This window comes from Chelonia mydas, chromosome 7 (genome assembly GCF_015237465.2).
Source record: "Chelonia mydas isolate rCheMyd1 chromosome 7, rCheMyd1.pri.v2, whole genome shotgun sequence".
Classification (NCBI taxonomy): domain Eukaryota; kingdom Metazoa; phylum Chordata; order Testudines; family Cheloniidae; genus Chelonia; species Chelonia mydas.
Genome location: NC_057853.1, coordinates 86,160,444 through 87,313,876, shown reverse-complemented (window position 1 = coordinate 87,313,876; position 1,153,433 = coordinate 86,160,444). Strand labels below are relative to the sequence as shown.

General features: G+C 40.1%; 1 protein-coding gene and 2 long non-coding RNA genes across 3 annotated transcripts; all 3 read right to left on the bottom strand.

The window, feature by feature from the left end:
- Nucleotides 1–3,036: 3,036 nt before the first annotated feature.
- On the bottom strand, nucleotides 3,037–82,365 carry LOC122466745. Its single transcript, XR_006292506.1, has 3 exons — nucleotides 82,113–82,365; nucleotides 11,165–11,293; nucleotides 3,037–3,274 (listed from the first exon to the last, which is right to left on the bottom strand). It is a non-coding gene; the product is annotated as an uncharacterized LOC122466745 (long non-coding RNA).
- A 109,828-nt stretch (nucleotides 82,366–192,193) lies between these two features.
- Nucleotides 192,194–857,441, bottom strand: PCDH15 (protocadherin related 15). The gene is made up of 38 exons (XM_043551059.1): nucleotides 857,404–857,441; nucleotides 851,864–851,983; nucleotides 758,098–758,163; nucleotides 665,789–665,949; nucleotides 659,346–659,501; nucleotides 635,865–635,984; nucleotides 601,781–601,891; nucleotides 591,709–591,879; nucleotides 535,290–535,398; nucleotides 527,464–527,576; nucleotides 509,117–509,323; nucleotides 495,484–495,618; nucleotides 492,621–492,770; nucleotides 477,103–477,296; nucleotides 464,159–464,291; nucleotides 458,369–458,448; nucleotides 444,438–444,531; nucleotides 427,894–428,022; nucleotides 392,956–393,261; nucleotides 392,038–392,262; nucleotides 368,702–368,818; nucleotides 342,861–343,001; nucleotides 339,945–340,057; nucleotides 309,501–309,610; nucleotides 306,879–307,019; nucleotides 287,740–287,867; nucleotides 253,487–253,702; nucleotides 249,327–249,415; nucleotides 236,688–236,864; nucleotides 224,677–224,895; nucleotides 221,229–221,237; nucleotides 217,903–218,013; nucleotides 205,567–205,588; nucleotides 203,867–203,905; nucleotides 202,078–202,151; nucleotides 200,998–201,133; nucleotides 198,513–200,121; nucleotides 192,194–193,133 (listed from the first exon to the last, which is right to left on the bottom strand). Exons 2-38 carry the CDS (start codon nucleotides 851,952–851,954, stop codon nucleotides 192,580–192,582), a joined length of 6,756 nt encoding a protein of 2,251 aa, XP_043406994.1. The 5' UTR covers nucleotides 851,955–851,983; nucleotides 857,404–857,441; the 3' UTR covers nucleotides 192,194–192,579.
- A 201,828-nt stretch (nucleotides 857,442–1,059,269) lies between these two features.
- Nucleotides 1,059,270–1,063,157, bottom strand: LOC122466548. The gene is made up of 4 exons (XR_006292160.1): nucleotides 1,061,956–1,063,157; nucleotides 1,061,575–1,061,609; nucleotides 1,060,084–1,060,163; nucleotides 1,059,270–1,059,569 (listed from the first exon to the last, which is right to left on the bottom strand). It is a non-coding gene; the product is annotated as an uncharacterized LOC122466548 (long non-coding RNA).
- Between the last annotated feature and the right edge of the window lie 90,276 nt (nucleotides 1,063,158–1,153,433).

Below are 1,153,433 nucleotides of genomic sequence, written 5' to 3'. Positions count from 1 at the left end.
TTGAAGTTAGGTAGAAGGAGGATCACCTATCACCTATCCTCAGTTCAAATTTTCACAGCTACCAATTTGGGAATGTTCCACCCAGCCTTAATGAAAGTGGACCTATGCATTACTTCTCATGGAGGAATAATGTAGAAAACAAGTATTAAGAATTTACACTAAGCCACTTTAAGGTGTGGGGGGGCGGAGGGGGGAGTTTACACCAAAAACATGTTTTGAAAAAGTTAAAAGTAACAAATGCCCATGACTCAGTTACGCTCATGGTTCTCCCCCCAGATATTTCTTCTGGTCTAAAAGTCAGCATGACAAGCTCTTTCAAGTTAGAAACACAGAGCTAACTACATCTACAACAGCACTCACATCTAATTAGAACCATCAAGCATGAGAAATTTCATGCTGAGGGATTCAACGACTTCTGCCCCAAAAGTTAGCTGTGGGATTTGGGAGGCATCAGAACTGGACTTATATTCAAAGTTGTCCACTGTCATAATTATGGAGACATAGCAAATTGACAGCATAGACCTCAGTGGTTCAGGAGCCAAATTAGTGATCGACATTACCCCAAAGAGGCACAGTAGTGTGAATTCATTGTTTCATTTAATATAGTGCTATATAGCCATATTTAAACTGTATGGCAGTGGAAATATTTAGTTTTATATATATTTATTCTCACAGTAAAATGACTGACCAAATATCATCATCTTATCCACTACAATTGGTTAATAACATAGTAAAAACATCCTGACTGATTCATAATTAAATCACAGTATTTTAATATCATGTGCTGCAAAGAGCCGCAGGAGACACACTAAAGAGCCACTTGCAGCTCACGAGCCTCAGTCCGAGTATCATCGGCCTAAAGCAAAATCCAACTTTCTGCAGAAATACACAGACATACCAAATATGTTAAAAATCTATGACATTATTTCTACATTTAGCTTCACATATAGTGGGACTAATCCATATTTATACCAATATGACACTGGACTAATTTCTTATTGTGATTTTATACTTATACATAACACAAAATTCTAAGTGTAATATTCCTGGTATCAGAATATTTAGACATCATGTTTGCAAATTCACAAGATAAAGAGAATAAGATATAAAAGCCAATGGTCTTGTCACAGGACAGGGCTTCTCTTCCAAACACTCACTGTCCCACCCACTCACCTTTAAGTGGGCTTATTTTACAAACATAGGTGAATAAAAACAAAGACACGGTTCTTTAGCTCACCTTTAGTTCTAGGGTTTCACAGCCTCCCTTCCCAGGGGTCTCTGGTGATCCTGCTTCTTGCAGCTTCCCAGTTCCAGCCAGCTCTGTTCCCTTCCTGGAACACTAGCCCCAGGTCTACCTTCCTGGGCACCTTGCCTCTTGCTCCAGGGCCCAACCACAGGAGTTAGCCATGGCTCCACTCCCCAGGAACAACCTGTCATAACAGCTCTTCCCCTTCCTTCCCTCTGACATGTCTTTGTAGTCCCAGGTGTAGCCCTGCCCCCTTTAATTAGCTCAGTTGGGCCCACCTGCTCTGATACCAGTGCATTGGGCTTGGTCTGTTTCTAGGAACCAGCTACTGACAGTCCTTTTTTAAGAAGCAATTTCTATATCCTAGTTTATAGTGACCATTCTTTTATTATGATAAATGTACTAGCATAGCACATTTGCATTTATATCTTGTGATAGCTCTAGAATTAGCCAGGAAATGGAATTTCTGTCCCATGAACAATAAGATTTTGAAACAAACACTGACCTGAATCTGGACAAAAAGGAAAAAACTGGGATTTTTTTGCAAGACTGAAAATTGTCATATTTTCTTTCAGAAATACCAAAATGAAATATTCTTCCAGCTTCACAGACTCCCCGTGCTGCCCAGTAAGTTGGCAGTGGAACTGGACCGCCTGAGGAGCCAACTAACCAGCCTGGCAGCCCACCAGGCAGGCTGCAAGAAAACAGGGTATGGGGGGAGCCTGGAAGGCTTGCAGGAAACCTTCCAGTTGGACTTTGAAAGTTTTGACAGAATCAATGCATTCTTGCAGAATGTTTAGATTCTGTCAAATCAGCATTTTCAGATGGAAAAAACTATTCCATCAGAAAATTTTCCAACAAGCTCTAGTTTGCTCTTATGTCCATGAGACATTTATGAATCTCAAGGTTTTATTTGAGTGGATTTAGTTTTTACATATAGTTTTATCATGTTTTGGTAATAGGTGGGACTGTGAAAGCTGGGGAAGCCTTCCCCCTTTCTTTTTCAAGTTACTAAAACTATTCTTCACGTTGTACATCCCAAACATTGTCTAGTGAACCGACTATTGACACTAGAAATGATTCTGTTGATGGAGGCAGAAACTAATTCAGCCAAATATCAGAGCATTAACTTAGTTTTCGTCTTCTAACCAATTTGTCTTTCTGAACTGACGTGGCTACATCATCTGCTGCGATCGCAGTGCTGATACAAGCTCAAGTTGCTTGTGGAAACCTGTGCCCTTTCTTCAAAAGATAATAAGTAACAGACCTCTAAGTGTTTGTTGAAAAGAAGAGAAAAAACTGCTGTCTGCTTCCCCATTCCCTAGGGTGCTTCTGCTATTGTTGGGAAGCAGACAGACCATATGCAGCAGTTGAGACTTATAATGGCACATGCTAGTGACAAGAGACATAACATCATAGCAATGGCTCCTGTATGGCTGAAACTATTCATACAAGTTGTGTAGACTAGTAGTTATTGCTACTTCAATTGAGGCTGCATTCTGGATAGTAATAAGTACCATATAAATGTTTCAAATATGCCTTCCTAAACCTAATTAAAACGAAATTCAAAGACTATTAAATACTAGATACTGAAGACAAGCATTGAAATTTTATATTGAAACTTAAGTGTCTATGGAATATTTTATTTTCTACTTTATTCCTTAGACATGTCAACTTATTACAATTTAAACAAGCAAATCCCTTTCCTACAACACATTTACTGACACCGTAGATTATTAAACAATGAAAGTATTCATATATTCATTTTAATTTTCACGCTTTATTCTGCTCATTTTGGGCCTGATCTGCACCACTGCAGTCAACAGGATCATGCTATATGGCCCCAGGTCTGTACTGGGATGTGCTAGCACAATCCTCTGCATTAGTGATCTCAGTAGGGTCCTCACTAGCAGATTCCATGAAGATCAGGGCCTTACTGGGTGTATTTCTCTCACCATGGACAATGAAAATCGATGCAGTCAGTTTCACTTTTAAGCATTCAGCTGACTGATGTTTTGGCTGCAGACACTACAAAGGCATGAGATTTTGTGGTACCATGTTTAACTGAAGCGTCAGGGATTTAAGCAGACATACGATGATGTAATTATTTGAGAAAGAATATGGACAGGACCCTCTACACTTATGAAAGACCTGATGGTACTTTTTATGAGAACAAGTGTTCAAGTCTCTGGTTTAATGTCTCATCCAAAAGATGTCACCTCCAGCACACACACACACACACACACACACTCTATACCATGCGGCAGAACAGTAGAGAAGGAAAAAGGGATTGCATGCCTCAGAAAAAGTAACAATATAGGAGGGAAAAGTTGAACTATTTTTAGGCAACAGCAAGAAATGGAGCTGTGACATAACCCCTACTCCTGGTTCTGCCCAATTCAAGCACTACTGGAATATTGGTTGAATACTGACTCAAAGAGCAAAGTACCACCTACTAAGCCACCAACTTCACTTCCAGGAACAGCTAGATTTCTTGAGGTCTCAAGACTAGTAGGACCCCACTTACCTTATGGACTCTGACAGGATCACAGCACAGGCAAGAATAGTTGCATGTGAGCTAACATACCATTGCTTCTCTGCACAGAAAGCAAATAGCTAACTGCTAGCTGAAAAACTGGGCTATTCTGGCAGTAAACTACAGGTAATTTTTCCTGCTGAAAATGAATTTGGCTTATTATATTTTTGACGAGCAGCTCCCACTGCATTATTGAGAATGCTCTATAATTATGTAAACAATAACTGCTTGCCAGCATTTGCATTTCCAGCCACTTATGGCCTGATTTTGAGAGTGCTGAGAACTTGCAGCTCTCATTGAATTCAATAGGAGCAGCAGGTACTCTGCAATTCTGACAAAGCTCTAAGGACCAACTAGAGGAGTTCAGTCAGTCAGGTATAAGTGAACTCAACTTTGCCATTCAATGTGCAGACTGTTTACAGATGTGTAGGTACTGCAAATGTTATTAGCTAGTTCAATATTGTCACAGCTATGTGATGGTAACACAGCTTTTGATATTATGGTTCTGACTGTGTCACAGCTGTGTGCCAGCGCTCTGCAATGCGCAACTGGGACCTCATAACTGAACCACACAAACACTTCCCTATTCCCGGTTTGTTAGGCTGGGGCAGGGGGAACTGAGAGAGGCACACAAAGAAATGAAAATATACATGGAATATAAAATGGGCATGAAGCAGTGAATGTAACTGTTTCAAAACTACCTCCTCTGATCTAGTGGGACTGGCACTGCCAAGGAATGAAGCAGTGCTGCTGGGGTTCAAAGCTGAAGGCACCAGATCCACCAGGTTTGAGGCTGAGCCCCAGGCCTTTACCACAGAAGCCAAATACTCCTTAAACTCACGGAGAGTTCCATATTAAAAAGGTCCCTCTTGCAGCTTTTCATGCAGGCAGGGATGATTTGGCCGTTATCATTTGTTATTTTTAAGTGGTTAAAAGTGTCAAGGTGTTTTATAGATATAAATATGGAAGTGGTCCCTTAGCAGAAGAGATTACCATCTAGGCACAAGGGCCTGCCCTCTTGGAGCTCACTGCAGGGCGAGGGCTTAAATTCAGAGATGAGGGTAATAAATTAACAAAACAAGGGTAAAAAGAAAAAACAGTGCAGGAGAGAGATAAAACAAGGGTCATAAAACAATAAAAATTACAAAATTGCAAGGGATCATATGTGAATTTGGCTAAACTGACTAAATTCTCGCTGAAATTTGGCAATTAAAGAATGAGCATGTGCACACCATATGTTCACTAGGAAAAGTAATTTACATATTTCCATTTTCAAACTGAAATGATGTGGAAGCATTTCACTTTCTTCTTGTCTGAGCTACAAGATCTATTTTCTCATCTATGTCACAGGGCAAAATGGCTCAAGACAGCTGGAGTGGACGTCACTGCTACTCTGCGTAGGAACAGAATGTCACCTCTTTCTTTTAACACTTGCTGCAAACTGCAACATACAAGAGGGCTAGGGCTGGGTTATTGGAACCGTAGCCAGTAACTGACCCTTCCCTAGTGCTCCTGAGTATTAGTTTTGGAATTCTGCCTGCTGCTCAAAGAAGATGCTACTGGCACCCTCTTCTCTCTTTCTTGTATTCCTGCAGCAGCGACAAGCATTTTGCCTTAAGTGGATAATGCCTTTTGTAACCTAGAATCCAACTCTCCTGTTACTCTTATGTCAATTGTGTCTCTGTAGTTCTTCCACCTCCCTAGTACATATATAACTATGAAAATGTTTAATAATTATCCCCACAGAAATATTTTACAGAACTAAATACTTTTTAGGTTTTAGGTAAGACTAAATATTTTAGGTTTACCACAAAAGACACACTTTCAGGATGATTTTTTTTTAAGCCACATTGTCTTTTCATTGGAAATTTTATTGTTTTACAATATTGCTGTGTAGACTTCCAAATAGAAGGAGGTGAAAAGTTTAGTAAGACTTTCCCATGCAATCAGGTATCTAAAGGTGAATATTTTTGGCAGTTTTCCATTTCCTTGTTGACTTTGTTCACCAGTGCCTTACTAGTCACCAGAGTCTCATAAGGGTACATAGACTTTCATCATCTTCACAAGAAGATACAACTATGAAAATCGAGCCCCACTGGCAATCTGGTACTACATCTTTGGAACAATAGTGTTAAGATAATGTGCTATACTAATGTACTATTAGTGTATTATTGATACTCTACTCATACTATTAGTCTTATATATGTCAAGACTGTGCCCTGATCTGATGCAGCTCTGAAAGGGAGTAAGATCTACTTCAACTGAAGGCAAAGGTAAAGCTCCCGTTAACTTCAACGGAAAAACCATCAGGCAATGTCTTTCCTTTTTCAGTATAATTTTAAGTCAGACTTTTAAACCAATGTTCTTTCCTCTACTAGTTGTAATTATTTGAGCCTAAGTTCATCAATACTTCTGCTTGATACATGATGCAAGTAACATAATTACATCTCAAGACCTAGTCTCATATCATTAGCCAGAGGTTTTGCATCTGATGCCCACAATACTTCAAGTGAAGAATTGCTTTCCAATAGCTGTCATAAATAAGACTCATTATACACGAAATCCCCATTCTTCATTTATATATTCTGTTTGCTCACTCTGGCAGACCTTGGGCTCTTAATACCAATAGATTCTGTGTGCCCTAATATAGTATTTAAAAATCTTTTCTGAAAAGACTTCTACTGTTCATGTTTTCTCTAGGCTTGGATTATTAATTACTATGGCTGTGATGTGCTTTGATTTATTTAAATCAAAGCATGCCTTTCTGGCTTCAGTTGATCTCAGTTTAACTTTAAATAGACATTGCTACAAGCCTTACTGATACAAAGAACATCTGTTTTTGATACATGACATCCAGAGATGCATGGCACTAGTGAACACAGAAACTCAAATAACATCCACAAGCTACCGTGCATCATTATACCTGTACACATTTTGTTTAGTGGTTAAGTAACTGTGAAATTAGACTCTTCTGTAGTATTTTATGAGAGCTATGTGTGCCTCAGTTTCCCCTATATGTTACACTGCTACCCAGTGTGGGGAGAAGATTAACTTTGCTCTCAGGAAAGACTAAGACACATGGGTGAGCAGGTCACCTATCCTTACTGAGTGGAATAAAAAGTCCATAAGGAAGTAGTTGAAACCATCCCAGCCCAACAAGGGGGCCAGAGAGACAATGTAAGCTCCAATGACTCATGGATGTCCCTGCCTCTCAGCAAGGAAGCTGAGCAGAGACCCCAGCTTGAGAATAGTTAAGAGGTGTGAGGTGGGGGAATAAATGGTTGGCTTTTGGAAGGAGTCTAGGATTTCATCTGGGAACTGACTAAGGAAGGAAGTGAGAGAGCGCCTGAAATGGAGTTCACTACAGATTGCTCTGGTGGATTGCTCTGGAATGATCAGAATGGACTGTGCTTTAACTTGTGGTTCACTACGCTACCCTAAGGACTGCCGATGCTATGTTCCGGTTGACGAGTAAATGCCAGCGTAGAAGTCTCTACCAGAAGTCTCTTTCAACTTGATTCACTGAACAGAGATCACAGTGTGAAGCAGCGGGGCTGAACCCAGAGTGCCGTCACAGGAGGCGGCGTGGCCACGTGCCTTCCCTGAAGGAAGAGTGACACAACTTAGGGGTCTGGCACATTGGAAGTCTCTTGCAGGCACCATTCAACGTTGGGGGCATAGCACTGATCTTGTGGATATGTGACAATAACTAAACAAAAGACTAAGAAAATATGGTCTCCTTTCCTGACACATCTCTTTGACGACCTGGGCATCTTGAAAAAGGAAAGAACCCCAATACAATAGCTGCTTAGATAAAGACTAAGGCCCTGGTTCTCATTTACACAAGGGCTTATCTACAAACTAGTGGCATACTCTAATGTGTTCTGCTCTGCCTGTCCCACATTGGCATGAACTAAAAGATACCTAGTGTGTACTGTGTGCACTAGAGACTTTTTGGTTCACACCAGCAGGGGGTGCACAGCTCAGTTACAGTGCAACATGTTAGAGCACTCTACAATTCACACGCCTCTCGTGCACGCTGCAGCTCTGTGTAGAGGGTTTATCTACCCTGGGAGGCATGATGCCCAGTGTGGATAGTCTCAGCAGCAGCATGGACCTTGTGGTACATGTGGTGGCTTGGGCTAGTCAAGCAAGTTCCAACCCAGCGGGGTGGGGGTGGGGGACATGCCACAATGTCCACACTGCTATTTTTAGCAGGCTAGCTTAAGAGAGTGAGCTAGCAAGTGTCTATTTACCTGTGCTGGGAATCACACCTCCCAGCTGCAATGTACACAACCCCTAAAACTCCTTTATACCTCTCTCATAAAGGGACCTTAAAATGGGTGTAAATTGCAGTTATATATAAAGTGACAAATCTGGCATACAGCCATATTCGCCCCTTATGTAACCATCACCAAGTGCAGCACATCCTGAGCCCAGGTCTGTGGCCACAGTCTTTGAAAATTACTTTTATTAAGAAGCAAATACTTTTCCTTACTGAGTTTACACTAGGTAGTTAAAACACGGTGGAATTATAGAGTCAGGATAAGTTCCCCATTATGTCTTCAACCAGCAGCAAGCTGGACTCCTCCCAGCAAGACAGAGTACATATCTTTCATTTTCTACATTTCAGTGAATGACACTCCTATTCATTAAACGTAATAGAGACTTAGGGGATCAGGGTTAAGGGGAAATAGGACATGGCCAGGTCTCTCTTCCACCACAGCAATCACTGGCTGCTATAATGGCCCCTTAGGCTACTGTAGCCCTTTCAGGAGTCTGATTTGTCTTGCATACCCCCAAGTTTCACCTCACTTAAAAACTACTTGCTTACAAAATCAGACATGAAAATACAAGAGTGTCACAGCACACTACTACTGAAAAATTGGTTACTTTCTCGTTTTTACCATATAATTTTGAAATAGATCAAAAGGTGATTCAAAGCGCTTTCTGTGGACTGCTCAGCCACAGCCAAGGATCAAAGCCTTTCAACTGAAGTTGATAGTAATAAGATGAGTCTAGAGTACACAATTTGGATCCAAGTCCAAAATTTCCCTAGTATGACAGGGATTTGTTCTAGCCCACACACATTATAACATGTTTTCCTGTCCAAAAGAGATGGGAAGGGAATTTGATACTCCATGGCACCTGGAGACTAATATAGGGGAAAAAAGACAATGAATGTGACAGACTTGAATTTAAAATGATATCACGACTGTTTGATCTTATTTCTGGTTCAACTTTTAATAGTATTTTTATATCTTCACATGTAGTAAGGTGTGCTACACAGATTCATGCAAAACTTTATTAATGTAATAGAGCTTAAAATCTATTGTTAATATATTTATTTATGATCTCTCCATTGTCTAAATATTAAATCAGTTCTCCCCTTTTATTAACTGAAGCAACTGGTCCAAAAAAAATTCTGGTCATCAAAAAAAGAAAAAGACTAACTTTTAATAGCAGTTTTAGGACAACGAATTAGCTTATTAAAGGCTACCCTGGTGGAGATCTATAATCCATAACATTATTTCCTGGTTCCAAGTACTTATCTGTGGATAAGATATTCACCGTGGGTGCAACTCAAATAACCTACGCCTGCCAAAGTCAGAGGAGAGATGCAGAAAATGGGACAATCTGCAGAAGTGATTCCATATGGAACTGGGCAAGAATGCATTCTTCTGCTTAGTAGAAACTCCTTTAATCTAGGGGACACAATCAATAAATGATAAGTATTCTAGCAGCAAGACAAGTAAGTTCCTCAAGATAACTCTGAAAGTTCATAAAGGCAAAGGCCACAAAATAGAATTAAAACATTCTGCAGGGTTCACCACTAATCACCTCATCCTCTTTTAAGTTGTGGAGTCTCAGTGTAATCAGTTGCTCAGATCATTTCCTGGAAGGCAATTCTCATTTTTGACAAAGCATTGGTTTCTTTGCAACCTAAACTAATTATAGCACAGTATAAACATGTTAATACCCTAGGCATGAGGAGCTAAATTCAGAGATGGATCAAATGGGGACAATTCTGTTGAAATCATTGGAGATATACCAGTTTTATTCAGATCTAAATGTGTGATGTGTTATATGACCTGCAAATAATTTAAGTCCCGACTGTGGCATTTGTAAGTTTTGGGGTACACAGGAAAAGGAGAAGCAGGGGAATTCACTCAGGTAAGGGTGATATTTCTATGGCTGGCTATGCTGCTTTGTACCAGAGGAGAACACAATGGGGCCCTAATACAGGAGAGAACCAGAGCCATCATCATCTTCTAACATGCAATATTTGGCATTCATTTAATTAACACACACACACTCCTTAAATAACAATTATAAGAAAGATTTTGGCTAGGGCTCTCCTCCCTAACTTTACACTATATGCCAAATTCTGTTCTCCAGTGTAAATCTGGAGTGACTCTACTGACTCCAACAAAATGACTTCAGAAATACAACTGTGTTCCTGAATGAAGAATTTGGACCATATTTTTAATTATATCATCAGTGAACTGAGATGCCAATAGTTTTCCATTCATTATTTTAATAACACTAATTGTATATCCAATACTAAAAACTGTAAAGAATATTTTCATGCCTATCGATGCCCAAAGTGTTCAATGTCAGTTGAAAAAAATACTACTTTGCTTATTGGTAAAATACCTTGAGAAACACTGTTCTTCTAATATGTTATTATAGACACATTGCTTTCTAGCTTAGCTCTCACATTGAATATTTTCCACCTGTGGCTATCATATAATTTTGAAAAAGAGAAAGTCACCAGGTTCAAGGGGTTTAGTTCAAAACCTGTGGATTGATCTTTGCACTAAGCTGCTGTTAAGATATATGGGAAACAAATTGCAATGCTTTAATCAAAGACACACTGGAATTGTTGCTAACTTGAGATGAATATCCTTAGGGAATACTAAGTGGAGATCGTTGGGGTTTTGGGCTTTGTTTTGGTCTTATGACAGTAACACAACTGTGTTGAAAAGTGACTTTTGGGGGACATGGCCTCTGAGTTCCTCTGAGATCACCAAGAATGACTTAGAGGGGAAGATGGACTGGTCTTTTAAAAATATTTAGAAAATAACATAGAATACATATGCAGTTCAGCAAAAAATTTGAGTGATCCATGCTAATTGAAGTATGGATGGTATTGCTGCCAACATGAAGTACACGACAGCTCCTAAAACCCTCCTTACATTATCAGGAGAGCAAGAGGTGGATGAACATTTATCCTCTTGGGGGAATAGGTGGTGTTTCATTTTTTTTTAAGTGATCACCTGCTTGTTGCCATGTTCTTTGCAATCCATGACAGCCATGTGCCCTTATTTTGTTCCTCTAAAGAACATATATAAAACCACAAAGAGAAAAAGAAAACTTACCTGTCAACCTCACCATTGTTTTGTCTTTATGGATTGTTGGAGATATTTAAAGTTTTCCTTTATTTATGCTGATGACATTCTTTTCCCCAAAAAAACAGGTTTCTTGAATTCCTGTTAGGAAGCCCAAACCTGAATACAAGCGCAGTATGCAAATGTCAAGTCCAGAAATTGCCATTATTGTATTGGTAATAGAGCTAGGTGACATTTTTTGGCCAAAACTTATTTATGGCAAAAGTATGAAGATTTGCTACAACTGAAGCATTTCACAAATTCATGTCAGTTTTGCCAAACTAATCATATTTTTTTAAAAAGCAATTTTTTTTTGAAAAAGGTCAAAATGGTTTGTTTTCACATTTTTAATTTCAATTCAAAATGACTTTGTACAAAATTTCCTTCATTTCTTTAAATTAAATGTTAAAAAATGCTTAAAATCAAAACAAAGCAGTATGTGTCAATTTTTCTTCAACTTTTCAATTCACCAAAAAAAAATCATTAAATTTAGATTTGCGAGTCATCCTGAAACATTTTTGTAAATGTTGCCAGTGAACTAAAAAATCAGATATTCACATAGCTCTAATTGGTAGTTAATATGTACACATTTTAACTTGCCGCTTGCAAGTCCTGTGATCCCAAAGAATCAAAACAGTCTATTCTGAAAAAACAAGCTTCCTTGTTCACACACATTATGGGGAAAGGTGCTTTATTAGGTGCTTTTGCTCTTACAGACTGGGTCACAGACCCAGACCCAAGGTTTAGAAAAAAATTCTAGTGAAAATGGCAGAGATAGCATACATCCTGCAAACCTTGACTTATGTGAGCCCTTCCATTAATACTGGACTACTTGGGTAAGTAAGGACTGCTCATGTGACTAAGGGTCTGCTTGTTGAGCTGCTAGTTTCAGGAAAGGATGCGAGATATTGGTTATTTCTTACATAAAAAAGAAAAAAATGCTTTTGTGATTTACAGATTGCCCTGGCAATAGTCATTTGAACAAACAGAACCCTGAATACCCCTAATGATTACCTCACCTCGGTAGTACAATGATACTTTCAGTCATGACTGAAGCCTGCTAATCTTACATGTTTGCCTTTCATAGGGAATTATGTAATCTTAAGGGATAATCTTGTTTTGCTTTCTGGACCACACCATCTGAGGAGCAATTGACAACATAGGCTGCTTCTATGCTACCTTGTTCAGTTTCTCATATTTCCTTTGAAGAATCCAGGAAGAATGAATTTTATGCCATTTTAAACTAGTATGTAGTATGCATGCCAAGTTCTTTCATAAAGATAAAAAAGTAACAGGTAACATAAATGTAATATGGCATAAGTAAGTATTGATGAACTTATGATGCTATCAGATAAAAATCCAAAGGTTTACATATCCCTTAACCACTAAAACTACAAAATGCCTAGCATTCCAAACTGAGACATCACTTCTTACAAATAAATATGGGGGACTTGGAATAAAACTTCACAACCAGACATATACTGGTAGTTACAGTACATATTGGATGTTCCTTTCTTAATCAGTACTTTTTCCAATAGCCACTTTCTCCAAATCTCATATGAACATCCCCTTATCATGGGGAGAGATCTTGAAGGGGAATGGGGGAGGAAATCTTTTGTGAAAGGTATGCTTAATTCAAACTGCAGAGAAGACTAACAGCCAGTAGAAAAGAAGGATTTTCAAGGGCAGGAGATGCTGAGGTGATACGCTAGGATAGCGTTCATTTGATCTTATTCTTGATTTTTTTACATATTTAAAAAGATACGAGTGAATTCTGTGCTTCTGAAATTTAGACCTCATGTTAATAGTTCTAACCACATGTAGCGCAAGCAGGTGCTGTGAAAGTTAAGGCAGAGCTGAATGTGAACACACTTCAGTCCTGGCATGAAGCACTTCTGTTTCAGCTCTCTCTTAGTAGAAGAAGTTGCTAATTGTAATGCATTCAGTGCAACTGCAAATCAAATGTTAAATGTGGAGCAGATAAAAAAGTTAAAAAACAATGTGTATTGTTTACATTTTATATGCATTTAAAGATTTACAGATGACACCCATAATCTCAGGAACTGGGAATGTTACAATGATTAAATCAAACACAACATTTACAAAAACTAATAACATCTTCCTTGCCCTCTGCAGTCGCGGTCTCACCAGCTAAGTAAAGATCTAGTGAAACAGATGAATCTTACTCTGCTTGGGAAGCACAACACATCTGGACAGCCAGCCAGAGAGAATATGCTCTAAGCAAATACCCTGGAGCTGATTCTGGAATATTCCATCCCAGGAACTGACAGGAAGAAGAATGATCTAGCGAACCCTAACCTAATGTGAGAGAGAGAACCTTCCGATAGCTGGATCACATACCACTTAGGACTTTATAGGTTGTAGCCAGCACCTTGAACTGCATTTGTAAACAGACAGGTAGCTAGTGTAGAAAACAGGAGCTCACTACATGCATCCGACGAAGTGGGTATTCACCCACAAAAGCTTATGCTCCAATACGTCTGTTAGTCTATAAGGTGCCACAGGACTTTTTGCCGTTCATTCATGTGGTGACCCATTACTTTCTGTATTAGCTGAAGCTTCTAGGTGCTTTTCAAAGCTAGCCCCAAGCAGAGCACATGGCAGTAACATAGCCTTTAGATTACAAAACAGAGATTGTGTCAAGATCTGCATTAGAGGGGAAAGATGAAAAGAGAGTACTAGGTGCCAGCTTTGCCACCCGGAAATACAGCAGCAGCACTGCATCGAATAAGAGCCTAAGACCACAAATTAGACTTGCAAGGTTTGGACAAACACCTCTAAGAGAAAAGGAGTAGTTATGGCACCTTAGAGACTAACCAATTTATTCTTTTTGCGAATACAGACTAACACGGCTGCTACTCTGAAACCTCCAAGAGAAGGTGTGTCATGGTGATAACGAAAATATCCAGAGGAATTTCTGTCTTTCAGTGTCACTTCCATTGAACCTAAGCCAGTTCACATTCTTATATTGGTCAGACACTGTGAAACACAGATAAAGAAGAGATCGCTAGCACATGAACTGATAGCTTATCAATGTCTTTGGTTGTAAAATTTATGAATTACAGAGACAGGATTTTAAAGGTTCCTTTTTTGCTCATTCAAAATATATACATGCATTTAACATACTAGCTTCATAATATGACATGTAATTTTGACATTAAGTACTATTTATGTATCCCTTATCAGACACATGCTTATGTTAAAGCAACTTAATGGCAGCTATAATACCTGTAATTGCTGTAACTACCATAGAATTATTTACTGAACTATAATTATCAATTCTCTGGAGGAGACAGCCTTGAGGAAAAAGGAAGTGAAGTGTGCAGGATATAAAATAATTAAACACATGCCCGGACAGCTCCCTGCAGATGTCATGAAATCTATGCATTTCTTTAATTTAATTTGCATATTACAAACAAAATTTTAACACTCATTTATATTACAGAGGCATGTGTTTAATTTGAAGTGTTCACCATGCTTCATAATTAAAATGCAACAAGCCAGATTCTGATCTCAGTTTCCTATAAATCTGGCATAACTTCAGTATAACCAATGGAGTCATTAAGGGCTAGATTTACAAAGGGACTTCAGTGACTTTCCGCCACTTAGGTGCCTAAATCCCAGAATCAGGAATCACTAGTATTCACAACTCCCATCCCCTCAGCTGCTGCCTAATTCTGTAGGCATCTAAATTCACACGGCACCTAAGCTTTCGCAGTAAAGTTCCTTAGGCACCTATGTTTCTGCCTCTAGGCATCCAGATGCCTAAGCCCCAGTGCAGTTCACAAGCCAGAGAAAGATAAGCATTCTTCTACCTAACTGGCCTGCCAGGCCCAATCCACTAAGCGGGCTCTGAGGAGTAGATGGGATTTGAACAGGGCTCTACCATCTCTCAGGAAAGTACCCTAACCACTGGGGTGTGCAATATTCCCAGTTGGGTCTCCCTCAATCCTCTTTTATTGAAGCTGTTTCACTTATGATAAGTTATAAGTCAAAGAGAGAACGCATGCATGAGAATGACTCTAGCCCAGTGGTTAACACACCAACCCAGGATGTGGAGGTCCAGTATTCTGCTCTAATGATGTGTTAGTTATTTATCCAAAGGGGAACAGCTTCAACAAGAGTGATCAAAGGATCCCCACATCAGACTAGCCCATATCCCAATGGTTAGGGCACTTACCTGACATGTGACAGACCTCTATTCAAATCTCTTCTCCTTATTAAGCAGAGGGGGCATTTGAACTGGGGGTTTCCCACATCCCAGGAGAGTGGCCTACCCACTGGGCTAAAACTTTTGAGGGAGGGCCTCCTCCTTCCCCCTCAGTGTCTTGCAAGGAGCGCCTTAGAAGCCTGACTCTAAGAGAGGGTTCAGAGCTCAGAATCCCATGCAGGATTATAGGCACCAAACTTCATGAATGGGGTGGGCTTTAGGACCCACCCCTCTCCTGGGCATCTCCCACTAGCTAGCTTAGGTGGCTGCCCACTCACATGGCTGGCTTTTGTGAATCCCATTCTTAGGCATCTATCTCTCACCATTCATTGTATAGGTTTCAGAGTAGCAGCCGTGTTAGTCTGTATTCCCAAAAAGAAAAAGAGTACCTGTGGCACCTTAGAGACTAACAAATTTATTTGAGCATAAGCTTTTGTGAGCTACAGCTCACTTCATCGGATGCATTCAGTGAAGTGAGCTGTAGCTCACGAAAGCTCATGCTCAAATAAATTCGTTAGTCTCTAAAGTGCCACAAGCATTCATTGTATAGGGAGCCTGATCACCTAGCCCCAGACGTTGTGAATTCCAGTGATTTTCCAAATGCCTAAAAGTTAGCACTGGTGCCTCTTGGCATTGCAATGCCTAAATGCCTTTGTTAATTTAGCCCTAAGAATATACCTCAGTGTAACGGACCTCACAATATGGCTTCATATGTGCAATCTGAATTTCTGGAATCACTCTTGTATTTCACTTTAAAACAGAAACACATGTATAATTACTGTTCTTAGAACCAGTAACTTAACTTTTAGCATTTCAAAATAATTCTCCCTGTTTAGCACATTTCTATGTATGTATTTTTAGATTTGTTGGCCACAATACCTGGCTATGGCCAAGGACAACAGAGTGCATCATAGGACATGGGGATACAAATATGGTTTGAATCCTTCTGTGCATTAGGTCAGTTCCCTGGTGTAAGTAACAGTAGCCTGAAGCTCTAATTTAGACCAGTTGCCTATGGCCCTATGGTCCCATTATGGCAGGCAGGGATCCATGGGGTAGGGAGCCCAAGCCACACCCTTCCCCCACCAACTACACCCTCTATGCTGGTCACAGGTGGGCATATGAACTGCTATATTGACAGTATGCTGCCACAGGATCCCCTTAGATTAGGGTGACCCTCCCGTGGCTCTGCAGCCTTACAGCTGGCCATATTGAACCATCCTCCTTCCCTCTACTTTGGAGCTGAGTGCCATATAAGGCTTCTGGTGTTAAAGCAGTTATACACTCAGTCTGTAGAATGTGGAGTTCAAGGGACATGTATATGCCCCTCAGTGATATCTGTTGCTCAAAAAGGTTCTGTGATTACATACATAGGCTTGCAGCTCCTACAGTCTGACGCTGTGAAGACAGTATATTCAGGGTCTGAACTTCAGCTGCTCCCACCGAAGTTCATAAAACTGACTTCTGTGAGAGCTAGTTGGCACTGAACTCTACTGTATACCACCAAGATGACTTATGGAACTATATAAATAATATAATAATTTATAAACCTAAAAAAATATACTGAATCTAAGGTACGGTACATTTTTATCCTTAACTTGTTTTTGGCTTAAGTAGTTATAGTAATAATTAACTATATATATATATATATTTTAAAACCCTCTTTATAAAGAATAGAGCAGAAAGAACAAGAAGGGGAGGCCATGTCTGACAAGTAAAATTGAAGGTACAATATAAAAAGAAGCTTAATAAAAGTTTCCAATTAAAATAATTATATTACTTGGTGCTTTCAGCAATACCAATTTTATACTTTTGTAATCAGCTTCAGAATTTAAATATATGAAAAGAGAATACATATTATATTTGGAATTTACAAATCTGTAGCATAAAATATTGGCAAGGATGGATTCCTGGGCAAAATTATCCTTTAGCTTTCACTATACCCAAAAAGAAAAGGAGTACTTGTGGCACCTTAGAGACTAACAAATTTATTTGAGCATAAGCTTTCATGAGCTACAGCTCACTTCATCGGATGCATCTGTAGCTCACGAAAGCTTATGCTCAAATAAATTTGTTAGTCTCTAAGGTGCCACAAGTACTCCTTTTTTTTTTTGCGAATACAGACTAACACAGCTGTTACTCTGAAACCGTCATATTTCACTAGTGTCATTCAGTGCTACTTTGAAAATTGTATCCAAACTCTGTGTAAAAGGACAAAATTATATAAAATGGCAATATGAAAGTCACTTTGCACATAACTCTTGAAATATTCAGAATACAACTTGCTGTCTGGGGATGTGAATGCATTTCAACTTGCAAAGAACAAAGGGGGAAATAATACATAAAACCTGCTGATGATGTCATGATCCGGAAATGATCATGCAATATTATAAATATTAACAAATGTGCCAGTCACTCACTTGCAATGTAAAGGTTCTTGAATTTTATGGCTGCAGATTCTTTTTTTTTTAAACATACAAATACTAACTTGACAATAAAAGACTGTGCACAATAAAAAGCCGTGCTTTTATCTGTCATGTGATGGGTTCAATTAGCATTATATTAAACATGTGTAGTATATCCTAGGAGAGCCACTGATACACTATGCAAAAAGTAACTGGCACATTAAATAAAACTAAGGGCTCAATCCTGCTTTTGTTGAAGTCAATAGTAAAATTCCTGCCAAATTCAAGAGAAGCATTCTCTGGCCCCGAGTCTTTTTAAATGCAATGTGTTCAACATATGAGTAAGTGTTCTGGTGTGCCCTGTAGCATTTCGAGCCTTTCTGTTGCGGATTGACAGATCACCATTGGAATCAGTTTTACAGTGGCCCTTTAGCTGTTCTTTCCATTTAAGACAAAATGGCAGACAAGAGGTACAACAGAAGCACCTGAGAATGATGGTGAGGATGAAAAATGTTTCTCTTCTGGACCACCTTGAAAGAACAAAGTAGAGCATATACTCTACAGATTTCCTGCTAATAAGCAAGCAAATCAGTAGAGGGTCATGCTGGTAAGATTGTGCTTTACATGTAACCTTTGGGTGGGCTAGAGTTCACTTCATTGCCCTTCTCCAGTGCCTTAAAAAAAACCCAACTCCCATAGAAAGACCCAGAGTTGATTTTCGGCAAGGATTGCACAGGGTCAACCTTCCCACATTCAAGTCCCAAAAGGAACTAAAGAAATGAATTTAATTAAATAACTTTATAAAATCTGAACTGTTCAGTCCCCACAGAAACAGCTCCCAAAAGCTTAGGTTTTGTTCACCTAAGTCTCAGTTACAGTCTTTGGTCACCAAATCTAGACAGTCTGCTGAGTCTAAAACAACGTCTTCCCTCCACTTGCTTGTAGGAATCTGCAGTTGGAATCCAGGCAGACTCTTCCTCTGCTGACATCACTGCTAGCCAGTCAGCTAACTGATTAACCAATCACTCAGTTAAGCATATAGATTTAAAGAAAACCCTGCTGCAAAATGCTTCAGAGTTAAGGACAACAGCTGGCTTTCTGCTCCTGGGCTCTGCTTCTCCCAACTCACACAGGGCACATGGCCCTTTGTAAAGCAGCTACCCTTATGGAGTCTGACCCCAGCAACAGGGAACCTATTGAAACATATCCAAAACTACCACACCCAATTTCAGAAGCTTCTGGAGGTGTAGCGCTTAATCAGCCTAGCAACAATGAACCAGACACAACTCACTCCTACCTCCCGCCAGTGGGTCTCTCTTAAAGAGATATTAGGCACATGAGTTACAAATATATAGGCTTCAGAGTAGCAGCAGTGTCTGTATTTACAAAAAGAAAAGGAGGACTTGTGGCACCTTATAGACTAACCAGTTTATTTGAGCATAAGCTTTCGTGAGCTACAGCTCACTTCATCGGATGCATATATAGGCTGTTTATGTTTCCCCATGCTGTCTCACCAATAGTTTGTACTATTATCTTATGGTATACACCAGTGGCTCTCAACCTTTCCAAACTATGGTACCCCTTTTCAGGAGTCTGATTTGTCTTGCGTACCCCCAAGTTACACCTCACTTAAAAACTACTTACTTACAAAATCAGACATAAAAAACAAAAAAGTGTCAGAGCACACTATTACTAAAAAATTGCTTATATGGTAAAAATGAGAAAGTAATTGTAAAATAAATCAATTGGAATATAAATATTGTACTTTCAGTGTATAGCAGTGGTTCTCAAACTGTCGTGCTGGTGACCCCTTTCACATAGCAAGCCTCTGTGTGTGTGTGACCCCCCCTCCCCTTTTAAATATGTAAAGAAGCGTTTTTAATTTAACACCATTATAAATGCTGGAGGCAAAATGCGGTTTGGGGTGGAGGCTGACAGCTCACAACCCCCAATGTAATAACCTCGTGACCCCCCTGAGGGGTCCCGACACCCAGTTTGAGAACCCCTGGTGTATAGTATATAGAGCAGTATAAACAAGTTGTTGTCTGTATGAAAATTTAGTTTGTACTGAATTCACTAGTGCTTTTTATGTATCCTGTTGTAAAACTAGGCAAATATCTAGATGAGTTGATGTACTCCCGGAAGACTTGTGTACCCCAAGAGGTATGTGTACCCCTGGTTGAGAACAACTGATACACACTATCCCCTCTAGCAATGAAGACAGATACAGTTCCCATGCTCACAAACTTCAAAGTGTAGCAGCAACCCTTTGTTTTGCAATCAGTGTGAATAAAACTCATTTCCTAGTTGGATTAATGAAGCATAGTTGTGCTATGAGAGTGTTCATTCTCTTAAGGCTGGACAATGCTAGCCCATTACTTTCTTTGCCTTCTATCCACCAATTTACAACTCAGAAGCAGCAAACAAACAATCTGAAAGATCAAGTGGCAGACTGACAAATGCAAGGAGTAAGAAAAGGAAAACAAACAATCTCTATGCTAATTCATTTGTGGGCTTTTCTTGATCAAAGAGTTAAAAGCTTAGCACTCAAAAGACACTGGATGACTCTTCCCCCATGGTATATTGTAAATCACTTGTGTTAGACACAGCCTGTGCTCAGCATTGCAACACCTAACTGATTTAGGAACATCAAACTCATTTTCAAAAGGGATATAGGCATTTAGGAGCTAAAATCCCAAAGGATTTTGGCTCCAAAGTGCCTTAATTTGAAAATGAGATATATTCTCCTAAATCAGTTAGGCATTGCAATGCTGATCAAGCAAAGCCTAAATATTTTTAAATATCTGGGCCATAGAGTGGTGCATAGATAGTATGTATATATTGAAGTAAACATATTCCAAGATTACCAAGCCATGACAAAAAATCCTGGGTGGAAGTCTCCCTTGAATTACTGAGGGACAATAGGAAAAGAAAGAAAAAATAAATATACAGAAGATGTAGCATGAGTAACTGTCGAAGTAGCATTGCACAAAAAAGTTTGCAAACTCATATTTAATGGTTTTGATAAAGAACCATTATTTCTGATTATGGGTCTGTCCCTGGCATGATGGAACACACGGTTGTCATTCTCTTTTGTTGCTGTAAGAGGCTCAGTGTAAAGTTTTTAAGAGTTGCACAGGCTACTAAGCACCCACGTGACATAAAAAGTCTCTGAGACTTAAGCTCCTACATGACTTTTAAGATTCTTATTCCCATCTTCAATCACTTTAGATATTTATGAAAATTGTACCCAGTTGCAAATGAAACATTCACACACAGTTTCTAGCCAGCAGATATATACCCAGGAAATAAACAATATATTTAGTGTACATTAGAATTTGACTAATGAAGAGACCACACGCTTGAGGAAAACGATACATCTTTCATATTGAAAAAAAATAATCTCCCTTAAAAAAAAAAGTCTAAAGTCCTGATCCTGTATCATCATCCTGGACAGATTTCAATGAAATTGTGCACAGATACAGCAATATGCTTGCTTGGAGGACAATGAAGGATTGAGGCCCAAATCCTTAAAATTGATTTATTGTTGAAAGTGAACCATTCTCCTCAGATGCAACAGTGAAGTAAGCAAATCTAAAGAGAATCTGTTTGAGATCCACTTGCTTAATACTCATCCTACTCTCTCACTTTTTTGATAGAATATTATGAGAAAAGTACTTCTCATGGCATTTCCCACTACAACCACATGGTTTGAATCTGCGAAGTAAACCACAAGAAGAAAACCACATGTTTACAGCTTGGGAACACCAAGAGGGGAAACCATTCTTACGGCATTTTGAACTAGAAGAGATACATTATAAGGTTTCTTGATCGTCTTGCATCATTGACAGATCAGTTTTAATATTAACTTGATCACACAGCTTAGTCAGGTTAACATAAAAGCAATACATGACAGGCAAATTGGAGAAAGGAGTGAAACTGAACAAATTTGTCTGAGAGAAGTGAGTAAGATTTTAAATTTAATTTGCATAAATAGATAGTATTTGAATTTGTGAGAGTCGTATTTAAAAGATATAGCAGGTTGAAATGCCAGTCACACACAGGTGTCCCCAAAATCCCACTGAATAAACATCTGAGCAACTAGATGTATACTGTATGTAAAAATGTTGCTAAATAGTTTGAGTATCCAAACAAATTACCTGATCAGACTGCAAGTTAAACTAAAAACATAGCCATTCCCCTTGATGCTGTAACATTTATTCATGCAAGAAGTTCCATTGACATCAATGGAATCATTCACGTGAGTAATGCACTACCTGCATGAGTAATGTGTGTAAAACTGGACCCTAACATAGGTGAGCCATTGCCCAAAGGGGAGGCAATAGCACTCACTATCTGCAGCTAGGGGAGGCCAGGGTGAACCCAATCAAAAATTGAAGATCAAAAAACCCCATTTAAAATAAAAAAGTCAAGATACTATCAAATTATACTCTGATACTCATTTATAGATTCATAGATACTAAGATCAGAAGGGACCATTATGACCATCTATTCTGACCTCCTGCACAACGCAGGCCACAGAATCTCACCCACCCACTCCTGCGAAAAACCTCTCACCTATGTCTGAGCTATTGAAGTCCTCAAATTGTGATTTAAAGACTTCAAGGAGCAGAGAATCCTCCAGCAAGTGACCCGTGCCCCATGCTACAGAGGAAGGCAAAAAACCTCCAGGGCCTCTTCCAATCTGCCCTGGAGGTAAATTCCTTCCCGACCCCAAATATGGCGATCAGCTAAACCCTGAGCATATGGGTAAGATTCACCAGCCAGATACTACAGAAAATTCTTTCCTGGGTAACTCAGATCCCACCCCATCTAACATCCCATCACAGGCCGTTAGGCCTATTTATCATGAATATTTAAAGATCAGTTGATTACCAAAATCATGTTATCCCATCATACCATCTCCTCCATAAATTTCTGGATTATCATCCTGTCAGGACAAAAATCACTTCCTTGTATTCATCCAAAAAGTAAGGACATTTCCTGTATTCATAATGAACTAAGAACCATCAAATTATGCAATTTGAAAAAAGATCCACAATAATTCTCTCTTTATGACTGAAGTCAGTGAGTTCAGAAAGTAGTTTAGCCACTAGCTACACGAAATAAAAGTAACTTGATTTCACCTTAAAGTGCATGCTTATATCTATTTAAGGCAATGGAAGTGCTCACAGGCTTAAAGTTATCCATCGGATGAATTGTTGTTGGGAATGGGGCTGGACTTAAGCATTTACTTAAGTGCTTTCCTGAACAGGGGATTTATTTCCTTGGCAGGCAGCCGTGCAAATAGAGAAAGGAGTAAAAAAGCCACACAGACACAAAATGCAAAAAGAGTATTTCTTTCTATATCTGCCTGCTGTGCTTAGTGGGCTTCCTTAACTACATCTTGAGCTAAATGTTATTGAAAAGCACGGTACTGTAGTTATTTCAAGACACAGTCTGCATTTGCTCTATGACTGGGTGGGCACACATTATATAAATCACTTTCAGCTAGACTGTAGGCTATAAAAAGGGAATTTTTTTCCTTAGTGATTTTAGTTTTGAAAGTTCTGAAGTGTCTAGATATTGGGCAAAGTCCAAAATGTTCATTTTATTGCACTCATCTCTCTCTCTCTCTCTCTCAGCAACTCCTTTCCTAGAGAGTTGGATGCATACACTTCAACGTTTATGTAGGCCAAGCTGTATACCCAGTGAGAGAACAGCATGTTAAGCTGTTGCCTCTGATGTGTATGCAGCATCAGGGGATGCAAGAGATGCCTCTGCCTGCAGTCCCAAATGGCCACTCTGTGGGTCTTATTAGGGGAAATCAGGCTTTCCTGGTTTTCCAATTTCCACCAAAATTAACAGGGTTCTGTCTACTGATACCTAGAACATTCCCTGACATTTTGGAGTGGATTGGATGTGGTGTTCAAAAGCTGACACATTACAAATGGACAGACAGATAAATCACATTGAGTTGACTGCAGGGCTTCAAATTTGCTCAGCCAGTAAAAGTCACCGAACACTTCCCTTTATAGCCCCTTGTTTATAATTACTTATGAAACTTTGCCAATCTTTATGGTTCTGACTGAAATTTTCCTTACCTGGTCTTCGCTTCAGGCAGCTATACCCTTTTTTTCCCTTTTGAAAAATATGTTAGCAAAACCAATGAAGCCATTTCCAAGAATGATGTTTGAAGAAGCAAGTAATTTTGTCCATGTTAGCCAATTTTTCTGATCCCCCCCCCCCACGATTATTAATAACTCTACACAGAACCTAGGGATTTTGGCTCAGAAACATGCCTTAGTGCTTTGGGGGAATTAGCAGCAGATAGTTGAGGCCTTGTGTTAAAGATGGGAGGATGTATCATTACACTGAAATGGGTTTTCTTTCATGCTGCAGAACAGACTGATAAATATATCCCTTTTATCAACATTAAAATGGATATCACACTTGCTTACCCTCCAGAACCACCTAGAGCCATTAATTCGGAAGTAATTTCAAATACTGAATACCTAGTTATCACTTTTTGGGTAAGATATACAGTATCTGTCCACATTTGTTTAAAGAACGGCAACTAAAAGCCAGATTCAGCGGCTCCATCAAAACTTCCTTGCTAGATTATCTCTAAGATTGGAAGCAGTTTACAATGAGACATTAGTCCAAATTAGGTCCACAACCCTCCACCCCCATTTCTAAAAAAAAAAAAGGGGGGGCAAGTTTTCAACTTGCCTTAAATCACAACAATACACATTTTTAAGGGCAATATTTGAGGAAGTTTTTATGCCTGTAAAAGGATGGGCAAATTGGTATTTGCATATGTCATTTCTGTAGACAAAAATCAGAGTCTACAGAGAGAAAAAAAAAAGACAATTTTATGCCAAATTCTGCTCTGTTACTCATAGTAACTCTGCTGATATTAGTGACGTTGCACTGATCTGCAAAATGACTTAGTGGATTTAGACCAGCATAGCTAACAGCAGAAATAGGTTCTTGAAGTCTAAATTAGTTTCCCACATTTGGGATGAAAGTGTATCACTAGAAGAAGAAGAATACACACCATTATCAAAAACTCTGAAGCTAGTGCTTCCTTCTCATTAGGGCTAACAAACACCACAGATTTTAATTTTGCTCAGTTCACATTACCGGTCCCTGACCTGAGCCAGTATTTTAGTGGTTCTCACTGTGGTTGAAATTTCACGTCACTGTATTAATTGGTATTGCTTTAGAAGGGAACATCAAATGCTGTGAAGGCTCCTTTTATATTCAAACCAAATCTTTTAATTTTCCATGGTAATTGTTAAGATGAATCATTAAACTAAGGCTGCCAGCTGTGTTCCGTTAAAATGCAACCAGCCTCCCGTGCTCAACATTCTCTAGCTGGTTTTAGTGCAGTACATTTGTGATTGGAGTTTCTTGATTTCATTGGGTGATGAAGTTTGCTTTTAGGCCTCCTGCAACCATGCAAACCACACAATAAGGTTAACCATTGTAATTTGATTTAAGGGGAAAAACAAAATGAGTTATGTGGAAACTAGTTTTATTGGTGATATACTGGATAAATTCAGTGTGGCTGTTTGTGTGTTGCTTTGATCAGAAATAAAATCTTTGAAAAGTGAAGCCACAAGAAAACTAGCCCCAAACCAAGACTATGAAATGCAAAACTATTGATTCAAGCTGAGAGTTAAACAGCAGAAATTGCCTATTTTCCACAATGGTGTAAACAGTTAGTTCAAGAGTGCTGTTGCATATGTAAAGAGAAAACAAGTCTGCTATAGATCACATTTCAAAAGGGAAGAGTTCTAAACCTCAGATGATAATATTTCAGTTCTTAAAGTGGCTGGACATAGCTCCCAAACCCCAAAGAAACCACAAATAGATTATATTGTGTAATAAGTGTAGGGTACATTCAGATTTTCATGCGCTGGGTGTTAGAGCACAACTCTCACTTAAGTCATTGTTTTATAGGGTCTGATCCACATTTTAAAAAGGATTTCAGCCTCACTTCTGAGTTATGCATGCAATTTGGATTCAGCAATTTGATGTAGGTGCAAAATTATAGGCTGGGGGAGGAATGTTGATTTCTGTACGTTTGTAAAGTGCCATGGACATTTGTGGCACCAAGCCTTCATATACCAAGATATGAACATACCACTTAGTGTATTCTTTTTTATCCCAAGTAGGCCATAAACTTTATGTTAAAACCAGAACTATGTGAAAAATGGGTCATATATATTTAGAAACACACACATTCTACCCATTAACTGTAGCGGGAATTGCACGCATTCATCCAAAGAACAGAATTTATGAAACCAGTGAAAGTTGCCTGTTGGGACAGTTTCACAAGGCATGTAGAGTTACTTGCAGCTTAGTTGTAATTTCTTGAAGTTTCTGTAGTTGGGCAGCAGTTTTTGCTGGCAAAATGACTTGTACCTAGAAACAGAAATGGGCATAGCAAAGCCAACATTGAGAAGAAAATAGGGCAACTTATTTCCATGTAAATCTCATTCAAACCCTAATTCAACAGCAGCAATAGCTCCTGTGATACATTTTGTATTAAAGATGCCACATACATAAAAAGATTGCCAGAGGTTCCATATCCAGTTACATTGTTTCAGCCCATCACACAGAAGAGCTAGCAGTGAGAAACGTATCATACTTGGAGCAATCCAGTGTTGCTTTGCAGTTTACCCAGCACTTCAACACTGAACCTAAATTCTTCTTCTCAGTGGAGACAAGAGAACTACCTGGATTGGAAGTAGATGTACTTCAACAGCATGAACTGGGAATAGTGTACAAAATATGGAGGCTGCTATGAGAAATCAGCTTGTTCTTAACACTGAAAAGTGTGGCTCAGTCAAGTGCCATGCAGAAACTGATTGGATTCCTAGTTCTCACTATGGGCTTCTTTTTCCTTGCTCGAGGGAAGGGGTAGTAAATTGCTACCAGACTTTATTAGTAGCAAATTATCACTTCCCTGTATGGATTCAGCTGTGCTGGCTGGTGCATTGGAAGGTAGAGGGCATGGAGCCAAGGTCCCACCTACTCTATACCTGCTTGCTCTGGGATACGGGAGTTGTTGGTATGCATGCTCACACCCAAGGTCCAGGTAGCCCATGAGGAAACATAGCTGAAATTACACTAGACTTGTTTAAGCCAGAAGAAACTGGAATAATGTTATGAAATCAATTTGGGGGAAGTGCCTGATATTGCTCAAAAGCAACCCCTCCACACAATTAAGAAATGTTGTTATTAGCCTGTACATTGAGTTCCAGACTGATTTAGCTGGAAGGATGGAGGTCATTATACAGCATGTGAACTGAATTGCGAGAACAGCTTTTTAAAAATTATGTACAGTGTTAGATGTAGACAAAAGATTAGGGTTGCCAGGCATCCAGTTTTCAACTGGAACGCCAGGTCAAAAAGGGACTCTGGCGGCTCAGGTTGGCACTGCTGACCGGGCCATTAAAGTCCAGTTAGTGGTGCGGGGGTGGGGGGTGGGCTTGTGGGGGGAGAAGAATGGGGAGCAGGGGCTAAGGCAGGCTTCCTGCCTGTCCTGGCTCTGCGAGGCTCCTGGAAGCGGCCACCAGGTCCCTGCAGCCCCTAGGCACATGGGTGGCCAGGGAGGCTCCACACACTGTCCCTGCCCCTAATGATGGCTCCGCAGCTCGCATTGGCCAGGAACCATGACCAATGGCAGCTTGTGGTGCAGCACCTGTGGGTGCAGGGGCAGTGCGCTGAGCCTCCCTGGACACCCATGTGCCTTGGGGCTGCTGCGGCCTACTAGTTGCAGCATTACTAACAGGGATAGATTGGGTAAAATCACAGCTTCATTGGAATAGAAAGGAATATGGACAAGCTAAACTTAAGTTTCTGCAATTTTCTTACTGGTTGACTGTGTGAATTTTTGTTAAAAGTTCCTTTTGTTGATATGTAGAAATAAGATTTTTCTGTTGCTAGAGAAATTGTTTTAGCCTATTTGGGGGGTTATGAGTGATTAGATTTATTGTATAGTCATGCTTTAAGTAAAATAATTGATTAAGGTATAGATAAGGACTCTCATTTTAACTATATAACGAGGGTCAAAAAAAGAGAGGCCTGTTGGAACCTAACTCTGGAACACAGCTCAAGACCAAAGCTGCCAGAACTCTTATACCCAGCACAACCATACCAGGCAGCAGCCGGAGCCCCAGACAAAATCCAATCCTGACTGGCTGTCGGAAGATTTCAGTCTGCTTTATTGGGAGTGGTGAGCATTAGGCGTTTGGTGTGTATATTCTGTTAATTGCTAATAAACATACATTAAGGATATTCACTGTGTAAAGGTCCCGTTAACCTATAGAGGTAATTGCCCCAGAGGGGGGAAGAGAGAGCTTTAAATTTATGGGGGTAACATAAGTAATGGAAAAGACATATCAGATCATTAAATGCAAGATTTGTCTGTATAGTTTAAATTTCTAGTGCTTTGCCTAGTTAGAAGTCACTTTAGTAGGGTTCCGAGCATTTCCTTTTTGAGACTTATTCCACACTCCAATCTCTCATGCTCAGGAAGTGTTTCCTGATACTTGACCTACATTTTCCTTTTTTAAATTGTACTTCAGGATATACAAGAGTCCATGTAACACAGCAAATAACTTCTCTCTCATTGGAGTTAATGTTCTTCAGATATATGTAGACTCTCATGTCCTCTCAACATGTTACATAATTCAGGTTTTACACAAACCTACCCATACAACATGGACATACAACTTACATACCAAACAGAGAGCAAGTCTCAGTAAACTTTAGAAATTAACAGTAGGATTTCAAAGCCATATAAGGGGATGCGGTTGCCCAATTCCCATTAAATTCTAATTGGGCATCCAAATCCTTTACACAGCTTTGAAAACCTCAACCTACATATTTATGAATTTGAAATAGAAATACCATCAAAGATAAGCCCAGTTATGTACTCCCACTAAATGGAAAGATTAAAAGAGATATTTAATTTGTATGACATGAGCTACTTGATATAAATTCATATAGTTTGTTGTTGCATTGTTTCTATGCTGCTCTAGACATTTGCCTTTCTTTTCTTATTAATTTATCATTGTTGTATTGTTATGAATTACTTACTACTAGATGATCACGAGATAGCAAATTACATATTTTAAATACTTCAGTAAGGTGTGATAATTAACTATCTTCTATATTTCCTGCCTATAAACAGAGCTGTTTTGAAAAGGATTACAATGACTTTAGTTGCCAATACCCTTCATTTCTGTTGGTTCTACTCTGGGCTGCAACAGGATATGAGAGAAGAGAAATAGAGAACTGGAAAAAACAAAGAAAAAAGGGCAAGGAGGTAAAAGATAGTTGAGGTCAGGCAGTACTTTCTGTGAACTATTTTCTCTCTGTATTCCTGGAAGGCATAATCAGTCATCTGCTGCTAGTTTTTATTTCCATTGCTACCCCCAAGAATATCCTCCTCTTTTAACTTGTTTGGTGGTGGCACTGTGTGTTTATATAAAGGGTTTAGGGGACTGAAGTTGTGCTACCAACGAGCAATTTGGGTGTGTGGGTTAAAATTAACTTATAGTTGGTTATTTTATAGGCCCAAAATATGGTGGTTAAAACCCCAACATTCACCATATGAGTTCTCTCGATCCATACCACAAAATGTCTGATACATACACTGGATCCAGACCTACCTCCTGCCATGAAATAGTCCTCCAATAATGTTCACTTCAGTCAGTCTTCTAAACTTAGAAATCTCTTATTTTCCCCAGACATTACATTGCCCGTCTTTGGTTAGCTGTGTGCTATGGTTATAAAGTTTATAAAATTTTAAAGTTCACCTGAAAAAGGGCTACTTTCTTACAAGTATTTAAAAGTTATGAACAAAGTAAGCCTTCAATGGTAACATAGTAGGGTATGAACATATTTTGTGACACGCCTTACTGCTTTTTAATATGATTCAATTCCCTGCCAAATATTTTCTCAGGCAGTTACTATAATTCCTCTGCATTCCCTTAGGTTTCCATACCTGGCCATTTTCAGAATGGTAACTTAAAATAGACACATTTAGCTTTTAGGAGACTGAAGCTTGGTAATAGGGCCAAAGGGTATGCTTCCTCCTATCTGTAAGAACACAGCATGTAGACTTCCATCATAATTATTGCAGAAACAAATATCTTTAAGAATACTTCTGAGGAAATTTATACTTTTTTTTAAACCATAAAGCTTGGAGAACTCTCAGAACTGTTTATATTTTAAAAGAAACCAAGCAACAAACAATTACACAAAAAACTTAACATTTGATTTTTTTTATAGATGGGGACAATTACATTCCAAATGTAAAAAAGTGTTCTAAAGTAAGATACAATCGTCTATTATTTAGAACTGAGAATATATGCAATATCTAAGGATCAGCTCTAGAGTTTTATATTAAATCTGACTCCTAAAAAACCCTAACCCTAACAATGATTGTCTAAATTTCAAAATTAAAGAAGCCATCTGTGTAGAATCTGTGATAAGCTGAATACTTCTAAACACATAGATTTGAGTAGATACAGATGTAGAATTGATGCTGGAGTGCTTACACCCAGCTATACTAACTATTTTTCCAACTACTAGAGCTGTGCATTTAAATCAATATTTTGTGGACAAAGATTCTGCTTTTTCATCAAATATATGTAACAAGGCAAGCATTCACTTTTGTCTTGGTGTAATTTTTCTAATTTTCAACATTAGCAATAGATTTGGGTTTTTTTAAATATAGATTTCATATGTAGGAACAACTGAAGTCATGCATAGTAATACTCAGCACTTAATGAAAAGGAGTACTTGTGGCACCTTAGAGACTAACGAAGGCTTATGCTCAAATAAATGTTAGTCTCGAAGGTGTCACAAGTATTCCTTTTCTTTTTGCGAATACAGACTAACACGGATGCTACTCTGAAACCTGTCAGTACTTAATGTAACACTGCACTGTCAAGTTTCATACTTATTAATCCTGCCGGTACCCATGTGAAGAAAGCAAGCGTGTGTCATTCCTATTTCTACAGATGGGTACGTAATACCTTTCAGGAGCATCCCTGATCCCCAGGAGTGGTAGATTCCACTTATTCTACCCTTCTCAGACCAATGGGCCCTGAGTTTTTTGCTTCTTCTGTTACAGAGCACTGCAGGGGGAGTTGCATCTGCTCCTGAAGCTGGAAACCAATCACCTGTAGCTAAGTCCCTTCCTCTGAACAATCAGACTTTCCAAACTCCATATACATATCTTGACAGTCCCAGCTACATGCAGGCATGCTAGAAATTGGTTACCCTGATGTGTCAGGCTCCAACACCAGTAACTCCTCCTCCTCTTTGGCCTGGTTATCACAGCCTCCAGGCAGGGCTGGTGCAAGGATATTTTGCATCCTAGGCAAAACTTCCACCTTGCGCCCCCCCCTCCACCACCTCTCCCCCCGGAGCATCGCTTATTATAAACTTTCAAAAATGAATACTGCATAATGTGGCATTATTCATTAGAATTAATACACCTTTGGCTTGAAAATTTATTAAGTTCATTATTTAGTCTACATATTTAATGAAAATAAATGAATAACCTGACAGTGTTGACATTGTTATTGTTTTCACTTTGCACAACATAGCATGGATCTTAAAATAAATCACATACATAACATTGTCACAGAGTACCACATTATAATTTAGAATTTATTTTTCCGCGCTTTCAGTTTAGCAAATTTAGAAACAAGTTCCTCCAAGTCAATGCTGCGAGCAATGTCATGTTCTATTGACAAGGTAGATAGCCCAACAAATCTTTGTTGCAACATAGATGAAATTTTATTCCTATCAGTTTTTTTTTCCTTGTTCACTATTAAAAGTAAAGGATAGAGAATGTATGTCACTTACTAACTATGAGTCACTATTTGAATTTCATCAACCGTTTGATGTAAACATTGATTAAGAGATCAAGATGACTTTTCCTTAAAATTAAGCAATGTTGATTGTAATCGGAATACACCCTTTTTAGTCATATATACTTCCTTCTTTCATATCAAAATCTACTACATTTTATTCTACCTTTAGAATATCCAATTATTGTTATTAATATTTATAAAATTAGAATGGCGGATTCTCTAACAACAACTGACAATATCAATATGACAAATTTGAACAACCTACGAACGCATATTTGCACATGATAAACATATACACTCAAATACTTAACATACACACACAATTGACACAAAGTATTAGCGAAATGATGCAGCGGCAATTGCCAGAGTCTTAGATCTGAAACAACTCAACAAAAATAGTTAGCCTCGGTCGACAACCTCCGAAAACTAGTAAACTTAGCATGATAAACAGCCTGTCAGAATGGGTAACAGCTGCTCGCGACGAGAAAAATGACGTCATTGCCACTTTGTACCGTAGTGAAGCAGTACGCTTGTGCCCGCACCGCAGAGCTGGAGTAGGCTATAGCTGTAATGTACGAGAGAACAAGTTAAAATGCAAGTTCAAGGACGTTTCTCTTTTCTTTATTCATTCGTTTTCCAGCAATAGTGTAAAAAAAAAAAAATTGGGGCACCGCTTTTTGGCGTCCCCACATCTTGGTGCCCTAGGCGGCCGCCTAGTTGTTACACTGGCCCTGCCTCCAGGTATGGAAGACCTTTGTGGTCCTTATCAGTTCCCAGCTCAGTATTGCAGGCAAACATGTTACTCTGCCATTTTTCTTCACTTCTGTTTCTGGATTGGTGCTTGTGGGAGCTGCTTAAAGTAGCAGGAGGTGGTACAGGTACATTACAGTAGAATCCATTCATTTGCTGTTTGAGCCAACTTGTGAGGAGGGCAATGCCTCACATCACTCGGAACAGTTGGGAATCTGCATTGATTGACTTGATGCAGGAATATACCCCTGAGAACTATGGAGACTAAAAAAGGTAAGCAGTTTGCATCTCTACAATCCTGGGGGGTGGTTTAGCCCCTGCCCTGCATAGATCAACCCTCTAAGCTGCCCTAAATTGCACTCTAGCAGCAACTTCCCCCTATGTCTCTAAGAGTGGGCCAGCACCCTTGGTAAAAGGCTGCTTTATTTCATTTATTTATTTTCATTTCCTTGTTAGCCTTCTGGCATTCCATAGCATTAAGAAATAATTTGATTATAGAATGATTCATAAGCATATTTAAATTACATCTCTGCAATTCATCAGAGTAATTTCATATTATTTTCTTCAGTTTTCAATTCCAGCAGCACCACCTATTGTTGAATTCCCAACAACATTCTTCAATAGAATTTGAACGTGCCAGTTTTCATATTAAAAACAGAACAGATTTTAATACTCTTCCATCTCCTTCAGCAGTGACATAGTGTCCTGTGGTGAGGCTTTGGAATGCTATGCCATTTTACAGGATATGCAACACCTAGATCTTGACCCATGGGATTCAAAATATATCCTAAGAAATTTTTTTGACAACAAAGTAAATCTATGCACAAAGCATAAGTATTCTACTTCTAGCAAATTAACATTTTGATGCATCAATACAGGAGTCTTTAAGCTTCAATATCATCCTGCTTTATCTTAAGTGGGTTATAGATGCATAGGTTGTGTGTGTTTTTCTGTTGGGATAGAGGTAAGAGTCACCATTATTGAGGGAAGGATGAAAGTTGAATCTGATAGTAGCAATGAGTTCCACAGATGGGTACCCTACCTCCATGTGTCTCTGTCACCAGCTCTGATTACATTTGTTCTCAGCCTCTCTCATCATAATAGTCTCTGGATGGTCCAGAAGGAGAAATGGTCCTCCATATATTTAGGCTCTTGCCTATCATGAGCTTTGAAGATCTGAATTTGAATGGGGAACAAATGCAGTTAGCAGAGTACCAATATGATGTGATGTACCACACACTACAGTGAAATACAATAAAACTGAGTTATGCCAATCATGTTAACATCTGAAAGAAAAATACACAATTCTTAATCCTTGTTTTTAATAAAACTGTATTTTGAGTTGAACTGGCTATTCAAATGACTTCTTTCCCTGTTGTGTGGAAATGTGATTGTGTCTATTTCATCTACACAAAGTTAAGTAAAATGTGATCCTAGTTAAGATATTCGGTTCTGTTATTCATACTGAATTTGTCTTTGTGAAATATTTTAACTGTAATGCGTCACAACAAAGTAACTTAATTTAGTTTGATTGCATTTTTAATTTGGTCACTCCATCTACTGGTTGCTTTGTATCACAAATAGGGTATCATTTAACCAAAACACTTAAACCAGAAGACAGTCACTCCTTGAGGACACAAATACAGCACTTTTTATGTTCAGTGTTAAGGTTTTAGAAATGTACGTTCCAACACAATCTGCTTGGGTACTTGCAGAGGTTGCAGTGCTATGCCAATTAATCTCTTCCCAACCACAAGAATACGATCACCATGTAGGCTGTCACTGCATCATCTTAATATATAGGCATACAAGTAGGCAGCTTCTGTGCTCCAAATACGTTTGATGGGGCAAGTTTTCCAAACACAGCAACATGTAAAACAGCATCTTATTTTCACTTTTACTCTCCACCTATAGGTCACAGAATGCCATTATGCTAATCCAATTTCAGAATGGGATTAATTTAAAAAAAAAAAGCAGCTTTTGGGGCTGTGTAATTGCTGTTTTATATGAATCTGAAACTGGAGCAGAGGGTACATTCCAGTAGATTCTGCCCAATTTCAGTTGAAGGGGTGGAGGTCAAAATCAGTTTCTGTAACCTATTTGATTTTCACTTGAATAAATCCACCTGATACAGAATCCTGTTTTGTAAGCTTTAAACCTACCCCTACTCAGCACATCTGAGAGTGAGTCTGAGGAGTAATACACTACCATGGTGCATCCTAAAATGGAGACGAGATTTCATTCTCGATCAGCAGAAACAAGGGAGAGCACCACTTCTTCAGCCCCAAACCCCATGGTGGAAGTATTTAGGCCCATTGCTGGCACACCCGTGCTGCCAATGACACCACCCTGCGATGACATCTTGGACAGTGGAGACCTACAGGTGGAAGGGGTCCTGGATGCCTTGGACCTTCCACTATTAGCATCGGAGATGCAGGGGCCTATGCCCATAGCCGACGGATCCTCAAAGGAACCCTCACTATCACTTGCCCAAGAAGCTGTCCCCCCCTGCCCCTGCATCACCCCCTCTCAATAGGGACAGGGTTATAAGGTCAGTAAGCTGGTTAACTTATGATACACCTGGAGTGGCAAGTGAAGAACCAATACACTTAGTTCATAGACTTGCGGAAGCCACAGTTGGTTTCCTGAGGTCCTTTGGGGGGAACTAATGAATTTGGTATAATATGGAGTGTGATTTGTCGGGATGACAAATTCTCAGCTTCCGGGAGGATGTAAGTAGAGTCTGAATGAGCTCTCTGACATCTAGTGGAGAGCTGTGGATAAGGACTTCAGGAGCTGATCTCGTTTTCATGAGCACACCCACCCTGCCTAGGTGCTCAGCATGATGGGATTGCTTGCCCCAATGATCACTTGTGACTGCTGCTGGATCCCCAGTCTCCTTGTTATTGGGGCAGGAGAATAAAGGGCTGTTATCCTTGTTGTGTGAACAGAGGGCAGCAGAACTGTACCTGGCATACCCTGATGGAGGGACTCTGAACTGAATGGCACTTGCTAGGCAGGGGACATTGGTTCCAAAGCCCAATGAGTTGAGAGAGGGTGGGAATGGTTCTTGGTGGTGTGGGCCCTGTTTAAGGGTCCTAGACGCCCCATCTTACCTTTCCTCTCTCCACAGTATAATAAAAGAGCTCATTTAGACTCAATTCAAAGTCTTCTTACATGCTGCAGAACTGAAATCACTGATACCTAGGTCTAAGTATTAGACCTATTTTGGGACAGTGTCTCTATTGCAAGAGACTGCCCACTGTGCACCAACAGTGAGGCTCCCCCACTAAGAGCTGAAATCACTGAGAGCGGTGTCAAGTGGTGGGCCCTGAAGACATCTTGGTGAGCGGCCAGCCGTGTGGCTGGTGGAAAGGGCCAGAGCAGAGCCCTGCAGAGAGGCGTGGCAAGTGGCTGGCTAACGAGTACCCAAGCAGGGGAGCATGTAAAGGTGCCTCCGTACCCCTCCTTCCACCCAGGGTGGGAAGTGAACTCTGTGGATGAGCCTCTGAAGTTTGGGGCTGCCCTGGCAAAGGATAGCAACTGTGAGTGGGGTGCAGAGAAGGGATGGTTACCTTAAAGGGACTTAAAAACTTGAGGGGAAAGGACACTGCCCAACTTACTTTGGGGTGGGTCTTTTGCTCATGGTTTAGGTTTATGAACCTTAGTTGTGGTATTTTCCCAAATTAATGTGGAGTTACTTCCCGCCTTTTATTAAAAATTTTGCTACACTAAGACTCTGTGCTTGTGAGAGGGGAAGTATTGCCCCTTAGAGGCACCCAGGGTGAGGTGTGTAATTGTTCCAGGTCACTCAAGCTGGTTTTGTGTTTAGGGGTTCCTTTTTCACCAATACATTACTGAACCTGGCCCTTGTTGCTGCTGGCTCCACCTGGCAGAAGGGTTACATTAGGATTGAAGAGTGCTCCATGTAATAAAGTAATAGTAAAAAATCTAGACAAAGAATAAGTAAATTTAATCATGGTACATATTGCTGAGGATTAACAAAGATAGCATATATCTCAAAAACCACCAAAGAAAACCTCCTGAAAATGCTTTTGTGACAATAAGTATACAGAACTATTTAGTGAAGGTAAAAATTAATCTAGCTAGTGATGCCAGACTAAGGAGTCTTATATCAACCTGCTACTATATGGGAAGGAATTATTAGTCTGTTTAAATATCCCTGACAAATTTTATTTCTGTAAATGTAAGCTTTATTCAGTATCTTCAAAAACTGAATCAGTAGCATTAGTTATCACTATTATTTTAATGGATTGATTGAATTGTTTTCTTTCTGGTGCCCAATAAAACATTAACAAGACACAAAACCTTCACATATCAGAGACCTCAAGTTCTTCCAAGAGCAGTGAGTGAAGACCCTGTTCTTCAGAAAGTTTCCTAAGATTGCTCATTTTAAGCCACAGGCCAAGCCTTATTTATGGAGTGTTCAGGCAGACAACATATAGCATTCCCAGACTCTGCATCTCTTGAGAGTTTCTCTTGAAACTGTCAACTTAACAAATGTTAGGTCTTAAAAATGAGCTTACTGTTGGAAGCTCCCATCTAGGCTATTTTAGGTTTTTCTAAGGTGCCTGTCACTATAGTATCACGGTCAAACAATAATTAAGGTAACACTGAATGTGTCCTAAATGACACTAGTCAAATATGACAGGTTTCAGAGTGACAGCCGTGTTAGTCTGTATTCGCAAAAAGAAAAGGAGTACTTGTGGCACCTTAGAGACTAACCAATTTATTTGAGCATAAGCTTTTGTGAGCTACAGCTCACTTCATCGGATGCATACTGTGGAAAGTGTAGAAGATCTTTTTATACACACAAAGCATGAAAAAAATACCTCCCCCCACCCCACTCTCCTGCTGGTAATAGCTTATCTAAAGTGATCACTCTCCTTACAATGTGTATGATAATCAAGGTGGGCCATTTCCAGCACAAATCCAGGGTTTAAACAAGAACGTCTGAGGAAGGGGGGGGTAGGAAAAAACAAGGGGAAATAGGTTACCTTGCATAATGACTTAGCCACTCTCAGTCTCTATTCAAGCCTAAGTTAATTGTATCCAATTTGCAAATGAATTCCAATTCAGCAGTCTCTTGCTGGAGTCTGGATTTGAAATTTTTTTTTCATAGATTCATAGATATTTAGGTCAGAAGGGACCATTATGATCATCTAGTCTGACCTCCTGCACAACGCAGGCCACAGAATTTCACCCACCACTCCCACAAAAAAACCTCACACCTATATCTGTGCTATTGAAGTCCTCAAATTGTAGTTTAAAGACCTCAAGGAGCAGAGAATCCTCCAGCAAGTGATCCGTGCCCCATGCTACAGAGGAAGGCGAAAAACCTCCAGGGCCTTCCAATCTGCCCAGGAGGAAAATTCCTTCCCGACCCCAAATATGGCGATCAGCTAAACCCTGAGCATATGGGCAAGATTCATCAGCCAGATACTACAGAAAATTCTTTCCCGGGTAACTTGGATCTTACCCCATCTAAAACCCATCACAGGCCATTGGGCCTATTTACCATGAATATTTAATTACCAAAGCCATGTTATCCCATCATACCATCTCCTCCATAAACTTATCGAGTTTAATCTTAAAGCAAGATAGATCTTTTGCCCCCACTACTTCCCTCGGAAGGCTATTCCAAAACTTCACTCCTCTGATGGTTAGAAACCTTCGTCTAATTTCTAATCTAAATTTCCTAGTGGCCAGTTTATATCCATTTGTTCTTGTGTCCACATTGGTACTGAGTTTAAATAATTCCTCTCCCTCTCTGGTATTTATCCCTCTGATATATTTATAGAGAGCAATCATATCTCCCCTCAACCTTCTTTTAGTTAGGCTAAACAAGCCAAGCTCCCTGAGTCTCCTTTCATAAGACAAGTTTTCCATTCCTCGGATCATCCTAGTAGCCCTTCTCTGTACCTGTTCCAGTTTGAATTCATCCTTCTTAAACATGGGAGACCAGAACTGCACACAGTACTCCAGGTGAGGTCTCACCAGTGCCTTATATAACGGTACTAAGACCTCCTTATCCCTACTGGAAATACCTCTCCTGATGCATCCCAAGACGACATTAGCTTTTTTCACAGCCATATCACATTGGCAGCTCATAGTCATCCTATGATCAACCAATACTCCAAGGTCCTTTTCCTCCTCCGTTACTTCTAGTTGATGCGTCCCTAGCTTATAACTAAAATTCTTGTTATTAATCCCTAAATGCATGACCTTACACTTCTCACTATTAAATTTCATCCTATTCCTATTACTCCAGTTTACAAGGTCATCCAGATCCTCCTGTATGGTATCCCTATCCTTCTCTAAATTAGCAATACCTCCCAGCTTTGTATCATCTGCAAACTTTATTAGCACACTCCCACTTTTTGTGCCCAGGTCAGTAATAAAAAGATTAAATAAGATTGGTCCCAAAACCGATCCCTGAGGAACTCCACTGGTAACCTCCCTCCAACTTGACAGTTCACCTTTCAGTAGGACCCGTTGTAGTCTCCCCTTTAACCAATTCCCTATCCACCTTTCAATTTTCCTATTGATGCCCATCTTATCCAATTTAACTAATAATTCCCCATGTGGCACCGTATCAAACGCCTTACTAAAATCTAAGTAAATTAGATCCACTGCGTTTCCTTTATCTAAAAAATCTGTTACTTTCTCAAAGAAGGAGATCAGGTTGGTTTGGCACGATCTACCTTTTGTAAAACCATGTTGTATTTTGTCCCATTTACCATTGACTTCAATGTCCTTAACTACCTTCTCCTTCAAAATTTTTTCCAAGACCTTGCATACTACAGATGTCAAACTAACAGGCCTATAATTACTTGGATCACTTTTTTTCCCTTTCTTAAAAATAGGAACTATGTTAGCAATTCTCCAATCATACGGTACAACCCCTGAGTTTACAGATTCATTAAAAATTCTTGCTAATGGGCTTGCAATTTCTTGTGCCAATTCCTTTAATATTCTTGGATGAAGATTATCTGGGCCCCCCGATTTAGTCCCATTAAGCTGTTTGAGTTTCGCTTCTACCTCAGATATGGTGATGTCTACCTCCATATCCTCATTCCCATTTATCATGCTACCATTATCCCTAAGATCCTCTTTAGTCTTATTAAAGACTGAGGCAAAGTATTTGTTTAGATATTGGGCCATGCCTAGATTATCCTTGACCTCCACTCCATCCTCAGTTTTTAGCGGTCCCACTTCCTCTTTCTTTGTTTTCTTCCTATTTATATGACTATAGAACCTTTTACTATTGGTTTTAATTCCCTTTGCAAGGTCCAACTCTACTTGACTTTTAGCCTGTCTCACTTTATCCCTACATATTCTGACCTCAATAAGGTAGCTTGCCTTACTGATCCCTCCCTTCTTCCACTCCCTATATGCTTTCTGCTTTTTCTTAATTACCTCTCTAAGATGCTTGCTCATCCAGCTTGGTCTACAACTCCTGCCTATGAATTTTTTCCCCTTTCTTGGGATGCAGGCTTCCGATAGCTTCTGCAGCTTTAATTTAAAATAATCCCAGGCCTGCTCTACCTTTAAACCCATAAATTCTTCAGTCCAATCCACTTCCCTAACTAATTTCCTTAATTTTTGAAAGTCAGCCCTTTTGAAATCAAAAACCCTAGTCGCAGATTTATTTTTGTTAATCCTTCCATTCAGTTTGAACTGAATTAGCTCATGATCACTTGAGCCAAGATTATCCCCTACAACCATTTCCTCTATGAGGTCCTCATTACTCACCAAGACCAAATCTAAAATGGCATCCCCTCTAGTCGGTTCAGCAACTACTTGCTGAAGGAATCCATCAGCTATCGCATCTAGGAAAATCTGAGCCCTATTATTATTACTAGCACTCGTCCTCCAGTCTATATCTGGGAAGTTAAAGTCTCCCATGATCACACAGTTTCCATTAGTATTTACTTTATTAAAAACATTAAAAAGGGCTCTATCCATATCCAAATTAGATCCCGGCGGTCTATAGCACACCCCAAGCACTATCCCAGGGGAGGCTCTAATAGTTTTCTTCCCCAATTTAATTTTTGCCCAGACAGACTCAGTCATACCCATTCCATCGCTTCTTATTTCTTTACATTCTATCTTATCATTGATATACAGTGCTACTCCACCACCTTTACCTTTATTTCGGTCTTTCCTAAACAGCACATACCCTTCAATACCTGTAGCCCAGTCATGACTACTATTCCACCAGGTCTCTGTTATACCTATGATATCTGGTTTCACTTCCTGCACCAGTAACTCTAGTTCCTCCATTTTGTTACCTAGGCTCCTTGCATTAGTGTACAAACATCTTAATTTTTGCTGTTTAGCCTCACTCACATTCTGTACCCTATTAGGCACGGTTATTTTACTACCAGTATAACCTATTAGACTTGTATCTGCACTGCCCTTCCTCCTACCTACAGCTGTATCCACTCTTACTTCATTTTCTTTCCACTCTACGCTGAATTCTGGCGTGGAGATTACCTGGACATCTCCCGACCATCTCCCCCAAATTCCTAGTTTAAAGCTCTCTTAATCAGTTGTGCCAGCCTCCATCCTAGAAGTCTATTTCCTTCCCTACTCAGATGAAGTCCATCCCGAGAGAACTGTCCTCTATCCATGAATGCCTCCCAATGGCCATACATCCCAAAGCCCTCCTTATAGCACCACTGCCTAAGCCATCTATTGATAGTCATAATCTTGTCACACCTTTGTTGCCCTTCTCTAGGAACAGGCAGAATCCCACTAAAGATCACCTGAGCCTCAATTTCCTTAAGCGTCCTCCCCAGCCTAGCATAGTCTCCCTTAATACTTTCCAGCGAGAATCTAGCCGTATCATTTGTTCCCACATGAAGGATAATTAGGGGATTCTTTCCCGCTCCCTTTAGAATCCTTTTCAACCTCAGGTCTACATCCCGTATCTTAGCACCCGGAAGACAGCACACCCTCCTATTTTCTGGATCAGCTCTGGTTACAGGCCTATCTATTCTTCTCAGTAAAGAGTCCCCAATCACATAGACCTGCCTTTTCCTAGTGACAGTGCTATTCTCCAGTCTATCCCCTGTTCCCTCTGGCTGCAAGTTCTTTCCATTCCCATTCTCCCTTGTAATCCTTTTTAACCCATCCTGTATCCTATTGGGGCTCATATTTGGTGTAATCTCCATTAACTCTTCCCCTTTTCCTATAGGACTAACCTCTCTTCTCTTCTTCCTTGCCCTGTCACCCTCAGTGACTACCTGCTGAGCCCCTTCATTTTCCAACTCTGCAAACCTATTCTTAAGCTCTATTTCTCCTTCACTAGCCCGCCTTTTCCTCTGCCTAGTTCTTTTAGTCACATGCTTCCACTGACCACTTTCCTCACCCAGTCTCCCCTCAGAATTCCCTAGTCCTGCTTCCATCTGCAAGTCTGAGCTTTTCCCTTCAGATACCTCATGTCTTTGCTCCATAATCTGCTCAAACCCCTTCCTAAACTCTACCAGACTTTCCACCTGCATCTCCAAACCTCGGATCTTTTCCTCCATCAGCTCTATCAGACGGCACTTCATGCAGACAAAACTCTTACCAGGTGCCCCCTCCAGGATCATGTACATACCACAGCTTCCACATCCAGTCATCTTCATTGTGTCATCTGCTACATGGGTCACTCCCACTGCCACCTCTGTATCTGTCATATCCTTTCCACCTAAATCCTGTTAATCTGGGAAACACAAACCACACCAAAACACCACCACCCACAGCAAAACCAAACCCCACACGAGCACCACAAGACAAACTCCCCTTTCAAACTCCCACTCAAACTCCCCTGTTTACAGCTCTGTTTGCTAGCTCCTGTGCCGCTGCAGCTGTCTGTGCCGCTGCCTGACTGGCTGCTACCTTAACTAGGACCCCTAGTCAGTGAAGCCCCGCCCCCTAATCAGGGCTCAGCTTCTCTCCCAGCACAAAGCCCCTACAAGCCTCTACACATACAAATACTACCAATACAAAACCAAGCACACACAAATACCTTCTCCTCCAACAGAACTCCCACTCAAACTCCCCTGTTTACAGCTCTGTTTGCTAGCTCCTGTGCCGCTGCAGCTGTCTGTGCCGCTGCCTGACTGGCTGCTACCTTAACTAGGACCCCTAGTCAGTGAAGCCCCGCCCCCTAATCAGGGCTCAGCTTCTCTCCCAGCACAAAGCCCCTACAAGCCTCTACACATACAAATACTACCAATACAAAACCAAGCACACACAAATACCTTCTCCTCCAACAGAACTCCCACTCAAACTCCCCTGTTTACAGCTCTGTTTGCTAGCTCCTGTGCCGCTGCAGCTGTCTGTGCCGCTGCCTGACTGGCTGCTACCTTAACTAGGACCCCTAGTCAGTGAAGCCCCGCCCCCTAATCAGGGCTCAGCTTCTCTCCCAGCACAAAGCCCCTACAAGCCTCTACACATACAAATACTACCAATACAAAACCAAGCACACACAAATACCTTCTCCTCCAACAGAACTCCCACTCAAACTCCCCTGTTTACAGCTCTGTTTGCTAGCTCCTGTGCCGCTGCAGCTGTCTGTGCCGCTGCCTGACTGGCTGCTACCTTAACTAGGACCCCTAGTCAGTGAAGCCCCGCCCCCTAATCAGGGCTCAGCTTCTCTCCCAGCACAAAGCCCCTACAAGCCTCTACACATACAAATACTACCAATACAAAACCAAGCACACACAAATACCTTCTCCTCCAACAGAACTCCCACTCAAACTCCCCTGTTTACAGCTCTGTTTGCTAGCTCCTGTGCCGCTGCAGCTGTCTGTGCCGCTGCCTGACTGGCTGCTACCTTAACTAGGACCCCTAGTCAGTGAAGCCCCGCCCCCTAATCAGGGCTCAGCTTCTCTCCCAGCACAAAGCCCCTACAAGCCTCTACACATACAAATACTACCAATACAAAACCAAGCACACACAAATACCTTCTCCTCCAACAGAACTCCCACTCAAACTCCCCTGTTTACAGCTCTGTTTGCTAGCTCCTGTGCCGCTGCAGCTGTCTGTGCCGCTGCCTGACTGGCTGCTACCTTAACTAGGACCCCTAGTCAGTGAAGCCCCGCCCCCTAATCAGGGCTCAGCTTCTCTCCCAGCACAAAGCCCCTACAAGCCTCTACACATACAAATACTACCAATACAAAACCAAGCACACACAAATACCTTCTCCTCCAACAGAACTCCCACTCAAACTCCCCTGTTTACAGCTCTGTTTGCTAGCTCCTGTGCCGCTGCAGCTGTCTGTGCCGCTGCCTGACTGGCTGCTACCTTAACTAGGACCCCTAGTCAGTGAAGCCCCGCCCCCTAATCAGGGCTCAGCTTCTCTCCCAGCACAAAGCCCCTACAAGCCTCTACACATACAAATACTACCAATACAAAACCAAGCACACACAAATACCTTCTCCTCCAACAGAACTCCCACTCAAACTCCCCTGTTTACAGCTCTGTTTGCTAGCTCCTGTGCCGCTGCAGCTGTCTGTGCCGCTGCCTGACTGGCTGCTACCTTAACTAGGACCCCTAGTCAGTGAAGCCCCGCCCCCTAATCAGGGCTCAGCTTCTCTCCCAGCACAAAGCCCCTACAAGCCTCTACACATACAAATACTACCAATACAAAACCAAGCACACACAAATACCTTCTCCTCCAACAGAACTCCCACTCAAACTCCCCTGTTTACAGCTCTGTTTGCTAGCTCCTGTGCCGCTGCAGCTGTCTGTGCCGCTGCCTGACTGGCTGCTACCTTAACTAGGACCCCTAGTCAGTGAAGCCCCGCCCCCTAATCAGGGCTCAGCTTCTCTCCCAGCACAAAGCCCCTACAAGCCTCTACACATACAAATACTACCAATACAAAACCAAGCACACACAAATACCTTCTCCTCCAACAGAACTCCCACTCAAACTCCCCTGTTTACAGCTCTGTTTGCTAGCTCCTGTGCCGCTGCAGCTGTCTGTGCCGCTGCCTGACTGGCTGCTACCTTAACTAGGACCCCTAGTCAGTGAAGCCCCGCCCCCTAATCAGGGCTCAGCTTCTCTCCCAGCACAAAGCCCCTACAAGCCTCTACACATACAAATACTACCAATACAAAACCAAGCACACACAAATACCTTCTCCTCCAACAGAACTCCCACTCAAACTCCCCTGTTTACAGCTCTGTTTGCTAGCTCCTGTGCCGCTGCAGCTGTCTGTGCCGCTGCCTGACTGGCTGCTACCTTAACTAGGACCCCTAGTCAGTGAAGCCCCGCCCCCTAATCAGGGCTCAGCTTCTCTCCCAGCACAAAGCCCCTACAAGCCTCTACACATACAAATACTACCAATACAAAACCAAGCACACACAAATACCTTCTCCTCCAACAGAACTCCCACTCAAACTCCCCTGTTTACAGCTCTGTTTGCTAGCTCCTGTGCCGCTGCAGCTGTCTGTGCCGCTGCCTGACTGGCTGCTACCTTAACTAGGACCCCTAGTCAGTGAAGCCCCGCCCCCTAATCAGGGCTCAGCTTCTCTCCCAGCACAAAGCCCCTACAAGCCTCTACACATACAAATACTACCAATACAAAACCAAGCACACACAAATACCTTCTCCTCCAACAGAACTCCCACTCAAACTCCCCTGTTTACAGCTCTGTTTGCTAGCTCCTGTGCCGCTGCAGCTGTCTGTGCCGCTGCCTGACTGGCTGCTACCTTAACTAGGACCCCTAGTCAGTGAAGCCCCGCCCCCTAATCAGGGCTCAGCTTCTCTCCCAGCACAAAGCCCCTACAAGCCTCTACACATACAAATACTACCAATACAAAACCAAGCACACACAAATACCTTCTCCTCCAACAGAACTCCCACTCAAACTCCCCTGTTTACAGCTCTGTTTGCTAGCTCCTGTGCCGCTGCAGCTGTCTGTGCCGCTGCCTGACTGGCTGCTACCTTAACTAGGACCCCTAGTCAGTGAAGCCCCGCCCCCTAATCAGGGCTCAGCTTCTCTCCCAGCACAAAGCCCCTACAAGCCTCTACACATACAAATACTACCAATACAAAACCAAGCACACACAAATACCTTCTCCTCCAACAGAACTCCCACTCAAACTCCCCTGTTTACAGCTCTGTTTGCTAGCTCCTGTGCCGCTGCAGCTGTCTGTGCCGCTGCCTGACTGGCTGCTACCTTAACTAGGACCCCTAGTCAGTGAAGCCCCGCCCCCTAATCAGGGCTCAGCTTCTCTCCCAGCACAAAGCCCCTACAAGCCTCTACACATACAAATACTACCAATACAAAACCAAGCACACACAAATACCTTCTCCTCCAACAGAACTCCCACTCAAACTCCCCTGTTTACAGCTCTGTTTGCTAGCTCCTGTGCCGCTGCAGCTGTCTGTGCCGCTGCCTGACTGGCTGCTACCTTAACTAGGACCCCTAGTCAGTGAAGCCCCGCCCCCTAATCAGGGCTCAGCTTCTCTCCCAGCACAAAGCCCCTACAAGCCTCTACACATACAAATACTACCAATACAAAACCAAGCACACACAAATACCTTCTCCTCCAACAGAACTCCCACTCAAACTCCCCTGTTTACAGCTCTGTTTGCTAGCTCCTGTGCCGCTGCAGCTGTCTGTGCCGCTGCCTGACTGGCTGCTACCTTAACTAGGACCCCTAGTCAGTGAAGCCCCGCCCCCTAATCAGGGCTCAGCTTCTCTCCCAGCACAAAGCCCCTACAAGCCTCTACACATACAAATACTACCAATACAAAACCAAGCACACACAAATACCTTCTCCTCCAACAGAACTCCCACTCAAACTCCCCTGTTTACAGCTCTGTTTGCTAGCTCCTGTGCCGCTGCAGCTGTCTGTGCCGCTGCCTGACTGGCTGCTACCTTAACTAGGACCCCTAGTCAGTGAAGCCCCGCCCCCTAATCAGGGCTCAGCTTCTCTCCCAGCACAAAGCCCCTACAAGCCTCTACACATACAAATACTACCAATACAAAACCAAGCACACACAAATACCTTCTCCTCCAACAGAACTCCCACTCAAACTCCCCTGTTTACAGCTCTGTTTGCTAGCTCCTGTGCCGCTGCAGCTGTCTGTGCCGCTGCCTGACTGGCTGCTACCTTAACTAGGACCCCTAGTCAGTGAAGCCCCGCCCCCTAATCAGGGCTCAGCTTCTCTCCCAGCACAAAGCCCCTACAAGCCTCTACACATACAAATACTACCAATACAAAACCAAGCACACACAAATACCTTCTCCTCCAACAGAACTCCCACTCAAACTCCCCTGTTTACAGCTCTGTTTGCTAGCTCCTGTGCCGCTGCAGCTGTCTGTGCCGCTGCCTGACTGGCTGCTACCTTAACTAGGACCCCTAGTCAGTGAAGCCCCGCCCCCTAATCAGGGCTCAGCTTCTCTCCCAGCACAAAGCCCCTACAAGCCTCTACACATACAAATACTACCAATACAAAACCAAGCACACACAAATACCTTCTCCTCCAACAGAACTCCCACTCAAACTCCCCTGTTTACAGCTCTGTTTGCTAGCTCCTGTGCCGCTGCAGCTGTCTGTGCCGCTGCCTGACTGGCTGCTACCTTAACTAGGACCCCTAGTCAGTGAAGCCCCGCCCCCTAATCAGGGCTCAGCTTCTCTCCCAGCACAAAGCCCCTACAAGCCTCTACACATACAAATACTACCAATACAAAACCAAGCACACACAAATACCTTCTCCTCCAACAGAACTCCCACTCAAACTCCCCTGTTTACAGCTCTGTTTGCTAGCTCCTGTGCCGCTGTAGCTGTCTGTGCCGCTGCCTGACTGGCTGCTACCTTAACTAGGACCCCTAGTCAGTGAAGCCCCGCCCCCTAATCAGGGCTCAGCTTCTCTCCCAGCACAAAGCCCCTACAAGCCTCTACACATACAAATACTACCAATACAAAACCAAGCACACACAAATACCTTCTCCTCCAACAGAACTCCCACTCAAACTCCCCTGTTTACAGCTCTGTTTGCTAGCTCCTGTGCCGCTGCAGCTGTCTGTGCCGCTGCCTGACTGGCTGCTACCTTAACTAGGACCCCTAGTCAGTGAAGCCCCGCCCCCTAATCAGGGCTCAGCTTCTCTCCCAGCACAAAGCCCCTACAAGCCTCTACACATACAAATACTACCAATACAAAACCAAGCACACACAAATACCTTCTCCTCCAACAGAACTCCCACTCAAACTCCCCTGTTTACAGCTCTGTTTGCTAGCTCCTGTGCCGCTGCAGCTGTCTGTGCCGCTGCCTGACTGGCTGCTACCTTAACTAGGACCCCTAGTCAGTGAAGCCCCGCCCCCTAATCAGGGCTCAGCTTCTCTCCCAGCACAAAGCCCCTACAAGCCTCTACACATACAAATACTACCAATACAAAACCAAGCACACACAAATACCTTCTCCTCCAACAGAACTCCCACTCAAACTCCCCTGTTTACAGCTCTGTTTGCTAGCTCCTGTGCCGCTGCAGCTGTCTGTGCCGCTGCCTGACTGGCTGCTACCTTAACTAGGACCCCTAGTCAGTGAAGCCCCGCCCCCTAATCAGGGCTCAGCTTCTCTCCCAGCACAAAGCCCCTACAAGCCTCTACACATACAAATACTACCAATACAAAACCAAGCACACACAAATACCTTCTCCTCCAACAGAACTCCCACTCAAACTCCCCTGTTTACAGCTCTGTTTGCTAGCTCCTGTGCCGCTGCAGCTGTCTGTGCCGCTGCCTGACTGGCTGCTACCTTAACTAGGACCCCTAGTCAGTGAAGCCCCGCCCCCTAATCAGGGCTCAGCTTCTCTCCCAGCACAAAGCCCCTACAAGCCTCTACACATACAAATACTACCAATACAAAACCAAGCACACACAAATACCTTCTCCTCCAACAGAACTCCCACTCAAACTCCCCTGTTTACAGCTCTGTTTGCTAGCTCCTGTGCCGCTGCAGCTGTCTGTGCCGCTGCCTGACTGGCTGCTACCTTAACTAGGACCCCTAGTCAGTGAAGCCCCGCCCCCTAATCAGGGCTCAGCTTCTCTCCCAGCACAAAGCCCCTACAAGCCTCTACACATACAAATACTACCAATACAAAACCAAGCACACACAAATACCTTCTCCTCCAACAGAACTCCCACTCAAACTCCCCTGTTTACAGCTCTGTTTGCTAGCTCCTGTGCCGCTGCAGCTGTCTGTGCCGCTGCCTGACTGGCTGCTACCTTAACTAGGACCCCTAGTCAGTGAAGCCCCGCCCCCTAATCAGGGCTCAGCTTCTCTCCCAGCACAAAGCCCCTACAAGCCTCTACACATACAAATACTACCAATACAAAACCAAGCACACACAAATACCTTCTCCTCCAACAGAACTCCCACTCAAACTCCCCTGTTTACAGCTCTGTTTGCTAGCTCCTGTGCCGCTGCAGCTGTCTGTGCCGCTGCCTGACTGGCTGCTACCTTAACTAGGACCCCTAGTCAGTGAAGCCCCGCCCCCTAATCAGGGCTCAGCTTCTCTCCCAGCACAAAGCCCCTACAAGCCTCTACACATACAAATACTACCAATACAAAACCAAGCACACACAAATACCTTCTCCTCCAACAGAACTCCCACTCAAACTCCCCTGTTTACAGCTCTGTTTGCTAGCTCCTGTGCCGCTGCAGCTGTCTGTGCCGCTGCCTGACTGGCTGCTACCTTAACTAGGACCCCTAGTCAGTGAAGCCCCGCCCCCTAATCAGGGCTCAGCTTCTCTCCCAGCACAAAGCCCCTACAAGCCTCTACACATACAAATACTACCAATACAAAACCAAGCACACACAAATACCTTCTCCTCCAACAGAACTCCCACTCAAACTCCCCTGTTTACAGCTCTGTTTGCTAGCTCCTGTGCCGCTGCAGCTGTCTGTGCCGCTGCCTGACTGGCTGCTACCTTAACTAGGACCCCTAGTCAGTGAAGCCCCGCCCCCTAATCAGGGCTCAGCTTCTCTCCCAGCACAAAGCCCCTACAAGCCTCTACACATACAAATACTACCAATACAAAACCAAGCACACACAAATACCTTCTCCTCCAACAGAACTCCCACTCAAACTCCCCTGTTTACAGCTCTGTTTGCTAGCTCCTGTGCCGCTGCAGCTGTCTGTGCCGCTGCCTGACTGGCTGCTACCTTAACTAGGACCCCTAGTCAGTGAAGCCCCGCCCCCTAATCAGGGCTCAGCTTCTCTCCCAGCACAAAGCCCCTACAAGCCTCTACACATACAAATACTACCAATACAAAACCAAGCACACACAAATACCTTCTCCTCCAACAGAACTCCCACTCAAACTCCCCTGTTTACAGCTCTGTTTGCTAGCTCCTGTGCCGCTGCAGCTGTCTGTGCCGCTGCCTGACTGGCTGCTACCTTAACTAGGACCCCTAGTCAGTGAAGCCCCGCCCCCTAATCAGGGCTCAGCTTCTCTCCCAGCACAAAGCCCCTACAAGCCTCTACACATACAAATACTACCAATACAAAACCAAGCACACACAAATACCTTCTCCTCCAACAGAACTCCCACTCAAACTCCCCTGTTTACAGCTCTGTTTGCTAGCTCCTGTGCCGCTGCAGCTGTCTGTGCCGCTGCCTGACTGGCTGCTACCTTAACTAGGACCCCTAGTCAGTGAAGCCCCGCCCCCTAATCAGGGCTCAGCTTCTCTCCCAGCACAAAGCCCCTACAAGCCTCTACACATACAAATACTACCAATACAAAACCAAGCACACACAAATACCTTCTCCTCCAACAGAACTCCCACTCAAACTCCCCTGTTTACAGCTCTGTTTGCTAGCTCCTGTGCCGTTGTAATATCGCAACTTTCATGTCTGTAATCGCGTGACCAGAGAGATTGAAGTGTTCTCCGACTGGTTTATGACTGTTATAATTCTTGACATCTGATTTGTGTCCATTTATTCTTTTACGTAGAGACTGTCCAGTTTGACCAATGTACATGGCAGAGGGGCATTGCTGGCCCATGATGGCATATATCACATTGGTGGATGTGCAGGTGAACGAGCCTCTGATAGTGTGGCTGATGTTATTAGGCCCTGTGATGGTGTCACCTGAATAGATATGTGGGCACAGTTGGCAACGGGCTTTGTTGCAAGGATAGGTTCCTGGGTTAGTGGTTCTGTTGTGTGGTATGTGGTTGTTGGTGAGTATTTGCTTCAGGTTGGGGGGCTGTCTGTAGACAAGGACTGGCCTGTCTTCCAAGATTTGTGAGAGTGTTGGGTCATCCTTCAGGATAGGTTGTAGATCCTTAATAATGCGTTGGAGGGGTTTTAGTTGGGGGCTGAAGGTGACGGCTAGTGGCGTTCTGTTATTTTCTTTGTTAGGCCTGTCCTGTAGTAGGTGACTTCTGGGAACTCTTCTGGCTCTATCAATCTGTTTCTTCACTTCCGCAGGTGGGTATTGTAGTTGTAAGAATGCTTGATAGAGATCTTGTAGGTGTTTGTCTCTGTCTGAGGGGTTGGAGCAAATGCAGTTGTATCGCAGAGCTTGGCTATAGACGATGGATCATGTGGTGTGGTCAGGGTGAAAGCTGGAGGCATGTAGGTAGGAATAGCGGTCAGTAGGTTTCCGGTATAGGGTGGTGTTTATGTGACCATCATTTATTAGCACTGTAGTGTCCAGGAAGTGGATCTCTTGTGTGGACTGGACCAGGCTGAGGTTGATGGTGGGATGGAAATTGTTGAAATCATGGTGGAATTCCTCAAGGGCTTCTTTTCCTTGGGTCCAGATGAAGATGTCATCAGTATAGCGCAAGTAGAGTAGGGGCGTTAGGGGATGAGAGCTGAGGAAGCATTGTTCTAAGTCAGCCATAAAAAATGTTGGCATACTGTGGGGCCAGGCAGGTACCCATAGCAGTGCCGCTGATTTGAAGGTATACATTGTCCCCAAATGTAAAATAGTTATGGGTAAGGACAAAGTCACAAAGTTCAGCCACCAGGTTAGCCGTGACATTATCGGGGATACTGTTCTTGACGGCTTGTAGTCCATCTTTGTGTGAAATGTTGGTGTAGAGGGCTTCTACATCCATAGTGGCCAGGATGGTGTTATCAGGAAGATCACCGATGGATTGTTGTTTCCTCAGGAAGTCAGTGGTGTCTCGAAGGTAGCTGGGAGTGCTGGTAGCGTAGGGCCTGAGGAGGGAATCTACATAGCCAGACAATCCTGCTGTCAGGGTGCCAATGCCTGAGATGATGGTGCGCCCAGGATTTCCAGGTTTATGGATCTTGGGTAGTAGATAGAATATCCCAGGTCGGGGTTCCAGGGGTGTGTCTGTGCAGATTTGATCTTGTGCTTTTTCAGGGAGTTTCTTGAGCAAATGCTGTAGTTTCTTTTGGTAACTCTCAGTGGGATCAGAGGGTAATGGCTTGTAGAAAGTGGTGTTGGAGAGCTGCCGAGCAGCCTCTTGTTCATATTCCAACCTCAGCTCTCGTCCCCTAATGCCCCTACTCTATTTGCGCTATATTGATGACATCTTCCATCCCACCATCAACCTCAGCCTGGTCCAGTCCACACCAGACATGGAGAACACTTCAATCTCTCTGGTCATGCGATTACAGACATGAAAGTTGCGATATTACAACAAAAAAACTTCAAATCCAGACTCCAGCGAGAGACTGCTGAATTGGAATTCATTTGCAAATTGGATACAATTAACTTAGGCTTGAATAGAGACTGGGAGTGGCTAAGTCATTATGCAAGGTAACCTATTTCCCCTTGTTTTTTCCTACCCGCCCCCCCCTTTCCTCAGACGTTCTTGTTTAAACCCTGGATTTGTGCTGGAAATGGCCCACCTTGATTATCATACACATTGTAAGGAGAGTGATCACTTTAGATAAGCTATTACCAGCAGGAGAGTGGGGTGGGGGGAGGTATTTTTTTCATGCTTTGTGTGTATAAAAAGATCTTCTACACTTTCCACAGTATGCATCCGATGAAGTGAGCTGTAGCTCATGAAAGCTTATGCTCAAATAAATTGGTTAGTCCCTAAGGTGCCACAAGTACTCCTTTTCTTTTTACTAGTCAAATAGCCTTCCTATTCCTAATGTAAATGTTTTTTTCTTCCCTTCCTTCCCTCCATTTCTTCTTCCTGTCTTCTGTCCTTATATTTCTTCTCACACTGTGGGTTGGTCTGAAGATGTCATTGCCAAAGAATGGCTTTATCAAAGAGGTGGATTGTGCATTTAGACCATTATGTAAGCGGGGGAATAGTCCCGCTATTGTGGGGAACTTTCCTGGCTTCTGCACTACCCCAGTGAAGTGGGCTAGCAAAAGGATCTGAGTCCTTATTCCCACTTCCTGTACCCAGTGGCCTCCCTGCCCTTAAGGACTCCCCTTCCACTCTCCTGTCTGGCAGAGTCCTTGTAACCCCAACAAGGCTGGGCCCAGGATTCCTGGGAGGCTTGACCCCCAACCCTGCTGCAGTCACCTAGGACAGGGGCTAGGGTGTCCCCACTCCGGGGTACTCTCTCTGCACCGGGCACTTCTCTGACCCATTGATTATTACATACAATTTGAAGCAAATGCAAGTTATTTAGTCAATTAATTTTAAAAAGAATAAGGGGAAATGGGAAAGGTTAAAGGAAACACACCAACCTACTCTGTGGCAGGGAACATCACAAACAGTGTCTCTGGAATGTCAGGGCAGTTCACAGTCTGTTCCTTGTAAGTCCCAGGCCTTCTTCTCAGGCCCTGGCTGTGCTGCAGGGATGCTGTGGGTTGGACACTCGCTCTGGTGGTGGCCACAGCACTGACCTGCTTCATAAAGGCTGCTTTTCTGGCCCCTCTGGATCTGGTTGCTGGAGGATGGTGTGGATCGCACCCTCAGCAAGTTTGCAGATGACACTAAACTGGGAGGAGAGGTAGATATGCTGGAAGGTAGGGATAGGATACAGAGGGCCCTAGACAAATTAGAGGATTGGGCCAAAAGAAATCTAATGAGGTTCAAAAAGGACAAGTGCAGAGTCCTGAATGCACCCCAAGAATCCCATGCACCACTACAGACTAGGGACCAAATGGCTCAACAGCAGTTCTGCAGAAAAGGACCTAGGGGTTACAGTGGACGAGAAGCTGGATATGAGTCAGTGTGCCCTTGTTGCCAATAAGGCAAATGGCATTTTGGGCTGTATATGTAGGGGCATTGCCAGCAGATCGAGGGATGTGATCGTTCTCCTCTATTCGACAATGGTGAGGCCTCATCTGGAGTACTGTGTCCAGTTTTGGGCCCCACACTACAAGAAGGATGTGGAAAAAGTCCAGCAGAGGGCAACAAAAATGATTAGGGGACTGGAACACATGACTTATGAGGAGAGGCTAAGGGAACTGGGATTGTTTAGTCTGCGGAAGAGAAGAATGAGGGGGGATTTGATAGCTGCTTTCGACTACCTGAAAGGGGGTTCCAAAGAGGATGGATTTAGACTGTTCAATGGTGGCTGATGACAGAACAAGGAGTAATGGTCTCAAGTTGCAGTGGGGGAGGTTACCTAGGGAGGTGGTGGAATCTCCTTCCTTAGGAATTTTTAAGGTCAGGCTTGACAAAGCCCTGGCTGGGATGATTTAGTTGGGGATTGGTCCTGCTTTGAGCAGGGGGTTGAACTAGATGACCTCCTGAGGTCCCTTCCAACCCTGATATTCTATGATTCCTCCCAGGGCAAGTCTGCTCTCTCTGGGCCTCTGGATTTGGGGCTGCAACTCTGCTCCCAGGACAGGGTCTGCTCTCTCTGGATCTGGCACAGCTCTGCTCCCCAGCTCAGCTTGGGACCCTGCTTTCTCCTTAACTCAGCCCCACTCTGTCTGACCCAGGCAATTCCAGCTCACACGGATGGGACCTCCCTGGTCTCCTGACTCCCTGCCTGGCCTGTCATGCAGGCTGACCTGGAGCATTGGCCTCTCCCCATCGTTCCTGGGGTCTGTCAGTCTCAGGGTCCTGATTCCCCATCGACCCTTCCCCTTTGAGTACTGGGAGCTAGCAGCTAAAACACCCCCACTGAATGTTAGTAAGGGGGCAACAGTCCCTTTACATTAACATGCTCAGGTTCAGTTTAATGTTGTCTGGAAGTTAGTTCCACATTTGGGGTCCTCCACCAAAAATAATTTGCCTCTAGCACATATGCTTAATTTAGGCCAGGCTTGTTTGCAGCATGGCTGTGGAGTACAGCCATCTTGGAGGGTCATGACTCATGAATGGACAGGCCATCTCAGGTAGCTTTACCCCAAGCCCATTAAGTGTCTTGTACATCAGGATAGGGATATTAAATTCAATCCAGAAAGTGACAGTTTGAAAGTTAAAACATTTGGAAAGTTTTAAATTGATGAGTGTAAATTTAAGTACAAGAGCTAGGCTGTTCAATAACCATCAGAAAAACCCCAAACAGCCATGGCCAATTGTAAATCTTCATTCTCTTCTTTGGTTATACCTCAATGCGAGGAGGATGTCTGCCAAAGGGGTTCATTGGTGGGTTTTTAAAGGGCTGAGGAGCCCAATTCGTGCCCTGCAGATTTTGCCACAGAAATGACAGGTGTAATCTTGGAGGAGATAGTTGTTGGCTGGACTGTTGTCTTTTCCCCACTTTGTCACTTCTCTGTCATGAGCATGTCTATTTTCCTCTAAGTGAGCTGTGGCTTGGCGTATGGTGTGGTGCCACTGTAAAAATACTGTCCATATCCTTGTGCCACTGGGTGGTGGGAGAGTGTGATAGACTAGACTTTCCTGTAGGAATGGAGAGCTCACGTGCTCTAGGGTTTCACTATACATGGTGTACCTTGCGATTCATTTTAATATTGAAAACTAAGACATCAATAGCAACTAGTGAACAGGTTACTGGGATCCTTTTGTGCCTGACTGCTTAATCAACCTCTGAAACTAAGAGTCAAGTCTAAGGCCGGACTGGATCTTTTTTTTGTCCCCTGAAGACTATTCATTGTTCCCCACAGGAAACTTCCCACTGAAGGTAAGTGTTAAGAAATATTTTATTAACTTTTTAAAAAGCCAATCCATTTTGGGTTTGTTTTGAAGGATGCCTCAGAATTCTAAGTGGTAATTGCATACAAAATCATTTGCCAATCCCACACAGGACACACTTAACCCATCAATCTTTACTTTCTCCTTACCTTTCCAGGGCACAGCAAGCTTCTGCTGCACTTTTAAAATAAGAATCCAGACCTCTAAGCTATGTCACCAGTAGATTGCAATCACTCTCATTCATGACACAAAAAAGCTGCATTATGGGACTGATCCTGCTCTCATTGACTTCAGTGGTGGAAGAGGATTCTCTCCTTTAACAGGATTCAGTCTTTTGCCATTGTCAGGTGCACTGTCACATGCTATGTCTGATCTTTGAAACATCTTTTCATAACAGGTGCAACATCATAAGTAAAATTGTGGGGTGGGGGGCAGAATGACAATGAAGTTAATATGCATGAGTCCTGCTACTAAATTGTATGGTACATGTATAACAGAGCAAAAAACTGAGGGAGACATGTCCCTCCATCTTCCTCCTCCCTCTCCTTCAAGTGGCTCCAGCTAAGTGAAATGGACAGTCAGATTCTGGAGGTCTGTACAGCCTACTATGAGTGATAATTCAAGCAGTCAGAGTTTTGCTTGTGGGAAGAGCCCCCTGAACTGGACATGAAGACCATAAATAGAGGCAGAGAAAGGAAAGGTATAGGATCTTAAGAAGCCATGGACTAAGCTGTGAAGGACCCACAACAACATTACTGATGCATTAAGTTCCAATGAGAAGGGCTGACTTAAAAGGTAACTGAACTCATTTTTACCCATAATATCAAAAAACCTCCAAAGTTCTGCAAGTTTCAGATGAAAAAAAAATCAGAATCTATTTGGGTTCTCTTGCCTGCTTTAGAAGCTTTTGCCCCCGCTACTAGGTCCTTTGCAATATTTGCATCTAAATAAGTGGAAGCTGGAGTTTAAGGCTAATTGAATAAAAACAAACTTATTTTCCAGATATATCATGACTTTAGTAACACTTCTACCTTCTGATTAGCCACTATCAAAATTTACAATTCAGACGTGGTATAACAGGTGCATCTTCATTAACTACTCACATCAAGTCTGAATTTGGCCCACTGTGTTTCATGGTTCTCAATATTTCTCATCTCTTGCAAATAGCTGACTGTTCTGTTTTGTTGCACATTTAGTTTTAAAAGAACATAGAAATGGGACTTTCATTTTATGCCATTTGCAAAATACACCTGTCCTATTTTATTTCTCAAGTGTATTCTGAGCACCGTAGGTTTAAACATGCTACAGAAATACCATGTAAAGAACAGACAAAAACCTTAAGAGCCTCACTCAAGAAAACAATATGTTATAAAAAGCTTAAGACTCAAGAAAACAGCACACTGCCATCATACAGGTTCCATGAGCTGTGAAAATGTAGTTTGATAAATTGTGATGACTGGCTATCCATATTGTCTTTATTCAAAGAAGCACTTGTAAAGAACACCTAAATATGAGACTGATTGACAAGTAGCATTAGAAATCTTGAAGCAAGTTAGCAATTATATCTAAAAAGACTATAAAAGGGAAGAATCACAGAATATTAGACCTCAGGAGGTCATCTTGTTCAATCCCCTGTTCAAAGCAGGACCAACTAAATCATCCCAGCCAAGGCTTTGTCAAGCTGGGCCTTAAAAACCTCTAAGGATAGAGATTCCATCACCTCCCTAGGTAACCCATTCCAGTGCTTCACCACCCTCCTAGTGAAATAGTGTTTCCTAATATCCAACCTAGACCTCTCCCACTGCAACTTGAGACCATTGCTCCTTGTTCTGTCATCTGCCACCACTGAGAACAGCTGAGCTCCTCCTCTTTGGAATCCCCTTCAGGTAGTTGAAGGCTGCTATTAAATCCCCCCTCACTCTTTTCTGCAGACTAAATAACCCCAGTTCCCTCAGCCTCTCCTTGTAAATCATGTGCCCCAGCCCCCTTATCATTTTCATTGCCCTCTGCTGGACTCTCCAATTTGTCCACATCCCTTCTGTAGTGGGGGGGGGGAAGACACCAAAACTGGATGCAATACTCCAGGTGTGGCCTCATCAGTGCCGAATGGAGGGGAATCACTTCCCTCGATCTGCTGGCAATGCTCCTACTAATACAGCCCAATATGCCGTTGGCCTTATTGGCAACGAGGGCACACTGCTGACTCATACCCAGCTTCTTGTCCACTGTAATCCCCAGGTCCTTTTCTGCAGAACTGCTGCTTAGCTAGTTGGTCCCCAGCCTGCAGTGGTGCATGGAATTCTTCCTTCCTAAATGTAGGACTCTGCAGTTGTCCTTGTTGAATCTCAGATTTATTTTGGCCCAATCCTCCAATTTGTCTAAGTCATTCTGGACCCTAACCCTACCCTCCAGCGTATCTACCTCTCCCCCCAGCTTAGTGTCATCTGCACATGTACAGTTTTTACAACTCTTGTTGTAAAAGAGCATACGGCATTACTTGACAGCTCTGATGAAGTGGAGAAGAGCAGCCTAGGGGCTCAAGCACCATGAGTTGTCTTGCCAACAGAGGTTCTGACTGGTGAAGCCTACTGAATTCCATGACTGACCCAAGCATGGTATTTAAAGCCTAGGGAAAACATCTAGAGGCTGTCTGTGCAACAGGGTGGGTCCCTGGCTTTCTCCTACAAACTGACCCTGATGCACACCCTGAGCTCCAAGAGTTTAAATATGCTACAGAAATCCCATGATAACTTACTCCTGATATCTAGCCTCTCTTGGTTCCTGGTCCTCTACTCCCAACTTCTCACCCTGCCTCAGTTCCTGGTCCCCTGCTCCACTCTTGACTCCTGGCCCTGCTTCTGTCCCACAAACCTTAGTTTCACTGATACACTTGGCTCTGCCCTGGTGGGGCTCATTGACCTCAACTTCTACCTAATCCTACAGCAGGAAAGTAGACAGACTGCTACTCCTGACTTTGACCCTCTCAACTTGGATCAAGTCCTCTCCAATGAGGGCCCTGGCCTTGACCTGCACCCTGTAAAAGTCAGGGTCCTGAATATACCAACATTCCTGTATCACCTGGAGGTTTTGCATTGTTCTGAACAAAGGAATTCAGAAATCTTGAACCTCATTTTCAGAGGTGCTGAGAATCCATAACTCAGTGGAAATAAATAAAAGCTGTGAAAAGTCAGGCTGAAATCACCTCTAACACCATCCTTGATAAAGTAAAAATAAATTATATAGTTCATTTTTTTCCCAGAGAAAGGAATTGTCCAATCTTGCTAAGAATTGTCAGATGGGCTTCCAAAGTTGTAAGAAATTTTAGGCTCTTCCTCCTCTACTCCCAACTGCATCCTGAAATTTTCAGTTCTGGCTGCTGATGCTCTAAATCTGGTCAGCATAACAATTTATACACACTTATCAGTGACTCATCCACATACTTAAAGATCTCAAGAATGAATCATGTCTGTGTGAATTATTATAGTCTATAAAAGCCAGCTCACATCGATGTACTATAGAAGACAGTGAGCAAATAAGGGAGACTGATGCTGAAGAATTGCCTTGTTCCCTGAGCTTTTTGTAGAGGATTTAATTTATAAGTAAAATCTTTGTTTTCAGTATCACATCTCCCCATTTTAGAAAGCGCTTCAGTTTTACAGAGTTAATAAAAAGGATGATAAAATAAAATAGTACATTAATAGTGTACTGTTTAGAATATATTGTTATAGCTGTTATGATAGCTTGTCAAACCTACTTGGAGGAAGAAATATCACTGAGCACAAGGCTGTTGCCTGCAGCCTATATGTATAAATTGACCTAAATCTAGTCTTTCAATGTTAGATGACAAATTCAAAATGAGAGTGGGCTGGCAGCATAAATATAAGCTATACATAAAAAGATTTAGCATGGAAACTCTGCCTTCTAAAGTCAGACTTCCAAACACAGAAACCACACAAAACTAATGATAATTGATATCACATGTTCTTTATCAAAGCTTCCTCAAGAAAAGCAGCTTAAGGGAAAATCCATAAATGTGTCTTGACCACAGTCTACCAATCTTCTTCCACATTGGAGCCTTTAGCTAATTTGTTGGTTTAATTATCATAGGCACAGGAAAGTTTGCAAAAGTGATAATCTTGCATTCTTTGATTGCTGATTATATAAAGTGGTCTTTATGAAGTAAACATAAACCTTGACCCTTAAGTATAAATATCTGAACTCTAAAAATTAGTTTCTCTAAATCTGGAAGCATAGTCTACTACTACTATTGTCTGAACTAAAAGGAGAAAAAACAACAAACACTGAAGTTCTGAAATCAATGATAGACAAGTTTAGCTGCTATCTTATGGAAATTTGGGATTTAAGATGGGCCAAACTGGATAAATGGGGTTTTGGCCTCAGTCTTCTCAGGGAATATAGACGGTTGTTAGGTAATTGCTTCTACTGTGCCATTTACATATCTTTAATTGGCTAAGAAGTATGGACTACTGCAATATTCTGAAGGAATTAGCAGAAGGTCAAATGGAAAAGTTGTAGAGGGAGAAGGAAGAAGTATTTGAAGAGACAGAGGAGGATTATGAAAGTCTTTAAGGAGTCTACATCTGGCAAGACATAAAATAGGTCAAGAAGCAAAAGAATGGGAGGTCAGCTACTTTTACTAGAATACCCACCCCCAAACATTCCCACGTATATACAAAACCCCCAGAAAAATATTATCAGTAACTGTCCCAAGCCAGCTATTGATATTACCAAGCATGGTAATGGTTTGGAATTTTATGCTAGAAATAAATACTAATTATTTATGCTGCACAACAACAATTAACCAAGGAAGATGAAGTGTATATTGAAGGCACCATTGCTGAAATGCTCTTGAGGAAAGCAATATTGGCTAGAATGAGAAAATTACATGAAAACTGATAATCTATGGTCAAATTGTTCTGAAATGAGCCATGATGGATATCAAACTTTCTGGTCTATCACCTCTAATACCTCCAACTCTTCCAACTCCTCCAAACCAAATGGTCATCAGGAAATAGATCTTTGCTGCAAAATTATTCCTTAGAAAAGATCATACCATGTGCTGTTAGGAGCTCAATAAAAAAATAGGCCAGATCTTCAGCTAGCATAAATCTGTAGTTTCATTGAAGTTGGTGGATAATTGAATGAAACAGAGAGGCAGCTTGGCAACCATTTTTGGGGAAGATGTTCTGAACATATGGGTCAGTAAATACATACATGCCAGTGGGAGAAGCAGATGAAAGGCAAAGTAAGAAGCTCAAAGCAAGTGAGGATGGAACAACTGAAGTGATGGATAAGAATGAGGATTTTGGAAACAGCACTTTGGATGGACTGAAGCCTTGAGGAAAGAGGGTGACAAGACTGGTATAAAAAAAATCTAAGAAAAAAAGACCTATAATACTACAGGATTAGTATATAGACAATCAAACTGTAAGCAGCCAGGAACGGGGAACTGCAGCCAATGGGAGCTGTGGGGGCAGTGCCTGCGCAGAGGGGCAGCACATGGAGCCACATGCCCCCCTCCTAGGGGCTGCAGGGATGTGCTGGCTGCTTCCAGGAGCGGCGCAGGTCTGGGGCAAGCAGGGATCCTGCCTTAGCCCCATTGCACTGCCACTCAAGGTAAGCACTGCCAGGTGGGAGCCCACACCCCTAACCCCCTGCCCCAGCCCTGAGCCCCCTCCTGGAGCCAGCACCCTGTACTTCCTCCTGCACCCCAACACTCTGCCCCAGCCTGGAGCCCCTGCCGGCACCCAAACTCCCTCCCAGAGCTTGCACCACTCACCCACTCCACCCCAACCTGCTGCTCCAGGCTCAGCCTGGAGCCCCCTCCCACTCTGAAACCCTTGGCCCCAGCCCAGAGCCCACACCCCCTCCCCCAATCCAGCCCGGTGAGAATGAGTGAAGGTAGGGGAGAGTGAGTGAGGGTGGGAGGGGGGATAGAGTGAGCAGGACGGTGCTGATCCTGGGTTGCACTCAAAAAGTGATCTTGTACGTAAAAAGGTGGGAGACCACTGATGTACAGTGAATCAGATTAAGGAAAATGACATTGCTATTACAAAATCTGATAAATTTATATGGATTACAAAAACAAAACATGTCCCTTATCTTAACCTTTCCAGAAACACTCTGGCACTTTTTTCACAAATTAACACTGAAAAGGTATTTTAAAAGGTGATGTCTTCTTTGCTTTTCCCATGACCATTACGTGAAATCACACTCTTGATTAGTATCTTGCCATGTTTATGTAGGGGCAGAAACTGCATAAATCCTTAACTATATCAATAGCTCCTTCCTGAATATTTTGGAATTAAAATCACAATATCCAAACTACTCAGGGTACTATTTTGTAATAGGTACCCTAAACAAACTAGAAATGGTAAATTTTGCTGAAGAGACGTTAATGATAAAAACACCGAATATATAGATATTGAAATACCTAGTATTTGACTCAGGAAACTAGTATCTAATAACAGCCACCGTCCCTGACACACAATAAAATGTGAAATCTTGAAGTATGCCCTTTTCCCACTGTTTGGCATCTTTTCATGCTGCTTCTCCAATTACCCATACAAAAATCTCCAAGGTACTCCATAGATAATTTAATTTGACCTAATATTTTCAGCAATGAACTGCGGCTACTGGGAGCTGCGGGGGGCTATGCCTGCAGATGGTCAACATCAGCAAAATGTTGTGGCCTGCAATCAGATTACCCTGATGGGCTGCATGCGACCTGTGGGCCACAGGTTGCCCACCATTGTTCTATGCCAACGGGAGAGTGCTCTCCAGTCGGCATAATTACTCCACCTCCGAGAGATGCAGAAGCTATGACATAGCACCAGTATGGACAAGCTTAGGTCGCTGTAACTTGCTTCGCTCAGGGGGGTATCACACTCCTGAGTGACACAAGTTAGATCAACTTAAGTGGTAGTATAGACATACCCTCAAGCTCAGAGTTTTAAGCTGGTTCCAGCTAAGTGTCACTGTTAATGGGGCCAAATTGTATTTAAACCAAATTTGAAAATTGTTTTCTAGCCTAGTTTTATATGGAAATTTGCCCAATCTATCAAATTCTTGTACGTTTGAAAAGATAGCCTGGAACGACTTAAAAATAGGTTTTAAACTGGTTCAGTAAAAGTGGTTGCTATCAGAGTACTGAAGATGTTTCTGAGGTAGCCTCATTAGGACCAAGAAGCAACATAACTGTGTGTTAGGAGCAGGGCATCTCTTCAGGGCAGAGATAACCACAGGTATGTCAAGAAATCAAGAGGTGGAAGCAAAGAATGACTCAGGAAAAAAAAGTTAGGAGGCTGGTGGCACAGGCCACTTAAGATCCATTTGAAGCAGGCACATGCACTGCTTCGAAGTATAACAACATGGCAACGAAGCATTGCTAGCACACCATTAGTGCTTGGGGGGGACTGTACCAGGCCTTTTAAGACCACGAGAACTGGTGGTGACTGGAGCATGAGAATAAGATAAGTTAAAGACACTATTTATTTGGGGAGTGTTAGGAAATTTTAATTAATGAAGATATCCAGAATTTCACTGTAAATGAAGCCACTGAAGTTGCTTCTTTTGTACAGCTCCTGGACTGATGTGTCAACCTGGGCCACAGTAAAGTACATGCAATTGTTCATTTAGCATTTTAATTTTTAAAAATATTGGTATAACATTTTCTATTTGTTCCTCTGACGTTATCGGATTAAAATATGACCGTATAGATCATTGTTCCAACCACTGATCTATTTGCAACAAATCTTGTACAAAAACGTGACACGTAAGAGGTCTATGAAAAGGTTAGGTTATGCTATTTGTATGCATGTATCATTTTTGTATTTGAAGTTATGATTATTGGCGCTATACCTGTATTTCAAGTGTTTGTTCCTGGGGTAACGCCCACAAGGTAGTTAGCCAGAACATCTTGGCGGGACTATTCAAATTGAGTGGCCCATCAAAGGGATACTTAACTCACAATGGAACATGGGAGACACCCATCTAAACTGAATGGACTTTCCTTTGGACGTTCCACCTGAAGTATAGGTAATAGTTTCCTGCAATGACTAGGTGAAATGGGGCATGGACATGTGACTTGCCCATGAGACTCTAAACTCCCATCTTTTACCTGTAATTTTCCACTAGCTGTGCTGAGGACTGTTGGAAACAATGGGTTTCCCTCCACATGGCAGAAGCTATAAAAGGCCCTGGAAACACCTCCATTTTGTCTCTTTCCTGCTCAGACCTCTGGACTATGGACTTACGCTAATGGGAGCATTCTAACCAAGGGACTGAGGTCCTTCCAATGATTTGGAAGCAGCCAGAGACTTGACTGAAGCCAGCAGTTTATTCCATCACTGCTACAAGCCTGAACCAAGAACTTTGCATTTATTGTATGTATTTAATTCCTTTAACCAATTTTAACTCACCTTTCTTTTTATAAACAAACATTCAGATTTTAGATACTAAAGGATTGGCATCAGTGAGACTTCTGGGTAAGATCTGAGTTATAAATTGATCTGGGGGTGTGATTGGTTCTTTTGGATCAGAAGAACCTTTTATTTTATGAGACTGGTTGCAAAGAACCACTCATCTTTAAATCTAGTGTTTTTGGGGTAATACAAGGACTGGAATACCTAAGGAAACTGTTTTTATGACTTCTTGTTAGCCCATGTGGTGAAACAGAAGTTTACTTTTGTTGCAGGTTTGGTATATCTCATGGGAGAATACACCCCAAAACTGGAGGTTATCTGCCCTACTTCTCAGCAGATCATGAATTTGGTATATTCAGTTGTGACGCACAAAGGCACGGTTACAGTTCCTTTTACAGAAATAGAAGAAAACTGGCCCATAATTAGTACCAATTCAAATAAAACTGTAGAGTCTAATTTTATTTATAGTATATTATGTTCAGCTTATTCTTAAAGGGTGTTTCTCTGGCAGAATAGACACCACCTAGGCACTGATTAGGCTGCTCTGAAGCCTAACAGAATGAAGAGTTGGGAGTGTAATAGAACAGAGAGCACCCAAGCATGGTCTTGACTACTCTCAGGTCTACTGCTAGTCCTGTGTGTGGGAGAGGGCAACGATCACATTACACCATCTCTCCAGTCCCTTTCGATCTTGTGGGGAGCCAGAGGATGTTCAGCACATGAAGCATTTTACAGCAGCTTCCAGGCTGCTCTAACTTATCAAGATTTGTCGTGGTTCTGTATTCTGTCCTGCTCTCGAGTATGGCCCCTGTGCAGAGAAGAAGGGGCTAGTAGGAGGTGGTGTAGAGCTAGCTCTACTCCTCAGGAGCTCCTTTAGGGAAGCTTTAAATCCACCTTGACTACCAGAGTAGTGCAAAAAGGCAATATCTGATCTGTAGTGTTTTCTAGATATCTAAATGTGTGTTAGCAAGACCTCTTTACTTTAGAACAAACGGACCTCTACTTATGTGTATAACATCTGGTATCAGGATGCAAAAAGCATCAGATTCAGGACAGCTTTAGAAACAGTTTGCCTTTATAAGTAATGTTATCACAGTCTTACCAAAACTTTCCTTAATTTAAGGAATATTGAAAAACGTTTAGTCACCTCAGTCAATGTAAAAAATTTTACGGGGAGCACTGTGTAGCACTAAGTTAGAAAGTTACAATTAATTGCTCCTATTCAATTACATGGGGACTGATCTGGGTTATTTCTTGATGGGAAGAAAATTAGTGAGATTCATAAGTCTAAAACCAAGCAAAGTCTGATAGGACTGGATATACTTTGCCACTACAAGAAGGTAAAAGGGCCTTGAAGTAGGTGTAAATGTAATTTAAATAAAAGAACATTTAGGTAATATTATGGTAATGTTACCTACTTACAAAGGCAACACTGGAATGCTTTTAATGCAGAAATTTATATTCACTTTATAGACCCTTTACACTCCCAGTGTAGAACAGGGCCATAAGGGTAAATGAGGCTCAAGCCCTAGAAAGGGATTTTCTCTCTCATACATATAGATTTAGAGTGACTTATTGTGACAGACTGCTACTGCAAGCTTTCCAGACACATTAATTATTTTCTGAGAGCTACATATGCTTTATGCATATAAGCATTATAAATATTATGGGCTGGACTCTGCAAGTAAGGTTAGCCGGATAAGAGGATTTGTCCAATTTGCACTTGGATCTCCAAAGGTGTTTATATGCAAATATGTATGGTGAAAACTTCAATGTGAAATCAAATTTAAAACCAGTGTAAAAAGTTGTTCATAAAACAAAAGAAAGGCCACTGAGGGTGTGCATGTTTGATTTCTTTGTTACTATCCTTCGCTAATGCATGAAGCTGTAAAAAACAAAAATCTAGGGCAATTTTTGTCTCAAACATTTTATAATGAACCGAATGAGAGAACCTTCTGCCTCCAGTTTATACCTGTAAGTAGTTATCATTCCTCGGAAACAGTCTCATTTGTCCTTTAATTTGTATTTTTGTGATGTTCTTCCAAACACTGCCCAAGTTATCTGTACACAGAAGGTTAGTTTTTATTTTTTGGGGGGGGTGCGTGGTCTTTAAACCTGAATGCAATTTGAGAGAGAGACTGAGACTTAAGATCTCACATTAGCTTTAACTGCTTCCATTGTAGACCTGCTGGCACCATTAAAACAAAAGGGGAAGGTTCTGACACTGCATGAAGATGTTCTTGTTTCACTGGCCAACAAAGAGCCAAAGGCAAGCCCTGTTATTAGTGCTAGTGAGACCAGATTTACCATATGATTAATCACTGAAGTCTGAGTCAAAATTCAGACTGGCCCGCACCTACTTTGTGGGTCAGAGTTTTTCCAGAGCTCATTAAGCACTTTGGGCTTGTAATTTAGTCTTTCCACAATAAACTTTTCCTGATTTGCACTAAAAATAAAATGCGGGTGATGTTTTCTATTTGGTATTGTTGTGGCCAGTATCTCAGGGTATGGCAGAGGTATTTTGTTTTAATGTTCAGTGACAGTCATTCTTCAAATCCTTCAAGAGAGAATGAGCGGAAACAATGTTTTTGATCTTTGTCATAATATTGTGAAGTAAAGGAACACTGATGCAAAGTTGGTGTGCCATGGAAAGGTCACTCAAATAAATTATACCCTTTCCTCAAGTCTTAAAACTCTAGAGTTCACTCTATGGCTAATTAGAGTATATTCAGAATTCAGGCTATTTTTAGGAATAGGATTGGGTCAGTATACATCCAGCCTATTTAAAGAAAGAGAGCCCTACTGAGAGTTTCGTCCGTAGAGCAGCTAACAAACAGGTAGCAGAATGACATCTCTGTACTTTTGACTTAGATGCTGTGGCAGGGAGGGACAGCAGGAACGTCTCCTCTCTGGCGTCAAACAGTCCCCCTGCAGCATGCATTCAATTTATTACAAGGCAATGTTACAAGTATGAACCTTGGCACAAAATAAAGTAATTATATTTAATTAGGCAGCCAGAAAAAGTGATGGCCCGAGACTTGCTGCCTTAGATGTAGCCTTTTGTTGACTTAACACAGGACAGGTAATGAATGAAACTTCAAAGTGTAAGTAACTTAAATTGCTCCTTAATTAGTGGAGACCAAGTCAAAAAATGCAGCAAAACAAAAACCCTCAATTTTCTTTTGTTGAAGGAATTCAGATAAAGATTCCATGTTTCACAGAAGACCTGAAATTAGGATTGTTCCTCTTTTAATCAAGAGCTTTATTATGTACTCGTGTTCAAAATAGAATATTTTTGTTTTTGTTAACATGGTGTTCACAAGAAAGGTGTTAGATTGGCAGCCCTTGAACCTAACATTTACTAAAGGAGATTTTTAATACAAACAAGAAGTCTGATTTTAAATCTTACCTGCCGGTTATATTTGAAGTACAGCTATTTAACCCATTGAGTGCCCTAGATCTATTGTGTATGTGGTACTAAAGAAACTGGCCACAGAGGGACAGATTGTCAGAGGCTAGTGCACACCCACAGTGTTTGCATGCACATCTGGCCAGCTTGCAATGCAATGTAATCACAAGCAGCAGATACAAAAAGGACAACAAATTATGTTCAGCTAAGCAAAGTGTGTGCCATGTGGAGAGCACAAAGTGAACTCATTTTGAAATGCACTGTTATATTATTCCCAGCATCCTATACCAATCTGCTGTATTACCTTGTGTTTCATGTTTATTAAACTGATTCACCACAGAGGTCAGGTATTTTCAGAACAATAAGTGGCCATAAGATTTGAAAATCATGGAGGTTCACAAATCAGTCATTGACAGATGTCCAATGAAAGGTAGATCTGTTAGGGAGTTCTGGGATGGATGGAGGTCAACATAGATGACCTGAAGTGCCTGTTGCTTTGTTTTATCAATTTTCTGTATTAATTTGTAACAGAGTTTGCTAATATTTGATTTTCAAAAAAAGAACCCAAAAAACAAAGATGTGACAGTAATCACTGGAAACAGCAAATACAGACCTCTGGCATGAGAGAGGGGTATAAACTTTTTGTAATCCTGACTTAAATCAGATGACTGAGCAAGAAAATAAAGATAAGTGTGCTACACCTTTCCTTCAAGGAACGACTGACCAAGGCTAGGTCTATGCTACCACTTATGTTGGTATAATTTTGTGTTGCTCAGGGGTGTGAATAAGCCACCCCCTGAACATCATAAGTTACAAAGACCTAAGCACCAGTGTGGACACCATGATGGTGGTGGTAGAGTGTCTCCCACCAACATAGCTGCCACCACTCATTGGAAGTGCATTAAATAAATCGACAGGAGAGCTCTCTCCCGTTGGCTTAGAGCAGATAAGGTGTGCCGCTGTAAGCTCTTTAGTGTAACCATAGGCCAAGTGTACAAATACACATGGTCATTTTGCACCCAGAATCATGTATTTACAGATACCCATCTTTGGAAATATATCATCACACAATTAAAATAAAAAGATGAGGTTTCTGAAGTGGTGCAATTGGTCAGTGACCTAGTTTCATCTCTGGACCCAACTTCTAATTCTAACTTGAATCAGAGGAGAAAATCTATGTAGAGTTCTCATCCCAGCCTTCATTTGCTCACATTACACAATTTCAAATGAGGCTGGAAGTCTCTGCTCATTAGATGTTCCTGCTAATCCCTCTAGGAACATAACATGTCTGGACTGAGAATCCATAGCAAAGTTGGAGTACGAATCTTGTGCATCTGCCTGCATTGGCCCAAAGGTTGATAAATATTTTATTACCACCTCACCCTCCTTTTATCTAATATCCTGGGACCAACATGGCTATAACAGTGCTCGCATTTATTTTACAAACTGTTAGTTTTCTTTCACTAAGAACAGTTTTACTCATCTCTCTCCTCAAAGTTTTCCCTATCCTGCCTCCTCTCTACCGAATACTCCCTCAACCCCATTAATTTTGCCTACTTAGGTCATTCATTCGCTCCTTTTCTATACTTTGTTCTCGTTTTCTTCCTCTTCTCCCTCCCCCACCACCAGTTTCTCACTTATTTTCTTGACCCCTCACACCTTACTCACTTATTTTCCTGATCCCTCATATTAGACTCATTCACTTCAAGGCCAGAAGGGACTGTTGTGATCATTTAGTGTGACTTCCTGAACATTGCAGGCCACAAACCTTCCCATCCTACTGAAGTCATTTATTCCCCCTATTTACACTCCATGGCAGACTGCAGAGCTGAGATAGAGAGAGCACAGCTCAGCTTGCAAGGATACTTTTCTGAAAGGTGGTTCAGGAAAGAAATGTAGCACCCCAGCCCCTATAATCATGTTAAAAGAAAAAGGAGTACTTCTGGCACCTTAGAGACTAACATTTATTAATTATAAATTTATTATTAGTCTCTAAGGTGCCACAAGTACTCCTTTTCTTTTTGTGGATACAGACTAACATGGCTGCTACTCTGAAACATCATCATGTTACATACCAAAAAAAATCCCCATACTTAAAAAAATGTTATTTGGGTTGTGTAGTCCAGGCTTTAAGTCCACTTTTGTACTCCTGATTCTCAGGATTGCCCTAGCAGCTGCTTACTTGCAATGGTCCCCAAGGGTGCATTTTATAATCAAGGGATTGCGAACCACAGCATTCTCCTGTCATGCTATGTATTGTACAGAGCTGACGACACTTACCATACGAAACAAATACATTAATAATTGGGATATTTCAGTTCAGCTCTATTCATTTCACTGCAATCCAGCAAGTGTGTATTGCATATACAGATGAGATACATGAACACTAGCTGTCACCTTCAGCCCCAAACCAAAACCTCTCCAGCGCATCATCAGGGATCTACAACCTATCCCGAAGGACGATCCCTCACTCACAGATCTTGGGAGATGGTCAGTCCTTGCTTATAGATAGCCCCGCAACCTGAAGCAAATACTCACCAGCAACCACAGACCACCACTAACCCAGGAACCTATCCTTGCAACAAAGCCCATTGCCAACTCTGTCCACATAACTATTCAAGGGTCACCATCACAGGACCTAATCACATCAGCCACACCATCAGGGGCTCATTCACCTGCACATCTACCAATGTGATATATGCCATCATGTGCCAACAATGCCCCTCTGCCATGTACATTGGCCAAACCAGACAGTCTCTATGCAAAAGAATAAATGGACACAAGTCAGACGTCAAGAATTATAACATTCAAAAACCAGTCAAAGAACACTTCAACCTCCCTCGACACTCAACTACAGACCTAAAAGTCACAATTCTTCAACAAAAAAAACTTTGAAAACAGACTCTAATGAGAAACTGCAGAACTGGAGTTAACTTGCAAACTGGACACCATTAAATTAGGCTTGAATAAAAACTGGGAGTGGATGAGTCATTACACAAACTAAAAACTATTTCCCCATGCTAATTTTTCCCTTACTGTTACTCAAACCTTCTTGTCAACTGGTTCAAATGGGCCATCCTGATTATTACTACAAACGTTTTTTTTCTCCTGCTGATAACAGCCCACCTTAATTGATTAGTCTTATTAGAGTTGCTATGGCAATCCCCATTTTTTCCATCTTCTCTGTATGTGTGTATGTATCTTCCTGCTGCATGCAGTGGAAAATACATCTGATGAAGTGGGTTTTAGCCCATGAAAGCTTATGCCCAAATAAATGTGTTAGTCTCTAAGGTGCCACAAGTACTCCTCGTGCTATAGACAACCCTGGCACTTACATTTTTCTTACTTATAATGCATGTCTAGCACTTGCTATTTCAGACAGCTTCATGCTGAATATACTTAGCTTAAACAATGGTGAAAGAGAAACATCACAAGATCCCCTCAGTGAATCAAATTGCATTGTTTACTGATGCTTGAACATTCAGTCATTTTGTATGCACCTCCCATTCATGTTAAGAGTCTTTATAATCATCAGCTCATTCACAAAATGAGAGTTTTTGTTGTTGTATTTGTTTGGCTTAAAACAAGAAGATAACCAAAGTGATTTGTTCAAATCACCCTATATTCTTTATAAAATTTCTGTTTAAACTGCAATAGAACTAGTGTTCTAGATATGTTTCAACCTAGCAGGATAGGACCACTCTAAATGGGGAATGTATTTAAACAACAAAAAAGATGGCTCATAATTATTTAACTGCTTAGTGGTTTGGGGTAAAAATATCTGAAAATTTTCAGAGACTCAGGGTAGGTCTACATTACAAAATTAGCTTGGCTTAACTAAATTGCTCATGGCTATGAAAAATGTCATGCCCTGTGGGACGTAATTAAGCGGACCTAAGCCCTAGCCCTAGCCACGGTGAGGTCCACAGAATAATTCTTCCGTTAACCTAGCTACTGCTTCTCAGAGATGGACTTATTACAGTGACAGAAGAACCCTTTCCATTGCTGTAGTGTATATACTGCAGTGCTGCAACTGTGCCATTGTATCATTTCTAGTAGACATACCCTCAGGCTATGTCTACACAAGGAGTGCTTTACTTGTATAGCAATACTGATACACTATCCCAGCAAAGCATTCCTACTGTGGACCCAGCTATACCAGCAAAGCTATGCTTTGTATTAGCATAATAAGACCACACCCCTGTCCAAACACAGAACAAGCTATGCTAGTGAAAGTGCAAATTCTTCCACTGACTGAGGTAATCCACCTCCCCAAGAGACAGTAGCTATCTAGATGGGAAAACCCATCCTGTTGGCATAGGTAGTGTCTACACTGTAGCATTTTAGGTGTAGATATACCCTACATTTCAAATGAAAGTCAATGAAAATTCTAACTTTTGTCTATTTTTTTAGCTTCATCACATACTGTATATTTTCTTTGATCACAAAGACTTGTTAATATGAAGATGCCCTTTGCTAGATTAAAACATAATTATTTGAAAAGTTAGAACTTTATCATGCCCTGTACAAACTAGTTTTACAAATTTGGGAACCAACCCCACAAACTTACATAAGCAACCTTTACTTAGTCATTAGTCCCAGTGAAGACAAGGCGACTGAAGGAATCCAGGATCAGACTCTTACATAGCACTAGTAGAATACAGTATTTCTTGTATTAAATTATCTTTGTTCCCTGTATTTTAATAAAAAATGTTTTTAAAAAAATGCAGACTGCAAAGTAGGAAAGGATACTTTCCACTAGTCTCTTCATTGCACAACTATTCACTGAATTATTTACATGAGCAGATGTGACAATTCCTGAGCTGATAAATTGTTTAGTTATTTAACCACATTGAAATTGTCTTACAGCATGTCCCTCCCTAGTGCAAAATACATCCAACCCATTGTGCTCTGAGCTTCCTGTATGTGTACTGCCAGGCAGCATGCTGCTCTGTCCTGCTCCAGGCAATTTATTTATACTAATACCCATGGAGACAACAACATGCTTACACCACAAAACACATCTGTCACTACATGATTTGTGTTTCTACTCTGGTTAATAATATCTGAAGGAGGCACCAGGTCTCTTCTCCGCTCCGCCCTCCCCAGCAAGGAGTCTGGATGCCAGTTTATGAAGAGCCGCTTTGAAGATTAAAAACATGCCTCTGACAGTGATGTGTGGTTGTGTGGAGCAAGAGCATAAGACTTGACACTGTCACAAGGATAGAAAGTGAATATCCATGACACGCACAGTAGCATGTTTAACTGATTTATTCTGCTGTCACCAAGCACAGGATGTCAGCTTTTCAAAGCTGTCTGGTTGACAGTTACAGCTTTAGCTATTCGTATATCCTCTTTGCTTATAACTCTACCAACCCTAGTCACAGCAAGCAGTATTTAACTCAATATTCTCAATAAAATCAATAGGGCAACTTTTTAGTAAAGTGCTGTTCAAAAGAAGTTTAAAAAAAGTGACAGAACTGGGCCCAGAATTTTAGAAAAGTCGGTTCCCCAGTTAATCTGAGTTGTGGATTGGTTGAGATAAAAAGGGGGGACTAAAGTAAAATAGGTATAGTCAAGCAAGAGCTGAATTACATTAGATCTCACACTTCCCTACAACCTTCACCAATATTTAGACAAGCCAAATTTTTTCAAAGTTCCAAATTCATTATATCCTTTTATTTTAACTTCTGCTTTTCAGATTGGGCTGGAACTGGAAAAGGTTGAAATAGTTAAGGATTCTCTCATGTTATATACACTTTGACTGTCAGAGGCCAGAAGAAAAGTTCCCATTTTCCTTTACCTCCTTATCTCAGCAGTGGTTGAATTCCAAAGTGATTATTAAGGTGTGAAGGAACTTATAGTATAATGTAGTATAACTTGCTATAAAAAAAGTTGGGTACCAATTCTAATATGTGCACTTGGGAAGCAAAGACATTGCTATGACTGGTTAACATTTAGGAATATTTTTACCTAATAGTCCTTAGATAAATATTACTACTGGTTCCCTTTGCTTCCTCTTTAGCATTAATACAATGTAACATCATAGAATAAACCTATATGAATTCAATATTGTGAACGTGTGACACACATTGCTGTCTTTTCCAGGATATAAAGCATTATTTCCAATTGTACATTATTCTGCATGCAGCTATAAGTACTTCCATACACCACCAACTCACTCACAGCTGCACTGCCAACTTAGTAGGTACACAGTGCCCAATTCATCTGCTTTATAATATTTTAGGCAAACTACTGCATACCTTGCACTGTATTAAGGTTAATGACTAAAGTATTCAGTAAAACAAAATATTCAAACATTAGATTAGAAATCTCCTCACAAATCTAAACTTTTAAAAAAGTTAAAATTAAAGTGTGTAACATGCCCAAGCCAGCTCTATAACTTGTTAGTGATTCTGTCATTACTCTGCGTGAGAAACTTTAAGTGACTTAAATAAAAATTCCATCCTCAAAGCATTTACAGTATTGGACAATGAAAACGGCAAGTGAATAATTACATAAAAAAATTAAATGGGTACCCCTAATTCATTTGTCTGCAAAATTCTGAGTTCGGGGTCCTGCAGTAATAGATAAATACTTCACCAAGAACCAGGGGGGAGGGGAAGGGCACGGACCAGAAGAGTGAAAAGAAATGTCAGCTGAGAGGAAATTACTTTTCATCTTATTTCTCTGGAATGCAGAAAAAGAGAAAATAATTTTCCTTTTAGCAACAGATACTACAGTTGCTTATGATACAAAGGTAGACTTTAAACTGGGATTTAATATCATTAGCAATACTATGTGTTCATACAATACATTGGGTCTCTAGGCACAGCTTTGAATATTAGCATAGGGAGGTATATTGAGGCACACTGTTTTAGAAGGGATTATGGGAGGCATTTGTGATGCTGGCAGACCAGGTCCCATCTCATGCCAATGCCTGTAGGCCTCACTGAACACTGACAAATGCATAACTAGAAACCAGTCTGACTCACCTGTAGGTTAGCATCATGAAAATAGATGTTAAGTTTGTAAGAATGTGTTCAGTGTTTGGACTTTATGACAAGCTTGTGAGTTGCTGTGTGCATTAATCTTACTCGAAAGATCTTTCCCATGTTATAAAGGTAATATTTATGTGTTTGCTTTTGTAACTACAAAAGCATTTGCTATGAAACTGGAAACAGCCAGTCAGGAGAGAAATATTACCAAGTGTGAAATATTAGTTTATCACAAGAAGGGTCATCTCCTGCCCAACAAAAGCAGGCCTACAGAACCAGATGAAGTGTTGTGGAACATCAGTGGACAAAAGACTGTTGATTGCTCTCCGCCATGCCCATGAAGAGGGGACATGCACAAATCCTCATGCCCTCACAGTTTGAACTCTGGGGGAAGGGAATAAAACTCCCTAACCAGAAGGAACTGTATCACTATGCTGCTTGGAATTTGGAGAGGGTGCTATTTCTAAGCTTAACCAAGGGAACCCCAAGCTGCTTAGCTTGGGCTAGCCCTAAAGGACAGAGAGCTTGTATATTACAGCAGCTTCTATTACCGTTTGAAACCTAAGACCAACTCATTTGCAGATGTACATTTACCTGCTTTAACCTTGAAAACATTTCTTTTTCCTAGTTAATAAACCTTTAGATAGTTTACTTCTGGATTGGCTACATGTGTTGACTTTGGTGAGCGATCTAAGGTAAAAATGGTGTGGGGGGTCAATGATTGGTCCTTTGAGAGTAACCTAAATATTGTGATTTTTGGCATAAGGGACCACCTATCGCAAAGGCAGGCTTGCCTGGGTGGCAAAATAGACAGGGGTGACTCACTCTATGTCAAGGCTGTTCTAGTGCTTGAGGAGTTCACACTTGATACTCAGTTGGTGAAATCTAATTACAGAACACACAACCAATTTGAGGTTTGTGCTCTGGTTTGTAGTAGTCTACCCTGAGGTTGACGCTCATTGTTGTGAGCCACTCCAGACAGACTGCCAATATGGAAAAACCCCTTCCTTCAGCCTAGGCTGAATCTATACTAGATTACGGAGTTATGCTGGCACAGCTATGCCAATGTAGCTAAGGTAGTGTAGTCTCTGTAGTACAGACATCTCTCTGAGGCATAATTCATAATTTCTCCCAGGACTTCCCCCTTAAACAGGTGTCTGCTACACCCTGGTAAGTGGTAGAATGTACATCCCCACATTAATGTATATGTTAGGATTCAATGGCTCTGCCCCTTCTCCACCTACTCAGCCCCTTTGCTCCTGGTATAGGGGGGAGCATCTCATAGGCAATCCTCAAAGAACTGGGACCACAACAAGATAGCCTTCTCGATCTTAGTAACAGAGTAGACACACAAGGAATCCCTGCCCTTTTTTCTCCTTTAACCAGAGTCTCATGCCTCCTCAGCCTGAAGGCTGCTAGACTACGCACAGTTAAGTATTAGTGTATGTCGCATCGTGCATCTGTAACTCTATTTTCATTCCACAGAAAAACAAAAACTTTGTATGTCTCTCAAGAATCAATTTCCCTGTAAGCATCCTTACTATAATTCTCATCCAGTTCAAATCCGATATTCCTTAACTGAACAAAAAAGTCTCATTTACTTCATTGACAGTTCTACTGGATTAATGACTGCTAAATATATAGCTCTCTCAGAGATTTTGGTTGCTGTCTGCTGAATCACACAGTTAAAGCCACATGCACTGCTCTGAAAGCATGAGAGGTGTGTGTGGTGGGGGGAGGTGGGATTTCTCAAGGGGTAAATTAGGCTGAAGAACTTTTCTATCTCCCAATAAGAATCAGTGGACAATCTGTGCCTGTTTGTCCTCCACCTCCTTTTGACTTTAAACTCTTAGTGTTATCTAAGCAAGGCCTCATTTATGTTACATTTTTAAACCTGTTGCTGTCTTCATAACACAAAACGTTTGGCTCAAAAGAAATGACAAGACTGTTTATCAGCAAATATTCCAACATGACTTAAGCCATGATTATTGACATCAATCCAAAACAATTATGCCCACAATTGAAATGAATTATTCTTATGTGAAGCCATCAATCCCATGCATGACTCCATCAATGCCATACAGGTAGGGTCTTTTGCTGAAAAATTATATAGAATTAAAAGGTATATTGCTGCAAAAGTGTAGTTGAGGCTTCTAGAACACTACATGAGTATGCATACTTCTAACAATCAGAGGAAAAAAGTTCTCATGTTACTGTTATCAAATATGAAACAAATGGCAAAACTGAGATTTTATGATTTAGCAGAACATAAAACAAAGTAATATTCCTACTGGTTACAAAGGCACATAAAAACCATGGTTTATTAGCTCTTAGCTATTTTATAGAAAACTAGATGAGGAATAAGTTAGCAGTAGGCTTTAATTGCTATTGTTGTAAATGGGGCCTATAGATATAATGCTTTATATAATCACACATTCTGTGATTAGACAGAAAAGCTATTTTTTTCAAAAGTGTTTATTGAAAGGCAGCCTGGAGAAATTGAGATATCTATAGGTTTCCTATTGTAGGTGTGTGGGGACTTGAATTGAGTGCGTCAGCAATGACTGGTTTCTAGATACTATGTAATTGTTTCAATTTAATGTAAAAAGAAATTAGGCCTTTGGTAGTTGACAGCATCCCTTTTACAGTTGAGCTTTATTGGCAAAGTTTAAGTGAGAGCTTTCTGTATCACATATGTGACAAAAGCACTCTTTAACTTGGGTTATTTTAACTAAAGCTTTCAAACATCCTACTGAAATGATTAGCTAGGATCGAATGATAAACTGATTGCTAACCCAGAAAATTGAAAAACAAACAGGTAAAACGTATTTTCTAGATACGCATGTACATGCACACACACAGAACATGGCTCCCTACCATAAACTTTTATAAGATTTGCAACATTAAAATATACTAAATGGTCCTAGTATAGTAGAATGAGATAATGCATTAGAGTCTCTCAGCTACTTTTTGGAGTTGAAGTAAAAATCTCCTATCTATTAACAAAGAAATAAGGTTAAATTGCTCCATTTGGGGATAAAAAAGTCTGAGATAGAAGCATTTTAACAGCCTTGGATTATATAACTTTGGAAACTATTGGAAAGTCATGGACAACTGTTCAGACCAAAGCTCCTAGTAGCTTTAGTGTATCCTTCAGCACAGTAACCTCTTCCTTAAAACATACCTCAGCAAACCCTAGCTTTCCTCTTGAGGAAGTGTAAGTAAAAAGATAAGTCATTTTTCAACCTACTATCAAAAGAGGCACATGCTCAACACGATCACCGTTTTCCTTCCTCCCCATCCAATCTGCCATCCATATGTGGTAATATGTTGCTGCCCTATAGAAGGCAAGCTACTCTATGAAGCTAGGCCTAACCTACAACATGGTCTTACGCTATAAGAGTGGATGTGCTCAGATACCATAGTAATGGGCACAATATCAGAGCCTAAACAAACAGATTGGGAGTGGAATCAGAGGAATTAGAGTGCTGGGGCAGAGACAGCATTTCCCTTCTTTATGCCAACTAACTTTTTGTGGATTTTCTTGGATCTTAGGGCTAAAAAGTGCAACAAGTGAGAGCAAAATTGGCCCCACAATCATTAGCCCTCTTCATATGTCTGGACAGTTGTACATTATACCAAACTGTGATTTTATGCAGAAGTTATTTCATGAACAATAGCAGTGATGTTAGGGGAGAGGAGGAGTTGTTTTACTGATATCTTTCATCACAACTCCCCCCCCCCCCCCCCCGCTTCCTATCCTAAATAATTTCACAGCAGGAAGGTGACAGAAAAGGTTTGAAGTAACTGCTGGTACCCAGTCACCACTTATTACTCAAGGCTTACTACTTGTGTCTAACTCACCAGGAAATACTACCAGGACAATACAAACCTTGGTTTCCCCCTCTCATGTGGGGAAATGCTTGAAAACATGAACCTTAAAGCCTCAAAAACTAAAAGGCAAATTTTGTTTTTACAAATTTAAAATCTTATAATTTGTAAGTCAATCTCATGATGTTGGCAGGTTTAAATCAGGATTTTGAAAACTTGGTCTCAATACTGTAACTGAGAAAGCATGACTTTATTGAAACCTGTCACAGGGGTCATACTGATGAAAACATGGGGTCAATATATATAGTTTGGCTTAAAAACTTACTGAGGCACTTATTCTACTCAAGATCCATCTATTTATTGTATCCTTCCTCTATGGAAAGTAGCTCCTTGGAAAAGTATATTATAAAACATAGCAGGTGGGAGAGGGGAATTACAAAACCCTTTTTCCTTCAGTTTCAGATTAAAAAAAGAATAAATGTAAGTCTCCCTTTAGATTCAGGCCCCCTAAATCTCTCTTCTGTCCCCAGTGCCCCCAAAGGCATCTCAGTAGTAGCTGTTCATGTTCAAACACACATCTTTAATTCCCTTTGCATTGCAAACATTCAGTTGGCATATTTCACAATGTATGCCCCCATCTGCTTTGCACATCCACACAGGAGTCAATGGACTGACCTGGTGGAACAATTCACAAGACAGACCTATTAAGTACAACAGAAAGTGAGTTTAAATTGGCTGGAGCTCCCAAAACTGCCACAACTTGCATTTTGGGAGTGGGGATTACAAGGCCCTGGAAACTCACTTTTTTGCTCCAACCCTAATCTCTTGTCATTTGTTTTGAAAGTATGAGATAAAATGGAAAAAGTGGGAGAGAAAAAAAATCAAATCCCTTTCACCAAACAACACCATTCATTTAACACAACAGAAGTCGGAATTGGTTTTTCCAGTGATAAACCCAAGTGTGCCAACTGGAGCCGGTAAATGCAAGTGATGTCTTCACAAAGGCACTGCTAGCCAATCAGAATGTCACTTTCGACAATCAGTGTCCACAGCCACATTGTAAGGGTGATTAAAGCTTGTTTCCCCATTTACATTTGGCTTTGATTTTAACCTCAGGATATTTAGGTGAAGTCTAGGAGATCCCTCTCTTAGATTACAAACAAGAAAACTGAACAATAAATGGAAGCTGTCATAAGGTATATAATGGCAATCACATGCCACTCCAGAGATGCATACATTTTAGTGGTTTCATGCTGGTTTATTTGTACAATGTTTTTAAAGCAATTTAAAACCTTGATTTGAAAAGAGCTATACAAATACAACAGCAATAATTAGAATGATGTTAGATTCAGAGCTAGAATTGAAGGGAGCCTTCAACTTTTCCCCCCTGAAACTGAATTAACCATAGAATTGTGTGTGGAATGTTCAAGCAGACAGGGGCATAAATTAGGAGCAGGCCTTCACTTTTAGCAGTTTGTTTACACCCACGCATAACTCCCAGACCAAGTCAATGTTTCTACAAATATACTATAGTATATATTATTTTCTTGGTGTGATACAAATGGACTCAACATTTTAAGGAAGGCATCATTACATTAGTAGGGTGACCAGACAGCAAATGTGAAAAATCGGGACAGGGAGTGGGGGGGGGTAATAGGAGCCTATATAAGAAAGACTCAAAAATCGGGACTGTCCCTATTAAATCGGGACATCTGGTCACCCTGTACATTAGTGATTGGCCAACTGTACCTTTTCCAATAAGGTGTGAGTGGGGGAGGAGAGAAGGAATAGGTCTGCAGGTAGGCTAGCTGTTGAGGTGGACACAGAGGCAAAAGAAGGAAAGACATGCATGGAATTAAATGGCAGGCTGCAACTTTTTAAAAACTTTAACACGGGGGAGGGGCACTACCTACCCATCACCCCTACCCCTATATACACACCAAGTATTTACGCAGTTCCAGTGCAGGGATTACAGGGCTCCTTACCTTATAACCCATAAAATGGGATAAGCACTCCTCAACCTAGCCTCCAGGACTCAGCTCTCTCTGAAGCCTAGCACACTCTCCCACACCCCCAATCCTCGCAGGGGGGGCAGAAGGTGCAGCAGCATGAGGACCTCAGCCCACGAGGGCTACAAGGTCTGACCTCAGCCTGCAAAGGCTACAAGGTCTGATCCTATCACATGAGCCTAAGCCCCATAACTCAAATCCCAGGTCTTACCTCTGGGAACCATTCTTTTTACTCTATTAATGGCACTGTAATTAATGGCACTGGCTACAAGTTGCAACAAACACCCCCGACCCCCCCCAGTTTGGTACTAAGCACGTTCCTACTTAACCCACTGCGGCTTGAAAGCATGCAAGGAAGTAAAAAAACAAAAAACCAAAACCTCCCTGGTCCAATTGGCCCATGAGAGAAAAAAATCCTTCCTAACTCCCTAAACAGGTGACCAGCTAGACCTGCAGCATCTGTCAGATTGGGTTTCCATTCCAAGTTCAGGTGAACTGCTGAAACAAAGCCAAAAGAAACTCCTCTGGACCCGTGTGGCGGGCTAAATACTGAGAGCTGGGGAATGCTGGCCAATCAGCATCCCTCTCCCCCGCTGGCCAATGGGTGCCAGAGATTCCCAGGAGAAGGAGCTACTTATTGTCCCTTGGCAAATGTCTCTCCCTTTTGCTATTGGGACTGTCCCCCTTTCACCACTGGCCCCATCAGGTTCCCCCACCCAATGCAGGTGAATGGTATTTCTGATAAACCTGAGCTTTTCAGACAGCTGTGTTTCTGATGATAATTTCTGCTTCTGCTGCATGCTGCCACCTCATAAGTGCTATTGGAGGGAGAAGCTGTGAAAATTTCCTAAAATACAACCCTTTCAGGGAGTACTTCCAGAAGTGAGAGTAACCCCACATTGCTCAGGATCAATTCTAGCCATTCTCGGTCACTCATACTATTCTTGCCATAAATAATGTGGTTATGTTGTTCAATGTAATACAATCACACAAGTGATTGTAAAAATCTGTTTTAAAATATCTTTATTGTTGTGTATCCTGTATTTAGCACAAGATTAATACTAAATAGTACATTTATTCCTTGATCCTAGATGCCATATTTCAACATCGAGTATTCACCCTCTTCCCCAGTCCATCCTAATCTGAATGTCTAAATATTCTGGACACGTTGCAAGAGGCAGATATGTGGGAGATGATGGAATAAGGGAGAGGTGGGAGCAGAGGTTGCTCAAGGGTCAGTCCTATGGCAGGTGGAACACTCCATCCTTAATCTTGCAAAGCACTTAAGCATTTGCTTAACTTTGAGAATAGTGCAATGAAGTAACAGTGTGCAGCATATTGCACAGTTGAGCCCTAGCTGTGGTATGATAGGATTATATGATGTACATATGGGTGGTCAGTAACAGTTCCAGTATAACTATTGTGCAGTTTTAAATATTGGAAGGGATACTAAGAGGGTATGTGAAGAACACTCCTGGTATGCATGTGATGGGAGGCACTCATCTCAAGTGCCTCCTAGCAGTTGGGTGTGGTACTGCAATCTTTTTCCCCCACTCCTGGCTGTATGTTGCTGTCCTTGCTAGGCAGGCCCTTAGTGGCGCCGCTCTCCTCCAGAGTCACAGTAAAAAATGGACCCCTTCCAGGGTAACAAAGTTCAGCAAACTGTCTGCCCTCACCAGCGCCTTCAGCCCTGTCTCAGCACCCTTTAGAAGCCAAAGCAAAGGGTTGCATTTGAAAAGCCTTGTCCCCTTCTCAGGACTTAGGCCACTTTCCCAGTGGCTGGTGGGGGAACCCAGCCCACCCACTACTCCAGGTTCCACTCCAGGGCCATTATAAAACAGCAGCCACATAACTGCTTCCTTTAAGTTGTCGCTACTGCATTCCCTGGGCCTCTTCCTACCTGGTCCCTTTACCTTTGACCATTACCTTAGGGTGAAAGTTTTCAGTTATTCTCTCTCCCACATCCAGTAAATCCCGCCAGTCAAGCACCTTTGGTCAGACAGAAGCACCCTTCCTCACCCCCCTCTGATTCCAACTAAGAACTACCCTGATAAGCCCTTGCAGCTTCTTTTATCTGAGTCTGCTGGGCTCGGATTGGCTGCTTCCATGAGGCCTTTCTAGGCAGGCCTGGAGGGCTCACCTCCACTGCTCCTTCCTGGGGCACCATGTAGTAGGACTACAGGGCGTCCAGTAGGGGGCCATGAAGGACCAGGTACATCACATCACAGTATTTTTTAAAAAATGAAAATTAAGATAAAAATAATAATAATTCACTTTCAAAGCTGCCATATTCCATGAAAAGTACCCAAAAAGTTGATCACTCCAATCACAAGAATATTTCTCTCTACCCCAGAGTTTATTGTAGAAACTATTGCTCTGGACTGCAGACAATTTCATTTGACTTTAATTAATCTTATTTTAACATTTTACAACCATGTTCTCTAGAATGAATTTATGCCTCCTCCTAAATTTATATGAATCATTTCAGCTCCTTGCTAAGAGAAAAATAAAATCAGGGTACTATTAATTCCTTTACTGATACTTTATGAAACGAGTGCTGACTCTGTCTCTTCCTTTACTACAGTCTGGAAGGCCTTAAAAATGTAATTTAAGAGGTGATCTTATAATCACTTCCTCATTCAGGAAAAAGCAAGAGGAAGAAAACAAGTCTCAGGAAATATAAAACGTATAGAAGATGATTATTTTGTAACTATAGTGAGGGGAAGCAGTCTGAGTTGTGCCCTTTTAAAGTAGATTATGACACTAATTAAGCAACAAGTCAGAATTCTACTTTACAAGGTTAAATTATGCATAACGTACAATTAAAAGAAGTCTCAAAAGGCACAAGTCTAAACCTTGCACTTAACAACAAACCAGGCAACACTGAACTAATTATTTTATATGGTCGACAGGATACAATGCTTACTTACATGTAATCCATCATAAGAAACACACAGGGAAAAAGATTTGTGAAATTGCCAAACCTGAAATAACTCCCAGTTCTCTCAAAATATGGAGATGAGCATCATGAAACTTCATAAAGAAATTTGATGCAATGAGCTTGTTAGTTGCAATTCAAGGCAATGATTTTGCTTAGTTTTTAATGTAATCTGTATTTTCTTTGTTGAATATCAAATATTTCTTCAGATAATGTAATTTTAAATGGATCAATTCCTAAGAAATATATTTTTTTAATCCAAAGAAGAGTTTTTTGTTGGATTTTACAATTTTCCATTGAAGTGTTGGCAGTTCGAACACTGTAATAATGTGCTAGGGTATGAAATGAGAAAGGAAAAATGGCTTGAAACCCTGATTCATCAGTTGAAATGCAAAACCGGTAATAATGATGAAAAGTTAATAGGATTTTTACTTTTTTCATTTTTAATAACAAGGTGTTAAGAGAGGGAAGGGCATTTATTCTTTGAAAAATGTACGATTTTGCAACCTATAATCAGAAAGATTACTAGGTGTGCTATAATAGTACTGAAAACCCAGATGATGCTTATGGTATAACAAAAAAAGGACAAAACCTGTGACCTACGCTTAACGATATGTACCAGAATTAACCAATGAAAGAAGTGTTCACTGAGATAAGGTTTTTAAGCTTCCACATTACCAAAGATCTTTCAAGGTGATCAATCAAAATATTGTGATCAATAGATCCAACAGCGAGTGTTGGCATTAACAGAACAAACAGTCACACCCTACTCTTATCTAAACTGGTCAAAAGCTCATTATATTCTGTAAGAAGGTTTTTAAGGCATGCAACAGCCTAGAACCCTAGCTGAAACCCAGGTTGAAATTTTGCTTAGGTCGAAACCTAAGCCTCATGTTGCACATCTGAAATGGTTGAAGGTACTTTATTTATTTATTTAAGTGACAACACTGAATATACAAAACATCTATTAATTCTAAGACTTCTATAACCAGCTCCTCTTTATACAGACTCCATGCTGGTCTGTTAGACTCTGTAGGAATCCTGTTGTAGCTGAGTCTTCTGAGGGAACAAGAAGATTTAAACAGAAATGGGGTGAAATATTTTACCCACAAACACTCAGTCTTTACACTCTCTATGGAGCAACCTAGCTGAGACCCCCATAATTTCACCATCACTTCCTATCGGACCTCAGGGCGTAGAGTCCTATAGCTTGTGTTGAGGATAGAATGCCCCCACACTCTCTGTGTGCAGGTGTGGGGCTTTCACAAGGGGAGTTGCATCATGGCTTTGAGTGGAGCAGCAGCAGAGCTAGATTCAACCTTTGTGACCCTAGCTCTTGGGAAGCTGGATAGGAGAGTCTGAAACAGCGGGGAAAGAGACAGACAGACAGACAGACACTCTTTTCACTGTAAAGGGAACCAGGTTTCAGTGGGAATGTTTCAGTTGCCTTCGATGGGCTGGGATGTTAATACTTTCTTCACCACAGAATCCAGGTTTGCAGGGATGTTTGTACAAGTGGAGGAGTGACCGGATTTTTCACTATATAGCTATACAGCATCTATTATATGCAGAGAAGAATTCAGCAACTACAGGAGGCTACAGAAGCCCTGATGTAGTGGGTGCTCCATAGTCAATAGACAGGAGACTGTGTGCTCCCAGACAAGATTTGAGAGAGCTGCTCTGGTACTGTTGGATTAGTGTTTTATAATTATTAATAATTTGTACAGCAGTAGAATCTAAGAGGCCCAGTCATGGACCAGGACACTATTGTGTTAGGCACTAACCAAAACCAGAACCAAACAACAGTCTCCTCCCCTCCAAAGAGTTTACGGTCTGGATAAGACACGAGAAAACAAGTCAATATAGACAGTCATCAGGGACCACAAGGAATCAATGAGACTACACTGGTCAGCATGTTAGGGAATGGTCATATCATAACAGCTGCTAACCATTGTGAAGTGTTGTTAACCATTGTTTTGCAGTTTACCTCAACTCCCTGTAAACTACTAGTAGTTGCACTCACATAGCACTTTTATCAACATGCTTACAACAGACAAGTGTTAATCCCATTCTCTCTCTCTCCCCCTTTGTCAAAATCATCTGGGCACTTGCTTTGCCAGAAACCGAAGTACCTAGAATAAGCAATACATTATTTCATTCATATATAGAATTAGAAATCATAGAAATAAGAAGCTAAAGTCTAAATGAATTGTACATCAAGGGAAAAAGACTGTAAGCAGCTATTATATGCACAAAGGACCTTGTATAAACCTGGCTAAAGTAGCTGGGTTAGGGTTGAAGATAATGAAGATAATGAGCTGATGGTGTTTATACCAGCTCTGAAATTTGCTTAGACAATAGCTCCAAGTCACTTGCTTTTTCAAGGCATCAATATATCCAGACTTTACTGCCAGGAATCTTCAGGAAGGTATCATCATTTGAAACTGTTGGCCACAAAGGGCTTCAGCGGATCTGCCTTGAAACTGGACCTATCTAGCATTTCAAATTTGCCCCAAGTGTCAGGAATAGAAAATCAATCTTATGCTCAATGGTAATCAGTCACATTTTTTAAAATGGTTAGAAAGCCAAATCAGTCAATGAACTGTTTATGTGCACACCCCTACAAACACTCTCTTATGCGGTCAATAGACATTAGGAGCTAAATTCAGAGCTGGTAGTGCATGGAACGTCATCATCTGTACCTGTGACAGGAACTGAAAAAAGTAACTAAGCAGCTGGAGAGGTGTGTAACACAGAAGGAGTGAGTGTAAAAGGATTTACATCAGAGTCAGTGTAAGGGACTGGTAGAAAGACTGAGAAAGGTGTGATTTCTAAAAAAAATAGGGGTATAGTTTGAACATGTCCAGCTGCGAAAATCTGCTATAACGTACATGTAAGTTAAAATTGGATCTGTCTACTTTAAGGGTGCCTAAAGGTACAATAAAGCACTCAATCAGAGCAGCAAGCATATCTGTCAAGGTTCAATCATGGCATCAGAACAAGCCAGTCTTTAATTTTGGCATATCATATAGAAAAGATGTTATTCCCTTAAAATGGAGCACCAACACTTATTTTGTTTTAGGAATTTGGCACCCTGGAGGTGACAAACACTCCACATACATACTCAGACCATAGGGTTTCAGGTACATGCCCAAAATGTACAATTAAAGCCATTAGCAAGAATCAAAAAGGGGGCAAATGGATTCCTGATTGTGACTATGGGCCCCATGGTATGGGCCCCATGGTGCCAATTGTCATAGGGCACGGCCCTGTATAGGGCTTTACAGTGATACCCTGGGTCAGATATATGCATAATAGTTCACTGAAGGGATGCAAGGTCTCTGCCAAGAGCTGACTGCAAAATGTATGTACAGACAATATTTAAGGAATTATGTATCCATACTAAAAATTATGTTCTTAAGGTACTGAAGTTAAGGCAGGTCACCAGAAGGTGACATACCTCAGCAATGTTCCTCTGAGGGAGGAAGTAACCTATTTCTCTGTCTAGTCGTTCGGATATTGTGTATAGTATGCCTCACACTGTATACCTTTTTGCATATGAAACCAGTAGTGAATGAAAGACTGTGAAACCTTCAAGATTAAACAAATAGCAGTGGGTAGCCCGTTTATGAAAAAAGACAAAGGATGTGACTGGTATATGTTGGAGTGAAAAAAAATACGAAATCCTTGACCTAGGAGTCAAGCTGATGACATGTCTGTCATATGAAAGGAGAAACACGGCCGAACCTTGCTGTAAAGTGCTGCAAGTGTAACACCGACAGATCCCAGTCGTCGGCGGGCAGGCTCAAACCTGGGAACCTCTGGAGTTTATGCATGAGCCTCTACTGCCTAAGCTAGGGGCGCGCAATAGCTTTTAGCTAAGGCTGTAGCAGACTCATTAATCTCTAAATCGTCTCAGTGCCGCTAGGGGAGACAGAATACCACACCCAGGAGGTTTGTGGGTTACATAAGGATTTCAGCCAAGCTATGCAAGACAAGAGAATATCAGTTAATTAAATCTAGGTTCTAGAAGCATGTTATGATTTTATTTCATGTGTAATCCTTTGTTTCCAGTACTTCTTCTTGCTATCACTGTAATCTCTATTCTTTGTTAAATAAATGTATGCTATTCACTATAAACATAATTAAATGCAGTGTCTTAAGTGGACAGGTAATCTGAGGTGTACTATTTCTTTGGAAGCAGAAAATCTGTAAATATTGTGTGTCCAGTGGAGCAGGGGCTGGACACTCCAGGGAGATGCTTGGAGGGTTGCAGTATGCCTCTCGCTAAACTGTAGATTAACCTCAGGCTCTGTGAGGCCCAAAGGGGAGAGCATGTTTTGCGCCTGCGGAGTTGGGGAACTGACCCCTGGCAGGCACAGACCAGGTTTCCTCACGATAAGGACAGGTAGTAGCAAGGTGCCTCACAACCCTGGTCAGCCCCCCAGGAAGTGTCACACTAACGGTAATCATCTAGAGTGAATGTCTTAGCACACTTCACAACATAAAGCCAATTGACCTAGCAAGAAAATCAACTGGCCAGTTGTATGAGTGTATGTGTGTTTCACTTCCTCTAGCCAATGTGTGTCTGGCTCGGTCCTCCTTTCTCTATTGAAAATGGTAACACCAGCATGTGTATGTGTCGGGGGGACTTCTTCTGATGCCTTGGGTCAACCACAGATTATTTATTTGGCTGATCTGGCTGCTCTTTTCTTCACTACATTGTTTTGTATACAGTGATGTACAGCATGAAAGAAAAGCACCAGAATGCGGAGATGAGAGGTAGCGTAGCAAGAAAAAGTAGTTGGCCACTGCATCGGAGCATCTTCCAGGGCTTGTTACTCTACTGACTCAATTTTGTCCCTGGGACAAAAACTGGCAATATACCATCCCACTACAGAAAAAAAATAAATAGAATGTCTTCTATTCAAACTTCATTCTATTCTTCATCAGGGCCTCCTGAAGAATTGTCCAGGCATAAATTCGATCTGGGAGAATATGACAGGATGTGTAGCTGCCACAAGGTAACTAAACTCCCTGGGTGCATAGTGACTAACCGCAGGACAAGTGCCTCCAGTGACAGACATGTAGCTCTCTCAAACATAATGCTGTGTGGAGTAACTACACTTAGAAAAGTAAAATAGACTTTTTTAATGAAGCAAGTATAAGAAGATCTGAGTAGTGTGGTTGTTTTCCTATTGTTACACGGCTTGAGATCTCTCAGTCCTGTCTGTTTTCTAAGATGATTTATTCAGTCCTTAGAGTTGTCATTATAATGTTTGAGGAGATAGTCTCCCACATTCATATGCATTCAGACATAGAAGTGGAGTTTCCACTGCCAACCTACTGTATCTAGGTCAGTGTTTTCCAAACTTTTGAAAGCTGTGCCTCACTTCAGGCAAATGATATCTTCATGCTCACACCTGCAACCCCACCATGTTTTATGAAAGGTTTATGCATCTTAATTTATACATCTTCCATGCCACACAAAGCTCGATCTCTTACCCCCTTCACTCTGAGAAGCGCTAATGTAGATCTTCATACTCTGACACTTCCTCTGCTTTCTTACATTCTTTCAGGAGCTGTGAAGTAGTTCACAATGTTGCCCTTTACAAGGACCAGTTCTCACCTCAGATCTATTGTTTCAGGCTTTCTACAAACTCAGATCTCTCTGCATCAGTTATATTAGCCACATTTTCAAGGTTCTTAGCAACCATAAGAACTTGAAATTCTCTCTTTTTTATTTTTTAAGAAAAAGAAAGCTGACACCTTGGAGAACAAATGAGAAATCTGTTCTCACCCCTCTTCCAGCAAGGCATGCCCCACATTTTGGGAAACACTGTCTGAGGTAATGTTCATGAAATCACAGCCATGGTGTAATTAAGGTAATAGAATTAAACCTGAAAGAGTAATACAAAGGCCAGATCCTGCCTTCATCCTGCATGAGGAATTTCCATGCAAGTCAGTGAGATTTGCCTGTACAGCAATGGCAGGACCATGATTCTTAGTTTTCAATTTAAAGGTAGAATTGTGCTGCTTCTTTTCCAGTAAGTCCTCACAAAACATTATCTATATATGGTTTTACAAATCATCACAGGTCTTTCTGTCACTTCCAAAAAAATTTCACTCAACCATTAACAGTATCTATGAACAAGACAATTGTAGAATCAATCATCTTATTTTTAAATGTTTCTCCAAAATTAACAGCTTTCTTGTTGTTGCTATGCTAGTCAATAAACTTATCATTGGCATCCTGGTCTGACATGTCAACATTTTCATTCTGGCATGACTGCAAACACTAGATCAGATAACTTACTAATACTGCCGCCTGGAAGAGACTAGTTACTGGAAATACCATTCTCGTGATTAAGAAACATGAGGTCATATAGTTGTACTAACCACATCCTGCTATTACAGTTGGGGACCAATGGAAGAAAATAAGTTCCTGCTTGAAGCAAGAGCAAATAAACTAAAAGATCTTTAAGATGTCCATGGCAGCCTTATATTTACATTAAAAAAATATGCCATATTGTTCCTCCTTCCTCTTAGGTATAGTTATTAGAAGCTACAGTGGTAATAGTCTTTTGTGGTTTGTATTGAATGTTAAATTACTAATACTGCACTAAACTGAGGATATATTTTTAACCAATGGTTATCCAAACCTTTTTTAAAAAAAGGAATAGAGCGCTAATTACTGGTTCTATTACAGTATAACTGCTTCTGTTTGGGGATACTGTAACATTTCCATTTTTACTAGCAAATTAAATTCAATTGGTGTTTATCGCTGACTTCAGCAGTAGTAGCCCTAAGTAGTGGCTATTTTAACTACACATTATATTATACTTTATTAATCCCACATATCCTATCTATAAAGGCTCTAATAATCTTCTTTGAATGGCAGCCAATGTATTTTCTGTAATATCACATCAAACTACCTATTGCAGGACTAGAAGACAAGGTGGGCCAAATTAATCACCAATGTAAGTAATGCCTTTTAATTCAACAATTTACAGCCAATTTACAACAGTTATGGATCTAGCCCTTTGTGAGTTGGTAGGGTTTTTGGGGGGATGGTGTGGGGGAGGGGAAGAATATGTTTTTTGATCTGGCGGTGGTGTTTTTCTGTGCACTTAAATACTACAGTTTTGACCTTAGAAAATGCAGCATTCACATTTTGAAACACTGAATACACAGATGACTTTTTAAATGTTTCCTGCAAACAATTTGCAAGCAACACAAGTATTAAAGTATAAAGTACCAAAAATGATGCACCTTTTACAATTATGGACCACAATTTAATACTTCACTGATTGACAAACCATATATTAATTATGTTTCAGAATAAGCTCTACCAATCATTTCTCTACCCTGCCCTGGTATGTGAAGAACAAGGAAACTGGCAAATTTTGAAAGCCTCACAAAGTGACTATGTTACTAAAATGCTAAAAAAAAATGGCAAGTGTGAGCTTGCTAAATGTGCAGATGGTAAACAAGTTCGTGTTTAGCTAACTTTATTATTAAAAAACTGTGTGCAGTTCTGATCACCTCATCTCAAAAAAGGTATATTAGAAATGGAAAAGGTACAGAGAAGGGCAACAAAAATTAAGCGTATGGAACAGCTTCCATATGAGGAGAGATTAAAGAGGCCTGGACTGTTCAGCTTGGAAAAGAGACTGTTAAGGGGGAATATGATAGAGGTCTATAAAATCATTAATGGCATGGAGAAAAAGTGTTATTTACCTTTTCACATAACACAATAATCAGGTGTCACCTAATGAAATTAATAGGTAGCAAGTTTAACACAAGCAGAAGGAAGTACTTCACACAATGCACAGTCAACCTGTGGAACTCGCTGCCAGGGGATATTGTGAAGGCCAAAAGTATAACTGAGTTCCAAAAAGAATTAGGTAAGTTCATGGTGGATAGGTCCATCGATGGCTATTTGCCAAGATGGTCAGGTATTCAACCCCATGCTCTGGGTGTCCCTAAGCCTCTGAGTGCCAGACGCTGGGACTGGACAACAGGGAATGGATCACCTGATTGCCCTATTCATTCCCTTTGAAGCATCTGTCACTGGCCACTGTCAGAAGACAGGATACAAGGCTAGATGGAGGATTGGTTTGACCCAGTATAGCCATTCTTATGTTCTTAAGAAGTGAATAAGAAAAATTTTGCCTAAAATATCCTGTCTCAACAAATATGTAAACATATCTGTAGTGCAACTGTCAACTAGGAAAAAAAGTGAAAAAACAAATATTGTAAAAGGTATAAGTTGCCTATACCAACAATTAAGTGGCACCTGAAAGTAGCTTAACAGTAGGTTCTACTTCAGGTCACTGTCTGGAGCACTGAATCATGGGAGCTAATTTGGCAGCAATCTTATAAGCAGACTACTATTATGAGTGTATCTGAAATAAATCAAAATTCTTTATCTATTGAAAATATGCATTTATGAAGAGCTAATATTAGTGATGGACAAACCTCAAACTAGTTTGTAGATTTGTGAGATTTTAAAGCACAAATTACTAATGTTTAAACTTTTAAGCAGACATAAGAAAGAACAACTGACACAGAGGCTCTTAAGTGGGGTAAACTGTCATGCGGTAACAGGGAAGATCCTCTTATGGATTGATAATTGGCTAAAAGATAGGAAACAAAAGGGTAGGAATAAACAGTCAGCTTTCAGAATGGAGATGTAAATAGTGGTATTCCCCAGGGGTCTGTACTGGGCCCAGTCCAATTTAACATTTATAAATGAACTGGAAAAAGGGGTAAACAGTGAGGTGGCAAAATTTGCAGATGATACAAAACTACTCAAGATCGTTAAGTCCCAGGCAGACTGTGAAGAGCTACAAAAGGATCTCTCAAAACTGGGTGACTGGACAACAAAATGGCAGATGAAATTCAATATTGATAAATGCAAAGTAATGCACATTGCAAAACATAATCCCAACTATACATATTCAATGATGGAGTCTAAATTAGCTGTTACCACTCAAGAAAGATCTTGGAGTCATTGTGGATAGTTTTCTGAAAACATCCACCCAAAGTGCAGCAGCAGTCAAAAAAGCAAGCAGATTGTTGGGCATCATTAAGAAAGAGATAGATAATGAGACAGAAAATATTGTATTGCCCGTATATTAATCCATGGTACACCCACATCTTGAATACTGCGTGCAGATGTGGTCACCCCATCTCAAAAAAGATATATTGGAAAAGGTTCAGAAAAAGGCAACAAAAATGATTAGGGATATGGAACATCTGCCATATGAGGAGAGATAATTAAGACTGGAACTTTTTAGCATGGAAAAAAGAGTCGACTAAGGGGGGATATAATAGAGGTCTATAAAATCATGACTGGTTTGGAGAAAGTAAATAAGGAAGTGTTATTTACTCCTTCTCATAATAGAAGAACAAATGAAATTAATAGACAGCAGATTTAAAACAAACAAAAGGAAGTATTTTTTCACACAATGCACAGTCAACCTGTGGAACTCCTTGACAGAGGATGTTGTGAAGGCCAAGACTATAACAGGGTTCAAAAAAGAACTAGATAAATTCATGGAAGATAGCCAGTGATGGACCTATCATTGCAAAATTAAGAATCATTGCATCTAGGAAAGTGACAAACTTCTCTATTAAGTACAATTCATATAATTCAGTACAAACTGTATTGTCTTATTTTTAGGGTTAAATTTTCAAAGCATTGCATGGGGTGTTAAGCTACATGGTTATCATTTACATTCAGGGGAGAGGCATAGGCAAATCCCCATGCATTGCTTTGATAATTTACCGTTTAGATGCTAGTATTGTCAAGTAAGACGACCTATTTAAAATTTCTCATAGCTTTACATATGGTATAACTTGCTTGCAATTCTTAGTAAACTTGAGGTGCTAATTCTGCCACTAATTATGTCAAAAGATATAGCCACATTCAGTAGCAGGAAGTTTTGGATCTCTCTATTAGGCAAATAAAGATGAGGAAAGCAAATGTTTCAAACAGGGACTAGAAAAAGAATAATATTATACTCCATCATAATAAATATTTTCTCCACTTTGCAGCATAAACAATGTTGTAGATAAAAGTGGCAATAAATAAGAAAATATTTAATTCATATAAAATTCCTATGTCCAAACAGCTTGCAGGAGAAATACACAAAATAGTCTGAGCCAAACTCAGATCAGGTGCTTTCATGGAGTTAATGAATGTGTCCTGCTATAGTTTGCTGAATCAGAGTTCTAGTCTTGTGGAAATATTGAGTTCAAATTCCATTATATGAATCAACATGCAGTGGAATTTGAACTCATTTCCACAAAAGGCATATTTTCTATTAAAAATGCTACAGATTCAACAAATAACTCTTATAAACAGTCACCAACCTGCTCTCTTTCATTCTTAACATCTTTTCTGGATAACTTTAAATATAAGGTGTTGCTGAACTCTGACAAATATCAGCATACATTTTTATACACACCCACACACCTATAATAATTGTTTGAACTTAATCTTAATTATTTAAATTGAAGTTGCTTGTATAAAGTTCAGCAACAAAACCTTGCAGATGATTAGGACTTCCTCCCTCATCCTGCACTTACAGGGCAAAGCCAGCTGCGGGCTACATTTTAGAACCAGAGGATGTTGGGAAGGACAAGACTATAACAGGGTTCAAAAAAGAACTAGATAAATTATGGAGGATAGGTCCACCAATGGCTATTAGCCAGGATGGGCAGGGTTGGTGTCCCTAGCCTCTGTTTGCCAGAAGCTGGGAATGAGTGACTGGGAATCATAGAATATAAGGGTTGGGAGGGACTTCAGGAGATCATCTAGTCCAACCTCCTGCTCAAAGCAGGACCAGTCCCCAACTAAATTATCCCAGCCAGGGCTTTGTCCAGCCTGACCTTAAAAACCTCAAAGGAAGGAGATTCCACCACCTCCCTAGGTCAGTGGTCTCCAAAGTGGGGTGCGCAAGACGATCCATTGGGGGGCGCGGTAGGAGGAGTGCTGCCGGAGCAAAAGGGTGGCATGGCAGGAGGAGCGATGGCGGAGGGGGGGAAAAAAAAGAAAAAAGGGGCAGTGTGGCAGGAGGAGCGCTGCTGGAAGGGGAAGGGGAAAAAGGGGGGGGGGGGAGGAGCGCCGCCCTAAGATTGGCCAGAACACCGCCCCTTACAGTGTGCCGCCCCAGGCACATGCTTCCTATGCTGGTGCCTGGAGCCGGCCCTGAGAGGTATCCTGAGGGAAGAGTGAGAGTTCCACAACGTGGAGGGGTTGACAGTGGAGCCCTCACTCGTTCGTTCACTTTCAGCGTATTGCGACGTATTGCAGTTTACACGTGCCCGGTTAAGTGGATTTACGGATTATATTAACTAGTTTTAACTAAACTAACCCTCAGAAAATGGATAAGTGGCTTAAAAAGATTCCTGAGAAGAAACCGTGGATTGAAGATAATACTAATAAAGCGAGCACAAGCGAACAACAAGAAAATGGCAGAGCTGACAGTTCTCCTACTCCTAGTATGAGCTCTTCGACAGCCACATTACGAGGTAAAAACAATGACGATCTAATCAGATCGGACAAGAAGTTGGCCAAAAAGAGTAGAAATTATCAAGAAGACTATCTGAAATATGGATTTACATCCACTATCATTAACGATGAACCTCGCCCTAAGTGTATATTGTGCCTTGAGATATTACCTAATGATAGTATGAAGCCATCACGATTAGCAAGACATTTAAAAACTAAGCATTTAGAACATGAAGACAAACCTCTACAATTTTTTCAGCAATGTTTAAAGTCATGAGATACTCAATCCAGTACTTTACAAAATTTCACTAAACTTAATGATAAATGTTTAGAAGCCTCCTTTGAGGTTTCTTACTTAATAGTGAAAGACAAAAAGCCACGTACCATTGGGGAAACACTTGTTCTTCCTGCCACGGTAAAAATGGATGAAATAATACATGGAAAACAATATGGTGACAAACTAAAATGCATTCCTTTGTCAGCAAATACTGTCGGAAGATGCATAGAAAACATTGCTGAAGATTTGAAGAAACAAGTATTAGAACAAATTACGCAGTGTGGGAGATTTGCTATACAGTTGGATAAAAGTATAGATGTTTCTAACATGGCTCAGCTTATGGTATTTGCTAGATTCTGTTTCAATAATGAAATACATGAAGAACTACTTTTTTGTGAGCCACTAAAGGAAATATGTACCGGAGAAGAGATATTCTCAACAGTAAATGACTTTCTTAATAAAAACAATGTTTTATGGAAAAACTGTGTAAGTGTAACCACTGATGGAGCGGCTGCTTTGACTGGAATAAAGAAAGGATTCCGGGGTAAGGTTACAGAGATAGCACCACACGTGAAATTCATTCACTGCATCATTCATAGGCAAGCTATTGCAGCAAAGAAGCTGGAGCCAGAAGTGCACAAAGTGCTACAGGATGTCATCTATGTGGTTAATTTTATAAAAACAAGACCTTTAAATAATAGAATCTTTACAATACTTTGTAATGAGATGGGGAGTGACCATGAAAATCTTTTGTACCACACAAAGGTTAGCTGGTTATCTCGTGGCGAAGTGCTTAAAAGAGTTGTCGAACTTAAAGATGAGTTACACATTTTTCTTTTACAAAAAGACAGGTGTTCCAAATTTGCTGACCTTTTCTGTGATGACAAGTGGCTGTCAGTAGTATGCTACCTAGCAGACATTTTCGAAAAAATAAACACACTTAATCTGTCCCTTCAAGGTAAAGGTGACATTTTAACAATGAGTGAGAAAGTAACTGCTTTTCAAAAGAAACTCGTGCTATGGAGAGAGCATTTTGGAAATGGATGTTTGGAAACGTTTCCATCGTCATGTGATTTTGTTGCCGAAAACAGTGTAAGTGTGTCACCTATAAAAACTCGGAAACAGAATTTTCTAACCTGTTTAAAAATCTTCCAAATGAAGAGGTTCAGTGGGTTTTGAACCTATTTGTTAAAAATATAAAAATGCAACACCTTCCGATTAGTTTGCAAGAACAACTGAGTGACATCAGGGAAGATGGAAATTTACTAGCCGAATTTCAACAAAAACCTTTGCATAATTGGTGGATGGGATTGAAAAATGAGTATCATGATTTAGTAAGCGCAGCCAATGATGCACTTCTTCCCTTTGGATCTACGTATCTTTGTGAGGCATCTTTTTCAGCTATGACAGCCATTAAAACCAAGGTGTGAAATAAACTGAACTTAGAACCAGACCTTCGAATCGATGTATCACAAAGTGTTAAACCAAAATTTTCAAAAATAACGAAGCATATTCAATCATATTGCTCTCACTAAAAATTATTAATAATTTTGTTTAGTGAGAGCAAAAAGGTTTTTTGTACCGTTAAATAAAAAAGTCTTAAAAATATTGTTTATTTCATCTTTATCTCATCCTTTTTAATTTCTATTTTTTGTGTATGTTGTATAATGTACATAATATATTAGTACAGTAGTACATGTACATAATTTATACATAAATAAATATACATATATTGGGGGGGCGTGCTCAAAAATTTTTTACTGATAGGGGTGCACGATCAAAAACGTTTGGAGACCACTGCCCTAGGTAATGCATTCCAGTGCTTCACCACCCTCCTAGTGAAAAAGTTTTTCCTAATATCCAACCTAAACCGACCCCACTGCAACTTGAGACCATTACTCCTCGTTCTGTCATCTGCTACCACTGAGAACAGTCTAGATCCATCCTCTTTGGAACCCCCTTTCAGGTAGTTGAAAGCAGCTATCAAATCCCCCCTCATTCTTCTCTTCTGCAGACTAAACAATCCCAGTTCCCTCAGCCTCTTCTCATAAGTCATGTGTTTCAGTCCCCTAATAATTTTTGTTGCTCTCTGCTGGATGCTCTCCAATTTTTCCACATCCTTCTTGTAGTGTGGGGCCCAAAACTGGACACTGTACTCTAGATGAGGCCTCACCAATGTCGAATAGAGGGGAATGGATCACTTGATTACCACCTGTTCTGTTCATTCCCTCTGGGGCATCTGGCATTGGCCAGTGTCGGAAGACAGGATACTGGGCTAGATGGACCTTTGGTCTGACCCAGTATAGCCGTTCTTATCTGGCGTTTGGGCTGCTCTTTGGACACTTCTGTTGTGCTCATAGAATCTACTCTCCACTTGATGTGGAAGTAATTTCTATTAATGTTAACAGGAAGTCAGCATGACCACCTGGGCACAACAGAATTTCAGGTAACACATATTGCCTCAAAAAGACAGCTGTGTTGGAATGCAAATGCAGAAGTCTGGATGTAGAACAGAACATTAAAATATTAATACATCATTTACATGATGAAGTGCATATCTTGATTCCTCATAGAATGTTTTAATAATTCTAGATGCTTCATAATTAACAATACAAGAATGTCCTTGTGTCACCTTAGGAAAGGAATGACTCAAACACATGTTGATATGGAAATTAGGTTTTGCATTGTTTACACAGGGGAAATAGATGCTAAGGACTAAGTTTAAAATCATATGGCTGTATATAAGTAACTGAGGATTGGAGGGGGAAGTTTGAGACAATTTACACAAACTCCTAAAGATAACAGGAAAAGTGGGAATTTGGCAAAAGATTTACCCAACTTTATCATCATTATTGATTCACTTGTACAATTCCCAGTACCTCAAATTGAAGAACTGACCTCAAAGGACTGCAGTACTCACTTGTTCCTAGTGGTTCATATGAAAGATATTATAAGCACATAAATCAAACGTAGTAGTGATATTCATGAACTAAATTTCATTTATCAGGCTACTGATTACCCCAGTCTGCGTTCTGCCCATAAACCCATCTCCACTAATCATTTCCAGCATTCCAACCCCCTGAGCATGATTATGTAACTGTTGGTTTGGGGCATGACTGGCCTTAGGGACAGAAGATCAGGATGGTTGTTTTGGGCACTAATTTTGGGGGGCAGGAGGGACACCACATGACTCTGCTGGTCTGCTTTTTTTTTTTTTTTAAATAAAGACATCGAAGATAGATCTTTCCTTTTTATCCCAAATACTCTGTTCCGAGGTTCAGTGTGGACACTATTCAGCCCCACACAAGTGATATTTAAAGTCTGTTAGCTCGAGACCCAAAGCATTAGTTTTTTCACCACTGAAAGGGGAGATACCCAGCATGTGTTCCTACCCCTAATAGACTCTAAAATATCAGGCCCTAAAAGTATCTCTTTATTTTGTATAGAAAACCTATTTTTGTTAGAATTTTCCTCTCCCTCAGACGCCTAGATATCTGGATTTATGATAAATAAGGCAGCCTGCCTTTGGAGGCAGAGACATGAAAAACAGCAGCAATAACTATTTTAAAAATCTCCATAAAATATTTCAGAGTATTCAGCTTGTCTGACTCAGAATACTTATGGCAAAAGGAAGCAGAGATCTCATCCAATCAGCTCTGTAGCTCCCCATTATAGAGCTTCAGTTTTTTCATGTCCTTGGCAGACAGACCTTTTCCCTGGATGTAAGTCAGCTTGTCCTTGAGTCAGCATCTTTGGCTTTGAGTAGCTTGGAAGGCTGTGGCTAATTTGTGTGGGATCTGGCCCTCATGTACATCGTATACAACCAAGATACTCTAAGTTAAACAGTCTTCCATGAAGAGAGTTAGTTTTACTCTAAATTTCTCAAGACCATGAGGGTGGAAATAAATGCTGGCCTATAAAACACACTACATTGTAGCAGGCAGTGAAAGAATTTAACTATTTTGTTCCAGGTTTCATAAGTGAGCGTTTATTGTTTCCTTGACGTTTATACAGTTGGATTTTACATTCTATTTACGCAAACAGAAAATTAAGTCTCATGTACTTTCACTTTTACCATATTCTTTGTGTAAGTTAGAGAGTTTTGAACTCCTTCATCAATGCTATTAATTTTATTAAATGTAAAATTATAGATTTGTGCCTGTGTCAAATGTGCTATGCTAGGATATCCACCCCAAACACATTGCCAAACTCATTCATTTTATCCTTACCTACAATAACTTCACATTTAACAAACAAACACTTTGTCCAAACCATGGGAACAGCCAGTGTTACTAGGATGGTTCCCCAATATGCCAACCTCTTCATGGGCCACCTCAAAGAAGAATTTCTGGCAAAATGAAACACAACACAATATACCTGAGATAGACTGAGGACATTTTCATACTCTGGAGACATATCCTAAACTCCCTCAGATTTCTACCACAACACTATGTATCCATCCGAATTCTCTCTAGAATACTCCCACATCAACATCTGGAACACCACAATCAGCTTGAACAATGGAATCCTAAAAACAAGTAGATACAAGAAACTCACAGATCACCACACCTCCCCCAGATCCAGCAACAACTCAAGATATGCCAAGAAATCAGTTATCTACAGTCAGGCACTCAGATACCACAGAATACGCTCTAAAGAGAAAGTCTGGGATGCACACTCAAACAAAATTAAAGCCACCTTCACTAAACAAGGCCACCCAAATACCATGGACCAGGTGTGCATAACTGGGAACCTGCCATGGGTCTATGGAAAAAATATCACTGATATCAACTCATCTAGATATTTGCCTAGTTTTACAACAGGCTACATAAAAAGCACTAGTAAAGTCAGTACAAACTAAAATTTCATGATTTTATGCTGCTCTAGATACTGTACAATGAAATGTAAGTACACTTCTTATATTCCAGTTCATTTATTTTATAGTACGGTAAAAATGAGAAAGTAAGCATTAACACATTAATAGTGTGCTATGCCAACTCTGTATTTTGATGCCTGATTTTGTAAGTTTTTAAGAGAATTGACACTTGGGGGTATAGTAGTCTGGAAAGGTCGAGAGCCACTGACCTATCCCTGGATCTGCAGGTGCTGAAGGCTCTAAGCATAGCAGAATTCTATTGCACAGAATGGGCAGATTAGGGAGTGACCATACAGGAGGATTTGCCACTTTCTCTGTACTACACAGTAATGGCCTTCCACAGAAGTATGAAGGAAAGATGGTAGGCTCAAAGGAGTAAAGTTCCTCTTGTACCCTAGTCTCTAATATCCACAGGCTGTACACGGACAAATGAGACACTAAACCAGATTATGTTGTGTAAATTAAGTTTTTTCATGCGTGATTAAGAGCTACTGCTGATACAGGCTCTCTCTTTGGGATGCTGAAATTCTTCAGTGGACCTAATTTCAAAGTACTAAAAGTGTACACTATAGCTTAATTGTCATTTGCTTAAACTGACCTCAGCAGCATAACTATTTTAATACAAAACAGATGCATTATCTTGCATTGAAGTATTACACACAGTTAATTGAACAGACTACTGATAGCAGAAGTTTTTTGAAGTCTCAGCAATACTGTAACTAAAAAGCTGCTACAAGTGGTTTTTTGGGGGGATTGCACTAGGTCTACCCTTTTCTCTTAACCAGCTAGCTCAGGTTCTTAGAATTTGTATTTGAAGTACCCCTCATACATTTAAACCCCCTTGAAAGTATGCTGTATGAAGCAGGATAATGTATTTAAAAACATATGATAATGTATTCAGATTCTATTTCTTAAACTAGTGACACTTGTTAAAGGTTAAGGGCACTAAAAAAATATTACAAAAAACAGGATCATCCATAATATCCATCCAGAAAGTTTACCAAAGAGAAGCATCTATGACACCACCAACACCACCTTTTTTCAGTAGCATTCATTTGACCTAAACATAGAGGGATAAAAGACCTTTCCATCATCCAGTGGGTGAGTTTTTTTCCAGGATAAAGGCCTGTACTCTACTGTACATTATTCATGCTACAGTAATGTCCTACAAAACCTCACCTCAAATTTCAACACAAACTAAATTCTCAATACTTGGCTATTCATGTTTAGGGGTTTAAGCCAATCTCTAGCTATCAGGGATGGATGAGAATGTGGAGGGGCAGAGTATCCCTCATCTGCCTGGTTGTTACACACTCCTCTGTAGGGTCTGCCACTGGCAGAAATAGGATATCGGACGAGATGGATTGGTGCCTGGTCCAGTATGGCAGTGCCTACATTCTCTTCATGGGACAATGTACTAAAAGGATAGCCAAGAGGGTCAAATAGGCTTGTGGTACCTTTGGGGTCTGGTGATCCAGAAGAAAAAAAAAGTGTTTGGGGCAGGATTCCCTGGTCTACCAAGTCATTGGTATGACAGGAACAAGGAGACAAAGTAAGCAGAGATCAGCTTCCAGGAAAATATCATGTGGTATATTTACTGGCTGTCTCAGACACCTTACTTGATACCTCCCTTTCAAAGACCATGGAACCAGGAACCAGCAACCTGGCCCTCAGTATCATCCAGATCAGTCCAACACCAGTTCCCAACAAAATTAACATCTTTCACAATAATCTCATAAAAGGCATTCAACCTGGTCTGCATAACTGAGACCAAGTTGCATAACTCAGCCAGCCTAATGTTAGCTCCGCTCATTCCAATAGGCCTCTCAGTGCAGCACAAGCCCAGAAAGGGTAAAAGAGGTATAATGGTCACATAACCAGCCTTGCTGAGTAATGATGTCACTGGGGGTAGGGGATGTAGTGGGTGACTTGGAGGGAGGCCTGGTGTGTGTCACTTAGTGAATATGATTTGGAGTGAGTTGCGGGGGATGACTGAGGGAGACGAGGTTAGTGGGGGATGGCTGTGATGGGGTGAGGGAGAAGATGAGTAAAAGGAGGACTAGATTATGAGAGGACAGTGTGTGAAAGGTGCTGTGTATCATTTTTCTTTACCAGCATATGCAATAGACACGGCTGCTCTTCCTGCCTCAGTTGCCGGATGCCATGCTTGCAGTGCAATCTTTATCCCAATCAACTCATCTGGCAAGTTAAAAAAAAAAGAAGAATATATGCTGTAATTAAAAAGGAATTATTTTGCAGAAGTTCTATGGCTTCCATTACACAGGAGGTCAGATTAGCTTACAACAGTCCCTTCTGGCCTTGGAATCTATGACTAGGAATACAAATCAAGAACCAGAAATGCACACTTGTTACAGAACTATTGGGAATTTGTAAAAAAAACAAAAAAACAACACACCAAAGTGGAAACCCCATGATTAAACAAGTTGGTAGCAAAGTTGGGAAGAACAGACAGAGGGGAAACAGCAAAAGGAGAAGCTCAGCTAAAAACCAAAAGTGGGTGGTGGCACTTCTACATTTTGTCCCAGGCTATTTAAATCCTGACACACAGAGTGAGGAACGTTTGCAGGATTGGGCCCATGCACGCACACATGTGCATTCTCTCTCTCAACTATAAAAAGCTTTTTTCATTACCAGGTTAAGCTTTTCGTCAAAAGTTTTGGAAATTGCTCTTTAGTTTTACAGCAGTCTCTGAACATTCTACAGAATTAAATTCCTTTATCCCTAAAAAGATATTGTTTCACAGATTAACTATCCTGAATGGCCAACTGTCTATTCACTAGCTCCCTGAGCAAAATAGGTCATTGTGAACCAGGTAAATTTAACAGACTGCTTATGGTTTTTATGTATTTTTACATTATTTGGGAAACTTTATGCTTGTTTGCTAGCAGTATATACACAGGGAAAGCAGTGTTTTAGAGAGAGAAAAAGAGACTTGATAGAAACTAGTTGGGAATTTTATGACAAAACGAAAAAGTGTTCATTAATCAAACCTAAAATGTTTTGGAGAAATGTATCAGGTTTGATGAATCTCTTGCATGGTCTCCTGCCAGCCAGCAAGCCCGGGCTTCCTGGGTAGCATTGCCATGCTATTCAGTGGTGGGCAGCAGTGAAACCAATAGGAACCATGCCAATTTCAGTCAGCTGCTGCTGGGACTCTGGTGAGAATATTGTGTTTCAGAAACACCAGGTATGGGTGATTCTAAAACAAAATTTTACAGAAATTCTGTTTCATGGGAAATTTTAGGAAGAGATATGTTTGGGTTTGAACTGGAATGAAACCAACACTGCAAAAGGTTGAAATTTCCTTCCAAATAGAGATTCCACGTTAGGTCCTGCTCCACTGCTGAGGCTACAAGTCTTTGAAAGGCCATTACAAAAAGTTCTCTTACTATTACATTTAGCAGATATTTATGTACAAAACAAAGTATGATGGAGTCTATTCTGAGTAGGTTCTCTCTCAATATTCTGGGGTATATTTTCACACTTGCACATGTTGTGGTTATAGAACGAGGTGAAAGCCTGTACAAGTTCAATTACCTGAAAAAATGCAATAAAGCTCTAGGAAAGCATTGGTTATTTTGTCATTGCTTTTCTGAAATGGAAATCTGGAAATAATAAAGCATACAGGTCTTAGTCACGGTTCTGCAAAGGGGTATTGACTCAAGTTCTATATGACACCATTGACAACCAATCAGAAAGATTCTTCCTGTTAAGCATTCTTAAGTCATTTCATAATTTGGTGAACTGAATGGGGGGAAAAAATCTTGATGGAAGCTTGTATTTAAAAATATTTGTTCAACTTTCCAGTCAGTTTTTTAATAGTACAATGAAAGCATTAAGGAAACATGTAAAGACATATTAATATTGGTGTAATTACTTGTGTGCTATTGTTTACAATATCTTTCTGTTTCAAAAGTATTCGTTCTGAATAAGATGATAATCCTGTAATAGATCGTATCCACAGTACACTGGAATCTGACAGACTGTTTATTGAAATAATGCAATTTGTAACCTTTATGAATTTACCCCAGTGGTATTTCAAATATAGAATAAGAAAGTAGTAAAATGTAGTCAGACTAAGTAGTACTTAAAATTATTTTCTTTGGTTTCATACTGCAGGTTTAGGTTCTAATGTGTACATGAACAGAATTGCAGTCCCTTTATCATAATCATCTCACCATTTTTGTTGTTAAGATTATTTTATTGTGGCATTAAATTCAGAGGATTGCAGAAGGAAATATTCTCAACACACAATCATCATTTTAAAACAGGATTTTTTCCCCCTAACAGAAAAAGCTATTAAAAAAAAAGACAAAAAACAGTTCTTTGCTCCATCACGCTATTCACTGGTAATTACATTATCTTATTGACATAGCCTTTGTTATTTTATCTCGCCTTCCCCCACTGTCCTTGCTACTGTTTTGTTACTTGTGTCATGTCAAAAATTCATTTGTAATCTCCACAAAGCAGATATATTGTTTCATCTGTTTTAGGAGTTGCTTTCACAGTTTTGGGTGATGTCAAAAGGAAATTTCTATGAAGAAAATAAAATATAAAAAAACCTCTTAATGTCTTTAAAAATCACTTCCATCTAATCTGGGACCAGAAGCACTAAAATTCATTAATCACCTCATGGTTTTTGTACGGCATAATGACAGTGCACAGTTGAAGTTGTTTGGGTGCCTTACCTGTACATTTACATATCATGACAGGTTTGGAATTTTCTCAAGTTTAACCTGAGGTCTGAATTTCTACTGCTTGTTTGGAGGATAATTACAACATCTCTGTAATATTAGTAATTTAAAAATGATAAACATGTACGCTCACCTTTCGCTTCATTTTAGCATAGTTTTTTGCCTAGGAATGAATCTAGTAAATCAGTATTGGGATGTACAGTATAACAACACAAATTGATAAACTCCATTCTCCTAGAATGTTACATAGTAGCATTTTTGAACAGATACCAGAATTGTCTTTGGAAGAAAAAACCCACATGGTTATTATCTATTATAGAAATATTACATTTGCTTGCAGTCTGTCGTCTCCCAAAAACATCACTTTGGCTACATGTAAGATAGTAGGAGAAATTGGCTGGCTGAGAGTTGTTAGCTAACTATTTCTAAAGGATTTCTAGGTAGTGGAAAACGATAGCTTGAAGGGGGCATGGAGGGAGAAAGCTGGTCACAGCAATGTCACACCTCTTTCAGCAGGAATATATTTTAAACATATACTAATACAGTAAATAAAATAAATTTCTATCTTGGTACCACCAATTGGTAGTCCAGTGCTATTAATTTGTTCTAGCCCCTGTCATTTTCATGTAGAGGAATAATTTATCCAATTTCTTTTTATAACATTTGAATCAAATTTGCTAGTTCTGTGGGCTAGGGAACCTTCTGATAAGGTTCTGAGGCAGGTGTGGCCAAACTATGGCTCGCAAGCCACATGCGGCTCTTTTACCATTAAAGTGCAGTTCTCAACGCCCTCTGCTCCCCATTTACCAGACTGGGTGGGGAGAGGAGAGCTCAGGATCTCTGCCTTGCAGCAGGATGGTTCGATAGCGGGGAGGATGGTCTCGGTGCTTCAGGCCTGCGGGGCACATCTGCCAGGGTTCCAGCAAGAGTGGGGCTGACGCCTCGAGCCCTGACTCCTGGCAGGTGTGCTCCGGTTCTTGAGCTTCTGAAGATTGTCATATGTGGCTCAGAGGGCCAGTAACTTTGGCCACCACTGTTCTGAGGTCCTATGTGTAGTCTTTGTTCATTCACCATTAGAGAATTGTCAGAAAGAAGAACCCTCATTGACCAGATAAATAGAAGTAGATTAATTAATAGGTGTGAATTGTTTAGAAGCAGTATTGAGGTAGTGCTGTATAAAGGTCTTATATCCCACGAACTTCTGCTATGGCTAACCCTTGTATTAAGTTCAAAGGAAGTCAATTTACTAAGGCCCCAATTCAGCAAAGCACTTAGGCATGTGCATATCTTTAAGCATGTAAGTAGTTTCTTTTGTGAAATTAGTGGGATTATTTTCTGGATCAGGTCTGAGCTTGCATCTTAAGGTATATTGTTATGCTTCTAATAAAAGCAGCAGGATGTGTCAGGGAGAGAAAAAAATAAACAAAAGAATGTTTAAAATTATCTCCTCTCCTCCCCCACCAAAAAAAATCCTAACCCCCCCCCCCCCCAAAGATCTCACTTATTTGAACAGAAACACTAACAGAACTCAGAGAAACTTCATGAGCACCCTCTACTGCCTACTTTTAGAAATGCCACTGTAGGTGAGGGAAATATAAGTAGTCCTAATAACTGAACTGCCATTCATATTTTTCCTACTCTGAACAAGTAAGGAGCCTTTTACAATTTTTTCCGTTTCTCTATCTGGGGGAAATCTACTGGAAATTTTGGAGAAAGTTTTATTTACCTGGATCATATGAAAATCTTAATTTGATCCTGACAAAACTAAGGGCTCTTATCATGCAAAGACTTACATATTTGCTTAACTTTATTCTTTGTGAGTAGTCCCATGAGCTTCAGGTGTGTAAATATTTTAAGGTAGTGAAAAAGCCACTTCAAGATCAAAAACATTTACCAAGTCATGATGAATGGTAAATCTGTCAAAATACACACCTTGCTGGTTTAGACAAAGGAGCTTTGGCTAGACCAGTTGAGGAAAGAGGGCTATGGGCCCTTTAAGGAGTTCCCCTTCCTCATAGGAGTTCAGCTTTCTCTTGGGCTGCAGAGGGTGGGGAGGAGGCATCTTCTGGTCAGAGAGGCGCAGTGGAACTCCATTGTCTCCCAACCACCTGAGTACATATAAACCATTAAGAAAAGGAGTACTTGTGGCACCTTAGAGACTAACCAATTTATTTGAGCATAAGCTTTCGTGAGCTACAGCTCACTTCATCGGATGCATACTGTGGAAAGTGTAGAAGATCTTTTTATACACACAAAGCATGAAAAAATACCTCCCCCCACCCCACTCTCCTGCTGGTAATAGCTTATCTAAAGTGATCACTCTCCTTACAGTGTGTATGATAATCAAGGTGGGCCATTTCCAGCACAAATCCAGGGTTTAACAAGAACGTCTGGGGGGGGGGAGGTAGGAAAAAACAAGGGGAAATAGGGTTACCTTGCATAAAGACTTAGCCACTCCCAGTCTCTATTCAAGCCTAAGTTAATTGTATCCAATTTGCAAATGAATTCCAATTCAACAGTCTCTCGCTGGAGTCTGGTTTTGAAGTTTTTTTGTTGTAATATCGCAACTTTCATGTCTGTAATCGCGTGACCAGTCTCTACGTAAAAGAATAAATGGACACAAATCAGATGTCAAGAATTATAACATTCATAAACCAGTCAGAGAACACTTCAATCTCTCTGGTCACGTGATCCCCCCTTCCCTTTCTTCAGAGGTATCTCAAAGGTGCAATTTAAATGGAAGAATAATCTCTATATAGACGTTCAAATATATAGTATGCTCTAGATAGAACCACACCCATAGTAGATAGTGTGTCCCACACTGAAAAAATCTTTTTCTTTTGCATCTGGTATTTGCTTTTCTTTGGCTTCATTAATTTTGGTCCCAAATCTATAAGGTGATATGCTGGAATGCACCTGTGCACAGTTCCACTGAAATGGCTGGAAGTTGAAGCCAGACAAATTCACACTGGAAATAGGACAAATTTTTAATGGTGTGAGAAATTAACCATTGGAACAAGGATCGTGATGGATTCTCCATCACTGACAATTTTTAAGTCAAAATTGGATGTTTTTCTAAAAGATGCACTAGGAATTATTTTAGGGAAGTTGTATGGCTTGTGCTCTGAGATCAGACTGGATCACAGTGGTTCCTTCTGGCCTTAGAATCTGTTAAATCAACTTTGCATTAGCACAGAAAGATGTGCGCTAGCAGGTTGTATTACAGGAATGACAACTAAAATAGAACATTTTGGCAAAGCAAAAAAGAGAATCAGAACTAGGTCTAGAGGTTAAATTTCCTTACTCTTCCATCTTCAGAATAGGAATATGAGAATATCATGCAGACTGTGCAAGGAACCGTGGCTCCAAGAGCACAAGTTTTGCATGAAAGGTTATTCCATCTGTTCAAATCATGTTGAAGTGTTTCATTTTTCTTTAAGTTATTATGGACTTTAGGCATTCCTGTCTACAGTGTTCAGGTCTAATAAACTGCACATAACTGCAAAGATAAAATATTCTTTCACCTCACAAAGGCTCATAGAATCCAAGATTTAGTCTACAATTGCAGACAGAGTGGAGAAGGCATTAGTTGCAATAATTCTTGTTTTACCATGGGTTAATTGAAATTTACCAAGACCTCTCGTCAGGGTGTCCTGCCTTTTTTGACCTTGCTAATGCCAGCTCAGATTCTTTGGATCCACTACTGAACTCAGATGAGTACCAGACTGTTAACTCTTGACCCTACCCTTCATGTTATTTCAAACTTTTCCAAAGATTCTCTTCTAGGGTTTGTATTCATTTAGCAAAGCCAAAATTGTTACCGTACCACTTCGTTTACACAATGGGAAAATGACTTAATAGCCACAGACATTTGGCATCTAATAAAGCAGTTTTACAAAGCCCATAAAAGGGCTAGAAGTAGGAGTTTCCAAGACATTTAAGTAAGATCTTTAGTATGTGTCAGTGAAGCAGACCATTTGAACTATATCAAAGTTGTCATGTATAGACATATAAATGTTTCCTTGTATTATTGCATAACAGGGTTAATTAAATTTGCATGAAGTAGATGTTGGTTCTAGTTAGTATTGTTTGAGTCTATTAAATAAATTTATGAAGCTAAAAATAATTGAGGAGTATTCTTTTTCCACACATCTCAAATTATGCAAGAAAGGGTGATCTTTGAAAATGCTTCTTAATATGGAAATTGCAAGAGTTCCAGTATTGTTTTACAGATAATTTTAGGAGATTCTGTATGGTGCTAAACAAAATCAAATGTTCCTCTACAGCCAAAGGTAGTCTTCATGGATTTATGAGATTAAAACAGTGTTTCAGTTCCTCAGAAAATGTCACAATGCAAAGGTGTAATGCACATCCTTTTAGACCTACTAGTTTATAAATTCCAGTTTGTGGTTGGAATTATTAACTTTTCCACCCCTAATTTCAAGCACTAGGCCAAAGCTTGTTCTCAGTTACACCAATGCAGAGCAACATGGGGCCCCTGTATATGGCAACTATTTCAGCGAATAGTACCGGTATACTAGAGACAGCAATTTTGTCCCTAACAGAGATACAGTGTCCTAAAATTTATTTTTAAATATTTTTTGTATAATAAGCAGGCACAAACTGCCCTAAAGGGCTCAGATTCCATTCCACCTTGGGGTATTTAGCTGCAGGGCAGAGAGTTTATTTTCTTGAGACATGAGAATTGCCCAAATTGCAACGTTTCACATATGTTCTCTAAATATTGTGGACCCCATCTTGTGTGAAAATTCACACTGACCTCAGTGGGGCTCAGCCTTGGCGCAGGGATCCACCCACGCAGATCCAATTGCAGGATCAGGTCAATACCGTGGACATCTTTGCCTTCTCCAGCACCATATTCAAACTATGCATTCTGGGTATAGTTACTAGTAGCTAATCTTTGTTTTTAAATTTATGAATATTTTATTATGTTTAGTAGTAGCAGTGTACAGAATTTCAAGCATTAGATCAACAGTTAGATGTATACAGTAGATAAAAATGCCTATTTCAAGTGTAAATGCTTTTAACAAACTTCAACAAACCCATAAAACCAAGTAACAATTAACTCCAGCTACTAATCCACACATACATAAATACACAAACCTAAACAAAAAACCCATTAAAATATATCATAAAGTATCCTGCATTCCAGTAACACCAACTTTTATGCATCTCTCCCCCCACAAACACTGAGATGGAATTTGCACAAATTCAAGATATTTTGGGTAGAGAACACACAATCAGCAGTCCTCTTTCTTTTAGGTTTAGGAAGTACCAGCCTGAACTTCTCTGTTCAGATCAAGTGCAGTATTATATGAGCAAAATGATGGTCTTTCCAGCAAGAAGATCACCATCCTTTTAAAGTCAATACAAATACCTCAATCATAAATCAACTGCCCTCCCTACCAACAAGGCGACAGATCCCTAACATTATGAACTAGTGTCTGCAGTAAACAAAATTTTTAATGTTAGTTTAATTTTGATATTCCAAACAACAGTTCTCAAGGACTCACCACAGGGACAGCCAGTTTCACTAGAACCATTAAGGCTTAGATTTACTCCCCCACCCACATCAAGTAGGATCATTTCTTTATTTGAACATTTCAAATTTATGTCTATTGAGAGTTCAGCCCAAGACAAGCATTTCAAGTTCACGGCTTTTGGAGGAATCAAAAACTGAGCTTTACAGAAATAGGACAAGTAACAAGGAGAAAGCACCAAGATCTATAGCCAATGGTTAACTCTTCTGCCTAGTAAGGGATTTGAAAATGGTGGGAAAAAAATTCATATACCATTGGCTGATATCTGGGATCAGAAGTCAAATTAATGGGTTAAAAACTATATAAAAAAATATAATACTTCGTTTAGAGCCTCCTGAGACCCTGTGATGAGGGGATGTAAATGGAGATTTACTTGGCCCCAAATAGAGCTCTCAAGAAAGTCTGTTTCAAGAGAAGCCTATATTCCTCTCCAAGTAATTATATAGCTCCCACATCACCATACAATCCGAGTGCTTCACAAACATTAATGAATTTATCCTCACAACACCTCTATTTATCGTTGACTAGCATTTCTAGCAACAGACCAAATTTATTAGCCTTTTTAATTAATATCACCATTCTCAAGTTCAACTTTTTGCAGTTTTAACATGGTTCATTTTCTCAGAGCTAAAACAATCTTTTCAAATGCAAAATTTATAAATTAACTCATCCTATAATGTCTAGAACAAACTGCTAGTCAACTAGTTAAATGGGATTGTTGGTCATTCAGTTGACTCCAGTCTGGCCTGACTTAAGCTTTAAGACTATAATGCTGATTATTATTCCAACAATTTACTGTTTTAACCAGGCAGACTGGCACTCCGAAGCAACAAAAGGGTCATACTAACGAACAAAACCTCCTTTAATAAATGATGGGAAGGAATTTATCTTCTCATCTAGACATGACTGCCTCTTTGAAGCGATGTTATGAGCATGGATGATGATATGATGCATAATAGTTAAAGCACATCACACTTCATCTCAAAAAACTACTGAAATCTTCCTAAACTCTGGCCAGATGGGCTGTGAGCAACTGGGAACTTGCCCGGTGGGGTGCATGCTTCCTTAGGCTGTAGCTCTGGTACGTATGAGTTTTAACTGAATTACTCAACACTAGTTTCTTCATACTTATGGCTGCCATTATCTTTTGTAAGCCCAGTTGTCACCCATTTCTAACTTCCCCCATACTAAAATATTCCTACTGGAATTTCAGATGCTAAATCTCATTTCAGGGTAGAATTTTTCTGGGAAGTTTGGAAATTAACCACATATTAGATTTAAAATATGGGGCCAGATCCTAATTGGTATAAGCCAGTATAGTCCTGGTGAAGTTAATGGAGCTACGCCAATCTACACTAGCTGAGGATCCTGCTCATGGTGTTTTTTCAAAACTGTCTTATCTTATGGTTTTGACAAATTTCCTAATATTTCTGGTACCTTTATATTTCCCAAATGGCTTGACCTAAAAACTCTTTTCTTGACCTTGCTGAGAAGAGATGCCTTTTATTTATATTTATTTATTTGGAGAGGAAAAGGGAGTAGTAGCATTGTGGGAGTATTAGTCTCCCCAAAAAAACAAAAACAAAAAGAACTGTTATATTTTAGGTTAAGTGCCATTCAAAACAAGACATAGTTTAAAAAAAAATCACTAACAAATTCCATATATTAAAAACTCAGAAAAATCATAAGCTAAATTTACATAAACTAGTCTGAGGATTTTAACATCTAATTCTCATAACAGAGAATTTGGCATTTTGTACTGTTCAGAATTTGATTTTCCTCCAACCTTTTTATTCTCTGCACCACTTTGTAATCAATTTGCTTGCCAATCACCTCCACTTACCCCCGTGCCCCCAATTTCCACTGCTTGATTCTCAAAGTAATTTATTCTATAGACCATTGGTGATCCAGTCAAATTTGAGAACTTGAGTCTTGAAAAGCAAAAAATATAAGGAAATAAAGAAAGTGGCTAAAAAGCCTCCTACTCATAATAATCTTTTCTGCGCTAAAAACTTACTCTGGGATTTTATATTTAAAGAAATGAAAAAATACGATGACAGAACGACCACCAATAAAAACAGCACAGTTGGCTGATATATATACACACACATTTCATGCTGATCTGCTGCCTTAAAGAAGAATCAGCTAGATCCCCTTTTCACGGTTCTCAATCATCCACAAGGCACTCTGAAGTAGGCTTTCACCAGAGGCTTCATTTATGATACCTAGAATTCTGTGCTGAGCGTGTCGTTAAAAATGTGTTCACTGATTACCATTACCATAGCTTAACCCCTTCACTGCTGAAGTCTTAAATGCAATCTTCCTTTCTAAACAAGAAATGCTAACATTGTCAGACAAGACGTAGCAAACTGCAGTAACTTACTATGGAAGAAAATTTGGCATTCTTCTTCAAGGGTTCTGTATATTCCCACTTTCCAGATATGGAAACTAGCCATCAAATTGTGGAACTGCCTTGCAAAGCAGTGTTCTCTGGGAGATGCACGATAGTTCTCTCATGAGGGTGATGTCATATATAGGGAAGTGTACCCCTGAGCTGCTTCAGTTCCCTCTCCACAATCACAGAAAGGGAACAGAACTCTCCTCCATGTCCTCAGCACTAGACTTTCCCATAAGCCTAGTTGTAGACTTTGCGGTATATAGCGATCTTATACCAGACAGTTTAGTGTAAATAGCCCTCACCAAGCAGGAAACTCTTGGCTTTTACTGGGACTATGTCAGGCCTTGAGAGCCCATAAGGGCTCAGGAAGTGCATCTATTGCCTAGTGATTATCACTATTGCCTGGAGATCATCATCCATGTCTAGTGCCTGCAATATCATGGAGTAACACATGCTGTAACCCAGTGTGCAGTTTGCCATGTCTTCACTCCACACATCAGAAGGGACATACACTTGTGGCTCCAGGTTTGTCTGGCTTCCCAAAGCCCACAGCCTCATACTTCAGTGGGCCCATTGGTGTCTCTAAGACCAGTCTCTAGGCCAAAGTCTTCTTACATAGACCCAATATGTACTTTATTCCTCCAGCACCGCCTTCTATCACAGGCTCAAGACCAGAGTCTTTCTGGTCCTATACTAGAAAAGAATCCTTCACCAGCACCATGTGGTTGAATCTAAAGCATCACCAAAAGCCAAACTGGCATGGTCCATTAAGTCTCAATAGGCCCATTGTTGATGCAGGAAGTAATCACCTCACTGCCTACTCCTCTCTGACACCATTGCCCTCCGCACCAATTTGAGACTTGTCCTCTGGCAACAAGACCTCTATCACTGCACCTCATGAGCAGTCAGATGCTCAATTGGATAAAAAGTATGGAAAAGAGGAAACGTTTCCCCTTAGAAGTGATGTGAACAGCAGAAAAAGCATCATTTTTTCCCTCCTCACTCACATGTGCTTTGAAGATTTTCAGATAGCACCGTCGCCTCCTCTCTGCACGTCTCCAGAGCCAGAAATTTCAGCATTGACTAATTCAGACTCCCTACCACTTCAGATTCCAATAATACTGTTGAACTCTCCATGTCTGAGTGGGGGTTTCCCACTGAGGTTACTAGCCACTCCTAAACATGCATTTCTGCTACCTGACTCTGCACTGGTACCTACTCTTCCAGTAGCAATTCACAGCTACTTCAGAGTACCTTTGACTCCTTCACAGAAAAATCTGCAGAATCCCTCAACTGAACCCTAGGACACCAAACCTCCCCCCTTGCCTCAAATCCAGACATTGTGGAAGGATATCATGCAGAACACCCATAAATTGCTCACGTGGCCCTTCATACAGGATACCATGAAGGCCTTTTTGGAATCTGCAAGACAAGATCTGCCACCCACCTTGGCACCAGCATTAATACCCCTTCTATCACCATACCCTCCCTGGCATTGATGCTTTCACCAGTGCCTAGTCCTCACCAGGTGCCAATGCAACCTTCCTTTCCAGCACTGATACCAGCAACAGATCCCAGAGATTTGCAGGAGTATCTGGATATCCGAGGAATGGGGAGACTCCTTGAGAGGAACCATATGAGCATTCTAAGGAAGACCATAGACATGCCCAAAGATCAAATTGATGTTTCATCTGTTTCCCTTCCTGATCAACAGAGAGAATTTTGAGAGCCACTGCGAAGAATGGCAAATACTCTCCAGCTGCAAACAAAGGTGATGACAATGTGGACATCCAATCCCCTGTATGACATATTAGAGATGCTCTGCATCTTACCTCAGGCCTTCTTAACCTGGTCAAGCATATCTGGCTGTCTCCCTTTTCAACCTCACTTGTGTTCAAAGGAGCAATCTGTCTGTATCCTGTGTCAGCTAAAGGACACCAATTCCTACTGCAACATCCTCTAGACAACTCCAAAATGGTGTCTGCAGCACAGGAGAAAGTCAGGGACAATGTGTCTTACTTCATGCCTCTTCTGAGAAAGAGATACTAAGCTGATGAGAGCTCCTTATGAGCCTCTTGCTCAAGCCTCTCTCTCTTTCTCTCTCTCTCTCAACATTTATCAATAAAAATGGCCTTCCTTAAAGTGATTATGTCTGCCAAGAGGGAAAGTGAATTCAGAGCTTCGATGACCACTCCATTTTAGAGTGTAGTCCACAAGGGCAAAGTCACCAGAACCTTCCAACTTCAAGTCTAAGTGGTATCTTAGTGGAACTTTTTCTATGCATTTTCCTCCTTGTGTTCTTCCAGAGACCTCACTCTCACCCAGGGAAATCTCATCTAAACACCTTGCTCTAATGCCCAGTTTGGGAAAGTGGTGCTATAGTCCACATTTAACCAAGAACTACTCAATCACCTTCCACCTGGTGGAGCACTGCTTGCTAATCTCCCACAAGTGAGAATGCACAGAGGCCCTCAAAGAAGGAATAGTTGACAGTCTCCTCTGCGTATTCATATTACCTGCTCACTGTCCCCGCCACCTCAGAGTTCCATATAACATTAGGGCACTCTGGTTTGGGAGAAGAAACTGAGATGATTGGAGGGATACACTCTCTTATATAGAGTACTTTGATGACATCACCCTTGCAGAAGAACTTGCACACACCCCACAACACATATGACTTTCAATGCAGTTCCACAGCTTGTCACCACGGGTGCCATGTGACAGATTGACAATATTTTGTTGTATCCTGAACAAAGTTTATGGAATTAAGATAAACTTTACTGAATTGTGCTAAACCTTATTGAATTAGGGTTAATATTTTTCAGGTGCATTGAAAATGCAATTGTGTATGTGTTTGAAGTGATCCCCCCCACCTTGAGAGATAAGCACATACTAATTCAAACTGGATTATCCAGAGGTCAGACAACAAAAAGATTTTGGGATAAATCATCTGGGTTCACAGCCTTCTTCCTGATCCAGCAAATGGACAGGATCTGTTGTAATAACTTAATCTACAAATTTACCCTAACTGAAAGCTCAATTGTAAAAAGTATGTGAAAGTTCATGTCACAGTAACCTATAACAAATGTTGGTGGAAAGAAGGTCAAATTGTTTTCAATAATGAATGTTATAAACAGATGCAAATGAAGCAGACAGAAACTAAATTAGACTAAACAAAAAAAGGCCACATTGATACAATTCAAGGACTATGTTGAAATCATGCTTGGTAAAAACAGAAGATGTGGAACCAGAAATTAATGAATCAAAATTGTGTCAGATATTAGGCCTAACTGGTAGACTGCGGGGGGGAATAAAAAAATAGCAAACAGAAGAACAGATGGAGCTAAAGGAATGAGCTTCACCATCATGGCTGCCACCCCTGGGCCTCATCATCCTGATCCTAAGAGATATCCTGACCAGGCTGGTCCACAGAGAGGGATCCAGAGGACAGTCACTACCCTTACCAGCTCTAGCTGAATCCCCAACATTACCTGAGATAAAGTGATATTGAACTTGAACAATAGCAGCAGCAACAGCAGTTCCAGCCCATCTCAACTAACTACTTCCCTTTTACCCAAAAGGGCAGTTATTACCAAACTTGAGATCATCTAAGAGGCTGTCAAACAAGGTTCCCTCCTCCCTCTTTCTAAAACTCTTTAACTAAAGGGAAAGAGAACAAGGGATGTTGTTAAAATGAAATTCTTATTTAATACTTTACATTTCAAATGCTTTAACTGTTTTTACTTGTTTTTTATATCTTTAATAAAAGGTTGAAAGGATTTCAGTGGTGTACTTGCCATGGTATTAAGCAAGCCAATGTCTCAAAACCAAACACTAAACCTTGTTGAACACCTTTGGCCCATATATTCCAGCTATATTCATACAACAGACTCCTGATCCTTAGGACTGGAAGGAATGGGCCTTCCAGCATCCATATTAGGATGAACTCTGGTAAGCTTATTAGCATGTATTAGCATTAGGTTCTTTTATTAATTTTAATGTTTTCTCTAGAATGTTTCTTTTACCTTAAGAATAAAATAGGTTTGATGAGAGAGAACTGTGTGGTCACTTATATATGTGGCAATCTCTCTTTTATCAGTCTCTGAAGAGAAAACAAGCAGGTCTGTTTAGGCTGACGATCTTTGCTGGGAGGCAGGGAACCGTGCAGCTAGGACATATGCTAGACAAAATGGAGAGAGGAAGGTCTCTGTTCAAGAGAGCTGTGAAGCTGGAAGCCTGAGAGTGGGTGTCCTTCCAGGACCATTGAGGGGAAATACAGCTGCAGTTGCCCTTAACTGGTATGGTATATAGGTACCATATCCCAGAAGCATGAATGCAAACAGTTATTGATGTAAGAAAGAGGGTTTATTTATTAGCTTTTATTATCATTAAGGACCTAAGTGACAATGCTATGCAAATTGTTAACGGATTTGATTTTTATTTTGTTAATTAAGATATTTTGGGGAAAAGCACTTATTCTACTTCCCACATTTGAAATCAGAGATAGGCCAAACCTGGAGCCAGTTATCACTTGAACTTTTTGGGGATTCAAATTCAATAGGACCCTGATTTGAGCCATTCTTGCAGAGGAATTTTTGCAAAATATAAATCAGTCCTGGATTTGTCCATCTCTAATTGAAATACAAAATGTTCTGCCAGAATAAAATTACTCTAAATACTTCTGAAAACTATGTAGTTCTTGATAAGCATTTTTTCTGCCAATCACTGTAATATTTATAAATTATAGATCAAATTATGTCAAAAGGGTGCAAAATTTATCCCATTTCCTCATGTTAGGTCACTTTCCAAGTTACATCAGCCATAGTGACTGTCTTCCAGGAAGGATAAGCAACTGTGGCTTGGTTACATCTGTTCCTTCCAAATGTATTTTAATTGGCAATTAATCTATTTGCTTTATAATAATTATGCATGTTATTCTTATTTGTTTCTTGATGCTGGGACTGAGTTTTATCTTGTGGTGTAAACTATGACAGAAATCTTCAATTATTTATCAGAGTAGCTGCTAATCTAAGGTTGCTGCCATGGCGTGCTCCACTCACTGCTTGTCTGGTGCCTCCTCCTGGTCACTCTGGGGATTAGCTCTTGCGGCTTTCTCATGCTCCCACGCCATCACACTCTCTCTCTCGGGTCTGTAGCTCCTCTCTCATCCCAGGAACCACAGCGTCCTCTTCATGATTCAGCCCTCCGGCTAGGTCACTCAGTGTTCCCCCCTTTCCTGGTTATATCCTTCAGCAATCCCAGGCAGTCTTCCCATTCACTGCTCAGGTGCCACTCCTTCCCTGGCTGGCAGGGGAACCTGCACTCACCCTCTACTCCAGGTTCCAAGCCAGGGACTCTCAACACAGCAGTTGTGGGCTTTACTCTCCCAGCCCTCACTGCTCCTTTCCTGGACTCAGGGCCGGCTCTACCTTTTTTGCGGCCCCAAGCAGCGAAGCAAAAAAACACAAAAAACAAAAACGCCCACCGAAGAAGAAAAAATAAAAAAGCTGCCGCCAAAGTGCCACCAAGGAAGGGGGTGGGGGGGGGGGGCAAAAATGCCAGAGTGCTGCCCCAAGAACGGCCAAAGTGCCTCCCCTTCTGATTTGCCACCCCAGGCACCAGCTTCCTTAGCTGGTGCCTAGAGCAGGCCCTGCCTGGACTGCTTCCTACCTCTCCTGGTTCTTCCCGCTTTCTCTGGGAGTACCAGCACTAAACCCTCCTCTCTCTTCCCAGAGAGTGACTACTGCCTCAGCCTGTGGCCAGCTTCCTGGTTTTATAGGCTCCGCCTATTCCTGCACAGCTGAACCAGCTTGCAATCAATTCCCTGCTCCCTGGCTCTTCCTCCAGGAGCATCCTGTAGAGTTAATGGGCCTACCGGGCTATCCCCTTCCAGTCCCCTCTGGGGCGGACATCCCATCACAGTTGCCCCAGCTACAGATTGTACAAATTGACAGCAAGACAACAGTGAGAATTACTGTATTGCTAATTATTGTACTGTGCAGCTCAGTGGAGGTCCTAAGAGAGTATCAACTATGAAATAAACCTAGAACAGTTGATCCTCTGATGATTCCCTATAAATCATTATATTCTACTTCACAAGTCTCTTACACAGCATGATGTTATGATGCTAGTCTCATCAAATTATCATTAATCATACACTTACAATAATAACCCGGATTAAGATGATGCAGAACACACAGACAGCATTTTTTTTTATCATATGCTCCAGTACACAGCTATCACAGTAGGAACCGCAATTTAATGTTACAACTGAGCCCCAAGTTTCTAGAGTGGACAGATAACATTCAGCTCTAACAATTATATTTTTCCTATTACTGAAAATCTAGGTTGATTTTCCAGTTAAATTAATGCTGTCTGCAGTGTGGCAGTTAATCAGCTAAATTATCTTGCAGTTAACATCCCCCGCACCCCAAATGCTTTTTTTTATACTATTAGGGCCAACAACACTTGCAAACACGCATATTATGAGGTTACACTGTTGCTAGCTAAGTAGGACGGATAGGTGCTTTCTCAGAGCCCTGGGGACTAACTCACATGCTGCAATTTGTGACCTTAATTATAGTTGTAGTGTTGTGAGCATGTAGGGTGACCAGACAGCAAGTGTGAAAAATCAGGACAGGGGGTGGGGGTGGGGGGTAATAGGAGCCTATATAAGAAAAAGACCCCAAAATCGGGACTGTCCCTATAAAATCGGGATATCTGGTCACCCTATGAGCATACCTCAGTGGGAACATACGACATAATGAATTTCAGCTGAATAGGAAAGGGTGCTCATATGAGAAGGCCAAACCATTATGCTTATTCAAGGGAATGAGCATCTTGTAGAGCTGTGATAAATCTGATTTGCAGCAACATCTAGTAAAGCGCAATAATTACTACATTTTGCTCAAGGTTAAAACTTGCTCCCCATTGTGTGAAACAATACCCCTCTACAACTTAATAGGGGCACGCTTGTACTTCCCCAGGAACAAACTGTACACATACTGAAATGAATTCAATTCCAGCACACACAAGCAGTGTTGCTTTGTTAGTAGATATTATCGGTGTATCTGCTGAATTTACAACAATCCAGAGGAAAATATTTTGAAGAGCTTGCAATCACTGTTGCTGTCTCCGTTGGTTGAAGAGACACACTCACAATCACTTCTTGGCTAGATTACAGCAATGCACTATACCTGGGTATGAAGCCTTCAGCAGAAACTCCAACTAATTCAGAACACTGCAGTGCATGTCCTCAGCCACACAGGCTACCACAAACATATCAAACCTGTCCTCGATTCTCTACGATAGCTTCCCACAGTATTTGGACTCAAGTTCAATGTCTCACTCCTTATTTTCAAAGTGCTCCCTGGCCAGGGCCTAGAGTATCTAAAAGACCGCCTATAGCTCTGGGATGAAGATGGTGGTTGACAACTTTGGTCCTCTAGCACAATGAAATTCTCAGCAACAGGACTAGAGTTTATCTATATGGGAGACAGATCTTTCTATGGGGGTGGTCCAAGACTGTGGAATGAAATCACCCAAGAACTAAGGATCATCATAAAACCTCACAATTTTCTGCTCCAAATGCACATTTCTTTGACCTTGCATTCTCTAACAATCACATAGCAACAGGTATATTTACATTTAAACAAAACAAGATACTCCTCTCTCAAAAAACAAAAACAAAATAAGATATTCCACTGCACACACTTCTCCACCTGGGTAGAAGATGAGAAAACAAACAGATGTGTAGTCACATTGCATAGTGCACTTCAGGAAGGCGTTTAGATACCATGGTGATAGGTGCAATAGAAAACCCTGAATAGAATAGAATGGAATAGAATTAGGAGAGCCTGGTTCCACAGCTCCTGAGTACCCTCAGTTTCCCATGATACTAATTCTCCTGGGTACACTGTCTCTTATAAGCCCCCAGTCATAATTCAGCATTTGCATTGTAGAAGAGAACCAGGCAGCTGCAGTTTGAACTAGGAGTTAGAATGATTGAGATTGGAACGCTCTCCTCCCCCAGAATGGAATTACTGAGGGACAGGGACAGAGGATCCCCCTTCTCCTCTCCTCTCCCACTGCGAAGCTCCAGAGTTGCAGTGGGAGAGGCTCCCTCCTCTCTTTACTTCTAGGGGAGAGAGTTCCTTTTTCACTTCCTTGCCTTTATCGCTCTGAAGTTACACTGACATAGCACTCGACTAATACAGGAGTGAATCAGGCCTTAAGTGTTTATAATGTATACATTTTTATTATGAATGTATATATTGAGGTAAAATGGCACTGCATTAGCCACATGGAGCTCTTTGTACACTTGAAAACAGCTGTTTCTATTAATCTGTGTTGCCAACTCTCATGATTTTTTCTTCAGTCTTTTGATCCTTGGGGTTTTTCTTCAAACGCCAGCTGCTGGAGTGTTACCATTTTGTGAGAATTTCATATTTAATTAAAACAAAAAGTAAGTTTCTAGCCCTTATGGCTGTGGAGAAAAACTTGAAAATATGAACGCTAAAGGTTCAAAAACCAGAAGGCAAATACTAAGTACTCAACATTTGTTATTTTTAAAACTCGCACATTGTTTGGAACTTGACTCATGATTTCTGAATACGCAGGGATGGCAACACTGCTACATTTCTATTTCCCAGCTAACACTCTGAAATAAAAACCAAACCAAACAGCTCCTGGATGCTGCTCTCCAGCAAGAGTCACAAATTTTACGGGCAGAAGAGACCACTGCGATTATCTAGTCTGACATCCCACATAATATAGGCCATAGGACTTCACTCAGTAATTTCTGCATCAATGCTAGCTCCTATCTGAGGTTTTGCATAGCTTTTAGAAAGACACCAATTCTTGGCTGAAAGACCTTAAGTGAGGGAGAGTCCACCACATCCTGAATTAAGTTATTCTAATGGTTAATTACACTCACTGTTAAAAACGTGCACCTTATTTCTAGTCTGAATTTGTCTAGCTTCAGCTTCCAACTGTTAAATTTTGTTATGCCTTCTGCTGATTAAAGTGTCATCTACTATGATTCCCCATTTATAATTACTTTTTGAGATCTATCCATTTTAATCCATTTAATATGGGCTAAGTTGATTTTAGATCATGATTATTTATTACCATCTCATGTGGGACTAAGACAAATGCCTTACAGAAGTCTAGGTGTACTATGTCAAAAGTCAGTTTTTATGAACCAGACTTGTTGATTTGACAAGACCTGTTTTTCACTTTTCCAAAAATATCTTGATAGATAGGAACTATGCTACAATTCTTTAATTTTTTACTGATTGCATCATATGTCAATCTTTCCATGATTTATCTCTGGATCAGTATTTGTCTCACTGGTTTCTATTTACTCTGATAAATATTTTTTAAATATTAGCTTTTTGACAGTTCTCTGGAACTTCTCTAGTGTTCTAAGATTTGTTAAACATCAACATTAATGGTTCAGACTGTTCCTCAACCAATTTTAATACTCTTGGGTATAAAATAAAACATAGTTGGAGACTAGAGTTTTACAGATTGCAAACTTATTTTTGAACTCTTATGTAAAAGATTGTTCTCCAATTTGTACCAAAGTTTCCAAAAAGTGCTATAAAAAGTGGATACGACATGCTGTGTCAAATTTTGATTGGATCAGTTTAAAATTAGTGAACATGGGAAAGTAAAAATCTACTTCAGACGAACAGTAGCAGAAGCAAAGCCTGGAGCCAAACACAGGTCAGATTATATTATAAACATTTTTAATATAAATATATTTCTGATTGTAAAACTAATAGCTCTATGCATCTTTTTAATTCCCACACTAAGCCAAATGTAAAATAAAATTTAAAAAAGCCACCTCTCCTCAAGGAAGACAACAAAGCAGAATAAATCTGTAGTTTGTAGATAATCAAATAAAAAAATTTGGGTCAGAATCAAAAGTTCATCTGAAATTAATATAAAGACTCCCACTGACTTCATTAGGCTTAAAAAAGTTAGCAGGATATTGGAAACTGAAAGCTTTGAGTCCCCATGTCTTCAAAATGCTTGTCCAATTTCAACCAAAACTTTAAAAACAAATGAACAAATCTAACATTGATAGACATGCCATGTACAATTTAAAATGGCTTGCTTTAAAGAGTGGTGAAGTTAGAGGAGGGACCAAAAATCTGAAGTATAACAGGAAATTCACTTCAACCTTATCTAAGGGGAAACAACTAGTCTCTTCGCACACACACACACACACGTAAGGATCTCATTTCAAGAAAATTTTATTTCCAAACAAATAAACAGTGAGAACATTCCTCACATATGTAAACCTATCTTTGGAAAACACGGTTCAGATTAGCAACCACAGTCCCAACGTAGGCTGATCCTCCCAGACTCACAGAAATCACAAGAGCCAGCAGTGGAGCCAGACTAGCAAACACCCAATTGCTACTAGTGAGAAAATGAATTCCCAGGCTTGGCATCTGGGTCGTATAACTGCCAAGCTTGTCTCATGAAAGGTCATGACTAGGTTACTCAAGTGCTGTAAAACAAACTACATGGCATTCAACAGATTATGCAATAATGTGCTATATGTGTCAGTATCTTTGGGAATTCCTTCAGTGTACATACAGTATCTGGAATTATTAATTGTTAAGAGAGAAGACTCTTTCTGTAGTTTATATGCACTATACACCAACTGTAATTATATCGAGATTATGAAGGATCGCTCTTACTAACAAACTAATGTGTATCTGTATAGCCCACCAGAAGAAAGAACCACAAACTACTAAGTAGAAGCATGCACCCAGAAAGCATTCACCACTTCTATAAACATGCCTCCAACTTTGCAAAGTCTTATCCCAAAGGCAGAAAATGATGGTTTACAAAGGAGGATTATGTGTTGGAAGGGCTAATTACATCAGTGGCAGAAACATTTCAGATAAAATAAGAACAGTCCTGAATCTTCATTCATCTGAACCCCCAATTCCTCTCACTTACTGACCATACCCACTACTGCAGTACATTTGCCTTGATCTTTGCGGGGTAGCATGGAAGCTCATTTCCCGCCCTCACCACAGGAGGTCATGGAAGGGAAGACTTCCTCTATCCCCCTTTAATGGCATTAGTCATGCAGTATGATCCAGTTTTCTTAACACCAGCTCCTGCTGCTATATTCCTGTATGAGCAGCAATAAGGGGATTTCCCAGTAAGCACATCCTAGAGTACCCAAGCTCATCTAAAATCGTATGGGCACTGAAGATGACATTCTGTCAGGGAAAGTAGGCCATTAGTATTGAGAAACTACATCAAGAGAGAGAAAATCCAGATGGTCACAGGAAGGTTGTGCTCAAAGTTTTCAGGCCTTGGATAAATCCTGGAGGAGCATTGAACTTTTTGTATACTGTCCCAAAAGGAAAACCTACAAACATATTAAGTTTCAGAGTAGCAGCCATATTAGTCTGCATTTGCAAAAAGAAAAGGAGTACTTGTGGCACCTTAGAGACTAACCCATTTATTTGAGCATAAGCTTCCGTGAGCTAAAGCTCACTTCATCGGATGCATAAAGTGGAAAGTACAGTGAGCAGATTTTATATATACACACAGACCATGAAAAAATATACATTGTAAGGAGAGTGATCACTTAAGATGAGCTATTACCAGCAGGAGAGTGGGGTGGGGGGAGAGAAAACCTTTTGAAGTGATAATCAAGGTGGGCCATTTCCAGCACAGCTCTCCAACACCACCTTCTACAAGCCATTACCCTCTGATCCCACTGAGGGTTACCAAAAGAAACTACAGCATTTGCTCAAGAAACTCCCTGAAAAAGCACAAGAACAAATCTGCACAGACACACCCCTGGAACCCCAACCTGGGGTATTCTATCTGCTACCCAAGATCCATAAACCTGGAAATCCTGGGCGCCCCATCATCTCAGGCATTGGCACCCTGACAGCAGGATTGTCTGGCTATGTAGACTCCCTCCTCAGGCCCTACGCTACCAGCACTCCCAGCTGTCTTTGAGACACCACTGACTTCCTGAGGAAACTACAATCCATCGGTGATCTTCCTAAAAACACCATCCTGGCCACTATGGATGTAGAAGTCCTCTACACCAACATTCCACACAAAGATGGACTACAAGCCATCAGGAACACTATCCGCGATAATGTCACAGCTAACTTGGTGGCTGAACTTTGTGACTTTGTCCTCACCCATAACTATTTCACATTTGGGGACAATGTATACCTTCAAATCAGCGGCACTGCTATTGGTACCCGCATGGCCCCACAGTATGCCAACATTTTTATGGCTGACTTAGAAGAACGCTTCCTCAGCTTTCGTCCCCTAATGCCCCTACTCTACTTGCGCTATATTGATGACATCTTCATCATCTGGACCCATGGAAAAGAAACCCTTGAGGAATTCCACCATGATTTCAACAATTTCCATCCCATCAAATTCAGCCTGGACCAGTCCACACAAGAGATCCACTTCCTGGACACTACAGTGCTAATAAGCGATGGTCACATAAACACCACCCTATACTGGAAATCTACTAACCGCTATTCCTACCTACATGCCTCCAGCTTTCACCCAGACCACACCACAGGATCCATCGTCTACAGCCAAGCTCTATGATACAACCGCATTTGCTCCAACCCCTCAGACAGAGACAAACACCTACAAGATCTCTATCAAGCATTCTTACAACTACAACTACAATACCCACCTGCGGAAGTGAAGAAACAGATTGACAGAGCCAGAAGAGTTCCCAGAAGTCACCTACTACAGGACAGGCCTAACAAAGAAAATAACAGAACGCCACTAGCCGTCACTTTCAGCCCCCAACTAAAACCCCTCCAACGCATTATTAAGGATCTACAACCTATCCTGAAGGATGACCCAACACTCTCACAAATCTTGGAAGGCAGGCCAGTCGTTGCCTACAGACAGCCCCCCAACCTGAAGCAAATACTCACCAGCAACCACACACCATACAACAGAACCACTAACCCAGGAACCTATCCTTGCAAAGCCTGTTGCCAACTATGTCCACATATCTATTCAGGGGACACCATCATAGGACCTAATCACATCAGCCACACTATCAGAGGCTCGTTCACCTGCACATCTACCAATGTGATATATGCCATCATGTGCGAGCAATGCCCCTCTGCCATGTACATTGGGCAAACTGGACAGTCTCTACGTAAAAGAATAAATGGACACAAATCAGATGTCAAGAATTATAACATTCATAAAACAGTTGGAGAACACTTCAATCTCTCTGGTCACTTGATTTGACCTCAAAGTGACTATCCTTCAACAAAAAAACTTCAAAAACAGACTCCAACAAGAGACTGCTGAATTGGAATTAATTTGCAAATTGGATACAATTAACTTAGGCTTGAATAGAGACTGGGAGTGGTTGAGTCATTATACTAAGTGAAACTATTTCCCCTTGACAGGTTTCAGAGTAACAGCCGTGTTATTCCTCCCCCCGCCCCCCCACACTGTTCCTCAGACGTTCTTGTTAACTCCTGGAAATGTGCTGGAAATGGCCCACCTTGATTATCACTTCAAAAGGTTTTCTCTCCCCCCACCCCACTCTCCTGCTGGTAATAGCTCATCTTAAGTGATCACTCTCCTTACAATGTGTATTTTTTCATGGTCTGTGTGTATATATAAAATCTGCTCACTGTACTTTCCACTTTATGCATCCGATGAAGTGAGCTGTAGCTCACGAAAGCTTATGCTCAAATAAATGGGTTAAACATATTAAGATTTACCAGCCACTATTCATACCTCAGATTAAAATGAAGAGAATATTTAGAAAGAGAGATTAAGGGCCTCATGCTTTTCACATTGAAGTCAATAAGCATTTTGCCACTGAGCTCAAAAGCAGACTCTGTGCCAGATTCTGATCTTCGTTACCCTAGTGCAAAATCAGAGTTCAGAATCTGGCTGTTTGTGTCTCTTTGGAATAATGTCTACATTATAATGTGGTAAGTATTCCTTTGATAGAAGGATTGTGATTTGTTCTACATGCATTTGTATAATTTAAGAATATGCAAAACAATCAAGATACTTAAATATACCATAAGATTTTTTTTGTTTTATTTTTAAATTAAACCCTTTAAGACTTCAATGTATTTGTGAAGATTGTAGGTAAGTCTTTCCCCTAACACACTAGCCCCCAGGACTATGGAAAAGGCTAGTTAAATTATAAATTTGCACAAATAAGCCAAAAGGAAAGGTAGGTGTTCAGCAAATTGATCACAGAACTACATATTAGGAATTATAGGAGAACGAAAAGTTTTTCAAAATTATATTAACATTTTCCAGTGTAACGTACAGTCTCTTTAGCAAACATCAAACAAGCTGAAAAAGTCTTATATCTCAGTTCTTTTTACTTTCTTAAATCCAAATTCCCTTCCCACAGATGTCTGAACAGATCTCAAGCTAAATATTTCAGTAGCTTAAAATCATTTAATTTAGGACAGCATAACCCCCTTGTTATGTATGCAACTCCCACTGATATATAAGAAAATTTTACCCTGGATGGAGAGCAGCGTATATGGTCTTTAAATTATAATTTGATGGTATTCTGCTATCAGAAAAAGATATAGTTCTGCTTTGTTTAGCTATATAGAATGTCCTGGACTCATGACCTATGGCAGCGATTTTCAAATCGGGCTCTGTGTGATGAGTGTTCTGAGCTTGATGAGTCATCCCTGAATCTGAAGGTTCTGAGCCTAATCACCCTGATCCTGATTAGGCTCAGAACCCTCAGACTCAGGGATAACTCATCACACTCCATGACCTTTGCCCCACAGAACACTTGCCTTGCCAGCTTTCCCTGGAGAGATGACCAGACACACGATCACCTCTCTGTTTCCAGCTGCTGAATTTCACTAACAGACAGCTAAAATTATATTCAGTTATTACTTTTCACTGTAAACAATTGCTAGAGTTGCCACAATAATGTTATGCAATTGTGAAGGGAACGTGCTCTAGGAAAATCTCTCCATTAAAAAAATTGAGACCTTCAATCTATGGAATGGTGCCACAGTATGTGGTGTGTTTACTATAGTAAAAATTACATTACTGGCCTATGATTTATTTTCCAAAATATAGTAAGTGTATTTATGTAAAGGGAAATAAACAATAAGCCATTTCTTGGAGCAGAAGAATCCTGGATGCAAAACAAAGGAAAAAAAATTGATAAATGTCAAGTGAAATGGTACTTGCTGTCTGCAAGCCTGATATATAGGCAGCAATATATACCTGCTCTCTGTGAGGGACGAAATGCATCTAACTGGCAGTATATGCACACACTGCAGGTTAAACATTTTAAAACTTTCAAGAAAGCCTTTAATTGAATGGCAGCAATATCATGAAGGGCTGACATAAACAAAGGGAATGTAGATACAGGGCCAGATTCACGAAGAGACTTAGGCACCTAGAAAAATCACCGGGATTCACAAAGCCTGAGTTCAGGCTTTTTACACAAGAATGGAGTGTGATAGCCATCTAGGACTGGGATTCACAAAAGCCAGCACAGTAGGTGGCTCCCTGCCTAAACTAGATAACTGGAGATGCCAAGAGGAGGGATGGGTCCTAGGTGCGGCCCCTCTCAGGCAGTTCAGCACCTAACTCTGGGCTGGAGAGAGGGGCGCATCTCTCTGTGTGGGATTCTGAGCTGTGAACTCTCTCTAGATGCCTAAAGTGTTTCTTGCAAGAAGCTGGGGAAGGGGGTAGTGTGTGGGATGACCATCTTCCTCATAACTTTTAGCCCAACAGTTTAGGGTACTCACCTGTGATGTGGGAAAGTCCCAGTTTAAGTCCCTGCCTTCTACCTGAGGAGGAGAGGGGCTTTAAACAGGGATCTGCTACCTCTCAGGTTAGTGCTCTATCCACTGGGTTATGGAATATTCTGATGTGGGGGTCCCTCAATCTCTCCTGTTGAAGCAGTTCCACTTTGGAGAAATAACTACAGCATCACTGGACCAGAGGAACTGCATCCTGGATCTCCACATTTTGGGTGAGTACTCTAATCACCAGGCTTGCAGTCTGAAACAGTGAGGTGAAATTGAAAGGTCACTTCCTTTATCCCACTGCTTTTTATAATCCTAATACAGTCCTTTGAATTCTGCCTTAAATACATATTATCTGTCTTGGTATTACACTGTATACATTCCCTGAAGTACATTTTAATTATTCCTCAGTTGCTCCAAGAAATATGGACATTGATCACAGGTCCAAATGATTAATTATTAATTTTTGTCAAAAGATTCAGAGTATGCTTTGTTCCTAACCAAAGACAAATGCTATTGGGGCAGGAGGTCAACATGGTCATGGAGGTTGTGGTTTAACTGCCATTTTTCCAAAAGTCCACATGAGTCTTCTTCAGTGAGAGTTATAATGTGTGCTTTAAGCTAAGGTACTGATATGACTCAAGCATTCATGCATCATTGTTTACCCTTGAGGGTTATAGATTTTGCTATCCAACTGAATGCTGTAGATTTCAATCTGGATATATAGGAATGGGTACTTTGGAGGGGAGAGAGGGAGGAAGAGAGAGAAAAGTCTTCATGTTCCGTGGACTAGACTCACAAAGGGACTCTGACTTTGGCACCTAGAAAAATCATTGGGGTGAAGACAGCCTGAATGTTTAAGGATTTTTTATCTGCCAACATAATTTGGTGAAACCAATATGAATTTAAAAACATTTCAGTTTTGCCAAATCTGCATTTTTCACTGAAAAATTTCATCCAGTTCTACTGCTAAGAGAGTAAGAAAGAGGAAAATGAGTTTTTCAAAAAATAATATGTGATCAGGTAGTTTAAGACTTTATCATAATAGATATGAACAGGGGGACTGAACTCAGGTTTTATTTTTGTTTTACTTATTTCCATCAGGCTTTTGCAGAAGGGTAATATCTTAGGAGAGGAAGATGGAGTTAATTTCAGTTCTTACTAGAAAGGGGCACAAATTCAAGCTTTACTCTAGAATCCCTAAAGCTGTCTGGGATCCTTATCTACATACTGTTGTCTGATCCCACTGCTAGTTCTTACCTGGTTAGGTGTTCAGCTGATTTTATTTAGGTTTCCTCCTTCCCTGCTTGTGTTTTCTTCTTGTCTTTTAATTACATTTCAGTCTAAGCCAGTTAATAATATACTGTTATCTTTGTAGGTCACTTTGTTTTTGTTTTGTCTTTCGATTTGTGTGTCTTCATTGGTATTTGGCGTATTCCCCTGTCCTCTTTCCAATTACTGCCATGTTTGTTTCCACTTCTTGCTGTTTCCCTTGCCCACACTTCAGCTGCCACAGTTGCTTGTCACCTTCCATTTGGCTCTGTGTCTGCTGTTTCCTGTGTCACTGGTTCTGTGGCTGCTGCTGAGTGAGAGAGGAGATAGAAAAGGAGCTGTCTCTGAGCTCAGGATGGGGGTTTCACATAAAGCAGAACAAATTAAAAAGAGAATCTTATTTCTGTTGTTTCCTGACTTTTGAGCAGTTGACTTTGCTATCTTAACATTCTTGTAACAATTTCTGGTTTGTTTTCCTGTCAGACAGAGTAGTGACTCCACAGTTAGGGTTGTGCTTAAAGTGGGGGCCTAAAATTCCTGTTTTTTGCTAAAAGTGTGAAATTTTACATAATGATAGTCGTCATGCCTGTTAATTTTTTATGTATTTTTTGTTTTTACTTAGTACATTTTTAATAGGAAGTCTTTGAATTTAGACTCTTGCTGAATTTTTTCCTTGACAGTCCTATTTAATTGTTTACTGATATTTCTTAAAAACATTCCCCATTTATAAAAAATTGGCACAAAGGTTCATCCATCTGGGTCAAACTTTTTTAATATTGAGGTTAGGGTCATTGTTAGTTGTTCTTCACATTATAACTGGAAGTATATGAGCTTTCACACAAACCTGAAACCAGGCACATGCAGGTCAGATGGATGTAAGTCAGGTACCCATAAAACCTTCTCCATCAGGAGCTATGCTTTTCTGGCAGATTTTATCCTACAACAAAAAAGGATACCTAGAGGTTCATTTGCAGCTGCTGGAACATAGTAGTTCATGCACAGCTGCTAATGAATAAAACATTCTCTGTCAGCAGCTGCACTTAAGCCTTCTCATAGGTTCTCTCCTCCTTGCCAACGCAGAATCTTCAACCTCCCATTAAGCACTAAAAAAAACCCATTAGCAAACCATGTCCCGGACAGTATTTGTGTGTAATATGTTTTAGGGCTCCTACACACTCTACATACCTGACACAAATACACCAAGGCAATTAAAAGTTCAGGCACCAAACATTACATACCCTCTTTTCTTCCACCCACAGACACACACTTGACCCTTACAAGAACCATAAATCACAGCCCACACACCACAACCTCTACTCTATCACACTTTCACTTTTTCCATATGCCCTTTTAACAGGTCCATCCTCTGCACTGAATGAAGCAGGGGTCTTGTGGAAAAAAATAGGATATGACCATGTAATTAAAGATTGTAGCATAATGCTTAAGGCACAAGGGGCAGCACTAAGGTTGCATGGGAAACATAGGTTCGGGCATTTCCTAACTTTCAAGTTCTTGACTTTGCAATCTGAATAACATTCTTTTAACTTAGTTTTGTAATGCAATTTATTAGGCTTTGTTAGAAGGAAAAGGATATAAAGAAATCTTATGATGTGCAACTGAACAATCCCTCCAGAATGCAAAATTGGAAGGGTGTGAACGCTAAATCTTCTGCACAACATGAGCTACTGGAAGATATACCTTAAGCTAGTGACATGATATGGCTATTATCCAGGTCAGTGGGAGGAGGGAAAAGAGAATAGGCTACTGAGGTGCCTTGCTAGTTCTGGTGGGGTAAATGGAGAGTCCAGCCCAGCTTGCTCTCTCTCTTGCTCTTCCCCCACCCCCAATCCAAAGAAGAGTGGTGGAGCTACTTCCCCATGTGGTATTCTCCACATGAGAGGACAGCCACTGGGGCAGCATACTGAGTCCAGAGTGGAGCTATTGGGGCAGCCTGGCCAACTTCTGTTTCTAGTCTCCTGGAGAGGCTGCCTGCTCTCAGAGTTCCTAGTGTAGTTGCTTTGGAGGTGGCATGAGCATTCTTAATTAATAAATGCATATTCAGTTATTTTGGCATGGTCTCAAAACTTAGCTGACAATGCAAGTGACAGAATGGAAAGTTATTTTCAAGGTTTATATCTCAGCTAAACCTAGAACACAATTCCATGGAATAAAGAAAAAGAACTTCCTGCCCCTAGGGCTTCCTCCCAGATTTCAAATCTGTTGTAAATAATGGTGATGTTGAAGCCTCTCCAAAATATATATATATATAGAGAGAGAGAGAGCGCGAGCGCACTTTTTATGATGGAAAGTGTCAGATGACCAAAAAATCAGATCCCCCTCAACAGAGTGAGAGAAGTCATTTAATAATTGTCCTCTCACCTAGCCTATGTGAAATTGGAACCTGAAGGACAATGTGATGCATGCAGGTTTTGTAACTGTCAGAGAAAGTCATTTCTGAGCAGTCTTACAGAGACTATTGCCCATTGGGGGTATGTTTACCCTAAATAACATGATAAAAGGGAATACATGGAACTGAGGACATGTCACAATGCATTCAGGGAAAGGAGGTGACCCAAGGAAATGGGATGGGGAAAACTGGCAGCAGCTGGGAATTGAGAGAGTCCAACTCAGACAGTATGCACAACACACATTGTTCTACTGACCATCTGGAAGGTAGGGGAAGAAGGGGGACAAAGTTCTGATGGATCTGGGCCCAGAAACATCTTACTCTACCCCTGAAGGTGCCTCTTCTACCCTAGCTATAATATTACTGTAATGATTTTAGTATAAGTTTTTATATCATATAATTAACATATATTATATTTATTGCCGTAGCACACAGGAGCCCCAGGCATGGACAAGGATCCCATTGTGTTAGGCACTGGACAAAAACATAAAAAGAAAGGGAAATAGGATGCTTATACATTACACATTTTTTCTAAGGTACTTAGTTCTACAAAATCTGTGAATGTTTATAACTACAGTTGAGATTTCATCCTCAAGTGTTTGGGTTGAGAGCTGTAACGTGTTATAAAATATTGAGGATATGGGGAGTGTGCATACAAAAAGGGTGGCCAATAGCTAGTATAAACTACAAACTAGATAAAGAGCAATTACTACAAACCTTTGGCCTAGAATAGGTGTTAGGGTCTGAGGTCACTACTTATTGAGAGGGTACTCAAAAGGTGAGTACATATACTTGAAATTCATCTGCATGCACAGCTGAAGATCTTGATTAACTTTACTTGGATACTCCATTTATTCCCAAATTGAGTGCTTTAGCAGTCATGGATTAGGTTATCTGTATCATTTTTAGATGCTGATTTTGCAGAATAAAAACCATTAAAACTAGTTTATTTATCTGTGTAACACTTATGTAAATAAGTGCCTGACCTTTTACCTTCGAATCAGAATGAAGTATTGGTTACGCTTGGACAGAGGAAGGACCAGGGAACATACAAATGGAAATGCCAAAAAAAATGATACTGTTTTTATAAAGTCTACTCAATTGACCAGCTGACCAGTCCTTTTGTGGATAAAAATCACGCTTTTCCCAGGACTGAACAAAAACAAACAAACATTCTTCAGGTTTTGTTTAATAAGTCGGTTGTAAAAATCTATTCCAGAAGTCAATTCATTACTGAAAAACAATCCCAGACAGCAAACATTGCAACTGGTTCTGTGTTCTCTTGGTTTTTGTCTCACCATAAATACAACAGTTTTAATGTTAGTCTAATAACTGAAAACTTGAGTTTCTAAATATAAAACCAAGAATAGCAACAGAGGTTGTTTATGGTTATTCTATGCACGTGGTCACATTACATTTATTTTTAAAGTATTTACATAGCCTTTAGTAGATAAAATGTTTTTTGTTGTCCTGTGGTGACACCTTCTGGGAGCAACTGGGACTGCAAACTCTATGTTTTGTGGTACTCATAGAGGTTATTTCCATAGGAGTTCTGCAGAAACCCCAAATTTTGTTTTTTAAGTGAGCCCACTTACACAAACATTCCCCTGGTGTTAGTTTTTTTGTGCAGGGAACTGCCTATTTGGCCAAAATAATGCAAGTCTCAGCATCCAAGAACTCAAATATTCAAACACAACCAGGGCTAGAACTTTGGCTATAGCAAAAGGTGCACACAGCACACTTTGGCAATGGGGTGTTTGTAAAGGTGGCCTATGCCACCTTTTTACTCCTCAATCTTGTGGACGAGGCTGGTCTCTCAACATAAGTTACAACAGTCTAATTTACAATTACAATTACAGCATCCCCAAGTGGCCATTACAAGCAGCTAGCGTGTACTATGGCACAAGGCAGTTCTAGCTATGTTCCCTATCTCTGGCCAGTGGTGTTGGTGTTCCTTTCGTGGAGGGGCAGAAAGGAAAACTGAGGCTAGGTGTACTAGTTATGCTCTGGCCTGCCATGGGTGGGTGTGTGAGGAGGGGCTGCCTTTTTACACCAGGATTATGCAAATTTCTACTCTGACTGCTATAAATCCCTCCATTCTGATTGGCTCCTGCCCTCAGAACTCCCCCTAGACATGCCCACAACAAACATGGCTACCTTTACTTCAGTCATCCCACCAACCCTAGCTATTCAACAGCATTTATTTAAAAGTTATTCTTAGTCAGGTTGTGGTGAACATGTAGAAGGCAAATACTCCTTTAGGAGCAAAAAGAAGAGACTGGAGATACTGAAAAAAGAAGGGAGATTCTGAAAAAGCTGGACTTAATTGAAGGTCATAAATTGAGGCAGCCATGTTACGTGCGCACATATGGGTGGGGAGCTGTGAGGACTAGAGTAGCCAAAGGAGCACATTGGGGTGAGAGGAGAGAGAGAGAGAGAGAGAGCGCGAGCAGACATTTCAGCACAGTAATAAAGTTAGAGTAACCCGATTAACTCAAAGTTAACTGTATCCTGGGCTAATAAGCCTCAGAGTTTATTTCCCTGTGACCATTCAGGCTTTCAGCCTAATTTTTCAGCCCAAATTATGGTTATTCGTTCATGAGTAGGGAATATTCAAGCAATATTGACTGGAACTTGACAAAACAGAAGCAAAAATGAAGATGAAGAAAATTTGTAAGTCCATACATGCCTCTCATGGGGTGACTGGCCCCTTTCAGGGGAGTCTGGGCCCAGTCTGCCTGTGAAGCACCTGGACAAAATAAAAAGGTTATTCAAGCTAAGTTAGGGTTGATACTCCTAGGGAGAAGGTGCTTCTAGAAAGAATGGGCTTATGGGGAGAAAGCAGTCCCGGAGAGAAGGTGCTCCCGGGGAAGAGTGCAAGAGCAGCTCAGCAGAAGGAATTGGGTAAGGGATCTCCCAGATAGCTACTAAGGCCTTACCCATCAAAGAGGGACATGCTTGCCACTCTTCGGCCGACAGCATCAGAATGCTCTTTGCCTGACTCCAGACAAAGAATTCAGTGTAAGAGTGCTCCATGGCTAAAGGGCCAAGATGTCAGGCTTACTAACTCAGAGATGTGGTTTTCCCATAGAATGACTGTGTGAAGGCCTCACTTCTACTTTGTGTTGTTTTTTGTCATTAGTAAATAAGATCCACCAAAGGGAGTGTTCTTTCATAACTGAAGGCTGGCTTGGACTTGTTTATACCCTGGGTGAGAGGAAATTAAGGCAGGAATCATATGAGGCACCACGCCGGACTACAAGGGGGCATGCAGGGATGGCTGGTACCATGACAATGCCGAAATGAATTCTGCCCAAAAGCTTTGGGCTGTCTCCATCGTATAAAATTGCTACAGCCACTCAGGATAGAGAGAGAGAACAACACACCGGGTCTGGTCACAACTGCTTCTTTATTAACTTACAAAATGGCCCCCAGGTATGAGGCAAAATCCATACCCCAGAATACGTTTTAGGATTATCCTAAAATAACTATCCTGAACAACCAGGAAACAACAAAAATAACCAAAGGATACAACATCCCTCCCTGTCAAAGTCCAACAAAGGTTCTTGGATAGGAAAATCAAGCTTAGTGTAGTAACTGGAACTAGAGGTACAGGGTAGACCTTATGTGTTAAAAAAAGAGGATTATTCTGCCCCAAGTCAGTCCCACGCACTATCTCTGGATTCAAGTGGACAGGGAGTTTATGATGTCTTGTGGAGCAGTGACAGACCAGAGTAGATTTCCCTGACATAGCCAGAAGAGGCAGAAATCCCCCAGGCAAGTTCCTTGAGAGGTCTACTGGAGTACCAGCAGGAGAAGACTCTGCTTCTCTTGACTGACTCTGAACTTGGGTGAATCAGAGGAAGAGTAGCATCTGCTGATCCACCATCACCAGTCAAAGATGAGTACTTTGGATCTGACTCAGGTTCCTCACCTCTTCCTTGGGCAAGAAGATGATCTACATGCTGTCTCATGAGGGAATCTACTACAGCAATGTGATAAGAAAATGGTCCTGTAGCTTTTACAATCTTGCCAGGCAGCCAAAAAGTGAGTGTCCTGTTGATGGTCATGATTGTTTTCCATATTTTCTTGATGTTGACACACTTGTTTCTTCAGACAATGTTTCAAGAAACACAAATGGGTATTGTGGCAGAGCTCCGACCTTGTCCCCTTGAGTCCCATGCTTCCAGGTGGTTTATGCTAGCCTCAGAGGCTCACTGCGACCCTCCATGTAGCCCTTCTCTCTCTAGGGCCAGGATTACAGTCTACTGAGCCTTTTTCATCAGGTTGGTGAGAGAACTCCCACAGTGTCTGTTGTCCCTACGGGCTTGTTCCAGAACAGTTTAGCCTCCTGTCCTGAGAGGGGCCTGACTTCCCCTCTCAGGAGGTGTTTCTGTAGTAGTGGGTTGCGGGGGGGAACCCGGGCCCGCCCTCTATTCCGGGTTCCAGCCCAGGGACCCTAATGGCAGCAGCTGTTGGCAGCCAACCTTTCACTGCCAGAGTTGCTACATTTCCCTGGGCCACTTCCCCACAGCTCTCCCACTTCTCTCTCTTAACACCTTCTTCACCCTTACCTTCGGGCTCCCTTTCCAGTAGCTTGAGGGTGTCTTCACTAGCCAGCCCTTCCGCTGCGCTTCCCTCCTCTGGCTCCCTGGCTCTCCTCAGCCTGACTGGAGTCAGCCTTTTTATAGTATCAGAGGGGCCTTAATTAGAGTCAGGTGTTCACATTAGCTTAACAGCCTCACCTGACTCTTTGCAGGTTAATTGGAGTCAGGTGCTCTCATTTGCCTAACAGCTTCAACTGACTCTTTGCAGACTAATTGGAGTCATGTGTCCACTCTAGCCTGGAGCAGCCCCTGCTCTGGTCAGTCAGGGAACAGAAAACTGCTTATCCAGTGGCCAGTATTTCTGCCTTCTACTACTCTGCTGTAGCTGGCCTTCTATGCAGGCCTTTTTTCCCCGGATCCGACCGATCCTAACGCTTGCAGAGTGCTCTGGGACGAACTCCCGACAGTCAGCGCGGGCGACCGAGACCGGCTAGAGCTGCCTCTCACTCTGGCCGAGTTCTCGGAAGCCCTCCGCCGCATGCCCACCAATAAATCTCCGGGCATGGACGGGCTGACCGTGGAGTTCTACCGCGCGTTCTGGGACGTCCTCGGCCCAGACTTAGTTACCGTCTGGGCCAAGTCTTTGCAGAGCGGGGTCCTCCCTCTTTCGTGCAGGCGAGCCGTGCTCGCCTTATTGCCAAAGAAGGGGGACCTCCGCGATTTACGAAATTGGCGTCCCGTCTCGCTCCTCAGCACGGACTATAAGGTCGTAGCGAAAGCCATCTCGCTGCGGCTGGGGTCCATGCTGGCGGACGTGATCCACCCAGACCAGACCTACCCCGTCCCGGGCCGCACCATCTTCGACAACCTATATCTGGTCCGGGACCTTTTGGAACTCGGGTGTAGGGACGGTCTGTCGTTCGCCCTCCTGTCCCTGGATCAGGAGAAGGCGTTCGACAGGGTGGATCACGGGTATCTTCTGGGCACTCTGCGAGCGTTTGGCTTGGGTCCCCAGTTTGTGGGTTTTCTCCAGGTGCTGTACGCCTCCGCAGAGTGTCTGGTCAGGCTCAACTGGACCCTGACCGAACCGGTCAGCTTCGGGCGAGGAGCACGGCAGGGGTGCCCCCTCTCGGGCCAGCTGTACGCTCTGGCGATCGAGCCCTTCCTCTGTCTCCTCCGCAGGAGGTTGACGGGGTTGGCGCTACAGGAGCCAGAGCTGCGGCTGGTCCTGTAGGCATACGCCGACGATGTACTCCTCGTGGTCCAGGACCCGGGCGACTTGGCGCGGGTGGAGGCTTGCCAGGCTGTGTACTCGGCAGCCTCCTCCGCCCGGGTCAACTGGGTCAAGAGCTCTGACTTGGTGGTAGGGGACTGGCGGCAGGCGAGCTCCCTCCCAACCGCGCTTCAAGACATCCGCTGGGGTGCGGGTCCGCTGCTCTATCTCGGCGTTTACCTTTCCGCCACGCATCCGTCTCCGCCGGAGAACTGGCAAGGTTTAGAGGGCAGGGTGGTAGAGCGGCTCCGGAGGTGGACGGGACTGCTCCGGTGTCTGTCCTTTCGAGGGCGGGCACTGGTGCTCAACCAACTAGTCCTGTCCATGCTCTGGTACCGGCTCAACACCCTGGTCCCGGCCCCGGACTTCCTGGCCAACCTCCGGAAATTGATTCTGGAGTTTTTCTGGTCAGGACTGCACTGGGTCTCTGCAGGGGTTCTCCATCTGCCCCTGGAGGAGGGAGGACAGGGCCTGAAGTGTCTCCGCACTCAGGTCCATGTCTTCCGCCTCCAGGCCCTGCAGAGGCTCCTTTATGGTGCAGGTAGTCCGGCATGGAGCATATTGGCGCACGCCTTCCTGCGCCGCCTCCGAGGGCTCCGATATGACCGGCAGCTCCTTTATCTCCACCCGAGTGGTCTTCCGCGAGACCTCTCCGGGCTGCCGGTCTTCTACCAGGACCTCCTCCGGAAACCTGGAAACTGTTTGCAGCGACCAGGTCCGTGGCGGCCTCCGTGGGGGAAGATCTCCTCGCGGAGCCCCTGCTACACAACCCCTACCTCCGTGTGCAGGCGGCGGAGTCCCCCTCGGTGTGCCAGAGGTTGGTCCTGGCAGAAGTCACCAAAGTCGGAGACCTCCTGGACTACGACCGGGGAGACTGGCTGGATCCCCTGACCCTCGCTCAGCGCATGGGGCTCTCCAGACCTCGTACCGCCCTGCGCGTACTTCAGGAGGTGAGGGCCGCTTTGCCGCCCACTGCTCGGGTTTACCTCGACCGGGTCCTGCGAGAGGGCGCGCCCCGCCCACCCTCCACCCCAGGCCCTCCGGACCTTTTCATTGGGCCCCTGCCCCGTGGACCCGACCGACCCCCCGCCCCTTCACCGTGAGCCGGCTGCACGAGCTGCAGCCGGTCTGGTTCCAGACCGCGCCAAAACAACATCTCTACACGCTCGTGCTCCACACCCTTCATGTCCTCACCCTCGCGTCCCGCCCTGACACAAAGTGGCGGGACCTCCTGCCACCTCTAGAGGGTGAGGAGCCCCGGTGGGCCAGCCTCTATTCCACCTTAGTCCCGAGGCCCGCCGGGGATAGCAGTTGGCGGCTCCTCCACGGGGCCGTGAGCACGGGCGTGTACTTGGCGCGGTTTACCCCAATCCCGGACACCTGCCCCTTTTGCGGCGTGAGGGAAACCCTGGCGCACGTCTATCTGGAGTGCGCCAGGTTGCAGCCCCTATTCCGGCTCCTCACCTATATTTTATTAAAGTTTTGGTTGCACTTTTCTCCTCACCTTCTTATCTACGCACTCCCTGTCCGTGGCCCCACTAAGTCGCGGGACCTCCTGGTCAACCTCCTTCTGGCCCTGGCTAAAGTGGCCATCTATAAAACCAGGGTGAGGAGGTTGGCCGATGGAGTCTCCTGCGACTGCGGGGCCTATTTCCGATCCTCCGTCCATTCACGCCTCCGGGCAGAGTTCCTCTGGGCGGCGTCCACCGACTCCCTTGACGCCTTTGAGGAGCGGTGGGCACTGTCTGGGGTTCTCTGCTCAGTGTCCCCGTCCGGTTCCCTTCTTTTGACCCTTTGACCGCACTCCCGTCCCTGTTTTTCATTAGTTGTCCCCCGTAATTTTTTGGCCTCCAGGTCCTGTGGATCTCCCCCTTAGGCTGGGGGGGGATCCTTTAGCGGTGGGCGAGCTTTGCCCGCCCACTTCCTGGATCCCAATAGGACTACTCTGCTGTAGCCAACCGGGCTGGGTCTATCACAGTTTGCGGCTTCATCAGTAGTTCCGCAGGTGATACCCCTGTTGTGGCATGAGGAGTTGTTCTTTAATTACACAAGAACGGAGACAGCCTCATCTGCAGCAATCCCTCAGTATCCTTCTTGGGTCCCTTCTTAAAGGATTGAACAGCCCTCTCTACTAGCCTTTTCATGGATCGGTGGTAGGGAGCAGATGTTATATGTTTCAGCCCACTAGCTCTCAAGAGGGCCTGGAATTTCTCACCGGTAAAGACACAAGGATTGTCAGAGACAACAATCTCAGACAGTCCATGTGTGCTGAACAAGAAACTATGCTCCTCAGTAATTATAGATGAGCTAACTACTTTGGCAGGAATGACTTTCATACACTTAGAATGTGCATCCATATAGGGAACATTGACTAAAGGAAGGGACCAGCATTATTGATGTGCAGTCTGATCCAAGACTTTCCTGACAATTTGCATGGCGATAAGTCCAATACTGGAGACAAACTTTCTTAGCTGTTGGCATGTGGCAACCTGACGTAACTTCAGGCCAGAGTTTTCATTTTGGTGACCCAGGATTTGTTCTGTTCAGTTCCTCCAATGTTAAGTATCATGACCTACGTTCCCTCTAAGCTGCGTGGCCATGCAGCAGCCTATTAAGTGCTGCGCAGGTGCTCATGGCTGTGGTGGGGAGAGATGCCTCTCCCGCAGCCCCGGACCTGCTGCAGCTGCATGGGAGAGGTGCCTCTCCCCGCCAGCCCCAACCCAGCCCTGGCCCGGACCCGCCGCAGCCGGGGGAGAGGTGCCTATCCTGTGGCCCCAGCCCAGGTGCTGCTGCAGTGAGGAGAGGCGCCTCTGCCCCACAGCCCAGGTGCTGCTGAGGCGAGAGAGGGCTGGGGGGAGTCCTCTCTCCCAGCCTGCACCCCAAACCCCTCAGCCCTAGCCCACCCCAGAGCCCACACCCCCAACCAAAGCCGTCACCCCCCACAGCCCAACTCTCTGCCCCAGTTCTGAGCCCCCACACACTCTGAACCCCTCAGACCCACCCCCACCACATGGATTTTGTTATGTGCACCGATATGAAGGTGATGTGTCACACATAACAAAATTAATTCCGCACATGCGTGGGAAAAATTAGAGGGAACGCTGATTATGAGTCATGGTCCTCAGTGCAGAACTCCACTTCACAGATTTAGTTCCAAAAGACCTGTGAAATTAAGGACATATGTCCGAAGATACTGTCAACAGGGGCCATCCAGGCTTGGAGACACCTGGGACAGAACAAGATTTCTGTTAGTCCACTGAATGATCAGCTTAGTTGTTAGTGGAGTGTCGTCTATTCAGGCTACAGCTAGGACCATTTCTTGAGGTACAGGAGTGACTTCTGGTGTTTTACCCACTGGCAGCTGACTGAGTCCATCCGTGTTAGCAATAATTGGTCCAGGCTTATAGATCAGGTGATATTAGTAGGCTGGCTGTTAGCAATAATGCCCAACGTTGCCAGCATGCAGAAGCCAAAGAGGGATTACCTTTGGTCTACCCCGAGAGTCCTAAAAGTAACTAATAGTCAGTTGTTATAATGAATTGTAACCCATGAAGATATTGATGACAGCATCAATTTCCTGACAGCAAAGACAATAGCCAAGCTTTCCTCATCTAACTGGGAATACTGCTGGTCTGCCGATAACAAGCATGAGGCATAGCAAACTGGCATGTCAGTCCTACCTTCCATTCTATGCAAAAGTACAGTGACACTTCACTGTATAGTGTGGGAACAAGTAAGCAACAGGGCACAGTTGGGGTTAAAATGCACCAGGTGTTTGGTTGATTTCAGAAGCTCTTTGGTTTCTTTGAAAGCAATCTCCTGATCCTTCCCCCGTACCACTTTGCTCCTTTTGTGAAGATTGCATGAAGGAGGAGGGGAAGTCACCTTGACAGATTTGCTAGGAATAGTCCATAATATTTTAAGAGGCCAAGGTATGCCTTTTCACAACTGGAGCTTCTTTGATGGCCTTAACCTTCTCTAGTGGTTACAGTTCTTTTCCCGAAACACGAGGTTCTAAAAATCTCTTTGGCCATGAAAACACACTTTGAGCTCTTGACCTTTGTAGGACTTTATCTAGTCACCATTTCAGGACTTCTTGGCTCCAGGAGATCATGAATCAGTCCATACGTCTCATAACCCACAACATCAAGGATGATAAGCTTTTGTTTTGTCTCCTTCATTACATCATTAACCAATAGGTAACAGCAGACGTGTTCTCTATAGCATGTCCATGTTTCCTTTTGAGGCTCAAGTTGATCCATCCTGCCATTGTGTGCCATTTCCTTGAGTGGCTGAAGAACTCAGAGTCTGCACCTCCATGCCTTCCTGGGTATTCAGTCAGGCTTTTCAGGGTGACTAAGTCCCTACTCCGCACTCCAAAAGACAGCCACGCCCAACAAACAGCTCCTCAGGAGCACCTCAGCCTCTGAGAGCACTGCAGCCACATACAGTGCTTTGCATGGATGAGTTGGTGTATTTCATCACCAATATGTTGCCGCCGCCCAGCATATGCAGGGAGCGCAACACACTAGGTCTGGTTTCAACAACTGCTTCTTTATTAACTTACAAAATGACCCTCAGGAGCAGACAAAACTCCCCACCCTGGAATATATGTTTAGGGACTATCCTAAAATAACTCTCCTGAACCCCCAGGATAACAAAAATAACCCAAAATTACCTTATAGCGCTGTAAAAAAGCAGTGCTTCCAAAACCTGTCAGAAATAAAGTATGAAGTTGTAATAATCTTTGGGAGAAAGCTTATGTCTATGTGCTAGCAGATTCCTTAGCTGTAAATAAAAAAAAATGTGTTTTGATCTGTGGCAATATCCTTACAAGAAGATATGAAAGGTATTAGCATTTGATTTTAATCATCCTTGTCAATAAACAAAATTCAATTGCATATTCCTTTTACAAACCCATATGATTCTTATATTCTCTAGAATATATTAATTTCCAAGTACACTAAAATTTATTTCTTTTCACACAACTTCTTGCTATTTCTTTCAATACAGTTTTGCTATTACTTTCTCCATTGTGTCATTCTTTTAGCTGAATCCCATTTGTGCATGAATATTTTTCTCTCACCTGGTATCTAGCATCAAACACACACAGATTTACAATAGGAGACCCACACACTGACAAATGCCATTAATTTGCATGTTCTTAGGGAGTTAGAATTTTGAAATTCGATACTTTCACTTATGGTGTGCTGCTGAATATAGAAAAATATCAAATGTGAAATCCGACCTTTCCATCAGAGGTCACAACAAGTTCAATAGTTGCTTTGAATGAGATTTCGACCAGTCTAAATGTCTCTAAAAATCACATTAGGGATAACTATACAGCTTAAATTAATTTCTTCCATGAATCAGCTACACTGGGCATGAGGCCTTCCAGGTAGAGAAACAGGAAGGTCATCTGAGGACATTGGTTCTATTTATTTGATTTTAAGTAAAGATAATGCTTATCAAACTGGTGCTTAAAACTTACACTGCTCAGTGCTGCATGATGCCATCTAAGAGGCAATGTTGCAGTCGTAAATGTGGTCACAGGCAGTTATTAGAATACCAGTGGGAATAAAAAACGGACATAAGAAAATTGATCTTATGCCATAGTGCCAATCCAGTACAATTTTTATTATAACCTGTCTACCAGTGTTTTAAGGGTTAATTACTTCTTCCCCCCTGCACCCATATATTTAAAAATAATGTTGTTAGGAGGCTAATTGCATATTTATGGACAAAAAATGATGTATTGATCACAAGTCACTCCTCAGTTAAAATACATCCAAATAATGTTACAACATTAAAAGCCACAGCCCTCCAAAAGGTAACTATCAACTAATAAAGTAGATTGACAGACTGAGCAGAGGTTAATTGCACCTCTCTTTCGCAGCTGCAGAATTCCTAAGGTCTACAGGTCCTATGGCAAGGACTCATGACAATCTTAGCAAGGAAACAGAGACTGAAGCAAGATACCCTGCAGCTTTACAAACAACCTTTACACACATTTACAGCATCTGCATGAGCCCTCTTCTCCATCCAGATCATTCTAGTAATTTGAAGCAATTTAGGTGAATAATCAGTGTACTGAGATGCTAAGTGGCTGATTCAACTTCCCTTGACTTTAATGTCAGGTAGATCAGACCCTAAGATAGGCACTTAGTAAATAAACTTACTTTAAAAACAAACAAAGAAACAAACCAAACAACTTTCTCTCAATATATGATTTTCTAAAAAACTCTGATAACTTAGTCAAATCAAAACCAATTTCCTCCAGCCCAAACACTGTTATTCTCCTCCATGAAGGGGGTTATTCCAAGCTTAAAAGTAGGGAACTAGGAATGTTTTTGTAATGAAAAAAGTGTAATTTTTCAGTCTTCCCTTATTCAAAAACAATAGTCATTTATGCTTCAACTTTAAGCAGAAATCAAACCTAGAAAATTTCAGAAAAAAATAAAAGTAACAGAAAGCTATGAATAACTGCAAATGGAATTAGAATCACTGGATTTCTTTCCTTATATCATAAACACTATTGAGCCTCAATTAAAACAATTCTCTTGCTCTATATTTTGACAGGTTTCAGAGTGGTAGCCGTGTTAGTCTGTATCAGCAAACACATTGCCACTTTTAAGTCAGTTATTGAGTGACCAGGGAGGTTGAAGTGTTCTCCTACTGGTTTTTGAATGTTATCATTCCTGATGTCATATACATATGTGATATATGCCATGATGTGCTAGCAATGCCCCTCTGCCATTTACATTGGCCAAACTAGACAGTCTCTATGCAAAAGAATAAATGGACACAAATCTGACATTAGGAACTGTAACATTCAAAAACCAGTAGGAGAACATTTCAATCTCCCTGATCACTCAACAACAGACTTAAAAGTGGCAATTCTTCAACAAAAAAAACCGTCAAAAACAGACTCCAACATGAAACTGCTGAACTGGAATTAATTTGCAAACTGGACACCATCAAATTAGGCCTGAATAAAGACTGTGATTGGATGGGTCATTACAAAAACTGATTTTAACCATACTAATTTCCCCCTACTGTTACTCATACCTTCTTGTCAACTGTTTGAAATGGGCCACCCTCATTACCACTACAAAAGTGATTTTTCCTCCCTTGGTATTCTACTGTTAATTGAATTGTCTCGTTAGACTGACCCCCTCCCCCCACTTGGTAAGACAACTCCCATCTTTTCATGTACTATGTATATATATACCTGCTACTGTATTTTCCACTCCATGCATCTGATGACATGGGCTCTAGCCCACAAAAGCTTATGCCCAAATAAATTTGTTATTTTTTAACGTGCCACAAGGACTCCTTGTTGTTTTTTCTATATTTTGAGTTTTAACGAGTTAGGGACTCACCAGTTCTATGCATTTGATCTTTCAAAAAGTATTCAGATATTTCTCTCAGAGATCAATGAGCAGGATTGTCCCCTTTCCCTTAACCAGTTTAATTTCAACATTCAGTTATCAATCATATCTATTACTAAAGGTCATCTGCAAGTTTGGAATGAGGCCAATGTAATGAAATATGAGTGTACTCTACAGCACATAGATATAAATTCACAGAATAAATTGCTAAAAAGGAGTTTGAATTAAAAATTGTATTTAATATATTTCTCACCACAGAGGATAAAGATGTTCCACTCAGTTCAGTGAAAAAGTTCAACTGTATGATGAAATTTGAAACCTATCCATATTAGAAATAATACTATCACATACTAATTCTGGCCTTTTATGTATTCATGCCCAGGTGCTCTGGAAAGCAACAGCTGAGACTATACTGTGGAACACAAATATTTTCAAATAAAGTAATGCTTGTGGTCCTTCTCCAGATCCCATTGAATTAAATGAGAGTCTTTGGGTTAGGACCTTCTCTACAGAAGAGCAGGGCAAATACCTCTAAAATATTCAGTGAATATTCACTTAAGAAAACCCTGAATTTGCTTCACTTGTGGTCAGAAGCCTTTTGTGTACACACTTATTTCTGAATGAATTCATTGTTGAGAACAAACAGATATAAACTGGCCATGAATAAAATAAGGCTGGAAATCAGAACACGGTTTCTAACCATCAGAGGAGTGAGGTTCTGGAACAGCTTATCAATAGGAGGAAAGGGGTCAAACAACCTAACTAGTTTTAAGACCTTGATAAACAGGATTATATGACAGTGTTCCCCGCGATAGCAGGAGCCTGGACTCATTGACCAGGAGGTCCCTTCCAGTCCTACATTCCGCTATGTGTGGTTTCAGAAACTGCAAATTTAGGTAACTATTACAGAACATTTGTGGAAAGCTAATTTTGAACTCAAATATAAACCTGTATTTAGGAATTACACTCATTTATTCAGAAAATAAAATGTGATCTGTATCCAAACAAAACTAACTAACAGAGCACAACATTTGGATATGCAATACTCAATGTGTCATTCAATCTTCAGACAAACGGTTCAAAAACTATTTGGTGAATAATTTTGAACGAAGTTGAGAAAATTCAGAAACTGCTTATGGACAATTTGTGAACAGGAAGAGAGGCACACACACACACACAAATCAGTCAGATTCTGGCCCATACTATGGGTATGTCTACACTATGAAATTAGGTCGAATTTATAGATGTCGGTTTTTTAGAAATCGTTTTTATATAGTCCCCACACAAAATGCTCTAAGTGCATTAACTCGGCGGAGTGCTTCCACAGTACCGAGGATAGCGTTGACTTCCGGAGTGTTGCACTGTGGGTAGCTATCCCACAGTTCCCACAGTCTCCGCTGCCCATTGGAATTCTGGGTTGAGATCCCAATACCTGATGGGGCAAAAAACATTGTTGGGGTGGTTCTGGGTACATGTCGTCAGGCCCCCATTCCCTCCCTCCCTCTGTGACAGCAATGGCAGACAATTGTTTTGCGCCTTTTTTCCTGAGTTACCTGTGCAAATGCCATACCACGGCAAGCATGGAGCCCACTCAGCTCACTGTCACCGTATGTCTCCTGGGTGCTGGCAGACGCGGTACTGCATTGCTATACAGCAGCAGCAACCCATTGCCTTGTGGCAGCAGACAGTGCAATAGGCCTGAAAACCATCCTCATCGTGTCTGAGGCGCTCCTCGCCGCCTCGGTAAGGTCGGTCAGGAGCGCCTGGGCAGACATGAGTGCAGGGACTAAAATAGGAGTGACTCGACCAGGTCATTCTCTTTAGTCATGCAGGCAGTCCTATTGCACCATCTTCTGCCAAGCAGCCAGGAGATGTGGATGGCTTGCAGTCCTACTGCATCGTCTGCTGCCAGCCAAAGATGTAAAAGATAGATGGAGTGGATCAAAACAAGAAATAGACCAGATTTGTTTTGTATTCATTTGCTCCTCCCTCCGTGAAACTGGCCTGCTAAACCCAGGGTTTTCAGTTCAATCCTTGAGGGGGCCATTCTGTGTGACAGTTGTTTTTGTTTCTCCTTGATGGAAAGCCACCCCCTTTGTTGATTTTAATTCCCTGTAAGCCATGTCATCAGTCTCCCCTCCCTCCGTCAGAGCAATGGCAGACAATCGTTCCACGCCTTTTTTCTGTGCAGATGCCATACCACAGCAAGCATGGAGTCCGCTCAGATCACTTTGGCAATTAGGAGCACATTAAATACCACACACATTATCCAGCAGTATATGCAGCACCAGAACCTGGCAAAGCAAAAGCGGGCGAGTAGGCGACGTCAGCGCGGTGACGAAAGTGATGAGGACTTCTCTCACACAGACTTCTCTCAAAGCATGGGCCCTGGCAATGCGGGCATCATGGTGCTAATGGGGCAGGTTCATGCGGTGGAACGCCGATTCTGGGCCTGGGAAACAAGCACAGACTGGTGGGACCGCATAATGTTGCAGGTCTGGGATGTTTCCCAGTGGCTGCGAAACTTTCGCATGCGTAAGGGCACTTTCATGGAACTTTGTGACTTGCTTTCCCCTGCCCTGAAAGGCATGAATACCAAGATGAGAGCAGCCATCACAGTTGAGAAGCAAGTGGCAATAGCCCTGTGTAAGCTTGCAATGCCAGATAGCTACCCGTCAGTCGGGAATCAATTTGGAGTGGGCATATCTACTGTGGGGGGATGCAAGTAGCCCACGCAATCAAAGATCTGCTGATATCAAGGGTAGTGACCCTAGGAAATGTGCAGGTCATAGTGGATGGCTTTGCTGCAATGGGATTCCCTAACTGTGGTGCGGCCATAGACGGAACCCATATCCCTATCTTGGCACCGGAGCACCAAGCCGGCGAGTACATAAACCGCAAGGGGTACTTTTCAATAGTGCTGCAAACACTGGTGGATCACAAGGGACATTTCACCAACATCAGTGTGGGATGGCCGGGAAAGGTACACGATGTTCGCAACTTCAGGAACTCTGGTCTGTTTCAAAAGCTGCAGGAAGGGACTTTATTCTTAGACCAGAAAATAATCGTTGGGGATGTTGAAATGCCTATAGTTATCCTTGGGGACCCAGCCTACCCCTTAATGCCATGGCTCATGAAGCCGTACACAGGCAGCCTGGACAGTAGTGAGGCGCTGTTCAGCTACAGGCTGAGCAAGTGCAGAATAGTGGTAGAATGTGCATTTGGATGCTTAAAGGCGCACTGGCACAGTTTACTGACTCGGTTAGACCTCAGCGAAACCAATATTCCCACTGTTATTACTGCTTGCTGTGCACTCCACAATATCTGTGAGAGTAAGGGGGAGAGATTTATGGCAGGGTGGGAGGTTGAGGCAAATCGCCTGGCCGCTGGTTACACGCAGCCAGACACCAGGGCGGTTAGAAGAGCACAGGAGGGCGCGGTGTGCATCAGAGAAGCTTTGAAAACCAGTTTCATGACTGGCCAGGCTACGGTGTGAAAGTTCTGTTTGTTTCTCCTTGATGAAACCCCCAGCCCCTTGGTTCACTCTACTTCCTTGTAAGCTAACCACCCTCCTCTCCTCCCTTCGATCACCGCTTGCAGAGGCAATAAAGTCATTGTTGCTTCACATTCATGCATTCTTTATTAATTCATCACAGAAATAGGGGGATAACTGCCAAGGTAGCCCGGGAGGGGTGGTGGAGGAGAGAAGCACTGGGAGGGGTGGTAGAGGAGGGAAGGACAAGGCCACAAAGCAATTTAAAAGTTTAAAACTTTAAAACGTATTGAATGCCAGCCTTCTGTTGCTTGGGCAATCCTCTGGGGTGGAGTGGCTGGAGGCCCCCCCACTGCGTTCTTGGGCGTCTGGGTGAGGAGGCTATGGAACTTGGGGAGGAGGGCAGTTGGTTACATAGGGACTGTAGCGGCGGTCTGTGCTCCAGCTGCCTTTCCTGCATCTCAACCATATGCCGGAGCATATTAGTTTGATCCTCCAGCAGCCTCAGCATTGAATCCTGCCTCCTCTCATCATGCTGCCACCACCTTTCAGCTTCAGCCCTCTCTTCAGCCCACCACTTACTCTCCTCAGCCCGCCACCTCTCCTCCCGGTCATTTTGTGCTTTCCTGCACTCTGACATTGTCTGCCTCCACACATTTGTCTGTGCTCTGTCAGTGTGGGAGGACAGCATGAGCTCAGAGAACATTTCATCGCAAGTGCGTTTTTTTTGCCTTCTAATCTTCGCTAGCCTCTGGGAAGGAGAAGATCCTGTGATCCTTGAAACACATGCAGCTGGTGGAGGAAAAAAAAGGGACAGTGGTATTTAAAAAGACACATTTTATAGAATAATGGGTACACTCTTTTACGGTAAACCTTGCTGTTAACATTACTTATGTAGCACATGTGCTTTCGTTCCAAGGTCGCATTTTGCCTCCCCGCAGCGTGTGGCTAGCCCCTTCCCCCTCCCTGTCGCTAACAGTGGGGAACATTTCTGTTCAGCCATAGGCAAACAGCCCAGCAGGAACAGGCACCTCTGAATGTCCCCTTAAGAAAAGCACCCTATTTCAACCAGGTGACCATGAATGATATCACTCTCCTGAGGATAACACAGAGAGATAAAGAACTAATGTTGTTTGAAAGCCAGCAAACATACACTGCAATGCTTTGTTCTACAATGCCTTGGGTGGGCTCGGGGGGGTACTGGCTCCAGGTCCAGGGTGAGAAACAGTTCCTAGCTGTCAGGAAAACTGGTTTCTCTGCTTGCTTGCTGTGAGCTATCTACAACTTCATCATCATCATCTTCCTCGTCCCCAAAACCTGCTTCCGTGTTGCCTCCATCTCCATTGAAGGAGTCAAATAACACAGGTGGGGTAGTGGTGGCTGAACCCCCTAAAATGGCATGCAGCTCATCATAGAAGCAGCATGTTTGGGGCTCTGACCCGGAGCGGCCGTTTGTCTCTCTGGTAGGCTTGCCTCAGCTCCTTAAGTTTCACGCGGCACTGCTTCGGGTCCCTGTTATGGCCTCTGTCCTTCATGCCCTGGGAGATTTTGACAAATGTTTTGGCATTTTGAAAACTGTAACGGAGTTCTGATAGCACAGATTCCTCTCCCCACACAGCGATCAGATCCCATACCTCCCATTCATTCCATGCTGGAGCTCTTTTGCGATCCTGGGACTCCATCATGGTCACCTCTGCTGATGAACTCTGCATGGTCACCTCTGCTGATGAGCTGTGCATTCACCTGCAGCTTGCCACGCTGGCCAAACAGGAAATTGAAATTTGAAAGTTCGTGGGCCTTTTCCTGTCTACCTGGCCAGTGCATCTGAGTTGAGAGTGCTGTCCAGAGCGGTCACAATGGAGCACTCTGGGATAGCTCCCAGAGGCCAATACCGTCTAATTGCGTCCACAGTACCCCAGATTCGACCCGGCAAGGCCGATTTCAGAGCTAATCCCCTTGTCGGGGGTGGAGTAAGGAAATCGATTTTAAGAGCCCTTTAAGTTGAAAAAAAGGGCTTTGTCGTGTGGAGGGGTGCAGGGTTAAATCGATTTAACGCTGCTAAATTCGACCTCAACTCATAGTGTAGACCAGGGCTTTGTACTTGTCTCTCAGCTCCCTAAGTGGGTGTCTTGAGAATTCTAACATGAGTAGCTGATGCAGCTGAGAATTTAGCCTTTGCTACTAATTATGCTCAGCTCTAGTCTATCGCAGCAATATGGATGATGCACTGCAACAATACAAACACTGAGGTGAAGTGTGCATTGGGCTTAACAAGCAAACGCACAATACTTTCAGCACTTTTTTCAGTCAATTAAATAAACCTATATACTCTCTGGGAAATAGACTTGATGGTACATAAGAAAGTCAATGATAATTTTCAAAGTGGCATTAAGTACTGCAGTGTACATACAAATTCCTTTATAGATCTCATTATTTTTAGGTAACCTTGTGCACTGCTAAACTGCTTGAATAGTGGAATGCAGGTCTAAACTTGTTTCACAAAAACTTTAAAACTCTATTTGTCAGAAAAAAACTTTTCAAACATTTCAACAGAGATTTATGAAATTAAATAAAAAGACTTGGATTTCAAGGTGGGCATTGTTTGAGTAATGTGCACTGGCCTTGAAAAGGACCTATGGGCCCAAACCACCTCAGTCCACACCTACAGCAAAATGCTTGTGTCCAGGTTCAGGTGGCTAGCCCAAGATGACATCAGTACTACACCATCCACATTGCTATTTTCAGCATACTAGGTTGAGCAGAGTTAGGATGAATCTATCCAACCTGGGACTCACACCTCCCAGCTGCAGATATACCCTGAATGACTTGCCCAAGGTCACATAGAATCTAGCTAGTCTCTCACACCTCTCGCCGAACTGTGAAATGGGGATAATACTTCCCTACCTCAAGAGGGTATTGTCCAGATAAGATCTGTTATTCTTTGTGAGGTGGTGAGATATTACCACACAGAGGGCAAATAAGAATCTAAATAGAAAGATTGGGCCATTCCTTCCCAACACAATGAAATCCATCCACGCCCACATAACTGATAAGATATAACTGGTCTCTCAATTGAAAATTAAATTCTTTGATTGCAAGCACACAGAAACATGGACGGCCCAGGTATAATATGTCTCCCCAAGAAAGTCTACTGTGCGGAGGTCGCATGGAACCTGTCAATTTTCTAAAAGCAGAGGAAGGAGATATTGAATTCTTTCATCACTGTCTAGAGATGAGAAATGGACACTATGGGAAGTAGCAAAGGAAACAGGGGAGGGCAAACAGAAAAGAAAGGCGAGTGCTCTTTTACTGCAAGCGTGGTAGCAAAATTAAAAAATGAATTGCTGACACTCTCACACACATTTAAAAAAATAAACTTACTTTGGCTTCCCTTCTTTTACATTAACCTAACAACAGTGGAAGTGACTCAGATGTGTTGTGTGATAAATCATCACTCAGTTGAAGTACTTGGGAAGGGCGACTATGAATCCTAGAGGGCACAACCTCCTTAAAAAGGAGCCAAGAATATCTCATTAGCACAACAGTTGTAATAAGTCCCCCATCGTTACTGGAGAAAGATTTTTGTTAACACAGCTACAACATAGCTCTTTAATGAGAAGAGAAAAGCAATACAGCAGACATGACATTTCAATATGAACATCATTCATAAATAACTAAATTTTAGAAGCCAACATCCAAGACGCTTGGAAGGGTTTACACTTTAATAAATACATGAGAATACATTAAAAAGAATTATAAAAACATCCTCTTAAACCTCTGAAAAGACAGAAGCAAACATTTTTAGACAAGAATAGACATTAGTCTCAGAGCTTGGCAAATATACACACACACCACAAACTAGAGCCAAATTTTGGGGTTTAGGATCCTAGGCAGAGATTAATGACAGTCTTATTGAATCATTTGTAAATCTTTAGCAAATAAAGTCAAATAACCCTCTCAAGCTGTAACAGCCTTTCTCCACAGGGACTATTTCCTCTTTCACATTGTTCAGCCAACAGGGATTGTTGTGTTCTCTGTAAAGAGATGGGGGACTGATGTATATTTTTAATCTTTTACCTGTCTCAGAATAGTATATTTGGCGTAAAGTTCAGGCCAGTGAAATACAAGAGAAAACTGTAGACCTCCCAAGTTACAAGGAGAGTGGTAATCTTTCCCATACTCAGAGATCTGAAGCTTAGCCACCTGGCCTCTTAAAGATCCTCCAGGATATGCAGTGTTTTAGTGGATGAGAATGGTGTGGGAGGGAGAGTGTTAGAGGCAAATCCAAGAGAACATGCATCATCTCCCACAAAACCCTGCAAGAAAAATCAGGACAACCACCACCACTACCAAAAAAGCCTGAGGCAGTATTAAGTTTTCTATGGCCCCCTCCAGGCCTGAGAACTCTCCTAAAGAAGCAGTTCTGTGGTCATTGCTGTTTGTGGAAGTCCCTGACATGCAGTTTCATTGGAGCTGTACTACCAGACAGATAGGAAGACTGGGGGCCTAAGACTCACTGTAAATGGCTCTGACACCTTGTGGATCTTCAGAACTGCTGGACTTTCTGTGGACAAGCAAACCCCACTGCCCTTTTCTCCTCCCTCATTTCCAAAGGAATGACTTGAGGAAAACTCTGCTAGCCAATCCTCACATAGTTTTCCTCCTCCCAGAAATATCTCCAACAGGAAGGTATGATCAAGGTTTTAATTCACTAACATCTAATAACTGTTATACGCATAGGGAAATTAGACTGAATATTTGTACTTATTAGGTGTACATTGAAGTAAAAAGGGGGCACACTGATATGCTAATGATACTGAGCCCACAGAACAATACATACATAACAATGCATAGTCTGAAATAACACCAGGTAGGACTATATACGATGTTGTTTATATGGCATAAGGCCACAAGGGGGACTCTTCTACCATTGTTCAGGTGAAGATATTTTCAAGGAGAAAAAGAGTGCAATGAAACCAGTCTTCCAGCTGAATATACAGAATTCAGTATAAGGTTTTAATGTATACACTTTAAGGTTCTTTGGACTAGGCGAGCTGTTAATCTGCAAGAACTAATCAAAGTTTATGTCCCAGTTTGCGGATTATGTTCAGCCACTGACTTGTCTCTATGCAGCCCCTGGTTGTCTACTGCAAATTCTTTGCTATTTTTCCTGACTTATGTGGATTTGAGGTACTTTGGGGTCTTGCTGAATCATTAGGACTGAAACACAGCTCTGCTTTTAACCAAAACTATTAATTCTTAACTTACCTTGTTTTTGTGATAATAGTACTTTGCATTTATATAGGGGCTTTTTATGCTCAAAGGACTACAGAGCCTTTACAAGCAAACTGTGATTTCTCCTATCTCAGATGCTGCTAAACAGTGTGTTATCACTATGCAAGAGGAACAGGATTTGAGTGCGTATCTCCAGCAATGCAGAACCCAACTAGTCTAGGACTCCTGCAGCACCAGCATGCAAGGACGTTTTGAGGCAGGTTAGAAAGACCTAGGGGGAGGGACAAATACCACAAGTGGTGTGATCAGTCCAGCCTCCAAGACCCATTCATGCCCGATTGGAGAAAGCAGTTTTATATGTGCTTTATCATTCCATAGCCATTCCATAGCTTGATAATTTCCCCTTGATAGCAGGTATAAGTGCAAACCTTGTCAGTGGCAGTGATTCTCCATTTGTCTGCTTCTTGGAAAACACCCATCAACATAGCTTCTGCAAATGTCAGTCTTCAAATGATAATCTTGGCATATGAACATCTGCTTTGCATTTATTACCTCATCAGTGACTATCACATGCATTCTGAACACCTTCCGAGTGAGGAGAGTGTCTGAGGCTGAATCAAATGCCTTCAAGTCAAATAATTTGTTTTTTTCCAGTAGTGCCAGTAGTGTCACCTCCTGAAAGGGCAAGGAAACCTGACAGTGCAGTGACTTTTAATTGTCCCAGTGATAGGAACCCCATCTCTGAGGGATATACAAGTGATTCTGTTCCCCAGCAGCAGGCACAAAAACAGAACTTTGCACAACTCTTGGGTAACGTTACAGAGAGCACTAGAACAGTTGTGTCTTATTTAGTAGCGCCTCTCTGTGGCATGCAAGATAATTTTAGTGTCTGCCTCCTCATGAGAGCTACAAAGAAACTCCACTGAACAGTGTGAAGCATCAGCTTCATTATGCCATGTCTCACTCTTGGGATACCCTTGGGCTTACCTCAGAAGAAGCAAGTGTTCTTCTCAAAACACATGCCATGGGACCTAGTATAACATGCTTCTCACCCACAGCTAGCACTTATACCAGCATGTTCAATTTTTTTTCTGATGCTTGATGCACTCTCTCTCCAACCTTGCCAAATCCAGTGTATGGTGCATGTAAAGTGCCACTGAGCATTGTGTTTAACCAGGTCCAAAGATTCAGCTACTAGTCGGTACCTTTCAGCTCCCCATTGATGCCTAAAAATGATCAAGACCAAAATGAAAACAAGGATTTTGTAATACATTACTTTGGGATTGTAATGAATTATGTTATAACACAGATGTTATGTAACTATGTGCATACCATTTGCAGATTTCTGGTGGGAAGCAAACATCTTAACCAGTGCCACATTACACTCTTTTGGCATAATAAACAAAGCTGATAATCAATACTACTGAATCACTTCTTTTCTTTTTCTTTCGGGCCAACGATGGCAAGTCAACTTGAAGCTTTCTTTCCCTTTGTAATAATCTGTAACATTAAAAATGAATCAGGTATGTTCTGAGCATTAGCTCAGTCAAGGACCACAATTTGACTTTGTGAGGACTGCATGTTTGACAAAGATATTGTTCAAATCTGTATATAATGCAGCCATTTGGAGAAAAGCCAAAAATCCTGAAAGTAGAACTAGTAAGAATGACCTGTATAAGATACCATATAACCTTAAATAGTATACATCACATCACTTTTATACACTTGAGCAAGTTTATGAACAGAAAGCTGATGTATAATGCAGCACTGAAAAGGAAATGCCATATAGCCCCGATTTCCTGTGGTAGAAACTTTTTGCAGCTCTAGTATATCCAGGGCTGGTGATTCAGGAAGTTAATACAGATAATGCTACTAAAAACCAAATGTCTTAACATTTTATGAGGAGAATATAAGAAGTGGTTTTGGTGCCAAAGACTACACAACAGCAGCGATCCTGAAACAAGAGATTTCTCAAGCTTTCATTGCAATTCAAGTTGAGTGGAATAGGTCACTGTTAGAGGTACTTTTTTGTTTTCCCCACAAATTTATTTGATCAATATTTCATGAAAAGAAGTAACACTATCTTTGGATTCATATAAAAAGAGTTTGGAAATATTCTGTTAAACAAGACTCTGCAAAGCATAGCAGCCTTCTCTACTCCTTTCTTCTCAGATGTTTTTAAAAAAGTAAATCAAGTCTATAACACTCGCAGTATTGAGAATGAAATGGGAGGAATCAGTCCCCAGTCAAACCAATAAAACGAAAATCTAAACCCAGGGATTTTATCCCTGTGATCTTTACAAAAGCAGAACCATCAGAGTACACAGATGGGCTAAAGTTTCAGTCAATAATCCATAATAGGACACGGACACACACACACACACACTAACTATTAACTCTTGAGCTGGAAAAAGCAACATTTTAATGATTGCACATTTGTACGTTTTAGGGACTATCCATTATTTTGCTGTGAGAAGAGAACCTACGTGTAGCTAATCCTAATGGAAGAAAATGGAAATCTTTTGCACCCTTTTCAGTGTCTCTTTCTCAAATGTCAATACTTTTTGGTTTCTCACAGGTTATTACCAGACCTTCACATTCAGCCAGCCATTCCATCCCCAGTATCTTACTATTTGTACGCTATCCTTTGCAGGCCTCTCCAGATGGGGGAATCAAAAGGAAAGTCAAATGCCCTAATCTCTCAAAGCAGTGGGGGGAAGGAAGTACACAGTGCTGCCAACAATACAGCTTCTACATAGTAGGCTTTGAGAAATCTTTCTGGCTGGGCTCCTGAGTCAGGCTTAGTTTGTTCAGCTTACCCTGAGAATTTGCTGCACTCTCCGTAGGGTCAGGATGAAGATATCCTTCTTGGAAGTCCCTCCAACAATCTCCCACTTACAGCTATATTGCTCTTCCCCCACAGCTGACTGAAGTTTCCTCTGCTTAGAAGGCCACCTCCCTACCATACATGATTGACAGGTCCGGAGGATGGAGCTAGCTCCGCCCCCAGGTCCTCTCTGGCAACTTCCTTGTCAGTGTGGGGTCTACATACCCTGTCACAAAACCCTTCTTTATGAAAATAACCCCAGATTAAAAAAATAGCAAGCCCCTAATATAAAAAATAAATTTGTTAGTCTCTAAGGTGCCACAAGTACTCCTTTTCTTAATATAAAGCCTTGACTAATATGGACCATCTGTCATTAAAGAAGTCTTTTGGTACCCTATCAGCCATGCACAGGTGCAATAGATAAAAGTATAACTTCACTTTTCCTGGTAGCAATATATCTGATCAAAGAATGCTATTCAACCCACAAGGGAAGCCTGAAATGGTTTGAATTGTGCCTGAATCAGGAGTGCAAGACTAAGCATCACATTGAGGCTGAGATTCAGGAAATCAGCCCTATTCAGGACAATACTTAACTCATGTTTATGTCTATCCCTATTCAAGACACTATGTATGCACGCGCCATACTGTAAACATGCGTTTAAGTGCTTTGCTGAAGACTTATACTTCAAATTTTTAACTAATATTTCATGGGAGGAAGAAGAGCGAAGTGAAAGTAAAGAAATCAGTTAACAGTACCAGCTCAGTGAAATCTCACTTGTCACAGTACTCTGCACGTTCAGAAAGGCTGGGACTATGACACTCATAAGTTATATGACATTGGGAGACATAGTACTGTGCATCTATTTCCAGTGTTTAGTGCTACCTAGCATTGAGCCTAACCTATACAGTAGCAAAGAGAAGCAATAAAGACACTACTATTTATTTTAGTTGAGTTTAATCTGCTTTCTCTTCTGTGACCTTATTTTTGAATTAGTGGAATCAGCCACTGATTTTTCTTTTGGTACTTCAATATATTATGTGGGATCCAAGATACCTCACTCATGGATTCTAGTAATACAATAACATTATAACTTTCCAACAGCTATGCTGTACAATTGCCTGGCAATGGTGAGCTTCTCATGGGCCAGTAATTTTATGCACTAATTGGGTAGGTCTGGGTCTTAAACTGTAATACTATGGTTTAAATGACATCTTTCCTCCACCCACCTCCCCAACATTATTTTAAATTGTCTTCCTCCAGGATTAAAGTAAGAGGGAGTACAGAAAGTGCAGCTCCTAGAAGCAGAGGGAAAGCAGACCTTCTCCTCTCCCTGGCTTGGGGGAAGGTTATTCACCCCTACTCCTTGTCTGCTATGGTGAGGACTCACCAGGTAGGGAAACCTCAAGAAGCAGAAGAAGGTACCTGGTAGAGGAGTTACAGTTTCTCCCAGCCTTTCCACCATAAAGTGCAGCTCCTCTTGTGGGGAGATGATGTGTCCCACCTCTGTTTTCTAAAGGAAGACAACTGGCTTCCTCTCACCATCAGCGCCTTCGCTGTTCTGGGGGAACGGCGTCAAGGACAGATAACTGAAGTATAGTTTGTGTGTTAAATCTTCTAAAACACAAGGGCATCTTGGAGAGGAAAGCCTCCTGGATCCTTCTTTTTTATTTATTTATTCTATTGATTCAGATTCTCTCCTAGTCAAGTCTAAATGACAGCATATATAGGAATTGGGATGCATCACATATGCGCCGATCATTATTGTGCTATGTAGTTATTGTTGTTTGTGGCTATGCAATATTTGTTTAGAATTCAGGACTGACAGGTGAAAATAATGATTACTTTAAACTCCATTTTCTTCCCAAGTGCCAGGCTGCAGTGGTCCTTTCAGCCATATTTAACTCATTTTCTCGTGTGAAAGCTGTACTGGGAGCTGTTCAATAGTTCACATTTAATTTCCATAACAGAAAAAAGTTAAAATTGGCTACAGGGTGCCAAATTGCTGTTGAAATGGCAGCTGGGATTCTCGCCATGTCAAGGAATGTTTAAAAATATAAAGCTGAAGGGAGAAAGGAAATAAATTGGGGGAGTTGAAAATAAACAAATATATTAAAATTAGTAGATTAGCAACACCTTCTCTCTTTCTCCTTTTGTATTTTCTCCTCATTTAATGTGGGGGAAGATGGTTCAGGTATGGTATGGGTGGGGGGAGAAACTGTGGGAACACTGCCTCAGGGGGACGATGGGGAGGGTCCTGGGGCTGGGGCATGCAGGTAGACCAGTGACTTTGCGGGAGAAGCAAGTAAGGAGGCACATGTTGGGGGAGCCATGGGGAGTAGGAGGGGGATGTTTGGGAAAAGGGAACTGGTGGGTGAGAAGGAGGAAATTTGGAGGAAGTGAGGATGGGAAAGGGAGGTGTTTAACGCTGTACATTGGTGGGGTGAAGGAAGAAGTTTATTGAGGTGGGCAAGTCAGGGGGTGAGAGGAGCTTGCAGCATTAATGTCTGTCCTCTTTCCCCCAACCTGACCTCCATCTTTTCTGGCAAAGTTATTCCACTGGAACTTTCTTGTCATAGTGGAAGAAGGTGTAGCATAAACATTCATGCAAAGGCAATTTAAAAGTGTCCAAGTCACTTTTGAAAATGGGTCTTGGGCTCCTAAGTCAATCAGATGTTGCAGCACTAAGCAGAGCTTAAATAACTTTAAAAATCTAGGCTGAGGTTCTGAAGTTTTTAAAGTCCTTTTGAAAATTTTACCCGTGAACTATTTGCTGCTTCTCACCACCAATTTCTTCTTTTCTTCGCTTCCTAATTTCCTTCTACTTTTCTTCCCCCCCCCTCACATATTTCAATGTCAAGGAAACCCTTTGATCACTCTATTTACAGCTTTATAAAGCTCCTTATACACCTCTGTGTGTGTGTGTGTGTGTGTACATATAAGAAAATGAAAAAAATGTTATTGTTTGAAAATTAGGGATAATTTGGAGTCTCAGGGTTCATCAGCTTGCTAGAGATCTGAATTGGGGAGAGGTTGACCATGCTAACACTAATGTTGTCTTATTTACTTGATCATTGAAGATCTAATGTTGTTCCCATTTAAGTGAATGAGAGTTTTCCCCTTGAATTAAGGGAGCAGGAGCAGATTCTTTTCCAACATGGTGGCTGTTAACAATACTAGGTGGGTGAAATTCCAGCTCCACTGAAGTCAATGGCAAAACTCCCCTTGCCTGTAATGAAATAGATTTCACTCCTTGTATCTTTATATAGTTGAACTGTTCTTTTTCTAACTTGACTTTTGTTTAATGAGAAATATCAGGTTACAAGAAGAACACATTTTTCAAAAAGTGGAACAATTTAGAATTGAATGAAAAAAAATCATAATTCTTAAGCTAAGGATTTTTTTATTGTTGCCAAAACTGCAGATTTGTAAGTGAACAAATGGCAAAGCCTGCATCCTCCACCTATTGGAGAAAAGAACAGAACCTCTCTTGTGGTAAACTCCACATTATATAGCTTCAGTGAAGGACGTTCAAGTAAGGCCATTTGTTCATATGAAATTATCATTTCAGATATTATTACCAATATCTATTTTACAGGCTTTAATAATAAATGAAGAGGGTTATGGTTATAGGAAAGTGTCATTTTATGTATTGAGTCTTTTCATTGTCTCTTTTATTCAAGTAGAAAAGTGCTACACAAAATTACAGAGGACAGAATAGCTTTGCCAATATAGTATATAGAGATATAAATAGGTTACTTCAAGGATCACTATTCTATATATGTTCTTATACTGCCATCATCAATGTAGTATCTTAGAGCCCTTTTCAACTGTACTTCATTATATGTCTAGCTAGAGCCAGATTTTTGATTTAGTAGCCTAAGTGTATGTCTGCATTCTATACTGGGGTGTAATTCCCAGCTCAAGAAGAAATACCTGTGCTAGATCTGATGGAGCTAACTCTAAAATAGAGTGTAGCTGTGTCAGTGGGAGGGGCAAGCCATCCCAGTACATACCCGTCAGCGACACCAGGGGCATACTAGCGGGAGCTAGTCCTTCCTCCTGCTTGTGTTGCTGCAGCTACACTGCATTTTCAGTGCACTAGCTCAATGAGTGCTAGTGTCTCCTTGAGCACCCTCAGCTTGAAGTGTACACATGCCCTAAATCTCATTGAAAGTCCCACTGAAATCACTTGGACTTTGGTGTCTAAACTGGTTAGGCACTTTTGAAAATCCTGCATTTTTATGTGCCTAAATACCTTTGAAAATCTGGCTGTCTGTGTCTGCCACTTTTGAAAATGGGATTTAGGCTACATCTGTCATTCTGTACAAGTGTTGAAATATAGGAAATGGGTGCCGATAAGGTGTTTTTCTAATTTGGCTGTTTTATTTGTTTGCTAATAAAAAATTAGTCCACAATTTTAAATTTAGTAGAAATGTTAATATAAGTAGAATCTGAGTATGCTCTAGCTCCCTATGGTCCAGTCCTGCCAACCTTTATGCACAGGAATAACTTTACATACTTGAGTAGTTCCATTGAGTTCATTGGGACTACTCATACATGTCAATTTAGTCCTGTGCATAAATGTTTGCAAGATCAAGGCCTATATTGGGACAACACTATTTGCTCCTAGTTCAAATACTGTAGAAGGAACAGATTATGATGGGCATTTTATAAATAGGTGTAATAATAATAATACCGTTGAAGAGTGAAGCAGGCACATCATCCATTATTGTACACATTTTATAAGAAAGAATTCAGAACTTTTAAATGGATTTAACAAGAATAATAGTCACAGGAATGATAATCAGATATGCAAATGGATAAACATAGGATCTGAATAGTGCATACAGTACAGGATAGGGAAAAAAACAATTGAGTAGCTCTTCAACTATGTCATAAATTTTGCTAATTAAACAGCCCTCTGATCAGGGTATGGTATGGTAGAGATCTCACTGTGGTGTGTTTAATTAACAAGCAAGTTTTTGCTAATAGTGTACTTTGGTAAATACTGTAATTTAAATACACAGTATAGATTAATAAATTCCAATTAATTTCAAATTAATTATAGGTCTGTTGCTGTTTTTTTAATTAATTTTTTGCTCAGAAGGCTAAAAAAAGCATAATTATGAAAGCATATCTGACTTTATTATTCTATAGTACCAGAAGCATGTGGTGCATTACAGATATAAAAAGGCAGATCCTTTCTCAAAGGAGTTTACAGTTTAAATTGGACCTAACACAATAGGGAGATGACAAGACAGGTATTTCATGGATATTAGCAGGATAAGGGCTGTTAGAAAGGAGACAGCTCAATAGGTACATCCATATCTTATTTCTTCTGTTAAATTGGTTTTTAGACAAAGTACTTTTTCATTTGTTCAGTTAATATATTCTAGTTAATTTGAGGAAGCAAAGACTGTCTAGAGTGGAAACCAATGCCAGAAGGTTAACTTAAACTCAGCTCCTGTGCCAGTGAAGTCAATGGACTTTTGTTATCGACCTCAGTGGACTAGTATCAAATATAAAAATATTTAACTCACAAGGAGGGACTTTTAAAGGGACAAATTGTTTGAGAAAAGGTTCAGTGTTGCTCAGGGATTTGATATGACATGCTGAGTTAGCAGAGCATGAGTGAGATGGCAGAGTAGTAGAACTTTTACACCTCAAGTGTCCTTTTTTTTATTAAAATATAGGGGGAATCTAGGAAAGTGAAATATGTAAAAGAAGTTTCAACTATTATAATCTGTCTCTTAATACTGTGGTATATACTGTAAAATAATCCAATAGGCTGAAAGTAATATTCTGTGTTGTTTACTTGCACAAAAATCCCATTGACATCACTGGAAATTTTGTTCTGTGATAGGAGTGCCAGAGACAGGAGCCCAAACAAATCAGTGTCTTGAGGCACAAAGTTAAAAAGTAATGATGATGGGATGGCTACATGGATGTTAGAGCAAATAGAGGTTTTATAGTTTCATAGAGTTTAAGGACTCAAGGGAACATTAGATCATCTAGTCTGACCTATGCTGCCTCAGAGACCATTAAATTCCACTCAGTCACCACCATATTGAGTCCAACCATGTGTGTTAGACTAATGCATTTCAGTCCTCAGGAGATGGAGCTGTTGTATACCACAGGCAAAGAAGAGGAGAGACAGAATTGCCACCAATTCCTGAGACCCCTGAAACAGCACGGAATTGATTGGGTGAGATATGCCCTGATGATTTTAGCAGGTGATCCATGCTTCGTTTGGCAGACGAAAGCAAAAAATTCCCAAGGTCAGTGCCAAGCTGACCTGAAAAAAGAAAAATTTCTGACCGCAAATTAGGTGATTAGCTTGCCCCAAGCATCTGAGCAAGACAGTGTCCAAGCAGATTCTCTCTACCACCTAAAAGCATTGGTCCACCCAGTCTGGCATCCTGTCTGCAGCTGTTGCCATTACTGATGTTTAAGAGGAAGGTGACAAAAAAAGCCAATACAGAATAGAATCATAGAATCATAGAATATCAGGGTTGGAAGGGACCCCAGAAGGTCATCTAGTCCAACCCCCTGCTCGAAGCAGGACCAATTCCCAGTTAAATCATCCCAGCCAGGGCTTTGTAAAGCCTGACCTTAAAAACCTCTAAGGAAGGAGATTCTACCACCTCCCTAGGTAACGCATTCCAGTGTTTCACCACCCTCTTAGTGAAAAAGTTTTTCCTAATATCCAATCTAAACCTCCCCCATTGCAACTTGAGACCATTACTCCTCGTTCTGTCATCTGCTACCATTGAGAACAGTCTAGAGCCATCCTCTTTGGAACCCCCTTTCAGGTAGTTGAAAGCAGCTATCAAATCCCCCCTCATTCTTCTCTTCTGCAGACTAAACAATCCCAGCTCCCTCAGCCTCTCCTCATAAGTCATGTGCTCTAGACCCCTAATCATTTTTGTTGCCCTTCGCTGGACTCTCTCCAATTTATCCACATCCTTCTTGTAGTGTGGGGCCCAAAACTGGACACAGTACTCCAGATGAGGCCTCACCAGTGTCGAATAGAGGGGAACGATCACGTCCCTCGATCTGCTCGCTATGCCCCTACTTATACATCCCAAAATGCCATTGGCCTTCTTGGCAACAAGGGCACACTGCTGACTCATATCCAGCTTCTCGTCCACTGTCACCCCTAGGTCCTTTTCCGCAGAACTGCTGCCTAGCCATTCGGTCCCTAGTCTGTAGCGGTGCATTGGATTCTTCCATCCTAAGTGCAGGACCCTGCACTTATCCTTATTGAACCTCATCAGATTTCTTTTGGCCCAATCCTCCAATTTGTCTAGGTCCTTCTGTATCCTATCCCTCCCCTCCAGCGTATCTACCACTCCTCCCAGTTTAGTATCATCCGCAAATTTGCTGAGAGTGCAATCCACACCATCCTCCAGATCATTTATGAAGATATTGAACAAAACCGGCCCCAGGACCGACCCCTGGGGCACTCCACTTGACACCGGCTGCCAACTAGACATGGAGCCATTGATCACTACCCATTGAGCCCGACAATCTAGCCAGCTTTCTACCCACCTTATAGTGCATTCATCCAGCCCATACTTCCTTAACTTGCTGACAAGAATACTGTGGGAGACCGTGTCAAAAGCTTTGCTAAAGTCAAGAAACAATACATCCACTGCTTTCCCTTCATCCACAAAACCAGTAATCTCATCATAAAAGGCGATTAGATTAGTCAGGCATGACCTTCCCTTGGTGAATCCATGCTGACTGTTCCTGATCACTTTCCTCTCATGTAAGTGCTTCAGGATTGATTCTTTGAGGACCTGCTCCATGATTTTTCCAGGGACTGAGGTGAGGCTGACTGGCCTGTAGTTCCCAGGATCCTCCTTCTTCCCTTTTTTAAAGATTGGCACTACATTAGCCTTTTTCCACGGACTTCCCCCGTTCGCCACGAGTTTTCAAGGATAATGGCCAAGGGCTCTGCAATCACAGCCGCCAATTCCTTCAGCACTCTCGGATGCATATACATCTGGCCAATTGTGTATCAGGGGAAAAAAGATCCTTCCAGAACCCTGTTGGTGACCAGTGGAAACCCTGCAGCATTAGATTTGATTAAAGTCTTTTTCTTAATGCTGAGCTGTGTTATGAGCACACTGTGGGCAATGCACAGTTTTCTGTTCTATGCATGGCCCAGGAAGGAAGAGAATGAATAGGGGGATTTGTAGAGTTACAGATGCACAGACTGCACAGTTGGAAGGGACCACCCTGACCAACCACTCCGACTCCCTGCGCACATAGACCATAGAATTTCTCCCAGAAGCTCGATTAAAGCATATCTTGCAGAAAGATATCTAATCTCGCCTTTAAGGCTTCAATTGATGGTGAGTCCATCACCTCCCCCAAAAAACTGTTCGAATGTTTAATTACCCTCACTGCTAGAAAACTGGATCTTATTTCAAATTCCAGCCATTGGATCTTCCTATGCCTTTGTGAGCAAGACTGAAAAATTGCCCATTATCAGACTTCTTTTCCATGCGTAAGCACCTAGGAACAGTAATCAAGTCACCGCTCAGCCTTCTCTAAGATGAATAGGTTTAGCTCCTTAAATTTGATGTCATAAGCTTATTTCCCAGCCTCTGATCTATTTTTATGGCCCTTATTCGAACTCTCTCCATATCCTTCCTGCCATGTGAACACCAGAACTGGACACAGTACTCTAATAGTGATCTTACCAATGCTATGTACAGAGGCAAAAATCACCTTCCTACTTCGACTTGACATTCCCCTTTTTATATATCCAAGGATCTCATTAACCCTTTTTAGCTCATCACTGCACTGAGAGCTCTTGTTGAAGCTGTTATCTCTGATGACCCCAAAGTCCTTCTCTGAGTCACTGCTTTCCAAGCCAGAGTCTCTCATCCTGTAGGTATAGCCTGCATTCTTGGTTCCCAAGGCTATTACCTTGTATTTGACTGTGTTAAAATACATGTTGTTGGATTGCGACTGTTTAACCAGGTAATTCAGATCACTCTAACAGTAACCTGTTTTCCTCATTATATACCACCCCACCAATCTCTGTGTCAGCACAGATTTTATATCATCATCTAGGTTGTTGATAAAAATATTGAATACCATTGTACTAAGAACTGATCCTTAGGGGACCCAGCTAGAAATAGCCACACTCACTGATGTCTCCCCATTAACAAATACATTATCTGTCAGTGAGCAAGTGTTTAATCCATCTAATGAGTGGTCCATTACTTTCATGTAATGCAAGTTTTTTTAATCAAAATAGAATAGGGTATTAAGCTAAATATCTTGGAAAAATTCAAATATATTATATCAACACAGTTGTATTTATCAGCCAAACCAGCAATTAGCGATGTGCAGATAATGGATTATTTTATTTGATGAGATAAAACAAAATATAAATTTTGTTTTGGGTCAAACCAAAACCAAGTTGTTTTTTTTTAAAATGTTGAACTGAAAAGTAAAAAAAAAATTAATTAATTTTGGGTCAAAAGCAATGTTCTGTTTAACCCAGAAATAAATTTTTCATTTTATATGAGATTTTTTTTACTTTACTTTTAAAAATGAAATTGAAGTATTGTGAAATAAATGTGTTTTAAATAAAAAAAATCAAAACCTTGCATTTTAAAATATTAAAACAAAATGTTTGATTTTTTTTCCCAATTTTTTTTTAAGTCAAAACAATTGAGTGAATTCAAAACTTTGTGAAATATGTCAATCAACCTGTGTTTGCATTTTTTGGTGGAAAAGGGTTTTTGCCCAGCTACACGCATAATCTTGGCAAAAAAAAAAAAGACAATATATTTGTTTGACAAGACTACCTTCCATGAAACCATGCTGACAGGCATTAATTATATTTTTAGCATGTGATTCTATGTTGATAAAATCATGAATTAGCTGTTCCATTATTTTGCCTTTAATTAACATCAGGCTAATCAGTCTATAGATTCCTGGATCATCCCTTTTAAACTTTTTAAATATTAGCACTATACTGGCAATCCTCCAATCCAGTTTTCCTATGTGCTAACAATTAACATTAGTGGCTCAGCTAGTTTCTTTAAAACACTTGGATGCAAATTATCTGAGCCTGTTTATTTGAAAAAAAAAAAACATTTAATTTGAGCAGCTCTTGCCTTATATCCTTTATTGCAGATGGTGAACTTTCTTTTAATGGGATAGATCCTCCTTCTTTGTTCCAAAAAATAGAACAGAAATATCTATTGAACATTTATAAATTTTCTGCATTGTTTACACTATTTAAAACCATCTGCACCTAGCAATGGACCTATATCTGGCGTAGGTTTTTTTGTTTGTCCCTAATATGTTTAAAAATGCCTTTTAAACCCTATTGGCCTATTGCATTCATTCCTTTAGCTTCCCTCATCAGTTGCCTAAATTTTTAACTTATATTCATTGTCATTTACTTCCCCTTTTCCAGCATTCTTTATAAATGATTTTTGTTTGTTTAATTGTGTCTTCCACATCTCTTTTCAACCAGTGTAACTTTAATGTGTGTATTTTTGGAATTGTGGCTTTTGGGGCATCCAGTAGGATATCCTTGATCAATTTCCAGTTTTTTTGTTAACACTTCCCACTTAAAATTTACGTTCCCAGTCAGTAATGTCAACAGCTGCTTTAAGATTTTGGAAAATTGGCCCTTTTATGAGAAAGTTTCTTTCCCTAATGGATGACTATGCAGTGTCACTGCCATCTCAGAGGACAATCTCCCTGCAGAGTACAGTGAACACATTTAAAAATCTATTTCCATTTGTTCACCTGTTATCAACAATTCATATAGTACAACTACTTTTTAACTGATGAGTAGATGGTAATTGGGATTCAATAAGAAAATCCCATGGAGCTCAAACTACTGTTCATTAAGGTTTTGGTTTTTTAAATAATTTTCCCTAGGGTTTTTTGCTCCTTTTTTTGAACCAACGGTGGTTGGGATCAGAAAAACTGCTGCCCATGAGGCGTCATATGTCCATAATAAGGCAGGCATGGCTCAGACTTCTGGAGGGATGTACCTCCGCTGTCACAATGTGTGGAGTAGCATGACAAAGATAACCTAATAGCCATTTGGCTTCTACCAGCAAGGCTGGGGAAAACTCTAGAAAGTTGAACTGCCGATACAGGAACTATAGCTCTAGAAAATGCTGAGAGTTCAGGAGGAGAGAATGCCAATAAACTGAAACAAAGCCACATCAACACCCAGGCAATAATCAGCCACAACAGGCTCCCAAAGCCCCACAATTAAAAAAAAAAAGGCAAAATATGAATACAGGACAGAAAGTACAAAGTAAGGCACGAATGAATAAGTTCAAGTGCCTTGTATGTAGGACTCCAGAGGGGCATGTCCAGCTAATAGTGTTAAATAGAATATGCATGAATTGGCAATAATGCTGCATCCTAGTGTGCACAGTTGGAATAGCAGGGAATAACAGAGAGTGTCTTTTACTACATTTGATATGGTCAGAAATAGTAGGAGTTGGAAGAACCCAGAGGACAATGGCTCTGCATTGCAAAATGTCATTTAAAAGTAACTAGTTTATTTTGAATTATTTGAGACTTTATTATCTGCTTTTTTAAAAAAAAATCTATAAAACTTGTGTCTAATGAAATAGGTAGTGTTAGTATGTTGGTCAGGACAGTAAGAGTTTATTTTAATCTTAAAACTAAGATAATGGTATTTGGTATTTTTTAAAAAAGGATAGAACAGCATCTGTGTACTAGGCTTTTGGGTTAATATCTATTCAAATGTGTCGAAGCAGATTTCTTGTAGTGGCTCAATTAACTTTGAATAGTTGGAAAGTTTTATTTAGTTGCACCTTATGCTACTTTGTATTCCTAGAACAGCAGAGGCCAAGCATAATGTAAACATGATAAACTTGATCTCTGGGATTATGATGTTCGCCATATTTCTTCTAAGGCTGTCGTGCAAGGTGCTGATCTGGCCCTAATGCAGTAAATCACTTAAACACAGATTTAACTTTAAGCATGTAAGCAGGTCCATTGACTTTAAAGAAGAAATTTTTTTAAAAAATCCCACCTGGCAGGTCCTAGAGCCCAGGCTCTAGCCCAAGCCAGAACATCTACACTGCAATTAAACAGCCCTTTAGCCTGAGCACTACGAGCCCAAGTCAGCTGGCACGGACCTGCCGTGGGTTTTTAATTGCAGTGTAGACATACCCTTAAATACTTCAGGCCCCTTTTTCCATTAACTTATACGCTATGCAGCATCACTGAATGCATGGTCACATATTTTGGATTTTTCTTGGGGTGGGTAATGCAACTACTCTACAAAGGAAGGAAGTGTGCTTGTCAGTAAAATGAAACAAACACGGCAGAGACATAGATATTTAGTACCTGCAGTTAGCTTGAAGATAATAAATTTTGTGGTTTAATGCATTCTTATTGCGGAATGCTTATGATTTAAAAACAAATCTGAACCGCAGAGATTAATCAAATTATGGTATTATCCAACACTTTATTAACCTTCTCCGTGGCAATAGCATACTGTGTTTCTGATGTCCTATCATATTGAATCAGTAGAAGGAACACCAGAGAGTTTAATATTTAATCATTTAAAAAAATGTACAGTACTTTCTAATTACAAAAGCCCCTTAGTTTATCAGGACTTGTTAAATAAAAAGTTGGAATTAAACAACAGTTCTTGCATGGCTACAGCGGCTTTGAGAGAGAGATTGTCTAGGTCTAATTTCTCAAATGTAATATATAAAAAATATTATTCTTACCTGTGAAAAACTAATCCGATTAAATAATGAATTTAATAAAATTGCCCTGGGTGGCTTTTATCACCTAGTATAGTAGATTTTCAATTAGATATTAAAAATAATCTTGCAAAAGTCTAATTTCTCTGAACTTTCCTGTTGCCTTTCAGCACAGAGATTAAGTAAAATCCAAAACATTAATTTAATACGTATTGGATAAAGTGAGATTAGCCATGAAAGAGCTAAAAACATAGGGACTGATTCTGCCACCCTTATTCACCAGGAAAAGTACCTTACTACACAAGTCAACACACTGAAGTCAACAGAGCTGCTCATATGGGGTTTGATTACATTAGTCACACTTTGCGTAATGACAGGTTTCAGAGTAGCAGCTGTGTTAGTCTGTATTTGCAAAAAGAAAAGGAGTACTTGTGGCACCTTAGAGACTAACAAATTTATGTGAGCATAAGCTTTCGTGAGCTATAGCTCACTTCATCAGATGCATCCGATGAAGTGAGCTGTAGCTCACGAAAGCTTATGCTCAAATAAATTTATTAGTCTCTAAGGTGCCACAAGTACTCCTTTTTTTATTAGTCACACTGAGCAGTGTGTTACTTTCCTGAGTAGTTAGATAGGTTTCAATGGGAGTGCATGTGTAGTAGGGTACTGCTTAATGTGACTCATTAAGTGTATCACAATCTGCCCTTTGCTAAAGTACTACTTAGTGTGTTAGAATGGTAGAATCAGGGCCCTAGTTATTAGAGAAGCAAAATACAGGTGAAGGGATAGATCCTGACCTTGGATGCACAAAGCTCCCAATAACATTATATATTGAGAACATATTTTCACTCAGTAGCTAACAAGCATTTCCCCAGGCCTATCAATGCTTCGTGCATGCCTCTGAGGGGAGCCATTATCTCTTCAATGGTAAATTTAGAATATTTTTTCAAGTATAATTTGTGTTTGTTTTGTTTTTTAATGATCCTCAGTTAACGATTTTATGTCTTGTGCTTATATTTGTCTTAGTATTAAGTGCCCCAGCTACAATATCTAAGTAATTTATCACAACTAATGTTAATGAAGGAATAAGAAATAGCAAGTTGAAACTACACACAAAAACACACCTCTAGTCTAATAGATCAAGGTGAGCAAAGCTAGGGTTCACTGATGTGATATTAAAAAGTAGTACATACTTCATACTATACATAATGAGTGTATGCTATTATTATAAAATATGATTACTTTCCTTTTGTTCTATTTATTTACTTACACACAGGCGCGCACACACACACACATATATATAAAGATTTCTCAATACATGCAAAACCGCAGTCCCAGTAGATATCTCTTTGGTATTGTGCAAACCCTTTAACAACAGCCATTAACAAGGGACATAAAGTTCTGTTCTGTACAGGGGCTTGGGCTGCAAATTAATAGCTGCAAGTTTCCCTTTGCATGTAGAATTCTAGCCTCTTTCTCCAGTGCTTGAAAAATCCTTTGTAAACCTCTCACTGGACCCCTCTAATAACTGAACTGACAGTTGATTCTTATGAATGCTGAAATAATCTGGAACAGGCACTTACCAGGTTTCTGATTACCGTTACAAACAGAGACAACTCCTCAGCTTGTTTTTTTTCATGTGCCCTGATAATCTTGATTAAATATATGGCAAACCTATGTTCTCTGCTGGTGGAGAGAGCAAGCCTTAGCTTGGTTGCGCTGCACAAGGCTAAGTGTGCTCTGCTTGCTTTTGCCATATTAGACGATAATGTTATTTTTTGTTCCTTAAGCAATTCAGTAGACTCTTGGAGCATGGAGAAGCAATTTGACTTGGCAGAATGGAAGCTTGTCCTTTCTCTTTAAGAAAGTTGATTGCCATTTTGACTTTTGCAAGTGAAACACACACTTTCAAATGCACTTCAAAACTTGCTACAGTTAGTAACAGATCAAAGGAGTCCACACTGGCAGCCACTCCTGCTCGGGGGTCCCTCCACCTTAAAATAATTTAAACAGACAAATACTGGTAAAAATTCATGACTGTACAGCTGGTGCTCGCTAGGCGCCTGGTTTTTCCCTCCCAACAGGCAGCACAAGGTAGGAGAAACAAGTAGCCTGCTCCAGGCACTGCCTCCATTTCTCAGATGCAATGCTACCCTAGCTGTGAGGGTTATTGCCCGTGCGCTTGTAAGAATATATATTTTAATATTAAAATGGCTCTCCTGAATTGAACCTATTTTAGCCCTGGATTAGCTGGGTGACCCTCCATGGGCTTTTCCTTTTTGTAGTAGCCTCTGAAGATTACTTTTATGCCTTGCTCCTCTTGGGGCTAGAGACTTGCCTGGCATGAATCTTCCTCAGTGCCCCATCCTGCTTCCACTGAAGTCAACAGTAAAACTACCATTGACTAGTGTAACAAGATTAGGCATGACTGAGGAGCTTTCCTGTTGGTTTCTGCAAAATAAGCTGTGACACATCCCTTGAGTGGCAATTATAGTGTTGTGCTCTGTCTCCTTATTTTGTTTCAGGGAATGGCTGCAGTTTGTATATAATTTGGCTGCTGAAATGACTCTTAGGGGATGCACCAAGATACCTGTGCATAAGCTAGAGCAAACCTTCAGCTGCTACAGTTTAAGCTGCGAGCCAAACTGGCATTGTGAGACAATGGCTATCCATTTGCATAGCCTGTAAATGTCCCAAAAGGCATATGCTACTCATTTCTGGGGTCAGAAAAATAAACATTATAATTATTTGTAGCTTATGTTAGAAAAGTACAATAATTAATCAGTGTCAGAAAAAATGCATTGTGTTACAGTTGTCAGAATCTGAGCAATCAAGGAAGTTTTGCTCGTCACTATAGAAATGAATTGCCTAATTCTAGTCCTAAGGCAGTTAGACATATTGATCAATGCTTATTTATTATTTAATGAACTGCATCACCACTACAAGTTCAGAGGGTTAAACCACTGAAACTATCTATCTTATAATAATAAAGGAAAATGTATTTTTAATTCATCAACTTTTTAATAAATAGACAGTATCACAATCCATTTGTTAAATTGCATCAGTTTCCAGTTAGTAAAAAAAAAAAAAAAAAGCATTTATCAATATTTTCTAAATAACGCAGGTCCTATTCACCTTCAGGAAAAAATGAGAAATTCAGGCCATATACCTAAATTAGTTTCTAAGTGTTCCTTTGGTTATAAAAAACTGGCCCCTTGAATGGTGAATGTAGATAGATCTTTGAGGAGGTAGTGAGCATTCTCTTTCTCTCAGGTGCTTGGCTGACTGGTTCTTGCTCCCATGATCAAGGTCTAACTGATTGCCATATGTGGGGTCAGTAAGGAAATTTCTCACAGGTCTGATTGGCAGTGACCCGGGAGTTTTCTTGCCTTCCTCTATTGCCTTTGGGTATGTGCCACTTGTTGGGATTATGTGAGTATATTTCACAGGGGGCAAGGCTCACTGAGGGAATATAGGGGTTTAAAAAGCCAATGCCTGCGCAACCAGATGAGCTAGCAAATAGCAGAGTTTTGTGAGGGAGTATGAGAGGCACATACACCTAACAACCAATGCTTCTAAACTTAGGCCAATAACCATCATCCCCTGAAAAAGGAAAAGAAAGAAATAAAGAATAAAAATAATGAAGGCAGAGGTCTAGCAGCAGAGTGGGGGCTATCCAGTTTATTGCACTGACTGCAGTATGTACAATTACCTGCCTTGTGGGCTGGTGATGTATGTGCGCATGCCATGACAGTAGGCAGCTCATAGCCCTCACAGACACAATGTGGGCTCTTGAGACCAGAGTGGCTTAACTGAAAGAGCTAAGAGAGACAGAAAGTTACATAGAAGTGACTTTCAGGGACAAAATAGAACGATCCCATCCCTGAGCCTGACCACATCTGTGCTGTTAAGGAGGATGAAAGTCTCAGGGAAGAAGAACATGAAGGTGGAGAGGAGGGAAAAAAACCCAATAGTTGGGATCCTCCTTCCAGATATCATGTTATCCTCTTACACTAAGAATACCCCTTCTGGGGAGGGAACACCAGTTACTAAGAACCCAGATAATAGTGAGGGTGGATATGATTATTAGAAATATTGATAGTTGATCTGCCGGGTGCAAAGGTTGTGGATCATAGGGTAATCATGGAATATCAGGGTTGGAAGGGACCTCAGGAGGTCATCTAGTCCAACCCCCTGCTCAAAGCAGGACTAATCCCCAATTTTTGCCCCAGATCCCTAAATGGCCTCCTGAAGGATTGAACTCACAACGCTGGGTTTAGCAGGCCAATGCTCAAACACTGAGCTATCCCTCCCCCAATCTCACAAGACATCTGGATAGATTTATGTGGAGTACTGGGGAAGAGCCAGTGGTTGTGGCACACCTAGGCACTAATGAAAAGTAAGAGGGAAGTCCAAATTTAGGCTGCTAGGTGAGAGATCAAAGTCCAGGAGATCCATGGTAGCATTGTCTGAAATACTTCCATTTCTACGTGCAGGGACAGTTAGACAGCTAGAACTGCAGGGTCTCAATGCATGGATGAGACAATGGTGTAGGGATAAGCATTTTAAGTTTATTAGGAATTGTGAAATCTTTTGGGAAAGAAGGAGCCTATACAGGAAGGATGGGTTCCACATAATTCAAAACTGAAGCAGACTTCTGGCATGTAAACTTAAAAAGATTGTAGAGGATTTTTTAAATGAAGGGCTGGAGCGGGAGGGAAAGGGGTGGGAAGCTAACAGGTATGGAGGAGCACGTGGTTCAGGAGGAGACATCCTTTAGGGATGAATTTATTAAAGAGAGAACTGTAATATCCTAGTATAGATGATAGGAAAACAGTTGGTATAGTACACGTAGAAGCTAGTGAGGAACAGTTAAACATAAGAGTCCCATTTAAACATAACACGTGAAGGGAAGCAACTGAATATTGACAAAATATACAAGTGCTGAGATGTAAATGCTAGAAGTGTAAATACTAAGATGGGTGAACTAAAATGCCTGGCATTAAATGAGGATATTGACTGTCATAAATATAAAGGGAAGGGTAAACCCCTTTAAAATCCCTCCTGACCAGAGGAAAAATCCTCTCACCTGTAAAGAGTTAAGAAGCTAAAGGTAACCTTGCTGGCACCTGACCAAAATGACCAATGAGGAGACAAGATACTTTCAAAAGCTGGGAGGAGGGAGAGAAACAAAGGGTCTGTGTCTGTCTGTATGCTGCTTTTGCCGGGGATAGAACAGGAACGGAGTCTTAGAACTTTAGTAAGTAATCTAGCTAGGTATGTGTTAGATTATGATTTCTTTAAATGGCTGAGAAAAGAACTGTGCTGAATAGAATCACTATTCCTGTCTGTGTGTCTTTTTTGTAACTTAAGCTTTTGCCTAGAGGGATTCTCTGTGTTTTGAATCTAATTACCCTGTAAGGTATCTACCATCCTGATTTTACAGAGGGGATTTCTTTACTTCTATTAAAAGTCTTCTTGTAAGAAAACGGAATGCTTTTTCATTGTTCTCAGGTCCAAGGGTTTGGGTCTGTGGTCACCTATGCAAATTGGTGAGGATTTTTACCAAACCTTCCCCAGGGTTGGGAGGATTTTGGGGGGAAAGATGTGTCCAAACTACATTTCCCAGTAAACCCAGTTAGAGTTTGGTGGTGGCAGTGGAGATCCAGAGACAAAGGATAAAATTAATTTGTACCTTGGGGAAGTTTTAACCTAAGCTGGTGAAAGTAAGCTTAGGAGGTTTTCATGCAGATCCCCACATCTGTACCCTAGAGTTCAGAGTGGGGGAGGAACCTTTACATTGACATAATAGGCATCACAGAAACTTGGTGGAATAAGGATAATAAATGGAACATGGCAATACCAGGGTACAAAATATATAAGAATGACAAAGTAGGTCTCACTGGTAGGTGAATGACACTCTATGTGAAAGACAGCATAGAGTCAAACAAAGTAAACTTCTTAAATGAATCAGATTGTACCACAGAATCTCTGTGGATAGAAATTCCATGCTTGAACCATGAGAGTACAGCCTTAGGAAATTACTACTGACCAGGGTGGTGAAAGTGATTTTGAAATCCACAGGAGGCTAAAGAGGCTACAAAGGCAGAAAACACAATAATAATGGGGGATTTCAACTATCCTCAATATTGACTGGGTAAATGTCACCTCAGGACATGATGCAGAGATACAAATTCTAGACACAATAAATGACTGCTTTTTGGAGCAGCTAGTCCTGGAACTCACAAGAGGAGATGCCATTCTTGATTTAGGCCTAAGTGGAACACAGGAACTGGTCCAAGAGGTAACTATAGTTGAACTGCTACCACAATGTAATTAAATTTAACATCCTTTTAGGGGGAGGGGAGGAATGCCAAAGAAACTCACCACAGTAGCATTTGACTTCAAAACTGAGGAAGCTAGCTAAATGGAAATTAAAAGGAACAATCACAAGCGTGAAATGCCTGCAAAGTACATGGAGACTATTTAAAAACACTATAGTAGAAGCTCAAACTAAATGTATATCCCAAATAATTAAAAAAAAAAAAAACAGCAAGAGGACCAAAAAAGGTATAATTTTTTTTTTTTAAAGCCACCATGCTAGAGTAAAAGAGGCAGCTAGAGGTAAAAAGGCATCCTTTAAAAAATTTAAGTCAAATCCTACTGAGGAAAATAGAAAGAAGCATAAACTTTGGCAAGTCAAGTGAAAGAACTATAATAAAGCAGGCCAAAAAATAATTTGAAGAGCAACAAGCAAAAAATACAAAAACTCTGTGTCAGAAAACTGGAGGATAACTAATGTAACACTATTTTTGAAAAAAGGCTCCAGAGCTGATCCTGGCAGTTAGCAAGCCTAACTTCAGCACAAGGCAAGCTAGTTGAAATGTAAAGAACAAAATTATCAGGCGCTTAGATAAACACAATAGGTTGGGGAAGAATGAACAAAGCTTTTGTAAAGGGAAATCTGGCCTCATCAATCTATTAGAATTTTGAGCATGTGAGCAAGAATGATCCAATTGCTCTAGTGTTCTCGGATTTTCAGAAAGCCTTTGACAAGGGCCCACAGCAAAGGCTCTTAAGCAAAGTAAGCAGTCATGGGATAAGTAGGAAGGTCCTCTCATGGATCAGTAATGAAGGGAAGAAATAATTTGTTACCTTTCACAATGGAACATGTAAAATAGCAGGGTGTCCCAAAGAGCTGTGTAAATATTTGTGTAAATGATCTGGAAAGGGGGGGGGGGCAACAGTAAGGTGGCAGTTTGCAGACAATACTAAATTACTCAAGAGCATGAAGTCCTGAAGGGCTCATGTTTAGTCCATCCACCTGGAAACAGTCAGGGCACACCCTGACCGTTGTGTAGGAGCAACACATTGCTCCGTCCAAGGACGAGGACCAGATATGAACCCTGGGAAGTTAATTAAAGGACAGTAATCGTGGGAAGCTTCCTTGGCCTGGCCTCAAGGCCTGAGAATTAGGATTGTAGTAGATAGAGGCTGAAAAATAAGAATATTAATCAAAGTCATGCATTCCTTTGTTGTGTCTCTTTGCGGTGGAAGTAGGTAATGCGCAGGGGGGAGAAATATAATAAAAGGGAAGGTGGAAAGCTGACAGGCAGCAGCCCATTTCAGCTGACCAGCTTGCTTGCTTGAATAAATCTGTGTTCTGTCTCATCATTGAACCGCCACAACTGGCACCCAAACGTGGGGCCCTCAGCACTCACCTCGCCCGGCAAGAGTTTCAGACGCGTCACTCATCCGCTTCGTGGATCCCGGTGAGTATTTTTCATTGTGGTAAGTATGGGAAGCTCCCTCTCTGCTTTGCAAGTGCAACATCGCAATGAGCTACAGTATTTGCTGCGTAAGGCTCAGCATGACTGCCCCGCTCGAGAACTCACTCTCCTGTTACAGGAGGTGAGTGCCCAGTGCCCGTGGTACCCTGAAGCCGGAACCCTTAAGCTAGCGGACTGGGAGCGGTTGGGCCAGACATTGCATGAAGAGCCTCGGGCGCCCGTGCAGGCTTTACATGCCTGGCACCTCTGCCGCGATGCGATACAGCGTGTCGCCTCGGACAGGCCCTCCCTCGCGAGGCTGGTGATCTTGCCACGCCCGTCGGCTCCTGCAGCCACCCCCCCTCCTACCGATGCAACACAGTGTGTCGCCTCGGAAGAACCTTCTCCCGCGCCAATAGAGGGGCTGCCAATTCCGCCACCGCCGTCGGCTCCTGCAGCCATCCCTCTCCCTGCTTCGCCCCCAGTGCCTTTATTACCACCGCCTCCCTTACCTTCCCCGCCGGAGCCGGTGTGTGATTACCATCCCCCCCTAGGACCCCATGCTTCGGGGCCCCCCAGGGGGTCGTCTGCATCTGCTCAGAGGCTTTCGCTGGTGCAACAAATGGTTCACGCAGCGAAGACTCGCTCAGATCTTACAGCAGAGGAGCTGGCTGAGCTGGTCTCAGTTTGTCCGGTGACCTGGCAGAATGACGACCAGGGCAACCCGGTTGGAACCTGGGTTACTTTGCCTTACTCGGTGATTAGAGAGGTAAAGAAAGCGATTCGCGAGTTCGGTCTGACTAGCACGTTTGTGCGTGGTCTCATTGAAGGGCTAGGTAGTGGGTACTCCTTGATCCCTGAAGATTGGAAGGCGCTGTTGCGCATGATGCTGTCACCCAGTCAGTATGTTATTTGGCTTAGTGAGTATCGGCAGGAGGCGGAACGCCAGGCCCAGATTCATAGAGCAGAAGGTGTTATTTATGAGCACTTGGCAGGGGAGGGACAGTTTGTTACCGTTGAGATGCAGACTCAACTCCCTCAGGCCCTCTTCCCCCTCATTTCCACCTGCGCCCAGCATGCTTTCCGGAAGGTCCCGGATTCAGGCAAGCCTACAAAAAGCTTTGTCAGTATCCGTCAGGGTGCATCAGAGTCCTTTCTGGATTTTACCAACAGATTGCAGGAGGCTATCCTCCGACAGGTGGATAACGCTGCGGCAGCTCAGGAGATCCTGTTAAAAATGGCGGTTGAGAATGCGAACGAGGATTGCCGCCGTGCTCTCCAGACGGCGCAAGCCTCTGGCATTTTAGAGCTCTCAGACATGCTACGGGCGTGCCAGAACATCGGCACACAAGCCCATAAGGCTGGAGTTCTGGCTGCCGCCCTGAGAAAAACCGGGAGGGAGGGGAAGCGTTGTTACCGCTGTGGTAAGGAGGGTCACTTTCAGCGGGAGTGCCGCTCATCAAAGGCACCCGCTCGACCCTCAAAGAAGTGCCCCAAGTGTCAGAAGGGCTATCACTGGGCTAATCAGTGTCGTAGCGGGTCGGGAAACCGCGCGACGGGTTCCCCCCGAACCCAGGGCCAAACGGGGGTGTTTCCCACTCAGACAACCGTTCCTCTGCCTTAAAATCCATAGACTCTATGAGGGCGGCGACTGCTGGAAGTGCAGGGCTTGATTTGATCATGCAGGAGGACACTGATTTTCGGCTGCCAGGGGAGGTCTGCGCCATACCTACCCAGGTGACGGGACCTCTCCCTGCCGGCTTCGTGGGTCTCGTTCTCCCTCGCTCTCATGCTGGGACACAGGGCTTTTTTGTCATCCCCGGGGTCATTGATGCCGACTACACCGGCATTATTAAGGTTCAGGTGTGGACTCATCTTCCACAGTCGCTCCCGTGTGGACGATCAATTGCACAATTGATTTTAGTCCCCTATCAGGTGCCAGCTGCCGAGGATCGAACTCGGGGCGGAGGCGGCTTTGGATCAACGTTGTCTCACTCGCCGTCTCACAGCACGTCCTCTCCACTTGTTGCTCTGACAATGTCAGTCCGCCCCTCGAAACCTCAGTTAACACTTCTCTTAAATGATGTTCCTTTCACAGGGCTGGTGGACACTGGAGCTGACGTTACGGTGATTCGTGATCCGGAGTGGCCGGTTAGTTGGCCTACGGTTCCTTCTAAAGAGTTGTGGGGGATCGGGGGTAGTAAACCCGGGCGACAGAGTTTGTCTTAGGTCACAGTCTCTAAACCGGGAGGCCGTACCCTTGCTACTATCCGCCCTTTTGTGCTCCCTGTCCACCTCAATATTTGGGGCCGTGATTTACTTACAAAGCTGGACACCACCCTCGATATTAATATCTGATGGCTCAAAACCCTCCCTCACCCACATTGCCCTCCGCATTACCCTTGGTATGGCAATCCTTAGAGCCCGTCTGGATTGACCAGTGGCCCCTCCCTCTAGAAAAGCTGAAAGCGCTTCATTCCCTTGTGCAGCAGCATTTGCAGGCACAGCGCTTGGAGAGCTCTACTAGTCCCTGGAACACCCCGGTGTTCGTTATTAAGAAAAAATCTGGTGCTTGGCGGCTGTTACATGATTTAAGGGAAATAAATAAACGCATCCAACCTATGGGCCCCTTGCAGTTTGGCTTACCAAATCCAAATTTAATTCCTCAAACCGATCAGCTCTGTGTGTTAGATTTAAAAGATTGTTTTTTCACCATCCCCCTTTGCCCACAAGATTGCGAAAAATTCGCGTTTACGGTGCCACAATATAATAATCAGCAACCCTCTCAAAGGTATCAGTGGAAGGTCTTACCCCAGGGAATGCAAAATAGTCCAACCTTGTGTCAGCTTTTTGTGGATCGGGCCCTCACCCCTTTTCGTGCCCGGTACCCTACGCTAAAGGTCTACCATTATATGGATGACATTTTGCTTAGTGGTCCCCAGGTCACGGAACAACAGATTGAATCTTTGTCTCAAATTCTTGGCCAAAATGGCCTGTTGGTGGCACCAGAAAAAATCCAACGCTCTTATCCCTACCACTACCTCGGCCATAAGGTTTTACAAACCTATGCTGCTCCGGTTCGTCCGGCACTAACTCTACCTCAACCCCTAACCCTTGTTAAATTACAACAGATTTTGGGTCATTTAAATTGGATTCGGCCCTATTTTCGTCTCCCCACCTCAATGCTGCAGCCGTTGTTCGAGCTCCTACGTGGAGCCCGAGCATCGGGTGCAGTTATTGCCATCACTGAAGAGCACATTGCCTGCATTCGACAAATTAATGCAGCATTGAGTCAGCAGTTTGTGGACAGACCCCCTGAGGTCCGTCCCCTACGGTTGATTCTTCTTGCCACCCCTCATACACCCACTGCGGCTCTGTTTGTACCCCGTACGAATACAGCCGTCTCTATCATAGAGTGGCTGTACCTCTCCTCCACTCCTCCTCGGAATATTTACCCATATTTAGATGCCCTGTCTGATCTTGTTCGTAAAGCCCGCCACCGTGCAGTGCAACTCACTGGCACTGATTTAGTTGATATTGTGTTCCCCTTGTCCCGTAGTGAATTTGATTCCTTGTGCCACACCTCTTTGGCTTGGCAGGTTGCTCTTTGTGATTATGTGGGAGAAATTTCTTATAATCCCCCAAAAGATCCTCGGTTGGTAATTACCCAAAAGGTGCCTCTAATTGTTCATCGTCTTAGCCACTCTCAACCCATTGTTTCTGCTGTTACTCTTTTTACTGATGGCTCTCCACATCGAGGTGTAGTCACCTATCAATCCGGTGACCCCCCTCGCTGGCATTCTCGTTTTACACTGCCTCAGCGTTCCGCGCAGCGCTCAGAACTGGCTGCTGTTATTTTGGCCTTTCAACTTTTTGCTGATTGTCCCTTTAATTTAATTGTGGACACCCATTATGTTTATCAAGTGATTGATCATTTACCCCTTGCCCTCATTACCCCTCAGGTCGATGCGGACCTCCTTCGCCTATTTTTGTCTTTGCAATATCTTATCTCCACTCGTAATTTTCCTTATTTTGTTGCTCACATTCGCAGTCACACCCCTTTGCCTGGGTCACTCACTGAGGGCAATGCGCGCGCCGATCGCGCGCTACGTGGTCAGGTAAATTCCCTTTTTTCTGACCCCATTGAAAGCCATGCCTTTTTTCATCAGTCTGCCTCTGTTTTGGCCCGGCAGTTTCACATTCCTACTGATCATGCATGTTCCATTGTTCGTTCCTGCCCCCACTGTGCCGCTGCTGCTCCTACTTTCTCTTATGCCGTTAACCCCAGAGGTACCGCAGCGAATCAGCTGTGGCAAATGGATGTCACTCACGTGCCACAATTCCGCCCCTATTCCTTTTTACATGTTTCTGTTGATACTTATTCGGGATTTCTCTGGGCAACCCCACAGCGTGGGGAAGCCACTGCCAAAGTGATTCACCATTTGCCAGCCTGTTTTTCTGTTATGGGTCGCCCAAGCCAGATTAAAACGGATAACGCCCCAGCCTACTGCTCCACAGCCCTCTCCACCTTTTGTGCCCGATGGGACGTCCGTCTTAAACACGGGATCCCTTATAATTCCACGGGCCAAGCCATTGTTGAACGTGCCAATCGCACGCTCAAAACCTTGCTTGATAAACAATTAAAACAAGGGGAGCTGCGTCTCCGAACCTTAGGAGACATTCAACAACAAATGCATATCCTTTTGTTTACTTTAAATAATTTAACGCTGAACGCAGATCAGCAGACCCCCGCGGATCGGCATTTTCACAAATCTGAGGTACTGGAAAGACCGCGTGTCTTTTACCGTCAGCTGCCTGATCCGCAATGGCTGGGCCCAGTACCTCTAATCACTTGGGGTCGGGGATATGCTGCGGTGTCTCTCCCTGCAGGACCGTTGTGGGTTCCAGCCCGGTGTGTGCGACCGGCACTGAAACAGCATGGCATGGCGCCAGGGGCTGCCGAACCCCATACCGGAGTTTCAGCTGACCTTGGAGGAGAACGCGGTGCCTCCCGGGTCGACAACGGCGGGACGGAAACGGAAGAGGCGTAGCGTCCCAAGCCAGCCCGTGACATGGGGAGCAGTAAAAGCATTGGTCGCCGCGGCTCAACGAAGACTGGCAGCAAACCAACAGCCAGAGACTCCTGAGACTTTGTTTGTGGCGATTCTCGCCCAAATCACTGCTAACTCTGTACTGATTGTATGTCTTTTGTGCCTGCTATTTCCTGTAGGGGTTGGCTCGGAAGCGCTTCCCCCGTTACGGGCCCGAATGACATATAACATATGGGAAAGATTGGCTTCAATAGCAAATGTTACCCACTTTTGTTTGTCTGATTCTGTAGCAGCCGGAGAATTGTTAGGTACATGCCTTATTCCAGTATGTCATCACCCTGAGGAGATAGGGAATGAGACGATGCTCGCTGCTTACGCGAATCTCTCTTCCCAGTACTCTGTCATGGCTAATTGGGGCCCGGCCAACTATACCTTGCCTCACACGGCTATATCCCTCCACACACCGTACCCGGCCGGGGCCAACGATGTCACCTGTGCGCGTGTGGTTAACTGCACTAGTACAAAGCTGCCCTTGGGCTGTCGGCAAATTCCTCAACCCTTTTTAAATTGTTTCCACGCTGTAAATGTTTCATACAATTATGGCCATATCATCCTACCATCAGGGTGGTTTTTTACCTGTGGCTCGCGCACCTTTAGTTATATTCCTGCAAATTTAAGTGATGGCACCCTTTGCTGTCTTAGTAGAAGGGCTTATTTTTTGCTGCTGCTGTGTACAATGTATTCCCTCTTTGCTAAGGCTTTGTAGAGATTCGCCCTGGCAAGCTCCCCGAGTTATGTCCTTGTCTGTTTGGGAGTTAAATTGCTTGCAAAAGCAAATTGACGGCTACCATGAGATGGCCGAGTATAATTAAACAAAGAACGGGGAGATGAAGGGCTCATGTTTAGTCCATCCACCTGGAAACAGTCAGGGCACACCCTGACCGTTGTGTAGGAGCAACACATTGCTCCGTCCAAGGACGAGGACCAGATATGAACCCTGGGAAGTTAATTAAAGGACAGTAATCGTGGGAAGCTTCCTTGGCCTGGCCTCAAGGCCTGAGAATTAGGATTGTAGTAGATAGAGGCTGAAAAATAAGAATATTAATCAAAGTCATGCATTCCTTTGTTGTGTCTCTTTGCGGTGGAAGTAGGTAATGCGCAGGGGGGAGAAATATAATAAAAGGGAAGGTGGAAAGCTGACAGGCAGCAGCCCATTTCAGCTGACCAGCTTGCTTGCTTGAATAAATCTGTGTTCTGTCTCATCATTGAACCGCCACAAAGTCCAAAATTGGCTACAAAGAGATATCACAAAATTGGATTACTGGGCAACAAAATGGCAGATGAAATGCATTGTTGATAAGTGCAAAGTAATGCATATGGGAAACAAATAATCCCAAATATGTAGACAAATTGACAGACTCTCAATTAGTTGTTCCCACTCAAGACAGAGATCTTGGACTAATCACATGTAGTTTTCTGGAAACATCTGCTCAGTGTGCAGCAGCAGACAACAAAGCTAACTGACTTTTAGGACTCATTAGGAAAGAGCTAGCTAATACAACAGAAACCATGATAATGCCACTATGTAAATCCATGGTACACTCAGACCCGCAGGCCGCCCCCCATCACAAAAAAGGTATATTAGAGTTAGAAAAGGAGCATAGAAGGGAAACAAAAATGATTAGGGATATTGAACAGCTTACATATGAGGAGAGATTAACAAGGCCGGGACTGTTCATCTTTGAAATGAAATGACTAAGGGGGCATATGACAGAGGTCTATAAAATCTTGAGTGATGAAGAGAAAATGTTATTTACCCCTTCACATAACACAAGAATTTCTCTGGATGAAATTAATAGGCTGGAGATTTAAAACAAACATAGGTAAGAACTTCACATAACACACAGTCAACCAGTGGAACTCATTGCCATGGGATGGTGTGAAGGCCAACATTATAACTGGCTTAAAATAGAATTAGATAATTTTATGGAGGATAGGTCCCACTAGATAGATGGTCAGGGATGGAACCCCATGCTCTGGGTGTCCCTAAACCTCCAAGTGCCAGAAACTGGGGATAGATCACTCAAAATACCCTCTTCTGTTCTCTCTGATGCATCTGGCACTGGCCCCGTCAGAGACAGGATGCAGGGCTAGATGGCCCATTGGTCTGACCCAGTATGGCTCTTCTTATGTTCTCATTAATTCCCCCACCAGTGGGGGGACTGCAAACATTGTACCACCTTGTCCCCTCCTATTTTCTGCCTGTGGCTACAATAGTCTAGTCTCCTGTGGGCTATAATTCTTTAGTTTAATTTCAGCAGTTGGGTTGGGTGATGTTGGTTGCCTGTGATATGCAGGAGGTTGGAATAGATGATGTGGTGGTCCCTTCTGGCTTTAAATTCTGTGACTCTAGCATGCACCAATTACTAAATCCTGCATGCACGGGCAAATATCTGTGCAACATTTACAGTGGCAGTAAACTGGCAGCATGCTGAGCTCAAGCGATATCCTGGCATTTTAGGTCTAGCTGGCTATCTGTGTACATCCAGGGATTAGTGCTTGAAACCCATACATGAAGTTTTGTGAACTCTCTTTTTTGAAAATTTGGTCTTAAAAGTTTCCAAGATAAGCAGAATTTGTCACAATCTGCCAACTACAAAATGTATTTATTTTGAAAGTTTTGAATTTCCATTCATATTTCTAAGTTATTGGGCAAGACGAAAGACATAAAGGGAAGAAGCAACCTTCACAACTGCTCAGGTCACTTTATAAAGGAAGCCCATGGAGAGTCATCTTTATAATCTAGAACCATAAAAAGATCCATTCAGGAGAAATATTTTCAATATTAAAAATATATTCTCTCACAAGTGCATGGCTTTACTGATAGGATGCCCATGGTGGCAAGATAAAGAGCCCCGTTGCGCCCGTGAGGGCCGGGGAGGGGGGGAGAAGATACCAGCAAAAGGAGGACACTCAGGCCTAAGAATAGTAAACTACGCTTTATTGAAGGAAGGAAGGAAGGAAGGAAGAACTTATGCTCCAATCTGCGCGGGGAGCCCCTAGGACGTGCGGAGGGGCTGCAGGGGACTCTGGCCATTCGAGACAGCTGACCAGGCAGGACTCCGCTGGGGGGAGTCCTCTGCGGCGCTATATTCTCCGCGCTTATCTCGGGGTTACGTGGGGTCAACAGCTGGTTACATTCTTATATGTATGATTTATGCTTATTACATAAACTAACTTGTTTACAGGCAAAAATATACTGAGCTATACTACAATATGTTTGGCAGGGTCTTTCGGACAAAGTTCATTGAAACTGCCTGAATCCTCCGCTTACATCCAGTCACGTACTCAGTCCACCACTTAGCTCCTCGCAACCTTGCCCCTACACCCATTTAAGCAAATTTCCCCTTGTAACTAAGACCAGTTTTGTCCTTTGCAGCTAGCTGCTGTGCAGTGCAGTACTTACCTGTCACGCCTACAGAAGGCTTGCGGAGGGGTGGGGGTCTACCCCATCCATAAAGCATCCAACTAGTCATGGATAATCGTACTTAGCTATTATATAGTGGTTTCAATGTGCAGGTCACAAAGTATTGTATAAAGGAGGGCAAGAATCAGTATCCTAATTTTACAGCTGCAGAAGTGAAGACACAGAGAAGCAAAGGATCTTGCCTAAAATCACACAGCAGGTCAGTGGCAGAGCTGGGAATCCAAGTGGTCTGATTGCTGGTACAGTTTGAGTTAACAGGACACTTTTGTGTTGCAGGGCAGGAGGGTGCTGGTGGAAAGAAACGTTGCTTGTGCATCTGGCTGTATTGGTAAGAGGAAACTCAGTGGGAAATTGGCTAATCCTAGAATATGACAAGGTAGAGATTGGCAGTGCAAGATTAAGGGTGTGTAGAAAAGAGAGACAGACTGTGGTGCAGAAAACTGGATCAGGGAAGAGAGAGACATAATTAGATGGGGAACAGATGCAGGGGAGGGGAGAAAGAAAAAAAATGGAGTCAAACAATTACAAATATACAGAACGAAAAAGACAAAGGAAAAATGGAATGACTATGTGGATGTGAGTTGGAAGGAGTAAAAGCAAAAGCATAAATAAAAAGGGAATGAAAGAAGAAATAAAAAGCCTGGCGAGAAAAAGAAATGCAAGAACACACACACCTTTGATGTTAGCATTTTGTTTAATTTCCTTTTTGTTTACAATCCATGTTACTGTATTTCCCTTTTTCAGGCTAATCTTGGCTTGTAGAAAAGAGGGGAAGGAAAGGAGTAGGAAGCCCAATATAAACCAACTTTGGCAAGTGGGTGGAGGAATATTGAAGTAGCTTAGAGTCACAGGCTGGGGAAAAGTTTTTCAAGCATGAGGGGCATTGCAGCACTTTCCCTCTAGTCCAAGCACTGATTTAATATTGATTTAACTCTCAGAAGCAAGAAATTACAAGACACCAGATCTGGCAGAGTTTTGTTAGAATCGCAGGTAGTTGGAAAACCAAGTTAGCACAATACTGAAGCAGCCAAATCTCATTGTGTTATGATACCATCTATTATATACTTTAGCTAGTTGAATGAAAAACTATTATTGAATTGTAAAAGATATTGCATATTGTTAAGAAAGTAAATTATGATTTAAACCCCTTTTGCCTCGTAGTGATCACAAAAGCTATCTAGCTGTACATATTTAGCTTTTATGGGACTTGATTCCATGATTAAAATCAATGATGGTGGAGCATGCTCAGTACCCTGTATGCCATAATAACACCAACAAGCCTTGTGTGGTCCTTTTCCAGGCTAATCTTCCATTGATTCAAAGGACTGCAGGATTATGATCTTAATCCGTTTTAAAATGTCCTGCCAGGTCCCTAGTTATTTTTTGTTGCTCTTCTCTGAAATTACACCATTTGTCAATATCTTTCTAGTAGTAAAGTGCCTATAAATAACTACTACATGGGCTCACCAGGATCAGATAGAAAAGGGCAATTATCTTCATTTTCCTATGATGCTTCTCTGTATGCATGTCAAATCACATTGGCCTTTTTTTCCCCTGATATTGCTTTCTCATTTGTCAGTTTTTTTGTTCACCATCATCATCGTTATTTTTTGAGTATTGTGATTGGTGCCTTACAAAAGCACTAGAGATGCAGCTCCTGCCTCAAAGAGCGTACATGCTAAATTAATCATGATTTGACAAATGAGGGTCATAGAGAAGAAGGAAGGAAAGTGAGGGTGAAAATAATAGTATAATGTGTTTACTGACAAAGGCAGATGCACATCTTTGGCGATTCACTTACTTTTTCATGATTATTTCCTTCCTGCCAGGTCTTCTGGACAAGATGTTATAAGAAGAATTTTGAAAGCGGTGAGCAATGTGGATTGGGAAACTTTTTTGGGGCAGCTGTTCTAAGAGTCAAAGTAGTATGGAAGAATAGCTGTTTACCAATCATACAGCTGATCTCTTTGGCACTATTGTTTTTCAGGTTATTTCCTTCTACTGAATATCTGTATTTTGGATTATTTTCCCCCAGATCTACTGGAAAATATAATTGCATTTCTTGTTCACATTTCTAATTTTTTCTAGGTATTTTCGCAATGGGGGCTGCTCTAAAACCCACTGAAGTCAAGAGAGAGTCTTTACATTGATTTCATTGGACTTTGGTTCAGGCCCAATATGTCCCTGTCCTCACATGTATTTGTAATTCTTCCTAGTTTGGGAGTGGCCATCAATTTAATTACCACATTGCTTACAGCATCCTCTGTGTCATTGATATTATTAAATAAGACCAAACCCTCTCAAAGGTTCACCTTTGATACTCCACTAACCAAATACGTTGCTGGATTATTACCCTTGTTAGCCATCCCTCACTCAGTTCACAGTCTACTTGACAGTGCTCATACCAAACTCATTTTTAATGAATTTTGTAAGTGGCATTGGTTAAACACTATTAAATGATTTACTAAAATCCAGATATTTTATATCTTTTCCATTTCCTACATCCTCTAGGGCCACATTCAGAAGAACTCCTCCTCACAGGATAGGGATCAAATATGGGAATTCTATTAAAAAAAGTAAAACACTGAGGTTTTTTTGCTGTGATTTGTTCATTTATAAACCTGTACCACTTATTGCTAGTGGATCTGATATCCTCTATATGTTTACATTTTTATTTCATAATAAGATTTGCTACTTCCAAAGAGAGCAAACAACTGGAAAATATTCAGTTTTCAAAAGCCCTCTCAAACTCCAAACCAAACTTTGAACCAACAGTCATTTTTAATATCATTAAAAATTTTGCCCAAGGCAAGTAGGTTTTATATTAATGCTGCCCATTGATAAACAATTGAACTATATACCGAATGCATTGTTAATGATCTCATTGTGCTGAGCTGAGAAGCAGGTATTGGCAGGCTTCTACTTTAGGAAGCATGCAATAGCATTGCTGCCTTTAGGGCCTGACCTTGCCCCTTGCAGAGTTAGGCCGTTAGGTGACATAGTAGTAGGTCTGGGCTAAACTTCTAGCTGTGTGACGTACTAGTGCCTGAGGTGATGGAGAGAAGGGAACCAGAACATACATGGGGAGACACAGCAGAGAGAGTCAGTATGAAGTGAACTGTTGGACAGGCTTCACAAGCAAAATGGTGTAATGAAATAATATTTTGCACAGGATTAAAACATAATTTTTTACTAGTTGTTTCAAAGAATAAATCCTTTTCTTCCATGAGTCTTGCCTGTAGGCATTAGGCTATAGCTAAACTGCAAAAATTATGTTCAATTAGCTGCTAAGTGCATACCTGCTAAAATGAAAAGGCTAAGAAAAAAAAAATCCACTGCATCTATTTTTTTCTGTTTGACAGTTTATGCTGCATTTTACATTTCCAAGGACAACGTTTGTCTTTCAGAATATTTTGTCTTAAATCGGGACATCTGAAATCTCAGGTTGAAAATGATGCCATCTTTCTCAAGTACAACAGAAGTTGCAGAACATATAGACTTTCCTTACATGCTAAGAGTTTGTAAAGGCATGCGGTAAGAGAAACCTCCTGGAAAATAATGTGCATCTGTGAGGGGGGGAACACAAAACAGCAGCAGCTCTGCATTTACTAGCACAGCTAAAGTATGAGCTGATAAATATACACAACTTTGTAATGAATCTTTACGCCATCAATATGGAATCACATTTTGTGCTACTGCATTTTATCTCACAGCATGGCATGTTTTAGCATGGAAGCAGATGTTGATTCAGCATACTGTTCAATAGTTTCCATATTACTCTCTTAACTATATGCAACTTGATCCTATTCCCTAAAAAAATAAATGTGTGGCATGACAAGACATGGGTCGTAGTGAACATTTTTTCTGTTTCTAATATAACATTGGGAAAAAAAATTTTCTTCATAGTGATAAAGGCCCCCCTTCCAAGCATTAGTTCATGAATACAGAGGGTGACACCTTCCTGCTGCATGTTTTAAGTTGTACAGATATTGCAATAAAATGATAGAGTACTTTTGAATTATGAAGAAAAAAGTGGGTGCCAATATTTCATATAATAGATTTTAGAAGCAATAAATTTACTATAACTTTTGACCCAATACAAATTTCCTGTGTTCCCAAACCCTTTGCCCTTGACAGATTCTTTCATGCACATTAGGTTCAAAAAGATTCACTATTCATTTGCTTCAGTATGATTCATTTGTCTTTACCACAGCTTTATGTTCTGTAGTGAGGTGGGGAATCCTTACTGTATTATTTAACCCAATGGCAAACTCTAGTTGAATCTCCATCCCTACTTAATTACCTTGTATGCCTATTTCTCTCATTCAGGCTTCTGGGTCATCCCTATTTTAATTTAGGTGAATATAGCCCTAGGATAACAATTATTGATGTAGCATAAAAACTGAAGATAAACTGTATCAAGTAGAAAACAAATTTAACAAGAAAAGATGAAAGAATGACTAGAGAAGATTGAAATGAACTAAGTTATAAAAGAAAATGAATGAACTAAGGGCAGGTAAATTGAAACAAGAGCATCCCTCCTCTGCAATTTTTATTATATTTAATCTTCTATTCCACTCTTCTAATATACCTACACTTCTGTAAGGCATTTGACTTATCACACAACATTTTGATTAAAAAACTAGAACAAGATAAAATTAACATGGCACACATTAAATGGATTAAAAACAGACTGATAGGTCTCAATGTAATTGTAAACGAACAAGCATAATTGAGCGGGTATGTTTCCAGTGAGGTCTCACAGGGATTGGTTCCTGGCCCTACACTATTTAACATTTTTATCAATGATATGGGAAAAAAAGAGAATCCTCATTGATTACATCTGCAGATTACACAAAAATTGAGGGAGTGGAAAAGAATGAAGAGCTATTCAGAGAAATTTGGATTGCTTGATAAACTTGGTGCATGCAAACAATTTTCATTTTAATATAGCTAAATGTAAATGAATATATCTAAGAACAAAGAACATAGGCCACACTTACAGGATGGGGGACTCTATCCTGGGAAACAGTGACTCTGAAAATAGTTTGGGGGTCATGGTCGATAATTAGCAGAACATGAACTCCTAGTGTGACACTGTGGCCAAAAGAGCTAATGCTGACATACGAATGTAATAATGGCCATACTGGGTCAGACCAATGGACCAGCTAGTCCAGTATCCTGTCTTCCAATAGTTGCCAATGCTAGATGCGTCAGAAGGAGTGAACAAAACAGGGCAATTTCTGAGTGATCCATCCCCTGTTGTGCAGTCCCAGCATCTGGCAGTCAGAGGCTTAGGGACACCAGAGCATGAGATTGCATCCCTGACCATCTTGGCTAATAGCCATTGTATGGACCTATCCTCCATACACCAATCTAATTCTTTTTTTTAAACCCAGTTATGGTTTTGGCCTTCACAACATCCCCTGGCAATGAGTTCCACACGTTGACTATATGTTGTATGAAGTACTTCCTTCTGTTTGTTATAAACCTGATGCCTATTAATTTAATTGGGAGACCCCTGTTTCTTGTGAAATGTGAAGGAGTAAATAATATTTCCTTATCACTTTCTCCACACCATTCTGAGATGCATAAATAGGGAAATCTCAAGTAGGAGGAGAGAGGTTATTTCACCTCCATATTTGGCATAGGTGCAACTGCTGCTGGCATACTATGTCCCGTTCTGGTGTTTACAATTCAAGCAGGATGTTTATAAAGGAGAGGGTTCAGAGAAGAGCCATGAGAAAGATTAAAGGCTTAGAAAACATGCCTTATAGCGATAGATGCAAAAATCTCAATCTATTTAATTTAACAAAGAGAAGTTAAAGGGTAACTTGATTATAGTCTGTATATATCTACATGGGAAATAAATATTTTATAGTGGGTTCTTCAACCTAATAGAGACATATATAACAATCCAATGCTTGGAAGCTGAAGCTAGACAAATTCAGACTGGAAATAAGGCATAAATTAGTAACAGTCAGAGTAAATCACAACTGGAACAATTTACCAAGGGTCATGCTGGATTCTCTATCACTGACAATTTTAAAATCAAGATTGGATGTTTTTTCTAAAAGATATTCTCTAGGAATTATTTTGGGAATGTTCTAGGCCTGTGTTATACAGGAGGACAGACCAAATGATCACATGTCCCTTCTGGCACTGGAATCTATTAACCTTCCATATAATAATGTTGATCTGTTATATAACCAATATATTTAGAGATACAGTAGACCTGATTTTAGTCTCACATCTGCTTTATGGCTTCATAATTCTATTGGGCTAGATCCTTAAGTAGCGTAACTTGGCAGAGCTCCATGGACTTCAATATTGCTGTGGCAATGTACATCAAGTGAGGATCTGGTCCACTGACTTCAATGGTTTTATTCCTGATTTTTTATAGTGTGAGATGCGGATCAAACCCTCAATAATAAAAATGCAATTTTCAAATCTAAACAGTCTAACCACACATACTATACAGTGAAATAAGCTAGGCAAGTATAGAACCTTTTGAAAAGTCGACAAAATTTTCTGTGCATTTAGTAATTCACTGTTTATTAAACAATAAATCAAGATCCAACAAAAAAAGATAATTTTTAACTGAGTATTGTTTAGTGAACTGAGAGCCTGTCAAAAGTGTTGCTGGATAACAATTAATTGATACAAATGTGAGTGCAAAGTCTCTCTTAACTTTAAAGCATGTCAATTCAAAGTATACAATTTATGTGCATGATACAAATTCCATACATTTTCCTCAGTGACATTAAAAAGCGTAGTTTATTATAAACTGAAGTAAAAATTAAAATTAAAAAAGTCACAGTTTTGTCATTGGTATGTGAAGGTTATTCCAAGGGCCCATCCAGAGCTCCTCTTCATCTGAGTGTGTGTGATCGCTGTGTGATTCCAAGGGCTCTCTGACATCCTCATTATCAACAACAGACTCTTGCTCTTCTGTGCTTTTCATTTTGTTGCCCCCAGACTTTGTTGCTATGTTGTCAGCCCCTCTAGCAGTGGAGGCAAATGAGACACTAGATGGTTTTGTGTTCAGTTTGTCACTAGAAGATGCCCCTTTTGACAATGTGTTCAATGGGACATTCTCCTCATGTGTCACTGCTAGCTTGTCCAATTTCTTGAAGTGTTTCCCCAATCTAACAGGGGATGTGACTTTTAAATTATTGGAGAGACAAATGCGACGGGTTCTCACAACTGACCCATTATGCGCAATATAGATGTTGCCATTTACATTGTTTTGAATATTGGGGTTGTTAAGACGATTCCTCTGGCATTCTGGAGCACTGTCTTCTCCAGTTGAGCTGGTCTCATATTCTGGATCAACTACTAACTTGATCCTTTTCTTTCTGGCCCACTGTTTGACAACAAAAAAGAGTTTATTAAATCTCAGCATAATTTATTACATTTTTTTCAGGTTTTATATTCTAGCTAGTGTTTCAGACAAATACCTAACATATTTTATTAAGTTATTTTATAACTTTTAATTTTAATTTGTACATTGATCATTTCCATTTAACTGTGCCTATTATTGCCAAATGCTGCAACATTAAACAATTTCCCCTATTCAATAGATGTAAAAGTACTGAGAAATCTGCATACCTGCTGTTCAACAAAATTTCAGCTAGATACCACGTAAAGGTAGAAAAGTCTGACATATTTCTGAAGAGTTTTCCAGAATTAGAAAACCATTATGATGTTTTTGATAAATTCACATCCAGCTGTCATCAGACAGTCTGTGTGCCCATGAAAATCAAGTGATTCTTTGGAGACTTCGTGGCTTGACTGCACCGCACCTTAAGCAGGAGGGGTGTGTGTGTGTGGGGCGGGGCAGTGAAAGGGGGAAGGTGTTATCTGGCTTGCTAGGAAAAGGCGTATACCTCTTTAAGAGGTAGAGAACCATGGTGGGTCAGTCTGGGGACACAGATTCATCCCTCAAGGTGACCTGACTGGAAGGGAGGAGAGAGTATATAGGGATAAGCTGGGCAGGAAAAGCCCAGACTAAGCGAGCAGCACCCCACCCTTGGAATTGGCAAAATACCAGGTTTGGTCAGGATCCACTGTGGGCAGTGTGCTAGCTGCTCCTTTCTCCGGAGGGCTGGGAAGGAATTATTCCCTCACTGCCAGATTGGCCAAGGCAGAGTGGATTTTTTTTTAACCATTCTCACAATGGGTTTGGGGGCATATAGTTGGGGTGAGCATGAAACTGAAGGTAGGCTATGATGTTGCAACTTATTATGTAAGTGTGGGGTGGATACCCTTTAGGAAAGGGATAAAAGGGATACGGTAGTCAGATAAATGGATTGGTAAAGGATTTAAAGGAAGTGTTTGTTAAACGAATGGAAATGAGGACGGATTCAGGGTGCCCATGACTGGCACAGCAGAGAGCCCCCTTTATAGCCCACCTTAATCGTCATTCAAGGGGCGGGGTAGATATTGAGGTCCCAGCTGCGGGTTGGCTGGGGACCAGAATGGAAAAAGTGGGAGGGTTGACGGAAGCCCCTCCAGATAAATATTGCAATGATCATGGATTTACCTGCATTGTACACTTTTGTCTGCCGGGTACTCTCAGACAGTTAATAATAAAGTTGCGGCCTAATTAAACCACATCCAGTGTCTCCTGTCCTTCTTCTGATATGGCTGGACAATGGAGAGTTTCCCTTCCAGAAACATGCTTGACAAATGTGTTATGTAAATCATGTTATAGGTAAGCCAAAATCATATTTCCACAAAGTAACAATACATAGGAATATAAACCACAATATGATCACTACCACTTGATAATAGAAATTGGAATTTATTCATGTAAAACTCTGCAGAAATGGTTGTTCTTGGTAACTGCTAGTGCTAAGTGGTAAATACTCTGAAAATCACTGGAAGTTTTCTTCGAGCATGTAAATATACTGAATACTACACTGTAATGTCAGCTCAGAGATAGCGTTTGTCATTTCTATTTTACAATAAAGTAACAATGACAGTGGCATTTCAGGAACAAAATTGTCTTAATTTCTCAGGCAAAGGTAAAGTGTTGATCATACTGATTAGAAAAGAATGCCACCTTATTCCTTTATATAGGACCTGATGGACCAGTCCATTACACTGGTACAAAACTGGAGTAACTCCACTAAGATCAACAGAATTACATTGCTGTAAAAATGAAGGACACAGTGGTGCATCCGCCCTGCAGATTTTACACTACATGCAATATTTTCCATAGTGATCACACAAGCTGAATTTCAGAGTTGTAATTTTGTTTTGATTGTGGTTTACATACAACCTGCTCACATTATTTTAATTTATACCATGAATCTCCTTAGAAAGCTGCTTCCTTAATATAAAATAAACCCAGCTATTATCGCTCTTGACCAAATAGTGAAAGCTCCATGTTTATTCACAGAGTTCTAGTGTTCGGATACAGTATACTTGGGGCTGACTTCTACAACATACACACACACACACACTCCAGAGGAAAGGAGATTTTTAAAAAACAGCAAATCATGCAGTGTACAAATAGATGGTAGTTAACATGCTTTTGAAAAACTAAACTTTGCACAAATTACTTACAGGGTTCCTTACGTATACGTATCTTTTTTTTTCATACTGGTATGTATCTTTTGGTCAATGGAAAAATTGACTAGTTTCAGGAAAAGATCTACAATATATCTGCAGCTACAACTTGGGGACCAAGAACAGAGTAAGAGGAAAGGGATAACTGATTCTATATGCATTGCAGATTACAAATATAGGGACACAAGCTTCCTCCTTTTACAGTCAATGGCAACAGTGTCAGTTTTAATGGTAACTGTGCAGCTTACACAGTAGTGAACAACAGAGATACAGCTTCTATTGGAACATAGTGTGCGGCAATTTGTTTCATAGATATGAGATAATTGTCATAGCACAGTCCACTTATGCTCTGGGGCATATTTTGTTGACTACAAGGATACTAGTCTCCATACCTTTTGCTACTGGTTCCACAGTGCCATGGCACACTTGAGTGATGGTACAAAGAAAACATTTTCAAATTCATCTTCACAAAAAAAAATTGCAAAAAAGGACATATGTAAAGACAATGAGCTTGCAACAACTGCAGGGGAGTCATTAAGACTTGAGTCAATGGTTTGTGGGAGTCACATATTCTTAAGGAGATGTTTAATAATGCAGATCCTAGTTTTCCTCACATTTTTTCACCACTCACAGAGGCCTGCACATGTCGGACATGGGATGTCACAGAAGAATGGAAAAAATAGGGGTACAATACTGATTCCATTGAAATCAAGGATAAATTCCCATTGACTTCAGTGGAATCAGGATTTCACCCTATAAATAAAAAAATGTTGCAGAACAGTAGCTCTTTAGCACAAGCATGCCCAGATATATCCTCTATCTGAAGGAATGGGCCGTTGCCCGCTCAAAATTCTGTCAATGGCAATCTCCATATTGCCAAATATAACAGCTACAGGCAAGAAATATGTTTGTCTCACACAGCTAGTAAACACAAGTCTGACTTAATTTCCCATTCATGTGAATGAAGTATCCATTACCACAGATGCCAAGAAAAAGTTTGACAAAAGAAAATTGTTTAACTTAATAGAAAGTTTAAGCATACTAGAGAATTAAACCTTTTCCTCTTTCAACTATGGCATGGATTTTCTGAGCCCCCCACCCCCCAACATGCTATAAAAACTCCATGGCCCACTTGTGCCACAACAACTGTTTTTCTACATATAAAAGCCAGGGCACACTTTAGTGGGTAGACCACAGGGACCCACAAAGCTAAGTTGTTTAGGCTTTGGCTTCAGCCCTTGATGGCTGGGGCTCAGGGCCCCGGGGCTTCAGCCTCATGCGATGGGGCTTCGGCTTTTTGCCCTGGGCCCCAGCAAGTCTAATGCTGGCCCTGGTTGGTGGCCTCCTGAAACCTGCTCATGGCCCCTGGACCCCTGGTTGAGATCCACTGTACTCTAGTAACAGAATTGTAGCCTTTGTGAGACTTCCAGCTGCTGTTAGATTTGTCAGCCTACTAGCTTTGTAGCTAACAATCCAGATACTGGATCAAGAGAGGTGATTCATATTTGGTTCTATAAACTAACATTAATTTAGGTGGGAACTGATTGTGAGCTTTTTTATAATGAAATTAACCTCCTACATAATCCACTGTTTGAGAAAGAGCTGTGCAGCCTTTAGTACAATAAAATCAAAGAACGGGCCTACAGATTGGTTGTGTATACACATTTTTAACATTCAGCGTGTTGGCTGCATGAATTGAGCTCTGTGGGGCACAGCATCATGCAGCAGTAATTTCGTGTATGAAAACAAATGCAACTTGAGCTTTTAAACTAGAGTCCTTTCTTCACAATCATGCCAAATCTGAATGGAACTGAAATTGTAAAGCTCTAAAACTATAATTTCTCTTCTGAACAGCATCAGATACTCCAGGTCATTGAATTTTAGAGAGCAAGTCAAAAAGTACAGACACGAGGTAAACTGGACTTTTCTTGCACTACCTGCAATACAAAAATGTCGACGCTGACAAAATACAGCCATTAGCCAAAAATAAAAAAAAAAAGTTGGTCTCTGTAGAAATTGTTCAAGTAGTATTTCACATCACCCATATTGTTACAACGATTAAAGATGCAGTTAGTACTACAATGCAGTTAGTAACTGAAACCTGTGAGTGCAACTGTCATATATGTGCACATTAAAAATGTCCATTTTATAGGTGACTTTTGGGGAAAATAATACAACTTTTTTTGTGAATTTCTACATCTTGTTTATCTGATTCCATTTTCAAATGTGCTGCCTGAATTATTTGATACCCTCTAAACCCCAAAGTTTTGCCATGTTGAGACACAGGATGATCTAGGATCTACAGGAATGAGCACAGAGGTTAGGAATTCTAGTCCTGACTCTGCCACTGATGCCCAAGACTGCAGAGAGTAAGCCTCTTTTCCTCTGACTCAGTTTCCCCATCTGTAAAATAGAGATGATAATATCTACATTCAAGGGATTATTATGAAGATTAGTAAACGTTTGTACAGAATGAACATGTAGTGAAGTGCTATATGAGTGCTAAATGTTGATTATCACTATGATAATTCCTATTCCTCATTGTGGCAGCTGCCTGAATGCCATAAATAAAATATAAATTATATTACAATATGAATTGCCTACTATATGCAGAAGTTTGTGACAAGATAGCCATTCCTGCAAATGTAATATGCAATAATATTTTGCATCATGACTTGCACAGTGCAAAAAGGGTAAATTAAAGGACTACTAATAAAATTCCTTTTTATTATAGGGTTAAAATTTACACAGGGGGAAAAAGTGCATCCCTTCCTGTTAGTACTTTTTGGATTAAAATTCTATCAATATATACACACTTAGAATTACATCTGAGTATTTTCACTTGAGAAATGATATCTGCATACTTTCTGTATTACTAAGCTTAACAAGATGGACATCAGTGTAATTGAAGTATGTAGAGAGGATGATATTTTGTCATTTTGTTTCTAATGTTTTAATCAGATCGGTAGTGTTCATGAAAGACCATGCAGAGGGCACAGCAAACAAGACCATTCCTTACTGAAAAATGTACACCTACTGTTCTCTCTTTTTAAAAGGATGTGGAGTCAGCAGCAGTCTCTGACTCTGATGCAGCAGTATCAGGAGTCTCATCTGACTGAAGTTCGCTGTGTTTTGAGGAAATCTTTTTTCTTAGATTCTGTCTTTTCATATTGGAATCAGAACTTTGAAAATCTGATTCTTGGGAAGCATCCGTTTTACTAGAAAAAGTGGCACTCACTGAGCTCTTTCTCCCTCTGCTGCCTTTGGAAGTAACACTATTTTCACTTTCAAGGCTTTTTGATTCACACCTACTGATAGTTTCTTCCATATCCTTAGCATCTGTATCAATCTCTTCTGTGCTTTCAGCCATGCTACCTCCAGCACTAATATCTGATTTTCTTATTTTGCTCTGTTTACTGGAAGTAGTTTTTTGACTGATGGAAGACGTTTCAGACATAGTCCTATCACTTATATTGTCACCTGCCTCATCAGGGCTTGTATCATCTTGCTCCAAATCTGATTTTTCATCTTCCTCTGATATCTCCTCTATTGTGTCTTCTATTTCACTGCCAACTGTGGACATTTTGTTCTTGTAGCTGGATCCAGAACTCTTTCCAGAACTTTTGTTTCTTTCACTGACTGATCCCTTAGAGCTAACTTCACTGTCAGAATTCATCACTTCTGACCTGTGACTGGAATCCCTCGTTCCTCCTCTAGATTTACTTCCCTTACTTGACATACTAGTTCTTTCACTAACTCTTCTGCTATTGGAATCACTATACTCAGATCTGCTACCGGAACTCTGATTTGGGGATACCTTTGACTGGAAGTCATCTTCATCACTGTCAGAGAGTTTATTCTGAGAACAAGAGACTTGAGAAAGGACACTTTTTGACTCTTCCTCATCTTCTTCCTCTTCAGAGTGCTCAGATATGTCATCTTCTGATTCATCCTGTTCATTATCTGATTTGGATACAGAATGATCATCTTCTGACTCCTGTAAACCTTCCTCCTTCTCTTCATCAGAGTCCACAGTACTTTCATTGGTTTCATCTTGGTCCAGTGTCACTTTCAAATAGTCTTTATCATCTGCCTGAGAGGCAGAGATACTACTCCTTGCTGATGATTCATCATCATCTGAAGCAGCAGATTCTCTTTTTTTCTTCTTATCATAGTCATCAGAAACATTACTATCCTCTGGCTCACTTTCTGCTGTGATATTAATTGAAATTCCTGATTTTGTTTCATCTCTTTCAGATTCACTCACCCTCTGACTTTCAGCGTCTTCCCCTCCTTTTTCACTTGCAGATACTGAACTTTTGCTAACAGAGCTCTGAGATTTGCTATGCTTTTGAAATTTTTTGGAAACACTAATGTGTTTTAGCACATGACTTAGTTTTCTGGTTGTTGAAGGTCTGTCACCTGCTGATTTCTGGAAATAACTTCCTTTGATAATCATGCTGTCTTCACTGTCCACTGGACGAGCTGACATCAGCTTGGCATAATTGGAATCTTTGCTACTGCCTTTTACTTTCTGCAGAACCATTGGAAATATCTTTGCTTTCTTCCATGGAGAATGAGCAGACTCAGTTGTTCCTTCTCGTTTGTGGGCTTTTACGGCTATTCGACTCAACTGCATCACTGCTTTTAGTTTCCTTTTCCCCTGGCTGGTCCTATGTTCTCTTCCAGAACCATCTCTTAGATCCATCCCACCACCTAAAGCTCTACCTTCTATTTGATGCCCTGCTCTCTGGCTTAGACCTTTGCCTCGACTCATCCCCTGCAATTATGAAAACGGAACTTAATTACAATTTGAAAGAAAACTTGCTATCCAAAAATAGTTCAGCGGGAAGAGAATGAAGAGTTAATATTACCATGCAACATTTTTCCTGGAATCAAAACCAGCTTACCTGTTATCATATAGGTTTTTTTGCCAAAGTTTCTGGGACTGAAAGAAAAAGTTCAACTTCTAGAATGGGCAATTAGTTCACAGTGATTTTACTCAGTTGTGGTACAAAAGACTGACTCAAACATTACAGCTTCTTTTCTATCTATGGCCTGCTATTTCTGAACATTAAATTTAAATATATAACTTCATATGAATTTTTTTCTAGCATTCACTGGGCATTTTCATTTATTTTCCTTACACCTCATTGCCAAGCATTATGATAAATTATTGTAGTAACTGTCGTGTTCATCTGCAGATAATCAGTTATAGACCGTTATATTCAGTATAACTAGTGCAGATATAAGTAATATAATAAACCATTGTTTAGGAATATAATCATATATGAGGTTACATATTTTTCTTACTGTACAAGAAATCCATGATTTAATGGAAAATAGCTCTATTTAGATTAGAAGCAGCTTTGTCATTCTTAAAAAAGGAAAGGAGACGATGACATGAAAACCATGATTTTAAAACCTTCTTTCTGTTTGGAAAAGCAACTTTCTTCTTGATATATCACCAATCACCACAATTGAAAATCTCAACCAGGTTTTATTGGATCCCTAATGCAATGACTGAAGAGCCCAAAGTTGCTTAGCTAGTGTGTGCACAAAATAATGCACTAATTAATTATACAAAGAAAACCTGGAAAGATTAAAAGACACTCCCTTATTACAAAATGAAACCAACTGAGTATATTACACTTACTTCTCCTTCAGTTGTTGATCCATGTGGACTGTAATAATAGCTGCCATCATTTTCCACAACCACTTCACCATACTCATCATACATTCCAGTTGGAGATAACAATCGGCGTCGACTCCCATATTGAGGCAATTCATACCTGGAAAAGAGACCTTTGACTTCAGATATTCTGTGTGTTTATGTATGTGTGTGTCTATGTTTATCTGTATTCTCTCTCTCTCTCTCACACACACACACACACACACACACACTCACCCTAAAGTGAAAGAGTTTCCCTGTTCTCTTGATTTTTCTACATATGAGAAATTGTTGATATTAAGACTATAATTTAAAACCCACTGAAATCAACAGAAAGACTCTCATAGATTTCAAAAGATTTTGGATCAGGCCAAAGCTATTAGGTATCCTGGATTAATCAGAAGGTTCCCAGATTTGGGTACCTCCTTCCAGGTACCCACTTCTGTTTCCTGTTTTTATTGGGAGAGTGACCGCACCGCACCTGAAGCAGGGGGGATGGGGCGGGGGGAAAGGGACGTTGTCCAAGCTTGCTGGAGGAAGGAACTAGTGCTTTATGGTGGGGGGCAGGGTAGAAGGAGGTCGCAAACTGCTGCAAAAAAGGTGGGTGATGGTCAGCTTTGCAGTGCTGACTCACCCCCTGGGAATGTGAGGGCGAAAGGTTCTGGAAGCTCTTTCTCCATGCAGTAGCACCCAACCTCCCTCCACTCGAGGTGCTACTATCCGGTTGGGTTAGGACCTGCAGGGGGCATTGTGCTAGTCACTCCTTTTTAGTGGGCCTGGGAAGGAATTTTTCCTTCACCACCAGATTGGCCTAGGTAGCATGGGTTTTTTTTCAACCTTCCCAATGGTGGGTTCAGGGAGGACCTATTATAGGGAGCAGAAAAGTGGTTAGGCTATATGTCTCAATGGTGTGCAAATTCTTGCAGGTAGAGGATAAATGTAATCCTCAGTTTTTTCTAGAATCCTGAAGAAAATGAAATTTTCCAAACTGAATGCTGAAATAATAAAAATGCTAAGCCTGAAAAGCTGTATTTGCAAAGTTACATAGGAAAACTGAAAACATACCCATGTTCATAACTGTAGTAATCTTGCCCATAGTATTCTTGGCCTGGATCAATTCCGGATTCCACAGACAACTCCTGTAAACGAAAAGAGAAAACTGATTGAATGGAAATACTTAAACACATAGTGAAGGTGATAAGGAATGCAGAAAAGAGTATTACAAATTGTGTACAAGCAAGAAAAAAAAAGACAAGAACTACAGTGAGTGCCTTTTATCACTACCACTTGTCATTTCAATAATACATTCTCAGGTGGCCATGTTATTTTTTTCTCATGCCCGAGCTGGGATGATGGTGAAATCATAATGCAAAAGGCTTCTGTGGTGATGAGAAAAACTGTCAGAAACTACAGTCGGCACCTCAGTAATCTGAGGCCAACAAGTGCAATAAATGCTTTATTTTAATGATACATCCTTAGAATATTCACAGTTAGCAAAGGCTCTAGTGTGTAAAAGTTGCACATCCTTCTGCAGCGGAAAACATCTTTTTCAGTTATACTTTACAATAGCTTTATTCAGCATAACTCACTCATCAAAAATATACTGCCACTTTTCTCAAGAATTTTCATTTCTTGCCTTCCTGCCCCATATCTTTCCATATAGGACTCTTAAAGAAGCACTCCTAGCCTAAGATGAAGACTATTTTATCTACAGAATTTGTCAGGCTCTACTTCAGAACACGTCTCCTGTTGATACAGTCTGCATGATTTGCTAACAATTATTATTGGCAGTACTGGATCAGAAGGAATGATTTTGTTTAGATCATACAAAAATACCATTGAACCTTTTAAAAATCTTCACAGTCCTTGGGATGCTACTGAGAAGATTATTGTCTTGCAAGGAAGACAAGAGAATCTTTCTGAAAACAAAGGCATCAGAACTTGGACTGGAATGAGGAGGGGGAAGGTGGCTGTCTGCTACCTTTGTACTCCCCTGATCACCAGGGATCCTGGGGGCAAGTCCAGCCCCACGTAAAGTCCAGGCCCCTCAGAGCTGTTCTTGATTCCTTTTTCCTTTTTAGTGGCTCCTGGGAGTTGCTATAATTGCCAGGGATTGTTGGAATTCCATGGCATGCCATCCCCGCTCCTTCCCCAAGCACCTAGCACCTATGTCAACTATATTAGCTTTACTCCACCAGTGGTTCCCATATGCCAGAGGAATCTTGAGCTGGCCATACTGGCCGGCTTTAAGGCAGCTTTACTTTACTAGTACTGTGCAAAGCACATTTATCAGGATCAAGGATCTAACCCAAAGGACCTGCTCCTGCTCCTACTGAAGTTAATGGGAGTTGTTCTGCTGATTACACTGGAAGCAATATCATGTCTACGTGATTTCAATTTAAAGCATCAAGGATATAATCCAGATCCTTCACTACACTCTTATTATTTTTGGGAAGGCATTATTTTTGCTCACCTCATCTGTAGGAGTAATAATGACCAACTGACTGGCACCAGAGAAACTAGATAAAAATGTGATAGCAATGACATTATTCTGTTTATTAATGTGAAAAGAAAGCTAGTAAACTTTGCAGTTGGTGTTGCTGAAGTAAATAGTAATGACTGAAAGAAGTGGGAGGATAGCTCCAAGGGAAAATGTGCTGAGGCAGAAAATCTTATTTTTAATCAAACTAAATAAATGGGTTAAAAAAATTCAGGGTTTTTTTCCTTCTACAAAATAAACATGTTTTCTTCAATGGTGAAGAAAAATTTACCTGGAAGATAGAAATTTAGATCAGAAAATACTGTAAAGGCAGCTTTGAAAGTTACAGAATAGTAAGACGGGGAAAAACAGTACCTCTGGTCTGAGAAGAGAGGGTCTCAGCAATTGCTGTTGCTGACAAAGATAATTAGAAATAGAAAGATTAATCAGACAGTGCAAGTTAGTAGAGAAGTAATTTATGTTGAAACTGAAAGGTTTGAAGGAGAGTCTCCGAACATCGTTCTATCTGTATTTTCAATTTCAGAATGGCCAAAATACGTCAATACTCATTGAATACTTTTTTAGTTACATTGTATATAGAGCACCATGTAAGTACATATTGCAGTAAAATCAATTTACAGTCTGTTATTTCTTTTGTCTAATGTACAATCTAATTCCCAGTCATGTGATAATTATTTTCTGAATTATTTGCGAATCTTAAACATATTTCCAAAGGCCAGATAATTCACTGTGCAAGTTAAAAAACTTCAGAGTAGATGGAAGGCAAATCTGTGGGCATCTTGAGATTCCTGCAGTGGCCTCTGGCCTTTGTACAGGGGTTTATACATTACTACTCGGTACTCCTCTCCCAACATGGCTTCCACAGGCTCTCTCATGGTTACATAGGAAGTCTATGATAGAACTAATAAGAAAGCTCAGGTATCTTGATTTCCAGTCCTGTGTTTTAATCACAAGATCATCACTTCCTCTTTATTTTCCTCTGTGGTTGCTGTCTTCTTATCAGTATTTACTGATATTCCCCCCCCCCCCCCCAAAAAAAAAATTTTTTTGCTGGATTTTTGAAAACACCAGTATTCAGGTTTTGCTGATTTTCATGTTTTTGGGATCCAGGAATTTTTTTCAGAGGAAGCAGATGGGGCCACACACAAGGGCCAGGGTCAGAAGTGCGGCATGCCTGGGGCGGGGGTAGTACTCACAGATTGTAGCCTTCCACTTTCCTCCTGACTCCAGCGCTTCAGCGTGTCCCCGTTTATCTCATCAGAGCAATGTGGGAGCAAGACCACAGAGAGCTGGGTCCTGGCAGCTGAGATCCTCTTTACTGCTGCAGAAAGCTGCCCCAGCTACTGTGAGTACTGAGCACCCCTCCTCCCCGCCCATTGCCCTTTATTTTCAGTTATTACTGATTTTTCCCTTTTCATTTTTTTTTAAATAAATCCCAGGAAATAAATGAAACAAATAACTGAAAATGACAGGCCTTATTTATAACTTACTTTGAGTGTTGTAATTTACAAGGCACGTCACATATTGCATTGTAATTTAGGGGCAGATACTACTCTTCTTGAGGAAGGATGGTAGCATCTTACTTGGCAAGTAGTCCCACTGAATTCAGTGGGATTATTTGTATAGTAAGGTGCTACTCATGAGTTTATTTGGCAAAATAAAGCCTTTATTGAAAAAACAAAGTCCTACTACTTGCTATATTCACCCCATCAGAGGAGACACATGAATGCAGCCCTGCAGAAGGAGCAAATCATAGCAAGGTAGCAATTTTGCAGATGCCAAAGGGGGTACAAAGCATAGGGAGCTGGATACACTGCTGTTGCAGGCCCTGACATTAATGGGTTTGACCCAGCTTTCCCCATCAATCTTCAGCCTTTTAAGAAAATTAATTTATATTAATGCAAATTTTCAATGTATTGTTAAGATTTCAATCAAACAAACATATTTGAAAAGAAAATTCTCTGCGTTTTAAACAGCTGAAGAAAAAGTGCTGTAAATAGGAATTTATACATATATCACGCTGTTTTAATAATATAGTTGGGGAGTAGCCTTACCTCTTGCTGTGCATATCCTCGCCTACATTCAGAAAAAGAAAAACATATCATTAGTACACATCTCTAAGAGTATGTAAAGATGTAGTTCATATTCACTATGTTCATGGAAGTGAGGTGGAAAAAGAATGTCCTTGGAAATGTTACTAACATGGTAAGAAATATTTATCTAAGAATACAAAATAAGTGTGCCTTTAGAGACAAAATAAATGCCTGGACTTACACAACTATATCTGAGGAAGAGTATCTGTTTGTTGTTTAGAGCTGCATACAGAGTCCCAGTAAGTCAGACAGTCAGTGCACTGGTAGAATAGGATATGGATGGGGAGAGGAAGCACACACTGAGCGTCGTGCCTCTGGCCATATCCCTTGCCCACCCATTTCCTTTCTTTCCACCATGAGGGTGGAGTCCTGCCATAGAGATCTTTCTTGTGGCACAGAGCAGGTGCAGAATTCCTGGTTTTGCTCTCTCTTGCAGCTGATAGACACTAAGCTTTTATCTTTGGGGCTTTCTGAACCCATGCAGGGCTTGCTAGATTGTGACCATGAGCTTCTATTGTTAATTTCCACTAATAACATTATTATTAAAATTATACCTATCCTAACGTTTCCTCAATGTGTTTACATGGGCATTACATTCTTTCAGCTATCTATGGTTATTTTTTCACAGGCTCAAAACTGTGTTGAGCTTAAGCTAGTACATAGCAGCCTAGGAAAATCATTTAATTACAGATGAGAGAAAACTAAAGAACAGAATGAACTCTCAATTTTTAACAACACTATCTGTAAAGCTTTTCTATTAAAATTCAGCACATGTTATTGATTATCAGGGTAAATTATTGCAGTCGTCCCTATGACAAGAAAGTAATGAAATGAAGATTTATCACCAAAATATGATCTTTAACTTTCCAACACCTATTTGAGCAACACTATATTTGATTTTCTTGTAGCCTACAACAATCTCTAGAAATTGAAGGTCTTGAGTTGCAAGAAGGATAAGCAAGCCTATTAAACTTAATTGCTCTTGCATGGTCAACACACTGCAGATTAAAAGGGCAAGTAATGAAAGTAAGTTAATACTTATTTACTTTTTAAATCCCGTTTGCTGAGAATGCACCCACATTGCATAATCAAGCTCTTTGAGAAGTGCTCATACTGTTTCTCTACTATTAATGCTTTGACACTTTCAAAAAAGAGGCAAAGCTTTCTAATAGCTTTCATTTCTCTTGGTATTTCACACTACACCATAAGCTGCCATTATAAAAGGAAAGTCCAAGGTGAAACTACACATTTCATTCCCATTAAATAATTTTAAAAATCTCCCCCGAAGGATCTGTAATAATGTCTGGATAAAAAGTACCATCTGTTTTCCATGGCTTTCAATCTGACAGATGCCCTCAATTTAGTAAAAAAAAGAAAAACAAGGGAAACAGTATGAATAATGATGTATGCTAATGCCAAAACATACACAACACTTATTTTATATAACTAGTGCTTATAGTTAAGGATTACTATGAAAATGAAGTTATTTGCACAAATGGCACACCTTCCACTGCTCTATATTGCTAATGTAATTTGAAGGATTTTTGAATTGTCTTTCCCAGCAGTTATCTATCCACTTTAATCCTTCTGAATGTTTTACTTTAAGATATTTTATATTTATTCTTGTATTAAAAGCAAAAGAAAGATCAACAGCAAAACATTGTAAATACAAATTAGAATGGTTTTATCTACTTTTTGTCTTTTGAGATAAAAAGTTTCACTCAGTTCAAAGCTAGCAAGAGAGAATTTTTCTAAACATATAATAAATAGCCACTTTTTTCTCCAAATGGCCAGTGGCAAGACAGTCGGTATCGTCTACCAATTGCATACTGTTGATTATTATTTAATTACCTTAAAACCTGAAAATTAAAAAAAACCAACAACTCTGATTGTGTTTTAAGATTTTGTTTTAAGTACGAAAAAATGAAATTTAGAATGGTGAGAGTTAAGGGAATGATGAAGCCAGAAACCAGCTTTGAGTATTGGATGAACTGTGGACCCTCTTTTATCTGGTGGTGAAGGAAGTGCTAGTCACTTATATAATCAAGTCACTTGTTCAATTGATCCTAAAGACAGTCAAGCTGGTCCAAAAAATACCAAATACAGGCCACATGTCCAGTCTACAGTCGATTCTAAAGAACCAATTCAGGGAGCATGACAATTAAGTTAATGGGACTAACAATAACAACCTTGATTTTCAAGGTCTTTGAAATTTGTTTTGGATACTTTTCAGTAATTTATTACTATGTATATTACAGTAGCATACAGAGGCCTCAACTCAGACAGGGCCTCCCTTGTACTAAGTGCTATAAAAACACACTGTAAGATATAGTCCCTGCCCCCAAAGACTTTATAATCTAATAAGAAAACACAGGCAAAAGGAAGGGAGGGGACAGAGAGGAACTTGTACTTCCTGCTGCTCCAGATTGCCACTTTATCATTGCACAGTTTTGGAACTGTAACAAAGTCACTGGAGTATATTGCCAGCTAGTACCAAAAACCTTGGCTGGCCAACCAAGGCTGCCCATGGATATTAACTCTAATGAAAATGAAAACAAATTAAAAAAACGCCAAACATTAAAACTTTTATTAGTATTAAGGATTAGTTCTCCATAATGACGAAGGAAGTGCAACGTGTGGGTGAAGCACTAGTTAATGTGGTATCATTTTCCCTACAGATTCTTTTGAGCCTGACCTGATTGAACTAAAAGAAGGAGGCTACGGTGTGTTAGGGGACCGTTCAGATTAAGGAAGGTCACACAACGTTATAGTTGAATAAACTTTGAAGAAATTCACTATTAGCCAGACTTTTAAAAATGCTGAGCAGCTGTAGCTTCCATTGACTTCTGTGGGATGTATGGGTGACTTCTGCAAATCAGGCCATATCTAGCTATACAATCTACGTCACAGAAGTGAATTATAGCCCTGATCCTGCCAAGACTCACATGTGGGCTTAACCTTGTGCACTGCGACTGGTTCCATTGACTTGACTTGTACTGTTCAGTGTATAAAGTTAAGCACTTGAATAAGTCTTTGCTAAATCAGGGCTTATAAAATCTACTCGGTACACTACTGCAGTACGGCGTACACATCTGACCAAATGCAAAGCATTGTAATGTTGTACAGGCAGGCCACTAATCCAGTTTCAAGCTGGACAGTCCTGCTTTTCTTTGGTTTGTCCTGTCCGGTCCTGATGGAAAGCCAGATGTGGTTTCATCCAGGATCATGCACAGTAGATACAATTCAGAAGAGTACACCGCTCCACCTTGCTGGTGTGACCTTGCACACACTGTCAGGGCAGGGCCACACAGGTAGGGGTGTTCCCCTGCCATTCCTAGTAGGACTGGAATGTCTGCTATGCTGGAGATATGGCAGTGGCCACCCTAGCGTTGTGGATTATTCCGGCGACATATCCTGAATTACTGGTATACGTCTAGTTTAGATTTAAGCCTTACAGACTTATTGTCTGATTTCCTGTGAGTGGAAACTTGCTGCTGGTGCTGCAGTTGTACTACTCACTGAGAATTTAGCACCATATGCAATTATTAAAAACGCTTGACTCCTATAAAATATTAAACTCATGTTACAGCAAAAAATTGATCGATTATCATGTTCCCTACATATTTGGCTATTATTGCTATTCATTACATGCATTGGAGCTAAAATCTCACCCACTATGCAAGGAGACTATATTAGGCATAGAGTATTTAGAATATATCAGCTGAATTTATGTGATGAGGTTCACAGAGTTTGGCTCTGGGACAAAGAAGAGAAACTATCTTCAGCAATTTCTGATTGAAACATCCATACTTGTCCCATCTGTAGTGAAAAGAAAAGAAAACCACATACCGTGGAAAAGCTGGCTATTTCAAGGCAGTTAGATAAGTACCCTTATAATTACCTTTCTGCTTAGAACAGATAACATTTTCTCATGGACAGGTTTTAAGTTTTTATTGCAGCTTCCTTTACGTACCAGCTCCTCACCCTACTGCATTTAATTCTATTAAAAGTGTCAGTTTTAACATGATTATCTAGGATTTTGGCAAAAGAGGAAATATAAAACTGAGCACCGAGCTAAACTTACATTCATTTTTTTATGCCAAGCCTCCTTTTACTTACTATTTGTTTCAAAGGACAAGCTAATTTAATATAACCGAAATATTTAAGTGTGGGTTTAATTTAAATTAATGCTACCCATACTATATACATCTTTTACAGACACTTATAAAACCTTTTCTTTATGACACTGATCAGAATGATTATTACATTCAAAGCTTCGCAAAAATGTTATTGGTGGAAATAACTACCAATATTTAGCAAGTTAGCACAAAATATGATTAAAGAGATACCTAATTAATATGAACAAGCAAAATTCACAAGCACTTTTTACATTAAATGGTTTATAAAAGTGAAGACCCACAATATGAAGTTTCAGAATAAAGGAAGCAATGGGAGGCATAATGTAGATAACAAAAAGGAGGACAATAAGGTTGACTGACAAATAAACAGAAAACCCATGATCAAACCTACAAGGACAACAGTGAGATGAAAGCATGTCACCAGAGCAGAATGCTATACAATCTCTTATAGAATGACATGATACATTGTTGTAACAACTTTGTCTTGTTATTGCGGAGTTTGTTTTCTAGCATCATTTGCATTTCTGTGACATCCAACATTTTCCAGTAAAAGTAAGAATTCTCCCATGATGTACACTTTATGGGTAAAGCAAGAGATGCCTTCAGTATTTCAGCATAATTGCCTTGCTTATTGACATAACCTACAACATTAGAGTACCCTTGTGACAAAACAATGTAGAGTGTTTAGAATAAAGGAGTGTCAACATATATCTGCTACATATAGTTCATTGGTTTTAAAGAGACACTTTTCCTCATGAATCTTTTGCAAGCATACAAAGAAAATAAATCAGCATAATAAAACAGTAAAATGCAGAGTGGACAGAACTACCTTTAAAAATATTATACATTACAAAGTTAGGAGTGATCAGGCAAAGAAAATGGACTGGAGGTTTAGCATCAGGAACAAACAAATAGCAATATACAGCAAAGAGGAAAAAAGTCTGAATTCTTTCATCAGTGTTGAAGTACTTTAGCTATGGAACATATGAGGCAGGTAACATGTACTATGATAGCCATGTCATGCAAAATATACACCAGAAAAAATTCAACTGTAATTTATAATGCAGTGGACTGGGATGGGAACCGCTTTTCAAGTTCCTCAACTATACAGCTCAAGTTGCCATTCTGCTGGCTGTGCTCAGCAACAGTTTCTGTAGTTGGCAGTTCGGATGCTGCAATTGGTTTAAGCTTGGATATGTGCTTGGGTAGAATGTGGTTTTTGTCTATTTGACTGTACATGTTAGCCACAGATTTTTCAATATCTGCTAAGTTGTGAATATTTTTGAGAATCCCTTTCAACTCCCTGTGAGGTGGTGGCTCAGGTGCTGTGGCCTGTGATGACACTGGTAGCTGTTTGGCAGGGGACTTAGTATGCTTTACAGGGGAAGGGTGCTGGGTACTTAGACTAGATGAGGAAGAGAGGGCTAGAGAAATGGTAGGAAGAGATGGAGGTTGTGGTGGCAATGGAGGAGGAGTTGGAGGAGGAGGTGGCAGCAGGGGTGGTGGAGGAGGGGGAGTTTTGGGTGGATCTGGAATGCTTTCTGTTACTTCCACTTTGGTTTGAGCAGCCAGAAAACTCTGGTGAACTGGGCTCTTTATCCTAAAAGAAGGAGTTGGTGGTTTGTGAGTTGGTGGAGGAGAAAGTTCTTCAGGACAGTCATGATGAGTGATGATTACTGAAGGAACTGCAAGTGATTGAAATTCAACTACTTCAGTAGAAGGTGTCAAAGAGGAGAAAGGAGGAGAGCGATGGCATGGAGAAGCAAGCAGACATTCAGGAGACAACTCTAGAGTATTTTCTCCTTCTTCGTAGCAGTTGCTGTGTGTTGGTGAATGTGAACATTTCATATCATAGGATTTCACTTGTTTCATTTCCTGCAAAGCCTGTTGCTCAAACTGTCTTGCCTTCTCTTTTACAGTTAACTTAGTGCCAATAATTTTTTTAAATATTGGACTGCTAATATCAACCCTGCTGTGCTGATTGTCAGTTCTTTCCTTCTCTGCTTTGAGTCTTTCCTGTTGCCACTGAACTGGATCCATGATAATTGGCCTACTTAGAGCATCAGACACATGTTTCCTAGTAATACGAATTGGTAATGTCCATGCACGGTGAATGCCTCCCAAAGGGCACCCCAAAAGAGCATCTTTCAAGGCTAATCTTCTAGGTGAAAGACTGTCTAAAACATCTTTCCTCTTCCGTAGCAATGAAGAGCTGGGTGAACCTTGAACAACACCTTCTATATACAAAGGGTTCTGAGTTGTTAGTGGGTTCTCATCAGATAAAAATGTAATGTTACTTGCAGATTTGGGGAGATTATTGTTCAACGATCCATTGATATTAGACTGCTTGTGAGCCTCAATAGCACGTGAAGCAAAGCTGCTTATTACTCTTTGACGGTCTCCTTCTTCTAAGACTGACTTTTTTCCCCTGCTTTGTTGGAAATGGTAGAGAAGAAAAAGACTTGAAAGAAAAGAAGATAATCACATGTAAGGAAACATGCATGTACATTTTCATGAGAAAAAAATGAATTTATGATGTAAATGAATGCCATAGCATTACTTCTAACATATTGTTATTCAAAATAAATATTTACAAAAGTCTACTGAGGCAAGACATTTACTTTTACATCTTCTCCAGAGGAAAAGGATATGAAGAAAAGAGAAAGAAAACAAGCTTTGACCTACATAAATGAGTTCTAACCTTAACCACATCGCCTTTCTATCCTTGGAAACAATGACACTTTCCTTTTCAATTATTATTTCCCCTGATACAGTGATCTAAACAAACACTTGACACATTTTTCCACATAGTTTGTTAGTAACAGTTATACTACACATTTATTCAACCTAACATGGGAAAATATAATGTCGCTTGGACTACTTCTAATATTCCAAACTCTTAAAAAAAATTGTCAAACTGTTTCAAGCATCCTTCACCTGGCCTCTTCCAAATTACAGCTGCCTGAGGCCTGGAACTTACAAAAATTTTCCTGGGCTAGTGACAAGTTTCTGTCAACTTTGGATTTGGTTAGAAATGGAGCTTAATCCCTGTAAAGGGATGATTCCCCATTTTCCACCAATAAGACCCAGCACTGTCTTTTAGACCTGGAAATTATGACATATTGAATTTTACAATTGTAACTTTAGTAGAGCTTTTATGTTTCCCTGTATGTCTCGTATAAATGAACCAATTGAAACTAATGGATGTACCTTTACAGGTGAAGTCATACAAAAATAGTCCTAATTAAAAAAAATATGTTTCTAAAATAGTTTTTCTAGAACACAAATGACATGTTCAGAATACGCATGTGTAATGGGATATGATAGCTAAATGATTCTAAATCTACCACTTTATAGTTCTATATGTATATCAATTACAGCTATAGTACAGCTAGAGTAGTAATGACAACTACATGATAAACTAAAGTTGCCTATGAGTTCCTTTCTATTCTCCGTTTTCAGTAACTCATAAATGTCTAATATTTTCAGCTTTCCAGTTGAAATTTTCCAGGCTTGGTCGCTCCCAAAGTTGATTTTTTTTTTAAACTTTAAGAAAAACTGGGTCAGGTGTTTTTAATCAAAAAGAATAGTTTAAAAAAAAACAACCCAACCTTCTAGCATGTGATTGTAGAGTCTGCACAGAAAATTAGTGCACAACTTGCCAGTGTGCTGTAGCTTCAAACCCCAGCTCGAAGCACACTAAGTATTTGTCTAGACAAGCCCCAGTGTTGTACAATGTTTAGTGCAAATGGCAGGACACGGTTCTAAGAGTGCTTAGTTAAATAGTTCTATATTCTGGAATGTCTTTCTCCCCCTGCTCCCGCCCCCCAAACTCAAGAAATTTCATGAAAATTAGGCTAAGGGAAATTTACTGTGGCATGGTTAAACATTCCAAGGTGAGAAATCACTCAAGAACAGAGGAAAAGACATTTAAACAGTACTGAATGAGAGTAAAATAAGAAGCCACACAAATAAAGAAGACCTTTAAATTTATGGGCATAAAAGCTCAAAATATATATACATTTAGGAAATAAGGGAAGGTTATAACAGAATTACTTTGTTTCTTGATTTGTCTGGCAGCTGATATACACGGAAAATCTATACTCTCTAAATCTATCTGTATACATGCAGGAATGGCAGATAGGAATAATTTCATGGGGTATAAGGACTATTCCCATCACGCACACTGGGGAGCACACTTTTCCAAAAGGACCTGGGGCATTAAATGGGGCTGACAAACAGTGGGGAGTATGTGGCACCCTTAAAAAGGGCTACAGCAGAGAGGATACTCTCCCCAGTGCACGGAAGAACACTGGTAAACATCTCAGAAACTACCGCTTAGACAGAGTAAGTCTACATTCCCAATAGTGTCAGTACTTAATGATACGATTCAGAGTAGCAGCCGTGTTAGTCTGTATTCACAAAAAGAAAAGGAGTACTTGTGGCACCTTAGAGACTAACAAATTTATTTGAGCATAAGCTTTCGTGAACTACAGCATCTGATGAAGTGAGCTGTAGCTCACGAAAGCTTATGCTCAAATAAATTTGTTAGTCTCTAAGGTGCCACAAGTACTCCTTTTCTTTTTGCGAGTACTTAATGAGTATTTGATCATGGGAATTTGATATGTTATTTTACATCATTAACTTATTTTTAAACAATATGCCTTGACACATATTGGACAAGCTTCCTCAGCCACCTTAGTGATCACATGGATTTTCAAATGTAGAGACTGGAAAAATCAATGATTCCTGAAGTTAAATGAAGATCCACTTTGCTTCCAAATACAAAGTACATACAAACTGATATACTCTTGATATGCATGAGAATGGATTATTTGAAAAGCTGCTTGATTGCTAGACTATTTTATATGAAAACACTAAAGAGTGATTTTATGATGAAACCTTAATATTTGTAGAACATTCTTTTGTCTCTTTGTTCCAACAAGGAACTGCATCAGATTGGTTTGAAGTCATATTTCTGCAAACTAGAGCAGTGATGGCTGCCTAAAAAGAAATTATAGGTAAAGGATGAAAAGGTTCTGACTGAATGCAAGCTTGAGAAACCTGCTTACCTATCAATCTGTTTTAGGTATCTGGAGAGCACCAATCACCAAAGAGAGTAGGTGCTGAGACTAGAGGTCCTTAGAAATAATACTATTCAAGTTCAGCAATTAAAGTTCTGTATTTAATCGCTACTTGGTACAAAAGGGTTAAGGAAAATGAAAGGAGATACACAAATCTTTCCACTTAAAAGTAAATGTCTTCCATGTAGTACACCATTGTAAAATAAAGGCTGATACTCAATGGCAATTAATTACAGTTTTAACATAAACTAACCATAGAAGAATCAACTACTGTTTCTATTGGCTACAAACATTATGCATGGTGAAGTAAGTTTACTTACTGATGCCTATGTATCCAAAGATGGAGAAAGAATGGAAGTCATGAGACATAAGATGGATTTAAAACAAAAAAAAGTTTTTAGTTCCACTTAACTTTCCAAAAAAACCCCAAAACAAATTAAGAAAATAAGACGTAAGGCAGCACTACAGAAAGAAAATGTTTGACAAAGGACAATTATGGAAAGGCATGAAAAATAAAGACAAGTAAGTTTTTCAATTTTCTTAAATTTCCATTATTTGGTATTTAAGAAAATTGTTGGAGATTCGAGAAATAGTTGATAAGAAAAAATAAAGTTATGCATGAGATTATAATATACTATAGCAATTTAAATGTAGTATTCAGAGTAGCAGCCGTGTTAGTCTGTATTCGCAAAAAGAAAAGGAGTACTTGTGGCACCTTAGAGACTAACCAATTTATTTGAGCATAAGCTTTCTAGAGCTCAGCTACAGCTACAGCTACAGCTACAGCTCACTTCATCGAATGGCATTTTCCACTTTTATGCATCCGATGAAGTGAGCTGTTACTCACAAAAGCTTATGCTCAAATAAATCGGTTAGTCTCTAAGGTTCCACAAGTACTCCTTTTCTTTTTGCAAATATAGTATTGCAATTCACCTGCAAGTTGAAAATGAGTTTACAATATTCTACTATAATTTTTTTTCCCTGAAGATTGATTTTCTGAGGTAGATTGTTGCCTTTGGACCAAATATTGGATTCAGTTAAACTTCACAGATTTTTGATAAACTTTTATTTAAATGTTATTGAAAAACATTCTCTCTTTAAAATTATTAAGTGCATTGATTTACATTATTTTTCCATATCTCTATCTTCTGCTAGAGATTCCTTGATCAATATCTCAATTTTGTGGAAATATTTACTTGTCATTTTTACAATGGGTTATTTATATATAGTCCATAGATGGTGTCCCTTTTACAGGGAAAAATCTGTATTTGCTAAATTTATACTTTTAGTTGAAGTATTGTGACAAATCTGAGTAAGTGTGTCTCTAAATCAGAGATGCAAGTATTCAGATTTGCATCTGCAACTCATTTTACCTATGCAAAACTTTGCACGTGCAAATTTTGTCCACAAACACAAAGCTTGGTCATAGCCTGGCTGAAAGCACATCAATTAGATTGGAGAATTCAGACTCATAAAGCTTCCAATGCCCATTTGTAACCAGTCCAATCCAACTTCTAGTAAAGTGAATTGCAGTCATCCTTTTACTTTCACAGGAATTGGGTTAGACTTTAAGGAACCAGGGTCTTGATCCAGCAAAGTACGTCAGCATGGGTGTAATTATAAAGATGTAAGTAGTCCCACCTAGATCAAGACCTAGAATTCACATACAATAACCTTTTAAATTCTATGTGTGTTGTATTTCTGTGGAACATACTTCTTTCTTCCAGCTACCCAAACAGTAACAATTCACAGGCATAAAATGCCAAGAGGGAAAAAACTCAGTGGTTAATTTTGGAAGAGAAGCTATTCCTGCTTCAATGAGTAATGTAAAGGTTCTCTATTCATAAAGAGAAATTCAACCCAAAACACTTGGAAATCAGACACTGTCTTTAAATAATCAAAATTTAAAACATACTAAAGCAATGATACTCTTCACCCTGCTATAGTAATATTTTTATAAACTCAAATATATATTATGAACTCTCTGATCAAGGGGGAAAAAGTGACTTCAAAATAGAACAAAAATCAGCCAACATTAGATAGCGCCAGCACCCCCGCTCCCAAATACTTTATGAAGTCTATTCTTTTTAGTGTTGTCATCTTAACGTTATTCTTTTAAAATAATACAAAAGTAATAAATATTTTCTGACATTAGCGTATAAGTAAAAATATTGTATGTGTAAATATTTCCCTGTGCTATTATGATCTGTTTCATACTGTGTTGATTTCTGCTTGGAGTCCCTTGACTACAATTAAGTTACATCAGTGCATGAGTACAGTTCACCCTTTCTTAGTAATTTATTGTCTTAATAGAACAATGACTTTGGTCATATCATCCTGTTAGAAAAGAAGACCCAAGACACATTCCAGCTACAAATATGTTACCAACATATAATGGCAAAAAGATGCTTTCCTTTAACTACTATTTTTTACAATCTATTTTATTGCCCCATTGTGTTTAATTTCAACATTTAAATTACTTCAGATTTACAAAGAAAAAACTTTAGCCAATGGAATATTTCATACTGAGAAGTCTGTCAAATGGGTTTTCTGATTGAGTTTTAAAAGTATATTCAGCAGGCAGCTTGGAAGAAATAACATTTTGGGCCAAGTTCTCAGGTGTGCCAGAGCTGCATTCAGTACCTCTGAGAAGTAAAGGCTTTCTGCCACCTTTCAAGCCCCTTAACCTTGATGCAAATTAGAGCAGCCTCAGGACTATTTTAACTTGCTATAGCAACTATGGGTTGTTGTGCTGGCCCAAAAACACTGAAGTGCAGCATGCTCTAGCAATGCCTAATGAGCAGCTTTACACTTTATACTACTTCCCCTGGAGATTCCCCGTACAAGGAGAGATCCCAGCTGACTACTCTGTCCCTTTTGTGCCACTGCAGCACAGCTGAGTCTCCAGCCCTCTTATTTATTTTCTTGATTTTTAAGAAGCTCAAGTCATTTGTGGAACATACCCTCATCAAGAAAAATCTATTCAATTATGTTGTAATAAAAGACATTTCAGAAACGTGACCTATGCCTTGGTTCACTAACAATATTAGTGATGAATCACAATGAATACTTACATGGTGCTGTCACCGAGTTCTTCATAGAGATTATTGGCAGTGCTACTGGATGGTTTGCCAGCTGGTAAGGCCATCTGGATTCTTGCTGTCTTTGCACATTCAGCTTGCCGCCTTTGGTAAGTTGTGCAGGGAGGGAAAAAAATGTGTGTTAGAAATATTCTATAGTTTACATGGGCTGACATGTAGTCAGATGGTAGTTCCTCAAACATTACTTGTTTTGTATTCAAAGAAAGGTAATCATGTGAGCAATTTGTTTCAGCTTTGTATCACTCTATCGCTTGCTCTTTCATTATGGATTTCCAGAGCTCCAAAATGTATCTAAGTACAACCATCCACTTTTATATAATTGCCAAACCACCTGATCATCATGAAATAATAAGACATTCATTAGCAATTACATTTAATTGAGTAAGAGGACAATTAAGCTTTAACAATACTGGTTTTCATCAGGTGGTATGTGGTGAACTGGCTGCTTTGGCAAAGTCCTTCATTTATTGACATTTATTAATGTCACATTTAAATTTAAACATTTGTAAAGTCTTCCTCAAAGTTTAATTTTTATGACTTGTAACACCTTTATCAGCATAAGAGCTGGTCCACGATTTCCCATTTGAATGATTTTTCCAAATGCCCTTTTTGTAAAATCAAAATTTTCTGCATGAAAATTTCAGTTTTGTTCAAAAATTTTGATTGTCTATCAGGAAAATTGAAATGATGGCCACCTGGAACCTGCTCTGCAGGCAGAAAGTAAAAGTAACAAGAGACTGAGAACCCTGGCTCTGGGTTGGAGGTGAGGCAAGGAGGCTGAGCTCCAGGGAGGCAGAGAACCAAGGCAGAAAATTAAATTGACAGGAGTCTTTTAGGTCGGCAGCTGACAAGCCTGAAAATTCCATTTTGGATGTCCTGAAACCAAATGTTTCAGGAAATCTCTTTCTGCAAAAATATTTGCATTTTTTAGGAAAAAAAACCATGAAATTTTTCACAGGAAGGGACTTCCTTTTTTTGGCCAGCTCTAGTCAACATGTAGACCATAAATTCAAGCCCTCTAGTTCATTGGTAAGAGTCAGAAAGAACAAATAATTACCATGTAACTGGTAACAGGATTGAGAGAAATTTAATTCAGAATAGAGTACAACAGACTCTACCTTGATTTTCAAAAGAAATCATGATTAATATTCTTCACATTTAGATTATGGTAGTGCCTGGAGCTAAGATGTCATTTACTGGAGTTCTAAAATAATTTAAAAATAGGGAAGTAAAACTGGTTCATTAGAAAATTTTATTGTTTCATATCTATCTATATATCTGTATTCAGCATTGTTACATTTAAAAAAATCCTTTCATATTTGGCTGAAAAGATTTGGATGGTAACTAGAGTTACCAAGCTCTTACCCCCCAAATTAACAATACTGAAGTCTGAAATTCTCAGACCCTGAACTGCTCTGGCAGTATCCAATAATTATTTCTTCTGAACAGCTACCTTCATTTTTCCTTTAGAATGCTAGTTTAAAATAATGATATTCATAAACAGATAATTCTGGGATATCCACTATTCATAGTATAAAACCATTACTGATATTGGGCTAAATTAGCCCAGATGTAATTGTATTTAATTGAATTGAGTTACTCCAGGGATGAATTTGGCCTACTGACTTCATGTTTCAACGAACATTTATCTCCTGGGTCAATAAATCATGATGCTCACTTCAACAGAAGTCAATATCTGCTAATGACATCTCATAAACATTAAAAGGCCACACACAGCCACGGAACCCATGGATTCTGTACTATAATCCTATTTTAAGGCTATAGCACTTCAAAATCTTGGTAAAGAACAATCACCCAATGATTACAAAATTACACAACGAGACAGAAATGTAAACAGCACAAAGGACAGGATCCTCCTGCTCTATACTGTGCTCTATATAAGTGTACCACCGACAGACCCCAGTTGTTGGTGCGCAGAATTGAACCTGGGAGCTCTGGAGCTAAATGCATGAGCCTTTACTGCTTGAACTAAAAGCCATATGGCCCTTAGCCAAGGCTCTAGAGCAGACTCATTAATCTCTCTCTGAGTGGTCTCAATGCCACTAGATGGGATAGAATACCACACCCAGGAAGCGTGTGGGTTACATAAGCAAAGCCTTCACATTTTATAGTGTTTTCTTCAGCATATCTGTCCACATTTCTAAATTCAAATTAAGGTAATAAAATAAATGATGTAAAAAGTAAGTGGTTCAATTAACATAGAAAAAAAATCAAGCTTATTGGAGTATACACATATATAGACAGATATGTGGGGGTGTTTTCAGTTTAATATAAACTATATTTAATATCAAGCTATTATTTATTTAGTATGTATGGGTCATATACAAGGTATTTTAGCGCTTAACCCTATTACTTGGATTCCCTAGCTTGGCAGAGCCTGTGAAAAAGTTAAGAGAACATTTAATTCTAAGTTTTTTGAAGCATCCCATCAAGGGGGAGGGATGGCAGCCTGTGAGCTGGCAAGAGTAAGTCCCTCTGGTATCATAATTTTCAGGATCAAAAGGAAAAGGACCCCTTATATGAACAGAGGCAGGCACCATCTTACTGGCTTCCCCTTCCTGGCAATTTGGCTCCTGGAGTAGAAGGGACAGCTGGCATAAACATACTGTGACTTCTTAGGAGCACTCATGGAATTGATTCTCACCAGAATTAATCTTCACTAGAGTCATGACTTAAATAGGGGATGTTGTCATGCCTCCATGTCCCACACAGCCCCAACAGAAAATTCTTCACAGAGAAAAAGAGAGATTGTTGTTGTGGAAGCATTATTTCACCTTCAGCATAGGCCTCAGACCCCCTCCATGTGCTTTAGTGAAGCAGACACTCAGAGCATATCACTGATTTACCAAACCTGCTATCTTGTCTATGACACTGGCGAACACCTGATCTTTTATAAGATGGCATTCTATCTTTAAACCTATGCATAAAATGTACCTAGTTAATTATATAATGCTGTACAATGGGGAAAAAATCCTTTCTTCTCTCTGCAGGCAAACAGCATGAAATGTGATTGCCTTCTCTTAGCACATAACCGAATGTTTTATTAAGTGGTCATAAAATTGACAAGTTTCTTTTTAAATCCAGCCACAAAAAGATCTCAGGTAGCAATGCATTCTACAGTTTGACTATATGAAGCATTTCCTTTCACTGGCAATACATTTACTTCTCTTAAATTTCAAATGGCCTTTGTTCTTGTACGATGATAAAAAGCAGATATTGATCAGCAATCATTATTCTTAAACAAGGTGTAAGAAGCAAATCTAAAAGTAAATACTTACTCTTTAAATCTGTTGTCATGCAAGAGAGAGAGAGAGAGAGAGAGGGGGAATAAAGGTATGTTAGAAGTGTTCCATTTACAACAACAATTATCTGAAACAGTGAACCTTATATTAATAATAAACTAAGAGTGACAATAATTTTACATATTAAATTGCAAAATTAATGACATATTTAAGAACCATTATGTTTAAGTAACTGAAAATCATTTAGTTCCTTTTGTGATTGTGAGACGGTTATAAAACTATCATCCATAAACATGAATTACTGGGGTACAAATCAGTTATGGGTTACACAGAATCTGAAAAAACATTGATTAAAGATGTGCATATCGAAGTATGAATTAGGATTTTTAAAAGTGGAATATTAAAAATGATGTAAGTTTTATGATTGCCTCCTCATTTTAACATGGCAAATATTAAAGAAACAGTCCTTCATAGTAAAGCACAATTACATTTTGGCTTCTATGTGGAATATGCCACCCTTGCTGTGATTAATTCATACTATAGTTTTCATAATTGGCTTTTTGGTTTGTCCTAGACAGTGAATTTCAAAGCATCACTTAAAAGAAAATAATAATGATAATGTATTACATTATTTATAAGCAATACATGCAGTCAGTGAGCTGTGCTTTAACAGTGATAATTTCACATTAAAAGTAAGCAATGTAAAACTCATTTAAGTTTAACCTTTATTTTTTAAAAGATGTAATAAGTAAAATTAATTCTTTGGATGTTAGCTGATCATTGAGCTGGAAAGTATTGAAAAGCTACCTACTACACACAAAAGAGTTCTAATATCAAGCAAGTCTTAATGTTTCCATTATATGTGCACTGACTGTGACAGTTACATTTATTCATCTATAATCTTTGCACTAAATGGCAAAATTGAGCAGCTTGTTTGCCAGAATTGTTGATTGGGAGATTATGTTAAAGCAGCTTTGGAAAAGGGGAGCTAAGGAGTAAGACAACAATAAACTTGTTTTCTAAACAATTCAATAGAGTATAAGGTTTATATTAAGATGGAAATCATTTATATTGTCTTCAGTCTAAATGAATTTTATTGATTTATTTTTCATAATGCTAATAATTTATTTGTGGTGGTTTGATATAAAGTCCAACTGTACATGATACCTGTAGACAACAAAATTGTGATTTTAGATAGACGGCAGCTAAATAGATTACTTAAAACAGCCTGATGTATTTGGGACCTGATTCTGTTCCTATAGATGTCAAGGGGAATTTTGCATTTTGCTTTTCCTTCCTGGATAGAAATCACATAAAAACCACATTGCAAACTAATGAGAGTTTGAATCTTTGTTCAATAAAAATTTACTGCATGAAAATTTTAAACACAGTATGACTCAAGAAACATGATCCAACACAGGGATATATTTTCTGGAAGCATATTCTGAGGTGCAGGGCTCTCAATGGTATATTTTGCCTGGAAAGGGAATGGTTTAACACTGCTTGGGGAGAGGAGTGTGGATAGGAAACCTGGAAGATGTGTTTATTCAGCACATACTCCCCATTCAGTCCTGAAAGAAGGGCTCCAGTCTGGATTGCCTGAGGTATTTTAGGGTTATCCTCCCCAGGTAGAGCCCCTGGCTAGTGCAGGAGCTGATTAAACCGATGGTCTTTCAGACTCCTTTTGGAGGATTTATTCTCTAAAAAAACCTGATAACATTCAGATATAAAAGTTATGCAAACAAATATCAGCCATTTAAAAACAGCTATAAAACGCAGTTACTCTTCTTATGTGACTATTAAGCATGCCTTCAGGCATACTACTGTTCTTTCATGCAGTGATGTCTCCTTAAAAGATTAAGTAAATTTGATTTACAACACAAACCACCAGAATGTTGATCAATCCTATCTCTAGGAAATATTCTAACTCAGCTATTAAAAATGCCAAATTTAAAGGACTACAAGTTTAAAGAGAATTGTTACTCAGCTTACACTTGTAAAACATAAGATTGCCGTTGATTTTATCATCTGCAGCCCAAAGTGGTATCCACATACAATATATAATGGATACAGACAAAGATACAGCCAAATTTAGCCCGATCATAAGTACAACTCAATGTATGTCACTGTCGTTGCAGTTGCTTATGACAGGGCATTGACAAACAGTACTGTGTTCTATTCCAGTTACCATGTAGGAAGGAACAGCACAACTGGTAAGCCTAAAATCTCACCTGGTAAATTACACCATATTGTAGACCTGCAATAATATTCATATTCCAGTGATCTATTATAATACACGTGCATTGGTTTCTGTATATTCTTTCACCCAGTGATACACTGCCTCAAGTTGCAGTCTGCAAAGGCACTGGTACTTAATCGCCCCAATATAACAGACAGAGATCTGATAGCGGGGCATCCTCTGTAAGAACTTCAGAGCTCTGGAAAGCCCTCCCACACTTGGTTCTAAGTAGCTGAGATTTGCTGCGTAATAGGGCATGCTGCAGGGCCCATTTGCTTTACCTGGCCTTTGAAGAGAGCGAGAGGGATTGAGGTATAGGTTGATGTATGGGGGTGTTAGTATTTGATTATCAACTACTGTCTGGTGGAAGGTGTGAGCTGACTGACTTGCACTTTGTTTTTGTAATTTTAAATAATTGGAAGGATGCTCAGAGATTGTATATGGACACTTTTAATTTTTTTTATTGAAAGGAAAAAGGAAATGTTATATCTGGTCTCAATTTCCAACTGAGTAGATGTATTAATGAGAGAACCTCAAACTGTTGGGTCAGATGAAGCCCCAGAAGTTGAGATGTTTATCCATTTGTTAGCCAAACTGTTTAAAATTCTTGCAACTATTAAATGTAACAAGAAATCTAAAGCAAATAGGTTCTCATGAGATTTCTGCCTATTCAAAAAGAGCTAGAATACAACAAGAGCAACCTTTCTACAGTATGTTTTGATGCTTGAACTTCAGTTCCAGCTGGAACCAAGTAGTTCACAGGTCTGAAAAAATCAAAAATAATAATTGCCTCATATTTTAGAGCCACAATAAAATTTTGGGTCATCTAATTTTCCCTGCAATATAAAAGTTGAATCTCGATTCATATACTGAGCTACCAACAGTTTGTGCATATACGGACCCAGAGTTCTGGCTGAAGCATGATAAAGAGAAATCTAGATATGAAATTCAGACTGCAATCCGTGTTCACATGTTAGATATTTGGATTCGGGATTTTGGTTTCACTTCATCTATAATCTGAAATAATTACTCCATCATTTATATATAATAAATAAAAAAAATACATATATAAATAAAGACATGAGGAGGAGGAGGACATTAAAAATAACCAGACTGTAGATTGGATATGTGGGACAGCTTTCAAAGCAGAGCAGTGTTCAGGGCTACCAACTGTAGTTCCCTTTGTAGTAAGTGTAAAGAATATAAGAAAGAATTTTCAATTACAAAGAAATTTGGAGTACTTACTGTCTGTAGCTGACCATAACTATTAAAATAGCAGGCATGCAGCAAAGGATGATTATGACAGCCAAAGCAAGCAATGCCCCTTCTGTGTAGCCTACAGCTTGTGCCTGCTTCTTAACATTGGCCACCACATCTGGAGTGCGGATTTCCAGAATACGTCCTCCTTGCCCAAGGTATGGCTGAAATTCTTTATTGATATCCAGCAGTTTTCCATCCAAGAACCTTCAATATTACAAAACAAAACTATTACAGCAGCCCTAGTTAATTCTGTTCCGACTACTAGTCCACTGAGTTAATAACTATATGTTCTATATATACTGCTATAGTATATACCTCATCTTTATGTACTTATGAATCTTACAATTCTTTCAGAATCCCTTTTTCAGTATTATCATTGATGTATTTAATATTAATCTCCCCTAGAGACTGATACCTTGATGTGTTGGGGGTCACCTGTATGTCTCCATGACCCCAAGAGCTACTTCAATGGGCGTTAGGGTTAAACAAACATGACAGATTGAAGGGCAGAGACCAGGCCAAAAAAAAAAAAATAGAATCAGTCTTCTGGTTCTCCTGGTTGGGCATGAAGTTGACTTAATCCCATACAATACTTTTGTTATGGAAACAGTAGAACAAATAAAATGCCAAATACAGATCCTTGGATCAGTAAACAGCCCTCAAATAGACAGCATGATGGATATCAGCGAAAAACAGCTATGAAAGGACACTATTGCCCTGAAGAACTGACTGTTCCAGGCTCGTTCCAAACTTTGGGTGGGCTTTTGGAATGTGAGGACTATGTTACCATCAGAAAGTCAGCCCAAATCATCAAAGAAATGGAAAATTATAACACAGACATTCTTCATATTAATGAACGCAGGTGGCCAGAAGCAGATATAATCAAAATGACTGCCTAGGAAGGAGTACTGCTGAAAGGGATCTGGGGGTCATAGTGGATCACAAGCTAAATATGCGTTAACGGTGTAATGCTGTTGCAAAAAAAGCAAACATCATTCTGGGATGTATTAGCAGGAGTATTGTAAGCAAGACACAGGAGGTAATTCTTCTGCTCTACTCCACGCTGATTAGACCTCAACTGGAGTATTATGTCCAGTTCTGGGCACCACATTTCGGGAAAGATGTGGACAAATTGGAGAAAGTCCAAAGAAGAGCAACAAAAATGATTAAAGGTCTAGAAAACATGACCTATGAGGGAAGATTGAAAAAATTGGGTTTGTTTAGTCTGGAGGAGAGAAGACTAAGAAGGGGACATGATAACAGTTTTCAAGTACATAAAAGGTTTTTACAAGGAGCAGGGAGAAAAATTGTTCTTCTTAACCTCTGAGGATAGGACAAGAAGCAATGGGCTTAAATTGCAGCAAGGGAGGTTTAGGTTGGACATTAGGAAAAAAGTCCTAACTGTCAGAGTGGTTAAGCACTGGAATAAATTTAGGGAGGTGGTGGAATCTCCATCATTGGGATTTTTAAGAGCAGATTGGACAAACACCTGTCAGGGATGGTCTAGATAATACTTAGTCCTGCCTTGAGTGCAGGGGACTGGACTAGATGACCTCTCAAGGTCCCTTCCAGTTCTATGATTCTATGAAAATGAAAAACAACAATTAAAACTGATTTTACCCATGAAATCCAGATGGAGGAAGAGAAGGGGTTGCATTGATCTTGAATGTTGATTCACAAAGAGCAATTTTAGACTGGTAATCGAGTAAATGGCAAAATTATACAGGCAAGATTTCAGACATTGTCATTCAATGTTATCCTCTAATGAATGAATACGACAAGGATGATCAGGCTACTTGTTATAATATTCTGCAGGACTTCATCAGCAAAGTCCCATAACATGATATTCTCATTGTTTTTGGCAATATGAATGCTACGGTGGGGACAGACAACCATGGCATAATGGCACACATGGAACTGGCTTCCATCAAAATGGTGGCAAGTGTGTTCTTGAATTATGTCAGTTGAATTGCTTTATTATTAGAGGTTTCAGAGTAGCAGCCGTGTTAGTCTGTGTCCGCAAAAAGAAAAGGAGGTGCCACAAGTCCTCCTTTTCTTTTTATTATTAGAGGGACACGCTTTCCTCATAAAGAGAACCAGAAAACAACATGGACCTCACCTGACAGCATTACTAAAAATAAAATAGATCATTTTTGTACATACAACATTCTAATCATCACTTCAACATGTCTGCATATTCAACAGGGCATATGTAGGCAGTAATCATCAACCATGGATTGCCACCATGAAAATGAAATTGAGTAAACTACGAGTAAAGAAAATTGCAAGAAAGATTAACATAATTAAGCTTGGGGATGAACAAATAAGGAAAGTTTCTGAATTACAGCGTTCAAACAAAGTTTTCAAATATGGCAGAAACAGTATTTAAAATGTTAAAGAAATGTCATGGGAAGCCATTAGCATTAGCAGAGACCATCTTGAATCTAGCAAAGGTAGGAAGGAAGAGTGGACCATTAAGGCCATGTGGGATGTTACTGCATAAAGAAAACAAGCTAAGTTAAATCTACTCAATGCCTTAAAGTAAGGTAAACAATTAAAAGAGGAATATAGAGATAAAGAAGTAAAAAAAAAAGATCAGCCAGAAAAAGCATATATCAATAGATAGGCACTGGAAACAGAAATGGCAGCAATGAAGGAGCACATGAGAACACTTTATCAAACCACTATATGACTTGCTGGAGACTTTAGCCACAGCGGGGAAGGTCCAATGAAAGATCAACAAGGGAAAACCTTAGACCAGCAAATGAAAAGATGGACAGAACACTTCCCATGACATCCTTAACAGACTCTCACCAGAAATAACGTTTAACTTTGATAACCATAGAATCATAAGGCTAGAAGGGACAGCAAGGGTCATCTAGTTTAACCCCCTGCGAAGATACAGGATTTGTTGTGTCTAAACCACACAAGAGAGATGACCATCCAGCCTGCTTTTGAAAACCTCCAGCAAAGGAACTTCCACAACCTCCCTAGGCAACCTGTATCATTGTCCTACTGTTCTTACAGTTAGGAATTCTGCCCCCCCAGCCCCCTGCCATCGTTTGCAGGGAAGATGGCAGAACTTGATGTTTGCTGTGAGGATATTACTCTGGATGAACTTAAAATAGCCATAGAAAGCTTAAAGAACAACAAACCACCAGGTGAATATCAAATCACAGCAGAAGTCCACCCCACACTCTAGGCTTCAGGGCCCAAGCTCCACCCCGAGCCGCAACTTCAAAGTGCTATACAGCTATTTTTACAGCACAAGCCCACTAGCTTGCATCTTTTGACCTGGGCTAGGAGGCTCACTCCGAAATGTTTAAACATATCCCGACTGACCTCACTTCCCTCATATTAAAAGGAATGGGATTCCATGGCGAATATGCCACTAAATTGCCTTTCAATAAGTTTTGATCTCATTCTTATATCTGCTCTGCATAAGAAGGTTGATCATTTAGCCTCTAAGTATTTGGTATTTATCCAACAAAGCATAGCATGTACTGGGCCAGATTCTTTCCTGTGCCAAGATCTGTTTGGTGCTGCGGGGAAATCGGCAAGCCACAATTATCAAACCACACCTGCTCCAGTGACTGTGTAACTTAGAGAAAACTAGGGAAACGCCCTATATGCTCAGGTGGGGGATGGCTGATGCAGGAACCTGTTCAAGCTAGTTGATAGTACCTGCTCTGTCAAGGGAATTCTTAGCTGAGCAGTTGTGTCCAGATTCCTGAGTGCCTTGCAAAGGGGCTGGAATGGGGGGGAAAATAAATTCCCACAATCTTTAAAATACTTTAACTATATTAAGTAGAGCACTATCATACATTTTTAAAGTTAGTTTGGGACTCATGAAAGTTGCCAGTCTGACATCAGTGTAAACTGAGTGCTCTATTTATTCAGAGAATGTACAGTACAAAAATCAGTGTAAAATGGACATCATGCCACAACATATTTTCAGCCCTCTTCTGGAAGAAGTACAACTACTGCAGTATAATGCATGCAATGTAGTCGTAGCCATGTTGGTCCCACCCAGCATGTTAGAGAGATAACATGGATGAGCCAATATCTTTTACTAGATGAAGTTCTGTTGGTGAGAGAGACAAGCTTTCAAAGAAGAGTTCTGTGTGGCTCAAAAGCCTGTCTCTTTCTGCTGAGATTTTCACCAAGAAAGCAATTGAGATAACCTTGTCCACTACACACTGGCTACATCTTATTAGCTCATTTTACATATGTCATCAAGACAGCCATCAGATGACAGTACAATTTGATCACAACCAACATTGACTGACATTATAAATTCTGGACTATTGGCTTCTGACTATTAGTAGAAAACTATAATAACACAGGTACAAAAATAGACAAAGGCGTTTGCCAGGATAAGTTTAGACATTACTGGAAATTAGAGTTAATTATCAGGGACTACATTCTACTATCATTACTCGAAATGTACAGTAACTACAGATGTATAATAGGGTAAAAGTATAATTTTGGACCAAAGTTAACAAACTGATGTATTTTGATACACTGAAAAAAGCAAAATAAATGTTGCTGAAACAAGAAATGGCACTGTTTAGTTTAGGGGCCAGGTGGTAGTTTTGTAAGCTGATCTGAGTAAGGGGCAGCATATGGCTATGCTATTCAAGGAGCGCACCAGGGAATTGTGAAAGTCACAATTAATTCTCCACTTACTGTACAGGAATAGGGCTGTTCAAAAATTTTCCATGTTAATTGTTTTTCAATGAAAAATTGTGATTTTGATTAAACTACAAATTAAAATGGTCATAAAGAATATCTGCTTTTCACAGAAAAAAATAATTTTTAAATCAAAATGTTTTGGCCTAAAACTCAAATGGCCATCTAATCGTGGTCAGGTTCTGATCAAACTCCCATTGACAACAATGGGCGTTGGCAGCCATTTTGATAGAGAACAGTTGCACATGGTCTTCAGTGTAATAGAAAATTATTCCTCAGGGGTCCTGCTGAAGTTATGAACAGTAATGCAAAGTAGTACCATTAATCAAAAATACCTTCATATGCAATCTATGCATATGAATCCCATTTAGTTTAAACTCTAAAGAAAGTTTGAAGTGTCTGTGTTATTACATTATTAAGATCATTTGAGATACAGAAACAACCTGCTACTGAGCACTAAATTTCTTAAAGGACCAATTTTTAAAATTAATTTTAACTGAAACTAGTTAACTTTTACTTGCAGAATCTCAGAATATTCATTCTAAAAAAATCAAAAAGTGCTATAATTTTTGGGAGGATATGCTGTTTTCTTCATATACAACAAAGTGGTTGAATCCTTGCTTATGTACAATGTTCAGCTAAACATGAACTATGGAAACATGAGCAGTGCTTCCATACCACTACCTTGGTAATGGAATAATGATTAATCATTCATTGATCCATTAACTCCTTCTAAAGTTCCACCAGAGGTCTTTAGAATAACATTTTCTTTAAGAAAGAATACTTTGTCCTTTTTTATTACTATACTTTACTAAAATTCATAACAAAGCCTTTGGCCCATTTTCAGATAATGTGTTTGTTTTTAGTAATTTAGCAAAAATAATTTACCCTTACCTAAACAGAATCTACAATATAAATGTTGAAAATGCAAGCATATTGGAGACCAGAGCTCTAATTCTTCATTTGCACACTAGATGTCACTGGTGTATGGTAGATGTCCTCTGTGTTGATGAAGAATATGCAAGTATTCAGCTTTGCCAGTGGGAAACCTTTAACACTGTCTCAGTTAAGATTCTGTTAACATTTTCTTTATAAACCCTTATTTTAAGGGGTTCATAACTCAACCAGACACATTGACTACATGGCATACTGCACAAGGGCTCAGATGGGTGGATTTTTTAAATGCAAGATATTTGTAAGGTGAATAGATATGTGACAGGATTGGGCCAGATGGCTACAGGAGAGTGATTTTTTCCCCCACAGTTTTAGATTTTATTTTTTATGTACAGAAATATGTAAGTCCAGTACATGATAAAAGGCAGATATATTAGCCCCAGGTTAAGTAGGTCCCTGTTCCCTGGGCAAGGTAACAGGGAAGGTTCCAGAACAATCAGGAACTTTCTGGAAACAATTAAGGCAGACAGGCTGATTAGAACACCTGCAGCCAATCAAGAAGCTGCTAGAATCAATTAAGGCAGGCTAATCAGGGCACCTGGCTTTAAAAAGGAGCTCACTTCAGTTTGTGGTGCGCGTGCGAGGAGCTGGGAGCAGGAGGCGCAAGAAGCTGAGAGTGAGAAGGCGTACTACTAGAAGACTGAGAAGTACAAGTATTATCAGACACCAGGAGGAAGGTCCTGGAGTGAGAATGAAGAAGGTGTTGGGAGGAGGCCATGGGGAAGTAGCCCAGGGAGTTGTAGCTGTCACGCAGCTGTTCCAGGAGGCACTCTAGACAGACAGACAATCCACAGGGCCCTGGGCTGGAACCCAGAGTAGAGGGCAGGCCCGAGTTTCCCCCTATCCCTCCATCCCCCCAACTCACTACTTGATACCAGAAGAGTTGAATTGGACTGTGGGTTCCACCAGAGGGGAAGGTGTTTGGCCTGTTCCCCGTTCCACTAGGTGGATCAACAGAGACTGCAGGGATTGTTCTTCTTCCTTTCCCCATGCTGGCCAGCGAACAGCAGATTTGAGCCACAGAAGTAGCCAAACTGAGGGCTGCCGTGAACCTCTGAGGTGAGAAAATCCACCAATAAGCGCAGGACCCACCAAGGCAGAGGAGGAACTTTGTCACAGATATAAGAGAATTTTCGATAGATTACAATGCTTTTAGTGCACTAATAAATCTAAAAAACCTGTAATTAAAATATGCTGGTATTTTCAGTCCGAATAGTTTAAATGGTTTCATTGTTTTTTAGTCATTTGTGGAGGAAATAATTTGATTCAGTTGCTGCTATACTTTAGAATAACCTCAAACAGATTTTTTATACTTACTGTGCATTCCCAAGACAGCACATAGGCCAAGACTGATCATATATTTAACCCTTATTGATCACAAGAGTTCTGAAGAAGATTGTGCAGTCCTCATTATGCATAAGTATTACAATGATTAGCATATGTAAAAATCACCCATTGGTCTGAGAAATTCTTACTGTGCCCAACTGGCAATAAGCAGCATAGGTTAAAGTTTAAATTTTTCACAAATTTCAGATTTTACTGGCTTTTGTTTCTGCAAGTCTGATCTTATATGTTATTTGAACAGAATTATTTGAGTGTGAATGATTAAATGCAACCTGAAAAATTACTACGGTGATACCACATCTGCTCTAGCCAATGCCTGAGATGCTGAACTGCATTCAAGCTGTGCTTGGTGCAGTTCAGGAGGTGAGTACAATAGTGGCTTTAGGTACCTTTAGGTATTTGTCCCCCCAATCTAACTTTGAGACTAGCTGGAGACTGGAGCAGTAGCGTTGATGCTGCCCTAACTTGTGTCTAGCTCCCAATAGTCCTTAGATCCATTTTGGCAGCAAGAGATGACAGGATACCTCAGCCACTTCCCTCTTGTACAAGCCATGCTCCTTGTGGCAGGGGGATAAGTATAGGAATTTCTATTGTGGCTCTAAGTCACCTGAAAATTCATCACATATGGGGAATCTTTAGGGTACCAGATCTGCTGACACAAAGGCCAGGGTCATATCCCAATATTCATTAATAGACCCAATTAAAGATTCTTTTCTGAAATTGACAGGTAAAGGCAGGAGCCTTCTATTAAAGCTCAAAATGTAGATTAAAGCCAGTGATCCAATTATAGAACATATACAGAATTACACTATATGTATTGTAAGTTAATGTTTAGTAAAGGATCACTGAAGGACATATGAAAGCATTTTCCCATACTCAAATAATAATTTTGTATGAATGCTAATACTACCTATGGGCAAACTCATGGGCTAAATAGGAACTGTTCTGAATGTTCTCCCTGCCTCCTATATTAAAATATGAACCTCTTCCAAGATTTGGGAAATACTGGGTTAGGCAGACCCATCCCCAGTACCATCCCATAACTCCTACCATTGGCCACCTCCATCTCTGCATTTAAATAGTGACTTGACGTGTTTCTCTATTTCTGAGTATTATCCCCTGGCATCTGCTATTTATTACACAGGGTTCCCTGCCACCATGAATCCTTCTTCTGGTAGGATCCTGAACTCCCTGTGAAGATCATTCTTAGTTGGAGGGCATGGGGTGGTTATAAAACCTGGCAATCTCTTTCCAGTGGGAGAAGGACCACTAATATTGCCTCTGAAGACATCCCACTGCATGGTGGGGAAGAATCACTGAACCCCCTGTTAAAAGCCCAACTACAGGTAGGAAGGCTGCGGTATTAGGGAGGGAGTTTCTCTTTAGATTTGAATAAGCATCTGAGCTTATCTGAACCAAACCTGTTGAGATTAACCTATCACTAATTAAAACATGGTAATGCTTCAGATTTCAAGTAATGAAACTCTCACTTCATTCCTCTCCTTTACTTTACTAAGATGGTGCTCATTCACCTCTACCCCAAGGGCAGGAAAGCATTCTCCAGGATTTTGCTGATTTACATTTTTTAAAGCTTTAAAAGAAAAAAAAATACACTGACTATGGAGGCACATGAAGCATTTTAACTAGGTTCCTTCCACAGCTAGTATTATCCTGTCGCAGTACAAACTGGGAACGCTAATGCTTTTTATACGCTTGAAAATTTGCATTTTAACCTCTTGGATATACAGTATTGTATATCCAAGTCTGGACTACAAAATACATTTCTGTACTTTCAATGGACCCTGACATAAATATGGCCAGATTTTCTGCCCACACAAGGGCACTGTGTCAGCAAAAATCCACACGGTGTGCACAAAACTGGTAATTGCCCACGTGCACGTGCATTGGCTCACTTTGTATGTAGGAAGATTAAGGCAGGATCTTGCACTACCACATTTGGAATCCAAGTCTGAATTGGGAACACTGGGCTGCAAGGATCTACAAAGGCTGTCACAATCATCATGATAGCTGGAGCACACACTAACTACAGGAAGTATGTTCAGACTGGTTTGCATGTGGCAGAGCCATTCTCTAACTTCCCAAGACTCCCAACAACTTCACCGTCAAATGTAGTCCTCTGGGATGAAAGAGTCAAGGGACAGTGGCAATAAAGAGTTGGGGAGGGGGGGGTAAACTGTGGGCCCCATTTAATTTGAATGAATCCCATATGCAGATACCTCTCTATCCATAACGAAGGGGCCAGATTATCCCACCAGTTGTGAACACAACTCCCATTGGCTTTGCTGAGAGTTGAGTGCAATTGATGAGGTAATTGGGCCCTGGGTTCTTCTCGGGGGATTTGACAAGCACTCATTTTATGGGTACAGCAACAGATCACTTCTGTACTTCCTCAGTGGACCTGTAACAAGCACCCAATGATGATCAAGGGGGTCAGTCTAATTCAGGTACTGTATCTAATCCCTGTATCTATCCATCATGCAACTATTTGCTTCACCCTGTCTGTTCTATCATCCATTTGCCTCTATGGCACACATTAAATGGATTTAAAACTGGTTGATAGGTCTCCCAAATGTAATTGTAAATGGGAAATCATCATTGTTGTGGCTCTTGTAGGGTCCTGGGGGGATTGATTCTTGGCTTTGTGTTATTTAACACTTTTATCAATGATATGGAACAAAACATAAAATCATCACTGATACAGTTTGCAGATGACAAAAAAATTGGGGGAATGTAAAAGAAAGAAGAGGACAGGTCACAAATACAGAACAAATCTGGATTGCTTGCTTAACTGGGTGCAAGGAAACAATACGAGTTTCAGTCTGACTAAACGTAAACTCATAAATCTAGGAAGAAAGAAAGCAGGTTATAGTTTGATGATGGGAGGCTCAATCTTGGGAAGCAGACTCTGAAAGAGATTTTGGAGTTGTGGTGAAAGATCAGCTGACTATGAGCTCCCAGTATGATGCTAAAAGGGCTAACAAGATATTTGGATGCTTAAACAAGGGAATATCAAGTAGGAGTGTAGAGATTATGTTACTTCTGGCGTTGGTATTGTTACAACTACTATCAGAATATTGTGCCCTGTTCTGGTGTCTGACGTTTAAAAACTGGAGAGGGTTCAGAGAAGAATGATTAAAGGCCTGGGAAACATGCCTTACAGTTAAAGTCCCAAGGAAATTATCAAAGAGAAGATGAAGGGGTGATTTGATCACCTCTATATTTACACTGGGAACAGAAATTAGATAAAAGAGTTCTTCAGTCTAGCAAAATCCAATGGCTGGAAGCTGAAGCTTGACAAATTATACTAGAAATAAGAGACATCATTTTAACAGTCAGGGTAAATAACCATTGGAACAATTTACCAAGGGGCATGAGGATTCTGTACTGGAAATTTTAAAATCAAGATTAGATGTTTTTCTAAAAGACACACTCTAGTTCAAACAAGAATTAATTTTGGAAAGTGCTCTAGCCTCTGCTATACAGAAGATCAGACTAGATGATCACACTGGTGTCTTTTGGCCTTATAATTTTTGCCTGTATGGAGCTAGGTACCTCACACTGTAATTAATCTGTACTAAGTTTAGAACACCGGAGAACAAGTCCCTTTTCAATCATGATCCAGAAGATAGATTACGGCCATTTGCTTTTTAGACCTGTGACGGACACAGACTGCCTTATGCCAACTCTGAATGCTCTGGTCTAACTCTCACTGGGGGAGAAGCAAACACTCAGACAAAACGTATGAAGAAGCAGCAGACAACAGTTGATCTGGAAAGACTAGGTAAGCCTTTTCCTTGCTTCCATACAAATACTGGGCTCATGGAAATACGTTTGGAAACTAAGATAAAAGTAATAGGTCTAAGAGGGTGATTTCTGCAGGTGGCAGAGAAGGAATTTATTTATTCATATATACATTTTGATTGAACACAGTGCTTACAAAAAATGACAGACTGATATCTCTGTAGACTATCTACAGACACACTATCTACAGGAAGTATGTTCAGACTGGTTTGCACGTGGCAGAGCCATTCTCTAACTTCCCAAGACTCCCAACAACTTCACCGTCAAATGTGGTCCTCTGAGCTGAAAGAGTCAAGGGACAGCAGCAATAAAGAGTTTGGGGGGGGCCTAAACTGTGGGCCCCATTTAATTCATTTCGTCCCATAAACTACCCTCAGCCATTACCTAGAGATACCATATCTAGAAGTGAGAAGCTAATTTAGTTTCCATGCTATTCGGTCCTTGGCTTCTGAGACTACCAAAGATAAACCAATAGTTGTGGTGGGTTTTGTGGTGGTTTTGCAAATGTTCACTCACTTAGAAATGAATTAAGAATGTGAAGGACTTGCCATAGTGGATTAGACTAGTAGATTTACTGCCATATTTTGTCTACAACAGCAGCCAGTACCACCTTTAAAGGAAGGTGCATCAACCCTGTAGTGAGCAATGGCACAAACTACCCAGAGGGGAAGTTCTTTCCTAACCCCATTAGTTAGCGGTTGGCTTCAGCTCTGAAGCACGAAGGTTTATAACCCCTATAATTTTTTTAATTCTATGTAGATCCTATCCTAGACTGTGCATATTCTCACTACACATATAAATGTCTTGCCACTTAATATGTGGCAACGAACAACTGTTATATGGTAATGACTTTCAGCCACTATTAATCCCGTCTTGGATCACCCCCTCCCACATAAAGGTGACCACTGGTTTCACTAGAGTAGAAAAGCTCCATGAGAATCCACTCCATAATAAGCTCGTCCATCAATCCATTGAAGGTGCAGGGTTTGTCTTTGTGGAATGAGCAGCAGTAGGCACCCACGAACACCACATTTTTCCAGAGATCTGTAAGACTCTTGGGAAGAATGGAATTGAAGGTTATGAATCAGCAGAAGTCCAAGGCACGGAAGGAAAATAACGCTAGTGGGCTGCAAAACAGGCATCAAGAGTACGGACATCAGTGACAAATGATTTTAGATACTTACTTAAAAAGTTCATTCCTCATTATAGCTCGGTTTGTTTGAGGGTCAATTGCATAGACCATCAAGTCAGATTTGGAGTAATCCTCTTCTGAAAAGCCATCTCCAAATCTCCGGGCCCCAATGGACTCTACCACAACCTTTGCACCAGGAATCTGATCTTGAATATAGCGTTCCAAAATCCTGAAAATGAAATAGAGTCAGAAAGTTACAGTGATTTATTCATTCTAACAAAGACTAACAAAAACCTGAACTGTAATCTAAGAGACCAAAACATTGGCTTGTAAGCTGCTAACCTTATGAACCCTTTTCATAAAATCCCCATTCCAACATAACCTCTTAAATACTCAGCTCCTAGGAAAAACTTAGCAATGTTAGAGGAGGTCATTGCACACTGTTTCCTTAAGTCTAGCACTTTGTATTTATGATATAGTTTGAGTTTTAAATGACTCATGGGAAATTGCAACTGTATTTTACAAATAAAACTGTCAAGCTTTTGTGGAATTATATGGTTTCAGAACTCTTTAGTTTCACCTTTACACTTGAGGGGTAGTAAATTCTCTCACACACAAAAATAATATCCTCAACCATTTTCAGTGGGGTATATTATCTGGACATACAGCATGACATAACATATCAGGTACCAGTATACCTGCAACTCCTAAAGGCGTAAATAAGCTTTACAGCCATGGGAGAGGTTGGAGAATTGGTCTGACAGGTTTACGACCAGAAAATAAAAATGATCTGTAAACAAATTGCAAAAGTAATACAGAAAATGACAAAGGATGACAGATAGCTGTCTCTAAATCACTTAACCTAAGTTCAAGATCTCAGGGGCATAATAACAATAAACTGCAACAGATCTACTTTATTTTACTTCCAGAAAAGAAGCAATCAATGCAAACTGCTGTATATAGTATATGGTAGTACACTCAATGAAATATCAGCTTCAATATCAATGTGTCAATAGGCAAGAAAAATAAGATTCCTAAGAAATGCACTTGACTACAGAAGATAACATTTACTGATTCTTGATGGTGACTCTTTCACTAATTTTAATACTTAATACATTTCGTTTTTTGAGTGTTATTGAATGTTGGTCTTGGTAAGTTGCAAATCAGTTTTTGCAGAATTTCTCACACAGAATAATACTTACTTATGCAAGGAATCCCATTGGCAGTATCAATAACTGACTTCAGTGGGACTACTTGAATCAGTAAGGATTACTGGATGTGAGCAAGCGTTTTAGAATCATGTACTGAGAAAACAAACAACTTTATTTTGTCATATTTTTCTGAAGTTTTCTACATAAAATTATCTATTTATGGGAAAGACCTCGAAATATTTGTTGTTACTCCTAAGTACTCATGAAAAACATATTTAGAAGGTTTGTAGAGTTTCCCCTGAAACAAGAAAGAAGCAGAGCTCATACCTACCCTGAGCAGAAATACCTAAGGCATTGCTGTAGGACACAGTAAAAGGAGGAGGAAGAGAATAACCTCTCCAAGGAATTAAAATAAAATAAAATAAAACGAATGTAAAAATAACAAATACACATGATGTTGACATAATGAGTATCATGGCTTAGGAATTTATATGGATTTATCCTATCCCTACAAGAAGCATAGAACAAGCCTTAGAAAGGATAAGATCAGTATACAAGTGAAAGTATTGTGCTCCAACTTAGCCTGTATATGGTATGTACCTTTCCCGGTGCCCAGTAAAGTTGCTGACCTGTTAGAGGAATCGACAAGCAAAAAATATTAATTTTTCGTATCAGTTTAGGTAGTCAAAACTGCATCTCTCCAGATGTGTGTTGTACTGTGCAGCTGATAAAAATGGTATTTAGAGTAGTTACAGCAAATAATGTATATGTAGTGAACAGATATTCTGGTCAAGAATCCAGGTAGAGTACTAAACATAATGGCAAGGTATAAGAATTCTTCTTCAATTCATGGTGTTGGCAAGGGAAGAATGAAAACATCCACAAATTCCAAGAACAGGAACAACCCTCTCAATCTTATCTGAATAAGTAAAAAGAAAAGGAGTACTTGTGGCACCTTAAATTGGTTAGTCTCTAAGGTGCCGCAAGTACTCCTTTTCTTTTTGCGAATACAGACTAACATGGCTGTTACTCTGAAATCTGAATAAGTGATATTATAATATTATTCTATTTGATCGTGTAACTCAAGTCTATAACACAATTGCAGTCTTAACTTTGCATTCCCTTATGTTTATATGCTTAGCTGCATAACCGAGATATTTGCATTAACACTGACTTTTGAATGGAAATACTACATATAAAAATGTTAATTTCATGTAGCTAGTGCATTATACTTTATTTAAAGAATCATTTTAATGGGAATGAAGTATAATGAAGCAATATATGGGCTTGTAAAATTGCCCAAATGAGCAAAGCTGAGGCACAATATAGCTACAAAAGCCATACAAGTGAAGTATACTCTAAGGCCAATTCTTCCAAGGAATGCAAGAGTGAACCATAATGTGTACATGGAGTCAGACTGAAGGGTCTTCACATAGGAGTTAGGGAATGATGCTTATATTCCCATGCAAACAATACGAATCTTAATATATGCATTAAGAAAAAATATTGTTTTCTTCCTTTGTACAGTTGCACGTGGTGCCCTGGCTCTCTTTAAGCCTTCCTGGTGATACCATATGAGAAGTGTTCTCAGGTGAATTTTGGAGCAGGTCTACAAAGTGAACAGGCCCCAACAACTTTAAGGGATTCATATACATTCATCAGAGAAAAATAAAAATGTGGACTATGAGTGACTGAAATCCTTCACTTTAAAAACACATTCAGGACAATATGTGGCATTGTGCAATAGATGGCCTGGAAATACAAAAATGGAAAAGTTTCACCAAACAAAATAGCTAATATAGTACTAGAACTTGTCTAGGGCACTTAGGACTGATAAAACCTGTGTCATGATAAACACTTTCATTGGTTTAAATAACTGGAAACCTTCTGCTCCTGTTTTTCCCTGATAAATCATTACCATGTGTATTCAGCAAAGAAAAATAATGCTGAAAGAGCAATACTGCTAAATCACAATTTTAAGAAAGATTATTGACTTCCGTTAATTTCTAAGACTCCTCTACCCTTCTCTTTGTGAAAATGCCCCTGAGCTATAGTGTTGTTGTAAGTTTCTGAAAAGCAAAGCCCTGCAAGATATAGTTTCTAATCGAGCAGCATGGGTATGCTCTGAGCTGCCAAATCTGGCCAGACACAATGCAGAGTCCAAAATCAACCAAAAAAATAGCAGGTATGGATTGGAAGCTCCCGCCTGTTAAGTACACTGGCAACTGATTGGCTTCAAATAAACAAGCACTCATTGACTGTGAGTATTAAATCTGCTTTGTTCCTACCTATGACACACTACTTGGCAGCTGGAGCTGCAACCCTGCCACACACAGCTAATTAATGCTCCTTTAGGGCAATTTTGGTCAGTAAAGATTGTGACAGTGAAAGACTAAAACCCACAGGTAACTATAAAAACATCCAAAATATCACATGACTACAAGTGACTAAAAGAAACCCCAATTTTCTTTAAAATATTGCCCCAAGGTTTTCTTTCTTGCATGGACCAATGATTTTACTACCCAGCTCAAAAAGATCTAGAAATGTTCATACATATTTTCCTTATGGATCTCATGAATCCTGATCTCATCAGTGCTAAAAATCAAACTAGTTTCTCATAGGCAGTTACATTTACCAGCACTTAATTTTCCTAGCCAAGATAGGAAGACAGAGGATTGAATAAAACCATGGATTATGTTTTTGACATCCCTGTGAAGGTAGCAATGGTTAGTATTACCAGAACTTGATAATACTATACATTATTCTCAAGTATTCATGGCAGCTGTTCAAAGTTACCCAGATTCTCAATCCGATTACAGAGTAGCTGTTTAAAACATTATTTGAATTGAAGAATAAACAACATAATAGTGTTTGACTATGACAAATACTTACACTACCTACAACTGACTTTGATTGATGTTGCAAGAAACACAGTACATGTGAATTACAATAATAATTATACTTTTAGGATAAAGGCAATTTATTATATATACAAAATGGAACATTATGATGATTCAATGAAAAACAAAAAAACACATTAAAGATTGCAAAGTAGCATTTAAAGAAAATACTACTAAAAGGTGTGCAAATCTCTGGAGAGTAACTTCAAAAGCAATTCAAGTTTACATTTGGTACGAAAACACTGCAGTAAACTACCACTTGGCAGCTTATTTTCAGCACAAAGGATCCTCTTCTTTCACAGTATTTTAGAAACAAATACTAAAAGGCACATTTAGCAAACAATAAAAGAGTTTGTAATTAGAGGTAATTTATTAGTCAACATTAATTTAAAGTGAAGTTCTAATTTGATAATTGACTATGCAGCATTAGCACCTTCTTCTCAACAGATCTGCCCCCTGCATGTGTTTAGATTCATATCTACAGATTAAGTGAAAAAAATAGTTTTTACTACCTTAACTCTTACAGCTCTGCACAGTCAACAGAGAACAGTGAGCTGGATTCTCTTCCTTCTTGTGCATCTTCATCAGAATTGTTTAACAAATTCCAATCAATTATACTTGTGAAAATGCAATGAAAACCAGAGATTTGTACCTGTGCCATTGAGGGCAAAATTTGGCCTGAAAAATATTATTATAGGTATGCAGAAAGGGAAGATCCCTCCTTAAATCTCACAAACCAGAGTAAGTTTTCAGGGCTGACAATTAGGGGAAAAATTCATTTTGACTCAGACACTGAGCATATTTGACATAAAAATAACTAACACACAATGAATAATAGAACCCTGTGATGCCATTCTTACATTGTTACTTATCAGAGAATAACTTCACTTTACGGGGATACTGTCAACTTGAAAGCTTGCCAATTTAAAAAGAAAAAATGAAATGAATTAAAATTAACATCAGATAGTATAAATATCACTGAGTCTTCTTGACAATTTTGTGGTTTTACAATCACAATCTCTTATTTTCTAAAATGTATTTCTTTTCCCTGTTGCTGTGTAAAAGACCTGTACAAACAATAGGTGATAAAGAAAAAAAATGTAAACACAGTTCAATCTAGAGAACATTCTGGTTTTGACCAGTACCTATACCTAAACACTTCAAAACTTTCAAAATGAAAAAGTCCTAAGGGAAAAGGGTTTTTTTCTTTCTCTAATGTTTTTATAGCTTACTATGTGGAATCACTGGAGCACACAGAAAGTGATTTATGAAATGCCATCTATTTCACAGCACTCTGAAATAACTACATTACTATATAATGTGAGCTGCAGGAGCTGAGTACCTCTGAAAACCAGGGCATTTATGTAGATGCATAACTTTAGGTGCCCAATTTTGACTCTTGATTTTAAAAAATTGCGGATGAATTTAGTGATTATTCAAATTAGCAAACTGCAGTACTGACACTTCCAAACATCATATAAGATTTTCCAAGCAGCTCTGTGAATAGAGATCTCAATACTGATTTTAAAGTTCCCTGCTTTTCCAATCAATCATTCCTGAGTATACCTTCCCAACTGTGGTTAAGCAGGCAAACTCCAGCTGTTTTGTGATGTTGCTAAATGTCCATTAAACCAGGAGACAGATCCTCAGCTATGGCAGCAAAGATCGCTGTACATTCTGATTCTAGGCTGAGTGTATCTTAAAGTAGCCTCAGAGCTGTTCTAAAAAAGTTTAATTGACTAGTTACAGCCCTGACACGTAGTTATACCAGTTGTTTCTGCACTCTGACTACATACTCCCACACCATGCCCCTTATAACAGGATCAGGGTGTTTGAGTGACACAGAGTTGGTTATGTTGGCTCTTTGCTACCTGGAGATTTTCCAAAATGGTACAGAGCTGTTTTTGTTGGTCCTACAATGCCAGGGAAATCCTTCACCAGCCAGTGAAGTCAGCTTTCTGCCTGCTTTGGGGAGCCTACACATAGCAAAGAAGGCAGACTTGGGGCTATGTTCTATTCTTAGGATATAATGCATATTTTTTGTAATCTGATTTTCAAGGGAAGCTGTCTGATAAAGGAAAGTAAGACAGTATAAACTGGCTAAATTAATTACTTATATCAAATGTCAATAATGTACGATCTTGCTTTGCTTATCCAAGGGAGGTATTCCCCCTCTCAAAATAATTGTTCTGTACAAAAAGATTATTGTTATATCACATACAATAATGTATCTATGCAAAAAAGTTGCATTGAATCAATTTACTATGCATATTTATAAATACTTTATAGAGATTTTGTTAAAGACCAACTGGTAGAATATAATACTTTATATAGGAGAATGCCAATCATTCGGAGACGGTTTATGTAAAATTAAGTAAATTAGCCTTCCTTGTATTTGACTGAAGTTTCTTTTCTTCTCTTTGTGCTCCTGCTTCCTAAGAGGTGCACGATCATGCTGTCTTTGCTACCTTTTTTATTGTAATAAGTTATTTCTGAAGCCAAGGAAGAAGCATTATGTTGCATTTACCCAAAGAGCAATACACATACATCTCTACTTCAGCCAAACAGGCCTATCCTAGATCTCAGCAGGAAAGTCTTCTTTTACTGCTGTTGTAAGCAGTTTAAAAATGTAGCTCAAGCAGTTTATAGCTCTATCTGAAAAGGCACAACAGGACTACATTGTATAACGCTATTTTTTCCCCAAGGAGCTGAGGGGAAAACATATTCACATAATGACTCCCTCTATTATTTTTAGATCTAGGAGCCACTAGTGGAGGACAAAACGTAGGTAGACCATTACTATCCAGGTAGGAGTTGCTTATGAAAGCGAAGGAAGAAAAAGGCAGCCCGGAAAGTAGGATGTAAGGACAACATAAAATACTGCTTAAAATGGATAGAAGGAAGGAATAAGAGTACAGCAAATTAAGATTTTCTTTTTCCTTTCTCTTCATATAACTGCTGAGGGTGTGCAGAGATTAAAGGAATATGGTAATTAGTGAGCTCAGCTGATAGATAGCTTATTCAACTATAGAGGATATGCCATACTGTTTGTATAACATATTACTTGAAAGACTATTCAGTAAGTAGATGATAAGTTTGATGAATGAAGGCTTATTTGAGGTAGGACACAGAACCTGAGAAAAGGTGGGAGACTGAAGAATTCATGTTTATTACCTGGTAGAGAAAAAATAACTGGAGAGGTAGAGGTAGCTAACCATTTGATTGTTCCACTGAGACACCTGGTGATCTGGAGCGCTGGTAAAGAAGTCAAGTTGAGTAGTTGTTAATGCTGTGCTAACTGATAATAGTGGTTAATGGTGGGCTCGGGAAGAATAATTTCTGCAGATAGTCCAGTGGATCATAGTCCTAATTTAGTAATAATGGAAAATGATCATCTATCCTATCAAGAACTAGGACGGCAGAGTATCCCTGTTAAGAAACTGATGAGTTTAAATGATGTTAGAGAGCTGTACAAAAAGCAGCTGCACAACAAATGAAACCAATACAAAAAAAACAGTCCACTTTCCACAGATTCATGAAAAGAAAAAAAAAGCCTTGCAGAGGAGGGCTAAAAGGTGTTCTTGGTAATGAGAATTGGTATTTCTTGATAAGTTTCTTTAAGCAAGCTCAGTGAAATAATGTATGTCAGAATTTGCTGTAAGATTTTCAGCAAGACACTAAGGATTTTGGAACCCCCATGGTAGCTAATGTATGTGTGTCATTTTGATAAAGGGGTAGGATTTCAAAGATATTAACTCTTTTTTCCAATTAAAAATAGAAGAACATTATAAGAAAGAATTGTTATGCACAGGGACACAGATAAAATAAAAGTCACAAGCATTGTTACAGTTTTGTTTGTCATGCATTCCTGTCAGTTGTCCCTTTTACATGACACCTGGTGACCTCCACAATAAGGTTACCTTATCTTTACCAGCAATAAATATCAAAAGGAAAAACATTTAATTTCTGAAACATTTCAGTGATATAGCTCCAGTGTTTTATAGCTCAGGTATCATTCAGGAGGAAGTTGCAGTTGTTTACAAAAGTATGAAAAGGGAAAAGATTTGACCTATATTTTCAATATCCATGGTGTGCTGTAGGATACTGAGAAGGAAAGGTGTCACCGAGAATGTGACATTTCTTATATGGGGATCAGATTTTCTGTGCAACAAAGCGGGACAGACAGTCCTATGAGAAAAGGTGGGAGTCAGCTTTAAATGTCATGCTGACTACCATGGTTAAAATACTGAAGTTCTGTATTCCTAAATGCAGGCTCAATATATTTTGGAGAACCAGATGCATATTTTTACACATGGAGTTTATAATAAAAAATGCTTGTTCACTTTTATATTCCATTAGAAGTTTAAGTATGACATTTTTTAATCCCTGAATTGCTCTGGCCACTTCCGAGCACATGACAGACATAATCTTACATGCTCTAATCCTGTAATAGCTTATAACACCTAATTCCCACTTGTTGATTTTAGTACTGAGATCCTTTAGTACAGAAAACAGAATTAGCACTTAAAAGCCTCTTTTCATTTGTGTTTGCGCCGTTGTTGAAGCCCTGTTGGTCCCAAGATAGGAGAAATACAAGGTGGGCGAGTTATAAACTGCAGCTCTCAGCCTCTCCCAGCCTGCATTCCAGCCAGCAGCCACCCCAAGCCACCAGCTCAGCGAGCCAGCCTCCTCTTGCTCTCAACGTCTTGACTTTATACAAGCCCAGCCTACTCCTGCCGAGCTGGGCTTCATCTGCAGTTGGGCTTTATCCACCTCTGGCTCTCCTCCAGGTGCAGCCTAGAAGGTTAACAGGCCCTCTTTAACCTGCTCAAGCCTTGTGTGGGGTGGACACCCCATCACAGGAAACTAGAATAAATATTATATAATGAGTTGCACTTAACAAACTCAGATTGCTATTCAAATGTGTATGATAAAAATGTAACTCAAAACATAACATAATTCTAAAAAAGTTGAAATACTGCTCCAATTTTGCAAACGTTTGATGAGTTCAAAGCAGGCACTTTTTGGCAAATAGAAATAATTACTAATATTTCAAGAAGTTTTAATTTTTAGCCACTCCACACATTATTTTGTTTTGGGTAACATGACTTAGGGATTGTAAAATTGGGGTGCAAGTCTCATGAGAATTTGCTTTCACATGACATTTCTGGTACATCCTAGCTGCAAGTAGCACAAGATCAGCCTCCCTCAAGTGTTTTTAGCTAAAACCGGGAAGTGCAGAGCCACATGAGTCTCACATTCCTTTATAGATTGTACCCTATTCATAAAGACACATACTGCATATTTGAAATAAATATGAAAACAGTTCCTAATTCTGCTCCCTGCCTCCAAAAAGAGATTTATTCTGAAGAAGGGAGCACACATCAATTTCTCCAATCAGGCAAAACCCATTTTTTAATCTGTCAGCACTACTGCAGCTGTAGCAGACTTAGCTGGACCTACCCCAAACAGACTTAATTGAAGTGGGTGAATGAAGTGGGGAGTTTGACATTGATGTGTAGAGTAGGGGACATTGACAGCTGGTTGATGAAATTGAAGTAGTCAGGGGAAGTCTGTAGTGTTTACTGAATAACTTTACAGGATCATGGCACTATCTGAAATGTCAGCGAGAGGTACTTTGCTTAACTCCTTCTAATAAGCCAATATTTTAAAGCAAAATGAACATAGAACAGAAATTTTAATTCTTTCTATGTATAGAATATTCTTTTATTCCAGCCACTGACCATCTCTATAAGGTACATCTGAGGTTTGGCTGAGTTAGCTGTTCTCATTTGAAAGAACAACAACATATATTCCTTAATAGGTTGTAGCCACTTTAAATATTACTTTACTGTGACAATCTCTACCATTGTCAAAGTTACTAAATATCCAACTTTCCCAATCACTAAATAGTTACAGTTGTCATCAGAGGTTAGATTTTTGGATCTTTCAGTTTTAACATTTTTATTTAACGTAACTTTAGTGCAAACAAGAGCTGGGCAAATCCTCTATAGAACATAATTTATTTGATTAACGTACCGGTAGCTCTTTTTTATGTTCATGAATTATATGTCAATGCTCTATTTTTATGAATTTGTTCATTATTGAAATTGTTCAGAAAACACTTCATGCAAAAATATTTCAACTTATGGGTGGTTCACAAACTATTTGCATTCACTATTCTTTGATTATTCATTATTTGTTGTGTGTGGCATTTGATGGGTCATATAAATCACATTTAGCTTTTACACCCTGATTGAATGATTAAAGCTTTTATAAACAGCAGGAGGAAAATCAAAGGAATTTCAAGAAGACCATGCAAATATATTTCCAGCTGAAACTTTCAGACCAATATATATTTGTATGAGTAATCTTGAGACTTCAAGTTTCTGCAAATATTTTTCCTAACTAAAACAGTCAAATCTAGAGACATATTTAGAACATGGACAGAAAGAGTTTACTTGTGAATGCTGCTGAAACAAATTAACAGTTTTATTTGAACAAGTTGTCCATATCATCTTTTTCCAGAATTCATGCAATTCTAATATAAACGGACAATGTGTCTTAATGAAGGCAGTTTATAAGGTTTATCATTAAGGGCAGGACTGTTACATTTGCAGTATACTCATTTTCTGGCAGATGTTATTACTGAAGGTAAAAGTTCATCTGAGTTCATTTTAAGAATTCAGAACCTGGCTCCATATTTTATCATTACATATATTCAAAAAAGACTCAATCACAGTACAATCTGGACTCTTTGGGTAAGAGTCACACATATGCTCCAAACCCTTTATGCCACATAAAAGGAGTGGAACAACAAAGAAGCTATGAATATCCCAGATCAGGCTGGGGAAGAATCACCTCAGCCATGGAACTGATGAAGATGGCCAAAACAGTCTTCCAATGACCTTCTCACAAGTCTTGCCCCTGGGATTCGGAGGAGAATGTTTGGGGTGAGGCTGCAGCACGTAGCATTGTTGAGGTTTTAAGCATTGCTGCCACCCATAGACAGCTGTGGGAAAGTTCCTATAACTTAGGCAGCCACCCAGAGCTGTGTAAATTATACTGACAACTGCCATGATGTCTGGAACAGTCCAGATTTGGCACGGCTCAAAGATGGCTTAAAGCCAGTTTGGCCTGACCCATTCCCTTGGGCTGTAAATTCTTAGAGACACAGCACAAAATCTCACGCTTCATCCTCAAAATCTTCATCATCCCCTCTGAGTCAAGCTGGAGCCCAGGGAGTCTATACATTATTAATCTTGTAAAAAGAAGATATTACTGCATGGCACACCCTGATAAAGTCAACTTGAAACCTTAGCAAAGGAGAGACAAATATTACCCATACCTATAACTGAAGGGTAATTGAATGATAGGCTCTTTATCTTTGTGGACAATGCCAAAAACTACCACTTTTTTTGAAGAAAAGTTCCTACTGTTAGGCAAGCAGATGTCTATTTCTTTTATTCATAGGTCTAGGAGATAGAGTCACTGTGAGTATAGATCATTGCCTAGATAACTTAAGTAGTGTTTTTGGCATCAGAATCTAGCAGCTGAACTATACCTGGTTCAAAATAGAATGGGGAAAGGGGAAAAACCCCACATCCTCATGAGTAATCCCTTTTTTTTCCAGGACAGAGGAGACAAGAGGTATTATGGGGATGATGCACTTCCTTTTCAGTGGATAAGCACATCATTACTCCCAATGCATCTCATTCTTCAAGGGGAGTAAGATTACAATGACAGCCAAGATAGAATGGAACTTCTGCAATCTGCTGAATATCCTGCCTCACTGCCTTAAAGAACTGATAGAAGAGCAAAAGCTAAAAAAGTGAATATCTCCTTTAGCAATTTCTGTTATAAATAAGCCAAACAAATTTCTTCCCTGATCTCATGAGAGAAATGAAACTGGAAGTTCAAATATTTTCTCTCCTATTTAGATTAATTTATGATTGCATTGCTGAAGAGACAGAGTGAAGCAATTTCTTCTCGACTTAAAAGAGAAACTAACCATGAAATCCTGACACTTCTGGGAATTATTGTATGTTTGGAATATGAAGTATATTAACATATATCTTACAAAAATGATTTTGGACAGTTTCCAATATAGCAAAAATCTTCAATTTTGTCACAAAGCATTAAGAGTTTCAATTATTATTATCTTTTTCTCCACTATATATAGCTAATGTCTTTTCATGATACCTTGTAAATAAAATAAAAAATCACTTACCATTAACAATGTATTTATCATTGTATGAAAATTTTAATAATAATGCGAGTCGAATATTGACCACATGACAAAAAATTGTGGGCCAAAATTCTACCCTGAGTTGCACCCATGCAACCCAACTGAAGTCAGTTTTGATGTCAATGGGGTTGCTCAGATATAAATGAGAGGAAAATGTTATAAGATACAGTTCTTTCTTTTTAAGCCTCTGCTTTTTGGAATTACATAGATGTGCCTTCAAATATTCAGTGTTAGATCTTTCGTACTACTCTCTTTCCAAATACTTCTTTCCTTACTCTCATTCAATAAAACCTTTGTGCAACTTCAGTGTATAGTGACTAGCACTTGCTGAACCTGAAAACAAAAACAGTGAACTGCACATATGGTATTTATATAATAAATAAATTCATTACCCTATAAGTTGATCTTTGTTTTGTTCCACAAGAGTGGGAGGAACATTAGAAACGATGACTTGCATATCCAACTGATTGACCACAGAGACCTGAAAACACAGGAATGAAATATAGTTGGTCTTTTCATGAATAACATTCTCCCAATACAAAAACAACAGGATAATTGTTTTCCTGTCTTCAAAGCCATGCCCTGTTGTAATGATTTCACATTTCAATTCAAGAATAAGTGAATTGGGAAGCCTTGCTTTGCTTAGTAGGCAAAACAGTAGGGCAAGGATTTAACTACAAGTGAAATGTAGCACTGTATGAGAATTGTTGATTTTGAGGGGATTTTAAGCTGGTTTTATTTCCAGTTTAATGCATTATGGGTACCTCAACTGCCATATTGTTTAAATTTCTTTAATAGCAATGCAGATTTTAGATTAATTCAAATAAATTAACCATACTTTGTTACTAAACTATAACAGTTTGTCACAATTCTGATTGCATCATTGTAGATAAAGTTGCCAGTAAAAGTTTTTATTTTCAAGTTTAGTTCTATTTTGTTAGTTTCTTCCAAAGGGGTCTGAAAATATAAGTACCACACAGCTTAAATTCCCTTATCTTGCGTATCTGACCTCCTCTCTCTTAATACACAGGTCAGAAAATAATGTGTACTGTCAACCTTTTAAAAAAAATCTTTATAACAAATTAGTAAATGTGGGTGAAATCCTGGCCCCGTATTGATGCCAATGGCAAAACTCTCATTGACTTGAATGGGGCCAGGATTCCATTTCCAAACTACTTATCCTGCAGAATGAATTTCCCTGGATAGCACGGAAATCCAGTAAAAAAAAAAAAACATACATCCCTCCTGTACGCAGGTGCCATTTTAAAGAGCCATCAGGTACACAGCACCACCTATGTGCACCAAGTGAGCACACTAAAAAGGCTAACTTTTTTTGCATCCATTCCGATCCAGTTTCCTCAAGTTTTTTTCAGACTGATATTGAGGAAAAGACTATTACATCTCTTCCTACTTGAAATTTCTTGAAGCATGATTTCATGCTCTCTTCTCTCTTTTGCATTCTATCTGCATTGGCTCTATCCTTTTCATTTCAAGAACAGCCAGTCTCTTCATAACTAAGAAGGAAGAATGAAATCTATAAGGGTAAATTGAGATTGGGAAATCAGCTTTCTTCTCCTAAACAGAGTTTTAACCAAACCAGAAGCACCAGGACTGAAAGTTCTCTGGAGCTCCCAGAATAATACAGGTTTCAGAGTAGCAGCCGTGTTAGTCTGTATCCGCAAAAAGAAAAGGAGGACTTGTGGCACCTTAGAGTCTAACAAATCATTAAGCCACTGAGCTGGCAAACAAGAAGTTTGAATCTTAAGGACATTTGAAAAACATACTATTCTCTTTGATTATAAAAAGAGCAGTTGCTCCCAGTCTTTACAGAGAAAGTAAAATCTGAAATCTTTATTAAAAGTTGGAGAATGTCCATAAGGAGATTACAGCAACTACTGTGCCCTCCATCACCTCTCCATGAAGGATTCTGTAGCCAGCCAAGATTTGAAAAGTAAGACAACAGTAAGCATAAGGAATTTAAAAATAAGACTTAGCCAATTTTGTTCTCAAAGAATAAAGAGACACCTTGATTTTCACAAATGAAGTTTGAGCCATGTAAGCACTTTGGCAGACATGCTTGAATATCATTTCACATCAAATATGGTCTGCCAGCTTTGAAGTTTAATTCAAATTAAAATATTTAAATGTTCTTGAAATGTCATCAGGTGCACTGATCTACATATGCAAACTCCTGTATAAGAAAAAAATTAATTTAAAGAACTCACCATAAATTTCAGGATCAATTCAGTAAATGGAACTCTAAAGCAATGAACAGCTTAATAGAATTAATTGCCTTAGTCAGTTAAAGCAGTTACTCCCGAAATATTTAATGAGTACTGCATAAATATAGTTCTTAAAAAAGAAGCAACACTTTACCATAAGTTCTCTATGGGTCATAAGTTATTATTATTGTATTTATATATGAATGATACAAAAGATATTCAGGCCATAGTACTGTAACAAATGTAAATATCCAAAGCCAGATCAGGGGACCAAAAAGTTAAGATTCCCACAGTAACATTAGCATGCCCCCCATGCATATCAAGATTTCCATCACTAAATTATTAAATGTAGGCCTAAATATGGGCAGGAGGTACATATGGGTAAATGCTCACCTACTGCTATTGGGACAAATCATTGCCTCCACTTCCACCAGAAGAGAGAGGAAAAACTTGCAGGGGACCAGGGTATGCATGCATGGAAAATGAGCGGGCCACACTAGTCCTTTTTCACCCAAAGCGGAGGAGACTTTCCTAGGCAGTGTCCCAAGGGACCAAGCTCCATCAGTGGGGACTGAAGCACCATTTTCCTTCCCTCTCAACCAACCCTGAAGGGACTTCTTGATTAAATTCAATCTGAAATTTATTCAGATGTCCTATCTGCAGTGTGAACCTTCTGAAAAGGGAGTGGAGAGTGTGGAAATCACTGAAGAAGCCACCAAATAATTAGATCATGTAAACAAACATTTTTACTTTAGTAAAATCATCAGTGTGCACACACCATAACTGAACAACAATGTGATCTCATCATTGTAACCTTTGTGCTTCCTCATCCTCCTCTACCCTGTGGTTACATATTTTCACTTGTTGTGACATGTTTAGACGATAAGATCATTGGGGACAGGAAGCCTGTCTTTCTATGTTTCCCATACAGTACCTAGAACACTTATGGGCACTTTATTAACAATTCCATTGTTTTTTTTAAAGTATGTTAAAAGAACATTGAGATGGAAAAGTCAAGCACTCGAAGACTAGGAAATGCCAGGAGTAAAGCTGTCTGTGGAAACTTAATTCAACCCCCATGTGCCTCTTCGTTATAATACAGTTTTTTAATTACACACAATCAAATACTATTTTTTCTACCATATCCCTGCCTTATTCAGTGCACAGAATGGATAATACTTACTGAATAGCCTGCTCCATGAAGTACACTAAAGTCCTTGTGAGTGCCAGTCTACATGGAAGGTTCTCTGATACAATAATGATGGGCAGTAGTACAAAATCCTAAACCACAAGATAGCTATTCATTTTTATCTTCATCATTCAGTGTGTGTTCTCATGTCTTATTTACTGCATACCATTTACATTCCACAGTTAGTGGTTCACAAACAATGAATTATCTTCACAATAACCCTGCAAGGTAGGGAAATATCCCCATTTTACAGATGGGGATCTGAGACACCAAGTGATTAAAGCCAAAACACTCAATTATCCACTAATTTTGAGCGTCCAACTCGATTAATAGATTCCAATGTCAGAAGGGACCATTGTGATCATCTAGTTTGACTTTCTGTACACCATCATCCATGGAAATTCCCCAAAATAGTTCTTAGAGAATATCTTTTGAAAAACATTCAATCTTGATTTTAAAATAGCCAGTGAAGGAGAAACTACCACACCCTTCGATAAATTGTTTCAATGGATTATTACCCTTACTGTTTAAAATTTGCATCTTATTTCCTGTTTGAATTTGTCTAGCTTCAACTTCCAGCCTTTGGATAAGCTTATACCTTTCTTGACTAGATGGAAAAGTCCTTTATCAAATATTTGTTCCCCATGTTGGTACTTATAGACTGTAATCAAATCTCCCCTTAACCTTTGAGCATAAGCTTCTGTGAGCTCCAGCATCTGATGAAGTGAGCTCACGAAAGCTTATGCTCGAATAAATTTGTTAGTCTCTAAGGTGCCACAAGTACTCCTTTTCTTTTTGTGGATACAGACTAACACAGCTGCTACTCTGAAACCTGTAATTCAAATCCTGGTAGATATTGAGTATGATAGGATATATTCTGTGGATGTCTAGCATGCTGTATTATCTTTGAGTAAATAGGACATATAGACATATTGCTATAGTACATATGTATGTCTTTTCAGGGATTCAGAAAGCTTTTGTTTTGGGGAAAAATAACTTCAGTGTCTTGAAAAGATCATACTCACAAAGTTCATGCCCATCCCTTCTATCTCTTTGGAACTGAAACTTTATCTAGGGTTAAAATGTCCTCTAGCGTATCAGGAATCATTTCAAGAAGATATTGACAGGTTCATATACTTACAAGTACTTCTGATTTGCTGCTCAGTCCTTTCCCATAATTGTCAGTTGCAATGACCTGAAACTTGAAATAGGACCTTCTCATATTTTTGAACAGCATGGCAGTTTTTATAAGCCCTTCATAGGCTTCAATCACAAAACCTTCTTTGCCATCCTTGATTGGGGGTATGATGAGTCTGTACTGCATGGCACTGTAATTTCCAGTGTCTTTATCATCAGCCTAGTAGGAAAAATCAAATAAGCAGAAATGAATTAGGTAAAATATGTGCGCAAAGAGTCATTAGCATTGTCCTTTAAATATAGCTGGAAACTGGTCTAGTGGACCTTTACCACTCGTGAATGTATGATGTAAGTCCGATAGTGGATATCGTTACTAAATGGTCCATTTAACTCTGCTGAAAACAGTCTTTGATTTTCCGGCAAGTTCCTTCTCCTTTGTTGGCAAACTGCTCCAAAAGAAATGAAAGCTACAAATGTACTTTTCAGATTTAAAAGTATATATTGGACAGGTAAGGGCATTTTAATTATGACATCAAGAATGTGGCAGAGCTAATTTTTCCAACTATTAATGTAAAAGGGAGCAGCAGGAAAACCATATGAACCTAGCATCTTCCCCTAACAACCATGTATCCACCTAAGGATTTCTTCTGTCTCCTTACAGGCATTCTGCTACCTTCCTGATTTAACAAGTTTATTTTCAGATTAATAATAATATGAAAATAAATCTTCAGTGAAATTCTGCTGCACAGATCTCACAGCCCAAGTGGGGGAAGGGGATACAAAGGTGGCTTTAAGGCAGCTTTGTACCTCCTAATCATGAGCAGCTCTGCGGTGAGGCTCTTGGCATAATTTAGACCGCTCTGGGGGCCTAAATGAAGGCAGCTTCTTGGCACTGCAGTGGTGCCTGGAATGCGCAGCACTGGTGAACCAGTGGTCAAAGAGAAAGGGGTTGCTTTCACGGAACATGAACAGTTCACTTATTTTTTTTCTTCTCAGTAACTAAGCAGAGAATGCCTTATCTAGTTGAGCTGTGAGAAGTGTAAATTTAGATATGTTAAGCAGACTATTTCTTATGTATAATTCCATTTTCTATCTATTTTTAATGTTTTTTTATTAAGATTATTGCTGCATGGGCAATTTCACACTGATTTCCTTTAAGAAAGGTGGTGAAGGGTAAAGAGTTCTGGAACCTACATCTCCTTCTCAGTCTCCACCTGGGGTAAAGACAATGGTGTTCTCTCCCAGTGCAATGTGTCCACCACAGCCTGTTGGATAAACACATGACAAAAGACTGAGGAGGAGAGGACAGATGGTAGTGGTATTGGTCACAATCACACAGTAGAGCATTGCTTGCATTTTGGATCAGTACATTGCTGCAGGAACAATTAATTGTGAGTGCATTTCTTAAAATTCAGACATCTACCTTTCTGACTGTCTACAAGTCAGGTAGATGTTTAAATCCAATAAAATCATCATCATCATGTTCCCATTATTCTTCTGGTGTTTAGGGCAGCGACAAAGCTCCTCCACTCCTGTCTGTTTCTGGCAAATTTTTAAATGGTTTCCCAGCTGTGCCCCTGTAAAAAGGTCCCAGTTATTTGTGGGGCTAAAATATGAGCCCAACACTGAGTTCAAGTGAGCCCCTTTTGAAAATCAATGCATAAATGTCTAACTCACAAAAACAGCTCAGATTTGTCCTTAGGGTAACCCTACTGATTTCAGTGACCTTTCATAAGGATCCCACTTCAAACCATAATTTATTCTTTTATATTTTGAGCTTAATTTATTATGTTAAACATTCTACTCCATGTACTGTGAGCTAAATTGAGTACAAAGTGCAAACCAAAAATTACAAGTATGAGATTTAACATATTTTCTAGTGTGAATAAATTGAACTGTCTTGTCAAGCTTGAACAAAACAGAAGTGTTGCAACTGTTAGGCCTCAAACGTCCGTATACTTCAAAATGTAAGCCTTGCAAAAACAAAGCTTAAGCTTGTGGCCAGGATGCGCTCCAACCAGATAACAATTTATGCTGACTCCTATGTACTTATCAACCCCAAATTACCCACATTCAAGATCTAATTGGCTACAGAAAATAAATAGGCCTAAATTATACGAACAACTAACAATTGGACATAAAAATTAAATATGCATCAATTATACAACTATACAACCACATAAACAATGTGGCCCACCCTGATTGGTTGGTCTGTTCTAAATCATGGCCGTCAAATCAGATAAAAAGAACGAAGGCACGGGACTATGTGTGTGTGTTTTCGGTTCCCACACCCTCTGAACCGAAGGGACGTGCAGTTCTCGACTGCCTGTACCTGGCCAATGCAGAAAGCGGCTGACTGAAGAGTAATGTATTTTTGGACGAATGCAGGGTAAGTCTACAGAGTAAAAGAAGTTTGGTAGCTCGAGCTGAATTGATCACAGTTGTATCTATACTGTAGCATAAAATCAATAGTAGGTGGCTGATGCATAATAGCTATGCATGTATTTGTGCTTGTCTTTTAAGTAGTCCAAGAGGATGCATGTAGTGCTGTCGTTCATCAGCTTTATGTTGCCTTTGAAATAGTTTGTCACCAGGAATATAGAGCCGGTGAATAATAGCTTTAATTATGCTTGTCTTCGGGGCTTTTATTATGACCTGCCAGGACCAGCATATGTATAGTCACTGTTCAGAAACTCGCAAATGGTCCACAATATTACATGTACTTGTGCTTGTCTTCAATATAATCTGCCTTTTGTATTAATTCTTGTTCAGTGCTGGTCTTTGGTTTTCCATTTCTTGTTTTGTCTATGCTGTTATTATAGTCAAAAATAATTAAAAGGCTTTCTTGAGAAATAATTAGTAGTTCTTACTTATTTTATGCAGACACCACTTAACCTCATTACATCTGTGTTGGGTGGTGGGAAGTAGCGAACACCCTGGGGTGAAATAGGGCCCCAAGGCATGCCTCCTTCTTCCTTTATCTCATCTAGTATTAATTATACTTGTTTAAAAATTGAATGATAGTTGATAACACACAGAAATAAAACCTCAATGACAACATATAATCTGTGGATTGTGGACAGATTAGAAAGGCTCCTTTCAGTTCTATTAAGATCCATCTTCTCTGTGTGTTCTCAGGGAGCTTTAAATCCTCCACTTATTCACCAATGAGATTAGAAAGCCTCCATCCAGAGTAACAATGGAAGCCTCTATATTTAAAAGTAACACTCTGTAAAGTCCACACAGAAGACTACATATTTACTGTACAATAAATAGGAATGAAATAGTTTATGGAAAAAATCATGTTCATTCACAGTAACTACTTTTTAAACCTTAATATCTGAGCTATTTTTTAACAAATAAAGTAGCTCTGTGCCCTTGTCAACATCCTGGCCATTGTCATGTATCAGACCTCAGTTTTAAACTTGTGAGGATGTAGACAAACACCAATAAGGCATTTAAAACCACAAATTTGTTTGCACTTTCTGAAGCCCAAAAATAATCCCAAGCAAAATTTCATTTAAATTACAGACAGTACAATCCAGACATCCTGTAGTCTCTATACTGAAAACATATAGATTCAATTTATTTTATATAGCAAGAGTTTGTTGTCAAACTATTTACACAAGATGGCTTGATCAAGCCACACTCTTTGTTTATTTGTTCCTTGTTAGCTTTTATATAAATTCTGACTGCCCCTGTTCTCTAGAAAAGGAAGGGCATTAAACCTCTTCCACCAAGAATGCATACGAGGAAGGCATCTAGAATTTGGCAATGGAGCTGTGGAGCACAAAGAGGGTACTGGTCATCATTCTTTGTATTTCCCATGGCTCCAGAAAATTTTGTCTAGAAAAATGGGAGGTAAGGCCATGGCTCTGCCACCTCTGCACACCAGCAAGAGAGGTCTGGCTAGACATTTTTGGTACGCCAAGTATGACTTCTCAGAATGATTCCTTTAGAACCCAGAAGAAATGATGTCGTACAACGACATAATGCCTTCTGACAATGGAAACAAGCAAGCAACTTCATGCTTTCTCCTATGCTGCCCTTCATGCTTAGGAGGAGCTCTTCATAAACATCTGCAAAACTAGCTCATTATCCTTTATATAACTGTCCTCACAACTCTCCTTTCCTGCAATGCCTACAAAACACTTGACAATGATTAAGCTGGTGATGTGCTAAGACTACTGCCTACCATGCTGAAAAATACAGCCTCATCATTTCCTTGACCTCCCTGTCTTTCTCTCTGTATCCAGCTGTTGTCTCTTGTATTATACTTTGTAAGCTTTCTGGGGCAGAGACCATCTTTTTGTCCTGGGTTTGTATAGCATCTGGCACAGTGGGGTTTTGTTCCATAACTAGGGCTCCTAGGTGCTATAATAAAATAATACATATATAATAATAATAAATAATAATAATGGCCTTATGCTGATGGCCTTTTCTCCCCTCCCCAGTATGGATTTGCCTTATAAGGGACATAATTTAACCCTTCCAATAAACAGCAAATATTATTATTAAAGCTGATTCAATAGACTGGCTTACTCAAATGTTCCATGGTATCTGGAGCTCTGTGTATAGGTTTTAGGTGTGATAGGGCTATAACCTATCATTTTTTCATATATGTAACTTCCACTGAAGTAGATCAGAATTTTATGTAAAATTCAATAGAAGGAGATAGCCTTAAAATAACTTTTGAAGCCAAACACAAACCACATTTCCTCTCTGTGTTTTACGGACAAACTACAAATTCTGATCCAAACCATGTGTGTTAAGGGAAAATGAGAATTCTTCACAAAAACTGTTTCACTTGTAAAGAAGGGTATGGCTGAAAAATTGCATGACATCCAGGCTACAGATACTGAACAAGCAAATAAAATAGTTTTAATAATTTTATGATAAATTCCAAGGCACTTATTTAAAACCTCTAAAATTAATAGTTCAATTGATTAGGAATGTGGTAGATGTTGAACCTGGATTTAATGGCCAAAACTGTGTCAAGACAAATAATTCCAGATCTTAGGTGCACATCCTCTAAAGAATTATGATCCAGAGTTCTTACACTGATAAATACATCACCAGACCAAATGGCCTGGACCAGAGGTCTTGACACAGTAAGTGAAATGCAAACTGATGGTTAAAACAAGGAACAGAAGAATTGTTATGTGCATCATACTTTAAAACATTGGCCCTAATCGTCAGATGTGCCAAACTCAAGCCCCAGCACTAAGCCACCTTTCCTTCCAAAAATAATGTATGCATTTGAAATTTTGTCCTTTGTCTCTATGGGTGAAATGCTGTCCTTGATATCAATGAGAATTTTGCCATTGAGAACAGTGGGGCCAGGATTTCACCCCATGTACCTTGGTTTACCCACCTGTATAATGGGGATAATAATACTTTACCAACAGGGGGGTTGTGAAACTTATGACCACAATGGGTGCCTAAATTTAAGCTTCTAAATCCATACATAGCCCATGAAATAAAAGTGGATTCATTTTCAGATACGCCAAGAACCCAGAATCCCAGGGATATAGAGCACATGGAACTCTTTGGATGAAAGTTGCCAAGTGCAAATCATTCCAAGTAAGCCAGCAGATTCTTTATAGCCTGATTTCAATTGTCCTTAATTTCCAATTTTCCTTTGCAGCTTTAATTATACTTTGCTAAAACATAATGAAACTTAGTGTCATGTTCAACTTTACCGAATCACCAGAGAGAGCCTGTGAGCTGTCATTCATGTAACATGCTAAAGTCTTTTTAACACAAGGTAGGTATGTTTGCTATTCCTATAATTTGTCATGAAGGTAAATATTTTTGTCACTTCATTGGGAGAGATATATGATGTCTCAAGGGTTGTGATATGACTGTCAAAGAAGAGAAAGAGCTCAAGTTAATCTTAATATTATGGCAATATATTTTTCTTTTGCTTATCTGGCAGAAATAAATATGCTGATGTCTCCTGAATTCTGTTACAAATGATTACTGATAAATATTTATGTCCTTAGAATTATTGGGCTAAATTTAATCATGATGTAACTGGGCATTACTCCATCTGTGTGAATGGTTAGCTTGAGCCATGTTTTTTCTTTTTATAAACTAGTCACATTTTTATGATGGTCAAACATTGTTATGTACTTTAGGCCTCGATATTAAGAGTATTTAGAACTTTGTCATTAATGTTACATTTCATAACTTCTTTGGTAGTTTTCTCTTGAAACAACAAATAAGAATTGGGAATGATAATAAATAAATATTGCTAGTTCAAACATACAGCAAATCACTAGCAAAATTAAAATACCTGACATTTCATTGGCTGCTAGAAATGAAAACAGAACCAACATTGGGTTCCCAAAAGGTTACTTTATCTTCCGAGAGGGAATGGTAAGCTGCAGTTTTGCCTGTTCCTACATTCAAAATCCCACACCCTACTCTAAAGCCCAGTATGGCAAACTCAGCAGGATACAAAGTATAACTATACGGCTGTTGACATAACACAAATCAGGTCCTGACATTTTTCTTTAAAACACAGAAACAAAATAGCACTTTCTGAATTTTTTGATTATAAATTGTTATAATAGTGATAGAATTTCTAGGAGAACTGATGGGGAGGACAGATGTAAAATAAGGAGTACTTGTGGCATCTTAGAGACTAACCAATTTATTTGGTTAGTCTCTAAGGTGCCACAAGTACTCCTTTTCTTTTTGCGAATACAGACTTAACACGGCTGCTACTCTGAAAGATGTAAGATAAAGTCTGGAAATGCCCGGGACTCACTGTTGATCAATAGCAGAGTCAAGATGGGATTTGGAGGACAGGAGATGAAACAGGAGTTCAGAGTAGGAGAGAAGATGCACAAGGATGCATGAGGAGAGAAGTATATGGTATTGGACTAATTAACATAGATCCTTCTGGTGGTGTTTCTATAGATATAGCAAATACAATATGTTTTTGCACATTTTTCTTTCTGGCTCTGTGTGTGAACCTTACACTGTAGCTGCTCCCAAAGCAAGCCCAAGAATCCACAGAAGATTGGAGATGTATGGATAGAATGCTGCATATGGAGATCGGTATAGTAGGAGGCAGTCAGAGAATTCTGAGACTCTAGGGTAAAAAAGCAGTCCATTGGAAAAGTAACACTATTCCAGGGACAAAGAGAAAAGACCAAAAAACCGGACAAAATACAGAATAAACCAATGGTTAGAACAAACTGACTGCAATGAAAAACTGTAAAAAACAAAGCATAAAATCTGGTGCTTCAAAAGCAGTGGACTAGCAGATGTGGGCTAGCTTTTAGAATTGCAAATACTCACTAAGCTGAATATTCCTGCAGGCACAAATGATATTGCACGCAAAAATGATATTTTATGTGCCAGCAACATTTGAATATGCCATCTGCTTAGTGCCACTAAACAAGAAAAGAAAAGAAAAGGAGTTCATTCATTTTATGAGCCCCTTTAGCATATTCTGACTCATGATTAAGGGTAACCTTGCTAGGGAATCTGGAATGCACATGGGACTGATGATGGATTTTCAACTCTAGGTTGCTAGTTTGAATCTAGCTCACATTGGCAGTGACAAAAGTTGTTATCGTCTGATGGCTGGTTTAGTAACTTATAAATTAATGGTTTCAGTGGAGTCTCTAGTGACCATCATAAAGAAGGCACCAACACAACTGTCATCCCCACTGGTAGTTTCAGGAAAAAGGTCACAGATTTTGTCGTAGATTGAGCTCTGTATCACTCTCCTCCAGGTCAGGTTAGAAGTACTTTAACAGAATGGTGTGGGGAAGCCTGCAGTGCTGATACTGCCCGAGCTGTGGCTGTTCTCTATAGAGGCATTCAAGCTTTAGAGATGTCAAAACAGCACCTTTCATGAAGGCCACATTAATCTGGCTTTGTTTGTTACATTGTTCTTACAAATGTTCTGTATTAAAAGAAAATGATCGAAATCTAGTAGAAATATTGCAGATCTGTATCTTTGCAAATCTATCTGAGCTTCCACTGAAGTCAATGAAAAATACAGGTGGTCAGCATCTTTCAAATCAGGCCTGAACTTCAGTTCCGGTGTCTAAATACTGGTTTAGAAATCTTACTTTAGATACCCAGGTTTGAAAATGTTAACATAAATTATTATTATACTCTACACACCAAAATTTTAAATAAAATATAATTAATGAACAAAGAACTACACAAAAGAAAAACAAAATTATGTTCTTTAGTTAAAGTTTTAGAGCACTGACATATTATCTAGAGATATGTTCCTAGAAAGAAATTATCTTTGAGTTTGAAGTTACCAAACTCTTATTCTTAGGACATCAAGCAGCTTCCTGTCAGAGACCAAATGTCAGAGCAGATGTGCGTGTGCACTGCTGTCATGGCTAATACTTTTCAAAGTGGATTTTCACACTACCTTTGCTTAACATGTTCTTTTCTTCCTAGAGATTATTTTGCCACTTTTAAATGGCATTTTAACTAATAAAAGACTGTGACGGGCAAAGTGCTGTCACGGTGTGTCCTCTTCTATATACAAAAGTATAAATGGAAAAGATAAAACTAAATTTCTAAAGGAAAACATTTTTCAAAGCATCTGTGATGCAGGCTCAATGACACTCTTCCATCAATATCATGGTGAGGTCATCATTTTCAGTTGTAGGAAAGAGAAACCATACAAAAGGGGTTAAAACAATTAGAAATACGGACAGAAAATAACAAAATGAGATTTAATTTGGAGAAAAATAAAAAAGAGTCCAGTTTTCTATATGCATGCACTACTCTTACTGCACTCTTACGCACAGGGCTTTATACATTAATTTACTGATGGATTTAGATGGCTACATTATGTGATAGTTAACATCAATCTAATCTTTGCAAGGAATGTAAGAAAAAAAAATAATCCCCAACCCCCTGCACTTCATCACACAAAAAGCTATATCATAAAACAATTTCTTTTCTATAAGAATATAAATTTGATTAATTGGTAGGGAAATACCTGAACTGTGACTAAAATTATGATGATATTGTAAAAGGACATGATTTTATTGGAATTAATGTATGATGCTTTACTTCATCATGCCTTACTCAAAAATAATCACATAACAGTAATAAAGGAATGTTAGGTTAGATAACATTACTAAGCACGCACACACAAAATAGAAATGGTCTGAAATGAAAATTCTGTCAGCCACAATGTAACAATAAGGTTAACTAGAGGAGATACAAATGCATTACAGACTTCATTAGGTCTATCATCATCAAACTGTTCTGTTGGTTTCGTGATAGAGTCATTAATAACAAATGTAGATCAGCCACTTCCGGAGATTTTAATTCACTGATAATTAGTCTGGCAAACTACCTTTTCTGGAAACATGTTTTCACCTTTATGGCCCAAACTTCTAAATTCTTACCCAGACAAATAGACCTTACAAATTCTGGTGAATTCAGCACAAAACCTGTCCGTATAATTAGCTGGGATTTTATTTGCTTATTTGAATGCACTTGGGCAAGCAAAGTGTTAGACACATGAGTAGCAGAAATCAAAACACTTGCATAAACCAGCACAAATGTATTTGGGAGACAATTGACACTGGAAGAGTTTTCACCGCCATTTTGGAAAGCTCTATTATTTATAGAATGGATTTGTCAAACAAGAATGTTTGTTTATAATCAGCCTACATAAAACAACCCTCATAAAGTTCATAAAGGTTAAGTGGTCAAATCAAGGAACAGAAACAATATGAATGTGACTTCAGTGACCAACACACAGCACAAGTAGTGAATAACAAACACTGACCAGTTCATAACCAAACTATAGGGTACAATTATTTGCACAAACTATTTGCTGAACAATTTTGAATAACAAACAAATGAATAAAAATTGTGATTTGTTTGCACAAAGTTCATTAAAAAAAAAGAAAAAGGGCAAAGTTCAAAATGGTCACAATGAATAATTTGAAGTTGATTCCTTAATTTGTAGATTATAAAGCCAAAAGGGAATATTGTGATCATCTAGTCTGATTCACATGGTAATCCTGGTATTCCCAATGTAATCAATAAGACTGCTCATGAAAACAAGCATACTTATATGAGTATGGATTAGTGGCATCAGGCCTCAAACTGTATCCAATTAAATCCTCTGGAAAGGAAAAGAAAACTTTTACAAGCATCTTAAAAGCGCAAAAGCCAGAATCAATGACTGTGGCCTTTTGTGTTACACCATATGGTGGATGTAATCAATTCTTTAAAAACTGGAGGTTTAGATTTAGGGGAATATTTATCAATGTATCAGTTTTTCTATTTTAAAAATACTTCTTAGGAATAGAGAGTTTGGGGAAAAGTATTAAGATAAAAGTGAACTATTAAATAATTGGGTCTAGAAAATAGGTGAATAATCTAAATTTATTAATTTTTTAACAGCTGGATTATTTTCTCTTCTTTCTTTCTTTTCTTTTTTGTCACTTGCTGCCTAAATCAGTCAAATGGATGGAGAAAAGAGAATAACTGGAATAATTTTAGTCATATTTTTATCACAGTCCACTAAAGTTATTTAACAGTTCTTAAGTTAACCTTACACTTTTAGCCTTCTCAGATAATGATTAATGAACAAAGGCTTTAAGAAATGTTCACCTGACTGTTCTATTCAGGTTCTTATACTATGCCCATCATTGTGGTATCTTACCACCTACTAGGACATTGCTGTAGTGACATGAAAAAGAACAATTTGAAGTACATATTTAAACTTTTCATTTACCCATCACTTCAGACATTAAATTATCAAAGTAAAGAAAATACTGAGGAAAAATAAGTCATATTTTAAAATCAGAGAGATTAAAATTGGGAATGCAAAATGTTTGAGAAAATGTGCCAATAAGACACCATTACGGTGAAAAGTCAATTTCCTCTGTTAATCCCCCAAAGGTAATGTGTGCCACTTATTCTTTGTAAAATAGGTTGAGTGTATTGTGTAGAAGGAAGTCAGGTTCTTATAATGAGGTGAAAAGTAAAAGGTGTATGAAAAACCCAATTGATATGCAAAATAACTTACAATAATCTACAATGAAATGAAAAACAAATCTCAGAATGCAAAATGCACAGATTAATAGCTATGATTAGTACATGTTTATTTTTAATTCACACAGTCATAACATTTGACCATGGGAATGACAGCAGAGAATGAACAGCTATGACTGTTAGAATTCCTGAAGACACAGAATTGCATAGAAGGGACACAATGAAAGAAGGGGTTGTGAAGGGGTTTCTATAATTCCAAGCAGCAACCTGTTCTGGTTTAGCCCTTAAAATTTTGTTCTAGGTACAAACGTAACAAAAACAATTAGAACAGTAATAAAAGCAATTGTCCAGACTGCTGTTCCAGCTGTCTTACCACTGCAGTCCCAGGTGCAATGTTTCCAGGACGAAAGGGAAGCCCAAACTGCTAGGGTTTCCTCCTAATAGTAACCAACAGCCACTCCAGTTGTTTCACCACCATGACTCCCCAATTGACATAATTTCTGGAGGGGACAATTTAATAGATTGCATTTATTTTTTGAGGAAGTGGTTTAATTTTATTTGTTATTGTGATTCCAAAATGAAGAGACATCAGCATCTAGTAGAAGTTCTCTCCTAGAAAATGCAAAGCCTCCCCTACAGCAGACCAGATCCTTAACCCTTGCTCCAGCCCCTTTGTGCTACTCAGGTGGCACAAATGTGATGGAAAACTGCCCTGAGAAGGTAGGTGGGGATTATTTTTCACCAAGGAATCCACAAGTGGCCTAGCCAGCCTTATGTGACCTCCTTCAATACTTTTCCAAATCACTGGGAACACGTGGAGTTTGTGGTCAATACCGCATTTGTTCTAACAATCTTGGACTGATGGCACTGGGCCATTAACAGGGGGATAGCAGTGCCCATATAAATTAAAGCAGCCGTCAAACTGCTCTAACTTTTGGTAAGGGTCAAATTAGCTTCCAGCTACTCCAAGGTTCTGAGGAGTGCAAAGATGGCTTAAAGCCATCTTTGTCCAACCCCTCTGGCACTGCACCAATGCATATGGGTAACCTTAAGGATCTGGGCCATCACATGGTATTATCTTTGGAGAATTCTTTTGTGATTTAGTGCTGATTGAAAGATTTCTTTAAAGCCTTTTCTAATGGATAATAGAGTATTAATGCACTTTGGGAAACATTTTGGAAAAAGGAGGAAATGATTTTGTGAAGGCTGATTTATCAAAAATGTGTGTCTGTGGGAAGCTGTTTGCAGATTTGGAAAATTAGAAGTAGCCTTGGCCATATGAGGGGGTGAAATTGAATTTATCACACAGTTCTGCAATTCCTCACTTGGTATCATCAACAGATACACGAACTTTAAAATGTAGGGACTAAAGTTTAGGGTACATCTACACTATAGCTGGGAACTGTGCCTCCCAGCCCAGGCAGCCAAATACACACTAGCTCTGCTCGAGCTAGCACACTAAAAATATTTTTACAGTGTTGCCAGTAGGTAGGATAGGCAGTGGCTTAGGCTACCCACCCAAGTAAGTATCATGGAGTATGGGTGGTTTTGACTCCTGGTTACATTGATATTTTTAGTGTGCCAGTTGGAGCAGAGCTAGCATGTCTTTCTAGCTGGGAAGCATGCTCCTAGCTGCAATGTACACATACCCCATGTTACACAAAGTGTCCCTATAGATCTTTCCCTGTCTATAAACATGCCTCCTTGTTGAATCTGATACTATATAGATTTAAAAGGAACCAAAGGTTGATGATAAGAGTAGTAAAATCAACATTTTATTTTAGCCACTTTTCTTCACATGTTGTGATCTCAGTTTATAAAAGAGCCAATTTTGATATTAATGCTACTTGTTAATTAGTATATGGGAGAAAAATCTCAGTTAAGATATTTTAAATAGAGGCAACAAGTTACAGAACCATTTGAAACCTGCTTTTTGGACCTTTTGTCTCTCCTTTCATGGGGTACTGACCTTATACCAACCATATACATGTTGAATAATTGGTATGGCTGTAGCAAAGGTCTCCATGTTTTATATCAGCTGATCACTGGACTAGTAATTAAAATTAACTGTCTTAACAATGGCTTTTAATATGCTAACATATATTTAAGATCCTCTTTCTGTTTCCATTTCCTGAGAAAAGGTGGAAGAATTTTAAAGAGTGGTCTTTTATTGGCTTTTCATCTACTAATAACCATCTTCCTAAAAAATCTGCAATAGCATATGCTTTATCTGCTGTAAATGGGCTTCTATTGAATGGAACATTTTCCACTACCAATCAGTTTTATTGTCCTTCTCTCCCATTTAAATGTGGATCCACTGCTAATTTATTCTCAAGTCTAGATTTTTCTCCCTCTCCCCACACCTTTTTAATGTGTCTGTATGACAGCTTTTATTTTATTTTTTATTCCAAAAAACTTCATTACATTTAACAACAGATGAATTTAAGAATAATATACAGAAGGCATCAGCTGATCACTGGACTAGTAATTAAAATTAACTGTCTTAACAATGGGTACCTTCAGTGGGTACCATCTGTCTTTCTAGCAAGTTTGGCTCCATAACTCATAATTATTAGCAAGACATGAGTGAGTACTCAAGCAAAGGACATGAATTGTGCTTTCATAAGAAGCACTAGAATTTTTATTCAAGCCATAGAATAAGAAGTTTTTTTTTCTCTTGAACTTGTAACAGACAATGGTATTTATGACCAGAGCAGCTGGAGTTCAAGTCATAAACATTTAGGAGTGGCGTATTTGTTATAAATTTCCCTAAATGCGATATGCATAAAACTTGGACTGAAAATTAATGTAAGTACAATAACAAAATTGTTCAGTACTGTTAAAGTGACACTAATTGTACTGAAAATTGTACTTACTAACTTGACTGGTGTATCTTGTGCAAGGGCTAAAAAAGCTTGTCTGCCTGGTTTTAAATAAATGGCATACGTCAGCACATGCAATGCACTCAGCACAAATAAGTCCAAGATACCTTTTTTACATTTTGATAGTATTGAATAATGACAGATATGTAACTGTGATATACAATTCAGTGAAAGAGACCCAGCAAACAACTTCTTAGAAGTCGAGGCTAGAGGGGAATACTAGTCAAGGGCAGGCTGGGATCTAAGAGGAGCCGGAGTGACTGTAGGACCACTGCATAACATTTCACACCTCCACCTAAACATTAACTCTACCCTCTGATTTAAATCGCCCTTCGTAATTAAAGCTAATGTTATTCTGACATACTATGAATGTATTTTCTTTTTAAAAAGTTGGAAATACTTAAATAGACACTGATTTTTAACATTTCAGAAATATTATTGCTCCCTTGCTTGCTAAGGCTTGATGTAATTCACAAAGCTAAAACAAAGACATTTTATCTCTATCAGGATCGTAAAAAAAATACTGAAAATCTATTTTAGAACCCAAAAGTTAGCTCAGTAGAAGCCATTTAAAAATCAACATTTCCCAGCTAATATTTGCCATTTTATGACAAATATCTTCTAATGTATGCATGTAGCTAATTTAGGTACAATATTAAAAACAAACAAATACCAATATGTAATACATAAAAGATTGTCTGCAGGACTGTACATGCCAAAAGATTTAATCAGAAAATAGTATTTGTCAGCAGGAACCAATTACAATATAAAAAGCATCATCATTTCTAGATGATTCCAACCAATTTGTGAATATTTTCTTTCCCCCACATCTGTCCTCACTAGCAGACCACTGAAAATCTCCTGGTTAAGCCAGGGTGGTCTCTTGCCATACTTCCTACAAGACAGTTCTTTATTTTTTCCAAGGCAGTTCACCTATCCCTAATTGAGATATGGATAAATGATAATGGAAAGAGACCACACGTTCAATTTCCACTTGTATCTTAGGTCTAAATCAGAGCAGTAAATCACTGTGACACCACACCCAAAATTCATAATATACTTAATAACAGTTTGTTAAATCAATAATATTTCTTTCTTTCAGGATAACTAAGCTAGCAAAGACCAGCTCCCTACAATGAAACTATCCTTTAACCTCAAGTTAGTTGAATTATAGCATGACATAAAATACTGTCGATTCCTACTCATCAGCTATGACCTGTTATGTTATAGTCAATCACAATTGTCAAAATTAAGGATGAATAATAATAAAAAAAAAATTGAAGGGCACTCAAAGCCTAGGTGTGGATGCTTATAGTTTATACAGATTTATGTGGGTCTTCATTAATAATTGCTGTCATTAAATGGTGTACAGTTCTCCAAGTTGACACACTTTCATATTTTTCTGATACATGCAGAATTCAGCTTTGCTGCAACTGCACTGAAGTCAATGGAATTACAACTACTTACTCCAAGGCTGAATATGGCTCTGGGTTTTATACTCAGTTACCATTAGTTTAAGTCACATATCATAGATTATAACACTGATTTTATCCTCAGCATAGGTAGCATTCTCATGTAAGTGGGAGAATAATAATAATGATAAAAAGGAGGCTCAAGGCCTGACAACATTTCTATATTATAGGTTCATAGAAGTCAGAGATGGTTGTTCATTCAGTCTATATTTTCTCTTTCTTAATTTCAACCCATTACTCTTACACAGGTATTGAAAATTTACCGAGCACCTTCTACCTCTAGAAGGAAGCCTACTTGCCAAGTTATGCTCTGAGCCATGCCCTCTCTCAAGCTATATCCAGTCTCTTAGGCCCACAGACCTCTGTCCACCACTGGCTGAACTCAGACCTTTCAATTAATGCCACCCCTGATCTTCTCCTCTGCCCCCTCACCCCCTTAAAAATAAAACAACTTGTGCCTGTTCTCTTCTCCCATTCCCAATGAATTAATGCTGGACAGATGCTCTTAAGCCCTTCAAATAAATCAATTGATGCTGGCCTCTCATCATATACTCTCTGCTGGAGTGGCTACAGGACTGCCCACCAAAAAAATCCTCTGGAGTTGCAGAAGGGTTGAGGTACCCTCTCTTCTTGGGCTGTATACCAAACCATGGAACAAGGGACTGCAGGAGGAGACCCCAGCTAATGTGAAAGCCACCAGCGGTAGGACCTCTCTCTGCAACCCTAATTTAGGGCTCTTTACGGAGGGTGTGGTGGTGGGGGGGTGGGGAGGGGGCTGCTGACATCATCCCACCAAGCATAGGGTTGTGGAAGATGGTGGATTCTACAATACCTGGGGGCACTTGCAAAGCAATCATTAGAGATCTCTGATTGGGTGGAATGGTGGTGGCAGTAGTGGGGCCTCCACATAAAGAATCTTATGCTGGGGTTGTAGAAGCCCTCTTCTCCATCCACTTTGCTATGTTGGTGGGGTAGTATATTGTCTATATTTGAGTCACTGCTCATTTCATTTCTGTGTCTTCATTAATTAATGACTACTTTTTCTTTATTACTTTTTTTCTCCTGATACACTTGTAAAAGCGTTTTGTATTCGCTTTACATTTTTGGCTAGCATGATCTCACTTTGCTTTTTTGCTGCCCTTAATTTTTTTCTGAGTCCTTAAAGTACAATTCTACTTGAAAACTGAAAGTAAAAATGGCACTTTCTTACTCAGCATATCTGCTCTCTGTATATTCATTGTTTCCTGCTACAGTGTGCTTACTCCAAGCATAAAAATAATTTTACTAGATATTTTATTTTATTAGTCTTGTAAGACCTGGATAGCTACACTTATGAGATGACACTTTTTGTCTACTCATCATCTATAGAAAGCTTATTTGGGCCACTGAATATGCAGAATGTATTACCCTCTCAATTACTGTTTTATGTACCATGTGCTGGGTAATAACATGAGAGAACTCCCTAAACTCTCTCTCTCTTTAAAAAAAACAATTACTTACAGAGATGCTGCAACTGCAGTTTGCAATCAAACCATGAGCAGACAGACTGGCTTCCTAGTGCCTTCTCCTAACACTTCTCTCTTGCAACACATGCTACTTCCTCCAAGTTCCATGAAGCCAGCTACAGTTACAATTGTACAATCCTACAGAAGACAACTACATCTGCAACCTTTCTGAATGCTAAGTGAGTAGAAAGAAAGATCTTGGAGTCACTGTGGATAGTGCTCTGAAAACTTCAGCTCAATGTGCAGCAGGGTTACAAAAGGCTAACTGAATGTTAGGAAATATTAGGAAAGGGATAGATAAGACAGAACATATCGTATCATCACTATATATATCCATAGTACACTCACACCTTGAATACTGTGTCCAGCTCTGGTCACCCAATCTCAAAAAGGATACAGTGGAACTGGAAGAGTTTCAGAGAAGGGCAACAAAGACTATGAAGGGAATGGAAAGGCTTCTGTATGGGTATGTCTACACAGCAAAGAAGAAACCACAGCTGGCCCATGCCAGCCAACTCAGGCTCGCGGAGCTTGGGCTGCTGGGCTGTTTCATTGTTGTGTAGACTTCCAGGCTTGGGCTGGAGCCTAGACTCTAGTACTCTGTGGAATTCAGAGAGCAGGAACATTACCCTGCAAGGGAACTGAGAAAACTCTCCTGCAGCAGAAACAGTGGGGTGACAGAAAGTGCTAAGAAGCTCTTCAGTGAGCCAGGGGAAGAAGCTTGGATGGAGAGGAGCTGATATACCCGGAGCCCAGGAAGAGGCTGAGGCCAGGGCCCAAGACAAGGTAAGGTAGGAAGTGGACCAGGGAGATAACAAATGGTGTGCATAGTCAGGCCTTGACTGCCTATACAAGCTTCCCTGGATGGGAACCCAGTGGAAAGGGAGGGCCTGGATTCCTCTACCGGCCAACCAAGGAACGTGGAGTGGAATCTGCCCCTATCCCGCCCCCACCAAGGACTAGGACTACTGAAATGCTCTGATACCAGGGGTAATGACTAGTGAGTCCAGACTCAGACAAGGAGTCCAACCTGAAGTTGAAGGACTAGTACTTGTTGGATGACTGGTTTACCCCAGTAATAGGACTTTATGTGACTTGTCCAGAGGGCTGAGTCACAAGAAGCAGACCAGCACAGAGTCTGAAATGGCTGTCAGCAGCGGACACACCTGAGACAAAGCATAATAGAGTCTGCCTGGTAACTAGCACCATGTGGGCAAAGGCTTCCACTGAGTATTTTTCTGACCAGGTAGGTGTTTGTGTCTCTGTGTGAAAAAGACAAGCTAGGGTGCAGACACAGAAACAGAGAGCCAGAGGCAAAGCAGGAAATCCAAGCAGCAGTCTATGCGCAGTGTATGATCCTGGGGGGGAAAAAAAAGAAAAAAAAAAGCTAGAAAGAGCACTTTTTGGTCTGGTGTTGGCTAAAGAAGTTGGGGCTGTTAGGTAAGTTTATTTTGTTTCTGGTTTCTCCTGCATTTGCAACAGCAGGATCTTGTCCATTCCTTGTAAATGAGATTGCATCAAAGAAAAGAACAGATTTCAGTTTTTTCTCCCAACTGGAAAAGGATGCCTAACTTTGACTAGTTTCAGAGTAGCAGCCATGTTAGTCTGTATTCGCAAAAAGAAAAGGAGGACTTGCGGCACCTTAGAGACTAACAAATTTATTTGAGCATAAGCTTTTGTGAGCTACAGCTCACTTCATCGGATGCATTCAGTGGAAAATACAGTGGGGAGATTTATATATAGAGAGAACATGAAACAATGGGGGTTACCATACACATTGTAACCAGAGTAATCACTTAAGGTGAGCTATTACCAGCAGGAGAGCCGGGGGGGGGGGGGCGGGGAGGGAAGGGGGAGAACCTTTTGTAGTGATAATCAAGGTGGGCCATTTCCAGCAGTTGACAAGAACGTCTGAGGAACAGTGGGGGGTGGGGGGGGATAAACATGGGGAAAAAGTTTTACTTTGTGTAATAACCCATCCACTCCCAGTCTCTATTCAAGCCTAAGTTAATTGTATCCAGTTTGCAAATTAAATTCCAATTCAGCAGTCTCTCGTTGGAGTCTGTTTTTGAAGTTTTTTTGTTGAAGTATTGCCACTTTTAGGTCTATAATTGAGTGACCAGAGAGATTGAAGTGTTCTCCAACTGGTTTTTGAATGTTATAATTCTTGACATCTGATTTGTGTCCATTGATTCTTTTACGTAGAGACTGTCCAGTTTGACCAATGTACATGGCAGAGGGGCATTGCTGGCACACGACGGCATATATCACATTGTTAGATGTGCAGGTGAACGAGTCTCTGATAGCGTGGCTGATGTGATTAGGCCCTATGATGGTGTCCCCTGAATAGATATGTGGACACAGTTGGCAACGGGCTTTGCTGCAAGGATAGGTTCCTGGGTTAGTGGTTCTGTTGTGTGGTGTGTGGTTGCTGGTGAGTGTTTGCTTCAGGTTGGGGGGCTGCCTGTAAGCAAGGACTGGCCTGTCTCGCAAGATCTGTGAGTGATGGGTCGTCCTTCAGGATAGGTTGTAGATCCTTGATGATGCGCTGGAGAGGTTTTAGTTGGGGGCTAAAGGTGATGGCTAGTAGCTTTCTGTTATTTTCTTTGTTGGGCCTGTCCTGTAGTAGGTGACTTCTGGGTACTCTTCTGGCTCTATCAATCTGTTTCTTCACTTCAGCAGGTGGGTACTGTAGTTGTAAGAATGCTTGATAGAGATCTTGTAGGTGTTTGTCTCTGTCTGAGGGGTTGGAGCAAATGCGGTTGTATCGTAGAGCTTGGCTGTAGACAATTGATCGTGTGGTGTGGTCCGGATGAAAGCTGGAGGCATGTAGGTAGGAATAGCGGTCAGTAGGTTTCTGGTATAGGGTGGTGTTTATGTGACCATCTCTTATTAGCACCATAGTGTCCAGGAAGTGGATCTCTTGTGTGGACTGGTCCAGGCTGAGGTTGATGGTGGGATGGAAATTGTTGAAATCATGGTGGAATTCCTCAAGGGCTTCTTTTCCATGGGTCCAGATGATGAAGATGTCATCAATATAGCGCAAGTAGAGTAGGGGCATTAGGGGACGAAAGCTGAGGAAGCGTTGTTCTAAGTCACCCATAAAAATGTTGGCATACCGTGGGGCCATGTGTTGGATCATATTAAAGAAGTTCTGTATTAAAATCACAAATGAGTTTGATTCCCCATAGTTTAAATTCCAGGGTATTACTAATTAAGAGGTCTCTTGGTTTTTGGTACTGTTTCTCTCCCTCTATGTATGAAACTTGCAAGCTGCTAATTGTGTTAGTACATTCTGAGACAGAGATTGTTCTCAAAGCAATTCTTTTTAACAACAACTACTCACTCAGAGAGAGACTCAAAGCAATACTCTGTAACAACAGAAACAGCACCCAGAGACTCCCCGCCCTTTTGTTGTATTCATCTCGCTTTGTTAACAATTGTGATTAAAATAGAGATAGAGGATGCATGTGGATGGATGCTTGGTGTGGATAATAACTGAATGATCAGGGATGTGCCAGCCTAAGAATCCAGTGTCCATCAGCTGAAGAATGTGTCAAGTGGAAATAACCAGAGGACCCCCAGAGGGCAGACTGGAATCCACCCAACAGTCTCAGGAATGGGAGAACCAAAGAACAAGATAACACCAGGTTTTGCCATGACATTATCAGGAATACTGTTCCTGACGGCTTGTAGTCCATCTTTGTGTGGAATATTAGTGTAGAGGGCTTCTACTTCCATAGTGGCCAGGATGGTGTTTTCAGGAAGATCACCGATGTATTGTAGTTTCCTCAGGAAGTCAGTGGTGTCTCGAAGATAGCTGGGAGTGCTGGTAGCGTAGAGCCTGAGGAGGGAGTCTACATAGCCAGACAATCCTGCTGTCAGTGCCAATGCCTGAGATGATGGGGCATCCAGGATTTCCAGGTTTATGGATCTTGGGTAGCAGATAGAATACCCCAGGTTGGGGTTCCAGGGGTGTGTCTGTGCGGATTTGTTCTTGTGCTTTTTCAGGGAGTTTCTTGAGCAAATGCTGTAGTTTCTTTTGGTAACCCTCAGTGGGATCAGAGGGTAATGGCTTGTAGAAAGTGGTGTTGAAGAGCTGCCTAGCAGCCTCTTGTTCATATTCCGACCTATTCATGATGATGACAGCACCTCCTTTGTCAGCCTTTTTGATTATGATGTCAGAGTTGTTTCTGAGGCTGTGGATGGCATTGTATTCTGCATGGCTGAGGTTATGGGGCAAGTGATGCTGCTTTACCGCAATTTCAGCCCGTGCATGTCGGCGGAAGCACTCTATGTAGAAGTCCAGTCTGTTGTTTCGACCTTCAGGAGCAGTCCACCCAGAATCCTTCTTTTTGTAGTCTTGGTAGGAAACTCTCTGTGGGTTAGTATGTTGTTCAGAGGTGTGTTGGAAATATTCCTTGAGTCGGAGACGTCGAAAATAGGATTCTAAGTCACCACAGAACTGTATCATATTCATGGGGGTGGAGGGACAGAAGGAGAGGCCCTGAGATAGGACAGATTCTTCTGCTGGGCTAAGTGTATAGTTGGATAGATTAACAATATTGTTGGGTGGGTTAAGGGGACCACTGTTGTGGCCCCTTGTGGCATGTAGTAGTTTAGATAGTTTAGTGTCCTTTTTCTTTTGTAGAGAAGCAAAGTGTGTGTTGTAACTGGCTTGTCTAGTTTTTGTAAAGTCCAGCCACGAGGAAGTTTGTGTGGAAGGTTGTTTTTTAATGAGAATATCCAGTTTTGAGAGCTCATTCTTAATCTTTCCCTGTTTGCTGTAGAGGACGTTGATCAGGTGGTTCTGCAGTTTCTTTCAGAGCATGTGGCACAAGCTGTCAGCATAGTCTGTGTGGTATGTAGATTGTAATGGATTTTTTACCTTTTGGTACGATGTCCATCTGTTTGCATTTGGAAAGGGAGATGTTGTCTGTCTGTATCTGTATGAGTTTTTTCATGAAGTTGATAGATTTTCACTCCATATGGCTAAATTCAGTGCCTGGCATAATGACAGGTTTCAGAGTAGCAGCCGTGTTAGTCTGTATTCTCAAAAAGAAAAGGAGTACTTGCGGCACCTTAGAGACTAACAAATTTATTTGAGCATAAGCTTTTGTGAGCTACAGCTCACTTCATCGGATGCATTCAGTGGAAAATACAGCGGGGAGATTTATATACATAGAGAACATGAAACAATGGTTGTTACCATACACACTGTAACCAGAGTGATCACTTAAGGTGAGCTATTACCAGCAGGAGAGCGGGGGGCGGGGGAGCTTTCTGTAGTGATAATCAAGGTGGGCCATTTCCAGCAGTTGACAAGAAGTCTGAGGAACAGTGGGGGGTAGGGGGGGATAAACATGGGGAAATAGTTTTACTTTGTGTAATGACCCATCCACTCTCAGTCTCTATTCAAGCCTAAGTTAATTGTATCCAGTTTGCAAATTAATTCCAATTCAGCAGTCTCTCGTTGGAGTCTGTTTCTGAAGTTTTTTTGTTGAAGTATTGCCACTTTTAGGTCTGTAATCAAGTGACCAGAGAGATTGAAGTGTTCTCCAACTGGTTTTTGAATGTTTGAATGTTTTGAACGTCTGATTTAGGTCCATTTATTCTTTTACGTAGAGACTGTCCAGTTTGACCAATGTACATGGCAGAGGGGCATTGCTGGCACATGATGGCATATATCACATTGGTAGATGTGCAGGGGAACGAGCCCCTGATATTGTGGCTGATGTGATTAGGCCCTATGATGGTGTCCCCTGAATAGATATGTGGACACAGTTGGCAACGGGCTTTGTGGCCACTTGGGTCAATAAGGGGCAACAAGATGTTTAAGAATATGTGCTGAACTTGCAACTTTCTGCAGGCTGGGAAAGCTGCTTTCTTTTATGAAAGACAATTCATATTTTTACATGTTATTAACATAGCACAGATTTTTAGACTGACACTGAAACAAAATTGTAATTTTCCTCGAGTTTGGAGAATAGCTTACCTAGTTCAGCAGCAGCCATTTCAAAGTAAATGGATAGTATCATTGCTCTTGACTAAAATATGTTTCCATGAAGCATCCAGGCTACCATTTCTGTAGAGGTATTTTTGTAAATATGCTCAATGGGTGGTCTTCAATTAATTAAAAATAAAACTTCTACACCTTCCATTTCTCATAGTAAAAACTGCAGTGTCAAAATGTTTTTAATACAACCTGTTTTTTAATTGGTTGTTCTCAGATTTTATTCAGTATTTATCACTGTCAATAACCTGCTGTTTTACTGCCAGGAAACTTATGGGAATAATGTTAAGAAGGAATATCTATACTTCAGCAATGATTCAGAATCTCTCTCAGCAAACAAAAGTATCTTGAATAAAAGTCAAGTAACTCCTCTCTTTACTTCTCTTTAAAGTGTTAGTATTTCCCCCGCTACAATAAAATGACAAGTGTTTTTTATATCTTTCAAACTTGCTACGATTGTGCTCTAAAATGAACTCTTTTTCTGCTGCCAGTAATGCTAACATTAGTGATGTACACCTCAGGGATACACCTAGAATATATCTGAAACCTTACTTTTATACTTAATCATGTCTTTGTCTAACAAGTATAAAATTATACAAAATGTGAAATTTAGAAGCCTTAATTACAATCTGTACATCTGAACTTTAAAACACTTTTTCAACTCTATATGACTATTTGTGATATTAAAGACTATGCCACTTCTCAAACTGTCTATTTAAACTATATATTTTATCCACATAAAAGCTTGCAGCATATTTTAGCTGTAATTAGTGTTTTTCTGGTACTATTTCCCAAATGTAAACATTTAATGTTATCCTGTAGCACAGAAGGAATAAATTGGCCTGGTTTCAAATTGATGCAGCAGATTGCTATGTTTTGAATGGCTTTATTTAATCTGTAGTTTTCACTTTTAAATGTTCTGTTCTTTCTTTTCTCCAATTTAAGGAGTCTGTCAGGGCACACACATAACTCCCATTAACATTAATAGGAATGTTACTGCACATTGACTAATAAATAAATGCCTACCTGATACATTTATTAAAAATATATATTCATGTAGTTCTCAGCACTACCTCTCAACAAAACGTCTCTGTGTGTGTGTGAATGAATTCCATCTAGCGGTCTTGACACAAATATTCTACATTAGCTACATAATAAGTATTGGGATATATAACTTCATAACCCAGAATGAAGCAGTTCAGGTTAAAATGGTACTCAGAAGTTGGGGGGAAGTACAACTTAACCAATTTTCCACTATACGTCTTCTATTATTGATATTGGTTTTGCTGTGAAAATTTGAGGTTTTGAGACAAAAGAAAGGTTTGTTACTATCAAAATTACCCACATACTTTGTATCCTGTGTTATGTGGAGCTTTATAGAATGCTACACTTTAATGAGTACTTTCAGGAGAAAGTTTTTTGTAGATAATTTTTTTCCTACTGAAGTTTTGAAATCTTGGACTCAAACAATGCCCACTCCTTCAATCCTTACACAGTCTAGTTCAAGATGAACTGGTATGAATAGTTTTATTTTAAGAATGTGTTTCAGCTACAGATTCAACACTCATACCACGTAATAGAATATATTTTCCCACTATTTTTGAGCATATATCACTAAAGAAATTACAAGATCATACAGAAGGATAGTGAACATTTAAAGCCCCTTCTTCTTCTAGTTATGCGACCCCCGAGCGATTTAGTTGGGATTGGTCCTGCTCTGGGCAGGGGGTTGGACTAGATGGCCTCCAGAGGTCCCTTCCAACTCTGTTATTCTATGATTCTATGATTCTTCTCATGAATTATATATACAATTCAGTAAATGCATTTGTGATAGAATATTTCAATTTCAACAAGAGCTGAAGTAATTGCTACTTGTTTTGTGAAAATGTAATGCATAGGCATGGTCTTGTAATAAATTGTAAATCTTCCTTCTGCCATGTTTATGAAGTACAACTGAATTATACATACTTTTTTTAAAAAAACAATCACCCCGCATATTCTGCTTCTGTATTTGCTGAAAAATTTCCCCACTGCAACATGGGAGAGAAATCTATGTAACCTGGTAAACTTTAGTCAAACTTAATTCGTATGTGAACATACATCAGTTTTCTTCATCAGTTCTGTGTAAAGTGAAACTGGCAAATGTTAGCTTATTATTGGTTCTATATATCAGAGCAATGGTACAATTCTTTTCATTATGCTGTTGGAAAAAGCACTCTTTTCCTGAAACTTAGCAGGGGGAGAACTCACCCCTTTCATTGCTTTCAATACAAATTTCATTTTCTGCCTTTATTTTCTCTCTCCTTTATAGAACTTCTGCTTCCCCAAAATTCCTATGCCTTTTACAGCAACCAAAATCATTGTCAATTGACTTTACAGTGGCAGTATAATAAAGTACAATAAATGTCATAGTAATCAATGGTATGACTTCATTTAGAAAACTATGCTCAGTTTTGATCTCCCCATCTTAAGAACACAGCAGAAATAGAGATTGATCACAATCATTGGGACATGGAAAAACACTCATATGAAGTGCTACTGGAAAAAAAAATAAGGGCAGTATACCTCAGAAAGGAGACGAACAAAAGATGTCATGATAAAAATATACAAAACAACAAATGGTATACAACACAATTAAACTGTGGAACTCATTGCCACAAGGTATCATAGTGGCCAATAACTTGCCATGATTTTTAAAAGAATCAGACAGGTATATAAATAACAAGACAGCCCGAAATTATAATAAATATATTAAAAACAAAAACAATCACCACACACACCTTCAAAGTCAGGGCATAAGCCAACTTCTAACTATTGGGGATAGGAAGAAATTTCTTCATGGTATAATCTGTCTCCAAACTACCTGCTATAAGGCTTCTTCCTCTGAAGCAATTGCTAGAAGTCACTCTTGGAAGCAAGATACTGGACTAGATAGACTGCTGGTCTGATCTAGTCTGGCATTTCCTGTGTTTCCTAAAGCTAATGATCAGGACACACAGAAAAATGAGACACAGACACAGGGATGCATTTTAAAGTGGAAGGCTGCATCTTTATGAATTTTTTTTTTTTAGGGGTAGGAGTGCTATGTCCTTCCCCACCTCCCAGCCCCAGAAAGTAACAGTCATTTATTTGGGTCCAGTGCTGTGGTAAGGGATCTTCATGCTAGAGCTGGTTGGGAACTTTCTGTTTTGTTTTGTTTTTGGTCAGAAAATGCAGATTTGTCAAAACCAAAAAGAACTGTATTGGTTTTCATTAAATTTCTCAGTGAGGAGGAGGAAGGGATCACCCCAGAATAGCCGACAGCCCAGTGGCTATGGCACTCACCTCTGATGTGGGAGATGTAGGTTCAAGTCCCTAGTCAATTCAGATTACAGTCTTGAACCTGGGCTCTTCCACATGCTAGGCTATGGGCCCTAAGCACTGGCCTATCAAGTAATTCTGTGGTGGGTCTCTTTGGTTTTGAGCAGCAATTCCTGTCTGGACTTGAGAAATCTTCTCAAGGAAGGGATATTCTGCCTGATTGGAGCAGGAGCTTGAGCCTGGGTTTTCCACATCCCATGTGAGTACTCTGACCACCAGGCTAGGTCAGTCTCTCTCTCTCTCAATGAATATTTAACTATTTATTCAACGTGGAACAGTTGTAACTGAAGGGACTGAGAGAGAGAGAGACAGAGCTGGTTAGGGCATTCCGAATCAGGCAGAATAGGGTCTAGAATTTGGGTCTCCCACATCCTAGGTGAGTTCACTAACCACTCAGCTATTGGGTATTTCTGGGGTAGTCTGACTCTCTCATTGTTTGGTGGAAAAGGTCTTGGGTTTGTTCTGTATGAGAATGGGATCAAATGTTGAAATCTCAATTTTTCCCCAAAATGAAACTCTTGTTTTCCAGTCATCCTTTCTTCAGGCCAACTAACCAATATTCAGGACTGACCCTCTTCAGTCAACCCCCTACAATTCAGGCCGCCTCTGAATCCTCTTACCCTCCTCCCATGAGGGGGAAATGAGGATGCACATGATAGGTACCTCAGCATGAGAAGAATTCAGTCTCTCCCTCCTTACTCCAAGCTAATAGGGTCTACCAGTTCTCTCTCTGGTCTCATATTTACCTCTGGGAGCTGGTCTCTTTGAGGCTCTCACCTGCACTGGATGCCAGCAACAAATTGCAGCTAAATTACAAACTCACTTACAACTTTTAAATGGCACTTATGCTTTATTTACTTAAAACTATCATCCGGCATGCTGCAAGTAAGGTGCAAAAACGCACCAGATCCCTTTGTGAATCCTGCTCTGAAGGAAAAAATCCTTCCAGACTCCAAAATCTGACAATCATCAGGCCTACAGCATCTTGGAAATGCAATTGAAACTATAACTCCATTATAAGGCAGGGCCACAACTGCATCAAGATGGTTTTACATACAGGAAGGGCAATGCACATACACAGCCTACCCAGTGACAGTAGAGAGGGGTAGTGAATTCTCTGCTCCTCTTCTGCCTCCCTTCTCCTTCCTCCCCCCATCCTCCAGTGCATTCTGGAGAAGGGCTGGGGGAGAAGTTCCCTGAGCAGCTAAGCCACCTCCATCTTCCCGTCCTCCTCTCAGAATCCAGGGGTTGCTTTACCCCGGCCAGTCAGATCAAACATTTGCTTCTCCACTCCTACCCCATTTAGACTTCACTACAGACTTTTAATGAACATCTGAAATGTCTCCCTCTATCAAGGGAGTGTAAACACGATATAAATCTTTTTTAAAAGAAGTCTGACCAAGTGTATAGACATTGATGACACAATTGTATATACAGATTCTAAATTCCACTAAATCCTTGATGGAATTTGCATTTTCTAGCAGGACTGGATGAAGATTTTAGAGGTGCAAAATCTGCAATGAGAGTTCTGGAAGATCACCAAAGGATTGTAGTTTCCTCAGGAAGTCAGTGGTGTCTCGAAGATAACTGGGAGGGCTGGTAGCTTAGGGCCAGAGGAGAGAGTCCACATAGCCAGACAATCCTGCTGTCAGGGTGCCAATGCCTGAGATGATGGGGTGTCCAGGATTCCCAGGTTTATGGATTTTGGGTAGCAGATAGAATACCCCCGGTCGGGGCTCTAGGGGTGTGTCAGTGTAGATTTGTTCCAGTGCTTCTTTAAGGAGTTTCTTGAGCAGATGGTGTATTTTCTTTTGGTAATCCTCAGTGGGGTCATAGGGTAATGGCCTGTAGAATGTCGTGCCAGAGAGTTGTCTAGCAGACTCTCATTCATATTACTACCTATTCATGATGACTATTGCACCTCCTTTGTCAGCCTGAGGAAACTACAATCCTTTGGTGATCTTCCAGAAAACACCATCCTAGCCACTATGGATGTAGAAAGAAAAGGAGTACTTGTGGCACCTTAGAGACTAACAAATTTATCTGAGCATAAGCTTTCGTGAGCTACAGCTCACTTCATCGGAGCTGTAGCTCATGAAAGCTTATGCTCAAATAAATTTGTTAGTCTCTAAGGTGCCACAAGTACTCCTTTTCTTTTTGTGGATACAGACTAACATGGCTGCTACTCTGAAACCTATAGATGTAGAAGCTCTCTACACGAACATTCCACACAAAGATGGACTACAAGCCATCAGAAATAGCATCCCCGATACTATCACGGCAAACCTGATGGCTGAACTTTGTGACTTTGTCCTCACCCACAACTATTTCAGATTTGGGAACAATTTATAACTTCAAGTCAGTGGGACTGCTATGGGTACCCGCATGGCCCCATAGTATGCCAACATTTTTATGGCTGACTTAGAACAACGCTTCCTCAGCTCTCCTTAACACCCCTACTCTACTTGCGCTACATTGATGACATTTTCATCTGAACCCATGGGAAGGAGGCCTTGAGGAATTCCACCAGGATTTCAACAATTTCCACCCCACCATCAACCTCAGCCTGGACCAGTCCACCCAAGAGGTCCACTTCCTCGACACTACAGTTCTAATAAGCGATGGTCACATAAACACCGCCCTATACCGGAAACCTACTGACTGCTATACTTACCTACCTGCCTCCATCTTTCATGCAGACCACATCACATGATCCATTGTCTACAGCCAAGCTCTAAGATACAACCGCATTTGCGCCGATCCCTCAGACAGAGAGAAACACCTACAGGATCTCTATTAAGTGTTCTTAAAACTACAATACCCATCTGCTGAAGTGAACAAACAGATTGACAGAGCCAGAAGGGTACCCAGAAGTCACCTACTAAGGGGAAGTCATAGGCCCAACAAAGAAAGTAACACTATGCCACTAGCCGTCACCTACTAAAACCTCTCCATCAAGGATCTACAACCTATCCTGAAGGACAATCCCTCACTCTCAGAGACTTTGGGAGATAGGCCAGTCCTCGCTTACAGACAACCCCCAACCTAAAGCAAATACTCAGAAGCAACTACACACCACACAACAAAAACACCAACCCAGGAACCAAACCCTGCTACAAACCCCGGTGACAACTCTGTCCACATATCTATTCAAGGGACACCATCATAGGACCTAACCACATCAGCCACACCATCAGAGGCTCATTCACCTGCACATCTACCAATGTGATATATGCCATCATGTGCCAGCAATGCCCCTCTGCCATATACACTGGTCAAACCGGGCAGTCTCTATGCAAAAGAATAAATGGACACAAATCTGACATCAGGAATTATAACATTCAAAAACCAGACAGAGAACACTTCAATCTCCCTGGTCACTCAATAACAGACCTAAAAGTGGCAATTCTTCAACAAAAAAACTTCAAAAACAGACTCCAGTGAGAAACTGCAGAACTGGAATTAATTTGCAAACTGGACACCATCACATTAGACCTGAATAAAGACTGGGAGTGGTTGGGTCATTACAAAACCTAAACCTAATTTCCCCCATACTAATTTCCCCCTAGTGTTACTCACACCTTCTTGTCAACTGTTTGAAATGGGCCACTCTCATTACCACTACAAAAGTTATTTTTCCTCCCTTGGTATCCTACTGTTAATTGAATTGTCTCATTAGACTGACCTCACACTTGGTAAGGCAACTCCCATCTTTTCATGTATTTATACTGCTCCTGTATTTTCCACTCCATGCATTTGATGAAGTGGTTTCTAGCCCATGAAAGCTTATGCTGGATAGATTGGTCTTCCAGGTCCACGTCTCTGGAGGAGCCCCACCTTACATACTATTCTAGGGCTGGGGACCCAGAGGGTTCCAGGCTCTGGCCAGCCCCACCATGCCAAGATTGCCAGAGTTTCCAGGTTCCATGCAATAATCCAGGAGCCTGTTAGTCCAGAAAGTCCTGAGATACGTGGTTTTAAATAGGGTTTTCAGGTTCTGTGCTGCTGGGTCCTCACAAAGGAGTCTGGAAATCCTGAGAACCTTGATTCAAGTGAGGGCGGGGCTCTCAGGATTTCCAGTCTCCCTGCCATGGACCTGTGAGCCTGGAAACCCTGGGGGCTCCCAGGGCTAGGCTGCTCCAGAGTTGCAGATCCTCAGAGAGCGAGCAGCAGCTGAGTAAAATTGACATTCTTGTCAGTTTTACCACTACTGGTTACAAGAATGTCAATTTTAGTCAGCTGCTGCTGGTCCTGGGGAATATGTAACATTTTTGAAACACCATGTGTCAGTGAAATGAAAAGTGTCTTGAATTTCTGGTTCATAAGAAATTACAAAATATTTGGTTTCATTCCATTTCAAAATGAAACCAAATATCAAAATACTGAAATTTCTCAAGAACCAGAAATCTCGAGTTCTGGGCCATCTCTACCATTGCTATCTTATACTCTAAGGTGGTGGGATGGAGTGGAACGGTGAGGACAACAGTGGCAATAGTGAATCTCGCTATGTGTGTAGCTGCTGTAAATACTGATTTGTAATGGCAACCCCTGAACTGGAATGACAGATAAGATTATTCTCATTTCAGAATTAGGCACTCTTGGGCTGTGGGCTGTTGTGCTCTGTAACTTTCATTTCAGAACTGAAGATCTTTATATCTTATTTATAAAAATTTCTCTGATATACAAAAAACATATTTTAAGATCCCTAAAAGCTGTTAGCAGCAGGGGAAAGAATGGGAATATTTTGAGAAAAAGCATACTTTAATATTTATCAATTTCTTTTCACAGGCATGCAAATTTAAGAAATTTCACGATAATTAATAAACTAATAATGCAAGAAAATGTGTTAAAAATCTTAAAATAGTTTCTCGGTGGAACTGAAATTTAAATAATCTCTACAACACAAGCTATATGGGTACTTTTCTAAGGTTCTTAAAAATTGAAATTGGAAGAAATATTCATTAAATTCTACTCACAATGATTCTTCATGTAATACCTACTGAGATTAGACTTGACATTATCTAATTCATTTAATTAGTACTTAGTAATGCCTTATTTTTGTATTGTATTTAACAAAAAAAAAAAAGGATTCCTTTTTGTCTAAATAGATACAAGTGAAGACACAGTGAAATGAGTTAATTAGTAGTGGTTTTCAGAAAGTTGGCACTTAGGGTTAGGTTAAATCCAACAATAAGTCACACTGATCCAATTCGTGGGTTTGCTTTACTACACCAAACATGCATGTTTATTTTTCTGTTTCATTTTAAATAAAGAAACCTTAATGTAATGGGTTGTATTTTTTTATTTTCAACTAACAACTTTCAGTCTCTTATACCTTGTAAAGTAGTGTTGAGTTTCCATTTCACTACGGGCCTGCTCTTATTGAAGTCAAAAGGAGCTCTGCCACTGACTTTGATGGGAGAAGGATACAGTCATTAAAGTGTACACATTTCTTGCTTTGCTTGGATATCCACTACTTTCCTTCAGATAATATCAACTGATTGCCATGGGTGAAGTGTTGTTGTAACCTTTCTGGTCCCAGAATATTACACAGACAAGGTGGTTGAGATAATAGTTTTTTATGGGACCAACTTCTGCTGGTGAAAGAGACAAGCTTTTGAGCTACACAGAACTAAGGTAGCTCGAAAGCTTCCCTGTTTCACCAACAGAAGTTGGTCCCATAAAAAATATTATCTCATGTACCTTGCCATGGGTGAAGGCAAATACCTCAACTCAACCCTCCCTTGGAAGTTTGTCCCTATTTCACATATTTCTGACCCACCTCATTGAGGATTGTTGGTGTTTGTGCCTGGAATTCAATGATAGAAAACCAGGAGCCTCTTTGAAGAGACAGGAGAACGACTCCACTGTGCAGAAAATTTTGACTGACCTAATTCATAATACAAGTTTATAGTAATTCCTTAAGTTTCATATGCTTCCACTCACAAATACTCTTAAATCTTTATGGCTTTGATAGCTCAGACTGCTTTATCTCCTCAAATAACTTACTCATCTCTTGTGCAGAATGGTATCATAAGCTTTTCTAAAGTTCAAGTATTTAACACAATTTTCCATGTCTACATTTTTGAGTATGCCAAACCTTTAATTTATAAGTCCAAAGTGAACTTATCAGATGAATCAGATATACAGGCATCCAATTATATCTAACTATATATTTTGCACATGCAAGCACTGATTTAATAGCAATCACTGTCATGCTCCTGTACCAGATATGGGCAGGCTACAGGGCTTCCTTCTGAGCAAGAGACACACCAGATGTGTTCAGTATAAAACCCTTTAATGTTCTCCCCGCCTGGCTGAGGCTAGCTTAAATAAGAAATGTTACATACTTCACCAACTAATGGCTGAATAGTATACTGTAGTTTATCATTCCATTACAATCACTGTATCTGATCCTATTCTTAGACATTTCCCACATGTTCTAAACCAGTCTCTGTACCACCAAACATTTTAAAATGCCTAATTATCTGCATCCTCAGCTGTGCCAGAACATCACATCTGGGGGTGGGGAAGGTGGGGGAGGACAAAAGTGGCTAGAAGTCATTTTTGTGCTACCTCAGTTTTGGGGACAACCAGGTGCAAGTTTGTTCTCAGGGCTAACTTATTGCAGCCTGCAATGGCCTCCTAAAAGCTGTTATAGTAACTGGATATCACTGGAGGGAAGCACAATTTGGCCACACCCACTATGGCCCACAGCACATCCCCTATGATGGAGGGAAGGTAGGAAAGAGTGGCATGGAGCAGGTTATAGCAGCTTGATGCACTGAAGGGAGTGCCCTACACCACTTAGGAAAACTCCCAGCTATGCTCTTAGAACAGATTTAAGGTTGCTGTGTGCCACTGAAACAGCCTCCTGGGGGATGACGATCTGAATGAAATCAAAAGGGAAAAAATAAATAAAACAAGCAATAATATTATGCACCAATAGGCAAGGAAGGCAGATCTGAAGACCAAGAGATCCTTCCTAATATTCAGTTCTTACCTGCCTTCCAGTATTTTTTTTAATATCTCTGAGCTAACTTGATGAAGGACTACCCTGAGGTAAATAACGGACAGCTTTAATAAGCTTCTGTCATTCTCTATTAGATTTCTGGTGTTCCAAACAAATCACTAGGTTAAGATAAGGGAAAATTCCTGGCAGGCCAACCTTCTGTGACCTTTTGTGAATAAACTAGAATCAGCAACTTTCAGGCTTTTCCACAACAGTTTAAAGTGATACAAAATGCAGAAGGAAAAGAGGGGGAGAAAAGCTAACTTCAACAGGCCTGGGTAAACAGAGTCTTGTAGAACACTAAAGATTATGGCCATACAGTATTTTATAGGAACTAGACACTTCCAGTTTTAACATTCTTTGTTTAAAGCTAATTTATTAAGTAAATGTTATTTTTCTCCTAAATAGAATGTATTAAAAAAATTATTTACCCTATACAATTTGTTTTAACCACAGCCAAATGTATGACATACAGCAAACAGATGTGAAATTGCTTTCCTGAACTGAAACAGAGGCTGACTTATTTCATTACCAAAGCATTAACATGTGCTGCAAGAAGAACTACTTCAGAAGACTTTGAGGCAGAAACTGCTATGAAGGCATGTTGGAAATGGCCATATATTGACATATTCAAAAAAATAATGGCTACAAATCTTTACATAAAAATATCCAAAGCTAAACAAAGAAACTAATTCTGTATCCTTACTTAGGCAAAACACTATTGACCTCAAAAGGAGTTTTGCTTCAGGAAATATTGGATCATTGGGCCAATATACTTGCAAAACTCCAAATTTCTATGCATGAACAGGGTTTTAGACAGATAATCAGCCAATCTGCATCTACTTTACTTGTTTATGTGCACAAGTCAAGTGTGAATTTTTGTTAATGTAGCAGGAGCTCAAATAGTTTGCAGATGCATCTACTGTAACCTCCTGTGGAAATTCAATCCAGTGAGTATATACTTTTCCTTAGCCTGTGAACTGTACTTAAATAGCTTGACTCCCACCTTAACTTTCAGCACAGAAGAAAACATTTTAGCATCTTCAGACACTCCTCCAATGTAGAGTTTTTTGGTAAAAACAGGAGCATGGTCATTTTCATCCTGCACTTCAATAAACACCTTGGCTGTGTTACCTTTTTAAAAAAAAGAAGAAGAAATACATGTGGGTCTTTTGAGAATAAATGTTGAATGGCTCATGCTCTACCATTAAAGAATAGATCAACCAAAACAAATACACTGATAAAATTGTAAAAAAACAAACCAACCCCTCTAGGTAAGATAATTGCACAGTTAGGTTTTTTATGTTATTCTTGCATGTTAAAAGATAAATTTTTAATGGCCAGATCCTCCTCTTACTCCAACTAAATTAACACTGAAAGTAGGGAGTAAGAGAAGCACAATTTGGACATAAATCAGGGCCATTACATACATTTAAAAAAGATACAGTTATGGTATTTTACATTATTTTAAACATCAGTATTTTATCACTACTTATGATATACTCTTGGAAGCTTGGAGCTGAAATTTGCTCCCTTATCAATATTCACATTTTCCCTTTAACAGTGATAAAATATACATTACACAGTAGTTGTATGTTAAAGGAATAATAAACACATTTGTTGAGGTTTAGCAAAAATATATTATGTACACTAGTAGTCAAGCCTTGATTATAAATATCAACTGTTTTTCTAATTTGCACACAACTTTCTTTTAAAATTTTAATTATTAGTAAATAATTAAACACTTATTACTGAATTCTGATGTCGGACCAGCAAACCAGCACAAGGAGTATGTGCAACAGTGCTGGCAGGAGCATTTTCTATATAAGGAATTCTGCCAGCTCATAGCAGCATTCTACATTGCAGGCCAATGCAATATACTGTGGGGTGCTCTTTATACATCCTCTGATACACCTGCTTGCTGACATACAGAATATACAACTGATGGACTTGCTCCTGCAAGTTGCTAAGAATTCTCAATGCCTATTTCATTTATTGTGTTAGGTGAGTGAGTGCACAAGTGCATACTTGTGTATCAAGGATGTAGTCCACCTGGCTGCTTACATGGTGAACAGGGTCCCTATGCTCCCTTCTGGCACATCTGAGGGCAAGATTAACCCTTAAATTATGTTTTTTCAAACTAATCTCAGTTACCTCAATGAACAATAATGACTACAAATAATCTCCTTTCTTCACAAGAAAAACAAAAATCTTCTGGCAAAATGTACCATCCCATCTGGAGCAAAGATTAACTTGTACAGTGATCTACACAAACGTAATTTTGTCTCTTTCCATACTCCAGAAAGGAATCACTGTTGCAAATGCTGATAACCAGTTTGTTGAGAAAGACTGCATTTTCCATTGACAAATCACTTCATTTCAAGTTGGTTCTCCTACTTGGTAGTAATCAGTGGTTATTCTGAGTGTTGTGCAACATGCTTACTTCGTAGCCGTTGCCATTGTGTTTAAACCAGATTGACAAGGCATATTGAAAAGAGTGCAGTAGTGTGTCTTTAATAGATAATAGACCACTTCCTGCTTTGGCAAAGACACCGAAGATATGTTTAACTGAAGGCCTAGACATTAGAAAACATGACGACTTCATAAAAACAACTGAAGTCAAAGAAAAATGTTCAAAGTACAGCAGATTTAAAATGTATGAGGAAATGGCATTCCAGCAACAGAATAATCAGTTATTCCCTTTCCACATTGATCTGTACAGGTAAAAATGAACAAGCTGTAGGTGCTGTCATTCCATGGGAAAATTGTTTCATAACAAGCTATCACCCTTCAATGTATAAAAAAAGGAGCTATACTTTGACAGGTAACTTTGTTATATGTAGGAACAGTGTCTAAACAGAGAAGGTGGGTGAGGTAATATATTTTACCTGGCCAACTTCTGTTGGTGAGAGAGACAATAAAAGACATCCGATGTAGTGAGCTGTAGCTCATGAAAGCTTATGCTCAAATAAATTTGTTAGTCTCTAAGGTGCCACAAGTACTCCTTTTCTTTCTGTGAATACAGACTAACACGGCTGCTACTCTGAAACCTGTCAATAAAAGACATTACGTCACCCACCGTGTCTCTCTAATATCCTGGGACTAACATGGCTACCACAGCACTGCATACAACAATGGACGGTATCTGATCCAAATCTACATTTTATTAGACTGTTTCCTGTTTTGACTATTGCATTATTTATTACATCAAATTACAAATGAAGGGCCAGTATCAGCCTTCTATAAAGGATAAAAATATACCTCGTTACACTGACAGCATACTTGGTTTTTAGTATTACCCACTGTAGTTTACTCAGAAACTGCAGCCCTGTCAAGAATAATGAGATTCTCAGGCAGTGTCTTCATTGCAGTTCCCCCTCAGGGAAGAAAGATTTAAGCAAGATTACAGTTAATGTGTGTAAGGGACCTTGACCTACTGAGTATAAACAGTTAAATCATTGGCTGGCATTGGTAGACTACTGCTGTAGGGAAAACTCTAATTGTGTCAAGCTCATTGCTAGTAATACTGCAGCACTGTAACCTATATGAGTTATTTGTAATGCAAATGAACAATCTTTTCCCTAATGCTTGCCATTGACAGACATATAAACCAAACCATGATTTGGAAAAGTTTGGTGTGTATTTTGCTAGAAAACTCTTTTTTTTTTTAGTTCTCTGCACAGCATGAATGTTGATGTATTTAACATCAGTAAAGTGCTCTGAAAACTTCATATAAAGGCCACTATATAAAAGCAAACGGCTATTATTAGTGTGTCTACCAATTCCAGCTATTTAGAACCCTAACGTTCTTCAGTAATTAAATATTATTTACATATATACTGTTGCTGCAGCTTTACGCTTCACTCACGTTTAATTTCACTAACACCTTCATTTCAGCTCATTGCCTCATTTTTATGCACAGCTTATATTTCATTGGCTCTGACAGACTTAGGAAAACACAGCATCTGTGAATTGCTTATTATTTAACTCTTCCTTTTTATCAGCTTTCAATCTGCAGCTGAGTGCAACAAAAGGACTACCAACCAAACTACACACATTCCTTTGTCCTAAAATAGAGACAGCCTAAAGCAGCACACATTAAAATTCTTCATCAGTAGTATTCACTGCACACAGATCTATACTGTGGCTGTTCAGCAATAGCCTGCACTGGAGGTGAGAATTCATAGACTCTTATTATTAGAATGCATGGTGTGCATTTTCCTCCTGCAGAACCTCAGCTGTGTGTGTGTGTGTGTGTGCGTGGAGGGTGCGGGGGAGGAGGGGCTGGTGTAAAGGGAGGTGTGGCCATGGCCCCACCATAGCCCTTCTCTCTATGGTTAGTCTAATTACAGCATCAGATACTTCCTGTCCTCAGAAAGCACAAAGAATGGGATTGTGTCTGATGTTTGCATAGGTACATAAGGCAGGGGGAAGGCACTTTGTTGCTTCTCTGCTCTTGCATACCAGTGAAGAATCAAGTACTGTCTGGTCCATAGTATAATATGTACTAGAATATAATACACAAACTAGAATATACTCTTGCAGTTATAACGCTTATAAAGGTACAATATTTACTGCCCTCTTTTGAAAGCAAATGTTTCATGCTCCACTAGGTGTAATGCCTCAGTAATAACTTTATTCTTAATGATTCTAGGTTTGGAATCCACTTTTCCATATAATTAAAACTGAAGTGCTTACTCTGAATGAGATAACACGTGAATAGAGTCTAACTACTTATTTATTTCATAGGAAGGGGAAATTGAGACAGAAGGTTTTAAAGGGAGACCTGGATAAACTGTGTCAGTTAGACAAAAGGATCTGTGGAGGGCTATACTTGAGTACAGTTAAGTAGCAGTGAGGAATCTGAAGGATAGCTATTAATCACTGCTAAAGGGCCATTTTCTCCTCAGTGAACCTGTACGAGCAAGATTTTATAATTGTACTATGAGAATTAATGTATGATTTGATTTCATCCTGCCAGCCACCCTTTTTGAATAGCAGAAAAGAATGACCCTCTGGGACTATGGGATTCTGTTTCCCATATGTATTACAAATTGGGCCCTTTTAGTTCTTTGTTTTAAGGTTTAGTTAGTAAGAGACAGGATCCTGTATTGTGTCTATGTTAATTAGATTAGAGGAATGCTGAAGGCCCAAGCCACAGTGTGAAATGTTCTGATTATAAGATTTAGCAAGGCTTCATTTACAATGTCTTTTGCTCAATATAAAACACTGCTGTCTGTATACTTTTGAAGGTCTCTGTAAAAGACTGTTTGTGTGAATGAGCAGTGCATGCATCAGGAAAAGAAAAGTTGTGAAGGCCATTGTCGGAGCCAGATGGTCAAGGGAGCAGGAGTGAAGAAATGAATAAAAATTTAACAGACTTATCAATGCCAGAGAACCATCAATGCGCATCCAAGACTGAGGGAAGGCAGATTGACGACCCTGAGGTGGAGGCTGGCACCCCTAAAGAGAAGACAATTGATGAAATCAAAAGGACAGGATGGCCCTCTCAGAGGTGCTTTGGAATGTTAACATCAGAAGATAACACCAATTAAGGGGTAACCAGTCACAGACTGACACAGCAAAATCCATAGACTTCAATGGAGAAAAAAGACTATAAGAACAGGGTTGCTTTGCCATGGGACTTTGGGTTCGTCTTGCCACTACTCCAGGAGCATCGGATCGTGACCGACAGAGCCTGGCTCCCCTCTGCCACCAATCTGGCTGGCCACTAGATTGATCCAGATTCTGGACTGGTAACTATAAACATCGACTGGCGGGACTGTGTGCATGGTGTGTGTGTGTGTGACTGAAAAGCATATGCTAACTGCTGTATTCTCAATAAATCCGGCGTTTTGCCTTCTCCCCTATAAAAGATCTTGTGTGCTTCCCAGCCCGAGTTCTGTGTTTACCTTCAGAGAACTGTTTTGGAAAATGGAGGGATACTGCCCTGGATCAAAGGACTTAATAAGCATGTCAGTTAAGGGAGGGAAACATTGGTCTCTGGACAAAACAGCATGAAGTTGCCACACTGATCAAGGGAAAATCAGAGAAGGAAATTGTTTTCAACTGATAGTTTCCTGTCTTCAAGGCAAGTTAAGAGGAACCTACCTATCTGGGCTTTGGCTAAGTATTCAGAGGAGATATGTTATCCAACCAGTTTCTTTTAATCTGAGTTTCTCTTTATTTTTAATAATCTCATTTTAAAGAAAAATAGTGGATTGTTGGGTTTTCACACAGATTGTCTCAAAAGACATCAAGGTCCTTCAGCCTCTCTGATGACAATGGGAGCTTTGGAACCTAACCCCACACTCAGTCTTAAATATAGGAACAAAGATGTCCTCTCTCAGTGAGGTGTACTGCAAAGAGCTGTTGCACAAAATGGGAGGAGACAAAGGACTGAGAAAGAGATAATTTTCTGGGAGGGCAAACAACATATAACTGTGACTGTTCATGCAACATGAGAGCAGTGGCTCATAATTCATTTTTAATTCAAAAGTGCCATATATAAGACACAATTCATATAGCTTTGGCTCAGAAAAAGCAATCTCAGTATCAAGCTTCTGGGCCAGATCTTCAGCCCCATTCCATTCCTTGGAGTTGCTCGAAAAGGATCTAGAAAGCTGTTCTAAGAGACAACTGGAAATTCCCTCGATGTAGGTGAATCACTGGATGGCATAAATTTGGCATAACCAGTTCTAATTAAGAAGTTTCCTCCTCCCCCCCAATGTGTGTAGTAGAATAGCCAGACAGAGCATGCTAAAGTGTAGTGATTCTTCCTGGGAGGCAAGTAAAAGATTGATGGAGGCTGGTTCAGCCTCCAAACAGCTCAAAGAGGATGATTTGGAGTCATACTTACCTCCCTCCTCCCTCACCTGCACGGATTTCTAAATTCTCAATTATCCTGGAGCAGTCTTAGGTACCTGTGTACTGTCACTTTATTGTTTGAAAAAGCAAGTACTTCTTTTCAATATAGAAAGTCCTTTGATTATAGTCTCTCCAAAACAAGGAAAAGGTAAACTCTGCTAGAGTACATTTATTTATAATATGTGTTTTGTCAAAAACCCCATCAAACTGGAAATATATAATGCAAGAGAAAAGAATTACAGTTGTGCACACTTCTCCTTTTCCACTGCGAAATGTGACAGTTTAGAAGGGCATGATTAATGCTTCTAGTTTATGGAATAAAGAAGCTCTGCAGAAAGACATGTAGATGTTGGCAAAATGTATGGTAAAAGGCAGTTGTCATTAGGACACAACGATGCACACCTAAAAGTGAGAGATCATGATATGTCAGATACATATTTTTTCCCTTTAAATACATTACAATGGAATGGAGTGATTAAACAGAATTTTTAAAACATGTTTAAAAGTCTGAATGGCTATCTTTGCATAATAGTCTCTCAGAATACCCCAAAAGGCCCATATGAAAAGATTATACTAACTCCATAAAATTTCCCTGACTTTTGATGGGAATATCCACCCATTTGCGCTCTCTTTTTGAGCCTGTTTTCTGACATTTTCATGATCTCTTTGGCCCCCTAGTGACCAACATGCTTCCAGTAAACTCCGATTTACCCTGCTGATCCATATTAAAATGCTTATCTAAATGTTGTAAATTTGTTTGGTCGATACTAACACTGCCGCATCTTGATTGATAAGGAAAATGAATTTGAACTAAAGTGATGTTGAAGTGTTTACCTAGCATTATGGTATTAGGAGGATATTATTAAGTTATGACTTGTGCATTACAAGATCCTTTTTACATCATGCTTTTACTAGTAATTATATTATGTTTGTCTTTTACAATACACTATGTCCCTCACACAACAGTAATTCCAACACTGGAAGTCTAGAATTTGGTTAAGAATGTGTGTTCATTTCTGAAGCGAATAACAGCAGGCTCTTCTTTTTAATCAAACGGAATGAGAATTATAATTGGACAGGCATCAATAATAGTTTGCTTTACTATGATTTTAATAATCTTCTAAAAAACTTTGTGCTTTGGCAAGTTAAATAAATATCTACAACTGAGCTCAATCTTTGTATTAACGGATTTGGCAACCCCAAATAAAAATCAACAGAGCATATTCCAAGGGCATTTTGAGGCAAACTGCTATGGGCTAGAATCACATACCTAGGACTCGGGTACCTAACTGCCTCTTTAGGCACCTGTCACTGACCTAGTTGAGGTCCCCCTGTTGATCACCTACCACACTGCTGGGAGGGACCCAGCTTCTGAATTACACATGCACTTAACTTGCTGGAGGTGGGCACAGTTTAGGCACGGTTCCTGGCTTTGGGCCTTGAGGCACATGCTCAGATGCAGACTCATATTTGACACTCCCTTGGCAATGGAGACCCTCAATCCAATTGCATAGGCCTTGTAACTAGTGCCATCTTCCCCATTCCTTCCCAGCAGCTCTTGTACATTCCCAAGAATCCCAAAAGAAGCGTGAGCCTTCTGGCTTACAGGGGCATGTGATAGTGAAAGCCAACTTTGCACAGAATTCTAAAACTCTTTATTCTTTACTTAATAGCATGAGAAACACAGAGTCTATACAAAATAAAGGCACCTATATGCACTTCATGGCCTCAGGCTCCTCACCAATCTAGAGCATTTTTTGGGCTTGGGCAAAAATTGCTGAATACCTTAGAGATCTTTCCCCTGCAGCTCATGACTTCTCTTTCAAAACATGGAGCCTTTCCAGCTCAGCTAGTTTTCTCTGACCTCGGCTGGTCCACAGTTAAGCAGGAGTCCCCGCCTAAGAAAGTATGCCTGTCTCTTCCCCTCTCCCACCCAAACCTTTCTTGTTCTTGTTTCAGTGAGTCTCTCAAGTTTAGCTGTCCCCCTACCAACACCAACTGCTGGTGTTTTTTCACTCTCCACTTTTACTTGTTTCAGAGTAGCAGCCATGTTAGTCTGTATTCGCAAAAAGAAAAGGAGTACTTGTGGCACCGATGAAGTGAGCTGTAGCTCACGAAAGCTTATGCTCAAATAAATTGGTTAGTCTCTAAGGTGCCACAAGTACTCCTTTTCTTTTCACTTTTACTTGAATAGTCATTGGGCTAGAAAAAGTGAGACTCACTTGATAGCCTGGTGGTTAGGGCATTCACCTGTGCTGGGAAGTGGAAGCAATGTTCTGAGAGAGAGAGAGAAGACCAGGAAAAACTGAAGCCTATTATTAACGTGAAAACACTGGTTAGCATACTATTAATCTGGTTTCTGCATAATACTCATCATTTTAGTAGCTGAGGACATTGGCATAGTATTGCTTTTTGAAGTGATAAGAACTTCTAAAATATGTTAGACTACATTCTGTATAAGACCAACCTACAGCTAAAAATAACTTAGGTAGTTGTCAACAGCTGACAAAACAGGAGCAATGAGACATATCACACATAACGTTTAACGAGGATGAAACTTCCACTAGACATTGTCTGCCAACTGTAACACCTTTGTCCACGAAGGTTTTATTTTTAAACCATCTGTTTGCATCCATGACCATTTTAAGATAGACACCAGAACAGCCTTAAGGCTACTTCCGCTGAATCAGCCACAGAGGACTGTGGGCACCACATGTACAGTAGTGATAGCTCAAGATAAGATAAAGAATGACAACTATTGTCAGGAGCTGTACAGTAAGCAGATCTTCAGCATGACTCGAGGGGTCATGTGAACTGAGTTGGAAAAAAAAAACAATCCTAATGTCAAATGCTAGAAACTGTGAATACTGGAAGAAATTAGACTAATCCCTCAGTCTACCTTTGTACTCTATGGAATTCATAATGTCCTTGTAATCCATAGCATTAAATGCTATCATAAGGTGAAGCCATAAGTTCTGGCTCTGTTGTTAGCCTCTCCTTAGCAAAGTGACATACCAGTGTTTCCTCAGTAGAGGATCGATTAACCACATATTGGGGAAGAGACAGACATACAAATACTTTGATTTTTAAAACTGGGACAGTTTAATTTGGAGATATATCACCCCTCTCTCCTTCATCTCCTTAATTCTCTCAATTTTTCTTTGGTCTTCCATCCTTACACAGCAATCTCTCTTTTTTATTCCCCTCTCTAGTTTTCCGTACATGCCTCTTCTTTCTGTATCTCATCATCATCTTTTTCTGTCATTGTCTAACAATAAGGGAGAATTCACAGGACTCCATAAGGAAGCTAATAATTGTCCTTATTTATTTGTACTGCAGTGGCCCGAGTCATGAATCAGGGTTCCACTATGCTAAACATTGTACAAACACATAATAAAAAGACCCTGCCCCAAAGAGATTACAATCTAAGTAAATAAAACTTCAAATCATCGATGATTCAACATCTCAATCTGCTGACTCCTCAGCCTCGCATCTCTAAGCTTTCAAATTCACTATCATCTGACACTATAATGACTTCTAATTTGAAATGTGCAGTATCATGTCATTGGACTCTTATAGTTATAGGAGTTACTGCAATTGAACTGAACCCAAGAGAAGAATTTTACATTAATTAACGTAATATTTTTACAATAACTCATTTTAACTCACTGTTTATAATGTTATCTTACTCCAAAGCAATATATCATTTTCTTTCCTCATTAGTTTATTGCTGGTTTTTGTTTGTTTGAAGATTATTAGGCCATCAATTTGTGCCACTCACTCTATGGGCAAATTTTAGTAATGTTTACATGTTTAGTTATGTTTACATTTTAATTTTTGTCTAATGATATGATGTAAATTCACACTCTTGTTGTGTCTAGTTCAATCAACAACTAGATTACCACAGCTGAGAACTCAGTATTTGACTTCTGAATTTTTCAAAATCCAGTATCATTTAATGGCAGAACAGTTCATCAATTTAGTGTTATCTAATTCCAGGATGGTTCATTCTTCCTGTGCCATTCTGGCTTCAGAGTGGCTCATCAATTCACTGTCACCAAACTCCAAAATGGTTCATCAATTTCGTGGTATCTAACAAGGGAACTTACATCAATTCAGCATCATCTAAAATCTGAATGGTACATTAATTCCATGTCACAGAATGGTTCATTCAAAGTCACCTATCTCCACAGTGGTTCATCATTTCAGTGTCATCTAGTTCCACAGTGGTTCATCAATTCAATGCCCTGGAACTCTAGAGTAGCATATAATCTAATTAAAACTCATCAAGAAAGAACACGATGACCAGAAAATAGAAAGATATACAACAGGTAAGTATAGAAATCAAATTTAGACGTCAAGGACTCTCCATTACAGGGAAGTATGTAACTTATTGGTGCATGATTACCTTGATATTTTTAGCATGTACTGAAAGTATCTATCCACTACATTATTTATCTATCCAGCACTTTCCACTACGGGTTACCTATCCGTCAAGAATGGAATGCAACAACTATATCATATGGTATGTATTATAAATTTTTTACACACATTTTCTTTCTCTCTCTCTCTCTCTCTCTAACTTGTGTACGCACACGTACATACTTGTAGTGGTCTTTATTTTAAAAAGAACCTATTGTCCCACACATTTATTATCTGTGACCTTTCTACAAAGGATTTTGGGTGGTGGCGTCCCTACCTTCTTCTTTATTTGTTTTTATGGCTAGGCTGTTCAAAATATTGGAAAATATACCACAGAGAACAATATTGCATTTGTCAGAGGATGGACTACATAATCTAATTGGCATTTTCATTTACCATTTCTAAAATTCTGTGACATTATACAATGCTTTCTCTATAGAATACCATGGTAAATAGTGCACAAGAGGGTCAGTTACTGAATTTTTACTGTGTATGCTACATGAGGGTGCATATTATACCTAATTAAATGACATGTTGCCTATATGTTACCTTTGCAAAAAAGGACAGACTCTCGTGAAAAATAACTATGCAAGTGAAGATTTCTCTACCAAAAATGAGGACTGATACTTAAACTGGAGCAGATGTCGAAGTAAATATAACATAGGTAGAAGAGCTAGTGCTCCAGGGACACACAGCGTCCCCTGGGGAAAAACTCACCTGTAAATTACAAAGGAAACAGAAGAAAGGAAGATAATGATCATAAAAATCCTTCAGCAAATGACAACATGGACTTAGGTATGTGTACATTACAGATCATTCTTAATGGAACCAAGGGGACCTCAAGTGTAGAGACTGGTAAAGTTGAGAATGGTTCTGAGTCAGTGTGATAGGGTTTTGGGACGTTGCAAAAAGTAAAACCACAGCTAGAGTAACATTACTGCTGCATCATTTGCTAGCTGCAGAGATGGACTGTGAGAAACTATATAAAGATCTCTGTTAATATGACTTCATGCAATCCAACCTCATGATATCACTTGTACAGAATGGAGTTTGGGGAAAAACACAAATGCAATACGTAGATGTGCAGGAACAATGTGAGCTCAGTAAGTTAGTTAACCCACAAATTAGCCAATATTTTAAACAAAGATTACAAAGAAACTATGGCCTAAAGAATATACTGCAATTGTTATCCTGTGAGTACTACAAGGGAAATGGGTGAGCAGCGACATAGGAATTCCGGAAAAGAAAACAAACATGAGAGGTGAAAATCCTGGCTCCAGTTAAGTCAGTGCGAGTTTCCAAAAGCCAGAATTGTAACCCAAGAAGGAATGTGTTCCTAGAGTGGTGAAAAATAATTACTGCTTGAAATTCAGCCGTGTATATTTTAGCTAAGATGAAGGGGGAAAATACTCTTGAAAAAATGTTGCGTATTGTTTAGATATACCAATACAATTTGGAACATATGTCAAACATGGTGACAATGGATTAGATACTGGGGTTTGATCTTTTCCAATCGATCAGTGGTGCAGATACAAACATAACTTTAAGACCCAGGAAGAAAGGTAGTTTTGGGCATTAACTCAGTATTTTTGTATAATGTGTTGAGTGCACAAGGTAGGGACTCTGCCCATTCATAATCACCTCTGGGGGAAGCTTCTTATTCCTTCTACCTACTTTTATGGCCCTGATCATTGTAGTATCTGAGCACTTTACAATCATTAGTGGATTTTCTCCTCCCAACACCCTGTAAGTTAGGGAAGTATTATCCTCATTTTATAGATGGGGACCTGAGGCACAAGATTAAGTAATTTAAGTGACATTAGACAATCCTTTCTATATAAGATTGTTACAAGATTTTTAAAAATATGTATTTATTTTGCTTAGTTGTAATGGAATTACTTTCTATTAGATTTATTACTTGTGCCCTAAGTTAATGTATCATTGCATGGCCATGCTAATATTCAAAGCTAATGGCACCTAAAATTTCCCATATATATCTCAGGTTTAACAGTTTAAATAGACTGTGTGATACTTTCACTGTTGCGTAATATTTTATTGAGATTCAGTACAATATTATATGATGAAATGATTCATCACAGATTGATTAAGCACAATGGATTCAATTTGCTTCAATATTTCTCCCTTCTGGGGTTTCTTTTTTTCAATAATCAGAAGTAGAAAAAAAATCATGCCCTATTCTAGCTGTGTTAATCATTTCCCAGATGGATGGACACTTTAGTGTTTAATTACTTTTCAGTGTATGCCAGCCCTGTTTTGTCTGCATGACCCTTTGGAAATGCCATGCTACAAACTGAAGCTTAGTTCAGCAGCCTTAAAAAAGTTATTACCCTATTTAGTACACTTCTGCAAACTTCACTTTGAGTTTAACTTTCACTCTGTTTTTTTGATAAGAGGCTGTGATATCTGCACTGCCCTACTACGTCTTGAAGAACAGAGCTTTTTTAGGTCAGAACCAAAGATCATGGAAGTGCAGACCAGTTCACCAAGAGGGTTAGTTAAACTCACATTTTGAATTTGCATACTATTCTCCTATATTATCCACAGCCAAAGAACAATCATGTTAGCAGGAGAAACAACATTATTAAATACATTAAACTATAAAGGCTTGGAAAAAATCACACAGTTCCTTAATATAATGGGGGAGGGGTCAGGGAAGAGAAAATTCAAGTTACTTTAAGGAACTCAGAGCTTTTCAGGCTCATTTTAAAATTTTACAATTCCCAGGAAAAGTCACCAGTACAATGTTGATTGAGTCTGAAAGACTTTGGGTTTAGAAAACTTATTGCAATGCAGAAACTATTTGGTGGCAAAAATATTCCTGGGTTTTCCTGTTGAGTCTGAGATAAGTTTGATAAGGGGAGCTCCTTCAATATAAACAGAAATTGTTACACGTAATTATCAAATTGTCTCTGTATTTCTTTTGGAAATCTACAGCAGTGTTTCTGAATATTTGGTAGAACAATTTAAAGCAGAGGTGCAACAAGGAGGGAGAACCCAATCCCCCATAGCCAGAGAGAGCAGAGGCTGAAGCAGTAGCTAGAAGCCCAGCAGTGTGCTGGGGACAGGCATGGCCCAGTCCCTGAGGTCCTGAGTCTGGCTGCAGCTGCTGAGGGGCCCACCAGTCCCCACACATCCAAGCAACCAAGGCCTGAGATGTTCAGCACCAGGAATCATGGCCCTGGGGCTTCCCTTCCCCAGTGGCATAGGGAGCCAACCTTGCCCCCAACTCAGCCTCCCCCAAGGGAAAGGAAGCCCCATTGGAGTTGGGTGGCTCAGGTCCTGGTAGCCACCTGCCTCCTTCTTTAGCTCCACCAGGCAAGAGCCAATCACTTGGGCTCATTACCACTCCCAATGGCATGTATTTTCTTCTACTGTCAATATAATTTGATATTATTTAAAATGTATATACGAAATTGTTAACAAATCTGTACTTATAGGATGATTATTTAAGGAAGACGAGGCTTCCATGATAATCAATATGTGCTTCACTTTCAAATTCTTCCCCTCAGGCTTTCCTAGTGGCTATACACTGGAATCTCTTGATATGAAAATGACTTGAAATACACAAACTTTGGAATGGGGGAAAAGATCTATTTCATAGGCTTCAAATAAATCTTCTATTCTTGTTTCTCCCTCAGAAAGGCTCCTCACTGCAACAATCCTACATTCAGGGACTGACCAGGCTTCTTCCAGAATCAGTCACTACTGCTCGCAGCATAAGCCAGAGAGGGTGCTGGAGATTGATGCAACATGTATTAGTGCTCAGAAGTGAAGGACTGAGCCTGGGTGACCACTATTTACTAAAAAAAAAGGAGTACTTGCGGCATTTTAGAGACTAACAAATTTATTTGAGCATAAGTTTTCGTGAGCTACAGCAACAAGTACTCCTTTTCTTTTTGCGGATACAGACTAACACGGCTGCTACTCTGAAACACTATTTACTAGTTATTTTTGTTGAATTCTTTGTATCTTCCGTTTTAGTATCCATAAAGCTAATCTTCTGGTACACACTGTATCAATTAATATTTGTAAAGGCTTTCCTAGTAGCTATACACTGTAATTTTCATACGTTATATGACACTGCTAAATGTAGAATCATTCATTTCTGTAGATCTAACTAGCAACAGCCCTAGCATAGAATGCATTTTGATTCAAACGTGTATTACATAAATTCCAAGTTGATCTGAGTGCAATAAAATCAGGTTAAAGGTGTTTTACACAGTAGGGATTTCTTATGCTAAATTATTACATACACGTTGGAATACAACTCAGTTTAAATATAAAACAGTTTTACCTCTTTTTATAGGGTTCCTTGAACTCTATACTGAACCTATGCCCTTTTCCACCCATTTCCATGTTTTGGTGGGTTTTTTTTTGTCGGGTGGGGGGCGGAAATAATCAAGCATTTTTAAAAAAAAACAACAGAATTATAACCTGCGGTGAGTGGTACCAAAAGCCTCAGACCCGAGTGTCATAAGTTACTTACTGATTGTTTTCGGAGTGGCAGCCGTGTTAGTCTGTATCAGCAAAAAGAACTAGGAGTACTTGTGGCACCTTAGAGAGTAACAAATTTATTTGGGCATCAACTTTCATGGGCTAAAACCCACTTCATCAGATGCATGGAGTGGAAAATACAGTAGGAAGGTTGCCAACTCTGTCTACATATCTATTCAGGGACACCAGCATAGGACCTAATCACATCAGCCACACCATCAGGGGCTCGTTCACTTGCACATCTACCAATGTGATATATGCCATCATGTGCCAGCAATGCCCCTCTGCCATGTACATTAGACAAACTGGACAGTCTCTATGCAAAAGAATAAATGGACACAAATCAGATGTTAAGAATTATAACATTCAAAACCCAGACGGAGAACACTTCAACCTCCCTGGACACTCAACTACAGACCTAAAAGTGGCAATTCTTCAACAAAAAGAATTCAAAAACAGACTCCAATGGGAAACTGCAGAGCTGGAATTAATTTGCAAACTGGACACCATCAAATTAGGCCTGAATAAAGACCGGGAGTAGATGGGTCATTACACAAACTAAAAACTGTTTCCCCATGCTAATTTTTTCCCCCTACTGTTACTCACACCTTCTTGTCAACTGTTTGAAATGGGACATCCTGATTACCACTATAAAAGTGATTTTTCCTCTGGTGATAATAGCCCACTGTAATCGATTTGTCTCATTAGAGTTGCTAAGGCAACCCCCATCTTTTCATGTTCTCTGAATATATGTATTCAGAGAGCATGAAAAGATGGGGGTTGCCTTATATAGTATATAGATATATATGCTATATCTATCTTCCTACTGTATTTTCCACTCCATGAATCTGATGAAGTGGGTTTTAGCCCACAAAAGCTTATGCCCAAATAAATTTGTTAGTCTCTAAGGTGCCACAAGTACTTCTTGTTCTTTTTACTGATTGTGGTATTTTAGGGGCCCTCATGCAACATCACAGCAACTTTCTTGCATAAGATACGGGTAACTATACATGAGTGTTATTTGCAACAATGTTAACTGTAAATAGAAACATGCTTGGTCTGATTAACCTTGGGCACAGTTTCTGGCAGAAGAGCTGTAATATCTTTTATTGGACCATCTTCTGTTGGTGGGAGGTAGAAGCTTTCAAGCTTGCACAGAGCTCTTTTCCAAGTCTGGGAAACTAGCTCAAAGTGTCACTGCGAAACACAAGATTTGAACAGATTGTTTAGCTTAAGTTGCTAACACCTATTTCAATGGACCATTCAAGGTCAAGTGACCCATTGACACCCTTCCAGTCACAGGGAGAAAAGAAAGGACAACAGGGAAGCATCTTGGGAGGGGGTTGTTAGTGGATTACAGATTGTTTTAACAAGCCATAAAACCAGTGTCTCTATTCAATCCATGATTTTTAGTGTCTAGCAAAGTTATGAATTTAATCTCCCAGGCTCATCTTTTGAAGATGTTGTGCTGGTTTCCTTTGAGGATGAAGACTGATTGGTCAGACATAGAGTAATTGCTTTGTGAAAAGTGTTCACCCACAGATGATGTCGTGTTTTTATCTTTTATTAGAGTGTAGTGATTATCTGGTTTCACCCACATAGTTGCTAGTGGGGCATTTAGTACACTGGATGAGGTACACCACATGTTGTGATAGGCATGTGTAGGCCCATGGATCTTGAAAGGTGTATTGTGGGGGGTGGTGATCACTGTAGCAGAGGAGACATGTCTGCTGGTTTTGCATCTGTTGTTCTGGCAGGGTCTGGTGCTGCTTTGAGTTGGTGTGTCGTGATCTGTGGAGAGCTTGCTTCTGATGATGAGCTTTGAGTTAGTTTCCCAGAACTGAAGATGAGCTCTGTATAAGCTCGAAAGCTTGTCTCTCTCACCAACAGAAATCGGTCCAATAAAAGATATTACCTCACCCACCTTGTCTCATCAATTTATTCTTATTTACAAGGTTATTACCCAATGGTATATCCTTTGTTATTTTCACAAGGCCTTTTAAAATGGTGATCCCTTACCGTCTGGCCCATGATTACAGCACTTTAGATAGGCAAAGATTTATATATTCTTCTACATTGAAATGTGTTTGATGTGTAATTTCAATTTTATAATATGAATACAAAGTTGAACAAATTAACATGTGTTTACTTAAAACACAAAACAATGTACAATCATTTCAGTAAGTTTGATCACATCTTGAGGATAACCTATAACACTTGCCAACTTTTTTTTTTTTTTTTTTAAGGCCAGCACTTTTGTGTAGAAAATACTACCTGTCATGATTTTTCAGATCAAGTGTCAATTTTGATCCTAAAAAGATGGAAAGCTAGATTTCCCCTCTGCATTATGGCTAGTGTGAACTGAATCACTGGCTTACCTAGCTATAGGAAGATCTTCCTAGTGTAGAAGCATGATAGTGCTTCCTATGTCACCATCCTTCCTGTGGTTTGGGCAGGGGGCATGGCTGGGGAAAAGGAAGTTGCCCCATACCTCAGTGATTCCCACCTACCATAACAGACCTTGGTGTTCTAAACTGTGCTAAGGGCTAGCCAGGTGCAGAGCAGTCACAGGATCAAGGGATCACAATGGATTTTTAAGGCCAGCTCTAAGCCAAGAGGAAAGTCCAGAAATAAAAATCACAGAATAACTGTTATATTGGTATAACATAACCACATCCACAGCGGACCATGCCCTGGAGCCAAGTTTCACTTCAGACATGACAGCAGAACATATTACACAGTGAAACTTGCCTATTATGAGTAACTAGGGAACTGAAATAAATCAGTTCCTTCCGGTAAGTAGTCTTCTAACAAAGCAGTAGCAGGACTGCTCTCAGTGAGCTGATTCCCTGTAGCCCCGTGCCTTGCATAGCTATTTACTTCAGCGCAAAATGGATGTAAACTGCTTTCATTTTGATTTAGTAGCATTGTACCTCAACTTTGCATTCACTTTGTGTCAATTTAAATGACTATGCAAGGTGTCAGGCAATGGAGAATCAGGCCCAATATCTTTGAGGACACTTCAAATATACTTTGGATTATCTCTTAAAACAGGAAGCTGTCTAGTACTGGCATAGTTTGCACATTTTTCATTGTACATATGAATGTGTGTGTGTGCAAGGGCATAAATATCTGTGCCACATTAAACTACAAGTATTACTTGGTATGTTTGCCCCTTTAAATCATCACTTTGACATGTTCAGAAAGTAGCATGAAAAGAAAAGAGAACATCCCAAATATTTGCAAAGGTTTTTCTCAGCCATAAAGAAAAACAGAGCCTGTACATAGCACACATTCCCTGCCTTCTCATAATAGTGGAAAGTCCAGCAAACTATTCTATTGTTTTTGCCCATTAAGTTTAGTTAATTGTGGTGAAATAAGAAGAATGTGACAAGTTAAACTATCATAAGCTTTAATCATTTAAATTTACCAGTTAACACAACTTCTCTTATGCAATGTTATTATTATGAGCATTTAGAAGTTCCTACCAAAGTTCTTATTTTTCAGAACTATATTTCTTAAAACCCTACCAAAATAAAGAGCATACTGTAAAGGTGTTCTCAATCAGTGTACAGAATAGGTGCTATTAAAAAAAAAAAAAAAGGGACCATGAAATTTGCTAACTGATTATTGGATGTTGCTTACCAGTTATATTTAGCATTTCCAGTAGGAGACATGTCGTTTTGGATAGATTATGATTCATATTTTTGGAGTAAAAATAATATTATTGGTGTTAATTTTTTTTACCTGATTGATATTAAAAAATTGGCTCCACTTTGAAGTTTCACCTAGAGATAAGTTTACAAGTTGCATCAGAGAACTTTAGAACCCATCAATCTCCTCTGCAAACAAGTATCAGCCCTGCAGAAATGGTGAGTTGTGTGTATTTGGGTTGTATATTTTATCTGAAAAAAATATTCTTAAACTTTGCTTCAGAGAGGTTTTGATGGGTTTTATGTTTCAATTAAAAGGAGAAACTGAATTAATATTCAGGATAATTACAACTCTCGGAGGCCTGTTTTCCTGTGGATAATGAAAGTTACAAATGTATACCATGGATATAATTAGTAATTAGGCATTATTATCTCTTCCATGGATCCCATTCCTAGGAAAAGACACTACTAGGGAGGCTTTAATACATATTTTATGATTTACTTGGTATCACTATCTACATACATCGTGAAAATAAAGCAACACAAAATTATTATATAACTGGTTAGAGTGAATGGTTATCAATACCCTGCAAGATGAAGTTACACAGTAACATTATTTATTCTCAAAACGTAGTTTTATTAAATTAAATATGTTTATATTTTTGAAAATACATGAAATACAACTTACTTTTGGAAGGGACACGTAGATTGGATCGAACCACTTGTAGTGAGTCTGCTTGTACCCGAACTTCATAGCTTTTCACACTTTCATAGTCAAGAGGCTTTTTAATGAAGATAACACCCGTTCTGTTATTAATGTCAAACACATCTGGAATCCAGCAAAAAACAAACAAACAAGTAACTTTCTAAAACCTGTAGATACTAATAGGATGTTTCCTCAAAATCTTTAAGATTACGTATTTCCATTCTTGTAAAGACATTATTCATTCCTGTTTCCTACGACATGGGGTTGAGGGATCGAAGCCTTCACCACCCTAAGGCCTCCATAGTCCATCTCCCCAGCTGAATTTGTTATTGTTCTCATGAAAAGGGCAAACTGCTGATGTGGGTACTGGAATCTGGTTCTGGAACAACAAACTTCAGGGCAAGCTGAAAAAACTATCTGGATATATTAACTATTCCCACAGCTGGGAGAAGGTTAACGCCAGTCTACAGTATATTAAAACAAATAAGACTTCTCTGTAAGTAGCTCAGTATCGGTACCACCAATTCAACCTACAGCTCTGTTGATAGCCATGACTTGCAGACTTGACATTCATAGTTGTCACTCTAGAAGGCCCAGGGCACAGAATGGAAATAGAAAAGGTCTTAACATGTGCATTTAAGTCGGCGTGTAATTTTTGTTTGTAGATCATTGGCAAGTCAGAAGAAGAGAAGTGGATTCAGCTATGGCAAGGGAATAGTCCACAAGTGACAGATGAGCTGCTGAGCCAGCGGGGCCCGTCCCCAGGGGCCATGGCCAACTGGGGGGCCTCGGAAAAATGGGTGCCCGTGCAGCACTCCTGCTGAGGAGCAGGGTCAGGTCACGGGGGCTTGCTGCACTCCGCCTGCCTGGAGCTCCTGCTGGGGAGTGGGCAAAGCCCCCATGAGCTGACCCTGCTTCCTGGCAGGAGTGCCAGGCGAGGTGAGCCGGGGGGGAGGAATGCAAGCTTCCACGCCCCAATTCCATTTCCTCGGCAGGAGCGCGGGGAGAGGGAGTGCAGGCAGAAGTGGTGGGGAGGGACCCTCACTTGCTCTGGCCCAGGGCCGACAAACCCCAAATCCGCCTTTGTCCACAACAAGAAGTGAAACAGTCATCTGGCTAATCTGAAAGAAACTGGAACTGACTCAAGTTATGGCAAATCTTTTTGCAAGCTTCTCTACTGCAACCAAGTAACACAAGTCTAATATTTCATTACATGAAAATATATCCTAGTTGAGTTGATCAAGTGTGTTCCTTTTTCAGCAGTGGGGTGCTGGGTGATATGGAATGCTGGGTGATAAGGCAGGGATATGTTATCCCTGACAGAGAGGTTTTATCAGTGTGCAAGAAGAGGGCTGAACTTCCCCAGGGGCATATAAATCTCCCATCATCACTTCCATTCCAACCATGATCATGACATGACTACAATACTACACTATATATACACTTTCATCCCAGCCATGAGATAGGTCAGAAGCAATTCTATTTGAACGCTGTGCAGTTGGGGTTCTGCACCATTTTATTGGCAGAGCTGGCCAGAAGATAGTTCTGAGGATCAGCTGCTCTATGTGGCAGACCTCAAGATTACCTGTCAGAAAATCCACAATATGTGAATACTTGAGGGTCACTAACATTAAATCCCATTCAATGTCTTACATCTGCTCCCAGGAGAGGAAGCACAGTATGAAGCCATAGCCAGGTCACCTGTGGCAGAATGACCAACAGTGAGACATACTGGCAGGATGAATAGGGGTGCCAGAGAGCAGTTTAGAGAGACAAGGTAATATAAAAATATTACCCCACCCATCTTGTCCCTCTAATATCCAGTGATGGCCACAGCTACACTGCATACAGCAGGAACCAGTTTGGTAGACTAGCCGTTTTCATGGACAACCAAAAGACAGTAGTATTGCAACTGGATTTTGTTGTGAATTTAGGATCATCAATGAACTTACACTATTCCTTCCTGTACCTTCTGTTCAGCCACAAGCCCATTCACCTAGGGGGATGATGCCTTGAAAATACTGCACGGAGATTTTTCAAGTGAGATTTCTTCATGAAAGGGATTATTATGTGGCTCTATGATATTTTTCAAGTGTTCATGATACAATATATGATAATCAATACAAATCACATTGCAGGGGTAGTGAGCATCCCAATTATACAAAGGATAGATTTAGGCTGATTCCATTTAAAGCATACTCAAAAGCACATTATATATATTTTTATGACACAACTGAAGAATCTAATATCAATTGACATGTATATAACACAATGGAGAACCAAAGAAACAACTTCCGACATTTTAGCTAGAGTACTTACTGAGCTATAGAAAAATCTCTCTTACATTTTAAGGAGCAAACTCTGCTTCCTTTTCCTCAGCCCTAAAGGGCATCAAATTCAGTTCTGCTGCATAGGCAGGGTGCAGCAGGTTTATGAAAGCAAGGTAATGGCAGCAGGAGCTGCTACTTGGGCTTGGCTTGGGTGAGGCAGGATTTAGCACTGGCTGTTTTATTTATATATACACACCACTTCCTGAAATTGTTTACATTTAATGAATGTACCACACAGCATAATCTGCAACTTTATTGAGATACTCTTACTTACCATCTTCATTTCCTGAAACAATTGAATATACAATAGTCTGATTCAAGGCAGCAGCAGTTACGACAGCAATCAGAGTTCCTTTGGGTGCACCTTCACTCACTGGCGGGGGTCTGCAGAATCGGATTGACACATTTATTCTCTATATTAGCATTTCTCCCCAACTATTAGGTTGCCACAGCAGGATGACAATTGAGGACCTGATTAACATGGCAGAGTGTAATCCTTGCAGCAGTATTGACTGTCTACTGGAAATTAAGATAGCTAACATGAAATATGACAATGTGAGGATATAACACATCCTCAAGGTATAAGAAAGAGAAAAATAGTGGATAAAGATAGCAGGAGCTAAGAATACTCACCACCTGGAAGAAATCAACCAATAGTTATCACCAAAAAAGGCACTTTATAGAGAGATGCTCTGCTAAATGAAAATGACACCTGCTAGAAATGCATGTGGGGAAAGGTTCCTACATTAGTAATTTTATAAAAAACAAGATGCTTTTCAGGAAATCCACTGCTTCCTGCATTTAGACCTCAATTCAGCAAAGCATTTAAGCATGCACATAAGCTCATGAGTAATCCTAGTGAAGTCAGTGGAAAAGGTCACACAATTAAAGTTATACATGTGAAAACTATCTCCTCTTCCACATCCACAAATTCATAGATTCCAAGGCAAGAAAGGACCATTGTGATCACATAATCTGACCTCCTATATAACACAGGCCATAGAACGTCCTCAAAATAATTACTAGAGCAATTCTTTTAGAAAAATATCCTATCTTGATTTAAAAATTGTCAATGATGGAGAGACCACAACATCCCTTAGTAAGTTATCCCAATGGTTAATTACCCTCACAGTTAAAATTTTAGACTTTATTTCCAGTCTGAATTTGTCTAGTTTCAACTTCCAGACATTGGATTGTGTTATACCTTTCTCTGCTAGATAGAAGAGCTCATAACTGCATATATGTTCCTCACATAGATACTTATATAGTATGATCAAGTAATCACTTAACCTTCTCTTTGTTAGATTAAATGAGATAAATCTATTTAGTTTATCACTATAAGGCATGATGTCTAATCCTTTAATCTTTCTTGTGGCTCTTCTCTGAACCCTCTCCAATTTATCAACATCCTTCTTGAACCGAGGGCACCAGATCTGGACATAGTATTCCATAGCAGTCAGACCACTGGCAAATACAGAGCTAAAATAACCTCTCTACTCCTACTCAAGATTCCCATGTTTACGCATTCCAGTATCAAATTACCTCTTTTGACCACAACGTCACATTTGAGCCTATATTTAGCTGACTATTCACCTCTGCCCCCCAAAATCTTTCTCAGAGTCTCTGCTTCCCAGGATAGAGTCCACCATCCTATAAATATGCCCTACATTTATTGTTCATAGGCATATACATTTATATTTAGCCATATTAAAACACATATTGTTTGCTTACACCCAGTTTACTAGGTGATCTTGATCACTCTGAATAAATGATCTGTGCTCTTCATTATCTATTACACCCCTAATTTGTTTGTCATGTGCAAACTTTATTGTTGATCATTTTATGTTTTCTTTCCAGTCACTGACAAAAATGTTAAATAGCATAGGGGAAGAATCGATCCCTGTGGGAACCCATTGGAAATACCCCCAATTCATGATGATTCCCTGTTTACGGTTACATTTTGAGACCTATCAGTTAGCCGGCTGAGAATAAAGGAGAAGCTTACACTTTGAACATCTCTCTGGGCATTCATCTGTATGTAAGTTTAATTATTCTTTTGTTTTGTAAATGATATTCCACCAACAGGCACCTGTCCTTGTTTTTGTAGCCTTGAAACACTTAGTATCTTATATCTAGACAGCTCATTTTACTATATGTAATTATATCTCATATCTAAACTGCTCATTTTACTATATGTAATTAACTAGCTGCCTCCTGATACACAGTAAATAAACTTCCACGCTCAGACACCTCCCTGTCCAAATTTTAGGACATTTAGTACATTATCTCTATAAAAAGAGTGTCATGAGTGACACTTTTACGAAAAACAACATGACTATATAATCTACAGCAGAACCCTCCTCACCCAATCACAAGAATTACAGGAACATTTTGAGAACAACTGATAAGTGCCACAGAGCTTCCTTCCCCAGTAAAAGTAAAGGAGGAAGTAGTGCGGAGCTATCCTTCACTTTTAACTACGGAATCAGTGCTAACGTAATTTAAACAGCTTCCTTTCAATAAATTTAGAGAGATATTGGAAGTAAACTCAACAGCAACGTTCAGCAAAAGACGAGGTAATATTCACTCTGAATATGAGCAAATAAAGTGTCAGTGTCACAAGCCCAGGTCTCGGGACATGTGCCTCAGTTTCCCCTTTTGGCTATATAAATTAGTCCTGGGTCAGACTTTACCTTCCATAACTCCTTTTTCATTATTTTTTTGTTACCAACAGACTTTATTCATTAATAACCAATATAGATATAGTCCCAGGCTTCAGCTTCCTCCTCACCAGAGCTGTATTCTTCTTCTAGTGTCCTCTCATCAGTAAATCACCAGCAGCCCCTCCTGCCTCACAGATTTAGCTGCTCCACCCCATCCACACTAGGGTTCACTCTTCTGTTCTGCTACCAGGGGTTCTCAAACTGGGGGCTATAGGGTGGTTACATGGGGCTTGCAAGCTGTCAGCTCTGTGGAGCTGAGAGCCCCGAGCCCCCACTAAATTAAATTAAATTAACACTCTTCATCTTCCTACTCCCTTTCTAGGCCTACGGCTTCAGCCTGGCTCCTATCTAGTCAAGAAGAAGACACTAGCTCTTTTCCTGTACCTTACTGACAGGAGCTCCCCACTGTTTCCCTTCTGCAGGGACCCTGACAGTTCTTTTGGAGTTTTTACTGTCAATTTCAAGCCCTCACTCAAGGCTTATTCCACATCCTGTAGTTTCCTCCAACTACCACAAGGCTTCTCTAGAGACTCCTTCCTTCCTCCCCACCCTCTGGCAACTTCTTTTTTATACTGTTCTAGCTGTTTTTTTTTCAACTCAGCTGCTCCATTTCTAATTAGCTAGAGCATGCAACCTGGAGCACCTGATTGCCCCCAGGTATTCCCCACAGGGTCATCATGGGTCATTTGGGCCCTGATCTTTCCTTAAGGGCCACTGGCCACAGGACAGGCAGCAGCAGATTTTTGCATTCATCCACAAGTTTTGATATTTGGATCTTTAATAAAAATATTTTCCTTTCTAGTCTCACACTTTTTATTCTACTCGTGATATAGACAAATAAAATTTGAACTTGGCTATTTAAAGTTAGGCACATAAATAAAAGTGGACGTTCAGCGACATTTCACTGGGATCTGTAGATGCTCAGCACCTCTGAAAATTAGGACGCCTTTATTTAGAAGCCTAACTTTAGGGACCCAGGTTTGAAAATTCTGGCTGTGGTCTACAATTACTGCAACACTAATTTCAGATGATATTTTTTCAAAAATTCTCCTGTTTTCAGAATCATCTTAGAAGTTTTAGCCCACACCATGTTTTCTATTCAAAGCTATAGAAGGATTGAAAATTGCATTCTTTAATTGCACCCCTGTTTGCAACCTTAACTACTGAAACCTGACCATCACTTAACAATTATATACTGGGATGCCAACAATTTAACCTGGGCTTCTGACTTACGGTATGCATTTTTCATATAAGATGGGATGTTTGCCAGAATTACAAAGACACATACACACAGAACATGGTTCCAGTCTTTCTACAGGAAGTGTGCTATCCACTATAGAAATTAAAGTCATTATAACTATCTGTTTTACTAAACCACTAAAGCTAGATCTGCATAATTATTATGAATGTACATTTTTAGATTGGTCTTAGTGACACGGAAAAAGACAATCAAACCAATTTTCATGCAGTTTAAAATTCAGTTTATTTATTGTGTTCATCAATGTAGGATAGTGATGAAATTAAAATCTATTTTATGTTACATTAGACTCCTTGGCAACCCTCTTTCTTCAAAATGCACACAATTGAAATCTGTGAAAAATACAAGATTTCTTATCTAAAAAACCTACATTTGGTCCCAACTCGGTTTTAGTACTTTAACCACCACCCCGGCCCCTCCTCCCAAGAAACAACAACAGAGACACAATCTCGTAACTTCCATTCTGACATTGCTGAATTCAATGGTTTGACAAATCAATACCAATTAGGAAGCTGCTTTTGTTTTCAATATGAGAGAATTTGAAGGAAGTGGAGATAGAACCACGGGAATTCACGTTCTTTGTAACCTTCCAGTAATTGCACCTCATTGATTTCATTTCCCTGATTTAACTAAGGTGATCAGGTGCAAAGAGCAATACATCAGTTCAATTAGAACATACAGTGGGTCTCTTAAGAACCTTTTGCTGAACTACGGATAAGTGAATTGGTAAAGGACAGAAGAACTCAGATGATAAAATACTGTTCTTTGCCCTGTACTTCAGCTATAATACCCCGTCTTTAGAGATAAATACATTATTTTCCATTTTTAAGACTAAAATGTACAGTAGAAGCATTGTTTTCACTTGGGAAATAAATTCAGTGTGAAATTAATTTGGCAGTAGGGAGAGGCATCTTTATTCACTAGTTTAAAATTATTTAGAGAAAAAGGGACAATTATGTATTTGCAAGTTAAGACACAACAGTAGTTATGTTTCATGATCCTGTCTAACCCACCTGGTCTGCAATTTACAATACAAATACAATACTAGAAGGGGAAGAACAGTCATGTGGCTAAAGCACATGACTAAGATTCAGATTAAATGGCTTTGAGGATATGGGCCTTCATGTCTCTGTGCCTCAGGTTTTCCATCTGCAAATGAAAACCTTACCTACCTACCTAACAACAATGTTGTTTGTCTTCATCCATCACATTAATATTTGTAAAGTGCTTTGAGATACTTGGTGGGAATGGTCTACATAAGTGCAAAGGGCTGTATGAATATAAAGTAACAAACTCAGGGGTTTTTCCCCCCTAAATTTGAATTGAGTAGTCAAAAATTATTCTAAATTAAGAAAATTAAGTTCTTTGTTCATCTACACAACACGTATGGCATTGCCAACAACAACAAGAGAATTCTAAAGCACCTGTCTCTCAAACCTGTCCCTCAGAAATGACATCTACTGGTATATACTATATATCTATATATCCTTTTCCTAAATACATTATTTGAAATATTCCACTGTCTCCTAGTGTTACGTACCCATATATCCAGATACACACAAAGAACGACACATGTAATGGTTATAGTCATAAACATAAGTCATAAACTTAGTGATAAACTCCTTATATACCATAAGAGTTTTAGTATAACTGCATTTATCACATACGTCAGCCACTTTACCTGCAATCTAATCTTTCTAAGTGCCACCAATACTTCTTTCTGGGATTTATTCTGACAATATAAAACACTCAGACTGCTTTGAACAACTGCCATTTAAATAAGGCAAAACAAAAATCTGCTTCATTCACAGTAAACAGAATTTTTCCTGAAAATTACCCTCTTCTGAGGTGCAAGCTGGGTAATATAGTATTAGTTATAATGCTTCTCTACCTCCAAAGTCTGTGTAGCTGTATTCATGAAGCTAGATCTTTTACACAGTTAAAATGTTTTGAGCCACTGTGACTGGGTCACTTCTGGGCTCAGGACAACTCTCTACCAGGTCCTCACTCAGGTGTAAAGAAACAAAAGGTCTATTACTAAGCTGCCATCCCCTTAGGCTGGATAACACCTGCAGCAGAGTTACTCAGCACCAGCAGATAAGGCGGGGGGCAGAGGGATAGCTCAGTGGTTTGAGCATTGGCCTGCTAAACCCAGGGTTGTGAGTTCAGTCCTAGAGGGGGCCATTTATGGATCTGGGGCAAAAATTGGGGATTGGTCCTGCTTTAAGCAGGGGGTTGGACTGAAGTCCCTTCCAACCCTGCTATTCTATGAAGTTACTAATGACAAATTACACAATAGTCCCACATCAGGCCTACCTTCCTTTAGGGAAGCTCTGGCAGGGAGCTGGATCTCAAGCCATTCCTTTCTCTCTCAGCCAGAGAGATGAAGACCTGATCTCCTTCCTGGTCAACCCAAATGAGCTGTGCTCACCCCTTTTTAACACCTCCCTCCAAGTCTGGCACCTGTTGTGAGTTTAGCAGAGCGAAGCTGGTAGAGCCCACAGTAGCTCACTAACCCTTCCTGGCCAGTGTGGGTTACTATACCCCTTCATAGCCACTCTATATCACAAAGCAACCTTAAAAGCCAGTTCAATTGGCAAGTACAGATTTCTACTTGGGAAATCCTTCCCTTGCCAGGGAAGTGGAGGAATTCCACTGATAGTGTATGGTCAATGATATAGTTTGTGATGGTGCCAGACCAGGTGCCAGTTTATGGCAAGGCCCCTAATCCTCAATGAACACCAACAACCAGGCAATTTGGTTTACCCATGTGTTAGCGTTGCTAAAGTAGATGGTAAGTTGGTAGAAATATCTTTAGTATTTAGACCTGATGAAATGCTTGTATGATGCTGCATGCAATGATCTCACCTATAACTTTACATCAGGGCTACATATGTTATATTAAGTAAAAAGAAAATGAGTACTTGTGGCACCTTAGAGACTAACAAATTTATTTGAGCATAAGCTTTCGTGAGCTACAGCTCACTTCATCGGATGCAATAGCTCATGAAAGCTTATGCTCAAATAAATTTGTTAATCTCTAAGGTGCCACAAGTACTCCTGTTCTTTTTTCTTTTTGCGAATACAGACTAACACGGTTGCTACTCTGAAACCTGTTATATTAAGTGTTTACATTGTAAACCTCTGCAACTGTAGAACTTATCAAACAGGAGAAAAGCCTTCTCTAATGCAAATGCTGGCTACCTACAGACGATGTTAGGTCTTGCCAAAGGAGAAGGCCTTTGAGACCAAATGAATCATTGTGAGACATCAAAGAACAGAAACTTTGTTGATTGCATGGGTGGCCTGTGAATTGCCAGCTGGAGGAGGCTAGCCCCCAGACCCGCCCCTGCCCCTGCCCTTCTGCCCCCCCAGCCCTGCAGTGTGGGAAGGTGGGCGGTGCATGGCCCCAGCCTCCCCAGCTACAGAGCATGGGAGGCCGCAGCCCGCCCAGCCCCGGAGCACAGGAGGATGGGCGGTCACAGCCTCCCCAGCTCTGGAGTGCTGGGAAGGTGGGTGGCGCATGGCCCCAGCTTCCGCAGGCCCAACCAGAGAGCTGGAGGACTGGCCTCAGAGCTGCACGCAGAGAGCAGTGCTAAGCAGGAGGTGGGGCTATGGCTGGCTGTTTGGGGAGGCACAGCCACCCCCACCCTATGCAACCCACCTCCCATGGTTAATTGCATTCCTCACTGCCTCCAGGAAGAGGAGACCTGTGCCTGAACTCATTCCATAAGCTTGGACTCTGGGAAAAAGGGCATAAAAATCCCTGACGAGGAGAAACTAGGGTATTTCCCCTGCTTGGACTCTAAAGCAACAAGAATCACTAAGCATAAGCAAAAGACCCCCAGCTGTTTTGTCTGGGTTATCCCTAACAGACATATAAAGCTTGCACATTATAGCAGTACTATCATCTTTTGGAACCTAAGACGATCTCATTTGTGTGTGTATGTTTACCTGCTTTAGCCTTGTAAACAACTCCAATTTATTTTTCCTAGTTAATAAATCTTTAGATAATTTGTTATAGATTGACTACAAGTGTTGTCTTTGGTTTGAGTTCTGCAATACAATTGACATGGGGTAAGTCACCGGCCCTTTGGGACTAAGAATAACCTGAATATTGCTGTGATTTTTGGTGTAAGGGACAATCTATCACAAAGAGAAGCTTGCCTGGTTGGCAAAGATAGTCTCCCAGGGCAGTGGTTCTCAAAGCCGGTCCACCGCTTGTTCAGGGAAAGCCCCCGGCACACTGGACCGGTTTGTTTACCTGCCGCGTCTGCAGGTTCGGCCGATCGCGGCTCCCACTGGCGGTGGTTCGCCTCTCCACGCCAATGGGGACTGCAGGAAGCGGTGCGGGCCAAGCAACGTGCTGGCCGCCCTTCCCGCAGCCCCCATTTTCCTCAATCCCGTATTTTGCCTTCTTTCTCTTTCTGTGGTAGATTGTCTAGGAGGACACTAAGCCTGTTTTTCAATTTGTCTGCCACCTAATGCACTGCGAATTTACCATGAAATTCTTCTATCCAGAAGAGCATGGGCATAAGATTTGATCAAGGATTAAGCTGAAGAGCAGCAGAACCAAAAATAAATTGAAAATTAGGCGTAACGCTAAAGTGCAATAAAGCTGTGTGCATATTTTGTATTGTACAAATGGATTTTTAGCCTTCTGTACTTTGTTGTTTTGTGTTGGTTTAAAAATGTCTAATTATCTATCTCAGAAATAAACATTTAAATTTACAGAGTTTTTTAAATCACTCCTACATAATGAAGGGAACATCTTTAGCCTGACCAGTTTAAAATGTCTTTAACAGAAAGTTAACCTGTCCCATTCCTATCACTCTCAGATGGATCCTACATTCTCTTCCATTGCTACTTTTAACTGTCAGCTATATTTTAGTTTATATTACTCCCTCTTTATATGCAATATGCGCTTCATGCTTTCATGTATTGTGCCCATCTCTACAAAACATCTTGTCTATTCTGCTTTCACAGAAAAATGTTTTATAATGCTTTCATGGAAGAGATTATTTAAAACATAAACTGTCTTGCATTAATGTAGTCTTCTGTTGGAAGATCCATTCTGTACAAACCATCACAGTGCCTCAACTAAGATAAGCCAACCCACAACGTATCATCTTAAGCAAAATATATATATTTTTTAATTGTCAGCTGGAAAAAAGGTTTCCAAACACAAACAGTGAACTTCTTGACTGTGCATTTGGATTTTTAAAATCTGCAAAAGCTGCAGAAGGTTTTATATATTCTGACTGCAGTAGTAAAAGAGAAATAAATAAAAGTCAGGCAGTAAAAGTAGTAATTGTTGCTGTTTAGCTTCCTTCCATCTACATTTAGATTAAATTGAGTTCCTGCTCACTCAGTTCTGCAGACATAACTTTGTTAATTGAAAAAAAGAAGAAGAAGAAAAAAAAGAAGGGGATTATAATTAAATTTTAGAGAAAAATTATATCAAGTATTTAAGCTTTCACCTTCCAGCACATGCAACTCAGAGTTTAAGGCCAGAAGTGACCAACAGATCATATAATATGACCTCCCATATATCACAGGCCACCACCACCACCACCCAGCAACTACACACGAATTCCCACTACTGAAATTAGACCAAAGTATTACAACTCTCAGGAGCCTAAAATCAGTGTTTCCCAACCAGCGTGCCATCAGGCATGAATCGGTGTGCCATTAGGAATTTTGAAAAAATCACTCGTGAGGAAAAAAAAGCAGCTCATTTATTTTAATTAGTGTCAGAACCAAATTCCATTTTTTGCTGTGGCTCATCATGTGTACATGCATGAGATCACAAGATGTAATTCTGGTGTCCAGAGGTGAGGGTGCACCACACAAATCTTTTATTGGAGTGTGCCTTAGACTGCAAAAAGGTTGAGAAGCACCAGCCTAAACTATTATGTGCCACAGGCAAAGAACAGGAGGGACCAAGATGCACTAATGCCTGAGGCCCCTGCAATGGCAGGAAACTGATTAAGTGAGATATACCAGAATAATCCGGGGGAACTGACCGGGACGCTATACTGGAGAGGAAGGCAAACCTCCACAAAGGTCAGTGCCAATCTGCTTTTTGGGAAAATTCCTTCCTGACCCCACATTTGGGGTCAGTTAAACCCTGAGCATGTGAGCAATAACCATCCAGGTAGGCATGTGAGAGAAAGAATGCTTGGTGCCACCTCAGAGCACTGGCCAAACCTGTCCAGTGTCCCATCTCCAGCCATGGCCATCTCTGATGCTTCAGAGGAAGTAGACCAAAACCACCCTTGAGCCAGAATATATTGGAAGACCTCACATACACACTTCCTGACCTCTGCAGTCACCGACTGAAATCTCATGCTTCAGGGCTTCAGCAACATAAGAAAAACTTATGGAGACTCTCACAGTTTCTGAAACCTGCCCCATATCATCACAAGCAACCCTGTCATATAATCCCACTCCACTTCTCTCTTAAAACCAATTAAATTGTTTGTCCCACAACTCCTATTGGGAGGCTGTTCCAGAACCTCACTCCTCTGATGGTTAGCAACATTCTTCTAATTTCCATCCTGAATTTGTTCATGGCAAATTTATATAATTTGTTCTTGTGCCAACATTGACCTTTAGATTAAATAACACTTCACCTTCCCTGGTGTTTACCTCCCTTATGTATTTATAGAAAGCAATCATCCCTTCTCAGCCTTCTTTTTGATAAGCTAAATAAGCCAAGCTGATCACATAAGAAAGGCTCTTCATTCCTCAGTCATAGTAGCTCTGTTCTGTACCTGTTCCAGTTTGAATTTAACTTTCTTGAACATGAATGACCAGTATTGTTTACAATTCTTACCAATGCCTCGTGCAATGACATTAATTGTCAGCCTGTGATCAACCAAAACTCCCAAATATCTCTTCTCTAACACTTCCAGTTGATGAGCTCCCAGCTTGTAGCAGAAATTCTCATCATTAGACCCTACGTGCATGATCTCCCAATTTGTACTACTGAATTTCATCCTATTTCTGTTATTCAAGTCTTCAACATTATCCTGATCTTCCTGTGCAATATGCCAATCCTCTTCTGTATTGATGATGGCTCCCAACTTTGTATGATCAGCAAATTTCATTTCACACTCTACTTTTTATGCCATGATTATTAATAAAAATAATGAATGATTGGTCCCAAGACCGATCCTTGAGGAACTCCCCTAGTAACCACCCTTCACTCTTAGAGTTCACCTTTCAGCACAACCTTCCTTATTCTCTTTTTATTTATATTACTAAAAAAATTCTGGTTATTTTAATTTTTTTGCTAAGAGTTAATCCAGCTTGATTTTTGGCAATCCTCACTTTATTCCTGTATTTTGTAACCTACAATATTCAGCTTTCCTGCTGATGAATCCCTTTTCCCATCCCTACAGGCTCTCTGCTTACTCTTAATAATCATTTATTCATCCAGTTGCGTTCGGAACCATCCCCTACACATTGTTTCCCCTTGCTTGGAATACAGAAAACAAATAGATTTTTGTATAGTTGATTTAAGAAATTTCAAGGTTCCCCACATTTAAGTCTAAACTCTTCAGTTCAGTTGACTTCTTTAATTAATTCCCTTAACTTCCCAAAATCTGATCTTTTGAAATGATAATAATAAACATAGCTGACAAATTGGTTTGGATTATCCTTCCATTTAATTTAAACTGAAACAATTACAGATTGCTTAATCCAGGGCTATCTCCTATGACCATGGTGTCCTCACTATTTACCAAAACTAAGTCTAAAATTGTAAAAAGAACAGGAGTAATTGTGGCACTTTAGAGACTAACAAATTTATTTGAGCATAAGCTTTTATGGGCTACAGCCCACTTCATCGGATGCATGCAGTGGAAAATACAGTAGGACAATTTTATATACACAGAGAACATGAAATAATGGGTGTTACAATGCACACTATAACAAGAGCGATCAGTTAAGATGAGCTATTACCAGCAGGAGAAAAAAAAAACCTTCTGTAGTGAACATCAAGATGGGCCATTTCCAGCAGTTGACAAGAACGTGTGGGGAACAGTAGGGGGGAAAGTAAACCTGGGGAAATAGTTTTACTTTGTGTAATGACACATCCACTCCCAGTCTTTATTCAAGCCTAAGTTAATTGTATCCAGTTTGCAAATTAATTCCAATTCAGCAGTCTCTTGTTGGAGTCTGTTTTTGAAGTTTTTTTGTTGTAATATTGTGACTTTTAGGTCTGTAATCGAGTGACCAGAGAGATTGAAGTGTTCTCCGACTGCTTTTTGAATGTTGCAGACAGCCCCCCAACCTGAAGCAAATACTCACCAGCAACCACACAACAAAAACACTAACCCAGGAACCTATCCTTGCAACAAAGCCCGTTGCCAACTGTGTCCACATATCTATTCAGGGGACACCATCATAGGGTGTAATCAAATCAGCCATGCTATCAGAGGCTCATTCATCTGCACATCTACCAATGTGATATATGCCATCATGTGCCAGCAATGCCCCTCTGCCATGTACATTGGCCATACTGGACAGTCTCTACGTAAAAGAATCAATGGACACAAATCAGACGTCAAGAATTATAATATTCAAAAACCAGTTGGAGAACACTTCAATCTCTCTGGTCACTTGATTACACACTTAAAAGTCACAATATTACAACTGAAAAACTTCAGAAACAGACTCCAACGAGAGACTGCTGAATTGGAATTAATTTGCAAACTGGATACCATTAAATTAGGCTTGAATAAAGACTGGGAGTGGATGTGTCATTACACAAAGTAAAACTATTTCTCCATGTTTATTTTTCCCCCCTACTGTTTCTCACACGTTCTTGTCAACTGCTGGAAATGGCCCATCTTGATTATCATTACAAAACGTTTTATTTTTTCTGTCCTGCTCATAATAGCTCACCTTAACTGATCACTCTCGTTATAGTGTGTACGATTACACCCATTGTTTCATGTTCTCTGTGTATATAAATTTGTCCTACTGTATTTTCCACTGCATTCATCCGATGAAGTGGGCTGTAGCCCACGAAAGCTTATGCTCAAATAAATTTGTTAGTCTCTAAGGTGCTACAAGTACTCCTGTTCTTTTTGCGGATACAGACTAAAAAGGCTGCTGCTCTGAAACCTATCAAAATTGTATCGTCTCTTTGTTGGTTCAGTGATGATCTGGTGAATAAAACTGTAGTCTATCTCATCCAGGAAGAACCGGGTCCTAACAATATTAGTAGCATTTATTCTCCAATCTATAGATGGGAAGTTATGGTCTCACATTATGGCACAATATTACTAATAATATTTAAAAATATCTTTATCTATCTAAGTTCTACTCTGAGAGTCTACAGCAGACCCCTAACTCTATCCCAGTAGAACCTATTTTATAATGCTTCCCCAGAGTGATTTAGAACCAGATAGATTTTGTTTTGTCCATACCATCAGTTCTTATTACTTTACAATTTATTGCATCACTGAAGAACAATGCTACCCAGCCACCTTACTTTCTTATTCTGTCTCTCCTAAACACTGCATACCCTTTAATACCTGTATACCAATCATGACTGCTCTTCCACCATGATCCTGTAATCCCTACAATGTCCAGTTTGCTCTCCTTCACCAATAGTTCCAGTTTCCCCCTTTTATTTCCCAGACTCCTTGCATTCATATACAAGCATCACAATTATTTCCTTCAGACTTCATCCAGTTTTCTATGAAGCCAGATTAGATATAGCTCTTGGACCAACTGTAAAATCTTCCTGACTACTACTTCAGTCAATATTTTTACTTTCTATCTTGTTGCCATCCATACTTTCACCTTCTGGTGTTCCATTATCCTGTACTATATCTTCATTTAACTGTTTTTCCTCCTTCTTCGTATTGAAGCAGAATGTGGCGATTATCTGAGTCTCTGTCACTGTTCTCCCCCCATTTCCTGGTTTAAAGCCCTTTTTTATCTATCATGCCAGTCTTGATCTTAGAAGGATAATATGCAAATAGAGTCCATCTGTTGAGAAGGGTCTTCTTTCTGAGAATGCCTCCCAATAGTCTTCAGAGTAGCAGCCGTGTTAGTCTGTATCCGCAAAAAGAAAAGGAGTACGTGTGGCACCTTACAGACTAACCAATTTATTTGAGCATAAGCTTTTGTGAGCTACAGCTCACTTCATGCATCCGATGAAGTGAGCTGTAGCTCATGAAAGCTTATGCTCAAATAAATTGGTTAGTCTGTAAGGTGCCACAAATACTCCTTTTCTTTTTCCCCAATAGTCTGTTATTCCAAAACCTTCCTTATAGCACCAGTCCTTGAGCCATCTGTTGATCTTCATTATATTGTCATGCTTTGGCCCCTCCTTCTTCAGGGACCAGAAATGTTCCTTCCTCTTCTTTAAGTAACTTACCAGTCTCACAAAATTATCCTTGATCCATTCCAGTGCGAATCTAGCAGTATCATTAATCCCAACATGCAACACAGTTGGTGGATTTTTCCCCAACCCTATCAGGATCCTTTTCAACCTCACGTCCACATCTCATATCCTTCCTCTTGGCAGACAGCATACTCTTCTGTTCTCTGGATCTGGTCTGGTGCCAGACCTGTTGACTCTTCTTAGTATGAATTTCCCAGTCACATAGACTTGCCTCTTCTGGGTGTCAATATGAATCTGTCTTATGCTCTCTCTGTCTTCCAGTACATCACTGTCATTCTTCTTTGGGTTCTAGTACCTGGCTATTATCATCATCTTTTCCTCTCTTCTTCAGGGGCTGGTTTCCATTATTTTCTTCCTTGCCACCACATCTTTTGTTTGTTTCTTCTCCTTATTCCCCAGTACAGCAAACTTGTTACTCAACTCAATTTCATCACCAGTAGCTGGTCTTACTCTCTTGTTCCTGTGGTCATGTTCTTCCATGCATCACCCTCCTCTTACAGCACTCTTCTCCTCAGAGCCTTTTGTTTGGCAGGTAGCTTCAAATATTGAGTTGTCTGTACCACCCCCTCCTCCTCTTCTCCTGCATTATACCGTCAAATCCCCATCTGAATTCCATCACCGTCTCCAGCTGCATCTCTAATCCTTGGATCTTCTCTGCCATGAGTTCTATGAGGTGACATTTCATGCATAAGTAGCTTCCATCAGATATCCACTCAAGGATAATGCACATCCTGCAGCTTCTGCATCCAACCATCTTCTTTGTCTCCTCTCCTTCTCGGTTCACTTCTAGTGTTGCCTTAGTAGCCATAATTATCTTGTCTTCTGAGTCCCTACTCCTAGAGAAAAAGAAAGGACATAAATCCCCACAAACTCCCAACTACAAACTCCCACAGAAATTCTGTTGTTAGCTGCTAAGTGTTCACTGCTCCAACATTCACTACTGACTGGCTTTTAAACCTAGCCAAGTGAAATCAGCACTATTCTCTCACTAAGGGATATCAGCAAGCACCAGATCAAGCTGCACACCTGGAACAAATCCCTGGAAAACCAAGATTTGCACCTCTAGAACACAAAACCACCACTCTCCTTTCAGGCCAAACTCCCACAAATGCTGCTGTTTGCTGTTAGCTCAACGGTGAGAGTTTGAAATGACACCACTTGCCAAAAAGCCACAGGGTTTTTCCATTTCTCCTCAATTAAAACGGTCTCTTTTCCATGCAATATTATATTCAAAGTCTGTTCAGTAAGTGTTCTCTGCTATAAATATCCATTCACTCTGCCTTGGTTCTCAGATCAGTTCAGAATGTTTTGACCTTTTTCATGGTATTTATCTCTAAACCAGATGACAAGGGAGTTTAGGCATTGTTACAGTGAACCACCTCCTTGGCCCATTATCTTCTAAGATAAATGTCAAACTTCATTCTGATGAACTCTGTGTCATCAGGCACAATGAGTTTGTGTAATTCCAGCAACATTTCTAAATCAAAGCTAAGCGCTGACATTATTACTTAGGACTTTGATCTTTTTGTCAGGAATACCACCAAAGAAAAGAAGGGGAAAATACATTTTCCTAAGTAACTTCTGAAAGGTTAGCTATTATAACATTGTTGGATTTTCTCATGTATTATAATTCCTCAGATCTTCTGTGCAGACTGAATCCTGCCATCATTTCTTCTTGTGAAATCAAGGATAATGGAGTGATTTTGCTCCCTTATAGTAGGTCACTGAAAGCTGACAGAATCTGACACTGCAGTGGCACAACGTGCTCTACTATAAACCTTGTGTGTGTGTTACTATTACACATCCATATTTTCCAAGTTTAAACTTAGCTGTAAAATTCCATCATGGACTATAAAACTATGTTAAAACCCCCTAAGGTCTACCTATCAAATGTAAGTGGCAATTCAACTATGATCTCCAGCCTACCCTTCTGCCAAAGACAGTAACGTATGTCCCCAGGGTCAGACTGGAGTCAGAATCACTTATGATTTAGCTGATACAAAACATAGGTAAATCGTTTCACCATAGTATTTCATGGGAAAACATTTTAATTAGCAAAGAAAACAAAACAGAAACGTCTGAAATGGTTAAACAAACAAAACAAAGACATAGCATTATTAAACAAGTGAGAAGTGAGCGAACAAACACACTTCAACTATTACGCTGCTCTTCTCTTCTAGCCCAGTTAACTGTCTAATTATCCACTACCAACATCAGAGCTTCATACTTGCTGCAACAGCTCTATTTCTAGTACACATTAAAATCTACAATGTGGTATTTATCATTGGCTGGTAACACACTGCATTTTCGTTTGATATATTGATATATTTGATATATTTATTGGAAATAAAAATAAAATAAACACATTCTCATTTTCCAGTAACTAAACAATAGCCAACAGTTCAAAGTGTTAATGGTTCTAACTGCAAGGGCCTGATCTGCATGCCTTCCTCTAGCCAAACTCCCACTGAAGTCAATGTTGGTTCAATCTGCGTAAGAAATGTAGGGTTGCCCCTATAAATGGGAAAAATAATGGGATTTGTTTTTTCTGGCAGGGAGAGGCTGTCCTGCCTTCGAAAAATGTGGTAAAATGGCACTTAACTAGCCAGCTTCGATGCTCTGCAGGAAGTTAATTACAGTTCATGAATCTCATTTATATTTTGTGATATTTTCTCTGTGATTAAGATTCAGGCACTCAAGAAAATGACTGAAGGAATGAAGTGTTCCACAGCTGCTAAGCTTTTGTTTAATACTCTTCCGGTACAAATGTGTGTGATATTAATAGCTGCTGCAGCAACTGTGCACTTTCTTCACTATCTGTAAAATGGGTTTCTATAAAAGTAGCTTCATTAGTCCATACTAATAGATCCTCCTTTGTCCATAGGTGGTGACAGTCCAACAGGTAGAAGAAGAACCTTTTGTCTCAAAGGAGGTCACTGCTACTAGTGCACACAGGATTAACACTAATAGACCTTGTTAATATCAAATATCAGTAACACAGAACAAGACTAACTGGGTGGATGTATGGATAACTGGAGCTACTCTCTCATTTTACAAGCAGGAGAAAATGACTCTCTGGTGTAGCAGTAATACAGTCTAAATAGCAGTACCAGTGAATAAAATTAGAGAGGTGAAAAACATACCCTTGACTTTACAAAAAAATTGGTTTACTGAATTACAGCCCATAGGCAATATCTGCCAAAAGCTGCACCCCTTGAGGCGGTAGTGTTTAACTTTTAATGTAGAACAGTGAATGGACTTTTGAGTGGCCACTTTGACATTATTTTCTGTTCAGGAATCATCCCCTATATCATGGGCTTCTACTGCAAGGGATCAGGAACCACTTCTCGAAGGTATGTTTCAAAGATAGCAGAGCAAATCAAGTCAGAGATGGATGCTTTGGAAGCCTTCTTCTGTTGCTCCAAAACAAATGAGGAAATGGCCAGTGGGATTTTTTTTTCTTTTCAGATAAAAATTGAAGACTCACAGCAATTAAATGAGTGCAAGATACTATCCTTGTCCCATTTTTGGTTGGGACAGAAGGCAAGAAAGATACCTCTTGATTAGAAAAAGGTAGAAATGTATTATGAATGAATCTGTTCACAATTGTCAGAACCAATTTGCCAGGCTGAAAGATCTAGCAAAGTCTGTGATTTCTCCTCTCCTTCTGGCGGAGGTAACCACAAAGTACCAAGCTGCACATGAGAAAAGCTAGAGGAATAGTAGCTATGGGTTCAAAAGAAGGCAGGCACATTCTTTAGAATACCATAATGAGCTTCTGTGATGAAACAGAATTAATGAAAATTGGCCTTTATTAGCTTGACAGCTTTCAGAAACTGCATCACTGAAGGAAGAGATTCTAAATACAGTTGCCTCACCCTTGAATATACTAAAAGACAAAATTTACTTTATGATGCACTGGATATATTTAAGAAAAGTAGAATTTGGGACAAAAATTAGACACCATCAAAGTGTTCCACAGCTGCTAAGCTTTTGTTTAATACTCTTCCAGCAGGTTATCAAAACTATTTAGTGACTTGTTTTCATGACTTGAAAACAGTGGTGATGACTGAGTCAAGTAGCTTTTGGCCCCCCAGGCCAAACAGGAGCAATAGGAGGCAGGGACAGGTTGCTGAGATGGTCATGGTGACTTGATTTCTGAAATAATAGGATGTCTGTGCAAGGAAGGGGCCAGGGCTCAGTTACAGTCAAAGTCCACAAAACAATTCCTCTGCAATCAAGGTGAAGCTATAGAAAAATCAGTTTAATCTTGTATCTTCATTTTCTGGGGAATAAGGAGGACAAGATGGAGTTTTTCAAAAGATTGTGATTTCAAAGAATAGAGAATGTATCTGTCCCTCTATTTGCTGCACAAATGAGGTACTTTGAAGTTGTGGATTGGGAGTTGGGGAGGGAGTCTACTTTTGAACATTCTGCAAATCTGAATAAATACTTGTACGCTGAACATTTATTTTGATGATATATGGTGGAACAGTTGAGCTGATCTGCTGTCATCATGAATTCCCTGGTTATGCTGATTTGCTTTAAGGGTTTAAGGTTAATTTTAGGATAGTTACCGTTCACTGGACACTTGTCTCCCACTGAATGTTGAGGTAAATCACTTTTGTGGAACGGCTGAATGGACTAGAATGGGATTTGGCAAAATACAAGGTTTGAATGGTAGAAATCTAGGTGAACAGTTTAGATTTCCAGTCCATTTTACTATGAAGGTGATTCTTTCTGTAGAACCACTTATCCTGCGCAGACATCTAGGTCACATCGCTTCCACATCTGAAGAGTCTGGTTTCCGTCACTGTAATAGTCTAATCAGGATCTGATAGTATAATTCACCTAAGGAGGGAAATGGATTGAGTACATAAGACCAGGCATTTCCTCAGATTTTATTTAGAAAGTGAAGCTTTCTGTCCCATTGCATAAATAGAGAGGAGAGGTGTTGTATCTGTTGTACAGCAAACTCTAGGCACTATATTGAAGAAAGTTATTAACCCAAAGAGCAAAAAGGGACGTACATGGCAGATAGACTAGGCTGAGAGCTGGTTGTTAGAGAGTATTTTCTGAAGCCTTTCTTAAAGCAAATGCATGCAGTCCTCCTGAGTTATGAAGTGAGCTCTCAGAGCCTAACAGTGTTCCAGCGCACACTGGAGAATTTGATAGGCCTTCTGAAGAGATTCAGCTTTCACTAGCCAGTCATCTAAATAAGTCAGAATAGTAACCTCTTCTTAGTGATGGGCAATCAAAGAGACTCGTAATCCTTAAAATATCCATAAGCCTGAAAAAGAGGGCTGTATTTTGTAAGGTTGGCTGTTGGTCTTGAAACTTAGGTATTTCTGAAGAGAACTCCAATAGGTATATGGTGAAACGCATCTTGTAGATACATGGAAGCTAAATATTCTTCCTGCTGTACAGCCGATATTACAGAGAGAACAGATTACATTTTTAACTTCTTGTACTCTAGAAAGAAGTTTAGTCATTTGTGATCTAAGAATGAAGACTCCTGATTACTTCAGCTCTAGAAACAAACAACAGAGAAAAACCCTTTGTCTGGCCAATTTGTAGGGACAGGAAGGGTAGCACAAATATACAAGGGTGTTGGATACAGTTGTTTACAACATTTTTATTTAGAGAGCCAAGAAAAAAGGCGAAAACATTTTTGAGTTTGAGGGAAATGAAGCAAATTCTAACCACCATTTGAACCTATAGACAGACTCAATTTGTCTGATATTATGTTTTCTCATTCTGATAAAATGGTTAATTCTCTTCCTCCCTCAAAAGAATGAATTGGAGGGGCAAGCGAAAGAAGTCAGAATTTGATTTATTGGGGTGGAGACATCCTGAATGTCATCTCTGCCTTCGTGACATTGATTACAGCATCCTGGGCCAGGAAAATTGAGCTGAATGGGATGGAGTTTGGGAATGTATCTATACTAGGGGGTAAAATATACACTTCAGGAAGAAAAATCTATTGCTTTATCACCTGTCTCCCAGAATGATGAGGAGAGAAGCCTTGTTTTCTGAACATTAGTGGCACACAGACAATAGCAATAGACAGTGTTTTGTGTGCCACCACTTGACTGCTCGTTTTTATGTATAGACAAATCTTGAAAATGCCCAAAGTAGAATTGGCTAGAATGTCACAATCCAGTTTCTCTTGAATCTGTTCTGAAATTATCTTATGTGAAGAGAAGCCTTCTCAACTAAATAATAAATATGCTGATGAAAAAAAATATATGTAAAGATGCTGCCACCCCCTGGCCTCTCTATCAAACATCATCTTTAAGACTGTTTCCATTTTCTTGGTTTAATAATAAAAACCCACACCTTTTGAGGAAATTAAGTTTATTAGTGTATTCTGCAATAATGGAATGGATAAGAATAAGGATCCCAGATATTCTTTTTCTTTTTAAGGAATTTATATATTGTATTAAGTACAAATGAAGAAATATTTACTATCAGGTCTTCTCCTAAATATTCTTTCTTTAAAACTGGAAACACCTGGACATTTTTTTTATTTTTTCTGAGAGTCAGAAAAAAACCAACCCCTCTTTTTATGATAGTTGGAAATAGAGAATTCTCAGAGAAAGTTAAGATCATGAGCACTGCTATGATTAAATGCCCTGTGTCCTCTGTGCTAAACTCCCTCAGGCTGGTGTCCTCGGGTTCAGTAATTGACTTTGAAAAAGACAGATGATGCCTACTCGAGTTACAAAACCTTAGAGAGAATATGCTTCAATTTCCTTTTCACCTTTCAGGGCATGTCAGAAGAGAAAGGCCTGCCAGGTTTCTTAGCACAAGAGAAGGGCACTTCCTTGATGGGCAGAAATGGCTCTTGCTCATATGTTTAACAGGAGATTGACCTCTGTAGAAGAGGGTTCACACAGTGGCTGCAAAGACTGGCTTCTCTGAAATCCTTGTTGAGGTCTGGATCCCAAAAACAGAATTAAAGCAGGGATGTCTAAGGTCACTTAGGACTCCCATCATGGTGGCAATGGAGCTGGAAAAAGTCAACATGTAAAATTTTACTTTTGCTGACTCTGGAGAAGTTTATGGAGAGCCTGCACATTTGTAAGAAGTGGAAGGATACATGCATCACAGGATTTTGCAGCTGCCTGGGTCTTGCTGAACCCATATATCACAAGAACACAGAATCTTCTCTGTCTGGCTACTGTGACAGAGCAATTGGTAACAATCCTGTTATATTTTTCTGTTTTTCCCCATTGTCAGTCATGTTTTGAAAAAAAAATACTCCCCTGAGGAGAGCTGCACATCAGCTCCTCACTGAGACAAAGTAAAAACTCAGTCACATGTGCATTAGCAGCAGTGAACTCCTGTGTTTTGAAAAATGCTACAACAGTACTTTCACGTGACTTTTTGATATATTTCCATAATTTTGTTTTGTGTCTGCATATTCAGTGAAATCTTAGAGTACACAGCAGTTTGGTCAGATTAGATCTGCCTATGGTGTTGACATATCGAGCCAAATGGAAAACATTATACCTGTTAATGGCAAAGAAAAGAAGAAAGAAAATCCTGCCTGTCATGAAATATCATTTTTATACAGTAGAAATTTTCACACTGAACAGTATTATTACTAGTCCAGGGAAAACATGCCATGCTACATCTATATACTTTCAACAGCCTGAAATTCTGATCTTCATATATCTTGTCAGAAAAAAAAAATCCGTGATAAACTGGAACCAAACTTCACATTTCTCACAAGTGGACCCATATTTAAAAATGAGATATTCTATGACTCTAAAGCAGACCAAACGATTCTAGTATTTTCCTTTTTTTTAAGCTATGAAAAGTCTGAACAACCTGTTTAATGTGACCAAAGGCAATAACTGGGAGCCAAACACTGCTGCTTTCAGTTAGCATTTTATTTTCTGCTATAGCAGCACATCACTATTAGCTATGATATTCTAGTTGTGAGGAGGACCTGGTATTTATTAATTAACAAATAATCCAAAATACTTTGAAGTTTCATCTTCTAAAAAATATAAGTAATCACAGAAGATAAGGTTGCTAAAAATACCAAACTAATTTAACTATCTCTGTCTGAGGCTCATTTCACATCTGGACTTCACAATTTTGTGATGCTAACTGTGATCCATTAATTAAGACAATATAGATTTTCTATTCCTTGTTTTAGGGGGATTGAAAGTTTATGTTGCTTTCAAAGTTCAGTGAGATATATATGCAGTTCTATATAGTTAGAGGAGTCTTTCAGAATATATCAGAATCAAAGAAATTCATATACTTGTTATAAACTGGGAAATATCTATTTTTAGAGAGTATGGTGCATGCCTCTGTGTGTGTGTTCTTATGATCGGTTACTTCTATGGAGGTAGACCATAACAGATTGTTTGAGGAACTAAGCACAGAAAGGTAAAACAATGGCCTAGGTATTGTGTCAATATTTTAAAAGGGTAAACAGAATGGTCTGGGTAATTATAGGCCTTACAGTATGACACTGATCTCAGGCAAGATGGAACTGCTGATACATGATTTCACTCATGAAGAATTAAAGGAGGGTAATATAATTAATGCCAATCAACATGACTTTATGAAAAATAGATCCTGTCAAACTAACTTGATCTCTCTTTTGGATGAGAGTACAAGTTTGATAAAGGTAATTGTGTTGATGTAATATACTTAGACTTCTGTAACGCATTTGATTTGGAACCATACATTTTGATTAAAAAACTAGAACCTCATAATACTAACATGATACACATTAAATGGATTAATAGCTGGCTAACTGAGAGGCCTCAAAATGGAAATGGAAACTCATCATTGAGCAGATGTGTTTCTACTGGGGTCCCACAGGGTCGGTTCTTGTCCCAACACTATTTAATATTTTTATAAATGACCTTGAAAAAAACATAAAATCATCACTGATAAAGTTTGCAGATGAAACAAAAATTAGGGGAACAGTAAATAATGAAGAGGACAGGTCACTGAGAGAGAACAATCTGAATTGGTTGATAAATTGGGTGCAGTCAAACAATATCCATTTTAATATAGCTAAATGTAAATGTATACATCTAGGAACAAAGAATGTAGGTCATACTTACAGGATGGGGGGGACTCTATCCTAGGAAGCAGTGACTCTGAAAAAGATTTAATGTGGGGGGTGGATACTCAGCTGAACATGGGCTCTTAGTGTGATACTGTGACCAAAAGGGCTAATGTGATCTTTGGATGCATAAACCAAGGAATCTTGAGTATGGAGTAGAGAGGTTATGTGACCTCTGTATTTGGCACTGGTGCAACTATTGCTGAAATACTGTGTCCAGTTATGGTGCCTGTAGTTCAAAAAGGATATTGATAAATAGGAGAGGGTTCAGAGAAGTGCCATGAGAATGATGAAAGGATTAGAAAACATGCCTTATAGTGATAGGAGCTCGATTTATTTAATTTAACTAGAGAAGGTTAAGGGTGACTTGATTAAAGCCTTTAAGTACCCTACAGGGGGAACAAATATTTAATAATGGGCTCTTCTCTGTAGCAGAGAAAGGTATAACATGATCCAATGGATGGAAATTGAAGTTAGACAAATTCGGATTCGAAATAAGGTGTACATTTTTAACAGTGAAGGTAATTAACCATTTACCAAGAGTTGTGATGGATTCTCCATCACTGGCAATTTTTAAAACAAGATTGGATGTTTTTCTAAGAGAGATGGTGTAGAAATTATTTTGGGGAAATTCTATATCCTATATTATATATAGGATGTCAGGTCAGGTGATCACAATAGTCCCTTCTGGTCTTGGAATCTATGAATCTATTAACACTGAGGGTATGTCTACACTGCAGAAAACCCCTTGTGGCAGCGAATCTCAGAGCCCAGGTCAACTCACTTTGACTCACGTGGTTTGTGCTAACAGGGCTAAAAATAGCAGCGTAGATGTTCCCACTTGGGCTGGATCCCGAGCTCTGAGATCCTTTTCCCTTGCTGGGTCTCAGAGCCCAGGCTCCAATCTGAGTGGGAGTGTCTACACTGCTATTTTTAGCTCCGTAGCGCAAGCTCAAGTCAGTTGACCGAGGCTCTGAAACTCACTGCTGCGGTGTTTTTGTTTTGTAGATGTACCCAATAATACTAGAGGACTTTGTGGCCTAGAAAGGATGAGGGTTAAGCCAGGGGCCAGAGACTGCCTGGGGTGTCAACGAAAAGCTGACAAGCTGGAAAACACACAGAGAGGGAGAAACTACAGCAGGGATGGTCTGTTTCTTCCTGACAGAGACTGATAATACTCATGTGTGAAGGCTTTTTATTGTTTTTCCTCTTTGCTCTATGCATTTTGTACTTTAGGAGTGAATAAATAATGCTTTGTTTTGAAGACAGTGTTTCTGTGTCACTGAAAATGTATGGTGTCCATAGGGCAAGTCTTACAGGTGCCAACACAGAGTTGGACCTGTGTTAACATGGTTCGGAAGCCTGGGGCTGCAGCCCAGAGATCCAGTCTAAACAGGGCCGGCTCTAGGTTTTTTGCAGCCCCAAGCATAAAAAAAAAAACACCTCCGAGAGCACAACTACAAAAGCAAAAAACAAAAAACTCAAACACCCAGAATGCCTCCCCTGGAATTGCACCGCCCCAAGCACATGCTTGGTTTGCTGGTGCCTAGAGCCAATCGTGAGTCTAAGAGTTGGTGGACACCTGTTTCCACCCAGAGCGAGGTGCAGGAAACCAAACCTGTCACCTGAGGGGTGCACATGAGGTAGACTAAAAGGGGTATAAGATAACAGTTTACCTTGTAGCCATGACAATGGTGGCAGTTGTGGTGGGATTCAAACTGTGACAGTGGTAATTTGCAGCAAGTGACAAACAGCAGTAAAAACAAACATTTGCAAAGGTAAAGCAAAAGGGAAAGTGGTTTGTCATTTTTGGGAAGAGACAAGGAAAGAAAAGTTAGAGAAAATGAGTTTGCTCAGCTCCCTAAAAAGCAGTCATGGAGATATGCAGAGGCAAGGGAACAGACCCCCAAAGCTAAGCAATTCACAGTTAGTTCAAGTGCTACACTCCAATAATTGGCACAGATGCAGCAACCAGAGCAATGGCCTTGTCCAGCCTCAGTTCCCTAGGACAGCAAAGCCTGGAGTGGCAGATTTAAAGGGAAAAGCTGCAACATGGGGGAAAAAAGTTGGAGCTGGAGGAAAAGAAGCATGCAGGTCAGGAGAAACAACATTGGAATCAGGGGCGGCTCTACAGATTTTGCCGACACAAGCAGTTGCCGCCGAATTGCCGCCTCCGAAACAGCGGCGGAGCTGCCGCTGAAAGCCGCCGCGGGACACGGACTGACGCCCCATTCTAAATGCTGCCCCAAGCACCTGCTTGGAGAGCTGGTGCCTGGAGCTGGCCCTGATTGGAACGAGAAAAGAATATGCACGCAGCAAACCCATTTGGAAAGTGGGGACAGACACCATACCTAGCTCCTCAAGCAGCCTAGATTCTAAAGGCACATCTACACTGAACGCTCTTTATGGTAAAAAGAAAAGGAGTACTTGTGGCACCTTAGAGACTAACCAATTTATTGAGCATAAGCTTTCGTGAGCTACCGCTCAAGTGAGCTGTAGCTCACGAAAGCTTATGCTCAAATAAATTGGTTAGTCTCTAAGGTGCCACAAGTACTCCATTTCTTTTTGCGAATACAGACTAACATGACTGCTACTCTGAAACCACTCGTTATGGTGGCATGTAGAAGAGATAACCTGCATGCATCCCTAGCCAGGGTATAAATAGCAGGGTAGATGGTGAGGCACTGCTTAGTGAGTGAAGACACACCTGAACCCTTAAGGCATATACCCTACACCAGTGGTTCTCAACCCCTTGAGGGTCCGTGAGCAGGTTTCAGAGGGTCTGCCAAGCAGGACCAGTGTTAGACTTGCTGGGGCCCAGGGCAGAAAGCCAAAGCCCCACCACATGGGAATGAAGCCCAGGGGAGACCCTGAGCCCCACCACCCAGGACTGAAGCAGCAGCCTGAGCAACTTAGCTTCACAGTGCCCCCTGTGGTGTGGGGCCCCTGCCAATTGTCCTGCTTGCTACCCCCTAATGCCACCCCTGGCTTTTATATGCAGAAAAGCCGTTGTAGTGGCACAGGTGGGCCATGGAGTTTTTATGGCATATCAGGGGGGCCTCAGAAAGAAAAAGGTTGAGAACCCCTGCCCTACACAGCCCTCTACATGCCAAGCAGTGGTTCTCCCATCTACACTGCTCTTTTACCAGCATAGTGTCCACTGCCTCGCTGCTCCTGGAGCCTTTACCCTCTGCCTTGCCATTTCTGGATCCTTTTGCTGCTTTCTGTAGCTACACACCACAGGGTGGATGCAGCCTGCTTTTCACTCAGGAGTACACATACTCTACACACCACCACCAGAGGTGTGCAGTGTAGATGTACCTTAAATTATTACCTAAAACAACTGGTGGGGGTGACATGTATTTTCAGTGCTTTTGAGATGAGTTGGTTTTATTGAATTGGGTGGTTGCTGGGGACATGGAATGGTATCTATCTCCCTTACTGATGGACAAGGTCCTGGATGCTTTCCCCTGTATGGTCAGGAAGGACTGACACCTAAAGAATACAGGGGGAAATGTCAGTGGGGAGCAGCAGCCCCAAATCAACTTGGTTTTCAGACAAAGGAAAATCTCAGGCTAGCCTCCTAAGAATTCTAGTTTCATTTTTATATTGAATTATTCTGTTTTGGGTTTCAGTGGCAAAGGTTTGCATAGCTCTCCTAAAATGTAAATTTATAAACAAAACAGCACGCTGAATTAATCAAGGACTGGAGAAAGGTGATGGGAAACTAACCGAGGTCTGCCCACAATCCCATAATCGTTCCATAATCATTGAATGTTCATATTAAAATGATAATCTGTGAAACAGTTAACAATGCTCACAATATAATTATCATTAAGCTTCAGAGCCAGTGAGCATTGATGAGACACTTGCTTTTACATACCCTTCTTAGGTTCTACGACAGCACTTCATCAGAAGATTTTCTCCATAACCTATCCTTTACATCATAAAGGTAAGTAATAAAATATGCTTACCCCTACTGTAGAGGTTTTTTAGATTCAGCACAAATATCCATCCATTTGAAAGTAACATGAAAGAATTAAAATAGTACCAATTTTACACAAAGATCTAGCTTCTGTTACAGTTTATATTCCATCTGACTACACTTTGTAAATTTAGTGAGATGTTTCCTTAAATGAAAAAATACCAAAGACAGCAGAAATAAGATCTCCAAAATGAAAACTCTCTTCTTAAACCACCAATTTGAAATTTCATACTATTCCTTTGAATTTCATATTGCTGTTTTAAAATATAAATCCTCATAATGTAAGGCTTCTGTCAGATTTTTGCAAATTTATTTTGTAGCTTATTACTTTGCTTCAAGAAAGCTATTGGTTTCAGAAATATTGATTCAATTTTTAGCTCTGGTAATAAAATGCTCATTATTGTTATTTGCCTAACCTATTTACAATTTCTAAGCTAGTGTACTTCAGTATAGCTGAACTGAAGTTAATACTACTACACTGATTTAAACCACCTTGTAACCTGGATCATTTCTATGTTTTGGGCATTACCATAATACAAACAAACAACAATAATAGTAGTAATAATCTAAAGGCTCACAGACTAGCATACTTCATTATATACTCTAACAACTTAATAAAAACTGAAATTAGTAAACAAAACATACCAATGACCTCAGACTGAATAGTTCGCTACATTTCATTTTGGAGCAAATATTTACAGCTAGGTTATAAATTTCTAGAAATATAGGGCTCATAATGCAGTTTTCTGTAAACATGAATCCCTCATTTTCAAGGAGGTATAAACCAGCTGTAAATATTTGTTCCATATTCAAATGTTGCAAATTAAGCAGTCCGAAGTCACAAGTATTGTTGTTTACTAATTTTCAAGAAAATTGGTTTGATCTTTATCAAATTGTTAGAGTGTAAAATAAAGTTTGCTTACCTGTCACCCTTTTGACGATTATTATTTGTATTATGGAAACACTCAAAAGGCCTCAGTCGGGATTGGGACTCAATAGTGCAATGTGAATGGTGTACATCGGCTGGATGAAAATTATCCAGATTAGAGTACAGCTAAGGTTTGTACACATGGAGACTTCGATTATACCTACAACATCAACATTTTCAAAAAGGGGTTAAGACTAAGCTTTACACAAACTATCCTTCACTCTAGGCAAATCATGGGAACTGTGCTCTTAATGGGAACGAAACTTCCAAATAATCACTGTTTTAACTGTGCCATTTTCAAACCATGAACTTTTCCAGTGGATAATGCCTGCTAATACCCAGAAGCTGTGGAGAGGTTTTATAAGTCAAAATGGAGGCTGGGACAAGATTGTGCTGACCAATAATAGCTTGGTTAATTTAGAGAAGTGGCTTGCAGAATGTTTTGCTATCCTGTCTAGATCAGACTGGAAAAAGATAAACATTTGCATATTATTTGTTGATGTGGCAGTTGGCTGGTCCCTCCATCGGTCAATATGAATTTTTGGTGCCTGAAACACAGTTAGATTTATCACCAAATATCATCGCCTCTTTGTTTGTTTGTTTTTGCTCCAATTCTTGTTTCTATGTTTTATTTTAAACTTTTCATAGTTTGGGGCTAAATCATCCCTGCCTGGGTTAAAAGTTGTGGGGAAGTTAGTTTGTTTTTAAATCTTCACAAGGATTCCCCCTTGTAATTCCACAGTGACTGTGGTTCAGTGAATCTTTCCCCTCACCATGGATCCCTCACAGTGTGACTCTATTGGAGCCATGTTGAGGCATAATTCTCACGTCTGTAGTGGCCCTGGCTGGAGCAATACAGGGAAGGTAGTAAGGCACAGGTATGGGTATGGAACAGAAGAGGGAGACTTACATCCCTCCCAGGCAAGTCAACTCTTCACTGTGGCCTTCCCAGTTCCCATAACCTCCCTCAGCACTGACTACAGACCTTGGGCCTCTGTGCTACAGTAGCAGCTGAGTCCCACATCAATGCAGAAGATGGGATCTCTGTGTTTAGAGGTATGCACCACATATGGAACTAATAAGAGTATGATGCAACCAATTTTTAGTAAGAGAGTTCCATTTTGTGGTTGCTATGGCCATGGGAATAGATATGAGCAGGACTGCTTCTCCTACCTCAACAACCAGGATAGCAGAGTGAAACAAGACAGCATCCTGTTCTCCAAACTGATCACCTCAAGGTAAAATACAGGGTTGAGCAATGGAATAACAGAACTATGCTTCTCCAGTCAGACACCTTTTATTCTTTGCACATCTGCTCTAATGAGCTAGACAATGGAATTTGGAAATTCTATGCTAAATTACACCCTCCTGCAGATTTATACAGGAGAGAGGATTAAAGGGAGCCAGGGAACTCTGAGAAGTTCACCTCAAGAAAATTCCTTCAAACTGTTCCTCCCAGTGGGAAGGATTTGGAGGTCTGTGAAGAAGGCATGCCGCACAGCCTCCTAAACTTATGTATCCCCAGGATCTACAGATAAAGAGATCCATATCCAGAACTTATGTATGGTGATGTCAGTGCAGCTCCTGGAGCCTACTTCCCTCCCAGTCCTCCCACACTTGTATATGTGCACACATACCTCTCCACCCTCTATCCCCTTTCCCGAGGAGTTGCAGGTTAACAATGCCACAGTTAATGATGCTTCTACTAGCACTACTTAGGCACAGACTTCCACTGTGACATTTCCCCCCATCTTCTTGGCCATGCATTCATGGAGAGGGGGATATGTTCAGGCAGAGGTGGTATTCTCCCCTTTGTGTAACTCCAGCCAAATTAGTTTCTTCTCCTCATAGTCGTCAACACTTTCTGAAAATCAGTGCCCTTTAATGTGTCTCATCTTGTGCACACAAAAATTGAGGAGCAACAAATAATTAGTCACTTTTAAAAAAACTGGTCTGAACTGCTACACTGATGTTATAAAAGCTTTCAGTACACCAGCATAATCAGTAAATATGGTCAGTCTTTCTATGCCTGGGTCCAAACAATTGTCAAGAGGCATAACATTCAATAACATGAGACTGAAAATGAAATGAGTACATTGTTAGCCTCTTGTATCATTACAAATTAGTACATTTTTGTGATAATTTACAGTGATAATAAATTTAAGACTGTGCAGGAAGCATCACAGAGTGGCATTAGCAGCACACTGTAATAATCACCAGCATACATAAGATAGGAGTTCAAAGAGCAGCTGTTTTAAATGTATCAAAAGAAGTACTAGTGATGGAAACAAAACACTATACCTGTATTCATCCTGGGTAAATCGTGGAATTACTGAGGGTTGCAATACAGCAATTTCTACAGTGGTGGTATTGAACTTCACAGGATCACCATCATCGTATGCAATGACCACTAGCTATAAACAAAACAAAAGTCACTCATTTAACATGGATAGAAATATTTTATGTCGATTTCTATCCAGGGTACCCTTACATTTTCAGGAGCTCACAAACCGGATATCATTTTTTAAAAATGCAAAACAGATGCTATCATAAAATAACATAGGGACATAATATACAAGCAAAAAAGGCAACGATAACCAGCTATAGGCTTAACTGATCATGCAAAGTTCAGGAAATCTTTAAACACACGTATGCTGCAAACTTCAATTCAAGTCTCCATTCTCTTATACAAAATACCAGCTCCAAAATACAGTGACAGCCCAAAGTACATTCTTTAAACTATCTAGTGGATTTCCTTAATATAGTGTTTGATCAAACCAAAGATAGGGTTGAAACCATTTCAGCTCTTCTACCATAACAGGTAAATCCCACTTTTACAAATCCTTATTTTGGAGATTCTGCATCCCTGTGGCTGATAATAGGCTATCACATGTTGTCCCTTTTTACAGCTCCCCAACTTATGGACGTTATCCCCCAAGAGCAAGGCTGTCTCATGATTCAAAACGGCACATTAAATATTGGCATGCCAGCATGACTTTGGGAACCTATATACATTTTAATGCTATTTTGTAATAAGGATTTTCTGTTTTCTCTGATTATAGATTGCCATCTACCTGCAATCTGAACATGATGACTTCACCTGCTGTACCATAGTGTTTTTTAACATTAAATAATTCCCTCAAAAAAGCTTTTCAGATTGAGAAAGATCAGATTTCCAAATTTTCAACAAAACTGTGAATTCAGTGCAGTTGAAAGGAGACAGAATTCAAAACTGAAGTCCTATACCCAAAGAACAAGTAATGCACTACAGACAGACCACTACTGTGCTAGAATAATAAATTAGAAAGATCTTCTTAGATAGTAAGGGTACTTCTCTTATTCTTGTTTCTGTTCACGTTTATTGCTTATTTGGTGTCCATGCCTAAATCCTAGATCCCTCAGCTGAGACAAACCAGGTTCCTTGTAAATAAGATCATTTATTCTCACTCTAAGCTGAGAGGTTTGAAGCACAGCTGTCAACTAGTAAGAGGAGAACAACCAGGCTACTGAGACGGAAAATGATAGGACAGCCTCCACCCCAATACCTCTGCCCCTAAGGTCAGTTTTATCTCAAGAATTCACCACTCTTGAGTTACTCTGCACCTCACTCCAGCACAGCCCTTCTATCCCCCTTCCGCATGACGCCCATCTCTTCACAGAATCAGTAGGGTCAGTGCAGAGATAACATATGTAGGAATGTAGCTGCCATGTCTCCCATAGCTGTGTAACTGGGCTTCAGAATTTGACCGCTTAATGGAGAATTCATGGGAAGCATACAGGGGTGATAGAAAGCCTGTATCATATTAATACTAATGTGAGCACAAAATAATTCCCCCTCTGGAAAATTTTATCCATGTATTGACTCAAAAGCAAATCAGAAACTTTTCATGTTGTCAGATTAATCCACAGAATGCAACATTATTCATGCAGAAATGTGAAACAGTGACTGGACAGGTTTATTTCATTACATTTAAAAATAAACAAACATCTCTTCTATCCTCGTTTCAAAAATATATAAACAAAAGGAAGGGGAAAAAACATGACTTAAGGATATTTTGACAGATGGTATTTTCCACATCAGGAAATTAGACATTAAAAAACCCCAATCATTACAAGATACATTTATACTTTTTTCTCCCATTGACATTTTGTCATTTTCAACTCGGAAAAAATGTGATTAAGAAAGAGCTATTATAACCCAACAAATCAAATGAAAAACACTAATTGTTCTACATTTGAGCCTCCGTCTTCAGGTACAATGAAAACAATACCACAAAAAAATTTAATTCTTAGTCAAATTATTCTTTGCCATCAATTTATTTTTTTAGAGGATGGCTTTAATAAACTGAAAATCCCATCAAAGTTTCATCAAAACTTTATGCTGAATTTCTTACCACCATCAGACAATTAATAGAAACAGCATTTTCATTCTAATTATGCTTTTTGATAGGCTTTATACAAGACAAATACGTAGACAGATACCCAGTACTACCTCTTATATAACTTTCAGAGAGACGGCTTCTCTTCCCCACCCTGCTCTTTTAAGAGAATCTTAGACATATCTGGAATCAAACTTTGCCCTGACTTGCACTCTGTATGACTCTTCTGAAGTCAATGGGTTTGGATAGAGTGTATGGTAGGGGAGAATTTAGGTGGTTCTCATTTGCCTTGAAGATTCATTCTTCCATCCGTTCAAAACTACCATGTCACAACCACTATCATAGTGCCTAACTGGAGGAGGCTTTTCCTGTCTGTCTGCATCTAGCTACTGCATAGCAACACTGCTCATTAACAGACCTGAGAGAGATCATTCTTAATTTTTTCCTCCAGAAACTGCACAGATTATTTCACAGCTCTCATAGCTTTTGCTAATCTGAAAGTAAACAATGAGGGCTTGGAGTCTGTCTCTCCTATATAACAGGAAAATATACTGCTAGTAGGCCACTTGTGGCCCTGAGGATAAATTTTGTACTAATTATGGATATAGTTTGATTTAAAGAAACAAAACCAAAAATAATATCTCCAGAACAGTAAGTCCGAAAATTTAGAAAAGAGGAAACAAGGTTTTAATTCAAACTACATTTTCTTCAATCACAAATGAAAACTGGTTAAATTTGAAATAATACATAATATAAAACCAAAGGTATAAATGAAATAACATTTGTCATATTTCATATTTTTATTCATGTATATGCATATGCCTGCTGATATTCATACCTTAAATATTGTACTGGGCTCTTCATTAAGATTTACTCGAGTTACTACACGTCCTGAATTTTCCTCTACATCAAAAATGCTGGCACTGTAAGGGAACTGGATGACATCTACTTTGTACCTTACACGACTTGCTGGTGTACCCTGTAAAGCAAATGCATATTTACAATTGGAAGAATTCAACACAAATATTGAAATACTTTCTTAGTTTTGCACAAAATAAGGAGATGTATAAAGAATGGGATAGAAAACAACACTGGAAAATATTATAACATAGACTGATGGCCTATCCCCATTGGGAAAACTATGTTCATTTCTAAGGGATTCTCCCAAAAAAGATACAGCTGCCCTTGAAGAGGTCCAGAGATGAGTGATGAAAATTATTAGAGGTTTGGAAAGATTTCCTTATGAAGAAAGATTGAAAAGACGGGACTGTTTAGTTTAAAGAGGATATAAATAAGGGGTGAAGATATAAACAAGGGGGGAGGGTTTACAAAATCATTAATAGAACAGAAAAGGTAAATCTCATAATACAAGAACAAGGGGACATTCACCGAAACTGAAAAACAACAAACTGATAAAACGGATAAAAGGAAAGAGTTTTACACAACCTTAGGACACTTGCCTCCTTCCTCAGACATCACTGAAAAAGGCATAGCACTGCCTATGAGCTTTTCTAAACTACATCCATTTGCACAGAGAATAAATAACATTAGCAGACTGTTAAGAGACTGCATTACAAAATTGTGTGCGTATGCAAATATAGTTTTAAACCACTGTTATAGCTTTGACATACTCAACCAATTTTCACCAGACCACTAAGAGACACCTTTGTGGCATGGGGACGCTCCATCAAATTTCAAGTTACAAGTTGAAGCTGTTCCCCTTTGTATAAATAATTGAAAGATCATTGGAGCAGGAACTTGAAGTTGGATCCACCACATCCCAGGTGAATGTCCTAACAATTGGACATTGGACATAAGGCTGTCATTGAGAGCAGCATCACAGTCTCCTTCTTGTCCTCTGGGAATGGTGCCTAAGTCCCCTTATGAATTTAGCTCACAGCGATTTTTTTCGTCCAAACGATGTGGTGAATTTGTGCCAAACACATTAATAATTTGGGTCAACCAAACCTGTATTTTTCAGGGAATAACTCATTGGTTACAGCATTTTGCCCAGCTCTAGTCCTGACCAGCTCCAGAGCCTGAAAATTACTTCTTAGAATAGGAATGTTTGTGCAACCTTAACTATGTGTGTTTTTACACCAATAAGAAGATCAACAGTTACTTTAGCTAAGACAAACACTAGAATGCATATATACAAATGTGAAACACAAAAAAACATGAAAAACAATGAAAATGAAATAAAAAAAAATACTCACTCCCACAGTGGTGGCTCCTGTGGTTCCTGTCCTGTCCTATAAGACTGGGACCAGTTTCCCGTTCCCAGAGTTGTGACCTGGCACATGAGATGGCAGCACCTTTCAGGCCAAATTGGAGTGAGTGGCATTGTGACCCAGTGTGCCAGGTCGCAATACACTGAGTGGGAAGCCAGGCTCAGCTCAATGGGACAGGAGCCACCTCTGCAAAGTGAGTGTGGGATGTGCTCATTCTGTGCTACCCAACCAGGGCCTCCCACCTCCCGGGGGCAGGAGCCAACCCCCTGGGTTGCGGGGAGGGGAACGGATAAATAAATTAACAAGATATACCCCAAAATAGAACAAAAACTATTATTAAAATAAAAAGAATTTCATGGGTTTTTTAGATATAAGCCCTCATGCATCAGGGAACAAACCAAAAACTGATTGATGAGGTTTAGAAAAAAACTATGTCTATGGGCAAGTTACTCCATAAGTGTCCATTTTGGACTTTCTTGTAGCCTACGAAGAAGTATCTGGTATTGGCCACTGTCAGTGACAAGACACTGGACCAGACAGACCACTGGTCAAATTTCTAACTGAATGTCCACCAATTTCTAATGGCATTGTTACTTTAATAATTATATGCTTTGAGCCAAATGCTGCTGTTACTCCTCTGATTCCATTCAATTTGATGGAGTTTCATAGTTGTAACTGAGAGCATTATTGGGATCTATGATTTTTGAGATTTTTAGCTGGCAGAGTAAGGAACAGAGGCATTGCTTAAGGTTGTCCACCCTCTAATGTAGCTTTCAGCAACATTTTAATTAGAGTATAATTTCCAAAACACCATATAGACATACATTTTGTTTTTCAGTTTCTCAAGCATATCCACCTCTGTATGTAATTAAATAATTAGGATCAGTTAGTCCACAGGTGTGCAACAGGAGCTGAGAAGGGCATATGCACCCCCGGGTGCCTGTGCACACCAGTGGAGTAGCAGTCCTACTGCTCCTCAAGCACTTTACTGGTTGATCCAGGTATTCTGGAGGCATAAGTCACCCCAAGAGGAACAAGATGGGGGATGCCATGTGCAGGTGCTCAAGTAAGTGTATGCTGCACTCCTGTAGAGATGCACCTGCTGCCCTCCCCTTGCCTGGCAGGGAATTCAATGTGCAGCTGTGCTTTAAAAGCACTGCTGAACTGTTAGATATTGGATTTTGTTTTACATACAGAATCAGAAAACAAAAAGAAGGATGTACTCTTCATCAGCTGTCAAGGCTTGCTTACCAGTGCTGATAGAAAACACAATGTATCCATTTGATTTTAAGTAGCTACTGTAATTAACAATTATATACTGAGCCCCCATCCAAGGAAAGGGATTTATTACAGAAAGTCTACGTCTATCTGTGCATGTCTCACACAGATCGCAGACACATTCACTACCAGAAAAACAAATTAAAAGGGGAAGCAGAGGAAAGGCAAAGGAAAGTAAGAATCAATACTGGGCGGTTATAACAAATTAATTTTTCAGCTACTGTAACCTGACATGATGACATATTAATATTAACAAACTAAATAAACAGCATTTTCTAATAGAGGTTCATTTAACTGATTTCATCTCTATTAATACTAATATCTTAAATAAAAACATTTCCTTTAAAAGGATGCAATTAACTAATGCAGGGGGTCGCAAACTGTGAGCTACAATTCAGTCCTGGTTGGTCTGCCAGCACAACTGCATTCTCCAGTCCAGCAAATCTTTAACTCCATGTGACTCATGTAATGTAAATAAAAGCTGCATATTTTGGACAGAGTATTGAAAAAACTTTATTTTTTTAAAAATCAATCTGCACAATGTCAAGTTTAATTCTCGCTAGGGCTGTCAATTAATCACAGTTAACTCACGCGAGTAACTCAAAAAAATTAATTGCGATTAATCGCAGTTTTAATCACACTGTTAAACAATAGAATACAAAGAGAAATTTATTAAATATTTTGGATGTTTTTCTACATTTTCATATATATTGTTTTCTGTGTTGTAATTGAAATCAAAGTGTATATTATTTTTATTACAAATATTTGCACTATAAAAAGGTAAACAAAATAAACAGTATTTTTCAATTCACTTTGTACAAGTACTGTAGTACAATCTCTTTCTCGTGAAAGTGCAATTTACAACTGTAGATTTTTTTTTTTTTGGTTATATAACTGCACTCAAAAACAAAGCAATGTAAAACTTCAGAGCCAACATGTCCACTCCGTCCTACTTCTTGTTCAGCCAGTTGCTAAGACAAATGCATTTGTTTACATTTATGGGAGATAATGCTGTTTTCATCTTATTTACAATGTCACCAGAAAGTGAGGACAGGCATTTGCATGGCACTTTTGTAGCCGGCACTGCAAGGTATTTACATGCCAGATATGCTAAACATTCGTATGCCCTTTCATGCTTCGGCCACCATTCCAGAGGACATGCTTTCATGCTGATAATGCTCGTTATAAAACTAATGCGTTAATTAAATTTGTGACTGAACTCCTTGGGGAAGAATTGTATGTCCCCTGCTCTGTTTTACCCGCATTCTGTCATATATTTCATGTTATAGCAGTCTCAGTTGATGACCCAGCACATGTTGTTCATTTTAAGAACATTTTCACTGCAGATTTGACAAAACTCAAAGAAGGTACCAATGTCAGATTTCTAAAGATAGCTACAGCACTCGACCCAAGATTTAAGAATCTGAAGTGCCTTCCAAAATCTGAGAGGGACGAGGTGTGGAGCATGCTTTCAGAAGTCTTAAAAGAGCAACACTCCGATGTGGAATCTACAGAACCTGAACCACCAAAAAAGAAAATCAACCTTCTGCGGGTGGCATCTGACTCAGATAATGAAAATGAACATGCGTCAGTCCATAGTGCTTTAGACTGTTATTGAGCAGAACCCATCATCAGCATGTACCCTGGAATGGTGGTTGAAGCACAAGGGAAAAAATGAATCTTTAGTGCATCTGGCACATAAAGATATTGTGACGCCGTCTACAACAGTGCCATGAGAATGCCTGTTCTCCCTTTCAGGTGATACTGTAAACAAGAAGCAGGAAGCATTTTCTCCTGCAAATGTAAACAAACTTGTTTGTCTGAGCAATTGGCTGAACAAGAAGTAGGACTGAGTGGACTTGCAAGCTCTAAAATTTTACATTTTTTATTTTTGAATGCCTTTTTTGGCACATAATTCTACATTTGTAAGTTCAGCTTTCATGATAGAGATTGCACTACACTAGTTGTATTAAGTGAATTGAAAAATAATATTTTTTTGTTTACAGTGCAAATACTTGTAATAAAAATAAATATAAAGTGAGCACTGTACACTTTGTATTCTGTGCTGTAATTGAAATCAATATATTTGAAAATGTAGAAAACATACAAAAACATTTAAGTAAATTATATTCTATTATTGTTTAACAGTGCAATTAATCGCGTGATTAATCATGATTAATTTTTTAATCACGTGATTAATCATGATTAATTTTTGTAATTGTTTGACAGCCCTAATTCTCAAAAGTACAATGGTGCATTTCACTGCAAGGTAACCTAGTTATGTACATGGAGTCCGCCATTTACAACTATAGAAAATGCCAAGCAGTATTTCAATCTGACATGGATCGATTTATTTTTCAAAAATGAGAAGGGTGCACTGGTGGTGAAGATAATGAAAGTCCCAGACCATCTACGGCTACACAAAATGAGTCAGCCAAAAATATAAAGGAAATGGGAAGAAAATATGATACATACTTGAAGACTGAATTCTTCTTTACTGGATCGGATGAGTACCTGTTGCCTCAGTGTGTTATAATATAATTATTTTATATTTTTATTTATAATATTTTATTCTTTTCTAATTAGTAGAGAGTAGGGCTGGGTCTTTTCCTTACACAGCATAGAAATTCAGATTTTAACATTAAACAAATAAAAAACCACAATATAGTCTTCAAAGCTGGACAACTATTGTTTTAAAATCAACAAATAACCCAATATGTTCTTTTAACAATTTTGTTAACATTTTTGTGTTGCTTATTGTTCAGTTTTATACATTGTACTTTTATACATTGTGTTTTCCCTGTTTGAACACCACATTTTGCTCTCAACATTTTTTAAAGTGTAGTGTACTAAAACTGTTCTTGAAGCATTTCTTCGAGTGCACATTGCTAGGAATTTCTATTATTACAATTGTTTACATTAAAATGAAAAGGAAACATGTACATTGTTTATTTACGGTGTTATCATTTACATGTATGTAATAATTAAAATAAATAATTTCCCTCAAGAAGTGTTAATAGTGGGCTGCAGTACCAATTGCAGCTGCACAGGTGGGCCTCAGGGAAAAATGTTTGTGAATTCCTGAACTAATGTATCCATTACCTTCTGATTATCATTCCATTAATCTCCCTCTAGGAACCTCTAAGGAACAACCTTTAAGTACCAAGACCAAGTCCTTAGGCACTGTTTAAACAATTGCTGGTCCCAAATTAAATGAATGGATGGGTCCTTTGCAGCAGTGATTCTCAACCACGGGTCTGGGCCCGCCCTAGGGGGCCGCGAGCAGGTTTCAGGGGGCCACCAAGCAGCGCCGACATTAGACTTGCTGGGGCCCAGGGCAGAAAGCCGAAGCCCCACCACATGGGGCTGAAGCCCAGGGCCCTGAGCCCCGCCACTTGGGGCTGAAGCTGAAGCCTGAACAACTTAGCTTCGCGGGGGCCCCTGAGGCATGGGACCCCAGGCAACTGCATTGTTTGCTACTCCCTAATGGTGGCCCTGGCTTTTATATGCAGAAAAACAGTTGTGGTGGCACAGGTGGGCTTTGGAGGTTTTTATAGCATGTTGCAGGGGCCTCAGAAAGAAAAAGATTGAGAACCCCTGCTTTACAGTTTGTGTCGATCCTTATGATCTATCAAGTGGTATGTTAAACAAAGTACAGAAGTATATATCCCTGGGATGCTTAGAAAGTTACAGCTGTTAGCCAGCTGGGCGAAATGCTGATGTTGATAGCAAAAAAACTGAGGCTGTATGATGAAAGGGCAGCTGCTGTAGAGCTCTTCAAGGCTTTGCAGAGTCTGGAGTCTCCTTGGAGCTTAATTAGTCTATATAAAACTTATACTTTTATTTTAAATAAAGTATTTCCTATTAATCAGGGCCATCTCTGAATTTAAGAAAGGTATTTTTATTTGTTTTTCCAAACTGAGATTTTTGCTTGCTTATATTGGTTAATATAAAATCATTTATTATTCTTGTTATTATCAGTCTACCCAATCATTATCCTCGTTACTTTTCTTCTTTGTCACTAGGAACCAGCTGTGCTCTCTTTCCAATCAGAGACAAGATTCCTCTTAGACAACTGGCAATTCCTTTTCAGACTGCTTTCCCATCTGTAAAATCTGTAAACTTATTTTCTTTCCCTCACTCTTTGCCTACCTTGTGTACTGATATAGTAAGGTCTTTGAGACAGGAGCTCCTACTCTTGTTCAATACCTAGCACAATGAGGCACCAATCTTGTTTGGGGCCTCCAGGCACTGTAACTACTATTGCAACAACAATTGTACAATCAACACAAGATGCAAACTTCCAAAACATATACTTTCCCCCAGCCTATATTACAGGATGAGCTGGCTCAGGGCTTCAGAGAGGAGCTTAGTGCATCAGGGAGGTGAATACCAAATGTACTTTCAGCAATATATCATGAAACATGTTCACAACTAAGCAAACCAATTTATTCTGTGGAGGGGCACAAAATTGAACAGAAACACTAGCAGTTGAAATGATGGTTTCCCATCATGACAAATGTTCTGTATGAAATCAACTGCCAACCAAACAACCATCATGAGATCCCCTTCAGACCTGTTAAAGCAGCATTGCCTCAAGTGAGTTGAGTTAGTGGGACACTGCACTATAGCATTTATCAACTTTGTTCTGTTTAATTATTAAAACTGAACATGTTTCATCTTTTATACCAGTATCTGACAAAGAAAATTTCAGAAAGTTCACCTCCTTTGAATTTCTAGTTGGAGTGTTGGATTAGACATTCAGTGACTGCACCTTCCTCTATCAGAGCCATGCAGCTACTGTATGAAATGATGTACAGTTACATCATTTCATACAGGAAAACAGTTCAATCTCTGTGAATATAAATTACATGTTGAGGGGCTCTATGAGGAAAAACAACCAACAGCAGGGTGCAAAAAAGATATCAGAAAAAAATAGGAATAAAGCTTATATTGCCCTGAAATTTTCAGGTATTTTTGGATGAATCAGACTCTGCATGACCCAGTTTCACATTCAGAAACCAGAAATGTTGACTGATTTTCTAAATACAGGCAGATAGCATTTGAATACCTGCATTGTACTTAATCAGACCAATTATCAAAAGCCAATTTTCTCTGAAAGTTTAATGAAATATGATTGGTAACTTTCAATTGCATTTACTAATATGATACAAAATAGCTTTGCTGTTATTGATCATGCATTCTACGCCGCATGTCATCAAATTATCAGTAAGTACAACAGTGAACTTGCAGCGCAAACTGCATCAAAACCAGGTGGAGAAGAAAATATAGTTTTACTAAAAGAAAGAACTTTTTCATCCTACTCAAATATATTCTGTTGATGATAAACAAGAGGCACTGAGAACACAAATTTATTTCTATTGAAACTATGTAAGATAGCTCCACTGATACTATGGTAATGAACACTGCAGAACATAGCTGCCAGATTTTACTCATGGTGAATAGTATATCTGAAATCGATAGGACTCATCGAGGAGTAAGGAACTACTCAATGTGGGTAATGTAGCAGAATTTGGCTCTATTTATTTGGACTAAAATAACATATTGCACGTAAACATTTAATTCCAGTTGCAAACTGGTGGTCCCAGTTTTACATATGATTAAAAAAAGCTTATCTGTCACCACAGTACAAGAAGTTTAGAGCTTAATCCTTCCTGATTCTTACCAGGGTGCACAGTGGGGCTAGGGCAGAAGGACCTTTATCCATCTGTTGTGCAATCTGTAGACAAGCCAGTCTGCTCAGTTGTCCCTAGTCCCCGGGTGGTACATGGCACCCTGACGTGGGTGAAGAGAAAGTAGGGTGATGGACTTAATCCCCACTTTGTAGTTGCCTGAAGAACAGGACTGGCGTATAAGGGAAAGCATACACAATAAAAGAGCTTCATAGTGGGGACACTCCTCCTGCACACTGTGGAGTTGAGACAGTGAAGAACTGCACATCTAACTCAAGGGGGCTATGTCTACTGGGCCCTTAATGGTGTATTTTAAGAAAGAACATGCTTAATTATTAAAGTATTTAATTGGATATAATTTTAAAGATGTTCAGATCCTTGCAAACATGAAGAATTTCAAAGAGATCATAGTGTACCAAGGTGATTATACATTCAATGTCAGGAGGAAACCCAATTTAGTAATTTTTCTTCAAGATATGATTAGCAAGACATTACTTACTCAAATCCACATGATTTTGTTCAGAATGACAATCACCTTATGTCTGGAAGACCAAACCCTATTATTATCATTAATGATCCACACACTAGGTAATTAAATACAGAAAGCTGGCATGTGACTACAGATTCTGATGCAGCTACCAACTTTGTTTTTATGTCATAATTTCTGAAAGCAACAAAATCAGGATGATGATATATAGATACAGAGATAGGCCACAATGTAATTGACAAAATCACCAAAGGATGATTTGGCTAGAATTGCATAAAGTTTTTTAACTGCAACTTTTTTTGGCAAACAATGCAGATTTGACAACATGGAAACATTTCACAAATCTGTACTGGTTTCACCGATTTCAGTCAAGAAAAAAAATCAAAAACATTCTGAAAAAAGATAAATGTTTCATTTCAACATTTTTGAAACTAAAAGTTTTGATTTTTCAATTCAAAATAACTTTTTGCTTTGAAATGGCCCTTAATAATTCAAAAAAGGCTAAAACCGGCTTGGAATAGAAACAAAACATGTTCTTTTAGGTTGAACCAAATGATTCATTTATCCTGAAACATTTTTTTATTATTGTTTTTCAATTGGCTGAAAATTTTGGGAAAAAAATGTTTTTTGTTTTGATCTGAAACCTTTTATTATTGGAGTTGCCAGGGAACTGAAAAATGCATTATTCATTAAGCTCTAGATATAACACTGGGGGTTATTTATGCTAGTTTTATTATTCTTTAACAGTTAATCTTTTGCCTGTATTTTAAATAATTTTGGATGCAAGCCTATATTATAATGGGACTCAAAGAATATGTCTACACTGTAATTAAACATCCATGGCTTGCTATGAAGCCTCCATGAGTCCCAGAGCTCAGGCTCCAGCCCAAGCCCAAGCCCAAGCCCAAACATCTACAATTTCAATTTTACAGCCTGCAGCCCAAGCCCTGCAAAGCCAAGTCAGCCGACACAGGACAGCCACAAGCGTTTAACAGCAGTGTAGACATACCCCAACACCTGCTAGGTAAAACTGTTCATTAAGCCACTGAGTAAGCAATATGCATGGCAAGAGCAACACAAAACACCATTTTTCAGTTTTCCTCTCACTGCAACTGCGTTAGGTACCACATTAAAAGTAAGCACTTACGAGCATTTGGGCCATCTATAGCATGCACCATTTCTAAAAGATGGCATAACCCAGTTTTGGGAGGGGGGGGCGGGGGGGTTGTCTTTTTTTACACAGCCAAAACTCCTACTGCCCTCAGTAAGAACATTGTTTGAGAAAGGCATGCAGGACTGAGCTGGTTGTACCAAATTCCACACCACTTAAACCATGCAAGGAGGCTGCGGAGGGAGGCCAGGGGCAGAGTGGCCTATGTACCTCTCCAATGGCCATGGGATGTTGATGATGGCAATAAAATAACATTAATCTCTTAGATAATGTTTTTCATATATATACAGTAGAACCCCATTTATCCAAGTCTCCATTTTCTGGTTCTCCATATTAATCTAACAACCAGCCACCTGGAGCTAACAGCGGTGGGGCTCAGGCTGTCAGCCCTGCGCATGGTGGGGCTCCTACTGTCAGCTCCTGGGAGGGCTGACATCCCAAGCCTCGCCATGCACAGTGTTGACAGCTCAAGCCCCGTGCCCATTCTCCAGTTTACTCAGAGTTTTGGATATTTGATCTGGACCGAGTACTTTACAAAGGAAGGAAAATATCATTACCCTCATTTTACAGATGAGAAACTGAGACATAGAAAGCTGGAGTGACTTGTCCAGGTCACGCAGGAGGTCACTGGGTTTCATCTTTCAAGCTCCACTATAGTTCACCCATAAAGAACTGGAAAACCCCAGGTCTATAGGGATGGAATGGATTTTATTCCTGGGAAATAACATGGATAGTGGCACAGGGAATGAATTGACTTGCTAACAGAATCCTGTTTTACTAAGTTATATTTTCAGACCAGAATTCACATGTGAAGTACTGTGCACGTTTATGACACTATATGCAAAATGAGAAATAAACAACAACAATAGTAGCTTAATGAATTATCTGCATCTATAGATGCTGGGCCAAAATCTGCCATGAATTACATCCTGTGAAGCATCACAGAATTTGAAATTTTATGGAGTTTCACCTACTTTCATTCAAAAGTCCTATTTTGGAGGGGGGGGATGGTAATCAAATTTAAAAAATCTGAAAATGAATTTCTGCACTGGAACATGAAAAACCGCAAAATTTCATGTTTTGAAATAAAATTCAACTTGACAAAGTTTTTGATAGGAAAATGGCCCAGAATTAAGTAGCGAACATTTTAGTGAAATTTTGCAAAACTAATATTCTCTATTTAAAATGAGAAAGAATATGTTCATTAGTCATTCAGTGACCGGATGTGTGCATACACATCGACTCCATGGGTGCTCTGGGGTAGCTTTGCAGATCAACTCTTCCCCCTCTCCCCATCCAGCCCTACCGCCTGCCGGTGGGCCCTGCTGATCATCTCCTGCTCCTCCCGCCCACCGTGATCATCTGTTCAGTGGCGGACAGGAGGCACTGGAGGAGAGGGGGAGAAATGGGGGAGGGAAGGGACGGGGGTGGGAAGAGACAGGGAGGGAGTTGGGGAACGGGGTGAAGTGCGGGTGGGGCCTGGGACAGAGTAGGGGTCAAGCGCCCCCTGGAAACTCAGAGCCTCTGAATGTGTGTATTAAATCGGTAAAATGGGCAAAAGAAAGGACAAACTGCAGACAGGAGTCAGCCAGAGATGCAGCCAGTAGGAACAGAACCAGCCAAAACAAGGACTGATGCACTAGGAGAGAGGAGTAAAATGGGGCCCAGGCAGGGCCACCCCTTCCACCAGCATCCTCCTGGACCCAGAATTCTGCAGGGGAGAACTCCTTCCTGGGATCACTAGGATCCAGGTGGTGCCTCCTTTCTCCCACTCCATGCGGAGCTTCACTCCACACCTGTCTGTTTAGATTGCAACACTTCCTCTTCAGGGTAGGAACCTTCTACTACTGTGTCCACACACTGCCTAGCACAATTGGGCCCCAATTCTTGGTTGGCCCTTAGGCACAACTGTAATAAACATGAACGATAATATAGACGCTGGCCTGGACAAGAGATAGTGCAGAGCCACATGATTTTGTGACAGTTTTTTGGGGTGTCCAGGACTGTGGGTCACTGCTATTCTCCAGCCTCCAGTGAGAAGGAGTCTCTCATGTGGTAGCTGGATGTCAGCTCCCTGACACTGCCAGCTCTTCAGCCACTCAAGCACTCTTCTCTGGGCTCTGCCAGTCCCCAATTTGCTTTACAAATTAACACTTGGTGTACCCCAGTCCCTGAACACCTCAGAAGCATCCTCCTGTGGGGTCCAGCCCCTTCACTGAACACTCACAGTAATTACAAGTTTTGCTACTTGCCAGGGAAGAGCATACACACATCAGCTTGTTTGATTGAATTGAGTACCAACTCTAATAATAGCAACCTAACACAGTAATCTATTTATAGTGAAAACTAGTATAAGTTTATTAAAAAGAATGTGAGAAATGATAATAACAAGTTACAAATAAAATAAAGTATAAAATGCTTCTCCTAAACCAAGACTTAACTATAACAAGCTAATTGTGTCTAAAGCAATTTCTTACTTATGACCTTTCTTGCAACATTTCAACTGAGGGTGGTTGAGATCCTGTTTTCTCATGGGCATAACCACATTGCCCGGTTACCCCCTCAAGTGGTGGATAAAAGTGGTGTCCTGTTGCCTTCCTCTTATCCCTAAACTCTCTTGTTTTGGTCTCCACATCAGAATGACTCCCTGTGGTGTCCTTTCGAGAGTGCTAGCTCTAAAGTGTCTCCCATATTCCTGTTTGTTTCCCTGCCCCCCAAATTGTTTTTCCTGTTGACTTTCACATGTAAATAGGGATGTCTTTGTGTTAGCTTTACAATGCTGAGTTTACACATGAACTGAGGCAGGTGATTCCACATCCCTTTGTCTGGCAAAAACACCTTGCCAATCCTGCCTACATACATACAGCTTCTAAAATATCACCCATACATGTATCATGCAATAATTAAGAGGATCAGTATGACATAAGCTTCCATTAGACATCTTACATGATCGTTTATGGGTAAATACGGTGAAAGTAGTGTATTATGTGTCATGAGTTTGTCAGACTTGATAGGAGTGGCTGTTCCAGAACAGGGAACCCTTTGCCAGTTGGCATTTAGGAGTTCTTAGGGTCACAGACTCTACTGGAGGACTTGGGAAGGCACAATTTCTGCAGGAGAACTGTGCAGACTGCACCATCCTTTAGAATGGTCCAGTCTACTCCTCTCTTTGTGGCTGGTTAACTCTGCAGAAGAGTGCAGAGGAAGGTGGGGTCATGCCCCCACCTCTTAATCTTATGCTGCCCCTTTGGAGTATTGGATGTCTCCACTGCCACACCAAGGGAGCCGTGTGGGCACTCAGCTGCAGCTGTGACAAGTCCTATGTAGATAACCTTCAATGGTGGGGAAGGAGGCTTCTTGTGTGCTCTCTTCCTCTCCAGGAGTCACATAAAGACATGTCACGATTTCGCCCTTTACTGCAAGGCATTTTTCAGATCTATCACTTGAGCTATTTTACTTATGAGCATACAGTTCAGCAGCATAGAGTCTGATCCTGAAAACTTTGGTTCACATGATAAAGTTTTCAGGATTGCTCCCATAATTATTCTAACTGTGCAATTTAAAGAATTAAAATTATACAAACTCGTAAATCCATGAGATAAAATTACTTAAGGAGGTACTTACGTATATAGTATATTTCCTTCAAACAAACTTTCCACTTACACTATCAAATCTAATAGCAATCCAATGTGTTTTCAAAGATCAATAACTGACTGTTTCATAGGTTTTCACCCCATTAAATATTCATAAACATCTTAATTTCCACTGGGTTGTCAAGAACTGTAAGAATGATCACTGATGATTTCATTAAGAGCTTTATCTGAGGAAAAAGTTCTCAATGTACTGCTTCACCAGATAAATCCATAAATGATTTCATACCCAAGATAAGGAAGCAATCTGATCTTTAAAATTAGTGTTCAATCTCCCTTTCCAGTAATGCACCACATCAATACAGTATAACAAAAAAAAAAAGAGAGAGGATAACGGGAGAGTGTAGAAATGGATCATTACAGCTACTGCAGTGATAACCTGTATAGAACAGGCATGCTTATCAAAGGGGAAAACAGCACCCCATAATATGTCAGCCTCATGAATATTTACTTATAAATAAAGCAAGCAAATTATGTTTGAGATTTATCAAAATTCTAATGGTTCAATTACACCCCCTGCTAATAAATTGTTACTGAATCACTATTTGGAGGCTTACGCATTTTGAGAAGATGGCCATAATTATCTGGCATCCTTGAGTGGCATTATGCCACTTAAATAAAACATGAGTTATCGGCATTAAATAAGAAAGAAATAAGCCTTTTTTCCCACTCCAGAGAGGAACAAAGGTGTCCTTGAATAATTAAGATGTGTGTAAAGCCATCTGGGCAGACATACTAAACATTTTCACTTTGTCAATCACAAAATACTAAGAAAACTCTTAGCAACCTCTGTTCACACCCCACCACACTCTCAATTAACTCTTGTAAAATACATGATTTGGCAAACATTTGTGAACCGCATTAAAGAGATCAGATTCAATGCTAGTCCTGATGAGCAGAATCTCCCCTCTCCTAAGAGTCAGCAAAAGCACCTAAGTGAGTTTTGACCACTGCAATTTTTGAGGCTGTGGGGCTCTCTGTTTGAGGTACTAGAACTGTCTGTTCCATGGACCTGTCACATTCCATCCCTCTACTCCCCCAATATCTTTTGAGTAGAGACCCCTTTATCTTACTAGTGGAGACAGGAAAGAAGGGGTTGCTATGCCTACTTTCTTGGCCATGCAGTGGGTTTTTCTCATTTAGTATATGGTTTGGCCATAAGAATGGCCATACTGGGTCTTCCGACAATGGCCAATGCCAGGTGCCCCAGAGAGAATGAACAGAACAGATAATCATCAAGTGATCCATCTCCTGTTGCCCATTCCCAGCTTCTGGCAAACAGAGGCTAGGGACACCATCCCTGCCCATCTTGGCTAATAGCCATTGATGTACTGATCTAACATGAATTTATCTAGTTCTTTTTGGAACCCTGTTATAGACTTGGCCTTCACAACATCCTCTGGCAAGGAATTCCACAGGTTAACTATGCGTTGTGTGAAAAAATACTTCCTTTTGTTTGTTTTAAGCCTGCTGCCTGTTAATTTCATTTGGTGACCCCTAGTTCTTGTGTTATAAGAAGGAGTAAATAACTTCCTTATTTACTTTCTTCACACCAGTCATGATTTTATAGGCCTCTATCATATCCACCACTTAGTCATCTCTTTTCCAAGCTGAAAAGTCCCAGTCACTTTTATCTCTCCCATACAGAAGCCGTTCCATACCCCTAATCATTTTTGTTGCCCTTTTCTGAACCTTTTCCAAGTCCAAAATATCTTTCTTGAGATGGGGAGGCCACATCTGTATGCTGTATTCAAGATGTGGGCTTACCATGGATTTATATAGAGGCAATATGAAATTTTCTGTCTTGTTATCTATCCTTTTCTTAATGATGCCCAACATTCTGTTTGTTTTTTTGACTGCTGCTGCTGCGCTGCACATTGAGTGGATGTTTTCAAAGAACTATCCACAGTGATGCCAAGATCTCTTTCTTGAGTTGTAACAGCTAATTTTTTGGCCTTCCTAGTTACATTTTTACACTTTGTTTGCCAGAGTTTATGCTCCTTTCTATTTTCCTCATTAGGATTTAACTTCCACTTTTTGAAGGATGACTTTTTGTATCTCACTGCTTCTTTTACTTTCTTGTTTAGGCATGGTGGCAGTTTTTTGGTTCTCTTACTATGTTTTTTAATTTGAGGAATACATTTAAGTTGAGCCTCTATTATGGTGTCTTTAAAAAGTTTCCATGCAGCTTGCAGGGATTTCACTTTTGGCGCGGTACCTTTTAATTTCTGGTTAACTAACCTCCTCATTTTTGTGTAGACCCCTTTCTGAAATTAAATGCTACAGTGTTGGGCTGCTGTGGTGTTTTTCCCACCACAAGGATGTTAAATTTAATTATATTATGGTCACTATTACTAAGCGGGTCCAGCGATATTCACCTCTTGGATCATATCTTGTGCTACACTTAGGACTAAATCAAGAATTGCCTCTCCTCTTGTGGGTTCCAGGACTATTTACTCCAAGAAGCAGTCATTTAAGGTGTCAAGAAACTTTATCTCTGCATCCCATCCTGAGGTGACATGTACCCAGTCAATATGGGGATAGATGAAATCCCCCTTTATTACTGAGTTTTCTATTTTTATAGCCTTTCTAATCTCCCTGAGCATTTCACAGTCACTATCACCATCCTGGTCAGGTGGTCAGTAATATATCCCTACTGCTATATTCTTTTTATTAGGCAATGGGATTACAATCATTAGAGATTCTCTGGTATAGTTCATTTAAGATTTTTACTTCATTTGATTCTATGCTTTCTTTCACATAGAGTGCACCCACCAGCACCACTTGTTTTGTCCTTCTGATATATATTGTATCCTGGTATTACTGTGTCCCATTGATTATGCTCATTCCACCAAGTTTCTATGATTCACATTATATCAATATCCTCATTTAATACAAGGCACACTAGTTCACCCATTTTATTACTGAGACTTCTAGCATTTGTATATAAGCACTTTAAAAACTTGTTACTTTTTAGCTGTCTGCCATTACATGATGTAATTGAATGGGACTCTTTTTCATTTGATTGTTTCTCATCAGATCCTACCTGTATTTTATCATTTTCCATCCTTTCCTTCTTACTAGGACACAGAGAATCTCCATTAATAAATCCTCCCCTAAGGAGGCTGTAGTAAAGAATAAATAAAAACATCAGGATTGGGTCTAATATGATTTACAAATCGTGACTGTGGATGACATTATGTAGTCTCTTACTTCTGCAATACATGCACACAGAACTTTATGCATCTGCTCATGGGGATTGCTTGCAAAACATTTCTCTCTCTTTCACACTTCTTGGCCAGGATCAATACTCCATTCTACTATTGTTTGACTATTGTCTTGCAGTGTTGGATGCTTCTGGTCCCAATCTTGCCTCTGAAGTTATTTTTTTTTCATTGTCCCTCTCCCTCTTCTGGTAAGGGTCCCAGAGGCCTTTTATCCTTGCCCTCCTCCTCTTTTCCTTTTACATCATATATCATCCACTCACATGGCTTCACCTATCATCTTACACTGAGTCACAAATCTTCTGCTCTGTTTCCCACAACCAATTCCACATTTCAGCATGTTTCTGAAATTTCCACCTGGATGGGTTGCCAATAGTTTAAACTTAACACGGCTTACACTGAACTCCTTATTTTTCCTCCGAAAATTTCTTCCCTTTCCCCTTTATCTGTCTCTGTTGACAACGCTACAATGCTTTGTCACTTTGGCCTATACCCTGAGGGATCATTTTTGACACTTCCATGTCCTTCATCCAGATTGTGAGCAAAACCTGAGGCTTTTCTTGCTTGACATTTATGAGATCTGACCTTTTCTTTCTGTCCAAAAGGTAAACACTTTCATGCAGGATATTATCACATTCCACCTTAACTACTGCAACTACTGCCTTTCCAGCCTCCTGGATGTCCACATTGCCCCCACACCAATCCACTCGAAACACAACTAAACAAAACATGCCAATCTGACAGTATTCCTTTCCATTTCTCAATTGGGCCCTGATTCTCCACTGTATTACTCCAGTTTTACACCATTATACCCCCAACGGAGCTATGCTGATATAAAACTGGTGTAACATAGTGGAAAATCAGGTTCCTTGTCTTCACTTTCCAGATCCTAGCAGACACTCCTTCCTACTTAACCACCCTTGTCTCTTACTACATTGCCTTCTGCCTGTTTTGCTCAGCCTATGATGCCAGCCTTGATGCCTCACATTTTACTGCTTTTCCAGCGCATGGAATACCATTCCTGAGTTGGTCTACCAGGCCATTGTCCTCTCCTCATTCAGGGCTTGATCCAACAAAAAATATATGAACTTCCTCCTTCAATGTATCTATACATCTGCTTAAATTTAAGCATGGGCATAATTGCTTTCCTGGATTGGAGTCTCAAATACCTACCTAAGACTCAGGTCTATTACAATTCCTTCAAAAAAAAAAGAATTAAAGACTTTTGTATTTAGTTAAATTTATTTACTTGTATTAAAAATTAGAAATAATGGATGCTGCACATAAGTCTTTGGTGAGTAACCACAAAATCTTATTGCCATCATTCTTGTTGTCTGTCCTTCGCCTATTTAGCTCTTCCTACTCTTCTGATATCCCTTTTGTTGCATTATTTATGAAATTAGATTGTAAGCTTTTCAGGCAAGGGCCAAGTTTTATTAGTACAGTGAGATGCCAAGCATACTTTTGGCCTTATAAAATAATAAATAATAATTCCAAAACCAGGTACTGTAATAGTTCAAAGATCAGATGTGCCAGTTATTTTCCAAACCATACTTGAAATAAAGTCTCTTTCCTTGGGCTCAGAAGGTTGCACAACCCTTCTCCCTGGGGCCAGTGATTCTGATTCGTAATCAAATTCGTAATCTCTCTAGCATGTAATATCTCTCATTGGCTCACAGATTGCACAGCCCTCCTTCTTGGAGATAGTAGTCTCTGTGGAGCTCCCCTCCCACAAAAGAGCTTCTCTCTTTCTGAGCACCTCCTGGCAACTGAGCAGAGATGGCTTTTTATCAGATGGCTCAGGTGCTCATTATTCAATTAACTGTCTAGTTCACCTTAAATTAGCTTGTCACGTGTAAACTTGAGCTTGGACTCCCCTTAAAGGGGCCAGTAACCCTGTGAATAACTTTATTATATCACCCTCATCACTATAGTACCTGAATGCAATGAGGAGAGCTCATGAATATAATGCGGAGTAACTAAGGACCTGATTTGATCTGCAAAACTTTTATTATGAGTGATATGTAAGGAGGAAAAAAATCCAGCTTGATTTTCACCCCAGGCTGACAGTTAGGAAATACTTCTTTCTTTCTTTCTTAACTTGTAAAATAGCAATATTTTAAAGCTTGGATACCTTAAATTAGATATGTCCTATATCCAAATTTTTTTCCTGCTATTCAAATATATTAATTATCTGCAATTCACACAGAATCACATTTAATATGGAATTGGTTACGATACAAACATGGAATCCCACCCTGGCAGTTTAGAGTCACTTTTCACAGTAAAACTGCAGCTTAAGTGTTTTTTCCTGAAGTGATAAAACAGACTGATTTGTATTGCCCAATTAAGATCCAATTAGATGAAAAAAGTACCAAAAAATTGATGAAGGTCACAGTGAAATCTTTATCACCCTAAGACAAGTTTAAAGAAAGATTCTTTGTAATAGCAGAGAAAAGGTTATTTGTTGTATTTTTTCTATGGTAGTCATTCATTCATTACCCATCTGTCTTGTGACATCTCTTAATGTCAAAGCAGGCCCCAAAATACTAATGTGGAGGATAAAACAGCTAAGCAACTTTAATTCAATAGAAAAAATAAAAGCCAATTTGTTCTTTTCAATTTTCTCTGATTTTCTAAGTCAGGAAGTGGCTTAGTATTGTTAGTCATTAGTTGGAAATAAAATATCAACTATTCAAAAATGTATTAAATTGTTTTATGTTTAATAAGTAAGGAGAAAGAATTCCTATTTAGACTTTAGCAAACCTTTATGGACTTTTTCTTTTCTTTTTTTTCTGAGCATTAAGTTTAATTTTCAACTTTTTTATAAAACAACAGTAAATTGCAAAATCCATTAATGGTAACTTTATTTTCTGTTCTAGTCTCTTTTTTTATGTTCTAGATTAATTAAAATAATTGTGCATAGAATTCTATTTATTTCCATAACAACCTATATGCATGCACTCAGAGAGAGAGAGAGAGGTTGTAATAGAAATATACATATATGTATACACATCATATATACACACATCTAAATAACGTGTATGTATTACTGTATATATATTGGTAACACATTAACTTTTAAAAATGCTATTAAATTACTTTCCCTTAATAAGTAAACAGAAAAAAATTGGTCTTCAGATTTTGGCTAAATTTTTTGATTCATTTTCGCCCTTTCGAAGCTTAGTTTAAATTTCCACATATTTATATATATGCATACATACAGGGTCCAGCTATATATGGAATGGAATCCATATATATGGATTTAAGTTGAATCTTATGTGATTCTACCCAGTGATTTTGCTCTCTCTCTCTCTCACACACACACACACACACACACACTTTGGAATTTAGTGGGCAACTCCCCACCCCCAGAGCAGAGAGGACATTTAAATAAATATTAGAGAAAGCATTGTAAGGAAGGCATACGGGGGAAAATTTTTGTTGGAGGTTTTATATTATATTATCACAGACCTTTTTAGAGGTCACAGTCAAGATCTGGACTCCGTTGTGCTAAATGTCATATAAACTCACATGATGTATGAAGTGTAGTTGTAGCTGTGTTGGCCACAGGATATTAGAGAGACAAGGTGGGTGAGGTAATATCTTTTATTGGACTATGTAATGGTGGTTGGGTGTGTCTGCTGTCTTTAAACAGTTCTGGCCCTGGTATTGGGCAGTACCCCAGGTATTCTTCCCAGGAGGCAGTGCCCTCTCGATCTGTTCTATCCCCAGATCTCTTGCTGGGCCTCTGAACAGCTCAGATCCCTTTCTCAGGGCTATCGCTGTCCAGCTGTAGGACATTTCCCTAGTGGCATATGGGGGGACCAAGCCTGGCCACTACTCCAGGTCCCAGCCCAGGGACTCTAAGAATAGCAGCCATGTGCCACCGTGTTACTTTAATGAAACTGCTTTCAGTTCCCTAGGCCACTTCCCTGAGGCCCCAGCCTTCACTGATGCTTCACCCTTACGTCAGGGCTCTCCTATATTTAAGGCCCAGCAGCCAGCAAGGAGCTCTTTGTAACTTCTCTGGTCCCTGCCAGCACTGAGCTGTCCATGGTACTGCAGTTCCCTTTGGACAGCCAGGAACACCACCTGCACTCCTCTGGTGCGAGCAAGGAACTGTCTCTGGTTCTGCATCTCCTTTTTATATGGCCCTCTTGGGCACTGATTGGCTGCTCCTTGCAGCCTCTCTGATTAGCTAGCCCTTTGTAGCCTCTCTTGGCTGCTCAGAGGACTTAGCTCCACTGCTCCTTTCCTGGGATGAATGTGGCAGGACCCTGAGGCTTCCAGCAGGGGACCTCCTGACCACCTCATCACAGACCAACTTCTGTGAGAGAGACAGAGCTATTCAGAATATTTGGAGTCGTATGTAGTGGTCAGAGGGTTATAGATGGTGAAACTGGTGAGGATAATATTTCATTTCTTTTCTGCTTCCTGAGCAAATGCAAGAAACAAAACATTATCCCCAAAGGTCTCACCATCTATTACCTTCATTGACAACGGTAGCTGTTGGAATTGGTTTCAGGACCTTCTGAGGGAGTGAACTATCTTGCCAAATCACCACTTTATCTATGGTCTGGTGATATATTATAGAATTCTTTTGTACATGTCTATTCATTAGAGCTGGTCAAAAATTTTCTATGGACAGACTACGTTTCCATAGGAAAAGCAGATTTGCAAAAATCAAAACCTTTTTCTGGAATGTACCAATTTCATCTAAATTTTCATGGGAAATTATCAAAACTTCTCATTATGATAATGACAGTTAAATATTTATATTATTCTATTCTATGCTATTATAACAGTCAAAATGATAAAGTTGAAACAAAATGATTCAATAAGATCAAAATGAAATATTTTGGAATATTCCTTTTTGTGAAAAAACTCAGAGATATATTGACTTTTCATCAAAATTTGGGACAAAGTCAAATTTTGAAGTATCAGAATTTACCATAGGACAGAAAATCCATTTTTCATCCAGGTCTACCATTGATACAGTGGCTCCCAAATAGCGTCTCTCCTGGCCTTGTCCACATAGTTCACTGGATTTACAGATAACTTGAAATGAATAAAACAAGAAGGGAATATGGCTAACATACTGGTGGAGGAGTCCTGATCCAGGGCACATGGACTGTGACCTAAGGAATTGATCAAGATTTGAGCTATGGCTGTGCAGGAGGCAAAGAAAATAATTGTAACATCCCTCATAGATAAAGCTAAGATTTTGTCATGGTTGTCTTTCGTAAAAATCACAGACAGGTCACAGGGAATAAACAAAAAATCATGGAAGCCCATGACTCCTCCATGGGTCCAGCACCCGCTCCTGCTGGGACTCCGGCATCCCCCGCACCATCCACAGTGGTTGAGAGAGCTCTGCCCTCCCCCCACCATGCACGGCGGCTCAAAGGGATTGCGGCTGGGAGCTGCGGGGTCCACCCTGATGCCCCTGTTGGCTGGGAGCTTCAGGTACCCTGGCAGCAGCTGGGAGTTGCAGAACCCCCTGCAGTAACTGGGAGTTGCTGGGGCCCTGCCAGCTGACAGCTCCAGCCCTGCCGCCCCAGGGTTGAAGCAGAAATGTCACAGAGGTCTCTGGAAGTCATGGATTCTGTGATATTCATGACCTTCATGATATAATATTAGCCTTACTGTCACGTTATTGACTTGAACTGGGACCACATAGAACATGGTTGCAACCAAGGTCCTGTAGAGGCACCAAATCTTGTATAAAGGGGATCAAATAAGACAGGATATGGTTTGCTGGTTATGGTTATGTGTGCTATCATTTTTGTAGTTAAAGTTATGAATATTGGCTCTATACTGTCTGTATTTCAAATTTACGCTATACTACTGGGTGACACCCCAGACAAGCTGGTGTCCGCCTAGCCTGCTTGATGGCCCATTAAGGACCATCAGCTATACAACTGACCCACTGAGAGAAGGCAGACACGCCTTGTGATTCAGCAAGGTATGCAGGGACACGCCTATGGACAGAACTCTGAGGTTTTTCCAGGCCATGTGATGGACAGCTTGTCTTTGGGACAAAGAAAGAAAGACCACTTGGCAAGAGAATATAAAAAGCTGCTGCAGCTCCTCCATCTTGTCTTCAATCCTGCTTCATATCTCTGGAGGAACTTTGCTAAACTGAAGCTTTGAACCAAGGACTGAAAGACCCATCCCAGCTGTGGATGTTCTTCAGAGACTTGATTTGAACTTGCAGTTTATTCTATCACTGCTGCAAGCCTGAACCAAGAACTTTGCCATTACTGTATGGAATTGATTCCATTGGCTGGTTTGGTTTGTCTTGGTGTGCATAGAAACCCCAGCCTTGGGCTGTAACTGTCCTGCTTTAAGCAATTTGTCCTGAATTGGCACTCTCTGTTGGGTCCCACCAGAACCAGCATTGTTACACCTTCATGACATAATCTTAGCCTTACTCATAGCATATACAAGTCATACACAGTGGAACTGCTCCCAGTGATGGATAATTTGGTTAATGTGAGATGACTAATTGTAAATCGAGTAGAAATTTTACATGTGAGGAATTTGCAGGTTACTTTGAGGATACCGTCTCTTGAATTGAGACAATTTGCTGAGTCCCTTAAGTGACAGGGAATTCCTGAGGGGACAAAATGGAGCCATCGCTGTTCAAGTTTCACCAAGCGTTGCTCACTGAGCTCCTTGAAATACTGTGTGTGCTTCATTGTATCCATATTCCTCCTAACCTTCTGATGAAACTGCCAAACTTTGCAAGTTACAATAACATCCTTTGAAATGTGAACACCTGAACCACACACCTCACTAATGTCCTTAATACCAAATACACAGAATACCAAAGAGATACCTGATGACAACAAAGCTTCAAGCAATATCGACCTCAGCTGGAAATCTTAGAACACTAAAATAATTAAAGTTTCAGAATACCATCTTAGTAGAATTTTCAAAATGACTTGAAAACAAATGATGGGGGTGTGAGCAATCAGGATTAATTCCTCCTCAAATCACTGGATGTCTGATTACGGCTAGAATGTGCATAGTCTTACTCCTCCAGGGCAGAGAACAGACACTGACCAGCCATTGTGTTCCCAGGCACACAAACTGGAGAAATCCATCATGGACAGCAGTATTAGTCTCCACCTGTCCTGAGTGTGCTCCTTCAGTTGAGCACGAGGACTAGCCAGCCCGTCCTCCAGACAGATTAATGAGCTAAACTGTGTTACGTTAGGACCACCCAATTGGCTGGCCAGCCTGATTGTCTGAAGAAGCCAGCAGGACTGTTTTTAAGCTCAGCAGCAGCTGCAATTACTCATACCCCTGCCTTGTTTCCAGCCTTGCCATCCAGCTTGTCCTGTTCCAGTCCACTCCAGCCTTGCTTCCTCCTGCCTCTGACTCCAACCCTGGGCTCAACACCTGGGTCCTGACTCCAACTCTGATCCTTGACTCCAGTCCCTGGCTCCCGACTCCTGCTCCAACCACTAGCCTCATTTGGGACACCACCAAAGAAAGCTATAGGGGAAATAAGAGGGTGGGGCTATTGCCCTAATCCCCATCCACAATGGCTACCAGAGTTAGGCTGGGAAAGGGAAATGCACACTGACCTCTGTGAAAGGGCATAGCAAAAGCTGCTAAGATCTATGCTCCCCTATGTTAGTGGAGGCATTGCACCTGGCTAAGGCACAATGGGTCGAGAATGGCTGCCAGTATTTAGCAGCTCTTCAGCCTTTCCATGCAACCTCAAATCTTTCCCTGATGTTGTAAGATCCTTAGGAGAGAGACTGTGTCTTTCTCTGTGTTCTGTATAGAGTTCAACACAGAAATGACATTAATGAAATAATACATAGTAATAATAAATAAATATTGATACTATTAACCTGAATTTTTATAGTACTCTCTTTACAGATCTTAAACATTCAATGGGCCAGATCCTCAGCTGGTATAAATTATCCCAACTCAATTAACTTCAAAGGAGCTAGACTGATTAACATCAATTTTCCATTTTGTGTCTGGATTTTTTGCAAAGGGATAACACAGTCAGTACATATTAAATATGACTTATATAAGTATAGCCTTAGTATTTCAGCGCTTCTCAGTGTTAAAAAAACTATGTACTGTATTTAACTATAACTGATTTATGTGGAACTCTGTCAAAATATTAGCATTAGCTTTTAATGTGCATTGCAAACACTCTCTCAGAACACCACTCCTTGAGCATTTGGAGTGTTTCTTCTTCTCCTTAATATTCTAAACATTAACAATCAAAATTAAACCCTTCTGACAGAATATCTTTGGCTTTTGTTGTCCTCAGTGTATCATTTGGTCACCAGTGTTCATGAACCTCCTTGATTACACAAATAGATATTACCCATCAGAAAAGATAACAAGTCAAAAACGTGCACAGTTCTGTCAATCAAGAGCTTCACCAGGGAACAGTGATAAGAAACCAGTGGGAGAAATAAACTTTATCCCCAGATCAACCAAGCTCAGTTCAAATACTACATTTCCAAAAAGGGCTATTGATGAACTGTGCTGTTTTGTTGAACACTAGTATGTCACACAGATTGGAAACTCACAATGACTGCAAATCAAGGAAACGACAAGCTTGCAAAGTTGTGTTTTGTTTTCTTTTTAAGCCACAGAGCTGTTCCAAATGCAGGCAGTCATGGGTTTGCTTCCTGCCTATTCTTTTTATCATCTGTGCCATGAAGCCGGATAACTTCCCATCAAAAAGAAGCTGTATCGTTGATTTGTCAGCCCTGGGAAAAATCATTTGAAATGCAGCCTATGTCCATGATGACAAAGGACAGGCTGGGATAAAAAATTTATGCAAGCTACTGCTGTGCGAGACTCATAATAATCTCCTTTGTTGCTCAGAGGTTTAGGTCACATATGAGGGTTAAAGATTTTTCCCTCTTGGGTGAAGTGTATTAACAAAATCATTTGCTTACCGGAGGATCCTGATCTTCAGCTGAAACTGTAGCAATAACAGTGCCCTTGATTGCATCGGGAGCAACCAGTCCCCTGTAGAGAACTTTGCTAAATACTGGGGAGTAATCATTCATATCCTGCAAAATATAATTAAGAGTTTAGTTCTCAAGTTGAAACTAGACTATGGACCTATCCACAATTGTTTTTTCAAACTATACCCATTCACTCCCTTCCCATTAGAGAACCCATTTGCCACTGTCAGCCTTTCCATACTCTCAATTCTATTACTATCACACAAGCCTGGCACCCAAGAGGAAGATGCCAAATTTTCAATATAATATTATTGTGTGAGGGATCAACATAAAGTAATTCTACTTCAGAAAACAGTCTGTCACCCAAGTAAATAAAGCTTCCAGGGACTGCAGAGATTCTTATGACATTTCAAGCAATGTCCCACAATGTGTCTTTGTTAATTTTCTAAACTGGATGAGCTTGCTCTTTCTGAAAGTGCTTTTTACACTATATGTGACAGAATGACAAGAAAATACAGGACCAGCTTACTATAAATACTTTATGAGAGCCTAAATTACGATTTTCATAGTGACCTATGTATCGTGAAGGAAAAATTTATGTTAGACTCTTTGAGGTTTTTGTTTTTTTTTTGAAGCAAAGGTACATTATATTGAGGAAGGCAGTGAAAAGAAAATAAAAATATAAAACAAAGTTTAACCATGCTCAGCTGAAGGACCATTAATAACTGCCCTATCAGGAGCCAAATACATTTCAAAGCTTCTCTCCAGCAATTCTGTAATTTGTTAATAGGAACAATCATTTACCTTGATTGTGTGATTTATCCTGAAATATGTACTACATAAACAACACAATCAGGATCAAGGCCCACTAAATTTAATTAAAAAAAAATTAAATAAAGCTAAACAAGTGCAACTTTAAACCACCGTTTTTATTTTTCATTTAACTTCTGTTTTCTGCTTTAAATCTATTTTCATAATTTGAATGTATTAGTAACAGCTTTATGCATTTTTACACTTGCAGAGAAAACAGATGAGTTAAACTCATTAAAAAAATACATGTGCAACTTTTTAAATGACCAAAATCAAAGAGGGAGAGCATGGAGATGAGCACATTGTCCCAAATGCATAAGAAAAATGCCAACGTGTGAAGGACATGCTTTTAATTAGTCTGCAACTTTATTAACTCGTTTCGGAATTAATGGCAATAACTTGTACAGTGCAGCTCATCATTCCCTCCTCACTCATTTCCAGCTACTTGTGGAAGGTGGCCATCAGTCCCCGCACAAATCCACTACCCTCCCCTCACATAAGGGCTCAGGGGCTGAAAAAAGGGGATTGTTAGGAGCTTTGGTCCTATTCCCCAGCTGCTTTAGGGGATGCCTTCCCCCAGAGTGCACTTCCAGTTCCAGTTTTTCAGGGAGCCAGACCCCTATAGAAAAAATACCTGCACTGGACACCTGTCACTAGTTTGGCTGCCACTCCCCACTGCCCACCAGGTTCCCAAATACTTAATAATTCCCTCCCAAACCAAAAATATATCTGCTCCTTGATCGGGGAGCTGTACTCCATCATCCCTGAATAACTTAGGCACCAATTTATGAAAATTTTGGTGTGCAATTATCAACTTCCCTCTCCTAATGATAAATTCAGCTTTGTAAACCTACAGAGGCCTGATGGAATCCCACCACACTGTCCACTGTAGTATTTCAAACCAGTTTACAGTCTGCCCAAGGAAAAGGTCCCGGATCTGCCCTAAATCTCTCTGTGCCTTGATGATTAAGTCCTTCTGCCCGTTTCAAAATTCCAAATAATTTTCACCATGGTGTACAGTAATCATTTCAGCTGGCCATTTCTTGGATGCTCCTCTTACCAAGACAACTCAGGTGTGCCTCAGCACCAAAGGCCCAGCTGCAAACCTCTAGGGGAACTGGCTGCCCACCTATGGGCCCGTAGCTCCAAACATTGACTCTTCCCTTGCTCCTCATATAACACCCCATCATCCATATCAACTCAGAGTAGCCTCAATGATGAGGCCCAGCTGTGAACTTCCAGGGGGAACTGGCCACCTGCCTGTGGGCCAAATGCGAAATAGATCTCTATTGGCAGGTCAGGGCATAAATAGATATATAAAGTCTCCCTGCTGGTCCACATGGCTTTCAAGAGCCTGTCGAGCCAGTCCCCAGATCAGGGTGATGCCTAACTCCTTTTTTTCCCCCCCTTGCCACCAAAAGGAGGGGAAACCATTAAAAGAGCCACACCCTCTTTCTTGCTGCTTGACCAGACAAACCCCACCTCACCTTGAGGCTGTGGGGGTTGAATTTTGCAAATTAAAACAGATCAGAATTCTTTACATTGGATTATGGAGATAGAAATGGGTGCCTTCAAATTTGCTGACCTTTTGCAGCTGGGCATTTTACTTCATCTGACAAAGTAAAATGGAGGACTAATTTACACAAACAAATCACATTTTTCTAAATACTTCAAAGTGATGCCAAGTTTGCCAAAAATTAAGGCTCTGCTCTACCTTGCCCCAAAAGACTCATGGTTGAATCTTTGTATTGTTGTGTGTGCGTGTGCACACATGTGCATGTATATACAGAAAGAGTTTTGAAGCACCACACAGCAATCTCAGATTCTAGGAGTCCATCCACACTCCGTTTTCGATTATTACTATTTATTACTTGTAGAACCATAATGGGATGGGATGTTAGATGGGGTGGGATCTGAGTTACTACAGAGAATTCTCTCCTGAGCATCTGGCTGGTGAATCTTGCCCATATGCTCAGGGTTCAGCTGATCAACATTTTTGGGGTCGGGAAGGAATTTTCCTCCAGGGCAGATTGGAAGAGGCCCTGGAGGTTTTTCGCCTTCCTCTGTAGCATGGGGCACGGGTCACTTGCTGGAGGATTCTCTGCTCCTTGAAGTCTTTAAATCATGATTTGAGGACTTCAATAGCTCAGACATAGGTCGGAGGTTTTTCGCAGGAGTGGGTGGGTGAGATTCTGTGGCCTGCGTTGTGCAGAAGGTCAGACTAGATGATCATAATGGTCCCTTCTGACCTTAATATCTATGAAAAAAACCCGTTAAGATCTAGAACAGAATAAAAAGATGGTTCCTGCCCCAAACATGGGGAAAAGATGCTGGATTCAGCTAGAGAAGTGATCTGATCGCATATACAGGTGGAGGCACCAAAACAGTCAGAGAGTCTAAATTAAAACTAACCCAAGCACAGATTTAGGTACCAGCTATTATGTGCTCCATAGAAATTTTATAGTTCAGGTTTAAGACTGTCTATACCAGTGGGGCTCAACTTCCATAGTAGGATTCCTGCTGGAACAACCCTCCTATTTAGCAATAAGGGAAGGGCAGGTCATGACCTTGTGACCATCTGCCTCCCACCCAGGATGAGGACTCCCAGTATCAATCATGCTGGAGAAAAATCCAAGTAACAATGGAGATCATATGCATGTCCTGGGGATATACCCATGTTGCAAAAGTCCAGGAAAATAATGGCTAAACAAATCTTAAATACAGCTCTTCTAATTTTATCTAAATTTTGCCTCCTATTGTTAGGAAAAGGGCATGAGGGGTGGGTATAGTAGGTCAGGGAAGGCTCTGCCTTCCCTGGCTGCAGCGGTTGCAGCCACACTGGGCTGGTGATGCTGTGGCCCCGGGCCTGCCGGCACGACTGGGGCTGCTCTGGCCGGGGCTTGGATCAGTCGGGTGGCTGGAGCTACTCCGGACAGGACTTGGGTCGGTCGGCTGGCTGGGGTCAGCCTGGGGCTCCTCTGGCGGTGACGGAGGGGGGAGGGGGCAGAAGAGTGGCTTGGGGTTCCAGCCAGCCAGGGGCTTCTCTGGCCACAGGAGGGCGGGGGGCTGGGAGCTCCATCTGCGGTGGGCAGGGCCTCGTGTGGAAGGGGTGGGGCTGTGGCGCTAGCCTCCCCAAAGGCAGGGGTGGTGGGGTCTACCCGTCACACATGGAACAGGGAACTGACATTTTCAAAATGTAAAAAAAAAAAACAAAAAAAACCCCACCCACATACCACCCAACATCAACAACACTGCACTGATTTATCAATAAGTTTAAATATCCAAACACAGAAAAGTCTATTAATCCATTAGATGCATAAGTATTAGCTATTAGACGTGTAAGTAAATATAGCATTTGCACTGTGGAAATGTTAATGATACTATGAAAATCTTGGTCAAAGTTTTCAAAAAATAGGATCCTCCAGTTAAGCTCCTTAACCTCTACATTCTTAATGACTTCAGTGGGAGCCGCTGGGTGTTCAGCAGTTTTGAAAACCAGCCTACTTATTTGAGAGGCTAGATCAGGATGTAAAAACCTAGTTTGAGGTCCTGTTTTTGAAAGACTTCATCTTTTAATTTTCATATTTGACATCATTAGATTTAAACTTGCAACCTTAACATAATAGTAACGTAGGTTTGGGTAGGGTTTTTTATTAATAATTATTATTATCTATTTATAATTATATGGCTTTAACTTTGCCTCAAATTATTTAAGTTAAGGACAAACTGTAGTTTTAAAAGTTAATGCTTCTGTACTGTCATTGGCTTGGGAGAGGTATGATGCCATGTTTGGGAGAGAGACATATACACACACAGAAAGCAAAACAAAGAGGAACTACTTTCTATGGATTTGGAGTCAAGGCTCTTGGACATTTACACAGACCTGCAAATCACCTCCCTAAGGGCAGGATTTATCTGAAACTGCACATATTTTCCTTTGTGCTCGCAGGGTAGTTCTGATGCCAATAATACATTTTCTTTTAAGTGGAAAAATGTCAGAAGGGACAGATTTTTCATGCCAAAACAGTTCTGGATTTGTACTTCACTTTGGTGATTTTTAAAAATCATCTCCTGAAGGGTTCTAACTGCAATAATTATTAAATAATACAATACAGCAAAAAGTCATTTGCAATTTTTCCTTTCCTGGTTTTATTTGTTACTCCTTTTCTTTCACTGTCTTTAACCTACACAGTTTACTTAATGTTCTCAGTGTTTGCTGGCAAACAATCACATTCATGGACATCACAAACCGAAGAAGCATGAATTAAGTGAATGTAAACTCCTACTTCACAAAGAGATTAAGACAGTCATCCACTGCATGCAAACAAAGCTGACTTCTGCATTCATTGTGTATTTGACTCTTGATTAGTGAATATGAATAAGACTACACATGCCAATGGGGATGAGAAGGTCTAAACTACATGTAAAGTATCTCTTTAAAGAAAGAAAAGTACAACTTTTTCAATACTTTGACAGGAACCTTCATCATGAGCTCTCCAATGAAATTAGAATCTACTACTTGCATTTATAAAGGTTTAAGGACAGGATGGCCAAATGGGCCTCTCACACATAGTTAAATAACTTTTTCTCATATTGGGACTGCAATTCAAATCCCCCTCTATCTGATTAGATAGATCAGTGGTTAAATATTTTTTTTAAAAAACTCAGATCAATCTGATGGCATTTTCATTAGTAGTGATGCTACTTGAATAGATCTTGTGATTTTTCCAAAATCTGCTCATATTTGTTACATGGTGGTCTCTCAGCTGCAACCCTGGAATCTCACAATACCACTGTACTGGAAATCTGAGGAAAAAGTTGTTTTAATTCCAGTGAGCATCCAAGCTTTTCTGTGCTTATCTGAACCTACTGAGGTTCTTTTGTTGCTATTTGGAGTCATGTCCCAATTATTCAAGTCTGAGCAATGTTATTTATGGATCTGGTTATGGATTACAGTAACCATTTCCTGTCCAGATTCCTTTAATTGTTGTGGTGAATATATTAAACCTTATCCTCTGTTACCCTATTCCTGTGCTTCGTGTAGGAACTGTAGAAGGGAGCTTTAGACCACCTTTGCAATATCCTTAATCCTGGTCTGGACTTTGGTGCAAGTTAGAGTAACTCCATGGCAGCACCTCTGTGGGTATATTGTCCAGCAGCCATTTCTACTTCTTTAATGACCCCTTTACACTGAATTGCAACAAAGGGGCCACAGAGCAGAAGAAAACTGGATCCATTGTATTTTTGAAAGACTATATTTGACATGTTTCAGAGTAGCAGCCGTGTTAGTCTGTATTCGCAAGAAGAAAAAGGAGTACTTGTGGCACCTTAGAGACTAACAAATTTATTTGAGCAGAAGCTTTCATGAGCTACAGCTCACTTCATCGGATGCATTCAGTGGAAAATACAGCGGGGAGATTTATATACATAGAGAACATGAAACAATGGGTGTTACCATACACACTGTAACCAGAGTGATCACTTAAGGTGAGCTATTACCAGCAGTAGAGCGGGGGGGGGGGAGGGAGCGGGGCGGGAGGAGAACCTTTTGTAGTGATAATCAAGGTGGGCCATTTCCAGCGGTTGACAAGAAAGTCTGAGGAACAGTGGGGGGTGGTGGGGGGAATAACATGGGGAAATAGTTTTACTTTGAGTAATGACCCGTCCACTCCCAGTCTTTATTCAAGCCTAAGTTAATTGTATCCAGTTTGCAAATTAATTCCAATTCAGCAGTCTCTCGTTGGAGTCTGTTCTTGAAGTTTTTTTGTTGAAGTATTGTCACTTTTAGGTCTGTAATCGAGTGACCAGAGAGACTGAAGTGTTCTCCGACTGGTTTTTGAATGTTATAATTCTTGACATCTGATTTGTGTCCATTTATTCTTTTACATAGAGACTGTCCAGTTTGGCCAATGTACTTGGCAGAGGGGCATTGCTGGCACATGATGGCATATATCACATTGGTAGATGTGCAGGTGAACGACCTCTGATAGTTTGGCTGATGTGATTAGGCCCTATGATGGTGTCCCCTGAATAGATATGTGGACGCAGCTGGCAACGGGCTTTGTTGCAAGGATAGGTTCTTGGGTTAGTGGTTCTGTTGTGTGGTTGCTGGTGAGTATTTGCTTCAGGTTGGGGGGCTGTCTGTAAGCAAGGACTGGCCTGTCTCCCAAGATCTGTGAGAGTGACATAGAGGCATAGACATTTCGGTGTCCCCCACTCCTGCTTCCTCTTTGAAACTTACCAGAGACATAGACGAGAGACAAGTAAATCATTTCCCATAAAATAAAACCAAACCCAAACCATCTCCAAAACCAAACCCAGCCCGATTATTTTTTTAATTCAGCAGGTGAAAGTTCAGCTTTCAACCTTATTTTACGTTTTCACATGCATCTGCATGTTCACATTTCACCAATACCAGAAGCAGGCGTGCCAAAGTGTCAATAAAACTGCTTTCCCAGTGTATCTGGCTCTAGACGCCCGCAGGACTGCAAACCTCATTAGTTTAGAAAGTGCATCCTTGCAAAATTCACAGCCTTAATTAGTTTGAATAAGAACTTGGCACATCTGCCTCCACAGTAAATCTCTTATATTTTGGAGGACCACCTGCTACGAATTTGGATTATATCTGGATTGCATTGTAGTTGACGAAATCCAGAACAGAATTCCACAGTGGTCATTGTTCAGAAGTTCTTGTCTTTGAAAATACCAGTAAAATAATTTATAGTCTTGTTTCTTTCAAAGACCATCAGCAGATGAGTCAGAGCAGACCCTGAAACAAAGTGCGTCCAGACTCTTGACTGAATAAACTTATTCCTTCAGTAGATATTTTACAATACACTGCCATATATAGCTGTTACTGACTCCTGTAGGTGCATTCCTCATGCTACAAAATTCTGAGATTTTGCCCAACCCTTTAAGTAGTACAGATTTTAACCATTCTTTTTGGTGACCCTATGTGATTGTTATATTTAGTCCCTCAGAGAGCAAAGGTTAATCCCCAGACTTCTCATAAAACTTGCCTATGTGACATATTTGATTGTTAGTTGAATATATATCACTTTTTTTTTTGTGGTTAACAGAGATTCTGGACGAGGGAGGATGAGCAGGAGGTCAGCAGCTTAACTGAACAGCACTAGCCCATGCACCAGCTCAGGTGAGTCATCCCCTTCTCTCAGGTCCAGAGAGATGGGGTACTCTTAAAAGAGCCAATACTCTAGTCCAGAAAAACACCCCCTTCCTCCTACCTTTGAGATTGCGGGCAGTGCGGAATGCTGCGAACAAGTATATCTGAATGTAAAATGTTAAGGGTTAAAAGAGAACTAGCAGCATAGGCCCTGAGTAATACATATCCAGCTGGCTTCTAAAACATGGCATGCTGGCTGGCATGGTAGCTCATCCTATTTACCTAGTGCTCTGTGGAGCGGTAGGCATAGATTTTACCCTGCTGTTTGTGTCGGTTAGAGAGTAGGGAGGAAAAGATACTCCCTATACTGTGTTCTGCTCCACACAAACACATCAACGGCTCCTTTGCAGCACAGGGAAGGATTCTACCCTTTCACTGGAAGACGGGCTTTGTTTCAGAGGCCTAATAATCTTTTGGGTATATTTATGGAATATTTAAGGTAAGCTACACACGTAAGAGAAGCCTTTTTTTTAGTTTGGAAAATCATATCTGGATCTGTCAACCATAATAACAATGTTGCTTTAAAACATTTCTATTGTTTTCAGATAATACATGACAAGTTCAGCATTCTCTGAAAGTTTTTGTCATCTTCTGTATGTTCTTATGTGTCCTTAGTGACTGAAAATCAGAGACTTAAAATAGAAATGTCAGAAAGAGAAATCCTGTTTAAGGATGATACAGAACAACCACTGCTATGGGAAATGATAAGGAAACCATATTTATATATTTATTTTTCTAAGGTATTTGAATCAGTATCAAACAAATATGCATATAAAGTCAATAGTAAGGCAGAGGGACTTTGTCCTAAAACTGCCTTTCCACTAAGACAAACTTTACACAAGAACTTTTCCTAGTAAATCTCACATGTTTGTGCTGAATAAAATGTCCTCTCCCACTTGGCATCAAGATATTTTGGTGATTTATGGACAGATAAGAAAAAGGGTTATCCCTCTCCCCCACACTTTTCAACAGCCAAATCTGCCTGCTCATTTTACATTTTACCTTGGACACCAGGCTTCCAGTTTGGGGTTTAGGTTAAAATAAAAAATAACTGATAGCCACATAAAAATCACTATAGTGTTTCTTATCATTCAGCATAATTGACAGTGTGTACTCAAGAAAGGTCCAGAAGTGGAACAATGGGTGTGAGAGTATGTGTACTTTTCTTTAAATTTGTGGCACAAATCAAGGCAGTAAGTAGTTGGCAGAAGTTCTAGGCAGAAACTCTTCATGTGAAGGAGAGAGAGAGAAGCAGCTTTAGTGATAATACTGTTTTTCTTATTCTAATAAGGTTCCTTTTCAGAAGAAACTGACTCTTTACAGCAATTTATTATTTTCACAGTTTCTTTGTCTGTATTGACAGTGATGTATCGTAAAACTTCAGTCTCTCCCTACATTATAACTTGGTATAGTTAATACTATTTGTCCTTTGCATTTATAAACACTAAAAAGCATCAATGATGTTGTAAAAGAAAAAGCATTGGTTTTTTTATTATTATTATTATTATTTCTGGTGAAAAATGTCAATATGTTTAATGCAGTCTGCCTCTGATTTTTGTTTAAACATGGGAGTTGAGCATAGTCTTCATTTCTAACACTGCAAATCTGGGCCAAAGACTAGGTGCTTAACTTACACTCTTGACTCCAGATTTAGGCACATAAATGAAGTGGCCTGATTTTCAAAAGGGCTGAGCATGCAGAAGCTCTCAAGGAATCATGGCTTCAAGGGACCATGAGCCAGGTAGGGATAGCTGGAATGAACCATACTCCAGACACACTCCACAACTGCCCCAGCATGCCCCTTCACCAGGGGCCGTGGTGAAGGAGGTGAAAGAGCTGTTTATGAAATTACTTACCTTAAAATAATGGTGGTTCTTCAAGATGTGTTATCCAGATGTATTCCACTTGTGGTGTGCATGCACCCAAGATCAGAATCTTTTGGCCAGCTGTGCATGCACTCTGAATGTCCTTTTGTCCCTACCGGTGAGACTTGTTGGTGGATACACCAATTCCTAAACCAAATATCCTGCTAGTACAGGAGGTATGAACAAACTCTTACTCATTTGTTTATATAAAACATAGCTGTCATGTTGTCTGTCATAATTTGAATTGCAAGTCCTTGAATCATTGGGAGGAAGATGGTTCAGGCTCAATGAACTGCCCTGAGTTCTAGTAGGCTTATGTGCAACCTCTTTTCCTTGTGGGTCCATCAGCACTGAACTTGATGGCAGTTTAGATAAGCTCCCCAATCATATGAGGGATGCATCAATCACAAGGAGTTTGGTGGGAAGAACAAACCAACCTTGCACACATGACTGGAATCGTTCCACCAATTTACGAAGGGAAGGACGTTGAGGAGAACAAGCACTGACTTGATATGGTGTCCATTTGGTACACACACCAACTTCAGACAGACTTGCATATAACATAAGTGAAGTTTAGCATGCTGCATAACAAATCTACATGAGGCCATGTGCCTGGGGAGAGTCACTGAGGTATGTGACTGATTCTGTAGCTTGTTAATGAGGCTTGTCATAGATTTGAGGAAGGTAAACTTGAGGCAGTTAAGCTCTGGCTGTGGGGGAGTGTATCACCAGAAAAACTCCTAAGGTGCATAATCCTTCTACAAAGGTTTTCATATTGACCCATTTAATGGCTATGTGTGAATAAGGTGGGCAAAGCAAGTTATAGGATTCTTCACAAATATTGCACAACAGAAGTAAAATCAAAGCATAATAAAGAAACAAGGTTTTCTCCTTATCATAGCTCCATTTTATGTTTGGTTTCTTGTTTTGTTTCACATTGCTTGCATTCGGCAGAATATGAAAGGAGCAGGAAAGAACATGTATTTCCCATAGTTTCCCTGGGCAAAGGGTAAAAAATTATGCTCAGAGTGCAGTACAGGAGAAAGTTCATATACTCTTATTTAGCACAATTTATAGTAGCTACCCTTGGAACTATTCCATATAACAAAAATGAGGACTGATCCACGGATTTCTTGAAGCCATCTCAATTGCTAACCCAGCTGTCATCTCAGCTCTAGCATGATCTGTTAGCCCTCCCCGCAAATCAATCCCTTAAAGCCATAAAGTCATGTTTACAAGGATTAAAAGAGTCTTTTCTATAAACCACTCTCTAAAAACTAATATTGACATTGCTGGAAAGAAAAGAGAAAATGCTAAACACAATGGTAAGTAAACCAGGACAATCATCTTGGAGTGGGGATGAGGAGAACGGAAGCACTGGAGAGAAAGAGCACTAAAACTGAAAATCAGTTTAAAAAAAAAGATGGAAAAAGGTAAGTAAAATACACTAATGGTCAATAAGGTACTCATAGACAGCTGGTGGTCAATTGAGGGGAAGAAAAGGACTAGTGCAGGATAGAAATATTTGAGTTAGGGGATACCAGAAGAAAATGAGTCTGAAAACTTAACTGTATTTCCAGAGATATTAATGAATATTTTAACAAGGGTGACGCCAAGACACCCTTTATGTCTGCCTCCAACATAACTTCAGCAATATAAATGGATAATATTTAGATAGGTAGAATAACCTCCTCTTTCCCCTCCCTCAAACTGGGGGAAGTAAATAATTAGAATTCAAAGTATTAGATCTCCATCCTGGGCTGCATCTAAATTGTCCTCAGCACAACTGAGTGAGGTGCGGGTTAAAGATAGTTATAAGGCCAGCCATCTTTGCAGCTCCTGGATCCTGTAGCAACTGGGGATTGGATTAGTCCCTGTCATAAATTAGAGCAGCCCCAGAGTTTTCCCAATTTATTCCTGGCATCCTAAGGGGCTGTTTCAATAACTAGAGATCCAAGGCTTAAGGTAGCACAAAAAGCCATCTCTCTCTTCCCTCTTATAGCTATACCCCCTGTGCTCGTGATTGGGAGGGAGGATGCCAGCCCCATGGCATTTTGGGAGAGGTAAGGGATGATAAAGGGGGTGTCCTTGGTCTTCTAGTTAAGCCAGCATTACAGCTGCTTTCCATTACTAGATGGATGCAAAGCAGTCATAGTGGGGAATGGAGTCTGGCCATAGATATATATTCCCTTTTTCCTCCCTACCCCAGCAAACCAGTGATATAGTTCATGACTGTAAACATGTTTTTTCTTTACTGCTAAGATGTAAAATACCCTGAACTCTTTTGTGTTCTAACTGTTGCTAACCAAAGAGAATTTGATCTAGCATGTTTTGCTACAACATTTATTAATTTTTAAGGATTTAATACAAACAACAGTGACTCAAGATGACACTTCAGTAATAACATAAAGCTCCTTTGTAAAAGTGCTATTTTAACCAACAAGTACAACTATGCTATTCGACTTGCACACACCAAAACCATTTGGCATTTGGCCATCAATCCAGAAGATACTCCTGTGAAGTCAGATTAAAGGTGCTGTGTGATAAAAATCAGTATTAGCCTTCCCTCCCCAACACTACACAAAAGCAAACACCATTTCCAGTAATCACAATGTTTTAGCTTATTGAAACATGATTACCCATTATTTTAAAAGAAAGTTTATAAATCTTAATTTTTATACCATGACTGTCACCACAGTATTTCAGTTTCAGGCTTTGTATTATCTGACTTATTACCAAAAAGCACTGATTATTTTTGAAAGTAGCTGCAATAAAAGGCAGTAAAATCTGGTGTCAATAAATCTAATAAATAATTCAAAAGGGAGGAATTCCTGTAAATAAAATACAACAATCATTAAGGGTTCTATTGATTTAGCTAGACTGTTAAATGAATTGCGCTGTTGAGAAGTCTTTTGCTATGGTTGACATTTTCAGAGCTGTCTACCTGGGAAGTCTATATCAAATGCGGTTCTGCAAGGATCTCCTTTTTATTGCAAAGAAAAAGTACTTGTCCCAATGTAATTAAAAGGCTACGAAGCTGTGCTTTACTCTTCTGGGTCTGATCTGCTGGCAATATTGTTTGTTAAGCTAAGTAGGAATGGCTTTGGAAATATTATACACTCATGGTTTTTAAAGGATGAAATCAAAATTTTAAAAAAGAGCTTGTAAACATATTTCTAGAGTTTTTCCCTACCACTTTAGGACAGTGTACTAGGAGATTATCTGTTGATATGAAAGTTTCCAGTCAACTATATCAAATGGGAAATCATTGGGGCCTCACTATAAAACAACAAGACTGAACAACAACTGAGCTAGTAAATGTGCATTAGGGACTGTCATAAAACTAAAGGGAAGGGTAACCACCCTTCTGTATACAGTGCTATAAAATCCCTACTGGCCAGAGGCAAAACCCTTTCACCTGTAAAGAGTTAAGAAGCTAAGATAACCTCACTGGCACCTGACCCAAAATGGCCAATGAGGGGACAAGATACTTTCAAAGCTGGAGGGGAGTGGGACAAAGGCTTTGTCTGTCTGTGTGATGCTTTTGCTGGGAACAGATCAGGAATGCAGATTTACAATACCTGTTAAGTTAGTAAGTAATCTAGCTAGAAATGTATTAGATTTCCTTTTGTTTAATGGCTGGTAAAATAAGCTGTGCTGGATGGAATGTAGATTCCTGGTTTTGTATCTTTTTGTAACTTAAGGTTTTGCCTAGAGGGATTCTCTATGTTTTGAATCTGATTACCCTGTAAAGTATTTACCATCCTGATTTTACAGAGGTGATTCTTTTACCTTTTCTTTAATTAAAATTCTTCTTTTAAGAACCTGATTGCTTTTTCATTGTTCTTAAGATCCAAGGGTTTGGCTCTGTGTTCACCTGTACAAATTGGTGAGGATTCTTATCAAGCCATCCCCAGGAAAGGGGGTGTAGGGCTTGGGGGGATATTTTGGGGGAAGACATCTCCAAGTAGGCTCTTTCCCTGTTCTTTGTTTAAAACGCTTGGTGGTGGCAGCATACTGTTCAAGGACAAGGAAAAGTTTGTACCTTGGGGAAGTTTTTAACCTAAGCTGGTAAGAATAAGCTTAGGGGGTCTTTCATGCAGGTCCCCACATCTGTACCCTAGAGTTCAGAGTGGGGAAGGAACCTTGATAGGGATTTACAACTTCTTTCGCAACTTGCTATCTTTTTATCATGCATGAAATAAACAGGAAAATGTGTATTCAAATGCTAATGAACTCCTTCCACTAACCCCAAAATATATAGAATGCCACAAAAGGTGGGCAGAAGAAAAAGTTGCTTTCACCAAAAAGTCATTTATGTGCCAAATTCTCAAGTCTAAAAAACACTTTTAATTAAAAAAAACCCTGCATGCATTTAATTTCCTGCAATGATTTTGTTTTATACATCTTTCAGTTCAGGGTATTTGCACATCAACAGAGCTGGTGGCTTGCCATCTCTGTCGCATGCAATTGTCTGATAACCCACTACTGTTCAGGTCTATCCTAACTTCCAAATGCCAGTTTGACACATCTCCAGTAATGCTCCTCAGGAACCTCTATAGAAAGAGGGCTTTGTTTTTTTATTATGCTTTTGAGATTTTGTAAAATTAATATTTCCCGACATCCTCAAACCAAAGGATGATGTGCCTTAACACTTTATTATACAGAATATTTTTGATCCCCAATCAGCTGTTGTTAAATAAAACACAAGGGGAATCCCTTTAGTTGAGAATATAAGATTCACTCTCCACTTCTCCCTAACTGCCTGCTCAAAAATGAATATACTTAAAAAGGGAATATTTAAATGAGCAGTTTCCATTAAAATGTGCTTAAGTGGGTAGAAACCATATGGAATGTCAATTTCTGTCATAGGACCTTATTTGACCATTTAATGAGTCGTCACAAATAATAAAGATGACCACCCTTTTTAGGGCATAATTATACATGTGCTTCCAGGGGGGAATAAGGGGAATCTAGGGTGACCTCTTTCTCTCCTCCATGGCCTACTTTTATTGTAGGTCACAGCGCAGGGTGGGGAGAACAGCATTTGGGCACTTGCTACTTCCCCTACTATGCTTTCTGGTGGGCAGTGGGTGGAGCTTGTGAGGATGAAGAAGCTGTATAAGGTTTAGGGCTGACCCAAACTTCTTCCCTCTTGGGCAATGCGGGAGCCAGGGATGAGACTGTGACTCACAATCTCATCCTTGCTCTTCTGTTGAGGCAGAGCAACTATGTGCTGACCATTACTGAGAGCTTCTGGCAAACCCACAATTAAGCCCACGCAATGCAACATTTAATTACGTTAGAACCTCAGAATTACAAATACCAGAATTATGAACTGACTAGTCAACCACACATTTCATTTGGAACCCGAAGTAAGCAATCAGACAGCAGCAGATGGGGTGAGGGAAAGAAAACACAGTACACGACAGTACTGTGTTAAACAAACTACTAAAAAATAAAGGGAAAGTTTAAAAAAATTGACAAGGTAAGGCACTGAGAAATGCCTAATTAAAACCAAGATATTATTTTGATTTGACTCTCAATGATGGGATAACCTTATTACTTTTTTCTGTCATGTAAGTATCTAGCATGTCATGGTACACAGCAATAAGAAGATACAATGGCATATTTTCATTTCCAAATATCTATAAACTTTTGTTGGCAACTGTGTAGAAACAGGATTTTATATTTGTACTTTTAGAATTAATGTATGATTTGATCATCCTGCCAGCCACCCTTTTTGAATAGTAGAAAGGAATGACCCTCTGGGACACTGGTAGAAACGCATCTGACAGACTGTCAGTGTCTGTACTGATATTAAGGCAGGGACAGACCAGAACAATCCTTATGACTGATTATGGTCACCCTTTTATTTTAGGATAAGTTATAATGTCTGCTAGGGTTTCCTATATGTATATATTTCTTTGTTTTAAGGTTTAGTAAGTAAGAGACAGGATCTTGTATTGTGTCTATGTTAAAGAGATTAGAGGAATGTTGAAGGCCCAGGCCACAATGTGAAATGTTTTGATTACAAGATTTAGTAAGGTTTAATTTACAATGCCTTTCTTGCTCAACATAAACACTGCTATATACCTTTGAAGGTCTCTGTAAAAGACTGTTTGTGTGAATGAGGAATGCATGCATCAGGAAAAGAGAAGGTGTGAAGGCCATTGCTAAAGTCAGATGGTCAAGGAAGGAGGAGTGAAGAAATTTAACGACACCAGAGAACCATCAACGCACATCCATAAGTGAGGAAGGGCAGATTGACGACCCTGAGGTGGAGGCTGGCACCCCTAAAGACAAGACAATTGATTAAATCAAAACCAGGACAGGATGACCCTCTGTGAGGTGTTTTGGAATGTTAACATCAAAAGATAACACCAATTAAGGAATAACCGATCACAAACTGACACAACAATCCATAGAGAAAAAAAGACCATAAGAACAGGGTGCTTGGCCAGGGGACTTTGGGTTCATCTTGCCACAATTCCAGGAGCATCTCCCCTCTGTGACCAATCTGGCTGGCCACTAGATTGATCCAGACTCTGGACTGGTAAGTATAAACATCAACTGGCAGCACTGTGTGTGTGTGTGTGTGTGTGTGTGTGTGTAACTGAAAAGCATATGCTAACTGCTGTATTCTCAATAAATGCAGCATATTGCCTTCTTCCCTGAAAAAGATCCCGTGTGCTTCTTATAAGCTTAACAACTGTATATTTTCCTTCATTTAGCAAGCACAATTTTCCAAGACTAAAAAGAGGTGAACACCACCACATTGTGCCGGGCCATGAAGAGTACCAATATTTCCATCACAAACATTTCCAAACGGACTACTGTTAACATCTGGAGAAGTCCCTGCTACTGATACAATAACCAGGATCTTCAGCTTTCAAACAAGCTCACTTTAACCTTTTAGCTAGATGAGAAGTATTACTAGCCTAAACCACCAGTCGCTTCACAGTTCTGTGGAGTGGCTTACTGCAGCAATAAAGTATACATTACATAGTACAGCAGAGGACCACATTCTAATCTGAGTTATATCCAGCCTTTCCACTGACCGCAAAGAGGTTAGACAAGTGTAACAGAGCAGAATTTGGCCACAAATCATATGAGCGAGTTAAGAATTATTTAGAGGGTGTTTCTAATGTTTTATTTCCTTCGTAATTCCTGTTTTCATTTTAGCAATCAATTTCTGTATTTGAAACCAATATATATGCTGGCAGAACAATTTATACTACCTTTAGTATATAATGTGCCTTATATGAAATGAGTTATCAGTATTGCTTGCATTGCTTACTGATGCTTGTCTTTAAAAATGATTTTCTCAATATTATGCAATAGTACAGTAGCTGAATAGTCAGTAGTCAAGTACACAGAAGCCAAGTGCATTTATAGAAGCCTTTAAGGAAAAATCTGCTATGATATTTATTTATTTCAATTTATACAAAAACTAAGAGTGTCCATCTAAAGCTCTGGGTACGCTTGATGCACCATTCACAATAAACAGACTCCTCTCACTGCTTCAAGAACACAATACATCAACCTTAGCAAAAATATAAAACCCCCTAAACTCCCCAAGAATTTCAAACTCATCGGAGTCCCTGCTCATCCCCCACATTATCCAACTTCACAAGCCAGAGAGGCGGAAAAAAGGACTCAGTGACCAAACACTTTCTATTAGGGACCAAGGAAGGGAGTGAATGCCAAAGGCAGAAAGTGCCACCCAATGTTTGCACATTAAGTTTAGTTTCCCATTAGCACCAGAAGAAGTATGCATTTACTGCCCTTGTTTCCTATATGCCAGCAAAACTGTATGTGTGTCTGAAGCAGGGACCCAATAGCATTAGCAGCCCATAACTCTCATGCCACCAGAGGCATGTAGCCAACCATCATTGCCCCAAAAATAGTCAGAGCTGGGTGGGAGATGCACTGTTTCACATATCTTCCAGCTAACTGTCACTGATAGGTCTTATATGGAATTCAAAGCTGCCTTTTCCTGATGAAACCCCAGGGAAAGGAGGTAGCAGTACAGTTGCTGCTCTTTCCAAGGGGTCAATCTCTCCCCTGTAGCTGTTGTCCCCCCCCACGTGTCACCAATGTATATACAAAATGTGGAATCCTCTCCCCACTGAGTCAATGCCAAAACTTCCATTGACTTCAGCAGGGTCAGAACTTCACCTAAAATCTCTGCTTGTAAGTACAGTACTGTATAAAATGGTCAGAATCATAAAATGGAACAATCATTTCATGCTTTCTATAATGAGACTCTCTGGGAAAGACTCGCTTTACACTTTGGTAAGTGGTTGCTACTTTGCAGGCACTTTTCTAAAAAAGCACAGTTTGATTTGAATAAGCAAAGCCACTCGGACTATACACTGAAGTCTGCATGATAAAACAGCTGGCACTGTTAAATAATTATTAATTCATTTTCAGTACACTTGCATATAAATTTGATTTACAGTAGAAGACATAGGTCTTCTCATTTAGGTCTGATCATTTGAAATTCTGGCATTGCACTGGTGTGTGCCTGTCAGATACCTGAACTTCCTCAGGGCTATATTTTTATTATTAAATGTTTATATAGCACCATAACTGTGCATGGTATTTATGAAATTCCCCCTACTTCCTGTTTCTGGTGAGAGTCAGAAACATCACAAGCACTCTCTGGCTTATAGTTTTTCCTTATACCTCAATATGAAGTATAAGTGTAATAATACCTGTTGAAATTCCTTTACTGAAATTAGCTGTTTAGTGGTAGTGTATCTCTTTAGGATACACATCTTTAAGAACATCTTTAAGATGTTCCCATTTTAGGTTCAGGAATGACATAATCATCCTGCAGTACAATTCAGAACTTGTAGCAAAGCTTCCAAGGATCATTTAAATTCTTCTCTAAAATCTTTGGGCATGTTTCATGATTGTATTATTCCAGTTCTACAGTGATGTGATTTAACTGAAGAAAACTGAGTTACTTCAGTATAAAACTGGAGTAATGCAATGGTGAATCTAGTCCTTAGTTGAAAATCACGTCTAGCTGTTAAAGAAGTGTCTGAAAATCAGTTTTATGTTTACGTATTAGCTATGTTAACTCATCTGCACGGCTTGGAGTTAGAGGATTTATGTGCTGAGGCAGGAAACTATATAGGGTGAATAACTTTAGTTCAATGGGATTCAAGACCTTTGTAAAATACCAGTGCTATCATGATGGTGCCCCAAACTAATAAGTAGAACTGAGACTTTGGAATTTGTCTTTAAACAGCAAGAATTGCTTAATTTCACATTGACTTTGGAGAGGTTGTACATAATAGGGATTTCTATTGGAGCTAAATGTTCCAGTTTTTCAACTATGCTTGATGTTCAGTGATCCATATATTTTATGTTAATATAAATGTGTTGCTAAAGTAATTGAAATGGTTTCTACTCTCATTCACACCTGTTTTGCACAAGTATAATTCCAAGGATTTCAAGGAGCCACTTTATACCTCTTTAATGAGAGGAAAATCAGGACCATTTAAACTTATGTTTAACGTAAATATGTAAGCAGAGGAGTAATTCCTGTGTGAAAACAATTGGAAAAAAAGGCCACTGAGAATAACACTTGCATGTGTACAATGTAGCAAACACAATGATTTTGATTATAACTTTATAGTTTCCATTGCTACTATGCCAATTATATTTGTGAAAAGAAAATAAATATGCAAGAAGAAATAAATCGGTAGACATAGTGGAAATATGGAGACGAGACAAAATATCCAACAGTGCAAAATGTTTTGCAATTTTTTCTTTAAATTGGTCTGAATCATGGGGCTTTGTACACCACCAAAACCAACACACATTACAATAATTCTTCAGTAACTCTACGCAATTTCCCCCCTGCACAGATATAAAGCATTAAAATATGTGAATTGCAGCTAGCTAAAACTTGTTATTTATACCAGATCTTCTGTTGTTTTGGACACCCCAAACCTATGCCTAGAAATGCTATTTATACAAATATTTAACAGAGTCATTAGACTCTGGGAAGAAAATTATCCTTTGGAAGTATGAGAAAGAACAAAAAATAAAAAATGTGTTTCAATAAATTGTTACTTCAGAAACTTAGAAACCATAGCTCCATTAGCACAAGATACTGAAATGACTCCGGAGAAGGGGTGAAAACCATCAACTCCTAATTAAGTCAAACAGGACGTGCAAAAGGGGCTCACTACCTTGTAGGCAGGACAGTATAGTTAGACTTACCAGTCTTTTTTTTCCCCTTTATTTTTCAAAATAATTTAATTGAACAACAGATTTATTTTTAAGCGTTTTTTTTTAAACTACTTAAATTTTCCTAATTTAAGGGGGGCTCAATGGTGGGTCCAAATACTGGGGGAGTGGGGCTCAGTGGGGTGGGGATCCAGGTGCAACTGGTTGGGGCTGGGTGGGTGAAGATCTGGGTGTGGGTGGTTCATCGGGGCAGCCCAAGTGCTGGGGGAGTGGGGCTCATCGGAGAGATTCTGAGTGCGGGGGGTTGAGGCTTGGCAGGAGGGTCTGGGTATGAGGGGGTCTGGATGCATGGGGTTTGGGCAGATGCGGGGAGCAGCTCCCTGTACATCAATCCTTCCCCGTGCAGCTGAGGAGCGATGGGCACAGGAAGTGTGTGTGCGGGGGTATTTGCAGAGCTTCCTGAAGCCGGGGGAGAAATCTGGGGGTGGGTCTGACCCGGCCCCAGATGCCATGCAGGGGAAAAGGAAATCCTGTTCTCCCCAGCCCAGCCTGGACTAGCAGCTGAGCCCGGCACAGGGTAGGAGCCACCAGCTGGGTCTTCCACAGTCCTGCCCCCTGCCCCAGAGTGATTTACCTGTCTGTTTGCTGCCCTGGACAAACAAAACATACTTCTGGGAAGGGTTGCATGACTACCCTTGTGACTTCCCTTTGCTTCCCCATCAGAAAGTCATTTTTCTGCAGGGAAACAAAGAGATCTGCAGGGGCCATAAATTCTGCACATGTGCAGTGGTGCAGAATTCCCGCAGGAGCGCAGCATGCAGGACACAGTGGATGGAGGTGCAGCTATGGAAGTATGCAGGACACGCTGGATGGAAGTGCAGCTATGCAGGAAACTGGTGGGGCGATAGACAGCACACACATATCCCTGGTTTGGCACCAGCCCACCTTACCACAGAGTACATCAACGGAACAGGCTACTTTTCTATGGTTATACAAGCAGGACTGTGGATCACCAGAGATGCTTCACTGAGATCACTGTGGGCTGGCCAGGGAAAGTGCATGATGCTCATTTCTTTGCTCTGAGTAGAACAGAAGATAAACTGACAATCAAGTTAAATTATTCAAACCCACGTAGCAATTTGCAGTGTGGATAAATATCAACCAAACAGTAGGTTAAAACCAACATACAGATTTTATATATGGCCACAATTAAATCTGAACTCTCTGGCACCCAGAGAGTCATCCAGAGAGCAACGGAAAGGCAAATGTGTAAGATATCACTCTGTGTCACATAACAAGTGAGGAGATCAGACGGCATACAGAGGTGAGCCATGTACTGCAGGTGAAGTATGATGCAAAGCGGAGATGGGTGGGTCATGTAGTTCGCAGGCAAGAGAATAGGTCAGTGGTGGGCAACCTGCAGTCCAGCAGGGTAACCCGCTGGTGGGCCGCCAGACAGTTTGTTTACATTTGCACGACTCCCATGGCTCCCAGTGGCCGCGGTTTGCCGTTCCTGGCTAATGGGAGCTGCAGGAAATGGCGACCAGCATGTCCCTTTGGCCTGCACCACTTCCCACAGCTCCCATTGGCTGGGAACGGCGAACTGCAGATGCAAATGTAAACAAACTGTCTGGCGGCCCGCCAGTGGATTACCCTGATAGGCAGCAGGTTGCCCAGCACTGCAATAGGTGGACAACCCACATCAGTGACTGGATACCCAGAGACCACAAGCAACCACCGGGCAGGCCGAAAATGAGGTGGACTGATCCCATGACAAAACTCTGGCCAGAAATGGAAAGAACGTGCTTGCAACAAAACAGAATGGTGTGGCATCGACTTGCATTCGTGGAGGGACGGATGAGGACAAGTCAGACAAAGGAGAACAAATCTGAACTCACATCTCCAGACTTGAAAGTTTATGACTCTGCAATGTGGTTCTCACATGCAAACTTCCATTCCTGAACTAAAACACTGATGACCTACCTGAATACCTTCCTACCCAAATGACACAAAATGAAGGAAGAAGGCACTTTTGTCACAAAAATCAGCTCATTCACAGTCATGAAAACTCAAGGAAGCAGACACTTGATAAAAGAATCCAAAATGCCTTCTCAGAAAATGTAAGACCCCACAAGTCTAGAACCCAGTCCTGCAGAACTGCCAGGCTGCTGACAGTTCCATACTGTCACCCAGCAACAGCTGTGACTAGTTTGTGAACCATGTGGACACAGACCATGGTAAGTCCCACCTCAAAGGGGCTGACAGGCAGCAACCTTGTGGCTCCTGATCGCCTTCACACCCTATATAAATGTAAGAGGCATTCCAAGAAGTGTCCATGCAACAGCGTGGATCTTCTGTAGCTGCCATGTCCATTTCTTTTCCCTGCTCCTGAACTCCTGGCTTCAACCTTGGCTTGAGCTGGACTTTGCCTCCTGACCCAGAGCCTGAAACCTGACTACAAACGTCTCCCCTGTTAGTCTCAGATTTGCCCCTGCTCTCACCTGGGTCCCCACTGCCCTTGCATCAGACAAATCATGACTAGTAACAAAATAAATAGCAGCTCTTATTAAGAAGCTCTCCTATAATACTTCATCAGTGGATCTTTAAGCACTTTACAAATAGGAAGATCATTATTGCCATTTGACAAATGGGAAAAGAAAGACACCGAGAGATGAGGTAAAGTTAAATGCTCAAGTTCACACAGCCAACAAGTCACTGGCAGAATAAGGACTAAATATTGTAAATAAGCTATTTTCTTTTGTAAGGCTGTGCCTTCATGCAGCAGAAATTGAAATATAAGTAGTGTGCAGCATCAGCACTTAATGCATAAGAATGAAATTACAATTTATATGACCTTAAATTGAAATGTGATGGTGTCACTTTTTCAAACCATTCCATTAAGTATTTATTCCAGCCTTTTGGGGATGATAAAGAATTAAATGTTTACTCATTTATGAAGTATTCTAAGATCTATTCCTGTAAGTAATAAATCTATGAGCAAGCACATAACTGTGTAACTGCATGCAATTGCAAAGCAATTACAATAGTGATACACTGTACATTTTAAATGGGAACAAGTTACTGCTATAAAAAGGCAACAGCTCTACATAAATTGAAAGTGAGGGTTAGGACAAACTACAAAGAAAACAACGATATTGCTGTTGTGCTCCTGCATCCTATTGGAAGACCTCTAAAGGTTACTGAGGTATTGCATAACAGAGAAAATGATGTTATCAACTGCAAAGTTTTACTCTTACCTTTACTCTCACAGTGACAGTAGCAAGTCCTGGAGGCATAGTTCCTCCACTATCAAAGGCTTCCACTAGAAAGGTGAAGGTTGCCTCAGTGCCAGAGAATGACTCATAATCCAAGGATTTTAAAAGTGATAATTCTCCTGTAAACTTGTTCAATGAAAAAAACGGCAGTGCTTCCTGGGTTCGTATCCGATAGGTAACATTTGAACCAAGGTCAACATCCTTTGCCTACAGCAAAAGAGAATTTACTCTAAAACTAAAACTGCAGCATCACAAGGAAAACACCAGTTCACAATTTTTACAGGACATATATTTGATTTATCTGATATTAGTAAGAACATTTGCTTTCTTTGGTGCAATTCATATTTTTTCATAATTTTAATTGTTAATTTTAACAAAATATATTTCCAGTGGGCTTGAGGAAACCAACGTTTTTTCAAAACCAACTCTGAGAGTCAACAGATGCTGCTTTTAAGATATGTTCTACTTGCCTAATTAAGAGATTTGGATAAAAAATTTGGAAGGACATTTGAACTCTTCGGGGCTAAAGTAAACTGGCAATATCAATATAGTAGAGCCTCACTGGAGAATGCAAATGTATTTTAGAAACGTAGCTGACATTTTAAAAAATCTCACATTGTAAAGTATTTCAACAGTACTCTACTTATGTTTTTATTTTCCATCATTGCTTTTATTAATTAGTAGAAATGTGAGCTCTATGCTTCTAATATTTTTCACTTGCCTGTCCTATGCCAAATATCACATTTTCACAAAGAGAAAAAGGCTTTAAGGAGGTTTGGGTATCACGTCTCCCCCCACATTTTTAATCTCTTATTTTGGTTTTAATGGCAACCAGTTAGACGAGAACAGCCTCACAAAATAATATTAACAAAACATTTTCTTTGCTCCAGAGTGCCTTACCTCTATTCGCAGGAAGACTGTGCCAGGTGGTAGAGTTTCTGGAACACAGACAGTGTAGGAGGCATTAGTGAACATAGGGCTGTTGTCATCAATATCCAGAACTCTGATTGCCAGAGTTAATGTTGAACGGCGGGGATCCACAGCTCCATCTGTTGCTTCAACAGTAAGTTCATAATAGTCCCTTGTTTCTCTGTTCAGTTTAACTGCTGTGTAAATGCTACCATTTGATGTGATGCGGAAAATGTTGTTGAAGTTTACCAAGCTGTAATGTACTTGGCCATTTACTGCAGCATCTGGGTCTGTAGCCTAAAATAAAAGAAAAGGCCATATTGTTTTAAAATACATTTGAAAGGTATATGGATTAGATTCAGACATGATCAGTGAGCCTTTTATTCTACTTTCTAATATAAAAGAATCCAAAGGACACAGAAGTCAATGGAAGTCTTTCCATTGACTTCACTGTTTTGTGGATGAGGCTTCAAGTTTCCACTTGCACCTGACATACAGTATGAATTTAGTTTGTGAAAACTGTTGGAATAAGTATGGAAGGGATTATCTTGGAAAGCGGGGCAGCTTAGATTTGCCTATGTATATTACATCAAACCTTGTGATTGTTAATAAACTTTGTTAATTGGGTCTGCTGACTTCTTAATTCTTTTGAACAACACACGTAACAGGCCTTGTTTCATTAGTCACAATGAGTTATTTACAAACAACACTTTCAACATATTACATAAAGATCTAAATTTAGCACCTCTTGTCCTCTTCAACCTACTTCTGAGCAAAAAATGTTAGTGTTGAAAAATAATTATTTTTGAATATTATTCCTTAGTTGCAACTTTGCAAAATCATGGCATTTACCAGCCTTGGCAAAAATTCTATTAACTTGTTGTAGCAGACAATATTGATGATATGGCTGATCATGGTACAGTATAATTAAACACACAAAATGCATTTAAGTTGTAGCATGAATCAAAAGCAAGTGAGAGGGCGTATCTAAGTTCCCATAATGCCCTTAATTCAGCCCCTCTTTACCTAGATGTTGCTGCAACCACAAGAGAATGTGTGCATTGTATTGCAAGTCTCTGATTTCAGTTACTGTTAAGGGAATTCATATGCTCAAACTGAGGAAAGAGCATATCAGCCAGATTCTTCCCCCATGCTTGCAAGCCCTTGAAGCAGTCCACTGGAGCAATGGGGCCATAATGCCTTAGTATTTTCCCAGCTGAGAATTTCTCCAATATTGGGGAGTTCCAATTTGATGTAGAACTGGAATAGCCACATCCTACGCAACCCATCTTCAAGTACCAAGTGTAGAGACATAGCAGGATACTGCTGTGTTGTCATGATCTCTGATGGACATAACTGCTCTTAATGGAAATAGCTGAGAGTGTACTGAGTGCTCGAAACTGTACTGGGCCAATGGAAAATTGACCTCTGGATCAGAGCCTCTTAGATTTCCCTGCCTCAGCAATGCCCAATAGCACAACTAAGAATCTGGGTCTATGTCTTATGAGATGACGAATCTGAAGAAAAGTCTTCAAGAACCCATTTCTGCTCCTACTAAATATCAGTAGGAAAACTCCAATTTAATTTCAAGTGTCACAGAATCCAGGCTGCATACAAGAATTTAATAATGGTGTGTTCAGTGGGGTAACTTATGTGTTTTAATTTATTGTTACAACTCTTACTATTTTAGTAATTTTACACACTTTCTCCTTGAAGTTTCATATCATTTTTATAGTTTATTTACTGGTTATGTTCTTTAAACTTTATTGGTATTTACACTACCAAGACAGTAACAATGTCATGAAAGGTTTATTCTACATTTGCTGATAGCATTATTTGCAAGCATGTTTTTGTGCATTTCCTTGGCATCATGTCACAATGTGTAAACATCTTTGAGGTAATTTAAAACAGGATGTAGGATGACTCAGACCATAAAATCCCTAGTGTGCTAGGTTACTGATTTTAACACACAAAATAGTTCTTACAGTTACACTGAAGAATGTGAATAATTTTTATTCACATGGTAAACTGAAATCTAGAGAAAACAAAAGAATTGCTCCAGTTTTTAAATGTTGGGTCTGCAAACTTTGCTAGATAAATTGTTCTAAGTTCAGAACTTCAGCCTACTATACAAGAGATATAGACGAATCTTCAGGAGAAAGCTACAGAACAAATGATTATCAATGAGTGAAATTAAAAGTATTTAGCGACTTAGTCCAGATAAGCACCAAAAATTCCAGATATTTCAAACTTTATCTAAACTACTCCAGTCTGAAAAATTGCCCTGGAGTGGAATGCAACACAGAATTGGACATTTTTAGTTCCAAACAGGCCTGTAACACTATTCCATGAGACAGACTTGGGCTTCTCTTTTCATACTTTCCACTTTCACTTCCACCTTAGCACAGAAAGAAGTGAACATACATAAGAAAAAAAAATACTTTAAAATAGTATTCCAACTTTTGTGATTATTTGGTTTAGTTCAAGTTTTGGGTAGCATTATTTTACGCATACTAGTGTAACCAACCCATACATATGATAGTCTAAATATTAGCAAAATAAACTTGCCTACATATAAGTGGTATCCATTTTATTTTTTAGTAGAGGGCATGCAATTCAGATAATCATCTCATACTAACTACTACAGTGTTAACATAGTTTGAGTGTTGGCCTGTTCTCTTTCCTCTTTGTTAATTAAATGAAGTCATGAATAAGGTCATTTAAGTTAAGTGTATTTTGTGAGCAAGGCAGCTTCATTTGTTTACACTTATAAATGAACCTCCAGAAGTTCAGGAAAATAACAAAACAAAAATCTCTGATTATCAGCACTACTATCAAGAAGTTTTCATGAATGTTCAATATCCTACCAAAGTGTTCGGTGTGAGACACTATAATGAAACAATTTATCTTCCTAGAAATCAATTAAAAGTTAATTAAAATGGTTAACAAGAAAAAGCATACTCTTTCCCCCTTATACTACATCAATTCAATAAGCAGTAGTGGCTGCAACTTTATAATGATCTATCTATAGTTAACACATCTTTTTAATCAGCATCTTACAACCTGCATCTGATCTGTGCCTACTTAGTTTGCAAGTGCTTCTACTCCCATGTACGTAGTTTGGTTTTGTGAAGAAAGATCTCAGTGGATGAGACCCTGGAGAATTACCAGAAAAGGTGATGACATCAGCTAGTTGATGAGAAAACTAAAACTTGGAAAAGCAAAATAAATAAAAAAATCTGTTTGGGGATAAGTAAGCATAGAGGAAATACAGAGTATGGTATTGGGATTTTAGCTGAGATAGGAGCAGCAAGCTGCATTTCCACAGTCTTAATCCATGTCAGACGTGTATGAGGCTGAAGTATGTGTTTAAATGACTTTAGTTTAAACCAGAGCCACATGATAGCAATTAAACAGCTGCTAACTGGATTACAATCAGCCCTCATTAAGATAACAATAGTAATCTGGGAAAAGATTTATTGCTGTAGAAAATTAAACTACTAAATTAAACGGTGTAAAGTTTATTTCTCTCTCTTACAAGAAAATAAAATTTTCAAAAGATTACTATATTTTTAATGGTGCTCACTTTAAATGACAGCCCCAAACCTTAACATTTGGACCCTGTTTCCTGAAAACCATGAATGCTCATTTTGTAAAATCAGTTGTTTATGTTTCTGGACATACACTTATTTTACAAGTTTCACAGGAATATCAATGCTTGGTCGTGATTCTTATCTCATTTATAGCAGCATGCAAATAATCAGATGTTCTGTGAATGAAGTCAATGCAGTTGCACCTATGTAAAATTGGTGAAAGATCAAAATCAGGCCCAGTATTAATTTATTATAGTCCCTCTGTGCATTCCTACATACTAGTTCAGTATTTCTACAGGATAGGAGTCCAAGGTTAAAAAGAATATTCTAATGAAATCCTGAAATAGTTCCCCTAATAAAAATTACATATACTTTGTCTAGTAAAATTCCCACCCTATCGCTTGTATTATTATCCATGTAAAAGATACAAAACCACCTTCATCCAAAATTCACTGACTGAAGTCAAGAGACGTAAGCCAGGGATAAATACAGACCACCAACACTGCTGCTCTATTCTAAATATTATCCAATAACTGGGAAGGGATTATGTGCTGCTGTTCTTGGAGGAGCAGCACACACAGGTGGAGCCCTGGAGAGAGAAAGGAAAGAGTCCTGGGATTCTGGGCTGGTGCATAAATAGAAGTAGCTCAAAGCTCTTCTAAATTACAGTTCCTCTTCCTGGGCTGCCTATGGGTAGCACTGCAAACTGGAGGTCCTCAGAATGGTCATAGCCTCATGTCTCATGGCCCTGTCCCCTACACGGGGGTTTGCAACAGTTCCTGTGTGAGGTAGCCTTCAGATGTCTTATGGAGTGCCTGGGCTAGGGAAATTCTCCCCTGGACAGTTAAGAGGTTTTATATCAGTATACAGGAGTTGTAGCAGGAAGGAGAATACCTCCTCTGTTTCCTCTCTCTTTTTAATTAGTTAATTAATTAATTAAATGCCTTGTAATATCCATGTTGTATTTAGGACCCTAATTTATAATATACTATGCATTTAGTGAGACATCAGTTAAATTATTTGGTGTATAAAAATATTTGCTAACACATTTATGTACAAATATACACCATTGATCATTGAGAAAGGCGCATTATAATCTCATAAATAGAAAAATAAGAAAATACTGAAGCTATTTATCTGTGATAACAGCCCTCAGACAAATGGTTTGACAAACTGATACTAAGCAATGATAAACCAAGTTTAAGCAAGTAACTAGGATACCTGTCTGTCATAACCATAGGGGTAGCCTAAATTCCTCCTTACCTGTAAGGGGTTAAGAAGCTCAAGTAACCAGGTTGGCACCTGACCAAAGGAACCAATGGGAACAAAAGATACTTTCAAATCTGGGTGTGGGGAGAGGTTTTGTTTTGGGTTCTTTGTTTTTCTGTGCCGTTCGCTCTTAGGACTAAGAGGGACCAGACATCAATCCATGTTCTCCAAATCTTCCTGAACAAGTCTCTCCTATTTCAAACTTGTAAGTAACAGCCAGCAAGGCGTATTAGTTTACCTGTGTTTTCTCAACTTGTGAATTTTCCCTTTGCTACAGGGAGGTTTATCCCTGTCTTGTTGTAACTTTGAAACTAAGGCTAGAGGGGGTTCCTCTGTGCTCTTTGAATTTACTGCTACTCTGTAAAGTTAACTACCAGCCTAAGTTTACAGAGGTGATACTTTTACCTTTTTCTCTTTAAATAAAATCCTTCTTTTAAAGAACCTGACTGATTTTTCCATTGTTCTAAGATTTAGGGGTTTGGGTCTGTAGTCCCTTTGTAACCAATTGGTGAGGATATTATTCTCAAGCCTTCCCAGGAAAGGGGGTGTATAGGCTTGGGGGAATATTTTGGGGGAATAGGACTCCAAGTAGTTCTTTCCTTGATTGTTTGTTAAATCACTTGGTGGTGGTGGCAGCGATCCCAAGGCAAGAAGGGAATCTGTGCCTTGGGGAAGTTTTAACCTAAGCTGGTAAGAATAAGCTTAGGGGGTCTTTCATGCATGAAAGACCTCCTAAGCTTATTTTTACCAGCTTAGGTTAAAACTTCCCCAAGGTACAAACTATTTTACCTTTTGTCCCTTGTCTTTATTGCTACCACCACCAAGCATCTAACGAAATATAACCGGGAAAGAACCCACTTAGAAATGTCTTTCCCCCCAAAATCCCCTCAAGCCCCACACCCCCTTTCCTGGGGAAGGCTTGATAAAAATCCTCAACAATTTGCATAGGTGAACAAAGACCCAAACCCTTGGATCTTAAGAACAAGGAAAAAGCAATCAGGTTCTTAAAAGAAGAATTTTAATTGAAGAAAAAGTAAAAGAATCACCTCTGTAAAAGCAGGATGGTAAATACTTTACAGGGTAATCAGATTCAAAACATAGAGAATCCCTCTAGGCAAAACCTTAAGTTACAAAAAGACACAAAAACAGGAATATACATTTCATACAGCACAACTTATTTTATCAGCCATTTAAACAAAACAGAATCTAACTCATATCTAACTAGATTGCTTACTGATTTTTTACAGGAGTTCTGACCTGCATTCCTGCTCTGGTCCCGGGCAAAGGAAGAACCACACAGACAGAGAAAACCCTTTGTTCCCCCTCCCCCTCCAGCCTTGAAAGTATCTTGTCTCCTCATTGGTCATTTTGGTCAGGTGCCAGCGAGGTTATCTTTAGCTTCTTAACCCTTTACAGGTGAAAGGGTTTTTCCTCTGGCCAGGAGGGATTTAAAGGTGGTTAGCCTTCCCTTTATATTTATGACACCAAGTAAAAGAAAAAGGCAAAGATGGTTACAGCAGCAAATAAAAGTGCAAATATTAATCTAAACCCTACAACTTAATCTAGCAAGATATAGTCTTAGTTCAAGATCATTTTTCTCTCACCCACAATCTCCTTTCCAGCTTTTACTGACCAGTCTGTCCGGGACCGGCACAGATATCAAATTACTTACTTTCTTTGTCTCCTAAGGTGAAGGATAAAAGATGGAGTCTCTCTCTGTTCCTTAGATCCACAAAGGGGTTGCTTTAGTCCTATAAATCAGGAAGGCCTCTTGGGGATTCAATCTCCTGTCTCTCTCTGAGGTGCAGGAGCCTTGTTAATAGGCTAACTTGTCTCTCAAGTTCAGGATCAGGATAACCACTGCTGGTTTACCCTGATGGCTTTGTTTACTACTATGTAAACTGAAATAAACCCACATTCCTTTGTCTAGGAAAGACCTGTTTATCACCTTTACCTAAGGTGGGCTGTCTGGTCTTTACCAAGTTCTAATAATATCATAGAGAGGGAATTCATAACTTCACATATAATGTTAACACATGCATCTTACAATGATATTAGGAACCAGTATGTTATAAGCTTTCATATGATACCACATAAGGAATATTTTATACTATTATAATATTATACTAGATATTATTGCAGTAGTGTGTAGGGCATGAATACAGGGGTACTTAGGGTTCCAGCCTTTACAGGAGTTTGTTGGTCCTGTTTTAACCTGAACTAAATGATTGGCAATTAACTTAACTAGCACAATTGTAAATGCTACTCTAGACACACTTGTTTCAGTCTGGTTTACCCCAGAAGTCAGCCAATTATTAATTGCTAAGGCTAAGTCCTGAGGTAAATCGCAAAAACATTTGTGTATTGAAACAAACATTTGTGGAGTATCCGGACCACCATTTACAACTGTGTTAGTAACTATGTTCACTGGCAAGGAATTAACTCTAGTTAAAGTAGGACCACAAATCCAAATCTCATTATTGTTAACTCTCATAACATTTGGATTCAAGAGATTGTGAGAATCTCAGCTTTCTTTTAAAAAGATGCAAAATTTTCTCTCTCATGGTTGCAGCAAATAGCCTAAAAATGTGACTAGAGTGTACTTTAAAGTCTTAGAAACCAGAGGACAAACCAAAAGAATTCCAAATGATTATTTTTTAAAAGTCTCATGATTTAAAAAAAAATTATGAGTCCTTGTGGCACCTTAGAGACTAACAAATTTGTTAAGGAGGTGTTAGTCTCTAAGGTGCCACAAGGACTCCTTGGTTTTTTTGCTGACACAGACTAACACGGGTACCACTGAAACCTGTCACCATGTAAGGTCATGATTTTAAATCATTCTCGTGATTTTTGGAGCTTGAGTCATGATTTTGGCAGGGGTATTGCATGATCTACTGTGGCAGCCTGGAATGTTTCCAGATGTGTATCTGCAGTGAAATGGATCCACTGGTTTTCCTGCTACTTTGCACTGCTGGAGTGACCCTAAAGCAGATAGAGAAGGGGACAAGAGCTGACATGATCTATTGAGATATAGATTTCTAAACAAATATATATTTGAATTCATACTATGAGATAGTCCAGGCATCCTTTATTTACAAACTTTTATATATAAACTTTTATAGTCATAGCTTAACATTTTGAGGGCTAAAGTCAAGTATGAGTTATGAGAATCAGTCTTATGAAAGAAAATAACTACCCTAACAGAGTACTTTCCATAGTAAATACAATTTAGCATACAGAAGTATCGTTATGTGATATTACATTTCAGACAATCAAAATTGGTTTTGACATAAAAAAGCTGTAGCAAAATATAAATTTAGCAAATTCATTTGGTCTTATTTAGTTAACAATTTGTAACTACAGAGATAATTAACCATTTTTAAAGATGAAAATGAAGTTTCACCAATTTTCTCAAAGAATCACATATTTTGGGCATATACAATATACTATTTTTATATGAAAATTGTTTCCAACAGAGTCTAAGAACAGTTAAAGGCATTATAATCTGTAGAAAAGCAGTTCCAGAACTCTAGTCTGTGAAGCACTCGATAGTGACATGGTACTGGCTGTTCTTGTTTGCAGCTATTACATCACACTAAGACGGATAAGAAATCATTAATATTTCCCGTAATTTCACATACATACTTGTTTAGTTACCACAAGGAGTTTTATTATCACAAAAGGGTGGGGGTGAGGGAGTGCACACAATCACAAACAGGAAGCAGGGAATTAGTTTATAAAACAATTTCTCTATTATCGTGTGGTCCCATTCTATAAAAAAAAGTTTGAAAAACCCTTCGGTGAGTTGCGTTAGTCCTGCTGGCATTTGCCATTGTCTTGCAAATTCCTACTAGTTTGGTCACAGTACGTTTAAAAGGATTAACTATTTCCAAATGCTTAGCCATATTATTCTCAGTATTCAGTTACTAATTGTGAAGAGATCTTTATTAGGTAATTAGGTTAGGCAGGAAGCGTCATCTCAGAGGAATAAGGCCAGCATTTTATCTATGAATCCATTTAGCCTATGCTCTTTACTTTCCGTATGAATATTTACATTTATCTGTTAAGTCTAACCCTAAATTCCTAAATACAATATTTCATCTATTTGATTCATTGTTATTAAAGGTGAAACCTTTTGGAAACACTATATCTAGCTGGTTGTCACCAACATATTATAATACTGAATGAGAATCAGATACAATGAACTATTCTAACATTAATAGCAAATTCTTTATTCTTTTTTCACTAGGTGTTTTTGAAGGTAGAATTTAGGAAATGTCATCGTATCTAGCAAAGATCCAGGGAAAACACAAATTTTAAATACAGAATGTTCTATCTATACCATACCGCATAATCTTCACAGTGAAGTTTTTCCTTTATGTTCCACTAGTACCAACTTTAGGATAAGAAAGTAAGAAAGAATGTGACAAGTAGGACAATTAGGACATAGCTATAGGTATTGCGAGGGGAGGGGAAGCGAGAGAGAGAGAGAGAGATCTGCTCTTCAGCCTTAGCTAACAGAGGTCCCAGGTTCAATTCCACCTACTGACAAGCAGGGTCTGTCGGTGTTACACTATTTCAGGGGATGGGGGAAGGAAGATCAAGTGCCCCCACCTACAAAGCCTTCCCATTCAGGATCACTGGAGTCCCTGTACTCAGCACCTAACACACCACTACTCAAACCTCTCCCAAAGTCCGTGGTGACCATAAATGACCTTTGAGATTTTGGTGGATACTGAGAAGAACCTATGGGTGGATTCTGCAGGCTCAGGTGAAAGAAATACTGAGCACCACTGCTCTACATCACTCTGAGTTTTGTCTCTATAGAATTTAACTCTCCCTTCTCATATTCTTATTCATAGTAGTTAAAGGTCAATGTATTAAGCAAACGTAAAATATCCACACATGAACTTACAAAACTGAAGAGCAGATAAATACTGCTAAGTCTATCTGTGGCCTAACATGAAGGGATTTTTTCTGTGTAAAGGGCAAGGTTATATGCAGGCCTGAATTAATTTTTCTTTAAAGCCAGAACATCTGCATGAATATGAATTAGACTTTAAAAATATTAAATAAATGATCCCTTGCTGAACAGCTTCATCTCATCAATCACTGTGACAAGGGACACAGAGAGATGACACAGATGCTGCTGGCTCTCTAATCTAATTATGTTCATTGAGAAGTACAATAAGTAAGTTATTTTGAAGACTCCGTGGTAGCTGCTATTTTCTGATCCATGTGACCACTCTCATTTGTGTCTTACACAGTGAAGGTAACTCAGATACAGATGCTATGCTTATAAAGTAGTATATGATTTAAAAAAAACTTGCAAAAGGCCTAGGACTAAAATCATACCACTTCCTTTCAGCTTACTTACAAAAAATATATCCAATGCTATGTGCATTCTGTGATTCTTGACTCCATCTACTGTAACAGGATTCTGCTCTAGAATCCAACCTTTCATTTATGTTTCAACTATGTTCATAGAATCATAGAATATCAGGGTTGGTCATCTAGTCCAACCCCCTGCTCAAAGAAGGACCAATCCCCAACTAAATCATCCCAACCAGGGCTTTGCCAAGCCTGACCTTAAAAACTTCTAAGGAAAGAGATTCTACCACCTCCCTAGGTAATGCATTCCAGTGTTTCACCACCCTCCTAGTGAAAAAGTTTTTCCTAATATCCAACCTAAACCTCCCCCGCTGCAACTTGAGACCATTACTCTTTGTTCTGTCATCTGCTACCACTGAGAACAGTCTAGATCCATCCTCTTTGGAACCCCCTTTCAGGTAGTTGAAAGCAGCTATCAAATCCCCCCTCATTCCTCTCTTCCGCAGACTAAACAATCCCAGTTCCCTCAGCCTTTCCTCATAAGTCATGTGTTCCAGTCCCCTAATCATTTTTGTTGCCCTCCGCTGGATGTTTTCCAATTTTTCCTTGTAGTTTGGGGCCCAAAACTGGACACGATACTCCAGATGAGGCCTCACCAATGTTGAATAGAGGAGAACGATCATGTCCCTCGATCTTCTGGCAATGCCCCTGCTTATACATCCCAAAATGCCATTGGTCTTCTTAGCAACAAGGGCACACTGTTGACTCATATCCAGCTTCTTGTCCACTGTAACCCCTAGGTCCTTTACTGCAGAACTGCGTCCCTACCCACTCCGTCCCTAGTCTGTAGCGGTGCATGGGATTCTTCCGTGCTAAGTGCAGGACTCTGCACTTGTCTTTGTTGAACCTCATCATTTTGGCCCAATCCTCTAATTTGTCTAGGTCCCTCTGTAACCTATCCCTACCCTCCAGCTTATCTACCTCTCCTCCCAGTTTAGTGTCATCTGCAAACTTGCGGAGGGTGCAATCCACACCATCCTCCAGATCATTAATGAAGATATTGAACAAAACCAGCCTGAAGACCGACCCTTGGGACACTCCACTTGATACCGGCTGCCAACTAGACATGGAGCCATTGATCACTACCTGTTGAGCCCGACAATCTAGCCAGCTTTCTATCCACCTAATAGTCCATTCATCCAGCCCATACTTCTTTAACTTATTGGCAAGAATACTGTGGGAAACCATGTCAAAAGCTTTGCTAAAGTCAAGGAACAACACGTCCACTGCTTTCCCCTCATCCACAGAGCCAGTTATCTCATCATAGAAGGCAATTCGATTAGTCAGGCATGACTTGCCCTTGGTGAAACCATGCTGACTGTTCCTGATCACTTTCCTCTCCTCTAAGTGCTTCAGAATTGATTCCTTGAGGACCTGATCCATGATTTTTCCAGGGACTGAGGTGAGGCTGACTGGCCTGTAGTTCCCAGGATCCTCCTTGTTCCCTTTTTTAAAGACGGGCACTACATTAGCCTTTTTCCAGTCGTCCGGGACCTCCCCCGATTGCCATGAGTTTTCAAAGATAATGTTTCAAGATTCTAGTCTTTAAGGTTTGTAAAGAAAGCCTTATGAATGTTAATCAACTGTAAACCAAAGAAGTATCTTCCTGAGTTTTCAAACAGCCTGAAAACAGCTCTGAGATGTATGAACAATGCAATTCATCTTAACAAGATGTTAACTCTGAAACATAGTGATGATAATTGAAATTTCAGCATTGTTAATTATTTTATCAGAAACCTCCACCTCATGCTAACACCTATGGTGGTTTTGTTGTGGTGACTAATTATATCAGGCTTCAATTTGTGCCCACTGAATTCAGTGGGATAGGATAAGGCATACAGATTCTGCGGTAAAGTCTAACATGCTGCTGAAAATACTTTACTCATACAGGACCTATCTAAATGCAAGGGTCCATCTGTGAGGAGTTGATCACAGGATCAGGGCCTAAAGTTGATTCTTCTGATTATGTAATGGAGAAAACATCTGTAATTTCTGACCACCTTTTATTATAGGATTACAGGATTGATTATAGGACTGTAAAATATACAAAGGACAAATAATAATTTGAGCAAATAAAGGAATAATGTATTTGTTATTCTTTTTCATATTTAATCAATATTTTAACTTGCATGTGCTAGAGAATTTCCAGCATGTCACAGAATTCAATACCAAACTGCAGCAGAAATCAGATGCTCTAAATATACAGAATTATTACAGTGCACTTAATGAGTTGGTTATAGGTTCTAAAATACATGAAATAAAACAGGCCATTGAAGTAGCACATGATAATTCATTAATCTGCCATTCACTTTTTTAGGGAAATCTCTTATCTAATCAGGTAAGGCTGATCTAAATTAGCTTTTTGTTTCTAGTACATGTGGGCCAAAATCAAAATCCCTGATCCTAAATAACCCAGATTATGGAGAATTTCAGATCTAACTTGAAACTTCAAGGTTACTTCTATATTTTAAATGGTCTAAACCAAAGCCCTAGATTCAAACACTCTCAAAATATACTGAAAAAAAGATTACTTACCCTGTGCAGAAGCTGGATCTCTTGGAGATCTTTGTCCCTATGGGTGCTACATTTCAAGTGTGCTTGCCCCCATGAGACTTTTGGTAGCAGTGACATTCAGTCTGCACATGTACCCTAACTATCCTTGTGCCCCATACTGAGGGTATGTACAGCAGTGTCCGAATAATTACTCTTAGTTCCTTTTCTTTCACAAAGTCCTATCAAGGCCAGACTCCAAAGCAGAAGGCAAGGAAGGTGGGGAGTGGAGCACCCATAGGAACAAACATCTCAAAGAACTCCATTTACCATATAGGGTAAGTATCTTCTCCTTCTTTGAGTAATGTCCCTAAAGTGCTCCACTTTAAGTGATTCCCAAGCAGTACTCCCTAAAGAAGTTGGGTGCTTTGGAGCCTGGTCTAACACTGTTTGCAAAACTGAAGAGCCAAAAGCAACGTCCGCCTTATAGGCATGTACAAAGGCACAGTGTTCTGAGAAGGTGCAGGCTGGAGTCCATGTGGCACCTTAGCATATTTCTGCCACAGGTACTTTCCAGAGAACCATCTAGAAACCAAACCTTGAGACACACTGTGTTCAAAATGGGGTCAAGAACAAATGCTGAATCTTGAGTTAGCAGGTCAGGAATGGTTGGTAGGTGTAGTGCCAGACAAGATGTGAGATGTATCAAGCAGGGGAACTAAATTTGCCTTGGATAAGTCAGTGCAATTAGGATGACCTTGGCTCTGTCCTTATCGATTTTGTTTAAGACTCTGAGGAGCATCATCATCAGAGGACAGGCATAGAGGAGATTCCTCAACCAGAAGATGAGGAAGGCATCTTCCAGAAAATGATACCCACCCCAACCCTGAGCAGAACATTCATCACTTGCCATTGATGGTGGTGGCAAAGAGGTCTATTTCCAGGAAAACCCAAGTAAGAAATATACAGCTGAGAATCCGGTTGTTGAATTCCCACTCATAGTCCAAGCAAAAGTATCTGCTCAAACCATCAGCTATCGTGATCTGAATACCCAGTAAGAATGAGGACAAGATGAAAATGTGATGGGCTATGCACCAGTTCCATAATTTTATTGTTTCTGCACAAAGGGAAGGGGATCTTGCACCTCCTTGGAGATTATAGAGTAAATGCTGTCTCTGTTGTCTGTCATTATCTTCACAGATTGGCCCTTTATCGTGGGAATGAAGTGTCTGCAGGCAAATCTGACCACTCTGAGTTCCAGGAGGTTGATTTGGAGAGTGGACTCTTGTTCGAAGATGAGCTTCCCATCTTACAAGAGCTGCATCTGATGCTATGGTAGGGAAACAGAGTGAATTTCTCCAGCACAGAAGTTGCCTGGATCTTTTCAGTAACTCTAGAGTCTCATGAAGGACTGATATTAGTTTATTCAGACTGTGTTTGCTGGGGATATAAACAGTTCTCAACCCTTGAAAGCAGCGTATATGCAACTTGGCATAAAGTGCGACAAAGGTGAAGGCTCACATGGAGCTGCAGACAAATTCTGGCTGTTGTTTGTGGGCACATTTGGACCTGCAAATCAGATTAATTATTAATTATTATTATTATTACTTTATTACAAACCTATCTGTCAACAAGAAAACTCTAGATGATGTTGCATCTAAGGAGGCTCCTAAAACCTTTACTTGCTATATAGTTATCAAAGTGGACTTTTACTTTGTTGAGTTGTCCGAGCTCATCAAACACTACCATAGCTTTCCTCACTGCCGAAAGAACTTAGGTGTGTGAGGGGCCCTCAGGAGCCAGTTGTCAAGATAAGAAAAGATGATTACTCCTCACTGTCACAGTTGAGTGGCTACCACCACTAGTACCTTTTTCAAGACTCTGGGGGCAGTAGGGAGTCCAAAAGTGAGCCTTAGACATTGGAAGTGTTCTTGGCTGACCACACAGCACTGAAAACTCTTGTGAGAAGGATGCGTCACAATATGAAAATATCCATCCTGTAGGCTGTGAACCAATTCCGTGGATCTAGAGATGGTATAATAGCTGCAAATGTCACCATCCTGAATTGCCTCCTGAAATTCCTGAGGATTGCAGCCAGTTGGCTGGTGCATGAAAATCACCGTAGATGTCGAGCAGGCCACCATGTCGGTCACATCTGGAGAGGCCTTTAACAACTCCTGGCTAATTAATGACCTTCCAAGATGACTGCCTGAGATTTCTGTCACTGTTCTTGAGGCAGATGATCAATAAAATAATTACATTTTCCATACCTGCTGTGTTATATTTCACAATCAGGGCTTGATAGCTACTACTACTCAACAAAGCAGAAGAGTAACTTTTAGGCCAAAGATCTAAGCATTTGTGTCCTTATCATACAGACTAATTTTTGAAAGGTGCTATCTACTTCGTTCCTTCACAGCATCCTCCACCAAGGAATTGGGGGCTGGGTGCATGAACAAAAACTCAGAACCTTCACCAGGAATAAAATATATTTTATTTGCTTTATTATAAATGGAAGGAATAGTAGCTGGGGTTTGCCAAATAGTTGTGGCAGATTCAAGCAAGGCTTCATTTATAGGTCAGGCTAACTGACCAGAAGTGGCAGTATGGAGAATGTCCAAGAGTTGTGCTGAGTCTCATGAACCTCCTCTAAGGGGATTTGGAGGGAGTCAGCAATGGTCATCATGAGTTCTTGGAATTATTTAATATAATCTGTGTATGGGGTGTGAAGAGACATCATCACCTGATCAGGTGAGAAGGAAAAGCTGTTAGTCTGAGGAGTAGCTTCCTTATCAGTTCTTTTCTCCTGTTCCTTGAAAGATTCCTCCTGAGGTGAAAATTGATGTGGAGGGACAGGACAAGTAGGTGGTTGGTGTCTCTGATTTTCCCATGGGTGTAATGGGGTGCTCTGGAGAATTACTGTCCATAGGCAGCCCACAGGTCCCTATATGGACATTGAGGGGAGCCATAAGGAAAAAAAGTGGGCATCCAAGATTGATCATACTAGGAGGAATGAGGAATGACATGGTTCTGCATGTGTCTTTAAGCTTCTCTCTCAGAAAAGGTATCCAAAGAGCAAGCTCCGGGATGGTAAATGAGAAAGTTCCCCAATTCTCAGATTTCCACCACAGCTATCTTCCTCATAGTCCAAAGGAGGAGCAGATAGATTGCCTGTCTCTTTTAGTGGGTACTGGGGAGCTAGGTAGTACCAGAGAATGGTGCAGTACCGGTCATAAATGAGGCTCCCATACTGAGAGCCTTTCTACACCCATTACTAGAAAGGTCCAATTCATCTGAGATAAACAAGTACCTGGAGAATCTAAACTCATGCAGTTCTGGGTGAACCTGTGTAGAATCATAGTCAGGCTCTGCAGTGCAAGATGGTGGTGCCAAGGAAGACCTTGGCTTTGATGTCACAGATCAAGCAGCTTGCAACCGACCTCTTCAACACAGAGTCCTTAGAATCTTTGCATCAGTATCCTGCCTGCCTTCGATACTGAATGATGCTGGGTACCATGGAACTTTGAGGTGCCTGAAGCCTTAGCGGAGGGGCTGCTGGTACCAGGAAAACTTGGAGCCTCAGCAGTAGCCTTTCTGGGATGCAATGCAAAACAGCATGTTTCTGTGTTCATCGAGGTTTCTTCGCATGGACACCTCCTTGAGGGGATCTGGAACTTCTTTTTATGGAAGTCTCTGTGCTATCCCCCAAGGTTCTCTCCCATGAAGGTCTAGTAGTCGAATGGGCTGCGGAGGTTGACGTGGTGCTGTTACTCACTGGACGATCACTGTACAGGGAGACAGGGTTATCAGGGCCTGTGTCTGAGGCAGGTTGAAGGGAGGACTCCATCATGAGAAGCCTAAACCAAAGCTCCCTGTTTTTTTCTAGACCGTCTCTTAAACTCTGAACAAATGTTACACTTACAGGGGACAGAGGCGTTCGCTAAACAGTGGATACAGTGAGAGTGACCTTCACTAACTGGGAGAGACTCCTGGCAAGTTAGTCAATGTTTAAATCTAGGAGATTTAGGCACAACCCTAGGATAAAGTCCTTCAAAGAAGGAAAGGCCATTGAGGAGGTGTGGGGGCAGTCAAAGAGTCTCTTGAAGTTCCCTGAACAAAAATTAGTAAAGCTATTATAACTAGTAAACATTAAAATGGGCTAACTAAGACCTAAACAACAAACTAATATCTAAAAGCTATTCCCTAAGGAGAAGCTAACTATGAAGCAAGCACTGCAAGACATTCCATCTAAGGCCAAGGAGATTGAAAAGGAACTGACGGTGTCTCATCTGATATGGTCCTACATATTCTTGGTAAAGGGCAGGAAGAAAGCTAGGGCACGTGCAGATCAAACAAGCACTATTACCAAAAGTCTTTGATCACAGGCACATGGGGCACACGTGTGCCTGAAGTGGATAACCCACACAGACACTACTCAAAGTACTATTGTGGATTTTCTCCTTGAAAACATATTTATTATATATTTCATTCTTTGTGAAAAATTAATTCCTGAGTCATACAGCTTCCTCATATTGTGACTAAAGAGACTTAGAGATGGCATAAATTAATTTCCTAAGGTTTATGAAAGATGAAGCCTCACAGTATAATTATTTCATTGAGCAACTACATATACCACCTTATATAAAGCCAGCTAAAGATCAACCCATGAATATTTCCCTTTATTATTAATATTGAAACTTAACTTATGTTTATATATAGTATGTATTTATCTTCTGTTTTCAGGTAACAATGAGTGCATTAAGAGTAAGTTTGGAAACAAAAACAAAATGAAGGGATGATGATGCATTATTGTGGGAATAAAATCTATTCTGAGTGCAAACGTGTTTCCCAAGTGTTAATTGTTTTCACTGGAGAAAATATGCAAAATAATAGCTTAGGGTTTAAAAAGAAAAACAAAACATAACAAAAACAAACAAAACCCCATACCATTATGAATTGAGTGCTAAGGCACCAACTGCTGAAGAATTCAAACTTCCAATTAAAAAGAAATCTTAATTTTATGACTGTGAAGATAAATGTAAATGTGAACCAATGCAGTGATGTTTCCTTAAGGCTGAAGAAACCAATGTCTTGAATGTCCTTGTAGGGTTGCAAGGTGTCCGGTTTTCAACCAGAACACCCCGTCAAAAAGGGACTCTGGCGGCTCCAGTCAGCACCACTGACCGGACATTAAAAGTCTGGTTGGTGGTGCTGCAGGGCTAAGGTAGGCTAGTCCCTACCTGACCTTGCACCATCCGCACTCCCATTGGCCAGGAACCACGGCCTAAGAGCTGGACCTGCTGGCTGCTTCCGGGCACAGCGTGGTTCCAGGACAGGCCGGGAGCCTTCCTTAGATCGCTGCACAGCTGACCGGGAGCTGCCCAAGGTAACCCTACACCCCAAATCTGAGCCCCTGCTCCAACCTGAGACCCCCCAAACCCAGAGCCCCTTCCTGCATCCCAAACCCCTCATTCATGGCCCCACCCCAGAACCCACACCCCCATCCCAGAGCCAGTACCCCCTCCTGTACCCCAATCCTCTGCCTCAACCCGCAGCTCCCTCCCAAACTCCAAATCCCTCAGCCTCAAGCAAGAGATATTTACTAATCTCTTCTCATAGTACAGTAGGGATGCAACCCTTATTAGCAGCAGTAAGGGTTATTTATACATATTGAATATGCCATACCATAAAGACAGAAATAGAAATGTTGTAATGCATTGTAAAAATCATAAATAAAATTAACTGTTCAGTTCCTTCTTCAAAAGCCTATCTTCAGACACGCACAGTCTGCCCAGATCATAAAGCAGATATACATTGTTTTATTACCCAGGGGAAACTAATTCTATTTAATTATATTAAAAATAACGAATCTACCCTTGTAAAGGAAATTAAAGTATTTTTGCTAGAATTTATTTAGTCAAATTGGTAGGAGTGTGCACTATACAGGTATAGACACACACTATTTGCAGTCAAAATCTATGTCTATAGCATTCAGAAAAATAGTGATACTCTCAGACTGTTAATACATTAGATAGCAAATGAGCTGAAGTATCTGAAAGGGGAGGTTTCACAGAAACAAAGGGAGTTAGGCAATGACTTTCAAGGGTAGTTGACCACCTAATGCCTATTTGTGCCTTTGAAAATCTTGCCTGTGTCTCTTTTTTAGATGCCTGATTGTTTTAGATGTCCGACAGTTTCCCCTTCATTAAAATTGTAGTGTTAAGTAGCCAATAAAAATAACAGCCAAAACTTTATCTGCCCTTGAAGCTGCTTCCTCCAGATTAGAGTTTAGCTAATTATTTTCAGTTTAATTATTTTAATTATCTTTTGTTAAATTTAAAATTAATATATTTCAATTAGTACAGTTATTTAAACTACTCAAGTATATTTGGGGGGGCAAGGACATGTGCACACAAACTTGTATCTAAAATTTGGTGGTCCCTTTCCACCACAGACATAAAGACAAAATTTTTTGTTTCTTTATTGAAAGCAAAAGGTTTGGGAACATAGATTTATTTTTGTTAAGCAAAGAATGAAAATTCATTTAACTACAAGGGAGAGTTCAGCTGCACACAAGAAAGAAAGGAAGGTTTACTATAAAATTTTAATCAGCATGGGTTTAGAATGACTCCATTACTCATGAGTGGCAAAACCACAAATGCATTTTGGAAGTCAGCCCAAATGAATGCCCATTAATAAATAAATAAACAACAATAATAATGATAGGAGACTAGTTTGTAAAGTTTTCCACCTGCAAAGCCAGATCTCATAGTTACACAGACTTTTTGTCTCTCTCTCCTATCTATATATAACTATACAGGTACAAATGCACACACACACCCTCCCACACACGCACAACAGGCAACTGAAAGCAAAGGTCAAAGAAAGTATCTTAATCTCCTCTGGGTGTGCTAGACCCTTCATGCTGTGATTCTCCAGCCTTAGTTTTACATGACATTGCCAGTCCCGAAACTCAAGGAGCAAGATCCCTTCTAGTCCAGTTGTTGGGGAGGGAAAGATGTGCAACAATTTTTTACACAAAACAGCACCAGCTTTAATTTTAAACTAAGCAAAATTGTGAACAGTTATGTTATGGCTAATTATATTTGATTTCTTCTGAAAATTAAACTAATGATGCATCCATATAGGCGAGCAAATACACTAGAAAAAGATCTGACAGTTCTAAAACACCCACATGTCAAAACAGGGAATGAAACATTTAATACTGTATCTTTTGATTCAGTATCTTCAAAATGGGTAATATTTCAAACCTCATCATAATGAGTAATGTGTTAAGAAGTTAATTGCTTCTCACTCAAGTTGACTGTCAAGTCTGTATGCATGCAGAACTCCTACTCTGATACTAGTGGGACTCTGTGGCGTAAGAAGAGGAGATTATATACCTAAGGAACAAGAAGAGCCCTGATTAGGAAGGACAGTTTCATTTGAGGGAACTTTGGGGAATATGTTTCATCTTTTAATCATTCAGCTAATGTTTTTGATGTAATTTAAAGGATTGGTTTCATATTAACAACTTTAATTTCAGCAGTTAATTTCCAACTCTCTGAGGAAAAAGTGTATAGGACAGTTATCAAGAGTGACTAACTGTCTATTTTACAAGAGGCTTTTTAGCTGGAGAGATCCTTAGGCCTTAGCACTAGTGCAGTCACCTATCATATCCACAGGTGCCTTTGATTGTATGCATTCCTCAGTCAAGCACAGTAAAGAATATAATACAAGTAAGTAGAATTATGGCCTCTTCAAAATATTTTTAAAACACCTAGTGTGAATCCATTATGACTGTTGATTTGGTACTTAATTATTCAACAAAACAGTTTTACTTTGCCTCTAAGATTAATCAGAAACAACACTAGGCAGCTAGGTTTTTAGAACTAGAACTTATGAATACTGACTAAGAAAAGATCCTGGTGGTTGCAAAATACTCCTACATGATAAATGTAAGACACGCTAATTTTGAAGCATCATATTTCTAACCAACCAAATGATCAAACTACGTATTCTACTTGTTTTATAATCCATTATTAACGCCCCCACCCACAATTGTAAAGAATATTAATAAGTTTCAGCTCTGCTCTTTTCACTAACACAGCAAAGTCTAAAACAGTGAGGTCCCTTGTATAAAGTTACTACTGTATTGCGTATGGCAATAACTAAAGCTAAAATATTTAATCATATTTTGTTCAAAGAGCCTCATTCAGCAAAACTATTCATCATTATATTTACACAAAGCAGCAGATCTCTCTTTATGTTAGAGAACATTATTTGATATACAAAGCTTCTACAGTCACCATATCTCTTTTGGACTGGACACAACAGGCTCCCTTCAATGCCCGCAATAGACTTCAGTGGACATTAGACTAAACTCCAAATTATTAAACTTTAGGGGTTTCCACCCCAACAATGGAGATAAAGTTCAGAAGTGGATGGCAATTCATAATATTCAAAATATAAATACCTTGTAATCTTGTTAAGAAAGAGCTAATATTGCAAGTGTGTTTCAGTAGCATCCAGTTATAACCCAGAAATAACGTTTCATTTTCTTTACAAATATTTACAAATATGCTACACCTTAAAACAAAAGCTAAATGTTATAACATCTGAAAATGAACAGTTAAGGGACCCCATAGCCATACTCTCCATCTTTATACTACCCACCTGTCATAAATATAAAGGGAAGGGTAAACACCTTTAAAATCCCTCCTGGCCAGAGGAAAAACCCTTTCACCTGTAAAGGGTTAAGAAGCTAGGATAACGTCGCTGGCACCTGAACAAAATGACCAATGAGGAGACAAGATACTTTCAAAGCTGGAGTGGGGGAGAAACAAAGGTTCTCTCTGTCTGTGTGTTGTTTTTGCCAGGAACAGAAAAGGAATGGAGTCTTAGAATTTAGTAAGTAATCTAATTAGATATGCGTTAGATTCTGTTTTGTTTAAATGGCTGATAAAATAAGTTGTGCTGAATGGAATGTATATTCCTGTTTTTGTGTCTTTTTGTAACTTAAGGTTTTGCCTAGAGGGATTCTCTTGTTTTGAATCTGATTACCCTGTAAGGTATTTACCATCCTGCTTTTACAGAGGTGATTCTTTTACTTTTTCTTCAATTGAAATTCTTCTTTTAAGAACCTGATTGCTTTTTCATTGTTCTTAACGTCCAAGGGTTTGGGTCTGTGTTCACCTATGCAAATAGGTGAGGATTTTTATCAAGCCTTCCCCAGAAAAGGGGGTGTAGGGTTTGGGAGGATTTTGGGGGGAAAGACGTTTCCAAGCGGGCTCTTTCCCTGTTATATATTTGTTAGACGCTTGGTGGTGGCAGCAATAAAGTCCAAGGGCAAAAAGTAAAATAGTTTGTACCTAAGTTTTAACCTAAGCTGGTAAAAATAAGCTTAGGGGGTTTTTCATGCAGGTCCCCACATCTGTACCCTAGAGTTCAGAGTGGGGAAGGAACCTTGACACCACCTATTCTACATTTTGGCCTCCTGTTTGGTTCTGTAATTTAAACATACCATTGAGTATACACTGTTGATTTTATATTGAGTTTATTAAATGAACATGAAGGGAAATAGCCCCAGCGTACATTTAGTTATGGCAGAGTTCTGTAAGTTTCCTCATAGTGTGATGTGTTGGTGATGAAGGATTTTTTTTTATGAATTATTGATGTTTGATGCTATGGAATGTGTTTATTATACGGTTGATGTAAATTTAAATACCCTTCATAAGTTTGCATTTTAATTATATTACATGACAACTAAAATTGTGAGCATTCTTTTACTTGTACTGAATTTACTACAGCATAACTCCATTGACTTCAACGGAGTTACTTCTGACACACAATGGCGTAGTCCGTAATACTACAGTATTCTAGTCTACATTGGAGATGGGATTTTACAATTTCCTAGTCAATTGCAATTTTGTCCTTTGCACAAATTTGTGCAATTTTGTATGGAACAATATTAAGGCTGGGTGGGCAGTGTATGTCAAGTCAGGTTCAGGGCTCTGAAATAGCCAATATGTGCCCATATGCCATATTGGTACTCCTCTGCAGCCACTACCTTGTCCAAAATCACAGCTTTCATTTAAAAAATAAAACAAAAAACCACCACCACCAAACAGGAAAAATCTCTAGTTGTTATGGTCGTGGCAACTAACCTCATAAATGAGAACCAAGTGGAACTGATAGAGAAATATTTATGTGATTCTGCAGTCTGGAAAAATAGCTCTGAGACATGTGAACAGCACAGTTCATCTCAGTGAAATGTTAACTCAGATGCCACGTAATAATAATTTAGATGTCAACAGTATTAAAGTAGAGTATCACAGAACTGCACAATTTACTGTGAATGACCTCATTTTGGTGGTGCACGTGGGTGGCATTTGGGAAAGATCACCGCTTATTTTTTCCCCAGTCAAGCCAAGTGGAATGTAACATTGTTTGGAGTCATTAACTGGACATCACAGAAACATACTTTTAACAGAGCTATATTTTAAACTTTTGAAGTTTAACATGGATAAAATACTCTACATTTATTTGTGCCCTCCACGCTACCGTCCCCCAAGTCCTGTTCTCCCATCCACTGTGTCATCCTCAATCAGCTGCTCTCTCTTTCCTATCTGCTACATCTCTCTTTCATTTCCGTGTCCTGCCAGTTTCCCATCTCCTCTCCATCCACTTGTGTTTCCTTTCTCAATGCCCATTCCAAAACTGGTGGAACAGCACCATACAACACAGTCATTACTTCACTTCAAATTTTCTATTCCTAGAACATAAGAAAAAGTACCTTCAAAGTGATTCCTGTTGAAAAGTGACAATTAATAGATGGAGGTATATGTAAGGTCTAGGTATAGAGCTGCTTTTCATAAACTCGGCCTTATTTACAATATTTCCTTTTTATGGCAGATAGAGCACCTACAATTATATTACAATCCAGTGACTGTATCCTATCATGGATTGGTTTATGTAACAGATGCAATTAATCATAAAATTAAAAAAAAAATTCATGTCCTTTTTCCATATTTCCCTTTCCTCTGCTTTATTTCTCTCTTCCCTTTCTTTCATATTCTTCCCTCTTTCATTCAATAGCTTTGCTCAGTTTGAAGATTTTCATTAATCATTAGTGAAGTTGATAACAATGTCCACAAAATTAATGTGAGACAGAGAGAGAAATGGGGGAAATGGAGCTAATATATAAAAAAAGAATTAAGTCTTCTGCCTGTTATTAATTTATTTCTTCATCTGGCCCTCAGTTCTGTGGCCTCATAGTAAATAATTAACTATTTATTAAAGCTCGGCATCAAACAACAATCATGGTCCTTCCATCATCCAGCAGCATCAGAATTCAGATCTTTTGCACATTTTGCAACCAATGCATAGATATAAAACTAAACTATTTCCTCTCCACCTCTCATGTAGCTGAGGAATTGCAGATACATGTAACCAACACTGTCTGAGGCTCTTGAAAATTCAGAAAATGAGTTTATATTGCTAAGTATTTACATCATATCGCAGGTCATTTGGGATGTCATTTCTTCAGTAGACTCTAGTTAATCTCATACATAAGAGATTTTAATGGACATAAGGAATTTGGCTTGAAATAGACTGAATTTCGTTGTCCATTTTGTGCATTTGAACTCTTGAAAACCCTTTTGATTCATATCGGCCTTTTACAAAGAAAAGAACTTCATTCAGCATTCTGTCTCTTGACTTGTTGGGGGATGCCAACAGCAGGGAATCTAGTACACCTCCAACTGTCCCAGTTTAGACAGCACTGCGTACAATTAAAGGGATTTGAAATACATCCATTACACTTTCAGCTTTATCCTTTTTAACTTTTGTTCTTTTAATCTTCAGTATGCTCCTCCAACCCCACAGGTGGTACTACTATGCCACTGCCTACAAGAGCGCCACCTGATAGAGGAAGAGCCTAGGATCAGAGCTGCTGTGAGTTCTGTTACTTCACAGAATGTTAGTACTTGTTACAGGTACATAGCAGGCACCCATCTCTAATAGAAATTCTTTTAATTTACAGTGCCTAGTGTTTTCCTGGGAAATAAGGACTATAGTGTAACCATAGCGCTTATGGGATTCCATTTTTCAGCCCTAACTTTCTATTCAAAAGCAAAATGTTAGCAAGAATTCTAAATTCTTTTATGTCAGATAAATGAGAGATTCCGAATGTATTTTACCATATGCTTTAGTAGAGTGAATTTGTGATTGCTGAGGAAACGTCAGTGCTAGAAATCTCAGAAGGACAGCAGAGAGCATCATGTGGAAAATTATGAAAGAAAATCTGATTAAAAGAGACAGATATTCATTTCTTACTACCCTCCATATTTTGTTAGGAATATTAATACTATACAATGGTTACCATCAAAATCTAGTACAGTTTTGCCTTTCTCCTAGTTAACATTGCTGCAATATATTTCCAAGAATGCCATGGTAATATTAGTTGATTGTAAATGGTAGTTGTAAAGATTTTAAAAGTAATCCTTGTAGTTGAGGTATACTAATAAAACTGTACAGTATTTAGTTTAGAATTTTAACTGACAGGCTACTTTTCTGGATTGTTTCAGCATCACAGGAAATAAGTTAAACTACAAGCTAAACATGCTAAAACATTTTCTTCTGCAGTAAAGATCTTCCCATGCAAAATATGTGGGGAAATATTAAAAGTGATTAACTTAATGGGAATCACATCAGTAATTCCTACAAAGTTGGTTTCAAAATTCATCCTCTGTTACCAAAGGGTTGCATACACATTCTGGTGAATTTTAGTTTTTGTGTTTTAAATACAGTGGGAAAGATTTTTTAAAGGCACAGATATCAGTTAGGTACCTAACTTCCATTGAAAGAGGTTGATATCCATCAGTCTTGGATGGTTTAGGCAGGGGGTTAGATAAAATGACCCTTGCAATTCCTTCTAACCCTATGGTTCTAGGTGCTAAGCATCATGACTATTGTGATGCTTTCAAGGATTCTTAAAAACAAAACAATTTTGAATATCAACTCCACCCCTTTTCATCTCACCTATTCACATTTATGAATATGGATATCAGAATATGCACCCAACATCTGCAATTTTGAGACTGCTTTATCCAGCCTGATAGCAGGAGACAGGGCTGGTGACAAACATGACAATATCTGATAACAATTGGTTCTATCATGCAGCCTATAGGAATAAGCTATCAAAAGGCTTTTTTGAATATTTCAGATTCTATATTTTAGAAATTACACTAATTGATAAGATAGGGAGCTGCTGTTGCGATGACGTGTTCCATCTTATAGTTTTATCTAAGGTAAAAGTGAACTGATTTTATTATTTGAGGAGATTATAGTACCTTAAAGGCACCAGGAAAAAACACAACATGGATTTTAAAGATACTTATTACTGCTTTGAAATGTCACATCCATAGTTTAAGATGAAAAAAACAAACAAACAAAAAACCAGCAACCATGTAGTTGCATTTATTGAAAAAAACTAAAAGCAATTGTCAAGGCTGAATCCCCATTCTGTCACTTTGAGTACAGAAGGGGGAGGCCTGCAAAGATTTTAAAAATTAATACTTGCCACTCCAGGCTTGTTAAACTCCCAAAACTTGCCACTCCAGTTAAACTCCCAAGATTACAGCTTTTCTCTGACCTTGGCTTGGGAAACGCTGCCACCACCCAAATGCAAAAAAAACCTCTTGGACCCAGGAAGGAGCACTTGGGAATTCCTCTCTGTGGGGTACCCTCAAGCCCTTTCACCCCCACCTCCAGGGAAGAGCTGAGAAAGAAAACAAAGGAAATTAGCTGTTGCTACCAGCTAATCAAACAACATGCACAAACCTCTTAGGACACCAAAAATCCAATCCTGTTCTTAAAAAAAGGTAAAATTTATTAAAAACAAAAAGAAAGGAAATAATCTGGAACTTTGGCTTTTTGCTAGATCTTAAAAGAGACAATTACAAAACTTAAGCATCAAGATAGCTCTCTTGAGGCTCAGCTTAAAGGTTACAAGCAAAACAAAAGCATCTGGGGTTAGCACTGAGGAAATCCACAAGTCAAAATAAAGAAATAAACCTAATCACATCTATTTAAACATGCCCCATCCAATGATTTCTTCTAGATACCAAAAAGATGAATTTTTATACCCGGTTCAAGCCTTACACAGCATTCCTGCTTATAGCACTGCTGCTCTGCGTCTCCTTCTCTGGAGAACAAGAGACAAAGGGAAAGTTTCTTTCCCAATTTTTAAAAAGTTCTACCTTCCCATTGGCTCTTTTGGTCAAGTGCCCACTTTTTTTCTTTTTTCTTTTTCTTTTTTTTTAACCTGCAGGACTTTTTAACCCTTTACAGGTAAAGCAAGTAGAGAACAGCTACCAAGAGGGATTTTACTGCTAACTGGCTGGCTGGGTGTCCATCAAAGGGATCGATCCCCTCTCCCCCACTTCATTTATCACAGCAATATTTTGTAAATTTGTCACATTGAAGTGAAAGAAGAAGGGGTCTTCAAGGAGCCCTTGAAATCACCGATCTTTTGCTTCAGTGTGACAAATTTAACCTATGACAGTGCTGACAAAAGCTCACTGAGTTATTTTTCTAAGGAACTGCATCTCGGCTTGAGCATTTTTGCAGCAGAGCAGTGTGGCAGCTACCTCTGAAGAACCCAGTTCCCATAGCGATTAGTGTACATTCATGTACTTTTTGTGCCCATATAGCTCAAATAAAACTTTGCTGAAGCAGTCTACACAACCTGAAGTGCAATTTGCATTAAATCAGAGTCTTGAATAAGTAATATAATTGGAGGTGAAGATAAATCTAATCCAAAGAAGCAGTTTTTCTATTGGATAATATCAATTTTGTTTTCTTAAGATAAAGAAATCCTAAATAACTAAAGTCAAACTCACTTAAAAAAAAAAGGCCCAATGATGAATATACTTTTTACTGAATAATCCATACTTCATGAACTGGGGGCAGGGTGAAGAGTTCATGTTTCCCTCCACTCTCCTTTCCTTTATCTTCCTTGTCTTGCAGGTCTTTTGGTTAATACAGTCCTGTCTTAATAGTTCTACTATTCTATTATCCTGTGACTGTGTTGCTGCTGGGTACATGATTATAAAGGATGGATTTGAACTGACATTGCAGGTGACGTGCAGTGGATTTTTCTTATTTCTTATGTCTCCCGTTTATCTAAGATGTCTTAAATGTTCTTTGAATTCTCTACTGTGCATATTTTCAGTATCACTGAAACTCCATCACTGACTTATGATTGATGAGATTCTTCCTATCAGGTTTAAGAAAAAATTAACAATAAACAGTGCAATGTATAGTCAAGCAAAATTTGCTCTGGATTTCATATTTTCCTGCTAGATTCAAAATATGTTCTACTAGTATACTTTTTCTTATTAGGAAATAATGAACAAGTTCAGATAAAGTAAGATACAACTAAAAACTCTAACCAAACCAAACCTGAATTCAGGCTGAGATTCTAAATAGGAAAAGGATAATATTATATACTATATTTATGTTTTACCCCTTGTTCTGCACTTCCTGGGTTTGGCTAGCACTGAAAGCAGAAATACAATATAAAATGCTATTCTCCTGATATTTCTGACTCAGTCAGTGCAAACAGTACAGAAATCATGCTAAAGAACAAGATGAATTTAATCACCCAAATATATGCAGATAAACATTATATATTTTTTGTTTTTATCCAAAATGCCTCTCCGCTCTGAGTTTATCCCCAAATACCATCCATCAGCACAGTCCCTTCTTGTGATTCACAAGAATAACAAATAATATATTGTAGTTTTCAGTATTATTTGTGTCATGTGTTTCATAACAAAACCATAAAAACTAACTAAAGAGAAAACATAAAGTTTACCTCTAACTCACTGGTATCTCTCCCAACTCCCATTGTACCTTCCCTCTCTGAGGTTTCCCTACATCTTCCCTCCCTTTAAAAACACCCTGCAGTAAGATAATCTGAAGTCCACTTATGAAGTTCTTAATGTACTGTATTATTAACCTCATGCTTACCAAAATATAATAAATGGGTAGGATATATGCATACACACCTTTGTAATCCAATGGGCAGATCCACCAGCTGCGAAGATAAAAGCCCAAGTCCAGTTCAACTCCCCTTCCTCAGGGCCAGATTGATTAACAAAGTAAATTCCAAACCAGAATAAAAGTAACACAGAAGACTTGGTCACAGCCAACAGAGGCCTTTCCAGCTTTCGGCAAGCTGGGAAAGGAGAGGGCACATCCTTTTCCCTTTAGGAAACGTCCTTACAACAGCTTTTCTTTTCTTTTCTATCCCACCCCAGATCACTCATATAATGGGCAGGGAACTTGGTTCTATTTGTAATCTCTTTATGCTGGAATTTAAGGAGGACCTATATACCTTGTCACAACCTTATAGATTTGTTAATCCTCAACAAATAGCATTTTTATGTCTGGTATTCTCTTCCTTGATATATCCCACTAAAATTAAATTAAATGTGTAATTGACTTGTCTGCCAGACCACTGAGAAGTGAGAGTGGAAAATAAAGGAAAATTCTAAGGGTCCCTAGGCAATAAAATCCAGGTTTTCTAAAGGTATTTAGGTGTTGCTCCACTCAGCATTGCAAGGCCTACATGACGTGGGAGTCTAAATCTCATTTTCAAAAGTGCCTACAGTTTGAAAATGAGACTGAGGCCTTGTAACACTGAACAGAGCAATGGCTAAATACCTTAAAAAATCTGGACCTAAATGCTCCAGGCCTTGTTAGCAAACTTTTAGGTACACCTTAGGCACACTATGAGCTCCCATGACTCCCTCTGATATCAACAGTGATGCTGAAAGCACATGTATTACTCCTCAGATGCCACTATGCTCACTTCTATTGATAATGTTCCTCTAGTGCTATTATGATCTCATACTGGCCCATCAGTTCCTCTCTCTGCACTTTCCATCATGGATGCATCATGCTCCAGAGTGGGGAGAGAATTATGGACCAATGATAGTGTAACAATATGGGACCATAGGATCAGTAGGGATGCATTTCCAGTGCAACTGAGTGAAATTCAGAATTTACATTGCGTGGGACATTCCATCATTTCAACATTTGTTACTATTCCAGTTTGGGATGAGAAGTTGACATTTTTTACAGAACAGAAATTACAAATATATATTTGAAAATCTTGAAATGTATTGTTTTAATATTTTTGATGAACATTCCACAAATTGAAATATTTTGTTTCTGTAAGTTGAAATGATGTGAAATGCTTTCTTTTGAGTCATTTCAACATTATGCTGCATTCTCCCACTGTGGCTCATTGCCATATGTGAGAATAGTTCAGGAGTCTGATGTTCTCATTCTTTCTGGGAGGCCAGTTTCCCAAGCCAAACTTTATATCCCATAATGCAACCAGAGTGATGCGACTCACACGACATGCAATGCTGTGCATTGCATTATGGGAAATGTAGTCCTCCAGGGAGTTCAGCATAGAAGAAAGAACGGGGGCCTGAACCACAACTCCCATACTGCAATAAATTGATAAGGCAATGCAGTTTAATACTTCATTGAACTAATTCCAGATGAAACATTTTGGGTCACTTCAAGAAAACATAATATTCTGATTTGGGTCAAACTGAAAATTTCATTTCGATTTTCTCAATGAAAATCTTTTTTTCTCTTTTTTGCAAAAATCAGTATTTTCCTGCAGAAATTTTCAGTTTTCCAGAAACTGCATTTTCCATCAGAAAATCAACCTGACAAAAAATCCCTGCTCTAGTTATCAGTGTTCTCAGCATTATGGTTAATGTCAAGAAGAAACAGACATCTCACTTCTGGGAAAAAAAAGTCTTAAAAGCTATGTTAAAAAGAAATTGTTTAATATGAAGGGAAAGTGAGAAGGTGAGGTGGTCAGAGCAAAAGGACAAACAGGATAGAGTAAAAGGATAGAGGGATATGTGACTGCACCTGCCTGTGGTGCCTATCACCTGGGATGCTCTGTCCAGAGCCTAAATTAGAAGTAGCGTCAGTAAGGTTGGTTTTTTGTGTTTTGTTTTTTAAAATAAGATGGAAATAGTGAGTGGCTGCAGACTTATATGGGGCATGGGGATGGAGGGTACAGGTGGCTCCTAAGTAGGAGGATTAAGTTGAAGAATCTGCAACAGTTTACAATCTAAGGTCTTGTCTACATGAACAATGAACAGTTCTCAGTAAGCTGTGGTGTGAATCTACACCATGCTAGCCTGCCGAGGACTCAATGTCCACGTGGATGCTGCTGATGTGCATTAACAGTTTGTTAAAACACTTTGCTCTGTTCCTTCTTGAAAGACTATTAGATGAAAGCACATTAACTTACTGTCAATGAGCATCAGCAGGGTCCAGATGGACAGTTAGTCCTTTGCAGGCTAGTGCACGATAGATTCACACCTCAGCTTGCTGCAAACAAATTGTTTGTGTAGACAAGCCTTAAGTAAGTTTAGTTTCCCATCTACTGGTTGGTTTGTGTGCATATGAAAAAGAGACACAGGGAATACCCTTGTGTAGCACTGCAACCAAGATTTGATTTAACCTTGTAACCATGATGTAGCTCCTTGAATAAATAAATTAAATATGAGCTCTCTGCTAATCAGCCACCAGAAGCTTTGCTAAGCTTTATTTTTTAAATCAGGAATACATTCTTCATAACACTTTCTCTCTTTTGAGAACCTATTTCAAGTATCAGAGTAGCAGCCGTGTTAGTCTGTATCCGCAAAAAGAAAAGGAGTACTTGTGGCACCTTAGAGACTAACAACTTTATTAGAGCATAAGCTTTCGTGAGCTACAGCTCACTTCATCGACTCGATGAAGCTGTAGCTCACAAAAGCTTATGCTCTAATAAAGTTGTTAGTCTCTAAGGTGCCAGAAGTCCTCCTGTTCTTATGTCAAGTATGGCTACCGTACAGCTGGACATTGCCTCTTTTTGAGCCTCCATCCTCTGTCCAGGCAGATTTTTCAAACAACAGCCAATGTCTGGGATTTTTTCAAAGATGCTGCAGCTCAGAGAGCCCTGATTGGTCTACTTCCTGATTGTTTCCCTCTCCTGCATTGGCAGCCAATTGGTCCATTCCCCTGAAGCCACAGCTGATGGATCACACCCACCCAGGCCCCAGCTTCTAGCCCTGGGGAGAGGGGTCCCACAGAGAGGCGCTGACTGATGACCGGCTTGTGACGACCATCATGCCACTGTGACATGGAGTAACACTGCCCCCATCTCCAGTGAGTACCCCCACTGCAGATACCCCCTCCAACCTCCCCAGTTGAACCCTTCCTTCAGCTCCCCCTTCTCCCTCGCCCCCCCCCCCACAGTGTACTCTAGTGGGGAACCTGAAATATGGTAACCTTATTTGCAAGGGCTGGCCCCACCCTCATTACTAATTGTAGGGAGCAAATTTTCGTGGTATACACAAAATCATAGTGGTACAGATAAAAGCCAACCCTCTTTCTTTCTCACACATGCAGAACAGAAGCTATCTGACAAGAATCACATCTAGTCAAACCCACAACAATGCAGCATGAAGACCAGCAGTATCCTGGCTAACTAGCTCTACCCTAGCATTCCAGAAAACTTTATTTAGCTCTCTACTGAGGCGTCATACTGTTCTTCCATCTTGCATTTTGTGTTCTATCCCCTCTCCTCTGTCCCTCATTTGGTATTTTCTTTCCTTCTCCCCCTCTGCCCCTTTCTTGTGATGGCTGTTATTTCTCCCCATGCCTGCTGATATCCCTTATCTGTGGGTTGGTTGAAACAAAGTAAAATTTATTAGAACCTTATCTCAGAAGTGAGGGCTTTGAGATCAAGATTAAAATGAATTAGAATCGTACTGTAATCAGGGGAGGTAGCAACATTTTATAGTCTCATTATAATTTTAACATTGTCAGATTTTTCTTAGAAATGATGCATCAGTTAGTTATAAACTTGGGAACGAGCTTTCACTAAAAATCCTTTCATCTCCTATAGGGGGGGAAAAGGTGTTGGTTTACTTGCAGGATTAAGATAATTAAAAAGAAAAAAAAAAGTCTGCCGATCATATGAATCTCATCTTCTTGACAACCAGTCATAATACCAAAATGAAGTTCAGTTCTGGTTGGGAGCTTTAAAATTACTTCCTTATCAGGATGTAGAAAAATAAATAGTATTGTGGATTGTGTGAAACATCATTGAAACTAGTGGGCGGAAGTACTGCCCTTCATTTAAGATAGCTGTAAGAAACTATTATGCTCTTTTGTGGAACCAGAAAATGACTGCACCACAACTAAAGGTGGGGCAGAATTTGTCTGGGCTTACCCAAAGAAGGGCAGCTCTGCTTTGTGGTTGGGGTGGAGGGGGGAGTGGAGGAAGGTCAGAAACTGCTGCAAAAGGTGCTTTGCAGCAATGACTCACCCCCTCGCCCCCCAGGAATGTGCATAAAAGTATGAAACCTCAGTGGGGCAAGACTCTATGTCCAAGAAGCGAGGAAGCCAGCATCCACCCTCCCTCCCCTTGTGGAGCGGGTGTGAGGGTGTGAGGATGGACCTTTTCTGGTGAATAGAAAAGGTGGTAGGCCATATGTCGCAACTTATTTTGTAATATTGGGCAGATGTTCAGTGCAGGTACTCTATAGGGAGGGCAGCCAGTGACCAGATAAATGGCCTGGTAAAGGACTTAAAAGGAGGTACTGGATAAAGGAACAGAATGGGGGAGGGGGTTTGGAGACTTCTATGATTGGTACGGCGGGGAGCCAACCCCCTCTGTTCCCATAGCCCTCCTTAACCCTCTTACTAGGCTGGTGGATGGTAAGGTCCAAGCCATGGGTTGGCTGGGGGACCTGGATGGAAACAAAGGTGGGCTGGTGAAAGCCCTGGAGAATTGATTTGAATAAGGATTATTTGCCTGCATTGTACACTTTATCTGAGGGGTAGTCCCCGACATCTATATAATAAAGTTGCGGCCTGATTAAAACTCATAACAAGTCTCCTGTCCTTCTTGCGGTATACCCAGACAACAAACAATCACAGCCTTCACCTAAAACACAGGCATATGTACTGTCCAAAACAAAGACATATAAGGGCAGAGGCATTTTGCTGGGTATTGTTTTAAAAGAAGTGATGGAAAAGTAAAAGTAAAACATGACTTTTTTATTTTATTTCTTATGTTGTGTTAAATCCTGTCCATTAGTTCAAAGGCCTGACCCACATACCCCAGCTTGCTGACACTTGGGGCACTGCCAAGAAAACAACACAAAATAACAAAATATTTTGAGTGACAAATTCTTCATTTGGCAGCATGTCCCAATGAGTAACAAAATATTATAAAAAAAATAAACAGCTTCAAATTACTACTACTAAAGATTCCAAATGTAAGCCAGGACTCAAAGTAATTTTACAACATCAACACAATTTATTTAGATCAAATTAAAAGATTTCTAATTACTTCCCCCCCCCCTCACTAATCTTAGCAATTTGTGAACATGAAACATCAATCATTTGGTAGAATAGAAATTAACTGTTGTAGCAGCAGCAGACTGAGGTTTTGCGACAATATTCAATTCCATTAACATAAAGATTTCTCATTAACAGTGGTAGCCTGGTTAGTTTCAAGTTGCTCTTGCTTCTAGTTTCACTACAGAACTGAATTGGAAGCTCCGAAGTTATCATTTAATAAAAAATTTACTCCATACCTTCTCAGTGGAAATGTGTCACCACATTTTCAATAAGATTTTGGGGCTAATGCTGATTAATTATTCATAATGAATTATACAAATATTAACATTAAAATTAAAGAAATAAGTACGAAAAAGTATACAGTATGGCATGATATGTAAGTGCATCATGATAGACATTACTAAGAGATGTTTCTGAAAATATACAAATTTATTTTAAATGCTGTATAAATAAATAATTCCCTTCAGCTCATAGCAGAATCAAAAATAAAGTAAACTAAATTAAAACAAGTAAAGCAAAATTTGTAAGCTTTTCTACTTAAAGACAAAAAACACAGTATATTTATACTGCAGACTATTTAACTACTGTATTTTCGCCCATGTGTACAGTCTTATAATTGATGGATGAAAACCTTGTAATTTAATGAGATTGTTCTTTCAACCAGCCTCTTTCTAAACTAAAATAATTCACATTTTTACTGTGATCTTCAAGCACATCGTGATTAACTTACCCTCACTTGCCCGACAAAAGCATTCACTTCCTCTTCGTGTACAGATAGATTTTTAGGTAGAAAGGGATCAAAGACTGGTCCATTGTCATTTACATCAGTCACCATCACATTAACCGTGGCAGTTGAGGTCTGCAGGGAAAGACAAAATAGTAAGCCAAATATTTGCACTTTACATGATGTCATTCTGCTATGTATGATTACAGCTGTGCTATGAAAAAGCACTAAACACTGTCAGCGAAACAGATTAAAAATATCACTCTTTCCCTGGTCTGTGACAAGTCAAGCATTAGTCAGTTTTGCCTTTTGTTTGTCAGCTTTTGGGGGAATGGCGGGTGTGTGAAAGCAAAGACTATGGATCCATTTCATGTACCTTTAGGAAACATGAACATTTGTGATTTTCTTCCTTCCTTGTATTTCATCATGAAACACCATGTTTTCTGGCAGAAATAGCTAGTTTTGACCCTTGACCAAATTCTTGTTAAAACCCATAAAACTAATTGTTCTGTTTCATGTACGAATTCCAGGACGTAGAATTTCGTTTAACTGTAATCTGTTCAAAGACTTGTTACATACTCAGCAGGCCACAGAAAATTTTAATCTTTAAAAATGTAATCATTAATATAAGTTCACCTGTGACCTACCCTGTCTAACTGCTTGTGTAACCCACACACCTTCTGGATGTGGTGTTCTGTCCCATCTAGTGAGACAACTTTAAGAGAGAGATAAAAATGAGCCTGTTCTACAGCCCTAGTTAAAAGACAGTTGGCTTTTAGCTCATGCGGTAGAGGCTCATGCACTAAGCTCCAGAGGTCCCTGGTTCAATCCTGCCCACCGCCAACTGGGCTCTGTTGGCTTTACACTTATCTACACACTGAGTTACTGAGCTTTATTGATGTCAACGTGTGAATTTACTGTGCACAAATCTGCCATGCAGTCAATTCCCACGTGGTCACTGCTACGCCATGCTGCACTGCAAGACTTTCACTTTACTGTAGCGGTGTCCACATGGCAAGTTACTGTGTCAAATCTTGTGCACTATAGATTTACACCCTGGCTTGAGACCCAATAACTCACTATGCAGACAAGCCAACAGACAACCTCTTTCCTCATGAGACGTGGTCACAGTCTCCACTAGGACCCTATTCCTTTGGAAGTCAGTTCTCCCAGATTTGTTAACCTTTAGGTCAGGCTGCAAAGGTCATCTTTTTAATTTGTCCAATAGGGGTGTGGGTTGAGAGCAGGGTGAGGCGGAAACTCCAGTGCTGGCTTTGTTGATGGCGTTTATTATTCAGATCTTGTTATATTTATGTTGCTTTAACAAGTAATCAATACTCAGTCATAAATTTGTCATGTTTTGACACAATATACTACATACTTATAAACATATGAAGTATTTTTAAAAATATATGAAAAACAATGGTGCAATTAACTAGCTTCTTGTACTTGCTTTTTGCTCAGTTGATTACTATTTATTTCTGAAACTTGTCATTCCTATATTTAACTTATTTTAGGAAGCTCAAGCTCTTTTTTTAAATATGTACAAAATCATTGTCAACAGTAAGAAGGCTCCAGAACATTTGCTGTAGATGATACACAAAGCATACTGAATTCAAATGGACTTTAATAAGCTAATCTGATTCTGCACAATGAAGAGAAATACAATCTCTTGGATTTAGTAAACTGAGAAAACATGACATGGAAATCATAGACATCAGAAAATAAACAGCTGTCAGTTTGAGAGATTTTTTTTCTGTTACAAAGAAACTTTAATGGAATGTTTCTACAATGTGCTTGTTGCTTTCATGATGCTGTCAATAGTGAGTCAACCCAGTGCATCATTTAGAACATTTAGATTTGTTACTCAGCAGCCAAAACACATGTTGTCTAATTGCTTTGGAATCAAGTTTATGAAAGTAAAATTGTTGTTCTGATTTGCTTACAGATCCATCTGAATGCTGGTATAATTCTAGAAAGGCACATATGAGGGAACAAAACACTTTCCTTCAGCATTCAGCCACTCAAGGGAGGGGTGGAATTTTGTGTCATTCTTCAACCCAAGTTCAATTTTGATGTGAGGGGAACTTGCAATAAATCTCAGGAATTCTTACAGCGCAGGGATTAGCCTCGGGGGTGAGGGTTGGGAATAAAGAGGAAGGGAGGAGACATACCCGAGAGGGAAATGGGCAATTATCAGTGAAAAGCAAGAAAAAAGAGAAACTTGTGAGTGAGAAAGGGACAAGATGTCCAACAAAATACAACAGGGTAAATCAGACCTTCCCTCAATCTATATGGTAATATGGGGGAAGGGAATGAGTTTACTGCCACCTCCGAGATATCTGAAGAGGTTTAGATATCTGAAGAGGTTTACTGGGAACCTGACCTCTTCACCTTAGAGATAACTGGCAAAGAGAACAAGGGCTACTGGATCATCATAAGATCAGACAGGGCTCATTTTAGAACCTAGATCTTAACTTCCCATCATTGCTTTTATTTTCACTTTGAGTGTGCCTTGCTATACATATTATTGCAGGGCTGATGCTGTTTTTGGCAAGTTATTATGTAATTATATATGTGATATTGCTGAACTACAGGAGGTTAAGAGAAGGATGAGAATGACCATACACATGGAACAATACTCATAGGAAGAGAAATGGAAAAGATTAGGATTATTTACCTTAGAAAGAAGATGAATAAGAAGGGACAAGATAAAAGTACATATAATATTGAATACTATCGGGAAGGTAGATTGGAAGCACCCGTCCTCGCAGTCTCATAAGACAAGAACAAGGGGACAGTCAATGAAATTAAAAGGAGGGAAATTCTAAAATGATAAAAGGAAATACTTTTTTCCAAACTTATGTATAACTGAACTGTGAAGTCACTGCCACAGGAAGTCATTGTGATCAAGAACTTAAGATTCTAAAACAATTTGGACATTTATATGGACATATAGAATACACAGGTAATAAAAATGTTGTGGAAAAGTCATTAAGCCTCATAGTTCAGGGCTAACACCAATCGGTATTAGAGATGAGAATGAGACCTAATATGGGTTGTAAATGACTCCTCAACTGATAATTGCACTTCTCTCTGAAGTATCTGGTATTGGCCACGGTTGGACACACGATACTGAACTACATGCACCTTGATCCAGTCTGTCAATTCCTATGTTCCTGTATTTGCATCAATGTCATAAGAAATCATCCTGTCATAGACGCACTATACTGTTCAACATTCATCTTGGTCTGGGAGGAGAAAACATGATCTTTTAAAATAGCCTGAACATTGTATTGATTTTGAGGCCTGTCATAAATATAAAGGGAAGGGTAAACCCCTTTAAAATCCCTCCTGGCCAGAGGAAAAATCCTCTCACCTGTAAAGGGTTAAGAAGCTAAAGGTAACCTCGCTGGCACCTGACCAAAATGACCAATGAGGAGACAAGATACTTTCAAAAGCTGGGAGGAGGGAGAGAAACAAAGGGTCTGTGTGTCTGTTGGTATGCTGCTTTGCCGGGGATAGAACAGGAATGGAGTCTTAGAACTTTTAGTAAGTAATCTAGCTAGGTATGCGTTAGATTATGATTTCTTTAAATAGCTGAGAAAAGAATTGTGCTGAATAGAATGACAATTTCTGTCTGTGTGTCTTTTTTGTAACTTAAGGTTTTGCCTAGAGGGATTCTCTATGTTTTGAATCTAATTACCCTGTAAGGTACCTACCATCCTGATTTTACAGGGGTGATTCCTTTACTCCTATTTACTTCTATTTCTATTAAAAGTCTTCTTGTAAGAAAACGGAATGCTTTTTCATTGTTCTTAGATCCAAGGGTTTGGGTCTGTGGTCACCTATGCAAATTGGTGAGGATTTTTACCAAACCTTTCCCAGGAAGTGGGGTGCAAGGGTTGGGAGGATTTTGGGGGGAAAGACATGTCCAAACTACGTTTCCCAGTAAACCCAGTTAGAGTTTGGTGGTGGCAGTGGTTATTCCAAGGACAAAGGATACAATTAATTTGTACCTCGGGGAAGTTTTAACCTAAGCTGGTAAAAGTAAGCTTAGGAGGTTTTCATGCAGCTCCCCACATCTGTACCCTAGAGTTCAGAGTGGGGGAGGAACCTTGACAAGGCCCTAATTAGATAATCAAAATTAATCCAAAATTTACCAAAAAGCACAAACTTTTTTTGTTTGTCTTATTGAAAACTTCCATGGTGCTCAAATGTGCTCTTGAGCCAGTACTAACATTTTTAAATAGAGCTATCATAATTTCTATAGTAGTCACAACTTAGTGAACCATTAGAAGTAAATTAATTCACTGAGCAGTGCAACCAGAGATACTACAAAAAATACATATCCAAGAGGCATTTGTTTGTCCCCCGTCCCCCTGTTTTGCTGTCAACTTTTCTAGCATTTCTGATGCACGACAAAAGAACCCTTTGGAATTCTCTAGTTTTCTCCTCTAGACTCACAAACCTCTATCAACTTCATCCGATTGCATTATCGTTTTTGCAATGCTAATAATGGACATACAGTGTTAATAGGTGCTATTTTTCACCCCAATAAGGACATGATGTGAACCCTGTAGATGGTCTGCAACTCAGTTAACTATATTGGTCTCCTCTGGGATGCGTGTAACATCCATTGATGATTCTGCAATTAGTTCACCTTGGTAACTGCCACACTCAAACGATTGTTTAATAAAGTGTGTATGTGTGTGTATTCCAATAAGGGGCTCCAGAGCAACAGTGTCATGACTAGCACCCACAGCAAAAGTGTGACAGGTATATATCCTAAAATATCCTTCAGTAAGCAACTAGGGTGAATTACGGTGCCTATTTTTAGCCTATCAATGAAGCAGAAAATAGAGCCAGCAAGTAAACTGTGGGTCATATGGCCTTGCAACAGCCACAAGAGTAATCACCTGGCACAACAGTTAATATGAGGGAAGGCCCACATTTTAGAGTACACTTTTTTGGTGGGGTGGGAAGAGGGTAAATGCGTACACTGTGAGGGAAACCTTCCTTTTTACTGCCAGTTGCATGCAGCTCAGTTTCATGTATGGTCATTCAGCTCCATCATATTTCACATCACTGATTTCCTACTGCAGGTGCCAGTGCTGTGATTGCTCTGAAAGTCAGGTAAGCCATGATTCACTTTTTGCATAATGAGGACATTCTTCTAACAAAGAAGCCTCGACCACACAGGCACAGTGATGGAGATTCTTTAAACACTCTTCTATTCTGCCACCTTCATCAGAGAAAATTCTGGTGAATATGACAACTGTGAGAGTTATTCTTGCCTTATAAAACAAAAGGAACAAAATCAATACTGAAAGAAACACATGGGTTCAGTGTATCCAATTAGGAGTAGATGCCTGTTTACTCTTTTACGGCAGTCTTTCTTGTCTTGTTAGTGAAAAAAATTGCTGAATCATACATCTCAGAGCCTCATGAATCAGGAACAGAGTCATGTTCTCACTTGCTTACTCACCCTTCAGCTGCCTCCACCACTTCTGAAACCTCCCCAGCTCAGCACCCTACAACATTGCTGTTTGACCTCTCCACTTGATTCTCAGTTTTTCCCATTGTAGGTGAGCTGGATATGTAAAATTGCAATTAGAGTTTCATTTGAAGGCCTCATTTGAACCTCCTAATAACTGATCAAAATCAAGCCTAATCTATGTGCTTCCCAACATTTAGAGTTAATACTCAGAATGAATGAGAATTTTCATGCAAAGTCTGAAGCACATCAATTCAAGACTCAGAAATATCATCAGAACCTGCAATGTTTTGTGCATTCCTCTCTGTTCATAATCCAAAAAAGTTACATTTCATCATTTGATAGGGAAAGAGTACAAGCCACTATCTTGTGCATGGGGTATTTAAAAAAACAAAATGCAAAAAAAATAGCACTGTTCACCACTAAAGCAGGAGTCTCTATGGAAGCAGAGACTCCAATTAAAAAAAGCATTTAAGCCTGCGCTTAACATAAAGTGTGTGCTTAATTACCGTTGAAGTCAAAGGGACATAAGCATATGCTTAAGTGGGTTTCCTAAATAGGGATGGATTTACACACCTATTTAAGCACTTTACTGAATCAGGATTAGAGAGACAGGGGAAGAAAATACAATTTACTATTATTTCTATGTATGTCCTGATGCATTTTCTACAGCGGTGTTAGGTGACTATGTTAGGAGGATGTGAGTAATGCAGATCCCATGCTATGATATCTGCATGTAAGTTTTTCAACTTTTCATAATGTCTATGTAAGTACCAACACTGATTTTTTTTTCAAATGTTTTATAGGTCAGAGTTAAAGTTATCATTGGAATGTGTAACATGAAAAGCCAGCAATAGTGTGACTTCTCAAAAGGACTGGGCACTTCCTTTTTGTTGCTGAAGCAATCAATGGGTTCTTCACACATATAATAAATATAAGTCTAATAAAAGATGAACATCTGCAATTTATAGCTTTATTAAGCCAACTGAAATAGTTCTTATATCCATAATTCACCTCTAAGCACTAAACACAATATTTAAATAGACTCCTCAAATATCTTTTGCTCTAAGTGTGCAAGGCTCTCATAAATGTTAAAGAATAGAAGATAAATACAAAGAAAATGTCACTTACTTTATTTGTACCCTGCCATTTAATTGGAAACTGGGAACTGATGAGCGTTTTGCTTGCCATAGGAAAGTGAATATTCTTAGCTTTGATGTCAAACTAGTTTATTAATTTAGACAAAATCTAAGACAAAGACTATCATCCTAAAATACAAATGAGTTGGTAAGTAATAAGATATGAGCAAAAAGTCCAGGCCTTATTTGATTGAAAAAGAATCTGTAAAAAATGTTTATGCTCTACATGGCAGGATTTTTCTATATTAAACTTAAGAAAACTATATTTATGTTGTGGCTTAAATATACAAAATAATAGCTATTTTTAATCAGTTGGGACAAATTCAGGTGCTCATATATTAAGGTGAGCAAAGTGATAAGAACCAACATAGAATATTTATTAATGGGGTAAAATGGAATGGAAATTGTTACATTAGTATAAGTTAGTTACTCCAGGAGGGTAAGTCCTTGAAGACTCACATTTACACAATAATACAATTCATTGCTAATGAGAATCTAATATCTTTATAGGTATTGTAGGCTCAGAAACTGGTGTGTTAACAGGGAAAAGGGCTGTGGTACATGGATCTTGGTTCCTGATGCATGTGTTTATGCCAAAATGGTATAACTCACAGTGAAGGGTGACTAGCAGAGCATAGGTATAACCCTGGGGAGAAGAGTGGGGAGAGTATCCTTTCTCACTAACATTTTACTATCTTGTTGGTGTCTCCATCAGTGCTGCTGCAGGCTTCATGTATTCTCACACCATGTGCCCTTACCCTAAACACTTTTAAAGATGCAGTTTACACCTATATTCAGGAGCAGGAACACTGGAGAGCCCCCTTCTATCACCAATTTACTATGAGCTAGATGAAAACATCTTCCGTTTGTTTAGAACCAGTGAATGTGCACCGGTTATAAAAATACAAAGGGTTACTGATAGTCAGCAAGATCTAACCTGGAAGGCATGCTTCACTAAAGAGAAACATTATAGGAGCACATACCAAAGAGGTGGTTCTAGCCCTAAACTATTAAACCACAGAGAAACTTGTGGCAGCAAAACATGAAACCAGTTTATCTTTTCCAGGCCCATCTAGGACTCATGAGAGATATAAAATACATGGCAGTTTTTGCTAACAGTTTGCAAACACTATTTTAGTGAAATAAAGGTATTTTTGAGTTACAAAAATGTTACTGGATGCAGAACATTTTCCCACCTTAACATTAGCCCAACAGATGTCTTTCCAAATACATTTAAAAAAATGAATATAACAGTGTACGCTCAATTTCAGTCAGTCAATTTTTTTAAAAAAATGACTTACATAAACCATTGTATTTTTCTTTGACAATCAAAATCAAAACTTTCCTAAAGAACATAAACCCTCTGAAACTTTTATTATGTGTTATGCTATCCTGCAGTACATTTTAAATTTTAATGTCAACTCCCTGGTTTCTTTCATGTGATGTCTGATAAGACTATGGGCTTGGGTGATATGCCATCATGTGCCAGCAATGCCCCTCTGCCATGTACATTGGCCAAACCAGACAGTCTCTACGCAAAAAGAATAAATGGACACAAATCAAACGTCAAGAATTATAACATTCAAAAACCACAGGGAGAACACTTCAATCTCCCTGGACACTCAATTACAGACCTAAAAGTGGCAATTTTTCAACAAAAAACCTTCAAAAACAGACTCCAACAAGAAACTGCAGAACTGGAATTAATTTGCAAACTGGACACCATCAAATTAGGCCTGAATAAAGACTGGGAGTGGATGGGTCATTACACAAACTGAAAGTTATTTCCCCATGCTAATGTTTCCCACTACTGTTATTCACACCTTCTTGTCAACTTTTTGACATGGGCCATCCTGATTACCACTATAAAAGTGATTATCCTTCTGCTGATAATAGCCCACTTTAATTGATTTGTCTTGTTAGAGTTGGAAAGGCAACCCCCATCTTTTCTTGTTCTCTGTATATATATATATATATCTTCCAACTATTTTCTACTCCATGCATCTGATGAAGTGGGTTTTAGCCCAAGAAAGCTTATGCCCAAATAAATTTGTTAGTCTCTAAGGTGCCACAAGGACTCCTTGTTCTTTTTGTATATAATGGATTATCCTTGTCAGTCCCAGGAGACAATAAGTTTCACAAGCATGGGTAAACGTTCTTGGTTTCAGTCAAAAATCCTGATTTTTAAAGGATTGTACAGATGCACACTGACGTTCACAGGTGCTTTTCCTATACAATCACAATAGGAAATGTCAAGGACTTTCCCATATGCTGCACAATAGAAAAATTATAGGCCACATTTGCTTTCCTTAATTGGGGTCCTATTGCTAAAAATAAAACTTTTTGAGTTCTTTGTATTGAGAAAGTAGAGAATTATTTGTCTGCCTATAAAGTTCCCTTTAATACATTTAACCAAACACATTTCCACTATACTGATTGATCAAAAACAAAAAACTAGGTAAATGCAAACTTCAAGCTGTATTCAAAAGTCAGGAAAAGCCAATGTTAGCTAGCACACAAAATTTTAATTCTGTACTCTTGTGCATAAAAATGGTCATATTCTATTTCTCAGATATCACATTTTTTCTAAAACTTTCCTCAAAATATTGTCTCTTGCTCCTTTTGAATAGGACAGACAGAAGACATGTAAGTAATTTTTATAAGAAAAAAATATACAGATGAAGTATAACAATGTAGAGTAATGATGACAGTATGCTCCAATATGTGGTTATCAAATTAAATTACAACATTAACTCTTTCGATGACCCTTAGAAGAACATTACTGAATAATGAAATATTGGGGTAATACAATCATAGGAATGTCATTAATTTATAAAGGATAACATTATTGAGGTCCTAAAAGCCAAACACAATTCCACAGAAACCCAAAATATTTTGATCATATTTAACTGATTTTAAAAAAGCTGGTTACATATTTCTGAACAGATATAAGCTACACTATGTGTAAAATGTCTCAATTTTATATGCACTGAAAGATAAACAAGTACATTAAAGTAACTCTAGGGATCTCATATTTTATCGAGTGATGCAGATAATGCTTATAGAATTAATAGAAATTATATTGTTGTTGTAATTTTGTTAAACACTGACTTCCTCCCAAGCATATTAAAGAAGGAAGAAAATCCTTAAGTGTCTAAATTACACAAATCTACTAGCACCTAGTTATTGCCATATATGTATAATATTAGTTTAAATATGTTAGCAGATAAATAGTTGAAATTAATAGACTTTTCTAGGAAGTCAAACACAAGTCTAAATTACACAAATCTACTAGCACCTAATTATTGCCATATATGTATAATATTAATTTAAATATGTTAGTAGATAAATAGTTGAAATTAATAATAGACTTTTCTACAAAGTCAAACACTGAAGCATAATTTGGATAATGTAATTTATCATATATAGTCCAGGGACTGAATTTTTTTTCTGCACTAAAAGTGGTGTTGATTTGTTTCGGCCAAGGATAAGATGCATTAAGAAAGAGAAGTATACCGCAAAAACATTCCATTTCACATCACAGTATTTTACAGTTTTCATTAACAGTTTGTGACAGCCCTTCAACGGTATTGTAAGATGAACAGATATTGATTTTAAGACACTGGACGTTCTGGAAGGACACTGCGGTGAAAAATAGACAGGACCTTCTACCAACACCATTTTCTTGTGCTCTGTAGTCAAGAGTACAGCACCTAATTTCCACTTTCCACTTTCCACTCCTAAATTTTGTATTAATTATTGCTTTATGTCTTCTGTAAGTTACTTCCAAAACCACAACAAACACCTTCACCTTTCTATGTTCCTTAAATACAAAGAGCAGTAAATGATCCTGCAGTACACTACATAGTCTAGTCTCACACACAAATGAAGAAACATACACACATTGTTGTTTTAAGTTCTTAAATAGCACAGAATAGAATTGCTTTCTTCTTACAAAAATTCAGCATACTTTGCTTGTCCAGCTATACCGAAAGAAGGACAGGAGACACCTGATATGGTTTTAATCAGGCTGCAACTTTATTATTAAATGTCTGGGACTACCCAGCATATACAATGGAGGTAACCCCATGTTCATTCAATAATTACCTGGGGCTTCCACCAGCTCCTCCTCTTTTTCATAGATATTTAGGTCAGAAGGGACCATTATGATCATCTAAACTGACCTCCTGCACAACGCAAGCCACAGAATCTCACCCACCACTCCACACCACTTTTCTATCCAGGTCCCACAGCCAATCTATTGCTGGAACCTTACCATCCCTTCAGCCCTGGAGCACCCATGGGAAAAAAATAGTGGGTGCTTACCACCCACCGACAGCCACACTCTCCCCCAACCACCCTTCAGAGTCTCCCTCCCGCTGGCAGCCCGCTGATCAACTTATCCCCCCCCCTCCCAGTGCCTCCCACCGGCTGCGGATCAGCTGCTCCGCAGCATGCAGAGGGGGCAGAAAGAGGCGGGGTCTTGGTGCAGCCTTAGCGGAAGGGATGGAGTGGGGGCAGGGCTGGGGGCAGAGAGAGGGCGGGAATAGGTGGGGTGGGGGGTTTGGGGGAAGAGGTGGAATGAGGGCGGGGCCTGGGTCGGAGGGGTAGAGAGGAGGTCGGCGCCTATGCCACACATCAACAAAGCCCTCCCCGAACCTCCTGTTAGAAAGGTTGAAAAAAACCAACCCATGCTACCTAGGCCAATCTTGTGGTGATGGAAAAATTCCTTCCCAGCCCCCCTGAAAAGGGGCAGCTAGTGCAATGCCCAAAGCAGGTCTTGACCAAACCTGGCCTTTCACAACCTAAAGGGGAGGGAGGTTGGGTGCTGTCTCAGCTTAGTCCATGTAAAATGGGGGCTTCACTGCCCAAGGTTGCCTTTTGCAGTTCTGGTTCTCCAGGGGATGAGTCAGCAACCACACTGACTCCTCTCCTTTTGCAATAGTTTCTGCTCTCTCCCTCTTCCCGCCCTCCCCCTCCACCCCAGTAAGGCACCGCTCCCTTAATTCAGTCAGCTGGACAAAAGCCACCCGGCTTGAAGGTGGTCACTCTCTAAATCCTACTGGCACCTAATGGCAATCTTACCTGAAAATATCAAAGTTTGTCAATGTAACTTGAACTTGACAGATTTTTCTTTTCACTTGTCATTGTTCTGTCATTGTTCTGTCTAAGCCTCATAACTGGGGAAGCAATAACTGGTTATAAGTCCTCTACATATTTTCAACTCTTTGTATTGTGGCATTTCAGGGACAGGTGATGGGTTATGTTATTTCAAGGCCAGCATAAAAACCATGCAAAACCTCTAGTACTGTAAACCAGAATGAATATAGCTTGGGAAGCATGCCTGAGTATTTCAAACAATCAAGAGATTTTAAAGTATAAGAAGGACCCAAGTGATTAAATGATGTCACACATGCTGTGCAGCAAAATGGAAAGCAGTATTGCTTTTTGAAGTTATCAGAAGTCAGTTGAAAACCTATGCACTGCTGATCAATTTCCATGAATACTACGATATTCTAGTAGTAGTCTTTAAAATGATTCTACAGCTTATGACATATTACACTGGGTGAATACGTTAAAAACAACGATATAAGAGTTTTCTATCAATGTTTACTCCCATTAATCATTGATTAAATTGTATTTCTGAAATGCAGGCAACTCTATAGAACTTGAACAACTCTTAAATTGAACTGTTTTACAGTCCACTTTATATATTTGTAAACTCAACAAGCAATATTACTTAGGCTATCTTTTCAAACAACTCCCAGTAAACGGAGAGCACCTGTATACAAAGTGTCATTTTATGAAGGCAACTATTTTATACATTATATAGAAACTGGACGAGAAGAAGTCAAAGTTCTTAAAAACTGACTAACAGCAGTTGAAGTTCTCATTCACAAGACAGTTAAGCGGAAAATGTCAGTCAAACTGAAGTAACTAGGGCATGGTACAGAACACTGTCCAGTGCATTCAGTTGTTGAAGCCACATTGAATTCAATCAACTTTGAAACTGCCAAAATATGTATAAATGAAAGAAAATATAAAAGTGTTTGCTTGTTCTACTCTGAATAGGAGTTCTCACATATTTCCCAAATGTCTGTGTTCTTTTCTTGGAAACTCTGAATGGAATAATATGACTTAAATTTTAAAGTGATTATTCAACCATTGTTCCTAATATTTACTCTGAACAATGGGAGTGCAAAATGTCCCAAAGCCAAATATCCATGTTACAAATTAAGGAGAAGAATTTTTTTTTATGGAAAACAAAAGTAATTTTCCTTCCTCTGTATCTTAAATCTTAAAGCACATTTTGCATTAAATGTAAAAGGTAAGCTTTTCCATGTATATTTGAATCTACTTAATTCATTTAATTTCAAGTAGCATATTGCTGGATGGAAACAAATCAGATTATTATGCCTGCTAATGTTGTTAAAATATGTAATCAGTAGTTTTATTCTTTAAACAATGTTTAGGGACTTGCAACAAGCCTTCCTCCCACTATATTGTTCCTCTTCATAAGTAACACCACACCAGTGTTTTTCCAAAAAAGAATATACCTCTGTAACAAAGTCTAAGGTGGAACAGTTAGAAGAAAAACTGCGGTAATCCTCATTCGTAAAAAGGAACCACTGGTTTCCTACCTCTAATAGTCAATATGAGAAAAAGGACACCACCATGTGAGTCAATGAGTTTTCACTTGTGGACTCCCCACTCCACCTTGCATTTAAAATATCTGACCCAACAGCAAAGGACCGCTGAATATTTTTGGTTGACATTAGAACAGGTCTATGAACACCAAGTATTTGACGGCCCAGCTGGGACTTTGGGTGATGTTTTCCCTTTGTGTAAAACCCCACACCACACAGGAATGTCATCACCAGTTTTATCACTAGATCATTTCATGACAGTGAAGTTTCTTCACATATGACATAATGGCACCTGTTCTCTGAAGGAAACTGCCCACCTGGCCATCAAGCTGCATAGATAACTGGGCATCGATGACGTTTCACACATAAAGGAAAGTCAGTTACTTTTTATGTGAAAGAGAAGCTATACATCAGCCCAGATGCCTGTAGAGCTTGGAGGCAGGGCTGGGGGATACATAAAATGGTTCCTTTGCAGCACTTTAGGCAATTTAACTTCAAAGGGGAAAAAAGTCACATTTCATTCAACTCCAGCCCAGCTGCTACATTCAGCAGCACTTCAGAAGTGGCTGGGCTGCTATAACATGAGATTTTACTTTAAAAGTTGAATTAAGAGATGTCTGGGTGGGCAAAAGGCAAGGAGGGATGGGTCTTAAGGTGAAAAAAAGGAGGAAAATATTTTCAACTATCATTATGAGGCCTGGATATTATTCCAGCAGCACACTATAGTCTTTCTATAACCAAAACCGTAATAGGAGTTCTGTAACTCTCCAGATTTAGTTTTTTCTATAGAAAGTAAGAGATGAAAATGACCACTGGAAAAGCAACTGAGTGCATAGAGATTAAAGGATGGAGGAGGGTTCAAAGTGTCAAGAAAATTAAAGTATTAAGACAATAATTACTTTAAGACTATTTTATGTAGACTATTAAGAGGAGCGCTGAGATGCTGGGTCTTTTTATGGCTTCTGTATATTGCTATGGTGCTGTAAAAACTAACTACCCTGGGGAGAATTCACCCCAAGCAGAAAACTGTGTAGGACAGCCACGGGATTCCCCTATATGAAAGGGCTGTAAGCTCCAACATAGGAGATGTGCCAACAGCTGAAAGCAGGAGGATCCTAATAGCACTCAGCATTACAGGGATTTTTTTACTGCTGAGAACCAGCCCATAGTCAGTCTCGAGGGTGGGGTGCCATAATGTAGAGCAGACCTTGGTTGCTCTACTTCACTCTGGGAATTTCATTGGTTCCTAGAGGTGTACAGAATGGGGAGGGTGCAAAAATGACTACGTCATATTTTGCCTCTCCTCCCGCAAGGATGAGCCATTTTGTGCTGCACTTCTAGCAGGTGCAGAAAAAAAACCTCTCAGCCAAGGTACTTTTAACCATTTCTCTTCCATTTTTCTCTTTCCATCATGAAAGATCTGCAAAAGAATTATTCCACTCTTGTGCATCTCTTAAGACTGTAGCATGGGAAAGTTTCATCTTGAGTTTGCTGCAGACTTTAAGAATGACCTTTGTCTTCTGACCTTTCTTTGATGAGTGCCCCTTCAGTGCCAACTAATATCTCCACACCCACTATGACCTCATCCAGTTTTCTACTTATAAGGATAAGCACATTTTAGATACAGATATCTGTATAAATATAAAATGTGATGTTCAGCTCTTTGATATACACATTGAAGGTAACCGGATTGTTCAACTAAAAGAGAATGTGGTGTTACTGTGTGTTGGTGTGGGTTCACAATTAGAGTGGGCTAATGCTCAGAGACTTGTGTTAGGTGTGAGTGTTACTTTATCATATGATTTCCTCCTTTTTTAATATTTGTCTTATTGTCAGGAACTGTACTTGATGGACCTTCACTCTGAATTTACGTCTATACTTCACACCATTTGTGGCAGCATGTGGGATACGTATTGCTACACGCCACAGTGCAAACCTAGGTATATGTACACTATGGTGTGTAGCTGCACATGGCAGTGAAAGGCTCTGGCACTGGCAGAGGAACACTACACTGCTATTTTTAGCAGTGTAGATGGGAACACATTGCTTGGCCAAGTAGAGAGCCATGTAGGTACATACCCTAAGGATTCAGGCATATCTTTACTCACTTAGGCAGTGCCTCACTGTCTACACTCCTATTGATACCCATGCTGGGAGAGAGACGGGGTAGCAGTGAAGTGAGCAGTGTAGATGTACTCTGAGTTAATGAAGCTTTTGTGTGGGTAATATTATTATTTAAGAACCATATTACAGTTTCATTAAATGTACCAAAATATACTAGATGAACTGCTTCAAATTCATTTTAAGAGAGGTAAAATGATTTTCTTCTACTTCTTTAGTCAAGGTTCTGAAAAAAGTGGTTCAGAAACCCGAAATGAACAGCCTGTAATTCAACAAAATTATTTATTTATTATAGACTGAACTATGTGCAAGGTGCTTTCCAAACACTAAAGATGGATGATCCCCACTCTGAAGACCGCAGAAGCTAAGAATACACAAGCAGACAGAGCTTAAGGGAAGAGGAATAACAATAGGTAATTTAAAAAAATCATTAGAAAGTAATGAGAGATAGATTAATCTAACTTCTCGACACAATGTCAAGTGTCAAACTGCCTCTGGCAGAACACGCAGAAAAAGAAGCCAAAAACTCCTAATGGATAAGTTGCAAAATTTCCTGCTACACTTCCAAGTAAAAGAAAAATGCCTGTTATAGTTCATAAAAAGATTGGCAAACACTTGTGCAAATTGATTTCCATAAATACTTACAAAAATTGAACCAGGACAGCATTTGCCATGTGCAAATTCTGAACTAAGATTGAGTAATACATTTAATAGGACAGAGAAAATGACACAGAATATGGCTGCACACAATAAAAGGGACCTCTTCCAAAATGGTGTGCAGAAGGAGGCAGGCAGGGAGACTGGACTCCAAGTATCAGGGAAATTGAATGGTCACAAGATCTCACACAGCTGGATGTCTCAAACAGTTGCATTTATTGTATTTATTCTTGATATTGCAGAACAAAGAAAGGTCAAAAGTGAGCTGGCACAATCATTTTTGTTTCAGTGTCTAAAAGTGGTACGTTTTCAAAGTGGTGCATGGGAGGTACCTGCACAAACCTTTCTTGCATACAGGGAAATTGCTGCAAGTCATAGATCTATTCATTCAAGACCCAGATAAAAGATTCTATGGTTGTATTACTCCCAGCTCCCAACACTCCTGGGATGATAACTAAACACTTTCTTAAACTCTCGATAGAAACTCACCCCATCTGGTCTGCCATCCGAGGCTGTAACAATCAAAATGTAGCGATCAGTGCTTTCTCTGTCCAAGGGCTTTCCTAAGGCAAGAAGTCCAGAACTAATAATAAAACAAAACATTAAATTATATAAGCTTTTAGGATATATCATAACTGCGTGAAGGCTTTGGATGGGTAAATACTTGTAAAACAATGAGCCTATTTCGAATGCTTTATGGTTTATAAATTATGTATAATTTATGACTAAAGTAGTGACCTGATGATGTACAGGATTATACTATAGATAGTCCCAGACTGAATGCAAGACTGTCATTCATTCAAGGGGTTTGTACTGCTGTCATAAACCACAAGAGAGAATTTCATGCCTTATATTCATCACAGCAGATTTCTGATAGCCCTGACGGAAAAGCATTTAGATTACAGTATTTGTATTAAACTAGGGAATGTCTCTCACAAAGATTCATGTCCCTTGAACATTTTACAGAAAAGTCTACTTTTCCATTCATTGCATAAGCGTACTGAATGAGTGTGCATAGAGTCAATTCTTTTTCAGTGCTCACCAGTATGGGTACTGTATTCCCTAGTAATAAAAGATTATCACCAGTGTAGGTGGTGTGTAAAGGAGAATAAATCAACCTATTGCATTTAGGCCATGAAAGAACTCGTGCTGTTCCAAAACAATACAAAATAAAAATTGATGTAAATAGCAAAGACAAATAAAGCAGAGTACGATTTGTCCCAGATCTCCATGGTCAGGAGTTTGACTAACTTCTTGAACTGCTTTGTGGTGTCAAGGAACAAAAACAGATTCTCACTGTGGACTAACACTCATAACAATCACAAAATTAGCAGTTATTATTGGTCTTTATCTAGTAGTGATGATCCTCATTTTGTAGGAAGGCTCATTTCTATTTCACCTTGGGTGATACAGCTGGAGCTTCCCCAAGGAACTCTGTATTTTTCTCATAGCTTTCCCACAGTCTGTAAGAACTGCCATAAAGGATCAGACCTAAGATAAATCTAGTCCAGTATCCTGCCTCTGACAGTGACTAGCACCCAGTGTTTTAGACGTAGATAAGAGCACCACAGCAGGCAGATGTGTAGTAATCTATCCCCCACATTTGGTCTCAGCTTGATATTTAATAGTTAGAAACTGTCTTAAACTCTGAAGCATCATGTTTAATATCCCTTCCACAATTTTTTGTCATATTTAATGACGACGACTCTGGATACCCTTGCTAATCATATAAAGATCTAATCCCTTCCTGAATCTTGGTAAATTCTTGGTCTCAGTGAGAATGTGCCAGTGTATTCCACAATTTAATTACATATTATGTGAACAAGTATTTCCTTTTATCAGTTTTGAATTTCCCACCTTTTAACTTCATTGAATGTCCCCTGGTTCTTCTCTTATGAAACAGGGAGAAGAGACAGACATTCCCCATCTACCTTCCCTGTTCCATACATTATTTTATAGATGTTTATCATGTCCCCTTTTATTCATTTATTTCTAAGGTAAACAATCCCAGGCTCTCTCTCCATATGCAAGTTATTCCATGTCTTTGATCATTCTCATCACCCTTCTTTGAACTCCTCCTAATATAGCAAATCAATTTTAAGATGAGGTGAACAGTATTGCACATAGCATTCCAGATGAGGCCACCACATTGATTTATATAAAGGTGGTAATAATATTAATCATCCCAGTCCTTAAGCAACCTAATATCTTGTTAGCTTTTTTGACCACAGCGAGCAGAAGTCTTCACTAAGCTATCTGTAATGACATCCAGGTCCCTTTCCTGAGTTGGAAGAGTTAATTTAGAACCCTGTAAGATTAATTAGTAGTTTTGTTTTTTTTCCCTTCCATCATGCATTGCCTTCACCGTCATGTTGCCCATTCGCTGAGGTTGTCTAGATCTCTCTGAATCTCTCAGTCCTCTCCTGTCCTAACTTAAATAATTTTGTGTTATCTGCAAATTTTGCTACCTCACTACCCCCCACCCCCTTCCACTTTCCTGATAATTAATAAATATATTAAACAACTTTCACTATTATGAAAATTGACCTTTACTCCTATTCTTTGTTTTCTATCTCCAAGCCTGTTTTTGATCCATGACAATATTTTGCCTCTCACCTTACGACTGGTTAGCTTCTTGAGTATCTCTTGTGCAGGAACTTGTCAGAGGCCTTTTGGAATCTAAATAAATGTCTACCAGGTCTTCTTTATCCACTATTTTTTTGGCACATTTGATAATTATGAGAGATTAGTTTTCCTTTTCAGAAGCTATGCTGGTTAGACCCTATCATATTGTGATCCTTCAAGTGTTTTGTTATTCTGTTTTTATTGATCATTTCAACCAGTTTGCCAGGTACAGATGTAAGGCTCATAGTATATAATTAACTGTATCATTCTTAGAGCCTATTGAAAATACGGGTATAACATTTGCTACCCGTAATCCCCTGTTTATTGTTTTTAAAGAGATATTGTACATTTTTATTAGTTGCTCAGCCAGTTCATAGTTAAACTCCAACAGACCTCTTGGATTTACATAATCTGGGTTTCTATATTATAAATTTGCTCCAGAACCTCTTCTTCTGACATTTCACTCTTCAAGAGTACTCCTCTTTATTATCAGAAAGGAGCAGGTCAGGATAGGAAGCTCCCCAACATCTTTGGCGGTGAACACTAAAGTCTGTTATGCCAGTGCTCTATCTTTGGTCAGCCGGGTAGAGCAAGCACACGCTTTTAAGTGAATACTAATATGGTTCAGTGGAATAAGAATAAGTGGGAAGTATTAGGAGCTCTTCCCTAAGATCAGGTGACTGGCCTCTAAGATAATATCCAGTCTCAATCATTATGATAGGGGGAATCTGAGAAAGGTGATGCATCCGATGAAGTGAGCTGTAGCTCACGAAAGCTCATGCTCAAATAAATTGGTTAGTCTCTAAGGTGCCACAAGTACTCCTTTTCTTTTTGCGAATACAGACTAACACGGCTGTTACTCTGAAACGTGTTAAATCATGTCACTCATGGCTACAAAAAAAACCCCAAAATGCTAAGGTGCATGAATGTCTCTAGTAGCGTCTTTCAGAGACGGAAAGAACATCAAATCAGATTGACTCAGCAATAACTTATTTCCAGAATTTTACTAAACAACTAGGGGGAACATGCATTAATACTCTATATCTTACTTCCACTTCTCTAATCTCATGCACTGTTCTCTGCATGGGGCCACTCAATTAGTAATTACATTAACCTTATTAAAGACCATTTAACTTTTAACCTAAAATTTTTATTTCAATATTTGATAAATCAGAAAAGTGGAAATAGCAGTGAATATCCCGGGATGGCAATTTGCCCCCTTCCAATATTTTAAAAAGGTCAGATGTCTATTAATAGGCACAAAAGAGAAAACCACTCCCTGCTTTTAAATAGTACACATATCCCCAACTGCCCCTTGTAATGAATTAGCAATCATCTCAATGTAATAAAAAGTTTAAAATAAAGGTTTAAGAACACTAATAAAATCTAAACAGAAGGAAACTGGATTTGCATGTTCTGCTCATGTTCAACATGAATGCTTCCTATTAAGTAATTTGTGTTTTTATTGTGATAAAATGTTAGCACAGGTAACCTGTTATAATACATTTCATGATTGGGCTCTGAAGGAAAAGTATACTTGTTACAGATAAAATCTCCACAAGAAATAGTGCTCCAATAACAGTACACTGCAGCTGCAGGCTCATTTATCACCTGTGAATTTTAGACTTAAGATGAACAGGAAAACATACGCTGTTTTGCTTTTTTCAATTCCTGTGTGCACCATACTGCCCTATTCCAAGTAAAAAGAACAGGAGTACTTGTGGCACCTTAGAGATTAACAAATTTATTTGAGCATAAGCTTTCATGGGCTATAGCCCTCTGCCATGTACATTGGCCAAACCAGACAGTCTCTACGTAAAAGAATAAATGGACTCAAATCAGACGTCAAGAATTATAACATTCAAAAACCAGTCGGAGAACACTTCAATCTCTCTGGTCACTTGATTACACACCTAAGAGTCACAATATTACAACAAAAAAATTTTAAAACAGACTCCAATGAGAGACTGGAAAATTGGAATTAATTTGCAAACTAGACACCATTAAATTAGGCTTGAATAAAGACTGGGAGTGGATGTGTCATTACACAAAGTAAACCTATTTCCCTGTGTTTATGCCCCCCACTGTTCCTCACATATTCTTGTCAACTGCTGGAAATGGCCCATCTTGATTATCACTACAAAAGTTTTTTTTTCTCTCTCCTGCTGGTAATAGCTCACCTTAACTGATCACTCTCATTATAGTGTGTATGATAACACCCATTATTTCATGTTCTCTGTGTATATAAAATCATCCTACTGTATTTTCCACTGCATGCATCCAATGAAGTGGGCTGTAGCCCACGAAAGCTTATGCTCAAATAAATTTGTTAGTCTCTAAGGTGCCCCATGTACTCCTGTTCTTTTTGCGGATACAGACTAACACGGCTGCTACTCTGAAACCTATTCCAAGCAGTCTCTTCTTATCCCTCTAACATTTGTAATAAGTCTTTTCTAGATAAGCTATGTAGATAACTGAACATACTTGAAGAAATGGTTTAATTATGAGATATTGTGTTGTACTCAGGGTCAAATGGACTGTATGCATTTCTGTTTCATGTATTCCATTATCATTCCTTGGGCTTTAGTCAAATATTCATCACTTTTCATGGGGAGCTAATGAAGTTCCTAATTACCTCAGATAAGATTCAGATTTTGTCAGAGAAGACAGAACTGAAGCTTAATTAAAAAGGCTACTATGTCAGTCTTTAGAACGAGGCATTATCTAGTTAGTGATGTGAATGCTAAAGGAGATATACTGTACACAGTTAAAAAAGGGTTAATTGATATAGCACTAAGGGACTCGACCACCTCTGGAGTCACAGAATGGGGTTCCCTCACCCTGGATTCTCACTGCAAACAATCCTTATGTATTCCAGTTGCAAGTTCAACACTAGGTGTTTTATTTATAATGTGCTTTATAAATATTTTTCCCCCCAGCATAACTAGGTATTTCCCTCAAATCTTTACCTATTGCAAACATGCAGAACAGAAGAGAAAAGATCGCTCCTCTGTGAGTTCCTGGGCTTCTCTAAGGCCCTGCCTACACTGGCAAATTTCTGCGCAGTACAGCAGCTTTCTGTGCTGTAACTCCTGAGGAGTACGCACTGCCAAGCCACTTCGTGTTTAGAAACTGTGCAGTTGTAGTGCTCTAAAAAAAACCACCCAGTCAAAAGGCGTAGAGGCATGGATGAAGAGGGGCAGGGGGACTCAGAGGCAGAGGATGACTCATAGGCCAGCGATGCATGCAGTCAGGAGCTCTTTTCTACCCCAGAAGAGCCTAGCCAGTCACAGCTGTCGGATCTTGGTGAAGCACGAACAAGAGAGGAGGCCCCTGATAAGTGGATCTGATTTTGGGAATTGCTGAAGCGAGTTGTTGGGGGCAGGAGGGTTGGAGAAAGCAGGCTTGTCTCCCACTGCTTGCCTAGTCTGAGTGGCAGAACAGGCTGTTGATAGACTCCCTCACTTCATGGGAATCTCCTTCAGAGATCTCCAGGAAACTCTCAAGAAGATACTGGGCAATCTGCTGCCTCAGGTTCCTCGGCAGAGCTGCTTTGTTTCTTGCCCCATTAATGGTAATTTTCCCTTACCACTTTGCCATTAAGGGGAGTGGGGGAGAGCACCACTGCTGCACACAGGTGAGCTGCATAGAGGCCAGGGCGGAAGCTGCAGGTTTGGAGAAGACCCTCCCTTGATTCCCTGCTCACCCTCAGCAGCGAGATATGTTCCATAACGATCACCTCCTGTGGAAAGTGTGAGGACAGGAATGATTATCAGGCCCCTGCTACAGTGCTGGCTCTACCCAAGAGCCACATGCCCAGTGTATATCAGGGTCCAGGAAGAGTGATTTATCCTGCTCCTGAGGCTACTCACCATTTTGGGGGTCTTGTGGCTCATGTGTCCTTGCCTGGGATCAGCCAGTTAGTGACAGGTGTGTGAGTACTGTGTTTTAAAGCACTGAATCAGTGTTGTCTGTGTTGCAAACAATACTGCTTCTGTAAAATGTTGCATTTAAACTTCACAGAGATGACCTTGGGAGCCCAGCCTCCCTCTTTGTTATCAGTGGCAGAAAGGCTGCCCAGAATTAGAAAGCGGCCAAGGACAACTAAGGAGGACTTTCTCCTTGAGGTTATGAAGCACTCCGCCGCCAAGAAACAGGAATTGAAGGAGTGGTGGGACAGTGAGAAGAGGGACCGAAAGGAGAACGCGGCACACCAGAAAGAAGCCACGGAGTGGCTCTTAAATGTTATGGAGTGCCAAGTGGACATGCTCCGGGCGATACTAGCTCTTCAAACTGAGCAGCTCCGCACCCGCCCCTCCCCTGCAGCCGCTGTCACAAAACTCTTTCCCATGCGCCACCTCTGCCCCCTCCACATTGCCAGCACACTGTTATCCACCTCCTGGCTCCACTTTCTACCCGCAGCATTCCATTCCTCCCTCTTCCCAGTCCAGCAGTGTGGACTCCCACTACCCACTGCACTCAGCACCCATCCCTCTTCAGTTTGGACCCGCTGAAGTACAGCACCCGCTGCATCATACTCCAAAGGAGAAGGTTAGGTATGATCTCTGGACACACACACATCTGAAGCCGTCTCGGGACACCTCCTCCTCTTGAGACTTTCCCTTCCCCCATCCCCCAACCCCCTCCCTGCTGATGAATTTGTTTGTTTGACTGTCTCCTCCAGTTATTGTGTTTTAATAAAAGAATTGTGTTTGTTTGAAAGCAATCTTTATTCTATTAAGTGAAAGCAAAAAGAGCACTGCAAAGCAACATACAATTATGTTAAGGCCCCTTCTTGCATCATGTGCACCAATCACCTCCTAGTATTACAAGCACTGCACTCCCAAGCATAGCAACAAATATTAGTGGCTTTCAGCTTCAAATTGCTGCCTCAAGGCATCCCTGTTCCTTATGGCCCTGTGCTGCGCCCCTCTAATAGACCTGGTCTCTGGCTGTTCAAACTCAGCCTCCAGCCACTGAGCCTCTGCAGTCCAGCCCTGAGTGAAGCTTTCACCCTTCCCTTCACAAATATTATGGAGTGTACAGCCAGCGGCTATAAGCATAGGAATATTATCATTGGCCATGTCTAGCTTCCCATACTGGCATCACCAGCGGGCTTTTAAACTGCCAAATGCACACTCAACAGTCATTCTACACTTGCTCAGCTTGTTGTTGAACCACTCCTTGCTGCGGTCAAGTTGCCCCATGTATGGCTTCATGGGGTAGGCGAGGTCTCCCAGGATCACAATGGGCATTTCGACTTCCCCAATGGTGACCTTCTGGTCTGGGAAGAAAGTCCCTGCTTGCAGCTTCTTGAACAAGCCAGTGTTCTGAAAGATGTGTGTGTCATGCACCTTTCCAGACCAGCCTGTGTTAATGTCTGTGAAATACCCACGGTGATCCACAAGTGCCTGGAGAACCATTGAGAAATACGCCTTGCGAATAATGTACTCTTTGACTATGTGGTCTGGTGCCAGAATCTGAATGTGTGTGCCAGCTATCGCTCCTCCGCAGTTAGGGAAGCCCATGAGTACAAAGCCATCCAAAATCATGCACATTGCCCAGAGTCATGGTCTCTCGGAGCAGGATGTGATTAATGGTCCAGCACACTTCCATCAACACAACTCCAACAGTCGACTTTCCCACTCCTAACTGATTAGCTACAGATCGGTAGCAGTCTGGAGTAGCTAGCTTCCACAGTGCAATCATCACACACTTCTCCAGCGACAGGGCAGTTCTCATTTTCATGTCCTTGTGCCACAGGGCTGGGGCGAGCTCATCATGAATGTGGCTTTCCTCATGTGAAAGTTCTGCAGACACTGCTCATCATCCCAGATGTGATCCCACCACTCAGTGCTTGTTTCCTGAGCCCAAAAGCTGCATTCCACTATGGTCAGCACCTCCGTGAATGCCACAAGCAATCTTGTGTCGTAGCTACTACTTGTGGTGAGATCAATGTCGCAGTCCTTTTGCCTTTGCAGTGTAAGGAATAACTCCACTGCCACTCGTGATGTGTCGGTCAGAGCGAGCAGCATACTGGTCCACAGTTCGGGATCCATTCCTGCAGCCCGAAAGAGGCAGGGCACGCAGTACACAAACCGTTGAAAGATGGCGCCAAATGTGGATGGAAGCACAGGGATTGCTGGGATGCAAAGCAATGCATCATTGGGATTGGACACAGGATGCCCTGCGACCCCCTCCGCCTTCCCACAAATCTTAGAGACAAAAGAGAAAGAGGTGCTCTGTGGGATAGCTGCCCAGAGTGCACTACTTTGAATAGCACTGCAAGTGCCGCAAGTGTGGACTCATTATTGCACAGGCAGCTGTCAGTGTGAACACACAACAGCAGTTTTCCTTCTGCGCTCTCTGACTGGCGCTTTAACTGCCGGTGCTGTAACTTTGCCAGTGTAGACGTACCCTAACCCTTCTTTCCAGCTTTCTTTACTCCCTTCTGTCTCACACTGTCTCTCTTTCAACTGTTTCCAGTTGATAAGCAGAATCATCCAATTAATTAGCTGATCACTTAGTTCTTAAACTATTACCTCATCAATTTACCCCACGTGGGGATTCTTCCAAAGGGCACATAGTGGTGAGTCAGTCTTAGGCTACTCACACTCTGTAACAATTACCTAGATTAGAGAGACAAACGGGGTGAGGTAATGTCTTTTACTGGACCAACTTCTGTTGGTGTGAGAAACAAGCTTTCAAGCTTCCACACAATTACGTAAATTGAAACATATGAAAAAGCTTCCTATTTAAGGGCCTCATCCTTCTCCAATTAAAATAAATGGGAGTCTTTCAAGTAATTTCAATGGTCTTTAGCTTGGGCCCTAAGTGCATCTGGGTTCTTAAGAAAAGTATCTAATGTAAATTCCTGGAACAATAAAAAGATTATTGGAACAATCGCAAGGACATGCTGCTATTCCTATATTGTGCTCGTACTCCACTACAATCAAATAGCATTTGACTTGGCAGAACAAATCAAGATTGGATGTCCTTTCTAAAAGATAGATTCTATATCAATCAATCTGGTTTCACTGAATTAGTGGGTGATGTGGCCTATGTTATGAAGGAGGTCAGACTAGGTGATAATGATTCCGGCCTTAAAATCTATGAATATCTATAAGAGGCTGTGAGATGCCACTCCTATGCCAAGAACATGTAGATAACACTAACTATACGTTTCCTCACCACCAATCCATTTTCTGAACAAGATGTCTCAATGCCTAGAAAAAATCAGTGGATCGACAAAGAGAACTTAGCTCATACTCAGTCCAAAAAAGTCAGAAGTGACGATGGTACAAAGGGGGATATTCTTCAAGAAACTTGACAATACTCTAACAACAGACCACACACCATGAAAGATGGAAAAAGTAGTGGCCATACTGGAGTCCTCACTATTCTTTTCAGAGTAGCAGCCATGTTAGTCTGTATTCGCAAAAAGAAAAGGAATACTTGTGGCACCTTAGAGACTAACAAATTTATTTGAGCATAAGCTTTCGTGAGCTACAGCTCACTTCATCGGATGCATGCAGTGGAAAATACAGTGGGGAGATTTATATACATAGAGAACATGAAACAATGTGTGTTACCATACACACTCTAATGAGAGTGATCACTTAAGGTGGGCTATTACCAGCAGGAGAGTGGGGCGGGGGCGGGGTGGAAGAACTTTTTGTAGTGATAATCAAGGTGGGCCATTTCCACCAGTTGACAAGAAAGTCTGAGGAACAGTGGGGGGTGGGGTAGGGGAATAAACATGGGGAAATAGTTTTACTTTGTGTAATGACCCATCCACTCCCCATCTCTATTCAAGCCTAAGTTAATTGTATCCAGTTTGCAAATTAATTCCAATTCAGCAGTCTCTCTTTGGAGTCTGTTTTTGAAGTCTTTTTGTTGAAAAATTGCAACTTTTAGGTCTGTAATCGAGTGACCAAAGAGATTGAAGTGTTCTCCACCTGGTTTTTGAATGTTATAATTCTTGACGTCTGATTTGTGTCCATTTATTCTTTTATGTAGAGACTGTCCAGTTTGACCAATGTACATGGCAGAGGGGCATTGCTGGCACATGATGACATATATCACATTGGTAGATGTGCAGGTGACATATATCACATTGGTAGATGTGCAGATAGTGTGGCTGATGTGATTAGGCCCTATGATGGTGTCCCCTGAATAGATATGTGGACACAGTTGGCAACGGGCTTTGTTGCAAGGATAAGTTCCTGGGTTAGTGGTTCTGTTGTGTGGTGTGTGGTTGCTGGTGAGTATTTGCTTCAGGTAGAGGGGCTGTCTGTAATCAAGGACTGGCCTGTCTCCCAAGAACTGTGAGAGTGATGGGTCGTCCTTCAGGATAGGTTGTAGATCCTTGATGATGCATTGGAGAGGTTTTAGTTGGGGGCTGAAGGTGATGGCTAGTGGCGTTCTGTTATTTTCTTTGTTGGGCCTGTCCTGTAGTAGGTGACTTCTGGGTACTCTTCTGGCTCTGTCAATTTGTTTCTTCACTTCAGCAGGTGGGTATTGTAGTTCTAAGAATGCTTGATAGAGATCTTGTAGGTGTTTGTCTGTGTCTGAGGGGTTGGAGCAAATGTGGTTGTATCGTAGAGCTTGGCTGTAGACAATGGATCGTGTGGTGTGGTCTGGATGAAAGCTGGAGGCATGTAGGTAGGAATACCAGTCAGTAGGTTTCCGGTATAGGGTGGTGTTTACGTGACCATCGCTTATTAGCACGGTAGTGTCAACCTCAGCCTGGACCAGTCCACACAAGAGATCCACTTCCTGGACACTGTATTTTCCACTGAATGCATCTGATGAAGTGAGCTGTAGCTCACGAAAGCTTATGCTCAAATAAATTTGTTAGTCTCTAAGGTGCCACAAGTACTCCTTTGCTTCTCACTATTCTTGAACACAGATGGTTACAGTTGTGTGGATTGCCTTTTCTCTTAAGATGGCTAGGAAAGCACATCTTTTCCTCTCTAAGGACCCAGCCACTTTTATCATTGTACCAGAGACTCTATATAACTGGTACAGAAGCTGTTGCATGTGTGGAATGCACAGCCAATCACCCAAGCAACTAAGCTGTCTGGAGCATGGATTGCCTTTTTGTCCTATATTTGTATCTTTTTATCCTATATTTGTACAATGCCTAGCGCAATGAGTCCTAGTCCATAACTGGGGCTCCTAAGTGCTATGGTAATAAAATAAAATAAAATAAAATACTAGAAACTGAAGTGTTGGGTGCCTGTAGGAGCCAGCTTGGAGAGACTATATGAACAGACAAAATGAGGCTACCAAGTGTCTACACTGGAGCCTCTGTGGCAAGTATGCATTTAAAAGAACCATGCAGTATTACAACCACCAAATTGAAAGCATGCTTGAGGAGGTTAAGATTCTATGGCATCTGGCAATTGTCACATTGCAGGCAAATGGGACAGATAGTTGTTGTAGAAAGAAGACAAACACCACCATATGAATTGAGGTGCCATATCAGCAGACAGAAACATAAAAATGAAAAAAGAAGAGAAGATACTGAATTATGAAAGTGAAACTATTATGAAAACTAGAACAAAGACGATCCCAGTGATTATTGGAACACTTGATGTGAACCTTAAGGGTATGAATGAGATCTTAAGAACATGACAGGAGTGCAAGACATCACAATCGGTGACCTCCAGAAGACAGCGCTCTCAGGCAGAGCAAAATTTTTAAGGAAAGTCAAAGGAAAACAAGTGCATTCGAACAACTAAAATGCTGGAATTCTGCAGAGGTTTAAACAAAATACCTGAGTACCCAAACCTACAGAGTTGATTTGTGGTCAGGATTTATTGGTGATAAATGTTAAACAGTAGCTTTTCCCTTTTTATGCTTAAATATCTTGTATGTCATTAAGAGTATTTGTTTAAAACAAAACAAAATATCCCTATGAGTAATACTGAAAAATAATAATAATAATAATAATAAGATGCTAATGATGATGATTGATGATGATGAGAGCACAACACACTACTTTTCCATGAATTCCACTGTCTCCTAATTTATTTCCTGACTGAATTCAAAATCTTAGTCTTGGTCTTAATGCAAAAAATCTTCAATGAATTGATGTCATGAATATCTTAAATAGATTTGTGTCCAACAGGGACAATGCAGCTGAAGACACACAGAATATGACTCTTAGGGTACCTGCAATAAAAAACCTGTGGCACCAAATCTCAGAGCCTGGGTCAGCTGACTCAGGTTAGCGGTGTTCAGGCTGCAGGGCTAAAAACAACAGTGTAGATATTCGGGCTTGGACTAGAGCCCACCCTCTGAGACCCATTCCCACTGAGGGGGTCTTAGAGCCCAAACATCTACACTGCTATTTTATAGCCCCACACCCTGAGCCCTGTGAGCCTAAGTCAGCTGACCCAGGCCGGCTGTGACCATGTCCATGGGTCTTTTATTGCAGTGGAGACAAACCCTTAGGTACTGAGGACCGAGTGTTGTGCAGCAAGTGACACCAACTTTGGAACTGTCTGCCAGTAGAGTTTAGACTACAGTCATAATAAAAGCCGATATTTTTGATAAACGCTTGTCCCAGCAATGACTACCCTCACACATATGTACATTGAAACCATGGTAGCGGAAGATGAAGTTAGTTAATGGCCACACCTGAGGGGTTTATTTCAAAAACAATGTAGGCCTGCTCCCAGAGGTAACAGCCTTGTAGGCATTTCTTCTGAGAACCAACACTCTCTTTGGAGGATGTCAGTGACTGGAATCAAGACAGACATGCCTAGCAGTTGGAGCAGGAGTCAGGCCTCATGGTTAGTACAAGAGTTGATAGCCAGGAATCCGAACCCAGGGTCAGAACCAAAGTTGGGAGTAAAATGGAAGAGCCCAGGGTCAGAGTTGAAGTCAGGTGGTGTAGCCAATCAGGGAGCCCATTACCAATCAGCTTTTTACATAATTTTATCAGGGCTTAGATACCAAGGTAAAGGCCCCTAAAAACACATTAAATTTAGATTAGCTGATCCCATCCAAACATAAGGGGTTGAACTTTTATAAATCTATCATATTTTATTTTGGTATATTCACATTGATCTAAGGGAGTCTCTGCAATTCCTCACTTATTCCTTAAACCCTATTAAATGAGATTAACATATAAGCTCCTAACGAAAGCTTCCTCTTTGCCTCCCCCCCCCCCCACACTCTCTTCCCATTCTCTACAAGGGGGAAGTCAGCTTACCCTTCCTTTCCCTTTGAATAGGAATGACATTTGGTGGAATGATAGGATGTAAATTGAAGCCACTTGAAAGAATGTGGGGCCCTATCTGGTGCTTGTATCTAATAACATATCCTCTTCTTACTGAAATTAAGGAGGTTTTCAACCTTAGGAAAAGCTAAATGTTTCCCATTTTACTGGTGTCTGAAATATCTAGTTTTAAAATAATAGCTCAAAAAATCTTCCTTTTCATTACAGAGTAGTATTTTTCAAAGCAAGAAAGTAAGTAAAAATATCCCTTTCATTAGGAAAAAGCTGACAACTTTAAAGGCATCTAATTAATCCCAGGTCACTCTTGTAAATGGAACGTTTCCACCTCAATGGGTTTTAGCTAGTAAAATGTTTAAAATAAATAAATAGTCCCCTGTGTAAAATTTCAGAGCTCAGTACCATTGAGAGAGCTCTCATTAACAGCTAAGAGCTGAACACCAAACAGCTGAACACCTCTGATTAGGAGTCGTTTCTCTTGCTCACAATCTATATGTTCATTTGACAGAAGTATTAGAAATTCAGTTCTAACGGTTTTTCCGCTTACGTTTCAGAGAGATTAAAAACATGTTGAGGATCTCCATTTTGGATGCGGTATCTTATTGGGTCACCCTCTCGATCCGTGGCCTTCAGAAAAACAATCAAAATAATATGTTATAGTCATAGATGATAAAAAAGCTGGTTAGTGCTGTTCAATCTATATGCTGTAAAATTAACCTTCAAAATCAACCCATTGAAGTATTAAGTATCTTTTCAAGAGGAATCAGTGCTCACTGTTTCCATTTTATCAGCTATGACTGTATGTGCGGTATTTACTATGCAGTTGCATCATGTCAATATTCTGAACACATACAAAAATATTTTATTTTAAATATACACTTCCAAATTACCACCACCAGTATGAACAAGTAGCACATGCAATGTATGATGTATTCAAGTACTTATGTTTTCTATTATTTTTGAGGGCTGTGCAAATATATTCTGATTGGACCAAATCCTGACATTTCCTTGACAACCCTCAGGGCAGGACCTTTCCCCTAGTCTTCTCATCCAGATACTTTACTTTCTGATTGTTTTGTTTGCCATCTTTCTCAATTGTTTTGCTGATGTTCCTCTTACTGACTCTCACCCCTGAATCACAACCCCTCTGACTTTTCTTTCAGGTTCACGGAAGATCAGGATGAGAAGCAGGTTCTTTGCCTGTGTTGCTGACTGCTTCTTCAACCTTAGTTCTGGTGGATCCACTTCATTCTCTTTCACTTCATTTGGTGTTCTCAGAGGTCTATCCTTTGTCTCCTCTACACTCATCTCCATGTCTATAGCTGGACAATAAAATTTCATTTTTTTAAACAAAAAATGGGAAAAAATTATTTGACAAAAATTATTGTGGAAAACCCCACATTTTTAAGACGCTCTAATATTCAATTCATTTCCATGGTCTCTAACATCATTTTTATATTGATGAGTCTTAAATCTCTCTACACACACCTAACATCTTTCCCTCTGTCTGGGGTCACATCTCTTAACTGTCACTGTTTTTCTGTTACTTTTCAGAACCCTTTATATTTCCCTCTCACTTTCTCCATCATAGTTGACAAATTCACTATCCCGATTGTCAATCAAATTTGCAACATTGGCAGCTTCTTTTCCTTCTCTTCCTGAATCCAGACTCTCACAAAACAAAGCAAAACAAAGACACTCCCCCTCTCCCCAATAACTTGGAAATGCATTTATCACTGATTTGGTAGGTTCATATGTGCTTCATTAAAATGCACAGGTAATAGCAAAATAAATTATGTATGATCTTAATCAATTAAATTCAAATAAGTACATCGTGTAAAAACACAAAGAAAACTGAAGACTCACAACCAAATAAAAATCATCTCTCTCTAAATTTGGATCAGCTGATTAAATAAAATTGTATTTTGACACCTGTATATTTCAAGATCAATTAAATGCACCCATTTTGCCACCCCTAGAGAATTACTGCCTGCTTGTAAAGCACACCTCAGGAACATGGTAATTGCTCTATTCCTGTTTATCGAAATCTCAAGAAAATGAGAACATTTGCATACTTAAGCTTTAATCAACAATGGCTGGCAGAATATGAAGTAATAAACAGCTTCTAGGCATGCAATAAACACAGTCTTATTTACCAAATAACACAGTGGGGATTATTTATTGCTACTTTACTTAAGGTAATCTTGATTGTTGCTATTAAAATACCAGTTGTAATCAACTGGGTACATTTTAAAATATGTGCAATTAGCATGCAAAAATAAATTGGAACTTCCTTCATCTGTGTGTTAATAGAAGGAACTGACAATTAGAATTTCCAATAAATTGGAATTTTTAAGTGTATGTAGCTATTGGGTATATCTCAAATATCAAGGATTACTTATGATGGATTGAAATACATTGCAAGGCCTTAGGAGTCACAGAGTTCAGGAAAAAAATTAAGAACTTGCTCTCAAAAGAAGCTGGTCTTTCCTGGTTATTGTCATCATACTCCTGTGTCAAAAATCAACAAAAGTGAATTAAATGAACAAGGATTTAAAATGAGTTTTTTTGTTTCCAATACTTCTCACTTCCATCCTACCAAACAAAACAAGGTCTCAATCCTACAAACAATTATGCATGTGCTTAACCTTTAAAATCACAAGTAGTCTCCTTGATCTCAATGGAAATGACACATGTTCAAGACTAACAGACTTCAGACAAATTTTATTAGATATACGTGTGATTTAAGAATTAAATATTTTGCTTAAATATTGCAATATCTTATTTGAATTCAATATATAAAATAGTATATTACACATATGCCATACTGTGTGGCAGGATATACAATACAAAGTTATAATTTGAATGTATATTATAATAAGGTGGGGTTTTTTACTTTTCAAAGCACTGTTCTTTAATAATTGGAATGTTTTATGCTCTTTTCAAGATATTCTTAATGATAATATCTGGGGGTCTCTGGTACGTAATAGGAAAGTGGCGATGGCTAGCTACCCCATCTAAATGCTCCCCTCCATAGCTGACCAGGTCAGTGAGAAGGGATTCAAGGACCATGACTCTTTCATGTCCCCTTTGACATGGCTAATAACACCCCATCTCCATAAATGTAATTTAGGCCTGACATGTTTTTCTAAAGACAATTTTAACTAGATTAAATAAAGACTTCTTTTAAATTTCTGAGTACAAAACCTGATATTACAATGCAACATTTACAAACAAATATTGAAAATTAATTTGGAAACTTTGGGAAAAGTACAATGCTCATTTCAACACTTTATTTACTTTTCCAAAACTGTGTTTGCATTATCCAATATCCTAAAACTAACTAAGGCTTTGCTACCTACAAGATAACCTGAGTCTCAAGGATTGCATATTCCAGAAGTAGAGCAGCTGCCAGTTTATTGCCTATTCCTGATTCAGCCTGCTGCTGGCTCCCTTATTTTAATGCTTTCAGAGACAACTAGCTTATGATTGGCTATGAAAATTATCCAGAAGAGTTGGGCTGTGTAATTCTAAAACTCACTACAGGCAGTAAAAATGTGCCAAAAGATAACTTTCAGTGTTGGGCTAAATTATTTGTCCTCTCTCAGTGTGGGTGTTTGTATCTGTTTAACCACCTCTAATTATGCTAATCTTTTGTCAGTGGTTCAGCACACTGTTTAATAGAAAGTTTCCCCATGCATGTGCATTAATTAGACTCAGTTAAAATTCCTCTATTTCATTCTGGTTTAGATAATCTATTTTCAGTAAATTTACTGAAAATGGAAAACATACAGAGCCATATCCTCTGATGACTATCGTAGCTCTGGCACTGACTTCATTGATTAGCTTCACTCAGTGGAGTTCTATTGGATTATGCTATTTATACCAGCTGATGATCTAGTCCACTGTCTCTGATTATCTGCATTCCGCTGAGGTAACCAGACTATGGTATGAGGGCCTCATTCACTACAGACTGAGTTCTTGGGTCAAAATTGTCCGAGCAATGCAAATAGGACTGTCAATTAATTGCAGTTAAGGCATGTGATTAACGCAAAACAAATTAACTTGATTAAAATAATAGTTGTGATTAATCACAGATTTCATCACACTTTAAATAACAGAATAACAATTAAAATGTATTATAAATATTTTTGAATGTTTTTTCTACATTTTCAAATATATTGATTTCTATTACAACTCAGTATTTTTCAATTCACCTCATACAAGTTCACTCAGTTCTACTTCTTTTTCAGCCAATTGGTAAGGCAAAAAAGTTTGTTTACATTTATGGGAGATAATGCTGCCCACTTTTTATTTATGTCACCTGAAAGTAAGAACAGGTGTTCTCATGGCATTGCTGTAGCCGGGGTTGAAAGGTATATACAAGTCCGATATGAAAACATTCTTATGCCCCTTCATAGTTCGACTTGTAGGCAATTAAATTTTACTTTGTTTTGTTTTTGAGTGCAGTTATGTAAAATATTAATAATTCTACATTTGAAAGTTGCACTTTCATGATAAAGAGATTGTACTACAGTACTTGTGTGAAAATGAGCACTGTATATATTGTATTTTGTGTTGTAATTGAAATCAATATACTTCAAAAATGTAGAAAAAATCAAAAATATTTATAATAAATTTAAATTCATATTCTATTGTTGTTTAACATTGTGATTAAAACTGCAATTAATCATAACAATTTTTTTAATCTCGTGATTAATTGCAAATTTTTTAATAGTCTGACAGCCCTAAATGACAACAGTTAGCACAAACTCCATTTGGGATAAATACAATCAGGCTAGGTTTTTTAAATGAGCTTAAGAGAATTAGTTGCCTAAATCCAATTGGGCTATGGATGCATCTCTCTTTTAGGCTTCTTTTAAAACTCCAGCCCAGATTTACTGAAAAACTCATGGTTTTGTACTGCATTTATTACAAAGGCTTGATTCTACAATAGCCTAAAAATAGCAAACTGAGTAGAGAACCAGGCTCAAAGTGAGTATATAATAACGATTTCACATAGTGTATTCTATCTACACACAATATATAGCTACATCCACGCTTTGAGCTAGAGGTGTGATTCCCAGCTCACATACACATACGCATGCCCACTGGGTTGAGGTGGGTTTGCACTCAGCACAGCGAAGCCATGCTGCTGCTTCCTCTGCCTGTGCCGCTTAGTGGCTACACGACTATCTCCATTTGCGCTCAGTGTCACTGAGGTAGCATATGTGTACGCAAGCTGGGAATCACACCCATAGCTCATAGTGTAGCCATGGCCTATATGTAGTGACACAATCATGTAACAACTTTTGAAGTCATGTAAGGAACTTCAGGACCACATGAAATTGCATTTTACATATATCTTGGACCACCTCAGCTGCACCCTGCCCACTAATCCATCTACTCTATTCCTAACTTCTGAGCACCTTCAAATAGCAGAAATTTAAAACATACACACACACGTTTCCTTCTTCCTTCCCTAAATGTGGAATTACCTCCCAAAATCACGTGCCTCAGAGATAAAGCCCTTTTCCACTGACAGGTTCAGTGGTCCAATACTATGACTGCTCAGGATCAGAAATAGGAATTTTAAACCACTAGAAAGAGAAAAGATTCTCAGCTTCCTATCTGGAAAAGCTTGTTGATTCTGGCCATAGTATGTCCTGAATTATTGGACCTCAGAGGATCTAACTGGGACATTGGACATTTTGCCTCTGGGTCACTGGCTCATATCAAGCTCCCGTCAGCAATGACTGAAAGTAATTACACAACTGAATAGTCATAATACATGTGAAACAATGAGCTGTTAGTGTCAGTGAACTTCATAGTGGGCAGATTCAATAAACACAACTAGCCTCCTTTTTGGCAGTATCAGCAGAGAGGCTAAAGAATCAGTGGACACAGAAACTGAATTGTTCTCTCACTAAGTGTTGAGACTAGTGAATCATTATAGGGAAGTTTGCATAACCACTGCCCCCACTGTAACTGCCTGGTGAATAAATACAAGCCCTTCAATATCCAGGGCTTTCATGCTGACAACCTACACAATTATTAAATTCAATGAAAAGTTTAAATATCGTCTATTATTCTTTATCACACTTCTGAGCAGAAGGCTGGTTAAAAGCTATGCATGAAAATATTTTGGTATGATGGAAATCTGAAATGTTACAAAAATGTCAAGTCAGCATTTTCTTATGCGCTATATCTTTGTTACAGAATAGATTTTAATCCACACAGACTCTCTTTCACCTCTACAAGAGGAGGACAGGACCCTGAGTGTCACACATATAAGCGGAAGTAGCTGTGTAAAGGCTTACACTGAAGTATTCTGTACCTGCAGGTTTAACAAAATGGCACCAATTCTCATGGCCTCACTGATTTCAAGACTGTACATCTGCTGGGGAAAGCGGGGAGGGCTCTGATTGTTTGGAGGAAGTACCTCAATGTAAACAGTAGTGATGGAGCTCCTGCAACGACAGAAAAAGAACCAAATCCAGGTCAAAATCAATTTAAAGCAGAATGGCAATGTAACCTACAATTCCTGTATCTACGGACTGTCCTCCCTAATCCTGTAGGTCACACAACCTCTCTCTCCTGTTTAAAATCCTTCTTCAAGTCACACCTCTTCCTGCATTGTCTCAGAAATGACCCAGACTCCCATCTCAACCTATCAACATCTTACATATTTTTAAAAGGAACTAACTTGGTGTGTGCTTTGCAAAAATGAGCCCCCAAACCCCTGAGCTGCATTATGTCTTTTCTGACACAGTGTCAAATTCTGATACACTAATGCATGCTCCCCCATTGGGGGAAATCCTTGACTGATGAAAGCCAGCTATGTTTCTTTGGGGATAGAAGAAGGGGATGGTTGAAGAAGGGACAGGGCTGGAACACATAGCACCCTAGGTTATGCTCCTCTAAATTAACATTTTGTGCCAAAATAGCCCACAGCAACTCCAGGATAGAGAGAATGGGAAAACTGTCTTAGAGGCACCTTTCTCTTACATCTCAGTGCAACTGAAGATCTAGACTACACACTTTACTATGCTACCAACATCTGCAATATCTCTAGAACCATAAAGCAGTGCCTCGTTATCTGGAAACATGTCATCTTGTAAGCAATCATTATATAGCAGGTTATTATTATTTAGTTTTTATATTACTGTAGTGCCTAGGAGCCCCAGTCATGGACCAGTATCACATTTTCCTCTGCATAAACTAATTGACAGTCTTTAAATCTCCCATTTTCTTTAGGGCTGAAGTAAAAGAAATCGTGATTTGACAAACAAATATGTCCAAAACTGCTGGAAAGAAATCTGAACATGTACGTTTTCCAGAGGATATAAAATATGAATAGCTAAAAAATCTACTAAAAGGTACACAGGGATATGAATTTGAAATCACTTTGTGTCAGCTGAAGATAAATTTAGTTAAATACCATAAAATACACATCACTAATCAATACTTTGGTTAATTAGCTGTACAGGATTCTGATATAGTACATGCTTGTTCTTGCTATATTATAGACACTAATTTATTTTTAGGTGTAAAGTTAGAAAATGTTAATGTTGATAAAAATGAGGGACGAACATTGCTTATATCATGCCAGACATTAGTGAAATTTTCCACACTCTCCCTGCATAGTTCTCCCAATGCACATCATCCTTCGGGACCTGAGCAGTCACTATCCACACTGTGGGCGTGGCTACACTTGCAGATGTAGAGCGCTGTGAGTTAAACCAGCCCTTGCAGAGCACAATAGGGAAAGTGCTGCAGTATGTCCACACTGTCAGATTCAAGCGCACTGGCATGGCCACATTAGCAGCTCTTGCAATGCCACAGAGAGCAGTGCTTTGTGATAGCTATCTCCAGATGCAAGTGGCTGCAACTTGCTTTTCAAAAATGGGAGAGAGGGGGTGGAATGTGACAGGGAGTGTGTTGTGTGTATGTGGGGGGAGAGAGAGTGGGTTTTGGGGGGCTGCGAGCATTTCAGCATGCTGTCTTGTTAGTTCAGACAGCAGCAGACCTTCCTCCCCCACCTCTCTCTCACACACTCACAGCAAGCAACATTCCACACTAATGGTTGCTTTGTCCTGGAGCAGATAAGCATCCAGCTGTCAGAAGCAGAGCTTTGAAAGGGCATATCTGCATTCCTGCAGCCGATTCCAAAACAATGACAAGAGTGGCCATTTGACTTCAGGAGATTATGGGACATTTCCGGAGGCCAATCAGAGCACAGTAATGCAACACCTTGTTCACACTGACGCTGGGGCATTTCAGCCGAGGCGCACCAAGTGTTATGCTTCTCGTGGAGGTGGATTACCAGGAGCGCTCCAGCTGCAGAGTTCAAGGGCTCTAAGTGCCTTGCCATTGTGGACGGGTTGTGAGTTAGGGCACCTGGAGCTGCTTTAATGCGCTCTAACTTGGAAATATAGCCAAGTGTGATTGTTTAGCAACATGGAAAAATGTTCTCTAGGGAGTAGCTGCCAATAACCTAAAGAGATGAAAGTCTAGTGATTTAAGTGTAATAGTTTGAAAACAAAGCAAATTAAGCATCAATCACAATTTAAACACAAGTACAAAATCTCCATTAGAGTGCATGGTATATACCTACAACCCATAAATCACTGAGTGGTTACAGTCTATCATCTCCATGAATGTTTCAGAAGCTCTAATCTGCAGATTATTGACACAAGGGATATAAATGCTCTCCACTTGTAGCCAGTTCGTTTATAAGACTACATAAAGGCCATATAAGCTGTTGGGAGAAAAGTATTATAGTATATAAAGTGAAAAGATACAGACCTGAGACTCTCCCCCACTTTAAACATGATGGATGTACTATACGCTACGTGGAAAGATGAAAATGTGATTTTTTTGAACTGGGAAACCACTTCAGAACAGAGATCAGAACTAAGACCTGAACTTCGTCAAATTTTGGATCTGAAACTGAAAATACCAAATATACTGAAATTTCCAGATCAAATGTTTTCAGTTCACATACATGTATACGGTTGAATTGTAACTTTCATGCTGCAGTTCCACCAGTGGTATTGGGAATTGTAGAACCTTTAAGGGGTATAGCTTTCCAGACAGGAAGGCTGTGGGAGGGACACTGCAGAAGGCCATGTTCTGTTGTGCAGATGCAGTTGGAACTGGAGACTGAATAAAGCAGGTCTCTTTCAAGAACCTTTGGGGGCATGTAGCATACACACACGCAGCCCCCAGCACAGGTATAAATAGCAGTGTAGCCGGCAAGGCACAACTCAAATGGGTTAAGTAAAGACTTGCATGAAGGGCATGGGTATGCACACAAGTACGTACTCTGTTCACCCAAGCTGTGCCTCCCTGTCAACCCTACTACTTTTAGCAGCGTAGCATCCCACTGTCTCTCTGCTGCTGGAGCCTTTCCCCACCACAGGAAGACGCCAGCAGTGGAGAAAGGCTTGAGCAGCTTCCCACTGCAGGGAAAGACTTAGGGAGTGGGGAGGCAGTGGGGAAAGGATCCACTAGCTCCCCGCTGCTGGAGCCTTCCCTCGCCAAAGGAAAAGACTCTTGCATCAAGAAAAAAGGTCTGGTGGGCAGCAGAGGGGGAGGGGGAGAGAAAGGGGTTCCCTGCTGCCTCCCCACTGCTGAAGCCTTTTCCTGTTGCCAGTCTTTCACCAACATGTAGCTACACACTGCAGGGGGGACATAGCTCACTTTTCACTGCAGCATGTTGCTACAGACACTACATGCTGCTGCCAGTGGTGTAGACATAGTCTAAGGCTGAAGAGACAATCTTGCAATTTTTGAGGACTACCAAATCACTACTAAGAGATCAGATTGTGGTTAGAATCCAGAGCAAAAAACTCAGAGACAACTGGGAGACCCAGAACTAACTCTTGACAAGGCAATTAGAATTTGCCAAACAGTGGAAGCCTCCCAGTCCAGACAGAACCTTATTGAGGGTGGACAGTACCCTGACACTGTTGTCTTGATTGAGAATCCAAACTATCACAAGAAAAGAGACCTGAGACAGAAAGGCACATGGTGCTCATAGAGTCAAGCAAGAACAGCACAAGGAGCTGCATGTGCTGTGATGACAAGCACAAGCTAGGTCATGACCTGACATACAAGAAAAGAGCAAGAAATGCAACAGATTACATCACTTTGCAATAGTTTAGAAGCACCAACAGAGTATGCACAGCATGAACAAAGAGGATGATGACAGCAACACCATCTCAGTGGCGTTTTTCATAGGAGTAATGGGCACCATTTCCAGCAAAAGATGGATTGTCAATCTGAAATCAAATGGGACATTCATTTTAAACTGGACATTATATACAAACTAAGTATTGCCAGAAACAGTGTTTTTAGCACTAAAAGAAAAGTCACAGATAGCAAAAAGTAAGCAGGTAAAAGTCAGGGCTTATAGTGGTGGACTTATCCCCACTAAAAGATTATGCAAACTAGATATATGGATCAATAACAAATGTGTAGAAAAGATAACATTTGTAATAGTACCAGGGAAAAGATGACAGCTTATTGGGTTAAAACTGTCAAGCCTTGGTCTGATCAAGAGGATGTAATCATCAGAGAAGCTGGGGAACAAAACAATCGAGGAAGAGTTTGAGGGTGGGATAGGGATGTACTCAGAGTACAGAATAAAGATGAAAGAGACCAACTGTCCCGCAATTCATGCCTCTAGGAAAGTTTCCTTTGCCCTAATGGAGAGGCTAAAAGAGGAGCTAGATAGGGTCATTGGTCTGGGAATCAGAGTGAGTACAAGAACCAACAGAGTGGGTACACTAACTGATCATTGAGGGGGAAAAAAGACAAAACCTACTGACTTTAATTAATATATAAAAAGGAAACATTTCCTACTACCCACCAGGGGAGAAAGGTTGAGAGATATGGCTGATGCCAAATATTTTTCAATTCTGGATGTGTCAGCAGAGTTCTGGCAGATGCGCTGCAGAAAAACTGTGCACATGTTCTGGCATATTCAACCTACCCCTTTTAGAGACACAGTTCGGGGTCTGTTCACCACCTGAGATATTTCATAGGAAAACAAAAATTTTTGACAGTATAGAGGGTACTAACGTTTATGCAGATGATGTTTTGATCAGGGGAAAAGAAGTAGAAGAGCATGACCAGAGGTTTTGGGCAAATCTGGAAAGAGCAAGAGGTGCTGCGTTAAAGCCAAACAAACACAAATGTAAATTCCATGTAATGGAAAATATACCTGTGGGAGAACTTAACACCGCAAGGCGTGCAGGGAGAGCACAGTAAGGCAGAGGCCATATCCAGCATGCCTGCCTCAACAGATAAGGAAGGTAAACAAAGATCCCTTAGAATGGTGAACTGGGGAAATTCATGCCTAATATAGCTGTGAGAGCACCACTGTGCAAATTGTCTAATGAACTTGGGATGCAAATCTTAATAAAGCATTTGAAAAACTGAAGGAGTTAGCTAAAGAGGCCCTAGTCCTGAGGTACCATGACAGTAAGAGTAAAACTAAGTTGATCATGGATGCCTCCAAGAAGGGTATTAGCACATTCCCCCTACAGCAGTATGGTCAAAACTGAAGACCAGTAGTTTGTGTGTCACCGGCACTACCAAAAATTGAGTGTCGATATATGCTGAAATAGAGGAGGAGGCTGTCGCTTAAGTCCATGGGTGTAAAAAGTTTAATGTCTATCTTTATGGGAGGCCATGAATCACTTATTACTAGTGCTAAAAGGGGGAACTGAAGCAGGTCCCAGCCCAGGGTCCTGTGTAAGTCAACACCCAAGTAGGTGATCTCCCATCAGGGAGTCTACATCCACTGCCCTGTGTTAGGGGGCTTATTCCTTCACCCACTTACTTCCCTGGTCCTTCTCGCATGAACAGAGAGCAACAATACCCGAAGTCCAAAGGTGCAAACAATTCAATGTTTATTGGGGTGAACTTCCAGCAAGCATGATTCCAGTTTCCTTCCTTAGTATCCTCCTTCCCAGCTCTGACACCACACAGCCGTACACCTGTGTCCCTGTTCCCATTCCTGCCCTTAGCCAAACATGATTCCAATTTCCTTACTCCCATTCCCTGTTCCCATTTCCCCCTTTAGCAAAACATGATTCCAATTTCCTTACCCCCACTCCCTGTTCCCATTTCCCCAGTTAGCAAAACATGATTCCAATTTCCTTACCCCCACTCCCTGTTCCCATTTCCCCAGTTGGCAAAACATGATTCCAATTTCCTTACCCCCATTCCCTGTTCCCATCTCCCCCACCCACACACCCACCCCCATTCCCTGTTCCCATTTCCCCCACATTCCCACCCCCATACCCCCTCACTTCCTGATTGACTGCAGACTATATAGTAAAACTTGAGTTCTGCTTTGCTATACCTTAATCAATCATTTTACTGAACTTTAACTAACCAATCCTAACATATTGTAACATGATTATGTAACCAATTATATCCCACCACCTTAATTAATTTACACCCAGCAAAATTAATTATACAGCAGACAGAAACAATCACAGAACCAAACAGAGATTATACAGACAAACAATAGCAAAGTGGGAACTATAATGACAAAACAATACAGAAGTGAGGATTTCACATCCCAGCTATTGATAAGTGAGTTCTTGACAGACAGGATGCTATCAAACTAAGTTTCCTTTTACATTTTCTAGGCACGTCCCTTTCTCTGGAGGTGATAGGCACTATCAGGACAGGACTGTATTCCTAACAGCCCAATAGCACCTTATTTCAATGTGACCAGTTTGGAATGTGAGGATGTGACCGTTCACTTCCCAGCTTATGGCTGCCTCTGTTGCTTAGCCAAAGGCCTTAGCCTAAGCACAGGGCCTCAAACTGTCACAGTAAGAGAAGGACCTTACACTGGCAGACAGTGATTTTGATTCTTTCTTTTATACCTCTATAACTAGCCAAGTGATAAGAATACACCTAAATTCTTAAAGTACAGGCCTTTGCAGACAGGCCTGAATATCTATATCCTAACACTCTGAACTACTTCCTACTGCTGTCCCTTCAGTTTGGGGAATGGCCCTGTGATGGGGTGGCTGCCCCTCACTGGCAGAACAGAGCTTAAAAGCAACCCTAGGGAGGCTGCGCCGGAGGCAGCCAATTAGAAAGTGGCTGAGAGGAGTAGCTAATCATGGCCCAGCAGGCTCATATAAGAAGGGCTGCAGGGCAGCACAGAGGTCAGTAGCTGACTGGAATTCGAGGGGAGAAGACCAGGCTTCTAGCAGGGTGAAGAAGCCACAGCACCTGGGACAATTCAGTACTGCAAACAGGGCCTGGGGAGCTAGAGAGAGCTTCTGGATGGCTGATAGGGCCTGCAGGCTGAGACCCTGAGGTAAGGGCAGAAGAGGGTGCTGGAGCTGCATGGGAAGCGGCCCTGGGACAATGGACTACAGTTGCCACTGAGGAAAGTGACTGGGTGGAGATTGCAGGTCCCCCGGAAGGGGAGAACATGGAGCGTGGCACAGCTGGAGGGCACTGTCATGAAGAAGACGCCATTGTCCTGGGAGTGATGTGGGTCCAGGAGCAGAGATGAGGGTGGGCGAGACACCTCCAGAAGAGGGCGAAGAGCTAATTCCTAGGTGAGTAGGTGAGTCATGTCCTGTCACAGGCCCCTATAGTCCAAGTTGCTGTGGTGGCTTTTCTCTAGTAGTGCCCTCATAGACCCTGGGTGGCATCCTGTTGTGGTCCCAGATTTTTCTGGGTGAGGCAGCTGTAAGTTTGGTGGCCTCGGAATCCCCAAAAGGTCTCCATGTTTTGGTCACCTGAGCTCCTCATAGTCAGGGTGCTCTCAGGACTCTTCCTCAGCCTCCTTTGGCCAGGAAGACAGTTCTTGCATCCTTATGACTTACTCAGCTGGCAGATTAGTGATCCTTCCCCTCAGGTAAGGAGGCAGCCAGCTCCTGCCTCTTCACCAGTCAGCCATGAACTGAGCTGGGTTATCTCCTCCTCTTCCCCTCTACAGGCCTCACATTAGCTGCAGCTATAACAGGACAGGGCTAGCTGAGCCTGAAGACTCTCTTTAACCCCTTCCATGCTGGTAGGTGGTTTCTCTGCTTCATTACATTGGGTTTAGACATGTAACTACTAGTCCCCATTATCTCCAATCCAATGGGATGATGGAAAGTGATGTTAAAATAATAAAGCAGCTATTGAAGAAGGCTGCAGAGTCTCATATGTACTTAGTACTGTTAAACTACAGGAGGGCAACAGCAAAACATGGTTTGTCACTTGTGTTCATTCATTTTAACAGATCTCTGAGAACTAGAATACTGTAATGTTAGATGCTGATCTCAGAGGAACTGGGGATTTGCAGAAGTATAAAGAGGCAGATAAAGCTAAACAAAAAGAGCAGCATGATTTGGAGTCCTGAGAGCAGCAATCACTTCACGAACATCACATAGTGTACATCTCTGATAGTAATCAATGTTTGCAAACAACATAGATATCATATAAGATCGTCATCCCAGCTGAACATTTACTGTGGTGGAATAGATGATGCCTTCTATTACTTCCACTAGGAAGGAATATAAGAGGCATCAAGTTTGGTTGCTTTGCCTGAGAATGTCTCAGTTAGGCAACAACCACAATAGGTCAAGACAACCAAGCCCCAGGACATTATTCTGCCAGAACAAATGGACTTACTGCTTCCTGATAACAGTTGTTTCTAATATTTCGAGGGTGATCTGCCAGTTCAAGTGACAGTACAAGAGACCTGAGGGATTAATTGACCATTGTTTGTAACTAGGTTGGTTACATGTATTTAAAATTGTGTTACATAAATGTTGTTTGTTAACTATTATTTGATTTTGGAAACTGTGATTATTTGATGTGATTATTTGTGATTATTATGTGATTATTTGATTTTGGAAACTGTGCCTTTAAACAGCATAGGTTCCCAGACAGGAGGTATGGGGGAGGGGAACTGCAGAGAAAGATGGAACTGGTCACTGAATAAAGAGGTTCTCTTTCAAGCTCCTTTGGCCCAGAGTGGTAACTGAACGCCACGTTGCCCATATAGGGGGCTATGAAAAGCCACACCATTCCCAAAGTGGCATTGGAGAGATTGGATTCATTTTCTGTCTTCTCTCTTCATCTCCTTGTGGAGTCCTCAGTTCAGGCAACACAGGTGAGAGGGGACCCTCAGTAGTTACACAAAGGGGGAGGGGCTCCTTCTCATTTAGGTCTCCCTGGCTACACAGAAATTGATCACTATCCGGGCCAGTGTACACCAACTGCTCATCAGCACTGTCTTAAAGTATGCTAGCATGTATGTACAAATACAAGGAGATTTGTATGCATATTAGTGGAATCTCATTTTTGAGGACATAATGCATCACTGTAGACAGCCTTCAAAGAGAAAATGCATTTACATTCAGTATGTTTTTTCCAAGAATGTTATGATGTAGATGGGCAGGTGGATGGACCTGATCTGGTGGATTGTTTTCATCATTAACTGTAATGATCCTGCAGTCTAAGAAGAACTGGAAGAGGACAGGAAACCTTAAAATCTGCTCTATAATTGCTCATATATGACAAATACCTTTCCTTTTTGTCAGTACACTGGAAATTGCCCATGAATGGCTCCTTAACTATGACATAAATAGCGAAAAGCTGATAGAATTAAACATGAAACATTTGTCCTTGATTAATGTAATTACATATAATTTAGTACACTTATACCATGTTACTAAGTCTAGCTAATAATGGATATCTGAAGAATATTGATATTCAATCAATATTGATTGAGTATAGTATCTTATCATATGGCTATAATGAATTACAAACCATTAATTTGAAGTGTTAATCAAAAATAAGACATAGAATTCAGGTAATTTTAAATTTGGATTCACAAAGCAGAACCCAGTCATTTATTACTTTGCTTGACAATGAGATTTTTTTTCTCCTCTAAATTATTATTTCATGTTTCTTTACTCCTTATTGGACTCTTACTAAACCCCATTAAACTTTCTTATTTTTTCCCAGGAATAGTGGTCACATTTGAGAGAAAATCCAGCTGTATTCCCATATTCTAAGTATATAAGAAATTTCTCTCACAAAGTCTTCCAAGGAAGAAACTTTATAAGTAGAACCATTGTACTTTATTGAATTAGATCACTCTTCAACTAAACAAACTTCTATATCCCTAGGATGACATCCTGAACCAACGAAGTCAATTACATAGCCTTTAGCCATGAAATGCCATCAGCTGTAGATTAGTCTAAAACCACTAATAAACTTGATTCTATAAAATACTCAGTATATAGTAGTCACCATTAAAAAGTTAATATTTGACCTCAATTACTACACAGTGTTACATGAAAATTTTTGAGTGAGTGAATTGAAATATTTAGTTTTCTAGTCTTCCAGAAAAATATCAGTTACACATCACTTATCTCATCTTGTGCTATAGATTGGTTTAATTTTTTAAGCTATCTAAATATGAGTACTATTAATAACAGATCTTTTCAGCTCTTTACTAGAATTCTAATGTTCTCCTTTGTTTATTTGCTGTATAAAGACGAAGCAACAAAAACAAGACCGAGCCTAAAGCTTGATTCCAGGTCTGTCCAAATAGATTCCCTCAAGCTTTCTGTGGAAACAAAAAGAGTTTCTATCTAGTAGTCATTTTTTCCTTAAAGACTGTACCCTCTCTTTGAGCTGCTCTATAAGCAATGCACCACTGTTCCTTTATAATATTGAGTCAGAGCCAAACATTCTCCTCAACTTCCCTAAAGTATGAAAAGAACCTGCCTAGAGTAATTCCCCCACCCCCAATATCTAGGTTGATGCCACTCCACTTTATTATGCAAAGCTGGGCAGTGTGCATCAGGGTCTGTTTGGCTCATCACATCCCTCAGTCTACTAAAGCCCATAACTGCATATTTTGCAAGAGCGTATTAGATTTGGTACTGCTCCTCTGGCCCGTCATTTTTAGGGTTTGTGTAACCTCATTAATTCTTGGACTCTTTTTTTCTCAGATAAAATATTAAAGAATGTCCTCTATGTGTGTTAGAATTCTGTCTGGAATTATTAGGGGGGGGGGACTGAAATATAACAACTGGAGAAATCTTCTTCTGAATGTTAGCAGTCCTCCAATAAGATTGTGTGTGTGTTCCACTCTTGCTCGATTCTTTAATAAATGAACAAGCAAAATCCATTGCCATTTATTCAAACGATTGCTCTGGTATCAGGGTATGGGATCTGAGAATAGTGGAGTTACACCCTTAATATGAATTAAGACATTTATTAAAAGATTCCATTTCTCTGAATGAAATAAAATAAGCCTGTGTGCATTACTTAACTCTAAAGCCAAGTGAGTAATTACCAGACTTTTTCTTCTGTTGCCATCTGTCTATCTTCGATAAACCTTGTCTAATCTCTGTCTAGTAGTTTGGGTGATTCACTTAAGATGCCTGAGAGAGGCCTGATTTACTGCAAGTTCTGATCATCCACTCTCTGGAAGTCAGGTTCCTTGCATGCAGCTCATGTTGGACACTCAAAAACTGAGGCATCCCAAATCACTAGTCTTTTTTAAAAAAAATATGTCATAAGTCTATAAGAAAATAGATCAATGGAACTACAAGAAGTGAGATCTTAACTTGCTTTCGGCGAATATTGTAATAAGTAGCCTTTCTAATAGACGAAAGGAATTCGTCCCCCAGCAGGATACCATTAAAATATAGATCTTAGGGCACGTGTTAATAATTCTTTAAAGATTTGGTAAAGGGTTAATTACTCGTGAAAATATGCTGTAAAGAATGAAAAGTCTACCTTGGACCAAGGTGTAATGGACACCATGAATACTAAGAGAGCTAGCCTTTGAGTCAAATGCTTTAAATATTTTAACAACAACCTTAAAGATCTTCCTGTTCAATGCTAGTGGTCAAGGGAGAAACATCTGAGAACGAACTTCAATACCTACTTGGAATGGCATAATTATTATTTGTATTTCAGAGCCAACTAATCAGGGACCAGAGTCCTACGCACTATACAAATATATAAGACTATATAGTGTCTGCATCAAAGAGCTTACAGTCTCAATTGAAACATGGTGCAACAGAAGAATGTAACACATGATAAGAGGGAAGGGGAAACAAAATGTAAGAACAATAAGATCACATGTTTGCAGAGCTTAGTTTGTAAATAGTCTAATGGATGAGCATATTCCAATAATTTGGAAATATATAGTAATTTGGAATAAACAAATAACCATCCAGCTCAATCTAGCCATCATAGTGTGTGGATTGCTTGCAGACTTAACAGCAGAAGTTGGTCTTGGGGGGCAGGGGGGAGGCATCTGGGTAAACTCACATGATGATATCTTTCTCTTACATTGACTGCCCCATTTGTGAACGTGAGAAACATTGGAGAGGTGCAGTTACACAAGGCTTCTCCCAGTCCCCTTAATTGGAGAATGGACTTGTCACATTTTCAGCACAACGACGCCTTACTGGCATTGGGCCCAGAACATGTCATCTCAACCATTGTTATGTATTTCTCTACACAATAGTGAAGTGCCAACATTTTTGCTTATTTTCAGTACACAGAAATCAAGAACAAAAGAAGCAGGAAAGTGGGACTGGATAGCTTTATTTGGGAAATGCAACAATCCTGAGCCAACCACAGACAACACACAAACTGCTCTGATCTGACAGTAGTCTGAGATTAGACATTAAATGACTTTGCTGGTGTGAATTTAGGTTTTAGTGGTGTGTACTTCATTATTTGCACAGCTTGCAATTTATGTGACAAAATAAGTGAAGTCCAGATGAACATGAATACTATAATACCTTGTCACCTAGGCAGAAGGCAGTTGCCAGCTGAGGGATCATTCTGAAGATACTATTATTAACCATTTCTGCATCACAGCAAGCGATGTCCAGAAAAAAACAACATCTATCTTCCTTTCTTTCACATTTAATTTTTCATACAAACAAGGACAGATAAAATTCAACAGGTAATAATTTAATTTTTAAAAGGAGACTATTTCATTCTCCTTGAATTGTGAAAGTTGTGAGCTGCAGAGAATATGTAAATAAGCCATGAAAATGCAAGACTTAGACTAATTTCTAATATAGTACTTATCAAAAGAAAAATTGAAGTGGGATCAACACACAAAACAGAGTAAATGGAAGCCATATCCCTCTGAATGCCCGATGCACCGCAGATTTTTACGAATAAGAATACTCTGTGCTTCTTAAATTTAATTGCTGGGATAGACATAGGTTGAAAAATATTTTTTATTATATAATTAATTACCTTCTCTGTGCAGGAGGAGCACTGTCAGATGCTTTGACAGTGAGAGCATAGGACCTCCCTACTGACAACACAACTCCTGGAGCGATGGTGATAAGGCCTGTTCGATCATTAATGATGAAGTCTCCCTGGTCCCCAGCCAGAATTCCGTATATGATCTGCCCATTTGGCCCTTGGTCTGCATCTATGGCACTGAGCTGCAATTGAAAATCAGAATGTAAATACTTAAGAATCAATTCCATTCTATTTTATTTTCTCTCAACAAGGGATCTTGCTTTGGAGAAGAAAGTTTTCAAAGGAAGAAGAAACACACTGCATCTACTCACTAAAAATATTGTCATAGGAAAATGTAATTTAAAATTAGAACATCATAAAATGAGTAAAAGAAAATCCTGCATCAGGAAAAAAAAAATCCAAAACAACCAGTCCTGAATTTAGGACTGCGAGTAAGCTACATGAAATCTAAGTATTAATGAAAGGCTAATTAATACAATACTGATGTTATTCTTTATTGATAGGAATTTCCACCACTTCCTAAAAATACCCCAACCAAACATGTTATTTACAAGAACAAAATAAATGTTTGAACTGGGGGTCTGAAGTTTATTCATGGAAAGGTTCCCTGCCTCTGTCTTCCTTAAAACTGTATTGGGATAGTGCTGTTGCTGCCAAAAATTATGATAGTCAAGTCTTGCATAAAAACCTGTTCATGTTAAGGTGGGGAACAATGGCATTATCATTTATGGGCAGTGGGACTAGGAGGTGTACCACAGACCGATTAGATAACCGAGTCCAAGCGAAATGATAAAGGTGCACATTCACACACATATCACCGAAAGAGAGAGAGAGAGAGATACTATGCACAGGAAATCCAAAACCATTTATTGCAACTCTGTTTTTGACATTTTCCCCACAAAACTGTAAAGCTCCGATACCCAGGATGTGCAAGTTTAAGGTCAGATATCTTATGATCCATTAGGGCTAGAAATAGGAGTTTATGCCATTGGAAATGGTAGATTCCTATCTTTGTAATGAGATACACAGCAGCTCTTGCTTCTTACTCCTAGTGTATTACCAGTATATGATATGCACAGTCTCTGATATGAGATATAGGGAATGTGTGTTTTTTACCAAGTGCACTAAGATGATTTGGAACTACAGGCATATCCTGTATTGAATAGACATCATTATCATCATCAATGCACTATATTCACACAACAGACATATATAGAACAAGTAGGCGATGTTTTCACTTCAGTTGCTTGTGATTCAGGAAGACTATATTTCTTGAGAACAGATCAAAAGTATGCACATTTTAGCATTTCTCTTTCCATATGCAGAATGAACAGATTATTCCATAAAAAGTACATATATATTTATAAATAAATCAGTGGTGGTGCTCATCCCTTGAACTTTATATCAGACATTTAGAACAGCCATCTTAATTAACACCACATTCACAAAATGAAAAAAGAGGTATTGCATTCTGCTACACTCAGATGTGGGGAAAATAGTTGAAGTATCATTATTAAGCAGGTTTATTAGGTTAGTGCTTAAGGACCAATCAGGAATGGGGTCCCATTGTGCTAGGCACTGTACAAAGAGTGGCAGACAGTCCCTGTTCCAAAAAGTTTACAATCTAATAGACAAGACAGACACAGGGTGGGGGAAAGGGATATAGCACACAAGCAGAGTGAATAATGTAATGGCAGCAAACCTCACATTAGTTCCATGGTTTTGGGAGGTGAGGGGTTGAGGAGGGACGTGTAGTTAGGAAGGGATCGGTTCAATGTAAAGAAAAGTGAAGGGAGAAGGGACACTGAACAAAAGAGAGGTGGGGGGAACAGGGCTGGGGAAAGACTAAGAGGGGCAAGCATGGAGTTAAGCTGAGGAGGTGAAGAGACCGTGAGGGAGGGGAAAGGGGAGAGGTGGAGCAAACAGTCAATCAGCACAGTGCAGACAAACTTCAGTAAAACTGTAGGAAGTTCTCTGAAAGTCTCATGTCTCTTTGGCTGCCAGCCACAGAACATGTCCATCAGCTCACCTTCCTGAGTGAAAAGCGATGAAATGAAAGTGACAAAAAACCGATTTCACATCTCGATCCCCTGCTGCTCATGTTTGGTGTTGGGCAGCAGAAGGTATGAAGCATAATAGGCATCAGTTTGTACAGGAAAAGAACAGCAGGAGATATGGAAAACTGTAAGAACCCACACTAAGCAGCTCTGACTTAAAGTTCCTCTAAAGTTCCTCTGACTTTACTTCCTCTAAAGATTCCTGCTGGCCTGTCTGCCTTCCTGCTTTCTTGCTCCCACAGCCCCTAATGCAGCCACAGAGTCAGCAAACATGGAGGTAGGTTCAGGTAACTGTCTGGGAGCCAGAAATCCTCTTCTTTGCCCCTGCAACACTCAGTAGGCTGGCAGAAGCATATGTGGAGGTGGCCTATTGCCAGCCTGTCACTCAAATCCTCTCTTGGATTAGAATATAATGTAACCTATTAATCAACATATTATTAGACTGCCAGCCCTGGTCATGCCACTGCAGTTCAGAGAATATTATTTACAACCTTAGCGCCATCTGCTCCCAAGACCCCTGGTGAAAGGAAGACAAGAAGAAGGAAAACACACACAGTATCAAACACACACAGTATCCTGCTACTAGAGCAAGCAGGGAGAGTACAACCAAAGATGTAGCGTGCACGACAATTACATTTACATATGATTCTAAGCTACAGGGAGTGAATAAAACACTAAGGGATGTAGCTTTTTTTCAGAATATTGATAGAGTACACAAATAGGCTCAGTGGAACATCAGTTGTAATGTGCAGACAGAGGCACTTAGTCAAAAACAATACCCAAGTTCAGTATAGTATACATGCACTGAATTAGTTAATATGATAAGAGGAAATGATCTGGATGGATTGGTAGATCCAACATTCAAATTATGGATTCAGCATGCAACAGGTGACAGAGGCTGTTACTGCTGTTGCACACTATGCTGTTTGTAGAATCAACCCTTTCTCAAGAAGCAACAATGGATTAAATAAGATATAGATAGTTATAATTAACTGTACCCTAGGTAAGATGCACTGACTCTGAAATTAAAGTGCATTATTGTCTTCACATACAGTATAGCAATATAAGGTGCATTTCTAAGTGAACAAAGGTATGTTAAAGTTTTTTTAAAAATTAAAGTTCTATCATATTCAGCTCATTTAAAGTTTATTTTGAACTATCTTCATACTTCATTCGAACAGGCAAAGCTCTCCACAGCTTTTTTGAGAGGTAGCATGGTATCATACTCACATTGAATGTTTGAAATGTTTTTTAATAATGAAACCCTTCAATTGTTTTCAAAATAGTGAGCAACTCATGTTAGAAAGTCATTAAACAAATCAAAGTGTCACACACTGTCTTTGGAACACACTTCTCTAATTCTGTGTTTTCTTGCCAAATTCTGCATAGGACATCCTATAAACTGTGTAGTTTTATAACTGCTCTACATTCCATATGATGGTGCCTTTGGTGTTTCAACATAATACCCTGTGATGCTTAGATAAAGACAACACATCAAACTGCATCACATAAAATCCACTTTTTATACTCCCTTAGGGTTTGCAGAAGCACCTCCAGTGAAAAAGCATGGATGTGTCACAGTTTTTTACATCTTAAACATCTCTCGAACTGCATATTCCTGTAATCAAATATTCTACATTTACCCTATGCAATTGCTCATACTCATTAGCCTTCCAAAGAAAACTTACTATAAAAACTTGATGGCGTAGTTAAAGTGTTACAATACCCTTCCGCACTGAACACCAACAATAAAAACACACACACAAAAAAAGGAAAAAAACATATCCAAGGTCCTAAGTATTTAACTTCAGCAGTTGAGGCAGAACCAGTTTTTACTGTGACAGCATGAAAAGAGAAATCAGTTAAATATATAAATTAGTAAGGTTAATTAAATTTACAAAAAAGAGGCTTTGAAAATTTAAGTAATCTGAATAAAACTTTTGGGGCAAAAAGATATCTGAAAGGTAGAACCTGCTATCATAGTTTATAATTTTGGAAATTCAAATGACAGGTGATAGGGCTTCATAATTAACATGATTTGGGAAATATTTTAAAGTCAAAATACGTAGAAAAAGTAACAGACTAAAGAGGATTTATTCTGCTTCCTCAAAATGTCTCTTGCATACAGTAACAGTAATTTTATTACCTTCAAAATGTAAGAAGATTAATAATTTTAATAATAAAAATGACATGTATTCTGCAGCTACTCAACCCAGCAAGAGCTAGTTTGGTAACAGGCAAACGGAAAACTATAATAAGAAATATTATTAACATCACATCTTATAAAGCCATATACTTGATGAGTATAAAAACTCTGATCAATCTCAATCACTTTAAACTTGAAGGGAGGAACTGGACTATTCCATTTGACTCGGGTCCCTTTAGAAGTGACAGTTTCAGGGAACCAGTTACGAAGCTAATAAACATATGATCATCAACATTTCTATTGGTCCCGCATCTGTCATGAACTAACTTTCAGTCAAGTTGGTCTGAATCCCAAATGCCATACATGATTAGATCCTGCTGACCCAAATTGAATTGTACAGATATTATCTGCCAAACTGGTTTGTCTCCCAACATCCATATTTGGAATGATTGTTCCAGTCAAATAAGTCTGATTCTTCAAAGTCATATTTAATTAGTACAAATTTATTTTAGCATTATGGGTAATTTTATGAAAATTACCATGTAAACAGTACAGCTGAGTCATTTGGAGCAATATGCCACTGAGGACTGCCATGACTGGGCTGTCAAAGCTCAGACAGCAACTATGCACATTTTTCATCTTTTCTTGGGCTCCCCCATGTAATTTAGCAATTGCTTCTGCAAGAAAAAGTGCATATAATCCATTATATACTCCATCAAGTTATTGATTTGGACTAATCAAATGTAATACTAATTAGAGCAGAACAAACTACAATTAAAGCCCTGGTCTTAGACGCACGATTTCACGTAACCCCTTTCCATTCCAACCAATCATTTTGAACTTTAGATCAAGTTTACATACTACTGCATTTCTTGATGTATGCAGAGAAACCTGATTTTACAAAGGTTTCAAAGAGTATGCAATACATTTTAAAATCAAAGTGTCATAAAAATTAATTTTGACTTTAATAAAAATTCAGACGTGGGACCAGATATGAATTTCATTTAATGTGGACATTCATATATTCAGGGTTTATCTGTACTTGAAATAAAACATTTGAAATGTGCTTTGGGGACCAAATTTTCTCTTACCTTATATCTAGCTTCTGATTCTCTCAATTGTTTGCATTTAACAGCTTATCTACCTTGTGCTTAGAAACTATTCTGCAGGAATGGCACACACAGGTGTCTGTAAACAAGTACAGGCAGAAAACTCTAGGTGCATTTTTACAGGATATTTTATGGAAATTTAGCTGCAAATGCTCTCAGGATTCATTGCAAGACGTAAGTTTAAGAAATCAACAGGAACAAAGACATGGCACATTGCAAATACAAAAATGTATAATTTACAATACAGGATATGAAAATTTGGTCTTTAAAAAAAGATTCTTAACAAATTGTCAGTACTTAGTGTGCACTGGATTGCAAAATCCTAATTTACATATTGTCTGAGATATGTCTGCTAAATGAAAAAATGCTGATTGTTTAGAAGATAGGGAGTTAAATCTCAAGCATGTCACATTTTAGGGCAGGTCTACACTACAGCAGGGATCGATGCACTGAGATCGATCTACCGCGGTTGATTTAGCGGGTCTAGTAAAGACCTGCCAAATCAACTGCAGATCGCTCTCCAGTCAACCCCTGTATTCTACCCCCCAACGAGAAGAGTAAGGTAAGTCAACAGGAGATTTTCTCCCGTTGACCCCCCGTGGTGTAGACCCTGCGGTAACTTGACCTAAGGTACGTCGCCTCCAGCTACGTTATTCACGTAGCTGGAGTTGCGTAGCGTAGGTCGACTTACCACGGTAGTGTAGACATAGCCTAAGATGATGACAAGACAATTCATGAAGAGATATAAAAGAGTTAATTTTATTAATTTTGTAAATAAAATTAGCTGTCATAGAACTAATAATACTCTTTACGACCATTTAAACTGCAAGCAAGGGACATGCAATGCAAATGTTTCCACATGTAGATCTATTAATGCGCTACCATTCCTGATCTTCAGCAACATGTCTGGCCACCATGACCATGCATGGCAAGAAGTGTGGTGTTTTTGTGCCACATGACAAGCAGGAGCTAGGACTGGACCTCTAAAAACATTTTTAATTCTCACCTGAAGCAGGATTATTTAATGTCTCCAGAGGTGAACAACTAATGCACTAATCCAGTGGTTCTCAATCTTTCCAGACTACTGTACCCCTTTCAGGAGTCTGATTCATCTTGCGTACCCCCAAGTTTCGCCTCACTTAAAAACTACTTGCTTACAAAATCAGACATAAAAATACAAAAGTGTAAAAGCACACTATTACTGAAAAACTGCTTACTGTCTCATTTTACCATATTCTTATAAAGCAATTGGAATATAAATATTGTACTTATATTTCAGTGTATAGAGAAGTATAAACAATTCATTGTCTGTATGGACTTTTAGTTTGTACTAACTTCGCTAGTGCTTTTTATGTAACCTGTTCCAAAACTAGGCAAATATCTAGATGTGCTGATGTACCTCCTGCAAGACCTCTGAGTACCCCCAGAGGTACATGTATCCCTGGTTGAGAACCAGTGCATTAATCCACTCCCCTACTTATCCTCCTTTTCTTTTTATCCATAGACATATTTAACTGTTATTATGACAATGTACTGTAAAGTCTTCTGAACATGGACATATCAGAATGATACAGTCCTCTAATAAAAAAATAGGGAGAAATTAAGATAAACAGAAAAAATAAAATTGGTTACTTTTGTTTCATACACTTAAAATACAGTTTCAGACAAGAAAAGCAGAGCATACTTTTCAAGGGTAGCTCAGGAGTTATTCTGTAAACAGAATAAAAATACAATACAAAAATACAATAAAGATCCCTTTTGTGGCTTTCAAAGGCCAAAAAAGTTTTTGGCCCCCGAAGGCAAATTTATACAGAGATCTAGCTTTTTTGTTCCTCAGCTCTGTCATTTTCTTGGTTACTGTTCTCTGTTCCTTCTGATTTCTTTCCTGTAAATTTGCTTCATTTTATTTCCAATATATGTTATATATAGAAATAAATATGTCTAATTAAATAATGACATGGTGTGAATCATTTACATGATCTGTTTAAAGTATAATTTTATCACACAACTACACACTCCATTTATTAATATACAACTCATTTAATCATCTGAGTTATGATAGACAAACATTACTAATAGCAATGGTAATGATGGCAGATAGAACAGAAAAACCTACAAGAAAATTAACCCCGCCCACCAAAGTTAACCAGTATACATTTAGGCTATTTTGTGAAGTTAAGTCAAAATAATAATCATGTTTCATTTTTAACTACCCACATAGCTATCAGTATTAAAATCAAAACAATAGATTTATTTAATTGCTAATTTCTCAGCTATGGAATGTTGTACAGTTCCTAGAAAACCAGACAGAATGGTCTGATAAAAATAAATTCTCAAGATGGACAGGACATTAAATCTATCTCATACAGCACAAATAATTATTAAAAAAAAAAAAAAACGATAACTATTCAAAATACCCGACCCTCAACTGGAAGAGAATAGCATCAATCCTACAAAACAGTTTTAAGATTACAACTCTTAGGAGAGACATCCGAAATAAAAGAAATTCTGACTTGGGAGTAAGGCAAACACTACCACACCCATCTCTGTTGAAGAGATAGTTCTTAATTCTTTGTTTTGAATGCTCTTCCCCTCTTCCTATCTGCAGGCAGATGGGAACCTGATTTATGAAAGCGGCAACTGCCTCCTCTGCAGTACTCTCTTCTTTTCTAGCAATTCTGTAGAAGCTGTGCTGTAGGGGATCCACAAAGCCAGATAGGTCAGGTTACAGTGCAGGAGCCAAATTACTCTCTCCACCAAGCCCACTGAGAAAGCCAGCAGAAGTCACTATAACCAGAGACTATTCATTTCCAGTGACTTGCCCACTCCAATTGAATTAAGGGACATGGAGCAGGGGGCATCAGAGCTGGTTCAGAGGTATAGGGTTTCTGTGAGGATGACCCTGTGGCTCTGGTGGATCCCCAGAAATCCATCTAGTTCTTGAGCATGCATCATGGCTTCTTCCACAGGGGTATGGAAAACCCACTGCGTCCTCCCCTTCCACCTCCCACAGAAGTAAATCTATGAGTTTAACTTGTAATGAATGTTTTCTCTCCGATGCAGTTACCCTTCAGTAGGGCAGAACAGTACCCTGCATTTTTTTAAGGATGCAAAGGGGTAGCAAATATGAAATTCATTAAATTAACTACCCACATACTTATCAGTATTAAAATCAAAATGATTTCCCAACAAAATAGCAAATTCACAAGTAGAAATGTGCTTTCAAGTACTTTTAATTTCAATCTATGGTATTTACAAATACAAAAAAAATCACATTTTTTTTTGTGCAGAAACCTCAATTTCTCTTTATTTTTTGGATAGTCAATGTTCAATATCCCAGGCTTTGGTGAACTTACACTTGGTGCATCTAGAGCCACTATAAAACTGCACTGGCAGAACCAGTCCTATAGGGACTCTTCCACTGACAGAGAGTATGGCAGAGCTGTAGGTGTCCCAGTCCGATCTCTGGCATGGGAGGAAGTAGGGAGAAAGCAGAATTTCCCTGTGCTGGGAATCCTCACCACCCTAGGGAAGTGGCAAGTTACACATTTAGGGCTGGTCTAAGATCCCTTTGACACAAAGCTGACCTTAGCAAGGGCCACAAATGCAGCCCAGATTTTACTTATTTGTTTAATCATAGTACAACAACACTCTTTTGGCTTTCAAACTTTAAAAGCAAACTAGTCATTATATGAAAACAAACTAATACACTGGAGTAGGAATTAGCATTTTTGTAGAAGGACTAAGTGTTTTATAGATTAATCTTTTTATTAATTATCTCTCTAATGCAATCGGATTAGGGAACATAGACATCCTTTGCTTATGTGTAAATTACTATCCAATTACACAGACTCAGCGAGGTCAGTGCTGCCTTTTCAGACCTACTTTCTCTGACTGGAGTAAGTGGTTTCACTGACTAAACAAATTCAACCTGGGTCATTTTCCTTTTGAATCATAGCTGAGCATCATCTCAAAGGAGATAAGTATCTTAAAATATTCTAAAGCAATTATGAGGTGGTGCTATAGAATGAAATGCTTTGTCACATGTACATGCAAATGAGTACAAACAGTTTAATTATGTACATACAGATGAGTATACAGGGTAATTATTTCAGTCAAAATCAAAGTTCAGAACCAATCACGATGGGATCAGAGACTGGAAATCAGAAGTGATGCAAGGCCTGGGGCTGCAATAAACCAGACAGCTATATGGTTGCCCAGACAACTTTCTGGGGCACCCTTTAGGGTTAAATAGTAAGGATGGGCCAATCAGAGGGCAGCAGGGTGCTGTTGCTCTGGCCCCTTTGAGTGGTACTTCCTATGACACCTAACCTCCACAGTTCTCCTTGGAGGTGACTCTGCATAACCTCCCAGTGGTGATATAGGAATGTCAGATAGCTGTCCTAGGAACTGCAGACCTGGGTTCTAGTCCTTCAGGTCCTTATAATAATTAACTCTGTAAAAGCAAGTTTATCTTATAGTATGGGAGTTTCATATCATATATAAATTATGGGAGCTTTTTGTTTCCCCAAGAACTCCCAAGATGACCCTCTTGTACTATAAGAACATACTTCTGAGGTCACATTCCAATGCATATAATAAAAAAAACCACCGATAATACGCACAAAGCTTTTTCACACAATTACTTAACTTTCATCAAATTTAATAAATAATACAAGAAAATAATTGTATACACTAATTTTTATCCTGCTACTGCATTCATAAATACATCTATAGTTTACATTAAACAAAAGTAGAAGATTTCACTTTTATGATACTTAAATCTTGTGTTTTACATTAGTGATGAAAAGAAGGTATCAAACAGCATGTAACTGATACTTTAATCCAGTTTTGAATTGCCACATTTAAATAAGAAAGTTAGACTAGGATTTTTCAAAAGATCCTAAAGAAGACAGGTGCCTAAATCCCACTGAAATTCAAAGGAGGTTGCATGCCTAACACCATTTGGTTCCTTTGAAAATCCCAGTTTGCAACTTTATATTAACATACAGATGACAGAGCTAAACAAGCATTAAACAATCTATTGCTTCGGGGAAAATATCAGGAAAAATATTAAGCAAGGAAAATAACCCTGAGAGATATGTCAATGCATGGAAATATAGCTGTAAAGTTATTTTCTAAACCCAAAATAAAACTTGTGATAGAGTAATGAAAATAAATCGCTTTGGTTGATTTTTTTAAAAAATATCATTTCAAACACCCTTCCTGCTCTTGTTTTTCATCACCGGCAGAAAATAGAAAGAGCAAGACAGCACAGGGAAGACCACTTTCCCACACAGCCTTGTTTTTACTTATTGTTTTCAAAGAAAAGGAATAGTACTGTCTGTCTTTCACAGTGACAATGTATTAGCATGTTTTAAGAAGCTTTGTTTCCTTACCTTATAAAGTATAAGTTTTTATCTTTTGACATAGATATGGTACTAAATTAGAAAACTGCAGAATTAGTCATGGCCAGTGTGACATTATCTGATAAACTATAACTATATAGATCATTGTTGCAACCACTATTATATATTTGCAACGAATCTTGTACAAAATGTGGCATGAAAGATATCTATAAAAAGTTTATGATTGGCTGGTTATGATTATGCTATCGGTATGCACATATCATTTTTGTATTTCAAGTTATGAATATTGGCTCTATACTTGGATTTTAAATGTTTGCTCCTGGAGTAACCCCATGAAATAGTTAGCCAGCCCATCTTGGAGGGACTATTCAAACTGAGTGGCCCATCAAAAGTACACTTAACTCATAATAGCCGATCGGAGACGCCCATCTACACTGAGTGGACTGTCCTATAAACTTTCTGTCTGGAATACAGGTAATGGCTTCCTGCAGTGACTGAGTGAAATTGGGCTTGAACATGTGACTTGCCAATGTGACTCCAAACACTATCTGGTCACCTGTGCCATGGGTTTCCCTCCACATGGCAGAGGATATAAATGGTCCTGGAAACCCCTCCATTTTGCCTCTATCCTGCTCCAGCCTCTATCGTGCCCAAACCTCTGGATTATGGACTATACTAATGGAAGCATTCTAACCAAGGGACTGAGGTCCTTCCAATGATTTGGAAGCAGCCAGTGACTTGATTTAAACCAGCAATTTATTCCATCATTACAACAAGCCTAAACCAAGAACTTTGCCATTACCGTATGTATCTGAGTCTTTCTTTCTTTCTTTCTTTCTTTCTTTCTTTCTTTCTTTCTTTCTATAAATAAACCTTTTGATTTTAGATACTAAAGGATTGGCATCAGCACGATTTCTGGGTAAGATCTGAGTTATATATTGACCTGGGTGTGTGGGTGGTCCTTTGGTATCATTGTAAGGAACCACTCACCTTTAAATCCAGTGTTTTTGGTGGTAATAGGATTGGGATGCCGAAGGAAACTGCTTTAATGACTTCTTGTTAGCTAGTGTGGTGAAACAGAAGTTTACTTTTGTTGCTGGTTTTGTATATCCAATGGGGATTAGCCACCAGTTTTGGGGTTTATCTGCCCTATATCTCAGCAGTTCGTCCTGAATTTGGCATCTTCAGTTGTGACCCACTGAGGCACGGTTACAGCCAGTTCTCTGAATTTCAGGGGATTTTATCCCAGTGGATCCCTTGCAGGATTTTTAACATCTTCCTAATGTGCCAGTATCTAGATTACGAAACTGAGACAGAGAATGACCTGCCAAATTTCCAAAGTTTAGCTTTATATTCCATGGTTAGGTATGAGGTATATCCCTATACACATCAGCGCTGGTCTTTCAAAAAATTACGTTGTGTTTTATCATACCTGTTAGGATATAGATATTCAGGCCTGTCTGTAAAGGCCTATACTCAAAGAATGTAGGTGTATTCTTATCACTTAGCTAGTTCTAGAGGTATAAAAGAGAGAATCAAAATCACTGTCTGACTGTGTAAGGCCTTTTCTCACTGTGACAGTCTGAGGCCCTGTTCTTAGGCTAAGGTCTTTGGCTCAGCAGCAGAGGCAGCCATAAGCTGGGAAGCGAATGGTCACATCCTCACATTCCAAACTAGGCACATTGAAATAAGGTGCTATTGGGCTGTTAAAAATACAATCCTGTCCTATCACCTCCAGAGAAAGGGAAGTGCCTAGCAAATGTAAAAGGAAACTTAGTTTGATAGCGTCCTGTCTGGCAAGACTTCACTTATCAATAGCTGGGATGTGAAATCCTCATTTCTGTGTTGTTTTGTGATTATAGTTCCCACTTTGCTACTGTTTGTCTGTATAATCTCTGTCTGGTTCTGTGATTGTTTCTGTCTGCTGTATAATTAATTTTGCTGGGTGTAAACTAATTAAGGTGGTGGGATATAATTGGTTACATAATCATGTTACAATATGTTAGGATTGGTTAGTTAAAGTTCAGTAAAATGATTGATTAAGGTATAGCTAAGCAGAACTCAAGTTTTACTATATAGTCTGCAGTCAATCAGGAAGTGAGTGGGTGTGTGGGGGTGGGGAAATTGGAATCATGTTTTGCTGGGGGGGAAATGGGAACAGGGAATGTGGGTGGGGAAATTGGAATCGTGTTTTGCTAAGGGGGAGAAATGGGAACAGGGACACAGGTAAGGCTCTGTGGTGTCAGAGCTGGGAAGGGGGACACTAAGGAAGGAAACTGGAATCATGCTTGCTGGAAGTTCATCCCAATAAACATCAAATTGTTTGCACCTTTGGACTTCGGGTATTGTTGCTCTCTGTTCATGTGAGAAGGACCAGGGAAGTAAGCGGGTGAAGGAATAAGCCCCTAACAATACCAATACATACATGTTTCTTATTAAAGTGATCTGTAATTTGTACTAAGTTTGCAAGATATTTAGGACAAATGTTCCTTTTGTAGCGCACAGATTACTTGGGTTACAGTTCAGGGCAACTGCACCTGTATGTCCCTTCAGTGACCTAGGAAAGGCACCCACTCCTTGGAGAATGCAGTTTGAACTACTATATGCATACCTTTCCAGAAGGGTTGCTTCAAAGGGTTGTTAAGGAAGATAGTACATTAGCATTCCCCCCTCCGTACTAGAGAAGATACACACAATGCCACAATAGTACATACATAGCTGCATTTTTAATACAATATACCCCCAAAGGCATTAACCCTAATTCAATAAGGTTTAACTTAATTCAGTAAAGTTCAGTCAAGATATTACAGGAAATCATCAGTCTCACAGCTTATACATACAGTGAGCAAAATAGCAAAACTGAACTCTGCAATGTGGCTTTGACAAGAATTTTGCAGGCACCACAGTATACTCCCGTTTTTCTGAAACCCTGTTATCCAAACCTCTGCATTATCCAAATGCCTTCCTTGTCTCCCAGCACAGGATACAGCCCCTCTGCAGCATGTATTGCATGCTGGGAGACAAGGAAAGGATTCAGATAATGTGGAAGTTCAGATAATTGAGCAGAGACTCCAGGCCAAGACTGAGAGGAGGATGAGCCCCTAGCCACAGGGAAGCCACCCTGCTGCTGAATGGCTCCTGCCATCTCTATTATCCGAACAAAATCTGTGCCCCGCATGTTATTTGGATAATCGGAAGTATACTGTATTTGGTTGTGCTGATTCTCTCATTCTTACAAACCCCATAAAGGAGCAGAGAAAAAGGACAGCAGAAGAAAGAGCACCAGCATAAGTTTAAACAGCTGTGTTGCACTGGTGCAATGCATCTATATTAGGGGTTTACATTGGTACACATTTCCCTAATGTAGACAATCCTTAAGTTCCATTCAGTTGGATTTGTACAAACTCATTAAAGGCAATGAGATTGAAAAAAAGTCACTGACAGCATAATTGAAAACAAAAGTGCTTGTGGATGGGTGTTGAACACCGAAGGTGAAATCCTTGACTCATTTGTCCTGTAGAACCGTTATTGTGAACATGAAACAACTAAGCTTGATTCTAAGATCCTAGAGTAAGTTTGCAGAACTTTCTTTGAAAAAAAAATCTAGAACTTTAACTGAGCATATTTGATACAGAAATCATTGAGGTTGACAATTAACATGGAAATCCACAGTGTCACTTTTCACTTTCCAGTCACTTTCCAGACCAGACCTGCTCTTTAAGCCTCACAGAACCTTGTGAGGTAGATATTTTACAGATGGGAAAACTAATGCAGAGCAAGGCCGGATGACTTTCCCATGTATATACAGCCAGTCAATGCAGATCAAGGAATACATTCTGAGAGACTTGACATCTACTCCATTTCTTAAACCACATTCCCTCCCTCATGAATTCAACTACCAATTATATTTACTAAAAAGGTTTTTTTTACCACCTTCTCCATTCCCATTGCCTATTGATCTTTACTAAGCACCTTTTTGTCTTGTTGTGATCAATTTAAACTGCAAGTATTTAGGAGCAAAGACCATGGGTAAATTTTGGCCCCACTGTCATCAGTTGGAGTTTTGCCATTGATTTCAATAAGGCCAGGATTTCACTCAATGTTTTACTCACTATTTAACGTGCTTTATACAAATGTTAAACAATAAACAATACTTTCTCCTCTTTTCTTCTACTATAAACAACATTTCTCAGGTCTAACGGTGCACTATGATACGAATAATGCAGTCATTGGCATGGACTGAAAAATGAATGACCATTGTATATCTGACTCTCATTAAAAGGCAAGTTAGAAATATTTCTGGATAATTCATAATAATGTGCCTATCCACATACAGGTTTTATTTGGGACTATATGTGGAGTTGTCAACATGCAGGAGAATAATTGCTTTTGTGACAGTTCACATCTCATCAGAAGCTGGAAAGTTTAGGAGAATATCTATTTGTGCAAGATTTCTAACTCCAAAATTTTGATTAAGTGGCAGATAAGCAGCTGAATTTTTGGCATATTATTCAAAACATACTAAGCTACGAAGTTTTTGAGGTTCACAATTGTTAATTTTTTTAATGACATATATCATTATTTAAATGGGAGAAGACACATACACTTCATTTCTACCTCTCTCTCCATGCATCTAAAGAAGTGGGGTTTTTACCCACAAAAGCTTATGCTCAAATAAATCTGTTAGTCTTTAAGGTGCCACCATACTCCTTGTTGTTTTCATTTCTACCTGTTTTCAGTACACTTACAATTAATATTAACTTCAAAACTGCATATTGCTAGCAAAGAATTGTTAAACACAGCTAGATAAAACGCATGAGGTTACCTGTATAATGTTTTCCCCAGGCCTCATGTCTGTATAAATCTTGACATTGTATGATATGTTGGAGAAGGTTGGTGAGTTATCATTTGCATCAATCACCAGGATATTGACTATAACTGCGGTACTCTCCTGTACACCATCTGAAGCTGTCATCTTCAAAGGAAAAAAGAATACAGAAAAGCACTTTAATGGGGTAGAATTAAGACAAATGCAACTAAGAATAAAATGAACTCTTGCAAGTAAAATCCATTTGTCTTTTTATATTCAATCTGGCATGTTTTGGCACCTACCAGAAAAATCTGTATACTTTTCTTACTAGACTACCCATATGATGATACCATGGGAATTCAGCTGAAAAGAAGCAATAATGTACTGAATAATGAAACAGAAAAGAGAGTGTAAATATATGCAGTACAATGCCAGAGGACCTGCAATGTGAGACCTCTATTAATCCAGCATTTTCAAATAATCTCACTTTAGGCCCAAACCTGCAACAAGCTCAGTACCATTATCTCCCACTGAGATCAATGGGGCTTGAAGGAATTCAGCACCTTCCAAGAGGCACTTGGGATCTTGCAGGATTGGGTTATACATACACACTAACTTTCATTAAATCTCCCATACATGTATGCTTTCTCAATGTCAGCAAGAGCACAGGGAGGTGGCAGAGAGTAGTGGGAAGAATCCTACTTTCAGCCCATTTCCTCCTTCCCCCCAGAACAAGTACATCTCAGGCAATGGGACATTGCCTTTTCACATTACTCTGGTACTGTTTTTTATCTTGACCTGGATGAACCATCCTCTGGTAGTGAGAGGTTAGTTCAGTCTCAGTGTCTATTCAATACTTTGCCTCTTTCCTGACAATGGCCCCAAACTGTATGAAATAATGCTAAATAAGATGGTGGTGATTATTATAATTTCCTATTTGTATTACTATTGTACTATTGAGACTGGTCTACATTGTGCTACGCACAGTGCACCTACGAGTTAGACCAGTGGCTGTCAATCTTTCCAGACTACTGTACCCCTTTCAGGAGTCTGATTTGTCCCACATACTCCCAAGTTTTACCTCACTTAAAAAACACTTGCTTACAAAATCAGACCTAAAAATACAAAAGCGTCAGAGCACACTGTTACTGCAAAATTGGTTACTTTCTCATTTTTACCATATAATTATAAAATAACTCAATTGGAATACAAATATTATACTTACATTTCAATGTATAGTATATAGAGCAGTATAAACAAGTCATTGTCTGTATGAAATTTTTGTTTGTACTGACTTTGCTAGTGCTTTTTATGTAGCCTGCTGTAAAACTATGCAAATATCTAGATGAGTTGATGTATTCCCTGGCAAACCTCTGTGTACCCGCAAGGGAATGCATACCCCTGGTTGAGAACCACTGAGTTAGACATTCCATGCCTCAAAAAAAATCTGAATAGACAAGACAAAGGATAAGGAAAAGGAAAAATTATTTTACAGAGGCAGAATTGAGGCACAAAGATATAAGTGATTTGCCCAAAGTCAAATAAAAAGTCCATGGTAAAGCCAGGAACTGAACTCACATCTACCAAGTCCCAGCCCAGTGCCTTAATTACTTTCCCATCCTGTGTTCTTTACTATTTAGAGGGGCAGATTCTCACTCTTTCTATGCTCGCTTTGCATTGCTCAGAAAACCCAAAGGGACCAGACATTCACTGTAACTCCCCTGCTGGGGATTCATGTGATCTGAGGAGCACCCCAGTGGTTTTAGAGCCAGTTCCTATATTGCTCTTCCACAACACCTGGCACAAAATACCTCAATGTATCAGGCAATAGGAAAGGAATGATTGTTGAAGCCTTAGTTTTGTCCCAAGTTTCCTAATAAAGCTCAGAGGCGAAGTATATAGCGTAAGTGACTGGGCTGCTGTCTCAGAAACTCTGGAAAAATGAATATATTCTCCCTCACTCTTCTTGTAATTGCAGGGAATTTTAAATAGTTTCTGGTTCTCAATACTTACACCAAACCAGTACTGGTTTGAAGCTAAATGAATTTCTACAGCCCAGAACTGTGTAGGGGAGGATTTTTTCATCAAATGGATACTATGAGCATGTGTTTATTCGTCAAAATTAAGGATATTATTAATAATTAAACCATCAAACTAGCAATGTTGTCAATACAAGCAAGATGTGGAAAGGAAACCAGCATTTGAAAATAATCTCACTTTGGACCCAAACCTGCAAAGAACTGCATACCTTTAGCTCCCGTTGAAATCAATGGGAATTGAAGTAATTTGGCACCTTCCAAAAGGCACTTGGTATCTTGCAGGACTTGGTTGAACATACACGCTAGAATTTCCTAAATTTCTCTGAACCGCTCACGCATTTATGCCTCCTCAATGTCAGCAAGAGAGCAGGGAGGTTGCAGAGAGTAGTGGGAAGTGGGAATAGTCCTACTTTCAGCCCTCTTTACCTACCAGATAGATGCCTAGGTAAATGGGAGAAGTAAGCTATTTTATTAAAAAGGATGAACTAACTTACTCCTCCTTCACCTAGATCCAGGGAGGAACAAGGAAGAGAGCAACTCTGAGTCAGAATTCATTCCTTGGTCTGTTCCTTGGGTGCTACAGCTACACAGTACATCTTATTCAAGACAAATTATAAAGTAACCATCTAGCCCTAAATGATTCCTATCCTCGAAGTGAGCATTAATTTGTGAATGAGAGAGAGCAGAGGACAGCCTATTCAAAAGCATATGTTCTGTTTTATTTTTTCTCTGTCATATCAAAACATTCTGTTTGTAAATACCATATTGGCTTTTTCAACATTAAAAATGCTATAATACCTGAGCAGTTCCTGGTGTGTTTTTGAAATAATATTGCTTACCGAGAAGGTGTATAGCTGCTGGAGCTCTCTATCAACTGGTTGGAGTAAGGTGAGGTAACGGGTTATACCAGTCTGAGTCACAGTGAAAAATGTATTATAATCATTTAGGAAAAGACGGAGCTGTGGATCCTTTGTCTTCAAAGAGAAAGAAATGAATATTTATTAATATGTAATATATATGTAAATATTCAAAAATCAAGCAAGCATTAATTATAGTGTAAATGAGCAGAATTATTATTATTATTATTAGTTATTTGTATTACTGTGGTGCCTCTGAGCCTTTGTGCTAGGTGCTGTACAAACCAAAAGATGGTCCCTGCCTGAAAGAGTTTACAATCCACAGTACCATTACTGATAGAATCTCTAAAACAGCAAAACATCCTAAATTGCTTTCATTAGCCCTCTTTTAAAATGTAATATTCTGAAAAAACTATTTGAAAATACATTTAAAAAATTTAGGGAACCTCCCCCAAAAAAACATTTAAAAAAAAACACAAAAAACCCCTAATAAAATAGGGTGATAACATTTTGACTTTTAAACAGATAATTCTTAAAACTGCATTTTACTTTATCAAGATAAAGATTCTAAACTCTGATTCATAGCATTTGTCCTCATAGCATATCTTGAGAAATCTTCCCATTTGCTTAGTGCAGCAGTAAAATGTTCAGATAAACAATGTCTACCACATGCTGAAGATTAGTATCTGGTTGTTGTAGAAACTCTGTAGTACAAAACATTCAGGCATATCCTTGTATATCAGAAGAAAAAAAAACATTTATACACAGATAAAAATAAGGATAATTACTTTGACCATAAATGAAAATAAACCTCAGAATCTAGATACACTATAGTTTAATATTCATTTTGATTTTGAAATAACATTTTTAGGAAACGTATGTGATATATTTTGGCAGCTCAAGACTTCTCTAAACAGTCTAGTAGGGAAAATTCCCATGCTTTGAATTCCCCATCCTATGAAGTTTAGCAGCTGTGCAGATGCAATTTAACTTGTATGTGCCAAAAGGTATGAGTAGGTTTAAAAGACATACTAAACGACTGACCTGGAACTCACCCTAGTTTGTATTCCTTTACATAGCTTGAGTAGATAATGGTTATTTCAATGGTGTGGGGAAAAGCAATAACAACCCTTTCCAGAGAAGAGGCCGTCAGATTGCACTTTAGAACAGGCAGGACACCGACTGTCTGAAAAAGGGACAGACTAGGACTGCCATGAGAGAGAGTCAGAAAGGGCCATACTCCTTATCAAAAATTACTCAAGAGATGTGATGTTTAATGGCCAGAACCTGTGGGTTAGTTCTTTAGCAACCAGTGTAGCTTGAGAGTGGGGGGGTCTATAGGAAGCTGCAAGAGGGGTTTTAAGTACATTGTGGATCCCTGATCCTCAGGCTGCTGGATGACAGGTCTGTCTTGAGGAACAATTTAGAGCAACCTTAGGAGGGCACCAAAACTCTGGCCATGGAGACAGCCCTACTTTGGAGCAGGGAACAACACAATCATGCCCAATCTATGTCAGTTGCAGATTCCCCTAGACCAGAGGAACCACTAATTGGTTAGTTAAGCTAACTTTCTGTGCATTTTTTGCTGTTGCAATGACACAAAACCAGAGGAATGGGCACCTTTTATTTAACTATGTATCTAACCTGCTACACTGATTTTACTGGATCTTTTGCAGTTACTATGTATTGCAGTTAACTTTTTAAACACTTTAATTTTATTTTCTCTCCGATTTTGTGAAAATAAATGCCCCTTTGTTTTTTATATAATCTGACTGGAACCTACTAAGTGCTTTTTAAATTTGGGACACACTACCTCTGCTATTTTTCAGCATGGCTACTAGTTACCTGAGTTCATTTCTTGAAGTAGATAGGAGAGATTATGGCAAGGGCTGCTATGTGACTGATCAGAATAGAAAATGGATGTTAAGTTAGAATATTAGTCACACAGAAATTGTCTAACATGGTACAGACCAAGGGAAAGAAGGCCAAAGCAATATTATTGATCAAATATTACAGCTATTACCATCTTCACCAAATCCAGTGGTTGCAAAACGCCTATTTGTCTTAAAAAAAAAATGCATTTTGAGGTCCTTTCCCTACACCCACGCACACATATCAGAGTGAAATACTTCAAAATAAGATCTTCATTTCACTATTTTTTAGCACCTAAGGAGGAAATGGACATATTCTACATTTATGTCAGTGCCACTAACTGAAATCTGAAGCTTCAACTTGTTATGGCTTTTAGATTCTCATCTCACAAAAGAATTCTATAGACAAAACCAGACAAATATATAGCCATACGGTTATGAACACTAAAACACAGTGTCAAAACGTGTAATATTATTTTTTCTGAGAGCACTGTTCTTGTTCTAAGAGCATTTACTCAAACTGTATCATAAACAACTTTCCTAAAGATCAGTTATTTCCTTCTACTCCTAGCTAATCAACTATGCAGAAAGATTTAGGAATTGAAAAGGTACTTCAAGTGAAAAACCTTAAGATTCTCATGGCCTGGCAGGCATAACTGAAACATTTCAACAACCTGAAACAAAAGCACTAAAAATATAATACTGTAATAAACAGTTGCAAACACAGAATAGCGCAAAAAGATGAAAAAAAATATTTAATTTTGCAGTCCAAAGTACTCTAGGACACTGAAGCACAGGTTTTGGAAGACAAAGATTACACTATTTAAGTCCTAGAGCTAGAAAAACACTTCAGTTGCTAAAAACTAAGTGCAAGAAGTGTTACAAATGAGTGGTTTCCTGTCACTTAAAGATTCGCTGTAACCACGACAACTGTCAGTAAAATTAAAGCTCTTTTCGCCATTAACAGTCCAAAGAAAGAAAAAGGGGTGTCCATTATGTTTTTTCCAGGAGAAGTGGTGGCAATGACTGTTTACTTGTAGACGCTATAAAGTTAAACACAAAACTGTATTTTCAGAAAATTCCAAGCCATTTTTTTTAGATCTAGGGGGGCCAGATAGCAAGTGTGGAAAAATCAGGGCAGGAGGTGGGGGGTAATAGGAGCCCATATATAAAAAAGCCCCAAATAGCAGGACTATCCCTATAAAATTGGGGCATCTGGTCACCCTATGTAGATCTCTATATGGTACTGAGTCAGCACAGGCTCGGTTCAACTAAAGGATTTGTTTATAACTCTAAGAATGTTCATTCCAATTTAGTTCTTTGAACCTTTCCACTTCATTTAAAATCGCACAAGTGATTCCTCAAGACTGTGTGACCTTCAAGCCAAATCAGTCTTATACGGTTCCTGCTTTCACACAGTTTTGGACAAGATTAATTTCACTTTCTGGATGACTTTTGTTTCAAACATACAATCACGTTGGGTTCCCTGGGTTCCATTATAACCCTTTGCTTTTGACCATCTATGTGTTCTATTACTTTCTTTGAGGTCCATCAATGGAATATGGATGCTTTTTTCTATGCTAAAGACACTTCTTTATTCATTGCAGACATTAGAACTGTCATCTCAAAGCAAGTGAATACTTGGTGAGTATCTAGAATGGAATATTGGGAAGATGGTTGTGATAGGACTGACACGGTGAAAGAGACATACTCCTCCACAAAGCTATAATAATGCAAGTTACCATTCTCTTCAGTCTCATCCATCATTAACAAAAATTGCCAGCTAAATTCTGATTGCAGTTTAGGCTTGATGTCAGGAAAAAAATCTCTGACTTGCAAATTGAGCAGATTTGATATGGGAGACACTGAGACTAGCTAACTAATGGAACACTATATGTCACTTTTGTGATCACGATTATAAATATAATCATATTTTTTTAAAATAAGGATTGAACATAAGCACTAAAATTCTTGACTACTACAGTGTGTATTTGAGGTTCTCTCTGCCAAATTGTTTGCAAAGGTCTGAGCAGATCAGATAGAACCAGCGATCAGACCACACGTAATACTGTAAACTAACAACATGCAGCTAAGAACCACTTCAAGCATGCAGAACAAACCTCATATGTTTTATCTTGGCACTATTTAGATTATTTATTTACCCAGCTGATAAGTAATCAATGTAATTTTCTGTAGCAATGACAATTTATTTTGTAGCAAGATATATATTTATCTGCTGAATATATAAAACAGTTGTAACATATCCCTGTTAAAACTCCATTGATTTAAGTGGACTTACAGCAGAAATGAATATGGCCCAATGTATTTAAAGTGTTACAGGCAGACTTCTCTAAATAACCAATAGTTGCAAACTTTCCCAGCTTTACTGAAATAAAAATGAAGGAAAGAGAAACCAAAGCACACAATTCCAACCAAAATATAGTTTCACACACTCAACACCCAGTACCTACAGGAATGGCATCTGGTACAAGCTACAAAACAAAACAAACATGATATAAAATGAATAAATACAAACAAAAACACATATAAAGCAATGATGTACCTTATGAAAATGGAAACAATAACAGTTACAAATCTGAAACAATTAACTGAGCTGCAAAAAGCATTCACAATGCGCACTGAACCCATTTATACTGAGCCTGGGTTAGAGTTTGTTCTACTTCCAAATCTCAAAGCAGTTCATGAAAATTTGCAAATCTGGGCAGAGGGTCACTTTCAGTTCACACAACCCGGTTCCCTCCTACTGAAGTTCATTTTCTTTACAAAAAAAAAAGTCCTATAGAATTTAATAAGGATAAAATCAATAGCTTCTACAGAAATTACTCTTAACACTGACAGAATCAATAGAAAATTATATCTGTTCTACAGGTTTTTGAACCACCCTGTAAAACTTGATAGAAGGGATATAATTCTCTATAAATTTCTAGAGGACTTTCCTGTAAGTTCCCAGAACAAACCTCAATACCCAAAGAGTGCCTCTGGTGGCATGTCCACACACTTCCTGCCCCAGCTTGAAGCCAATTAGCTTCCTTCCAAGAGGTCAGAAGGAAATGAGTGGTCCTCTTCAGGGAAAGAGCCCCATATAGGTCATTTCCCAATCCCATAAAGGATTCCTCTACCCACATTGTGTAGCAGGAAGCAGCAAAGAGGCTGCGTCTGCAACTAAACTCTGGCTGTACCAGGGCTAAGAAACAACCCAAATCCCTTGCATGCCGGAGAGCTGCATCTCTCATCCCCTAAAACACTCTTGATGGATTAAGGCAGTGACCCATACTGTCATACCCCAGATAACCTGCTTGGGGTCAGGGAAGTTGCCATTCAGCACTACAAGGCAACTGTCAAGTAAAAAATCCTGCCATGTGACAGAGCAGAAAGGGTGGATGGGATGGGAGTGGCATATGTCATCATCACTTCTAATGAAGATAGCATAAGGAAAGTTTGTGGAATTGTCCTAAGCCCAAGAAAAAGGGGATCAGAATATAAGTGAAAGAGAGGATTTTTTTTCTTTTTTTTACATTATTGAAAAGTCACAAAATGTGTCTTTTCATCTTTTCCCCCCTAGCTTGTTTTATACATTCCTCTTCAATAAGAATTAGCACAGAGTGCTATTTTTAACAGTGTTGATGGGAATAGCCCACACAACTAGGTTGATTAGCCTACAGGATATCAATGACTCATAGACCACATCAACCAGATAGCCCTGCAGTTCTTTGAAAACATATAATCTTCAGGGAAGCAAAGCAGGAAGAACCCACAGTGCAGATGGAAAATGTCTTATTAGCTTATTGAAAGTCTCAGAGTCTTCTCCTTCTGCAAATAATCCCTTGGACAAAGAATACAGTACAATGATGCCAAGATGACAAAGCAGTGCAAGAACAAACAACGAATAAAAGATAACTAACAACTATCTCCTTAGGTCATGGAGATCAGAAAGGAGACTATTTCTTGGCTGTTTTTGGGGGACCCTACTCTTAGGCTCTGACTTCTTTAGCTGAGGGGACTACATAAGGCCAATATGTACTTCTGGAAGGTGTTCTGATACTATGATGAGAACCACATAGGAACCACAATAGAGCAGAACAAAGCAAGGGACCCACCTGATCTCTAGTGATAAGGTATTCCATAAGGTTTCAGTGTGATGTAGAACATTACGCTGTATGTCAAAAATATATACACTTGCTCCAAGATTCAAGAAGAAGTGAGCAGCAGACCTATTGAGAGTATGCAAGTGAGGATAAAGAGGGAAAAGAATAGTGGCGATGTTACGGCAGGGGCTCTATTATAGACCACCAAATCAAGAGGAAGAAGTAGCTGAGGCATTCTCCAAGCAGTAACAAGATTAACTAACACACATGAATTAGTATTAATGGGGGATTCTAACTTCCCTGATATCTGTTGGAAGACTAATACAATACAGTAAAACATAATACGTCCTGCAAGTTCTTAGCACATGTAGCAGACAACTTTCTGATTCAGAAAGTTGAGGAAACAACTACAGGGTCATGCATTTTGGATCTGGTTTTGACCAACAGGGATGAATTCATTTTAAACACAAAGGTGGTTGGGAACTTGGGAGGAAGTGATCATGATCTGATAGAATTCAAAATCTTAAGGAAAGGAGGACATGAGAACAGCAAAACAAGGACACTGGACTTCAAAAAGGCAGATTTCAACCAACTCAGGGACATATTAGGCACGGTACCAGGGGAAAAACCAGTTAGGAAGAAAAGGAGTTGAAAGGGGGCTGGCAGTTCCTAAAAGATTTAACACCAGAGGCTCAACATCAAGCTACTCTGATGCAGAAGAAAGATAAGAGCCACAGGAGACCAATGTGTCTTCATAAGGAGCTTTTTAGCTATCTAAAAACCAAAAGGGATATATATGGGAAATGGAAGGAGGGGCTGTTACGTTATCTGATTAAAATATGACCATAGAGATCATTGTTGCAACCAATGTACAAAATGTGGCATGTAAGATGTCTATGGAAAGGCTATGACTCACTGAATATGATTGTGCTATTTGTATGCATGTATCATTTTTGTATTTGAAGTTGGCTGTATACCTGTATTTCAAATGTTTGCTCCTGAGGTAACACCCACAAGGTAGTTAACCAGCACATCTTGGAAGGACTATTCAAATTAAGTGGCTCATCAAGGAGCACTTAACTTACAATGGAAGATACCTATCAACTCTTAACAGACTTTCCTGCTGTGACTAGGCAAAATCGTGCACGGACATGTGACTTGTCCATGTGACTCCAAACACCATCTTGTTACTGTAATTTTCCCCAGTAAGAACAATAGGATTCCCTCCACATGGCAGAAGCTATAAAAGGCCTGGAAACACCTCCCCACTTCAGTTTACTTGGTTCCCAAGGTATTTATGTGGCTTAATTAAATTTATGCCATTTAAACAGCCTACTTAATTATAACAGCAATGGATAGTGCTGATATAGTTACAGGTCTGCCAACAATCCCATTTATACAAAGTCAGTTTTTGAAAGATTTATAACTCAACGAGGGTTGGAATTTAGGTTAGATGGTTCAGGAGTGAAGACAACTTTGGGCAGGTAAATGAAGAATAATACAAAATATGATTTAAATTAATGTGTGGATTTTAAGTGAGAAGAGCAAATACAAAGTATTATTATGGACAACATCACAGTGGTCCCCATTAAAAACCAACATTTACATACCACACAGTGGACAAATGTTGTCTTTTTAATGACCAATAATGTTTGATTTAATTTTTAATTTAATTTACAAACCTAAAATAAAATCTGCAGCTCTTTCACCTTATGTCAGATCTGACTTGATCACAGCACGTCTTGTTAATTTTTAAAACTATCTGTATAAACTACACCTACTTACTGGCCTCCCACCAGCATGGAAGAAGTCTCATATTCAGTTGAGCAGACCTCCAGTATGTACAATAGAGTAAGCTTTACATGAAATAACTTTGACATATGCATTAGTATATAAACATGTAGTCCCTGATTCTATATTCTCTTAAACTACTTTTAGACTGGTGCAATTTCATTGAAGTTAAGAGAGTTACTCAGATATAAACTTGGTGATAAAGAAGTGAAAAGCACATGCATTAAGTGAGGCCATAAAAATATCCGGGCCCTGAAAGTACGTCATGGGTGTACCCACACCAGGGGATCATCTGAAGGTTTATTTCTGTGTTCTTGGGTGCCATCTCTGCATCATTATTCACCCCATCTGGGACTTGGTGCATTGCCTCTGCATGTGCTCACATAGAAGGGACTCCATGGGCGTTCTGCAGAGTGATCTTGAGTAAGAGTTTGTTTTTCCAACAGATTTCAATAGGGAAATCCAAGCAGGAGTAATACAGTTCAGCTGTATTCCCTTGGACCTCCCCTCTACAACTCCCACTGAACAAGTGCAGGATGACCCAGCCAATGGCTGTGTAGTGAGGCAGAGTGGCCTCCCTCCAGACTGGAGAGTGAGGAAGCACTACACTCCCCTTGTTGGGCAGAGCCAAACCCACCCTGCCCCCCTTGCCAGAACTACCAGAGCGGGCCCAGAAGTATAAAAGGAAGGTTCTGCAGCTCAGTTTGGCCACAGCCAGTGGAGGAGATGGACACCTCTGCCTTGCTGTGGCACCCAGGAGAGGAACCTGCGCTCTGCCATGCCTTGCCCCCAGAGGAGATGAATGCAGATGAGGAGTTGCCGGAACTACCATCGGCTGTATAACTCAAGGAGCCTGAGGACCTGTGGAGGCCAGAGGTACCAAACCCCAGGGAGGTAGGAAGTAGTCCAGGGGCAGCTGACGGCTGGCCGTCTACAGGACTTACCTCATCTCAGTTGGCATGTTGTGGCTGGATCCCCACCGACCTAGTGGGAGACCACTGTTAGTGCCCTGGTCTGGGATGCGGTGGAGTAAGGTGGGCCTGCGTCCCCCTGCCACTCCAGCCCCTGGGTGGCTGACTCCCCACCATAGGCCAGGAGGCCTGTGCTCCGTGAACCCGCCCTGCTAGCACCATAGACTGCCTGTCGGGTGTGCAAACCCCTTTCAGAGCCCCTAGACTGTGTGGACACTCCCCCCTTACCTGAACCCCTAGACTGTGGGGGTGCTCCCTCTTACCTGAACCCCAAGACTGTGTGTGTTTGCTGGCTGCCTGTGCTTTAAGCTGAGGCTAAAGCCTGCTCCCTGCTCTGCCCCGCCCAAAGGACTAGAGCTTATTGACTCGACTGTGCCGGCAAGTGTACTCTACAGCCTGCTCCCAGCCCAGCCCTGTCTGAGGGCTAAAGCCCTAGACTGTTACTTGCTGTCAGCCCTATTGCGGGGCTGCGAGCTAGAAACTACGCTGGGCGCTGCCCCGCACAGGGGCTGGGACAAGGGGCCCAGACCGTTGTTGTGTGTTTGCCCCTGTCGGATGGGCCCAGAGCTCTAGACTGCTTATGGCTCAGTCCCACTGGTGCAACCCGAGGCCAAGGACTAAACCCCAAGACAACGAGGCAGAGTGGCCTCCCTCCCCACTGGAGAGCAAGGGAGCACTACAGGCAGCATAGCAGGAGTTTACTACAAGTGTTTACTACAAGACCTCACAGATGAGCACAGACAGGAGGTGCTTTTGCAGATGACCCCTATCTTTTCAGGCTTACTGTGATCTTTCCCTGCAGATCTATACCCTCCCCATCCTCCTGCCGTCCTTTGAATCCATCACCCATGAGGGGACAATCCCTAGGAAACAATATGAGGAAATCATCATGCAGTTCTGTTCTGAGTATCTCCATGGAAGTGGGTGATCTAGCCACTCTGCCTCTGAAAATTAATCCTTGGCTTCAAAGTACTAATGCTGAAGGCACCTACATAATGAATACTTAATATCATACTCAAGTTCCATGTCTGAGATTGTGAACTGGAAGCTATTATTAACAGTAACTCTTAGCTTTATATTATGAGAGAGGGAAAAGCGTTCATTAATTTTCCCAAGTTTTCAAATTCACAGATACATAAAGCAAATTACTGCACCCCAGGGGTTTGTCCATCATGTTAATTTTGCAATGGATCTTTTATTTTCATTTTTAACTTAAGGTGCATTATGAAATTATGCTGTGTTTAGTCTTGCTTTAGAAAATTATGGGCAATATGTAAATGAGAATCGACTGACTTGAGCTAGCAGAGTTCCTTCATTAGTTCACAGGGCTGAAACCACACAAGATATAATACAGAAAATCTATTGTACTTCCACCCGATTCCCCCATTTCGTTTGCTGTCATTTATGTCTGTCTGTTTAATGAGGTACGAACCAGCTTTTTTCAGAAAAAAGTCACATTATAGTATCAGTTGACTAAAATACATTAATGTACATTTAGTTATTAATGCCAATATCTTTTTGGAGAATTTCTGTGATCAGTTAGGCCATACACCGTCCACAATCAGTTTTGGATGTCTCTGCAAAACACTGATTTATAGTATCTTAAAGACCACCTGATGCCTCAAGAAAAATATTTCAACACTATACAGAAACAATTGTTATAGAATAAGTGGCAAGGAGTCCCGTGGCACCTTATAGACTAACAGATGTATTGGAACATAAGCTTTCGTGGGTAAATACCCACTTCATTGGATGCATGTAGAATGTTATAGAATATTTATTTTACTTTATTTACTTCTGTCTTCATTTTTTATTCCTTGTAAATTTGCATGAAAACAAAATTTTCTAACTGCAAAAGCGTTAATGTGTTTCTATTGCTTATTCTCCACCTAATGTTTTAGGTCTTAAAGCCTGGTTGGTGGGTATTGGCATATGTCCATTGACTTCAATCCTTGTAAAGTTATGTAGCTCTGTTGGAGATGTAGAACTGGACAAAAATTCTCCATCAAAACTATTTCTGGAGTGGAATACTTTTTGGAAATATTTCATCACTTTGAATAATACGAGTGAAATTGACTCCAGTCACAGCTAACTAAATACAATTAATTCATTTAAGAGAGCCTGGGGGGATCTTTGCCTTTCTATGGAGCATGGGTCATTTCCAAGTTTAAACTAGTGTAAATGGTGAATTCTCTGTAACTTGAAGTCTTTAAATCATGTTTTGAGGACTTCAGTAACTCAGCCAGAGATTAGGGGTCTATTACAAGAGCGGGTGGGTGAGATTCTGTGCCCTGAGATGTGCAGGAGGTCAGACCAGATGATCATGATGGCCCTGCTGATCTTAAAGTCTAGGAGGCTATGATTAGTATTATGAATATTTATGCTATGATAAAAAATTCATCAACTCCATTAAGTTAATTAACTAACAATTGGGATTCTTAGAAAAATACATTTTCAGCACATCAAACATACAACTCCCATGGATACCAAAATCATAGAAGCATAAAGCTCTATCTGCACTGACATTTGAAACTGCATTAACAGTTTGTCACAAGACTCATGAATATGTCCAAACTTGAATTTATTTGTGTTTTAACAACAGTTCATTAACACTCATTAAATAACACAACTGAAATGTCTACTGTAGGAAGAGGACAAATTTTAGTTGCTAGTCATTAGTCCCCAGTAGTCTACAGTTAAACATGAGAGATGCGATCGGTGAGGTAATATCTTTTATTGGACCAACTTCTGTTGGTGAGATAGACAAGCTTTCACGCTTACACAGAACTCTTCTTCAGGTCTAGGAAATGTACTCAGAGTCACAGCTAAATACAAGGTGGAACAGATTGTTTAGCATAAGTAGTTAATGTATTTCAAGGAATCATTCAAGGTGGAGCGGCCAGTTGCCATGACTGGCAACAAACATTTGTGTGGTCTCTACATTAGAATTTACTGTCATGTGAGTTAACGTGCATTAATTAACATATTAAAACATGACTAAAATTTCAATTGTACACATACCTCATCTGTTAATGGAAAGGTGCTAATAGAGTTTGAAATGTTAATGTAGACAAGGACTCAGCAATAAATTATTAGTTTTCCCGTAAACACTGCACATGATGAATTACCAAGTTGTGGATTTTTTAAAAATATCTGACTTTGAGCAATTTTGATTATTACTCTTTGGGAAGTGGTCAGATAGTACAGTGATGGGTGCCATTATAAAAAAAAAAACAAAAAAACAAAACTTGGATGAATGAATAGATAGAACTTCAGGTTCTCAAGCCTCCAACTCTCCTATTCCTCTCTGGTCTGTCTAAAATGCTATCACCAAACCTATATCTACTTCCCTACATATTGACCGTGTCTCCCCACATTTTCAGTCTCCACACTGGCTTCCCCCTCTTCTCTCACTTAATCGTCAAATTTCTCTTCACCTTAAAGACTTGGCCTGTTTAATTCAGCTTCACTCCCTGTCTTTTCTTTGCTCATTCCCAATTTTATGCCTTCTTTCTTCCTGAAAATATCATGAATTCTAAACTAATTCCAAACTTGGTACATTTGATGTTCAAGTTCAGTTTTGACTCTGGAAAAACAAATTCTGTAGTGTTACATTTCCCCCCTTTCAAAACAATACAAAATAAAATTAATAAAATACTGTTAATGGTCACAAACAGGACAAGGTTGCATTAGAATAGAACGTTTTACATAGTGTAGGCTTCTGCTTAGTCAGAACAACATGCTTTAAAAATTAGATTATCCTTGAAGAGCAATCATTTAAATTAACAGTGATTTAAAATAAAAAACTTTAAAAAGTTTAAACCTTTAAATCCAAAAATATTCTAAGGGGTTTGTGAAACCCTAACTTCTGCCAAGTTCTTTTGACCCAAGTACACAGATAACCTTAGCTGTAATGCCAAATAGTTCAAATACATAAATGCTTCAGACCAAATTCAACCCTGGTGTAAGCAGATGCAACACCCATTTAAGGCCCAGGGGTTGAATTTAGCACTTCATACCTATATTTATAGAAGAGAAGACGAATGTAAGCAAGCTTTTGCTTCACTGGAAGTTGCAACCCCTTTGATTAGAGCTGAATTTGGCCTGAAGGATTAATCTCTCTGAGACGTATAGGACCTGAATCACCACTGCATTACCCAGTCAGTGGAGTCAGACTGACACAAGAATGGATAGCTCAGTGCTGAATTACGCCTGTGGTTTTCAGAGATGGGGAATATATTAAATAATTTCCTGAACATTTGTTTGAATAAAAACCCACTTCTGTGTTCACTTTATGTAAATATACATGCAAATAAATTCACTGACAGGAATGTTCATGATGACAGCAAATTTTAAGCAAGTATTACAGGATAGTAACCAAAGTCAGTTTTGAACTCAGAAAAGTACTTTCATTGGAAACCTGGAAACATTCAGACAGCTAAGAAACATGAATGATACCATGTAACCAGTAAATCATTGTATAAACCTCTACGCAGGCAGAATCAAAATGAATCACCACAGCTGAAATTTCAAATAGTGACTACTCACAATGAAGTACTCATGAAAAAACTACTGATCAAGATTATCTGCAGAAATGATTCAGCAAATAATTTCAAATAGCGACCAAACTTTTTTATTAACTACTTGTGGATAATTCAAATTCATTGATTAAATTACTTACTACATTATAAATAAGTGAATAAATAAAAACAAACTGTTTGACTGTATATGGTGTACTGTATATAAATGATAATTTACCTTATTTCAAAGGCTTCAGTCACAATATTTTAAGTGTTTAAAAATGGACATTTCTAAGCATATATACAAACTTTAAACACACATAAGGATGGTCCAATAAAAAGAAAGAGAAACACACCTCTTCTACATCATTGTCCAAAGCTATGATTTGTAGTGGAGAAGTCGAATTCTGGTTGTCGGAGATGGTTGTGCCCACTGGGGAGGACTCCAGAATAAACCCCTCGTATAGAGATTCTGTGAAGTAAGGCTTCTGGTTGTTCTCATCCAGGACTTCAATATGTAAATTGGCAAAGGCAGGAAGTGGATGACCATTGTCTTGTTCTGCCTAAAAAGACATAAATCTAATTGGCTATGGACTGTTTTTATATAATTTATTAACCTCTTTATAGAGTATATAATTGACTCAGCTTAAGTACAACTACGAATAGTCAATAATTACTACTGCTTTACTTTCAAGGGTAACAATACTTTCACACAGATAACTAATATTTAGTATTTCTCTGCTTATTTTGAAACATCACATCTGAGAAAAGACATATATACTAACCAAAGAATTAACTAGAAAAGCAGATACTATAGGTTTAATCCTGTTGCCCACTGATTTTAATAACTAGAGAGAAACTCAAGACCTGTACAGTATTAGTAAACATCATTGTTATGAAGAATCTCTTGCAATGAAGATGAGAGAAGCCACAAATCTCTGCATAAATATATTCACTGGACAATATAATTACCACCTAGACTAGGGGTGGGAAAACTTTTTTGCCCGAGGGCCACATCTGGGTATGGAAATTGTATGGCAGACCATGAATGCTATATCAGGTACAAACAGTAGAGCATTCAGGGTGAAGAACAGTGTTTGGAGTGAAGAGAAAAATTAAGTGTAGATACTATCATGGTTGTTATTTTTTTCCAAAATGAATGATGACACTTGTTCAAAAATTCATAAGAAACACATTCAGAGCACAAAGTTACTTGGAAAAATCTTCCACTCTGCATATGTCAACTGTTAAGTGAGAATATAGAAATAGTGACATCAGCATACATTTAAAAAAATACCTAAAACTGTATCTACTTTTGTTCGACTATTTTTTAACTCAGATATAGAGGCAGATCTTGCAACTGGATCCAGGCAGGCAGAACTCTGTGCCTGAAATTAATATGGGTCTGTTTGGATGCAGGGCTTTGCACAAACAGCTGTCATCCAGGCCGCACAGAAATCAACTGGAAATTTGCTAACATCTTCACTGGACCCAGGATTTCACCAAACTGCAGGATCAGAGCCATAATTTTTATCTATTGTTGTTCTTCCATGTCTATGGGATACTGGAAATCACTATAACTTATTTTTTGTTAACAACCTTTAATTCATTGTGACAGGGTGTGACAACTCTTGTGGGCTGTCTTGGGAATTAACTCTGCGCCCTCTTCTGGTGGTGTCTCATGCACTGTCACTTCTGCTCCAGGGACCCATGTCACTCCAAGGACCACAGCGTCCTCTTCATGACACAGCCCTCCCTCTGTGCCACACTCTGTGCACCTCCTTCCGGGGGAATGTACCACAGTCCAGCCACTTCCGTCAGTGGCAACTGCAGCCCAACGTCTGGCCACTTCTTCAGTGGTGATGGTGGAGGGGAGGAACCCAGGCCTGCCCCCTATTCTGGATCCCAGCCCAAGGACTCTGTAGATGGCTGCAACTTGCTGCGTCCTCTCCGACTCCTCTATAGATGTCTCTGGGCCACTTCCACGCAGCCCCAGCACCCTCTTTGCTGTTGCCTCAGGGCAGATCCCTGCAGCCCACTAAGAGCTGCCTTTCACTCCCTGGGTCTCTGCTTGCAGTCTCCCTCCTCAAGCTCCAGGGAGGTGAAGCTGCTCTGCAGCCCTTCTTATATGGGCCTGCCCTGCCCTGGTTGGCTGCTCTCACAGCCCTTCTCTGATTGGCTGCCTCCCATACAGCCTCCCTAGGGCTCTATTAGCCCCTTAGAGACCAGTGTCAGGCAGGCGCAGCATCATATTCATCTTAATTAAAACAAAATATAACAGAGAAAATAATAAAAACTGAAGTAAATCAGGCCCCAATTTACAACATGCAGGAGGAGGGCTGATGCTTTTTCATGGAACCCCATTGACTTTAAAAGGAATCAGTTTGGGCACAGCAGTCAGCCCATGTATTGTAAATTGTAGGACTGGGACCGTAATTATTATGATTATATGAGTCTAGAATCTTTCAAGTAAGTGTACTGAATACCATCTGATAGAGGAGCAGTTAAACATAATAGGAAAAATCCTGGCTCTATTGAAGTCAGTGGGAATTATGCCACTGATTTCAACAGGGCCAGAATTTCATCCTATATGTACATTCCATATCGTATTAACTGAAATTGTATAATATACAGTATTGGAAAATATCCCATGTGATTTCTATATAGTTAATATTCTTACTATATTACAGATTTCAAATTTGACAAATCAGTTATATTTTGTTTTAATTGAGGAGCAACAAATTTAACAAAAAGACACTAGCCAAAAACCCGTAGTTCCTACTCAGGTAAAATCTTCATTTGGGACAGTGGAAGACGTTAGGAAGCAAAGCTCCTATTGTTTAGATGTTTATGGCAAAAGGCTTCGAATACTTGACAGAAACCCCCCTTTTAAAAGAAAATCAGGAACGCACTAAGCTGCAGCTAGATGTGCCTTGTATTTTCTATCAACCATGAAAAAATGGGTAATGATAAATACCCATTTTTTCATGGTCTATGTATATAAAAAATCTTCTGTATTTTCCACAGTATGCATCCGATGAAGTGAGCTGTAGCTCACGAAAGCTTATGCTCAAATAAATTGGTTAGTCTCTAAGGTGCCACAAGTGCTCCTTTTCTTTTTGCGAATACAGACTAACACGGATGCTACTCTGAAACCTGTCAAATTTGCACGTTATTGCTTTTCAGATCCAATATCTTATATATGTGGCCCAGAGGTTAAAACTCACTGCAAAGTAGTTTTACACAGTACTAGTTTTGACTGACACAGATTTTTGTATAATTTAGAATCCTTTGGAATAGTAAAATGAAAAAAAATATTTAAAATGGAAAGGGGGAAAAAAACCTATTTTCTACTGATCCCTACACTATATATTTATGCATTACTAGGAATGGACCTAATACTTGTAATAAATGAGGAATTATAATATAAACCCTCTCTACCTTTTAAGAGATTTAGCTGAAAGGGGGAAGGGAATTTGACTGAAATTTCCCTACATGGTATAGGATACCTTTTACAGTTCTTACGGTAGAAAAGAATAAAGTACATTTTTCCCTGTCTTACATACCATATAACCTCACTGAATTTGGTTTAGCATGATTAAAGTGAGGGAAATATTTTAATCTCCACTTTCCTGCCTTTCAGGATTTTACCAAATATAGACAACTGTGTATCGTTGGCATGCAAAACATGTGACATTTTGTGTTAGGACTCAGAGTAAGCTCAGAAATGAGATGAGACACCAACACTTATGTCTCCCTTGAGGATGAGGAGTATTTTCCCCTCCTCCCAATTTCTCCCCTAATATCCGTGAGAAGTCTCCCTAGAAATAGGAGTTTAATCATAAATACACCAGTGATTACTTCCTTACAAGCACTGCAAAACTCCCTTACATTAACATATGCTGCTTAAGCAGAAAGAGTGTTGAGAATCTGAAGAGAAGTCCTGTATTTAATGAGAAATCCAACGAGAGACTGCTGAATTGGAATTACTTTGCAAACTGGATACAATTAACTTAGGCTTGAATAAAGACTGGGAATGGATGTGTTATTACACAAAGTAAAACTATTTCCCCATGTTTATTCCCCCCCACCCCCCACTGTTCCTCAGACATTCTTGTCAACTGCTGGAAATGGCCCACCTTGATTATCACTTCAAAAGGTCCCCCCCGCCCCCTTCTCCTGCTGGTAATAGCTCACCTTAAGTGATCACTCCCCTTACAGTGTGTACGGTAACACCCATTGTTTCATGTTCTCTATGTATATAAATCTCCCCACTGTATTTTCCACTGAATGCATCCGATGAAGTGAGCTGTAGCTCACGAAAGCTTATGCTCAAATAAATTTGTTAGTCTCTAAAGTGCCACAAGTACTCCTGTTCTTTTTGCGAATACAGATTAACACGGCTGCTACTCTGAAACCTGTTCCTGCTCTACTCTCCCTTAAAGTACACTTCTCTGCTTGGCTGAGTTTGGAAGGAATGTTGCAGCTGTAATTAGAAGTAAAAGGAAAGAACCCCAGCACAACCCCACATGGTATATTGTTGATATTTATTATGGATAGCCTAATGACACACACAACCTAACTTTATATTGGCTGTAACTTGGAGTAAATTGTGGCACCTTAGAGACTAACCAATTTATTTGAGCATAAGCTTTCGTGAGCTACAGCTCACTTCATGGGATGCATACTGTGGAAAGTGTAGAAGATCTTTTATACACACAAAGCATGAAAAAATACCTCCCCCCACCCCACTCTCCTGCTGGCAATAGCTTATCTAAAGTGATCACTCTCCTTACAATGTGTATGATAATCAAGGTGGGCCATTTCCAGCACAAATCCAGGTTTTCTCACCCCCCGCCCCAACACACACAAACCCACTCTCCTGCTGGTAATAGCTTATCTAAAGTGACCACTCTCCTTACAATGTAGATAAGCTATTGCCAGCAGGAGAGTGGGGTGGGGGGAGGTATATTTTCATGCTTTGTGTGTATAAAAGATCTTCTACATTTTCCACAGTATGCATCCGATGAAGTGAGCTGTAGCTCACGAAAGCTTATGCTCAAATAAATTGGTTAGTCTCTAAGGTGCCACAAGTACTCCTTTTCTTTTTGCGAATACAGACTAACACGGCTGTTACTCTGAAACCTGACAAACTTGGGAGTGAAGAAAGGGTTTTTCAGAGCTCTGGGCACCAGGAATATCCTGACAGCCCCACTAGGCTAAGTGAGCCCAGGGGCTGTGCCACGCTTGGCTACAGGGGCACTGACGTACCACTTCACACACTTTTTTACTTTCTTTATTTTGAAGTTTGTATATTGATTTTCAGTTTAAATAAAATTATCACATGCAATCTGTGACAAAAGGAATTGGTCAAACATACTGGAAAAGAGAATCTGGAAATAACATCTAACAGTATTGCAACACATTTGAATGTTCTTTAGTATATTGGCTTTCTTCTGTCCATGGGGATCAGGCTGTGGTAAAGGAGTGGGTGGAATGAAAAGCAGAATATAAAAACCAACCTGGGCCTCCTTAGTGATCATTGATGCAGTAACTATGTCTTTGTCTAATCCCAAATGGAATAGGAGAGAAGAAAGATTAAATCCAGAACCTATTACCATTCCATTGCGATAACTGCCAGAGAACTAAACAAGCTTAGAGTCAACCATTAGGGGCAACGTATATTGCACAGAGTTTCAAATTATTTAACAGGAAGATAAATTGTCATTGTGAAAACACATGAGATCCTTGATGAATTTTTACGCAGTGTTTACTAAGAAAAAAAACAACTCCCACTATCCTCAGTGGAAATGTGCTTAAGTGAAGATTGGGAAAGAAGATTGTAAGAAGTTGGGTGAAATATTATGGCCTGTGTTATGTAGGAGGTCTGACAAGAAAATCATTATAGTTCCTTCTGATCTTAAAACCTAGAAATCTATAAATAAATCAGAACTCAGCAAGGACCTATAAGTAACTAAAGAATCCATGGACTCTATAAGTAAAAATCAGCAATGACCTCAAGATTTGTCTTATTATTAATACAGAGCTCTGTGAGCAATAAACACAATGAGGAAAACAGTGAATATCTATATCTTACATATAGTCCTTTATAAGAACAAATATCCAAAGCAGGTATCATATAATTAGCCCTACTAATTTAAGAATATAAAAATATGAAAAATAAGATTAAAGAGTTATTCAAATATCATAATAATCTAACTCTAATGCAATCAAATGTGTGGTCTTGGAATGTCTGTTTTGATGGATATGCTCAGGTCTCATGTTGGCGACTTAGCCTCTCAAAAATAACTTCTTTATTGGACTATCCGACAAAAAGATTTGCTGAAACGAGTGTGGCCACTACCATCTCTTCTTCTTCAGAACAAAAAACATTCTAAACATCATAAGGATTTCTCATTTTTTGCATAAATCAAACCCCTTTTTGTTTCTTAGGGCGGTAACCTTGAATACTTTAATTCTCCCAACAGTCAATTCAGATTTTTAGGCAATGTTTTCTTTGGGCTTCTAAATGCGTTTTAGAATGCCACTATACCTACTTTTAAGACTAAGTTAAGGATAGGGCATTTTGTAGAAATGCAAACACCACATCATTGCTTCTGTTTCCCCTGGGAAACAGAATTGAGCAAAGAATTTACAATAAACTATTTATTTGAATTTGATCTTTTTTCAGCTCATGGAATATTCCTTGAATTGACAGAACAAATCTTTTTGAACTTTTTTAATCTATGGATTGATCATGAGCATTCAAAATTCAAACTGTGTTGCTTATCTGGGAACGATCACATATATCACATTATATATATTTTTTCTTTTCTGATGGATGGTTGTGGTACAATTACCTCAACATATACATTTAAAATTTGTAGTTTGCAAATACTCACACATGAAATTTCAAAAACTGATGTATGTAAACAATCCTTCCAGTAAATTTCAAACATTCAGATTAACATGTAAACTGAACACAAAATGACCTTGAGCATGGCCAAAGATAGATCACTCAAACATTGGAATAGAAATTTAAAGAAAACTTTCAGCTAAGGGCCTTCTGTTGCTTCCCAAGACCTTTTCTTTTCTGAAAAGTAAAGTTTGATATTGCAGCCACCCTTTTAAAATAAAGTCACAAGTGGCTTTAGTATGGTAAATTGATTTCATTTCTTGCCAGAAAGGAAATATGCTAAAACTTGAAGCATTATCAGCATCAGTTTTATAATGGCTACTGCTTTATTCAGTTTTCTAATGGGAAGATATTCTGTAGTTGACAACTATTGTTGTGTATCATGTAATTTAGATAGGTCATATCCTGGGCTAATTGGTCTACTATTTTTTTCATATGTACCCTAGTGAAAATCGTAAATGCAACAACTTCAGGTGCTGCAACAAGTCCCAGTACTGCTGTCAGCTCCTTTTGCTGAGTCCAAAAATGTCCTCTATGCTTTCTGTCATTAGTTATGACATACGGAACTGGAAATAAGGAAAAGCCCCTGGCAACTATATTTGATATCTTTCTAAAAATGGTGTCGTTCTAGGGAATGGGCTGGCTAATGGAGGTCTCCTTTTTAATAAAAGAACAAGGAAAGGGCCAGGATACTTCAGACACATAAGCTTGACTTCAGCTGAGAGGAAGAGATCAGAAACAATATACAACAATTCAACTTCTATAATTAGAAAGAAATAAAATAAAACAACACAGTCAGCATAGATTCATAGAAGGTCGGGTCTGACAAAATTGTTTGAATTTTCAAGTGCATTACTGAATCAGGAGATAAAGATGAAACTGGGGACAAGTTCTCTAGATTTAGAGAAAGCATTAGATTGTATATTAATTTACAAAGCCACAAAATACAGTATAGGGGGAGAACTGCTGAAATGGATTAAAATTGGCTTAGGGAAAAGAAACAGAGGGTAACTTCAAGATAGACAAGATTTTTGACGTTTCCATCACTGAAGCTCATGATGTTGCAGTGAAATGATCTTGGCACATAATATGTCTTGACAGGTTTAAAAACCCCCGAAACAAACAAAAATCTTCTTTACTCTGGTATGGATAAGGGACTTCTGTATTAGTAAGATTTATGATGTTGTAGTGCAGTGAAAAATACACCTTGTGACTGTCCACAATTATTATTAAAAATAATAAAATCTCTTTCTCTCCTCTTTACTTTGAGTAAAGAAAAATACGGACTGTGCAATCACTATAGCATATTCTGAATGATGTACGTAATTTAAAATTAGTGCAGAGAGGCAAAGCTGATAATTCTGTAAATGGAAGAAAATTGATTTACATAAAATGAGAATCTGGCCTCTCTGTTGTGCTGTGCTGTATGGTATAGAAATAAAAAGTCAGTCTTAAAGCACAGTTACCAAGCAGCAGTAACTAGGATACCAATGCTATTAATGTTCTGAGTATAAAGAAAAACGGAACATTCTGTGATCCTATCTAAGCAGTTTTTCCCTATATTCAGAAAAGGATTCTTTGGAATCTCAGATACATGTGTGTGGCAACTGTGGGTACAGAACAACTTTTTAGCGGTGACCACTATATTAGCTATATGATGAACTATAGGAACAATATTTTCAGCTTTGACACAACTAGCAAGACAAACAGCAAGGCATTTTTTGTATGCTCTTTTCCCGCCCCCCTCTCTCTTTGTTAGTTCACCACCATCACTCCAAGCAGTAACCTAAGTGTATGTCCTCACATCAGCCAAAGTGCCCTCATTCAAACTACCATCCTTTGTATCTTTTTTCTACCCCTCTCTGGTAAACCATAATATTTAATATATTTTACAGTTACTTTTTAGATATTACAGATCCCCAATATACACACTTATAATATTTCCTATGCTGAATCCTACTGGTTTCAGCTTTGTGACTACTTAATGTTTTAGAAGTTTTGCAATTAAATTTGTCTCTTCATCAGTGATATAGTAGAGGAAACTAACATAGATGAAAGGTTTTAATAAGTGTGAGAGAACTACATTAAAATATTTGATAATTATACTGTCATTGCCCAGCTGTTCCATATCAAAACATGATGAAGTAAGCAAACTTTGTACATAATCAGGAAACAGGTGTTGAAAAAATCTCTTAATACTCTTTGTAATTTGCTGTTGACTGTAACTGCTATTGGCACTGAATGTCTATTAATGCTTTCCTCCCCCTGGTTGCTACAGTAATGAAGTATTGGCAGTGGGCATCTCTTATCATTTTCTCCTTCCTGATACTCTCAGAAATGCTGTACTCCACATCCGCAAGAGTTCTTTCTGCTCTAATTCAATTCTCACCAGGAACAAAACCCCTTCCTCTTGGTTCAACTAACATTATGCAAAGCACAGCCTACCAAAATAATATTGGGGATGAGTCACTGCACTTTAGAAGCTATGTCCACCTCACCTTCTGCTTTCCAAAGGCACATTTAACCATATTTTGATTCAACAACCATATCAGCAAGTATCAGTGCTTGAATCTTTTGATGTAATCTGGGTAAAATTTCAGTAGCCAAGGGAATAATGGATAGGTATTTCAATAAGAATCGCAAAAGGAACAGAGAACCCAAATAATTTCTACTGAAAGCAGTGGAAGAATGACACTGTCATTTTTCCTGCAAGCTAGAGTTTGTGAAAATCGTGCACTTTGCAAAGCCTGCTGACGTAAAAATAAAGGAACATGCCCAGGAATATGCCTCTCTGATCCAGCATGCCTGCATCACAATGGTATACTGCCTTTCTGGCTAACATACTGTTTCTTGCGATGGGCAAGGAATGAACAAATTAACTTAAAACATTCCGTTACTTGAGGAATGGTCTTGTGGGCAATGACACATCCTAAAATGACTTTAATAATGTCTCCTCTCCACAGGTTTGCCCACATTAAACATGTTCCAGTGTGCTGGACTCTACAATTGTAGCTAAGTTCCATATCATATTACCATTTTCTGTCCATTGGAACTGGAGCTCTCATCTGGGTGGACTTGAATATTGGGCTAACTGTTAAGTTGCTTGACACACTACTTGTTGTGGGGCAGGATCCCAAAGTAATTTACTTGCAACTTTGAAATTTGATCTGCTGAATTCTATCCAATGTAGTTTGGACATTGTTCCCATCTAAATTCTTATGAAATCGAATGCTACTACAGAGTTGGCTCTGCCACTGCCATTTTATGATGTGGCCTCTTCTGAGGTTTATATCAGCATGGCTAGAATGCCTTTCAACCACCACAACGCTTTTGTGATTGAAGTAGCCATTCTGGAAACTACCCAATGACTTCTTGCCCCAGCAGCTGTTCACTTAGAAAACTGGTGCTTTTGGAAAACTCAAAATGTATTTAAATAGCCATGATTGTAAAGCAGGCTGAGTGTGTATGCACTAACTTGCTTGTGTCAGAAACAGTGGTGCTGTGTAGATGAGCTGAGCAATTGCAGGCACAAGTGACAAAATCATTTTATGAAAAGAATGGCAATGGTTTCCTCCCAAGAGATGATGAACCCTTGTAACTGATTGATATCAATGGGAATTTGGGGGCACTTAGTAGATGCCCAGCAATTGCCAAGATCAGGACTTCAGTTTAGATGCACCCTTACACTTTTGCTGCTCAATTTGTATTTCAGCGCAAAAAATTTTTCTTCCATGATCTGAATTTCTCCTTGCATTATAAAGATCAATTAAAAATATTAAGAGGTACATGCACTAATATTATAAAGAAAAAATTGCTTGATTATAGTTTTATAATAATTATATTATGAATATATGTTCATACACATAGCTATATAATCTAACATCAAAGCTCATTTTTCTTTAGAAGTTCCCATGCTCTTTTTAAGATAAAAAGTAATTAGCTACATGGTTAGATAGCTTTGTAAATTTTTTGTGTAATCTAATATAGTAGAAGCTGTCACTATTGTCAGTTGTTTAAGCATGGTCTTTTTATTATTACTAATAGACACACACAGTAATCTATGAATTTAAGTCAAATGAATGTCAATCAATCTAGTGAAAGAAAACACAAACTTTGAACAAGCAATTTATGTAAATATGGTGTATACCAGACAAAATACTACACATCTTTTCTAGTACTTCTGTATTACAAGACATTTAGAATACATGCAACTCCAATGCAATTCCCTTTTACATTTGTCCCAGTTGTTCTGGTGGCTTATTATGTAATTTGAAGGAAATACAACTTTTGTGTGAAACAGAAATCATCACTCCCAAAAAACCCAATAAAAACAGTGCTTGTCCCAATTACATGGAATAGTTTTATACATTCTGCATGGCTTGGGACCACTCTTTTGCAGATATTATTTTTGCATCACTTTTCCATCTTTCGTCAATTAGATTTGCTTGTCCTTCCTTTATTGTCCTATAGAATCTACTAACCAAGCTCGTGTTCATTGAATCTGTCAGAAGAGTTTCCAACTCTATAGTCAATCAGAGTTTGCATTTGTGACAAATATAGCCATTCTGTCTTGCATGTATTAATCTTCAAACTGCACAAATATTAAATGACTGTTTTCAAAGCACGGATTGACTTCACATACAAAAAGTGTCAGGTACACTTTGGGCATTTCAAAAACAATATCTAAAACCGGAACAAATAGAACACTGGGGGGGAAACAAATTCTTGAAAGTTAAAACATTCCTATGGTTACATGTTTCTAAGTATGTCTTTTCTCAGATACAGTACAATCCTGACTGTTGTCAAATTAGTCCTCATATGGTGTAATATTTATATTTTAGTAAAACTTGTTTTCCCTGTTTCACTTTTATATGGTCTTTTGGGCAACATATTGATCTGATATCAGAGGCAGAGACATATTCTAGGTGTTACACCTATTGCGACTTTTGAACTGGTAAATTTGAAGCTTAAACACAAATGTTTTTCTGAGTTACACATTTTTCCCTTCCAAATAAAATGAGATTAAATTCAACATCAACTCAAGCACAATGAAAAACATAAACCTAGTAATATTAAATGAGAAATACTTAAAAAACTAGATATGGAGCAAAACTCCCACATTGTACCAAGTCAGTGGATCCCTGAGTAGTACTGTATTAAACTACTATTATTCAAGCAGTCAGAATATTATTATGTTTGCTTATTATCTCCTTGACTGAACAAAAAACACATCAATTTGAATCTAACAATACCTGTAAACATTTCCTTTCATAATACAGCTTGTTATTAAGGTACAAAACATGTATCACTAGATTTGTTTTACTGATTTTTTTTAATTGATGTCGTGTATGTACATGTTTGGCTGTGCTAGTGTCACTGGATTTGTACAACAAAATCAAAACAAAACAAAACAAAGTCAGGGTTTTACTGTGGCAGGTTTGAACCATAACTTCACATACATTTTTGTTTAGCCATTAATCCACTTGTGTTTTATACATCCAAATGACAGCTATGCTCTGATAGATTAAAAAAACTGAAGACAACCTAGTATAGAAATGGATTATATGGATTATAAATGGAAATTTTATTTCATTTTAAAACTGTAATAGCTTCAATTGCATTTAGATTACTGCACTTTCCAATATGGAAAGAAAGTAAAAACAGGTGCTGGATCATTCAAAATGCCAACAAGCAGTGGATTTGCAATTGTGTTTCCCTCCCTTGTAGCACTGTAATCCCTTGTTCTCAGAGACAAACTGGGTGAGGTAATATCCTGTATTGGATCAACAGAGATTGGTCCAATACAAGACATTACCTCACTCAGCTTGTCTCTGTAATGTCCTGGGACCAACACAGCTACAACTCTGAACAACCAGGAAAGAATGCTGGGCATCTGGTATATTCATCATCAACCTCTCCAAGAAATTGGGCCTGTCTCTATCCAAGTGAGGGCTTGGGATCCTGAATCATGACTTTGTTGTGTTTCATAAATGTCCAAAGATAGTTTTAAGAGATCTGTTCCTGTTAGTTACATGACATCTTGGGGTCTCAGCAACGTTTTTGGCTAGCTGCCGTTTTCAGATATTCAAGCTCTTTTTGTGGTCTGAGGAGGCCTAGTCTGTGCCAAATTGTGGCAAGTGTTCATAGAATCAGAGAATATCAGCATTGGAAGGGACATCAGGAGGTCATCTAGTCCAACCTCCTACTCAAAGCAGGACCAATCCCCAATTTTTGCCCCAGATCCCTAAATGGCCCCCTCAAGGATTGAACTCACAACCCTGGGTTAAGCAGGCCAATGCTCAAACCACTGAGCTCTCTCTCCCCGCCAAAAGTGTCTATCTTAAAGAAAGGAATGTGTGTTTACCTCAATTTACACATAAGTAGTACACAGAGTCCTTGCGACAGCAAGAGAGAGACAAAGCAAATCTGCATTTCAGCATACACGGAGAGAAGAAAGAGTACGGGGGCACCTTCACCTCAGACTGTGCATCACTTTCTTTGAATAAACTTTCCTTTGAAGGGTAATTCTCAGAAGAATCCACTTCAAAGGACAACAGGACTATGTAAAGTGAGGGGCAAGTGGATCTCTGTCTATCTCTCTCACTCAAGAAGACAAAGGAACCAGCCTTTGGACTTTGGGATGGGTTCTGACCTGAGAATTTGGTCAGCCCTGTGCTGGCAACATAGAGTAAGAATTTTACCTTGAACCTAGCTTGTTAAGTCTTAGTTACTAGAAAGAGTTTTATCTTTATTTCTCTAGTAACCATTTCTGACTTCAATGCCTCATACTCATACTGACTTCAAATCACTCTCTTCATATTCAAATAAACTTGTTTTATTCTTTAATACAAACTAATCCAGTGCTGTGTTTAAATTGAATTGTTTGGTAACTCCAATTGAAGTAGCAAACCTTACAGGGGCAAGGGACCTATAATACCTGAGCTGTCCAGGAGATGGCTGGACAATGCAGAACACACATTTTGGGGAAAATCCAGGACTGGGAGTGTGTTGAAGTCACCTTGCAAGTGGAAGCCAGAGAGTGACTGGAGTGTTGCTGGCAGGCTGCAACTATACTCAGATACTCAGGTTGTGACCTCCATGCTGTTTGTGAGGGGCCCATGTTGGGAGCTACAGCAACAAAGCATTGTGAGGCATCCAAGGTTGCGGGGCAGGTCGTGACATAAGCCCTCTCTAGTCTGGACTGCACCTCAGAATGTGATAACAATATAATGTAACTAGTGTTAGACTACTTATATAATGCAAACACATATAATTACATATTTATTAATGAATATATTTGTAACAATTGCCAACACATTTTATATACAATTACATTTTTGCTGAAGTTTTTCCTGGGTTTTATTCCTTTCCTCTTCCTTTCTTTTCTCTCCTCAAACTTTTCACTCTCCCTTCTTTCTTTAAGACACGTCTTTCCAATTCTTCCTTTCTCGCTTCTTTCCTTCCCTTTTTTCCACTATACGAAGCTTCCCCCACCTTTTTTACATGCATAACGTTTTCTCCTTTCATTCAAACTCAAACCCGCCACAATCGCTCTTCTTTATCTGTCAGCCAGCATTCAGACTGTGTTCACTGTTGACTGTCAGCTGCACCTCAATCCCTGTCCTCTCCTTTTAACCTCAGGCTTATCTATCAAACAGCATACTTCATTTTGTGTGCATGTAGAGTAGAGACAGTGCTAGGGAGAGAATCTCTCCTTAGTCTCTTCTGATACTTACACACTTTTCCCCTCCCGGGGAAGGAGAGGAGAGACAGACCTAGAGGTATCTACAACCATTCCTCCCCATTCACAATTGACTGAGTGAAAAATTGCCCCTGTTTGAACAGCATTTGGTCAAACAGAGATCTCCATACTAAACTAAAGATCAGATTATACCATGCAGTTGTACTAAGCACAGTAGTGTATGGAGCAAAGACAGAGATTGGAGGTTGCCCAACATAGATGGCTGAGGGAGATGCGATACAATTCATGGCAAAACAAAATAAATGCAAAACTAAGGAATCTAACAGAGCAGGACATGTTAGAAAATATCATCAAAGAAAGAAGGCTCAGGTGGTTGCAACAAGTATATTGTACAGAAGATGGGAGACATACTAAGCAAACTTTGAATTGGGTACCCAAGGAGGGAAAGAAAAAACAAGAAAGGCCAAGCAAGAACTTGCAGAAGATAGTGATGGAGAATACTGAATGTGCTGGTAACCTCTGGGAAGAAGTACTACAACTAGCAAGCAGCCATAATCAATGGAGGTACTGGATTGCACTCAGCTCTTAGGCAAAGGGAATAGAACACTGATCTGTTTCTCTTTGAGAAATGGTGGTGTGAGCACTGCTCGTAGCTGAGGCCTGGCCTGACACAAGTAATTAACACATAAGGGAGGCCTCATTTCTTGGAGAACAGAATTAGGGAGGTAAACAGATCATAAGGCTCAAAAAGACAGAATGTCTGAGCCAGCTAAGATAAGAGGGAGAACTCCCATGGAACCATTTACTAACAATGGACAAGAAAAGTTAGGAATGTAAGAAGGAGGTCAAGCATGAACCCTCTCATGGACAGAGCATGCTGTACAGGGATTGGTTCCTGCAAAGTGATCAAGCCAACCCCCAAAAAGTGTGATACAATGTATAGTAAATGCAATGAGATGTGTAAATGTGTATGAAAGGAGAGGGTTTCTTTGCAACTTCAGATGTGGTATGCCCTATACCCACCTCCTACACTTGAGTCTAATCAACTCAGCATAGCTTTGCTGTGTGCCAAATAAAGAACCCGAGTGATTAAATCTGGAGTCAAACTGAGGTTTTTTGGATCCCAGAGAACTGGATAAAGTGTTCTCCAAAACTGAACAAGGTGCTCTGGATAAGCAGAGTGGAAAAAATCTCGTAGGAAATCCCAACATTGCTGGGCAAGGAAATAGCTTAATGGGAGCCCTACACACTTCTAAGCATCAGTGAATCCAGAGACTGTCCTTCAGCAAAAGAAGGAAGTTGGGCTTTTCATAGCTGGCCTCCTTCCTCTTTCCACTACGACTGTGTTTGGGGTCATGAAGCAAGGGATTTTCAGAATAGGACCAGACCTGGAAACATGTGCTCAGAGTATATGGTAAACGCGGGGTCCTGTGTGGTGGCACTCTTGGGTCAGCCCAGTCAAAAACAGAGAGGACAAGGACAGGAAATGGGGACAGGTGAGAAATATCTAACTGTGTTGACAGGAGACAGAAGGAAGGACAGGATGCATAGGAGGGAAATATTAAGAGGTCTGGATAAGATTTCCATAAGCATCCATATTTTTAGGTTTCCCTGAACATTGTTGCTTTCCTGCCATAGAAATATATAATAATGCCAATGGAGCTGAACATGGTGCATATTTACAGCATGTGGTAACATACTTTCCAACATACATCTTTGGCACCAAAGGTTCAAAACAAACAGACAAAACCAAAAAACACACTATTAGTTCAACGGAAGGCAAAAAAAAACAAAAAACAAAAAAAACCAAAGAGGGACTAGGACTTGGGGAAGGAGGATTCTTCTGCCCCCCCCCAGCAATCAGATCCAGTGTCTCCCGTTCGCTCCATGCTGGAGCTGGTTTGCGATTCTGGGGGGACTGCATGGTCACCTGTGCTGCTGAACTTGCCACACTGACCAAATAAGAAATTAAATTAAAAGGTTCCTGGGGCTTTTCCTGTGTACCTGGCTAGTGCATCGGAGTTCAAAGTGCTGTCCAGAGCGGTCACATTGGAGCACTCTGGGATAGCTCCCAGAGGCCAACAACATCGATTTGCATCCCAGCAAGGTCAATTTGAGCGCTACTCCCCTCGCCGGGGAGGAGCACAGAAGTCGATTTTAAGAGCCCTTTACGTCAACGGAACGGGTTGCTTGGGTAGATGCATTCATTATAAAATCGACCTAACACAGCTAAATTCGACCTAACCCTGTAGTGTAGACCAGGGCTAAGATTACAGAATGATCCACACCTGGGAGAGACCAGGGTGATTGCCCTATAAAGAACAGGAGGAGACTAGCAAGGGACCGGGGAAACTTAGGGAAGCTCCTGCAGGAAAGACTCGAAGTCAAGGGAGCTGTGAAAGGGAGACACTGCAGTGAGCAGGATGCTTCTGCTAGAGACCCTGACTGAGAGAAAGGTTTGTGCCTAGAAGCCAGAACCAGAGAGCTGAGCAAGGCTGAGTGTCAGCCAGGTAAATCCTAAGAGTACTGGGCCAAGTTCCTACTAGAGATCTTAACTCGGAGAAGGGTTTGGGGCCTGGAAGCCAGAAGGCTGAGCTCCAGACAGGTAAAACCAGAGAGGCTTTGAATTGGGACCTAGCTCTGGGAAAAAGTGCTGCAGGCTCTCTACTTAAAGGGAGAGTGTGACTTAACTGGAGTTATGGCATGGAGGGCCAGTATCTAAGGACTCAAAACATTTCCCTCCAGGGTCCCATTTATTACCTGTGGCCTGAGAGTTAAGGGGCCCTGAGAAATTGTTAGCAGTATACTAGAGAGTGACCTCTGGCCATGAGGGGGTGCGCAGGAGGCAGCCAACCCTTTTCCAGAATGCTACAGTATTAAACTTGGGCTCAGACATTACAATATTCTCTCTGATTCAGCATACAAATTAAAGTAAACATCTGCAATTTGTTACATTCCATAACCCATTATTTGCTTCTATACCTACTAATAAATGCAGCAAAACCTCTACAACTTTCTGCATCATTATGCAACCTCCTAAGGGATTATCCCAAATGTACAGAATACAATTTTTCTTTCTTACAAAATCACATCTCTTAAGCAAATGATTTTTGTTGCACCCTATCACTATAACCTTAAGCAAAACATAAATCTTTTAGGGTACACCCAAAGTAAAACTAATCTATGAGGTTTCATGCAGATATTAGAATATATAAATCTCAATACTACCTTTTCCCTTACTTCTAAGTTTCAAATGGTGAAAGAAAGTAACTCTGAGACCCATCTTCCCACGTTTTCTAAAATGGAATTCAGTATTGTAGATAACAATAATATTCAAAGATACTGCAGTAGCTACCCCCATCTTGTTTTCAGAGTTATGCATTTAGTTCCATATCAACTAAATAATTTGAGTTATAGAGTGTTATCCTAACTCATTTTGAAATTAAGGACAGAAAAACAGAGAGGGGCTGAACCCATACGTTATGACTGGGATGTTCAAAAGAACTCAGTGTTGACCTAACTCTGCTCCCATTTACTTCACTGGGAGCACAATTAGGCCAACACTGAGTTCCTTTGAAAATCCCACCTTATAACCAAAGTCATGGATCTGGATCTCGGCTTCTCTGTTTTCCTTCATCTCTAAATGTTGAATTCTCCTATGATATGTGTACATTGGTTATTTCTGACTCTGTATTCAGTTTTATGAATATTATCTTTATAATTCATATTCCTAAGTATACATCTTAGATATACTTACAAAGTTTAAATGAAGTGGGAAAATGTGAAATATAAAATGCATAAACCCTTTTGTTTCAACTATATTGATAAAAAACAAACATACAAGTTACATTTTTTTAACTTATACTATAACAAAAATTAATAGTAAATATTTGTAAAGGATCATGAATCCTAAATAGTTCCTTTTCAAAAGTGCACCTTACCCGTTTTACTAGAAGTGATTTGTTTATTAACTGCCTCTCTACCAAAAAAAAAAAAAAAGTAGAACATATCCACAATTTTCTCCAGAGATTTTATTGTTAAGCAGTTTCGCAAGTGTATGGAAATGAGAATTCAGTTGAAATTACCTTAATAACCAAATCAAATTTCTGGTGCAAATCCCTGTTTATTGGCTTTAGGAGGCTGAGTACAGCTGTTGTGAGATTCATACAGAAGTACTGTGGATAATCCTCAGGAGTCCCTGCAAAAAAGATATTGAGGTTTGAAAACATAATTGAGAGGAATAAGTACTGTGTGTAACAGCTTTATTTAAACCGTACATTTACTTCACTCATTAACCAACAAAGGAATAAAATCAAATTCAATTAGTACAGGGGTAAAAAAATTATGCAGTATGTGAGAAAGAAAGAACAGATATAATAATTTCTTTTGTAACTTTCAAAAGTTTAAAAACAGCTGTTTTCACAATTTTTAATTAAATTTGAGGATTTATAGTCCATGTTCATGTCACTAAACATGTCACTAAAACATCAGCACTTATGACCTTGAACATTCCTTCTGTTCCCTTAATATATCAATATATTTAATACTGTACAAAACAGAGGAAGGGAGACTTGAAAGTATGATTTTCCTTTTTTTTAAAAGTATTTTAGAATGGTAGGATCAGATAAACAAAAGCAGAAAATATCTCACTGCTGGCCTCAGTAAACAACTGCTAATCGACAGGTTAGGCCCACTGTACAAAGATTTACACATGTACTTAAGTGTATGCACTGTAAGAAGTCCCATTAACTTCAATGGGACTACTCAAAGTGCATAAATGTAACCATGTGCTGGTCTGTGCAAAGACAATATAATAGACACATTTTCTACTTACTTACAGAGTTTTCACTTTTAAGATTTAGAAAGAAAAGAGAAGAGGTATGCAGAGGTGAAAAGGGTGAGGTAAAAAAGGTAGTACTTGAATAACAGCTTTGGCAGAATACAAAGACAGCACTTTTTACCGCAGATTACCAAGTGCTCCAGAAAGGCTTATTATGGGAGTACTGCATATATTGCTGAAGAGATTAACAACTAAATTATTGGTAATGTTTGCCTCTGTTAAGCGGCACTGTACAGACCCATACACAGTTGTGATCTACAGGCTTTACTGTAAGGGAAATTATGTTTCTCCAAAAGTTAAAACCTATGGCAGAACTAGAATTTTGCAGGAGCCCTAGGCTCCATTATGGAAATTCTACCCTTTTAAGAGCCTTGCCACAGGGAGTGAAAGCTATCAACTCTGACAGTGTCTAAAGGAAACTCAATGTGTGAGCTAAAATCTACCCTGATCATCTTTGTTAGCATATTGAAAAAGCAATATCTTGTACTGAATAGGCACTTTCATCTTGGTCAAAGAGAGAGAGAGAGAGAGTGAATGAATAGCAGGAATGCTGTATTCTACTTTACAGAAGTATCCAGAAAATCAGTTGCTCCCAATGCTGGTAATAAAACTGCAAAAACCATGGAATGGAAAACAGGTGTACACAAGAGTTAAATGTTTAATTCACAGGAGATGGAGATAATATATGTAAAATATTGCACACATACCTGTGTGTACATATATATATACACACTCACCAACAAACAAAACAAGTACTGATATAATATGTTGAAAAGATTTTATTAGCTTGAGATGGCCATAGTACTCAAGAGTGGTGTACCTTATACTGGTCATTTTAAACAAGTGGTGATAAAAACTTCACACCACACTATCATGCATTACTATATGTAAATACTACATATATCAGTTACTTGATAGCGTATATATATAATTTTAAGTGTCTAAAATATTTCTATTTATAGTATTCATAAATGGATTATTTACTGGATCACTCTGTGAAAGATGTGGGGGTACTCTTTAATAATTGTATCACTGTATATGTATTTGTCACTAGTATGGTATTTCTGTACAATATATGGAAATGGATATTTCATCCTAGAGGTGTGTCTGGAGAGCAAAGACTGCCAGAATATCAGAGCCAGCCTTAAGGGCACTAGCCCAGTCTCCAGCGCAGCCCCAAACCCTTTACAAAGGAGAATTCAGGTCATCCATACACATGAGAAAGAACCAAATTGGAAGAGAGAAACAGAGAGGCTCACAGACACACAGGAGGATACATTTTCAACCCTCTCTGAGTGGAAACACACATTTCAACCACTTGGGGACTGGATCTCTGGGTGGCAGCCCCCATAACCCAACCGCGTCAATGCAACAGACTTGACTGAGTTTGGCACCTGTAAGTTTCCCTTTGGACACAGAAACAGCACCTTCAAAACAAACTATTAGTTATTCATTCACCCAACATTATAAAGCACCTGGAGCAAAGGGTAAAAATAATAAAGGCTTATGTTTTGAATATATGAATATTTCCTCTTACCAAACCCTTACATTTTCTTTGCATGCTTTGATACATGTCATATAGTCTAATTACCTCCATCCCTGTGCTGTGAGAAGCATTGTCCTGCTAGCAGCATGCTCCCTGTGTCTCTGTGGGTCTTCTTGCTTCCCTGACAGTATCCAGTTATGCTCTGTCCACTCACACTTAATCCCCTCTCTTTTCTAGGACTGGGGTCTTGTTATAGTTTAGGATCCTCCTTTGATCCTAGGCTTAACCTAGGGAAGAGTACACCATTCTCAGCTGGAGGGGAGCCAAGTAAGGTGTATCCCTCAATAAACAGCTCTCTCATTGTTTCCTCAAGGAGTCTGATCTTATCTTCTGTGATTATTTTGCTTCTCCTGCTTAGTTCCTTTAGAACGCTTTTGATATCAAGCAACCAATCACCCCCCCTCCCTTACACACACCATATTCATAAAAAATACAAATATTTCCAATTTGTCACACAAGCTTTGTATAAAGGTCAAGTTTATAAACCTAAGCCATTTTCTGGTTTAAAAAGAATGCTAAAAGTTAAGCTCCTATACTGATATTTAAATGTCTACAAATAGTAGCCTGATTTTCAGAAGTGCTGAACCTCCAGCAGGTCTGGGTGTTCAGCAGATAATAACTGATAGGTTGCTCTAGGCATAGGAGGCAGAATGTTAGGTTTGAAGCTCGGACTGAGGAAAGAAGATGAATGGAGGAAGCAAAGGGATTGAATGCAGGACACACAAGTGTCCCTGAGGGAAAACAAGACCAAAGATATCAGATAGAATGGGAAGAAAATTAAGTTGGACATGGTAAGTAAGGAGGAGGAGCTTGAACTTGATGCAGCAATATACAGAAGCCAATGGAGACAGAGAGATATGGACAGATTGGTGGAGGAGGACTTTGATAGAGATATTTTGGACAGACTGGAGGAGGAAGGGATAAGAGATGCAGTGAGATCATACAACAGAAGATTACAGTAATCAAAATGTGAGATAACATGGTTTCTGCGGTGGTTGCTGCAGTGGGAACAGTAAAGAGAGGGTGAATTTTGGAGGAATTAAACGGGAAGAAGCAAGGAAGGACTTAGAGAGCAACGATCTATATGGAGAAGGAGAAAGAAGAGCTTTTGCCAGATCTTGAGATTCTATTGTAAGGATTGTGATATTTGTTGTGCTTTTCTTAAAACTCCATCAACTGGAAGGAACAGACTGCATGAAAAATCTCAGCTCTTCCTTTAAAAATAAATAAATAAATAAAAAAGCAGGTTTCTAGAGCCCATGATTGGGGAGAAAAGCTTAAAATCAAGAAGCAAGTGCACCATAATGGCTCAGAAACCAGAAGAGAGAAAAAAAACCCCCATTTAAAAATAAATAAATCATGATTTAAAGCCAGTGTTATGACTTTTTTAGGGCTTGATTCATATTAGAATGCTTGGGTTTGGCAATACTGAAAGAAGAGTCTATAATTTTATAAAATGCTTATAAAATACATGTTTATAAAATTATCATTGGGGAAGCAATAGCTATGATCTTGGTTCTCCTCTCATTTGTACTGGAGTAACAGTAGTATAGACAGGGGAGCTATATTGGTATAAAGGTTGTGTAAGTGAGGATAATCTGATTGTATACACCACTGGTGGAGATTTATTATAATGTATATGTTTCTCTAGGTGAAGACAGACTGTACAGATATTAATTTTCATTTATGATGCATGTAAATTAGTGGCTCTTTTTGACGGTCACGAAAGTAGTGTTTAACCTGACTATGGGGCATTGCCCTTGAGCATCCCCTCATGTCCTGTTGGTTTGCTGCCCTTCTGCTCCCTCTCCCCCAGCTCTCCTCCTGGACCTAGCTTGTACTTTGAACAGTCACGCTGCCTCACTTTAACCCAGGAGCCTTCCAGCTCTCACGGAGCTGGATTGTACATTAGGTCAGCTCCAGGGACTCAACCAGCTTCTCCTCCTGCTGGCCCCTCTCCCCCAGTCAGTCTCTTTACCTTTATACTTGGGAGGCTTCAGCAGTCCGACCTCCTCCTGGTGGTATTTATCTGCTATGAGGGAGAAGGAAGCATATATGGTAGTCCCATTCCCAAAGCTCATCCCAATTGGCTGGGAGAGAGGGGAGCCTTGTCCCACATACTCTGCAAGGCTCCAGGTCCTGGGCCGTTAAAGAAACAGTAATATTTTCTCCCCAAAACACTCCTTATTCCTAGAACCCCTTCCTCTCTAGTCGTCAGTCTCCTAGTTCCTAGGTCCTTGCATAGATCAAACCTCCCAAAAATCTTAAAGGGACCACACCATGGGACAAGGTTTGCTGACCCCTAGGCACTACTAGGCTTAAGAGGACTGACTACCCTCATCAAAATCCTACATAGGCTTTATTTGAAATTCTTATATACTACATGAATACTTCAAAAATGTTTTCTTTATTGACATGTATGAACGTGCAGTTAGTATGTCATGTGGTACTTCTGGGTATATAGAGAAACTAAGAATTCTTCAATAATAGTTTAAATTATATAATCATTTATGATGCTGCCAATGTGCAATACTGTATATTACAGGGGTGGCCAAACTTACTGACCCTCTGAGCCACATACAGAAGTTTGAGAGCTGAGGAGCACCTGATGGGGCTTGGGGCTTAAGCTCCATGCGAGGTGCCTACTGGGGCTCAGGGCCTCAGCCCAGCGGGAGGTGCCTGCCCGGACTAAGGGCTGGAGCCCCAGTAGATGCGCCCCATGGGGCTGAAGCCCCAAAATCCCCCTTCCTGCTTGGCAGAAGCCCATACCCCACCACCCTGCTGCAAGGCAGAGGTCCCGAACTAACCCCCCCCCGCCCTGCCAAATCTAGTAGGCGGAGAAAGTGGGAACATGGGAGGATCTGTGAGCAGCACTTTAACAGTACAAGAGCTGCATGTGGCTCACAAGCTACAGTTTTGCCATCCCTGATATACTGGAAACCAGCTTCACCATATAATTTATTCATTTATCTTCTTAAAGATAGGCCAGATTGAAAAAAATGCATTAGGCAGGAGTAAGATTATTCCTTAGCTACGCACAGTTTGGGTCAGTGGGTATATGTAGACCTGTCATCTCTACTGAAATATGGTTCAATTCCTGAAAGTCGATGAATGTAAAAGTTAATGTATGAAAAATGTTTCCAAGTGTCAGGTTTTCAAATGTCAGAATACCAGACGCTATGCAATCAGAAATCAAGTATTATAGTGCTATACTGTGGAGTTTAGTTCTGTAGACATTAGCCTCTACCCTAGGGTGCGTCAGCTAGTTTGATCTGAAAGCACCCTTAAATTCTGGTCAAAAGCTTGTGTGTGAGACTGAGAGGAGATTTGGGAGCAACACCCAAGTAAGAGCCCAGGTTAAATCTGCAGTGAAAACATACCCTAAAGCAAGAGGACTTAAGAATCACATGCTTCTCTGAGAGAAAAATTATCTCCTAATAACTTTTAGTTCTAACTGGAAAGTTAGGTGAATTTTTATTTGAACACAGTAACTTGGATAATGACCAGGGTAACCTAACTACATACTGTAACTCAACCTGTTATGGTGCAAATGTAGAACTGTAACTCAATAGGCCACAAAAATGTAAGAAACTTATAAAATGTTCAGTTATTATCTAATTAGTAAAAAATAGCATATTCTCTCACTTTGTGGTTCAGCACTTCTAGTTTAAGTAATTTATAACAGTCAAGTGAAATCTTACAATGTCTGTGTGGGAGATGTACGTTTTGGTTTACAATGGGGGAAATCCCATGTGATGAGAAACAGCTGAAAGGAAGGACCAACAGATAATTCATTTCAATTGTATGTTTGAAATACTGCTCCAAAAACTTAGCATATCAGCCTGCATTCTCATATATTTTACTAAATTCACTGAATAATGCACTTCCACTCCTTTCCAGATGAAGGCTCTCAAATTCACCAGTGTATGTCATTATACTTCTTTTGAAGTTATTTAAAATGCCAGTAGTAGAGTTTTAAAGCTATAAAGTAGTGCATACCAGCAGAAGAATAGGCATATTTAAGACCTCAGAAGGTTCCTTTTTGAAGACAAAAACAGAAATAAAGACTAGTACAAAATTACTGTTTTATTTTTTTCTCTCTAGAGACTCAAAGTAGTGTCTACTTGTGTGTGCTTTATTATGTTCCAGTGGTAAGTATCTTCCCATTATAAGTTTGAATTTTAAAACTGCACCACCCCCACCCTTCTCTCTTCCCCAAAAGAAACCCAGTCACCTGATGGTTATAAAAGCAACTTGCATGGGACACGTATGTTTCTGTGAACCCTATAATCTCTCAGTTCCCAGGATGGTGGATCAGAGGAATATCACAGAGGGGAGTATGTCCTTAGACTTTGTATGATGTGGGGAGCGGAGGTTTGGCTGGGTGATGGTCAATCATTGTTTTAGGTCTTTTTCCTATCAGCTCATAGAAGAATTGGGGAAACCTGTTCCTATCTGTCCAAGAGGGAGAGGGAGAGTGTTAAATGATACGGTGTAAGTCCCCCACAATAAAGAAAGGGGGAGGTCTTCATGAACCCCTTCTTGAACTGTATTCATCCAGGGCCAAAAGAGACCATGGACAATGAAGACAATCTGATGCAAGGGAGGAGAAGGGGCAGGTTACAACCTTAAACACAAGAAAATAAAGAGTAGGTGGATGACACCAAGATGGCACCAAATTTCTCTGGGCAGAAAAGTTCAAATTTGGCTTTTAGAAGGAAACTCACCGTAGTTGCCATCCCCTGACAATTATTACACTACACTACAAAGTTTTGTCAACCATTCCCCCTATCTGATACAGTTATGCTGGCAAAACCCCCAGTGCAGGAGTGCTGGAACAATTTGTATACTGGAGGTGCTGAGAGCCATTGAACCAAACTGTAACCCCTGTATACGATGGAAACCACTTCCAGCCAGGAGGTGCGGCAGCACCCCCTGCAGCCCTAGTTCCAGCACCTATTCCCCAGTGTGGACACAGTTATGCAGAAATCAAAGTGCTTTTGTGGGCCTACCTAATGTCATTCAAGGAGGCAGTGTTATTATGCTGACAAAACTCCTGTTGGAATAAGCTACATCAACAATAAGGGACTCTGTCAGTATATCTGTACCAGCAAAGCATTTGCAATGTAGACAAAGGCTTAGTTTGTGTTTGTGCCTGTGAATAAGAGCCAAGGATTATTATTATCTTCCCTAGCTATTTCTCAGCAGAATTGGAACATAGTCCAACTGAGAGTTTGGATAAGCATCTTCCATATTTTCTTTCCTTGACTGCATCCTTATTTTCACTGGATGAAGCAGAAGATTCTGAATCTAATCTAAATAAATAACAATATAGTTAATAACCCAAAATGGAATAAAATACCAAAACTGCAATAAAAATGTTGCTGAGTAAAACAATGATATCGAACCCTACCAACTACAACATGAATCTTGTATTATGTTTCAGCTTTCCCACTTAGTCTTTCTCTGCCTGATCCTAATACAGTGACGGACTATGAATGATAGCGAGATTAGCAGATACCAACCAAGTAGGATGGAATAGAGGATGCGTGGTCGATCAGAAGGAGGCTGGATGTTTTTGTCCTGATCTATAGCTTCTATTGGTGGAGTGACATTGATGGGGTTCACTCGTGTCTGAAATGAAAATTGGGGAAATTAGAGCTGATAAATTACAAAGGCTGTTTGCAGTTCTTCAGATTTAGTAAAAAAACATTTTGCTACAGTGGACATTTACTTGAATGCCAAAGAAATAACGTGTGTGCATGTAAATATATAATGCAATAATAAGGACACATCTTTTGTAAAATGTAAAATTAACTATGCAAAATTAAACTTCAAGGGGGAAAAATTTGGAACACAGAACATATGTCTCTATTGTGTTTTTCTTTAAAGAAACACATTATCCTAAAAATAATATATCCTGATAAAGACCCCAGTCCTGCAAATATGTACTTAACTTTACTACTGGGAGTGGTCCCACTGTTGTGGGATTACCCACAGTAATCAAGTTAAGCACATGTGTAAGTGTTTGCAGGACCAAAGTCAAAAAGAATACCTTCATCAATATCATGTCAGTTATTAATTAGCTTCTAAATTATTGCTGTTTATTTATTTTCTATTTTATCAATGTATTTTGGGAATACATTAATACTTCAAAATAGGCAGGCATTCATTTTGTGAATCATTATGAATTCAAATGTCAACAATACGAATAATACATGTGCCCCAAACAAAATTAAAAATCAATTCTTAGGTACCATGATGGGTCCATTTGAAATATTTCTGATAGATATTCCATTGTAATAAAGTTGTTTATATTATCCAGTCACACAGTGGCCTAGCGAACTGACCACAGGAGTGGAATGCAGGCACTCCTGAGTTCCATTCCTGGGTCTGACAACAACATGTTATTCAACCTTCTTTGACTCTCTTTCCTCATCTGTAAAATGTGAACAGTAATATTTAGTTATACCAGAGAATTATTCTCAAGATTAGCTAAAGACTTCAGTGCTTAAAATGGCAAAAACCATAATAGAAGTAAAAATCTAGGTGGGTCATTGAGGAACCACTTTAAGCACCTGTTCCATCATGCAAGCTACTTCTCTCAACTTCCTGGACACCGCAATCAGCTTCAACAATAGAACTCTACAGAAAACCACATACAAGAAACCCATGGATCACTACACCTACATTCATAGATCCCATGCACCCCAAACACACCAAGAAATCTTATCTACAGCGAGGCACTCAGATAGCACAGAATGTGTTCCAAGGAGAAAGGATATACACCTTAACACATTTAAAACCACCTTTACCAAACAAGGACATTCCACCAGAGAAGTAGATCGCATCATGTAATGGGCCATCCAAACATCCCAACAGAACCTTCCTCAATACAGAAATAAAACCCCCTCTGACCGCACACCCATAATTATTACCTACCACTCACACTGGAACCCATATTATCAAACAACTACAAGCCATATTCAATGGGGACCCCATCCTGAAAGAAATCTTTCCTTAATCACCATTTCTGCCGTTCAAATAACCCCCCAACCCTTCCAAGCACATCATCAGAAGCAAGCTCCCCACAGACCAGCACACCAACTTAAAGTGGCACCAGACCCTGCAAAAACAACAGATACAAAACGTGCAGACATATCTCCGCTGCAACAATGTTCAGCACCCCCTACTACATATTTTTTAAGATCCAGGGATCCTACACATGCCAATCACATGTGGTGTACCTCATCCAGTGCATTAAATGCCTCAATAACAACTATGTGGGTGAAACTAGACAATCACTATGCTCTCAAATGAACTCACACAGGAAAATGATAAAAGATAAAAACACCACATCACCTGTGGGAGAACACTTTTCACAACGTGCTCACTCTGTATCTGACTTCTCAGTCCTCATCCTCAAAGGAAATCCTGCACAACACTCTCAAAAGATGAGCCTGGGATCTTGAATTCATTACTCTCCTAGGCACCAAAAACCATGGACTGAACAGAGACACTGGATTTACAGCTTGTTACAACAACCTATAACCCACTACCCCCATATTTTTGTCCTTTGCCTCCAGAGACATTAACAGGCCACTCTATCTTGAATGGTCCCTTACAATATGTGCTAACTACTTATGCTAAACAATCTTTTCCACCTTGCATACACTCATAGACTTTAAGATCAGAAGGGACCATTGTGATCATCTAGCGTCTGACCTCCAAGCTGCAGGCCACAGAACTTCACTAACTCACTCCTGCAACAGACCCTTAACCTCTGGCTGAGTTACTGAAGTCCTCAAATCATGGCTTAAAGACTTCAAGTTACAGATAATCCACCATTTGCACTGGTTTAAACCAGCAAGTGACCCATACGCCATGATGCAGAGGAAGGCAAAAAAAAAAAAAAAAAAAATCAAGAGTCTCTGCCAATCTGATACAGAGGAAAATTCCTTCCCAACCCCAAATATGGTGATCAGTTATACCCTGAGCATGTGGGAAAGACCTACCATCCAGACATCCAGGAAAGAATTTTCTGTAGTAACTCAGAGCCCCCCCATCTACTGTTCGATCACCAGCCATTAGAGATATCTGCTGCTAGCATTTGCAGATCAGATATTTGCTGCTAGCGGTTGCATTTTGCTGTAATGCTTGGAATTTCTTTCCCAGACTTGAAGAGCAGGTCTATGTGGCAAAAGCTTGTCTCTCTCACCAACAGAAGTTGGTCCAATAAAAGACATTTCCTCACCCACCTTGTCTCTCTAATAACCTGGGACCAACACAGCTACAACTACACTGATCCCAGATTATGACTAACTCCCCCTCATCCTCACCTGACACTCTTTTTCAGGCCATTTGACAGCAATAGCAACAGCAGATATGGTGGGGGGCAGTGAAAGAGAGGGGCATGTAGCTAACTTTTTTGGGGAAACAGAACTCACATCTTGGCTAGAGATGGACCTCTTAAGGCTGATGTAACTCAGTCATGAATAAGGACGTGAGCAATCCCATTGATTTCAATGGAACTAATCATTTGCTTAAGTGTTTGCAGGATCAAGCCCTAAGTTATGTTTCAATTAAAAATCAGAAGTCATTATTCCTGTGGGAAGCAAAGAAAACCGGAATGGATATGTTTCAGTGACATATGGGACTGTACGTGCACTAACTTTTCTCCAACCTAAATTCCCACTGAATTTCAACTGAATACAATATTCTTAATTTCCTGTGTTAACCTGCTGTGTATCTTTGTTGAGCATAGCATTCCAGCTGTAGAAAAGAACTGGGAATACTGTACAAAGATGGTTTTAAGACTGTGACACATAACAGTTAAGTTGCATATGGTTCCCTCTTATTCTATTTACTGTCATCATAAATTACTTACTGGTTGCTCGACATTAAATTGACAGGTTCTATAGCTGTCTCTTAGTCTCAAAAAGATGGTAAGGACTACTCTGCTTGTATAAATAAAATCATAATAAAGCACTTTGAAATTCATCAAGATGAAGGCTCTATAACCGTTTAAGATATCATTATAGATAGTTCAGTAATATAGTTAAGATTGCCTGACAGTCTCCATTATAAGACACTGTTTTCAGTTGCCTCGGACTGTGCCAAATTTTAACCATGCAGTGTGAAATTTTCTATGCCTGGGCACTCAGGCTGAATTTTTTGGAAAAAATCAATCAGCAAAAAATAATCCGGTCAATTCTGAGAACAAGGGTAGGGAAAACAATTACATTGTTTTCCCCATGTTAAATAAATCTTCCCATTGTTTCTGAGATTCATAGATTTTAAGGCCAAAAGGCACCATTAGGATCATCTAGTTGAACATCCAGCATAAGACAAGTTAAAGAACCATACACACTAACTTCTGGATCGAGTAGGGATAGAAGCCAATTCTCCAGGACAGCACTCAACTACCTAAACCACAAGACCATTCTTCTCCTGCAATCCCCTGCCTCATTCATTATACATCTTCCATCTTCTGCAACAAATGAGGCAGGGTATCCTATAGATAACAACCACATTAACTACACATCCCAGACTCATCCTGTGAACTCAGTGAGGCAGGATCCTGGGTAAAAAAATGTGATCATGTAACAAAAGACTATACAATAATGCACATACTCAAAGGTTATTAAGCAACCTTAATTCTGGCAATTCCTAATTTCTGAGTGCATGACTTCTGAACCTTGATGCTATTTTAATGTAGCTTTTTGTATGTATGAATATACACTTGTTGATTTTAGCGCAACAATACTGGGGTGGTTGGGAGGGAAGTGAATATGTTCTGAAATTCTGGTGTGATGCACAAAATCAAAACCCTGAGGGCAATACGAACAATATAAGGGACTTTTTTAACCAAGTATGATCTTGATTTTAACATTGCTGTTGCCGTTGGAGAGAATGAAACTATTTTTAAATAGTCTTTTAGATTTTTTCCCATATTGTATACACATAAGGTCTTCAGTGCATAAAGACTTCCTCATACAGGTTAGGTAAGTTAGTGTTGAGCTCTCATGGTGCATTACCTATGCATACTACATTTGTGATGGTTAGAATGACATCTTATTTTTGATAGTTATCATTATTTTAATAGAAATCCTTGGCCTGCATTTACATAATCTCTAATTTTCTTCTTTTATGCAGCATCTGTTCTTTGCTCTAATTATTTATATAACCTCAAAGCATCATGCTACAAATAATCTAGAATTCCAAGAAAGTTTTACAAGATCCTGCCAAACCTTAAACAACTTCTGAAACATTCGGGATCACAGCCTGAATAAACTATTTGAAGTTTTTCGTGTTTTTGTTGTTGAAATTCAGTTCTTAAAAAAATACATTGCTTTCACATAAAGAAACCCTTTTAATCAATTACTCTTCAGAGGTAGTCATCCAAAAAGGTCATCCTTTCAAGGGAAGTCCTAATTGTTTGCTAACTACAAGGACGGACACTGGGAATCTTTTCCTGTGCTGTTTGCCAATATACAGCATTTTCATACAAACTCATTAAATACACAGCCTTAAAGAAAACAAGCACACTCAATAAAGGGTAAGTTGTTTATCAGTGTCAAAACAATTACACTTAATTTTCTAAACAATAAAGGGTATGTATCCTAAAAAAAATGAAAGCTGGCTGACTTCTTTCAAGCTCTGCTGTACTATGTAAGATTTAAGTGAAATGTGGGTTTCCTTAAAATTCTTATTGTGAATGAAGAGGAGAGTTAACAAGTCACAAAATGATGAACATTAGCTTTACGTCCTCTGTTTATTATGCATGCAGTCTGGCTGGCAGAGACAGTGTTTTATTAAAAGCTATACTATACAATCCAAATTTGCAATCTATTTAAGTTTCTTTCAGGGCTGTTATATGAAAAAATAAAGAGGATGTGAAACAAAAGACAGACCAAGCAGGAAAAAGAAGCAGAGAGACTGATCCATCCCTGAACCCATAAGGGCTCACATCATCCCAAAGCGGTGAGGAAGGAAAGAGTAGGCTGAGCTCACCCTTAGAGAAGGCTTCCATACTTTCCTGTGTGCATAAGAGAATCTGGAAGGGACTGTGAATCAAATAGGTACAGAACCCTTCATAAACTCTCTCTGGGGCAATATGACTTCACATGTAGCTTAATATGACTTAACATGTAGATATAGTGGTAGTTTAAACTCACAAGGTTAAGAGTTCTAGTTAATCAAACACACACAAAAATACTTATTCAAACCTAAGCTAATCCCTCAAGTCTACATAATCGGGTTGGAAATAAAACAAAAATAGGTTTCAGATAGTTATTTCTGCAAGATTTTTGCTAGTTCGTGTTTTCAGATCAGCTGTAAATACTAGAAGAAAAGCCTCCCACACAATGGGCCAGATCCTGGCCCATTGCTCTGAACCCTTTGTGCTTCTCCTGCACTGCAAGGTCAGACTGTCCAAACATGTCCACTGGGGATTCCCCTGATGCAGGTGCAGTGTCCTTTAGCAATCCCTGGACAAGAGAAAGAAGGTGAAGGATACAGGCGTGGTTTAGAAGGCAGGCAGATGAGGAAGGGAAGACGGGATAAATTGGTAGCATGAAGACATTTTAGCATTTCAGCTTCTCATCCAAGCCAGAATATAGAATGTAGAATATATATGTTAGGGGGCTTATTCCTTCACCCACTTACTTCCCTGGTCCGTCTCGCATGAACAGAGAGCAACAATACCCGAAGTCCAAAGGTGCAAACAATTCAATATTTATTGGAGTGAACTTCCAGCAAGCAGGATTCCAGTTTCCTTCCTTAGTGTCCCCCTTCCTAGCTCTGACACCACAGAGCCTTACCTGTGTCCCTGTTCCCATTTCTGCCCTTAGCTAAACATGATTCCAATTTCCCCACCCCCATACCCTGTTCCCATTTCCCACCCCCCCGCACACCCACTCACTTCCTGATTGACTGCAGACTATATAATAAAACTTGAGTTCTGCTTAGCTATACCTTAACCAATCATTTTACTGAAATTTAACTAACCAATTCTAACATATTGTAACATGATTATTTACCTGATTATATCCCACCACGTTAATTAGTTTACACCCAGCAAAATTAATTATACAGCAGACAGAAACAATCACAGAACCAGACAGAGACCATGCAAATAAACAATAGCAAAGTGGGAACTATAATGACAAAATAATACAGAAGTGATGATTTCACATCCCAGCTATTGATAAGTGAGTTCTTGCCAGACAGGATGCTATCAAACTAAGTTTCCTTCTACATTTTCTAGGCACTTCCCTTTCTCTGGAGGCGATAGGCATTATCAGGACAGGATTGTATTCCTAACAGCCCAATAGCACCTTCTTTCAATGTGACTACTTTGGAATGTGAGGATGTGACCGGTCGCTTCCCAGCTTATGGCTGCCTCTGCTGCTTAGCCAAAAGATCTTAGCCTAAGCACAGCCCCTCAGACTGTCACAATAAGAGAAGGACCTTACACCGGCAGACAGCAATTTTGATTCTTTCTTTTATACCTGTCAAGGTTCCTTCCCCACTCTGAACTCTAGGGTACAGATGTGGGGACCTGCATGAAAACCTGCTAAGCTTATTTTTACCAGCTTAGGTTAAAATTTCCCCAAGGTACAAACTATTTTACCTTTTGCCCTTGTACTTTATTGCTGCCACCACCAAACTCTAAGAGATATGTAACTGGGAAAGAGCCCGTTTGGAAATGTCTTTCCCCCCCAGATCCTCCCAAACCCTACACCCCCTTTCCTGGGGAAGGTTTGATAAAAATCGTCACCAATTTGACCACAGACCCAAACCCTTGGATCTTAAGAACAATGAAAGAATCAGATTCTTAAAAGAAGAATTTTAATAGAAGAAAAAGTAAAAAAAATCACCTCTGTAAAATCAGGATGGTAAATACCTTACAGGGTAATTAGATTCAAAACATAGAGAATCCCTCTAGGCAAAACGTTAAGTTACAAAAAGACACAAAAACAGGAATCTACATTCCATTCAGGACAGCTTACTTTCTCAGCCATTTAAAGAAAACAGAATCTAACGCATATCTAGCTAGATTATTTACTAAGTTCTAAGACTCCATTCCTGTTCTGTCCCTGGCAAAAGCATCACACAGACAGAGAGAGAGGCTTTGTTCCTCCCTCCCCCCAGCTTTTGAAAGTATCTTGTCTCCTCATTGGTCATTTTGGTCAGGTGCCAGCAAGGTTATCTTAGCTTCTTAACCCTTTACAGGTGAAAGGGTTTTTCCTCTAGCCAGGAAAAGGATTTTAAAGGTGTTTACCCTTCCCTTTATATTTATGACAACCTCTATAACTAGCTAAGTGATAAGAATACACCTAAATTCTTAGAGTATAGGCCTTTACAGACAGGCCTGAATATCTATATTCTAACAATATATATCAGAATATAGAATGAATATAATATATTCATTCTATATTCTGGCTTGGATGAGAAGCTGAAAAGTATATATGCCTGAAAATAATAATGAATGGCAAAGGTTAACCTATTTTTTTTCAAACTTAAAGCAGTATTTACTTTTTGATTGACACAACCCTAATTGAATACAATATTCAACATTTGAAAAGGACTGCACGTGTGAAACTCACAGTCAGCAAATTTTGCATTGTTGAACATAATTAAAAATTCCATAATAAAAGGTAAAATTATTTTTATAATTGGAATGTGTATAGGTGTCATGTGTGTCAGTTTTTTAAAAAAACTTTGTGCTTAAACACTTTGAACATGCACCTGGAGACTAGATTTGTCGTAATAAAGACAAACTGGAATTAAGGCATACATTTTTAATGGTAAGAGGAATTAACCATTGAAGCAATTTACCAAGTGTCATGGTAGATTCTCCATCCCTGACCATTTTTAAAATCTAGATTGGATGTTTTTATAAAAGATATGCTCCAGGAATTATTTTGGGGACGTTCTATGGCCTGTGTTATATGGGAGGTCAGTAGATAATCACAATTGTCCCTTCTGGCCTTAGAGTCTATACATTTATTACTTAAAATATGATAATCTATTAAAAATCCCTAATTTAAAAAGTAAAGCCTATTTAATTAAAAACTGAAAGTAAAACTGAGTTACTTGTCCTTCATTATTATTGTAGTCATCATGATTTACACTTAGTTTATGCAAAAACAAAGAGGACTCCTTGTGGCACCTTAGATACTAACAAATTTATTTGGGCATAAGCTTCCGTGGGCTAAAACCCAATTCATCAGAGGCATGGAGTGGAAAATATGCTTATGCTTACTTATTTAAATGGACAATATTTTCAGCTCTAAACTCCCCCTTACTGGTTATTCTCATCAAAAGATGCTAAGTATATCCTATCTCATGTTCCACATCTGAAGTTGCCTTCAAACCTTAGGAATTTTTGCATTTTTTTTCTCTTTTGTTGGTAGCAGTCCCTCATGGAACTTCATAAGACATTAGGAACAGTGACTTTGAGCTTAAATCTTTAGGAAAAGACTCCCTCGGTGTCAGTGTGTGTGTTTTGAGAATAGTCAGGAAAAAAAAACAGCTGATAAAACTGTGATTTCTGCTGAGAATAACTAGACATGGAGAAGCAAGATAAAAACAGCTCTGTCCAATCTTAAGTAGCTTCATACCAGAAATGAGCTCCTTCCTTCACATGCCAATTTTGGACCTGATTCTCCTCTTAGGTCATGTCTACACAGTAAAAGCTATGCACAGGCTAGCCTACCCAAGCGAGGCATCAGCATGGGTAGTGTAAACATAGCATGGACCCTTGGTCCATTATTGCCTCATTAGCCTGCTCTGAAGCCCACACTGAGCTGTTTTCACTGCTGTTGTTACCTGCACTAGTTGGATTCAAGTGAGCTTGGGTAGGCTAAACCAGCCACAGCTTTTTCTGGTTTATTTGATGAAAAATGCAGTTTTGACTGACCTGAAGCTATCTGCAAATTTAACATAAATAATCTCAGCCATTCACAAAACAGAAAGGAGGACGAGGAGGGGTGATGTTGCTGCCACTTTTCATGCCTTCATAGCCCTTAGCCAAGTGATTAGGGCACTCCCCTAGAATGTGTGAGACTCAGGTTTGAATCCTCCTTTTTTTTATGCGTTAAAATTTCCAATTTCAGATTAAGTTCAAGATGAACTGATTTCCCCCTCCTATTTTTCAGAACTTCCACCAACTGAAAAATTAGTTATTTGCCCAGCTCTAGTGTAGCCATATCCTTACTTCCAGCAGTGTATATCAGGGATACATCATCTAAAGTCAATGGAATGAAACGATTATGCGGTAAATGAAAGGATAATTGTGCTCTGTGTATATATATAACCTTACTCCAGTCATTTCCCCAGAATACAGTAATTTTATGCATTACCAAAGTAGGAAATATGTTAATAGCAGCCATTATATGACTTTAAAATCTCCCAAGCCTCCCGTATGTAAATTCAGAATCCTAACTTATCTCAGAATCTATCACTCTATGCATTGCCTATTTGCTACTTGATAATTATGTTTTTAAAAAATCAAACCACAAAAACTTATCCACCAGTATCTGACAGTAGCACTGTCCAGTGATTTAATGGCTATTTAAAGTCTGCTAGACTGTCTGTATCACATACAAAGTTATATTGAATGAAAGGAAGAGAACAAGGCATTGTTAGTGGAAATCACACATTCTCATCTCGTATCAGACTAAGAAAGCTCCAAGTTCCCAAAGGCTTTTTAAACTGCACAGCCTGTTTCGTGTTTGTTTCTATAAACCAAATTGCATTTGCTAACAGAAAAAGAAAAATTAACAACACGCATTTCCCCTGAAAGGTATGAACTATTATTTCACACTCTTTCTACTCTCTTCCCCTACCTAATAACCTTTTTCTTTCTCCTTTTGTGACTATTGGGAATTCTGCATGCCAGAGACTGAAAAGTGAAAATTTACAGAATAATTGGGCGTTCTGTATTCAGTCCATAAAACCCCAAAGAAAGATTAATCTGGGACAGAAAACACAGAAGCGGAGGCTCATGACATCTGAAAATAGGTAGATAAGAAACTACACAGTGCCTGTTGAGTCTATCTGTGCCCTTATACTGTACTCCTCACCACATTATCTGATTACCGTGGGTTAGAGGTGTGCAAAATATTTGCTACAGCCCTCAAACACACTCAAACATGGCCTAAGATTGAGGTCTAATATGTTCTATAAACATAATAGAAGAATATTCACGCAGTATTAACCATGACCCCTACATAAACATCCTCTCCAGCTAACTAAGTTGTTTACTTCATCAATACTTTGTCTTTTCCCAACAATCCCCTCAGGAATCTCCATTTTATCTTTAGGTTTGGAGAGGTTTCTAGGGTCAAGGGGCTGGATAGATAGGAAGAGAGCATCTTGCTGGGAAGGAAGGGGCCATGTTCCCTTTAGAAGTTACAGCTTCTAAATCTGAAACATACAAGCAAACCAGCAGGGGTTGGTTCACTTCCAACAGCTGCAAAATGAACTGTTGCGTTTGATTCACTAATGCTATCACAAACCAAGCCCAGCAAAGTTTCATAGAGGTCTGTTGTCCGAGAACGTTCATCACAGTGTTTGATGAAAATATGGTTTACTTTAGTTTTGTTATTTAGGTCTTTTAAATTTTATGAAGTTGGCAAATAATGATTTAGGCCCAGCCCAAAGCTCGAAATCCTGACATACACAGAAGGAAGGGCCATATCTCAATCACCTCAGAAATAAAATAGCAAGGGGTGAATGTATAAGGAGAAAGACAGAAGGAAAATACAATATGGATTATCCAATACACTTTCCCGGCTATGTTTTTTATCTTTTTAATTAAACCAAAATTCAGAGGCAGCTAGGACCCCAAATAACTGGGGAGGCTGCAGGTTGCAATCTCCTCCCCAGCAGATCAATTATATACTCAAAAAGAAACATTGTTGGAGGCATCAGAGAGAAGTGTTTCGTGGGAGGATAAGGGAAGTTGGTGAGAAGTGTAAAGAAAACGGGGTGCCCCCAGAACGGTAAAAATGGATCTTTACTGAAAAGGTAAAGTGGGAGAAAACAGAGTCTAGCTCTCTGTGATCTTTCATTGTTCTCGCCTAGTCCCAACCCCTTCCCTTCCAATCTAGCTCTACGATACCACATGCCCCCAATTCACTCATATCCTCACTCACCACCTGATTACATTCCTCCCGTACTCAAGCCTCCCAATCCAACCTGTCCTCCTCCCAGTTCAGAACCTTTGTTCCTCTTCACCCTCACCCCTGTTACATCCTTCCCCCACAAGTCAAACTACCCCTTAACTTTGCTTTGAACCCTAGATTAGAATCTCCCTCAACTACCACTCCCTCAAATCTGGTTCCTCCCTTCCTTAGATAAAAATTCCTTGCCCCCTCAAAACAGAGCAGTCTAACTGCAGAATGCGTGCTACATCAAAAAGTCCTACCCTCTATATCTGGAGGGGGAGGAGGGCAGGATTTCAGCCCATGGAGCTACCTTTTCCAGCTAGGGGAATGCTATATGAGAATTATTGACAAGGCTCTATTTTGCTTAGTTTACAACAGCATCAAAGCCGATGTCTACATGGTTTCTGGCTAATAATTTTTTTTCACTTTCTGTTTTGCTGAAGCCCATAGAGAGATAACAGGAGGAGGAATGTAACCCAATACTGCATATATACCTGTATATATACAGTCATTACAGTTGCTAATACAGAGAAGCCAACAACACTAAAGGACAAATTCAGTTACCACAGTGATAAGCATTATAAGAGACAGAATGAGCATAACTCCATGAACTTAAATCTTATTGCACCTGGTAACACCAGGAGTGAATTTTGGCCTACATATGCTTATGATCACCCACACAAAGTACTGCAATAACCACTCCCAGTGCTTCTTAGCTTTGAAAATTAGTCAAGATCAAATCTATTCAGATCAGAAATACCATCTGTTTTCAAGCATCCAGCTGCTGCCCTTTCGGTTACAGCTTAGTCAAATTACTCTAATTAATTCCATACTTTACTTATTCATAGGTATTATCATGAAAAATGAAAAATGTGTTGATCAGTATTTGCTCTGAGTTGCAAGTCTGAAATCTGTAGATAATACTATGGATGGATAGTAAGTGCTCCATAGTTACGGCTGAAGACAGCTCGCAATTATCAGCAATATTTTCAACCTCCATCATCTCCTCAAAAAGAAACCCATTTTTCAGAACTGTCATATGCCACATTTATTTGCAGGGAACTTTTTTTTCTGGAAAGTTTTTTGGGGAAATTAGACAGTTTTGAAGGTATTGTGATCTGATTATTTCCTGATCTTTATTTTTCTAATACTTTTTTGGCTTATACAATATCTTAAAATATCTTAGTCTAGGAAATTCATTTTTTTTCTGTTGGCCTTGTTGAGGACTAGTGCCTTTTCCTATCTTTGAGAAAGTTAGCTGGTGAATTAAAAATATATAAACATTAATTTTTGCATGAATAAAATGGATTATATAATTGTTAGCATGCAGAACATTCATTATGACCTAAATTGTTGATTGTTCCTATGTGGCAATGAAGACCCTACTTGTACTGGTGGAGGGGGGGAGAGAGGAAAAGTGAAGAGGAGGGCAGGTTCCATGTGGTTGCCACACCCTCTTCATGAGCAAGTTGAAGAAGAGTATACAAAGCCAAGACTCTGTGCCCAACTATTTACCAGCTGGCAGACTCTCATATTCCTTTCCCATCGGCAAAAAAGGAACTCCAGAAGGGCTGTGACTCAGAAGGGTGCCTCTGAGTCACAATGCCTTTCTGCACTTCCTCTTTGGGTGGGACGACTATGTATAGCCCTTACATACAAATGAAAGTATATTCCCAACAATCTAACCCTATGAGATGATTAATAACCTAAGCAGTCATAATATGATCTATCATTAGAGATAGTTGGACAATAAAGACAAAAAAATGAAAAAATAAAATTTTCAAAATCTCTCTCTCTCTCATATCTATCTATATAGATACATACAAATATATATTAATGGTTCTCAACCCATGGCCCAATTAGCACACAGCTGTGGTCCACGTGACATCCTCAGGGCCATACAGGTAGCATATACATTATGTGGATGCGGCCCTCATAACACATAGAGAGCTGCATATTTGGCCCACAATGGTAAATATGTTGAGCACCACTGATATATATATAAAGGGACTATTATGACCTACTCTTTACTTGTCATATAATATTAACATTTACAAGTATCTTAGTGGACCACATTTTAAGCTTCATAGGTGCCTTACATAAATTCTCTGTGGGTGACAAGCCCACACAGGTAAAAATGATGAAGTTAAAATTAATAATTTTACTTTTATAGCAAAAAATTTTCAAGCATGTTCTGTATATTAGTTGTTATGGAAGACCAAGTAAATAAAGAGTGATAACAGAAATACATAAAATAAAATAAAGCCAAAGGGTGTATGTGTTACTCAATGCTAGCTGTACTGGAGGAGCAGGATTTAGAATAACACTTTGACAATGAACCACTAGTGCACAAATGTTTACTTACATTAATATTATAGCCTGTCCAGGTGGGTTAGGGTTCCCAGCTCCTAGGGAACACTCTACAATTGCAAGGTTGGTAGCCTTGTGTTAACCGACCCTTACTATATGTGCCTGAAAAATATATATTATCTTGCTTTTGAGCTTCCTTGGCTTTCTTTTTCAAAAAAGAGAGAAAAAAATCAATTATTCTGAAAATATAGCCTGGACCAGGGATTTATTTTTTAAAAAAAGTCATTAAAGCTCCCTGCAACTTTAAGAACTGTAGAAACAATCCCAAACTCTGTAATATGCACTGAGAACATATTTAGTTGTCCCAGAGGCAGTTATGAACATTATCTACAGCACTTTTGATAAGAAGGGCTAAATGCTGAGTGATTAAACATATTCCGCAAGGAATTTACTAAAATTGCTGGAATTGGAAAGGCTGGAATATCTCCCGAAGTGTCTTCTATGACAATGGTAAGGGCATCATTTTTCTTACCAAAAGAAGCAAGGAGACACATTTGCATCTGTATCAGTGGAACAGACAAAGGAAAAACAGGAGTTATTTCTAATTCTGGAATGCAGATAATATTAAATAGATTATCTGTTCACTGTCTACAATAAAAATAGATCATTTACCATATTGTGTGTAGGCTTCTTTTCCCTTAGTCTTCAAATCGAGATGTCACAATGGAGGTGATAATCACAAAATGACCATCTGTACTCCCAATCTCATAACCGCACAATCATGTTGGAATCCTACACAAACAACTGTGACTGAATAAAGGTGTCTCTGCAGTTCATTCTCCCAACTACCAGGGGGTCACTGCCTCTCCTATTTCTTTTTCACATCTCCTTCGCCTGGCTTCCAGCCAACAGGAAATAAACTGCTGTCTCACGTGGCATGGGACTACGCACTTATAAGTAGCCATCCTTTTATCTCAACAGAAGCAAATAATACAAATGCTCAAGAATCTACAGCAGTTATCTGAAACAGCAGGTACCGTTTAGAGCGTTGTTTTTGAAATATAAAGCTCTAACATCCTGGGACCTGCCAATTTGAGAGATCATCTCTATCCCCATAGGCTGTTCCTTGAGCTGAAATCAGCAGAGATGCTAGATTCTGAACACCCTCAGTGTATGCTGGCAGGTTGCCCTGGTTTTGGAATTGATACCACTTCATGATCCAAACTGGACTGAAACTCTTCACTGGCAGGCATGCTGCAGTCCATCTAGCATGAGGAAGTATTTGAGACAGGTTGAGGTGAGTGTGGTTTGGCATTGTTGTGGGAGCTATTCTAGGGATTAATTTCTGTGTATCTGTGGATGGGAGAGGTACTGTTTTGCTTTTGTTTGTTTGTTTGTTTGCATTGTGAAGTGATTTTAAATAAATAAGTTTGAGGCAAGTGAACATCATGTTGAGATGTTTTATAGTCCATGTAGCAAAAGGGTAGAATCCTGATTATATAAGATGCTCATCAATTCTCAAGAGCAATAAAATAGTAGCATATCACACCTATACTATTGCTGGGTTAAAATACGCCAAGGGACTCTGAATCCTACTTACTTACAATAGAAACTGACAAATCAAATTAGACTACTGGTTCATTTAGGCCAGTTCATTTAGGTGCCTCAGTCAATGACTAGTTCCAACTGCTTTGACAAAAATGGGAAGTTGGTGGTGGTAACATATGCAATGCAGAAGCAACTTTTGAGACTGAATGAAAGCAGGGGAAAGTCGGGCTGTCAAACAATTAAAAAAAATAATTGTGATTAATCACAGGTTTAATCACACTGTTAAACAATATCTGAATACCATTGATTTAAATATTTTTGAAGGTTTACTATATTTTCAAATATAGGGTCAGGGCTGGGGGCTTCAGCCCCCACCTGGGGCATGGGGCTCGGGGCTCCAGCCCGGCACGGGGCTCCAGCCACCCTAAGGGCTTGGGGCTCCAGCCACTCTCGGGGGTTGGGTTGCGGGGCTCCATCTCCTCCACTGCCCGGGAAGCTGTGAGCAGCAGCTGCTGCAGGCCCCCTCCACCTCCAGAGCTGTGCCAGAGGTTTCGGTCCCCCTGACACCCACGGAGCTGTGGGCTGGGGCTTCAGCCCCCCTGCCAATGCCTCCTGCCCCACCCTCATGTATGCAATTAACGTGTTAAAAATTAATGCATTAATTTTGCTTTCTATTCATCACAGCCATTAACTGCGATTAATTGACAACCTCAGTGGAAGGACACCATTCCCTTTTCTGATGCTGTCCAATACATGTTTGCATGCTTCATTGTCAAGAACTGTGAAAGCCTATCAACTAGACAACATTGCTGGGCTTGTTTTTAGAATCCTCTTTTGGATAACACCTATAATGTGATCCTGATAATTTTTTTTAGTCACTGACTTCAAGAGAAACCTTGATCAGTGAGTACTAGGGAATTTGATGTTATAAGAGGTTTTGCATTTTAAAATACCTGCCAACCAAATCTATAAATCTTGATTATCACAACGGAATATGTAGAGAGAAGAGAATATGGGTCTCTTATTTAATTATATTAAATTAATAGTGTGTCTTGGGTTTTTCTCATAAGATACACTGCCAGAAATTGATTTTGTGCCACTGTTGAATCTAAGGAGCTAAAAATAGGTAATTATCTACTCTTACCAAGGTAGAGTACAGATATGTTATTTTAATAAGTTAATAGATATTTCAGGGCTGCATTTTAAATCCTAGCATATACTATTTATACAATCTTCCTGCTTAGGATGGCATATCAACCTACAACAGACCAACATAAAATACAATGCATTGAATACACAGCATATTTTATAGTTCATCTGATAAATCTGTTGGTCAAAAAAACCTAAAAATACATTTCCCCTTACAAGCACTTATGAAGATATACCTTGCAGAGAGACCACATTAGCAGAAAAATCTACATGAAACCTATGTTGAAAATTGTGAAGATTTGCCATAGCTCTCATAAGGAATACTACAGTACTGAACTGCCAAAACCAACTATGCCTTCTTATGGTTAATACATTTCTTCCACTTATGCATTCTTGGGAGATATGTCTGAGGCTAAAAAACAACTTCTAAATCAGAAGCTAGTTAAGCTGTAGTCACAATGTTCAAACATACATACATCATTGTCACCCTGATGCTGTACTTCTAGCAGAAGGTATTGCAAAATTTCTAAGTGGGACTGAAACCAGAGTAAAAAAAATATATATATATGTCGCTCATTATTTTTGGTGCAGGAGAACTACTTATTGCAATGGCACAACGTTCTTACAACTATAAAGTTTAGTTTACAAAGTGAATTATAAACTCAAAAATGGGCCATTTAGAAACTGATACCTGGCCTTGTATGCCTTTCTGGTTATATGACAGAGAGATAAATTATGAAGGGTAACTAAAAATTTCCACTCTGGAAACATGTTATAAGGTAACAGAGTAGAATATCTGGTGGTAACGTTCGGTTTAGAATTGCTCTGAATATTTTGAATGTTCAAAGCAAATGAATTAATGAATCCACTTAGAAGTAATTCTTAGAATAGTCTAGAAGGAAGTTCAATTTTTATAACTAAAATAAGTATTTAATTCCTTTAGTCAAGAAAGCAGCATGTTTTCAACAATTCCTGAATTATGAAATCTGTTTAAAAAATTCTAAAACAGAAGAATACAAAGATATTAGGACAACACAGCCAGGACACAAACCACCAATCAGTGAATTTATTTCAATGTGTTAGCAAATTATGGATTGTCCAAACACTTTCATAGTGTTGTAAATCATTAGATTTCTTTTAAACTGTTACAGAACATGTTTTTATTTATTTATTTTAACTTTATTTTACAGAAATTAGGGTCAGATGGTGCCTGCTTTGTGGGTACACAAGGAGTGGGGAGGGTGAAAATAGTACTTGCTCTTACACCTCTGTGTAGCAGCATTGCACTGGGAAAACCTGAAGAGTCAGCTTTTGTGCAGTTTACTTTTTGCATTGCACTCAGTTTGGACAATAAAAAATGACTAGTCAATTTCATGTTCGAGTTCTCCTGAACAAGCAGAATGCAGCAACATTTCATGTTGGAGTTGCAGGCACTGCATGGAAATGTTTAATAAAACCCCAAAGACTGTTTCGATTATAATTTCTTAACTAGAAAAAGCTTAAATGCTATCATGAATGTACTTTTTTACATCAGGTAAATTTAGGGGCTAAAATCTGACTACTCCTTTAACAATAACATTTATGAGCCACATATGGACTTATCTGGATACAAGTATTGAATATAAAAAGTATATAAACACTGTAACAAGCTATTCTGACATTCTATGCCGCTCTTTCAGGTGATCAGCTTTGACAACCATGTATGTGGCAAATTTTTAATTAAATGCCACTTCTCAACAATTCAGTCAAGAATTAAACATTCATAAATATACAGCATATATTTCAACAGAATGTATAAAAGTAGACTAAAGTGAAGCCAGTCCAGTAAGTAAGAATTTTGCTGAAGAAAGAACATTCAAACAGTTCCATTTTCATATAGGATACTGCTCATATTTATCTATCAAACCCCAAAATGTTTAACAGGATTCAGAACCATCAACCAATGCCCATTGCTAGCTTATGTAAACATGTTTGTTTGTTTTTTTGTTATCCTCATTCATCCCGTGCTCTGCCCTCATCTTTGACTGATATGCTCACTTGTAGAGTTTTGATTTAGTTACATTGTAAATTTTGGGGAAGGGACAGTGTCTAAAATATTTGTAGAATGCTTTGCATGATGAGGTCTTTCCATGCTCCCACAATACAAATAAATATTTACTATTATTAATTATTATTATTATTAATACAAGGAAAAAAGTGTTCTACTGACCTTAAACAAGATGTGGGCTACAAACTAACATTTGTGGTGTTCTGGGGAATACTATTGATTTAATAAAAATGTCACATTTCACACTGAATGTGAAGAGGGATTTTAACATTCTTTACTTCGATAGAGAAATGCTCCCCAAAAAGACATGGAAAAAGATACTGTGTCAGTCTGAGAAAAAGCTAGTTTAAATGAGATTGGAGTACAAATTACCCCAGACCACTAGTTTCTTTTATGAAGTCAGCAGAGATAGTTCCAGCAGTTTCTAAACTTAAAGCCAACACTAACGAAAAATGGCAGGTATAGATTTAACAGATACACACTGTGAAACTGAAGTAGAGAAAGCTGAATAAATACTCTGCAGCAAATGGTTTTGATCAAGACTGCTGCTAAAGTCAAAAAGAATCTTTAAGGGTTACATCAAGAAGAAGCATCAAAAATTGCTCTCCAAAACAGGATGAAATACAGGCATATGTACATGGAAAGCCAGTTCCTTCAAAACCTGAACTTCCCAAATCTAGTCCAACAGAACTAATCACAGTCGCTAAGGATTGGCTGTGCACACCAAGGAAAAGAGGGCTTATGTATTTCTTATTTTCAGCACTGCATGTCTTAAGGCTTAGGCTTTAAATTAAAATAACACTTTTTTTCATTGACTGTGCCACATGATAATGTAGTTTCCAAGAATAAAGTTATGTGATGTTCAGAAGTAACATGAATATCAACAGATCAGATGTGAACAGTGATGGAGCTCAGATTTGCTATCGTGAACTTTCGCCCAACCTCTTAAAATTGCTTCCTTCACTGATATATCACTAGTAAAACAGGTATTATGTAAAACAATGAGACCAAAGGAAACAAACACAAATTGAGTAACAACATATATCAAAACAGATAAGGTGGAGTGGAGATATTCAGAATTGAACAATTTCGTTTGTGCCTATATATAAGTGTGTGAGAGAAAAATAATGAAGTGTATTCTGCAGTAAATGTTTAGTTGTTTAAAATAAATCATACTATTCTATTCAATTAAAATGTCTTAAAATTCTTCAGTTTCTCTTAACTGCCGGTTGCAAGAGTTGTGTGAAAATGCATGAAGCCCACACATAAAATCTCTATTTTGAGTGTCACTATGCTGCTTTTCTGGAGGTTAGAAGTGAGGGTAGCCTTCTTGTAGCTGGCTCTGACTAAATGAGGCTGTTTGCTGAATGACTTCTTTGAGACACCACACTTTCTAAACACAGCACCATAAACACGTTATAGTGGGGTTTAGTACATTTTATTGAGCTGTTGAACTCACTCAGTTGAAGCTGTGCTGCAGGTTTGGAGTTGTATTAAGAGCCACATATCAACATTTATTGCTTGTACACAAATGAGAATTGTAAACTTTGTAGGACATGACAGAACACAAACCGATATGTGTTCTTAACAGATAGTGTTATCAAACAGCACACGTCCTCTATTTAATAAAAGTGATTCACCTTTAAAAGAAATTGATAGCTTTACTAACGAGTATCAGAACAACTTTGCAAAGGACAATAAAGGTGGCTTAATGAATCAGAATGAAGGGGAAAATATAGAATCTTGTTTAGCAATGATGTCCTCCACGTGCTGTGGCTCCAAAGAAGAATAGAATTCCATCAATATTTGATCATAGTGTTTATTAAATTGCTTTTCCGATATGTGACAAGCTTTATAGAAAATGTCTCCAGCAGAGCACCTGTGTTGAAAGTCAAATGAAATGGATTATGAAATATTGTTCTTGACTTGGTATGCAGGTATAATCTCATATGCAATTCAGGCAAAAGTGGGAATTCAATTTGAAGGTTCTGTTTATTACAATTTGATGATTGTGATTAAAGAACTATAAACATTTCCTGTCTGTCATTTCATTTTTTGTGTATAAAGCTGCATAGTGCAGTTTCCTTGGCTGTTTTCTCACTTGTCAGTGGTGGAATCCACATACTTTGGATTTTTTTTGATGATGAAATTTAAAATAAAACATAAAATGTGGCTATAGAATAACAAAGAAAAATTTATTTTTGTAAAATTGAAAAATACTCACGAACACTGAGATTCAATATCGCTAAATCTAAAACCAAACACTTTGTCCTTTGTATACATATTTCAGGTGTATAATCATTACAATCTTTTGCCCTTATTCAAAACCATTTCCAATAAAAGGTCAGAGCATTGATGTTGCTGATGTGGGATATTAATTGCTATTCACAATAAAATCTATGAAACATTTATCTTGACTTTTGTCCTGAAAATGCATGTTAATTGCAGAAAGGGAAAAAAAATGTTTTCAATAGCTTAAGTACTATGTGGTTCGCAAAAAGAAAAGGAGTACATGTGGCACCTTAGAGACTAACCAATTTATTTGAGCATAAGCTTTCGTGAGCTACAGCTCACTTCATCGGATGCATACTATGGAAAGTATAGAAGATCTTTTTATACACACAAAGCATGAAAAAATGGGTGTTTACCACTACAAAAGGTTTTCTCTCCCCCACCCCACTCTCCTGCTGGTAATAGCTTATCTAAAGTGACCACTCTCCTTACAATGTGTATGATAATCAAGTTGGGCCATTTCCAGCACAAATCCAGGTTTTCTCCCCCTCCCCCACACAAACCCACTCTCCTGTTGGTAATAGCTTATCTAAAGTGATCACTCTCCTTACAATGTGTATGATAATCAAGGTGGGCCATTTCCAGCACAAATCCAGGGTTTAACAAGAACGTCTTGGGGGGGGGGGGAGGTAGGAAAAAACAAGGGGAAATAGGTTACCTTGCATAATGACTTAGCCACTCCCAGTCTCTATTCAAGCCTAAGTTAATTGCATCCAATTTGCAAATGAATTCCAATTCAACAGTCTCTCGCTGGAGTGTGGTTTTGAAGTTTTTTTGTTGTAATATCGCAACTTTCATGTCTGTAATCGTGTGACCAGAGAGATTGAAGTGTTCTCCGACTGGTTTATGAATGTTATAATTCTTGACATCTGATTTGTGTCCATTTATTCTTTTACGTAGAGACTGTCCTGTCACCTTCAGCCCCCAACTAAAACCCCTCCAACGCATTAATAATGATCTACAACCTATCCTGAAGGATGACCCAACACTCTCACAGATCTTGGGAGACAGGCTAGTCCTTGCCTACAGATAGCCCCCCAACCTGAAGCAAATACTCACCAGCAACCACATACCACACAACAGAACCACTAACCCAGGAACCTATCCTTGCAACAAAGCCCGTTGCCAACTGTGCCCACATATCTATTCAGGGGACACCATCACAGGGCCTAATCACATCAGCCACACTATCAGAGGCTCGTTCACCTGGACATCCACCAATGTGATATATACCATCATGTGCCAGCAATGCCCATCTGCCATGTACATTGGTCAAACTGGACAGTCTCTACGTAAAAGAATAAATGGACACAAATCAAATGTCAAGAATTAGAACATTCATAAACCAGTCGGAGAACACTTCAATCTCTCTGGTCACGCGATTACAGACATGAAAGTTGCGATATTACAACAGAAAAACTTCAAAACCAGACTCCAGCGAGAAACTGTTGAATTGGAATTCATTTGCAAATTGGATACTATTAACTTAGGCTTGAATAGAGACTGGGAATGGCTAAGTCATTATGCAAGGTAACCTATTTCCCCTTGTTTTTTCCTACCCCCCCCCCCCAGACGTTCTTGTTAAACCCTGGATTTGTGCTGGAGATGGCCCACCTTGATTATCATACACATTGTAAGGAGAGTGATCACTTTAGATCAGCTATTACCAACAGGAGAGTGGGTTTGAGGAGGGAGAGAAAACCTTTTGTAGTGGTAAACACCCATTTTTTCATGCTTTGTGTGTATAAAAAGATCTTCTGTACTTTCCACAGTATGCATCCGATGAAGTGAGCTGTAGCTCACGAAAGCTTATGCTCAAATAAATTGGTTAGTCTCTAAGGTTCCACAAGTACTCCTTTTCTTTTTGCGAATACAGACTAACATGGCTGTTACTCTGAAACCTGTTACTATGTGGTTGTAGCTCGTAATTCCTATTATTTTTTTGAAGAGTATAATGGTAGCAGTTGAGTTCACCTGCTAAGATTAAGGAGGAATAGCTGATGAGTTTGTGGTCATTTGTTCAAAAGGAATGCAATTCCCAGGATCTTTAATGTCATTTTAATCTCTCCAAGATCATCATCAGGTGCAAGCCTCCCACAGATCAGGACACACCAACTCAAATCACCACCAAACCCTGCCAGGACAACAGATGCAAACGCTGCATACATATTTCCACCGCTACAATGATTCCCCCCCAGCCCCACAACACAACTTTCGAGATCCATAAGTCCTATGCATGCCTATCACAATGTGTGGTGTATCTCATCCAGCACACTAAATGCCCCAAAAATGACTTTGTGCATGAAACCAGAGAATTACTATGCTACTGAATGAACTCGCATAGGAAAATGATTAAAAACACCACATCACCTTGGGTGAACACTTTTCACAAAGTGATCACTCTGTATCTGATCTATCAGTCCTCATCCTCACAGGAAACCTGCACAACACTTTGTCGACACTTAATATTTGTCGACAAAACTTGGTAGTGTAGACACCTTTCCCAGATCTGTGTAGCTCAAAAGCTTGTCTCTCTCACCAACAGAAGTTGGTCCAATAAAATATATTACCTCACCTACCTTGTCTCTCTAGCATACAGTTAAAACATTATTTAACTTGAAGAATAGAAGATAGTGGCCCAGATTCCGCACTGAGGCCTCATGCAACCCCATCAACTTTAAGAATCGTGAATGTACAACTTCATGAGCTAAGAACATGATTGTAATTTAATAGCTATATTATAGGGTAGGCTAGTAGTGTCATTTATTAATACTTCCCATTCTAAGATCATGTTTTCAGTTGCTTATAATTTTGCAAACTTTAACCATTTGGGCCGAAATTTTATATACTGGGTGTCTGCACCAGGCTGAATTATTACTTCTTCTTTTTTTTATTTATTTTTTTTGGCCAAAATGATTAACTGTTCCTGAAAATGAGGCTAGGAAAAAAGCTACATTGTTTTGCCAAAAAAATGTCTGGTGATCTTTTCCTTGAATAGCGCTAGCACCCCTGTATGTTGGAGCACGGACTTGGAAGTTGAGTGGCCTTTGTGTCAGGGATGTGCTTTCTGCCATCATGTGAAAATCTGTCCAAATCTATCCAACAAGTTATATACCTTTGAAAAATTAGTTCACACATGCTTAGAAAAGATTTTAGCAACTAAAGTGTCTGAAGAGTCCATCCTCATTGAGCATCCATGAGCCTCTCACACCTCCAAGTGCTGCCCACACAGTGAATGAGCTTGCTCCCTCCAGCTCAGGGCTACAGGGGCAAAGTTGATCTTTCCACATAATTGCTGGTCCCAACTTCTCTGGGCCAATGTGGGACCAGACACTGGAAGTGAGAGCAGGGAGTCTCTCTCTTGTGCTCTCAGTGACCACCCCGGCTGGAACCTAAGTGTGTGGAAGAGGAAGCCATCTAATTGGAATGCAGAAGAGACAGAAGCTGGACTGGGCTGAGGGAGAGGAGTGGATTGGGACAAGGAATCTGGGACTGAGAGTCGGAAAGCAGGGAGGGGAATTGGGAACTGGTTGAAAAAGGAGACTGGGATTGGGAGCCAATGAGGGAAACAGGAGGGATTAGGAGCAAGATGGCTTGTGGGGCATAAATACATAAGAACAACCATACTGGATCAAACCAAAGGTCCATCTAGCCCAGTATCCCATCTTCCGACAGCGGCCAATGCCAGGTGCCCCAGAAGGAATGAACAGAACAGTGATCCATCCCCTGTCGCCCATTCCCAGCTTCTGGCAAACAGAGGCTAGGGACACCATCCCTGCCCATCCTGTCTGATAGCCAAAGAGCTGGGGGGAGGGGGTAAGACTGGGACTATCTGATCAAGTAGACTGGGATTAGGACCCCGTGTGTGTGTAGAGGGGAACAGGGGCAGGGAGGAAGGGGAGGCACATATGACAAGAAAGCTGTAATATGGGGAGAGAAGTGGGCCTGGATGGACAAAGAAACTGGGTCAGGAAAAGGGGAGACTGGAGCAAGGAGCTAAGGAAAGAATTTGGGGGGGGGAGCGGGAGACAGATTGCACGAGATGCTCAGCAAGGGAGACTAGAATTGGGAGCCAGTGAGAGTGGGAGGAGAGGAAGCACAGATTAGATGAGATGGCAGGAGTGAGGAACTGGGCCTGGCTGGGTAAGGAGCCTGGAACCAGGGTGTGGAGAGAAGAGTGGTTAGCACTTGGCAGCAAGCCCAGAGAAGGAGATTTGTACTAGCTGGGCAAAGAGAGACAGCCTGGGACGAGAAGCCTGAGTAGTGGACACTGGGACTGGTCAGGCAAGGAGAATGGGACGGGGACAAGGATCCACAGTAGGGAACAAACAGAACTAGGGCAGGTTTGAAGGGATGAGAAAGAAGAGGTCAAGCTTAGGGGACTGAATGGGCAGAAGAGTCTGTGGCCTCTACAGTACAGTCCTAGACCTGAAATGGAACCCAGTTTTCACAAATCTATCCATTCCCTTGCTGTCAGAAAAATCTGTGAAACCCATGTGCAAGGTGTATACCTCTTCCCCCTCTACTGGTGGGCCATATAGCAGTAGTAGGTTGTCATCCTGTATCAATTACTATGTTATCTTAAGTGGCAGAGGTCTGTGGTCCCTACCCTACAGATTAGCCATGTGGGTGTCAATATGATGTCACCAGATGGAATTTCTGTTTTTCATTTTTCTTTTTTTAAATACATTGGAAATTACATTCAAAAACATGTTAAATGAACATTATTCAGGTTGCAAAGCAGAACATTCAAAAATTACCAAATACCAGAATTAAGGCAACCTTAATTTGGCCCCCTTGTGCCTACGCATTCTGATACAGACTTCAATTACATACTATTTTTCCACAGTACCCCTGCCTCATTCAGTGTACAGGCTGGACCTGTTCTGGGGATGAATTAGGGTTGAGTAGTAAAGGAAGCTATTGTCTGTAGGACCCCTGCCTCATTTGTTGAAGAAGTTGTATTATGTGTATTCCTCGACACATGAGATTATAGGAAAAGCAGTACAGGCTCATGGTTAAGGCTCTTGCTTCGGCCACAGAGTTCTTATGTGATGTTGGGCAAGTCATTTAAACCAAACTTTTCACACATGGTCACGAATATTGTTTTCCTCATTTTAGGGGTATGTGATTTCAGACTCTGAGGGCATGTCTACACTTGTAGTTAGACACATGTGTGTGGTCCATGCCAGCTGACTCAAGCTTATGGGGCTCAGGCAATTAAGGGGCTTTTTAATTGCAGTGTCCATGTTCAGGCTTGGGCTGGAGCCCAGGATCTAGGACCCTGTGAGGTGGGAAGGTCCCAGAGCTCAGGCTGCAGCCTTAGCTCAAACAAGGCACTGGTGAGACCTCACCTGGAATACTGTGTGCAGTTCTGGTCTCCCATGTTTAAGAAGGATGAATTCAAACTGGAACAGGTACAGAGAAGGGCTACTAGGATGATCCGAGGAATGGAAAACTTGTCTTATGAAAGGAAACTCAGGAAGCTTGGCTTGTTTAGCCTAACTAAAAGAAGGTTGAGCGGAGATATGATTGCTCTCTATAAATATATCAGAGGGATAAATACCGGAGAGGAATTCTTTAAGCTCAGTACCAATGTGGACACAAGAACAAATGGATATAAAGTGGACACTAGGAAATTTAGACTAGAAATTAGATGAAGGTTTTTAACCATCAGAGGAGTGAAATTTTGGAATAGCCTTCCAAGGGAAGCAGTGGGGGCAAAAGACCTATCTGGCTTTAAGATTAAACTCGATAAGTTTATGGAGGAGATGGTATGATGGGATAACATGGTTTTGGTAATTAAATATTCACGGTAAATAGGCCCAATGGCCTGTGATGAGCTATTAGATGGGGTGAGATCCGAGTTACCCAGGAAAGAATTTTCTGTAGTATCTGGCTGATGAATCTTGCCCATATGCTCAGCGTTTAGCTGATCGCCATATTTGGGGTCGGGAAGGAATTTTCCTCCAGGGCAGATTGGAAGAGGCCCTGGAGGTTTTTCACCTTCCTCCGTAGCATGGGGCACGGGTCACTTGCTGGAGGATTCTCTGCTCCTTGACGTCTTTAAACTACGATTTGAGGACTTCAATAGCACAGATATAGGTGTGAGGGTTTTTTTTTGTAGGAGTGGTGGGTGAAATTCTGTGGCCTGCGTTGTGCAGGAGGTCAGACTAGATGATCATAATGGTCCCTTCTGACCTAAATATCTGTGAATCTATGAATCTACACCACAGTTAAACAGCCTCTTAGCCTGAGCGCCATTAGCCCAAGTCAGTTGGCATGGGCCAATCGCAGCTGTGTAATTGCAATGTAGACATACCCTTAGTCTGATTTGCAGAAGGGATGAGTGCTCACAGCTGCAACTGAATTAAATGAGAGTTGTGCTTTGAAGATAGGAAGTGATATATATATATATATATATATATAGCGCTAAGCTTTCTGAAAAGTTAGATCCAAGGCATCTCAAAGTAGGCACCCAAAATTAGGGCAGTTTTTTTTTTAACCTTAATCACTCTGTGCCTCAGCTCAGGATAACCCCACACTCTTACATTGCTTGGGTGTTCTCAAGATTAGTTAATGTTTGTGAAACACTTGGGTGTTATAGCAATGAGCACCATAGAAAAGCCCACAAGGAAATTAATAATTTTCTCCTGACAGCAGGGTTTGACTCGTGTGCAGTAAATGAAGTATGGAGCCACACATAGAACGAGGAGAAAATAATACTGAATAGTTGCTTATTAAGTGAGTATTGCCCATTCTGGACAATGAATGAGGTAGGGGTCGTGTGGAAAAATAAATAATTAAAAACTGTATCATAAACCATAGGCATAAGAGGGCTAAATTAATGTTGCACCAGCATCCTTAATATTGGCATTTCCTAATTTCTGAGTGTGTGACTTTGCAATGTTAATAATGTTCTTTTAAAGAAGGTGGATTATGTTTTGTATGATATTTGAGGTATACAGAAATCATTCATGTCCATCAGTAACATGAAGGGATTAACTAAAATATCAAACAAGAAAGTGAAAAGGGATTGAAGTGCATTATTAACAATGCAGAATGGCACAATGGAAATAATAAACAGGTGATTGTCAGGAGTTAGCCCCCAAACCTCATTAGATATCTGTTAAACTTTAATAATTACTAATTAATATAGGGACAATTTACACTAGCCACTTCAGGTAACCTGGTTGCCATGTTAAAGCAATGTATAAGGAATACAAACATGAATCTGACCCATTGTGTTTATCACCCACTATAATTCCCCATTCCTTTCTCTACCGCTGTCTCTCCAATGTTGCCATATTTCATGTGTGCCTTGAGATTGTTCCTGCCTACATGAATCATTTATAATTTGTTGTAATGTATCGATGCCTACCCATTTATCTACTCTGTTAACATTTTACTCTAGTTAAATCTCCTTTCCAAAGAAATTGAGATTTCCTGTGGCTTGGTATATGATCAACTAGTTCAGCTAAAATGCTTAGCACAGCCATCTCCTCCAAGCCAATAAAAATACTTGATAATTTTGGATTAACACACACCACTCAGAAATACCATTATTCTACACTTCATAATGAAACATCAATTGTTTCTTTATTATTTTAGCCAGTCATGTATCTATTTTATTGTAATTATATCTAATCTACATTTCTGTTGTTACTGATTTACATGATATTCTCATAAGTACACAAGAGTCTATTTAAATCAAGCCATACTATGTCAACTTCTGGGGTTTTTTTATTCACTAATCTTGTTATCCTGTCAAAGAAAGAATTTCAGACATGATCTGTTTTTGTCCTTGTAGCTCTATTACAAACTACTTATCATCATATCATATTTTCCTCAATGTGCACATGTACAAATGACTGCTTTCTTAAATTGCTTTAGCAATTTCCAGCTAACCATAATAGGAAAAAATATACCTTTGACCAGCAGTATTAAAGACTCTTTGGACTTAATTTTCAAATGACCTCAACAAAATGGCCCAAAATATGGAGACACATCCAAATGCAGAACTACAAGATGACATATGAAAATGAATGATTTAACACACAATGGCTTCACCTGAAATTTTACAAGAATATTTGTGTTGACATATTATGTTTCTATATATGGCAGAGTGAATCTCTATTTCTTGAACTGTTCAATAATATTTATTTCTTGAAGTGCTATGAAATTCTGTCCTGACAGTATACTACTTCTATCAAATCTGTGTACTTTTCCAGTACAAAGTCCATCTACATTTGTATGATATTTGTCCCTTCAAATGGAATTGGAAGAACTTTAATAGTAATTGACATAGAGAGCCTCACTAAATAAGACAAGAACAAAGAACAATTTCAGGCAAGAACTCTATGTAAGTTTGTTCTAACAGGCATAGCTATATAGGTATAAATGCTTTACTCCAGCAGGTGCCCAGGGTACAATTTGATTATCTTGATGCCAGATAGCTCTGTTCTTATTTCCATGACAAAAGAGACCTCCATCTAGTAAGTATGGGATGATTTAGTTGGGGATTGGTCCTGCTTTGAGCAAGGGTTGGACTAGATGACCTCCTGAGTTCCCTTCCAACCCTGATATTCTATGATTCTATGATTCTAGTAGTAACGAAACAAACAGCATCATGTAGGGTGTGTCTTTTAGTTTTACAGAATCAGCATTTGTGGCCCTAAAGGTGGGGAGGGGAATGTCTGCAAATGCATTTATAGTTAGGTAGATGTGTTTAAGCCTAATGTTGGCAAAGCCTGAATTGGATGGATTAGTATTTGATTAATTGAACAATGGATATAACATTCTGAGCTCTCGATACTGTGACAACAACATGAAGGCAAGAAGGTATCCTTTCACAACTTATAACAAACAGCCAGCGTCTGGTTAAACAGGACAGCCTGGCAATTGAAATTATAATTATCTCTATGAGAAGTGGCACTATGACAAAGATGAGAAATGTTTCTGAAGTAAAATTCACTGATAAGGCATCACCGTGAAACTATTTTGTCTAAATGTCATCATTTAAAAATCTTTAAATGGTCCTAAATGACATTTAAGGATCAAATGAATGAATACATTCATTTCCTCTTCTCCATCTCTCAAACACGCCACTTTTTATTTGTCTGTTTTATGAAACAGAAAATAGAAGCATGTCATGTGTGATTAGCCTTTATGTCATGGTATATATCCAAGAAACCAATCAGAATACACAAGCAATCAATTGTACCTTCAAGGCACAGCTCTCTATTGGGGATTGTGTAGCGGTAGCATGACCTCAGAGATTATGGTTCCTGGAAGTAAGTAAGTAAGTATTGTGTGTGTGTGTGTGTGTGTGTGTGTGTGTGTGTGTGTGTGTGTGTGTGTGTGAGAGAGAGAGAGAGAGAGAGAGAGACGTGCAGGGTGAGGCAGCACTCAGCCAGTACCGTGCATGTTCTCTGTGTGTCTGAGTAGTTCTCTCTGTGCTGGAGTAAAGGAGGAACAGAGCTCACCTCACCCCTTCGGCTATCTTGCATCCTGAGTGTACAATGAGGGATCACAGTTCTTATAGCGTTCTGATTGTGCTTGACCCTTGTGCAGTGGTCAAAGGGAGAGGGAGGCTCATTGTGCCCTCTTTCCAAATCTCTGGTACAAAAATGGCTCTAAGCATTCTTGCTGGGTTGGTGGTGGAGATGAAGGGGTCTCCCAGTGATTTATCTTTCAAATACATATTGAAAAAAATCAAAGCTGACAAATAAAGAAAGCCTATGATGCCATGAAACATCAAGACCCTTGCAATTAGAGTTAGTTTGTAAGGATCAAATGGTATGAAGAAACTACAAGAGACACTTTTAAATATATACATCTAGAACAAAAAATGCAGGCCAAACTTACAGGATGGGGGACTCTATCCTGGAAGCAGTGACTCTGAAAAAGATTTGGGGGTCATAGTGGATAATCAGCTGAACATGAACTCCCAGTGTGATGCTCTGCCCAAAAGGGCAAATGCTATCCTTGGATATATAAATGGGGGATCTTGAATAGGAGTAGATGGGTTATTTTACCTCTGTATTTGGCACTGGTGTGACCACTGCTGGAACACTATGTTCAGTTCTGGAGTCCACAGTTCAAGAAGGGTGTTCATAAATTGAAGAGAGTTCAGAGAAGATCCACAAGAGTGATTAAAGGGTTAGAAAAACATGCTTTACAGTGATCGACTCAAGGAACGCAATCTATGTAGCGTAAAAAAGAGAAGGTTATGGGATGAATTGATTTCAGTCCACAAGTACCTACATGGGGAACAAAACATTTAATAATGGTTTCTTCAGTCTAAAAGGGAAAGGTATAACATGATTCAGTGACTGGGAGTTGAAGCTAGACAAATTCAGATTGGAAATAAGACATACAATTTGAACAGTGGGAGTAATTAATGATATACCCAGGATCATGATGGATTCTCTTTTACTGATAATTTTTATATCAACATTGGATGATTTTCTAAAACATATGCTCTAGGAATTATTTTGTGGAAGTTTGATGGCTTGTATTATACAGGAGGTCTGACTACATGATCAAAATGGTTGCTTCAGGTCTTGGAAACTATGATTCTATGATATAATCCAGAGTATTTTTTAAATTTGCTTCTTCATTTTTTAAACTTGCTTAACTTAAATATATATCCCAAATTAAAAAACATAGTAAGAGAACCAAAAAAGTGCCACGTGGCTAATCAACAAAGTAAAAGAAGCAGTGGCAGCAAAAAGGCATCCTTTAAAGAGTGGAAGATAAATCCTAGAGAGGAAAATAGAAAGGAGCATAAACTGTGGCAAATGAAATATGAAAATATAAATAGGAAGGCCAAAAATGAATTTGAAGAACAGATAGCGAAAGACTCAAAAAGTAATAGCAAAATAATGTTTAAGTACATCAGAAGCAGGAAGCCTGCTAAACAACCAGTAGGGCCACTGGACGATTGATATGCTAAAGGAGCTCTCAAGGATGATAAGGCCATTGTGGAGAAACTAAATGAATTCTTTGCATTGGTCTTCACAGTTGAGGATGTGAGGGAGATTCCCAAACCTGAGCAATTCTTTTTAGGTGACAAATCTGAGGAACTGTCCCAGGTTGAGATGTCATTAAAGGAGGTTTTGGAACAAACTGATAAATTGAACAGTAATAAGTCATCAGGACGAGATGGTATTCACCCAAGAGTTCTAAAGGAACTCAAATATGAAACTGCAGAATTACTAACTGTGGTCTGTAACCAATCATTTAAATCAGCCTCTGTACCAAAAGACTGGAGGATAGCTAATGTGATGCCAATTTTTCAAAAGGGCGCAAGAGGTCATCCCAGCAATTATAGGCCGGTAAGCCTGACTTCAGTACCAGGCAAACTGGTTGAAACTATAGTAAAGAACAAATTTGTCAGACACATAGATTAACATAATTTGTTGCGTAAAAGTCAACATGGTTTTTGTAGAGGGAAATCATGCCTTACCAACCTACTATAATTCTTTGAGGGAGTCAACAACCATGTGGACAAGGGGGATCTAGTGGATATAGTGTACTTAAATTTTTGGAAAGCCTTTGACAAGGTCCCTCACCAAAGGCTCTTAAGCAAAGTAAGCGATCATGGGATAAAACAGAATATCCTTTCATGGATTGGTAACTGGTTAAAAGATAGGAAACTAAGGGTAGGAATAAACTGTCAGTTTTCCGAATGGAGAGAGGTAAATAATGGTATCCTCCAGGGGTTTGTACTGGGACTATTCTGATTTAACATATTCATAAATGATCTGGAAAAAGGGGTGAAGAGTGAGGTGGCAAAATGTGCAGATGATACAGAACTACTCTAGATAGTTAAGTCCCAGGCAGACTGTGAGGAGCTACAAAAGGATCTCTCAAAACTAGGTGATGGGCAACAAAATGGCAGATGAAATTCAATGTTGATAAATGCAAAGTAATGCACATTGGAAAACATAATCCCAAATAAACATATAAAATGATAGGGTCTAAATTAGCTGTTACCACTCAAGAAAGATCTTTGAATCATTGTGGATACTTCTCTGAAAACTTCCACTCAATGCACAGCGGCAGTCAAAAAAGCGAACAGAATGTTGGGCATTATTAAGAAAGGTATAGATAATAAGACTGAAAATATCATACTGCCTCTATATAAATCCATGATACGCCCACTGTCACAATATAAGGCCCCTCCTGCCCCCCTCCCCCAAGGAAACCCCTGGGTAGCAGTTTAGTATATGTAGTTTTGGATGATTGTGGAGTGACACTCTGTGGTTAAAGGTGTGAGTGGGGAGTGAAAGGTTCCTTTGCAGGTTACGAGAGGCCGAAGGGGGAGGAAGGGAAAAGGGAACAGGTTAACTTGACACTCCAGCCAGGTCCGAAGATTAAAAACTGAGCTCCGGCCCAAGGCCATTGCACACAACAGATTCTCAGCTGCCTGCCAAGAGAGACGGGAGCCTGAATTCTAACCCTGACCAGCCATGAGAAAGGAGAATTGAGCTAATCAGAATTGCAGGGGCCACAAAACCTGTTAAGACGGCGAAGGTCAGCAAGTGGGGAAAACAACAGTCTCACATCCCTGAAGCTGGTGTGCTTTGGGAAATCTGAGGAAGCCATGGAAAGCTGGTTTGGACTGGTACAAAGAGCATGGGGGGACAAAGTTCCCTGAACGAAATGCCCCCAGAAGAACCCAGGGCTTAAAAATCCTCCCAAGAGCCAAAGCAAGTTGGAGATCAACAGTGGACCCCGGACGGCCTGTGCACAGGACAGAACTCTCGTCCACCCTTCCCCCTCTTCTTCTTACGTTACACCCAGGCTTGGCCAGCCTTGGGTTATGCATGTGTGAGTATGAAAGCGGGTGAAGGCTTGGGCATTTACCCTTTCTTTGAGTGACGTGGGGAGAACCCAGCACGCACCACTGTTATTTTATTAATAAAGCTTTAAAACTTAGTCACTTGCTGTACTCCTTCATCTCCTCCCCTAAAGATCCTGTGGCTCAGCCTGATCACCTGATTACCCAGGCAGATTGGTAACATAAATCTGTCACAGTTTTGGTGGAGAATTGCGGAGAGGGTGGCCCTGTGGAGCGCACCAAGTGTTCTGCCCTTGGTATTTCAGGTTTGCTCTGTCCAGCACTGTTGGTATTTCATGTTGAGGATTTTATAATTAATGGTGTGCCCACCCTCAGTCATAGCATGACTGAGAAACGAAAAGAGGTTTAGCATTCTTCTCTCCACCTTGGTCGGCGGGGGAAATGGTTGCAGGTTGGTATTTCCCTGGCCATAGAAGTGCCGGGCAATAGGAGGAGGACTTAGAGATCCTCACTCCAAGCAAAAGAGAAAAATAAAATCCTCGGTGCATACACCCTCAGCCGTAGCATGCCTGAGCATAAGAGGAGAACTTAGAGTTTCTCGTGCTGCCCAGGAAGGGTTTTGTATTTGGTGTATGGACCCTCGGTGGTAGTAGACCAAGTAATATGGAGGGAGGCTTAGCATCCCTCACTCTGGCCCCGGGGGGTGAACATTGTAAGCCCCGGTGCTGGCGTGGGCAGCGTGAAATTTCAAGTAACTGAAAAGATCTTAGAAGTTGTACTAACAAATTATGACAATATGTTCAGGAAACAAAAGGGTACAACTGCAGACTCGGGAGTCCCGCAGTCATGGGCAATGGCATCAACAATGGGTTCAAGGCTGGGGGGGGGGGCGGCGTTATATTGTGACACAACATCTTGAATACTGTGTGCAGATGTGGTCACCCCATCTCAAAAAAGATATATTGGAATTGGAAAAGCTTCAGAAAAGGGCAACAAAAATGATTAGGGGTATGGAATGGCTTCCATATGAGGAGAGATTAATAAGACTGACTTTTCAGCTTGGAAAAGAAACGACTAAGCGGGGATATGATTGAGGTATACAAAATCATGACTGGTGTGGAGAAAGTAAATAAGGAAGTGTTATTTACTCCTTCTCATAACACAAGAACTAGGAGTCACCAAATGAAATTAATAGGCAGCAGGTTTAAAACAAATAAAAGGAATTATTTCTTCACACAAAGCACAACCTGTGGAATTCTTTGCTAGAGGATGTTGTGAAGGCCAAGACTATAACAGGGTTCCAGAAAGAACTAGATAAATTCATGGAGAATAGGTCCATCAATGGCTGTTAGCTAGGATGGGCAGGGATGGTATCCCTAGCCTCCATTTGCCAGAAGATGGGAATGAGCAACACGGAATGGATCACTTGATGATTACCTGCTCCATCCATCCCCTCTGGGGCACTTGGCATTGGCCACGGTTGAAAGACAGGATAGTGGAGGAGATGGACCTTTGGTCTGACCCAGTATGGCTGTTCTTATGGTCTTATGTTCACGCATAGACTATAATAATCATGTAAGTCCTTATTACTGTACATATCAAAGTCATTCAGGAATCTGATTTAGCCAACTCTCTCAAACATTGTACAGACTGCACTATTTCTTTGTCTGACCTGTCAAACCAAAGTTTAAGCCTTTTATAATGGAAGTGAAGTTTCTTATGTCTGAAAGTAAAGGTCTTATAAATTATGGATTATGGGATGTTCTTCCTGAAAATCAAAAGCAAAAAACTGATTTTCTCCATAGCTTTTCAATTTTAGTTTTCAGGTGCTTCGTTTTTCATCTACAAGTCAAAAATTGCCATGGAAAGCAGCCACGTGGTGGGAAAAAAAAATCTGTAAAAAAATTTTTAGACAGTTTTTTCCACCAATTAGCTCTCTATATATTACAAAATACAATGTGTTACAATCAACCAATTAACTTTTAGTGATATGATACAGTTACCACTGAAGTGCTTATAAAATAGTTTGTAATTCCAAAAATTAACAGGAAAGCAATATAGATAGGAAATTTTACTGAGATGATGGGCTAACTTTGCGATAGGTTTTTAATGTCACCACATTCTGGCTTTTGGACAACAAACAGCTCTTCCCCATGTACAACAAACATGCTTGACAACCATTTGAGGATAACAACAGACACTATCCCCTAAGCAGAAACCAACCACTAATTCTGAATAGGTGAAAACAGTGTGTGAAATGTACATACAAAATGTGCAACAATCTTGTTTGGTTTTAGCCATGTCTGAAAACAGTTCCAAGTATGGTTTCAAACCCTGATGTCAGTAAAGCCACTCTCAAAATTTATTCACTTGTTCTTCAAACCTGAGTATGTTCTGGCTCTCAGAAGTGAGATGATTAGTATGTTTCTGAAAGGTAACTGAAGCACAAGTTATTTAATCTTCATTATTTTAAAAAAGTTAAAAGCCCTGATTAGCTTATGCTCTGATGAGCAGCATGACCATATTAATTCACACTCAATCTGACCTAAATCCTAACCACAGGTGAAACTTTGATATACAATAGTAACTTCCACACCTAATTAACATTTCAGGTAACATAACTGCTTGCCCATCTGGTGAGAAACAATGCAAAGATCCTCCCCCAGTCTCACATATTTCTATATTAAAACAAGTGGCAATTTTTTTTAATTAGCCCTGCCATTCTTGGTGCAGCCTCAGATATATAAAAATTAATTACCTGTAAACTCACATCTTTATAATTTTAACCTTTTTATGCTTCACTTGTTTTCAGTGACATTTGCTAAACACATACTTATCAGGAGATTGCACATGGCGGACAGGCAATTTATCAAAAAAAGAAAGGATGGAAAAATAGAACACAGAACAAAGCTCTTTTTATGAAGCCTTAAACCTGCACTAGCTGACAATCAACACCTTGTGTTTTGACATTGCTGAAAGAGGCATCCCATTAAAATGCTGCGAATGCAAAATCACTGTTTTTGTTAAGTTATAACATCTACTATCTAGCAATTCTGCTATAAATCTGTTGAAGCTTTAAGACTCCCCTTCACGTTGTATTTAACATTACTCTGTGATCCTCTGTCCTGCTGATATGCAAGGGTCATGCCATCAACAAATACAAAAAAAAACCTTGGTTTTTGTTTTGTTTTTATCTACAAGATTACAAGGGAATGATTTGTCCGAGAGAGAGGATAGTCTCATAATTCTGAATAACTTTCCAGTTTCCAAAGCAATCTAAGAATGAATATCAGTTTGTCAGGCATCTCTGTTTATAATTAATTAGCAAAATTGCTATCTGTTCGCTAGCTAGATAGCAAATTATTTGGATATAACAAATAAATTGCTGTTTTAAATAATAATAAAAATACATGTATTTCCGTGACAGGTACATATTGGTCAATTTTAATTTATCCCTTTTCCAATCTGATGGCCTCAGATCCCACCTAAAATCCTATAACATTGCCATTCCCTTTAAAAATAAGTCAAATTGCTTGCTTTTGAGCCAGTGGCAATGGGATTGTTTAAAGGCCTCCAGTAGGAGACAGAAGTGTTCATTTCTGAATTACTGTAAATAAACAGGTTTCAGAGTAGCAGCCGTGTTAGTCTGTATTCGCAAAAAGAAAAGGAGGACTTGTGGCACCTTAGAGACTAATCAATTTATTTGAGCATTAGCTTTCGTGAGCTACAGCTCACTTCATCGGACGCATTCAGTGGAAAATACAGTGAGGAGATTTATATACACACAGAACATAAAAAATGGGTGTTATCATACACACTGTAAGGAGAGTGATCACTTAAGATGCGCTATTACCAGCAGGAGAGTGGGGAGGGGGAAGAAAACCTTTCGTAGTGATAATCAAGGTGGGCCATTTCCAGCAGTTAACAGGAACGTCTGAGGAACAGTGGGGGGCAGGGCAGTGGGAATAAACATGGGGAAATAGTTTTACTTTGTTTAATGACCCATCTACTCCCAGTCTCTATTCAAGCCTAAATTAATTGTATCCAGTTTGCAAATTAATTCCAATTCAGCAGTCTCTCGCTGGAGTCTGTTTTTGAAGTTTTTTTGTTGAAGTATTGCCACTTTTAGGTCTGTAATCGAGTGACCAGAGAGACTGAAGTGTTCTCCGACTGGTTTATGAATGTTATAATTCTTGACATCTTAAGTGATCACTCTCCTTACAGTGTGTATGATAACACCCATTTTTTCATGTTGTGTGTGTATATAAATCTCCTCACTGTATTTTCCACTGAATGCATCCGATGAAGTGAGCTGTTGCTCACGAAAGCTTATGCTCAAATAAATTGGTTAGTCTCTAAGGTGCCACAAGTACTCCTTTTCTTTTTGTAAATAAACAATCAAAGAAGGTTAAGGACAATTCCACTGTTAATGCATTTCTCTTGTTATTTCATACAGCATGGCTGAATAGTTTATAACTGACAATGTGCTGCCTACCCACTGATTTCTGGCTAGTAAGTATGCAGCATTTGTATTATAATTTAATATTTGACAGCATGTTGCCTTGCACAAATGATTCTAATCTAATTAACATTAAGACCTGTGAGGTTTTCTAAATCATGTTTTTCAGGTACACAACTAAAAATCTTCAGGTAGTGAACAGAAATCTCTCCTATGCTCTTTGCTTGGACACAGATAATGTATATTACAGAAACAGCAGAATTCTTAAGAAAAAGTTCTAGAAAGGTTTCAGAGAGAAGTATGGACAATATGGGAACTGTACTAAAATGAAAACTGTAGTGGAGGTTCTTTCATACCAACAAACTGACATTAAAGGAAACACCAAGCTTTGTTTCAAAATATATTTAAAGTACCTTTAAAAAAGTTACTAGGGCATGTTAGACATGAAAAACAAAAGAAGAGCATATCAGGTTGTGGTGAGCAGAACATTATGTTGTTTGTGGTTCTACAGCTGTGAAATTTGCTACAGAATTCACCCTCAGCTGCAGAATTGTTCATCAGAATATAAGCTTTCATTTTTTAAAAATGTTCATTAACTTAAACCCATTTATGTTATCATCATGAATTTGCAAATTCTCTGTAATAGTAGTTGTTAGAAGTGTGACTACCTCATTCTTCTCAATGAGGTTTCAATATAGAAATCTAATGCTCCCAATTTAATTCTCACATCTGTGAACTATGATTACTAAGGCTACGTTTTAGTCACAGGTATTTTTAGTAAAAGTCATGGAAAGGTCACGGGCCATAAACAAAAATGTACGGGCCCGTGACTTGTCCATGACTTTTACTAAAAATACCTGCCATGACTAAAACTTGGGCAGAGGTGTGGGGGAACTCTGTGGGGGCAGGGATCCTGGGTCGGTGACCCAGGACCCCCACTGGCGCTGGGGAAGAGGGGGGCTGGGCCACGATGCATGGCCAGGATCCCCACTGGTATTGGGGGAGTTGTGGGGCTGGCAGGGGCTTCCTACTGGCTCTGTCCCTGCAGCTCCTAGGTGGCAGAGGGGCCAGGGCAGGGGTTCCTCCACTGCTCTCGCCCCAAGTGCTGGCTGCCGCAGCTCCCACTGGCCAGGAACCACAGCCAATGGGAGCTGCGGAGGCAGGGCCTGTAGGCACCGGCAGCATGGATGACACCCTGCCCCTTCACCGCCTAGGAGCTACAGGGGGGGTCCCACGCTAGCTAAACACCCCCCCAAACCTCTGCCCCATAGCCCTGAGCCCCCTCCCACACACCCAAACTGCTGCTGCTGCGGAAGTCATAGAGGTCACGGAAAGTCACAAAATCCGTGACTTCTGTGACCTCCATGACAGACTCACAGCCTTAATCATTACCAATCATTTTAACAGAAATATCCAGCTAATGTGGTTACCCATTGTTGGCTGCAGAAGACACCGACGTGGAATACCGGGAGTAATCTGGTTGCTATTGATGATTAATGGAATAAAATGTAAGGAGTTCAAGCCACCCAAATTCCAGGTCACCACCCACCTTCGCAAAAGCATAAGGAGGAAGGGAAAAAATGCAATCATTCCCTAGTGCCAAAAGCCTTCACTGTTTTCTGTTTTCTAAACCACACCCTATTCTTTACTTTGTGGCTAAAGCCCCAGTTGTGCTCTAAATATGGGGCCGGTGCAGATAATCAGTATGACCCCAATCAGTTGAGCAAGACACAGCAACCAGGCATCTAAAAGGAGGATTCCCTGCACCAACAATCTCCCTTTTCCTGCTAATCCATTTGATAAGCAAAGAACCAGTCAAAGTGAAAAGGCACAATGTTTAGATAGAATTGCTTCTGAAATTAATGGTTTATTTACTTATTCATGAAACATTATCAGTTTTAAAGTCTCATATATAATTTGTAAGTAATTTGCTTGAGAGCCAATGATTTGGGATCACCTTCAATTTTTCTGGACTATGATTGGCTGAAATTCTTTTCTTTTTGTGTTGCTGTCCTTTGACCTCACTGGTAAACCAATATTTAGGGCTGTGCTGGGTTGTTTCCATTAGGAGGCAAAACTGATGACAGGAGTCAAGTATTTCTTTGGTGCAATTCAGCGTTTTGTTTTGTTTTGCGTTTTAAAGTCCTGTTTTCCTGAACACAGTAGAGATAAAACAAACAGCAGCTACAGGAAGTTTTCTTTTTCAGAACTTCACTTCTGTCTTTTCAGCAAGTTCTCTGCTCACAGAAGCGCTCTCTCTCTCTCTTGCTCTTCCCAGGGCCACGCACCAACACGTCTCTCCTTTTCTGCTGGCTCTCTCTTTTCTTTCTGGTTCCTCTCTCTCTCATTCACTCACCTCTGCAACCAATTAATGCTCCAGCTGCTGCATTTGCAATTAATTTCAAAGGAAATTCATTAGCTTTTGCTGAAGCCTTGCCAGTCTGACCTTAGGTGTTAGCTTCCATTATTTCAGCTATCACTACACAAAGGGTCACTACATTACTCCCTCATTTAGCTTGAATCAACGGTGCTTAGTACATCCCTCAGCTTTTGCCAGGTGTGTGACTGATGGCCACTATTAATATATTCAAGAATGACAATATAATAACCAATAAGACACATTAATATGGTTAGTATAGAAGAAGTATTAAGTGGTCAGAGCAATGAAGTGGGCATCAAGATTCTTGGATTCTATTCCAAACTCTGACAATCTTTTACCTTGTATATCTTGGAGATGTCAATTGGCACGCTAGTCAAAGTAAATGGGAGATTCAGGCTCTGAACATCTATACAAAAATCAGGCACTGAACCTGTCTGTGTGTCTCAGGTAACTCAAGCTTTTGAAAAATAATATACTTACATATATGCTGTGATGCTTAACATGTTCTGAGAGCTTGGAGGAAAGACATGTTAGTTGGTACGATGTATGACAAAATTTCACCAGATTTTAAAAACACTTAACTTTATGCCATTAAAGACCTAGTCCTAAGTCTGTATTGTACATATTAGCAAATGGTCAAAAGTGATGAGTAAAAAATGGATGTGTTTCTGTGCGGATACCAAGTTATTCCTGCCCAATAATTGGGAAGATGTATGGTAGATAAATACAGCCTTAGCTTGATGAGGATTGTTTAAATCCATGTCTCCTCAGGCAAACCTAATCTCCACCAAGGCACTGCTCCTCTTTACCCTGCACAATAGTGAGTAATATAAGCATGTTCACACAAAGGGCTTCAAATTTACTAGTTTTCAGGGTGGAAAACTAAACCTCATGTGCCTTGCTGCGTTCCATCCAAGAACACATAGGGATCCGAGGCTTTTGAGAACTTACACATATGCTTGATGTCTCCTGCAATGCTAAAATGAACAAAAGCCTCACTGTGAAATTGGAAAACAAAACCTTACAAAAGTCTACCTTTACAAAGAACCTGTTAAAAACAAAAAGTTCAGCAGTTGCAGCACACTGAAGCAGACGATATTACAAATCTCACTGCACCCATCACTGAGTTGCCATAGCAATTGGAAAAAATGGTTAAAAACTGCAAGGCTTTGGTCTTACTTTGTGTGTAGGAGGAATATGATGTTTGAGACCTCAGGAGAGAAAGGGCATACACAGATATAAAGTAATGAAATGCCAAACAATAGAACCATAAGAAGGGATTACAAATGATCTTTAATAAAATGGATTACAAGGAACAGAAAAGTGACAGCAGTAATTAAAGTCTGCAATTTCATCAATTAAAAACTGAGATCAATGTGATGTTTAAAAGGACATTGAACCCCAAACTTGGTGGCTATTTGGAGCAACTGTTTCTAATATAAGAATCACTGATGTGAAAAATTGCTCAGTTTGTGATTATCTATAGGATTTATTCATCTAATATCAATTAATTGACTTGTATCAATGGAATATAACATTTATAGCCATTAAAAGCTGTTACTGAAGTCCAGAACATGGTTTTTGTAAGTACCTGGCTTTTTAGGATATTTATGCTACTTTTAAAAACACAATTAAATGTAAACTAGCTAAACAGCTACAATGGACTTTTTTTCTTCTAAGCACACTTACATTTATTCTCTTTTAAGTACTTCCTTGTGAGATTATTCTATTGTCCAAGTTTTCATTCAAAAGTTTACACCATGTAATACTTTACCTTCTTAGAGTTTTAATTCTTAACCCTTCTTTGAATATGTTCAGGGTATAGAATTTATTTTTATTGTAATCTTTGGTATTTTATGCCACATATAACTTCTAGGTAGATTCTGTGTACTTAGTACATGTTCCTTCTGTAGTTTCAATTTACACCCTCTTGTTTTAGAATCTTTTATCCTCTGGAACAGTTTTGTGGCATCCACCTTTTCTTTGCCCTTCAAAATGTTGTATATCTTAGTCATGGTCACTATTCATTTCCTTTTTAATAATAAATATACACCTAATATTCTCAGAGGGACATGTAACCTAAAAAAAAAATCACACATCTGATATTTTTAACCTTCTATTATTAAAAGTAGCATCTAAGCCTATTATAACTGAAAAAAAAATCTTTATTCTTCTCTTGGGTTACTTTGCGTATTTTATATATAAAATGCTGTAACCATTTTCACTTTTTCCCCTATATAGGCAGTTTCCATCTGTTTTTGTTTCATACAGTAAAAGGAGAAAAAATATTGAATAAAACAGGAAAATATGGTTTAAAAACAACAAACATTGAAACAGGTGTAGTAGCCAGAACTACTTTGAAATATGTATTTTAAAAACTGACTAGATTTGACACGGATATTGTCCCTATGAATTATCCTTATAGTTTAAACCCATATGGCTACAGATGGGTGGTTTTCACAGGGTTCCATTTACAGGAGTTAGCAGTTGGTTTGGGGATTGTAGACATATTTTTTTTACTTGAAGGTTCAGGTTATATAGAATACTTTCCTCTAAAGGGAACCATTTGCACTTCAGCTCCAACTTTCCCTACATCCCTCCAGATCTCAGAACTGCCTACAAATCTTACCTTTACAATTTTCAAGGGGGCTGAAGCATGGCTACACTATATTTGGGTCTGGCATTGCCCCTCTCTGCATCTTCAAGGGCATAAGGTTCATCTATTTTACGATATTTATTGATTCTATTAAGTATATGCATTGGACTATATAAATCTATAAAGATCTTTGATGGCAGGATGGGAAAAAGCAGTTGATCAGCACCCCTAGAATAATGCCAGCCCCATAACCCAGTGTACACAAACAATCCACATACCCCCCAAAGACTCTGGGTGCAACTGTCCTGTACTAAACATAGGACATCAATATAGATACCTCATACGTAAGGCTTCTCTTTTTGGGGAATAATTGATCTGGGGGGGTATTTTTAGCAATTTTTGAGTTTTATGTTGATGTCCAAAAATTGGGGTTGTCCGGGAACTCTTTGTATATACTGTAGTAAATAACCTCTTTGTAATGTTGCCTGGTTTGGCAAAGTACTGCCAAAGTTACATGCAAAGTTAAAAAAGTACTGTTTTAAAGAGTACTAGGAAACTTTTAGGGCACACCAGCACAATCTACATGGACCAATTAATGCACAACATGTTAGTGCGCTTTAGAAACTACACCCCTGTAGTTTGCACTACTACTGCATGCAGACAAGTGCTTACATACCAGTAACCATTTCTGGTGTTTTTTTCTGCTGTTTATTGGATAAACACTATTCTCATTCTCCCCCCCCCCTTTTTTTTTTTTGGTATCAGTGTTTTAATCAGTGTTTATCAGTTAAAACCTAAAACCAGAAGCCCTACTTAAAACCCTTAAAAGAAAGTTGATTCCTCCAAAAAGTCTACTTTAAGGAATATGGGCATTTCACCCGGGGCATGGTTGCTAAGTTTCCCTAAATACTGCATTAAGATTTATAAGGATGTCTATTCCTCTGTGTTTAGTGTAGTAGCTAATGAAGAAGAGGTTTGTGTTTCCTCCATCCTGATGTCCTGCTTGGCATTTTCAAGCCACTTTCTATAACTTGCACCCAAAGAGGTAGAGATGCTTCTGATTTTTGCCATGGGATCCTGATTTTCAGTGATGTGGTCTATTCGTTTCATTGACTGCATTGACCACCAAAGAATTAGAAATGGGGTAGGAGTAAAGGTACTCAGAAGCTTTAGACAGCACGTAGTACTTTCTATCAGCCCTTTTGCAGGTAGGTGTTGCTGTGGCAAAAGTTTGCCTAACAAATTTGGCTGGCTCTAGTAAAGTGTCATTAATAGGTGGGACTATGCAACCTGAAACAAGAGTGTAGAATTTATGAAGGGCTTCTTCCTGTATCTGCAAAGTTTCAGCCATCTTTTTCATTTCTTTCTGAAATTGTTTAAAAACATCTGCATGGGAAGAGAGAGGGAATTACTGCCTCATCAGGGGAAGATGGTGATTTATTTATTTGAGGTACAATATCTTTATCCTCCTTATGATCCTGATCTTCAGATGTCTCTAAATGTATCGCAGGGACGGATGTGAAATGTTCTATGGAGGAGCAGGTTGTTTCCTCTAATCCACTCTCTCTGGATGACTAGAAGCTCAAATATTGCTCCCTATACAAATCCCATTGGTTCCAGTATGGACATTGTGTAGGTCATATGAAAAAGATGGGGATACCCAAAGTGATTCATTCTAAAACATAGGCAGATGATATTACGACTCTCTGCCCTGTTTAGATGTTACTGACCCCACTTCAGATTTGGATCCTGAAGAAGGGGCTCTTGGGGAATAGGTTGGAGAGCCTTGCTTGCTGGACTGAGAGTCTGATTAAGAAAATTCCTCAGATGCAAATGGAGGTGCTATAGAAGATGAAGTTGTATGGGGCAATCATCTAGATACAGTTGGTACCTGGGATATCTGCACTTCACCTGCCAACAAGGGAGATTCTGGTTCTTCAGTAGCCATAAGGTCCTTATGAACCATAAACATTCCCTGCAGCAGGGTCAAGTCTGAACAGATCAGTGCCTAAAGTCTAGTTGCTACTGAGCAAAAGTTCAGTGCCTAATGGCTAGCGGATGCTGTAGGATAGTCATCAAGATCAGGACTGTTATCCTTATGGTCTTGGCTGCAACCAGTACTGTATGCCTTGAAGAAGATGACTTGCTCTTCATAACAGCTTTAGTCCCTATCACAGCACTTGAACCAGTCTTCGACACCAGTACCATCCTGCACTGTGTACCCAGGATGGTACCAACAACACTGCACTTGGGTCCGGACCTGAGATTTCAAAATTTTGGCCACTTTTGTTTCTCAACTTCTGCAGAAGATCATCTAGGACTCTCACGCCAGGAAGTAGTCCTTGTCCCAGTCTCCAAATGTTGCCCCGAGACCCACCAGATGATGGAGGGTTCTGACTTCAGTGGGGCACCCTGAGTACTTGACTCTGCATGTACAGGTTGGGTCAGAAGAGCCTAGATCTGACAAAGGTCTTATTAACGACTCCATGAGAGAAATCCTCACATTTGCTTCTGTGATTATTTTTAGTATTCTGTTTAAAAAGACTGCAAATGCTACAATGTGAAGGAATATGGGCTTCCCCTAAACAAAATAAACTGGAGTTATCATTGCTCACAGGGCTAACCTCCCTTAAAATGGCACAAGACTTCCAGGGGATTCAGCCATTCCCCCAAAGTTCAAATAAAGAAAAAACATGTCATCCCCAAAACGTCCCCCATCCAAGGGAAGAATGCGGGGGGGAAGAGGTCAAAATAAGGGGAACAATTGAAAGTAAGGCCTGAAATCCCTCAGTTCAACTATTTACACTACAAAGAAACTATTATTAAACATGAATGCTAAAACTACTCTAAAACTAGCTAAAACTATCAAAATTTATGTAAAGGTATGTAAACTATGCAGACACCGCAGAACTACATATCAGGCCTGAGGATGGTTAGAAGGAAATGAGTGGCAGCAGGTCCCAAACTGCCTTATATAAACTTGGTACAGGGAATAAGGATAGTTAGGACGCATGTGCAGATCATACAAAACCCGCTGGCAAAATCTCTCATCAAAGGTGCATGGAACGTATGTGCACCTAAGGTGGAGTTCCCATAGGTACAAGCAGTTGAAGAAGAGGAATAAGGTGTATGCCTATGGATGGAGGAAAGGAAATGTACTGTTAGATGGCTGAACTCTTTTCCTTGATTCTGTTTAGGTATGTTATTTGTATCAAACCTAATTTCTCCCAAAGTATTTTGCATATTCATTTTCTGTGTATTTTATAATGGTTTATTGAGATTTAGAGGTGGTAAGCAGACCTGTTGGGGACAGAATTGCAGTAAATGGAGAATATTTTATCTATCAAAAGCTATGTAGACACACTTTTCTGTTGTAGAACAAAATCTGATGGAAAAGTGTAGCTCACGATGGAGAAGGTTTTACATGTACCCAGCGTCCATCATCACTCAGGTTTGTGTGGGCCCATCTACTACTAAAGTCAAGTTTGCATGGGTCCAAACATACCTCGACTGACAATCAGGCCTGAATGTGCCCATCTACCTTTCCCTTCAATTAGATTTGTATGCCCCAACCCTGTCCCCTATCAATGACCCAAGCTTGCATGAGTTCCATCTCCATCAAACCCTTAGGCTAGTGTAGGCCTCCTGATTTTCCCCCTCCCTCCCTGTAATCAATCAGGCTTGTGTGGGCCCATCACCAAAACCCAAGTCAGCCTAGAATGGAGCGCATGCCATAGATGATAAAGGATTGCACCTAAATTCTAAAAATATATTGCAGTCATAAATCTAGGAACCAGAACTGAAAAATATTTCTGAACTCTAACCAATTTTAGATTTGTTATATTAGTTGGTTAATTTTTAGAAAGCTTTAAAATACATTACTTACTAGAAATGGACCAGCTCTGGAAAAGCTCTTTTAATGAATGAAAAGAGTGATCATGTGATACATTAGATATTCACTGGTGTATCACATCATAATTTAGTCCATATTGCTGAAGTGCCTCCCCATATGACGTTGAGCTATGACACTACATGAAAATGGCAAAGAGAAACCATTGCCTTTGTCCTTAGAACTTCAACAAGCAATGAATAAAAATACACAAAAATGGAAAAAGGGTCTCAAATGTGAACATTCTACAAATATCTCTCTCAAACAAAATTCACATAAACCATTGATGGTATTCTAAGTTCCAAATCAGCCATACCTTCACTGAAATGCATTGAGAATTCAATGATTAGTATTAATCTTATTTGTCATGTAGTTTCAAAATATGGTAAATCGGCAGAACATGCTAATCTTGATGGTTTTATCTACTGAACTTCATGTGGTAAGCATGAGTTTTTCTCTTGCTACATAAGTAGTGATAACCTATCTTTTCTCTGAAAAAACTGACTTGGAAAATCTCTGCCTTGCCTTAAGTATAAAAGTACACTATGAATGTCTGACCAACTTTGTGGCCAAGGAAACTTTGTAACCCTTAATTTATATTGTAGTTAAGGAAGAATACTCAATAGAACAAATATGTTTACTTAGCAAACTCCAGGTGATAATATTTCTATGCTTCAAGCTCTGGATTGCATTGTATGAATGTCTTTTTGAGAAGCTATTTCTGGAGGTAAACTGTAAACTGGTAATCCAACTCATTGGCCAGGTTATCAGATAGTACTCACAAAACTAACCTGATTTCTGTCCCTGTTCTGCAGAGTTTTATTTTGAAAAAAATCAACCTAAGTCAGACAGATAAGCCAGGTCCTTTCCTCAGCCCCTTCCTTCTAAAGGAGCCTACCTTTCACCAGAAACTGCTTGTTGGCCTTTTATCTAAGGACCAGATGGCCTGTAGATATCTCTGGCCTCAGACCCATCATCTGGGATATATCATCTAATTAATCATAGGTGCAGCTAAACCCACCTTCTTTAAAGGCCCATCCCACTTTGTGACACAGACACAAAGATAATGAACAGAATGTACAATAGTTAATATAAAGGTACAGAACAAAAGTACCTCTATATCTGGGGAAATAATCAACATTAGCATGGTGGTGCATTCAGGAGCAATAACCCCTTCTAGTGCCTTACAGTCAAACAAAGTTGGGAGTCCTAATTTGAATGGGCAAAAAAAAGTCAATAAGGGCACCATGGAGTGTTAATATTTTATATGGATGGATGAACACCTTGAGGAAAAAGGAACTTGATAGTGAAACAATTTTATTCAAAAGAATTCCAGCAATTTACTGAACCAGATTAAACATACTCTATTACTTATTTACCATTCCATCTCTAGGGGAAATACAGTAATACAAGTACAGGACCTTACAAAAAGTGCTATTTAGGAGAAAATGTGATTAACTTTATAATCTTGCCTTGTAAACTTTTTACTCAAGGTCTAATGAACTTCATATACTGTTACTGATTGTTCACCTGCTGAATTATTCCTCAACAATCTTGAAACATATTTTACTTTACTCAAAGCTGATCAGATAAAGAAACAATATACCCAGCATAAACCACATAGTTTTCTCTAGGAACTCAAACTCAATTCATAGCAAGAGTGTAAACATTCCAGGAGAGGATGCAAGAGTGACAATTTGGAATCTGTGCAAAGCAATTAGATCCTTTAGTGAACTTGGTTAATCTGGATCTAGAATATATCATTCATCCACACTAAATACTTTTCAGACAATACATCATTGACCTGTGGAATTCATTGCCACAAGATATCATAGAGGCCAAGAATTTATCAGGATTTAGAGAGGACTGGTCATGTGTAATAATAAGACTATACAGAGCTAAAGTGATGATTAAAAATAAAGAAGATTTCTACTCAAGATGAAATAAAAACCATTATAGTTTTCTTCTGAAGAAATATAATAATCTGGCCAGATTAAGTACAAGGGACCACCTGGATCGATCGGTCTTCAGCTGTCAATAAGACTGCGATGATCACAACACGTCCGCCATTCTTCTCGCTTTCTTGCCTTTCTTCTCCATGTTCGTCTGAAACGTTTAACAAGGTCATCCTCCCATCTTCTTGGAGGCCGACCAGGTGGTCTTTTCTGTTCTCGCGGGTACCACTCAGCAATGATTGCGGTCCACCTATTGCCTGTGAGCCGTGCTGTGTGGCCCGCCCATCACATCTTGTTATGTCTGCTTTTCACGACAATATCTTTCACACCACTGCATTCTCTGATCATTTCATTTGGAATGCGATCCAGAAGGGAAATTCCCAACATAGCTCGTTCCATTGCCCTTTCAGCTACCAACAGCCACTGTTCATCTCTCTTTTTCAGTGCCCACGTTTCACTGCCATATAGCATGACTGGCAGCACTGTTGAATTGAAGATATTTGTATGTGTGGTCTTGTCAATTTTTCCTTTGAGGACGTCCTTGATGGAAAAAATGCACACCATCCTGCCTGAATCCTTTGCGAGAGTTGTCCATTCAGGTCTTGGCCCATATTAACTTCTTGGCCCAAATATATGCACTGTTCCAGTTCTTCGATTTCTTCTCCTGTTACCATTATTTGGGCTTTTCATAAGACATCTGATTGCATGTATTTCGTTTTGCAGCGGTTCATTTTCAGGCCAACCTGCCTGCTTTTCTTGTCGAGTCTTCGTAGCATGCTCTGCAGTTGGTTGGTGCTTTCGGCAATTAGTACGATGACATCTGCGAATCTGAGATGGGATAATCGTTTTCCATTTATGTTGACACCACTCCGCCAGTTGATCTTGTTCATAACCATTTCGAGGCAGGCGGTGAATAGTTTCGGAGAAATCGTATCTCCTTGCTTTACGCCTTTCTTGATTGGGATGCAGAGGGGAGTTTCAAGGCGAGTAAGGTCTGTTGTACATCCAGTATTCACTTCCTTCAACAAACTGATGTACTGTGTGTTAATGCCCTGTCCTGCGAGTGCCTTTAATATTGCGTTAAACTTGACGCTATCAAAGGCCTTTTCATAGTCGACGAAAGCAATGCACAGCAGGAGTTTGTATTCCCTCACTCTTTCTAGGAGCTGGCTAAGGGTAAATATATGGTCTATCGTGCTGAAATTTCTTCCAAATCCCTGCCTGTTCTCTCAGCTCTTGTTCATCCAGACTCCGCGAGAGTCAGTTCATTATCACCTTTGTGAAGAGCTTGTAGATGTGAGAGAGCAGGCATATAGGGCGGTAGTTCTTAATATTTTCTCAATCGCCCTTCTTGTGCAGCAAGATGATATTTAACTCCTTCCAGCAGCTTGATGGTATTTTTCCTTCTTCAAGATATCGACTAAATCTTAAAGCGAGGGCCTTCCAAAGTTTTTCGCCTCCTGCAGAAATCATTTCTGATGTTATTCCATCTTTGCCTGGAGCTTTTCCCTTCTTCATCTGATGTAGTGTGCTTTGGACTTTGCTGACTATTACTGGGGGGACGCGTTCTTCTGACTCTTGGAGCATTGGGAGAGGGACGTTGATTCTAGATTTGAACAGTTCTGTATAGAAGTCCTTGCAGATCTCCTCCATCCCTGCTCTGTCGATTACTGTCTCTCCATCCTTGTTCTTCAATGCTGTTATACTCAGTCTATACTGTGTCAATTCCCACTTGCATGTCCTGATGTTCTTGTGTGATTCAGCTGTTTTGAGGAGCTTTTCTTTCCGGAAGTTCTGAAAGTCGTCCTTCAGTTTTCGCCGTATAAGCTTGGACAGAATGGAGTACTCAAGGTTGTCAAGGGACCAAATACAGCAAAACTAGAGACTAGATTTAGGGGAATGAGGAATGCTACTCTGAGTCTAAGGCTGGGGCACAAATAGCCTCCCGATTCAATGGGTACACTATACTAAATACTTCTTTCCCATGATTTTGAGTTGTAGTCAAGGGTGGAATTGACAACCCGCAGTAGTAGCCTGCACCCCAGCACTGCACCCCTAATCCTGACCTGATGAGAACGCAAAGCCCCAGGATGAGGAAGGGGGGCCCTGGAAAGCGAACTTGAGTTGCACTTACTCCACAGCTGTGACTCCTATCTCACAGGGCTGAGCCCCGCTCCCCATTCTGGGCATTGAAACCTGGTGTATGGGATCACAGCATCACTCAGGTTTTTCATTCTTAGTTTCATGATATCTGTGGGTGTCAATGAACCCATGAATCCATTTGAAATCTTCTCCTAGGTTAAGGTATCTGGGACTTTTGAGAGTTAAGGGAGGAAAGAACTGACTGCCTTTTCTGGTCCCATTCCATGAGCTCTTTAAGGACTCCGATTTTCATTAGGCACTAATGTAGCTATTTGGATTTATATGTAGCCAAAAAAAATGTATCTACAGTCCTAATAAAATCTTGACTGTGTCATTCATGTATAATTTTATAGACTCTTTTTATCTGGTTAAAAAAATTGGGCCCAATTCTGCTTTCACTTGAAAATAAAGGCTTTGTATAAATGAAATTGAGAACAGAATGTGTTGCTCACTCTACTATTGATTAGCTTAGAACAGAGGTTCTTAAATTGTAGTCCGCGGACCAGTAGTTTTCCGCGAGCTCCATTCAGGTGGTCCACAGATAGTTCCCTCTAAGGTGCGCGCCTGGGTGGCCGCACACGAGAGAATGAAGGGCCACCCACCTTATTAGTGGAGCCGTGCAGGCATGGCTCTACTAATTAGGTGCCTGGACCCTGGAGAAGATGCACATGTAATGTGTGGTGGTGGCCTTGGGGAGAATAGGGGGTAAGTGGGAGGGGGCAGTGGCGTGAGAAAAGGGGGTGAGGGGAATTTGGGATATGCAGGGCTGCAGCAGCCAGAGAAAGAGGCGACTTTCCCCAGGGCTGAACCTGCCAGGGAGAGACCCCTCTCCTTCCCAGCCCCAGCTCAGGGGCTGCTGCAGCAGGGGAGAGAGGGCACATCCATTGCATTAGAAAGGTAAGACTACTGATATTAAAATATGAGTTGTGTGGTTTAATTTGTAGAACAAAAAAACATTATTATTAATGTTTATTTAATATAGCGCTTTTATCCAAAGCGTTTTACAATAGTTAGCTAACGGTACAAACAACATTTGGAAAGATCATTAAGTGGTCCGCCGAGACCCTCACCAATTTTCAAGTGGTCCATGAAAAAAAAGTTTGAGAACCACTGGCTTAGAATGTTCTGTTTCCCGGATTAAGTGTCACACTTGTATGATTTTTATCGTTGCTTTGCTTTTTAAAGGTTGCTCTCCCGTTTAGGACCCCAAGCAAAGCCCCCTGAAGTCAATGGAAGGACTTCTGGTCATTGGATCAAGCCCATAGTTTTTTGTTTTGTTTTCAGCTATGAGTTTGCTGCCAAAGCATCTAATGCTCTGGCCTTTTTACAGAGTTGTCACACAACATCACAGCAGCTTGATGTTATTAATAATAATGTTCACACTACCTTAAACTCAGACAATAGTGTTAAAAGTTAGTTATAATTATTTACTGAGGTAAAACATTGGTGGTGGTGCTGCAGAAATGACAATCCATTACCAGTTGTTCGAGAATTTGTTTCACCTTGAGTCCTAAATACTGCCAAAACTGAGTGGTTAACAGCAGTACCTTACAGACTGAAAGGGCAGTATTGCTATTATCAATATTTAATTTTACTCAGAACGAGCAAATATGGGGGGAGGGGAGGAAGGCCTCTGATACCCTTTGTTGGTCTGCTTGAGAGACTGGCAGTTTTGGGGCAGCTGGTATTCATCCCTTGCAAGGAGCAAGGATCTAAAACATATTTCTACAGGTCTATACATACTAATTATATAGCCCTAACTACAGCTTGCAGCAGTTTTAACATGGTTAATAATACTGGCATGAATCAATCCTAAAAGGCATAATATAAACCCTGACATTGTTTGGGGTATAAATAAATCAGTTCTCTGGTAACAAAGCAGCCCATTAATTGTGCCTGCCTCTTCTATCATTCCAGCCATAGACAGTAAACAAAGTACACCCTATGTGGATTCCTTCCATGTTGCCAATGTAACAAGCTGCTCTAGAGCCGCTAAAGAAAATAATTACATTAGAAAAATAATCTGCATTTTACATCAGAGAAAGCTTTGACAGAAGCCAGCTAAAGATAATTAATCTTAGAAGACTGAAAAAAAAATTATTATTACAACCACATTTAATACTGTGCTTATAAATGCTTTATTTTAGGGTAAATTCAGTGGAGTATTTTATCTTTTAAATGAAACATCTTCATCCAAGCAGCTGTATCTACATAATTTAAGCTTAAAACTTCATTGTTTGGGATTCATTATTATTTCCTGTATTATTCACTGTAAAAAAAAGTAACACCCCACCCCCACCCCCACGCAACAATGCTGAAATAAAAACAGGACATATATTGCACATATATTGTGCATAGGAAATGGACGAGGCCATGCGGAAGGGCCAGGATCAGGAGGGGAGTGGAAGGTTGCATGCAATGAGTACTGGTCACCCACCAGACAGGCCCCCTCCTGGTCCCAACTGTTCAGCCTAGCCCTGGCTGCTCCGCCTGTGCTGGCTCCAGTCAGCAGGGGAAGCGGATGGGGCTCTGTGCCCTGGGGCTGCAGGGATGGAGCCACACTGAAGGGCTGGTGTCAGGACGGGGCTCTGTCTGGCAGGGAAAGTGACCTGGGCTGCATTGAAGGGCTGACATTGAGGAGAGCAGAAGGCTGCATCCCATGACTGCCAGCCCTTTTGCCAGACAAAGCCCCCCCTGACACCAGCCCTTCAGAGCAGACCTGTCCACTTCCCCTGCCCAGGAGGGGGCTCTGACCAGCAGGGGGACCAGTACTCATGAAGTTCAGCTTTCTGCTCCCTGAAGACCACACTGAAGTCTGGTTGGGACTCTGCAAGGGAGCACCTGGTCCCCAAAGAGCCAACATTTGGGTGATAATTCGTAAAACCATGAATACTGGTTTTTTCAAGACCTAGGAATTTTTCAGGAAAAATCAGTAAATACTGAAAATGATGGGCCTTAAGTATGGCCCTTTTCCAGCAAATGCATGGCCCTTTTCCAGCAAAACATTTAAACAGATGCTTAATTTTAAGTAAATGAGTGGTCCTATTGAAGCCATTAGAATTCCTTCTTTACTTATGCTTGACTGGATGGGAGAACAAATTTCTCTAACACCCTGCTTATGTTCCTCAACTGTTGACAAAGTGATGTGAAAAGGTATTTCAGTTTCCATGGTCCATTCAGTCCTTAGCTTCTTTACTGAAATTGTTTGTGGTGGAACCAATTAATCCTTTTATAATCTAAGAGTTCTCCATAACAACAGTGGTGTTGCAGGTTATCTACTACAGAATCTTCTCTTAGCTTCTTTTATGAACAGCTAGTTTTATTTTGCTCTGGAAGGAAGAAGTTAAACCATACTGTGCTTTTTATAAATCTTTAAACTTGTGTAATAGATATGGCCTTTTTGAAGTGCATTTTTTCCCATAACCTAGTTCTGCTATTTCATTATTTTAGTGGACTGTTAACTTGCTTCTAACTCGGTCTGCACTGCAAAAAAGGCTTCAAGCTTTGCCAATAGCTTGGGAGTGGCCTCTGAAGTCAATGAAAACCACAGTGGTAACTAGCAAAGAATTTCCAACTCTCCCAGAAGGTTAAGAAGTGTCAGATAGAAGTTGAAAAGATAAAAGAATTAGTTTAGGATTTTGAAGGTTTAGTGGAGGAAAAGTTTTGCTTTTATACAGTTAGAATCATCATGTCCTATTTAGCCAACTGTGAATAGCAGGGATAACTTATCGAATATGAAATCCTGCAGTTTTGCCAGAAGTGGCAAAAATCCTGGTTTGAGTATAGAGTCCATATGAGCAAAGCAAAGAGAAGTACTTCTGAAAGCTGATAAGCCACACTGATCCCAGATGCAATTCCAATGAAATCACTATATTTACAAACACGTAAATCTGATCCAATATAAGTGCCTGGCCCCCACTTGTTTCTTAGATTGCTATGTTTGAGAATGTTATTTCCAGCAAAGTTTGAAGTTCACCTCATTAATTTAAGTCCTCCTGATCCTGCAAATATTTACTCCTGGGAATAAGTTGTGTGAGTAGTCCCATTGAAGTCAATACTTCTTCTGTCAGTGAAGTTATATGCGTGAGTGCATGAAGGACTGGGGCCTTAGATTCTATACTTACAATGCAGGGAATAGGACAATCAACACTATATAAATGGATTGTGATAACAGTAATAGCTTTTATCAACTTCATTGTACCTTCAAAAAGCTATTTTCACAAAAAAGGTTTTGTTTTTTTTTTCAACAAAAGAAAAGCTTTGACTGTTTGATATAGCATAAGTTACAGAAAAAAACCCAAATAGAGGATATCTGAAATGTCCTTTCTTCCATAAATAGTGCTCCTAGTAATGGGATATGAAGTCAAATATCTGTAGGAGACTGGATAAAATCTGACACAAGTCAACAGTGACTACTATTTATTATCTTATATTAACAGCTATTCAGTTGTGACATGAAATAGCAGACTCAGTCCTAGTCACTAGTGTATAGACATTACAGCTAACGATCAGCCTCTTGGCCTTCTCCACAGTGAGGCCAAGCAAAGCACAGGCATGGAGACTAGATGTTAAATCATGTAGGTGCTCCCTCCAGACCATCACATACCTAGGCCTAAAATCATAACCCTGAGTTGGAATCTTTAGATCCAAAGCACATGCCTCTACCACTTGAGTTAACAGACCAACAGGTACTAGAAGTGGGCTGCTATCCTCTATGTAGATCGGGCCTGAGAGTGGAATGAGTCAGTGGTTTCACAGCTCTTTGCCAGGCAGTAGAAGAATTTTTTATGTCAGGAATACTTGATTCTATTCCAGATTCTGGAGGACAGCATACTCTAGTACTTTAAGACCTTTCTGCTCCTGTTCCCCCCCAACTTGCCCTCTTCTGAACCTGTCCCATCAAACCCGTCCCCTCTTTGTTCCCAGCGACCTCAGCTTGTCCCTGTCTCTCAATTCCATCTGCAAACTTCAAGTTGAGTGCTGAGGTGGCTCACCCCAATAGAACCTCACTCAATCCCAGAAGTGTATTTCACGCCTGCAAATGGAAGCACTTATTCTAATTAGGAACACAATAACTAAAAAAAAAATGTATGATAGTTTCCCATTTTGTCTGTAGAAAAACACAATATTTGTTTAGGAAAGAGTGAGGGAGAAATTAAGAACCCAAGAAAGAGTGTTCATTGAGTACTTACAGGATCAGTGAACTCTGGTAAGCTGGCTTGGTAGGTGAGTGGCCTACAGTCCCGAGTGTTATTCACTAAGACACAAGGGAGAAACATTGGTCCAAGATCATCCCCATCAAGCACATCAACTGTGAGGGTGGTTGTACTTGTTCTTCGTTCATTAAGATTTTGAGCCCGGTCCTGTGGAGGAAAAGGGTATTTCTATAAATATGATTTAGAGAATTTAGAACATGGTCCACACAAAAACGTTTTTTAACTTAAAGTTAAGATTGATCATGAACGTATCCTACCAAAACAATCATGAAAAATCTGGGAAATTACTAGTTACAGAAGCATTAACTTTGACAGCACCTCCATGCTCCCTATCTTCACAACCATACAAATCCACATGCTGATTATGAATGCCACTACACCACATTCTCTTCCAATGTCAAATCTGCTCTCCTCCAAAGTTAAAGAAAATATGAGCCAAAAAAGTCATGGGTTCTCTTTTTAAAAAGATTAAACCAAAATCTTCTAATTGTTCATTTAACTCCTTTGGCCCATCTTCAGTGTGTGTGTCAAACAATGACAGTTCTGCCAGTTCTTGCAAATTCATAGTGAATAAAGAGATTTTGTCTCTCACTGTATGAACCCTTGCTGGGGAACCCAGCTGCACCCCCTTTATACTATGCAGGGAACAAAACACATGGTAAGAGACAATCCTTGCCCTGAAGAGCTTCTGATCTATGGCAAAGCACAACGGTGAGCTTGTGACATGAGAACTAGAACTAAGATTCAGCCTCATCTCACATAAGAGCTACCAAACTACTATTAGATAGGGAATAGCATTTAAGCCCTGCTAAGCAGGGCAGGTTCAAACTGGTAACCTAGAGGTAAAGGGTCCCCCATCCTACAGATCTACCAGAAGGTTCACCAGATAAATTCCTGGCCCAAAAAACTTGGAACAAAACCTTGGGAGTCTGCAGTATCACTTGTCAAGAGACACATACAGGGAGTAAGGGTGCATAGCTTGCTAAGGCCATGCATGGAACAGGGGCTGGTGAAGCAGGGTGAGCAACAGTTTGGAGAATGAGCCGAGGTTGTGCCGCAATCATATTTTAGCAAACGTCAGTTGGTGTTTACCCTTGGCTTCCAATGGTGTAAATTAAAGCAGTTATGAAGACCAATAATCACTTTATTTATTATTTATATAAACAGCCTAAATCAGAGATTAGTCTTGAGTTTTACATAACTAAAGTTTGAGGTGTTACTTCAATCCTATTTTAGCTAGAAGGAGCCAAAAAGAAGGTGAGACAATAGATCTAAATTTCAAAATGGAGTTACTTTTACTGCTTCTTACTCCTAAACTGGTATACAGATTTATTCCTAGCCTTACCTGAAGTCAAATCTTTCCTGTAAGAGTACATAATTTATATTTGATGCTGATATAGATTATTTTCCATACATAACAAAGGGATGTAATTCCTTACGTCTGAAAATCTCAACACAACTAACTGTATAGTCACTATATATTTTTGTCATAATCTACACCATGCACTGCCTGAAAACTATATCAAATTCTCTTTTTCACAAAATACTGTTACAGGGTCATGCTAGATGGCTACAAGAGAGTGATAGAAGGCAGATATATTAGCCCCAGGTTAAATAGGTCCCTTTCCCCTGGGTAAGGTAACAGGGAAGGTTCCAGAACAATCGGGAACTTTCTGAAAACAATTAAGGCAGACAGGCTGATTAGAACACCTGCAGCCAATCAAGAAGCTGCTAGAATCAGTTAAGGCAGGCTAATCAGGCCACCTGGGTTTAAAAGGGAGCTCACTTCAGTTTGTGGTGTGCGTGTGAGCAGCTGGGAGCAAGAGGCACTAGGAACTGAGAGTGAGAAGGTGTAGTGCTGGAGAACTGAGGAGTACAAGCATTATCAGACACCAGAAGGAAGGTCCTATAGTGAGGATAAAGAAGGTGTTGGGAGGAGACCATGGGGAAGTAGCCCAGGGTGTTGTAGCTGTTGCACAGCTGTTCCAGGAGGCACTCTAGCCAGCTGCATTCCACAGGGCCCTGGGCTGGAACTCGGAGTAGAGGGCGGGCCCGGGTTCCTCCCAAACCTCCTAACTCCTGATCAGACACAGGAGTTGACCTGGACTGTGGGTTCATGAAAACAGCCAAACTGAGGGCTGCTGGGAATCTCTGAGGCAAGCAAATCCTCCAATAAGCGCAAGACCCACCAAGGTAGAGGAGGAACTTTGTCACAATACTTATATTGTGTAATTTATTGAGAGTTTATAACTTCCTTACTATTATTTTTGGAGGGTGACTAAATGGGGCATAGCTCCACCAAAACATATTACCCATGCAATAGCTTCTTCCTTTCAGTTTCTCCCACTCCCTTTGAGAAATATTTCTTTCCTGTTCCTCAAAAATAACTCCTTGTTATTTCCCTGGTAATATTCAGGTAATATCCAGATTCTAATCTTGCTTACTTGCTGCTAAATTGAGGACCCTTAAACTAGTAGGCCCAAATCCCAAGCACTGAATACACCAACATACTCTTCAGAAGGACACTTAGAAAATACTATTACTACTACTAATTCATGATCCCATCTTAATTTGTTACCTTTTCAGCATGATTCAGCACATGCTTAAATCTGCCCCTATTCCACAAAGCATTTAGCTACATCAGTGGGTGTTAACCATTTAAAACCATGTTTTTCTGAATAATGATGGACCTAAGTTTGAGCTAAAGTGCTCTCCTTAATTCATAGATGTTAAGGCCAGAAGGGACCATTATAATCTTCTGGTCTGACCTTCTACATAACACTGGTCATAGGACTTCATCCAGTAATTTCTGCATCAAACCCATAACGTCTGTTTGATCTACAGAATATCTTTTAGAAAGATATCCAGTCTTGATGTAAAGAGTTCACATTATGTAAAATCTACCACAGCCCTAGGTAAATTGTTCCAATGTTTAAAAATATGCATCCTATTTCTAGCCTGAATTTCTCTAGCCTAGCTTCCAACCCACTGGCTCTTGTTATTTTTTTTCTCTGGAAGATTAATGATATATAGTATCAGAAATGTTTTCCTTATGTAGGTACTTTTAAAACAAGATTGAGCTTCTTAAATGTATCACCATGGCTATGTAGGTATTTCTACATGGCCAGTGAAGATGTGATTGTAGCACATGTGTTAGCTTTAATCTACCTGCAAAGGTGACAATAATAATGCAGATGAGGAGGAATAAGCTTCAGCATAGGCAGGCTACCCCAGCACAAGCACACTGGGGATCCTGTATTTTACTCATATCGCGAGCCTGCGCTGAAGCCCATGCTACCAACTCTGCTACTATTGTTACCTGTACTAGCTAAGCTAACGTTAGTATGGGTATGCCGATCTGTGCTACAAATGTACCTTCACTTGCAGTGTAGACATATCCTATAAGACATGTTTTCCAGACCTTGAATCATATTCTTGTTGCTCTTTGCTGAACCTTTCCAATTGGTCAGCAACCTTTTTGGAGTGTGAACTCCAGAACTGGACACAATCTTTCAGTAATGGTCTCGCTAATGTTGTACACAGGGGTAATACTACCTCCCTACTCCTACTTGATATTTCCTTACTTAGGCAACCCAGGATTGGGATTGCCATCTTTGCTACACCACACCATGAGCTCATAGTTAGTGATTGTATAAACATTAACTCTAGGTCCTTTTCATTGCCATTGCATTTCAGGAACCTTCCTCTCACTTTATAAGTATGACTTACATTGCTCATTTCTACATGTATGACCTGGTGTTCAGCTATATTAAAAACCTGCTGTTCAAATGAGATCACCTTATCAAGTGATTCAGATTGGTTTGTACAACTGACCTGTTTGCATAATTATTTACCACACCACCAATATTGGTGTTATCTGCAAATTTTGCCAGAAATGTCTTTTATATTTTCTTTCAGATCATTGATAAAGATACTGAATTGCCAAGAACAGATCCCTGCAGTATCCCACTAGAAATACCCCTTATGAATTATGATTCCCCATTTACAAGTACTTTTGAGTTCTATCAGTTAATCAATTTTTATCCCTGTAATATGGGCTACACTGATTTTGTGTAGTGCAATTATTTTTAATCAAAATGTCCTGTTATGTTTTTTTTAAATCATAGTGTGAAATGCCTTACAGAAGTTAAGTATTATATCAACACAGATACCTTTATTAACCAAACTTGTAATCTCGTCAAATTGGGGGCCATGCCATCTTTTTTAGTTTATTATACAGAATATTTTGTAATTGATGCTACATCTTGATTAAAAACAGAATTAAGCAAAAATATATTAACTGGAGAAAATCCTAGTGAAAACTTGCAAAACTTTCCTTTTGTTTCAAATGACTATGATATTCTTCTGTCTTAAAATGATGACTAATTTTGCTGTACATTGTTAAACAGAAACAGCTTCTGTGCTTCACCCCAGGAGTAGTTGCATTTCAATTGAGGATGATATGGTGCCTTTTTAACACAGCAATTTAAGTACTTTTTGATCCTCTGGAATGAAAAGCATTAGACTGGATAAATAAGATACTTGGTCTGATCTTCACCTAACACTCCACTTTCTCTTTCAAGATAATATGCATAAATAATGAAATAGTAACAGGAGTAGGAACTTCTACTTGGTCTCCCTACTCCCAGGTGAGAGCTCTAACCACTAGACTATAAAATTATCCTCACTTTCTCTGGCCCAATGACTATTTATTATACAAAGTGGAACAACTTCAATAGGAGAGACACAAAGACCTACCCCAGAATACTCTATAGTGTGGTGGTAAGAGTACTTACCTGGGGGAGGAAGGCATGCATTGAATTCCCTGCTCCAGAAAGGGAATTTGAATTCAGTCTTCCATAGCCCCAGCGAAGATGCTAACCACTGGGATATTAGGCATAAGGGGAGCACCACAACCACTACCTCCTCTGACCATTTTGTTAATGGCACCTAAGTCCCCTTGTGAATCCAGCCTGAAAAAAAATGTGGCTAAAAAAATTCTGCAAATTTGTGAATAGTTTTGAGTTGATGAAAACTGCATTTTTTGGTAAATAAACTATTCTCTGAGATCACTTCTACAACACCTGAGCACTCAAAACTTCATTGAAATCAATTCCCATTTGATTACAGTACCAGATTTGAGCATGCAGTGATTGAAATAATGGGTATTCCGGCCTAAGCATGCAACCTTTACTCACTCAAGTAGTTCTCATTCATATAAGTAGCTTTATTATGGAAATTATATGGGATGGGTCACTATGATACTAATCCTCCAAAGATTTACACTTGTGCTTAACTTGAAGCACATGAATAATCCTGCTGAATTCAATAGAACTAATAGGACTTACAGTTAAGTATGCAAGCCTTTGCAGATTCAGGGCTTATATTTGTAGCAGTGACCAGAGTTCAAAAAAAGATGTCACTCACCAAAGTCCAGGAGTTCCTAAATTGTGGTACATCTGTCACTAGTTGTATGTGAATTTGATGTTTCATCCATTCACTTCACATTTTTAAAATTATTTAGTATGTGAACCAATAAACATTGGGAGCCAACACCCTAACTTTACATACAGGAGAGCCAACCTTCTTCCTCTCCCATCCCAACTGTTTCACTGCCTTCTCCACTGAATCACAGAATCCCATGGCATTTAGAACTCAGATAGAAGGGACGGCAGACAGGAAGTATCAATGCCCAAAGAAGAACTAGTTACCGTTAAGCAGAGGTGAAAGTAAGCCGGTCCGGTCCGGTATGGCGTACCGGCAAGAGCCAGTATGCCATGCTGGACCGGACTGGCTTCCCCAAGCTGGCGATTTAAAGGGCCCGGGGCTCCCTGCAGCAGCCAGAGCCCCGGGCCCTTTAAATTGCCTCCTGAGCCTCACTGCCAGAGCCCTGGGGTAGCAGCGGCAGGGCTCCAGTGGTGATTTAAAGGGCCCGGGGCTCCGGCTGCTGCAGGGAGCCCCAGGCCCTTTAAATCACCACTGGCGCCCTGCTGCTGCTACCCCGGGGCTCCGGCAGCAGGGCTTGGGCAAAGATTTAAAGGGCCCGGAGCTCCGCTGCAGTAGCAGCAGCTGGAGCCCCGGGCCCTTTAGATTGTCCCTGAGCCCCAGGGCTCCCAGCCGCCACTGCAGCTGGTAGTTCCAGGGGTGTTTTAAAGGGCCTGGGTATTTAAAGGTCCCACCTCTTCCGGTTGAGGCCACGCCCCGCCTGCTCAGGACTCTGGAGTACCAGTAAGTGCTTTAAGTTACTTTCACCCCTGCTGGTAGGTAACCTTTCTTTTTTCTTTGGGAGACTTTGTGCATTCTCATTTCTGAGAGACCAGTGAGCAGTGTTACTTAGGTGGAAGATGGGTGAAAAGTTCTTCATGAATCGGACTTCTTCTAGGAGTCAGACACCTGTTCTGGTTCCAAAAAGAAGCTGGAGAGACCCTCAAAATTTGCCTCAGATGGCACCAAGGCTGCCCAAACCACTCCCCAGAATGGGATGAATCTGGATAGGAGCCTAGGAGAGTGATCTGACCTGGAACAGAGTCAGGAAGGCAGAGGCCAGGATTGTTGCTGGGGGCCTAATGTCCATACATGAGAAGACAGATGGGGTTCAAGGAATTCTTAGTAGGGAAGTATTTTCAGAGGTTAGTGCCTGCATTTTCAACGCAGGCAACAGAAGACACTGCACTGGTGAGCGTAGCACTAAGAGCTCCTGCCCTGAGCCACGTGAAGACAGAGTGGTGCTTCATCCAATTTTTGTTTTTTGAAGTTTTAAGTGGTGGGGTGCTTGGACTTTTCCTCCCATTTGGAAAGAACAGTTTTTGGACACGTGAGCCAGTACTGTGTCAGTGCTGGGTTCCAGAGGTATGGTTGATGCCATGGTAGTCAAGGAGAAGCCCAGGGGTTCAGGTAGGAGTAGATATCAATTTAGTTGGTCCTGGAAAGCCAGTTAAAGATGGCTTAGGTATTAGAGCAGGGGTAGGCAAACTACGGCCCATGGGCGGGATCCGGCCTGTCAGGGATTTGGAACCAGCCCCCAGGATTGCCCCCTCCCCTGCCATGGGCCCCGTGCCACTCCCGGAAGTGGCCAGCACCACGTCCCTGTGGCCCCTGGGGAAGGGGGGCAGAAGACTCCACGCGCTGCCCTCGCCTGCAGGCACCGTCCCCCGCAGCTCCCATTGGCCGGGAACAGGGAACCGCAGCCAATGGGAGCTTTGGGGGAGGTACCCGCAGGCGAGGCTAGCGCACGGAGCCCTCTGCTCCCCTTCCCCCAGGGGCCGCAGGGACTTGGAGCCTGCTGCTTCCAGGAGCAGTGCGGGGCCAGGGCAGGTAGGCAGGCAACCTGCCTGAGCCCTGCTGCACGCTGCTGCCATCCCGGAGCTGCTTCAGGTAAGCGGCGCTGGGCCCGAGCCTGTATCCTGAACCCCTCCTGCACCCCGCACCCCAACCCCCGCCACACCCCTCCTGCACCCAGCCCCCCTGCTCTAAGCCCCCTTCTGCACCCCTCCTACACCTCAACCCCTGCCACACCCCGCACCCTCCTGCAGCCCAACCCCCTGCCCTGAGTCCCCTCGTACAGCCCGCACCCCTCCTGCGCCCCAACCCTTTGTCCTGAGCCCCTTCCTGCACACTGCACCCCCTCCCACACCCCGCACTCCCTCCCGCACCACAACCCCCAGCCCTACATTCATGGCCCTGCATGTAATTTCCCCACCCAGATGTGGCCCTCGGGCCAAAAAGTTTGCCCACCTCTGCATTAGAGCTTTAATAGGTGCCATAGGTCCTGAGGGACTGTGGGAGATAGAAGAGTCCCTGGTGTTAGGTAGAGGAGTCTGGGGCTTTAACCCTTGGTAGAGGCCAAGGCTAATGCTGAAAAGCTAATGCCATTCAAAATCTGGATGAGCCTGAAGTCTGAGCTTCTAGTCCTAGTGAAAGCCCTGCACATCACACACTGTGTGGGAGAGTGTTGCTTGCATATGGATACTAGGCAGCAAATATGTGTCTCCAATTTTGTAACCGAAACAGAGCATGATGTGCATTTCCTGGTACTGGTGTGACCCTGGATGGATCTGAAGAAATCTGGGAAAGTTAAAATGGAACTGAGGCACTTGGAGTAGAGGTGCTGTATTGCTTTATATATTGTAAGGCATCTGATAGAAGAAGCCATGCAAAGGCATTCATGCACCCCCTCCCCAAAAGGGATACTGCTTTGACCGGGGAATCTACATGATCACTGCCAGGAGATGCAATCCCACAAGTGGGAACGCACAAAAGTCCTCAGTTTCCCTTTTGTATTCTCATATCATAATAAATAATAATAATCAATACTAGCAGCAACTATTTTACTTTTATGTAGCACTTTTCACCCAAAATGATCAATTTATATTCCATATATTCTATTCCAAATATATTACTTTAAGAGCATGCTATTTACATTGCAAAGTCCAACACTTGAAAGCTATGAAATGCCAGATTTATAGTTGCCCATGCAACCTTAATTCAGCTCCCCTGTGCATCCATCCTGTGCACTGAAGGGGGCAGATGGGCGGTAGAAATAACAGTATGTAATTAAAGACAGTATCACAATGCATACGCACAATGAGAGCGGGGGCAACGATAACTCTGCCATTTCCTAACTTTTTTCATAGTTAACTTTGCAACCTAAATAACATTATTTTAACTTATTTTTGTATGTAACTTGCCTTTTTCTTCATTATTAAAAACGACTAGAAAAAGCAAATACTATTCTGTGCAGCTATAACAACCCCTCCATCACATATGATCAGCAGGGTTTGAACTCTGACCCTTCAGCAATACAGTAGAGATTACTCAGCAATACAGTACAGATTACTACCACTTAGGCTACATAACTAACTATATCAGGCAGCAGCAGCAACGGAAGTTTGTTATCCCCCAGCACGGATGGACTGTTGGGACCAGGTCCTGTGGCTTGTCGGTGATGGAGGAGCCCCACCCAGCCAAGCTCTCTCTCTCTTTCCAGCTCAGGAGCCGAGAGGAGCTCTTATCCCATCTAGTGTCCCTAAAGTGGAAGAATAAGCCACCAAAACCAGATGCTGGGGAGAGCCAGCCCTGGCTCTCTTTCTTCCCCAAACTTGTTGCATGAGTTCCAGCCCTAGGTGAAGTCCCCGGAGGTGAGGTGGGGATGGGCCATTGAGACACAGTGTTGGATTTGGGAGAGGGGAAGTCCAGCCTGGTTTCTGTCCCATGTGGCGCTCCCAGAGAAGAACAAAGATCACTGTGGTCCTCTTTGCAAATTCTAAGGTCTAAAATCTGTTTTAATCTGGATTAATACAAAAAGCCTGAGATATTTATTAAAGAAGAGGGTGAATTTTCAAGTGGATTCTTTCCTTTCTTTGGCACAACATTGAACAAGGCAGTACAAATGCAAATAGATATTTTCAGGAGCAAACACTTCGAAGGTTATTTGAGAGCATCCTGTTCAACCACTACACCATTTGTGTGGAATTTATAACTGCTGCATAGGAACAGGAAAAATAATTTTCATTGTCTTCCAAGACACCTAAAGTCTTCTCCCAATGACAGCTATATTAGATACAGTTTAAATGTCACTTTTATTCTCAGCATGCATTATCCACTGCTAGTCATGCTGTAAAAAACACTTAACACAAATACAGTGTGAATTGAAAGAAAAATTGCCTCGTTTTAGAAGGCTGCATTTCAAAGCTCAGGGATACAGTTAAACTGTATCCATTAAACTAATTTCAGATCACATTAGTATAGCTAGATATGTCAGAAAAAACTCTGTGACACTAGAATGTACTTTTCTACATGCACTATACTTAAAATATACAATCTATTCCTCATGCCAAAAGAATGTCTTATTTCACAACATGAATGTCTTTGTTCTAACCAGCAATATGCCAAACTGTGTTAAAAGATGATAAGGACTAAAGAGATATTAGGCAACATCTCAACACTGGTGACTTAAGAAAAAGAGCATGTAGAAAAGACTTCTTCACACCCTATCCCCTGCTCCTGAAGAACTGATGACAGAAATAACCATTTTGGAATCCATACTTACATTTGCTTGAACAATAACAAAATAACGTGTCTTTTCTTCATAATTTAGTCTCTCCCGTAAAACTACTGCTCCAGACAAAGTGAGAGGAATGTCAAAGGTCCTGTTGGATGTCTGCAAAAGCCAAAACAAAAAAAAATAAGAATTCATATGCTGTATTTTAATGTTAATTAATGCAGACGGCTTACAATGGATAGATATATTATATGGTAATCAAGGATCTATTAGGGTAGTGTTCTCATTAATTTGTCTGATCAGTTCTTTGTACATTTTTATTTGATCAAGTGTGTTTCATATGAAACCCATAATAAAGATTCTGTAGGTAACTTGGCACCACAATCTTTTTCATGTATTATTACTTCCATTCATAAAATGTCATGGGCTACTTGTTAGCAGAGACTTGGGAACACTAGTCTTTCTTATATTTCCTTTTCAGAGTATTGTATCATTGATGGACACTGCAGATAGGGGAGTTCAAAACAACTTTTTTCTGTTTATCAAAACATATTCACGTTCTTTGATTTCTTCCTGTTGTCCTTTCCTATATTCAAGGAAGATTTCCTGCTGCTGAGAAAGTACTTTCAAGTATCAGAATCTTTAAAAAAAAAAAAAATTCGTAGCCTCATTGACTTTAAGGACAATCATGATCACCTAGTCTGACCTTCTTCACATCACAGGACACAGAATCTTACCCATCCACTCCTGTAATAGACCCATAATTTTGGCAGAGTTACTGAAGTCCTCAGATCATGATTTAAAGACTTCAAGTTAAAGCGAATTCACCATTTACTCTAGTTTACATCAGCAAGTGACCCATGCCACAGAGGAAGGAGAAAAACTACCCTCCCCTGCATTTTCCAATTTTGTGGGGAGATGCAAAAAAGTTAAAAAAGAAGAACGGTAAAGTAGAGACCCCCATTTAGACCTCAGTTCAGCAACATATTTAAGCATATGCTTAAATCCAACTGTGTCTTTTTGCTGGATAGAGATGGAGTTATTTATATGATTAAAGTTAAGCCTTACTTATTTTGCATCTTATTTAATCAAAGGTGAAATTCTATTTCCACTATATTTCCACTTACTTAAATAAACCGATTTCATTTTACAGTACTGAAACTACCATGTTGCATAAGACTAAAACTGATTTTCTTTGACAGCCCATTTTGAAAGAAGATAATCTAGAAGTTGAAACACAGAATTTAGAGACAGTTGATCAAGACCATGTTCTCAGTTCTGTCAACGACTATCTCTGTAACATTCAACAATTTCCATCCCACCATCAACCTCAGCCTGGACCAGTCCACCCAAGAGATCTACTTCCTGGACATATGGTGCTAATAAGCGATGGTCACATAAACACCACCCTATACCGGAAACCTACTGACCGCTATTCCTACCTACATGCCTCCAGCTTTCACCCAGACCACACCACACGATTCATTGTCTACAGCCAAGCTCTACAATACAACCGCATTTGCTCCAACCCCTCAGACAGAGACAAATGCCTATAAGATCTCTATCAAGCATTCTTAAAACTACAATACCCACCTGCTGAAGTGAAGAAACAGATTGACAGAGCCAGAAGAGTACCCAGAAGTTACCTACTACAGGACAGGCCCAACAAAGAAAATAACAGAACGCCACTAGCTGTCACCTTCAGCCCCCAACTAAAACCTCTCCAACGCATCATCAAGGATCTACAACCTATCCTGAAGGACGACCCATCACTCTCACAGATCTTGGGAGACAGGCCAGTCCTTGCTTACAGACAGCCCCCCAACCTGAAGCAAATACTCACCAGCAACCACACACCACACAACAGAACCACTAACCCAGGAACCTATCCTTGCAACAAAACCCGTTGCCAACTGTGTCCACATATCTATTCAGGGGACACCATCATAGGGCCTAATCACATCAGCCACACTATCAGAGGCTCGTTCACCTGCACATCTACCAATGTGATATATGCCGTCATCTGCCAGCAATGCCCCTCTGCCATGTACATTGGTCAAACTGGACAGTCTCTACATAAAAGAATAAATGGACACAAATCAGACGCCAAGAATTATAACATTCAAAAACCAGTCGGAGAACACTTCAATCTCTTTGGTCACTCGATTACAGACCTAAAAGTGGCAATTCTTCAACAAAAAGACTTCAAAAACAGACTCCAACAAGAGACTGCTGAATTGGAATTAATTTGCAAACTGGATACAATTAACTTAGGCTTGAATAGAGACTGGGAGTGGATGGGTCATTACACAAAGTAAAACTATTTCCCCATGTTTATTTCCCCCCACTGTTCTTCAGACGTTCTTGTCAACTGCTGGAAATGGCCAACCTTGATTATCACTACAAAAGGTTTTCTTCTCCCTCCCGCCCCCCCCCCCCCCCCCGCTCTCCTGCTGGTAATAGCTCATCTTAAGTGATCACTCTCCTTACAGTGTGTATGGTAACACCCATTGTTTCACGTTCTCTATGTATATAAATCTCCCCACTGTATTTTCCACTGAATGCATCCGATGAAGTGAGCTGTAGCTCACAGAAGCTTATGCTCAAGTAAATTTGTTAGTCTCTAAGGTGCCACAAGTACTCCTTTTCTTTTTGCGAATACAGACTAACATGGCTGCTACTCTGAAATCTGTAACATTAAGAATCTTTTTGTGCCTCAGTTTTCCCATCTGTAAAATTGAGATATTTATTTAATTTACAGGTAAGTTGTGGAGATAATGTTTATAAAATACTTTAAGATCCATCAGTGAAACGCTTTGTAGAAGAACAAAGTATTTTCTTTCCTTAAACAGACTATTACGGCAAGCTTTTTTCCCTAATGGTGAATAATTCAGAGTTGAAAAAGTTTGTTTAAATTGTGACTGATTTTTCAGTACACAAGTGGTCCATATTACAAGTCGGCCATGTTACCAATAGCAGTTGTTTGCTATTCTGTTTACTTTTATTTAACAGTTATGTCTTTTTGGACAAAAATAAGCACAGTCAGCATTGGAGAGACACACTGAAAAAAATCTACTGAAATGCAAACATTTCATATGGAAGCAGAAAAAAAACTAAAGTAGAGCTAGTGAGATAGCAAGAGCAAAGGAGAATAATTTAAAATATCCCTCAAGGCAAGAAGAACTTTAAAATGGTAAAACTGTCATAGAAAGTTAAAATTTAGTCTTACCAACCGCAGCAGTGTCTTTTCAGATTGAAGGCAGGTGTAGATTTTGAGTGAGGGAAGCTTTTTTTTTTTTTTTTGCTTCAGGTGTTTCAGTGTAAAAAAAAAATCCACTTTAGGTTAAAAACTATCATGGCTATGTGTTCTCTACCCAGCACTAAGAAATAGGCTACTGGGTTTTCATAATACATACTCTAATATAAACCTAAAACTACAGCATTTAAAAAAACAACAATACAAAGCAAGCACATTGCTGTATGATACCACGTTGTGAATGACTGCTTTAGCATTTAATAATAATGCAATGATGCTTGTGCAATAATGTGCCATAATGCAATGCTGTGTTTATTTTAAACAAATAAAATATTAATTGACAAAACAAGGATTCTGAATGGCAAATATTAGAAGCCATGGAAAAAAAAAAAGTAACCCAGACAGAGTTCCTGGAGGCCCATTCATATTCATGCACACTTAAAAAAAAGTCACACAAATTTAGCCAAAATGTAATACTAATAGAGTGATGCAATGTCATGGGAGGAATCATGGGAGGCAGTAGAGGTGTTGGGTTATAGGTGGTTTGGGGCATGACGGTTTTCTTACTGGTGAGGTGTCATCTCTGTGTTGAGGAGTAAAAGGTATGCCATGTCAGATGCCTTAATTTATCACTTTCTTGCTTTTGTGTTAGGTACGTTATGTATAGAGGAACCTTAACTCAGATACAACATAGAGTTTTGTGCACTAATATAAGAAAAACATTTTAGTTAAATGAGTTTCAATTTTCTGTGAATTGACCAAGCACAGGAGGGGAGATGTGGACTGATTTCATGTATGGATCTCTATTCAGAAAACATGAGATGGGCCTACAGTTCTGCCATAGATGGGTGAGGTCCTGCTAACATTTGCTGCTGTGGAATGGAATGTTGTAAGGATGAAGTAGTATGGGAGACCAATCAGAGTAGGGGTTGGGGATGGGACGAGTGCAGAGAGATGAAAGGGTTGGATCAGGAGTGCTAATGTGCATGGAGAGTGCAATAGGGAAAAAACCACCAGATTCTTAGTCGGTGTAAATCAGTATCACCCCATTGTAGTAAATGGATCTACAACATTTTACACCAGATGATGATATGGCCCCAATGTAAGAGACTGTTTAGGGGAATGTTCAGCAGTTGTGAAGATGGGCAGGCTGCCAGGTTGAACTGGCATCAGCCATTGGTGATAATGGGAGTGGGAAAGGGAGAAACCTGATGTGGCTGATGTAGTTAGGAGGAGAGGGGACAGCAGTTCTGAAAAGTCTGGGAGGTAGTTGCCAGTCAGAATCGAGGCTGGGAGGGGAGCAAATAGAAGTACAAAGGGAGTTGACAAGCAAGTACAAACGTATTGATTATGAAGTCGATTATACAGGGTGAGAACCAATTTAAACATAGTACTGCTTGAATGAGGGGGTAGCTGGTGTTTATTGGCATAGTTCCACTAATGGACCAGTAATACACAGATGGGTGAGAGTTGTACAGCACCTAGGTAAATGGGTCAGAACCAAGAAGGGACTGGTGGCTGGTGGGTTGGAATGGGATATTAAACAGCTAAAAGGGACAAGGAATCCAATCAGGAGTTAGGAAGGGTTCAAGGCTATGTGTATGGACTGAAAAGAAGGAGGAAAGTTAATTGGAGAAACTCTTAAAATCATGAGTGGTAGGTAAGTTGCTCTGAAGTTCAACTTTGAACAACCATTTCTAAGGCCATTTTGCACACCATTTCTCTGAAGCCCAATGCTGGTTGAAGGCAATTGTAGCATTAACCTCTCCAGTTTTGCCCATGATCACACACACTAATTTTCTTCACTCTGCACAGCAATGCAAGAAAGTCACTGGAAATTGGTTCTCCACTTTAGCAGTAGGAGCAGCATGTTGCAACATTCAGATGTGTGGTAAGTGCTGTCCTTTGGGTTTCCGCTGTCTGGCAGTTTTCCACTCAGTAGAGAGAGCCAGCAGTTTTTGCCTCAATATTTTTTTAAAAGGAATTTGCTAATATATGGCAGAGATGTTGTGAATTAAGTAAATAACTGCAAGCATTTGTGATTACTGTACAGTATCACAATGTAAATGCATATGCCACTTCTAATCCATGAGTGAGATTTCCATGATGGCTCTGGACCCTTTTACCTGAGAGATAAAGTGCCAGAGCAACATAAAGGGACCCTAATAGAACCAGATTCAGATGGGTGAAAACAGGAACTGAGGAAGACATCCAGGCTTCAAGGAACCCCTGGCAAGTCCTGGGATAAAGGATGTGCTAGGTCTGGGGACAGGAAGGGGGTGCCTCAGGGGGTCTGCAGCATGCAGCACTGCAGAGATTCTGGCAATACTGCTGCACAAAGAAAGCTGGCGACAGACTTTCCTGAGGAACTGTCTAATATTAGGCTAGGTATGCTCTGAACCCCAAAGCAGACGAGATTCATATGGGTTGATAGCTGCTGCTGCCCTGTGCTGACAGTTCTGGGCCTCTAGGGGTTACTGGGCCTTAGTGTATGTCTACACAGCAAAGAAAAACCCATGATTGACCCATGCCAGGCAACCCAGGCTTGCCGGGATCAGTCTGTGGGGCTTTTTCATTGCTGTACAGACTTCCAGACATTGGCTGGAGACCAGGCTCTAGGACCCTGCAAAATGGGAGGGTCCCAGAGCTGAAGCTTCTACCCAATCCCATCCTTTGGGTAGAAAGATGTTCTAGTTACAAAAGGTGACAGTACGAATATTGACAAATCTAATGGATATAACCCCTGACTCTATACAAAAAGAAGGTCTTAAGAAGTTATCAGAAGTATCTAAACATTGGAGCTTTGTTGAATGAGAATAACCTGATATTGAATAAGCAGTTAGAGTAGAAATGTATGACAACTCTTGATGTTTAATTAGACAGGCAGACAATGCACATTTGTGAATCTTTTCAGTAGAGGTTAATAGCTACCTACCTATTAGTTTTTCATTGCCACCAAATTTGTGCTTATTTTTGGTATGCAACTTTACCAAGACTACAGACATCTCCCTTTAGTATTTTGGACATCTTCATTCACAATCTATCCTAAGCAAGGGGAAACACATAGCTGTTTGTAGCATCTCACTTGGTGCAGCTACATGGATGCTGCACTTGCTGGGAGGAGAACCAAAGCTCAATCTAATCCCTCCCTCTCGTCTGTGTGGAGGTCACAAGAAAGCAGTGGCTTTGCAGAGCCTGCTTTTGCTCCTGTGCTGCAACCTGAGGTTACAGGTTGCCCATGAAAGAGTGTAAAGGGGGTGGCCTTACTCCTCCATACTCACTTTTGTGGCTGCATAGTGCTGGTGATGATATAGCCCAGTGGTTCCCAAACTTTACTGGTTCATGTACCACCCCCTTAAAAAAAATGTTGTGAAGTGAGTGGATGGAATATCAGCTTGTGTACCACAGTTTGAAAACGGTCTCAGCCTTTATAATTAAGCAGCAGGCCTTGAGAGTGAAAAAATATGTTAGATTACATTTCCCATTTTTTGTATGTTACTATCGTTAGTTAAATTAAAGCAATCTCCATGAAAAAGGATAAAACCACAGGAAAAAATATTTACAAAGTCTCACACCAAGAAAGGGCTATAGAGAACATACCCAAAAATAGAAAAGAAAAATTAAATTAGAGTTAAAAAAGTAAGAAGCTATATTAAAAAAAGAACCAACAAAAATGTTTATTTAACAATGATAATCATGTTCTTATATAAAAACCAGGCCCTGATTTTCACTGCGGCTGCCACACGCACACACCTACTTGTACATGTTTCCAGCACCAACATCTGCATGAAGAGTTTACAGAAGAGCTGGTTAAATAATATGTGGTAAGTTATTCATTCAACAAATGTAAGGCCACTTTTAAATAAATTATTTGCCTAATATTTTTTCCAATCTAAACTATGAGAATTTCACAAAAATTGTAAATTGTTTTGTTTTCAACTATTTGTCTTACTAATTTTAATATCTACTGAACAAGCACCGGTGATTTCATGCATAATATTTATTCACACAACTGGAGGCTAGGGGCTGAAAATCAGGCCCATACAATCAGTTTATTTTACCTTCACTCTGGCCCAGATTCTCCCCTATGCTTGGACTATTTTACATGGCTTACCACGGACACAGACCCTAAAAGTCTGATGGCATAGAGATGGTGGAAGGATAGGGCCTCAGCTTCTCTGCACCTCAGAAATCTTCAGCTGACTTATGAGCATCTTGGAGCTGCTAGGACTTGGTATAACTTGCATCAGCTTCTAAGCTGGCCTAAATCATGCTAGAGGACTGGACCAGCACACAGCCTGCCCAGGAATGAATAGGCACAAGGATGACCTGAGGCCTTCTTTATATATTTCCTGCTAAACTGTACTGTTCACTCCTTAGGTGAAGTTGGGTGTTATTAGAATCAGAGATGCAAATGTGCAACCAAACACTTCCTGAAGGAAAAACAAATAATTTTATCAAAGCCCCCAGCTCAGTTACTAGCTGAGCTTTCCTTCCACTCCAAGCTACAAATTCACCAGGAAGTCTTCTAGAGTATGCATCCTGTAAGTCAGGGGTTCTCAAACTGGGGGTCGGGACCCCTCAGGGGTCGCAAGGTTATTACATGGGGGATTGCGAGCTGTGAGCCTCCACCCCAAACCCTGCTTTGCCTCCAGCATTTATAATGGTGTTAAATATATTTAAAAGCGTTTTTTAATTCATAAGGGTGGTCTCACTTAAGAGGCTTGCTATTTGAAAGGGGTCACCAGTACAAAAGTTTGAGAACCACTGCTGTAAGTTCACTTGGCAACTGGCATGCAACCAGCATAACATTCTCTAGCACATATGCAACAGCTGAAATCAACTAGCAAAGTTTCTGGGTTAGCTGGGTTTAATTTAATAAAATTAACCAACATCCATAACCTGATATTGAATAAGCAGTTAAAGTAGAAATGTCTGCCTGATAACTTGATAGAATTCCTTGGTTTTACTGGATATCATCCAAATAACAGTGAAAACATATAGCATGCTCCCTAAAAATTATCAGCTATTAGTCATTGAATGCAATAAAACTATCCTAATATACATCCAGGAGGCACAACACAGGACAAACAGGTAAGTAAAGAGTTAAACTGATCCATGGTGTAGGGGCAAGGTTGCGAAAGATTGGCGAGGAGCTAAGTGGTGAACTGAGTATGTGACTGGATGTAAGCGGAGGATGCAGGCAGTTTCAATGAACTTTGTCCGACAGACCCTGCCAAAAGATATTGTAGCATAGCTCAGCATATTTTTGCCTGTAAACGAGTCAGTTTATGTAATAAGCATAAATTATATATATATAAGAATGTAACCAGCTGTTGACCCCATGTAACCCCGAGATAAGCACGAAGAATATAGCGCCGCAGAGGACTCCCCCCCCCGGTGGAGTCCTGCCTGGTCAGCTGTCCCAAATGGCCAGAGTCCCCTGCAGCCCCTCCATGCGTCCTAGGGGCTCCCCGTGCAGATTGGAGCATAAGTTCTTCCTTCCTTCAATAAAGCATAGTTTACTATTCTTAGGCCTGAGTGTCCTCCTTTCGCTGGTATCTCCCCCCCAAGCCCTTGCGGGCACACATGATAACAGTTGTTGACCAACACTTTAAATAGGACTCCAACCAAGACAACGTAGGATCCGACAATCCAACAATAGATCGGAAATGTGACAAAAGAACATCATATTCAATAGCGTGGAATGCTACTGAAGGATCTAACAAAACTAAAAGTGATAAAAAATTTGAAATGGCAGAAATCTATAAATCACTATCCCACTTGACCAAAAAAATTTGTCTGCCGTGGTGAGCCCTAAAACCTGACTGGAATGTTTAATGTAAGCCAAATTGAATAAGAATTTTGCACCTTAATTACATGACTTTTACAATAACTTAAGAATAAAAACAAATTAGAACCCAAACAAAAATTAGATTCATCCACAGCTGTTGAGGAAGGTTTCTTCAGAAAAGAAATCAATGAAGCTTGATTAATATCAAATCACTATTCCTAAATTATTGGTGCCATGAGAAGTAAGCACTTCTTTGGCAGCCAAGCAGAAAATGGATCCAAAACATACATCATTCTTAAACCTCAAATCACAACTACAATATCGATACAAAATCCTTACTGAAGTCAAGCAAAGTTCCCGGGGAGCAAATTAAAAAGACAGAGGAGAGTAATTGGGAAGTTGACTCAATACATAGTTTACTTGCAGTGTCTGGAGATTATTTATGAAATAATTGCAGACTTTATTGCAGATGTGCATAGAAGGCTACTTACCACCAGAAAGCCCTTTTTATTCCTTTTGAGGCACATTCAGGGGAAGATGTTATTGTGTAGACCTTTCCAATTAAACTGTTACATTTCTATGGCAGTTTTCCTAGGACTATTAGCCCCATGTTTAATTTACTTTTCAGTTGAATCTAATCAGTATCAGCCTCTATAGTATGTTTTGAACTGCAGACATAAAGTGGACAAAATTGACATAAATTGTTGTGTAATGAAAGACCAGGAGTATCTAAATAGTCTACAGTGATTTTTGTATCAGGAAATCAGGACCTGGATGTAAATGAGTAGTTTTATATATGTTGAAATATACCTATAAGTCCCCACTTCTGCATTGGTTCTGCCATCACAGACCCCTATATACTCTTGTTACTTGCCTGACACAGCACTTTGCACAAAATGTATATTACATATATTATTCAATTTTCAAGTAAACTTTGTAGAATTATAATGATATTGGAAACTGTCATAGAAATACTACATTTTGTTGTGAAAAAGTTACATCTACAGAAGTAATTATTTAATCCCCTGAGGTTGATGTGAGTTGCGTGTGTCTTAACTGCAGGAGCAGGATAACGTCTGGACTATCCCCAACATTTCTTTAATTATAGTTACACAAACTCAGCACAGATGTTATGGTGATTAGAATACAAGTATTCTAATCCACCAGATAGTACTTGTAGCAGGATTTTCAAAAGTCAAAAAATCATTCAAATGAGCCTCAGATTAGTACAACAACAGCTCACTTTTGAACTCCAATTTCAGAGAATTCTAGAGTGGGATTACTGAAAATGCGTAAAGTGACTTTGAAAGTTAGTGTAATTTGTGTTCCTAAATCACATAAGCACTTTTGAAAATTCCACGCCTTTGGTTGTTGGTAGGGCCCTACCAAATTCATGGTCCATTTTGGTCAATTTCATAGTCATAGGATTTTTAAAAATAATAAATTTCATGATTTCATCTATTTAAATCTGAAATTTCACAGTGTTGTAATTGTAGGGGGTCCTGACCCAAAAAGAAGTTGCAGTGGGGTTGCAAGGTTGCTGTAGGGGGGCTTGTGGTACTGCTACCCTTACTTCTGCGCTGCTGCTGGCGCTGCCTTCAGAGCTGGGTAGCTGGAGAATGGCGGCTGCTGGTATGGTATTGCCACTCTTATTTCTGTGCTGCTGCCTGCAGAGCTGGGCCCTCAGTCAGCAGCCACCACTCTTTGGCTGCCCAGCTCTGAAGGCAGCAGTGCAGAAGTAAGGGTGGTGTGGTATGGTGTTGCTACCCTTACTTCTCCGTTACTGCTGGCGGGAGGCTGCCTTCAGAGCCAGGCGCCCAGCTAATAGCTGCTGCTCTCCAGCTGCCCAGCTCTAAAGGCAGCGCAGCAGGGTGGCAATTCCACGACTCCCTTAAAATACTCTGATTACCCCCCTGCAACTCCCTTTTGGGTCAGGACCCTCAATTTGAGAAACTCTCTCTTGTGTTTTTGGGGGGTGAGTTTTGGACAGGGAGTGAGCCATGCAGGAAGACCAGCCCCTTGAGCAGCAGGGAAACCAATATGGTTTTGGGAGGTGGGGAAGTAGATGAGGTGTAGGTGAAGTTTGTAGATGGCCACAAGGGAGGGCAGAAAGAGAAATCTTTGTCACCTTTGCAGACTTTGATGTTTAGATTTGAGCAATTCTTGTCAGCTTCTTTGGATTTTCCCCTCTATTTTTCTAGCCAAAGATCTTAAGGGGGCGGGGCAGGGTAGGCATTTGGGGAGTTGGAAGGTAAAGAGACAAGCAATGGTGAAACACCCTGGGTTAGCAATTGGGACAGATGGGTGGCTAGAGCAGTTAGTTAGGATAGTTCATGTACACTGATGCTGAATGAAAAGTGTGTAATTAAAAAAGGCACTAACAGTGGGTGGTTATAGGGGAAGTTGATGATATTATTGTAATAGAGTATTATTATTATATTGTTTAAAAATATGACAAGCAATAGGCCAAACTCTGGTCCAGCTAGCAAGGCATGATGTGGTAACAAGACGAGTCCAAGCTACCTCTTTATGCCCTTGGACTGGCTATCTGTATCACAAGTAGCAGCCCTGGAAGATAAGCAGGCTTTACAAAGTCACGATGTTCCATTCCCACTGCAGAGGATGAAAGGGAGTGGGACAGAAGGAGCCAACCGGTTGAAGCTTTGGCTAGACCCAATGCAGTACTGTCTCCCTGAAGCAGCAAGGGAACTTGGAGGGAGATTGTTACTTTCAGCTGCTCTGGGATAGTACAGCAGTATACTTGCTTGAGGCTCGGGGCAAACTCATGATTCAGCCTAACAGTAGTGCTACTACTACTACTAATAATGATAAATGGAACTAACAAGAGATGTGTCAATCAGCACCCTGATCAATTTGCTTGCATACTGTCAGGGTTCCCTCCCCACTCTGAACTCTCGGGTACAGATGTGGGGACCCTCATGAAAGACCCCCTACGCTTATTTCTACCAGTTTAGGTTAAAAACTCCCCAAGGCACAAATTCTCCCTTGTACCTTGGATTAGGTAATGCTGCCACCATCAAGTGATTTAGACAAACTCAGGGAGAGGACCACTTGGAGTTCCTACTCCCCGCTAATATCCCCCCAAGCCCCCACACCACCTTTCCTGGGGAGGCTTGAGAATAAACAAGATGAGCACAGACCAAACTTGGCTTTTTTTTAGGACACTAAAAAAGAACCCAATCAGATTCTAAAAGAAACAGAACTTTATTAGAAAGAAAAAAGGTAAAAGAAGCACCTCTGTAAAATTAGAATGCAAGATAATCTTACAGGGCAATCGGATTCAAAAACACAGGATTTCCCTCTGGGCCAAACTTTAAAGTTACAAAAAGAAAACCAGGAATACACCTTCCTCTCAGCACAGAGAAAATCACAAGCCAAAACAAAAATAAGCTGACGCATTCCCTTGCTAGTACTTACTAATTCTAATGGAGTTGGATTGCTTGCTTCCTTGATCTGTATCCGGCAAGCACACAGAACAGACAGACCAAAACCTTCTCCTCCTCCCCCCACTCCAGCCCAGGTGCCAGCTAGGTTACCTGAGCTTCTTAACCCTTCACAGGTAAAAGGATTTTGTGCCTCTGGCCAGGAGGGATTTTATAGTACTGTATACAGGGAGGTTGTTACCCTTCCCTTTATATTTATGACACGCCCCCCAAATCTCAGATAGTGTTGGACAGCTGGTTCTACATTGGCTGTGATTTCTTCCTGGAGCTCTAGGAGAAAACAGAGTTAATAAGACACATGTAGCTTTAGATATACTACTGACTATAATAAAACTAACCATATTTTCCACTTTTTACGGATGATTTTAACCAGTTGATTGAGAGTGCATCAGCCACCTTGTTAGAAGCTCCTGAAACGTGCTGAATTTCAAAATCAAAATCTTGGAGAGCTAAACTCCACGGAAGAAGTTTTCTGTTATTGTCCTTGACGGTATGAAGCCACTTCAGCGCAGCATGGTCGGTTTGTAGTTGGAAACACTATCCCCAAACATATGGGCGTAGCTTTTCCAGTGTGTACACAATGGCATAGTATTCCTTTTCGCTGATTGACCAGTGGCTTTCTCTCTCAGACAGTTTCTTGCTGAGAAACACGACAGGATGGAATTCTTGATCTGGTCCTTCTTGCATTAAAACTGCTCCCACACCACGCTCGGATGCATCTGTGATTACTAGGAACGGTTTGTTAAAGTCTGGGGCTCTTAGGACAGGGTCAGACATGAGTGTCGCTTTAAGCTGGTTACAGGCCTTCTGACACTTTTCAGTCCACTGGACTGCATTTGGCTGTTTCTTTTTGGTTAGGTCTGTCAGTGGGGCGGCGATTTGGCTGTATTGCTGTACAAATTGCCTGTAATATCTGGCCAGGCCTAAGAAGGATTGGACCTGTTTTTCTGATTTTGGGACAGGCCACTTTTGGATAGCATCCACTTTGGCCTGTAGTGGGTTGATAGTTCCTTGACCCACCTGGTGTCAAGGTAAGTCACTCTGTTTAGGCCTATTTGACACTTTTTAGCCTTAATAGTTAGTCCTGCCTCCCTTATGCACTCAAAGACTTTTTGTAGATGCTCCAGGTGTTCTGCCCATGAATCAGAAAAGATGGCCACATCATCAAGGTAGGTGACTGCATATTCTCCCAGTCCTGCTAGGAGACCATCTACAAGTCTTTGGAAGGTGGCAGGTGCATTTTGCAGCCCGAAAGGGAGCACATTGTATTCATACAGCCCTACATGGGTGATGAAGGCTGATCTTTCGTTGGTGGATTCATCCAGCGGTACTTCCCAGTACCCCTTGGTTAAATCTAAGGTAGAGATGAACTGGGCACGTCCCAGTTTCTCCAATAGCTCATCTGTGCGTGGCATTAGATAGTTGTCTGGGTGAGTCACAGCATTTAGCTTATGGTAGTCCACACAAAAGTGTCTTTCCCCATCTGGTTTGGGAACTAGAACCACTGGAGATGCCCATGCACTGTCAGAGGAGCGAATTACACCCATCTGTGGCATGTCCTGGATCTCCCGTTCTATAGCAGTTTTGGCTTGAGAAGACACCCGGTAAGGTTGGGCTCTAATTGGGCGAGCATTACCTGTGTCAATGGAGTGGTATGCCCGTTCGGTCCATCCTGGGGTGGCTGAGAACATCGGCATGAAGCTGGCTCACAGCTCCTTGATCTGCTGTCGCTGCATACGCCCAAGGGTCATGGAGAGGTTCACCTCTTCCACGCCACCATCACTTTTTCCTTCGTAGTAGACACCTTCAGGCCACTCAGAGTCATCTCCTCCCTGGGCTGTAAACTGACAAACCTTTAATTCTCTGGAATAAAAAGGCTTTAGAGAATTAACATGGTACACCTTAGGCTTTAGGTTTGAGGTGGGGGATGCTATGAGATAGTTAACAGCTCCCAGGCGCTCTTGGACCATGAATGGCCCTTCCCATGATGCTTCCATCTAATGGCCTGGAGCGCCTTCAAGACCATGACCTGGTCCCCTACTTCGAAGGAATGCTCTCTGGCATGTTTATCATACCAGACTTTTTGTTCTTCCTGAGCATCTTTTAGGTTTTCACTAGCAAGGGCTAAAGAGGTTCATAGGGTGTTTTGTAGGTTGGTTACAAAATCCAGAATGTTAGTTCCTGATGAAGGTGTAAATCCCTCCCATTGCTGCTTCACCAACTGTAATGGCCCCTTAACCTCGCGGCCATACACAAGTTCAAATGGTGAAAACCCTAAACTGGGATGTGGTACAGCTCTGTAGGCAAACAGCAACTGCTGCAACACTAGGTCCCAACCATTGGAGTGCTCATTTACGAATTTACGTATCATGGCCCCCAAAGTTCCATTAAACTTCTCCACCAGGCCATTCGTTTGATAGTGGTAAGGGGTTGCAACCAAGTGATTCACCCCATGAGCTTTCCAAACGCTTTCAATGGTTCCTGACAGGAAATTAGTTCCCGAATCTGTCAGAATGCCAGCGGGCCAACCTACCCTGGAAAAAATGTCTGCTAGTGCCTGGCACACACTTTTAGCCCTGGTATTGCTTAGAGCTACTGCTTCCGGCCATTGCGTGGCAAAATCCATGAAAGTCAGTATGTACTGCTTTCCTCTGGGTGTCTTTTTCGGAAAAGGACCCAGAATATCCACAGCTACTCGCTGAAATGGAACCTGAATTATGGGGAGTGGCTGAAGAGGGGCTTTGACCCGGTCTTGAGGTTTTCCCACTCTTTGGCATACCTCACAAGACCGGACATAGGCAGAAACATCCTTGCCCATTCCCTCCCAGTGGAAGGACTTCCCCAAATGGTCTTTGGTTCTGTTCACCCCAGCATGGCCACTAGGATGATCGTGGGCTAAGCTCAAGAGCTTTACCCGGTACTTAGTTGGAACTACCAACTGCCTTTGAAGATGCCAGTCTTCCTGAGAGGCGGTGGGTTGCTCCGTGCTGCTGTCCAAGCTCTCTGGAGCGTTTCAGCTGCTTCATGTTCGGCCTGGAACTGTTCCCTTGATGCTGGAGACATCAGTGCCTCATTAGATTGTGGACTCGGGCTTGGTCCCTCTGGAAGCGATGTAGGGGATGGGGCTGTTTCTATTGACTTTGAACCGCTCTCCGCTGGTGCACTATGTTGAGTTTCAGGCTCCAGTTGAGCCTCTTGCGCAGGTTTAGCTGCTGTTGCCAGTGTGGGCTCAGTGGTGCCGCCTGGTGTTGGGGTTGCAAATGCTGGATTCAGTGCTGGCAATAGTTATGGTGCTGGTTGCTCCACTGGTTCCAGTTCTGGGAATGGCTCTGTCTGGGTTTCTGTGATTGGATCCACTACTGCTGTCACAGACGTTGGCATGGGGTCCAGTTCCACCACCTCAGTTTGAGTCTCTGGTAACACACACTGGGCCCTTGTAGAAGGTCCGGAACTGAGCTAGTTGTGAAGATTTGCTTAGCCTGGCTGCGGGTGACCATCCCCACCCTCTTGGCTAGTTTCATGTGGTTGGCCAAGTCTTCCCCCAGCAGCATGAGAACAGGGATAATCATCATAGACTGCAAAGGTCCACATTCCTGACCAGCCCTTGGACAGGCAACTTGGCTGTGGGCAAGTTTAAAGAGTTTGACATGAAGGGTTGAATTGCCAATTGGGCCTCTGGGTTGATGAATTTGGGGTCCACTAAGGACTGGTGGATAGCTGACACTTGTGCTCCAGTGTCCCTTCACACAACAACCTTCTTCCCGCCCACACTCATGATTTCCCTTCACTCTGAGGGTATCTGGGAGACATCTGGGCCTGGGGACCTTTGGTGTGATTGTGGTGTAATGAACTGCAATCTGTTGGGGTTCTTGGGGCAGTTGACCTTTACATGCCCCACCTCATTACATTTAAAACATCGCCCAGCTGACTGGTCACAGAGGTGAGGTTGGTTGTTGGAGACTGGTGTAGCAGGGCGATAAGGTGTGTGGGGTTTTCCTTGGGATGTAGGTGGAGCCTTGGGTGGCCTCCGGTGATAGGATTTTTTTTCGTGTTGCCCCTTCTGATATTCACTCCAACTGCTACCAGTTTTTTTTTCTTTTCTGCCACCTCCAGAAATTTGGCTCCAATCTCCCCTGCCTCCATTACAGTTTTGGGCTTCCTATCTAGGATGTACCTTTCTATTTCCTCAGGAACACCCTCTAAGAACTGCTCCATTTGCATTAGGAAGGGCAACTCTTCCAGAGATTTAACACTTGGCTCCTGATATCCAAACATCCCAATTTTTCACAATGTGATAGGTGTGCTGGTTAAATGACATGTCTGGTCTTCATCTTAGGGCTCTGAACCACTGACGGGCCTGCTCGGGTGTTAGCCCCATTTGAATCCTGGCCCTGTCTTTAAAAAGTTTGTAGCTGTGCATGGATGCCTTAGGCATTTCAGCTGCCACCTCTGCTAAGGGTCCACTGCGCTGCGGCCTCAGCTCCACCATATACTGATCTGTAGAGATGCTGTACCCAAGGCAGGCTCTTTCAAAATTTTCTGAGAAGGCCTCTGTATCATCGCCTACCTTGTTGGTGGGAAATTTCCTTGAGTGGGGAGCGGTACCCAGAGAAGGATTGGTAGGGTTAGCTGGTAAATTCAGCTTAGCCTTTTCCAGCTCTAAGCGCTTCAGCGCTAACTCCGTCTCCAAGCGGTGCTTCTCCGTCTCCACCTCCAAGCGTTTTGACTCTTTCCTCTGCTTCCAACTCCAAGTGTTTTAAGGCTATCTGTCATGTTCTTTTTGTCTCTCTTCAGCTTCAAAATTAGCTAATTCTAGTTTCTGTTGGACCTTGTTTTTTGCCATCCTAGCTTACCCGAGAGAGAAAAAGAAAAAGAAAAAAAAACTGCTTGTGAATTTCCTGGCTGTAGCTAACACCTTTGTTAAAAAAAAAAAAAAAACCCTAACACCTCTGCATCCAGGCAAAGAGAGAGTAAAGGGAAAAAAAAATAAAACCAAAAAACTCCAGCTGTTCTCAGCCCCTGCTTTCCCCAAGCAGCGAAAAGAAGAAAAAAAACTCCTCAGGTTTGTGCTTCTGATTCAAAATGATCTCTGGTTCAAAATGACCCCACCACTCTGCCACCATGTCAGGGTTCCCTCCCCACTCTGAACTCTAGAGTTCAGACGTGGAGACCCACATGAAAAACCCCCTAAGCTTATTTCTACCAGCTTAGGTTAAAAATTCCCCAAGGCACAAATTCTCCCTTGTACCTTGGATTAGGTAACGCTGCCACCATCAAGTGATTCAGACAAACTCAGGGAGAGGACCACTTGGAGTTCCTACTCCCTGCTTATAGCCCCCCAAGTCCGCACTCCCCCTTTCCTGGGGACGCTTGAGAATAAACAAGATGAGCATAGACCAACCTTGGCTTTTTTTTTAGGACACTAAAAAAGAACCCAATCAGATTCTAAAAGAAACAGAACTTTATTAGAAAGAATAAAGGTAAAAGAAAAAACAAACAACAAAGTTTTAGTACTAACTATGTAATTCTCAGGGTTTTTTCACTTGGCAAATGCATTTATTTTTGCTGTTACTTTCAGAACTCAAAATTTAATGGTCTGTAGTTGAATTGGAAGGTTTTTCATGGGGTCTAAAATGTAGCATAATAGTTACAGATAAATGGCTTCAACAGTCTGAAAGCGACAGACGTTGGTGCTTTCCTGTGTGTTTTGTTTTTGTATACTGTCCACAATTAATGTTCTTGACACAAAAATCAGATATAAGATGTATTTTTCAGAGAAATTATTACTCATTTTTCCTATTTCTAGTCTCTAAAAAATTATAGGGATTCTAAAATATTACAAAATGAATAGAGCCTGCCTGTGGGCAAATGCTTCAAAATTGCTGTGGCCTACTGAACTCCACTCTAGAAATCAGCATCCCGTGAATGCTGCTTTAATCTTTTCACCATCTTTTTGAGCTGAAGTAGACGCTAATGGAAACCACACATTGCATCCTTAGTCCACCTTTGAGACTGCTGTAAAGAACAAATGAGCAGACATACTTTTCATCAGGTTATAGCATTTACAATACAGAAAATATAAATTAACATCTATATTTTTACAGAGCAGGAGGGAATCTATGGAATATCCACATACATTATCACACTGACTTTACTAACGACAGAGCAGTGTGTCTAGTAGAGCAGACTATTGTTATCTCTAATTAATACTTCTCCTTCAACAATGATCAATATGGGCTACTTCAGGGGATGGTGAACCTAACCAGTTGTGCAGTGTTGGTGTTGGCACAGGCTGGATTATTTTCTTATTCCCATCACATGACTGGTGGATAAGAAGCTGCTATGTAAAAATCTAAGAATATTGATCTGTAATAATTTTATGACCTGGCCAGTGAGAACTATATAGCAAATGAGTTATTAGTTATTGAATTATTAGTCTTTCCTGCATAAATGTACTGGTCTAGATAAGTATGGGGTTTTTGAAAAATACAAGTGGAAAGACGAAGTGGAGAGGAAGGTAGTAACCCTGACCCTGGTACTAGCACCTGCTGCAGCTGTGATGCACAAGCATAGAATGCTGTCCTGGGGTGAGAGACAGCCACGAAGAGGGCAGCTCAAGATGAGGAGGAAGCTCATAATCCACCCACGGTGGGCAGCTGGAAAAAGCTCTTAGAGAATGAGGAGGGAAGGAGAAGGATCTAGATGCTGAGCTAGTGGATGAATTGGAGCTAGGGTAGGAGGTGAGAGGATAAAATTAAAGAAGAGGAGACAAGAGGAGACTGGGAAGGGACAAGGAGGAAAACAGGAAAGGTTTCAGATCAGGAGAAGCAAAAAAAAATAGAACTGGGTATGAGAGCAAACACTATTACAGAAAGGAAGTAGAGGGAAATAAAATCTCCAGATGTAGCAGAGAGAGAGAGAGAGAGAGAGAGAATATGAATCAAGGAAAAAAATATAACTGGTGAAAAAGAGAATCAATCAAAAAACTGTTAGATTAAAACAGATCCTAAGAGTAGTAAACAAGAAGCTCAAACACAAAGGACCTACACAGTAAATGAAAAGAGAGAAAATGTGTATTTGAACACCTACTGACACAATACAATTCAAAGGTGCCTAATGGACAAGTGAGGGCCACTAGGTTAAAAACAAACAAACAACCATTTGTGGATTGCAGAGATATGTTTGTAGAAGATTATAATTAAGAGACGCTCCCTCATAAGGGATAGTATTATGAAGACAGGAACTGGGAGATGTGTCCTGGAGGCGGGGATTGGAAACACTGCATGGCTGTGTGAAACAGTTCACCAGAGAAGCTCTCCAGTTTGTTTTTAATAAAGTTTTATTCCTTTCTCATTCACTGGTTTGTGTTTAATGAACCCCAAGATCATTACATTGTGTCAGAAGTGCTGAATGAGAAGGAAACTGTAGTCATTTTGAAGTTAACTCCTGTGTTTGCAACTGAAAGCAGAGACAAAGGGAGGCACCAGAGAAGCATGTGGAGCGTCAGGCACAGCTGCTTTTGCATGTATTTGGTGAGCACAATAGTAGCTTGACTAGCTAAAGAAGGGGGGAAAAAACAGGAACGGATGTGTTGCAACCTCCATCCAGTCTGAAATTGTCAGGCAATGTTGCAGAGAACTGGAAAACATTCAGACAGAGATTTAAATTGTATTTAGCAACCTCAGAGAAAAGGAGAAAAATGATAAAGTGAAATCACTGATTTTTTTCCATGTTGTTGGGGAGGAAGGACTGAATATTTACAACAACTTTAAGTCTGAAGAAGGTGAAAGCATGAAATAAAATACTGACTAAATTTGAGGAGCACTGCATGCCAAAAAGGAATGAAACCTTTGAGAGAGAGATTTTACCTGCATGCAAAAAAACTGATGACACCATAGAGCAATATGTCTCAGAATTAAGGAAAGTCAGTAAAACCTGTGACTTCGGTGAACTGATGGAGTCTCTGGTCAGAGAAAGAATCATTTGTGGCATTAAAGAATGTATTAAGAGAGAGACTGCTCTGTGAAGGAGATTTAACTTTAGAAAAAAGGTCTCTAAATATGCAAGGCAGCAGAAACTGTGAAAGCATAAGGCAAAGAGCTGAATTAATCAGAATGGGTTATGTAAGTACTAAGTACAAAAGTATAGCCAGAATTGATCAAATCAAAGAGTGGAACCACTCACTATTAAAACCATGGCTGGGTAAAGACGGGGTACGGTCATGTGGAAGCTGTGGATCACAGCATGGCCCCAAACAGTGTGTTGCCTTTGGAAAACTCTGTCATAGATGTGGGAAAAATAATCATTTTGCAAAATGCCGCAGATCCCAAATGCAGAAAAGTCAAGTGTATTCAGTTAAACACAACCTGGTTGAGGAGTTTTTCATTGGCATACTGGGAACAAGCAAGTTTGATAAGAGGGACTGGATACTGCCTATGACAGTGAATGGAAAAATTATTCCACTGAAACTGGACACAGGAGCTCAGGTTACTATTCTGTCTGAAGAAAAAAAAAGATTATGAAAGACTAAAAATAAGACCCAAACTGGGACCAACATCAATAAAAGTAACTGGATATTCTGGAACAAATATACCAGTGAAGGTGCATTGCTAGCAACAACCATAAAAACACCATGTACAGCTCGCTTTCGCTGTAGTGCCAAAGGAGGCGACACCAATTGGAGGCCTGGCTGCATGTGAAAAAGTCAATCTGATAAAACGGGTGCCCTCACTACAAGATCATATTGAACCTGGCTATGAGGCACTCTTTCGGGAATATCATTTCCTGTTTCAAGGGCTGGGTTGCTTGCAGGGTGCACATATAATCTGTATAAACAAGCAGGTCCCTCTAGTTATCTGTCCATACAGAAAGGCCATTTGCACTCCATGTTAAACTCAAGGCTGAGCTTGCAAGGATGGAAGCAATGCAAGTAATGCAAAAAATTGAGGAAGCAATGCAAGTAATGCAAAAAACTGAGTGAGCTCCCTTGTCATTGTGGAGAAAAGTAATGGCTAGCTACACATATGCTTAGATCCCAGAGACCTCAACAAGGCTATAAAAAGAGAACATTTCAAACTACCAACCAGAGAAGCAATGTCTCAACATTACAGTAAATTGGATACAGTTTATGGTTTTTGGCAGCTTAAATTAATTGAAGAAAGCTCAAAAATGTGTACATTTAATACCCCATTTGGAAGATACAGATTCCTATGCTTACCCTTCAGCATAGCTTCACACTAGAAGTGTACCACAAAACCATACATATGAACATATTAATAGTGTTGATACCTCAATGGATGACTTCATCATCTTGGGCTCAACAAAAGGGAAGCATGATTGTAGAATTCAGGAAGTCCTGGATGCAACTAGAGCTGAAAACCTCAAGCTAAATAGGGAAAAATGTGCTTTAGGGGTTACAGAACTGACTTTTATTGGGACATTATTTCCAATAAAGGCGTAAAACCTGATAAGAGGAAGATTTCAGCCACTGAAATGATGCCACATCCCCAGTCAAAGAAAGATGTCCAATGGCTCCTGAGAATTATTAATTATCTTGAAAAATGCATACCTAATCTACCTACCCAAGCAGTGGCTTTGAGAAAACACCTAGAGAATAAAAATGAATGGTATTGGGATGCAGAACAGGAGGAATCCTGGGAAGGTTTAAAATAATGGATACAAGAACTAGTGTTGAAGTTCTATGCACCAGGAAGACCTATTAAAATTTCAGCAGATGCTTTACCATCTGGGTTAGGTGCAGTGATTTTACAAAAGCATGAGGATTGTTGGCAACTACTGGCATATGCATCCAAATAATTGACTGAGGCAGAAAGCAGGTACGCACAGATTGAGAAGGAGATTTTAGGAATATTGTTTGCCTGTGAGAGATTCAATCAGTATATTTATGGACAGACAGTGGAAGCTGAAATGGACCACCAGGCCCTGATGATGTTATTTAGCAAACTGCTAAATGATTGCGCCTTCAGGATTCAAACAATAACGATAAAGCTGCAAAAGTATGTTTTGGTTGTGATCTACACACCCATAAAATTCATGTTCACTGCTTATGCATTTTTTAGAGCAGTGGCTGCCACAAAACCATAGAAGACTTTAAAGACAGAGATGCAAGCCTATGCCTATTATTGTAAAGGCAATTCCCATAGTTAACAGGAAACTGCAACAAATAAGAGAGGAAACGGAGAAAGATGAATCACTGGGAATCTTTAATGAAGTGATAATTAAAGGGTTTCCTAAAGAAATGAGCAGTCATTGTTCAACTATAAGAGACTACTGGCACTTGAGACTTGAATTTACTGTAATAGATGGGGTCATTTTCAAAGGAGATAAGACTGTAATTCCAATGAGCCTCCAAAAAAAAAAAAGTTATAGAAGATCCACAAGGATCATTTAGGAATTGTGAAGTGCAAACCACGAGCATGAGAGGTGCTGTATTGGCCGTGGATCAATTACAACAGAAGTGGGCAAACTATGGCCTGTGGGACTGTCCTGCCTGGCCCTTGAGCTCCCGGCCGGGGAGGGAAACATGGCTGGCTGTGGCGGGGCTGCGAGCTCCCTCTGCTCATAGCTGCATGGTAAGGGGGCGAGGGTGGGAGATGGATAAGGGGAAGTGGGTCCTGGGGGGGCAGTTAGGGGACAGGGAGCAGTTGGATAGGCATGGGAGTCCCGGGGGGGCCTGTCAGGGGGCGGGGGTGTGGATAGGGGTCAGGGAGGGTTGATTGGGGTCCCGGGGGCCCATCAGGGGGTGGGGGTGTGGCTAGGGGTCGGGGGGGGGAGTCAGGGAGCGGGGGGGTTAGTTAGGGGGTGGGGTCCCAGGGTGGCAGTTAGTGGTGGGGGGGTCCCAGGAGGGCGTGGTCAGGGGACAAGAAGCGGGGGGAGGGAGGGTTTGGATGGGTCGGGGGTTCTGAGGGGGGCAGTCAGGGGCCGGGAAGTGGGAGGGGGCAGATAGGGGGCGGGGTCCAGGCTGTTTGGGGAGGCACAGCCTTCCCTACCTGGTCCTCCATACAGTTTCACCCCCTGATGTGGCCCTCGGGGCCAAAAAGTTTGCCCACCCCTGCATTACAACATTACTAATGTGGTAAAACTGCTTTTCATGATTGAAATACAACAGGCAGAACCACTAAGATCTCATCCAGTTCTATAAAAGCCTTATGAGAAGGCAGGCACTGATTTATTTACCTGGTAATCAAAGGACTATTATTCTCTGTATCCAGAAAACTGCACACTGCACAGTACTAATAGTAAGTCAGTGATACCTGGCATGAAGGGAATCTTCTCCAGGCATGGAATTCCAGATGAAGGTTTTAGCCATAATGGGCTGCGATTTTCTAGTGCAGATTTTAGTCATTTTGCCATAGATTTCAATTTTCATCACAAAACATTAAGTCCAAATCACTGCCAATCAAACGGACTTGTGGAAAGGTCTATACAGACCGTAAAGAACCTTATGAAAAAAGACTTTTGACAGTGGGAGTGATTTGTATAACGTGTTAGTGATTTACCAAAGTACACCCCTGAAAATGGCTGTTAATAGGAAGAAGGATCACATCTGATTTTCCAGTTACTGATAACTTGCTGAACAATGAAACCATATGGAAGATAAAATACAATCAAAAGTGGACACAGAAATATTATTTTGACAAAAGGGACCGTGATCTCCCATCTCTTAATCCAGGTGATAGTGTGCTCAAGAAATCACACCTCTAATACTTGGGGCCAAAGGGCTACTATTAAAGAACATCTTAATCCAAGGTTTTACATAGACCAGACAAACCATGGGGACACAGTTAGATGTAATAAAAGGGATCTATGAATAATCCCAGAAAGTTTGACCACAGTGATAGTAGATGTGGACTCTGGCATTTTGGACTGATCCTTCATCAACATAAAAAAGAGAAAGTGCCAAGGAACAAGAGAACAACTCAGACTCTAATGAAAAGCTGATACTGAGAAGATCAGAGCAGGAGATTAAACATCCTGAAAGACTCAGAGACTTGCTAACCTGCCTGGAGAAGAGGGATTTGAGGAAAATGAGTGGTAAAGACTCTCTCAAGAGTGATGTGCTGGTAACCTTTCCTCTCCAGGCACTTGACACATTGGGTTTATGGAAATATACTACATGGGTTGAAAATTTAATGCATGTGTTACTAGATAGTTGTTAGCTGTTTATATATATGTATAAAAGAGTTAATTTGTTTTGCTTTAAGAGGGAAGATGCAGAGAGATGTTTGTAGAAGATTATAATTTAGAGACACTCCCTCATAAGGGACAATATTATGAACATAGGAATTGGGAAATGTGCCCTGGAGGGGTTGGGAACACTGCATGGCTGTGTGCAACAGTTCAGAAATGCTCTTCAGTTTGTTTTATTACTTTCTCATTCACTGGTTTGTTATTTAATGAACCCCAAGATTGTTACATGGATAAACTCTGTAAAAAGAGGTACAGCCACAGAAATATCGAATCCGAGGAGTAATTCAAGCCAAAGAGAAGCAAAGAACAGGACAGCAACAGTGGAGCTGGCCTTACACCCTTTCTTCCTGAAGTGACATGGTATACTGTTGAGTAATCTCTTGTTCTTTTAACAGTGCATTTGGTATTAACTGTACAGAGCAAGGAAGAGCAGCATGTACAAGCTAACAAAAGTTAATATGTTGGTAACTTATAGTTTATTACTATAGCTATTAATTACTTGGTAGATTCTACATTATTTATCCTCCAGGGTATAATTTTTAGATATTTTTCCTCATAATGTTCTAAAAATTTAAAATTATCCCATTTGTCTTGATTTACCTCTGCCTCTCCTCACAGTTAGCAGTGCCTAGCCTAGCTGGGTCACTGTAGCAACACAAAGGCTCTAGATAAGCAGTCTCCCAGGAAACTTGGGGGGCAATTCCAAGACAATGGCTGAGTTATCAGCAGTGAAGATGACTTCCAGGTTCCTGCCTAAAGTTAAATAGTGATTTTGCAAAATCTGGGAACACAGAGATCAAATAGAAACTAAACAGTTAAAAACAGTCTCTGGAGAGCAAGAGAGGAGAGGCGCAAGTGAACTGTTCCTACAAAGAACAGTGTGACAAGGAAGAGAAAGACAGATCCTGAGGGAGTGCCTGAAAGTAATTACAGCTTTCCCTGGTTTCCAGGGACTGTATGTCCCAGGGAAAGATAAACATGCATATAGACACTCTATTGTCTTAAGATCTGTTTTGTTTGAAATTCTTTATTTAGAACCAAACAATACCCACCAGAAAGTCATCAAGTAGAGTATCTTTGATCATACCTCTTGGAGGGAACAAAACTGCAGGTATTGAACCTAAGTTAGGCCTGCTGAGGTATTTATGGTTAACACTTGAGGACTACAATCCAAGATCCAATTTGAGAGTGATAGAATCATGTGATTCCACCCTGAGGGAGACACTGGCTTGAGGCCTGAGAGAGGGAAGAAACCAGACGTGGAGTTAGTCCAGTAACTGTGATTATGATAGCAGATTTTTCCCTGAAACAGAATTCTCCAACCTTTTCCTCCATGGTGATCTACTTTTAGACTAAAATAATATTTGGAGATCTACCATGCAACCTAAGTTTGTGCAAGATGATGGCTCCTTACTAAATACACTGAGTAACATAGCTAGTCAGGAATTTTCTAATTGTTCTTTGGCAAGAAAATGCCTATTTGTCAAAACAAACTTTTTGCAGGAGATTTTGTCAGGAAAGAATGGGGTGTGGGTCTTGCTGTCTACCCCAATTGTTTAGGTATTTGCCTGGAATATGGAAGATCCACAATCAAGTACCTGCTCTGCCTGATTTGAAGCAAGGACTTGAACCTGGGTTTCCCACACCGAGGCAAGTACCCTAAAATTAGGCTACAAAGTCAGTGTGTCTCTTTCTCACTCTCTCCTGTTGGAGCTGTTCCAGTTTGTATAAATAATTACATATTTATTCAATGAGTATTCACTGGATCAGAGGTAGATTCTGGGTCCTGGTGGTTAGCGCACTTGCCTGGGATGTAGGAGACCCAGGTTCAAGTCCTTGCTCCAAATCAGGCAGAGCAGGTTTCTTTTACAATACAATCATCAAGCTTTCAGTCACCAAATAGTAGCAGTATGTTGAGCAGACATCTTCACTGAACTATACCCAATGGCAGATTTTTTTTCAAGATGATTGATTAATTAATTGCAATACAATGGACAGTTGACAGCTCTGAGTTATACTTATTGGATTTTGGCCACATTGTTGTGGGATCCTTCCAAACAGAGCACACATACGATCAAAGAAACTAAAATACATTGCAGGTAAAATGGAGTCATATGGAGAAAGATCTTCTAAAATCTTAAACACAAAGCATCCTTCCCCATATTACTGTGGTGTATTATATTCCAGGAGACACGTATAACAACAATTTTGTTTTTAAAGTAACTTCTTACACAGTGACTCAAAGCAAAAAGTGCAAGGCATTGGAAAAACAAGCCCTCGTGACAGAAAGACCTTTCAGCAATAATTTGTACAATGTACTAATGTGCTATAACAGCAACTTTCTCCTTTTATTATTTTTTTCCTTCAAGGTAAAATAATGATCACCATGGGGGAAGTAGATGAAAATGTTTACCATGTGTAAAAATCACTTAATTTATTAATATTTTCAGTGGGATAATTTTGCACCATTTTCTTGAAGGAAAAAAAACATATTCCCACAGAAGTACTGTAGTGCAATATCGTTATTTTGAAAGTGCAACTTACAAATGTAGAATTATTATTTTTTACATAATTGCACTCAGAAACAAAACAATGTAAAACGTTAGAGCTTACAAGTCGAAGCATGAAGGGGCATGAATGTTTAGCATATCCTGCACATAAATACCGTGCAATGCTGGCTACAACCGTGCCATGTGAACACATGTTCTCACTTTCAGGTGACATTATAAATAAGAAGCAGGCAGCATTATCTCCTGTAAATGTAAACAAACTTGTTTGTCTTAGTAATTGGCAGAACAAGAAGTAGGGCTGAGTGGACTTTTATGAGGTGAACTGAAAAACACCACTTCTTTTATTTATCTTTTTGTTAGTGCAAATATTTGTAATAAAAATAATAATATAAAGTGAGCACTGTATACTTTGTATTCTGTGTTGTAATTGAAATCAATATTTGAAAATGTAGAAAAACGTCCAAAATATTTATAATAAATTTAAATTGGTATTCTATTATTAACAGTGTGATTAAAACTGTGATTAATCATGACTTTTTAAAAAATTTAATTTGTTTTGTATTAATCACATGCATTAACTGTGATTAATTGAGAGCCCAAATTTAAACAATATGAAGAAGTTAGAGAAAGGGACTTGCAAATATCAGAATACTCCAGATCAGCTTTTACTGAAAGAAGAGGACCAGATCCTGATCTTAGATATGGCCCCTTTGCATGGCTTCAATAGATGCAAAGGGGTAAGGAGTGCTCTAAATTACAGCTGTGATGTAACACCCCCTAAAAATATTATTATGCCAGTTGGAAATTGGAGTGCAGTGAGGCAATCTCTTTATAACAAGGAGCCAGAAGAAGATGGTCCTAGTCATTTTGCCACCCACAGTGAAAAATCTTTCTGGCCTTCCCCACCCTCCACATCAAAGCAAACAAATGCTGGTACATTAATTTAGCATTTCCTGAAAGATGATGAATGGACAATGTCCTACCCCCAACCCCCAGAACTTGCCGTGCTCAGAGCTGTCTAGGCTGGCTCTGTGCCAGCTAGCTCTCACACCAGTCGAATCCTCATGTCTGTTTAATGCACTTTTACAAACCCTTTGTAAGGAAGAACAAAAATCACACTTAAAGCACATAGTTATAGGACTCATGGGGCTGATATATGGAAGAGACACTATGCTTTAAGTAAACAGGGGAAAGGGAAAAAGAGCTTAGTGGTACTTGATAATAGCACAAATACAACTACTTTTAAGATCCAGTTTGCTGTAAATCAATGGACTTGCTCTACCTTGATACTAGTGTAACAGAGCAGAACTGCATCAGGGTGTTTAAAATGAAGTTGCAAAAGGAAACGAAAATAATTTTCTTCTGAGAATTTGAAACATCAAAGTAGAGCATTAAATCATGAACGCATGCTCTCAAATGGACTGCAGGCTGTATTCATTAAGATTATCTGCCATCATCTCGCAGTGTGGGGTAGCGGAAAATTGGATTATCAGGACTAATACTTTGATTCACAACTAAGAAATAATTTTAAATGTTCTTTTTTTATTCCCCACCAGAATAAATTAATTCTGGGGAGGAGCCTTTAAAAGGAAAATTGATAAAATTACTTACAGTACACCCTAATATTTTTTTCTATCAACACAATTATATTTAGGTTTATGCGTGATGGGGCAAGGCCAGATGGCTACAGTGAAATAATCCTGTTGGGATCCAGGAGGTGAGCGGGCTTCTGCCTGCCCACTACTAAAGAAACTAATGATAAAACAGGAACGGGAGTGAGATCACGGGGCTAAACAAAGGGAACCGGACGGGGACACGGAGCAGAGAACCCTGGACAGCGCCCACTGCCCTCAAAGGTGTCGAAGGACCCAGCGGATGCTGCCCAGAGGAACTCTGCCCGGATGCATGAATGGACTGAGGAGTGGAAATAGGCCCCACAGTTGCAGGAAACCCCATTGGCCAACCTCCTCTCCCTGGTTTTGTAGATGGCCATTTTGGCCAGGGCTAGGAGGAGGTTGACAAGGAGGTACCGCGACTTTGTGGGGCCACGGATAGGGGGTGCGTATATGAACCGGTGAGGGGGAAAGTGCAACCAAAAAGTAAGAACAGATCTAAAAGGAGCCGGAACAGGGGCTGCAAACTGGCGCACTCCAGGTACATGTGAGCCAGGGTCTACCTCATGCCACAAAAGGGGTAGGTGTCCAGGAGGGGAGTGAACCGCGCCAAGTACATGCCCATGCTCACGGCTCTGTGAAGGAGCCACCAGCTGATGTCCCTGGTGGGCCTCAGGACCAGGATGGAACATAGGCTGGCCCAGCGGGGCTCCTCACCCTCCTGAGGTGGCAGGAGGTCCCGACACTTTGTGTCGGGGTGGACGCGAGGGTGAGGGCACGAAGAGTGTGGAGCACAAGTGTGCACAGATGTTTTCTTGGTGCAGTCTGGAACTGAACCGGCTGCAAGTCGTGCAGCCAGTTCACGGTAAAGGGGTGGTGTTAGGATATAGATATTCAGGCCTGTCGGTAAAGACCCGTACTCGAAGAATTTAGGTGTATTCTTATCACTTGGCTAGTTATAGAGGTATAAAAGAAAATCAAAATTACTGTCTGCTGGTGTAAGGTCCTTCTCTTACTGTGACTGTCTGAGGCCCTGTTCTTAGGCTAAGGCCTTTGGATAAGCAGCAGAGGCAGCCACAAGCTGGGAAGCGACCGGTCACATCCTCACATTCCAAACTAGTCACATTGAAATAAGGTGCTATTGGGCTGTTAGGAATACAATCCTGTCCTGATAGTGCCTATCACCTCCAGAGAAAGGGAAGTGCCTAGAAAATGTAAAAGGAAACTTAGTCTGATAGCATCCTGTCTGGCAAGAACTCACTTATCAATAGCTAGGATGTGAAATCCTCACTTCTGTATTGTTTTGTCATTATAGTTCCCACTTTGCTATTGTTTGTCTGTATAATCTCTGTCTGGTTCTGTGATTGTTCCTGTCTGCTGTATAATTAATTTTGCTGGGTGTAAACTAATTAAGGTGGTGGGATATAATTGATTACATAATCATGTTACAATAAGTTAGGATTGGTTAGTTAAATTTCAGGAAAATGATTGGTTAAGGTATAGCTAAGCAGAACCCAAGTTTTACTATATAGTGTGCAGTCAATCAGGAAGGGGGTGGGTGTGTGGGTAGGGGAAATGGGAACAGGGAATGGGGGTAAGGAAATTGGAATCATGTTAGGCTAAGGGCAGGAAATGGGAACAGGGACACAGGTAAGGCTCTGTGGTGTCAGAGCTGGGAAGGGGGACACTAAGGAAGGAAACTGGAATCATGCTTGCTGGAAGTTCACCCCAATAAACATCGAATTGTTTGCACCTTTGGACTTCGGGTATTGTTGCTCTCTGTTCATGCGAGAAGGACCAGGGAAGTAAGTGGGTGAAGGAATAAGCCCCCTAACAGGTGGGATGGCCAGGCAGGTCCACGGGACAGGGGCCCGATGAAAAGGTCTGGAGGGCCTGGGGTGTGGGTGGACGGGGCATGCCCTCTCGTAGGACCCAATCGAGGAAAACGCGAGCAGTGGGCGGTAAAGTGGCCCTCACCTCCTGAAGTACGCACTAGGGCGTATGAGGCCTGGAGAGCCCCATGCGCTGAGTGAGTGCTTCAGGGGATCCAGCCAGTCTCCCCAGTCGTAGTCCAGGAGGTCTCCGACTCTGGTGACTTCTGCCAGGATCAACCTCTGGCGCACCGAGGGGGACTCCGCCACCTGCACATGGAGCTGGGGGTTGTGTAGCAGGGGCTCCACGAAGAGATCCACCCTCTCGGCAGCCGAAACCAGTTTCCAGGTCCGGAAGAGGTCCTGGTAGAAGGGGTCTTTGTAGCCCAGCGGGAGAGGGCTAACAACAGAGAGGGGTTTCCCCAGGGCAGAGAGGGTGGGTACCAGGGCAGCACTGGGAAGGAAGGGAGGGAGGGACGGAGGTCAGGACCAGTCGGATACCCAGGTCTTCCAGCAGCTCCAAGGGGATGAACACCCCCCCCCCCAAGCCCTTTACTACCGCCTTCTGGGCAACGGCCTCCAGCGCCAGGAAGACAACTACCTTCCTGTACATTTTGGAGGCCACCACGATGGCCATGGGCCCCACCACCCTCACCAACGCCCGCACGTAGATCTCCATGTGGGACGAGGCGGGCAACAGGAGGCAACGGACACCGTGATTTCTGGTCAAGGTAGGGAAGGGGGCCCGGCCACCAGAGATGGAAGCGGAGGTGGTCACCAGGGGAGGTGACATAGCGGCGGGCGGGGAGGGGGTCACCACCACCTTGAGGCCGAGAGAGGGGCACCTGCAGAGCTGGTGGAGGGAGCAAAGGGGAGGGACACTACAGCCGCTGGTGGGGCTGCAGCAGAGGGGGCAGCACCTACCGTGGAGGGCTTTGCCTTTTTGGCAGGGTCCTTACCATTTTTTTTCCCTGGCCTTTTCCGCTGGCTGGGGAGCCCCCCCAGAGTCGGAGGGGGCAACGGACGTGGCAGCAGTGGAGTCTATCCCTGTAACCACCACTGCCGGTGCCACAGCAGGGGCGGTAGCAGGTGGTTTGGCAGCGGCGGTCGATGTTGGAGCCACAGGGGACGACGGGGGGGCAGGTGGAGGAGGGGCAGTGGGGGCTGCTTGAGGGTTCCCACCCACCTTATCCCCTACCATAACGAGCGCAGATGGAGGACAAACACCGAGGGAGGGAGGGTAGCGAAGGGGAAAACAGGGTGACCACTCCTCCCCGCTAGGCTGCAGGCAGGGGAGGAGGGCACCGGGAGGGGAGGGCTGGATGGTGGGGCTATCAAGGACTTGGGGGGGTTCAGTTACCGACACAGGATGGGATTCTGGCTCCTCTCGCTACACTAGGAGAGGGGGAGGTTATAATAGCATTGGAGGAGTGCAGTGACACAGGGGTTCAAACAAAAAAGGGGAAGGGCACAAGCGCATGGGAAAGGGGCATGGGCGCATGAAACAAGGGGCTCATCAGGGCAGGGGACCCCAGCAGGGGGGATGGGGGGGACAACCAGGCTGGAGGTAGGACAAGGAAACCAAGGGGCTAGCTTCAGCGGCTGGGTGGGACAAACAACACTGCAGAGGGAAAAGCGTGGGGCATGCAAACAAACTGAAGCTGCTGAGGGGCTGGGGCAAAAGAGGGGGGCAAAGGGCTGCAAAGGGAAAGGGAGAAACTGCTGCAGGGAAAGGGGGGGTGTCAGTCCAAGGGGGAGGCACTTGTGCCCACGTGTGCTTGCAAAAAAAGTCAATGGTTGCTGGCTGCAGCCTCAGGTCCAAATAGTGGAAACAGGGCGTGGCAAGCCAAGCAAGCAGCTGAGTCCTTGAGGCAGGAGCTGAGGCAGATGGTAAGCAGCCAGTGGGGGTGGTGGAGGGGGCAGCAATGGTGGTGGTGGGGACTATGGGAGGACACAGATGGACCAGGGGCAGGCTCCACACCACACCCCCTGTGTTCCCACAAACACAGTCAAGACCACCACCACAAGAGCACAGTTTGAAAGTTACTCAGTCCTTGAAGGCCCCCTCCACAGTGGTTTGCAGAGGCTCTGCATGCTCCCCCAGCAGAAGATGGTCCCCTTCTTCCTCCTCCTCGAGGCTCCAGCAGCTCCCAGGCAGCAACAGGAGCTCCAGCAGGCAGTCTGGTGGCCAGGCAGGAAGGACCCCTCACAAATGGTGGTGGTGTCCACAGCAGCAGCCCCTCACTCCCCTCCTCTGCGGAGTGGGCCAGCTGGTCCCCCTCAAGGGGCTGCAGCAGGAACAGCAACAACTGGGAGGGGGCGTGGTCCAGCAGCCAGGTAGCAGGGGGGTTGTCTGGCCCAGCCAGGGGAGTAGCTGGAGCAGGAGCACCGCTGAGAGCCTAGGGCCTAGCAGCACCCCCAGCAGCAACAGCAGCCTCCCACCTCCCTCCAAACGAGAGGACTATAGTAAAGTAATGGGAGACAGAGATAGCCACAGGCTAAACAAATCCGTTACCAAAATAAGCAAATGGCAGCGGCTCAATTAAAACACCTGGGGCCAATTAAGATCTTTCCAGAAGGCAGGGAGGACAGCTAGGTTGATTGGGACACCTGAATCCAAGCAGGGGCTGGCTGAAATTAGTTGAAAGCCTCCCAGTTAGGCAGGTGGGTGTGCATGTCAGGAGCTGTAGGAAGAGGGAATGCTGTTAGAGGGGCTGAGCAGTATACACCATATCAGCCACAAGGAAGGAGGCCCTGAGGTAAGGGTGAAGTGTAGCCTGAGGAAGTGGGGACTGCTGTAGGGAAGTAGCCCAGGGAATTGTATGTGTCCTGTTTCTAAAAATTCAGCTACCATAGCTGATACTATTAGAGTCCCTGGGCTGGTGCCCGGAGTAGAGGGTGGGCCCAGGCTTTACCCCCGATGAATCACTGAGACAAGGAGACAACAGAGACTGCAAGGGAGGATAGCTTCTCCTCGCCTCCCTCGCTGACTTATGATGAAAATGGCTCAGTAGACTGTGACCCTTGACTCTAGAGAGAGAAGGGCTACGTGGAGGGTCACAGTGAGCCTCTGAGGCTAGCGAAATCCACCAGGAAACGTGGGACCCACAGAGACAAGGACAGAGCTTTGTCACAATTTTATTATTTATATATTTATCTATCGATAGATATATGAATTAAATTACTCATTGTGGATTGAAAATGCATGGCAAATAAGAGTGACCCCTGTGAGTTAAGCAACTGCCAGGGAGGATTACTAACTAAATGACCCAAAATAAGAAAAATTATTAATGGTCTTTACTGTAAGAGACAGATAGCAGGAAAGGTAAACTAAGCTTTTTTTTTTTTTAAAATAAGAACATACATGCTAGTTTTGTACAGTGTGCATGTGCTGAAAAGAAGAACTTCACTTACTGGGTCATTAGGATTGTACTGGATGACATATTCTATCTGGCCATTGGGACCATCATCTATGTCCATGGCACCACTGTTCCCAGAGAATCCTGTGAAGATTGTGGTTCCAACTGGTGTTAACTACAACAAAAACAAAAAGAATATACATACTTCAAAAACACTTGGAAACTACAGAAAAAAATAAGAGAGAGGCTGCTATTCCCTCTCTCACAACTTTTTGTGCCTAAAAGTTCAAAGAAAATATGGGGATAAGTTATAGGCCCAATACTTTCAGTCTCTGTTATTTCCCTGAAAGAGGATTAAAACCATAGATGGGGTTGACTTAGATAACTTCCATGCATCGAGACAGTAATCTCTTTGTTGACATACTTTTGAGTTAAGGGCCAACAAACTTTGGAAAGAAAGAGAAAAGAAGAAAGGATAAGAGAGGGCAAAAGAGAAAATAAACAATTGCCTCCCTCTTCAGATTGGGGAAGTGTAAACAAAGATGTCAATTAAAAAAATTAAATATCCATTTATTGTACAATGCATTTCATGAAAATGTTGAAAGTACAATGCTAGATAAATGATATATATGCACGTAAAACAGAATATTTATAGCTTTAATAAACTTATATATAAGAAAAAAGATTTTAGTGCTCTAAACAGATATTCTGAAACTCAACAGAGTTCTTGCTACTGTGGTACAAAAGCAATGACAATGTTTCACCATGTTTTGCTAGGGACAATTTTATACCCCATACATTGGTTTTGAAAATACTGTTTTCCAAACTATCCTAGCAGAGTTGAGCAGTTAGGGTGAATTCCTGGCCCTGTTGAAGTCAATTGCAGAACTCCCGTTGAGTTCAGTGGAGTCAGAATGTCATCCTTAATGTTCGGAGTTAGACATACTAGAAACAAAACCAAAATAAATAAACCAAACCCCTAATTTGGGCTGTAAATAGAAACAGAAAATTATTTCTGATTAGAAATTAATCACCACTAACTGCATTATTGGACCAATTCCTGCTCTCTTGCAAAACTCTAGAAAACAGGATATGTCCAGAGGATACCACCTGGAGTCAGGGGAACAGAATCCCCCATTCAGGAAAGAGAGCATCGGAGCAGGCACTCTAGCTCACCATTAGCTGTAGTAGTAGCGACTGCCCCAACACGCTCATTAGACGGAGTTTTGTCACTGTTTTTCCCCCAAACTCCCCAGCCATGCTGCTGTTAAGACAAAGCTGAGGGGCCAGAAAGTAATTCTCCTCGGAACATAGGACCCAACACAATGACAGTTTTATTGCTTTTCAGACTTTGCACGCAAGCAAAAAGAGGAAAGGATTTGTCCCACAGAGTTTATTAAAAAATAAAACATTTCTGTAATAAATGCAGAATATAATAGCCACATTGCCACATTACATAGTTAACACCACACAACAATAATTAATATCTTCCAACTTGCATTGTTTTCTCCTGTATCCTTGGTTTGATTTTTAAAACTTGTTATTTAGGAAGTCTAGGTTTCTGTAATCAGTATTTTCAGAGCTAACAATTAAACTCTGGAATAAAACCCATTTCCTTGCAAAGTCTTGTTTAGGAGAACAGTGTGTACTGTATATTTTTCTTAATGCCAATCTGCATTATATATACTTAAACCATAACTATATATTTTTTTGCTACCAACTTGATTTGCCTGCCAGTGTCCTAGGCTGTAAAAATACTACCCATGCTATAGAAGTTGTGAATAAGAGAGTTGACTTCCCCCTCAGTTCCTATTAATTGCTTTCTTACATCATTCTCCTTTATTACCTTATGCTTTGCACCCAAGACTCATTTCCTTAAATCTCTGTTACAAGAGCAAACTTAAAAAAAATTAGGGAAACAATTGTCTCAGAAACTTGGATGAAGTTGTATAAAATTAGAGCTAAATGCCTAAACCAAGTTGGATATTTTACTGTTTTACTATTAAGAACAGTATTTTTCAGGATTCTTGCCTATTTTGTTAAACAGGGTATAAAGAAATAGAGAAAAATAATCAAAAGACTTCAGATATTTTATGGTGAAATGTGACTTTTTATTTATTAAAATAAAATATTTGAGATCAGTCATTGAAAAGATATTTTATTTTCACAATAAGTTAGATGTATTGTTTCAAGGAGATATTCATTCTAGTGGTTGGTCTGAGGGTCAGTATATGATGGAGAATGCTCTCTTACTTATCTACACACAGTCAGAATGGTAAAAAGCTGCAGAGCTCCCTGGAAAAAAGAGGAGGAAATGACACCGATGATGAGATGTATATGCCCATAAAGGGCTAGCAAGCAGAGGGTTAAGCACTCAGTAAAATGCAGGATTTGTCAGCATAGCACTGAGCTGGGACAGCTATGATGAGGTAAGTAATTTCATGGTACTCTATAAGAGAGCGACTTTCTCAGACTTGGACTTGACTTCAAGAACCAGACATTCTCAGCATAGGGAAACAATTACTAGTTGGAAAACAAATTATAGCTGTCCAAAGCCACCCCCTTCAATTGTGTGAGATCAAGAACATAAAATTGGAAAGAAAAGAGTCAGCAAGCAAAAGGTAACTAAGGCAGAACTTGTAAATAAGTGCAGACCACATTGTAAAAGGGTGGAAAGATTCTGATTCAGATCAACAGAGGGGGCTAGGATTCTAACTCCTGGAGTCAAGAGTTTACACAAGAATCTCAGTTTTTCTTTCTTTCTTTCTTTTTCTGTTTAAAGCTGATTCAAGGCCAGATTTTTAAATTTATTTAGGTGCTTAAAGATGCAAATAGGCACCAAACTGGATTTTCAAAAGTCCTACATGCATATAGTGGGAGGTAGGCATCTAGGAGGCTATCTGCATCTTTAGGTGCCTAAATACCTTTAAAAATCTGGCAGTCAATGAAGAAAGTATAGATCATTTAACTCTACTCTGAATACAAGGGAGATTGGGATAGTCCTCTAGATGAGGAAAGGAACCCTACGAGCAGCTAAGCCTAAGGACAAGGGTATGGTTCATACAGTGTTACTTTATTAACAACATTGATTCCAAAATGAGGCATAGAAAGGGTGACATTTTTTCTTCAGAGTTGTAGGGTTTTTTTGCAGTTAGGTTGGACCTCTACCCATGTTAGAATATAAAAATACCCATACTGGGTCAAACAAACAGTCCATCTAGCCCACTATTCTGTCTTCCAACAATGGCCTGTGCCAGACATTTCAGAGGCAAGGCAATATCAAGTGATCCATCCCAGTTTGTGACAGAGGGCCGGTCTACACTACCACTTAACTTGATGTAATTTACATTGCTTGGGGTGTGAAAAGGAGACCCCACTGAACAGCATAAGTTACATCGACTTAAGCGCTGTCCACACCAGCACTATGATATTTGGAGATGTTCTCCCACTAAACATAGCTTCCACCTCTCGTGGAAGTGGAGTAATTATGATGACTAGAGAGCACTCTCCCATCAGCATAGCGTGTCTTCATCAGACGTGCTGCAGCTGAGCCTAGCGCACAAGTGTAGACTTGCCCAGAGGTTTAGGGACACTCAGATCATTAGGTTGTGTCTCTGACCATCCTAGCTGATAGCCATTGATAGATAAGTTCATGGAGGATAGCTCCAACTATTTTATGAACTCAGTTATACTTTTGGCCTTCACAACATTCCATGTTTAACTTCTCATTTGGAAGCTGTTCCTTCTTCCTAAACATTTTCCCCCTTTTCTCTTTACAGTTCTAATTCATCTTTTTTGAGATGGGGAGACTGGAACTGCATACTGTTTGCACGGTGTGGTAATACCATTGATTTAATACAGTGGCATTGCAATATCTTCTGTCTTATTTTCTATCCTTTTCCTAATGATGCCTAATATGTTAGCTTTTTGACTGCTACTGCACATGGAGTGGATGTTTTCAGAGAACTATGCATGATGTTTCCAAACTCTCTCTCAAGTGGTAACAGCTAATTTAGACCCAAACATTTTGTATTTTGCATGTTTAGTTGGGACTATATTTTCCAAAGTCATTACTTTGCAATTATAAACATTGAATTTCATCTGCTATTTTTTGCGCAGTCACCCAGTTTTGTGAGATCACTTTAACTCTTGGCCGTCAGCTTTGGATTTAACTATCATAAGTAATTTTGTATTGTTTGCAAACTTTGTCACCTCACTGTTTATCCCCCTTTTCTAGATCATGTATGAATGTATTGAACAGTCCAAGTCCCAGTACAGATCCTTGGGGGATTCCACTATTTATCTCTCTCCCTTGTGAAAACTGACCATTTACTTCTATCCTTTGTTTTCTGTCTTTTAACCAGTTACTGATCCCTGAGAGGACCTTCTCTCTTATCCCATGACTGCTTACTTTGCTTAAGAGTCTTTGGTGAGGGACCTTGTCAAAGACTCTCAAACTCCAAGTACACTGTATCCACTGGATCACCCTTGTCCACATGCTTGTTGAACCCCTCGAAGAATTCTAATAGATTGGTGAGGCATGACTTCCCTTTACAACAGCCATGTTGACTCTTCCCCAGCACATTATTTTCGTTTATGTGTCTGAGAATTCTGTTCTTTACTGTAATCCACCAGTTTGCTTGGTACTGAAAATAGGCTTATGGCCTACAATTGCCAGGATCACCTCTGGAACCATTTAAAAATTGTGTTACATTAGTTATCCTTCAGTCACCTACTGCAGAGGTTGATTTAAGCAATAGGTTACGTAACACAGTAATTCTGCAATTTCATATTTGAGTTCCTTCAGAACTCTTGAATGAATACCATCTGGTCCTGGTGACTTATTACTGTGTAATTTAGCAATTACACAACAGACTTCTACAATGTGATCCCAGATCATTTATCTTGAACCACAGACATGCAACCGGAAGAAACTGCCATTCCAGCATGCAACGCTCCATGTTTTTAAGTCACAAAGCGGAATCTTATGCTGGATCCTGTAGCCTCTATAGACCATGCCAATATTAATCAGTAGTGGTGGCTGTTTTTTGTTTAGTACACAGTAAGTTGCTAATGAAGCCCTCACTTAGATAAAGCTTTGTGGTCACTGCTTTACGCATTGGAAATGGTCTTAAAATCTGTATCTATCTCATCATTTATTTTACTATGTTTGCAGTTCTGTGAGTGCAAGTTGTCAGTGTATTAAGGGGAGATGATGTGACATTTTGTATTTCTTAAGGATATTATTTAGATAGGCATGTTACATCTCTGAATTCTCTGGCCCCTGAAAAACTAAACGTCATTGACAATGCTAACTTTCAAACAAGTAGTGCATTTCATTTTCCTTGAGTGTGTTTCTTTCAAGAAAGTCATACAAAAGTTATTAAAAAAAATTGGCAATACAGTCACCATCACGCTTTTTAAACTTGTCATTTGCAGGTTATTAACATCCCCATCAGATTCCCTATAAGAAGTCCATGAATACCATAGTACCATTAATCAGGCAAAAGGTAAAATTCTGAAGATTTTAATGGTGATCACAGCGAATTCAATTCTCTCTCCTTGTTCTTATAGTATTAAATAAAAATCCATTTTGGACTTAAGGTGGAAGGGTGAAGAGAATAAAAATTCACTGAATAAGATGAAGGATTCTATCAGTTTAAACCACATTGTTGAGTTATACTCAAACTGACATAGTTGTGTAAATGGAAAATGTAAAAGGAACCCACATTCCAAAAGGAATGATTTGGTACTATAAAATGAATTACAGTTGCATGTTATAACTGCAAAGGTCAAAGCCTGCAGCCCTGATTTATTCTAGATATAACGCATTAAATCAGTACAGATTTGCTGACCTTCATGAATTTAGCAATGTGCATTCCATTAGTCTGCCAGCTTGATATTTTTGATTCAAAAGGTGCTATTGGACATCTCCTCACTTCTGGCCTTAGAGTATATTTATTCTTTTTCTCTTCCTTTTCTCTGCATTTTGTTCTATACAATATGAATAAATTAGAAAGGAGATTAACCAAAATCCTGCATTTGAACACCCTCTGAACTTTAGGAAAATTTCAATATGGATTCAAACTTTAGGGCTGCCCCAAACCCCTTGTCAAAATTTCTTCAGACTTTAGATCAATTTACATTAAGATCTGAACTACAAGTCTCATGTGCACTGCAAGAATGAACTCGATGAAGAGGAGAAATTAATATAGTCCATTAGAGACTGGCACAGTATAGACAAAAGTTGTACCAGCTTTTTACAGACAGATCTGAAATGCAGTAAGGTATTATAAGTAGGCACTGCCATTTTTATTGAGTTTTATGCTGAAGGGACTAGACTGCGATCACAACAATCATTTGATCTCTTCAGTATAAAGACGAGCTGCTTTAGCCACAGTTCAGCTTTTAAAGGGTGCTTTGAGGGCTGATCCAATTCCCACTGGGAAGCTGGAACTGGGCATGAATGATACTTCATTCAGGGAAAACCTTGTAGGAAGAGTACATATATTAAGAGTACATAATATATTTATTGAATAGATCTCACTTTTGACCTAACAAACAGGCAAAATTACATAGGAATACTTACTGCACCTCTCATTAAAGGAGACATTACAGAGTATCTGATTCCTAATTAGACAATTCTATCTTCAAGATAAAGATCTTTAAATTTGGTTTTCTGGTGTCCATATGTTACAAAGTAATACCCAAAGCAGAAACCAAATAGATAATGTTTTATTAAGAGGATATTTCACATCAGACCCTGAAATACAGAAACAATTCCAGAGAGCAACTTTCCTGTAAAGAGCGCCAAAATAGCAATTCGATATAACAGTAGGTGGTTATGTGGAAATATATTCTATTCTAAACATATACTGCAGAAACTAGGGAAAAATCTTTCCTCCAGAAATTCACAGCCACATGCTTACTGCTCAACAAACAGTAATGGATTTTGTATAGCAAATGGCAATGCTATATCATGATAATAGGCAACCAATATATGTTTTGGTAATCAGTCCAGAGATGATATATGGGATATTCTTATGACCTCTTTTGTCATAAAAAATTGCTTTCATACCAATTTCCTTCAGACAGTATACTGTAAAATAGCTTGTGAACTACTGGCTTTTCCCTAGGGTAGAGAATATTAGGGAAAGCTGGTTCTAAAAACTACCAACTCCTTCTACTTATTACTTTGGCAGAAAAAAAAAAAAAAAACCCTGGAAGCTCAGTGTAGTACATAAAATGTGACTGTATATGTTAATTTTTTTCAGATTGACAGCTGAATTAATGTGTTGGAAGATGGATGCTCAGTCTCTAAAGAATAACAGATCCTTTATTATTTTGAGCACAAAATCAACCACACCATTTTTATGTAAAACACTGTGTATTTAAGTTTGCCTCAAAGACATTTGATACAGGCCTCTGCAAAACCAACCTGCTCACATCTCTGCTCTCAGTTCATCCTTCTCCTTGCCTCATCCATCATTTATTTCAAACTTTCCCTCTTTCTGCTTGCATTTTCTCACTGTTATTTGAATGTCTTCTTCCTTTTGGCCTCTCTTCTGGTGGGCAAACCTCTCTCTCTCCAAAAATTTCTTCCCTGAAGCCTTTCTAAAGTGACCACTGCAAGAGGACGACATCACCTCAAACTCATGCTAACCCCCCTTGATCAGGACACACAAGAGAGTGAGACCATGCTGGCCATTAAACAAAAGTTCTCCTTTGCCAAAAATGAGGTTTTAACATTTGCTTTCATTCTGCATTGGAATAAACTAGACCTTTAAAAAACTCTCTAAAACAATCAGAGAGGGAGACACTCCCTTAGAGACACTAGCTTAGCCAAATCTCCACTATTCAATTTCAGATTCAGCCAAATTGTGAATCCCTTCACTCTTCCCTAGGAAGAGGAGTGAGGGTACAGATGAGAGAAAAGTTCAAGTTTTCACTGCAAAAAGAGGTGTGTTTCTGGAATGACACTGTTAACTGAAGATAGCTTTCCTGATTTCCTGATAAAGTTTTAGTAGACACGAGGCAAAGCTAGTTTTTATCTGAATGTACTTAGTCAAGGTCAATCCTAATACTCTCCAGTTGGGGTTTACCTCATCTAATTATATTGAGGTAAAAGCTACAGTTTTCTTGCTCCACAGGCTAACAGGGCAGATGAGGTGGAGTAGCTTTCAGCCCAAAGAATGGTTGCTTTGAGATTAGAAATTCTTAAACAAATGAGGTGCTATTCACTGGAGCCCATCAGCTCTCTCAAACATATTCCCACCCCCTTTGGCCATATGGGGTTAGAGTGGCTAGGATAATTGAAACACTGTTACACTCTGCCCAGCCCCAGCCATATCACAATCTCCAAATATGTCCTGGTGGGGAGAAAGGAAAGGGCTCTTTTGACAGATAGTGCGCACACCTGCCCAATAAGGATCCTGGGGGTGGCCTATTCCCCGACCAGTCCAGTGATAAGAGTGTAATAAAACATCTCCCAAACAGATTTATGAACCTATCTATACATTTTTTTAAGTATAATCATTTTAAAATATATACAATAGTTAATACAAAAATCTCCACCAGAACAGTGTAAGAAGAGACCCTGTTCACCTCACAATGAAGCCAATGGGAGTTTTTCCATTGACTTAGAGTGAAAAAAGTGACTTTAGATCTTTTCAGCAAAGACAAATAATGCTGCTTGTGACACACTGTCGATCGAAATGGCACCCTGTAACCCCCATATTCATCATTAATATATGGTTGTGAGGTTTCATGCAAAGCATGCCATGTAAGATATCACATGAAAGGTAATGATCTGCTGAAACAAGTTGTTCTGTCCAAATGTGTATATCATTAATGTGTGTGAAGTTATGCTATTTTTCTGTATGGTTATTACTGAAATATGTTGTAAGTTGAGAATCTCTGCTGCCAGATGGCTGTTAACCAACCATTAATCAACTCAATAGCTCAGCTGCACAAGTCCACACAACGGGGGTTTACTTGATAACTGTGACTCAGCAAAGCTCACCAGGACATATCTGGGCGTGTGTCTTCTTGGCACTTGGACAGAATATAAAATGAGGGACTGTGGCATTCTATCTTGGCCTTTCTCCTCCATCACTTATGCTGGCAGCAACAGGGCAGGTTAATGCTGAGAAGATGACAACTTCACCTGAGGAGACTGGTCTAGGTTTAAGAGGGAAACCTGTATATTATGAACTGTAACATCCAGTGGGGTGAAAAAATTGCTGACCTAAATACCGCATAGTGTAATAAGGTTTAAGATTTACATTGGCATTTATATTTTATTTTCTTTGGTGACTATTTCTGACCTTCTTACGCTTACCACTTAGTCACTTACAATCTATCTTTCTATAGTTAATACATCTGTTTTATATTTTACCTAAACATTGTATTTTGCTTGAAGTGTTTGGGAAAACTCAGCTCAGTTTACGAGGCAGGTCCATGTCCTCTCCACATTGAGGGAGGGCTGGACTGGTTAATAAACTTACACTGGCCAGGCTTCTGACCAGGGTAAGATGGTACAACTTTGAGGTGTAAGGCTGGGGAGCTGGGGGGGAATTGGCTGGTGCCTTTCTCCATGTGATTCACGAGAGGCTTTGGGTGCCTTCATGCAATATAGCTCGGTGTGGGCTCTACCTGCTCTTGGCCTGAGGGATAACAGCATCTGGCTGGGTTTGCTGCTTGTCACTAGCAAAGCATTGAGAGAGACTGCGCAGGGTGGAGAGTTAAGGGGGCACAGCGGTACCCCATTTCCAGGTTGCATCTTGGGGATCCTAGCACGCTGCTCTACACTTGAAACATTTTACAATATTAGCTAAACCTCACAACAGCTCTGTACAGGAAGGTAAAGTGAAGAACAGAAAAGTTAACTGACTTCCCTATGGTGATACAAATCAGACACAGAACTGGGAGTAGAAACCATTGGACCTGACTCACAAACCTCTGTTCTAACCATCAGACATGCTTATTCTCTACCTGTAATATCTTGCAGTTTAAAAAAAAAAAAGCAAATTTTGTTTCTAGATATTTGAGCCGCTGGGAAGGCATTAAAATTTTCCAAAAAAGTCAGACATCAAAATAGTATTCCAAACTGATTACTGATGGCCATTGTGGGTACCTGATCTTACATTGGGTAAACTATAAACATTTGTAAAGGAAGTCTATTATCACTGCTAGCAACAAGGCTGAGATTATGGAAAAGGCTTGTGGAAAAGGCTATGTATTGTAAACAATAGCAATGATAGAAAACAAATCAAGTAAGAAATAGAAAGAAAACATATCTTTGAATTAAGAATGTGATTAAGCAAAGAGGAAATACTTACAGTAAGCCTCCTATTTCCATAGGTGAAAGTTACACAGGAAACTTTAAACATAAATAAACTCGCTGAAATTATTTATTTTGTACTAGAAAGATACATTCTGATGGATATATTCATCACCTTCATATGAAACACTGAGAATAAATTCTCTTGTTATTGCTTATTATCAAAGTTAGAAAAAGAGAAGAATTTGGCACAGTGTGTCATATAGCAGAACAAAATAAGATTTACAAGTAATCATTGTGAGCTAATGCACTTTTGATGATGTATACCAGCAGAGATTAATTACTTCAATACCATATGGAAAAAGACTTGAGTAATTACACGGAAAGTGAAGAAAATTCATTTTCAATCAGAGTTCAAGAAACAGTACTGCATAAATGCTGCTTTCTCTGCAAGAGAAGAATTCAAATGACATACATAGCCTTGAACACTTTTTTTGGTTTCCAAATTTTTGGTTTCCAAGAAGAAAAAAAATCTTCATTAATTACAAGGCACTATTCTATCCTTATTATAAAGCAGTTAACCTGATTTTTAAATTGTATTAGCCAATAATGAATTCACTCCTTTTATATTCTAAACCAAAACTACATTAAAGGTTGAGAATTTGTAACAGCAACGTAAGGATGAAACACATTACAAGGCTGCTGAGATTCTCTCAAACCCAGGCAATATAAATCCAGATATCCAGAGTTAAGGTGACACTTAAAAGAAATACAAACATGTTAAGGTAAGAAATGAACAATTAAGGCACCCAAACAACTGCTTGGGTGACATTGATGTTCTCCCATCAATGGACAGAGGACAGACATCCATTTTCACACTCCTAGAACTCTCTGCAGCATTTGACACGGTTAATCATGAGATCCTGCCATCCCACCTGGAGAGATGGGGCAGGGGTCCAAGGTAATGCACTAAAATGTCCTCAAGGGACATAGCTAATGAGTAACCATAGAATATCAGGGTTGGAAGGGACCTGAGGAGATCATCTAGTCCAACCCCCTGCTCAAAGCAGGACCAATCCCCAATTTTTGCCCCAGATCCCTAAATGGCCCCCTCAAGGATTGAACTCACAACCCTGGGTTTAGCAGACCAATGCTCAAACCACTGAGCTATCCCTCCCCCCACTGATAATGATAGTTTCCTATCACTAGACCCCTCATTTGTGGAGTCCCAGAATGATCAATTCTCTCGCTAGTCCTTTTCAACATTTACATAAAGCCTGTAGCTGAGCTGGCTCAAAAAGCCAGCAATATTCAGATGACATAGCTCTACATAGCATCACATAAGACAACACCACTACCACCAATATGACCAAGTACTTTGACACTATCAGGTCATGGATGAAAAACACAAAGTTGAAGCTGAACTTGAGTTAAGACAGAAGTGATGCTGGCAGGCAAAGGAAAACATTCTGAAGAGTTGGCAGCCATAGTGCAGTCACCGTTGACGGAAGGTACACAACAAATGATCTGGAGAAAGGGGTAAACAGTGAGGTGGCAAAGTTTGCAGATGATACTAAACTGCTCAAGACAGTTAAGACCAAAGCAGACTGTGAAGAACTTCAAAAAGATCTCACAAAACTAAGTGCTTGGGCAACAAAATGGCAAATGAAATTTTATGTGGATAAATGTAAAGTAATGCACATTGGAAAAAATAACCCCAACTATACATACAATATGATGGGGGCTAATTTAGCTACAACTAATCAGGAGAAAGATCTTGGAGTCATCGTGGATAGTTCTCTGAAGACGTCCACGCAGTGTGCAGCAGCAGTGAAAAAAGCAAAGAGGATGTTAGGGATCATTAAAAAAGTGATAGAGAATAAGACGGAGAATATCTTATTGCCCTTATATAAATCCATGGTACACCCACATCTTGAATACTGCGTACAGATGTGGTCTCCTCATCTCCAAAAAGATATACTGGCATTAGAAAAGGTTCAAAGAAGGGCAACTAAAATGATTAGGGGTTTGGAAAGGGTCCCATATGAGGAGAGACTAAAGAGGCTAGGACTTTTCAGCTTGGAAAAGAGGAGATTAAGGGGGGGTATGATAGAGGTATATAAAATCATGAGCGGTGTGGAGAAAGTGAATAAGGAAAAGTTATTTACTTGTTCTCATAATATAAGAACTTGGGGCCACCACATGAAATTAATGGGCAGCAGGTTTAAAACAAATAAAAGGAAGTTCTTCTTCACACCACGCACAGTCAACCTGTGGAACTCCTTGCCTGAGGAGGTTGTGAAGGCTAGGACTATAACAGGGTTTAAAAGGGAACTGGATAAATTCATGGATGTTAAGTCTATTAATGGCTATTAGCCAGGATGGGTAAGGAATGGTGTCCCTAGCCTCTGTCTGTCACTTGATCATTACCTGTTAGGTTCACTCCCTCTGGGGTACTTGGCATTGGCCACTGTCAGTAGACAGGATACTGGGGTGGATGGATGACCCAGTATGGCCATTCTAATGTTTTTACGTTAACCACAATTGGTTAATTCAATCTGTAGTTTAGGAGTACTCTTGTATTCCTTGCTGATGGTAAGCTCTCACATAGCAGCATCGATGAGTAATGCTTTCTATCATCTCCGATTAGCTAGGGAACTACATTTCATCCTGGTGGATGATGACGTGACTTCAGTTGTTCATTTCTCAGCTGGTCTATAACAATGAGATACTCTAGAGCATAAAGCCTTCAGCAATTAGGAAATCCGAACTAGTCCAGAATGCTGCAGTGTCTTTCCTCAGCAACACAGGTTTCTGCAAGCACATCAAACCTGTCCTCCACTCTCAGTGCTGGCTTCCATAGAATTTCAAATTAAGTTCAACGCCTTGGTCCTTATTTTCAGAAGGCTGCACGACCTGGGCCCAGGATATCTAAAACTTGGGGATGAACATCTTGGTGGAAAACTACATTCTGGCACAACAGAATTCTCTACAATAATGGTAAAGCTTGTCTGTACAGGAGACAGAACTTTCTCAGGGGCCAGTATGAGATGTGGAACAAACTCCCTCACAAACTAAGAATTATCACAAACCTCACCACCTTCCACGTAAAGTGGAAGGCACGTTTCTTTGACCGTACTTTCTCTAACAGATACATAGCAACACGTATATTTAAAAACTAAACATTTCCCCAAAAATATAAAATAGAACAAAACCAAAATATCAAGACACTCCACTGCATATGCTTCTCTCCTAGTGAGAGGAAGAGAGAACAAACACCACACGGCAGATGCTTAATGCACTACGAGAATGTGCTCAGATACTATGGTGATCAGCATGGTATAAGAACCTGTAACTGAATAAAACTAACTGTGCCCTGTAGTGATGCCATGCAATAACTATATGATTTTAAGGAAATTTAGTGTCTGTGGTCCAAGGTTAAACTGATTTTAAAGATACATTACTTTTTTATATTTTCCCCCTCCTGGCACAAGTACAGGGTAGTGTTTAGGATGCTGTATGAGTTAGCTATGCATTTCTTAACCTAACACATTTGGATTTCTTTTAAATTCAATCTTAAATCCAAACTTCCTGGGTTTATAGTACTTGATTTTAGGATAATTACAGCATCTGTAATGTTTTTAGCCTTTCACATGGAGGTAAGGTTGATAATATGTATTAGTAATTTAATGTAGTTTTTGTCTGGGGCTTTCCTTTTTCTTACTATTAACATGTTTCTGCATGTACTGAAGAAGAAACTGAAGATATTTACAATTATTCTGAAAATGAGTATGAACCTTAAATTTTTTATTTTATTTTTTTTTTACTTTGAAGGGGAGATTCACTAGTACACCAAAGGGGGGAGGGGAACAGCTAAAATATTCTGGTAATTCAGTCCCTTAATTTGCCATTGGCTTATTGATTTAGAGGTCAGTGTTAGTAAGAATGGTGATATAGGGATAGGGGGCAGGAAGAACATAATTCTCCAAGAGCCAATGTCTCAGTTCCTTAAGAGGTCCCCCTGCACTTCTGGCTCAGTTACACTGGCAGTGCTTCCTCAATGCACAGTGGAGCCAACACAGTAGTGCCATGGGGAGCCTTTCAAGCACTGATGTCGAAGCTATCATGCAGCCCCAAAATCTTTAAAGAGCAGTGACAGTGGGGCCAAGGATTCTACATATGAGAACTCCTGACACGTGTCTAAGCTCCCTCATATCAAAGAGTCATTACAATCAACAGAATTGTTGCATGTAAATTAGTTGTAGAGGAAAGTTGGTAATTGGATTATTCACCTTAGATGTCAATTCTTCCTCTTAAAAGTTACCTGAGTTGTTTATTAAGGCTCTTTGTACCATATACAAATCATGAGATCAACAATCATTAATAGCTTAATTACAACCTAATTTCCTCAAATATAACATAGAAAAAGATGCCAATGAATTTTGACTAAATGGATAGTTTGAAGTGTCTGCATTATTCCTTATTGCAGTCACCTAGGCCAAGAAAGACTGACATGGAAGCTACATTTTTGATGAACCCAATTTTTAATTTTAACTCAAAAAAATTTAGATCCTCATAAAATGTATTCTATACTCAAAGAGTAAGTACTGTAAAGTTTGGGAAAGGAAATTTTGTGTTATTCACATAAAACAAAGAGGCTGAATTCCTGATTGAAGTGCAAAACTGAACTCAACTTTAACTATGCAGTCATGACCAGTGCCTCCATCAATTATGAACCTAGGTATTCCCAATCCCATGCTTTCAAAAATCATGAGTCAGATCTCATTATTAATTATAATAATGAAACAAAATCAATAAAATTAAATTATAATAATAATTTGGGAGTTTTTTCTTGCCTTCTGAGCCTTTAGGTACATTCAGGGCATGTTTTCAGACTTTTCTCTGCAACTCCAAGAGCTAGAAATCTCCCCATAGCCTTTTTTGTTCTATAAAGAGAAAGCTGAGATTCTCAAATATTAATTTGACTTCAGTTTGAGGCTTTAAGAAAAACACCAAATATCATTAAACACATGATACCATTGTGAGAGCTGTCAACTCTGGAACCTACATCTTGGTATATAAACATTGCTAAAACATGAACATGATTCTGGTGCCATGGTAATAATCTTGTAAAGAGAACAATGTATTAATAATATTGTTCATTCAAAACTGAAAATTAGTAAATCTGGTGACATATTTCATAAGACATTACAGTAGGCTTTTTTTAAAGTTGCAGTGAGATTTATAAAACATGCCTCACTGGAGTCTGCACTATAATAAATCCAGGCTAGATATTGGTCTGCACTTATGACCATGTTCCATTAATGGCTACATCAACCTTCACAGATACCACATCAGACTAATATTGTTGCAACCAACATAACCTCCACAAAAAATTTAATGGAATATTTAAGGTAAGCCACTATAAACTATTGCCTTGACAAACATTTAATGTACATTTCTGCAGTTAGACGTTTTCTTCATCTAAAGACATTTTTTTCAAACCAAGAATAATCCAATGTATCTTCTCCACACACCACTTTCATTGTGGGTCATACTTTCTTAGATATATGTGTGAGTATGAGAGAGAAATACTTAATTTCTCTAACCATGATTTCCTTATGTGCCCATGACAGATCCAAATCATATCTACTTGTTTAGAGTCTTTTAATGACCTATTCTGAACTGTGATGTGGAAAAAAGGTTACTGCTTCTATCCAATATTGTGGCAGAAACTTTTTGTTTTGCAGTGCCGAGCACAAATATGCCACAATCACAGCTGACACCTCTGGGAGCTATTGTAATATAAAAAAAAAACTTGACAAAGATTTTAAATCTTCTAACCATACTTCTTCCAGATTTTCATTTTGGAAAAGTTAATGGCAAATCTCTCAATTTTCTCTTATATTCATTTATTCAGTGCCATAATTTGTATGGTGATTGCAGACAAAAAAAAGCCAACATCCAACCTATAAAAAGTTAATTGTCCAAGATCCTGATAGGGTATCTGGTCCACACAGGCAGACCTCTGTGTACATGTGGAATCCACTGGTTTCAGAGATCTGACTGCTCAGATCAGATTGCTGGATCAGTGCCTTAGAGAAGATATGATCAAAAAGGGCTATGAAACACTTGAAGAGTAGAGGGAAGAAAAGACAAGTCTTACACAAGTAAAGCTGTATGTTTGCATTGGTTAGTAAATGCACTCATTTTGAAGTGAGCCATTTGAACTTTTATTCTTCCTATGTACTGTTATTTTGGGAGGAACTTGGTGAGGGGTGAAATGAGTGGCAAATTGAAAGAATTAGGTCTTTCAGAAGGTCTCTCAGAAAAAGTGTTTTCTGTATATCATAACTGTCAGGGTTGGGCCGTGGGCAGCCTGTGTGCACTAGTCTACTAAGTTGCAGTCAGGAGACGAGTAGCAGAAACAGGATCAAACCAGGTCAGGATACCAGGAAGTCATGGTCAGGCACCAAGTTGCAGGTGGCAGGCAAATAGAACTGAGGTCAAGCTGGGTCAGGATATCAGGAGGTCAGGGAGAGGCACCAGGTTACAGACAGCAAGCAAATAGCAGAATCTGGGACAAACCAGGGTTGAAAGCCAGAATCTAGGGTCCACAGCAAAACAAGCTCCGAAGCGGAAGCAAACAGGCAGTCCGCATTGTTGCTCAGACAGCTCCCTATGATGGCTTCCTGGTTGATAAACCAGCATGAGCCAATCAGTAGGCTGTGAGGGACTGCCACCCAGGACCTGCTGGGCAGTACTTCCTGCAGAGCCTAGCTTCACAGGGCCTTCAGCAGAACCCCAACCTAAGCTCTTGTCATAAATTTAAATGGAAGGGTAACCACCTTTCTGTATACAGTGCTATAAAATCCCTCCTGGCCAGAGGCAACATCCTGTTACCTGTAAAGGGTTAAGAAGCTCAGCTAACCTGGCTGGCACCTGACCCAAAGGACCAATAAGGGAACAAGATACTTTCAAATCTTGGGGGGCGGGGGAAGGGTTTTGTCTGTCTCTGTGATACCTTTGCTGGGAACAGATCAGGAATGCAGCCTTTCAACTCCTGTAAAGTTAGTAAGTAATCTAGCTAGAAAATGCGTTCGATTTTCTTTTGTTTAATGGCTTGTAAAATTAGCTGTGCTGGAGGGAATGTGTATTCCTGTTTTTGTGTCTTTTTGTAACTCAATGTTTTGCCTAGAGGGATTCTCTATGTTTTGAATCTGATTACCCTGTAAGGTATTTACCATCCTGATTTTACAGAGGTGATTCTTTTACTTTTTCTTTAAATAAAATTCTTCTTTTAAGAATCTGATTGATTTTTCATTGTTCTTAAGATCCAAGGGTTTGGGTCTTTGTTCACCTGTACCAATTGGTGAGGATATTATCATCAAGCCTTCCCCAGGAAAGAGGGTGTAGAGCTTGGGGGGATATTTTGGGGGAAGACGGCTCCAAGTGGCTCTTTCCCTGTTCTTTGTTTAAATCGCTTGGTGGTGGCAACATACTGTTCAAGGACAAGACAAAGGTTCTACCTTGGGGAAATTTTTAAGAATAAGAATAAGCTTAGGGGATCTTTCATGTAGGTCCCCACATCTGTACCATAGAGTTCAGAGTGGGGAAGGAACCTTGACAGCTTCCAGTGGTAATACAGAAGCATCAGCAGCCTAGCACCACTATAGTCCCAGATTCTACTCCCACAGGCTCTTACAAAAACATTATAAGTTTCCAGATATTAGAAGGGATGTATGGAAAGAGACTGCTGCCCATTTCTGAATTTAAAGGAGACTCTGAAATTCAGATACATTTGACCATGCAAATGTTTCTCTTCTCTTTCTGTAACACTTGAGGTCTTCTAGTGTGAATGAAAATGAAAGTCTAAGCACAACGATACAAAACAAGTAAAGACATGCAAGACCTATTAGGTCCAGTTCGTCCAGGGCTTTCTGCTAAAGTATGGGGTTGATTTGAAATTTATAATTTTAACATGACAGAAGAGCAGATTAGCAAGATTGGGAATTATATTAAAATTAAAATAGAGCTCTCTACTTTTTTTTTAAAATATTCCTTATGATGATTTAAGGACAATTTAAACATAAAAAAAGACTTAAAATATGAGGAATTTAATTTATTAAAATGATTTCCCCCTTGATGTTTCTGATAGTATCTAATAAATTAAACTTTGACCACAAATAGTTTTCTTGTAATTATACTGTCTATAATTATAAAATGCATGTGTGAATATCTAGGATAATCTCCATTATAAACAGATTTCTTTCTGCCAAAGTTTAGAGGTCATACACACAACATTTTTTTTAGTGTCTTAATATTAATTACACAACACAAATATTTTCATTATACCTCATATGTAAACCAAAAAGGGAAATAGAAAGGCCATAGATAATTCAGAAAACAGTTTACTACACTCTTGTAGTTTAAACTGGAAAAATGTTGTATTCTGCTGGTAATTGACACTATCAATAACTTTTTAAAATTACTCTCTAAAACCATCAAGAAAAAAAAAACTATCAAATTTCAGGAACATACTTTTTTAATTAATAAGAACATTAACTCAAAGAGTACTGCCGAAAGGCATGGGGATGCCATGTCAGAAGATATAAGCATAACAATGATTAAGAAAAATAAAGTATCTTATTAAACCAGGATTCCAACTGGTAACAAGAACACTGCATCTTTGCCCAGTGATGGTACAAATGAGTGACCATAAGATAGTTGTATCATCTTGCTAAAACTCTATATTATTATTTGATACGTTTTTCTCTCTGGATTTTAGGTCAGCTGATAAGAAGAAACTGTTGCTGCTTTACAGTTGTTTGTAGTATGACAATGCCAGAAACATCACCTGTCTCTTGTTTTACTGTAAGAAATTATTAGAAATCCTTTGGTGGCTCACATCATAGTGCATATGGGCACTTGAGATTGTTGTGTGTATTTCCTTGATGTGGGGCAAAAATGCTTCTAGAACAGGTTTTCTGGTCAGCTAGCATTGTAAAGGTAGAATCCACCATTACCATATAGAGACAGATTTCAAAAGAATGTTTCATCCTAAGAAGGTCCTTATCAGTCTCATACAAACAGTATTTTGTGACCTCCAAATGCATTCACAAAAAGGAAAGCTATTTGGTGTGTGCGGACAGATAATTCTAGTCAAACTTTCCACTTTGTACAAATACTTAAAAGATTAAATGTACTGTGCAGATGAAATGTGCTGTTCCCCACAAGTTTCTGGCACACTTTTTAGGGTTTGAGAAGCTGCCTCAGCAAAAATGCTATTTCAGGCATCCAAAACCCAGCCAGTATTTGCCAGCGGGGATGCAGAGATGAATACTCATGTAAAATTTTGATTTCTAAGAATAATGCATTAAAGTGTAAGTCTTAGAGTCTGCTCCTTACTTGCACAAGCTAACAATGCTTATTCTTATGTTTGCTACCAGGGTCCTGTTCTAAATCCTGTTTTGATTCCCTTTAATTTTGCCAGGGAAAACACCATAGATTCATAGATACTAAGGTCAGAAGGGACCATTATGATCATCTAGTCCGACCTCCTGCACAACACAGGCCACAGAATCTCAACTACCCATTCCTGCGAAAAACCTCTCACCTATGTCTGAGCTATTGAAGTCCTCAAATCGTGGTTTAAGGATTTCAAGGAGCAGAGAATCCTCCAGCAAGTGACCCGTGCCCCATGCTACAGAGGAAGGCGAAAAACCTCCAGGGCCTCTTCCAATCTGCCCTGGAGGAAAATTCCTTCCCGACCCCAAATATGGCAATCAGCTAAACCCTGAGCATATGGGCAAGATTCACCAGGCAGATACCCATCACCCAGAACCATTTCAAGGTTATAGTCCAGCTACAAGAGTTCCCCCCCCCCACTTCTTGTGCAAAGATAGAAGGAAATTACTCTAACAGTTTCACAGTTGAAGGCAACTGATATGTAATATGTTTAGATTATTCACAGTGTGGCTAAGTCCTTTTGTGTAACTAGAATTTCAAAAATACTTAGTTTTAGGACATGAAACTTGGCATTCTCCAAAATCATCTGCACCAGTTAGTTATTCAATCCACACTGGTTAGTTTTATTTATGTAATTAAAGATGGCAACAATACATGAAAACAAAGCGACTGAACTAAGATTGTATAGCAAACATAAGTATGACTCCTCCTAATTTTGGAGTGTTTTACTTTGCATTCCTAATGTTCTTTTAATAGTGAGGCGGCTTTTAATGTAATTTCTTAAGTTTTACAAAAAGGAAACTGAAAACCCAAAATTGTTCTACAACGTGGAACTATATTGCCCTCCACAAAGGTCATTAGTAGGTTAGAACCTCTAGAATCAGAGCAAACAGAATTCACGTATTCACTTGAGCTATTACAGTAACAAGTAGTAGTAGTAGGTTGCTATCTTCTATATGGAGAAACGTACTTTGCCAGTAGGTTTCACAAATATTTGCTTACAGTAGAAGAATGGTGACACTCAAGAATCCAGGGTTCAGTTGCAGGTTCTGCATGTGAATGTTCTCTAGTCAGAGACCCTTCACTGTCCTCCACATGCTCCTATTGCCGTACTCGTCCTTTGGCTCCTGCCACATCCCATGTTGCTCCTATTTCCCCCCCTTCCACCAGCTTCTGGACATGTCCCTTCCCCCTCAGTTTTTACCTATCTGTCCCCCTGGTTCTTAGTGCCCCCCTCCCATCACTCCCAGTATACCAATTTTTCTCCTACCCATCCCTTTGTATCCATGTAAGGGTGCTTCCTCCTGCTCCCTCCGTGCTTGCGGATGTAAGGTTATTATAAGGGGGCATTGACAGCATAGGAGAAAAAATGTTTCAGCAACAATGATCAAAAAAGGTAGCCTGAGGCAGAGAGCTGGCATGGGAAATTTCAGCCCAAATGATTAAAGTTGTAACTGAAAACAGAGTCTTATAATAGAAGTTTTAGGTAATCTGAATGCTACCAGTGCTGCCTATCATACTACGTTTATCTTATTTGTCTCTTGATCACACATACTTAATCCTCCTTTTTTCTTGAAGCAAAAACAAACAAAACAAAAAACTGCTACTAACCTTTCTGTAACTCTTGATCTTCGAGCTGTATTGCACATGTCCATTCCAATGTAGGTGTGCACGCACCCTGAGCGCAGCTGCCAAATTTTTTTTTCTCTTAGTAGTATCCGTTGAGTCAGGTCCGGCACCCTCTGTTGTCGCATGCTCATAACATGGTATAAAGGGCCCTGCCAACTGCGAGCAGCAAGACGACACAGAAGGGGCACAAGCCTACCTACACTGGAATGGACATGTGTAAGCAGTCGAAGTAGTAGTAAACTTCTACCCCTACATTTTACTCACTCGCATGAAGAAGACAGTCTCAAAGAACTTTCTGGTCAGAAGTCTAAGAAACCACTTGTGCCTTGTACTGTCACACTCAGCATGTTTTCTTTTGCATGTGGGTTCTGAGACTTGAGTTTAGACTTATAAATATTCAGTTTCTTTTGATTAAAATACCTAAGTGTCTGGAAAATATACATTTTGGGCTAGATTCTCATTTCAACCACAACCCCCTTCTGGTACATTAGTGACATACAGGGACTGTAGCAGTGGGAAAGGGCTACAGGGAAATTCCTCCAGGGCAGGAGTAGAGGAGGGCTGGCTGGTCTGCCTGGCCTTATGATACCACCTTCCCAGTCCCCATAGCTCTTGCTGTAATAGCAGGGCCTCACAATTGTTGTAATGCTGAACCACCTAACCACTGGAGCAGCCCAGAATACAGGAGAGGTATAAAGCTACTTTTACTTCCCTCCTGTGTACTGAAAGGCCCAGCACAAAACCACACCTGTTATCTGCATACACACTTTTATTGGGCTTGGCAGAAGTTTTGGATGAACACCTCAGATTCAAGTTTATTTATTAAATGGCTTTTTTCCCCTCACCCACTTCTGGCATGACAACTCATGGTTTATCCAGAATGGGGGAAATTATCTGGGGTCAATAGTCAAGATGTCTCAGTGTCTTCCCATTGACTTTAATGTCACCCACCCCAGTTTTTCCCTGGGTTGTACAATGGATGGGTACTTGAAGTCAGTTTTGTGTAAACAAATGGTGTGGGAGGTAGCCCCTCTCTGCCTGATCACTCCACCAGCCTGCTGTGAGGTAATGCTAAAGTTGCACCACAGTTGCCATTTTCTACATATATATATATACGTATTCTTAACCATGGTCTGTACATATCTCATAAAGACCATCAAGTTCAGAATATTACAGGCTTTCACAAACAGCCATACTCAATATGGTTTTATAGCACAATCACATAGTATGCAATCAGTTGGTTTAACTGCTTGTTTTTGGCGTTGAAACATTCTGCTCTCCCACTGGGGTGTCTGGACCTTGACTGTCACACCTACCAAGCTGAGTTGCCAGGAACTCTTACTCTCTGTGCTGGCTACCATTGTTATCCAATATAATGTTAATATATAAAAATAAAAAGGAATCAAGTAAAGTGAGACAGGCAGAGGAGAGAAAGTAAACAGAATAACTTAGTTTTCACAAATATAGCAAAATCCATCCCTCAGTTCCCCAAATCTCAGATCTCTTGTTTACTGAGTTAGTTTGCAGTTCCAATCATTCCCTGACACATAAACAAGATAAGTCAAAATAATTCCATTTGTGAGGCCACTTAATGTACAGAATAGAAGTAAATTAAACGTTTACACTGGAATACAACTTTGTCAAAGGATTATTGTTTCTTTCTTTAAAAAAATGACTCCTGACTTGGCATTTGTTTTCTACAAGTTCCTCAGTTGTGCCCCTGCATTTATGTAGTAATAGGAAAGCATTATCTTACGACACTGTTCAATTCTGTTGATATAATTATATATTCAATTATTTTTATTGCACTTAAACTGATGCTTTTATTCATTGTGATCCAGTGTAAGGATCTGGTTTCTTCAGCAAATGGCTCCCTAACGCTTACAAGCTAAAACTGTACAAGCACTCTGCTGAGAACTGTGCCAAACTTTCTGCTGTATTTGCAGATTAACAGCTTACATATTAAAAACTCCAATATAATAACCATGCCACATCTTCTAGAAAAAAAATTATCTAGAAACAAAAGGGATTCTTACAATTGAAGGGGTTTTTTTTTAATATGAAAACAAGAAAGAGGATGGGAAGAAGCATTTTCCAACTGTAATCTACACCAAGGAAATGGAGAAAAGGAAAAAAAAGATATTAAGTGAAGCTGACCTCATTTACTGCCACATAGTACCGCTGCTTCTGAAAACGAGGGGAGTTATCATTCCTGTCCCTCACCACAATCCGTACTTCGTGGTAGATAACGGTGCCAACTTTTTTGTTAATGCACTGGACTTGAACAACAATGGATTGAATCGACATTGGTGGCTGTAAATGAGAAAACGCATATTTATAATACACAGAAAGGTGAGGCATAGACTCAACTTCCTCACTACAGTCAATATTGCCTGTTTACTATAGACAACTATGTTTTCTATATCATTCTATTTACTGTTATTTTACATTTCTGGATTAGAAAGTTTCTCAGGGACAGTGCCCTGAACAAAACAACCTAGACCTATTTTTGCAACATGTTTAAAAAAAAAGTTAGGTAGAACTAACACATGCCTCTCATATAGCTTCTCTTGCAGCTTGTCAGTTCTACTAGCATGTTGCTGCATATTTCAAAGTAAAGATAGTGATTTTTAAAAATTTATTATCAATTGACACATTCAGAGGACAATAAAATGACATATCTTTGTATGAATATTCAAAATATTGCAAAAGAGACTGATAAAATATTTGTCTTTCCATTACAATTTCTAATCCCATTTTGAGTAGTAGTGTTTGATTGAAAGGTCGCACAGTTCTTGGAAATAGCATCAAGTGCACTAACACATCACTTACAGTTGCCATGTATTCATAATTTAAAAACAGCCAGGTCACCTGTAAGGGTAGGCAGGCCAGAGTCCAGTTCCTTCTACAGCTGTAAGGAGCACTGACAGAATTTAGCCAGCAATACATTCTAGAGGTAATGGATAATGCTCTAGGTAAGAACTTCCTGTGGCTAATATAACATACATTGTAATCTTACATTCAAATAGATTACATTCTACTGTATAGGAAGGTCATAAATATGTCAGCAGCAAGCATGCTTAGTAGATTAGTTAGAGTTTAGGGACTGAAAAATGCTTATGAATGTGCTTGAAAAAAACAGGGATTGTGTGTCAGAACTAAATCTGTAAATCAGTCAGGCTAATTTAATTTAATGTATTTCCTTAAATAGGTTCATTCAAGTAAGTACAATAATGATCCAATGTTCCATTAGTTACCAACGCTAACATATACAAAACACAAACATTTGTTTTTCTTCTATATTAAATACCCACAATTTAACAACAAAGTATGGGCATACTGGCTCTATTCAGCAATATAATCAATTTTTACATTATATTTTTACAATCATTCAGAGCTCAAGGTACAGCTGTTTCTTATATGGCAAGCATATTCAGGGACGGTCTTTAAGAAATGCATAATTTACTTGATAAAATTAAATCGTTACTAAAGCTGTGTTACAATGTCAACATATTTATTCATCTACTCGAAAAAATCCCAAAAAATCTAATTCCGTAAAAATGATTTGTGAAACTATGACTCTTCTCTTTGTGAAATGAAAAATAATGAAAAAAATGGGCCTTAAGTAAACAAGGGGTGATGTCTTTCTGTTAAATCTCATCTCTGTATTCCTACCATTCCCATGTGGCTAGTTCTCAGGATACTCAAGAGACAGCTTTTTTTTCATTCTGTATTATTTTCTGTGACAGCAGCTGTGCCCTAGTGAGGACCTCTAATTGACAGTTTCTAGATAGAGCAGAACCTCAGAGTTATGAACTGACTGGTCAACCACACACCTCAGTTGGAACTGGAAGTAAACGATCAGGCAGCATATATATAAAAAGACAGCCCCCCCAACCCCCGCATCAAATACAGTACAGCACTGTGTTAAATGTAAACTACTAAAAAAATAAAGAGAGGGATTTAAAAAAAATATTTGACAAGGTAAGGAAACTTTTCCTGGACTTGCTTCATTTAAATTAAGATAGTTAAAAGCAGCATTTTCTTCTGCATGATAAAGTTTCAAAGCTGTATTAAGTCAATGTTCAGTTGTAAACTTTTGAAAGAACAATCATAAAGTTTTGTTCAGAGTTACAAACAACCTCCATTCCCGAGGTGTTTGCATGACTCTTGACTCTGAAATTTTCTGTCCCCATTGCTCTGACTGAGCCAAGGTATATTTATCTTTTGCATATTAGATAAGGCCCATATATTTTGCTTAAGGGTGCAGATGATCTTAGGATATACCTATAGACTCCGGGTGAGTCTGTTTATGTGGGTATTGATATTTAGTGCATTCTTCCCCCACCCCCATTTTACACAAGCACTCAGTTTGTTGTTGGTGCATCTGCAAACAAAAATTGAACTTTAAAAATAAATAAGTGGCCCAATAAGCACACAGTGATATCCTCAGAACCATACAGGCAGTACATATGTGTGGATGAGGCCCACATAACACAGAGAGTTGCCCATGCGGCCTACGATGGTAAATAGGTTGAGAACCAGTGGCTTGGACTGTTCAGAAAAAGTACACTGTTCGTACTCATAAATTCAATCAGTTGAATCGAATAAGATCTGCTCCTCCTCCCTCAAAATAGTAAAACAACAAACAACCTTGGAAACAAGCTAAACCCAAACTTTTTAAAGCTTCATTTCTTTAAAAAAAATAAATTAAAAACACACCAGTTATTGCTCTTATGTTACAAACTGACATGTGCTAGGGCTCCATCAGATGAGAGGTACCCCAAAACTTACTATGTGCTTGAGAGCTCGTGAGGTTTAAAGAAAGCTTAAGATATGGAGTGGTTGTCAGCTTAGGGAGGTTTAGCACAGTTCCTGTGTGTTTGGCAAGAGGGAAGGATCTCTTTTGGCTCACTTAGTCGATGTGCTGTCTAAGGACCTGAGAAATTAATATCTCAGTTTTGGTAATATGCAAGATACACAGTATAAATTTCCATAATGTTTGATCTCAGAGTAAGTTTCACTGAATATTCATTTGTGTGTTGGTCAAAGAGACAGGTAAAACAAAGGAGAGAAACGGAGAATAGGTGTTTCCGGTTCAGGCCAGGTGAAAATCTAACAACTGATTTCATCTGGATCACAAAGAGTAGTAAATCGACATGGAAGGGATAGATGGGAGATGGAAAAATCGGAAGGGACCTCAGGAGGATTACATTAATTTACTGCAAGAATAAAACTGTACTTTTCGAGTACAGTGGGACTTCAATTTCTGCTGGATACCCAGAGACTCCTATACTAATTTGATTTTCAAGTTCAAATAAACCCCAAAAATTGAAAGTTAAAATTCCATCAAACTATCAAGTTTCATGCAGTTTTCAAATGGAACATTGCCAAAGATCTAATGTTTTTCTAGATTTTGTATGGTTTCAGGCTTTGATATGAAGGGTTTGCATGACTCCAGTTTTGAATGTTTAAGAAAATCTAATGAGCTCATGAAATAAACATAACCATTTTTTACATTAAATAAATGCAGCCAGAGTCTCTTCAGAATTCCACAGATCCTACAGGTATTCCTGTTTCTGAAGAGGAGTTGTGTAGCAGGGCTTTTGAGGGAGGCAAGGATCTTGAAGACATGAGGGGACCCTTACCTACGTTTTTCCACTGGGATTTTTACATTTTCTTTATTTTTTGACTGAGGCCACATGTATTCTCAAAATATTTCTGTTCACAGTCAAAGAAATTTGTGAGGCAAACATGCAGAATTTCACTCCACACTCACCCTTTTGTATTTGTCCATTACTAATATTATATAATTAATTAACTGTAAAACAAGCAATGGATGGCACCAAAATCATAACAGTAGAATATGCTGGAAATATTGTACAATAATGCATAAAAACCCTAAAATAAATGTACATCCATTTCCCATGTAGTGACCTATTTGTTTCTCTTTCTTGAGAATGTTGCCATGGTGGAGCATTAACATAAATTCATAGCATTATAAACCACTTTCAGCTGCAATCAAGCCACTGTTAACCAATACAGAACAGCAATCAGGTCAGCAAGTTCTCTGACTAGATAGTGTATGGCATATGGAAGGTACAGGTATTCACATTACATTTTGAAAGGCATGTTTATCGGTCTAGAATAGTCTAAATATAGTCACCTCCACTTCAGCTACCGTGTATCCCTGACAGTGAAGCAGTGCTTTTCAGAACACAACTTTTATAATTCTGTAAACACAGTTACATTAGCACAATCTGGAAGCAGAACGGTTATAAACAAACAGTCTAAATCTCAATATAGCGCCAACAGAGCTATGCTACGTATAAAGGTTGAATCAAGGCATCTTTCTTAGTTTTCAATATCCACATGAACAGAGATCTTAAGCTGGTGTAAACTGGCACAGCAACTTTGATTTCAATTAAGCAGAGGACCTGGCTCAAAAAAAGTACTTTCTTGCAGAATGTGAAATTTTAAAATAACCAGAAGGACGAGAGAACAGACTAAAAACAATTAGATTTTTAAAATAAATCTGTTTTTTTATAAAATCAAGTCATTGCACCAGATGACAAAGTTCAAATATATAAGTCTGCATTGAACAATGTGTTTTAAAAGGGACACAGCGAAGAAAAATTATAGTGGTTGGTTTTGATCTATAAAAGCCTACGTGGTTTAGATCTTGGCTATTTAAGAGACTCTACCCTCCTTTAATTTAATGTTTGTGTGCTGTTCTTAGTGTCCAAATTCACCCACTTTCCGGCATAGGTAGTTATTGTTCACTTAAACAGAAACAAAAAATAAAATTTAAGTGTGCTTCTGAGTTTGTCTTATTCCTACGGTTTCTCCCTGGCCCTTGTTAGAGCTAAAAGAACTCACTTAGTGCAGTGAGTTTGGAAGAATAGTTCTGCGTGTCTATGCTGGGTCCTAGGATGTCAGGTTCTACTACAGTCTCTCTCCTTATATTCTATCCAAAACCGGAGCTCAGATGAAGCACAGGGGATGCTCCAAGCCCTATCTACACATGTCTTTGTCCAAAGAGATTATTTAAGAGGGGATTGAGTTTCTTTGTTGGGAAGTTGGTAGAGTTTCCTGTGCCCATTCTGCTGTGCGTTTCTCTACATGACTTTGCTAATTATGTACAGATATTTAGAGAATGTGATGGGTACACTTTGCAAATGAAAAAAAAATACAAAATAAGGAAAATTGCATTCAATTAGGCAAATGTATATATGTAAATTAAATCAGGGATAATTTAAATAAAACTAATTACATTTCATTATTACTCTTTGTTTACTTAATGCATTTATTTCACTATACACAATGAAAATAAACTAGTCATTTGGGACCTAATCTATGCCCACTGCAGTCAACAGAAAGATTCCTATTGACTTTAGCAGGTTTCAGATCAGGCCCTTTCACTTCTGTCTATAGTCAGTTTTGAGTCAATTTTACATTCAGGCTCCTTGTATTAACACACTGCTACAATGACTGGTGAGCAAACATGTAGGAGGGATACCGATTTGTTTTTAGGAGTATTTCTACTGAATGAAATATACATCAATGAAAACATTCCTGTTGGCCTTAGATTTTGCAAAGGTTTGTTTTTACAGAACCCAGATTTGATATGATAATGCTCCTTTAAGATTTGTGAGGACTAAACAAAGGAAACAACACAAGGTACAAACTGGTGTTCTGAGTAAGAACACAACATGCTTATTTGAATCCTCTGAGGTCCTCTTATGTCTACATAATTGGGCTCTAAGTCTCACAAGTCTAGATTCTCACAATTTTTTTTTTTTTTTTTTTACTCCTTGCTTCTGGCTGGACTAGTGCCCCAGGAGAGGACTCTCATGAGGTAGGTATTTCAACACTTCTGCTTCCATCCAGAATCAGAAAGCAAAGTTATGTGAAAACAAAAATAAAAATGTAGAGGGCAGTAAAAAAAAAATCTACCTACATTTTTTTTTAAAGTTGAGTTTAGGTCAGTTATTACTTTATTTTCACCAGCTCACACATCTCTACTTGACTGCAGTCTCAACTTGTTTGTTGTACAAACTTTTAGGCATGTACCTTGACAGGTATCTGTAGCAGGTGACAAGTTAACATGAGGAACCAAGTTAACCTGCCCAGGCATCCTTTCTATATCTTCTAGAAAGAGAACTAGAGGCATTTTTCATCTCCTTGAAATTATTATGTTTATGATAAATCTTGAACATTAAAAACAAACAAAAACATTAATAACGGAGTGTGCAACAATACATGGCACTACTAACTTGTTACTGAATGTATATAACTACGTAGGTACAACCTGTAAATGTGAACTTCCCGTGCTGTTGAATGTATTGATTATGTCATGAAATACCATTAATTTAAAATAGATGCAGAGATGTCTTCTGTCCAACAACATGAAGGAATACCCATGGTGTGTCTATAAAACAGCGAGTCAGAATGTTTCCTGGATCCAGTTACTACTTTACCTATTTTTTTTTCTAGTCACCCTTAGAAAACTTTCTATTTCTAACTATTAAATGCTTGCTTCCCTGGTCGAAGATTTAGGGGGTGGGGGTGGGGGGAGTCTGGAAAATAAACAAACTAACATCTCTGTCCAGAAGTCGTCCAGTACTGTTTAGGTACAGCCTCTGGCTGATAGGATCCAGAATCACCCAGTAATCGATGTTGTCCTTCAGTGATAGTTCAATAGTGGGGTCAGTCCCTCCTGCTGTCCCTTTTATTAGCATACTGTCCACTAGGATAGTGCCTGCAAGAAAAAAAAAAAGAGAGAGAGAGAGAGAGAGAGAGAATAGGTTCATATGTGTGTACGATACAGCAAATTTCAATGCATTTGAATAATTCACTTTCATTCTAATTATTTTTTTTAAAAATATTGTGGGTTTTAATGGTATTAAAAAAAGAACATTCCACCTCAAAAGGCCTATTTTGGCTAGCTGTGGTATAAACTATTCCAGGGACCTCTGGAGTAAACTCTTTATACAAAACACTGCAAGTTTTACCTTGGTTATTAGACCCACTATCTAGGTTCTTATTTGCTGTTTACCTAATGATTCCCCCGCCCCCAGTCATCTTATCATCCAACATTATCATGAACAAAGGAAAATACTGTAACAGAGACTAATATTTCAATTCAGTGACTAAGGCTTCTGATATAAAGAGTGCATCAGAAAATAGAAGAAGAAAAAGAAAAGGAAATAAAATGTAACAGTAGTAATGGATGGTATATCTACACTGCAATGTAAGCCCAGGGTTAGTAGAGCTTGAGTTAGCAGACCCTGGGTTTGCTAACCTAGGGTTTGAGTGTTTACATTCATTTGTAACCCCAGGTAGGACGGACTCTTATGGACTCCTGGGGCTCCAGCATCTACACTGCAATAAGAGAGCCTGAGTCCAACCACCCATATCCCAGACTTCCTAGCGCCCTCTCAAAATGTCACCATTCTAACCTTTTGTTCACAGCGTAATGTGGGAAAACTTGACTGTTGACCAAACTTGACTGTCCAGAAGACAAAGTAAGTTGGCCCATGGGATTGGGGGATACTTTTGGCAGACTCCCAGAGGATAAGTCCTCTGCATCCACACTGCAAAGGAAAAGCATTTGAAACCTGGGTGTCAGCTTGACTTAGGCTTGGGCCCTCCATCCCCATAGGGTGCTGGGGCTCTGGGTCTGAGCCCTGGGTTAGCACAATGTGAATAGAGACAGAAGGACGAGAGGTTAGGCTTGACCACGAGTTCCAACCCTGGACTTCACTGCAGTGTAAACGTATATACAATATCTATGGAAAGATTTCATTTTTTGTGTAGCTCTATAAGAGAAAAACAAATTGTAGCATAAAGAAATAAAAAACTAGACTCTACAAAATAAAAGCACTGCAGTTTCCCCCTCTATGATGTAGCATTTCTGGGGCATTCAGTTAGTATCATACATTAGTCTAATACAGACTATAGGTTTTCACTCTTCTCCCCCCACTTTCTCTCTCTTTTGGTTAAATTATTGCCTAATAGTTCTACCTAGTTAGCAGCTAGTGTGCATTACTTAATTAAAAGACTCAAGGTGATGGAGAATTTACTCCATTTGATTAACAGTTACAAAGATTAACTGCCCTCACTAATGAAAATTTTACACTTGAGGTGGCTGGCAGTCCATGTATTTGCCTACGCCAAGAAACCTATAGACGTCAGCCCTATCCAAACTTGGCCTTCAATAAAGGAGATAATAATGATGATGACAACTGTTAAATATTTGCATCTTACTTCCAGTTTGACGTTGCTGGATCTTGTTATACATTTGTCTGCTAGATAAAAAGTCCTTTTAAAACCACATAATTTTTTTTAAGGCACCCGGCATTGCCCACTATCGGAGCTGTTTGGTCTTTGGCATGTTCTATTATGGCAATTCCTATATTCTTAAAACAAACTTTCATTTTGCATTGTTATATAAATCCACGATAAAGGCATTTGAGATTTCTTGCTGAAATATAAACATTTGAAAACAAGCCTTTTAATATCCATCATTATAGTATTATTTTTGTATCTTATTAAGATTCTAACATTCAATTTCTGTTCCTTAAAATCTTTGATCATTTTAGGTGCACACAGCCTGCTTTTGTCCTTAGACTAAAATGCCAAGTAGATAACCTACTGACAATAATCTAAAGGCACAGAAAAGATTTTGATACAATATGAAATGACAGTTTCTATGCTTCGTCTCTATAGGTGGAAGTAGAGAGGCAGAAATATTTCCAAATACCCAGAATGCACTAGTTTGCAAGTAGCTTACATGATTAGTCTAAGGTGTTGTGGTGTTTTTTTTGTGCACATCAAAAAAACAGAACCAAAAAACACTGCAATGCTCAAATTTAAAACCAGCCTAGTATTTCAATAAATCAGAATAGTCCACTGATTTCTACGGAACTTACCATCTCCACATACCATCCACAAGACAGAGTGGGTAAGACTGGAATTTAAAAATCATTAAATTAAAAATATAGTGCTAGAAGGCTGTAATTAGATTTGTGTGTGTGATTTTAGTGCCTTAGCATGTGCCCTGGAGTTTCATAATGATTATTGTTCTGTACCCCAAAGGTGTCTGAGGTACGGGATTTCTATGACAGAAAGTCGGAACACTGGGGGACCAGACAACTTCAAAACACTCTACTACAGTCACAAGGCCTGTGATTACAAGTCATGAAGCCTCAATAGAGCTAGCTGCCAAACAATGGAGCAACCAGATGGACCTTTTCACTTGAATGGCCTGGATGACTGACCGCAAAAGAAAAAGATCGAGACAAAAGGAAGACTTCTAACCTACACCCTAGAAACAAAAGCCATTAACATATTAGGTAGATGGGGTCATGCATTCAGAGGGAGAAGGGGCTTTGAGAAAAGGAAGTTTCTTCTAAGAGGGGGAAACATTCTCTGGATCTCAAGAGCTCCTGGGCTTGCTACAATTATGTAAATTGGATATGTTCTGTTCCTGTAACTCAACGGGGAAGACAAATAGCTTATAGCAAAGCATAAGATTAGATGAGTCTAATATGCACGTGTGATGTTTGTTGTTTTAAAATTATTTTCTCTCGTATAGTTCTATTTGCTGATAAACCTACTTGTTTTAAGAAGGCTGTTCATTAATGTATCTCACTGGTCATGTGTTCCAAAATGAAGAAAACAGGTGTCGAGTCAGACTTGCACAATAATAAGTGGTTGGCAAAGATGGGATATTGGACTCTGATCTCAGTCTAAGAGTAGGAGAATTGCGTAGTTCCACTCCAAGAGTGGGACGGAGGGCACAAGGCTTAACACCAGAAAGGGGGCACACAGAAAGAACAGAAAGGAAACAGGTGCAATCAATCCTATAACCATGACAGGGAATGTATGGGAAACAGTATTAATGTGGTTGAGTGGTAGTAGGCTACTGCTTGTAAAATGGTATTGTGTCAGACGTGAATGTTGACTTAATTTATTATTTCTTTAATGTTTGTATTTCTGTATAGCAATACACCTGAACTACCATAATTTTAAGTTAGCACGTTTTTATTAGTGGGAATATGCAAAGGAAACATTGAAGCAAAAATAAACTTTCATATGACATAACTGCAAAATTGTTATGAATGAGTTTAAGCATAAGAAAGGTTTTGTTGGACCTAAACCAAAGCCAAGTGAAGTCAAAGCAGCTCTGTTTGTGAACTATTATTTTACAATCAGTCATATGAAACCTTTAGGACATTTCTGCATCTCTGGTGGGGTTTGCTGAAGATAGCAAATGTGCCAGTGATTCAGTAGAAGTCAACTGAAACTCAGTTGTTTCAGCTGACTTGCCTTTTCACTTTTTGAGGATTCTCTTGAACCCTAATCTATCAGATAAACTTTAATGGGAAATGCTATACATGAAGCAAAGCCGGGGGGAAAAGGTTTGGCACAAATTTCTAGAAACCAAATTACACCAAGTTTTGTGAAGCTTTGTCTGGGATATACATTCTGTCAGGGCATTTATATTGCCCTACTGATGTACTTTTCATTTCTAATACACTGATATGTTCTAACATACCATTACTGTTGGTTTGCAATCACATACATAGTAGGGTATTTAAGTTGTTTCTTCATGCCTGCCCAAAGTTATGGCTGTGGGGTTATATGGCATTCATGTTTCTTTTACTGGAATATGCATGTTATTGAATCTCCTTAACTTCTAGCTTACAATGAAGTATACATCTAACAATATTTAAAGCCCAGTTGTGTTATAGGCATTTATTCTTATCAAATGAAATGTAAAATAATTATCTGTTGAAGTAGACATCAATAGATGAGAATTCTGATTGGGAAGTAATTAAGTGGCATATGACTGAGTTTACATACATTTTCACAGAAATGAGTATATGATATAGTGCCAGAAAAAAATAGAAGTCTTTGGAAAAATGAGCTACAAATGACAATGTTGATACGATGTAAGAAGTTGACTACGGTAAGTATAATTAGAAACTTGAATTCTGTGTCCTTATCGTTGGTGACTGTATGAACCAGCAGTAATACAAATCAAACCTTCACTTAATATTACAATGATGACTCCGAAGTCTGTCAGTCCTTATTCTGGATTAATATTTCCTGCTACGCTGCATTTGTCTACAAAAGTAAACTGGGCATCCAGGGTATGACTAGAGTTATCTGTATATGAAACAAGACCCTAAAAATGTGACATGCACAAAGAAGTCTGAGTAGATGTAAATGGCTAGAACACAATCTAAGTTTCAGTTAGATTACTGATCTTTTGGAAATAAAAATTCAACATTCTTTATTGTTATAAAGAGTATATGTAGACACAACTGAGTTACTGTAATTGCCACAGCCAAAAGTTACGGCATTTAAGCAATTTTTTATGCATTCAAAGCCAAAACCTATTTAATTTAGCCTAGGTATGGCTTAAGGAAAAGGTAGCAGGAAATATGCAAAAACAAGGAGGAGTCCTTGTGGCACCTTAGAGGCTAACAAATTTATTTGGGCATAAGCTTTTGTGGGCTATAACCCACTTCATCAGATGCATGGAGTGAAAAATACAGTAAGCAGGTATAAATATATAGCACATGAAAAGATGGGAGTTGCCTTACCAAGTGGGGGGTCAGTGCTAATGAGGCCAATTCAATCATGGTGGATGTGGCCCATTCCCAACAGTTGACAAGAAGTTGAGAGTATCAACAGCGGGAAAATTATCTGTTGTAATGACCCAGCCACTCCCAGTCTTTATTCAGGCCTAATTTGATAGTGTCAAGTTTGCAAATTAATTCCAGTTCTGCAGTTTCTCATTTAAGTCTGTTTTTGAAGGTTTTTTGTTGAAGAATGGCCACTTTTCAGTCTGTTATTGAGTGTCCAGGGAGACTGAAGTGCTCGTCTACTGGTTTTTGAATGTTACAATTCTTAATGTCTGATTTGTGTCCATTTATTCTTTTGCGTAGAGACTGTCCCATTTGGCCAACGTACATGGCAGAAGGGCATTGCTGGTACATGATGGCATATCTCACATTGGTAGATGTGCAGTATATCATATGAATTCACTACAGTGGACTAGGAGGCTACAGTTACAAGTTGAAGTAAAGAATACAAGGCTGGACTGAATTTATGTAATAAATATGGATGGAGGGCAGGGGAAACATTGACCAGCCAACCACAGGAGGTGAAATGGAATGAGTAACACTTGTAGTTCTACTATAAGCATTTCTAAGCACTCATCCCTGTAGAAGCTGCTACATGACTAAGAATCAAACTGTGTTTATCTATAGAAATCGAGCCAACGGATATGACCTACTTACAGAGGCAAGACGAATGAAATTAAGACCTATGGACTCTTCCCCTGGAATTTCTCAAAATTCCCGGGGAATCCAATCCAATTTTTAAGCTAGATGGACCAGGGAACCTGTCCACTCTAAGGAAGAGCCACAGTTCTAGCCTGAAGCTAAACAATCCCACACCTACTATTAGACCATTTAAGGAGCATGAGTAAGTTCCACCCCCCCTCCCCCTTTTCTCTTCTCCAGGTTTCCCTTATGTGTGTTCTTGTGTGTATGTTTAGAAAGGGAAACTGATTTGAAAAAGTAAGTATGCGGTGTCATAGCCATGTTGGTATCAGGAGATTACCTCACCCACCTTATGTCTCTAATGTCTTTTATTGGACCAACTTCTGTTGGAGGGAGAGACAAGCTTTTGAGCTTACACAGAGGCCTGAGGAAAAGCTTTGTGCAAGCTTGTCTCTATCACCAACTGATGTAGGTCCAATAAAAAAATATTACGTCACACACCTTGACAAAGCAACAACTTTGGAAGTAAGCTGAGAACATTGTACATGTAACACTGCGCTTCCATCGTTTAAGAAGAGGGCTAAGAAAGAAAAGCTGGCTTTGTAACTTGCAAAATTAATATAATGGGATACTGAGTAAGGAAGCCCTGCCACTGATGCCCAGCAGTTTGACACTAGAATGGATCAGCTAGAGAAGCAATGACTATTAGTGAGAAAGGTAGAGTGCGTGATGATTTTATGCAAATGCTATATATGATTCCATGAAACCAACTTTTTTCCATGAATCTACCATAAACACAGAAGCAAATCTCCTATTGACCTTAGGAAGCTAATTCATAAGATATTTAAAATGGGGGGAAATAGACATTTTGCATTCAGATTCATTATGAGGTCATTGATAGTTATTTTTATGTAATTTAAAGATAATGCCTTGATTCATCTTTTGTATATTAACCACCACAAGATCTTAAAATTTATAATTAAAAATGAAGAAGATAGTCCGGGGGCTAGTGATGAAAATTCTAGAAGTCAATGGGGCAGATCCTTACCTGGTGTGAATGAACTGAAGTCAATGGAGCTATGACATATTATACCAGCAGAGGATCTGCTCCACTATGACATGACTGGTACACTGCACGGCTCTCGATAAATACACTTGATAAACAGATGGTAATATTTAGGTATACATTATCTGTATTATTTATACAGTATCATCTCAAAGCAACCCACTTTGGTATAGAAACTGGTATATCACACAAGCTATAGCACCTATCCTCTGCTAAGAACTACACAGCTGAAGGCTCTTGGGGCAAGATCATGGCTTAAGTACTAGATAGGATCATGTAAGTAAAATATAGGCACCTTTGAGATGTTTAACACTTCATAGCAACACTATAAAGGAGTGTGTAGCAAAAAGTGAGGAAGAATGTATAATTGAAACTGCAGAGCGAATTTCAATGAATCAGTATGGGCTATATCAGGGGTAGGCAATCTATGGTACTCTATGGCACCAAAGGTGGCATGCAAGCTGATTTTCAGTGGCACTCACAATACCTGGATCCTGGCCACCGGTCCGGGGGGCTCTGTATTTTAATTTAATTTTAAATGAAGCTTCTTAAACATTTTAAAAATCTTATTTACTTTACATACAACAGTTTAGTTATATATTATAGACTTATAGAAAGAGACCTTCTAAAAACGTTAAAATGTATGACTAGCACGCAAAACCTTAAATTAGAATGAATAAATAAAGACTCAGCACACCACTTCTGAAAGGTTGCCAACCCCCGGGCTATATGTATGAGCCTCTAACACAACATTTCTTGTTCTGAGCATTGAAGAGCATTCACTTTCTTTTTTTCATTTATGTTAGAATGAGTCAAAGCCCAGTAAAATCAGCAGAAATCTTCTGCATCATGTTCTTAAGTCATGTAAAGTGAGGAAGTCCTTTGTTTAAAATATATACCCTTCTACCTAAACTCAAGTCTGAATTTCACTGAAAAACAACAACCACCCATCATCAAAAACTTAATTTTACAAGAAGGCATATTATTTTATATTGAGTACATTTTTTAAATCAACTACAGTAATTCACCCTTCTCAATTATCATGACTCTGACAGAAAGCTATTCAGTCTCAACATACCAAGAGTTTACAAGTAGCAACACCACCGGGTATGAACCCAATCAACTAAGACTGCACACTAGCAATACGTTCAGACGTTCTTGTTAAACCCTGGATTTATGCTGGAAATAGCCCAACTTGATTATCATACACATTGTAAGGAGAATGATCACTTTAGATAAGCTATTACCAGCAGGAGAGCGGGGTGTGGGGAGAGAAAACCTTTTGAAGTGATAAACACCCACTTTTTCATGGTCTGTGTGTATAAAAATATCCTCACTGCATTTTCCACTTTTATGCATCCGATGAAGTCAGCTGTAGCTCACATAAATTGGTTAGTCTCTAAGGTGCCACAAGTACTCCTTTTCTTTTTGCGAATACAGACTAACACAGCTGCTACTCTGAAACCTGGCACTAGCAGTAACCACTCATTTTACTAGGCAAACTGAAGTCTGAAGAGATAATTCAGGAAAGCCCAGATTCATCTCTGTTTATGTTACTCCAATCAGATTTTAGCAGAGTAAACCCTCCCACCTATGAGGAAGCCTAGGTATGATACAGATGCCATGTTCATTAAAATAAAAATTCACCTCCTATTTGGTGATAGAGGACGGGATAAATGATCTGCTGGCAGTGAAATGGTGCAGCTCTAATGGAGCATTGCTCTTGGAGATCAGAAACACACAAAGCTGTGACATCTCTGTCTGCTGTTCACAGAAGGGAGGACCTGCTTCCCAGTGCTCTTCCTAAATGTATCCACCACTGACCAGGATAGAGAAGAGGAAAAAAATGTAGAGGAAGCTCTTGGAATGGCATTCTGCCATCTATTGAAGTAGTTCCAGTTTCCATTTGTACAGAACATTAGCATTAGCTACAGAATATGAGTTGCACCTGGCATGATTCCAGCTCCTCCTGTGGCAAACTTCATCATTTCAATAAGCTCTGAGCAGTGTTTACACAACAAGCAGCAATGCTCCTGTTTTCCACTAAAAAAGAGCAAATACACATACGAACTGCCTTAAATTTATTCTGAGTCCCATTGATCACAAAATTATTTGAAAACAGGGATTTTTCTTTTAAAAATAGTAGCAAGTGGATTAACTGACCTGTTAGTTGCTTACTTTGACATTCTGTATAGTTTTCACAGCTAAACCCGCATCATATACTCTATATCTCCACATCTGAAGATATATTTCAGTAATGCAGGGTGAACTGAATAGAAATAAGTTGAAAATCAATGGGAAATGAAAAACCTATTTACAGAAAGTGTATTGTCAACTCTGTTCTGCCTTTACTTAAGCACAAGGTAACAGATATTCATATAAGAAAGAAAATACAGCACTATAAAGACAGATATTGAACTACTATATTCTCTACACAAGAATTAAGAATACAGTACCTTGAGATAGTTGCCATGCACATCTCCAGAAGTGGAGGTGGCAACACAAAAGCGATATATAACCATATCTTATCCCAAGCTGAGCCACCTAGATGTTGTCCTTTCATTATATTTTGCACCTCTTTAAAGTTAAATATGTTCAGCAGCCTTGACTTCTTACTGTACCAAAAAGGAAGGAGGCTCCAGAAGAAATTGGGCACCTCAAGCCTTCACAGAAAGGGATAGGACTAAGTTAAATGAAAAAAAAAAGGTGTATGCATATTTACAACTCAGAATTGAAGGGGTCTTGTTTTGACCTTGGGCTGTTCAGAAGTCTAGCACTGAGATTCTGTGGTGCACCTCCAGAAGCAAAACACAGAAATACACAGCCCCCATGGGATGCTACGCTACCTTTATGGATCATCCAAAGTCAGGGCAATATTAATTTTCCTGCAGGGCCTATTTCTATTGAAGAACACATTTCAAGGGGGGAGGAGCAGTATCTGGTGGAGCCATAAACTGGGAGAATCCCTGCCAGAGGGGGCTTAATGGTGCAATATGTAGAGCCCTACACAGATACAAAATTTGCAAACATGGTCCATGGATATTCACATCTGTGGATATCCGCAGATTTTCAGGGCTCTAGCAATATGTCTCTCTCCGTGGAAAGTGACAGGAGCTGTCAAACTTTCATACAATTATTATATTTCTCCAAATCTCAACAAAACCCTCACAGTCATATCCAAAGATTAACTTCAAATTTCATAACTGTCATGTAGTTCTCTAGAGTAGTGCAATAGACTGTTATGAAGAGTTCCTTTTTAAAAAAAAAGATCATAGAATTATAGAAGAATAGGATGGGAAGAGACCTCAGGAGGTCATCTAGTCCAAACCCCTGCTCAAAGCAGGACCAACACTTACTAAATCATCCCAGCCGGGCCTTAAAAACCTCTAAGGACGGAGATTCCATCACCTCCCTAGGTAACCCATTCCAGTGCTTCACCACCCTTCTAGAAAAAGTGTTTCCTAATATCCAACCTAGACCTCCCCCACTGCAACTTGAGACCATTACTCCTTGTTCTGTCATCTGTCAGCACTGAGAAAAGCCGAGCTCCATCCTCTTTGGAACCCCGCTTCGGGTAGTTGAAGGCTGCTATCAAATCTCCCCTCACCTTTCTCTTCTGCAGACTAAAGAAGTCCAGTTCCCTCAGCCTCTCCTTGTAAGTCATGTGCCTCAGCCCCCTTATCATTTTTGTTGCCATCTGCTGGACTCTCTCTCACCAGTGCCGAATAGAGGGGAATAATCACTTCCCTCGATCTGCTGGCAATGCTCCTATTAATGCAGCCCAATATGCCGTTAGCCTTCTTAGCAACAAGGGCACACTGCAGACTCATATCCAGCTTTTTGCCCACTGTAATTCCCAGGTCCTTTTCCGCAGAGCTGCTGCTTAGCCAGTCGGTCCCCAGCCTGTAGCGGTGCATGACATTCTTCCTTCCTTTGTGCAGGACTCTGCACTTGTTGTCGTTGAACCTCATTAGATTTCTTTTGGCCCAATCCTCCAATTTGTCTAGGTCACTCTGGACCCTATCCTTACCCTCCACTATATCTACCTCTCCCCCCAGCTTAGTGTCATCTGCGAACTTGCTGAGGGTGCAATCCATCCCATCATCCAGATAATTAATAAAGATGTTGAACAAAACCGGCCCCAGGACCAACCTCTGGGGCACTCCACTTGATACCTGCTGCCAACCAGACATCAAGTCATTGATCACTACCCATTGAGCCCAACAATCTAGCCAGCTTTCTATCCACCTTATAGTCCATTCATCCAGTCCATACTTTTTTAACTTGCTGACAAGAATACTGTGGGACGTCGTACCAAAAGCTGTGCTAAAGTCAAGATACATCATGTCCCCATATCCCCAGAGCCAGTTATCTCACCATAGAAGGCAATCAGGTTGGTCAGGCAAGAATCCATGTTGACTGTTCCTGATCACCTTCCTCTCCTCCAAGTGCTTTAAAATGGTTTCCTTGAGGACCTGCTCCATGATTTTTCCAGGGACTGAGGTGAGGCTGACCTGTCTGTAGTTTCCAGGGTTCTCCTTCTTCCCTTTTTTAAAGATGGGCACTATATTTGCCTTTTCCCAATCATTAAGACAGATAACTTAAATAGTGGGAATAGAGTAACTAAATGTACTAGTATTCCTAAATTGAGAGAAGGTGCAGCTCTCTCCTCCCGGTATCTGTCCCATGGCCAACCTTGCTGCTTCTTGTACTTCCCTTTCATGGCCAGGTTTAGTGGTCACCCAGCATAGGTCTGGGGCAGGAAAGGAATTAAGAAGAAGGATCCCCTTATTTTAGGCCCCTCCATCATTTCATCTCCTCTTCTATTTGTAGCTAGTTCGTGACACTCCCTTTTTTGTCATTAGCCTCCTACTTCACTTCCCAGTTACAGCCCTTTTCCATCACTAATCTCACATTCTCTCTAACTTTTGTTCTTTCAACTTCCGTCCCCTAAGTGAGACCACTCTCCCACTCAGGAGTGAAGTCAGGAAGCCTGGCTCATTGTAGACTTGAGGTTGGTTTATAGATTGTAAAATAAAAACAAATTTCTCCAGCATTTAAAAATATTTTAGCAAAATAGGATGACAGGAATTGCCAAACTGGATCAGACCATGGTCCACCTTGCCCAGCATTCTGTCTCTGACTGTGGCCTGTGTTATGTTCACAGCATGCACATAGAGAAGTTAGATAAAAGCATAGATATTCTTGCTGGAAGGCTGCAGTGTAAAATTACTTTATTTCTTAAAATTCTGAACTGTAACACATGAGAGAGAGAAAAGGGGCTTGCTCCCTAAGACAGAGGCACAACTCCCTCCACTTGCTTGAAGCTGACTCTTTCCAGACTGACATGGATCACACACTTTCCTAGCCTGCAAGGAGGGCCAGGAAATCCCTTATAAATTAAAGTGACAGTCTACAATTCCAACACAATTTTAAAATAAACTACAGCCTATAACAGATGTTTAAAAGGCAGGTGTAACAAACTCACAGTAGGCAAATGTGGAATAATCTGCTAACCCATAAAAATTTCATGCTAACCCCAATAGTCAGTGATTGTCCCAAGTCTGAAGTTTTTATCCATTCCAAAAATAATTTTGTGTTAATCATTATAACTCTGGATATTGTTATCCATATAAACATCCAATCATTCTTTGGCACTTCCTAAATTCTTGGCTTCAATGGAATTGTGTGGCAACGTGTACCACAGTCTAATTATGTGTTCAGTGAAAAAGCATTTCCTTTTATCCATTCTGAGTTTGCGATCTTTCAATTTCATAAAATGCCCATGTATCGTGAGACAGGGAAAACAGAAGCTCTCAATCTCTCTTCTTTATGTTAGCTTTTAGTCATGTCCTTTCTAAGGAGAATAGTCCCAATCTTTGCAACCTCTGAGATTTTTCCCATGCTCCTAATCATTTGTCACTTTTTTTCAGAATCCCCTCTAATTCTGCAATATCTTTAATAAGATGGAATGACCAGTACTGTGGATACAGCATTCTAGATGAGGATTGGACTAGTGATTAATATAAAGAGATAATATATTAAGGATTATTCCCAATACCATTCTTTAGGAAACATCTTTTTTTACTTTTTACTGCAGCTGCACATTGAGTACAGGTCTTCACTAAGATGTCTACAATGATCATTACTTGACAACTAAGAGCTGCTTCACCATTGTGAAATGGTGTGGACAGCCTGGAATTGCTCTGCAAGCAGAGGAATAGCTGATGGATCAAAGTGTAAGAATTATTCCTATACAGAAATGAAAAATAACTTTAAGACAAGCATGTTGTGGAGAGATAAGGCCTGGTGCCCCTCACCTCACAAAATGTGAGTCTTATTTACTGTTGTCTTTAACACCCAGGAATGCTGTGGCGGTTCAATGATGAGACAGAACACAGATTTATTCAAGCAAGCAAGCTGGTCAGCTGAAATGGGCTGCTGCCTGTCAGCTTTCCACCTTCTCCTTTATTATATTTCTCCCCCCTGCACATTACCTACTTTCACCGCAAAGGAATGCATGACATTGATTAATATTCTTGTTTTTCAGCTTCTATCTACTACATTCTTAATTCTCAGGCCTTAAGGCCAAGCCAAGGAAGCTTCCCACGATTACTGTCCTTTAATCAAGTTCCCACCTTTAATCAAGTTCCCAGGGTTCATATCTGGTCCTCGTCCTTGGACGGAGCAATGTGTTGCTCCTCACAACGGTCAGGGTGTGCCCTGACTGTTTGCAGGTGGATGGACCAAACATGGGCCCTTCATCTCCCCCTTTTTGTTTAATTATACTCGGCCCTCTCATGGGAGCCGTCAATTTGCTTTTGCGAGCAATTTAACTCCCAAACAGACAAGGACATAACTCGGGGAGCTTGCCAGGGCGTATCTCTACAAAGCCTTAGCAAAGAGGGAATACATTGTACACAGCAGCAGCAAAAAATAAGCCCAATGATTATAAACACAGCATAACCGAAAAATTGTCGCAGCCAGCCTAGAGATGGCAGCCAACCTGTAAGCCAATTCCAAAAGCCCTCAAACCCCACATCTTGACGTATGTGTGCCGTAAGATTGGCCAGTTCGGCCAGTCTAGTCTCTATGGAACGACTATTATCAGTTAAATTAAAACAACACATATGCCGAAACGTGGAACAGCCTAGGTGATGTTTCAAGAGTAGAAAATCAATGGCTGCTCTGTTATCTAAAATTGCATCCCTTAATTCGTGTTGCTCTGCATTAAGTAGGGCAATTGCCTTGGATGTTGTATTAATTGCCTTCGCTGCAAAGCACGCCAGGGCATTTAGGGTTCTGGCTGTATAAGTGGCAAGCCCGGGGACCCCAACAATAGAGGCCGCTAAGGCGGTATACTCAGAGCGGCTGAGAAGATTGACATCTGCAACACAATCTTCGGAAAGGGGTGTATTTCTTTTACTGCGTTTTTGGCTGGCAAAAGGCAATATAAGTGTCATTCTACTAAGACAGCAAAGGGTGCCATCACTTAAATTTGCAGGAATATAACTAAAGGTGCGCGAGCCACAGGTGAAAAACCACCCTAATGGTAGGATGATATGGCCATAGTTGTATGAAACATTTACAGCATGGGAACAATTTAAAAAGGGTTGAGGAATTTGCCGACAGCCCAAGGGCACCTTTGTACTAGTGCAGTTAACCACACGCGCGCAGGTGACATTGTTGGCCCCGGCCGGGTACGGTGTGTGGAGGGATATAGCCGTGCGAGGCAAGGTATAGTGGGCCGGGTCCCAATTAGCCATGCCAGAGTACTGGGAAGAGAGATTCGCGTAAGCAGCGAGCATCGTCTCATTCCCTATCTCCTCAGGGTGATGACATACTGGAATAAGGCATGTACCTAACAATTCTCCGGCTTCTACAGAATTAGACAAACAAAAGTGGGTAACATTTGCTATTGAAGCCAACCTTTCCCATATGTTATACGTCATTCGGGCCCGTAACGGGGGAAGCGCTTCCGAGCCAACCCCCACAGGAAACAGCAGGCACAAAAAGCATACAATCAGTACAGAATTAGCAGTGATTTGGGCGAGAATCGCCACAAACAAAGTCTCAGGAGTCTCTGGCTGTTGGTTTGCTGCCAGTCTTCGTTGAGCCGCCGCGACCAATGCTTTTACTGCTCCCCATGTCACGGGCTGGCTTGGGGCGCTACGCCTCTTCCGTTTCCGTCCCGCCGTTGTTGACCCGGGAGGCACCGCGTTCTCCTCCAAGGTCAGCTGAAACTCCGGTATGGGGTTCGGCAGCCCCTGGCGCCATGCCATGCTGTTTCAGTGCCGGTCGCACACACCGGGCTGGAACCCACAACGGTCCTGCAGGGAGAGACACCGCAGCATATCCCCGACCCCAAGTGATTAGAGGTACTGGGCCCAGCCACTGCAGCTGACGGTAAAAGACACGCGGTCTTTCCAGTACCTCAGATTTGTGAAAATGCCGATCCGCGGGGGTCTGCTGATCTGCGTTCAGCGTTAAGTTATTTAAAGTAAACAAAAGGATATGCATTTGTTGTTGAATGTCTCCTAAGGTTCGGAGACGCAGCTCCCCTTGTTTTAATTGTTTATCAAGCAAGGTTTTGAGCGTGCGATTGGCACGTTCAACAATGGCTTGGCCCGTGGAATTATAAGGGATCCCGTGTTTAAGACGGACGTCCCATCGGGCACAAAAGGTGGAGAGGGCTGTGGAGCAGTAGGCTGGGGCATTATCTGTTTTAATCTGGCTTGGGCGACCCATAACAGAAAAACAGGCTAGCAAATGGTGAATCACTTTGGCAGTGGCTTCCCCACGCTGTGGGGTTGCCCAGAGAAATCCTGAATAAGTGTCAACAGAAACATGTAAAAAGGAATAGGGGCGGAATTGTGGCACGTGAGTGACATCCATTTGCCACAACTGATTCGCTGCGGTACCTCTGGGGTTAACGGCATAAGAAAAGGTAGGGGCAGCAGCGGCACAGTGGGGGCAGGAACGAACAATGGAACGTGCATGATCAGTAGGAATGTGAAACTGCCGGGCCAAAACTGAGGCAGACTGATGAAAAAAGGCATGGCTTTCAATGGGGTCAGAAAAAAGAGAATTTACCTGACCACGTAGCGCGCGATCGGCGCGCGCATTGCCCTCAGTGAGTGACCCAGGCAAAGGGGTATGACTGCGAATGTGAGCAACAAAATAAGGAAAATTACGAGTGGAGATAAGATATTGCAAAGACAAAAATAGGCGAAGGAGGTCCGCATCGACCTGAGGGGTAATGAGGGCAAGGGGTAAATGATCAATCACTTGATAAACATAATGGGTGTCCACAATTAAATTAAAGGGACAATCAGCAAAAAGTTGAAAGGCCAAAATAACAGCAGCCAGTTCCGAGCGCTGCGCGGAACGCTGAGGCAGTGTAAAACGAGAATGCCAGCGAGGGGGGTCACCGGATTGATAGGTGACAACACCTCGATGTGAAGAGCCATCAGTAAAAAGAGTAACAGCAGAAACAATGGGTTGAGAGTGGCTAAGACGATGAACAATTAGAGGCACCTTTTGGGTAATTACCAACCGAGGATCTTTTGGGGGGTTATAAGAAATTTCTCCCACATAATCACAAAGAGCAACCTGCCAAGCCAAAGAGGTGTGGCACAAGGAATCAAATTCACTACGGGACAAGGGGAACACAATATCAACTAAATCAGTGCCAGTGAGTTGCACTGCACGGTGGCGGGCTTTACGAACAAGATCAGACAGGGCATCTAGATAGGGGTAAATATTCCGAGGAGGAGTGGAGGAGAGGTACAGCCACTCTATGATAGAGACGGCTGTATTCGTACGGGGTACAAACAGAGCCGCAGTGGGCGTATGAGGGGTGGCAAGAAGAATCAACCGTAGGGGACGGACCTCAGGGGGTCTGTCCACAAACTGCTGACTCAATGCTGCATTAATTTGTCGAATGCAGGCAATGTGCTCTTCAGTGATGGCAATAACTGCACCCGGTGCTCGGGCTCCACGTAGGAGCTCGAACAACGGCTGCAGCATTGAGGTGGGGAGACGAAAATAGGGCCGAATCCAATTTAAATGACCCAAAATCTGTTGTAATTTAACAAGGGTTAGGGGTTGAGGTAGAGTTAGTGCCGGACGAACCGGAGCAGCATAGGTTTGTAAAACCTTATGGCCGAGGTAGTGGTAGGGATAAGAGCGTTGGATTTTTTCTGGTGCCACCAACAGGCCATTTTGGCCGAGAATTTGAGACAAAGATTCAATCTGTTGTTCCGTGACCTGGGGACCACTAAGCAAAATGTCATCCATATAATGGTAGACCTTTAGCGTAGGGTACCGGGCACGAAAAGGGGTGAGGGCCCGATCCACAAAAAGCTGACACAAGGTTGGACTATTTTGCATTCCCTGGGGTAAGACCTTCCACTGATACCTTTGAGAGGGTTGCTGATTATTATATTGTGGCACCGTAAACGCGAATTTTTCGCGATCTTGCGGGCAAAGGGGGATGGTGAAAAAACAATCTTTTAAATCTAACACACAGAGCTGATCGGTTTGAGGAATTAAATTTGGATTTGGCAAGCCAAACTGCAAGGGGCCCATAGGTTGGATGCGTTTATTTATTTCCCTTAAATCATGTAACAGCCGCCAAGCACCAGATTTTTTCTTAATAACGAACACCGGGGTGTTCCAGGGACTAGTAGAGCACTCCAAGCGCTGTGCCTGCAAATGCTGCTGCACAAGCGAATGAAGCGCTTTCAGTTTTTCTAGAGGGAGGGGCCACTGGTCAATCCAGACGGGCTCTAAGGATTGCCATACCAAGGGTAATGCGGAGGGCAATGTGGGTGAGGGAGGGTTTTGAGCCATCAGATATTAATATCGAGGGTGGTGTCCAGCTTTGTAAGTAAATCACGGCCCCAAATATTGAGGTGGACAGGGAGCACAAAAGGGCGGATAGTAGCAAGGGCACGGCCTCCCGGTTTAGAGACCGTGACCCAAGACAAACTCTGTCGCCCGGGTTTACTACCCCCGATCCCCCACAACTCTTTAGAAGGAACCGTAGGCCAACTAACCGGCCACTCCGGATCACGAATCACCGTAACGTCAGCTCCAGTGTCCACCAGCCCTGTGAAGGGAACATCATTTAAGAGAAGTGTTAACTGAGGTTTCGAGGGGCGGACTGACATTGTCAGAGCAACAAGTGGAGAGGACGTGCTGTGAGACGGCGAGTGAGACAACGTTGATCCAAAGCCGCCTCCGCCCCGAGTTCGATCCTCGGCAGCTGGCACCTGATAGGGGACTAAAATCAATTGTGCAATTGACCGTCCACGCGGGAGCGACTGTGGAAGATGAGTCCACACCTGAACCTTAATAATGCCGGTGTAGTCGGCATCAATGACTCCGGGGATGACAAAAAAGCCCTGTTTCCCAGCATGAGAGCGAGGGAGAACGAGACCCACAAAGCCGGCAGGGAGAGGTCCCGTCACCTGAGTAGGTATGGCGCAGACCTCCCCTGGCAGCCGAAAATCAGTGTCCTCCTGCATGATCAAATCAAGCCCTGCACTTCCAGCAGTCGCCGCCCTCATAGAGTCTATGGATTTTAAGGCAGAGGAACGGTTGTCTGAGTGGGAAACACCCCCGTTTGGCCCTGGGTTCGGGGGGTACCCGCTGCGCGGTTTCCCGACCCGCTACGACACTGATTAGCCCAGTGATAGCCCTTCCCACACTTGGGGCACTTCTTTGAGGGTCGAGCGGGTGCCTTTGATGAGCGGCACTCCCGCTGAAAGTGACCCTCCTTACCACAGCGGTAACAACGCTTCCCTGACCTCCCGGTTTTTCTCAGGGCGGCAGCCAGAACTCCAGCCTTATGGGCTTGTGTGCCGATGTTCTGGCACGCCCGTAGCATGTCTGAGAGCTCTAAAATGCCAGAGACTTGCGCCGTCTGGAGAGCACGGCGGCAATCCTCATTCGCATTCTCAACCGCCAATTTTAACAGGATCTCCTGAGCGGCCACAGCATTATCCACCTGTCGGAGGATAGCCTCCTGCAATCTGTTGGTAAAATCCAGAAAGGACTCTGATGCACCCTGACGGATACTGACAAAGCTTTTTGTAGGCTTGCCTGAATCCGGGACCCTCCGGAAAGCATGCTGGGCGCAGGTGGAAATGATAGGGAAGAAGACCTGAGGGAGTTGGGTCTGCTGCTCAACGGTAGCAAACTGTCCCTCCCCTGCCAATTGCTCATAAATAACATTAACACCTGCTGCTCTATGAATCTGGGCCTGACGGTCCGCCTCCTGCCGATACTCACTGACCCAAATAACATACTGACTGGGTGACAACATCATGCGCAACAGCGCCTTCCAATCTTCAGGGATCAAGGAGTACCCACTACCTAGCCCTTCAATGAGACCACGCACAAACGTGCTAGTCAGACCGAACTCGCGAATCGCCTTCTTTACCTCTCTAACCACCGAGTAAGGCAATGAAACCCAGGTTCCCACCGGGTTGCCCTGGTCGTCATTCTGCCAGGTCACCGGACAAACTGAGACCAGCTCAGCCAGCTCCTCTGCTGTAAGATCTGAGCGAGTCTTCGCTGCGTGAACCATTTGTTGCACCAGCGAAAGCCTCTGAGCAGATGCAGACGACCCCGTGGGGGGCCCCGAAGCATGGGGTCCTAGGGGGGGAGGGTAATCACACACCGGCTCCGGCGGGGAAGGTAAGGGAGGCGGTGGTAAAAAAGGCACTGGGGGCGAAGCAGGGAGAGGGATGGCTGCAGGAGCCGACGGCGGTGGCGGAATTGGCAGCCCCTCTATTGGCGCGAGAGAAGGTTCTTCCGAGGCGACACACTGTGTTGCATCGGTAGGAGGGGGGGTGACTGCAGGAGCCGACGGGCGTGGCGAGATCACCAGCCTCGCGACGGAGGGCCTGTCCGAGGCGACACGCTGTATCGCATCGCGGCAGAGGTGCCAGGCATGTAGAGCCTGCACGGGCGCCCGAGGTTCTTCATGCAATGTCTGGCCCAAACGCTCCCAGTCCGCTAGCTTAAGGGTTCCGGCTTCAGGGTACCACGGGCACTGGGCACTCACCTCCTGTAACAGGAGAGTGAGTTCTCGAGTGGGGCAGACATGCTGAGCCTTACGCAGCAAATACTGTAGCTCAGTGCGATGTTGCACTTGCAAAGCAGAGAGGGAACTTCCCATACTTACCACAACGAAAAATACTCACCGGGATCCACGAAGTGGATGAGTGACGCGTCTGAAACCCTTGCCGGGCGAGGTGAGTGCTGAGGGCCCCACGTTGGGCGCCAGTTGTGGCGGTTCAATGATGAGACAGAACACAGATTTATTCAAGCAAGCAAGCTGGTCAGCTGAAATGGGCTGCTGCCTGTCAGCTTTCCACCTTCTCCTTTATTATATTTCTCCCCCCTGCACATTACCTACTTTCACCGCAAAGGAATGCATGACATTGATTAATATTCTTGTTTTTCAGCTTCTATCTACTACATTCTTAATTCTCAGGCCTTAAGGCCAAGCCAAGGAAGCTTCCCACGATTACTGTCCTTTAATCAAGTTCCCACCTTTAATCAAGTTCCCAGGGTTCATATCTGGTCCTCGTCCTTGGACGGAGCAATGTGTTGCTCCTCACAACGGTCAGGGTGTGCCCTGACTGTTTGCAGGTGGATGGACCAAACATGGGCCCTTCAGAATGCCTTTAGCAGAAATCCTTCTCAGTGACATTTCAGTTCCCCAGTGGTAATTGGGGGGGAGTGGGAAAGGGAGGGAAGGAGCTGAGATGGCTCAGGTATGAGGGGAGTGGTACTAACAATTTTTCTTCTTGGCACTGTTGAGACAGACAGACCCTGAAGCTACTAGTGAATGGGGCATGAAGGTATCTTTGGTTCCTGTTACCTTTGGCAAGACATCAGGAGCAAGTAAGTGAGTTAGGACTGCTGTCTGGGGGCTTGGGGCAAAAATGTATCATGTAAGAAGGCTTGGAACCTGTGATTTTCCTTCCTCAGTAAGTCACTGTGACAAACCCCTTTGTGATTAGTTTATATTTTGAAGGCTTTCCTATCAAGAAAAAATTACTTACCTTTTTTGTTTGTTTACATCCTCAAGAGTCGTTGTGTATAGTTGCACAGTCTACCAAGCTCAAGAGACCATGTTGATCTTCCTCTGACACCAAGTCAATAACATCCAAAATATATGTGTGGTATACCATTTAAAAACTATCCCTTTTACTAGATTTCATCAAAACCTTTTCAATGTGCTCAATTATGAGTCTTTAGAACAATCCATTTTTGACATACATAGCAAAAAGTAATCAGCGATGGAAAATTTCTGACCCACTTTAAATGAATGTTTTTCAGTCAGAAATGCCAATTTGTCAAAATTGAAACATGGGAACATGTCCATTTTGGACAAATTACAATGGAAACCAAGTGGGCTTCCATCAGAACCCTGCCTTCTAGGTTTCCTACCAAGTCTCCGCCTGGCTCCTTGGCAGCCTGCCTTCCACACTTCCAGACTTCCATGATCATTCTATCTCAGCAGCCCGGGCTCAATGAGTCCTTAGCTCCAGGAGAAGCCGGACCTCCCCCAGGCAGACGGCCCCAGAGCTGGGGTTCCCAGGGCAGTTCACCTAGTAAACTGTCCTACAGCCAGGGCTCTCAGGCTTCTAAGGATCCTCAGAAGTCTGGAAACCCTGGGAGCTATAGCTTCCCACGCTTCTTGGTGGTCTTCCTGTGCTCCAGGAGCCTCTAGGAGCCAGGGAATTGGAAATCCAGTTTCCAGCAAGCTCTAATCAGAAGAATCATGAAAATAATCAACCACCTCTTTTTCAGAGTCCTATATCTCAAAATGGTTTATCTAAATCACCTCAAATTTGGGTAAAAGTTATCTAGGACCATGGATAAGAAATGCAAAATCTACAGTTCAAATACCTTTTTGAGGAGGATTTCACCAAAGGGGCCAAAAGCAGGCTTCTAATAGAAAGAAGGTCTCGGACTCATCTATGGAGGCTCTGTCAATTCTCCATAATACAGTCCAAAATTGGGACTCAGTTGGGGCTCTAATATTAGTACACATGTACAAAGACTCAGAAATACACAGAAAAACTACAGGCAATTTCAGTTATCTACAATGTTCCTAAATAAAATTGTTATTTTAAATAAATCACAAAAACAGTAGGGTGGCTATCAAACAGATACAGTCAGAAAAGGTTAGAAATTTTAAAAGTGAAGATATTCATTTTCATTACAGAGATAATAAAATTCACAATCTGGCATCACCAGTAAGATAAAAGTCTTCAAGCTATTCTAACATATTGCTACTTGACTCATTTCCAGTAAGATCTTTGCAATAAACAATTCATGAAGGTGATTTCAAAAACATCACATTACACAGCTACAACAAGACTAGGTGAAAGAGGTACAACATAGCCCACTCTGATTAACAGTCCTTTTATCAGTCAGGCAATTTCAAACATGGAAAAAATAAGAGGAGAAATACTTTTAGCACCAGAAGCTTCCCTGAAGTTTCTGCAACCGTTGGGTGGACAGTGGGGTGAGAAACAAAGGCATGAAGGTGATTGTACCTCTGCTTTTGCTATGATGGTCAGCAGATGAAGGGGAAATATCATTTCAAATGTTTCGTTGCAGAGAAAATAAGGGTTATAAATGTAGAGAAAACCCAAATTTTGTGTACTACGAAAAAGGTGAAAGAATAAGTGTCCTTACCTAAGAAATGAAAATGGTGTGAGTGGAGCACATTAGAATCTGTAAGAAGCTCAGAAAATAAACACCTTCGCAGATTTTTTTTTTTTTTTTAGCAATGATAACCGACACCATGTTATGATTTCTTCATTTCAGAAAGCAAGATTATTGGACACTTATTGTGATTGGGCCTTTCCAAATTTCCTTACTAAAAAAACAAAATTCTGACACATTCCATGTGTATTCTGCTGCACTTTGAGGAGCAGCATCTAGTCAGACTCTTAATTTTCATTTAAAATACACAAAAAACTGGAAGTGCTCCCCTTCAAATTTTCTCAAAGAGAGGAAACTAGTGTGAGTGGTTGATAAAAGTCGGGGAATGCAAGACAGATATTGAAATAGTGAGTTTTACAAATGTTATGGGCCATTTCAGCAGTAAGTCTGAGTGTAAGGAAGTTTAAGTGTAATTTGGTGCAATTGACACTTTCTTCTACATCTCTAAAATGTATTTTTAGATTCCATCTACACTTCCTGAGGTCATCATCCACTTAATGAATACCCCCACTCCTCCATACCCTAAGAGGCAGGGAGGCTTTGTCTGGGCCAGCAGGGGAAAGAAAAGCTTTGGCTCCTTTATGGCTTTATGGATTATACCCTCCTCCCCACCCTGCCCCCCATCTCTTCATCAGCACTGAACCTCCTTGGGGACTTGAGAAATGGAGGAGTGGAGCTCCATGCCTGATTGGTCCAGCATAAGGCTATTGGCTTTGGCACACAAAAGGGGAAGTTCATAGGCCCTTCATCTTGCCTGGGGCACCATTCTGTGCCTTGAAGCAAAGCTGTTCTCTTTGGGATTAGAGTAGAACTAAATTTTGGGAACTTGCCATGGGCATTATGCTAGGTGCTTTTTTCCTCACTTTGCCAGGGTGGGGTTCTTTTTGCCCATCTCCCCGTCATAACCCAGAGGCCCAGTGATTAGGCTGGGCTGTAATTAATTTTGTCACTACTTGGCAGGTGCCCAGTGCAGGTATTCATTCAACAGGGGGTTCTGGTTTCCTGATAAACAGATTAAGAGAAGGTGATCTCCTAAAGAAGATGGGAAATGAGATAAGGACTCCTAATGTCTGCTACAGTGAGGAGATAAGATCCTCTTCCAACCCCTAAACCTCATATGAAGGGAGAGTGGTAGGGGTCCCAGCAATGGTGGGGTGAGGTTAATCTGGTGAGTAGTGGGAGGGAGCTAGTGGCAGTTTTTCACTAGGTGGTACAGATGACAAATGAAGGATGACCTGACCTGGACAAGTTATTACTAAATGGTTCCCAGATGTATTACTTCATAAAGCGGTGGCCTACACAACATTCCTGGTGTTTTGTCTTTCTTTCTGTGGTGTAATGTTCAAATGTACATTTATACCTGACTCCTTATACATCACTTTTGCAATTGGTCTGCTGAGTCTAACTGAGTATAAGGCTATCAAAGATGGTGTAATTTATATATCAAAGGATCAAGAGAAGGAGGTCAGAAAAAGGGAACATGGACCAACAAAGCTATTAGTAAGAGTGTGCAAACTGATGCCAATTAAAGAAGCCTGTTCTCTACTTTAACTGACAGCTTCTTAAATATTCTTGCTCTCTAGGCCTAGTCTAGACGAGTATTTAAAGGTGTGCTAACATGTTTTAAGAATCTAGCGTAGACAAGGCACGCTGCCCTTAATGTTCTAAACTGGTTGAGTTAAAGTCTAGGAGGAAGCCATGTTCTTCTCTAGCTAAAATTAATTTTTTCACATTCTTTTAAAATGCCTGATTTTCATAACTGCACATGCGCTAAATACATACACAATTTGTGATCTCAATTTGAGAACACAATTTCTGTGACCACGTGCATTCTGTCTCGGAACTGCAAGCAAAATGACCTGCATTTCATAAAGGAACCACGTTCCCAATGATATCAGAGGACTTGCATCTAAATATACTAACACAACAATTTCATTCTTATTTCAGTTGCCATTGCATTGTTTTCATTTGTTTCTACTGATTACTGAATTTATTCTTCATCTGACAAGACAACATCATGCAGAGGGAAAGCAGAAGTGATTTTCAGCTTTAGAACTAAAAAGGGTACTGCCGAACAACAGCAATAACTATTGATTTAGAACTGTCCTTTATTCAACAACAACAATGCACCAAAACTCCTGCCCAACAATACCATCAAAAGACAATGTTATTTTCTAACAGTGGTAATACCGTACTGGGACAGAAGAGGCAAAGAAAATGTGACAGGAACAAGATGCAGGGGCGGAGAACAAGTAGCACTGGGACAGGGACATGTTGGAGAGGACAGGGCTAGTGGGGCCAAGCTGGGCAGGAGGAAGGGAATAGGCAGAAGAGTCTGGAGCGCTCCTTTCCAGATACTGGAATGGAACCCAAGATTCTTGAGTCTCACCCCTCTGCTGTCAGCAAATACCTGTGCAATCCACTCGCAAAGTGTATATCTCATCCCTCTCTAGGGCTCATTCACACAGAAAATGAGAAACTACTACTCTTATCAGTCTGTGGGCAGAGGCCTGTGTGGTGGATCTAAAGATCTCAACCCTAATGATGAACCACTTGGGTGTCAATATGATGCCATATGATGGAATATCTGTTTTTTTTATTTGTTTGCTTTTTAAACCTAGGAAATTACACACACAAAAAAATAAGTTTAAAAGAACATAATTAAAGTTGCAAAATCAAGCACCAAAAAGTTAAGTAATGCCAGAATTAATGTTTCCTGTGCAATCTTAATTTGCCCCCTTTGTGGATATTCATTGTGATATGGTCTTTAATTACATGATCGCATACTATTTTTCTCCAGTACCCATCTTGTGCAGCGCCCAGGATGGACCTGTTCTGCATTCTGATTAGGGCTGTTTTGTGTCAGAGACTGTTGTCTGTAGGTTCCTGATTCATTTGCTGAAAAAATTGAAAGGTGTGTCGTGAATGAGGCAGGAAGACAAAGATAACTGTCACCACAGTTAAGGCAGATAAATGGTGCCCTGGAAAACTGGATTGTAGCCCAGCCTCTGTGACACTAGTCAAAGTCACTTAAATAATTTTTTTTCTGAGGTGGTCACTAATTGTATGTTCTATGTTTCTTGGAAACCCAGCTGGAGACACTGGGGTCTGCTTTGCAGAAGTGCTGAGCAGTCACAAATGCAAGTGAAGTCAGTGGAAGCTCTGCTTAAAATAAATGAAGTGCTATGCAATGCTAAGTACTCTGAAAAAGCACATCCTAGTCATCTCAAATTAGGCACTAGTATTAGTGGATAATTTTGACTAAATTCTGTGTCTCAGTTCCCCATCCGTAAATGGGGGGAAATAATGCCTCCTCACCTCACAGGGGTTTATTGAAGATAAATCCAATAGTGTTTGTGAAGCACTGAGATACTGTAGAAATAAGCATCACAGAAAAACCTTTGAGGTAAGTATTAATTCTAACTTCAGAGCAGGGTTTGCACAGTGTGCAGTAAATAAGGCCTATGGCCACATGCCGAACGACATATTGAATAAATAGTTGAGTAATCACCAGCCATTATGTACTTTGAATGAGGCAGGGGTCCTTTGGAAAAAAATAGTATCTGAGCATTTAATAGAAGAATCTATCATAAAGCATGTGTGTGAAGGGGCTGAATTAATGTTGGAGAGGCAATCTTAATTCTGGCATTTCCAAATTTTTGAGTACTTGACTTTGCAACCTTAACAGTACTCTTTTAATGTAGTTTTTGGTGGGTAACTTTAAAGGGAGTAAAACGTATTAATATGACAGAAAGATATGATCTGGAAAATTGTGGTTTTACAAATAAACGTCCACACAGACTCAGGCACTACTCCCATCAAAATCTCGTACTCGCCTTTTGGCTTCAGAGCTCACCAGCTCTGTCCTCTCACTCTCTCCTTTCACTTGTCCTTTCATTTAGCTTATTCATCCTAACTAAAGCACAAACTCTCAGAACAAAAATCATAGTGTTAAAATGACAATTGCTGTCACCACAATTATCGCTCTGCCGTTCCCTACCTTTCTTTTGTCTTGTCTATTTAGGTTGCAAGTTCTTCACAGCAGGGGCTATCTACTGCTGTATTGTACAGTGATCTTGGTTGGTCCCTAGGAGCTACTATAATAAATGTTTAATAAATAACTTATTTCATTTATTTTGGAATTAGTTTATAGACTTCTGAGATGACTGTAGGCAGTGAACGGCAACACTGCTTTTCACACTAGAAGTTTTGGGATCATATCTGGCCTTAGATTACAAGTAGCACTGGGAAAACCAGACCAGACAAAATTAGGGTTTTTATGTTCCTTAACCCATTTGTAGGCATGAATTTGAATCCTTCGATCAAACAGAAATGACACAGCATCTACTACACTCCTTCCTCCCATCCCCAGCCATGCTAGCAGCTAGTGAAGATGAAACATGTCCAGAATGTCCTTATGCTATAGCAATATACAGCTGCTGGAACAGCCCCTGGGTAACCAGTGTAATTTAGAGTATGCTGTTTTAAACGGCAGTCGGGTGGGGGAGACCAACTCTGTAATAATGGCTGAAGGTCATTTTTGCACCCTCACTCCTAAGCCATGGCAAACACTTTTCTGGACTATGCAACCTAGGGTTATGTGAGAAATACTACTGAATGCATAGTGCTACATTTCCCTATTCAGCCATTGTGGCACTAGTATCTAAATTACTTTGTATTTTGGACCACTCATACAAAGAAACTATAGGAGTTTTAATTTAATGATCGAGCACTCTCCCGTGGCTGGGAGTGGCCTAGCATTCTCTCCTCATGTAGCACCCACTGCCAATAGTTGCTCTGGCCCTGCAGTGGCCTCTTCTCATTACTCAGCCCTCCAGCCAGTTCATACTTCAGTCCCACCCCTTCCAGGGGTCCAACAAACAATTCAAAGACTTGTGTCAGGTCTCCAGCCCCTTCCTGGGCTCTTTGTAATAAGCAACACCTCCCAGAGCTTCTCCCTTGAACTCTGGTTCCTAACATTGTTTCAGGGTCAGCCACAGGAGCTTGTTCCAATCCTGTGTGTTCCAGGTATCTTCATTTTCTAGTGCCCAGAGAGAGACTGCTGATTTCTTGCCTGGTCTCTCTGCAGCCCCTCAAACTGCAGTCCAAAAGCCCATTAGACTTCACAGTCACTACCTCTTGGGATTAACTGCCTCCTGCTTCATCCTGGTTCATGACAAATCATCTATGACCCCAGGCTTCACTGCCCCCAGCCTCCCAAGCTTCTGCCTGGCTCAGGACCCTCCAGTTCTGATTTCAGACTTCCCAAACTTCTCTCAGCTTTAAGCCCTAGGAAACTCTCAGCTACCTCTCACCAGGGTTTCCTCCCTGGACTTCCTTCACTGCCTTGTGCACCTTCCTTTATGAAGGCCAAGCTCCTCTCCAGCTGGATTTGACCTCCAATGATGTCTAATACCCACCCATGTGCCCCCAGTGTGTTAACTGGTGTCAGGCTCCTGTTAACCCACGATTAACCAGTCTGGGATTTATACACCCCATCACACGGATGCATTACACACTAAAATTTGCTATGTTTATGCACCTATGATTGCGCCAAGAAAAATGTTCTCATCATTAATTATACTTCATACCTTGAAAACTCACTAAAGCTTTTTAGTCTTTTTAGCATTCTATCTTCATTCAGCCTGTTCTCAATATAAATCTCTACAAGAGAATGTTCAAAAGCAGTCATCTGCTGAAAAACATTGATACACAAACAGCCAGACATGGAACTATCTGAATGAGGCTTAGAATATCCAGTACTACAAATAGATACTGAAGTAATATCTATTGAATGCCAAACAATTATGCAAGTAAAGTATTTTGTTTCCTCCAGATCAGTGTTTCAGCTGACATAGGTATGATTTACTACACGGAGTACAAGCTTTCAACAGTATAGGTTAGACTGTTTCCGTTTGTCAGATCTGAAATCAGTTTTGGCCAGCAGCCTATTTAGGACAAAGACAATGGAGTCACTTGTGAAAGTGACTGATCCACTGAGAGGCAGAAAAGAAGATAATAAGCCTGACAACTTACTTAGTTCAACTCGGACTCCAGTTGCTGTATAATAGTTGACTCTGCAGGGCTCCATTGTCAAAAACTCTGCAGTGTTGTTTCTGTACTGTGCTAGTGGTTGAGTTTATAAGATAAAGGGAAAAAATGTGGAAAAAAACAAAAAAAGGGAGTTTGCACCACTTGATCACTGTGAGTGGGGACATTGATAATAGTATTACCGATATATACCTTTGAATGCTATTATGGGTATCATGGAGATGAAACCAAACAAAAGAAATTGAAAGGAGAAAACTGACAAAGATGATTGAAGTTATAGGAAAAGACCAAATTAAGGATTTTCTGTTCATCTACTCATAACTCCACATGCAAGCAGCTTAAAAATCAGCCAAGCTGTTCTCTAGATGTCTTGTTTTCCACGTCAGTCACGTCTGAAAAACTTAGAAGAATCAGCAATTAAAAAAACTCAAAAAACACCAGACTCTCCTGATTCACCCTTTTCGTCTAAGGAAACCAAAGGTAAGAGCCACATATAGGAAAACATCTATATTAATTAGATACTGTATGATTATGAGAATGGTAAGGATGAAGATACATGGATAGATCTGTCAAAATGAAAGATTTGTCACTAAATTGACTTTGTTTAAAATACAACAGACTAGTTTCTATATTGTTTCCAGAATACAATATATTTTCAGGGACATTATGTGTCAGGCAGAAATATAAGAGGCTATCTTGTTTGTTTTTTTAAATCACAGAGGGATTAGTGCATCTGTAAAACGCTACATTTTATCACTACGATACAGAGAATCCAGAAGATGGTTAGGATAAATCCATTGACCCATTTGATAAGAGTGATCATTGAACTTCATCTATTTAAAATTTAAATAAATATTTGAAGTTTGAAAAATTCATGTTTAAGATCAAATAAGTGGAATGCACATCAGCAGACATGGATGCCCATTTTATATCTACATTGCTATATGCACTGAATTGGTGTAACTAAGATTTGTCATGAGACACTCATTGTTTCTTTTTACCATATTCTTCATAGAAATAGAAATAACAGATAATGAGAAACTTCAATAAAATCATAGTCACACAATTTTTTTGCAAAGTCCATTCTAAAAAGGAAAATTCTCTGCTTCTACTTCAGAAAGAGCTTTAGAAGACACTGGTGGCTGGAAACAAATTTTCAATTTCTATTTTATGATAAAAAAACAAATACTCAAGGGGCAATCAGAGTCTGTCATGCGGACTACAAAGCCTATACATAAAATAAGTAAGTGATTTATATAAACACATTTGATTGCTATCTTAAAACACAATTGGAACATATGCATTGTTGATAAATGTGAAATTAGCCTTTATCAGAGCAACCAATTTTTTTATAATTTATAAACCAGTATCTTGTACGAGGGCATTAAAAAAAAAATCAGTCAGCTTCAATAACATACATGATAGCAAAAGCTTAAGCAATTTAAATATATTAGGGCTGTCAATTAATCACAGTTAACTCACGCGATTAACTCAAAAAATTAACTGCGATTAATCGCACTTATAACAGACTATCCATTGAAATTTATCAAATATTTTGGATTTTTTTCTGCATTTTCAATATTGATTTCAATTACAACACCGAATACAAAGTGCTCACTTTATATTATTATTTTTTATTACAAATATATGTACTGTAAAAATGATAAACAAAAGAAATCGTATTTTTCAATTCACCTCAGGTGACATTGTAAACAAGAAGCAGGCAGCATTATCTCCAGCAAATTGTACCCAACCTTGTTTGTCTGAGTGATTGGCTGAACAAGAAGTAGGAGTGAGTGGACTTGTAGGCTCTAAAGTTTTACGTTGTTTTATTTTTGAATGCAGTTTTTTGTACATAATTCTACATTTGTAAGTTCAACTTTCATGATAAAGAGATTGCACTACAGTACTTGTATGAGATGAATTGAAAAATACATTTTTTTGTTTTTAAAGTGCAAATATTTGTAATAAAAATAAATATAAAGTAAGCACTGTACACTTTGTATTCTGTGTTGTAACTGAAATAATATATTTGAAAATGTAGAAAAAACATCCAAAAATATTTAAAATAAATGGCATTCTATTGTTGTTTAACAATGCGATTAATCGCACAATACATTTTTTTAATTGCTTGACAGCCCTTCAAAGCAGATTACTTTTTTCTAGTTGCTTTCTAGTTCCTAATATATATATATAATGTGTGTATATACATGGTAAGAACTGGAAAGCATCTAGAAAAAAGTAATCTGCTTTGAAATGAACGGTTATGAAACTACAGAATGGCCATGGATCAGGCCTCAGGGAATGCTTTCAGATGCTAGTAATCCCTTATTAAAAAGGGAGACAGAGAATTGCCTCCAAAATATTTATTTTAATAGTGCAAAATAGTACAGTTTGTAGAGTTGAACAAAGAAAAAAATTAACACTTGCCATGCATATATTACATAAACTTTTTTTAAAAAGTAAATTGTATGACTATATTGATTGTAGATCTAGATTTTAGCACAACAAGGAAGTTTCCAAAACAAGGAGACAGGTTGTGTATGTGTGTCCTGACAAATAGAAGAAAAACAAGGAAAATGAAACTGTGGTCTTTGAAAAGAAAGGTTTTCTTACACCAGCTAAAGGTACAAAATATCCACTCTGGGAACATCAAAATCCCCAAAGGATGAAAAGGAATAAAAAGCCAGAAATCAATAACTATCTAGCAATCAAGTTAATACCAAATATTTAACCAGTTTCCAGAGTATAATTAATATTAAATTAACACAGATATATAGTTAATGTCCAAAATGACAAAAAAGTCTGTCAAAGACTATTTCTTTGCCCTGACCTTTCTAAAATGTGGATGTCTTGCTGAGTGACTGATTTCTGGACTGCTAGCATTCCTATTAACTGAAAGAGCAGTCAACCTTTGCTGAACCCAACTACAGGCAAATTGGGACCAATTATTCCCATCTATCTGTTCCTAGTACTTAATCATCTTCAGGAGGCTGAAATCTCCCCACCTGTCCAAAACAAGGTTGGACATTCAGGAAAGTAGTTACCTGCCAAGGAAGATTTCTTACAATGAGTGGAATCCCGCAGGGAAAACTATCCACTGCCATCTACTTTCCTCAAAATTTATAAAGCTGTGGGACATCTGTCAAAATGAGACAATAAAATGTAGAATGTAGAATGATAAATAAATAATACATAACCCAAGAACTTAAAAGTTATGCTGTGTGTGTGGGGGGGGGGGAGGGGGGTGACGGGTTGGATCACAGAAACCCCTTTGGGACTGCCACCTGATGTGCCTAGACTACTTCTGAGCCTGTTTTCCCTGCCAGCTCGGGACTTTCAGTACCTTGCCTTGTTTGAGCCAGACATGCTTGCCTGCTTCAAACACAGATCCAAGTCTGAACCACGTCCCCCACAAGCTGCAGGCTTAACCGAAAACAGCTTAAGAAGTGCTCCTGTCTCCAGCACTCAGGTACAGAGCTCCCAATGGGGTCCAAACCCCAAATAAATCCGTTTTACCCTGTATAAAGCCTATGCAGAGTAAACTCATAAATTGTTTGCCCTCTATAACACCGATAGAGAGATATGCACAGCTGTTCCCCACCCCCCCACCTCCCAGGTATTAATACTTACTCTGGGTTAATTAATAAGTGATTTTATTAAATATAAAAAGTAGGATTTAAATGGTTCCAACTAATAACAGACAGAACAAAGTGAATTACCAAGCAAAATAAAATAAAACACGCAAGTCTAAGCCTAATACAGTAAAAAACTAAATGCAGGTAAATCTCACCCTTAAAGATGTTCCAATAAGCCTCTTTTACAGAGTAGACTTCCTCCTAGTCTGGGTCCAGCAATCACTCCCACCTCTGTAGTTACTGTCCTTTGTTCCAGTTTCTTTCAGGCATCTCCTTGGGGTAAGAGGCTATCTTTTGTGCCAGCTGAAGACCAACTGGAGGGGTTTCCCCAGGAGCTTATACAGTATCTTTCTTGTGGGTGGAAACCCCTTCTCCTCTCCTATGCAGAATCGAGCTACAAGATGGAGTTTTGGAGTCACATGGGCAAGTCGCATGTCCATGCATGACTCAGTTCTTTACAGGCTGATGCCACATTCTCAGGAAAGCTCAGATGTGGATTGGCGTCTCTCAGAGTTCACTGTCAGTTTAAGTGTTTCTTTATTTGGGCATTTACTGAGAATAGTCTTTTCTCAAGAAGCTGACCAAATGCTTCACTGAGGCTACTTAAAATCAAACAAGTACATAGCCAATATTCATAACTTCAAATACAAAGACGATACATGCATACAAATAGGATGAATATATCCAGTAGATCATAACTTTTGCAGAGATATGTTACATGGCATATGTAGCATAAAACATATTCCAGTTATGTCATATTTACATTCATAAGCATATCTCTATGAAGCATTATGGGGTGCAATGTCACAGGGGATTGCACTTATTCTTCCTCTGTTTTCCCCCTTTCTTCTTGAAATACTCCTCTTCTTTGGATTCTTGGTTTTGTGAGTCTCTAAACCAGGTTTTATATATATATCCTTCACTTATTTTTTGTCTATTTCCCATTGATCTATTTCCCTGCCCTCCCATGTGATGCTGCAGTTTCTTCTGCTTTCCCATATATCCCTTTTCCTTCGGTTCTTTTTGTTTTATTCTCTCTCTCCTTCCCCACTAGCTCTCTTTCATGCTCATTTTTTCTTCAGCTCCCTTTTCCTCACCATACCTGTCCCAATTTCCTTTCCTCTAGCCCTATTTCTAATTTCCTTCCTTTGGCTCTATTTCCTTCCAATTTTCCATTTCTCTCTCTCTCTTCCTGGATGGTTCTATGGAGGAAAGGAATGCCAGCTAGTTTTTCCTTCCATGCTGCCTATGCACAACAGGACACAAATATGCTGAGCAAGGGAATGGAGCAGCCTAGGAATGTGCCCTCTAACTCTGGGGGGAGGGAATTGAAGTAGTTGTGGTCTGTCATATGGGATCCTATCCACCATATATTATCCTGTTGGAACACAGATTAATGAGGATTTCCAAATGTCCGTGAAAAAGGGGACCAACATGCAACTACATATTTTGCACAAGCTTATGGCTTCTATAAATATAATAAGAAAAGGGTCTTTGGTTTATCATTTAAGCTTTTATTAATATCAACCCTTTCTGGCCTACTCTAAATACATGTAGCAATCAGAGCCAGTTTATATATTTTTGGGGAGGCATGTGAACAAATATTTTGCAGCCACCTCTTTAAAAAAGTGACTACATTACTAAGAGAAGGCTGGTTTGAGAGCTTCAGAAGAATTAGTGAGATGATTCTTTGAGTCACCAGAGGAGAAGTCAGAGCACCACATCTTGGAAGATAGCTTTCCAACATTTGTTCTATATTATGGGACTATTTTCCGATCAGCCACTTATTTTTATTCTTCTTTGCATAATATAACAAGCAAGCCCAGGGGCTAATTTAATCTCTGATGTAAGTAGTTGCAACCCCATTACACAAACAAACAAATAAAAAACAATGGGTGAAATCCTGGCCCCACTGAAATCGATGGGATCCTTGTCATTGACTACAATGGAGCCATGATTTCACCCAAGTAGTCTGTGCTCAGTTATGGAAAGGCTGAATTTAGATTAAGGTCTCCTGTTTGAGGACCAGAAGGTGGGGAGAAGGAGGAGGGGATAAAATAAAGGAGACTCCTGAAATTGGGTAATAGGTAGAAAAGAGGTATTAATGGGTAAGGTGGGTCAAAAGCTGTGTTTCTCATCACATTCGAGCACATAGCTCTGACCTTAACATAACTGTACAACTCTATATCTACTCTCATTTCCACCTATCCCCTTCCTACTCTCACTTTAAAATAGTTATTTCCCCGCCTCCCCAAATCATCAAAATCAAGTCACCGAGACAGCATGGAAACAGCCCCAAAAGGAATTTTTTCAGAAGGTTTGAATACCCCTGAAAAAGCCACCGTGGAGCACCTCCTCTGAGTACACAGGGAATGCAAGAATTTCTCGCAGCAGCCTCTCCACAACCTGCTCTTCTTATAGAATGGAAGAGTGGTAATTCTGCTGTGTTTAAGGTCTGTGATGAGGAGCAGTATTTGGCCTTAAAGTTATAAGAGAAATTAACAAACTTGTGGCTAAGTAGACAAAGATAACTGACACTAGATGATTTTATTTAAGGTTTATTCTATCCTGAATACATTAATTACTCAAAGAAATTCCAGTTTGCTTTTAACTGCTAGCAACGGATCTTCAAATGGTATTGCCTGATAAATCTGTAATGAGGTTTAGTATAGAGCCAGTAACACTAGCTCTTGCTTTTTATACGGGAGCATTATAAAAAAAAAAGTCTAAAGATAATCTTGAGAATGCTTACTGAAATTATATTTTTGGAGTTAAAAACACACAGAAAAAGTGAATCGTTCTACATCAGTTTTACTTATTTTGACAGTTCAGAGCTTTAATGAGAGAAGGCTATCACATACAAGGACTTCAAACTGAGATAATGTCCTGAATTTTAAATCTGTTCAAGCTATCAAGGTGCAAAAATTCAATGAATGTTGAAATGCTGAAAGGCTGTTTAAATAAGTAAGTAAATAAATAAATTAACGCACTCGCCAAACTGACTGAAGTTATCTCACTGAAGTGATAAACAGATGCAATACCTTTTTTGCATTTTTTCCTTATTATAAAAAATCGCAAATTAATAGTCTGACTGATGAGAGGCATACGAGGTCATTCTACAGTTAGTATTTTTTTTTTCAAAGGAAAAGAATATGAATCTTTGTAGGGATGCTTTTAGTCTCAGTTTTTGAGCATGGTACAACTGATTGTGATCAACTAATGATATAAGATTTATGAGACACCTACAGATAATACCACCGTGGGCTCAATCTGACTTTTTAAATATATACAATTATGCTTAAAATCCTAAGACATTCATAAGATATATCCCAAATGGTGATCTATATAGTTTCTGGCACTATATCCATACAAAGTTACTAATCTACATGACTAGAAGTAAACAATTTACTTAAACTGATATTTGTTTATTTTTCTAGGCCCTTCCTTCCTTCACTTTTTCTAGTTATACACACTCTATGGAAAGATGGGTAGAAAAATAAAATCCCATTATTTTGACAATCTCTAAACTATTCTATTTGTTAGCTTTCTATCCAGCAGATCTTTATTGCAGATTATAGCCAATCATAGATGAAGATACCTATTAAGGTCTACTCACCTACTAATGCCCAAGGGATTTACTATATAAGGGTAACTCTGATCTATGACTGCTTGGACATATGCACAGAAATCCTACATATATTATGGAGACAGACCCAAAAGCTTGGTTATTACTTTTCTTTAAATAAAGTAATTGGCATAAGTGTGAAAAGACTATGCAGGGTATTTCATACCCATCTAATTAGTAGATTTGTGGGTGGATAATAGTCAATTACTAAGGACCTAAGAAAGGATTAATATATCTGACCTACTATGATGTTTGTAGTTATGCTCAGATAAAAAATTATATATCACTAAGCTCTGCTAATCTTTCCATGTATAGGAGGTACCTATAAGTGCAGAGGTGAAAATGGGAAAAGTTATAGTAGGTGGGTTTCTCTCGGAGTCTCTCTGTAGGGCTTACTATCTGCATTGACTCTGCAGGTAGGAACAGCATTTGGACTCCCCACTAAAGGAAGAAACAGAGTAATTTATGAAAGTTAGATATAGAAATTATAATTTAATGAAAATATAATGGATGTCAAAGCTAAATCTGATCATAGGACATGGGGCATCAAATGCAGGAAGCTTTAACATACAGCATCATGAAAATGAATACAGTGTGAATTTCATTATGTGCAACAAAGAATATTTAGGGCATTATTGATATATTACCTTTCTACACTCCATTCTTACATGGATTACATTTTTGTTTACATGCAACCAAGGATACTAATAAATTGTAATTTAAACCTAAGAAATTATCTCCCTTTCAGTCTAGCTCTGTACTTGGTCACACGCATTAGGAATTAATTGAAGACTTCACTATCTATAATGCCTATTTTTTTTCATTCCCAACATGAAATTTGGCACTGAGAATTGCTCCAAGTTTAGAGAGAGACATAGGAGTAAGTGCTCAGCAAAATATGAATACTTCTCAAGACTGGAAAATGTTCAGTAGTAAACTGGGACTTAGTAGCTGTTGAATCTGGTAATGATGAAGAGCATTAGAAATAGTTACTAGTTTTGACTGCCTTGAAATTACAAAAATAAGCGTTTAGAGTCCATGAGCCATATCCTTGATGGTACATTAGGTAGTGGAAGCATACAGAAACCAACCGTCCTCCTCAACTTGAACAGCTGGGAATCCTGACCCCATTTTATTCCTCATCCTGCACCCTGGTAGGGCTATAGGTAAACCCTCAAATAAGTTCACCAAGGAATGTGCATCAAAGATTTGGGAGAGACATTGAATCTGAACTGAGATCTAAGTTTAAAAACATAAAATCAGAAATTCCTAAACACTGACTACCTGTGAATGGAGTGGGGAGTCATCGGGGATGTCCCTATCACATTTGATGGGGAGAGACCATTTCAGACTTGATAGACTTTACCTTCTCAATTTGGCTCATAGCTCAGCTTTGGAGCTATTGGCTAAAAGATCCTATTTTGGGCCTTGGGGCCCTTTTTATAGTCACCCTGTTCTCAACTGGGATATCTATAAGCAACTGTATAGGCTCTATGCTTCCCTTGATTTCATCCCACATGCCTGAGGCTCTACCCAATGCTCACGGAAGTCAATAGTGAGACGCCAGTTGATTTTGATAAACTTCAGACGAGTCCTAATTGCCATGTGCAATGACTGACATTAAAGGGTCTGACATTTACCAGATAGTGGTGTCTGATATACCGAGGTTATTCTGTACCAAAACCATAGGAAAATATCCTGGTATTGCAAATGCTTCCGTGTGTGGTTATTATGGGTAAATTATTAGTAATTCATAGATTCTAAAGCCAGAAGGGACCAACATGATAATCTTGAATGACCTGCATATCACAGGCCATAAAAGTTCCCTAAAATAATTCAAAGAATATATATTTTAGAAAAACACCCAATCTTCATCATTTGTCATTGATGAAGAATCCACCATGGACCCTTAGTAAAGTGTTCCAATGGTTAATTACCCTCACTGTCAAAAAATTATGCCTTATTTCCCTATCTGAATTTGTTTAGCTCAGCTGCCACACAATGAATACTCATTTTTCTTAAGGGGGACTGACTCTGGAAAGTGGGAGAGTTGAGCAGACATAACTAGCTGTCAGATATATACCTCAGAATCCAGATAAGCATATGTACTGGAATACAACAAATTGGGGAAGGTAGTGCCTGAAGCTCTGCAGCATGGATATTGATTGGAAATAGGACTTGGCCTGTGGAATAGTATTGTGAAGATTGGTACATCCTGAATTACAATAGCATTGAAGACTTAGTTTTCTAAAATACATCTTTTCATTCATTTTATACTTAAAAATGACTTTTCATGAATGAACTCTTGTCCCACATACTTTTATTTTGTCACAAGAAATGCAAGTGAATTAAACAGAAGAAAATAATCTGTATTTCTCAGTTTTGCCATTTTACAGTTTTTAAAAGAAAAACTAACAGGCCCTGTTCCTTCTTTTCACTCAATAGTCTTCACCCTTCTGAGGCACAAATAAGATGCCATACTCACTGATAGGAACTCATCAGTGATCTGCACATCAGAAAACCTTTATCACATGCTGCTACCATATACTGTAGTTTGTTAGTCTAACAAAGCATTTTGTTCATCATGAAACAAAAATTGAAACGTAAACCACAAGGGACAATATAGTAAGGCAATGATTAACAGCAGGTAACTTTGAAAATTGAATAAGTCAAGTCATATATATATAATCAACCATCTGGTGTGAGTTATTCCACTCCTATTGGCTTGACTGCTATGAAAGTCCTTTAAAAATCCATTAATATTTAAAGTCTTACAAAACAAGACCTTTGATTTGAAACTTATTCATGAACTTCCTCAATTCTTTTAGTTTTTAATGTTTTCCAACCTACACTTCTAATTTATCTGAAGATTTGTGCTTTTGTTTGTGTTTTCTTAACACACTTAATAAGAGTTTCTTATGCCTCCTGAAAGACATCAGTGATCTACTTAAAATGATACATTTACTACCCCTTTCTCTCTAATAAAGTACACATTTGCAAATGTAGAGAACTTTGAGTTAAACCAGCCTTTGTAGAGCACAGTAGGGAAAGCGCTGCAGTCTGTCCACACTGACAGCTGCAAGCGCACTGGCGTGTCCACATTTGCGGCACTTGCAGCGGATTTGGGAGTGGTGCATTGTGGGCAGCTATCCCACAGAGCACCTCTTCCCATTCTGGCACTGTGGCTTGTGGGAAGGGGGCGAGGGGGCGGGGCATTCTGGGTCCTGTCCCAATGCCCCGTGACGCATCAGTTTGCATCCCAGCAATCCCTCTGCTTCCGTCCACAATTGGCGTCATCTTTCAACATTTTTTGCATTGCGTGCTCTGTCTTCCCTTTCGGTCTGCAAGAATGAAGCCCAAACTGCTGAGGAATATGCTGACGAGTCTCGCCAGCATGTCACATTTGGCAGTTGAGTTATTCCTTAAGATCCAAAGTGAGAGTGAGGACTCCGACGATTATATCAACGCGAGTAAAGCATACGACATGAGATTGCTTGTGGCATTCGTGGACATGCTCACCACCGTGGAACGGTGCTTCTGGGCTCGGGAAACAAGCACTGAGTGGTGGGACCACATCGTCATGCAAGTCTGGGATGATGAGCAGCGGCTGCAGAACTTTCGGATGAGAAAAGCCACTTTCATGGGACTGTGTGAGGAGCTCGCCCCCACCCTGTGGCGCAAGGACACAAGATTGAAAGCTGCCCTGACAGTGGAGAAGCGGGTGGCTATTGCAGTCTGGAAGCTGGCAACTTCAGAAAGCTACCGATCGGTCACTAACCAGTTTGGAGTGGGGAAGTCGACAGTTTGAATTGTGTTGATGCAAGTCTGCAGGGCCATTAATTGCATCCTGCTCAGAAGAACCGTGACTCTGGGTAATGTGCATGACATTGTGGCTGGCTTTGCACAAACGGGTTTCCTTAACTGCAGAGCGGAGATAGATGGGACGCATATTCCAATTCTGGCACCAGCTAGCCTCCAAGTATGTTAATAGGAAGGGCTATTTCTCCATGGTTCGCCAGGCGCTTGCGGATCACCGTGGGCGTTTCACTGACATTAACGCAGGCTAGCCCGGAAAGGTGCATGATGCACGCATCTTTCAGAACACTGGCCTGTTCAGGAAGCTGCAAGCTGGAAATTTTTCCCCAGACCAAAAGATCACCGTAGGGGAAGTTGAAATGCCCTTTGTGATCCTTGGAGACCCTGCTTACCCTTTAATGCCGTGGCTCATGGAAACCCTACACAGGGAGCCTTGATAGCAGCAAAGAGCGGTTCAACAACAGGCTGAGCCGGTGCAGAGTGACTGTGGAGTGCGCTTTTGGCCACTTAAAGGGCCGCTGGCACTCTCTGTATGGGAAGCTGGACCTGGCCAATAACAGCATCCCCGCGGTTATATCCGCGTGCTGTACCCTCCATACCATTTCTGAAGGGAAGGGTGAAAGATTCACTCAGGCATGGAACTCGGAGGTTCAACACCTGGAGGCTGAATGTGAACAGTCAGAGAGGAGGGGCCCAGCGCGGAGCTGCAAGGATTAGGGATGCCTTGAGGGAGCAATCTGAGGCTGAAAGCTGCCAGTAATGTCTGGTGCCCTGCACGGGAGTGAAGTGCAGTGGTTCCAATGTTAGTAGGAATCTGCGTTTGCTACGTATGATACACTGACTTACAGTGCCTATTGCTTTCCTGGGCTGAGGTATCTTTTACGTTATGCTATAATAAAGAATGTTATCAGAGAAAAAATATCCATTTAATGAAAAGAAAATGCATTTATTGAAAAGAAACACAACTGCTTGGGAAACAAATGGGGAAGGGGGTGCGGTGCGGAATGGTACAATCACAGGTTTGCATATGTCCTGTTATCATACTCAGCCTTACTGTTTGGAGTGCTGTGCAATGAGTGCTGCACTTCAGGATGGCGATACTGCATGATGACGGGGATTGAGTGCAGTGGGTAAGGGTCGTAGTTTTCAGGGCTGGGTGGTGAAGTTACAGGTGTTGGAGGCAGCTGGTGGCAATAAGAACCCGGATGTTGGGGCAAGTGGGTTGGAGGTGACATGGGGGCACAAGGGAAAGAGTTTTGGGACAAGGGCTGGAGTGGGGGGCGGGCGCGGGAGTGCTCTGCCTGCATGGCTACGAGCGCCTGGATCGAGTCGGCTTGGCGCTCCATGATGCTTATATCAGCCTCTCTGTGTTTTGGTCCTGGTGATCCGCATTCTGCTGGCGGAACCTCCTTTCGCTCTCCTGCCACTCCAGCACTTTTTGATTTTCATTAAGGGAGTGCTGCATGACTTCATGCAGCATGTCCTCTTTGCTTCTATGTGGCCTCTTCCTGATTCTTTGCAGTTTCTCGGCTGGTGATAACACGGACGGCTGAGATCTCAAGGTTGTAACTGTAAAGACAAAATGCAACACTTAACAGAGGCAGCATTGTTCACACCAGACAGAGCAATGATTCCCCCGTACTTAAGGAGGGCAAGCACAGTCTACACAATAGCAGAATTTGTCCATTCCAAAGCGAGTGCACATAGCCTCCAGGATCCCCAAAATGGTGAGTAAGCATAGAGTCAAGGGGGACTGATTCTTTCATGGCTGTACTGTCCTCTGGGTTTCTGTGCCTTGGGGAGAGCCAACAGCTGCAGGGGGCCCCTATCCTGAACACGGTCCCCACATTTTCTACAGGAGTTCATCTTGGAAGGTATCTCGCTGCTGAGGGTGACCTGGGAAGCAAGGGAGGGTCTTCTACTACAGTGTGGCTTCTGCCCTGGCCCATATGCAGCTTGCCTGTGTGCAGCAATGGTCCCCCCGCCTCTCACGGCACAGTGACGCGGACATGTTAGCCTGACTGGGACAAGGACCACAGTGGCTCTCCCACAAAACCTGCACAAGTGCATTGCCCAAGTTCTGGATGAGACCTTTGAAGAGTTTCAGAGTAACAGCCGTGTTAGTCTGTATTCGCAAAAAGAAAAGGAGTACTTGTGGCACCTTAGAAATTAACCAATTTATTTGAGCATAAGCTTTCGTGAGCTACAGCTCACTTCATCGGATGCATCTGATGAAGTGAGCTGTAGCTCACGAAAGCTTATGCTCAAATAAATTGCTTAGTCTCTAAGGTGCCACAAGTACTCCTTTTCTTTTTACCTTTGAAGAGATCACTGAACTGATTACTGCAGTGTGAGAGAGCACATTAACGCCCTAATCTACACCTAGGCATGCATGCAGCTCTAACCCTCCTTGCCCCAAGAGCCCGCACCTAATAACTTCCTTTCCAAAATAAAAGCTGCTTACCGAGAGCCTCCTCTGGTGTTTGTCCTTCCCCAAGCACCGACTGCCGCGACTGGCTACCTTCTCCTGGCTTGAGAACAGCTCCTGGCTGCATGCATCTAGGGATGCTGGGGTGTCTTCCTCCTCCTTAGCACCCTCACTCCCACTTTGCTCCTCCTCCTCCTGTCTTGTTGGTCTGTGCTCTGAAGTGTCCATGGTGGTACTCAGAGTGGAGGTGGGTCACCCCCAAGTATCGCGTCCAGCTTTTTGTAAAAACGGCAGGTCGCAGGGGCAGCACCGGAGTGACTGTTTGCCTTGCGGGCTTTGCGGTAGGCATTCCGCAGCTCCTTCACTTTAATCCTGCACTGCAGTGCATCCCAGTCATGGCCCCTTTCCATCATGTCCCTTGAGATCTGCCCGAAGGTATCGTAATTCCTACAGCTGGAGCGCAGCTGGGACTGGACACGTCCTCCCCCCAAACATTGATGAGGTCCAGCACCTTGCCATTGCTCCATACTGGGGATCGCCTGGCGCCCAGAGGCATGGTCACCTGGAAAGATTCGCTGAGAGCACTCCACGCCTGGCTGAGCAAACAGGAAGGGGATTTTCAAAATTCCAAGAGAATTTAAAAGGCGGGTCTGACAGTTGGTCACCTGCAGGCAGGGCAGTAGTGTTCAAAGTGATGACCAGAGTGGCTAGAATAGGCATTGTGGGACACTTCTGGAGGCCAATTGGAGCGCATTAACAGACCAGGGTGTCCACACTGGCACCGTGGTGCTCCAGCACGGGCGCACCAAATGTTATTCCACTCGCCGAGGTGGAGGACCAGGAGCGCTCTAGCCATGGAGTCAGAGCACTCTACGTGCCTTGCCAGTGTGGATGCGTCGTGAGTTAGAGTGCACTGGGGTGCTTTAATATGCTCTACCTCACAAGTGTAGCCATGCCCCTGGAACAAGCAGCCCGCACATGGAACAGCTTTGAGGTAGTGAATTGCCTGTTTGAATGGCTTAGTACTAGTCTTTCTTCCAGTGGTATTGAATATTATGTGTCCTTTCAGTGCATGGAAGTGGATTTCAAAGCTGATTGTGAATGGCAGCACAAATCATGACAACATTAAACTGAGAATACACTCCCAAATTTACTCACAAATCATTGATATGTTACATTGTTGTTATATATTAGCTCTTTGTCCAGATAGGAAAAGTGCTGTATAAAGTGCTGTACTCCACTTAGGAACAATCAGTTGCACACATACTAAATGGGTGCCTAGGAAGGAGTACTGAGGAAAGGGATCTGGGGGTCAGAGTGGACCACAAGCTAAATATGAGTAAAGAGTGTAACACTGTTGCAAAAAAAGCAAACACAATTCTGGGATGTATTAGCAGGAGTTTTGTAAGCAAGACTTAAGAAGTAATTCTTCCGCTCGACTCCACGCTGATTAGGCCTCAGCTGGAATATTATATCCAGTTTTGGACACCACATTTCAGGAAAGATGTGGACAAACTGGAGAAAGTCCAGAGAAGAGCAACAGAAATGATTAAAGGTCTAGAAAACACGACCTATGAAAAAAGATTGAAAAAACTGGGTTTGTTTTGTCTGGAAAAGAGAAGACAGAGGGGACATGATAACCGTTTTCAAGTACATAAAAGATTGTTAGAAGAAGGAGGGAGAATTTTTTTTCTTCTTAACTTCTGAGGATAGGACAAGAAGCAATGGGCTTAAATTGCACCAAGGGAGGTTTAGGTTGGACATTAGGAAAAACTTCCTAATTGTCATGGTGGTTAAGCACTGGAATAAATTGCCTAGGGAGGTTGTGGAATCTCCACCACTGGAAATTTTTAAGAGCAGGTTAGACAAACACTTGTCAGGGATGTTGTAGATTGGGGTGGGCAAACTATGGTCCGTGGCCTGCATCCAGCCCACCAGCCATTTTAATCCAGCCTTCAAGCTCCCGCTGGGGAACGGGGTCTGGAGCTTGCCCCGCTCTGGCACTCCAGACAGGGAGCAGGGTTGGGGACCGCTCCACGCAGCTCCCAGAAGCTGCAGTATAACCCCCCTCTGGCTCCTACATGTAGGGGCATCCAGGGGACTCCACTCTCGCATGCTGATCCCGCCCCAAGCATGCCCTGCAGCTCCCATTGGCTGGGAACCGCGGCCAATGGCAGCTACAGGGGCAGTGCCAGGGCAACATGCAGAGCTGCCTGGCCATGCCTCCATGTAGGAGCTGGAGAAGGTATATGTAGCTGATTCTGGGAGCCACTTGAGGTAAGCACCACCCGGAGCCTCCCCCCATGCCCCAACCCCCTAACTCCAGCCCTGATCCCCCTCCCGCCCTCCAACCCCCTCAGTCTTAGCCTGAAGCACCCTCCTGCACCCCAAACTGATCATCCCCAGCCCCATCCCAGAGCCCGCACCCCCAACCAGAGCCCTCACCCCGCCCCCAACCCCAATTTTGTGAGCATTCATGGCCCACCATACGATTTCTATTCCCAGATGTGGCCCTCAGGCCAAAAAGTTTGCCCACCCTGGTCTAGATAACACTTAGTCCTGCTATGAGTGCAGGGGACTGTACTAGATGACCCCTCGAGATCTCTTACAGTCCTATGATTCTATATGACTTGAAATAAAATGGCAATCTAGTTATTCAGTAATATCAACCTGCAAAACATTTAAAAACTTTCGTGGTCAATGTTTGTCCAAAAAAAATTCTCATATTTTGATGTCCTTGACTGGTTTTCCTCTCCACTTTTCACAGCACTCTAAGCTGAAGGATAGATATTTTCTTAAGCAATATTACATATTTGGTATATTTTAAATTTACTGACTGCATAAAATTTATATTAAAAATAAATACTTTAAACTGAGCCCACGCCACCTTTACTTTTCTTTCACCAGGATGAAGAAGTGTTGCTTGTTTCAATTCCTTCATTTACCAAATTTTTCTGTTTGCATCTATATTTATTGTTTCTGGAGTAACTTCATAGCTGGTAGACGCAGTAAAATACTAGTAGATGTATTCTTCCTACCCAACATTTATGTGCACAGCTTCTCTTAATGCTAACAGCAGTTATGCAACTTCCAACAGGGAAGAATATGATCATTACAGCCAGCATTTTTATTAAAATACACTGAAGAATTCAGATTATCTGCTTCAATATGTAAATATGCCACATGAGAGAAAGGGAGCCATGATGAGAGAGATAAAGAGAGAGAGAGAGTGGATGTATAAAATGCACCGGGAATCACTGCTCCTCCACAATGAGTTTGTTAAGAAAATAAAACATGGTTGAGAAACGAGTGCATGAAATATTGCCTCTAAAATCATCTACATGCCTATGCACTGATCTATTTCAGTGTTTCTCAAACTGTAAGGCTGGCTTCCCTGGGGAAGTCCTGACCTCTTCAAGGGGAAGCACAAGGAAGCTTAGGAAAAATGAGATTAAAAAAGGTGTGCTGCTTTCTTCTTTTTTTGTGCTAAGGACTTACCAAAATGAGAACCCAATATTGAATATTCAGTGATGAATAATAAATGCTTAATTGATGGCTCCTAGTTTGTTTAGTCTAATATAATAATGACCCAGCAAGAAAGGTTAGAAGAGGCTGCTTTTCCCATAATATTAAAATTTACCGCACAAATGCAGTTTCTGTTCTTCCAATAAAAGTCCTTCAGTTCAGTACCTCATTTTAAAAAGCATTTTCGTGAGGAGATAAACACCAAAAAATAATATGAGAGAGAAAGGAGGAACAACACATGACTAATTTTCACTCTCACGCAGATAAAATTCCCATTATAGTCAATAGGACTTTTACTTGCATTAGGACTTCAGGGCCAGGCTTTATGAGTCAAATTCTGAATGGTATGCAGTGCCTCAAAGTGAGGCTATCTATTCCCATGACATGGGATTAGAGAAGGAGCTCTGCACCTCACAGAATCAGGCTCTAAATTTGGGAAACCATGCTGTAGCAGCCCACTTTATAAACCTTAAGGGTCAGATTCTCAGCCTTAACCCCACCTGCTTTGCGATGCTGAGCAGATATAATGCAAAACAGGTGGAAAGCTGCCTTAAGGGGGTAGCCAAGGATTCCCCAAAAAAAGATGTCATAGCCAGCTCTACATGGTTTTCTCTTCATCCACCTTCATGTAGGTAGTGCTTAGCATGGAACATAAAGTACTCCCATCTTGATCCCTGTTGGATCCAGCCCTCATTATTGAGGGGAAAAAGCTTGAAAATATGACTATCATTACAGGATAAAAAACCAGAGGAAAAAAAATAAGGAGACTCAAATTTATTGTTTTTTAAAATCTCAGAATTCTGGGGAGCCTGACTCGTGATTTTTGAACACTTGGGGCTGGAAATACTGTACTGGGGGCTGAAATGGACCCCCAACTGTCCCAGGATCAGGAGAGCAGAAAACTGTCAGAGGGCTTGTCTTCACTGCAAATTTATTTTGAGTTATAATTCAAGTACTGTCCCTAACTCAAGTCCTGTCCACACACAAAAACCCAAGTATAGTGGTGCTTTTAACTCAAGTTGCCTGGCCCGTCAGGGAGTATAGACTGAAGCTTGAGTTAGCCACTGACAAGTAGTGCTAACATGACCAATCTGCAGCATGGACACAGGCTAGCTCTACTGGAGGGCCACTGATCATCAATCATCATCATCATCATGTTCCTATTACGCCTCTGGCATTTAGGGCAGTGACAAAGCTCCTCCACTCCTGTCTGTTTCTGGCAAGTCTTCCAATGGTTCCCCAGCTGTGCCCCAAGTTTTTCAGCTTGGCTTCCACAGCTCTTCACTATGTTGTTTTCGGATGGCCTCGTTTTTGCTTGCCTTTGGGTGTCCATCTTATTGCTACTCTGGTGATGGAATCAGTTTCCATCCAAAGCATATGACCGATCCATCTCCAATGCCTCCTGGCAATGATGGTGCTCAGATCATCTTGGCTGTACTGTTTCAATAGATCTTGGTTTGAGATTGTTCTGGGCCAAAAGATATGGAGGATTTTTCTGAGACAGGTTGTATGGAATGAAGACAGTTTGGACATGTCATACTTTCTCATTCCCCAGCATTCTACACTATAAACGGGACAGGGTTGTTAGCCCTGTGCCTCACCCCCCAACGTGGAGGACCAGGGTGTCTGTTTTGTCTGGCCCCTCCCACCGGCATGGTTGAACATACCAGGAGCAAAAAGCCCCCGCCGACACAGACTCTGGAGATCGTTAGAGCATGCAAGCTGTCCCACCATGACAAGGCACGGACACCAGAAAACAGAGGGCCACTGATGCCTTCCCAAAATTCCCCTCACATGCCCAGAAGGACAGACAAGTTCTCTTACAATTTACGGGGAAACAAATAATAGGGCAGCTCAGTTTATTGCAGCGCAAAGAACTATGGGATATGTCCCCAAAGTCTTAGTGCTACACATAAGTGAGCACAGCAACTAGTGTGAAGACAGCAGCTTGAGTGTTACTTTGTAGTGTGGCTGCTCTCACTCAAGCTAGGCTAACCCAAGAAGAATAACTTGGGTATAAATAACTCACTGCAGAACATAACCTTTAGAAATATCTTTGCTTCCTTCATCTCCTCAGCTGCACTAATTTTACATTCAATGCAGCTAAGAATCTGGCTCTAAGTTTGTAAACAAGTTAGTTTTGACCCAATGAGGTTACAATTTCAGTGGTTTGAAAAATAATAAACCTTAGATGTGTACTGCTTATATACTCTGTATCCTGTCTACATGTTGTGCAGTTACTGCATGCAGCATTTTGATTGTATTTATATACATTTGCTTGTGAGAGAATGGTTCTGCTAAACTGGAAAAAGTGTTGTGTTTATTAAGCCTCTATAGAAAAGGGAGACAAAAACAAACAAAAGTATCCCTGAAGAGCAAGAAACAAACACACATACACGCGCACGCTCCACCCAAAGTCCCACTAGTAATTGCAAAGGAACAAAAAGCCAGAATGCCTTCTGCAGAAAGCCAAGATTTAATAACCATTATGTTTGCCAAGCAACCAATGAAGATGTCCACATGAAAGCAGTATTTGTATCAACTTCCAGCGTGCATCCAAAACATCCATTATGAGAATTGCACAATTTCTGGCCTCAGTCCGAGACTTTCATTTCCATGACTGCTATCACTATTCTCCCTTAGCTGTCTAGTCCAGCCCTTGTATACAGAAATAGTGCCATTCTTGAAACCGATTATACTGTTCAAATTTTGAATTGATTTGCTCAACAGATTTTCAAATGGGATGATAAAACAAGATTGTGTTAAATCAGTGGTCACCAACAGGTTGATTGCGATCGACTGGTTGATCCTAGACGGCACAGTGGGGCTACCACTAAGACAGGCTTCCTGTCTGCCCCAGCCCCACGCTGCTCCCAGAAGTGGCCAGTATGCCCTGCGGCCCCGGGGGAAACGGGGAAGGGGTCTGCCTTCACGCACTGCTCCAGATCCCATTGGCCGGAAACGGGGAGCTGTGGTGCCTGCAGAGAGGGGCAGCGCGCAGAGCCACGTGCCACCCTCCCAGGGGCCGCAGGGGTACGTCGGCTCCTTCTGAGAGCAGCGTGGGGACAGGGTAGGCAGAGAGCCTGCCTTAGCAGCAGCCATGCTGCGCTGCCAACCAGGAGCCACCTGAGGTAAGTGCTGCCCAACCCCAGCCCCCTCCCGGAGCCAGCACTCCATACCCCGCCCCTGCACTCTGCCCCAGCCTGGAGCCCCCTCCTGCACCCAAACTCCCTCCCAGAGCTTGCACCCCTCACCCCCTGCAGCACCCCAACCTCCTGCCCCAAGCTCAGCCCAGAGCCCCCACCCAGAGTCTGCATCCCCTCCCAAACCCCAACTCCCAGCACAGTGAAAGTGAGTGAGGGTGGGGGAGAGTGAGTGATGGAGAGAGGGGGGGACGGAGTGAGTGGGGCAGGACTTTGGGGAAGGGGCAGGGACTCGGGGAAGGGGGTAGGATAGATCCTGGCTGTGTTAGATGATGTGCATGAGTGATGTCAGCCTGCCATTCTAGCCTGTGTTGGCATGTATGTTAGCTAGATCAGACTATTTTCAGCTGTTTAAAAAAGAAGACATCTAGAAACTTTAGAAGAGACTCTCATCCCGGTTGCAACAGTTTACAATCCTGAGTAACAACGCTGACCTCAATGGAATCTTTCTGAGTTTACATCAGTGTGAGATCTGAATCTGATCTATTATTTCTAAATCCATATAGATAAAAGGTAACATTTTGTTATTAGTGCAATGCATCATGGAAACAGAAGGGACTGGACATGTGGCAAAATTAAGTTTTCTAATATATTATAGTTCAACTTTTGTGAACCAAGGATTCATTCTGCTGAGCACATGGGGATGGAAAGGAGAGACTTTATATTGCTTTCCCTGATGCTATCTTGAATTCAGATAACAAACTGTCAATACCTATTCATAGATTTATTAAAGCTATGTCTATACTCAGTGTGGGGCAGGGAGGTGATTCTCTAGCTTGTGTAGCCATACTCGTGCTAGCTCTCATCACGCTAGCATATTCAAAATAGTAGTGTAGCTGGTGTACCAAGGGGAGTGGCAAGCAGCAGCATGGTGTAGCTGTGCCAAGTACATAGCCAGAGGGTTAAGGTATGTTTGTACTTGGCACAGCCAGCCTGCATGTCACTTCACCGCCAATGCTATCTCAACTACACTTCTATTTTTAGCAAGCTGGCTCAATGAAAACTAGCGTGAGTATGTCTACACAAGCTAAGGAATCACTCCCCCAGCTCCTCCTATTGACATGCCTACAGATTAAAGGCCAGAAGGGTCCATTAGATCATCTAATCTGACCTCCTATATCACAGGTCATTACATTTCACCCAGTTACCCTTGTATTGAGCCCAGTTACTTGTATTAACTAAAGTACAGCTTGCAGAAAGGACTGGATGCCTTGATCTGAAGACCTCAAAGGATGGAGAATCCACCACTTCTGTTGGTAGTTTGTTCCAGCAGTTAATCCCCCTGACGGTTCAAAACAAATTGAGCCTTGTTTCCAATTTGAGTTTGTCTGACTTCAGCTTCCAGTCATTGGTTCTTGTTATGCTTTTCATTGATAGATGAAAGAACCAAGAACCTTTAGAAACAAGTGTTTTCACACAATGAAGGTGCTTCCTAACAATTAAACCATAAAAAACAAGTCCAAACAAGCCAACTGGTTCCAGCCATTTATTTTATCTTACTGAAATAAATCGTAGTTGTACTATGCATTCCACATTATCCAACCCAAATATAAATAATTAAGGAACAAATCAAACACAACTGTTCACATATGGTACAAAATATCTCCTCCTGTGGGAAGAGTCTTGCTGAACCTCTAAGAGGTTCAGCACCGAATTCACAGCTTGGGGGAGAAAGGACTGAGATGGCTTTAAGCCACCTCTGTACCCTCCCAATTCAGAACTGCTCTCCATCCTTTGGTGTAATTTAGGAAACTCTGAAGGTCTGAATTACAGCAGTACCATCTATGGGCTTGAGTACTGCCCAAAATCTCCAGTGCTGCATATTATTACCCCATCCCTGACATGCCTACCCTGCCCTAAACATACCCCATTCCAAAAGTTGTAAGAGGATCTTGGGAAGACAGCCTTATGGCTGTTTTCCTCTGTTCCTGAGCTAAGGGAATCCTCCCTTAGCCAGATCTGGGTCTTTTATAGCCCCTTTATGCTGCTCCAGTTCTTTATTTGGTATAAAGGAGCTGGAGTGGGTGTGAGGAACTCACCCTAGAACGTAAAGCAGAATTCTAAGGGAGACCCCTATTCAGAAGAGAAGTTAAAAAAATGACCGGAGAAGCAATGCCGCTGGATCATGGTTGGTCGAAATATGGAGGGGAACTAGCTCGGAAACATTAGAGAAAAAAGTATGGCTACTTTACAGTTTCATTTATTATTCTGCTGTTTGTATGTTACAAAGAGTAAATAAAAACCAAACAAACAAAAACCAAAACCCCTCAACAGGTCTTATCTGGAAACTACTGTGTTACATGGGTTTAAACATAATTTCTAAGAAAGGAACAGAATACGTGTTTCTGATGCTTGCACTGAAGCAAGTTACTTTGGTGTTAATTAGATGGCACTGAAACATACTCTGTCTACACTGGAACTGGAGGTGTAATTTTTAGCTTTGGGCAGACATACCTGCACTAGCAAATATTCTGTTACAGAAATGACCTGTTGTGGGATTCTTTGCATTTTCAGTTGTACTACATCTTGATTGACAGATTATTTTGGACACCACTTCCCCATTTGCTAATGACCACAGAGCTAGCATGCTAAAAAATTATGTGTTGCAATGTGAGCAGGGGGATGGGCTAGCCACCCTGAGTATGATTCCATCTGAAACTCTAGGTATGTCCTCAGGCAGGTGGACCATCTGCCACTCGCACCGCCACAGTTACGCTATATTTTTAATGCTTTCACTCAATTAGTGCGGGATATTATACCTCCAGTTCTAGTGTAGATATACACCACTAATATTATGACATGTAGTCCTTGTGGTAGATTAAAGTTCCTGGAATAGTAAATGTATTATTTAGCTAGTGCTACGTCCCAGTTACAGTGCATGATGTTTTGGAAAGAATAGCTATTCTCCCACTTATACCTCTTTTTGCATTTCTGCCCATCTCTGCTGAGTCAATATTGTTCTTTACAACTTGGTTTTAACACATTTATGAACAAATTCTTACTGTTAATACGAATGACCTCCCAGATACTAAGAACCAAGTTTTGGTAATGCTAGAGGTGAAAAATTAAAAAAGAATATCTGGTGGTCTTCACTTCCTTTTCTGGTCACTGAATTTCCCTGAGGAAATTCGTATTTTTATGAATGAATTAGCTATTAAAAGTTAGTCAATTTTTTTCCTGTGATTTTTACTATGTAGCTTGCTACTCAGCATCTGAGCTATATGTGGTTGAAATTGATCACATAAATCACATGGCTTTGTTTCTCTGGCAATATTGTCTAGCATTTGAACCATAAGTCTAGGTAACAAAAGGGTTAGGTTCTTCTTTCTTGCTCAGGGTGTTCTTGGACAAATCATGCCTCGCAGTTTCAGTTTCTTTAACAATATAATAGTAAAACTTACCTACTTCAAAGGAATGTTGTTAAAATTAACGTTTGTAATGTGCGTTTTTAATCTTTAGAGGGAAGGTTCTATACAAGTGCACAGCATAGAGAACCTGTACATTACATTTGATGAATTACTTGAAGGAAGCAATCAATTACTTGGAATGAACTGCTAAGTATAATTATGCTACTCAGTAGCACAAGATGGGAACAGAAATACAGATCTCCTAGCTCCTAGTTTTGTACTTGATCCACTTGATAATGTGGCTTTTGAGGGCCATTATTCCCAATGCCAACACCTCGACATTCAGCTTTTTAAAAATTTAATCAGAAATCCATTTAACATTTTCTGTAATAGGCATCTTCAATGCACTCATCAACATGGTATCTAGCATTTTTACATCTAATGCAAATAGTGTCCAGTCTCCTGAATTTACACACATACATGTGTAGGGAAGGAGAGCAAATTCATATGAAACAAGTTTACAATAAATCTTATGTACAGTTAACAATTTATAACTACATGTACAACTTTGAACCTGTAAATAGTTTAACAGAGTTGTTACTTGAACAGAAATAGAATTATGTAAATATACATGTACTGTACTCATGTTGTGGAAGGGAAATTATACGGTGATGTGAGTTTTAGGAGTCATATGGTGCTAGAACATGCAGAGCAGACCTTGTTGCTTGTAAATTCCTAGAATTAAGAAACAGTTAGCTATATAGTGCTGTTTCTCTGTCCTAATTACAGAATGGAACAATATCTAGAAAGTACTAGTAATTTTTTATAGTTGGGGACCTCCTAGACAATGAAGAATGTGGAAAGTTAATTAATTCACATGAATGATTTGGTTATTATTAACAACTATGCACATTTTTGCTTATTTTGAAATCTAGAATTCAAAAAAATGAAGGGTAATATATTTAACAGCCAGGCAGCCACTTGCCAGTTATCAATTCAGTGTTTAACCACAAGTGTCCAGCTGTGTTAGTGGAAGGGTGTTTTGTTTTAGTCCTACTTATGATGGAAAAATGAAGTTTGCCAGAAGCAATCAATCTTACTGTAGTGTAAATAAGTAGTAGTAGGTGGTTCCTGGGCAGAGGGAGTAGGAGAGGACATCAGTCAACAATGTCAGATTCATCTGTTCTTGGATTAATTGTGTCCTGACAATGGTAGGAATGGTTCTTTAGGTTATCCTTGTTATTAAATAAAAAAATCTGTGCCAAAATTTTCAATTCATTTTGAACACATACATACTGTACATACATTGAATCAGTATAACACCACACTATTTGTCTGAGTTTATATCCACCCACTCCTCTGTCATTCCAATCTTGGTGGAGGAGAGGCAGCACTTTGCCTTGACTCTTCTCACTGAGGTCATGCTTTTGCTTGTGTTTCATTTCTCAACAATCTCCCTCCCTTCATACCTTGTTTTAAATCTCCATTTCAGTGTCGCCAACTGTACAGTTAGAGTACTGATCCTCCCTCACTATTCTCCACTTACTGCATCCTTGTAATCTTTCCTCACAACAGTGAGTGTTTAAGATTATTTGACAGTTTACTACTTTTAACTGTTTTATTCTCTCCCACTCCCATCTTTGATCATTTCCATTTTTTGCCTGTAAAAAAGTTACTTTATCCAGTGCTGTGTTTCTCTCTTTTAGGCTGTTAGCTGTAACATTTTATGACACTGCCATATAAAGAACACCCTATAAAAATGAAAGGCCTCATCATGTTTGATGTGAAGATTCCTAATATATTTGTCTGGTGGCACAAAGAGGAGTTAAAGCTGCACCAAACATGCAGCTGAGAATTTCTCCTGTGCAAAAGAATCCCTAGCTGGCATAGAGTTAATGCAGACAGCACTGCACCACCAGCTGCCAGGCTCATTGGCAACTGCAGGCTATGGCTGGAGCTCACTGTGTTTCAGTGAGTCCTAGCTGGTTAAACAGCTACATAGAGGGGGTTTACAAGCCAATAGAATATAGAGCAGCCCTTAGGCAATAGGAAACGTCATCAATTCTCCCCTTCCTTTCATGAAGATGAGTTAATAGAACGTTAGCATGTTTAGTGTCTGCCCCTCACCACCTCAAGAAGTATGTGATAAGTGAATGAACATGTATCTGCCAATCTTATTCCTCCATAAAGCTCTTAAGAAAACTGACTGTACGGGTCAGATTCTCAGTTACATGAAAACCATGCTCTGTGTAGCTCAGTGATTTGGGTGGTGGAAAGATAGTGATACCACCCCCTGGCTACTAGGTAGGCAGCTTGAGATTGCTGAAGTGTAACAGCATTTTAGCAAAGCCCACTTTTCCTACCTACAATCCAGACCCTGCCCCTATGCCAAGGTCTGCAAAGGGGCTGTCGTACAACTGACTACAGTACTTCAGCATTCCCATTAGTTTAGGAAAACCCCTGGATAAAAGTGTGGGCAAGAAAAAGGAGGGCTTAGAACCTTGCTCTTTGTTTCTGAAGTTTAAATGTAGCTATTTGTCTAGGTATTAACTTAGCAATAAAAATTGGTTTCATATATAAAAAAGTAAATGTATTTATTTTCATTCTGAACAGTATTTGATATCACACAGTGACAACCATTGTGGTATTCTGCTATACCACAAGCTCCATTTTACCTACAATATTTCCAGGGATGTTTTCAACCCATCTGTCATTTTGGAGCAGTCAGTCACTGTTGTTTGCTTTTGTAGTAGTACTTTATACTAGACTATTGTTTAGTTGCACGGAAGAACTACCCTATTGTGTTTTAAATATCAGCAACATCCCTATATATTTAAATTTCTGCTCTATGTAGTCTTGTAAACTGACCCACAGCTGCCTCTTTGCAATGCTTAACCACTGTTTGAAAACCTGTGCCAAAACACATTTTTGTCCAATTCCGACCTGTCACCATTCAGGTCTCAGCACTGCACTCCAGTTGTACTCTTTGCGGACAACTGTTATCAGAAATGGGTTAATTTGTTACTTGAAACAAGGCTAGTGAGTGACTGACTGCACTGAAGAATGACTGCTAATTGTGCTTATTGCGGGGTCCATAACATAACATGTTCAATCAGCATGTTTTCCCAATCTGGTAGTGATGAAATGCATACATATCCCAAGATTTATGACTACTAATTGTCATACATTACTTTTAAAGAACACAAACACATAATTCATTCTCGTCAGACTCTGCACCCAAGGATCATATTTTTTTTTTGTAAATAAAAGAAATACCCAAGAAATCTTAAACACATCACAACTTCATATAAAAGACTTTATACTTCTGTTTCAGGTCATAATGATATGTAGATCACATAGCTAGATAGAAACTCTGAAATATGAACCTAGACCACAATGTTTTCCTTAATAGTAAGGACTGATGGGTTAGGAAAGAAGCCTGTAAATCAAAAGCTAACCATGAAATGGAGCTACCTTTCACTAATGGTTTTAAATGGCATGCATTCTTCCACATTTCATGAAGCCTGTAGCTGCTCTCTAACCTTGCAATGTTTTTGGCTAAGTACAGTCCCTTATGGAAGGAGTTTGGTCATTGTACAAGGACTATAACTGCCATCTTATAAGATATTATCTTCATACTTTTAAATCACACAGAAGTATTGTAACAGAAGGAAGATGTCTTCCCTCAAACTTCTCCATACTCCTACCAGGAACAACCCTTTATACGTGATTCAAATCAGACATGCAAATTATTTCAGTTGGCCAACTGCCAACCAGGCATATTTCTGCATGACTATTTCTCATGAGTTCTGGATTTCTTCACAGGAAATTATTTTCATTTATATTAACCCAAATCCATCAAATTTACTAAATTATTTAATGAATGATTGGAAACTCGTGATCTTATTCCAGCAAGCATAAGGGGGTATTCAAGGACAGCTGGCCTTCTGGTATGTATCCAAGAACAAAAAAAAGAAAAAGATTCACTAGAAAAAGGTTCTGTTTAGTCTAACAGTAATTTAAATACTAGTTGTGACAGGGACACTCACCTCCTGAGTGCACCTTAGTGGCTGGGTGTAGCACTGCTGAACTTTTCCCGCTCCTGGCACCCCCTGTAGGTTGCTGACCTTGGTCTTCAATGGCTCAGCCCTCTGGCCAAGTCACACAAGCAAAAGGATGGCCCCTTCCAAAGAAGCAAAGTGTTCAACAAACTGTCAGCCCTCAACTGCATCTTCAGCTCCATTTCTGGGCCCTTTAAATCTCACTCTTCACTCAGGCTCTAAACAAGCCTTGTCCCCTTCTTAGGGCTTAGGCCACCTTCCCAGTGGCTGGTGGAGGAACCCAGGCACACCCACTATTCTTGTTTATGACACAGAGATTCCATAACAGCAACCATGTACTGCTCTCCTTAAGTAGTTGCTGCTGCATTCACTGGGACTGTTCCGACCTGGTGCCTTTCCTTTCACCTGTTATTTCAGGGTTAAAGTTCTCAGGTCCTCTCACTCCCACATCCAGTAAATGCAACCCATCAAGTTCCTGTGGCCAGAGTGGAGCACCCCTCTGGTCCCACTGAAGAAACGAACTGCTCAGACCCTGCATCTTCTTTTAGATGAGCCTGCTTGTCTCTGATGGGCTGCTTCAATGAGGCCTTTCTAGTCAGGTCTGGAGGACCCACCTTTGCTGCTTCTTTGTGGGGTGGGGTGTAGTTGGAGCACAGGCCATCCACATGAAAGGCCAGGTATACCCCATCACACTGGTGTATTAATTTGTCAATTATTTGCCAACTTTGGGTTTAAAAATACAGCTCTTGAGTTATTCAACCTCAAATGTGTTTAAACAACTGAAACCAATATTGCAGTATATGCATTTATTTTAATCTATTATTTTTGTATTCAATTCTGCATTTGTGTGCAGGTTTTTCCTTTCATTTTCAATCAATTCATATAAATCTTTTATTTGTTTTAATTTAGTCCTTCATTATGTTTGCCTGTGAATTACCTTCTTCTTTACATAGAGTGCATTGCATTTTGTTTCCTTTGACTTTCCCTTTCTGGTGTTGATGATATTGTTTCTGTTCTGGACACTTGCAACTGCAAACCCTTCAAAAACAAAACAATCCAAAATGAAAAGATTCAAATCACTCAAACTGAAAATTAGTTCTCATGTGGTGTTTTCTTAAGTTTTACTTAAAATTATTTTTCCAAAATTAAAGATATAAGCCTTGAGATTCTGACTCAGGCAGTGGTCCAACTAGTCCAGTATGTTGTCTCTGACAGTTGCAAGTAACACCTGCTTCAAAAGAAGGTTCAACATTACGCAAATGAACAATTGTGGAACAACCCAGCTATAGATGGGATTTCTTCCTAACCCCAAAAAAGTAGTTTGGTTTATTACTTTATGTCCATAAGCATTTATATCCCTTATATTTTTAAACCCTATTTAATGTTGTCACTACCCATTTACTGTAAATGTCTGTTTTTGATTCCTATTAAGCTCTTGGATTCAGTCATACCTTGTGGTTTCTGGGTTTTTTTAAATAAATCTTTCAATTCAATTGAATGACACCTTGTTCCTGTATGAAGAAAGGGTAAATTGAAGTACTTGATTTATCTTCTCTACAGCCAACATTATTTTGTATATCTCTAGCATGTCTTCTCTGTTCTAAACAGTCCCAGGCTTTTAAATCTTTCTTCTTATGGACATTATTTCATACCTCTAATAATTTCTGTCACCTTTTTTTATATTGGTTGACCAGATATGAACCATGTTTTGCATACGTGGGAAGCACACTCAATTTATACTATGACATAATATTTTCAGTATTATTTATCCCATTCTTTATATATGCTATTATTTTGTTTGCTCTTTTGATAGTCACTGTGCATTAAACACCTGTTTTCATTCTGTTGTCCACAATGACAACTGGGTCTTGTTACTGAGTGTTTTCATTGATGGTTCCACACTGAACAGAAGTGTCCCTTACTTGAGAGAGTACTGGGTAAAACTTTGGCAGTGTGTTATAGAATAGGTGTGTCTGAACAGATGGTGATTTAAGCAGGACCCTGATCTTCCTAAGAGAGAGTAGCTTGCTGGATGTGTATTCTCATTAATTCAGGATTCTCTTCACTTGTGAGGACTGTCATGATTGCAGGGCTTGCTGCACCTCTGTCCCCAATCTGGTCTCTAAGTGCACCCCCACAGGTGTCATGTCCCATGCTGCCACCTCTTCTAGAATATATTTCCATATTTCTCCCACTCTTAGACTTGACATTGGGCTATAGAACCCTATGTATCAACCATGCTGATCCAGAAGATATGACTGAGTTCAACACTTGTGGTTCATCCCTTCAGGCATCTGTAACCAATTGTGAATATAGTAACCAGACAGCCTTATTATTGTTTAATTATTATTGTTTAATTAATTTTAATAATAATTTAATTAGTTTAATTTCAACAGTCAGAACAAAGATTTTAAGAGAAGAAGGATTTTAAAACAACCAACCATCTATACGTATGCCTATTTTACACACAGGCTTACCATCCCCCAACAATAGCCCCTGCAAATCTAGCTTCTTCAGACACACCAGTGGGTGCCTGTGTCAATCCAAGTGGCTCCCCAACAACTGCCTCTCCGTTTTTACCCAGCTATAATTATTTTGGTCTTCTGGTTCCCAGTCTCTGTCCTGAATGGCAAAGTAAGTGTAATACCTTGGCTGGAGGTAGAATCTTCACAGTTAATAGCTCAGGCATTGTCTCATAACAACCCTGAAGTTTTTACTGGAGAGTGGGTTATCTTGACCTATTGTTTCCCCTTCCTGCTTGTTTCCCAACAGTTCTGTTAATTTAACCCAATATAGCAGAGTGGGTGAAATTCAGCCTAAATTAAGTCAGTGCAACTGTGAGGGAAATTTCAAAGTCATATTTAGTGGTGACATAAAATCCGGGTGTAAAGTGGGGCATAAACATAATTAAGTAGACAGAAGTTGCAGTATATTGTAACTTTACCATTTTGTCATGCAGTGGGTATGTAAAAGAAAAGTAATTTTACAAACCGAGAAGAGCGAAGTTGCGGAGTAGTAGGAAAAAGCAGCTAACAGGAGGATGCAAAACATCCTTGCCTACTCATACTTCTCTTTACGTGCACAATCCCCAAAATTTCTGAAGCCAAATTCAGTTGTGATGTAAATTATGCATAACTCTTATTGCCTTCAATGGAAGTTGCAGCTATTAATGGCCAAGGTGGAATTTACTCTATGAATCAAAATGTCACTACACTGCCAGAAACACCCGTAACCTGACCATTGCAAATTCCTTTACTATTCTACAGCACCACTGAATTCAGCAATACATTAATGTCATTATTTAATTCAAGAGGTGAAATACAGGATCTAATCAATTTGATACCAATATAGGAGGGAAGCAACGGTCTGTGGCTACAGAAATTTGTCCTACAATCTGTACGGGACTTGAGAGGGGAACTGAAATGATGGCTGAATGTCACTTTTGGGGCTTCCTGAATTCTCATTGCTGTCAGGAGCTAGTTTGGTGCCTAACAAAAGTCAGAGCAGCTTTAAGGCTGCTCCAAAACTACACCAGCTAATAATCATCTCTAAAGGTCAGAGATCACTGCAGTATAGCAGTATTTTGATCTTGCCCCTTCTCCTGGCACAACCCTGACATGCTGCTATCATTTGGGGCATCCTGAGTTGCCTAATTAAGGCATCACCATGGCCATTTTGTGCCACCAGATTCGGTGCCTTAGTGTGAGTAAGGAGCCAACTCATTAATTCTAAAGTACAGAATTAGGATTTTCTTCCTGTCCTACAATAGCCATGTCTTTCTACTTTATAAAGTGTTAGAAAAATTTTTGTGGTAATGGAATTTGAATGGAATTAGATTAATAACAAAAAAGTCTATTATTGGGAAGTTGAAGTAAGGGTAAATGACATAGAAACCCTTAAATATTGAACATTTCATTTAAAATCAGTTCTTTCCTTAACATCTGCAGTTCAGTGAGTAATTGCTTTAATTAAAGTAACTAAGAGGTCACTGGATATTAGGTCTTATATACACATTATATGACAATTTCAAATACATATTTTTATGGATCATGGGCATGCACCAATTATGACAATTCTCTTCATTCTAACATTGCCTAGTTAGTATTTTTTTCTTCTCTTTTGTAGTGTCCCTACCACCATTAGTCACATGAGTCATCTTTACTTACAGAAGTAACTATTGACATCAAATAGAAATAAAATGCACGACCCTTTAGCCCTTACTCATGTGAATGACTGCACCACACCTTTAAGAAGAGGGGGGAATTTGGCTGGCTGGGGGGTGCTGCAAAAGGAGACAAGGGGCCCGCATGGTGACACTGACTCATCCCCTGGGAACTGGATGGGCAGAAGAGTTTAAAAGGGCAGCCCTGTGCATGAAACCTCCTTTTATATGGGAACAGACTGAGGCAGCACCCACACTCCCTCCCTTTTAGGTGGTGAAATACCAAGTTTGGTCAAGACAGGCTGTGCGCATTGTGCTAGCTGCCAGATAAAGAGCAGGTGTTTGTTAAGGGAATGGAATGGGGGATGGGTGGAGGGGGTTGGGGCTCCTATGACTGATACAGCAGGGAGGCAATCCCCTTTTCTTATAGCCTACTTTAACCCTCCTCCTCTGGGTGGATGCTAAGGTCCCAGCAATGGATTGGCTGTTGGACCTATATGGAAAAAGTGTGTGTGTGTGTGTGTGTGGGAACTGGCAGAAGTCCCCCGGGTAATTACCAAATGAACATGGGGTTACTTGTGCTGTATACTTTTCTCTGCTGGGTAGTCCCATACATCTAATAATAAAGTTGCGGTCTGCTTAAAACCATATCAGATGTCTCCTGTCCTTCTTTCGGTATAGTCAGACAATAAGGGATGCAGAGTCAGGTCCTTGTTTCTATTCTATAAACTTGATAAAAACATTGGTTTTCAAAGAGCTACTTTAGCAGCCTATAACGTCTAAATCATTTGGTGAACCATACAGAGGGACCACCAGGCCGCAAACGAGTCTTTTGAGCAGGCAGGTTGTGTGCTTTCAGAATGGCTTCAAATTTCACATTGTGAATCTTAGAACTCAAATATTGAGTTAAACTTTGAAGTAGGATAGTTCTGCAGTTCTATTCACAGTTACTTTCTGTTCCATTTAGGTTCTTATACTGTCCCATGCCCATGATATGAGAGTGCCAATGCTTAGCACTTTCCAGCTGCAGATTTCTAAGAACTTCACCGGAGCACCATTAAACCATTTTTCAGAGGAGACAAATTGAGGCACAGAGAGGTTCAATATCTTGCCTAAGTCACACAGCAAGTCATTGACAGAGCTAGAAATGGAACCCAGATTTCCCAGCTCAGGATCTGCTGCCTGGTCAATAGCTCCAAATAGCGCTGGTACCAAGCATATTGTAGGGTGGTGTTTTTTACTTTTTCATGTGCAAATAAATAATAAATAATAATAAATAATAATAATATATAAAACCCTGGCATTTTCTCTGATCTGCCCTTACCCCCTTGAACTAAACTGGGTAACTCAGAATACTTTTAATAATGATATTTGTTTTTAATTTAGTGAATTACAAGTCTATATGGTACAAATGTATTTTCATACTTTTGCCAGTTTTAAGCCATCAGTCATTCATACAATTAATAATTGTAAGTATAATAATGGCTGCCTAGTGCAATGAACAGTATGCAGACCTATTTTGAATTGTGTAGCAATGGAACATGAAATCGTCAAGGCTATTAGTTTGAAAACACAGATATTGATGTTCCCTTTGATGAAGCAAACATGATCGTGATTATTTTGAATGCTCCTATTTTGTGTCTTCTAAATATATTAAAATAAAGTACTTCCGGATTTTATTGATATATCATGTTTAAATCAAATGTGCAATATGTTCTCACCCTTTCCACACACACTTAGATTCACATTTGATCTAGTTAAAATAAGTATTTTCTTCTGATTGGAGAAAATGAAACAGAATTTGCATTGATCTTTTCTCAACTTCAGTTGTTTAATGAGACATTTCATCTAGTTGTCAAACTATTTAGACAGTCAAGCCATAATTTTAAACAGCTATTTCCTCATTTTCAATTTGACAGGATACAGCCTTTCTTAGTTTGAAGTACCATTTATTTTATAATGGGCCCCTAGGAACTACAAAAAGCCTTTGGAAACAGTAATACAAATAATTAAAAAATAATTAATGATTACAAGATATTATCTCATAGTACTGGGCACTGAGTTCTGAATATTTACATGTATTGTAACTCAGCTCAATCCTGCCTACATTACATTTGTCTTAATTATTTCAAAATACTTTATCACATTATTCTAAATACCATTATACACTTTACCTAAGTTACTGTCAGCTCTTCAAATGTGATAAAAATGTAGTAACCATATGGGGGAAAAAAACCCTACATTTATTTAACTGTTAAGTCTTAGGCCAATTAATATGTTTGTGATACTCCCATGTTACATACATATATACACTTAACAAGCCAACTTTGAACCTCTGTATGACTTATAATAAATATATAAATAAGTTATACAGAGGTTAAATGTTTGCTTGCTAAACATGTATATGCATGCAGCATAGAAATCCCACTGAAGTCCCATGAGAGCTATGTACACGCACAAACAGCTTTATTGGAACTTCAGTGGGATTTCCATCCTCTCTCTCACACACTCACACACACACACATTTAGTAAGCAAATTATACAGGGGTTCTAAGTTTGCTTGCTTACTACTGAATTTCAGTTTTAAAAAGTTAAAATTCCATCTTGAATTAAAAATATTTCAATATTATTGGACTGCTCTTTTTCACTTAAGTATAAACTCAATATTTCTAAGGTTATGAAACTATAACTTTCTGAGAGTTATCAACATTTTTGTTAGGTTGCCCTTGAAAAAGCAAATAGCAGCTCCCAGCTCACTATGTGGACAAAGGTTCCATAAGTTATGAAAGCTCTCATTCTGCTTTACAAATGAGACAACAATATGTTCCTGCTGCATCTGTGTTTGTAGCAAATATCAATAAGCAAAACCAGCTCCCTGTAGCAGGGCTGTCTGTACTAGAGGTGTGCCCAGAGTGCTGCTGCAGTGTAATGATCACAAGTTGCTATAATGACAAAGGGATAGATTTTCAAAGACAGTTAGGCAACTACCTCCCATTGTATCTGCAGTGGGAGTTACATGCTTAGCTGTACATCTGTCTGAACATTTCATCTGTCTGAAAATTTCCTCCACGTCAGAGAAGTGGAGAGTGCCATGCAGTGACACACAGTAGTGCTGATATGGATCTTTATTTCCTGGACCCCTATCATCTGAAATGCATCAGAGTACAAGTTCATGCTACTGTCACGGAGTCCAGTGATTACTATTACAAGGATAAGCAGAATTATGAAAAATAGTGTAGGTGACAACAAGAGGTTTGATTCGGAGAAAGAACTATAAATGAGGTTACATAGGGGAAAGAAGGCACGACTGTCATCCATGTACATTTGAAGATGTCAAAACAGTCTTTATTGCAGATAACCGTACCTCTAAGAACTCCTCAGTGCCAACTGCCAAAGGGTTCACTGTTCTATAATAGTAGCCTCTGAAGGCGTGACAAACTCACTACATCCAACGCATTGCTGATGCAGTAATCATCTATAAAGAATGTTGAGTGAGATTTTAAATGAAAGTCAGGATTGTGCTGGTCATTAATATAATTGTGAAATGTATGGATGGATAATATTGAAAAAGTTATGCATACATACTGAAACTATGCCCTCATAGTTTGCAGCTAGGTATTACCTTCAGCAGAGATGAAAAACTGGTTTTGCCAGACAAAGGGACATACATACATACACACACACACACTAATCAGTCTGTCTAGGTTCCTAGATTCACAGAAATGTAGGACTATAAGGGGCCTCAATAGGTCATCTAGTCCTATCTCCTGCATGGAGGCAGAACTAAGTATTATCCAGACCAAGACTGATAGATGTTTGTCTAAACTGTTCTTAAAAACTTCGAATGGCAGAGACACCACTAACTCCCTAGGTAATTTGTTCCAGTGCTTAACTACCCTGACAGTTAGGAATATTTTCCTAATGTGTAACCTAACTCTCCCTTGCTGCAGTTTAAGGCCATTGCTTCTTGTCCTGTCCTCAGTGGTTAAGGAGAACAATTTATCATCTTCCTCTTTATAATACACTTTTACGTATTGAAGACTGCTATCAAGTCCCCTCTCAGTCTTCTCTTTTCCAGACTAAACAAACCCATTTTTTAAATCTTTCTTCAGAGGTAATAAGAAAAGGAGGACTTGTGGCACCTTAGAGACTAACAAATTTATTTGAGCATAAGCTTTCATGAGCTACAGCTCACTTCATCGGATGCATTCAGTGGCTCACGAAAGCTTATGCTCAAATAAATTTGTTAGTCTCTAAGGTGCCACAAGTACTCCTTTTCTTTTTGCGAATACAGACTAACACAGCTGCTACTCTGAAACCTGTCATTATTCAGAGGTAATGTTTTCTAGACCTGTAATCATTTTTGTTGCCCTCCTCTGGACTTTCTCCATGTCCTTCATGAAGTGTGGTGCCCAGAACTGGGCACAAGACTTCAGTTGAAGCCATTTCAGTTCAGAGTAGAGTAGAAGAATTATTTCTCATGTCTTGATTCCAACACTCCTGCTAATACATCTCACAATGTCTGCTTTTTAGTTTGTGACCCCCTATAACCTCCAGATTCTTTTCTAGGCAGTCATTTCCCATTTTATATTTGTGCATTTGACTATGCCTTCCTAAGTGTAGTACTTCACATTTGTCTTCATGAATTTTCTCCTATTTATTTCAGATCAATTGTCCAGTTTGTCAAGAAAGACCATTATAAATTCTAAACCTGTCCTCCAAAGCACTTCCAACCCCTCCAATCTTGGAATCATCTTCAAATTTTATAAATTTACTTTCTTTGCCGGTATCCAAATCATTTAGGAAGATATTGAATAAAACTGGACTCCGATCTCTGCGGGACCCACCTCACTAAGCTCTTCCAGCTCGACTGTGAACCTTTCATAACTACTCTGAGTATGGTTTTCCAACCAGCTGTGCACCCACCTTATTGTAGGTTTGTTTAGACTATATTTCCCTAGTTTGCTTATGAGAAGATTATGCGAGACAGTGTCAAAGGCCTTACAAAAGATGAGATATTGCGTCTGCTGTTCTTCCCGCCCCTGCCGTCTATAAGGCTTGTTACCCTGTCAAAGAACGATATTAAGCTGGTTTGACATGATTTATTCTTGACCAAATCCATGAGGTTACTTATCACCTAATTATCTTCTAGGTACTTACAAACTGATTGATTGATTGGCTCCATTATATTTCTAGGTAGCAAAGGTAAACTGTTTGGTCTATAATTCCACAGAATATCATTATTCTCCTTTTTATAGATAGATACTATGTTTGCCCTTTTCCTGTCCTTTGGGATCTCTCCCATCCTCCATGATTTCTCAAAGAAAATTGCTAATGGCTTATAGATCTCTTCAGCCAGTTCATTAAGTCGTCTACGATGTATATCCTTAGGCCCTGCTGACATGAAAACCTCTTAACTTGTCTAAGCAATTATTAAATTGTTCTTCCCCTATTTTAGCCTCCAATCCTACCCCATTTACACTAGCATTCACTATGTTAGTCATCCCATCATCGCTAATCTTTTTTGGTGAAGAAAGAAACAAAAAAGACATTTAATACTTTGGCCATTGCTGTATTTTCTGTTATTTTCTTTCTCTTCTCATTGAGTAATAGGCCTCTGTCCTGGGCTATTACTGTATTTGTAAAATATTTTCTTGTTATCCTTTATGCCCCTAGCTAGTTTAATTCCTTTTGTACCTTGGCCTTTCTAATTTTGTCCTTATATGCTTGTGGTGTTGTTTTATATATACTGTATAATATATATTCATCCTTCATAATTTGAGCTAGTGTCCCTATTTTGTACGACTCTTAAATTTGAGGTTGTTGAAGATCTCCTGGTTAAGTCAGAGTGGCCTCTCACTGTATTTCTTATCCCTTGGGATGGTTAATTTCTGCCCTTGATGATGATTTTTTTTTAAATCTGACAACTCTCCAGAACTACTTTTTTCCCCTTAGACTTACTTCCCATGGGATCTTACCTAACAATCCTCCGTGTTTGCTAAAGCCTGCCTTCTTGAAGTCCATTATCTTTATTTTGCTGTTTTGCCTCCTACCGTTCCTTAGAATATTGAACTCTATCATATCAAATGTAGAGTAAGTCTAGTAAGCCAAAACAATGGAAGCCCCGTTTACATATGAGGCAACAAAGGGATGGGAAGTCAACAGGAAGAGAAGAATAGGGAGAAAACAGCTTTGTGTAGAGGCAGACTTCAAAAGGTTTAATTGGACTATTACTGGGGAACAGGGACAGCACCCTGTTATCAATGACTGAGGGAGCGAAAAGAACAGCACTTTTTGTATCCATGAACAGCAGATTCCACCCATGTGGGCTGGTGATGCTGGGACAGTGTTTTATATGAGAGATGTCTTTAAACAAGGATTTTAGCCTATTAATGTTAAGTGAAGGCATTAAGAAGAGTGTTATACTTTTTGTTCTATACATAATCCTTTTTTCCCCTTATTCTTACTTGGTATCTCTTAAAACTTATATAATAAACTGTTTCACTATAAATATATCTCTATGCTCTGGTGTTACAAAGGACCTGATCCTGTGATTTACCAATCAAGGATTCAATTTATTCCCTTGGGAACAGCAAACCTTGTAATTGAATATCCAGTGATATTCACTGAATATTACAGGAGGATGCTTTCAGAGAGGCTCAGGGATAGGAGTGCTGTAAAAGAAAGTAAGGACTGGCAGAGCTCTGAGGAGATTGTTGGGGTGTCTAACAGACTGGTGGAGCCAGGAAGCTTATATCCCGTTAAGCACCAGCAAGTCTCTCCCTCACTGAGACAGGGTAGGGACTGTGACTGTGACTCCCAGTCCTAGGCACCTGGAGAATCATCACAATATTATTTTAGAAATCCGTGAAGTTTAATGATATGATTAGTGGTCACAAAAAACTGTGAGGGAAAATTCATGGGAAAACATGGAACCATACCAGCTTTGCCACTAAGGAGCCATGAGGAAAGTAAAAACACAGGATCTTAACTTACTGGACAAATGAGCAAACAATCATCACTCTGACTGCCTAATCTGCAGTTTGAGTCATTTTAATGAAGGGCATTGACAAGAAACCAGACTTTGCTAGCCCACATTTTCAATAATGCTCCAGAACAATGCACAACTGATGAGCGCAAGTCAGGATTGTGGTTTTTCACATAGACAAGTTTCAGAGTAACAGCCGTGTTAGTCTGTATTATGTCTTCTGCAGTTTCCACAGTATGCATCCGATGAAGTGAGCTGTAGCTCACGAAAGCTTCTGCTCAAATAAATTGGTTAGTCTCTAAGGTGCCACAAGTACTCCTTTTCGTTTTGCACATAGGTATGCTTATACATAAATCCCCAATATGCATATACTGTACATGTACATTTGATAATCTGGTCAATTTTTTCTTCATGAGATCTCTAATTTCACATTTACTCTTGTTATAGATACCAAAGAAGAGGGTACCAATACAAAAATATCAGTCACTAAGATCTTGGTCACAATCTGTAAAAGGATACAGTTTCTATATATGGGGCATAATTCTGATCCATTGCCTAGAAATGCATATATACGGAAGCCCTGGTGAGCACTATCAGCATACATCTTTCCCTTTAAGCACATACAGCTTCAGGGTTGTCTTCTATCAGCCTGTAAAAAGGGTGCCTACCTTATAGTGTCACCTTCTGTCAAGTGTGACTTCACTGAAGCCTGCCTCAATTTCCCCATTGACGGGGCAGTAGTGGCTTCACTTTAATAGCCCAGGCAAGGAGAAGCCAAACACTCTAATGAACAAAATAATCTCTTGAACAACCATTTAAAGGCTGTTACCTCAGAGCCCAAGTTTGGAATTTTACAAAATTAAAAGTCCTAAAACAAACCATCAGGGGACTGATCAGACCAATCCTCAGGGAGCTGAACTAGAGATCATCATCCCTTGCTAGTTGTTCAGTTTCTAGTCTTCACCCCAGGCCTACTCAGCTTCCTCTTCCTGTATAAAACAGGGCAGCCTGCAGTTGAAGCAAGGAGCCCTATTTACAAACAACCCTCCCCCCCAAAAGCTAATTCTTCTATTGAAGTTGCTGAAACTTATAAATAATAGATTCCTTTCTGGAACAATTTACTCTGAATAGATGTAACATGTTTTATGATGCTATCCAATAATAGGCAATCTAAAAGTAAATCCTGATATGCATACCTTAATGCCATATTATAAATAATTTAACTAAGTATATTGAAATTGAAGAGCTACAACTTGTGAAGAATAAAAGCTGTGTAAATCCTTTAATTTCATGAAAACACAGCAGTCTAACACTGAATGAACTGTAAGGCCAACAGAAGTTAATCTTAATTCCTTAATCACATGTCAAACATTTTACAAGCATATGTCTTTAAAACCAGCACTGGAAAAACTAAGTAGAAAAATATTCAACACTATTAATTTATAGTTCACCCTCCTCATGTTGATAGACTGCTGCTCAATACAGTAGAAACATCACAGTCTTGAATTATGATAAAAAAAGCTTCTTCTACCGCTCCTCAAGCATAGGCAGTTGTTGCTGCTCAGGAAGTATTTACACTCTCATGCTCTTACTGCTATCAATAATATAAATAGTCAAAATCTTCACTGACTATTATAAATAATGCATGAAATTCTGTAGGCTTCAGCTGTCATTGAACATCATTTGAAGCTTGTCATAAATATAAAGGGAAGGGTAAACACCTTTAAATCCCTCCTGGCCAAAGGAAAAACCCTTTCACCTGTAAGGGGTTAAGAAGCTAAGACAACCTCGCTGGCACCTGACCAAAATGACCAATGAGGAGACAAGATACTTTCAAGCTGGAGGGGGGGAAACAAAGGGTTCTCTGTGTATGTTGTCTTTTGCCAGGACCAGAGCAGGAATGCAGGTCAGAACTCCTGTAAAGGGTTAATAAGCAATCTAGTTAGATATGTGTTAGATTCTGTTTTGTTTAAATGGCTGATAAAATAAGTTGTGCTGAATGGAATGTATATTCCTGTTTTAGTGTCTTTTTGTAACTTAAGGTTTAGTCTAGAGGGATTCTCTATGTTCTGAATCTGATTACCCTGTAAGGTATTTACCATCCTGATTTTACAGAGGTGATTCTTTTACTTTTCTTTAATTAAAATTCTTCTTTTAAGAACCTGATTGCTTTATCATTGTTCTTAAGATCCAAGGGTTTGGATCTGTGTTCACCTATGCAAATTGGTGAGGATTTTTATCAAGCCTTCCCCAGGAAAGGGGGTGTAGGACTTGGGGGAAAAGACATTTCCAAGTGGGCTCTTTCCCGGTTATATTTGTTAGACGCTTGGTGGTGGCGGCAATAAAGTCCAGGGAAAAAAGGTAAAATAGTTTGTACCTTGGGGAAGTTTTAACCTAAGCTGGTAAAAATAAGCTTAGGGGATTTTTCGTGCAGGTCCCCTCATCTGTACCCTAGAATTCAGAGTGGGGAAGGAACCTTTACAGAGCTCAGGAATGCTTCTTAATACTTTACAAGTAGTGGCTAGTATGAGTCTAAACAAAATCTGTTTCAAGTTTTGCAGATTCTGTTCAAAACTGTTTGTATTTACTTTTGTTTACAAAATTAACTTTTATGTGAAAAAGGTTAAAAATCAAGTTACAAATGTTCTCTCATACAAGTTTTGCTGATAAAGGTAGCTGTGCTGAAATAGTATAGTTAAAACTTAGAACTGAGACATTCTAATTTCAAAATTATTATATGCAAAAATCAATGTAGAATATATTAAATAGATTAAAAACTGGCTAACTGATCGATATCAAAACATATCTGTAAATGAGGAATCAAGATTCAATGGGATTGTTTCTGGTGGAGTCACACAGGGATCAATCCTTTGCTCAAATGTTATTCAATATTTTATCTAAGATATGGAGAAAAAATAACTGCTGATTAAAAATCACACTTACAAGATAGGAGACAATGTCCTGTAATGGAACTGCTCTGAAAAGGGGGTCACAAAATACATCTATACAGGGATAAAAAACCTGCAGCTGGCCCTAGTCAACTGACTCAGGCTCATGGAGCTGAAAAACTGCTATGTAGATGTTTGGGCTCTGGCTGGAGCCCGAACTCTGGGACCCTGAGAGGGTGGAGGGTCCCAGAGTTCAGGCTCCAACCTGAGCCTGATTGTCTGCACAGAAATTTTTAACCCCGCAGCCTGAGCATCAAAAGTCTAAGGCAGTGATCCAGGCCAGCGGCAGATGTAACCATAGAACATCATATGAACATGAACTCACAATGTGATGTGGTGACTGAAAAAACAAATGTGATCCTTGGATGTAGAATCAGTGCAATATCAAGTAAAAATAGGGAGGTGTGTTATCATCGGTTCATATGGTGTAAGTGGGACAATGACTTCAATACTACATCTAGTTCTGTTGTCCACACTTCAGAAAGGATGATGACAGACTGGAAAAGGTTCAGAAAACAGCAATAAGAAATATTCAAAGTCTGGAAAATCTGCCTTAAAGTGAAAAATCAAAAAAGCTCAATGTATTTAATTCATTCAAGAAAAGGTTAAAGGTGACAATCACAGTATGTAAGTGCCAACATGAGCAAGATATTTGATTGCTGAGGGCTCTTTTAATTTAGCTGACAAAGACATAGCAAGATCCAATAGCTGGAAGCTGAAACTAGACAAATTCAGATGAGACATTAGGCACAAACCAGAGGTATACTGTACTGTTGTAACTATGCTAAGATATACCACTCAATTATCTCAAACAAATAATGGCAAAATGTGCATACAAGCACACATTCCTGATAATTCCCCCTAATGTTTTCCTGCACAACAGCTGGGCCCACAGAACAGAAAATGAACTCAGTTTTACATCCTCCAGAAAGTGCAGGTGTTAAAGGTGAAAATAAACATTGGGCAAAAAGGAGAATGCTGTCTTTTTGCATTGCTCCTAACTTGAAGCTTCAAAATTATTACTGTGTTGGTATCTTCTTTCCATAAACAAAAATATAACTATGCTTTTAAATGAAAAAGAAAACATATTAAAAATAAAAACACCAGAGATATTAGATTTACTTTATTTTGGTTGACATTTGAGACAGACCTTCCATGGGTAGCTATGGTTGAAAGTTCATTATGTTTCTAAAGATTTGCTAGCAATCATTTTAGCAATTTTTGCTCACATATTCTCCAATTTTATTTCCTAGAGATGTAATTTAAGTCTAGGTAAGGATAATGAAATATAAATCAGAAGTTCAGAAAGTCATACAAATCATACCATCAGTAGCTAATCTAGTCCAGGATACTGTGTAAAGTTAAAAAAGGTCTGTTGCATATTACTTAATTCAACTGAAAGTGTCAAACTGACAACATGATGGGCCACCATAGAGCCTTCCCTGTTCCCAGACAAATGCACAATCTTACCGATAAAAACAGTAACAAAGCAAGCGGCAATTTCAAGAAATCCAAACATAGTGCAAAGTAATGTTTGAGAAGCAAGGACATCCAATGTCATAACACTTTCCACAAGTAAGATGAGCCCTAGAGCTTCAGTGGTCTTTAATGAGAAGTATGAATTCAGTAAAACCACTCTTCTTTTTTCTCATGTCCATTCACTGCCCCCATCCTCACCTCCATCTTGCCTTTACTTCCAGCTCAGTAGTTCACTGCAATTCACAAAGAAACACAGGACAAAGGACTGGAAGGGACATACAGAGTCACTAGAGCCCATTCCTCTATCACAGACCACCAAGTCATATAATCTTGTCCACAAACTTATCATGCTGCATCTTAAAGCTAGTTTGGTTATTTGCCCCCAACATTCACCTCTTGGAAGTCTTTTCCAGAACCTCACTCCTCTGATGGTTAGAAGCTGTCAGGGTTTCCTCCCCACTGTGTAACTCTGGGGTACAGATGTGGGGACCCACATGAAAAACACCCGAGGCTTATTTCTACCAGCTTAGGTTAAAAACTTCCCCAAGGCACAAATCCTTTCCTTGTCCTTGGATGGGTACTGCTGCCACCACCAAGTGATTTAGACAAAGATTCATGAAAAGGACCACTTGGAGTTCCTATTTCCCCAAAATATCCCCCCAAGTCCCTTCACCCCCTTTCCTGGGGAGGCTTGAGAATAATATACCAACCAATTGCCTTTAATAACAGTACAGACCAGACCCTTTCTTTAGGACACTAAAATCAATCAGGTTCTTAAAAGAAGAACTTTATTATAAAGAAAAAAGTAAAAGAAGCACCTCTGTAAAATCAGGACAGAAGGTAATTTTACAGGATAATAAAAAGATTTAAAACACAGAGGATTCCCCTTTAGGCTTAACTTCAAAGTTACAAAAACAGGAATAAACCTCCCTCTTAGCATAGGGAAAATTCACAAGCTAAAACAAGAGATAATCTAATGCGTTTCCTTGCCTTTACTTACAATTTTGGTAATCTTAGATGTTTATTTCAGGTAAGGTTTTAGCAGATGGATTTTCCTGCCCCAGTCCCTCTCTGTCAGAGAGAACAACAAAGAGCACAAACAAAAACCTCCCCCCACAAATTTGAAAGGATCTTCTTCCCTTATTGGTCCTTTTGGTCCGGTGCCAGCCAGGTTATCTCAGCTTCTTAACCCCTTACAGGTAAAGGAGGGATTTTATGCTACCCTTAGCTGTATGTTTATGACAGAAACCTTCTAATTTCCAGCCTAAATTTATTCATGACCAGTTTATACCCATTTGTTCTGGCAACAACACAGTCCTTTGATTCAACCAGCTCTTCTCCCTTTCTGGTGCTTTACCCCCTCAGATATTTACTAAGAGAAAACATACCCTCTCAGCCTTCATTTTGCTATGCTAGACATGACAAGCTCTTTTAGTCTTCTTTCCTAAGGCAGGCTCTCTATTCCCCTGACCATCCTACTGACCCGTCTCTGCACTGGTTCCAGTTCGAATTTATCTTTCTTAAACACGTAGCTAGAATTGTACACAATGTTTCAAAAGAGGTCTTATCAATACCTTGTACATTAATACATGACATCAATTCTTGCCTATTGCTACTGGAAATACCTTACCTCATACATCTTAGGATTGCATTTGCCTTTTTCACAGCAACGTCATATTGGTGGCTCATAGTCATCCTGTGATCAACTAATATAAACACCTATGTTTTTCTCCTCCTGTGTCATTTCCAACTAATGAGCCCCCATCCTTTAGGGGAAATTCTTACTAGCCCCTAAGTGCATGATCTTGTCTTTGTACATTAAATTTCACCCAGTTATATTACTCCAGTTCTCAAAGACATCCAGTTCTTTCTGTATAACATTCTGATACTCCCGACTTTGTATTGGGATGAAGGTACAATAACTCCTCACTTAACGTTGTAGTTATGTTCCTGAAAAATTAAGTGAAATTATGTTAAGCAAATTCAATTTCCACTTAAGAATTAATGTAAATGTGGGGGTTAGGTTCCAGGGAAATTTTTTTCACCAGACAAAAGACTATATATATGTGTGTGTGTGTGTGTGTGTATATATATACACACACACACACACACACACAAAGTTTTAAACAAACAATTTAATACTGTACACAGCAATGATGATTGTGAAGCTTGGTTGAGGTGGTGGAGTCAGAGGGTGGGATATTTCCCAGGGACTGTCTTACTGCTAAATGATGAACTAGCATTTGGCTGAGCCCTCAAGGATTAACCCATTGTTGTTAATGTAGTCGCACACTCTACAAGGCAGCACGAATGGAGGGAAGACAGCATGGCAGACAGACACACACACCATGTGTGTGCACATGTGTGAGAGAGACACACATTGCCCCTTTAAGTACAGGAAGTTGAGATAGAAGCTTCTGCCTGCAAGCTCCCTCCGTCCTGAGCCCTGTTGTGTCATACTCTACCCCCCGCACTATGTAAATGGGTAAGTGGGGTGCAGGAGCGGGGGGAGGGAGGTACCCTGATATTAGCCCCCCTTAACCCTCCACAGCAAGCAGGAGGCTCCCAGGAACAGCTCCAAGGCAGAGGGCAGGAGCAGCACATGGCAGTGGGGGGAGAGACAGCTGAACTGCCGCCGCACAGGGAACTTAGGGAAACAGGGAGCTTGATGGGGGGCTGCCGGTCCACCCTGGTTCCAAGCCCCCACCAGCTAGCTGCAACGGGCTGCTCTTCCTGCCAGCAGTGGACAAAGCAGGCGGCTGCCAAATGACTTTATAAGGGAGCATTGTGCAACTTTAAACAAGCCTGTTCCCTAATTGATCAGCAATGTAACAACGAAACAATGTTAACCGGGACGACTTTAAGTGAGAAGTTACTGTATTGGGACAATTGTATTGGTGGTGTAATGGCATGGCACCCACCTCTTATCAGCACCCTTTCTGGTTTGGTGTGTCTGTGGTCTTTCAACAGTCCCAGCCCTGGTATCAAGCCATAACCCCAGGGCTTCCTCCTGGGGGCTCTTGGTCTGTTCCGGCCCCAGCCCTCCAGCTGGACCTCAACAGTTCATTTCCTCTTCCGGGGGTGTATCCATGGCTGATTATAGGCCATTGCTCCAGTAAGCTATGACAGGATACCAGTCCTGCCCCTACTACTCTGGGTCCCATCCCAGGGTCCCTAAGAATAGCAGCCATGTGCCACCGAGCCTTTTAACTAAACTGCTTTCAGTTCCTTAGGCCACTTCCCCGTGGCCCCAGCCTTCACAAAAGCTTCACCCTTAACTCAGAGCTCTTTCAAGTTCAGGCCCAGCAGCCAGCCCGGAGCTCTCTCTCATTCCTCTGCTCCCTGCTAGCACTGAGCTGTCCATGGTGCTGCAGTTCCCTTTGGCCAGCCAGGAGCACCACTTGTACTCCTCTGGCTCCAGCAAGGAACTGGGATATATCACTCACAATTGCACAGATCATAGGCATTGCTTTCTCCATGCCACAGCTGTAATCTGGGCAAGGTTTACATAACCATGCAGATGTGTAGGGAATTTAGATTCCCTTAAACTCCTGGAAAGCAAAGCAGCCAGAGCCATAGCACACCTCTTGAAGAGGAACAGTGAGTAAGTTGGATGGTCAATGGAACGGGAGAGTTGAATACAATAAGTATGATAAAAAAACAAAACAAAAAACAAACAAAAAAACAAAAAAAGACCTATTGAATTAAATATACAAACATGCACGTGCGTGCACTTGGACAAGTTGGCTGGTTCTTGCAGATGGCAGGTTTCTCATTGATATCCTTTACAAAATTATTAATCTATTGTGCAGGAGATGGTTTATCACAGAATTGCTCTTTCAACTTCACCCTGTTATGACAGTGACAAAATAATAGGACCAAACACAAATGCTCAATAGTGCATTTCAGAAGCAATATATGCCAGATTTTTCATCAGTCTCATAAACCATTCTGAAAAAATAAAAGTTAATGCCTGGCAGCAGCCATGTGTAATTATTGTTCTAAAAAGTATTAATACACATTTATGTTGATTTAGGACTAGGTGTAAAATAATTAAGCTAAGAAGGAATTTATGCTTAACAGCCCAAGTACTTTGTGGAGGCAGTTCAGTGTAATTGTTATTCAGTATGCATTCACTTTCACAGGTACAGCACTTCCATTGCTGGATGACAAGCAATAATAAAAAGGCAGGTTTACACACACAGCAGTGGATCACTGCATAGTCAGAGAAAATCTGAGTCAGCAACACTCTTCGGAGGTCACAAGGCAATGAAGGCTCAAGTTGAAAACACAAATGTAATATATTTACTGTCATGTGACTTGAAACAGACCTCATCACACTCTCAGTGAACCTGTATTATCGACTCACCTATTCAGGGCATGCTATGCAGTTCAAGGCTTTTGGGAGGAGAAGGAAGAAAAGATAAAAAGGGGAAAAGAAAATCCCCCAGAAATAACATGCTAATAATTTAAATTACAAGCAGATATCCAGAAGGTCAGTGCCTGATGATATGTTTTAATCAGACTATTTTTCTAAACAGTTTTGTCAGTAGGATAAAATGTAGGACATCACATGCTAATAATGAAAAATATATGTGGGCAGAGGAAAACAAAGCAGGGCTGTGAAAGATAACATTTGACTTGATTTACACGACTTGGAAACACTAAAAGGATATAGCAAGCTTCCATATGGAGTACATAAGACAAATAAAAATGTAATTTATGGTTGAGCAAAGTTAAGTAGCACAGTCCTTCATTTAATGTGGTGTCTTAGTGGCTAAAAGTGCTCCTTTGTTAAAACCAATACCTTAAGTGTTTTGTGTATTAGTGTTCTAAAACTGAAATAAAACTAAACCAAGTGGTGTATGTTTAGCAAGCTACTCTTGAAGCACAGATATTCTGAGCACAGGGATCACTTACAGCAGAAAAAAAAAAAAAAACCTCTGAACTCCCACCTGCAGTCCCTTGCCTTTTCCTACAGTAAAATAGAAATAAAAACATAAGAATGGCCGCAGCGGGTCAGACCAATGGCCCATCTAGCCCAGTATCTGGTCTTCCAACTGTGGTCAATGTCAGCTGTTACTTTTATAGTGCAAACAGGATAACTGTAATTGAAGGAAACCTGGACCTTACCTTTAGTATCTAAAGACTGAATAACATGAACGTAATGTTTACAAAAGTATGACATATGGCACTTTACTCTCATGTACTCTTATCTCTGGGCTGTCAACTTCCAGCATTCCTTCCAATTGCTCATTGCAGAATGAATGATGAAGAGCCTTCCCCCTTCTTGCACTATTATAATGGCAAAGACAGAAGAATTTTATCTTGCACTAAAATTCAGTTGAGATTTCCCTGGATTGAGGATAAATTTTTCAAATCACCTAACTCCCATTTTGAAAATTGACTTAGAGAGGCGGCTCAGGGTATATCTAAACTGCAGTTGGAGGTGTGATTGCAGCTTGTGTAGGCATACCCACACTAGCTTTAATCTAGTTAGCATGATTAAAAATAACAGTGAAGATGCAATGCAGCAGGCTTCAGCACAGGATGGGAATGCAAGTACTTATTCATAGTTTTGGGTGAGCATGAACAGCCCACACTGATTTCAACATGACTTAGGCACGTAAGCAATTTAGGCATTTTAAAAATCCTACTATCTGCAATTTCAGGCTCCTAAATACCATTGAAATCTGGCCCTAAGAGCCTTAGTCACTTCTGAAAATGGGATTTGAGGCCCTAAATCACTTAGGAGATTTTGAAAATATTACCTGACTTGACTACCTAATGAGATAAGAAGAATAAAGTGAAATAAATACTGCTTTTAAAACAGCTTTGATCCCCACTTTACAATTAAACTTTAAACTGAGTGAATTTTAGTTGGTGCTTAGCTTATCATTTCCTTAATAGCTTTCCTACTGTCCAAAACAAAAAAAAAACAACAACAAAATCTCATCTTTTCAGTATTTATGCTTTAATTTTGGGGGAAAGAAACTTTTTAAAACTGAGATGCGTGCTATTTTGATTCTTGTGTATGAGGTTCTTGTTGAGGGAAGGGTGCTAATAATGCAATTAATCATTTTACACAATGTTTACAATTTACATCGCTGGGCCATTCATTGCTGCAATAAATTATAACATCAACAAAAACAGCACTCTTTCAACTTCCAGAAGAAAGTGGTTTATAATAGTTTCTTGGTCATCAGAAAATGGACGGAACATAACATATCTACTCAACCTTACTCATCATGATTATACAGCTCCCACGTCATAGACAGGCCAGTTTTACAGTGACCTCAGCACTTCAGTAATAACTGATAACCAGGAAGGTGCACCGTTTACAACGTAACATAGCAAGGCTGAACTCTGCACCCACAAAGGAGTTCATCCCTGATAGTGAACATATTGCTCTATATAACGGTGTTTTTAATTCCAAAAAATCTTCACCATTTTTAACATCCAACATTTTAACATTCAACACCAGTTGAAATTTAACACCTTACATTAATTGATTGTAGGAGAGCAGTTTGCAGTGTTGTTGTAGCTATATTGGTTCCAGGATATTAGAGAGATAAGGCTGGTGAGGTAATATCTTTTATTGGACCAATTTCTGATAGTGAAAGAGTCAAGCTTTTGAACACAAAACTCTTATTCTAGCCTGGGAAAACTAAATATAATTTGGTACAGATGATTTAGGATAAGTGAACACACATTATAAGAGACCATTCACAGAATCATAGAAGATAGGGTTGGACGAGACCTAAGGAGGTCATCTAGTCCAATCATAGTACACCTGTCTGGAATCAAGTGTCTTTAGAATTATTTTGTTGAGAAATCAACCACTCTCTTTCTACAGAAGGCATGTATTTGAGCAAAAAGACAGAAGAAAACAATGGGCCAGATTCACAAATACAATAGCATAAATCTGATGTAGTTCCATTTTCTTGAGTGGACTTATTCTGAATTTACACTAACGTAACTGGAATGGGAACCTGCCCCAAACAGCATGAACAGGGAACAGAGGGGAAGAATTGTTAGAAGTAGTTCAGCTAGTCAACACAAGCAATGTAGCTTCTCTGTTACCCAGATTCTTTCAACCTGACCTTGAGATAACCAAATATTACTAATTTTAATGTCGGTTTATGAAAAAAAATGGAAAAGAAAAAAATTTCTTTCCTTCTATGGATTCTTCAATCTTCATACATTTGCCCTTAGTCAAAAACACATTGTGATTTAAATCTATGATTGAAGAAGAGCATTCAACATCAGATAAATTTGTGAAGTTTCAATTAAATCATTGATGCCAATCCCTACAAAAGTAAAATTCAGGATGAAAATGAATAAATGGGCATTAATAAAACAGACTATATTGGTCACTATATATTGGTTGCTCTGTTCTGATTTCATACTCTTAATCCCATAGATTTTCATACACAGTAAATTAAAAAGTGATACAATATTGCTGAAGTTTATATTATATATGTGATGTCTTTTTCCAGTTTGGTATATATATCAAGAAGTATGATATATGGGGTAAGAGGGAAAGTAAGGAACAACTGTTTGTGTGAACAGTAGAAAAAGAGAATAATTTGTTGAAAAGAAAAACAAGCTATACAAAGTCTCCTGTACCTCATCTTTTAAAAAGTCTTTGAAAAGCTGGGGGTAGAAGATAGCTTGAGTGTACAGGACTTTTTCTTTACCCTTTCTCTAGCTGGTCTAAGGTGGTCCTCTGCACCATGGTTAAATTTCTCTCAAACTAAATTGATTATTAACAGTCCCTTACACATATTTAGCTCAAAAGGTTACTAACTGACACTGAAAATAATACCATTTTCTTTTAGGCCATTTTTTCTTGTTTAAAATATGTGTTTGTTGTACTCCAACAATATTTTCATTTGTTTTATGATGTTTATTTGGGAGGAAGGGTAATGGAAATTTAACGTTGAGTTTCATTATCCATATCTTGGAACAAGAAGATGATCAGTATTCCAACCCGCTGCTGCAGGCAATGAGCAAAAAACAGAGCACAGGATGTCAGGGTTTGTGCAAAAGTGTCTTTAAGCTGCTTTGCACCAGTCCAGTCCCCCAGAATGAATTGCAGCAGCCTAAAGGCTGATCTATATTACACCAACTGCCTGTGATCCTTTCTCTGTGCTCACTCTCCTTACATAAACCACTGGGGTGGTAGGAGTCATTCTGACCCACTCCATTTTAGAAGGACCCACTGATACCAGAAAGTCCACCAACTTGTGAGAGCTCTCACGGACCTATTCCACCTGAATGTCAAGAATGGAGGCCACCCTTCTCACAAGATCTTGATGATCCCTGTGGTCCTCTGGCAATGGTGAGTTGCTTGTCACCTCCATAGCCTTGTCTGGTCATGAGGAAGAGGATGCAACAGGATAGTGAGGTAGTGGCTGCTATATCTTTTGTGGTAGAGAAGGCTGCTTGGTAGAGATACCAAAAATTGTTGTCTGAGATGCCAACGCCCTTGTCGCACTCTTGAAGAAACCAAATAAGGCGGAAGAGGGGAAGGTTCTAAGCTGGAGGATGGAGACCCCATGGTATCCAGAATGGCTACTGATATGGGCCTGGGTCCTATCTTTGACTGAGCCATTGCCACTTACGAGGAAGCCTGTGCTGTGACTACTGCATAACCCTTGGTCCCCAATACTCTGACAGAGGGTATGCACTCCTTTGGCAGGAAACAGAACAACACACCTCTGACCTGACTCCATGCCTTTGTTACTGAAACCATAAAAGCTCATATGTGAAGTGTTTAGAGCTGACAAAAAGGTGTAAATTAAAAAAAATCTGTAAACAATATTTTGACAAATACTTTTTTTACTATTATGTTCATCAGATCTGTACAAAGCAAAGAAGATACAGTACAAGAGTAACAGAACATCTATTATGGCAAACACAGTAGCTTTGTCACTGCATAACAAAGTTAAAACACATTAGTGCGGTGGAGAAATTTGCACTGCCACTCCACAACTCAAGATTTTGTAATCTGGCACCTTTCACCAGCACTATAGTCATTCAAGATTAAAATAACCAAAGTAACACCACTGCAAGGACAGCAAGAGATGCACAGATACTGAAATATGCCCAGAAGTGCAGTTTGGAAATCAAAGGCCTGACCCTGCTCTCGCCTATATCAATATAAATCTGGAATAACTCCAATAAAATAAGTGGAGCTATAGCAATGTTAAATCTGTGTGAGAAGGGCCTGGAAAAATTTGATATATGAAGAAGGGCCAATTATTATTTAATTAGCATGCAACACCATTATGATAGCATAAAATAAGAAAAAGAGAAACATGAAAAAGTAACAAGATGAAAGGTAGGCGGAAAAAAGAAAACATGTTTATTTACTGAGCTTGTGGGGGGGGGGGCAACTACATTATGTACATAAGACCTGCAGCTTTTTGTTTATGAAGATATGATTCAACAGCCAGATGCTGCTCTTATTTATGCCAGTATAAATCTGGAATAACTCCACCATACTCTGTATGGTGTTACTTGCAAATTACACCAGTTATAAGTAAGTGCAGAATCTCCCCCTCCCCCCCCGCCTACACACACACAAATTAGCTATGTTTGCATCTGGTGCCACTATAAGGATACCCTAATATATTTTCAGTATTCTAGCTATGACAGAGTAAGTCATTTGTGAGTAAGTTTCAAGTAGCATGAAAGTCAGTACATATAAAATGTGGCTGCTTGACCAAAATACTATAGAAGGCCATCAGTGTTTTATCTTATCCCCGGGGTGCTCTGAGCTGAAGAGATCTTGGACCCTGTGCTGGGGTGTGACTCACCACTGTGGTGCCGCCTGCTGTCTGTCTGAGGAACTAGCACTGCGCTCTCTTCTGGTGGTGTCTCGCCTGCTGTCACCTCTGTTCCTGGACCCACGTCACTCCCAGGACCACAGCATCCTTTTCAATGAGACTACCCGCCAGCTGTGCCACACTCTTTGTTCCCCCAGTTCCGGGGGGACCTGCAGTCTACTGTCCGCCACTCCCTTCAGTGACAAACTGCAGTCCATAGTCTAGCCACTTCCCATGTGGCTCCAGCACCCTCTTTGCCCTTGCATCAGAGCCTCAGTCTGCAGATCCCTGCAGCCTGTCAGGGGCAGCCTTTAGCTCTCTGAGTCTCTGCCTGAAGCACTGCTCTGTCCAAGGGGTGAGCTACCCTCTGTCTGCAAGGCAGCCAATCCTCCTCCCTTCTTCAGATCCAGGGAGTGACTGCCCCTGTTCTTTTCTGAAGCCCTTCTTATATGGGCCAGCTCGGCCCTGATTGGCTGTTCCTATAAGCCCTTCTGTGATTGGCAGCCTCCCGAGGGCTGCTTTTAACACCTTTTCTGCCAGTATGGGGCAGATACCCCATCACAGACCCCAAGACCAATTACATTGGGCTGAAAGCAGGTGCCTTTCCCAACTGGATCTAATACAAAGTTTGAACACTGTACATAGTGTAAAACATTGAAAAACAAAACAAAAAACAACACTGAATGACCACACCTTCAACCCTTTACTAGGGTATGGCTTTGTTAATAAAAACACAAATAAAATGAGAGGGAGATCAGTTCAAACCTGCTCCGCGTACTTGGAGTGTGCTGAGGTTAATGACTATTATCAGTGCTTGGGTGAAGGCTGACATCTTGGCTGATACACGGGGGACTGAACAGGGGACCTCCAGAGCGAAAAGGCTGTGCGGCAACAGAACTATAGAGACAAAGTTCCGTAGCTGGGGGCTGTAACATCTCATATCCTTACAGGGAAACCTGTAAATGCCCTCCTCCCCAACACCAACAGGGGATACACTTGCATCAGGTTAGTTTTGAGAGACATCCTTTTGATTAGAAACAGTACAAGTTTGCCTCCGATTTAAATGAATACATTCATGAGACATGAACACAGTATTCTCACAAATTAAATATTCATTAGCTCTATTGATCATAAAAGTGCAATGGGCTCAGATAAAATTTTGTACTGTGAACTGTAATTTACAACAACGCAATATATTTTATTTAGAAACCTCAAACTTTAACGCTGTGAAAACAATGTGCACTAAACGTACAGCCGCTAAAGAAAAAATGTTTTGTAAAACCCAAAGAATGTGTAGAAATATGAAAAAAAAATCTATTGCCTCTCAATGCTCAAAAGCTGAACTTGCTCACAAAATTTTCCCTCCTTATTTTTTAATACTTATGGCAGAAGCTTAAGAGTACTGGCAAGTCAATTCAGATGGGTATCTAAAAAGTGCTTTTATTAAATTTATCAGAATCTTTTTTTTGTCTTGATATCATCTCAGATCAGGCCCCTTCACATGGTTCCTGGTATATTTGTCAAAAATAAATACAAATTAATACTACATTTCAGTTGTACATGGATGAAGACGTACTAGAATGCAGAACACTTCCCTTGTCATACTGTTTGCTACTTCAATGTCTGGGGGAAAAAACCCACTCCAAAAAAAGCTAGAGAGTATATGCCTGGTAGTTCCACATTAAGGCCTTGACCCTGAAAACACTTCCACACTTACTTAACTTTACTGCACACATGTCAGTAAACTTTACTGAACATTTCCTTGAGCAGGGTAGGAGAGCAGGAAGGTAAGAGGGATGCAGAGAGCGGACGGGAATGGAAAGTCCAATGCTTAGGGGAAAAGGAACCAATCCCACATTAGTTCCATGCTAGTTGAATCCACCAGTATTATCCTTATTTTACAGATGGATAAACAGAGAGAATAAGTTACTGAATCAAAACCACAGAGGAGTGCATTTAAGAAACAGGCACAGAACACAGGGATTTCACGCTTGCATTCTCAGATCACTATTCAGGCCACTAGGCCATGCCTCTCTCTTGTATATATTGTGATAATGTAATTAAATTGGATCCTAATGCATCAAGACCCTACAGGCCTTACTTCTTAGTTGCTTCATATTAATATATATTTACTTGAATTTCACTGCTGAAAGACTAAAATGTAGGGAAATCTTTGATGTGCCCACTAAGTACTTTCAAACCACAACCAATTGTGGGTGCTTCAATTATAGTAAAGTAATCCAAGCAGGCTACTTTTTTCACATATGCTAATAATATAGTCAACCCTCTGCAGGGCACCTTCAGAGAGATTTTTTCCAGGAAATTTAAACTTGTTGAAAAATATGTTCTAAAAAAGTATTCTCCAACTGAAATTCTGTGGCAACTTTAAGTATACACGCTGCTACTTGTTAGGGTATAAATAGTCTCACAAGTTGAGCAGTAACATCTTACACATAGAACTAAAGAAAATGGTTATTAATAGATTCACTGAACTATAAAGACTAGTAGGTCTCCTGGAGGCTAAATTTCCTGTCATTAGAGGTATGGTCAGTAATATTAACAGCAGCATTAGGTATCAAAACCTTTTGTTGTTGTTGTTAAAGAAGCCCATTCACTAATTTAAAATCTAATGCTGACGGTATCCTGGATTGTTGACAGACTTCCCCAGAGTTGCATTAAAACTGAACAGTTCTTGTTATGCTTTATCATCTCACTTATTTGTATTTGTCTGTCTATTGCCAGTGAGACTTTGAGGTCTTATTTTTCACATTAGCAATTCTTTACTGAAGAAAAAATGCCTGAAAAATATTGCATAGGTGTCTTTTTTTGGATTGTCTCTAAGGTTTTGTTTGACAAGCTACTTCAAAGTAGAAAATAAAGGACTGAATAACTAAACTTGTCAGTGGATAAAGATATTGAGCAACCTAAGCAAATCATGTTAACCATGAAGTTATAGTGTCAGAGTTAAATATACATTATGCACCAAACATTCAGTTTTCTTGAAAAGAAAACAGTCAGCTATTACAAAATGATTGCATTTTCTTATAGCACTGTATTTTAAAACCAATCTTACAGGTTGATGGGGTTATTTATTAGAGCTGCAATTCAATTACATTATATAAAGATACTGCCTAGTAGTAAGCAATTATGAAATGTATAATATATAGGATAATCACTTACCAGATATTTAATAGACCAATAGGTAGTAATGTGGCTTAAAGTGAAACCAAGGAATACATATTTTTCTTTGGACATCAGTGATTTGGAACAGTTTTGCTGTTTTCCAGACATTAACTGATTTGGAAATGACCTAGCACTGCACAGTATGTTATTTCCTCTACTGAAGAAGCAACATTCAGCATGATTAAATAAAACATGTTTTGCTACTTGAAAATGTTCCCAGTTAGTTAACTACTTCTATGAGTTGATAAGTATGTGCCTTGTGTGAAAGTTAAACGTATATATGCATGTTTTACATATTAGGGCACACAAATCCCCAGTTTTTAATTCAGTTCCATTTTAGTATGTTTTAAAGGTTTGCATTCCCAACATCATTAGCAGGACTCTGAAAAGCTACATTATACTACAACTTGTTAAATATATATAGATTAGATTTAAAAATACCCTGTGTAGTTTGCGTATATTACCATACCAAATATCATTATTGCTCAAAGGCTATTGAGGATTACAATATATAAACCCAAGTAACTTCATTAACAACTGTCCATGACCTCAGGATTTTGAAGGAGGCTTCCATTCAACTATCTGTAAAATTACTTTCCTTTCCTTTTTGTTGCTCAAATAAAACATAAGTAAAGTGTATCCACAGCCCTTCAAGTCACACAAATTGCAAAACACTGAACAGTGGTCCGGAAGCAGGGGTGCTACATAGGATGCCCCCAAAACTACAGTCTTCCATAATGCAAAATTGCAGAGCAGCTTAAGAGAAGAGAAGACACTTTATTAGGTATATGGCCGGTCTTATTTTCTACTCTCCACAGTTCCTTATCCTGGACGAATCCCTCTCCTAAATACCTATGTAAGATTGTAATAACTCACATGTGCACTCCCAATGTGGGAGGGTAATATGACCTGGATGGCCTACGTGCCATTAAAAAGGTGGTTCTGTGAATTTGATTTCTGCTCATTGAGACACCCATCCAAAACCACCAAATTTCTCCAAAAGGCACACACAGGAAGTTGTAAACAATTGTAAAAAACCCTGACACCTAATCACCTAGGACAATTGGTGTATGTTTTAATATATGAAATAATGGCTAGATGCTACAGACATAAGTGCCTGGGAAATGATGATTTTCTAACTTATGAAGAGGAGAAGGAGCAGCAGTTGCACGATGAAATATTTCCATTCTAGAGGTAGTAGTCGTAGATGACCTTCTCCTGACAGACCTTCCATACAAATCCAAGGGGAACTAAAGCATGCAGAAAAGAGAACTTGGACCACTGTACAAGAGCCTCCTCTCCTCCCCTTTCCTTTTTATTTGACCTCTTCACTGCTCTTCACTGCTTTTAGCATGATGAACCTCCTCATTCTCTGAGAATTTCTGCTCCCGGGGATTCCAGGATTAATTCATTCCAGGACTGGTCTTTTGTATGTTCTCTCAATGCTTCACACCTTACCATGCTCTTGCCTCCTGTCACTTGCATTTGTGCCTTTTTCCTTGCAAACCTCTACCTGGAATTCTCTGATTCAGTGTGCCATGCCTCCTTGCTGTCTTCCAAGTTCCTCCTAAAAACTCACTTCTTTTTCTGGCCTTTACCACTAACCATCCTCTAAGACTCATCCATCCACACTTGATTGTATGGTAACATAAATACAATGCACTTATAAGAGCACTGATTTTCCTTGGTGAAATAATATAATTTGCCATTGGAAATGTATGTTGTACAACTCTGCATCTTAGAAATTGCATATAGTCCAAATGCCTTCCACTATCAAAGATTCAGTATCACTTTTGCAGTTTCCATAGCATATTGAACTACTGAACAATGTCAATTTTGGAATCAAATGGCAAGTATATTGCTATTACTGTAGGAATTGTTACCCAAGCAAATTCATTTGGGCACTAAAAGATATTGGATACTGTGAAGTGGTTTACACACCCCACACTAACACAGAGGGCATAGGAAGGGCTGGAGCAATACTGGGCCAGAAAAGTTCCACCTCTCAGGCACTGTCGAAGATGCCTGGGAAAGGACCAATATAGAGAGAGTTTCAGCAACCCAGGCAAGATGGGAAAAGGGAGGAGAGAGGCTATTTCCTGGAGGAGGGCTTCCCTGCAACAACAGAAGGAACTCTGACTGGAGAGGTCCAGCTGTGGCTCTTCTCCTCCCCGCCTCGTCCCACCCCCAGACACACACAAACCTTTTAGACATTACTCAAGAGGTAGGGAGAACCATGTGCAAGAGTACCAGAGGGCCACCTGCATCAGCCCCAAGACTTTGCGGTTTGAAACAAAGGACTGTAACCCAACAACAACCAAGCCACAAACTGAGGGAGCAGGTATGGTAAGAAGTGGATCATGGGAAGGTGATCAGGAGGCGGGACATGCTATCACACTCTCTGGGTAGGGGGACCTGGGCCAGGGCCTGGTAGAGCAGAAGGGCCCAGGTCCCCTTACCCATCCCAGATTCCCCTTTGCCTAGCCCTGAGATGGGCAGGATGAGGGGTTACCAGCAAGGAAGTCGACAGAGCTGAACCCCACCCAGGAAGTTCAGAACACACTGAACTGAAAGGACTGGAGTCGCAGGCCCCAACCACTAGGCCTCCTGACTGAACAAACGACTCTCGCTACAGATACATTGTATTGCAAATTCATATATCAAAATTCGCCATATTTCTTTTTGTCAATTCTACATGCGTTGTAATGGAAAATAAAATATTCGTCTAAAAAACCTGTGTGTGCCACTACAAACTGTATTCTTTAAAAAAAAAGATTTTCCTACTGCCCAAGAGTACAGTTCCAACTGACCCTCAGCCTTTAATTTTCTTTTATGCTTGTTTCCTTCATAAGGCTTTCCATAGTTTTGTTGTTGTTTGTACTATTTTTATGACATTTTGCCGCTAGGTATTTTTAATTTAATTTTTATATACAGCTTAAAATGAAATTATTTTTTCCACTAACATAAATAAAATATTACTAAGCAAATCCTTCTCCAGGGGCATGGCTGGTTGCCAGGCTGTTTCTCCTGGGCATCTCCACAGCAGGGATGGAGGGGTAGGCAGCTTCCCAAAGACTGCATGGTGGTACTGGAGCCACTGCATTAATGTTATTGCAGCCCAGCTAATGGATCCATCAGCTCTGACCCCTGCTCTTTCACTGCTCATATCTGTCCATTCCTTCTGTAAACCTCTTGGGAGATCCCACGGTCCCATGGAGTCCTCACAAAACAGAGCCCCATAGCACACAGGGATGCCTATCACTTGCCATGATTCCAATTTCTTCTACACCTTACCTGTCAAAGATAACAATTCCACTGAATCCAGTGACATCTGTGCCTGTGTGTGCGTATGGTGGGAACGAGGGGTGTGCGGAATATATGGCCACAAACATTATAGCCAGAGGTTTTTTGGTGGCTCTGGTCTTTAATTCCCCTGTAGGTGTAAGAGGAATAAGGGTATCCACTTTATGCTGCTGCCTTTGACACCCAGGGAGCACTAAAGTGCATGAGAAGCAGCATGCTAGTGGTGCTCTTATTTACTGCTCAAATGTGCTAAGATCTAGGAAAAGAGCAAGGCAAGGTCATTCTGCTGCCTGATTTTGTACATCTCAAATAATGTAGGAGGGCAGTACTGCTCCCTGTTATAACATCTATTTGAGTCCCTAGTGATAAAAATTACCTAGTCTGTAGCGGTGCATGGGATTCTTCCATCCTAAGTGCAGGACTCTGCACTTGTCCTTGTTGAACCTCATCAGATTTCTTTTGGCCCAATCCTCTAACTTGTTTAGGTCCCTCTGTATCCTATCCCTACCCTCCAGCTTATCTACCTCTCCTTCCAGTTCACTTGATTCTGACCCTGTGCAGCTCATCAACATAAACTCTGACTTGGTGTGATACTGGAATGGACTGCTGCTTTTGGCCTTGACCCTCTAGGCTGAACTTGGACCTAACCTCAACCCACGCCCCTATTGCCCATGTCCTGACACTCTGTAAAGGAATGGGCAGGTCATTTAAGCTCTCTGCATTTGATGATTCATACCCATTATGCAGGGATGTACAATTTGCATCTTCCTGGATCAGCAAGATGCTTGAGGAAAGATTCAAACCAATGGGAGAATACCCAGGAGATGCATTGAGACAGCATGTCTTATGACACTTATGGACTATATGTCTTCTTTCCATAAATTTCTATGTGAATTGTAATTTATGCTTGTAATATGCCCTATTTACTGAACAACTGATGATTTATAACTCCGTTTAATGACACAAGGAAGAACAAAGCTAAGCATTGCAGATATAGGGTATAAATGCACAGTTGAAACAATGGAGAAAACAACTTCTCACCATACACTGTGTATGCACATTTCTTGCAGGGACAGTTACATGTAAATATTTAAATTCTACCCAAGTTATTGGTAAACATTGTATCAAGCAGTGAAAAAGTGCAGATATAAACTTACTGTAAAATGTAATTAGGACACCCTTGGAGTTTTGTGCTACTCTTTCAGTATTTTAAATGAATATATCTGTTCACTGACTTCGCTTATTCTGCTTATTACACTTTTAATTTTAAATCATCACCCTTTAGGTATTTAATTAAGCCCTGCTTTCACACAGATAAAAAAGGGGGATAAATCATGACAGCATTTACTGTTCCTTATTTGCAATCTAGTGTGCTTGATAACTTATCTATGTGAAATGTGTATTCTGGTTAACAGCCGACTCTTAATAGAGCTCTTCATCCCATGAATTAACCAAAGAATAATACAATAAACACTTTTTCTTTCTCAACAGATTGATATAAAAGCAAAAAACAATTGTACCAAATTATTGCTTTTTAGTATACCTAAACAATCTAAAAGAGATACTGTGTGCTTTGGAATATTTAAATATTCTTAGGTGTAACAGAAAATTGAAACTGAAATATAGATGTATACAATCTTCTGCCTACATAAGAATGTTAAGTTATATCATTAAGTTAATTTTGTATAAATACTATGAAATAAAAAGCAAATAATTCAATGTATAGTTTTGTTTTGAATGATAGAAATATGATAATGCTATCTACTGAAACAATACTAATATTGCATTGGTTAGTTATTTTTGCTGGTGTTCAAAAATGCAAGGAAAAAAGGCATAATATACCTTCTTTGAGTCTCCAGGCTCCACTCACAGAAATTGCTGCTAGAATTGCAGCTGTTGCCCCTACTGTATAGGTAGATACAATTACTACTGCAATTTTCCTCAGACCAGTCTTTCAGAGCTTCAATGGACGCGACCACAAGGAAGTTAACACATGGAGAGGGAAAAATAACCAACTGCTAAAATCCATTCTCTTAGAGTCTTTAACAACATTTCACATTATATAGAATAGAAATATTAGCAGTATGGGATATGGGAGCAATATGAATCCATAGAATATTAGCAGTAATAGATGTTCATTTTCTCAGTGCAAAAGAACATTAAACCGGCAGCTGTACCAGCAGAAGAATTTGTATAGTCCTGGAGGGACATAAGCTTCTACCATTCTAAACAGTACTTCACTCTGATTCTGTGAGTTCACAGAAACAGTTTTCAGGCAGGCAAGCAAGGAGGAGCAAAGGTGGTCCAATAGTCAGAACCCTTGGTTTTGTATTGCATTGTATTGCACTACATTCTTCTCATATACACCAAAAAATATAAATCACACACTGTCCTCGGCTATCCGCAACTCTTTGCCCACAAATCTGCAAACCAAAAGCTGAAAGCAACAACTTCTTAGATACCACTAGTGACGCACACTGTGTATACCTAGTATAACTCTTATTATTTACTGCTCAAGTGTGCATTTCTAAGTGTTATGTTCTGTTGAATAAATTTAATGCAGACATTAAATAGTCAACAGAATAATCCTATGGCTCTTCCAGGAGGGATTTTGAACAATAAAGTGTAGACAGACTATTGTTTTCTTTTACAAAATTTCATGAGCATTAGCAAGCAGCACCACTGGTTCTGACGGATGCATAAGGTAATATAACAAACATGGAAAAGGAAAACAAAGCAATTTTTAGAAATCACTATCATTGTTCCACTGAATTCCTGAGTGGACATCTCAGAAGATAACAATGTTATTACTCCTATCAAATTGCACAGGAAGCACAACTGGATCCCTTCCCTAACCACCAGAGAATTATTCAGAACATTCATTAAAATTGTTAAAGGGAGAAAAGGGCTCCAATGGTTTTCAAATGTCATTCAGTTCTGTTTTTAAACACAGCTCAATGTGCTCTAGAGCCAAGATTTTTAAGACTGACTAGTAATTTTGGGTTCTCAACACAGAAAAATCAAGCCACGGTAAGGTGTCTCAAACTGAGCAGTCAGAAGCTGAAGCAATCAACATCCATTCCCTTTTGAAAATCTTGGCCAAGATGTTTAGAAAATGCATACAACTCTGAGCTCAGATAAAATTTTCAAGTGCCCAAGGAACCTAAGTTCCGTTTTCAAAGTCAATGAAACGTGGTTCCCAAGTCACTCAGGCATTTTGAAAATTTTACCTCTCATTATACTTCCTCTTTGCTTACTGCAGTTTTAAAATATAATAGTCATTGTTCCATCATATTATATGTCAAAGTGATTATTTTTTGAAACTGACCTATAGAGTGTAACCGAAATAATTACCATACTGAAGAATAAAAAGGAATAGCAAGCACAATGACACCTATCCAGTTGCAGACCCACTTACTGTTTTTGTATTGTCAATTAAAGGACTGGTTTATTTTGCTTGAGGGAAAGACGTTGATGATCGCTGAAAAGAATTTTCAACTATTGTACCATATATTATATCAAGCATTCTCTGTCATTTATTTTGATAATGAAAAAAATCAGTACTAACACAATAAGTCAAAGATACTGGGCATTTAGGATTGCCACATTTAACCCTTTAATCTAGCAGAACAAACTGGCAGGTTATTTATTTGTAAATTTGATTAACCAACATGGAACAGATTATCAAATATCTGTAGATTGGCAAAAATGAAAACACACTGATATAAAACATAATTTATGTATATATGTTGCTATTGCATATGTGACAAGGACTGACCATATAATATAAAACTCAGCTATTCGGTACGTTATTTGGATATTAGCAACCGAGCAGATGGCTTACTCTGTGACGAATCCTAAATGGTTATGGTATAGATACTCTTTTTAATACCAAACACATTATCACATGGCCTATTTAGTACCAAGAAACAAGTTATCAAGATACATAATTTAAGGAAATAATCAAAAATTCCTATTTATTCCATTACTTTTATTCTAATGTTTTAAAACCACACATGGAAAACATTATTCATGATATTCCCAGAGCCTAGTATTTTAATCCTATTACTGTGGTCATCATTGCAAAGTGAGTATATTCCACCAGTGTTGATTTCTTAACAGTGATCACTATAGATCAGAGAGTAAAGCAGATAATAGCCCAGGTAATTATCTTTTAGAAAAAAGCAGCACACTCACCATTTCGGCTTTCTTCATCAATGGGAACTATTGTGGCTGGAGGACCTGCCCTGGCCAACTTGCAGTCTATAAACATGAAAACAGAAGTTATTTCTAATTCCACAGTAGGTTCTATATATTGTATTCTATAAAACAATCATGCTGAGATAGTGGTCATTGAAGCAAGATAAGGCCAAGATAATTGTTAGCTAGTTACTGGTATAAAGGGCCCAAACTCAAGGCTTTTATTTAACCTTTATTCAAACTCTAATTGAAGTAAATTTGAGTTTTCCTGAGAAAGTACTGAATTAGAACCTCAGGATCTGGCCCACCATGAAAATGAAAATTTCACAACCTGCTCTCATTATGAATTGTTGTACTAGTTTCTATTTGTTATGACACTTTTACTTTCAACGTCATGAATACACACACTAAGTCTTTGCCACATCACAACACATTACAATACAGTTGCTACACCATAAACCTATATTCATGTTTCTCTAAATATACCAGTAGGGACCACTGTGAAGCAGAAGTCCTTCAGGACAAAATAATGTAATGGTAATTTAACCCAAAGAACATGAAGGAATGATTAAAAGGGATAAATTGTAATTAAAGTTTCACAACAGAAACAAATATGATTGGAATTTAGTTGCAACAAAAAGATCTAATTAAAGAGAGTGAACAGAATTTTAACAATGTTCTAAAGAGAATGAAAAAAAAACAGACAAGCAATGTTCAGGAAGTTACATTTTGCCATCTTACCCTCATATTGCCAGTCTGGAGTCAAAAGTTTAGAGTCATCAATGGAAGCAGAGCAGAATAATGAAAGAAAATAAGTGAGAGATTTTGTTGTAGTTGTTTAAAGATAGATTTTAAGACATACAAAGCAGTACACTGAGAGCTACTAAATACAAATGTGTAGTTTATTAAGTTAATGGATAAAGGCATTGTATACAAAATTTGATGTGTGTGTTAGAAGCTGCTGAGCTATATAAACTAAACAGGACAAAAGTCTTGTTTACTCCTTTAAACCATACATTGGAGAAATGCTGTTCGTTTACAATACTAAACACTTTTCATCTTCCAAGACACTCACAATACTGCTGAAATGGGTAGGTGAATTGGTAAATCTTACCGTTCCCATTTCACAGATTTTTTAAAGATATTTAGGAAGAACTCTGCTAAACATTGCAAGGTCTAAATGACTTAAATGGCGAAGGGCTTGGCTATATGGAGAGACAGTGGGCAGCAAGCTGGTGTGTAAATCTACATCTGTAAATCTGCTCTACCCTGTCACACACTAAGTGGTCATGTGGACGCTGCTGCCGTGCGCTAGAAGTTCTGTAGAGTGCAGCAGGCTGGTGCTCTGTAGGTTCACCAGCTTGCTGCCCACTAACTCTCCATATAGACTTGCCTTTAATGCCATTTCCAAAAGTAATTTAGTCTCCTAGGAACCTAAGACTCATTGAAAGTCAATGGGACTTAGGTGCCTAAATACATAAGTTACTTTTGAAAATGGGACTTATCTGTCTAAGTCACTAAGGCCTTGCAATACTGAGCAAAGCAATACCTTTAAATATCTGAGAGACAAGGGGACTGAGGTAATATCTTGAATTCGATCAACTTCTGTCGCTTTCGAGCTCCACAGAGGTCTTCTTCAGGAAAGCTCAAAATTTTCTCTGTTTCACCAACAGAAGTTGGTCAAATAAAAAATCTCGCCCACCTTGTTTCTCATATATCCTGGGACCAACATAGCACCACAACCACATTTAAAAATTTGGGCCTAAGCAACTTGTCCAAGGCCAGAGAGAGGTCTTTTTAAGGATGCATCTCCATATAGGAAAATTAGGACCTGTACAGCAGAGGTGGATTCCAGAGAGCACACAGAACTCAAGTGCTTCTAACCATACACATGGTCTAATCAGAGTCAGAGTCAGTGACAAAAAACAGTGATATAAATGCCTTTTTCCAATTTACAGTAGGGATTTTACTTTTGCTACCCTCAATGCAGCTACATGGTGACTCATTACAGGTTCTCATAGACTCAGACTTTAAGGTCAGAAGGGATCACCACAATCATCTAGTCTGACAGCTTGCACATTGCAAGCCACAGAACTTCACCCACCCACCCCTGAAATAGACCCCTAACCTCTGGCTAAGTTACTGAAGTCCTCAAATCATTGTTTAAAGATGTCAAGTTACAGAGAATTAACCATTTACATTAATTTAAATCTGCAAGTGACCCGTGACCCATACTGCCAAGGAAGGCGAAAAACTGCCCCGGGTCTATTTGCTTCTGCAACTTTGATTTAAAGTAATTCCAAGCCTCCTTCACATTCAGATCCTTGATTTCTTCAGTCTAGTCCACTCCCTAAGCAATTCCCTTAATTTTTTTTAAAGTTAACTCTTTTGAAAAGAAGGACCATTGATGCAGATCTATTTTGTTTATCCTTCCATTTAGTTTAAATTGAATTAGCTGATGATCACTAGAACCAAGGTTGTTCTCTACAACCAGTTCTTCTATGAGGTCCTCACCAATACCAATCTAAAATGGAAACCTCTTAATGGTTCAGCAACTATTTAGTGAAGAAATCTGTCAGCTATCACATCCAGGAAAATCTGGGCCCTACTATTATTAGTAGCACTTGTCCTCCAATCTATATCTGGGAAGTTAAAGTCTCCCATAATCACGCAATTCCCAATAATATTTATTTAATTAAAATATTAAAGAGGTCTTTATCCATATCCAGATTGGATCTGGTGGTTTGAGCACACCCCAAGCATTATATCAGGAGAACCTCTAATAGCTTTCTTTCCCAAAGTGATTTCAAGTTATATTGCACATTCCAAAATGTTCTTTCATGAATTAGATTTTACATGTCAGTGAGCACTGAAAAACTAACTCACATATTAAAAAGGGTCTAAGAGGGAAAAATAGACCCATCTGAAAAGCACAGCTGTCCTCCCAACACATTTTTCGCCATTAGGAGCACAGCTGTGGGGAAACAATTAGTGATTGCATGTTCACTAGAGATGTGAAATCTTCTTGTTCTGATTTTCTCTTCTCACAGCATGTTATAAAAATTCCATTAATGTAACTGATGCAACTCTAATCATTGCTAGAAGTTGACTGTAATTCTTGTCAAGAGGTTTACAGCTAGGCTAACTAAACGAACATAAATAAAAACAAAAACTCCACACCTGTTTGGTACAATGAAGGTCTCTCCAAGGGTACTTTCACTACTAGTTTGTGTCTTCTCATTGCTGAGTGGCAACCAAATCATTGAATGATGAACCAGTGGTTCAGCAGTCATTTGTCAAAAATAGGTTTGTATGATAAGCAACTAATCGACTACTAAATTTAAAGTGAGGCCATTTACACTTCCAGGAATTACATGTCTTATTAAACACACACATTTTCTTAAAATTAAACAGATTTCCTATTTTTTTCCTTTTCATTAACTATTATTATTTCATGATCATGTCTTTCTCTTTGTTGTACCTCATCTTCAATTGCACTCAAATAGCTTTTTGGGTTTTTTCTCCTCATGTCTTCTTTAGTACACTGTATAAGTAAGGAATACAAACAAACAATCTTACACAATTGTGGTGCATTTTCTGTTTAAAGACAGCCAAGGATTTTGTAAATTATAGTGAAAAAAATTATTAAGAGTGAGCTTATAATGACTATTAGAAAAGGTAGAAGAAAACCGTGTTATATCAAGGGTATGCTTTGTCAGAGATTTGTAGAAAAAGTTATTACAAATAGAAAAAAGTTACTTTAGGGTTGTAGCCAGAATCCACTTTTAAGGATGGGGAGAATTAGGGTGAATAAGATGCCCAATGAAAGTCTAGACTATGGATGATCCTTGTGTTCCACAGAAAACATGTTTTCTGAGGAGGCTCACGCTTTTATTGGACAGGTAAGGACTTCCTTAATATATTTAATTTCACCCATGACAGTCCCACTTAAAGCTCAGATTGCATCCTGAGACATCTCTAGGTCTCTCCCCCATTAAAAAAAAGAGTAATGATGTGGTTTTGTTTAGCATAACATTAATCAGCACACATTGCACAAATTACCGTACAGTTCCAGTATTCTTCAAATTGCCAATCAAGCAGCTAGGACACTTTTTTGTGAGACTAAAACCTTTAATAAAATGGATGTGTTGTAATATAACTTCCCTTTTATTTTTTATTCTTTTATTACAAAAGAAAGAGCTTCAATTAGAAAGAGCTTCAACAGTGAAAGATTTTCTAGACAATGAAAATGATGTAGTGGTAATCATGTCTAGCTGCAATGGTAATGTTCAATTGTATTAAGAATCTTTTTAAAGAATATTTCACGGGAGGTGCAAAATATGCATCTTAAATATAAAAAGAAAAGGAGTACTTGTGGCACCTTAGAGACTAACCAATTTATCTGAGCATAAGCTTTCGTGAGTTACAGCTCACTTCATCAGATGCAGTTGATAGATTTCCAGTCCATACGGCTAAATGCAGTGCCTTGCATAATGACAGGTTTCAGAGTAACAGAGCTCACAAAAGCTTATGCTCAAATAAATTGGTTAGTCTCTAAGGTGCCACAAGTACTCCTTTTCTTTTTGCAAATACACACTAACACGGCTGTTACTCTGAAACCCATCTTAAATATGGTTGTCAAGTTCTATCTTCTTTGATGACCTTTACGATGTTGCCACTGCAATTCAGTATTTGGCTTCAACGTTAGAGAAAAGAAAGCTGTGTCAGAGTTTCTGTTCTTAATAAAATTGTTCCTCTTTAAATGTTGCTTTGACAGATTCCGCTTTGTTGCTGAAAATTACTGGCAGAAAGCTGTAAGATTTGCCTATCCAACAAAGATGTTTTTAATAAAAAATGGAAGAATTGCTAATATGGGACAATTTCTTTTCATCATGTACTTTTTTTTAAAAAGAGAGAGCCCTTCGTCCCTTTAAATAGCAGAAAGGACAAATACTACATTAGATCATTTCATATCTGGAGTCTATTCAAGTTTTTGTTGTTGTTGTTGATTTTAGACATTCACTTTGATGAAAGCTCACAAAGGAATGAGATTCTGAAGTGTGATCATATTGGATGTCTACTCTCTAACAAAAAACAAGTTGACCTTGAAACTCCCAGGCATAATGGAGCAGTTATGAAAGTCAAGTAATGTAAACCTAATGAGAACACATTAAGGGAAGGCAGAAACTTAACTACGTAAATTAAAGAACTTTGCAAATATGTAGTTTCTCTTCATTCATACAATTTACTGTTTATATTACCAGACTACAATAGTATTTATGATCAGATTTTACTGTAAAAGCTATTCCATATTTTTATAGAGGTTTAGTGTTGCTGTTATTTGGATTATATAAGTTAATTGGATAGTACAGTCGGTCCTGGGGCTGGTTTTGTTCAATATCTTCACTAATGATTTGTAGGATGGCGTCGACTGCACCCTCAGCAAGTCTGCAGATGACACTAAACTGGGAGGAGTGGTAGATACACTGGAGGGCAGGAACAGGACACAGAAGGACCTAGACAAATTAGAGGATTGGGCCAAAAGAAATCTGATGAGGTTCAACAAGGACAAGTGCAGAGTCCTGCACTTAGGACAGAAGTGCACCGCTACAGACTGGGGACCGAATGGCTAGGCAGCAGTTCTGCGGAAAAGGACCTAGGGTTTACAGTGAACGAGAAGCTGGATAAGAGTCAACAGTGTGCCCTTGTTGCCAAGAAGGCTAACGGCATTTGGGACTGTATAAGTAGGAGCATTGCCAGCAGATCGAGGGACATGATCATTCCCTTCTATTCGACATTGGTGAGGCTTCATCTAGAGTACTGTGTCCAGTTTTGGGCCCCACATTACAAGAAGGATCTGGAAAAATTGGAAAGCATCCAGCAGAGGGCAACAAAAATGATTAGGGGACTGGAACACATGACTTATGAGGAGAGGCTGAGGGAACTGGGATTGTTTAGTCTGCAGAAGAGAAGAATGAGGGAGGATTTGATAGCTGCTTTCAACTACCTGAAAGGGGGTTCCAAAGAGGATGGATCTAGACTGTTCTCAGATGACAGAACGAGGAGTAATGGTCTCAAGTTGCAGTGGGGGAGGTTTAGGTTGGATATTAGGAAAAAAATTTTCATTAGGAGGGTGGTGAAACACTGGAATGCATTACCGGGGGAGGTGGTGGAATCTTCTTCCTTTGAGGTTTTTAAGATCAGGCTTGACAAAGCCCTGGCTGGGATGATTTAGTTGGGGATTGGTCCTGCTTTGAGCAGGGGGTTGGACGAAATGACCTCCTAAGGTCCCTTCCAACCCTGATATTCTATATTTTATTGTATGAGTGAGTGAAGGGCGGGGCATCAGAGAAGGGGTGGGGCCCAGGGAAGGGGCAGGGCAGGGGCGGGGCAAGTGTGTTCAGTTTTCTGTAATCAGAAAGTAGGCAACCCTAGAAGTTGATCATATGAGCTCCACATTTGGGAGCGGAGGTGTCTGTCATCAACATCTTGGTAGGTAGATATGGTGAAAAGAGTACTCTGATGCACATCTGAAATAGACCCTTCTATCACTTTCATGAGGAGAGGACCTCTTGTGGGACTGTGACCAACATGTCTACGTGGTGTCTGTTGGGTAGATACGCTGATTTGAACCACACTTTCACAGAGCATAGATGTAATCTGGCAAACTGTAACATAGGTACACGAAAACTTGTGTTCTAGGAGTGTAAGGGCAAGGTTGTGGAAGATTGGTGAGGAGCTAAGTGGTGGACTGAGTACGTGACTGGATGTAAGCGGAGGATGCAGGCAGTTTCAATGAACTTTGTCCAACAGACTCTGCCAAAAGATATTGTAGCATAGCTCAGCATATTTTTGCCTGTAAACAAGTTAGTTTATGTAATAAGCATAAATGATACATTTAAGAATGTAACTAGCTGTTCACCCCATGTAACCCCGAGATAAGCGCCGAGAATATAGAGCTGCAGAGGACTCCTCCCGGGCGGAGTCCTGCCTCGTCAGCTGTCCCGAACGGCCAGAGTCCCCTGCAGCCCCTCCACATGTCCTAGGGGCTCCCCGCGCAGATTGGAGCATAAGTTCTTCCTTCTTTCCTTCAATAAACATAGTTTACTATTCTTAGTCCTGAGTGTCCTCCTTTCACTGGTCTCTCCCCCCCCTCGCCTCCCCGAAGGGCACAAGGAGCATAAGGCCAAATATCTTTGGGAAAGCCTGGAGTTGATGGATATGGTTCAGTACAGTGTGGCAGATAAGCTCTTGCTGCTATGGTATCTAACACTGTTCCTGTAAACTGTATGTTTTGAGTAGAAGGGGGAAGGGATTTTTCTGTGACTCAGAGGCGCAGAACGGGAAAAAGTTCTAGAGTTACCTGGATGGAATTGTCACTTGTTGAGGTATCTGCTCCTAAATTAGCCAGTTGTTGAGGCATGGGTAGACTAGTAGCCCTTGTCTTCTTAAGCGAGCATCTGAAACCACCCAACAGTTGTGAACTACTCTGGAAGCCTTGGAGAGACTGAAAGGAAGCATTCTGTATTGATAATGTAACTTCCCACTAGGAATCGGCACTTCCTGTGAGGCAGGTGAATTGCTATATGGAAATAGGCATCCTGCAAATTGAGAGCCAGAAGCCAGCCTAGAGGATTTAAAGTGGGGATTATGGAATCTAGCTGAATTTGAAATGATGGATGAAATTGTTGAGAGATTTCATATGTCCATAATAGGGTCCCAACTACCTTTCTTCTTTGGGATTAGGAAGTAATGTGAATAAAGCCTCTGTTATAGAATCTCTCTCTCTCCAAGTTGAAGAAGGAACTCTACCTCCTTTCTTAGTAATGTCTCATAAGAGGGGTCCCTGAAGAGGGACAAGAAGATGGCGGGGAAGAGAAAGATGGAACTGGATAGAATACGTCTTGTCTACAATCTCCAGGACCCTCTTGTCCAAGGCTATTAGTCCCAACCTCCAAACACCAAAAGATGACAGCTGTCAAAAGGATGGGAATGGGAAGGTAGTTCAAGTTGATCTATACAACTTTCCACCATGGTGTCAAGCCTGCTGATGTATGGGGCAGAGGGTCTTCCTTGGAGGGTCTGATTATATCTGTTGGCTGTAACAACAGGATGAAGGCTGCCTTTTTTCTCTAGGGTAGTTTTAAAGCCTATATTGCCTTCTCCTTGGGCCAATGTATATAACCCCCAAAGAGTGCAGAATGGCTCAGGTAATTTAAAAAGTGTGCAGGACATCTTCTGTGTGATTGTTAAAGAGACCACTACCTTCAAAGAGGGGGTCTTTGATGGTCATTTACACTTCTTTTCGTATTCGCAAACACTGCAATCATGAAGCCCTGTCAATTGTGACTGAAGTAACCAGGGAATGAAGTGTGGAGTCTGAGGCATCCAAGGCAGCCTGCATTGAGGTACAGACCACTAGCTGCCCCACTACCACTGAATACTTCAGCTCCTCTGTTTCCTTGCAGGAATTATTCTACAATCTATGTAGAGAGATTTAGTCAGGTGTGCCTACTAATTTGATGTGTGCATCTGCAAACTGCAAAGGAATAGACCTTTCAGCCAAAGAGGTCAACCTTCTTTTGGATTCTTGTGCTGCAGTATCATTTTGGATAATCCCTGCCTAACCCTCCTATGCACCACCACAATCACCAAAGATCCTAGGATCAAGTGATTGTAGAAATATTAAAATCACTTTGAGGTAACCTGGTAGCATCTGCCCACTTTTTTTATGTGGGTGCACTGAAGCCATGGTTTGCCAAAGATCTTCAGCTAGCTGTAAAAAACACTATTCCTGGCAGATTGGCAATGCCAATATATGAGAGGAATGTAGAATGTCTAATAATTTGCATGACTTCTCCTGCACTCTCTCTACCAAGATTTCCAGTGTATTGGCCATTCACCATAACAACTCCTGGAATATGAGGTAGTCACCACACTGGACTGGAGCTGCTGGAGTGACCATTTCACTGGGAAAAGTGGAAAATATCATAATTGGGATGGACTGATCCTCCGTTTCTTGTAGTTGTTCCTGCTCAGTAACTCCTGATGCTGTGTATTGTACCAGCTGACCCTCTTAAGATGGCCTTTGAAGAGAGCAAGACCTCACTACAGAGGCAGGAGCAATGGAAGAAGTCTTCCTACTGTGATCCACGTTCTAGGGAAACCAGAATGGCCTGACTGCACATTACATAGATATGGGACTGCAGGCCATGGAGCACAGAACCAGGAAATCTGCTAGCTTCAATATTCCTTTTGTCTTCATTTATAGAAATGTCCCCTTGATTCCTGAAAGACCAATTTGGCTTGTAGGGAAGAAAATGTGGTAATAGATTGGCAACATATCACTGTTTTGTGCAAAGGCAAATGTAGAGGAGGCCTATATGTCCCCCATGGGTGAAACTATCCCTTTCAGCTGCTCTGGCAATCTTTAAAACATCTTCCAAGGTTACAACCACAGGTGGTATCAAGGCTTGGAACTTCATAAAGGAAGCAATGACAACTGTGGCTGTTGTTAAGTACTGTGAATCTCTTCAATACTGAAAAGGTCGGTGATGGAAGAATCTCCATCACATCAGTAGTAAGAGAGATGGGTACTGCAGATGACAGTATGGAGTGCTTCAGTACCGAGTGCTGCAGTGCAGAGTGTTTAGTGCTGATGAGTAAATACTGGTAGAGGTATTGACAGGCAGAGTGTACGAGGGTTGTTTGGTGACCAGCGAGTGCCAAGGCACCAGCAACGCCCGATCTGGGCCTCAACCTGCCTCAGAAAAATGAGCTAGAACAGATACATGGTAGCATGCTAAGATATGTCTGTGCACACCTTGAGAGAGGTGCTCTTTTTCCCTCCTTTCTTCCAAAGAGTGGACAGGACAGCTTGGATGCTCTTCTTGACTCCACAGTTAAAGAATGTGGCTTTGGTAAGAAAGAGTGAGTCCTGGAGCTTGAGGCAGAAATGTGGCTTTCCAGAGCACTCACAAAGACAATCTGATCTAGTTTGGCAGTCTTCTTTCCCTCAACTTCATAAGAGACCCTCATGGAGCATTCCAAAAAGGAAATTTTAAGGCAAGATTTCCTCACTTATTGCGTCCTCTTAGAAAAACAACAACATATCAATCACTTATCCAGAATCCATGTTTCATGCATTTAGAGGGTCCATCACTGATAGCAAAAGTGCCCTTGCAAAAAGGGACAGGATCCCAGAAACCTTGATTCCTCCATTGCATGGCAGTTCTGGTACTGAACAACTTCCCTAAAGTTTAAGTTTAACGGTTTGGGGTTCTTGTGGCTGATAGGTGTTAGAACTACACTACCCCAAATTACATTATACAAATAGCTGCACTAACAACAGGTACTAAAACAACTAGATAGAATCACAGATTGCACAGTGCCCAGAGGAGAGGACACTGCAGGGGTTCTGTCTCACTGCTCCATGCAACTGAGGAACAGTTGGGCCTATTTCACGCTTTATACTCTTGGGTGCAGGGGCACAAGGGCATCTACAGTACAGATGTATCCCCAGCCAATACTGTTGTTCTAAAGAATCCAATCTCATGTGCCTGGGATGCATGTCCACCAGAAGTGGAATCTATGTGGAAAATCACTCAAAGAAGAACTTATGTTTCTCCTCAGGGCAAAGCAAAAAAGGTTTCTGAATTTGGAGTCAGCTAATTTTCAGGTTTGGAGGAGGTGGGCTGCTCTTCAGATACCTTTGTATAAGCAGATGTCTCTGTGTTGGTCGGAGTCTGCTATCCTGAAGTGCACTTCCTCAGGTGCATGTTCTTGGAGGCAAAGTTACTTTCTGTCCTGCCACTGGCACTAGATGATCACTTCCGTTTTCTGCCTAGAATAGATAAGCCCGACCCTCAACCCCTGCGTGCGCACACACACACACACACAGGCTTGGAAAAAGTTTCTGCTTCAACATTCCACTATCCTGCAGCAGCTACACAAACTCCAATGCTACATTTGGCTTACTGGGATCTAACTCTCACAAGTACCCCAGAAGACTGTCTGCACCCTGCACAGTAAACTGAGATTCCTAGTTATTTATTTGAGGCCTATGGCTGTAGCTAAGGAAACCCTACCACGTTCAAAGCTGTCTTTTTTTCCACTTCTAGGGGCTATTTTTATCGTACCACTGGCAGACTATCAGAATGAATGAAACAAAACTAGCAATAAAAATAAGGTATGCCAGATTAGAAGTCCCATTCAAGAGTTGGTCCCCAAAGTACAAGAGCTTTTTAACAGAGGTCCATCTCTTGATATTTGCAAAAAATTCCAACAATTTAAAATTTGGGTCAGTTTCATTAGATCTGTGGTATATTTTTCACAATGCAATCATGTAAAGGACTACTCTGGTAAATGTCTCCACACAGTATAACTGATGTTGAAATTATTTACTGTTGCAACTCACAGAAGAAACATTTTTGATGTTTAATCATAAGGCAAATAATATAAAAATCTTTTGCAAACAAAACAGGTGAAAAGATCTTTGTGTCTATGTGCTAAAATCTTTCTGAAAGGCTTATTTGATCTTATTTACTCCAGAATTTCATCTAATTGATCATATAATTGTAAAGCATAGATAATAAAGAACAATGAAATAAATAAAGGGTCTGTTTCTTTGAGAGACAGTGAAAAGCTATTTAATAGAGGCTTTATGAAAGGAGTTACATAGCTTAGATCCATTTAGTTCCTGATTGCTCATTTTCATTATTTTAATTTCTAATTATTCTTAATGAGATAGCTCAGGAAATCCTCAACTATTGCTCTAGCTAAGATACTCAACAAGGTCAAATATTAGAAGCTGAAACATACACACAACTATCTGATAGTGTATACTGCAAACAGCTGCTTAATAAGTCTGTTTTCATTCTGCCATTGCCCATTCAAATTCGCTTCCCATCCACAGTCAGTTATGTTGCTCAGAAAAGCCATTTAGAAAAGAGAGCTCTCAATTTTAACCGCGTCAAAGGTACAGTAAACAAAAACAAACCATCAAGTAAGATGAGGAAAAATATTCTCCGGTTTAGTTAAAATGCAGCTTCAGTTGTGGGGTCATTTATCCCAAATAATGGGAAAATACCCAAAGGCCCAGAACACAACATGAGTTAGTACAAGGAATAGATCTAAGGGTATGTCTTCACCAGTAATGTTAAAGCACTTCCGCGGCAACGCTTATCGTGGCTGTGTAGTTGCGGCACCAGTGCTGGGAGAGAGCTCTCCTAGCACTGTAAAAAAAAACAAAAAAACAAAAAAACAAACAAACCACCCCCACGAAGAGAGTAGCTACCAGTGCTGGAAGCGCGGCTCCCAGCACTGGTGCACTGTCTACACTGCCACTTTACAGCACTGAAACTTGCAGCGCTCAGCGGGGGTGTTTTTTCATACCCTTGAGCGAGAACATTTCAGCGCTGTAAAGTGGCAGTGTAGACAAGGCCTAAGACAGTAAGTTCTTAAGAATTGAGCTCTGTGGCAGGCTCCATGAATGCTGCTCTCATATGAATCAGAACTAGGGCTGTCCACTGCCATCAAGAATGTGGCAGGAGTGGTCCCCAAGTGGTTAATCCAATGAATATAAATATTGTGGCTGAAATATTGGATACCATCTACTATACCAGAAACCTCTATGCAAATAGCCTTTTTCATATTTGATGGTGTGTGCGTCTCTCTGGATATTAGCTTTTTTGTCTGCTTGTGTGATATATAATCTTCTCATTATGACTGTACACTTTGCATTCTGTGTTATAATTGAAATAAATATATTTGAAAATATAGAAAAACATCCAAAATAGTAAATAAATTTCAATTGGTATTCTACTGTTTAACAGTTCAATTAAAACTGCGAATAATCACGATTAATTTTTTTGAACTAATTGCGTGAGTTAACTGCAATTAATCGACAGCCCTAATATAATTCCTAAAATTTCCCATGATTTATGGGGAATTTGTGGGGAAGAACTATATGTAAAGTTATACAAAATAATTAAAGTCTTCAGCTGTTACAAGAACTATGCACAGTTGCCTAAAAAAGCCTTTCTAGTACAATATAATTATCTTCAAAACTCAAAATCCAGCTATTCTTTCTAAATCTTCCGATCTGCTTTTCTTTTCCTTCCCATGTTCCTTAAAAAAAAAAGGGGGGGAGGGGATTTTCTAATATCAAGCAAAATACAGCATTTGAATTAGTCAGGAAAACTGTGCAAAGCTGTGCACTAATCATTAAATTATAGCTGTAAACAATCCAGTCAAACCTTGTAAATATTGTATTAAATTTAACAAGTGAAGAGATAAATGTCAGAAAACTCTAAAATATAAACCCAGGCATGGTCACAGAAAATAACCTTAAAGACTAGCTATCCAACTATTTTTTAATTAGATAGTTATAAAAACATGATTGTCATCAACAAAGCCACCACAAAAATAAATCTGAATCCTGAAATTAAAATGGAAAGCCAATAAAAAAATCAACAGGACTACAAATTAGAGAATATGTGCCCGTGTGTGAGATTCTCAAGAAAGGTGGACTTTTCCCACAGAGAGCAAGATGCTCAAGGCCTCGAGTCACTTTAACCAACAAAAAGATCTAGGAGCCATTAAAAATAAATGGGACAAAAGGTTTTTTCCAATCATCCAGACCTATTATTCCTAATGTCAGGGTTGAAAAAAAGTCTTAAATTGAAAAAAAAAAAAAGTTAGAGCTGCCCTGCAGAGAACAAAATTGTCAGAACCATAGAAAATTGTCAGAACCATACTGTGGACATTATTCTGGCAAGAAAAGAACTGCAGAGGAGATCATAATTAATCAGCCATTTAAGGACTGAGGAAATTAAAAACCAAGGATGGAACAAAGTGCTAACTAGCAATCTTGTTCTACCTAAGAGGAGACTTCTACAAATATATCCCATGACTACGATACATTATATGAGGAATGCCACTAGCAATCAGAGTGGAGAGGAGCCAGAAGTCTCTCGATTCTTAATGGCAGTCCAGCCAAAAAACAAAGGATTTAAAACATTTTGTTTTGTTTTGAAGCATTTCATTCAGCTCTTAAAATTCTATTCATCCACCATGCTAGAGTGAGCAATTTTTGTTGATGGGTCAGTGAAATATGAAATTTTTTGTTCATCACTATCACCATCTGTGATGGGGCTCAGCCCTCTCCCCATCTTTGGGTCCCTTGAATGTACACTGACCCTTATGTGCTTTCTCTCTTAGCTATTCAGCTCAGCTACCATCATCCACAACTCCTTATGTCATATTGCTCCTGAGCTTCATAGCTGTAATCTAGGGAGTCCACTCTCTCTCTAGCTTGTGGAGTGCAAGAGAAGGGAAATCTGTTTAGGCTGGCGGGAATCCCCACAGTAGTACTCAGGGGAATTTTGGGTCCTGCTCCTTGGGCAGCTTCCTGCTAGTTGGCTGTTGATACAAGGCAGTGCTCAGCCTCTCTTGCTGGGCTTTAGCCTCTTATCCTAACTGTTTCTGATCAACCAATTACCTAGACATGGGGAAGTAGCTACTCTGTCGCTTAACCTCATATTGATTGTAGCAGAATGGTGAATGAGTAGATGTTTGTGCCTAAGCTGCTAAATTTCTATAATAGATTTACAAGGCTCATTTATTTTCTTTGGTTATAACACCACTCCATTATCAGTGACATAAGGACTGCGACTGTGCCAATCAGAAAATTGTTGTGGATGATTACTATGTATTTAAACTACAGACATCTTGGTTGTAATGATGAAGTTCTAAAGCTTACATTATGTATTAATCAATATTAGTGTGCACCTAGGAAAATCAGTGATGGAAAAATGATTTTTTAACTGTGATATGCATCATACGCAAAGAGAATTATTGTAGCTTTATCCTAAGATTACATTCAAAGGACAAAATCTTTGCCTGGCAAAATAAAGAATAAGGTATCAAACAGTTAGCCATGTTTTTTCATCATGAAAAGATTCCCGGTAACTCAAGAGGCAAATTACAAGTAACACTCTAAATGTATTATTATTAATTGAGTGCCATAAGCATACTTGGCTGTCACAGGTTCACCTAACCCAATGGAGCATTTCACAAAGTAAACATCCTTTAAGTCAATTTAGGTTAAATTCAGAATGGCCACCAGGGGTTCAAATTCTGCAAAGTAAAACATTTTTAAAGTAAAAAATTAGAAAACTGCATATGACAGAAATAATGCTAAATGTTTCATAGTTGAAAACCTTCCATAGTCCACATTTCGTGGACACTGGTAAAGCTGTGTTTGATAGACCACCTTATAAGGATTCATCATTTAGACTAATGACTTTGTCCTCTTCAGAAGACAGTTTGATACAGAGGGCCAGAATGAGTAAACTCTTGCAAGGTCAGTTGTACTTGCATAATTTCAGCACCTCTGAACCAGAAAATAAGCCCCCTAATATCTGATGTCATACCCAGACTTCGAGACACAAGGGGGAATTTATAATCTGAAACCTGAAATTGTATTTATTCAAGCCTAATTTAATGGTGTCTAGTTGGAGTCTGTTTTTGAAGTTTTTTTGTTGTAAAAGTCGCAATATTACAACAAAAAACTTCAAATACTGACTCCAACGAGAGACTGCTGAATTGGAATTAATTTGCAAACTAGACACCATTAACTTAGGCTTGAATAAAGACTGGGAGTGGATATGTCATTACACAAAGTAAAACCATTTCCTCATGTTTATTTCCCCCCCCCCCATTGTTCCTCACATGTTCTTGTCAACTGCTGGAAACGGCCCATCTTGATTATCACTACAAAAGGTTTGTTTTTTTTCCCTCTCTCCTGCTGGTAATAGTTCACCTTAACTGATCACTCTCGTTATAGTGTGTATTATAACACCCATTGTTTCATGTTCTCTGTGTATACAAAATTGTCCTACTGTATTTTCCACTGCATGCATCTGATGAAGTGGGCTGTAGCCCACGAAAGCTTATGATCAAATAAACTTGTTAGTCTCTAAGGTGCCTCAAGTACTCCTGTTCTTCTTAATAGTATATTTAATAGGTGTTAAGATATGTATAATGAGACTTGTTAAGAATACACATTGTTCCAGTTAAAAACCAAACCAAACCAAATGTTTTAGTAACACATAATAATACTTCATCTGAACTGAGACTGTCTATACGGAAACACTCTTATAGACTTTATGCCTTTTTATGTGTAAATTATATAAAAAGAGAAAATACTGTATTTGAATAAGTTTATTACCACCTGCATATTTTATTTTTAAACCGAGAACACAATTACTACTATCTAGTCTGGAGATATGAGAACTGACTCATCCTTCAGAAGAAATGTCAGAAAACGCTATACAAGTTGTATAAACAAATATGCTCATACTTACTCCACTAAGAGAGTATAAGAACAATATCTTGGAGGAAAAAAACACCACCAACAAAAAAAATCATGCAGGAATTCCTCAATTGTGGACTGTCATAACCAGTGGCCATCATTAAACAGTTTAACTGTAAATCTGATTAAGAAAACAGTCTGATACCGGTGAATTTTCTCTCAGAACCAGCAACATATGCTTTCAGATAATTCAGGTAATTTTAAAGCCATAACAAACATAAAAATAGTAAACAGAGTACCCTAAGAATGAAATCCAGGCACAAGGAAGTGTATCCAATCCACAGCAACAAAAGTGGATCTATATTAAAGAATACGAGTTACTTAGTCTTATCACAGAAACAATATATACAATAGGCATCAATCCACCAAACAAATGTACCTTATTAGGTGTCAGTATTATATAAACGATTAGGAAATGAGGAGGGTGGACAAAGATTAAATAGTCTTATGAACATAAAACATAAAGACCCCTAATTCTCAATATACTCAAAACATAAGGTCCAAGTCTTTATTTGTACTTTGGCACCACAGTGTGGGCCCTAAAGTCAGTTAAATTGATTGTCATATCTGCACAGGTCTTGAACATGGATCTACAGTTAACTGTTCCCTGCTCCCATCCAAAGGCTCACTACTAATGAACTAAACAGGAGGGATTATGAAACCTTTGAAGTTACATCAGGGAGGGATTCCCTGGTCCTGATCAGAGCTTCCTATTTAAACTCAGAGGCACAGGAAGTTGTCTGCATAGCTGGGCTCTACCTGGCTGCTACATTGGATCCTGCCTTCTCGCCTGATTCTCAAGTCCTGCTTCTCTGCCTTGCTCCTGGTCAAGGTCAGCGCCAGCCTCTTCACATTGTGAGGGCTGAGGTGGGCTAGACAGAAAATTGGAGGGGCTGCACACACCCCGCTCCATGAGGCCCCATCCCTCTCTGTTGCCACACCCCCTGCTCCTCCTCAGGTAATTGCCTGCCCTGCCTCTTCCTTCCCTCCCTCCCCGAGGTCTTGCCCCGTGGCCAGGCCAGAACCTGGAGCTGAGCAGTGAAGGGTGGCTGCTGCACTGGCTGGTGCCATGGTGTGGGCAGCTGCAGTGCTCCCCAATATCCTCCTCCTACTCCTGCTGCCCTGGGATTGTGGCTGCTGGCCAGACTGGACCAGAATGAGGGACCCAGATGACATTGCCACCACCTCTACCAGCTCTAGCGGAATCCCAGCCACCGCCTGGGATGAATCAGCATTGGACTTTAACAGCAGCAACAGCAGCTCCAGCCCATCTCAACTAACTTCTTTTCTTTTCTCCAAAAGGCTCATTACCACCATCTTTGATACCATCTAAAAGACTGTCAAACCAGTCAAAAGGAGTTTCCTTTTAAAAACTTCTCCACAAAAGGAAAAGGAACAAAAGATGTTGTTAAAATGAAAGCCTTACTTAATACTTTACATTTCATATGGTTTAATTGTTTTTCCTTCTTTTCTCTATCTTTAATAGAAGGTCAAAAAAGATGTTTAATTATGTGTTTACCCTGGTACAAAGCAGGCTCAGGTCTATGTGCCAAACCCTGGACATTGTTTAACACTGTTTACTATTGAACAGAGATTGGGTTATGTTAACACCTTTAGCCCACATATTCCATTTAAAAGAATGCAACAGTAAATATACTGTTCATTTGATTTTAACCTTCTGCATATCTTGCTATGACAAGCTATTCCTGATAAAGAGGCAGCAGAATAGCCCAAGGCTGAAACACGTAAAGCAACATCTGCAACCCAATGATTCATTTTGACTTTGTCTGGCAAGTAAATGACCAGCACAAATACTCTATCACTTAGCCGGGTAGTCAGGAAATCAAAGATCATTTAAATATACCCTAATTATTTCATAAAACATTTACTGTAATTTATCACAGCTCTCAGAACAGAGATAGAAAGAAAAGTTTTACACACATTTGAAAGTTCTGCTAAAATCCCTGCACAAAGAAGACATATATCCAACACTTAAAAAGCCACTTGATTATAGAAAATTTTAAACATTGCATACAAACACCAGTTGTGGGCTAAACCATCCCAAGGAAGCAGCAGCCAAGACTGGGGAGAAAATTTCAGATGATCTTTGTGTTAACTCATTACTATTTGTGTGTGTGAGTGTGCACCAAATCCCAGGAGTTTAGAATTTACAGAGTCTGTGGACTGCATCTGATGAGCAGGTTAGGTAAGGTGCAAGTTCACAGTGTAATTTTAAGGAGGCTAAAGTTGCCGTCTTGAATCTTTTGGGTCACAATTTTGGTATCTCCCTTAATATTATGGGTCATTTCACTTTGCTAAAGAGTCTTATGAAGTCTTCATGATATTCTGGCTATACTACAATTTAAGATTCAGATAATATAATTTATGTTCTATAATGTCTTTTAAGAAAATTAAATAAAGAAGTCATTATAAAGAACGCTGTTCTGTAGAAGTTCTAGAAATGTCCAATTCATATGGAACACAGCAGCTTTGTGAAATGCAGAATGAGGTAGCATACTTATGAGATTTTCTCTTTTTATAAAGGTATTACAATTCTACATATCTAATGTGCTCTAAAAACACCTGTTTGATTGAAAAATTTTATGCCCCAGCAAGAGGCAGAGGTGCTTGTTTTTCCACTGCAGATAGGAATCCTGCTCTAACAAGCACTCTAACTCAATCTGAAGATATAGCTGAGAGTAAAAAGGAAAGAGACTTCAAGAAGGGGGAAAAAAGACTCCATATACAAGAAAAAACATTTAGTGTTTGGCAAGCTAACCTTTATAATGAAACCATAATCACATGAATTAATTAAAAACTCAAATATCCAGACTACAACTGTTTATGATGAATCATTACTGGAGCTGTCACTGTAAGTAATCAGTTATGGTATCTCATTGCAATCCTACAATTCATACATGTCTATATAAATCTAAAATAAATACTTTTAACCCTAAACTCTGTATACAGAATCATACACAATACTGAGATAAATGAGATCTGAGATGTAGGCCAGGTTGGAAATGCCCAGGACCTTGAGAGAGGGGAATCTTTCCATCTACCTCCCTCACAAAAAACACCACCACATTTCTCCCCATCAGCCAGGCCCATTGTCATTTTGTTGTCTTCAATTCCTCTTTCCCCCCAAATTTTTGTCAAATATTGACACATTTTGTTAGTTATTACTCTGCTTCTCTAAATTCCATCCTGTGTTCTTCAGCTCTACTGTTAAACCAAATTCCAGATGTCAAATACTGCAACCTTCAGCACACTTTCTTCAGTTCACTCAGAATGCTGTTGGTAACATCACCTTCCATTTGTCATTCTGCCAATGTCACTTCCTGTTCTTAATCCTGTCATTGTTGATTTCACATTTCTTTCTACAACAAGTTCAAGCTTCTCATGCTCAATTCAAGGACCTGGGCAATTCACCCATCTTTACCTCTCCCAATGTTCCCTCTTCACTCCTTTCCCTCTCACTGTGAAGTTAAATCATACACAAGATAGGGCTTCAGTTAGGGCTATGCTAAAATCTTTGCAGATACAAACTTCTGAGCATTCTTAATGGGTAACTTTTCATTAGTGTAGAGATCTGTTTGTATAATACTATAGTTTAGAGATGCTCCCTCATAAGGGACAGTATTATGAACATAGGAATAAGGAGATGTGTCCTGAAGGCGGGGTTTGAGAACACCTCATGACTATGTGCAGCAGCTCACAACAGAAGTTCTCCAGTTTGTTTTATTAAATGTTGTATTCCTTTCTCGTTCACTGTTTTTTTTTTATTTCATGAATCCCAAGATCATTACATGGAGTCAGAAGTGCTGAATAAAAAAAGAAACTGTAGTCATTTGAAGTTAACTCCTGTGTTTGCAACTGAAATCAAAGACAAAGGGAGGCACCAGAGAAGCATGTGGAGAATCAGGCACACGCTTTTGCATGTATTTGGTGAGCACAATAGTAGCCTGACTAGCTTAAGAAAGGGGAAAAAGCCAAAAATGGATGTGTTGCAACCTCCACTCAGTCAGCAATTGTCAGGCAACGTTGCAGAGAACTGGAAAATATTCAGACAGAGATTTGAATTGTGTTTAGCAGACAGAGGCAGAGGAGAAAAATGATAAGGTGAAATTATCAATTCTTTTGCATGTTGTTGGGGAAGAGGCATTGGATATTTATAACAACTTTAAGTTTGAAGAAGGTGAAAGCAAGAAGTTAAGTAAAATACTGACTAAATTTGAGGAACATTGCATGCCAAAAAAGGAAGGAAACATTTGTGAGAGAGTTTTTTTTTTTTACATGCGTGGAAAAAAAAATTGATGACACCATAGAGCAATATGGCACAGAATTAAGGAAACTCAGTAAAACCTGTGACTTTGGTGAGCTGACAGTCTCTAGATCAGAGACAGAATTATTTGTGGCATTAAAGACAACGTGTTAAGAAAGAGACTGCTCTATGAAAGAGATTTAACTTTAGAAAAAAGTCTCCAAATATGCAGGGCAGCAGAAATTGTGAAAGCACAAGCCTAAAAGCTGAATTCATCAGAAGAGGTTATCCAAGTACTAAGTACAAAAGAATATAGCCAGAATTGATCAAATCAAAAGAGTGGAACCCCTCACTATGAAAACTACTGCTGGGAGAAGACTGGGTACAGATGGTCATGTGGAAGGTGTGGATCACAGCATCGCCCCAAACAGTGTGCCGCGTCTGGAAAACTGTGTCATAAATGTGGGGAAAGTAATCATTTTGCAAAACACTGCAGATCCAAAAATGCAGACAAGTCAAGTCTATTTAGTTAAAGACAATCTAGTTGAGGAATTTTTCATAGACAGACTGGGATCTTGGAAGCCTGATGAGAGGGATTGGATACTGCCCATGACAGTGAATAGAAACATCATTCCACCAAACCTGGACACAGGAGCTCACTGTTCTGTCTGAAGAAAAGATTACGAAAGACTGCAAAGAAGACCAAAACTGGGACCAACATAAATAAAAGTAACTGGTTATGTAGGAGCAGGATTTTATATTTGTACTATAAGAATTAATGTATGTCTTGATTTCATCCTGCTAGCCCTCCCCATATGAATAGCAAAAAGGAATGACCCTCTGGGACTATGAGATTCTGTTTTTCCACATGCATTACAATTAGGACCTGTTATAAAGTTTAGTTAATAAGAGACAGGATTTTGTATTGTGTCTATGTTAAATAGATTAAAGGAATGTTGAAGGCCTGAGCACAATGTAAACTGTTTTTGACCACAAGATTTAGTGAAATTTAATTTCTGTCTTCTCTGTGAGAGACTGTGTGAATGAGGAATGCATGCATCAGGAAAAGATAAGGTGTGAAGCCCATTGTTATAGCCAGATGGTCAAGGAAGAAGGAGTGAAGAGACTTTAGGACACCAGAAAATCATCAATGCGCATCCATAATGAAGGAAGGGCAGACTGATGACCCTGAGGGGAAGGTTGGCACCCCTAAAGACAATTGATTAAATCGAAACCAGGACAGGATGACCCTCTCAGAGGTGTTTTGAAATGTTAACACCAATCAAGGAGTAACCAGTCAGAAACTGACACCGCAAAATCCATAGACTTCAACAGAGAAAAAAGACTATAAAAACAGGGTGCTTGGCCATCAGACTTTGGGTTCGTCTTGCCACACTCCAGGAGCATCGGATCGCGACCGACAGAGCCCTGCTTCCCTCTGCGACCAATCTGGCTGGCCACTAGATTGATCCAGACTCTGGACTCGTAACTATAAACACCAACTGGCAGGACTGTGTGCATGGGGTGTGTGTGTGTGTGTATGTGTGAGATTGAAAAGCATATGCTAACTGTTGTATTTACAATGCACATGGCATTTTGCCTTATCCCTCTTTTAAGATCCTATTGGTATTATTTTATTAGTGTAACAGTTATTCTGGAACCAATATACCAGTGAAAGGGAGATGCATTGTTAGCATCAATCCTAAAAACACCACGTACAGGCTCCCATTCATTGTGTTGCCAAAGGAGGTGACAGTAACTGTAGGCCAGGCTATATGTGAGAAACTCAATCTGGTGAAATGGGTGCTCTCACTACAAGACCATACTGAACCTGGCTATCAGGCACTCTTTCGGGACTATTTCAAGGGTTGGGTTGCTTACGGGATTAACATATAATCCAGATAAACAAGCAGGTCCCTCCAGTTACCCATCCATACAGAAAGGCCATTTGCACTCCATGATAAACTCAAGGCTGAGCTTGCAAGAATGGAAGCAATGCAAGTAATACAAATAATTGAGGAGCCAACAGAATGGGTGAGTTCCGTTGTCATTGTGGAGAAAACTAATGGCTAGCTACACAAATGTTTAGATACCAGAGCCCTCAACAGGGCTATAAAAAGAGAACATTTCAAACTACCAGGCAGAGATGAGATTATATCTCAATTTGCAAATCCTCAATATTTCAGTAAATTGGATGCAGCCTATGGTTTTTGGCAGCTAAAATTAATTGAGGAAAGCTCAAAAATGTGCACATTTAATACACCATTTGGAAGATACAGATTCTTACGCTTACCCTTTGGCACAGCTTCAGAACTAGAAGTGTACCACAAAACCATACATATGATCTATGAACATATTAATGGTGTTGAAACCTCAGTTGATTACATCATCTGGGGCTGAATGAAAGAAGAGCATGATTGTAAACTTCAGGAAGTCGTGGACGCAACTGGAGCTGAAAACCTCAAACTAAATAGGGAGATATGTGTTTTAGGGGTTAAGAACTGACTTTTGTTGAGGGCATTATTTCCAAGAAAGGTGTAAAACCTGATAAAGAGGAAGATTTCAGCCATTGAAATGATGCCACATCCTCAGTCAAAGATGTCCAATGGTTCCTGATTAATTATCTTGGAAAATGCACACCTAATATATCCAAGCAGTGGCTTTGAGAAAGCCCCCAAAGAATAAAAATGAATGGTACTGGGGTGCAGAACAGGGGGAATCATGGGAAGGTTTAAAACAAGTGAAAAAAGAATTAGTGTTGAAGTTCTATGCACCAGGAAGGCCTATTAAAATTTCAGCAGATGCTTCACAGTCTGATTTTACATAAACACGAGGTTTGTTGGCAACCACTGGCATATGCATCCAAATCACTGACTGAGGCAGAAAGCAGATACCCACAGATTGAAAATGAGCTTTAAAAAATATTGTTTGCATGTGAGAGATTCAATCGGTATATTTATGGACAGACAGTGGAAGTTGAAATAGACCTCAAGCCCCTGATTACATTATTTAGCAAAATGCTAGATGACTGTACCTTAAGGATTCAAAAAATGATGATAAAGCTGCAAAAGTATGATTTGGTTGTGACCTGCATACCTGGTAAATTCATGTTCACTGCCTATGCACTTTCCACAGCAGTGGCTGCAACAAAACAAGAGAAGATTTTAGAGATGCAAGCCTGTGTAGATCGGATTGTAACATCAATTCCCATAGCTAACAGGAAACTGCAACAAATAAAGGAAATGGAGAAAGATGAATCATTGGGAATCCTTAAAGAAGTGATAATTAAAGGGTGGCCTGAAGAAATAAGCAATTGCTATTTAACTTTACGAGATTATTGGAACCGCAGACATGAATTTACTGTGATAGAGTGATTTTCAAGGCAGTAAGGTTGTAATTCTAATGAGTCTCTGAAAAGAAATGCTATGGAAGATCCATGAGGGTCATTTAGAAATTGAGAAATGGAAACAATGAGCACATGAGGTGCTGTATTGGCTGCAGATCAATCACATCACCAACAGGATAGGAAACTGCTTTTCCTGCTTGAAATACAAACCATGCCAACAAGCAGAGCCACTGAGAACTCCAGTTCCACAAAGGCTTTATGAGAAGGTTGGCACCGATTTATTTTCCTGGCAATCAAAGGATTATTTAATAGTCACAGATTATTATTCTCTGTATCCAGAAATTTGCACACTGCACAGTACTAGTAGCAAGTCAGTGATAGCCGGCATGAAAGGAATCTTCTCCGACGTGGAATTCAGATGAAGTCTTTAGCAATAAGGGGCTGCAATATTCCAGTGCAGATTTTAGGCAATTTGCCGTACATTGGGATTTTCATCCCCAAACATCAAGTCCAAATTACCACCAATCAAATGGACTTGTGGAAAGGTCTACACGGCAAGTAAAGAACCTTATGAAAAAGACTTTTGACACTGTGGGTGATTTATATAAAGCATTACTGGTTTGGTTTACTGGATGGCTTTTCTCCATCTCAGCTGTTAATGGCAAGAAGTATCAGATCTAATTTACCAGTTACTGATAACTTGCTGAAATCTCATAACAATGAAACCACACAGAAAATGAAAGAAAACCAGAAGTGGAATTAGACGTATTATTTTGACAAAAAGGCCTGTGATCTCCCATCTCTTAAACCAGGTGATAGAGTGTGCCTGAGGAATCATACCTCTAATAGTTGGTGCCAAAGGGGTACAATTAAAGAACAGCTGCATCCAAGGTCTTATGTAGTCAAGACAGATCAGGAGAACACATGAGACATAATCAAAAGATCTACTAATAATCCCAGAAAGTTTGAAAACACTGACAGTAGATATGGACTCTGGCATTTCCCTGTCAACGCACAAGGAGAAACTGTCAAGGAACAAGCAAACAACTCAGACTCTAATGAAAGGCTAATACTGAGAAGATCAGAGCAGGAGATTAATGTCCTCAAAGACTCAGAGACTTGCTAACCTGCCTGGAGAAAGGGGATTTGAGGAAAGTGAGTGGTAAAGACTCACTCGAGAGTGATGTGCTGGTAAACTTCTCCTCTCTAGGTAGTTGTCACATGCAGTTTATAGAAATGTACTGCATGGGTTGAGAATTTAATGCATGTGTTAATAGACAGTTGTCAGCTGTTAATATATATGCATATAAGCGTTAATTTGTGTTTTTAAGGGAAGATGTAGAGATAAATTTGGAGAAGATTATAATTTAGAGAGACTCTCTCATAAGGTATTATGAACATAGAATTTGGGAGACCTGAAGGCAGAGGTTGGGAACATCACATGACTGTGTGCAGCAGCTTACTATAGAAGCTCTCCAGTTTGTTTTATTAAAGTTTTATTCCTTTCTCATCCACTGGTTTGCAATTTAACGAAACTCAAGATGCTTGCAATTGGTACTGTTTTTTATTACCATTCTCTCAAAACAGGTGAAAATACTATATCTCAATAAGATATATGTCCATGTGATGTTTCAAATCCTGGACTTCATCTGTCTTTTGCTTTCCAAGGGGGATTACTTACCTACGTGGTTTTAACAAAAAGAAGTGTGCTTTTCCCCATTCCCATGACTCAAAATTAGCAAAAGGGTTTGTGCTCAAACTTCCCAAAATTAGTGGTGGCAAATCATCTTTGGGTACAAAACTTGGACTTTTCACCTCCAAAAGTGAATTGTTTAAAAAATTGCAGGAGTTTATGATGGAAATTATGATGTTAACTGAAGTGGGTATCTCTTGTTGAGTTAAACCCTAACAGGCTTGAAATTTTACCTGGTCCAAAGCAGGATGTTATTTTAACTTATATATGAAAAATGTACTATTGAAGAACAAACAAAAATAGAGATCAATAAATGGCATGAACTCAGTTTGTTTCAACTGAAATAATTAACTAGGACTTTTCAAGGCTGCTGGTGAGATTAATAAATTATTACAGCAATAGACCAAAATCATCTTAAAACAAGAGGAAAATTTGCATGTATGGCCATCAGAAATTTATTTTGATTGGACACTTTTGATGAGACAAGGTTGCTATCTTTTTTTGGATATTTCTGGAGAGCACTTGGCAGCTCTTGAACTTTGGGGGTAGACTGAGCACCACCACCATCACCACATTCATCAATTTGTACAGCCACTGCATTCTGGATCCCAGGGATTTACCATCACACTAATAAGGGTTTCCATTTTCTGATCCTCAAAACATGCTCTTCTCAGACCAGACAAGGAGGGGACATGGACAAAATTTGCTATCTCCCAATAAGATCTGTTTTCCCTCTGCAATCTCTCTTTTTGGTTTCTGTAGAATTTGGCTCAACCAGCCAGGACAACAACATTGCAACCCTCCGCTGTGACCAGATTAGTAAACAAACAGCAATTCCTGAAAAGATCAACCTCAGTCCAAAACAAACAGAAATCATTTGCTTCCACAAACAGTATATAACAGCAAAATTATCCAAACATTTTCCAGAGCCAGAGTCATGAAACCAGGGTACAGGAGTGGGTAATTAGGTTGTTGACCCTTTGTTGTAGTCTTCCAGCAACCTGAACTGAGCTGCAAGGATCAGAGCCAAAAACTGCATTTCCTATATTTTTTCTATTCTTTTTCCCTGCATTGTTTTATCTTAAGAAGAAAGAGGATTGGATTTGAGCATGAGAACCTGAGAGTTATAGCACCCAAATATTTTTTCTCACCCAGTAAAACATTCAGTGTAATTTAAAATACTTTTCTAAGTAAACCCCTCCCATACAATTTTGTGCAATTTGAAAAAGAGAGAGGAAGGGGGAATAAGAGTTTGTGAAAATGAAGCCTTACATTTAAAATTACTTTTTTTTAATTCCTTTTTTGTATGTTTAATAAACATTTAAAATAATTTCTTGTTGGGTGCTGTACAACAACAAGCAAAACAGAGGCCCTGGTAACAAAACCCAACACCAAATTATTGTTAATGTTCTAGCAATGAGTGAAGTAATAGCTTAACTTACTTTAACGTCCTAAAAAAAGCTATCCAATCTTCAAAACAGTTTGTATTAGCCCACTGTTTCCTTTAGAAAGGGACCACATCTTATACATTTGTAAATAGGGTCTGAATGAACTCTCACCTGACAGCTAATTGGGGTGGGAGAGAGACTTCAGGAGCAAACTGTACTTACATGCACACACCTACTCTATGTAGGTAACTAGCAGACAGGAGCTGTGTAGCTCCAAGTCATCAACTTTGCCTGGTGCTGGGTTACAGATCACTTTAGTACTGAATGCAGGCGTAGTGAAATGTTATCATCAAAGTTGTCTTTATTGTCTGAGTGAAGGGGAGCAGAACTGTGTCCCAAATGAGGAGGTCAAGATCAGCTGAAAGATCTCGATAAGTCAGAGGCTTAAATGCCAGACCCCTGTGAAAGCAGAGAGGGGTGGGGACAGGTGTCCCAGCCAGGAGGTGTGGACTCTCTGTAATGGTCTGTAATGGTCCCCAGTCTGGTTTAACCTATTCCTACACACTGTTCAAATATAGAGCTAAACAGGCTTCATTAGGAGCCTTTTGTTATTTTAACTGCTGAAATCATTTGTGGTGGGACAGTTTTTCTGCCTAGCCTGCTGAGAGCTAAAAATCACTAAGAGCTGACACTCACTAAGGGACTGACCTACAGAGGTCACAGCAGAGAGGCAGGTCACAGCAAAAGGTGGCCGGTAGGAGCGACCGGCAGAAGGCAGGGAGCAGTCAGCCGGCAGGAGGCAGCAAGGAATAGCAGCTGGCGGGGCAGCCAGCCAGAGGCAAGTGCTGAGATTGCAGAGCAAGCCAGGATCCTTCTTCCCCAGGTGGGAAGTGAACTCACACAGATGCAACTCTGAACCCTGGATCCTCCCTGGGCAAGAACAACAACTGTGAGTAGGGTACGGTGAAAAAGTAGAGGGGGGGCATAGTAAAGGATCTTTTAGTTGTAGAACTCAAAAACATGAGGCAGAAGGCACTGCACCACGCACTCTGAGGTGGTCGTCCTGCTCACAGTTTTATATTTATGAATCCTGCTTGTGGCATTTTCCCTAATTAATGTTGCGTGACTTCTCTCCTTTCATTAAAAGTTTCTTCTCTACACTCAGACTCTATGCTTGCGAGTGGGGAAGTATTGCCTCTGAGAGGTGCCCAGTGGTAGTGTTTAATTTTCCCAGGTTATACGGTGGGGGCTCAAGCCAATTCTATGTTGTATTGTTGAAAAGGAATCCCTCAATATTGAACCCAGTCCTAGTTGCTGCTGGCTCCACGTGGCAGAAGGGTTATACATTTATTCAATGCTAAGTGCTCAAACAGCATCAGTTAAATATTAAAGGTAGGACCACGTCAACTCATGGACAGAAGGTGACCAAAAAAAGAAAGATTTGTGCCCAGTAATGGGCTTCTATTGGGTCCATTTCCCTGTAGGTAGAAAAGTGTCCTGATATTTGTGGAACAGTCCATCCCCAAGGTCATTGTTCTAGTATAACCACCCACTAGACATGCAATGGAGCATGGGACAGGGAAAGATACAGGACTCTCACACCCCTATAAAAATGTAACTGAGCAGCTGTTACAGCTATAACAGACTGACTGTTCCACTGAATCATCTCAACTGAACTTCTCGCCTGACAATTAGCAAGAGGAATCGCTGTATTGACCCCAAAACACAGAAGAAAGGGCTTGTGAAAGAGACAAGACAGACATATACATCTGAAACAAGTGGGATGTTGGAAAGAAGAATGACAAAGTACAAGGGGAGGAAGAGGCCAGAGTCAACTGGAAGACTAAAAAAATAGGGCAGACAGAAGAAAATTGAGCAGAAGATGACAGAAAACAGAAAGAAATTTCTAAGATACAGATTGAGATAAGAGACAGAAAATCTATTTGATAGGACAGAGTGCCTCTCGTCACACACAGGAAATGCTGTTAGGAGATGGAGGATTGTTAGAGAGAGATCATTTAACTTATCCTAAGCCATTGGTTTTCCAACCGTGGGGCGCACTATCCTGACTGAGAATGATTAGGATGTTTCAGGGAGGTATAAGGACATAACAGATTAAGAATTTTTTCTTGTTTCTTTAAAATATTGTTAATAAAATAAGAATTCATCTCACTAGCTGAATCTCTCGCTTCAGCTGATGGCACTGCTGTTGAGTTGGAAGAACAAGGTGATGAGGGAGGAGGACTGAAGGCACGTAGCCTCTCACTGTTCAGGAGGTGGAAATTCCAGCTCACTTGCGTCTCAAGAGCTTGATACACATGCACCCTCCTCGGATGTGGTTCCTTCCTGCTCCTACAGGTTCTTGTTTGAGCATGCTGGGGATTGTGCCATGGCCAGAGGAACCTGAAGCCTGTGAGTGATTCTGGGGAGTTCTAGCGGCTTGGCATGAGGAGAGGGGTGCTGGCTGGCTGTGTGCTGCTGGGGTTGCCCACCTGGAGCATGTCCCTGGCAGGAGGGCAGCCGAATGACCAGCCAGGATGGGGTCCCAGACCCCAGACGAGAAATATTATTTCTTAATAAGAGGCAGGTGAACATGGGATGTGGACCTCCAAAGGGGGACACAGCAAAAGAAGTTTGGAAATCTCTGTTCTAAGGTATGAAAAGCAGAAAAAGTGTAAATCATAAAAAAAAGCTGAGCAAGGAAAGAATGGCTTATTTCTTTCCATATCAAAATGCCTCCGGACACCTTTAATGTAGGCTTCAAGAAAACCACCCCTTGCTCCGTCCAGCACATACACTAATATTATTTAATCAAATCTAAGGTAACAAAGGTTGTTTAGTGATTTAATGGCTGTAAATGTATATTGAGCTAAAGCCAAGAGCAACACAACACAAAAAGGTGCAATAACACTAAATCAATCCATGCCATATATTACTCAGTTAATCAGATGGGCCACCCTTGGAATAGGACTAAAGCACTATTAACCTATTTCTGCCATGCCACCACTTCACTGACATACGAACACCATTTCAGAAAGCAGCTTTTCAAATCATGGATAATTTAAAGTAAAAACAGCAAGTCACAACTTCCTTTCTATTTATACATTGAAGTTGTGTGCCATTATACATAGGAATACGTAATTAAAATAACTACCTGCTAACCAAGGAGCTTTTCGGTCAGCAAATTGTTTTACCTGGCTTATGGTATCTAAAGTGATGTATTGTTGCTGCTTCATATTGTTCAACTGTTGAGGCTATATCAAACTAAACTAAAAATTATGGTATCCATGAGGGAGCAGTCAGAACTTTGAGGTACAAATCTTAATAGAGATGGGAAATCATGAGCGTGACAACTCTGTTTTAACAAATGCTGGGGGGAGAAATGAGGAAACAAATATTTAAAAGTGACTTCTGATCGGTGGCACTGTCTGGAGAAAAACTGTGAAGAGGTATGTGCATATGGAGCTGCAATATGGATCAAGGCAAGTAAAATGGCATTCATTTCTTTACAGAGTAATACTGCAAGAGAGAGTGTGTGCACAGCTGCAGAGACAGATTTTGAGTCACTGGGATGGTTAGAAATAGCATGGAGATTCATTCTAAGAAATCTTAGTCAGTGGGACTGGAGGGCTAAGGGCACAGAGGGAATATGCGGCCTTTCAATTCCAGAAATCCAATAGATTTTTGCACAAGAACATCTTACTGAAGCTCTTAGAAGTTTCTGATATGAAAGGAATGAAACACGTGCTCTAGTCACTTTTCTAAATTTGGTCAACTGATGTGTAAACTTCCCATGATTTGGGGGAATGTTTTCGTTAAAGGTGGTAAAAATTATGGATGAGATTTTCCAAAATACCAAGGGGATTCTGATGCCCAAAATGAACAGGAACTGGACCTCCAAATTTATGTGGCTTTGAATATCTCCACTTATATTCAAATTTATTATATAGAGATGTCAAACTCTAATTTATTAAATAGAGAATTTAACTTGGCAGCAAGTTAAAATATATCTTGACTTTAGCAAAGCTTTTGATACGGTCTCCCACAGTATTCTTGCCAGCAAGTTAAAAAAGTATGGATTGGATGAATGGACTATAAGATGGATACAAAGCTGGCTAGATTATCAGGCTCAACGGGTAGTGATCAATGACTCGATGTCTAGTTGGCAGCCAGTATAAAGTGGAGTGCCCCAGGGATCAGTCCTGGGGCCGGTTTTGTTCAACATCTTTATTAAGGATCTGGATGACCGGATTAATTGCACCCTCAGCAAATTTTCAGATGACACTAAACTGGGGGGAGAGGTAGATTCGCTGGAGGGTAGGGATAGGGTCCAGAGTGACCTAGACAAATTGGAGGATTGGGCCAAAAGAAATCTGATGAGATTCAACAAGGACAAGTGCAGAGTCCTGCACTTAGGAAGGAAGAATCCCATTAACCGCTACAGGCTGGGGACCAATTGGCTAAGCAGCAGCTCTGCAGAAAAGGACCTGGGAATTACAGTGGGCGAGAAGCTGGATATGAGTCAGCAGTGTGTCCTCGTTGCCAAGAAGGCCAACAGCATATTGGGCCGTATTAATAGGAGCACTGCCAGCAGATCAAGGGAAGTGATTATTCCCCTCTATTTGGCACTGGCGAAGCCACACCTGTAATATTGCATCCAGTTTTGGTCCCCCCACTACGGAAGAGATGTGGACAAATTGGAAAGAGTCCAGCGGAGGGCAACGAAAATGATTAGGGGGTTGGAGCACATGACTTACGAAGAGAGGCTGAGGAAACTGGGGTTATTTAGTCTGCAGAAGAGAAGAGTGAGGGGGGATTTGATAGCAGCCTTCAACTACTTGAAGGGGGGTTCCAAAGAGGATGGAGCTTGGCTGCTCTCAGTGGTAGCAGATGACAGAATAAGGACTAATGGTCTCAAGATGCAGTGAGGGAGGTCTAGGTTGGGTATTAGGTAACACTATTTCACTGGGAGGGTGGTGGCGAAGCACTGGAATGGATTACCTAGGGAGGTGGTGGAATCTCCATCCTTAGAAGATTTTAAGGCCCGGCCTGACAAAGCCCTGGCTGGGATGATTTATTTGGTGTTGGTCCTGCTTTGAGCAGGGGGCTGGACTAGATGACCTCCTGAGGTCTCTTCCAACCCTAATATTCTATGATTCAGCCAGGTCTGTCAATATTACTTTTAAAAAACCATACAAGCACTTATGTTAAATCCCCACTAAACCAGGCATCCCCTTGAAAGGGATTTTATATTTAATAGTGCATTTTGTACTTTCACAAAGTTTATTCAACAGAAAAAACTTGAAATGAAATCAAACGTTAAAAATATCCTGTAAAAGACTCCCACTAAATGCAACATGTTAGAGAAGAAATTCCTAATAAAGAACTACACAGAACCATATATTTAAATTGTTTGAGTAACTAATCAACCCAATTAAAGGGGGAATGCCCTGGGTTGTTTCTTGAGTTAGTGAATTCAGAACTACAGCTGTGCAAATTACGATAACCTTGGTGTTACCTTTACATTAGCAGACTTGTACTACAATTCTTCTATATTGAAAATAACATAAAAGAAAGTTTTCACAGTCTATTTCTAGCTTTTCCTGCAACAGATATCCAATTGTAAAAGCCCAGAAAAAACAACAATGAACATTAGTTTGAGTTCATCAAATACACTTGTAAACTACACTAGATTTCTGGGCTATGATTCAGATTGTAAATTAACTGGTCAACTAAGCAATCCTCCAAAATTTGTAGTTCAGAGATCCAGAAGCCAAAACGTCACAGATTCCTTCAACAGGCTGGGTAAATGTAAATGCTGGACATTGGCTTTGCTTTTTGTTTTTAAATAAGGAAAAGGTGAGGTTTGGTGGTCTGACAAATATTAAGGGCACATAAAGCAAGTAAGCACACAATTCAAAGTTCTTGTTCACATTTCATTAGCAAACCTAAGTTCATTCAGAAAGCATAGCCCGAGAGGCAAACTAAACTAGTTTATTTTGAACAATGTTTCTCCATTCTTCAGCTTTCTATAAAACTTTTTAAAGATAATTAATGATATATGTTTGTAAAGTGCTTTGAATATGCAAATTGCTATATGAGTGCTAAGCATTGCTATTTTACCCTTTTACTCTTTTGAGGATAATGCAATGCCATCTGTCTTTTTCTCTACAGGGTAACATTGTTCTTGATTGAAGCAATTGTGCATTTTGCAAGCTATTAAAGAGATACTAACAACTTTAAAAAATCATGTATCTAAAATTTTTGATATACTACTGTTTCAAGAAACACCTAAAATTGATGCGACTGAAAGAGACTGAACAGACTACAAGAACAAACAGGAAAATGTACAAGATAACTGAAGGAAAGGTGTAGTACCTTAAACTACTTCAACTTTTTCTTTAAACTGACTATATTTGAGATTCACATTTACTTTATCATACAGTGGGTGCTCTTAAAAGTTTGTAGAGTTTTTTCAGCTTCTGTAATTCTAGTATTATTCCCATGGTGTGTGTTAACAGAGATTTTTCCGAATTGTAAAAACATTATGTCCAATATTTGGGATTGTACTGACTCTAGACATAAATACACAGAGTTAAAATTTTGGTTGTGTCTAGGCACTTCAAGAAATGTATTTAAAGGATAATTCCTGTAACAATGTTTCAACGCTACCAACTAATCTTCATAACACAATCATCATATCTATATTGGCTGATTTTTTGTAAATGCTTGTATATAAACTAGGTATACATTTGCAATCCACTCTCCTGTCTCCCTCAGGCAAGAACACACTTTTTGGCCAAATTATTTTTAGGTTCACTAAAAAGAAATGAGATTTATTTATTGATTTCACATTAGAAAATCCAAAGATCTGGTGAACAGAGAACAGCTGCCTCACCAGATGGAGCAACATCTTATATCTATATTGGCTGATTTTTTGTAAATGCTTGTATATAAACTAGGTATACATTTGCAATCCACTCTCCTGTCTCCCTCAGGCAAGAGAACACTTTTTGGCCAAATTATTTTTAGGTTCACTAAAAAGAAATGAGATTTATTTATTGGTTTCACATTAGAAAATCCAAAGATCTGGTGAACAGAGAACAGCTGCCTCACCAGACGGAGCAACATCTTATGTATCTCAGATATCTAGTAAGTTTATGCCCTCTACAGAACTAGTCTGGTTTAGCTGGAACAAAATTAGAAGTGGTTGTATTTGTAGGGAAAAAGGAGGTATCTGGGTTTATGATTAAATACAGAAAGACAGAATACAATTTAGATTCTTCATTAGTTATAAGTGTTAGATGCATACTTTAATTCAGAGAGGTAGTAACTATTTTAGAATTTTATGTTAATATATAATTTGCAAATAGTGTTTAATTATTTTCTTAAAATGGGTGCTATATTATCCACTCAATTTATACTTGTTTTTTCTTTAAAATATAAGATTTTAGAACCAACACCAGAAATTTACAGCTATCCAAGGGGAATTAAGTTCTAAGTTCTTAAGCATAACTTTCAAGTTTGTGGCAAAGAACATATTTTTTTTCCCTCCATCCCAAATATTTGCAATATGTGGATCCTATTAAGCCAAACAAAAGCTGAATTGTCAGATCTCTAAGAACAAATAGTTGTTGCCTTGCAATATTAAGCAACCCCAACAATTCAGAAGCAATAGCGTCTGTAAAATATTTATACCACACGTGCTGTAACTAAAGTAACTAATCCAAAGCTTATCTTCACAGAAAAAAGGCTGCACAAATTAGCTTGCCTGTTGTGGGATTCTTTGTGCTTCAGAGAATTAACTAACAATGCATGAACATTTACATATTGTTCCTATAAATATAAATGTTTCTTGTGGCATCTATAAGGAACTCAACACCGATCAACATCTTCATCTAATTTAATCAAGACATCAGGTAACAACTGACAGAAGGTAAGGGAGAAGTTCCAGTATTATGTTGCAAAGTAATATCCTGCTATGTTGTGTGCTTCTCATAAATGAACAAAAGGATACAGATTTTTTTTTAAAGATAGAAGTCCTCCTCCTCTAAACCATTCACTGCATGCACTTTGAAACATCTTATAACACATTAAAATTAGCCACCAGTCATAGAACTTAAAATTGCAACTCAGAGAAGGGGTGTTGAGAATACAATACAGGAGGTTCCATCCCATCCCTCCCCACCCCCCACAGATTAGACCAGGGGTAGGCAATCTATGGCACGCGTGCCGAAGGCGGCACACAAGCTGATTTTCAGTGGCACGCACACTGCCCGGGTCCTCTGCATTTTAAATGAAGCTTCTTAAACATTTTAAGAACCTTATTTACTTTACATACAATACAATAGTTTAGTTATATATTATAGACTTATAAAAAGAGACCTTCTAAAAACATTAAAATGTATTACTAGCACGTGAAACCTTAAATTAGAGTGAATAAATGAAGACTTGGCACACCACTTCTGAAAGGTTGCCGACTCCTGGATTAGACCCTAAAGCTTATGTCTACACTGAAATGTAAGCCCAGGGTTCAAACTCAGGTTCAAGACTAATCCCCTTCTATCTACACACAAATCTCATAAATCCAGGGCTTGGTCCCAGGGTCCCAGGACCCCATATGGGTGAAGGGTCCAAGCCTGAGTCAAACCAAGATCAGGGATTCAAGCTCTATTGCTTTGCAGTATAGACATAGCCCCACTGGACTCATGCTCTGGGAGTCTGCTAAAAGTATCCCACAATACCAGGGGCTGACTTTCTTTGACTTCTGGACAGTCAAGTGTTTTCCCACTCTGAACCACAAACAAAGGGCTAGAGTGGCCACATTTTGGGAGGATGCTTGGAAATTTAGGATATGGTGGTTGGACTTGGGCCCACATAATGCAGAGTACATGCTGGAGCCCCAGGTTGGGACCCAGGGTTCAACATTTCTTAACCTGAGGTTACAAATAAGTGTTAGGTTAACAAAACCAGAGTCCGATAACTGGAGTTCCATTAATCCTGGGCTTACTTTGAAGTAAAGGCATACCAAAGTGAACATTTTTAGGAAGACATGCTGTCACTTGTTTATGTCAGTTTGTCTGGCCAATACCAGGAAGACCTTTAAAAGATGGTTGCGGAAATAATTTCCTCTTTCTCCCCAGCAATAGTAAAGAGCTTTCCTCCACTCACATATGTCTGAAATGGTACAGAATCTATTTTATTTGAAGTGAGATGTGATCTCTGCATTTTATATATATATATATATATACACACACATACACATACACATATATATATATATACACATATATATATATATACACACATATATATTCTCCCTTTAGGGTGAAGATACAATTATTGAAGTCATGTGATTTTCATATTTCAAGCTTTGTTTTTTTCCCCTGTATCTTCTGTTTTACTCAAAATGGATGCAATTATTAACACTATTTCTCTTCTTACACAATACAGAGATTTTGCCAGCAAGATTGTTGAATAGACATTTAAAGATGATGAGCTAGGGTGAGGTTGTAAGAGTGTCTGGAAAATGAGACATTTCCTCCAGTGGAACAGGTATCAGCCTTATCCTGGACTGATAAAGTTAGTCCAGAAGGGTGGCCCCTTATAAAGGGCCAAACAAATTTCTATGACAAAATTGTCAATACAAGAAAGGAGGAATGGATTTCATAGATACCTGGACTTCAGGTCCTAAGCTTTACATGAGTACCTTTTTCCTATAACTGCATAAAGTTATTGCCTTTTCTAGCAATTTTGCGCAAACTGTAAATCATTATAGTTTCAGCTTTTCAGTAATTTAGAACAAGATGTCATCATTCAAACAAACTGCATTCCCTTCCTCACCATCATACATAATGCAACAAAAAGCACAAGCAAACATGTAACACATTCTTAACACTCAAATCACAGTACACACATCACCAAAATGTAAATGCTAGCATGATTCTCCTTGGCCCTCACCACATCATGTTCAAGATTTTTGTCGTTACTTGTAAGGCCCTTTTCAGCTCTCTACTTCTCCACTCATCTTTTTCTTGTCACCCTTCCTACTGCATACAATCCACCAAAGATGCCAGCTTCTCCTACAACCATCTCATAGACTTTAAGGCCACAAGGGCCTATCATGGTGATCTAGTCTGACATATGATTTAAAGACTTCTAATTACACAGAATACACCACTTACTTTAATTCAGCCTAGCAAGTGACACATGCTCCATGTTGTAGAGGAAGGTGAAAAAATACCCAGAGTCTCTGCCAATCTCACCTGGAGGAAAGCTCCTTCCTGACCCCAGATATGGTGATCAGTTAAAACCTGAGCATGTGGGGGAGACCCACCTGCCAGACACCTGCCAAAGAATTCTCTGTATTAAGAATTCTCTTAAGAACCTACCCATCTATAGTCCCATTGGCTATTGGAGATATTTGCTACAAGCAGTCACCAACAGGCCTATGCCATTTTAAGCAACATCATACCATCTCCTCCATAAACTTATAATCTTCTCAACTTCTTCCATGACATCCCTCAAACAAAGAAATTTCTCGCCAAATGTATCTAGAAAGTCACCAGTCTTGCCAGAATGCCACCAGTCTTTTTTCTTTGGTTACCCTTCCCTGTGCACTTCCCTCCTAATGGCTGTCACACTATTTGCTGTGTTTGGTCTCAACTTAGACCTGAAAACTCTTTGGGGCAAAGATTAAGGCTATGTCTACACTACCGTGGTAAGTTGACTTACACTATGTAACTCCAGCTACGTGAATAACGTAGCTGGAGTCAACATACCTTAGATCAAGTTACCACAGGGTCTACACCGCAGGGGGTCGACAGGAGAAAATCTTCCGTCTACTTACCTTACTCTTCTCGTCAGCGGTAGAGTGCACATGTCAACTGGAGAGTGATCTGCAGTCGATTTGGCTGGTTTTTACTAGACCCGCTAAATAGACTACTGCTGAATCGATCTCAGAGCATCAATCCCTGCTCTAGGGTAGACCTGCCCTAAGGTTGCCAACTTAGTAATATTTAAAAAACAGACACTCCAGCAGGCATAGGTTCTAACTTCCTCTCTACCTGGGGTGCCTTACCTCCCCATTTGCCCTCAGCCATGCCTCCATTCCACCTCTTCCCCTAAAGTCCCACCCCACCTTTTCCCTCCCCCACCCCATCCTTTCCTCCAAGGCCCCACCCCGCCCCACCTCTTCTCACCCCTGCTCCATCCCCGCCCCATCTCTTTCTACCCCCTCCTCTGCCCCGCCTCTTCACCCCAAGGCCCCACCCCTGCCCCACCTATTCCCCCTGAAGTCCTGCCCCATCCTACCTCTTCCCCTGAGCTCCCTGCCCCACCTCTGCCCTGAGGCCCCACCCCTGTACAATCCTCTTCCTCCTCATCACTCGCTGCTTTTTGCTTCCCTTCCCCATCCAGGTTAGGAGGGACTTGCCTGCAGAGCCAGAGCTAGGAGCGGCAGCTGCCTGACAAAGGTAGGAGGTGGTCCCAGAGTAGATGACGCCTCCCCAACTCCCTCGCTTGCAGTGACTGGACTTTGGGTGTCCAGTCAGTAGATCTGACCAGACAACGTCAGGTCCCCTTTTCAACCAGTCGGAAACTGGGCACCTGGCCATGCTAGCAAAGACCATCATTTACTATGACTTCGCAACAAGGCCCTATTCTTGTTTATGGCTTCTGGTGCTAGTGTAATATAATAATAATTATTATTATACAATTCTATTCAGATTTACATTCTCTAAGGGTTTGCAGAGTACTCTCTGTAAGAAAGAATAAAATGAGGCTTGTGTGGAAAATCATACCAGAGTGGGTATCCATCTAATTCTGACCTACTTCGAGTCATTTTGATGTTAAGCTAATTATGCTTAATGGCCCAATCCCAACCACCTGTACAAATACATCACATTTGGGTTCTAGGAGGTCAGGCCTGATGGAGCAAGGTCAGAGTGTGGCATGGACAAGGCTGAAGTGGGCTTGAACAGGCTCAGGCAAGGCTGGGACAGGAGCAGGAACCAGAGAAAAGGCAAGCTAGAAGCCTGAAGAATCTGTAACACCATAAGGCAGCAGGAGGATTTTTGGCCAAGTAGTGCTATTGCACAGACTAATTTGCAGCTCTGCGATGGTCAGTGAAATACCTGTGGTGGGTGGAGGGCGGTCATCTGATCTCAGCTCTGGAATAGGCTGCTACAGCAAGCCTGAGGGCTGAGCCACTGCAGGTGCGGTTGGAAGGGAGAGTCATGACAGCTGAGTGAGCAGCCCTGGTCAGACAGGGAGTTTGCCTCAGACCCCTTCTGAAGTTACTTCCTACTTTCAAAGTAAATTCTACCATTCTAACAAATCCCGATATACAATAATAGCAAAAAAGATGAAATACAACACATAGAAACTAAAGAATATAATATGAAATGGAAAACACCTACAAACCTGAAGAGGGTACACATATTAAATCTACTGGGAAAAAAAAGATTTTTTTTGAATAATTTATTTAGGAGTACTGCTACCACATTATAAAATACAAGCATATTTAATTATAATATCTTCACGATAAATGACAGCTTCTGAACAAAGTTGTTGTTCAGAGTTAGTAATTCTGCATGTTATAGGGAGGGTGCACATTGTAAAGGGCAGGAGTGATTATTAAATTAAGTAAAATTAGGAACTGTAGTTAAGTACCCAGAAGTCATATCAGAAGAAACCAGACAGAGCCTTAACAATAGCATTGTATTATAATGTGTAATAGCCTTTTTTGTATTCAGTGAATAGCATGATACTTAACGTTATCACATTTCCAAACCCACAAAAATGGCCCGAATAGCACATATGGGTAAAAATAACTGAATTCGTAAATTCATTATTCAGCAAACATCACAAAAGTATACTAATTTGCATGTTTCCATTGCAGGCTAAGTCCCCAGCATATTTGGGATCAGATCTTTTAAGGTGAGGCTGTTACAATAATCAGAACTCTCATGGTGATTTTAAAGCCTTAACTTTTATTAGCTTTTATTACCTGTATTTCCAACTTTATTAATGTTTTTCTTCTCATCAGCATCCTCAGGCAAAACTGAAAATATATTTTTCACAGGAAAACTATTATATTCTTTACCATATTTTCTCATTGCCAAAATGTGATTTATCATCATACTTGGAAAGTAGTTTTTATCTTCAAAACATATTTCAAACATTAAGTAATTCATTCCTATTAAATCCCTGTGATGTAGGCTAGTATTATGACCATTACAGGATGGGGAATTTGAATGACAGATTAAGCCACTTGCTCAAGTCAACAAACAGACAGAGTCACTGAGCATGAAATGCAGGCAAATTAATGACAGATGTGGAATGTGTTTAATCACCAGGCAGCTACTTTATTAATTGTACACTGAAGAGGGACACTACCATGTCTGCCCTCATATACCCAGGGCCGGCTCCAGGCACCAGCGTTCCAAGCAGGTGCTTGGGGCAGCAGTTAGAAAGGGGCGGCAGCGTTTCCGCCGCGGCGGCAATTCAGTGGTAGCCCCTCTGTTCTGCCAGCCACGGCAGCAATCCGGTGGCTGCCTATTGCCATGCACGGCGGCAGTTTTTTTCACTGCTTGGGGTGGCAAAAACTGTAGAGCCGGTCCAGCATATACCAGACATTTAATTAGCTCCTGTGAGGGTTACAGGGCTGTAACCACAAACAAAATGATAACTCTGGGTAGACCCTCCCCGACCTACCCACAAACTCAGGTCTGGAGTAAAACCTCTCCTCCTGCAAAAGATGGGTGGGGTGATAGAGGCACAAGGCTGAGGTGGGACATCAGTCCACCAAGACTTCAGGTCCTAGTCCACCAAGGCTTCAGATCCCAAATCTCATTTTATTCTGGGATCTGTCCCTTTTAGCCTTTATCTGCATTGGATGCCAGTCCAGTTTTGACAAGTCAGTAATTTTATCAGCTTTATATCAATTTTTGAGTTCTGTTATTCTCAACCCAACTATGCCTCTAGGAGGCTGTGAAGAAAGTGAAAAAACCCACCAGATCTCAAGCCAATTTGGTCCCACTAGAAAAATTACTTCCTGATCCCTAAAACAATGGTTGTCAATCAGATCTGCAATATTATAAGAGGCACGGCACCTAAACTACAAACAAGAGGGGGGGAAGGGCAGTGCAGTTAACTGGCAAGTAAACGTTTATGAAAGGATTGCTTACATAGCTAGGGGGAGCGGGCACCCAGCAGCCAATCAGCTGACTCCATCCACCCTTGACCAGGCAATAGCTAAGCAGGGGACTGAAGAAGATGGGAATGATGGTGGGGCAGTCACCATCCTTCCACGCATTCATTCTGGGCTTCTCTCCTTTCCTGTTATCAAGATCTATCCCACAATGAAGGCAGTGAAAGGGTAGTGTGAAAACAGGAATCTGAGTCCTAACACCAAACTCCTAGTTCCTGTACTTAGGGACCACACCTCTCTCATTCAGTGATGCGTGGATCTTGTTTTCTGGTGATATGCAACCATGTTTGACGTGTAATTTAACACCATCGTTTTCAGACTATAATTGATACATATTGTAGAACCTCAGAGTTAAGAACACCAGCATTATGAACTGACCAGTCAACTACACACCTCATTTGGAACCGGAAATACACCATCAGGCAGTGGCAGAGAAAAAAAAAAGCCAAATACAGAACAGTACTCAGGAATGGAGCTGTTCGTAACTCTGAAATGTTTGTAACTCTGAACAAAAGGTTAAAGGATATTCTTTCAAAAGTTTACAACAGAGCATTGACTTAATACAGCTTTGATACTTTGCTATCAAGAAGAAAAATGCTGCTTTCCTTTTTTTTTTAGAAATAGTTTACATTAACAAAGCACTGTTCTGTATCTGATTTTTTGAGGGGATGGGGGAGTGGGGTGGGGGTGGGTGGTAAGGGACTCTGCTGCTGCCTAACTGTGTACTTGTGGTTCCAAATGAGGTGTGTGGTTGACTGGTCAGTTTGTAACTCTGGTGTTCATAACTCTGAGGTTCTACTGTATTATATGAAAGGTTTTGTGAAATTGATTTTAAAATTATCATCAGTTTCACAAAGCCACATATGTACTACCTGTTTTTAGAAATCAAGATTCTTTTCATACTTTCATTAATATGTGAAATTGACACTTGATTTACGACACTAACTCTTATTGGATGCATGAATTTATTAACATCTCTCTCTTTTTTAAATCATCAGTTGCTAGTAAGATTCATGAAGAAAGAGGGTTAACCATTTTGTAAAAAAAGTAGTGAAGGCAATTCTTATCTGAACTATGTTGTGTGCATTATGACAGTATGTTAATCTTACAACAAATTACAGACCTCTTGAAAATAACTCCCAGCAATACAGGGAAACTTTTTACACAGTTATAAGTAAAAAAATGTTGACAAGAATGAAAAGTTTCCTTAAGTAAAATTTCATTTGATGACAATATAGATTCTCCTTTTACCACCTTATTGCTAGAGTTTAAAGAATTTTAGCTACTATCTACAAACTGAATTGTTAGGTCTGAAATAACTTTGTGAAGGAGATATGCAGCTACTCATATTAGAAGACATTTGGTTGTTGTGTCTTAGTCAAATTAAACCTCCACTTCCCTCAGCACAATAGCCAGAATTAGAATTGAAGTCCTTATTTTGGTTTTACATACTGCTCTGAAACTGGGAAAGTATCACATGCTTTGAGCAGTGGACTTCGCTTGCAGCATGATAGACAGAAAATGAATTAGTCACAGTGGGACAAGAGCTCTTCTATAGTGACCTATCAGGAAGAGCTGCAAAAAAGACACTAAAATACAGAACATGGCACACAATCAATATTAAAAAGATCTATTTAATAAACTATGGCCTGATAACTGAACAATTGAAACTTGTGGAGCTTGCTGGCCCTTCTGTGGGTTTTTCCTTGCATAGTGATAATTTAGCCCTCAGCTGACATTGTAAATTGGCTTGCAGAACGTGTGTACTTCTCAAAGCTCATCACTGAACATAATAGTACAAATGCCCGCAAACTCCAGCAGGGGTATGTAAACATGTGTGGTTAATCAGAACGCTACGGGACAGATAATCCCTGGGATACTGAAAAGGTATAGGTGTAACCATTGGGTGGGCTAGAGTTCACGTCATTTCCCATCTCCAGTGCCTTTAAAAAAAACCAACCAACCAAACAAACAAAAAACACTGCCACAGAAAGTAGCTGGAGACCCAGAGTTCAGTCTCTAAGGATTTTCAGCAAGGATTGCACCGGGTCAACCTTCCCACAATTTAAGTCCCAAAAGGAACTAAATAAATGAATTTAATTAAATAACTTTATACAATCTTATGATAAACAAATAATAATCTATTTTTTACAGCATGACATGGCTATTTTATAATCCACAGACATTACCTTCACAGTTATACATAAACATAAAGAAAACAAATTAAAATCAGAACAGTTCAGTCCCCACAGAAATACAGTGAGAAGAAACTGAACATTCCCAAAAGCTTAGGTTTTGTTCACCTACGTCTCAGTTAGAGTCTTTGATCATCAAATCTATACAGTCTGCTGAGTCTAAAAAATCTTCCCTCCACTTGCTTGTAGGGATCTTCAGTTGGAATCCATGCAGACTCTTCCTCTCCTGTAATCACTGGTAGCCAGTCAGCTAACTGCTTAACCAATCACTCAGTTAAGTGTATAGATTTTAAAAAAACCCTGCTGCAAAATGCTTTAGAGTTAGGGACAACAGCTGGCTTTCTGCTCCTTGGTTCAGCTTCTCCCAACTCGCACAGGGCATATTGCCCTATGTAAAGCAGCTATCCTGACTGCTTGCCCTCGTGGAGTCTGACCCCAGCAACAGGGAACCTATTGGATCGTACCCAAAACTATCACACCGAATTCCAGAAGCTTCTGGAGGTGTAGTGCTTAATCTGCCTAGCAACAATGACCCAGGCACAACTCACTCCTCCTTCCCCCAATGGGTCTCTTAAAGACATCTCTGCACAGTCAATTAACAAGGAGAGGTATACACAATAGGCCTGAATGGACTATGAATCTGTAGTTTTTAGAATAGTGGGGGGAAGTCAAGAATATAATCTTTATATTTAATGGAGGGAAGGGTCATGGAGTCTATTGCAACCTTAAGGCTGGAGAAGTTGTGAAGTATCTCTGCTAGTGCTCTACAATGTGAGACAAGGATGGCTCCTGACTGGGTCTCCGCAGAGATCAGTGGAGCTCAGCCAAGTTACTACATGGACTACATGCTGGGCAGATTTGTCCCTAGCTGCAAAGTATTTTTTAAAAATTCAGAATAGTTTTAAAGTTTACTTATATTGTTTTTCACTAGGTTAGATGGTGTACACCTGGCTGCAGTAGAAATCATCATGTCCACAATGCAAAGCACTATTTGCATCTTTTAATTTTAATTTCTCAGCACCTACAATGGCAACTGTGGTTTAAGTTGCCTTGTTGTTTCTGGTCCCATTGGATGTTCTTAATACATTTACAAGTAAATTCACAGAGTTCTTGGCAATTCTATGCATAGTTTGCCTAAGGAAGGAAAAGGAAATACAAAGTTTAAATGCAAAGCTAGCAGTCTCTTCTAAAGTACTCTGGGATGTTTGCTTCAAGCATCTGGCATGAACTAAGTTGTGGCTTTTCAATCCATCAGACCAGCCAAAAGTTGTTCTTTCTCCATTAAAACCAAAGACAAAACTAAACATACATAATGTTTCTATGAATAAATTGCAAATGGTTTTACTGAGTATCAAGCAACTGATTATAATACGCCACTCGTAGCAGGGGGGTTGACTTTCTCAGTTCAAACTATAACTATCCTTCAGAAATCTACACATTTTAGGTAGGGATGTATATTTTAAATTACACTTTAACCAAGAAGGGATAGTCAAGGCACAGTATATCTGCTGTCTCAAATCCATAAAATCATACGACAATTAAAATAAATGAAAACAGACAGAAGACAGACACCAAATTTCTGCTTTACTGAAGAAAAGACTCATGTTTGTTATCCCCACAGTATCTTAAAGTGTATAACACTATATCAACAAAAACTTTTGCTCCGCTTTTCTACTTAAATTCTTAATTGCAAAACATTGAGACAAAAATGCTGACGTTACAGAGAACACAGTCATTTCTTTAATCACATTGTACAAATACAGTCAAGCTCTAACTTTCATTAGTTCAGAAGAGAAAAAAAGAAAGATAGTAGGAAACAAAGGTGCTTCTGTACTACAAATGCATCACTGATAAGCTCACGCTTTCAAAAATCATAAATCAATCCTCTCAAAACATGCATCTGGATTAAAAATCATGAGATTTAAAATACAAAAGCACAAGAGGGTCTTTTTAGTTTGACTTATGGTTTTTGATCCTTTAAGTTATGCTCTGGTCATGTTTTCAGACTTTTCTGTAGAACCATAGGGGGCTAGAAATATGCTTTAAAAAACCAACCCACCCAACTGAGATTTTCACAATTACTTGACTCCGGGAGCTGAGGCTTTAAAATCAGTATTGAATACTGTAAGGATTGACAATACCGTCAGTGCAAGTTTGTTGGTGTGGCTCCAGTTTTAATACTACTGTCTGTGCAAGACAATGCAGGAAGTTAGTTCAGCCCCAGACATATGTTCAGGGTGGAATAACTGGGCAGTATTAGGAGTATAGAGTGGATAGACAGACATCTGAAGAAGAAAGGGGTGAAGAAGTAAGGGAGTTTGGAGACCAGTGAGAAAGACTGCAGTACTAATAGCTGTGCTAATCTTCTGAATATGCCCTGAGTGAACAAGATGGCCTAAGCAAGAAGCCTTGCAGAGTCGTAGTTAGCTGTGTACTCGCAAAGTTAATAAAAGATCAGTGGATAAGGGAAAAAGAAGGGGAAGACTTGTAGGGAAAGGGAGCAAAGGATGGAAATAAAGGAAGGATAGGAGAGATGGGGTGGTTGGAACTGAGAAATTGAGAGAAAAATTAAATGAAGGGGAAAAAGTCAACCAGAGTTAAAAGAAAGAGTGATGTAATGGTGGGAGTCTGCTATAGACCACCGGACCAGGTGGATGAGGCTTTCTTCCGGCAACTCGCAGAAGCTACTAGATCGCACGCCCTGGTTCTCATGGGTGACTTTAATTTTCCTGATATTTGCTGGGAGAGCAATACAGCGGTGCATAGACAATCCAGGAAGTTTTTGGAAAGCGTAGGGGACAATTTCCTGGTGCAAGTGCTAGACGAGCCAACTAGGGGGGGAGCTTTTCTTGACCTGCTGCTCACAAACAGGGAAGAATTAGTGGGGGAAGCAAAAGTGGACGGGAATCTGGGAGGCAGTGACCATGAGTTGGTTGAGTTCAGGATCCTGACGCAGGGAAGAAAGGTAAGCAGCAGGATACGGACCCTGGACTTCAGGAAAGCAGACTTCGACTCCCTCAGGGAGCGGATGGGTAGGATCCCCTGGGGGACTAACATGAAGGGGAAAGGAGTCCAGGAGAGCTGGCTGTATTTCAAGGAATCCCTGTTGAGGTTACAGGGACAAACCATCCCGATGAGTCGAAAGAATAGTAAATATGGCAGGCGACCAGCTTGGCTTAACGGTGAAATCTTAGCGGATCTTAAACATAAAAAAGAAGCTTACAAGAAGTGGAAGGTTGGACATATGACCAGGGAAGAGTATAAAAATATTGCTCGGGCATGTAGGAATGAAATCAGGTGGGCCAAATCGCACCTGGAGCTGCAGCTAGCAAGAGATGTCGAGAGTAACAAGAAGGGTTTCTTCAGGTATGTTGGCAACAAGAAGAAAGCCAAGGAAAGTGTGGGCCCCTTACTGAATGAGGGAGGCAACCTAGTGACAGAGGATGTGGAAAAAGCTAATGTGCTCAATGCTTTTTTTGCCTCTGTCTTCACTAACAAGGACAGCTCCCAGACTGCTGCGCTGGGCATCGCAACATGGGGAGTAGATGGCCAGCCCTCTGTGGAGAAAGAGGTGGTTAGGGACTATTTAGAAAAGCTGGACGTGCACAAGTCTATGGGGCCGGACGAGTTGCATCCGAGAGTGCTAAAGGAGTTGGCGGATGTGATTGCAGAGCCATTGGCCATTATCTTTGAAAACTCATGGCGAACAGGGGAAGTCCCAGATGACTGGAAAAAGGCTAATGTAGTGCCAATCTTTAAAAAAGGGAAGAAGGAGGATCCTGGGAACTACAGGCCAGTCAGCCTCACCTCAGTCCCCGGAAAAATCATGGAGCAGGTCCTCAAGGAATCAATCCTGAAGCACTTACACGAGAGGAAAGTGATCAGGAACAGTCAGCATGGATTCACCAAGGGTAGGTCATGCCTGACTAATCTAATAGCCTTCTATGATGAGATTACTGATTCTGTGGATGAAGGGAAAGCAGTGGATGTATTGTTTCTTGACTTTAGCAAAGCTTTTGACACGGTCTCCCACAGTATTCTTGTCAGCAAGTTAAAGAAGTATGGGCTGGATGAATGCACTATAAGGTGGGTAGAAAGTTGGCTAGATTGTCGGGCTCAACGGGTAGTGATCAATGGCTCCATGTCTAGTTGGCAGCCGGTGTCAAGTGGAGTGCCCCAGGGGTCGGTCCTGGGGCCGGTTTTGTTCAATATCTTCATAAATGATCTGGAGGATGGTGTGGATGCAGGGTCCTGCACTTAGGACGGAAGAACCCAATGCACAGCTACAGACTAGGGACCGAATGGCTAGGCAGCAGTTCTGCGGAAAAGGACCTAGGGGTTACAGTGGACGAGAAGCTGGATATGAGTCAGCAGTGTGCCCTTGTTGCCAAGAAGGCCAATGGCATTTTGGGATGTTTAAGTAGGGGCATAGCGAGCAGATCGAGGGACGTGATCGTTCCCCTCTATTCGACATTGGTGAGGCCTCATCTGGAGTACTGTGTCCAGTTTTGGGCCCCACATTACAAGAAGGATCTGGAAAAATTGGAAAGCATCCAGCAGAGGGCAACAAAAATGATTAGGGGTCTGGAACACATGACTTATGAGGAGAGGCTGAGGGAACTGGGATTGTTTAGTCTGCGGAAGAGAAGAATGAGGGGGGATTTGATAGCTGCTTTCAACTACCTGAGAGGTGGTTCCAGAGAGGATGGTTCTAGACTATTCTCAGTGGTAGAAGAGGACAGGACAAGGAGTAATGGTCTCAAGTTGCAGTGGGGGAGGTTTAGGTTGGATATTAGGAAAAAAATTTTCACTAAGAGGGTGGTGAAACACTGGAATGCGTTACCTAGGGAGATGGTAGAATCTCCTTCCTTGGAAGTTTTTAAGGTCAGGCTTGACAAAGCCTTGGCTGGGATGATTTGATTGGGGATTGGTCCTGCTTTGAGCAGGGGGTTGGACTAGATGACTTCCTGAGGTCCCTTCCAACCCTGATATTCTATGATTCTATGAAAGTTGAAAAAGAACCAAAAAAAAAAAAAAGGCAGACAATAAGTTATTTCTTATTGTTTTATAGAATGTTAGGTTCCAAAACATCACAAAAGATACACAGCAGAGAGAGTTTGATTTTATATGCAGCATAAGGAGACATGGACAAATGTGATTACGTAGGACCAAGGAAGGGGGAGCTGGCAAACACAATTGTGAAAGAGAGATGGGTATTTTAACAAGTTTTCTGAATGGCCTATAATATATAATACAGTATTCTCCACTAATGTCTCACAACACTGCAGTAATATGTTTCAGCTTCTGGGTCTGGGATGGTTATTGCAGAATGATCTTTATCCACTCATCTTGCATTTTCAGATCTCTTTGTGTAACTACCTGTTTTAATTATGAAAAACACTATTATTTACTCCGATGAACAGGTTGGCACATGCCTAATGTACCAAACAGGTCTTCAAAAACACATTTGCAGTACTTTTAGAAACAACTGTTTGTCCTGATAGTAAATGGAGCATCAAATATTGCAGCACATCAGGTGGAGTGGAGATATAGGAGCAAAGCAGTAAATTTTTTTTACTGCAAAATTGCATTCTACCCAATATCAGAAATACTGTTAAAAACATGGCATTAGAAACATGTTAGTTCCCCATTGACATTACTTCCCAGAATTTAGTAAATGTACTTACTTGCAGAAAGATCAGTAATTGTTATTGTTTTACCTATACAAGGATTCGTTATCTTAGCATATACATTAAAAATGTAGTATTATACCTTTGAGAGAGAGAGAGAGAGAGAGAGAGAGAGAAGAGAAAAGAAAATATGCTTGAGTTCATCAAAAAGTATACTTCAGATAAGTCTGTCTTTTTCTGAACATAATTCTTGGATTTTATATGCACACATGCAGTGAAAGAAAGAGTCTGTCTAGTAGACTTTGCTGCCACACAAGGTTTTCTAGATTATCTAACCGTGTGCCTTGGAACAGAAGAACAAAAGGGTTGAAGGATGCAAAACACAGTCTGTTGTCTTATTTAGCCTAGCTCTCCCACTAAGTCATTGTTCAGTCTATCTCCTTTCATGGTTAACAGAAAAATCCAAAACTAAGGAACCCAAAGTCTAACTTCCCAGATATAGACTGGAGGACAAGTGCTAGTAATAATAACAGGGCTCAGATTTTCCTAGATGCGATAGCTGATGGATTCCTTCATCAAGTAGTTGCTGAACCGACTAGACGGGATGCCATTTTAGATTTGGTTTTGATGAGTAGCGAGGACGTCATAGAAGAAATGGTTGTAGGGGACAACCTTAGTTCAAGTGATCATGAGCTCAGTTCATTCAAACTGAATGGAAGGATAAACAAAAATAAATCTGCGACTAGGGTTTTTGATTTCAAAAGGGCTGACTTTCAAAAATTAAGGAAATTAGTTAGGGAAGTGGATTGGACTGAAGAATTTATGGATCTAAGGGCAGAGGAGGCCTGGGATTACTTCAAGTCAAAGCTGCAGAAGCTATCGGAAGCCTGCATCCCAAGAAAGGGGAAAAAATTCATAGGCAGGAGTTGTAGACCAAGCTGGATGAGCAAGCATCTCAGAGAGGTGATTAAGAAAAAGCAGAAAGCATGAGTGGAAGATGGGAAGGATCAGCAAGGAAAGCTACCTTATTGAGGTCAGAACATGTAGGGATAAAGTGAGAAAGGCTAAAAGTCAAGTAGAGTTGGACCTTGCAAAGGGAATTAAAACCAATAGTAAAAGGTTCTATAGCCATATAAATAGGAAGAAAACAAAGAAAGAAGAAGTGGGACAGCTAAACACTGAGGATGGAGTGGAGGTTAAGGATAATCTACGCATGGCCCAATATCTAAACAAATACTTTGCCTCAGTCTTTAATAAGGCTAATCAGGATCTTAGGGATAATGGTAGCATGACAAATGGGAATGTGGATATGGTGGTAGATATTACCATATCTGAGGTAGAAGCAAAACTTGAACAGCTTAATAGGACTAAATCGGGGGGCCCAGATAATCTTATCCAAGAATATTAAAGGAATTGGCACATGAAATTGCAAGCCCAATAGCAAGAATTTTTAATGAATCTGTAAATTCAGGGGTTGTACATATGACTGGAGAATTGCTAACATAGTTCCTATTTTTAAGAAAGTAAAAAAAAAAAAAGCGATCTGGGTAACTACAGGCCTGTTAGTTTGACATCTACAGTATGCAAGGTCTTGGAAAAAATTTTGAGGGAGAAAGTAGTTAAGGACATTGAGGTCAATGGTAACTGGGAGAAAATACAACATGATTTTACAAAAGGTAAATCATGCCAAACCAACCTGATCTCCTTCTTTGAGAAAGTAACAGATTTTTTAGACAAAGGAAACGCAGTGGATCTAATTTACCTAGATTTCAGTAAGGCATGTGATATGGTGCCACATGGGGTATTATTAGTTAAATTGGAAAAGATAGGGATCAATATGAAAATTGAAAGGTGGATAAGGAATTGATTAAAAGGGAGACTACAGAGGGTCATATTAAAAGGTGAACTATCAGACTGGAGGGAGGTTACCAGTGGAGTTCCTCAGGGATCGGTTTGGGACCAAATCTTATTTAATCTTTTTATTACTGATCTCAGCACAAAAAGTGGGAGTGTGCTCATAAAGTTTGCGGATGATACAAAGCTGGGAGGTATTGCCAATTTAGAGAAGGACCGGGATATCACAGGAGGATCTGGATGACCTTCTAAACTGGAGTAATAGTAATATGATGAAATTTAATAGTGAGAAGTGGAAGGTCATGCATTTAGGGATTAATAACAAGAATTTTAGTTATAAGGTGGGGATGCATCAATTAGAAGTAACGGAGAAGGAGAAGGACCTTGGAGTATTGGTTGACCACAGGATGACTATGAGCCACCAGTGTGATATGGCCGTGAAAAAAGCTAATGTGGTCTTGGGATGCATCAGGCAAGGTATTTCCAGTAGAGATAAGGAGGTGTTAGTACCGTTATACAAGGCAGTGGTGAGACCTCATCTGGAATACTGTGTGCAGTTCTGGTCTCCCATCTTTAAGAAGGATGAATTCAAACTGGAACAGGTAAAGAGAAGGGCTACTAGAATGATCCGAGGAATGAAAAACCTGTCTTATGAAAGGAGACTCAAGGAGCTTGGCTTGTTTAGCCTAACCAAAAGAAGGTTGAGGTGAGATATGATTGCTATATCAGAGGGATAAATACGAGGGAGGGAGAGGAATTATTTAAGCTCAGTGCCAATGTGGACACAAGAACAAATGGATATAAACTGGCCATCGGGAAGTTTAGACTTGAAATGAGATGAAGGTTTCTAACCATCAGAGGAGTGAAGTTCTGGAATAGCCTTCCAAGGGAAATAGTGGGGGCAAAAGATCTATCTGGCTTCAAGATTAAACTCGATAAGTTTATGGAGGAGATGGTATGATGGGATAACATGACTTTGGCAATTAATTGATCTTTAACTATTCATGGTAAATAGGCCCAATAACCTGTGATGGGATGTTAGATGGGGTGGGATCTGAATTATTACAGAGAATTCTTTCCTGGGTATCTGGCTGGTGAATCTTGCCCACATGCTCAGGGTTCAGCTGATCGCCATATTTGGGGTCGGCAAGGAATTTTCCTCCAGGGCAGATTGGAAGAGGCCCTGGGGTTTTTTTGCCTTCCTCTGTAGCATGGAGCATGGGTCACTTGCTGGAGGATTCTCTCCACCTTGAAGTCTTTAAACCATGATTTGAGGACTTCAATAGCTCAGACATAGGTGAGAGGTTTATTGCATTGTGCAGGAGGTCAGAGTAGATGATCATAATGGTCCCCTCTGACCTTAATGTCTGTGAGTCTAACAGTCCCACAGAAGGGAGACTGTCTCACACATGTAATCCTTAACAATTTTCCCTCTCCCTTCTTAGTCTGAGGAGGTGGTAGGGGAACCCAGGCCCACCTGTTCCATTGGGTTCAGCTGTTCAGAGCCCCAGAGCTAGCCTTCTCAAGTCCCTTGCTGTTCCCTGAGCTGTTTCCAGCTCTATAGGCTTCCCAGCCTCTTGTTCTCTCTCTCTGGTGTGTTGGCTTCTCTGGCAGCTTCTCACGCATTTGTTGGCAAGCTCTTCTCTCCACAGTCCCTCTACCTCTCTGGCAAACATTCCATCCTACCTTATAGCCCTTTTATCCTCACAGCTGCTGTGGGGCTGCCAATGAGAGAGGCAGGCAGTTACCACTTTGGTTGCCAAATCAACATGTGGAGTACAGATCCCATGATCCTCATCCTCAGACCAGGGGGCTCTGTGTGCCCCCTCTTCCTACTTTCACCACACTCTAGGTCCGGATGTCCCCCCGACCTCCCACTCCTCTCACCACTGTTATTTCTTTACTCTCTGGCTGGAAGAAAAGTCAATCACAGTGTCAACTTTTTAAACTCTATTTGGATGATGGGCAAATCTGAGACAGTGGAGAGTATTGTTATTCTTGAAGGTGTTAATACTAGCACCTAGTTATCTACATTCAACTACATACAATTACAGACCTGGATGAAGCTGCTGGAATCGACTAACTAGATGCCAGTGGATCTGTCTGTCCCCCACTTCTCCCTTCTCATTTTATGATTTTCAGCAAATCAGCTGTGTTCCTCCCACTGATGCCTAGAATATTTCCTGAAATATTTTGGAATTGATTAGCTGTAGAAATTATGCCTTGCAAGTTTTGGTGTTCACTTTCCCATGGTGGTCAGTGCACACAGAGAGACAGGAAACTTTGCTCCACCAATGACAGAAGTTGTTTTTTGTTCTGCAGTCAGGGTAATTGTGTTCTTCCTAGTTTATTTATGAAAACCCCATCAGGCATATTGACTGTCATAACCAGAACAGGTCTGTTACCAATGGGAGAAAATGTGCTCTGAGATCTCAGCTAATCATCATGTTCCAAATATTAACTGCGGTCCTCTCCCCTCTTTTTCTGGTACTATTCCCTGCATTGATTTGGGACCTTCCTATTATCCCCAGTTGGCATCTGACAGAAGGATCATTCTGCCTGGATAACTAATGGGAGGACATGTCAAAAGGTTTGATTCTCTGCCCTGACCAGTCGAGACACAAGGGACTATACAATCAAATCTTGGTCTCTGTGGGTGAGAGGAGGAGGGGAGAACAGGAATTACTGGACAGATTTAATATAAACTCTGGTTTACTGAACTATGTCTGAGTAGGAGTTCAGCATTCCCAATAGACTTCAATAAGAATTGGATTTCTGTTTCTATGACACCATTTGTTTTCTTTCAGAGTCATCTTCAACTGCTGCTAACATCCTTCTGAGATGAAATATTCATCCTCAGCCCAGCCCATGATGGATTTCCAGGGCACCACATAGAATCGTAGGACTGGAAGGGTCCTCAAGGGGTCATCTAGTCCAGTCCCCTGCACTCATGTTAATGTTTAATATAAACCCAAGATCCTTCAGAAACCAGATCACGCTATGTGTTGGTTTCTTGCTTTAGCTTTCTCGGTTACAGATCCATGATAAGAAAAATTGTTTGGGAAGACATGAGCACTTGTCAGATCAAATGGTAGTGATCAAAGTTGGAAAAAAGCAAAAGAAAAAAGGTGTAATCCATATGCAAAATGGAAGAATTGTCCATGGGTTGGTAAAATGGGAATGTGAAGGCATATATCCTTTGGGAATTTCTCTGAAACATCTAAAGTTCTAAATTTGTTCCACCTTTTTCCTCCCCTACATCAGCTCACTCTACATATCTAAGAAAAGGTACTGTCCCGGAGTTCAAGGAAGAAGCTGGACCCTAAGGTGGCTTACTGCACTCTAGTCTTGGCAGGTGTCAGTGGTGTATCTGACAGGTTTCAGAGTAACAGCCGTGTTAGTCTGTATTCTCAAAAGGAAAAGGAGTACTTGTGGCACCTTAGAGACTAACCAATTTATTTGAGCATAAGCTTTCATGAGCTACAGCTCACTTCATCACTTAAGCTCAAGAAAGCTTATGCTCAAATAAATTGGTTAGTCTCTAAGGTGCCACAAGTATTCCTTTTCTTTTAGTGGTGTATCTGTTACCCCCATCCATAGCCCCAGGAGAGAAAGCAGCTGAGTTCCAGTAAGATGCAAGTCTTCTGGTGCAAGCTCTAGCGATTTAGGCAGGATCTTACATCCAGAATGCTGTCCTGGCTTCACTACCCTCATAGGAGGTGGGAGAGGGGAGGCTGCTTACTGCCTGAGCCAGTTTTTCTAATCCTGTTTGGCTCTTTTTATGTCCAGGAAAGCAGAGGGGAGAAAGGCGACCCCACGAGACTAGGCTGTGAGAAAGATATTGCATTCTGCCCAAGAATAATTGCTTTTAAATATCAGAAAATATCTGGGCTCAATGTGAATCAAGTTTCTGAGGAAGAGTCAGAGTGGTTATTATTTTATCTGAACCGGTTCCCCGTTCACCTTGCGTGGTAAAATGTGATCTCCATGACTAAGATTCCCATCCTACAACAGGCTCTCTGAAGGCGGAACGCAGGGCATGAATGGAGCTCTTTAAGGACTGGACTCATTAATGTCAGTCTGTGTTGGAAGTAATATATACCAACAGAATTGGAGACCTTTACAATATTATATTCTGCCTCAAGTTCCTAGTTTTGGGGGGTTTTTTTGAGTGCCCTGAAAATTATAGGCCAAGCAAATATCCCCACCAACTGCCAATCATAACTGCTTCTAACAGAATTAAAAGACTGCCTTTGTTTTAAGCCTCAAACATTTACAAAAAAAATTGGGCCCCAGAGTTGTGTAATTACTACAGTGCCACTATACCCATGGGTGCTATTAGCGTAACAGATAAAACTGTCGATAAGAGGCACAGTTGACTTCAGCAGAGTCCTGGAGGCAAGCTCCTGCATCTTGCTGATTAGTTTCATTCAGTTATGTTTTCTTCATTGTTCATGTATTAAAACTCATTACATGAAAAATAATATTTCTTTCCTTCAGGTTGTGCTCTTGAGATTTGAAAACTGGGCACTACCTATATAGCTTGAAGGCACTGCCAAATCAGCTTGATGCTGCAGTTACAGCAGCTTGATGCTGCAGTTACAGCAGATCAAAATAAGAGAGACACTCTGCAATTTTGGCAGCTGGCATATCAGACTTCAATGTCACATTATATTTATACACACACACACACACACACACACACACACACACACACAATATGTTGCATCATCTTGGAGTGATGGGATACAACCAGATCAGAAAATTAATTGATCTGAAACCAGTTTCTCCCCCCAAGCAGGCTCATAGCTAGTCAAGCAAAATAATCTGCACAGAACGGCCATACTGGGTCAGACCAAAGGTCCATCTAGCCCAGTATCCTGTCCTCCAAAAGTGGCCAATCCCAAGTGCTCCAGAGGGAATGAATAGAACAGGTAAGCAACTGATCCATTTCCTGTTGCTCATTCCCAGCTTCTGGCAAACAGAGGCTAGGAACACCATCCCTGCCTATCCTGGCTAATAGCCACTGATGGACCTATCCTCCATGAACTTATCTAGTTCATTTTTGAACCCTGTTATAGTCTTGGCCTTCACAGCATCCTCTGGCAAAGAGTTCCACAGGTTGATTGTGTTGTGTGAAGAAATACTTCCTTTTGTTTGTTTTTAATGTTCTTCAATCCAACATGCATATACCGACATGTAGACTTTTCAATTTCAACGCCAAAAAGTGTTAACTGATACAAAATAAGTTGAAAGCCGAAGCTTGGTAGTCCCTCCCATGCAAACTTCTAAAATATCTAATACAATTAGCTGCATTTCAGAAAGCCCAGATTGTATGCCAAAAATTATTTTAAAATCCTCCTCTGTATTTATCTGTATTAGATTAACTTTCCACTGGCAAGTTAGTACATTTAACAACAAATATGTTCTAAAACCATAGGCTCCAAATGCACTCAGATGTCCAGCAGATATACATATTAGAACATATGCTAAAAACGCATAGTGCCAATATCAGCAATGTAATGCTATGCAATTAACCAAACTCCTCCCCTTATTCGTCAGAAAAAAAGGGATCCTTAGCCATCTCCCAGTCACAACCAGGCCTCTCAAGTCCCCTACTCCTGCAGAATAATATCTCATGGATGTCTCCTGATGTATATAATCAAACATTCATGTTCATGCCATAGTTACATTTTGATATCAAACTTCCTATAAAGCATGCATCTATTTTATCTGTGTTTTTCGTTCTTCCTTTTCATTTATTTTACTCTTATTTTCTGCCTTTATGTCTGCCAGATTTTTCTTGACCGACCATTTCCTCCATTCTGCCTTTCTCTTTCCACTTTCACTTGAAGGCAGAAGACAGCAGGAAAGAGAAAGGATCCTGTCATCCAGCTCCTGATTGCTCACCATGCAGATTTTTTTAATAGGGGAGAAGGAGGGCAAATCAGGAGTTGAGAATGGATTAGGCTAGACTAACAAATGGCCAGTCCCTATTTTCAATCCTTTCCAACTTGACAGAACTGCTCCTCGTGGTGGCAGAGACTCTAGAAGAGGGAGATTTGTAATGAAGGAACAGTCCTTCTTAGGGCTACTGGGGATGGAGAGCAATGAGTACGCTATTTTACTATTTGCAGCTAATAGGAGCTATGATAAGCCCTCTAAAACAAAAGAAAATATTCTGTACAACTGACTTCTTAATCAAGTAAAGCAAAATTAAATAGCTCATTCTCCCAATTTCCCTGTAGGTGACATGTAGAGCATTATCTCAGCACTGCACATCTTGTAAGGTAAAACAACCTTCTTTGTAGCTCTCCCTAACAGATGCACGGTAAGATGTGCTCTTCTCTTCAACCTCACATACCCCTTGTTGAGATCCACTGTAGTAGGAGATATCCTTTATGCTTTTCCTTCATCTTCTACAGACCCTAGAAAGTGCGCAGAAACCACTCCCTCAACCCATGTGAGCAGGAGGGAGCTTCACTCTATACCTTTTCAGTTTTGCAAGACGCAAAACTCAATATTATAGGAAGAATGATTTTTCCCATGGACTTTCTTAGAAGTATAGAACATGGCTTTTTGAGCGAGTTTAAACAAATAGTTCCAGATTATGGAATTTACTCACATCAGTACCAACATTTTCAAGCCAGAAATCCTAGAGACTGAAGCTTTTTTTCCTATCATTTTCCTTTCAACAACTTATGTGAGAAATGTCACACAAAACACGATGTTAAGGGAATGTTAAAGATACACAGTTCAGCATTCAAAAGTCAGGAAATTACAAAGTTAAATTGTATCATTAATAAAGTCAGTGTGGTCTGTCAAATAAGTATAAAACCAAGAATTGGGAGATATGTACTTGTGCCAGTGCCACACTGTGTCACCTTGGGCTAGTCACTTAACTTCATCCCTCTGTTTCACCATCTGTAAAAATAGCAATTATCATGCCTACTGACCTACCTCACACTCATACTATGATAATTTAGTTAATTAGTAACATTTATAAAATATTTGAATATATAAATTTCTCTATAATGTTTTATTAGTAGTAAGATTGCATATGCAACCCTCCTTTCCCCTTTGAATATGTACTTGACCATATATCATTTCTCAAATATTGCAAGGCAATATCATACTATCTATGTACAGCATCTTGTCTTATGTGACTACACAATGAATGCAAAAACGAGTCTATCAAATTGATTTAAATGAAAAGCACACTGTTACAAATCTGTGCTTCTGGTTGAAGAGAACTATTCTTTATCATTTACTTGCCCATATCTCAGTTTACCGCTCCTATAAATAAGTAAAATATCAACACCCCCAGACTGTTGGGAACTTAATCAATAAATGTAAAGTGCTTTAATTTCTGTGGCTGAGAAGGGATTCGTTATCTTAGCATATACATTAAAAATGTAGTATTATACCTGAGAGAGAAAATATGCTTGAATTCATCAAAAAGTATATCTCAGACAAGTCTGTCTTTTTCTGAACATAATTCTTGGATTTTATATGCACAAATACAGTGAAAGAAATAGTCCGTCTAGTAGACTTTGCTGCCACACAAGGTTTTCTAGATTATCTAACCACATGCCTCAGAACAGAAAAACAAAAACACTATTTTAAGATTAGCTTAAAATAGTTCACTGTGTTTTAGCATAAGTGATCTATCATAACTTTTTAAAACAAGAAATAAAATATGTGGGAATAATTGGTGTCCAGTTGTCACTGTATTATTATAATCAGTTTATGCTCTACTTTAATTCAGTATGACTGAAAGTCACCTCACTTTATATAATACTCTATACACGCTTAAAGGCATAATGCAAGTCACACATATTCAAATACAACTATTTGATCAGGGCTGGGGACTATTTTATGCCCATTTTCTGTCTGACCAGAATATCATCAAAGAAGGAGTCAAGTCAAATTAGGAGAGGAAAGCAGCTGTATACCCTTAGAAAATATGTTGAATACATAAAGTACATTATTTTCAAATCATCTTGCATTTTGCCTAGCATAAAATAAGCTGATTTTAAATCCTGTCAAACAAGTTATTATGGTCTTCAGATCCTCTGTCTTGTTAAGTAAAATATTTTAAAATGTAGTAGATTAAGGCTGCACAAAACGCACATGGCTATTTTGTTTAAAATTCATCCTTTTTGTTTCCCTGTACTTCTATTTATAGTTAAGCAGCAGCTAGAGAAAGGGCAAATAAATTTGATTATTGACTCATAATAGTAAGAGACAGAGATAGATATTAGATCATCAAATCCTGGAAGAGTATTTACCAGCCAATAAATGATTAATTAGATATTAAGATACCACATTTAACTTTCTTTTAAAAATTGAAAAAAACAAACATAACATGTTTTCAATAGAAGTGAACTGATCAGAGCAACTACTTTTAAAGTTTAGATTTTACACACACACTATCTGAACTTAAACAGTAGTTACTCTGATGATAGAAATGACCCCAATAGTGCAGAGGACTTGACTAGATGACCTACGGCAGAATTAAGTATTACTCAGATCAATCCTGACAGTTTTGTCTAACCTGTTAAAAACCTCTAATGACAGAGATTCTACAACATTCCTGGGTAATTCGTTCCAGAGCTCAACTACCCTTACAGTTAGGAAGTTTTTCCTAATGTCTAACCTAAATCTTCCTTGCTGCAATTTAAGCCCATTGCCTCTTGTCCTGTCCTCAGTGGTTAAGGATAACAATATATCACCCTCCTCTTTATAACAAACTTTCAAATACTTGAAGAATGTTATATCCCCCCCCCCCCCCCCTCAATCTTTTCTTCTCCAAACAAAACAAACCCAATTTTTTCAGTCCTTCCTCAAAGGTCATGTTTTCTAGCCCTATAATCATTTTTGTTGTTCTCTTCTGGACTTTTTACAATTTGACCACAAGTGTGGTGTCCAGTTGGACACAATACTCCAGTTGAAGCCTTATCAGTGGTGAGTAGCATGGAAGAATTACTTTGTGTCCTGCTTACAACACTCCTGCTAATGTATTTCAGAATGAGGATTTTTTTTTTTTTTGCAATGCTATTGTATTACTGACTCATACTTAAGTTTGTGATCCACTATACCCTCCGACCTTTTTTTGCAGTACTCCTTCCTAGGCAGTCACTTCCCATTTTGAATTAGTGCAACTGATTATTCCTTCTGAATTGTAGTTCTTTGCATTTGTTCTTATTGAATTTCATCCTTTTTAATTCAGACCATTTCTCCAGTTCATTTCCCTTGAAAAATCTAGTAAATGAAGTCTTATTCTATCTCTGAATTGAATTTACTGCAAACATTTCCACTTTCATATAATTCAAGCAACAGTTATCTTCCGATTTTCCTTTGAACCATTAACAGTTTTCATTGGCTGTAGACGAAATCAAAGATAATAAAAATAAAACATCACAGAACAGAGATACCCTAAACAAACATTTTAACCATTCATCCATCCACTTTTTTTGGATAGGACTATTAATTTAGAATTAAAACAAACACACCACGGCCTATATATAATAAATCCGTAAGATTTATGAATGCAAAACATCATTAAAACCTAGATGAATTATTAATCTTTTATTATAAGCCTTTGACTAATGCTGTACTGAAATGTACAATAAATAAAATGTCATTATGAAATGAACCATTTCCCATGACAAGTTTAAAAAAAAAGTCACACTGCTGAACTCTCCCTAACGATTCAGGATGATTAATTCACTCAGAAAGCATTTAAAAGCTATGCTTGTTTCATAAGTTTTCTAACTGAAGATTAATATTACCTGTAAGAAGACAAAAGTAGTAATTGACTATCAGAAATTAAATGAATAGAATGAAACCATGTGAACCGTGCAGAAATGATTATGATGCTGTTCAGAAATGACAAGAAAAAAAGGTCATTAAGTTGTTATAAAATGTACAAACAACTGGTAGAGTTAATACTGCTTTCCCTATATATGACACATGAAAGGGTATTCTTAGCATACTGCTCCATTACCTATGCTTAGCAATGAATGTTGCCTTCTAATTTAATTTAACAGTGAACAGATTTCTTACCAGCACAATTTGTATTTTGAGAGCATCTCTTAAGAATCATAGCTAGCAGCATGTGGCAGTTCAATGAAGAATAATCTGTAAACAAAATTTCCATCTATCAAGAAAGGCCATTAAAGAACATAAAATAACCCATCCCTGACTGATTAATGTCTGCTACTGGAAGAAATTTAAGGCTATTAACATCTAGAGAATACACTGCTGCAGTGGTTGCATTTGTTATATAAGATCATATGATTATATTATGTTTCTGCCTCAAGATCGTGTAAAAAAACCCCAAACAAACTAGTTTTTTTCCTTCCCCGAAAAATGTATTTAATATTTAGGAAAAAGAGCCAACTATTTGGAAAACCATATGCAATGGAATACACAGCTCAGCAATTATATATACAGATGTAGACAATTAAAGTCATCCCTCCCACACAAACAGAAATTCTTACCAAATGACAGCACTTACAACAGTCCGTGTGTACTGCATGCAAACAAACTAATTTCTGAACACTGGCTTTTGTCTAACTCCTTTCTCATATTTCCCACTTAAATTACAATTATATATGCTTAGTAAGCCTTGCATTGTTGCCAAGCTTGAAGGCCAATAATTTCTAGCTTGAATATGAGCCTTAAAATGGATTACAAAAGGGAAGCACCACAGGATTCAATATGAAGTCTCTGACCAGAATATTCTGTACATACTGATAGATTCTTCTATTTAAAGTGTTTATAAATAGCTTCCAAAAATGTTAAACCCCTGGCAAACCAGATCATCAGTTCAGGGGCAGCCCCTCCACATAGGCAAACTAGGCAGTCGCCTAGGGTGCCAACTTAAATGGGGCACCAAATTCGAGGTGAAAAAAAATCAAATTTTAAAAAAAGAAAGTGAAAAAGATGAAAAAAATACACATAAAATAACGAAGATGTCATTATTTCAATTCCCGTGCGCGTACGGAGGGAATATGAATTATAACTTATTTCTCTACATCTCAGAGAATTTATTAATATATCAGATCTTTTATTTACTGCAAAAATAAATATTTTAGCAAATTTTTTTCAATTTGCGACGTAGAGTCAAGATGACCCACTCTGCAATTTTTGTAAGCAATAACTCAGCTACAGTGAAACGCATCCGCCAGTGGCAAAAGCTGCAATGCTAGTGACACCTAACTCAAATATACATCAAGGTCGTACAGCTGGAAATTCATGTAGACCGGAGATATCGCAAGTTTGTACATGTCAAATGGTCATTTTAAGACACATCGCAGGTAGATGGTTAAGAATTGAGTGAATACTATGGAAAATTGTGTTTCTTGGTGCCAAAGAATAAAGATTAACACCTTTCAGCATTATAAATCCAAACTGTGAGTATCTTTAAGGGTTATTAAACCGTAGCATTATTATCGGGCTGTATAATTATGAACTTTTCCTTGTTATAACTGGCTCACATGTAATAAATAACATCCATAAAAGAAAAGTAACAGCATTAGCGCCTAATAGACTACGAAAGTGATGACATCACAGGTAAGCAGGTAACCGTGAGGAAGGGGATTACTTTCCAAACAACCAGTATCAGGTTATAACGTCTAAAAAGGTCATTTTGTTTCCACATAAAGGCTGTAATTAACTGTTTTATTAGGTAAGTGAGTGTACGTTACTAACCATTGAACCTTTAAGCAGTGAAAAGACATGTTGGGATGGCTGCAATGTGATTTAAATCACCAACCATGTGGTGTGTCAGCCATCCTTAATGCTATCATGCTTGCAGTCGGGAGCACAGTTAGTACATAACAATATTCAAATGCCCCATGGAAGAAAGAAAACCCTCAGGAGCTGAGTATTGTAAACGAAAGGCTGGGATGGAAAAGGACCAAGCAAAACACCAGGGATCCTTCCTGAAATATCTTCTCTTTAATCCACATAAAGATGGAAACAGTTCACAGCATCCAGATGAAGGAATTTTACTTGGAGAGGAGGTTAGCTCACATCTGCATAGAAGCAGTTTGGAACATCAATGTAAGGGGACTGTTGCCCCCTTAGTAACATTCAGTGGGGGTGTTTTGATTGGCTAGCTCCCAGTACTAAAAGGGGAAGGATCTATGGGAAACCAGGACCCTGAGACTGATAGTCCCCAGGAACAATGGGGAGAGGCCAATGCTCCAGGTCAGCCTGAATGTCAGGGCGGGCAGGCTAATCAGAGAGTCAGGAGGCCAGGGAGGTCCCATCCTCCGTGTGTGAGCTGGAATTGCCTGGGTCAGACAGAGTGGGGCCAAGCTAGGGAGAAAGCAGGAGCCTGAGCTGAGCTGGGGAGCAGAGCTGTGCCAGATCCAGAGGGACCCAAAAAGCAGCCCAGAGAGAGCAGACCCTGTCCTGGGAGCAGAGCTGCAGCCCAAAAGCTAGAGGCACAGCCCAGAGAGAGCAGACTTGCCCTGGGATGACAGCTGCAGCCCCAAAGCCAGAGGCACAGCCCAGACAGAGCAGACTTGCCCTGGGAGCAGAGCTGCAGCAACCAGAGCCAGAGGGGCCAGAAAAGCAGCCCACGAAGCAGGTCAGTGCTGGGAGCAGAGTTACAGAAGCAGCCTGCAGAGCAGACCTGTCCTGGGAGCAGAGCTGTGGCAACCAGAGCCAGAGGGGCCAGAGAAGCAGCCCAGGGAGCTGGAGGCAGAGCAGCAGCAGCGCAGAGACAGAGTGGTGGAGCTGGGGCTGGAACAGTCTGGAGCTGGGTATGGTGAGCAGCTGGGGAGAGTGAGGGGGACCCTGGGCAGCGGGCCCAGCACAGGGAGATGCCTCAGCCAAGAGGCTCTGCAAGCCAGGCTTGGATCGTAACCCCGACAGGGCGGGGGCAACACTGGGAAGAAGGGTCCTACCACTTAGAGCCTGAGAGCGTGTGGCCACCACCAGAGCAAGTGTCCAACTCACAGCATCCCTGCAGCAAAGCCAGTGCCTGAGAAGAAGGCCTGGGACTTACAAGGAACAGACTGAACTGCCCTGACATTCCAGAGACACTGTTTGTGATGTTCCCTGCCACAGAGTAGGTTGATGTGTTTCCTTTAACCTTTCCCATTTTTCCTTATTCTTTTTAAAATTAATTGTTGATTAAATAACTTGCATTTGCTTTAACTTGTATGTAATGGTCAGTGGGTCAGAGAAGTGTCCAGTGCAGAGGGAGTACCCCGGAATGGGGACACCCTAGCCCCTGTCCTAGGTGACCACAGCAGGGTTGGGGGGTCGAGCCTCCCAGGAATCCTGGGCCCAGCCTTGTTGGGGTTACAAGGACTCTGCCAGACAGGAGAGTGGAAGGGGAGTCCTCCAGGGCAGGGAGGCCACTGAGTAAAGGAAGTGGGAGTGAGGACTCAGATCCTTTCGCTAGCCCACTTCACCGGGGTAGTACAGAAACCAGGAAAGTTCCCCACAATAGCGGGACTATTCCCCCGCTTACATCAAGATGAAGGTATATTCCTTCACGATGAGGGTAGCTCACATCCACAAAAAAGCAGGCTGGAAACTCAAGATGATGGAAACTTACTTCTAGATGAAGGCAGCTCACAGCATCAGACTGATATGGAAGTGGAGAAAAATCTATTCACCTTCAGAGACACAGAAATTGAAGTAAACGAAGTAAAAGGAAGAAAGAATGAGGAAGTTACAAACAAGTTACAGAAAGGGGGCCCAGCTTCATGGCCCAGATGTAATGACAGTGTGCAGCAAATTCTCATGGAACATGGACACGAACAAGTTCATGACTGTCCCTTCCCTAAGGATGGAAATAAAAGAAAATTCTCTGCTCATCATTACAAGAGGAAACTCATTAATGGGGAAGAAATTTGTCAAAACTGATTACAATATTCAGTGTCGATGGATTCTGTGTTTTGCTTTTGCTGCAAGTTGTTTAGAAATCCAACAGTTCGTACATCAGTTACTGAAAATGGTTCGAAGGACTGGAAAAACATATCTTCAATTCTCTCTTCACATGAAAGTAGTACAGAACATTTGGAATGTTTTTTCAAAATTGGAAAGAACTTGAATTACGATTGAAAAAAGCAAAAACTATCGATGAAGAAAATTTACGTGTGATCAAGGAAAAAGAATAATGGCAACAAATATTAGAGCATCTGATTGCTTTAGCGAGAGTTCTCGGTGGGAAAAATTTAGCATTCCGTGGCTGCGGTAGAAATGAAAAATTATACACTCCAGGTAATGGAAAGTTTTAAAATTTGTTGAATACCTAGCTTTGTTTGATCCAGTTATGAAGGAGCATCTATGTAAAACAACTGATCATGAAACAGGTTCATTACTTAGGAAAAAAATATTCAGAATGAACTGATTCAAATTCTAGCAAATGCCATTAAGAAGAAAACTGTAGAAACTTCCCATTCTGCAAAATACTTTTCAATAATACTGGACTGTACACCAGATGTGAGTCATGTTGAACAAATGACAAATGACAACTATCATTTTGTGGATATTGAAAAGTCTGCAGATGAAGATAAGGTTGAAGTGCTCATAAAGGAACATTTTTTGGGTTTTGTACCACTGAAGGAGACAACTGGAGCATTTATGACTGAAACTTGTATTCTACAAGAGCTTGAAACAATGTCATTATCTGTTGAAAACTTACGTGGCCAAGGCTATGGTAATGGAGTAATATGAAGGGTAAAGACAATGGTGTGCAAAGGAGAATGATAGAAATCAATCCTAGGACCTTTTTGGTTCCTTGCACTGCGCATTCACTGAATTTGGTTGTCAATGATGCTGCTAGATGCTGTTTGGACGCAAGCAGTTTCTTTGACCTGGTGCAACGTGTTTATGTGTTTTTCTCAGGTTCAGCATGCTGTTGGGAGATTCTGACTCGCCATGTGAATTCTCTAACTGTGAAACCACTTAGACAAGATGGGAGAGTTGCACTGATGCTTTGATACCTCTTCACTATGAACTTGGAAACATTTATGATGCTCTAATTGAAATTCCTGATGATACTACCTTTACTGGATCATTGGGCAATGTGGCACATTCAGATGCAGGACCTCTTGCAAATCCCCTTTCCAAGTTCAAATTTGTAACTTCACTCATTTTGTGGTATGATACCCTTTTCGAGATTAATCTCACTAGTAAGCAGCTCCAGGAAAAGAACTTGAACATACATTCTGCTATTCAAAAACTGCAGCAAACTAAAAATATTCTGGAGGAATTCAGAAGTGATGAAGGGGGCGAAAACACTGGTAGATTCTCTTGAGCTTGCTGAAGAAATAGAGTTTCTGACAGAATCTGAACCAGAGCCAGTTCGCATTCAGCAAAAGAAATAGCAGTTTTCGTATGAAGGATGATACACACCCATTCAGAACCCAAAACAAAGGTTCAAAGTGAATTTTTACTTCGCAGTCCTTGATACTGCTATTCACTCAGTTGACAAAAGATTTCAACAGATGCAGCAGCGAGAGTCAGTATTTGGCTTTCTATATGATATCCACAACTTGCAAAAGAAAACAGCAAAACAGATAAGAGAATTTTGTATAAAACTGGAGTCAGCGTTGACTCATGAACAATCAGAAGACATTTATGCTACAGATTTGTGTAGTGAGCTTCAGGCTTTTTCAAGACGACTTAAGAAACATTCCACTCCTGAAGTAGTACTGAAGTTTGTTTGTGAAAATAAACTCAGACAGTTTTTTATAGCTCTACTCATTCTTTTAACTTTGCCAGTTTCTGAAGCTAGTGGGGAACATAGCTTCTCAAAGTTAAAATTGATAAAAACATATCTGCGTTCAACAATGGTGCAAGAGAGACTTGTTGGACTTGCCACAATGTCAATAGAGCATGAACTAGCTGGAAAACTGGATCTAAAAGAACTAGTGACTGAATTTTCAAAACTTAAAGCAAGAAAAATCATGTTTTAAGAGCACAGAATGTTTTTTATTTGGAGTGTTTTGTAAATACAGGTTAAATTTCTTTGAAGAGTTTTCTTAATTTCTTTCTATTATGGATGTGGTGGTAATGGCAGTTAAAGCAGGATAGCATAATGGATGATTTTGGATTTGTAATAATAAAAATTATAATTAACATTTTAATGCATTTTTATTTGAAATTGGACTGAAATATCTTTTAGCTGTCGTGCAGAAATCTATTCAGAAAATTTCATGTCTCTATTTTATCTGATCTCAGAAACATTGGTTGGACAGACAGACAAACTGAATAATTAAGCCTCTGTTTAAAAAAATACCAAAAAACTTAAAAACATTAAGAGGAAAAAAGGGGCAAAATGTTTCCCAGTTTACCAAAAACCTCAACCTAGATCTGCCCTTGGGGTTTGGGGGTGGGGGGCGCTGATTGCATGGTTCGCCTAGGGCACCAGTTGCTGGCAGCTAGTCTAGGGCCGCCCCGTATCAGATGATAGTATCCAGGACTTTCAGAACCAACATGCCATAACTATGCAGTAAAGCCAATAAAATGCAGTACAGTAAAAGTACTATCTATATCTCTATCTATTCATCTCTAACAAGAGAGAGAAAGCAAGAAAGAAAATATTTTCAAATATGGGTGCCTAATGTTAGGGTCCTAAATAAAATGGCTTGGCTTTCTCTGGCAGTAGCAGATGATTAACACCTCTGAAAGTACTTAGGATCCTAAGTATGGATTTAGAAGCCAAATTTGAAGATTTTGGTCCATGGTTTTACAATGCTATAAACAGGCTTTGCAAAATACAATTTTATATATATAATTTTGACAGATACTGATTTTTTTAAAGCTTTTTGTCTATTTTTTATCAATTTAAATGTTCACAGTTGTGGGAAATTATGGGGGAAGTGTCAAACAATAATTATTTAATGATAGTAGAGACAGATTCAAAAAATTAAAGCCTTATAAGTGTTAAAATACAAACTGTCAACATCACATCAAAATTGAAATATCCTTAAATCAAACTTGAGTAAGTTCTCAAGCATCATTTTTCTTTGCCCATCTGTAAATTTCGATTATCACCAATAGAAATATTTTTTTCATTGCTTTGTGTGCGTATGCTGAAACTGATGTTTACTAACATTTACTGATAAAAATCTAACCCTTCCAAGCCTAGCTATAAAGCACTGACTACACCGTGGATGTTATAAGATTATTACCACTAGTACTAATTGTTGTGACCAACATTCTGTAATATCCTGAACAAACTTTATAGAATTAAGGTAAAATTTACTGAATTAGGGTTAATACCTTTGGGGTACATTGATTTTAAAATGTCATAGCAACACATACACAATTGTATTATATGTACCTGTTCTAATGGGAGTGGGCTGCTAATGAACTGCCTCCATTATCAGCCTTTGCAGCCATCCCCTTGGGGAAATATGTATACACTGGAGAATCTAGTTTGAACTAGAGACCAACAGACCAAAAAAAAAAAAAAAGATTTTCGAATAAAAGCCTGAATCTTAAATTTACTCCTTTCTTCCTAATCCAGACAGGACCAGTTGTCCACAGTGGGCTCCAATCCTTAGGGGAGGATTGTAAGGACTTGGGCTATGAGGCCTACTAAGACTGTGTGCTGGTTCTGATGGAAGCTGATGAACTTGTAACTGCAAAGAAACCCCTAGGGTGGGGTGATATCCAGTAAGCTTATCATCATGTGTATAGGTTGTTTTTCATAAGTTCTTTGTACTTTACTTTAAGAATAAAGTTGTCTTGCTTAAAAAGAACTGTGGGGGGATTTATATCTATAGCAATCATTCTCTGAAGAGAAAGCAAGCAGGTCTTTTTAGGCAGACTGTCTTAGCTGGTCAGTAGGGTTGCCAGGTGTTTAGTGTTCAACTGGAACACCTGGTTGAAAAGGGACTCTGGCAGCTCCAGTCAGCAGTACTGACCGGGCCGCTAAAAGTCCAATTGGCAGTGCAGCAGGGCTAAGGCAGGCTTCCTGTCACCCTGGGCTCTGCGTGGCTCTCAGAAGCAGCCTGCATGTCCAGCTCCTATGTGCAGGGGTAGCCATGGGGGCTCCGCATGCTGTCCCTCCCCGAGTGGTGGCTCCGCAGCTCCCATTGGTCAGGTAACACAGCCATTGGGAGCTGCAGGGGCAGCACCTGCAGGTGGCAGCATCTGCGGGCAGTGTGTGTGTGTGCAGAGCCTCCTTGCCCCTCTGCCTAGGAGCCGGACATGCCGGACACTTTCAGGAGCTGCCTGAGGTAAGCGCCACCCGACTGGAGCCTGCACTCTGAACCCCCCCAGCACCCCAAAATCCTGCCCCAAGTCAGAATCTCTTCCTGCATCATAACTCCCTCCCAGAGCCTCACCCCTCACCCACACCCCTGCCACACCCTGAACCCCTCATCCCTGGCCCCACCCCCTGCCCCAGCCCAGAGCCCCTCCCGAATCCTGAACCCCTAATTTATAGCCCCACGCCCGAGCCCACACCTTCAGCCAGAGCCCATACCCCCTCCTGCACACCAACCACCTGCTCCAGCCAGGTGAAAGTGAGGGAGAGTGGGGGTGAGCAAGTAACAGAGGGAGGGAGGGATGGAGTGAGCGGGCATGGGTCCTTGGAGAAGGGGCCAGGCAAAGGTGTTTGGTTTTGTGCGATTAGAAAGTTGGCAACCCTACTGCTCAGTACACAGTGAAGGCAGGACATACCCTGGTCAGAAGAGAGTGAGATGCAGGTATCCACCCAAGAGCTGGGGAGCAGGAAACCTGAGTGGCCACCATTGCTGGACCACTGAGGGGAAATAAAGGTACAGTTGGCCTGAACTATGACAATAGTTACTGTGGTCAATCTGGGTGTTGGTCTTCTATAATAGGAACTCAAAGCCTTCAGCCTCACTGGATTTTCAGAAATGCCACATCACACATCATATCTGACCATCAGAGAGCAAAACTAAGCCATCTTTGCGACTAAATTGCTTAGGCTTCATGAGGAACTGTCAACTTATGTCAACAGTTTCATAAAACACTGACAAACCAAAATGAATCACATTTATGTCTCACTGATGTTAGTAAAAAGGAAGCTCAGACTAACATGTCATATTGCCTAGTCCTGGTAAATCCCAAAGAACCCGAGGCAAATGTAGAGGCAGTAATCTTAATGGTGGCAACAGACCTGCTATTTTCAGCTACTTTAGCTATATACTATACAAATAAAATTGTTTTAAAAAAGTGAAAATTATATGATGCTTTTCACTTATTTGCACAGCACTCATATCTCTTTTGCAATATTACTGGAGGACGGGAAGTTATTTACAAAGAAGCATGCACATTTTTTAAAAAAAATCAATATTATCTACTATTACAGGAGAAAGTGTGAATATAATTATAAACTCATTGCAATAAAATGTGTATATCATAAAACACCACCATGCATTCTGTATATTGCGCAGCAAACCTATTTAAGAAATATTTGATTACTTTTTTAAAGTTATATGAACTATAACTGTTCAAATATCAAGGAGAGAGAAATTAAAACTAATAATGCATTGAAAATACCACTAAAATTGCCTACAGTTGTTCTTGGTACATAAAAATATTATAATATAAGACAAGGTGACATGGTGTATAAAGAATTTATCAGCATACATTTTGGATGGCCATAGACTCTGGTAATCTGTTCATATTTATATAGTTTTCTAATATTGTATTTAACTTGCTAGTGATCTTGACCTACAGAGAAATGAATGACTTTTAAAGGATACAAAATCTTACATAAAAAAGAGAAACAGCACTACTGTAATGTTTTTCTACAAAGGCAATTACCACTTTGAAAAAGCCTCAAAAATTGGCCATCAAGCACAAATGTAATACTAAATTCCCCTAGCACAGGGGTGACATAAGGCAATAGGAGATTTCATATATTAAATTTCTACCATCTTTTGTTCAGATGAAACTTTTCATTACTTCATGCTTGTAGCTAATCCCTATTTTGTTCCTACCTTTATTGTCTTAAAAACATTTATAAAAACTTGTGCAATTATGCATCATTCATGAGCTGAAAAGCAGTCGTGGTCAATTGATTAATTCGCCACCATTAGGCAGTCAGAGAAATACATGGCAGTAACAGTACAATGTGTAATTGGTAAAGCCAATGACTTTTCCAAAACATAATATAATAATCAAAACTATATCAAGCTTTACTTTAAAAATACACACTCAGCTGCTTCTAACGGGAAAGAGACTGTGGCTTTAAAAAGTAATGATTTGAGCCCTGTTTTTTTTTTTTATCAGATTGCATTACAACACTGTAGTTGACCTAAGTTTAAAGGCAAGAAATAAATCACATATCCATTACTGTATGTACATTGCAGACAAAGAGTAATCAATAGAAAAACTTACTGGGAGCAAAAATAAATGACAGGCTATCATAAAGGTCTTAATGATTACAGCTCTGGTAACAAGCAAATCATAGTGTAATTAAAAGAAATATATTTTGCACTTATACATCACTGAGGACGTCAACATATTTAATAAATATTAAGTTAGCTTTAGGACATTCCAGTTAAAACATATATGCAACCATTCCTGAGATGAAACACAGCAATGGTTTAACAGTATTTTGGAATGGAAACTGACATCACAGAGGAAATTTAAGAATACCAAATTTGAATTTGACCAGCAGCGATACCCCTCTTTTTGTGAAACAGCCCTGTGATCTTTGACTACATGCAGTCAGGAACTTTGCTTTACAAAGTTCTCATATGCGGAGATGAGAATAGTGATAGAAAAGAAGGGATGCTGAACAATATAATATCATCAATCCCAGAACTCAAATATTAAATTCGGAATATCAAAGGCGGAAAGAAAAACTTGCAACAGTTCACTAACAGTCTAGAGACAGGGGAGTCACACCACTGTCATGGCGCAGTGAGTAAGCAGACTCTGGGAGCTCCCACTCACCCCTTTCTTAGTTTTCAGGAACTTTTTCAGCAGAGCCCTCCAGTAAGGCCCTATACCTTTCATTAGGCCTGGAGGAGTCCAGGAGAGCAGGGGAAAGGTGAGAATAGAGCAGAAGATGCAGAGCAGAGAAGGTTAGAGCAGGCAGCCTCTCCTCCACACCACCTATTGGAGGAAGACTGTCAGCATTGCTGGAGGTGAGTGAGAGGCCCATCTGCCTCCCTCCTTCCCTGAATTCCCTGAAAAAGTGGTAGCAGGAGATAAGTTCTCTATTTTCTGGGAAGACAAAAAAGATAAATGAACAGGTGGCCCATCCTTCCCCCCAGAGGACTGCAAGGAGTTGCTGTATTGTCTTCCCTCTCCCTCCTCACCCCAAAACTCAGTGGTACTGTAGCAGCAGGAGGTACACCTTTCTCTCAGAAATATGAAAAGTGGGGTGACTGGAATTACCATCTACCCCTTTGGATGGTCACAGAGCCGTGTCAGAATACAGTGGACAGGGCAGAGGGGTAACAGCAAGTGGCCTCACAGTTTATATGTCCATTCCAGAAATGTGGGCAGTGTTTGGCAACTCTGGATGAAAAACACACATGGGGAAAGAGGAGGGAAAGAAAATAAGATAATATGCAAACCAAGGGGCTGGAGTCAGAAGACACAGGTTTAACTGTGGTGCTGGAAACCCATTTTATCAAGTCTGAAGAAAAAATAAAGGACAAAATGAACACAATGAATAGTCAAATAAACAAACAAACTAGTAGTAGCCGTTACAGACATGGACTCTAGGATTGCCAGTACTAAGAAGGACATGCAGGGTCAAAATGCTGGCTGAAAAAGGGGAAGATTTGGAAAACAGGGGTCATAGGAAAAATATTAGGATTCTAGGGCTGCCAGAGGGGACCAAAAGAAAATACCCGATAAAATACTTTGAAGCATGGATTTCAAAAGCTTTGAATCGGCCGGTCAAATCAGATAAAATTAACTTTGAAAGGGTGCAGTGGAATGGGGGATGCCAGCGCATAACAGAAATTTGACTAGACTACATCCTGTCATAGTTTGGCAGGGACCAGGTCTTGATTCTTGACCCAGCCAGGAAGTTGAAAGAGCTAGGAGTGGAGGGCAACTGAGTCTCTTTCTATCAAAACTATTATACAGATGCATGGAGGAAAAGGGATGAATTTACAGGCCTTCACAAACAGCTCCATAGGAAAGAGCTTTAGTTTGCATATTTTACCTCAGCATCCTGAAAGAATATCAGGTGGGTCAAACTCACACTTTTTATACACCAAGAAAAGCGTAAAGGTTCCTGAACTGAATCCTGGAACCAAGCACAGGAGACTAAGTTGAGGTGGGGACTAATAATATTCAAGTTGCATACAATTTAATCAAGGGCTCTATAAGTATCAGAAAGGGAAATTAGAATGACCTTTGAATGTAACAAAGTACAATTGTTATACTTGATAAGGAAAATAGAGCTTAAGTGGCAAAATCATCAGAACAATTTGTATGTTAAGTTTATTAGGAATATTGTTAAGTAATAGTTTTAAACAAATAATGGGACAGGAATTAATGCTAGGAAACTTTGCAGATATTAAGTATATCAGAAAATACATTATGAAGTAAAATGAAAAATAGAATGTTTGAAATATATGGTTAAGGTTATATGTTACAGTTGGTAATGATATTGAATGTAAATGCAGGGAAGTTGATAAAATAAATGCTATATAGTAACAGATGTTTGAGGGTTGTGGGTCGAAGAAGAGGGGGAAGGTACTGTGTGATCGTGACAATACTGAATGTATGGAAAAATGGGTTAAAAATATCAGGAACAATCTGGAAGGTACTTCATATTTTTTCTCCAAAACTGCCCAAACATATGCTAGGATAGCTCTAACTTTTGATATCAAAATTCTTGTACATTGAAATTCTTAATGCTAGAATTGAATTAATATATATCTTGATAGGATATGCCTGTCTTCATAAAAATAAAGATTAATTCCTTTATTAGCAGGGAGGTGAAAGTCAACTGGAAACCCCACAGACCCATGTTCGAGACCCTCAAAGCCCAAACAGCCGCCAGTGTCCTCTGGAATGGTTGCTGAAGCATGAAGGCCAGAGGTGAAAGTGAGCCAGTACGAGCCGGTGCGCCATACCGGGGTGGATCGGCTTCCCCAGGCGCAATTTAAAGGGCCTGCGGCTGCCAGCAGCAGCTGGAGCCCCCAGCCCTTTAAATTGCTGCCAGAGCCCGTTGCCAGAGCCCTGGGGTAGCAGTGGCGGGGCTGGGGCGGCGATTTAAAGGGCCAGGGACCGTAGCGGCGGCCGAGCCCTGGGCCCTTTAAATTGTCCCCAGAGCCCCACCGCCGCTTCCCCAGGGCTCCAGCAGGCTCCAGGGACGATTTAAAGGGCCCGGGGTGGTAGTGGCGGCAGGAGCCCCGTCCCTGGAGCCCTGCTGCCGGAGCCCTGGGGAAGCGGCAGCGGGGCTCCGGGGATGATTTAAAGGGCCCAGGGCTCCGGATGCCGCTACCGCCCAGGGCCCTTTAAACTGCTGCCAGAACCCCCGGCTGCCGCTGTTACCCCGGGGAAGGGGAAGGAGGCACTTGCCGGTACAGGGTGGGCCGGGGCTGGCTCTGACCTCCGCCAGCCCCGCCCCTTCCGCCGAGGCCCCGCCCCTTCCGGGGGCCAGAGCCAGAGCCAGCCCCGTACCGGTAAGTCCCTACACTTACTTTCACCCCGATGAAGGGACATATGAATCTTTAGTGCATCTGGCAAATATATATCTTGCGATGCCGGCTACAACAGTGCCATGCGAATGCCTGTTCTCACTTTCAGGTGACATTGTAAACAAAAAGCGGGCAGCAGCATCTGCTGCAAATGTAAACAAACTTGTTTCCCTGAGTGATTGGCAGAATAAAATGTAGAACTGAGTGGACTTATAAGCTCTGAAGTTTTAGTTTGTTTTATTTTTGAATGCAGTTATTTTTTGTACATAATTCTACATTTGTAAGTTCAATTTTCATGATAAAGATATTGCAGTACAGTCCTTGTATTAGGTGAGTTGAAAAATACTATTTTTTTACAGTGCAAATATGTATAATCAAAATAAATATAAAGTGAGCATTGTACACTTTGTATTCTGTGTTGTAATTGAAATCAATATATTTTAAAATATAAAAAAAATCCAAAAATATTTAAATAAATTCCATATTATTAACAGTGCGATTAATCAGAATTCATTTTTTTAATCGCTTGACAGCCCTATTCTAATATGAAAGGTACCTACATTGGTCTTGATTCAGGAAGGTGCTTTCCGCTATGCCAAACTAGAAAGCATGTAAGTAGTTCTGCTGGAGCCAATGTTAAATGCTTAAAGTTACATACACGGTGAAGTACCTGTTGAGTTTCTATTTGTGGAGAGAAATCCCCTTTTTTCACCTCCTTAAGTGCAACATCATTTTAAAGTGCCCAGATTTAGCTGGATGCACCACATGCAATTACTTCCTGCTATTTTCATCTGATGTCTGACGTAAGTGAATCAATTTCTGTCTTATGTGACCTATTTGTAAAAGCCGTTCCTCTTGTAATAGCTTTACCATTTGTAGCTAGACACCATGAGCATCAGGACCCCACAGTCTTGAACCTGGGTCTGCGGAGTTCCTAGTTAAGTGTCACCTCCCTGTTCCCTCCCAGCAGCTCATTAGTAACCGACCAACTGACGAGACCATGAATCCTGAAGCTATCTTAGGGCAGCATCCCCTGGACCCTGATTGGAGGAACACCGGGACCTCTGATTGGTCAGGGCTTCCTATTTAAACACAAGAGAGGCCACACTTGGGCTGTACCTGGCTGCTACATTGGACCCTGCCTTCTTGCCTGATGCCCGAGTTCTGGTTCCCTGCCTTGCTCTTGGTTCCTGCTTTCCTGACCTGCTCCTGATTCCAGCCTTCCTACCTTGTTACTGATTCTTAACCCTGATCTCCAACTCTGATTCCAACCTTTGGCTCAACTCCTGACTCTGATTCCAGCTCTGATCCTGGGCACAAATCCCAACTCTTGATCCAACCACTAGACCTGACCGCCTATATCCCGGCCCCAACTGTTTGTGAAGACCAGTACCCACAGATATGGCCTAGGAAAGGAACAAGGATGAAGCCAATCTGTTAACCTGAGCTCTGAGAAGAACCAGGTTTGCCCAAGTGGGCTGTCTGCCTCCAGATGAACAACCAAGCTCTGTGGGCTCAAATTTCACAATTGACTACTGAGAACCAACTGTTGTGGAAGCAGGAGAGACAACTGCACCTCAAGAACACAAACACCTCAGGCATGACCCACATTATCTGTGCCTATTAGAGTGGGTGATGAATGGAAAGTGGAGTTTAGGACTCGTTATGGCCACTTCATGTATTTAGTAATGACATTTGGCCTAATGAATGTCCTGGCCACTTTCCAACATTTCCTCAATGATGTGTTATATGGTATATTACACAAATAATTTTAGTCTATCTTGATGATATACTCAGAGCAGCATAATTTCCACATAAAGATGGTCCTAGAGATACTATGTCTCAACATGGCCTTTATGCTAGATTAGAAAAATGTGCTTTTGATCTAATGACTATAGAGGTCCTGGGTTTTAGCTGTCTCCTAAAGGAATTAAAATGGATCCACTCAAGGTCCAGGCTATTTGTGACTGGGCTGCACCTTGAAATGTCCATGACCTGCAATGTTTTCTAGGCTTTTCAACTTTTAATGTTAGTTCATCTCAAATTTCTCAAAGCAGATCACACCTGTCATGGACCTACTATGCAAGAATGTTTAGTTCCTTGGCGTCCCAAAGCCCAAATAGCTTTGGGGCAATTAAAGCTAGCCTTAACCACTGCTTCTACCATAGGTGCTGGAACTGCCACACCTCCTGCCTCAAAGTGGTTTCCATTATATACAGAGACTACAATTTGGTTCAATGGCTCTAAGCACTCACACTATAAAAATTGTTCCAGTGCCACTAGCTATTACCCTAGCTCATCCATATGCGATACAAGCTTTTGTTGTAGAAGCACATGCCTCTGGTGTGGTGATTAAAGTGGTTTTCTTGCAAAGCAATGGGGAGGCCAACCAAATTTTACATCCCTTTGCCTATTACTCCCAGAAACTCACCCCCGCATAATAGAACTATGAACCCCCACCAAAACAGCCTTCAAGGAATGGCATCATTACCTCAAGGAAACCCAGCATCCAGTCCAGGTTTTTATTGATCATAGAAATTTAGAATACCTGTGCAAGGTTAGAGCATTGAATCAGTGACTTCAGTGGGCCTGTAAGGGGTTTCATAAGTGCCCCTTCTTGTTGGGTGTGTCTGAAGTCTTTAACAGTCCCGGCCATGGTATCAGACTGTACCCCTAGGGCTTCCTCCCTGTAGGCAATGGTTTCACGCTTTCTGGGCCCTTCTGGTCCCAGCTCTCCAGCTGGGCCCTTTAACAGTTCAGATTCCCTTCTGGGGGTTTATTGCCATCCAATTGCAAGCCACTCCCCCCGTGGCCTATGGGGGTAACCCAGGCTCACCCACTACTACTAGTCCCAGCCCAGGGACCCTAAGAATAGCAGCCATGCAATGCTATGTCCCTTTAACTAAAATGTTTTAAGTTCCCTGGACCACATACCTGTAGACCCAGCCTTCACCAAATGCTTCACCTTTACCTCAAGGCTCTTCTGAGTTCAGTCCCAGCAGCCAGCTAGGTGCTCTTTCTTGCTCCTCCAGTCCTGGCCAGCACTGAACTGTTCATGGTGCTACAGTTCTCTCTACCCAGCCAGGAGCACCACCTGCACTCCTCTGGCTCCAGCAAGGAATTGTCTCTGGCTCTGCAGTCCCTTTGTGTGTCCTTCCTGGGCCCTGGTTGGCTGCTCACTGCAGTCTCTCTGATTGGTTAGCCCTTTGCAGTCTCCCCCCGATTTGATGCTTCCTCATCAGTCTCTCTGGGCTGCTCGGAGGACTTAGCTCCAAATTCTCCTTTCCTGGGATGGGCATAGTAGTGTCCTAAGGCCTCCAACAGGGGCTTCCAGGTCTAGTCCACCCTATCATAGGGCCTTGTTCTTTTCACAGTTCAACTTCATTATCTCCTACAATCCCAGAATTAGAAATGGCAAAGATGCCATTTAATATTCTCTGGAAAGGAGAATATTACACTGATCAAAAGAGCCAAGCCAAGAACCATCTCATATACTTACACCCCATAATTTCCTGAAAGCTGCCATGTAACAGGATTTATTTTCTTTAATCTGTTCTGTCTCTGCTTCAGAATACCTTCTGATGAGTTAGCACCACTAAACAAAGAGCAACAACACTCAGTAGAGAGTTATGTTCGTGAAGGGATGCATCTATGTTACCCTGTCCCCAAAGCATAGGGGCACAATAAGAATGCCATGGCTTCCTGTTACCAGAATATCTGGGGCACTTCAAAACCCAATGTTTGGTATCCTGTTTCTTCTAAGGTCCCCAAATGTCTTCTACGACACAGTCATTTGTTGCTTCCCATAAAATGTGCACTTGTGCCAAGACATCACACAGTAAACCCTTTGGCCTCCCTCAACCCCTGAAAGCTTCCCATGGCCTAGATAGGGTTATCACAGATTTTGTTGTAGAATTGCCAGAGTCCAATGGGTTTATAACAATCCTGACAGTTGTGGGCCTTCTTTCAAATTCTTTGGGGCAGGAACTCCATTGTATATCTACACAAGGATTAGCACATTTTAGGCAGTACCACAATACAAATAAAATGTAATTTTGTTTACTATCCCAGTTTTACAGATGGACTAAATGAGGCACAAAAAGGTTAAGTGATTTGTAAATACCACAGAGAGACTGTTGCAGAGTTTGAAAGACAACAGTTTTTGGATTCTTAGCCATGGTCAAGCTCACTGATATCCTTTATAGCAGGGGTTCTCAAACTGTACCTTCGGGTATGCAAAACATCTGTGAGGGGATACATGGAAGAAATTGTGTAATGGTGGATTTTATTTATTAATTATTTTATGTATTGTATTTTCATAATAGGCTATTCAGACAAAGCTTTAAAACTGTGGGCATTTGTTATATAAAATGCTGTAAATTAATTTATTTCAGGATGTACCAATGAGAACAGATACACAGATGCGGACGTACAGAGCCCTCACCTCCAATCACTGTACAGCACGGGTTCAGTTGCCCAGCAACTGTCCAGACTAACTGAGCTCAGAACTTTTTTTTTTTTTGGTTGTATATGTCACACTATAACTATCTGTATGTAACAGTGAAATATGACCAGATGGCCAAAACAAGTAGCATTAAAAGAACAAAAAATGTATTCGTGATGAGAAGGCTAGGGGTACATGGGCAACTAGTTGATCTGGAAAGGGGTATGCAACAAGAAAAGTTTGGGAACCTCCACTTTATAGTGTACTGACAAGTGGACTTAAGACTCTCTCTTCCCCCACAAATCACATTTACTTGGGCACTGTACAGGGAGGATCTGAAACATAGTGACTTGGAACAGAGTGGGAAAGCAGCTTCTCTGTCGGTATCAGTCCAGCCAGCAGTCAGAGCGGCATTTAAGAGTCCTACAAAAAACCTGTACTTGAGACATAGGTTTGTGGATCTGCATAGTGGCTGATCCCATGTTCCTGCCCAGCTTGTCACGACTTCTAAAGGGAGAAAACCTAGAGAATGTAATAGGAATGAAATTTGCATTTTTCCATAGTGGTTCCATGCTGTTGTTGAGATGAACACTGCCAAAAAGAGCTACTCCTCTGCATCCTACCCATGGCCTGTTCTTATAAGGCTGACTCACCAGTGGCCATAGCTATAGTGATTCTGTTGCATTTAGAAGATCCTTAATCATGGGGGAGCCAGATGCAACAAGTGGGGAGTTCTGTTGTCTACCATCCCACCTGACAGCACAAAGGCAGAAATATTGAAATAAGAGAGTCGAACTTTTCATCCGTGGTTAAGATAAAATACCTACCCATTACTGAGTACAATGGGGGGTTTATTTTGGATACACTTCATCTTTCATCCCTGCTATATCAGATATTTCTTAGATACCTTTCCAAACCTCAACTGATGGAGTAAAACAGAGATTATATAAAAAGGTTAAAACTCTAGGTTTCACATACTGTGAAATCTGTATAATCTGTGGACAAGCTAGTCATGCACATAGACTTTGCAAAGAAATGCAAATAAATATGACGCAGTAAAATATTCCAACTCTGGTATTGACTGATGAGTCACTGATGCTCAGGGACATGATATTATTTGACAAGGGAAAAAAGTGATTTTACAAAAAAAGTTCATGTTTATATCACAAGTTTTGCAAAATTTGTCATATAATTTGAGTCATGATGTTTGAAAATTAGTAACCGAAAAAAATCAATAAGGGCAAATTCCACATAACTCTCATTAAGAATCACTTTCACTGAAATAAAGACTGAATTTTGCCTCAAGAAAGGAATGTTTCACTTGTCATTAGACTCATGTAAAACCACACAGTTTGTAAACTATTATAATTATATATAATATTTAATACAAGATGTGAGTGAGAAACTCTAAGTAGCCATCTCCCAAAAAAGAAGCCTACCTTATTATTAAGAAAACAAACTATATTTCTTGGTGAAGTACTGTCTGAGTGAAATCTTGGCCTCATTGTCAAAGAGAGTTCTATTACTGATTTTGATAGGGCCAAGATTTCATCCCTAGAGTCTGTGTCCACGTTTTACTCATTATCAGAGAACAGAGACTAATTGATTAGGGCCGCAGTAGAAAATATCACCTCTTGCACTAGAACAGCAAGAAAAAAGGTCATGCTCATACTTTCGTGATAATGATGATTAAATATCTAAAATGGCCTAAATTAAATAAGAATAGAACAAAATTTCTTTGGACATTCCCCAACTCCCCAACACTCAGTGCACTTTTAACAAGCAAAACAGAACAAATCGGTTGCTGGCATTTTAAATGGCAGAGTTCACATGTCTGAAGTAAACAATATTTGAATGTTTTTTTGTACCAAACACCAAAACTATCTTTTTCAGTTAATTATTTCATTTAGATGATCATTAATAGGGATTTTGAAAATACTGGTGTAACAGGGTGGTCTTCCCCTTTAACTGACTGGGGGCTTGGGGGCAGCATAGGGAGCTCGGTGGCTAGTACTAGCCCCACAAATCTGAGCCACCATAGAATCATAGAATATCAGGGTTGGAAGGGACCTCAGGAGGTCATCTAGTCCAACCTCCTGCTCAAAGCAGGACCATTCCCCAATTTTTGCCCCAGATCCCTAAACGGCTCCCTCAAGGATTGAACTCACAAGCCTGGGTTTAGCAGGCCAATGCTCAAACCACTGACCTATCCCTCCCCCCTAAAAGACTAGTAAAGTGAGGCAGTGGGAGTGGAGAAAGAACAAAGAAATCTGTAACTGACTGATCAATTAATTATAAATTCCACTGCAATCGGACCAGCCACCTGTGTGTACTGCCCAGCTCTGCTGCTGGTCGTACCAGGGCCAGATTGGCACTGAGCCACCTGGCTGCCAAGCAGCAGATGAGCAGGAAGAGTCCCTAGAGCCCAGCAACAAGCAGAGTGGGGAGTCCAAGAATCAACGGCTTGGTGCTGCAGGCAGAGTCCATTCCAAGTGTGGCTAGTGCCCAGTGAGCCAGCCGCATCCCTGGAACAGCAGCGACAAGTCAGTCTCTCCCTAGTGCCTGCAAGCAGAGCTAGGGATGATGCCTGGGAAGGAGGGAGGGAGCGAGACCGAGAGAAGAGAGGGGGAATGGGCTGCGGAGGAAGAAGCCAGACACAACTAGCTGTGACGATGATGCCATCACACTGCACTCCCAGCCCCTACTCAAGCTCCCACTATGCTTATGAAGGCCTTACCCTCAACCGGATGGCATTTCACTATGTTTGTCTATCTTTAACATGAGAACTTTTGAACACTGCATCTGATCAATTTCAAAATTTCAGGGAATGTTGTCCGCATCAATTGCCAGAACTCTATTGATTTTGGGGAAAATTGGAAAACTGAAATAGGAAAAATGGGGTGGGGGGTTACACAGAGCCCCTGCCAGAAGTTTAGCACAGTCACAGCTTGAAGCACCTCTGAAGTACCTATATCATCTCTGCACGTCCTCTCAATAGAGTTTAATGTATGATGATACACTGACAGACTTATTCCCCAGAGAAATAAGAATGGTGGGGAGGGGAAGAAGAAAATAGGAGTCTGTACAAAGTCCCTGCCACATGATGGGGTGAATGGAGAACCCTGGTACGGGGGGAAAGGACGGAATGGGAGCATGGGGGAAGAGGAAGATGGGAGTACACACAAAGACCCTGGCATGGGGCAAAGATGGAGGACTCCCTTAAATGGGGAAGGGAGAATGAGAATGAACACAGATCCACTGCTCCAAGGAGAATAAGAGAGGGGGGAAGGAAGGGGCACAGAGAACCTCTAGTGGGAGGAGACTGGGGGAATCCTCCTATGGGGAGGGAGAGGGGAATGGAGCCACACATAGAGCCCCTGGTATAGAGGGAAGACTGGGTGACCTGGAATTCGCATCAGAGGAAGGGGGACATACAGAACCCCTGATAGGGTGAACAGGGCGATCCTACGATGAGAAAAGCGGGGAAGGGAAAAATGGGGGCACAGAGCTCCTATCATGGGAGTAAAGGGGGAATGAAGGGCATGGGGGGAATAGGAAACTTTGGTATGGGATCAGGAGAGAATGGGGGACACACAGAAACCCTGCCAAGGAGACTGGGAGGAGTTCCAAGAAGTCCCTAAAATAGAGACAGATGTGAGGGTGACACACAAGGAGCTGTGGGGTAAAATGGAGGACTGCAAGGAGCCCTGGTGTGCGCAATAAGTTATGCTGATAGAAGCTACAAAGTATCCAACCCTGTAGTCTGTTTTGAAAATAGACTAATTTAATTTCCTATAATTGAGACGATAAAAATGTATTTTGTCAGCTGTCTATGCAAGTCAATAGTTAATAAAAATATTTTGAATTGTTTCTTCAAAATCATATACACATGTTGAGAAATTTCCTTTGTAGCAGCATAAGTACCTACCACACAAGTTACGAATGAAGAAGGGAGCTATTTTAAGTTTTTTAAAAGGGCTCCTAGGGAAGAAATGAGTCGAGTCAGTGTCAGCTTTCCATTTTTAAAGTATATACTAAATTGCAAAAGTTTGTATTTTCCTTTTAATTATACTGAGTAAAAAGCAATGTAACAGGAGTTCAGAAATCTTCTGTTGCCGCTGCTTTTTAGTAGAAGTTAGAATTCTACAGGTATATAGAAAATTGATTTGCTGACTCATTAGCACAGATGCAGTTTGTTTACTCCATCATATTTATAAGGGAGGAGGAAATAGCTCTGTGGGCAGAGATCCTAAAAAAATCACAGGGAAAATACAAAAGGCTGAGATTGACATTTTTTTGTGAAGTTGTTAGATCAGACTCCAATGCTGCAAACACTTATGCACGTGCTTAACATTTCTACTATAAGTAGGGACTTCTTGCAGTAGTAAATTTAAACATGTCCATAGAAAGTCACAATACTGAGTCCTTTGTGACTAAAAGCCAATGCCCAGGAAGTGGAGGGAACAAATGTAATGGGTCAGTCACTGGAGTTATGCCAAGCCCAAAGTGTATGTTTAGACGAGGGTGGAAATGTCACGTTTACAAAAATACACAAAAAAAGTTGAATTTGTATGTATGTATGTATGTATGTGTGTGTGTGTGTGTGAGAAAACTGTTATATCGAGAATCCTGAAGACTGAAGTTCTTTATTCATTCAACCACAGAATGTTCCCAGTAAGACCAGTGTCAGTGGAATCTTCGTTACAGTGCTCCAATAGTATATTAAGGTCAGGCTTGACAAAGCCCTGGCTGGGACGATTTAGTTGGGGATTGGTCCTGCTTTGAGCAGGGGGTTGGACTAAATGACCTCCTGAGGTCCCTTCCAACCCGGATATTCTATAATTCTACTATTTCAACTTTACTTCATCCCAGAGTTAGAGAAAAGACCCTCCCATAAAAAAACATGCTATTTCTCTATGCTATTTCAATCTGACCTCTCAACTCAGTCTGTCAAAGGGGAACTGGTTGATATGATTTGTAATTAAAATGGTGGCTTTGTGATGTGGAGGAGTCTGGACATGTGACTTGGTAAGTATGTGACCATGAAACAATCTGATGCAGCAATCTAAAAAGTACCAATCCTCCCGATGCATGGATTTTTAATATAAATTAAAATGTTTACTTTTTAATTGCTTTGGTATCATAATATAGCATATACAGAATGGAAATACAGTATTTAGTCATAAAAAGAGTTCATTGTATGTTTCTGAAATGTAAAAAGCTGTTAAGTACAATCTAACTACATCAATTAAAAAAGAAAGGAGATATATGTTAACATATACAGCAGATTAACATTTTATTGTGATAATAAATAAGCTTTTTTGTAAAAATGAAATTTTCTTTTCAGGTAAAAGTAAAAAAATGTTAGCTATTTTAGGAATTTAGAATCTAGGGCATTTTGACAAGGTACTTAATAAAGGTGCCTCTTTATTCTTCCCATTGGAACTGTAAAAAATAATAGCCTATTCAATAGCCACAACCCCTCAAGCACTCTCATTAAAACTCACAATTGTCAGGCCTGATCATTACTTGCATGAGAAACCTACAAGGAAAATCCAAGTACAGCAAGAAGTGATGGTGTTAATTCAGTTTGTGGCAGTTTTCTTTCCAAGTCAGCATTGAACCAATATTCTAAAGTACTGTTAGGGGAACTCTGGTCCTGGGACATATTTTTTCAGATGAGGTGTAAAGTAAGGTTCTGACCACTTGTAGTTATTCAAGTTCCCAGTGCACTTGTAAATCCTACACTGAAAGAGTCAGCAAAAGTGATACCAAGTATCAGGGGGTAGCCATGTTAGTCTGTACCCACAAAAACAACAAGGAGTCCGGTGGCACCTTAAAGACTAATCGATTTATTTGAGCATAGGTTTTCATGGGTAAAAACCCCACTTTTTCAGATGCAACAATAGAAGTGAGAATGACTGACAAAGAGAACTGGTACCATTTACTATTTAATGTTATTTTTAGCACTGAAACAAGTGTTGATAATGTGCTTTCACTAAATTCTCAACTTCAGATTGGCTTGCAGTGAGAAACCAAAATATTCTGTAGTATTATTCATGATTATTAAAACTGTACTAAAAATACCACAAACAAATCCCAAACACTATCATCAATATACAATTCTAGGAATGTCACACAGTCTCATTCTGAAGCCTAAAAATGTCTTTAGGGTCATCAGGAAGTGATGGAACAGCTACCAGTATAGTTAAGAGCTTTTTTTGTTCACAATATCACCAGGTTGAATCATCTATAGGATTTGCAGTCTGTTTACTATCCAGTTTCTAAGTTCTGTCATTTTGATTTTATGAATTATGCCTGTAAGGTGTACAGCTACACAAGTGTAAGCTACACAGTAACACATGTATCTTTGCGATGCCAAGAACCCTAAAATATTTTGATATCAGAGGTAACCTTTGCACTACAGCTAATTTGCATGCAACTCTTTAGCAGTTGTATGAGGGAGACTGCACAGATGGTAGATTACTTGGCCCCACTGCCACACATGTGCCCAATTGCCACCTGCACAAATCAACACAAAATTTCCCAGCACAACCCCCCTAGACACAAAACAACACACACCTACATAAATGCAAACGCACAACTCCTCACCACAGCTCCCACCTCGATTTGCCACCCACACAACTCTCCCTGAACAACATCAACCATGCACGATACCACTCCCAGCACATCTAGTAACTCCAAACACACATAGCTTCTCACCGCAGCACACATCCCGCATTTGCCACCCACACAATTTAACACAAATCTCCCAGCACAACCTCCCATACAGATAAATCAACACAGCCAGTATACACAATTACCCCAAACACACCCCCACTTATCACCGCACAAATTCATACAAGTCTTTTACCATTAAGGAACCCACAAAATACAGATGTGCATGTGGTAAATATTATGTAGCATTACTCCAAAAAGTTATAGTCACATGTCTAAATAAATTAGTAGCCCGTAGCAAGCTTAGTATTACAGTTAGTGAAAATAACCAATCTTATTTATTATGCTAAGAATAAATAACACCTAACATGGAACTGGAAGCATTAAAATAGTTTTATACATAGAAACTGCTCCTCTAACCCTGTCTATGTAAATCTTTCTTGAGCATCTTAATTATTTACAAATATACATTTATATTGTGTTGTGACCTGTCCGTGTCTGATGTCACCTCTCAACACCAGCTCTTGCTGCTGGGTTACTGGGATGGCCTTGGGAGGCTCTCACTTTTTCTGAGGACTGTCTCCCCTCCAGAACCCAACATGAACTACCTATGTGGGGATCTTCCATGACTAGGGACACCAAGTTGAGCTCTTTCCCCCGCTCAGAACTCTACTAACCCTTCTTAAGTTAGTCCCCCTCTCCAAGCAAGCCTGGCCAGACCTTCTGTATGACCTTCAGACTCCCTTTTCCTTGTGACTGCCCTGTCATAGTTTTCAGATTTCTCTCTCTCTGGACATCCACTCTTCAATTTTCACCTTGACCCAAAAAACCCAGAGGCTTCATCTGCTTTAATGATATCACCACCCCCAACAGTTTCTTCACAACCACCCACACAACAACCAACCAGTATATACAATAACCCCAAACATCAATCAGAAGCCTAGAATGTCTGTTGAGTCAGTGGAAAGTGAGAGGAATGGGTACAAATATCGTTGAGAGCTCTTTTTGTTTAGAATATCACTATGTTCAATCATCACTGTGATTTGTGGTCTGTTACCATTTTTTTTTAAGTTCTGAGGCATTTTTGGCTTCTTTTTACACATAACCTTATGAATTACACCTGTGCAGCAGCACGGACGTTCAGCTACTAGTTTCATCCACAAAGAACTCAGGTGTCATTTTGGAGACTCATTAGTTTCCATGATGAGATAATACCAATGTATTTACTTATTTTAAATCTAGAAAGATTTGCATTGTAATGGAATATTGACCAAAACTGACCACTTCTTTGAATAAATACTTCTAAATCAAATTTTAAACTCCAATAAATGGAAAATCTCATACTTTGGCGATTGGATCTATAGATACTGGCTTTTAGGCATATTCATGATTTTCCTTAATTCTCTTTTCCCTGAAATGTTATTGGTTTTAGTCTTTGCTTCCTAAAGGTGTTATAGAGTGACTAATCTAAAAGTAAACGGAACAGATTATTAAAAACAAAATGAACAAAAGCCTCCCAACAGCTATTTTGTTTATTACTTTTTTTAAGGGTAGATTTCTTCCCCTTTACACATGGTGAATAGCATTCTTGTTGAACTTCTATTCCACATTTCTGTGTGCTGCAAAATCTGGCCCATTTTTATTTTATTTTCCTAGTTATCATAAAAAACATTTACATATTAGTTGACCTAGAAACCATGACTCAGGGCTTGTCTACTGCTGCAGCGCTTCAGTGAAGATGCTACCTATGGTAATGGGAAGCATAGGTAATCCATTTCCCCAAGAGGCATAGCTAGGTCAATGCAGAATTCTCCCATCAACCTAGGTTGGCTTAACTGCATCTCTCAGAGGTGTGGATTTTTCACACTCCTGAGCAACATAGTTATACCTACCTAAATGCCTAGTGTAGGCCAAGCCTAAACACGGATACTACTTTGCAGCCTTAGAAGAGAAGACTCTGTTACTTCTAAACATAAGACTTAAAAAGATACAACAGAGCAACACTAAAATTGTCCACACTGAAGCTAGTGACACTGCCGTATGGATACACAGAGAAATTACTATTGTACATACATGAAGTACTCTGTTGGTTATAAATATTGAATTCAAAGACAACAGGTGTGATTTGTTCAACAAAACTGCAATATCACTATAGGAAAAGTTCATTTTATTACATGTTCATGTTAATTCCCTCCTCATAGGGAGCCACCCTCTTGCCTCTGAGCAGCAGTTGTCAGACTTTCAGCAGGAGGTATGGATTTACATAGACTCCTTGGGTGGAGAGGTCCAGCACTAGATTTTAGAATACGTGGTGCCTCCACCTAGGTAAATAGCCTCGATACCCCACATGCTGGCTTTAGAGGTCTCATCTCCAGTAGATTTTACAAGAACCTCAGAATATCACCCTAACAGCAGCAGTGCTTACAATTTAAACTCAACAAACAAAACACACTGTAAAACAGTAAAAAACACATATGGATGTGGCTTAAAGATCCCTCCTGATTCCAGACTAGCTCAACTCACAAAGACACCCGGGGCGGGGGGGACACGACACACACTACATGTTTTCTAAACAGCCTGAAGGCAAGCACCTGTTTATGTGTTTCCTCTCTCACTGTGTATGTACAGTGTATCATTCCACCAGCAATGATGATAAACTTGCTCGGAGTATTCAATTTTGAATTGTTTCTTGTTCAAAGTTTCTTGAATTAATTTGCTATCATTAATTGAGCAACTTAGATTAACTTTCAGAAAAATTAATTCTTTTTGAAGTGACCTTTTAAAATGATTTTAGAGCCTATATTTATCTACATTTTGCTGAGTGAGCCTATATTTTCTGCTGAACGCAGTATTGTTTAAGATAGCAAACTAATGGAAGGGGATCCAATGCATTGGGCAGTAAATGAGAGCGCCCTGGGGTGTTTTTTATGGAACAGCGTACATTTATGATGGAATCTATTGATCAACAGATTATAATAATGTTTTTTATGGTTATGTTTTTCCTTAGAAAAATTCCACTTTGTTCTTTTATAAGCTGCATCCACATATTCCTTGTCTTGGGATAAGAATACAGAGGACTGAGTTACAGTTACTGAGAAACAACTCCTGAAAAAAAATGGGCTAGCACAGATAATTCATTTATTTCAGATTCATTTTTTGCTAAAGAGTTCTTAATACAGATTTTTTTTTAAAGAACTTAAATAAAATTCATAACACCAGTGAACTTTATCGCTAATGTTTTAACATGTTTCAAACCAATCCTGGAAAAATCTGCATGACTACTAACATTTTTTGTGGGCAACTGTGCAAGGGACATTTATTTTCACCTCACGAGCTCAGTCTTCATCTCTGCAGCGCTTGTGAGCAGATCAGCAGCTTCTCAGGAAGAGAGTAGGGAAGAAGTAAGCCATTGCTTCTCCTCCAAACCCTGCATGTCCTTTGATCACTGGTTGCAAGTATAATAAATCATTTGACTAGTGACCTGCTGGATTATTTAGCAATGGTCACTATAGAGGTTTTCATGGCAAGGTTTTCTTCCATTATATGTAGCAATAATTGTATAGTGAGATATGGCTCAATCATGATATCCAATTCACTGCAGTCTCTTGGGAGTGTATTGAAATTCACTACTTGAATAAGTCACTTAACTTCCTCATATAAAGTCCATCTATGAAAATGATCTTCTAATATTTCAAATGTCATGTCTTGTTTCATTTGCTCAGCCAAGAGAACATGTTCATCCAGTAACTGCATTTTGAATAAATTAGGGATGTTTATTGGCCATTGTAAAATCTAAAAATATATTCCCCAAAATATAACATATTTCTCTTCATGTACATAACTTTGGACATTTCCTCCCCGCTATTCTACTTATATTCATGACAATACTAGAAGTCTGATCCAAAGAGCAAGGAAGTGATTTGTCAGTCAGTTATTGCATCGACTTCAAGGAGCCCTGACTATATGTAATGAATGGGATACTTGTAAAGCCACTATCTACTAAATCACGTATTTTAGCACCACTGTCTGTGGCAATCATTGCCCTCTTTTGGCTTGAGGATGTGGACTGACTTAATTACAGTAGTATAGTATATATGGGATTATTTTTAACTCCTTCACTGAAGGATTCTGCTGCAGATTCAATGCAGCAATGTGGCAACAACCGTAAATGCTGACGTCCCACTAAAAGCAATGTAGTCCCCTGCATATGGCACAAAATGCTCTCTAGACAACACACAAAGGGTATAACCTTCTCAAACTTCACAAGTTAACTAGACAGTGGTTTTGGCAATTCTGAAGGTGGACTCCTCCATTTGAGTCTGTAATGGAAAGTGTGTGAGCTTAGTGCTATCAGACATTGTGCTGTTAAAGGTACTGTCTTTTGGTTGAGAAGATAAAAATCAATGTTCTTACCATCTGTACTGAGTCAAGATCCCATGGCACTTTACACAAAAGCAGGGATGTTACCACTGTTGTCACCAAATGACAACAAAGGCAATTCCAATACATGACAATCTATGTTCTCCAACAGTTTCAACTAGATACCACATTCTTCACTTCCAGTCCTAAACTATTGTGCACTGTTAAATAATTACTATATTCCATCTCAGACAAGTCTGCATTTCTGTAAATGAAATTAATCTGTTAAGCTCTTTAGAGTTCTTCATTAGCTTATGGATGAAATGTGGTATATTCTATACTACATTTCTATTAGACCACATTTCCACTGAAGTTAGATTTTCCTCATCTACATGGTAAATTAGATAGTAACAAAAAAGCTAATGCTCTTTACCATCTAGAATTATAAAATGTAAAATCTTTGCCCTCTAAAAGTACTCTTACTGGTACTGTTGCTATTTGTAGCAGGTTTTGAATTTGGAGGAGAAAAGACATGACTGATGATTTTGAATTAAAGATCTGTCAGTGACAAATATGCCTTACATGTACTACTACTAATCCAAATGTCAGTGGTACACTGTGCTGTTCCTTCTTCAATACAATTTACTAGAGATTCAGTTTCCTCCTGTATTATTTTTAAAAAACAATTGTTATTGGGCTTGTGAGTAAAAGTATTGAAATAGGGTATTGTTTTGGTTTTAAGTATTATAGGTAAGGGAAATGGCTTGAGGAAAAGCCAAATTCCACTACCTCCACGAAAGGGGAGAATCAGGTTAACAGCCAAATCAGATTGTGTACATTTAACATATGTCAGAGGTAGGAGAGCTAGCTTCATTCTAAAAACAAACAAACAAACCACATACAACACCCCTCTCCCAGAAAAATCCCCACCAACCCAAAGCCACACAATAATATTTTAAGGGGCCCATGTTGTTGTGATGTAATTTCTTCTGGCTATCCTACTTTGCTTTTCTGGTGTGTGCCTTTTGGCTCGTGGAGTGGAAAAGTGGGTGCCTGGTGGCAGATGCGGGTGGATGCTGATAGCTTACTCCAAATCCCTCCAGAGTTCGCTCTGGAATGTTCCAGGGTCCCCAGATACCTCATATTTGCCCATTTTTAAACTGTTTAGGTTATCCATGATAAACCAAATAGGACTCACCTATCCTTCACAAAATTATTTTGTCTATCTATAAACCTTTTCAGTTATCTCTGAAACACTAAAACAGGAATCATTACTAGGAACCTGTCCAAGAGAAGACCTACTCTTGGAAGGTGTAATCTCTTCAAAGAGAAGATTCAGCATGGCATCCTTTCTTCCTTCCTTTCACAATCTTCTCTCATCCCATTCTTGCCTCCTTCCTCACTTTCAAAAACAACAAGCTTCCTCATCTGTTTTCCTCTTAACTCTTCCACCTGGCCAAGCAATGCCTTCTCCTTCTTCCTCATGACCTACCTTGCCCTTACACTCTCACCACCTTCTTCAACCCTTAGCTTCTCACTCTTTGTAGTTCCTTTCCTCCACAGTATGAATATGCTATGATTTCTCTATCCTTATAACCCTCCAACATTTACCCTGAATCTTTCTCCAACTGCTATCCCATCTCCCTTCACCTCTAAACTCAGTGAAAGTGTCACACACAACTGTTTTATTAAGGTTCTCTCTTCCAACTCTGTCTTTGTACCCTCCAATTTGGTCTCCATGCCACTGAAACTTTTGTCTCCATGGTCTTTAATGACACTTTTATGGTCAAATTTTAGAGCCTCTACCTGGATAACATCTTTGAGTATCATCTATCTAGACCTACATGTCTAGGCAGTGTCCATGCGTTCCCCCTTCTTCCTTCCTCCATCACTTCCTTCAGAGATCTGGCCTTTCCTCTCTGTTCCACTACTAAAGGCCTAGTCTAGGCCCTTATTATTTCTCATCTTAACAAATGCAGCCTTTTCCTCTCTCGCCTTTCTGATATCCAATTGGATTCCCAGGTCCAATCAAAAGCTACTACTAAAATAATCCTTCTGACCATATGCATGGACCACTCTCCTTAAACTAGTCTGGAAAAACAATACCCTGTCTTTCAAACCTCTCTTTAAGATTCACTTCTACAATAGTGACTACCAGAAAAAGCCAACTGATAATGGATCGTCAGATGGCCTTTAGGAGCGTCCAATATTGTATTTTTAACTCTAGTTGTGTACAAACCTGGCCTATGTAAATGCACATTTTTATTACTATTTCCAACATCCTCCCTCCCAAGTTTCTTCAGATTGTACAACCCACTGATTATATCTTATATTAAATATATTCCAAGATCTTTAAGGCAGGGAATGTCTTTTACTGTGTGTTTGTACAATACCTCAATCATGACTGAAGACTTTAGGCTACCATAATAAAATAATCATCATCAAAAATAGGTTAAAAGTATCTAAGTCAGCTAAGCCAAGAAAAGCACAAGAGCAGTTCATATTCTTCACGGCCTCTGAGAGCAACTAGATAACATGTATTGATGGTGAAAATCATAGTGATGTTACACAAGGAAGGAATGAGGGGGGAAAATAATTTGCTTACATACCATGGATAACATACAAAACTAAAAAGAAAAACATTCAGAGCAGAAATTACTGTTAGAATAGGAAATGTTGAAATAAAAAAAAATAGTCGTTTTGGAAAGCATCCTATTTCAACATACAATGAAAGACAAACAAAACACGTGCATTGGAGAGATGTCCATAATAAAAGAAATAGTGCTCTAATTCATAAAGGTGTACAACTTTTTACCAACATACAGTTTTCTAAATTTAAAAAAGGAAACCTAACTACAAAAATCATAACTAACATGAATATTACATAAGCATCCTATACCAAAACTAATAATTTCATTAAAGAAAAACATACTGCATCTTCATATGTGCCTCTTAATAGTTCTTCATTTTACTTTCACTTGACCAATCCCACACAAACAGACCCTTCTCTCTTCTTTATATTTATTATGTTTAAAATGTTGGTTTAAGAAACAAATGGTATATACATTTGCAATTTGATTACAAATACTGAGTCAAATGCATCCCTCGCATATCTCCATTAAATTAAATGAAGCTACACCAGGGATGAATATGGTCTATTGTCACATCATTTTACAATTCCTGCACTACTCTCTCTTGAGTTCCTCATTTTGGATCTTTTCCCTGCACTGAAGTTTTGGCTGGTTGAGGTGTATGTAAATATAGCTGCTGAGTAAATTTCTTCTTCTCTTTAAAAGTTACCATTTGGGTGCTGTAAATGGTATATTTCCAAATAAAATGTGCTGAGGAGCATACTTGCAAGCATATAATAATTAAAATGTGTTCAGATCTCAATGCTAGAAATAAGTGTATATTTAAATTATGTTTTTAATTTTACTTATGTGTTTCTTGACTTTGGTTGTAATCCACAGGCTTTTGAATACATTCTCTGTAATGGATTCCGAGTGGTTGCAATTGTGACAGCTAAGCATACAAGGGCCATATAGAGTTATCCTTTCATTTGTAACTTCTTGTCTTAAAGCAGCATATGTTAATAGCTCATTCCATTAAATACCAAATCATCTGGGTAAACATTTTTTCCATATACTATAGTATCGTTATGGAACATGTAAAATAATAATAATAAAAAAAACTACCATCATCATTCTGGGCCAAACAATTGGTGAAGACAGTAGCAATCGCAATTCCTACAGCCATCCATTCCCACAGACAGAAATGCTGTAACATTTTTTTATTGAACTTCACTCAAGGCAGATCTGAAATAAAAAGAAAGATTTGACATATTCATCAATCAGTTAAGGTAAATGCATCTGTCAATGCACAGAGGTTATAATGACTTCATGGTTAATCCCTTGTAGTATGGGTCCTTAAGCAATATTACTAAACGATCTGTATCTATGAGCAAGCATGTCCAATCTCCATAACAGGACAGTTTTGTTTTGTTTATGTTATTGCTCTTTCTACATCAATCACAGTGTTAGAGAACTGTGTAATGTTTTGTGTTAGTCAAACATATATTAAATGTTAGAGAAATTAATATATATATCATGATAAAAAAACAACGTTTGCTTTCTGTACATTTTTGCTGAGATAGCACTTTAGATTTTGCTACAAGAGTTTGCAAATCAGAAAACTGGTTTGTGTGTTATTTGTAAAATATTTGGCCTAAGCAAACAACAAGGTAAAGCAAAAAGTCAAGAGGAATCGATTAGCTTTTCAGAAAATCAGTTGTACGCCCCTCCTCCCCTCAACGAGACAAGCTAACAAGTAAAAACCCAACACCACAAAAAACCAACCAGTGAAATGAACAACAACTACTGTAAAATAAAACCACCTGGATGAAGCCAGTGGGAGTGGGACCAAAAAAAACAGATGTGTTGGGAAACAAACAAATAGAAGTCAGTATCAGCAGAACATTCAAAAATGTATTAATTGAGGTTAATTATTGTAATGTATGCATGAGAATGTTTTAATTAGGGCGTTAGAATGTAATGTATATAAATAAAGACAAATGAAGTAGCTCTATAAACTGAGTCTGCACAAAGTTACAAAAAGAAAATTAAAAATTTAACAATAAGGGACCGGAGAAAATATAGGGGAAGACTAGTCAAGCATAGCAAAAAGAAAAGGAGTACTTGTGGCACCTTAGAGACTAACCAATTTATTTGAGCATAAGCTTTCGTGAGCTACAGCTCACTTCATCAGATGCATAGCAGAAACCAGAGATTTGAAAAGAGTCACCCTGTCCCCAAGGAAAGTAACTTGATCATTTACTTTTCTTGACATCTATTTTTACATGTAATAATAACCCTGTCTTAAAATGTATAAAACAAAAGCTAAAAAAAACAAAAACAAAAAAAAGCCCAAAAACCAAACCTGTTTAAGTCTAGATTGGAGTGGATCTTGTTTCTCACCCAACAAAGGTATCAAGCAAAGAAATATGTTATTCTCCTTCCTTCAGCTTCACCATTAAAAGTGCACTGCTTTTCTGAAAAGTGATTATATAAAACAGATGTGCCAGTCCTTAAAGCTGCTGCCCAACTGCTGGGGTTGGCTGGGAGATGTCCCACAGTGTTTAGACCCACTGAACACACCCAGGCTTCTAACAACATCTGGGATTGGTCCATTGCCAATGCAGCACAACCCACAGAACAAGGCAATCAGGTGAACAAAAGTTTATAAAAAGAGTAGCATTTTTAAAGTTACACAATGCTCTATTCTGTTATTCTGATAAAAAAGGAACTCCCACAATTCAGGGTTGAAAAAAAAAATCACATTATTCTGAACATTTTTATATGAAAATATCAGAACAACAATGAAATATCAAATGGAAGCAACAAGAACCATGAAAATGAAAGAGACCTAGATAGTAAAACAAAGCTATTGTCTAAAAAGTATATAAATACTGTCATTTTACTCATGTAAAGCACTTAGCCCACTGGTTTTCCTTACCACTTTCTGCTAGTATTTTTGTATTATGGTCATATAAGCTATATTTTTCATTAAATCAAACAATTGCCATCTCCACTCCCCGCCATTTAACAGCCTTCAGCATCAAAGCAATCTGATCTGCCATCAACAAGAAATTATTAAAGTCACTGTTATCATTTTCCTTCAAGAGACTGAACTTTTCCTATCTCTGCATCTGTATAGTTTCATCTTAGACATTTATTTACATCACAAACAATAGTATCATATTAGGACATTAAAGCTTTCTTCTAAATAACTCACACTAAGTTATATTTATTGCAACCAAGAGAAAGCAAGGTTTCCTTTAAAAGAAATAAATGACAGCTCTTAAGTACTGGAAGAGGCACGTACATCTACAAGACTTTGTTTTATTCTTGTTTTCCCAGTACAAGGACGTCTGACCAGGCCACATAATTCTGGACTCCATCTTGAGAAGTCAGTATTTTTCCACAAACCGTTCTGGGAATCAAGTTTTGAAACAAAGGGTTGCTGCCATATGCTAAAGCTATATAAGGCAGGGAGTGACAACATCTGTTGTTCTTCACTCCCCACACAAGAAGACTCCTGGAAACACCTGAGGGGGAAAAAAAACTGAACTAGGGGAAGTGCTGGTTGTAGGCTAGAGGGATTTCTAGCCTTTGTATGAAGACCTGAGAAACCCAAGCTGTAAAGCTAATGCAGCTTGTGCCTTAAGAATCTACAAGTCTGCCTGTAGTACCATCAGTTAGGGTGAGAATCTGCTGTTCAGATCCAGTCTATCTAGTATATTAAACTTAGTTTGCATTTTTGTTTATTTGCTCCACTTTGATCTGTTTGCTATCACTTAAAATCTATCTTTTGTAGTTAATACATTTATTTTAATCTAACCAGTGAGTTTGGAGTGAAGTGCATGGAATTTGCTCAGAGAGGCTGTTACATATTTCTCTCCACTCCACATTGGGAGGGGAAGGGATGAACCCTATGAGCTTACGCTGTACAGTTCCCTGTGCAGCATAAGCCAGTATAATTTTGGATTTATGCTCCAGAGGGGGTGCATACCTGGGGAGCTTTAGCCTTTCTACTGTTGATTCATGCAGTGGCTAGTCAGAGATCCTGCATGTAACTGCAGTTGTATGTGTCCCTACCTGTGGGTATGCTGGTGGAAGTATAAGACTGAGATCATAATCTTCAGCTTGGTGGGAAGAAGATCAATTCCAAGAAACCAGAGAAGCCCTTGTGTGTGGTAAGGGCACATAGGACAGTAAGCAGAACCTCCAGTGAAGGAAGATGAATAATGCTCTTAAGAGCAGCAGTTTCAATCCTTTTCTTCAGGGCTTTCTTTTACTGATTCATAAACAAACTATTCCAAACAAAAACAAAGCACTCGGAACAGTGTCCAACAACTTCCAGAGACTGATCCAGCTTCCTAGCTTCATCTGTCTCGGTTGCTTCCACTGCCATTTCCCTCATCCCCAGTAAATTACATGACAGGGCCTGGCTAAACTCCTCATCTGCTGTCTGGGCCTTGCCTCAGACCTCCACTGATAAGGTTGTACAGAGGAGACCGAGCAGATTTAATTGGAAATCTGTGCAGAAATTATTGTTGAATGAACCAACAATAATTTCCTCTCCAAAGAAATGGCTGGATTTGTTGAAGCCCCCACCCTAGCACCTTAGAGAACAGAAGAGGATGGGGAGCATTTTGGAGATTGTGGAGGTATGCACAGGTCCACACATTCATGGCAAAGTGTGTGTTTAAATCCCTAAATTGCTTGCTATTTCTTCAGGGTAGGCCAAAATTAGCCTTCAACAGAGTGATGAAGAGGAAGTTCCTAGACCAAAAGGAGGTTTCTCTGATGTAGGTCAGGAGCATGTGACTCCTTCATAGCGAAAAAAAAATAAAATAAAAAGGAGCAACAGACCTTCTACTCAAGACCACGCAAAATTTGCCAGTGTTACAATGTTATTTCTCCTTTAGTAATTCAGGTATGGCTTGTTCTTGTTACCTTCTAAAGTTTATTCAAGTGCTACTTTCTGATTAGTTTCATTTAAATTGCTCGTTTACCAGCTTCAGACAATATGAAGTTACTTTAAAGTTACTTGTGCTTTAAAACACAATTTTTAAAGTAAGTAAATAAATGTATGATGATTATTTTTTTCTTAACTGGTTAATATTAAACAAATGTTATCACTATATAAAGCATAGCCACTTCACAGTATGATTTACTGATATCAGATCAATTTGGTATAATCACGAGCATCCTTAATTGGCTTTTGAGGATATGTGAGAATCTCAGAATAAATTTATTCACAGATCTTCCCAATGAGTGAGCAAGGATTCCTAAATGCATTATATGCTTTACAGTTTTCCAGTCTTCTAACACACTAATAAAATAAAGGTTTAAATACTAACAAAATTATTTTAGATATTACCAGTTGTCAAATGCTTCCAAGTTTTTATAATTCAGAAATGTTAGGCAAACCATCTATGATTACAGATCTGCTGCAAACAGAATGAGTTCATTTTAAAATATTTAATTAGATTATTCATAGATCAGTGGGAGAACATGCATACAAAGAAGAAAAGTGCACCTATTTTTAATAGTCCTGAAGAGGAATGGGCATATACACTTCCCCAATGATTTTTATACTAAAAATGACCAGTTCTCCAACAAAAATGTTTAATTTTAGAAAGATAGTTATTGAGTCTTCAACTGACATCCAGTGTGGTGGGACTACTCCAGAGAGGTTTTAGGACTCAGACATCTTGGCAGATTTATTTTTGATTGAGATGAAATGTCAAGTAAACCATAAGGATGGAAATGGAGTTGTTCGAAGAGTAAGTGTCTCTAGCTGAAACTGTAAATAGAGCAGAATAAAAGATTGAGCCTTTCACTCAGTAATCCTGTGGGCCACTGTAACAGAAACTGGAATGAGAAATTTAGTAAACACAAGCATCCTTACCGAATAGGAAGTAAACAGAATTTTCAGATGCCAAGAGGTGTCACGAACAGCACAAATAAGTTTGAAGACCTCAAATGAGACAGTTGAGGATTGATTACTCACGTGAGAAAGAGATGCAGGCTCAAGCTTTAAATTTGCAACGTAATAGAGAATAAAAAACTCTAATATGATTACTGGAGTAGAAAAGTATAGAATTTCTACATGATATGGTACCTGAATGTTTTACAGAAAGATACAACGAAGAGGGAGTTCAAAGAGTAATTTACAAGATGGGAAATTATATAGCTGAGACGACAGACTTTAACTAGGAGGAATAGGATGAAATTAAGAGAGGAAAAATGCAGGTTCAGAATCAGGAAATTTCTGATAATCAGTATTCCTAGGAGTGTGATATATTTGACTGTGTAACATTTAAGGGGAAAATAAAGTGGTGTATAACAGGCCCAAAGGGAGTGATGGAAGGCCCATCATTTAAGACACTGACAAGTAGACTGGAACAAACAATAAATTGTACACTGCGAACAAACATGGCTCTCTGTCCCATTTCTATTTTCTAGGATAGCTACCAGTCAACTAAACACCAAGTATAAATATAGCAGACATTTTTATCTGAAGCATCTGGCAAAATTTAGGACAACAATAAAATACAGCAAGAAATTGCAAATGATAGAAAATAAAATGATGCCATCTAAGCAACTTCAATACAATTTGAGTTTTATATCCTGTAGCATTACATAGTATTTGAAATACTGAATTCACTTACAGCTGAAGGACCAAAACTGGAGTCAGACAAATGAATAGCAATGTTGCTATTTGTTCCAGTGAAACTACAATCTGGTTAAAAAGAAAAATAAGTTTAATAATAAAGTCAGTGGTAGCACTGTTCTCTGTATAGTAATAGGACTCAAACTATGGAAATGATCACAATGGTCCCCTCTGGCCTTAGAATCTATGGAATCTTTTCAAGTCAAGTATATATTGTACAATGTACTAGGGCTAGCTATCACAGTTAATGCATGCAATTAACGCAAAACAAATTAACTAGATTTTAAAAAGTCACAATTAATCACAGTTTTAATCACTCGGTTAAACAATAATGGAATACCAATTTAAATTCCTTATAAATATTTTTGGACGTTTTTCTACATTTTCAAATATTTTGATTTCAATTACAACACAGAATACAAAGTGCACAGTGTTCACTTTATATTATTATTTGTGATTACAAGTATTTGGAACTGTAAAAAAATAAATAGTATTTTTCAATTTACCTCATAAAAGTCCACTCAGTCCTACTTTTTGTTCGTTCAGCCAATCACTAAGACAAACAAGTTTGTTTACATTTAGAGGAGATAATGCTGCCTGCTTTTTATTTACAATGTCACCTGAAAGTCAGAACAGGCATTCAGATAGCACTGTTGTAGCCGGCGTTACAAGGTATTAATGTGCTAGGTATACTAAACATTCATATGTCCCTTCATGCTTCAACTTGTAGGCTCTAAAGTTTTATATTGTTTTGTTTTTGAGTGCAGTTATGTGAAAAATAATTCTACATTTTTAAGTTGTACTTTTACAATAAAGAGTTTGCACTACAGTACTTGTATGAGGTGAATTGAAAAATACTTTATCTTTTTTTACAATGCAAATATTTGTAATAAAATATAAATTGAGCACTGTACATTTTGTTATAATAAATTTAAATTAGTATTCTATTATTAAAAGTGCAATTAAAATTGTGATTAATTGCAACTTTTTTTTTTTTTTAAAGTGTTTGACAGCCCTACAATGTATTAATGCTACTGACTGTTGAAATTGGACTGATGATTCAGATGCAGCCAACCTTAGGATCTTACCATGTTTATCTAGTTCCAAACATTTTAATTACACAAAACTAAAAACCTCTTAAGAATCATTGCTGACATATTTAAATATCTGTTCTCGTACATTTCACTGGTTTAAAAAAATTGTCAATTTGCAGATGTATCAGAAACTAACAACACTGTCAATGTAAAATCCTAAAGTCTCAATCCTGCAAATACTTTCACATGTCCTAAACTTTAATCACATTGTGGTGGGTTACCCCCCATTCCGGGATGTCACCTGCTCTGTTGGCATTCCACTGAGCCCGCCTATTCCACCAGCCTGGGCTCCCTTACACTGTCCTGCTGAGGCAGGCCCTGAAGCCTCCTCCAGCACACACACAGGTAGGGACACACCCAGCCGCAGAAAGACAGACACTGAAATCAGTTCTGCATGGGAAGACTCAGCTTGGGAATTGCCCAGCACTCAAGTGCATACCCCCTCTAGGGTGCAAACCCAAAATTGTACAGAGAACTACACAGCATAAGCTAATGAAATTTGTCCCTCCCTCAATGTGCAGGAAGATATACACAGGTTTTCCCCACCCTGCCAGTTATGAATTCCACAAACTAGTTTTAGAACAAACATACATAAGTTTATTATCTACAAAAGGTAGATTTTAAGTGATTATAAGGGATAGCAAATAGATCAAAGCAGATTACCTAGCAAATAAAACAAAAACCTCAATGTAAGCTTAAGACAGAAAAGAGACTGGTTACAAGTAGTAATTTCTCACCCTAATGCTGTTTTAGGCATTTCTTTCACAGGCCAGACACCTTTTCCAGCCTGGGCTCAGCTCTTCTCCCCCTCCTGGCCCCACTTTTGTCTGTTTCCAGCAGCCATCCTGGGCGGGGATTCAGTGAAGGAATTAACACTGATTAAGGCACTCCCCTGTCTTAAATAGGTTTTACATATGGCAGGAACCCTTTGTTTGCCAGTGCAGTTCCTCCTCCCTCCAGTGGAAAAATACTGGTATTCTATCACGGAATCCAGTACCCTACGACTTAATCACATGATCCTGCAGTGTCAAAGCTGCCATGAGTCAAAGGTTGTTTGTAGCATCCCAGGAAACTGGGAGTTTAGCATTTTCAAAGTCCCGTTGTTCTCCCTAATGGCCCATCCAGACTGATTGCATTCTGTCTGGTAGACGTTGGTCAGGTGTAAACACACCTGTAATTTTTACAGTCAGTTCCTAACTTCAGGTACAAAAATGATACATGCATACAAATAGGATAATCATATTTAGTAAATGATAATCTTTTCAATAATATCTCACAAGATCCATCTTGCATAAAGTATATCTTAGATATGCTATAATCATATTAGAACAATATTTTTATGAAGAATATGGGGCATAGTATCACACACGTGAGTAATCCCTTTGTAGGATCAGGGTCTAAAACAGGTGAAAAAGAGCATCAGCCAGATTCATACCTGGTGTAGTTTTGTTGAATTCAGCGGATTTTTACCAGGGAGGGAAGTGGTCTAGTAGCTTTAAACTTTGATTTGTGTGGAACTTGGGGTAGGTGCTTCCATCAAGTTTTAAAATTTGTTCCTAAATTTTCAAAGTATTTGTGATTGTATTTCTCAGACTTAAAAAAAGGCAGAAACTATTCCTTTCAGCTTCAATAAAACAAACAAAAATGGTTTTGTTTTTAGGATTGAAATGTTATTGCCTTATTTGGACTAGATGTTTTTCATACTAGCTCCCTCCCATTAGTCCTTCACATACTAAAAATAAATAAATAAATAAATAAAAAGGCACCATACCTGTCCCATACAACCCAGGGTGAAACAGAATAGTGAAATTAACCCAGGAAACAGAGATGGGCATGAGCTAAAACAGTGTTTTGGTTTTTTTTTTTGTTTTTTTTTAATCTTTTTTTCATTTGCAGACCCCTAAAAAATTTCAAATGGAGGTGCCCTTTGGAAATCTTTACCATAGCCTGAAGACCCCCAATGATCTGAGGACCACAGCTTATTAACCACTCTTCTGTTGTATTGACAACCTTCTTTGGACCTCTTAGATATAGTCCATGGGCCCAGAGGGGACCACTGACCCCTGGTTGAAAACCATGAAACTAACACAAGAAATCTTGTCCTGGCCCCCAGTAAATATTTAATCTACAGCTAGGGCCTAGACTGAACAACACTGAATCTCAGCAATCCAAAATATTTGGAGAAATATAGATATGGATCTATATCCAATTTTGCACCAGGTAAAACGGTGTGAGTTTTGCCATAGACTTCATGGGAGGTAGATTCAGCAGTGTGTGGCTTGGCTACATCTCTAATATTAATATTAACTATACACTTAAAATGCCTTATTTTATAAACACAGCCATACATTAATACCTTCCTAAAATCGATTGCTACCCTGTAGCAGCAAATTTGAAGATACTTTACCAAAGATTATGAAAATGCTTCAAAGTAGTCATTAGAATGTGTAAACGAAATATGCATGCATTAAAAATAGGTAAATATGGATTTATTCAATAGCTTACATGTAAATATTTTAAATAGAAAATATTTGTTTACATGAGAGAATATAATAGGTCCTTTGGAACTGCTGCTATGGTTGAATAAATAATACAGGTTTTTAAAACTGTCTAAATACCCATTTTCATATAAAGTATTTATTTATTCAACCAAGCAGAACGTCTTCAAGGATCATAACTTATATACTTTAATTTGTTCTTTTTTCTCTGAGAGTTTATTAGAGTTGCAATAAAAACTGAAAATGAACAGTAAATCTACTTTTAAATAATATTTAATGGATATATTCTGTCATAGGATTACATATCAAAGTTTTTACTATGCAAAACTCTTACTCTTTTAATGTTGAAGGTTTTTTTTTTTTAATTAAAATCTGTTCAAACATTAGATACCTGGACCAAAGCACTTCCATTCCTGACATTGGAATGACAACATTTCAAATAATTGTAGTGCTTTATGTAAATTTTGGGCACATTCAACAACAAAACGTTAAATCAGACCTATGTTAGCTCATAAATAGAAGAAAACACCTCAGAAGTAGGATTTAAAATCACGAAATTTAGGAAAAACTCAATGGATGTTTAAAACCCCATCCCTAATTTAGAGTGGTGTCACTAAGCCTGACAGGGACCATGTCTAACTGTAGGGTGCGGTTCCATAATCCAGTGAGGGTTGGCTCTAGAAAGATGCTAATTATCTTCACCACCCGTTTTCTCCAAGAAAAATTGAGGGCACTCAGCAGTTCACATGGTCTGACCTTGTATTTATTCTATGATACCCCAATTCCCTGCATTTCTCTTTCCCATTCATCCCTCCTCAATGCATCAGATTCCATTGAGCCCCAAATCAGGGCCTCCTGGGACCATGGACATCCTTCAGCTGTTGCACAATGTGGAACCCAAATGCTAATTCTAACTGGAGTCTCCAAAGGACAGGTTACTTAACTTTGCAGTAACTGGAGTTCCTCAAGATGTGTCCCCCTCAAAGCTCCTGCACCTTTGAGACTTTTGGTAGCAGTGCCTGTTCAGCATGCACATGCCCCCACAACGTCCTTGTCTCCCATACAGAGGCTATATAGGACTTCATGAGTGAACCACCCTCAGTTTCTACTCTACTGCAAAGCTCACAGAGGCAGCTCCAAAGCAGAGGGGAGGAGGGGAGGTAGCAGAGTACCCAAGGAACACACATCTTGAAGAACTCCAGTTACTGCATAAGATGTGCAACCTCTCCTTCTTCGACTGGTGTCCTTGTGGGTGCTCCACTTTAGGTGACTCCACAGCAGCATCCCTTTAAGAAGGTGGGAGTTCAGATCAGTGTCCATGACTGAAGAAAACTGCACAGATTACTGTAGCATCTGACCTTGTCGCGTGAACCACGCTATAATGGGCAGCAAACATATGCACTGAGGACCAAGTTGCAGCCTTGCAGATTTCAGCAACTGAAACATCTTTGAGTAGGGCTACAGACAGACTGATCTAGAAGAGTATGCAGTCACTCTTAAGGGAGGTGTAACCTCAATGAAATCATAACAGGCAATAAAACATCCAAAAATATATTTAGAAAGCCTTTGAGTGGAGATAGGTGCTCCCTTAAACCTGTCTATAATAGAAACAAAAAGAGCCTAGGGGGTGTTCATGAATAGCTTACTTCCATCCCCAAAAAAGGTTAACGCCCTCTCAACATCTAGTGTACAAGATGACAACTCCTGTGTAGATTGCTAAGGATTAGGGGGGAAAAATGAAGGTGGTGAATACTTTGCGTAATGTGAAATTCAGAAGACACCTTATGTAAAAACTTTGGATGGGTTAATAAAGATACCTTCTCCTCAGAGAACAAATTAAAAGGAGGGCCTGTTGTTAGAGCCCCAATACCCCCAATCCTTCGAGCAGCAGTGATGACCACCAAAAAGACCATCTTCAAAGACAGATGTAGCAGTGAGAACACAGCTACTGGCTCAAAGGGCTGTTTCATTAGACCGTTAAGAACAAGGCTGAGATCCCAAAGCGATGTAGTGGCTCTAATCTGCAGAAAAAGTCTTTTTAGGAATCTCGCTGTGGCTGGATGAATGCAAATGGAAAACTTCTAGTGGCACATGGAAAGACATTATTGCTGCTAAATGAACCTTGATGGAATGCACAAAGACTGATTTTTTTCAATTCCAACAGATAATCCAAGATTGAGGAAAGAGATGACTGGACAGGAGAAAGATGGCACCAGTTACACCCAAGCTAGGAATATTTTGTTGAGGACTTGAGAGTTAAACTCCTATTCATAATTTAGGAAGAAATGTCTGCCGACGTTATCTGCCACAGTGTTTTATATACCCAGGAGGGAAGAAGTTATGATGACTATCTGATGGGCTATGCACCAGATTCAAAGTTTTATTGCTTTGATGTAGAGTGAGGGAGAGTGTGCCCCGTCCCAACAACTGATGGAATACATGTACTCTGTGTGGTCCATCATGATTTTGATGGAGTTGTTTTTTGAGTAGGGGAAGAAAATGGAGGCAACATTTCCAACCGACTGATGTACAAGCACTCTTCCCATTGTGACAATTTGCCTTGGATTCTGTGAGGACCCAAATGTGCTCCTCATGCCAATAGAGTATCATCTGATATTAACATGGCTGTAGGAGGATTCTGATTGAACAGGATTCCTGCACAAAACTTGGAAGGATTCATCCATCAGCTGAGTGAGTGTAGGACCTGCTTGTTCAGATTATGTTTGTTTGGAACATAATCTGTCCTGAGCCACTCCTGGTGAAATTGAAGATACAACAATTTTGGTGTTGACAAAAATGCAAGCCACCATGTGCCCAGCAATTATAGACATATCCTTGCTGGAACTTGAGGGCTGAGTTGCAGTCTTTGAATAAGGTCCTTCAAAACAAAGAACCTGTTGATAGGGAAAAAAATTCTGCCTGTTGCTGAATCCAGGAATGCTCCTAGAAAGAGAATTTATTGCATAGGAGGTCAAGGTCAATTTCTCAAGCTTTATCTGAAGGCCTAGACTTCAGAATAATGAAGTTATTTGAACTGCCAACCATTCCTCCTGCTATGACTGACCGTTGAGAAGCCAGTTATTAAGGTAGAGACACACACTTATTCCTACGTGACAAAAGGTAGGAAGCTATGACTGCCATGATTTCTGAGAAAATCCTTCAGGAGGATGACAGGCTGAATTGTAGGGACTGGGACTGGTAATGATTATGATTGAATATGAAATGAAGAAATCTTCTATGAGAAGGATAAATCACAATGTAGAAGTAGGCATCTCTGAGGTCAAGGGTCACAAACCAGTCCCCTAATTCCAGGAAGGGAATTATAGCTGCTAGGGACACCATCCTGAATATCATAGATCTGACATGCTCGCTCAATTTTCTGAGGCTTCCAATCCCTGTTTTTCTTGGGTATCAGAAAATATCTTGAACAGAACCCTTTTCCTCTGTGTTGGAGGAGAACTGGTTCTATGGTTTCTGGACTTTGGAGCAATAAGATCTCCTGTGGCAGCAGTTGATCATGAGAAGGGTCCCTGAAGAGGGATGAGGAAAGAGGTTGGAAGGGCAGGATAGAGGTAAATTGGATAATATAACCCAAAGTAATGGTCTCCAATAGCCATATGTCTGATGTTATAGCCTCTCATACTTGTTGAGACAGAGAGGGGCTGTCTCATGCAGATGATAAAACCTTGTCACTGGGTGTTCTGACTTCTCAACCAAACCATCAAAACTGACGTTTGGACAATGTTGAAGGCTGGGATGAAGCAGTCTAGATAGTTGCACCTTTTTCTTTGAAAACCTCAGTCTCTTAACTGGTGGTTCTGGTGGCCTACAGGAGGTAGAAAATTGAACAGGGCAGGATGTTTGTATTGATGAGACCTGCACTAAACTTTATTTTATTTGCATATCCCTAATAACCTAAGTGTTGCTCTGGAGTCCTTTAGATTATTAAGCAAGTTGTCTGTGGAATCTGTGAAAAGCTTTTGGCCATTGAATGGTATATATTCCATAGTTTATTGTACCTCCCACAGAAACCCAAACAACTGACATTAGGAAGCTTGCCTCATCAACTAATGCAGTGAAAACAGACATCACTGCAGTATCCACCACATCAAATGAAACCTGCAGTGAAGTTTTTGTTAAGAGACAACCTCCTTAATTATGGCACTGAACATGGTTCTCAATGTTCTTGTGGTAAATGGTAGGAGGGTGGTGAAGCACTGGAATGAGTTACATAGGGAGGTGGTGGAATCTCAATTCTTAGAGGTTTTTAAGGTCCAGCTTGACAAAGCCTTGGCTGGGGTGATTTAGTTGGTCCTGCACTGAGCAGGGGATTGGACTGGATGACCTCCTGAGGTCGCTTCCAACCGTAATATTCAATGAAATGGTCAATAAAACATTAATCTTCTCGTAGTTCAGGTAGTCATATTTTGACATTAGTTCCTGGTAGTTAGCTATCATGAATCAAAGTGTTGCTAACAAATAGTTCTTACAACCAAAAAGGTACAGCTATTTCTCATTCTTATTATTGGAGGGGCTTTTTGGGTATGTTGCTTGCACCTTTCATTGACTGTGTCCATGACTAGACAATTTGGTGCTGGATGGGAAAATAAAAACTCAGAATCCCTGCCTGGGATGTAGGGGTTTTTTTGTTTTGTTTTGTTTTTTAAACAGCCCTCTTACAGGTGCAGGGGCCTGCTGCTAGCCTTTGCCAGATAGACTTGGCTGGCTCAAAAAGAGCTTCTTTAATTGGCAGTGGCACCTGTGCTGAGGTTGAGTTGTACAATATGTCCAGGAACTTGTGTCAGCAATTCTGGACTTCTTCCTGGGGAATTTGCAGTGTCACTGACCTGCTTTATCCGGTCCTGGAATTGCCTAAAGTTATTAACTAATGATGACAGTGGTGGCATGACTATCTCATCAGGTGATGATGACAAAATGTTTGTCTGTCCTTGCATCTTGCTCCTCAAGGTCTGCACTGGCTCAGAGCAGGAGGGATGGACGGTACTGGGGAACAAGGTCTTCTGTCTTCCCTGTGGAACTGAGCTGAGGTCCTCATGGAAACAGTCCTCGAAAAGGAAAAATGACTGCTCATAAGGACTGACCCAGCCAGTCTCAATACTGAGAAATATCTGGAGGTCACAAGGCTGAGGCTCATTGAATACTATAAGTTCTTTTGGGTCCCAGAATTCCTACGGTACCAGAAGCACAACAGAACTTGGTACCGTAGGAATTCTGGGACCCAAAAGAACTTATAGTATAGTATAGTATAGGCACTGATGATGTTGCAAGTGCTGTTGTATGCAGCACTGACATAGGTTTGAGGGGGTCAAGGATTCCATTGAAGCCTGTTTCTTGGTAGCCGTAGTTTTTAGTACCTAGCCCTTTACCACTGAGGCACGTCAACCATTTTAGTTGACATCTTAGACCTTGTCTACAATACCAGGGTAAGTTGACTTAAGTTACGCTACTCCAGTTACGTGAATAGCATAGCTGAAGTCGATGTAGCTTAGGTTGACTTATCACGGTGTCTTCACTGCACGGCGTCGATGAGAGACGTTCTCTTGTCAACTTACCTTACTCTTCTCAGGGAGCTAGAGTACCAGAGTCAACCGGAGAGCGCTCTGCCATTGATTTAGCGGGTCCAGTGAAAACCTGCTAAATTAACACCCGCTGCATCAATTGCGGCAGCACTGATCTTTCAGTAGTGTGCTTCATGGTACCCAGAGCCTCACTAGCACTCCTCTGAGGGTTGTGGTCTCCTGTGACAGGATCTTCTTTAATGAGGAACTCTCTGTTTTGATTCTCTTATCCCTTTGAGAGGGGAGCCTGCAGTACCAGTGGCACAATTATCGATACCTCACTTCTAGAAAGTGTTGGAGATTGGTGTTTCCATGCTGTCTTCCCTTTGGAAGCACATGGTGACTGTGATCTTGAAGATGACAGAGCACTGATAGAAGTGGAAGGTCCCTATACAGGTGAGTTCTCTGTACCTGGGTCCAAAGCCGGTCTTAAACTTACTCCATCATTAATATCTATACTTAATTTCCCTATTTTATGGGATCTTCCCTTAAAAGAAGAGCAGATCTTACAATTGCTGGGAATGTGAGAGGTTCCCAAACAATTAATATACTAGAAGTGCCTGTCTCTAACAGGGAATGTCTCTCAGCAAGAAAAGCACCTTTTAAAGCCCAGGCAGCCTAGCATCCACAACAGAAGACAATTTGTTCAAGCCACGCAATCAAGGAAAAAGAAAACCAAAAAAAAAAAGGGGGGGGGATGGGGTTTTAAAGCAAAAAAAAAACAAAAAAAAAAACACACCCCTCCCACCCACCCACCCACGGAACAAAAGTTGTAACAACTATACAGTACGAAACCTACTACTACTGAGAACTAACTATCAAGCTAAAATGCTACCCCCTCCCCCCCCCAAAAAAAAAGAGAGAGAGAGGTAACAGGCGCATAACAAACAGGCACATACTAGACTTTGTTTCTGGCCAAAAACAGTTGAAAAGGAACTGAAGGTGCCCACACAGTCCTGTATAGCCTTGTAGGGTGCATGCATGTGCTGAACAGGTAGTGCTAACAAAAATCTCAGATCAAAGGAGCAGGGGTGCATGTATGCCTAAAGTGGAGCACCCACAGGGACACGCCTCAAAGAACAACAGCAGGTACTCTTGCTTGTATCGGTGAGGATTCTTAGGGCATGTCTACACTTACCAGTGGATCGACACTCCTGCAATCGATGCAGCGAGTGTCAATTTAGTAGGTCTGGTGAAGACACGCTAAATCAATGGGATAAACAATCCCATCGATTTGTATACTCTACCTCCCCGAGAAGCATAAGGGAAGTTGAAGGAAGACGCTCTCCCATCAACACACCGCAGTGTAGCCACCGTGATAAGTGGGTCTAACTACGTCAACTTCAGTTACGTTATTCATGTAACTGAAGTTTCATAAGTTAGATGGATTTACCGCAATAGTGTAGACCAGGCTTTAGATATAACTGGGAGAAGTGCAGTAAGAACTTTCCATCCATAGCCAAGTGAACTATTTACAGGCATCAATTCAGCACATGTAAATACAGTAGAACCTGAGTTATGAACACCAGAGTTATGAACTGACCAGTCAATCATACACCTCATTTGGAAGTACAAAATCAGACAGCAGCAGAGACAAAAAAAAGCAAATACAGTACAATACTGTGCTAAACGTAAACTACTAAAAAAGGGAAAGCAGCATTTTTCTTCCTCATAGTAAAGTTTCAAAGCTGTATTAAGTCAATGTTCAGTTGTAAACTTCTGAAAGAAGAATGTTTTGGTCAGAGTTATAAACATTTCAGCATTACAAACAACCTCCATTCCCGAGGTGTTCATAACTCTGAGGTTCTACTGTATGTGCTTAATTTTGAGCATGTACTGAAGTCCCGTTGAAATGAAGCATCCAAGTGCTTTTCTCAACAGAGATGGAGTTAAGCACATATACATGCTCTGCTGAATTGACTCTACAACAAATTTAGTCCTTTTAATTTATTATATGTTATCCATGAACAGGCTTATTATTTGTAACTTATTCAAAATTGTTTTAAATACCTTTTATGAGAGCATAAGCCTATGGGTGATTTGATCTTTTCATCTTTCAATATTGGTCTGACTATTGGCTATTAATTATTTATGATGTGCAATTAGACTCTTAAGTCATATGGTTTTGTTCATAGAATCATAGAATATCAGGGTTGGAAGGGACCCTAGGACGTCATCTAGTCCAACCCCCTGCTCAAAGCAAGACCGATCCCCGACTAAATCACCCCAGCCAGGGCTTTGTCAAGCCTGACTTTAAAAACTTCTAGGGAAGGAGATTCCACCACCTCCCTAGGTAATGCATTCCAGTGTTTCACCACCCTCCTACTGAAAAAGTTTTTCCTAATATCCAACCTAAATCTCCCCCACTGCAAGACCATTACTCCTTGTTCTGTCATCTGCTACCACTGAGAACAGTCTAGAGCCATCCTCTTTGGAACCCCCTTTCAGGTAGTTGAAAGCAGCTATCAAATCCCCCCTCATTCTTCTCTTCTGAAGACTAAACAATCCCAGTTCCCTCAGCCTCTCCTCAGAAGTCATGTCATGTGTTCCAGTCTCCTAATCATTTTTCTTGCCCTCCGCTGGACTCTTTCCAATTTTTCCACATCCTTCTTGTAGAGTGGGGCCCAAAACTGGACACAGTACTCCAGATGAGGCCTCACCAATGTCGAATAGAGCGGAACGATCACATCCCTCGATCTGCTGGCAATGCCCCTACTTATACATCCCAAAATTCAATTGGCCTTCTTGGCAACAAGGGCACACTGTTGACTCATATCCAACTTCTCGTCCATTGTAACCCCTAGGTCCTTTTCTGCAGAACTGCTGCCAAGCCATTCGGTCCCTAGTCTGTAGCGGTGCATTGGATTCTTCCATCCTAAGTGCAGGACTCTGCACTTGTCCTTGTTGAACCTCATCAGATTTCTTTTGGCCCAATCCTCCAATTTGTCTAGGTCCCTCTGTATCCTATCCCTACCCTCCAGCATATCTACCTCTCCTCCCAGTTTAGTGTCATCTGCAAACTTGCTGAGGGTGCAATCCACATCCTCCTCCAGATCATTTGTGAAGATACTGAAGAAAACTGGCCCTAGGACCGACCCCTGGGGCACTCCACTTGATACCAGCTGCCAACTAGACATGGAGCCATTGATCACTACCCGTTGAGCCCGACAATCTAGCCAGCTTTCTATCCACCTTATAGTCCATTCATCCAGCCCATACTTTTTTAACTTGCTGGCAAGAATACTGTGGGAGACCATGTCAAAATCTTTGCTAAAGTCAAGGAACAACACGTCCACTGCTTTCCCTTCATCCACAGAGCCAATTATCTCATCATAGAAGGCAATTAGATTAGTCAGGCATGACTTGCCCTTGGTGAATCCATGCTGACTGTTCCTGATCACTTTCCTCTCCTCTAAGTGCTTCAGAATTGATTCCTTGATGACCTGCTCCATGATTTTTCCAGGGACTGAGGTGAGGTTGACTGGCCTGTAGTTCCCAGGATCCTCCTTCTTCCCTTTTTTAAAGATAGGCAGTACATCAGCCTTTCTCCAGTCATCTGGGACCTCCCCCGATCGCCATGAGTTTTCAAAGATAATGGCCAATGGCTCTGCAATCACATCCACCAACTCCTTTAGCACTCTCAGATGCAACACATCCGGGCCCATGGACTTGTGCTCGTCCAGCTTTTCTAAATAGTCCCGAACCACTTCTTTCTCCACAGAGGGCTGGTCACCTTCTCCCCGTGCTGTGCTGCCCAGTGCAGCAGTCTGGGAGCTGACCTTGTTCATGAAGACAGAGGCAAAAAAAGCATTGAGTACATTAGCTTCTATCACATCCTCTGTCACTAGGTTGCCTCCCTCATTCAGTAAGGGGCCCACACTTTCCTTGACTTTCTTCTTGTTGCTAACATACCTGAAGAAACCCTTCTTGTTACTCTTAATATCTCTTGTTACTTTCCCCTGCTCAGATGAGAATATTTTAGTAAGCAGAGGAGAAAGAAATCAAAAGATTTGAAGGTCATGTGAACAACAGAGGACAAACCTTTGTGCAAACAAATTCTCACAAGTATTCGCAAGTTTCTCACTTTCCATGAACACATTTGTGAAGGAAGGAAAAAAAAAAAACCTAATCATAAAAAATATTCACACAACTGTTTAAAAGGGTAGCTAATATCTCAGTGAATTTGCAGAATTTTTATTTAACAGACAGAAATATTTGCAAATACTTGTTTTGTAGCATTTACCTTGCTACAGCCTTCAGAGGTACTTGTTTCAATTGACATTATTAGAGTGTAGTACACTTAATAGCTGAAAAAGTGGCTGCATTATAATTTGAAGAATTAAAAACATGAAACTACATATGATTTAAAAAAAATTGAACATCTAAAAGTAATTCACAAATAAAAGTTGTTAGGTAACTATAGTATGCTAAGAAATTGCTTGTGCACCTTCATATATTTTATGCTTTTCCATATTATTGTGAAAGCTCAGAGTTTCCTATGTTTCTTAGCTCCACCCTGAAATCTATCATTCTTTCCTGTGCCTTTCAGAAATCATCACTTTTATATGCACAGAAAGCTAGGACATGTGATGTGTGGTCATTTTTACTGCAAAGCATTTCAAGAGCTGTCTCCTCAGAACCCAGAGGCACGCTTAGTTGAGGAGGAACACACTGAGAGCGCAGGCGGTGGTTGCCATGCACTTAGTACAAGGATTCTCACCAATGATTCTCACTGATGGTGTAAAACTTTACCACCAGAATGGTAGCATTTCATATTCACTTTGCACAGGAATAAGTGGCTAAACAGGTACATGGCCACGGTAAACTGTGCCCTGAAAAACCAAACAGTTTCATACTGAATTATCTTTAATTAAAGTTGTATTTGTAGGGACCAGTTTGTTTGGTAAGCTTGTTTCATTTTGTTTAAATAAAAATTGATTCAAAGATTTTCTTTTATGACTATGTTTCATTCATGCTTAACTTTTTTCATTTATTCTTTATAACAGAAAGTGTCTTAGTTGAAGTGTATATAGTGTAATGTGCTAAATGTGGCATCTCAAGAGCAGTTTAAAAACCTCTTCTGCCTGGTGAAGTGTACTATAAATGGACTATTAATACCTGATGTTGTGCATTTCTTACATATTTAAAAGAAAGAGAGGAAAGGTTTCTAAACACTGATCATATTCAGAAAAAGATTAGTCACACTACAAAAGCTTTTTAAGGTCATTTTGTCAGAGACAAATAGAATGGACTGTATTATGATGCCTCCTCCCCTAAACACTCCGCGCAGTGCATTTTTCAATCTTTCTAAAAATCACTTGGGTTATTTATTTATGTATTTTAAAAGGTAAACCAGCTCACAGCTAGATTTACAATAGTATATCCCCTCAACTGTAGGTGAGTAAACTCAATATAGTTTATTCGTATCTATAAATCCAGCTCTTTAACACACCTTGAACACATAGATGGTCTTTTAACTGCCTATGTGCATGTCCATTTAAAATGACATAATTCCCACTTGTAAACGTAATCTACCACTAATTACTAGGCCAAAACCAAGTTGAGTTCCTATGGTTAGTTTGCATAACGTTGCAAAACATGAGCATTTTTAATTTTTTTGCAGGGAAAAAAAAAATCTTCCACAATTATGTCACTGAGTCACTAACATCATAGAACTTCATTATTTAAAAAAAAACAAAAACAAAAAGGAACATTAGCAGGTGGGCTATTGTTTATGTCATTTCCTTAATGCTTCCACATAAAAATAGTTTATTTAAAAATGTTTAAAATAATTCTTCAATTTTTTATTACATATATACATGTAAACACTAAAAGAAGATTTTTTAAAAAAATATTACAATACAAAAGGCAATTTGTATTGGTTAACAAGGGATATACTGAAATAAAATGGAGTATGAAGTAAACACTGATTTTATTCGTCTTCTTTTGTTGTGGCACAAGGTATACAGTAGTGGACACCTAGAAAACCATCAATCTGCCTTATGTTGTGAAAATGTATGCAATACAAAAGGCAAGTTCTTTGATAAACTAATGCATATTGAAAATATAGACTCCAATACTGTTCCAGGGGGTGGTCTCCGATTGGTCACAACTTTTGGTGCTGTCACAGTCACAAACCCAGACAGGTGGCAAAAAGATAATTCTGGAGTTTTTCCATACAACTGTTGTCCAGCTTCTGTCTACTCTCCTCCCTCAAACCCATCCCAGATGTCAGAGAGACAGCTGTTGGGGGATAGGGAGTGGGAAAGTGGGAGTAACATCTGAGCTAAAAGGAAAAATCTTTGGGTTTTTAGTGTCCTACTACAGGCAGCTAATGTCCGTCGTACGCCCGCCATTGTTCTTTCTGAGCATGCAGAGTTAAATCTGTTTAATTTTGTTAAACTATGGCTACAATAAGACAAAAAAAATCCTAACTAAGGCCCCAATCCTGAAAATGGTCCCCTACAGGCAGACTCCTGCACCCACAGGGTTGCCCCCACCGACTTCAATGGGACTTTACATGGATGCCAGGAGTTTGCCCGCATACAGAGCCAGTTGCAGGATCATCCCCAATATCTTGAAATATTTGCATAAGTATTTTATCACCAGTTATCCTGATGCCTGTATTCAGTATTCTGAAACATCAGTGAAGGGGGGAAAAAAAAGTCAGTGTTTGCCACCTCACCTTCTATACATGGGGATGGAAGGACAGACACGATATTTGATTTCTTGGTTTAAACTCAGGGTCCAAGATCTACAGAAACAGCATGGAGAAATGTTTAGCTCCTGAATCACAATTGGTTTTGTTGCAATTGTTGAAAACGTATGCTCTCCATTCCAATACTGATAAAAGCATCAGCTACTTTTCTGAATAAAGCCTTAACGTAGCAATTGAATATGAGCACTAAACAAGGGCTTTTGTTTTCTAAAATGAGAGTTTAAATATCTATTTCAAATACCCTTGACTAACATTATTAACTATTCTAAAATACATTAGCTGGGACAGTATCAAAGAAAGAAATAGTGATTGTTTTAAGTCCATTAAATGTCACTTTTGCACCATAAGGTACCTAAGAAAACCTTGTAGTTAAATGGTTACTCTAACCATTTGTACAGGAAACAATGGAATCAAACTGCCTTGTCTAGATGGATATCCATCTTCTAGAATCTAAATAAAAGCCTTTGCATTCTCACCACTTTTGAGTATAAATTCAAACAATTCAAATGCACAAAGCTATGCCCTTTACATTTTTATATCTACTTCCTAAGTAGTGGTAGGTCTTAGTGATAAAAGCAACACTACCTTCACTGCAGGCTTCCCTAGAACACACCTTTGACACTTAACTACTTTCAGAACCATTTTGACTGCTTTTATGCAAAACCACTAATTTTCTCAGTACATCAAGGTATAGAAGCTTGGTACCTTTACTTTGATGGAAACTCCCACAACAACATCGACACCGGAAATCAAGTTGCAGCCTCTCAAATAAAGTAGGATTCATGTGTATGCAGTATGACCTTCCTCTAACTGATAAATACCACCCTTGTTGCTTCTTAAATCTGACAAAATCTGGTTACACTTGTAAAAATCAAACTTGTCATAGCAGAATTTATCTTTATAGAAAATGATTGTTCCCAAGTGCTTGTTAGAACACGGTCAGCACTTATCAAAGATGTGCTAAAATACCCAATGGAAAACACATTTTTCCTGGCTCTTCCACACCACATTGTAACAAAAAATAAATAATGACTACAGTCAAGTATCACTATCTATATACACGCTATAGATCTATAGTGCTTGTACTCTACATGATGCTGCAAGTGTCGATACAGGCAGGTGGTTTTGAAAAGTATTTGTTTAAAGTGGCTTTTATAGTTTTAACTGGCGGATTTTAAAGTAATTTTAATAATTGAATTGTTCGTATGCCCAACGTAGACAAGGACCAAAAGCATAATTAAATATAAATACTGCCCAGACCTTATCTTCCCTTAGAGCTAAATGACCTGATTTCTGGATAGTAAAATCTCTGTTCCCCTTCAGGGAGTAACCTCATCCCACTTTAAGGTGCTACGCTTAACTAGAATCAGCTGTACCTAAGAAGCTGCCAGCTGGGATTGCATTCCTGAAGCAACTCTAAACCAATTCTGGTATCAACAGGACTGGATCTCCTAAAGGGGCCATATAAAGTCTTGTATCCCAGAACAGCAATATGAGGATGTAGGAATCCAATTAGCCAGCCCTTTCTTGACAGGGCCTGTAACAATCCTTTTTGTCTAAGAAATCCCCCTTTTCCTCTTCACAATTCCTCTTTTCCATCAATTCCCAGAACTCCTTCTAGGCAACAAATGATCTTTTTTTCCTCTGTTCTCTTCCTCTCCTTCTACTAAACTCAGTCTCCTGTGTCAATTTTATCACTTCATCCTCTTTAATATCACCAAATCTGTCTTTCCTCACAAACGGCAGTACTATCATGCTTGTCCATATGCTGTTATCTGTCACCATGGTTACTCTTACCTTATCTTGTTTAGCTATCCTGACTTTCAACTCTCTCCCTTCCTATTTAACTGAAATCCAGCTACCGAAGTGGTCTCTCTCCTCCTCCAAATTTAGCCATACTATCTTCTTCCTCGAGTCACTTTGATCATTAGTTTCCTGTTTCAGTATATCAAATGCAAGCTTTTTGCTTTCGCATAGGAACCTACACAACTTCCCTCATCTCTGTTGCCATTTTCTTTTACTGTCTGCCTGCTCTGCACACTCTTCCTTATCATGGCTTCATACCTTCTTTCATATGGCTTTGTACACCTTCAAGAGTTTCCTGCATCTCTTCCAAACACATTCTCTCTCCTTAAAATGTTATCACAAATCACTCAGTCCCTCCTCCAATTATTACTTACTGTTTGTTAAGCACTCCCAGCGTGCTCAGCCAAGATTATTTATTTGTTGTTTATTGTTCGGTTTGCCTCTCTTAGCTGTAGGCTATGGGTGAAAGGTGATAGGTCTATGTTTATAAAATGTTTGCAAGTTTTCAGCTGTTTGTAAATTTTTTTAATAATAGTCTTCCAGTCTCTCTTCATGCAAGCTTTGCAGTCACTTTGCCTCTCAGTCCTCAAACCTCTGCCTGCCTGTACCACCTTTGAAAATCTCTCCCCACCAGCCCACCATAATCTTTTACCTTCTACTCCTCTTAACTTTTGTCTCTCTTTACTCTTCCATTCTCACACCTCCAAAAAGCTCTGGGCCTGTACCGCTGTCCCTTCAAGAAAATTAGAGTCCAACTACCTGTGCTGTGCAACAGTGATAAACAGTTGATCATTTCACTTGCTAAGACCTTCCTATAGCGCAAATGCTTCTTCTACCCTCCAAATAAGCCTGATCTTTCTTGTTTTCAGTCAGTCACTGATGATAGTAACCCTCCCAAAGATTCTCCAGTGTACTTCAGTCTCTCCCCTGCCACAGAAGAAGAAATTTCCTAAAGATGAGGAATGTGGTCAGGTGCCTAATTTCCTGTACAGTGAGGAACAACTACCGATCTCCTTAATCTTTATAGGAGGGGAGGGTGGTGGGGTTCCAGAAATGGTGTTGGGACCAGAATAATGGGGTAAGGGGCTGAAGGCAGTCCTCTACAAGGTGGTATGGATTACAAAGGAAGGATGACATGCACTGGATGAGTTATTGCTGGATAGTTTTCAGATTTATTATTTAATAGTGTTGTGGCCTAATTAAACCATATTCCTGGTATCTTGTCTTTCTTCCCATGGTGTCCATCACAATAAAGTGTGCAAGGAAAATGACACGAGGGATGACAGCAAGAACCTGGGTATCATATTTGAGATGATGTTCAACACTGAGATCAAATTAAAGGGTTGTGGTTGCCAGAATCACTCATACTGTCGCTTAAAAAAAAAAAAAAAAAAACTAAACTAACAAAAAGAGTCCATCTTTTACTAGATATCAGGGAACTTCACATTTTAAATTAAATTGTCAGTAGGAATTAGAAATGATCCAACATTGCAGTTCATTTTATTTTTTTTTTATTAGAGGATGACAGCTAGATTGCTGCGCTAGGCAAACTAGCAAGCTAGATCATCTTACATTAGTTCCAGAGAATCTGTTTAAGTGGTAATTAAGGATAGAATAGTACAATAGTTGGGTAAGGTATCTCCTTGGGTCAAACCAACCTGATTTCTCTAAAGTAAAACTAGAACTGTCAAACATATTAGAAATTTTAAATACACACACACACACACACACACCCCTTGATTAGTCCATTTGTCCACTTCATTGTTTTAAACTTTCCCATGCAACATTTGAAGAAGAAACTTTGCAGTACTGGGCTATTGCATAAGACTCAAAAGTGAAACAAACTGACTTGTCAGTTATCAACTAATCAAATCTTATTTTAAATCCACTCTTTCCTGTTATTGAATTATATAGGTTTGTGGTCTACATTTAATATGGAACTCCAGTACTACTGTATGTTCTAATTAAGTTTTATCCCTACAAAAGACAGTAACTTAGTGAAAGAAAACATTTCTAAACCTGCACAACTCTATTATCAAAGGATAATGAGAAATTAGAGAGATAAAAGGTCTGGAGCAGTAGCAAGGTGGGGGAGAGGGGGTGCTGCTTCCAGGCACAAGCCATCCTATTGCAGTGGTGTACATCTACCTCCTGGGCAGCATACCTGAGTTCCCGTGGGATGATGTGCTGTCTCCACACTCAACACAATGTTGTTCTCTCTTTGGGGTAGGTCCTGGTATTAACAAAATGAAGGTTTTACCTGTCATCATTCTCTGGGGTAGATTTTCTCTGTTTGCTGTTGTAGAGCTCTTTCCAAAGGGGATTCCTCACAGTGCCATTTTGAAACTCTTGTCTTTGTGGTAGACTTCCTAACATTACCCTCTGCCTCTAAAGCAAAAGGATGCCTTGAGGGCATGAGAATCACCACTGCAATTTCTGCCCTAGTCTCCAGTGCTAAGTCTGACTACTGGTACTGGAGGAGACTTCACATTTCAATAGCAATGTTTGTAACATTTTAAAAAACAACACATTTCAGGAAAGCTTTTATCAGAGGAGAGCTATATTCTATTCATACCCACCCAGTTTAGCACTTGTCCTCCCACTGCACAATTTACAGATAGCTCTAGAGATAATATTGGTAATCCTTCTTTGGGTGGTAGCAGTCACATAGATACAACATTACAAATTCACTACCCAAGACAAAGACTGCCCTCCATGCAGAAATGCAACCCAATAAGGGTGGGATTTCTCCTTCAGTGGTAGTGCTTACTTGATTATGAAGTTACATATTTTGCTCAGAAGCTACAGATAAATCACTGTAATGACAAGAACTTTTCCCTAGAGGCAGCTCCTAATTTGCACACAACTGTACTGTAAGGGATTCTTCCTTGAGATAGAAAATTGGAAATTTCTCCTTGGAGATTGAATAATATCCTTTCAGTGATAAGAAGTTGTGTCTTCGAGGCAGCCATCAGCTACAAGCAACACTATATAGCTATATTGCCTCAAAGCAATACGGAGATCCACAGGCACCAAGTATTATCCTGAGGATACAGTCAACCTTAGGTTGCAGGGCTATAGTACAGGACATTGTAATAAATGACACGAATCCTGCTTTATAGTAATTTATCATTCTTGATGTTTTAAATATCAATGCACTCTTACCCTTATGAATTCCACTTGAAGGCCATAGCTTGCTTTAAACTTGCAGAAATTACAGGCTATTAAAGATGCAGATCTTACAGTATAAACAAACACAATGCTAAGACATTTGGCCCCTAAAATGCTAGGAACCTTATTTTTGAGGTTACATCTTTAAAGAAAAAAAATTGTAACACTATAAATTGTACACTGTAAACAAAGCTATAAGGATCTAAATATAGGCCACTTGTAATATGAGGAAATCTACCCCCATACATGACATACACAATAAAATTGTCCCAATAGCACCCATTGATTTTAATAGTCTTAGCCCAGGATGAGCCGGGCACATTATATCTTGATTAAATTATCATCTTGTAGGGGCAGGATTTTAGAATTGCTCTATAAGAATTAATGTATAATTTGATTTCATCCTGATAGCCACCCTATTTGAATAGCAGAGAGGAATGACCCTCTGGGACTATGAGATTCTGTTTTCCCATATGCATTACAGATTGGGCCCTCTTTAGTTCTTTCTTTCAACGTTTAGTTAGTAAGAGACAGGATTCTGTATTGTGTCTGGTGGGTTAAGTAGATTAGAGGAACATTGAAGGCCTGGGTCTCAATGTAAATTGTCTTGGTTATTGATTGTAAAACTTAGGAAGGTTTAATTTGCATATATCGACCTTTTTGATCGATATAAAATACTACTGTTTGTATTCTCAAAGTCTCTGTAAAAGGCTGTTTGGTCTCTGTAAGAGACTGCTTGTGTGAATGAGGAATGTATGTATCAGGAAAAAATAAGGTGTGAAGGCCATTGTTAACCAGATGGTCAAGAAAGAGGAGCGAAGACACTTATCAAGATTTGTTGACGCCAAAGAACCATCAACGCATATCCATGATTGGAGGAAGGGCAAATTGACAACCCTGAGGTGAAGGCTGGCACCACTAAAGACAATTGATTAAATCAAAACCAGGACAGGATGACCCTCTCAGAGGTGTTTTGAAATGTTAACACCAATCAAGGACCAGTCAGAAACTGACACAGCAAAATCTGTAGACTTCAACAGAGAAAAAGGACTATAAGAACAGGGTGCTTTGCCGTTTGTCTTGCCACACTCCAGGAGCATTGGATCACGACCGACAGAGTCCTGCTCCCCTCTGCGACCAATCTGACTGGCCACTAGATTGATCCAGACTCTGGACTGGTAACTATAAACATCAGCTGGCAGGACTGTGTGTGTGTGTGTGTGTGTGTGTGTGCGTGTGTGTGTGTGTGTGTGTGAAAAGCATATGCTAACTGTGGTATCTCAATCAATGCGGTGTGCTGCCTTCTTCCCTATTAAGATCCGGTGTGTTTCTTATAACAATCTCATGTATCTGTGAATCCCATCATGCAGACCCAGTAATCTCAATTGTAATTCTTTAGATAAGACTCAACTTTGGGGGAAAAAATGAAATTACGAGTACATCCTTTTGAATTTCATGTACTAAAAGGGCTTCAAAATCCTCATCCCACAACACTGTAGAATTATTCCCTGCTTTCTCATTTATAATGCCAGTGGTCTCAAAATTGAACAAGCCATTCTGTATGAATTTTTATACATGAGTTCTCTAGGTTTCTGCCTCTCTCTCATTTTCTCCATCTTCTTAGACACCACTTAGTATACAATCACAAATGGTGTGTGTGTTTGTGTGTAAATATATCTGAGTGATGCACAAGGACTTATACAGCTTTAAAATCCTACAAACCTTTACAAACCTTTAAAATCCTATAAATTCAACAGCATCTCACATGCCAAATTGACTATTTCTGGGGCTGGAAAGCCACATGTAAAAAAGTCTATATTGAAACTTCATTAGTGTGCTACCCAGCTCCGGTAGACAGATTCACACTAACTTCAAGCTAGCATGCAAAAAAAGCAGTGTGGATGCAGCATGGATGGCAATGTGGGCTAGCCACCCAAGTCCAAGCCTGTAAAACACCCTGGGTCCAAGCTTCAGCAGCTAGCCTATGCCACCACCCATGCTGCAACATTCATGCTACTATTTTTTTTTGTCTGATAGTTCAAAGTTAGCGTTAGCCTATCTCCCCAACGTGGGAGGCACGCTCCCAGCTTCACTGTAGACATATACTTAGAATGAACGTTATTCTCTATTTGCCGTGTGTGTTCTTAAGTCCTTATTTGTGTTTCATAATATGGAAACATCCTCTGTTGTGGGCTCTGAACCACTCCTGGTGAGGTAAATCTCATCCTTACTGGACAATAACCCCAATATGGCAAGTTTTACCACATTCTAATCTATATTAAAATGGAAGAAAAGTTAAGTATACATATATATTAGTTATTTAGGGTCTGATACAGTGCAGGGACATTCTCATTATCTCAAAACCAAGCATTATAAACTCAGCATATTCAGAGCAAATGTGAAATTTAAAAGAAAACCATATATGTTAAGCTATGAAAATTCACAGTTAAGGCCTACAAACAACTTTAACTGCAGCCTATACAAGACCAAGTAATAACTGTACAATTATGATTAGTTCATACTCGTGTTTTTGATTACACAATAGACTGAATTGAGTTTTGAAGACACATTAGATTTTTGTTTTCTCCTCCTCATGATGTCACTATTTGTCAGATCCTGCTGCAGAAGAAATGGCAAATAATGGCCAATAATTGTTCTTTAAAAATCTTCAAATATATCCTGCTCACAAGACTGCAGTGATTTTAACCATGCAGGAAGTTTGAAGCCTTGTTTCATCACTGAGATAATTAGGGACTTAAATGGTCTGACACTGCATGCTACATTTCCTAAAGACATACTTATTCATTCTAACTCAAACTTTGGATGTACCTGTACATTCTCAAAAAAAAAAAAGTCCATGTTATATTTTGAGGAGGATGAGAAGGCCTTGAACACAATTTGATTAAAATATGTTTCCTATATCAGACGTGGTCACAGGCTTTATTTCAATCAGTTGAAGTCTTCATCCTCCCTTTGCTAACCCATACTAGACACCATTTATTTTTATTGTCCTAGCTTCATAGAAATAATTATTGACAGCCTTCAAATTCCATGTCCATTATTTCTAGTACTACACAATGCTGGTATTGTGCAGTGTTAAGGCATACACGGGTATTATATTAGCGATATGTTGATCGTAAAGTCCTTATTCCTGTTCATTAGTAGAATACAGGGCCCAAGCTATTTCTGTTCCCCCAAGTGTTCATGGCTCCCTCTCCCCAAGGTCTGAGTGTTCAATCATATTTGCCAACAACAGCTAATTCCCATTAGTCACAAAAGACTTAAGGTTAGGCCAGTCACTTTAGCTATCCATTTAAGTGCAAAAACTGGTGAAAAAGACATGTATATTATGAATTGTCAGGCTCACTAGGTAGTGATCAACAGCTCAATGTCCAGCTGGCAGCCGGTATCAAGCGGAGTACCCTGGGTCGGTCCTGGGGCCAGTTTTGTTCAACATCTTTGTTAACACCTCCTCTAATGTGTGTCTGGATGATGGGATGGATTGCACCCTCAGCAAGTTTGCAGATGACACTAAGCTGGGGGGAAAGGTAGATATGCTGGAGGGTAGGGATAGGGTCCAGAGTGACCTAGACAAATTGGAGAATTAGGCCAAAAGGAATCTGATGAGTTTCAACAAGGACAAGTGCAGAGACCTGAACTTAGGATGGATGAATCCCTTGCACTGCTACAGGCTGGGGACGAACTGTCTAAACAGCAGTTCTGCAGAAAAGGACCTGGGGATTACAGTGGATGAGAAGCTGGACATGAGTCAGCAGTGTGCCCTTGTTGCCAAGAAGTCTAACAGCATATTGGGCTGCATTAGTAGGAGCATTGCCAGCAGATCGAGAGAAGTGATTATTCCCCTCTATTTGGCACTGGTGAGGCCACACCTGGAATATTGCATCTAGTTTTGGGCCCCCCAAAACACAGAAAGGATGTGGACAATTGGAGAGAGTACAGCGGAGGACAATGAAAATGATCAAGGGGCTGGGGCACGTGACTTACGAGGAGAGGCTGAGGAAACTGGGGTTGTTTAGTCTGCAGAAGAGAAGTGTGAGGGGGGATTTGATAGCAGCCTTCAACTACTTGAAAGGGGGTTCCAAAGAGAATGGAGCTCGGCTGTTCTCAGTGGTACCAGATGACCAGAACAAGAAGCAATGGTCTCAAGTTGCAGTGGGGGAGGTCTAGGTTAGATATTAGGAAACACTATTTCACTGGGAGGGTGGTGAAGCACTGGAATGGGTTACTGAGGGAGGTGGTAGAATCTCCATCCTTAGAGGGTTTTAAGGTCCGGCTTGACAAAGCCATGGCTGGGATGATTTATTTGGTGTTGGTCCTGCTTTGACCAGGGGGCTGGACTAGATGACCTCCTGAGGTTTCTTCCAACCCTATTCTTCTATGATTCCCACATCTCTGTTTACTAACAATACACATAAAATAGATGGGTTCTGTTATTCCCTAGGGTGAGGTGCTGCCTTAGAAATGAAAAAACTGGTTAGAAGAGAAAAGTAATTTCATACCAGACTTTTATATTTTTTATTAAAGTGATGTAAACCGACGGTTTTTCCCCCCACTGCTAACCAAAAATCATAGAAACACTGAGCATGTAGAAGCATGTCTATTTTAAAAATATCCTGTACTTGAGCTGTAATTCTTGGCAAAAAAGTTTTAAACCCAGTAGGTCATATCTTTCCCCACCACCTCCTCTAATGTGTGTCGGGTGCACCCCCTCTTGCGAATAAAAACAACATTTATTCTCGCAAATACTTTCTTGTTCTAAGTGTTTCTAGCCTTCCCTGTCTTCAAGCAGATAAACATACTATCCTGCCCAAATGCCTGTGAATTTACTACTCAATCCTCTGGAGCAAACTGATGAAGCTATTATTACCTACAAGTAGTTAAACTGATTTACTCTGATGGAGAAGAAAAATCTGCAGCAACAAGAAGCACATTCAAATCTAGGCTAATGAAGTCTGTGCTGGTAACAGGTATATTTTGTTAGGGTTTTTAGACGCTGGTCTTACTGAGAAACAAAAATACTTATTCTAAAATTCTCATTTGTTACTAGAAAAGGAGTACTTGTGGCACCTTAGAGACTAACCAATTTATTTGAGCATAAGCTTTCGTGAAGTGAGCTGTAGCTCATGAAAGCTTATGCTCAAATAAATTGGTTAGTCTCTAAGGTGCCACAAGTACTCCTTTTCTTTTTGCGAATACAGACTAACACGGCTGTTACTCTGAAACCTGTCATTTGTTACTGTGCACGTGACACATGTTGTGAGGGAAATCAGATTGTAGTACAGTACAATGAACACTTCTATGCATTTATGATGAATGATAATAGGATATTTAAGGTGCACAACATTTCCGGTTCCTATTGTGCTAACATCACTAGAAGCTTAGTCTATTTTAGGGAACTGAAAATAACATATAGACACAATGTATTTAGCCAGTGGGTGTGATAGAAACGAGAACAGACAAATTATTGCCTTTTGTTGATAAGAACATACAATCTTGTCAAGAACATTCATTTTGTGACTTTCTAAATTGGGTTACTCTGCAGAATAATCTAGTTTGTCCACATTATTTGGATTTCAATCTTAAATATCTCAGTACCAAAAAGAGTGTCAATCCAAAATTCTGGGCAACCGTGACATACATTTAAAAACAGAATACCATAAACACTATAAAACATAAGTAATCCCAAAAAGTAACATTCCCCACAGCCTAACACATCTGAACTTCTTATCACTCAGAATAAAAATCCCACTCAACTGCCTCAGCCCTTCATTTAGATGCTACTGAATACTGGCCTTAGTCATTTAATGCCCCAATTTAAACAAATTCTGTGCTAGGTTTTTTCTGTCTGAAAAGATAGGAATCCCTCAAGATCAACTGTATTCCTCTTTGGTGCAGCACTTAATGCTAAAGATTGGATAAATCATTTAAAGATTTTTGTGACTCATTTTGCATGTATATAAAATGGGAGTACTAACACTTACTGCAAAAGGATGATATGAGGCTTTAAATGTTTTTAATGAACACTGAAATCCTCAGAAGAAAGACGCTACTTATTTTATTCACATTTGGCCTGAGAAGGTCCCACGTTAGGATAACTCTTTAGGCTACTCACCAGTGCTCAATAATATTAGTTCATTAGTTTGCTAAAGAAGGTCAAAGATCATAGCACCAGTACCAGCTGGCATGTGGTTGGGATCGTAAATACAACTGTGTGTTGGTGTTATCTCTGGCCAACTGAACTGGCACCATACTAGAGAATAAATCTCTATGCAGTATAATAAAAAAAATGTATCTTACAGATACTGTACCAAATCATAAGAATGTCATGAACTTTACAGAGTACCTGCTTTGAAAGATCTAAACATTGACAATGATTTAAACATTGACAATGATTTAAGGATATCTTATTTTCAGAACAACTAGTGGTTTTTAAATTTACTAGAGCTGAAAACCTTGATACTATAAACTAGTTTTATTTAAATAAATTCCTATATCAGGCCAATCACTATAGCATCTGCGAGACATTTGAGAGAGAATACTAAAATGTAAGTCTTGTAATTCTGACCCACTGTGCCAAAACTGCCTTCATTATTCGGGTTTGTTTTTTTTAATAGAAGTTAAGATTGCAGAAGAATGGCAGCACTTTTATTCTCTTCACAGAGTTGCAATATGTCCTGTTAGAAAGGGACAGTATTATATTTTCATTGGCTGCCCTGTTGTAACACTTCCTGGAAGCTGGAGAGAACAAAACGCACTCTTCTTAAACTCCAAAGACCAAAGCCTGTACTCTACTCCAAAGGAGAAGTTCAGTAACTGTTAGGTGGTAGACAGAAGGCATGTATTATCTCCAATAAGACATTTTTGCATCAACTACCAGACAGTGTTTGACAAAAGCTTTTAATCTTTCTGATTTTGAGACATCATTTAACATTTTTGTACACATACCTTGGAAGTACTATAAGTCATCTGGGGAACAGTATAATTTTAGAAATTACCAAATTTGCTAATGATTGCAGCACATAATAGAACAGACTATAAAATTTCAAATTGGTATGAATAAATGTCTCAGTATTATGAGCTGAAAAGTGGCTCATGCAGAACATTTTAGAGATGAAGTAATAATGCATTAAACTGTAAAAAACAAACAAACAAAAAAAACAGACCAAGCAAAGTGAATTGGGATGGTTATTACCAATTGCCTTAAAACCATCAGCTCTATATGCACCAGTAAAAGAATGACAAACAAGATATAAATAGTGTGACAGACTGACGATATCCTGAACAAACCTTATAGACTTAAGATAATTCAATAAGGCTTAACTTAATCCAATAAAGTTTAAGGTTAATATCTTTGGTGTACATTATAATAAAATGCAATTGTATCTGTCTTATTATATCATCGTGTGTAACTTCTCTAGTAGGGAGGGGGATGCTAATATAATTCCTCCATTACCAGCCCTTTGAAGCCATCCTCCTGGAGAGCTCCACATATACTAGTTCAGACTGGATTCTCCAGGGACCAACAGACAAAGAAATGTTTTTTGGATGAACAGACCCGTTTTAAACTAGCTCGAGGTCTTCTTCCTGATTCAGCAAACGAATAGCTCTACATGGGGGTCCCACTTCTTATGGTAGGGTTGGAAGGACTAGGCCTACGGAGGCCCCATAAGACTGAGGGCTTGTTCTGAGCTGAAGCTGTGATAACCACAAGGAATCTCATTGGGTGGGGTGTTAAAGGACTGCTCCTGCCAGAATTCATGTTAGGGTGCTCTCTAGCAAGCTTATTGGCATATGTGTATGTTCTTTTATTGTTAATTGTCGTGGGGCAAGTGCGCCCCGTTCCCTCTTGGGGTGGGGGCACGGTAATTACTTCCCCGTGGTAGCATTCTTATGACCACCCTCTGTCTTGGGGCGGTGAGGCCAGAATCAGGGAGACAGTCCTTCCCACAGGACAGTGGAGCCCAATGGCCTGAATCAAAATGGCTTTCCTGTTCAGCCAGGGTATAATCGCCAAGTATTCAGAATCAGTGTGGCCACCTGGTTCACCTAGGCAGTATGGCCTAGGGGCACGAGTCAGTAGGGCTGTCCTCTCTCAGAGCTGTGTGGCCCAATGGGTAGAGTCAATAGGGTCGCCTTCTCTCAGGGCCACGGGGCCTAGTGGTCAGAGTCAGTAGGGCTGCCCTTTTTCAGGCCTGTGTGGCCTACTGGCTGGAGTCAGTATAGTGGCCCCCTCTGTGGGGGCTGCATGGTCTACTGGCTGGAGTCAGTATGACTTCCCAGTGTGGTAGGGCTGTATGGCCTAGCAGTTAGAGTAAGTAGGTTGCCTTTTGCATTGAGAGCAGTGTGGCCTGGCGGCCAAAGTCAATATAACAGCCTCCAGACGCAGGGCAGTGTGACCTAGCGGTGAATAACGGGGAGACTAGCCAAATGTTCCTTTCTAAACAGGCTGCCAGAATTTTTCCCTGTTTTCTTGACTTCCAAGGTGCTACTATGGTATTATTGCTCTGCTGCATGCATCTACATTATTCTGCTGCATACATCTCTAAAGTACGCTATCAGTAGTGTGTTTGTTATAAATCTTTAATAGTTTATTTAATAACACTTTTCTGTTTACTTTTGAAAAGTAACTCTTCAGTGCTCCTGGGCTTTATTAAGCGTTAATGACCGACAACAAGGAATTCTCCTGGTCAAAGGAGGAACATTATTTCAGATAATCAATTCAAAGAAAATGTCAGGAACTAAAGTTGAAAAGGAGACTAATGTTTATGTAGTTCAAGTGTTTTTGTTTTGTTGAAACACAGGGCAGATGGCTGGGGAGTTTAGCAAATAGGAATCAGCTGCAAAGTCAACCACAGTATTGAGTGGTAGACATCAGTTTTAAAAGTGAAGATTATGGAATATTTGAAAAGGAAGGGAACGAATGTCCATTGTGAGCAAAGCATGTAGTCTGACAGTTGAGTCCTTATAAATCAGTTTGGATGGGCCATTTGGTCTTCTCCTGGGATTAGCATTTCCTTTAAATAGCAAAAATAAAACAAAAACAACATCCTGTTGGGAACTGAAAGACATGAGTGTGAGAGGGATAATGAGATGAACCCTCACAGAAAATGAGAGCACTAATTGAAGTAGCAGATTAATTCAAACCCAGTGATGTCATCAGGACAGCTGTTGCTAGGAAAAAGAAAATGTTTTGTACTTTATTATTAATATGTATGAGGAGAAAGAGATATGTGTTGTATATTTTTTGAAATAGCATATGCCTCTCAGGTTATCTGTTTGATATTAACTCTTGACAGCCAGGCAGTTTTAGTCAAAAAGAACGTTAAAGGAAAAGAAAAACAGGAAATGAAACAATGGCAAAACTAAAGCTATTTAAGGAAACAATGGGAGTGGGGGAGAGGATAAAGAGATACTCATTGGGGAATAGACTTGATTGGCTCCCATCAGTTTGACATTGTTTACTTTTCCCAAGACTGAAAGCCTAGGCTCAAAGGGGATCCTAAACCTTAAAGATGATTGTGGAGAGAGTGGGTTGTCAGACTGAGGCTGACACCCAGAGTGACTGAGACACTAAGATACAAAGGAGCATGCTGGGAGAAGGACCGTTCAGCCAGAGATGGACATTATCTAGGCTGAGGGGAACTTACAAATGATAGTGAAGAAAAACGTATGTGCAGGAAAAGGGAAATATGGATATAGAACTTTATTGTTTTAACCCATTTGCTGTGCAAGCTATGTATCTTTGGATGAAAGGATAAATAAAGCTTTGCTTTGGAGAAGCAGTTTTTAGGTTACTTTATCCAGCTGCCATCACAGGTGTCCAGCGATAAAGGGCTTACAGATGCCAAACTCCCTTCCTGAGATTCAGTCTAACAATGTTTGGAGCATGTGATTCCACCCAGAGCCGTGTGTAGGAAGTCAGGCATGTCAACAGAGGAGCACACTTGATGGAGACAAAAATGGGTCTAAAGCTCAGCTCACCCAGTTACCATGACAGTATATTTGGGATGCAACAGGATACCTTTTCCAAATACTGTAGCTTATAACCAAAAGTGTAGGCTCTTTAATGCTTTAGAAGATATCATTTGTAGGCTTTACTGCACATTTTGATGTAATGAGTTGTTTTAACAAAATGTCAAAGACGGGAGAGCAGGAGCTCAATTCCTCCCTCAAGAATGAAGAGGCATACATCGGATTAGTTATATCAACTCAGGGATTTACTGATCTTCTGGAATATTTTATAAAATGACTGATCTGTAAATAATTCTATTGTGCTGGATCATTACCATCATCTCTCCAGTTACCCTCCCCTGTTCAATATGTGAAACTTTGGATAAAAACCCCATATCAATCATTTCAATTGTTATTGCATCTGAAAGAGAATGCTTTAGAAAGTCTTCTGCTGTCACTTACACTGTATACATACATCTCTCGCTTGTTCATACTACGTGGAAAAAAAAATCTATTCAATTTACATTAATCCAAAATTGAGCATAACATCTTGTTAATTTTGGTGGCAACATTGTGTGTGCTTCTATTAAGAGAGAATATAAACCAAGAGAGGCAGATTCTGATTAAATGAGGAAATTTCAAATATTCTCTTCAGATTTATTTAAATATCCAAACACCAAGCCCAGGCCCCAATTAAAATTCAGTAAAAAAAACACCTTTCAAACATTCATATACAAAAATCAGCATTACAAACTCAATTCAGAGTGTGTCACTATGTTTTAACAATCAGAAAAATTCCAGAGCAAACCTTACATAATTGCATCACAGTATTTTAGCATGGAATGGATATTAAAAAGTGTGTTATGACTCATTTGGGGCCTCAGTAATTACTGGACAAATTTACTAATTTTATGACTGTCACAAAGATCAACATTCCAGCAACATGCCATTAACAGTTTTCCCAATTCATAAAAAATATTTAAGAACAGCTATTTACCTTGCAGTAACTGTGATTCTTAGAGATGTGTATCCCACGCACACAAGATTGGCTTCTTTCAGCCAGCAGTGACTTTTGGGCCATGCTTGCATCCTAGGTGTCTTCACACACACTCCAAACCTTGGATCTTAAAGGCACAGAAGGCCCAGCAATCCATTAATGACTTCAACAATACAGAATCCCATACATGTAGGATTCTTTACTAGTGAGGAAAAAGGATAGGTCGTGGAGTCCCTATAGTCAACACCTCTCAAAAAACTACAGTTACTGCAAGGTATGGATCTGTTCTTTCACCTTTGGATTGATTACCCACAAGGATACCACTCTTGCTAACAAGCAGTTGTCTGTTTGCTTGGGAAGAGAGGGAATAATAAGAGTCAGGCTTAAATTATAACTGCAGGACAGCCCTACCAAAGCAGGCATCCAATCTAGAAATCTCTGCCAAAGAACAGTATCTTGTGAATGTGTAGAATAAGCTCCCCAGAGCTGCCCTACAGATTGAGGAACATTCCTATTTCTGAAAACAGGCAGCAAAGACTACTTGAGCTCTAGCAGAATGAGCTCTTATGTAGGCTAGGTGTATCTAACCTGGCTAACTCGTAGCATGTTCTTATGCTGGGAGACACACTTTGATAATCCGTGAGGATAATGCCTGTTCTTGCATTCTCTGTCCCTGTAAAAGCCACAAATAGGATAGGTCTGTTTCAGTTTCATAATGGTTTTCTCCTGTCAATGAATGTCTTCCTGGACAAATATTAAGAAGAGCTGGTTGCTAGGGACTCAAAAGGGGGTCCCATTAAGCCACTGTGATATGGTCCCAGGAAGGGGGGGCTACCAGACTGGAGGAAACACATGAATGAGACCTTTGAGGAATCCAGCAATTGTAGGGTGGGAAAATATGGTATAGCCCTGAACTGGAGTATGATGTGTAGATATTACGGGGTAAGCATACTTTTATGGAGCGGATGGACAGTCACAAATGTTTTAGGGCTAGCAGAAAATCTGTAATTAACCCCTGTTTCTGTTTTCAAGGGACACAGTTCATGTACTGCCCATTTTCCTTCATAAATTAACTTAGAAGTTTTTTGCTGGCATGTAGTAATATGTTCTGGACTTTGACAGAACAGTTTCTTAGTAACAATTAACCAGCCAGCATCCAGGATGATCAGGTGCAATGATACTGGATCCTGGTGTACAATCTGATCTGTTTTGTGAAACCACTTTGGGTAGAACATGTAGTATGATCAAAGGCTGAGTTGACAGGTTCACCAGACCCAAATACCAGAACTTTTCTGGGCTATCATGATCACTGAGTCTGAATCTTGTCTGAATTCCCTTATGATCCTAGACATTAATGGGATTGGAAGATAGGGACTTCAGGACTCATGTAAGCCTGAGATGAGGAAGGCATCCAACAGGGAGCCAGGGCTCAAACCCCCTTTAGTCAGAATACAGGATATTTCTTGTTCCGATCTATGTCAAAAAAAGGCTATTGTTGGAAACCAGGAACGCATGTCCACATAGTGGGGTAATACACATTAGAGGGGTATGATTTCTAAAGCACATTATTGCATTGATACTAATTGGTCCATGTGGACCCAGCTGATACACACTAAAGTTCCCCAGTACTGTGTGCACTAAACATTAACGTATTTTTTTCACATTAAAGTTCACTAAAACATTTACTGTGCACCAACAAGGTCTACACAGATCACAATGCACAAGGTGTGAGTGTTAGAAATCACACCCCTATAGTGTACTTTGCCCCACTGTGTAGAAAATACCTCATTCATGAAAAATGCTCTGCAAAATAGAGTCTTCTGCAGTCCACTCCTGGTTGTCTGAGAATTGCCTGCTGATTGGATCTGCCAGGGCATTTTTCAAACCAGGAAGATGCAGAGCCATTGGTGTGATTTGATGACAGAGCACCAGTCCAAAAGACAAATGGCTTCTTGGCAGAACAGAGATGACCGTGCTCTTCCCTACTGGCTATTGAATGTACTGCCTTATCAGAGGAGTCTATAGCAGCCTGAAGAGATGTTTGGGCCACTAACAACCCTTCAGACAACAGTGACTTGAGTTCATCTCTTTGATCTAGTGCAGGCTTCTCTATGAATTATGACAAGAGCAGAAGACAACTGTGAAGGTTTGGTTGGATCTTTTTTCCTCAGGCTCTGAGAAAGGCAATCATTAATCACTCCAGTAGACAGAGCTTGATGTGGGCCGCTCTCACCTTCTGTGTCCTCTTGAAGAAAAAACACCACATCAAGCATAAGTCAGGGATGTGCACCTTGTCAACAGACACAAGCACTTACAACATCCATTTCTGAACAGGAGAGCAGCTTCACAAGATGGGTAAATCTGGGGACTTGGTTTCAGCTAGGGTCTGGATACCAGGGATATCCTCTAATCTACTGGGGCATTTTATTTAATAGTTGCCAATGTGAGTAGATATAAAGAACTACATTAACTATACTAACTAGACACCTAACATCAAATAGCCAGTAGCCACTTTTAAGTAAGTAAAATATAATACACAAGGAATACCAGACAGACAGTCCTGAAGCCTCAAGACCTCTTTAGGTCTGCAAAAACAAAAAACAAAAACACACACAGTTGGAGCTACTCCACACTCACTTAGCAATGTATCTCAACCTGCTTTGGAGATAACAACAACAACATGGATGACTATACTAATTATTAAAAGTAGCATTATAAAAGTGCCGAAAGGCCTCAACCAAGATCGAGGCTCACCACTGTACACATAAAAATACAATTTCTATCCCAAAAATCGTACGAGTCTAAGCAGAGATTTTCGGTCATTGCCTTGAATGAATGGTAAGGGATAATCTAGAGGTAAAAAGGCTTTATGTTCGATCATCAATTTTCTGAGTCTTCCAACCATACACTCATCTGGGTCAACTTTCTCTTAATATTGCAATGCCAAAACAAACATTCTTATTTTCTACTTCTTTCTCTTCTCAGGAGCACTCATAGTCAAAGAGTTCCAGGGATCCTCCTTTGGTAAGTTTTATTTGTTTACTTTTAGAGAAGACAGAAGAGATTTTACTTTTTTTAAATAATAAAATAGCTACTAGAGAAGACGATGACGACAGATAGTTCTCCCTTATCTATTTGTGTTTTTAGTGGGGCAGCTGCCCCACTCCATGCGAAAGGGCTGGAACAGGCCAGAGAGGCTGTGCAGTCCAGCAGCCAATCAGCAAAGGCCTGTGGAGAGCCAATGGGGGCTGGGCCCTATATAAGGGCTGCCTAGCAAGGGAGAAGGCAGTCTCTCCCTGGGTGGTAAGGGAGAATGACTGGCTCCTGAGGGAAGGAGCTAGCACCTTAGACAGAGCAGTGCTGGGCAGGCTCCGGGGAACAAAGGAGAGCTCCAGCCCGGTTACCTGCCAGGCTGCGGCCCTGCTAAGAAGGGTCAAGAAGGTGCACAGGGCCAAAGGGGAAGTGGCCCAGGAAACAGTCAGACAAGAGGGGAGAGAAGGAGGGCAGAGAGAGGCTGCTGCTAGAGGGTCCCTGGGTCGGGACCCAGAGTAGCGGTTGGGCCTGAGTCCTCCCCCCCCCCCCCCTTCCTCCCTTACACTGCACCTGGCCACAGATGAGTGGGGTCAAGACAGACTACAACCTGCTCCTGAAGTAAGGGGCTAGACTTTCGGGTTGGGGTTGGTCACTAAGGCAGGTGCAAGCCGAAAGACTGCTGTTAAACATCCTACAACCCCCAGAAGGGATTGAGACTGGAGTAGTGGGCACTGCCGGAGGGCAGTGTCCTGAAGAGGACACCGCTGAGTGGGGAGCAACACGGGTCCCAAGGCAGCAGAGCAGACCACAGACAAGACACCATGCACCAAGGGTGCTCCGCAGCTGATAAGAGCTAATTCCCGGAGCAACCAGCTGGAGGCGCAAGCGGTGGTGAGTCCTGACCCCACCACAGTGTTGTAGGAGACACAGTAAAATATATGCTGTGATTCACTAAGCAACGCTGCTGTTGGAAGTTACAAAATAGCATTTCATTCAGCAAAATAAAAATGTTCAGAAGATATGCATTAATAAAACTGAAAATCATTCAATCCATTTATAAAAATTGCTTGGAGTGTGCTCACTTTCTTAGGCAGATGCAATAAACACATTACAAGGTTTGGGGATTCTGAAGTTTGGATGGATGGATGGATAGATATGAACTCTTTCCAATAATGCTACAAATTGATGGGAAGGTATTTTTCCAAACATTTACATTCAGGTCTTGGATTTCAAATATGATCTTAATTTTTAATATATCCTTATTTAAACACGTACTTCCACTACTAAAACCAGCAAGTATCCACACTATATTTCAATGAGATCTTTTGCAATCTCACATGCTAAAGAGATTTGGGTACAAACTGTTCTTTGGATGAGAAGCCTCCAAGGTCCAATCCACTACCACTGAAGTCAGTAGGGTTAGATTTGGGCCCTATAGGACACATATAGGAGCCAAAGGAGTGGTGTTGATGAGACAGTAGATGTGATTGTCTTTGAAATCAGTTATGAATCAATGCCATATTATGATACAGGGTAGTATTTGCAGTTGGAAGTGCCATTTTCAGATAAGACAAATCAAATATTTGACCTTTATAGGTACTATGATACTAAACAAGAATACAGTACTGATATTAAAAGTATTGCCGTGTGCTAGTTACAGAAAACAAAAGCATCCAACACACAGGTGTTGGAAGGATTAGTTATTTTTTGTACAACTGTTTGAGACCCTTCTTTAAAGGTGCTGTAAAATATTAATAGTAATAAATATTAAAGAAAGAAAATCTGTATCTATGGTATTTAACAAATGCTGTTCTAATTTTTTTTCAGTTAAAAAGGTCAATGCAAACTTGTTGTCTCTTATCAAACTCAGGGTTTTTTTTTTGTTTTGTTTTTTTTTTTGTAGAGTGTAACTATCAAGCCCCTCTCTTACATCGTAAATAAGTCAGATATATAAAAATAAGAATAAATCAGAGATTTAGAGCAGTGGTTTTTAAACCTGTGGTCCGTGGACTCCTGGGGGTCTGTAGAATAGGTCTAAGATTTCCAAAGCGGTCTGCACCTGCACTCAACATTTTTTAGCGGTCCGTAAATGAAAAAAGGTTGAAAACCACACCGAGTATTTATAAAAAAGCCTATATAGACATTTTCAATGGAGTACAAAGTCTCTGGGAACGAGTTTTTGTGGCTCTAAAAATATAGCAAATTTTAAAGTATTGCATTTTCAAGATTGAGGGCAAATACAAGGCATTGTTCTGCAGTTTCCCAAATCATTGAAGTAGTGTGTTTAACAGAGGAATCCCACTAGTTAAATCCAGAAATTTATAACTGAACAGTGTTAGTAGATATGAGTTCAATCACAACATGGTCAACATGATGGCACAACACCAATATCTAAGCTGCTAAATGCTGTAGCCCAAGGGGAGAAAAGAACTGGGAATAGAAATCAAAGGAGCTCTGTACTCATAATCTTCACTGCAGCAGATGAGGGAAAACAGCAATAAGTACATTAAAGAAAGTATGAGATTGAAAACTGCTTGAGACTTCAAGGAAATCTGTGAATTACCATTAAAATACAGCTAGTCAGAGCATTAAAACAAACACTAAAACCAAGTACAATAACAGTACCTTCAAAGCAAAGGATATTGAATGGACAACAACACAGCTGAAACAATAAGGTATCTGAAATACAAGTCAATCACCTACACTAAAAACTGAAATGTAACGTTACAATGTGTGTGACGGATTAGACCCCCATTCTGGGATGCCACCTGATGTATTGCAGTTTCACTGATCCCCTCCTGCTCCACCTGGATTCCCTCTCCCTGTTTTGCTGAATTAGGCTCTCCAGCCTCTGGCAACGTGTATGTGTGTGCGCGCGTGTGTATACACACACACACACACACACATATATATAGTGACGGGGCAAGGCCAGATGGCTATAGAAAAGTAGTGGGAGATAGATATATTAGCTCCAGGCTAAACAAATCCATGGTACCAGGTTAAGTGAAATGGAAGCTGCTCCAGGTCAATTAAGACACCTGGGGCCAATTAAGAACTTTCCAGAAGGCAGGGAGAATACTATGTTGATTGGGACACCTGAAGCCAATCAGGGGCTGGCTGAAACTAGTTAAAAGCCTCCCAGCCAGTCAGGTGGGTGTGCATGTCAGGAGCTGTGGGAGGAAGTTGTGCTGTTGGAGAGACTTATTAGTACACACCATATCAGGCACAAAGAGGGAGGCCCTGAGGTAAGGGTGAAGTGGAGCTTAAGGAAGTGAGGGCTGCTGTGGGGGAAGTAGCCCAGGGAATTGTACAGGTCATGTTTCTAAAAAGTCAGCTACCATAGCAGATAGGATTAGGGACCCTGGGCTGGAGCCCGGAGTAGAGGGTGGGCCCGGGCTCCCCCCCCCCACCTTTGCCCCTTGATTAATCACTGAGGCTGGGAGACAACAGAGACTGTGCAAGGAAGGATAACTTCTCCTCACCTCCCTCGCTGGCTTATGATGAAAAATGGCTCAGTAGACTGTGACCCTTGTCTCTAGAGAAAGAAGGGTTACGTGGAGGGTCACAGTGAGCCTCTGAGGCTAGCGAAATCCGCCAGGAAATGCGGGACCCATGGAGGCAAGGACAGAGCTTTGTCACAATACATACATACACACACACACACACACACACACAGGTAGGGCCACACCCAGCTGCAGACACAGCCTGAAGTCAGCTCTGTGTGAAAGGATTCACCCAGCACTCACATGCACACCCCTTTTGGGGAATAATCCCAAAATAATACTGTCTTGCACTCTATAGAAAGATTTGCACAATGCAAGCTCATAAAAATTTGTCCTGTCCCTCAGTGTAAAGAAAGACATGCACAATTTCTTGTTCTCCCAGTTAGAAATTGCACAAACTGGGTTCAATAACAAACAAAACAAATGTATTAACTATAAAAGGCAGGTTTTTAGTGATAAGGGATAGCAAACAGAACAAAGCAGATTACTGAGTAAATAAAACAAAACATGCATACTAAACTTAAGATTTAAGAGAGACTGGTTTCAAGTAGTAATTTCTCACCCTAAATGTTATTTTAGGCAAGTTGCAGAGTTTCTGTAGCTTAGAGTTCCAGTTACTACTTCTTACAGATTGGACCCCTGTCTCAGTCTAGACTCACCCCTGCCTTTCCTCTCAGATTCTTTCATCAGTCTTTCTTCTTGGGTAGGCAATGGAGGAGGGTCAAGATTAACTTCTTCCCCAGCCTTAAAAAAGAAAGATTTACCTATGGAGGGAAACCTTTGTTTGACCCCCATCCCCCTACAGAGGAAAAAGTACTAGCAGTATCCAAGATGGTATTTTGTATCAAGTGATCTTATCACCTGACCTTGCAGTGTCAAGGCAACTATGAAACCAGATTTATTTGCAATGTCCACAGGAAGGAACTCCAGGCAGATGGGAGATCCACATCTTCAAAGACTCACTGTCTTTTTCTAATGGCCCATTAAGGCTGATTGCTTACTGTCTGGTGGGTGTTTCCCCAAGTACACACAGAGTTGTAATGGTTACATAGTCAATATTCCTAACTTCAGATACCGAAATGATACAGGCATACAAATTTGATAATCACATTCAGTAAATCATAACATTTCCAAGGATATCTTACATGGGCCATCTTGCATAAAGTGTATCTTAGTTATGCCATATTCATATCATAACCACATTTCTATGAAGACTATGGGTTGTAACATCACAATATGAAGTTGACAGTAGGATAGGCAGCATTATCCACATTCTTAAATTGGTAGTTAAGCTGCCTGGACTAGATCACAAGTGTGAGTGCTAGTCTCAGAGCAGCCTGCCAAGAAGCAGGATGCAATTGGCTATGAGTTCTATATTTAGATTTCACCAACCAAGTAACAGGTGTGAACTCCTCAAGCACTATTGCAAATTAACCATGAATCACAGACAGTCCCCTTGGAATTCCAGTCTTTGCCATCCAGGCAAATTTGCTTGTGTGACAGATGGTCCCGTCTTCCAAAAAAAAAAAAAAAAAAAATCACAATATTCAAGTTACTCCCAGTCCCGCAAGACCATTTACCCCAGGTCAATTGCACCTTCGACCTCACACCAAAGACAAGCTTGTAGCCAATCTTATAATGAACTGAAGTTTTTTTTTTTTTTTTTTAAAGTAAAAAGTTATTTACAAGGTTAAAGCAGGTAAATGTACACATACAAGTGAGTTACAGTCTGAGGTTGCAAAAAGTACTAAAAAATTGCTGAGACATGCAAACTGTCTCTGTTCTTTAGAGCTAACCCAAGCCAAGCAGCTTGGGGATCTGTTGCTTATGCTTAGAAATATTTCCCTCTTCAAAATTTAAGCAGCATAGTGACATAGTTCCTTTTGGTCAGGGATTTTTAGTGCCTTCCCCTGGAGTTCAAACAGATAGGGCAAGTTTTTGTGCCTGTTTCCTCTTCCTGGGTCTGTGTGGGGCAAATCAACAAAGTCTGTGTCCTTTGATGTTTCACAATGGCTCATTTGGTTTCAGTGGGCCTTCTTGTGTGCAGAACCAGCACTTTACATTAATTAGTGTTTCTTTCCTATCTGGTGAGTTACACAGTTAGAGGTTTATACTGCAAACACTCAATGTAACTTTATACCACAGGATACAGACGTTATAAGTGAGATCAGTACATGCAGCATTCTACAAGCATTTAATCCACCTCTGCCACTGATCTACCTTAATACTTGGCACTTATTGTGATATTTTATAAACATTGCTTAGTTATGAAGAGTGTACATATAATTATCCCCATTTTACAGGTGGGGGAAATACAGGCTCAGAGCAGTTAAGTTAATTAAATAATATCACAGAGCTGGTCAATGTCAGAAACAGGATTATGATTTTGATTTCTTGACCTACTCTTGAACATAGTGGACCTCAGAAAAGGCATATAACTTCTATGGGTCATTTTCCCAACCTTAAGCAAGCATTTAAGTTTTTGTGGTTTTTTTAAAATAGAATTTTCCACTATCCCAAATGTATAAAAGATAGATAACAGTATTCAGAAAAACGGAAATTTAAATGTGCATCATAAACACGTTATAGCTAGTTATGTAAAATATATATAGAACACAGACTGATTGGTTGCTTTTCTAACCATTGCAACTTTTTTGTAGTTACAGAAAACGGGATTTGAAGTTCTCAGAAGATAATTATTACACACTTTACATATTTATAAACAGAAATTCTCACATTTATTTGCACATCCATGATTTGGTTATGACTTGTTCCATCAGTGTTTTTTAGAATAGGCATAGTACAATACAACTAAAATGAGAGTTTCTCTCACTAATAAGAGTTTATCTTCAAAAGACTTCATTTCTGTCAAGTTTCAACTCTACGTTTACTTTTTTCATACTTTCCTTATCTTCCTTTTTGCTCATTCCATTCTCTCAGTTGTATATGACTAATGTATTTTTATTCTTATCCTGTATCAAAATATTCACTGCATTATTTCCAGACTTGCCTTCTTAGCCTTTGATCCACCAACTGATTTTTCTTCCTCTGACCCCATTTTGCTTCCATTCTAAGCAACCCTTTTGAAAATTACCCATTTTCCACACTATAATTTCTCCCATTAACTCACTTTTCTAACATACACACACATACCGCATGAGATTTTTTTCCATTGTCTTTTAACACAAGAGAACCGAACTTCATAAATCAAATGCAAAGTTCTGCATCACAGACATATTGCACCAAAAAAGGGGGGGGGAAATTCATCTGTGCTGTTGAAATATCATAGCATTTCAAACAGAATAGTTAGTTGCTGATAATGTTTCCTGTCTTAGTACACCAATTATTGGTAAATAGCTCTCAGGCCACCACACTTCACAACACAAGAGCAGACGGCACTTTTTAATAATGCTGGTAAATGAAACATTTGATAAGTTAATAATAAAAAGGATAGCTATTGACTATAAACATCTCTGAAAAATCAATTTTATACAAGAAAATGGTGTGATTTATAATGTTCGTTCCAAAATTAATCATCTGGTTTAATTTAATAACAGAATGAGGATTTCATCATTATAGAAGAGTAAAGTACTGGAAGAAAAATTCCTCTTTTCAGTAATGGAGTTCTGCAACAGCAATACATTGCAGCATTATTAGCTGTTTCATTACTGATTCGCTGCTTGGCAGACAGTCTGTCAGAGCCAGGCATCAGCTATGTTTAAAGACTTTGAGGGTTATAATTTTTTCTGTGCAATTTATTTGTATTATTGCTGTTAATGAATGGAAGACGTAGCAACAGTATTCTCTTATTGGAATTATGTCATAGTTAGTGCTTCACAATAGTGTTACCGTGTAAGGTCCAAGAAAAGCAGTTTACTATGTTTCATTATCATAGGACTAATCTTAGGGAAATTTTCAGTATTTAGATAGTAGCCTTGCTTTCCAATTGTTTATTCATGTAGTCATAAGATTTGCTTTCCAATTACTTTCTAGACCTGCATACTCATCCTGACTCTGCCACTGACTAACCTACTATGTGATATATGGCAAGTCACTTTTCTAGTTTTGGGACAGTGGATGATCTGAATTGGCTGTGGAATCAGAAAGACAGGGAGCTTTGGCTGGAATGCATAACACCTCACCAAACCACCACGTATGTGTTCACAGAGAGCAAGTTTCCTGTTAGGAAGCCATAGGTTTCAAGATTTCTTTACCATCTAAGGAACTCGAGTGCTTTCATTCCTCTTGTGAATTCAAGCCTGTAAGAAGTGTGGGGGCCAGCATGGTGCCCACATGTGTAATGGGGGTAAAGGAAAAAACCTCACAAAATGGGATGGTCAACAGAAGCCCACCCCCCCTGTGGGAGAGGGGACAAATTGTGGTTCCAGAAAAAAAAGACCAATCTCCAATTAAATTATTAGTACGAATCAATAACCCTGTAATAGGATAATCCCAACAATACTGATAGGTCTTATTTATGGGGGGAGGGAGGGCACTGAGTTTTTGATAGAAGAAAACAAAGCCAATTAAAGAATTAGAACATAAGATCATAAGAATGGTCATACTGCGTCAGACCAATCATCCATCTAGCCCAGTATCTGTCTTCTGACAGTGCCCAATGCCAGGTGCTTCAGAGAGAATGAACAGAACAGGTAAATCATCAAGAGATGAACAAACAAACCTCAGCAAAAGTAGCACCTAAAATCATTAGGTCTCTTTTGAAATTATCAGTGATGGATTTACTATCCTATTCACCCTGAAGGCAACAACTTAAAAGTGCTAAAAGAGAGTATTGGCTAATTCATTATTAATTTTACCACGGAGACTCCTTGGTGAATGAAAGTATTAATTCACATTTAGGCTAGGTTTGTTATCCCTCATTTGAAGCCACAGTAGGCATAATTAAGGTAAAAGACTGAAGGGCATTGTTAAAAAAGTGCAAGAGTATATCTGCACTCATTTAATTCTTGTTGATACTAAAGATTGTAACTTGCTGGCTTTTCAGTTTGAAGGCTCTGACTATTTTGATAGAACCATGCCCATGGATTTTTTATAGCATGTTCTGGGAAGCTGCACTCATTAGGAACATGTCAACAGGTGGCAAGAACACCTAGGAGTCCTGTTGACTACCAAAAAAAAGAGGGACACACTTGGAAATCAATTATTGATGTGATGATAGGTGTACCACACCTGACTAAGGAAAAACTGAACAATTTAAGAGAGTTCATAAGATAATCATGAATTTGAGAAAAGTTACTCTATTTTAGAGACAGGTAGTTAGTGGCCATTTAAATTTGGCCTGTAAGGCACTAGGCCTGATCTTTTTGGCTGTGTCTACAGTATGAGCTAGGGGTGTGATCCTTCTGCTTGCATATACATGTTCTAATGAAAATAGTGCAAGTATAAACAGCAGTTAGCCACAGTAGCACAGGTGCTTATGAGGGGCCCAGGTTCGGGGGTGGGGGAGTTGGGGCAGGTTCCCTACCCAGCTCCTGGGAAGTGACGACCTCCAGCTCGTAGCTCCACATGCTGCCTCTGCTCCACCCCAAGCCCCGGTTCTAAGGTTCCCATTGGCTGGGAGCTGCGGGGGCGGTGCCTGCGGGCAGAGTCAGCACATGGAGCTAGGAGCTGAGGGAGGGGAGTTCCTGTCACCCTTCTGGGAGCCCCACCTAGGTAAGCACCACCCCGCACCCCGCACCCCAATCCCCAGCCTGGAGCCCCCCGCACCCCCGAAACACACACCAAACTCCTGCTGTTGTGGGGGTGGGGTGGGGAGAGTTGAGAATGCCCCAGCAGCAGCCAGTGCAGCTGGCCCAGGGGCTGCCTGAGCTTCTCAGGCAGCTCCCAGGCCAGCTGCACGGGCCACTGCAGAAGTCACGGAAAGGAATGGAATCTGTTACTACCGTGACCTCCATGATAAACACAGAGCCTTATTCATGATAGCCTGCCCTAATTTACCATATAGTATTTTTGTGTTCTTTAACCATTATGTAGATTTCAATGGTAGAAGAAGAATTCCTATAGTTTTTAGAATTGCTTCGCATGAGAGGTTATTTCTAAAAGATATCTTATTATACTTCCAGCGGCAATATGTACATAGTTATTTCAAAGTCGGTGTCACAATGACATGCAGTAAAACTATAGAATGCCTAATAATCCAACGTACCAAACCAGCTCAATCAGTGAAAAGTGGCAGGAGGGAAAAAAAGTATTTATCATTAAATTACAATGATGTGCTCAGGGCTATACAAAACAGAGAAGGGGACACAATTCCTGCCTGAGAACAATACAGCCCATACACAGACAACATAAATCAGACAACTAGAAGACCTAAAGGAATGTCCTTTCTTAGAATAGTAATTTCCCCCTCACTAATGACAACATTACTTTAATTGACATAATTTAAAAAAGTTGTGTGATCTTAATAAAAGTAGTAAACTCTAAGAAGAATTTTGGCTGAGGTGATGTTAGTGCCTTGATGCACCAAAAATGAGAGGGTATTCTGGGCTATTTAACTTAATATTTATCTATTTTGCAAAAAAAGATGAAATTTAATTTTATATTTGAACTAGTCTAGTGACTCAGAATTTCAAACTGCAGCCAGAAGTGCATTCAGATTTGGAAGCGTGCAGAACAAGGCTCAGTAAGCTCTACAGATGTCATTTTGAAATAGCCAGTACACTTTGATTTTTAATTAATACAGGAAAAAGGACGGACCTCCCCCTCCCCCACACTCTCCACTCTTTTGAGCTAAGAAAACCTTTCTTTAATTTTTGTCTCACTGTAGTACACAAACAACATAGCTCACAAAGTATTATCAATCACAATAACAGAAATTAAAAACCGTGTCACAGACAGCACTTTAGAACGCTCAACAATAAATCAAAGGAGAAGTGGCAACATGCAAGGAAAACTACTTTCAGTGAGAAAGTTCCTATATCAAATGACACTCTCAGTAACAAACACTTCTCATTTTACTCTGAATTGGCTGCCATAGGTCAACATGGGATCTAAACCAGTGGCTCTCAGCCTTTTCCAGACTACTGTACCCCTTTCAGGAGTCTGATTTGTCTTGCATACCCCCAAGTATTACCCCACTTACAAAATCAGACATAAAAATACAAGTGTCACAGCACACTATTACTGAAAAAGTGCTTAATTTCTTATTTTACCATACAGTTATAAATCAGAATATAAATACTGTACTTACGTTACAGTTAATAGAACAGTATCAACAAGTCATTATATGAAATTTTAGTTTGTACAGACTTCACTTTTTCTGTAGCCTGATGTAAAACTAGGTAAATATCTAGAGGAGTTCATGTACCCCCTGGAAGACCTCTGCGTAACCCCAGGGGTACACCTACCTCTGGTTGAGAACCACTGATCTAAACACAGAGAAATGAAATCTTGTAGCCAGTTGTAACAAGTATAAGTAATAAGCACAGAAGGGTATCATTCTATGGCCTCATCATTGGGCTGTGTGTGTTACCAATGTCTAGTTAAAAGGCTTCTGTCTCATCTTTTTATTAAAAATATTAACATTTTTCCCCTCACTGATTGGTCCTCTTTAACACACAGAAAAAAAGATTACTGTCAAAGAGAGATATGTCTTTATATGTAAGTGCTAGCAGGCCAGGTTTAAATATACACAAATTCCCAAACCCTCAAGCTTCATTTTTTTCCCAGATGTTTTGACCTTAGATATTCAATTGTGCCCAATAGTTTGATAATATCCTACATTATGTATTTCACATATGCATACCTGTATATCAGAGAGATTTTGGTTGTGCAAAAATCTAGAGGCCCTGATTCTCCCATAAACCAGTTTTACACTGTTGTAACCTCACGGCAGTCAAAGATTCATTCCAGTATACGTGAAAAGAAAAAGCAGGCCTTCAGAATTTCAGATATGGCCATGCAGATTTTCCCTTTTATTTTGATACCACAAAACCACAGACAGTGTGACTGTTTGCAACAAAAAACCCTTTACAATGCTAATTACCAGGCAGATTAATAAAAGCCGGGTTGTATTTTATTGAGAGAGTTATTCTGCCAAGCTTCACAACTCACTGGTATATCAGACAATATAAATCAGAAGCTATGCTAGTGGTGCCCTAACATAGACTCCTAAAATCCGTTGGCCCCTTTGCCCTGAAAAGGCAAAGTAAGGACATAGCTGCAATATTTGTTACTCGTGCACTCAAACAAAAAATTCTAATAATTTAACAAGGAAGATACAAGTACAAACACATTTTGTGTCCATTTATATTTTTATTAAAAGTGAACGTAGATTCAGTGCAGCCTTGCAGGTTCTGATAAGATGCCAATGTAATACATGGTGGCTCACATTTTGTGTATGCACTGAACAGAATTATCAAAAAGTGATAAAACTGAATAGTGGGAGATGTGACAATTTCCTGAACTGAATTTCATCCATATATTAATCCAGCCTGTGGGGCAAACTGAAATTGCCTGGCTCTTGTTCCCTAAAAACAAACAAAGCTGAGAGTCCAACAGGACTGTGATATGTTCCATGCCAAAACATCTTGGAGATGCAGAGATATGGTGGAGTAACTCACATGACTGGAGCACCGTCATGGATGGGTATAAACTGTTCAGGAAGGACAGGTGGGGGAGAAAAGGTGGAGGAGTTGCACTGTATGTAGGGTGACCAGATCGCAAGAGTGAAATATCAGGACACATTGGGTGAGCGGGGCCGGGGGCGGGGGGCGAGGGAGAAAGAGAGCCATAGGTGCACAGCCCCGACTGGAGCCATGAGAGGGACTGCACACCCCAGGAAGCTGCAAGAGGGGTATACGGCCCCTGCTGCAGCCCGCACCACAAGCCACGGGGCAAGGACTCATGGCCCCAGCTCCAGCAGAAGCCACGGGGCCAGGGGCACGGGTTTCTCCTCCCTTCCAGTACCCTTCCCCACAGCCCCACCACCACAACTAAACAATGCCCCACAGACCCCCACTGCCCAAACACACAAATCTCCCGCACTCCCCAACACCCCCCAACAGGCCCCCACTGCCTAACACCCCAAAACACACAAACCTCCCCCACTGCCCAGCACCCTCACAGCCCAGCACCCCACACACACACCTCCCAGATACTCACTCCATCGCCCCCTTCCCTGGCCGCATTCATCAGCCCTGCTCGGAGGTCTCTGGCTCCTAGGGTCAGAGCGGCGAGGGGGGACTCCAGACTCCCCACGTACTGCGCCCACCACAAGCGCAAGCTCCATGGCTCCCATTGGCCAGGAAATGTGCCAATCGGAGCTGCCGGAGCCGTGGAGCAGGGCTTGCAGGCGCCGGCAGCGCGCAGAGAGCCCCCTGCCCTCCCCACGACCCTAAGAGCCAAAGGGACCTGCTGGGGGGCAAGGTGGGGAGTCCTGGCAGTGCTTACCTGGGGCGGCCCGCCAGGAAGCATCCGGAGGTCCCTCTGGCTCCTACGGTCAGGTCAGGTGGGATGGGGTGGGTGGGGCGGAGGGCTCTCCGCCAGCTGCTGGCACCTGAAAGCCCCGCCCCACAGCTCTAATCGGTCAGGAGGGAGCCGGTGCAGCACACAGAGACCCCCTCCGCCTCTGCCCAGGGGCCTCCCACACTGCAGGCTCCTGCTGGTGGGCAGGCGCGCCACCGGGAGCTGCCCCAGGAAGCGCCGCCATGCCAGCCCCGGAACTTTGGCGGGGATGGTGAGCGGTCCGTCCCCAATATCGGGACAAAGGGCGTCCCGACCGATGTGCGGTCAGGACATGGGACAAATGGGTTAAAATCATCATAATATCGGGACATCTGGTCACCCTAACTTATGTAAGAGAGCAGTCTGACTGCTCAGAGCTCCGATATGAACCTGGAGAAAACCCAAAGACTCTCAACAAGCTTAAGGTTAGAGGCAAGAGGAACAAGGGTGATGCCATGGTGGGCGTCTGCTATAGATTACCAGACCAGGAGGATGAGGTAGATGAGACTTCCATCAGACAACGAACAGAAGTTTCCAGATCACAGGCCCTGGTTCTCATGGGGGGACTTCAATTACTCTGACATCTGCTGGGAGAGCAATACACAGTGCACAGACAATCCAGGAAGTTCTTGGAGAGTGTTGGGAGAATTTCCTGGTGCAAGTGCTGGAGGGACCAATTAGGGGCTGTGCTCCTCTTAACCTACTGCTCACAAACAGGGAAGAATTGGTAGGGGAAGCAGAAGTGGGTGGCAACCTAGGCAACAGTGACCATGAGATGGTCGAGTTCAGGATCCTGACAAAAGGAAGAAAGGAGAGCAACAGAATACGGACCCTGAACTTCAGAAAAGCAGACTGACTCTCTCAGGGAACTGATGGGCAGGATCCCCTGGGAGGCTAATATGAGGGGGAAAGGAGTCCAGGAGAGCTGGCTGTATTTTAAAGAAGCCTTATTGAGGGTGCAGGAACAAACCATCCCGATGTGTAGAAAGAATAGCAACTATGGCAGGCGACCAGCTTGGCTTAACTGAGAAATCTTCAGTAAGCTTAAACACAAAAAGGAAGCTTACAAGAAGTGGAAACTTGGACAGATGACTAAGGAAGAGTATAAAAATATTGCTCGAGCATGAAGGGGTGTAATCAGGAAGACCAAATCACAACTGGAGTTGCAGCTAGCAAGAGATGTGAAGAGTAACAAGAAGGGTTTCCACAGGTATGTTAGCAACAAGATGATGGTCAGGGAAAGTGTGGGAGCCTGAATTGGAGAGGCAACCTAGTGACATACTATGTGGAAAAAACTGAAGTACTCAATGCTTTTTTTGCCTCGGTCTTCACAGACAAGGTCAGCTCCCAGACTGCTGCACCAGGCAGCACAGTATGGGGAGGAGGCGAGCAGTCCTCAGTGGTGAAATAACAGGTTAAGGACTATTTAGAAAAGCTGGACATGCACAAGTCCATGGGGCCAGAAGCAATGCATCCAAGGGTGCTGAGGGAATTGGCTGATGTGATTGCAGTATCAGGGTTTCAAAAATTCACTATTTAATTTAAATCATCAACGTTTAAAGTAAAATACTTTGTTTCTTGTGACGGAGTATTATCTTCTGGAAGTGTACAGCCCCACCTCAGTCATGAAAGAGTTAAAGAGCTCCTTTGGGCAAAATCAACCGTTAACCCAGTGCACCTGTGAGGTCTGTCAAGCCTAGAGATGGGTTGGGTCTTTAAAAAGGGAGGATCCCTGCTCAATGAAGGGTGACATTCTGAAGAGGCAGGATTGCAACTCAGAGTTCTCTGGCCCCTGGAAGTAGGTAATTGCTGACTAGGGAAATGGCTTGAGACAGAAGTACAGGTAAAAGACAGGAAGTGTAGGAAAAAACAAATAGTTACCTACTTTTGAGTAACAGTTGCTCTTTGAGATGTGTTGCATATATCTATTCCATTGTAGGTGTGTGAATGCCTTATGCATTGTCGGAGAAATGCGGCTACTATAGCCATGCATTTTGTAAATACACAAAGGGCTGCTGACAGGCCAAAAGTTCTATGAACTCGTAGCAGAAGTCTGCTGACCACCAATTTAAGAAACTTTCTATGGCTATGGTGAGTTGCCTGTGAGAAAAAATGTCCTTTAAATCAAAAGCAGCATACTAGTCCCTGGGATCTAAGGAAAGGATAATAGATGCTACAGTAACCATCTAAAATTTTGTTTTCTGTAGGAGCTTGTTTAGCTGATTTAGATATAAAAGAGGCTTGCAATCTTCCCACCTCCCCCGCCCCCCACCTTTGCCCTCAGATTTAGGAAGTAATGGGAATAAAATCCCTTTTCTCTGAATGACTTGGGGATTTCATGTATGGTCCACGCAAGGAGAGATAAGACCTCCTGAACTAGCATGCTATTGTGAGAATGGTCCCTGAAAAGGGATGGGGAAAAGGTGGTTTGAAGGGGGGAAAATAGAAAAATTGAAGGATGTATCCTAGTTTCACCATGCTTAAGACCTACGGATCTGTGGTGATGCGGGTCTGAGCACTTAGGAAGGGGGCCAGGCAGTTGGCAAAACTTGGGTTGGGAAAAGATGGCACTCTAGTAAGTGGTAGACTGCTCTCAGCCAACAGCCCCCAATGATTGTTTAGAGCAGTGGTTCTCAAACTAGGGCCACCGTTTGTTCAGGGAAAGCCCCTGGTGGGCCAGGCTGGTTTGTTTACCTGCCGCGTGTGTGGGTTCAGCCGATCGCGTCTCCCACTGGCCGCGGTTCACTGCTGTAGGCCAATGGGAGCTGCAGGAAGGGAAGCCAGCACATCCCGCGGCCCGTGCCGCTTCCCAGAGCCCGCATTGGCCTGGAGCAGTATTAGTCCAATACTGAGCCTGGTACCCAACTATTACTATCCTAAACTTATTCTTGTATCTAAGTATGTACAAAACCACTACATTAGACGAAAACCGAAGTCTATAGGTACTAGGTACACTAAAAGAGGGAAGACTTGTAGATATAAAAAGATTGGAACTTCAACAACTGGGAGGAGAGGTAGATACGCTGGAGGGTAGGGATAGGATACAGAGAGACCTAGACAAATTAGAGGATTGGGCCAAAAGAAGTCCTTGTTGAACCTCATCAGATAAGTGCAGAGTCCTGCACGTAGGACGGAAGAATCCCATGCACTGAGACAGACTAGGGACTGAATGGCTAGGCACCAGTTCCCAAAGGACCTAGGGGTTACAGAGGATGAGAAGCTGGATATGAGTCAACAGTGTGCCCTTCTTGCCAAGAAGGCCAATGGCATTTTGGGATGTATAAGTAGGGGCATTACCAGCAGATTGAGGAACGTGATCGTTCCCCTCTATTCGACATTGAGGCCTCATCTGGAGTACTGTGTCCAGTTTTGGGCCCCACACTACAAGAAGGATGTGGAAAAGTTGGAGAGAGTCCAGCAGAGGGCAAAAAAAATGATTAGGGGACTGGAATACATGACTTATGAGAAGAGGCTGAGGGAACTGGGATTGTTTAGTCTGCAGAAGAGAAGAATGAGGGGGGGATTTGATAGCTGCTTTCAACTACCTGAAAGGGGATTCCAAAGAGGATGCATCTAGACTGTTCTCAGTGGTAGCAGATGACAGAATGAGGAGTAATGGTCTCAAGTTGCAGTGAGGGAGGTTTAGGCTGGATATTGGGGAAAAACTTTTTTATAAGGAGGGTGGTGAAGCACTGGAATGCGTTACCTAGGGAGATGGTGGAATCTCCTTCCTTTGAAGTTTTTAAGGTCAGGCTTGACAAAGCCCTGCCTGGGATAATTTACTTGGGGATTGGTCCTGCTTTGAGCAGGGGGTTGGACTAGATGACCTCCTGGGGTCCCTTCCAACCCTGATATTCTGTCATTCTATGAAGATCTGAGGGGTGTCGGGGCAGAATGGCCCTTTATACATGCATGCAGTGGTGCAAGGCACCAGAAGGCACTCATGCTGCCCTGACGGGTACTGCAGAGGAAAAATAACTGAATGAGGTGCACACACCCCTACAGTGGGATGGATGTGCAATTATTCTAAGAAGAATTAAATATTTTTGACAGATGCTGAGCAATTGGTTAAATTATAACCGTTTCGAGCACTGGAGGATTGATTGTAGGGAGCACTAAGACTATAAAAGTCATACACAAAATGCCCTTCGCTGTACTAGGGAGAAATAAGGTAGACAGTGGCACTTAGTGCACCATAACAATATGGTTTTACCCCCATCTGTATTTTGTTTCTTTAAAAATGTGTAAATGACAAAAGGTAGTAGATAAAATGGCTTATATAATTTAAAAATCAACAGTGTCAGTTAAACTGCATACAAAAATTAGGTGCACAGGTGGTTTCCTCTAGTACTCCCCTGACAGTGCTATCCAGTATTGGGCCATTAACTAATGCTGGCAGCATCAATCAGCCACCCACCTCCTACTTCCAAGCACAGCAGCCAAATTATGGCTGCCTTGTAGACAGTGCAGGCAGGAAGACTCCTTGGTCTACCAAAGTGAACATTTAACCAGACAGAATTCTAAGTTTCATAGATTAAGGCCAACAGGACCACGAGGGTTGTCTCACTTCCTGCATAATACAGGCTATGGAATTTCACCCCGTGATTCCTGCATCAAGCCCAACAATTTGTGATTATACTACAGCATATTTTTAAAAAGGTATCTAATCATGAGTTCCAGATAAGGGAGAATTGACCACATCCTTTGTTAAACTATTCCAATGGTTAATTAGCCTTACTTAAGATATTTTAAAAACTTACTGACAGTTTGAACTTTGCTAAGTACAACTTACATTTTTCCCCCACTGTTCATAGTGAAAAGATGACTGATATTTTTCAGTGGAGCTCAATACAGGGTGTCTCTGCCTCCATGGCTGCTGAGCAATATGGACAGGGAGAGAGTGGCACTTGAAACAAACAGAACTCAGAAAATCCCCCTCATTTACCATTAGCCATCAGAAAAGTTGTCCATAAAGTTAAACATCAGAGCAACTAAATCAAAGCTGAAGATAATAAAACAAGCAACATCTAGGCCCAATGTTGTTCATAAACATGTCTGTTCTCCTTGTAACCAGGCTCTCTCTATAGGATTTTATATACTGAGACAAGAAAATGTCTATTCTCTTTAAAGTGGTATTTTTTGGTTATTAAAAGTTATATAGTTTTTCCCATAATAATTGAGAGCTTTCATTTTGTCAGCAATCTTGTACCTTTATTAAGGTAGAGTCACACATTCAGAAACAAGTATCTTTGCTGACTTCTAGAACTAAATTCAACTTAATGTATACATATAATACATTTAACCAGAAATATCAAAATGTGTCAAACGATAAAATATTCAGGCACATGTAAATATTAAATATTTAAAGCTTTGAAATTTTTGGCTAAAATAGAGTACTTTTCCCTTATTTTTTGCATGCTTCTCCAGGTCTTGTTGGGACCAAACCAGAAATAATGAAAGACTAGTAAGACCGGCAGGAAATATCAGAAATCTCAAGGGAAAACCTGCTCTCATGAGCGCAGGCGCCAAAGTTCTTCTTTCAGGATGGGCGCTCCACCCCTGCTCCGCCCCAAGGTCCCACCCTCACTCCACCACCTCTCTTGAGGCCCCACCCTACATCTTCCTGGCCCTGCTCCTCCCCCTCCCAAGGCCCCACCCACATTCCACCCCCTCCCACCAGTGCCTCCCACTGAGCAGCTGATGGGAAGGGCCCATCAAACAGCTAATGGATGGGTAGCTAGTGCATGCTAAGCATCCACTATTTTTCTTCCGTGGGTGCTCCAGCCCCAGCGCACCCACAGAGTCAGCACCTATGCTCATGAGATTCCTACCAGTTTTTGCAAACTTTAGGAGTTCAGATAAATATCTCAATTTTGGGTGCTTATTCAAACTGAATCTGACCTGTAAAAACAAAACAAAAACAAGAACAAAACACACTTGAGAAATGGATTCGTTGAGTGAATATGATGAAGGGCTAAATCTTTCCATACTCCCATGAGCAATAATTGATGCAATGTATCTTGATATAAAAGGAAAATACAATAAGCAGTTGCTGATACTGTACATGTTGGAAATGGATTCATGTGAACCTTGTATACATGAACTTACCATCTGCTTCATTTCCTCATGGCAAGCAGAGATCAGAGATCTCAAGCCTTTATACAAAAAAGTAGTCTGTCCCACTTTGTGTGCTACTGGCATCCTTCACACATATGGACATTATGTAAAAATCATTTTCATTTTTCAGAAAATATCCAAGTACTGCACCATAATACAAATGTCCCCATTCCGAGTCCTTGATTGTCCAAACTCATAGGTTAACAGGTACTGAAAGAGCCTCTTATACACTCTTATTGAGCAGTCATTTTTAATACATATATACACCCACACTAACAACACTGAAATAAATAATGGGATAGTAATTGTGCAGTCGTAAAAAGCCTGAAAGAGTTGTGTTTTTTTTTTAATGGAAGTTATAAAAAAGGTTTGCATCTGAGCATGCGTGTGTACATACTCATTAATAATACTCCTCTATACACACATAGCAAATTAAGTCAGACAACTATTCAGAAGTATTTGTTTGGCCTCTGTTTGCTTATACTTGCACATTTACATATTGTCTTAGAATGCCTGTGGCTAATGCATATCATGGTGTGATTGTGGGCAAGTGTTGATTTAAGTGTAAGGGATTGTTTTGTATGCGTATGGAAAAAAAACAAGAAATCTCTATAGCAGAGGATAATGACTGCCTCAGGATATGCTTTAAACTTCTCCAATTAATTGTTTGGCAGTTAGTCATCTTTTCATAAGAGAGAATACATGCAGGGCTAACAGTAGAAATAGATATTAGAAAAGTGAGAAAATAAGACCTGATGACAAAAAAAAAACAGATATATGGAATAAAAGCTCTGTTTTACAGAGTTATTTTTCTAATTATAGCCACACCTCAAAAGCATACAAAAATTACAATGAATACATTTTTGGACACAAGAATACCGTAAGTACCTGAAATACAATAATTTACTACACACACAGGAGAGCATAGGGAAGGGTCAATATTACAGCTGATTGACACTTTTAAAACTAATGTGTGTCAAAATGACATTTCTTAAATTTTCTTGTGAAAAATCATTGAGAGAATTTTTTAATGTTGTGGCTTTCCTGGTAAAAATCTGAATTTTCAATAAGTGACAGTGCTCAAAAAATGTTTCAATAAAATGTTTTAAACAGATTTTTTTTAAAAAAGTGCTATACCAAAAAAAAAAAAAATCACAAAATTAAAATAAAAAGGATCCATTTATTTTTCAAATGGAAATTTAAAAAAATTCTAATGAAAAATAAGTTTATTTTTGACTATGTTTAGTCATTTATAGTGTAGTGTTTGGGAAAAGCCAGAAGAGTAAGGAATAAAGACTTCAGCAATGGCCTTGGAAAGGGAAGTATGACTTCTTGCAATATTCCAGAGATTGGCAGGTACAGACAAGACTGACATACAGTTAGGAAAAAGAATCTTGGAAATGAAAGTGTCATAAATATAAAGGGAAGAGTAAACCCCTTTAAAATCCCTCCTGGCCAGAGGAAAAATCCTCTCACCTGTAAAGGGTTAAGAAGCTAAAGGTAACCTCGCTGGCACCTGACCAAAATGACCAATGAGGAGACAAGATACTTTCAAAAGCTGGGAGGAGGGAGAGAAACAAAGGGTCTGTGTCTGTTTATGCGCTGCTTTTGCCGGGGATAGACCAGGAATGGAGTCTTAGAACTTTAGTAAGTAATCTAGCTAGGTATGTGTTAGATTATGATTTCTTTAAATGGCTGAGAAAAGAATTGTGCTGCATAGAATGACTATTCCTGTCTGTGTGTCTTTTTTGTAACTTAAGGTTTTGCCTAGAGGGATTCTCTATGTTTTGAATCTAATTACCCTGTAAGGTATCTACCATCCTGATTTTACAGAGGTGATTCCGTTACTTCTATTTCTATTAAAAGTCTTCTTGTAAGAAAACTGAATGCTTTTTCATTGTTCTCAGATCCAAGGGTTTGGGTCTGTGGTCACCTATGCAAATTGGTGAGGATTTTTACCAAACCTTTCCCAGGAAGTGGGGTGCAAGGGTTGGGAGGATTTTGGGGGGAAAGATGTGTCCAAACTACATTTCCCGGTAAACCCAGTTAGAGTTTGGTGGTGGCAGTGGATATTCCAAGGGCAAAGGATAAAATTAATTTGTACCTTGGGGAAGTTTTAACCTAAGCTGGTAAAAGTAAGCTTAGGAGGTTTTCATGCAGGTCCCCACATCTGTACCCTAGAGTTCAGAGTGGGGGAGGAACCTTGACAGAAAGATAATTTCAAGATTTTTGGCCTTGACAAGAAAGGCCTAAATTAAGGATAAATGATAATGAAATTACAAATCTGTGACAGAGGCGGTCAGCCTTTAAAGTAAACAAAAATAGGAAGTGACTGTATAACAAAGCGGTAACAAGTGTCACAAATATCTGGATGGGAGATGAAGGAATCAGAAAGTGTTGAGACAGATGAACAGGTGGGAGTTATTCACAGAGAAATGTTTCCATTTTGGGCATAAAGCAATGAAAATTTGGTGGAAGAAAGTATTTTATAGAAAAATGAAAAAATACTGTAGAAGAATATAAAAACTATAGAAATGAAAAATGAGCAACTCCAGCTAAGATTCAATCCAGGATAGAAAAGTACTGCAGTCACCAAGATATTGTAAAGATAGTGGATTTTTCTATAGTATTGATAAATTCTAAGCAAGCATGAAAAGCAAAATTTTGGATTCATTATAAGGAGAATGCTATGCCTCTTTCTATGGTTAGAGGCCTTCTGTCATAAATATACAGGGAAGGGTTACCACCTTTCTGTATACAGAAATATAAAATCCCTCCTGGCCAGAGGCAAAACCCTTTCACCTGTAAAGGGTTAAGAAGCTAGGATAACCTCGCTGGCACCTGACCAAAATGACCAATGAGGAGACAAGTTACTTTCAAAGCTGCGGGAGGGGGAGAGAAACAAAGGGTCGGTCGCTCTGTGTGATGCTTTTGCTGGGGACAGAAAAGGAAGGGAGTCTTAGAACTTAGTAAGTAATCTAGCTAGATATGCATTAGATTTCTGTTTTGTTTAAATGGCTGGTAAAATAGTTGTGCTGAATGGAATGGATATTCCTGTTTTTGTGTCTTTTTGTAACTTAAGGTTTAGCCTAGAGGGATTCTCTATGTTTTGAATCTGATTACCCTGTAAGGTATTTACCATCCTGAGTTTACAGAGGTGATTCTTTTACTTTTTCTTTAATTAAAATTCTTCTTTTAAGAACCTGATTGCTTTTTCATTGTTCTTAAGATCCAAGGGTTTGGGTCTGTGTTCACCTATGCAAATTGGTGAGGATTTTTATCAAGCCTTCCCCAGGAAAGGGGGTGTAAGGCTTTGGGGGGGGGAGGCGTTTCCAAATGGGTTCTTTCCCTGTTTTGTGTGTAACAGTTCGGTGGTGGCAACATAAGATCCAAGGACAAAAAGGTAAAAGTTTATACCTTGGGGAAGTTTTAACCTAAGCTGGTAAGAATAAGCGTAGGGGGTCTTTCATGCAGGTCCCCACATCTCTACCCTAGAGTTCAGAGTGGGGAAGGAACCTTGATAACTTCCATTCCCAGTATTATATGTTTTCCTTTGATAAGTACTCGACCCACTTGAGTTGTAGCTTCCTCTAAAGCTCAAGCTCTTAAATGTAAGTTACCCTAAAGTTTATATACAATTGCAAACAGATTAGTAAGAATTTAGCAATTTTCCAAATTCTCACATTCCAGTATACTTTGTGCTGCACCTATAAGGTGAAACACCAAATTTATTTTCTTTTATTATTAAGAAATATGTTGTGTTGTTACAAATATGCTTTAAAAAACAAAACAAAAAACCACAGGACTTCAATCGAGAATAATAATTTTATCTTAATTCTGTGTCTGCTAGAACGGAAATTAATTTTCCCAGGAAAGAAGATATGAAAGTGTATTCTAACTGACACTGATACACAATGTGCTGCATTGCTATTATTATATCATATCTCTTTGTGAGGTTAAAGTAGCTGATTCAATTATTTTTAATGTATAATTCAAAAGGCAACATACCATACAGACATATTGTTTTTAATTTTAATATATTACTCTAACACAAAGACAAACAGCAAACACTGATTGAAGCAACAGAGTATTTAAAGATGTTTTAGGCCAATTATTTTAATCCTCACAGAAACTAATTAGGCTTTTGTAAGAGCGCCAGGAAAAATTAACATCCAGTTCACATAGTGTTGCTTCTTTACAGCATTTGTTTACAAACTCAGACAAAAAACAATATATCTGATTAGAGGACAGTCTTTTTAAAAGCACTTTTTGTCACAAGCAGAGAATGGATGGAGAATTTTGAAACTGAATTTCAAAATCAATGGTTCGCTGTGACATACATAACAGTTTTCTGTACTACCCTGGACAAACCTATTTGAATTACATTTTAAGTATGTAGTTCATTGTATTAAAATGCAAATGCTTATGTATTATTGTGGGATTGTAGGTAACGTCTCTAAGGAGGACATAGGACTCATGTAAACCCTGGGAAGCGTTATGAACTTCAAAAGAACTATTTGAAACAACGTGCAGGACAAGAATGAACTTTTTCAAGTTAAGTGTGTTTCCTAGGAAATCTCTATGTGAAGGTGTATGCAGACATACTCCCTCTAGTTATGCAAGAATGTAGCCATTTGAAGCTTGGTTCTAAGAAGGGGACCTTTGTCTGCTGATCACCTGTTACATGAGGACAAGATCAGAGGTTCAGATGGTATAAAGGGGTGACTCACTGATTCATGGGGTAGGGGGGGTTGTTCTGAGCTGTTATGAACTTGTGACCATATTAAAACCCTTGTGGGGTTTTTACGGACTGACTCATACCAGAGACCTTGTTGGAACTGGGGTGATCACTGCTAAACTTATTAACATACGTATAGCTTCTTTCATTGTTTTAAGAAGTTTTCTCAAGAATGCGTTCACCTTAAGAATAAATAGGCTTGCTTATGAAGAGCTGTGCATTACCTTATAACTGTGGGCAATTAAGCAGTTTATAGTCTCTGAGGAGAAAAAGAAATGCAGGCCTGCTTAGGCAGTCTGCCTTGCTGGGAATTCACAGTGCAGGCAGGGAACTCTGCAGCCTGGAAACTAGACAGGAGGGATTGAGATGCATGTCTCCGCCCAAAAGGACAGCTGGAAGCTCCTGGTGGACCACAGAGAGGGAATACAGGTACAGTTGCCTTAACTATGGACAAGCTATAGGTTAGAAACCACATAAATTTGAAGTTTACAGATGCAAAACCAATAGTTCTTATTTGTATGAATTGCAAACAAGTCTATTGAGGGAAGAACCCACCTCCTGAAGATGGAATGAATCAATTAAATCCTTTATCTCCCATTTGTGATATGTTGATAAGCCACTGCTCATATCTGTCTGCCAACGTGTTCTGCTGCCCTGGTAAACTGACTGCCAAAGCGTAATGCAACGGTGGATGCACCAGTTCTCTTAGCTATACTGCTGCTTTGCGTACAGGGAGGAAAAAAAATCAAGCCCCTCCATCACCTGTTTTTTGTAAACTATCACAGTTGTATTGTCAATCTTGATATGAATGGAACAACCTTGTGAGCGCAACAGGAATTCTTTGCAAGCATTTTGGACTAGTTTGAGTTCCAGAATAGTAATATGGAGCCACAACTCTTCAGTTATCCATTTTGCCTTGCACTAAATGACATTTCCAAGTGGGCTCTCCAACCCAGCAGTGAAGCATCTGAAACTATTGTTTTTGTTAGAAAAAGTGGGGAAAGGGGTATGTTTTTGGCAACCCTGCCTGGGTCTTTCTATTGAAGGAGCAAGAGTAGAACCTCTTGTGAGATCAATTTGTCTTTGTTTGGTATGTAATTCAGTAATACATGCAGCACGGTAGGGTCTGACATGCAACACTACAAAGATACCAGAGGCTTTATGGCCTAACAAGGTAAGACAAGTTCTTGCTGTTATCTGAGGTACTGACTGAAGTTGTATGATCAGGCTGGAGATGGTTTGGAATCTGGATGGAGGTAGGCAGGCTCTTGCTGTTTTTGAATCCAGAAGAGGTCCTATAAAAACTGTCTTGTTGATCTGGTACTAAAATAGACCTTACATATTCAGTTTAAAACCAGGACTGTAGAGATGAGAAGTGGTCTGGATGGTATAGTTCACTTCCTAACAATTTCTCTTTGAATAGCCAGATATCTTAGTATGGGGATACAGATATATCACAGTCTGCTTAACTGAGCTGCCAGTACAGATAATACCTTCATAAATAGGCCAAAACTTAGGACCCTATATTAGTAATGGTTTTGAGCTACCACAAATTGCATTTTATAAAAGGATGCCAACTAGTAACTACTTTAACAATTAAAAACTATGAAACTAGTTTACAAGTTTATAGAAATCACCCTAGCTAAAAAGGGATATGCACACTAAGCACCCGTCTCAAGCCAACAGTGTTGAGAAGGAACTGAAGTGATGGCTGGACAAGCTCTGCCCTTTATCCCCTCGTATGGGGTACAGGCGTGTTCAGGCTGCATGCATGAACTGAACAGACATTGCAAGCTAAAAATCTCCAAGTGCAGGGTGCACATTCACCTAGAGTAAAATACACAAACAATGAATTGAAGAATGATTTTTTAATCAACACACTTCATTCTGATATGGTGAAACATAATAAGTATTATATTTGATATTAAAGTTAATATTCTAATATAATGTAAAAATCAAAATAAAATTTTGAAGTTGAAACTGAAGTTTTATTTTGTTGAAACAAGAACGCTGGCTTTTCCCTATCAAAAATGTCCATTACAATAAAGGTGTTTCCTCAAAATATTTTGATTTCAACAAAACTGCATTTTCCAGTAGAAAACTGTTCCACTGGAAACTTGACCTGCTCTAGTGCTTCGCCAGTTGAATATTCCTAGTCTTCTGATATTTGAAGCGTTTGCTTTATTTTATTTTTATACTTCAAAACACTGCAGACTTTCAAAGCCTAATCGAACAAAGTATATAAACACCTTCTGAAAAGCACTTAAATCAATCAGCTGACAGCCAGCATTTTAAAATGGTAATTATTTAAGTCCCTTACTTGTTATGGGAGATAAAACATCCATTTCCCTGGGAAGAGAAATCAAATAGAACAGCAGGAGCAGCAATGCTATTAGAACTATTGTAAATTTCAGAAGCTTCTTGCAGACCATTGCATTTTCCAAACAGCATCTATCGTCTGTGACAAATATAGCAATGTCCTGCAATATCCTTTAAAAAGCCGTAATACAATAAGTGTATGTATTATTATGGGCCAGGATCACATGTAACTTTTGTAGAGAGGAGATGTGACCGATATAAAAACTGGGAGTTCAAAAAGACTATCCTGAAAATGGATTTTCTGGGGAATCCTTATGGAGAGATTAATGCAATTTCTGCAACTCTGGTTGTGCAAAAATACACCATACTTTTAAGCTATGCTTTGGGAAGACTTGTCGTCTGTTGATTATCCGTTACAGAAGGCCAAGATCAAAGTCACAAGCTGTTTAAAGAAATGACTGATCTGTCCAGACCTGGTTCTAAATCTAAGAGATGAACTTGTAACAGGGAAAACCCGTTAGTTGGGTTTGAAGAACTAAAACCTCCCAGAGTGGGGATGACCTTTTTAACATGTGTAGGAACTTTTGTTTTAATTTTTCTGTAATGCTTTTACCTGAAGAATAAAAATTATGGCTTAGAAGAAGTTGTGTGGTAACTTATAACTGGTCATAACCTTCAGAGAGAAAGCAAAGTACGCCACCTTGTTTAGGCATTCTGGGGATATCAGACTGTAAATCAGGGAGCTGTGCAGCCTTAAAAACCTAATAAGAAAGGAGTGAGATGTGGGTCTCTGCCCAGGAGAGTAGACGGTTGGGAGCTGGAAACTTCTAAGTGGGTGCCCTTGGTAGGCCACAAAGGGGGGGGGGTGTGGAACAGTTGCTGTTGCCCTGAAACGGTGACACAGACATCACACACTCCCAAAGTCTGTTGTGATTCAACTTTGGGCGGGGGGGAAATGAAAGTAAAAAAAAGTCTGATATTTTCTTCATGTTTTCTACTTTCATGGGCATTCAATTCAAGACATGACAAAATAGCTAAAAAGGCCTACAAATGTGTAGTTATATTAAATATTAGCCAAAGTTCACTCACTTCTACCCATTTGGAGATATTTACTAGCCAATTGGAAGGAGGCTTTTTTTTTTTTTTAAAAAAAATACTCTCCATTGTAGGAACTGATATAATGCACACACACACAGCAGTCCATTACAATCTAGTGTATAATTAATTACAGCATTTACTAGGAAAGCAGGCATTACAACTTTTCATTATGAAATTCATTATGAACCCCACCCTTCTCCATTTCTCATAATTATCTGAAAAGCGTTTGAGTTTTTAAGATGACGTTTTCCATAATTTGCAGGAGACCAGGTCCATCTGAATGGAGTGTCTCTGCCTCTGGCACAACACCACCACCACTGTGCTCCCTGGCAGAATGAGTCCCCGTAGAGATCCCCTTTAAAAAGTGGTATACAACCCAGGTAGGAGTACTTGTGGCACCTTAGAGACTAACCAATTTATTTGAGCATAAGCTTTCGTGAGGTACACTCAAATAAATTGGTTAGTCTCTAAGAAGCCACAAGTACTTCTTTTCTTTTTGCGAATACAGACTAACATGGCTGTTACTCTGAAACCCAGGTAGGGGATCTCCATAAAAGCAACAGCCCGCACCTCAGTGATTTTCACAGCACTAGTGGGTTAGACAATACGAATCACCCACCTTGCCCTATTCATTGCAGGGCTACCTCCTGTGTTCTCCCAGCCACCATAGTTCTCTCTCCCTTGCCCTGTATGATCTCCCAACTTGTGAAGTGTCCTCCACAAGACTGTAAAAACGTAAGAGAAGATACTACTTCGGAAATGGCTGGTTCTCACTCAGCTAATAAGGAGATCCATATGCGAAGGTTCCCTCTGCATGCAGATCTTGAACACAGCATATGGTTATACATTCCTATGTATTTAAAATATTTCAGACTTCCAGAAATGTTAGGGAAAATTACTAAAAATTGTTAATTACTTTAGGTTATGAGGTCACAGAAAATATATATATGCATAAAAATTGCCACTTGCAGGCTCTAGATGAATTGCCCAGTACTACACAGGAAATCTGTGGCTGAACAAGGAACTGAGTCTAGATGGCCTCAGTTCCAGTCCAGTTTTTTTTACCCATTACACCATCCTCTCTTATTAGTCTATTAATTTTTTATTGGGTTGAAAACCAAGTACTTGTCAATTGACAACTGTAGTACAAACTAACAGCCTTCCTCAGATAACATCCCATGCTCCCTATTTTGCAAACACGTTAGTAGTCCCACAAAGTCAGACTCTTCATGTGCAAAATGTTACACATGTCTAAGTGTTTGCACAATTGAAGCCTCTATTATTTTTTAAATCAAATCTGAGCCAAAATTATGTACTTGATTAATAGGACTTTTTCTGCTCATGGAATGTCAGAGAAGTTCATGATATATGTATATATACACACACAAACACGAAATTCATCAAGGTAGTGGGAGTCTGGATTAAGTTATGTTCCTAGACGTCAACAGCTGGCAGTCGATTCGTCAGCAACAGATATATCACACTGGCAAGCAGCAGTCAATGATGGGGTTTCTCAGTTCAAGATTAATCGCTGTATGGAGCTTTAGGCACAGAGGTTGAGCTGTAAACAGCAGCAGATTCAGCAGGCTCAGACTATGATCCCTTCCCCTCAGTAACATGCTACATATGCACTCAATGCGGAAAGGACTGCCACTCACACATTGGCCTTTTTAGCCACAACCATAATCACAAGCGGTAGTACCGTTGTCAGTGTCATCTTTGGTCACAAAGGATAACATGTTCCCAGCTCTGCCACTGATTTACTGTGTAACTGAAGGCAAATCAGTTAGCCTCTTTGGGCTTCAGTTTACCAACATGTAAAATTTTCATACTAATAGTTATCTACCTCACATCGAAGTTGTCAAGATTATTTTATTAAAAGCTCTTTGAGATACTTAGTTTAATAAAAATTTGCTCCTATACATATGCTCTTTTCCAGCTATGAATGATTAATTAATCCAGACTATTCTGCTTGGGAATATCACATTCCCTTGCTAGATGGACATGCTCTTGAAATGCTTAGCAACACCAACCTTGTATAATGTAAGGGAACTGAAGAGAAAGGTGCCATCAGTGTGAACCAATGAAAAGTAACTTCTAGCTATTTCCATACGTTTAAACAGCAAGTCTCTCTCTCACCTATAAACTCTATAATGGATGATGTAGCTAATAAATAAGTGAACAAGACTCCCCCACCCGAGCAGGATCTGTAACTTTTAAAAATGTTTTTTACACTCACACAAATTAAATTGCAGATAAATGGTTCTAGTTTTTATTATTAGGAGGCGAGTGTGATTTTGCCTAAAACCTAATTCTAGCAATCAAACTGTGAAAGGTAAGTAGATGGACACAGTAAGGCCAGTTTTCTTACATCAGATAGACTTTACTCACCATTCTGTAGAACTTCAGTTTAAAAAAATGGCGATCTTGGTAAAGAAGTTAAGCTTTCTCAGAAAAATCTGAAGGTGTTTGTGAATTCTAAGCTTCTAAAGGAAGAGTCAAATCTAAAACTTAAAAAATATTTTTGTGCAGAATTTTTTCAACCATTCTAACAGATTTAATCTAAGTTTTCCTTTCTCTTTTATTGGAAAAGGGAGATTCAACTAGGACTTTGAACTTCTTTAAGAACAGACCAGTTCAGTAAAGAAAAATATAAAGAATTGTGTAGGGTAAAAGGAATAGGTAAAATATCAAACTGCCAATGAGAACAATGTTTTTCAAATGTACATCTCAGTCCATTTCTGCTGTAGCCAACAATACACTGAAATATTGTATATACGCGTGCGCGCACACACACACACGTGTGAAGGAACAGATGTCTCCCCCTATAAGATAAATTCCCCACTTACATCTTTGAGTAAGGTTTAACAGCAGCTCCTTAACACAAGTGCTTACGGAACTCAGTGTTGACAACGTGGATTAGTCTGCAATAGCAACTCTCACCACAGTCAATTCAGATTTCCTAGAGACATTTTGCAAGGTAACATTGAATTTTTATCTGAATATAATCAGGAACATATTCAGTGTAAGTCATGCAACTACTGCCTCTAAAAATATGATTTCAGGCACCTTGTTAGTAGCTATGGTAGTCTGAGATTTAAAACTGCACATTCAGACAAGGAGAAAACAAAAAAAGTCACACACATGCCATTAAGGCCAGTGTAATTATGACTGCATCATTACTTACCTAAATTTCATCAAGACCATTCTGACAAAGTTGTAAACAAATTTATTAAATTAGGAGTTAAAGTCATGATAGCAATTTTATGCCCGGTGCAAAATTAACAGATTGTGGTCCTCCGTGCTACTCTGGGAGATACTGTAAATAGCATTTTCATTGCTCAAGAATGTCGATAAATTTTCCAATATTCAAATTGCACTCTCTCTTCTTTAGTTAGCTTTCCATTTTCTACAACAAAGGGAAGTACACTAAGCCTTTAACATCATAGAATAAAGTAAGGTTTAGTCATTTCTCATATTTTCACATAGTGGAAAATTACAAAAGGAACTCTTCTTGTATTACTACAGAGACTGGAAAACTTATCAAGCTGAATCAATATTTAGAATCTATTTTTATTTATTTTATAAGATTTCTAGCACTCAAGAGTGTGCAGAACAGGTTGGAAACATGAAGCAAGTGCACCTCTGTGGCTCAGAAACCAAGAGGCAAATAAAAAAAAAAAAGGGGGTTTTAAAAACAAGTAGGATTTTAAGAGACTCATGATTTTTGGATTTTCAGTCTAGAAGACCAACAGTAATTTATGTTCTTAAAATGTAAAACACATGTGAGACACTGGTAGACAAGGGGCCAGCTCTTACCATGTCAATAGGGGCCAGCTGAGCATTGACAAAATTCATAACTGGAAACCTGACAAGCTTGCCTGTATTGTTAGTACAGGTTGCTATTGTTCAAGATAGGTGTTAGACTTGTAAGGATGTGTTTAGACTCTATAAAAGGCTTTTAAGTTGTTGCATGAATTAATCTTACTTGTAATGTCTGTAACCCATGCTACAAGGTAAAATGAAAGTTTTGCTTTATCATTATAAAAATGCCTGCTCTGAACTAGTAAATTGAGACATCATCATCATCAAGGACTATCAAAAGTAAGTAGGCCATTGTAAGACATCACAATAAAAAAAAACTTAGCCTGTGCAGGGGTAATTAGCAATGTGCAGAAGGTCTTGTCCAATCAGTTTGAATTCTAGAAGAGGGGAAAAGATAGATGTCATGAAGATTTTTCATTTCTTTGCTGTTTGAACTCTTACAGGACTGGAGCTATGAAACAAAAGTAGAAATCCCCAGGATCAACCGGGGTTAGCCTTAAAATAAATTAAGTGCTGACAGATTACTCCATCTTTGTCACCTTTTGGGACCATAGGCTGTAACTCATTTGTAATATATGTTGCCTGCATTACCCTATAAATAAGTCTCATTTCTTTTCCCCAGTTAATAAACCTTTAGTTTATTACAAGATTGGCGTCAGACGTTGTCTTCGATATGAGATCCAAGGTACAAATTGACCTGGGGTAAGTGACTGGTTTCTTGGGACTGGGAGTGACCTGAATATTTTCTGAACTTTGGTGTACAGCAATCATTTATCTCTAAGTCCAGCTCTCCTGGGTGGCAAGACAGACTGGGGCGTCCAACGGGACTGTCTGTGACTTCATGGTAAGACTGGTATAGAGCTTCAGGAGTTCACATTTGTTACTGGGTTGGTGAAATCTAATTATGGAATGTGCCACCAGTTTGGGGGTGTTTACCCTGCTTTTTTGACAGCCTTCCCTGAGGTTTACATACCACTCCAGCCAGCATGACACCTTGTAACTAACAAAAAAAAATTAAACTGCATTAGTTGGTTTGTTAAAGAAGAAACAAAACATGTAGTCCCTCATTGCTAGACTGAATCAGTCTCCACATCAGCCAATCCAAATCTTTTACTAGAGCTGAAAATGCCTCCTTTCCCTTAAGTATGGAATTAAAACAATATTTAATTAACTGTCTGATGTGGTTATTAAAAAAGGTACTGAACCTAGATGAACACTCCCTTTTTCATGGCAATAATGTTTCCAAAAGCTCAAGTAATATATGGAAGAACTCACCATTTGTCATTGGAGAACATGTAAGTCAGTGCCTCTGTAACCCACACACCTTCTGGGTCTGGTGTTCTGTCCCCTCTAGTGGCACCAAGACCACTTAAAAGAGAGAGATAAAATGAGTCTGCTCTACAGCCTTAGCTAACAGCCAGGTGGCTTTCAACTCATGCAGTAGAGTCTCATGTATTAAGCTACAGAGACCTCAGGTTCGATCCCACCTGCCGACGACTGGGGTCTGTTGGTGTTACACCTCCAAATTTCAAACATTCGCCATAATTGAGCGGACACATTGCTGTTACCTATGAGGACATTATTCTTCTTAAATTCCTTCTAAATAGGAGAATCATTATTACCAACTTCTTTATGAATGTTTAATACTAATAACCTGAATAATAAGCAGAACCCACCCAAGTGTTCTTTCTTCACCATCCGGAAGAAGGTGCATTTCCTGAAGCATTGCTATGTCACACTTGAATGAAGCCAGGTAATAGGATTTTTGAAAACCAGTGGATTATCTCACCAGCCTGTACACCAAAGAACACTTTCCAGTCATTGGTTTCCAGGCCCTTTTCTGCTGGGGCTCATTTTATTTCTGCCAATAGAACTATTTAACCCAAGTTCATTAAATCAATCGTGTTTGTTTCCTCCGGACTCAGAATTTTCTGCAGGAGCCTATCTACTCCCGGCTGTTCTTACACTCCACAGGCCATTTACCTGGGAGGCAAGACACACCTCTCTGTCCCCTTCAGAGATGTTGCAATATTTCTCTTTGCATTGTGAACAAGAACCAAAACAGATTGTAAACACACCAACCAAATACGTAAAAATGATAACTATCAAAATAATCTTGGGTTACTAATTCAGGTTACATTTGTGGCTAATTCAGGTTACACTTGTAGCCAATTCCTTGAGGGGGATGTTCTTCCCCAATTCCCAAAAAGTCTGTCAGGCTTATATATGAAGAAGTTAATTGGCTGAGTCTATAAATATGAGAAGCAAACCTACTAAATTGTAGATGTTTAATATTTCAGACGTGATTTAGAAAGTGGAATTCTAAGTCCTCATTAATTTATGGAAGAAGCTGAACTGGTTAAGTGATTACATATGTAGAGTTACTAACCATTCAAATAAAACATTTTCCAAGAAAAGTCTGCAATTTGAGGTTTCTCTCAAACATGTATGTTCTGTAGCTAATTGTATAGGATACTAAGGTGTATGTTCCTCGGTATCAATGAAACAGACTGAGTAAATAACAGCTCAGATTTTTCTTTTGTTCAGCTTCTCTACTGCATTCCCATGGTGGTTAAATTTTCTCCACTCCCCCTTTTCGTTAAAAGCATCCCATTAAACAAGCATACTAGCAGAGAATCAATCTTTCTGAATCTGACTGTGACTGCAGACCACCACCTACTGGTCAGTGATCACTTGTGGTTTGTTGAGGGATCCTTTTTTTTTTTTTTTTTTTGAAAAAAAAAAAGTCAGATGGTAGGGTTTATCACAAAGTATGTTTGGACAACCATTGAATTAAGTTAGGAAATTTTGAGATGTAATTTGTACCACCATCATAAATGATGGAAAACTGGTGCCCAAAACCAATATTTATTTTACAAAAGGCAATATCACTGCTACTACTGTTATCACTACCACTAACATTCAGCACATATATATCTTTTCATCTTCAATATGCTTTACAGACAATACACTAAGGTTACTTATCCAATAACTGTAGTTGTTTTCAAATGTGCAGAGTAGAATTCCAGTGTCTGATGCTGGACTTAAACATTGTGAGATTTAGTTTACTATATTTGAAGAGCCGCCCCTGTTTTCAAGAGCCCTCACGTTTTTGCAGGCCTATATGATCTCTTACACCATATGGACACCATTTTTTTCTTTAAGAAAGTTGACTGACAATTTAAATAACTACAAAACAAAGACAGCCTCTGTACGGCAGAACAAATGAAAAAAAAAATCAGTAACCTGTAAAACTGAGCCCAAGCCAAGCTTGCGTTATGTTCAGCGGTTAGAGGAACTGAACATAAATTGGGGTCACTCCCTTTTTCATATCTTCAGAGAAAGCAGATAGGCAGGAATAAGTGGTTCCAATGGCAAGTACCTTAAAACCATACATGGGAACATGGAAAGGCCAGCTGAAGAACTTCCTTTCTAATCCCATGTGAGGTCGGTAAAATTTATTCCAATTTTGTAGCTGGGGAAATTGAGGCAATATAACTCAGGAGTTCCTGTCTGCCAGATTTTCTAAGTATTAAAGGGGAGATTTTCAAAAGGTAGTTAGGTTCTCAGCTTCCATTTGTATTTTTGAAAAATATCCCCCTGAAAGGTGCTAGTTTTTAAATGAACAGGAACAGTTATCTGAGAGAGGCTTCAAATTTAAATACATGGCTCCATTCCTGTAACTTGAAAAATTACCGACAGGCTTTATGGAATTATTTATCAATTTTGTCAATTCTACAAGGCATTGCTACCAGACAAAATTTTCAGAATGTAGAGAGAGTCATTTTCATTTAACATTCTGTTATGCAAAGTTTAATGTCAAAATGTAGTACTAATACTATAAACCTAATCTCTAGAATTTGTGTATTTTCAGACTGTTGCCCAATTAGCTGACAAAATTCTAGATGTGTCATTTAAGTTTTCCTTCACATTAGAAAAAAAAATCATTGTATAGTGAAGGTTTTTTAAAATGCAAAATCCATTTTCTTTTAGGTGCACACAGGGAGGCAAACTTGCTTTTGTGACCCTAATGTGCAGTACAAGGCATTGGGGAATCATAGCTTCTTGTGGTATTTTTTGAATACCAATAGCAATTAGGGGAAAAAAGTAGTGTAACTTAATCCAGTGGGAGGATTCACAGTAGTTGCAGCCATAGGATGAGATTAGAAATTTTGATATACTCTGCTTATGATTCTCACTATGGGAAATTAAAACAAAACAAAAAAACATGTACAACCTAAAATCTGGATTAGGCTAACCAAAGGAAGGCATTTCAGGAGTTGTGGTTTAAATGCTATTCTGAATTTAACCTGCTGTACCTAAGTCCTGTTTAAGGGAATCAGTAAAACGAAGTGACCATACACAGTGGAGGCTGCTTACAGTACGTTCAAATGAAACAAACTCAATATACTAAATAAAATGGAAGTTCTGCATTGTTTCAATGGGAAAATTCCAATTCCAATTATACTGAAATAGTTCTGTGCAAAAATGACTTTGCTATGACTATGTTTCTACTTTATACTGCATTAGCTGGAGCACCCCAGGCACAGTAAGGTGTGTTGAGGCAAGGAAATTTAGGAAGTAAGTGGAAGGCGTTTCTTTGGCCAGAAACTCTGATGGTGGACCTTGGGCTGCACCACCAGAGAGCACAGGGAGCTAGTTTATCAACTTGAGATAAACAGAGTCACACAAATGGTTCCCTTTTTGCCTCTCTCTTCCTCTTCTACTCTGAGCAAAACTGGTGGGTGGGGGAGCAGGGAAGAGTGCAGGACAAAAAAACCCCAAACTAACTGTAAAGAAAGAGCAAGTTTTAGTGAGCCAGAAAATGGAAGAGTATGGTGACGCCAGCAGCACTAGGCTAGCTGAAAGACTCCAGAATGAGTTTCTCATTGGCTGCTATCCTAAAGAATTAGGATCTGAGGAGCAGCTAGCCATCTTGTCTTCAGTAGTGGAAGCAGGACCCAGAAAAACTCTTGATGATAGCAGTTTACATCCTCCTGTTACCAATAAGACAATTGAAAGGTATTTAATTACTGAATTCTGGTGGTGTGCACCACAGATGCTTAATATATTGAGCATCCTTCGGAGATTTTAAAACTTACAGTGCATGCCAACTGTTTTTCCTAACAAAAAAATTAAGCTATTTACACAAAAGCAGAGGTTCACACTATGGAATAATAAACTGCCTTTTTTTTCTCCTCTTCCACAGAAGGAGGGAGAGGAAGCTGCATATGAGACGGAGAAGCATAGAACTAGAAAATAAGTTGATTTCTGATCTCCTAATTTAAAAGGATGGATACATTTATTTTCACAGACAAAATATTCTCTAATATATATTTGTTAAATCTTATACTCATTGTTTATTCCCTTATTAAATTTTCAAAACAATGCATGTTTGGAATAGGATTGCAAACCTCTCCCTAAAATGGGGGGCTTAAAATGGAAGTATAAGAAAGACAGATAAGATACTTTTCAAGAGGGATCACAGCAGGAAACTGTGCGTTGAGAGTTAAGACTACTCACTTATTTATAAAGGTGAAGAGAAGACATTGCAAAATGGTTGTGCAATTTTGAGGGACACAGACCTGTGGGCCAAAATTTTTCTAACTGAACATTTTTCTTGTGGAAAATGCCGATTCATTGCAATTGAAATATTCTGTGTAAATGTTGATTTAAAAAACATGGAAGTGAACATCAGAAATGAATGCTTCAGTTTTATTTTTTGCTCTGATACAGCTTTTTGTTCAATTTAATTTAGAAAATATGAAGTCAAACTTGAAGTGCAACATTTTGGTTTATTGAAACAAAACACTTAATTGACCTGAAAAATTTATTTTTAGAAAAAAATTGTTTTCCAGGATTTTTTAAAATTCCATGCTTTATTCTAATTTGGTATGAAGAGTGTTTTTGAAATTGCAGAATTTCCCGTGAAATGGAAAATCTGGTTTTGACCAGCTCTACCTTTTCTCAGTCCACATCAGACATTCACTGGAATTGCAAGAATGGCCTGCAGTTGTGGCATGTGGCCATTAGAGAGCCTGGTGAGTTTGGCAGCCTACTGATTTCTGTGTTGCTGCTCCTCCTGCTAGTTCTCAGCTGGGGAAAGAGCAGGCAAGCAGCAAAGGAGACAAAGCGGAGGCCGGGGCAAAAGGTTGGACGGGTGCGCAGTACTGACCCCCAGCAAGTCCTGTCCCCCAACTGGTTCCAATTTCCACCCAGCCCTCAGTCACCATCCCTGATGCCCCCATCTTCCTCCATACACTCCCACCCCCCCAGAACAGTTGTCTTCAGCTCCTTCCCAAGTTACCCAGTTACCCTCAGACACTCCTAAACCTTGGCAGCTTTAGCAGAAACAGACCTCAAGGAAGGACAGGAAGAGCAGCCAACGGACTGTTTTCAGAGTGGTAGCTGTGTTAGTCTGTATCAGCAGAAAGAACAGGAGTACTTGTGTCACCTGAGAGACTAACCAATTTATTTGAGCAGAATCTTTCGTGGGTTAAAGCCCACTTCATCAGATGCATGCAGTGGAAAATGTAACTTCAGGCTGTTTACTTATCAGACTTGGAATGATTCCATAAATTCATCTGATGCTATAGTTGCCTTACAAAGGATCACTCAAATACTGGAGATGTATAAAATACCCCATAGAGCAACTGAAAAAAAAAATATCTAGCCTCTATATCCAGAAAAGGAATTCCTAAGCTCAAGAACAGATGAATATCAAGGTGTTCCGACTCCTTTCCAAAGTGGACCATTTCCTTGCATTTCAAAAGCTTCAGAGGATTAAAAACAAAACAACGTATAGTATCAAACATTCAAGAAATGAGAGGAAGAATGTTATGGAGATCCACATCAGTATTTCCTCAAGTTTATGTGAGTAGGCGGGAGCACAGGGGAAAAAAAAAGATGCAGTAAACTGTGGAGACTTTTAGAATATGGCAGGGTTGCAAGGAAGTGGGGCAGCGAGACCACGGATTTCCACTTCCCTGAAGCAGGGCTCAGACTTCAGAGGTTTGGAAAGCACCATTTTTATAAGGCATAAGCAAATACATTGTCAAGATGGTTCATTCTGTATTTGATGGGGAAAAGTTGTTTGTGCCAACAGCAGACCTAATGGGGGCAGGAGTGACTGCCACCAACAGCCAGTAGGTGTGTATATTATGCAGTCCCAGATTAACAAATGTGCCCTCGGTACAGTTGCACAAGGCTCTCAAAGGGGCACCCTGACCAGGTTTGTGCCTAGGGTTGCCACCAGGCCAGTATTTAAATAGCCTGAATAGTTCTCCTCCTGCACTGCTGGTTGCAATGTGCCACTTTTTTTCCCCACTCGATCTCTACCTGCATAGCAGCAGCTCTGTGTGCATCCATATTCCCACTCCCTTCCCCCCCCCACCCCGCTGCCCCCCATTTCCCTTATTCCCCATACCAGGGGCTCTCTAGGACCCCACCCCATTCCTCCCCCCATACCAGGTGTCCCTCAATTTCCCCGATGCAGGGGTTCTGTTCACATTCCATCCCAGTCTTCCCCCATATATCAGGTCCCCTTATCCTTCCCTCCTGGCCCTGCAGCAGGGGTTCTGTGTGCCCTCTTATTCCCTTTTCCCTTCCACCATGGTTCCTGATTCCACACACACCCAACATAGTAAGGATGGTTGCACATCCTCATTCCCTTCCTCCCCCCCTTACTATTCTTATAGTATAGCACTATTCTTATTCCTCCCCCCTCACTATTCTTATTCCCCAAAATCAGTAGGGTTCTGGCCATTGAACTTAGAGCATTCCCTGAAATTTTAGAATCAATCATTTGGATGTGGATACATTACACAGAGCCAGACACTGAAATGCCACCGAGTTGAGTGAAAAGTCTTCACGGGCTCTGGGCTCAGTCAAAAAGAGCCATCAACGTATTTCTTCGTTAAGAAAAGCACTCCAATTTTTAATCAGCAGAATTACTGTACATACACTCAGGGGTGGCATTCAACCATTTAGAATGTAAAAGGGACATGACCCCTCAAGAAACAAGACACAGAACTGTTTTTAAATATTATAGTATTCCAATCTAAAGTAAGCCATGTTATATGAAATTAGATATTTTCTCCCAAAACAGAAAGAGAAAGCGTGCATGCACTTGGATGTAATCCTTATTGAAAAGAAACTCCTAACTATTTTTTGCAGTCGCGCAAGAGCAGAATGTTGTTCAGGATGGGTTGCCCTAAAGCACCTCCTGAGGCAACACGTGGTACTCCTGGTGGTCCCTGCCTTAGCCCACAAGTTTCGGCTGGCTGCTTGGAGCTGGGTAGCCTGTGCCATAAGCTCAGGCTCAGTTTCTATACAGTTAAATGGAAATAAACTCATATGTTGGCTGTATGCTCCTTAAATAAAGGAAACCGCAGAGGCAAGCGCTTAGCTGCAGTCCTTTAAGGCAATGCGTTAGCTAGCACTGAAGAGCTCCTCTCCCTTTGTCCCAGTCTCACCAGCTCTATCACGGAAAGAAAAAGGTGCAGGCAAGGCAAGCCTTCTTAATTGGCCTGCTGGCTCCTGATTGGTCAGTGTTTCCTCTTGGCCATTCTAAGCCTCTGCAGGACTAAATCTGATTGATAGACAGGCGTGAGCAGGGGAGTGTCAAGGCACTAATGACTCCAGCAGAAAACAGAGAAGGGCCAATAGACTCCACCACATCAGACATTACAATGAGAAAGTTGTTGCATACGCAGTCAGATACAGTAAAGTAGATGATCGCTCTGTGGAAAGGAATGATCACATGGTACTAAATAAGGCTTTACTTAATGCCCATAAAAGCCTGGAAAAGTGAAGCACTACCACATTTCAGCAACAACAGAAAGGTACTAATGAATGCTTTAGCACCTTTTGCTAATTTCACACAGGAAACAAAAAACATACCTTCCATGTGTGGGGTAAGATACTGTGCATACTGTTTACAACATAAGCCTATAAATAAATATAAATATAAAGCTGATCTGTTTACAGCCTTTGCTATGCTTTTATAATTAATGTTTAAATTAATTGTATTTTAATTCTAATTTTATAAGTTATTAGAGCACTGATAAGAAAACCAGTGGACATTAGCCAGTATCATGCATGTATTTTAAAATCAGTTGGGTTATAAAGTGTTATAATTGGGATAACACTAATTCATAACCCACTGAAACTGTAAAGCAAGGTTGTAATATGCATATTGCAGACATTATAATAATTGTTTTGGTATCTACTTGTCACATTAAGCACATTCAGTATACACTCCATAGCAATTGCATAACAATGAATTTTAGAGGTGTTACTTTGAAACTTTTAGTAAAAAATGTCTTTCCCCATTTGAACTCTCAGTAGATCTAATCTTATCAAGTTTTGAATGTAATATCAAATAATTATACCTACAAATTCAGTACCTTTCACAGGAGCCCAACTGCGAAATGTAGAGTATGGAATAAACTTGCCTTCTGAATGTTAAAACAAAATTAAAGGAAGCTGTTCTCAAACAAACAATTTGCATTTCCTTACGGATTCAGTGATCCAGAATCAGAAAAGTGTCACTCGGACACCTGTCTAAAACAACAGGGAAAGCATTTATTAGCTAGACTTGCTGTTAGAATGATGCACTTCATTAAGTAAGCGGCTGTCTTAGTTTATACAGGAAACTGTTTTTAATTCTGCTGGACATGTTCAAGCTTTCCTTTCACTAAATTCAAAATGAAGGAAACTTCCAAATAATGGAAGCTAAACATCTGGCACAGCCAGAAAACATTTGCATGTTAATGGCAGAGGAAAAAAAAATCCTCTCTCTAATCGGTTTATCATTTCATTATGATTCTGTAAGTTGTGTAGTAAGAAGCAAACACTATAGATGAATTATGCAATCCTTCAATTTTTATACCAGAAGTAAATGGTTGTCTTGTTTTCCTTTTTTCTTGAAACTACTACTGCCATTCCCTTTTACTTATAACCCAGACATTGATGATGCTATCGTTAAGGCAGTGTCACCGCTACCTTTATTTAATTTAAATTACCTCAAGTTGCATTTTTCAGGGGACAATTATTATTAAACTTTGTCCTACATAAAATTTGATTTTCCACTGCCTAACATCTTGTTTAGTCATTTACACGTGAGCCAAGTGAGTGCAAAGCAAGTGTAAATTATTCTAAGTCACAATAATAATGTTTCACACCAACTTTCAGAGGTTTAAATACTAAACAAGATGCAAAACAGCGAACACTCAGACCTTAAGCATCAGTTAGTATACATTTATTTTTATTTCTGGTTTAATGGATTTAGTGCTTGTAGCACTATGTGAAAGGCACTGAACGTACAGAAGAGAGACAGCACAGACAACCACAATAAAGACTTCCTATTCTAGCCTACTGCAGTTACAACTCTGCTACAACTCTGATCTGGACTTATCCCATCTAAATGCAAGCAGAATAGTTTACTCGATCATGATCATTTAGTCATAACCCTTCCTGCTAAGGTTTCATTTTAAAAAGAGTGCAAGAGTGTTAACTGTGTTAGATATATCCACCTATTAGGAAATTGACTGGGAAACCAAATTAATTTCTCATAAGATATCCAGAACCAATCATATCAAATTTCAACCACGTGTGCACCTATACATAATTAGACTGGCTCTGCAACCCATCACTGGTTCCCTGCTCAAGCAGTTGCTCTACAATCTTGAGCAGAGTACACAGATTCTCAGCTAGTGCCCAAACCTACATTCATGGTATTCGGCTTTAGTGTTAGTCAAAAACCAATACAAAAAATTAACCTGACCCTAAATTTACTCCTTGAGTTTGACTCCCTCCAGATAACTCTAGCTTCTGCTAAGCAGAAATTAGGCTTTAGCCTAAGTGTAGAAGAATATGGGAAATGGCGGTTGCTAGTGTGAGAAAAAACAATGAGGAGGCCTTGTGGCACCTTAGAGAGTAACAAATTTATTTGGGCATAAGCTCTAAGGTGCCACACGGACTCCACATTGTTTTTGCTGATACAGACTAACATGGGTATCCCTCTGAAACCTGTCAGTGTGAGAAAAGTTAGAGATAAGTTGGCGATAGTAAGATGGGAAAATTGAAGTTTGCAAGGACATAACTATTTTTAGCAAGGTTTTTTAAATGATAGCATTTTAATAAAAGTCAATCTACATTGATAGTATGGAAAGGACATTGGTGCAGATGTGAATTTAAATAATGTGTAATGTCAAGAACCAGTGAGGAGGTGGCAGACACATGACTATGGTAATAGGTGGGTTTAATGTTAATTAGTATTATAATGGGTTATAAAAGGAGTAGTTTTGTTAATATTGGCACGAGCTCTGATTAATATCAAAAGGGTACTGTTAGGTTCCAGGATTATAAGTCTGTACTTAGCCTGTATTGTCAGCGGACTGATCGCCCATTGATACACTATTTCATCTTTTACTGAAAGTATAACTAATATTGTACTGTAATTGCATGCTTGTTTGCTTAACTAGTCATTTTTCTTTTGACTAAAGAGGGGGTTTTACCATTCAGAGTCCTCCACAAAATACATTTTCTGTAACTGACCTAGAGGTTCAAACTGAAAACTAAGCTGAGTTTTATTGCACCCTTATTTTAAGCAACTAGTATTAACTGGTAACATTTCAACATAAGGTTACAAACCCCATATTCTTTCGTTTGTTAATACCACCATGGATGTTCAAAGGTGGGTGCGAACTAAACTTGTTACACTGAGCCAACAAAAATTAAGGAACTTTATGCAGGAGTCTTAATTTACTGAGAGGTTAGATCATTAGAAGCGCCTTGGCACCCTGTTATGACCATCTTCTATAGAGTGGTATCAGCAAGTGAGACAATGCATAAAGGGATATGCTATCACTCATAGTTAGGACAAAGCTAAGACAGTCAAACTGGGCTGCGTTAGTCTTTATGCACACTGCAAAAAGAAGTAGTTGTTCATGAAAGCAACAGTATACCAGCTGAAGCCACTGACAGGGATTAAACACCATTAGCTATTTAGTTAGTAATTGAGTTTAACCACGTGGTACGTGCTAGTGCTGCCTGTTAGGTTAACTATAAGAAACAGATAGCTATCTTTCTGTAACTTGTTCTCAGGGATGTTACACATGTCCATTCATTCCACGATAGGTGCATGTATGCCCAGTTAGAGAACTTTTTTCCCTGAGCAGTACCCCTCAAAGCAGCTTGAGTGCCCTCTGCCATTCTATGCCACTACATGCAGATGTAAGAAGTTGGAGTCACCCCAGCCTCCCTGCAGTTCCTTCTGACCGGATAGATTCCTACAGAGAGGGGAAGGAGAGCAGGTTATAGAATGGACATGTGCAACACATCTTAAAGAACAATGGTATGAAAATGTAGGTAACTGTTTCTTCTTTGAGTGATTGCAAATGTCCACTCCACTGTAGGTGACTCACAAGCAGAATAGCCTAGAGGTAGACTTGGACTCTACTAAGAGATTGGAGAAAAGCACATCCAAAAGCAGCATTACTCCTGGACTGATGGGCTATAACATAATGAAAAGTAAATGTCTACACTAACAACCAAGTTGCCACTTTGCAAGTGTCCAGAATAGGTTCTTGAGCGAGAAAGTCTGATGATGATACATACACCCTAATCAAATGGGCCAACACCACAGTTGGTGAAGTCGTATTAGCCAACTGGTAGCACAAACATATGAACAAAGAAATACAGGATGAAATCATCCGAGTGCAAACTGACTGGACCATCACTCTCTTAGCAGTCACAACAAACAACTGTGTTAGTTGTTAGTACGGTCCAGGTAGAAATCTAAAGCTGGTTTCACATCTGACAAATGAGGTTTCTCCATCTTTGAGTATGAAGCTTCTGAAAGCAAGTCAGTAAATAAATTGCCTGATTAACATGAAAACTGGAAATCACCTTTGTCAAGAACTTAGGGTAAGGGTGAAGGTAAACTTTATCCTTGTGGGAAACCGAATAGGGAGGCTCTGACACCAGTTTCCAGGTGTGTATGACAGCACACATGGTACCTATTCACAATGAACTCAGTCTCTTGTGACACTTAGACACAACAGAATGAAGATAAGGAAAAAAACTCCCACACTAGACTCCATCCTTAACTTAAACTTCCTTGCTTAAGATCAGAGCCTTCATGTTGTTTAAACATATTCTCTGTTTGTGATGACGATTTCATAGAATCAAAGAAGATTGGGGCTGGAAGAGACCTCAGGAGGTCATCCAATCCACCCCCGTCCTCAAAGCAGGACCAACTCCAACTAAATCATTTCACATCTGCCTAATGCTTCCAGCAGAGAGGATTGTCAAAGAATGCCATACACCAGTAAATCAATAAATGAATACAAAACAAAGCTTAAAAAAGCTTTCCAAAGAATATTAAAAATCTTTTACACCACAGTTTTACAGAAGTCTACCTTTCTGGCAAAGCTATCACACCTGAGCAAAGATGATATGAGGTGGCAATACAATTATTCCAACCAGTGATTTAACACAAATAGATAGCTATAAAGCAGGTATCAAGCTCCAAAGTTTGCTACAGCCTGCACATTCACATTCAAAGGAAACTTTTGAAACACCGATTAGGGCTAATGTTCTAGCCTTGGCACATCATTACAACAGCTGAGAGAGGAGCACTTCATCATTAAGTAGAACACTGCTCTTATTTAATTGCATTCTTATTTGATAGGGCTGTGACTCCAAAGCCAGGTGGATTATGTTGCTGAAACCTGAGGACTAGCACAATAGATGCATGCATCAAATAACACTGCCAACTGTCCTCCAGTCTCCTTATATATAAACAAGTTTAATTCAGCTCAGAGTAGTTGAAATTATATATATATCTGAAACTCTCTGGTGTGTCAGGCTTGCAGTACTCCACACCATAGTTAATTCTTACAATATACCACTGCTGCTAAGTTATTTGTTCTTTTGTCGTAGAAAGTATCAACTCCACCCCCTCCCATATTAGCTTACCATATTTGACAATTAGCCGACTTTAAAAGCAGCAATGAAATATGGATTTAGAGTTAATCTTACACAAGCTGAACATATTATCCTCTTGTAACAGCAGCACTTAGATTTGCAGTGTATATTAAATTAAGAGTAAAGACATTTTATCAGCAAATCACTATATTCAAATTTACCAAATTGGATTTAATTCCATAATCAGATCTTATTCTAGTAGATGTATTTGCTAACACCCTATATCAACCCTCTTATATCATAAAGGTGAAACTTTACATATAAACATACCAGTATTGTTTTCATAATAATGTCCTACAAGTAAAATATTCTAAGAAAATGACTTCAACTACTTTGTATTAAATTCAAAACAATTATTGTATAGTACAGAGATTAAAGATATCACTTCAAACTGTCTATGTAGATCCATGCAATTAGCTTAATCAAATAGTACCTCTGAAAACAGAAAGAAGAAACAAAATGCAGTCTCATGTTTCTTGGTAATCTCCTTATTAACTATTTCCTTTACATAAACATCAAAATCAATATTGACGTAAAACCCTTGTAATACAATAAGGAAAACAAACATTAGTTCACAGTACAAATATGAATTGATGAGAAAGAAATATTAAGAGCAAAGCATAAAAGAGTTAAAATGCAAAAACATTCATCTTTGGGGAGGGAATGATGTTCACATGAAAGGCAGAAGACTGAGTTTTAGGAAGAAGAGTATTCTACCTTCACCAAAATATTTTGTTTTTACCATCTCATTGTCATTTTTTCCAGCTATAAATCTGAAAGATGATTTAATGTGGCCGTCATTACATGCCACAATGATTACCTTTCAGGTAGTTTAACTCTTCACTTCAATTTAAATAAAAAATAACTTACTTAGCAGTTTAAAGTTTCATGCTTAGACAGCATAGGGTTATACTGCAAGTTTTTTCTGCCAAGCCTGTTTACTGAGCATCTTCAGAACATCCAATTTTCACTATCTAGTTTCAAGATGAACAACGTAAAACATAATTACTGTAAATTTTGAAACAAACATTCAGCAGAATATAAAAAAATACTAACAACAAAAATACCTTGTATTAGACCAGAAAGCACACAATCATTCTCCATGTTCTGCTATGCATTCCAACTGCTATAGTTATCACAAGCAACTAGCCACACATTCCTAGCAGGATTTCGTCTGCCCTCTATCTGTAGCTATTAGTTTGGCATATTGATTCACTAGCACTGAAGCAATAGCAATTAGTTGTCCTGCTCTCACAGCAAACAGTGGAGAGGACTAACACATACAGTGACCACTATGCTCTTCACACCAATTAGTAGCAGCTACTCCAGCCCAAAAGACAAATTGATGTCCCACTAATAATCAGTGCTAGCTTCTTTAATGTATTGTGTCCAATCAGCTTTTTCTAGTGGCTCTGTTTGCTTTTTCTACCTCATCAGTGGCAAAGGAGCCCAGCAGCTTACATTCATTTACAATATCATTTGACAAGAAGACGTAATCTCTTTAAAGCCCTTCTCACCACAGGTATTACAGCTAGTTAAATCTACATTACCCTAAATAAAGTCGACCAAATCACTGGGTAGAAAGAAAAGTAAAAGATTTTTTTTTCCAGTTCCCTTATTCTTTTATTCATCTTCATTAAATTCCAAAAGCCATTTGTTAAAATTCTTTCTGCAAAAAGTACAGAACACAGTCTTTTAAAGTGGAAATAATGTGAGACTGCACAGAAACAAATCAATCTTATTAAGATGTGAATGTTCAGTAAGAGCAGGTGGGTTTCTACAAAGGGCACTACCCCTTCTAGAGGCTGTGTCCGTAACCGACTAAATGGGAACTGCATGCTGCAAGCATTTGTACTCATCTTTAAACAATGACGCCTGAGTGCAAACAAGTCAGGCTTTTAGCATTTCTTGATGAAAAGTAACTGCACAATTGACAGCAAAAACAAACAAACTGCAGTGATGGGGACTGGGTATCTTGGACATCTGCAATGGAATATGGGGCTGTGAGAAATTGAGGATTCTGTCTGTACCAATTCTGAACTATGAATGATTTTATAAAATTTTGTTTCATGAAACAACTGTGTCATGGAAAGCCTACATGTCTGTGAGTCCATCTACCCTAAATTAGCAGGGTTGTGTCATGCCTCCACCAAGATACAGAGAGAAGCGAGTGATCAGCACTCTAGGATGGTTTATTCGAAGTTACACAGATTTTATGAAGACAATAATGTGTTTGTACACTACAACAGCTCATTTCCTGATTATGCTTTACCTGTTCTTTGTTTAAGGGACAATAGCAATTTCTAGGGCTGTCAAAGATCCATCTCAAATATAATCTACTTTTTAAAAAAAATCAGAATTAAATTAAAATTACTGAAAAAAGTACATTAATATATAGCGTTCATATTTAATTCATACCCTGTCCTAACTCTGTTTATTAACTATGGAAGGAGTGGCCCCACAAATCCCTAATCAGCCTCTGCCCACACCCCATGCATACCCTAACTATTTAGCTACTGGCTTTATAAAGGAGGCCTCCACTACCCCAGCAGTAAGGTGTGCCACTGCCTTTCTGGCAAGAAAAAGCTGAGGCACCTGACTCTAGGAAGGGTTCCCAGATACGGATCCTAAGTGGATAGGTGCCTGCCTTCAGCTCAGGCTTAGGCACCTAAATCGGTAACGAGCAGGGCTTAGGACACATTCTGCTCCATGGCATCTGCTATTGGCTGATTTAGGTTGCTCACTGCTTGGCATCCTGGCTTTTGTGAATCCCATTCTTAGGTGCCTATCTTTTGCCAGGCACTGTACAGGAAGCTCAGACTGGGACTTTTCAGCATGGAAAAGAGACAACTAAGAGGGGATATTATAGAAGTCTATAAAATCTTGACTGATGTGGAAAAAGTGAATAAGGACATCTTATCTTCTCCTTCACATAACACAAGAACTAGGGGTCATCCGATAACATTAATAGGCAGCAGGTTTAAAATAAACAAAAGGAAGTATTTCTTCACACATCACACAGTCAACCTGTGGAACTCATTGCCAGGGGATACTGTGGGATGCAACACCATGCTTTGAGTGTCCCTAGTCTCTGTTTGCCAGAAGCTGGGAGTGGATAATATGATTAATCACTTGATGATTGCCTGTCCTGTTCATTCCCTCTGAACCACCTGGCATTGGCCACTGTCTGAAGACAGGATACTGGGATAGATGGACCATAGGTCTGACCCAGTATGGCTGTTCCTGTGTTCTTATGCATCTACTCAGGCTTTGTTGATCCCACTGGATGCCTAGGTACCTAAAAGTTGCATTGCAATCCACTTTGTGGATTTGGGCCAAAGTGCCTAGGTGAACACAATGCATGTCCACAATCCATCTACTATAGTGCAATATTAAAAGTATATAAAAACACTAAACAAAGTAGACTGTATAATGATATTTTTCATTTTTGTCTTTTGAGTCAATTTAAGTATTTTATATAATTTGAAGAACCATTTCATATATTATAACTAAGGGACAAGTTGTCTCATTACTGAGTAGTTACTATATTAAAACAGTACGTCTGGGGAAGAGAAAATGAGAAAAAAAAAAAAAACTGGATGTGCTGAAGGTTGGATGGAGTCTTAATGACACTGGGACCTACTTCCTGTTAATAGCTAAGGCCCTAAGCCTGCAAATCCTTACAAACATGCCTGACTTTAACCATGTGAGTAGTCCCATTGAAGTCAATGATACCACTTTCATCAGTACATTTTATGCATGTGCCTAAGTGTTTCCAGGGCTAAAGCCTAAATTGGCTGGTTTAATTACACTGGGACAAAATGCTGGATCATTTTACATGAAATCTGATTAAACATTTTGACTATCTTGCTGAAATGAAATTTCTCACTTTTAGAGAAGAGCAACTTAGTCATTGTAACTAAAGTGACGGGGGGGTGGGGAGGGCAGATTAAAAATTGCTCCTGGCTTTGATCTTGTATTTTCAATTTAATTGGTTTGCGCCTGGAGTAAAGGTTTTGGCCAAGTTATAAATCCCTGAAAATAGGAGTTTATAATAAAATGCTGACAGACTCTTAACTGTAGTAATACTAGTAGGCTCATTAAAGTGTACTTCAACAAAAAAAAACTTTGTGACCAACTCCAGTTGAAGTGAATTTTTAAGTACAATGTGATAAAAAGTAAACCACATTTGCATAAAGCCATGTCACAATGACCCACATCTGATCTGATTCTGCTGGCACTTCTTTCGTTGTTATTGCTGCCAACAGGCAGGGTGTAAGGAAACCTGATTGTAATTCAGAGTGGAAGAAGTAGTGAGCTCTGGGATCTGCTACATAGAGGCCTGCAATCTGTCCATCTGTTCACAGTGAGGGATTAAATTAAACCCCATTGAGCTTTCATATTCACAAATCCAGGAACAGTAGTAATTGGTTATTAAACAAATTGAAGTTTGTTGTGTTTACAGTTTTATCTCAAATTGCCATCAAGGCAAGTTCGTGCTGCATATTTCAGATTTTTTTCCCCCTTCAACAGTTTACTTATTCTTTGGATCTATATAAATATTGTTTGGAATGCAGAATAGCAGCTTCTTGTGATTTTTCATCCAGTTTTTATAGAGTAGATCAGATCTCTTAGAATAGATCTGTTACTCTAAAATAAAATCATAAAGCTAATTTTATTGGCATTTATGTAACATTTTTTTCTGAAAAGTGCATCTCATACACTTTATAGAGCAATGAATTACAAATGTATAGTACTCTAACTGTATGCAAACAGTGAGCTACATTCCAATTACAGCTGTGAAGATCGCCACAAACGTTTATATTCATGCCAGTTCATCTTTGTTGAGATGAATTGAGTGAGAAAAGCTGGTCAAGGACATGAAAGATTTTTTTTTTTTAACTCTAATTTTGGAACCTTTAACTCTAGTCAAAGAACTACCAGGTTTAAATACGTGGAAACAGTCCTTTAACTGCTCATCTAACACATAGGTCCTCTATTGACCGTATAACTTGAAATACTTTACTGCAGCGGCAACATTCTCAGAACAATGTTGTGAGAACAACCTGCCTTGGGTTGGCCAAGTGTATTGTGTTTGGGGTACAAGGAGCCTCTTTATCACAATGCCTTAGAGCACCTTCATAGGAGCTGGTAAGAGGCACAGATAAAACATTTTATCACAGATTTAGGTGCTACTGTAATCCACAGAAACCCGACTCAGCTGCTGTCTAACCCTGGAGGCACCTAAACTCACTCAGCACCTAAATTTTGGCTGCAAAAGTCCCCAAGGCACCTTAAGTTTTACTCCTTGCATGGCCTCATACAGTATGAGTGCTCTCTGCACTCCTAAATACCACACAAAATGTCTGGGGTGGAGGAAGCTGCTTCCCTTATAACCTTTAGCCTAGTGGTTAGGTACTCTGCCAGACTGTGGGAGGCCCTGCTTCAATAGCCACCCACCCCCCAGCCTGAGGAGAAGGAGGAATATGGACAGGCCTCCCCCATTCCTCTGGTAAGTGGCCTAACCATTGGGCTATCAGTATTCTGATAGAGGTTTCTTCCTCACCCCCATTGAAGCTGGTTTAATTTTTATGAATACTTAAATAAGCATTGAGTCAGAGGGAGTATTAATGACTCTATAGTCATGTGGCTACGGCACTCATGAGAGCAGTGGGAACTCCTGTTCAAATATCTTCTCATCAGGTGGAGGAAGGAATTGAGTGGCCATCTCCCACATTCTAGATGAGCACCCTAACTACTGCGCTAAAAGCTATAAGGGAGGCCGTCTACTCCCTCAACTCCTATCCCTTTTGCATGGAGTTAGGCAGGTGCCTATGCCATTTAAAAACTCTGTGGGGTGGGGGGGCAATTTGGGAACAACCCTCTTGTCAGCATCTGCTATGGGCTAGCTTAGGTGGCTCCCCACCTTGAATGCTGGCTTTTGTGGATCCCATTGTCAGGAGCTTATCTCTTCCCAGGCATTGTATAGGTAACCTAGACACCTAACACAGGGTTTGTGCAGTCTAGTGATTTTTAAGGTACTTAAATGTTAGGCATAGCAATGCTCAGTGTTGCTACTCCATTTCTTTATGGACCTAGACCCTCAGCCTTCTCTAGAGTAGGAGTTGAAAGGTGTTAGCTAACACATGTGTTAAGCTTAGTATTGACCAAGCTGTCTGCCTTTAACAGGTGTTTAACTGATCAAGCTAAAGCCTGTGAGGAATCTCCATAATCCCAGCTAGCCAGATGTTTAGGATGTGGCCAGGACCTCAACTGGTAGGTGACAATGGGGGAGTTCGGTACACTTTATTTTTTGAAGCACCAATAAGGAGGGCTGTGGAGCACTGATCATGGATCTAGTGCTCTAGTTAGCCACGTAACACTGAAAGTGCACTGCCAAGCCAACATGCCTCTACCTTGGCCTAGAGAACACTTCTGAAGTGGAGTATAATTTAGACTCCATATCCTTTGTTTAGTTTGTGGCCCTATCTATCTCATTGACAAAGAGTGTGACAAATCATATCAATTATAATGATAGTTTTATGAGGTGAACAACTGTTTACTTAGAAACTGCACTGAAACTATCAACTCATTTCACAAACACAAAACTAATGATTCTGCTCACTGCTACCATGGTTAGCATTTGAACTGGTGATGAGGTACATAAGAAAGAATATGCTATCCTAGTAACATTAGTCAGCCAGCCGCACACACTGCCTAAATGATTTATTAATCGTTGAGCATCAAAAGGATAAAGAAAAGTGAAGGTGACATTATAAAATACTCCCTCTTACTAAAAAGAGTATTTGTGGGAGTATTTTATATGTACAGTATTTTACCCATGTGAACAGTCCCACATCTCAGCAGATTTGTCTCCTCTGCTAGCTGTTGTTGATAAAGTAAGCATGTACATCAGGCAAATGTCCACTGACTTACTTCTCTACTGATAATGTAACAAAGTATTTTAACTCCTGAAAACTTTATTTTAAATTTCTCACTTCCTTTCTTCACTTTCACCCACCATTTCTAACTGTTGCAGTCTTTATGTATTTAGTTAATTATCTACTCTTCACAGCTTAAAGATTTACTCTTCAAATATATTTTACTGGATATTTATATATCTATGGACCATTCATTAATACACTGATTGAAAGCTTTGAACCATGAAAGGCTCACTTCAGAGATGTAGTTTGAGCACCTGACTTGAATACCATAATGTAATCTTACATAATGCTTGTTGCACAGCAAAACATCCCATGAAATTACTTTTAGCAAACTCTGCTGTACAAGTGGAGTTTTATCATTTCTGTTTTCATTGTTAAATAAAAAAACAACACCTGCTTAATAATCCCTATATATTGAAGATTAAAAGAAAACTATATAATGTTTTGTCCAACCTGGATTAAATTTTCCACAGGAAAGAATGGCAATCTCATGCCATGGTACTTCAGGGTGGATCCTGGTATAAATTCCAATACGTAGAACAAGGGCATTAATTTGGCAGCCCCATTTTCCATATATATAAGCAAATTAGCGGAAAGCTCAAAGTCAAATGCATGCTCGTCCCGTTAGTCAAAGCCAAATCCCACAGAAGATTAAAGGAGGAAATCCTTACATTCCCCTGGATCCTAAAGCCTGTCTCCTAACAAAAGCATCTGTCTTCTCTACTAACAATTTATTTAATCTTTTTAGACAATGGTTGAGCCCGTACACCAATTTCCACCAGCATCTAAAATACAAGAGTAAAATAAGACAATACTTTGTTGCCAATCTTGGATTGTGAACTCGTTTTTCTGATGCCTAGTATCAACATATGACTTTGTGTTTCCTTCAGTTAATTCAGTCGTTACCCAACCATTGTTAGATAAAAATTTACAATTTAAAAACAATTTTTTCCACTTTGCAACAATCTCATTGACAGCTGAACATATGATTCTAATCACTCTCAATGTATGATGGCCAAAGATAAGCTGAAAAATCCAGATTAAAAAAAAATTAACTCTTCGTGTGGCGAGAGGGCTGGATTTAGTCACTCAAGGAACAGCAAGGAAGGTACCCTTCTGATTCATAGGTTAGACAGAATGGAGCTGCATTTCCAAGGACTGTGAGTAAATTGGAGGCAAGGGCATCTGTATGGATGCCCATGTCCTCTCTACTATTCTCTGCCCCTCCATGTCCTGCTGTCTTAAGAGCTATTCTATTATGCACTCCACCCCCACCCAGCTAAGCCCCCACCCAACTGTTTTGAAGGCATGGAGCCGGTAAATTAATCCTGACAATTTCTGGTAGAGAGATGCCACAGAAACAACCTTTCCCTAGCTCTGCCCACTCGTGTACTCCATCTCTGCCCCCAAACCCACTAAACATACTATTTCACAGTTTCAGAAGGAAGATAATGGTCTGCATTGCCTCAAACCTTCTCTAGCAGATTTTGGCCTAGTTGTGCAGGTTTCACTCTAGATTTTTCACCCCCGCCAAATAAATGAAGGGAATGAAATAGCCTTGTGGCTGCAATTCTGATTCTACCTTTAGATCAATGTGTTTATTTTGATTTAGTTTTCTCTCTCCTATGAGCAAACAGCAACATTTATGCTGGAATCCAAAAAGACTCACCTAAGAGTTGATATTTCTACAGCTCTGAAAATGCTGTTCTAAAGAAGGGATGCGGCTACTACAGAAATATTACCATCAGTTCAGCACATCATGCAGGACTACCATTCCTTACGACACAAAGACCTGTACACTGAATGAGTACAGAAACCAATTTATTTTCCTGGCCCAGAAGAGCTTATTCTGCACGTAGCTGAAGCAGCCTGAGAGGAGTAAGAAAAGCAGAAAGGATACAAGTTGTTCTACTCACTCACACTACAGCCAACAAGAGAGGTCTGAATTTCCACTTTATGTTGTCATTTTCTAATGTCATCAGCAATCTCTATTTCTTAAATTATTATGCATAGCTGGTTTTAATTTCTGATGAAAATACTTGATTGTACATATAGTTTTAAATACTATATAAAATTTCTCTCAGAATGTCTTGCCCTTTTGTGGCAGGAAACTTTTAATCATTTAATGGTCTTATTTAAAATATTGGAATAGTTTCTATGGCTATGCCTTATTACAGTTATTGACTATTTGTCCAAAGGTCAAGAAGCACTCAAGCCTCAGAAGGGATGTAATACCGTAGTGTGAAAGTTAATGGAAACATCTTTAAAGTATATAAGGAAGAATATAGATAAGATCAAATATACCTCTACCTATCTCCAAGTTCATTCAGTTCTCGCAGGAACTAAGAAAAAAAAAGGTTTAATTAAGAAGAGACACAGGCAACCTGGGAACCAATTTTTCTTTCATTTTAATCAGATAAGGTATACATGATAGCCACATTAGAATAAATTGGGATTTCACCAGAGAATGTCCATTTCTCTGTCCCTACACCATCCCAGAATTGTTTTGCCTCCATTCCAGAGTATTCCCTTCCTTCCACAAGAACAAACTGTGCTTATTGTTTACTTGGAACACAATAGCAGCAATGGGCTGGAACAAAAACCCACTAGCACCAGCCATACTCATAGGGTATTGTGATAACTGAAGGAGGGATAGCTCCCTTTTATGGGCACCCAGCCAGCCAGTTAGCTATAAACCCCATTAGTAGCTGTTCTCTACTTGCTTTAACTGTAAAGGGTTAAAAAGTCTGTAGGTAAAAAGGAAGAAAGGGAGTGGGCACCTGACCAAAAGAGCCAATGAAAGGCTAGAACTTTAAAATTGGGGGGGAAACTTCCCTTTTGACTATCTGTGCTGTTCTCCAGGAGAGCAGAGACAGGGCTGGAGCTATGCTGTAAAAAGCTTGGGGCCAGGTATGAAAATCCATCAGATCACACCTAGAAATTACTCATTTGAAACCCCAGATATGTAAGTAAATCAGGAAATATGTAGGAAGACACGATTAGGTTTCTTTCTTATTTCATTATGGTTTGTGGACTCCTCTGTGCTAACCCGAGGTGATTTTGTTTTGCTTGTAACCTTTAAGCTGGACCTCAAGATGCTATCTTGATGCTTAATCCTTGTAATTTTTTTTTAAACCTATCAAAAAGCCTAAGTTCCAGATGTATTTTCTTTCTTTTTGTTTTTAATAGAATTTACCTTTTAAAAACAGGATTGAATGTGTGTGTCCTTAAGAGGTTTGTGCATATGTTGTTTAATTAGCTGGTGGCAACAGCTGATTTCCTGGTTTCTTTCTCAGCTCTTCCCTGGATGGGGGGATGAAAAGGCTTGAGGGTACCCCACAGGAAGGAATTCCCAAGTGTGCCTTCCTGGGTTTTCAAAGGGGTTTTTGCACTTGGGTGGTGGCAGCATCTACCCATCCATGGTCAGAGAAAAGCTGTAACCTTGGGAGTTTAATACAAGTCGAGTAGCCAGTATTAATTTTTAGAATCCTTGCGGGCCCCCCACCTTCTGCACTCGAAGTGCCAGAGTGGGGAATCAGCCTTAACAGGTATGAAGAATTCTTCTACGCTCACCTTTTGTCAGGCTCAGCAAAGAGTGAGAGAAGGGATCTTGAGAGGTCATCTGCACTGAGGCAGGACCATTTACACCAAGACCACCTGGGACAGGTATTTGTCCAGTCTGTTCTTAAAAGCCTTCAATGATAGGGATTATACAACCTCCCTTAAAACCAATTCCAGAGCTCTTGAATTAGTTAGCACTCTCATTAATGATTATAGCCAACTTTGAAAAATCAGATAGGTAATAATCTTCACATAAGACAGCAGCTACTTAAGAAAAATTGAGATTTTTTGTACAGTTTTATAGTACCATTAAGTGGATATGAATGCACTGAAAGCTTTCTTAGTCAATAACATTGATGGCAAATAAACTTATTAAAAAAAAAAACTTATTCCTACTACTTTTGACTAAAATCTCACACCTATATCATTGGAACAGCAACAAATTTACCACTCAAATTCAACGATCAGTATCTAAACAAGTTTTCCCACATGAAATTATTATTATGTGCCATTATACACATTATGACTATACTCAGTCATTACTATTTGGATAATATACCACTTTGCACAGTACACTAAAACTTTAGGCATATTTTACATGGTGCATTTGCTGTCAATAAACTTACTTTAATCAAATCACAAAATTATTAATTTAACGTTGCTGTTAGGAAATTAGGACATGATCCTGCATAAAGTTCAGCGTAATCGCAGGTCCTTGAAGGATCAGAGCACATATTTATACATGCTTATAACTTAAGGTTTTTATTTTATTTTTTTAATTTGGGAAGTGGTGAAAAGGGCCTATCCTTGGTGAGAACAAGCCAACCTGAAAATTTGAAAGTTCAGCTGTTTGAGTAGTGTGGGAGAGACATTTAAACTGAAAAAGTATATTATTTTCAGTTTTCCATAACTGAAACAGCTGACAGATTTTGCTCAAAATGTTTAGAAAAATTCACCGCTGGGCTAAAATGAAGTGTAAAAACATTCAACCCAAAAGGTTAATTTTAAGAAAAGAAGCACTGAAATTCTTGATGCAACCTTGACACTCCTGCTCCCACATAACACTGACTCCAGTTGTGTAATCTGTTACTTTAACCATCAATCAAGTTCCATTTTCCTTCATGAAGTCCTACATTCTGATTCACGAGTGTGATATGGCATGGCATTTTTCTTCTTCTTGCTTTAATAACCACTGAATCCTAAAGTACATATTTCAAGTGAGGGGGAATCACTTGCTCACAAAAGTAATTGTGCTCATTTGCAGGATTTGCCACCTCTAAAATTACTGCAGGATAAAAAAAACACCAAAAACGACGGTGTGTTTTGCCTTCCTTGCAAGAGCAATCAGCCTTGTTATCAATGAGATGAGCCCTCACTGGTATAAACAGAAACTTCCATGATTGGCTGTTCTGACCGCATGATTTATATTACTTACCACAGGTTAACTTGCATATAGCTTTGCTGTTCACTTCCTGGAACCCATCACATTTTCTTCTACTGTGCTATTTTATGGACCACTGCATTTCACAAATCAAAGATTCCATAGTCATAGTGAAGAATGAAAGTTGATTTTTCAGGGAGGATAATTATTTTCTTCACGGATTTGATATTTCCTTTCTTCACAAAATAAAATGATGCTGATCAAAAGAGAACTTTATCACATTTGAAGCATAAAAGCTGAAGCAAGACAAGAGATCACAAACATGACACAAAAAGGCTTTGTCTGCATGAATAGATGCACTTGAAAAAGGAACAGTGTATTCATCCAGTTAGCATGTGCTGTGTCTAAGCAGCAGGTGTGTAAGTTGGTTAGGGGGCTGGTTAAGGTCCCTCAGTAATAGACCTCAAACTTTGGGGAGTGTTGGCTGCAAATATTTGAGAAAATGGGCTCCTAAATTCCTGTGTCTCCCCAAGTGAGCTTGTGCAACATAGCAAAACCACTGTATGCAGTGGATCAGATATTGTGAGGCCGAGAAGGCGGATACTTTCTTCAAAGATAACTGGGTCAGTAAGCAAGTGCCAATATAGAATGCGTGCTAAACTCCTTTCCACGGAGGTTAAGCTTATCAGCTCTATCCTTCTCTCTGACCTTTCCCGTTCTTCATTGATCTAGGCCAGCGGTTCTCAAACTGTGGGTCAGGACTCCAAAGTGGGTTGTGACCCTCTTAATAGGGTTGCCAGGGCTGGCTTAGACTTGATGGGGCCTGAGGCCAAAGTCCTAAAGTTTCAGCCCTGGGCTGCAAGGCTCAGGTTACACGTCCCCTGCCTGGGGGTGAAGCCCTTGGGCTTTGGCTTTGCTCCCACCCACCCAGGGTAGTGGGGCTTGGGTGGGCTCTGGCTTCATTCCCCCCTCTTGGGGTCCTGTAGTAATTTTTTCTTGTCAAAAGGGGGTCATTGTGCAATGAAGTTTGAGAACCCCTGATCTAGACTTTGTGATCCTATGCTAGAAAGCAATGCTCTGATGCAAATAGGCCACTATTTAAAAAGACACACACCCAAAAATCGAATTTGTTTACAAACATTAGATGATCACATGTTAAAACAGCATCTCTGATCCAAGTTATTCTTTCCCTTTGCCCTAAGTAACTTTAAAAAAGGAAAAAAACAAACAAACAAACAAACAAAAACCGAGGAGTCCTTGTGGCACCTTAGAGACTAACAAATTTATTTGGGCATAAGCTTTTGTGCCTAGAACCCACTTCATCAGATGTATGAAGTAAAGATACAGGAGCAGGTATAAATACATGAAAGATGTGGGTTGCTTTACCAAGTGTTAGGTCAGGCTAATGAGATAAATCAGTTAACAGCAGGATACCAAGGGAGGAGAAATAACTTTTGAAGTGGTAAGAGAGTGGCCCATTACAGAAAGTTGACAAGAAGGTGTGAGTAACAGTAGGGAGAAATTAAATATTGGGGAAATTAAGTTTAGGTTTTGTAATGACCCAACCACTCCCAGTCTTTTTCAGGCCTAATCTGATGGTATCTAGTTTGCAAATTAATTCCAGTTCTGCAGCATCATGTTGGAGTCTGTTTTTGAAGTTGTTGTTGAAGAATTGCCACTTTTAGGTCTATTATTGAGTGACCAGATAGATTGAAGTGTTCTCCTACTGGTTTTTGAATGTTATGATTCCTGATGTCAGATTTGTGTCCATTTATTCTTTTGCATAGAGACTGTCCAGTTTGGCCAATGTACATGACAGAGTGGCATTGCTGGCACATGATAGCATATACCACATTGCTGTTAATTGATTTCTCTCATTAGACTGACCTAAATCTTGGATTGCATGATGGACTGCTTGCCCAAATGGTCACTTTGGCTGCTGCAGGATCCCCAGTCTCTTTGCTATTGGGGCAGGAATAATAAAGGGTTCTTATCCTCGTTATGTGACTCAAGGACAGTAGAACTGTACTTGGCACTTTATGATGGAGGGACTCACCCTCAACTAAGTAGCACTCATTAGGCAAGGGACATGGGTTCCAAAACCCAGTGGATTGAGAGGCACTGGGGACGGGAATTTGTACCTGGGAGTGTGGGCCCTGAACAATTCTTTGACCCCTCCTTTCTCCATTGTGTAATAACAGAGCTAATATTGACTCTATTTGGAGTCTTGTTACATGCTGCAGAGCTGAAATCACTGATACCTAGTGGTGCACCAGCACTGAGGCTCCCCTACTACCAGCTAAAATCACTGAGAGCTGAAGTCACTAAAAAGCTGAAGTTACTAAGAGCTGTGCTGGGGAGGGGGGGGGGCTGAAGACAAGTTGGTGTGCAGCTAGCGGAGAGGTGTGGCGAGCGGAGCGGCCAGCAGGGCGGCTGGCGGAGAGGTGCAGCTGGTGGTGAAGACTGCAGCAGAACCCCATGGAGAGGTGGGGCAAGTGGCCATCAACCTGAGCAGCAGAGCACGTAAGAGGCCCCTTAGACCTCCTCCCACTTCCACCCAGGCTGGTAAACTCTGCAGATGAACTTCTGAACTCTGGGGGCTGCACTGACCACAGAAACTGTGGGTAGGGTGATTGTTGGGTTACTGGACTTAAGACCCTGATGGGAAAAGGACACTGCCAAACTTACTTGGGGGTGGGTCTTTTGCTCATGGTTTGTGTTATGAATCCTGTTTTTGGTGTTTCCCCAACATAATGCTGCATTGTTTCCCTCCTTTATTAAAAGGCTTTTGCTACACTCAGACTCTGTGCTTGCGAGAGGGGAAGTATTGCCTCTTAGAGGCGCCCAGCGGGAGTGGTATGTAATTGTCCCAGGTCACTGGGTTGGGGCTCGAGCCGGTTTTGCATTGTGTTAGTGAAACGGAACCCCTAGATACTGAACCTGGCTCTTGTTGTTGCCAACTCTGATGGGCAGAAGGGTTACATGATTCATAACATGCAGTTAACAACTTTGTCATAACATTAATAAAAAAACTTCTTGAATTTGAATGATAAGAATGCCATTTGAATACTGCCTTCTGAGCACATCACCATTAAAGAAGAAATCTAATGCAAGGTCCAATATTATATATGTATCAATTAGAATCCAAGCAAAGCCTGTCCAAGACAGACATTCCGGAGGTAACATGTTATGCTACATTATTCACTGGGCAGCAGTATCTGAAAGATTTTTATCATATTCTAACACTCAATATTGTTAGCAGGATTCATATTACACACTAAGTACAATACAGAGATCATAATGTAATTTCACAATCTGATGATTTAGTAAAATGCTGTGGTATAAAACACAGCAACAAGCATTCATTTCATACACAGATTTACAGATTACAGGAATCAGACAGGCCCGTTTTATCTCTTGCATTTTACACCTGAAATCATGGGCAGTGGATACCCCACCGGCTTGGGGAGGCTAGCCCCTGCCCAGTGGCCCACCGGAGCCCAGAACACTCTCCTCCTGTGGCCACCAACCCCTGACCCCCAGCGTGATGCACGGGTGGATGGCACGCAGCCCCATGAGCGACGGGCAGGTGGTGCACGGCCCCAGCCACCAGCCCCTCTCCCACTGCCCATGGGCCCCCAGAGCGAGGCAGCGCCAACTATCCAAAGTCCTAGCCGCAGGCTGGCCACAGCCAAACAAACAGCTTCCCTGAAAACTAGCAAACACCCCGCCTGGGCTGGGGCCAAGAGGAGGGCGGGGTGAAGAGAGAAGGGCAAGTAGGAAGGGGCCTTCCTGGCGGAGCATGGAAGGGGCCACGCCAGGCTGTTTGGGGAGGCATAGCCTCCCCAAGCCTACGATATACAGCCCATGCCTGAAATGCACAATTAAATCCTTGTCTCTCTTGTAAATGGTTTCAGAAGCCCCAATACAGATCCCAAAACACTGCAAACCACATATAGGGTACGGATTACTAAAAGGTTTCTTCACAGTGCATAATTTTTATCTGTATTTTATAATACATTTCCTCACTGCACCTCACAGTGCCTTACATTGCTGCAGAATACTGCAGTAACAGAAAACCTTTCCACAGATCTATTATATCAACTCATTTGCTAATGTCTCCTGTCACTGATCTAAGCTTTGCCTCAACCTTCTTTTAATATGAGAGAGGGAGAGAAGGGTGGGGGCAAGGAGCATACTTTAAACAATTATTAGCATTTAGTACCTGTTAATGGATAAAGAGAAGCCTTCATTTTAAAAATTTCCTAGAGGTGCAACTAGACATTTGCTTTTTAAATCTGATTTTTCTACATGTATCACAAGTGGAAAGTATCAATGTTCACAAAACTGTCTAACGGAGGAATGATTCGGTCTTTTCACTATTTCTCCAATTGTGGTTGGGGGTGTGCGGGGCTGCTATAAGTGAATCATTAAAAGAAATAAAAATGTTTGAATAGTAACTTTTCAAACCTAAACCAAAACTTTAATTTCAGTGGCTGCCATCTATTTATCATACCTCCATAGGTTTTTTATATGCAGCCTTAAAGTATCTGATTACTTTATAACTGCCATTTTCCAGATTCCCAACCAAATGAATGCGTAGGAGCTGGAGTAATTATATGTCTGTAATCTCCAACTCATTCAAATAAAGTTATCCCAATATTAGCCGGAATGGAGTTTCTCAGCAGTCAATTACCATACAGCAGTGAAGATGGCAGATCCATCTTTGTAACCAATGTACTTTGGCTCTGGAACTCACCCTATAATTAGTGCAGTTTGCCAAAGACAAGACTAGAACGATCATGAGTCAACAGCAGTGTTTGTATCCTAGACCATCCAAATTTGATGGCTTGAAAATCCTCCCCTAGTAAGAAAGGATTGAGGACTGATGCCAGCTGGATAAGCATAATTCCTAAATTATGCACAAACACTAGTGTGATACAAACCATGGTCTGAAGTGTCCATGGCCTCTGTTTGCCAGAAGCTGGGAATGGGCAACAAGGGATGGATCACTTGATGATTACCTGTTCTATTCATTCCCTCTGAATCTCCTGGCATTGGCCACTGTCCGCAGAGAGGGTACTGAGCTAGATGGACCACTGGTCTGAGCCAGTATGGCTGTTACGACGGTGGAAGAAGGAACTAGTCTGAATGACATGCATATTTTTTTTATTTTTATTTTAAATGTATTTAATACCTTAAATGTTTTCTCAAGTCTGTTTCTGGTTTAATTTGGAACCAATATTCCAATAAAACCAATTAAGAAGAAACAAAACAAAAAACAAACTATAAAAATACATTGGGGAAAAAAATTGTGATTTCAAATACATTACATTTGCTTTGGATTCCAAGCAGGTCACAAGAGACCAGAAAACTGTTGGTAACCATTGTATTAATTTAACGGGCCTTAAGGAGGCTATTAACATGAGCTATGCGTCTGTGCCTACTTGATACAGGGCTACATTCTGCTCTTGGACGAATACAGCTGTTCACTTCAACCAGAGTAACTCAGTACTTCCTCAGAGGAGAAATGGTAACACTCCCATTGAGTACAATCAATTTTAACGAGAGCTAGATCAAGTCATTGGTCAATAGACTTACTCAAACTTCCACATTCCCAAGTATTCACCAAAACTTAAAATTCAAAAAGAAAATTATGAGTTTTAGAACACTTGTGATTTTTGGACTGATTTTCATACAATGAAAAGTACAAAAATGGTATATGACCTTTTGCATGTTTCCAGATAGAGCATGCTTCAGGGGACCTTCAATAGAATTATTCAGTTTTACAACTTCTCAAAGCTCCAAAATCAGGCAATACAATGCCAGACTATACTACAGGTATAGCACGTTAGGGAGGGTTAACAGTAATATAGGAGAAAACATGCCTGAACAGGGAGAAGAGAGAAGAGAGAAGAGAGAAGAAGGGGACAGGTGGTAGGGAGGGAAAAAGAGGAATGGTTACATTGAATGGATGTCTGGCATTTTTTCCAACATTTTTCACCAACATTTATCTAGAAATGGGATACAAATTTAATCAAATTCATTTAATTGCATTCTTTGGTGATAACCTATTTGTTCTTTGGTTGCTAACTTGGACAGATCCAAATACCACTGCTATATACTGTGCATAAGGCTACACTTCCATTTTTGTAAAATCATATGCTTGGTGATCACTACAGCCTCAAAAATGAAAAGCCTTTGTGGAAGAGTTAAACCCATGTAAGCTGGTAAATAATATCAAGGGCTATTATATTTTCTTCATGTTCCTTCCTATTAGATGGATGTCAAACTAATAATTCTATTACTCAAACAGGCCTTCAAAATCTCCCACAATAGTCTTCTAGGAGATGCTGAGGGTGTGCTTATCTCCAAGACCAAGACAATTTCTGTTTTAACAAAAATTTTGAAATGGGGATTTAACAAAAGAAAGAATGAAATCTCCATCTACATAGCTGCTTCTTACCCGTGTAACCCTTCTGCCCATCAGAGTTGGCAGCAACAAGGGCCGGGTTCAATATCTAGAGGTTCCATTCCAATAACACAATACAAAACCAGCTCGAGCCCCCACCCAGTGACCTGGGATAAATATATACCACCCCCACTGGGCACCTCCAAGAGGCAATACTTTGCCTCTCACAAGCATATAGTCTGAGTGTAGCAAAAAGCCTTTTAACAACAGAGAGAAACAATGTGGCATTATGTTGGGGAAACACCACCAACAGGATTCATAACATAACCCATGAGCAAAAAACCCACCCCAAGCAAATAGGGGCGTGTCCTTTCCCTTTGGTTCTTGAGTCCAGCAACCCAAAAATCACCCAAAGTCCCAAAAGTCCAACGACACAAAAGTCTCTGTCCGTGGTCAGGGCAGCCCCAGACTTCAAAAGGCCAAGTACAGTTCCACTGTCCTTGATTCACATAATCAGGATAACAACAGTTTATTCCTGCCCCAATAACAGAGAAACTGGGGCTCCTACAGCAGCCAAAGTGACCATCTAGGCAGGGTGGGTGTGCCTATGCAAATGAGATCAGCCCCTGAAGTTCTTTTCCACAACCCACCATGACTCGCTACCAGATGTCTGGGTAGAGCTCATCCAGACTCTGCTTACACCCAGATCTGTTGCTATGCAAAGAGTTATAATGGCATGATCAGAGAGAACAATTGTATCAATGGAAGAATCAAAAAATTAACCAAATGCTTGTAGATCAAAAAGAAATCTATGTTGGAACAGGACCAACGTACCACAGAAAAATATGCATAGTCCTTACTCGTTGGATGTATGAGCCACCAGATATCCCATAGTCCTAGGACTTTAATGTGCAATTCCAGAGCCATTCTGGTTTTGGTTGGTTTATGACTCTCAGGGTGAGCTTTGCCCACAAAAGGATCAAGCACTTCTAATTTCTGTGGATTTTAAAGAGTAGAAATATGGGGTTCACCATATAATTTAGTTTAAAAACAAAACACCCCCCCCAAACCACCACAACCACCCTCCTATGATAGAATTAAGGCTAGCAATGATTCATTCAAATCCATTTGTGGTGAATTTAAGGGTGAAAAATCCACTCTGATAGTCTGAAATTGACTCAATTACTTCCAGTACTTGATGGAAGAATGTGGCTAACTCTCTAGATTAGGTAAGAGGTAGCAGGGCACTGCTTTTCCTGCCTAATCACATTCAAATTTAGCAATCTCATCTGTGGTCAAGTGTGTCTCCTGCAGAAGCACTACATCTGCCTTTCCTCTGTTCAGTAATGAGTTGTGGTGGGATTTTTTTGTTTTGTTTTCTTAGTGGAGTGTTGAGTCCCTTTACATTCTAAGAAATAAAACAGATTCATAGCCATTTGGCTATGTTAAAGATTTTTGTCATGTGATCTTATAAACAAAGGTGATGGAATTTTTGTGCCATTTATTATTTTGCATTTCACCGTACTCCCCACTCAGAATCACAGGAGAAGGGGGGAGTGTGCCTCAGACACTTGGTTCCACAGATTTTGAATTACCTTGCCAGATATTCATTAGACTTCCAGGGAATAGCATAGGTGCAGGAGACTTGGGGGCAGGTGTCAGTGTAACCCACACACCTTCTACATGTGGTGTTCTGTCGCACCTCCTGGCACTGAGGCCACCTAAAGAGAGATAAAATGAGTGTGATCTACAGCCATAGCTAACAGGAAATTGTCTTTTAGCTCATGCTGTAGAGGCTCATGCACTAAGATCCAGAGGTCCCCGGTTCAATCCTGTCCGCTGACCACCGGGTTCTCTTGGTGTTACATCAGCATTAGTTACAGCCACCTGCTTGAGGCACATCACGATCATGTGGTGTGTAATTTTTGTGAGTGTGGCTGGTCTAGAGGCAGGTGGGAAGAGTAGGGAACAGTAGGGGGTGATAAAGAATTGTAGGAGAGGGCAAGGAGAGCGCAAAGGAAGGTTTAAGGAAAAACAAAAACACATAAACCCTTGACTTAGTGCCAAGCTTGACTGGCTGCTTTCAAGCAGACTAACCCAAGGTATCTCCCTATTCCCCATTTAAAAAGTAAATCACAATGAAGTGAGCCGTAGCTCACAAAAACTTATGCTCAAATAAATTGGTTAGTCTCTAAGGTGCCACAAGTACTCCTTTTCTTTTAATGAAACAGTAGCATGTGTCAGACACTTAACACTATAAACAAAAAATCAATCATAAGTTCTGGAGGGGTTGGACCAGAGAGATGCATCATCCATGCTCAGTGTTCTGCTGATACCCACTATTTAAATTATATTTTAATATTCCTTATATTTCCCATACTACAAAGAAGCACATCACAAAGAGATAGAAAGGGAGCATACAATCAGCAAATTTAATATTTCTTAACCTAGTATGTTAAGGATATGCCTGTATATTATCCCCTAATTGTAATAGTATTCAGTTTGGCAAACTGAACACTAAAGTACTGGTAATGCAGTGTGATGCCCCAAGTGAGACATTGTATGTTTGAGGATTAATTTTCTCTGGGCCAAATGCCTGCCTCCTTTTGGTTTACAGTTTTCTTTTCCATATTACATGGGCATATAACTGACAGGAGAGAAATCAAACTGCTCCCACAAATGATAAATTTCTGCACCAAAGAGCACAAACAATCCAATTCTGCAAGTAACTTCTCTAAACAAATTTCATACTCCATGTTCATGCACTCAGGGTCTGAGCTTATAGAGGGTGTTCAAACAGACTGAAGAAGTTGAGAGTGGCATACAAAGGGAAGAGGAAGGAGGGAAAGAAAGAGTAGGGAAGCATAGGAAGGAGTAAGGGGAGAGGATGGCGTGAAAGGATTGCAGAGGAGATGAGAAAGGGCCAAGCAGGAGCAGGGTGAAAGGCAAAGAAGGAGGAGGTGATAGGGTGGGCAGAAATCACTGCTCCGTACAGCTCAGCAACCTATCCTGGTCCTCTCCAACCCTCTGTTTATTCACCAGGGGTAAAGCCACATCTCTCAGATCCTGTGTACCTTTCCAGGGACTCTGCAGGAAGGAGAGAGACATCTCTTGCACTTTCAACATGATATGCCATGCTGCAGGGCTTTGAAGAATCCCAGTGGTGAGACATTATGCCACAGCAGGGTCTCTCACTGGCAACTACTTGTAAAAATGGAATTTGAGTCCCAAATTAAGTCCCACAGAGGAACAGGGAGCTGCACCTCCCCCAATGATCTCTTTGGCATAAGTAGTGCCAAGCTAACATACAAGCCTTGTATAATCATAAACAAATGATTTTATGGCTCATATTGCTTTGTCCACTTAGGGATGTTATCAAATATTTCACTAATCCCCCAACACAAATACAGGCAAAGGTACTACAGATTGTTAATACTCAATTTAAATAAATCCTTTCCACCGTCAGTCCACTCTTATGAGATCTGGGGGGAGGTGATCCCTTAATGCCCCTGCTGAGGCACTTCACATTCACCCTTTTGATGAGAACTGCTAACATGTCCCAAAAGATATGGAAGTATAAGCTTGGAACTGAAGAGATAACCCAAATAAGTATGTCAGTCACTGGATACGTTCATATGTGCAAGTTTAAGGCTGACATAACAATTGGGAAATAAACTTGCAGTAAAACAGGTACTCAGTTCACTGCAGTTATTAAAAAATAAAAATAAAAACCCAACTGCTTCTTGTGACTTTTGGAACAGATGCACTTCACCAACCTTGATATAACACGGACCTGGAAACTCGATAAAACATCTGAGCTCTCGCTGCTTGACAAGGTCTCTAGCTTTTCTAAAGGCTGTCTGTTAACTATATTGTCACAGGAGAGGATTCCCTCACTCTGTATTTCTGGCTGCAAACAGTCCTCATTCACTCCTATAATAGGTTTAATACTGTGTGCTTTACTTACAATGTGCTAGATAGGTGCTTGTTCCTCACAACATATGGCTTTTTTTTTTTTTTAAACTTTCTCCCCAGATACCAGGTAAGAGGAGGAGGAAAAGGAGGAAGAACAGAATAGAGGGAGAGAGAATCTCATCTTCCTGAGATCCTGACCTTTTCCAGCCCTTCATTCCAGCCTTCCCCTCGCTCTTCCTGTCCCTTTTAACGATTCGCAGAAGATGAGCTTAAATAATTAACAAAGTGATTCATCATCCAGTCCTGAACCAATTATCTCCTCCATCTGGCCCAAGTGAGGACATTTGCAAAGGGCATAGTGATGAGTAAGCCTTAAACTACTCAGACTCCCTCACACACATCTTTTGCAATCTTGAAAAATTATCTTATTTTGTGGCCTCCTCAAAAACAGTGGGTTTGGAGTGGTTGGGGCTGTATGTTCTTTGTGTTTGTTTCACAAGCTAGCTGCATTTTTCCCCCTTTTACTGTCACATTTCTCAGATATGGACTAGGTTTGGCATTTGAGGTTGGCTTAGGAGTAAGAACCTATGTGTTTTCTAAATGAAATTTAAAATAATCTGGCAGGCTGAGCACCTCTATAAAGAGCTTAGGGAGCACATTTTAGGGGTCTGCCTTTCTCTGCTCCTTCAGGTCCTACTATAATTCTCAGATGATTGCGGCATGACCTTCCCTTGAGGTCTCCTATCTTTTACATAAGATGAGCAGAGCCTGTGTACCTGAACTTCCAAGGAGGATATTCTCCCTCATGCTCCCTTCACCTATCCTGTCAGTGTACTTTCAGAGAGGAGTCAATCAAGATAACAGTCAGTATTAACAGATAAACAGTATTGTGGGCTTGATATAGAATTACAGAATCGTAGGACTGGAAGGGACCTTGAAAAATCTGGTTCAGTCCTGTGCATATATAATGTGCCTGCAGCAACTTTCTCCAGCAGAGCTAACAGACACAGTGCCCCCATTAACAATCTTGTTCAGCCACTAGGACATCTCTATTCTTTTTGTCTTTTATCCACTTGCAGACCCCCAAAGCAGAGAACTCTTTGCATGCTGACATTTCAGAGATTTTGGGGCACCTGTTTTATTGTGGGGGCGGATGTCTTCTGGAGGCCCTGGATTCTGGATAGGAATGGATATTCGTGGATGGCTTTGGAAGTCAAGGAATTTGTTCCTCCATGCTGTGCAGCACATCCTGAAGTCCTGAGTTTTAGAACTCTTGAGGAAAGAAACATAACTGCCTTACTGGGTCAGACGAAAGGTCCACCTAGCCCAATATCCTGTCTTCAGACAGTGGCTAGTGCCAGGTGCCCCAGAGGGAATGAACAGAACAGGTAATCATCAAGTGATCCATCCCCTGTCGCTCGTTCCCAGCTTCTGGCAAACAGAGGCTAGGGACACCATTCCTGCCCATCCTGGCTAATAGCCATTGATGGACTGATCTAACATGAATTTATCTCGTTCTTTTTGAACCCTGTTATCTGTTGGCCTTCACAACATCCTCTGGCAAGAAGTTCAACAGGTTGACTGTGCGTTGTGTGAAGAAATACTTCCTTTTGTTTGTTTTAAACTTGCTGCCTATTAACACAAGAACTAGGGGTCACCAAATGAAATTATGAGAAGTCGTAAACACTTCCTTAACTACTTTCTCTACACCAGTCATTATTTTATAGACCTCAATTATAACTCCCCTTAACCATCTCTTTTCCAAGCTGAAAAGTCCCAGTCTTATTAATCTCTCCTCATATGGAAGCCGTTCCGTACCCCTAATAATTTTTATTGCCCTTTTCTGAACCTTTCCAATTCCAATATATCTTGCTATTTTGAAACCCTACTACGACTGGCTTCTGCTGGATATTTCTTTTCACAAACAATCAAATCAAAATTCATTTTTACAAATATTTCCTGGTTTTTTTGGTGTGCGACGGGAGGGGGAGATTGTTAACATTTAACAATTTGGGCTTTTCGTTTTACATGTTAAAAGTGAATTTTTAGCTTGAATATTTGCCAAAGGCATATTTTGAATGGTATGATGTACCATAACATTGTAATTTAGGGTTTGTTTGCTACATAATTCATATGGTACTGATCCCTTCCCTGACTGGATGGCTTATGCAACTAACAGTGCACATTGTGAGTATTAAAATCAAATAGGCACTTGAAATTTACATTGTGTTGCTTAGTTTGGTTACATATAATTTAAGCTATAGCACAAATTGTGAGTTATAGTTGATTCAATTGTCATGTTAATATCTGAACATATTACATAAAGAACTATCTATGGCAAAAATTCACAGTTATTTTTAATAATCAATAAGCATGAGTAGTCTGGGATCTTCACATACACAATTCACAGACAGAAGAAGAGATTAGCTTTTTTGGTAAATTATTCACCTTTTTTTTTTAAACTTATCTCCATTACCAGAGTTACAAATAAGCAACTTTTCACCTTTTGGGTTTTTTCTGATGAAGATAAGTACTCTGAGAAGGGTTAAAAATCTCATACTGGAACAACCACTAAATAAATCAATTATATGTAAATGAGAAACTTTTCCATAAACAATTCTTACACCTCAGCAGAGGATTATTCTCCTTACTTAAAACTAATTTATTCTTGGCAGAAAAATAGATTCTCTCCATACACAAATACTTGCTGTTTAATTTAGTAAAATCTAATTAGTTATAGATTTCAGCACATTCCCTCCTTATCTCTTACCTGCTAAATCACCACTTACACATGGAATTTGGGACATGATTGTTTGGTACCTCACTACTTTGCTGAATCAATGCCCATTGAAGTTTTCTAAAATAAAATTTTCTAAAATAATTCCCAATGAAAGACCAAGGGATTTGATTTCAAACACATACCAAAGCCTTATTTTAACCTGGAAGTCTAAACTTTTCAATATTTCCATGTCAATTTCAAATACAAGGTGGGAACAAAACACTCAATTATGCTAGTCAGTAAGGTGCCACAAGTATTCTTTTTCTTTTTGTGGATACAGACTAACACGGCTACTACTCTGAAACCTGTCAATTATGTATGTACATTACTTTTACTACATACACCATACACCTTTGCTACACATCTATGTTTATCTTCTAGTGTACATATGTTTTGTTTTTCAAAATATCTATTTTAAGTGCTGCAGTATTTAATTCAATTACTATTGTTCTGAAAATCTTTACAATTCTGCCTTAAATAACTAAAGTTGTGTTTTCATTAGTCCATTTTCTTTCTTATAAACGAGTACAGCAGTCATACAGGTAATTATTTAGCATCTCAGGCAATAATTTTAAAAAATATATATACATATATTTATTTTGATTTGTATTCAGAGTATGTCCTTAATTATAGATGCTTTACAAACAAAGGCAAAAATACAAGATAAAATTGAAAATGTGCACATTTGCCTCCAAAATACACACAAACAAAGAACCTACAAACCAAATCTCTGCCTAACCACTCTCTTAATTCTCAAACCATTCATTCCTTCAACATATAGGAGGAAATGATAAGTTTTGCAGCATGGCAGGTAAATTAATAAATCCAGAGTTTTGTGGCGCACCGGAGGAAGATTCCCAGAGTCAAGGAAACCACAGAAAATGCCTTAACCATAACCGTGCTCCTATTTAAAACAAAGGCACTCTAGCTTGAATGCTTCTACAGATCTCAACTACAGCACTGCTAAACAAGGAAAGGTCAGTCTCTCATGTTGTTATATTCACTTAAACCATTTATGTCTTCCGAGGCCAAACTCAACACCTTGAGCTTTGCTTGGAAATTAACAAGCAGACAATGAAGAGCATGAAGCATTTGTATTTCTGCTGTCAGCGTGAAACTCCACTTCTTAATTGGGCAAATGCATTCTGCATTAGCTTCTAAATATAACTAGCCTATGTTAAATGTATTGTAGTATACTAGGTTTGAGGTGACAGACACATGGACAACTTTAACAAGGGCCACATCTAAAAGAAATGGTTGTGCCTGCCTTCCCACACAGATTAAAAAAAAATCTTGGCCACAATTACTAACTGACTATCCAAGAACAAACAAGGCATGGACAAGGATTTAACAGCAAACCCCATGAATTAAAAACCCGCATTACAAATAGCAACTGTGTCCCCTCAAAAACAGGCACTGACATAACTTTAACTACATCTCTGCATGCTTTCCCCAACCTTACCAGTGCTACTTCAGTGTTGTATAGCCTGAACTTCAGCCAGCCCCTAAGCCCATAGCTTCTGTTAACATAAGTATTGTAAACCCTAACTTAAAGAAAATTAAATTTCCATTGCACCCTATAGACGTCGGTCTCCAGTAACTTAGCAATCAAGGTTCACAATACTTCTTTTTATAGTGGAATTTTAGTCAATTTAGGGCTTGTCTACACTTAGTGGCACAGCTCCACTGGTGTATCACTTAAGACGGGAGAGCTTCTCCCATCCATGCAAGTGCTCATCTCCCCAAGAGGTGGTAGCTATGTTGACGGGACAAGCCCTCCTGTCAACAGAATACTGTCTACACCGGGACTTAGGTCGGTATAACTACATCACTCAGAGGCGAGCGATGTACTTATACTGACATAAGTCTGTGGTGTAGATCAGGGTTTAGAAAAAAAGGTGCTGTCTTCAGGGCCATTTAAAACTAAAGTTTTTGGTTCATCCACAGAATAGATACACCATGGACATGAGAAATGTAAGCTGGATTTTGTATCCACATCTGATCGGCAGATTTGCAGGGCTTTAGATATAAAATTTGGATCCACATCCATCAGAGATCTGCAAAAATGATCCGCAGGTATCCATGGATCTGCAAGGTTCTTAGAGTAAAAGTATCAGGCATGAAATATAGAAATGGTCACAAGAGAAAAAGATAAAACACTTTATACTGCTACGCTTTTCTTGGTTCATGATGAAATTCTTATCACATGCTCCCGGTAGCAGGGCAGACCAAGTTTTAGGTCAGGATCTGTTCCCAAACCATAGACTGTTTCTTTTGTCTCCTTAGGAGGAAGAATAAATATTGTGATGAATAGGGAGAGTTAACTTGGGGCATTTTTGCTCCTCACTTTTATATTTCACGGATACAAAGAGTGGTGGTGAATGAGGTTCCATGCTGTTTCTTAAGATGCAGATCTGTTTGGTCCCACACCCCTTCCTTGCCAAAGAATGGCCACTTGACAGGTGATTATTCATCAGTATTGACCATACCTGGCTAGAGGCATCAACTTGTTCTTGAAAAACAAATTTACCCACTCCCCACACTTGTCTGGTAAACACACTTCAATCATTATTTCAGCTTATTTCATAACATTACATATAATGTTGCAACATACATTTCACCATGATATTATTGACCAGCAAGTTATTAGTTTTCAAACGACACCTTACAAGGCATATTTTGTACAATGATTATTACAGTGGTGTGAATACTGTATTTGGTCATACTAGCTTGTGCTTCTTCCTCATGGGATGCAACAATTGCCTGAGAACCAAAGGCTAGTCTAATAGTCACACTACTGGAATGCTGTAAAGTATCAAAAAATATTTGGAGGGATTTCTCAGCTTTTTCCAAAGGAAAAGATCTATGTGCTACCTTCTCTTTGAATTCCAGCTCCCCAGAGCGGAACAATTCTGCTAGGAGGAATGGAGTAGCACCTCAAAGACAACAGAGGTAGATAAAGAAGGATCCTGGAAGATCTGTTCATAGGGATGGACAAAAAGGAGAAACCAGGAGCAGTTTGAATTCTATAGAAGTAATGGGATGATCAGGCACGATATTAGGAAAAGACACTAATAACCAGTTCATTCAGCAGGAGACACACCATAGGAAATGTAACCATTCTCTAAAGGAGAGGACAATGGAACTGGTGGCCAAATGAGTTTGAGGTTCACCTGCTGCCAAGGCCACTGAACCAGTCCATGAACCACTACCTCTTCCTTCCCGGGTGCTGATGAGTCAGAAAATCCACTTTCAAGGTACCCCAGTAAGTGACCTGAAGAAGAACATGGAGCCTGAAGGACTCTCAGGACATCACCCTCCATTGATACATGAAACCCCTCACAGAGGGATGCTCCCTGAGTGACCAGGAGGGGAATGATAAGCTGGTGTATGCCCCAGAACCCCACCAAGTGCCCACCCTCCATAACGCCTCACAGGAGACATCCCTGGTTTTCCACAAGTAATTTTCTCCTATCATTCTTGGGGTCTTGTCAGGAGGAGACCAAGGATACAGGTGCAGAGATATAACATTTGGACAGTGTTTGCAGTTGCATTCCCTAAGGTTTTTTTTTTTTTACACTTGTGGTTGACCTTACTTTTTAAAAATATTTCAATTATGTTTTTCATCTAGTACTTTTAATACTATACTTCCTTGGCTTCTGTGTGGCCCTTCTTTCCAAAAATCTGATAATCTGAAGATGTTTTCAGGTTTGGGATTGGGCCAGGATTCAAGCACATGAAATTGAATGGTGTATAACTGTCTGGTTTCAGGATGCTGTAAGCACCTTTGTCGATCTCTTCTCCCACTTCCAGGTTCAGAAATAACCGAAGCCCCAAGGATGCATGGGGAAAATGAACTTAGTATTTAAGTGCTCGCAACAGAAAGCGCTACTACTTTTCAACAGAGCAGACGTCTAAAACACAGAAAAGGAATATGTGAACATCTTTATTTTCTGCATGTGAACTAAGCAATAAAGAATTTCAGTAACAATGACAAATTCAGACCACCAACAATAACAAATTCAGTAGCAATGAGATCTACCACTACCCTATGAGTAAACAGACACTCCTTCCTCTGCAAAACCTTACCCATTTTCAGTTGTAGTTGGGATTAGTGTTCTATAACAGCTGCTAAGGGCAGCAAAAAAAAAAAAAAAGTTACATACTCCAAGTAAATCTTCATAATGCTGTTAAGAGACTGAGTGTTCCCAAAAATGGAGGTTTGTAAACAAGCGTGAATAGTGAAGACAAACATTATACAGTGACCACATTACAACTTAGCCACCACCCTCCACAGTGCAAACCCAACCCTAAGATGGTAACTCAGTGGAGGTGCCCTGTTATAATTTTATTTAAATATGTGCAATGTAACAAACAAATCACTAATGATTTGGCTACCGGGGAACAAAAGCCTCACAAAGCTATGTAGCCACAAGTTCATATCAATGCTCCCTCGTGTGCATTTCCAGCAGCTGTACAAGGTGTGGTGGCGTCTCTCAGCCCAGACAGATGTCATTCTCTGCCTTCCTGCTGTGCCAAGTTGTGTACACAAATGGCATTCCCAATTTCTCTTGCCTGCTGGGAACCACCACAAGTGTTCACATGGGTAGGATTCAGCTGCCTGTACAGATTTTGTAAACCAGTCTGGTCCTGAGCCCACTTTGGGTGGAAGCACTCCCCTTTACCCTCAAACACTATGGAGTGCACAGCAGGTGACAATTACAGGAACAGTGTTTGCCATATTGGTATCCAGACAGGTGCCTAGGCAGCACCACAGAGATTTCACTCTACCAAACATGCACTCTGTGACCATTCTGCAGCTACTGAGCTTGTAAAGGAATTCCGTTTTATGCACTGATATCAGCATACAGTTTCATGAGCCGAAGCAATTATGCAGAGTTCTCCAAAGTAACAGTTGGCACAGACATTATATAGAACAATACCACTTCTGGGGAATAAAGTCTTTTCTTCCTCCTTCAAGTACAATCCTGATGTTATCACCCTGATATTGAGATCCTTTCCAGTGTTTCCCACATTTGTCTTCATGAATCTGCCTCTGTGGTCTACTAAATTTTGCTGAATGAGCGAATAGTAACCTTTTCAGTTCACAGACTCACTTGCCCCTTGTAGTGGACAAAATATGGGGATGTGGGCCCCATCAATGGCCCCTGCACAGTTCAGAAACTTCATCTTCTGAAATCCAGCAATTATTTCTGGAACTTTTATGGCATCCATCCATTTACCTAATAAAACCTGCACAACCATGACCACAACAGTGGACTTTCCAAACTCAAAATGGTTTTCAATGAACCTATAGTTGTTCGGCATAGCCAGCTTCCACAGGGGAATAGCAACGTGCTTTTGAACTGTTATGACTTCCCTGAACTGAATTGGTGCAAGCTCCTCACACAGCGCCATGAAGGTCTGTTTCCTCTTTCAGAACTTCTGAAGCCAATTCCAGTCAAGCCAGATTTCCAAAATGATGTGATCTCACTGCACCATGCTGGTTCTCCTGCACCAGTAGTGACGGTCCACCCAAGGGCATACCCATGGCAGTACTGGCATTCACTCTATCTGTGCCATCTGAGCTGAATGAATGGTCACTGACCCTCAAGGTCAGCAGTCTTCAGTGTATCAAAGTTCTGCCCAAATTTCATCCAGCATCTCACCAATTGACTACTCTACTGCATAACCATTTGACCTGCAAGAAGAAGCAGGAACAGAACCAGATCATCATCCCATTGTTCCATGTCTTTCCCCAGCTGGAGAGGGGCAGACAAAATTGCCATTGGCACATTTGTGATGCTCGGGGATAGTACAGACTACACACACCAAAGCAGTTCCTAGAGTGTCTCTCTGTCTGCACAGAATCCTGGGACACCACACCAAATGGTAGTGCTAACATTGGGTAACAGCAGTAGTAGTGTGGATATGGGTACATGCATGTACACAGTGTTATATGTGTGTGTCCCACAGCACAGCATAATGTGGACACTCAGCACAGGTATGGGTAGCATGGGTGAGCATGTACATGGTCCAGTACTTGAATATGCATGTCAGTATAGACAGTCTCATTCAAAAGAGGTCCTCTTTGCTACAGAAGCATGCTCCTTTGTCTTTATGAGTCCCTCTGAGTTTTTCAATCCACCACAAGCACCTGATTTTTGTCCAGCCTCTGGCAAAATTCCATTCCATTCCCAGAAGTGAAGTAGGGTGACAAGATGTCCCGATAAAATCGGGACTGTCCCAATTTTTAGTTCTTTGTCCCGCATCTCAACCGATACGCAGTCAGGACGCCATTTGTCCCTATATTGCGGCTTCGGCAACCCTGCTCCAGCCACTTTTTTTTTTTTTTTTTGGGGGGGGGGGGAGGGGGAAGGGGGACACTTCAGCAACTCCACTCATGTGTCCCGATATTTTGTCCGTTTCATCTTGTCACCCTACCCAGAAGAAAAGTTGGAAAAAATTGGTTTTATCTCTAAGATGCAGTTACTCCTTTGTTCACTCCTGGGCAAGAGACTTATTCAGGTGCTGTGCTGATAGGTTAAAACTATCTTTAAACACACATACAAGTGGAACTCCCCTGTCTCCTTAGCACAAAAGGATATGAGCAGAACACCGTACAAGACAGTCATAGTACATAAGGATACAAGCAGTTCATAAAACCAGCCTGGAATTCATAAGTTGTACATAGGTTCCCCAAATAGCCACAGTTTGTACAGCATATGCTGGTCTTAAAAGGAGCCAGAGTGAGTGAAAATGAATGAAATTACTTTTAGATAAAGTAATATTGTCTTACTACAAAGACTACTAAAAGGGGAGACAGTATGACTGCCAGTGAGTTCCAGGTGTTTATCAGCATGTATTTCCTCTTGCAGCACTGCTGGGGAAAAGATGCTGTGTAGCAGCCAGAAGCAAGGAGAAGGAAGTAAAAAAACCAACACAAACACACACAGAAAAAAAAACAAACACAATGAAAACCTCATGAAACAAATACCAAAATTAACTGGAACACTAATTATTCCATCAGAAAAGAAAGCTTCATTTCACATATTTTAATAAGCAATTCCAACCATACACCTCCCTAGAGAATAATTTTCATATAGAAAACACCTAAAAATAATCACTCTCAGTAAAATATGTCTTTCCTTATTTGTGCATCATTTGGTTTCATATACCTCAGGGAAGACTGCACAAGTAGAGTTACCCTGCCAGCTGACAGCTTGTAAATGAAAATAATTGACATCATGCTTTAAGGTACACGGACTGTGAGACAAACAGAAGCACATCATATATTAATATGTAACCCTAACAATTAAGTAAGCCTAATGCTGACAGACCTCCAGGTCATAATATTAACATTTCAGTTGAAACATTGTATCTGGAGTTGACTGGGAACTAAACATTTAGCATAATAAAATGTGTTTATGGTGATTTGTGGCATCTATGGAAAAAAATAGATGATTCTGACTTTCATGCTTTAATGGCTTATTTTTTTCTTATGACCTGAATGATGGAATAAGACAAAAGTGTAAGTTTGCAAGGTCTGCTTACTTTTCCTTTGCTTAAGTTGGCATGTATTTTCAAGCAAAATAGAAGTGCTGTAGTTCTGCAGTAGTTAGGGAAGAATTGGACTTTCCTGTATAATAATCTACACACAAAATTAACCAGACAAAATTTTATTTATATATATATATATATATATATATATATATATCTCACACACACCCCTACCCACCAGCCTCAGGAAATTTTGCAAATGAAAAACTGAACATGTAAGTTCTATGTATGTATGCTATTAGATGGTGCCCATCACCATGGGTTCTGAACCCATCTCAAATTTATGAAGTGGAAATATAAAAGCATATTTTTCAATATCCCTCTAAAGTTGGGATACATTTTGTGAGTGTGTCTTTCCAGAAATGGTTTGAAAACAGTGTATGCATAACACGTAGGTGCACTAGTCATACAGCAAGTGCAGCCGATACTAGATAAGGGACCCTGTGGATTAGGGCACTGATTCAGCAAGGCACTTTGGTATGTGCTCAAATCATCTTCATTCACACCTGTTTAAGCACATCCTTAACTTTGAGCACTTCAACACTTAAAGTTAAGCATGTGCTTAAGTGCTGTCCTGAACAAGGATGTTTTCCTAAATCAAGACCTAGCTAAAGATAGAGTTCCACCCATGCTTACTCATGCTGAGTAAAAAGAAAAGGAGGACTTGTGGCACCTTAGAGACTAACAAATCTATTGGAGCATAAGCTTTCGTGAGCTATAGCTCACTTCATTGGATGCATTCAGTGGAAAATACAGTGGGGAGATTTATATACATAGAGAACATGAAACAATGGGTGTTACCATACACACTGTAACAAGAGTGATCACTTAAGGTGAGCTATTACCAACAGGAGAGCAGGGCGGGGAATCTTTTGTAGTGATAATCAAGGTTGGCCATTTCCAGCAGTTGACAAGAACGTCTGAGGAACAGTGGGCGGTGGGGGAGGGGGGGGAATAAATATGGGGAAATAGTTTTACTTTGTGTAATGACCCATCCACTTCTGGGTGGACTCCTCCTGAAGGTCAAAACAACAGACTGGACTTCTACATAGAGTGCTTCCGCCGACGTGCACGGGCTGAAATTGTGGAAAAGCAGCATCACTTGCCCCATAACCTCAGCCGTGCAGAACACAATGCCATCCATAGCCTCAGAAACAACTCTGACATCATAATAAAGAAGGCTGGCGAAGGAGGTGCTGTTGTCATCATGAATAGGTTGGAATATGAACAAGAGGCTGCTAGGCAGCTCTCCAACACCACTTTCTACAAGCCTTTACCCTCTGATCCCACTGAGGGTTACCAAAAGAAACTACAGCATTTGCTCAAGAAACTCCCTGAAAAAGCACAAGAAGAAATTCGCACAGACACACCCCTGGAACCCCGACCTGGGGCATTCTGTCTGCTACCCAAGATCCATAAACCTGGAAATCCTGGACATCCCATCATCTCAGGCATTGGCACCCTGACAGCAGGATTGTCTGGCTATGTAGACTCCCTCCTCAGGCCCTATGCTACCAGCACTCCCAGCTATCTTCGAGACACCACTGACTTCCTGAGGAACCTACAGTCCATTGGCGATCTTCCTGAAAACACCATCCTGGCCACTATGGATCTAGAAGCCCTCTACACCAACATTCCACACAAAGACAGACTACAAGCCATCAGGAACAGGATCCCCGATAATGTCACGGCAAACCTGGTGGCTGAACTTTGTGACTTTGTCCTCACCCATAACTATTTCACATTTGGGGACAATGTATACCTTCAAATCAGCGGCACTGCTATGGATACCCATGTGGCCCCACAATATGCCAACATTTTGATGGCTGACTTAGAACAACACTGTCTCAGCTCTCGTCCCCTAATGCCCCTACTCTACTTGGGCTACATTGATGACAACATCATCTGGCCCCATGGAAAAGAAGCCCTTGAGGAATTCCACCATGATTTCAATAATTTCCATCCCACCATCAACCTCAGCCTGGACCAGTCCACACAAGAGATCCACTTCCTGGACACTATGGTGCTAATAAGCGATGGTCACATAAACACCACCCTATACCGGAAACCTACTGACCGTTATGCCTACCTATATGCCTCCAGCTTTCATCCAGACCACACCACACAATCCATTGTCTACAGCCAAGCTCGACGATACAACCGCATTTGCTCCAACCCCTCAGACAGAGACAAACACCTACAAGATCTCTATCAAGCATTCTTACAACTACAATGCCCACCTGCTGAAGTGAAGAAACAGATTGACAGAGCCAGAAGAGTACCCAGAAATCACCTACTACAGGACAGGCCCAACAAAGACAATAACAGAACGCCACTAGCCATCACCTTCAGCCCCCAACTAAAACCTCTCCAACGCATCATCAAGAATCTACAACCTATCCTGAAGGACGACCCATCACTCTCACAGATCCTGGGAGGCAGGCCAGTACTTGCTTACAGACAGCCCCCCAACCTGAAGCAAATACTCACCAGCAACCACACACCACATAACAGAACCACTAACCCAGGAACCTATCCTTCCAACAAAGCCCGTTGCCAACTGTGCCCACATATCTATTCAGGGGACACCATCACAGGGCCTAATAACATCAGCCTCACTATCAGAGGCTTGTTCACCTGCACATCTACCAGTGTGATATATGCCATCATGTGCCAGCAATGCCCCTCTGCCATGTACATTGGTCAAACTGGACAGTCTCTACGTAAAAGAGTAAATGGACACAAATCAGACGTCAAGAATTATAACATTCAAAAACCAGTCGGAGAACACTTCAATCTCTTTGGTCACTCGATTACAGACCTAAAAGTTGCAATTCAACAAAAAACCTCAAAAACAGACTCCAACAAGAGACTGCTGAATTGGAATTAATTTGCAAACTGGATACAATTAACTTAGGCTTGAATAGAGACTGGGAGTGGATGGGTCGTTACACAAAATAAACTATTCCCCTATGTTTATTCCCCCTGTTCCTCAGACGTTCTGGTCAACTGCTGGAAATGGCCCACCTTGATCATCATTACAAAAGTTCCCCCATCTCCTGCTGGTAACAGCTCACCTTAAGTGATCACTCTCGTTACAGTGTGTATGGTAACGACCATTGTTTCATGTTCTCTATGTATATAAATCTCCCCACTGTATTTTCCACTGAATGCATCCGATGAAGTGAGCTGTAGCTCTCGAAAGCTTATGCTCCAATAAATTTGTTGGTCTCTAAGGCGCCACAAGTACTCCTTTTCTTTTTGCGAATACAGACTAACAAAGCTGCTACTCTGAAACCTGTCATGCTGAGTAGTGGCTTATTCCGCAGGCTAATGGGACTACTCTTGGAGAAAGGTACTATTTAACATGAGTAAAAGTGGCAGAATCAGGTCCCAAGACCCTCGGTGTCGGTCTTCCAGGTGGTTGGCAAAATAAACAATCAACCCATTTTATAGTAGAGCATCAACCAGCGTTTGGGACATTCTTGCAGAACGTAAGCAATAGGAAATGTTTAGGCACATTTGCACTGAGGTAAGGGAGTTATGGCAGACTCACTTTTGGTTTTTTATATGTTTATGCTGAAAACAAACACTTTTCATTCAGGTTTATAATGCTACATATTTGCTATTATATACAGTAAGTAGACTTGTTTTTAAACATTGTTTTCTTTTCTACTTACTAAAATATCAGTCTGAGAAAAGCTGTCATACACATCATACAGTTACAACCACTACTCATATATAAAAGTAGCCATCCTGCTGTTAATCTGACAGTCCTCTAAGAATTATATAGCTTCTAGCAAAAAAGTACACAAACATAACATAAGAAAGAAAAAAACTATTGTTTTGATTATATAAGGTATTTTTAGGTAATTAGAATGGTAGTACTGACAGATTTTTCTTTTCAACTCCACATAATCCAATATAGTTTTTGCATAAAAATAAACTATTACCGTGGAATTGAATATGTGCCATTTAGGTCAATGTCTTAGTAAATTAGATTTTATGAGAAAGCTATGTGGACTGATTCAATTTCATTTTCCCCTTTAAGTTAAGTATTAGATCAAATAAAAGCTAACGATATGGTAGTCATGCCTGTATTTTCAGGCTGGTTAAGTAGTTATTGAGAGTTTCAACAGTCAGGTTAAATAACCAACATTGACACCTCATCTATACAGGAAGTTATTGTGAAAAGATGTTTCTACTTTCTGAACCTTCAGTCAAAGCTCAGAGTACAATTTTTTATTTTTTTACAGTTTTCTTGTTTATGAGTATAGCATATTGATTAGACAAAAGTGAATTAAATTAATGTGTCTAGTCCTTTGAAATAGGGGATATTCAGTGACATATAGTTAAGACTGTGTGTCTGTCACGGAGGTCATGGATCCTGTGACTTTGAGACCTCCATGACTTCTGCTCCAACTGCTGCTGGGGGAGTTTTGGGCCACCGGAGCCTCCCACCCCAGCAGTAGTTTGGGTGTGGGAGGGGGCTCAGAGCTGGGGCAGAAGTTAGAATGCAGGGCAGCACTTACTTCTGGGGGGCCTCCTTGGAGGCAGTCAGCATATCCCTGCAGCTCCTAAGCAGCGGGGCCAGGGGGCTCTTTGCACTGTCCCTGCCTGCAAGCACCACCCCCACAGCTCCCATTGGCCGCTGCGGAGCTGGCACTCATGTCGGGTTGGCACACAGAGCCCCCCTGGGCTTTCCTCCCCTTAGGAGCTGAAGGGACATGCCGGCAGCTTCCAGGAAGGTGCGCAGAGCCAGGTAGAGAACCTGCCAGCCCAGCCAACCCTCCTCTGCCCAGCACCAGCGGGAGTCCTGGGCTGCGCACAGCCACCCACCCGCCCAGTGAGGGTCCTGGCCCACTCCTCCCAGAGCACCCATGGTGCACCCCCATCCAGCCCTCCCAGAGCACACACCCCCCATTCCCACCCCACGGCTCAAGTTTTAGTTAGGGGTATATAGTACACATCATGGACAGGTCATGGGCCATGAATTTTTGTTTACTGCCCATGACCTGTCCATGACCTTTAGTAAAAATACCCATTACTAAAACAGCCTTCCATATAGCCAAATAACCCATAAATTTAATTAAAGGTAGTTGCACTGCTTAAGGCACCATTCAATCACTGATCAGTTCAAATCTTAGAGTAAATGTAAACCTTGTACTGGGAAACACTTTACTCTTCTTTTAGTGTTAAGTTTGTTCTCTCATCACTACACTGTCATTTCTTTCCAACCCCATCAACTGACAATTCATGCCTGCTTTTATTCAATTATGCCTTCTAGAGAAGACGATCAGACAAAAAGCCATATGAAATTTTTGGCTAGACACCAATGTGGCTGGCTCCATTGTATGCAAATATATAGCAAATAAAACTGTCCCTGCTTCAAAGAATTTACAGACTAAAAGACAAAGACATAACAAGTAGATGCGACAAACAAGAGGGTGAGCATGGGGGGAGGGGAGTGGGGGTGTTGAGGTAACAAAAATAGCAGCATACACACACAACTCTTAGCTAGTCATGAGCACTGACTACATCTCATTTCAAACTTCCTTCTTTTCTCTCTCTATAATAGATTAGCCAACAACTTACCTTAAGTTAAACAGCACCCCAACAACTAGCTGGCAGGACAATTCAAAGGCAAGTTTCAAGCTAATTACAGTGGCCTAAGATGTGATAGCATTCATAAGCTGGGGGAGGGGTCCTATGCACCCTCTTTCACCACAGGTAAGTCAGCTGAAGTCCCTGCCTCCTTCCTCATGTGAGGTGAGAGTGTTAAGATGAGAGAATTCAAAGCTGCACAAGATAGTGAGACCCACCCTGCCATGCAAATGGTCAGGTCCAAAGTCTAAGTAGTGCCTAATGAGGGCTAAGTGTCCCAGAATAAGTCTTTATTAACTTGCTATCCATACTGGGAACCCACCACAAATTGTGTCAGTTAAATCAGAGACCCCCCCCAAAACCAGTCCTCTTGGAAAATGTGAAAAAAATCCAGCAAAGCAGTTTCACTATATGTAAAAAGAAAAATATCTTCCAGACCCGAAAAGCACCTGATATTCTAGGGAAGTACCTATACAAAAAGGGAGAAAAAGGCGATCATCAAGAGGGTGTCAAACACTAATCTCTCTGCCTAGGAGACCCCTAAATATCCCTGCTGTGTGGTAGAGGGAGCCAGTAAGATTATGCTGTAACTAATGAACCTGCCAAATACATTGCAGGTTGGGGAGGAGATACCCAAACTTAATATGAGAGTATTCTGTATATGTATACATATACAGGTAATAGACAAAGTGCCAGAATATAGTTCCTGGCCTTTGTAGAATCAATAAAACTTGCTGTTGTATACTGGAAATAATCTCCCTTTGTGCAGCTCTTTAATAAAAAAAAGACTCACCCATTGTGACAGGATGCAGGCCTGCCCCATAACATGCACGCACACAGGAGACATGGTCTACCTGCCTGGAAAGAGGCAGAAAGGAGGTTACAAAGGGCAGGTGAGCCCTGAGCTCCTCTTTTGTATCCTGCTCTCTCTCTCAGAGAGACTTTCCAAAAATTGTTTGAAATCAAACACACTCCCCGCTTCTTTTTCCAGTAAGACAGTGTTCATAAAAGTACAAATGAAAGTAAACTCCTCTCACCTCAACATGTGTAGCAAAAATAGGGCAAGTCTGCACTTAAAAAGCTGCAGCTGGAGTTTTAGTGAAGACGCTACTATGACGACAGGATAGCTCCCAATATCGGCATAATTAATCCACCTCCACGAGTGATTGTAGCTATGTGAACAGGAGAACCTCTCCTGTCAACACAGCACTGTTTACACTAGGGGTTAGGTTGACATAACTGTGTCACTCAAGGGTGTGGATTTTTCCCTCACTCCTGAGGGACGTCGTTATACTAATGTAAATTTTTATTATAGACCTGGCCTTAGTGCTCATAATGTCCTTGAAAATGTGTTATGGAGGAGTTCTCTCAACTCGACTGCAGTATTCTCCATGCCCATTCAGCCCTTGGACTCTCAACTGTGACTATCAGCATGATTGCTAACTGTGGTGTTACAGAATATCCATTAGACACTGGATTAAGAACAATCACATCTCATTTTGCCTAGGCAAGTGAACAACTGTAGAAGGATAACAACTTCTTGTCATTATCACTAACACTGATTTGAAGCCAGAAATTACAATAGATGCCATATCCATTTACCAATCACCTCTTATATCCTGTTGTAAAAGCAAAGTTAACGTTTGTACCTTTCTAGGTGTAAAGTCTGTATTTCATAAGAAATTAAAAGTCAGTCAACAAAAAAAGCTGTAAAGTTAGCAGATGCTGAGGTTTAAAGCCATAAATACAATGTCCAGACATTAAGGGAAAGAATTTTATTGATACCACTTCTCAATTAACAAAGATCTGAGAACAAAGCAAGTATTAGTCAAAATAGAAGCTTAAACAACTAAAATTGTGGTACTCTTACTCATGTTGAAGTATCCCTTGCAAAACAAGCAATCTAATTAACCTCAGTGGGGCCACTTGTGGATTAAGGTCCAACTCACAGTAAGGGTATCAGAACCTGGTCCTAAGTATAACTTCATGTGTAGAATGCATTAAATTAATATGGAACATTTGGGCAAACATAAGTCTTCAAAAGATATTGAAAAAAAAGCTATTTTCCTACTTCTAAAGTAGACAAAGCTGCCTACTCAAACTGTTCATTAACTTGTCAACTCTGTCAACTCTACATTCAGGTTTATAAATATTTAGGAAAAAAAGTGATCATAAACTGGCAGAGTGTGTACGTATCATTAAATAATTCTTAAAAAAAAAAAAAAACACACACACACCACACACACCACTGCGAACTCTGAATCCTAAAAAAAACCCAACAAAGACAAAACTGAAGTATTACCTAAGCTTTTAAAAAGACAAGTGCTAAATCACATTCAAATGGAAGTGTTTACATTCAGAGTGTTTCACAAGCAAAGTCAAACGCTGAAAAGGCATTTTTCCAGAAAAACTAATCTGAAAATACTTCTTAAAAAAAAAAGTGGGGATGCTTCCAATACACAGAAGCAGTCCATGTATATTAGATTATTACCACCCCCTGTTCAAGTCCCATATTATTATTTCTCCCTCATCTAACTCAATCCTCAGATAAGTCAGTTTCATGTACAGTTCTCTTTTGTTCCAAGTCAGCCAAAGTAACCCCCACACACATCTATCAGCCAGGGCCTGGAATATGGGCAGTAGGCTGGAACACTCCTCAGAACCTGCCCTGCCCCGCAAACAAGAAGTCATCTAAATAGCGTAAACCAGACTCCCCTGCTACTGCCTATTCCAGCATGGTAATGAATTTTTTCAAATACTACGCAGGAGATGGATAATTCCATTGGAAGTGAGATAAAACTAACCCTTCAAAACAGAAGCCCAAAAAGTTAAAATGGAAGGATGCACTGGCAGTAATCGAAAAGATGAGAATGTCACATTTTGCCAACAGATCCCTGGGGCCACAGGACCTAATCAGGCACACAGCCTTACTGAAGGAAGAACAGCACACTGAACATAATTCAGGGCCTATCATATTAACTGAATTACCGTGGAAGTATGACAGGTGGTGGATACTCACCAGCTGCCTTCTTAGGTACCAAGACCCAAAAGAGAAACCTGTAGGTTCTTCATTGGTAAAAATGACTGAATGGCCCTGCAACTCTGTTAGTGTTTATTTCCTGTATAAATCTTTTTTCTCACAATGTGCCCTACCCCTTCTATTATTTCATTTCTTTTCCCCACATTATATGACCAATTGTCCCCACATAGGGAAGCCTAAACCCTGAAGTGAACTCTTCCCACAAATACACCCACACATTTGTCTTGTTAGAGCAATCCCAAAAGAATAACCCATAATACTTGGAGCTTAACCAGAGGTCAAACTTTTGTGAATTGCAGATAAGAAAGCTATTAATGTGACAGGTTTATGGGGTTCATCTATCTTTGATACTTTTATAGCCTCCATTACCATAGTATTGAGCACCTAAAAATCTTAAGTGTATTTATCCTTATAACATGCCTGTGAGGTACAGAAGTACTATTATCCCCATTTTACAGATGGGATTCGGAGGCACAGAGTTCCTAAGTGACTTGTCCAAGGTCACACTGGAAGTTTGTTGTGTGTCAGACAATTGAACTAGGTCTCAAGTCCCAGGCTACTGCCTACTGACTGGACTATCCTTCCTCTGCAAAATTTTCATTTTTGTAAATGATTATTTATGTTTTGCTTCTATAATTAACATTCATTACTTGGTTTCATTATTATTAGTAGTATGAATTATTATTTGTATTATGGTAGTGCCTAGTCCGAGATCCATGGTGCCAGATGCTCTACATATAACTAGTAAGAGTCAATGCGTGTTTCAGAGAGTTTGCAATCAAAATAGACAAGACAGTAAAAGGGTGGGAACAAGGGTGCATTAATATCAATTCAGGCTGTCGATTAATTACAGTTAACTCACACGATTAAAGAAACACTGCATCGGCGCAGCTGCATGCTGCGCTGCTGTATCATTTCAATGAAGAAGATCTCTACTACACTGTTGTACTATTTAAAAAAAAATATGTAGGTCAAATGTTGCTGGAATTACTTCATAATTAAACACTACAAAAACCCTGACTCAATTTGTTTCACCTTTGTGGTACCTTTTTTAATCTCTGCAGTGCCCTTTCCAAAACATAATGACCAAATCTGTACGCCATTTAAGTGTGGTCAAAGTGTGTTATATAGTACCAGAATATCTCCTGATTTCTTCCCTTAATTTTCTAAGTACACACCTAAGATATTGTTTGCTTTATCACTGCTACAATAAAGCACACTGCACAGATGATTTTAGTATCTTTCTCAGTGATCACCTGTGATGGGGTTGGGACTCACCACTGCAGCGCCTCCCACTGGTGACTCCGGGAATTAGCTCAGTCCATTTGGAGCTCCCTCCGCCAGTGGTGTCCCATCCGTCTCTTGCCCTGCTGGCATCTGGACCCACGATGCTCTTCGCTCGGCGGAGTCCTCTTCAGGACACTGCCCTCCAGCAGTTCCCACTGCCCTGGTCTAGCCCCCTTCTGGGGATTTGGTGTTATCAGCAGTCCACCATCTGCACCTGCTGTAGTGGCCGGCTACAGCCTCAGAGTCTAGCCCCTTCATCGCAGGGGCCAGCCACAGCCTGGATCAGGCCATGCTCCTCTTCAGCCAGGTGTACATAAGGGGAAGGGGGGGGGACCCAGGGACCCTCTAGCGGCAGCCTCTCTGCCCTCCTTTCTCTCCCCTTTCCCTGCTATTGTCCCTGGGCTGCTTCCCCTTCAGCCCTATGCACCTGCCCAGCCCTTGGTAGCTAGGCCAGCAGCTTGGGGTTTTCCTTGGCCGGAGCTCCCCAGCTCCTTCTGCCTTCCCCATCACTGCTCTGTCCAAGGTGCTACCTTTCATCTCAGGAACCAGTCCTCCTCCCTTGACCGCCAAGGAGAGACTGCTCTGCTAGCCCTGCTAGGGAGCCTTTTCTTGAGGCTAGGCCGGCCCTGATTGGCTACCTCTCCCCCCGCCCTGATTGGCTCTCCCCAGGCCTTCTCTGATTGGCTGCTGCAGCCTCTCTGGCCTGGTTCAGCCCTTCTTCTCAGGGGGTGGGGCACTGCCCCGCCACATCATCCCATGTGTTTTTTTCTTTTGATCTAAATTCTATAGCATTCTCTTATATCATCAGCTTTCTGATGATTAAATCCCTTATACTGAAAAACAAAATCACTTTGGCCATAAGCCTACATTATTGGAATCATTTTGAATGTATTTGCTCTCTTACTTTTTATTTGTTCCCCTGTCAATTGAATGTCAGCAAAAAGTGTAGTTACTCTGAAATTGTTCATGACTCAAAGTCCCTTCAATACAAGGAGCCAGACTCATTCCTAGTAAAGTAAGGGAGTTGTACCAGTGTTAAATCTCTCCCAGTTAATCAAAAGAAGTCCTATATCATCTTAGCACTTTGGTTGCTATGCATCTCTACTTCAGAGTGATCAGTCCTTACACTATTTTCCTTGCCCAAGAATTTCTAATCCATTAGAATAGCTTACCTCTATATTATGCTTTATTCACCCTGAAGTTTATTGTATAGTGTCAAATGTTTTCCTATTGCAATGTTTCACCTCCTATCCTCTATTTCCCAGTATTTGTTATCTTTATTATTACAATCATATAATAATTTTAGTGCTGACCACGTGCTCATCTCTCTAATATATAAAGTGTAATGACAATCCACAAGGGTGAGAGCCAACCCACCCTGACCAGTGGTAACTTCTGGGCAAAGACTTAGGCCTTGTGCGATAATCTTCTCTGTATTGACATGCAGGGGACATAGGGTAATGCCTAGCCCCATTAAGTTAATTGGCATTTTGCCATGGACATCAATGGAGGCAGGACTTCACCTAGGATGCTTAAAATGCTGGTTGCTTCCTGAACTCATGTCTACACTCAGGCTCCACTTGTGCTACCACCAGAGAAGCTGAACCAGCAGTTTCAACTATGGGAATTTTGTGTGTGTGTGTGTGTGTGTGTGCGCGCAAAAAGTCTACTGTAGACATCCTCGCAGGAAAAGCAAGCAAGTTATGTGATTTTTGCCCATTACAGCCTCCAGATCAATTTCAAGGAAAGCCTAATTATGAGTGTATACCAGCAATCTATTGGACTTAATAAAAACATATGTATCAAATATGCTCATGAAGACCTCCCATTTGGGCTTTTAAAATGTATTTGTTCACAGGTCAGAGCTTGAGCCTGAAGCCTGATTCAATGACTTATGGGAATTTGTCATTTCCTTGTTTTTGGTCTAGACCAGTGGTGGGCAACCTGAGGCATGTCACGGTAATCTGTTGGCAGGTCGCCAGATAGTTTGTTTACATTTGCTTGGCCACCCGTAGCTCCTAATGGCTGCCGTTCACCGTTCCCGGCCAATGGGAGCTGCGCGAAGTGGCGTGGGCCAAAGGGACATGCTGGCCATGCTTCCTGCAGTTCCCATTGGCCGGGAACAGTGAACAGCAGCCACTGGGAGCTACGGGCAGCCGTGCAAATGTAAACAAACTCTCTGGTGGCCCACCAGCGGATTACCCTGACGGGCCACAGGTTGCCCACCACTGGTCTAGACAGATGCCACAGTACAGTAGAACTCTACCTAATCTTTAAACATTTGCATGCAGTACAGTGCAAAACCTCAAAGGCCACATTCTCTGTACTTCTTTCCTGTGCTTAGCTCAGGAAAAGAGGAGAGGGCACGGGTGGTTTTGCATGGGCATAATTTGGAATGGCACTGTCCCCCCAAACAAAGACAAGGCATGGGGGAGGGGGCACATAAGGTCACATGCCACTGCCCCAGATTTCTTCAAGTGCCACGCTGTAAAAGTACCTCCTGGGTCCTAGCACCCATCATTGTCTTCTGTGTGTGCTGGGGGCCCTGTATGGCCACTGTCCTGTTTCCTGTACAACCGTGAGTGCCTATTGAGGGGGCCAGCCAAGAGGGATGGGATGGGGTGGAGTGGGGCGGTGGAAATGGGGGAAGGGGCAAAGAGGCAGTGGGGAAAGAAAGGGGATAGGATAGGGCGGGGGAAGAGAAGTAGACACAGGAATGGGGCAAGGGGATGGAGGGGTTGGGGGAGGGGATAAGGGCAGGAGACAGTGGGAAGAGGAAAATGGAGGGGATGGAGCAGGAAGGCAGCCGCAGCAGCACTGGGAGGCACCAGACTGGCAGCATTGCTGCAGTAGCTGGTGCCAGAGTGGCCTCAGTGCCAACGTTCAGGTTGCCACAGAGCACAACAGCAGCAGCGGCTGGGGCTCCCCCATTTAGCCATCCCAACTCCACCTCCCAGCACCCGCAGCGCTGGTACCACTCCAAATGGATGGTGAGATCCAGTGAACCAAGAGAGCTGGCTTCAGCGTGTGCACACATTCACATATACGCATTGCCCTCCCAAATATAGAAGTCAAATTACGCCTATGGCTTTAAGACACATTGCACCCCCCAAATTCTGGCCTTATGAGTAATGCTCCATTATTTCCTCTTTTTCAGCTGTCACTACTGTTAAGGTTCCTTCCCCACTCTGAACTCTAGGGTAGAGATGTGGGGACCGTGGGGACCTGCATGAAAGACTCCCTTAGCTTATTCTTACCAGCTTAGGTTAAATGCTGCCACCACCAAAGTGTTATACAAAGAACAGGGGAAGTGCCCACTTGGAAACGTCTCCCCCGCAAAATCCCCCCAAGCACTACACCCCCTTTCCTGGGGAAGGCTTGATAAAAATCCTCACCAATTTGCAAGGTGAACACAGACCCAAACCCTTGGATCTTAAGAACAATGAAAAAAGCAATCAGGTTCTTAAAAGAAGAATTTTAATTGAAGAAAAAGTAAAAGAATCACCTCTGTAAAATCAGGATGGTAAATACCTTACAGGGTAATCAGATTCAAAACATAGAGAATCCCTCTAGGGAAAACCTTAAGTTACAAAAACAGGAATATACATTCCATTCAGCACAACTTATTTTATCAGCCATTTAAACAAAACAGAATCTAACGCATATCTAACTAGATTGCTTACTAACTCTTTACAGGTGTTCTGACCTGCATTCCTGCTCTGGTCCCGGCAAAAGCATCACACAGACAGACAGACCCTTTGTTTCCCCACCCCATCCCCCCCTCAACTTTGAAAGTATCTTGTCTCCTCATTGGCCATTTTGGTCAGGTGCCAGTGAGGTTATCTTAGCTTCTTAACCCTTTACAGGTGAATCGGTTTTTCCTCTGGCCAGGAGGGATTTAAAGGTGTTTACCCTTCCCTTTATATTTATGACAACTACATTCCTAATTCAGTTGTCCTGATTCTGCTTTCTAAACTTCCCTTTTTTATATCTGAAATTATTTTTTCAATTATACTTAATATCTAGTGTTGCTCTCTTACTTATTAACTGATTGACTCATGCAATTTTAAAAAACAACCCTAGTATAAACTATGCTAGTACAGTGGACTAGTATTACATTTCCTCCTCAAGGTGTGCTCTAGTCTATGTTAAAATTTCCCCTTTAAATCAGTTCACTTTTTTTCCAAGGTATTTATTTGCTCCAATTATTTAATAATTTGGTTGTTCTCTTTGGCCAAACACTTTGTAAGAGCAGGATTTTATAACTGTACTATAAGAACAGAGATACTAATGTATGTCTTGATTTCATTTTACCGGCCACCCTTTTTGAATAGCAGAAAGGAAGGACCCTCTGGGACATAGGTAGGAATGCATCTGACAGACTGCCAGTGTCTGTACTGATGTTAAGGCAGGAACAGACCAGAACAATCCTTATGACTGATTATGGTCACCCTTTTGTTTTAGGATAAGTTATAATGTCTACTATGGTTTCCTATATGTATTACAAATTAGGCACTCTAGTTAAATATACATTTCTTTGTTTTAAGGTTTAATAAGTAAAAGACAGGATCTTATATTGTGTCTATGTTAAGGAGATTCAAAATAAACTGACATTGTTTGTATTCTCAAAGGTCTCTGTAAAAAGACTGTGTGAATGAGGAATGTATGCATCAGGAAAAGATAAGGTGTGAAAGCCATTGTTATAGACAGATGGTCAAGGAAAAAGGAGTAAAGAGACACCAGAAAATCATCAACGCACATCCATAATGAAGGAAGGACAAATTGACGACCCTGAGGTGAAGGCTGGCACCCCTAAAGACAGGACAATTGATTAAATCCGAACCAGGACAGGATAACCCTCTCGGGGGTGTATTTGAACATTTACATCAGAAGATGACATCAATTAAGAAGTAACCTGTCACAAACTGAGACAGCAAAATCCACAGACTTCAACAGAGAAAAGGAACTATAAGAATAGGGTGCTTTGCCATGGGATTTTGGGTTCATCTTGCCACTACTCCAGGAGCATCCGATCGCAACCGACGAAGCCCAGCTCCCCTCTGTGACCAATCTGGCTGGCCACTAGCTTGATCCAGACTCCAGACTGATAACTATAAAAACATCAACTGGCAGGACTGTGTGCATGATGTGTATGTGTGTGTGGCTGAAAAGCATATGCTAACTGTTGTATTTTCAATAAATATGGCATATTTTCCTTCTCTCTTATAAAAGATCCCGTGTGCTTTGTATAGCATAACATTTTTATGGTATTTTTACAACTTATTACAACATATTTTTCAGAAACTGCGTTCCAAGTTTCTCATATGCCCCATTTCAGAACTACACTGATACTCTCTCTTTTTCTTCTATTACATTTCCATCTGTTTTTAGAAAAATTTTTCCCCCACACACCTTTATCTTATACAAATAGAGAGGGCCTGCCACTGCTCCCCCTGTAGTTCTGGGCAAAGCTCCACTGAGTTTAGTAGGAGCAGGATTGCAGCCCATGGGGTAAAGAATATAGAGCTATTGCTATCACCGCCTTATTATATTCTAGCCAGGTTTTAATTACAGTGTATTCATACTATCAAAATTTCTCTTATATCAATATGCCTCTAGGTATCCTATTTTCTTTGCTAAAATTCTTATATTTGTACACACTTAACTCACATTTACATCTCATATTTCCTTCTAAATTACCATTCATAAAACCCAAATCAAGTTTGTAATAGCTCATTTCCATTACAATGAATACAACCCTTTTATATTTGTCCTTCTCATCCATACACATATCTTACTTCCTTTCTACTCTCTCTGTATACTTGCCTCTGTCCCTAGAAACATACTTTAAACCCCTCCTCAGAACACTGTTCTTTCTGCAGTCTTGTTATTACAGATGTAACCCATCCAACTTTTGTATAAAGCGGTCGGGAAAATTGTTCCCATTGTCCTACAGTTAGTCACCTTTTGCTGCTTCGCACCACTCCTTAAACACACATGTAGGTTTGTAGTCTGTTTTGCATTATCTGGCCCTGAATATGTCCCACAGATAACCTGGATAGAAGACAAGTTCCTAAGCCTCCTCCTTATCACATTAAATGTGGCTTCTGGCACCTATAAGTGCTTCTATCATAATAATGTATCCATAATACGCTGCCTTTGGGTAATTTGAAAGCAAAAATAAACTATACAAGACAGGCTAAAGCAGATCACCATTCTGCATTATTCAGTAGTGAGTTCCCCATCTCTCTCACTGATCTCTTACCTTTCTGTAAGTAAGACCGTGAAGAGGTTACTTCCTATTTTCCTTTATGGTGCCATTATAATCCTCAATTTCTTCCATAAGAACGAACCTTAATATCGTGCATTGTCTGGGGCTGCCTTTCCTAGGATGCATCCACACTACATAATTTCTTACCCACTTTATCAGAAATGGCACAGCTGTGTTGATGCTACCAATCTTTCAGCAAGCTCCGGAATGGATGGAGCCAAAGGCTTCATCTCATCTAATTCTGTTCTGAAATAACACGGCGGTAAGAACACATTTTCACAGTTCAAACTAGAGCATACACCTTTGCTAGCACTGGGGCAGCTGCGCAAATGCTGAAAAATAGACTAACACAGCAAACTCTGAATATCTGTTTGCTTTTTATACCCAGCTTCTTACTACTATCTGCACCATTCTGGTCCTCTCCTCAAAATAGATGTAAAGTGCATTCTATTGTCTCATTAAGAAGTAAACATCACCCATTTCAAAGACTATGGAGTACACCAGACATAACGCTGTAGTTATCTATCGAACTCTTGGAACACTATTAGCACTGTACAAATAGTAAGTAAGAATTCACAAAACTGGTAGAAAAATTATCAATATTTTGCTTAAAATAGAAATTATCCCTCTTAAATAGGAAATTAGTATATAAGTCCAGTTGCTATTTTTGCATTAAAATTATTAAGTGTTTGGAAATTGATTTTAAATTCAGAAAGGGAGCCACAAGTTGCATGTATATGTAACATACTAGATAAATAGATTATGGCATTGGTAAATAATCACTTGCATAGCAGTCAATCATATTTTCTGTCAGCTCTTTAACATGACCAGAAATATCCTCTCCCAGGCAATCTGGGCAAGAGCTTCATGGAAACTGCAAATTAAAAAAAATAAAAAATAAAAAAAATAAAGGGAGTACAAAGACCAGACATGTCTGGAATTTCCACCCAATGCAATATATACTTCAAGTTCCTACTCAAAGTTTTCTCCCTACCCATCCAAATCAAACTGTGTAAATCCTTTATAATATTTACCTATGTCCTTACAGATATCCTATGCAATGGATTTCAAAATGTATGTGTGTCATTTCAAATGCATTTATCACTGCTCTGATACCACAGTCTTAACAGAATAAAATTGTTATGGTTTCTCAGTCAGATATTTGATTAGTTCTGTATAAACACTGTATCTGATTTGTTCTATGTAGTAAATGTTTGGCCCTGTTTATGGCATTCAGTTTGATAAAATGTTATTGTTTTCCTATTAAAAAAACCAGATACACTCAAAACAAAAATCAAAACCTGCCTAGCCTGATAAGGATTGTGGCATTGCTATAAAATCATGATCTGCTGAAGCGGCACATTCAAAAAAATTGGATAAAAACTGCTTAAAACAGCAACCCCCAAATGATTTACCCTTCTGAAAAAAGAAGTCTGACAAAATTATTTGTTTTTATGTCCAGAAGTCCAAAAAATGGACCCGGAGAAAAGGCTGGTGTACAAATACTATGGGAGGAAAGCTGTAGGATTTAAAGCTGCATTTGTCAGCCTTCATTATTTTTGATGAGGCATGACGAACCAGGGTCAGAATTACTGGTAAACAGTGTAGTCAAAAGGGAGGCAGACAAGATACTTAGGGAGGCAATACAAGGGCATGTTTTAGAGCTTTGTGATTAATATTGCTTTACCTGAATTACACAGTTTTTTATATAGTCATAAACAAAGCAAACTTTCATTATGGCAAACTTTTAATAAATATTTGTACACATTCCTGTTTAAGTACCAGTTGCAGAATGCTTCCGCAGGGGGAACAGCACAGATACCAGCAGCATGCAGAAACCATTATTCATAATACCCCCCTAGCCCACAGATTGCTCCTTTCCCGCAACCCAGGTAAAATTTGTGATTGAGCTGAAGAGTCTCATGTCGGAGGGTGAATCTGACAAAATGGGTGTGATACAGCAGAAATGGGGAAAATGCCTGCTCTCAACAATGCTGCTTTCAGAAGATGCAACTTGTCTTCAGAGTGGATGGAGCAAAAGTTCCTCCAAAATTCAGTTGGTTGAGTTTGTATTCCTAAACAGAAATGAAGCAGGAACAATGGTGGGAGTGCTGATATACAGAGGACACTGAGTGTAAACAGCTGCTTGTTAATGCTAGCATAGTCCTGCTAAGGGCAGGATAAGCTAATAAGTACTTAAAATGCTGACAGGTGCCTGGAGTTGTGTCTGTACTAGTATTCCAATCACTGATATCACTAGAGGAGTTGAACTAGGCCTAGCAAGAGCGGGAAGCTGGGGGAGGGAAACCCTAGCGTAGACACATCCACGTAATAGAATGAAAGTGTTTTCAGAGTTAATATCCTACTGAGGTGAATGGTCAGAATTCATACTTTCATCATTTTAGGCTCTAGCACTCAGAGAGCTTTGGATGAAAATTACTATATAAAAACATGGTCAAAGTGGGTGAGGTAATACCCTTACTGGACCAACTGTTGGTAGACAAAAGATTTCAAGCCATACAGAGCTCTTCTTCAGGTCTGATACTGATACTCTGACAGAGAGTATCACAACTAAAGACAAGATCAAACAGATAGAATATGTGCTAACTAAGGCTAAATTAAGGGAACATTCAAGGAGAAGTGGCCTGTTAACACCCCTGTAGTCATAGGACAAAAAGCGGGTTTAGTGGATTACAGATTGCTGTAATAAACCATAAATCTAGTGGGTTTTTTTTTATTAAGACCATGATTGTTAGGCTGTCTAGACTAGCACTTTAGTCAATATAACTTATGTCGCTCAGGGGTGTGAAAAGAAAACCCACCCCTCTGAACGACATAAATTACACCAATCAAAGTGCTGGTGTGGACAGCACTATTTCGGTGGGAGATTCTCTCCTGAGGACATAGCTAACGCCACTTGTTGGAGGTGGTTTAATTAAGTTGACAGGAGAGCTCTCTCCCGATGCCACAGAGAGGCTACACAAGCGATCTTACAGTGGCAGAGCTTCATGTGTACAACTGTGAAGCTGTAAGCTTGGTAATATAGACATGGCCAGAGTGTCTGCCAGTTTGATCACTATCTGGTGGTTAGATGTGAGAGACCCTATTACTGTCCTCTCCGCTGTGGAGAGATTGTGGTGGCTGCGATGTTTGTTAAAGAGCCACTACACCTAGAATGGTCCCTTAGAATATGTGCTAACTACTTATGCTAAACTATCTGTTTGATCTTGCATTTAGCTGTGCCACTTTGAGTACCTTTCTCAGAGCTGAAAAAGAGCTCTGTGTAGCTCAAAATCTTGTTCCTCTCACCAATAATTGGTCTCATAAAAGATATTACCTCACTCACCTCATCTCTCTAATATCCTGGTACAGACACAGCTATAACGATAACTCTGCATATATAAACATTAAAATTCAGGATGACAGTAATTAAAAATCAATTCATATTTGAGAGGCTTGTATTCACAGCCATAATGGTTACACTTTTTGCTGTTAAAAATTCTTATCTTAAATCTGAAAAAGTTACAAACTTATTAGGTTATGAGTAGTTGTTAAGATCTGTCAAACAAAGTGCTATTTAAATGCTAAGTATTACTTTTCTTGTACAATTTCATTAAAAAACTAGGCATATTACATGTATTTGTTTGGAATTGATATTTAATACAGTTCACCAATTAAATGACTTATTTTAATTCCAAATAAAAGCGAAGACTTTTGAACTGCATTACATATTGGTCTACGTAGATCAATAGGAAATGATATTGCTACTTCTCTCAGTACATATAGGAGACAATACAGAAAGTAGAAAGCTTGTTTCACCAATCATTCCTGTACTAGGAATTACATTAGACTTTAATAAATACTAGAACAAAACTGCCAAGCCTTCAAAAATGTAAAGTAAGTAGGCTCTTCCTGATACAGTACTTCCTTTTCTTTGGTATATAGTAAAGGTTTCTAGGTTGATTAAGGATTTTTCAATATATTCTCAAACTTCTTACAATTGCCTTTATTCATGTGTATTTGTGTATGTGTATACAGGGGAAAAGGTCTTGGTGTTTTATCGCTCGTTAATCTACTTAATTTTCCATTGCAAGAAAACAAATTCAAAAGATGAAGAAATTTGACTAAGGGAGGTGAACAGTATTGCAGTTTAAATCAGTTGCAAAATACAAGAAAATGAAACTGCAAATGTTTTAAAAATACCTTTCTAATTATTCCAAAAATCAAGAACATAGATTTTAATTTAAAGATGAATCCCTTTCTCTTCTGTTCTTTCAACCCATTTCCAAAGTGAATTGCTTTGACTAACGCTTCAAAAATGAATTATTTATTCTCTTTGCCTCTATAGGAGAGAAAATTCTGTCACGTCCCCTTTGACTTTGATTATATAAGAAAAACAACAACTCTATGCGAGTGAAATTAACAACTTGGCCTCAGTAGAAAATACCTGCTTGCTGACAAACCTTTACTTAGAGAGAGAAGCTCATCACTACTGAACAATATTAAAGCTGAATTGCACATGAAAGAACATAAGAGCTAATAAGAAACATTTTGCATGCAAAATAAAAATGGTAAAAAGATTTAAATGGTTTTCTGTGAGAAAAAGAGGGGACAATCACTTTCTCCCATTTTCAATGTCTAAAAATCAAATGGGAAATTCCCTTTGCCAACATTCCATTTCACAGGCTGAAGCTTATCCACTGATCAGCATTCATAAATGGGAAAGTATTAGCAGGAAGGGAATCTGTGACAAGTCTCTAAATATAAGAGAACTACATATGTGATATAAAAAAAATATCCACTGAATCAGAAGAACCCTAAGCACAGGTTTCTTATTGATTGACTAACTGTCCTCATACCATAGACAGAAGACTGTTAAGTAAGCAAAAGAATCTCAAAACACAACTGTCAACAACTGAAACAATTTTTTTTAAAAAGAAAATTTACAAAACAAAATTATGGCATAAACCAATGGATACAGTGGTCTTTATTTGTTCAGTAAGGTTCGGTAATGTGATCAATATCCTATGGTTATTATCAGTCCTTTCTGGATTCATGTAGACTCCAAGGCCAGAAGCGACCATTGTGATCATCCAATATGACCTGAATAACCGAGGCCATTGAACTTCCCCAAAATAATTCCTAGAGCAAGTGTTTAGAAAAAGATAGAATCTTGATTTAAAAATGGTCAGGGATGAAAAATCTACCATGACCCTCATAAATTGTTCCAGTGATCATTTATTTTCACTGTTAAAAATGTACACCTTATTTCCAATCTGAATTTATTTAGCTTCAACTTCCAGCCATTGTGGTTGTGTTATTTCCCCTGTAGATACTTATAGACTATAATCAAGTCACCCCTTAACCTTTTCTTTTTTAATCAAAGCTCTTGAAGTCTATCATGAAAAGGCATGTTTTCTAATGCTTTAATCATTCTTGTGGTTCAGATTAGATGTCATTGCCTCTTGGGGTGGTCTCTTGAGGGGCCTCAGCTTCCCCTGACTGAGTTGCTCTCAGTCAGGTCAGTTCCTGGACCCTCACCTTCAAGCCTATCCGCCCTTCACTTTTTGGTTTGCAATCTTTCAGTTTCCTAGCTGATTTCTTGGAGGGAGGCTGGAGGAGGGCTGTCACCACCTTGCTATCCTCAGCCTTTCTGCCTCCCTTCCCTTTGCTGTACTCTTCCCTTTATAGTAGGCCTTGTTTCCTCTATTGGATATGTAACCCACACACTTCCTAGGTGTGGTGTATCCCATCTAGTGGCACCAGACCTCTAACGGCATGGCTACACTATGAAATTAGGTCAATTTTGTAGAAGTCTATCTTTAGAAAGCAATTTTATTCAGTAGTTCGTGTATGTCCCCACTAAGCGCAGTAGGTTGGTGGAGTGCATCCTCAATATCGTGGCTCGCATCGACTCACGGAGTGGTGCACTATGGGTAGCTATCCCACAGTCCCCACTGCCCACTGGAATTCTGGGTTAAGCTCCAAATGCCTGATGGGGCAAAAACATTGTCGCAGGTGGTTTTTGGGTACATGTCGTCAGTCTCCCCTCCTTCCCTCCCTCGTTGAAAGCAACAGCAAACAATCGTTTAGTGCCTTTTTTCCTGGGTTATCCCTGCAGACACCACAGCAAGGCAAGCATGGAGCCTGCTCAGCTGAGCACTGCTGTTGTGAGCATTATAAACACCTCACGCATTATCCTGCAGTACGTGCAGATCCTCACTAGGAGCTGCCAGCACGAGGATGATAGTGAGGAGGACAGAAACACAGACATTCCTAAAAGCATGGGATGTGGCAGCTGGGACATCACGGTGGCAGTGGGGCAGGTTGATACAGTGGAATGCCGATTCTAGGCCCAGCAAACAAGCACAGACTGGTGGGACCACATAGTGTTGTGGGTATGGGATGATTCCCAGTAGCTGCGGAACTACTGCATGTGGAAGGCCACTTTCATGGAACTTTGTGAATCTCCCCCACCCTGAAGCACAGGAATACCAAGATGAGAGCTGCCCTACCAGTTGAGAAGCGAGTGGTGATAGCCCTGTGGAAGCTTGCAATGCCTGACTGCTACCGCTCAGTCAGGAATCAATTCAGAGTGGGCAAATCTACCGTGGGGGCTGCTGTAATCCAAGTAGGCAAGGCAATCAATAACTTTCTGCTAACAAGGGTAGCGACTCTGGGAAATGTGCAGGTCATAGCGGATGGCTTTGCTGCAATGTGGTTCCCTAACTATGGTGGGGCGATAAATGGAACACACATGCCTATCTTGGTACCGGACCACCTTGCCAAACATAAACCACAAGGGTTACTTCTCAATGGTGTTGCAAGCACTGGTGGATCACAAGGGCCATTTCACTGACATCAACATGGGATGGTCGGGAAAGGTGCATGACGCTTGCATCTTTAGGAATTCCAGGCTGTTTGAAAAGCTGCAAGAAGGGACTTTCTTCCCAGACCAGAAAATTACCGTTGAGGAGGTTGAAATGCCAATAGTTATCCTTGGGGACGCAGCCTACCCCTTAATGCCATGGCTCATGAAGCCATACACAGGCAGCCTGGACAGTAGTAAGGAGCAGTTCAACTATAGGCTGAGCAAGTGCAGAATGGCGGTAGAATGTTCCTTTGGATGTTTAAAAGGGCATTGGTGCTGTTTGCTGAGTAGGTTAGACCTCAGCACAACCAATACCATTGTTATAGCTGCTTGCTGTGTGCTCCATAATATCTGTGAGTGTAAGTGGGAGATGTTTATGGCAGGGTGGGAGGTCGAGGCAAATAGCCTGGCAACCAATTTTGAACACCCAGACACGAGGGCGATTAGAAGAGCACAGCTAGGCGCGCTGCACATCAGAGAGGCTTTGAAAAACAGTTTCATGACTGACCAGGCTACGGTGTGACAGTTGTGTGTGTTTGTCCTTGATGCAAAACCACCTCCTTTGTTGACTGTACTTCCCTGTAAGCCAATCCCTCTCCTCCCTTCGACCACAGCTGGCAAAGGAAATCAAGTTCCTATTGTTTTGAATCCATCCATTCTTTATTTATTAAAAAAAAAATTGAGATCACTGACAAGGTAGCCCGGGTGGGGTGGGGGAGAAGGGAAGGACAAGACCACATTGCTTATTGTAGCCACACTATAAATCAAAGCTGTTTGAATGACAATCTTCTGTTGCTTGGGCCTCCCTCTGGAGTTGAGTGGATGCGTGCCCGGAGCCTTCCCCTCCCCGCATTCTTGGGTGTCTGGGTGAGGAGGATATGGAACTTGGCGAGGAGGGCAGGCTATTATACAATGGATGCAGCTCCATCAGACCCCTGATCATGTCCGTTTGCTCCCCCATTAGCCTCAGCATCGCCTCCTGCGTGTTCTGATCATGCTCACTGTATGCTTTCCTGGCCTCTGCCACCGAATGCCTCCATGCATTCAGCTGTGCCCTATCAGTGCGGGAGGACTGCATGAGCCCTGAAAACATGTCATCACGAGTGCGTTTTTTTCACCTTCTGATCTGCGATAACCTCAGGGACAGAGTTGATATGGGAAGCATAGAAACATTTGCACCTGCAGGGGGGATAAAAAGGGAGAGTACAATTTAAGAAGATACATTTCTGAGAACAAAAGGGAGACTCTTTCACAGTGAATCAAGCAATTCACAGCAGACAGCACATGTGTTTTAGGTACAAGGTCACATTTTGCCTTTTATATTGAGCACCTGGCGGTATGGTGACACATCGCACATGGCTGAGCAACAGAATTCAGTTTCCAGGCAGCCATGGTAAGCCAAAGGGTACGCGGGGTTGGCTTCTGCCGTCTTCATAACATGTGGGAATGGTTTCAAACTGCAGCGCCCTCCTTTCCCATAGCAAGCAATGGCAGTTGGGTTTGCCGTTTAAAAGGAGAGGCTGTGGTTTTGTGGTGGATGTGCAGCACGCCCCTCCCCCTACCACGTGGCTATTCTCTGGGACGATCGCTTTTAGCCAAGTGCAAACAGCCCAGCATGAACAGTGTTCTTTTACTGTTCCCTTACAAAAATTCCCCTATTTCAACCAGGTGACCATGAATAATATCACTCTCCTGAGGCTGACACAGAAAGATAAAGACCGAATGTTGCATGAATACAACCAAAACCCAGGACCATTCGCTGCCATGCTTTGTGCTGCAATGATTCCAGACTACTTGCTACTGGCTTGGCGTGGTAAAGTGTCCAGCTGTGGAGGACGAAATAAGGCAGCCCTCCCCAGAAACCTTCTGCAAAGGCTTTCAGAGTACCTTAAGGAGAGCTTCATGGAGATCTCCCTGGAGGATTCCTGTTCCATCCCCAGACATGTTAGCCGAGTTTTCCAGTAGCTGTACTGGCCGCGAATGCATCCCAATTCTTCAGAGCAAATCAAACACTAAACACAATTGCTTTTAACCCCTGTAGCATAGTTACAAATGTGCACTCACCAGAGGTGCCTTCTCCACCTTCAGGGTAGGGGATCCTGCCTTGGGATGGTATTGGATCCAGGGTGATGAAAAGGTCCTGGCTGCTGGGGAGAATGGATTCTCCACTTGCCTGCTGCGCATTCTCCTCCTCTTCCTCATCCACAAAATCCTCCTCAGTGTTGCGTGAGACTCCCTCCTTGCAGGTGTCCATGGACAGTGGTGGGGTAGTGGTCCCCCCCCTAGAATGGCATGCAGCTGATCATAGAAGTGGCGTGTATGGGGCTCTGACCCGGAGCAAACATTTGCCTCCTTTGTCTTTTGGTAGGCTTGCCTGAGCTCCTTAACTTTCATGCGGCACTGCTGTGCGTCCCTGGTGTAGCCTCTCTCCACCATGCCCTGTGCAATTTTAGCACATATATCAGCATTTCTGCTGCTGGTTCAGAGTTCTGCCTGCACAGATTCTTCTCCCCCCACAGCAATCAGATCCAGTATCTCCCGTTCACTCCATGCTGGAGCTCGTTTGCGATTCTGGGACTACATGGTCACCTGTTCTGCTGAGCTTGCCACGCTGACCAAACAGGAAATGAAATTCAAAAGTTCCAGGGCTTTTCCTGTGTACCTGGCTAGTGCATTGGAGTTCAAAGTGCTGTCCAGAGTGGTCACATTGGAGCACTCTGGGACAGCTCCTGGAGGCCAATACCATTGAATTGGACAGCACTGTGTCTGCACTACCCCAAATCTGTCCCAGGAAGGTTGCTTTTAGCGCTACTCCCCTCACTGGGGAGGAGCACAGAAGTCGATTTTAAAAGCCCTTTAGATCGGAACGGGGTTGGTTGTATAGCAGCATTGCTTATAAAATCAACCTTACCTCGTAGCGTAGACCAGACTTTAGGGAGAGAGACAGACAGACAGACAGAGAGATTTATGAGTCTGCTCTACAGCCTTAGCTAATGGCCAGTTGGCTTTTAGCTCATGCAGTAGAAGCTCATGCACTAAGCTCCAGTGGTCCCAGGTTCGATCCCACCTGCTGATGACCAGGGTCTGTCCGTGTTACAGCTGCACCTGTGGGTGTCTGCATCCATGATTGGTAGTACTGGCAGCTGTATGGGGTTGTAATCAAGCTACTTGCTTGTAATCAGGAGAGAGTCTCCTACCCACTCTGTCTATGCTCAGTACAGGGTTTGTAGACCCCATTAAAAAGGTCTTTTCATTCACTGTAAAAGTCAAAATTTCTAACTGCAGTCTACCTAACATCTTCAAATGAAGGCACTACAAAGTCAGCACTGGATCTGGTTATGGAGATCAAACCAATAAAAGAAGCAGATACATTGATCTCTTTAAACCTGCCATTTGCCATACATAACTATTTCTACTTACAGTTCCCTGGTTTAGCTAGAAGGAAGTTTATACGACACTTCAGATACTGAGGTAATCTCATAGTAGTTATTAAATGGAAAACTGGTAGGTTTTTAAAGGCATACACTTTATGCTTACTAGACCATAGCCTGTAACTAGAGAGCTATTAAATTATTAACTTGTGCTACACCAGGCTGATCTTCAACAATCTATGGGGGACAGGCACAATTGTGTCTAGCCCCAAGCCACAATGGATTTCAACTACCTCTACAACAAGAGAGTAGAACGAGGTAAGGCAAATACATCTAAAATCTGTTCCACTGCTGGAAAAACAAAGCAAACCCACAGCAGTAGCTATGTCTGTAACAGACAATGTTGTACTGGAGAGCACCCAACAAAGTCTTACTGTACAGGGACATGATCAGCAATACTTAGGTATGTGATACTTCTGCATTTTCCTGTATAAGGCCTTGTCTACAGTATGATTTTTTTCCCTAACATTTCCCACCATTACTACCACTGGTTCCATTATGGTTCCCTCCCTTACTGTTTCTGGTGATAGCAATGTCAGAAAACCTAGTCTAAACAAGGCTCCAGGCTGCTGTATCTTTTTAGCACCAAGTTGCTTAACTCTTCTCAGAGCACATCTACACAACACAGAGCTTAACACACACACACACACACACACAGCCAGACTCCCTGTCAAGTCTAGCTACCCCCTTCCTCTGATTGCTGGTATGCTGTTCCCTTCTCTCACCTTTTGCCTGTTTACACTGTAAATGTTTTGGAGCAAGGTCTGTATTACCTTGTGTGTTAATACAGCACATAACACAATGGCACCCCAATAGGGTTGCCAATTGTCTAATCACACAAACCCAACCACCCTTCCCCACCCTTCGCTGAGGCCCCAACCTGTTCTCTCTATTCCCCCATCTCCATTGCTCGTTCTCCCCCACATTCACCGGGGTAGGGTGTTGGGGTGCAGGCTCTGGGCTGGGACCGAGGCGCTCGGAGTGTGGGCAGGGGCTTTGGACTGAGCCTGGGGCAGAAGATTGGGGTGCAGAGTGCAAGCTCTGGGAGGGAGTTTGAATGCTGGAGGGGGCTCAGGGCTGGGGCAGAGGTTTGGGGTGCAGGAAGGGTTGCAGGGCACAGGCTCTGGGTGGGAGTTTGGATATGGGGGGGTGCTCAGGGCTGGGGAGGGGGTGCGGGGTGCAGGCTCTGGGATGGGGCTCAGGGCTGGAGTAGGTGATTGGGGTGCAGGAGGGGTGCAAGCTCTGGGTGGGGGTTTGGGTGCTGGAGGAGGCTCAGGGCTGGGCAGGGAGTTGGAGATGTGGGACGGGATGTGGGGTGCGCAGGCTCCGGGAGGGGGCTCAGGCAGGTGACTGGGATGAAGAAGGGGTGCAGACTCTGGGAGGGAGTTTGGGTGCAGGAGGAGGTTCAGGGCTGCATCAGGGGGTTGGAAGTGCAGAAGCGGGTGAGGTGTGCAGGCTCCGGCTGGGCAGCATTTACACTTCAGATGGCTCTTGGTCGGCGGTGAAGTGGGGCTAAGGCAGGCTACCTGCCTGCCCTAGCCTTGTGCCACTCCAGGAAGTGGCTGGAACATTCCTGCAGCCCCCGCAGGGGGGAGGAACAGGGTCTCCATGCACTGTCCTCACCCCGAATGCAGACTCCGCAGCTCCCATTGGCTGGGAACTGTGGCCAATGGGAGCTGCGGGGGCAGAGCCTACCTTACCCCGCTGCGCCACCAACCAGGAGACGCCCAAGGTAAGTGGTGCCAGGGGCTCCGCGTGCCGCTCCCAGAAGCGGCCAGCATGTCCCTGCAGCCCTTAGGAGGATGGGTAGGGGGCTCCGCATGCTGCCTCTTCCTGACGGCATCACACCCGCAGCTCTCATTGGCCACAGTTTCCAGACAATGGGAGCTGCAGGGTTGGTGCTCGGGACAAGGGTAGCGTGCAGAGACCCCTGCCCCCGCCCAGGGGCCACAGGGATGTGGCAGCCACTTCCGGGAGCAGTGTGGGGCCAGGACAGGCAGGAAGCCTGCCTTAGCCCCACTGGACTTTTAGCGACCTAAACATTCCCAGTTCTGCTTCAGTAGCCTCCGGGAGATAAAGCCCAATTCCAGGAGACTCCTGATGATACCAGGAGCATTGACAACTCTACACCCCAATCCTGACTGAGCCTTTTCAGCACTAGTTGAACATAAGTGATAAACAACAACAATGTAAACAGTGACTTGTCAAAATTCTGGTTTTCTAGTGCTGCGGACTGATTTTCACCTTATTTGCTTCATGATTTCACCAAATATTGAAGCTTCTAAAGATCCAGACTGAATGAAAGAGAATCTTTATATCTGAAACTGAATACTAGAACCATTTAATCTTTATATTGCTTTTGAAGGTCCAAGGGATACAGTATGAAAGACAAAAAGTTAAAATAAACACTCTCAAATCATATATTGGGCAAACTGGCACTAGCAAACAGAAAACTGATTATAATTTCTAGCAAAGAATTACATCAGGAAACAATTTTCTTGATTTATTGAAACATTACAGTTGGCTATCGTAAGTTCAAGGAGTTTTTTTGTTATTTTAAAAACTATATGGTAAAGTAATTGAAGCTATGATATGCAAAGTCTTATTAATTACACAAACAGTGAGAATGAAATGATCATACAAACCAAAACAGTTTTCTGTTGGAGGCCTTTAATTTTGGGTTTGTCTTGGAAGGAGTTCTCAGATAGAGTAATGTAGTGAATTTAGTGAAAGTTGTTGGGGGAAAGGAGCAAACAAACTAAATCATGAGTAGGGAGCAGAACGCTATAGGGTAGCGTTTCCCAAACTTGGGAAGCCGCTTGTTCAGGGAAAGCCCCTGGCGGGCCGGGCCGGTTTGTTTACCTGCCAAGGTACTAACCGGCCGCTGCTTCCCGCAGCCCCCATTGGCCTGGAGCGGCGAACCTGCAGCCAGTGGGAGCCGCGATTGGCCGAACCTGCGGATGCGGCATGTAAACAAACCGGCCCGGCCCTCCAGGGGCTTTCCCTGAACAAGGGGCGTCCCAAGTTTGGGAAACACTGCTATAGGGAATCCACCTCCTCTGTGTGAGGACTTGGGGAGTTCAACCCAGGTCTGCGGGGCTGCAGGGAAGCAGCATTTTCACGCCACCACCAAGACTGCATAAAACCTAGGAGACCAGTCCCTGCAGGACATGCTGGCCTCAGCAGAGAGGACTGGCAGCCCATCCCATGACCTCTGATTGGCCCAGACCTATTATTTCAGACCTGGTGGGAGTACCAGAAAGTTGTCTGTACAACAAAGTAGGTTTCTGATCTGCAGTTGAGACAGATCCTCACTTATTCCGGGTTCCTGCCTCCTCACCCTGCTCTCTGCTTCGTGGCTATGAACTCTATCTCCCATCCTATGCTCCAGACCTTGATGTGAGCCTTGGTTACCATCTCTGGCTTGAGCACTTGGGCCTGACTGCCTGTGGCTCTCACCACTGGACATGACCACCCATGCCTTGGTTCCTGACACTCTGCTTGCATTAATAACCCTAGGGACTGAAGTTAAAATATTTAGCTACAGAACATATGCAACATGTGCAGAGTAGAGTAAACTTCCTCACATTGTCATGCCAACACGTCTCTGCACTGACCTCCAGAGTAAAAAGGTGATTTAGTTTTCATGGTCATTTAGTAATTACTGAAACTGTCAACAAAGGTGACTACTATAAGTCCACCTCACAGTTATTAGGAAGTGGACTTGGCATCACCAACTCTTTTCATACAGGCCATCAAATATTGAAAATGTTTGGCTAATCATTAACTGGACTGTATTTTAACTAGAAACCTACAGCAGATAAAAATAACAATACCTAGATCTTAGTATAGCATTTTTCATCAGTAGATCTCAAACCATTTACAAAGGAGGTCAAGTGTTCTTCCCCATTTTACAGATGGCAAAACTGAGGTACAGAGAAGTGAAGTGACTTGTCCAAAATCATCTAACAGGCCAGTGGTGGCAGAGCAAGGAACTGAACCAAGTCTCCTGAGTCCCAGTACAATGCTTCATACACGTGATCCAACTGCCTCTAAAGCCCATCCCATTCATAATCACCTGTGAAACTTAATCCAATTGACACTTCTTAAAAGTTATTTTGGTTAAAAACAATAGCTATGTAATTTAAGAAATAATTTGTTAGCAGGTATACTCTTTCCTCATCAACCATCCACTCAAATGCTAAGCCTCTAGAAAGTATCATTTTAAAAGTTCTAGGTCTTGAACTAAACTTTAACATATTTTGTGAAAACAGGCAGATCTCAGAGATAAATGGAATAGAGAGAAAATATTTTCTTGTATAAACAATAGTTGATCATAAAGCACTCAAGGAATTTTTTTATGACTAAAATATGCAAAAATAAACTCTATTGAAATTATTAAAGAAAATAGGATTAGGCAGCCTCAAAACTGCATGACCTTGCCAAACGTAAGCACTTGGTTGCTTTTGTTCTGCATCTATTTATTAGATGTATAAGCATCCTGCATCCACCAACTGTATTTTTGAAACGTAAATAAGTTTTTTAAGACAGAGCATTTGACTGAGTTCAAAGGACAGACCAATTGGATTTAGGTCATCTGAACTGATGAAACCTTCACTGACTTCCAGACTCTCCTTCCCCCCAAAAGTGCAGGTTACATCAACTTAAAATATTTTTGGATCCCTCAGACGTATACCCACTTAGTAGTACTGATGTTTATCTTACACAGTGCCTCTTAATTTGGCTGAAAGTACAGCAGAACCTCAGAGTTACAAACACCAAAGTTATGAACTGACCGGTCAACCACACACCTCATTTGGAACCAGATGTACACAATCAGGCTGCAGAGACAAAAGCAACAACAAACCCCCCCCACAAATACTGTACTGCACAGTGCTGTGTTAAATGTAAACTACTAAAAAAAGAAAAGAAAAGGAGTACTTGTGGCACCTTACAGACTAACAAATTTATTTGAGCATAAGCTTTCGTGAGCTACAGCTCACTTCATCGGATGCATTCAGTGATGAAGTGAGCTGTAGCTCACGAAAGCTTATGCTCAAATAAATGTGTTAGTCTCTAAGGTGCCACACGTACTCCTTTTCTTTTTGTGAATACAGACTAACATGGCTGCTACTCTGAAACCTAAAAAAATAAAGGGAAAGTTTAAAAAAAAGATTTGACAAGGTAAGGAAACTGTGTTGTTTCATTTAAATTAAGATGGTTAAAAGCAGCATCTCTCTTCTGCATAATAAAGTTCCAAAGCTGTATCACGCCAATGTTCAGTTGTAAACTTTTGAAAGAACCATAACGTTTTGTTCAGAGTTACGAACATTTCAGAGTTACGAGCAACCTCCATTCTCAAGGTGTTCATAACTCTGAAGTTCTATTGTATTTAAGTGTTTAGGAAAGTATAGTAAATTGGTGTAACATGTATGCCAAGAGGCCAGAGTAAGAGTATAGAAAAGTTACTGACAAAAGGATATAAGATAGTATTAATAATTAAGTGATCTTCTGATTTAATTTAGACACTCTTACAGCTTCTCAGTATATAAGTTACACCAACATTAATTCCTTTACTCTCATTTACACATTGGCAAGTAGGTGTAAGTAGACCTAAAGAAACCTGAATTTAATGGAGTGTAACTTATACATTGGCTCTGCATTTGGCCCAACTTATTTATTTATTTATTTACTTATTTTTACTTTTCCTGTTAAAGCAATTTTCACAACCTCCCACTTATGCTGAGGAATCCAATACCCTTAAGATAAAAAAAGGTAGTAAAGGACTCCTTTTGTCTGAATTACCTTAGTGCACAGCAGGGGAACTGAGGGGAGGATGGAAAAAAAACCAGCCTTCATCGTGCCTCAATGATTGATTCTCAGGAATTGAGACAGCTTGTAGGACAGAATGCTTTGTTCATTTCAGGAGTAAAAGGAGCTATGATGTGCTTCTCCTTTGGAGCTGGTGAATATTGAAGGAAGTTTATCAACAGAGATTCAATAAAGCCCTTTTGGTACTCTCTCCTTCAATACTTCATGCTACCCAGGTTTCCCAACACACACTATTCCAGACTTGCAGGAAGGAATGGGAGTGCAGTCTACTGCTGAGAAGACGACTCTCCAAGTATATGAACTAGCAATTCTCCTGTAAACTGAGGGCTAACCCACTCTCCTTGTTCTAACAAGCAGATCCAGCTCCTTTCCCCAAAGCTGGGAACAGAATCTAAGAGTATATCTACATTGCAAAAAAAGGGTACATTCTTAACTTGGGTTAGCTAACTCACATTAGCTAAATCAGGTTTAAGTAGCAGAGAAGACTAAGGCCATGTCTACACTATCACTTATGTTGGCAAAACATATGTCGCTTAGGGGTAAGAAAAAAACACACCCCATAGCAATGGAAGTTTCGCCAGCGTAGGTGGTAGTGTGCACAGTGCTATCTCAGCAGGACAGCTTCTCCTGCCAACATACAATTTGACTTTTAACTCATTTGTGTTCAACCCCAAGTTCTAAATTGATCTCCTAACCCAAGTTAAAAGCTGAGCTGCTGTGTGTTTGCTGCTATTTTAACCCAAGTTTGCTACCACAGTTCAGCTACACCAAGTTAAGAACACATCTTCTTTTGCAACATATATACCCTAGGAGTCATGACTTCCCTTCACAAAGCAGAACAGGGTGTGCTGAGAGAGTTTCTCAACACGTTTTTCGACTGAGTGATTATACACAATGGAGGGTTAACTCATTGGCCCTTGAGGCCTGTGCCCAGGGCCCATAGTCAATTTGGGAGTCCCCGCAGGAGTGCCAGAACCTGTTGTGGGGCCACCAGTGCCAGTATTGTGGCCCCACTCTTGTTCCTCTCTTCCGTGAGGCCCCGCCCAATGGCTAGACCAGAAGCCAGAGCTGGGCTGTGGTTAGAGCCACTCAGGGAGTCTGGGCCGCTGTGGAGAGCACTAGACCCTCAACCTGCCCTGGAGGGGTGCCGTGGTGCCCAAGAGCAGCCTCCAGTCTGTGTCCCCACTCCCCAGAAGTAGAGCCCTGTGGCAAGGTGGGGGCTAAGGCCCACCTCAGTCCCCAACCGGGAAGAGGCTGATGCCACTATAGCAGGCGCTGCAGTTCACAGCAGGGGAGCTTATCACCTCCCCCACCACGAAGCGCAGCCCCTGCCACTGTTGCTCAATGCCTGCCCAAAGCTATTACTCTCATGATAAATTGTGGGTGGGCATGGCCTTCCTACTTTTAATAGTGTGGGGGGGGGGGGGTCCTGCCCATACAGTTCCAGTCCCCTGGCATGTACCAGGCCCAAATGTTTTTTTGTGCCCAGGGCCCCAGTAAATCTTAATCTGCTTCTGATTATATACTAGGCTTTCTCTGGTGCTGTATTTTTGGGGTCTTTTTCCTCTGCCACACAACAACATTAAAAAGTTTTCCTGGTGATTGTCTAGGATCTTCGCATCACCCTTTCGCTAACTTTGACCAGCAACTACTACTGAGCTGTTGCCTCAGCAAATAGAATCAGATCACCATTCAGGCCTGCTCTCTAATTTGTCTTAGTACCAAACTGCTGACATGATTCTGTGTCTTTTTATGGTTCAAAGCTGTATTGTATACATTATTGTCAAGGGAGAGAACCCAATAGGTCTGTGTTGGCAATGTCACACAAGTCTTCATGCAACATACCTTCCCATCTGCTTAGATAAGGCTACACAGCCTGATCACACCACAATATCTGTCCAAAGAAATGTTTCTTCCCACTTCCCCCTCACTAGGGAGAGAGCTAACAAGTTAGGTTTAATGCCACCTGATCATTCATTTAATATCTGCAACCTGCCCTCATATCTTCTACATCCTTGGTTGTCTACTTCTTCAGTGTCAAATAGGCAATATACTAAGGACTATATTAGAAGAGGCTCTAGAGGGAAGGGGATGCATATCTAACACTGGTCACTGTGACTTAAAGTAGGTCTGCACCTAGCCTAATGAACTCCTCCAATACTAGTAAATACCTCTCAGAGAGCTGAACTGCAGACAAGGTAGTATAATTTAATTACAAATTAATGATGAGGAGACAGAGGTCCCTGTTTTCATACATCAGTATAGTACTACAAACACTTTTGACACTATGATAATGAATTTAAATATTGAAATTATGTGCTCTTGGGAACACACTGTACCAAAATATTTAGTGCTGTTGATGCATCTCTCAATAATACACTTCTTACTGATGGGCATTTCTGTAGACCACCTACATAGAGTCTTCCAGTTGTTGGGTCCCCCTGGGTCATGAAATATTCTTGCAATATACCTATTAGCAAATTGTATTATATTTAGACATTTCTGCACTGTTTCCAAATTTATGCTGCCACCTGCAGGCTGCCCTGTGTTACTACAGTCTACTACACAGTTTTTAGAGTTGGTCAGCGTTTTTAAAATCAGAATTTTTTTCAGACAAAATGTCCTATTTGCAAAAGTGATTTGCTGATCATTTTCAATGTTCTGAGATGGTTTCAGGTAGTTCATTAAGTATCCTAGGATGAACTTTATCAGGTCCTGCTGACTTGAACACATCTAACTTATCTAAATATTCTTTAACCTGTTCTTTCCCTTTTCTGACTTGTTTTCCTTATCTCTTGTTGTTAATATTAATTGTGTTAAGCATCTCATCACAATTCAACTGTTTAGTGAATATTGCAGAAAAATAAATATGCAACACCTCAGCTTTTTTGGTGTCATCCGTTATTAGCTCTCCTTCCCAGCAAAGTAGTGGACGTATACTTGCCCTCATCTTTCTCTTCCTCCTAATATATTTACAGAATCTCTTCTTATTGCCTTTTATGTATTTTTATAGGTGTAACTCACGTTGTGCGTTAGCCTGTCTGATTTCCCCCCGACAATGTTTGGGGTATTCTTTTGTACTCATCTTTGCCAATTCATTGGCAGTCTCAGCGGAGAAACCAAGCATTGAAATAATAAATGGACAGAGAAATCATCTAACTTTGCACAGTTACTTAAGGTCAGGTACAAAGGTATGTACTTAGTAAGGAAGCTTAAGGAAAAGGTTTTCAATGGCCTAACTGTTCCCATCAAAGTCGATGGTAAAACTCCCATAGATTTCAATCTAAGCAGTTAGGCCAATTCTGAATGCTTTTGAAAAAAAAAAAAATCACACCGTAACATGCCTGTATCTGTTCAGTACCTGTTCTATGGATAGTGTACTTCAATCTACAGAACTGCCAGGCAAATATATTTCATGATGAAAGCTAAATTTGCACACAAAAAATTTAAAAATAATAAAATAAGAGAATGGAATGAGAGATGGACACAAACCCTACGCCCTCTCAGTTCCTTCTTGCTGGCAACTCCAATGGAGAGGTAGTAAGGCAGGTAATGGAATGGACACAAGCAACACATCTCAAAGAACAACAGTTACGAAAAGGTAGGTAACCGTTTCTTCAAGTACTTGCTCATGTCGATTCAATTCTAGGTGACTCACAAGCAGTATTCTTGGAGGTGGGCTCGGATTTCACAGTCAAGCAGCTTACAGCACTGCTCTACCAAAGCCAGCATTGTCCCAGGCCTGCTGGGTAAGGCCGTAATGGGATGCAAACGTGTGGATGGATGACCAGGTGGCTGCCCTACAGATGTCCTGGATAGGCACCTGAGCTAGGCAAGCTGTCAAAGAGGCCTGCACCCTAGTTGAGTGGGTGGTTACAATCGCTGGAGGGGGCCCCTTTGCCTGATTGTAGCAGCAGTGAATGCAGGCAATGATCAAAAGAAGAAATTTTTTGCCCAGACACTGGACTTTCATCCTATCGGCCACTGCGACAAACAATTGGGTCGACTTGCGGAATGGCTTGATCCTTTCAATGTAGAAGGCTAGTGCCCTCTTGACATCTAGGAAATGCAATCTTTGCTCCTCCTCTGACGTAAGCGGCTTTGGGGGAAAAAACAGACAGGTAAATACATGTCCTGGCCTGTATGAAACAGACTAACTTGGGCAGGAAAGCCGGATGCAACTGCAGCTGGGTCTTGTCAGTGTAAAATATATAGGGCAGTTCCGAGGTAAGCACCCTAATCTCAGAGATCCAGCAAGATGTTATTGCAATCAGGAACACGACCTTCCAGGAAAGAAAGAGAGAGCAGGAAGCCAGAGTTTTGAAGGGGGTCCTGTGAGCTGTGACAGCACAAGATTCAGGTCCCATGGCAGAACAGGGTCCCTGAGGTGCAGGTAGAGGTGCTCGAGGCCCTTTGGGAACCTGTCATGTCCTGGGCAAAAACCGACCTACCCCCAAGCGGCAAAGATTAAAGGCCTTGGAGCTTGAGATGCAGAAGGTAGTCCAGGATTAACTGCAGCAAGGCCCGCTCAGGGTGAATGCCTTTATCCGAGGTCCAACAAGCAAACTGCTTCCATTTGGCCAGGTAGGTTGCTCTGGTGGAGGGCTTTCTGCTGTCCAACAGGACCTGCTGGACAGCGGCCGAGCACTCCTGCTCCACTGCATTTAACCATGCAGCAGCCAAGCCATCAGGTGCAAGGCTGCCTGATTTGGATGCAGAAGACCACCGTGCTTTTAGGACAGCAGGCCAGCCACCGAGAGGTCCAGCAGTGTTCTGAACCAGCACTGGCGCGGCCAAACCGGCGCTATGAGGATCACCTTCACCCTGTCCTATTTGATCATCATGAGGACTCTAAATTAGCAGCACTGCGAGGAAGGTATAAAACAGAGCCCCCGACCACAGGAGCAGAAAAGCGCCTGACAGGGAGCCTCTGTCAATCCTCCAAATCAAGCCGAAAATGTGGCATTTCATGGTCTGCCAGGATGCAAACAGGTCCACCTGGGGAGTTCCCCATCTCTGGAAGATGAAGCTGACCACTTCCAGATGGAGGGAACACTTGTGGTGAGATGAGAAGGTCCTCCTGAGGCAATCTGCCAAATTGTTCCTGGCCCCAGGGAGGTGTGCAGCTACAAGATGGATGTCATGTTGTACACCGAAGCCCCAGAGCTTGAGGGCTTCCTGGCAAAGGGCAGATGATCTGGCTCTGCCTTGCTGTTGATATAGAACACAGCCACTGTATTGTCCATCAGTACCTGGACCATGCTGCTTTTTGTGTGACGTAGGAAGGCTTGGCAGGCCAGGAGAACCGCTTTGAGCTCCATGATCTTGACGTGTATGGAGCAATCATGACTCGAGCAACAACCTTGCATGCTGAGATTGCCCAGGTGGGCTCCCAACCCCAAGCTCGAAGCATCAGAGATGAGGGACACCGACAGGGATGGAGCCACAAAGGGAACTCCCTCCAACACCAATGCAGGATTCTGCCACCATGTGAGTGATGACAGTACGTGGTCTGAGACTCCGACCACACGGTACACACTGTGTCTGATGGGGAAGTAGACTAACACCAGCTAAGCCTCCAGGGACTTGAGGTGGAGCCATGCATGCTGGACCACATAAGTGAAGGCCACCATGTGGCCCAACAATTGTAGGCACTTGTGAGTGGTGGTGAGAGGATGGGTGTGCATGCACGAGATCAGGTCCACCATGGCTTTGAACTGAGCCTTGGGGAGGAAGGCCTGGCCTGAGTATAGTCGAGAACTCCTCCAATGAATTCTATGCATTGCACTGAGATTAAGGTAGACTTTTTCTTGCATATTAATAGCCCCAGGTTGCAACAGGTGGAGCAAACCAGGCTGAGATTATGCCGCACCTGATCCCAGGATCGGCCCTTTATTAACCAGTCATCAAGGTATGGATACATTTGCACCCCTATGCTACTCAGGTAAACGGCCACTGGTGCCATGCACTTTGTAAATACTCTTGGGGCTGACAAGAGACCGAAGGGCAGTGCTGTGAATTGAAAATGTTGGTGGTCCAATACAAAACAGAGGAAACGCCTGTGCCCTGGAAAAATGGAAATATGTCCTTTAAATTGAGGGTGGCTGTCAAGGCTAATTCCCCACTCTTGCACCTCGAGTGCAGAAGGTGGGGGCCCACAAGGATTCTAAAAATGAATACTGGCCACTCCAGACTTGTATTAAACTCCCAAGGTTACAGCATTTCTCTGACCTTGGATGCGTAGATGCTGCCACCACCCAAGTGCAAAATCCCTTTGAGAGCTCAGGAAGGCACACTTGGGAATTCCTTCCTGTGGGATACCCTCAAGTCCTTTCATGCCCCTCCAGGGAAGAGCTAAGAAAAAAAGAAAAGAAAAAGAAATCCGCTGTTGCCACCAGCTAATTAAACAACATATGCACAAATCTCTTAAGACACACAAATCCAATTCTGTTCTTAAAAAAAAGAAAAAAAAAAGGTAAATTTTATTTAAAGAAATTGCAGCTGAGAACTCAGGCTATTGCTAGATTTTAAAAGAGCAGCTACATGGATTAAGTACCAAGAATAGCTTTCTTGAGGTCCAGTTTAAAGGTTACCAGCAAAACAAAAGCACCTGGGGTTAGCACAGAGGAGTCCACAAGCCATAAAGCAACAAAAAGGGATAAACCTGATTGCGTCTTCCTTGACATTTCCTGATCTGTTTACATATCTGGAGTTTTAAATTACTAGCTTCTAGGTATGATACTAATGATTTTTTCATACCTGGCCCACGCTTCTTACAGCACAGCTGCTGCCCTGTCCGCCTCTCCCCGGGAGAACAACAACAGACAGACAAAAGGGGAGTTTTTTCTTAATTTTAGAAGTTCTAGCCTTCCCACTGGCTCTTTTGGTCAGGTGCCCACTTCCTTTTACCAATGCATAGCAGTGAGACTTTTTAACCCTTTACAGGTAGAGCAATTAGAGAACAGCTACTAAGTGGGATTTTATAGCTACTGGCTGGTTGGGTGTCCATAAAAGGCAGCTACCCTTCATTTATCTCAGTGGCATACCACTCTCCTGGGTCCAGGGAGGGAATAATGGAGGCCAGAGAGACCATGTGAAAGTTCAACTTCTTGTGAGACTTGTGGAGGTGGCGCAGGTCCAGAATGGGTCTGAGGCCCCCTTTTGCTTCTGGGATTGGGAAATAGCGGCAGTAGATCTCTTTCCCCTTCAAGTCTGGAGGCAGCTACTCTACTGCCCCCAGGCATAAGAGGCTCTCGACCGCTTGAATAAGGAATTGCTTGGGGAAAGGTGGGAGTGGGAGGGCAGGTCAGCCAGGAACTGCAGGGTGTAGCCCAAAGATATGTCGAGCACCCAATGGTCTGCGGTCAGCCGTGACCAGGCAAACCGGAAGGGGCACAGGCAGTTGAGGAAAGAGCAGGGGGGTGGATCCTGGGAAGTGACTGGAGCGCCATCCTCGGCCACATTCTCAAAATGCCTGCTTCTGGCTTCCTTAGCCTCTGGAAGAACCAGGCTGGGCAGAAGAACGGGACGACAAAGGGTGATGCCATTTAAATCCTTTGTCTCTGTCCTTCCTCCTGCAGGAGGTAGACTGGGGGGGACATTGCAGGACCTCGACAGAGGTGGAGGATGTGGGAGATGGAACAGCTTTCTAGCCTGCTGAGGGATGCACAGGCCCAAGGAACGGAGGATGGCACAGGAGTCTTTAAGGAGCCATGCATCGGTCAGCTCTGAAAAGAGCCCTGCTCCCTCAAACAGGAGGTCCTGAAGGGCAGTCTGCATCTCCTAGGACAGCCTGGAGGACTAAACAGGAGCTGTGCCTCATGACCAACACAGTGGCGACTACCCTGGCCACTGAATCCGTGGCGTCCCAGGCCAACTGGAGGGCGCCTCTTGCCACTGCTTTGCCCTCTTCCACCAAGGTGGCAAACTCCTGGGCTTGGTCCTGTGGAAGGCCCTCCTTGAGCTTACTGATGGAGTCCCACAGGTTCAAGCTGTATCTGCCTAGCAGGGCCTGATGGTTAGACACCCAAAATTGCAGGCTGGCTGTCCAATAAATTTTCCTGCCAAACAAGTCCAGCCTCTTGGTGTCTTTATTTTGTGGTGTGCTGGTTGCCTGTCCCTTTCGTTGATGGTGGATGACCAGGGACCCCACCAGAGGGTGGGTATACAGGTACTCAAATCCCTTTGCCAGGCATAGTACTTCTTTTCCACTTTAGGCAGAATGGAAGAGGGGGTCTGCCACACAGACTTAGCAATTTTTAGGACCCCTGGGTGGACAGGCAATGCAACCTGGTCCAGGAGGGTATAACATTAAAGAGGTCAGACTCCTCTGCTAGTACCTCTACCTCCAAGTTCAGGTTGGCAGCCACTCTTTTGAGAAGGGCCTGATTCTCCTTGAAGTCATTGGGGGTCTGCTTGTTTGCGAGGGGACTGCCACTGCTTCGTCCAGAGATGATGAAGACAACTGCACCTCAGGGGGAGGGGCAGCTTCTCCTTGCTCATCTGGGGATGAGTCCTTGGGCATTGGGGCCTGCTGTGTCACCCCCAGCACCGTGCTCAGACTCCGGTGCCTGCTGTGCCAGGGGCAGTTTGTCCGATGCGGCCTGGGAGGAACGGCAGGAGTATGAGGCATAGCAGGCATAACAGGTACACCTCATGGATTCGAGTACTGCCACTGAGCAGGCCACTGCCCCTTTCTCCATGCCACTGCTGCAGAAGCTGCATCGGTCTCACGGGCCGGTGGCTATTTGCCATTTATAGGGGAGGGGCTGAACTCTCCTTCTGACTCAGACCATTGCCCTTCCAGTGACCAGGATGGAGCTGTAGATGCTGCAGTCTGCTGACTGACCCTTGTTGGCAACTCGTAAGGAGAGGGCAAGGATTGGTGCCTGGCCAAGGAGTGGTACCGGGGAGATGGAGATCAGTGCTGCAACTGGGAATGATCCCACACCAGGGGGGACTGATGCTTGGGAGACCGCCTAAGCGATGGTGATCTGTGCTGTGAGACTTGATCGAACCGTGGGTATGGGGATCGGCGTCGTGACTGAGCTATCCCGTGCCTTGTAGGTGGAGACCTTGGTGTCAGGGACCTGGGTCTTCTAACCGAGGCTGTGGTGCTGGGGGTCCTAGGACTTACCTCTGTCTGCAACGCCCCACCTCTGTGGAGCTGGGAGCAGGGATGCGGCTCCGGAGTGGGGATGCAGCTCCAGGAGGAGGGATGCAGACAGGGGTTAGGGGGCCGAGGCTGGGGGTGGAGCGGACCCTCAGCCGGTGGGTGCAGGGCCGGCAGCCAGGGCCAGGACCGGATCCCTGGGCACAGGACCAGCAGCGGAGCTCGGCAGCGCTCCCTTCCCACCCCCTATTGGGGCTGCTGCGGGTCCCAGCAATGCCCCCCAAACCTTACTCCATGCCTCCTTAAGGGGACACACCCCACAGATTGAAGACCTCTGTTCTAGGAAGATGATGTAATTTATTTCAAACTGACATTTGTTTCCTGCACATTTAAACCTTGACTCCTTAAAAAGCTTTAGAATCCTTTCCACTCCTACCAGATGTTCCTCTCATGAAGTCATCGAAGTGCATAAGGACAGGTTTCAGAGTAACAGCCGTGTTAGTCTGTATTCGCAAAAAGAAAAGGAGTACTTGTGGCACCTTAGAGACTAACCAATTTATTTGAGCATAAGCTTTCGTGAGCTACAGCTCACTTCATCGGATGCAAATGAGCTGTAGCTCACGAAAGCTGATGCTCAAATAAATTGGTTAGTCTCTAAGGTGCCACAAGTACTCCTTTTCTTTAAGTGCATAAGGGTATCTTCAGTTCTCAAAACTTGGGTTAGATCATTTAACACAAAATATTGCTGTTCTTGTCTACAGATTAATTTGTGTAATCAGGAAAAGTAGTGCTAAATAATGTGCAATAGTGTGAGAAATTAGATGTTTAAGAAGTCAGAACATTAAGCAAAAAATTACTATAATAATGAAGTGTCAGTGCAGAAGGCGTTCCTTGCCCGGCAAAAACGCTATCCTATATTATGAACAAAATTTCCATAAGTCAAAAGTACCAGGGCATAGAGGTTAGGAGCACAATATATTGTTGCAGCACCTGGTTTGTACTTCATTTCATGTGACTGTTTCTCAGCTCTTGAGGCATTTTGACCATGGATTGAGAGGAAAAACAATTCTCACTTGACAAGGGTATGCCATTTGGTTAAAAATAAGAGCTGTTCAGAAAATGACATTTCCATCTTGCATGAAATGCCTACGTTTCTATAACAAAATGGGTTATAGAGGGAAAATATAAAAAATTTTCACAAAACCAAACATTTTGAGTACATAATGTCAAAACAAAAATTCTAACGTTTTCAGTTGAAACAAAATATTTCAGTTTGAAATGTCAATCCTAAATTAAACGTTTCATTTTGAATTTTCCTGTTAAAAAATTGTGTTGAAATTGACATTTTCCCATGACAATTTTGAAAAAAAACCATATTTCACTAGGAATATTTTTCAGTTGAAAAATTTCAACCAGCTCTATTCAATATTCAAAAGAAAATCTTTACCTTTTCTGAAATAAAAGTATTATACTTTGAATAAATAAAATGTTTGAAGACTTTTCCTTCAGTGCAAAATTCTAGATTAGCAAGTATGAAATCCAGCAGAGGAAATCTACAGAAGATACATCATCCCATCTAAGTATTTCTAAGCTAACTAGGAGATGATAGCTAAGGTCTGAAAAATATTACAACAGGTATACAAACTAGTGTTATTTTTCTCCATTGCATAAACCTATATAATTATGCACAAATTAACAATGCTGAGAATGTCGGAAAAGGCATCAATTAGTTCCAACTGCAGCAGTGATTTTATATATGTAGATACCTTGCTGTTAGGACATAGGCTACAAACTCCAATTTATTTGACCATAACAGGCCATAATTCACAGGCCAAATATCCACCAGATAATAAACACTTTCAGCATACTTTTTTGTTTATTGATTGTTTTCAGCATGTTTTTGTGCATACGTTTCATGAAAACATTAGAAATCACACTATCCTATTTTTGTATAGGAATACGCAGACAGTTAAAACAGTATGCAGAATGTGTTTGTGACTAACGTTAAGAAGAATACATCTGTGTGAGAGAGATCACTTATCTCTATAGCGTGAGAGTTATCAGGTAACATCTAGCAAAAATAAAATAAAATTGGTGCTTAAAAAACTACTGACTACAGATTTTAGTTCCGATTTGAAAAACTAGTGGACAAGTCACAGACATTACCAGCTTTAAGCTTGCTAAATCTCAAAATATTGCTGCATTATGCATAGATTCTGTTTGACTTACACTGTCATAGCGCAAAACCATCATCTTATGCAATTTCCCATGAAGGAGCTGACCATGCTTTGCATCCATAAAATCAGGATGCTTCTCTCTGAAACAGGCTATTGGAAGACAACAGTGAGTTTCTAGCAGAGAAGGGAAAGCCTATGAGTACAGTGCTGGCTTGCAGTAGGTGCTACAAAGCAGACTCAAAATTCAGGCATTGATCCTCTTTGATACTGCCACTTTCTGTGTGTGTGTGTGAGGTTGGACAAAGGAGCAGCAGAGAAGTGGAGAGGATAATAGAGTAGTACAGCTTCCTTCAGCAGTGGCGTTTAGAGGAATGAATTGAGGTATTGGAAGAAATTAAAGGAAGGAGGGGAAACTGCACTGTTCTCACTTCCCACTTCTCCCTAGGAGACTACAACTAGTTTAGTGGCTTACCTCCCTCTTGCACTTACCCATCTCCTGAATTAATTCACATGGTCTTTGTATATATTTCTATTAAGTGTGTTTTTTCTAAGTAATGCTCTCTAGGTACTTTCTAACACGTTTTACATTCCTCTAGCGTAATACAGAATGAGCAGATTCAGGAAAGCAAGTTTTTTAGAGCTCTTTCTTGCTTCACTCTTGAACATCTCATGGTTAGTAAAGTGCTCTGCTGTAAATTATAGTTTGCAATGGATGATTTCCTCTTTAACTCTTTGATACAAGGAGATTTGAATTCCTCCGTGACTCAGCAATCCCAAATAAATTAGAAATTAAGAGCATTCTGGCCCAAAGGTTATGGCATATATAAATCAGTTTTCTGTATTCATCATTTACAGACAAGTTTTCCAGGGGGATGGGGGGTGGGTCATTAATATTGGGCGCCCATTGATGGGAGCTATGGAACCTCAATAACTGAAAAGTCAGCGAAAGTAGGCACCCAAGAGTGAACACTCATAAAAATGTTGTTCTATTTCATCATCATAGTGACCCCACTCAAGGCAGTACATTATCTGTGGTGGTTGTCAGCATTTTTAAATAATCTCTCTCTTTGGGGAGATATAATTCAGTTTTAAAACTGGCTTTGGGGCAGAATTTGCTCAAGTTTGAGATATAGGTTTAAATTTTTTAACACTTCAACAACCCAAAACATTTCATTAATTTAAGGTCTTGTCTACACTACCAAGTTTTGTTGACAAAACTTAGGTCGACACCCAAAAGTCGACAAAACAAGAATCGCCAAAGGGTGTTCACACTTGCTCTCTCTGTCGACAGATCATGTCCACATTGGGGACACCATCACTGACAGGGTGATATCCCACAGTGCAGTGTTGTGGGAAGGAAGAGATGATCGATGAGTATCTTGGGATTCTCTCTGAGTTCTCCCACAGCCCCCTCAGCTGCCGAGAGCAGCATCATGAGGAGCTCTGTGAGCTCTCTGTGCTGAGGAATGGCAAAGCAGCCCAGCAGTCTGTCCCCCTCCCCTTGCAGCAGCCGTCTACCTGCTGCTGTGTTCCTAGCGCAGGGCAGAACAGGAGCATTCCAGTGATTTGCTCTTTGTTTGTTCCCCAAAGGGAGCAGTCCACAGATACTTCCCGGAGCTTTGAAAGGGAAGGGGCGCATGCCTGCAGGGCAGCAGAGATCAAAACACTGAGCAGAGCAACCAGGGCAGGCATGGTGGGATACTGGCGGAAGTCAGTTCTGTGGACAAAACAATGAGCAGTGTCTACACTGCTCTTTGTTGACAATAAAGGGAGGGGAAAAGTAGAGGTGGAAGTTTTTTGTCACCAAAACTGGGCATTTTGTAGTGTCCCATTGTAGTGTGTACGCTCTTGCTGTTTTGTCGCCAAAGGTAGTTTTTGGTGACAAAAACTTACCAGTGTAGACAAGCCCTAAGACTGAAGGATCTTTAGTTTGAATTTTACTTTGAACAAACAAATAAACTAATGTATGTACATTGCAGCCATTCCATGGGATGTATATAATATGAAAACCTAGAGAGACTAGATAATTTAATATCAGTGACAAAAAGTGATCTTTGCCTGCCTATTTAAGAATGAAATACTAATGCTCTGAAGGTTGTCGCACAGTTTGTATCATCAGAACAAATTACAAGAAATGCTTATTATTATTTCTCAGTGTAGTGGTAATGCCTAGGAGACCCAGTCATGCATTAGGACCCCTTTGTGTTAGGCACTGTACAAACACAACAAAAAGATGATCCCAGTCTCAAAGAGCTTACAATCAAAGCATAAGACAATGTTGCAAATGCTTCAATCATCTTTGTTTGTTTTACTTTAAAGGTGAAATGCAATGTTTTTAAAACCGTTCAAAACATGTTTGTAGAAGTCCAGAAGTAGACAGTCATTTAAAAAATGCAATTAGCATTAAAGATAGACAAATTACCATCTCCTTAACATCCTAAGAAATGAGATTTGCTATTGTCTCTGTCAGAGTGACAGACCCTAAGCAAAAGTTTGAAAGAACCATTTCTTCTAAAATTCTATTTCCTACTATTGCTGTAATTCTGCGGCAGCGAAACCAGGAAGATCACAGCTCAGATTTCTCAGGTCCTTGGAGGAAATGTTTGTTAGAATAGGTGTTAATATTTTAAACAAAAGGGATGCGCCTTGCTTTCTTTTGGACTCTTAACAGCCAGTTCGAAAGATTTAGTATAACTTTGCTGTTCAGCTATAAAGATGATCTATTTAGCATACAATACCTGTAACTGAAAACTCCTGGGGGGAAAAAAAAAAACCGAGATAGACAGAAATATCTGATACATGAGTAAGACTATGCTATAACTCTTATTGATAAGAGTACTGCATATACTTTTCTTATAGTATAATGTCACATAGTTTTTATCTTGTACTCTTAATATAAGATCTGAGACATATACCTTTTCTTTCAATGCATTGAAAAATAGACTTTTTACTCAATAATTTCTTTGTTTCTTTTTCAGACAGATGGCAGGTTCCATTCAGTTGGTGGTGAATCTATGGATTTGTTTTAAAATATAGCAGATTGGGCAATTCACAGCAACAATTGACAGACAGTCATTGAAGCAGACTCATTTTCTCTTAATCTAATTTCTTTTGTAAGACCTCTAGAGGGCAGTGAATAAAAGAAAATAGAATACCAGAAAAAGATGCAAACATTATACACAAGTTATAAAGTAATATTAAAAAAAACCATAGTGTACATTCTCTTCTTATATAATCTCATACCGTAAGGTAACTATGCCATGCCAAGAGTCCAAGACTATTATGATTTCAAAGGTAACTCAACCATTTACCACGCTTATTCTACAACTAATTTGCATGCATCAATGTCACTGGTTACATGAGGGAGCCTGCACACACAGCAGGTTTACTTGGCCCAACTGCCATACCTGCGTGACAGCAAGGGTTTTCAGCTATTAAAGCATAAATGTGTATTACAGTAACTAAGTAGTTTGCACAACAAGCTGGCACAAAAGCTCACAAAAATATACAGTGCAACTTGTGATATATCACACAATAATAACGTTAATCTACGGGACAAAATTAACCAACAGGACAAAATTATACTGTTGTATGACTTCACATTATATCTAAATAATTTTTGTGGGGGTATTGTGGCTAAACATTGTACAACCCCAAAAATATAGGTTTAGCTGTGCAAGAACTGTGGGCGGAAGATCTGTCTCCCCTTAGCTAAAGTATCATACATCTTTTGGAATGTAGTAGAGGTCTATAAATGAAAAAAGAAAATATTAAGGATTAATATTGCCACAAAATAAAATACAAATCAATATAAATTTTAGAATTAAAAACACTAGTACCTAGAGATCAGCAATAGTGAGAACAAAACAAAATGAAAAGCACTGTAATTAATAAAAGATGGCCATTATTCCTAAATACTGGAGGATATATTGGGGCAAATCTTCAGCTGGTGTTCCCCTAATGTCGAAGAAACAATGACAATTTACAGCAGCAGAGGCTCTGACCCTTGTTTTTGGTAAACCTTGATTGTCAATTCAGTTGTTCTCCCCTCTTCCCCCATTCTAATCTTACATTCTCTTAACTTGGTGTTTTCTGATGTACGAACTTCCTTATTCTCGCAATGTCTTCTTTATACCAGCCCTTTATGTGAATGACATATTTTTCAACTTCTTTTTCTGCCTATGTTAAAAACTGAGACTTACCAAACTGCTGAGGGTCTCTTCATACTCCAATTGAGTTTGCTGTGATGTCACAGAATGATGCATTCTGTAGGGTTTGGCAAATATAATTATTAATGCCCTGAACCTTACAAATATTGTCCCTATTCAACCAACTAAACATGGTCAAATGTTTTGTTAACATTCATACTATTCCCTATGCCCCTAACCTAAGCTGCTGGAAGCAGTCCTAGCTGTGACTCCATTGCCCAGTAAACATGTAGTGTTTGGCAAGACATTTCCCCTCACATTGGCTTCCAGGACAGATGATGAAAAATGAACAACCACAAGCACTTCATTTCTCTGATTTGGGAGAAAGAAGTCATAGATCTCCTGACACACTGAAGGAACTTAATTATCCTGAGTAATTTTGTATCATTTGCAAATTTTGCCACCTTACTATTTTTACTCCTTTTTCCAGATTATTTACGAAGATGTTGAACGGAACTGGTCTAAGTACACATCCCTGGTTGATACCACTATTTACCTCTTCTCCCTTAGGAAAAGTGAACATTTATTCCTATCCTTTGATTCCTGTCTTTTAACTAGTTACTGATCCATGAAAGGACCTCTCCTCTTATTCCATGACTCCTTACTTTGCTTAAGAGCCTTTGGTGAGGGACCTTATCAAAGGCTTTCTGAAAATCCAAATACATTATATAGGCACTGGGATTACCCTTGTCCACACATTTGTGGATCCCTCAAAGAATTCTAAGATTGGTGAGGCAGGATTTCTCTTTACAAAAGCCGTGTTGACTCTTCCCCAACAAATCAGATACATAAATGAACACAACAATTCTGTTCTTTAGTTTCAACCAATTTGCCTGGTACTGAAGTTATGGTTAAGAGTCTGCAATTGCCAGGATCCCCTCTGAAGCCTTTTAAAAAAAATTGATATCACATCAGCTGATCTCCAGTCACTTGGTACAGAAGCTGATTTAAATGATAGGTTATGCACCACACTTTGAAGTCTGCAATTTCATCTTTGAATTCTTTCAGAACTCTTGGGTGAATACCATCTGCTCCTGGTGACTTATTACTGTTTAATTTATCAATTTGTTCCCTCTACTGACACCGGAATCTGGGACAGTTCCTCAGATTTGTCAGCTAAAGAGAAGAGCTCAGGTGTGAGAATCTCCCTCATCCTCTGCAGTGAACACTGATGCAGAGAAATCATTTAGCTTCTCCACAACAGCCTTATCTTCCGTGAGTGCTCCTTTAGCAGTTTGATCATCCAGTGGCCTCACGGATTGTTTGTCAGGCTTCTTGTTTGTGATGTACTTAAAAGTGGCATGTCTCTTTTGGTAGTTGCTCTTCAAATTCTTTTTTGGCCTGCCTAATTATACTTTTACACTTGACTTGCCAGAGTTTATGCTGTTTTCAATTTTCTTCAGTAGTATTTGACTTCCAATTTTTACAGAATGCCTTTTTGCCTCTAACCAGGTTCTTTTATTTTGTTGTTTAGCCATAGTGGCACCTTTTTTAGTCCTCTGTGTTTTTTAATTTGGGGTGTACATTTAATTTGAGTCTCTATTACGGTGTTTTAGAATCATAGGACTGCAAGGGACCACAAGAAGTCTTCTAGTCCAGTCCTGCACTCAAGGCAGAACTATTATCTAGACCAGGGGTTCTCAAACTGTGGTTGGGACTCCAAAGTGGTTCACAACTCCTTTTTAATGGAGTCACCAGGGCTGGCTTAGAGTTGCTGGGGCCCGGGGCTAAAGCCAAAGCCCAAACCTGAGGCCTACCGCCTGGGCCCAAAGCAGAAGCCCTGGGCAGTGGGGCTCAAGTGTACAGGCCTTCTGCCTGGGGCTGAAGCTTTTTGGCTTTGGCCCACCCCTGCAAGGAGCAGTGGGGCTCAGGCTTTGGACCCCCCGTGTCCGGGGTGGCTGGGCTTGGGTGGGCCCAGGCTTTGGTCCCCCCTCCTGAGGTTGTGTAGTAATTTTGGTTGTCAGAAGGGGGACGCGGTGCAATGAAGTTTGAGAATCCCTGATCTAGACCATCCCTGGCAGGTGTTTGTCTAACCTGCCCATTAAAATCTCCAGTAACGGAGATTCCAAAACCTCCCTAAGCAAATTTATTACAGTGCTTAACTACCTGACAGTTAGGAAGTTTTTCTGAATGTCCCATCTAAAACACTCTTGCTGCAATTTAAGCACATTGCTTCTTGTTCTATCCTCAAAGGTTAACGAGAACAATTTACCTCCCTCCTCTTTGTAAGAACCTTTTATGTATATGAAAAGGTATGTCCTCCCTCAGTCTTCTCTTCTCCAGAATAAACAAACCAAATTTTTTCAGTCTTCCCTTATAGGTCATGTTTTCTAGACCTTTAATCATTTTTGTTGCTCTTTTCTTGACTTTCTCCAATTTGTCCATGTCTTTCCTAAAATATGGTGCCTAGCACTGGACACAATATTCCAGCTGAAGCCTAATTAGCACAGAGTAGAGAGGAAGAATTATTTTGTGTCTTGCTTACAACAGTCCTGCTAATACATTCCAGAATGACATTTGCTTTTTTTGCAACAGTATTACACTGTTGACTCATATTAAGCTTGTGATCCACTATGACCACCAGATCCCTGCCCGCAGTTGTCAAGGTTCCTTCCCGACTCTGAACTCTAGGGTACAGATGCGGGGACCTGCATGAAGGACCCCCTAAGCTTATTCTTACCAGCTTAGGTTAAAAACTTTCTCCAGGTACAAATTTTGCCTTGTCCTTGAAGCCTATGCTGCCACCGCCAAGTGTGTTAAACAAAGAACAGGGAAAGAGCCCACTTGGAGACGTCTTCCCCTCAAAATATCTCCCCAAGCCCTACACCCCCTTTCCTGTGGAAGCCTTGATAAAAATACTCACCAATTTGCATAGGTGAACACAGACACAAACCCTTGGATCTTAAGAACAATGAAAAAGCAATCAGGATCTTAAAAGAAGAATTTTAATTAAAGAAAAAGTAAAAGAATCACCTCTGTAAAATCAGGATGATAAATACCTTACAGGGTAATCAGATTCAAAACATAGAGAATCCCTCTAGGCAAAACCTTAAGTTACAAAAAGACACAAAAACAGGAATATACATTCCATTCAGCACAGCTTATTTACCCGCCATTTAAACAAAAGGAAATCTAACGCATTTCTAGCTAGATTACTTACTAACTTAACAGAAGTTCTGAAGAGCATTCCTGACCTGGTCCCAGCAAAAGCATCACACAGACAGACAGACCCTTTGTTCCCCCCCTCCAGCTTTGAAAGTAACTTGTCTCCTCATTGGTCATTTTGGTCAGGTGCCAGCGAGGTTATCTTAGCTTCTTAACCCTTTACAGGTGAAAGGGTTTTGCCTCTGCCCAGGAGGGATTTTATAGTTTTGTATACAGAAAGGTGGTTACCCTTCCCTTTATATTTATGACAGCAGTATTTCTTCATAGACAGTCATTTCTCATTTTGTGTGTGTGCGCAACTGATTACTCCACTTAGGAAGCAACACTTTGCATTTTTCCTTATTGGATTTCATCTTATTTACCTAAGACCATTTCGCCAGATCATTTGGAGTTTTAATCCTATCCTCCAAAGCACTTGCAAACCCTCTCAGCTTGGTCTCATCTGCAAACTTTATAAGCATACCCCCTATGCCATTACCTAAATCAGTGGTTCTCAAACTTTAGCAATCTGAGGACCCCCATTTGGATTTAAAAATTTTCGTTGACCCCCAAACCTCCCACTCAGCCCCAGGCCCTGCCCCCATTCCACCCCTTCCTGACCCCACTCCACTCCTGCGCCACCTCTTTCTGCCCCCTCTCCCGCACCCTGCCCCTGCTTCTCCCCCTTCCTCCTTGAGCCTTCCCCAGCAGGGAGGAGGCACTGGGAGGGAGCATGAGGAGTTGATCAGCAGGGCCCACAGACCCTCTGGAGTACTCTCGTGGACCCACAGGGGTCTGTGGACCCCAGTTTGAGAAACACTGATCTAAATCATTGATGAAAATATTAAACAGAACCAGACCCAGAATTGATCCCTGCGGGACCCCACATGATATGCCCTTCCAGCTTGACTGTAAACCACAGAGAAACTACTTTCCAACCAATTATGCATCCACATTATAGTAGTTCCATCTAGGTTGTATGTCCCTTGTTTGATTATGAGAAGATCATGTGAGACAGTATGAAAACCCTTATTAAAGTCAAGATATATCAAATCTACTGTGACTTGTGACGTTTCCTTTTAATTTTTGTTTAACTAGCATCCTCATTTTCATATAGTTCCCCTTTCTGAAGTTAACTTAACATCCCCCCACCCCAAGGATGTTAAATTTAATTATATTATCGTCTGTTACTGAGTGGTTCAACTATATGCAGATCTTGGACCAGATCCTGTGCTCCAGTTAAAAGTAAAGCAAGAATTGCCTCTCCTGTTGTGGGTTCCAGGAACAGCTGCTCCAAGAAGCAGTAATTTATGATGTCAGGAAACTTTAGCTCTGCATCCCGTCCTGAGTGTCTAGTCAATATGAGGATAGCTGAAATCCCCTGTTATTACTGAATTTTCTATTTTTCTAGCCTCTCCAATTTCCCTGAGAATTTCACAACCACCACCAGCAACCTAGTAAATTCCTATTGATATATGCGTATTATTCAAGCATGGCATTTCTATCCAAAGGGATTCCATCTATAGTACAGTTTGATTTACTTACGATTTTTACTATATTTGACTCTGTGCTTTCTTTCATATACAGCGCCACTCCCACACCAGCACAACCTACTCTATCATTCCTATATACTTTTAACCCTGGTATTACCATGTCCAATTGAATATCAGCATTCCATCAAATTTCTGGGATGCCTATTATATCAATACCCTCATTTAAGACTGGGCAACTCAAATTCACCCATCTTAGTATTTAGACTTCTAGTATTTGTATACAGGCACTTATAAAATTTGACACTTTTTAGCTGTTTGCCCATTTTGAAGCACTTGGAGGAGAGGAAGGTGATCAGGAACAGTCAACATGGATTCACCAAGGACAAGTCATACCTGACCAACCTGATTGCCTTCTATGATGAGAGAATTGGCTCTGTGAATATGGGGAAAGTGGTGGATGTGATATATCTTGACTTCAGCAAAGCTTTTAATACGATCTCCCACAGTATTTTTGCCAGCAAGTTAAAAAAGTATGGATTGGATGACTGGACCATAAAGTGGATAGAAACTGGCTAGATCATCAGGCTCAATGGGTAGTGATCAACTGCTGGATGTCAAATTGGCAGCCAGTATCAAGCGGAGTGCCCCAGGGGTCTTTATTGATCTGGATGATGGGATTAATTGCACCCTCAGCAAGTTCACAGAGGACACTAAACTGGGGGGAATGGTGGATATGCTGGAGGGATGGGATAGGGTCCAGAGAGACCTAGACAAGTTGGAGGATTGGGCCAAAAGAAATCTGATGAGGTTCAACAAGGACAAGTGCAGAGTTCTGCACTGAGGAAGGAAGAATCCCATGCAACGCTACAGGCTGGGGACCGACTGGCTAAGCAGCAATTCTGCAGAAAAAGACCTGAGGATTATAGTGGATGAGAATCTGGATATGAGTCAGCAGTGTATCTCTTGTTGCCAAGAAGGCCAATGGCATATCGGCTGTATCAGTAGAAGCATTGCCAGCAGATTGAGGGAAGTGATTATTTCCCTCTATTCGGCACTGGTGAGGCCACACCTGGAGTATTGCGTCCAGTTTTGGCCCCCCACTACAGAAGGGATGTGGAGAGAGTCCAGGGGAGGGCAACGAAAATGATTAGGGGGCTGGGGCACATGACTTACAAGGGGAGGAGGAGGGAACTGGGGTTATTTAGTCTGCAGAAGAGAAAGAGTGCTTGGGGATTTGATAGCAGCCTTCAATTACCTGAAGGGGGGGTTCCAAAGAGGATAGAGCTCAGCCGTTCTCAATGCTGGCAGATGACAGAACAACGGTCTCAAGTTGCAGTGCGGGAGGTTTACGTTGGATATTCGGGAACACTATTTCACTAGAAGGGTGGTGAAGCAGTGGAATGGGTTACCTAGGGAGGTGGTGGAATCTCCATCCTTAGAGGTTTTTAAGGCCTGGCTTGACAAAGCATAAAGCTCGGATGATTTAGTTGGTGTTGGTCCTGCTCTGAGCATGGGATTGGACTAGATGACCTCCTGAGGGCTCTTCCAACCCTAATATTCTATGATTCTATGTGATATAATTGACTGGGACTCTTTCATTTCACTGTTTCACTTCAATTTCTATTTGTACTTTAATCAACTTCTGTGGTCTCCTGTTTACTAGGATATAGAGAATCCCCATTAAAAGAACCTCTCCTAAAGAATCTCCGAACCTATGTGCTCCTCCACACTTGTTAGCTTTCCCCAAACCCTTATTTAAAAAACCCCTTTATTACTTTTTTCAAATGTACATGCCAGCAATCTGGTTCTGTTTTGGTTTAGGTGGAGCCCATCCTTTCTGTACAATCTCCTCCTATCCCAAAAGGTTCCCTAGTTTGTAATAAACCTAAACCCCTCTTCCCTACACCATTGTTTCACGCACACATTGAGACCTGCCTGCCTGCCTGCCTAACTGAAACTGATACAGCTGCAAGCCTCTGTGAGTGTGGCTCCCTCCTCCCTTGAGGCTGCTCACCAGGGAAACTCTACTCTCACCCCGGTCAACATGGAGAAGTTGTGACACTAACATCCTGTTTTACTCACTAAACATAAAGACTTCATCTCCTCTTCTGTCTCCTGAGAGGAAAGAATCTCATCCTCCACAAAGGAGAGAGTCACACCTGGTACAGGCTCCCAGCTGTGGCCTTCTATCTTCCTTCTTGGGGGACAGATGAGGTCAGAATGTAAAGTGGTGAGAGGTTCAGGATGAGAGTAAATGGAGTGGGAAAGAAGAGAAAAAAAGCCAAGAAAGCTGCTTTAAAAAGAGAGGGAAGGGTCAGAGTCAGGTATGTGGTAAGGAGGCACTGGGCCAGAATTATCTAAGGATTAAGTCTTTACAGGAACCCATATGTTTTTATACTGGATTTTTCATAACAATGTAAAATAAATACTATAATAAACTGATGCAATGTCTTTAAATTGTACCACACTGAGTCAAATCAGCCCAAGATAGTACAGATATTCTGTGACCTATATAAAATACATTGGTGGGCTCAATTCAGTTCCTGATGGACAGGTGTCATCACAACAACTGGCTTAGCTCAACAGTGCTATCAGTATGAGACCTTTCAGAAGCAGTATTTTTTTTCTTTAAAGATACAACACACTAATTATGTACCACTCTTCTCAAGAATTGAACAGCATTTCCATTCTACATTAAGTTGATCTTATTTTACCAGGCTCACACAGTCTTTGTACTCTTTTCTCACTTGCACACAAGTGCTCTTCAGACAGATTAACCCTAAGTCCCTTTTTCCAAACACTTTGAGACATGCCCCTCTCTCTCTCCTTCAAAGAAGAGAAAGCAATTACTGTAAAATATTCTTTTACTCCTCCGTATCCACCATACTAGCACTGGATCATTGAAGGAAGTGGTGTAGGAGACATGGACTCAAGGGGGCTGTAGAAGCTGGTAGAACCAGGCAAAACTTGTGAAGTTTGGAAATTCTGCCAGCAAGCCAAGCTGAGGGCAGTGGGGGAAACCCTGGAGAGGTGCTACTTCCTGCACCCCATATCCCCACACTTCCTGTCTAGTTTTCTAGCCATAGAGCACAGGGGATGAACACCTTCCCTGAGAGCAATCAGGTTTCAGCCCATGGGGACCAATGAGAGAGGAGAGCCAGGTCTGTAAGGCATTGCTGATGCCAGCTCAAAGCTTCAATTCCATTGTAACTTACAAGGGCAGAAAGGCAATAAAGTCAAAACTTCTGTACAACAATTGTTACAACATCTGATGAATTTCAACCTAAGTTCCTCAAATGTACAGGTTTTCCAGTGAGCTTTAACTACGTGGAAAGTTCAAAGGGTTAGCTATTTGTTAGACAGTGATATGTGGGGGGAAAAAAAAGCGGGGGGTGTCACAAGAAAGGACCATTTTAATTAATTTAATGCCAAGTAATTAACATTTACTTGAAAATTCTCAGACAATTCAATCTTTACCCACATATTGTGTGTTCTAAATGTATGGAAGATAATATACTGTATCTTTATACAAACTAAAGAAGCTGAGCCTTTGCTTTAAGTAGGAAAACTCAATGCAACCTTGACTGAATCACCACCATCATATTCATAATAAGTGTGTGTATGCACAAACAAAAGCCAAGTGACAGATACATTATCTTCCTACAAGGAGAACGGCACTATTAACTTGCTAGTTCCCAGGTTCTGTATCAGTAGGTCATGAACATGGGGTCACAATCATCCTGCCCCTCCCACATTGCTAAGTAGGTGTGGGGTCCCAAGGTAGTCCCTGTATGGAAAAGGGAGTCACTGTATGGAACTGATTGAGAATGTTTGTGCTATTGTGTAACTTCTACAACATCCTTGCTTACCAAAGACTTACAGATGGGTTATTACTTACCTTGGGAATACAGTAAAATAAGTGAACTAGTTAGCAAATGTTAAAGTGCCTCCCTATTGGCAGATTAAAGAACAGTGGCCATAAGGCTGTAGAGATAACTGCATAACCTGCCCTCCCTTCCCCATGGAAAATAATCGTGCAATTGAATACTAACTAAGGGAACCTGAACACCTTAAAGCAGTGGTTCCCAAACTTGTTCCACCGCTTGTGCGGGAAAAGCCCCTGGAGGGCCGGGCCGGTTTGTTTACCTGCCTCGTCCACAGGTTTGGCTGATTGTGGCTCCCAGTGGCTGCAGTTCGCTGCTCCAGGCCAATATGATCGGCCGAACCTCCGGACGCAGCAGGTAAACAAAGCGGCCCGGCCCGCCAGGGGCTTTCCCTGCACAAGCGGCAGAACAAGTTTGGGAACCACTGCCTTAAAGAAATGTTCTGATTAAAGTTTGCTCCCTTCGGAGTAATCCAAATGCTGTGATGAAATTCATTACAGAATTAATACAACGATTTTCATTTTCATGAAAATATAAGAGCACGGGCACCATGGGCCCATACAGCTCACCGCTCTTGCCAGGAATGTGTGATTTCTACTTCCTTGCACCAGTGAATGCTACCACAAATCTTAAGGTTTTTTTCCATTGCCATCTTTCCTTGGGAAAGTTGCACCAGGTATAAGCCCAACAGGCAAGGGATGCAGCAAGTGAATTAATCCCTTCACTAGCATAGCTATGCTTCCTCTCAGCCAGTACCACCACTTTTCAAACTCCGTTACATGCTCTTAGATTAGGTCTATGCTGCAATTAAAAAATCTGTGGTTGGCTTGCGCCAGCTGACTCTGGATCATGAGGAACAGGCTAAGGGGCTGTTTAATTTGTTGTACACTTCAGCTGGAGGCCGGGCTGTAGAACCCTGTGAGGTGGGAGGGTCCCTGAACTCGGCCAGCAGTCTGAGATGGAACATATACCACTAACCCCCTCTTTTTGTCCTAGGACTGCAGAGGTGTTAACAGGCCACTCTACCTTCAATGGTCCCTTACATTATGTGCTAACTATTTATGCTAAACAAACAATCTATTCCACCTTGCTCTGACACTGGGAATACCTTTCAAAAGTTTGTCTCTCTCTCCAACAGAAGTTGTTCCAATAAAAGATATTACCTCACCCACCTTGTCTCCCTAACATACTCGGACTAACCTGGCTACAGCTACACTGCACACAAACTGTTGATTTATAAGCCTGTCTTTTTAAGGTGGTCATTTTGGTGATGACCTTAATTCAGTGGTTCCATCTGATTCTTTGCTAGAAATACATTTGAGATGTGGATTGATATAAGGGTTCTCCCCATGTGGTATCCCTTATACCATACCCTAGCACAGTAGTCACTGTATCTCCTTTTTATGCCTTTAAAAAAAAATCTTTTTCTCAGTGCTTGGAGTGTGACAAATCGAAGACACAGAAAATAAAATTTCTAGAAAGTGAGCCAGGTTGCTGAGGGGCACGCATTTTAGTACCGCTTGCGGCAAAACTCACTCTTCTTAGCTGCTTTCCCCACTTGCCCACTTTCTGGGGAAGAGCAGCCAATCAGAGCTGCTGCAGGAAGCAGGCAGAGCTTTCTCTCCATTTACATTGCTTTAAGTAAGTGGTGAGGCTAGGCATTCTGGTTTAAATGTGTTTCAGTTTTCTTATTGCATCTCTTCCCCTCAAAACACCACCACTAACACCTATTTGTTAATGACCTGAATAGCCACAGTGTGTTTTCTATGTAACACAGAGCTGCAGTCTTTGTTAAATAGAAAACTCTGCCAGGAATGGCAATAGCAGCAGCGGCAGCAACAACAAAATCCATAACCTTCCTTTCTTCTTGGGGGCTGTAAGGGTATGTCTGCACTGCAATTAAAAATGCGTGACTGGTCTATGCCAGCTGACTCATGCCAGCGGGGCTTGAGCGGCAGGGCTGTGTAATTGTGGTGCTAATGTAGACTGGATGTGTAACTGTCTGAGTTAATATTGATGTAGAAACATCAACTGTGGGGATTTCCTGACTTCTGAGTGCTTGTTTTCTTACATGAAAAGCTAACTGTAATGTGAAAATTGGTTAGCTGAGTCAGTAATAAATCTCAAATGTTGTAGCATATCTATTAAATAACATGAACACTAGCGCATTAAAGGTTACATTTAAAAAGAAAAAAAAACAATAAGAAATTTGACTAAATTAGTAATTTTAATTGTTATTTTTTCCCTCCATTAACCAACATGCTACACTTCAATGTAGTTACTGACTAAACATCTTCATTGTACACACTAGCCTGGACCATCTGTTCCAAAGCAACACGAATTCCACATTCAAAACTATCTGAAACATCCATTCCTACCCACCCCACTCTGTTGGAGGAGGTGAGAAAAGGCATTTGTCTTGTCATGGCTGGTTGTGTGTCAAGTAATTCTGAGAAGGCTAAAACATGGCTGTAGGTTGTAAGGATTGATTGAGGGCTTAATTCATTATTGTTGTTGGACTGTTAGTAAAATATTCACATGAGCAACAACTTGTTTTCATCTTAATTTTGACGTCACTACTAGACATATACAGCAGCCATTAGCTTTCAACTTGGAAACATAATTTCATATACACAGAACAGCTGAATACAGCAAAACGTGTGAGAGTATGGTAATAATTAGGGCCTACCAAATTCATGGTTCGTGACACGTATTTCATGGCTGGGCTCTAGTGATAATAAAAGTTAATACAAGTGCATCATTTTTGCATGGGCAGGGCTTACTCCATTTTTATGGCAAAAATGAAGTTAAGTACTTCACCTTAGAACGAGACGTTTGGGGATTTTTTTTGCCAGAATCTAAACAAATAAGTGACAATTTTCCTGCCTTCTTCCACTCCCTCCCAAACTATGCAAACAGTGATCCCTTTGAGAGTGATTAATTATACCATGGGCTAAAATGACATCACTTTTGTTTTATTTTTCTAACTAGTTCACAGAGCTCAGCTAAAACACAGCTTCTACAAGAGAAAGTGTTTTTTGTTGACCCTCCGTATAACAAGATGTGCCATGGACTTGTCTCCTATTATCTTCTCTATGGAACATTATTCAAACATGAAACACACCTAAAGAGCCCTCTGAGTGTTTGCAATTGTCCCGATAAACAAATAAGTTAATTCATGTTCAACTAAAAGTGTGTGTGTGTGTGTGTAGAATGGCTCGCTGACATCAAGGCAAATGTTTTATACCGCTTTCTCATTCCTTCTCACTGAGGTAATACAGAATATTTTTTTCAGTAATAAATTAGCCCATATTGTAAATACAATTTGTGCTAGTACATTGTCTTTTTCCCTTTTTGGTTCTATCTTTCTTCATTCTGAAGTGTGGGAGAAAACTGAAGATTACAGGAGGTAATTCATGTTATTGGAAACGCATTAGTGCTGGTTCTCTTCTGTTTTATACGTCATGAAGACTTTTACATTTGTGCAAAGTCAGCAGTATGGTATGCCAGTGTGGTAGCATTTTACACACCAGTGTAAATGACTACATAAAGGTACAAGGCAGAGGAAAATCAAGCCCACTGCATTCATGATAACTAAACGCTGAATTAAGGATGCTTCATTTTGCGCATACATTTGAAAATAAATAAATAGTTAACTATATTCTATCAAATGAATGACAATACAGTGAAAATTTATCAGTGGGTGCTTGAAAGATTCTTGTGTCCATATTTTTACTTTTCAATATCTCTGAAGGTATAAAATTAAAACATTTTCCTGTATACTCTTTTTTCTGACTCACTGCCAGCAGGCTTTTGTACCTTTCAGAAAGCGGTATTTGGTTCTAAATCACTGACACTACTGAAAAAGGGGGGAAATAATTTACTGAATAAACCACAATTTACTGATTCTCAATGCAGGGAAGCTGGAGCTTCCCCAGAGTGGGATGTTGGCTCACTCACAGCTTCCAGCCAGCTGGATGCCTGTAGGTTTGCCCATTGTCTAATAGCAGAAAACCCGAACACCCTTGCCCCGTCCCTTCCCCAAGGCCCTGCCCCTTCAGAGGCCCGCCCACTCCATCCTCCCTCCCTCCCTCCATTGCTCCCCCACCCTTACTTGCTCATTTTTACCAGGCTGGGGCAGGGAATTGGGGTGCAGGAGAGGGTGATGGCTCCAGGGTGGGGCCAGAAATGAGGGATTCAGGGTGTGAGAGGAGGCTCTGGGCTGTGGCAGGGGTATGGGAGGGGGTGAGGACTCTGGCTGGGGGCATGGGTGAGGGAGCTGTGGATGTTGCCCAGGAAGAGCGTCCCACCCCACAACGTGGCTGGGGAGTGGAGGAACCTGGGGAGTGGAGGATTACCATTTGACAACTTTGACCATCATCTTCTGTGTCTCATAGTAAGAGGTCAATGGACCCATGTGCTAGAACTCTGCCTTGACCCTACGTTTACTGGAAATGGCGAAGGTGGAAATTGTGTGCTTTCAACAAGTCTGGATGGTTACTGAGATTACCATGGTACATAATGACTGTGGCTTTTTCTGTATTTAGAGATGACAGGAATTTATTGTACTGGCTAGAAATCATGCCTAGAGACTGATGTAGAAATGCTGTTTAACAACCTGTTCCAGTCTCTTCAAGATATGACCCAGTTAATGGCAACATCCCAACTCTAGAGTTGATGATGTTGCAGTGCCTTCACATATATCATGCATCATTGTATACAGCACTTTTGTGAATGAAATACGAATGGTGAGGAGTACCAAATTCAAAGTAAAACATTTAATGAAAGATCAGCATAGATCAAATTACCAGTGTACAGCTGTGCACTATTAAGCCATGACTCAACAATGCAAATATATCAAACCACCACGATTTTGGAAAATAAAGGATTTGTGATACCTTGTTTTTATAACCTTAAGAACATAAGAAAGGCCATACTGGGTCGACCAAAGGTCCATCCAGCCCAGTATCCTGTCTGCCAACAGTGGCCAATGCCAGGTGCCCCAGAGAGAGTGAACCTAACAGGTAATGATCTAGTGATCTCTCTCCTGCCATCCATCTCCACCCTCTGACAAACAGAGCCTAAGTATCTAGGTAACCTTCCTAGTGGTATCTGAAAGTATATTATAACCAGATGTTTGTTTCAGTGGAGCACTTATTCTGTGTTTCAGAATAACTATTCCAGTGCTGATAGGTGTATTGGTGATAGAATCAAGAAGAAATAAGAATAGCAGGCTGTCTCCATCAACTTACGATTTTTTTATTAATAGCTATCTTCCATTTTCACCATTGAGATTATTTATCTCAATAAGAATTTATCTCAATAAGAAATAAGAATAGCAGGCTGTCTCCATCAACTTACGGTTTTTTTATTAATAGCTATCTTCCATTTTCACCATTGAGATTATTTAATAGCTTATCTGTGAATAGGGACTTTTCCATGTAAAGGGTGAAGTTACTACAATTTGAAGATATCTTTAAATTCAGAGTGCTACTTTATTTTGAAAAAGGAAACTAGCATGTTACTTGCTAGTTTCCAACAGATGACATACTCGTGATGAACTATCTACAATCATTGCTGCTCCATAGAAATAAATTGCATATTTAAAGCATGCACTACGTATATTTTGATAAGATTCAGATTAAGCTTCCCCCCGCCCACATTTTAAAGAAAACTATTGTTTGATCAGCACTGTCACTTCCACTCTTAGAATAGCCCCAACCATCAATACATCACTTAATTCCATCTCCTCATCCCAACTCCCTAATTGTATATGATATTGTAATGCCCAAACAGAAAGCTTTGTTAAAAAATGAATAAACCTAGGTAAGACCCAAAAGACAGTATTACCCATTTTTAACAGGAGTGCCACACTTCAAAAAATACCCAAAATGTTAAAAATAATTTGTAGTAAAGGAGTCCCAATCAGGACAGGAGGCTTATTCTGGAACATTCTACACAAACAAAAATGTGTTGAAATTACCAGCTAAGAACAGGGTTGACCACATTTTCAAAAGGCAAAAGCAGGACACATGCAGGAGCCCTGCCCACCTCATCCATGGCCCTGCCCCCGCTCCTCCCCTTCACCCGAGGCCCCACCCAGGTCACCCAAGGAACCCAGGCCTCTGTGGGGAGCCCCAGACCCTCCACCTGACTTGGGCAGGGTGCCCAAGAACAATACCTAGTCTGTGTCCCAACCCCATGGGGTGCTCCACCCAACTCAGATGAAGGGTCTGGGGCTCCCCACAGCGGGCTGGGCTCCATGGGAAGCTCTTACTACTGCCCCGCTCTGGCTTCTGGCCTGGCCAGGGGTCATGGCCTTGTGGGGGAGAAGAGAAGCAGGGGCAGGACCTTGTGGCAAAGAGGGTACTAAGATGCATCTCAACCTCCCACCACCAGGAAGAGGCTGGCACTGCTCCTGTGCCTCGCAGTGCTGCAGGGAAACAGGGACAAATGCTGTCCTGGCATCATTCAGCCCAGGACCAGAACTTAAACTCTGCATTTTGGGGCTGTCCTGCCCAATTCAGGATGGGTGGTCACCCTAGCAAAGAGACTATGAAATGGCTCAGTGTAATGCTTCTCAGTCACTATCAGCTTGATTGACATTGCCCACCCAACTAACTGCGCTTTTTATTTTTGGTACTAACACAGAAATATGCTGTTTGAAGTACTGTATTCTGTTAATAAGGCTCACACTGCAACATGATGAATTGCAGAATCAGAGCTTTAATGTATACTGTAGATTTTAAAGGAAGATAACCCCAGGAGGCATTAAGTTATCTACATTAAGAAAAGTTCTCACAGTTTAATGTGTTGGTAGAGGAAAACATATTTTTCTGCATAGAATATACTGGGAATGGTTTTGATCTAGGCCACATGGAAAAACCAAAATTAAATCCTAGTGGTTCAGATCCAGGTCACACTTTATCTGAAACCCCGAAGTTTGGTGGGTGGAGAGGATATATGATCCCGGTATTCACTTCTCTCTAGTCACTCACAGACTTGTTTAGAAATACACATACTTTTAAAGGACCCCATCATATCCCATCCTGCACCCTAGCACAAACAAACGGAGGCACCCTCTTACTCTTTGCACTACTATATTTTAAAATGTGGTAAGCAAACTCAAAATAATTTTAACTGACATCTGGCAGATCCTTCAGTATTTTTACTGACTCTTTTCATGCTCTCCTACCATGGCGATACATAAAAGCAACTCACATTTTAATTATGCAACAGTGATGGAATTTTTATTCTTGATTCACCAGATACATCTATCACTTTAAAAGGGGTATTATGTGGACACTGCCATGACGATTGGTCAAGGTGACACTATTTTTCCTCTATGTTGATTTACATCTAAATAAGTAATTTACCAAGCTTGCAAATGTCAATCTGCACTGAGGCAGAAAACTGAATGTTCTTAAGTAGACACTCTCCTCAGGACCAAAAGGTCAGTGCTTATGTTATTTATTATTGTCAGAACTGTTCTGCTTTTAAGATGTGGAGGCTGTTTAAGGTGTCCAAGAAAATAGTAATTACAGAAATACAAAAATGACAGAATTCCAGTCTGAACTAGACATGATAAAAGTCAAAATATTTTTTTAAAACTGTAAACATCAACACACAGAAAAGATTTAGTATTGTAATAACGTCAGATAAGAAGAAGGATGGCCAGTAGTTAGGGTGTAGTTTCAGACTCTGAAGACCCGGATTAAACTCCCAGTGCTGTTCAGAGTAATTTTGTTTCTCTGTGCTTCAGTTTTCCCCATCTGTAAAATGGGAATAATTGCACTTCCCATCCCCCAGAGTACTGTGAGGACAAATACATTTAAGATATATGGCTCTCACTGCTGTAGTAAGTACTTCAGATAAGTAGATCACTATTGCAAAGCATCTTCAGTAGTCTTTGAACACCCTTTACATCTCTGGATGATTAAACCCTGGAGAACCTTTCCTTAACACCTTGGCATGACACCATTGATATAAAGGGATGACTCTGTAAGGGAAAACTGGAAACATCTCCCAGCTGTCATTCACTAAAACAATGAGGTATTAAAAGTGAAAATACATTACATACCTCCCAGAAACACTAACCCTCCCCTTCTGAGTGCAGGAGGCCAAACAAAATTACTACAGTGAGATACACAATACTCATCACTATAGTATCTGGCTAAATAATTAGACAGTGAGATGGTCCTCCTCATCTGGTATCGGGTCTCCTACAGTCGTCAGTACTGCACGCCTCAAAAGGGAGCAATTAAGACCTTTAAATGCACCTAATAGCACAGTATTATTTAAGGAAATTGACTTGTGACCCAATCATCAGAAGCAGAAAAATTACAAGTTCTTATAATTTTTTATAATGTTAGTAAATAGAACTACACATGGTATTTTTACTCAGATTAATATGTAATCCATTTTTTAAAAAAATGCAGTCTTTGCTTCATGTAAATTAATCTGACCGTGAGTTGCATAAATTAATTTAATGTTGCTTAAAAATAATCTTTTCTTTCCAATTTGTTATTTTATTTTCACAGGGTACACTTTCATTCTAGCATTATATACCTCAGCTCCATGTACCTCTGAACAACCTCTGTATGCAAGTAAGGAACATAGAGATTGTGCCTGTTAAGTCTGTGTTAAAATGATGCCATTACAAGACATATATTCAGGAGAATATGCAGCCAACAAAACTCCTCTAAGATCACAAATACCAATCAATTTCAAAGATCAGAAGAAGACCTCTGTATAAGCACAAATTCTTGTCTCTTTCACAAACAGAAATTGGTCCAACAAGATATTACTTCATCCCCCTTGTATAATCAATGAAGCTTAGTAAAGACCTCTGTCCAGTAGGCAGCTGGGTCAAAAAAGCAAACAAGATACTGGAGAGCATGAGGAATGGGATGGAGAATAATACAGATAATATTATAATGCCTTTATATAAATCAATAGTCTGTCCCTCTCCAATACTGGTCACTTCATCTCAAAAAGCATATTGCAGAATTAGAGGGCGTTCACTATGACGAGAAAAATAAGACATGGAAAAGCTCTCATATGAAGAGACTGAAAAGACCGAAATTGTTTACCACAGAAAGGTGGTGAATAAATAGGACATGAAAACTATATAAAATTATTATTAGTCTAGAGAACGTAGATCAGGAGAACAGAAGCTCCCAGTCTTGTAACAGAACAGCAAGATCTAAGCCAATCTGTGATTTTTAGAGATAAAGATGGGGACAGATTAGGTCCCATAGCTATCTACCTACTGGGGGGTGGGAGTAGGAGGGTTTCTTGCACCTTTATCTGAAGAATCTTGTACCAGACACGGTTAGAGACATGATTCCTGACTAGATGGACCACAGTTCTTATCCTGTATAGGAATCCCTGTGTAAATGATGTATTTAAAAAGTAAATGACAATGAAAACAGACATTTTAATGTTCGTAAAAAGGGGGAAGATGGACAGCACCAGAAGCTGAAGTGATTTGAACTAGTTGAAAAACCCACATTTTTCCCTCCCATGAAAAATTTCAAATGAAAATAAATTTAAAATTTGTCATTTTAGGAGGGGGAGAAAGAGAAATATTGAAATGAAACAAAATATTTAATTTCAATCCAAGTACAATTTTGAATTTCAAGTGAAATTTCCATTTTAGGCAACATAATTTGCTACGTTTTGATTTTCAAAAACATTTTCAAATTAAATTGGAATTTTGAATTATCTGCTTCTCTGCCTTTTCCTCCTGAATGTAACAGAATGAATGATACCTGCCTTATCCACACATACACACTTCCTGTTTCATTTTTTCCTCTTTCCATTCTGTAATTTTAAAGCTTCTACAACTTTGGCAATGTTACAGAGTAACAAAAGGAATAATAAGGAAAAATCAAGAAAAATTACTCTTAAGTATCACCCATCATTGCATGAGACAGGAAGTGGAAGATGTGTGAAAACAAAAATCTGATGTTTTGCTTTTGAAAACAAATTAAATGAACATTTTAATTCAAAGCTACCCCCCCAAAAAAATTCATTTTGAAACTTCCCATCAAGAATTAAAAAAAATATATATTTTCTTGAGAAAAATTTCAATATTCATGAACACCCCCCCTCCTTTTCTTTTTTGAACGATAATATGTTTGTTGGAAACTTGCTATTTCCACAAGCAATTCATGCTACTACATAAGGTGCAGCAATACATGGTTCCTTGTGCTACCCAGCTAATATGACCCCTGACTGCATCACTTTAATGCACTAAAAATATAACGTCACAAGAAAATAGACTGAACACCCACACATTTCAGAGGGATTAACTAATAGCTATCTAATAGCAATTTTGGTTAAGCGGACTCAGATTCAAAACATTGACCAAGATGCTTATTATTCTATCACCCAAACTATCCAATTCCTCTCCCTCCATAATTTCTTCCTGTTTCCATTGGAGCAAATTGGACATTAAACCAGTACAGAAAAGTGTGTACAATGAATACCTTTGCAAAAATCTTTTAGAAATGTCTTCAGGATAACTATTCTGACAATGACCTGCGTTACTTCTTAGCTGGACCTGGTTCTGGATTTCCTCTTCTGCTTTTCTCAATTCATAAATATCACAGGATCTATTTTTACTGTGCACACCCACACCCCATATTAATATTTAAAGTACAGAAAAAAATCCTATCATTCTTACTTTTTCATGTTTGTAAATAGTAATTTATTTGGAAAGACTGTTCTGACGTTGCACTCCATAGGTTTTATGGAAATATGCTAATGAGTGTGAATATCATGTAATTGGAATAAGTTTTACGCAAAAACTCTCTTGTAAGGTATCATTACAAAGCTTATAATTTACTGAGTATGTTCATCCTATTTGTATGTATGTATCATTCTTGTATCTGAAGCTAGACATATAAAGTATAACTCTGAGGTACTACTGTAATTATGCAAAGTGTGGGCCATTGATGATGGTTTAGAATTTTGATGGCTCCCATTGACTAGGACAATTGGTTGTAAATAGCGGTTTACCTGCAAACCTCCCTGGGTACCTGCGGGCCAGCCCTGGAAGAATGAAGACCATGTCACAGGATACTGGGATCCATCTTAAACCTGGTGCTTTTCCATTTAGAAGGAAGGGTGGGGATCCAGCGAGACAAAGATTCCCACCTTGTGCCAAGGGTGTGGAAGAGAACAAAGGGGGGGTCCCAGTCATGAGAAAGCCCCTGCTTTTCACCTAAGATGGCAGCTGGGACTAACAAGGACTATACTAGGGGAAAGGATTCGGCACAGACTAGGAAGGAGTCATCTGTGAAAAACGCATATTGGAACATCTCTGAAGGTGAGATTTACCTTTATTCAGTTTCTTAATGTGTTAGGCTTAGACCTGCGTGTTTTCTTTTATTTTGCTTGGTAACTTACTTTGGTCCGTCTGTTACTACTTGAAACCACTTAAATCCTACTTTTTATACTTAATAAAATCACTTTTGTTTATTAGCAAACACAGAGTAAGTGATTAATACTTGGGGGAGCAAACAGCTGTGCATATCTCTCTTATCAGTGGTATAGAGGGTGGACAATTCATGAGTTTACCCTGTATAAGCTTTATACAGAGTAAAATGAATTTATTTGGGGTCTGAATCCCATTGGGAACTGGGTGTCTGGGTACTGAAGACAAGTTACCTGCTGAGCAGTTTTTGTTAATGTCTGCAGCTTTGGGGGCATGGACCAGATCTGGGTCTGCGTTGCAGCAGGCTAGTGTGTCTGGCTCAACAAGACAGGGTTCTGGAATCCCAGACTGGCAGGGAAAATGGGCTCAGAGGTAACTCCAGCACGTCAGGAGACAGGTCCCAAGGGGGTCTCCGTGACCGAACCCGTCACAACTGTAACTATCCAAAGTCTTGCTAGAGTAGCAATGGACAATAAAGCATTGCTAAAAAAGGAAGGCTCTGAATGGAGGTGTTTACTAGAATCATGACTTTACTTTTGAAAATGCCCAGGAAGCTGGATTACTTTAATTCCCTTTTAGCATGGCTTATAGCAAAGCTTCTGTCAATTGCACATTCCTCAGAATGCAGAAGCATGTTTGCTTACTGGTTTGAGCAATCAAGAGCATACTATGGCCTCTTCATTCTTTACAGCCCTTGCCTATAAATTCATGGAGCAACCATTACCATAGGTCATCAGTGTGGATTCAACCTGACACTTTCTGTACCAAAAGCCCAGGGCGATACCACTTGACCTAATGGAATAAATTATACATAGTTAACTTGTGAATTAAACGAAGAAGTATTTCTTTTGTTAAGATAACTGCAAATCAGGCAGGAGAGCAGCCATTAACGTAACAAAATAGCAGCACAAACAATTCAGACTATCTCATATAGCACCTACATTTGATATCCCAAACTTCCATTTCCTGGCCTAACACAGTATGGAAGCACTGAGGAAGCAACACATTCATTCTGTTATGAAACAGAGAGCTTCAATTCACTGAAATAAGTGAACTGACAGTCTGTGAAAGCAGTTCCCCGTCCCCACCAACTCTTTTACTATGGAAAGTCAGCACGACATAGGCCCTTGAAAACTTAGACGAAGCAGGGAAAATCATTCATTAAGGTTCTATGAGAAGCAAAGCTAGTAACAAGAAAAATAAGACTAACTCAGGTGTTTGCTCAAATTGACAACTGAAGTGGTCATGTAGCTTTTTACCTCTCTTGACCAGTTAACGCATAAGTGGCAGAATTACAGCCGCACTGAAGTGTTTATTAGGGGTTTTACTTTAAATAGCTTTTATGGAAGTACTGCCCAGCTAAACAAAAACAACAAGGTCTAATTCATGTCATTCTAGGACAGCTGCCAGGACAGCTGCAATGAGTAAAAGTTTTTTTGTTTTGTTTTTTAAATAAAGATTGCTAGCACTCTTCTTAGATTTCATTTATGCTTCAGCTGCATTTTCCTTAAGAAGATGTAAAGTAACTACTCATTCACTCAATTTTTCAGCACCCCCAACTTCCAACTTGCAGTGCAGGCAGCTGTGAAGGAAGAACCTGAAATAATTCCAAGTTCTCCCACACAGCAACTGTTTGTCTCAAGCCAATCCTGTATTTTAAAAAGTTGACAACTTGAGGAAAGAGGGACAACTCAGCCTGTGAAATTTATTTCCAGCGAAAAGCAGCCATCTATCAAATAGGAGAAATTCAGCTTGCTGAGCTGACTTCCTTCTTGTGATCTGAACCATCAATTCACTCATTAACGCTCTGAGGTATTTACTGTACACCCTGCAAAGAGTTCCCTATGAATAGACTGTATTACTCCCTGTGCCTTTTTTTTAAAAAAAAGTTAATCTTTAAAGAGCATTGCCTTCAGCAGTCAAAGCAGTATGTCATGAAAGCATTACTCCCAATATGTAACCATGTACAATGTATAAATCGCAAAAAAATAAATACACAAAATAATTTATCCTGTTACCCTTCGTGTTCAACCAGAAAAAAAAAGGGGGAATTTAAGGTATACAAAGCAGACAATGACAAGAAAACTAACCACATTTCCTTAAAATCACTTTCCTTCTGGAGAGTTATTCAGCTGCTTTCTTTGATAGCATACTTTGTGATGTAGCATTGCTTAAAGCATATTCATATTGAAAGAAAAGTTGTTGATCATTATTTGCCTCAGAGTTTTGAGGACCTGGGCAACAGGAAATACATGGTTTAGACATGCTGCTTACATTTTATATACACCATTTAGTGAGAGAGAGAGAGTGTGGATTATAAGCAGACATTCACACTTCATTAAATTAGGGTTTTGCCCTTTCAAAGACACTGTGGAGAACATAGCACTTGGTGTTCTGTTTATTTTATTTCACATAGAGGCAGCTTCCAATAAGAAAAAAAAACAACCCACTGAAATGAAGCCTGGGATGTTCATTAACAGAGTTTATATATTCTTGGAAAGACTTTGCTAATTAGGAATCCAAGTCACTAATTATCAGCATAAAGGATGTACACAACAGGAGTTCACCCAGACTATGTTTCATCTGGGAAAGTTCCCTGCTCTGTGAAACTCATAGCCAAAAGTGTTAAAGTATTAGTGTCATAGAATTTAAATGTGTGTGAAAACCTTCTGATTTCCTAGTTCACTGCAAATAGAGTAAATTTTCTTGTGAATTGAAAGAGGGACCCACATAAGGCCAAATTCACACAGGTGCTGAGTGCACTCAAATCCCATTGAAGGTGAAGCTAGTTGTAACTGAAATAGACTCAGACTTGAAGGTCAGAAGGGACCATTGTGATCATCTAGTCTGAGCTGCTGCACATGGCAGGCCATAGAACTTCACGCACCCACCCCTGAAATAGATCCCTAACCTCTGGCTGAGTTACTGAAGTCCTCAAACCACAGTTTTAAAAAGAAGACTTCAAGTTACAGATAATTCACCATTTACACTAGTTTAAACCTGCAAGTGCCCCATGCTGCAAAGGAAGATGAAAACCCCTAGGCTCTCTGCCAGTCTGACTTGGGGGAAAACTCCGTTCTGATCCCAAATATGGCGATCAGTTAGACCCTGAGCATGTGGACAAGACCCACCAGAATTAATGTCCTAACCCAATGTTGACAACTTGGTGATGTTTGAGTCCCATATGAGATAAAGGAGTTTCAGAAATGAGCCAACAGAAAGAAAAGATTAGGAAAGCTTCATTATCAACATATATTTATAAAAGGAAAAGTTCACTCCATCTGTCTATTAAGCTCCTGGGAAACTTTCATGATTTCATCAATCCTTTTCAAATACAACTTTGAATGATAACGATAAACAAGCTACCCTTCCCCAACTTTCCTTGAATCACAGGTTCTAAGATTTGGCAGTCAGGTTATATCTTTCTCTAATATCTTATATCAAAAACAGCTTTCACCTTTTCTAAATACCCCTCTGCTTTTTTCTATATATAAAGAAAAACTTTGGGAAGCAGACGCCACAAAGTTTTGGAAATGTTCCATTTGACTTTTCAAGCCAATTATTATTCTGTAAGTACAGATATTAAAACAGTTAACCATAAACTATCTTTAATAAAAGTCAAATATCCATCAGTGAAATAAGTGATAGGATAGCAAAAGAATTTCTACTCCAACAAATACTCAGCAGGTTAATTTGACAAGGCCTTCACTTACAACATATTAGATGTTCTCAGAAATCATCTAACTTTGTGGGCAATAGAATTAATTCCCCCAAGAGTTCCTTTAGACTTAATCCTTTAGTTTCAATAAGTCTTCTGTGTTTCTTTCTCTGTTCTCTCCCCCCCCAGGCTCCAATGCATGAATAATTTTATGGACACTCAAACTGAGTAAAACTTAATGCTAGTGCAGCCACATTGGTGGTACCAATGGTGAGAGTGCTAAAGCAGACAAAATTTCCACTATCACTGGCATACTGAATGCTCATCAGCTAACCCTGCTCATAGGAGGTCTAACTAACATGGTGTAAAAAATGCAACAACTGCGGTAGCCTGTTTACACTAGCACTCCCACTATTGACACCAAATGAACCACTGAACTATTACTAACAGAGGATTCCCCCACCCACTAACCCAAATATATGAGAGAGAGAGACACTTTTTCCTGTCAATATTATTGCAACGAATGAGGCAGGGGTCCTTCAGACAGACTCCTTTCACTATACAACCCAGGTTCATCCCAGAGCAGTACTGTCCTGTGCACTGAATGAACCAAGGATCCTGTGTAAAATATAACACGGAATCATGAAATTAAAAACTGTCATTCTGTATATGCACAAGGGGAACAAATTAAGGTTGTATGGACTATTAGAATAATAAAGAACTTTACATATTTATCATTAATGGCAATAAAATACACATAGTCTTTGCACAGTTCTGTATTTCACCACTCAGTGCCATGCTGATCAATATACTGAAAGTAATCAGTATTCAAACAAAACATTTTTATGCAATTTCAGTTTTATTACAAGTTCTAATTTTTTTTAATTGTGTAACAGAAAACCCATAGCTAGGACTCAACTATAATTTCTTGCTTTTTATAGAAGATAAATATTCAGAAACTCATAGCCCTCAATTTGTAAGAAGATGAAAATGAGCTATAATTTTATATTTTAATGTAACCCTTTTGAGCAAAGTAAATAATTTCCTTTTGACAAGAAACTGTGTAATTTACCACAACACAAACCCAAAAAAGCACAGCAGGAGCTTACCAAAACACAGTCTGCTTTATTACAGCTCTTCCTGTGACCCTTCTCTGGAAGGATGTCTCGGTACTCTGATGGAAATCAATCATCAAAGGCAGACATTACCATGACAACCAGGGCACTAGTGACTCACCCTAACTATGCAAATGGAACTGGGGGCACAGAGTGATGACTGGCTTCTTATCCCCGATGTCACAATGTTACCGCTCAGGTAGCAGCAGGGATTGCAGCAAATGTGAACCGTGTGGAAAAAGTCAGGATTTTCCAATTTCCAGTGTTGCAGTTTTTTTAAATTTCCCCAAAAGACCAACAACATGCAAACACAAAATACATATTGGCGATCATTCCACACATTAGTTAGTGGCAGAAATTTGGTTCAAATTCTGTGGTACATTTATAAAAAAGGTAAGGCACTGAGGTACCGACCCTGTAAAACAGAAAATTATGACACAACCTTCATTATGGTCATTCTTTCTGCAAGACTATAATAAACCATTTTCCTATTGCCCACAAACTCCTCCCATGTCTCATCCCTCTCACAAAACTCACCTTCTACCAAATGTTCAGCTCTTCTCCCCAAGAATCTTCTCCTCAAACCTTTCCTCTGCCTTTTCCCAAACTCACCTCACAACCAAACCTCTCATTAGGTCTTCCCCAGACTGAAACTTGCCCAGTCATTTCCCCCCAGCCCCCAATCCTTCAAGCTCCTTTGACCTTTCTCCAGATTTCCCTCATAGCTTCCCATGTTCCTGTTTCTCCCATGGTTCTTATATCCAGAGAGCTAATCACTGGTACCTGTGCCCCTAATCCCAACATGCTTGTTGCCCATAGTCATCTACTCTTTGTGTGACACGCACCCGCTTAGTTGTTCCCCCACAGTCTGGTGCCCCCCCCCATCTATTTCTTTTCTTAAATCTTTTTGTATCATCTTTATTTTGTTGTTTACAACTTTGCAAAGGAGTTGTGTGGAATTGTTTCATTTTAAGCCTAGCCTGTTTTGATTAATACTTAATTTGGAATATTACCATTTGGTTATGCTTAACCCTACACTTCTATTGTAACTCTGTTTTTATTAATACCCTTTTAACAGTTTTGAGCACTCTTTTTTTTTTCCAAATGTAATAATTGTGACTCCCCTAATCCTTCTCCCCATTCCTTCCTGACAGCTACTTCCTCCTTTTCCTACTCTCCCTGCCTTGTGTCTGCAGAAATAATAGTGGTCAGTTAAGATAAGAGTGAGCTCCGTTTAAATAATTTCTAACCACATCAGCTATTGAACAGTCATCTGAGTTTGTCAGCTGTCAAAGGCTACTTGGATTGCAAAAGCCTACCCCATGCTGCAATCCTCCTGTGGGAAAGAAACTTTTATAGACCCTCCCTGAGACACAATTAGTGGAGCACCTCCTCCATGTGGCTGATGAGGAAAGAAGCCACTGGATCCTAGGACCCCAGATCACCTACCCATCAGAGGCCTACACTATTTGCCTAAATCCATACTGTTGGGAATGCAAGGCCTGAATCATCATTCCCCCGTACCCTGCAGAGTATTTTTACCAGGCTGGAGATCCAAAAAGAGAAGGAGGAAGTGATTGGCCACATGGAAATTTCATGGAATATGTTGGACAGCTTCTATTTTCTAAAGAGTATCCTGGGAGATCATAGCCAGGAAGAACCAAGGTGCCCAGCCTCAGAAAGTAGAAGAGACTAACCTGCTAGGAATTTATCAGGTTTGGGGTTGGCCCATCCTTCTTTTAGCCCAGCCCCAGAATGAAATAGGTGAGGAATCCTATGAGGATATTTCCTCACAGAGATTTCCTCCTTGAGCATCCTCCTGTAAGGTTACCGAGGGAGGGGATGATCCAGGCCCAGTGCTGGCAAAGGGATGTAGGAAGTAAAGAGGAGAGGTTGGTGTCCCTGATACTGCTCTTCCGGTATTATCTGAAAATCATTTTTGCTTGAGGTATGGTTACTAGCTAGTAGTTGTGACATTTCCCATATGTTTTTATTCTTCTCCCCTTCCTTCATGACCAATTGTGTCTTATAGTTAGTTATTCTTAAATGACTATTAGTCTCTGTTCCTCCTCCTGACAACAGAACTGTAACTGCAATACAGAGTAAAGTTTAGTCTGTTTTACAAAGGACATTTTTTCTTCATTTCCGTTTCTCTTTTTTCAATCTTACATTTGAGAATCTTACACTTCTACATCCCATTCACAAAAGAAAATAGACAAATATTTTATTGTTTGTGAAGAATAAGCATAAACATACAATGTAGTAGAGGAAAGAAACAAGATGTGCTATAACCTTTCATAAAAGGTACGAATACACAACATGAGAACATTAAAGAGTCACAGTTATGAAGCTATTATCTCTTTGAATTATCTTTTACATGCTGGATATAGGGTACATTAACTATGGCCAAATGTTCAGCTAGCCTATTGTAAATGGGCAGAATCTGCACAGACACCTGTTTTCATGTACAAGTTCTGCATCTGTGAATAGAGATCGAGCATTTGGATATGCAATTGCCACCTTTTGGGCACAAATGTGGAATTAGTTCATACAAAGAAGTCAAGCCCACAAGTGTGTCTGGACAGGTTAAGAGATCATTCTGAAAACACATCAGCAGGTTAATCATCAGTATTCGAGTTCAGTTTAAACCACACCCACGGAACTGAACGCTTCTGAACTCCAAATCTTGATCTCAAGCCAAACATTGTAAACGGCCCCTTTTTTTCAGAATGAGCCTAACCAAACCCCAGAATGAACTGCCCTGAACTTTTGGGTGTTCAAATTCCTGACTTTAAATCTGTATTGTGCAGCTTGAGTCCATTTCAAATTATAATACTATCAAATAGTCCACAGCAAAAATCTACAAGAGGAGATTGAACCATGACATTTGAACCTAACTCATTTATTTTCCATGGGTTATAGGTGGTTTGGATACTAGTTTGTGTATGGGTCTCCCTCAAAAAGGAGTACAATGGCTACCTCAAATATCGCACCTATTGCCCTCTGTGGGCAAAATCCTTGTTTTCACTGAAGTCACATTTATCAACATGACTAGCTGCCAATTTCACATTAAGCAGACAGTTGCAGATTCTTCTCTACATTATACTGTAGTATCTGTACATTTATCTAAGGGATAGTATTCAGTTGACTGGGAATACATGAAGAGACAAAATGACAAGGCCATCGCAGTAAACGCGTTTAATCGGCAGCACAGGCACCATTTATTATGGCCATACTCCAGTTAGCCAAACATTATTGCTGTTCTGTTAGAGAGAGAAAAAAAAACAAACAAACTGGTGTATCTGTGTGTAGCTTACTTGGTAGTAATTGAAACTATAGTGTGGTGTTCTGAAGATGAACTAATAATGCTTGTTGCTTGGCTATTCAGGATTTAAAGTAATTCAAGGCATTTTATGATTAGATTCAGAATTGAGCATGCACAGGTCTTCCTTTCTTTCCTGGATCTGAAGAAGAGCTTTGTGTAGCTCAAAAGCTGGTCGGTCTCTCTCACTCACCAACAGACGTTGGTCCAATAAAAGATATTACCTCACCCACCTGGTCTCTCTACAGGTTTTACTTTTACAGTTTTAATGAGATAGTGAAGTTACTGATAACTGTTTCATGGATGTTTCCTTCTATTTATTTGGGGCAGGGGAAAAACAGTCTAATTTTAATTGGGCTTTCTTTTTCAAAACTTAAACTCAGGTCTTTAGAACTGGAAGCTTCAGACATTAACCTACTGTTCCATCTGCCCTCTGTAGGTGAACATGTTTGACTTTTATATGTTGTTGTAGCCATGTTGATCCCAGGATATGAGAGACATAAGGTGGTGAAGTAATATCTTTTATTGGACCAATTTCAGTTGGTGACAGAGACAAGCTTTTGAGCTTACAAAGAGCTCTTCTTCAGGTCTGTGAAAGCTCAAGAGCTTTTCTCTCTCACCAACAGAATTTGGTCCAATAAAAGATTACCTCATCTACCTTGTTTCATTACTTTTTATAAAGTATATTGCAGGTATACTTTGCAGATTTACATAAAATTAATCTGGGCTAACTCAGGGTGGATTGCATCTTGAATGCAGACATTAGCATTAATGCAATATTAAAGCTCAGAAATAAAGAAAGTGTCAAATTCCAAAAGTTGTTTTCTACTGCATTCTGCCTTGTATGCATCACAGAGCCAGTGTATTATGAACAAACAGTGGTACTTCAAAGCATTTAGTTAACCAGTAAAACAGGAACAGATACACTACATATATTGCATGTGGCAGAGTTAATGCTGCAGACATTTTCATTGTAGTAATTTCTCAAATTTTGGAGTACTTGATTCCACAACCAGAAAATTGCAATAACTGTCACAAAAATTATCTACCCAGAATGTAAATATAGAATATTTCACCTAAGGAAGAAAGAGGATGAGTCAAGGTTAGAATTGAGTTAGTGGAATAAGAACAAACAATTGGAGATCCAAGAGCTATAAGTGATAGGCCCATGTCAGGGCCATAAGGATGGCATGGTCCTGATCTCATTTCATCCTTCTGAAAACCACAGAAGTTAGTGGGAACGTACAAATAAACCCAATCTATACAGGAATCGTCAGGTATCATGGGCTTCTTCTGGCCCTTGTACAGAACACATTTTGTAACGACTATATAGAAAAGATCAACACTGAACATGTTTCTGAAAATGTTCTCTCTCCTGAAGTGTCCAGAGAACACTCATATGAGTTATATTATCTGTGACTCAGGTGGCCTGCAAAATAATTCCATTTCCCCACTAGTGATGTAGTCAGAGGGGAGACTGAAGGATGCAGACTGATTTTCCAGTGCAGCTTGTCTCAAGCCTGATCCCATGTGCCACTGCATTTCTGTCTGTGGAAGCGAGTCGGCAGAGTTCAGGATCATCCCAATCTGACTGAAGCAGTAGAATCAGCAGAAGATATTCCCACTGCTCCAAGATGACTGATAGGAGGTTGCTGTCAGGAGTCTACAGTCATATTGATTGCAACACATGACCTTCAACACTGAAGGTAGATAAATGAGGCAGCTTCACCTTCAATTCTTAATTCCAAAAGGTACATCTGAATGTGTGGAGCTCAGTCTTTATGAGTCAGAGTTGGACCCTCATATTCAGAGTGTGTTCGGAAATACCTGCCATGTTTTTCTGTTTTGAGGCTAGCAGAAAGCATAACTGAGGATTTGCTAAAGACGGATTCCCCACACACAGATCCATGTGCCTTGACTTTCTAGTCAGCTGCAGATTTGATGGTATTTTGGAGCCAACACCTTGGGGTTTGTTTTTAACCTTTTCCTATTCTTTAGCTATGGGATAGACCTGAACCAGAAGGGGATTGCTGCCTTCATGGTATTTAACAACCTGACGATTTTGGACAGCTGATCTCTCAATCCTTCCTCATTGAAGAGGAGACAAAACCATCCCTCTTCTATTCCAATCAGGCCTGCAGAGTAAAGCCACTGCAAACTGAGCACCCCATTGGAGAGTTCCTTTCTCTCAAATGCCACGAAAATTTCAGTGTGTTGGTGTACCAGGATTTACACCTTTTGACACTGGATTTTTTTTGGGGGGGAGGGCAGGGGTCTGGCATTCACCACTGAACCACTCAATGGTGCAGAGGTGCTGGAACAATTTGCATAGTGGGGGTGCTGAGAGTCACTGAACCCAACTGTAAATGCTGTATATGATGGAAGCCACTTCAAGTGAGGGGGTGCTACTGTACCCCTAGTTCCAGGACCTATGCAAAGATGAAGTGAATAAGAACTAGTGTACAGCTAACTTGGAACTATATCTAAAGGAACTGTTCTAAAAATTACTTACTAGCTCTGAAAGGACTCTCTGAAACATAGTGGTGCCGATTTGAGCAGTCCAAATCAAAGGAATGGCTCAGAACTTCTAACTACTATCAACGTTATTGTTATTTTTATATTACATTACAAACTATAGTCAACTAATGAAAGTGAGAGAAAATATGAGAGTTGATAAACAGAGAATGGATTCAAATCATGCTGTTTCTGGTAACTGGAAGTGAACTTGGGTTAACTGAGATTCAAGCTTAAAGATGGGGGATTCCCACTAATAGATATTTGCAGAGGCAAGCCTCAAAAGAGCTAGCATAAGCACCCAGAAATTTACCCACCAAGCAGCTGGTCACAGTATACAGGTGATATTCCAAAATTTGAACATTTGGAACCTGTATGTATACTGCCTTTCAAAGTAATGACATTTGATCTCATGTACTGTTTTACACAACTGGAATGAATCATGGAGTTAGAAAAGTTCTTGGCTAATACTGTGCAACTGTAAGAGCTCCGGAGCCTGGGAGAGAACGGTGGACATTCAGGGCCAGAACTTGAGCTGGTATAAACAGTGATTCCAAAACTACTGGAATCACACCAATTTACACCAACTGAGGATTTGACCCTCAGTGGTGATGTACCTAACAGCCAACATGACACTACAGCAGCTCCTGCTGACTAATAAATGACTAAGTAACTGCAGCTCCATAGGGTGCTGCTTTAGTGTCTACTTTCTAGCTCACCTCCAGCTGAGAGGAATGTTAACGGCTTTTAAAGGGAGATGAAAATTAGTACTGGAATGGTGAGGAAATCAGCAGAGGTCGAACTCACATTAAGGTAGAAACTGAGAACTAAGCAAGCAAGAACTGATACATTCAGGTACCTGACACAGCATAAGGAAGGAAATGGACCATTAAGGAAAAGAAGCAAACAAGGGGAGCAAAAAATGTAAGTAACAAACAAATACAAAAAAGTGACACATTCTGCTTTCAGAACAACTTCAATTTAGTTCAACTTGCGTTCATTTATCTAAAAGACCACACAGTTCTGGATACTTAATGAACATCAACACTATAGGTTGGTTTAGTCTTGGAAAATTAAGCTAGAAATGAAATTAAAAGAAATGTAAATAGCAGAATGATATATTTCAATTGTTTTTTTAAAGAAACATGATGCTAAGTGTCCTCAGAGAGATATCTTCTAAGTAAATCAAAATTAAATAGCATGATAAAATGTGAATGAATACATCATCATACATTAGAATTTTCTGTGTAGATTAATTAGAATACAAAATATAAGCAACATTTTAAAAGTAATCTAATTGATTTGCTGTATGATTGTTAAATATTAACTGATCAAAAATTCCTCAGCCAGTGAGAGGCCTTACTAAGAATATAATTATGTATTTATTGCTGAAGAAATTTCAAATTAAACACAGTAAAGGCAACTAGATTAATATCTTAATATTACATTTCAATAAGTCTTTTAATGATCAATCTATACTGAATTATAGTTTAGGAGCCATCTTTTCAAATAATAGTTTGCTGCTTAGCAAAGATATTTAATTTAATGTATTCCAAATGAGGGTCTTTGTGGACAACCCTAATATGGTGTAAAAATGGAAACAGTGGGTTTGGTGTGGGATTTTTTTTATGACTGATTTCTGTTCCCTTCAGACTTCTGCTTGTTGTTTTACAAATTCAGCTCAGAAGATATCCTGTGACCAAAAGTGTGTTATTTCCAGCTAATGAATCATTGTAGCATCTTTCCAGTTAACTCTGAATCAATCAGACTTTTAGATTCAAAGTTCAGTCTTTGAATCCATTATAATTAAAATGAGATGATTTGTTGTTTGTTATTCCCTCATAGAAATTCACTGCTGGTACTGTAAACTTTGGGCCAGATTGTGAACCCCTTACTCATGTTGGTGAGCACCTACTCGCACAAGGAGTCCTAGTTACTTAAACAGGACTGCTTGTGGGAGTAGCTGCTTGCTATTATCAGAAGTTCATGACCTAGCCTTATTTTTTCGACATATTAAAAACTATTCTTGTCGGATGGGTTATAATTTCAGTCTTTGAGAAAGCATTACACAGAACCAACTCCACTTTATATTCTATGCTAAATACAGGAAATAAATATTGCACTGTACCATAAATGTGGTCATTTGTGGAGAATATCATGAACAAACAGGAAATGAAGAAACTAATTCAAAAGGAACTTTTTTTTACTGCATACCTACAAAACTCAAGTGTATATCAGACTGAGTTTCTTTTAAGAATAAGCATTTTGTTAAGTAGCACCCTGGCTTGATGTACTAACCTTTCGCTTCTAGAAACTTTGGTTCCAATCTTGATTTTGATAAATGAAGGAGACTTATCCGGTTACTAGTAAATTTGGGAGCATATTGTCAATATTGCGACCCTGTGCGTTTTTTTTTTTAAATAAAAAGGCCAGGTATCTTCAACAATATTTCAAACGGACCAAGGCAACTAGTGATCTGATCTCATTTTCAGGATTTAAAGCAAAGGCATTTTTAAAAATGATCTGAGTATAAAAAAAAATCTTCCTAGAGTGTCTCATCTTAGATTTTCACATCCCCCCCCCCCCCCAGCCAGTATCGTTCCTCTCTCAACCAAAATAAGTGACTCAAATATTTTTCAAGCTATTTGTTAAAAAAATTAAATTAAAATTATCCAAGCCATTAAGGAATCCAGATGTCCAATTAAAGTTAATGAAAACTGGGCATCCAAAAAAGTGTAATCTAGTTGATTGAGCAGAGGACTACAAGCTAGGATCTCTGGAGTTTTAGTTCCCATTTTGGCACTATTCTGCTGTGACCTTGGACCAGTTACTTAACCTATTTGCCATACTTTCTCCATCCGTAAAATGGAAATACTCCTGGGGGAATTCTGTGCTACTGCGCATGTGCAGAATTTATGTCCCTCACAGATTTCTTTGCTCACAGAAAAATGACCTTCTGATGGGAAAGCAAATGGAAGCCACAAAAGCAGTCATGCAACCCTCCTCAGCAGTATGTTTTGGGTGCCCAGGGCAGCCGGCAGAGAGGTAGATCATTGTGGGGCAGGAGGCGGGACTGGCAAAGACCCAGCTTGGTGACTCCTACCCTGCGCCGGGCTCAGCTGTTAGTCACAGCTGGGCTGGGGAGAACAGGACTTCCTCTTCCCCTGCACATTATCCAGGGCCGGGTCAGACTCACCTCCAGATTTCTCCCCCAGCTGCAGGAAGCTCTGCAAACTTCTTCCATCCCCGGCTTCCATTGCTTCTCAGCTGCGGGGGAGGGACTCCTATACTGGGAGCTGTTCCCCCATCCACCCAACCCCTGTGCATCTAGACCCCCTTATACCCAGACCCTCCCGCCAAGCCCCATCCCCCATACTCAGACACGCCCCCCCCCATGAGCTCCACTCCCCCTGTACCTGGATCACCCAGATGAGCCACCCGTACCCAGATAGTATAGAAACAGACAGAGCTAGACAGAAAGAAGTCTTCTACTTTTCTGCAAGAAACGGGTTACTTTTACACTAAAAACTATAAACCTTGTTCTGTCAGAGGTGCCATCTCTGAAAATAGTAATTCCAGGGTCTGATAAAATCCTTGTTGCTAACATTTCAATCCTTGCTTATGCTTCCCCATTCTAAAAACTGTTCATCCTCATGTATGAGAAAAGACATGTTTTGAGCAAAAGAATTTATTTTACACTAAACAGTACCTAATATCTATACAGGGGGAGTCTGCAAGCAATTTAATCAGTATGATTAAGATATTTTATCCAGAACCTAGTTTAACTGGCAAGTCTCTTCTGCCAATAGGGTACATGGAGTTTTTACATATCTTTCTGCTAAATCAGGAAAATATAATGCCCCATAATACTCAATTTTCTTTTTGATTTGTCACATACCCTGGAGAACTTGGGGACCATAAACCAATGAATAGATAATACAGTTTCATAAATGTAATTTTGTAGTCTGTGTCAGATATAATATGGAATGGATAATATTCTTCAGTTTAACTTAACTGTTTTAGAACATCACATGAAAAAAGGGAAATAGAGGTTGTTCACATAAAGGTTGAAAAGAGGTTGCAGTATTTCATGGCATATTTCTTAGTGAAGCAAAGGACATGTCATATAGTGTCTTATCTATAAATGGGCCTATCCCTCAAATCTGTTTCTCTTGTTTTAAGTTATTGATCACTACAATTTTTAGGTGTTTGTTAGCTATAAGGTAGTATGTCACTCAAGTGTAATAAACATTTTACAGTTCTGTTTCAACGGCAGGCATGTGAACTAATGTTATCTTACCCTGTCAGGTCATGAGTGTGTTGCTTCAGTTTCCCCATCTTGACTCTCTGATACACACTCACTCACACGGTTGAAATAAAATCCAGTGTTTGGGATCTGGTTTGTTATACTGTACACACACAAGCAAATAAGTATCTGCAGATTTTACTGTTGGGCAGCATGGAGTTCAAATACTACATCCCTTATGCTTCTTTGGGATTAGTCCGTCTCCCGGGGACAAGGGTCTCACAACTTTGTGTGGGCTCTATAATCTGTCAGACCTCTATTAACTCAGCCTCAAATACTCTGGTTCAAGGTTCTCTGCAGCTTTTGCCTACGGTCTGCAGAAGAATCTGCTCTGGGCTCTGTAATCCATCAGTCCTCTGTCTGGCTACTATTGGAAGACCCACACTAGGATTTACCCCTTCTTGACCCTGGGCCTCTCCTGACCTTGCCTGAGATCTGGTTTCCTAGAGGTAATATGCTTACTCCCAGTTAAGTGCACTGAAATTACGGCTCCCAGCTTTAAAATTACAGGGCCATAACAGACACATTGATATGTGAGCATGTACCCAAGGACCTGTGGTCTGGTACAGAATGCTACAAAATACTTACCTCCTACTTCAAAATAATGGAATACATATTCTCTCTCTTTTTAAAAAAAAAAAAAAACATGATGCTTAGCCAAAAAAAAAAAAAAAAAAAAAACAGAAAAAACAAAAGAACATTCAAATAATGCAACATAAGACACACTAGTCAGCCTCACCCCCTAAATTTCAGTGTGATCAGATGACAGAAACAAACCATTATTCAATTCCACCTCAGACCATAACCCAAGTATCTGAGAAATGGATGAGTCATGCAAAGCGTCCTAAAGCTCAGACAGTTCAGCTATTTCAGTGCAAGGACCAGAGGTGAAAGTAAGCCGGTACGCCCCGGCACAGCGTACCGGCAAGAGCTGGTGCACCGTAATGGGGCAGCCCGGCTTCCCCAGGGGGCAATTTAAAGGGCCTGGGGCTCCCAGCAGTGGCTGGAGCCCCAGGCCCTTTAAATTGCCTCCAGAGCCCCGCTGCTGGAGCCCTGGGATAGTGGCTGCAGGGCTCCAGCAGCTATTTAAAGGGCCTGGGGCTCCTCTGCTTCTACTGCCCGGGCCCTTTAAATAGCCCCCAGAGCCCTGGGGTAGCGGGGTCTCCAGGGGCTATTTAAAGGGCTGGGGCTCTAGCTGCCTCTGCCACCCCGGTCCTTTAAATAGCCCCTGGAGCCCCGCTGCTTCCCCAGGGCTCCTACGGCTATTTAAAGGTCCAGGGCGGTAGAAGAGGGGAGCCCCGGGCCCTTTAAATAGCCCCCGGAGCCCCGGGCTGCTGCTCCTACCCCGGTCGGGGGGGCACTTACCTTACAGGGTAGGTTGGGGCTGGCTCTGACCCCCTCAACCCTGCCCCTTCCGCCCTAGGCCCCGCCCCTTCCAGGGGCCAGAGCTGGCCCCAGAGTACCGGTAAGTCACTCGACTTACTTTCACCCCTGGCAAGGACTGTGTGAATTCCAAAGTCAAGGAGCCCTCACTCAATAATGCTTTATGGGCAGCCACTTCTTTCTTTAACTGAGAGAGCTTCAATTCAACCAACATCCTAAATTGTTCATGAAAGCCAACTGATACCTCCATGGTCTGCATTGGTTGCCACATGCTTTCAGTATGCCCTTACTCACCAGGGTTGGGAGCTTTAAAGAAGCTTAAGAGACTCAGGTGCCCAACTTTCATTCAAATTCAATGGGAGTTGGGAACCAAGACATTTTGAAAATTCCATCCCAAGGGAGTAGTTGCATTCTGCACCAGCTTCAGCTTTCAAAAAGCCCAACATAGTGTATTGCACCTAATCTTCAGCAGATAAAGGAATGGATGCCAGTTGCAAGATTTGCATCAGACAGGAAAAGATTTGGGATTTTGGACAAAGATAGCTGGAACAAAACAGTCGGGGCTACAGCTGCCTCTAGGTCATACCAACAGCTGTTGTTTAAACCAGATAGCCCAGCTTGTGAACTTCAGCACCAAATAGTAAGTGGACACAATTATTTTCACACAATCTCCACTGTAGTTTGAGATTGTTTCTCCGAACACCTATCATCATTTCTGACTTAAATGGATTGAGCTTCAGGCAAGTTTCTGTCATCTACATTTATTTCTCCAATCATGAAATTTCCATCCTGACCCCTATCTTGGAGAGTTTCAGATAAATTTGAATACATAGATATCCACACTTTTGGAAACATTTTAACTGAACAAAAGCTCCATAGCTTTTGAGGTTACCCATTGCTGATATGGACTGTGTTTGTGCTGTACATTCAGATTTATATAGAAACATTCTGGTTGAAACATGAAGCAAAAAACTTCAAATGATTCATAAGCTTGTGGTTCCAGGAATGTATGTCCATAGTAGGTTTAGCAAGCTGGTTAACTGACCACCTATTATTTGACCCTGGTTAAATATGGTCAAATGCGACACCAAGAATGCCCTGATGTAGGTGGCAGCCTAATTTCTGGATTGCATTATGGTGCCATTCTTTCGCTTTTCAGAACTTAATTTCATTGTGTTTTGTATTTTTTGAGTTCAAATAACTCAGAAGGTTTTTTGTTTGTTTTTTGCTTATTAATTTCTTTGGTATTAGGTATAAGTATCGAAGGCTAAGCTGTTGGAGTCCATAAAGTCTTACTCTCCCTCCTCCCAGGTTACTACTGTTTTTTAAAGTACTAATTTGACCATATTTGACAATATTTGACTGGCCAACCAATCAATCATTTTTGGCCTGCTCAAACAGCCAACCCATCCAGCGGTCTAGTGTTTCAATCATCAAAAAGTTATTTAAATCAGAAGACACATTTCTATTTTATATTGTAGTTAAAAAACAAAAAAAGCCTGTATTTTCTTTGATTTTCAAAAGGAAAAAAAATGTACAATTTTAAGAAAGTATACTTAAAAGAAAATGGTGGACCATCTTCAAGGCCACACATACTACTCTCAATGGAACTCCCGTTGATATTATTGGAGGTCGTACAGATGATTCTAGATTCTCAAATTTTTTTTACTATGAACAATGAAGGAAGGACATATTCTGAAGCAAGTTCTCTCATGCCCATTGTGGTCCATGTACTACTGCAACCTAAAAGAGATTATTAAGTGATGTCAACCTTAATTCTCCATGCAGATCATATAGGCAGTACATGCCCTTTCTACCTGAACTCAGCAAAAACAAAAGACCGGATATTGCATGCAACCTACAATGCTCAGTTTAGGAGAGTGTTTGGATATTTAAAGCTGTATACCTGCATGTTTGTGACTTGCCTTACTGTGAAAATTGGGCAGGAAAGGTACCTTTTGCATTATTCTGACAATGAAAAGGGCCTTAAAATGGACATAATTGTGGTTGCACTGACTTTAGGGCCCCTTTGCTGCAAGAATGGTATAAGGGGAGCTTACAGTAAAGGAGAATCAGGCTTGTTTGTTTTTGCTAGGTTTTAGTAAAATTTTAGCGTTTCTGTTAGTGATATACTGGAAACAATGGAGCTTTGACTTTTACTGGGACAGGTGTTTTTGAAAATTTTAGACAACACTAAAAATCAAACATTTAGAGAGGGAATGTGAAATGCTTCATATACAGCAATTCTGCAAATAGACATTTCAGTACCACAAAACTGATTTGGAACACCATTACTTTTCCAATCCTACATCTCTGACACTTCTAAAACTTAATCTCAGATAGCAATAATATTATTCAGTCTTTGCTACACCATACAATCTCAGGTCTGAAGAAGTGAATAACTGTTTCTGTAACCCACGTTGACATTGGCTCTGAATCAATCCATTTTCATAGCATGCTTATATTTTATGCATGTTTATTTTATGTGAAATGATGAACACATACCTGTATGAATTTCCAACCCATCAGACTGCATTATGGCCCCAATACAACAAAGCACTTAAACATGTGCTTTACTTCAAGCATATGAATAGTCCCATTCACTTCAAAAGGAACTATCCAGGTGATTTCTAGGATCTTGCAAAGAATTACATTTTAGTCTTTAGTGTTAAGACTTCATCATAGTACCACAACAGTAGAATGTATAATTGCTTTACTAATGCATTTTTGTTCACTAATCTTTTAGTTTTATTGCCAAATATTTATCAGGGCCAAATGTCAATTTAATAGCAAATGATTTATCAATTTTTTTCTTCAATACAAAATTATAACTATGACTCTTCCTTATTGGTTTTAGGATTTCAGATTAACAAGAATATAAATTTTCTTTTTTATTATTGTAGCATTGTGTGTGTATGTGTTTTGCTTATGCAACGGTGCAACGTTCTGTTTGCCAAAATGCTTTTAAATGATACAAATTACAAATATTATTCATGTTTGTCTTTCTGTGTTTTTCCAAAAATTGTGCTATAATCATTAGTTTCAGAAAAATTCTTGGCAACGACAGAATCAAGACTTTTACACAGCAGCTGTGTGAATTGATTAACATAACATTTAATAAATTATTGTGAAGACTAATGGCAGCAACCAAAACTAACAAAATAGCAGAAAAATATGACTTTTTCTGAACTTTGAAACAGGAAGAATTTGCTTTTCCCAAATTGAGTCAATATTGTCAAAAACATTTCTCTGAGTCAGCAACACCAAGCAAATTGAAGACTGTCTCAAGGTTTGATATTTGACAAATAATAATTGTTTCTCTTATACAGTATGCTAAACTCTAGTCTGCCATTCACACCCTGCCACTGAAAAAAAAAAAATACCAAACCAAGGTCTGTTAGCTTCAGTTCCACTTACACATTTTCCACCCTTTTCTGAATCACCACTATTTTAAGTGAGAGACATAAGATGCCAAAACTTTTCACACAATATCCTCTGAAGTGTTTAAGATCAATTTTACTTTCTTATTCTCATGTACCACACATCACCGCCTAAATAAAAGAAATATAATGTTCTAGCTCAGTTACAAAACAAAATTATTTTCCAAGGGCATGACGACAATTTCGGAACTATGTTATGTGAAGTCTCTAGAAGGAGCCTCAGGTCAGAGGGTTAAGGGAATACTGGTAAAAAGGAGGGTTGTCTGGCTATTGTACCAGATGTTAGGAGCACAAACCCCCATTTCCCAGTTTATTCAGGCTTTCCCTAAATCCACTTTCAATTTTGGTTCACCAGGGAACTGGCCCCTCTACAGAATACTTGTACTGCGTATCTGCCACCTGCTAAGTTGTGACAAATTGACACAAACTCCTTACTTAGCCCACTGGGTGCATGATCTGCTGTGGGAAGGGCAAAAAACCTACCCCATGCTGGCAGTGACAAAAAAAATTCATTCCCAACCCCAAAAGAAAACAGGCGACTAGCACAGTGCCCACAGCAGATAAGGAAACCTGGTCCTACTCTGATCCCAGGGGTAAGTGTTGCTTTTCCACGGTAAGAGTGCGCTATTGCGGGAAATAGTAAGACTTAAATATCCTTCCTATCCCACGGTGCACAGGGTGGTCTATGCCCCCACCTGAGCCAGCCTCTTCCGGCTGGTCTTTGGTTCAGGTAACCAGCCCCCACCTTTTGCTCTTCTCTCTAAACCCAAATGCGGTGGAATGGAATCTTAAAGAAGCCACCAACTCTTTTCTCCCTTCCAATCTGACAAAGTCTCATGGCTTTTTAGGTTGCAGTGAGCACACTTTTACTCTTCTCCCTCATAACTGGTGTTTGGGCTCACTGGGCACATAATCTCAGAATATCTGGCTCTGAATTAAACATATTCAATTTTCTGGTCAGAAGAGGTTTTGAAAGGGACGCTATAAAACAAAATTGCGTACTCATCCTATGTCTAGGATTACAAAACATGAAATTACTATTTTATTATTCAATTCTTGAATCAAATCAAGTGTTGTTTCTTGTTAGGGCAAGATGCAAAGGACAATCCCTTTATTATTTTATAAATCATTATAAGCACACTGGTTTTAATACTTATGTAGCTAGACTTTGTATAGTTATTTTTATGGATCCTATTGTAATTTGGAATGAATTAGTGGCTGCCTGGTTATAAAATGTTTAATAAGTTATGTTAGTTCTCATGCTGTCGTTTGGACAGCACAGAGACAACCAAATGCCTTATGTACCCCCATAATGTTCTGTCCTGAGCCAAATCTGACACATTACAGAGTAGAAGGACTGAGCATGACAGGTGTATGTTGATGTCATCCAGCCATCATGTTTTCCATCTTCTGCGGGGGAGGGGGAAATCTTTTCCATCCTGTTTTCATTGGGTCAAAGTCAAAGATGATTAATAAATTATAGCTCTTTGTTAACCCAGTCTGACCGCTTCATATAAAAACACAGCACCAGGATTAAGTTAATCTACTGTTCTGTTTGATGGATGTTCAATTTATTACATGGATGAAAAAAAAACTCATGGAATTATTTTGATGGAAAGTTACGTAATGAATCCGTATGTGACAAGAAAAGTATTATTTAATATTATGATCTTCTATAAAAGAGTACATACTTTTATGAAAATTCTCGTTGTTATATACCCAAAATGTCCAGAGAACCTTAATTTCTGCAAGATTCTTTCCATTTCTCATCAGAACAGCTTCTGTGACCTGAGCACAGGATGCATTCAAACGCATGCAAACTGTAGTATTAAATAATTTATTCTCTGAATAAGATGGTAATGAATCATATTTGTACCCAAGAACACAACATAAGTTAAAACATCTTCAGATAACAGCTTTATCCAGTGGAATCTGAAAATATTCACACTCCAAAAATCAGCAAGGTTGACCAAGCTATCAGATCTTTTCATGTTAGATGGATACTTTACCATACTATGGTGTTTTCAATGGATGGGCATCTATGATGCAAAACAACAAGCATGTTGGAAAAACAGTATGCAGTCAGAAATAAGAATAGTATGTCATGTGTTGTCTATTAAAGCCTCCTTGATATTCTGTGATGCCATAAAATCTAGAAAAAAGGATTTAAGAACTGTTGAGCTGCTACAACTTTTAAATCCCTTAAAAACTTATTCATTTTATATTTAATTGCAAATTTTTCCTTGCATTTATTTCAGTCTATTTCACCCACGTAATGTTTGCAAGTCTTTAAGATTATTTTCCATGCATATATGAAAACATTCCAAAGTGTATCCAACAGAAATGGGTGAACTGTTTAAATGATTATGTTTAAACAAGGTACAATTCGGTCAAATATCTGATCTCATTCCTGGTGTTTGTTTGAGGAAATAGCCGTATGAAATAAAATACAGCAAAGACTGTATAAAACTCTTTTAGGGCAACCATTTGACTAATAAAATGGCCCCAAAGAATTCCCAATATGGAGTACAATTATGCTCCAACTTTATTAGGAGATCACTTCTGGTTAACCAGTCTCTTTCAGAGATTGCTTAAGACAAGTTTTACTTTACTATTAGTAGAAAAACTTTCATCAAAGTGAGATCCTTATTAGTATTTATACTTACAATTTTTGCAAGATTGTGACTTGCCTCACACAGCAGCTCTTATTCCTCTGCACAGCATTACTGGTCTGTGTGTTGTGTGTCTGAAGGGGTAGAAATACGTTTTGTGTGATGGGGAATGGGTAGAGCTTTGGCTCTGCTCACTCAACACACTGGAACATGGATGGGGGCGGGGGGAGAAACCTGCTACTGGTACAGCAGATTACTTATACCTACCTGCCCCTGAGAGCAAGGGGGGAAACCAGGAAAATAACTGACCATCTGGGTCACAGTTCCTGGGCTTCTCCTGGGACAGTGAAGCTATGCATCATTTTATATTTAAGGTGAGTCTTACAATTCTCAAAAAGAAAAGGAGGACTTGTGGCACCGTAGAGACTAACCAATTTATTTGAGCATGAGCTTTCGTGAGCTACAGCTCACTTCACTTTCAAATGGGTAAAGAGGAGGGTGTGTGCAGGCTGTCAGGGAGCTGGTTATGCCTCCCTGATTCTCATTCTGGCCTGGGATGCATTTCAGGTTAGCTTTGGGGCTACTCCAAACTACGCCTGCTAGGAATGGTTCCCTAGAAATAATAGGCACTATGAACTGCCAGAGCTCATCATGCTCCAGCCAGCCCCCTGCCCAGCCCTCCACACCCTGACATGGCCCCTGTGCAAGTACATAGAGGCATCCACTGGTGGCCTGTAGAGCTCTTGCCAGTATCCCAAGGAGAAGTATCTGATCACACACGGTGATCACACACATTTTTTCCCAGCTGCCAGATGGCATTAAAAGAGAAAAAAATATTTTTAATACTATGTTCCCTGTAAGCAATTAATGTAACAGCAAATGGAAAAGGAGGAGGTCTGCATGATCGTAAATGGGAACTGAGGTGGTCAATAAGCTCTATATTCTCTATTCCGATTGAGAACCCCTGCTCCATGAAAATTTAAAGATAATATATTCTAGTCCTACAAAGAAACTTTCTGAGTATTCCCGGCAACTTTAATGTGAGTTCCTCCCACAGAGGTCTTGCACGATTAGGTACCTAAGTTTGCAGTACTAACATCATATCAGCAATGATGGTATTGAAGGTATTTAGGAAAGTGCTTAAGTATGTGCTTAGATGTTTTCCTAATAAGAATATTTTCCAGAATTGTGTCTTATAATATTAAATACAAAATGGACTAGAAAGGGCCAAAGAATTTATAAAACAAATCCATTTGTTCATATCAAAACTTATGTGCAGGCAGAATTTCTTGCAATAGTTTTCTCATTTTCCTCAAACTATCTTTGAATAGAAACACATCAAGTTTCAAATGCACAGGACAAAGTAATTAAAAAAAATGTTTTACCTGCCTATGGGCTCATTTAAAATACAAAAATGTCAGATTTGCTCCCAGCCTATAATATTTTGTTCCAGGTGTTTGTTTTTTAAACAAACTGGCCAGTCTCAAACAGCTTTATAACTACCAATTTTCAAAATGATAGAAGAAAGAAATAAAATACTCTCACCTGTCTTGAAGTTAGTTCTGCAAAAATGCTCCTTGCTGATGTTACATTCACCAAACAGGATACCCAAAACAAACAAACAAAAAGAACAGCAGCAACAAAAATAACTCAAATCTAATCTCTTCACCAATTTTTTAAAATTAATTATATACTATGGCAAGGCACCTCCTTCACCTCATCAGCCTCAGTGTTTCTCCCTCTAGTAGTGGGAGAGCCTGAAGGAAATCAATCCTACTCCTGAGGTTTTAAGTTTTTCACACAGGTTTAGTTTTAAGTATTTATAAGAGGGGGCTCAAGGTAGGCCTAAGTAGTTCTCTGAAACAAAAAAAATACAAACACAAAAAAAGAAAATACCTGCCCCCTGGCTCCTCTCCAGGCTATTACCTTATTATGCTAGCTTCTGGGTGGCCAGTCTTTCTCCAAACAGCAGCAAACTTGGCTTTTTCCCCTACAGGGAGGAAAGCAACCTTCCACCCAGGAAAAGCCTTGTCACTTCCCTAGCCCTGCTGCAACTTGTCTCTCCTCACCCTCTCTTACCAGAAGAAGGTTTTTTAAAGGTCACCAGCAGCCCTTAATTGGAGTCCAGTGTCTCTAGTTAACCTGAGGTAACCTCTTTTCAGTTCATAGGGAAAAGGGCCTTCACCATTCTAGGGCTGATATACCAGCCTTCCTCCACTCTCTTACAGCTGTCAGGTCTGACTTTGTCACAATACACACACATGAATAGTTTACAATTGTAAACTCCACATCCCACATGGAATTTGAGCCCAGTTGCAGCCTCAGTCATTATCCCATATACTCTGCAAATAGATCATTATTGTTAAAAGGACTTAAGTGTCCAAATATAGTTTTCAGCAGCCTGTTAGAGCACCTGGTGGGTGAGATTATACTTTACAGACAGAATATCAAGCCCATGTTGAGCCCCTCATCAAGAAAACAATATTTTTAATTTTTGTGAATTATTTCAGTGGTGTATCTTCTATAAGCACAGCCCAGAGAATTAGCATTAATACCCTTCTATGTACACATTTTGTGCAAAATCTGGTTTATATTTCGTTCCTGAAATCTGCAGTTATTAAACTTGTTTTAATGCTTTCCTGAGAAAGTTATGTAGCCAGTTTGTTGGCTCCTCCTCCTCCCAATTTTCAATGAATATACTACTCTGCAATCAATCAGCCGCTGAGTGGGAACCAAAAAAAAAAAAAATCACATCCTCTCCCCCACTCTGATTGGCTCGGATAAGTAAGGGAGGAAACCACTGAACATTTTGTGTAGCATTCTGCTTCAATCCTATATACGTTTCCTTCTGTCCTGCCATGAGAGTGGGGGTGAAGAGTGTGTACGTCTTTATCTCTTGCTCATTATGACCTAGAATGTGATAAATGTGCAAAAAGAAACTAGAGATGAGTGAAGGAGGGTATAGGAACATAAAAAAAAAATAAAGACAGGAGGGATGAAGCACAAAGAAGTGTGGACCGCAGCAAAAGTGAAGTTAAAGGTAAAGAGATAGCAAAGGGCACACAAATGGCCACAAGGGGGGGCAGGCAAGGGGAGGAGAAATGCACAGTCAACCTGTGGAACTCTTCACCAGAGGATGCTGTGAAGACCAAGACTATAACAGGGCTCAAAATGGCTATTAGCCAGGATGGGCAGGTATGGTGTCCCGAGCCTCTGTTTGCCAGAACCTGGGAATGGGTGACAGGGAATGGATCACTTGATGATTACCTGTTCTGTTCATTCCCTCTGGAGTACCTGACATTGGCCACTGTCAGAAGACAGGATAGATGGACCTTTGGTCAGACCCAGTATGGCCATTCTTATGTTCTTATGAAGGGGTGAAATGATAGGTTAGTGGAGAAAAGGAGTCAAGGAGAGATATTTCCCCCCCTTATTTTCTGATCACACAATGTCCAGGAACAGATCACATTTCTCATATGTATTCAGTATTCAAAATTATTTGTCTAATTTTTCCACAAATTACAAATCACTTTATCGTTTTCTATTGCTATTCAAAATCCAAAAAAATGAGCTGTATTGTTTTCTTATTATTGCCTATGTAAGTTACCTGGGATTTTTTCTGTCCTTTAACTGCATTAGCATAACTCATCAGGTTTTCTGTAGAAATTCTCTTTTAAACTTGTATTTAAAATCAATTTTGCAAGTATTTAAGCTTAAAATTCACTTTCTGTAAACACTTGCATTAGTAAAATTCAGTCACATGAATATTTATGCAAAGGAACATACATGAAATAAAACAGTTTAAAAATACCAATAAATATTCACAGAAAAAAATGTAGCATTTACCCAGTTCTATAAATCTGACAGAAGCAGGAGGGAACCAAAGATAGATTCACAGCGACTGAATAAAAAGAGATTTTTAAAGATGGGGAAAGAGGGAAAAATAAAAGTTAAATGAGGGGAAAACAGACAGTGAAGATGATTATAGGTACAGGGCAGCTAGACCCCACTCCGCCCCGAGGCCCAGCTCCCACTCCGCTCCCTCCCCCAAGGCCCCGCCCTTGCTCTGCCTCTTCCCACCCCATCTGCCCGCTGCTCTCCCCTCTCCCTCCTAGGCCCTTCCCCACCGGCAAAACAGCTGATCACCTCTTTCTGGGGAAGGGAAACAGCTGTGGCAGAAACACTGTTTTTTTTCCGCGGGTGCTCCAGCCCCAGAGCACCCACAGAGTCGGCAGCTATCATTTGTAGCGTATTATCTTGGCCTGTGATTAGGGTTGCCAACATTGTATTTCAGAAATAAGGGACTGTTTTCTTAGCACCTGCGCCCCATCCATCCTCACATTAATTATGATCATTATTAATAATAAGCAGCATACACCTACATTCGCCAGGGTTATTTCTTGCTGTTCTTGCTGAAGGTGGTCTCGGCTGCCAGGACCAGGCTCCCAGACTGCCTTGCTCCCCCATTGTTGCAGCAGCTACCAACCAGCAGTTATACTACTCTGCTGGAGACATTGGCAGACACCCTGCAAGCGGGGAGGCCACACCTGATCCCCTGCCAGACAGAGCCCCTTTATGACCCCGGCATCTCAGTGTAGCCCCAAGGCACACAGTCCTGTCCACTTGTCCTGCCAGACAGAGACTGCACAGGGAAAGGAGACAGGGCTGCAATCAAGAGTTGGAATCAGCATAGGGCTCTGTTCAGTAGAGGCCAGTACTGACAGGTGCATCTTTCCACTCCCCTCCTGACCCTGGCCCTTTAACGCAGCCCTATCTGCTTTCTCTGCAGAGCACTGAAGGGCCAATATTGGGAGAGGAGTGGAAAGATGCCCCCATCAGTACTGGCCCCCTTCTGTTGAAATAGAGGATAAAAAGCATCCCATACTGATTTAGTAAGGAGCAGGCAATTTTGTAATACGGGAGTGTTAGCAACCTTACCTATGACCCAGTTAGCTCAACCCTTTTTCCAGGTAAGAAAGTACATTTTATATTCCTCAGATCTACCAGCCTGATTCTTTTAAAACACAGCTAATAAATAAAAGAGGAAGTTAACATCTCAGACAACTGTACTCAGGACACGGTGACTGAGAGCACCAGAAGAGGTCCAACATCCAGCATACAGTGTTTAGAAAAAGAGTGAATTGATCTCCTTATAGCACCTTTGAAAATTTCTTCCGTAGAAACTATAGAAAGCTTGCCCTTCAGGCAGATTTTTACAGGCTCACAGCTTTACTTAGATTGCTGTTGTTGCTGAAATAAATAGCTTTAGTATTTAGAGATTATCTGTTATCCAACCCTTTGGGAGAACCCCATACTGACAGGAAACATTTTATCTGCTTAGTCTCTTAAATGCCACAAAACTAACAAAGATATTGCAAATTCAGTAGTAAAATTTCTTTCTTGGGTTTTCAACCCCTTGTGAGCCAGACAATCTGTGAATGGTATTTAAAAATTACACAAATGACCCTTAATTTACTGACAGGTAGTACAATTTGATGGGACTTTCTGGAATTCACATTCTCTGTGATTAGTGTAGGATCAACCTTACATTATCTGCTTTGTTCTTGTTAAATACTTTTAGTTTCAGCAGGAAGGAGAAAGTCAGGCAGAGGCAGATTGTGGCAAGTATGGGAGAAAACCTGGTAGTCAAAATTCTGTGCTGCAGCATCAGTTGACTTTGTTATCCTTTTTCCATCAAAATCTGTGCGGATTAATTTTAGGTATAAACTGAAGATCTTAATCTCTCATTTTGATAAACTGTATTCTCTTGTGATTCAACCAACCATTCTTCAACAACATGGAAGTCTTTATAGTCAAGTGACATTTGGTTTGTCTGAACTCAAATAGCACTAAAACAAACAAACTATGGAGTGACTAATTGTTCTCACCAAAAAATTGTGATATAATTGGGAGTCAGGAATAATACCTTGCAATAAGAGAGACACATCTGAAGGTATTTTATTAAAAGGTTCCCAACTTACCATATTTTTCACTTAGCTCCCATTGGAAACCTGAATTTTCAGGGATGTCAGCTGGAGTTGCAGCATGATAAAAAGACTTTAGGAAATCATTGACTAGGGGGGCAGCCTAAATGATAAAATACATGAGGTCAGCTGACCAAACAGATACAATAATTAACTGCAAGGCTGGGGCTGTGGTCCCACTGAGAAGGTCTAAGAAAACCAGGACCTAAATCATTGAGGTCCAGTGTGATGTTTGAGTTAACATTCCCTTGGGTTATCTAAATTGGCAACAGGTTGTTCCTCAGTGTTAGCTTTGGATTTGCCAACCTCTCCATTAAATGTCTGAGCCCAGTTTCGCTGACATTCTGGGCATACAGCAACTACATATATTTCCTCAAGCTTTTTCTAAGCAGAATGATGGAGCAGATGTCAGTTTTTGACATAATGTTAATTTATAGCCTGATTTTCAACAATGAAAACCCACAATTCCAATTTACTTCAAAACAACTGGGATACTGAAGAACTCTGAAAAATCAGACTACTAGATAATAAATTTTTATTTTTTTAAAGTAGTATTTTTGTTTGACCAACATAAATAAAGTAGATAATATATATAAATTGAGACATATATAACGATGGAATAATCTGCCACAAGTACTGTCTAGCAATTTTGGCCTCTGGTTCAAGTAGATGCATAACTCTGGTGCTTATGTGATTTATCCAATCATGCCCTCACTGCGCAAAATCATAACTTACATAACCTGAAAAGCATCCAACATATATTTTAACCCTCACAATATTTGCTTCTGCATCTCCTACAAAAAGTCTGTATTCATGGAGGGAAGGTGACCTCTTGACATACTAACTGGCAGCTATGTTAATTCTGTTGGAAACAATAATTTGCAAGAAGTGAACAAGGGCAGCAAACAAGAGTTTGGGAGGTAATTTAGAGAGGAAGTCTGAAAAGCTTTGTTTCTAGATACAGTTCAGAAAGGATCTGTTCACCAAGGAATCAGAGAGAAGGCTTGGTAGGTTGTAACTACCAGAGGCAAGATGATAAGGTGGCATTGGTTTTGTGAACACTGAACCACCTAAGTGGTTCAGATCTCAGTAGGAGGAAAACCAGTCTGCTAGGGGACAGGCTCGCTAGACTAGTCACGAGAGCATTCAACGAATAAGAAATGGGAAGAGTAAAAAGAAGGAACAAATGAGCATTCATTTACCTCAAAATCAAGATGTTGATTACAAAAGGACTCAACAAACTGCATGACATAAAAAGAAGAAATTCTTAGATTTCTGATATATCAATTCTAGGAGCCTGGATAATAAATAAAAGAAAGTGGAATTGCACATTTATGAGCATAAATTCAACCTAGTTAGTATTAGTGAAAGTACTGGGAAGATTCAATGATTGGAATGTTAAAATCAATTTAAGGAAAGGGTGAGTGGGCAATAAGGGAAGGGGAACAGCACTCTATGTAAAAAATAAAAGGAGTACTTGTGGCACCTTAGAGACTAACCAGTTTATTTGAGCATGAGCTTTCGTGAGCTACAGCTCACTTCATCGGATGCATAGCATATCCAATGCATGCTATGCATCCGATGAAGTGAGCTGTAGCTCACGAAAGCTCATGCTCAAATAAACTGGTTAGTCTCTAAGGTGCCACAAGTACTCCTTTTCTTTTTACGAATACAGACTAACACGGCTGTTACTCTAAAATATGTAAAAAATGACATTAGCTGTTTGAGTAATGGAAAACTCAGAAGAAAATTATCTTGAATGCTTACACATCAATGTCCTAATAGATAGCATGCAAGATAGAGTACTAGTTTGTATCTGCTACTGACCAGCAAACCACATTAGGGAACAGGAGGACTGGTTCCTTAAGAACCTATCCATAGTGTGTAGGGAGAAAAAGCTGCGTTAGCATGGGGGACTTTAAACTGACATATGCTTGAGGTGCAATCTTGCCCGCACTAAAGTATCCTCAAAATTTCTAAATATGATAGATAACAATTTTTTTGATCACTTTTGTAATGTGCAAACAGAAGGAAGGCCAAACCAGTTTAGACAGATAGATATAGATAGATAACATTACTCCTGGGGAATTCTGCACCAAATTCATGTCCCCTGCAGATAAATAACTTTCTGATGGGGAAGCAAAGGGAATCCGCAAGAGCGGTCACATACCCCTTCCCAGCAACATGGGCACATTGTTTCAGGAACCTGGAGCAGCCTGTGGAGAGGTAAATCACTGTGGGGGGTGGGGCTGGGGACTCCCTGGACGTGAGTCCTACCTTGCACCTGGCTCAGCTGCTATTCCTGGCTAGGCTGGGGGCGGGGGAAGACAGGACTTTCTCTTCACCTGCACAGCTGGGACCAGGGTTGGGTCAGACCCATCCCCAGAAACCACCCTCAGCTGCGCACTCCCCCCCCCACTGCCTCCCCACATCACTCCTCAGCTGCGGGGAGAGGGGTCACTGTACAGTGAGCTACTCCCTCATCTGCCCAATCCCCATGCATCTAGACCACCCACATACTAGACCCGCCCCACTGATGCCCCTGCACCTGCCACCCCACCGAGCCTCACCCGCTGCATCCAGAGCTCCCCACCAAGCCCAACACATCTGAATCCCCACCAAACTCTTCCCTCTTGCATCCAGACCCCCACCCCTGCACCCAGACCACCCTACTGAGGCTCCCACATTCAACCCCCCCATCCTGATGAGCCCTCCCTGTACCTGGACCCCCATCCCACTGAGCCCCAACCAGCTACACACAAGCCCCCACCCCACCAAGCCCCACTCTGCCAGCATCCAGATTCTCTCACTGAGCCCCCCACACCCAGACCTCCTGCCAAGCCCCAGCCTCCCAGACCCGCCCCTGTGCAGAGTCCCATTTCCTCTGCAACTGGAACCTTCCAACGAGCCCCTGTGCATCTAAATTCCCCCCACACCTGGACTTCCCACCAAGCCGCTTGCGCCCAGATTACCCCCCACAAAACCCTCTCATCTACACTTGGATTCCCCCACACTAAGGCCTTCCACACTTGGATCCTGCCAGGCTGGCCTGCTTACCCCACACCTGGATCAGGGGCCAGGGCTGGGTGTGCATGCTAGACTGTCCCTCTTGCTCACTATCTTGGTACACCTGGCATGGAGGGGCATGGCCCTGGGATGTTTCAGGGACAGCCCTAGGCCTGGCCCTTGAGCTGTGTCAGGATCAGGTGCAGCCTCACCACTGAAGAGGCTGCCGGATGATCTCCCACATTGGTGCAGCCACTGGCATGCTGGAGCCTCCACATTTATTTATTGACAAATAAAATATGCAGAATTTAAAATATTGTGCACAAATTTTTTTTATATTTTGGCACAGAATTCCCTCAGGAGTAATATATATATATAATTTCTAAATATCATAGATGACAATTTCCTAACTCAAGAAGTATTGCACCCAACAGACGGAAATTCTATATTAAACCTTGTTTTGCCAGATGACAGTATTGCTCACAGTTCTAATAATTAGTGGTAGCACAGGTACAAGTGATTTTATATATACCCACACCATATACTGTGGTGCTTCACATATAAATAATGAAGAGAAAAAGTCACTGATACAGGGAGATCTGGATTTTTTAGTAAGCAGTGTGCAAGTAAACAATGGGTGTTTTAATACATCCAAATCTAAAGTCAAACATCTAGGAACAAAGAATTTAGCCTCTACTTATAGTATGGGGGACTCTATCCTGAGACACAGCGACTCTGAAAAATACTTGAGGGTCATGTATGAGCTCCCAGTGCAACTCTTTGACCAAAAGAACACTATGTTCTACAGTGATTGACTTGAAGAGCTCAATCTGTTTAGTTTAACAAAGAGAAATTTAAGGAATACATGTGTAAGCAGTGTCAGGATGAGCTCCACCCTGACATCTGGTGGTGAGGTGTGGCAAGTTGTGGAAAAAAAACTTCAGGGGCCGATCTCATTTGCATAGGCACACCCACCCCGCCTAGACTGAGGCCATAGCTGCCCAAATGGTCACTTCGGCTGCTGTGGGATCCCCAGTGTCTCTGTTATTGGGGCAGGAAGAATAAATTGTTATTACCCTGATTATGGGAACTGTGCTTGGAACTGTACTTGGCCTTTTGCTATGATGGAGGGACTCACCATCAACTAAGTAGCACTCGCTAGGCAAGGGTCATGGGTTCCAAAACTGTGTGAATTGGGAGAGACTTGAGACAGGTATTAGTATCTGGTGGTATGGGCCCCTTTGTGAGGGCCTGAAGCACCAATTGCACCTCTGTCTCTCTCCACTGTGGAATGTCAGAGCTAATTTTGGGTCTATTAAGAGTCTTGCTACAGGTACTGTGCTGCATTCACGTTGGCCTTATGGTGCACCAGCACTAAGGCCCCCACTACTATGAGCTGAAATCACTGAGAGCTGAAATCACTGAGCACTGTGTCAAGTAGTGGGGAGCCGGAAGATCTAGAGTGCAGTGGTGCTGTTCGTGAGACGGCGAGCTGTGCAGAGCGGAGCCGTTTGTGAGACAGCGAGCTGAGCAGAGCTGTTTGTGAGACAGCGAGCTGTGCCGAGCAGAGCCGGTCGTGGTGGAGCGGAGCCATCCGTGAGACGGTGAGCTGAGCAGAGCTGTTCGTGAGACAGCAAGCTGTGCAGAGCAGAGCTGTTCGTGAGACAGCGAGCTGAGCAGAGCTGTTCGTGAGACAGCGAGCTGTGCAGAGCAGAGCCGGTCGTGGTGGAGCGGAGCCGTCCGTGAGACAGCAGTGTGTTCGTGAGACGGCGAGCTGAGCAGAGCTGTTCGTGAGACGGCGAGCTGTGCAGAGCGGAGCCGGTCGTGGTGGAGCAGAGCCGTTCGTGAGACAGCGTAGCAGAGCAGAGCCCTGTGGGGCAGTCAGCTTCAGGACACGTAAGGTGCCCCTTACCCCTTTCCCCCACACACAGGCACATTTTAGCCAGACTGGGGAGTAACACTATGCAGATGAACTTTTGAACTCTGGGGCTGGACTTTTTGGACTTTGGGTGATTTGTGGATTGCTGGACTCAAGAGACGTTTGGGTGCTGGGACTCAAGAACCCGAGGGAAAGGGGCATTCCCCAATTTGCTTGGGGTGGTTTTTTTTGCTCATGGGTTGTGTTATGAATCCTGTTGGTGGTGTTTCCCCAACATAATGCCACATTGTTTCTCTCTGTTATTAAAAGGCTTTTTGCTACACTCAGACTATGTGCTTGCGAGAGGGGAAGTATTGCCTCTTGGAGGCGCCCAGCGGGGGTGGTATATATTTGTCCCAGGTCACTGGGTGGGGGCTCGAGCCGGTTTGCATTTTGTTATTGGAATAGATCCCCTAGATATTGAACCCGGCCCTTGTTGCTGCCAACTCTGATGGGCAGAAGGGTTACACATGAATATCTACATAAGGAACAAAAAATTTGATCACGAGCTTTTCAATCAAGCAGACAAAGGTATAACAAGATCCAATGGCTGGAAGTTGAAACTAAACAAATTCAGACTAGAAATAAGGCAAGCATTTTTAACAGTGAGGGTACTGAACCACAGGAAAAACTTACCAAGAACTGGAGATTTGTAAATCGAACTGGAGTTGCTTCCTTCCTTCCCTTCTGCCCCACTCCCTCCCACTCTCCCCTCCTCCCCCCCCCACACATACAAAAAAAAAAAGAGAGAGAGATGCTCTGTTTCAAACAGGAATTAATGTAGGGAAGTCCTATGACCTGTGTTATAGTGAAGATCAGACTACATGGTTACAATAGTCTCTTCTGGCCTTATAATTTATGAACACGATAGTTTGTATGATCATGAAAATATAAACCAACAAAAAACCACAAAGGACAGACTGCCTTTATGAAGAATGCAAAATATTGGCTGTCCTTGGGATATGTATGGGTAGGAGCTGATTGCGTTATTTATAGGAAAAAAAAGAACCTTTCATTTTCAGCACTTAATAATAAAGCACAACAATTAAAAATGAAACATGAAAAAGCCTGCTGCATCAGTGTTTTTTTTTTAATAAGGCCATGTTCTTGTGAAGCATTTCCTCCCCCTTTATTTCAAATTAATCATTTACTACTGCACTGCTATCATTAGAAGCAGTTTTGCAGAGAAGTTCAAAATCACAATAGTGCAATGTTCAGAAAATGGCTAAGTTGTTGATCTCCAATTTATTTTGGGAGATTCAGATACTTCTCTGGAGCATAAGGAAAACAATTATTCCATATTTTGGAGAGATGCGGGGGGAGGCTGCTAACACATCTTTTGTCTCTCTGCTTCCCCTTAGTGTTGAAGGACTTCATTCTCTTTTGAGGGAGTCTGCATTAAAGTTCCACACAACAATATTCCTCTTAAGAACAAGATTTATTACAAACAGGGGGAGAATCAGATAAAAAAATAAAAGATATGTACCTGACATACCTCCTCTGAATACTTAGCCAAAGCCCAGAGAGGTCTCCCTTAGCTTAATTACAGAACAGAATGGAAATTCCACATCTCTAGAATGCAAGTATCTTCCCTGACCTCCTGTGGTCAGGGTAATAACTAGACACTGCTGTTCAGAGACGGATGTCTCTGTCTCTTACCCAATTGTCTTATCAAGTCCCAGTTGTTTGGGTTCTTGTCATATTAGGGTGAGGTTACATTAACATTTTCCCCAAAGGGGTGTTTGTGCCTCAATACCATCTGAAAGAAATGCACAAAGCTTTGTTATATATACAAGAGCTATTGATCCCTCATTCTCTGGGTAGTTCCCCAAATTCTTGTCTCCAAATCCAGCATTTCAAAAGCCCCTTTGAATGCCATTTCTTTAACCATACCTCACTAACCATCCTGTGACTTGTATGTCCATTGTTATTTGCTCTAAGAGTTGGATCATGCCCTCTTGCTGAGTACACGTGGATTCTATCACAGCTGACTAGAGAGACCGTATGAAATTTTCCTCATATCAATTTTTCCTTACCATAAAATATAAATTATTGTCAGACACACGCACCCTCCACCCCATCCACAGTCTCAACATTTTCTGGAATATTCTACTTCAGTTCGTTGATGCGTGGGAAAGAAAGAGTCTACAACCTCTGAACAAATTTATGCCAGAAATATATCTTTCTACAATTGGATGATCTGAAAGCAAGTCATTAAGGATTTTACCTCCCAACTCTGAAGAGAAAGTGGACAGGCAAGTAGGACCCTGGCCAAATGATATATTCAGGGAATGTGACTTAACGGGTTAGTAACTTTTCATTCTCTACATAGGCCATATTGACTAGATTCCTGCTATTCATGAATAAACAGCTCAAGAGAAATCTCTGGAATACAATAAATTCTTCAACTCATAAAATACCAAGAAATCTTCTAAAGTGGTTTTGTACAACACGGAGAATTACAGAGACATCGCAAAACAGGAGGCAAGGAAGTTGAGGAAAATATTGAAAAAAAAAGAATAATTGGCAGCATGACCAAATCGTCTTGGAGATGAGTGCAACAGTATGTGGCTTGTATCCACAAGCAGGAAAATGGTAATGGTAGACAGTCCTTTGCAGTAGTGACAAACTGAGGAGCTGTCCAAAGACTTGCTCATACACATTAACATTAGTGGCAAAGAGCTAGCATAATAAAGACTCTGTATGGATATTCTCGCTGTGTAAACTGGTTCAGGAGAGGAAAATTCTCACACTAGGAAACAGATCACCAACTAGAACATTGGTTACATGGTTAGAAAACAAAGTGTGCATTGTTAATTGAATCTAGAAAAAGAAAGGCTAGTCCCTTTCCTCTAAGAAATTCTAAACAAACTTCAGCAAAAAGACAACACCGGATCTGATTCTGTCCACATTACAAGCAAAGTGAATGCCTGACATTGTCAAACATAGATACATATATTCCATGAATGAGTGGATTCCTGTATGAACTAGTGGTTTTTTTCTCCCAATGAAGATAAAGTCTACCTACATAAATTATTTCTTTTACCAAACAGCTGTGAAATTCTCAGTTGAAATGGAGATAAATATGCCAAGTGAGGAGGGTGTTCTGCCACCCCAAATACCACAAAAAAGACAATTTTAATTTACTGGATTCTTCATCACTTCTGATGTTAATTCAAGTTCATCTACATCCACATCAAATAACCTAAATTCACTACCCAAACACACACATGTCCAGACACATTAACATTATGATTATCACTGTTCTTATTGAACAGCATGGAAACTCATTAAACAGTACATGTAATCATGCATTTTAAATGTGAAACGTTAAGCTTTGAATATTTGAAATGTCAGGCTACAAAATGCATTACTAAGTACTTGATTTTATTTTATTTAAAAACCCATATACAATCATTTATTTTCTCTCCTTTCAAAATATATAAATCTTCTACACTTCTGCCCCAGTTATTTTTTTTTTAAAAATGAGGCTCTTCTCTTATTTTTTTTTAAACTTTAAAATTCAGGTTGAGTAAACCCAGCTTTTTCAGTTAATTGACAATTATATAGACCTATACGAGTATTTCACCTTAAGAGCGCTAACGTGATCCTTGATGTATAAACAGAGGAACATTCAGACGAAGAAAGGAGGTGGTATCACCACTGTTTCTATCATTAATTACTTTGATTCCATTACTGGAATAATATATCCAAATCTGGTGTCCACACATTAAAAAGGATATTGAAAAACAGGCCAGGATAATACTTATGCAAAGCCAGCTGGATTTGACCTAGTCTTTGCTTGGCATGGGTGTTGCCTTGCTAATTTGTCTTTATGCAAACCTACCCATGATGCTTATAGATGGTGATGTTTTGACACAAAATGCATCCAAGTTCTAGGATATTATATAAATAAGACAATGTCATCAGTACAGTGGATATACAGAATGTACTGCCAGAAGGTGATGAAGGACGAACAGGAAAGTCTCAACACTGAGTAAGGGTAGATGGCCGGGTCAGCATGCATGATCAGTGTATAATCAATAGAAACAAATCAATTAGAAAAGAAATATAAAAATGGCATGGACAGCAACAGTTATGTAAACTGAAGGTTGTGCATGAGTATTCTATGAGTTATATAAAACACAATGCTAACGTTGACTGGAGGAAAGTCATGGTTATATAATTTGGATAGGTATAACTGTGCTAGAATGCAAGAGAGGAGTTGGAGAGTCCATTATGACCTGTCTATGCCCCAGGAGAAGGTAACTGATCATTATCTTTTTCTGTATATCTGTCACTATTCATCGCCTTTATAGTAATTGTAACCACAAGGCATGCGTATGGTTCAAATACAGGTTTGAATTAATAAACCTGAGTATCTTGGCCTAAGTGTTAAACTTCAGCCAACAATAGGCAGGGAACCAACCAAAAAGAAAGTGGGGGGGGGGGGGGGGAGAGAACGGATACAAGGGTGAATAAAGAAGGAATCTCAGGAAGAACAGAATATGATAAAATTGGAATTTTAAAAATCAGAATGAATATAAATGTGGCAGATAATAGAAACTGAATGCTTGTTTGAGTAGGGAGGAAAAACAATAATAGAAAGCAATCATGTAGAAAACATTAGTGCATTTCAATGGTAATTATCACACTACTTTAAATATGCAACCGATTAATATTAGACTTTGTATGAGTTAAATTTCAGCCTCAACATTATCATCTGCTCTCCTTCAAAAATAACACAAGCACTTCTCCAATCATATTACATACACTTCCATTTTGAAAACGTAATTGAACATGGGTATAGGAATTATCTCTGAAAGATAATGATGCTAGGGAACAATGTGAATATATGTAACAAACGTAGGTGAACTTGGCTGAGAGAATGAAGTATGGAAACTAACTTCTCTGCCCACTTTCAAATCAGATCTTTCCAGTAAGCCAAACAACTATGTACCCAGTCTATGGTTGGACTTACAACTGAGTCTATAAAGGAGCATTGTAGTTATTTTTAGATACAACTAGTTGGTGCTATATTCTTGTAACAGTTCTGTTCCTTTAAGAACTGTTCTTCTAACTGATCACAAATCTTCTAAGTTCTAATGCAAAGTGACCTTTTGGATACCTGTGAGAAATAAGATGTATAAAGACTTCTTTCCTATGCCAATTTTTTGCAAGTACTTTCTTGAACCTAGAATGTTAACACACAACTGAGAATTGCTGATTAAAAAGTAAGTGAATATAATTCCCACAGAATTTGAAAGACAAATATTTCCTAATTTGAATATTATACTTGACATATTTATGCTTGAAAGGCAGACATTGTGCTATTTTATGCTCTGAAACCATTTTTATTTAAAGTAATGAAACAAAAAGTAATACCATATCTCTTGTAGACCTTCTGCCTCATGCTTTACCAACAAAACTGATTGTGAAATGAAAGAGACAAGGTGGGTGAGGTAATATTTTTTATTAGACCAACCTCTGTTGAGGAGCAAGACAAGCTTTCAGGCTTACACAGAGTTCTTATTAAGAGGACGAAGAATTGCTCTGTGTAAGCTCAAAAGCTTGTCTCTCACCAACAGATATTGGTCCAATAAAAGCTATTACCTCACCCACCTTGTCTCTTTAATATCCTAGGACCCCTGACACCGCTCCAACAACACTGCATGTGAAGTTAAAGACTCAGAAAAATACTTAATCTTCATTACCTGAATCATAAAAATGAGATGTTGATGCATATAACTGTTGTTTCCTCTTTGTCAGTTGGTATATTCAGTTTGTAAGTAGCCTTTCAAAACTCACTACCTGATTGGTGAGGAGTTAAATACTCACATTTGAGAGAAATTGATACATACAACCATTATGGTTAGAAAGGATTAATGGGCATAATTAGATATGTTCAAATAAAAATGGAATATATAAAACATTTTCAGTCACATTCACTCAGCCAAGACAGTCCTGAGAAAACTCCAATAGCGCAGGGATTGATTGCCTCCTTTGCTGCCCACTTCACATGACTCATCTCTGAAACCGAGTGAAACAATGTGGCCCAGCTGTTATCAGTTTTAATGGGGATTATGCAAGGAAGTTAAAGATGAATTACATTGCACGGCAACCCCAACACACTTGGATGCCTTTGTTGACCTCGCTATTACCATCGACAGCAGACCGTGCAAGTGATGCAAAGAAAGGAAGAGGTCAGTGGCCCCCTGCCAATATTTCTTGGTAATGGTACCTGTCCCTGCCCCAGACCCCATGCAGTTTGGTGCAGCCCGCCCCCATGTGATTTCCAAGGAAAAAGAATGTCATTGCCTCCACAGTTTCAATGGTGGGGAACCTGGCCATGCACTTGGAAACTGCTCAGCATGGGCCCCAGTCCAGCAAAATTTGGGAAATGACCGAGCCCAGACCTGATAAACGGGACCCATCTGGGTGGGCCCTGAGCCATTTCTCCCTTTACTGAAGCCCTCATTACACCTCCAAGTTCAGGTCCACCTCCACATCCCAGGTGAGTCTCAAAGAGTTCCCTCACAATTGGCACTCAATGACAACTCCATGGATGCCAACGCCACATGAGGCTTGAGTATCCCAGTGCGGCCAAAGGTGACTCCCAACATTGTAGAGCACTGGTGGGCCGTGAGACAGTTTGTTTACATCTACCGTCCACAGGCACGGCCATCTGCAGCTCCCAGTGGCCGCGGTTCGAGGTTCCAAGAAATCCCCAGACCCTAGCCATAGGTCAGGTAAGACCAGCATCAGAATCAACTCCCTCTTCCTGCCAAGTACCACCTATACATGGACATCTTTGAGAAAAAAAAAACATGGTTGTCTTACCACCACTCCAGGACCATAACTGTCCAAATGAGCTGCAGCCTGGGGTGAAGGTATCCTTTGGCCACATTTATGCAATGTCAGAATCAGAACTGGCTGCTCTGCATTCCTAGCTCCCGGAGAATCTGGGCAAGGTGTTTATCCAGCTATCAAACTGCTGTGCTGGGGCCCTTGTTCTTTTTGTCAAAAGGGAAGGTGAGTCTGTGTGCCTATATATGGATTAAAAGTGATTACTCAATCAAATAATCATCAAAAACCGGTACCCTTTTCCACTCATCTTGGGAGTTGCTGGATTGTGTGTGTTCAGCCCATGTACTCACTACGCTCATCCTGCAAACAGCCTACCAGCTGATAAGGATCAGAGCAGGGGATGAAAAGATGATGGCTTTTTGAACCCAGTATAGCCATTATGAAGACTTGGTAAAGTACTTCAGTCTCTAAATGGTCCCGCCCAGGGGAGAAAGTAACTTAAAGGACTTACCAGTACTCCAGAGTCCTGAGCGGGGTGGGAGGGCTTAACCGGAAGAGGTGGGGCCTTTAAATACCCAGGCCTTTTAAATCAAAATGTAAAGGTCCCGGGGCTCTAGCTGCGGCTGGAAGCCCCGGGGCCTTTAAATCACCCCCGGAGCTACCAGCTGCAGAGGCGGCTGGGAGCCCCGGGGCTCAGGGGCGATTTAAAGGGCTCGGGGCTCTGGCTGCTGCCACCGCAGCTGAGCTCCAGGCCCTTTAAATTACCACCGGAGCCCTGCCGCTGCCACCCCAGGGCTCCGCAGCAGGGCTCGGGCGGCACTTTAAAGGGCCAGAGCTTCCCGCAGCAAAAGCTCCAGGCCCTTTAAATCACCTGCGAAGCCCTGCTGCTGGAGCCCCCGGGTAGTGGTGGCAGGGCTCCAGAGGTGATTTAAAGGGCCCGGGGCTCCCCACAGTGGCCTGAGCCCCTGGTCCTTTAAATCACCGCCGGAGCCCTGCTGCTGCTACCCCAGGGCTCTGGCAGCGGGTCTCGGGTAGCGCTTTAAAGAGCCTGGAGCTCCCTGCAGTGGCTGGAGCCGCTGGCCCTTAAAATCACCACCGGAGCCCTGCCGCCACTACCCCACGGCTCCGGCAGTGGACCGTACCGGCTTACTTTCACCTCTGGTCCCGCCACTTTCCAACATTTCATGAACGAGGTATCCCATGACGCCTTAGACTACATGTTGAGTGTTTATCTCAATGGTATACTTGACTTCTCTGAGAGTCCTGAACATCCAGCATATCCAATCAGTTATAGATCAGCTCTGCCAACATGGTCAATATGCAAAATTTGAAAATTGCAGCTTCAATCAATGTTCCATACAGTTTCTGGGCTACATCTTATCACGCGAGGGCCCCAAAGTGTGCCTCAGCAAAATGGACGCTGCTCAGACCTGGGGAGCACCTTGAAACATCAAGAAACTGCAAAACTTCCTGGGGTTTGCCAACTTTTATAGATGCTGCATTCCTGGATTTTCAAGCCAGATAACCCCATTGATAGTGCTATTATGCAAGAACAACTTCACCTAGTCTCCAGTGGCACAACAGGTGTCTGACCAGCTCAAGATGGCCTCCATCAGTGCATCACTCCTGGCACACCCTGATGTGACACAGCCCTTTGTTGTCGAGACCAATGACTCCAGAGCAGCCATTTAGGGCATACTATCTCAAAGATATGGCCCCAAATAGCATCTCCTCCCTTGTGCTTACTACTTATGGAAGCTTATTCCAACAGAACAGAATTACGGAATACTAGATACAGAACTTCTGGAGATCAGGGTCACCTTCAAAGAGTGGCACCACTATCTGGAAGGGACCCAGCACCCAATATAGGTATATACGATCATAAAAGTCTAGAATATTTTCACAAGGGTAAGGAGTTAAACCAAAGACAGATCCGCTGGGCCCTGTCCTTCACACATTTTAACCTCATGATCACCTACCTCCCTGCAACCTAGAAGGAGGCCGTCTACACCCTGTTCTGAAAAGGGAAGTACCTCACCAGCCAAGACACCTCTTGCATGAAGCCACCCCACATCAGAAAGCCCTGCAATTTCCTTGACTCTGCAATTTCCCAAGACCTCAGCAGCAAAGAAGGAGCCCTCTCCCAAAGAACTTGTCGTCGGAAGCAAGGGGATACATCAGATACAGGATAGCTTACTCTATGGTAAGGGTCTCCTGTACATGCCACCAGGACAGCCCCAACTGGAAGTACTGAGATTCAGCCATGACTCCCAACTAGCAGGGCTCTTCATTTGACTCAAGACCCTTCACCTGATTGCACCTCTGGTATCCCTGGATGTGAGCAACAACGCACTCCTATACAGATTCTTGCAAGAAGTGTGCTTGGAACAAGAGTCCACGCACAAGACCCCTTGGCACTCTGATACCTGCAGATACTCCAGCTAGACCTGGGGCAGCCATCACCCTAAATTTTACAGTGGAGCTCTCAGTGTCTGACAGATATACCATTATCCTTACCAGTTAACAAATATCCAAATTTACCCCCACTGCCCACCATGGCTCAAATCCTGGTCACACGTATTGTCTGTCTCCATGGACTCACCGAATTGGTCACATCTAACCAACGTCCACAATATATGTTACGGTTATGGTGCAAAACCTCACAGCTGCTTGGGGCACAAGCCTACGTGTCCTCCACCTATTACTCACAAATTGATGGCCAGAGCGAGAGAGTGTATCAAGTCTTAGAACAGTATATATGGTGCTTTACAAATTCTCACCAGAATAACTGGTTGAATCTCCTGCTCCAACCAGAATTTGCCCACCCCCACCTCCCATGTCTCCACAGGCAGAGTCCATTCTACGCAAACTTTGGGTTCCATCACTATCTCCATCCAGCCATATGTCCTGTTTCCATAAACCCTGAAGCCACCAACTGGGTACAGCAGATCCACAAAGAAGGGGAGGAGCTTGAGATGCACCTTGAAAATGCCTAGAGGGATTACAGGCAATACACTGACCATCAGCACCAGGAATGCCCAATGTCTGCAGCTGGACAAAAAGTCTAGCTCTCAGCACAACATATCCACATAGACTGGATTTGTTGCAAATTAGACTGCCAATACCTCTGACTGTATATGATCAGCCAAGTGATTGACTTACTGACCATCTGGGTCTGGCTGCTCAGATCCATCAGGGTATACCTGGTGTTCTATGTATCACTGTTGAAGCCACACATCAATAAATCTTTCGCTCACCAATAACAATCATTGCCCCCTTCAGTAGGGGTCCAGGGTCATGATGAATATAAGGTGTGACAGGGTCAGGCCAGAGGGCTACATGAGAGTGCTGGAAGGCAGATATATTAGCCCTAGGATAAGCAGGTCCCTTTTCCCTTGTTAACTGAACAGAGGTCACTCTAAGTTGATTAGTTTCAGAGTAGCAGCCGTGTTAGTCTGTATCCACAAAAAGAAAAGGAGTACTTGTGGCACCTTAGAGACTAACAAATTTATCTGAGCATAAGCTTTCGTGAGCTACAACTCACTTCGTTGGATAGTTCAGTGAGGAGGGAGGGATAGCTCAGTGGTTTGAGCTTTGGCCTGCTAAACCCAGGGTTGTGAGTTGAATCCTTGAGGGGGCCATTTAGGGGTATGGGACAAAAATTGGGGATTGGTCCTGCTTTGAGCAGGGGGTTGGACTAGATGACCTCCTGAGGTCCCTTCCAACCCTGATATTCTATAATTCTATAAGAATCACTAAATTTACAGAGACCAGAATTTAAATTTTCATTTGAATCAGAGTCATCACACTGTGCACGTTTCCACAGAAAAATCTAACCTGAATTTTAAAATTTACTTTCTCTCCCAGACACTCCCCAAAACAAAATGTTTATATATTTTCCATCAGAAGAGTCATTTCCTGTATACGTAATTATTGTGTCAGAAAACTATGATTTTCCAATAACCCTTTATAATCTTGCAAAATGTTTACAATGTGTGGGGGTGTGTAAGCTGATGGAAGGTTGTTTCGTAAGAACAGTCTGAGTTGTAACCTTTACAACTCAAGACTGTTCTTATGAAACAACCTTCCACCCCTCTCTCTCAAAATGTTAATGGCAGTGGCCTTGTCACTGGACCACTGTACAATTAGGAAATGGATTGAGATCTTACATTCATTTTATATATATCACCCAAGAGCCATTATATTTTTACAGACAGTTCTGATCTGGATCAGATTCAAACCAGTGACCTACAGGTGAAAAGCATCACCATCACATTAGGTTGAGGAGTCAAAGTAGAAAGTTTCCTCCCCAGTGCCTTTGCCTACACCTTTTATGAACCTATTTCCTACTATGCATACAGTGGAGTGCACCTTATCAATACAATCCAACAATAAGATGTTACAAGAACCCTGTGCAGAACCGTGCAGAAGAAAAAGGTTATGGCACCAGGATACAGAATAAATAGAACAGATGCCCATTATAATGTTAAAATGCAGATACATGTTACAGACACAATTTGCTTCAACAAAGTTAAATTATAAAATGCAATTTGAATGATTTCTCATCTGCTTCAAATTTGCACAGAAGGAACTTCAAAAAGATAAGGATGCATCATCATCATTCTGAAAATGAAACTGCCATCGAAAGTCACATTAATGTTGTTCATTCTCCTCTGAAGAAATAAGCACATAACTCACTTGCAGCGGCTGACTCTTTAGAGGGGAAACACCATAAAATTTTCAATATTCTCCAGGGCAAATGTCTGTATGGGTAAGATAGTGAAGAATTATGGGATATGTGAACCTTAAGCAACCTCCCAATTGATTATACTTAATTAGCTGCCAGGCACTATGACAGTTTTAACCATAACAATTCATTTAACCATAACAATTTATTGATCCATTGGACTTGCAATGGACACAGGTCATTTTGAGCTTTGCAAAAATATGCAGGATAAGCCTCTTTACACAGCAAGTGTTTTAGAGCTAGCAAAAACATTAAATACATTTAACTAATAAAATGTAATAGTTATGACATAATGGGCTTTCAACTAATACCTTTCTCAAGTACTATTAGTACTATTTCACCCATGATAAATATCTTCTTCACACAAGCATCTTTAAAGTAAAATTAGTGTTTCACCACTGAGTCATAATACTGTAATCAAGAGGTAATTACTATCAAGAGATGAAGTCTCAGATAATATTTGCTAACCCTTATTCAGACCTGTTCTTTATATTAATGCCCTTGCCTACTGTTTCAATGGGATGGGTTGTGGGTCAGGCGGGAACAGATGAAACTCAGTGCGCATAAGAGAACGGGAAGGTAAGAGCACTTGCGTCGCTAGGCACTAGCTTGACCCCTCCTCCTCTTTGGGTCCTCTGGCTCCCATTGGCTGGTCTGGAAAGAGTGAGTGGGCTGATTGGGGGATTGCATGAGCCAACCACTCTATTTAAACACTTCCCAAGTCTTCTAGGGTCTCCTTCTACATTCTAAATCTGGACTCTACTGGCAGAAAGCCCATGGTTGAGGGGCAGCAGGTACATCAGCTACCATATATGGGTGGAATCCAACTAGGCTGAAAATAGATCAGATGACACAGAAAAGGAAATTAGAGCTCCCTGCATAAGATGGGAGGAATCTGTTCCTATGATTTAAGAGACAAAATGGCTAATCAGGGTTAAGGTAATCAAACCATCCTTAGATCATTCATAGATCATAAGTTATTCCAGACATCTCAAGAGATATGGAATGGTTTGGTGGAGATGTGAAGAGGATTTAGAACTCATTTTGTATTTGTGCATTTGATTTGTCCTTCTTAAGTGTAGTACTTTGCACTTATCTTTATTGAATTTCATCTTATTTATTTACAAGTTATCCAATTTCTCAAGGTCATTTTGAATTCTATTCCAGGTCTCCAAAATACTTGTAACCTCTCCCTATTTTGTGTCATCCACAAATTTATAAGCATAATCTTCACCCCGAATATCCAAGTCATGAATTAAAATACTGAATAGTGCCAGCCTCAAGACAGACCCCTGCAGGACCCTGCAACAGGGTACACTCATTGTTAGGGCACCTCCTTGCTCTGGGGATTTTCTCCTTCCAGGTCTGATGCCTCCTTCTGCTGCCCCTTCACAGGCCCTGCCACCTCTCTCTCTGTCTCTCTCTGCAACTTAGAGTGCTCTCTCTTTGTGGCTTGGCTCTCCAGCCAGGTCACTCAGTGTTTTCCCCTTCTGGCCTACCAAAGTCTCCAGTCTTCTGGGACCTCACCTGTCCTTCATTAGTTCACAAAGATAATTGCTAATGGTTCTGAGACTGCTTCAGCTAGTTCCTTAAGTACACTAGAGTGAATTTTGTCAGGCGCTGCTGACTTGATTACATCTAACTCTTCTTTAACCTGTTCTTTCCTCATTTTGGATTGTGTTCCTTCCTCTTTGTTGTTAATATTAATTGTGTTAAATTCATTTTTGTAGTGACTACTGAAGTAAAATGGGTATTCAATATCTCAACCTTCTTGGTGTCATCTGTTATAAGCTCTCCTTCCCTGCTAAGTAGAGGACCTACACATTTCTTCATCTTTCGCTTTCTCCTAATGTATTTACAGAACTCTCTTTTATTGCCTTTTTTGTCCCTTGTCAGGTGTAACACATTTTTGCACCTTAGCCTTTCTGATTTTGTCCCTAAACACCTGTGGGTCAATGGCCCCTGATACAAAAAAGGTTCCCCACCCCTGCTCTAGGTAATAGTGACCATAAAGTAATTAAATTTAAAATCCTTGTGGAGGTGGGGGAATACCAAAGAAACCCACCGTAATAGAAAGGGGAACTACACAAAACTGAAGAAACTAGTTAAATGAAAATTATATGGAACAGTCACAAGGGTGAAAAGCCTGCAGGCTGCATGGAAACTATTCAAAAACACCATAATAGAGGCTCAAACTAAATGCATACTCCTACCTTCCCCGCCCAAAAAACAAACAACAACAGTAAGAGGACCAAAAAACATGCCACCATGGCTAAACAACAGAGTGAAAGAAGCAGGTAGAGGCAAACAGGCGTCCTTTAAAAATTGGAAGTCAAATCCCCCTGAGTAAAACAGAAAAAAGCATAAACTCTGGCAAACCAAGTTTAATTAGGCAGGCCAGAAAATAATTGGAAGAACAACTAGCAAAAGACAAAAACTAATAGTGAAAAAAAAAAAAAAAAGTACAACAGAAGCAGGCAGCCTGCTAAACAATCAGTGGAGCCACTGCACAATTCAGGAGCACTCAAGGAAGATTAGGCTGTTGCGGAGAAGCTAAATCAATTCTTTACATCTGTTTTCACTGCAGAGGATGTGAGGGAGAGTCGCACCTGAGCCATTCTTTGTAGGTGACAAATCTGAGAAACTGAGCCTTATTGAAGTGTCAATAGAGGAGGTTTTGGAACAAACTGATAAATTGAAAAGTAATAAGTCACCAGGACCAGATGATATTCACCCAGGAATTCTGAAGGAAATCAAATATGAAAATGCAGAACTACTAACTGTGGTATGTAACCTATCACCTAAATCACCCTCTATACCAGATGACTGGCAAATAGCTTAACGTAACACCAATTTTTAAAAAGACTCCAGAGATGATCCTGGCAATTACAGGCGGTAAACCTAACTTCAGTACCAGGCAAACTGATTGAAACATTGGTAATGAAAAGAATTATTGGACACAAAAGATTAACACAATATATTAGGAAGAGACAACACAGCTTTTGTAATGGGAAATCATGTCTTAATTACATATTAAAATTCTTAAAGGGTGTCAACAAGCATGTGGACAAGGGTGATCCAGTCAATACAATATACTTGGACTTTCAGAAAGCCTTCCATAAGGTCCCACACTAAAGTCTCTTAAGCAAAGTAAGCACTCATAGGTTAAGAGGGAAGGTCATCAAATGGATCAGTAACTGGTTAAAAAAAAGGACAGTTTTCATAATGGAGAGAGGTAAAAAGAGGGGTCCCACAAGGATCTGTACTGGGATCTGTGCTGCTCAATATATTCATAAATGATCTGGAAAAGGGGGTAACTCGTGAGGTGACAAAGTTTGTAAATGATGCAAAATTATTCAAGATAGTTAAGTCCAAAGCTGACTGAAAAATTACGAAGGCTTCTCACAAAACTGGGTGACTGGGCAACAGAATGGCAGATGAAGTTCAATGTTCATAAATGCAAAGCAATGCACATTGGAAAACATATCAACTATACATACAAAATGATGGGGTCTAAATTGGATATCCTGTCATCTGTCATCCTGTCAAGAAAGAGATACTGGAGTCATCATGGATAGTTCTCTGAACATATCTGTTAAATGTGCAGCAGAAGTAAAAAAAAAAAACCTAACACAATGTTAGGAACCATTGCGAAAGGAAGAGATAATAAGACAGAAAATATTGTAGTGCCACTATATAAATCCATTGTAAGCCTACATCTTGAATACTGTGTGTAGTTCTGTTCACCCCCCTCAAAATGGATATCAAAATTGGAAAAAGGACAGAGAAGGTCAACAAAAATTATTAAGGATATAGGACAACAGCTTCTGTATGAGGAGAGATTAAAAAGACGAACTGTTCATCTTAGAAAAGAGATGATTAAGGGGAGATATGATAGATGTCTATAAAACCATGAAATACTGTGGAGAAAGTGAATAAGGTTATTTACCCCTTCACTTAACCCAAGAACCAGGGGTCACCAAATGAAATTAATAGCCAGCAGGTTTTAAAAAAATATAAGGAAGCACTTCTTCACACAACACACAGTCAACCCGTGGAATTCACTGCCAGGTGATGTTGTGAAGGCCACAAGTACAACTGGGTTTGAAAAAGAGTAAGGTAAGTTCGCGGAAGATAGGTCCTTCAATGGCTATTAGCCAAGATGATCGGGGATGCAACCCCATCCTCTGGTCATCCCTACGCCTCTGACTGCCAGAAGCTGAGACTGGATGACAGGATGGATCACTTGATAATTGCCCTGTTCTGTTCATTCCCTCTGAAGCATCTGGCACTGCCCAATGTTGTAAGACAGGATATGGAGCTAGACAGACCATTGGTCAGACCCAGTATGACCATTCTAATGTTCCTATATATTTTGCAGTATATTTATACATTCAGATCCAGGTGAAAAATATTACAGAACAAATAGAGTTTGTTTTGTTCAAAAAAGCTTAAGAAAGTTAGTCAAAATCAAATGTATATTTACTGAATCCTTCATTATTAATTAGGAATTAAGGGAGTATGACCATAAATGTATATATTCATATCTTCAGTTATTCAGTCAAATTTACAGTGTTTTGGTGCAATTCAGGGATGACGTCCAGGCTCCATTTGTTGCCAATGGCAAAACCACATTGACTTAAATAGGATCCAGATTTTCACACCAGTTCTCAGACTTATCATCCCTTTTGTTTCACATTGTGAGTGAGTGGTCTCCAATTACATGAATGAGAAATAACTAGTACTGACTGTTAAATACAGTCAGAATACTCCTAGTGAGCTACTACTGCTTAATGACTACAAAACGTGGCCAAAGTAGCAGAAATTACAGCACCAATAAGCTATTAACAAATCTGAGGGTTTTTAAAACCAAACTTTAAATAAATAATAAGCCAACCTTACAACTACAACCCACTGTGAGAAGATAAAGAAACAACATCCACCCATAGTTTTCTTGCCTGCTTTTAAAGTTCAATCCATTTTCATTAATCTTTCAGTTTAGTTGCTGTTGAACATGATTTGAAAACACCAAATAATGCTTTTAGGGGTTGAACAACATGAGCAATGATTTGCATATGCATTGTTTAATCAATACTAATGGCTGTTCTATATCTAAAAGTATTTATTCTTAAGCATAAAAGGCATTATCACCAAATGGATGTAATTAGTCTTCTAACATCTAACACCATTAATTTGGTAGTTATTTAACAATGCTAATGACCTACATTAAAATGATTTACTAGAACATGTTAGCAGAAATGTGCAATTAGGGGATAACTTTCCCATTTGACCTAACGTTTTGGGGTCATAATTTACTACAATTGAACACAAAGCAGTACTACCGATTTTGTTTTAAAAGAACTCTGAATGACATACGATTTAAAAACGTATAATACTAGTATTATCTGTATCGACAATCCACATCCATGTCTAATCATATGATATAAATCAAACCAGAAAGATTTAATCGGAGAGAAATTTTGACAAGTTGTTAAACCCTCACCAAAATTATGCTGCATTTTAAGGTCAAGTTACTGCAATATAACAAATCACAACCTAAACTTAAGTTTGAAGATATTCATAAATTAAAATCATTTTTAGGATATTCTATTCACAGTGAACACAAATTCACAGAAACGCTATATGAACATTTTCCTCTTAACACCAAAGTTTAATTTTATTGAAAAAAAAATCATGATAAAACTTTGTATTTCAGAAATAAAAGAGAAACAGGTGTAGTAATAAGTAACAATATTTCTAGTAATATAATGATAGGCACCTTAGAAATGTGACAGAGTGGTGAGACAAAAATACACAAGAGATTTGAGCTCATAGAAAGATACTGCTATATCTACTGAAGACGAAGGGACAACACTATCAGTGTCAAAGCACAGACACAGATGAGGGGGAAGAGATGGTTGAGAAAGTAAGGTGGTCTGTCACAACATCCCCCTCTTCTCTCAGCTTGTTTCAGATTATGTACTGACCTAGAGTTACAGTGGCTGAAGTTTTACTAGACTCTGCAGCCTGATTTTGTTTATTTTGCTTTCCAAGGGATCATTTGTTCTGGGATACAGATAGGTATGCAGGTTATCAACAAGTTTCAGGTAGCTCATGCAGACTGTGTGGCACAGAACGTATGAAACTCAAATGCTCCCACATCTTGGTACTAATTTTCAGTACACAACCATATAGTGGCATCTGACTGATATACTGAGCCTTTTGCATCATATTATTGTTTGTGTCTGCTTTCATATTCTGTGTAAAATAAAGTTCCACAGTTCTATTCATCTTTTGCAGAACAAAGCTGAGGAGTGGATTGCTTAGTGTTTTAAATGAAACAATCCATTATTGATTATTATTTGTATTCTAGTAGGGCCCACAATGTGTTAAGCACTGTCCAAGTGTATAGGAAGAAAGCCTGTACCTCAGAGTATCCAAAGTCTAATAAGGAACCCTTCCTTTCCAACCTAATCTATTTGCTTTTAATCCTTCAGAAGCCTCTTACACCTCTTCCTATGTTTTGCTGCTGGCATAGCTACCTCCTCTGCAGTAATGTTAAAAAAACAAAGACACTGCTGCACCTGTGCTTGTCACTTCCTAGCTCACTATTCATTCCTATCATAGTCTGAAACTCTACATTATATGTTGGAGAAGGGTTACAACTTTGTACAATACAATAGTTATACTTTCCGTTATAACTCATGCGCCCCCCCCCCACACCTCTCATTTCATTGGGCAAAGCAGTTAGAATATCAAGGACAATGGAATCAGATAAATAAATGATGATACAACCACTAGACGCAGTGGGAGCAATCAATAGTTAAAGCATCCGCAAGAAGTGGCTCTAATTGTAGTAACAGGCACAAGGCACAAGGAGCAGTAATTACATCACTTTTCTCCATTTATAAGGCAACTCTGGTGGCATTTCTGCTAAAAAGCACTTGCTTTTTTTTTCAGAGTAATGGCCGTGTTAGTTTGTATTTGCAAAAAGAAAAGGAGTACTTGTGGCACCTTAGAGACTAACCAATTTATTTGAGCATAAGCTTTCGTGAGCTACAGCTCACTTCATCGGATGCATACTGTGGAAAGCATAGAAGATCTTTTTATACACACAAAGCATGAAAAAATGGGTGTTTACCACTACAAAAGGTTTTCTCTCCCCCCACCCCACTCTCCTGCTGGTAATAGAGTGATCACTTTAGATAAGCTATTACCAGCAGGAGAGTGGGGTCGGGGGAGAGAAAACCTTTTGTAGCTGCTGGTAATAGAGTGATCACTTTAGATAAGCTATTACCAGCAGGAGAGTGGGGTGGGGGGAGAGAAAACCTTTTGTAGTGGTAAACACCCATTTTTTCATGCTTTGTGTGTATAAAAAGATCTTCTATGCTTTCCACAGTATGCATCCGATGAAGTGAGCTGTAGCTCACGAAAGCTTATGCTCAAATAAATTGGTTAGTCTCTAAGGTGCCACAAGTACTCCTTTTCTTTTTGCTTTTTTTTATTGGCATTATATGGAAATAGCACTTTCTTCTGGTGACAAGAAAATTGTCTGTTGTCCTGCACCTGCTGTGGTGATGCTGGAGGGTGAAGCATGTTGAAAGGCAGCATAAAGTTATTTTGGCTTCTTTGGAAATAACTCTGACCCAAAATAAAATTATCCATGCAACTATAACTGTAAAGAAGAGAGCAGGAGATGTGCAGTGCTGTGCTCTACTTTTGCTCTTCTAGGCTAGGAAGAGAGTCTATCCAGCAACAGGTATCAATTTCCCACTTTTGAGTTTAGATATCTCTCTCTTGTTACTGCTGCCATAAATGCCTTTGTTATATTTTTTAAAGCAGTTCTTCTCTCGGTCTGAGCCTGTGATGCTGTCAGCCTGGCCTGCCTGCCTGCCGCACTGTATCAATGACTGTCAAAGTGACCTGATTACACCTAGCGGGTTCAGTGCTTGACCATGTGCTCTGCTCCAAGAGTCTGCTTCTGCTGCTTTTGACTGATCTTTCAGACTGAATCTGTACTGCCATCAGTCTGTAACCAACTCTGATTCATCTGTGTAAAGCATGTACAGTTACTTACAGAATTCTTGCTGCCATTGCCAAGCTGAGCCCTACACAATGGCCTAGCTGCTGCTGGTTGTTGCTGTACTGTGCTACTGTCTTCCCTAATGCCCATAAGGCAAACTGCACACCTTCAGAAGAGGAGGGAATGTTTAATTTGTTTAATTGGAGGACTGTGTCTACAGCTAGTCAAGGACATCCAGAAAATACTAAAGTACAGGTCATCTGTCCTTTTAATGGCACTGACTGCTATGGTGCACATAGGAGATTCCCATTATGATAGTATCTTACTGAACAAAGACCTTATAAATCATTGCCATTCCACAAAGCCTGTTCTGTTACAGTTCTCGTGCCCTTGTCAGTCATAGTTCACATTCTACTCCTGCTATTTCCATCGTTAGTTTTTCAGAATTTGAATATTTGTTATCTGAACCCAAATATTACCCTATTCAATGAGCAGATTACAGCTGGTCAGGAATGTTTTCAGCAAAATGATTTTTCACTAGAAAATGCAGATTTCTCAAAAATGAAAATGTGAAAGAACTTTTGTAAAAAAGTATTCCAATTTGTCTCTGGCTCAGCAGTACATAAAACCAAATATCATTATTTGTTAACAAATACCTTGGTTAACAAAGATATATATGATGCAGTAAACTATAACAATATTTTAAAGCCACAATTTCTATTCTGTCCCAAAGTACTTTTCTGTAACAAATAAATATTCTATCAAGGTAATGCTCACTGATGCTTTACCATTACAACAACTCATCAAAATACATCAATGTAATGCACAGCCAGGTATTAAAACTTCTGTCATAATCAGTAACTCTTCCAAATTAAGGTCAAGAGGGCTTCTACTATGTTTAGCAATCAGGGAAAAAAATATGAATGCGAATTTCCACTTGGAGAGAGAACAATTATTTAAATTCAGGGTGCAAAAACTACCAACAAACAAATGAAGAGCAGTAAGTCATGGCCACTACATTTCTACTACAAACATTAGGAATATTCCTCTTCACTAGTCTATGCGACATGGACATTTCATCCTTTCAACACTATTTCTCTCTCTACTCCAAACTAATTTTCACTTTTTACATTCACTGGGAATGTACTGGGAGAAGTAAAATATAGATATGGAAAAGGTTAGTTTATAAAAACATAACAATGGTTTTAATTCACTACGTTTAACTCCCACTGTTCGTTTCAGAAATAACATCTCTGCACAAAACAGTAACCACAGCCAAGATAGAATATAAGCAGAATAATGTTAAATCTAAATTAATCTCTTACCCCGTCCATCTTATATTTGAATACATTATTAATGCTCCACCTTCTTCTTTTCCAATCCATAGACAAGTTATCTAGTGCCTTAATTCCATGCTTGTGTCTAGAAAGAATTGGAAAGTTAGCTACTTTTCTGTGCAGAACACAGGTGATGAGAAGAAAGCACATGGAACATCAATTTCTGTAGTAAAGGTGATCTGGAACCCAACACAATATGGAATAAGGGCTAAATTTAAACCTCCTTTTAAGTAGACCTGGATTAATATGAAGGTCATTTTGCTAAATCTTTCTGGTTTTAGTGTGGTTTTGAAGAGTCAAATTGGATTATCTCTGACCCTCATCCTCCAAAATTTGTGTGTGGAAGGGATGTGTGGTGTCCTAGGAAATGGTTCTATCTATTATAAACAGAGATGTGCAAATTCAGAAATGGTTCTGATTTTGCAGTTTTAGGCTGGATCCCATCTTATCTGGACTGCAAATAACTGTAAAATTCAAATGACCAGCTCCAGTTTTGATCTATCTCTATCATTACAATTTTGTTTTACAATCCATTTTTGAACAGTGTGATCTGAATATTTTACATTTTGCATGAAGGCACCATCTGAGAAGTTTGGGGAAACAGAGGGAATCAGATTATTACAAGTGACCATCCCTTAAAAATAACATTAGGGTAAATTTTTATTTAAACTAAACATACCCAGCATCAAAGCTTAGAAATACATCATAGAGCATCACATTTTATTCACTTTACATCTTTCACTCTTCAAATCTAGTCTTCCTTGAACAATAACTTTCTTATTATTCCCCTTCCTGTTTTATGCCCATATCAGATTTATTCTCCTGTATGCTGTCCTTGATTCTAAAATAAATAAATATTTATAATGATATTGTCTAGTCTTTCATTAAAAACAAAAACATCCCCCCTCAAAAAAGTAACAAGCAAACAACAAAAAAGCACAACAAAATATGATTTTGGCTTATGAAACAAATGCATGTAGCTCAAAGATTCATTTAACAACTAGTATTTGAAAATCTCCATGGATACACTGTTCAGATGTTTACCCCCTTTGACAGCTACATGAACTACTAACAACAATAATAAAAATAAGTTAAAAAAAATACTTTAAAAGCACAAAATCATGCGATCCATTTATACATCACATATGGGGCTGTATTTTACCTATGATGATTGTACAAAATTGACACCGGTTGATCAATAAATTGCAGCTCAAACATTCTCCCCAGGCTTTGTTCTTCCTCTCTAATGACTGCTCAGCTACAAACCCGGATTCCTCTAATTAGAGTGGCTGCTCCTACCTCTTGTTTATGTAGGGTGTTTTAATAAGCTGCATCTGCCATAAATAGGTCAAAGTCAAAACCAGAACCCAGCCTCATAGTTGAAATGCTACCTATTATTATTTTAGAAATGATTGCAAATATTTGCTGTCTTTGTAGTACACAATAATAAAAAATAAGCACCAGGGCCAGCATTAAAGTTTCTAGGCCCCTAATGATGCCAAAGCTTCAAAAAAGGTGGGAGACATACAGAATTTGGCTTTTACTTCATCCTCTCCTCTCCTTCATCCTCACATCAGTATAATAGGAAAGGATGTTATTAGCATCCTTAGGATGAAAATACTGGAGCTATCTGCTTGGTGTTTGTATTTTAATATGGATAAGCCCAAAAATATATTTTCCCTAAATTACAGGGAAATGAATATTGGATCCAAACAGTAATCATATCAAAATTAGGATAATGAAGATAATTTTCTGTCTGGCAGATAATTCTGTGAGGTTTATGAGCAATCATTGGAATTTTATGAGTCTAGCTTCCCACAAAAAAACCTTCCATGGTGGGGCCTTGAGTCATCATTCCATTATTTTCATCTGAGTGCACAGGCTGCTTGGGAACAAATTAAGCAAAGGCTTCAACAACTAGCTTTATTTAAATACTCTCACTGTATGATCCTGGCCAGAGAGAACAATATAAGACTGGAGGCAGCACTAGACCCACTGAAAACAATAAAAGCAAAACTGAACGTATAGTGTGTGTGCGTGCACACACACACATGCACACACAGACCACTGAGCATAAGATAAGAGAAAATGTAATTTAGAACAACCAAATGTATTTGCAAATTTCTAGCTCATAAATCTACTTTTAAATATTGATTAGTAGCAACAACTCAGAACAAAAGAAGGTCGATGAGGGGCATTTTTAGCAACCAGCTGAGTACCCAAATCACTGCCCACTACTGGAATGGAATATCGATTATTTTGCTTATTGCCAAGAGTAGAATCTGTAAGGCCTTTGTACCAGCCTTAGCATAACTAAGGCAAAGCTGGAAGGGAAGGGCAATCACAAGGAGCGAATCTGACTGCATCCTCCCTGATCTGCTGAGGTAAGTGTCTATAAAAACCAGGAAGTCTATCTATATTTGACTTCTGGGGTGTGTGTGTCGGGACCCATGAGACTGCAAACTGTAAAAACCCATCTGTATAACTAATGGCTTAAAAGTGCTTGCTTAATGTTTTTTCTTTGATTGACATGTTGATGTAATTGTAGCAGTTACATAAAAGGAGTAGACAGGTCTGAGGAATTTGGATTTGACCTTCCGGACATCTTTTGGAATCCCTGGTGACAGATAGAGAGCTGGCTACTTGAACTTTGTCGTTTGACCACTCAAGACTCCTCCAGACCATAGATAACTCTTGTTTGGGGGTGCTCTAAAACCTATTGTGTTTGTATGTGCTTGAGACAAAATAAAGCAGAGACTTTGACTAAGGGCATTCTGGTGCGAGTGCTGGAGACTCATAAAGTGAAGGCTTTAAGTAAAAGCACTTGATTTTGTGTGACTTATGCCAGCCATATAGCAAACAGAGGTGCTGTATCTCCCTTGGTTTATTTCCTGACCCTGCCTTACAGAGAGTAAAGTTACTGAGAGCTTTGAGTTTAGGGAACTGCGGGTAACAAGGTCATGCTGCTATGAAGACTAATACACACAGTTATTTAGATTATAAGGTTTTGGGGGCAGTGACCATTTTTTCCTGTTTTTGTACAGCATCTAGCATAATGGACTCCTGGTCCATGACTGGGGCTCCTAGGTGCTGCCACAAAATAATTAGTAAGTAATGATTAACTTTATGCACATGAGTAGTTCTCACTGAGTGCAGTGGGATTTCTAATATGCATATACCTTTGCAGGATCAGAGCCTAAATACTTGCTAGTATGGAACACAGAGTAACTTCAAGATGTCTGCTGCAGCTGCACCTTTAAAGTTCTGAAAAGTCAAAAAGAGAATTTTAAAATCAAAAGGACTACTGGATCCAACCTGGTGCGGGGAAACAGAAAGGAGGGCGCAGAGGTACTGCTCCTAACTAGTAATGCTGGCTACTTAAATGGAGCCAAGAGAGATACGTCAGCGTGGCAGCATCCTTCCACATATGCACCAGCTATGCACCAGCTGAGCATGGTGATCTGGTATGGAGGGGAGCGCATGATACAGCCTACCAAGAGAGTGGTGAAGCTGCCATGGGAGGAATCATGACCTACATCGATAGCTCACATGCATCTTAAATTAAAGCATCAAACAGTCCTAAACATAAGAATTGCAAAATGAAAACCTTGTGACCTCTCTGTGTCCATTAAAATAAATGCTACTAATGGTATTGGCAGACTGATCTGTAGTTGTGTTTTTTCCCTTTTGCTTGGGAGTTATATATTCAAAATATTAAATTAGTATTTCAGTTATTAGAATGTTGTTAAAATGATCTGCAGCTGAAAGTGATACAACTTTTAACACAAAGTTCAATAAGCAGTATATTTTTGAATGAATGCAGCATTCTAACACACGCACACAAATATTTGTGCATATTCAGAAATAGTGTCGCAGCCGTGTGATACTCATGAGCATGACACAAGCTATTATTTGTCTTTAAACAAAGTTTGCATTACCCAGTGGGAAAGACATAAAGGTTGTTTTAAGCATGCTTTTTCCCTTCTCTTTTTCTTTTAAAATGCAATTCCAGAAGTATAATTCATAGGTAGGTCTTTAAATAAAGTCAACTTATATACATCATTAAATGAGGTAGTTAAAGCACTGCATCTCCCACAAGTATAATACCTTTCAATAAAATTGCAGCTCTATTACAGTTTCATTGCTTGAGATTATGTGACATCCATCCTTAATATCATACACAAATAGTAACAATTTGACTCTTCAGGAAAGAGAGCATCTCTTACCTATATTTGGTAAAGCTCCAGGTAAATGTTATTCATTTTTAATATTAAAGTAATAAATAGCTGGGTGTCATCTGTACTGCAAACTCATTTCTCTGTATAATGAGAATAAGGAGGATGCAAACAGAAAAACATCAAAGGACCTAAAACCAACACCAGAGGGGTATAACTATTAAAATTATATATTATATAGGGAGAGTTATACTGGCCTAAATAAATCATTGTCAGCCAAAACACTGTACCAAATGATGTCATCAACAGTGATGAAACACGTACATTAGAATCAATTAGCACATTCTTAACAGTGCCATTAACATCATCATCTCTGTTCTGTGTTTTCAAAAAACTCATTGAAACATTTCAAATAAAAGTAAGTCAGTAATAGAGAACTTTTTCCCCAATTAATTTTGATTTTAAACAAGCTTAAAAAGTGGACCTTAGAAGAAAGGTCAGTTGTTACTAACTTTGTTTCTTTTAATAGCAGAAAGGCAAAAGCTTGATTAAAATTTGATGATACAACTCCATAATTCACAGTCAGGTTAGTTATCCTGCAAATTATGCTAATTACAGCTGGCAAGTCCTCCTGCAAGAAACCAAGCCAAGCACTTTTGCTTGTAATGCACATATTAGAGGCAAGCCAAGTGGGGACTGGACCCAATATTGTCTGTTTTAATTCTGAAGCATATCTACTGTATCTGCTTTGAAATTTTCAGCAAAGTTATGGTGAACATGGCTGGTGTTGCTGATACTACCATAAAGGCAGTTAGTATTCCCAAGGAACAGAAAGCTTAGTCATAAGATAGAAATCTACTGAAGGTTCTAATAGACTTACATATGATCAGTCTGGTCTTAAACAACAATTATTATTGTTGAATTGCAGAATTATTCTTTCCTTTGGAATAAACTCTGAAAAACAAATTGGTTTATTTTAACCAAAGTTTCATAATGTCATTCATTATGATAGGTTTCAGAGGGGTAGCCATGTTAGTCTATCAGCAAAAACAACGAGGAGTCCTTGTGGCACGTTAGAGACTAACAAATTTATTTGGGCATAAGCTTTTGTGGGGTGTAACCCACTTCATTATGACGTTTCCCAAATCTCAAAATACATTTCAAGCTGGCTGGACCCCAGTTTGCTTTCAGACATAACCCCTTCTCCTCCAGATTCCTCAGTGCAGGAAAATATCAAGGTGGATACGAATAGGCCAACACGGAACACACATTACTGTGAAATTTAATAATCAATTATCTCAAATAAGAAAAATCCCTACATTGCTTTTGATGACAATTCAAAGGGAATGAATTCCCTACACAACAACACATTGAATATAAACGGACATTAAACAGGGACTGATGGGGAGAAAGAAAAAAAGGCTGATAGCCCATTTTTATTGAGAGGTCATTGTGACTAACATTAATTGACTAACAGACTAATTCTATTGATATTCCGACCTATCTATTGTCTCAACTGTCCCTGAGGATGTTGGGTGGTTTGAGAGTTGATGATGAGGATTTTATTTGAGGTAAGCTCTCTTTCAAATTCAGAAAAAAGTTGAGATTTTAAGTGTGATTTATAAAAAATGTGATGTGTATCAGCATGGTATTTCTAAAACTATTTTTTTTAAATTACCACTTTATACAATGGCAAAAACTTTGTTATATATATAAAAACATATATACATATACATGGAGCCACCAGAGGTCTATATAACTTAGTCCTTAACATTCCACTAACAACGCTTCCTGCCAGACAGAATATAAGTCATGTGGTACTGCCAGTTGAATTGAAAAAAAAAGAAAAGAAAAAACAGCACATATAAAGGTCAGTTTTTTTACTGTTCAGTAGCTTTAGATTTTGAATGGATTTAAAGTGTAGCCACTTTTAATTCAATTGCAGTAGTTCAGACTTGAGATGACAAAGAAACAGATTTTGATATCCAATGAGAAGGAGTATAACCTCTTGCCCAGAGGTTGTTGGGGGAAAAGTAGCCTTAGTCACAACTGCTATTTGACCATTAAAAAAAGAAGAAGCTGGGAATCTAACTGGACACACTATCTGCAAAATTTGGAAACAAATGATAGACATATTTCCTCAGTCATAGGAGCGTATATACTCTCCACCAAATCCTCCACTTGTTCCCTCAACCAACCACATTGCACTATCCCCTTTAAGTCTTACCAAAATACTTCTCATCCATTCCCTAGTCTAATCCAGATACTGAGAAAAACACTCAGCCACAGGTCTCAGGCTGGATAAGAGGGGATATTCAGTAGGAGTGTCATTACTATAGTGACATCTTGTCAGTAACACTTTAAATGGCCTCACATACACACCCAATAAGAAGGGTGACAGTGTTGAATCCTGTGGTATCTCATAAGAGAAAGACTCCTCAGGGGAACTGTGGCACCCTGATGTTTTCTCCCTGTGCAAGTCAGATAGAAGCAGAATGCTTCAGGGAAAAATTGCAGCAATATGATCCCCTTGCTCCCTTTTGATCCTTTGAAAATAAGAGTGTGCTACCCCTAGTGCCTGTTACCAACCTCCAGCAGGTGAAAGAGAACTGGTCATCCCCTTTAAGGTAATAGCTGCTACCAGATATGGGAGCCTCAAGGAAGCATGAGGTCTAGATTCTTGGCTGCCTCTTGCATGGGTATGCGAGAGGAGCCTCTTGTGACCACTCTATCCACCAGAGTAACTATGCAGTACAGCCCTAAGAGTTTAAGAGTATCCTGAAGGGCATAATATGAGGAATTCCTCGGTACTTACAGCAGAGCTTTAATATTAATATATTTTGCCATTTTTGCGGCTTTGTTCCCTCCAGCACTTTATGTTTTAAAAATTTATAACAGTGTGTGAAAATAAAATCTGCACATTAAACATACATTGTTTGTAACAATTGCACATTTTCCTTAAGGAACAGAAACTCCTCACGTTATTAGCTGTCTGTTATTGTTCTACCTCCCTCAGCTGGCTGAACCGTCACCTTGCTCTATGGGAAAGGAAACAAAGGTTCAGTAGTTTAGTGGTAGCACAGTTAGCTTCTTTCTGATAGCAAATGCCATTGTGTTCTTTTTTGAGAAAGAAAAGTAGTGCTATCACCTGTAGGTTTACACTTCCTTCTTTAACATGAGAATGTGGCAGAGACTTAAATAAAAATTAATACCAGTGACCATAATGCCATTAATTTGTTCTCCCACAGAGATGCCTATCATAAAGCTAAAGAATTAAAGGAGAAACAGAAATAATACAAGGAGATCACATGATTAATTATGAATAATAAATCAGTTTTATTACAAAAATATCACAAAAATAAAAATCTTTGGTTAGTACTGCACTAGATAACTATTAAATATGTTATGAAACCAGTGTTTCAATACTTATTTCTGGCAAATTTTCCAGAATATTTAGTGTGATTAGAATTTGAAATACATTTTAATACCCTTTTTTTTAATAAAGATTCTTAGCTCAGCAATGTTTAATGTTTAATTCAATAATTAATTTGCTGAAATCAAGAACTGGGTTTATTGGCACTTAGTCATGCCTCTGGCAAAATATACTCACCATGGGGTAAAAGGTAAAGTCAATTCTGCTTCATTAGTAAACAGACAGTGTTTCAAATTTAATTTCCCTATCAGAAGATAAACTCTTCACCTGAAAAATACACCTGGTAAAATCAGATTCGAAACAATTATCTATAAATCACAGAAAACAAATTGAAAAGGAGTACTTGTGGCACCTTAGAGACTAACCAATTTATTTGAGCATAAGGTTTCATGAGCTACAGCTCCGATGAAGTGAGCTGTAGCTCACGAAAGCTTATGCTCAAATAAATTGGTTAGTCTCTAAGGTGCCACAAGTACTCCTTTTCTTTTTGCGAATACAGACTAACACGGCTGTTACTCTGAAAGAAAACAAATTAAGTATTAAAAAAAAACCCCAAACAAACCAGGATTCTGCATTTCTCCCCTCTTTTTTATAAACTTACGTACTGAGTTAGCTTTTTAGAATAGCATTGGAATTCCTTTTTTTATTTCACTTAGGACTTGAAATAAAGCACTTTTGGTGACACCTTTTTGATAATAATTAGCTAGGAATATAAAAGCAAATATGAATTATTCACGTGATTATTCATCTGCTAACTAGTATGTTTTCATCCTTTTTTCATTGCATTGGTAATATTTTGCGATTATACTCACAGTAGGGAAGAAAGTCTCCCATTAACAAATCTGCATTTTGAAACTTCTCATGCAACAGTAAATATTAGAAAATATGTCAGTGTGGTTGAGTATGTACCCCCACACAGGCCCTGAAGGGGTTAATGTGGGCCTAAGCAGCCAATAAATATATCTGGCAGCACCTGACTACAGGCATAATTGATAATGAAGCCCAGCTGTGGAGGGGCAATTAAAAAGTCAGGAAGTGTGCAGCAAAAAGGGACTGCAGGGAGATAGTTTGCAGTCACCCTCTGGGGGAATCGAAGAGGTAGGATGTGGTCCAGGGAAGCAGCAAGGAGTCAGAGGAAATAGAACTAGGCTGCCAGCCATAAGGTCCCTGGGCTGTAACGCAGAGCAGAGGGTTCCCCTACCAGCAACTGAGGAAGAAGGATTGCAACCCCCTGAGATAAGGGCTATAAGGACCACAGAGCCCAGAGACAGATGGAAGACTTGCTGTGAGGCCTAAAGCTGGTCTGGTCTCTCTGTTACCCTGAAACTGGTGATCTAAAGCATAACCTGCCTGGAGAGCCAAGTTGCAGAAAGAGAGACTACTGCAGTGATGAAGCGATCATCGGCAAGGGGCACCAAATTGGAAGACAGCTACTATGGCATTCCTGGCCACGTGGAGATGTTCCTGCAGCGTGTGAACCCCTTTACAATCAGACATATGTCATACAGTATTTGGGCCAACTAAAAAGACCTAATCATGACTGGTTTCAGAGTAGCAGCAGTGTTAGTCTGTATTCGCAAAAAGAAAAGGAGTACTTGTGGCACCTTAGTGTCTAAGGTGCCAGAAGTACTCCTTTTCTTTTTGCTAATCATGACTGTTTGCAATGTTGTTGCTGTGTTGGTTTGAGGATATCAGAGACATGAAGTGGGTGAGATAATATATTTTATGAGACTACTGTTGGAGAAAGAGCTCTGTGTAGTGTGAAAGCTTCTCTCTTTCACCAACAGAAATTGGTCCAATAAAAGATATTACCTCACCCACTTCGTCTCTCTAATTGTGACTGACAGTCACAATAGGATACTTTTGCTCATTCTTCTCTTAGATCCCAAGGAACAGAAATGCCAAGCTGCTGTATCTTTCTTGTAATCTAACAATATTCCCTTATGTTCCCTCTTATTTATCATCTGTGTCAGGCCACTAGGGGATATCATAAGGCCCTTATGCTTAAGTGTTATCATTATTCAGATGATACTCAGCTATATAACTCTTTCTCATCAGTTACCTGATCCTCCAAGATACTGAGCTCCTCTTGCAAGATTCTGAATTTCCTGAACTTCCTGAAGGAGTTAGACATCACTCATGCTGGGTGAGAATGACACACACTTGACGTGAGACACTCAGATTTATTAATTCAAACCTTTATTTGAACTAGAAGCATACTGTATGATTACAATTACTATGAAATTAAGAAACGACAGACATACAGGAACAGATAGTGATCAGTTACTTTCTCCTGGGGTCACGGTGGATTTTTCCTTTCACATTCAGACTAATCTTTTACATTTTAAGAGAGATGTCTTTGAGCCCATCCAAATTACATATTCATTAGTTGTCTTCCAATCAACATTCAGTATTATGAACATTACATGTCTTATGCAACTTACACATCAAGCATGCGTACGTTTCAGTTTGCAGAACTTTTGCTGTCTACACTATTTTCATATTATTCATATTTATTATCATTGATCACATACTAATCATGCATACTTGACCAAGTCACTTTATCCTTTGCCCAATATTGGGGACTTTTTCCTGTTTTTCTCTAATTGTTTCTTGGTAGCACATTTAGTGTATCTGTTGTCCTACAATTTAACACACCCTGTAGTCAAAATAACCCTTTTGTCCTATACAGCATCAACTATAAGTGTGTTTACTTAATAACAAGGTCACTAAGGGAACACATGTCAAAACTAGACCAAAGCCCAGCCAAATCAGTGTAAGTATCATCTTGGTCTGTCCAAATTATTTATTAGAAAGTTATCCTTATATCAATTCCCAATATTCAATTGACACAATCCCTTAAGAAATGAGTCCCTAGATGTGAAATGGTTAACCCTAGTGCAATGCTGGTAAGAAAGGAACTGTGTGCAATTGATGCAAATTTGTGACCACACGTGTTATCCTATCTAATCTACTTTTCAGTTGTCAATATAGTCCCTTGTCTTGGAGTCTTACTGAGCTCATCCAAAATATCTAAGTACCACCAGTGGAAAGACAGCCCTAGCCATTAATTCACTTTGTTCTCACTTGTAGGTTAGACTCACCATGAAGATCATACAGAAAATTCAGCTGATAAGAGATGGGTTGTTGCATCTTGTAAGTCAAATTAACAAGACTATATAACAGTAGTGATCCAGCTCCAGATCAGCTTCAAACTCCTGGCCTTCATCTTCTAGGCCTCAATAGGCTAGAACCTAGCTCTTTCTTCAACTGCTTTTCTTTCTGCAATCCTTTGAAAACACTGTGAATAGGGACATGAGATAGCTTATAGAACATAAGGCAGAACTATTTGAAATGGGGAGAATGTTACTGATAGAGCATCTACAGATGCTCCTTTCCATGCCACTGTGAAAGAACTGCAGTCTTACCACATTAAAATGATAATGTAACTAGAGCTGGTCAAATATTTTTCATCAAAAAGTTTGACAGAAAATACCATTTTTGTAAAATTGAAACATTTCCAAAAACACTCTCACACACAAAATATTCTGAACTTTTCTTTGTTTTGTTTAGGTAAATTTTCCTTTCAGAATCCTAAAATTTCATTTTTGGATTCTGAAATTTCATTTTGAATCTTATTTTTCTGTACTTTTACATTTTAAAATTATTTTTACATTATTTCATAACATGTCAGTAGTACTACTACTGACATTGACATGTCATAATGTAATGAATATAACTGTTGAAATGTATTTTTATTTTATTTTAAAAATCATTAAGGGCATCTACTATTTAGTACCAACTGAAACATTTTATCTTCTTTTCTAGATCAAGAATGAAACAGTTTAGCACTGTTTCGATTTTTCAATCAACACTAAATAGCAGCTGTCCTTAGTGATTAATATCAAAACACAATAAACATATAATATTCCAACAATTATGTCATATGACATCAGTGCAAAATCTGCACTACTGACACATGAAAAAAATACATTTTTTTAAAAAAAAGAAATAATGCAACTAAATGGAATTTGAAAAGAAATTTCAGCATTCTGGAATGAACATTTTCCTAAATAGAAAACTGTTTCAGAAATTCCATTTTGTGGGAAATTTTGCAAATATTTGTGGTTGGTCCAGCTCAGAGTGAAAAGAAATTTCAAAATGTCAAATTCTCCCATGAACCAAAAACTGCAACTGTTGATCAGCTCTAAATGTAAGGCTTTGTCTGCATAAGAAAATTATACCAGGTGTGAATTAAACTGATTTTGTCAAACCAATACAAATCCCTGTGCTAATACTGATTTTCATTTTGCTTAATAGAATAAGAATCAATTTAGAGTAAACTGAAATAAACCTACTTTAGACTGGGAGGGTAGGAAATTGTTCACAAAAACTTTTACACTGGCTTCACTAAACTGATTTAAAATCACAACTCAGTCCTGGCATGACTCTTAGATTAAAAGCAATCAGCTATCCATTTGCCTTGGGACAGCATGAATATTCCTGCTGGTTAAAGCAAAATTCAAAGCTTTCTTGTTGTTCAAAGATCTGAGCAAGGCCACCAACATTCAGCTAAAATAATGAGGAAAAAAAACCCCAACAGTTACAATCCTTTCAGCCTAGTGAAAGCAAATTAGATATTAAAATACGTACTTTTGATATTTTCTACTGCATAGTTTTATGGAGAGCTAACTATTAAGAAAATGAGATGTTCTGAAGTTACTAAAATGAAACGTTCTGGAAGACGGGACTACTGACTAAGTATAGTAAAGATACCGCCAAGATAATGGCTTTGGTCATCTGATCAACCACAGACAAACATTAAAGTTCTATGATGAATCAGCTGAGTGATCATATCTCATCAGAAGGGAATGTGATAAATCTGCTGTACAAATAAACTTGGTGAACTTGCTAATGGCAGGAGAGGGTTTCTTGAGGAAAATCCTTAACATGACTTTCATTAGATGTGAGGCTTTTTGTCTCATTAGCCATGAGAATGATAATGACAAGTTCTACCCCAGCCTGCACTAGCCAAGAGGGGTAGGGGTGTATCACAGAGTGGTAAAGATAAAGCTTACCCAGCATACCCAAAACTTCTGCCAGCAGTATTATTAACTCCCAAGTGTTCAAAAATCTGGTGTTTGGTTGTAAAATAATGTGATTTTTAAAATATTTGTATTATTTTTCTGTTTTGGTTTTTCAGCCTTTAGCATTTATGGATTTGAGCTTTTTTCCAAACACCTAACTTGAACTACTCTTTTATTTTAATTATGAAAGTTAAGATTTTCATGTCCTCACATGTCTCCAGGAGCAGAGACTTTAAAATATATATTGCAACATTTGTGACAGACTCACAAGAATTGTCAACCCTGTATCAGTCAGACTGCGTGAAATACAGCCAGAAAGTATACCATGTTTATCTCACTTCTGGTCCAATATTTCATTCACAGACTAGACATTATGTCCTGATTGCAATTGCCTTGATCTGTGCAGTGGAAGGAAAACTTTTCAAAGTTAGAAGTACTTAATTCTGTATGGAGAATGTCAACCGGGCTGCTCAGAATGTAGCCTTTGCCGACACTACTGCAAAAAAAGGAGTGACCTCCTAGCCTGCACCACAGCTCCAGAATAAGACTGTTTAAAACAGAACAAAAACCCATACTGTGATTCAATCTGGAATGCATCTTCTATGTGAGCCCCGTGCCTTGGTGCTTTATTTGTCACACACTACCTATAAAATACTGTGGCAATACAGATGATGCTATGATATCTGTGAGATATGTGGGATGTCATAGATGGTCAAACTCTCACTGCTGGACACTTGCCACACTGCTGTGAGGGGTTCCAAATCCTGAATCCCACATACCCTTAGAATTCTTGGGCTGGGCACAGTGTAGGCACTGTTTTTGATTGATCTCCTAGGCACCCACTCCAGGTGCAAAAACCTCATGTCTGACACCTCTTTTGGTAAGTGAGGACTTTTCCCCCCATGCCTCTCCAGCACCTTGCTCAGGCCTCAAAATTCCTCTTCAGGTGTGAATCTTCTGGTTTACAGTTTACCTCTTCAGGGGTATGCAATAGTGACAGTCAACAAACATACAGATGAACTTTGCACAGGATCCTCAACACCAGTACATTTTATCTGGGTAGTACACACAATATGCAGATCAATACAAAATAATAAACACTCCTATACACATTTTTCTTGTATCCATTTCCTTCCACTCTGGAGACAAATAGGTTTATATGAGTGTAAAGCCAATGTAAATGAGATCACAATCAGGCCTTACATGTCCATTTATTTATACCCGATAAGAACATTTTTCTTGCTGCTCCACCAAACATCATTACCCTGACGGTGAGCAGTAATATAGGAAACTACCTCTTGCCTTTAACAATGGAATCTCCTGTTTTTGAATTGGTTAACAATTTTTACACTCATCAAGAATGCCAAAAATGTCTGTATGACAGACTCCAATTGAATGTTTCTTTTACAATAAACAGCAGTGAGACCTTTGCTCAATTTAATAATTGAATGATTCTTACAAAATACTTTATATCTGAATCTGGGCCTCTTTTTAATCATATAAGAAAGGTAAAATACAAAAACTTTATATAATGCTAACAGAAGCCTAGAGCTCCATATTTCCAATTTCACCGCATCATTCAATATTAGGCGTGAAGTTTATGGAGAGCTATGCAGTTCTATCTTCCAATGAATGTGGTCTCTGTGGATAGTGCATTTATTTTCCTACTTCTGTTTGTGAGATTGACTTTGCACCAAGGTTCCACTGAATATACTGGTACGATTTATTTATTGCAGAGACATAAACATGGAAAATACTGGCAACTGAAAATGAAATATAACAACTGAGTAGCAGGAAGTTATTCTGTCTCTCATCTTAACAAGTGTGTGCCATAAGTCAAATTATAAAAATTAAAGATCTTTATGATAGTGGATGAGCTATTAATATTGACCTAATAATAAAACATCAGAAGCTATATATTTTTAATGAACTCAGCCTTCATAAAAGACAGACCTAGAGAATGAAGATCTCGCTCTACCCAAAAACCGAGTTAATCATGAACAGTGGCAGTACTAGTTTCCTTAAAGTGACAATTAGTACTCTAGGTGAGCATGCGCATGTGAGAGAGAGAATGGGAGACTGTTTTGTTTTTTTAAACGAAGGCACTTGTCTGCTGGAAATTCAATTAATAAAAACTTTATTTCAAAACAACTGTTCTGTAAAAAAAAAAAAACTTTACAGAACAACTGTAAAATACTAACAAATTCTGACTACACCAAGCTGGGCAACAGTTGGACTGGTTATGTAGACAGTCCCTAGCCATATCTCATGGCACCGTGGAGTAGCAAAAAGGGAAGGATGGCGAGCTGCTCTAATAGGATAGTTAGGGATTCTCCTTGCATAGGGAATCCCCAGATGGTGAAAAGCCAATGTAGCCAGCTACGGCCCCCAGACACAGTAGAAATTATGAGAATATTCTAGGGGTTGGCTGGAGTACTCTGGAATCTGGTAATCCTAGATCAAAGGCACAAAAACCATTCCAGTTTGTTCAAATAGAATAATCCTGAGAATGACCACACCACACCTTAAGCGGGGTTGCGGGGGCATTGTCTGGCTCACCAGAGAAAGGTGAATAGTGCTTTGTGGGCAGGAGGTGGGAGAGACGCTCAGAAGCTGCTGCAAAAGTAGGGAGTCAGTCAGCATGGTGATGCTGACTCATCCCCAGGGACTGGAAGGGCTGGGTTGTTGAAAAGGGAGCCCCTAAAGCCCATCGGGAGAAGCCCCTTTTCACCAGACCAGGTGGAGCAGCACCAATCCTCCCTCCCCACATGGTGGCAAAATACCAGGTTTGGTCAGAACCTGCTGTGGATATTGTACTAGCTGCAACTTTCTAGGAGGACTGGGAAGGAATTTTTCCCTCACCACCAGACTGGCCAAAATGGGGTATTTTTTATTCCCCCCCTACCCCATAGCAAATTTGAGGGTGCTGTTACAGTGAGTAGGAAAGGCAGTTAGGCTATGCTGTTTCAACTCATCATGTAAGTGTAGGGCACATGTGCAGTGCAGGTACTCCATTGGGAAATAATACAGTGACCAGATAAATGGCTCGGTAAAGGACTTAAAAGAAGGTTTCCACTGAATGCATCCAATGAAGTAAGCTGTAGCTCACGAAAGCTTATGCTTAAATAAATTTGTTAGTCTCTAAGGTGCCACAAGTCCTCCTTTTCTTTTTTTAAAAGAAGGTGTTTGTTAAAGGAGCAGAATGGGAGGGAGGGGATTCAGGACTCCTATGACTGGCACAGCAGGGAGCCAACCCCCTTCCATATAGCCCACCTTAACTAGGGTTGCCAGGTGACTGGAATGCCTGATCGAAAATGGACCCTGGCAGCTCTGGTCAGCACGGCCGACCGGGCTGCTAAAGGTCCAGTCGGCGATGCTGTAGGCTAAGGCGGGCTAGTCCTTACCAGTCCTGGCACCGCACTGTGCCCCAGAAGCAGCCAGTAGGTCTGACTCCTAGGCAGGGTGGGCACTGTGCTCGGCACGCTGCCCCATCCCGAGCACTGGCGCTGCACTCCCATTGGCTGGGAACTGCGCCCAATGGGGGCTGGGAGGGGCGGTGCCTGAGGGCAGGAACAGTGCGCTGAGCGTCCTGGCCTCCCTGCCTAGCAGCCAGACTTGCTGGCTGCTTCCGGGATGCAGTGCAGAGCCAGGAAAGGCAGGGGGCCTGCCTTAGCCCCACTGACCAGGAGTTGCCTGAGGTAAGCCCGCACCCCAAACCCGAGCCTGAACCCCCAGCCCTGAGCCCCCTCCTGTACCCCAAACCCCTCATCCCTGGCCCCATCCCAGAGCCCACACCCCCTGCCAGAGCCCGCACCCCCAGCCCAGAGCCTGTATCCCCTCCCGCACCCCAACTCCCTGCCCCAGCCCAAAGCCCCCTCCCACACCCTGAACCCCTCATTTCTGGCCCCACCCCAGCACCCACACTCCCAGTTAGAGTCCTCATCCCCTCCCACACCCCAACCCCCTGCCCCAGCCCAGTGTAAGTGAGTGAGGGTGTGGGAAAGCAAGCCACTGAGGGAGGGAGAATGTGATGATTGGGGGCGGGGCCTCAGGGAAGGGGCAGGGCTAGGGTGTTCGGTTTTGTGCGAGTAGTAAGTTGGCAACCCTAACCTTAACTGTTGTTCAGGGGTCGGGGAGGGGGGAAGCAATGGGTTGGCTGGGGGACTTGGATGGAAAAAGAGGGAGGGGTGGAAGCCCAAATAGATATTGAATGATCATGGAGTTACTTGCACTGTATACCTTTATCTACCAGGTAGTCCCAGACATCTAATAATAAAGTTCTGGCCTGATTAAAACCATATCAAGTGTCTCCTGTCCTTCTTTCAGTATAGCCAGACAATGTGGCCCTTTGAATCAAAAATTCACTAAAATATCCAGTCTCTGCAAAACAACTGGATCCCAGAGTCCTGGGACATGGAATATTCATCAAAAATTCGATAAGAACCATTTTCAATAGCAGTTTCTCTCAATCATTTAATTTCTTAAAGAAATACTCTGCGTGTGAATGCTTGTTTTTCTAAACTCACAAGGGCCACAATAACCAACGTCAGAACTTTCTTGGTCTTATCACCCCCAAACAAATGGCCAAATGGAAAGGGTGAAGCAAATCCTGTAGCATTATCTCCAGTGTTACATCAGCCACCATCAGAATGATGGATTGTCATGATTATTGTCATGTGGAGTTGGCATATAATAATGCCAAACAGTCCTTAATGGAACAGAGCCCCCTCACCTTCCTTTCCCCCTCCAACAGGTACCACCCCTGATTCGACCCTGAATTATCTCCAACCTGCCCCAACCTGGCAGCTTTGGAAAAGGTAAAACTGATTCATCATACCCAGAGGACGCTAAATACCTGCCTGGAAGAAGCAAAACAGGATTACATGCAGTAGGAGGACCAAGGATGACAGAAAGGCCCCAACTTCTCTATAGGCCAGAAAATATGGCTTCCAGTGAGGCATCTCTATATTGACAGACCATCCTGTCAACTTGATCACCAGTTCTTCAGCCTGTATCAAATCCATCAACCGATCAACCCAACTGCTTTCAAACTCCACCTCCTTCATTCTCTCAGAATCAACCTGGTATTTCATGCATCCCTCTAGAAGCCATATGTCTAACCCTTTTCCCCACACAACACATCCACCCTTCTGCAACCCTCTGGTGCAAGTTCGGGACCACAAAGTCCTTGATTTTTAAAGGAAGTGGGGTAAGCTGTGACGCTTGATTGATTGGGAAGTCTACAGTCCTGAGGAGAGTTTCTGGGAGCCTGCTGACATTGTCCATGTCCCTGAACTCGTAAAAACCTTGCATGAGAACCATCCTGAAAAGTCCAGCCCATTGCTGCCCTAGGGAGGGGGTGATGTGATGTCCTAGGTCTCAAACCCAGACAGTCACTGCATCTTGGCCACCACTTGATGTCTCCTGATATCAAGTGGCTGTTGGCTCTGACTCTGGCTTAACTTCTGGGTCAAATCAGGAGTTGACTCTGATGCTGACCCTCAACTCCATTCCCTAACCTGGATGCCTGTTCTGCCCACAAGACCTGACTCCTATTCTGACCATAGGACAGACTGCCTATTTCCCGGTTCCTAACAGTTTTATGGTCTGGTTCTAGGAAATTTCACCTCACAGTGTAATTATAAGCACCTCTTCCTTAATCATTAGGTTTTTATTGGAAAACTGGAGACAAATTGAATTCGGGCACATAGTGTTTAGTATGCCTCTGGAACAATAAAATTAAATTGAGGAAATTAAAACAGAGCACAGGTTTGGTTCTTAAGCATCTGAGCCACAACATATTGTAACATGATAACTTAATATTTAGATTAACACAAACAGCACCATAATAATAATTGATCAGTGTCACCGCAGTAAAAACACCAACTCACTCTCACAGTGGTCCTCACAGTGACATATGCAAAGTTAAAGTCTTTACAGGATTGGGGCATAAAATTCTTCCACATTCCTCTGGTAATGAATATATCTTATGCAAAAATACCAGTTGCATAGGCAAGAGGGGATCAGGAGATGGAATTTTCATTATAACCAGATAGGGCAGGGCGATTAAAATAGCTAACGAATGAAGTCTTGGGACATAATTGTATAAGGGAAGGCTGCAGGTAATTCAGGATGGAATTGGGCTTGCAACCCTTAGTTAGCAAAAAAATGACTTTGTCCTTTACAGGAGTATTTGGTATTATTATATGAGAAACATGGAGAAACCACCTTACAAATATATAGTTACACCATGTCATTGTGAAGCAAAGGGTCCAATCTAGATATGCTATTTAGGTATACTCATTCAGGAAAAAATGTCTAATTTAGTATAGCCATTCAGTCTAAATTTAAGCAATGATATATACCAGGGCTGTCAAGCGATTAAAAAAGAGTTAATCGTAATTAATTGCATAATTAATTGTGCTGTTAAACAATAAGAGAATACCATCTATTTAAATATTTTTGGATGTTTTCTACATTTTCAAATATATTGATTTCACTTACAACTCAGAATACAAAGTGTACAGTGTTCGCTTTATATTTATTTTTAATTACTAATATTTGCACTGTAAAAAAACAAAAAAAATAGGATTTTTTAAATTCACCTAATACAAATACTGTAGTGCAACTCTTTATCATGAAAGTTGAACTTATAAATGTAGAATATGTACAAAACAACCTGCATTCAAAAATAAAACAATGTAAAACTTTAGAGCCTGCAAGTCCTACTTCTTGTTCAACCAATTGCTCAGACAAACAAGTTTGTTTACATTTGCAAGGGAAAATGCTGCCTGTTTCTTGTATACAATGTCACCTGAAAGTGAGAACAGGCATTTGCATGACATTGTTGTAGCCAGTGTCGCATGATATTTACGTGCCAAATGCGCTAAAGATTCATATGTTCCTTCATGCTTCAACCACCATTCCAGAGGACATGCATCCATGCTGATAACGATAAAAAGCAGTGTGGACTGACGCATGTTTATTTTTATTATCTGAGTCAAATGTCACCAACAGAAGGTTGATTTTCTTTTTTGGTGGTTTGGGTCCTGTAGTTTCCTCATTGGAGTGTTGCTCTTTTAAGACTGAAAGCATGCTCTACATCTCATCCCTCTCAGATTTTGGAAGGCACTTCAGATTCTTGAACCTTGGGTCAATTGTTGTAGCTATCTTTAGAAATCTGATATTGGAACCTTTTTTGTGTTTTGTCAGATCTGCAGTGAAAGTGTTCTTAAATCAAACAACATATGCTGGGTTGTCATCCAAGACTACCATTACACAAAATATAAGGCAGAATGTGGGTAAAATCATGGAGCAGGAGACATACAATACTCCTCCAAGGAGTTCAGTCACAAATTTAATTAATTTTTTTTTTTTTTTTTTTTTTTTAACCAAGAATCATCATCATGGAAGCATGTCTTCTGGAATGGTGGTTTAAGTAGGAAGAGGCATATGAATGTTCAGCATATCTGACATGTAAATACCTTGCAATACCGGCTACAAAAGTGACATGTGAACGCCTGTTCTCACTTTCAGGTCTCACTGTAAATAAGAAGCGGGCAACATTATCTCCCGTAAATATAAACAAACTTGTTTCTCTTAGCAATTGGCTGAACAAGAAGTAGGACTGAGTGGACTTGTAGGCTCTAAAGTTTTACATTGTTTTGGTTTTGAGTGCAGTTACATAACAAAAAAAAATCTACATTTGTAAGTTGCACTTTCACAATAAAGAGATTGCACTACAGCACTATTATAAGGTGAACTGAAAACTACTTTTTGTTTTGTTTGTCATTTTTACAGTGCAAATATTAGTAATCAAAAGTAATGTAAAGTGAGCACTGTACACTTTGTATTCTGTTGAATTGAAACAATATATTTGAAAATGTAGAAAAACATCCAAAAATATTAAAACATTTCAATTGGCATTCTATTGTTTAACAGTGCAATTAAAACTGCGATTAACTCAAAAAATGAATTGTGATTAATCACATGAGTTAACTGCGATTAGTTGATAGCCCTAATATGTACATATATATTTTAGTATTATTGTTCTCCCCTGTACCCCTTAGAAAAATAATTAAAACAATCTGATACATCCTTATGATGTAAGGCACAAGGGAGATGTTTTCTTCATATTTTGTGGTCCTGCAATTTAATCAACCAGTAGTGAGAAATTATTTGTTTTAATATAATTTTTTGAAATTAAACTGGATCCAAAATTCATCAGTGGCAATGTTCTGTGGCTTTTAAAAAAGTTTACTTTACAAAAAGAAATCAATTGAAGCCTACAAGTGTGCTTTTGAATTTGCATTATTTGCCTGTTCTCACACTCCAGTGCGATTTGTCATCCGTGCAACGCATGACTTTTCTTTACCCATTTATTATAATTTTTATGAAAATGGCTTTGGGCTACTGGTTACATACTGTTCTCAAGAAGCCTCTTTGTTAAATGTTGAGCACTACTGTGTATTATAAATTTGCTAATATGAGTATGTACAAAACATAAATACCATAAAACAATGTAAAAACATAACCATAAACCCATAAAAAGTAATGAGGTATTAAGACTCCAAATGTTGGAGCATTTAACCAATTCCCTTTCTGCAGGAGTCAATGCAACTAGAGCATAATAAGGAAGCTCAATCTTTATAACAATTTCTGTGATAGTAAAAATACTAATTATTTATTATTACTATTATTATTGTAGTGAAAATGGTATTGACTGCTATATTTAAGGATGCATACGTGTTTCCAGTCTAACCCTGTTGTCTGTTGCTTTTAATTTTCAGAACCTTTCAAGTACAGGGATAATATTTTCCATGTCTTGACCATGTCTGCATCAAGGCCTTTTTTGTTTGTTTGTTTGTTTTCATTTGATCAAAACTGATTTAGTCATTTATGACAAAAAGGCTAAGGGAAAATGCACTCTACATTAGAATTTTGGTGGGGGGGTGTACACATGTGCGGCAGGCAACTTCCTCTCTCCCCTCAAAATCCTTCTTGCCTCACAGCTGCCTCTCATCAATTCCATCTGGTGACCAAGAGTCTCCACATTACAGATCTGCTCAGTATACAGAGGTGAAGCTCTGATTCCATGCTCCTTAGAACATCTGCAGGATCTTCTTTAGTAGGTTTTAAGGGTTCAGAATCCAGACAAGACAGAATCCAGAATCCACAACTGCTAGGGTTCGCAGGAGACATCTATCCTTCCGCACACCTGTGAGGTGTACAGGAGAGAGTTTTCTTTTGGTGTCTAGCCAAGTAATTCCAGATTATGCAATTCCTTTACTATCCTTTAACTTTTAAAAGAAAACTGAAATTGTCTTTTAAAAAAAACAAAGAGAGGCTGATTCTGGACCTCATACTGACCCCTTATGCTGCTCTCCTCAGAGCTGCATAGGGGAGCAGGATGGAAAATGCCCCATTTAGCAGCTAAATAGGGCTGTTATAAGCAGCCCTGTGCTGGCACTCCTCCAAGCCATTGGCATGCAAAGTGTGATGTCTGTAGGGAAGAAGGAAGGTATGGAGATGCTCTAACTTACACTGGGAAGTGTTTCAGCCACCGCAGACACCCAAAATCAAAAAGGCCTGAACATGGTCTGAAGCCACATTTGCCTTTTTGTGTTGCACTTTCTGTACACTCTCTCTCTCTCTCTCAGGGGCACAGAATTTAACCCAGAGATTTTAAAAATTATAGCATTTAACATTCAAAATTGACTGACTTCAGTAAAGTTACACCAGCATAGGATTTAGACACAGAGAGCCTCTTATAGTGTACCATGTATTACCTGGATGTCAGCTAAATTCCATGAGCATTTTCTGGCAAATAAAGGCCACCTACATTTGCAGTGAAGTTAACTGCATAGTTAGCCTTTGCCTAAGTCAGGCTATGCTGTACAATGTAGGCCCCCAATGCAGCAAAGTACTTAAGCAGGTGTTTAACTGTAAGTACGTACTTTGGTCCATCCCCATTCTACAAAGCACTTAAGCATGTGCTTAACTTTGACTTCTATAGGATTCAAGTATATGCTTAACGGTGAGCATCTGCTTGAGTGCTTTGCTGAATTGGGGACCAAGGGCATGAGGGGAGTTTAGGTGAAAACATTAGGGGAGCTTAGGTGGGGCAGAGCAGCATAGAGCTTTGAAGACAAGGAGAAAGTATTGTAATTTTTTCCATGTAAAGTGCTTGAGAGAAAACGTAGAAGGAAGGAGAAGAGGAGGAAGGACAAATCGAGAAACCCAATTCCCACATAAATCTGAGAGTTGGCAAATTTACCGTCTTCCTTTAAGATATCTTTCTACAAAACTTCTGGCCATTTTATTCTGATTTAGCTGCGTATCAATGACAGAGCTTGCCCCCTACCTCTATCTCAGTGTCTGGACTCCCTCCAAATTCCCTAACTAGAACCCCCAAATTTCCAAATACAGCCAGTGTTTTGGGTTGCCTCAGTGTTTTAGTGTCCGTTTTGAAATACATAGGACTTGTTTTTCAGAAGCACTGAGCACCCATAACTCCAAATGTTATTAATGGGTGTTGTCGGTACTCAACACCTCTGAAAGTCTCATGCTGGGCACTCAAAAAATGGAGGCACCATTTTTGAAAAATGGAGGAATTTTTGAAAAATTGAGCCCAGATTTATCATTGTTGGTACATGTGCTTCAGACTTATATAACCACTTGCTGTCATGGTTACTTGCATTCCGTATCTTGCTATCTGCTTACATCCAGCGTCCTGGTCAAAGCATGAGCAGGTAAAAGTATGAGCCAATATTGTTTGTCCCATAATAAGAACCTAATTCAATAAAATATCAATTTGACTGCCATCCTTTGCAAGCCCCGCAAATCAAATTCTATCTGAAAGCAAGGCATTAATGTACATCAGTACATGTACTTCTGACATTTATAAACAACTAATAGTGTCTGGCTGCTAGAACCTTGTTCTTAACTCACAGGACAATTTAAAAAAAATGGACTGCAAAAAAATAAACTTCATAATTAGTGTGCTTTTCTCATGAAGTACTGTCATTTAGCAGCATCCTTCAGGCAGCAGAAAATTCAGCAGTGTTCCTTTGATGGAACACTGTCACTTTTTTAAGGCCTGTATCACATACAAGTTCTACCTAATGTGAATGGTACTTTGGGCAGCACTAAAACAATTAAATGCATGTAGTTGGCTCTCTCTCCAGATCCCCTATTTCTTGTGACTCAGGTCTTATCTTTTCAGGCAGAGACATCATTAATTTTTCTAAGTATTAACCATCCACATAAAATCTCCTATTTCTCTGATATCAAGTGTTTTATAGCTGGTTTCACCCATTTGAAATCTATGAGATGACCAAAGACCTTGATATTATTCTGATGTTACTATTCAGCATGACAGCTATATGCCTTGCTCTCATGAGCATTGTAAAAGGTATTTTATGGTCAATTTTGTTGCCAGATAAATCAAGATATAACATCCTAAGCTTGATGCATTTTTTTCCTGGGGCAATCTTGGTACCAAAAGACATACTATGTGACAAATATCCCAAACATATGACATCTCGCTCCATTTTTGAACATCAAGTCTACCATGCACTCCAATTTACCTTAAAATGTTATTCTTAGATTGTTTTCAATTTCTTAGATTATGTTCTTTTTAAAATGACTTTATTTAAAAAAAATAAAATATATATAGTGCTGGAATCTCAACAACTATGCATGACAATTTCATCAGTCTCTAAGGAGTAAATTTTCTGAGAAGAGATAGATGGCCATATGTCTTGTCTTTTTTTGCCCCTGGCACACACACTGATCTTTGTTGGAGCCACCTGAATTTGGGACAACAAATATCCCAGAGCAGTAGTCACTTTCTTCATCTATACATGATATTGTTCTTTATTTTTTACATTCTATTAATTACTTCTTTCACTGCATTTTACCAATGGGATGCTAATCACTCTGGGAGCTGTCAGTTCAATGGTTTACCATGCAGTTACAGCTTAATTTCATATTCTCCCTTCACTTTATACTTTCTCTTCACTTTATACGGATGGCATTTTTAATCTAATCTATTATCTCCATAAATTCATTTGATAGATAGATAGATAGATAGATAGATAGATAGATAGATAGATAGATAGATAATCACTTTTAACCCTGCATAGAGGTCATCTGACAATGCTGACTATCAGCAATGATCAAGGTACATTTGCATTTCTTTGGACACTTATGAACCAACAAAAACTTTGTTTACTTGTGATAATATTTGCTACATAACAATAAAAGAAGTACAAGATTATGTGTACTCTATGGAGATTAGGATGGGGACTCAACTTTTTCACAAATCCAGTACTTAAAAAAAGATTTATTAAATTTACTTTAAATCCCCGCCCAAAGAGAAATCTACTCCCACACTGTACTATAAGTTTAGATATATCAGAATATGTCACGTCTAAATGATTATTATTGTTTAATACAATGTCATGGGGTAAGGATGTGAAAATTGGATTTACCATGGAACTCATGTTCATATCTTAACTACAGAGAGAGACTGCCATGTTTTGGACTTCATCCTTACTTCTTTTTGAAAAAGAGGTGCTTGCCTGCTTCACATAAAAAGATTTTTGTCTTTGTTTTGTTTTTTATTTCATTACTATTTGGCTTTACATTAATATTAAAACGGAGTGTATGGGGGATTAGGGAGGGTAGTACTTCTATTGGAGGAACATGTCATGCTCCTTTGGGAGAAGTTAATCTGCTTTGGTCCCCACCTACACCCAGCTTTCACCTGTGGCTCCAAGTAGCCGTTTGCATGTGACAGCGGCCACACCCTGGGAAACCCCTTCGACGAGTGGGCCAAACCAGGTAAGGGTAGCCAATGGGTCTTTTGCCCTCGGTGAGACAGGGAAACTGCCTTTCTCTAGCATGCAAAGACTGTTCTGGTGGAATGGGCGGAGGAAATCAAATGATTCAACAGCCATGAAGTCGGTTCAGAAACTTGCTGTGGGACATTGAGAGCATGACAAGGCACGGAAGATGTCCTCATCACCCACTGCAGCCAAGGAAGTCCCCAGCCATAACGATTCTTCGTGCTGCTGAATTCTGGCTTCCACAGCCAAGAGAGTGGGACTGCCCCAGTGCAACGGCTTTCTCACTTAAAAATATCCCACATAGGTTTTCTCGCAACTCACATCCCAATAACATCTTATCAAATCTCATCATCATCATCATCACCTCATTAATTCAAGTCCTGCGACACGGGGGGCATGGCAAAGCAACAGGTGGAGATGACCACTGGCACAATCCTGCATAGCCACAATCCTGCATGTAGGTGGCCTTGGGACCAGTAGCCATTCAGCTCCATCCCCTGGGTAGCGGAGAAGTTCGGCAGCATCCTAGGCAATTAAGCAGCCCTTTTAAGTATAGCACTACTCACCCTTTTTAAGGAAGGGGGCTAGAAAAGCTGTCCTAAACATTGCCTGCCCCATAACATCTGACCTTGTTGGAAAAGGGTGTCCCTTTTACTGATGGGGGAATTCTGCGTCACTGCGTGTATGCAGAATTCATGTCCCCCACCGATTTCTTTTGCTTCTCTGCAGAAAAATGACTTCTGACAGGGAAGCAAAGGGAAGGCGTAAGAATGGTCACACGCCCTCCCCGGCAGTGCAAGCAGGTTGGTTTGGGCACCCAGAGCAGCTGGTAGAGATGTAAATCACCGCCTGGAGAGGGTGGGAAGTCGTGCGTGTGTGCCAGAGAGAGAGACACACTCTGTCCATCTGCTCGCTATTGCAGCACACTCAGTGTGGAGGGGCAGGGCTTCAGGATGTTTCTGAGGAGGTGGGTGTGGGGCAGGATCTGCCCCCTCAGTCAGAGCAGAATGTAGCAGCCTGTTTGCTTTGTGAATTGTTCCCATTGTCTTTGTGAATTCCCCCAGGAGTATAAAACAGATGTAAAAGTTTTAAGGCTCCTTTACATGGCCTTCTAAATGCTTATGGTGCTTTAGCAATTAGAACTGGTCTAAATTTTGGACTGAAAAAATGTCCTATCAAAATGTGCTCCATGAACTGTTTGCTATTGACCTTTCTGGAGATGTCCAGTAGCCAATATAAACTGTGAGTTTGATTCCCCAGCCCTCATTTGCCTATGATGTAATACTGAGCATATAGCTGCATATATTTGTTGACTAATAACTCGAAAGAAAGGGTCAAACCTAGCTACATTACTCCTAGGCAAGGGCATTTGGGGATTTCCTCCAATGCGCCCCACTCCCATTCTTCATCCATTGTATTGTAGCTTAAATAAATTACAAAAATAATTGAAACCAGAATTATTATATTGTGTTATTTTGACAAATAAAATACACAGAATTTTAAAATATTGTATGCAGAATTTTTATTTTTTTGGCAGAGAATTCCCCAAGAGTACCCTTTAAGGGCTAGAGAACCCTAGAGTGACTTTCTACTGCAGTTGCAAACCAGGTCAGCAATGGAACACTGACCCATTCCCTCCCCCCCCCCCACCAGGTGACTGGAAGAGAGTGAGAATTATAAAAGTCCATACCAGTGCAGGAAATGCTCTCTTAACTGGTCCCAGTGGAGCAGCACCCACACTCCCACCCATGCAAGTGGTGAAATACTGGATTTTATCAAGATCCACTGTGGGCATTGTGCATGTCACTCCTTTCTACGGGGGCTGGGAAGGAATTTTTCCCTTACTGCCAGATTGGCCAAGACCATGCGGGATTTTTTCCACCTTCCCCACAGTGGGTTTTGGGGGGCTTAGTTTGGAAGAATGTGAAACAGGAGTTAGGCTATGATGTCACAACTTACGATAACGTGAGGGCGGATGTCCAGTGCAGGTATACTGCAGGGAAGGTATACGGTAATCAGATAATATGGATTAGTAAAGAATTTAAAGGAGGTATTATTTAAAGGAGCAGAAATGGGGGTGGGATCAGTGGATCCTATGACTGGTACAGCAGGGAACCAAGCTCCGCTTCACCTGTCATTCAAGGAGAGGCAGATGGTGAGGTCCCAGCAGCAGGAATTCTGGGGATCAGGATAAGTAAGGGGGAAGGCTGATAGAAGCCCCTCAGTTACAGATTGAGATTATTATGAACTACCTGCACTGTACACTTTTATCAGCCGTTTATTCCCAGATATTTAAGAATAACATTGCAGCCTAATCAAACCATATCCATTGTCTCCAACATAGCCAGAAAAAAGTTCTAGCTCTGCTCGAGCTGGAATGCTAAAAATAGCAGGGTAGTCAGAGGTAGCAAAGGTGGCAGTACAGACTAGCTGCCTGAGTACAAACCCACCTGGATCCCCTGGAAATATATTCGGGGAAGGGGGTAGCCAGAGCAACTGTCTTTGCTACTCACCCCTACACTGTTATTTTTAGCACACTAGATTGAGCAGACATAGTGCTTCTGTCTACCCACTCTGGGAAGCACACTTCAGCTGCAGCTTAGAAATACTCCTTGAGCAACTTTGCAGTCTGTCAGTTTGACATCTTTCTTACACCATGTAGAATCATAATGAAAGAAACTGCCTTTTCACCTGTCTCTTGGCATCTGTGATTAATTTTCACAAAACTCTCAAAAATAACATTTCAATGGCGTATAAAATGAAAATCCAATTCTCTTTTGATGACTCATTCTCTTTCATCTGGTCTTCTGACAAGTGTAAAATGCCCAATACATGTTGGCCTTATCTCCACACTGTATGACTGAATTCTTATGTGTTTGATCACATCATAAACGTAACTAAAACCTGCCAAGTCTATAAATGCATTCAAAACATTCATCTAAGTTATTAACATTAGCACTGATCAGGGGTTGTGGAGGGAGCATAGAAATAAAAGTATGATTTTGGCCTAACCATTCTTTCTAGTATCAAATGAGTTACAATAATCATGCAAAACAAACATGAAAGGACAATATACTGAAGACAAATCTTTAATTAAAAAAATATATTTTGAGATTACTTTGGCAATATTCATTCAGTTCTAACAATACCAAAATTATAGAAAGAGAAGGCAAATAGCAAATCTGAGTCAAGTCTCAGTTTCATTTACTGTTATTTTCTCTTTACTAATTAGATTTTTAAAAGCAAAGTTAAATTTGACAGATTTTATAATCCTCATAACCCTCCTTTAGACACACGATGTTAACAAAATTTTTAAAAATGACAAAGGTGTGCAACAATTTGAGCAACATGAGACAGTAAGTCAATCCAAAGAAATGTTTGAAGGCATAAAACTAACATAAATTACTTCTTCAGCTTAAATTGTGTTTACTAAATGGAGATCATGTTCATTAAAATATATGACACAAATATCATTACTTATTCTTTTCTGGAGCATTTACTACTTGTATTTAAGTGATATGAAACTTACTGACCTGTAATAATTATAACCTCAAGATAACGATATTAGATCCACACTCCTTGATCTCTGTTGTAAAATGTGACTGACAGAGATCATGTGAAGATTTTAGAATTCTGGGATGATGCACATTCACCTGAGCAGAAGATGTAGCATGCCATAGTCCGCAACTGTCAGTCCTTTTTGGATCACAAAAAGCTAAGAAGAAAACAACAAAGCCAACTCTCACAGATGAGGAAAGGCAGTTGAGTGGATTTCTTAAAACTGTTACCTTCAAAGGACAATAATTCCAGGTAAGTAATTTTCATCTCTCACCAAAAATAATTGATTTATAACAGAGCTACAACCCTGGAGATCGAAAAGGTCAAAGGAAGTCTTCCTGATAGAATAAATTTCGATAACAAATAAAAATTATTTTGAACTCACACCTGAACTCACAAATTTTACAAGATATCCTGACAAACTAACTTCTTGTTTGTAGGAAGAAAAAAAAGTTATGTTGTTTACATAACTAATGAACAAACAAATACCTGGTACAGCACACATTGAACCTTTTCATCCAAAGCAGTAGTGGAAGAAAATTCTTTAGTCTTTTATGCGGTTTTCCCCTACCTGACTACTTTAATCCTAGAGAACAGTTAGAAATCTATTAACTCTGTGCTGAATAAGATGTCACATAAATACACATAAAATATACATACACACACACATACAATTATATAACATGAAAGATAGCTAATCCAGCAGGCTAGGATTGATAACTACACCAGCCTAGTTACACAGACTCTTGCCAATACCTCTATATTTTATGGAATTTGCATATTGGCATATATCATATAAAAGGTCTCGAAGCCTAGTGCCACAGGACAAAGAACTGCAAGGGAGTTAAATTGAAAGATTTACAAGATATAGTATACCCTGCAAACAGTGCTTAATTTATAATGAAAGAGGTACCAGGGTTCAAGCAATTTATTTATATTCATAACTGATGCAGCAAGCCCAGAGGTGCCGGGGCTATGAACTTCCAACCCTCCACTGATAGGGCTCAGCGCAGGCAAGCCCTGGCACAAATTTAACACAGCCTGAAGACTAAAACAGAGTGACAGAGACCATATTTAGGTCACAACTCTCAGAAATCTTTCATGAGATAAAGATACCTACTCTGTCACCCAAATAACTGATTAAAGGTTATGACCAGATAACAAGACAACCTATAAATATGTACTTGTTTAAAATACTGGACAACTTAATAAGGGGAAAAATCAGTCACCTTTAAAGGGACTAGGATTTGTGATCACACCAAAGAACAACTAAAAGTCTCACAGAGAAAATGCAAGCCATTCTTGAATAACTACAATGTGAAAAGAAAGACTGCACCTAAAAATAGCTGTAAATAGAGCTGTGTCCATTTTGTTATATACCTGAAGTTTAGCTGAGGTTCAAACACTTTCAATCAAATCCTTCTGTGAGCCACACCTTAACCATAGGATTCCAGAGAAGTAGTTATAGTTTCATTTCATTTGAAACCAGAATTGTTTTTTCAGTCTTTAGAACACTCATTTTTTCAGACTACTAGACAAGTGAATGCTCAAAATATTATGGAAGTACCATTCATAGTTCCAAAGATAGGGCTGAGCTGAGTTTTGCATTTAAAACAGGGATTCATCCACTTTGTTATCTATGAAGATAACAGTATATAATCCTCAAAAGTATAGCCCTTACTATTTGAGTACATGAAAATCAATGTTTTGAAGAATTTACAAGTAGATCTGTCAATTAGTTTATCAGTTAAAGTTAAGAATGAATTTACCTCCCAGTCACTGACCACATTTTCCCTAAATTATCTGAATAATGGAATGAAACTCAAAGACAGACTCAAACTTCCAATGCCTCATAAAACTTCCAATACAGTTAAAACTTACTGAAATATAATTTACTGTATAAATTTGAGGTACTTGGTTCACTGAGGAAGTTTGGAGTCACTCTCACTGAGAACAATGGGAGATGGTGAAAAACAGAAATTCCTTATAGATATTTCTGAACAAATTTGCATGCACCATCTGCTGACAGCTAAACTTTCAGTTATGAAAAATAACAGCAAAAATGACCATTACTCCTAAATATATCTTTTTTAAAAGTACCTACTGCATCAGCTCTGATAAAAAACATTTGCATGACATAAAAGTGCCAGGCAAATGCCTGTTCTCACTTTCTGGTGACATTGTAAATAAGAAGGGGGCAGCATCATCTCCTGTAAATGTAAATACCTTGTTTATCTTAGCGATTGGCTGAAGAAGAAGTCAAGATTGTACGCTCTGAACTTTTACATTGTTTTGTTTTTGAGTGCAGCTATGTAACAAAAAAGTCTACATTTGTAAGATGCACTTTCACAACAATAAGATTGCACTACAATACTTGTATGAGGTGAATTTAAAAATACTATTTCTTTTATCATTTTTACAGTGCAAATATTTGTAATAATAATAATATTCACTTTGATTTCAATTACAACACAGAATACAATATATATGAAAATGTAGAAAAAACATCCAAAATATTTAATACATTTCAACTGGTATTCTATTGTTTAACAGTGTGATTATATGCAGTATAGTGAAATAATGTAGTACACATAGAGCTTGAAATCTTTGAATATGTCAGGTTTTTTCTGTCCTGTGCATTATTTGAAAATAGAACATGATTCATTTTATGTAAAAGAGAGTCCATGTACATTTTCCTACCTATTTCAATAGCAGCAGGTAGCACCAGCTCTTCTCCAATAGTAAAGTATGAAGCTTACATTTTGCTATTATGTATAACACCAATTAAGAAGCCTTACTGCATTTCATGAAACAGAAATGGATTAAGTGAGAACCTGCTTATCTTTACAAAGTTTTATCTTTTTTACAATGGAACTATTGAACTAACCTTTTTTATCCTCACCATATTCACTTTCTAAGGATCTGATTCAACTCCCATAGTAATCTATCTATTAACTACTGTGGAAATTGAGCTGGACTCTAAGGCATTTTCACAATTTTGAAGGCTGTGTGCTGTATGAGCCAAATACTTCATGAAGTGCACAAATGAAAATCTGTATTTGGGATGTATGGAATACAATATTCTGAATCTAACATTTTACTTTTTAGTAAATTATTCATCTTTTCTTGTGTTATATTTTCAGGTATCAGTAGTAACACCAGCATTCTCTCCATTACATTAGCCTTAATATTAGTCTGTATTTTGATATCTATCATTTTTCACACTAATGGTGGGGTTTTTTAGTGTATTTTAAGGAAATTCCACATGCAGTTTGAAGGACTGCTTTTCCAGACGTTCTGGCTCATTAACACACATATGTAAGAAAATTTCCTGCAGATTTTCATAGAGCTGTAAAATTCCTAAAGAAAATTGGTGCTTGGAACCTGAATGATTTGTAGCTACAGAAATATAGTTTAGAATTCAGATTATGGATGTTAGCAGACTAGTCAATGAGTTTTTACCAATTCAGCTTTTTAAAGCCTTCTCAAATATTTTTTTCCTCTTATTGAAGTTGTAAATTCTGGTTCATTGTCTTTACATCTGTTATTTTACATCTGTTTATTCATATGGAAGAGAGGTCTTGAAGTTATTCAAAACTAAATGTTGGATATTTTAATTGGAAAATATATCTGGCATGAAATAGTCTCATCATAATCATAACTGAAATACCAAAAGCTGGAGAATGGTAAATACATCCACTTAATAAGTTATGAATACATATATTCATTCATACAAGTAGCAGCATTCTCTTCAAGTATGAGCTCAAAGACTTAAGATATCTGCAAATGCCAAGTTTCAAGTGTTTTCACCTCAATTTTAAAATGAATTTTTATGATCACTCATACTAATCATGAACAAATAGTACATTTTCATGAGTTATATGTGAAATATGTACTGATCAGGTCATGAAATCATAAATTTACACCCTCATTACTTTAAAGAAGCCAATCTACATTCATCATGAATGATGATAGTTAAGATTTTTTTTTTTTTTTTTTTTAGCAATTTGTTGCAGGGAAGATGGACTAGATAAAAAAAAACAAAACAAAACACTGTTTCAAATACAGGTTCTCTTTCACTGCAACTCTCCCCCACTACAAACTTTCTAGGGCTTGTTCACAATCCTGAATTTTTCAACACCCATGATGAACAACTTTCCAAATACCACACATATTAGGTTCCCATAAACTGTGTCTATCATTCACACTCTGTGTGCGTGTGTGAGAGAGTGTGTGAGAGAGAGAAATCTTGAGCATATTAAACACTGAAATTTCTGTGTGTGTGTGTGTGCGCACACGAGAGAGAGCGTATGCGTGAGAGAGTGTGTGTGCACGCATGCACACAGATACTTTGGAATTTGAGAATATTAAACACTGAATTTTTTTTAACTAAATGGCAATGTTCATTCTTTCCAGTCCCAGCTCCGCTCTCTCTTTTTCCTAGCAAAACAAATATGTTAGGATTTAAATTATATTTCAATTGCATATTTGCTCTAAACGTGTTTTGTCACAATAGTGTTTGTACACTTTTTTAACATTGTTTGCAAGGCAGATTTGGGTAACAAATGTAAATGGTTACACACTACTGAACAGCATAGAAATGCAGTGTTTGAATTCTTTAGCAGGGATCCAATTGTCTATAGTACAGTATTGTCTTAAAAAAATAAACCTTAAAATGTAATAGACTATTATATCCTTGCTATAGGCCTTTACTTAAATGTTCTTTTTTCAACTATCCACACAAAGCCTATTAGAAATCTAATACAGTACTGGTACTGGCTTCACTCTCCTCCCTCCCCAATAATTGAATAAATATATTTCGTTCCTTCTTTTTTTTATTGGTGTTTCAAGGCCAGAATAATTGAACACAGGAACTTTGTGACAGTATCTGATAGAGAGAGCTATAGTATATGCACCTATTGATTTGTATCTGTAGCAAAGGAAAAGAACAAGAATGTTTCCCTGTATTAGTATTCACCCCACATAAGTCTGGGCTGTAACAAAACAATATAGTTGCAAAAACATGCCTGGCTACTAAGCATAACTAGATTGTTCAGACCCATTTGGACAGCAGACCTCATTTTAAGATTATTTACATCTACTGAAAATAATAATAAAGTGATAATAGCAGCAATTCATGGCTCTTTAAACTAAAGACCATAATTTGCATTGCTGGTCCTCAGTTCTCCCCATTTTCTGTTTCTTTAGTGACTAAAACCTCATAGACATGAGCCTTTTCTCAAATATCAAACAAACCAACAAAAACTCTTTCTTTGTTCCTTTTACCAAAAAAACAAACATAAAATCAAGAATAAAATCTGTCTTGAACACACTATTGCCCACGACAAAAAAAGAGGTGGAATATATATCTTGAAGTGATTTAACAAGCTCTAACTGAATAATGATTTTTTCCATATAAATTTCATGACTAACTACACCATCAACCAAGTATTTCCTGTGTATATAAGGCCTGCTTGTGCTGCCACTGAAGTCAATAATAAAACTTCCATTGAATTCAATGGTACAAGATCAGACCATTGTCACTATGATTGAAACTTTTTCATATTTGAAGTACAAAATTTTAGTATCAGTAGCTGTCATTAGAACACCTGCATAATCTCTTGCTACTGTGCTTTCAGCACGAATTCAGTGTACTGCATTGAGGTACTTTGTGTTTAGACATTAGGTATGAAAAACTACACCAAAGGGAATGGACTTGGCCAGCAAGACCACAGAGATGCTGTATAGTAAAGTAATCAGTGTACAGAAATAATTGCACTATGAACAGCTACTGCCATTGGAACTCACCCTGCACAGACCCACAGACAAACTTGGCCACTTCAACTTCTCAACCTGAAAGAGGAAAATAAGAGGTATGATAACCTTTATATTATGGGACAAATTTTGAAAAGAATTCAGCTTTGGCCTAACATTGCTTCCATTATGTCAAATGGGACTTTTACCATTGACAGTGGGAACAAAGTTAGATCAACTCTAACCTATTCTGAAAATCCCTTGTTACATAGGTACAAATATTATATTATTCACATACAGTGAAACTACAAGTGAATTATGTAGCACATCCAAATGAGTGCCACTTTCACCTTTCTACTATCACATACCATCAAATATTTTATTCAAGATCCGTATTTTATTTTTTTTTTAAAACCTTGTATCATAGATTATTTTAAATTACTACTATTCCTAGACCAGCTATTCCTAGCTATGGATCTCTGGCCCTAACTTCTGCTTCTACGTGATCCAGGACCTTCCATATTTGGAGAGGTAAAGAGTGTTTACACTCATCCGCACCCATTTATGTGGTGATAATACCCATGTGGTAGACTGCAGATGTGTGTGATAAATTGCATTTAACATGCACCTTTGACTCTCTTCACTTGCATTCTGCCTACCAATCCATCTCAGCTGGGACTACTTCTAGCATTCCAAACTTTTAAGTAGATTCAAACAACTGCCTTAAAAAAACAGATAAATATTTCCTTCTTTCTCCCTCAGATGTGGAATACAGGCCTTCCCACTCCCCACTGTGGATCCTGCTCTTGCAAAGAGCTTTTTCCAGAGTACCACGAAGGGGATGGAAAGAGTACTGTATATGGATTTCCAGGTCACTTTCTGGTTCACATTTTACTGTGAATACTGAGATTCAGTCACATAATGGTTTCATTTTTTTTAAAGAAAGGAATGATAGCTGCATCCTGATATATTTTAATTGTGAAGCTGAATTAGTTATTGGTTGGTTTTTTTTAGGTCCACTCTATCACTCTTACTACTGATAATGTTCTATCACAATATACGCAGTTTGTGCAGGATAACAAAAAACAAGTCATAAGATGAATTATTCTCCTTGGAATAGCAGTTTTGAGTTCATGGTGCGATTAATACATCTTGACTGAGACGTTACATTGTCACTTCTTCCTAGTCCAGGTAAAAAATAGCGCCTGTGTGTTTTCCTGTCCCTTTCTGGCTGCTTAGTAAAAGTGAAAATGTTGTTTGTGGCATATTTTTAAGAATATATGCCCTGTAGGGATTGAAGACGACAATCTGTTATTGAACAAACTGTTCAAAAGAGCTCAGGGCCAAATTTTCAAGGCCTCAGTACCCCCAAACTGGAACTAAATTTTTAAAAGAGCCCAGCTCCAATTCAGGCACTGAAGTCAGAGCCAGATTTTCTACTGCTCAGCTCCCATTTATGGTCAGTTTTTCTAAAGAGTTTATAATGTAACATGCTGAGCTCTTTAGAAAATCCAGCCATATATTCCCATGGGGATCCTTACTTTTGCACTATTATTCTTGCAACTAGTCCAGAACTCTGAAAGCGTTAGCAACTAATTAAATCCTTACAATATATTTTGTTAACTGTTAAGCAATCTAGTGTTCCAGGGATTTAGAACTGCTGGACCAGAATTATAGTTGTACACACACATTTTCTTTGAAGATTTTACTGAAGGCCATTTTTTAACCTCTACCCAATATACCATTTTTTTGCAAAGTGCTACATGGATTTGCCTTGGGTTCCTTTTGTTGGAGCTCGAAAATTGACTTTTTAGCTATGCAGCAAACATATCTGGCATATCTAGTCCCACATAACACAGTTCCATCCTGGTATTATACATCATAAATACATAAAGCGTATTCTTCACTAGAGTAAATGACTATGTACTATTACACTGGAGAAATTCCAATTTAAGTACATGTTTGACAGTCATGTTTGACAGTCATGCTTGAATTACCATTTTAGTCCTTTTTACTTTTAGTTCATCATCTTCCCTATTTGCAGATGTATGCTTTGTTTTACGGTAACAAATGTGATTGAGGAGATGCAGGGTAAAGGACTTTACAGAATCACAGAAACATACATTTTATACCACATATATCAAAGTACTTCCCCAGTTATTTCCCTGTGGCATGCAGTTTTTGCTAAGTAGCAGCCTCCACATTTAACATTAGAATGTGAATAATGCAAAGCAAATTATGTGTATTTTGTTAATTGTGCCCTTCTTTATTTGTGCAGTACCACATAAATGCAATCGATATAAACTGGAGAATGGAAACCACACTGGCAGCAATTAGAAAAGTAATACTATCTGGTTTTGGTTTATCATGAAGTACTGAGAAATTATATTTGTGCTATTTGAAAGAAGGCAATAAAATTATCCAAATGCCATATGCAAGAATAAGTGTACAATAAACTAGTTCAATAGATTGTTCATGTGACAGAAAAATATTGTCAAACTTTCATTGTCATCAATACGACAAATAGTTCCTGTAGTTACAACACATGCATTATAAATGTAGACAATAACAGGTGAAGTGATTAAATTATGAGTAATAGTCATGCTAAAAAGATCATAGCTCTAAAATCTGGGAAAAAAAATTCTCCCACTGTTTTCACATTTGGCCCGCAATCTTCCCAGTATAGGTTAGGTTACAGTACATGGCCATGTTTAGTGATAGTCATTCAAACACTTTTGTTCAGGATGAGCAAGCCACAGATTAAAACATTTTCCAAAACTCTTTGAAGTTTTATCTAAGTACTGCTTTCCACAAAGGCAGGTCACGATATAAATTACATTGGTGATTTTAGAGCAGTGCTGAAAGCAGGTGTTAAATTGACACCCGTGATAGAGCTCCTAAAACATTTTTCTCTTACAGTGACAAAACAGAGCTGACATTATAAATCATGGCATCGATCAAACAAACCACCAGTATTAAGAGCACTTTTCCTGACTTCAAAATGTTAAAAGTTCAGCGGGGCAATGTTGACTCCTGCCAAAGTAAAACTAAATCACAATCTGAAACAAAAGGTGTTTTACTCAAACACAGAAAAAGAAAGCCAAGATGCAAGGGATGTGGTTCAAATAGGCCACAACCTTATTGACTGAACTCATTCTGAACTATTCTGGGAAATAGCTAGCAATAAGTGGTTCAATAAAGATCATTATTCTTTCCTTAATCAGTTACAACTGGTGGAGGTCTCCTGTCAACCCTCCATATCGGGTCCTCAGTGCTCTGCTTGGACGCCACTGCTCTTCTTTTGTATGAGGGTTAAGGAACTAGGGAAAGGGAATTGTCACTTCACTATACCAGACATTAGAAGCACCAACTCGAGTCCCCGTTGACTTCAGGGGAAGTCCATTTCCAACTCCTGTTTATCAGGGACCTGGACCCTCTATGGAACAAGTGCCTGTACTGGACATCTGCCACAAGGAGGTACCAGTAATTAGCTTGGCTGCAAATCCCAGCCCCCTCACACTCTTACAGTACTATGATTCACCTTGCCAGCCCTTAATTATGTATTGTTAGTTTTTTAAACAAAGTTATGGTGTCAGATCTCTCCTTCCCTCCATTGCAGATTCTGAACCCCTTCTTAGCCATGATAGAGACTGCCCCACCAATAGACATAACCCCACAGTTTGCAGTCAGATTCTGAAAGAGGTGACCCCTGTCCTCAAATGCTTCCTGTAAATTCCTCCATATTCAATATGCACCTGAATGTTCAAGGGGCTAGGTGCTTTGTACTAACCTGGGGAAACTGAAGCAGTTAAGGAGTATTGAATTATGTGATTGCTACTCCAGGCTGAGAAGAGCCCAAGCATGTATGCAGCAGCCATGAGTCACTGCCTATAATAATGGACCCTTTTCAGGGGGTGGCCATGGATATGGGGGAACACCTCCGTTAGAGGACCTGACACAGCCCTGGCAGAGAGAGAAATCTGGGGAAGGAACATGGGGTTATCCCAAAGAGATGGCTGAGATGTCACCGGAAAATGACTGAACTGGCACTGATTTACAATGCGGTCCACAGGTCGTTGTCTTCAAAGCCTAATAATAACTACACTTTAAATGTCAGCATTAACTATTTCATTGTTTATTATTTTATCAGAAGGTACGGGTTGGGGAGCGCAAGTTAAGCTCACAAAGATGGGGGTGAAATGGAAATTGCTGCAGGGTGGGAGATGCAGAGAGAGGGGAAGAACGGAGAAAAGAGGATAAAAAGAAATAAACAAGGACAGAAAAAGTGGTCCTAAAGGTGAACAAATTTTCCCATTGAGTCATGCTGAATGTGACAATAAGGTGCTGATTAAACAATAGCAATAACTAAACATTTGGTTACTGTATAAACTACCCTTGCTATTGAGGGAGCTCTGCTGTGGATTGAGCACATGGAATTCTGAATTTATACACTGGTCCATATAGCATTAATTAGGAATGGAATTCATCCTTCTTCACAGAAAGGGTTTGCTATCCCTATTTTAAAGTAAAGGGTCTCAGCTGTTTTTACTTTCTCGAAGCATGGAATCATGTTCATTATACACATCCATCCAGCTCTTAAAGTTAAAGGGCCAGATCTTTTCATCATTCAGACTCATGTGAATGCACATTTGCATGTGCATAAGTGATAGTAGCAATGGGCCTTAAATTGTGATAAAGTTGTTTTGTTTTAGTGTTTGTTTTATTTATACATATACATGCAAACTAATGTGCAGCACATAAAATACCTAAGTGGAGTGGATACCATGGTGACAAGTAAGTCAAAATTACTCAGAAGTGATGCAGAAGGATGAGGCGGGAATAACGTTCAACAATTAAAAAAAATCCAAATCACATTAGTTCCCACATGATTTAAATAAGATAGAAAAGATAAAAGCAAAAATTTCCAATGCAGAGGGGAGAAAAGGAGCATTTAAGTATGATACAATGAAGACGGAAAAAAGTTCAAAATACAAAATGTAAAGTAGGGAAATAAAACAAATGTTTAAGAGAAAAAGAAATTCAAAAGTGTCAAAAGGGCACAGATAGATAGGCACTATATATTTTAGCTATTCAATAGCCTTTGGCTCAGCAAAGGTTGGAAAGTCCTCCTGATAAACCAGCACAAGGTGAACAGCCATTCAACAGGTATGCACCATCCTCAGCTGCAGTGCAGTTACACAGGGGATTGTTCCTGAATCCCCAGGTGTTGGCATTTGAAAATGTTTGAGCCTGCACCAGAGATAGAATGGCAGCTTGAAGCCAGGCAGTCTCTCATCAGGCTGAGTGATGAGGAAGAAGTTTCTTACAAATGGAATAAGCTTGTTCCCATTCTGCTCACCACAATCTGGCAGTGTCCATATATATTTGTAAAGTGACAATTGTGGGATCTCCTGAACTTTCTCAAGGAGGTTTTTTGATGCAGTATAACTCCTGAAGTCAGGAGATGGGATATTACAGAGGACAGATAGCCACTCAGCGTTTGTTGGTCTCAGAGCCCCAGTTATTATTTACACCATTTGGTGTGTGTGGGAAGAGCTTAAACAAGAGCTTAACCAGGACTACAGTATTCTCCAATAAGGAAGCAGAGAGCTAGCGCTGAGCTGTGCAATGTTTGAACATTAACTCCCCAAGTTGAGCCCACAAGCTTATTTAGGAAGCCATTTCTGCTCTTTATCTTTTGACCTACCTTTGTGAGGAGGTCCTTCTTGGTAAGTGTGCGAGCTAGAATTATTCCTAGATATATACTGGCTTTGGGGCAAGTGCCAGTCATTCTCCATTCAAGAAGATGTTGAGCTCTCATGAAGCATTGGTGTGGTTGAGATGGAAGCATGACAACACTGCCTTTGACAAACTGGGTTTAAGTCTCCATTTCTTGCAATAGCCACTGATGGTTGCCATGTCTTGGTTCAGGTTCTCCTCAATCTTTTTGAAGTCTCTGTCTCTTGAAATGAGGCAGATGTCATCTGCATAACTGAATAGCCTTGAGATAGTTGGAGGCAAATCATTTGTAAAAATGTTGAAGAAAATTGGAACGAGAACAGTTCTCTCTGGGAGTCTCTTAATCTGGCTCCTCCATGTGCTCAGCTTCTCTGCTTCTGGAATGGTCTGTTTTGGAGTATCATTTCCATAGCCCTAACACCTCATAAAGGTAACATCTTTACATTTTGACCAGCAGACCAGTGTTCCAGAAGGTATCATAAACCCCGGCCAAGTCAAGAAACATAGCCCCTGCCTTCTTATTCCATTAGAAACCATTTTCTATATAGGAGGTGTGATGGCTGGCGCTCGTGAGGAGCATCACCTATTGATGATTGCCCCCAAATACTGGAACCGTTTTCACTGTCTCCAGCTTTGTCCACTGACAGTGATATGTGATCTGATCCCGTCATGTTTGTTTGTCATCAGCTTCATTTTTTCTGCACTGATTTCCATGCCATATTTTGCAGAGGTTTCATCCAACCATTTCACAAGGTTGGCAAGTTCATCTTTGCTGCCTGCCAGCCCATCAATGTCATCAGCAAACCAAAGATTTGAGATTGTTCACTCCCCAGTGCTGACTGTGCATATGTGATCTTCTAGGGCAACAGTCATTATGCACTCCAAGTAGATGCTGAACAGTGTGGGTGAAAGAAGGCAGCCTTGCCGGACTCCAACAGTGGTGCAAAACCACTCTCCTATTGTGCCATTGATGAGAACTGCACTGCTGGCCTTGGCATACAGTTGTTTAATGGTAAGAATAAGCTTACGACCAACATTGTACTTCTTTATGGTTGCCTAGAGAACTTTGTGCCATGCTCTGTCAAACGCCTTCTTGAAGTCAAAAAATATGTGGTAGATGTCCTGCTAGTGTTGTAAGTACTTCTCACATAGAACGCAAAGGTTGAAAATCTGTTCTGTGGTACTTCTTCCAGCACAAAAGCCAGCCTATTCTTCAGCAATGATATTCTCCATTTGTGGTTTCAATCTGTTCAATATGACTTTCAACATCACTTTGCTGGGATGGCTAATTAAGATTATGGTCCAGTAATTTTGACACAATTTCAGGTTGCCTTTCTTCGGCAGAGTGATGATTAGTGATTGTGTCCACGTGGAGGGCCACTCATCGGTCTGCCAGATCTTATTGCAGATCTTGGTGAGTACATCTATTACTATTTCTCCTCTGAATTTCATCATTTCAGCTGGGATGTTGTCAATACCTGTAGCCTTTCCGTTCTTGATTGATTTCACAGCTGTCTCCTTTTCTTCACATAGTATTGGAAAGTCCTCTTCCTTTGTTGAAACTGGGCTGTCTAAGACACTAGGATCTCCATTTGTCTGGTGGCTGTACAGATCAGAGCAATAGTTTTGTCCACCTATTGATGATGTCCCTTTCTTCTGTAAGGCTGTTCCCTTCTTTATCTTGAATTGTGTTAGCTTTGGTCCATCTTTTCTTCGTCAGATCTTTTACAACCTGGAAGGCTCGTTTGCTAGTTTTATTATTGATACACTCTTCAGTTTTACAACATTGTTTTTCAATCCATATCTCCTTGGCCACCTTCATTCCTTTCTTGATCTTTCTGCCAAATACTCTGTATTTATCAGCTCCCTCAATGCAGTTCTTGTCTCTCAAGTTCTCTTCTAATGTCACACATTTGTCATATTTCATTTGTGACCCATGGTTTTGTCTTCTTATGATGTTTTCCAAGGATGTCCATTGCTGCCTCATTCATTACAGTGTTGAAATTGTTGGTCATTGTTTCTGCGTCTTCCTCTAGAGCAAGCAGCGTGGCAAATTTTCCACTGATCATTGCTTGGAATGACTCTGCAATATTTCAGTCTCTGAGTCTTTCTAAGTCAAACTTGGTTCTAGTGAACTTTGGCCTGATGATTTTCCCTAGCCACAGCCAAAAAATTAGCATCACAAGGTCGTGATCACTTCCAATATCAGCATTGGTGAAGCTCCTTGTTTTAGCTCTGTTAATCCCAGAATGAAATTGGTTTTGCACCATGATGTAGTCAATCTGGCTCTGATATAGACCATTAGGTGCATGCCATGTTGATAGTCTGAATGCTTTATGTGCTCCTAAATGTGTTTGCAAGAACCAGATTGTTATAGCTGGCCAACTCCAAAAGTCAGTCTCAAAACGACTGACAATTATAATCTCACACTAAGGCGAAGTAGTTGGTAAGGCCTCCACATAATCAATATCAAATTTCATCAACGGTGCTGCATTATTGTTTTCCATTCTGTGATTAATCTTCTGAAGAAACCAAAGCAGCAAACTGAACCTGAATAATCTGGATCCAGATTTACAGTGGTACTGGAGCAGTATTCTTTGGTCCTTCACTTTCCATTCTTCAATTCAATGTTGGGGGACTATCAGCTGCAAAGCGATTAGATTAGCAAATCTCATTGCTTGTCACAGAGTTGACACTATCTGTATCCAAGAAATGCATGTAGATTCCTTCCTTGCCAGAAGACTGACAACAGTCTCTCTCTTTTGGATTTTAACACTCTCAAAGTTTAATGGGATACCCAGTCCATTAAAAAAAAGAAAAGAAAAAAGAAAAAGGAGATTTAAAAATACTTTTAGGACTAACTCCAAGACCTGGGTCTCACTTCCCATTTTTGTGATTTCATCATCACATTTTCTTAAATTTTTAAAATGTTCTTATTTCTATGGAAAATCCACACAAACAGCAGGAGGAAAGTGAATAATTAAGACCCTGATGCCACAATGGAATTTGTTAGAGCTAAGAGTTATGCCTGTACATAACCCCACTGAAGAGAATGGGGCTATGCAGAATTGGGCCCAACTGAATAGACACAAAGTGCTGTCAAATTCATTAAATACATAAACCAAACAAAAACGAGGCAAAATGTTATTTCCTCTATTTTTTGCTTTTAGAAAGTTTAGGTGTTATTTGTGAAAAGATTCAGTTAAAAATAATCAGGCATGTATGTTATTTTTAAGTTGACAGTGTCTCTAACACTAACCTTAACTTCTGAGTTTTTTATTCATCAAAAGGGCAATTTTTGTTTCAAATCAAAATGTATATATTTTCTTTGAATTATTAGTAGGTTTCCAAAAAAAATGAAATAATAAAAAAGGCAACTGGCAGCATTAGAAATGTTCAGTTGTACTACAGTGCATTTCAGGAAGGGAGGATTCTCACAATCCTAGGGGAAAACATGTCTACTTTTAAGGTAAAGAAGATCTGGCCCTGTAGTGATATTTTCTATGAGATAAAGATAGAATTATGTCTCTGGTCCTTTGTTCCCATTTGAAGCAGCTACAAAGACAACAATAACTCACTATGTTGCTGATGCATATGTACCACCATCAGCCTCAGCCTGGACCAGTCCACACAGGAGATCCACTTCCTGGACACTATGGTGCTAATAAGCGATGGTCACATAAACACCACCCTATACCGGAAACCTACTGACCGCTATAAATACCTATATGCCTCCAGCTTTCATCCAGACCACACCACACAATCCATTGTCTATAGCCAAGCTCGACGATACAACCGCATTTGCTCCAAACACTCAGACAGAGACAAGCATCTACAAGATCTCTATCAAGCGTTCTTACAACTACAATACCCACCTGCTGAAATGAAGAAACTGATTGACAGAGCCAGATGAGTACCCAGAAGTTACCTACCACAGGACAGGCCCAACAAAGAAAATAACAGAACGCCACTAGCCATCACCTTCAGCCCCCACCTAAAACCTCTCCAACGCATCATCAAGGATCTACATCCTATCCTGAAGGACAACTCATCACTCTCACAGATCTTGGGAGACAGGCCAGTCCTTGCTTACAGACAGCCCCTCAACCTGAAGCAAACACTCACCAGCAACCACACAACAAAAACACTAACTCAGGAATCTATCCTTGCAACAAAGCCCGTTGCCAACTGTGTCCACCTATCTATTCAGGGGACACCATCATAGGGCCTAACCACATCAGCCACTCTATCAGAGGCTCATTCACCTGCACATCTACCAATGTGATATATGCCATCATGTGCCAGCAATGCTCCTCTGCCATGTACATTGGCCAAACTGGACAGTCTCTACGTAAAAGAATAAATGGACACAAATCAGACGTCAAGAATTATAACATTCAAAAACCAGTCGGAGAACACTTCAATCTCTGTGGTCACTCGATTACAGACCTAAAGTTGCAATTCTTCAACAAAAAAAAAAACTTCAAAAACAGACTCCAACAAGAGACTGCTGAACTGGAATTAATTTGCGAACTGGACACCATTAACTTAGGCTTGAATAAAGACTGGGAGTGGATGGGTCATTACTGTAAGCTCACGAAAGCTAAGGGTGAGATTCATCTGTATTCAGTTTCCCACTGTATTCGGCTTAGACTTGCGTGTTTTATTTTATTTTGCTCGGTAACTTACTTTGTTCTGTCTGTTATTACTTGGGACCACTTAAATCCTACTTTTTGTATTTAATAAATCACTTTTACTTATTAATTGACCCAGGGTAAGTAATTAAGTCCTGGGGGAGCAACAGCTGTGCATCTCTCTCTATCAGTGTTACAGAGGGCGAACAATTTATGAATTTACCCTATATAAGCTTTATACAAAGTAAAGCAGATTTATTCGGGGTTTGGACCCCATTGGGAACTGGGTATCTGGGTGCTGGAGACAGGAGTACCTGCTAAGTGGTTTTCAGTTAAAGTCTGCAGCTTTGGGGGACATAGTTCAGACCCGGGTCTGTGTTTGCAGCTGGCTAGCGTGTATGGCTCAACAAGACAGGGTTCTGGAGTCCCAAGCTGGTAGGGAAAACGGGCTTAGAGGTAGTCTCAGCACATCAGGTGCCAGTTCCAAGGTGGTCCCTGTGACCCAAGCCATCACAAAGACCTTTTCTGAAATTCTGATCCAAAATACTGAAGCCAGCTCTGAATTCACATTTTCAACCCCTTCTGAGACAAGAACTGAGATTGCTGCTGCCAGGCTGTAAGTTGCATTTGCTATTGCCATGGCCACAAGAAGTTGTTACAAAGGGAACATGTTTTTCGTCTGTCTTTTCACCAACACTGCCAGGTGCTTGTTTACATGAAGAGTTAGTGGACAGCAAGTTGCGATGTAAATCTACAGAGCTCTAGCATGCTGCACACTAAGTCACCATGTGGGACCCTGCGACCATGCACTAAAAGTTTGGTATGCTACTGCTGTTTGAAGTGCATGTGGGTTGCACAATGTAGTCTCTCTACCTCAGCCTCACACAACCAGTAACATATTTAAAAGATGTCGGGTCCAACTGTTGTTGCCCAGGAGTCCTGCAGTCACCATTCTCCCAGTCATTGCCTGCCAGAAAACCCAACTGCAACTCACAGTTTGGAAAGCAAGTACTGGGCAGAAACCTACAGCCTGATTCACCCCAGCTGGTGGGGGAAACCTGCTCCCATACTGAGCCTCACACATTAGCTAGGAGAGATCGTTGGCAGACAGAGGAGGTGAGTCCACCTGAAGACCCAATGGGGACCAGTCCTCAGGCCATCATCATAGAGTCCCACTGTGTATCTTACCGAGCCCCCTCCACTGGAGACTGCATGATAACCCACCTGCCGCCCCTATTACTGATGCTGCTTCAATGGCTGCTAAATAGGGAAGTTATTTAGACAACCCTATTCCTCCACCCAAATCTAGGAAGGCTTGACATGGTGCAGAATGCGTTCGGGACAGAGGGTTTCGATTTGTAGTGTTTGCTAACTGGCAGCAAGTACATGAGGGAGAAGAGGAATGTGCTGTTGCTGCTGCCACTAAACAGAAAGACCCAGCTACAGTGTTCACATGCAGTAACATGCAGAGTCTTAGAGAAAGTAAGAGTGGGAGTCATGTCCTTTAGCCTCTTCTCTAACCTCGCCTTGCGTAGGGCACTTTACATATGCTACTGCCATCCCTGCCACACCTAACAGAGAATGGTGTGAGCGGACCTTCCTTTTTGCAGCATTTCCACTAGCCACAAATACGGAAAAAAAATGAACTCATCCCCTTTACCTGCAAAATGAATTGTACTATACTGAGGCATTTTAGGAAATGTAGGAAATTAGAAACACAACTGAAGACTTTGAATTCATTTGGACCACATTCAAAATGTTTGGGCAAGATCGGATACAACCTGATGGATAAAAATTGAGTTAATTTTACTCGAGGCACCTTGATTAGGGCACTGTGTCAAAATATCTAACATCCAATTCAGCACACTTTTTGGTACTTGTTGGAAAATACATAAGGGTGGAAACTACAAGAACCTATATGTTAACTGTGTTAAATCTTATCTGTATTTTCTTTACATGGACATTTCAACACGAATGAATTATCTTTTGGATGCATGCAAACACAATTCATATGACTTTACCTGTTTTCATTTTATATTAGGTTCTTTTCATGATTATTTTATAGGGCAAAAATCATCAGTTTCACTCCTAAAAACTGCACTTAAAAAAAGAATTACAGCAGCATAATGCCTTAAGGAAAGAGCGAAATATTAAACTACATTAAAAAGTGCCACAGTCCGCAAGGTGAGAATGGGGGAAAAACTGTGCAGGCTGTCGGGTGACTATTAGCAATGGGCTGACCACTGCATGAAGACCAAATCCTATTTTATGAAGTGCCATTTTTCCCTGAACGCTGTTTTATTGCTGTACAGTCTTAAAAAGTCTCGTGATTTTTCAGACTGTTGGCGTTCATTAAATCGCAGTGATGTGATGCAGATGATGGCACTGTGTGATGAAACTGTAAGACAAAAATTACTTCATGCACTGCTTCCCAAAATTATCCTCACTTCCTTAGCTTTCTCAATTAAACTCAACAAGGGTGTCAACTCAGAAGATGCTTCAAACACCCTTGATTGCCTTTTGAAAAGAAATTCAGCTGGTGTGTTATGAGAGCAACATATTGCGAGACACCGCTGAGCACACAACTCCACAACAGTCAAAAGTCTATAATCTCTCCCAGATCTGGTCCATTTAGCTAAAATTATTTTCTGTACTTTAAATGAAAATGTATTTTCCTCATTAGCAACATTAGACTTTGTAAGCATTCAGCTGTTTCTTGTGCATTTCTCTTACCTCATGTCCAGTGCAATGACTTTTGTTATGCCTGTTTCTATAAATTAGGGTATATTTTCAGTTATATTAATGCCTGAGACTATTATTTACACCCAGGACTCTAAGAGGAGGGGAAAGCATGATTGGTTTAGGATGGTAGAGATGGATTAATGGATTGCAGGGAAGGGTCTGAAACTGAAAAACTGTTGGGAGGTATAGCACTGACGAACACTTTGATATAAGGGCCAGTATTTTACCCTAGGGATCATCTACAGAAGCAGAAAATGTGAAGAGAATCCCTTTTAAAATTCTGGCAGCAAGCCATGGTTTCACTTCAATTTGCTTATGTAATTTAGAGGTTAGTCCCCAAATAACCATCTAAAAATTTGATTTATAAAGTCTGCCTAGGCTCCTGCCTCCCCACTGTCAAGGGGAAAAAAAAGTGATCCGGGCAATTACAGACCTGTTAGTCTGACATGAGTACTATGAAGGCTTTCGAACAAATTTTGAAGGAAAAAATAAATTAAATTCTTAGAGGTAAATGGAAAAGAGGATGCAATACAACCTGAGTTTACCAAAAGTAGATTGTGCCAGCCAGATTAACCTGATATTCTTTTTTGAGAAGATAACTGATTTTTGGAGACAGGAGAAATGCAGTAGATCTAATATACTTGGACTTCAGTAAAGCATTTGGCATGGTGCCACATGGGAAAGTAGTTAAATTAGAGAAGATGGGGATTTGTACAAGAATTGTAAGATGTGTAAGGAACTGGCTAAAGAGGAAAAAGGAATCTTTTGTACTGAAAGGTGAAATATCAGACTGAGGGAAGTTACTAATGGAGTTCCTCAAGGATTAGTCTTGGGACCAAACTTTTAAAATGGTCATTTGATACAAAGATATCCTTTTCCTAGGTACATTTTTATTTTGTTGGCTTTGTATATCTGCAGAAGACATCACTCTGAATAGTGTATCTTATGTATTTGTAGTCTATTTTCATAATTTGTCTTATTTTAAACTTGACAGATTTGAGAAAAAGTGTTACAGATTTAACTGAGAACTCTAGAAATCCAGGAACTTAATAGTTTTTGTTTGTTTTTTTAGTTTGTTTCTAACAGAATCTCTATCTTTTCTTAAACAAACCTTTTACGTAGAGACTGTCCGGTTTGGCCAATGTACATGACAGAGGGACATTGCTGGCACATGATGGCATATATGACATTGGTAGATGTGCAGGTGAACGAGCCTCTGATAATGTGGCTGATATGATTAGGCCCTATGATGGTGTCCCCTGAATAGATATGTGGACACAGTTGGCAATGGGCTTTGTTGCAAGGACAGATTCCTGGGTTAGTGTTTTTGTTGTGTGGTGTGTGGTTGCTGGTGAGTGTTTGCTTCAGGTTGAGGGGCTGTTTGTAAGCAAGGACTGGCCTGTCTCCCAAGATCTGTGAGAGTGATGAGTCGTCCTTCAGGATAGGATGTAGATCCTTGATGATGCGTTGGAGAGGTTTTAGTTGGGGGCTGAAGGTGATGGCTAGTGGCGTTCTGTTATTTTCTTTGTTGGGCCTGTCCTGTAGTAGGTAACTTCTGGGTACTCGTCTGGCTCTGTCAATCAGTTTCTTCATTTCAGCAGGTCGGTACTGTAATTGTAAGAACACTTGATAGTGATCTTGTAGATGTTTGTCTCTGTCTGAGGGGCTGGAGCAAATCATAGAATATCAAAGTTGGAAGGGACCTCAGGAGGTCATCTAGTCCAACCCCCTGCTCAAAGCAGGACCAATCCCCAATTTTTGCCCCAGATCCCTAAATGGCCCCCTCAAGGATTGAACTCACAACCCTGGGTTTAGCAGGCCAAATCTCACACCACTGAGCTATCCCTCTTCCTCCCTTCTCCACACCCCCCCAAAAATGCGGGTGTATCATAGAGCTTGGCTGTAGACAATGGATTGTGTGCTGTGGTCTGGATGAAAGCTGGAGGCATGTAGGTAAGTATAGCAGTCAGTAGGTTTCCGGTATAGAGTGGTGTTTATGTGACCATCGCTTATTAGCACTGTAGTGTCCAGGAAGTGGATCTCTTGTGTGGACTGGTCCAGGCTGAGGCTGATGGTGGGATGGAAATTTCTGAAATCATGGTGGAATTCCTCAAGGGCTTCTTTTCCATGGGTCCACATGATGAAGAGGTCATCAATGTAGCGCAAGTAGAGTAGGGGCATTAGGGGACGAGAGCTGAGGAAGTGTTGTTCTAAGTCAGCCGTAAAAAATGTTGGCATACTGTGGGGCCAAAGTGATCGCATGAGCAGAGTGATCTCAAGAGACATAGTAAACACAGCTTGATTAATCAATTATGATTCAGTGAGACAACCTACAGAAAACTTATGACCCTATTTTAAACAGAACCAAGAGAAGGAAGCTTTTTTTTTTTTTTTTTAAAGAGGGAAATATTTAAAAAAAAAACCCACAAAATTTCACTTCACATATTTCAAGGTACTCTCAAGTCTCCTCTCACACACAGATGTAGAAACCAAGAAGAAATTCTCATCATTTCAAAACAAGAAAAGCACATGAAAGTACTATCTCGAGCTATGGCCTCCTCAGTGTTGCATTTCTAGCTGCAGCAATCTTTGATTCTTCAGAGGAAGGAGACCACACCAAAAAAAAAAAATCCTCAAAGAAACAAAGAAAAATCAGAATAAATCTGGAGGAGGGGAGAGAAGGTAGAGGAGGAGTATTCCCTCCCTGCCCCCTTCTTGTGAGTGGCTGAAACTCTGAAGCAGGAGATTTTAGGAACATCAGACCTGAACCAGAAGTGACTTCCTGACTCCCATCCTCACAAACAACCCTGTCATACAATCCCATTCATACATTTGCCATTCTCTTTCTTAGAACTAATTAAGATGTTTGGCCCACAACTCCTATCAGGAGGTTATGCCAGAACTTCACTCCTCTGATAGAAACTATCTTATAATATCTAGCCTGAATTTGTTCATGGACAGTTTACATCCATTTGTTCTTCTGCCAACTTTGTACTTTAGCTTAAATAGCTCTTCACCCTCCGTTTACCTCGATGTATTTATAGAAAGCAATCATATCCCCTCTCAGCCTCTCTTTTGCTAGGCTAAACAAGCCAAGGTCTTTCAGTCTCGTCTCACAAAATAGGTCCTTCATTCCCCAGATCATCCTAGTAGCTCTTCTCTGCACAGTTTAAGTGTGAATTCAGCTTTCTTGAACGTGGGTGACCAGGGAATTGTACACAGTATTCCAGCTGAGGTCTTATCAGTGTCTTATACAATGGCATTACTACTTCTCTATCTCTAATGGAAATGCCTTGCATGATACATCCTAGGATCACATGTGCCTTTTCAGTAAATTACAATTTCCTGAGGGGAAAAATAAATAAGATTTGCTTCATACAATTAAACTCATTATCTACATTTGAAATTATTCCTGAAGTATGCCTGATATTCATATTTGAAAATGACTTGCTTAGTAAAACCAGATTTACACATATTAGTATTTACAACTTGTGGTCATTTATTTTTTATACTATGTGCCAACAGATTGTGCACTGATTACTGGCAGGTTTAAAAATCAGTTTAATAAGTTTTCAGACGGAACAGAGAGCACTACATTCATGAATGTTCAACACATCCATAGTTACAACAATGTTTGCTATATTATAAAATGACTGCACTTCCCAGAACTGTACTCAAGAATGCCATCATTCAACATTTCATTATTGATTAATGTCTACACTGGAATAAATGTGACACTCACACAATGTATCACATTAATTCAGATTTCTTTGGATTTCATTTTGCTAGGTGATCACTATAAAAGATAAGGGGCAGACTGATACTTTTAAGAAAGAAAATGGGAGGAGATATGATTTGCAAAAGTGAGGAGTGGCAGTTCACATTTATTCCCACATGGGAGAGATTAAAAACCTTCACAGTTCATGCAATCTGATTAACTAAGAAATATTTGGATCACTTACATATCAAGGTCATCTTTTGATAATAAAACATGCAGTGATTTTGCCATATTAAGAAAGAATACAGTTCTATAATGTAATAATCCCTTTTTTCCCCCACTTACCCCTCATAAAAGTAAAAAAGGTCTCCACTGGTATCAAATTTTCCAGGGTAATTTTGTAACACACAAAAATAAATGTATCAAGTAATGGAATGTGCAATTTAGCTGCCTTACCAGAGCAATCACCCTATCTACATGTCACATACTGAGTAACACATTTATTAAGAAAAGGTAAAATGAAACTATTTTCTTAATGGGTAGAAGGCTAAAGTAGGATTTAACAAAATGGAAATAATTTGGATTAGAATAAATCAACCACCATATGGTAGTACCACATTAATGGAATATACATCAAAGCCTTTATTTATCTATTTGAATTGAAAACACTACCTACAGATGAGAGATTTCCTGTATATTATTTTATTTTATAGGAAATGCCAAGTCAATTTCAGGTAGAAGTCCAGGCTTGAAAATAGTATACACCAGTGGTGTGAAGAAGACCTGATCTCCTCTAACCCACTACTACATCCTGAAAAATGTTATGTGGTCTGTGTGTAGATTACAATGGGAGACATTTTGGAGAAAAAGGTGAGTGAAAGACCATGGAGGGGGTGCATATCTTAACTGATCCACGATGGGCAAATGTTGTATCCAGTTTTTATTTCCTAAGAATCAGTTCACTCATCTCTACACAAAAGAGTCATGTTATAATATATTATTTATTTGCATTATTGTAGTACCTAAGAGCCCTAGTCATGGACCAGGGCTCTATTGTGCTAGGTGATGCACAAACACTGAACCAAAGGATGGACCCTGTCCCAGAAAGTTTACAGTCTAAGTATAAGACAAGAGATAAGAGGTGGATGCTGACAAGAAACAGTGAGACAATATTGGTCACCAAAATAGACTGTGGTCTCAGTATACCAGTAGCCAAAAACTTGCAGAACACCTTCCACATTAAACCGTCCAGTTAAAACCAACCTATCATTTATTTGGTGGCACACATTAGGGACTTTACATCAACAAACTATTTTTTTTCCAAAATATTAACTGCAATGAAATGCATCAGAATATTATGGCTCACAAAGAAAACACATCTGTCACAATATTGCAATCAGCATATCTACATACTTCTATATATTTGTGCTGCCCCCAAACGTGTTTGTGTGTCTGGATATAACAATACTACATTAAAAATCTGTGTAATAAACAACCTATAAACAACACTGTATCATAAACTCTATATGTGTATAAGATTTACTTCAACATGAATGTATATACAACTCCTGGGGAAATTCTTCACCACTGTGCATGCACAGAATTTATGTCCCCCACAGATTTTTTTTTTTTGCTTTTTGCACTGTATTTCCAGATTCTACCCAGTCCTATTATAGACACATATTCAACAGGATATGCTAGGTTGCTAATTCACCTTGAAGCAAGCAAGCTGGCAGAGTTCACTGGGTTTGCCCATATTATCAGGATGAAAATAAATATGACATTGCTAAAGCAGGTGAGCATGAAGCTGGTTTGGTCAATTCTTCCAGTGAGACTATTTGGGAGGAAAGCCAAAACAATAAAAAAGCCAGGAGCAGCAGCTGTCTTGCTCACAGAAATCTCAAAAGGGCTGGGTTCTAAAATGTGACCTGAAAGATTTCTACAGCCCAGATTTCTTTGTCAGATACTTGGTCTGATCATTTTAATTCATACATATTGTACAAGAAGCCCTTGAGGCATGCCTGAAGGTGAACGAAAACAGCAGATCAAAAACTGCTAACCAAGCAGAGGCAGAGACCATTGACAATATGTAGAATTTTAAGTTTTATCCATGTATTTGAATGCCTATAATTTGTTTCAAAATTCACTAATGTCAAAGCTTGTAAGGAACTTAAATATAATGTCGGAAGAAAAACAGATTTTACAAGTATACATTTTCTTATTAAATGCCTCATCTTCACTATCAGAAAGCAAAACATTGAATGGCTTCGCTGCTCAGATGTCAGGTTCTTTTTCAGAGTTGAAACTGAAAGCTTTAGCAAATAATTTTATTTAGCCCCTTTTCCTGCTCACAAAATGTCCATGAGTAAATCAAGGTTGCCTCAACTATATTCATTGTTTTATTTTACTCAGCAATTTTTTTTTTGGTGAATTCTTTAATTTACTCAATAGAATGATCGAAGTTTTGTACTAATGTACAATCCCCAAGAAAGAAATTTCAGGAGCATTCATTAATTGTGATTGGTTACGTCAGTCATGTGGCATTGTTACTCTTCTACGATTGGATGAGCATACCTGTCATAGGAAGGAAGGCTTGAAGAAGCTACAGGGACTTCTTGGAATGAAGGAGAGGTTTAAATCAAGCAAAGAGATAAACAGGATTAGGGAATTTTAGAAAAAGTTGTGGGTGTAATATTACCATCATTTTCTAAAACTGCTTGGGCTGGGTGAGTTTGGAGGCAAGATAAGTAGATTTGTCCTGATTAAAGACCCATTACAAAAACAGATGATTTGTCAGTATTTCATCACAAGCATGTACCCTCCCTTCACTTTTTGTATTGTACAACCATGACTTTGAACTAAATGGTCCAGGCCAGAGAGGATTCTTCAGAAGAAGAGTCATTGACTTGAATGGCAGCCCTGCATGTGAAGCACTTGCAGAATTGGTCCTAACGTGTGTGGAATTTCTGAATCAAATCTTAGGGGGAATCATCATTTATATTATTTTTCTTTATTTTCACTTTTAAGTATGACTGTTTTTGTGTTTATAGAAAATATGCAGTTACTAAACTCATTTAGGGAAAAGCATTTGATATTAGAGAAACAGAATACGTCTTGTGGCTGATCATCACAGTTAATCTTCTGACATATTCTTATGTCAAAAGGCGATTATTTCAATTAACAGCATTTATGTTTAGATTCTTTATGCTCACTATTGGGTTTTTTTCAGTGGGGGGGGGTTGGTTTAAAAAAGGTATTTGAAAGTGGTAAAACAGTTTTAGTCACCAGTCCAATCTTCATCATAGTGCCAACATTTTGTTTTGCACCACTGCTTGTTAATAGATCAACATCACAGTTGTTAATAATGAGAAAAAATAAAGTCACATGTAAAATGCAGCGTTAACAGTTTCAGCTGATTAGTGCTGATGCAGAATCATTTTAAAAGGCCTTTTAAAATCTGTTCTACTATTAATATTAGTTTTTATGTTGCTCCCCAGTCATATATATTATATATACACACCATATATTAGAGGATGCCTCATAAGCAGTTAAAGCATCAGCCTTGGCTTCTCTGCTCCTTTTCCAAGGTTTACAGCTTTGCAGAGAAAAGTTAGACAAGACAATAATTTTTAAATTACTTTCTTTGACAATTTTTCCAATCAATTAACAGTATATGACTTCCATATGATTTCCCAAATAAATATTATACAGTGATAATCTTATGTAAATTAGGCCCTCACTTTTGGAATTTTTGAAGATTTATTTTTCCCTTACTGTTGGTATTATTTTAATAGTTCCATGTTTTCACAGTTCAATTTTATATTTTTTGTAAGAACGTCTATTAATTGTGTGATTAAAACACCTCCATGAATCCTATTAACATGTTACAATGTGAATGGCCTTAAATAAACTCCAATTATCATCACTGTAAAAGCCAGGATATGGCCCTTGTTTAATCTACTTTGTACAATTTTGGCGGCACAAAGTGGGAAGAAAATGGATTTAATCAGTACAGGAATCACCAGATATGTAGTGAGGAACACAGTAGAGGGAGAAAGGACATTGCCAGAACACAGCTGCACTCTAGAAAACTTAGCTGCTGAAACAGCCCTTTATGTACCTGCAGCTGGGTAAAACTTAGGACAGCCCAGAGCCTGATTGGCCTCAGGAACAAGGGGCCATAAATATTGCACACAACCACTTTGCCATTCTCCTCCTCCAGTTCCTGAGTTCACAGATTCTATTAACTCAAGGGACTGTTGTGATCATCTAGTCTAACCTCCTGTATACCACAGGCCTTAAAACTTCCCCAAAATAATTCCTTGAGCTTATCTTTTGGAAAAGCATCCAGTCTTGATTTAAAGTTGAAAGCTGCTCATTCAGATCTGAAGATGGGGCCCTTTGTTTTCAGACTGTACTTCCCCAAGAGCTGCAACATCTAAGCAAAATAGTGTGAGGAAAGCCCAAAGCTTCCATCTTTAATCTGAATTGTTTCACTTTCATATCTCTTTACGATTTAAATTTAAACAAAATCATATTATAACTATAAAATAAATTATATAAAACCAAGACAAAATATTAAAGAGCCAAATTATGTGGTGTGATTACAAATGAGGAGTAAGTTCTGAAAACTAAAAATACATTTGAAAAAATAGTCAGTTTAATGTTTTTTTCTAAAACTGAGGGGGAATTGGTTGAAGAAGAGGGCCTGACGGGAGAGAGTTCCACTATCTGAACGTGATAAGCTGAACGATAGAGATGGGCTTCAGAATAAAAATTCAGATATGAATTTCAAATTATCTAATATTTCAGGAAATCTGATCCAGAACTTTTGATTGGCTTGTTATATAGCTAAGGACCAGCTAGGATATATGGCTCTAGATGCACATTGAAATTCCGATCTTCCTCAAACACCAAGGCATTTGTATATGAGGGGTTATGTTTCTTTAAACCCATCCTGAAAACCAGGGAAAATGTGTTTTCATTTAGAAATTGCAAAAAATAAAAAGGTTGACACAAAATATCAATATTCATGTTTCTTCACTAAGTTCCTTTTCTCAGTTACGGCTTATGCTCTGTGTGTTGCTAAAGTTAATTGGCATGTTTACTTTACAGAGCAATTAGATGTGTGTAACACTCATAAATCAGACCAGTAGCATTTATAAGTAACACTTCTATATCAGAGAATTTCTATTTTTATACAGCAAATCAAACTGTTGAAACATTCAAATTATTACTCCACACATCCATCATGTGTTGCTCTTTATATAAACTATGCTAACACTGCTTCTAAGATAGTAACTAAGCGGTAGCTACGTACACTGCTTCTCAACTCTTCAGTTGTGAAGATAACATTCAAATGAAGATTTTCAAAGGCACAAAGAATAGTTAGGCACCCAGTTCCCCTTCAAAGGACACCCACCTGCCTTGTGAGCCTTTGAAAATCTTCCCCGATTTTTCTGGCATTTAAAATGACTGCCCTTTGAATTCTCATGGGAAATAACTAAAACAGTTCCGGTAATTCCAATAGGCATTCACGTCAAGTATTTTCTTGAAGCTGAGGAATAGTTCAGTGTTTGGTGGAAAATCAAGCAATTATTTATTACATCCATATTTATAAAGCCAAGAGAGTGTTAATCACTTTACAGTCAGGAAAGAAGACAAGGTCCTTGCTAGAAAGCACATGGACACAAAGCAGGCAACAACCTCAAGGCAGAAAAGGTGTTTGCGTTCTCTTAGTAAGATCTGATCTTCTATCCATGCCCACTCATTTCTCAGTGGGCATGACTGGGAAGGTGAATGGAAGATTAAGTTGTAAATAAGGTGTAACAAGCATTAGAGTGGAGTCAGTCTAGCTAAGATAAGCAGGAACACACTGCTACTAGGGAAAATGCACAAGATAAACCTGGAATGTAGAGATCAGGTTATATATGAACAGCACATCATAGAGTCATAGAATCGTAGGACTGAGGAAACCTGGAGAGGACATCTAGTCCAGTCCCCTGCCCTCAAGGCAGGATAAGTATTATCCAGACCATCCCTGACAGGTATTTATCTAACGTGCTCTTAAAAGTCTCCAATGATGGAGATTCCACAACTTTCCCTAAGCAATTTATTCCAGTGCTTAACTACCCTGACAGTTACGAAGTTTTTCCTAATGTCCAAACTAAACAGCCCTTGCTGCAATTTAAGCCTATTGCTTCTTGCCCTACCCTCCCTTCTCCTTGTAACAACCTTTTATGTACTTGAAAACTGTCATCATGTCCCCTTTCAATCTTCTCCAGACTAAACACATTTTTTCAATCATCCCTCATAGGTCATGTTTTCTAGACCTTTAATCATTTTTGTTGCTCTTCTCTGGATATCGACAAGAATTTGCTGTACTGGGATTGGTTCCTGAAAAGTAACCAAGCCAATCATGAAGCATGTGATGCAATATATAGTCAGAAAAGCAGGTGTTATATACATCTTGACTAAGGAAAAGTTTTGTTGTGTAACTTTGGAGTTGTGAAGTACCCTGCATCCATTCCCCTGTTTGAGTCTCGTCAGCTCCGTGTATTGCTGTTGTATGCCAAGTAAAGGTACCTGAGTGATGAATTTCAGAATCAAAGGGAGATTTTGAGTACCAAGTGGTAGAGAGTCTTGGGGAATCCCAACATCACATGTTAAATCAACCCCAATCAGAGAATCTTGGAGCCATAACCTACTTTTGGGCATGCCACTTCTCCACCCACAGCTTCTGAGAGTCTGGCCACCAACGTCTCATCTCTTGTTTTAAACCAAATATACTGATTCCATGACGAAGTGTAGTGGAGTCTCAGTGGAGTCTATTTACCGACTTCCTGATATGTTTAGAGGAAACTCTTTTTTTTCCCAGTATTCTCCTGCGGGCTTGTTTGTTTTTTTAAAGTTATTCATGTATTTTGGTAGGAAGTGAGTTTCATTTCCATCTGAAGATCAATGGCAGTTAAAAGTCTTCTTTTCTTAATGATATATAATTAAATATTTAGATATCCCGCAACAACTACTTTTCTGGTTTATTTTTGTTTAATATTTTGTCTATAGTTTAAACTTTAAAATCTAGTTAATTTTTTCAGTAGAAAATTGACAGAGTACTATACACTTTTAAATTTTCAGTTGAGCCTTGCTAATTATCCATAAATGAAAAAGCTACTATAAAATTCTATTAAAGAACTGGTTTAAACCACGCAAAGGCAAGGAAATGCAAAGTTAGACCCCATACCTGAAAATTAGCTCTGTGCAGGTGGACCTTGCAGCTATGCAGCATGGCAATTGGCTTATACAATGCATAAGGGTCTGCTAATGCAGTGCCAGTTGCAATATTAGGGCCACAGTGCTGAAACTCTGTCCTTAAATTACCCCTGCTATGCCTAGGTAGTTCATATGTTGTTGCATTTATCATATGCAATTCATGGAGCAAATTACTGTCTCCAGTATAATAGCCGTCCTACAGTTCCTAAAGGCCCTGATACTACAGCAAGTATGGAAGCTAGAGACAATGACATAAGTGAAGACCATGGAACGGATTCTGATCTCACACTGATTTTACTATATTGGAAAATGCACTGACTTCATTAGAACTACTCCTGATTTTACAGAGGTGTGATATTAGAATTTGATTTCACCATCAAATCTGACCTTTTGGGAGTTTTTGAGTTTAACAGAGACCCATAGGTGCTGGAACTAGGGATGCTGTGGGTGCTGCTGCACCTTATGGCTTGAAGTGGTTTACATTATATACAAGACTGACAATTTGGTTCAATGAATCTCAGCACCCCCACTATAAAAATTGTTCCAGCACCTCTGCAGAGACCTCAGATATCTTGGCGCATCTGTGGATGCTTTTCCTTATAATATCAGTTTAAGAAAAAATATTAATAAAATTTTAAAACTCTGACTAAAAGAATAAAAAGTGGTCATTTCCTCCATTCCTATTCCAAATTCTATTCTTATTTCTTTCTTTAAAAGCTAATAAGGTACAGTAAATAATAGTAGTTACTTTCTGTGATTCAGCTGTTCCTCCATATTAGGATCAATTGAATTAAAGAATAAATATTCATGAACGCTCTCTTTTTTAAAAAGTAATTTACATTCTATTCCACTAAATAGGGTTATTTTCCTTATTCTTGAGAGAGAAAGCCACACCCTCATGAAAATTGAGAGCAGGTCTAAAGTTTAGAGCCAAATCTGAATTCTAAAGGTCAAAAGTGTTCTGGTCTAAGATTGTGATTTTAGGTGCTCTCTCTATTACACACATAATGAGTAGGGAGCAATAAGAAGTCTTTATTCCCATTAAATAAATTAATAGATTTTAAGACCAGAAGGGATGATTGTGATCATCCAGTCTGACCTCGTTCATAACACAAGCCATAGAATTTCACCCAGTAATTCATGCCTCAAGTCTAATAGGTTGCAGTGGAACTTTGAATAAATAAATACTTATCTACTGTTAAAATCAAAAGTAATATTTTTTTAAAAATGAACTGGAAAATAAAGCCATATTTTTATGAAGGGGAATTCACACATCTTAATTAAGGATACTCACAGTTTTCTAACTACAACCTGCCCATATCTAATGTTTCTGTGAATGTCCAATGGAGATCATGATTCCAGACTGATAAACTGAAAAATTAACTGTACCAATCTCACATCCCTTGCTAAATTTAGCCAATTCTCATTTTCCTACTTTGTTTTAGTGTGACACAATTCTGTTGTTACTGTTATTGTTATTGCTTAGTACAGACATGCAGCTGTGATTTGAACTAAGCAAAAACTCCCTTAGCCATGGCACATTAGTAGTCTCTATCGTTGTTGGGACTAGTCACTGGTGGGAACCATGCTCACATGCACTAGCCCAGCCTATGTCATTTGTCCTCCGTTTCCCTATAACAATACTTCTAAGACAAGCCAGAAGATTTTGAGATACTTCCTCTTTATTGCCTGCTTTTGCTGCCATTAGAGTCAATGACAAAATCCTATTAACTTCAGTGATGCAGGATGGGCCAATAGAGTCCAGCAGATTTTTTCGCCTACATTTACCTGTGAAAGAGGAGCCCCTTGATCTGTGTTTTAGTCACTACAAGTTTCTTACCTTTATCATTACTCTGGGATTGGAGAGGAATCCTGACATGGGATGAGGTGGGGTTGGTAAACAAGAAGGACTATTGGTGGGTCTAGAAGAAGGGCTATCTGAACAATCTTTTTGCCTGGCTTTGGGATAGCCGCTCTAGCCACATATTTAGGTAACTCTTTCTGTTTTTTCCTCCTTCTGGTATGACTAACCTAAAGGGAGGTCAGAGTTCTCTAACCTGGAGATGTCTAGGGGTCATGCAGGGCTTGAATCACCCATACTACCCACAGCCCACATACATTCACTTGGGCTCTAATAATAAAGCATTATGTCTGCTCTGTCATTAGGACATGCATTTTCACACTTGGCAAAGCAGAGGCCTTTGCCTCTCAGCTGGGTAAATGACAGTGAGTTCCATTTATCTGATTTTTTGTTTTACTCCAAACAATGAAGCATTCTCAAGAAAGGTGCCAGAGGGTCTGTAGGTTCCCCCTGGAACCATCAGGGGAGGAACTGCTGCAGACCAGGAACTCATCCAGGAAGCACTTGTGGGGGGAGGGTGGAAATCAGTGAACAGGGGAGCAGGGAAATCAATGAACAGGGGAACAAAAACTCTATCTCAAGGGATCGCTTATGGCTAGGGTGACCATATGTCCCATTTTGGCTAGGGCAGTCCCCTTTTCTCCTGGACATCACAACTTTTTTGGCAAAACTGGGCATTTGTCCCATTTGTTCTTGCCCTAGTGGGCGTGGAGGAATGTTCGAGCAAGAGCAAATGGGACAAATGCCCAGTTTTGCCA

What these genes read in the sequence shown, in the direction of transcription:
- PCDH15 (XM_043551059.1), bottom strand. Translation starts at nt 851,954, where the DNA reads ATGTTACAGCATTTCTGTCTGTGGGAATGGATGGCTGTAGGAATTGCG. An exon ending in TGGACAATGATGTAGAAGAG is followed by an intron (nt 495,619 to 509,116) that starts GTGTGTTTCTCT and finishes TTCTCTTTGAAG; the next exon opens with ACAAAGGATCCACAGCTCCG. An exon ending in GCAGCAAATCAGAAGTACTT is followed by an intron (nt 249,416 to 253,486) that starts GTAAGTATATGA and finishes CTGTGTTTTCAG; the next exon opens with GTCTCTGTGGTCAATCAGTT.